Raw genomic sequence first — 1,153,433 nt, forward strand, 5'->3', positions numbered from 1 at the left:
ATTGTAACCAATGCTGGGAACTTTCTGCCCTGCGGTTGACCTAAAGTGACGTCACCGCTGAGCAGAAAGTTCCCAGCATTGGTTACAATGGAGCGCATAGGCGCTACATTGTAACACTGCCGTGTGCCGCCTGTCACTCAGTACAGGAGCACACAGCCGATCAGGAGAGTGCTACAACGTGGCACTCCCTGATTGGCTGAAGAAACCCACTTAGACATCAGTCAGAGTGGGTTTCTGGCATTCGTGGAAAGGAGTCCCATGTGAAAACATGGGTCCCCTTTCAGTTCGTGGCTCGGCTTTCCGTTTTCTTATTTTATGCAAGTACGTGGATTACCCCTGGATTTCCCGAGGAGCCTGGACCCCTGGATCTCGTGAGTATAATTTCTTCAACAGGTACCCCTTGGATTCTACTGGAGAAGAGGACCGACCTGCGTGGGAACTTAAGGTAAGTATGTATGTATGTATGTGTGTATGTATGTAATAAAATTATACTTTCACGGTGTGTGTGTCTTGTCTTTTTTTGGGTATTTTTTTAGTAGTAGTACTACAGGTACCAGCGGGCCCGTTTTTCCGTTGCATGCTGGTACTTGTGGTTCTCCAAGTACCAGCATGCGGGGGAGGCTTGCTGGGCCTTGTAGTACTGCTACTAAAAACAATATCTTTTCTTTTACAACAAAGGCTATCAGCCTCCCCATCCGCAGCCCATTGGATGGGGGGGGACAGCCTCGGGCTTCACCCCTGGCCCTTGGGTGGCTGGGGGGGGGGGACCCCTTGATTGAAGGGGTCCCCACTCCCCCAGGGTACCCCGGCCAGGAGTGACTAGTTGGATTTTTGATGCCACGGCCGCAGGGCACTATATAAAAGTGACCCCCGGCTGTGGCATTATCTGTCCAGCTAGTGGAGCCCGGTGCTGGTTTTAAAAATACGGGGGACCCCTACTCTTTTTGTCCCCCGTATTTTTGGGACCAGGACCAGGCGCAGAGCCCGATGCTGGTTGCTTAAATATGGGGGAACCCCTGTCATTTTTTCCCCCATATTTCTGCAACCAGGATCGGCTCAAAGAGCCCGAGGCTGGTTATGCTTAGGAGGGGGGACCCCACGCAATTTTTTTTGAAAAAATAAGCACTTTCCCACCCCTTCCCACTGATATACATGCACGGATCTCATGGATCCGTGCATGCCTATCCAATCACGAATAAAAAAAGCAGGTCTGTTTTTTTTTAGCACTTTTTTACGAGTTGTAATTTTTCACGGCAGTGTTTGTTCTTTTTTTGCTTTGCACTTCTTAGTAAATGACCGAGATTCATACTTAAACAGCCGCGTTTTGACCGATGGTGTATTCATTCGTAATTTTTTACCTGAACTTGCAAAAAATTACGAATGCCCTCATCACTGCCGTGATTAGTGCTTAGTAAATTACCGAGATGACACTTTGATGAAAAAACGGCATCTCGGTCAAAATCGGGAGCTTAGTAAATTTCCCCCATTGACTGCTACCTTTTAAGGAGATGAACATAACACTGCACCAGCTGCTTATTGTATAATTTAGTACCAGAGCAAACTAATTTCAGTAAGACACACAGAGTAAAGTATATTCTGCTATAAGCGGAAATAAAACAAAGGAACTATACCTACCAGAGAGGAAAAATATAGAGGCGTGCCGATCATACAAAAGTGGATGCCAAACAAGTTATTTGCCAGTGTACACTGAATTACTGGCCCAGACAGTTCACTTATTTTTCCATGAGTACCCGGGTCACTCCAACATTACCATATTTTTTGTATTGCATGCAAAATAACTTGTATAGGTGTTAAAGGGAGACAGTGGAATGGGATTGAAAAAATGTGTTTCCTTTAGTGTTCTTTACCGAATGTTTTATTTAATCTTTAAATATCTTTGTGGTAATAAAACACACTTACTTATACTTACCATATGAGTTGTAATATGAAATTTTGTCCAACGATCCTGGAGCTACAAAGAGAAAAAAACAGGTATAATAATTTATTGTAAAGTATGCACCTATGTATATGAGGTAGATAGATATTCAGTTATTACACATTGTTAGAAAAAAAGGCTTACCCAGGCAAGCCTTAATAATTAGCTTGGGTGGAGGCACAAGTAGTGACCAACTAGTTATTTAGTAACCTATACCTTGACAGGTGGGGGAGGGTTACAAGTACTCCAGTCCTAATATGCTCCCCAAAATTAGTAAATACTAAATAGTGTCTCTAACTCTCTACTCTCTTCTCTATAAACGGAGAGGACGCCAGCCACGTCCTCTCCCTATCAATCTCAATGCACGTGTGAAAATGGCGGCGACGCGCGGCTCCTTATATAGAATCCGAGTCTCGCGATAGAATTCGAGCCTCGCGAGAATCCGACAGCGGGATGATGACGTTCGGGCGCGCTCGGGTTAGCCGAGCAAGGCGGGAAGGTTCGAACCTGCCTCGGACCCGTGTAAAAAGGCTGAAGTTCGGGGGGGTTTGGATTCCGAGGAACCGAACCCGCTCATCACTAGTGTATGGTGGGTGTGTATATATGTGTGAATTGTGTGTGAGGTATGGCTGTGTGCGCACACATTATGGACGCTACTACTGGGGGGCATTATGTATAACGATGCTACTATTGGGGGGGGCATTACATGTAAGGACGCTATTACTACTGGGGGCATTACGTATAACAACGCTACTACTGGGGGGAGCATTACATGTAAGTAAGCTACTACTACTGGGGGGGGGCTTTACGTATAAGGACGCTACTATTAGGGGAGGGGGCATTACGTATAAGGAAGCTACTACTACTGGGGGGGCATTAGGCTTTACGTGTAAGGACGCTTCTACTACGGGGGTGCACTACGTATAAGGACGCTACTACTACTGGGGGGGGGCATTACGTATAAGGACGCTTCAACTACTGGGGGTGCACTACGTATAAGGACGTTACTACTACTGTGGGTGCATTATGTATAAGGATGCTACTACTAGTGGGGTGCATTACATATAAGGACGCTACTACTACGGATGGGAAATTACTTATAAGATGAATAAGATTGTGCTACCGTGTGGCGTAATTTTAAATGGAGGTACTATTGTGTGGCCATGCCCCTTACTTGTGAGACCACACCCCTTTTCCTAGTGGGCGCCTTTGGCGCGCGCTGACCCTTTGTTGAATATGGGAGGGCGCAAATTTATAGTTTGTAGGGGAGCGCCAAACACCCTAGCACCGGCCCTGTAGGTAGCTATATTTCTTTTTAGGCAAGGTCAGTTATGACTAGTTCTAGTGAGTGCTTACTATATGTCAGTCTCAACATGTGGTTACAGTTTGGGCTTAACCACAGGGATGAGAGTATGGTATGTCTTGAGAGCATATGTTGTGCAGGTGATGGCAGTCCATGGTTGATAATCACAGGTTATAGATTAATTTATGGACTTTTCTGCAGGCAAAAAACAGTCCCAGTAACTCTTTCTCATTCTGAGCATATTGGGTTTCAGTCTCAGTCAGGGCTCCGGAGCCAAAAGCGCAAGGTTTGAAATGCTGTATGCAAACATCACATTGGCTGTTCTGAGAAGCATATGCAGAGAGCAACACTGGAAGATGGAGCATAGGAATTCAGGGGCAGATGTATTAACCTGGAGAAGGCATAAGGAAGTGATAAACCAGTGATATGTGCAAGGTGATAAAGGCACCAGCCAATCAGCTTCAATATGTAAATTAACAGTTAGGATCTGATTGGCTGGTGCCTTTATCACCGTGCACATATCACTGGTTTATCACTTCCTTATGCCTTCTCCAGGTTATACATCTGCCCCACAGTTGGGAGATTGTCCAGCTCCACTCAGTATCCATATGTAAGAGCAGTAACTTCACTGTAGTGGGGCAGAAACTTGGGCATGTAGTTACTCATACCCAGGAACTGCTGTGAACTGAGCTTGTCCCACTGCTATGTACTGTAGCCAATGTTTTAGAAGGATCCAGTATGACACCTTAAGAGTGAGGAGGTGACCCACACAGGTGACCTCATATTATGAGCTCTGGGATGCAGAACTTTCAGGAGGTATTCATCATGTTACAAGAATATCATTAATAATGATCTTGCAGGGATAGTCCTCATATAGACTTCCATGTACCGCTGGATCACTTCACTACAGTCGCAGATATTGTATGACATTCTCAGGAAGGCATAATGTCTGGCAATATAAAGGTAGTATAGATGACTCAGTCTATGGGAATCTGCCAGACTCCACACTTGGGATCCAGGGTGGTGAAGACTTTGACATTTGGCATATCTGCTTTATTTGCTCCACAGTTATGAGTGAATGATGTGGTGTCATTAGGGCTGTGTTTAGAATCTATACAAATGTGAACAGAACCACCCATTTTGTTACTGCAGACACTATAGCAGATACCTACTGGGTAGCTTTTTCTACAGAAACAATTTCACCTAGATATGTCATGTGGATTAGTTCATGTGGATTAGTTCTGCAGTCACCTTGTCTTTCATTGGCAAAGTAATACATCTGGGAGCACATTTGGTGGGTATAAAAAACTCCTCTAGATGCAAGTGGTATAGGACCAGGAGTTTGCTAATGATATTGCAGTCAAAGAAGTCAGAAAGGTCTCTGCTCTCCAGAACATCATATTGGACAACATGCACCTCAGTGCATTGCATTTGGCGCCTGTGTCAATGTTTACTTGATTGTATTAGTGTTGTCTTTGGTGGTCATTCCGAGTTGATCGCTAGCTGCTTTTGTTCGCAGCGCAGCGATGAGGCAAAAAAAATGGCAGTTCTGCGCATGCGTATGCGGTGCAATGCGCGGCGTACTATTACAACAAACGATGTAGTTTAGCACAAGGTCTAGCGAAGCTTTTCAGTCGCACTGCTGACCGCAGAGTGATTGACAGGAAGTGGGTGTTTCTGGGTGTCAACTGACCGTTTTCAGGGAGTGAGTGAAAAAACACAGGCGTGCCAGATAAAAACGCAGGCGTGGCTGGTGAAACGTAGACGTGGCTGGCCGAACGCAGGGCGTGTTCGTGACGTCAAAACAGGAACTAAATAGTCTGCAGTGATCGCAAGGAAGGAGTAGGTCTGGAGCTACTCTGAAGCTGCACAAAATTATTTTGTAGCCGCTCTGCGATCCTTTCGTTCGCACTGCTGCTAAGCTAAAATACACTCCCAGAGGGCGGCGGCTTAGCGTTTGCACGGCTGCTAAAAGCAGCTAGCGAGCGAACAACTCGGAAAGAGGGTCTTTGTCTGTGAGGGTGGTGAATATTTGTTTTGCCTGTCCTCAGATCAACACTTTCACAATGAAGTACACTGTGAGTTTCATTGCTCTGCACTGTCTCTACAACATTAATTTTGTATAGCTGGTTGCAGAATTGTGTTGTGTGAATTTGTTTATTGCCAATTTTGTACATCAATCTGCACCATTTTGCAAAGTGGTTGAGCTTACCACGGGCATTACAGCATTTGTTACTGTAAATGAAGATTGGTGAGTGAGGAAAATGAGGTTGGCAGCAGAATTGAATATAGATTTATCTGTATATACTATGTATAGAAGAGTTTAAAACATTAAGAGCTACAGTATGTCAGAATATTTTTAAGACAGATTTCAGCAAATGACTTCCCTTTAGAACTATGAAGTTTTTTAACGCTGGGCGGTGACAGCAGCCCTGCAGAAGTGTAAGCAGCAGGGTGCTGCCAGACAGCCAAGTGTCTCTTTGGATAAAACTGTGAACATATGCCCTGTCACAACCAGAGGCGGGCTGGCCCGTGGGGGCAGGGTGCCATATGCTCCCCGGTCCACACTACTGCCAAGGGTCATGGGCTGGCCGCCACCTTCCACTACACCAGCGGTGGCCAACCTGCGGCTCTTTCTATCTCCGCATGCGGCTCGTAAGCTCCCACGGCGCCTCCCGCAGCCCTAGTCTGCAGTGCCCGGCGCCGGCCCGTGAGTCAATCACAGCTCGCGGACCGGCAGTCAATCAGGAGTCTTAGCTGCCGGTCCGCGAACTCTGATTGGCTCACAGACCGGCGCCTAATTAGAGACAATCAATGCCGCCAGAGAGTGGAGACTGAGGGGCAGGAGTGGCGCATGCTGCACTCTCCTCCCCTCACAAGCAGCAGACTGAGCAGAGCAGCAGCGCGGCAGTGAGCAGCACTTGGGGGGGGCGCAGTGTGGGAACATGTGTATCTTACACTGGGGGCATATCTGGCACTGGGGGGATGTGTAGGCACTGGGGGGACATGTGTATCTTACACTGGGGGCATATCTGGCACTGGGGGGACATGTATCTGGCACTGGGGGCATATCTGGCACTGGGGGCATATCTGGCACTGGGGGGACATGTATCTGGCACTGGGGGCATATCTGGCACTGGGGGCATATCTGGCACTGGGGGGACATGTATCTGGCACTGGGGGCATATCTGGCACTGCGGGAACATGTGTTTCTGGCACTGGGGGCATATCTGGCACTGGGGTGCCGTGTAGCTGGCAGTGGGGGCATATCTTGCACTGGGGAGACGTGCAGCTGACAGTGGGGGCATATTTGGCACTGGGGGGGCATATCTGGCACTGGGGGGACATCTGTATCTGGCACTGTGGGCATATCTGGCACTGTGGGTATATCTGGCACTGGGGGACATGTGTATCTGGCACTGGGGGCATATCTGGCCCTAGGGGGACGTGTATCTGGCACTGGGGGGACATGTGTATCTTGCACTGGGGGCATATCTGGCACTGGGGAGATGTGTATCTGGCAGTGGGGGCATATCTGGCACTGGGGAGATGTGTATCTGGCAGTGGGGGCATATCTGGCACTGGGGAGATGTGTATCTGGCAGTGGGGGCATATCTGGCACTGGGGAGATGTGTATCTGGCAGTGGGGGCATATCTGGCACTATGGGGACATATATGTATCTGGCACTGTGGGGGTATATATGTATCTGGCACTGTTAAGACATATATGTATCTGGCACTGTGGGGACATATATGTATCTGGAACTGTGGGGGTATATATGTATCTGGCACTGTGGGGACATATATGTATCTGGCACTGTGGGGACATATATGTATCTGGCACTGTGGGGACATATATGTATCTGGCACTGTGGGGACATATATGTATCTGGCACTGTGGGGACATATATGTATCTGGCACTGTGGGGGCATATATATATTTGGCACTGTGGAGGCACCCATTTTTTGGTGTTTTTATATGTATGTGGCACTGTACAGGGGCTTTATTTGTATGTGGCACTGTACAACATGACTAAAAATGGGGTTATGACACAAGGTCATACTCCTACAAACGTCAAACCGAAAGGTGTGCGCATAAAAATGGTGTGTGGCTTTGTGACAACTATGCCACGCCCCCATTTTTGCTTGCGCGCCGAAGGCGCGCGCATGATATGGCTCTTACCTTTGACTGCAGATCTTTTCTGGCTCTTTGACACTGATTGGTTGGCCACCCCTGCACTACACAGCTCTGCTGAAGCCGCGGCCACACTGACAAATTTATAATAAAGTATCTTTGGGATAATTTAGAAAAGGCCTAATTTTTTTTTATTAAGAAATATTTTTTAAACAAAAAAAACTCCATTTAAGATGGTGCCATTACTTGTGGGCCAGTGCTCTGGACTTGCCCCCCAGGCTAAAAGTTGCCAGCCAGCCCATGGTCACAACCCCGGATTCTGTGACTTATTGTGGCACTGCAAAATTCAACCAGAGCTCCAACGTTTATTGCTGGTGAATATTGTCATACCTTGGCTAGGGAAAGCTAGTAAGTTATTGTGTGTTGTTGCTAAATGTGTTTTCCATTACTCTTCACACCACCACAATATAGACTGTGATTCCAATTATCTTATGCTAATATTTGTGATTCCAATTAACATGTTCATCTGTGATTCAAATGGTACTGCCATTCTTCTGTGATCAAATCAATTGTCTTTTGCATATTGAATGCTTCGTTGTGGTGTAAACTGTAGCCAATACTCTTCTCTTTGTTCTTGTTTGATGTCCAATTCTTCTTTTTGTGATTATTTAAATTTAACACCAATTTACCATTCATCATCTTCCATTCGGAGTTCATTGCAGCTCAATAAAAAAAGGCACCCCGTTGGAATTGCTGAATCACTCCTGTTTTGTATCAATCTATCCTACCTCCCTAAACATAGTACTACAGGATACAGGACAAGGGGGGTCATTCTGACCCGTTCGCATGCAGTGGTTTGTCGCTGCTGTGTGAACGGGTCCGGAATTCGCATGCACAGAGCGCGCGCACTGCGCACGCGTGCCGTTGCGCCGGGTTACGACACGGATTACGAAGAAAGCGGTCGCAGCGGCGGCCGCAAGAAGATTGACAGAAAGAAGGTGTTCCTGGGCATCACCAGACCGTTGGCGGCCGTTTTCGGTGAGTGGTGGAGAAAACGCAGGCGTGGTCAGAAGAACGGAGGGCGGATGTATGACGTCAAAGCCGGGACCTGCATCACTGGAGCCGTCGCACAGGGTAAGTAGGTCTAGGGCTAGTCTTCTTTTACACAAAACTTTTTTAGCTTAGCAGGGCTGCACAAGCGTTCGCAGCCCTGCTAAGCTAAAATACACTCCCCCATAGACGTGGACTAGTTGATCGCAACAGCAGCAAAAAGTTGCTGGCTGCGATCAACTTGGAATGACCACCAAGATACGGGGAGAAACATTTCAGGGAAAAGGTCAGTCACATAGCCACCCACCACCTGTGATACCTCTCTCTTGCTGATTTTGAGTTGGAAATGTGGATAGATTTTACTGATATCTACAAACTGTGCATGTGCTGTAGAAAGTAATTGTTGGCTGTGCATGCGATACACCATGCCTACACACTGAGATCACATGTGTAAACCACTGGGGTGTTTCTGGGCAGTAACTGGATGGTGAACATGTGATTACACAGAACTGATCTGTCTCATGGGTGTGTAAGCCGATTTCCATGCTCACTCAAAGCATATGGAAGGAAGGAGATGGGATGTATGTTTCACATGGATCCTTTGCCCCCAGCATGGAGTGGGTGTAGGTCCTGATACGGATGATGACTACTGCAGATGGAAAAACGGAACGCCAAACTCGGACTTCCTTACATCCCTGCCATGGATTCCTTTGACACCTTCACATCAGGAATTTTTTCAGAACTACTTGGATTCCTGTAGAACATGTCATTTTATGGTGCATAAAAACATTAGTGAATTGGCAGTTTTGGTGACCAGAACTATGCTTCAGTGTCCAGCGTCATATTCACACCTGCAATATTTTGGCAAGTTGCAAGACACACCAAAAACGAGTTTTATGGTAAGAACTTACCTTTGTTAAAACTCTTTCTGCGAGGTACACTGGGCTCCACAAGTCTGGACAATGGGGTGTAGAGTAGGATCTTGATCCGAGGCACCAACAGACTCAAAGCTTTGACTGTTCCCAGAATGCACAGCGCCACCTCCTATATCACCCTGCCTCCCAGCACAGGAGCTCAGTTTTAGTTAACCAGCCCAATGCAGTAGCAGGAAAAGAGACGACAATGGTTAGTAGCCACATACACCACACTCTCACGACAAGAGAAATGTCAGCGGCTAATGCCATATCAACCCAAAGAAGCTAAGTGCGTCAAGGTGGGCGCCTTGTGGAGCCCAGTGTACCTCGCAGAAAGAGTTTTAACAAAGGTAAGTTCTTACCATAAAACTCGTTTTCTGCTGTGGGGTACACTGGGCTCCACAAGTCTGGACAATGGGGATGTCCTAAAGCAGTTCCTTATGGGAGGGGACGCACTGTAGCGGGCACAAGAACCCGGCGTCCAAAGGAAGCATCCTGGGAAGCGGCAGTATCGAAGGTATAGAACCTTATGAACGTGTTCCCGGAGGACCACGTAGCCGCCTTGCACAATTGATCAAGGGTCGCACACCACGGTGGGCCGCCCAAGAAGGTCCAACAGACTGAGTAGAATGGGCCGTAATGTGAGCAGGAGCTGACAGACCAGCCTTCACATAAGCATGTGTAATCACCATCTGGCCAGGGTCTGCTTGTGAGCAGGCCAGCCACGTTTGTGAAATCCAAGCAAAACAAAGAGAGAATCAGACTTTCGAATAGAAGCAGTTCTCTTCACATAGATACGGAGAGCCCGTACCACATCCAAAGACCGCTCTTTGGGAGACAAATCAGGAGAGACAAAGGCTGGAACAACAATCTCCTGATTAAGGTGGAACGAAGAAACCACCTTAGGTAAATATCCGGGACGAGTCCTAAGAACCGCCCGGTCACGGTGAAAAATCAGATATGGGGAACTACAAGACAAGGCACCCAGATCCGACACTCTTCTAGCAGAGGCAATATCCAGCAAGAACACCACCTTAAGGGAAAGCCACTTAAGGTCAGCTGAACCAAGAGGTTCAAATGGAGGCTCCTGCAACGCCTCCAAAACCACCGACAAGTCCCAAGGAGCCACAGGTGGGACATAGGGAGGTTGGATACGCAACACACTGTCAAAGTCGAAAAATATCATGATGCATATCCTTTTGTACTAACCCCATGCACATGCCCGCTGCGCGTGCACTCGCTCTGCCGTGCGTGCGCATATCTGCACTTTGCGTAACGGAGCTTCCACGGCCATGCGCCTTGGCGCGTGGTGTGTGCATTTACGGTAGAGTTTGTGAGCATGTAGCATGCGACTCGATTGTAGCATATTTAACCTAAATAGTGCATTTTGTATTTAATATTCCCCTAGACCATGTCAGCGAGTAAGAGTAGTCTAAACTGTTCCTGGACATAGAGATTCCTCTTTGCATGATAGGAAGGGTCAGATAAAGGTTGAAAGGTGGTGTCTAGTATCCAGCTGTAGGGTATTTTAAGGGTAACATTCCGGTGTTAGTTAGGAAAGGATTGCTCGCTCCTGCGTATAGTTATGTACAGAAGTAGATTATGAACATTAACTGTATTTGCTGTAAATTACACATGCGGCGGGAATCCTGAGGATACCTCCCACCAGAGCAGTTGGGGAAAGACACAGCCCACCTGTTCAAATCCACCTATGACCTTTCTTGTAATGTAGAGACACATCCTTGTGTCCAATGAACAATGAGATACAGGTACCATTGTATTGTAAATGTATGTTGTGTATATAAAGACCACTGTTGCCTGGCCAGCCTCAATGTCTCTGAAGGCTTTCTACCTGATAGCTGAGGACTGGATTCCAGGTTGCGCATGCGAAAGATTCCCCACGTATGTATATTTCTCTGTAGCCATTGTTCGCCATTGTTCATGTTATTCTCTGTTATTATGTTAGATTTCTATGTTAGTTTGTAGTGTATGATTTGTACTGTTTTTCCCCTTTTACTCTGAATAATCCACGGCAGTGTTAGAGCCGCTGCGGTTATAACCAAACCCAGTGTTGTGTTTTCACTTTCCTGCAAAGGGCTCTCTTAGCGTCTCAATCGCTCAAACAGCATACACATTGTTAAGGTTTTTAAGCGTTACATCATTACAGTATTTGACTACCCTGGTTTAGAGTATAAGTATATTCTTACTGTGTTTTATTAACAAGGTTTAAAGGTTATCAACTGTGTGTGCGCCCGCTGTGTGTAATCCGTACACTCAGCGCAGCGTGTGTACGCCAAGTGCGTACCACGTGCAGGACTCTGTACGCAAATAGCGTACAAAGTGCGTAGCACGTGCACGTGGTCTAGCGGCCATAGCGGCTCCACGGTAATAGTGTATAGCTTTATGTTTAAAGATAATAATTGACATTATCAACACCCTGAGTGAACATCAGGTAAAGTCGCAATTTTTCTCTGAAACCACACCGACAAGGCAGAAATATGAACCTTGAGGGAGGCCAGACGCAGGCCTAAATCCAGGCCCTGCTACAGAAAAGCCAAAAGTTTGGCTGTACTAAACTTGGCAGCGTCATGATTGTTAGATGCACACCAAACAAAGTATGAATGCCAGACCATATGGTAAATCCAGGCAAAAGCCGGTTTCCGGGCCCGCAACATAGTTTTAATGACCTCTTCAGAAAAACCCTTAGCCCTCAAGACGGAAGCATCAAGAGCCACGGCGTCAAAGATAGCCGGGCTAGGTCCTGGTAGACACAAGGGCCCTGAACGAGGAGGTCTGGGCGTTGTGGAAGTAGAAGTGGACGCTCTGACGATAGGCCTTGCAGGTCTGAGAACCAGTGCCATCTGGGCCACGCCGGAGCTATGAGAAGCAGATTTCCTTTTTCTTGCTTGAACTCCGAATTACCCTGGGCAGGAGTGACACCGGAGGGAACACGTACGGCAGCCGAAACCTCCACGGCACCGCCAGCGCATCCACGAATGCTGCTTGAGGATCCCTTGTCCTTGCTCCGAAGACCGGAACCTTGTGATTGGGTCGAGACGCCATCAGATCCACATCTGGAAGACCCCACCTTTCCATGAGGAGTTGAAACACATCTGGATGGAGGCCCCACTCGCCGGCATGCATGTCCTGACGACTGAGAAAGTCCCAATTCAGGACTCCCGGAATGAATATTGCCGATATTGCCGGTAGATGGCGTTCTGCCCACTGTAGAATCCGTGAGGCTTCCTTCATTGCCAAACGGCTTCGAGTGCCGCCTTGATGATTTATGTAAGCCACTGTGGTGGCGTTGTCCGACTGTACTTGAACAGGTCGGTTCTGAATTAAATGCTGGGCCAGGTTCAACGCATTGAAGACCGCCCGCAACTCCAGAATGTTGATCGAGAAGAGAGATTCCTCCTTGGTCCACCGACCCTGTACAGAGTGCTGCTCCATCACCGCGCCCCAACCTCTTAGACTGGCATTTGTTGTCAACAGGACCCAATTGGATATCCAGAAGGGACGGCCCCTGCACAATTGTTGGTCCTGGAGCCACCAGAGCAGCGACAGACGGACCTCCGGAGTCAATGAGATAATTTGAGACCTGATCCGGTGAGGCAGGCCGTCCCACTTGGCTAGAATCAGCTTCTGGAGAAGGGCGAGAATGGAATTGAGCATACTCCACCATGTCGAATGCTGACACCATGAGGCCCAGCACCTGCATCGCCGAATGTATCGACACTTGCGGACGAGAAAGGAAGCAACGAATCCTGTCCTGAAGCTTCAGGACTTTCTCCTGAGACAAGAACAATCCCTGGTTGTGAGTGTCCAACAGCGCTCCCAGTTGCACCATGCTCTGAGCAGGGACCAGGGAGGATTTCTTCCAGTTGATGAGCCACCCTTGGGCTTGTAGAAACCGGACCGTCATATCCAGATGGCACAGGAGAAGATCTGGGGAATTTACCAGGATTAACAAGTCGTCCAGATACGGCAGTATCCTGACCCCTTGACGGCGGAGTACCACCGTCATCACCGCCATAACTTTGGTAAAGACTCGCGGAGCCGTTGTTAAACCAAAAGGTAACGCCCGAAACTGGTAATGGATGTTGCCAATAGCAAACCTCAGGTATTGTTGATGTGACACTGCTATAGGAATATGCAGGTAAGCATCCTGTATGTCCAGGGAGACCATGTAGTCCCCAGGTTCCAAGGCCAGAACTATAGAGCGAAGGGTTTCCACATGGAACTTGGAAATCTTCACAAACCTGTTCAATGCCTTGAGGTTGAGAATGGGCCGGGAGGACCCATTCGGTTTCGGGACTAGAAACAGCGGAGAATAGTACCCCCGGCCGCTCTGAGCAAGAGGCACCTGTACTACGACTCCTGTATCCAGGAGGGTCTGTACCACCGAGTGTAGAGTTTTTGCCTTTGTCCAGTCCAAAGGGACGTCTGTCTGGCAAAATCGATGAGGGGGTCGGTTTTTGAAGGCAATGACGTAACCTCGAGTGACGACTTCCCGTACCCAAGCATCTGAAGTGGTCTTCAACCATTCCTGGGTATACCCTAGGAGCCGGACCCCCACCCTGGGATCCCCCCCAGGGGAGGCCCGCCCCATCATGCGGCAGGCTTATCGGTCTTGGCAGCTGGCTGACGGGCAGCCCAGGCTCTTTTGGGCTTTGGCTTACCAGGTTTGGAAGTGCGGGCCTGCTTATGGTACGCCTGACCTTTTGCTTTACCTGAAGGGCGCAAGGGGCGAAAGGACGTACCTTTAGCCTTTGACACAGAAGGAGCGGTATTAGGTAGACAGGCAGTTTTGGCAGTAGCCAAGTCAGCCACTATCTTATTTAAGTCCTCCCCAAACAGAATATCTCCCTTGAAAGGGAGTACCTCCAGGGTTTTTCTAGAGTCCAGATCCACAGACCAGGATCTCAGCCACAATATCCGGCGAGCCAGGACTGACGTAGTAGAGGCCTTGGCTGTCAGGATACCGGCATCAGAAGCCGCCTCTTTAATTTATCGAGAAGCTGTGACAATATATGACAAGCATTGTATAGCATGGTCAGAGGAGATTTCAGCTTCTAACTCCAAGGCCCATGCTTCAATAGCCTCAGCAGCCCATGAAGCTGCAATAGTAGGCCTTTGTGCAGCACCCGTGAGGGTGTAAATCGCTTTTAGACAACCCTCCACACGTTTATCCGTAGGCTCTTTCAGAGACGTGACGGTAGTGACAGGTAGAGCTGAGGAAACCACCATCCTAGCCACATGTGAGTCCACTGGAGGAGGTGTTTCCCAATTCTTAGACAGCTCTGGCGCGAGGGGATAGCGAGCCAGCATCTTCTTTTGAGGCACAAACTTCGCACCCGGGTTTTCCCAGGGTTCCTGACGTATATCCACTAGGTGATCAGAGTGAGGTAAAACCTGTTTAACCACCTTCTGACTCTTGAACCTATCTGGTTTCTTAGGAGGCATGGATGGCTCGGGATCATCCGTAATCTGCAGAATTAACTTAATAGCCTCCACAAGGTCAGGAACATCCACATGTGAACTACCCTCCCCATCAGCCGTATCTGAGTCAGAACCTGTGGGGTCAGTGTAAGTGCCGTCCTCATCAGAGGTGTCAGTGACAGCAGTGGATTTTGAGGAGACGAGCACTCGCCTAGAGGACCTCTTGGACTTAGGCAAGCGTTGGTCAGACTTTTTAGTAGTCAAGGACTGGTTCAACTTCTTTAATTGAGCAGATAAATCGTCCGCCCACGGCGGGTTAGCTGCAGGAACCACATACGGTTGTGCCGGCATTGGGGGTCCCATAGGGGGTGTTAGTTATATGAACTAGCGTATTCAGAAGCGTGAAAAAAGCGGCCCAAGGTGGGTCAGTATGTGCCTCCGTTGCCACAGTCCCACTGGGGGGCAAGGAGCCCCCAGAACCAGAGCCCACAGCTGCTATATTCTCCTCATATGTGCCTGTGGCTTCAGCAACACCAGCAGTGTGTTCCGCCCCAGAACCGTTACCCTCAGAAGCAGACATGATATAACTTGCAGTATGAGGTAACACAGTACAATTATCAGCAGCACAATATCCCAAATCCAAACCCCTGCACAGTGTAGTCAGCACAAGCAGAGATAAAGAAGAGATATGGTGACCAAATCACAGAGAAAAATACGTAATACAGTATATCTTTGTGAAAATCCTATATTAGATAACACCTGACGCACCAAGCCCCCTCAGGTTATAGAATATAGGGATAGCAAGTTGAGTGAAAGACACGAGATGGACAACACTCAGCTATCAAATGCACACACAGAAGGTCACTGTTTGTACAATGCAGAGGTTATTACAGACAATAATACTGCACTGGACTAGCTTACACAGCTATATAACAGTAGTGATAACAGTACACAGTAAGAACTGGATGTATATCACAGGGTAATTGTATTAGAAAACCCTGACTAAATGCACTCTTTCTTAACTATCACTGTCTAAAAAGGCAGGTAGAATACTTAAGTGTCATGTAAAGGCACAGCGCTGACAACCAGGCGGCTTTACATAGGAGGATTTGCCCAAGCAGTCCCAGGAACAGTGAGCTGAGGAATAATGGCGTCGCAGACCCTGACTGGGAGTGAGGAAAAGACAGATATGCAGCTCCAGGGCGGGAACATTTGCGGGAAATGGCGCCCTGGGGCTGGGGGAGGGGCTTTAGGTCTAAGCCTTATCCCCCTTGCTGGCAAAACCACCGGGTACTGTGGGCGATATAAGAAGTGGTTTAGAGAGAAAACCCAACCTGCGCCCATGCCCTGGTGATCTAGTGGGATCGCCTGTACTGCCACAGTGTCCACCGCCAGCGCACGCGGCCCGCCTCCCACTGACCGCGCCGGATCGCGATAAAGACCGGGTCCCGCGAGCGGGACCCACTTACCACCTCCCGAAGCGCGGCCACGCAATCCTGGAGAGCCCCAGCCGTGTGTGTCTAACATGAAGAAAACCGGAGCCTCCGCTGTAGGTACCCGGCAACCAGGGCTCGGGAGTGTACAGCGCCGCTGGGGAGAGCTGGAGCTGCAGCAGTGAATGTCACAAACATCTACCACCGCTGCTGCCCTTGAAGTCTTCACTTTTTACCTCATAAAAAGCTTTTCTCAGGGCTGCATGGAGCAGCCCCTCTGTTAAGTGCCTGCTTACTGCAGCACCAACTTACAAACTGAGCAGCTGTGCTGGGAGGCGGGGTGATATAGGAGGCGGCGCTGTGCATTCTGAGAACAGTCAAAGCTTTGAGTCTGTTGGTGCCTCGGATCAAGATCCTACTCTACACCCCATTGTCCAGACTTGTGGAGCCCAGTGTACCCCGCAGCAGAAACAATTATTTTGGCCTACTTCAGCATCTATCAATCCAAACTAGGCCATGTTGATGTTGCTTTATACTACTTGACCAAAACGCCACATTGCATTCCTCAACAAAAATGCCTTTATCATTACAAACTTGCAGAAGGTATTTTGATTTCACAATGCTTTACATGCTCTCAGATTTGGGGCCCCAATTTAAAACGTATGCGGTTAAATTGATGCTAGTTATACAGTCTCATTAGCATCAATTTATAAATGTTCATGAACATGGTAAACGTGACAGCTGGTCTCACCACAGTAGTTGCTGGTGCTTGACAACGTACACGTAGAATTGCACGTTGCCATGTTTAAATAGATCGCCAGACAATTCACTAACACTGGTGATAGTTCCTTCTTTTGTATAGTTACCTGTGTTCCTGTGATGTACTTGCTGTTGCTGATCTAGTTCTGTATATTGGGGGTAATTTAGACCTGATCGCTGCTGTGCATTTTCGCACAGCGGCGATCAGGGCCAAACTGTGCATGCATATGCACTGCAGTGCGCAGGCGTGTCTCACGTGTACAAAGCGGATCACCATTCAGCGATGGGTTTGTGCGACGGATCCGTTCGCACGGGCGCTCGCAAGGAGATTAACAGGAAGAAGGCATTTGTGGATGTCAAATAAAAAAATGCCATGGTCAAGGGCTGGAGAGTATCTGGAAAAACGCAGAGAGTATCTGGAAAAACGCAGGCGTGTCCATGCATTTGCAGGGAGGGTTCCTGACGTCAATTCCGGTCCCGGACAGGCTGATGTGATCGCAGCGGCTGAGTAAGTCCTGGGCTGTGCAGATATGCTGTTGCACACTTGCACAGCTAAAATACCCTCCCCCTGTATTCGGCGACTATCTGATCGCAACAGTGCACATATCGCTTGCTAGCGATCAGGTCTGAATTAGACCCTTTGTTTTTGCTGTTCTCAGTAATTCTGCCCTTGGCTTTCCTAGCAACCGCAATTTATTTGCTGCCAGCTCTGACCACACAATGTTTAACATTTTGCTATTTGTCTCCAGCCCTTGACCATGGCATTTTTTTTATTTGTTTTCTTGGTGTGTAACCAGTTTTGACTGTAGTGTTTGCTAATATACATACTATTTAGCTTTTGACATTGGAATGTATAAGTATTACTGTGCATCTGCAGCCAGCCATAACCACTAGAGCAGGGTATGTCAAAGAGCCGACATCGAGCCGATGGCGCGCATGCAAAAATGGAATGTGGCCTTGTGCCTGCTAGACCACACCCCTGGTATAAAATTAATTGAAAAAGCCAGAATGACATAAAATAATTTTTTTTAACAACAAATCCATTGAAAAAGCCACTTTCACATAATAAACTTCAGCTCCCCCATGTGTCACTCCAGCCAGCTCCCCCATGTGTCACTCCTGCTAGCACCCTCCTGTGTCACTCCAGCCAGCTTCCCCGTGTCACTCCAGCCAGGTCTCCCATGTGTCACTACTGCCAAGACCCTGCTGTGTCACTTCAGTCAGGTCTCCCATGTGTCACTACTGCCAAGACCCTGCTGTGTCACTCCAGCCAGCTCCCCCATGTGTCACTCCAGCCAACACCCTCCTGTCACTCCAGCAAGCTCTTCCATGTGTCACTACTGCCAAGACCCTGCTATGTGACTCCATCCAGGTCTCCAATGTGTCACTACTGCCAAGACCCTGCTGTGTCACTCCAGCCAGCTTCCCCATGTGTCACTCCAGCCAACATTCTCCTGTCACTCCAGCCAGCTCTTCCATGTGTCACTCCTGCTAGCACCCTCTTATGTCACTCCAGCCAGCTCCCCCGTGTCACTCCAGCCAGTTCTCCCATGTGTCACTACTGCCAAGACCCTGCTGTGTCACTCCAGCCAGGTCTCCCATGTGTCACTACTGCCAAGACCCTGCTGTGTCACTCCAGCCAGCTCCCTAATGTGTCACTCCAGCCAACACTCTCCTGCCACTCCAGCCAGCTCTTCCATGTGTCACTCCTGCTAGCACCCTCCTATGTCACTCCAGCCAGCTCCCCCGTGTCACTCCAGCCAGCTCTCCCATGTGTCACTACTGCCAAGACCCTGCTGTGTCACTCCAGCCAACACCCTGCTGTCACTCCAGCCAGCTCTCCCATGTGTCACTCCAGCCAACACTCTCCTGTCACTCCAGCCAGCTCTTCCATGTGTAACTCCTGCTAGCACCCTCCTATGTCACTCCAGCCAGCTCCCCGTGTCACTCCAGCCAGCTCTCCCATGTGTCACTACTGCCAAGACCCTGCTGTGTCACTCCAGCCAGGTCTCCCATGTGTCACTACTGCCAAGACCCTGCTGTGTCACTCCAGCCAGCTCTCTCATGTGTCACTCCTGCCAACACCCTCCTGTCACTCCAGCCAGCTCTTCCATGTGTCACTCCTACTAGCACCCTCCTATGTCACTCCAGACAGCTCCCCCGTGTCACTCCAGCTAGCACACTCCTATGTCACTCCAGCCAGCTCTCCCATGTGTCACTCCTGCCAACGCCCTCCTGTCACTCCAGCCAGCTCTTCCATGTGTCACTCCTGCTACCACCCACCTATGTCACTCCAGCCAGCTCTCCCATGTGTCATTCCTGCAACACCCTCCTGTCACTCCAGCCAGCTCTTCCATGTGTCACTCCTGCTACCACCCTCCTATGTCACTCCAGCCAGCTCTCCCATGTGTCACTCCTGCTACCACCCTCCTATGTCACTCCAGCCAGCTCTCCCATGTGTCACTACTTCCAGCACCCTCCCGCGTCACTCCTGCCAGGACCCTCCTGTGTCTCTCCAGCCAGCTCTGCCATGTGTCACTCCTGCCCACCCTCATGTATCACTACAGCCCCCCCCCCCCCCCCCCCCTCCCATCAACTCATGCCATTGCAGCAGTCCTTAATGTTTTCTCTGTTTGCTTGTGGGTGTCTCACCTCTAGTATCTGGCTCCTTCAGTTTTCAGTCCCTGTAGTGCTGCTGCGTGTCTGGCTGGAGTGCATCGGTTTCTGTATCTGTTGTCACATGATTTAGAGTGTTGGGATCCGCATCTGAATAAAGAAATAGCCACATGCGGCTCAAGAGCCACAGGTTAGCCACTGCTGATTTAGAGTGTTGGTAGCCACATTTGAATAAAGAAATAGCCACATGCGGCTCAAGAGCCACAGGTTGGCCACCGCTGCACTAGAGGGTTCGGCATTATAGCTGCCAGTACCCTGTAATTGATCTTGGAGTAAAATACTGTTTTGTCCATCTGTAGCTAACCCTGACCACTGCAAGTCTACATGCCAGTGTGAAGTGTGTTTTACTATATACAGTATCAGTACACTAACCATCTTCAAGGACTATATCTCTGCCTTTGCCTATCTGTTTATCTGATAGCATCTTAAGACACGATTTAAATGTCCTGTCCATGTATAAATAACAATAATACCTATTTGTCTATATGCTCTTACAACTTGGAGTAGAAATCCTGGAGACATCTGAGTGTTGGTAAGCGGGTTTAGCTTTAGGAAAATGGAGGCTCAATGGAGGACCTCAAACAGTCCTTCTGGAAGTCTTATCACTTCTCTTTGGGTATTGTCAAAACAAAACCACAAATCAATGAGCAGGCTGAAAGAGCCAACCAGTTATAAAAACATTATCTACACTTTTAATTTGCTTCATTCAAGATCTCTGATCATATTACCTCCTACAGCATATTTTTCTGAAAAAAAAAACCCTACTCATTCTATGTCAGAAATAACAGTGGTCTAAAATCCTGGAAGCAGCGAGAACCACTGGGTTAAAAGGTCAACAGGCAAATATAGTGGTAGATGCTCAATTAGCTCATTCAGGTGCTTGAAAGGATGGTCTTCAGTATACCGCCGGCTGGGATCCCGGCGACTAGCATACCGGCGCCGGGATCCCGACCGCCGGCATGCCAACAAATATTCTCCCTCTTGGGGGTCCACGACTTCCCTGGAGGGAGAATAAATAGCGTGGCATGCATAGCGCGCCACCATACCCGCAGCATGGCGAGCGCAGAGAGCCCGCAAGGGACTCATTAGCGCTCGCCCAGCTGTCGGTATGCCGGCGGCCGGGATCCCGGCGCCGGTATGCTGGCCCCCGGGATCCCAGCCGGTGGCCACTCATACTACACCCGCTTGAAAGGGATGGGTATTTCTAAAAAAAACACATTTTGTTTCCCCCAGCACCCTGAATGATAGCAGTTACCAGATTTAAATCCCGTACAATATCTTAGAATTCAGAGATCTTGGTTACATATATCTGCGCAAATGTGTAAGCCCCCAAGCCGCGTCAAGGCCTCTCTGTATATATATTGGGGGTCCCTAGCGCTGTATCTAGGTGCAGGATGTGGTACCCCAAAAAAATCAGCATAAGCCAGACAGCCCAGGGCAGCATACCAGTGAAAAAACTATAATGTTAATAGATTAGTGTTTAAGAAGCCGAAGCTTAAAGGTCAACAGTCAATAGGTCAACACCAAATGTTCGACATGCATACGGTCGACATGGGCAATAGATCGACATGATGATGTCATTGTCACAATGGTCAGCACAGCATTTCGGCCTTTCCATGTGTCGACCATTCCTATGTCGACCTTTCGACCATGTCAAGCTTTTGACCATGCTGATCGTGTGTATGTTGACCATTTGGTGTCGGTCTTTTGACTGTTGACCTATAATACCATAACCACCCCTCTGCACCTCAGTGTTGTAGTCTTATTTCTGGTCATTTTCTTGCATAGAAAAAAGATCACCTGATAGAGACAAGTTATAGCAGATCTGGGCCCCGTGGATTTGTATGTAGCCTGTTTTATCGTTACCCCTGGTTCTTTCTCTATACCAGCAGTCTTTGTCTCTCCTTGCTGCCCCTTGTAGCCCTCTGTAGAGGTTTGCCTTAAGATATCTCAGTGTGTACACACCATGCATTCTGTACCTGTATGCTTTCATGCTTCCTTACATTCAAGTTAAAAAAAAAAGAAATGACTGACTCTCTATGCCAGGGGTGGCCAACCAGTCAGAGACAAAGAGCCCCAAAAAATGTGTTAGGTGCGTCAAAGAGCCGACTTCGAGCCGAAAGCGCACATGCAAAAATGGGGTGTGGCCTTGTGCCTTCTAGGCCACGCCCCTGGTATAAAATACATTGAAAAAGCCAGATACAACATAAAATACATTGAACAAAAGCCACTTCCACATAAAATAATTGTAAAAGCCAGATCCACATAATATATATATAAAAGATCCAGATTCACATAATACACTTCAGCTCCCCCATGTGTCACTCCAACCAGCCCCCTCTTGTCACTCCAACCAGCACCCTCTTGTCACTTCAGCCAGCACCCTGCTGTCACTTCAGCCAGCACCCTCATGTGTCACTTCAGCTTCCCCCAATTCATGCCACTGCAGCAACCCCTTATGTGTCCTCTGTTGGCTGGTGGGTGTCTCATCTCTAGTATTTGGCTCCCTCAGTTCTAAGTCCCCGTAGTGCTGCTACGTGTTTTTCTGGAGAGCAGTGGTTACCGGATCTGTTGTGGTCATGTGACTTTGTGTGTTAGGAGCCACATTTGAAGAAAGAAAGAGCCACATGTGGCTCAAGAGCCACAGGTTGGCCACCGCTGCTCTATGCTTTAGCAGCCGCTGCTTGGTGTCAGGTGCTGGTCTTTGCACACTGACAGAATTTTGTGATGTTAGTGTTTTAGAATGCTTAATATTTGTAGACACTCCCTCACTAATAGGTGTAAGCCTCAATCTTCAGTGATGGTCCCTAGGACCAGGGGGATGCTGGGAAGTGGGTGGTCCAGTGTGCAGTGTGCCTGGAGTTGGTGAGGGAATAAACAGCACAGCAGTGAACTAACATGTCTCTGTGTCCTGATGACTGGATTTACAAACATATGAACAAAACAAATTCAGCCGCCTTTCTCCATCCAGGTGCAGATCAGACAGTTAAACAGCTTGCTTGGTCGATCACCATGCCAGTGATAGTTCTTGTTTCATTGCAGTTACCTGTGCTTCGGAGATCTACCTTATCCCTTCTGTTACTAACTCCGTACTGTATATCATACAGTATATTGCACTGACCTTGGCTATAATTTATATTTAGTTTCTTCCACTGCTTCCCCTGACACTGCAATGTTTAATAGTTATTCCAAATCCAGCTCTTTACAATGGTGCATACTATTGGATTTGATTATTTATATACCTGAACATTATCTATATTTAGGTGTAAGAGGTGTACTTTGTATTGTATGTATAGGCAAGCCAGAAAGAGAAGTCTTTACTACCTAGATCTGAAGTCCTGGGGGCATCTACTGTAAGTACAACTAATGGTGCCCATACACTTATAAGATAATCGGTGCTATCCTTCGATTTTGACCACCTGTGAGAGAAATCGAAGGATTGTATGCACATTTTAGGTACCTTGAGACGCGATGCGCGGGCACGCTGGTCGAATATCGCGTCTCAAGATATTATTTGCTGCACATAATATTTCTCGCATCGCAGTGCGATCGCATGTGGTTTCAAACCCACATGAGATATATGGCACTGCGATGTGCGATGGGCACCCGCCAGAGGCCGCTCCCACCCGGCGGTGACGTGCCCATCACGTGATTACCATGGAATCTATCGCATGATCGCATGGTAACAACTTTGGCAGTTCAGGTGCGATTTGATCGCACCTGAACTGCCGGTGTGATGCCCCGCGATGTCGCGTCACGGGGCATCACACAAGTGTATGGCCAGCATAAGCTTTTCAGCTGGTACACTTTATCAATGATTACTTTCAAGAGTATGGTACCATTATTTCATGATGTAGCTCATATTCCTGAATGTCACAAAATTGGCTTGTTTCACTACAATAGAGTGCTTTCAATACTAGGTACAGGCAATAAAATTTACTGTTGTCTTTCTAGTGAGCTTAATGAAGACTGGGCAGTGTAGTTAACATTTCTCCATTCCTTTGGAAGTCATATACTAAAAGTATAATACTGTCTATTAGTAATGATAACTCTTTCTGTCTTGATGAAAGAGCACAAAGACATTTTGTTAGTCATGTGACCAGGGCCGGTTCTTGCCCTTGTGGCGCCTCGGGCAAAAGTTGGGGGTGTGGCTTAATATGGGGGCGTGGTCAGTCACGCCCCCATTTGTAGCGCCGCTGAAAGGGAAGAATAAAAAAAAAAGTATACTTACTATACCCCGCTCCTGATTCCAGACCCTGCAGACCGGCGCCGCTCTTCTCCTCGGATCTATGGGAGAGACGTCAGTCATGACGTCTCTCCCATACCACAGCATAGGCACTAGAGGTCAATTATGACCCCTAGCGTCTGTGCCACAATGCTGTGCGGTGCGCGATGATGTCATCGCGCACCGCACACCAAAGGTCCTCTCCATGAAGGGAAACTAGACGCTTAGCGTCTGATTCCCTTTATAGCGGGGGAGGACCAGCGCCACGAAGGGAAACCAGACGCGTAGCGTCTGGTTCCCTTCTCACAGCGGGAGGGGGGGGCACAGCGGGGGGACACTGCTGGGGCACACACTGCACAGTGGCGGATCTTGCCATGGTGCGGCGCCCTCCGGACGGCGCCGGCGCCCTCCGGAAGGCGGCGCCCCGGGCAAAAGTCCTGCTTGCCCGTGGCAAGATCCGCCACTGCATGTGACTTGTGACTACAGGGCCAGTACACCAAGCATGTGTTGATGACCTCACCGCTGTGGTTCTCTGCAGTATCAATACCTGAAGTGCTGTTGTCTTCTTTTATAGCATTTTTTTTGTTTTCTTGATTATTTTGATAATTCAGTACAGCTTTCCAAATGTATCATTCCTTTATCATTCCTTAAGGTCACCAGGCTTCTTGAATTTAAACCATTCCTATATTTCACGTTGACAACTACAGTGTCTTTAATGCTATAATATTCAGAGTTTGGCTCCTCCAACATTTATCTTGCAGTTCTAAATTTGCACACATGCACAAATTAAATATTCTTCTATTTTTGGAGATGGCAGGGTTTTTTTTACTCTTTCTTCATCCAATCATATTGGAGAGAAATAGTCCTGGCCTCCTGTATATATTTTTACGTAGCTTCCTTTATTTGCTGCATCTTCACTTTAGACTTTCATGTGTGGTCCATCTACAGTAGTTTCTCAGATTTGCCTCTGTGAGCATGAGTTGCTTTTAGGTATTTTCTTAAACTTCTGACTTTCACTGTCGCCATCGAGTCATAATCTGTAAGCAGCAGATCATTTGTGGCATTGTTCAGGATGGAGTTAAAGAAGATATTTTGTTAGAACAAAATCTCACAAACTGCATCTTAAGCTGTCACTTTCTAGGCTCCCATCTGTCTGGTTTATCTCTATTAATGACTTAACACATAATGTAGTTGTCGCATTGATTATATAAATAAACATTATTTTAAAAATTAAATCTTATTATAATAAGTAAACAATATTTGTAGAAAATTATTCCAGTTTGCTCTAGGGAATCTTTACACACATACACTGGTAACTGTGAATATATACCACTAAGCAGTTAGAAATTATGGAAATTATGTGTGTGCAGGTGTTGACATAGCAGAGTTACATAGGCACACACAAGCGGATGACTCAAACTATGAACAGCCCATTTACTGAACCAGTGGTGTTGGTTTATTGAAAGATAGCAGGTACAGCCGTACTCACTGTTACATGTACACTGGTGATGAAGTGTAGCTTGAGCGGAGTGGGGATTCCTACAGCCTGTGACTGCATGCTGCAAACAGGTAAAAGTGTAAGAATGCTGAAACAGCTTCATATACAGGCAGCGGCGGCTCCTACTTACTTTTAGTAGGGGGGCTGCCGCTAACCCCATGCCTGCAGAGGAGAGGAGAAAGCCAGACTCCTGGTCAACGATTCTGGCCGAGAAAGGCGCATGCGCCGCAGTGTGCGACAGCACATACGCAAACCCCTGGCTTCTATTGACTGCATCGACTGCATCCCATAGAAGCCGGATTGGGCTGCACCAAGGCAGGGAATGGCTTCCTATAGGAAGTCAGCTCTCTGCTTATCACAGGCCAGTCTGGCAGTCCCAGAGGGAGGAAACACCTCCCAATGGGACTGCCTGTAGTGTCTGTGACTGACAGGTAGGACTTCCAATAGAAAATCACTTCCAGTCACAGTGAGCCAGTGCAGTCACAGAATGTATCTGGCTCACTGACACTGAGCGGGGTGGGGAGGGGGGTGGATTTTACTTGGGCTGCAGTCCTTCAGTCCATAGGTAAAATCTGCCACTGTATGCATGTAATAACCGGGTCTCACTAAAATGATGTTATTAGTCTGTCTATGGGGTATATTCAATTGAAGTCGAAAACTGCCGTCTGTCGAAAAGACGGCAGTTTTCGACTTTTTATGGTCGAATCCTGATTTGACCTATTCTATATTTCCCTAAATTTTTTGACAAGTCGATGAATTTGACTTCTCGAAAAGCACATGGATCGGCGGAATAGCTGCCGATCCACGTGCTTGTGTTGAAAACGGGGCCAAAACTGACATGTTTTGGCCCCCTTTTTGACCATCTCAGTCCGACATCAAAATGATGTCGGACTGAGATGTGGACCCAGAGGAGGAGGGGAAGGGGGGAGCCGCAGGGAGACGGGGGGACAGCCGGCAGGTATACAGGGGAGAGCAGCGCTACAGTAGCGCTGCAGCTGGATGTCACTCAGCCGCCCGACCTCACGGCAGCTTCCACCCGGCTCCAGCACGCTGCTGGAGCCGGGTGGAAGCTGCCATGAGGTCGGGTGGCTGAGTGATATCCTGCTGCAGCCCTACTGTAGCGCTGATCTTACTGTATGCCCGCCGGCTGTCTCCCCGCTGGTCTCCCCACGGCTCGCCCCCCTTCTCCTCCTCTGCGTCCCATCTAAATTGGACTTGAAAAAGTAGAATAAAGATGGGATTGAATAGGGGTTGTCGGATCCATTCCGACAAATACATGTCGGAATGGATCCGACTTTAATTGAATATATCCCTATGTCTCTATATTTCTTGTGGGACCCACAAATGTCATAAAAGTAAACAGAGTACTTCTCCAGTTACATAAACAGCACTAAATTTGTACCTAGGTAAGAGTGAGGCATTTAAATGGTGCATTTGCATAAAATAAAATACACTGTGACCATGCAATTTTTCCATTTGGTAAAAAATAATAATCATAATAATACAAAATAATAATAATAATAATAATACATTTAGACCCACATGTAAATGGTGGAAAAAGTTGACCAAGACATTTTAACGTACTGCTTAATATCACTTTAGGACTAGCCATTTGATTCAGAGTGTTATATTCTCCCAAATATTTATCACTGGAGCCTTAGTTACCTCTTTTACCTCTCCAATAGAATAGGAGAGTAAAGGCACAAAGTTACCATGGTTGCATGCATTTACACTATCAATGATGGTTCCAGGTCTACTAGCACCCTATGCAAATTTTGGACCTCCCCAAGCCATCTATATCCATAATTAATGCTTTATATCATACTTAAATGATTTTTAATATTAAAAACACAAGCATTGTCCTCCACAGGGGAAAACCACACACATTGTTTCCTATAGGAAAATAAAAATCCACATTGGCACCTATGGAATGTACAAAACAAGCACAAGGTTTCCCCTAAAGGTAAAAAAAAATCACACATTGGCCCCCAAAAGAAAAAAATTAAATACACATAGTCCCCCACAGAAAGAAAATACATAGTCAGGAAAAAAAAAAACACACTCCCACAGGAAAAGCCCAATGCTGTGTTTGGCCCAAAATTAGCATTGACAGTGCTGCCATAGGAAAAAAATAAAACACAGTGGCCCCCACAGGAAAAGCCAACGTTGCCCCACCCGGAAGTTAACGGTGCTGCTAGTGGCTGACGCTGCGGTTACTGCCATGGCTGCCACTCTTGATTGGTCCAAGGACCCGATGGCGGCTCCCTAAGTGGTAGTGCCCCGTGCGGCTGCTATGATGAAATGGCCCTCAAGCCAATCATGAAGCTATCATGGCATGCAGAAGCAGGCATATAGTACAATACAGGAGCTGGCATGGTTATGGGACCACCATGCAAAGACAGTTTTGCATTATGCTGCCCTTTCTTCGCTGCGGTGCGAACGGGTCAGAACTGTGCATGCCGGGCAACGGCGCACACAGCAAAAAAAGAAGACGCAGCACCGATCGCAAGAAGATTGACAGCGGAGAGGTGTTCCGGGGCGGATACTCACCGTTGGATGCCGTTTTCAAGGAGTGGTCGTCCAAACACAGGCGTGTCCAGGCAAACGGAGGGCGGATGTCTGACGTCAAAGCACAGGGTAAGTAGATCCAGCCTTACTCTTTAACAGCACAAAACTTTTTTTAGCTAAGCAGGGCTGCACAAGCGAACGCAGCCCTGCTAAGCTAAAATACACTCCCCCATAGGCATGGATTAGTTGATCACCCAGCAGGAAAAAGTTGCTGGCTGCGATCAACTCGGAATGACCACCAATAAGCCTACAACAAAAAGTCAAGAAAGAAGCTGTAAAAATGTATGCATCATCCCAGCTGTTCACAAGTGGTACTATAATTTCCATACCTCACGGCGGTATTTTATGGTTCTGGATAATTAAGACACAGTTAAAAACATTTGTATAATTACATCCATTTTCTTTGTAAAATGTATTCATTTCTGGACTACTGCACACATAAAATGAGAAATGTACAAACTAAATGAAAGTTAGAGTTAATTGGAGTTCAGTTCTACATTTTCACTTTTCTTATTTGACTTTTTGGGCTACAACAGAAATAAAGCTACAGCATTGCAACTCTACTGATATATAGTATTTATGTTACTGACATGTTTACATACATTTCAACTGTCCTGAGCAGTGGCGTAAGTTCGTCACAGTTGCCCGGAGGCAAGTTCATACCAGTTGCCCCCCCCCCCCCTTATATTTAGATAAATATATGTATGTGTGTGTGTGTGTGTGTGTGTGTGTGTATGGAGTGTTCTGAATTTTTTTTATATACTGTATATATACATTTAATTGTCTTTTATTTTAAATCACACATTTCTTAGCAGTCATACCCAGAATTAGAACCCACTGACAGCAGACACTTTACTGATTGAGCTATTTGCTCCAGTACAGGAAGCATGAGAATTGTAACTATATGAAGTTATGTGTAATTGTCAGAGACGTAACTTCATATAGTGAAAAGATAGCGGCAGCCATCAATTAACTTACTTCAATGGTGTCACAGAATGGGGGGAGAAGAGCCCCCCTTCAGAGCAGGAGCCCGGCGGCAGATGACTCCGTTGCCTCCCAGAGTTCTGCCTCTGGTCCTGAGCGATTCCTCATTAGTAGTTAGCAGGTGTGGCAACTCAAGGGTGTTTTTGGAGGAGTGGGGTAGAAGGATGTAGAGCGCTGTGGAAGTGCTGGGCAAAACCCTCCTCCCCCAACACAAAGCTACCAATGCCCTTTTTGTGTGTGATCCACAGTAAGGTTACATATGTCCTGTCTAACTGCAGGATAATGCTGGGAGCTATGGGTTAAGATTGTCAGCTTTAGAAAGCAGGGCTGAATTTGTAGAAAACCCAAATAGACACAGGTCTAATTTTAATTTATACTGACTAGGTATAGCCCACACAATGGGGGAGATTCAAATGTTTGAAAAGTCAGTTGGGTGTCTGTTTTTTCCTATCTAATAGCAAAAAACAGACTTCCAACCGACTTTTCAAACATTTGAATTCCACCCAATGAATGTCAAAACACATTGTGATAGAAATCTAAGGGGCCTTTATCAAGATATTTGTTCCTAAAATGATGTAGAAAGTGCAGTTTCTGCATAATTATACTTATTCCTGCTATGTACAAATAGCCTAATACAAGAGATGTCACAGAAATCTCCTGCAAAAGCTAATTAGCACATCAGATTATATATCAGTGGGGACTAAGGTCTATATTAGCTCTATTTTGGGAGAATCACTGAAGAGTGTTTAATATGCAAACCATATACCCTTTAAATATAATTGTAAATATTCGGTAGGTTTAGCTGAGAGCAACAATGTCAGTTGCCTGTAGATATGGAGAGGCTGGCATGCATACAATGTGCAAATTAGCTCAGTCGCTGAGGGATAACTTGGCATAAAGATGTATTTCACCAGTTCCTGTCCACAGAGTCTTTGGTTAGCAAAGAAAATCTTGCACTTTTTCACAGGGCTCAGGTAGGTAGAGGTAACTGGATACTTGCTGCGCGCAGCTGGTGTTAACACCAAGAAATTAGAGTCAGTTGTGATCCATGATTACACAGCGCATTTCGCTATCATCGTGACTTTATCAGAGGTAAGGAAGTGGTATGTTTTTCCAAGATAAAACATTGGGTGTGAAAAACTTTTTCCGACGTTTCACCAATGTATTTTTACAGGCTATCCAATTAGGAAACCTGTGTGTTTTTGTGAGAAACAGCCCCCGTTTTCGCTTGAAAATGGGTCTGTTTCCGGGGATTTGGTTTTGCCTGCCTGAGGCAGGTGAAACAAAATCCCTAATAAGCGCAGTGACCCGTCACTGTCCCATGCCTGCCGCATCAGCAGTGGCTGGGACTGCAGTGAGGGTGCCGTGGCCCAGGAACCAGCACTCAGCGTTGAGACCCCCGGCGAGGAAACCGGAGCAGCGCCGCATCCCACGCCACTGGGGGAGTAGTCATGTGACTGGGAAGCCTGAGATCAGGGCTGCACTGGTAGCTGTCAGGTGCCGGCACCCAGTGAGTAACAAAAACCCTGATAAGCCACAGCCCGTGCCAGCTTATCAGGGCTAATAGGATAGCTTGGGTGATATCAATACCCGTGGTAATGTACTGCGGGTAATTGGATATCCCCCTAAGTATGAAAACTTTCACTAAACATATTATATTCTAATATATTAAAACATACTGTAGCTTAAATGTAGTTTGATTAAAGAGGAGGCCATTATTCACTACTAGTTACCAGCCCATCAAAATGACTTAACAGTAATGTCAGTGACGGCGGCTGTGCACACCTGAACAGAGCAACATTTGAATTGCTCCCTTGGGCACCATCCAGTGGCTGCCGGTGCGCAAAGCACTTGAATTCCCCCCACAGAGGTGATGAGCAGTATTATTTAGGATAATTATAGTTCTAAATAAACAATCTCCTATATATTAGCCCAGATCTGTGACTCTGTGTGACTCATTTCCTAACCTGGGTGGAGTCACAACACTGGGCGGAGTCAGGGCAGGATGTACTAACTTCTCCCACTGTGATATCTAGCTTAACGCATCCTGTGTGTTCTCCTCTGCAATAGGATTGCTGCCCGCTGCCCGTAGTTTTCTCCTCTCTGTGTTTCAGGGGGCGATACGGAGAGTTCAGGACTGAGTGGCCGCGGCGGTGATTAGGCGGAAGCGCAGTGAGGAAACAACTATGGGCAGCAACGGCCAGCGGGCAGGCGATCCTATTAACGAGGAGACCACACAGGATGCGATAAGCCAGATACCGCAGCGGGAGCGGTTAGTACATCCCGCCCCCTGAGTCATAGACTCACAGATCTTCCCAAATATATAGGAGAGATGGCTGGATGCAGGCCATGATCCTTTTACTTTCTGGTGAGTAGATGATGCACCTAAGACGCAGAGGTCGCACTCCCTACCTGACCACACGCTGCTGCGTCTATTTCCATTCTGAACCAAACACCCGCCCCTCCCCCACCCACTGCACCCCCGCACCTCCCCCACCCGCGGCAACCCCGCACCTGCCCCCTCTCCCACCTGCGGCATCCTCGCTCACACCTCAACAGCCATGACATCCCCCTCCCCCATCCACACCCCAGCACCCACCCCTCCCCCAACTGCAGCACCTCTGGACCCCTCCCCCATTCGCACCCCCTCTGCAACCGCCCCTTCCCCACCCGCGGCACCCCCACGTGCGCCTCTCCCCCACCTGCAGCACCCCCGTAGGGCGCAAAGATTCACCTAGTATGTAATAAACAAGTAAATTAACTAAATATTTTTCTCTTCTCTTGCTCTTTTCATATGTTAAATTAAGAGAGCACAGTTTCAATCTCAAAGGTTCATTACATAGGGGCGTGGCCTGGCTAGCAAGCTGGACAGACGTGCTTGAGTCCAGCTCCTGGTACCTGGGTGGAATATCTCCCTTTTAGCCCTTTCTCTGGCCCATATCCAGGCCCATTTGGCCTCTGTTACTCTAGCCCCCCCTGCACCCAGTGTGACGGGTCCCGGAGCAGGGGGAGGCCTCCTGCCTCCTTGCGGGTTGGGGCCTACATGCCGAACAAAAGCCGGGGGCTAGATTAGTGTTGGGATCCCGACCGCGGCGGACGTGTGGTGTATGACCCGGCGGTAAGATCCATACCTCATCGGGACCGGCTCTCCGCATTGTACCCTCGTCTGTAGGCTCCGTATGCGCCGGGAGGCGCTCCGTCCCCGCCCGGCGAGGTGAGAGACCTGGCGCGAACAGCCGCCTGCACGGAGCTCCGGGGGTTGCCGGGGCGACCGCCGCGGCTTGCTGGAAGCCGGCGGCCGCCCCCCCCCGCCGGGTGACTGATGTCGGAAGCGGCTCTCCTTTGCCGCACTGTAGCCGCCTGCCCTGCATACCTCCAAGTCCCACAGAATCCCTCACGGCGGCCTGGGGCGGTGCACTTGGCTGCTGGCGGCCATTTTGGATATAGGACCCGGGACACATTTGGAGTCTTCAGCGGCTGGAAGTGGGGCTGGGGAGCCCTGGTCGTCGGCTGGACCGTGGCTGGGGGGCTCTACCTGCTGGAACATATCTATTGCCCCCAATATGCTCCCCTGTGGCAGTGCGGGGAAATAGTGCATTTCTGAGTCTCCTCTCATCTCGCCCAGACGCTATCTCACCGCTCCCCACCACCCTATCACTGGGGGGGATCAGTTCACACAGGACTGCAGAAAATAAGAGCAGGGGGGACCCCTTGGACCTGTTATTTATATGCAGCAAAGGCCTCCGCTGCCAATAACTCTATGCCTTGTTTCACCTATGATATTTGAGGCTGGAGCTCCATCTACTGGCAGCTCTAATGTTTGATTTCGGCTCCACGTCAGTCCCTGCTTCTCTCATAATGTGATCCACTCGAACCTGCCCCGAGTCTTGGGACCGCCTATGTCATAATAGTAACGCTGTCCTATCCCTGCTACCGGTACTTATCTAACATATTGATGCAGTGATTCTCTCTCACCGCCCTATACGCACACATGTCCACCATGACTAGAGGTAATAAAAAGCAACATGGCGCAGCTGTGACCCAGAGCCTGAAGAAATTTGCCTACTCAGATACTAAATCTCCAGGTCAAGGGACTCCCTCACAACCCGACGTCTCAGACTCGGAGGACTCCGACCATTCTCCATTGACCCGAAAGGATCTCCATTTGCTTTTCCGCGAAATTAAGGAGACGAGGAAATCTGTGCAGGCGGTACAGGCGGAGGTACACTCGGCCATTGCCTCTCTTAAAGCTGATGTTACGGATCTCGGAGACAGGACGGATCACTTGGAGTCTAAAATGGACGAAGTGGTCGCTTTCCAACAGGGGGTAGACGATGATGTTCAGAGCCTAAAGCAAGAAATGCACCTACTCCTGGAATGTCAGGAGGACCAGGATAATCGGGCACGCCGGAATAATCTTCGCATCCGGGGGGTCCCCGAGGACGTTGATATGTCATCCCTTCACGACTACCTCAAGAAACTGTTTGTGCACTTGTCGCCTTCAACCCCGCCAGATCGGTTTCTATTGGATAGGGCCCATAGGGCTCTCCGCCCTCGCTCTCAAGATCAAGTCCAACCCAGAGATGTTATTCTGCGCTGCCACTATTATTCGGCTAAAGAAGACTTGCTTAGGGAGGCTAGAAAGCTTTCCAAGCTGGATTTCCTGGGTCACTCCCTTCAAATATTCCAGGACATTGCTCCTAGCACACTACTTAAAAGAAAGGAATTCCGACCCATTACCTTGGCTCTTCGGGACAGTGGCATTCGCTATAGGTGGGGTTTCCCCTTTCGCATTCTTGTTTGGCATCATAACCGCCTCCACTCGGCTAGGGACCTAGCCGAAGCTAAAGGACTCTTACGCAACCTAGGCATTACCCCGCCTCCAACCCTGTCTGAGTCTCCGCAGCAGATGAACGAGGCTCCTTCTGTGGAGGCGAATGACACTCCGAGACGTTCCCTGAACCGCGACTGGTCACGAGTGTCCTCGGCACAAAAATCCGCCTCTGCTGGCCCCAGCGCTTGATGCCGTACCCGCTCAAACATTGTTTTATTTACATATTATATTACCTCCACGTGTGCCTATTTTGTTGTGATGTAATTTTTCTCTGTCTTAGTCCCAGCACTGGCCCGGCTCCCCGGGCACCTGGCACAACTAACTAGGCGTTTAGCCTCTGCTACTGTAGCCGGGTGTGCGAAGAGAGTATAGAGCTGAAGTTCCCCCAGTGGGGAGGGTATCCCTTTGTATTGGGACTTGTAACTCTTGTTATATCAAGAGTAGGTACTATCCTCCGATTACGGATTTGGATATCCACTACTATTTTATTAATGTGTGTTAATGCTAACCCCCGTTCAAGGTAATATTTGTTTCAGCCTTGGTTAGCCACTGTTATTTTACTAGATATCCTATAGGATGGTGGGGATTGGGAACAGTTGCTTACTCCTATATTCCTTAAATATTAGTGCCCGGACTCGGGGCACCATGATGAGTGCCCGTCACCCCTGATGCACCTGGCCCGGCCAGGCCGCGTCCCCATAACTGGGTCTTATACCCTAGTCCGGTCGTTGTCACTTAGTGACCCCCTTTGGTTTTCCCCTGACCGGCGCGTTTGGCCAGATGTAGTTTCTTCTGGTCTCCAACCTTCCCCTCTTCCCTATCTCTCCCATGTTTTGCTTCCCCTGTTTCTGTTTCTGTTTTTATGTTCTTATCCTTTTCTTGTCCGTTCGTGTAAAGCTGTTTGCCGAGTGTCATATATACTCACAATGTTTTTGATCTGGTTTTTCATAGGGTTGCGGTGTCCGGAGGGAGGTGATGAAGCGGTTCGAGACCTGGCTAGCCATGGCTCTTAAAGTTTATTCGCACAACGTCAAAGGTTTGAACAGCCCCAACAAACGTACCAAGCTATTCCTCTCTCTTAAACAGGCCAAGGGTGACTTGGTATTCCTACAGGAAACCCACTTTAAGAAATCCCTTCACCCTGATTTAAAATCCAAAGCCTACCCCCTTACATTTCATGCATGTGATGCTACACGCAAGAAAAGTGGGGTCTCCACTCTGATAGCTGCCCACCTTACGTTTGAACTGTTGGACAGTCATGCAGATAAATCAGGTAGATGGCTTATTCTTGTTGGGAAACTAAATGATAGCCTATGTACCCTAGTTAATGTCTACGCCCCAAATCAAAATCAAGCTACATTCTTTGGGAGGCTGAGTGCACATTTGACTAGACTTGGTAGAGGAGAGGTCATTGTGGCGGGAGATTTTAATGAGGTGCTGGATGCCTCCATAGATAGGACCTCCCCTCCTCTTTCTCGGTCTCCTGACCGCCCCCGCCCGACCTCGGCTTCTCTTGCTCTGCTAGATCTACTGAAACTTCATTTGCTTTTTGACTCTTTTAGGCTATCTGAACCACTGACCAGAGACTACACCTTCTTTTCCTCTGTACACAAGTCCTACTCTAGAATTGACATGATCCTACTCAGCCGGGATCTATCCTCTAAACTGAAATCTGCCAGCATTCTCCCTATGATTTGGTCTGACCATTGCCCGATCACTGCCGACCTCCAATCCATCACCCCACGTCCTCCTCCCGTTTCCTGGCGTTTGAACGATTCCATACTACATAGCCAGGAAACCACCAGCCAGGTCAGAGACTGCATTGCTGACTACTTTCTTCTCAATGACCTCCCGGAAACTTCTCCAACCACTCTATGGGAAGCGCATAAAGCTGTGCTACGTGGTCATTTGATTAGCCAGGCGGCTAGACTTAAAAAGTCCCGGGAGCTTAGCTTCCTTTCCCTCTCAACTAAACTCCAAGCCCTTGAGCGCCAACATAAACTCTCTCCTACCCCGACTAACCTAGAGCCCCTGTTAGAAGCTAGAAATGCAATGTCACTCTCTCTGTCGGAACGTACGGCAAAGACTCTTCAGAGACTTAACCAGACCTTCTATGAGAAAGGCGACAAGGCCGATAGAATCCTGGCTTCCCGCCTTAGAGCACAACGATCACGAAATAATATCCTAGCGGTGCACACCGACTCTGGTGAAGTCACGTATGACCCAGGGGGTATAAACAGGGTGTTCCGAGACTATTACAAAAAACTCTATAATTTAAACCCCACTGCTCCGAATCCCGGTCCCCCCGACGCTTTAATCTCAGAATTCTTACGTCAAGCCGATCTCCCTCGACTATCTGACATCGACTCTGCGGAGCTAAATAGAGATATCACAGAGGAAGAAATAACTGCCGTCCTAAGAAATCTAAAATCTTTTAAAGCCCCGGGGCCTGATGGCTTCTCAGCCTCTTACTATAAAAAATTTGCCCCCTTGTTGGTCCCCCATCTCAGGGTATTGTTCAACGCAGTACTACATGGCACCCCTTTCCCAAGTAATATGTTGGAGGCTAGAGTCATAGTCATCCACAAAGAGGGCAGAGATCCACGAAATTGCGCTAACTATCGCCCGATATCCTTATTGAATCTAGACATCAAAATCTACGCTAAGATCTTGGCTACCCGTCTTAATGGTGTGCTTCCTGGTCTGATACATTATGACCAGGTGGGATTTATCCCAGGACGCCAGGCCAGGGACAACACGAGAAAAGCGATCGACATTATCCATTTGTTGAATGGCAGGCAAACCCCATCTATTATCCTTTCTCTCGACGCCGAGAAGGCGTTCGACCGTATCTCTTGGCCATTCTTATTTCAGACTCTTCAGGCATTTGGGATATCGGCGGAATTTCTGACTGGGGTCTCTGCCCTCTACTCCTCTCCAATAGCAAAAGTCCTCACCAACGGAATACTATCCCCCTCCTTCCCGTTAGCCAATGGGACTAGGCAGGGGTGTCCTCTCTCCCCCCTGGTGTTTGCCATGGTCATTGAGCCATTGGCGGCTATGATAAGAAAGTCCGGTAGTGTTCGAGGAGTGCAGATAGTCTCACAGGAGTCTAAGATCTCGCTCTTCGCCGACAATGTACTACTATCTCTCACTCAGCCGCAGTCTTCCCTCCCCGCCCTATATCGGATTATAGAGGACTATGGTTCCCTGTCGGGCTATAAAATAAATTTTACTAAGTCTGAAGCCATGTTACTACATGTGCCTGGAGATCTCAAACGCTCCCTGCAGTCCTCCTATGACCTTCGATGGCAGACCAATAAGATTAAGTACCTGGGTATTAATATTACCTCTCATTATAATTCCCTGTACTCTGAAAATTTCCCGCGGTTACTGACCAAGATCAAATCTGATTTGGCAAGATGGAGAACATATATCATATCCTGGCTGGGTAGGATTATTGCCCTCAAGATGACAGTTATGCCACAACTTCTTTACCTTTTCCAAACTCTACCTGTGAGGGTACTGGAGAAGGTTCTCAGAGATGCCCAGGCCTCATTTGTGAAGTTTGTCTGGAACGATAAACCCCCACGGATAGTCTTCACTGTGCTCCGGCTCCCCCATTCCGAGGGGGGTCGAGGATTTCCCGATGTCAAATTTTATTATCTGGCTAGCCATCTAAGTCAAATAGTGGCCTCATTTGTACCCCGCGGCTGTATTGCCTGGGTTGATCTTACTGCGCTTTCTATGGGAATTCGTTCACTGGCTTCGCTGTGGGGCCTAGGCAAATCACATCTGCTGGCACTCAGAAACACCTCTCCCTCCCTTAAATTTCACCTATCTATCTGGCATAAATCTCTTGCGAAATATAATCTGTCCTCCTCACACTCCCCTCTTACACCCCTATGGGACAACCCGGATTTCCCCGCTGGGATCCCTCCCCGTAAGTTCACATCTTGGTTTAACGCCCGGATCCTTGTGGCTCACGACCTATTCCTACAAGGTCATTGGATGTCAATAGACGATATTAAATACAAATTTCCCTCACTGTCCCCCCCCTTCTACGAATATTTTCAACTTCGTCATTTCCTCCTCTCCCTGCCTCAGGTCGACACTCAACGGGACCTTACTCCCTTTGAGTCTATATGTCTTGCAAAACCCATAAGCAGAGGACTGATCTCGCAGATATATACCATGTTGGTTGGGACCTCCTCTGGACCGCAGACCCGCCATGAACGGGAGTGGGAGAGGGACCTGGGTCCCCCTCCAGACGAAGCCTGTTGGGAAGAAGTACGGGAGGACATCGCTAAAAGCTCTATCTCTACCCGACTCAAGGAGACATCCTATAAATTGTATTATCGGTGGTATTATACCCCAGACAAACTATCTCGGATGTTCCCTTCTGCCACCCCGGTCTGCTGGCGGGGATGCGGTCAACGTGGTACTCTCCTCCACATTTGGTGGACCTGTCCACGTATTGTTAACTACTGGAAAAAAGTACTTCACATAATGAACTCCTTATCTGGACTTACGCTCACACTGGACCCGTGGATGTTTCTACTGGCCCGCCCACACCCAGACCTTGATCCCCTAATGAATAAATTATTTTCCCATATATTAGTAGCGGCTAAATCTTTAATAGCTAAAAATTGGAAAAACACTGCCCCTCCCACTATACCAGCTCTGAACAACTATATCTGGTTGGTAGCTAATATGGAAAAAATCACGTATTATCTGCATGACTGTCCCCACAAATTTGAGCTCGTTTGGGGTCCCTGGTTAATCGCGATGTCTCCCCCATTATGAGGTCCAAACCATTCTTCTGACCCGCCTGCCAGGACGCTGACCGGGTTGCACCTGGGCCCTCCCTCCGGGCACCGTCTTGCCCTTCCAGGTCTTTATTGGATATGTAATGATACATAACCTGCAGGTATGCTTATACTGTGTTTAGCGTATACACTCTCCATGAATATATCAGATATTTTCCTCCAAGTGTGGCATGGAAGGGTTCTGTTGTCCCTTTTCTCTCCCTCTTTCTTTGTTCCCCCCCCCCCCCTCCCCCTCTATCATTATTCCCTGATGTTCCTGCTTTCTCCATGTATATGCTCCCCGTACCGGGAGAAATTCTTATTTTCCTGTTTCAATATGCACAAAATTATTTGAAAAACCAACACCATGTAGACTGTCTTTCATATTTTATTATGCAATTGATTCTGTATTGTGTATTGTAGATTTTTCAGTCTCTCTTGGTGTAAATAAAATGTTTAAAAAAAAAAAAGGTTCATTACATAATATAGAGATAATATAATGGCATAACACATTAGAGTTTTTACATTCTCCACTATAATAGATATAATTGATTTTTATATATAGTTCTATTCTAGTATGGGTGCTCATCAATATAATGAAAATATATAGAGGCACAACATTAAAAGGTATTCCTAGCTCCACTTCATGCATATAGCCATACTTTCCTACAACCATTCGTTTCCGGGAGGCTCCTGAAAATCGTGTGACACTCCTGGCCTCCCAGGCAAGTGGGCAAAACTCCCACATCCCTCCTCCCCCTCACCACACTGCCCGTTCACCGCTACCTGGACACACGTCACACTGGAGAAGTGGGTGGGGTGATGATGCGATTCGTACTAAATTGTAGCCCCCCCCCCCTGCTTTACAATGCCGGTAATGTTGGCATTGTAACGCGGGGGTGGGGCTACAATTACGTGATTACATCGATGCGTCCCCATACCCCTTAGACTTGAGAGGAGAGTGTAAAAGCTGAAATCTAAATTGCCGTATAAAAATAACACTGTCCAGCATTTGTGGGCTCTGGAACTGATAAATAGGCCCAGGGTAATACGCAATTGCGATTTTCTAGACTACGGAACAGCTAATGTTAGCAAGTGAAGCTGTCGCCCAGAAATGAATAGAGATGCCCACTGGAGCTATCGCAACTCATTCACTATTGCGTACACATTTGCTTCCTATACACAAAAACAAGGAACATCGACTGCATGATTAGGTCTATACAGTGCTAGATTAAGGTCCTCATGGGCCTGGAGCTGAAATTTCTGCAGGGCTTATTACATGCCTCCCAACTGTCCCAATTTTCGCGGGACAGTCCCTTTTTTGGGACTGTCCCACACGCGGGCAGCAGTGTCCTGAGGTGGGAGGGGGTGAGGGAGTTGGGAGGCTCCTGTCACTTGCTGCTGTGTTAGCAGAGCAGCAGTGCATGCATACAGCCAGGGCTGTTTCTAGCCAATTTGGCTCCCAGTGCGAGATTTAAAAATGTGCCCCCGCCCCCCCCCCCCCCATTGGCATAACAAAAAGGGGGTAATTCCAAGTTGATCGCAACAGGATTTTTGATAGCAATTGGGCAAAACCATGTGCACTGCAGGGGAGGCAGATATAACATGTACAGAAAGAGTTAGCTTTGGGTGTGGTGTGTTCAATCTGCAATCTAATTTGCAGTGTAAAAATAAAGCAGCCAGTATTTACCCTGCACAGAAATAAAATAACCCACCCAAATCTAACTCTCTCTGCACGTTATATCTGCCTCCCCTGCAGTGCACATGGTTTTGCCCAACTGCTAACAAAATTCCTGCTGCGATCAACTTGGAATTACCCCCAAAGTGCGGCAGGCAAGTGTCCCCATTTTACACAGTATGGCAGATAGGTGTCCCTATTTTACATAGTAAGGCAGGCAAGAGTCCCCATTTTACACAGTACGGCAGGTAGGTGTCCCCATTTTACACAGTACGGCAGGCAGGTGTCCCCATTTTACACAGTACGGCAGGCAGGTGTCCCCATTTTACACAGTACGGCAGGCAGGTGTCCCCATTTTACACAGTACGGCAGGCAGGTGTCCCCATTTTACACAGTATGGCAGGCAGGTGTCCCCATTTTACACATTATGGCAGGCAGGTGTCCTCATTTAACACATTATGGCAGGCAAGTGTCCCCTTTTTATACATGATGGCAGGTGGCAGAGGGGGGGGGGGAGAGAGGGAGAGGCTGACTTACAGTTGAAGCGGTTCTTCCCGCTCTTCAACGCCTCTCCCTCCTCTTCGCGGCGCCGCCGGCTTGGCTCCCCCTCCTCCCGAGTACCCAGCTCGGGGGGGCGGAGTTTCGCGGAATGACGCGATTGCATCGTGACGTCATGACGCACCGCGTCATTCCGCGAAACTCCGCCCCCCGAGCTGGGTACTCGGGAGGAGGGGGGGATTTTAAAGTGTTCAAGAAGTGCCGCGGCGGGCGCCCCGTGCGGTTGCACGGCTCGCCCGCCGCAAGAAACGGCACTGCATACAGCGTCTATTCATGGGAGACAGGGGATACTGGGGGCATGCCAGCAGTTCACAGGGCGCTGGGCATGCCCCCACAGTGACAGAAAACAGGGGCATGGCTCACGATCATGGCACTGCCGCGAGGCAATGCACCCTTTCCCATAGGCCACGCCATAGGCCACGCCCCCTTTCGTGCGCGCAGAAGTCCAGACTCATCGCCTCCATACGTTGGGAGGTGTACTATTATGTGCCACTGCAGGGGGTGTGACCAGCATGGTGGGTGTGTGGATACTGAAATGCTGTGTCAATATTTTTTACGTGTACGCAAGGGAATGGCTTTTATGTGTACACACGTGGGAAGTGAAGGAAGGGAAAAGACACACATGGGATGTGGAGTGGGAGGCAGAGACACATATACTAAACTAGAGACAAAGACACAGGGAGACAGGGACAGACACTCAGGGTGGTAGAGAGGGAATACAGAGATGCAGGGAGATAGGGAGGGAATATAATGATGCAGGACAGTAAGTAGGGAATATAGAGATGCAGGGTGGTAGTGAGGGAATAAAAAGATGTAGGGAGGGGATAGAGACATGCAGGGCGGTAGGGAGGACTTTGAGAGACATAGAGCGGTAGAGAGGGCATAGAGAAAAGCAGAGCGGTAGGGAGGGCGTAGAGAGACGCAGGATGGTTGGGAGGACGTAGAGAGACATAGGGCAGATGGGAGTGCATAGAGAAACGCAGGGTGGTTGGGAGGGCATAGAGACACAGGGCAGTTGGAAGTGCATAGAGAGACGCAGGGTGGTTGGGAGGGCAGAGACGCAGGGCAGTTTGGAGTGCATAGAGAGACACAGGGCGGTAGGAAGGGCATAGAGAGACGCAGGGCGGTTGGGAGGACATAGAGAGACGTAGGGCAGTTAGGAGTGCATAGAGAGATGCAGGGCGGTTGGGAGGTCACAGAGACGCAGGGCGGTTGGGAGGTCATATAGATGCAGGGCAGTTGGGAGTGCACAGAGAGACGCAGGGCGGTTGGGAGGACATAGAGAGACGTAGGGCAGTTAGGAGTGCATAGAGAGATGCAGGGCGGTTGGGAGGGCATAGAGACATGCAGGGCGATTGGGAGGGCATAGAGACACGCAGGGCGGTTGGGAGGGCATAGAGACACGCAGGGCGGTAGGGAGGGCATAGAGAGACGCAGGGCGGTTGGGAGGGGACAGAGAGACGCAGGGCAGTTGGGAGGGGATAGAGAGACGCAGGGCGGTTGGGAGGGCACAGAGAGATGCAGGGCGGTTGGGAGGGCATAGAGAGATGCAGGGTAGTTGGGAAGGCATAGAGAGATACAGGCAGTAGGGAGGGAATATAGAGAGACTCAGGGAAGAAGGGAGGGCATAGAGACGCAGGGGTGGTTGGGAGGGCACAGAGAGACGCAGGGTGGTATGGAGGGCACAGAAAGACGCAGGGCGGTTGGGAGGGCACAGAGATGCAGGGCGGTTGGGAGGGCATAGAGAGATGCAGGGTAGTTGGGAAGGCATAGAGAGATGCAGGCGGTAGGGAGGGAATATAGAGAGACTCAGGGAAGTAGGGAGGGCATAGAGAGACGCCGGGTGGTTGGGAGGGCACAGAGAGATGCAGGGCGGTTGGGAGGGCATAGAGACACGCAGGGCGGTTGGGAGGGCATAGAGACACGCAGGGCGGTTGGGAGGGCATAGAGACATGCAGGGCGATTGGGAGGGCATAGAGACGTGCAGGGTGGTTGGGAGGGCATAGAGACACATAGGGCGGTTGGGAGGGCATAGAGAGACGCAGGGCGGTTGGGAGGGGATAGAGAGATGCAGGGCGGTTGGGAGGGGATAGAGTGACGCAGGGCGGTTGGGAGGGCACAGAGAGATGCAGGTCGGTTGGGAGGGCATAGAGAGACGCAGGGTAGTTGGGAAGGCATAGAGAGATGCAGGCGGTAGGGAGGGAATATAGAGAGACTCAGGGATGGAGGGAGGGCATAGAGAGATGCCCGGCAGTTGGGAGGGCACAGAGAGATGCAGGGCGGTTGGGAGGGTATAGAGACACGCAGGGTGGTTGGGAGGGCATAGAGAGACGCAGGGCGGATGGGAGGGGATAGAGAGACGCAGGGCGGTAGGGAGGGGATAGGGAGATACAGGGCGGTAGGGAGGGGATAGAGAGATGCAGGGCGGTAGGGAGGGGATAGAGACACGCAGGGTGGTTGGGAGGGCATAGAGAGACGCAGGGCGGTTGGGAGGGTATAGAGACACACAGGGCGGTTGGGAGGGAATAGAGACATGCAGGGCGATTGGGAGGGCATAGAGACATGCTGGGCGGTTGGGAGGGCATAGAGAGACGCAGGGCGGTTGGGAGGGGATAGAGAGACGCAGGGTGGATGGGAGGGGATAGAGAAATGCAGGGCAGTAGGGAGGGGATAGGGAGATGCAGGGCGGTAGGGAGGGGATAGTGAGATGCAGGGCGGTAGGGAGGGGATAGAGACACGCAGGGCGGTTGGGAGGGGATAGAGAGATGCAAGGCGGTAGGGAGGGGATAGAGAGGTGCAGGTGGTAGGGAGGGAATACAGGGATGCAGGGCTGTAGGGAGGGAATATATTGATGCAGGGCAGTAGGGAGTAGAGAGATGCAGGTGGCAGGGAGGGAATATAGAGATTTAGAGAGGCAGTATTTTTCTTGGGCTGTGTGCCTGACAAAAGTCCCCAGTGAGGAAGCGAAGGGAGAGTAGGAGGGAAAGTAGTGGAGGGGGTAGACTCCGGGAGCAGAGACATTGTGAACAGAGAAGAGGAACGGATATAGGGTAGTGCTCTGAGCCTGCTCCTGGTACTGCGGGAACCCTTAAACTAAGGGGGTCCTGGAGGATTTGACCAGCGTGGAAGTTGTGACACCCTGACCCCACGCACATCACTTGGTTACAGCAGAGTTCTCTCCTGGCCCGGCCCCCAGCTTGCACCGGACACAGCACAGCGGCATACTCTGACCTTTATATATCTGTCCAGCGTCCAGACATCACGCCCCGCAGCATCCATTCCATTCTCCATCTCGGGGCTTCCGGGAGCTGTGATGTGGAGTCCGGGGATTTAGGTGTGCTGGTGGTGGGGAGGCACCTTTGTGACTTCAAGGGCGCGGAGGAGGCGCCGGGTCACACTCAGTAAGCATGCAGCGCCTCTATGCAGGCAGCCGCAGCAGCTGCAGCTAGATTGGCGCCGTGGCCGGAGAAGGACGGGTGTTAATATGGGGGGGCGGACGGGCGGACTGTCAGCAAGTCACTGCTGTAAAAGGAATTTGCTTTTCCTAATTACACCACAGAGACTTGCCGCAGAAGCGGTGGGCCTATTTTCGGGTGTGGGCCTGGAGCTGCAGCTCCATCAGCCCATTTATTAATTCGGCCCTGGGTCTATAGCTACGCAGGCTGGATGCGGCAGTAGCTATGTAGGCGCCATGTTTTTCTGAGTACAAAATCGCAGCGCATGCACCATCTGCTAATAGTTGCTCAATTGCAAAAACATTGGCATAGCGTACAACCAGTGGCGTATCTGTAATGGGTGCAGTTTATGTGGTGCACACGGGCCCCCGGATCCAGAGGGGCCCAAACCGCACACCTTGAACCCATTTTTTAAATACTCACCTCTCCGGAGTCTCCACTGGCGGCAGCATCTCTCAATAAATATCCGGTAAATGGCGCGGTGGCCATTTGCACATGTGTGGTAAGGAAATCCTGCATACAAGAAAAATGAATGTATCTGTGCCCTTTGCATTGCAACAGGGGAGCAAGCAACTTTGCACCTGAATTAAACCAACAGAATCAGCCCAAAGACTGTTAATGACTTCATAAAAAATAGTATAAAGCACACTATATATTGTTTACAGGTAAAGCTAATGTACTTGCTTTCATTTCTCCTTTAAATGTACTACAAGTTATATTAAAAGTATATTGCTGCCAACCTTTTTACATTGCTATCGCTTGCTGCCAAGTCTCTGCAGAATAATACAGTTAATTTAATTTAAGGTAATAAACAGCCCCAATTAAATCCAACAATTCTGTAATCAACAAAAGATAAAAGTGAATCTAACATGGCACATTTTCAGTACTCTAATGTGTTGTCTACAACAGAGGTGTGTTGCCTGTGAGGAAAGGACTCAAGTGTGGTCCAAGAATTGGTATCTATACTCCCTTAAATGTTATATATGGAATATGGGTGGTCATTCCAAGTTGTTCGCTCGCAAGCTGCTTTTAGCAGCTTTGCACACGCTAAGCCGCCGCCTACTGGGAGTGAATCTTAGCTTATCAAAATTGCGAACGAAAGATTCGCAATATTGCGAAAAGACTTCTCTGTGCAGTTTCTGAGTAGCTCGAGACTTACTCTTCCACTGCGATCAGTTCAGTGCTTGTCGTTCCTGGTTTGACGTCACAAACACACCCAGCGTTCGCCCAGACACTCCTCCGTTTCTCCAGCCACTCCCGCGTTTTTCCCAGAAACGGCAACGTTTTTTCACACACTCCCATAAAACGGCCAGTTTTCCGCCCAGAAACACCCACTTCCTGTCAATCACACTCCGATCTCCAGAACGAAGAAAAAACCTTGTAATGCCGTGAGTAAAATACCAATCTTCATAGCAAATTTACTTGGCGCAGTCGCAGTGCGAACATTGCGCATGCGCAATTAGCGGAAAATCGCTGCGATGCGAAGAAAATTACCGAGCGAACAACTCGGAATGACCACCCATGGTCAACTGCAAACCATACAATGTTATACTTGTGAACCTCTTAATATAACTTGTTGTTACCCTATTTTCCCATCAGGGTTCCATGAATGAATTTGCAGTATCTTCAACAATGGTTGGCACTACTTTATTAGTGTTCCTATTGCTGTTACATTACCAAGTCTCTATACCCATCATAGGGGTGTATTCAATTATTGTTGGAAGATGCCGTCTTGTCGGAGAGATGGCAGCTTTAGGTCGGAAGGGGTTCTGACATATTGTAATTTTTTCAGACAGTCGGGAATTCCCGACTTGCTGGAACCCACATGGAGTGTCGGAATCCACGTTGGCTGTCGGAAGTGGGTCCAAAACCAACAGGTTTTAGCCCCATTTCCGACAATGGGGGTCATTTCGAGTTGATCGCTCGCTGCTGTTTTTTGCAGCACAGCGAACAGGTTACTACTGCGCATGTGTATGCACCGCAATGCACCAGCGCGTCGTACAGCTACAAAGCGGATTGTTGCTGAGCAATGGATTTAACGAAGAATCCATTCGCACAGCCGATCGCAAGGAGATTGACAGAAAGAGGGCATTTGTGGGTGTCAACTGACCGGTTTCATGGGAGTGGTGCGGTGAACGCAGGCGTGCCCTGGCGTTTGGAGGGCGGATGTCTGACGTCAATTCCGGGACTTGCAACGCTGGATTAATTGCACACTCTTGCCCTGGTCTTGTTCTACACAAAACTTTTTTGGCATAGCAGGGCTGCACAAGCAATCACAGCCTTGCTATGCAAAAATACACTCCCCCATAGGCGGTGTCTAGTTGATTGCACGGACTGCAAAAAGTTGCAGGGTGCGATCAACTTGGAATGACCCCCAATGTCAATCCAACTTTAAAGAAAGTCGGATTACCATTGTCGGGAACGGGCCAAACATGTCGGGTTTGGCCCGGCATTGAATGCTGACCTGTCGGATCCTTTCAGTTGTAAAGGATCCGACAGGTATTGAATACACCCCATAGTCTAACCCTAACCGCGCCCCCGTATCATAACCCTAACCTCCCCCACCCCCGCAGCATATGCTTAACCCTTCCTCTAGTGCCTAACCCTAATCCCAACCTCAGTATTTATCTTCAAGATCCATCAGCCTTCTAACTGTTGGGATCCCGACTGCTGCAATTTTGACCCCGTACCCACTGACTAGATTGACAGATTGAGCCCATCAATTAGTAAATCTATTGTATTCTATTATGTAGCCCTGCAATGTAGGAAGGAAGGATCACAGCAGGTATCTCTGATACCTGCTGCGATCCCTCCACTGACGCCCACAGCCGCATCCCCCATAGGTTTCTATGGAGGATACAATGCATCCAGGCAGTGCCAGATTAAGGTCCACATGGGCCTGGAGCTGACATTTTTGACGGGCCTATTGTGTATTGCGCAGTGGGTGTGATTAGCGCCACAGGGAATATTTTACGGTGTGGACATGGGGTGATGTGGCATACTACATCACTGCACTTCCTTCCCACACTACATCTCTTCACTATATCACTACTACAGTACATACGTACTATGGGGGTCATTCTGACCAGCGGTTCTTCGCTGTGGTGCGAACGGGTCAGAACTGCACGTGCGCGGCGGCTGCAATGCGCACGCGCGTTGTTGCCCATCGACAGCCGTCGCCGGGCAACGACCAGAAGAGAGAAGAAAGTGATCGCTAGCGCGATCGCAAGGAGATTGACAGCAGGGAGGCGTTCCGGGGCGGATACTCACCGTTTTCCGGGCGTGGAGATCCAAACGCAGGCGTGACCAAACGTTTGGAGGGCGGTTGTCTGATGTCAATCCCAGGACCTTCATCCCTGGATCCATCGCACAGGGTAAGTAAGTCTCACCCTGGTCTTGTTTTGTAGAAAACTTTTTTAGTATAGCAGGGCTGCACAAGCGATCCCAGCCCTGCTATGTTATAATACACTCCCCCATAGGCGGCGTCAGGTTGATCGCACGAGCAGCAAAAAATTGCTACATGCGATCAACTCGAAATGACCCCCTATGAGGCATATTTATCACAATCCACATCAGAGATGTGGATGGGATGCGATAAATTCAACCAAAATCGCATTGTGATAATTGAATACATCATAAGGATGTATCAATTATCACATAAAGGGGCAGAGCTTGCGAGAAAGCTCCGTCCCCGAAAATCCAGTTACAACAATTCTCAGGGTATTCTTCATGAAAATGGCCCTGAGATTGTAAAGCACATGTACCACCACCGGCTAACAACCACCACCCCCCATCCCTGTGACCCTTTAGGCAGGGCCGGATTAACAATGGGGCGGATGGAGCTGCAGCTCCAGGCCCCCCATTGAAAATAGGCCCACAGTCTCTGTACGGCTAGTCCGTAATGCCGGGGTGCCTGCTGCAACAAATCACATACATGTACGCAGCACACCTCAGCTTCCCGCTAGCAATCGCTGCTAAAGGCCAGTTGAAAGGCATCTGCTGCGGTGTGTTATATATTAGCTGCGCCCAGAGAGGAGTGGTGTCTGGGAGTAAGTAGTGTCTGAGACAGTGTCAGTAAGGGGTTCTGTCAGTAATATGTATGTTCTAATACGTGGTGTGTGTCAGAAAGTGGTGTGTGTCAGTAAGGGGTGTCTGTGTCAGTAAGAGCTGTTTGTGTTTATAGGTGTCTGTGTCCATATGTGTGTGTGTCAGTAAGGTATGTTAGTAAGTGTGTCTGTATCAGTGTGTTTGTGTCAGTAGGTGGTATCCGTCAGTAAAGGGTGTCTTGTCAGTAAGGGGTGTCTTTGTCAGTCAGTGTCAGTAAGAGGTGTCTGTGTAGGTAAGTGGTATTTGTGTCAGTAAGTGGTATATGTCAGTAAAGTGTGTCCGTAAGTGTGTTTGTGTTACTAAGTTGTATCTTTGTCAGTATGGGGTATCTCTTATTAAGTATGTATAATATGTGCCAATAAGAGGTGTCTGTGTCAGTAAGGGGCATCTGTCAGTAAGTGGTGTCTATCAATAAATGTTTGTCTCAGTAAGTGTTTCTCTGTCAGTTTGTTTGTGTCACTAAGTGGAATCTGTCAGTAAGGGGTGTCCGTAAGTAATATCTGTCAGTTAGCAGTGTCTGTGTCAGCAAGCTGTATCTTTGTCAGTAAGAGGTGTCTGTGTAGGTAAGCGTCAGTAAGTGGTGAATGTTAATAAGTCTGTCAGTAGTGGTGGTGTCAATAAGGTTTTTTAGTGAGTGTCTGTCAGTAAGTGGGTCTGTATCAGGGTGTCTGTGTCAGTAAGGGTTGTCTGTGCTGCGAAGCGGTGTCTGTCAGTACTTGTCTCTGTGTCAGTAAGAGGTGACTTTGTTAGTAAGTGGTGTCCTAGGAGCCCACAGTTCCCTGTCTGCTCTGTTTTGTCTTCATCTCTGCTCCCCTTTCCCCATTTGCTCTGTATTGCCCCCATCTTTTCTATTCTTTCCACATCTGCTCTGTTTTGCCCCATCGTTCCTCCCCTTTTCAACTTTTTTGCATGTTGATACAGCTCTCTGTATCATATGGCGGTCACTGCGATGCTCTCTGTATCATCTGGTGGTCACTGTGATGTTCTCTGTATCATATGGAGGTCAATGATGCGTGTATTATATGGTGATCATATACTTTTTTTTGTTGTTATTATAGTGCCACTACTAAGTGGTTGAAGCTAGGCACTAGCTATGACCTCCATGGATATACACACACACCCTATTCAGACTACACCCACACCACACTGGTCATACCCCCACATCACTAGTTACACCACCACAGCCCTGGTCACACCTCCAGCTGAGGCACACAATAGGCCCTTCGTAAATTTCAGCTCCAGGCCCATGTGGACCTCAATCTGGCTCTGCCTTTAGGCCTCAGGAGTTTTTGTTAATAATTGTTTCCCAGACTGAGTCCTCACATGCTCCCTCCATGATGTGCTTTGCTTTATTTCATGATTTGTTGTCGTCTTCCATGGCATGCTTTTTTGTCAATGTTAATGTATAAATATTCTCATACACCACACACAGATGTGTACACACAGTCTCTCATGCAGTATTGTACTGTACAAACACAGACACTATCATACACAAACATGCCCACACACCATGCACATGTATACACATTATCACATAAAAACATGTGATTTAATAATGTACACTGAAACATATTGTTCATACATAAAAAAAAAAAATAGCCCAAATATCAACAGATACAGTAGTATCTGACTTACTAGTGGGAAATGTGGTTGGGAATGTACACCACCCCAGCCAGACCCTCATGCAGCCTGCCCACCTGGAAGCCCTGAGCCGGCAGCTGCTGCTCCTGCCCAGCTAATGGCACCTGGAAGTGCCAGCAAGCCAAAGCAGATGGCAGCCTCTGGTTTGCGTTCCACAGTGGAGTGAAAATCCTGGAAGCGTTGCAGCCAGCCCAGCAGACGTATGAATTACCCTGGGCCGGCAGAGCCGAGAACGGGACTGGCCCAGCGGAGACTTAAGGTGCATACACACTGGGCATTTTTGCCCAGCGTGTATGCACAGAGATGATGGCTGACATCGCTGGGCTGAAAAGCGCTCAGTGCGTACACACTAAGCGCTTTTCCCCCCGCCCAGCAAAGTCAGCGGGGGTGAACGGCTTTCCATAGCTATGGAAAGCCGCTCACCCCGCCGTTCATCTACTGGTAATACCAGTAGATGAACGGTGGCCGCCAGCGATGAAGCGTAAGCGCTCATCGCCGGGGCATACACACTGTGCGGCTTTGAGCTGAAAGCAGCTCAACACACCAAAAGTGACCTGCTCTCAGCTCACAATCGCCCAGTGTGTATGGGTCTTTACAGTGTAGATGAATCCGACACTCTCCTAGCAGAAGCCTGTCCCCCAATGATTAAACAATTTCCCAACAGACAATAAAGAGCTCTCATATCACTCTACTCCTACCAGGCATCCTCTGGCACTAACACACCCACTATAAGCTGAAGGGTTAATACAGGCAGAACACAGGGCCCAATGTAACGGCACCTACATCAGCTTCTACCTGGGCACATCCTCCCCTCTCTACTCCACAGCGGCCTCTATCTGACCTCAGAACCCAGCACTTGCCTGCTACCAGCCCAGCTGAAGCAACTTAACAAGGGGTCTCACCCATGGCAGTGTCACCCGCGGCTGCTCCAGCTGACCAGGGCGCTGCACGGCTCCTCTCTCAGTTGGTGCTGGGTGGCTCCTCTCCTTGCGGCGCTCCCACCATCAGACTCTCCTCCTGAAATGTCTCCGGCAGGGCAGGCTTTCCGGGTCTGACTCCTGGGGGTCCTCCAGACAGGGTGCTCACTGCGGGGCTCCTCTCTCACTGCCTGCGCCGCGCCCGGGTTATGCAGCCGGGCTCGTCTCTGGCCCTGCCTCTCCCAGCATCCTCTGATCTCCTCCATCCTTCCAGAGCAGGTGCGGGTCCTTGTTCTCCGGTGGTGGAACTCATCAGGGTCCATCGGTGCGGCGCATCCCTGCCCTCCAGCATTCAGGCAGCCGCAGCCTATCCACAGCCGGGGTCCTGACAGTCATAACTCGGACTGACATAGGAGAGAGAGGCTTCTGTCGGACGGCTGCGGGCAGGGGTAATTACTAGGTGGTGTTATTTTGGATGGGCGGAAGGGGAGTGAGATGGGCTGTAGTGGTGACAGGAAAAATGTTTTCCTGTCACCACTTGCTGAACTGCCTGGGATGCTTTGGGCCTATTTTCAATGAGGGGCCTGGAGCTGCAGCTCCATCCGCCCCATTGTTAATCCGGCCCTGCATCCAGGTATACCAATATTCGAAATGCAGAACATTCCTGATAGTGGCTCCCGTAGCTATTGCCATCTGATGATGACGGTAGCCAATTGCAGCCTATGGTCTACTCAGTGCATTTGTAGCCGTCAGAGGGTTCCCCCGGCACCCTCCCCGGAAGTGCCCGCTGTGCAGTACAGTCTTAGCTGACTACGCATGACCAACCGACACTCCTTTCAGAGCACTTGTTCATGCGCATGCTGTATAGTACATCTGGTTGTTGTGATCGCATATTGCAATGCGATCCTGGGCAGTAAGATCCCATCCAGATCTCATTGAATATGCAAACTATGATAAATGTCCCCTAAATCCCCTAACACTCACGCTGATAGATATAGATATATATAGATATATATATATATATATATATACATATATTTGTAAGTCATGTATCCTATCAGTATGGAAATAAAAGTACTCAGGGGAAGTCAACTCACTACAGGGAGAACTTCCAAAACCTCCACACGTATGTGACCATGGAATTGATGACTGCAGTGATGTCACCAAATGTTTCCATAGCTACCTATAAAATGAGGGGAATGGATGAAGCACCCTGAATGACATCAGTAACCAGATTTAAATCCTACACTCCACTACACTCCAGATTTAAATCCTACACCTCCAAGGTAGGTAGCTGTTAGCTTAGATACATATATAAGTAAGGAGCCATTATCATATGGCTCTTCGCTGGTTGATCATAGACCCTGATTGGGGTAACGGAGGTGTGAGGTGCGGTGACCCTGGATTGGCTGGGCTGGATGGCTCTAGTGTAGCATACCTTTACATTTTATTAATACTTATCACCTACTAATTTCTTCACTAACACCATTTCTTTATTTTAATTACATCTCATTATTTTTGTATCACTTATATAGCTTCGGCTTCCTAATTTATTAACACTATAGTTTTTTCACTGGTATGCTGCCCTGGGCTTTCTGGCTTATGCTGATTTTTGGGGTGCCGCACCATGCACCTAGATATAGCACTACGGACCCCCAATATACAGAGAGGCCTTGACACAGCTTGTGGGCTTATTCATTCATTTGTGCAAATATATGTAACCAAGATCTCTGAATTCTAATATTGTGTAGGATTTAAATCTGGTTACTGATGTCATTCAGGGTGCTGGGGGAAACAAAATGCTTTTTTTCTTGCGTAGAAATACCCCTACCTTGCAAGCACTTGAGTGATATCACTAAGCTAATTGAGCATCTTCTGCTATATATGTCTGTTGTGAGAGGCAGATATGATCCTGCATTAGGAGGAGGTGCAGGTCCTGATATGCCATATGGAGCACTATGGGGTTGCTCCAAGGTAGGTAGCTCTTAGCTCAGATATATAGTATATATAAGTAAGGAGCCATTACCATGTGGGTCTTTGCTGGTTAATCATAGACCCAGATTGGGGTAATGGAGGTGTGGGGTGCGATGCCCCTGGATTGGCTGGGCTGCATGGCTGTAGTCTGGCATACCTTTACATTCTGTTAACACTTATCAGCTACTAATTTCTTCACTAACACTATTTCTTTATTTTAATAACAACTAATTTTTTTTTTGTATCACTTTCTGTATATAGCTTCGGCTTCCTAAGACTAATTTATTAACACTATAGTGTTTTCCCGGGTATGCTGCCCTGGGCTTTCTGGCTTATGCTTATTTTTGGGGTGCCACACCCTGCACCTAGACATAGCGCTAGGGACCCCCAATATACAGAGAGGGCTTTGACGCAGCTTGGGGGCTTATTCATACATTTGCGCAAATATATGTAACCAAGATCTCTGAATTTTAATATTGTGCAGGATTTAAATCTGGTTGCTGATGTCATTCAGGGTGCTGGGGGAAACAAAATGCTTTTTTTTTGCTTAGAAATAACCCTCTCTTGCAAGCACCTCAGTGATATCACTAAGCTAATTGAGCATCTACCACTATATATGTCTGCTATGTAACAATTGTCTGAAAAATTAGATACCTTAATGTATGAAGGTGTTATGACTTAGAGCATTTCTTCCTACTTTGCTTTTTTCCTTTCCGGAAGAAGCCTAGAGAGGAGATGCAGGGTGGCGGCGATGGGGACGGGCTAGTAACATCATTAAAAGTGCCGTGATTTGCATAGGGACAGTGACAGAATGACACTTTTAGAATATAAACATGTCACTAGACCCCACCCCCTCCTCAAGCACACCCCTAGTATTCCCTATATTAATCTCCCCATTTTGCCCACTTCACTAGGAAGTGGGCAGGATGCTGGAGGGGTGCCCACTCTTCCAGGGCTGCTTGGGACTACCTGAAAAATCATGTGTCTCCAGCAGGATTCAGGAGAGTAGGCAGGTATGACCTAGAGATCATATAAACAATGTTATTTAAAATGTTAGTAGTCTATTTACTGATATATTTTGTGAATAAAAATATGTCCAATTAAGTAGTAATAATTGATACTTTAAATATCTCAGTTTCTCAGTATATACTGCCAAATAGGGTTAGTCCCACCTCTCCTACAGTACTCCTCTTCTGCGTCTCTGTGCCTCCTTTACCTCCCAGTGCCTCCTCATCAACCTGCTTCCTACTCACTGTACACCTCCTCCTTCCTGTGCCACCTCCCCTACTCAGATGCTACAGATGCAGCCTCCCTTGTCTTTGCCTGCCTAGTCGCAGGCGTGCACTCCCAGCGTGACTAGTCGATCCGTCCACTTAGTCACGCCAGGAGTACACAGAGACGCTTCTTATTGTAAGCGTCTCTGTCTGAACGCGCGCTCAGATGGAGACGCTTTCCATTCAAGTGAATGGAGAGCGTCTCTGCTGCCACTGCTGGCTACTCCTGTTGGCATATAAAGGGGCATGTGTGGGCATGGCCGGATCCAAGGAGGGGCAACAGGGTCGGTTGTCCCGGGGCCCCCATACATTAGGGGCCTCCACACTCTCCCCCTGAATCGCACACTCCACCAGCACTGAAATTGGAGCACAGCATGATTCAGCTGTGTTTCCCTAGTAAGGGGCCGCCGTCAGCGCTGCCCGCCAAGGTGCTACTGCAGTCAGAGTGACTCTCACGGGATTTCATTTTTACACTTACCACCGCAGCCACTGGGATTTGTGTGATATACAACAACAAAAGGAAAATAAGCGCTTCAATTGATCTCCCCAAGGACGAACACTTACATTAGTGTTCACCCTCATGTTCACAAAAAGGTTTCTTTCTATGCTTCCACAAGACAGATAAAAACGACTTGGTAAAGAATCACATGTAGTGATACTTACGTATGAATTCACACTCGAGTTCCCATAGCAGGCTTTTTAAGGCCCAGCAAAGAAATCCTCAGATGTCTCTCACTTTCAAGCTGACAGGGATTTATTATTAAAAAAGGTATAAAACATAATAAAACAGTCTCATACACAATGATTTTCAACAGAAGAACATAAGGAGGATAACACCGGAGCAGTAATGTTGTAAGTAGGGTCTCCGCAATCCTGCAGTGATGCCGGAACTCACTCTTCCACACTCTGCGCTGTTAATATGAGTGGATGATTACTCCATGTAGTTCAATGCCTTCATCCGTCCTTAAGCTTCAACGCGTTTCCGGGAGTTCAACTCCCCTTTGTCGAGAAGTCTTCTTATTCGTGCAGTCACGGTACAGAGGAGAGACTCTGGGTTGCTCACTTTGGATGCCATGCTCAGGCGTGTGATCTGCATATCTGTGGATGCTCAGTCATTTTGCGTTCAGATGTGCTATGTGCACTGTGGAGAGGCTTTGTGTCAACGTGGGAGTGGAGTCGCAGCTGCAGTGGGGCCTGCAGCGAGGGCTGTGGCTGCGTCCTACTCAGGAGGATCCTTCCACCTCAGCAGCCCTGTCCCCCTCAGCAGCCCCCGCCTCCATTGGTGCTGCTTACAGAGGTTTCCTGAGATGGTTTTCTATCCCAATCTACCCCTACTGAGAAATATCTACATGCTGGCAGTTCTCAGCTAATGCTGCTGTTTACACTTTCATAAAACATTAAAAAAAAAACCTGTATGCACAGTATTTTCTGCAGTCCAAGCATCTTTCAGGCATAAAGTGCTTGAAACTGCTAGTAATAAGGAATAACCATTGTTCCCTATCGCTCCCTTGTTCTTTACTGCTTTGGCAGATCTAATGTGTGCCTACTGCTACATGAATGGAATAAGATAAGAGAAATACTTTCATACTGTAGTTCCCGTGTTCTTCTTCCATGGACTGGAACATGTCACAAGGCACAATGTAAACTTTTTTTGCTATTGATTTTGTTGCTGTCACTCAAGTAAACAAAATTTGTGAAAAATAATGGGTGCATTATTTCTCCTTTCTGGCTCAGTCCATTGATCCACAATGGTATGTACTGGCCTATGTAACGAAAAATATCATAAGAGTGAAAATGTTTCCCTTAAGTGGCGAAGCAGGAAGTGTTATAGCAGCACGACGCATGCCGCTATAATGCATTTATCCCATAGACTGATGCACCATGAACATCCCCCCTCAGCCACATAGACTGATGCACCATGAACATCCCCCCTTAGCCACATAGACTGATGCACCACAAATACCCCCCTCCCCCACAGACTGATGCACCATGACCCCCCCCCCCCCCATAGACTGATGCACTACAACCACCCCCCCCCACATATAGACAGCACGCAGGCACCATGATCATTCCCCCCCCCCCTTCCTTCCTCCATATACTGGCAGCACAGGCATCACGACCATCCCTCCATCCCCCCCCCCCTTTCCCCACCCCCCACACACGGACAGGCAGACAGCACCCGTCCCACACTCATGTTGGCACATCAAAGCATACTTTATTATTAAATACCGGCGCCCGCTCTCCCCCCCGCGCTGATGCTGGCACTGATGACAGCATAATTAATTTAATATGAAGTACTGGCGCCCGCCGCCACCCCCCCTCCCCCCAGTCCCCACACTAATGCTGGCAGCATAGTCTGTTGTTAAATACTGGCGCCCGCCTGTCAGTACCCAGCATATTCACACACACAATCACCTCCTAGTCCTCGCTGGAGTCCGCTGAGCTCAGTGCCGTGGGCTGTCTGCTGGCGGGGAGTGAACACGCGCTATGCGCCTCTCACCTCTCAGCCTGAGAGGAGCTGCAGCACCCCCTACATGCAGCAGACAGCCTCTCAGTACATATTTGAGGCTGCTGCTGCAGCCGCGCAGGGAGACTGTCACACTGTGAGGCTCAAGTGGCAGTCAGACCGCGTAATGTATTTAAAAAAAATAAGAAAATCGGTAAACTGCTGTGCGATAGATTGGCAGCTGGGGGGGTTTCACTCGGAAACCCCCCCTGCGTGCGCGTGTGTGAGTTGTTACAGCGCTCCCAATGGGAGGTGCTGGACCCATCCTCCCTACAGTTCTGACCTGGCACAGAGTGATTTCCATTTCTTTGGACTATTGAAGAAACACCTGGTTGAAAGTTGATTCATAACAGACGTTGAAGTTCAGCAAGCCATCATGTCCTTGCTTCACATGCTTGACAATGATTTCTTCTATGTCAGGGTAAATGCTTTGGAGTACCGTTGGAGCAAATGCTTAGACAAGTATGGGGACTATGTGAATAAAAACAATCTGCACCAAGGCTATACTATTGTGGCATGTTACGAACACAGGGGCCGGCCTAGAAGCAAGGGGGTCCAAAGTATATTTTTGCATCTTAGCCCATCACTCGCAAGTTCCGCCACTGTATTGCTCCACCCCTTGTGTGCAGCATCTGCCCTATGGCTTGAGTGGATGCTGGAGTGCAAGGAACTGCTGGCTTATATGCAGTCTGTACACGACTATCCAGAATCACAATATTTTAATCTTTGCACCGCGGAGGTCGTAGCTGAAAAGGTTCTGTAAGAATTATTGAATCACATCTTAAACCTGCTATATATCACATTTATATTATGCTGTATAATATGATGACTTTCAAAAAAATTTTAGTTTTCACTCAGCACATGCCAGGTAAAATATGAAGTGCATGCTTTCCATTTCATTCAACCACACAATGACAACTTTAGGATATCTAAATAATATGGCCACTGGGTGGTGCTGTGTGACCACCAATAACACTGTCCAGGCAAACGGAATGTAGGCTTGCCGGAAATACTTTAGTAGCCACATTGCAATGGGTTGCAGTTTCCTTTGACTAGGACAAGCTTTCAGATGAGCAGTTATGTACTAACCATACATTTTCCAGCTACTTTCAATCAGTGCCCATATAAAACATGGATGACATGAGAAGCCAGATGAAAAAACAAACACACACACTTTCTACACACCATCTAACACCTCTGTTGCACATGCAGTTTTACTGATAGTCTTCCAGTTCCTATTCTACGTGGGGATTCAATTAGCACTGATAACTAGACGTAGAACATTTTCACGCTTATAGCAATTACAGACCATTTTTGTGCCCATTAGATTATCTGTCTTTGAGTGTTAACACATAAATGCTGGTGATGTACGAAGCCTTGGAGAGTGATAAAGTAGGAGCTGGTTGGCTGGTACTTTATCTCTCTCCACTTTATCACTCTTTAGAGTTTTGTACATCTGCTCAGAATCCATGCTAAGTTCACGGGTCTGTGTGTTAACACTGCCGGACTCATGAAAAACAGGCTATTGATGGGGGTGGAAGGGGCTTTGGAACCTGCTGAGGTCTCAGAAATAAATCCCTGATTAAGTGCTGTCGGTAGGCAAACTTTGGACTTATTAGATAGCCCCGGGGAACCAATTAGCCCGCTGCTTATTGAATTCCCGCTATGTTTCTATTCCCACATTCTGGGGCTGATGCAGAGCTGAACAAATTGACCATAATTGCTAGCACATTGCATGCACAATTTTTTTTTTTTTTTCGCTTGTATGTAGAGTTGTATGTTTCCCTGTGGCTGGACTGCCCAATCCATACAATTGGTTGATATCCCTCACCTTAATAAGTGCGCACTTGCTAAAGCCCTATCGTTGGTGTAAAAGATGCACCTGAAAACAAGTGTAATTATACACATACTTACCGACATTCTGACTGCCCCCTCCAGAAGAGGATGGCACAACAGAGGATGCGGCATCGAGATATGTGGGCAGAGCGGGGGCGTGGATGTGCGATTGCGTCTTCGCAGTCCAACCCCCCGCTCTACAATGACCAGAATACCGACATTGTAGAGCAGGGGGCGGGGCTAAGATAATGCGATTCAGCATGAATCGTGTCATTGTCCCGCCCACCTGCACGGGTGGCTGGGAGGGCTGGCTGACTGGTGTGGGCAGGTTCCGGGATACTTGCCCTCCTTTCCAGTGGGCCGGAAGAGCCACCCAATTTTTCGGGAGCCTCCTGCCCGTTCCAGGAGGGTAGGCAAGTATGATTATACATACGCACAACCCTGATAGTCCACAATCCATTGATATGCCCTCTGTGAACTAAGGCTATAGGCTAACACCCCTGTTACTACCCAGTTATGCCTCTACAGCAGCAAGTGGAGATGCAACTGAGTTGCATATGACTCGGCATCGTCCAGACTTGCATTAACTTGGCTCTTGGCATAGGCATGAGCACATAGGGAAGAAGGTGTTCAATATCAGACTCAGCAAGTAAGTTACTCAAGAACTAACAAGATGCAAGATGTAGTGGTGCAGCAGCTCCTTCCACCTTCGTGCACTAATTAAGAACAGAGTTTAGGTGATTGAGGGGGATGTGATATGAGAGTTACCTGTAATTGGCGGGACATGATGATATGGATTGATTTCAATACCCTCACTTTGGGGGTCATTCCGAGTTGATTGCTCGCTAGCTACTTTTTGCAGCCGTGCAAACGCATAGTCGCCGCCCACTGGGGAGTGTATATTTGCTGTGCAAGTGTGCGATCGCATGTGCAGCCGAGTGGTACAAAAAATAGTTTCTGCAGTTTCTAAGTAGCTCAAAACTTCCTCAGCCCTTGCGATCACTTCAGCTTGTCCGATCCCGGAATTGACGTCAGACACCGGCCATGCAAACGCTTAGACACGTCTGCGTTTTTCCAAACACTCCCAGAAAACGGTCAGCTGACACCCACAAACGCCCTCTTCCTGTCAATCTCTTTGCGATCCGCTGTGCAAATGGATTCTTTGTTAAATCCTTCGCACAGCAATGAACCGCTTTGTACCCGTACATCGCACCTGCTACTACGCATGCGCAGTAGTGACCTGATCGCTGCGCTGCGAAAAATAGCAGCGTGCGATCAGGTCGGAATGACCCCCTTTGAGCACTGTGTACATATATAGATTTCTGTGGGTACACACCCTAATGGAGTGTGCTGTGTATACCAATGGCTCTGGGACATGCGCAGTGCGAAAACACGTAAGATATGACCCCATTTATGACCTCCGAATTGAGCTAGTCAATTCTGCTGTGTGATGTGGTTTATAGGACTGCCAAAATATCAAGCGATATCGATCACAATCTATTCATATTGTTCAAGTCATTGGGGTCGATTCAATTCGGCAACTTAAGAATAGCGCCGGGAATTAGCTCCCGATGCTATTCAATTCAGCTGCTAGTGACCCGCAATTGTCGGGAATTCTTCTCTCATCCTTGGGGGATGAGAGAAGAAACCCGACAAAAGTGCTGCCTCGCGGCCGGCGCAAGGCTGATTCTGTCGGGAATCAGCCTCGCGCCGGGGAGTTAAGTCGGAGAATGCCCGTTCTCCCGACAATTCAACCTGTTTAGTCGGCGAGAACGGGACATCGCCGACTTAACTGGAGCTGAATTGAATAGCGTCGGGAGCTAATTCCCGCCGCTATTCTTAAATTGCCGAATTGAATCGACCGCATTGTGTGAATTGTATCTTGTGCTATACCATTTATTGATTTATTATTGTATTTTGTGAATGTTAAGCAATAGATGTACAGGCGCTAACTCTATAGTCTAAATGTATGATATAGACTTCCCTTGATTTTTGTAGTTCAAGGCGGTGTACAGTCCCTCCAGAGTCTTTTCTCAAGAGAATCTTCTACCGGAATCAGCTCCAATGTTCCCCGGGTTCATGTGTGAAGGGAAAAAAAAAAAAAAAAAAAAAAAGGACCATATGGTGTAGTACACAAGATAATGGGTAATGGATGCAAAATGGAATGCCACTTCCCAAAGAAAGACACCCGAATCACGGTGTGCAAGACAGAATAGCTGGCCTAATTACCAGATAATGTGAGCTCAAAGAGACATATGACCACTATCCTGTCAGTTGGTTGCCGTGTATACTCCTCAGTAACCGAAATTGAAGATATAGTGCTTCAGACCTCTTCCCCGAACATCCCCATAGGTGTGGCACATTAATCTAATTACCAGAATCAGGTGTTTGCTCAGCATATATAGACGTCCGTTATGATGTTCATGTGCAAAAGTTCATCAAACCGATCCAAATATATCATGGGTTCATATGAAATAAAAATATAAAAAAACGCATGGCATAATACGTTTTTTATTTTTTAAAAATTATTAAAATAACTTGTGCAATGATTCCTTGCTGGAATCCAAATGTAAAATGTGAACAATTACCAAATAGAATATGTATAACAAACAAATTAAAAACATGGAGTCCACTTCTTAAACCAAGCTCATTGGGTGACACAGGCGATAATAGAATTGAATGAATTACCAGATACTCAGAGTATATGGACACTCTGAGGGGTGAAGAGATCGATGTTCTCCAAGTTCGCGCTCCGGATCGCTCCCTTGTCTCCTCACCTGTCCTGGTTATCGAAAACAAAAGCTATGTCGCCGTAGTCGTCCCTCCACCGACGCGTTTCAACCCGCACTCGGGTCTTCCTCAAGGTGATGAGCCTGTTTTTTCCTCGTCTTGTATTTGAACTCCCTCTGTCCAATCAGGGGCCATCCCTGTCCCCGGCGACTCAATTCAGCTGTGGATACTAATGAACCTCCCATCCGTTGTCATGGGTACTGACTCTACACTTCCGGCCGTCTCGAAGTCTGCAGTAGCTTCCGGCTACTGGTTACCATGGTGACGGGTCCGTGTAGTCTCCGGATTAACGGCGCACGATGTCCTCGTTCCCCTTCTCACTTCCGTGTGGCGGATGTCTCCACGTTCCTTTCTTGAGACCGCCTGCTTGCCGTAGTTCCGTTCCGTAGTTACAGCAAGCAGGCGGTCTCAAGAAAGGAACGTGGAGACATCCGCCACACGGAAGTGAGAAGGGGAACGAGGACATCGTGCGCCGTTAATCCGGAGACTACACGGACCCGTCACCATGGTAACCAGTAGCCGGAAGCTACTGCAGACTTCGAGACGGCCGGAAGTGTAGAGTCAGTACCCATGACAACGGATGGGAGGTTCATTAGTATCCACAGCTGAATCGAGTCGCCGGGGACAGGGATGGCCCCTGATTGGACAGAGGGAGTTCAAATACAAGACGAGGAAAAAACAGGCTCATCACCTTGAGGAAGACCCGAGTGCGGGTTGAAACGCGTCGGTGGAGGGACGACTACGGCGACATAGCTTTTGTTTTCGATAACCAGGACAGGTGAGGAGACAAGGGAGCGATCCGGAGCGCGAACTTGGAGAACATCGATCTCTTCACCCCTCAGAGTGTCCATATACTCTGAGTATCTGGTAATTCATTCAATTCTATTATCGCCTGTGTCACCCAATGAGCTTGGTTTAAGAAGTGGACTCCATGTTTTTAATTTGTTTGTTATACATATTCTATTTGGTAATTGTTCACATTTTACATTTGGATTCCAGCAAGGAATCATTGCACAAGTTATTTTAATAATTTAAAAAAAATAAAAAACGTATTATGCCATGCGTTTTTTTATATTTTTATTTCATATGAACCCATGATATATTTGGATCGGTTTGATGAACTTTTGCACATGAACATCATAACGGACGTCTATATATGCTGAGCAAACACCTGATTCTGGTAATTAGATTAATGTGCCACACCTATGGGGATGTTCGGGGAAGAGGTCTGAAGCACTATATCTTCAATTTCGGTTACTGAGGAGTATACACGGCAACCAACTGACAGGATAGTGGTCATATGTCTCTTTGAGCTCACATTATCTGGTAATTAGGCCAGCTATTCTGTCTTGCACACCGTGATTCGGGTGTCTTTCTTTGGGAAGTGGCATTCCATTTTGCATCCATTACCCATTATCTTGTGTACTACACCATATGGTCCTTTTTTTTTTTTTTTTTTTTTTTTTCCCTTCACACATGAACCCGGGGAACATTGGAGCTGATTCCGGTAGAAGATTCTCTTGAGAAAAGACTCTGGAGGGACTGTACACCGCCTTGAACTACAAAAATCAAGGGAAGTCTATATCATACATTTAGACTATAGAGTTAGCGCCTGTACATCTATTGCTTAACATTCACACAATTCTATAACCCAGGGGCTCTGGAGGGATTTCCCCAGTAGCAAATAGAGACGGGCTGCCAACAAGAAGCGCACATCAGGACACCCCAAAACCAAACATTCACACTATTATTGTATTTTGTCTATACAGTACGATGCTACAGAATATACAGCAAGTCACTTTTGAAAATGTCACCCAACCACGACATTAATGTATACTCCAGACTGGATTCAAACTTTAACAATGCTGTATATGTGAACATTGTATCAGGATGGAATGCCCCTGTTTTACCAGTCTGGACAGAGGCAAAGGGCTCCTGCTCTGAAGGGGGCACCTCTGCTCCCATTCTGTGACACCATTGAATTAAGTTGATAGCTGCTACTCTCTTATCAGTAGCCAATTATCTCACTTGTCCCTGCACCTTACAAATCCCACCCTTTTTATTATACTTTAGATACACATTTTACAAGTGTCATACCCGGGATTAGAAACCACAACCTATTACACTGAAAGCAGACACCTTACTGATGAAGCTGTTTGCTCCTGTATAGGAAATATGAGAATTCTAACTATATGAAGATACTTCTCTGACAATTACACGTAATTTCATAGTTAGAATTCTCATGCTTCCTCTACAGGAGCAAATAGCTCCATCAGTAAAGTGTCTGCTGTCAGTGTAACAGGTCATGGGTTCTAATCCTGGGTATGACTGCTAAGAAATGTGTGATTTAAAATAAAAGACAATGAAATGTATATATACAGTATATACGTTTTTTTTCAGAACAAAACACACACACACACACACACACACACACACACACACACACACTTATCTAAATATAGGGGGGGGCACCAATATTTATCTCGCCTCCGGGCTACTGGGACGAAGTTACGCCACTGAGTCTGGACAACTGGTTATCAATACAACACACTGGGGCCAGAGCAATTCCCTACAGGACATCGCACAATGGGCTGATTCAGTGGTGGGCGCAAGTAAAACATTGGATGCAGTGCCCAATGTTTTACATACGCCTATGAATCTGAGACACACTTTGCATGTATGCGAATGGTCACCGCTGGCGGACGCAGATGGGACATGCATGAACATCTTGGGCAGTGACAGGTGGTTTGAGTCGGCAGGTGTGCCAGTGTCTGGGCTGTGTCACAAATAGGGTTGCTGAGAAGTCCGATGGTGTGGCCTTTGTGCACACCATGGTAGATTACAGCTACAGTCAGTGGCCTGTCTATTAATAGGCTGCAGCATTAGCAGATGTCACAGCTGCTGCTGCTGCTTAGCGTCCACCTCAAAATCGCCCCTAATGACACGGCGTGGGATATTAGGGCAGTAAAATATTGCTTTTTTGTGCTTGCACCACATAGAGGTGTATAAGCAATGAGCAATATAATAAGCAATATATACATAAGCAATATAATAAGCAATGTTTTACCAACTGTTATACATGGAGGGGATCTTTCCCCTCCTTATAAATTCACATAGGTACGAATCCAACATGCTCCTATGAGTGCCCTAATGGGTCTTGTTCTTAATTGCCTTTCCCCACATGGATTTCACTGACAGTGTGTGGGCACCTGTGTTCGGATTTAGAAAGTTCAGTGATAAACAGGAGAAGCGGGCAGCAGGCAGAAAATGGCAGCGGAGGGCACATAACAGGAGATAGCGGGCAGAAAATGGCAGCGGCAGGCACACAACAGGAGGCAGTGGGCAGATAATGGCAGTGGTGGGCACATAACAGGAGGTAGCTGGCAGAAAATGGCAGCAGCGGGCACATAACAGGAGGCAGCAAGCAGAAATGGCAGCAGCGGGCACATAACAGGAGTCAACAGCGGGCAGAAAATGGCAGCAGCGGGCACATAACAGGAGGCAGCAGCGGGCACATAACAGGAGGCAACAGTGGGCAGAAAATGGCAGCAGCTGGCACATAACAGGAGGCAGCAGGCAGAAATGACAGCAGCGGGCACATAACAGGAGGCAGAAGGCAAAAAACATCAGCGGTGGGCACATAACAGGAGGCAGCAGGCAGAAAATAGCAGCGGTGGGCACATAATAGGAGAAGCGGGCAAATAACAGAAAAGATCCCATTGAGCAGCACAAGGCTCCATTGGGAGCTCACAGCTAATTGAATCTGCTCCATTGGAATGAAACATAGCATGCCCACATAGCAGTTACTTAGCTGTATTTCATGTATCAGCACACAGCTCCTGAGCAATGATTAATGTTTACATTCTCTATTAAATAGCATAGACTATTAGATTACAAAATACAAAAAAACGCCATTAAACTGTTTTACATTTTATTTCACGTGTCCCCAGCCTCACAGTAGTGCTTATCATTATGCAGAGAAAAGTCGTCGTCTTCAAGAGGCAGAGATTTACATTGTAATTCAAATATTGTAATCCGCACAGCATTGGGTAAAATGGCATTTCAGCGAGCACAAAGCGAGTGTGCCTCCCTCCTCCCTCCAAACACGAGCTCTCTCACCCTTTGTATCCCAAAGCCTGTGATGTTTTTCCGGGCTGTCTGCATGCATTTATAAAGTTAAAAAGAATCTGCCAAAATGTGAGCGCAGATGGCGAATTACTGTGAGTCACGCACAGCATATTAGGACGGAGCCGAGCTCTGCACACCCACTCCTGCCACTGTGTCTCAGCACAAGGCAGACTCAGAGCAGGGCAGTAACAGGGGGCCAACAGACACACAACGGAAACTAATTAGCAAGCTGCAGTCTGTGGGCATGTGCTTGGTGCTGGAGTAAGGGTTAAAAGGGTACCGGTTTCTGTACCGACCGCCAGAGTGAATGGGAGTGCATGGTGGGCACAGAGACTCCCAGACTTCGGTCACAGTACTCTCTCCTCTCATCCCCTCACGTCCCACTCATTACTGCGCCGCAAATCCAATCATCACAAACACACCACAGCACAGAGTTATGGCCTCTCGTTAAATGATGTGAGCTGCCGCATAGAGAATAAATTAGTCTGGGGATCTGCTATCAGTACAGTGATGTCTGTGGTCCATATTTCTCACACTCCATCCCGCCCATTGTCTATACGGCTGCCAGTGGGGGAGGGGTTGGAAGCCAATGACAGCTCTTTTATCAGTTTTAATTTCATGGCTGCTATAATCAGCACTCTGTGCTCCAGCTGTGCATGGCTTTGAGCATCTGAGGGACTTATTAACAGCACACTGCTGTTGAAGGGGCACATATCGACAGGTGGAAAGAGATGGGGAGTGGAGTTCGCGTATTAGGGCTCATCTGGGTCTATTTATAAAGCAGTGATGATCACCCTTTTTTAGCCAAGTGAAGGCTTATCACTACTTCCTCCTATTTAACATTTTGCCTGATACTGCCATCCCCAGAGCCTGCTACAGTATAAAGACTGTGAATTGGCTCAGTTTAACAAGTGACCAAAAACTATGCTTTTCATCCCCAGGTAAAGTCATCCTGTACCCAGCAAAGGGGGACCTGCCAAGTAGGACAGGATTTGATTGTTCCCCACAGAGCTGTAAACAGTGATTGTGGTGCCCTCTGTCATAAAGAGAATTGGTGCCCTCCCCCTCCCCATATTCAAAAAGCACATCTTTGTGGGGAAGGGGTCTGGCCACAGAATAGTACCAATTCACATTACACCACACAGTAGTGCCCTTATATACATTACACCACACAGTAGTACCCCTTATGCACATTACACCACAGTAGTACCCATATACACATTACACCATACAGTAGTACCCCTTATACAATTACACCACAGTAGTGTCCATATACACATTACACCATGCAGTAGTACCCGTTATACACATTGCACCACAGTAGTATCCATATACACATTAAACCACACAGTAGTACCCCATTTATGCATTTCACCACAGTAGTATCCATATACACATTACACCACACAGTAGTACCCCTTATACACATTACACCACACAGTAGTTCCACTTATATATTTTACACCACACAGTAGTACCCCATACATTATGCAAAACAGTAGAAACACTTATAACATTACACCACAGTAGAGCCCCTTATATACAATACGCCACAGTAGAGTCCCATATACACATTAAGCAACAGTAGAGCCCCATCTCATCATTCCTCATTATCATCATTCCATCTCCTCTCATTCCTACTCATTCATCCTCCTCTACATTCATCATTTCCCCCCGAGCTGCTGTGCATCATGATCCCTCATCATCCCCCCAGATCTGCTGTGCATCATCATCATTCCTCATCATCATTCCTACTCCTCATTCCTCACATTGTAATATATATCCATCAGTTAAGGAACTGAGTAAGTCATGTGAAGCTAGGTGCCCACACATACACTGTCCCGCCAGTTACTCTTTTTGAACGTACCAACTCCCGTGCCCACAGCACTTTGGCATTAGATACATGGGATGCAGTGATACCGCTTAGTGGTCACTCACCTACTAATGCCCACTTGCTGCAGAGCTGTCTGCTGCAATGTACTATATAATAGTAGCAGTGCGCATGGCAGAGAAGGAGCAAGGCACACCACTACTATTATACATTGCAGCGGGAGGTGGACAGCAGCTGCTGATGGGCTGGCGGTGCTTTAGCACATACACAGACATTGGCGATTGCGGGTGGATGCAGGAATGACCATCGACCATTATTCTTTCCAAATCTTTGATGGTTTACTGTATGGCAGATGTCTAATACTTTTTTACCATCGATGGCAGAGAACCAAATGGATTTCCACCATTCATGGTGGATGTGGGGCCAATGACAATATTTATTTTATTGTGCCGGGAGTGGGAGTGGATGGCTGGCCAGACAGACCTCACCTGCCCACAACACTCTCTGGTGCTGCCGGTGGTAGCGCTGCCGCTGTGTGCTGACAGTCTTCTTCTCACTCCTGCATGATGACCAATCAGTGAGGCTGTGTGTCGGGATGGGTGGAGTGTGAGCTGTTCCATTTCACTGACTGGCTAAGCAGCTTAAGCTCAGCTGGCATTCAGTAGTAGCACCCACTCATCAACACTAGCACAGTCCAACAGCCCTAGCCCCAGGCTCTGACCCCAGTGAATCTGCATCTGTCACAACACAATACAATATAATACACATGATATAATACAGAATCATACCTGCTAGTTAGGGCTGAAGTGCTGCAGAGAATGATTTGATCTCTCACTCACTACTACCTCAATTATCCACTAACTGCTACAGCGCTGCTGACAGTCTTCTGAGTTCAGTTGACACTTGACTTGGCAGGGCAGGCAGAGCAGCAGCAGACATGCTTAGCTGTCAGCCAGCACTAAGCAACCCCGTCCCGGGTGTGAATCATTAGATCGACAGTGTCTAGGTCAACAATGTTTAGGTCGACCACTTTAGGTTGACAGTCACTAGGTCAACAGGGTTGGAAAGTATACAGGGTTTCTAGGTCGACATGTGCTAGGTCGACAGGCCAAAAGGTCGACATGCAGTTGTTTTAATTGTGTTGTTTTCTTCGTAGAGTGACCAGGAACCCCAATTAGTGCACCGTGTCCCCTCGCAAAAATGGCAAGCGAGCTTCGGGCAAGGTGCCTCGCTCTGCTACCGCTTCGCTCGGTACAGATTGTCCACGTGGATCGTTAAGTATGAAAAAGTTCAAAAAAAGAAAAAGAAAAATGAAAAACTCACGTCGACCTTTTGACATGTCGACCTAGCACATGTCGACCTAGAAACCCTGTCGACCTAGTGACTGCTGACCTAAACATTGTCGACCTAGACAGTGTCGATCTTCAGGCTGGATCCCCCCCGCCCCGCCTCTCCCCACCCATTGTATGTATTGCCATAGGCAGGCAAGTAGGCTACTTCTGTCTTGCCTTGCACTGCCCAGCAGCAGCCAGCCGCCAGGGGAGGCACCCTGGAAACTGTTGCCCACTGTCTGTCTCTCCAACAAAGCCTCTTGAGCGCATGCAAGACAATTCAATAGTAGGAGCATAGGGGGTCATTCAGAGATGATCGTAGCTGTGCTAAATTTAGCACAGCTATGATCATTCACACTGACATGTGGGGGGACCCCCAGCACAGGGCTATTCCGACCCGCATGTCAGTGCCGGACCCCTCCCCCCCCCCAGGAGTGCAAAGGCATAGCAGAGCAGCGATGCTTTTGCCCTTCAAGAGTAGCTCCCGACCAGCGCAGCTTTAGCGTGCTGGCCGGGAGCTATCATCGCTCCCCGGCCCACAGCGGCTGCGTGTGACATCATGCAGTCGCTGCGGCCCGCCCCCCGTTCGGTCCGGCCACGCCGCCGTTCCGCCACCCTCCCGCCCAGCGACCGCCTCTGCCTGTCAATCAGGCAGAGGCGATCGTAGCGGGCCGACGGACTTCGGCCGTCTGGCATGCGTCGGTGCACTGCGGTGCCAGCGCATGCGCAGTTCTGACCCGATCGCACCGCTGCGATAAACTGCAGCGTGCGATCGGGTCAGAATGACCCCCTTAGTTTCTAACCATCGATGGTTGCACTAAAAACATACATCGATAGCGACCATTGATGGGGAGGGTGTCAATGGCCATCCCTTCGGTGGATGCGCTTGGCTCCGCCCACAGGGCATATTCGCTTTGAGGCTCATTCAGGTGCAGTTCTTGCTGCTGCTGTTGCTATCTTTTGCCTTACACAATTGCGATTATATGCTAATATGGGCAGAAGCTAACTTGAGCATAGGGATGTCCACTGCAGTCACATCATTTATATACAGTGATAATTGCTGATATATTGGTACCATCGGAATGTTGCAGAATCTGAGTGCCTCTGAAGACGTGCGGGCTGAGCTGCTCTCCCGGGACACAGATAGTTCTCCAGTAGCAAGTAAGAATGCAACTGCTAATTTATGCACGTCCTGAAAACGCCTTCTGAACGGCCATGACAACCCTGCATTTACCCGGCCACTCTCCGTTCCCACCCCCAAACGCTGTCTTCCTGTCATTCACTTTGTGACTAATTCACTCTCTGCATGTGTGCACTGCTGCTCAGATGCAGGTGCAGTAAGAAAACATCGGCTGATGTGTGTACAATGGCGGTAATTCCGAGTTGATCGCAGCAGGAACTTTGGCCCTCATTCCGAGTTGTTCGCTCGCTGCTAATTTTAGCAGAATTGCTAATAGGCTAAAATCCGTCAGTTCTGCGCATGCGTATGCATCTCAGGGCGCACGCGCTAAGCAAATTTACATAAAGCTATGCTAATTTACTCACAGTCGAACAAAGCTTTTCAATCGCTCTGCTGATTGACAGGAAGTGGGTGTTTCTGGGCGGAAACTGGCCGTTTTCAGGGAGTGTGCTAAAAAACGCAGGCGTGCCAGGTAAAAACGAAGGAGTGGCTGGAGAAACGGAGGAGTGGCTGGTCGGACGCTGGGCGTGTTTGTGACGTCAAGCCAGGAACTAAACAGACTGAGGTGATCGCAATCTAGGAGTAGGTCTCAGAAACTGCAAGGAAATTGCTTTCGTTAGCAATTCTGCTAATATTAGCAGAATTGCTAATCTTTCGTTAGCAATTGCTAATCTTTCATTAGAAATTCTGCTATGCTGATACACTCCCAGAGAGCGGCGGCTTTGTGTTTGCATTTCTGCTAAAAGTAGCTAGCGAGCGAACAACTCGGAATGAGGGCCTTTGTTAGCAGTTGGGCAAAACCATGTGCACTGCAGGGGAGGCAGATATAACATGTGCAGAGAGAGTTATAGGCCCTACACACTGGCCGATCCACCGCCGAGCTGCCCGCATGGCCTGCATGTACAGCCGACGGGGGACCAGCGATGAACGAGCGTGGGGCCGCGCATCGTTAATCGCTGGAGCCTCCACACTGCATGATATGAATGTTATCTCGTTCATTAATGAACGAGATCGTTCATATCGGGCACTCATATCGGCCAGTGTGTCGGTCCCTTTAGATTTGGGTGGGTTATTTTGTTTCTGTGCAGGGTAAATACTGGCTGCTTTATTTTAACACTGCAATTTAGATTGCAGATTGAACACACCACACCCAAATCTAACTCTCTCTGCACATGTTATATCTGCCCCCCTGGAGTGCACATGGGCCCTCATTCCGAGTTGTTCGCTCGGTAAAAATCTTCGCATCGCAGCGATTTTCCGCTTAATGCGCATGCGCAATGTCCGCACTGCGACTGCGCCAAGTAAATTTGCTATGCACTTAGGAATTTTACTCACGGCTTTTTCATCGTTCTGGCGATCGTAATGTGATTGACAGGAAATGGGTGTTACTGGGCGGAAACAGGCCGTTTTATGGGCGTGTGGGAAAAAACGCTACCGTTTCCGGAAAAAACGCAGGAGTGGCCGGAGAAACGGAGGAGTGTCTGGGCGAACGCTTGGAGTGTTTGTGACGTCAAACCAGGAACGACAAGCACTGAACTGATCGCAGATGCCGAGTAAGTATGAAGCTACTCAGAAACTGCTACGAGGTGTGTAATCGCAATATTGCGATTACTTCGTTCGCAATTTTAAGATGCTAAGATTCACTCCCAGTAGGCGGCGGCTTAGCATGAGCAACTCTGCTAAAATCGCCTTGCGAGCGAACAACTCGGAATGAGGGCCATGGTTTTGCCCAACTGCTAACAAAGTTCCTGCTGAGATCAACTCAGAATTACCCCCATTAGCTGATTTGCGACCACACCAGAATGAGCCTCTCTTGATCGAAATACTTGTTCATATGGATATGGTAACTAATTCCTCCATTCTAAGCCAAGAACATCCCTCATTCATATTTGCCACAGTGACTACTGACTATAGGCTATTCACTATACAGCAATCCAGCTAAGGTTTGAACCAGATTTCTATGTAGTTGCACATTATGCATGTATACTTCAGAATCATGTGTTTATTTCTCTAACGTCCTAGTGGATGCTGGGAACTCCGTAAGGACCATGGGGAATAGACGGGCTCCGCAGGAGACAGGGCGCTTTAAGAAAGAATTTGGATTCTGGTGTGCACTGGCTCCTCCCTCTATGTCCCTCCTCCAGACCTCAGTTTGAATCTGTGCCCGGACGAGCTGGGTGCTACTTAGTGAGCTCTCCTGAGCTTGCTAAAAAGAAAGTATTTTGTTAGGTTTTTTTTTTTTCAGAGAGATCTGCTGGCAACAGACTCTCTGCTACGTGGGACTGAGGGGAGAGAAGCAGCCCTACTCACTGAAGATAGGTCCTGCTTCTTAGGCTACTGGACACCATTAGCTCCAGAGGGATCGTGCACAGGATCGCACCCTTGGTCGTCCGATCCCGGAGCCGCGCCGCCGCCCCCCTCGCAGAGCCGGAAGACAGAAGCCGGTGACAGAAGCAAGAAGACTTCGAAATCGGCGGCAGAAGACTCCAGTCTTCATATGAGGTAGCGCACAGCACTGCAGGTGTGCGCCATTGCTCCCACACTAAACCCACATACTCCGGTTACTGTAGGGTGCAGGGCGCAGGGGGTGGCGCCCTGGGCAGCAATTAGAGACCTCTTGGCAAAAGTGGGCATATATACAGTTGGGCACTGTATATATGCATGGGCCCCCGCCATATTTTTACACAGAAACGCGGGACAGAAGCCCGCCGCTGAGGGGGCGGGGCTTCTTCCTCAGCACTCACCAGCGCCATTTTCTCTCCACAGCTCCGCTGAGAGGAAGCTCCCCAGGCTCTCCCCTGCAGAATCACGGTAGAAGAGGGTAAAAAGAGAGGGGGGCACATAAATTTGGCGCAAAAACAGTATATACAGCAGCTACTGGGTTAACACTAAGTAACTGTGTGATTCCTGGGATATATAGCGCTGAGGTGTGTGCTGGCATACTCTCTCTCTGTCTCTCCAAAAGGCCTTGTGGGGGAACTGTCTTCAAATAGAGCATCCCCTGTGTGTGTGGTGTGTCGGTACGCTTGTGTCGGCATGTTTGACGAGGAAGGCTATGTGGAAACAGAGCGGGAACAAATGAATGTGGGGTCGCCGCCGACGGCGCCGACACCCGATTGGATGGATATGTGGAAGGTTTTAAATGATAATGTTACTTCCTTGCATAAAAGGTTGGATAAAGCTGAAGCCTTGGGACAGCCGGGGTCTCAGCCCATGCCTGATCCTATGTCGCAGAGGCCGTCAGGGTCTCAGAAGCACCCACTATCCCAAATTGTTGACACAGATATCGACATGGATTCTGACTCCAGTGTCGATGGCGATGATGCAAAGTTACAGCCTAAAATGGCTAAAGCCATCCGTTACATGATTATAGCAATGAAAGATGTGTTGCACATCACAGAGGAAACCCCAGTCCCTGACAAGAGGGTTTATATGTATGGGGGAAAAAAGGCAAGAGGTGACCTTTCCCCCTTCACATGAGTTAAATGAGTTATGTGAAAAGGCTTGGGAATCTCCAGATAGAAAACTGCAGATTTCCAAACGGATGCTTATGGCATATCCTTTCCCGCCAACGGACAGGTTACACTGGGAATCCTCCCCTAGGGTAGACAAAGCTTCAACATGCTTATCCAAGAGGGTAGCCCTGCCGTCACAGGATACGGCCACCCTAAAAGATGCGGATAGAAAGCAGGAGGGTATCCTGAAGTCCATTTATACAAATTCAGGTACCTTACTAAGGCCGGCGATTGCGTCGGCCTAGATGTGTAGTGCTGTAGCAGCATGGACAGATACCTTATCTGAGGAACTTGATACCTTGGACAAGGATACTATATTTCTAACCCCGGGGCATATAAAAGACGCTGTCCTATATATGAGAGATGCTCAAAGAGACATTAGCCTACTGGGCTCTAGAATAAATGCAATGTCGATTTCTGCCAGAAGGGTCCTGTGGACTCGGCAATGGACAGGCGATGCCGACTCAAAAAGGCACATGGAGGTTTAACCTTACAAGGGTGAGGAATTGTTTGGGGACGGTCTCTCAGACCTGGTCTCCACAGCTACGGCTGGAAAGTCAAATTTTTTGCCATATGTTCCCTCACAACCTAAGAAAGCACCGTATTACCAAATGCAGTCCTTTCGATCACAAAAAGGCAAGAAAGTCCGAGGTGCGTCCTTTCTTGCCAGCGGCAGGGGTAGAGGAAAGAAGCTGCACAATACAGCTAGTTCCCAGGAACAGAAGTCCTCCCCGGCTTCCACTAAATCCACCGCATGACGCTGGGGCTCCACAGGCGGAGCTAGGCCCGGTGGGGGCGCGTCTCCGAAATTTCAGCCACAAGTGGGTTCACTCCCAGGTGGATCCCTGGGCTATAGAGATTGTGTCTCAGGGATACAAGCTGGAATTCGAAGAGATCCCCACTCACTGTTACCTCAAATCGGCCCTGCCAGCTTCCCCCTTAGAGAGGGAAATAGTGTTAGCTGCAATTCACAAATTGTATCTTCAGCAGGTGGTGGTAAAGGTTCCCCTCCTTCAACAGGGAAGGGGTTACTATTCGACCATGTTTGTGGTACCGAAACCGGACGGTTCGGTCAGACCCATATTGAATTTAAAATCCCTGAACATATACCTGAAAAGGTTCAAGTTCAAGATGGAATCGCTCAGAGCGGTCATCGCAAGCCTGGAGGAGGGGGATTTTATGGTGTCTCTGGACATAAAGGATGCTTACCTTCATGTCCCCATTTATCCACCTCATCAGGAGTACCTCAGATTTGTGGTACAGGATTGTCATTACCAATTCCAGACGTTGCCGTTTGGTCTCTCCACGGCACCGAGAATATTTACCAAGGTAATGGCGGAAATTATGGTGCTCCTGCGACGGCAAGGAGTCACAATTATCCCATACTTGGACGGTCTCCTCATAAAGGCGAGGTCCAGAGAGCAGTTGCTGATCAGCGTGGCACGCTCTCGGGAAGTGTTACAACAGCACGGCTGGATTCTGAATATTCCAAAGTCGCAGTTGATTCCTACGACTCGTCTGCCCTTCCTGGGCATGATTCTGGACACAGGCCAGAAGAGGGTTTATCTCCCGATGGAGAAGGCTCAGGAGCTCATGACACTGGTCAGAGACCTATTAAAACCAAAACAGGTGTCAGTGCATCACTGCACACGAGTCCTGGGAAAGATGGTGGCATCATACGAGGCCATTCCCTTCGGTAGGTTCCATGCGAGGACCTTTCAATGGGATCTGTTGGACAAGTGGTCCGGATCACATCTACAAATGCATCGGCTGAACACCCTATCCCCCAGGGCCAGGGTGTCTCTCCTGTGGTGGTTGCAGAGTGCTCACCTTCTCGAGGGCCGCAGATTCGGCATTCAGGACTTCGTCCTGGTGACCACGGACGCAAGCCTCCGAGGGTGGGGAGCAGTCACACAGGGAAGAAATTTCCAAGGTCTGTGGTCAAGTCAGGAGACTTGCCTTCACATCAACATCCTGGAACTAAGGGCAATATACAACGCCCTACGTCAAGCGGAGACCCTGCTTCGCGACCGATCGGTGCTGATTCAGTCAGACAACATCACCGCAGTGGCTCATGTAAACCGCCAAGGCGGCACAAGGAGCAGGGTGGCGATGGCGGAAGCCACCAGAATTCTTCGCTGGGCGGAGAAACACGTAAGCGCACTGTCAGCAGTGTTCATTCCGGGAGTGGACAACTGGGAAGCAGACTTCCTCAGCAGGCACGACCTCCACCCGGGAGAGTGGGGACTTCATCAAGAAGTCTTCACGCAGATTGCAAGTCGGTGGGAACTGCCACAAGTAGACATGATGGCATCCCGCCTCAACAAAAAGCTACAGAGGTATTGCGCCAGGTCAAGAGACCCTCAGGCGATAGCTGTAGACGCACTAGTGACACCGTGGGTGTTCCAGTCGGTCTATGTATTTCCTCCCCTTTCTCTCATACCCAAGGTGCTGAGAATCATAAGAAGAAGAGGAGTGAGAACTATACTCATTGTTCCGGATTGGCCAAGAAGGACTTGGTATCCAGAGCTGCAAGAAATGCTCACAGAGGACCCATGGCCTCTGCCTCTAAGACAGGACTTGTTGCAACAGGGGCCCTGTCTGTTCCAAGACTTACCGCGGCTGCGTTTGACGGCATGGCGGTTGAACGCCGGATCCTAGCAGAAAAAGGCATTCCGGATGAGGTTATTCCTACGCTGATAAAGGCTAGGAAGGACGTGACGGCTAAACATTATCACCGTATATGGCGAAAATATGTTGCTTGGTGTGAGGCCAGGAATGCCCCTACAGAGGAATTCCAGCTGGGCCGTTTCCTTCACTTCCTACAGTCGGGAGTGACTTTGGGCCTAAAATTGGGTTCCATTAAGGTCCAGATTTCGGCCCTATCCATTTTCTTTCAAAAAGAACTGGCTTCTCTTCCTGAAGTTCAGACGTTTGTAAAGGGAGTGCTGCATATTCAGCCCCCTTTTGTGCCTCCAGTGGCACCTTGGGATCTTAACGTGGTGTTGGGTTTCCTGAAGTCACACTGGTTTGAGCCACTTAAAACCGTGGAGTTAAAATTTCTCACGTGGAAGGTGGTCATGCTATTAGCCTTGGCTTCAGCTAGGCGTGTGTCAGAATTAGCGGCTTTGTCACATAAAAGCCCCTATCTGGTTTTCCATATGGACAGGGCGGAATTGCGGACCCGTCCGCAATTTCTGCCAAAAGTGGTGTCATCTTTTCATATGAACCAACCTATTGTGGTGCCTGTGGCTACTCGTGACTTGGAGGTTTCCGAGTTACTGGATGTAGTTAGGGCTTTGAAGGTTTATGTAGCCAGAACGGCTAGAGTCAGGAAAACTGAGTCACTGTTTATCCTGTATGCACCCAACAAGCTGGGTGCTCCTGCTTCAAAGCAAACAATTGCTCGCTGGATCTGTAACACGATTCAGCAGGCTCATTCTGCGGCTGGATTGCCGCTGCCAAAATCAGTAAAAGCCCATTCCACAAGGAAGGTGGGCTCTTCTTGGGCGGCTGCCCGAGGGGTCTCGGCATTACAGCTTTGCCGAGCAGCTACCTGGTCGGGTTTAAACACTTTTGCAAAGTTCTACAAGTTTGATACCCTGGCTGAGGAGGACCTTGTGTTTGCTCATTCGGTGCTGCAGAGTCATCCGCACTCTCCCGCCCGTTTGTGAGCTTTGGTAAAATCCCCATGGTCCTTACGGAGTTCCCAGCATCCACTAGGACGTTAGAGAAAATAAGATTTTACTTACCGGTAAATCTATTTCTCGTAGTCCGTAGTGGATGCTGGGCGCCCGTCCCAAGTGCGGACTTTTTCTGCAATGCTTGTATATAGTTATTGCTTACATAAGGGTTATGTCATAGTTGCATCAGGGTTGATCTGATGCTCTATTGTTGTTCATACTGTTAACTGGGTAAGTTTATCACAAGTTATACGGTGTGATTGGTGTGGCTGGTATGAGTCTTGCCCTGGATTCCAAAATCCTTTCCTTGTACTGTCAGCTCTTCCGGGCACAGTTTCTTTAACTGAGGTCTGGAGGAGGGACATAGAGGGAGGAGCCAGAGCACACCAGTATCCAAATTCTTTCTTAAAGTGCCCTGTCTCCTGCGGAGCCTGTCTATTCCCCATGGTCCTTAGGGAGTTCCCAGCATCCACTACGGACTACGAGAAATAGATTTACCGGTAAGTAAAATCTTATTTTTGTGTACCATTGCGTAACTTATTTAGAAGTGTATTGTAATACATTCATTTTAGTTCAATGTGAACTCACACCATTTAACTTATTTCCACAATCTGCACCGTTTCCTTTTTGCGGTGCCATGTTTTTAACAGGGCTCATTTGGGTAGATTGTGGCACAAGTATAAAAACTATTTGCTGTGATAAGCTGTGATAGTTAGCACCAGATATAAAAAAAATATTATGTTATTTTATTTTTATGGCACTACAAGGGTCCCGCAGTGCCTAATAAAGGAAATACAGTATACTGCAAATGAATCTAGTTAATAGGATAAAAATCCACCAGACCTATGTATTAATAACTATGGCACTGCAACAGATTTGTTAATTTTGCATGAAAAAAAATTGACGCTACAGTATGTACTAAAGTTAACTCACATACATGGCCAGCGACAGGGGGGAACAAAGGGGACACCTGTACAGGGCCCCAAGGATCAGAGGGGCCCTAAGTATATGCCACTTCGTGCCCGGCAGGGATGCGAGCCGTCTTGTCCAAATAGGGTAGTGAGCTGTAGGCGGTGTGGGCGCAGCCTCAGAGTGACAGGAGCCTCTCACACACAGTAAGTGTGCGGCGCGAGTGTGTGCCCGCTGTTCCGGGTCCAGCTCTGTTGCAGGCAGTTACGGGACATGGCAACAGATCTGTTGGCCAGGATTCCTGTGCTCTGCGCTGTCCTCTTCTGGTGGGGTGTGAGGTCCGCATGGTGCCTGCTGTGCAGTGTTCGGGTCTGGATACTGGGAAGTACAGTGCAAATGAGCCTTTCCCTGGGGTAAGAGTGGATTGGTGAGGAGATACAGGGCTTAAGGATGGGATTGGGGAGTTGGGAATGCAGCATGGAGTCATTGGGGGAGAGACAGACTGTGGTGTGTGTGAGGGAGAAAGGAGAGAAAAATATATTTATATATTTGTATAAATATATAATATATATTTAATTATTGCCAATTTCTCATATATATCGCAGCAAATTCTGTTGCACTTTAATGTATATATATATATATAATCTGATGGGGCCCCAGAGAGATCACTGTATGGAGCCCCAAGATTTCTGTTGCCGACCCTGCTCACATGGGCAGTGGCAGCAAGAACTGCTGTCCTTGGAAGTTGCATCCCTGTAGGTCTCACTTATCATGGTGAGCAGGTGCTATGTGCTCCTGCCATCGGTATGCACAGCAATTGAAATGGACCGGAGAAGTACTGGCGAAGGGCTAGCACTTTGGAAGCTTTAGGCATACCTGTGGCATATGCCAACATAATGTGACCAGGATCATTGTTGGGAGATATGTCAACACTACTTTCATCGGTAAAGTTTCCAAACATCTTTTTTGTTCTAACAATTAAATGAAGACATAAAAGTATGAAAGCTGGCATAATCACAAAAGAAGAACTGTGAATATACTGTTAATTAGATAAATATAAATCATTTATTTGTCATGCAGAAGTTTCTTGAATTATTCAATATATATTGCTCTAAATCGGGTTATGTATTTAACACATTGCTTCCTGCTAGATAGTTTTTCCAGGTGCATGTCTTGAACCCACGAACTCAATTTGCCCCAAATCAGTGCCAATGTAAATATTAATTAATTTGAATTCAATTTTGTACATACATTGGGGTTCATTTAGAGATCAAAGCACTTGCAGATCCAGTATAAAAACATTAAGTGACAAAAGCTAACACAGGTATGCTGAGTCAGACTTGAAGATACTGGGCATATGCCAGGCAAAGAAGTGGGTATACTTATACCTTACAATAGCATAGAGATATGAATTGACAGTGTTATTTGTACACAATATAATTGTGTAATGAAATTACATATACTCAATATAAAGTATGGACAAATAGTTTAATAATTCATACATCCCAACAAATGATGTGTTTATATTGAGACCCTTGTGTGTCAGAGGCGCGTGTGCCCGAAAATGGGGTGGGGCCTCAGTTGAATGGGGGCGTGGCCTTGAGTGGGATGGCGTGGCATTATGGCACAAACACCCTTTTTCGTCATTTTTGGGGGGTGCTCAGCGCTCCCCAAGCAGCTGAGCTGCCCCCAGGCTCTAGGTATCAATGTAGGTCTGTGCGTTTTTAGTGTCCATAAGCATAATAGAAATGTTGATTTTTATGTTATTTTAAATCACACTTTAAAAAAGCTACATTGGAGGATATGTATCAAGCTTCCTATAGAGTGGAAAAGTAGAGAATTGCCAATCAGCTGCTAGCTAGTATTTGTCAAGTACATTCTGTAAAAGGATAGGTAGAAACTGGTGGGTTGCTATGGACAACTTCTCCACTTGTCCACTCTTTAGATGGCTTGATGCATCATCCCCCAAATTTACTATTAGCATGCAGTTTTAATGGTTAAATCTCATTAATAACTATTAATCCAATGTACATGTTTATTTATTGTGTATATTACACAAGATGTTTAAAATGTGTTCAGTGTGTTGTTAATGATTAGCATTTATAAAGCAAAGCAACAGAAAGTACGTGTGCTTTTACAGGAGACTGCTTGAAATATTCTTCCAGATACAGCTGTGGTGTCTTTTATCCTTAGGTAAGCCGTGTTCAACAGATTTGTTCTCAAAAAAGTGAGTTCAGCGTTTGGATCTTTTATTTTATAGATTATAATTCTGAATACTTTGATACATTTTTTAATTATTACAGGGGCATCTTTGCTGCTTTACTGTAACTTCTGTTCTGGTTATCTTTAAAAGATACAAGATTTCTTTCAAATGTAAGAAAAAGTTTAATTAGTGTATTATTCTTCAATAGTTAACTGAATAGATATTAGTTTTCAGGACTACTACAGTATGCTCTCTTTGTCAGGCATAAAAAAAACTGAAAAGGATGGCACATATCTAATATATAATGTGCTGTAACCTTGTGTCTAGCGCAAGTCCAGTAGATCTAGAGTACATGGAGGTTCCTCCCTCACCTCACAGCTCTCACTGGCTGGCTGGACACTAAAGTCCCTCCTCTCGGCATTTTACCAATGTGGGGGTGGGGCTTCATAAAGTCACAACCCGGCCCCACCCTCCGAAGTTCTCTGCAGCATCTTCTCTCCAGGAAAAATTAAAAGTAGGTAAGTGTGCACAATAGTTAACTATCAACTCAGCAAATGGCAGGTCCAAAATACTAGTTTACATGTACACTGGTATAGTACAACTTCCCGCAATATTACAGGTATTATATTTGAAATATTAGGTGCCACAAAGTGTCCACAGTGGACTGCAAGGCGTAAACATAAAAACATATAAGCATTACAGAGCAAAAGTACAATACACAACAGCTAAGTACGAAGCTAAGATCAAAACATTACGGTAACTCACATGGTAGATAAGAGCCGTACAAGACAACAAAATGACAGTTAAGCATACCTCCCAACTTTCTGTTATATAAAGAGGGACACACGCGCTGCAAAGCCGCACGCAGTCCTGCAAGGGGCGTGGCCTCAAAATGGGGTGTGGCCTAGTGGTGATGTAGCGTTTGTAAGCCACGCCTCCCTTGTCCATCACAAAGGGGGGCATGCCCAGCGCTCTTTGAGCTGCTGGCATGCCCCCTCTCCCTCTGTCAATCGTGAATAGATGCTGTGCGCATGACAGTTGGGAGGTATGATTAAAATAGGCAGAAAATGTGCCCTTAGTGTGCTGTGAGCCTGTGAGTGTGATCCCAGTGTCACGATCCGGGTATCTGGACGCCATTTCTTACCCATCAGATGCCTCCTAAGGCTGGCTCAGCGCTCCAGGACCGGATCCCATCTGTTATCCTAATGTTCACATTCCTGCATCCTCTCCTGTCTCTCTGAGACGCTGTCACAGTAACGCCTTATTACATCTGGCATGGCGTCTCCCGCGGCCTCCGCCGCCGTCCCTGAGCTTCTGCATGCAGAGTGTCAGAGTGGCGATTACGTCAGCCGCGGCCTCCGCTGTGTCCGCGTGGTTGGATGTGCACTTGTCAGCCTGGCGTCTCCTGTCTCCAGTGGCCGGCGCCGCCATTACTGTTTTCATTACCACATGGATTACAAACCAAACTTCCCTCCAAGTGTCTGCATGGGCGCAGCCATCTTGGATTCTGTCAGCTGATCATTTCCTCCAATCTGTTGTCAGTATTGTTAATCTGCATAATTGCCTAGCCAATCCCTTCCTTGCTGCAGGTATAAATACACTGTGCCTGAGCAAGGAAGGCGTCAGTGCTTTGGTTGTCAAACCTAGTTCCTGTTTGTCTCTCTCCTGTGATTGTCTTCCAGGTTCCAGCTCCTGTCTCAAGACTTCCACCATAGAGACCCGCACCAGCATTCCACCTGCGGTGTAGCCTGACTCTCCAATCCATTGTGGATTCATCTGTTTCCAGCTACAACATTACCTGCTTCCAGCTCAGCTTCCAGCAAAGTACAGCTTCCCTTAAAGGGCCGGTGTCCTTTCTACACTTTACCACTCTCCACCGGTATTATTATTTCTCCGCTCTCAAGTTCTACATTTCAATTCATATTTCATCGCTCCCAAGTTCATTTATTATTTAACTGGTTCCAGCCAGTATCCACTCCGTGCTAACAACAGTCTGGTTCCAGCCAGTATCCACAGCAGCTGTTTTACCTTCAGCAACCCAGCTTTTCCTGGAACACCAGCTGGCACAATCCTGGGTTATCTCCATTGCTACAGTCGGGCCTGGTAAGGACTTTCCATCTAGAAGATCATAAGAACTATCTCACACTACCAGTGCCCTGTGGCTCCTGCCATCCTGTAGTACCCAGGAACTGTATTTATTATTTGCTGACTTTTACGTTTTCTTTTACTGCTGCTGTGTTGCGGAGTTGTCATAATAAACATCATTGACTTTTATCCAAGTTGTCGTGGTCACGCCTTCGGGCAGTTATTATTCATGTTACTTACATGTCCAGGGGTCTGATACAACCTCCCAGGTTCCGGTACATCTCAGCCCCTACAACTGAGGCTGCCTCCCGTCAGCTCAGGCCCTCAGTTGTGACAGTAAGCACTGACCTAATGAATCCAGCCGGAGACCAGGATCAAGCGGCCAGGCCGATGCAAGAACTGGCAGCCCGACTAGAACATCAGGAGGCTGCACAGGGCCACATCATCCGCTGTCTCCAGGATCTCTCTACTCGGCTGGATGGGATTCAGACAACTCTCCGTGGATCAGGCGCATCTGGTGCGTCAACCACAGTGACTCCAGCTATAACCCCACCCACCTTACCCATTTCTGCTCCACGTCTTCATCTTCCAACGCCAGCAAAATTTGACGGATCTCCAAGATTCTGCAGGGGATTTCTCAACCAGTGTGAGATTCAGTTTGAGCTACAACCTGGCAATTTTCCCAGTGACCGTACAAAAATTGCCTACATCATCTCTCTTCTCAGTGGCTCCGCCCTTGACTGGGCATCACCGTTATGGGAGAGGTCCGACACCCTGCTATCTTCTTACACTGCATTCGTGTCAACATTCAGGCGCATCTTCGACGAGCCAGGCCGGGTAACCTCAGCTTCATCCGAGATTCTCCGTTTACGCCAGGGGTCACGTACTGTAGGACAATATCTGATACAGTTCCAGATCCTGGCATCCGAACTGGCATGGAACGACGAGGCCCTGTATGCTGCATTCTGGCATGGCTTATCTGAGCTTATTAAAGATGAGTTAGCTACCAGAGACTTACCTTCTAAGTTAGATGAGCTAATCTCACTCTGCACGAAAGTTGATTTACGTTTCAGAGAGAGAGCAACTGAGCGTGGAAGATCATCTGCTCCAAAATCTTCTGCTCCTCCTCCTCGTCAACTGTCACCATCTAAAGATGAGCCCATGCAAATTGGCCGTTCCCGTTTAACTCCTCCTGAGCGCCGAAGACGTCTCTCTGAGTCTCTTTGTCTTTACTGTGCAGCTCCGTCTCACACCATCAATGCCTGTCCCGAACGTCCGGGAAAACTCCAAACCCTAGCTCGCCCAGGAGAGGGCCGGCTAGGAGTAATGATCTCCTCTCCATCTCCTCATGATTGTAATCTCCCAGTCTCGCTTCAAGTTGCTCAACGTTATCGGAACGTCATTGCTCTCCTTGATTCCGGAGCAGCTGGGAACTTTATTACTGAAGCCTATGTTAAACGGTGGTCCCTACCCACCGAGAGACTTCCTTCCTCCTTTTCCTTAACTGCCGTGGATGGCAGTAAAATTTTTGATACTGTTATTGCTCTAAGGACTCTACCAGTTCGTCTGAGAGTGGGAGTTCTTCATTCCGAACTTATTTCACTTTTAGTGATTCCAAGAGCCACACATCCTGTGGTCCTGGGCCTTCCATGGCTCCGTCTTCACAATCCTACAATTGATTGGACGACTACGCAAATCCTGGCATGGGGTTCCTCCTGTGCAGAGACATGTTTGTTTAAAGTATTGCCTGTCTGTTCTTCCTCCCCCAGGTCGTCTGATGTTCCACCTCCTCCATATCAAGATTTCACGGATGTGTTCAGTAAAGCTTCTGCCGATATCCTTCTTCCTCATAGAGAATGGGACTGCCCGATTGATCTCGTTCCAGGGAAGGTTCCACCTCGAGGCCGAACTTATCCGTTGTCTCTGCCTGAGACGCATTCTATGGAGGAATACATTAAAGAGAACCTAGCAAAGGGGTTCATTCGACCTTCTTCTTCCCCAGCCGGCGCAGGCTTCTTTTTTGTAAAAAAGAAAGATGGTGGTCTGCGGCCGTGCATCGACTACAGAGGTTTGAACGACATTACCATCAAGAACCGTTATCCTTTACCCCTGATTACTGAGCTCTTTGACAGAGTTAGCGGAGCTACCATCTTTACAAAGCTGGACTTGCGAGGTGCGTACAATCTCATCCGGATCCGTGAGGGTGACGAGTGGAAGACCGCCTTTAACACCCGTGACGGACATTATGAGTACCTCGTCATGCCCTTCGGATTGAGCAATGCTCCAGCTGTCTTCCAGCATTTTGTCAATGAGATTTTCAGAGACATTCTATACCGTCATGTCGTGGTCTATCTAGACGATATCCTCATTTTTGCCAACGATTTAGAGGAACATCGTTTTTGGGTTAAAGAGGTTCTGTCCCGTCTCCGTGTCAATCATCTCTATTGCAAATTAGAAAAATGCGTCTTTGAAGTCAAGTCCATTCCGTTTCTAGGGTACATTGTGTCCGGTTCCGGACTAGAGATGGATCCTGAGAAACTACAAGCAATTCAGAATTGGCCGGTACCCTTAACCCTCAAAGGGGTCCAGAGGTTCTTAGGGTTCGCCAATTATTACCGAAAGTTTATACGAGACTTTTCCACCATTGTGGCGCCTATTACTGCTTTCACCAAGAAGGGTGCTAACCCGTCCAAGTGGTCTGAAGAAGCCATGCAAGCTTTTCATCTTTTAAAACAGAGGTTCATCTCTGCGCCTGTCCTGAAACAGCCTGACATCGACTCTCCTTTCATCCTAGAGGTGGATGCCTCCTCCGTTGGAGTAGGAGCGGTGTTATCTCAGAGGGCTAAAGATGGCCATTTACATCCTTGCAGTTTCTTCTCCCGGAAGTTCTCCCCAGCTGAGCGCAACTATGCCATTGGCGACCAGGAGTTGCTAGCCATCAAGCTCGCTCTAGAAGAGTGGAGGTATCTGTTGGAGGGAGCTTCTCATTTAATCACCATACTTACAGACCACAAGAACCTTTTATACCTGAAGGGCGCACAATGTCTCAACCCTCGTCAGGCCAGATGGGCACTTTTCTTTTCCAGGTTCGACTTTAAACTCCAGTTCTGTCCGGGCTCTCAGAATCGCAAGGCCGATGCCCTTTCCCGCTCATGGGAGCAAGAAAATGAGTCAGAGTCTTCAGACAAGCATCCTATTATAAATCCGTTGGCATTCTCCACGGTAGGGATGGACTCTACGCCCCCATCAGGGAAAAGTTTTGTGAAGCCGATGCTAAGGAAGAAGCTCATGCATTGGGCCCATGCTTCCCGTTTTGCCGGACATACAGGTATCCAAAAAACCCTGGAGTTTATCTCTAGGTCCTATTGGTGGCCAACTCTGAAAAAGGACGTCTTGGAGTTTATTGCATCTTGCCCAAAGTGTGCCCAACATAAAGTATCCCGCCAGTCGCCTGCGGGGCAACTGGTTCCACTATCCGTTCCCCGTCGACCATGGACCCACTTGTCGATGGATTTCATTACAGACTTACCCATGTGCAACAAGTTCAATACCATCTGGGTGGTAGTTGACCGGTTCACCAAGATGGCACACTTCATTCCTCTCACCAGTCTTCCGTCAGCTTCCAAGTTGGCTCAAGTATTCATACAAGAGATCTTCCGACTCCACGGTCTTCCTGAAGAAATTATCTCAGATCGAGGAGTTCAATTCACAGCCAAATTCTGGCGAAGTTTATGTCAAGTCCTCCAAGTCAAGCTAAAGTTTTCCACGGCTTACCATCCTCAGACCAATGGTCAAACCGAGAGGGTGAATCAGGACTTGGAGGCCTTCCTCCGCATCTATGTGTCCTCCTCTCAAGATGACTGGGTTCAATTACTTCCCTGGGCCGAGTTCTGTCATAACAACCAGTATCATTCTTCATCTGCTTCAACACCATTCTTCACTAACTTTGGATTCCACCCTAAAGTTCCTGAGTTCCAACCGCTTCCAGCAACTTCTGTTCCCGCAGTGGATATCACCTTGCATCAGTTTGCCAATATCTGGAAGAGCGTACGATCAGCTCTGCTCAAGGCATCGTTCAGGTACAAGAAGTTTGCGGATAAGAAGCGTCGAGCAGTTCCTGCTCTCAAGGTGGGTGATCGGGTATGGTTATCCACGAAGAATTTGAGGTTAAGAGTTCCCAGTATGAAGTTTGCACCTCGCTATATCGGTCCTTTCAAGATTGAACAAGTCATCAATCCTGTTGCTTACAGACTCCAGTTGCCTCCCTTCTTAAAAATACCCAGGACATTCCATGTTTCCCTGTTGAAACCGCTGATCTTGAATCGGTTTCATTCCTCACTTCCTCCAACTCCGAAAGTCCAAACTCAACGAGGCGTTGAGTATGAAGTGGCCAAGATCCTGGACTCACGTCACCGTTACGGTCAACTACAATATCTTATTGACTGGAAGGGTTATGGTCCTGAGGAACGCTCATGGACCAATGCTTCTGATGTCCATGCTCCTGCCTTGGTCCGGAGATTCCATTCCAAGTTTCCTCAAAAGCCAAAGAAGTGTCCTGGGGCCACTCCTAAAGAGGGGGGTGCTGTCACGATCCGGGTATCTGGACGCCATTTCTTACCCATCAGATGCCTCCTAAGGCTGGCTGAGCGCTCCAGGACCGGATCCCATCTGTTATCCTAATGTTCACATTCCTGCATCCTCTCCTGTCTCTCTGAGACGCTGTCACAGTAACGCCTTATTACATCTGGCATGGCGTCTCCCGCGGCCTCCGCCGCCGTCCCTGAGCTTCTGCATGCAGAGTGTCAGAGTGGCGATTACGTCAGCCGCGGCCTCCGCTGTGTCCGCGTGGTTGGATGTGCACTTGTCAGCCTGGCGTCTCCTGTCTCCAGTGGCCGGCGCCGCCATTACTGTTTTCATTACCACATGGATTACAAACCAAACTTCCCTCCAAGTGTCTGCATGGGCGCAGCCATCTTGGATTCTGTCAGCTGATCATTTCCTCCAATCTGTTGTCAGTATTGTTAATCTGCATAATTGCCTAGCCAATCCCTTCCTTGCTGCAGGTATAAATACACTGTGCCTGAGCAAGGAAGGCGTCAGTGCTTTGGTTGTCAAACCTAGTTCCTGTTTGTCTCTCTCCTGTGATTGTCTTCCAGGTTCCAGCTCCTGTCTCAAGACTTCCACCATAGAGACCCGCACCAGCATTCCACCTGCGGTGTAGCCTGACTCTCCAATCCATTGTGGATTCATCTGTTTCCAGCTACAACATTACCTGCTTCCAGCTCAGCTTCCAGCAGAGTACAGCTTCCCTTAAAGGGCCGGTGTCCTTTCTACACTTTACCACTCTCCACCGGTATTATTATTTCTCCGCTCTCAAGTTCTACATTTCAATTCATATTTCATCGCTCCCAAGTTCATTTATTATTTAACTGGTTCCAGCCAGTATCCACTCCGTGCTAACAACAGTCTGGTTCCAGCCAGTATCCACAGCAGCTGTTTTACCTTCAGCAACCCAGCTTTTCCTGGAACACCAGCTGGCACAATCCTGGGTTATCTCCATTGCTACAGTCGGGCCTGGTAAGGACTTTCCATCTAGAAGATCATAAGAACTATCTCACACTACCAGTGCCCTGTGGCTCCTGCCATCCTGTAGTACCCAGGAACTGTATTTATTATTTGCTGACTTTTACGTTTTCTTTTACTGCTGCTGTGTTGCGGAGTTGTCATAATAAACATCATTGACTTTTATCCAAGTTGTCGTGGTCACGCCTTCGGGCAGTTATTATTCATGTTACTTACATGTCCAGGGGTCTGATACAACCTCCCAGGTTCCGGTACATCTCAGCCCCTACAACTGAGGCTGCCTCCCGTCAGCTCAGGCCCTCAGTTGTGACACCCAGTGCTGTTCAGACTGATCTGGGATGTCTAAAGAGCTCTTCCCCGGCTGGGGTAGATATCAAGTCCTGTGTATAACATCTGACCCATGAAGGTTAAGACATATATGATGTAAGAAACCTTTTTAATTGCAAAACATTTTTTATAATAAATTCTCTGAAGAATATTGGAGCTAACGAGTTTTTATAATTTGGGTGATTTGCGGTATGGGGGTTCGTTTCAGAACAACCAGCTACAATATCTGAAAATAAAGTTCCCTCTGATCTCCATCCATAAAGAAAAATTTAGAATCACAAAAGGACCATTTGAGGACTTTGGTGTGCATTTGATTGTGGACACAGGGTGGGTGGGGGGGCGGGGGTATATTTACTAAAGTCCCGATTTTGTCCGAGTTTTTTTTTTTTTCAAAGTGTCAACACGGGAATTTACTAAACACAATTCTCGGCAGTGTTGGGGCTATTCGTATTGTTTTTCACGGCAGAGGTCAGAAATACGAATTATTAACAAACGTTCATACAATTATGAACGTTGTATGAACAAACGCGGCTGTTTGTTCATACAACACGGTAATTTACTATTCATTCGTATTTTGTTTGTCGTCCGTGAATGTTCAATTGCGGTCGTATTTTTTTGCGTAAAAAAAAGCAGCAAAAAAATAGACCTGCTTTTTCCTGGCGTGTTTGGATAGTCATGCAGGGATGAGTGATATACGTGCATGCTTATCTGTGGGAAAGGGTCTGTTTAGCTTAAAAAATGTTTACAAAAAATTGCGTGGGGTCCCCCCATCTATGTATATTCAGCCTCGGGATCTTTGAGCCGGTCCTGGTTGTATAATTACAGGGGAAAAATTGCGTAGGGTCCTCCCATATTTTTACAACCAGCACTGGGCTCTGCGTCCGGTCCTGGTTAAAAAAATACGGGGGACAAAAGATGTAGGGGTCCCCCGTATTTTTTTAAACCAGCACCGTTCTCCACTAGCTAGAGAGATAATGCCACAGCCGGGGGACACTTTTATATAGGTCCCTGCGGCCGTGGCATTATCCCCCAAACTAGTCACCCCTGGCCGGGGTTCCCTGGAGGAGTGGGGACCCCTTAAATCAAGGGTCCCCCCCCTCCAGGCACCCAAGGGCCAGGGGTGAAGCCCGAGGCTGTGGATGGCGGGCTGATAGCCTTTGTGTAAAAAAAGAATATTGTTTTTTTGTGGTAGAACTACAAGTCCCAGCAAGCCTCCCCCGCAAGCTGGTACTTGGAGAACCACAAGTACCAGCATGCGGGGAAATAATGGGCCCGCTGGTACCTGTAGTTCTACAACAAAAATACCCAAATAAACACAAAACACACACACAGTGTAAGTAAAACTTTAATTTACATACATGCACACTTACACACTCACATACTTACCTAGTGTCCCACGGAGCCACTCGGTCCCCTTGTCAAGTAGAATACACAGGGTACCTGTCAAATAAAAATTAGGGGTCTGTGGTAAACCACAAAGTTAATTGAGGTCACCCACAAGAGTGACCCCGATTAACTTTGTGGTTTACCGCAGACCGCAAATTTCCCATCATTGGGTAGAATGGAGGAGCGCTCTCCTCCATTCTAGCCAGTGTGCTCCTCCTAATTGACAGGCTAGGAGCGCACAGCCAATCAGGAGAGCGCCTCCCTGATTGGCTGACGGGACCTTCAGTGACAGAAGTCATGGGGGGTCCCGGCATTTGCGGAAAGGGGTTTCATGTGTAAACATGGAACCCCTTTAGTGGCGTGGATCGGGTTTCCGGTTTGTTATTTTATTCAAGTCCCTGGATTATGTCGGATAAGAAGAGGACAGAATTAACTGGATTGGTTGTAAGTATATATTTTTTTTTACAGGTACCTCGTGGATTCTACTTGACAAGGTGACCGAGGGGCTTCGTGGGACACTAGGTAAGTATGTGAGTGTGTAAGTGTGCATGTATGCAAATTAAAGTTTTACTTACAGTACATGTTGTGTGTGTTTTGTGTTTATTTGGATATTTTTTGTTGTTGCAGAACTACAGGTACCAGCGGGCCCGTTATTTCCCCGCATGCTGGTACTTGTGGTTCTCCATTTACCAGCTTGCGGGGAGGCTTGCTGGGACTTGTAGTTCAACCACAGAAAACAATATTCTTTTTTTTACACAAAGGCTATCAGCCCGCCATCCACCGCCCAGGGATGGGGAGAGGTACAGTCTCGGGCTTCACCCCTGGTCCTTGGGTGCCCGGAGTGGGGGGGGACCCTTGATTTAAGGGGTCCCCACTCCTCCAGGGAACCCCGGCCAGGGGTGACTAGTTGGGGGGATAATGCCGCGGCCGCAGGGACCTATATAAATGTGTCCCCCGGCTGTGGCATTATCTCTCTGGCTAGTGGAGCCCGGTGCTGGTTTAAAAAATACGGGGACCCCTACATCTTTTGTCCCCTGTATTTTTTGAACCAGGACCGGACGCAGAGCTCGGTGCTGGTTGTATAAATATGTGGGGACCCTACGCAATTTTTTCCCTGTATTTTTACAACCAGGACCGGCTCATAGAGCCAGAGGCTGATTATACATAGGAGGGGGGACCCCACGCAATTTTTTTTTTGCATTTAACACTTTAAATACTGATCACAATGAAGCCCTGCACGGATCTCACTGATCTGGTCGGCTTCATTGTGTCATGTCCGGCAGTATTTTACTAATTACTCCCGTAAAACACTGCCCGACAATACGAAGGACATCGGTGAGAAAAACTCGGCAGTTTAGTAAATTACCGTAGATGGATTCAAAAAGTTGCCGTAAAATACGCCCGCTAAAATTCGAGATCAAACTCCCTCCAAATCGGCACAAACACGAATATTAGTAAATATACCCCTGGGGGTCATTCCGACCTGATCGCACGCTGACGTTTTTCGCTGCGATCAGCTCAATACTGCACATTTGTATGCACCGAAATGCACAGGCCGTCATACGGGTACACATCGGATCGTTGCTGGGCGATGGATTTAATGAAGAATCCATTCGCACAACCGATCGCAAGGAGATTGACAGGCATTTATGGGTGTCAGCTGACCGTTTCCAGGGAGTGTTTGGAAAAACGCAGGCGTGTCCAAGCGTTTGCAGGATGGGTGTCTGACGTCAATTCCGGCACCGGACAGGCTGAAGTGATCGCAGCGGCTGAGTAAGTTCAGACCTACTCAGAAACTGTACAAACTATTTTTGTAGTGCTTGGCTGCACAGGCATTCGCACACTTGCAAAGCCAAAATACACTCCCCTGTGAGCGGCGACTATGCGTTTGCACGGCTGCAAAAAGTAGCTAGCGAGCGATCAACTCGGAATGACCCCCACTGAGCGCTCCCCTCACCATTCTTGTATTCATTTGTCTGTTGGTTCTACATTGTCAAGAGGACCTGTCTGGGAACAGCTGCTGACTCCTCTGAGGACAAAACTATCCCAGGTGGACTTGAGGACTGGTTTATAACCTGGTCTGCTAGCGCATTTGGGTATTGTTATATTATTATTATTATTATTATTATCATCCTTTATATATATATATATGGTGCCACAAGGGTTCCACAGCGTACATATGCACAGTACATATGCACATAATCAAAACAGGATAACAATAGTACAGAGTACATATGCACAATCAAAACAGGAAAACAGTGACTTACAATTGAAGACAATATAGGACAAGTACAGGGTAACTAAGCATAACTAGACAACACTGAGATAAGTATCAAGGGTGCCGAAAACTACAGGATTTGGGCAGTTGAGGATTATTAAAATAAGAAAAGGATAAGCATATGAGGAAACAGGGCTCTACTCGTGAGAGCTTACATTCTAAAGGGGAGGGGCAGATAGACAGGGGTGACACAGATGGGGTAGACTGAGCATGGGACAGAGGGTAAGGATGAGATTTGGCTGGGTTTGGTAAAGAAGTGGGTCTTAAGAGCCCGTTTGAAGTTCTGTAGAGAGTAGGAGAGTCTGAGGGGGAGAGGTAGAGAATTCCAGAGTAAGGGAGCAGCACGTGAAAATCTTGGAGATAGGAGAGGGAGAAAGTAATCAGAAGACAGGAGAGTCACATTAGCAGAGCGAGGAGGACGGGTGGGAGAGTAAAGGGAGATAAGGTAAGAGATGTAAGTGGGAGAGGAGTGGGTGAGTGATTTGTAAGTGAGTGTGAGAAGTCTGAAATTGATTCTGAAAGGGAAGGGAAGCCAGTGAAGGGCTTGTAGGAGAGGGGAGGTGGATGTAGTGTGTTTGGTGAGGAAGATGAGCCGGGCTGCAGCACTGAGGATAGATTGGAGTGGGGAGAGGTAATTATCAGTAAGGCCAGTTAGGAGGAGATTACAGTAATCCAGTCTGGAAATAATCAGTGAGTGGATAATGATCTTGGTGGCATCCTGGGTGAGAAAGGGTCTGATCCTGGATATGTTTTTGAGATGAAAATGGCAGGTTTGCGAGAGGTGCTGAATGTGTGGTTTGAAGAAGAGGGAGGAGTCAAGGATTACGCCAAGAATGCGTACTTGGGGGCTAGAATAGATAGTCGTGCCATCAATGGATAATGAGATTGTGGGAGGTGAGGTTGTGCGGGAGGTTGGAAAGATGATCAGCTCAGTATTGGACATGTTGAGTTTCAGAAAGCGCTGGGACATCCAAGAAGAGATAGCAGACAGACAGTTGGAGGTATAAGTGAGGAGAGCCGGGGAGAGATCAGGGGAGGAAAGGTAGATTTGAGGATCATCAGCATAGAGGTGATATTGTAAGTTAAAAGAACTAATGAGTTCACCTAAAGAGGACGTATAGAGATAGAAAAGGAGGACCAAGAACAGAACCTTGGCGGACACCAACAGTTAGTGGAAGTGGGGGGGAGGTAGCGTCATGAGAGGTGACAGAGAAGGAACGATCAGAGAGGTAGGAGGACAGGCAGGAGAGGGCAGTATCACGCAGACCAAGAGAGTGAAGGATTTGCAGAAGGAGAGGGTGGCCCACAGTGTCAAAAGCAGCAGAGAGGTCAAGAAGAATAAGAAGAGAGTAGTGGCCCTTAGATTTGGCTGCATGGAGGTCATTGCAGACTTTTGTGAGAGCAGTTTCAGTGGAGTAGAGAGAGTGGAAACCAGACTGGAATGGGTCAAGCAGTGAGTGGGAGGACAGAAAGGCGGTTATAGACAATACGCTCAAGGAGTTTGGAGGCAAAAGGGAGGAGAGATGGGTCGATAGTTGGAGAGTGTGTTTGAATCACAGGTAGGTTTTTTAAGAATAGGGGAAACGAGCATGCTTAAAGGCAGAGGGGACAGTGGCTGGTGAGAGGGAGAGATTGAGAAGGTGGGCAAGACGGGAACGCCCACCCAGTTCATAACGTCAGTCCCCGACGGATCGGGCAGTGTGTATGCACAGCACACTGCCCGATCCGTCCATAGATATATCTGCAGATCAACTGATCTGCAGATATATCTATCAGTGTGTACCCACCATTAGTGTTAGGGGCCAACTAGAGATGACGTCACCTAGGAGCTTGTTGGTGGGCTAATATATTTTAGCCAAAAAGTATACCAAGAACCTTGAATTTGCTCTATGTTAGATTGCAGAGTTTACTATAATTATTCTGACTAGCAGTTCTTGGTATTGTGGAGTGTGCATCGGCACTGTAATTTCTTTCTTTGTGCAACTACAAGTCCCATCATGGTAGCACCTTCCACTATATATGTAATTAGGGTGTGTAGTCCAGGATCCCTCTCCCACATATAGTATACTGTAAGTTTTGTATTCAGTTTATTGTACATCCAGTGATATAAACAACTTAAATGGATGGGTTGGAGGGTCCAACTGTAATTTCTAAATTTTTCCCTCTGTTTTTGAGGCTAATAAAGATATCTGCATGATGTATTATTCTACGTTAAGATCCAAAGGGGCATTCACGTATTTGTGAATTCAACATACATCTGAACGCTTTATTGGAAGAATTGATATTGGATTCAATTGTGGATATCATCAATACAAAATTCATCAAGATAACTATCAGTCTGTATTGTTTATCTATAGTACAAAGCCATGTGTATGTTTTACTGATGTTTTTTTTATATGGTTACAGTTTTTACTGTTAAATTTTAAAAATAAACACATTTGTTTGTGACATCTGAGGTGGTTTAGCTCCCATGAGAATCTCTTTTTTCTATATATATATATGTATATATATATATATATATATACATATATATATATATATATATATATATATATATATATATACATACACACACTTTTTTTTTTTTTTTACTAAAGTTACTTTAAATACCTTTATTGGAGGGATCCTTATAAATATTTATTTGAGAGGCTTTTGTTTGGGGAAAACATGCGACCGCGCCGCCCCACTGTGTCTCCCAGTTTTTGACAGGGAGATCCGTTATGCACATGTGCATAATATAATATTTAAATACTTTTTAAACTATATTAAACACTGTAAAAAAACAATGTGATGAGTGGTTTTAAAGGTAAAAATAGTCAGTTAAGTGGTTAATTGGAATTCCATAAACTATCTTGCACTGCTGCATGTAATGATCAATGCATGACCAGGACCTTTTCCTGGAGAGAGGAATGTGTATTTGGTTGATCTAATTATAGAAAACAAAGCATAACCCTTGGATAACACAATTACATGATTTTCAAAGAACTCCTAAGAATGAAAGACAGAAATACATTAATCACCACTTCAATTTATCAATCTTACTGGAAAAGCAAACCTGATTAGTGTGTATTAATATAGCAGCTACATACTCTGACTACACAATTCTACAGTGCATATAATTAATACCCTAGAGACCTGCACAATTCCAGGGAGTCGATGTTCATCTGTCTGCAGAATAGCATCCACTGACATTAACTCATTCACAGACCGGTCTACTCACAGAAATGATAGAGCCATGGAAAAAGAGAGAAATGTACTTGTACGGGGTACCCAGTTGCCTAGGTCCTACTGCAGAATAGTCTTCATACATTTATATTTTAAAGGCTAGACTATTCTAAAGGTAATACCCATTTCATGTAAAAATTAGAGATGTGCGCCGGCCCAAATCTTGGGTTTTGGATCTGTATTTTTTTTTTAACCATAGAAACAGCTAAAATCACAGAAATTGGGCCTGTTTTTTGTTTCTACAGTATTATTAACCTCAATAACATTAATTTCCACTCAATTCTGACCACCTCACAGCTCACTATACTGTTTTCATCTACTTTAGTCCAAAAGGTTGCACGGAGGTAGCTGGATGACTAAGCTAAGCGACAGCAGTTGGGCGGCACAAACATGTGGCACATCTAGGAGTGGCACTGCAGTGGCAGACAGGGTGGCAGTTTAATAAACTATGCAAAAACAGCGCATAATCCGAAGAAAAGAGGTGCAAGATGGAATTTTCCTTGGGCCTTCCCACCCATCCTTATGTTGTATATATTAAACAGGACATGCACAGTTTAACAATACACAATTTATACAATACGTGAAATAGTGATCAAACACTGTGGTTTAATTTCACCAACAGTGTCGCGCAATACGTGTATGAGAACAAAATAAAATCTATTAATGTGGTACCAAATTCACCTACAGTGTCACACAATACGTGTATGAGTCAGAAACAGGGATCAAACACTAAGGTTTAATTTCACCCACAGTGTCGCACAACACGTGTATGAGTACGAAATAAAATATATTACTGTTGTACCACCTTCACCCACAGTGTCACACAATATGTGTATGAGTATGTAATAATAAATTATAATATACTGCAGTCTGACGGGCAGTGTCACAGTACATATGAAAATAAAATAAAAATTGTACAGTACACTGGGGTACATAAAAAAAAAAAAAAAAAAAATATATATATATATATATAGAAACAAAAAGTTCAGCACTCACCAAAATGAGCTCACTTATCCTCACAACATCAATGAATAAATGATGGGGATGGCTTTTAAAAGGTACACTAGTCACCTGACACTGGCTGATAAATTCTGGGGTGGCGAGTGCTGTGGTTTTCTATTTGTTGGTATATTTCAGGGTTAATCCTTGGTTAACTCATTAACTGTGGCCACAAACTTTGTTCATGCACCCCAATTATCTTAAACCTGTGTCAGCTGCCCTTTAGTAATTTATCAGCCAGTGTCAGGTGACTAGTGTACCTTTTAAAAGCCATGCAGTTCATGGCAGGTACACCTTACACCAAGTGGGCATATTTGCAGTTATACTATGTGATACAGTTGCCAGGTTTTAATTTTTATGATTTTGTGATAGTGTAGGACCTGCATGAAGGTGGGGTACCTTGGCGAGCGGTATGCAGGCTTCCGTGCATTGGCCAATTCACTAACTAAACCCCCATCATTTATTCATTTATTCATTGATGTTGTGAGGATAAGTGAGCTCATTTTGGTGAGTGCTGAACTTTTTGTTTCTATATTTTTGAGTAGGTGGCCATGGGCTACCTGCACCCCACCCTATTAGTGGCGAGTGCAGATATTGCACCCCGCTTCTGGGGTGGCGAGTGCTGTGGTTTTCTATTTGTTGGTATATATATATATATATATATATATATATATTATAATTATATTTTAGGCTTTTTAGCTTTTATTATTTTAATTTTACATGGGGCACAGCAGCCCCTGAATGTACACTGGAGTACAGCACAAAAATATATATTTTTTTTTTTATTTTAAATTAATGAAATCTTAGTTTTATTTATTTTTTTAACACTGGTGAAGAGCCCCTGGATGTATGGACAGATCACCCCTAGGTGGACAGAACATCCCTGGAGGACAGAGCACCCCTTGTCAAATACAGCAGACAACAGACAGACCACCCTGGCCTGATACTGATAGGACACACCAGCCCTCCGATCCTGGCCCGGATCGGGAAGTTCAGGCGGACCAGTTCTCGGAGAACTGGGCCCGCTCATCTCTAGTAAAAATGTAACTTGGGTAAAATTTGTTGCACTGTGCACTTGCATTTATTGTCAGTATTTTCAGTTGTATCTCCCCTTGGGCCTGGAGTATCAGGGACCATGTGTAACTTCACATCAGTGAGGGCGTGGAGATGCGTCAACTGTGCCCCATGTAAATATGTCTGATGGTGACCTACACATTTCTTAGGATATGCCTTTTTGGAGCCCCGTAGGCACCTGAGTGGATGAAGATGACATTTCAGATACCTTAAGACATGAGCAATGGCATCACTAGTGTTGGTGTCACTCAGGGGGAGATGTATGAAGCAGTGAAAATATACATTTAGTGATATACAGGTAACAATAATACAAAAAACATTACTAAGGTTTCTTTATCGTCTGATACAGGAGGAGGTTTATGAGGTGACACCTTGAGTTACCTCATTATGGGGTAGATGTATGAAGCAGTGAAAACAGTGAAGTAAGCCAGTGGAGAAGTTGCCCGTGGCAACCAATCAGCACTGATGTAACATTTACAATTTGTAAACTATAAACTTATACAGAGCAGTTGATTGGTTGCCATGGGCAACTTCTCTACTGGCTCACTTCTCCACTCTTGTCACTGCTTCATGAATAGACCCCTAGGTCCTTGAACATTTTCAGCCCCAGGCCATGTGGCCCTAAACACAGTCTCAAAAAGTATACAGATGCATTTTTTAATGTACTCAAAAGTCACATTTTTACTTATTTAACTGTGGTTTAATTTTATTGTCTTTAACTAAATTCAAATTGTTCAATTGCTGTGTGACTGCAACTTCAATACTGATACTGTCTAGCAAACAGAAGTTTAATCCTTCACTTGCATCACTTTAAACTGTGTATGTGATAGAGTGACTATGAATATGATGTGCTTGGTCATGTGGCTGACTCCAGGCCTTTTGAATACCTAGCAATACTGTACCTCTGCATTTTATCCCATAGATAATGTAGAGGTTGCTGGCTCTCATTATCCTCACTGAATTTTCAGTGAGATATTTCCATTCAAAAACAACTTGACAACATGCACGTTTTCTATAAGAGGACATTTGTGTGGATCGTATGGGGTTTTAGCAGGCCAGAGCATATATTGACTCAATTTTCCTTGTATAACTGCTGCAGGAAACTGCAATAAAAATTGTAGAATGTGTGTTGGCAGAACATTTTGTACAAGGTTAAAGGGGTGATATTGCTGGGTCTCTATAAGTGTAAAATATTTCATCAAGAAAAGATACAGTAATCTAAGGTAACAGATTGACCTGAATGTTCTGCTTAGAGCCCCTGGAAAGCTACAGTATGACTGAGTTGCTTCTGAATAAAAGGGCATTTTGTAGAATTGCCTATTGCTTACGAAGCAGATGTTTTATGTAAGACAAGTAAAGGAAAAAAGCTAGGATTATCGTGCAAGTCATCTTCATAACTGTATAAGTCATATTAATAAAAAATAACTGTCAATTCAAATAACTCTGTATTTGAAGAGTTTTGCTTGACATAATAAGGTGATATCTCGCTACAAAGATGGCTCTGCCCGTACGTGCCATATAACTCATATGATCAGGTGCCTTTACACTTCACCCAGTACAAAAAGTGGTTATCCCTGCTGGTGGGACATTTATCAGAAAGGGCTGTCCCATGCCTTGTCATGTAGAAGACTGCTTCACACATCTCTTGTGAATGTGATAACAAAACATAATCTATGTACAAAGCATTTTTTATGAGTTCATGTTTAAAAATGATTATTTTATTACAAAATAAATATAATTTATGTTTAGAAATGTATATTAATTTTTTCTCCCATTATTAAAACCTAAGGCCACATGTGAGTTTTACGTTGCACTGCACATGAGCAGAACTGGAGAGACTGGCCGATTGAAGTGGTAAATTAAATGTTAAAATTTTTCTGAATCATTGCGGCAATAAGGGATTTTCTATCACTACAGTGAGCACAGCAAAGGATCTCTTATTAATAATAGGCCCAACAGAGAGTTTATGTTCTAATATAGGCCCTCATTCCGAGTTGTTCGCTCGCTAGCTTTTAGCAGCATTGCAAACGCTAGGCCGCCGCCATCTGGGAATGTATCTTAGCTTAGCAGAAAGGTTAGAAGTTCTGCTATTAAATATTTCCGTGCAGTTTCTGAGTAGCTCCAGACCTACTCCTAGATTGCGATCACTGCAGACTGTTTGGTTCCTGGTTTGACGTCACTAACACGCCCTGCGTCTGGCCAGCCACTCCCCTGTTTCCCCAGCCACTCCTGCTTTTTCGTCTGGCATGCCTGGGTTTTTTAACATACTCCCAGAAAACGCTCAGTTAACACCCAGAAACACCCACTTCCTGTCAATCACTCACCGATCAGCAGAGCGACTGAAAAGCGTTGCACAGCCCTGTGTAAAATTGCATAGTTTTGTGTGAAAGTTCTTAGCGCGTGCACCCTGCGGCCCATACGCATGCGCAGAATTGCCCGATTTTAGCCTGATCGCAATTCTGCTAAAAACGGCAGCGAGCTAACAACTCGGAATGACCCCCATAGATAGGCACACAAGCAGAAATAAACCTCACAAATCATCCTCACATATGCTTTTTTTGCTCTGCTGCTTCTCATGGATACTAACACCATGTGCCTGTACAATCACCACGATTGCCTCTCACATCATGATTGACTCCAAACCTTTTCCAAAATATCCAAATCCCTTCACCGTCCTTCATCAAGATTTCAGATTGTAACTACTGTATCATTAATTAAATTTCAAAATACCTCAACCTCCTTGCCAGAAACTTGGCTTTCCTGACTCTATGGGGGTCATTCCGAGTTGTTCGCTCGGTATTTTTTTCTCGCAACGGAGCGATTAGTCGCTAATGCGCATGCGCAATGTCCGCAGTGCGATTGCGCCAAGTAAATTTGCTATGCAGTTAGGAATTTTACTCACGGCATTACAAGGTTTTTTCTTCGTTCTGGTGATCGGAGTGTGATTGACAGGAAGTGGGTGTTTCTGGGCGGAAACTGGCCGTTTTATGGGAGTGTGCGAAAAAACGCTACCGTTTCCGGGAAAAACGCGGGAGTGGCTGGAGAAACGGGGGAGTGTCTGGGCGAACGCTGGGTGTGTTTGTGACGTCAAACCAGGAACGACAAGCACTGAACTGATCGCAGATGCCGAGTAAGTTTGAAGCTACTCAGAAACTGCTAAGAGGTGTGTAATCGCAATTTTGAGAATCTTTCGTTCGCAATTTTACTATGCTAAGATTCACTCCCAGTAGGCGGCGGCTTAGCGTGTGCAAAGCTGCTAAAAGCAGCTTGCGAGCGAACAACTCGGAATGAGGGCCTATGGCCCTAATTCAGAGTTGATTGCAACAGCAAATTTGTTAGCTAATGGGCAAAACCATGTGCACTGCAGGGGGGCAGATATAACATTTGCAGAGAGAGTTAGATTTGGTTGGGTTATATTGTTTCTGTGCAGGGTAAATACTGGCTGCTTTATTTTTACACTGCAATTTAGATTTCAGTTTGAACACCCCACACCCAAATTTATCTCTCTCTGCACATTATATATCTACCCCCCCCCCCTTGCAGTGCACATAGTTTTGCCCATTAGCTAACAAATTTGCTGCTGCGATCAAATCTGAATTCCCCCCTATGTTACCTGCCTCACTTACCTAATGGTTCCCCCCTGCACCCAAATCCAGATGCACACAAAGGGCCTAATTCAGACCTGATCGTAGATGTGCTAAATTTAGCACATCTACGATCAGCTTCCCTGACATGCGGGGGGGAAGCCCAGCACAGGGCTAGTCTGCTCCACATGTAAGACCCTACCCCACCGCACAAGTACGAAAGTATCGCAGGGCTGAGATGGCTGTTGGCTGTCTGGGATGCGCCAGCGCAGTTCGGCGCCGGCGCATGCACAGTTCAGAACTGATCTTCTGCTTTCCGAAAACACACGTCAGCGATCAGGTCTGAATTAGGCCCAATGACCACTATAGACTCTTGTCTTAAACAATCCACTTCTCATCTTCACTAAAACTTATGTACTCTCCTATAACTGCTCTCTCTATCATGCCCTGTTCTGGCTAGCTCTTTCTACAACACCACACATATTTAGCCGGGTGTAGTACGGGTGACCAGCGATCTCCTGACCGCCGGTCACCTTACCGACGCCGGGATCCCGGCGGGGAGGGGCGAGTGCAGCAAGCCCCTTGCGGGCTCGCTGCGCTCGCCACGCTGCGGGCTCGGTGGCGACCTGCGGTCGCCACGGGTTCTATTCCCACTCTATGGGTGTCGTGGACACCCACGAGTGGAAATAGTCCCTGTTGGTCGGCATGCCGACCATCGGGATAGTGAGCCGTCGGGCTCACGGAGGAGGTCATGTGACTGTCAGTCAGCCGACCGGCGGTCACATGACTACCGCCCATTTAGCCTTACACAATGCAGCTCCAGTCACGTCACATGATACAAACCTCAACCATGTCACAGCAGACTGACCTTCCACCTGCAAATGTGCTCCTACACTGTTGAGCACTAGTGGAATAAATTTTGCTAGAAAGCTGAGTTCCTTTAAAATAAAGTCACCCTTTATCTTACAAAACTGCCCTGTATACTTTCTCAGCAAACATACTTGGGGCCTAATTCAGACTGGAACGCTGCAGCAGCAGCATTCGCAGTCTGATGACTGGTGAAGTGTGCGCACGCGCAGAAGCCACACTGCGCGTGCGCACACCGTGAGATGCAATGGCAGCTCACTTGTGCGATTGCCTCTGCCTGATTGACAGGCAGAGGAGGTCACGGGGTGGTAGGGGGTATGTCGACTGCATTGCGGCGGCATTGGGGGAATGTGGTCCAGATAACGCAGACGTGTCCGGACCGCGGCGGCTGTGTGATGCCACACACAGCCGCTGTGACCCTAAACATGGCGGGTAGCCACCTGCCTTCGCAGGGAGCTACTGGGTAGGTGCAAAACATCTGCGTGGGGGGAGGGGGGGGCAAGGGTAGGGCATGGCTTGCAGGGCGGACTAGCCCTGTGCTGCGCGTCCCCCCGCATGCAGAGATTTTGATCATACATGTAAGTTTTTTGCACATCTACGATCAGCTCTGAATTAGGCCCTTAATATTACTAGTATCAACCTAGTCTTTTACTCCAGATGCGTCACTGTCATCTTTAATTCTCTGCTCTGCTCACATGCACCACTTACACCCTCACAGCGAGTGAATGTTCCACTTCTGTGAAAGAAACTGTGAAAGATGTATATGCCAGCGCAATGAATGTAGAACACTGAGCTGCACCCTTCCACATCAAAGTAGTATCACCTTACTTCAAACAGATATAATATAGAACAATGGGGGTCATTCCGAGTTGATCGCTAGCTGCCGTTGTTCGCAGCGCAGCGATCAGGCTAAAAAATCTGCATTTCTGCGCATGCGTATGCACCGCAATGCGCAGGCGCGTCGTACAGGTACAATGAGCATCGTGGGTTTGCACAGAGTCTATCGAACATTCCTGTAGCACGGGCGAACGCAGGAAGAATGACATGAAGTGGGCGTTTCTGGGTGTCAACTGACCGTTTTCAGGTAGTGCTTAGAAAAACGCAGGCGTGGCTGGGCATTCGCTGGGCGGGTGTGTGACGCCAAAAGCCATCCCTCCGTCGTTAGAATCAACGCACACGAAGAGTAACTACAGGGCTGGTCTTGTTTTGCACAAAAAGATTTTGCAGGCGGTCTGCTGCACAAGCGTTCGCACTTCTGCAAAGCAAAAATACACTCCCCAGTGGGCGGCGACAATCCGTTTGCACGGCTGCTAAAAACTGCTAGCGAGCGATCAACTCGGAATGACCCCCATTGGCCGGTGCAGAAGATTTGCACTATAATCCACAAAGGATGTGTTCTTCGACTTCCTTAGCAAGCTGTATTGTTCACATATGAAAATAACAAATATTATAGATTAGTTATTATATTTTTTTATATTTGTTGTAAACCCATTTGACATGATTCTCACTGAAGGGTGATAGTTGTTATTCCCTTATATCCAAAGTTGGAAGAATACCAACCCCAATAAACCCACAATGTTGTTATGCTTACTAGAATGTAAAGGAAAAGAGTGACATAAACAGGTTCTTTATGAAGATGTTTCCACTCTCTTACTATAGACAATAGTCAGCATGGCACTGTTTGTACTAAGGCAGCCACAGTCTCGAAACGCGTCACACGGATGCTGTAAAGAATCCAGGATTCCATACCACACCAATGATTTACTCCACCACGAGGGACATTGAGATGATATAAAGACAGGTTATCAGGATTCTGCTTTTGCATTTCTGGCACTTACAATTAGACGTCTGGTAGGAACCTGGGACTACTTCATAGAAGGATTTGTTTTACTCTGATGATTTACTTTTTATATATTGTGAGTACACCTTTACATAAATAAATCTCTTCAATGTATAATGGGTATGTCACAACTGAGGACTGAGGCTGACCTGTGGAAGCCTCAGATGTAGGGGCTGGCCTGTATGTGAACCGTGAAGGTAGAATAGGGTTCCTGGACATACAGGAGATCTAGCACTGTCGGCCCGAAGGCGTGATTACAACAACTTAGTATAAAAATAAAAGTCAATTTATTGAACACACAGTATAAACACCATGGTAATGCAATGACTTCAACAGTAAATGTGCAGAAGGATATAGCAGTACAGTTCCTAGAAGCGCAGAGGTAATAAGTGCTGTGGCTATGCAGAACAAGATGACAAAGTCCTTGCCAGACCCGAAGTTGGTAAGTCAGTGGCCACAGCTAACCGTTGTGATGTGGAACGAGCTGGTACTGCCCAGCAGGTGATGCACAGGAAGCTGGGATAAACACAGGTGCACTGGGTTGAAGTGGTACTTGGAAGAACTGTCCGAGACTACCGGATGGAACCGGTGCAAACGAAAGGTGTGTTGAACTCACCGCTGAAGTTAGAGTCCAATGATGAGTATCGATGGAAACTGTGGTTCGATGTTGTGTGGCAGGAGATGTAGAGTGATATTGGAATACCGCAGGTAACAGAGAGTGGTACTGGAGGTGATGAAAGACACCGCTTGTAGACAGATAGCAACACAGGAGCACTGCTGGAAGCGATGTTGCAGACAACGAAAGCTAGGTGCGATATCAGGACACCGCTGGAGGCTGGAAGCGGAGCAGGACCAATGCTGGAAGCTGGAAGCTGGTGTCATATCGCAGCAGATAACCGCAGCAATACTGGAACACTGCAGAAGTCAGGCTGCACCGCAGGATGGTAACTGGTGCGGGTCTCTTAGTGAAGCAAGATCACAGGAGCTGGAATACCTGGAAGCACAAGCTGAAGAATCCACAAACAGGAGAGACATGTGTACTGGGTTAGACAACCAAAGCACTGATGATTGGGCAGCCTAGATGCAGGATATTTATACCAGCTGGGAAGCAGGCATTGGCTGGATAATCAGGCAGAGTCCAGAGCGCAGCGGATAGGCTGTAGAATGTCATGTGGTGTGATCAAACATGGCTGCGCCCATGTTTGAATCTGGAGGGAAAGTCTGTTTGTACATTAACATGTGGAAGTCAGCGATAATGGCGGCGGAGGCCGCGGAGGGCAGGAGACGCCATTCACTTCAGCAGTAGGGATTAACTGAGTAGTTGCCATGACAGCGCTGCTGAGATCACGGAGGGGAAACTGAGGCAATGCTGCACAGCGCGCTGCACGCAGACAGTGCAGGTGGAATCCAGGCTTGGAGCGCTGGGCCAGTCTCAGGAGACATTTAGAAGGTTTGAAGTGGTGACTTCAGATCGTGACAGGGTATACACAATGGTATTTTCTCTTCCACACCAACTGTTAAAGATAATATGAGAGTGCATAAAGAACTTGCTCAAGACGCTCTTTTCATGTACATTCTAGTAAGTACAACAACCTCAGGGGTTTGCTAGTGCTGGTATTTTTCCAACTTTACATATAAGGGAATTACAAGTTACAACTATTACCCTTAAGTGTGAATCACGTCACTGAATATAAATAGTATTATACTATGTATTATTTGTTCTTCTTTCATATGTCAACAACAACACAGCTTGCTAAAGAAATAGAAGACATCCTTTGTGATCAATTTGCAAATCTCTCTGCACAAACCATTGTTCTAACATATTTCAAAGAAAATTTCCACCATTTGATAATATGTTTTCTCATGTTAAATCTCACACACCCCACCCACCTTTTCTTACACTTCACAATACATCCTCAATTCATTCTCTGCAACATGTCTTACTGGTTCCATTCCTTGCAACTTCTCTGCCGCCACACCTCCCTCGCATGCCAGCTTTTCTTACTGCCCATTTCTCTGAAATCCTTACACTGGCTTCACATGTCCTCCAGAATCAAATTCAAATGACTCACCCTCACCTAACAAAACGCTCAACACCACCACCTGTTATATCTCAAATCTCATCTCAAAACATTCTCCTGCACACATCAGCTCTAACCTCCGACCTTCTTCATCTCTGAAAACAACCCCTCATTACTGAAGCCTACAATGTGTCTCCCGGAGCACTAACCACTTACAGTTTCCTGCCCCACTTGTAAAATCTTTCCCACAGCCTTCAACTCTCTAAAAGCTTTCTGAAAACACATCTCTTTATTAGCACTCACACATACCTCACACATCAAAGAAAACAGTAATAATGTCTAGAGATAGCGTAGATGTACTAGTGTAAAGCTATTGTACTTTTGGGGCACTAAAGGCCTTTTGGTGTGCATTTTAGCTGTACCTAACAGTAAGGTATAAGGGGATGGAAACAAAAGACCAGGGAGCAGATGTATGAAGCCTGGAGAAGTGATAAAGCAGTGATAAGTGGAAGGTGATAACACACCAGCCAATTAGCTCCTGACTGTAATCTTTCAAACCTGCAATGATTGGCTGGTGTGTTATCATCTTGCACTTACTGTATTACTTCTTTATCACTTCTCCAGGCTCAATACATCTGCCCCAGGTTTCAATGCAAAAATGATTCCATTACTTTTACTGCACACTGCTGACATTTAAAAAGGCAGAGCTGTTTAGCACATGTAACACTTTGGTTCTTTTCAGCTACTAGCAGTATTCATAGGTGAATTATGGCTCTTGTTCCTTTAAACATTTTACCATTTGTTTTAGTTGTTTTAACAGTGACAAGGGTTTATGCATTATACATGTAATTTAGGCAATGATTTCACTGAAAGAGTTAATTTTCCACTCACTTTCTACCCTCAAATTACTCCCTTAATCCCAAAGCGCTCAGCCAACTCTTTACTTAGTGCTCATATTCTCCCTGCCCCAGGGTACCTTATTTAATACCTTCTCATGTCCTATATGTATAGAAAAAACGCACTTTCAGAGATAAAACAAACGTCCTTCCCACACGTCGGATCTAATCTCAATCATCTTTGGATACCATTATAAGAACTGACCCGGAACTAATACAAACAGATGGGAGCCTCCATTAGGCTCTGAATGCTCCCCACTCAGTGCATTACACGGTGTGTCCTGCCCAGCCAGAGGGATATGCAGATTGTTACTACTACCAGGCAGCACAGAGTGCCATGCTGCATACGCTCTTCTTCCTCACATCTTTCCAATGAATTACCTCAATGACAGAAGGCTGGTGGATTCAGTTTTTACAATGTCATTCGGGTTACAAGCGCAGCATTGAGAAGATACAGAGGTTGATAGGTTACTGTACAAAAGTGAAAAAGTAAAGAGAGAACGAAAAGGAAAAACATCAGGCGGACATCAAGTAAAAGAACAGGTGGAAGATGTATAAAGCTTCGAAACCAGACAGTTGGCAAAGTAGCCCATAGCAACAATCATCTTCTGTCATATAATAGACTGCTACATAAATGATAGCTATCAGCTGGCTGGTTGCTATGGCCGACCTCGCCACTTATTGTCTGTAGAAGGTTTGATACATCACTGTAAATTAATCTGTTAACGTTTACAGCAAACAAACACAACTCTCTTTCTCAACTCGAAAATAATCACAGTCTGCTATTCCATGTTATATTTAGTCAAATAGAAATCAATCTAAAACATACTATTTTTATATTTATTATTATCTCATCACTCACTTCCTGTACTACTCCATCCTTCCCGGTTCACCATTCAACTGTCCACCCCTTTGCCTTAAGTTGTAAGTTCCCATGCAGTGCCTACTTTACTCATGTTGTCTCCCTAGTACTAACCATGCCATCGGTGTTCCTAATCTCCTTTAATTACACTTTTTTCCTTGATCAAACAATGCTTACAGGATCACAGAGAATTGTTTGCCTCACCCCCCCCCCCCCCCCTCCCCTACGACTCGTCATTGCCTGTGCTAGTAACAGGTAGACTGTGAATCAAGTGCAAGATTATATTTTCTGTCTCCCAGGTCGTTTCTGCTTAATGACCCATCAGTGCATTCTCTGCTACATGTCATGACGCCTCCAGCCCTTACTTACTGGTTTATGCAACACTAAGCTTCATCAGTGACTCCAGTCCTTATTAAGACCTGGGTACAAGGTGAAGCTAAGTGACTCAAAAAATAGGATTTTAATACCTACTGGTAAATCCTTTTCTCTTAGTCCGTAGAGGATGCTGGGGTCACCATTAGAACCATGGGGTATAGACGGGATTCGCAGGAGACATGTGCACTTTTTAAGACTTTCAAAGGGTGTGAACTGGCTCTTCCCTCTATGCCCCTCCTCCAGACTCCAGTTATATGAACTGTGCCCAGGGAGACGGACATTTCGAGGAAAGGATTTATTGTTAAACTAAGGTGAGCATCCTACCAGCTCACACCTTAAGAATGCTGCCGAACGTGGCGTTCAACAGAACACAAGCCAACGGTATGAACAATATTTAGCAATATGCTGACAAAAAAAACGTAACACAACCTGTGTGTAACCACAACCAACCACTGCAAATACAGTACGCACTGGGACGGGCGCCCAGAATCCTCTACGGACTAAGAGAAAAGGATTTACCAGTAGGTATTAAAATCTTATTTTCTCATACGTCCTAGAGGATGCTGGGGTCACCATTAGAACCATGGGGTTATACCAAAGCTCTAGAACGGGCGGGAGAGTGCGGATGACTCTGCAGCACCGATTGACCAACATGAGGTCCTCATCGGCCAGGGTATTAAACTCGTAAAACATTGCAAACTTGTTTAAACCCGACCAAGTAGCTGCTCGGCAAAGTTGTAATGCCGAGACCCCCCGGGCAACCGCCCAGGACTAGCCCATCTTTCTAGTAGAACGGGCCTTCACAGATTCCGGTAATGGCAATCCAGCCTTGGAATGAGCATGCTGAATCGCACCACAGATCCAGCGCGCAATGGTCTTCTTGGAAGCAGGACACCCAATCTTGTTGGGAGCATAAAGGACAAACAGAGCCTCTGTTTTCCTAATCTAAGCCGTTCAGGCGACATAATCTTCAAAGCTCCAAGCATATCCAGAGACTTTGACTCAGCAAAGGCATCAGTAGCCACAGGCACCACAATAGGTCGGTCCCTGTAGAAAGAGGAAACCACCTTCGGTAGAAAACGCTGACGTGTCCTTAATTCAGCTATATCTTCATGGAAGATCAATTAAGGGCTCTTGTGCGCCAAGGCCCCTAACTCGGACACCCGCCTTGAAGATGCCAAGGCCAACAGGATGACCGCTTCTCAAGTGAGAAGCTGCAACTCCACCTTCTGTAAAGGTTCAAACCAACGTAATTGAAGAAACTGCAACACCACCTTAACATCCCATGGTGCCACTGGAGGTATCAATGGAGGTTCGGATGCGCAACACGACTTTCACAAAAATCTGATCTCCCGGAAGGGAAGCCAATTGTAACTGAAAGAAAACTGCCAATGTTGAAATCTGGACCTTAATGTAATCCAATTTCAGACTGCATTCACTCCATCCTGTAGGAAATGGAGAAAAAACGCCCTAACTGAAACTCTTCCGTTGGAGCCTTCTTGGAATCACACCAAGACACATATTTTCTCCCAATACGGTGGTAATGTGTAGACGTTACTCCTTTCCTGGCCTGAATAAGAGTGGGGATGACTACCTTGGGAGTACCCTTTTGGGCTAGGATCCGGCGCTCAACAGTCATGTCGTCAAACGCAGCCGCGGTAAGTCTAGGTACACGCACGGCACCTACCGTAGTAGGTCCTCGCGAAGAGGAAGAGGCCCCGGACATTTTCCTGAGCAACTCCTGAAGATCTGGGCACCAATGAAAATTGCCCGAACCCTTGTTCTTCTTATGATCCCGAGAACTCTTGGGATCAGTGGAAGTAGAGGAAATACATACACTGACCGGAATAGCCACTGGGTCACCAGTGCATCCACTGCTATTGCCTGAGGGTCTCTTGACCTGGAACAATATTTCTGAAGCTTCTCGTTGAGACGAGGTGTCCTCATGTCTACTTTAGGAATTCCCCAAATACTTGCCACTTCTGCTAGGACTTCTTGTTGGAGGTCCCACTCTCCCGGATGGAATGAAAATTGCCGACAGAGCCCTTACATGTTTTTCTTGCCCAGCGTAGGATCTTCGTCACCTCTGCCATTTCCGCTCTGCTTTTCATTCCACCTTGCTGTTACATTATCCAACTGGATCTGCACGGGCTGATCTTGAAGAAGATGTACCACTTGTTGAAGGCCGTCGTAAATGGCTCTCAATTTCAGCATGTTCATGTGAAGGCAGGCTTCCTGACTTTATCATTTCCCTTGGAAGCTTTTCCCTTGAGTGACAGCTCCCCATCCTCGGAGACTTGCATCCGTGGTTACCAGGACCCAGTCCTGAATCCCGAATCTGCGTCCCTTTAGCAGGTGCGAGCTGTGTAGCCACCACAGGAGTGAAATCCTGGCTTTCGACGACAGCACTATCTTCCGGTGCATGTGTAGGTGGGATCCACTTTCCCAACAGGTCCCACTGGACTACCTTGGCAAGGAACCTGCCATATGGCCTCGTAGGCCGCCACCATATTTGCACTGATGGATCGACACACTTGATGGTTTTAAAACTAGTTTTACCATTTTCTGGATTTCCAGAGCCTTTTCGACCGGAAGAAAAACACTCTGAACTTCCCTGTCCAGAATCCTCCTGAAAACAAGAAAATCTTTCCTGGAAAATTCATGATCCAACCGTGTTGTTGGAGTATGGACAGGGAGAGCGCAATGTTTTGTACCAACCGCTCCCTGGATCTCGTCTTTATCAGGAGATTGTCTAAAAAAAGGGGAATTATATTGACTCCTTCTTGGCGCAGGATGACCATCATCCCCGCCATCACCTTGGTGAAAACCCCCGGCGCCGTGGAGACCCCGAAAGGTAATGTCTGGAATTGGTAATGGCAATCCTGAACCGCGAGTCTCAGATAAGCCTGGTGAGGAGGATACATGGGACCATGCAGTTAAGCATTCTTTACGTCTATTGACACCCTGTAATCCCCCTTCTCCAGACTAGAAATCACTGCCCCCAGTGATTCCATCTTGAACTTGAACCATTTTAAGAAGAGATTCATATTTTTTTTTTTGGGTTAGGATCGGTCTGAACCGAGCCGTCCGGTTTCGGAATTACAAAGAGGCTTGAATAAAAACCCCTCCCTTTGTTGTGACCCAGACACCAGGACTATGACCTGTTCCTGACATAATTTTTGAAATACCGTTATAAGTGTTTCTCTTCCTGGAAGAGAAGTTGGCAAGGTCGATTTGAAAAATCGGCATGGGGGAACGTCTTGAATTCCAGTTTGTACCCCTGGGACACTACTTGTAAAAACCCAGGGAACCAGGTCAGATTGACTCCAACCTTGACTGAACAGTTTTAGACGTGCCCCCACCCGAGCGACCTCCTGCGAGGGAGCCCCAGCGTCCTGCTGTAGACTTGGCAGAAGTATGGGTAGACTTCTGTTCTTGGGAACCTGAAGCCACTGTGGACATCTTTCCGTCACTTCCCCTACCTGCAAAGAAGGTGAAACCTCTCGCTGTACTTACTGGGTCGAAAGGACTGCATGTGAGGGTGATCTTTCTTGCCGGTGCAAGTGCAGAGGGCAAGAATGTGGACATAACTGCGGTAGTCGCCGAGACTAGCGCATCCAGTCCATCGCCAAATAAGGCCTCACCTTTGTATATGAGATCCTCTATATTTCTCTGGGAATCTGCATCCGCGTTCCACTGGCGAATCACCAACGCCTGCCGAACCGATACTGCCATGGCAGCTGCTTGTGAACTCAAGAGTCCATTATCTTTCATTGCTCCTAGGATGTATGCGGCAGCGTCTTTGATATTCCCTAACTTAAGGAGTATCTCATCTTTATCAATCGTGTCAATTTCTGATGACACGCTTACTGACCATTTGTCGATAGCGCGACTCACCCACTCGTAAGCAATAGCGGGCCTGAACAGTGTACCAACTGCAACAGAAATGGATTTTAACGTAGTTTTCACCTTTCGGTCTGCCAGCTCTTTTAGTGAAGCCGTGCCAGGTGCAGGGAGAATTACCTTCTTTTTCAACCTGGACTGCCTAACACAGGGGGTGACTGCCGAGAAAGAATATATTAAGCTTGTGGAAGGGAGTCTTATTTGATCTATTTCCCTGGAGTCCCTATCGTCGACACAGGACTCAGAGTCCGTGTCGGTAGCAGTAGTCATAACTGTAAATGGACTTTATGTGAACCAGAGAGGGTCGCCTGCAGATGGAAGAACAGATCCTGAAAAAAAAACACATCTTCCACAGATCCAGCATGCAGCATTAGATACAGCCTTATCTAAACTCCTAATGTGCAGGCTTTTGGTGTGCCAGTAAAGTCACCACCTTACAACTCTGTGTCCCTAAAATGGCTTCCTCCGGGGAGGAACTCCCTGCCTCAGACATGTCACACACGTGTACCACACACACTCCCAGACACACTGGGACTTATAGAGGACAGACCTCTGTCAGATGGACACAGAGAGGAAAAAAGCCAGCTCACACCCCAGCGTCAAGCACACCCAATCTGTGAAATATATCTACGGCGCTTTTATATTATAATACAAACACCATATACCTCGCCCCCCCCCCCCCCCCCTCGTTTTTGCACCCTGATACCAGTCAGTAGTGAAGGGAGGACCAGCGTTTCTCTTGGGAGGAGAAAATGGCGCTGCTTAGTGTGCTGGCTTAGTGAGGAAGAAGCGCCGCCCCCGTAATGGCGCGCTTCACTCATTCTTAAATAAATAAAGAATTATACTGGCGGGGGTAGGAAAATGTGCCTTTTGCCATAAACAAGGTTTTATGCCGCCCAGGGCGCCCCCCCCTGCGCCCTGCAGTTGTCAGCAGTGTGTGTGTGTGAGCTGTAAGGAAGAAGCTCCGCCACCTTAAAGGTGCGCTTCTGTCCTGCAATTTTCAACAAATATTTATACTGGCGGGTTAGGACAGTGCCTTGGCACTAATGTCGCCACTTGCCAGTGTCAAAATGAGGATTTATATGCTGCCCAGGCCCCCCCCCCCCCCCCGCTCCCTGTAGTGATGCTGTCTGTGGGAGCATGGCGCGCAGCGTGCGATCGCTGTGCGGTACCTCAGAATGCCGTCACTGAAGTCTTCTTTGCTTCTTCTACTCACCTGTCTTCTGACTTCTGGCTCTGTAAGGGGGTGACGGCCAGCTCTGGGAGAGAGCATCTAGGCGTACCTAGCGATCAAACCCTCAGGAGCTAATGGTGTCCTGTAGCCTAAGAAGCAGAGCCTTTAAACTCACTAGAAGTAGGTCTGCTTCTCTCCCCTCACTCCCACGAAGCAGGGAGACTGTTGCCAGCAGTTTTCCCTGAAAATAAAAAACCTAACATAAGTCTTTTCCGAGAAACTCAGTAGAGCTCCTCAGAGTGCATCCAGTCTCACTGGGCACAATTCTAAACTGGAGTCTGGAGGAGGGGTATAGAGGGAGGAGCCAGTTCACACCCTTTGAAAGTCTTAAAGTGCCCATGTCTCCTGCGGATCCCGTCTATACCCCATGGTTCTAATGGTGACCCCAGCATCCCCTAGGACGTATGAGAAAGCAAAGAAAAAGACTGAACTTGATTTTATATTTTGCTCGGAGTAGCTCACTTTCACAGCACGTAATATCCTCCATACAATACACCGAGACCATGCAGTGACAGCGAAACACCCAGTGAAGTGTATTAGGTTGCACATTACTGACTAAGGAAAAGCACATAAGGCTGATTGGATTATTTTTACTATAAGGTTAATGATTTGATTTTTACACAGCACACAAGTTGTAACGGGATGCGGTTATGTTACTGGCACTCGGGATCCCGGCGGTCAGCATGCCGACGCCGGGATCCCGAACGCTAAATATGACGGCAGTCACAATGCCGACCAACAGGGTCTATGTCAGCAAGGGGCTTTGTTGTGCTCGCCCCCCCTTCTCCCGCCGGCATTCTGCTGCTGTGATCCCGGTGTCGGTATGCTGACCGCCAGCATCCCGGCAACCGGCATATCATACCCAACCCATTGAAATACCTGTGTACAGTCCCACTAAGATTTGAAAAATAAGATTGGATTAATGCTGAGAATGACTGTAATGACATTAAGAGGCCTACTTTTCTGTGTCTGATGGTGAATGTACCCCACACTGGCATCAGTTTTACAGACAGCTCGGAATAATATAATTACTATTTCCTTATGTGGAGGGAGCAAAATTCTGTAAGAATGAGCAGACACGTCAAGGGCTAATTCTAGACGAAGGGCCTTGGAAGATAGAAGGATACATCATTACTGTATATTTGTGTTTGGGTGCGTTGGGTATGGTATGCCGGCAGATGTGATCCCAGCGGTCAGCATACTGACACCGGGATCCCAGCTGCCAGACTGACGGCAGGTGGGCAAGCGCAACAAAGCCCCTTGCGGGCTCGGTGGCTCGCTACGCTTGCCATAACTTCTATTCCCACTCTATGGGTGTTGTGGACACCCACGAGTGAGAATAGCCCATTAGCCGGGATTCCGGCTGTCGGCATTGTCAGTGGTCGAGATTCCGGCGTTGGTATCCTGACCACCGGGATTCCAACTACCGGCAATGTAACATGCATCCCGTTTGGGTAAATATATGTTAATGCTTACTGTAAAAGATAAGAATGGTCCATGTTACAGTATGATGTACTAGCCAGTGCATGGTACCCAGCATCAGTAGCGGCTCTTGCCACAGGCAAGCAGGCTTTTTGCCCGGGGCACCGCTGCCCCGAGGGCGCCGCCATGGCAAGAGCCGCTACTCCTGATCCCCGCTCTCCCCGGCTGCAGCAGGCACGATGGGTTGTGTGGGCGCCCACTGCAGCCGGCTCCAGTGACAGACACTAGAGGTCATAATTGACCTCTAGTGTTTGTGCAGTGCTGCTATGGGAGAGACAACATGATGTCTCTCCCATAGAGAGAAGCCAGGCGGCCGTAGACGGAGGACAGCGCAGCAGCAGTCCGGAAACAGGAGCGGGGCTGGTAAGTACTGTTTTATTGGTGTTTGCAAGCGGCGCTACTACAGGGGTCACAACTGGGGGCACTACTACAGGGGGCACTGCTACAGGGGGCCCAGCTACTGGGGGCAAATCAACTGGGGGCACAGCTACAAGGGGCACAGCTACTGGGGGCAAATCAACTGGGGGCACAGCTACTGGGGGCAAATCAACTGGGGGCACAGCTACAGGAGGCACAACTACTGGGGGCACTGCTACAGGTGGCAAAGCTATTGGGGCAAATCTACTGGGGGCACAGCTAGGGGCACTGCTACAGGGGGCACAGCTACAAGGGACATAGCTACTGGGGGCAAATCTACTGGGGGCACAGCTACAGAGTGCACAGCTGCTGGGGGCAAATCTACTGGGGGCACAGCTAGGTGGCACTGCTACAGGGGCATAGCTACTGGGGGCACAGCTACGGGGTGCACAGCTACAGGGGGTACAGCTGCTGGGGGCACAAGTACAGGGGGATATCTGTGGCCATGCCCCTTCCCTATGAAGAAGCCACACCCCTATTTTTGGGCGCGCACCAACTCTATTTTACCTGGGGGGGGGGAAACCACAGGAAATTTTCGCCCTGGGCGCCACGAGGTCTAGAACCAGCCCTGCCCAGCATGTAGCTAATATGGGTAACATCTGGCAGCCGACTCGAGATTCTAGTATATATGCAGACTCCCGCTAATGGCCATTACTGATCGATTTCCAGGCATCGACAGATGAAGGAGCTCCCTGAATGAACTACACTATGTTAGGAGCATGATTAACCTGCTTTTTTAATACATAGATAAATGTAGCGTATATACTTTGTTACTTATAAAAAGTGTAAGCTGATTTGTATCAATCCATTGGTCACAAGTAGTACTATTTAACTTTGATCAGAAAGGAATAAAGTATGTTCTGTAGATTTGTCATTTAAAAAAAAAAAACACTACTAAAAGATGGAAAGCACTCTCTCTGCTTCCGCCATTCTGGTGGGTGGGATGCCGCTGTCGGAGACTGACTATATATTATTTATTTATTACCAGTTATTTATATAGCGCACACATATTCCGCATCGCTTTACAGATACTATTAGGCCATTCACATGGGGGTCATTCCGACCCGTACGCACGTAGCGGTTTGTCGCGGTGCGAACGGGTCGGAATGTGCATGCACGGCGGCCGCCGTGCGCATGCGTGACGTTGCCCAGCGACAGGGGCCGCTGGGTTACGTCGCGTCCTACGAAGGAAGTGGTCGCAGAGCCGACCGCAAAGAAGATTGACAGAAAGAAGGCGTACCTGGGCGGATCCGGAACGCTCAAGACCGTTTTCGGGGAGTGGAGAAGAAAGCGCGGGCGTGTCCAGCAGAACGGAGGGCGGATGTCTGACATCAAAGCCGGCCTCAGCATTGCAGAGATTGTCACACAGGGTAAGTATGTTCAGGTCTGGTCTTCTTTTGCTTGAAATTTTTTTAGCTTAGCAGGGCTGCACAAGCGATCGCAGCCCTGCTAAGCTAAAATACACTCCCCCATAGGGGTGTACTAGTTGATCGCAGCAGCAGCAAAAAGATGCTGGCTGCGACCAACTTGGAATGACCACCTATATTCCTTACCACATGCACAAACACACACTTACACACTAGGGTTAATATTTGTTGGGAGCCAGTTAACCTACCAGTATATTTTTGGATTGTGGGAGGAAACCCATGCAAGTATGGGGAGAATATACAAACTCCACACAGTTAGGTCCATGTTTGGAATTGAACCCATGACCTCAGTACTGTGAGGTGGTAATGCTAAACATTACACCATCTGTACTGCCCTAATTAGCATATTAGCAAATATAACAAGGGAAGAGCAGACTGGATGGGGCAAGCAGTTGTCCCCTACAGTGAAATTATTCCTGTATAAAGAGACATATATGTGTAATTATAGGATATACAGTATTTATGCACTGGACCCAACATCCTCCAGTGGGCAGTCACTCTACAGGGCTTGCTCTGTATCTTCCCCCTATCACCCTCTTGATTCACTAGAGATTATGAAACATTTCACCTTATGTCAGAAAAAACTATTAATGTAAATTTAAATTAATGAAACATGATATAATTATGTCTTAAACCACAGGCATGTAACAATGCTTTTTATAAGTGGCAAATCACATGAATACCAGTACTTTGTTTGCACTAATGTTTGCAATATTTATTACATATCATTGCTTGCAGATGCAATAAACTTCTTTAAATATTCAGCCTCAGCTAGCATATTAATAGAGAACGGTCTACTACACATGTATCAGAAGGTCAAACTGACAGTTCTATTTTACTAGAGTGTCCTTCTCTTGTTAAAAAAAATGGAAACAACGAACCTTTAAGTATTTTTACTGGCTTCAGGATAATAGTATATATTATTACAGGGACTTTGTAAATCATGGAAAAAAAATACAACTTACCTCAGATCACGATTCAAAAGATTTTTTTTTTATTTTTTTTTTCATTTTTAAACAAATTCTAGGCATTTTTAAAACCCAGCGCCACCTGACCCCCTTTCCCACTGCCCCATACCAGAAATTTCGGTAAGGATTGGGATAAGTCAGTCTAGTTCAGTTCCAGTTGGGCTGGCCTTAAGCAGTCCATAAAGGCAAAGTAAGGCCCACCTTCTTTGCCCAAACTGGGCAGGAGGCAGGGGAGAGGGGGAGGATATAATACTGGAAGAAAGTGGTCACTTGACAAGCAATGTCCAGGAAGCAGGACAGAGGAAGTTGTGTGACAGAACAACATATGTGTGTATGTAAAGAGAACAAGTAGCTTGTTGCCGCTTGGGTCCTCTATACAGTAAAGAGGATAAGAGATCCTGGATACGGAATCCTGAAATCGGAGGATCGGAGGGCTTCATTTCCAAAGAGCAATTCATTTATCGCCCATAACTCTCCCATTTTTCACATCGGTTCAGCGGTCTTATTTGGCAGATATTTAAATACATATCCAGTGAATACACCGATAGCCTGTGTAATTCTCCGTTGGCTTTAACCAAAGTCACCCTGTGACTGATTCTCTGGTGTGCGAGGATAATCAACTGAGTTGAAGAGGTTAATAAAATTAAGGTGTGAATGGAGAAATTCCCTTATACTTCAGTCTGATAATCCCCATCTGACATATCCATGGAAATACGTGGAGGCTGATCCCAATCCACGCATCGTAGACCCAGGCGGTCGTGTATCTGTGAAGAGCGGGCTCTGTAGCTATCCCAAACCTTTTGATGGGGACCAGCTGGGCTTGTCTTCTCCTAAGAAACCAATATTAGATAGGAACAATTTAAAATATGACTTTGCAGAGTCATATAAGGTCACATAAGGACAGAGGTATTACAATGGCTGATAATTTCTTTAAATCAGGTCTCTGTTATTACTCCAGTAGACTTCTATTGAGGAAATTGCTCGGTTTTGAAGACCCAATCATTTTTTCACTGCTCAATTACCATACTTACCTGAATGGAAATAATGTAATCTGCCCGTATGGAATGAAAAACCCTGGTGGAGATTAGTAGATGAATCAACTGAAAGCAAGCCACATGCACAGGGTATGGTGAGGGAATTCTTTCCCCTTTATGGATAAATGAGAAGTCATTATATAGTATAGCTGCAGTTCTGTGAGCATCAACTGTGAAAACATCAATGGATTCATTTAATGAATCAGTCAATAGATGAATATGATGATAAATAGAACGTTGAAGAAATCAATTAATGAAATTAGTTTTGAGATATTTATTTAACCTTAGGAAATTCACAGTTCAATCTAATCTTGAGATGTCAATGGGCACATCTTCCTCCAATGAAATCAATTGATGTAGCTAATTCAGACAATGTTCATGTATCTGATTCTAGTAACATTGATGTGTATATTAAAGAAAAATCTAAATGTTCTTTAGAGCACAAGAACATTGATAAATGTGTCCAACATAGAAGACACTGATGAATGTACTCTACAATGATGCTGATGGATGCATCAAAACTTTAAACATTGACAGGTTGGTCTAATCAAAGCTTGCAGTGACATTCCATCCAACCGCAGTATATGCAAGCAGATCAATATAACCCTCAGTATAAGAATGAATCAATAGAATAGTGAGGAGTTTGATAGGTGAAATTACCCACGTGATTTGGAATTGAGAATGCTGATAGATGAATCTAAATACAAGCACATCAACAAAAGCGTCTAAATGTTAAACATGGATTGATACATACAAACTAGCCACTATGAACTTTGGGGGTTATTCAGGTTGGATTTCAGATTCTGCAAAAAAGCGGAATTTGCAATCCCTTCTTTTGCATGCTGGGGGCCGCCCATCGCAGGGCAAGGCCGCCCAGCATGCTGAATGTCCTGCCCAATAGCTGCGGTGGCAGCAACTGTGGAAGACCCCCTGCCTTCGCTGGACATTTGTAGCCACCTTGGAACTGCCACCAACCCAACCATGTTTTCCCAGTGCCACCCCCGCAACAGTCCACCGCCGCCCCTGCCCAACCCGCGAACCTGTAGATCAGGTAGAGGCGTTCACAGCCAATGCAATGCTATCACATTGGCCGGAAAGGACAGGGCCTGTGCGTGCACACTGGCACTGCCAACGGGCAAATTGCAGTTGCATCGCTTACCTGAATAACCCCCTTTATACGCAATCATAAATAAATATTACTAAAGTAAGCTGATGTATAGCTAGTGCTCTGTACACTGCTATATAGCACCAAAGAAATTAAGACATGAAAGACTGTTGTTTAGATGTCTATTACTTAATAAATAACATTAATTAGGCACATTACTGATACAACAATAGACAACATGAAAAATAATGGTTTAGTAGATCATCTCACGGTGAGCCTTCTGTAATTGCTCTTTTATTTTTAATTAAAGTAATATCTGATTCACATTAATATTTTATTATCTTCAGGAGGCAGATATTATACCGATCCAGCAGCATGAGAGCAAACTATTATTCTTCAGGTTAAACTTTCTTCATAAAGATGTCTTTTTTATATAGGAGGGTAGTGTTAAATACGCCATAATAAGCTGTGTAGTTGCTGTAGAAGAAGTGATTATCTGTGTCACCCAGAGGTCTGACTTTTGCTGTTACCACGACTCACAGCTTAATGTAAAAATAAATATCAAGTTCATTTTTAAATACATCACCAGCAATGACAACTTCAAGTAATTAAGCATCCCCCTTCATCCTAGTGATGACAATTTGCTTAACTACCATATTCTGTCGCCTGCAGTTGTATTAATGTGTCACATTCACTTTATTGGCAGTAACTGATGTAAACAGAGGGATGTAAAACAAGAGACCTACAGGGTAAGTAGGAGGAAGGAACAAAAGAGGCCACGACATATGTTTCTTTCATTTGTAGACAATGACAACCACATAGTAAGTTACTTACACTGGCTGAGGTTCTCTCCACTGCTCCTCCTGAGGATATACTCCAGCGTTTGTCTCTCTGAATTACAAATAAGCAAAAGAGCGACATGGCGAGAGGGTGAGAACAACATCAGCTATAGCAGCAGAGACAGAGTCAGTCGTGGCACAGAGAGGGGAGTATTAGAATGACCCATGTAATAATCCTTATTGTGACAGACATGAGAGGAAAGCATGTCTGTCTACTATACAACTATATATAGAAATAAAACTATATATAGGAATAAAACTCAAGTGAAAGTATAATGAATGAGGGAACAGAGATAATAGGAAGGAAGAGATATGTGAATTTGTGGACTGCAAGTAAGCCGTTATAGAGTGAAAAGCTATTACAATCATTATTTCAATTTTAGTTCTCTTTTTGCTGAGTAAAACAAAGGCCATCCAACATCTGAGGAACATAACTTCTGCCAATGCTACATGCTAAATTAGCCACTAGGTGACCTTAATGTCTTTGACTGATGACTTTGTTTACCACGATATAGGAGGCAATATTGCATTGTGGACTCTAATTATTCTTAAATGCCAATATGCATAGAAATACATATTTCTAGAGTGTAAGCTAAACTTCTGGTTCACAAAACATCCAGCTAAAATGAAGAAGAAAAAGAAAAGTTGGTAGGCGCACCTTTGCACTGGCATCCCGATACCTTTCCAGTGTGTGGAACTTGCGGTTCAATTCATGATAAAGCTCTGAGTGTCTTTTTCTTGTGTGCATCACTTTCTGCAAAGAGGCAACTATAGCATTAACACAATGCTGCCTAATCCTGACAGCCCTTGTTACCAATGTAGCCTATACAGTATGTAATGTAAAGTATCATGCAGATGTAGGACTACATGTTGGGCTAACAGTGCTCACCTCAAAGTCCAAATCTGAATATCTCAATCGCTTCCGCTGAGGGAGAAACACAGGGACAGGTTGGTGTGGCTTCTATGTAAGGAGGAAGAGAGAAAGGGAGGAAGGGAGGAAATGGATTGAGAGAAGGGAGGAAGGTGCATACATAGAGACACTGACACTGAAAAGTACAAACAAACATTTTCAGAGCAGCAGTGAAAAGGAAAAGGTTAACAACAAAAGTAAAGCAAAGTGAGGGAGAATGATGAGAAAGAAGTGATGAGGGACAGAAAATGTAACGATGGAGAGAATGAGAGACACGGAATGAGGCTGCGTTCTACAAGAATTGAACACAAAGACAACGCTTTTTCCACCTCTCACCTCGAGAGATCCAGCGCTCAGAGATGGACCAGGCACTGTGCGGGGCATCGTACGACTTCGCTCATTCATCTCTGATGCCAGGATCTGCCGGACGGAGGGAGGCTGCTTAAATGGTAAGCCATACTGGTGTTGTGCCGGCACATAGGGTGGGGTGAGGTTGACGTTAATGTGGTCCACTGACAGGAAATTGGGATAACTATCTGTGTCTCCTTGCTGGCGCCCTTTGCTCAGTTCTGACAGCTTCACATTCAGTTTGCTGTGTTCCCGATTAAAAGGCTTCAGACTCAAAGTCCGTCTGGGCAGCACCATATACTCACTTTCCAATGACGGTTCCTGTGATGCATCCCCAAAGTCCAGAGGCCACAAATTTCCCTCAGGACACAAATAAAGAGGACCACGATCCAAATTGATCTCTTTTTTCGGTAGCGGATCATTGAGCTCATTCACTTGATTGTGGGTTATTTTGGGCACTTGCAGAAGAATGCCCCCTTGAGAGGAGAGGTTACCAGGAAGGTGGGAATAGCTGAGTCCATCGCACCCTTTGTGCATTTTTAAGTCATCCTCATCATCTATAGAGATCCGGGATAGAGCTCCAGTCACACTGGATGGGTGGCATGTGTTCAATTCCTTGAACAAGACTGAATTAAATTGGAAATAAATGTGAAACATTCAGTGCAATTCATTCCTATATAATAATGTGACATCACTCATTTATTGTTTAAAACATTTAAAAAAAAGGGAGCAACTTGTGCTATGATTGGTTACAGTGCTACATGTACTATCACGCTGACTTATTTTTCTGCAGTGAATATTTCAGTAAAAATCTGAGCTGTAAATATGCTCTCACAGACATCGTTTAAATGGATGTCACAGCAATAATTTTCCTCTAGTGATTCACTGTTGATCACTGCTGATAAAACGGCACTGGAGAATGCAGCTCTATTGAAATCAATGCTATCGGACAATTAACTGGCACAGAGACAGCGATTTCTATTACCTTTTTTTTTGCAAGTCAACCCTTAAAGTCCGATTAAATATGCTCAGCATTGTGGGGGTAATTCAGAGTTTATCGCAGCTGCAAATTTGTTAGCAGTTGGGCAAACCATGTGAACTGCAGGTGGAGCAGATATAACATGTGCAGAGAGAGTTAGATTTGGGTGGGTTATTTTGTTTCTGTGCAGGGTAAATACTGGCTGCTTTATTGTTACACTGCAATTAAGATTTCAGTTTGAACACACCCCACCCAAATCCAATTATCTTTGCACATGTTATGTCTGCCCCCCTGCAGTGCACATGGGTGGTCATTCCGAGTTCATCGCAGCCAGCAACTTTTTGCTGCTGTTGCGATCAACTAGTCCACGCCTATGGGGGAGTGTATTTTAGCTTAGCAGGGCTGCGATCGCTTGTGCAGCCCTGCTAAGCTAAAAATATTTCAAGTAAAACAAGACTAGCCCTGGACATACTTACCCTGTGCGACGATCTCTGCGATGCTGGAGCCGGCTTTGACGTCAGACATCCGCCCTCCGTTTTCCTGGACACGCCTGTGTTTTCCTTACCACTCCCCGAAAACGACAGCCAACAGTCCGGATCCACCCAGGAACGCCTTCTGTCTGTCAATCTTCTTGCGGTCGGCTATGCGACTGCTTTTTTTCGTAGGTCACGACGTAACCCGGCGACCCCTGTTGCCGGGCAACGTTGCGCATGCGCAGCGCGGCTGACGCGCAAGCGCATTTCCGGACCCGTTCGCACCGCAGCAACAAACTGCTGCGTGTGAACAGGTCGGAATGACCCCCATGGTTTTGCCCAACTGCTAACAAATTTGCTGCTGCAATCAACTCTGAATTACTCCCTTTATGTAGTGAATTTTAGCAACAGTGGAGCGCAACAAAAGTAGCTGCTACACAGTCGCTTATGAAAATGATTTTTTATGAACAATTTCTGAGTGATTTTTCTGCACTAATTGTTATCTACTTTGAACTGCTGCTGAACATTGCTACTATATTTTTCAGGCAATTCTGACTGACAGAGCTGCATTAGAGCCACAAGTGATTGAATTGCGTCAATAACTTATAAGTAGTATGGAAACATATTTGCATATATTTTTAGCCACAATTTGTAATGATATAGTAACATTTACAGTGTAGCACCATTTAGCTTCCCTATTTTGAGCTTTGACTGACTGTAATCAACTAAATGAATTGTAACCTAAAATACAGGCTGCCTTCCAAATTCTGATGCTATTTTATTGCTCTGTAGAATAAGCGTGCTGCGACTTCTTGTCACGTGATGGGGTAGTGTGAGTTGGTGGGTCTGCCTCTGCATCCAGTGCAATAACATTTTCCTACTGCCTGGGCATGTAACGCAATAACTGTTGTCCTTAGTGAACATGTGCTGGGCTACACATTAGTTGTGAATGTGCTTACCAGTTTCCCCATGTGCGGTGTACCATGAGGCCTTCTCATCAGACTGACATGCCAGATCCACATCTTTTTCAAAATCTGTCTGTAAGAACATACCAGAAATGTGAGGGTCATACAGTAGGTACATATTCTTACATGTAAAGTTGCAGGCCCACATTCATATCATTTTAATATAATTTTCTCCTTGCAACAAAACAATCCTGTTTCAATACAGTACAATAAATGATACCATTTGTATTAGAATTTTCACAACAGGTAAATACAGGTTTGAAGATTTTACAAAGTGAACCTATTATATAAATTCCAACTGGGAAAAGGAGAATACAACAAACCAGTAACCAGGATGGGGACACTAAATAAGAGAATAGTAACAGGACTATAAGGAAGAACTGGGAATGATTAAGTAGGGCCCGGAGGTAAGTAAGAAACACAGCCCTAATCACTATGACGACAGAAGATAGACATTGAAGTGTTTCAGGTAGTGATGTCACATCCTTCACACACATATACTTACAATAATGATTACCAGTACTATTGACAGAGGCAGTCGAGTTTTAATCTACCATAATCCATCTCATTTCTTTATCCGTTTCAGATAGTGAGGAGTTTTGTCATGACTACCAATTGTTTGTTTTGTGGCTGTAAAGACGTGTTCAGATTTACAGTATTGTCTTTTTTATCTATTTTTATATTCCCTGGGGCTCTTCCTTACATCTAGATTCGAACCTGAACATATCACATTGTATACTCTAGAGTCTCCTTATGATACATGTCTTCATCTTTGCCGTCCAGTTAGACACACATGGAAGGAGCAATGTAAATGTAAAGGAAGAATTAATCAAATAATTCCCAGTTGAAAGTGGGTTATGTAAACACTTGCTTATGAAGCCTGTAAATATTTGATCTACAGATATTAAAAAGTTTCATTTGTAGGAGACCCAAATCATGAATTGTTTGAAATGTTTTAGTACTATAAAAAACAGGAGATTGAACATTTAGGTTAAACAACTCCTAGTCCACTATATGAATAAGAACAGTAAAAGCTCATTAAACTCAGGTGGAATAGAGGGTTGAAGGCTAATCTGGTTACATATAGGTGAGGTCATGTTACCCGATTAGTTCCTCGGTCACAAACGTGCAGAGGTGGTAGATGGGATCAACATAATGGTATCTGGGGCTACTGTGTGTAAGGTTAGGACCAGCAGACACAACCATTCGAAGGATGTGCAATAAGTTTCTGGATGCACATTTTTTTTTATATTTACAAAGTGAACATTTCATTTTTCCAAAGTATTTGCCAGAGGCATCTATGCAAAGATGTGAAACCACTTGGTGAAGCAGCTGGACCAGCCCGAAGCAGGTATGTTTTCTACATGCTGTATGAAGGTCTACACTGCAGTATCCAGTGACTCAAAACAAATCCCACGCATCTTGTGCCTTGATTTGTGGGAACATGAAGAAGTCGCAGGGGCCAGGTCTGGTCTGTACAGAAGATGACTAAGCTCCTGGATGTGTTCATGGGCTAGAAAATCAACCACTTGTGGACAGGTGCATTGTTGTGATGACAAGGGCGGCTAAAGTAGAAACTGAAAAACTAGTAGCAAAGGAAAGCAAAGCGAATCCCAAAAAAATCTTTAAATACATTAATAGCAAGAGATTAAAGAAGGAGAGTATAGGCCCTTTAAAAGACAAGTTGGGAGTCTTAAGCAAAAATGATAATGACATAGCGGACACACTAAATTAGTTTTTTTCAACAGTATTTACTAGAGAGGACTCAATTCAGGGACTAACACATAATCTCAATAATGAAAATATCCCACTGATAGGTACCTATTTAAGCGAGGAAGTAGTCTGTGACCGATTAAAACATTTAAAGATTAATAAGTAACCAGGTCCCGAAAGTATTTGTCAGGAATCGACTCACCAAGCCGACATCCGTCCGCCGCTGCGGACTCCGTCCTGGCTCCCTGCGGTCACCTGTCATCTGTGTCTCTGCCATGGGACGCCATCACGGGCCTGGGAACACTCCTGTGACAGCGGGCGTGTAGCGCGCCGCGTTCCCGCTAGGCCGCGGCATGGGCGCCGCCATGACAGTCTACAAACAGCCAGCATACAGCGGCCAATCCGGTGCTTGGCCGCACCCACTTTCTCTCACTCACCCAATCCCTGTGCACCAAGGGGTATATAAGAGACTGCAGGATCAGTCTGCAGGCATCCTGGACTTTGTGTCACTCCTGCGACCCATGTGTAAAGATCTGTTCCGTTACTCCTGTGTTCCTGGCTCTCTGGCTAAAGACCTGTACTCCTGGTTATCTGCACAAGCTCCGTGGAACTTCAAGGCCCAGCAATACCTGCAAACAGGCTTCACACTCATCACCACCTTGTGTGCTTCAGCCTGCAGTTGAGACTGACTCCAGGTGTGTCTCATTCCAAACACCTGTGATACAGCTTGCTGCTGCCAGTGCTTCAATACCTGCACTGTGAAGTCAGACTCCTGCCTCTGCTACCAGGTTTGCCATTTAACACCTTGCTGCCTAAAGTTTCCTGTTTTATATCTGCACTGGTTTCCAAACCAGAACCACTTTACAAGCACCCGTTCTTCTGTTTATTACATTTCCGGTTATTATTTCTACAGTCATCTGCCATCCAGTTGCCATAGACTTTTTCAGCTATTACGCTGTGTGATTGACATTTTACATCTGTGATTATTATTTCTGCTGCCATTTCTGTTATTATCATCTGCAAATAAATATCATTGCGCTGATGCGCTGAAACAACATCCAGCCTCCTCGTTTCCTCCCTTATACCTCCACTGACCCACTAGCGCCCCCTCTGGGGACACAGACAAGTCCAGACCTGACAGTAAGTCCAGGATCGATGGACTCAGATGGTGGACGGAGTGTGGGGTCAGAGGCCTTGCAAAACCTGGTCTCCCGTCTGGATGGTCAAGAGGTTGCGCAGCAGCAGATGTATCAATTTCTGCAAGGGATGTCCTCCCAGATAGATACACTACAGCAATCCCTGCCTAGTGTACTCACTCCTATTGTTCCTGTTACTCCAGCACCTGCCAGTGCTGTGAGTTCCTCTATGCCGACTGCATCTGCTCCAGTGTCACGTCTGCACCTGCCCGTGCCGAGCAAGTATGATGGCAGTCCAGAGTTATGTCGCGGGTTTCTCAACCAATGTGAAATCCAGTTTGAGTTGTTGCCACATAATTTCCCCACGCCAAGGTCCAAGGTTGCCTACATCATCTCCTTACTTTCTGGATCTGCTCTGAACTGGGTGTCTCCTCTGTGGGAACGTGCTGACCCTCTGATTAACAACTACACAGACTTCGTGTCAACTTTCAGACGGATCTTTGACGAGCCTGGTCGTGCAACATCAGCTTCCGCTGACCTGATTCAACTCTGCCAAGGTACCCGTAGTATGGGACAATATGTTATTCAGTTCCAGACGTTGGCCGCAGAGGTTCAGTGGGATAATCAGGCCCTGGTAGCAGCCTTCTGGCATGGACTTTCTGACCGGATCAAGGATGAACTGGCGACCCGCGACCTTCCTGTTCTATTGTCTGACCTGATCTCCTTGTGCATTAAGTTGGACTCTCGCATCCGTGAACGCAATAATGAACGCGCTCGGAGTGAGCCACGCAGATCAAGGATAATACCTTCTGTACAGTTCCAGTCTCCCTCTTCTGACGAGCCTATGCAGATAAATAGGTCCCGCCTATCTCCTGAGGAGCGGGCAAGAAGAATGCGTGAGAGACTCTGTCTGTACTGTGCGGCTGCGGGCCACCAGATTAACTCCTGCACAGTGCGTTCGGGGAAACGCCAGATCCTGACCTATAAAGGAGGAGTCAAGTTGGGATCTTTTTGTCAGGCTCCTTCCAATCAAGACCTCATCCTTCCAGTGACGCTAGAGACTTCAGTTGGGCTCCAGTCTGCGTCAGCATTAGTGGACTGCGGTGCTGCAGGAAACTTTATCACCCAAGCTGCGGTAAATAAATTTTGCCTATCTACCTGTGAACTTTCTTGTCCAGTTTACATTACTGCTGTGGATGGTAGTCGAATCTCCAAGGGGAACATTTCTCATCAAACTGCCCCAGTGGTTCTGGGAGTTGGATTTCTCCATTCTGAACTGATTAAGTTCCTGGTCATCCCTCAAGCCACCCAGGAGATTGTCTTGGGCATGCCCTGGCTCCAGCTACATAATCCACAGTTTGACTGGTCAACATTGCAGCTTACTTCATGGGGTTCACAGTGTCATCAATCCTGTCTAGCCCAAGTGTGTCCCATAAAGTCTACCGAAGTTAAGACACAGTCAAGTCTCCCAGCAGCCTATCAAGATTTCTCAGACGTCTTCTGTGAAAAGGCCGCTGATGTCCTGCCGCCCCATAGGGAATGGGATTGTCCCATCGATCTCCTTCCTGGCAAGAAGCCACCTAGGGGGCGCACCTACCCGTTGTCTGTTCCTGAAACTGAGGCGATGAGTGTTTACATCAGAGAGAATCTTCAGAAGGGATTCATCCGTCCGTCATCATCACCCGCTGGCGCAGGTTTCTTCTTTGTTAAAAAGAAGGATGGAGGACTGCGTCCATGCATTGACTACCGGGGTCTCAATGACATTACCATCAAAAACAGTTATCCATTACCACTCATTACCGAATTATTTGATAGAGTTAAAGGAGCCCGCATCTTCACCAAGTTAGATCTCCGCGGTGCCTACAATCTCATCAGAATCCGGAGTGGTGACGAGTGGAAAACAGCTTTTAACACTCGAGATGGCCATTACGAATACCTAGTAATGCCATTTGGATTGAGTAATGCTCCAGCAGTGTTCCAACACTTTGTGAACGAAATTTTTCGTTATGTCCTGTATAAGCACCTCGTTGTTTACTTGGATGATATCCTCATCTTCTCCCAAGACCTTCCATCTCATCGTCTACAAGTCCGAGAAGTTCTCCGACGTCTTCGTGAGAACCGTCTTTACGGAAAACTATCTAAATGCACCTTTGAAGTACCCTCTATACCCTTCCTGGGTTATATAATTTCCGGATCGGATCTTCAGATGGACCCGACAAAATTGGAAGCTATTGCCAATTGGTCCATTCCAAATTCTCTCAAGTCTATCCAGCGGTTCCTGGGTTTTGCCAACTACTATAGGAAATTTATTCGGGGATTCTCCACTCTCATCGCTCCTATTACCAACCTGACTCGGAAAGGGGCAAACCATTCCAACTGGTCAGAAGAAGCCTTAGCAGCCTTCCAGAAGATCAAGCTGGCCTTTATGTCTGCCCCAGTTCTGTCTCAGCCAGATGTTAACAAACCGTTCGAGTTGGAGGTGGATGCCTCTACAGTTGGGGTTGGAGCTGTTCTCTCCCAGAAGGGAACCGATGGGAAAGTCCACCCTTGTGGGTTTTATTCTCGCAAATTCCTTCCTGCAGAAGCTAACTACTCCGTTGGAGACCAAGAACTACTGGCGATCAAGCTGGCTCTCGAGGAATGGAGATACCTCCTAGAAGGGGCCAAACATCCGTTCAATATCTACACGGATCATAAAAACCTGCTATACTTAAAGGCAGCTCAGTGCCTTAATCCTCGCCAGTCCAGGTGGGCTATGTTTTTCTCACGTTTTAATTTTAAGCTTCATTTCCGCCCAGGTTCGCAGAATGTTAAAGCTGACGCTCTATCCCGATCCATGGAATCCGAAGAGGAAACACCTGACTCAGTGCCTCATTCCATCCTGAGTCCAGTGGTATTCGCTGCATCCCAAGTCTCCCCGGCTCCTCCTCCTGGTAAGACTTTTGTTTCCCCAGAGCTCCGTCCCAAGTTGCTAGCTTGGGCTCATCAATCCAAGTTCACCGGTCATCCTGGTGTTCTGAAGACCTTCAAGTTTCTCTCTGAGACGTACTGGTGGCCAAAGATGAAGGCTGACATCAAGGATTTCGTGGCATCCTGTCCTAAGTGTGTGCAGCATAAGACTCCTCGTCAGTCTCCAGCAGGTCAGTTACAACCATTGTCTGTTCCTAGTCGTCCCTGGTCACACCTGTCCATGGATTTTATCACCGACCTTCCTCCTTCCCAAGGATATAATACCATCTGGGTTGTAGTGGACAGATTTACCAAGATGGCTCATTTTGTCCCTCTCCAGGGTCTCCCGTCTGCCCCGAAACTTGCCCAAATCTTCCTACGGGAGATTTTCCGCTTACATGGTCTACCCTCAGAAATAATATCTGATCGGGGGGTACAGTTTGTAGCGAGGTTTTGGAGGGCCCTCTGTGCTGCCATGCAGGTCAAACTGAAGTTTTCGTCATCATACCATCCTCAGACGAATGGGCAGACAGAGAGAGTTAATCAAGATCTAGAGACGTTTTTAAGATTATATGTTTCATCTTCCCAGGATGACTGGTTCGATCTGCTCCCATGGGCCGAGTTTGCCCACAACTTCCGATACCATACTGCTACTGAAACAACACCATTCTTTGCAGTATATGGGCAACATCCCCGTGTTCCTGACTTCCAAGAACTCCCTCATATGGATGTTCCTGCTGCCACTACTGCTCTGTCTCAGTTTTCATCAATTTGGAAAAAGATTCATGTATCTCTCAAAAAGGCCTCCAGCCGGTACAAATTCTTTGCTGACCGCAAGAGACGTGCGGTTCCTCACCTGAAACCTGGGGACAAGGTTTGGCTATCAACCCGTAACCTCCGTCTTAGGGTTCCGTCCATGAAGTTTGCACCCCGTTTCATTGGTCCTTTCCCTGTTGAAAGAGTCATCAACCCTGTGGCCTATAAACTGAAGTTACCACCTTCTCTGCGTATACCTAACGCTTTTCATGTTTCTCTCCTTAGACCTCTAGTCCTGAACCGTTTTCAGAGTTCTCTTCCAGTTGGCCCCAAAATTCGAACTCAGCGGGGCGTGGAATTCGAGATCGGCAAAATCCTGGACTCTCGTTGCCGGTATGGACGTCTCCAGTACCTGGTCGATTGGTCCGGTTATGGCCCAGAGGAGAGGAGTTGGGTAAACTCATCTGATGTCCATGCTCCAAGGTTGGTCCGTGTCTTCCACAGCACTCATCCATCCAAGCCACGTGGGTGTTCGGTGTCCACCCTTAAAGGGGGGGGTACTGTCAGGAATCGACTCACCAAGCCGACATCCGTCCGCCGCTGCGGACTCCGTCCTGGCTCCCTGCGGTCACCTGTCATCTGTGTCTCTGCCATGGGACGCCATCACGGGCCTGGGAACACTCCTGTGACAGCGGGCGTGTAGCGCGCCGCGTTCCCGCTAGGCCGCGGCATGGGCGCCGCCATGACAGTCTACAAACAGCCAGCATACAGCGGCCAATCCGGTGCTTGGCCGCACCCACTTTCTCTCACTCACCCAATCCCTGTGCACCAAGGGGTATATAAGAGACTGCAGGATCAGTCTGCAGGCATCCTGGACTTTGTGTCACTCCTGCGACCCATGTGTAAAGATCTGTTCCGTTACTCCTGTGTTCCTGGCTCTCTGGCTAAAGACCTGTACTCCTGGTTATCTGCACAAGCTCCGTGGAACTTCAAGGCCCAGCAATACCTGCAAACAGGCTTCACACTCATCACCACCTTGTGTGCTTCAGCCTGCAGTTGAGACTGACTCCAGGTGTGTCTCATTCCAAACACCTGTGATACAGCTTGCTGCTGCCAGTGCTTCAATACCTGCACTGTGAAGTCAGACTCCTGCCTCTGCTACCAGGTTTGCCATTTAACACCTTGCTGCCTAAAGTTTCCTGTTTTATATCTGCACTGGTTTCCAAACCAGAACCACTTTACAAGCACCCGTTCTTCTGTTTATTACATTTCCGGTTATTATTTCTACAGTCATCTGCCATCCAGTTGCCATAGACTTTTTCAGCTATTACGCTGTGTGATTGACATTTTACATCTGTGATTATTATTTCTGCTGCCATTTCTGTTATTATCATCTGCAAATAAATATCATTGCGCTGATGCGCTGAAACAACATCCAGCCTCCTCGTTTCCTCCCTTATACCTCCACTGACCCACTAGCGCCCCCTCTGGGGACACAGACAAGTCCAGACCTGACAGTATTCACCCAAGGGTTCTAATGGAGCTTCACTCTGAACTTGCAAAACCGCTATTTTTGATCTTTAAGGATTCAGTAATATCAGGTATGGTTCCCAAAGACTGGCGTATAGCGGAAGTAGTGCCTATATTCAAAAAGGGAAGTAAAGCTGAACCAGGTAATTATAGACCAGTTAGGCTTACATCTATAGTGGGGAAAGTATTGGAAGGTATTCTAAGAGATAGTATTCAGAAGTTCCTTGAAGTCAATAAGGTCATTAAAAGGAATCAACATGGGTTTATGAAGGACAGATCCTGTCAAACCAACTTACTTGGCTTTTATGAAACAGTAAGCGCAAACCTAGATCAGGGTAAAGAGGTGGATGTAATCTTTTTAGATTTTGCCAAAGCATTCGACACTGTACCACACATTAGACTTATCTACAAGCTATAGAGAGAAAGAGAAGGGGTCGCACAGACATGTATATGTGCTAATCAATGACTACCAATAAGTCACATAGAATCCTTTCCCATATATTTAAATCTCAATGGTTATCTATCAATTGAATTGTATGGGAGGTGCTCCTGGGAATAAGTTGTACATATGTAACAAAAACCAGAAGAAGGAAATATTCCCTATTATGGGCACACTCTGACTTTGTGACACTAAACTTGAAGTCAAATATATGGTGATATTTGACCACTAATATTAAAATATAGCCTTTATTTGTTATCTTAAAACATCTGCGAAAATATTGTGCATGTGAAAACAAGTGCAAAAAATAATAAACAAATGTGAAATGAAACTAAAAATTCGGTCACTGCTGCCTTTTCATTCTTCACTCTCTCAAGTGTTTAGAATGTATCCATATTTGTTGCAATGATCTTTTCCTTTATATCCTAATAGAAACAATAGTATCCTTTAAATGTACCTCTGTGAGAGCTATTGAGGACTGGGTTCTAACTCTTAATTGACAATCTCTCTCATTCTTGGAGTTATACGTACCCCTATTTCCGAATATGATAATCAGAAATGAGTCCTAAATGTTTATCTCACAGAGTTGTCCTTTGTAGCCCCCTATTAGATAAATGAAGTATCATTAATATAATCTTCTACTTTGTTGTCAAATTTTGCTTGAGATCACCTGACCAATAGGTTTTTGCAAATGTAATATAGTGCCAGTTGTGTTGATGCTGATAACGGTCACAGATATGTGACACTACTAAATTAATCTAATTATGTGAGCATGCTATTTTTGCATGCCTATTATTATCATCTTAGTTCGTGTCACATATATTCAAATGACAGGGTGCGTACCCTGTCAGTTATTCGGGAATATTGCCGATTTGGAATATACCCTATGAAATAACAAGGACTGTGCTATTAGGCAGCTCGTACCCCCTGTTCATGGCTTGTGTTCCCACTTCCATATTTGGTCTAAATAATTATGTCAGTTGGAAGAATGTGACAGATGTGTTCTTAGGATGTGTATCCACAGTCGCACCTTTGTCTTAAATCCTGCCAGCTAGAGGGGTGTGGCGGTAGTATATTGTTAGTGCGTTGTCTCATATGATGGTATAAAGCAAGATAATATGTTACCTTCTCTCACGTACTCCAGCTTATACCTGCTGGTCGTGGCTTATGTCTACAAACCCGCACGTATAGTCAAGGGTTCAAATAGCGTTGCCATTCAATGTAAAGGACTATGTCCCACACCATAACTGCTATTTAAAGCTCAAGCTAGGTACTTAATGTTAATAGAAGTGTTTGACAATACACAGTATGGAGGCTACATATTTGTGACACTTTATACACTATTCATTATAAGTGCTTTTCAATGATATTACTATAGTGAATGGAATAGGTGTATATTGATATAGAGATGTGGTGCTTTTCAGCATGTACCCATCTGCAGCGGCTCACAGCTCCCAGGTTATGCACAGTGTAGTCACCATCAATACGGGACCCCCTGGCGCGCAGCCTGTTGGAGCCGCAGACTCATACAGTATGCAGCCGCTGACCGCCGCCTCCCGTATCCCAGGCTACACACACCGCTGGCGGTGTCCGTCAGTGCGGGGCTGCCGGGTGTATGTATCGCTGCGGCCGCTAGCCGCCGCCTCCCGGTGGCCTCGTGCTGATTGATATTGTTAGCAGTGTGTGTGGCCTGAGATACGGGAGGTGGCTAGCGGCCGCAGCGATACATACACCCGGCGGCCCCGCACTGCCGGACACCGCCAGCGGTGTGTGTAGCCTGGGATACGGGAGGCGGCGGTCAGCGGCTGCATACTGTATGAGTCTGCGGCAGGGACGTGCAGTCAGGGGAGGCAGTGCCCCCCTTGTCATATTGATTAAAATAATAAAAAGAAGATATTTATAACACAGTCTGTTATAAATATCTTTTTTCATTATTTCAATAATTCCCATCCCCCCCCCCTGTGGCTGCTTGTGAGGGTGGGAGGCAGCGGGAGAGGTGCCTCCCGCTGCTAACACTAAAAGTCCGGGCAGCGGGGGGCGGGCAGCGGGGGGCGGGGCGCAGCAATGGGCTGTGAAAGCCCATTGAAAATGAATGGGGAAGCAGCCCCGATGAATGCACGCCCCTGTCAGTGCCCCAGATGTAATTGGCCCAGCGGATCCAGTGCTGGATCCGCTGTCCAATCACTAGCGAGCCCCCTTCCCGGCTGCAGTGGGCGCCGTGGGCTGTGTGGGCGCCCGCTGCAGCCAGCGCCACTGAGCGGCGCTACTATGGGAGAGACATCATGAGTCATGACGTCTCTCCCATAGTACAGCAGAGACGAGACGGCGGACGGAGACGGAGGACAGCGCTATTGGAGCTGCGCTGCTGGAGCGGTAAGTATGTGTGTGTGTTTTTTTTATTTTTTTTATGTGTGTGTTGGGGGCAGAGCAACAGGGGTTCAGCAACTGGGGGGCACAACAACAAGGGGCACAGCAACAGGGGCACAACTATAAGGGGCAGAGCAACAGGGGCACAGCAAAAGGGGCACAACTATAAGGGGCACAGCAAAAGAGGCACAACTATAAGGGGCACAGCAAAAGGGACACAACTATAAGGGGCACAGCAAAAGGGGCACAACTATAAGGGGCACAACTATAAGGGGCACAGCAAAAGGGGCACAACTACAAGGGGCACAGCAACAGGGGCACAACTATAAGGGGCACAGCAAAAGGGGCACAACTATAAGGGGCACAGCAAAAGGGGCACAACTACAAGGGGCACAACTATAAGGAGCACAGCAAAAGGAGCACAACTACAAGGAGCACAACTACAAGGGGCACAGCAAAAGGGGCACAACTACAAGATGCACAACTACAAGGGGCACAGCAACAGGGGCACAACTATAAGGGGCACAGCAACAGGGGCACAGCAAAAGGGGCACAACTACAAGGGGCACAGCAACTGGGGGGCACAACTACAAGGGGCACAGCAACTGTGGGTCACAACTACAAGGGGCACAGCAACTGGGGGGCACAACTACAAGGGGCACAGCAACTGGGGGGCACAACTACAAGGGGCACAATTACAGGGGTCACAGCTACTGGGGCACAGCTACTGGGGGCAAAGCTACAGGGTGCACAGCGACTGGGGTCACAGCTACTGGGGGCAAAGCTACGGGGGCACAGCGACTGGGGGCACAACTACTCGGGGCACAGCTATTGGGTGCAAAGCTACAAGGGGCACAGCGACTGGGGTCACAACTACTGGGGGCACAGCGACTGGGGGCAAAGCTACAGGGGTCACAGCGACTGGGGGCACAACTACTCAGGGCACTGCTACAAGGGGCACAGCTACAACGGGCACAGCTACAGGGGTCACAACTACTGGGGGCACAGCCACAAGGGGCAAAGCTACAGGGGGCACAGCTACAAAGGGCACAGCTACAGGGGTCACAACTACTCGTGGCACTGCTACTGGGGGCACTACTACAGGGGGCAAAGCTACTAGGGGTACAGCTACTAGGCTCACAACTATTGGGGGAGCCTGCTCCATCATCCCAGCTAGCAGCAGCACTCTCCCCTGTCTATGCTAACGTCCTCCCGTGTCAGCGAGTGTATAATATTCATTAATTTCTCTCTCTCCTCCTGTGGATTACTTTGTTTGTAAGTATAATTTTTATTTTTACAGGTACCGGCCCTATTGGATTCTACTGGACAAGTGAACGTAACCGGCGTGGGATGTAGGTAAGTAATCTCTCTCTCATTTTTACAGGAACCACCTATTGGATTCTACATGGACAAGTGGACGTGATCGGCGTGGGATGTAGGTAAGTATGTGTGAGTGTGTAAGTGTGTTTTAATAAATTTTTATTTTCACGGTGTGTGTGTTGTGTTTTTATTTGGGTATTTTTTTTGTTGTAGAACTACAGGTACCAGCGGGCCCGTTATTTACCCGCATGCTGGTACTTGAGGTTCTCCAAGCACCAGCAAGCGGGGGAGGCTTGCTGGGCCTTGTAGTTCCACAACAAAAAACAATATTCTTTTTTATACACACTTATGGCTATCAGCCCGGCACCCACCGCCCAGGGGTGCTGGGGACAGCCTCGGGCTTCACCCCTTGCCCTTGGGTGCCTGGAGGGGGGGGGACCTCTTGATTTAAGGGTTCCCCACTCCTCCAGGGAACCCCGGCCAGTGGTGACTAGTTGGGGGGGTAATGCCACGGCCGCAGGGACCTACATAAATGTGTCCCCCGGCTGTGGCATTATGTCCCTGGCTAGTGGAGCCCGGTGCTGGTTTTAAAAATACGGGGGACCCCTACATCTTTTGTCCCCCGTATTTTTGGAACTAGGACCGGTCTAAGAGCCCGGTGCTGGTTGTCTAAATACGGGGAACCCCTGTCCAATTTTTCCCCAGTATTTAAACAACCAGGACCGGCTCAAAGAGCCCGAGGCTGGTTATACTTAGGAGGGGGGACCTCACGCATTTTTTTTTTTACATTTTTTAACCCATTCTGACTCTTCTCCATTAAGTTAATGGAAGCCCTGGACAACAAAATTGCATTCATGTCCTCCTCCCACTCCCTTCCCAAACACTAATTTTAATTATTTTCTATAAAAATGTACAATATATGACAAGTATGAAGAGCAGGCAGGCAGCGGGCATTGGCGGCATCGGATTGAGATGCAAATTAGTGGCGGAGGGCTGGGTCAGTTGATGGTGGGCGAGTTTGTAAGCCATTGGCGGTGGTAGCAGGCATCGGCTCAGAGGCAGTAGCAGGCATTGGCTCGGCGGTGGTAGGGGTCATCGGCAGGATTCGGCGGACATTATGGCTGTGGTGCCTCACCAGCCTCTGACCTCACCGCACGCCACTGGTCTGCGGCTCCAACAGGCTGCGCAACAGTGGGTCCCGTATTGATGGTGACTACACTGTGCATAACCTGGGAGCTGGGAGCCGCGGCAGATGGGTACATGCTGAAAAGCACCACATCTCTATATCAATATTCACCTATTCCATTCACTATAGTAATATCATTGAAAAGCACTTATAATGAATAATGTATAAAGTGTCACAAATATGTAGCCTCCATACTGTGTATTGTCAAACACTTCTATTAACATTAAGTACCTAGCTTGAGCTTTAAATAGCAGTTATGGTGTGGGACATAGTCCTTTACATTGAATGGCAACGCTATTTGAAACCTTGACTATACGTGCGGGTTTGTAGACATAAGCCACGACCAGCAGGTATAAGCTGGAGTACGTGAGAGAAGGTAACATATTATCTTGCTTTATACCATCATATGAGACAACGCACTAACAATATACTACTGCCACACCCCTCTAGCTGGCAGGATTTAAGACAAAGGTGCGACTGTGGATACACATCCTAAGAACACATCTGTCACATTCTTCCAACTGACATAATTATTTAGACCAAAAATGGAAGCCATGAACAGGGGGTACGAGCTGCCTAATAGCACAGTCCTTGTTATTTCATAGGGTATATTCCAAATCGGCAATATTCCCGAATAACTGACAGGGAACGCACCCTGTCATTTGAATATATGTGACACGAACTAAGATGATAATAATAGGCATGCAAAAATAGCATGCTCGCATAATTAGATTAATTTAGTAGTGTCACATATCTGTGACCGTTATCAGCATCAACACAACTGGCACTATATTACATTTGCAATTACCTATTGGTCAGGTGATCTCAAGCAAAATTTGACAACACAGTAGAAGATTATATTAAGAATACTTCATTTATCTAATAGGGGGCTACAAAGGACAACTCTGTGAGATAAACATTTAGGACTCATTTCTGATTATCATATTCGGAAATAGGGGTACGTATAACTCCAAGAATGAGAGAGATTGTCAATTAAGAGTTAGAACCCAGTCCTCAATAGCTCTCACAGAGGTACATTTAAAGGATACTATTGTTTCTATTAGGATATAAAGGAAAAGATCATTGCAACAAATATGGATACATTCTAAACACTTGAGAGAGTGAAAAATGAAAAGGCAGCAGTGACCGAATTTTTAGTTTCATTTCACATTTGTTTATTATTTTTTGCACTTGTTTTCACATGCACAATATTTTCGCAGATGCTTTAAGATAACAAATAAAGGCTATATTTTAATATTAGTGGTCAAATATCACCTTATATTTGACTTCAAGTTTAGTGTCACAAAGTCCGAGTGTGCCCATAATAGGGAATACTTCCTTCTTCTGGTTTTTGTTACTTATCTACAAGCTACAAGAATCAGGGCTAGGAAGCACAATATGCACTTGGGTCAAAAACTGGTTAGATAATAGGGAGCAGCGCGTTGTGGTTAATGGATCTTTTTCAACTTGGACTGAAGTACTAAGTGGTGTGCCGCAAGGCTCAGTATTAGGACCGCTATTGTTCAATATTTTCATTAACGACCTAACAGAAGGTCTAGAGAGCATGGTGTCAATTTTTGCAGATGATACCAAATTGTGTAAAGTTATAAATGCGGACGGGGATGCTGAGTTGCTTAAGAACGACTTAGTTAAATTAGAAGCTTGGGCAGCGAAAAGGAGAATGCGCTTCAATACAGACAAGTGTAAGGTAATGCACTGTGGTAACAAGAACAAAAATAACACCTACCTACTAAATGGGGTAAAATTTGGTGATTCTGTATTGGAAAAGGACTTAGGTGTCCTCATAGATAGCAAACTAAGCAGTAGTACCCAAAGAAGGACTGCAGCAAAGAAGGCTAATAAGATATTAGCATGCATAACACGGGGAATTGATGCTAGGGACGAGAGTATTATACTCCAGTTATATAAATCACTTGTGAGGCCACACCTTGAATACTGTGTACAATTCTGGGCACCTTACTACAAAAAGGATATCCTGGAGCTAGAAAAGGTTCAAAGGCGGGCGACCAAACTAATTAAGGGTATCGAGACGCTGGAATACGAGGAAAGGCTTGCAAGACTAGGCATGTTTACACTGGAAAAGAGGAGATTAAGAGGGGACATGATCAACATTTACAAATATATAAGGGGACAATATACAGATCTTGCGCAGGACCTGTTTTTGGTTAGATCAACACAGAGAACTCGTAGACACTCGCTCAGGTTAGAGGAGAGGAGATTCCGCACAATACGGCGTAAAGGCTTTTTTTACGGTAAGGACGAAACGTGTTTGGAATTCCCTGCCTGAGTGAGTTGTAATGGCCGACTCAGTCAACACCTTTAAGAATGGGTTAGATAAATTCCTAATGGATAAGGATATCCAGGGTTACGGGGCATAGGCACGCACTATGGTTATTATAAAAAAGAGGGGTAAAACGTAACGGCAGTCATCAACTTCAGTCAAAATTTTATACAAAATAATCGTGCATAGGAGACCACAAATAGGTTGAACTCGATGGACAATTGTCTTTTTTCAACCTTAGATACTATGTTACTATGTTACAAGCGCAAGTTCTTGGATGGCACCTGGAAATGTCTTCAAGCGTTTGCGGCAGGCATTGGATGGTGTACCAGCTCTCAGTGATGGTACACTGTTATGAGTAGTATGTTATCTACATGACCAGTCCTGGATACAAAAAACAGCCACCATCTGCTTAGCCACACTGCACTTACATTGGAATATCTGTGGTGCACCTCCCATTTAGGCCCATTGGGCCAACTGTTGCTTGGTCTTGGGGTCGAAACTGTAGTTCCAAGGATTCATCACCATTGATGATCTCCTAGGCAGAGTTTGAGAGACTGCCATCAAACATGGCCAGAATGTTGTGGCAACAATTCACCTGACCCTCCTTCTACTCTCCAGTCAGCTGTTGGGGCAACCAACATGCAGAAACCTTGCTCAGGCCAAGCTTTGTGTGGAGTATTAAGCGGAAACTGTGCCATGGTCACCCTGGCATCCACCTCAACTATGGCTCACACGGCAGCAACGTTGCCTCTGTGATGGCGGACATAGCTCAGCCTCAGTGCTCCTTATATTCCAGGGATCATCTCCTGTGCTGAAATTCTGCAAACCACTCAAACACAAAAGCAGCTCGCAGTCAGTCAAAACATTTCTGCTGTCACAGACCACTCTTGGAGTCGTAGAAGATCATGGCTCTCCAGAGGCCTCTGTTGAGCTCCATAATGAGTTTATGAAGGAAGTGAACATGTTGACTTCTACAGTGTGTAGAGCTGCTTATATAGAGTTCTGTGCCTTGACATTTCACAAGAACTTTAGTAAGAGATTACAGTTCACAACCAGACAGTCAGATTGTGTCTATTCTACTTATGCACTGCACATCTGGAAACTTATTGCACACCCCTCGTATTAAGAATTTTCCTTCTACATGAAACAGGAAAATATGGGATATTTAAGTTGAATATTGAGATGTAGGGGACTAACAGGATTGCCTTTCTACCTGTCTCTCACAAAATAGGAAAACAATCACATTTATTTTAATAGAATGTGTTTGGTCCACTAAGGAAATAAAATACTTGTGCCAAGTCTTAATGTTTTGCAGAGAGAAAGGGGTGGGGTGAACTAGCTGTCTATAATGACTGATAGGAATTTGTCATATGAATCCCCAAATGAACTTTTAGTTTCAGCAGCTTATTAGGTTGGCTGTCAGCCTGGATAACTTTTATTACGTGGGCATTTATGCGTGTATAATGGTGCGTACCTGTATCAAATACAAAATAATGACTCCCATTTCTGAACCTTTAGTGCGTTGCTAAAAAAGTATTTTTGTGAGTAGGGTGAAGCTCTACCCACACTCAGAAACCAGAGAATGCACCCATTAATGTGACTTCTCTGACTTTATCCCTTTAATTGCATTTAAAGATTTAAATGAAAAATCTAATTGTGCATGTTGTGTGATTTTAAACCCATTCATGTAAAGTCACACCCAAGTGTCACAATATCAGTGTAAAGAATCAAGGATTCTTCACATCTCCCTTCTGCCAATATGGTAGGGGTGCCACTTCAAAGTGTGGGATGGTGTTGACTGCTACAGATGTTTCGTAGTACAGAACATGGGCACCTGAGGCAAATTTTGCAATTGAGTGGTACGCCCCTTGCTTAAGTCACAGTAGCAAATCTGAAATGATCTCACACAGCATGTGTCCAGATGGCCCATGTGAACTCATGTATTTGCTGCACCAATTAAAAAAAAAATATCGCACAACTACAACAACCCTTTACACTAGCATGCGGGGGGACGCCCAGTACAGAGCAAGTCCGCCCTGCATGATGGGCCCTTCCCTCCGCTAACATGCGAATGCTCCACTCGGCAGTGGAAGCGCTCACATGCTAAGGTTAGCCCTCTGCTTGCGCAGACTAGCTGCAAAGGCAGACGGCTACCTGCAATGTTTTGGGTCGCAGCGGCTAAGTGTGATGTCACGCAGCTGCCGCGGTCTTCCCCACAAACGGTCCTGACATGCCTGCGGTGTCTGGACTGCACCCACCCCCCATCAACACCCCCTCCCGCCCTACGAACACCTCTACAGATGGAGCCTCGCTCATTTAGCATTCCCTGGTGCGCCATGGTGCACCAAGGTTTATTAGCATAAGCCTTTCATCTATTATTCTTAGCTGCAATACAATACAGAGAGAACAATACAGCAGGGGAATAAGTCATTACAGCAGGGGATTAAGTCCGACAGCACAGGTTCAATTAATGCTATTAAAGGGATAGATGAGCAGGGCTCCATCTGTACCTGTCAATCAGGCAGAGGCGTTCGCATATGTGAGATGGGTGTGCTGTGTGCGCATGGACAGTGCGGCTTCTGCGCGTGCACACACTGCAAAAGGGCTTCAGCATGCGCACACATCGTAGATGTGTTCCATGCTGAATCGGGCCCTCAGTGTCTAGCTTGTGAAATTACCTTGGCACCCCAGTAATGTCACTGTTATATTAGGCAGGCACCCAGTGCTTGCAGTGTGAAAATGCAAATGAAAGCCCTATGCCACACAGCCCGAGAGATTAGCCCACCATAATTTGTGTTGATCACCATCATTATATGTCATAGGCACTAAGCAGGGCACAGACATACACATTACTATGCAACCCACCACACAACCAGCTCTTTGTGTGCACACCACACCCTCACTGCAGATGCCACCTCACAGCAACCTTCTAATTCCTAGCACTCTTTCAGATCAGAATTGTGTGTTGTATGTAAGTGGTATGGGGAGATGGCCAACCACCTTTATAGTACTGCGAGAAAAAAATGTAGGGTTAGGGTATTAGGGTTAATTTAGAGGTTTGGGCTAGGTATTAGGGATAGGGTATTAGAGGTAGTGTAGCTGTTTGGGTTAGGGTGTCGGGATAGTTTAGGGGTTTGGGTTAGGGTTTAGCAGATTGAGTTTAGGGTTAGGGTATTGGGGTTATGGTTAGGTGTGAGGTTAGGGATGAGTTAGGATCAGAATTATGTATGTGCCCTGGATTTACCAATCTAAATATCTTTGTGTAGATTCAGGCCCTGGCTCAGAGTATACAGCTTCAACTGTTGTTGAAGGTGTAATTGCAGTCACCTTTGAACACTCATCTATACACCTATATCTCATCCAGTCCAAGAAATACAAGGTCCTGAACCAATAATCCTGATAATGCAGGCTACCGATTTATAAGGGACTACTGACAATTTTGTTAAGTGATGTTCTTTGATAAAATGAGAAATGTTTGGAGACACAAAATGGTTTTATCCACTGTATGTTGGCGGTCAGTTTACTTTAAATGTGACACAGGTCTCAAATCTACTTCAAAAGACCTTGGGCCTGATTCAGATTTCTATGCAATGCAAATATTCATGCAACTGAGCGATTATTGGCAGTCTGTGCATGTGCCGCGATCACACTAAATATGCACCAAGGTACTTTTGTGATGACGCTTGCAACCAAGAATGAAATTATAGAGCTATAGATTGTTGACGGAGGGGGCTCCAAAACAATATCCTGCCTAGGGCCCAATGAGGCCTAAATCCGGCTCTGGTGACTTCTAATCTATGCCATAACATTCCCCTTAATGTAAGTGATAAATCTATTACAAGTTAAACTGGAAAATTTGGACCTGGTACATTTAACAGTTCTTGGAAGCCCGAGGTAACTTTTGATAGAGAGGGCATCAGGGAGAGAGAGAGTGTGTCAGAGGGAGAGAGAGAAAGACAGAGAAAAGCAAGAAAGAGAGGGAGAGAGAGGGGTCAGGGAAAGAGAGTGTCAGTGAGGGAGGGAGAGTGAAAGAATAGGGGAGCGAGAGTTAGAGTGTCAGGAAGAGACAGACAGGGAGAGAGAGGGAGAGAGAGAGAGAAACACACACACACACACACACACACACACACACACACACACACACACACACACACACTATCAGGGAGGGAGAGAGAGACAGGGATAGGCTGAGAGAGAGGGAGAGACAGTGCAAGGGAGAGAGACTGTATCAGGGAGAGAAAGAGACAGTGCCAAAGAAAGAGAGAGAGAGAGAGATAGACAGTGCCAGGGAGGGAGAAAGACAGTGTTAGGGAAAGAGAGAGGGGTAGACAGGCAGTGTCAGCAAGAGATAGAGAGAGACAGTGTTAGGGAAAGAGAGAGATAGAGTCAGAGAGAGAGAGAGACAGTGTCGCAGAGAGAGAGAGTGTCAGGGGAGAGAGAGAAAGTGTCAGGGAGAAAGAGAGGGAAGGAGAGAGACAGTGCCAGGGAGAGAGACAGTGTAAGGGCATGAGAGAGGGAGAGACAGTGCCAGAAAGAGGGAGAGAGATAGACAGTGTGAGAGAGATAGACAGTGTCAGGGAGATAGAGAGAGGGAGACAGTGTCAGGGAAAGAGATTGTCAGGGAGAGTGTCAAGAAGGGGGTGAGGGAGAAAGACAGTGTGAGTGAGATATAGTGTAGCAAGATAGGGGAGCGTCAGGGAGAGCGCGGGGGTAGAGAGACAGCGGGGAACAAGCAGGCGATACATTATCTACCACTGCAGACTTGCAGAGGTCTCTGGTGGGGGCAGGGCTTCACAGCATTAAATCACCGCAAATCGCGGCACTACTGATCTGCTGGTGCTTGAAGCCTGCCAGGTAGCCCCCCCCCACTCCCATGCCACATCCCCTAAAGCTGCAGGGGGCTGCTACTGGCGGCGGACATTCACCCGTGGTCGGGGTTGAAGGGGAGCAGTGGGCCTCAGAGGCCGCCCGGTACTGGGTGCAGGGGATACAGCGGGCCCTGGAAGCAGCCAGGGCCCCATAGCAGCTGCACCCCTTGCACCCTCAGTAGTTACGCCACTGTATTTATATATGTGGGAAACTGGTGAAATATCGACCCACACAAACTTATTTTGTGATGTGAGGAATAAAACACGTACATTTTCCTTGCCTGCGGAAAAAGCCCTGGTGAGTGCGCTCTGTTTCTTTCAATGAATATTATATGTGGTACAGATGTGTCCTCTTACATCTTTGCTCCGTGCGCCCACTGCTGGGGCAGGGGGGCGGTGGAGGGGAGGATGTGGCCGAAGTGTGAGGGAAGGAGGAAGGTGATGAAGGAGAGAATGTAGCAGGAAGACGAAGGAGAGGAGGGGCTGAGTGTGAGGTAAGGCGCAGGGTGATTGAGGGGAGGAGAGGAGGGACCGAGGTGTGAGGGAAGGAAAAGAGTGATGGAGGACAGGAGGGGTGGAGTTTGACGGAAGGAGCACAGTGATTGAGGAGTAGAGGGGCCGGAGTGTGAGGGAAGGAGCAGGTTGATGGAGGAGAGGATGTGGCAGAGTGTGAGGGAAGAAGCAGGGTGATGGAGGAGTGATGGGGCCGGAGTGTGAGGGAAGGAGCTGGTTGATGGAGGAGAGGATGTGGCAGAGTGTGAGGGAAGAAGCAGGGTGATGCAGGACAGAAGGGGCCATAGTATGAGCAAAAGAGCAAGGTGATAGAGGAGAAGATGTGGCCAAGTGTGAGGGATGGAGCAGGGTGTTGATGCAGAGGATGTGGCCGAGTATGAGAGAAGGAGCAGAGTGATGAAGGAGAGGATGTGGCCGGACTGCAGGCATAGCCTGATCAATCATGGCCAACTCTGAGATGCATCCAGATTAACCAATACTTTCAGCGTTGTGACACTGTAACATTGGCAGATGGTAGTGAAGAGGAGCTGGAAGGGAACAGTCACCAGAACTGTAAAGAAGATGCAGGAGTTTGAAGATAAGTAGTTAATACTAATAATAAGTAAGATGCTATATTGTATAGGTAGTTAATGTATACATATAATAAAACTGCAATATACAGTACTTCTAGGGACTGTTTATGAACTATGGAGACAAAAAAAATGTTTTCAGAATTTTTGTCTGTTCTTTCTGGCATCAAGAAAAGACTACTGAATGAATTTGGATCTCATTTTCACTGCTGTATAGTTTAGTGACCTAGAAAGAAACTGAGGTATTTAGGATCTCGATGTGACTTCAGGGAGAGGATCAATAAAGGAAAAAACAGACGCTTGCAGTGTGCAGGCTCATCAAGTCCAAAATGACTATATGTATATAAATATATACATATATTTAACACCCCGCATGCAAAGTTATATATGTATGCATACAGTGCATCCGGAACGTATATAAAGTGCTTCACTTTTTCCACATTTTGTTATGTTACAGCTTTATTCCAAACTGGAATAATTTAATTTTTTCCCTCAAAAATCTACACACAATACCCCATAATGACAACGTGATACCACAATTCTAAACACAAAGGGGGTCATTCCGAGTTGTTAGCTCGTTGCTGATTTTCGCTATATTGCGATTAGTCGCTTACTGCGCATGCACAAGGGTCGCAGAGCGCATGCGCTTAGTTATTTTACACAAAAGTTAGGTATTTTACTCACGGCATAACGAGGATTTTTCATCGTTCTAGTGCTCGTACTGTGATTGACAGGAAGTGGGTGTTTCTGGGCGGAAACTGCCCGTTTTCTGGGCGTGTGCGAAAAAACGCTGGCGTTTCTGGGAAAAACGTGGGAGTGTCTGAAGAAACGGGGGAGTGTCTGGGCGAACGCTGGGTGTGTTTGTGACGTCAAACCAGGAACGAAACTGACTGAACTGATCACAATGTAGGAGTAAGTCTGGAGCTACTCAGAAACTGCTAAGAAATTTCTATTCGCAATTCTGCCAATCTTTCGTTCGCAATTCTGCTAAGCTAAGATACACTCCCAGAGGGCGGCGGCTTAGCGTGTGCAATGCTGCTAAAAGCAGCTAGCGAGCGAACAACTCGGAATGAGGGCCAATACCCCATAATGACAAATTTATTACAAATAAAAAACTAAGAAATCACATGAACATAAGTTTTCACAGCATTTGCCATGTAGCTCAAAATTGAGCTCAGGTGCATCCTGTTTCCACTGATCATCCTTGAGATGTTCGTACAGCTTAATTGAAGTCCACTTGTGGTAAATCCAGTTGATTGGACATGATTTGGAAAGGAACACACCTGTCTATATAAGGTCCCACACTTGACAGTGCATGTCTGAGCACAAACCAAGAATTAAGTCAAAGGAATTGTCTGTAGACCTCAGAGACAGGATTGTCTCGAGGCACAAATCTGGGGAAGGGTACAAAAAAATATCTGCTGCTTTGAAGGTCTCAATGAGCACAGTGGCCTCCATCATCCATAAATAGAAGAAGTTCGGAACCACCAGGACTCTTCCTAGAGCTGGCCGGCTGTCTAAACTGAGAGATCGGGGGAGAAGGGCCCTAGTCAGGGAGGTGACCAAGAGCCCGATGGTCACTCTGTCAGAGCTACAGCATTCCTTTGTGGAGAGAGGAGAACCTTTCAGAAGGACAACCATCTCTGCAGCAATCCACCAATCAGGCCTGTATGGTAGAGTGGCCAGACGGAAGCACTCCTTAGTAAAAAGCACATGGCAGCCTGCCTGGAGATTGCCAAAAATGCACGTGAAGGACTCTCAGACCATGAGAAACAAAATACTCTGGTATGATGAGACAATGATTGAACTCTTTGGCATGAATGCCAGGCGTCATGTTTGGAGGAAACCAGGCACCGCTCATCACCAGGCCAATACCATCACTGCAGTGAAGCATGGTGGTGGCAGCATCATGTTGTGGGGATGTTTTTCAGTGCAGGAACTGGGAGACTAGTCAGGATAGAGGGAAAGATGAATGAAGCAATGTACAGAGACATCCTGGATGAAAACCTGCTCCAGAGCGCTTTTGACCTCAGACTGCGGCGACGGTTCATCTTTCAGCAGGACGACCTTAAGCACACAGCCAAGATATCAAAGGAGTGGCTTCAGGACAACTCTGTGAATGTCCTTGAGTGGCCCAACCAGATACCCAGACTCCGATTGAACATCTCTGGAGAGATCTGAAAATGGCTGTGCACCGACGCTTGTCATCCAACCTGTCTACGGTCTTATAAGCCATTAGTCCATCTACAGACTCCCCCCCTTTCCCTCCCCATTTAGTGCTGCTTCAGAAATGTACCAGGCTGGTTTTCTATTCCAATGAAACAGTGCATCGAAGATCTATTCCACTTATTGTACATTTCTTTTGAGATCATTGTTGATTCAGGCAGCATAATAGAGGTTTGCAAACGTGAGATGCTAACAGGTAATGAAAGAGTGCATGTGTCTAAACATATGGGGAAAGACCAAATCTACCTAACCTGTATTCAACATGCGGTATGTATGCCATTGATTTCTACGTTTTAAATGAGCAATTTTTATATAGTTTACATGAGCAATTTATAAATGTGTGTTGTACTTCACATCTACCCCTACATAAATGACCTACAAGCTGTAGTGGGAAACAGATTTTTTTTCATTACCTAATTAATTAGCCTATGGATCAAACAAAACAATCAAAGCATCATTTCATGTGTTCAGCATGTAACCCAACTGAGGGCCTTTTATTACAAAAAGAGTTCTAATTTGGCTTGTATATTACTTCCCTTCTGTTAGTGCATACTGATGTAGAGAGCTGCCTTGTGCAGACAGGTAACTTACCATGATTTGAAGCTGACCGTTCTTGCAGGAGTTTGGAGAATCTTCATTTTCATCACTGTGGCATCCACCTATTTGGCATTTTACAACTTCCTGGACCTGTCCATACAAATAGAAAGATTAAACTAAGAAGAAACTTATATTCACCGCACCCAACATCCAGACCAGTAAAACACTGGAGACTTCCTCCCTACTTAATATACAGAAAGTCTCCATAACTCACTGCATGGATAATGTGGCAGCCACTTCAGTATATCTTACTAGATGCATTCACTAATCACTCAGGTATTCAGCGATTGGTGGATGCACAGAAAAGAAGGCGTATCAGTGACATCAATTCCCTATAATCTGAAGTTATGTAGCATGACATAAACAGTTCACTTTAGTCAAGCAAGGACTAATGGAAAGCTATGGAGTTCTCTGTTATGTAGGGAGAGAATGCCCATGCTAATACAAATAAAGACATGAGAACACATACATTTACTTTTAAAGCAGGGAGGTTATCTTTATAAGCTAATCATTGTCGGACTGGGGCATGAAGTGCCCACCGGAGGAATGCAGTGATAGGGGCCCATACTTAGGGGTGTGGCCAGCCTACAAAGGGGGTGTGGCCAGCCTCCACATAGGCTTGAAATACACAATAGTTTAGTGCAGTGTAATGCAACATATCTACCATGTATAATACAAGTGCACAGTCTGGAACCTGATCCTTAGAGGAAGGAATGGGCCCTCAGGAAGGGCGGCCTAATGGTGGTTTCCCTGGTACCCCTGTGGGACAGTCCGACCCTGAAGCTAATCATTGGCAGTACCAAAGTCTGAGTTGTTTTGAAGACACTGGGACAAAATGTAGATAGTAACGGTACTAGTGTTGACAAGTCCTCACCTCCCGGCGCAGGAAGCAGTGTACAGTGATGATCACACAGCCTTGCACTGAATTGAACACTGCAAACAGGACTTGGAAGAGGATGGATCGGCGGTCAGTCATAGCCAGAACTGCAGACATCCATGTGAGGGCAAGTAGAGGAAGGACCACACAAGAACTCCAGAGAGATGCCCTGTGGTAAGGGAGTGGAGACACGGTGCAGATAGAAGGGGTATAGCGAGAAAAAGGTAGAGGAATATAGGTAAAAAGAAAGTGGTGAAAAGAGGTATAAGGAAAGAAATGGATGATTGATGAAAGGAAAAAATTAACAACGTAAGTGAAATGATAGGGAATAAAAATGTGTTTAAAGGAAGAGTGAGAGAGAAACCAAAAGCATTTCAGAAAGAAAGTATATAACAAAATACGTAATGTAATGTCAAAGAAATGTCCAGAAAAGAAAATAGATAAGCAGGAATTAGCATAATTAGAGCAGAAAAAAAGTATAAATGAACAAGATAAGAAAAGTTTGGAAGGAGATAAAGGTTAAAGGAAACGGAAAGCCATGAAGAGCAAGCATGTGGTAGGTGACACAATAAATGCACGCAGCATGGAGGGAAATGCAAGAGATGTGGGTAAGGAGAGATAAAAGATCAAGAATCCCAGGTTAGGTGTGTGCAGTCACACTCCTGACAAATTCTGCTTGTGAAGGTTTCTCCTATATAAAATTAAGTGTGCAAAATAATGCATGTGTGGGTCACCTCTCCTAGCCTGAGGGAAGTAGTGAGGGATAGTGGGAGAAGCGCTAGTTGCCACCACAGGTGACATGCAGAGTAAGAGGTGGACACGAATCTGATCTCTATAGATTGGAGGGTAACATAAGAAGAGACCTGGGAAATGCACACTAATTCAGGACTTAAGGACAGAGAAGACACCACATTGTGCAGATGACAAGTAACATACAGTGAGCCCACAAGCATCTAGATACATTTCATTCTAAAAGGAGGACAAACTAAACAAATGCCTCATTTGGCATTTCAAGGGAATGTCCATGGATCATGAAAGGTAGGTGTCCCAAGTCCTACTTACCAGGGCCAAATTAACAATGGGTTAAAAGGGACTAAAATTCCAGTTGTACACAAAAATAGGCCCATCATCGTAACAGCCTGATGACCAGCAGCCCAGCTGGCCACATGCTCAGCCACAAATCAGAAGTATTAAAATTGGATTTCTGGTTTCTCATAAAATAAAATAATATAGTTAGATAGATTTGGGGCTCATAGTGTAGGGGGTGTACAACCCCACACAGCCCTGGCCACAGCCATGCAACATTAGTCACACCTCCTCTGCTTCTCACAAAAGGCCCTTGAACATTTTCAGCTCTAGGCCCATGTGGCCCTTAATGAGACCCTGCTACTTACTGTAAAAGTACAATACTGTACAGGTGTAAAGTGTAAGTGAAGAGGTTAATGTGCATGCCCGTGTGTGTCTGTGTGTAATTGGAAAAGGCAGAAGAAAAGGACAGAACACTAACACAGCGTTGTTGGCAGTAGCTGCAGAGAGATTTGCGCTGGGCAGCACTCCACATGTAGAACAAATCAGCGGCAGGTTCCTGCAGGATATCTCAATTCTGCAACAGCACATCACAACAAGCCAAGAGCATGCAGAGTAGTGGGGGTTTAGTGGCAGTGGGAGAATAGGAGCACCAGAGGGAGGATTAGGTATATTTAGAGCAAAATAATGAAATACATATAGTTGGTTCCAAAAAGAATTTTTTTTATAAATGTATATAAATTGGTATATAATTAGATAAAGATGTTTATATATAGATATTAAAAATCAAAATGGCGATACAAAAAGCACAAATGCATATCACATATATTGTGTGTGTTTTCATGCAAAACGAGATGAACATTTTTAGTGCATGCATAAAGGAAGACAAATTCACACATCAATATAAAATCCATTATACAGAATTACAGTACATGAGGGGAATGAAGGAGGTCAGGTTGGCAGGGACAGACAGAAAGGAGAAGAAATGAGGAATACAGAGACAGAAGGGAGAAGCCACAAAGGAGTATGGGGCACGTGAGAGAGAGATAACAGAGCGAAGATGGGAGAGAGAAATAAAAGGCAGTGTGTTAGAACAGCTCTGGACTGGCAGGAAGGCAGCACCTGGTTAGCATGAGATGGATACAAGGAAAGGGGAAACTCCATTGCTATTACCACCCTTTCTGTATTCCTGACTAAGTCAATCTCTCTCCATCAATTGTTAATATATGACCCCAATATGTCTTGGACTTGTTGTACAACAATAGCTGGAGAGAGTCACTGCCGTACTAAGAACTGGCCTATCAGAAATATTGATGGATTGGAGACCTCCATAAATAACCTGGAGTCTATGACTCATGTTAGCTTTTTATTATAGGAGAAGTGTAGGCTGCCACTACAAACAAAAACACATTAATACAAACACATTGGCACATAGAACATATACTGTATAAATATATATATATATATTGCAATATAACCCTGTAACTGCAAATCTGTAGATATCTTTCAATAGCAGCATCACACCAGTGAAATGTTAGCATGCATAACTATCACACAATGTACCACTACATGTAATGACACGTTTTTGTATCAATGCCTGAATTAATAGTTTGGCAGTAAATATATACCCTGGATAGCGGGTGCAGCAACAGATTTTGCTTACTGCTAAATATTTATAAATTATTCCCCCAATGGATAGGCAGTGATCTTTAATCAATACTTGCATGTGATAATCTAGGTAACAATATAGCATTAATATGGACTACATATAATAGTCGTAGAGGTTTATTTACTAAACTAACTCAAAGGTGCAAATATGCAGATAGCTATAGCACCCAATTAGTAGATATTTGCATATATTACCTACATTTCACCATTGAGCAATGTAAGTAAATATCCCCCAAAGAGCTATATTCTAAGCCAGGAGTAAGCAAAAAAAGTGACTGTGTACCTGGAGCATACCATATTGCACTGCAAGGGGAGCAAATACATTTAGTTTTTGTATGCAGGGTAAGTACTGGCTACTTCTGCATGTAGCCCACAAATGTTGGCCAACTTTGGGCATACCCCACCCAAATCTATCTCTCTGCACGTTACATCTGCCTCACCTGCAGTTCAGCATAGTTTTACCAATATGCATAGTTACTTGCTCTTCTTTTGCTTTACTCCCACCTCAGTATGAGACCCATAATGTCTTTTACTATCCTATGTATTTCCTACAGTATGTTTCAGTTGCCTGATAGTAATATGGACAATGGTCATCCCAAACAACTCCTTTTAAACATTTTTATAGAAAATTTGCTAGCACACTAGTATATTACATACTTATCTACACCATAGCTGACTAAATGGGACATTTACTAAGCAGTGATAAGAGCGGAGAAGTGAGCCAGTGGAGAAGTTTCCCCATCAACCAATCAGCAGCTCTGTATATTTTTATAGTATGCAAATTATAGATTACTTCAGTGCTGATTGGTTGCCATGGGCACTTCTCCACTGGCTCACTTCTCCACTGGCTCACTTCACCGCTCTTATCACTGCTTAGTAAATTACCCCCTTACTGTACTCACTAGGGTACCTCAGCAGGAGCCCAAGTCCTTATTTACTTGAATACCTGCCATTCTTCAATATTGTAGGAGAGCCAGCAGCATAATACTGTTAGAGAGCCAGTATCATGGTTCCATATGCTGTTCCTGATTCAGATGTGGACGGAATGCCGTCCTGCACCACAAATTACCAAAGTTTGGTACTTTGCATATGCACATGCGCAAATGGGTCCTGCAAAACAGGACGCAGGACAGCAGCAGAGTGTCAGTGACTGACAATCTGCTGCCATTTGGAGGACTGGGAGGGTTTGGTGACAGCCATTGCAGGGGAGGGAAGAGGCCATGATCTCCGTCAGAGGACAGAGGACGGAGATTTCCTGGCATCTTGGTAGCTCCTCCTGCAGCGACCGGCTTACGCAACCACATGGGTCACGCAGCCGACCGATGGTGTTGGAGATGATCTGATAGTGCGTCCTAGGACGCAGTTCGGATCAGTAATGCAGCAGAAGTCAATTTCTGCTGCATTACCATATTAGTGCTATCGCTGTTGCTTCTATATTAGCACCAGTGATAGCAACTCCAACCCTGTGCGAGATGACTGTTGAATGCAGAAGGATGGAGAGATGCTGAAGTGATAGCAATTACAATGTCATTTCCATACTGTATGTCAGTCCCTCCTCAGTAAAAGCTATGCCAGATGCATGGGAGTCAGACTCAAAACTTCATTACTCAGTGAATAAGGCCTGCGCTCCTTTATGAATCATTGGCAGCTACTTCCTCTGTGAGTCCACAACACCAGTACAACTTTTTATGTTATCATTGCGGCATTTCTGCTGGCGTGGCATATAGTAGTGTAGTAGGCACTAGTGCGGGCTGCATTATAATTGTTTGGGAACTCTGCTAGTTTAGTAGGTAACCAAGTAGGGACTTTGCTAGACTGATTATATATGGGTATCTATGCTGGATGGAATATAATCTTGTTATAACTCTGCTGTACTGGTAAATAATTATATGGGCATTTCTGTTATACATACAGTACAGTACAGTATACACCTAATTGGACTAATATACATGGAGAACCACTGTTAACTGGTATCACTGCTTGGGATATGTTTGACATCTTGGTGGACGGGATGCCAGCAGTCAGGTGACTGATGTCGGAATTCCGCCACTGCTCAGAGGACAGGCACAGGAACACTGATATCCCAACTGGTATAAAATGATGTGGGCACATCTACAAACTGACAAATAATCATATAGGCACCTCTATAATCACTAGTTAAAAGTCCGTCAAAATGACGGACTCCAGGCTGGATTGGGGCAGTCGCTACTCACACAGAAGCTGCCGGGTTTCTGAAAGTCCTGCTGCTGCCTTTTATATGTACAGTTGCTGTATATCTGTAATGTGCTATATACAACAGTACTGGCATGTGTAAGCTCACCAGTCCCCTCACAGCTCCCGGCCAGACTAGGGGACACCAGTAGCCACCAGCAGCTGGCCGGAGGGGTCTGGGCATGGCCTGTGTGGGGTGTGGGAGGGGTGAGCACAGGACCCCATCCCTCCACCGGCGCACAGTATATATAAAGCAGTTGAGCCGATTATCTACCTCCTCCTCACCCACATAATCTGCAGCCCCAGCACCGACCCCTCCTCCTCCGGGTCACCACACCACACACCACATCAGTTCCTGCCGGACTGATTCACCTTCTCCCCCGCTGGTCAGTGGCCATACGTGTCCCTGGTGCCTCCACTCTGAGTGATGCGGGACCGTCTGGCGGTTCCTGCATCCATTTCCAGGTTACTGCTGCTACTTGTTGCCAACTCCTGGGATTTCAAGTAACCTGGGCTTGCAGCATAGTATATGGAGGAGGGAGTGCAGGGTATGCGGTATATAGCGGGAGCAGTATATGGAGGAGGGAGGTGCCCTGTATATAGCGGGCAATATATGGAGGGGTATGCATTGCAACGTGTATTTAGGGGGAGTATATGGTGGGGGGTGCAGTGTACATAGGGTGTGCGTGTGTGTGTCCTTGTCCCAAACGATGCTCCATCGGGCACACTCCAGTGGTTGCTGGTGGCACCACAGAGGTGAGGATCAACCTCTCTCCATATTCAGCAAGTGTGAAACAGATCAATATTTTTACTTAAGTTTTTAGCAGGCTGTAACATCTCTCTGCATGATCACTTCCACTTTCATTTGGCCAATGGCGCACATAACAGAAGTGAGGAGCAGCTTAGCCTTCTATTATATAGGATGTGGGCACATCTGCTGGAATCTATGTAATCATATGACATACTGTATGCCCAACTGGCTGATGCCAGGATGCTTTGGGGCTGGAGATCAAAGGACAGCTTAAAACTATTATCTTGTCCAAGGCTCCAATTGGACATACAACAAACAAAAAAAAAAAAAAACATTGGTGCATGCAGGTACAGTTGAACTTAGGTATATATTACATAAAAAGTTGCATTGCACAGTATCATGATCATTTACACTTGGGTTCAATTCCCACTTTTTAGTGTAAAATATGAAATGTTCATACTACTGTATGCCACAAATTAGTATTCTGGGCCTACTTACACCTGGAAAGGCAAAGCAGGGAAGGAGTGTACAAGCGAATGCAGAGTAAAGTAATTTTGAGACGGGCGTAGCTGTTGCGGGTGCTGGACACCTAATATTAATTGATAAAATGGATCAATGAAGAGTCACTGAATCAATGAGGTTCCTTGTGGCTAAAACCAACGTGGGATCTAGCCAACAGTAACCAGCTCTCACCAATCAGAGTGAAGCCATTGTATAGTATACTTATTGAAGCTTACAGACCTCTAGTCCTGTGAAATGCAACAACGCTCTATAATGAGAAGGTCTGTGGGATTTATTTTTTATTTAATTTTCATTAAAAGCCTGAAGAAAGAAGTATCCCCTGGATTTAAGTGGTTTAGAAATTAGTGAAAGACGTATTGGGGAAGACTTTGTTTAAATAAAGACTTTTATTACGGTATGTTTTCTTTCTTACATTATTCTGTTATGTAACACTATAGGACCAAGCATTCCATAGCAGTATTACAAGTGCTAGCATACCCAGCCAGTTTATGACTGCCAGGACTTGATGTGACCAGTAGTGCCACAGTCAGAAATGCTATTTTGAACTATTTAACACTATTCCCCCAACACTCACTACATTCAAGTGTCAGAAGGCGGCCCAGTGCTTTCAGCTGTTTATTTCCGCATTTAAAAAAAAATATTTGTCCGTTTCCCATGAGGGATTCAGCCTTGTACTCAGATCCATGAGGGGGGCGACCTGGGCAATTGAACCCGGTAATGTAGTACAAACCTCTCCTTCAGGCAGCCGTGACCTCCATGGGGCCAAGCTCTCAGCTGGCCCCACCTTCCAACACCCTCTCATTCGGGTGACTGAGACCTCCCTCTCCTCCCCATGGCCGTGCCTTTCAGCCGACTATACCTTCGAGGTGGAGCCAGCTGAGAAGAGCTCAGCCCTGAAGAGGAGAGGGAGGTTGTGGCCGCCTGCACAAAAAGGTGTGTGTGTGGTGGGGCTATGGGTCAATGGGTCGACAGTCAAAATGTCGCTGTCAAATGGTCAACATGGTGAAAAGGTCGACCGGATGAAATGGTCGACACAGAAATGGTCGCCGCATGAAAATGTTGACATGAGTTTTTGATATTTTTTTTGTGTAAAATTTTACCTTTGAGCACCCCAATTAGTGTACCGCGTCCCCTTGCATGGCTCGATTCGCTCACCATGCTTCGGGCAAGGTGCCTCACTCTGCTACTGCTGCGATCGGCACAGGTTACTATTCCCAATAGTAGTCCATGAAAAAGTTTAAAGAATGTTTAAAAAACCCATGTTGACCATTTGAATCTGTTGACCTTCTGACCATGTCGATCAAATTTATCTCTTCCATTTGGTGTCGACCTTATGGCTGTTGACCTATCAACAGGATACAGTATGATGGTTGGGTTAACTTCCCTGATTGCCACAATCCATCAGTCTGCCTCTGCTCATGCTGAACAATCTTAGAGTACTCCACACTACAGATTCCCTCTAAATGTGAAACCAGCCCAGTCTGTTATAGCGTGCTACTGGTTGCTAGGAGAGAAAGGACACCAGGGGCCTCATTCAGGTTGGATTGCAGTGTGCGATTCAACTGCAAAAAATGAAAAGATGCAGGTGCATGCGCCTGCATTTTCTGCGCAGGGGGGGGTGGGGGGCAAAAAGAATGCGATCGCCTCTGCCTGTCAATCAGGCAGAGGCGGGGTGGGGGGTGGCAACGCTCCATTTCCGAGACGAAGCGTTGCGGGGGCGGAGGCGGCCAAACGGGGGGCAGTGCGGTGCATACGGGGGTGTAGCTTGGGTGGCTGCATGGTGTCACACGCATCCGCCCCGCGATTGGCTCCTGCAGGAGGCCTCCTGCGGGCGCAGCTAAGCCTTTATGAAAGAATGCCCGTCTCTGAGGCAGATTTGATTGGGCACCAGATTCGGAGCTCCCCTGGTGTCCAGCCCACCACTTCACTGGGACTGACTCCTTATTGCACGTACCCCGAGAGGGGCCCCTGCACTTGTTCCCCTGCACTGCACCTCGGCTCCGCTCCTCTCCTCTCATTCATTGCCACTGGAAGCTAGGGGGTAGCTGCACTCACGGCCTGCCCTACTATTCATCCACGTAAGGCGTCACACTTAGAGGGCACCGCAGCCTGACAGATCCTTCTGCAGTCACTTGGTCCCCCTGCTGCCTCGGACACTGTCAGTGTCTCCTGTGACCGGCGCACAGACCCCCTTCTCTCCAGCGTCCTCGGGCTCATGAACCAAGTGCTCTGCCCCTCCAGGTCAGTGTCCCCGCCGCCCTGGTCAGCAGTGCAGAGAGCCGGCAGGTGTGTGTGCGGGAGGCATCCTTAATTTCTGCTAACAAGCAGAAATTGCGATGCGATCGCAATTTCTGCTTGTTGAAGGGGGGGGGGGGGGCGGCGTTCAGCATGCTGGGTGGCCTTGCCCTGTGATGGGGGGCCCCCAGCATGCTAACAAAAATTTGCAATTCTTACTGAATTAGCCCCTTGATCCTCTTTTAAAAAATATGTAATTGAACCTCTTTTTAAAATTTAAAAATGCCATTTCTCACCATTAAAAGTCAGCCACTGCATCATATTGATGTACTTTACATATATTGTTATGTGGATTCATGAATTAATGCATCAACTTGTAAAAGCACCATTTTTGCAACACACATTTACGTCTGTGTCTTGTACAAAGATTCATTCAACTCTAATACCCTTTTCACACCAAAACCCTGAGTCCAGCCCAGGTCACTGAACATGGGTTTCACCCCGCAGGCTGGTACTGTATTATTGCCAGGGCATTTCCTCTGATGGTGACATCATCTCCAAGCACCGATGAGCCAGCTCTCCATACAGTGTTACCCGTTGATACTGCCTCGTAATCCGGGTCATCTGGTGACCAACTCAGGTCGCTACCCGGGTTGGATTCCCAGGTCAGTTGACCCAGTCTTTTTTCAGGGACCCTTTCTCACCGAGCCTCTACCAGGGTTAACACGGCAATAACCTAGGTCGGCGTGGCGGTGTGAAAGGGGTATAAATTACATAACTCTATCTATCTATGGGCAACATAATGACACACCAGCTAGCATTGCTGTCTCACAGCACTGGGGCTTTCTACTTGATTCCAAACAGTGCCTTATTGGTGTGGAGTCTGTATGGTCTACCTGTGTTTGCGTCAGCTTCCTCCAGGAACTGTGGTGGTCCCCCACAATCTAATGATTTACAAGTATGTTAATCAGCATATGACACAAAAATTAACTCAAGTGGGTGTGTTACAGAATTAGACTGTTAGTTTCAAAGTGGCAGGGATTCATGTGAATGACTAATATATTTTGTATAGTGCTGTGTAATGTAAGTGTTATATAAAAATATGTTACTAAATAAATAAGAGCTTCAGCAGCTTTCATTGGTGTCTGTGCATTAAATGAAAAGATAGCACAAATGACATGTTTCTTACAAATACTAGATAAAGCCTTGAAAGTAATATATTCATCGTATCTCTCGAGGAGTGTTTATACTGCTTGTGAGGTTGCACTTAAATAGGTTTCCTATAATATCCCTTTATTGATATACACAGGTTCTGTGGCTGGCTAAATTCAAGGCTGCATTACACCTGGTTTTTATCAGCCACAGAACCCATGTAAATGATTGCTGTCCCAGATTAAAAGGACATTATGGCTAAACTATACTTAAATAAGGCATACCTCCCAACATGACCCTCATCAGGAGAGACAAAATACTCTACTTCTGGAGTTTTCTCTTAATGTATGATTGCAGACACCTGTTTTGAACAGGTTGATAAGAAAGGTGTGTGTCTGTGTCTTGTACAGGTGATGGCAATCATAAATTAAGAGGGAAGTCCAGGAGCAGAGTATCCTGTCCCACCTGGAGAGAGTCATGTTGGGAGGTATGAATAAGGTACTGTAGATCACAGGTTCTCAAACTTGGTGCTCAGGACCCCAACACAGTGCATGTTTTCCAGGTCTCCTCACAGAATCACAAGTGAAATAATTAGCTCCACCTGAGGACCTTTTAAAATGTGTCAGTGAATAATGAATACACCTGTGCCCCTACTGGGTTATCTGCAAAACATGCACTGTGTGGGGTCCTGAGGACCGAGTCTGAGAACTTGTGCTGTAGATTAAACTAAAATTAAAGGAAGCCCAGTGGTATGAGCTGGAGTTTCATGATCTGACATTTACAATTATCCACACACCTACAGTAAGTCAGGGACGTGCAGTCAGGGGAGGCAGTGCCTCACCTGTCATTAATGATTACAATAATACAAAGAAGACATATTCTGTGTCATAAGTATATTCTTTTTATTATTGTAATCATTTTTACATTGTTAAAAAAAGATTTAAGTTAGTTTCGGAGGCGCCGACAACAGTGCCTCCTGCGGTATTTAGGGGTATATTCAATTGAAGTCGGATCCATTCCGACATTCATTGTCGGAATGGATCCGACCTGGGCTATTCAATGCATTCTCAATTCGACTTTAAAAAAAGTCGAATTGAGATGCGGGAGCTGAGACGGGAGAGAGCCGTGGGCAGACGGGGGAGAGCAACGCTACAGCAGCGGCTATATAGCCGCTGCTCTCCCCTGTCTTCCCGCGGCTCTCCCCCCCCCCCCCCCCCCTTTGCCTCTCCCTGTCCCCACATCACAGCCGCCGCTCACGGCAACGTCCACCCGGCTCCAGCAAGCGAGGTCTCGATTGATGGAGCCGGGTGGACACTGCTGTGAGCGGCGGCTGTGACACAACCTCCGGCGCTGCTCTCCCCGTCTGCCAGGTAGATTCAAGACGGCAGTTTTCAACTTTTTTAGGTCGGAAGGGGTTCCGACCTATTCAATATAACCCCAAATTATTCGACAAGTCGAGGAATTCGACTTGTCGAAAAGCACGTGGATCGGTGGAATAGATGCCGATCCGTGTGCTTGTGTCGAAAACGGGGCCAAAACCGTCAGGTTTTGCCCCCCTTTTCGACCATTTGTATTTTATATTTTATGTTTTAGCTAAAGGTTTGTCATGTGTCATTTGTTTCTGAAATGAACACAAAGTGTTGTGTCAGAGTATAATGCGGGCCATACAGTACATCTGAGCCATGATTCCCTGTTCTGGCGATGCCGATCAGCAATCATAAACGCAGATCAGCGGACATTGATGATCGGTGATCCGTCAGGAAATCCCTGTGGTATATTAAACAGGAAGGTATCCGTGATACAGTTGTGATTGTGTGAGAAACATTTTCCTAGAGTTATTTTCCAGAATTGCATTAAAGGGCACAGACACTTTAAGCGATAGGTGTCAAAGACCACGCGGCCCACGCCCTGCATGCGGCCCAGATGCATATTTTTGCATCCCTGCATTACTATATGAAAACAAGTGGCATGTGGCCTGAGAGAACCTTCCCCATTAGTGTCACTCTCACTCTACTCCTCCTCCTCTCTCCTGACCCAGAAAGTGCTCAAACACAGAAGCATCAGGAACACGTGAACACAACCGGCAGGGAGTGAGGCGAGTGATGTGTGCGGGGGCCACAGGTGCTGAGCAGGGCACTGTATGGTGTGTGCAGAGCGGGGAGATAGGGTAATGGTGGGGTAATAGTGGGTAATAGCCCGCTCTTTGCCATAGCACGGTCTCTGTATATATACATAGCAGGTTTTTTTGGTATCAAGGATCGCCAGCCGGTAACATACAAACACAGCCAACACTGTGGTGGATATAAGGAGATGCACAGTATTTGCAGCACTCCTTATTGCAGCACTCCTTATTGCCCCAGCGCTCTCTCTCCTACAGGGCTACATGTAAGTACAGGTCTAACCCAGTTTGCACGGTGTGGGGGTCATTGATGCTGGATTTTGCCTAAGCGCCAATTTTGACTATACTTTGTACCAGATAGTACACTAGATAGTCAAGATTGACTTGCCTGCACAGTCTATCTAGCCTTATGATACCGAACCCGCGGGAGCGCGCATCGGTATCCAATCGGTATCGCAAGCTGCCTAACACCTTGAGATGTCCACTAACTTTCCTTAAGGTTTTGACTATATAGTGAAAATCTTACAGATTTATCTCACCGTGTGTACACACCTTTAGACTTTGATTATTTGTCCAACTGGGGTTTTTGAGTCTGACATGCCTGCTTTAAGCCAACATTCTATACAAAATGCTGATAACAGACAAGAATAGTTTGTATTGAGCTGCAGAGAATACTGTAAATGTAAATAGGATACCAAACATCTCAAATTTTGTCATATCCATTTGAAACATATATTTGTAATTCTGTTATATAAGGCAACATAATGTTTAGGTTTACTGATCCTTTAACCTATTACTTCCATTGAAAATGGCACAGTTTGGAATAAATGAGGTGATGTTATCTGTTGCACACACACTGTGAGAATGACCTTTCTGCAATAATCAAATAAAGATGCACTGCCCTATCAGACACACACTAACATTCTAGAAAAGCATTAACATTACGAAAATATTGAACACTGAAATTCTCCATCCAGCACACTGATATACAGTAGTATCCCCCAGTCAACACTGACATGACACATGAAGGGAAGAAGCCACAACATACACTATGATAAAATTATAAATAAAAGCAAATCATTATTGTGTTCAGAAAAAGGAATGCACTTACCCTGCCCGCTGCTTTTTGGACTTGTCTGATATGCCATCCCGAGACATTAGTTTGTTGAAGACAATAATGCCAATCAGCATGTTAACCTTTGAGATATAATCCAGATAAAACATTGAAATAACCAGTGCATGCTTATCTATAAACACAATTAAATTCATTTTACATAAACAATTATATTCCAACCTTATATTTTTCACTAAAGGAAAACTACAGTATTTTAGAATATCTTCTAATATTCAATGGACGTACAATAGGGATATTTAACTATGATTTTGGTGTGCCAGTTCAGGAGATTTGGGCGGGCCGAACATCTGGGATTTAATTGAAGAACACAAGTAAAGTTTAAAATATATTACACATATGCCATCAGAGCCACACATGCCTCTTTATATTCCCTCCTCTGCAGGACACCAGCATTTGTCACACATGTCCCCATGCACAGCAGCTACTGACAGTAGTGCCCCTTATTCATATTATGCCACACAGTAGTACCCCTTACTCACATTATGTGACACAGTAGTGCCCCTTATTCCCATTATGCCACACAGTAGTTCCCTTACTAACATTATACCACAGTAGATCCCATTTTCACATGATACCACATAGTAGTAGCCCTTATTTACATTATGCCACACAGTAGTTCCCCTTATTCATACATTATGCCACACAGACATGCCCCTTATTCACATTATGTGACACAGTAGTGCCTCTTATTCACATTATGCCACACAGTAGTGCCCCTTATTCCCATTATGCCACACAGTAGTTCCCTTACTCACATTATACCACAGTAGATTTTTCACATGATACCACATAGTAGTAGCCCTTATTTACATTATGCCCCACAGTAGTTCCCCTTATTCCTATATTATGCCACATAGTAGTGCCCCTTATTCACATTATGCCACACATGCCTAGCATGAACACTGGTAAGGCTGATGCAAGGCAATAGAGACTGTTACATGTGAACGTCTCAGCCAATATGAATCAGCCTGATTGCTTTCATTTTGGATATACTTCTGAGAGGATGTCACTAAAAACTTTGTAGCAACTCAAATCTAGCAGTTTAGTGTCTCCCAAATGTAACAAATACATCAAATTACCTGTTTGCACCAGCTGTTTTGCACAATCATTTTGACCCTTTACTATATGGCTTCCCTTGTGCATGAGAGCACAATATGTAGGGACAAAAACGGATTAACCTTAAGGTTTTAATTAACTTGGGGATGTGTGAGGGTACTTTATTCAACAGTTATGTTTGTGGAGGTTGCAATGAAAATGCATTAATATTTAAAGCAGTTGCTTCATTAATTTATGCAGCCTCCAAACTGGCATTAAGATCCTGTACCAGTAAAATCTAGCAGCACAGTTGTGAGGGAATACATATAAATTACCAGCGGGTGGAATGCCGGCTGTCCATATACCGACAGCGGCATCCCGCCTGCCTCAATGCCGGCAGCAGGGCGCGTGCAAAGAGTCCTCTTGTGGGATTGCTGCTCTTGCCACAAGATCTATTCCCACTCTATGGGTGTCGTGGACACCCACGAGTGTGATTAGTCCTGTTTTGCCGGGATCCTGGCTGGCAGTATTCCAGCGTTGGTATCCTGACTGTTGGGATTCCGTCAGCCGGCAAATTGAACAGATCCCGTTGTGAGTGCCTTCAAATTTATCAGCTTTAACCCTTGTAGATTATGTAAATATCATTCAAGTACAGGCAACAAATAATATTTTGCTCAGTGATTATTATCCATACACTGAGATCCTGCCAATCATTGAACAACCCTGTGTACATTTACAAACATACTGTCTAGGGTTGCAAAGGTAATGCAGGAATAGGAGCATAACATAAAAAAAGTCTAACAAATGCCTTGTGCACAACACTGCTGCTTCATGTTTGAGTCCATTTCTCCAAGTAACTGGTATCAATAGGCAAATATTTTATTACTTGTTTGTTTACAAAATTGCTTTTTAATGAGGAACAGTCAGTAAGGGCACCAGGAAACCTGTAGGGAAACTTGTTGTCAAAAGATTTTTTTCTTCCATCCACTGTTTGCCTGGGAGAATGTCTGTTGTAATTTAAGCATTATAGCAAGTATGGTAGTTGCTAAGCTGGGCAGTGTTTTGTCTCCTTACTGGTTCTAGAGGGCTGACATACAGCAATCAGCCAGCATTAGAGAGAACTACCAAGTTATGTGATTAGAATAGTAATACCCCTTTCATACAGAGATTTGGACCTGGGGCAAACCGGGTCCTTTCTCTGTGTGAAAGAGTCTATCCAGGTCCAAACTGCTGGGGCTCGATCTTGGTCGTTACCAGGGTTATTCTTGGGTCCGACCTAAGTTGCCTACGGGTGTGGAAGGTGAGACCTGGGTTTTTCGACCCAGGTTACCTTTCAAAGCTGCTGATTGGCTGTGCATCCGGAGGCCCACCTCAAGTGACAGACATGGGATTAGTGTAAAAGTGGTTGATCTGGGAATAACCCGGGACCAGTGTGAAAGATGTGAGCCAGGTTCGACCCGTGTTCAATAAGTCAGGAAAAATACAGGGACCAAGCCCTGGCTTTAGTCTGAAAGTGGTGTTTTACCTCTTTCAGATTAAAAGGCAGAGTCGCACCCTAGATTTTGTACACAGGTCCAACCCGAATGCGATTTGGCTGAGACCCCTTTTAGACAGGCGGCTAGACCTGGCTTATTCCCGGGTTGGCGATGTCACCGCACACAGGTTCTTCCTATGCTGGCTCTTCCTATGCTGAAAATGGGTCCACCCACTTACAGTGAGCCTTACCCGGGTCCTTCCCGGGAAAACTCTGCTCACTAGCAAGGTTGGATTCTCGGGTCACTGGTTCCGGGTTAAGCCGCTTCCACTGACAAAAATCTCGGATTGCTTGTGTGCTCACGCCTAATAACCCAGGAATTTCATGTCAGTGGAAAATAGGTATTCGCCATCAGATTAGTTTGCTTTTATGTAATTTACATATGTTTTATTTAGCGTTTACCTGACTAGGCACCGTTCATGTTAGTGAATTATAATCATTGGTATTATATAGTAGTATATATTGAGATTACCATTTAGTTATTAAACATGGCAGTTATATTATATTCATTATAACGGTTTAATGTTTGTGCAAAATAGTTGGATTATAATGCAGACAGGTTGTCATTTTATTACGAGATTATGCGTTCTCATTTTGTATAATTTGGCAAGATACTTACATATTTATAATCAATAAAAGTATATGGTATTTTGCTTATGTTTGGTTTCTTTGTTATACAGTATGTTTAATTAATACCATTTGTCTCATTGATATCCAATTACGTGATTATTCATAAGATCATGTTGCTTTGAGATTTGCATAATAATGTTTAACAATTTATTTTTAGTGTGGCTATACATATGTAGAATTTCTTATTTACATGTAGGGCTCTATTCAGTTGTTATCGCTGCCCGATTTCCCATATAAAATGACGGGAGATAGCCGGGGCAAAATTCAATTGATGCTCATTATCGCGCAGATCGCACCCATTAGTGTCGGGTTTAGCCACATAAAGCAGCTAAACCCGACTAAACTAACGGTCGCGATTGTGAAAAGTACCGTTTGGGCACCCAAACAAGTCACATTTTGCACATTTCAGCTCGCCACTCCCAGGGGATACGAGCGGAAATGCCGACAATAGCAGCTCTGACAGGAACAACAATTGAAAAGCTCTGAAGGGCGCACAGGCATAGGCGGATCCAGGAGGGTGGGGGGGCACCCGGTCCCGTGCTGCCCCCCCCCCCTGTCGTTTCTGACTTCTTCTTTTTTCAAAAGGAGAACAGTAGCAGCACTACTGCTATTTACGTCAGTCAGATTTATAAAAGAGCCGGCAGGCACTAGGATCTGTCACGGCTCTAACAGCAAGTCTGTGTGGTAACCAATGGGGAGGCTGGAGCTGCAGCTCCAGCCTCCCCCTGCTCACCGCAACCTGCTCACCGCAACCTACCTCCCCCACTGCCAGCCAGCCAGAGCCCAGCCCAGGCGCGGGGTTCAAATGCCAGCATCGAGTAAGACTGTTACTTATGATGGCGCAGAAGGCTTCATTAGTCCTCACTGCACCGCACAGTTTCCCAGTGCTTCCTCCTCCACTTCCTTTACCACCATTCTAGGTGCAGTCAGCCTCAGCTTTGAGAAGGCGGCTCGTGTGATTGTGACAGGGCTGTCCTGCAGATGTCTTATGCGGCTTGTTGGAGATCCAGCTGGCTGCTTCTACTGATCAAAGATGGGCAGTTCGTGTCCTGCAGTCTGAGTCTCAGTGCAGTGCCCAAAACAAGGCATGCTGCACCTGCCACCACCAACTAAAAACTTTAATAATTGTATTGTGCTGGGGTGCCTTCCAGGCTCCCATAACTAATGGAACAGGTGACTAACATTTCAAGGCCCAATCAGCCTTTTCATCAGTGTGAAACATTGGCAATAAACCAGGATGCACTCCTACAGCCAATCATTACCTGGTGGCATATTCTGTGAGGCCACACCCCCTGTGATACCACTCCCCTTATCTGGGAGCACGCATGCCTTAGGTGCATGTAAATATAACTATTACCGTTCCCCTATCATGGTGCCCCCTTTCATTTTCTTCTGGATCCGCCCCTGCGCACAGGAATGACAGCTGCTGGTGCTAACAATAGAATAGTGTCCATAGAGTTCAATCCAATTAGCTATGAGTGAGTTGGCTTGTATAAGATGTTTGCACGACGAACTCGCACAGCAAATTACACTTGAAATCCAATTCCAAACTCGCACTGCTTTTTCAGGGGAAATTCATGTTTTTTTTGTGCACACTCCCCTGAGGGAAAAGTTTCAAGCTTATTCTATACATGACATTTGAAATTGTTTATGGCATATTATTTTTTTATGCTGTTTATTTTTGTGTTTTAGTTTATTTGTTTTTTTATCAATTGCTGTGTGATCAAAAATATGTTTTATTATACCTATCATGTTTTTTTAATCATCACCTTTAAAAGGTCATGAGATTTTCAAAATAGATGGGGACTGTCTTTTATACACCTTTTACACCTAAAAGCTCGGGTCTGTTCCAGGATTTTGAACACGGTTCCAAACCGGGTCATACCCGGTACACCCCCTTTATACCACGGCTCTGACCTGCATTATTCTCGGGTGGATCTATTTACACTGTACACGGATTGCAGTAGTGCTTGGAGTTCTTTCAGCAGCAACATTAGCCACAGCACAAATTCCTGCTCTGTCCCCTGATGTCACTAGCCCCGCCATAACTAGGGCTGTGCAGACGGTGCTGTGCACACAGCACAGATGCACTGTGGACGTTTTCTGCCAAGTGCCGTTGTGATGTATATCACTGATCTCTCCATGCTGTAAACGTGAGCTGACTCGGGTGACCTGGGTTCCCTGTTTACACTGCCCTTGCAAGGTACCTGGGATGGATTCCAGAATTACTGTACCTGAGTTAACAATTTTACACCGAGCCACAACCTGGGTCAACCCAGCAATAACCCAAGTCAAAAGCTCGGTGTAAAAGGTGTATTAGTGACCAGGTGTATTTGACAGATGTTTGTTGACCTTACAGTATTTTGGAATACCTTGATAAAGGGGTAACATATGTAGCGAAACCTGCTGAAAATAAGATTTTAAAACTACCGGTAAATCTTTTTCTCCTAGTCCGTAGAGGATGCTGGGGACTCCGTAAGGACCATGGGGTATAGACGGGCTCCGCAGGAGACATGGGCACTCTAAGACTTTAGACGGGTGTGAACTGGCTCCTCCCTCTATGCCCCTCCTCCAGACCTCAGTTAAAGAACTGTGCCCAGAGGAGACGGACAGTACGAGGAAAGGATTTTTGTTAATCTAAGGGCGAGATACATACCAGCCCACACCATACACACCGTACAACATGGAATATACCAAACCAGTTAACAGTATGAATAAAACAGCATCAGCCAGAGACTGATCACAACTGTAACATAACCCTTATGTAAGCAACAACTACATACAAGCCTTGCAGAAATTGTCCGCACTGGGACGGGCGCCCAGCATCCTCTACGGACTAGGAGAAAAAGATTTACCGGTAGGTTTAAAATCTTATTTTCTCTTACGTCCTAGAGGATGCTGGGGACTCCGTAAGGACCATGGGGATTATACCAAAGCTCCAGACCGGGCGGGAGAGTGCGGATGACTCTACAGCACCGATTGAGCAAACATGAGGTCCTCATCAGCCAGGGTATCAAACTTGTAGAATTTTGCAAAAGTGTTTGAACCCGACCAAGTAGCTGCTCGGCACAGTTGTAATGCCGAGAAGCCTCGGGCAGCCGCCCAAGAAGAGCCCACCTTCCTAGTGGAATGGGCCTTTACCGAATTTGGTAACGGCAATCCCGGCGTAGAATGAGCCTGCTGAATCGTGTTACAGATCCAGCGAGCAATAGTCTGCTTAGAAGCAGGAGCGCCAACCTTGTTGGCTGAATACAGGACAAACATTGCCTCTGTTTTCCTAACTCGAGCAGTCCTGGCTACATAAATTTTTAAGGCCCTGACTACATCAAGGGACTTGGAATCCTCCAAGTCGCCCGTAGCCACAGGCACCACAATAGGTTGGTTCATATGGAACGACGAAACTACCTTAGGTAGAAATTGAGGACGAGTTCTCAACTCCGCTCGATCCACATGGAAAATCAGATAGGGGCTCTTGTGAGACAAAGCCGCCAATTCGGACACCCGCCTCGCAGATGCCAAGGCCAACAACATGACCACTTTCCAAGTGAGAAATTTTAACTCCACCGTTTGAAGAGGTTCAAACCAGTGTGATTTAAGGAATCGTAACACCACGTTAAGGTCCCACGGTGCCACTGGGGGCACAAAAGGAGGTTGGATGTGCAGCACTCCCTTTACAAAAGTCTGGACTTCTGGGAGAGAAGTCAATTTCTTCTGAAAGAATATAGATAAAGCCGAAATCTGCACCTTAATGGAGCCTAACTTAAGGCCCATATCCAGCTGTGTTGCTGTAGTACTCTCAGGGAGAGAGACACGCTCTTTAGTAACTGATCTCTCGATCTTGCCTTTATCAGGAGATCGTCCAAGTATGGGATAATTGTGCAGGAGCACCATCATTTCCGCCATCACCTTGGTGAAAATTCTCAGGGCCGTGGAAAGCCCAAACGGCAACGTCTGAAACTGGTAATGACAATCCTGTACAGTGAATCTCAGGTACGCCTGATGAGGAGGATATATGGGGACATGAAGGTAAGCATCCTTTATGTCTAGTGACACCATAAAATCCCTCCCCCTTCTGGAGATCACTGCCCGAGAGATTCCATTTTGAATTTGAACCTTTTCAAATATAGGTTTAGGGATTTTAGATTCAGAATTGGTCTGACCGAGCCATACGGCTTCGGGACCACAAACAGGGTTGAATAAAACCCTTTCCCCTGTTGCCCTAGGGGAACCTTGATAATCACCTGCTGTTGACAGAGTTTTTGAATGGCAGCTGAAACTATTTCCCTCTCTGGGGGAGAAGCTGGCAAGGCCGATTTGAAAAATCGGTGTGGAGGCACATCGTCGAACTCCAGTTTGTAGCCTTGGGATACAATTTCGACCACCCAAGGATCCAAATCCGACTGAACCCAGACCTGGCTGAAGAGACGAAAACGTGCCCCCACCGGTGCGGACTCCCGCAGCGGAGCCCCAGCGTCATGCGGTGGATTTTGTAGAGGCCGGGGAGGATTTTTGTTCCTGGGAACTAGCTGTGTAAGGCAAAGCCTCCATATGTCTCTTTGACTCAGCATCACCTGTCCATTGACGGGTCCACAGGGACCTTCTAGCAGAAACTGCCATGGCATTGGCTCTTGAGCCCAATATCTCTCGCAGCCTCTCTCATATATAACGCTGCGTCCTTAATGTGACCCAAGGTCAACAAAATACTATCCTTATCTAAGGTGTCAATGTCAGATGACAAGATATCTACCCACGCTGCAATTGCGCTACCAACCCATGCCGACGCTACTGCAGGCCTGAGTAGGGCTCCCGTATGGGCATAAATTGATTTTAAGGTAGTTTCCTGTCTGCGATACGCAGGATCCTTTAGGGCCGCCGTGTCCGGGGAAGGTATTGCCACCTTTTTGGATAAGAGCGTCAAGGCCTTGTCCACCGTGGGCAAGGATTCCCACCATGACCTGTCCTGGGAGGGGAAAGGATATGCCATAATAATTCTCTTGGGAACCTGCAGTCTCTTGTCTGGAGTTTCCCAAGCCTTTTCAAATAAAGCTTTCAGCTCACGAGATGGTTGAAACGTTACCTCAGGTTTCTCTCCCTTAAACAAGCAGACCCTCGTGTCAGGGACAGAAGGGTCCTCTGTGATATGTAATACATCTTTTATTGCAATAATCATATATTGAATACTCTTGGCCACTCTTGGGTGCAACCTCGCATCATCATAGTCGACACTGGAGTCAGAATCCGTGTCGGTATCAGTGTCTGCTACCTTGGAAAAGGGATGTTTATAGGACCCTGAAGGGTCTTGTGACACAGTCAAAGCCATGGATTAACTCCCTGCTTTGTCCTTGGACTCTGCTTTGTCCAATCTCTTATATAATAAAGTCCCATTAGCATTTAACACATTCCACATGTCCAACCAATCAGGTGTCGGCTGAGCCGACGGAGACACCACCACCATCTGCTCTGCATCCTCCCTAGACGAGCCTTCCGCTTCAGACATGTCGACACACACGTACTGACACCCCCACACACATTGGGATATATGAATATGGGGACAGCCCCCCAATAAGCCCTTTGGAGAGACAGAGAGAGAGTATGCCAGCACACACCCAGCGCCACTATACACTGAAAACACAGTCCCAGCCAATACAGCGCTTTTTTATATATATGATTTGTGCCAAATAAATGTGCCCCGCCCTCGTTTTTTGTCCCGTTACTTGGTTCAGCAGGGGAGAGTCCGGGAGCAGCTTCTCTGCAGCATGCTGTTGAGAAAATGGCGCTGGTTAGTGCTGGAGGATCAAGCCCCACCTCCTCGAAGGCGGGCTTCGGTCCCGCTCATTTTTTTATACTGGCGGGGGTTTTATAATATACTGCCTCCGCAGTATCTAATAATGGTGCCAGTGTTATGTGAGGTAATTATTGCTGCCCAGGGCGCCCCCCCCCCTGCGCCCTGCACCCTTGCTGTGCCTGTGTGTGGGAGCAATGGCGCGCAGCGCGACCGCTGCGCGGTACCTCTCTGAAGAACTGAAGTTTTCTGCCGCCTTTGTCGTCTTCTTACTTCATATACTTACCCGGCTTCTATCTTCCGGCTCTGTGAGGAGGATGGCGGCGCGGCTCCGGGACGAACAGCAAGGACGACACCTGTGTTCCGACCCTCTGGAGCTAATGGTGTCCAGTAGCCTAAGAAGCAGAGCCTATCAGTAAAGTAGATCTGCTTCTCTCCCTTCAGTCCCAGGAAGCAGGGAGCCTGTTGCCAGCAGTGCTCCCTGAAAATAAAAAACCTAACAAAAGTCTTTGCAGTGCATCCAGTCTCCTCTGGGCACAGGATCTAACTGGGGTATGGAGGAGGGGCGTATATGGATGAGCCAGTTCACACCCATCTAAAGTCTTAGAGTGCCCATGTCTCCTGCGGAGAACGGTCTATACCCCATGGTCCTTACGGAGTCCCCAGCATCCTCTAGGACGTAAGAGAAATTGTGATTGTATGCTGGTTCTATATTTAACTTTAATGTTTGAAGAAGAAGGCAATAGTCTATACATCCACATAAGAAAGGAATGACAGCTGAAATATGTTATGCTTGATTAGTATGCTACTTGCGGTACTTAAATGTCAGGTATCGTAGGTAATAATTTATGATGAAGTGACCTGTTAACTTTCACATAAGAAAATTCACCACTGTACTAATTAAAGGAGCACTCTTCAAATTAGTGAACGACCAACTTGTTCAGTTTTTAAACTGTATTCCTTTGAACATTTGAATGTTCTTTTAAGCCTTTAATCGGATATATCTGAAATCAAATCTGTTTAATAAAACAGCTACTGTATAACAGGCGTGTTTTAAAATATCAACAATGTGTGTTGTATGTCATTCACTGACACCAGCTAACATCAAAAGTACCTAAAAAATTAAACAAAGGAATAAATAGGATTTTAATTACCTACTGGCAAATACTTTTATCGTAGTCTGTAGAGGATACTGGGGCTCCATTTAGTACCATGGGGTATAGACGGGTCCGCTAGGAGCCATGGGCACTTTAAGAATTTGATAGTGTGGGCTGGCTCCTCCCTCTATGCCCTTTCTACCAGATTCAGTCTAAGAAACTGTGCCCAAGGAGACGGACATACTTTGAGAGAAGGATAGATAAGGATCGTGGTGAGATTCCAAACCAGCACACACAAACAAGAGGAAAGCTATGCTAACCAAACCTGAACCCAGAACAGAAACAGGTGAACCAAACAACAATACTTAACCAAGTAACATTGCAGGAAGACCGAAGCACCACGGGCGCCCAGTATCCTCTACAGACTACAGGAAAAGGATTTACCGGTAGGTAATTAAAATCCTATTTTCTCTTACGTCCTAGAGGATACTGGGGTTCCATTTAGTACCATGGGGAAGTACCAAAGCTCCCAAATCGGGTGGGAGAGTACTGAGATTCTTGCAGAACTGATTGACCAAACTGAATGTCCTCAGAGGCCAAAGTAACGAACTTGTAAAACTTTGCAAACATGTTCGAACCTGACCAAGTAGCTGCTCGGCAGACCTGTAAAGCCAGACCCGAGACACCCCGGACAGCCACTCAAGAAGAACACACCGACCTAGTCAAGCGGGCCTGAACAGATTTCGGAACCGGCAAGCCTGCCGTGGAATAAGCATGCTGGATAGTGAGCCTGATCCAGCGTGCAATGGACTGCTTTGAAGCAGGACACCCAATCTTATTGGGATCTAATAGAACGAACAGCGAGTCAGATTTCCTGTAATGAGCTGTCCTCTTTACTTACACCTTCAAAGCCCTCACAACATCCAAAGACTCTGGAGTAGCAGAAGTGTCCGTAACAGCCGGAACCACAATAGGTTGGTTGATGTGAAACTCGGACACCACCTTAGGAAGGAATTGCTGACGAGTTCTGAGTTCAGCTATGTCCTCATGGAAAATTAAGTAGGGGCTCTTGTGAGACAATGCCCCTAACTCCGACACACGTTGTGCTGAAGCCAAGGCCAACAGTGTGACTGTCTTCCACGTAAGATACTTAATCTCTACCTCCTGTAACGGTTCAAAACAGTCCAATTGGAGGAACTGCAGCACCAAATTGAGATCTCAAGGTGCTGTAGGAGGCATAAAGGGAGGTTGAATGTGCAGAACTCCTTTCAAAACCATCTGGACCTCAGGAAGAGAAGCCAATAGTTTCTGAAAGAAAATAGACAAGGCCAAAATATGAACTTTTATTGAGCCCAGACGTAGGCCCACATCCACACCCGACTGCAGAAAAAGTAGGAAACATCCCAGATGAAATTCCACCGCAGAATATTTTCTGTTCTCACACCAAGAGACGTATTTCTTCCAAATACGGTGGTAATTTTTAGACGTTACCCCCTTCCTGGCTTGAATCATAGTCGGGATGACTTTGTAAGGGAAGTCTCTCCCGGCAAGAATCAGCCATTCAACTTCCATGCCATCAAACGTAGCCGTGGTAAGTCTTGACAGACGAATGGGCCCTGTTGCAGAAGATCCTCGCGAAGAGGTAGAGGCCACGGATCTTCGAGGAGCATCTCCAGAAGGTCTGCGTACCAGGCCCTTCTTGGCCAGTCCGGAGCAATGAGAATTGCTTGAACCTTTTCCATTTTTATTCTTTTCAGAATTCTTGGGATCAGAGGAAGTGGAGGAAACACGTACACCATCTGATATACCCATAGAGTCGTCAGAGCGTCCACTGCCACTGCCTGTGGGTCTCTCGACCTGGAACAATACCACTTGAGGTTCTTGTTGAGACGAGAGGCCATCATGTCGATCTGTGGATATCCCCATTGACTTGTCAAGCACCTGGACACCTCCGGGTGAAGGCCCCACTCCCCCGGGTGCAGGTCGTGTCTGCTGAGGAAGTCTGCTTCCCAGTTGTTAAACTCCCGGAATAAAGACTGCCGACAACGGCGCAGCGTGTTTTTCTGCCCAGAGGAGAATTCTTGACACCTCTGATATTGCTGCTCTGCTTTTTGTTCGGCCCTGTCGGTTTATGTACGTTACTGCCGTCACATTGTCCGACTGGACCTGAATGGCCCGATCTTGAAGAGGATATGAGGCCTCCAGAAGGGTGTTGTATATAGCCCTGAGTTCTAGAATGTTGATTGGAAGGATGACTTCCTGACTTGACCATCTTCCTTGAAACTGCACCCCCTGGGTGACTGCTCCCCAACCTCTGAGGCTTGCGTCCGTGGTTAGCAGAATCCAATTTTTAATCCTGAACCGTCGGCCCTCTATCAGGTGAGAAGTCTGTAGCCACCACAGAAGGGAGATCCTGGCCTTTGGCGACAGACGGAACCTCTGGTGCATGTGAAGATGTGATCCGGACCATCTGTTCAACAGATCAAGCTGGAAGGGTCGTGCATGAAACCTTCCATACTGAAGAGCCTCGTAAGAGGCCACCATTTTTCCCAGAAGGCGACTGCATAGGTGCACCGATATCCGAGTTGGTTTGAGGACATTCTGAACCATCGACTGGATTACCAATGCCTTTTCCAATGGAAGGAAAACTTTCTGCGACTGTGTGTCCAGAATCATTCCCAGAAATGGGAGCCTTCTAGTTGGCTCTAAGTGAGATTTTGGAAAATTCAGAATCCAGCCATGATCCAGGAGTAGTTGGGTTGTGAGGCCAATGCTGTTCAACAACTGCTCCCTGGACGGAGCCTTTATCAGAAGATCGTGCAGGTACGGAATTATGTTCACTCCCTGCTTGTGAAGGAGAAACATCATCTCTGCCATCACCTTGGTGAACACCCTCGGTGCCGTGGAGAGACCAAAAGGTAGGGCCTGGAACTGGTAGTGACAGTCCTGCAGTGCAAACCGTAGATAAGCCTGGTGAGGGGGCCAGATCGGAATGTGAAGGTACGCATCATTGATATCCAGAGACACTAGGAATTACCCCTCCTACAGACCTGAGATCACCGCTCTCAGAGACTCCATCTTGAACTTGAACACTCGGAAGTACGAGTTCAATAATTGTAGATTCAAAATCGGCCTTACCAAACTGTCCTGTTTTGGCACTACAAACAAGTTGGAATAATACCCCTTGTTTTGGAGATGAGGACAATGACCTACATTTGTACCAGTTTTTGAATGGCATCGTGTAAGGTTATACTTGCCTCCTGTAAAACTGGTAAAGCCTGATCTGAAGAATCTGTGAGGTGGGAGTTCCTGAAACTCCAGTCTGTACCCCTAGGAAATAAGATCTATGACCCAGGGATCCTGGCATGATGTTGTCCAGATGTGACTGAAATTTTTTTAGTTGGGCTCCCACCTGCCAGTCTTCTAGGCATTGCGGTCCACCGTCATGCTGAAGGCTTTGTGGAAGCAGAACTGGAACTGAGAACCGGCAGTTGCTGGTTTGCCTCTAGCGCCTCTGGTGGCTGTAGAGAATCCTCTGGCTTTGCCCTTAAACTTGGCAGTCCGAAAGGACTGTAGAGTAGGTCCTGAGTAGGTCTTCCTAGATGGGGGGAGCTGCAGAAGGAAGATATGTAGACTTACCCGCAGTAGCTTTGGAGATCCATTTGTCTAGTTCTTCTCCAAATAAGGCCTCTCCTGTGAAGGGTAGGCCTTACACGCCTTTCATGGAGTCCGCGTCCGCAGTCCACTAGCGTAACCATAAGCCCCTGCGTGCTGACACTGCCATAGCCGTGGTGCGTGCATTAAGCAAACCCACTGCTTTTATGGCTTCCACTATAAAGTTTGCAGAGTCCTGCATATGTTGCAGGAGTAAAACAATATCCCCCCTAGATAAGGAATCCAACCCCTCAATTAGGTTACCTGACCATCTAGCAATGGCTTTAGTAATCCACGCACATGCTATAGTGGGTCTTTGGGCCACCCCAGCAGCCGTGTACAAGGATTTGACTGTAGTCTCAATCTTGCGATCAGCCGTGTCTTTCAGGAATGCTGCACCAGGGACAGTCAACACATTTTTCCATGACAGCCTGGATACTGATGCATCCACTGTCGGTGGATTTTCCCATTTTTTCCTATCCTCAGAAGGAAAAGGAAAAGATGAGATTAACCTTTTAGGGATCTGAAATTTCTTATCAGGATTAACCCACGGTTCATCAAACAGGGTATTCAATTCCTTTGACACAGGAAAAGTGACTGAGGATTTCTTTTTTACATTAAAATAAGATTCCTCACACTCCTCTGCCACTTTATTAGGAATTTGCAGAACATCTCTGAAAGCTTCTATAAGAGCCTCTATTCCCTGTGACAGAGCAGCGTCCCACCCCCCTTCTGAATCCACCTCCCCTTATTCCGTGTCTGACCCATCAGCGTCAGAGTCAGACCGCAGGATATGGGCCAGAGTTCGCATTTGTGGACAAATGGCAAGGGACTGAGACGCTTGTTTGGGGACTCTGTTCATAATCTCATCCACAAATTGGAAATCATTCCTTTGAGGGAATCCAGCCACGCTGGGTCAGCCCCGCTAGCCTGAGAAGGTACATTACACTGAGTACATAGTAGTGAGCTCCCTGGGAAAGAAGAACACTCTGCTGTACATGAAACACACTCTTTGCCTGACATATTGTAAATCTGACAGCACACACACACACACACACACACACACACACACACACACACACACACACACACACACACACACACACACACACACACACACACAGAGAGGAAAGGTTAAAGGCACAATTAACCCACAAAGAGCCCTTCCAGGGAGACACAGAGGTATTTAGAGCCAGCACACCGAGCCCTTATCGCTAATGCCAGGCTTAGCCGGGTCTCAGACTAGGTACCCAGATTGGGGACTTAGTACACTAATGATCGCTCCCCCTGCTATGACATCCTGGTACCGCTGAGGTAATCTGGAGTCACACCGGAGGAGCTGCGCATCCCTGTCAGTGGCGCTGGTGAGCTGCTGGATCCTCTCATAGTGAAGCCCCGCCCCTTCAATGGCAAACGGTCTTCCCGCGTTTTTTTATACTGGCTGAGGTAATTTGTGCTTAAAGTGGAGACAGAACTGGTTTTAAGGCTTTGTTTGCCAGTGTGGGTACTGTGTACAGTGTACTGAGACGCAGTTGTGTACTGAGTCTGGAGACGCAATCCACCCCGGTGAGAAACCGTACATCTCCGTACCCTGCCTCCATAATGGCCGGCGACTTGCTAACCGGGACGCTGGCTAAGTACTCACCATTCTTCTTTCTTCTGGCTCTGTTAGGGGTGGCGGCGTGCTGCGGGAAGGGGCAGCGGCGTGCTGCGGGAATGTACACTCGCCATGGTGGGACTTGCGAATAGTTCCCTCAGGAGCTAATGTCCTGTCAGCGGGGAACGGGACCATTAACCCCCCCCCCCCCCCAAGTCCCACAAAGCAGGCAGGCTGGTGCCAACCAGACCTGCCTGAAAATAACAAACAGAAAAATAAATGCAGACAATTCTTCAGGAGGTTCCATAAGCGTGACTGGCTCCTCCGGGCACATTTTCTAGACTGAGTCTGGTAGGGGCATAGAGGGAGGAGCCAACCCACACTATCAAATTCTTAAAGTGCCCATGGCTCCTACTGGACCCATCTATACCCCATGGTACTAAATGGAACCCCAGTATCCTCTAGGACGTAAGAAAAAAATTAATTAAGTGGCAGATTGAGGGTGGGATGTAATAGAGTCTGAAGTCGCTGGATGTGCAGGCAACCAACCCTAGACTGGTCAGTCAGAAAATGGGGAATCCCCTTCCTAAAGACAACTATCCCTAGGGAGTTCTCCGTATCCCATGGCTTTGGGTATGGAGTTTATTATAATTATTCTAGATTTTCTGAGCACATCAGTTTCCATGATCTGGTAAATCAGTGCGATCCTATGGATAGTGTCCATGACTGACAGCTCAACTGTACCATGGCTCCTGCAGGGAGACGTCATGTTGGTTTGTTGGTTTGCCAAGATTGTGGTTGTTACATGGACTGAAGAGAACCTTTGCCAAGGAATTGATCAGTAAAGTGGTGAACAAGGGTTGTGGGCGTGTGGTCACTTAATATAAAAACATTCGGTGTGTGTGTGTCCTGTGTTTATGTTAATATTTTTTTTACCGGTGGTCTACAGGTGCCATCAGGCCCTTGATGACTGAGCATGTTGGCACTTTTTGTTACCCAAGCGTCATCATGCCCTGGCATGCAGGGACCAGTAGTCCATCTGTTAACCTGGCAGTTAGTCAATTTAGCCCATACTCTGAAATATATACATTCCTACAGCTCAGTGACGACACATTTGCTGGCTAAGGCATCTTATTCTTGCTAAAATATGTTAACAACAGATTGTGATAAAACAGTCTAGGCATACATTCAGTCTAGTCTATTGCATTATTTAGGCAAACAAAACACAGCAAACTTTATAAAGGCTTTTCCCAAGTTTTGAAAGACGTGCGAAGTTAAGTAAAGGTAACCACATGTGAGTCATCTGAGCAGAGCTGATAGAATATAATGATGCAATCTACTGTACACCTGATTACAGAAATGAACATGGATGTACTGAAAGAGGAGAAGGGGGGCAATCACATCTGCTGCCACGTGTAGAGTTGATATACAAACAGCAAGCAAGGGAACAGGATTGACCAAGCAATGCTTACCAGAACAATGACAGCCGCAGGACCCACAAAAGCGTAGAGTAGCCCTCCTTCTAGAGAGAGCCAGCAACTGGAGGCCACAGAAACACATAATCCAAGAGTAGTAAGGGGGGTAAAAAAAAAGAAAGAAATGTAAGTCAATGGAGGAGCTAATAATTCAGTATTTGTCGACTTGCTAAACCTACTGAATCAAGAAAGGTATGCCAAAGGAGAAGAACTAACTGGCAGATGGTTAACCTATACCCCTTTCACATCTCCAATGCCGGATCCCACCCGACAATTGGAAACGGGTCCTTCCCGGGTGGGATCCGGCATTGGAGCCTCTGCGCTGGCTTCCCGACCCAACAATATGCCGGGTCAGTTACCATGGCGGCGGGGGGGCGGGGGTGGAGGCGGCACTGGGAGATGAGCTAATCTCCGCGCCGACTCTCCCTATGTAGTAAACGGGTTCCGGGTCGCATCAACCCGGGAGCCCGTTTACACTGCCACTGACTCGATATTCAACCCGGGAATAACCCTTCTTATTACCCGGGTTGAATTACCGGGTCAGGCGACCCAGGAATTCTCCAAGGCCCCTTTCACATCACACACTGACCGGGTTATTTTTGCGATGTGAAAGGGGTACTACAAAGGTCAGCAGGAAATAAAAACTATGCATATTCTAAGTTCAAAATAGCAAAGTGTTCAGGTGTCCTTAATTACAGGCAAAGTCTCAGTTTTTAACATTTTGTTTAATGTTAACCAACTGCATAGTGGAATTCATCTTATTTTGTATTACTGGATACAATACCCACTACATGCTAATTCTTCTGTAATTACATATTCAACTGTAGGTAATACTGAGTGTGACAGGCTCATTATACCTGCTCGGTAGCAGAGAATTTTTAGAAATCATTTTAAAATGCTTCTGGAAAAGACAGAAAAGTACACTGAGGACTGACTTACTAATTGGGTGTTCCATATCCTTTTGTTCTGGTGAAACCAACAGACACTGCAACCACCAGAGCTGGTAACCCTGACAACAGAAAGAAATAATTATGTATTGTTATCTACACACTTAGGGGTTTATTTACCAAAGGCTGAATTTCATTAATTTTGATCAATTTCAAACTGATGAAAATCGATATGAAACGATCGGCTGGATGTAATGCCGTCCGAGTCCGGCGGCCGTGCGGGATGCCGGCCGAACTCAAGACTTTTTTTAAAGGGGCATTCACTTACAAGGCATGGTTTTGCCTTGTAAGGGATTGCCCCTTTAAAAACGTCTGAATTCAGTCAGCATCCCGCACGGACGCTGGACTCGGGCGGCATTACATCCAGCAGCATGTTGGGTTTCAGGGGCTGAAACACACATTTACTAATAGATGATTTTGAAATGTTAGTACATGTTTGTTTTAGCCCTGGAAGCACAACATCGATTTATATCTATGTGAAATCGATAAAAATCAATAGAAAATGACCTTTAGTAAATGTACTCCATAGTAACAATAACACACAATGTGAGTTTTTCACAGATTGTTACAATGTCTTGTACATACAGAGTTCACCATTATGCAGGGACAGATATTACCATTAGAATGAAATAGATAATGAACACACTGATATGCCTTACACTTGCTTTATATTACTATGTAGTTTGCCTTCTGTAATTTTTCCTACAGTATGTTGATAACATACAGTACGTATAGTATAAATAATGGCATTACATTACAGTTATGCACTTCATTAATCAATGCCCAAAGTAAGAAACATGACATAAGGATTTGCATAAATAATGGTATTGTAAACACTGAAAAGTGTTCTGACTTGAGCATTTTGTTACTAATTATCTCTTGTCTAATGCCTCTTTAGGACCACCAACTACAATCAAACTCCGCCATTTGTTAGATTAAATAATTGCTTGTTCCACCCTCATTTATGTATTATATTTATATCAAGAAGAAGGAAATGCCACGACAAATAGGGCCTGGTTCTGAGTTGCATACACAGCTGTGCTAATGTCAGGCGTAGTGGAGCCATTTTCTACATATGCGTCTATGTCTCACTGCAGTTGAGACGCACCGGGAGGTAATTTAGCAGGCGCACAGAGACGGTCCATCTTATGGGGGTGTTGCGGCATGCCACTGATAAGTGGTTGCATACAGACACGTTCAACCACTTACAGTTAGGATCCCCCTCATCCTTGCCACCATCCATGGCAATTGCGAGTTGACTGCCGTGACACAGCAGTGCACAGGCACATGTGTATGCACTTGCTTCCATAGGAATGCATTGTGCGTACGCACCCTGCAACTAGGTGCGAATAGTTGCGTCCGCGATACGTTCGCACGTGTGAATGGATTGCAGCAAGGATGAGAGGACACATCTGTATATACAAGGCTATACTCAGACGGAGAAACAGCACCTCACATACGGGGGGGCTGGTGTAGCTACTGATGGTGTGACCGATGGTGTGTCTAAAGAGCCTACAGATGCTGACAGTCTCAGAACCAGCCCCATTGTATTTTATTAAATGTGCAACTGATGTGTGTTCTGGTATTTTTATTTCTTGGGTGTTTTTGAGCATATCAATGTAAATACAGCAGCAGGAATCTCTGTATTTTAAATAAACCCAACTCGTTAAACATATAGGAGAACTCTGATAAACATCACCTCCGGAGCACATTAAAAATACAGTGTTATTATGGGGAACAAGAGGCTTTGTCACCCACTAGCCAAGCATTGCACCCTATAAAGGCCTTCTCCACCCTTTAAATCTTTAAAAAAAAAAAAATAATCAGATAAGGTGAAATCCTTGTGTATGTATGTAGGGGCATTCTGATCTGTTCAACTCCCCCGACCAGAAGATGCAAGAGCCTCCTTGCCATTTTGCCGTACAGTAGCACAGAAATAGATGCAATGTAACACAAAACAACATATGAGCTGTGGCGTGCATTTTTAGGTATCATGTTGGGAAATAACTTGTCAATTGAAAAATGTGCAAAGTCCCATTATTTCCACTCAGCACTAATAATTACATAATTGATTTTAAAACTAAAAGCCAAGCCCAGATAATCACAAGAGGAAAATAACAGAGGAAAACAAGACAGAAACATTATAACCCTGTTGAAATGATTCGCGTTGGCAGATCTGAGACAGGACTGGAGAGAAGCTGGTAAGAGATTTAGCTTTAGAAACGTATTCAGTATAATGCAGAGTAAACGTCAAATGAACATGTGAGCCTATGATTGAATACAAATATTCACAGAATGGTTTAGTACCGATAAGAGATTACAGTCTTATTCTCAATTTACAATTGCTGCAAACTCAAGCTGTAAACTAGAAGGCAAACATATAATACAGCAACATGCCTCTGAATAGTAAGGCACAAAAATATCAGCTGAGAACCTGCTGATACCTTCTCTTCAAGTGCGAGAAATATGTGATTTCTTATAACTATTCACACTTATACACATACAGGAATCAGTTTTGCAATGGCATTAGTGAATTGTCCTTTTACACATTACAAAAGTGTAATAAAAATGTGGTTAAAATGCTAAAAGCAAAGCCCAATAAAGACTTTCTTCTTACCCCATCCCAGGCACAGGAAGCGCTTACGCACCAGACGTGTTCTCATTTGCCCAATGACAGCGAGGTAGGACTGCCAGGCCTCCGTAAGCACCCAACAGAAGGAAGAGAGAAAGAAGAAGTGCAAGAAAGCAGCAATGAGAGCGCAGACAGCCTGAAGAGACACAGAGGACATTGTAAGGAGCAGAATAATGATAATGTGACCATTGTGTGTCCATATATATTATCAATGGAGTTTAAATGTGGGGCTGTAGGCTACCATCTGGTATCACCTGTCATAAGTCTGCACTTAGTTTATCAAACATCAGATCATACAATTCTTTTATTTCAGTGGCGTCACAAGGCAGGCGCGAGGGGTGCGGCCCGCATCCGGGTGTGACGCATGGAAGGGGTGACACCAAAATGTGGGCTCCTCCACAGTGACGGGAGCCAGGTGCTACAGTGTGAAAGTCTGCTACAGCACCTGCCTCCTGTCATAGAAGAGGAGCCGACAGCGATGGTAGACAGTCTCCGGGGGCAGCCCAGCATCTCCGGAGATGATGGGCACGCCCCCGGAGTTACGATCCTGTGAGACCAAACCACTTTATCTGCGGCCACACCCCCGGCGTGCTGGGATATCAAAGGTGCGCACCGGGTGTCACCACACACAGTGACGCCTCTGTTTTATTTGTCAACGTTTTGAACATTTATTTAAATATAAAGATAATTTTATGTTAAATAACTAAAAGCAACTGAATTAAGATTATTATAAATATGTAACCACAAAGCTAGGACAAAACCAGTATAACTAGAAAGAACAACATGACCCATTTAAATAAGAGATTTTTTCTACTGTGTTTCCAACATTTTTCTTCTCAATGAATTAATGTAAACCGTTTGTTTAAATAACAATGACCTGGCGCGAGGTGCCACCAAACGTGTACACGCACCCACCATAAACAGTGCCTGCAACAAGGGCTGTAGAGAGCTGGGATGGGCACTTGTACTTTTCAGGGGACAGTGGCCTAAACACGGGAAGCATGACCACACCCACTGAGAAAAAACACAGGGAAAAGTATTCTTAGCGCCATGACACGGCGATGTGCCCAGAACAGCCTCCAGCCCCCTCCCCCACACAGGCAAGGGAGGACTACTGTTGCTGCTCACCAGTTGCTGCCTCCCTCATCCCACTGCAGCCCCGCACACGCCAACATATGCTGGGCTGGGGAGAGAGTCTGCTGCTGCTACTACTGACAGGTAAGATAGGGGTCTGGCGAAGCAGGGACCCTGCTGAGCCCCTTCAACAAGTCGGGCCAAGGTAATTAGTACCTGCCTCTCTGCTTTTTAGGTCCTACTTGTAACATCACATTTATAGGAGCAGTTTTCCCTTTTACCCAGGGTGCGAAAAATAAGAATTTACTTACCGATAATTCTATTTTTCGTAGTCCGTAGTGGATGCTGGGGACTCCGTCAGGACCATGGGGGTTTAGCGGCTCCGCAGGAGACAGGGCACAATAATAAAAGCTTTAGGATCAGGTGGTGTGCACTGGCTCCTCCCCCTATGACCCTCCTCCAAGCCTCAGTTAGGATACTGTGCCCGGACGAGCGTGCATAATAAGGAAGGATATTGAATCCCGGGTAAGACTCATACCAGCCACACCAATCACACCGTACAACCTGTGATCTGAACCCAGTTAACAGTATGATAACAACGAAGGAGCCTCTGAAAAGATGGCTCACAACAAGAATAACCCGATTTTTGTAACAATAACTATGTACAAGTATTGCAGACAATCCGCACTTGGGATGGGCGCCCAGCATCCACTACGGACTACGAGAAATATAATTATCGGTAAGTAAATTCTTATTTTCTCTAATGTCCTAAGTGGATGCTGGGGACTCCGTCAGGACCATGGGGATTATACCAAAGCTCCCAAACGGGCGGGAGAGTGCGGATGACTCTGCAGCACCGAATGAGAGAACTCCAGGTCCTCCTCAGTCAGGGTGTGCCCCTGACCAAGTAGCAGCTCGGCAAAGTTGTAAAGCCGAGACCCCTCGGGCAGCCGCCCAAGATGAGCCCACTTCCTTGTGGAATGGGCTTTTACTGATTTTGGCTGTGGCAAGCCTGCCACAGAATGTGCAAGCTGAATTGTACTACAAATCCAGCGAGCAATCGTCTGCTTAGAAGCAGGAACACCCATCTTGTTGGGTGCATACAGGCTAAACAGCGAGTCAGATTTTCTGACTCCAGTCGTCCTGGAAACATATATTTTCAGGGCCCTGACAACGTCAAGTAACTTGGAGTCCTCCAAGTCCCTAGTAGCCGCAGGTACCACAATAGGTTGGTTCATGTGAAAAACAGAAAACACCTTAAGGAGAAATTGAGGACGAGTCCTCAATTCTGCCCTGTCAGAATGAAAAATTAAGTAAGGGCTTTTATATGATAAAGCCGCCCATTCTGACACACGCCTGGTTGAAGCCAAGGCTAATAGAATCTTCACCTTCCATGTGAAATATTTTAATTCCACAGTGGTGAGTGGATCAAACCAATGTGACTTTAGGAAACTCAAAACAACATTGAGATCCCAAGGTGCCACTGTGGCACAAAAGGAGGCTGTATATGCAGTACCCCTTTTACAAACGTCTGAACTTCAGGCACTGAAGCCAGTTCTTTCTGGAAGAAATTCGACAGGGTCGAAATTTGAACCTTAATGGACCCTAATTTTAGGCCCATAGACAGTCCTGTTTTCCGGAAATGTAGGAAACGACCCAGTTGGAATTCCTCTGTAGGGACCTTCTTGGCCTCACACCACGCAACATATTTTCGCCAAATGCGGTGAAAATGTTTTGCGGTTACATCCTTCCTGGCTTCGACCAGGGTAGGGATGACTTCATCTGGAATGCCCTTTCAGGATCCGGCGTTCAACTGCCATGCCGTCAAACGCAGCCGCGGTAAGTCTTGGAACAGACAAGGCCCCTGCTGGAGCAGGTCCTCTCTTAAAGGTAGAGGCCACGGTTCTTCCGTGAGCATCTCTTGAAGTTCCGGGTACCAAGTCCTTCTTGACCCATCCGGAACCACGAGTATCGTTCTTACTCATCTCCTTCTTATGATTCTCAGTACTTTTGGTATGAGATGCATAGGAGGGAACACATACCCTGACTGGTACACCCCCAGTGTTACCAGAGCGTCCACCGCTATTGCCTGAGGGTCCCTTGACCTGGCGCAATATCTGTCTAGTTTTTTGTTCAGGCGGGACGCCATCATGTCCACCTTTGGTTTTTCCCAACGGTTTACAATCATGTGGAAGACTTCCCGCTGAAGTCCCCACTCTCCCGGGTGGAGGTTATGCCTGCTGAGGAAGTCTGCTTCCCAGTTTTCCACTCCCGGAATTAACACTGCTGAGAGTGTTATCACATGATTTTTCGCCCAGCGAAGAATCCTTGCAGTTTCTGCCATTTCCCTCCTGCTTCATGTGCCGCCCTGTCTGTTTACGTGGGCGACTGCCGTGATGTTGTCCCACTGGATCAATACCGGCTGACCTTGAAGCAGAGGTCTTGCTAAGCTTAGAGCCTTGTGAATTGCCCTTAGCTCCAGTATATTTATGTGGAGAGAAGTCTCCAGACTTGATCACACTCCCTGGAAATTTTTTCCTTGTGTGACTGCTCCCCAGCCACTCAGGCTGGCATCCGTGGTCACCAGGACCCAGTCCTGAATGTCGAATCTGCGGCCCTTTCATAGATGAGCACTCTGCAGCCACCGCAGAAGAAAACACCCTTGTCCTTGGAGACAGGGTTATCCGCTGATGCATCTGAAGATGCGATCCGGACTATTTTCCCAGCAGATTCCACTGAAAGGTTCTTGCGTGAAATCTACCGAATGGGATCGCTTTGTAAGAAACCACCATTTTTCACAGGACCCTTGTGCAATGATGCACTGATACTTTTCCTGGTTTTAGGAGGTTCCTGACTAGCTCGGATAACTCCCTAGCCTTCTTCTCCGGGAGAAAACATCCTTTTCTGGACTGTGTCCAGAATCATTCCTAGGAACATTAGACGTGTCGTCGGAAAAAGCTGCGATTTTGGAATATTTAGAATCCACTCGTGCTGTCGTAGAACTAAATGAGATAGTGCTACTCCGACCGCCAACTGTTCTCTGGACCTTGCCCTTATCAGGAAAGCGTCCATATTTCTTTTAGGAAGAATCATCATTTCGGCTATTACCATGGTAAAGACCCGGGGTGCCGTGGACAATCCAAACGGCAGCGTCTGAACTGATAGTGACAGTTCTGTACCACGAACCTGAGATACCCTTGGTGAGAAGGGCAAAATTTGGACATGTAGGTAAGCGTCCCTGATATCCAGTGACACCATATCGTCCTGGTTCGCTATCACTGCTCTGAGTGACTCCATCTTGATTTGAACCCTTGTATGTAATTGTTCAAATCTTTTAGATCTCACCGAGCCGTTTGGCTTCAGTACCACAATATAGTGTGGAATAATACCCCTTCCCTTGTTGTAGGAGGGGTACTTTGATTATCACCTGCTGGGAATACAGCCTGTGAATTTTTTCCCAATACTGCCTCCCTGTCGGAGGGAGACGTTGGTAAAGCAGACTTCAGGAACTTGTGAGGGGAAGACGTCTCGAATTTCCAATGTACACCTGGGATACTACGTGTAGGATCCAGGAGTCCACTTGCGAGTGAGCCCACTGCGTGCTGAAACTCTTGAGATGACCCCCCACCGCACCTGAGTCCGCTTGTATGGCCCCAGCGTCATGCTGCGGACTTGGCAGAAGCTGTGGAGGACTTCTGTTCCTGGGAATGGGCTGCCTGCTGCAGTCTTCTTCCCTTTCCTCTAACCCTGGGCAGATATGACTGGCCTTTTGCCCGCCTGCCTTTATGGGTACGAAAGGACTGAGACTGAAAAGACTGTGTCCTTTTCTGCTGAGATGTGACTTGGGGTAACAAAAGTGGATTTTCCAGCTATTGCCATGGCCACCAGGTCCGATGGACCGCCCCTTTATACGGCAATACTTCCATGTGCCGTCTGGAATCTGCATCACCTGACCACTGTCGTGTCTATAAACATCGTCTGGCAGATATGGACATCACATCTACTCTTGATGCCAGAATGCAAATATCCCTCTGCGCATCTCGCATATATAGAAATGCATCCTTAAAATGCTCTATAGTCAATAAAATATTGTTCCTGTCAAGGGTATCAATATTTTCAGTCAGGAAATCCGACCAAGCCCCCCCAGCGCTGCACATCCAGGCTGAGGCGATTGCTGGTCGTAGTATAACACCAGTATGTGTGTATATACTTTTTAGGATATTTTTCAGCTTCCTATCAGCTGGCTCCTTGAGGGCGGCCGTATCTGGAGACGGTAACGCCACTTGTTTTTATAAGCGTGTGAGCGCCTTATCCACCCTAAGGTGTGTTTCCCAACTCGCCCTCACTTCTGGCGGGAAAAGGTATACCTCAAATAATTTTCTATCGGAGGAAACCCACGTATCATCACACACTTTAATTTATCTGATTCAGGAAAAACTACAAGTAGATTATTCCCACCCTACATAATACCCTTATTTGTGGTACTTGTAGTATCAGAAATATGTAACACCTCCTTCATTGCCCTTAACATGTAACGTGTGGCCCTAAAGGAAAATACGTTTGTTTCTTCACCGTCGACACTGAAGTCAGTGTCCGTGTCTGTGTCTGTGTCGACCAACTGAGGTAAATGGGCGTTTTTACAAGCCCCTGACGGTGTCTGAGACGCCTGGACAGGTACTAATTTGTTTGCCGGCCGTCTCATGTCGTCAACCGACCTTGCATCGTGTTGACATTATCACGTAATTCCTAAATAAGCCATCCATTCCGGTGTCGACTCCCTAGAGAGTGACATCACCAATACAGGCAATTTGCTCCGCCTTCTCACCAACATCGTCCTCCTACATGTCGACACACACGTACCGACACACAGCACACACACAGGGAATGCTCTGATAGAGGACAGGACCCCACTAGCCCTTTGGGGAGACAGAGGGAGAGTTTGCCAGCACACACCAAAAACGCTATAATTATACAGGGACAACCCCTTATACAAGTGTTTTCCCTTATAGCATTTTCACATATGTAATCATATCGCCAAATAAGTGCCCCCCCTCTCTGTTTTAACCCTGTTTCTGTAGTGCAGTGCAGGGGAGAGCCTGGGAGCCTTCCTCACAGCAGAGCTGAGCAGGAAAATGGCGCCGTGTGCTGAGGAGAATAGGCCCCGCCCCCTAAAACGGCGGGCTCTTCTCCCGGAGTTTGTGAGATCTGGCAGGGGTTAAATACATCCATATAGCCTCAAGGGCTATATGTGATGTATTTTAGCCATAAAAAAGGTATAATACATTGCTGCCCAGGGCGCCCCCCCCAGCGCCCTGCACCCTCAGTGACCGCTGGTATGAAGTGTGCTGACAACAATGGCGCACAGCTGCAGTGCTGTGCGCTACCTTATGAAGACTGAAAGTCTTCTGCCGCCTGTTTCTGGACCTCTGGACCTCTTCAACTTCGGCATCTGCAAGGGGGGTCGGCGGCACGGCTCCGGGACGAACCCCAGGGTGAGACCTGTGTTCCGACTCCCTCTGGAGCTAATGGTGTCCAGTAGCCTAAGAAGCAAATCCATCCTGCACGCAGGTGAGTTTACTTCTCTCCCCTAAGTCCCTCGTAGCAGTGAGCCTGTTGCCAGCAGGACTCACTGAAAATAAAAAACCTAACTTAAACTTTTATTCTAAGCAGCTCAGGAGAGCCACCTAGATTGCACCCTTCTCGGCCGGGCACAAAAATCTAACTGAGGCTTGGAGGAGGGTCATAGGGGGAGGAGCCAGTGTACACCACCTGATCCTAAAGCTTTTATTATTGTGCCCTGTCTCCTGCGGAGCCGCTAAACCCCCATGGTCCTGACGGAGTCCCCAGCATCCACTTAGGACGTTAGAGAAATGTCTACCTAAGGCTCTATTTTGGTCAACATTTAGACTAGTTTCCATTGTTTAATATATCTTCCCCCCTAATCCTTTTATTTCTGAAAGACCACTCTTCCTTCAGTCTTAAGGTCCATACACACTTAACGATATAATGAGCGACGTCGCTCATTTTCCCCCTCCTTGAGCGACGTCGCTCATTATATCGTTAAGTGTGTATGCCGCCAGCGACGACCGATGCGCGGCCCCGCGGGTCGGCAACGATCGTCGCTGTCGGTAGGGCATGCATGAAGGATGTGGACTGTCGTCCATGACCTTCATGCAGGGCTGGCGGGGGCGTGACGTCACTGAGCGATATGAGCGGTCATATCGCTCAGTGCGTACAGGCGGCAGACGATGTCGCTCACAGAGCGACATCGTCTAATGTGTATGGGCCTTTAGTTTGGTGTTATAATCGCATACCTCCCAACTTTGTCTGTGTTTAAGAAGAGACAGCTCTGCGTGTACGAAATTAGGGGGTGTAATCTCATGGCTAGGGGTGTGTGAACACGCAGTAAGTGCCGTGATTGCGAGCCATGCCCCATTTTCGTCACTGTGGGGGCACTCTGTGAGCTGCTGGCCATGCCACCAGTCCCTCTCTCCCACCAACATTGGAACAGTTGGGAGGAATGTGATCATCTGACAATGGAAGAATTTCAAAGCATAGCCTACCTGTGGGCCAATAATACTGTGACATTATCAAGAGGCAGTGTGAACACAGAAAGAACACAAACATGATATTTCTATACGCAAAGGTAATGAAGACAATGTTACATTTTACAGACTCTTTAAATTCCCCGAACTAATACAACTATAAGGTCTCCCCACTAGAAGAAAATTCTTTCTTGCTTTACTACTGACAGCGAGATGTAGCACTAATTAATTGTGTCACTACTTTAAGTAGTGCTAGTTAGTGTTGGTGTGCCACTACTGTAGCTAATACTCCTGAGATCTTGGATTCCAGTAGTAGACGTATTACATCCCACTGGTAAGATAAAAGTAAAGATAGTAATAGATTCAAGGATTAAAAATTAGGAATCAACTGGCATATTTAATGCATACAGAGTTACTAAAATAAGTAATAGTAATGAGGAGTTCAAGTTTGGTGTGTTAAAATGTAGTGTGTCACGCTACTGGTGGATGGTGTTCCCGGTGGAGCCGCTAGGGGGAGATGGGCAGTGTTCACACGGGAGAGGCGAGAGGGACGAATGTAGTTTCTCCTTATATGAGTCTATAGTAAAGCTGAGGTATACTTTAGATGTTGGGGAACTGGACTGATACCCAGTGAGCGGAATGTACTTGGAATACTTGGTGTACTGGGCTAAACCCAGAGAGCAGATTATGACAGAATGTGAAACAGTACCAGCTACACAGGAAATGCTGGAATGCAGAGCAGTACCAGCTACACAGGTACAGTAATGCTGGAATGCGGAGCAGCAGCAGCTTCCCCAGAACTGCTGGAATGCGAAGCAGCACCAGCTACACAGGAAATGCTGGAATATGGAGCAACACCAGCTACACAGGAAATTATGGAATGCGTAGCAGTACCAGCTACAAAGGAAATGCTGGATTGCGGAGCAGCACCAGCTGCACAGGCTATCTCTCAGACCACCAGGCTAATACCAGATTCTACTTGATACAGCAGGATAGGGACTGGATTTGCCTAGGTATACTAGCAACTGGATGAGTCCAGGAAGGCAGCTTAGCACCAGGCTTGATTCAGGAGACACACTAGGAAGTTGATAGGTGGCTGGGTCCAGTAGTTCCATAAGCAGAGACAGAAATGTTAACAGCTCTGTGCAATGGACAAGCTGTTCATGTAGGTCTCTGAAGACGCTGGAGACACTAGAATCACAGGAGAGTCTGGAGAATCCACCTGACTGCCAGAGGTTAGGGAGCCAAGGACGTAGCTGAATAAGCAAAGTTGTTCTGGCCCATATTGGAAAGACTGGTGCCCTTTTATCTCCTGAGGTACACTAGGATTGGTGGAAAGAATCACATGATGCAATGCTGGACTGTGGAGAGAATCACAAGATGCAAATCTGGAATGCTATTGGAGTTTCAGCGATCAGCTGACCAGATCCTAGCAGCCATTACACTGAGACAATGGAGATGTTGCGAGGAACCTCTGAACCCCCACAAGGCAGGCACACTTGGAGACATCACTGTGACATGGGTCACCTTTGCAGACACTGGAGACTCCTCCAGAAAAGCGTAGAACGGCACATAGGTAAGTGCAGGCGTGCTGTACGCAGATTCCTGACATAGTGGCAGCATGAACCAACACTTAGGGTGGCACTAATATAAGTTTCACAAATAAATATTTCTAGGTATATCACTTATCTACAGATAACAAACACCTGTAGCTAAAAGAATTTTTACAGCAAACCCATTCATCTTTCTGTTTTGTGTGTGGAATAAACGAAATGAAAAAATACTCTTCTCAATACCCACTACTCCATTTCCAAATTGATTTTCTTTTCTAGCCCCCAGCATTGCTGATCTATTGTATAACTGGAAGCATATTACTGAGCATGTAAGTTAATACAGGTATTGATTAAAAAAGCATTGGAGGAAAGGAATGAAAGCAGATGTGGTACACTAGGAAATACATGAGACTGGGGTGCATAAAAAGGGTGAGAAGATGGAGTACAGACGTAGTGGGGGCTTAAAGCACACATCATTGTGTGTAGATTATTTCCAGTAACACAGTAATAAATGCACCAAGATAAATGTGTTACCAGTAATTTTCTGTAACACACAGTTGTCACACTCCTTCAACACACTATGGGCACAATTTACAATTGGCATGCAGTTACAATACCGCCCATCGGGATCCCGGTGATCGCAAAACCAACGCCGTTATCTCGACAGGAGTGAAATCCTGCCACCAGAATACCCGCGAGGTAGGTGAGTCTCCCTCTGTAGTTGTCCACAACACCTATAGAGGGAGAATAGAACCTGTGGCGAGCGAAGCAAACCACCGTGCCCGCAAAAGGGGCATTCTAGCGCTCGCCCCACTGCTGGTATTCTGGCGAATGGGATGCCAGGATCACATACTGATCCCATACAGTTGGGCATAAGCGTCTTTTCTTTCTTTTTGCACAATATGCAATCCTTCCATCTGTATACAGATCCAGTCTTATCCTTTGCTCATGAAAACGAGGAAACAACAAAGTGCAGACGGCACCCTGTACTGTAGTATTCATGTAAATGTGGCTCATGCAGGCCAAATCACAGACATATGCAGCTGTCAGCCACATCTGATTGGCTGAGTGTATCACAATCCCTCCCACTGATACTATATAAATTATTAGTATGGCAGCTGCAATTTATTCACATTATTTCATTTAATTGATATTTGCATTAGGTCAATAGCAGGAAAAAAGATTGACATTTAATTTTTAAAATGGTAAAAAATTGGATATTTGTGTTTCATTGAACTTAATTAGTACTTTACATGATAAATCTGATGTTAGTATTTATTAATAGCACTAGTTGTCTTATGTATAAGGCACTTCTTTAAAGTACAATATTATGTACAAATTTGGCATTGTAACATTAGCATTTACTACTAAATCTGTCAAGACACATCTCTTGCTGCAAACCAAGTGCTTATGCTACTATTTTACGCTACTGTCGACCTGGCATATACATTACTGTTTTCTCCAAGCGTAAGATTGCTGCATATGTTACCTTTTGCAGAGCCGGATGCATCTTGAGATACATCCAGATCTGTAAATGTGGCTTCTTTGGTCATATTTTCTGAAACAAAACGCATTCAGCTGTACATCAGCCCCCATGTTATGTATCCATTAAGCATATACACTCTCACATATACAGTAACTGACCATATTGTTTATGTGAACCATTCTTTTAGACATGTACCCATACTTCCTTTAAGTTCTCTATATCTGATAACATCGTACATAACACTGTTAAGGGGGGTACACACGGAGAGATCCGTGCTTAAAATCTTAGCAATCTTGCTAGATTGCTTAGATTTTAAGCACGGATCTGCCGTGTGTATGCCCTCCAGCGATAGCGATGCGCGGCCCCGCGCATCGCTATCGCCGGTGCTAGATTGAGCCTGCATGCAGGCTCAATCTAGCGGGTCGCTCACTTCACCGTTGTGTGAAGTGAGCGGCCCCCCGTCGGCTTTCCCCCTCGCTCAGCACATCGCGCTGTGCTGAGCGGGGTGAGAGATGTGTGCTGAGCGGTCTGTGTTAAGATCGCTCAGCACACATCTCTCCCGTGAGTACCCCCCTTTAGTGACCTTACCCAATCAAAGCACAAGTCCTATACAACCAATTTCTCTCACCTTGCTCAGTGCTTGGGATTGTCCCACCAAAATCAACACATTGGAAGCAAGGATGGACAAACAGAAATTAAGCAGGATGATGGACCGTTCAGAACGAATGAATCTAGAAGAGAAATAAAGCATATAGCGAGCAACACATTATAAATTACTAGTTACCAGCCCGTCAAAATGACAGAACAATATAACAGTAATGTCAGCGCCAGCGGCTGTGTGCGCCCAAACGAAGCAACACTTGAATTGTTCCGCCAGGGGCCATCTAGTGGGCACCGGTGAGCAAAACACTGGAATTCTCACCATAGAGGTGAGGAGCAGCAATAGCCTTTTATCATATACTGTAGGATATGAGGTTAGAAACAGAAGCTAGTTATGTGAAGTATCCATCGACACAGAAAATTTGCTATAGTTGTAATATATGGTTCCTTTCTTAAATAGAATAGGACATCTGTAGTGTTTATCAGTGGTTATTAATAGAACAGCAGTGGTTATTAATAGACGTAGTTTAGTGATAAAAAGAGCCGTGTAGATTGAGTTGGAAAAAGGATTTAAATAGCTTAATGTCACTCACTTTTCATTCATTGTATTTTGGACTATTTAATTTCTTCAATAGCATCTTGATTCCAAAGTAACAGCCATATGTTAGTGTTGTATTGGCTGATTCATGTGATAGCTTTCAGCCTGTTATTAAGGGCAGCTCAAATCTAAGTTGTTATTAAGTGCAGCACTGAAATATATATATATCCATATCAAAATAATATTCCTGTTATGTTAACTTATTTTGGGGGGGCAAGTCTCTCGTTCTGGCCAACATCCCCAGTAATTTCTATATTAAAACAAATAGAGTATTTTAATTGTAGCCTTCTGGCTCTCATCAAGCTTAGACTGTTTTTACTCCTTCCTTCTATTTCCTGACTAACCCCTTTCCCTAATTCTAATCAAAGTTCACAGTTTGACATTCTGACTTTACAGCTACTATATTATTAATATATTTCCAAATACTAAAAGAAATGTCCTCTAATTATAACACTCAAACATTCAGTGTAAACGAAAACTAATATTAACCAAGCCAGCAATTATTTCATCCAGCTGGCAAGTATTTACTAATGCCATCTAGCAAATTTAGGCTTACCTTGCTTCTGCTTAAGCAGTGTATTGTACATCTCATGGCATGTCATGGTGACGTCAATATATCCTGGACAGTTTCTCTTTAAGAACAGGAAATTGCCTTACAATGTGCAGACTGGCAATTGTATAATAGATATAATAGATAAATGCCACTTTATGTAGTTGCACTCTTCACTACCTCTGCATTGTCTCCTGCCAGAGAGTCTAATCATTGTTACACAACCTGGATAACGTCTGAACTGGTTGCACTGCACTGCCTGGATACCTTCTGAGCAGGTTACACAGCCAGAATATTTTCTGTGTTTTCCTACCTGCAGAATATTGGACCTTGTTGCCTGTGTTGGTCAATCAACAGTAGAGTAATAAAAGCAAGCATCATGTATAAACACAAGCTTACCTCCAAAATGCAGCATAAACAGCAAGAAGGATGAGCAAAGCCATACAGGATACAGCACAGCCAATCATCAAGGGCACAGACGGAGAACCAGTGACATCCATCACCTAATATGAGAGACAATAAAGTGTCAGCTCTTTGAACAGAAAAATGTCACAGAATACAGGGCCTTAGTCAGAGATGGACACAGCTGCTGCGTTTGCATGCAGCAGCTGTGTTCATAGGGACTGCGCACGAGCACCGGCAATAGTGGCCATGTGCCACTCTTCACCATGCGATTGCATCCCAGAAGGATTTGATCGCATGGTGATTGACAGGATGTCCAGGGGGCAGCGAAGCGGCGGCAATTGGGAAACGCAGGTTCGTCATGGCAGTTTTCGGGGCCAGCCTCTGACGTCACCTGCGTTTCCTGCGTAGGCAGGGGATGACCCCCATTATATTAAATTGCAAACGCATTGCCTTGTGGTCGCTACACATGTCCTGTGCTGGGCGGCTCCCAGCATGTGAGTATATGGACGCAGGTATTGCTGCGGAAGCAAGATCTGCATCCATCTCTGAATAACCCCCACAGGGCAGTCCAAAAGTCTCCATACATAGGCAAAATTTCATATATAGGGAAAATGAACACTTTATTCACAAAATATGTTCTATATGGTGACCACTACATATGGACGTGACTCTCCCATTCGTGGTGAACTCATGCACAAAATTGCAATTCGAATGCAGTCCTTTAGGTAATTCATGTTTTGTGTCTTTCCAAAAGAATTCTTAATGGGTTTCTGCATTTTGTGAATAAAAGATTTTGTGTATAAAGATACATTTTGTTAAAAACTGTTAATTTTTCCTATATATGGAGACTTTGGTCCACCCTATAGATACAGTGAGTCCAGGATTCAGTCTATCTACATGATGATTTATCTAGATCACGCTTTTTTGCAAGATTGGGGTTTAACAAAATTCTTAGGACTTCGTCAACCCAACCCAAATCCTAGATTCAATACTAATTTCCCTTAACTTTAGTGGGAGAAACTAGATAACAAAATGAGAAGCTGAAATTACAAACTAGTGCCCTTATTTATCAATGAGTGATACATTTCACTGTGAGCGATAAATTTCACCAGCCAATCCACTCCTGTAATTTTTTAAACATATGCCCTTATTTATCAATGAGTGATACATTTCACTGTGAGTGATAAATTGTACCAACCAATCCGCTCCTGTCATTTTTCAAACACAGCCTGCTACATGGAAGTTAGGAGCCGATTGGCTGGTGCAATTTATCACTCACAGTGATATTTATCACTCATTAATAAATTAGGGCAATAGCCTGTAACATGGCAGTTGGGAGCTGATTGGCTGGTGCAACTTATCACTCACAGTGAAATGTATCACTCATTGATAAATAGGGGCATAGATGTTCCTAGTCAAAATCTTTCCTTTTACATTAACATGCAAATTTTACAGTTGGAAATCAGGGGGAGATTTATTAAGCTCGGTGAAGTGATAAATTGGAAGATGATAAAGTACTAGCCAGTCAGCTCCTAACTGTCATTTTTCAAACCCAGCCTGTGACATGGTAGTTAGGATCTGATTGGCTGGTGCTTTATCACCTTCCGCTTTACCACTTCACCGAGCTTAATAAATCTGCCCCTCAGTTCAATATTTGGCAGTTTATTTTCTGAAAGGATTAAAAATGAGCTAGAAAGCAAGTACTAATGCTGGACATACACTAGTACGATATCGCGTACGAATGTACTATTTAGATGCTTCCTATGATGCATTGTGTGCACATCGTACATGTTTTGGGTATGATGACGATGCGATGCGTGGCCCCATGGGTCGAATGTCGGATCCTCAGATCATATATGCAGCTCATATTATCCATTGTAATTGTATGCACATCGTATCTTGTTTTATGCACATACAATGCATTGAATACGATCAGCTTAATTTTTGAGTGGCATTTCCTTACAGGTGACTACGTGCTTTTTGTGAGGCACACAATCGATTGATAGATTGTATGCTTCATTGTATGCACATAAAACTCCAAATCGTGTGCTAGGGGCTCCCGGGGGGATTGAAGGGAACTCTTATGAGGAATCGGATCGGATGCTGGTCGTCCTAATGTATGGCCAGCTTTAGATGTATGTACAAATTTCATATAGAGCTGCGTTTGATATGAAAAGTCCATCTGCACCAGTTTGACAGGATCACTATTCAGCACCTTCTACTGTATATTCTCTGGCTGCTTGCTGACCATCATTCCTCACATTACGCTGTCCTTGTCACGTGCACCACTAACCTTATATCCCAAATGAAAAGGCAACTTACTATTAAGGTTATCACTCGTCTCCTGAAATTCTCTGTTCTGCTGTGAACATTCTGATTATGTGATTTACTTGCTGTTTTACACCCATTCAAAACTGGTGCATAAACTGGTGAAAATCAATGTTTTATTCATTACTACAAAGATGCTCAAGTTCTCTGAAGTTTCCTACACAGATGTACAGTATACAGTATACAGACATGTAGGGTTGATGCAGAGGTAAAGTGTATGGAAAAATAGTGTATTTCCACATACAGTATATGCAGAGCTATATGCAGCTAAAGAGGCCTCTACCACTGCATATGGCCCAGGTTCACTACTAGTCATGATTACCAGTGTGTACCCTCCCTATACTGGTACAAAGATCCTAACAGCAGTTCAGTAAGGTGCTGTTCTGCATGGACCACATTTGCTTAGATACATTCAGAATACATTCAACTCAGCATTCTCGCATTTCCGGGTGCTTATTTTCTGTCCATACCCTTTGGCGTTTGTTCAATCCTGCGTCAGCCCCATAGCTCACACACACATACACAGCCTGCACAAAAACAACAGCTAAATGACAACCTACATGTCCATTAGTAATAATGTCATAGTCCTCATGCACTAAACAGTTTCATTAGTGCCCAGAATAAAACATTCCACCCCAGCTCTGTCCTCTACACTTGTCTTCCTACTGTGTAGAGAGCTCTGAACATATTAAACTCACAGTAGAACATTACCACTGCTGAGATGGGCATAGAATGCTATGAAACACTTTGTTTTCCTCTATTTTACTCAATCAGATTGCAGTTACATGAACTTAATCCTCCTGAAAATAAAGATTTAAGAAAATCAGCAAAAAAAGATGACGATTCTCTTAAAAAGTAGTAGGTTCTGTTGATCAATCAGTAACTAGTATGATAAAAATGTCACAGTCATCTGTCAAAAAGATCTCCAATCTCCTTTCTACTCCCACTACTACCAGATCCGCAGGGACCTCTGCCATTTGTGGCACGCACACCCTCCACTGATTCTGACATTCAAGCACTCTAAAATCACTTGTGCTGATATCTAGGACTGGACGGATGCCCAGCCATCCACTCAACCATCTCAACACAAGAAAGCATAGAAGGATTGCCAGCTCTTGAAGTTCAAACTTCCCTTACTCTCACTGGTAACAGTTATTACCACTGATCTAGTGCTGGGGGTGAGCATCTCACAAATGGTGGGTAGCCCCGAATCCCTGGGGTTCTGCTAATTTATAGGAGAGGTGCTATAGTATCATGTTATTACTGGTTGTCTTTTAACTAGTTTGCATCTAATTTGATGCAGGTTTGATCTGCAATTGCAGTATATCTGTACAGTATATATATATATATATATATATATATTCAACATCAGGTATGTACACTTTTATCCTTATTGGTGCAAGAGTTTTCTTTTCTTTTCCAGACACTTACTCAGCTGACCTACCGATATGAACATTTCAGTACTCCATAGAACCAAACATTTCATGTATTTTTGGTGTGAACAATTTCACTAATCCCTAGAGAAACATACTAATAATTTAGCAGGAAACTATAAAAAAAAAGCATCAAAATAGAGTTTAATTTGTCCCTTTTAATTCATAACATTATTTCCTACTGGGACTCCATTCCTGCAGATAATTTATTACAGAAACCCATTCCAGCTGAAGTCATTATATTTGCACCACTGACCACACATAGGGCAATGCTGTACACTAGCAGTAAACCCAGCTGAAATACTGAACATGGAAATCCAGAAGATTATGCGCAAATGTTCCAAATGTGCAGAAGTTCTGTGGTAGCACACTATTGTGATAACTACAGTAATTAGATTTCAACAAAGCAAAACATCACAACCACCAGTAATATCTACAGGCCACACACCTGATACAATGATCATCAAAATCAACAATATGGCCTAAATCAACACAGTTTCCCTCTATCTATATCCATACCAATTTGCAGTCATTTTGCAGAAAGGCGCCCAACTTCATGCACACAAATAATACTCATTTACAAACTAGCCTATGTTGTTCACACTTACCAACTCCTTGGGTAGCTGTGCCAACACAGCAAAGGTGGAGAGCTGATCGCAAAGGCATTTGGTGTGAGATGGTTGTGTTGGCAGAGTCTGGCAGCTCTCAGTGTCCCAGTTCCCACTGGAAGCATCACTGGGGTTCAGAAGCAGAAATGTAAAGTCAATAACCATAGAGATACATTGTAAGGCAGAGCTGTCAGTGGTGCTATATTTCAGGATAAATAGTGACGGTAACTGGGAGCACTGTGCATATCCGAGCAGGCACAGCTAGCCTGCATCACTTTGCTGGTGTCTTGAATATGTGTGCGTGTGGGAGAAACCCAGGGAAAGAAATGAAGCAGAGAAAGAAGGAGTGTGGGGGAGACAGAAAAAGACAAAATGAGGGGGAGAAACAATAGAGAGGAAGATAAGAAGGAGGTAAACAATGAGAGGGGGAGAAAGGGTGTGAATGATGAAAAAGACGGATGAATAAAGAATGTGTGGGGACAGATTTGCAATGGTGGAAACAGATTTGTAAAATGCAAAGAGAGGAATACAGAGCCACAACTACAGAGGACAGTGAAGGAAAGCAAATGGCACAAAGTAAGATATACTAAGTGAGAGCAATTTGGGAGAGATATAGCTACGCCGCAAGGCATCATTCACCAGGGATTAAATATGAAGAAGACAAGACAAGAGAAAAGTATAAGGAATAGAGGGAGCTGCGAGAAAAGCAAGGACAAAACACTCAGCACATACAGTAGTGGTTAAGATTAGCTGCCTCTAGGTTTTCCTATGGCTTAGCCTGACAGATCCTACCTCTTCTCTCTGTGTGCTAGGTTATCCCCCAACCTCCCCTAAAGCTTCAGACACTTTAGCAAAGCCTGATAAGTGCAACCTGTGTCTCTGGAAACTGTTCAGCATGCATTTTCTTCTAGAAGTCATGTATCATCGTTTCCAGTAATATAGATGTAATGCCATTTGTTTTCTTTTTATTAAAGAATTCTGGCAAAAGGAATGCCATTTTAAAGGGTTTTTAGTAATCCCAAGTTTCTCAATGATTAATGTGTCCCCTATATCTTTAGTATTTATCTCTATTGCCATACAGTATTACGAGGGGTCTAGTCACAAAAATGTCAGCTGTCTACAGGAAGGGAGGAAACACAATCCAGGCATACATCACTAGATCTCACACCAGTCAGCCACGTTACTCTGGCAACCACAGCAGATGGAATGTAATAATAAAGCAAGGAATGGATGAGGACTCCCGCTCATACACACCCACACACACATGCACACACCTCTATGTACACAAACAGAATCACCTACAACAGGACTCGGCTAAAAATACATAATTAAAGTACACATATACAAATACACTAAGAGAAACTGATACAAATAGAAGTGAATATACAAAATCACATGTAAAAGACAATAAGTGCGCACAACATATTCTTATAGCAATAACGTGGTCTTGAACAGTTGTAAATAAGTCTAAAGATAGCCACAGACTGCACGATAGTGCAACCAACACGGAGGTGAGGAGCGATGGGATGATAATCAAAGCACCTCCATACATAGAGGTGGTCTCCATTCACAGTATGAAGTAGAGTGAACAGAGGTCAGGTGGATCAGCCAGGTTAGATAACCAAACAATCCCTTTTTCAGCCATTTTCATTCATCTCTGAGATCTTGCATATACCAAAGCAAAACAGACCTCTCACTAGTTAGTAGAAGAGTAACCATGCAAGAGATGTCAGTGAAATAAGTACTGTATGACTAATGAATATTGATGTGCTCATTGCTAATGTCATCAAGCTGATGCTATGCATTGGGGCGAGGGGCTGAAGGAAAACATTGCTAGTTATTGATTTCTATGGGTACACTAATAATAAATAATACACTGGTCCACTCACTGTAGTGTTACGGACAATGATCTTTAAGGCGCCACTGCACTGGACAGTGTTGGAACAGGACATACAGGGCATATCAGGTAAACCAAGAACAAGATTTAAGGTTGTGTGGCTTGCTCATAACAGAGCTCAGAGAGGAGCAAGTGTAGCATGGGTAAGTTGTGAGAGTGCACTAGTATAGGTGGAAGTAGGGTAGTTATTATAACGGGCTAGTTTCAGAGAGCAGTCTAAGTTTTTGGAGGATGAGGGACAGTTTGGAGTGGTAGGGACCTCCATATGTGTTAAGTGGCCATGCGAGGTAGTTATCAAAGATGAAAGATAGATATATGAACTCTAAAGGCCCATACACATTAGACGATGTCGCTCTGTGAGCGACATCGTCTAACGTCTCCCCCTCCCGGGCCGGCCGGTCGGCGGTCGCCTGTACGCACTGAGCGATATGACCGCTCATATCGCTCAGTGACGTCACGCCCCCGCCAGCCCTGCATGAAGGTCGTGGACGACAGTCCACATCCTTCATGCATGCCCTACCGACAGCGACGATCGTTGCCGACCCGCGGGGCCGCACATCGGTCGTCGCTGGCGGCATACACACTTAACGATATAATGAACGACGTCGCTCAAGGAGGGGGAAAATGAGCGACGTCGCTCATTATATCGTTAAGTGTGTATGGACCTTAAGTGCAGTACCAGTTAAACACAGCACAGAGCAAAGAAACCGTTGGTGAAGGTGTGCATCCCGATGCAGCAGTACAAAATGACAATGTTTTGCGGTATTGTCAGGTTACAGGCTGAGGTAGCGTTTCTTTAATAGCACGGGTTAATAAAGCTTCGACTAACAGCTTTAAGGCATAAACTACAATTGGGAAGTTGTATAGAGTTCTAATTATCAGTAATCATATGTATTTTACAGTACACTGCGCAATTAGATGTAATTGGTGCACCCAGAAACATTATGAGTAGACAAATACAGTACAGCAAGTCCCCAGATGAGCCTCATCTTGGACACAAACAGAGCCCAGACTGTTATCATATAGCTTGTCTTCTCTGAAGTCAAATAACAGACAACGGGCCTGATTCTTAGTTGTACAGTATTGCACAGCTGCAGAGAAGTGGCTGTGCAATACCATAAAATGTATATGCTAAAGCTGAAGCAGAAAAGGCGCCTCCTGGCAGCTTCGCAGATTCTAGTGCAGTGTCCAAAGGCACAGAATTGGATCACCATCACAACCATCGACTGCAATGTTTCCAGAAACAACCATGTGAGCAAGCTGAAGCTTACTCGAACTGTCCACGTTGCAAAGCCAGGAAATCTGTGTCCTTTGATGCAAATGCCGGATTTTGCACTCGCAGAAAATATGAACAACACCCCCCCATTTCCAGGAACGCAGGTCATCCACGCCTCTGCTCCACCCCAAAATGGCCACAGCATGTCAATGATGCTGCAGCTTGGGGGAATGAGAGCAATAATGTAGGACCCATTCTGCACATGCGCAGACCCACAACAATCGAAGTAGTACTTAAACCAGGTTTGCATACTGCTCTAAATGTGGCACAATGGCATGTGTTTGCTTCACAATAGTTCTTTTAAGATGGCCAAAGCTAAGCACTGTATCTCTTCATCTCTGACTAATGAATGTGTCTGAGTGAGTCAGTATGTACATATGTGTGATTGCCTCCGTCTGGATACTTTGCAATTACCTTTCACATGAGAAGACAATAAATGGAATAATGTGAATGCACACATGCATATAAAAAGTTAAAACAAAGGCCCTCATTTACCTTGGATTGTGTATTCCAAAAACGCGAATCGGCTAATTATCGGAAGACTGCACACTGCCCGTACACGGAAGCCGCAATGTGATTGCATTGTGATCGGCGCCTCAATGATATGCGAATGCATACCCAGAGTTGCGATTGCATTGGTGGGCATATTTTATCATTTCAAGGTGGCTCTTCAGATGCGATTTTTAGCAGTAGTAGTTGTGAGACAATCGCAATTTCAGTCTCAATAGTGTGCCATGCTGAATGAGGGCCAGTGTGTGCTGTTTGCTAGTTTGTTTGTTTGTTTGTTTGTAACATTTGTTTCTTGTCTTCAGACATATATATTTATTATGTTTACAAAATATTGTTGAGGAAGGGGGGGTATAGAATTAACCATTTCCTTGTATGTTAGTTACAGACCCTGGCTACGCCTGTACCTTTGAAAAAATTGACAAAGAGGAACAATGGAATAAATATTATTGTAGGCACTCCAATTAAAGAAAAAAGCACGTTGGTAACTAGACTTCAGCTTTTGATGGCATCAGAATCTATGAAAAGTGTAGTGCAATTAGATGTAAATGGTGCACCCAGAAATTCTAGTTAGAACAGTGAATGGCAAAATAAAGAGAAAAAAAACGGGGTTCACAGGGTTCACAGTAAAATCTTTAATCCTGAGTAACGACTGGAATTCTGAGACACCAGCACGAGTTGAGATAGATTACTCAGATTAAGAAATACATTTAAAAATATCTGAGGATGAGTACAGTGCAAATCCAAATTTGGATAAGCAAAGAGTCAGACATGCCATTATTAAATACTGGAAAATATAACTTAGCCATGTGAGTGACGTTGATTGGGACAGCAGATATTACAATGCTGTAGGAAGAGAAGTACAGGAAATCTCCAAGCATATACTAACAGCAAAGCAGTAGGTAGAACAACTGTTCATTTTAATGCTGTGGTCGTGGCGTAAAACCAGGGGTATCAGAGGTCTAAATAAATTCTTAATGGAGAGAAGCTGATATGGAGCTGTAGATAACAGCCATTAGATTGATCTGCAGATATATCTATGGACGTACCGGGCAGTGTGTTGGGCATACACACTGCCCGATCCGTCAGAACTGACGTCATGAACTGGGCGGGCATTTACACACGCCCGCCCAGTTCAGCCGTCAATCACTGACGGCAACTGCAGCTTGTGTACGGGCGATCGACTGACTGCCAGTACACACACAGCGATGTGCCAATATATATTGGCCATCAGCTGTGCTGCACGGCCGATGCAATATGTCTGAACATCGCTCGTACACACTGGCCGATGGACCCGCGATATATCGGCCAGTGTGTACGCACCATTTGGGTAACTAATGTAGAAATAGTTGGGGTTTCCACAGCAGATTTGATGAAAACGTAGAAAATGTTGATGCTGTATTATATAAAAGGAAGGAAGTGATGTAGGTGACTTAACACAGACCACCACTATGCAATCCACAGGCAGAACATGCAGTCTCTTTACCCCCTTAAAGGTGCAGAGGAACACATAAAGGATTGGGAAGTTTCCTCTATATTATGATGTATGGATGGATGTATTTGTACCTGTCACTATATGATGGCAAAGATCAAGAAGAGCTCCCGATATTACTGTACTGGTGGATACTTATGAGACCAATGTCCCATAAGAAAGTGCAGTTACAAGGCAGTGAAAGAGGGCAACGTGTAGGTGCCTGTACCATAGCAAATAGTTTGGGGGGAAAAGAGTAGTGCCGGTGCAGGTATTAAAGGCTGCCAGTTAATTGCAGTGGGGTTCTGGAGACCTTTTATACCCCATCTACTTAATGATTTTGACACACATTCATAATGCCATGCAAACTAAAGTATGGTTAAAAATTGGAGGCCTAGAGCAAATCACTGTACTCTAACCAACCAAGGAGGCCACCCTACCATGGCAGGACTTAAGAGAAGTAAGGCCTGCAGTTCCTTTTCAACTCAACATTATTTAAAAAGACATCATGATTTCATTGAGCTTGTGGAAACCTACTGAAGCCAAAGGCCAGTAAATTATATCTGGAGGCTTCTAGTCCGAACAACTTAAGGAGCCCTGAAAAACTACTCTGGAAAAGCAACTGCTGCCTATACAGTTATGTATACTGCTGCAAAGATATGGACACAAATAATAAGTAAACACTTGTCTTGAATTTAGGATTACTTAGACCAGGGATTTTGGTTTCAGCACATCTCCGTTTGGACAGCTCCCTGGGCCCACAATGAAAAAGCTGCAAAAGCTTTCAGCAACAATACTTCCTGTACCCACTTCGTGGCCATAGAAGAATAAAAGAATAATAACTGCTGTTATTACATTAGCAGCGATTTTCTGTAAATCAGATTATGTATTGAAAACAAAAGTTCTGCTGTAGTCACATTAAAAAGATGGCTCTGCAGTAACTCTCCAATGCTGTAATGGTGATAAAGGAAACACAAATGATGCCAAATTAGCTCTCATTTTCAAGGTTGCAAGAGTTCAATTTCTCCTGAACTGACATAAAGAGATTGGCTTCTGCTAACAACGAAATGAGCTGCACAAATATAGCCTTTGACACACTTCTACAAGACCCAGGCAATGTGTGTGATCCATTGCAATTAGAAAGTTCCTGGATAACAGAAGCGTTCTAATTTCTTCACATAGCCAGAAAATGTACTGACCAGAATGTTTAGGAAATATGATAGAGGATGGGAAATGAAAGTCTCTTTTTACTTTTGATCTCAAAATCAATTTGTGGAACAATTAAGGTTACCAACCTTTTTGAATAATCCCATACTGCACATTGGGGACTTGAGGTACCCTGTTAGATAAGAAGCAACATTTTGTTAGAACACATTTTTTTTATTTCATGAGTTTAAAAACAAACCATGCAATATAAAGAGGGATGTACACATGATGTTACAGAGTAGCAAACAAAGGTATACAATGCACGGCAGTAAAATACAAGGAAAAATAAGGACTTGTAGGACAAGTTACTGCATTCCACATTATACTTACATTGATTATATGCGATAACTCTACCACCACCAGCTGCTCTGCAGGTTTAGTAAGAGGCCGTACAGTGACAGTCAGAACCTTTGAACTAACAGCCAGGGAATTACCGGGAGGAGGTAAGATAAGCCCGAGAGTGCGGTACAGTACTGCACCTATCACAAAATATGCAGAGTCTTCTGTCTCTGCAGTTCAAAATACAAAAGAGGATTAAACACGTATATTCCTTTATAAAACCATCCTGCCACTATGCAGCACCTTTGATGTTATCTGTGCTGTGCGACAACGCCTATCTATACAAGGTCCATTGATCCCCAGTACCTTACTTTAAGTTTCAAGTATAACTGTGGACTCCCTCGTGTTCTAATTTGGCCTGATTCAGATCTGGCTGTTCTTGCTGCTGCTGTTGCTATCTTTTGCCCAATGCAATTGCGATTATATGCTAATATGGGAAGACTGATGAAGCCGCCGATGCTGAATTGCTCTAAGGCGGGGAAACGCGTCTCATATTGACTGTGACCCGAGACCCGCACTGGTCTTCTGTCTCTGTACCGTGCTGTACCCTCCATTGCTTTTTGGATCGTCTACAACTCCGGATAAGGCTTGATACAAGGTCGTGGAGCACCAGAGCCGTTAGAGGACTGGAACCCGTCTATCAGAGGGAGGTCGCGGTAAAAACAAACTGATATTTAAAGCATGGCCATGCCTAATAGAGATTATTAATTACAACTCTGCAATACAGCTCAACTTTGCATGCATATTAATTCCATCTGCTTGGCAAATTAACAACTAGCCATTGGAACTTTTATTACACTATTTGGAGATAACCTCGTGAACTTGTAACTATTTGTGCTGCAGAAAACAAATATTGCAACAGTTATCACTATAAGGATTATCCATCTATTTTGTTGCTAATTTAAACATCTTGCTGTATTGAGTGTACTAATATTGCTGCTTATGTCTATTATATATTTCTTTTCTGCTACAAACACACTAATTAGTGTTGTGAGTGGGGAATATTTGTTTGTTTATATAATGATAGTGATTTATCAGGATCATTTTATCAATATAGCTAATAAAGGTGGTCTAGGGACAGTTTTTTTAATGTATTTTACATATTTTAATAAAGGTAATTGACTTTTAGTATTGATCAGTTTGTCAGCGCTTTTTTAGTTTTTTTTCTTTTTGCTTTGTTCACCTGTGGAGGGCGTGGTGGTCCCTCTAATTTAAGAGAGCTGCAGACAGACTGTTATTTAAATTACTGAGCATTTAAATTGGCGCCAGGAGGTACCAAGTACCATTTTTCTTTCTTTTTTGTAATATGGGAAGAAGCTAACCTATGCATAGCAACGCCCACTGCAGGCGCATAATTTCTTTTTTACAACAGTGTATAATTGCTGATACCTCGGTAGATTCATAATGCAGAGTGTGAGTGCCTCTGAACATGTGCAGGCTAAGCTGCTCTCACAAGACGCAGAGAGCTCTCCAATCGCAAGTGACAACAGAAGTGCTACTTTATGCACGCCCCGAAAATGCTATCTGAACTGCGACCGCAATAGCAATTCACTTGCTGCGCATGCACACTATGGCTCAGACGCATGCGCAGTAAGAAAACATTGGTTGATTCCCTTACAATAGCAGCACCACAACCGCATCTGAATCAGGCCCATTGTTGTAAAGTGCTCAATTGTTCACTGTGACCTGCAGGTATCAGTATACAATAAGCTGGAAACCATATAAGCCTTTGTATCAGGCTACACATCTGTGAAATAATTAACAGCACTCTTTTTGCAAGAGGATGCTAATATTAAATGTCTCTAGATAGGCAATAAACTCACATAGTAACATTAGACAAAATAAAACATTTTCTTAATATAAGCACTTATTAATTAGCCGACACTATTGGGGGTTTTGCTGCACATGCCCAGAGACAGGAGAAACAAAATCCCCAATAAATGCAGTGTTTTCACAGCTGCGATTGTGAAAACAAATGCATCACACATAATGATGCTGGATCCTGTGTGCTTTCGTGCGGAAAAAAAAGCAGGGGGCAATTTAATTGCCCCGAACTGAAAATTGTGGTAAAATGGGAATTTACCGTAAATTTTTATCACAAAAAATGATCGTGGGTAACTGAGGGGCAGATGTATTAAGCATGGAGAAGTAATAAAGCAGTGATAAATGTAAGGTGATAACGCACCAGCCAATCAGCTCCTAACTGTCATTTTTCAAACCCATAATGATTGGCTGGAGCGTTATCACTTTCCACTTATCACTGCTTTGTCACTTCTCCAGGCTTAATACATCTGCCCCTGAATTCCCAATCTACATAATAATAATAATAATAATATCTGTATTTTTACAGACAAAAATTAAATTGACAACTTAACTGACGAATATTTTCAGAAAGTGTCAGGTTTTTTTTATGATTGAATTAGGTTAAGAATATTTAAATAAAGTTTGTCCAAAATGATTTTCTAAAAAACAAACAAAAACAAAACCAAAATAAAAAATATACATATATAGAAAAAAAATCAAAAAAATCTGTGCAAACATCGATTGTCGGAAACACTGCAACCATTGCGACTTCCAGTTTCCAGGCATTAGATCCTCTCAGCAGACCCGGGGAGAAGGTGAGGAGCTGTTTTTTTTTTAATATTCCCCAGCGGCTGCTAATGTCTGCAGCCGCTGGGTGGGGGGGTGCTGTCAGGTTGACTGATCAGCAACATGGCAGGCACGGCAGTTACTTGGGGGGACGGGACCAGGAAGCAGAGGGACTGGAGGTCCCTCTAACAGCAGCAAATGCAGGAAGCTTTCTGCTGCAGCACAGTGAGCTTTCTGACTGGTTGCATCAGATGCGACCGTGTCAGGGAAAGCCCAGCCTGGTGTGGTCGCATCTGATGCGATCATGCCAGGCAAGTGGTTAATGAGCCAGTCATCCAAGCAGATAAAGTGACAAACAATGCTAAATAGTAACACTGCACCCAAGAACCAACAAAACATACACAATGAGGTGTTTACATGTATTTAGGATTGCTGTTGCTTAGCACTGCCCAGTGCTTTTTTTTCTCTGAAAAAGAGTATTGGCACTATGAAAAGTATTAGTTTTACCATCTAAATCGCTTCCAGCTTGCTGAAGGTCTGGTGGCCAGGTAAGTGTCTCCCTGGTCTACAAAGTAGCTGGAATGAGGAGCCTGGTGATATAAGTTCCAAGCAGTAGTGTTAAAATATTCCAGCGCTCATAGTACAAAAAACAGTTTCCTGAAAGAATAGGTACCGGTACTCGGTACTGTTGAGTACCGTGAGAATAAAGGCACTGGCATTGCCCAATATGGTGACTGGATAGCATGCAAAATGTGCTAAGTGGATCTTTCTTTTAATTTAATACATATATTATTTAGTTTTAGTTTAATTGTCTAGTGTTTTTAAAAGTTTGATCTCATTTTTAAGAATAGCGCTGATAATTTTAATGTACTTTGTTTCATTTTCCTTCTTCCACTAAGTGTCCAGGAATATTCTACCCAGTTGTTTTGCTTGTGTATATTGTGCATTTCTGTCTGATTTGACTTTGCCCAGCTTGTATTAAAAATGTAATCAAGTTACCACATTTTCTCACCAAGAAAAGCAAAGCTGTTCCTTATCTTGTTTCACATGCATTAAAGTGGCAGTTACCTGCATGAGGCAAACTGAGAACCTCCTTGGGAATGAAAAGTTTATCCTCAGAGTTTCTAGCCCAATCATTCATCCCACGCCGTCCTTTCATTGGAAAGTTTATGTCACTGGATATAGCAGATACAGGTTCTCTTTGAATGCTTATAACTGGTGGACACAAAAAAATAAGAATTTACTTACCGATAATTCTATTTCTCATAGTCCGTAGTGGATGCTGGGGACTCCGAAAGGACCATGGGGAATAGCGGCTCCGCAGGAGACTGGGCACAAAAGTAAAAGCTTTAGGACTACCTGGTGTGCACTGGCTCCTCCCCCTATGACCCTCCTCCAAGCCTCAGTTAGGATACTGTGCCCGGACGAGCGTACACAATAAGGAAGGATTTTGAATCCCGGGTAAGACTCATACCAGCCACACCAATCACACCGTACAACTTGTGATTTGAACCCAGTTAACAGCATGATAACAGAGGAGCCTCTGAAAAGATGGCTCACAACAATAATAACCCGATTTTTGTAACAATAACTATGTACAAGTATTGCAGACAATCCGCACTTGGGATGGGCGCCCAGCATCCACTACGGACTATGAGAAATAGAATTATCGGTAAGTAAATTCTTATTTTCTCTAACGTCCTAGTGGATGCTGGGGACTCCGAAAGGACCATGGGGATCATTATACCAAAGCTCCCAAACGGGCGGGAGAGTGCGGATGACTCTGCAGCACCGAATGAGAGAACTCCAGGTCCTCCTCAGCCAGGGTATCAAATTTGTAGAATTTTGCAAACGTATTTGCCCCTGACCAAGTAGCTGCTCGGCAAAGTTGTAAAGCCGAGACCCCTCGGGCAGCCGCCCAAGATGAGCCCACTTTCCGTGTGGAATGGGCTTTTACAGATTTTGGCTGTGGCAGGCCTGCCACAGAATGTGCAAGCTGAATTGTACTACAAATCCAACGAGCAATCGTCTGCTTAGAAGCAGGGGCACCCAGCTTGTTGGGTGCATACAGGATAAACAGCGAGTCAGATTTTCTGACTCCAGCCGTCCTGGAAACATATATTTTCAGGGCCCTGACTACGTCCAGCAACTTGGAATCCTCCAAGTCCCTAGTAGCCGCAGGCACCACAATAGGCTGGTTTAAGTGAAATGCTGAAACCACCTTAGGGAGAAATTGAGGACGAGTCCTCAATTCTGCCCTGTCCGTATGAAAAATTAGGTAAGGGCTTTTATAGGATAAAGCCGCCAATTCTGATACACGCCTGGCTGAAGCCAGGGCTAACAGCATTACCACTTTCCATGTGAGATATTTTAAGTCCACAGTGGTGAGTGGTTCAAACCAATGTGATTTTAGGAATCCCAAAACTACATTGAGATCCCAAGGTGCCACTGGAGGCACAAAAGGAGGCTGTATATGCAGTACCCCCTTGACAAACGTCTGAACTTCAGGAACTGAAGCTAGTTCTTTTTGGAAGAATATTGACAGGGCCGAAATTTGAACCTTAATGGACCCTAATTTGAGGCCCATAGACAGTCCTGTTTGCAGGAAATGCAGGAATCGACCCAGTTGAAATTCCTCTGTAGGGGCCTTCCTGGCCTCACACCACGCAACATATTTACGCCAAATACGGTGATAATATTGCACAGTTACATCCTTCCTGGCTTTGATCAGGGTAGGGATAACTTCATCCGGAATGCCTTTTTCCTTCAGGATCCGGCGTTCAACCGCCATGCCGTCAAACGCAGCCGTGGTAAGTTTTGGAACAGACATGGTCCCTGCTGGAGCAGGTCCTTTCTTAGAGGTAGAGGCCACGGGTCTTCCGTGAGCATCTCTTGAATTTCCGGGTACCAAGTCCTTCTTGGCCAATCCGGAGCCACGAGTATAGTCTTTACACCTCTCCTTCTTATGATTCTCAGTACCTTGGGTATGAGAGGCAGAGGAGGGAACACATATACTGACTGGTACACCCACGGTGTTACCAGAGCGTCCACAGCTATTGCCTGAGGGTCCCTTGACCTGGCGCAATATCTGTCCAGTTTTTTGTTGAGGCGGGACGCCATCATGTCCACCTTTGGTTTTTCCCAACGGTTCACAATCATGTGGAAGACTTCTGGGTGAAGTCCCCACTCCCCCGGGTGAAGATCGTGTCTGCTGAGGAAGTCTGCTTCCCAGTTGTCCACTCCCGGAATGAACACTGCTGACAGTGCTATCACATGATTTTCCGCCCAGCGAAGAATCCTTGCAACTTCCGTCATTGCCCTCCTGCTTCTTGTGCCGCCCTGTCTGTTTACGTGGGCGACTGCCGTGATGTTGTCCGACTGGATCAACACCGGCTGACCCTGAAGCAGAGGCCTTGCCTGACTTAGGGCATTGTAAATGGCCCTTAGTTCCAGGATATTTATGTGAAGTGACGTTTCCATGCTTGACCACAAGCCCTGGAAATTTTTTCCCTGTGTGACTGCTCCCCAGCCTCTCAGGCTGGCATCCGTGGTCACCAGGACCCAATCCTGAATGCCGAATCTGCGGCCCTCTAGGAGATGAGCACTCTGTAACCACCACAGGAGAGACACCCTTGTCCTTGGAGACAGGGTTATCCGCTGATGCATTTGAAGATGCGATCCGGACCATTTGTCCAGCAGATCCCACTGAAAAGTTCTTGCGTGGAATCTGCCGAATGGAATCGCTTCGTAAGAAGCCACCATCTTTCCCAGGACCCTTGTGCATTGATGCACTGACACTTGGCCTGGTCTTAGGAGGTTCCTGACTAGGTCGGATAACTCCCTGGCTTTCTCCTCCGGGAGAAACACCTTTTTCTGTACTGTGTCCAGAATCATCCCTAGGAACAGTAGACGTGTCGTCGGAATCAGCTGCGATTTTGGAATATTTAGAATCCATCCGTGCTGTCGTAGTACTACTTGAGATAGTGCTACTCCGACCTCTAACTGTTCTCTGGACCTTGCCCTTATCAGGAGATCGTCCAAGTAAGGGATAATTAAGACGCCTTTTCTTCGAAGAAGAATCATCATTTCGGCCATTACCTTGGTAAAGACCCGGGGTGCCGTGGACAATCCAAACGGCAGCGTCTGAAACTGATAGTGACAGTTCTGTACCACAAACCTGAGGTACCCTTGGTGAGAAGGGCAAATTGGGACATGGAGGTAAGCATCCTTGATGTCCAGAGACACCATATAGTCCCCTTCGTCCAGGTTCGCTATCACTGCTCTGAGTGACTCCATCTTGAACTTGAACCTTTTTATGTAAGTGTTCAAGGATTTCAGATTTAAAATGGGTCTCACCGAGCCGTCCGGCTTCGGTACCACAAACAGCGTGGAATAATACCCCTTTCCCTGTTGTAGGAGGGGTACCTTGATTATCACCTGCTGGGAATAAGGCTTGTGAATGGCTTCCAATACCGCCTCCCTGTCGGGGGGAGACGTTGGTAAAGCAGACTTCAGGAAACGGCGAGGGGAAGACGTCTCGAATTCCAATTTGTACCCCTGAGATACTACCTGCAGGATCCAGGGGTCCACTTGCGAGTGAGCCCACTGCGCGCTGAAATTCTTGAGACGGGCCCCCACCGTGCCTGAGTCCGCTTGTAAGGCCCCAGCGTCATGCTGAGGACTTGGCAGAAGCGGGGGAGGGCTTCTGTTCGTGGGAAGAGGCTGTCTGCTGCAGTCTTTTTCCCCTTCCTCTGCCCCGGGGCAGATATGAGTGGCCTTTTGCCCGCTTGCCCTTATGGGGACGAAAGGACTGAGCCTGAAAAGACGGTATCTTTTTCTGCTGAGAGGTGACCTGGGGTAAAAAGGTGGATTTCCCAGCCGTTGCCGTGGCCACCAGGTCCGATAGACCGACCCCAAATAACTCCTCCCCTTTATACGGCAATACTTCCATATGCCGTTTGGAATCCGCATCACCTGACCACTGTCGCGTCCATAACCCTCTTCTGGCAGAAATGGACATCGCACTTACTCTTGATGCCAGAGTGCAAATATCCCTCTGTGCATCTCGCATATATAGAAATGCATCCTTTAAATGCTCTATAGTCAATAATATATTGTCCCTGTCCAGGGTATCAATATTTTCAGTCAGGGAATCCGACCAAGCCACCCCAGCACTGCACATCCAGGCTGAGGCGATTGCTGGTCGCAGTATAATACCAGTATGTGTGTATATACTTTTTAGGATATTTTTCCAGCTTCCTATCAGCTGGTTCCTTGAGGGCGGCCGTATCAGGAGACGGTAACGCCACTTGTTTTGATAAGCGTGTGAGCGCCTTATCTACCCTAGGGGGTGTTTCCCAACGTGCCCTAACCTCTGGCGGGAAAGGGTATAATGCCAATAATTTTTTAGAAATTAGCAGTTTTTTATCGGGGGAAACCCACGCTTCATCACACACCTCATTTAATTCATCTGATTCAGGAAAAACTACGGGTAGTTTTTTCACACCCCACATAATACCCTTTTTTGTGGTACTTGTAGTATCAGAAATGTTCAAAACCTCCTTCATTGCCGTGATCATGTAACGTGTGGCCCTACTGGAAAATACGTTTGTTTCCTCACCGTCGACACTGGAGTCAGTGTCCGTGTCAGTGTCTGTATCGACCTGAGGTAACGGGCGTTTTAGAGCCCCTGACGGTGTTTGAGACGCCTGTACAGGTATTAACTGATTTGCCGGCTGTCTCATGTCGTCAACAGTCTTTTGTAAAGTGCTGACACTATCACGTAATTCTTTCCATAAGACCATCCAGTCAGGTGTCGACTCCCTAGGGGGTGACATCACTAACACAGGCAATTGCTCCGCCTCCACACCATTTTCCTCCTCATACATGTCGACACAACGTACCGACACACAGCACACACACAGGGAATGCTCTGACAGAGGACAGGACCCCACTAGCCCTTTGGGGAGACAGAGGGAGAGTTTGCCAGCACACACCAGAGCGCTATACAGTGGCGCACCCAGGGGGGGTTTCCGAGTACCCAGAAACCCCCCTCCACCAAAAAAAAAAAAAAAAAAATTTTTTTTTTTTTTTTTTTTTTTTTTTTATGCTGCATGAGTATTGTTAATGGCTGTCTAGCGTCCTCTGCAGCCTGCTCTCTTCCTGGTGGCACTTGTAAGTGCTTCATAAAAGTTTACTTTATTTTAATTATAGTACATATATATCCATGTGCAGTTTGTGCATACATATATACACATGTATATACATACATATAAACACACACACATGATATATATATACATGCATATATATATACTTGTACTGTATGTATATATATATATATATTATCCTTTATTTATATGGCGCCACAAGGGTTCCGCAGCGCCCAATTACAGAGTACATAAATAATCAAACAGGAAAACAGCAACTTACAGTTGATGACAGTATAGGACAAGTACAGGGTAAATAAACATAGTGACATCAGCAGATGACACTGGAATAAGTATCAGGTGGCAGAAGACTGCTGGAGTTGATGCAGTTGAAGATTATTAAAGTAAGACAAAGGATAAGCACATGAGGGAAGAGGGCCCTGCTCGTGAGAGCTTACATTCTAAAGGGGAGGGATAGATAGACAGAGGTGACACAGATGGGGTACATAGAGAGCGTAGAACAGAGGGTTAGGATGAGATTTGGCTGGGTTTGGTGAAGAAGTGGGTCTTGAGAGCCTGTTTGAAGTTTTATAGAGAGTTGGAGAGTCTGAGGGGGAGAGGTAGGGAATTCCAGAGAATTGGAGCAGCACGTGAAAAATCTTGGAGGTAGGAGTGGGAGGAAGTAATCAGTAGGCAGGAGAATCGGCGTGCATTAGCAGAGCGAAGAGGACGGGTGGGAGTGTAAAGGGAGATAAGGTCAGAGATGTAGATGGGAGAGGAGTGGGTGAGGGCTTTGTAAGCGAGTGTGAGAAGCTTGAAATGGATATATATATGCATGTTTAATATGCTATGTGTATAATATATATATATATATATATATATATATATATAGGTGTATATACGGTATATATGTGTACATATATAGATAGATATATATATATATATATATATATATATATACATACATACACACACACACAGACACACTAGTTTTACGGACCCAGCATGTACTGGGTCACCTCAGTCCCCGCCCCCGTGCTTGGCTCCACCCAGTTCTGGAAACCCCCCCATGAAAATCCTGCGTTTGCCACTGCTATATATATATAGGGATAACCTTATATAAGTGTTTTTCCCTGATATAGCTGCTGTATATATTTATCTGCCAAATTAGTGCCCCCCCTCTCTTGTTTTACCCTGTTTCTGTAGTTCAGGACTGCAGGGGAGAGTCAGGGAGCCTTCCTCCAACGGAGCTGTGAGGAAAAAATGGCGCCAGTGTGCTGGGGAGATAGGCTCCGCCCCCTTCTCGGCGGCCTTTCTCCCGCTTTTTTATGGAAAAATTGGCAGGGGTTAAATGCATCCATATTTCCCAGGAGCTATATGTGATGTATTTTTTGCCAAAAAAGGTGTTTTTATTGCGTCTCAGGGCGCCCCCCCCCCCAGCGCCCTGCACCCTCAGTGACCGGAGTGTGAAGTGTGCTGAGAGCAATGGCGCACAGCTGCGGTGCTGTGCGCTACCTTATTGAAGACAGGACGTCTTCTGCCGCCGATTTTCCGGACCTCTTCAGTCTTCTGGCTCTGTAAGGGGGCCGGCGGCGCGGCTCTGGGACCCATCCATGGCTGGGCCTGTGATCGTCCCTCTGGAGCTAATGTCCAGTAGCCTAAGAAGCCCAATCCACTCTGCACGCAGGTGAGTTCGCTTCTTCTCCCCTTAGTCCCTCGGTGCAGTGAGCCTGTTGCCAGCAGGTCTCACTGAAAATAAAAAACCTACTTTAAACTTTTACTCTAAGCAGCTCAGGAGAGCCCCTTAGTATGCACCCTTCTCGTTCGGGCACAAAAATCTGAGGCTTGGAGGAGGGTCATAGGGGGAGGAGCCAGTGCACACCAGGTAGTCCTAAAGCTTTTACTTTTGTGCCCAGTCTCCTGCGGAGCCACTATTCCCCATGGTCCTTTCGGAGTCCCCAGCATCCACTAGGACGTTAGAGAAATTAACAGTAGTCACAACTCTGCTAATGAAACAAGTACGCCACCATTTAAAGACAAATAACTAAAAAAGTGGCTCTCCAAAGAAAAAGAAATAAAACACAAGTATTTACTGTAAAGTACTGATACTCTGGTCAACACAAACCGAATTTTACCCACAAGAACAAGCTTGGCCAACATTTTCCATTGTTTTAAGAGTGAAATGTCACTTAACTGCAGTTCATTTTGATATATACACAAATGTATTAATATAATGTTTGTTAGTAACAAAGTTATTTGCAGGATAGATATCCTTTTCTGATGTAGTAGGCTCTTAAATAAAATTAATATCCCTTAGTTTTTAAAGATCTGTAATAGATAATACCATACAGTATACAGTAAAAATAAGATTTTACTTACCGGTAAATCTATTTCTCGTAGTCCGTAGTGGATGCTGGGGACTCCGTAAGGACCATGGGGAATAGACGGGCTCCGCAGGAGACATGGGCACTTTAAGAAAGAATTTAGATTCTGGTGTGCTCTGGTTCCTCCCTCTATGTCCCTCCTCCAGACCTCAGTTAGAGAAACTGTACCCGGAAGAGCTGACAGTACAAGGAAAGGATTTGGATAATCCAGGGCAAGATTCTTACCAGCCACACCAATCACACCGTATAACTTGAGATAAACATACCCAGTCAACAGTATGAACAACAACAGAGCAACAGGTCAACCCTGATGCAACCATAACATAACCCTTATTTAAGCAATAACTATATACAAGCATTGCAGAAGAAGTCCGCACTTGGGACGGGCGCCCAGCATCCACTACGGACTACGAGAAATAGATTTACCGGTAAGTAAAATCTTATTTTCTCTAACGTCCTAGTGGATGCTGGGGACTCCGTAAGGACCATGGGGATTATACCAAAGCTCCCAAACGGGCGGGAGAGTGCGGATGACTCTGCAGCACCGATTGAGCAAACACAAGGTCCTCCTCAGCCAGGGTATCAAACTTGTAGAAATTTGCAAAAGTGTTTGAACCTGACCAAGTAGCCGCACGGCAAAGCTGTAATGCAGAGACCCCTCGGGCAGCCGCCCAAGAAAAGCCCACCTTCCTAATGGAATGGGCCTTAACTGATTTTGGCAGCGGCAATCCAGCCGCTGAATGAGCCTGCTGAATCGTGTTACAGATCCAGCGAGCAATAGTCTGCTTTGAAGCAGGAGCACCAAGCTTGTTGGAAGCATACAGGATAAACAAAGACTCTATTTTCCTGACCCTAGCCGTTCTGGCTACATAAACCTTCAAAGCCCTGACTACATCAAGCAACTCGGAATCCTCCAAGTCCGTAGTAGCCACAGGCACCACAATAGGTTGGTTTATATGAAAGGATGGAACCACTTTCGGCAGAAATTGTGGACGGGTCCGCAATTCTGCTCTATCCGCATGGAAAACCAGATAGGGGCTTTTATGTGACAAAGCCGCCAACTCTGACACACGCCTAGCCGAAGCCAAGGCTAATAGCATGACCACCTTCCACGTGAGATATATTTTAACTCCACCGTTTTGAGTGGTTCAAACCAGTGGGATTTCAGGAAACTCAACACCACGTTAAGATCCCAAGGTGCCACTGGAGGTACAAAAGGGGGCTGAATATGCAGCACTCCCTTTACAAACGTCTGAACTTCAGGTAGAGAAGTCAACTCCTTTAGAAAGTAAATGGATAGGGCCGAAATCTGGACCTTAATGGACCCCAATTTTAGGCCCAAATTCACTTCTGACTGTAGGAAGTGAAGGAAACGGCCCAGCTGGAATTCCTCCGTAGGGGCATTCCTGGCCACACACCAAGCAACATATTTTAGCCATATACGGTGATAATGTTGAGCTGTCACGTCCTTCCTAGCCTTTATCAGTGTAGGAATGACCTCATCCGGAATGCCTTTCTCCTCTAGGATCCGGCGTTCAACCGCCATGCCGTCAAACGCAGCCGCGGTAAGTCTTGGAACAGACAGGGCCCCTGTTGCAACAAGTCCTGTCTTAGAGGAAGAGGCCACGGGTCCTCTGTGAGCATTTCTTGCAGATCTGGATACCAAGTCCTTCGTGGCCAATCTGGAACAATGAGTATCGTTCTCACTCCTCTTTTTCTTATTATTCTCAGCACCTTAGGTATGAGAGGAAGAGGAGGAAATACCTAGACCGACTGGAACACCCACGGTGTCACCAGGGCGTCTACAGCTATCGCCTGAGGGTCTCTTGACCTGGCGCAATACCTCTGTAGTTTTTTGTTGAGGCGGGATGCCATCATGTCCACCTGTGGCAGTTTCCACCGACTTGCAGTCTGTGCGAAGACTTCCCGATGAAGTCCCCACTCTCCCGGGTGGAGGTCGTGTCTGCTGAGGAAGTCTGCTTCCCAGTTGTCCACTCCCGGGATGAACACTGCTGACAGTGCGCTTACGTGATTTTCCGCCCAGCGAAGAATTCTGGTGGCTTCCGCCATCGTTACCCTGCTCCTTGTGCCGCCTTGTCGGTTTACATGAGCTCCTGCGGTGATGTTGTCTGATTGAATCAGCACCGATTGGTTGCGAAGCAGGGTCTCCGCTTGACTTAGGGCATTGTATATGGCCCTTAGTTCCAGGATATTGATGTGAAGGCAAGTCTCCTGACTTGACCACAGCCCTTGGAAACTTCTTCCCTGAGTGACTGCCCCCCACCCTCGGAGGCTTGCATCCGTGGTCACCAGGACCCAGTCCTGAATGCCGAATCTGCGGCCCTCGAGAAGGTGAGCACTCTGCAGCCACCACAGGAGAGACACCCTGGCCCTGGGGGATAGGGTGATTAACCGATGCATCTGAAAATGTGATCCGGACCACTTGTCCAGTAAGTCCCATTGAAAGGTCCTCGCATGGAACCTGCCGAAGGGAATGGCCTCGTATGATGCCACCATCCTTCCCAGGACTCGAGTGCAGTGATGCACTGACACCTGTTTTGGTTTTTAATAGGTTCCTGACCAGTGTCATGAGCTCCTGAGCTCTCTCTATCGGGAGATAAACCCTTTTCTGGTCTGTGTCTAGAATCATGCCTAGGAAAGGCAGACGAGCCGTAGGAACCAACTGCGACTTTGGAATATTTAGAATCCAGCCGTGTTGCCGTTACACTTCCAGAGAAAGTGCTACGCTGGTCAGCAACTGCTCTCTTGATCCCGCTTTTATGAGGAGATCGTCCAAGTATGGGATAATTGCGACCCCTTGCTTCCGCAGGAGCACCATCATTTCCGCCATTACCTTGGTAAATATTCTCTGTGCCGTGGAGAGACCAAACGGCAACGTCTGAAATTGGTAATAGCAATCCTGTACCACAAATCTGAGGTACGCCTGATGAGGTGGATAAATGGGGACATGAAGGTATGCATCCTTTATGTCCAGATACACCATAAAATCCCCCCCTTCCAGGCTTGCGACGACCGCTCTCAGCGATTCCATCTTGAACTTGAACCTTTTCAGGTATATGTTCAGGGAGTTCAGATTCAATATGGGTCTGACCGAACCGTCCGGTTTCGGGACTACAACATGGTCGAATAATAACCCCCTCCTTGTTGAAGGAGGGGAACCTTGACCACCACCTGTTGAAGATACAATTTGTGAATTGCAGTTAACACTATTTCCCTCTCGTGGGGGGAAGCCGGCAGGGCCATCGGTGAGGGGGCATCTCCTCGAAGTCCAGCTTGTATCCCTGAGACACAATATCTATTGCCCAGGGATCCAACAGGGAGTGAACCCACTTGTGGCTGAAATTTCGAAGACGTGCCCCCACCGGGCCTAGCTCCGCCTGTGGAGCCCCAGCGACATGCGGTGGATTTTGTAGAGGCCGGGGAGGACTTCTGTTCCTGGGAACTAGCTGTGTTGTGCAGCTTCTTTCCTCTGCCCCTGCCTCTGGCAAGAAAGGACGCACCTTGGACTTTCTTGTTTCTTTGTGATCGAAAGGACTGCATTTGATAATGTCATGCTTTCCTAGGCTGTGCGGGAATATAAGGCAAAAGATCAGAATTACCAGCTATAGCTGTGGAGACCAGGTCCGAGATCCCTTCTCCACACAATCCTCAGCCTTGTAAGGTAAACCTTCCATATGCCTCTTAAGTCGGCATCACCTGTCCATTGCATGTTCCACAGGACACGTCAAGCAGAAATCGACATAGCGTTGACTCTAGAACCCAGTAGACTAATGTCTCTTTGGGCATGTTTTATATATATATCTAAGACAGCATCTTTTATATATATATATATCTATATATATACATATATATATATATATACATACTAGGGTCTCAATCTCTGCTGATAAGGTATCTGTCCACGCTGCTACAGCGCTATAAACCCATGCCGACACAATCGCCGGTCTGAGTAGTGTACCAGAATGTGTGTAAATGGACTTCAAAGTACTTTTACTGCATGCTATCTGCAGGATCCCTGAGGATAGCTGTTAAGTCAGCGCTACTTTTTGGGCAAACGTGACACCCTAGGGGAAGATTCCCATCGTATCCTGGCCCTAGTAGGGAAAGGATACTCCCTGAGAATTCTTTGTGGGAAACTGCAGTCTCTTGTCTGGAGATTCACGCTCTTTTTCTTCATGAGAGGAGGGAAATTTACCTCAGCTTTCTTCCCCTTAAACATGTGTACCCTTGTGTCAGGGACAGATGAGTCATCAGTGATATGCTAAAAATTTTTATTACAATAATCATATATTGAATACTTTCCTGCCATTTTGGCTGTAACTTTGCATTATCGTAGTCGACACTGGAGTCAGACTCCGTGTCGATTTCCGTGTCTATTATTTTGGATAGTGAGCATTGAGAGACTCTGAAGGTCTCTGCGACATAGGGACAGACATGGGTAGATTCACTGTCTGTTCTCTAATCTTTTGTGCAATAAATTTACCTAAGCATCTTAATTTCACATATCCAAACAGGTGTCGGCGTTGTCGACGGAGACACCACTCACACACACATTTGCTCCATCTCCTCCTTAGGGGAGCCTTTTACCTCAGACATGTCGACACACACGTACCGACACACCACACACTCAGGGAATGCTCATCTGAAGACAATTCCCCCACAAGGCCCTTTGGAGAGACAGAGAGAGAGTATGCCAGCACACACCCCAGCGCTATAAACCCAGGAATAACACAGTAACTTAATGTTAACCCAGTAGCTGCTGTTTATATTGATTTTTGCGCCTAATTATGTGCCCCCCCTCTCTTTTTACCCTCTTCTACCGTGTATCTGCAGGGGAGAGCCTGGGGAGCTTCCTCTCAGCGGAGCTGTGGAGAAAAAATGGCGCAGGTGAGTGCTGAGGAAGAAGCCCCGCCCCCTCGGCGGCGGGCTTCTGTCCCGCTTAAATATACATTTTCTTGGCGGGGGCTCATACATATATACAGTGCCCAACTGTATATATGTGTACTTTTGCCAAAAGAGGTCCATATGCTGCCCAGGGCGCCCCCCCCCCCCCCCCCCCCCTGCGCCCTGCACCCTTACAGTGACCGGAGTATGTGAGGTGTGTGGGAGCAATGGCGCACAGCTGCAGTGCTGTGCGTTACCTCAGTGAAGAACGGAGTCTTCTGTCGCCGATTTCGAAGTCTTCTTGCTTCTCATACTCACCCGGCTTCTGTCTACCGGCTCTGCGAGGGGGACGGCGGCGCGGCTCTGGGATCGGACGACGAGGGTGAGATCCTGTGTACGATCCCTCTGGAGCTAATGGTGTCCAGTAGCCTAAGAAGCAGGACCTAGCTTCAGAGAGTATGGATGCTTCTCTCCCCTCTGTCCCACGATGCAGGGAGTCTGTTGCCAGCAGAGCTCCCTGAAAATAAAAAACCTAACAAAATATTTTCTCACAGCAAGCTCAGGAGAGCTCACTGAACAGCACCCAGCTCGTCCGGGCACAGTCTCAAACTGAGGTCTGGAGGAGGGACATAGAGGGAGGAGCCAGAGCACACCAGAATCTAAATTCTTTCTTAAAGTGCCCATGTCTCCTGCAGAGCCCGTCTATTCCCCATGGTCCTTACGGAGTCCCCAGCATCCACTAGGACGTTAGAGAAAACTTATTGACATTGGTTTCTGCTTCAACACAGGAGAGTGTAACCTAATTTCTGAGTGAGTGAGTGAGTGAGTGAGTGAGTGAGTGAGTGACAGTCAGCCAGTAAGATGCATCTCCTAACATCTATACATGTAAGATTTGACAAATAAGACCCATCCCTGATTCACTCAAACCTTTGGCGACGTTCCCCCCTCTTTCGTATAAGCTACACTCCATTTGAGCTGCAAAAATGCCTGTTTTGTCAAAATCAGAACAAATTGGTATGTGTGCATGATGACAGAGGAGCCTGCTGAGGTTGTTCCAAAGCCACTAGCTGCTTTGTTTATTTTTTTAATATGTCACGTGACTCTGGTTGCTATGTTAATCACATGTCACTGAAGCAATTTCTATTCTTACAGGAGACCAGAAACATACCTATTTTACAAGCGGATACAGCTTTAGCATGAATTCTTTAAAAACCTCACCAAAACATTTGATGCAACCATGCTAATAAATGTACTCCCCAATTTTTTCCCTAATGAAATAAAAAAAATCACTATAGTAACACGTGTTATCTAAATGTATTATTTTATTTCGTTAAAATTGATTGCAGAAATTTGGATTACTTAGATTGCATTATACACTATCTGTAAAGCCATAATAGATGTCTATGTAAGAGCTTCCAAGTATGTGTGTGTCGGCAGGTGTGTAATAAAGTTTTACTTTCAAGGTGTGTGTCTCCTGTTTTTATTTGGGTATTTTTTTTCCAGTAGTACGACAGGTACCAGCGGGCCCGTTTTTCTCCCGCATGCTGGTACTTGTGGTTCTCCAAGTACCAGCTTGCGGGGGAGGCTTGCTGGGACTTGTAGTACTACAGGAAAAAACAATATTCTTTACATTTTCTCAAGGCTATCAGCCTCCCATCTGCAGCCCTTGGATGGGGGGGGACAGCCTCGGGCTTCACCCCATGCCCTTGGGTGGCTGGGGGGGGGACCCCTTGATTGAAGGGGTCCCCACTCCCCCAGGGTACCCCGGCCAGGGGTGACTAGTTGGATATTTAATGCCACGGCCGCAGGGCGCTGTATAAAAGTGACCCCGGCTGTGGCATTATCTGTCCAGCTAGTGGAGCCCGATGCTGGTGTAAAACATACGGGGGACCCCTACTCTTTTTGTCCCCCGTATTTTTTGCACCAGACGCAGAGCCCGGTGCTGGTTTTAAAAATACGGGGGATCCCTTGTCCATTTTCCCCCCCGATTTTTAGAACCAGGACCAGCTCGAGGCTGGTTATGCTTTGGAAGGGGGACCCCACGCCATTTTTTTCCGAGTTTTTCCCCATTTTTCCCCATTTTTAAAAAAACGGAACAAATCCGTCAAATCGGCCGTTTTTCGGCAGCGGGACTGTCGAATCCGTTTTTTATTGCATATGGTCAATTTCGGCACCCACTTGCCGAAATTAGACTGTCGAATTGTGTCGAATTGAAAAACGGCCGATAACTTGCTGCGATTCGCCGCTAATTGCATATACCCCTAAGTTTACCTGATGGTTTACCCTTTTACTACTATATGTTCAGATCCAGGGCGGCCATAGACGGGGGAGGGTACTGCCGGACATGGATGGTGGCAGCATTTTCGAATTTGGCACCGGTCATGTGCCAAATACAGCTTTTTTAATGTGTATCTGACTTTTCATATATAGATTGTGAGCTTCTTGGTGCAGGGCTCTTTTCCCTCCTGTTCCCACAACACTCTTTTCTCACATTTCAATTGCAGCCTACGTAGCGAATGTATATACCTGCGTCTCCTCTCGCTCGTTACTGTTTATCTCTTCCAGTGGCTGCCTGCCCCCAATAGTATGATGACTGCTCCTTTGCTTCCTTTCATCTTGGCTGTAGTGTGTACTGAGAACTGTGCTGCTAATTGTTACCTGTGCTCTGTTTTAGTTTTTCTGTTACTATAATGTTAAGTTCTGTATACCCTGTATTGTTCTAATGTCTGCCGTATGTATTGATTCTGGTTATCTGTCGTGTGTGTGGATTTACATCAGTTTGGTGGGTGCTGCTGGGCTTCCCAATCAACAGTGGAAGGCACTGGGTGAGAGAACCAGGAAGCAGAAGAGCCAGGGGCGTTTCTGACTGGTCGCTTCAGATGTGACCATGTCAGAGAAAATCCATCCTGGTTTGGTCATACTGATGCAACCACAAGGCAAGCGGTTAAAAACTTTCAGGGTTCAGTTAGCCAGCAAAACTGAGGTGAGGATGAGGATTTTTATCAAATGCCACTTTGTCCAAAGATGAGAAAAGCAAGATGTCTCTTACCCAGATTCTCAGTGACAATGATGGAACTCTGAAAAGGTTTTAGCGCATCTCCAACCAAGTGGATGTAATCTTCAAGTACCTTCATGAGGAGAACAGAGCCTGGAGCCACCTAGAAGACAGATATTGCTAACCTATTTAATTGCAGATTTAGTAAAAAAAATCATAGAAATGTGAAATTTCCTCAATCGTTTTTGTATTTACAATCAGGTCTGTTCCAGGCTATGTGTATTAAAAAAAAAGTAGTGATGTATACTGACAGCAGTAATATTTAGGATGCAATGCATTTATCAGGAAGTCATGTAGTCAATGGTAATCTTCAAGATACAGAGGAAGTCTTTTATGAAGCACACTTAATGAGCATCTTAAGAAAACACCTTGGGTTTGTACCATTGTGTCCGTATGGTCCCTCTAGGTCAGTGGTTTTCAAGGACTCCAAACAGCTCGTTTTTCAGGTCACCTAGCAGGTGCACAGGTGTACTCATCACTCACTGACACATTTTGAGATAGTACAGGTGGATCTAACTATTTCATTTGCGATTCTGTGTGGAGACCTGAAAAATGTGCACCGTTTGAGATCCTGAGGACCGGGTTTGAGAACCTATGATCTAGCGCAATAGAAGCTGCGTACCTACCCTATACTCTGAACAGATGCCTCTGAAACCTAGAAGTGTACTTCGCTGAGGAAAGCCAGAAAATGGTGAGGAAGCAGATGCTGAGCACAAGTGATATCAGCCTCGTCCAGCCACTCACCACTTACAGTCACTGTTCCCCTACAACCTGCTCAATTTATCATCGTTTCTGGGTTACATTACTCATTACAGTGAGGAAACGCAAGGGGAAGGAATGTAATAGGGTGTGAGAATCAGGAAGTACAAGATTTTGTAAGAGCTCTCCTGTTTGTTTTAAAGTGGCAATCATTTACATGGCAAAATCAAGCTGGTTTTGCCATGTAAAAAATTGGTACTTTAAAAAAATAAAAATTAAATTAAAACCAGGAAAACTCTCACAAAATCTCTCACTTCCTGATTCTCACGCCCTATTACATTCCCCACATAACTGCCTTTATGTGTGCAACTGTTGCAGATACCTTTTTAATGTAGTGCCCAGGATGAACCCTTAAATGTACTTCTATGCTTAAGTGCAACATGGAGGTGCAAAATGGGCGCCGTTAAAAGCATAGAATAACACGCTCTCCACCAATCAGCTAAAATGTGCCCTCTACATCCATTTAATTAATTTGTATAATTTTGAGCCACAAACTCCATTCTCACTTCTGCACCGCCTTGAAAAATGGCACCCACTCTGCACTTCAGTAGAAATGCAATGGTGAATAATAAATAACAGGGGTGTTTGTGATAGTACTGTAATCTGAGACCCAGGGCTAGAAAGAGGACCCAGGCCTTCCCTATAGCAACTTCACAGTGCAGTCATGACCGTAGCAAGCAAGTATGAAGGGATGGATTTGCTGTAAAATTACTGGTCAAAAAATGGAAACAACTGGGTAAATGAGTGACGCCAAGCATATTGAACGTTTCAGCTTCCACAGAAGTGTGTTTTACTTGTTAATTAAGTGTATAACATCCCATAATTTCATGTACAAAAAGTCAGTGGTCACCTTTAATTCTGACGAACAAGAGCAGTCTGTAATGACTTTGAAAAGGAGTTATTAATGCAGCAAGTATAACAGGAGCTTTAGTCGCCAAGACCGCTGAACTTGCTAATGTTTCATGATCAACAGGGGAGATATCAGCATAGAACTCTGATAGAAAATCACCAGCTTCAAAGGGTAACAGTGTGTGGAAACACTTCAATATTGTGATATCTGTGCATTAATTTGAAGTACATCCATGGTCAAAAGTTTTGAGAATGACACAAATATTGGTTTTCACAAAGTTTGCTGCTTCAGTGTTTATAGACCTTTTTGTCAGATGTTACTATGGAATACTGAAGTAAAATTACAAGCATTTCATAAGTGTCAAAAGCTTTTATTGACAATTACATTAAGTTTATGCAAAGAGTCAATATTTGCAGTGTTGACGCTTCTTTTTCAAGATCTCTTCAATTCGCCCTTGCATGCTGTCAATCAACTTCTGGGCCACATACTGACTGATGGCCGCCCATTCTTGCCTAACCAATGCTTGGAGTTAGTCAGAATTTGTTTGTTAGTGTTTTTGTTTGTCCACTCGCCTCTTGAGGATTGACCACAAGTTCTCAATGGGATTAAGGTCTGGGGAGTTTCCTGGCCATGGACCTAAAATTGTTATGTTTTGTTCTCTGAGCCACTTCGTTATCACTTTTGCCTTATGGCAAGGTACTCCATCATGCTGGAAAAGGCATTGTTTGTCATCAAACTGTTCTTGAATGGTTGGGAGAAATTGCTCTTGGAGGATGTTTTGGTACCATTCTTTATTCATGGCTGTGTTCCTAGGCAAATGTGTGAGTGAGCCCACTCCCTTGCCTGAGAAGCAAACCCACACATGAATGGTCTCAGGACTTTACCCCAGTCCTCAGCAATCCAGTCTGTCCCTGATGTTTTTATTGGAGAGAAGTGGCTTCTTTGCTGCCCTTCTTGACACCAGGCCATTCTCCAAAAGTCTTTGCCTCACTGTGTGGGCAGATGCTCTCACACCTGCCTGCTGCCATTCCTGAGCAAGCTCTGCACTGGTGATGCCCCAATCCTGAAGCTGAATCAACTTTAGGAGATGGTCCTGGTGCTTTCTGAACGTTCTTGGGCACCCTGAAGCCTTCTTCATAACTATTGAACCTCTCTCCTTGAAGTTCTTGAAGATCCGATAAAATGGTTGATCTAGGTGCAATCTTACTAGCGGCAATATTTTTGCCTGTAAAGCCCATTTTGTGCAAAGCAATGATGACTGCTAGTGATGAGCGGGTTCGGTTCCTCGGAAACCGAACCCCCCCGAACTTCACCCATTTTACACGGGTCCGAGGCAAACTCGGATTCTCCCGTATGGCTCGGTTAATCCGAGCGCGCCCGAACGTCATCATCCCGCTGTCGGATTCTCGCGAGATTCGGATTCTATATAAGTAGCCGCACGTCGCCGCCATTTTCACTTGTGCATTGGAAATGTTAGGGAGAGGACATGGCTGGCGTCCTCTCCGTTTATTAATAATTTTTGTGCTGCTTATTGCTTAATTGTGGGGACTGGGGAGCAGCTGTATTATATAGGAGGAGTACAGTGCAGAGTTTTGCTGACCAGTGACCACCAGTATACGTTGTCTGCCTGAAAAACACTCCATATCTGTGCTCAGTGTGCTGCATATATCTGTGCTCACACTGCTTAATTGTGGGGACTGGGGAGCAGCTGTATTATATAGGAGGAGTACAGTGCAGAGTTTTGCTGACCAGTGACCACCAGTATACGTTGTCTGACTGAAAAACACTCCATATGTGTGCTCAGTTGCTGCATATATCTGTGCTCACACTGCTTAATTGTGGGGACTGGGGAGCAGCTGTATTATATAGGAGGAGTACAGTGCAGAGTTTTGCTGACCAGTGACCACCAGTATACGTTGTCTGCCTGAAAAACACTCCATATCTGTGCTCAGTGTGCTGCATATATCTGTGCTCACACTGCTTAATTGTGGGGACTGGGGAGCAGCTGTATTATAAAGGAGGAGTACAGTGCAGAGTTTTGCTGACCAGTGACCACCAGTATACGTGGTCTGCCTGAAAAACACTCCATATCTGTGCTCAGTGTGCTGCATATATCTGTGCTCACACTGCTTAATTGTGGGGACTGGGGAGCAGCTGTATTATATAGGAGGAGTACAGTGCAGAGTTTTGCTGACCAGTGACCACCAGTACACGTTGTCTGCCTGAAAAACACTCCATATCTGTGCTCAGTGTGCTGCATATATCTGTGCTCACACTGCTTAATTGTGGGGACTGGGGAGCAGCTGTATTATATAGGAGGAGTACAGTGCAGAGTTTTGCTGACCAGTGACCACCAGTATACGTTGTCTGCCTGAAAAATACTCCATATCTGTGCTCAGTGTGCTGCATATATCTGTGCTCACACTGCTTAATTGTGGGGACTGGGGAGCAGCTGTATTATATAGGAGGAGTACAGTGCAGAGTTTTGCTGACCAGTGACCACCAGTATACGTTGTCTGCCTGAAAAACACTCCATATCTGTGCTCAGTGTGCTGCATATATCTGTGCTCACACTGCTTAATTGTGGGGACTGGGGAGCAGCTGTATTATATAGGAGGAGTACAGTGCAGAGTTTTGCTGACCAGTGACCACCAGTATACGTTGTCTGCCTGAAAAACACTCCATATCTGTGCTCAGTGTGCTGCATATATCTGTGCTCACACTGCTTAATTGTGGGGACTGGGGAGCAGCTGTATTATATAGGAGGAGTACAGTGCAGAGTTTTGCTGACCAGTGACCACCAGTATACGTTGTCTGCCTGAAAAACACTCCATATCTGTGCTCAGTGTGCTGCATATATCTGTGCTCACACTGCTTAATTGTGGGGACTGGGGAGCAGCTGTATTATAAAGGAGGAGTACAGTGCAGAGTTTTGCTGACCAGTGACCACCAGTATACGTTGTCTGCCGGAAAAACACTCCATATCTGTGCTCAGTGTGCTGCATATATCTGTGCTCACACTGCTTTATTGTGGGCACTGGGGACCACCAGTATATTATATAGGAGGAGTACAGTGCAGAGTTTTGCTGACAGTGACCACCAGTATATATAGCAGTACGGTACGGAAAGCCACTGCTCTACCTACCTCTGTGTCGTCAAGTATACTATCCATCCATACCTGTGGTGCATTTCAGTTGTGCGCAGTATATATAGTAGTAGGCCATTGCTATTGATACTGGCATATAATTCCACACATTAAAAAATGGAGAACAAAAATGTGGAAGGTTAAAATAGGGAAAGATCAAGATCCACTTCCACCTCGTGCTGAAGCTGCTGCCACTAGTCATGGCCGAGACGATGAAATGCCATCAACGTCGTCTGCCAAGGCCGATGCCCAATGTCATAGTAGAGAGCATGTAAAATCCAAAAAACAAAAGTTCAGCAAAATGACCCAAAAATCAGAATTGAAAGCGTCTGATGAGAAGCGTAAACTTGCCAATATGCCATTTACGACACAGAGTGGCAAGGAGCGGCTGAGGCCCTGGCCTATGTTCATGGCTAGTGGTTCAGATTCATATGAGGATGGAAGCACTCATCCTCTCGCTAGAAAAATGAAAAGACTTAAGCTGGCAAAAGCACAGCAAAGAACTGTGCGTTCTTCTAAATCACAAATCCCCAAGGAGAGTCCAATTGTGTCGGTTGCGATGCCTGACCTTCCCAACACTGGACGGGAAGAGCTTGCGCCTTCCACCATTTGCACGCCCCCTGCAAGTGCTGGAAGGAGAACCCGCAGTCCTGTTCCTGATAGTCAAATTGAAGATGTCACTGTTGAAGTACACCAGGATGAGGATATGGGTGTTGCTGGCGCTGGGGAGGAAATTGACAAGGAGGATTCTGATGGTGAGGTGGTTTGTTTAAGTCAGGCACCCGGGGAGACACCTGTTGTCCGTGGGACGAATATGGCCATTGACATGCCTGGTCAAAATACAAAAAAAATCACCTCTTTGGTGTGGAATTATTTCAACACAAATGCGGACAACAGGTGTCAAGCCGTGTGTTGCCTTTGTCAAGCTGTAATAAGTAGGGGTAAGGACGTTAACCACCTAGGAATATCCTCCCTTATACGTCACCTGGACCACCTTCATCAGAAGTCAGTGACAAGTTCAAAAACTTTGGATGACAGCGGAAGCAGTCCACTGACCACTAAATCCCTTCCTCTTGTAACCAAACTCCTGCAAATCACACCACCAACTCCCTCAGTGTCAATTACCTCCTTACACAGGAAAGCCAATAGTCCTGCAGGCCATGTCACTGGCAAGTCTGACTAGTCCTCTCCTGCTTGGGATTCCTCCGATGCATCCTTGAGTGTAACGCCTACTGCTGCTGGCGCTGCTGTTGTTGCTGCTGGATGTCGATCGGCATCCCAGAGGGGAAGTCGGAAGACCACTTGTACTACTTCAAGTAAGCAATTGACAGTCCAACAGTCCTTTGCGAGGAAGATGAAATATCACAGCAGTCATCCTGCTGCAAAGCGGATAACTCAGGTCTTGTCAGCTTGGGTGGTGAGAAACGTGGTTCCGGTATCCACCGTTAATTCAGAGGCAACTAGAGACTTGATTGAGGTACTGTGTCCCCGGTACCAAATACCATCTAGGTTCCATTTCTCTGGGCAGGCGATACCGAAAATGTACACAGATCTCAGAAAAGAGTCACCAGTGTCCTAAAAAATGCAGTTGTACCCAATGTCCACTTAACCACGGACATGTGGACAAGTGGAGCAGGGCAGACTCAGGACTATATGACTGTGACAGCCCACTGGGTAGATGTATTGCCTCCCGCAGCAAGAACAGCAGCGGCGGCACCAGTAGCAGCATCTCGCAAACGCCAACTCGTTCCTAGGCAGGCTACGCTTTGTATCACCACTTTCCATAAGAGGCACACAGCTGACAACCTCTTACGGAAACTGAGGAACATCATCGCAGAATGGCTTACCCCAATTGGACTCTCCTGGGGATTTGTGACATCGGACAACGCCAGCAATATTGTGCGTGCATTACATCTGGGCAAATTCCAGCACGTCCCATGTTTTGCACACACATTGAATTTGGTGGTGCAGAATTATTTAAAAAACGACAGGGGCGTGCAAGAGATGCTGTCGGTGGCCCGAAGAATTGCGGACCACTTTCGGCATTCAGCCACCACGTGCCGAAGACTGGAGCACCACCAAACAGTCCTGAACCTGCCCTGCCATCATCTGAAGCAAGAGGTGGTAAAGAGGTGGAATTCAACCCTCTATATGCTTCAGAGGATGGAGGAGCAGCAAAAGGCCATTCAAGCCTATACATCTGGCCACGATATAGGCAAAGGAGGGGGAATGCACCTGACTCAAGCGCAGTGGAGAATGATTTCAACGTTGTGCAAGGTTCTGCAACCCTTTGAACTTGCCACACGTGAAGTCAGTTCAGACACTGCCAGCCTGAGTCAGGTCATTCCCCTCACCAGGCTTTTGCAGAAGAAGCTGGAGACATTGAAGGAGGAGCTAAAACAGAGCGATTCCGCTAGGCATGTGGGACTTGTGGATGGAGCCCTTAATTCGCTTAACCAGGATTCACGGGTGGTCAATCTGTTGAAATCAGAGCACTACATTTTGGCCACCGTGCTCGATCCTAGATTTAAAACCTACGTTGTATCTCTCTTTCCGGCAGACACAAGTCTGCAGAGGTTCAAAGACCTGCTGGTGAGAAAATTGTCAAGTCAAGCGGAACGTGACCCATCAACAGCTCCTCCATCACATTCTCCCGCAACTAAGGGTGCGAGGAAAAGGCTAAGAATTCCGAGCCCACCCGCTGGCGGTGATGCAGGGCAGTCTGGAGCGAGTGCGGACATCTGGTCCGGACTGAAGGACCTGCCAACGATTACTGACATGTCGTCTACTGTCACTGCATATGATTCTGTCACCATTGAAAGAATGGTGGAGGATTATATGAGTGACCGCATCCAAGTAGGCACGTCAGACAGTCCGTACGTATACTGGCAGGAAAAAGAGGCAATTTGGAGGCCCTTGCACAAACTGGCTTTATTTTACCTAAGTTGCCCCCCCCTCCAGTGTGTACTCCGAAAGAGTGTTTAGTGCAGCCGCTCACCTTGTCAGCAATCGGCGTACGAGGTTACTTCCAGAAAATGTGGAGAAGATGATGTTCATCAAAATGAATTATAATCAATTCCTCCGTGGAGACATTCACCAGCAATTGCCTCCAGAAAGTACACAGGGACCTGAGATGGTGGATTCCAGTGGGGACGAATTAATAATCTGTGAGGAGGGGGATGTACACAGTGAAAGGGGTGAGGAATCGGAGGATGAGGAGGAGGTGGACATCTTGCCTCTGTAGAGCCAGTTTGTGCAAGGAGAGATTGATTGCTTCTTTTTTGTTGGGGGCCCAAACCAACCGGTCATTTCAGTCACAGTCGTGTGGCAGACCCTGTCGCTGAAATGATGGGTACGTTAAAGTGTGCATGTCCTGTTTATACAACATAAGGGTGGGTGGGAGGGCCCAAGGACAATTCCATCTTGCACCTCTTTTTTCTTTCATTTTTCTTTGCATCATGTGCTGTTTGGGGACAATTTTTTTGAAGTGCCATCCTGTCTGACACTGCAGTGCCACTCCTAGATGGGCCAGGTGTTTGTGTCGGCCACTTGTGTCGCTTAGCTTAGTCACACAGCGACCTTAGTGCGCCTCTTTTTTTCTTTGCATCAAGTGCTGTTTGGGGACAATTTTTTTGAAGTGCCATCCTGTCTGACACTGCAGTGCCACTCCTAGATGGGCCAGGTGTTTGTTTCGGCCACTTGTGTCGCTTACCTTAGTCACACAGCGACCTTAGTGCGCCTCTTTTTTTCTTTGCATCATGTGCTGTTTGGGGACAATTTTTTTGAAGTGCCATCCTGCCTGACACTGCAGTGCCACTCCTAGATGGGCCAGGTGTTTGTGTCGGCCACTTGTGTCGCTTAGCTTAGTCACACAGCGACCTTGGTGCGCCTCTTTTTTTCTTTGCATCATGTGCTGTTTGGGGACAATTTTTTTGAAGTGCCATCCTGCCTGACACTGCAGTGCCACTCCTAGATGGGCCAGGTGTTTGTGTCGGCCACTTGTGTCGCTTAGCTTAGCCATCCAGCGACCTCGGTGCAAATTTTAGGACTAAAAATAATATTGTGAGGTGTGAGGTGTTCAGAATAGACTGACAATGAGTGGAAATTATGGTTATTGAGGTTAATAATACTATGGGATCAAAATGACCCCCAAATTCTATGATTTAAGCTGTTTTTGAGGGTTTTTTGTAAAAAAAACACCCGAATCCAAAACACACCCGAATCCGACAAAAATTTTGAGGGAGGTTTTGCCAAAACGCGTCCGAATCCAAAACACGGCCACGGACCCGAATCCAAAACCAAAACACAAAACCCGAAAAATTTCCGATGCACATCACTAATGACTGCACGTGTTTTCTTGCAGGTAACCATGGTTAACAGAGGAAGAACAGTAATTTCAAGCACCACCCTCCTTTTAAAGATTCCAGTCTGTTATTCTAACTCAACCAGCATGACAGAGTGATCTTCAGTCTTGTCCTCTCACTCTCACCTGTGTTAACAACAGAATCACTGACATGTCAGCTATTCATTTTGTGGCAGGGCTGAAATGCAGTGGAAATGTTGTTAAGGGGGTAATTCAGACTTGATCGCAGCAGCAAACCTGTTAGCAGTTGGGCAAAACCATGTGACTGCAGGTGTGGCAGATATAACATATGCAGAGAGAGTTAGATTTGGGTGGGTTATATTGTTTCTGTGCAGGGTAAATACTGTGTGCTTTATTTTTAAACTGTAATTTATATTTCAGTTTGAACACACCCCACCCACATCTAACTCGCTCTGCACGTTATATCTGCCCCCCCTGCAGTGCACATGGTTTTGCCCAACTACTAACAAAGTTGCTGCTGCGATCAATTCTGAATTAGGCCCTATGGTGGTCATTTCGAGTTGTTCGCTCGGTAATTTTCTTCACACCGCAGCGATTTTTCGCTAACTGCGCATGCGCAATGTTCGCACTGCGACTGCGCCAAGTAAATTTGCTATGCAGTTAGGTATTTTACTCACAGCATTACGAGGTTTTTTCTTCGTTCTGGTGATCGTAATGTGATTGACAGGAAGTGGGTGTTTCTGGGCGGAAACTGGCCGTTTTATGGGAGTGTTTGAAAAAACGCTACTGTTTCTGGGGAAAACGCGGGAGTGGCTGGAGAAACGGAGGCGTGTCTGGGCGAACGCTGGGTGTGTTTGTGACGTCAAACCAGGAACGAAACTGACTGAACTGATCGCAGTGGCAGAGTAAGTCTCGAGCTACTCAGAAACTGCTTAGAAATTTCTATTCGCAATTTAGAGAATCGTTCGTTCCCAATTTTGCTAAGCTAAGATTCACTCCCAGTAGGCGGCGGCTTAGCGTGTGCAATGCTGCTTTTAGCAGCTTGCAAGCGAACAATTCGGAATGAGGGCCATAGGCCCTCATTCCGAGTTGTTCGCTCGCAAGCTGCTTTTAGCAGCTTTGCACACGCTAAGCCGCCGCCAACTGGGAGTGAATCTTAGCTTCTCAAAATTGCGAACGAAAGATTCGCAATATTGCGAAAAGACTTCTCTGTGCAGTTTCTGAGTAGCTCGAGACTTACTCTGCCAGTGCGATCAGTTCAGTGCTTGTCGTTCCTGGTTTGACGTCACAAACACACCCAGCGTTCGCCCAGACACTCCCCCGTTTCTCCAGCCACTCCCGCGTTTTTCCCAGAAACGGCAGCGTTTTTTCACACACTCCCATAAAACGGCCAGTTTCCGCCCAGAAATACCCACTTCCTGTCAATCACACAACGATCACTAGAACGAAGAAAAAACCTCGTAATGCCGTGAGTAAAATACCAAACTTCTTAGCAAATTACTTGGCGCAGTCGCAGTGCGAACATTGCGCATGCGCAAATAGCGGAAAATCGCTGCGTTGCGAAGAAAATTACCGAGCGAACAACACGGAATGAGGGCCTATGGCCCTCATTCCGAGTTGTTCACTCGCAAGCTGCTTTTAGCAGCATTGCACACGCTAAGCCGCCGCCTACTGGGAGTGAATCTTAGCTTATCAAAATTGCAAAAGAAAGATTCGCAATATTGCGAAAAGACTTCTCTGTGCAGTTTCTGAGTAGCTCGAGACTTACTCTGCCAGTGCGATCAGTTCAGTGCTTGTCGGTCCTGGTTTGACGTCACAAACACACCCAGCGTTCGTCCAGACACTCCCCCGTTTCTCCAGCCACTCCCGCGTTTTTCCCAGAAACGGTAGCGTTTTTTCACACACTCCCATAAAACGGCCAGTTTCCGCCCAGAAACACCCACTTCCTGTCAATCACATTACGATCACCAGAACGAAGAAAAAACCTTGTAATGCCGTGAGTAAAAACCTAACTGCATAGCAAGTTTTACTTGGCGCAGTCGCAGTGCGAACATTGCGCATGTGCAATAAGCGGAAAATCGCTGCGATGCGAAGAAAATTACCGAGCGAACAACTCGGAATGACCACCTATGTTCATTGTTATGGCAAAGAGGGACTATGCAACTGTTAGGGTCTCCTGCCCTGTGCTGCCACGTCGTCATGGCAACCGGGAGACAAGTGCTAGTGGAGTAACCTGAGCGCAGCTGATACTCCGGTTCGGGTCTTTTGCTGTGCAGTGGTTATAGGCTCTGTGCACGGCAGGGGATCCGGTGCTGGTTTTTGTGCTCACAGTCTGTGAGGTCTGAGTGGGGCGTGGACAGCACCTGCTTTATAAGGCCTCTTTTCAGGGTAAGCAGATGCTGCTGAATCTCTGTTGGTTAGTCAGTTCATGAAAGTTAGCCAGTACTGTGTAGCTTTGTATTTGTTTGTTGCTTACTGCAAATAGGCCTGGGGATTTGGTATTACACTCTGCCAATCCAGACCTAGCAGTAAGACTGGAGTCAGTCGTTTAGCTTGCTGGGGTTCTGTTATTACTCTGTGAACTTAGCAAGTTTGCGGCTGTATTCTAACACTTGCCTGTCTAATCCTGTCTCACTGTGCTAGGTGTCAGGGGTCAGTTTAGTGGCAGTAAGCTTAAACCTGTGCACTGCAAGTGAGAATCAGGATTGTGGAGGCTCTCCTTGTGTCTATCATTCCATCTCTGACCAAGGAGTTTACTGCCACACCCGTTGGTAACCCTTTAGGGTTTTGCTGTTGCCCTTAGCAACAGCATTTCGGGTTCTCTACGTATTAAAACACAACATCTTGCTTTTTACATCTGAGCAGTTCTAATACAAGGGAGATACCCAGTTCCTTAGCCTCTGGGCTTCTCTGTTCACTGTGTGTGTATTTTGTTACCCTATCACCTTCTGTGTACGTTATGTCATATTCCCCAGTTTGTCTGTGAGTCCATTTGTTTTGCATAACAGTTCAAACACCAGTACATTCCTGCAGACACTGGAGTGCATAACAGTTCTGACACTAGTACTTTCCTGCAGGCACTGGTGTGCATAACAGCAACTAATTGCTCAGTTGTGAGCTCAACTGACTGCAAATTTCAGCCTGTGCTACAAGCAGGCAGTTTAAACAAAAACAATCCATCGTGAACTCAAAAACACTCTGATGAGAACTCCAAAATGCAATGCATGAACCACTCCTAACATTTGACAATTGCACAGTTTCAAGTTCAGTTTGTTACAAACAGTGAAGGGTACTGTTGTAGAGTAGCTTTTTTTTAAATAGTGGCCCTCATTCCGAGTTGTTCGCTCGCAAGCTGCTTCTAGCAGCATTGCACGCGCTAAGCCGCCGCCTACTGGGAGTGAATCTTAGCTTAGCAAAATTGCGAACGAACGATTCTCTAAATTGCGAATAGAAATTTCTAAGCAGTTTCTGAGTAGCTCGAGACTTACTCTGCCACTGCGATCAGTTCAGTCAGTTTCGTTCCTGGTTTGACGTCACAAACACACCCAGCGTTCGCCCAGACACTCCCCCATTTCTCCAGCCACTCCCGCGTTTTTCCCAGAAACGGCAGCGTTTCTTCACACACTCCCATAAAACGGCCAGTTTCCGCCCAGAAACACCCACTTCCTGTCAATCACACAACGATCACCAGAACGAAGAAAAAACCTCGTAATGCCGTGAGTAAAATACCAAACTTCTTAGCAAATTTACTTGGCGCAGTCTCAGTGCGTACATTGCGCATGTGCAAATAGCGGAAAATCGCTGCGATGCGAAGAAAATTACCGAGCGAACAACTCGGAATGACCACCCGTGTGCAGTAGCACTGATGTAGTGCACAAGTGTGCCTTGACACAACTGGTTCTGGACACAAGCCGTGCCCAGCCGCCAGGTATCACGGTGTGTACATTTGCTGGCTACACTGTGCACCTTGTATATACCCTTCTAGCGCCAAATGGGCAGTAAAGCTTCACACACGTGTGGAGAACCAGCACAAGCAGAAGGAGTGTGCCAAGGTGGATTAGTATGCCCCAAGTGACTGTGAACACTTGGGGGAAACCGTGTGGTCCATGTACTGTTTGTGGTGAATATATGCAATATAGGGCACTGTCTACATTTGTGAATATTTCACTGTTACCAGACCATGGTAAGGAGAGTCCCTACCCAAGCTATGAGATGTGTTTACAGTTCAGCTACAGTACAGTATATAACTTTTAACACATCTCTTAGCTTAGGTAAGGAATTCCCTTGCCAATGACTGAGAACAGTTTATCCAATGATTGATGAAGCTCAGCAGCAGTCAAGAGGTGATTATGGGTGAAGAGGTTATTGCTGGGAATTGGACAGTAGAAGTGGGGGCATTTTGTATCCTGGGGCCACTTCTTCACTCTGGAATAGAGGAAGCCCTGTAAGTGCAGACAGATGTGGTAAGTGCAGGCAGGTAATGATTACCTGTCTGCAATTACTTGTATTTACTTCATGATAAAACCTTTCCTTAAAAAAGCTGATGTTGTGCTTTGGCAATTTCAGCATCTTGTTCAGTGTGCTGTGAGTGAAAAAAAGGTTGAATATGACTGTTGTAGACCTCATTTCCATGGTATGGGTTGGATGCACTTATTCTCTTTAAAGGCAAATTGATAGTGAATTGCTTCATACGCAACAAGTACTGGTGGATGATCATCATCGCCCATACTGCAGCAATTCTGTTGTGATTAGAAGAACGTGTTCCAAGACGATAATGCACCATTCAAAAATCACGTGTAGTCACCCAATAGTTTGATAAACATGACATTGTAATTATTTTTTTTTATTCACAAGATCTGGACCCAATTGAGTACTTAAGGGATACTCTGGAACAACACTTGACACAGTGTTTCCCATAACCAACAACATGGCATAAGTTGAGTGACTTATCAAATTTGCTGCATCGCTCATGTACAAATGCAGACATTGGTAAAGTCAATGAAACAGTGCACAGGGGTGGCAGTGGCAGCCTCTGGTGCACCAAGACCATTTTATTTTCTGCTTACTATCTGCAGAACTTAGTCAGATGTTCTTGCCATTTATTGCATAACACTTGCATTATGAGGATTAGTATATATAAATACGAATATGTGGGCGATAATTGCTGTGTGTGTTGTATATGTGAGCAAGCAAGAAAAAAAGAATGTGGAGTTGTTTAAATCTACCATTTAATAGTAACATCATTCATCACACCGTACATTGGCCCTCATTCCGAGTTGTTCGCTCGGTATTATTTTCTCGCAACGGAGCGATTAGTCGCTAATGCGCATGTGCAATGTCTGCAGTGCGACTGCGCCAAGTAAATTTGCTATGCAGTTAGGTATTTTACTCACGGCATTACGAGGTTTTTTTCTTCGTTCTGGTGATCGTAATGTGATTGACAGGAAGTGGATGTTTCTGGGCGGAAACAGGCCGTTTTATGGGAGTGTGCGAAAAAACGCTACCGTTTCTGGGAAAAACGCGGGAGTGGCTGAAGAAACGGAGGAGTGTCTGGGCGAACGCTGGGTGTGTTTGTGACGTCAAACCAGGAACGACAAGCACTGAACTGATCGCAGATGCCGAGTAAGTGTGGAGCTACTCAGAAACTGCTAAGAAGTGTCTATTCGCAATTTTGCTAATCTTTCGTTCGCAATTTTGATAAGCTAAGATTCACTCCCAGTAGGCGGCGGCTTAGCGTGTGCAAAGCTGCTAAAAGCAGCTTGCGAGCGAACAACTCGGAATGAGGGCCATAGTCACTGTATCCTTCAGACATTACAAAGTCATACAGTTTTTCAGAGCTGACACAGTCATACAAGCCCTCAAAGCTTACATATTTATACTTACACACTTATACAATTCACTGTAACATATACAACCCCTCAGAGCCTACTTACTTGTATAAGTCATCATTACTTATGCATTAATACATTTCCCCAGAACGCCTGAATGACTACAGTATATGCATGATAATTTGGAAATACAGAATTTAATCAAGGCCAACATACAAGTACAGTGGTGTTACTCCAAGAAGCAACAGAACCATTGGCTTCCTAGCGACTGTTAGGGGGATACCAAAGGAGAAGCAGACGCATCTTTACACTGTGCAGACTGTATAAATTCAGCCTGTGTAAATGGCAGGTGATAATGACCATCATTTTCAAATGTAGGTTGAAACACAGTAATTAACTACAAATGTGAGGTTTAATGTCACAGGTCATACACCATGGCAAGACTGAGCTCAGCAACAAGACACAAGGTAGTTGTACTGCATCAGCAAGGTCTCTCCCAGGCAAAGATTTCAAAGCAGGCTGGGGTTTCAAGATGTGCTGTTCAAGCTCTTTTGAAGAAGCACAAAGAAACGGGCAACGTTGAGGACCGAAGACGCAGTAGTTGGCCAAGGAAACTTAGTGCATCAGAGAAAAGACACATCATGCTTACTTCCCTTCAAAACTGGAAGATATCCAGCAGTGTCATCTGCTCAGAACTGGCAGAAACCAGTGTGACCCAGGTACACCCATCTACTGTTCAAAGTCTGGCCAGAAGTGGTCTTCACAGAAGAATTGCGCCCAAAATGCCATACCTTTGAAACAAGGCCAAGTGACTTAACTATGCAGGAAAACATAGGCACTGAGGTGCGGAAAAATGGCAGCAGGTGCTCTGGACTGATGAGTCAAAATTTGAAATATTTGGCTGTAACAGAAGGCAGTTTGTTTGCGGAAGGGCTGGAAAACTGTACAATAATGAGTGTCTGCAGGTAACAGTGAAGCATGGTGAAGGTTCCTTGCAAGTTCGGGGCTACATTTCAGCAAATGGAGTTGGGGATTTGGTCAGGATTAATGGTGTCCTCAGTGCTGAGAAATACAGGCAGGTACTTATCCATCACGCAATACCATCAGGGAGGCGTCTGATTGGCTCCAAATTTATTATGCAGCAGGACAACGACCTCAAACATACAGCCAATGTCATTAAGAACTATCCTTAGCGTGAAGAAGAACAAGGAGTCCTGAAAGTGATGATATGGCCCCCACAGAGCCCTGATCTCAACATCATCATCTGGGATTACATAAAGAGACAGAAGGATTTGAGCAAGCCTACATCCACAGAAGATCTGTGGTTAGTTCTCTTAAGATGTTTGGAACAACCGCCATGCCGGGTTCGTCTACAAACTGTGTGCAAGTATATCTAGAAGAAGTGTTTCTGTTTTGAAGGCAAAGGGTGGTCACACCAAATATTGATTTGATTAGATTTCTCTTCTGTTCATTCACTTTGCATTTTGTTAATTGATAAAAATAAACTATTAACATTTCTATGTTTTAAAGCATTCTAATTTTACAGCAGTGGTTCCCAAACTTGTTTGAATCACGGCGCCCTTATTGAGATATTTAGAAAATAAATATTAAATTAAGTAAATTATGTTTATATGTCATCCTTAGGTTCAAATGTTTTATCACTGGAAACCAACAGCACTGGTTTTGCCTATTACATTGACCATAAATAATTTAAATGATAAATAATTCAAAATTGGTCCTGGACCACCAACACAAGGCACCCCTGCAAGTGTATTCAGACAGGTGTAGTATGGCTGACCGCTCGCCACGCTGCGGGCTCGGTGGCGACCTGCGGTTGCCACGGGGTTTATTCCCACTCTATGGGTGCCGTGGACATGCCGACCATCGGGATAGTGAGGGGGCGGGATGTTGGTGGAGATCATGTGATCATACCATCCAATTCAGACACCCCATGGTGCCTAAGCACACAGTTTGAGAACCACTGTTTTGCAGCATTTTTTTCCACACCTACCTAAAACTTTTGCACAGTACTGTATATAGTAAATATTGCTAGTCTATGCATGATAATGTATATGATTAATAACAGCAATGCAGTGTAGAAAATACACCATGGTCTTGTGCAGTATAATGTAACATATGAATAATGTACAAGTGCACAGTCTGGAACCTGTATGAACGATATATTGGATAGTGTGTACCCAACCAAACTGTTGTAAAATATTTTAATAAAATGAAAGGTTGACTTGTTTTTCCAGCCTGTAAGCTCAAATGGGAAAGAGACCTCTTGAAACCAGAACATAAATAGCTTATAAAATTGCTTATATTTCTATATAAAATTGCTTATATTTTCAATATTAAAATAGTTAATGTAGTAATATATCTTTCACAATATTACATAAAACATACTAGAACTAAAAGACCATATGAAAACTTTTGTGGAAATGATCCTTCTCCGTTATTACTGAAAATGTACTGGGGGTTTTCATGAGCTTGTAAACATATGTAATAATAACAGCACTGAAATAACATAACACCTTAGCAAATAAATCAAATACAGAAGCCTGTTCTGGGCAAAGCATTTATTACGTATCATCAAATAGATGTACTAGATTCTTCTTCTATGGAACATGCCTTCCTTCTCTATATAAATTGATCTCCACTATGCAGAAAATGTGAGATTAGCAGTTGCTAGCTTTCTACAAGTGTAGCTCAAGTAGTCGTTCAGTTTTCTGCTTTGCAGTAAGAGGATTATTCTCTCCTGCACTTAATTGCATTAGCAACATTTTTTTCATTGCACTCGTGCATTATCCCCCGCTTGTCACACACACACACGCACAGACCACCCCCGCCACATGCAGACGTCATGCATCCAAAGCTCACTGCTGCAACGTCACTGTTCCCCACCTGCTGAGCGTCTTCCCACTTCTCTCTATTATCTGCATCCAGTATGTGGCTGACAGCGTGGAAAAATTTCTGTAGAGAAAGACAGAGATATATTGAGTGAAAGAAAAAGGAAGAGAAGGCAATAAATGAAAGGGGCAGAAAGAAAAGATGGATCAGAGTAAGAGGATGGGATCACATTAGGAATATTAGAATTTATAAAAGTTATATATAAATGTATTTTTGGACATATGCCAGGGTCGGCTCAAGGGCTGCTCGAGTGGAACGGCCACATAGGAGGCACCGCCGCAGCTAAGACCAATGACTGATGCTGACCACCAGCAGCTATACCAGTCATCTAGGACAGTCTCTGCTGCTCTGCTTTTAATCATATCCCCACTCAACATTACAGGGGAAACCAGCCACTGTCAGCAGAAGGGATAACCAGTGTACAGGGTCAGACTGGCCCACAGGTGCATAGGGGGCATCCCCGGTGCACCCCACTGCCTGTGGGCCCCACCCCATCCTCTAGGAATTGAGCAATATCATAGGTGAACTTGGGCTCTTGGTTTGTTTCTACGGAAACACCACAACCCTGTCCCCTCTTTGCTTTTATAAAGGAACTCATTGTTCTTTGCATGTCGTTATGGTTGGCTAAATACCTTCATTCCCCACTTCGAAACTGCCAGTGTATATATGAGCCCATACCCTGTACAAGCTCTTTGTACCTCACAGCAGCCACACACACAAGTCCATTTGGTGTACTGCAACTCCAGCAGCCCCTCAGAGAAAAATTGCTGTCTGAGGGACACCAGCATCGCCTGCCTATATCAAACTGGTAAGTATCCTGTCTCAGCTGCAGTGGCATCATGCTGAGCGCACTTACTGCCTCGATCACAACATACAGTGCATATGGAAAGTATTCACAGCTCTTCACTTTTTCCACTTTTTTTTGTTATGTTACAGCCTTATTCCAAAATGGAATAAATTAATTTTTCCCTCCAAATTCTACTTACAATACCCCATAATGACAATGTGAAAAAAGTTTTGCAAATTTTTTTAAAATAAAAAACGAAGAAATTACATGTATATAAGTATTAACAGCCTTTGCCATGAATCTCAAAATTGAGCTCAGGTGCATCCTGTTTCCACTGTTCATCCTTGAGATGTTCCTACAGCTTAATTGGAGTCCACCTGTGGTAAATTCAGTTGATTGGACATGATTTGGAAAGGCACACACCTGTCTATATAAGGTCCCACACTTGACATTGTATGTCTGAGCACAAACCAAGCATGAAGTCAAAGGAATTGTCTGTAGACCTCCGAGACAGGATTGTCTCGAGGCACAAATCTGGGGAAGGGTACAGAAAAATATATGCTGCTTTGAAGGTCCCAATGAGCACAGTGGCCTCCATCATCCGTAAATGGAAGAAGTTTGGAACCACCAGGACTCTTCCTAGAGCTGGCCGGCCATCTAAGCTGCGCGATCAGGGGAGAAGGGCCTTAGTCAGGGAGGTGACCAAGAGCCCGATGGTCTCTCTGTCAGAGCTACAGCATTCCTTTGTGGAGAGAGGAGAACCTTTCAGAAGGACAACCATCTCTGCAGCAATCCATCAATCAGGCCTGTATGGTAAAGTGGCTAGAAGGAAGCCACTCCTTAGTAAAAAGCACATGGCAGCGTGCCTGGAGTTTGCCAAAAATGTACATGAAGGACTCTCAGACCATGAGAAACAAAATACTCTGGTCTGATGAGACAAAGATTGAACTCTTTGGCGTGAATGCCAGGCGTCATGTTTGGAGTAAACCAGGCACCGCTAATCACCAGGCCAATACCATCCCTACAATGAAACATGGTGGTGGCAACATAATGCTGTGGGGATGTTTTTCATTGGCAGGAACTGGGAGACTAGTCAGGTCAGAGGGAAAGATGAATGCAGCAATGTACAGAGACATCCTGGATGAAAACCTGCTCCAGAGCGCTCTTTACCTAAGACTCGGGCGACGGTTCATCTTTCAGCAGGACAACGACCCTAAGTACACAGCTAAGATATCAAAGGAGTGGCTTCAGGACAACTCTGTGAGTGTCCTTGAGTGGTCCAGTCAGAGCCCAGACTTGAATCCGATCGAACATCTCTGGAGAGATCTGAAAATGGCTGTGCACCGACGTTCCCATCCAACCTGATGGAGCTTGAGAGGTGCTGCAAAGAGGAATGGGCAAAACTGCCCAAAGATAGGTGTGCCAAGCTTGTGGCATCATATTAAAAAGACTTGAGGCTGTAATTGCTGCCAAAGGTGCATCAACAAAGTATTGAGCAAAGGCTGTGAATACTTATGTACATGTGATTTCTTAGTTTTTTATTTTAATACATTTTCAAAAATCTCAAAAAACTTTTTTCACGTTATCATTATGGGATATTGTGTGTAGAATTTGGAGGGAAAAAATAAATTTATTCCATTTTGGAATAAGACCGTAACATAACAAAATGTGGAAAAAGTTAAGTGCTGTGAATACTTTCCGGATGCACTGCACAAACAGGTGTTTCCACTTGCACAGCTAAATGCTTTGCTCCGGTTTTAATAGTGCCAGTGAACAATTCTGGGGGAATGTGTGTGGAGGCCTCTAAAGCGTGGGGCCTCCTAGACGACCACCCCTGTAGCCCCTCCTATAATCCGCCCCTGACTGCCCAGATTTAAAAATCACATCCAGGGACAGGGGCTCTGACAGGAGCTGGTCCTTGCTGATGCAAGCCCTTTACTTTATGCTGCGTATGTGCAGTCATCTGATAGCACATGTGAGATTGGCTATTACCATGAGGGCTCTGGAGAAATCCTCTCCTGGTAAAATCTGTAATATGTAGCCCAGGGGTGGGGAACCTCAGGACCGAGGGCCGTATAAGGCCCTCAAAGCCACTTGATCCGGCCCGGCCAGGCTCTCCTAAACGAGAGGAGATGCCGAGCGCCCGCTGAGATTTTACCACCAGCGGGCGCCCGGCTCCTCAGCAGCAGCCGGAGGCAGGAGCTCACTCCTGAGCTCCAGCTTCTGGCTCAGGCAGTTACATGTGTGGCTGTGCCGCGCTATGGGAGAGACGTCATGACATCTCCAATAGTTTCGAGGAGAGGGAGGGTAGCGGTCCAGAAGCAGGAGCAGGGCTGGTGAGCATTGTGTTGTTGTTTTTTTCTTTTAATGTGTGTGTGTAAGCGGCACTACTAGGGGGCATATTTAATGGGGCATAACTACAGGGGGCATATCTAATGGGGCATAACTACAGGGGGCATATCTGATGGGGCATAACTACAGGGGGAATAACAACTGACGGGGCATATCTAATGGGCCAAAACAACGGACAGTGGGCATATCTAATGGGGCATAACAACTGACTGGGGGCAAATCTGATCGGGCATAACAAGTGACTGGGGGCATAACTACTGACTGGGGGCAGGCTAATTTTTAAGTTGATCATTTTAGTATGGCCCCCGAAGGATTTTATAAATATCCAAATGGCCCTTGGTAGAAAAAAGGTTCTCCACCCCTGATGTAGCCCAAAGGCTACAATGGCTAATGGGGCTAAGATCACATTATAGCAGCACCCATAGAAACCTACTGCAATCTTATATCCGTCCAGTATCTGCTACAGAACTGTAATACATGCAGAGGATACTTACATTCTGTGGGTATCCCTGATTTTCCACAAAACTGGTTTAATAAATATGCCCATTAATATTCTAATTGTCTGTAACTTTGTTCCTTAAAGAAGGATCACCCCTAACTATAAATTCATCATACTGTGGAGTTTACCTAATCTACTCCCTTTTATAATCTACCCCCTTTCCCATTTATAATATGCTCATATTATTCCCCCCCCTAAAATCTACCTACTTTTCCCCTTTATAATCTGCTCCTTCCCCTAATTAAGGAGATCTAATAGTAAGGAAATGTAAATTCGCTATTACCTAGACAGGGATCCAGTCAGGATCCCGGCTGTCAGAATATAGGCGACAGAATCCCAACACTATTCAGAACTCCAACAACGGCATCCCGAATAGGGTCACCATTCCGGCACCGGAATCCCGACAGTCGAGATGTCAAATGATCATCGGCCGGGACGCAGGACAGGTAAACCACGGGTGTGTGTGTGTGTACATTTAGGCTACATGGAGGGCACGTTAAGGTTACGGGGCCAGGGGGTGACCTTCCCCTGTCGGGAATCCAATTATCAGGATGACATGACATGATTGGTATTCTGACTGCAGGCATCCCAAACGCCAGCTAATCAGTCCCAACCCCCAAGACAACTCTTACCTCAGTCATTTTGATTTATCTACCTGCGCTCAAGCATGGATACGCTTTGAACATGGTTTGCTACTAGTCATTATCATTAATGCACACTTGCACCTGCCGCATACTACCTACAAAAATATGTTTTCACTCATAGCCCGTAGTTGTTCTCCACTATTCACCAAACTCTGCCTACACAAGGACGGCCCGTTACTACCCAGTTACAGCTCAAACTGTAAGTGAAAGGTGCAGTCACCTGACTCCTCTGTCCTTGTGTGCTCACAGTTCCAGAGCAGGTGCAGTGCGAAAATGCATAATATACCCCAACCGACCGGTGTACACTCAGCCCTATTTTCTATAAGGAACTAGCATTATACATTAGTTAGCAGGAACAGCACAAGCCTTGGAGGCGCTAGGCGGTGCCTCTGCCACTCTAAAAGGTGGAACTGCCCTCCAATTACCATTGCTTCTTACTTTAGCAAGCAGAAAGTGGGGGTGGCATCCTATGCTCTTTAGGCTGGGAGTGGGGACTTGGGAGCTTATTTGTTGTTTGTAATGTCTGGGCTGATGAAACTTCCGTTGGATCCTAGTGCATGGGGTAGGAGCATGTCCACAGAAGGGGGATCAAATATGACACCCCCTCTCCATTTGGTGCGGCAGCTTCGAGGTGGTGAGCACTCCAAGAACATGGTCACTGCATAGTGGGCACAGGTAAAGGTAGTATTGCGCCCTCTCCTCTCTCAGTGCTCCAGCACATCATCGACATTCAACAGCTGCAGGTCATAGCTATTGAGCTGCAAGCATCTTCTGCTTCATGACAGTGGGGCAGATGTATTAACCTGGAGAAGGCATAAGGAAGTGATAAACCAGTGATAAGTGCATGGTGATACACGCACCAGCCAATCAGCTCCAATATGTAAATTAAGTTAGGAGCTGATTGCTGGTGCGTTTATCACCTGATACTTATCACTGGTTTATCACTTCCTTATGCTGTCTCCAGGCTTAATACATCTGCCCCAGTGTTTGTTGCTCCAAGAGGGGAAATGGCAGGGACATTAAAAAGTACTGGGTGATTCAGATTAGGTCACTCATTCTGTATTTTGGGTGCCAATTATCACATAAAGTGGACTAAAAAATGAAATGTAGAAAATGATACTGCATAAACATCTTATACTGTATGTGCTGTTATATGTGTTAATATATTGAATACCCTATTACTTTAGAATTATTGTATTTCTATGTATGTATATCTTATTCAAACTAAAAACTAGATTTGCAAAAGAAATAAGCAGAAAATGAATACAGGGTTCTGAAAAGTAACAGGAATATGTTTAATAGAAATGAGGTGGTCACACAGACAGATTATACTGTACAAGAGATACATAAAACTGAAACGAAGGAAAGGAGTAAACAAGATGGTGAAAATGAAAGAGGAGATAAAAGAAAAATTACAGATAAAATAAAAAAAAGCAAAAACCTGGAGGTTTAAAAAAAAGAGGGCAAGAGAATAATGAGAGAGAGCAGCCTGAAAAGCATCGTGTGTCGGCTGTAATATCACATTATACACAACATGAGCTCTGTTAACAAGCAAAATAGCCTTTTATGCCTGGGCTACAACTCACTGTGACAGCTCTTGCAGGCTCTGCCTGCATGTTACACATGGAACTACAAGCCTGCTTCTGCACTAGAGCTCAAGGTAAACGGAGCACCGGAGAGGAGGATATTACCAGATAAAACGCAGGAGTGGTCGCTATTTTTTTTATTTTATTTATATATGACAAACGGTAAAGGGTGAGCGAGAAATAAGAAAAAGATCAAGAAGTATAAGAAACGAATCGTCAAGATGACATATGCTGCAAGTTTTAAAAGAGAACATTGCGTGCTGCCATTATAAAACAAGCACAGTAAAGGTTCCAGGTGGATTGTCTTTTGTAAAGTCATATATTTTTTGGTGCATTTGGGTGGTTTGTAAACTATAATATTTACTAAAGGCAAAAGTGGACATTAAACAGCATTATTTCCGTGATCATTCTGAAACCATCATCCCGATTTTATCACATAAATAATACAAATCATGCAATGTGTTAAATCTGTGAATTTGCAAGACTGAATGTCAAATCACCAGAAAAAAAACAGTCACATTATGTGATTCCAGATGTGATTCTGATAGGCAAGACTGCGCAAATCACAGACTGTGTGAGCCGTCTTTCCTCTTAGAAAAGGAATAGAATAACAAATATTTAGTTCCGTGACATGGCTCTATGCCACCCTGTGCTGGCCCTGCCCCCTACTTGCATGATGGTATCGCACAGAGAGGATGGGGCCACTAAGCACTGGGAAGCGCTGTACAGATGGCAGTGTGCATGCTATGAGCATTCTAAGGACACTCCTGGGAGCACTGCCACATTTATACTGGCTGCTGGGTGCCGTTCCAATCACCCTGCTAGCCAGAAGGAAGGACCGATGCAACGATGCTGCCCACAGGGCCCTGCACTCTGTCCAGCGGCACCGCTGGGTCACTCCTAGTTATGGCCCTGCAAACATTTCATAGGGAATCAACATTGACTTATTATTTATGGTGGCAATAATAATTTATTTATTAAGCAGCCAATATTAATATTTTAGTTTAATAATCAGCTAAGGGTACAAAGGTATATATATTGCCACAAGTGTGCTCTAGAAATGGTGCCCCCATCTTGCATTCTTATTGTCTCAGCTATAAATCAAATAGCAAATAGCATAATACTTTTTTTTTTTTAAATCCTTTTTAGTGAGCGTTTTTATAGTGAAACAATACGGATGATTTACATTAGAACAAAACAGTAAACATTTTTAACAAAAGGAATGAGGAGGAGGTGGGAGAGGGAAGAGGGGCAGAAAAGGTAAAGGGCATTTATCAGGAACGAACTGCCACAGCTATACTATTGAACTTCATTTTCATCTACCTCGATCATTAATTACTTCAATCATTTTGGCCCATCAACCCCTAACTTTGGTCCTGATTCAGAAGTGGACGCAAAGAGTTTGCAATGCTGATGTCTGCTTAGCTGAGTGATTATTGTTGTACCGCGTATGAGTTGCACTGTGTGTATATGTCCCAATGGTCTTGGGGTAGAAGTAACAATGCAAATTTGTACATAGACTGATTGACACCCTTTATGTGGTAACAGAGAGGTGGTGAGTCAAAAGCAGGTGTGACGCAATAGTTTAGAGGGCGGCTCTCATTGAGTCTTTGTACGCAGTTGTAAAGTTTCCTGCAGATCTTTGCACACAAGCCGTTGATCACATATGACGTAAGTGGGCGTATCTGTACGGCTGCGCCAATAGCATATTTTCACAGTTCTGCTGCATCCAAATATGCAGTTACGAATGCAACTATATCCACCTCTGAATCAGGCTACGTCATCTGCAGAGAAGCCAACTTTCCCCTATGTACCTGTCCATGTCAACCTTTAATTTTTGATCAGACTAACAGAAACAAAAAATTAACAGTATAATGATTATAATAAAATATTATCATATTCATAATCTTGTCAGGCCATTTATAAGAGTTGTATTCATTACAAACATTCTGCCATTTATATCAATGTATAACAGGACATTTTCTTTCCAGTAAGCAAACTGGATATACAGGGGTATATGCAATTCACGGCGAATCGCGGCAAATTATCGCCGTTTTTTAATTCGACACAATTCGACAGGTGAATTCCGGCAGGTGGCTGCCGGAATTCACCATATTCAATGAAAAACGGATTCGACAGTCCCGCGGGCGAAAAACGGCCGATTTGCCGGATTTTGCCGCGATTTAAAAAAACGGGAAAAAACTGGAAAAAAACGGAAAAAAAAATGGCGTGGGGTCCCCCCTTCAAAGCATAACCAGCCTCGGGCTCTTCGAGCTGGTCCTGGTTCTAAAAATGCGGGGAAAAATTGGGCAGGGATCCCCCGTATTTTTAAAACCAGCACCGGGCTCTGCGCCTGGTGCAAAAAATACGGGGGACAAAAAGAGTAGGGGTCCCCCGTATTTTTTACACCAGCATCGGGCTCCACTAGCTGGACAGATAATGCCACAGCCGGGGGTCACTTTTATACAGTGCCCTGCGGCCGTGGCATTAAATATCCAACTAGTCACCCCTGGCCGGGGTACCCTGGGGGAGTGGGGACCCCTTCAATCAAGGGGTCCCCCCCCCCAGCCACCCAAGGGCCAGGGGTGAAGCCCGAGGCTGTCCCCCCCATCCAATGGCTGCGGATGGGAGGCTGATAGCCTTGAGAAAAATGACAAGAATATTGTTTTTTCCAGCAGTACTACAAGTCCCAGCAAGCCTCCCCCGCAAGCTGGTACTTGGAGAACCACAAGTACCAGCATGCAGGAGAAAACCGGGCCCGCTGGTACCTGTAGTTCTACTGGAAAAAAAATACCCAAATAAAAACAGTACACAGACACAGTGACAGTAAAACTTTATTACACACTGCCGACACACACATACTTAACTATGTTGACACGCCAACTGCCACGGTCTCCGATGATCCGAGGGTACCTGTGAAAAAAATTATACTCACCTTCCAGCGTCCAGAGGTACATCCACGTCCAGAGATACATCCACGTACTGTCGAATTTCCAAACTTGAATTGAATATGCTTTTGTCGAATTGCAGCACTTGTATCATTGCAGAAAAGTCGAATTTGCAAAAAGTCGAATTTCAAAAATTTGACGGAAAGCACTGAATTGCATTGACAAATTTTTTTTTGGGGCGAAAAATACCCGAAATTCGACAATTTCGGGAATTCGACTGCAATTGCATATACCCCACAGTAGTAAACCATCAATTCACCATCTAAGCTACTAACAATGTTGAAGTTCTATAAATATATTTGGCACACCTCCATTAACTGATATCTAAGAATGACGTATTCTGTTGTATACCTCTATGAATATTCTTACCTGAATGTCCTCAAAGGAGGGTATATAAGTGGCTCTTTTATATGTGTCCGTCACATTGCGCAGGATCTCCACACAGAAAAGAAGGTCTCCACTGTAGTAGTTCTTGGCTGATACCAGCTCCAACATACTCCGTACCACCTGTGACATACCTTGCCCTGCCAACAAGCGCTGCCCTTTTGCCAAATGTTCACGGAGCTGTAGGATGGAACAGAGTTCTAATTAGTGTTATATACCCACATATGTATACTTATAAGAACAGCACTTATTGCCACTTTCTATAAATGCCAACTGAACGCAAATTAATAAATAAGTGATAAATAAAATGCAGATTAAAAAACAAAACTGTAAGCCTAGTAACGGATAAGTAAACTTTATGAAGCGTTAAAGGACTAGATAGAAAATAATACATGGTTAAATGTATGGATTCAAACCTGTGTAAAAGAATTAAGCATGAGAAGTGGTAGAGAACCAAGGTATAGTGTGTATCAATGGCAGTGCAGATAAATAAAAACAAAAAAACAAAAAAGCAGCTGGGTGATATAAGACACTATTAAGGAAACAGTCACTGCTTGGCTGCAATTCATATATTTTACCCCTTACTAGACAGTAGTAAATGACAAGATTAGGGAAACACACATGTGCATTTGTATGCCCTAGTTTACACCGCAGAATATTGCCAGTTATAGACATGCTGCAAAGTTGAGCAAAAGTCGTGTGCAGACAGATATTGCTTGTTTTCATTCTATGCATGCTCTATAGCACAGTGTACGCGGGATCCGGTCTCTAGGTCGACACTAACTAGGTCAACACTATCTAGGTCGACAGGGTTTCTAGGTCGACAGGTCAAAAGGTCGACAGGAGTTTTTCACGATTTTTTTTCTATTTTCTAACCTTTTCATACTTAACGGTCAAGTGCGGAGCAAAGTGAGGCACCTTGCCCGAAGCATAGCGTGCAAAGCGAGCCATGCGAGGGGATGCGGTGCACTAATTGGGGTTCCAGATCACTCTACGAAGAAAATGACACCAAAAAAACATAAAAAACTCATGTCGACCTTTTGACCTGTCGACCTAGAGACCCTGTCGACTTAGAGACCCTGTCGGCCTAGTTACTATCGACCAATAGTGGTCAACCTAGACACTGTCGACCTAGTTACTATCTACCTTCCATACACACCCAGTGTACGCATCTACTAGCTATTCAGTTATACGCAAGTCATATCATGTCATATTTCCACTGGTGTCTAAAGGGCATAAGTGAATGGTAACAGGGTGTTTGCATGCAGGCTATATGTAGTGAGGGTATGTCCACAGAATTGCAGGCCATGCAGCCTTGTACATATATGAGGATGATCTGTTTTCAGGTAGATCTTTTGCACTACGGATAGATCTGGTGCAAGCGCATGCTTATACTGATGACTGATATGACACCAAGCGTGCATAACGAGGTGGTATACTCTTTTCCATATTTTTCAGTATGAAATGTGGGTTTGTATGTCCAACTTGCATTGTACTTTGTGTGGATCACACTGTATAGTACAGTCACACACAGTACACACAAAAACATTGTTCCATTCTCCTAGCATTAAATAGAGGCAGTAATCCAGGCTCCGGCTAAATTTATTTGACTCATTTTTCTGGGTTGCCAATAAGTAAGATGCTATTACTATTTTAATTGTTATTTTTTCTGTGAAATTAACTATCAAGATGACTAAATGGTGTTATTAATTGCAGCATAAGCAGCTGCCAACTTCTATTCAACCCTGGGAAAAAACATAGAACATAGGAAAGTCGGACTTTAATTAAAGAGCACATAGTAATTAGGCAGACAACCGTCCTTTAATATTTGTCCTCTGTTTGAGTCACAATTTATAATCAAACCACATGGAGGCTTCATTATAAATGCAGAACTAGGCATTACACTAGCCCTGTATTTGTTTCATAGTCCAGAAATGCAGTCAGTGTTGACAATGGCCAGTCATGATCATTTGGCAGACGTCAATGCAACAGTTCAATTAACACTGCACAATATTACTCTGAAAGCTTTTCTAGACTTTATGAGAGAACTAACCCTTTAACTGCTCAAATCTATAATGGTTATGCTGCTGTATTATATTAAATACTTTAATACAAATCCAGGTATATTAAACAGGGTAGTTATGACCTCCCCCATAAATACATGTTGTACAATACTGTATCTTGACAAAATGTATAAAATAGGAGTTTTAGTAAATACACACCTTTGTTGAACTATATCACCCATAATCCATCACAACTTATTACTATTGCAGTACTTAAATATAGTACATACATCAACTTGTCCCAAAATGAATGACACATTTGGTGCTCAGGTATATAGGGCCTAATTCAGAGTTGTACGCTAATGTACACAGTGACTGTACGAAAAAAATAAGATTTTACTTACCGATAAATCTATTTCTCGTAGTCCGTAGTGGATGCTGGGGACTCCGTCAGGACCATGGGGAATAGCGGCTCCGCAGGAGACAGGGCACAAAAGTAAAAGCTTTAGGATCAGGTGGTGTGCACTGGCTCCTCCCCCTATGACCCTCCTCCAAGCCTCAGTTAGGATACTGTGCCCGGACGAGCGTACACAATAAGGAAGGATTTTGAATCCCGGGTAAGACTCCTACCAGCCACACCAATCACACTGTACAACCTGTGATCTGAACCCAGTTAACAGCATGATAACAGCGGAGCCTCTGAAAAGATGGCTCACAACAATAATAACCCGATTTTTGTAACAATAACTATGTACAAGTATTGCAGACAATCCGCACTTGGGATGGGCGCCCAGCATCCACTACGGACTACGAGAAATAGATTTATCGGTAAGTAAAATCTTATTTTCTCTGACGTCCTAGTGGATGCTGGGGACTCCGTCAGGACCATGGGGATTATACCAAAGCTCCCAAACGGGCGGGAGAGTGCGGATGACTCTGCAGCACCGAATGAGAGAACTCCAGGTCCTCTTTAGCCAGGGTATCAAATGTGTAGAATTTTACAAACGTGTTCTCCCCCGACCACGTAGCTGCTCGGCAGAGTTGTAATGCCGAGACCCCTCGGGCAGCCGCCCAGGATGAGCCCACCTTCCTTGTGGAATGGGCCTTGACAGATTTAGGCTGTGGCAGGCCTGCCACAGAATGTGCAAGTTGAAATGTGCTACAAATCCAACGAGCAATCGTCTGCTTAGAAGCAAGAGCACCCAGTTTGTTGGGTGCATACAGGATAACAGCGAGTCAGTTTTCCTGACTCCAGCCGTCCTGGAAACCTATATTTTCAGGGCCCTGACAACATCTAGCAACTTGGAGTCCTCCAAGTCCCTAGTAGCCGCAGGTACCACAATAAGCTGGTTCAGGTGAAACGCTGACACCACCTTAGGAAGAAACTGGGGACGAGTCCGCAGTTCTGCCCTGTCCGAATGGACAATCAGATATGGCTTTTTTGAGACAAAGCCGCCAATTCTGACACTCGCCTGGCCGAGGCCAGGGCCAACAGCATGGTCACTTTCCATGTGAGATATTTCAAATCCACAGATTTGAGCGGTTTAAAATGTGATTTGAGGAATCCCAGAACTACGTTGAGATCCCACAGTGCCACTGGAGGCACAAAAAGGGGGTTGTATATGCAATACTCCCTTGACAAACTTCTGGACTTCAGGAACTGAAGCCAATTCTTTCTGGAAGAAAATTTACAGGGCCGAAATTTGAACCTTAATGGACCCCAATTTGAGGCCCATAGACACTCCTGTTTGCAGGAAATGCAGGAATCGACCGAGTTGAAATTTCTTCGTGGGGCCTTCCTGGCCTCACACCACGCAACATATTTTCGCCACATGTGGTGATAATGTTTTGCGGTCACCTCCTTCCTGGCTTTGACCAGGGTAGGAATGACCTCTTCCGGAATGCCTTTTTCCCTTAGGATCTGGCGTTCCACCGCCATGCCGTCAAACGCAGCCGCGGTAAGTCTTGGAACAGACCTGGTACTTGCTGAAGCAAGTCCCTTCTTAGCGGCAGAGGCCATGAGTCCTCTGTGAGCATTTCTTGAAGTTCCGGGTGCCACGTCCTTCTTGGCCAATCCGGAGCCACGAGTATAGTTCTTACTCCTCTACGTCTTATAATTCTCAGTACCTTGGTTATGAGAAGCAGAGGAGGGAACACATACACCGACTGGTACACCCACGGTGTTACCAGAACGTCCACAGATATTGCTTGAGGGTCTCTTGACCTGGCGCAATACCTGTCCAGTTTTTTGTTCAGGCGGGACGCCATCATGTCCACCTTTGGTCTTTCCCAACGGTTCACAATCATGTGGAATACTTCCCGATGAAGTCTCCACTCTCCCGGGTGGAGGTCGTGCCTGCTGAGGAAGTCTGCTTCCCAGTTGTCCACTCCCGGAATGAACACTGCTGACAGTGCTATCACATGATTTTTCGCCCAGCGAAGAATCCTTGCAGTTTCTGCCATTGCCCTCCTGCTTCTTGTGCCGCCCTGTCTGTTTACATGGGCGACTGCCGTGATGTTGTCCCACTGGATCAATACCGGCTGACCTTGAAGCAGAGGTCTTGCTAAGCTTAGAACATTGTAAATTGCCCTTAGCTCCAGTATATTTATGTGGAGAGAAGTCTCCAGACTTGATCACACTCCCTGGAAATTTTTTCCCTGTGTGACTGCTCCCCAGCCTCTCAGGCTGGCATCCGTGGTCACCAGGACCCAGTCCTGAATGCCGAGTCTGCGGCCCTTTAGTAGATGAGCACTCTGCAGCCACCGCAGAAGAAACACCCTTGTCCTTGGAGACAGGGTTATCCGCTGATGCATCTGAAGATGCGATCCGGACCATTTTTCCAGCAGATCCCACTGAAAAGTTCTTGCGTGAAATCTACCGAATGGAATCGCTTCGTAAGAAGCCACCATTTTTCCCAGGACCCTTGTGCAATGATGCACTGACACTTTTCCTGGTTTTAGGAGGTTCCTGACTAGCTCGGATAACTCCCCGGCTTTCTTCTCCGGGAGAAACACCTTTTTCTGGACTGTGTCCAGAATCATCCCTAGGAACAGCAGACGTGTCGTCGGAAACAGCTGCGGTTTTGGAATATTTAGAATCCACCCGTGCTGTCGTAGAACTACTTGAGATAGTGCTACTCCGACCTCCAACTGTTCTCTGGACCTTGCCCCTATCAGGAGATCGTCCATTTTCTTTGAAGAAGAATCATCATTTCGGCCATTACCTTGGTAAGGACCCGGGGTGCTGTGGACAATCCAACCGGCAGCGTCTGAAACTGATAGTGACAGTTCTGTACCACGAACCTGAGGTACCCTTGGTGAGAAGGGCAAATTGGGACATGGAGGTAAGCATCCCTGATGTCCCGGGACACCATATAGTCCCCTTCTTCCTGGTTCGCTATCACTGCTCTGAGTGACTCCATCTTGATTTGAACCTTTGTATGTAAGTGTTCAACTATTTCAGATTTAGAATAGGTCTCACCGAGCCATCTGGCTTCAGTACCACAATATAGTGTGGAATAATACCCCTTTCCTTGTTGTAGGAGGGGTACTTTGATTATCACCTGCTGGGAATACAGCTTGTGAATTGTTTCCACTACTGCCTCCCTGTCGGAGGGAGACGTTGGTAAAGCAGACTTCAGGAACCTGCAAGGGGGAGACGTCTCGAATTTCCAATCTGTACCCCTGGGATACTACTTGTAGGATCCAGGGGTCCACTTGCGAGTGAGCCCACTGCGTGCTGAAACTCTTGAGACGACCCCCCCCACCGCACCTGAGTCCGCTTGTACGGCCCCAGCGTCATGCTGAGGACTTGGCAGAAGCGGTGGAGGGCTTCTGTTTCTGGGAACGGGCTGCCTGCTGCAGTCTTCTTCCCTTTCCTCTATCCCATGGCAGATATGACTGGCCTTTTGCCCGCTTGCCCTTATGGGGACGAAAGGACTGAGGCTGAAAAGACGTTGTCTTTTTCTCCTTTATACGGCAATACTTCCATGTGCCGTTTGGAATCTGCATCACCTGACCACTGTCGTGTCCATAAACAACTTCTGGCAGATATGGACATCGCACTTACTCTTGATGCCAGAGTGCAAATATCCCTCTGTGCATCTCGCATATATAGAAATGCATCCTTTAAATGCTCTATAGTCAATAAAATACTGTCCCTGTCAAGGGTATCAATATTTTCAGTCAGGGAATCCGACCAAGCCACCCCAGCGCTGCACATCCAGGCTGAGGCGATCGCTGGTCGCAGTATAACACCAGTATGTGTGTATATACTTTTTAGGATATTTTCCAGCCTCCTATCAGCTGGCTCCTTGAGGGCGGCCCTATCTGGAGACGGTACCGCCACTTGTTTTGATAAGCGTGTGAGCGCCTTATCCACCCTAAGAGGTGTTTCCCAACGCGCCCTAACTTCTGGCGGGAAAGGGTATACCGCCAATAATTTTCTATCGGGGGAAACCCACGCATCATCACACACTTCATTTAATTTATCTGATTCAGGAAAAACTACAGGTAGTTTTTTCACACTCCACATAATACCCTTTTTTGTGGTACTTGTAGTATCAGAAATATGTAACACCTCCTTCATTGCCCTTAACAAGTAACGTGTGGCCCTAAAGGAAAATACGTTTGTTTCTTCACCGTCGACACTGGAGTCAGTGTCCGTGTCTGTGTCGACCGACTGAGGTAAAAGGACGTTTTAACGCCCCTGACGGTGTTTGAGACGCCTGGACAGGTACTAATTGGTTTGCCGGCCGTCTCATGTCGTCAACCGACCTTGCAGCGTGTTGACATTATCACGTAATTCCTTAAATAAGCCATCCATTCCGGTGTCGACTCCCTAGAGAGTGACATCACCATTACAGGCAATTGCTCCGCCTCCTCACCAACATCGTCCTCATACATGTCGACACACACGTACCGACACACAGCACACACACAGGTAATGCTCTGATAGAGGACAGGACCCCACTAGCCCTTTGGGGAGACAGAGGGAGAGTTTGCCAGCACACACCAAAAACGCTATAATTATACAGGGACAACCTTTATATAAGTGTTTTTCCCTTATAGCATTTTAATATATATAGTCATATCGCCAAATAAGTGCCCCCCCTCTCTGTTTTAACCCTGTTTCTGTAGTGCAGTGCAGGGGAGAGCCTGGGAGCCTTCCCACCAGCATTTCTGTGAGGGAAAATGGCGCTGTGTGCTGAGGAGAATAGGCCCCGCCCCCTTTTCGGCGGGCTTCTTCTCCCGTTTTTCTGAGACCTGGCAGGGGTTAAATACATCCATATAGCCCCCAGGGGCTATATGTGATGTATTTTTAGCCAGAATAAGGTACTATCATTGCTGCCCAGGGCGCCCCCCCCCAGCGCCCTGCACCCTCAGTGACCGCTGCTATGAAGTGTGCTGACAACAATGGCGCACAGCTGCAGTGCTGTGCGCTACCTTATGAAGACTGAAAAGTCTTCTGCCGCCGGTTTCTGGACCTCTTCACTTTTCGGCATCTGCAAGGGGGTCGGCGGCGCGGCTCCGGGACGAACCCCAGGGTGAGACCTGTGTTCCGACTCCCTCTGGAGCTAATGGTGTCCAGTAGCCTAAGAAGCCAATCCATCCTGCACGCAGGTGAGTTCACTTCTCTCCCCTAAGTCCCTCGATGCAGTGAGCCTGTTGCCAGTAGGACTCACTGAAAATAAAAAACCTAACAAAACTTTTACTCTAAGCAGCTCTTTAGGAGAGCCACCTAGATTGCACCCTTCTCGGCCGGGCACAAAAATCTAACTGAGGCTTGGAGGAGGGTCATAGGGGGAGGAGCCAGTGCACACCACCTGATCCTAAAGCTTTTACTTTTGTGCCCTGTCTCCTGCGGAGCCGCTATTCCCCATGGTCCTGACGGAGTCCCCAGCATCCACTAGGACGTCAGAGAAATGCAAATGACGTAGCCATCTGGTTTGTACTGAGACGCCCACCAGCAGCTATGTGAGCCCCAGCAGCTGTGTACAAAAGCAATTTAGTCGATTATGGAACTTCTGATTAGCCGTACGGTCACACAGCACAGCCGCAGGAAGACGCTGGAGCCACTGCAGATATGTACGGGATTGCAGTTGCAGGCCGAGACACCCCGCCCCCCCCCCCCCCCCCAAAAAAAAAAAGGTCAAGACACTCCTGCGTTTTTGCTGCCACTCCCCATAACTGACACCAAACGGTCCATTACAGTCAATCACTTTGTGAATAAATCCTCTCTGTGACCACCATGGCAAGACCTTTGCAGGACATGGACAGTGTGATTTATGCTGGACAAACACACAACGATTATCTGACATATCCGCCCATTATTGGCAGATCACCTAGATAATGATAGCGTCTATGCAGATGACCGATCCAAACATAGTGCTCAGTAGGGCATGCTGGATCATCAGGCATGTCCGCCCTATGCAATAAGCTGAAAGTCGGCCGCATCGGGCAGTATTTCCTTATCACAGCTGACCAACAGTCCCTGTTCCTTTACATGGGAAGGAACAGGGAAATGTTTCCTTCCTATGGGCAGAGCACCAATATCGTGGCCAATACACTGTGGGAGATATCGCGGGTGCATGGTCACAATATCTGCGGTGTCCGAGGCTGCCAGATAAGATGCCTGTAAGGCATTTTATCTGTACATGTATACCCGGCATTAGATGCATGCAGTCGGAGAATAATCGCTCAGCTGCATCCATCTCTGAATCAGGCCCATTGTACGTATTTCAGTATAATGACTTAGTATGTAAAGCACAAACTGACTAATATTTCCAATGCGTTACAGTCAGAGCTGGCCCTAAACAATATGATGTCCTAGGCAAGATTTTGGTTGGTGCCCCCTAGCATCGCTGCTTGTTCCGCCTCAGACCCTTTACCCCTTTCCCAGCACCATCACCCCTCACCCATAGCAGTCCTCATTTTGGTGCTCCTGCCCCCTATATTTTAAATAGGAATAGTGCGCACATTCGATGCACAGCTCAAAAAGAGACACCAGCTTGCTCACCTGTTCCCGCAATATACCTGCTTTAGTGTCAACGCTGGTTCAAAGAGATTGTGCTTTATAGAGATGCCAGCTTGCTCACCTGTTCCCACAATATACCTGCTTTAGTGTCAACACTGGTTATAAGAGACTGTGCTTTGTAGAGAAGCTAGTCTGTCTCACCCGCTCATTAACCGAGGGAAGTAATTCATTGAACTATTTCGGTAACTGTTATATTCTTTCTGTGAATCCTGTTAACTTTGGCAGTATAATAAAATTGTGTTGTATACATTGCGTGCCAGTCTGTGTCTGCTTCACCAAGGGAACTTAACGCTTGCCTCTCTGTCACGGGGTGCTGGTAGCAGCAAGGTACCGGAGAACCGTCACCTGGAACCAAAAAAAATAAAAATAGGATTTTAGTACCTACCGGTAAATCCTTTTCTCCTAGTCCGTAGAGGATGCTAGGGACTCCAAAAGGACCATGGGGTATAGACGGGATCTGCAGGAGCTTGGGCACACTGAAAAGACTTAAACTGGGTGTGAACTGGCTCCTCACTCTATGCCCCTCCTCCAGACCTCAGTCATAGGAACTGTGCCCAGGAGAGACGGACATTTTCGAGGAAAGGATTTTTGTGTAAACTAAGGGCTACAAACATACCAGCCCACACCACAACATACCGTACAACCGGAGTAACAGTAAACCAGATAACAGTATGAATTAACAACAGCAACAAGCTGAAAACCAGAAATACACCACCCGTGTATAAACTAATTTAACCAACAAGAATACTCTGCAAGTAACAGTCCGCACTGGGATGGGCGCCCAGCATCCTCTACGGACTAGGAGAAAAGGATTTACCGGTAGGTACTAAAATCCTATTTTCTCTTACGTCCTACTGTATGCTGGGGACTCCAAAAGGACCATGGGGTTTATACCAAAGCTCCAGACCGGGCGAGAGAGTGCGGACGACTCTGCAGCACCGACTGAGCAAACGCAAGGTCCTCATCAGCCAGGGTATCAAACTTATAGAACTTAGCAAAAGTATTTGAACCCGACCAGGTAGCCGCTCGGCAAAGCTGTAAAGCCAAGACGACTCGGGCAGCCGCCCAAGATGAGCCCACTTTCCTGGTAGAATGGGCTTTTACTGACTTCGGCACCGGTAGCCTGGCAGAAGAATGAGCCTGCTGAACCGTACTACAAATCCAGCGTGCAATAGTCTGTTTTGAAGCAGGATGACCAATCTTGTTGGAAGCATACAGGACAAACAGCGCCTCAGTTTTCCTGGCAACAGCCGTTCTGGCGACGTAGATCTTCAAATCTCTCACAACATCCAGAGACTTTGGAACCGCCACAGCATCCGTAGCCACCGGCACCACAATAGGTTGGTTAATGTGAAACGAAGAAACCACCTTCGGCAGAAAGTGTTGACGAGTCCTCAATTCCGCCCTATCCGAATGAAAAATCAAGTACGGGCTCTTATGAGATAAGGCCGCCAACTCTGACACTCGCCTGGCAGACGCCAGCGCCAACAGCATGACTACCTTCCAAGTGAGAAACTTCAACTCAACCTTACGCAAAGGTTCAAACCAGGAAGACATGAGAAACTGTAAGACCACCTCAAGATCCCATGGAGCCACAGGAGGCACAAACGGAGGATTGATATGCAATACTCCTTTCACAAACGTCTGAACCTCTGGGAGGACAGCTAATTCCTTTTGAAAGAAAATAGACAAAGCCGAAATCTGCACTTTGATGGAGCCTAATTTCAGGCCTGCATCTACACCTGCCTGCAAAAAGTGGAGAAAACGACCCAAGTGAAAATCTTCCGCCGGAGCCATTTTAGTCTCACACCAGGAAATATACTTTCTCCAAATACGGTGATGATGTTTCGCCGTAACCTCCTTCCTAGCCTTAATGAGTGTGGGAATGACCTCCCCGGGAATACCCTTACGAGCTAAGATCTGGCGCTCAACTTCCATGCCGTCAAACGCAGCCACGGTAAGTCTGGAACACGCATGGACCCTGCAACAACAGGTCTTCTCTTAGAGGAAGTGGCCAAGGATCTTCCACCAGTAATTCCTGAAGATCCGGGTACCAGGCCCTTCTTGGCCAATCTGGAACGATGAGAATCGCCTGAACCCTTGCTCGTCGAATGATCCCCAGTACCTTTGGAATGAGAGGAAGTGGAGGGAACACATACACCGACTGGAACACCCACGGAGACACCAGGGCGTCCACTGCACTGGCTTGGGGGTCCCTTGACCTGGAACAATACCTCGGGAGCTTCTTGTTGAGACGAGACGCCATCATGTCGATCAACGGAATTCCCCAACGCTTTGTCACCTCTGCAAATACCTCTTGGTGAAGAGCCCACTCTCCCGGATGGAGATCGTGTCTGCTGAGGAAATCTGCTTCCCAGTTGTCCACTCCCGGTAGGAAGACTGCTAACAGAGCGCTCACGTGTTGTTCCGCCCAGTGAAGGATTCTTGTGGCCTCCGCCATTGCCGCTCTGCTCCTTGTTCTGCCTTGACGGTTTATATGTGCCATCGCTGTGATGTTGTCTGACTGTACCAGGACAGGTCGACCCTGAAGAAGGCTTCTTGCTTGTAGCAGGCCGTTGTAAATTGCTCTTAACTCGAGAACATTTATGTGGAGACAAGCTTCCTGGAGCGACCATCTCCCCTGGAAGTTTCTTCCTTGGGTGACTACACCCCAGCCCCGGAGACTTGCATCTGTTGTCAGAAGTACCCAGTCCAGGATACCAAACCGGCGTCCTTCTAGGAGGTGAGTACTTTGTAGCCACCACAGGAGAGAAATTCTGGCTCTGGGAGATAGACTTATCTTCCGGTGCATGTGCAGGTGAGACCCGGACCATTTGCTCAGCAAGTCCCACTGAAACACCCGGGCATGAAACCTGCACATGGAATGGCTTTGTACGCCGCAACCATTTTTCCCAGAACCCAAGTACAGTGATGGATTGACACACTCGTCGGCCTCAGAAGTTCCCTGACCATCAACTGCAGTTCCAGAGCTTTCTCTTCTGGAAGAAATACTCTCCGTTACTCCGTGTCCAGAATCATGCCCAGAAAAGACAGCCGAGTGGTCGGAATCAACTGAGATTTCGGCAAATTTAGCACCCAACCGTGCTGTCGCAGAACCGACAGCACCAAATTTACACTCCTCAGTAACCGTTCCTTGGACCTCGCCTTTATCAGGAGATCGTCCAAGTACGGGATAATTGTAACCCCTTGCTTGCGAAGGAGAACCATCATTTCTGCCATGACCTTGGTGAAAATCCTCGGGGCCGTGGAAAGCCCAAACGGCAACGTCTGAAATTGGTAATGAGAATCCGGTATCGCAAACCTGAGGAAGGCCTGATGCAAAGGATATATCGGGACGTGTAAGTAGGCATCCTTTATGTCGACTGACGCCATAAAATCCCCCCCTTCTAGGCTGGAAATCACAGCTCGAAGAGATTCCATCTTGAACTTGAAAACTTTCAAGTATGGATTGAGGGATTTTAGATTCAGAATCGGTCTGAGCGAACCGTCCGGTTTCGGCACAACAAAGAGGCTCAAGTAGAACTCCTCCCCCTGTTGTGACGGGGGAACGGGAACAATGACCCTCTGTTGACACAATTTTTGTATCGCTGCCAGCACCACCTCCCTGTCCGGAAGAGACACTGGTAAGGCTGAAATGAAAAACCGGTGAGGGGGCACCTCCCGAAACTCCAACTTGTATCCCTGAGACACAATCTCTAGGACCCAAGGATCCAGGTCTGATTGAATCCAGACCTGACTGAAGATTCGCAGACGGCCCCCCACCGGTCCGGACTCCCCCAGGGAAGCCCCAACGTCATGCGGTGGACTTGGTAGAGGCAGGGGAGGACTTTTGGTCCTGGGCGCCTGACACGGCAGGCGACTTCCTTCCCCTTCCTCTACCCTTAGAAGCGAGGAAAGACGAACCTTTTCCACGCCTGTATTTATTGGGACAAAAGGACTGCATCTGCTGATGTGGTGCCTTTTTGTGTTGTGTGGCAACATAGGGAAGAAAAGAAGACTTACCCGCCGTCGCGGTAGAGACTAGGTCCGCCAAGCCGTCCCCAAACAAGACATTACCTTTGAAGGGTAAAGCTTCCATAGCTCTCTTGGAGTCGGCATCAGCATTCCATTGATGGATCCACAACGCCCTCCTGGCCGATATCGACATGGCATTGGCTCTTGATCCCAAGAGACAAACATCCCTCGCCACATCCTTCAGGTAATCTGCAGCGTCCTTGATATAACCAAGAGTCAAAAGAACATTATCTTTATCAAGGGTATCCATATCATTAGCTAAATTCTCAGCCCATTTAGCAATAGCACTACTCACCCATACCGACGCCACAGCAGGTCTGAGCAATGCACTCGAATTAGCGAAAATGGACTTCAGAGACGTCTCCAGCTTGCGATCCACCGTATCCTTGAGAGCTGCCGTGTCAAGAGACGGAAGCGCCACTTTCTTAGACAAACGAGATAGAGCTTTGTCAACATTTGGAGACGACTCCCATTTTTCCCTGTCATCAGAGGGGAAAGGATACGCCATGTAAATCCTCTTGGAAATCTGCCACCTCTTGACCGGCGACTCCCAAGCCTTTTCACAAAGAGTATTCATTTCATGAGAGGGGGGAAACGTCACCTCAGGTTTTTTTCCCTTGAACAAACAAACCCTTATTTCCTGTACCGCAGGTTCATCAGAAATGCGTAAAACATCTTTTATAGCCACAATCATGTATTGAATACTCTTAAATAATCGTGGATGTAGAGCAGCCTCAGTGAAATCGACCTCGACCACTTGAGTAAATGGCCGCTTTTGCGACCCCGATGGGGTCTGCACCTGAGACAAAGCCTCCTCCATGGACTTTTTCCACACCTGCGTCTGTGACTCAGACTTATCTAACCTCTTTGATAAAGAAGCTACATTCGTATTAATTGTACTTAACAATGTGAGTAAATCAGGTGTCGGCTGGCCGACAGGCCCAAATCTAGACCCGCATCCGCTCCCCCAATAACCTTCTCCGGTGAATAACATTCAGCCTCAGACATGCCGACACGTATTATCGACACACGGACACACACAGAATGTCTCAGCTAGGGGACAGGCCCACAATGAAGCCCAGATAGAGGACACAGAGAGAGTATGCCAGCTCACACCCCAGCGCCCAAATATCCCGTAAACCGTAAAGGGATATATGTGACCAGCGCTGCTTAAATTATAATAAAAATGCACCACAAACTGCGCCCCCCCCCCATTAGCTCCCCGTTACTTTGAGAGGAGCTGTGGAGGTCCCGGGCCAGCGTCCCCTTCAGCCGCGTGTGGAGGAGAAAATGGCGCTGTGAGCCGCGCGGCTAAGCTCCGCCCCTTACCGGCGCGCTTCAGTCCGCCAAATTTGAAACTTTGAAAATGCCGGCGGGGGTCTGAGAAACGGTGCCGAGGCACCGAGAAGGCTTCTGCCGGCTCCCGGACCTCAGTAACATGCTGCCCAGGGTGCCCACCCCCCCCCCTGCACCCTGTGAGTGCCGTTAGTGATAGTGTGTGGGAGCATGGAGTCCTGAAGTCTTCTGTTCTTCTCATACTCACCCGACTTCTGTCTTCTGGCTTCTGTGAGGGGGGTGACGGCGCGGCTCCGGGAACAAGCAGCTAGGCGCACCAAGTGATCGAGCCCTCTGGAGCTAATGGTGCCCAGTAGCCGAGAAGCAGAGCCCTTAAACTAAGAAGAAGTAGGTCCTGCTTCTCTCCCCTCACTCCCACGCTGCAGGGAGCCTGTAGCCAGCAGGTCTACCTGAAAATAAAAAACCTAACAAAAGTCTTTTCAAGAGAAACTCAGGAGAGCTCCCCTAGTGAGTGTCCGGTCAGTCCTGGGCACAAAGTCTAACTGAGGTCTGGAGGAGGGGCATAGAGGGAGGAGCCAGTTCACACCCAGTTTAAGTCTTTTCAGTGTGCCCAAGCTCCTGCGGATCCCGTTTATACTCCATGGTCCTTTTGGAGTCCCCAGCATCCTCTAGGACGTAAGAGAATATAACTTATAGCACACCCGCGGACTGGGGGATTACATATGCGTCAGCTTCTGGGCCTTTCATGTAACAGCCTTACCTCACTATACTGCACTACTGTGATTAGTAATGTATATAAGGTAAAGTGGTAATACTGTGTGATGTAATGTGAATTAGGGACACTGTCGCATGATAAAATGTGAAAAAAGTTGGACTACTGTGTGGCGTAATTTTAATTGGGAGAACTACTGTGTGGCCATGCCCCTTCTCAGCAAGCTCACATCCTTATAAAGCACAGTCTCTTATAACCAGCATTGACACTAAAGCAGGTATACTGCGGGAACAAGTGAGCAAGCTGGCGTCTCTATAAAGCACAGTCTCTTATAACCAGCGTTGACACTAAAGCAGGTATATTGCGGGAACAGGTGAGCAAGCTGGCGTCTCTATAAAGCACAGTCTCTTATAACCAGCTCTGACACTAAAGCAGGTATATTGCGGGAACAGGTGAGCAAGCTGGCGTCTCTATAAAGCACAGTCTCTTATAACCAGCGTTGACACTACAGCAGGGGCTTGCATAACACAATCAATAATGTCCCGCCTTTGAATTAGCAATAAACATAGCAATATGACAGCTTTGGCAGACACTGCTGGGCGGAGCTTGCATAACACAATCAATAATGTCCCGCCTTTGAATTAGCAATAAACATAGCAATAGCAATATGACTGCTTTGGCAGACACTGCTGGGCGGAGCTTGCATAACACAATCAATAATGTCCCGCCTTTGAATTAGCAATAAACATAGCAATATGACAGCTTTGGCAGACACTGCTGGGCGGAGCTTGCATAACACAATCAATAATGTCCCGCCTTTGAATTAGCAATAAACATAGCAATAGCAATATGACTGCTTTGGCAGACACTGCTGGGCGGAGCTTGTATAACACAATCTATAATGTCCCGCCTTTGAATTAGCAATAAACATAGCAATATGACTGCTTTGGCAGACACTGCTGGGCGGAGCTTGTATAACACAATCAATAATGTCCCGCCTTTGAATTAGCAATAAACATAGCAATATGACAGCTTTGGCAGACACTGCTGGGCGGAGCTTGCATAACACAATCAATACGGTTCAGCAGTAAACGCATTCTTGGACACAAACGTAACCCATAATATAAATTACAGGGAGCACATATCCATCAATAACAACCATTTTACAATGTCTCCGCAGTAATTACCAGAGGGGGAAAGATTCTACACCCCTACACCTCAATAAACATTCCCAGACAAAGGCACCACTATATTAAGTGGAGCCAACCCCCTATATTAATTAACTGGTCCTACGAGGACCTGAGTGAGGGAACCCACCCTGACTTTATACAATAAGAGGAGACTACCCCCTGTTACATGTTCCCATCAGCAAAGTTTATGCAGCGGAAGGGGTTAACACGGTGGCCACAATATAGGGGAGCCTACCCCCTATTTCTAAATAATTTCCCCACTTGCAGAGTTACGCAGCGGAGGGCAGATCAGGGCAGAGTTATGCAGCGGAAGGGCTTAACAGAGTTCTCACCCCCTGCTGCGGCGCTTGTGCCACCTCCGATCCGGTCCTTGTCTTCGGCGCCACCCGGGATGCAGAGCACCACACCGGAGATGCACCCTGGTCCTGGGCTCCGCAATCTGGGCACCTCCTTCCGGCAGCTTGCGACGTCCCCCTGCTCTCCGGTGGGGTCCTCCGTCCTCGACTCCAGTCTCCGTTGATCACCTTCTAGCCGAACAGGGGTCCTCGCCAAGGTCCTTCTTCCTCTGCAACGGTTGTCCTCTGCAGTGCCCGTAGTCTTCCACGGTGACTGATGCTGATCCTTGACTTCTTTTCGTCCTCCGAACACTAGTCTTCTTCTGGCCCCGATCCTTCAGTCGACGTCTTCCCCACACAGCAGCCGCCTCTCTTCTTCCAACGGTCTTCGGGACAGTGAAGCAGGCAGGCAACAACTCGGGCAGCTCCTCCGGCAAACAGGGGTCCTTCCGCCACAGCTCGGCTCCGTTCTCTCGCCTCGGTCCCCGAAGTCCTCCAGCGCGGCTCCAGAGCAACCTATCCCGGCACACGAAATCCTGGAGCAGCTCCCTTGGCACTCGTCCCTCCGCTGGGCAGCCTCTGCTCCTCCGATCTTCCCCGGCGTCTCCAGATCTCCTTCCCGGTCCAGGTAACCGGTCCTCTCTCTCCTCCAGGCGGCAGAACTCCCTTTCCCGCGCTGTGGGGCCCTAGATAAAAGACTTCAGGTCCTAACACCACCCCCGTCCGTCAGGATGACTGGCTCCCGGGCCCCAGCAACAGCCCGCCCAAGGGATTTTCTACCCTGCAACCCCAAGGGGCCAATAAATGCGGGGCCAGTTTTCCCGGGAAATACAGTTGCTGCGTGAGGGGGGCTAAAAATAGCATACAGTGGCGCCAAACCTCTCCCTGACCAAAGTTGCCAGGGACCTAATACACAGCCCATGTTATCCTATGGGCTATGTGATTCTAACCATTAATAAGGGGCTATTTTAGCCAAAGGGGGACCCTTTGTTGTATAAAAAAAACCTACCTACAGATATGTACTATGTGTAATACCCCATAAGTCAGCACCATGAGCACTGGCGTATCTATAATGGGGGCAGTGTGCGCTGTGCACACGGGCCCCTGGGTCCAAAAAATGGCCACTGCGCCATTTTTCCGGAGTCCTGCGCATGCGCTGTAGACACTGGCCCTGTGCCAGAGTCTCTAGCACTCAGTGCGCTAGCAGCGGCGGTGATGGCTACAGGAGAGGAGGGGGCCCACACACAGTCGCCGATGGACGCTGGAAAGGTAAGTATAGAAGAAATAAGTGCAGTGTGGTGTGGGCCCCCTCTGGACCCAGGGGCCCGTGTGCACCGCTTACACTGCACACATTATAGATACGCCAGTGCTCATGGCGCTGTCTTATGTACTATGCGTCAGCTTCTTCGGACTTTCGTGTAACAGCCTTACCTCACTATACTGCAGTAATATGTCTGTGACCACTGAGCAGTGTCGGACTGGGGCATGAAGGGCCCACCACCACCGGGGAGGCATACATAATAATATACCCTTATTGAAGCATGGTGTTTTCCATCTTGACACACTCACAGGGTGCTTACAAAGAACTGCAGCGGTAAACTAATGGCAGTATAAAAAAGTGCCCTATGTGTATGAGACACTATATATATATATATATATATATATATATGAACAGATAGTATGAGCGCAAATAACAAGGTAAAAGCTTTTTTTAGATATGAATATATATGAAAAGTCCCGTGGAACTACAAGTCCAAAGATAAACTAGGAGCAATGTTCCTCAAATTCACTGACTGCCAATATTATTTGGTGGAAGAAATTTGTCAGTGCGCACTTCTGGGATTTCCAGCTGTCGCTTCCCCAATGTTACCCGATCCCGGACGGGTGGTAGTCCTGCCAAAAAATTGAAGAAGCACGGAGCGCCAATAGTGCATTAAAAGAGTACAGGAATTTTATTTAAAAAGTCCAAATTGGTGACAAGTAAAACCCGTACCATAAAAGGCGGTCAAACCACCGCTCGTATAACCGGCATATAATTTACCCCACCGTGCGAACGGAATATTCTTAATTCCAAATCCAAACGTCAGACCACGCCCATACGCGTTTCGTCATTCGACTTCGTCAGTAGGCCTGGTCTTTTTTGTTCACAGCAGTTGTATCAATCCTCACAGTTGGGTGTCTGCACTTGCATCGCCTGTAACATTTTTGTTACAGGCGATGCAAGTGCAGACACCCAACTGTGAGGATTGATACAACTGCTGTGAACAAAAAAGACCAGGCCTACTGACGAAGTCGAATGACGAAACGCGTATGGGCGTGGTCTGACGTTTGGATTTGGAATTAAGAATATTCCGTTCGCACGGTGGGGTAAATTATATGCCGGTTATACGAGCGGTGGTTTGACCGCCTTTTATGGTACGGGTTTTACTTGTCACCAATTTGGACTTTTTAAATAAAATTCCTGTACTCTTTTAATGCACTATTGGCGCTCCCTGCTTCTTCAATTTTTTGGCATATATATATATATATATATATATATATATATATATATATATATATATATATATATATATATATATATATATATATATATTATATGATATACTCAGTGATGCAGAACTACGAGACATCTATGGTGTGTGTGACGTGGTGCATTGCTACACCTCCCGGCACTTCTCTCCCCAGCAGCTGCTCCGACCACATTATGATTACGCAGGTCTCCGGCTTCTCCTCTCTGCCGCTCTCCCCCATAACAAGAGATGATTGACTCCCGGTACGCGTAGAGCTGGGAACCGCCGGCAGCACTGACCTTTCCCTCCCCGGGGGCAGCGGCGGCGCACGGTGCGGGGGGGAGATACACACGCCCGCGGCTGTCCCCGCTAATGAGACGCTAATTGCTGGTGTGCGCGGGCATGTCGCTTATCCTGACTCCGCTGCTCCCACGCCAGGCATGCAGCATGCCGAGCCTGTAACCGCCGGGACTAATGGCTATATATACCGATAATTGGGGTGCCTGTGCACACAGACCCATCCTGGCAGGAGGGTGGGGGCGCAGCATAGGAGAGAGCGGCGCATGATTGCTCAGAGCCGTCATTAGGAAAGGGCACCGTTAGTTTTTAGCTGCTGTCCTGGTAACGCAGGAGAGCTCTGATCTAATTCTAATGAATTAAGGGAGTGATACCGACCCCCATTCCCTGGGCCATTATAATATAACACTTAAGGGAGACCAGAGAGAGAAAAGACAGAGGAGAGGAGTGAGTGGAGGAAAAACAAAAAAGGCAAACTGTAGTGACATGAAGCGCTCCAATAGCAGTATTTAATGGACGGAAAGCTTGGCTTACCAGGCCTGATTCTGAATTTGAAGTAAAGCAAAAAAAAAAAAAAAAAAACCTCCCAAAACAGACAAAATCACAGATAACATTATCTGGAAAGGGTTGGGTACGGGATCCCAGCGGTCAAAATACGGATGCCGGAATCCTGACATTCACAATGCCATCCTGGGGGCAAGCGGAACAAAGCCCCTTGCGGGCTCGCTTTGCTCGCCACAGGTTCTATTCCCACTCCATGGGTGTTGTGGACACCCAGGAGTGGGAATAGCTGTGGCGGCGCTGCCGGCCATTGTGCACATGCGTTTCACAGCACCTGCAGGCTGCCAGGAACAAAGCAGAGGACGCCACCAAGGAGGGAAACATAAGTAATGTTAAATACCAGCAGCATATTCATCAGTATAACTTGCCACCGATTATAAACAGCATTGATAAAGAGTCCTGAGAACACTATACTAGGGAGGGGAAACTAAAGTCAATTTATCATTCTTGGCTAAGGGGTATATTTACAAAGCAGTGGTAACTAATGTTTACAAAACAAATTACTACTGCAATTCATTAAAGCGTCCCCTGACTGCAGTGTTCTGCGACACCAGGGAGTCCTTAGAAAAAATACCCGCCAGTTGCATAATGTTCTGGCAGCAGGCATTATCACTGGGATCTGGCTGTTTTCACAGATTAGCACTGTGTAAGTGCAGGTGGGCGATTCAGACGTGCACACTTTTAATGGTGCGAAAAGGGCAGAACTGGGGGGGTAATTCCAAGTTGATCGCAGCAGGATTTTTGATAGCAACTGGGCAAAACCATGTGCACTGCAGGGAGGCAGATATAACATGTGCAGAAAGAGTTAGATTTGGGTGGGTTATATTGGGGGTAATTCCAAGTTGATCGCAGCAGGAAATTTTTTAGCAGTTGGGCAAAACCATGTGCACTGCAGGGGAGGCAGATATAACATGTGCAGAGAGAGATAGATTTGGGTGTGGTGAGTTCAATCTGAAATCTTAATTGCAGTGTAAAAATAAAGCAGCCAGTATTTACCCTGCACAGAAACAAAATAACCCACCCAAATGTAACTCTCTCTGCAAATGTTATATCTGCCCCCCCTGCAGTGCACATGGTTTTGCCCAACTGCTAAAAAATTTCCTGCTGCGATCAACTTGGAATTACCCCCATTGTTTCTGTGCAGGGTAAATACTGACTGCTTTATTTTTACACTGCAAATTAGATTGCAGATTGAACACACCACACCCAAATCTAACTCTTTCTGCACATGTTATATCTGCCTCCCCTGCAGTGCTTATGGTTTTGCCCAGTTGCTATCAAAAATCCTGCTGCGATCAACTTGGAATTACCCCCTTCGTGATCTTAATTATTGGGGAAGGGGGGGGGGGTGAAACTGTTTACTCTTTTCCTATCTGATAGAACAGCATCATAGTCCTAAAACCAGCTACAATTGGTGTAAACTTTTGCACTGTTTTATAAATCGTGCCTCCATCAGGAGTCCTTTGTGCTGATAACAGCTGCATGAGAAATCAATAATTTCTCTGGAGACACCTGTTTGGAAAATTGGCCAATCAACTTATACCCCCAAATTGTAATGAAAAAGGGGTTATCACTTTTTTTCAATGCACCCATGCTGTGGTAATTATCATTATCAATAGACTTTATTGAGGGAACTGCAAAGTTGAGGAGGCTTTGCCGAATCCCCTCTGGATCCTGTCCCACTGTATACTGCCGAATCTCCGCGGCATGAGCTTCAGGCAGCCGGCGAGGTGGAGAAAACCTCTGCATAACAGCATGGTTTTCACCGTCACTTAAAAAAGATCCCTGGCATGGTAAATTGGCAATAAAAATTATCTTCTTACTGCCGCAATAAGTATCAGTATGGAAGCAATCAGTATGGGATCCCGGCGTTCATAAGAGTGATGCCGGAATCCTAATGGCAAGCGCACCGTGTCCCCTAGCGGGCTCGCTACGCTCACCACACTACGGGGTATATGCAATTGCGGTCGAATTCCCTCAAAAGTTGAAAAACGGGGCATTTTCGACAAAAAAAACATGTCGAATTGGATTCGACAATGTCATACAGTACTTTTCGACAAAAAAACGGACGTTTCAGATTCGACTTCTTGCAATTCGACATTTTTAAAATTCGACATGTCTGCAGTGGTAAAAATGCGGCTTTTCGACAAAAGTATATTCAATTGAAGAATGTCGATTCGACAACAGTGCTTTTCGACAGTAATTTCGTCAATTTCATTCCGCCTCACTTTGCTGGCGGAATCTAATAAAAAATGTTAAAAACATGTTTTTTTGTGTGTTTTTTTTATTGCTAATAGCATATCTATTTATATTAGAAGGGATTATGTACTTGGTTTGTATATTAGGAGACACAAGTATTATTTATATATTTTTTAAAAGATTATTTTTTTTTTAACTGACTAATAGAGAGAGCATGGTTTTCAGTGGGAAGGGGTGGGAATAGGTTAAAATCCTGAAAAAAAAATGCGTCCCCCCTCCTAAGCATAACCAGCCTTGGGCTCTTTGAGCCGGTCCTGGTTGTAAAAATACGGGGGGGAAATTGACAGGGGATCCCCCGTATTTTTAGAACCAGCACCGGGCTCTGCGTCCGGTCCTGGTGCAAAAAATACCGGAGACAAAAGACGTAGGGGTCCCCCGTATTTTTAACACCAGCACCAAGCTCCACTAGCTGAAGAGATAATGCCACAGCCGGGGGACACTTTTATATCTGTCCCTGCGGCCGTGGCATTAAATCCCCAACTAGTCACCCCTAGCCCGCTGACCGCAAAGTTCCCACCATTGAAGATAATGGAGCGGCTGTGCAATGCGCTGTCTGACAACTCAGACGCGCATAGCCAATCAGGAGAGTGCCACAACGTGGCGCTCCCTGATTGGCTGAAGGGACCCTCTGTGACAGGAGTCACGGGGGGTCTCAGCATTCAGGGAAAGTGGTCCCATGTGTAAACAAACATGGGACCCCTTTCAATGCGTGGATCGGGTATGCGGTTTGTTTTTTTGCCAAGTACGTGGATTACAAAAAAAGAACAGGACACACTGGATTTAGGTGAGTATAATTTTATTTTCAGGTACCCCGGATTTTACTTGGAGACGTGGACAGAGTCGGCGTGTGAACATAGGTAAGTATGTGTGTGTCGGCATGTATGCAATAAAGTTTTACTTTCACGGTGTGCGTGTCCTGTTTTTGTTTGGGTATGTTTTTGCAGAAAAACTACAGGTACCAGCGGGCCCGTTTTACCCCCGCATGCTGGTACTTGTCGTTCTCCAAGTACCAGCTTGCGGGGGAGGCTTGCTGGGACTTGTAGTTCTTCTGCAAAAAACAATATTATTTTATTTTACACAAGGCTATCAGCCCCCCCATCCGCAGCCCATGGATGGGGGGGGGGGGGGAATCCCTGGCCCTTGGGTGGCTGGAGGGGGGGGGACCCCTTGATTTAAGGGGTCCCCACTCCTCCAGGGTACCCCGGCGAGGGGTGACTAGTTGGGGATTTAATGCCACGGCCGCAGGGACCGGTATAAAAGTGTCCCCCGGCTGTGGCATTATCTCTCCAGCTAGTGGAGCCCGGTGCTGGTGTTAAAAATACGGGGGACCCCTACGCTTTTCGTCCCTCGTATTTTTTGCACCAGGACCGGACGCAGAGCCCGGTGCTGGTTCTAAAAATACGGGGGATCCCTTGTCAATTTTCCCCCCGTATTTTTACAACCAGGACCGGCTCAAATAGCCCGAGGCTGGTTATGCTTAGGAGGGGGGACCCCACGCAATTTTTTTTAGGGTTTTTTAACCATTTTAGTGCCGTCCGAAAAGTCGAATCCAGGACGCACTTATCCGTCAATTGGTCCGTTTTGCGACAGCGGGACTGTCGAATCCGTTTTTAATTGAATATATCGAATTCCGGCACCCGCCGGCCGGGATTCGACGGTCGAATTGTGTCGAATTTAAAAACGGGCGAAAAAAAGACGCAATTCGTCCAGAATTGCATATACCCCTACGGGTCCGGTGGCGAGCTTCACTCACCGCACTAACTGATTCTCTCAAGTGGGAATTCCGGACACCAGTTTCCCTTGGCTGTCGGGATTCCGGTATCGGTATCCTGACTGCCGGGGAATTAGCTTCTTCCCGTATGGAATGTTACTTTGCATGGTAACATCAGGAGAAAGAATAAATAGATCCCCTTAATCTTTTAATAAATTGCATGACGTGATCAGAAAGTTTGGGCTGAAATAGACCCCAAGAGATAGCAATAATCCAAAGATCAGGGCCAGTTCGAGCCCTCTCTGCGCCCCGGGCAGGAAATGGGTGTGTGGCTTAATACAGGGGACGTGGTCAGTTACGCCCCCTGTACAGTAGTAGCGCCGCTTAAATGCTGAGCGGTGCGCTATGACGTCATCGCGCACCGCACAGCAAAAGGTCCTCTCCACGAAGGGAAACTAGATGCGTAGCGTCTAGTTCCCTTCGTGGAGAGGACCTTCGCTGTGCGGTGCGCGATGACGTAATTGCGCACCGCACAGCAAAGGTCCTCTCCACGAAGTACGCGTCTAGTTCCCTTCACAGGGGGACACAGCCGGCGGACGCAGCGGAGGGCACAGCAGTAGCGGATCTTGCCATGGTGCGGCGCCCTCCGGTTGGCGCCAACGGGCAAAAGTCGGCGCCCCGGGCAAAAGTCCTGCTTGCCCGTGGCAAGATCCGCTACTGCTAATGATGACTGAATGTGAAGAAAGGGAGAAACGTGCACAAAGGGGATGAAGAGACACAGATTTAATGAGAGCTGTGGTGGTAAATGGATGTAATAGACAACAATTTAAAGAAGGAGAATGTGTAAGAGAGGAGATGAAACTGAAACATAACAGAAGTAAAACCAGGTAAATGAAGGCATGTATATTACAATCATGCATCTGTCAGGCCATTCAATGTTAATCCATTTTTGTCAGTTTCTTATAACTTAAGGGAATATGATAAGGATCAACAAAACAAGGAACTTGGCAGGTCTCTAGCATTCCAAATCAAAATTTCCATTCTCTTGTTTCATCAAATTTTATCCACTGGTTTCCCAGACGCTAAACTCATAAATAATCAATTTTACTGAAATTAAGACTTTTTCCCTCATGATTCTGCCAAAATAGTTGAATGGGTTTTGACAACCAGAAAACGCTACAGAATTAGAACCATCCGTAAAACAGTATAATCTTAGACAGTAAGGTAAGTTTCCTGCATGGGTAGTGAACGGTGTCATAAACGTTTTTTAGTATCTGAATGTGAGCTGCTCTAGAGAGTTAATAACAAAAATTCTGAATACTTATGGGAGACAGAACTCATTCTATACAAATGCCATATGCCAATGTATTTGTGAACTAACCTATCACATCACAGTCAGATTTATGAAGAGGGTGAATAGACATTGATTGACATATAGAAATTTTAGCTACAGTATATTACAGTATATTATCACACCATGGGCCTAATTCAGACCTGATCATAGCAGCAAATTTGTTAGCTAATCAGCAAAACCTTGGCCCTCATTCCGAGTTGTTCGCTCGCTAGCCGCTTTTCGCAGCAGTGCACACGCTAAGCCGCCACCCTCTGGGAGTGAATCTTAGCTTAGCAGAATTGCGAACAAAGTATTCGCAATATTGCGAAAAGACTTCTCTGTGCAGTTTCTGAGTAGCTCGAGACTTACTCTTCCAGTGCGATCAGTTCAGTGCTTGTCGTTCCTGGTTTGACGTCACAAACACACCCAGCGTTCGCCCAGGCACTCCCCCGTTTCTCCAGTCACTCCCGCGTTTTTCCCAGAAACGGCAGCGTTTTTTCACACACACCCATAAAACGGCCAGTTTCCGCCCAGAAACACCCACTTCCTGTCAATCACACACCGATCACCAGAACGAAGAAAAAAACTCGTAATGCCGTGAGTAAAATACCAATCTTCATAGCAAATTTACTTGGCGCAGTCGCAGTGCGAACATTGCGCATGCGCAATTAGCGGAAAATCGCTGCGATGCGAAGAAAATTACCGAGCGAACAACTCGGAATGAGGGCCCTTGTGTACTGCAGGGGAGGCAGATATAACATGTGCACATAGAGTTAGATTTGGGTGGGGTGTGTTCAAACTGAAATCTACTGTAAATTGCAGTGTAAAAATAAAGCAGCCAGTATTTACCCTGCACAGAAACAATATAACCCACCCAAATTAATCTCTCTTCACATATTATATCTGCCCCCCCCTGCAGTGCACATGGTTTTGCCCATTAGCTAACAAATTTGCTGCTGCGATCAAGTCTGAATTAGGCCCTATATTACATTCTACATTGCAGCAACATACATCCACAGTGATATTTGTACATGTTTATGTGAGCTTCCTAAGTGAGGACTGCCATCTGCTGGATTCATGTAAAGTCTCAATTTTGGTTGACTAACTGAGCTACAGACGGAATACTAAAGTAGAGGGGAAAAATGCACCCCCTGGCATTTTAAGGAGCTCAATGTTTAATTATTGATGGGTTTTGGCCTTAGGTCTGATATCTAGGTCAAGTATTACATTTGAAACAACTTTTGCTTGACGACACTTCTGCCAATACCTATTCCTCTGAGGTCACATAAGTGCATTTTGTTTCATGGTAAATAGGAGTCTTTTTGTCGGTTAAATGATCAATGACAAAACAGCAATACATTGTAGAACACAGATTCAGGTTTAGGTTTAAAGGGAGGTGTGTACCACATAAATCTATGTCTGTTTGTGCAATCTCCAAATGGATGTAAACAATTTTTACAGAAATAATAATTAATAATGATAATTTTATTTATATAGTGCTTTTTTTCCCAACAGGACTCAAGACACTTGTTAATGTTCAGGGGAAAAAAATCACTAAATTAAATCTATTGAAGATTTAGCGTTCTATTGTGCTATAGTGTGGTAGACACAATGTAATTCTACAGACCAAAGAATTCTTACGAACAATATGAAAATGATATGGAACAATAGATTGTAGTTTTTGCAATGTTTACCATACATTCATAGTTCAATGTTCCCCGATTTCATTACTGCAACTTCTAACATTTAAAATTGAGGCTTCTGAAATTTAGCCATGCAATTTACCTGTTAAAATGTTCCAAGTAGGCTTTTATCTATGGTTTGTTATATGTTGAAATATAGTATTATTTCAGAACATTAGTTTTTATATAGTATATCTTATAGGTGTATACTGTAAAGAGTAATAAAAATAAGTCACTGACAATTAATCCACATTGTAGTGCAAAATTTCAGTATAGATCCAGGGGCGCTTTAAGAGAGGAGGAGGCCCATGTGCTGCCTCCTCTGTTTGGGCCCCCTCCTCTCTGCCAGCAATGCTGCAGAGTCTGAGCACTAGGGGGCTCAGACTCTACTGCACATGTGCAGATCACCGGGAAAATGGTGCGGCAGCCATTTTCATAGTGATTTCTCCATTGCGCATGCGCCGAACACAGAGGGACTCCAGAGGGGTAAGTATAAAAAAATGGGTGCAGCATGTGCAGTGGGGACCCCCTCTGGACTCCGGGGCCTGTGTGCACTTCTCACACTACACTATACCTACCTCTCGGGTAGCCTGGCAGTGTCTCGATCGGGAACCCAGGTGTTGGGATTCTTGCGTTGGTATTTAGACTGCCGGGATCCTGACTGTCGGGATCCTGACCGGATCCCAGTTACACAATATACGGTTTATCTGGGCCTTTAGGGACTACAATCCCCACCATGACATTTTTTACAACTTTGTTTTGTTTAGAAATTTATATACAATACATACTGACTTGCAAGCATTTCAGATGTCTTAGACTTAAAATATTGAAATTGCTTCTCACCTCCCCCACATCCAACTCACTGGCTACTCTCCGTGCCCAAGTTTTTGCTTCCTATTTCAAGATTGATAAGAACCAAAATGAAATGATATGCTCTTCCTCAGCCAGCAACTTGTTCAATTACTTCCCTGAACCTTCTGGAACACCACAAGTGAAGATGAAGTATCTACTCTATTTACCATCTTCTTACTCTGCTAGCTCTTCCCTTGATCCTATGCACAAATAAGTAGGGCTCTGTCTCCTGTGCTAATCCCTTAACTAAAATCTGTACTCTCTCCCTGTCTCTACTGGTATCTCTCCATCAGTATTCAAGCATGCAGTAGCATTACTTCTATTCAGAAAAAATACACAATTCTGACCCTAATTCTCTTTCAAATTACAGTCCTATATCTCAGCCACCATGCTTCAGCAAGCTACTTGAAAGACTTGCCTACAAATGCTCTACACACTTTCTTGATTTGCACAATTTATTGGACACACCTAGTCAATCCCAACACTTCACAGAGACTGCACTAAGGTTGTGAATGATTTGATCACTTTATAAGTCTAAAGGTCATTACTCACGTCCTATTCTTCTGAAACTCTCTGCTGCATTTGACACTGCTGACTACTCTCCTCCAAAAACAAACATTACAATCCCTGAGTCTTCAGGCCACAATCCTATCTTGGTTCTCCTACTTATCAAATTGCTCTGTCAGTGTTTGTTTCTGTGGCACCAACTCCTCTATCAATTGCAGTACACATGGCTCAGTCCTAGGTCCTCTACTTATCTCAATAGATACCACGTTTCTTGACAAATGTATCAGCTCTTTTTCATTTCAGAAACATCTGTATGCAGATGTTACTCATCTACATTAGATCTTCAGATTTCTCAACATCTTTGTTGAACTGCATTACTGAATATCTTTCTGCCATTTCATCTTGGATTTCATCTGGTCACCTCATACTTAATCTTTCATATGCAAAATTAATAATTTTTCTAGCGCCTAATCATAGTTACTAACCTGATATTTATGTTTATGGCACAACAATAGAAACAGAGAATTTGACAGTATTAGGATATGGTGCACGCTGTACCTGTCTCCTAGTGCCAGGAGTCACTGGGAGGCGGAATTATAGGATGTAATTCCTGTTCCTCCATCTCAGAGAGAGTGAGGAGAGTGTGACAGAGACTGAGAGAGTCCTGGTGTACAAGTGTGCAGAGCTGAGACTGGGAGCAGATCAGAGACTCACAATGTTCCAGTGCATGCATCATCTTCTCTATAGTGGGAGTCAGACTGCACGGCTGTGCAGTCCTCCATGCTTTACCACCACAGACATCTCCTGATAAGTACTGCTACATAATGCTGTTACCTTGTGTGATATATGGGCCCCTGATTACCACTATCAGTGTTACATCTGCGTTAACTGTGTTCACTAAATAAACCTGCATTACTGTTTAAGTCACTAAGTGTGTGGACTGACGTCACTGTATCAGATGGCCCATAACACTCTGGCAACAGGTTATGTGCCCAGTCCCGCGCTCAGACCCGCGTGTACTTGAAAATTAACCCCCTAAGTGCTGTTGAATAATCACAGTGGCAAAATTTAAAGTGACATTTTATGCAAGCGCAGAAAGGATGTATAGCATAGGACACAGCATGAGCTTTGCTAAGCTTAAAGGTTCAGAGAACTATGCTACATGGAAGTTTACCATGGAGATGCAGCTTAAGCGGAAAAAGCTGTGGATGGTTACTATAGACCCGGGAGCAAGTCCAAGCCCAGATGGCGTAGACAGAGCCATCGGGATGAAAGGTTTAGCTGTGGAGGAGCATGTCTATTCAATAGTCAGTGGGAAAGTGTCAGCTAAGGACATGTGGACAGCCCTGCAAAATGCATATGAAGACAAAGTTCCAAAGAGAAGGATAAGTTTAAGACGCATGCTATATGGAACGAAACTGAGTGCCTGCAAAGACATGAACGATTACATTGATAAGTTATTGTCGGTAGCTCAGCAGTTGGCATCTGTGGGGGCACATGTGGACGAGAAAGAAGTTGCAATGGCTATGTTACAGAATCTAATGCCAGAATTTGATTTTTTGGTGGTTGCGTTAGAGTCCAACGACACTGACAACGGGGATTGTAAAAGCCAAGTTGCTGTTGTTCAATGAACATATTCCTGTCAAGACCATAGTTGAGGGTTCTGCCTTGATCAAAAAGGGCACAAAGTCCAGAAAGCACAAATTCAAGTATTTTGTATGTCACAAGATAGGACATAAAGTTTCAGATTGCAAGATGAGAAATTCCAGTGGTGCACAGAAACAGCGTGACAAGCAAAACAAGTCAGCATTGAATGTTTCAGACAGTCACAGGAAGGATTGCTGGTGCATGGGACTCAGTGGCCACTAGACATTTCAGTTGCAATAAGCAGTGGTTCAATTCTTTAACACCATGTGTTCCCACTATAGCTACAGGGATTAGAAATAAGGCCCTTACTGCATTACAAGCTGGGACAATCACAGTACATTTAAGAATTGGAGGTGAGATAGTTGTTACAGATATCCAAGATGTGTTGTACGTGCCTGATTTAGGAAGTAATCTCATTGCTATCAGCGTCCTAGAGAAAAAAGGCAACACAGTCCAATTTCAGAAGGGCAAGTGTATGGTGCAGAATAAAAGAGGGACTATTATTGCTTCAGCAACCCAACCAACTGTATGTCCTAGACACTGAGTGTACTGCAATGATGGCTACTTAGGAAAAACAGTCAATGGGGCTGTGGCACAAACGCTTGGGTCATCTGGGTTATGACAACGCCCAGAAACTGCTCGATGGAATGGTAACAGGGATCACTGTACGCAACGCTGAAAGACCCATGTGAGAGTTGCATAAAAGCAAGCAAACTCGCAACCAATTTCCACAGTCAGTTAATAGAGCCCGTTAGCTCTAGTGTACACAGACGTGTGTGGTCCAATGGAGGAAGAATCAATCAGTGGCTACAGGTATTTCATGACTCTAATTGATGATGCCACAAGAATGACACGTGTACTTTCTTAAGGAGAAGAGTGATGTGGTCAACAAAATTGTGGAGTACAAAAATCTGGTGGAGAATCAGACTGGTCTGAAACTAAGGGGGATATGCAATTATCCCCAATAAAACATCGGGTCCGAAAAACGGGCATTTTCTGACGTTTCTGACTTTTTACCAATGTTTCACCGATATTTTTTTAACTGGACATCCCCCTAACGATCAAAACTAACAATCCTGAGATCAGACAACTGTGGAGAGTATGATAACAAAGTCTTAGCCGCATTCCTTAGGAAATATGTTGTAAAGCATCAGCTAACAATTGCCTACACACCGGAACAGAATGGCGTGAGTGAGCGGGCAAACTGCACAATTGTTGAGAGAGCACGAACTATGTTAAGTGATGCTGGCCTGGAAATTTTTTTGGGGGGCAGAAGCAGTATCTATTGCAGTATACCTAAAGAGTCGTGCACCTACAGTGGCCATCAAAGGTAAAACACCACTGGAGACACGGTTCAGGATAAAGTCAAGTATCAGTCATCTTCGTGTCTTCGGGAGCAAAGCTTTTGCACATATACCAAAGAAGAAAAGGAGAAAGCTAGATCCAAAATCCATAGACTGTATAATGCTCAGATACTGCGAAGAAAGCAAAGGATACAGACTTTGGGATGTTACAATTAAACATCTTCTTAAATCCAGAGATGTGGTATTCTACAAGACAGCACCACTAACTGGAGCAGTGGAGCAACAACAAAATGTATTATTGGATGTACAGGCAGCTGAAAGCGTGTCTGAATCTGAGAGTGTCAAAGCAGACAACAAATCATTGAACAGAAGTTCCACAAGGAGCAACAAAGGTATTCCAGCCAAGAAATACAGTGAGGAGTATGCAAACATAGCTTACTGTGAACCTCAACACATACAGGAAGCAAAGTCAAGCAGAGATTGGACAAAGTGGAAGTCAGCAATTGATACAGAACTGTCAGCACTAAATGATAACAGTACATGGACTATGGTTGATATACCAAGTGACCATAAAACGATTAAGAACAAGTACGTTTTCTGCAAGAAATTGAACGCAGTCGGGACAGTAGCTCATTACAATGCCCGCCTTGTTGCCAAGGGATATACCCAGAAGTATGGAATCGATTACGGAGAGATCTACTCACCAGTCACAAGGTATAGCACCTTAAGGTTAGTGATTGCTGTTGCTACACTACATGATCTACTGTTATATCAACTAGACTTTAATTCCGCATTCCTTAATGGAGAATTGATTGAGAAAATAATGAACATTATGATATGAACATATTCCAAACTGGGAAAGTTTGTCTCTTAAAGAAGTCGCTATACGGCCTCAAGCAAAGTGGTCGTTGCTGGTATGAAAAGTTGGATGCAGCGTTACTAGAAATGAACTTTGTTAGCTCAGATACTGATCACTGCCTATACCACAAAACCATCAAAGAAAAGTTGTTCATCATAGCTATCTATGTGGATGATTTACTTTTGGCAGGTCAAGAAGATTGCATCACTGATGTCAAGCACCATCTTAAACAAAGATTCAAGTTGAAAGATCTAGGCCCTGCAAATCATCTATTAGGTATGAAAATTGTACAAAACCTGCAAGAGGGAACTGTCACAATGGACCAACAAACACACATTGAGGCAATAATTTCCAAGTACGGAATGACAGATGCAAAACCAGTAAGTACTCCCATTGATAAAAGTAGTGGTCAAGGCCATGTCACCAAGAAACAAAAGGGAGATAGAGGAAATGCAAGAAATCCCTTGTGAAAATGCCATTGGTAGTTTGATGTATGCAAGCATTGGGACACGTCCAGACCTCACACATGCAGTGAGTTGGGCAAGCCATTTCACAAATAATCCTAGAAGAAAACACTATATTGCAGTAAAGAGAATACTATGGTACCTCAAAGGTACGAGTTCACTAAAGCTTAAATGTACAAGATCATCAGATACCAGCTGAAAAGTATTCTGTCACGCCGACTGGTGATCAGATGAGGATGATAGACGTTCTTATACTGGATACCTGTTTGCACTAGCAGGCGCAGCCGTAAGCTGGGCAAGTAAGAAACAACCCACAGTTGCTCTTTCTACAACAGAGGCAGAGTACATAGCGCTCACAGAAACTTCAAAAGAAGCACTTTGGATAAGAGAGACTTTATGCAAATTAGGTCTTTAACACAGTGAGATCATCAACATAAAGTGTGATAACAAGGTAGCAATTGATCTTTCTTGTAGCACAAAGCATCATGGACAGTCTATGGGGGTGATTTAGATCTGATCATAGATATGTTAAATTTAGCACATCTACTATCAGCCTCCCTGACATGCGGGGGGACGCCCAGCACAGGGCTAGTCTGCCCCGCATGTCAGGCCCTACCCCGTCACACAAGTACAAAAGCATCGCACAGCGGCAATGCTTTTGTACTGCAGGAGTAGCTCCCAGCTAGCGCAGCTTCTGCGCGCTGGCAGGGAGCTACTATTTGCGCCCCCCAATGGTCCAGGCACGCCTGTGTTGCCCGGTCCGCTCCCCCTAAATGGTCAAACGCCGCCGTCCCTCCCACCGAGCTATTGCCTCTGTCTGTCAATCAGGCAGAGGCGATCGCAGGGCTAAGACAGCCGTCGACTGTCTGGCATGCGCCAGTGCACTGCAGCGACGGTGCATGCGCAGTTCAGATCTGATTGCTGCTGTGCGAACATGCACAGCACCGATCAGGTCTGAATTAGACCCTAAGCACATTGCCATAAGACATCATTTCATTCATGAGTTCGTGAAAACAAGTCCGTCAATGTGGAAAATGTTGCAAGTAAAGAAAATATTGCCAACATGTTGACAAAAAGACTGTCATCACACTTGCTACTTGCATTCCTGATGGAATGTAGACTAGAATATGGTTAATGTTGATTTATTCTTACTGTTTTTTGATTCACGTTATGTTTTCAGTGACAGGAGTGACTTTATTGATTTGTTTGATAAAATGTCATGTTCTTTAAACTTGTGACAGGAGACAGTCTTGAGCGAGGGGGAGTGTTAGGATATGGTCCACTCTGTACCTCTCTCCTTCTGTGTATTACTCTATGGGTGCATCCCCTAATGAAGGACCTCTAGTACCAGGAGTCACTGGGAGGTGGAGTTATAGGATGTAGTTCCTGTTCCTCCATCTCAGAGAGAGTGAGGAGAGTGCGACAGACTGAGAGACAGAGTCCTGAGGCTAAATGTTATAGGGTGCGATTTCGGAAATCATGCAATATTTACCACAAATTTGCACGTTTTCCGAAAATCGCAAATGTAATAGCATGTGATTTTGTTAAAAATCGCAAGTTTTGAACATATACCAAAAATTGCAAGTGACAAATCACATACAGATGTTTTCCCATTGAAAACAATGAAAATCGCAAATGTAATAGCATGCAATTTTTTTCAGTTGCACACAAAACCTTACCAAAAATCGCCAGAATATTAGACCAGGTTTAGACTGGCGATTTTTGTAGAAGCATGCACAGATCAGTGCGATCCTCCATTATAGCTGGTGCACTCCGCCTGATTGACAGGCCAGGATTGCACGGAGCGCTATGACGTGGCTAGTGGAGCCCGGTGCTGGTTTTAAAAATACGGGGGACCCTAATTCTTTTGTCCCAAGAGTCCGGTGCTGGTTGTTTAAATACGGGGAATCCCCAATCAATTTATCCCCTGTATTTTTGCAACCAGGAACGGCTCAAAAAGTTGGGGGCTGGTTATGCTTTCTTTACTTTTACAGACAGAAGCATGCACGGATCTCACTGATCTGTGCATGATTCTGACTAAGTAAAGAAAACATTACCTAAAATCTGTATGTTTTTATTACTAAAATTCGCATGTTTCCTTTACTAAAAACCGTAAATAAATGCATGCGAATTCCGTTTTAACTTTAAAATTCACACCCTATTACAGTACATTTATGATTTTTAGTAAAAAAATAGGATTTTGGTTACCTACCGGTAAATCCTTTTCTCGTAGTCCGTAGAGGATGCTGGGGTCCAGATTAGTACCGTGGGGTATAGACGGGTCCACCAGGAGCCATTGACACTTTAAGAGTTTGAGAGTGTGGGCTGGCTCCTCCCTCTATGCCCCTCCTACCAGACTCAATCTAGAAACTGTGCCCGAGGAGACGGACATCTTCGAGAGAAGGATTATACACAGATAGTAGTGAGATTCATACCAGCTCACACATACAAGGCACATCAAGCTAACTAGCTTGAACTACTCAGCAACTGCTGAAACATTACTCACCAAGTAACAATGCAGTACTCAACTAAAATGAAGTTGTACTGAACCAAATAACATTTGCAGGAAAACAAAGCGCTGGGCGAGCGCCCGGCATCCTCTACGCACTACGAGAAAAGGATTTACCGGTAGGTAACCAAAATCCTATTTTCTCTTACATCCTAGAGGATGCTGGGGTCCACATTAGTACCATGGGGCTGTACCAAAGCTCCCAGAACGGGAGGGAGAGCGCGGAGGCTCCTGCAGAACTGATTGACTGAACTTCAGATCATCAGAGGCCAAAGTATCAAACTTGTAAAACTTTGCAAACGTGTTCGACCCAGACCAAGTAGCAGCTCGGCAAAGTTGCAATGCCGAGACACCCCGAGCAGCCGCCCAGGAAGACCACACCTTACGAGTTAAGTGGGCCTTAACAGATTTCGGACACTGCAAACCTGCCGTAGAATAAGCGTGCTGGATAGTGAACCTAATCCATCGAGAGATCGTCTGCTTAAAAACAGGACACACAATTTTCTTGGGATCATATAGGACAAACAGAGAGTCTGACTTTCTGTGACGAGAAGTTCTCTTCACATATATCTTCAGAGCCCTTACAACATCCAATTACTTTGATGTAATTGAGGAGTCAGTAGCCACTGGCACCACAATAGATTGGTTGAAATAAAATGCCTTCGGAAGAAACTGCTCACGAGTCCGAAGCTCAGCTCTATCTTCGTGGAAGATCAAGTAAGGGCTTTTACAGTATAAAGCCCCCAATTCGGATACGCGTCTAGCAGAAGCTAAGGCCAACAACGTGACCGCCTTCCATGTAAGAAATTTGACCTCAACCTCCTGTAGAGGCTCAAACCAATCTGACTGAAGGAACTGTAACACCATGTTAAGGTCCCAAGGCGTCGTAGGCGGTACAAAGGGAGGTTGGATATGCAGAACTCCCTTCAAAAAAGTCTGAACCTCAGGGACGGCAGCCAATTGTTTCTGAAAGAAAATGGATAGGGCCGAAATCTGGACTTCACAAATCCTAACCTCAGGCCCATATCCACACCTGCTTGCAGGAAGAGGAGAAAACGTCCAAGTTGAAACTCCACTGTAGGAAACTTCTTGGATTCACACCAAGAGACATATTTATTCTAAATACGGTGGTAATGTTTAGACATTACCCCTTTCCTAACCTGTATGAGGGTAGGAATGACCTTCTACTGAATGCCCTTCCGAGCAAGTATCAGGCGCTCAACTTCCATGCCGTCAACCGTAGCCGCAATAAGTCTTGATAGGCGAACGGCCCCTCCCGAAGAGGAAGAGGCCTCGGTTCTTCTTGTAGTAGATTCAGAAGTTCCGCATACCAAGCCCTTCTTGGCCAGTCTGGGGCAATGAGAATCGCTTGAACCTTTGTTCTCCTTACGAGCTTTAGGATTCTTGGGATGAGTGGGAGAGGTGGAAACACGTACACTGACTGGAAAACCCACGGAGACACTAGGGCGTCCACTGCCACTGCTTGTGGGTCCCTCGACCTGGAACAATAACGCCGAAGCTTCTTGTTGAGAACAGAGGCCATCATGTCTATTTGGGGTAAGCCCCAAAGGTCTATTATTTCCTTGAACACCTCTGGATGGAGACCCCACTCCCCTGGATGGAGATCGTGTCTGCTGAGGAAGTCTGCTTCCCAGTTGTCTACTCCCAGAATGAAGATGGCTGACAGTGCTAACGCGTGTTTTTCTGTCCAGAGGAGTATTCTTGTCACCTCTGACATTGCCGCTCTGGTCTTCAATCCGCCCTGTTGGTTTATGTAAGCCACTGTTGTTACATTGTCTGACTGCACTTGAATGGCCCGATTTCTTGAAGAAGATTGTTGTAGACGGCTCTTAGTTCCATGATATTGATGGGCAGGCAGGTTTCCAGGCTTGACCACCGGCCTTGGAAAGTTACTCCTTGAGTGACTGCTCTTCAGCCCCTAAGGCTTGCATCCGTGGTTAGAAGGACCCATTCCTGAATCCCGAACGTGCAGCCCTCCAGAAGGTGAGGTAATTGTAACCACCAGAAGAGCGAAATCCTGGCCTTCAGCGACAAACAAATTCTCTGGTGCATGTGGAGATGTGATCCCAACCACTTGTCCAGAAAATCCAGTTGGAAGGTCCAAGCGTGGAACCTCCCATACTGGAGAGCCTTGTAAGAGACCACCATCTTTCCCAACAGGTGAATGCATTGATGAACCGACACCCGGGCTGGCTTCAGGACATCCTGGACCGTAGTTTGTAACACCAACGCCTTTTCCTGCGGAAGAAACACCTTCTGCACTTCTGTGTCCAGGATCATTCCCAGAAAGGACAACCTCTGGGTTGGTTCCAAATGTGACTTTGGAAGGTTCAGAATCGAACCATGACTCTTGAGGAGGCGTGTTGTGAGAACAATGGACTGCAGCAGCTTCTCCTTGGACGATACCTTTATCAGCAGATCGTCCAGATATGGAATGATGATCACCCCTTGTTTGCGGAGGAGAACCATCATCTCTGCCATCACCTTGGTAAACACCCATGGTGCTGTGGCGAGGCCGAATGGCAGGGCCTGGAACTGGAAATGAAAGTCCAGCAATACGAAACGGAGATAAGCCTGATGCGGTAGCCATATCGGAATGTGGAGGTATGCATCCTTGATATCCAGGGATACCAGGAATTCCCCCTCTTCCAGACCTGATATCACCACCCTGAGAGACTCCATCTTGAACTTGAACTCCTTTAGAAAGGGGTTCAATGATTTTAGGCTCAGAATGGGCCTGACCAAACCATCCGGTTTCGGTACCACAAAAAGTATCGAATAGTAACCCTTGTTCTACATGTGAGGTGGCACTGGCACAATGACCTGTGCCTCCACCAACTTCTGGACAGCTTCTTGTAGTACAGTGCTGTCTGCCAACAGAGTTGGCAAGCCTGATTTGAAAAAACGATGAGGGGGGAGACTTTGAAATTCCAGCCTGTATCCCTGGGATACAATATCTATCACCCAGGGATCCAGGCCGGACGATACCCAGACGTGACTGAAGTGTCTGAGTCTCGCTCCCACCGGCCCCACATCTAGGCCGCACGGTCCACCGTAATGCAGAGTGCTTTGGCGTACCTGAAGCAGGCTTTTGTTCCAGGGACCCTGCATCGGCATGTTTCTTAGACTTAACTCGACCTCCCCTAAAAAAGGTATTGGATGTCCTGGCCTTTCTAGGCTTGTTAGGCCGAAAGGACAGCGTTTCAGATGAAGAGAAGGGTTTCTTCGGAGCAGGTGCTGCTGAGGGAAAAAATGGAGACTTACCCGCTGTAGCCGTGGATATCCACACGTCTAGAGCTTCCCCAAAGAGAGCCTGACCTGTATAGGGTAGGGACTCCACACTTTTTCTGTATTCAGCGTCGGCCGACCAATGGTGCAGCCAGTCCCCGACGAGCTGAAACAGACATGGAGGAGATTCCCGCACCCATGGAGCCCAGGTCCTTCATGGATTCTACAATAAAACCTGCTGAATCATGTATGTTGCGTAAATATAATGCAACATCATCCCTATCCATCGTATCCAAATCCTCAAGTAAGGTAGCTGACCACTTTACTATTGCCTTTGCAATCCATGCCGTAGCAATAGTGGGACATAATATGGCCTCTGAAGCAGTGTACATTGATTTAAGGCGTGTTATACATTTTTCTATCAGCCGGCTCCTTTAAGGCGGTAGATCCTGGAACAGGCAAAACCACCTTCTTTGAGAGTCTGGACACAGATGCGTCAACAATCGGTGGGTTTTCCCATTTTTTCTATCCTCCACATGGAAAGGAAACGCCACCTGGACCCTTTTAGGGACCTGGAATTTTTTCTCAGGGTTTTCCCATGCTTTTTCAAATATAGCATTTAATTCCTTTGACGCAGGGAAGGTTAGCGAGGCTTTTTTATTTTCAGTGAAAAAAGCCTCCTCAACCTGCTCAGGTGTGGTATCATTTAACATTCAACACATCCCTGATAGCCTCTATCAACAATTGCACCCCCTTTGCAAGAGATCCCCATCACCGTCTGTGGTGCCAGAATCAGTATCCGTGTCGTCTTGTGTGACATGCACAAGCGCACGTTTGTGAAGGTATATAGCGGGGCATCCTGAGGTACCAGAAACCTGCCATACTGCCATAGAGCTCTGTAATACCTGGGTTGCAGATTCATTACTTGCAACCCTGTCAGAAATATGAGAAAATCTGAGAAATCCAAGATTTGATAGAGGAAAACCACTCAGGTTCCCTTGCTGGTATCTGTGCTAAACCAGTGCTATCCTGATTACATGGAATGGGATCATCCTGGGAGGATAAATCCTCTGCAGCATATGACACAGTGTCCCTGGACATAGCTAAAGGAGACCACCAAACACTCTACACCAGGGGTGGCCAACCAGTCAGAGACAAAGAGCCAAGAAATCTTGTTAGGTACATCAAAGAGCCAACTTCGAGCCGAAGGCGCACTTGCAAAAATGGGGTGTGACCTTGTGCCTGCTAGGCCACGCCCCTGGTATAAAATACATTAAAAAAGCCAGATACAACATAAAATACAATGAAAGAGCCACTTCTACATCAAATAATTGAAAAAGCCAGATCCGCATAAAATATATTGAAAAGCCAGATTCACATAATACACTTCAGTTCCCCCATGGGTCACTCCAGCCAGCACCCGCTTGTGTCACTCCAGCTAGCACCCGCCTGTGTCACTCCAGACAGCTCCCCTGTGTGTATTTGGCTCCCTCAGTTCTCAGTCTACATAGTGCTGCTGCATGTCTGGCTGGAGTGCAGCGGTTTACAGATCTCTAGTGGTCACGTGACTTTGAGTGTTGGGAGCCACATTTGAATGAAGAAAGAGCCGCATGTGGCTCAAGAGCCACACGTTGGCCACCACTGCTCTACACACACACAGGTGAGGGCAGACAGAGTTTCCCCACCAAGAAACGCAAGAGAGATACTGTGTGTGACAGGGGAGGAGAGCGTAGCGTGCACCTCTCCTGCCCCTTTGTGCTCAGTCCGGCCGCGGCTGCGTGTGTCATCTGCAGGAAGGAGAGCGCAGCTATATCCAGCGGCGGCGTGTAGGACCTCAAACCAGCCGCCAAATCGTAAGCCAATCCTGATTGGCTGTCGGTCCGGGAGCTCTGATTGGTTCACGAACCAGAGGCTGGTTTGAGATCCTACATGCCGCAGCTGGACATAGCTGCGCTATCCTCCCTGCAGATGACACACGCCCTCTCGGCCGGACTGAGCACAAAGGGGCAGGAGAGGTGCACGCTGCGCTCTCCTCCCATCACACACAGCAGCGGGTGGCCGGGCTGGATCAGTTGGCTTTACGGGCCTTATACGGCCTGCAGGCCGGAGGTTCCCCACCCCTGCTCTAGGACGTAAGAGAAAATCGCAAATTACAAAAGTGCGATTTGCCCGTGATTTTTTAGACACCTAAAAAATTGCACCCTACTATATCTAGCCTCTGGTGTACAAGTGTGCAGAGCCGAGACTGGGAGCAGATCTCAGCTACAGAGACTCACAATGTTCCAGTGCATGCATCATCTTCTTTACAGTGGGAGTCAGACTGCACTGCTGTGCAGTCCTCAATGCTTTACCACCACAGACATCTCCTGATAAGTACTGCTACATAATGCTGTTACCTTGTGTGATATATGGGCTCCTGATTACCGCTATCAGTGTTACATCTGTGTTACCTGTGTTCACTAAATAAACCTGCATTACTGTTTAAGTCACTAAGTGTGTGGACTGACGTCACTGCATCAGATAGCCCAGACACTCTGCCAACAGACAGCAGATAATTACCACTTGGCCCATCTAGTCTGCCCTAAACACATGTATACACTTACACACTAGGGTTAATTTCTGACGGGAGACAATAAACCCTCCAGTATATTTTTGGATTGTGGGAGGAAATCGGAGTACCGAGAAGAAAAAACCCTACCAAACTCCACACAGTTAGGGCCATGAAGGGAACTGAACCCATGACCTCAGTGCTGTGAGGCAGTAATGCTAACCATTACACCATACATATTGCTCAACCCAATCTCTCAAGATCACTGCCTAGATGTCATAATTGACACTGAACTGTCCTATATATATGTAGGAGACAGGGGAGACCACCAAACCCTGCGAGCCTGTGTCACCTGCAAGGAAGTAGGCCAGATTGTGAGACTGTATATGTGAGCCGCTTTGGCAGCCAAAGCAAAGCAAGGCTGGATCCTGTGACATACCAGTGAGAGACAGGACTGAAAAGACTTTTGAGACTTTGGGGGAAATTCAGATCTGATCGTAGATGTGCCCTCAGACATGCAGTGGGACATCCAGCATAGGGCTAGTCCACCCCGCATGTCTGGCTCTGCCCCCCCCCCCCTGCCACCCGCCGCGTCCAGGGTCGCAGAGGCTGTGTGTGATGTCACGCAGCCGCCGCGGGCCGCCTCTGGAACAGTCTGGACATTCCTGCGTTGTTTGGATCGCGCCCAGCCGACGGCGTTCTAACGCTGTCGGTACGCCGCCTCTGCCTGGCGATCGCAGCCCTGAGATGCTTTTAGCATCTCACTGGGCTCCCACGGTTCGCATGTGCACTGGCGGACATCACAAAGGGATTCAGATTGCGATTGCTGCCGCTGCAGCGATCCAGTCTGAATCACCCCCTTTGTCTGCAGACTAGCTGCACAATTATAGTCAGGGGTGAAGAAGTGAGTTAGTGCCCTGAATGGGGCCTAGGTGTTTGTTATTTTCTGTTAATATGTGTTGAATGTAGCCAGTAAAGCTTTATTATTTCACTTATTCACTGGAAAAGACTGCTTTGGATCCTTAGACACTGCACCAATACACCCTTCTACCTAGCTTAGTACCCCATATCCTCACAAAAAAAAAAAAATATATATATATATATATATATATATACTGTATATATATATATCTATATATCTATATATCTATATATATATATCTATATATATATATACATACACATACACATAACTACATCCTGTATACATTGTAGTGGCACATACACATTTCAAATGTTTTTATATTTAGCCACATCTAAAAATGTTGTCTAACAGGAATTACATTAATTACAAATGTTCTGCTATGCCAATTTTAGGGGTACCAATAAAGCAAATAAAGTGCCTGGGGTATCCATGTGGAAAAATGATTGAGAACCACTACTATAGATTGTAAGCTTGAGAACATGGCCCTCTTACGTCTGACGCGTCTTAATACACAGTCCTGTTTTAGTACAATGTGAAAACTGCAATACCCCTTTTACACCACTGAAATAGCCCGAGTTATTGCCGGGTCAATCCGGGTCACAGCTCGGTGTGAAACGGTCTCTGAAAAATAAACCGGATCACGCGATTAGGGTTGGGGACCGGAAGGACCCAGGTAATGGGGTTGTGTTACTGCATAATGAGAGATGGATCCCTGGTGCTTGAAGACGATGTGTTCTCCAAGCGCCTGCAGAACAGTTAACACTGCACCCAAATGGGGGACACCCAGGAATAACCCGAATTGGAGCTGCAGTATAAACGGGGTTGGAAGCGTGTTCCAGATCCCAGGTTGCAACCGGGATTTTGGTGTGGAAGGGGTATTAATAATACATGATTATCAATTTGCAGATTCATACTGGACCCTTCAGGCAATGCTAAAAAAATACGAAATCAGCACCCACATCTCAATATGGGAATAATACATATTTTGGCTTTGTAATATTCTCTTGAAAACACCTTCACTAATGAATTTGTTAGACAAGTGTTCCCTACTTTCTCTATAGAAATATATTTGTGTTGGAGCCTAGAAATATTTTATAAACAGTATTCACTAAGTATAAGTTGATTTCCTTGCATACCATTTCATATATCTTTAAAATTAAAGCACCAGACATCATGAGACATTAAACCAATCCACATGTTTTACACACACAAGCTAATAAATAAATAGCGCATCTGCCCTGTGTGTCTCATGTATAGGGGAAGCAGGCATTCTAGTTGCAAAGAGGATCCTTTTCTAAGCCAGAGCCAAGCTAAGGCAGAAATGACTACTGCACAGAATATTCATGTTCCCTATAATGTAACAATAACAGAAAACAGACAGTGAAGAAGGAAAACTTGTAATTACTGCAAGGTGAAGAAATCTGTAGTCCTGGGAGATGCAACGGGCGAAACTTGGAGAACTCCAGTAGGCGACTCCCTGGGGACTAAGCAGACAGCGACGACTAGCTGATCCTGCAGGGGATATATAGAATGCTGTGTGAACCAAGAGACAGCAATTTACTTAGAGATACAAGAATGGAGATTAGCAGAAAGTGTAACATAGGAAGTTAAGTTTGCAAACTGGAAAAAAGGAAGAAGACAGTAGATGGAATGAGGATTGGAAAATGTAGCTGTATCAAAAATAAACACCCAAAGGAGAAAAATAATAAGGGTTTAATAAAAAAAGAAATGTAATAATACAGATGACTGTAGAAGTGTGGTGAAATCAGACACAGACTAAATGAGAAATATATGACAACAGGGAATGAGCAAGTGAAACTGACCTGTGGCATTAGGAGGACACTTGTTGTACACGATATCGCCTGCAGCTGTTTTCTTCCAGTTCATGGACAAGACATACTCATCTTTACACATCTCATGTAACGCTGTGAGGAAGGGAAGTACTAACATGAAATAAGACATAACAAGGTTTGCTACAAGATACCTGCTCAACACAACCGACAATTCTACCAAATCTGGAACACAGTAGTTTCCAGCCAGGATATACACTTTGGGATTGATGCAGAGTTGAACGTAGATTCACTTGCACAGCATGTTTTCTCAATGCAGTTGTAAGCATTTCAATAACATCTCCACTTGTGGCTGAAGGGGAGTAGCAGGGCAGTAACAGGGCACTTAAATGTAAGCAATGTTCAGTGAGGGTGTGCCAATGCAACTGCAAGCTATACAGGGAAGGACCCAAACGGATTTCACCTGTTGCCAGTCACATCATTTGCACCAAGCATAGGCTAGTGTAAGTGCTCTTAGATGATGATCGTGAGTGTGGCCAGAACTTTGTGGGCCCCGTAGCAACATTTTGAAGCGGCCCCGTCCCATTGCTTCTGCCGAGACACCTCTCTGCAGCAGTTGTTAATTTTATGCCCCATAATAGTGCCCTAGTTCATTTTCCGAACCATAGTAGAGCCTTATTTAATAATATGCCCCATATTAGTGCCCTAGTTTCTTTTCTGAAGCATAGTACTGCCCTAGTTCATGTTATGCCACATTGTAAGACTGCCAGTACACATTACGTATAACAGTACACCCAATTCATATCATGACATATAGTGTCCCCAGTTCATATTATGCCATATTAGAGTGCCCCCAGTTCATATTATGCCATATTAGAATGCCCCCAGTTCATATTATGCCACATTACAGTGTCACGGTTCATAAAGTGCCATATTACAGTGCCCCAGTTCATATTATGCCACATTAGAGTGACCCCAGTTCATATTATGCAACATTACAGTGTCCTCAGTTCATATTATGCCACATTACAGTGCCCCATTTCAAATTATGCCACATTACAGTGCCCCAGTTCATATTATGCCACATTAGAGTGACCCCAGTTCATATTATGCCACATTACAGTGTCCTCAGTTCATATTATGCCACATTACAGTGCCCCATTTAATATTATGCAACATTACAGTGCCCCAGTTCATATTATGCCACATTACAGTGTCCCCAGTTCATATTATGCAACATTACCGTGCCCCCAGTTCATATTATGTCACATTACAGTGCCCCAGATCATATAGTGGCATATTACAGTGCCCCAGTTCATATGCCACATTACAGTGCCCCAGTTCATATTATACCACATTCCAGTGTCCCCAGTTTATATTATGCCACATTACTGTGCCCCCAGTTCATATTATGTCACATTACAGTGCCCCAGATCATATATTGGCATATTACAGTGCCCCAGTTCATACTATGCCACATTACAGTGCCCCCAGTTCATATTATGCCACATTACAGTGCCCCAGTTCATATTATGTAACATTATACTGCCCTCCAATTCATTTTATACCACATTACAATGAGCAGGCCTATATTGTGGGCTCCAAGGCAAATGTTTGTAATGGCCAACTTCTCCGCTCTGGGCCCCATAGCAGCTGCACTCCCTGCACCTATGGTAGGTACAAACTTGATCATGAGTATCAAACTAATCATATGGACAGGGGTGGGTGCAACTCTGCATACGGGTGCATGTCCACATTTAGTTCCATTCATGCAGTGCAGGAGCATGTACAGCCAATTCGCAATCAACTCTGCCTCAGGCCCCTTGCGTTCTGCAAAGGCATGCTAAGCAGCAAGTGTGTTTGTCTGGCCTTCCTCTGGTAACCTCACAATACACAAATTAATATGTGTAAATGGCAAGCTGTGACCTTCCCATGAAACACGAACATTCATTGCTATTCCCTTATTGTAAACTCGCTATCCTGTCAGCAAGAGCCCACAGAGAGGAAACAGGCATGCTGAGAAGATGAAAGGAGCACAAGAGAGGAATAAAGAAACAAGGACAGAAAGAAAGTGTGGAGAGCAAGGCAAGAGGTGCAAGCAAAGAGAGGTGATGCAAAGAGAAAGAGAGATTGTGGTGAACAAAAGGTGCTTTTAGGATAGGATTCAGAACGAAACGGGGGGACAGCAGCTGGTGCACGGAGGAGACTGAGTGGCAAGTCAGTTGAATATAATGCTTTACTGAAACTTTGACAAGTGGTGTTACTGTATATATACAATCTCAGATAATAACATTTTGAAGGTAAACAAGGGAGCAGGATTCTGAATGTAGTATATACTGTTTTATATATAATATGCCTACATATAAACTGACAGCTAAATAAGCTATCCCTTTAAATAAAATGATTACATGAATTAACCTTCACTATTTTCTTGACAGACAGATAATGAGACATCTATGTATTTTTTTTAATAATTCTTCATGTTGGAGAGTGTGCTTGTCATTAGTATATTAAGCTGCTAATGGAAGGATGCTCTACGTTTTTAGCACCCAGCATTTAAAGTAGCAGCTACAGTGTCCTATTCTGGACTCTGCACATTTATTATTACTCCTATTATATGAAGTTTAAAGTGTATAAATCCTTCTATTTCTCAAGTTAAAAAAAACAACATATTTTACTGTTTCTATAAGTCTATTATGTCATAAAAATGACTAAATACTTTTTACAAGGGTTTGAAGTTCATAGAAAAAAATATAAAACAGTGTTCTAGGTGAGGTACCACTTGTAATTGCAATGTACCTATTCACTAACTACAGTATGTGACCTATGTCTGTAACCTACATCAGGTGAGGAAGGATGTAAGGACATGTATTACATAGTGCATGGATGTTATGTGTTCTGTGTGTTTCACACAGAAGGTATTCAAGGAGTGCTTTCTAATAGGCGCCTCCGCTCAGCACACACAGCAGATGCAGTGGGTGGATACCTGGGCATTTCTTTTCATTGCACGTCCTGACCTCGTCCCCGGAGCCCTCGCACGGGTATCCTTGCAATCCTGTCCCCTGACACATCCGGTAGCGACGCTGCCAGCCACTGTCACATGTTTTGGAGCACAAGCTCCAATGATTCCACGGACCCCATTTTCCATCCGCTAGAGAGTGTGAAGGGCAGGAAGCAGAGGAGAGTATAAGGAGGAGAGGGAGCACGGAAGGGTACAGAAAGAGAGGGGTAGTAGCAAAAGGTGTAAACATGGTAGGAAAAATAAAGGGAAGCATAAATTAGGACTTAAGCATAATGTGTGAAGAGGAAGGAAACAAAAATGTATGGTGTAAAGAGAAAATCAAAAGAATGTGTAAAGATATAAAAGTCAAGACGCTAAGAAGCTGTAAAGTAGCTAATTTGGCAAGTGTGGAGAAAGGAAAGCACATCTAGATTTAACATTACCCAATAGCACACTGAAAAATAAAACAAAAAGACAGACGTATGTGAAAATAGATATATTCTTCTGAAAGAAAACAAGACTGGTTAGAGAGAGCAGGCCTCTGGGTGGATGTGATGTAAATGTTTTGTAATGTGTCAAGAGGAAAAAGAGGCAGGAGGCACGAAACTAGGTATTACGGAACAGTTAATGTGGGTTATATGAACATTATATGAACAAAAAAAGATGGCAGATGGCAGAGATAAAGATAGAAGCAATAAAGAGATTGCAAAAAAAATAAAAAATAGACTAGCTGGTAAGCTACATACTACTTACTCAGTCAGGTAAAGGCAGATTGTTCATTATTTTAGTTATCTCAAAGTGGGTTTGTGTGTCTGGAACTCAATTATTTATATATTTTGGGTAGGGGTGTACCTATTATGCTTTGTTATCCTAACTGACCTTCAAGTAATTCAGCCATACACATCAGCCAAAGTGAACACAGTGTACCGCATCTCCAGATGGCATATATACAAATTCTAGATATATAATGCATCGCTAACAGTGTCATTTCTACTTCACAAAATACTGCCAAAGCAAAATGCATCCACTTTAGCAATGACTGTACCCATGGCAAAGAGGTGACAACAAAAGGAGCACTTCCAGTGGCAAAGCCATTCAGCAGTAAGCCGTGTATTACCTGGGCATTCTGTGTTACTGCAGTCCCTCGTGTCCGTTTGCTGCCCCCTGCACTCTCCTCCAGCTTGGCTTGTGTTGCTGCACTTTCTACTCCTTTGTTGGGTTCCGTTGGAACACGTTACTGAGCATCTTCCCCATGGGCCCCAGTCCAGCCATATCCCTTCCACTGAACAGAAAGAGAGGGAGAGAAAAGATTAGTGAATTTAGCTGCCTCAGTCTAACAGGCCAGCTGCACCTCTTCCCACTGGAAATAAATGCACACTAGCTAAACGCAATAAATAATACTTAGTGTGCAATTGCATCCTCTAAGTAAAACCTCATAAACACATCCTAAAGCGAGAAATCTTCTAACCTCAGTGGGGACAAGCCAGAAGAACAGAAGGAGGGAGCAACCTTTCAAGTGAATGAGATGAATTAATCATGGGCACATAGGTAGCCAGTGATAGATTGGGTCAGGGTTCTGGAACAGTGTCTCTTAACCCCTTTTGACTGCAACGTAAGGAATTCATTGCCTGTACTGCTCTTATGCTCTTACAGTCCTGATACAAATGATCGGATACAATGTCTGGAGACCAGAAAGCGTGTCCTGTGAATTAGGCAGTAATAGTAGAGACACAGAGCATGTGACAGTATAGAGTTCACTTGTTCTATGCATTCAGTACATTCTCTACATTCAGTACAGCAGTGTTTCTATGAGGAGACGGTGTCTATTCCAGGTATTGTCAAACATCATAAAAGCACCAATAACATTGTCACACTGATTCAGGGGTTAAGATCTTTTTTTTATTTTTTTTTAAAGCAGCAAAAGTTTTGCAAATGATTTTTATAGTTTTTTTTTTTTTTTTACCAAGACACCCCTGACAGCATTAATATATGTACAGATGTTGTATGGAAATAGGAAATGGTCACAGGTCGCACTATCCCATTGCTTGTGACTGCAGTCTAGGCACAGAAAGAGTTAGCTTGGCCTTTCTACGATGGTGCCCTAGATACACTTTTCATAGTTTTCTGCTGCACATAAAGTCCAACATGATAAATGTGTTTAAGTACCTAAGGAGACAATATACAGATTAAGGTCAAACATTATTGTGGGCAGGTTTGGAAAGTCATACGGGAGCCCATAAAGAGAAATGGATTAAGGGTGAATTTCCACATAAATCAAAGAGATCCACATTATTCCGCAAGAGACATACTAGTTATGATAGTGAGAGATGAGCCAAGTTGCTGTAATCGTTACAAGATGCCTGGGCATACAGATTAGTGAAATGGGTGTCTGGGTATTTAAGAGCTAATTTTATATGTGTGAACCACCTTATAAATTTTACAGTATAGTTAAGCAAAGCAGCCAGGAATGCTTATAAAAATAGCACAACCTGTGAAATGTATATGTAAGTAAATGAATATCTAGAATGATCTAGAATGTATTTTTTCTTGCTTATCAATACAGTCACACACAACTTAAAATTACCTGTTTTTGTTAATTCATTTGAAAAGATATGCTATGATATTTACATCTTTAATTGCTACGAAAGCCCACATCAACAATATGGTGTTTCACTAGCCCTTAGAGCTGGTGGACATGTATTGAATGATTGTAGAATAAAGATATTTTTAAACAGTGTAAGTAGAAAGAGGATATAGTTGATCAAACATTGGTATGGTTCTTTGAGCTGACACACCAATTATCAAAACATGAGTGCATGTATGTCCATGTATGTGACGGCGATTGGATGAAGCCTGGTTGTTACAGATTATGGGGTCTATTTACTAAGCCTTGTATGGAGATAAAGTGAACGGAGATAAAGTCCCAGCCAATCAGCTCCTAACTGACATGTCACAGGTTTGGTTAAAAAATGGCAGTTAGGAGCTGGTTGGGACTTTGGGGCAGATGTATTACCCTGGAGAAGGCATAAGGAAGTGATAAACCAGTGATATGTGCAAGGTGATACACACACCAGACAATCAGATCCTAACTGTTAATTTACATAATGGAGCTGATTGGCTGGTGCTTTTATCACCTTGCACATATCACTGGTTTATCACTTTCTTATGCCTTCTCCAGGTTAATACATCTGCCCCATTATCTCTATCCACTTTAACTCCATTCAAGGCTTAGTAAATAGACCCCTATACAGGCGATGTTAGGGTGATGTCCACGGGGGTGGTCTTCAGTATGCCGGCTGTCGGGATCCCGGCGCACAGTATACCGGCGCCGGAATCCCGACAGCCGGCATACCGACACTTATTCTCCCTTGTGGGGGTCCACGACCCCCCTGGAGGGAGAATAAAATAGCGTAGCGCGCCACCGTGCCCGCAAGGGGCTCATTTGCACTCGCCACACTGTCGGTAAGCCGGCGGTCGGGCTCCCGGCGCCGGTATGCTGGTCGCCGGGAGCCCGACCGCCGGCAGACCGTACTACACTCGTCCACGGGATTATATGTCCTTCAGCTCTGGACCAAAGACTGACACTGTAGGACATGTCCAAAATACTGCAAGATATTTATTTAGAAATGTCTTTGGCAGTCGCACTGAAGATGTGGATTTCAGCATGACGGCAGCATGGTGAGACCATCCCTCAGTACACCAGTGCCCTGCAGAAATTAACAGTCGAGCTGAAAAGAAGGCTCCAGAGAAACAGCAAGCATTAGAAAAGACCAATGTGATTTCGGCCTTTGCAACCCTTTGTGATTTCGGCCCTGTGCCTAATACTGCTGGATATTGGCCCTCATTCCGAGTTGTTCACTCGCTAGCCGCTTTTCGCAGCAGTGCACATGCTAAGCCGCCGCCCTCTGGGAGTGAATCTTAGCTTAGCAGAATTGCGAACGAAGGCACGATACAGACTAAAACATATACCAAACCCACGGACTGTAATTCATTTATCCCTATAAACAGCAATCACCATCCGAATTGGCTATCATCAGTACCTGGTAGTCAGTTCCATAGGATAAGAAAGAATTGCTCCAAATTACAGGATTATCACAACCAAGGCACTTCCATGAAAAAACAATTTCAGAAAAAAGGGTATGGAACCAAATTACTGGACTCGCCATACGAAAAATACCAGCAAGCTGACAGGGAGCTTATGATTCGACCAACCGCAGCTACGGAAGACAGGAGAAGTGATACTAATACGGTTACCTTCATCACTAAATACAGTAGCCAGTATAAGGGACTGGAGCATATCATAAGAAAAAACTGGGGACTATTACTCCAAGATCCCATACTCAAACAATACATATCGAATAAACCAAGATTTATATACCGAAAGGCCAATAATCTACGCAAACATCTTGTGAAAAGTGCACTGGAGACCCCTAAGAGAACAATCACCATTAAAAACAAGGGCTTCTATAGGTGCGGACAGTGTCAAATGTGCCGCAACTGTAAAAGCAACACACCCACCATAACCAGCTATACATCCACCAGCAACCAGAAAAAATACAACATTAAAGAATTTATTACGTGTGACAGCAAAAATGTCGTATACCTAGTACAATGTAAATGCAACAAACAATACGTTGGTAGAACGACCAGAAAACTGAAGGAAAGAATGAGTGAGCACCTCAGGAATATAAAAAAGGGTCTTCTCACGCATGGAATCTCGGCCCACTTCAAGGAGGAACATGACTGCAAACCATCAGAGATAACACTATTTTGCGGCATCCAAGCAGTGGCAGGAAACTGGAGAAAGGGAAATACCGAGGAAAGACTTGCTCAAACTGAAATGCGGAGCATTTTTAACCTAGGTACCTTGAAACCTAAAGGCCTTAATCTTGAATTCGAAACAAAATGGTTTCTTTAAGCACCTTGGACTACCCATGAACCATCTGATCCAGTTCTACACCACCCACAAGCCACATTATTAGAGTTTTTACTTCACTCTCGGACAGAGTTCAATTAATCATATGGCCATCTTTACTCCCCTCCACCCATTCAGACCATTATTCCTGTATGGGACCATTCCCATCCATCTATTTTCGAATCTCTGCACTATAAACTATAATTTTATTTTTATTTTTATTTTTACATATGTATATTTTTACAAATAGACATATTTTACTATTTTTTGTAATCATGTTTTATCTTGCCTATTTTTTGTAATCATGTTTTATCTTGCCTCAAAACACATAATCTTGTTTTTATACTGTCTTTTAGATAACCAGACTTTCATCTTCTTCTAGTTATTCACTCTGAAATATTGCTCTCTGTTAGAATACTTCCGCCAATGCAACTTCACTTCACTTAATGTAATATGCCTTTTCCTTTCCCTTAGAGAGCGCTCGTGATTTTTCCGGTTACTTCCGGGTTTGAGTGCGTTCCACTTATAGTATCTGGAACGCATTATACTTTACATCGTCTTCCCTGGTATGCCAATCCCCCCAGGTGGAACGCATGTACGTTACTTCCGGTACATGCGTTCCACCACCTTGCACAGATAACGCTTTTACGCGGGTATTCGCGACCGGAAGTGACGTCACCATCAGGTGGAACGCATGTACGCCACTTCCGGCTCATGCGTTCCACCGCCGCTATTAAGGCCGGACGAAACCCAGTTGCTGGGGACACTCCAATTAATAATGAGTGGCTCACCACTACCTCTTCCCCATATAACACATAATATATTCCGTGTTACCATCACCCTATTTCTCCACGGAAACACACTACCTTCTGAATATTATCACGACGTCACTTCCGGGACCACGTGCGTTCCAAATACCGGAAGTGACGCGACGATTTCTCCAAAACCTATTTCTCTCTGTTCTGTTATTATTTCTAGGATGCGGTTAGCGTTTTACATGATTTTAATATTTTGTCATCCTCTATCATGAGAATTTATTGTAATTTTATGTACAACATGATGTATTGGAATATTTTGTAACCACACCCCCACCACATGACTTCCTGTCAGGGGGTATAAATAATGGCACCGGTACCCTCAGTACACACCTTGAAAAAGACTTCTACAGTCGAAACGCGTTGGTGTGAGGGCCAGGACCACCAGGGACTGATTTGGGACGGTACTTACTAAGGTGAGAATAATCCGGACATTCAACATCTCTTCACCCGTGTGTACCCCCCTCTCTTACCTGGAGTTCATTGGCAGTTCTTATGTTATTTTAAAGAATTTTTTTGTATAATAAATATTTTATGTGTCACTTTATGACACCATGCTTCGCTTCTCTTCATGTACCATACGAGAGGAACGGACCTTAGAATAAGGAGCACCTAGAATCTGTGGGACCATCTTAAAGATACCTTTACATACAAGTTCTTCCATTGTGCAGTGTGAGTTGGGTACGCCCATTCTTTACCTCTTTCCCTCCTCCACACCTAATTTGCATGAGTGTGACCGTGTACGACGACATATCAAACGAAAGATACCTTTATATGTTTTCCAAACCCCGTTATGGATGTGAGTACGGTACGCACTCCCCATTGTAATTTGTGAATCTAGAGGAGTGAATTGCCTTTCAGCTCTTATACACTCCACTCTAAATTAACATACTACACCATCAACTGTTCCTCTCTCTCACTCCCGAGGACAAGAACCATAAGGGATCCTGTCTGGAGAAGGAGAAGAAAAACCACCAGAACACTAAAGATACCTTTACGCGAGGGAGATATCACGGTTTCACGTGAGTACTGGTACGCACTCAGCAGCTACCTTCTCATTAAGATCTAATCCAAAGACATTCCCATCATTTCCTACACGTTTACTACACTATCAGCGGTTTTTTCCCTGTCTTTGTGTCTCCAATCATTGAGGATAAGAATTATCCCGATACCCTGGACGCGAGTACAGGAGAAAACTCGGAGAACAATCGTTTGGGATAGCCCTAAGGAGAATTTTACTCCACAGTGGACGTGATCGAGAACATTTATTCCAGTATCAACTCGGAGAACTAGTAATAAGACACAAATAGAAAGAACCGGTTCTACATGTTGTAACGACACCACGTAACCCACATTATCTTTATTATTTTATAAATCATTTTTCAGATACTGTGCATACCCATCTTTATCCCCCTTAGTAGTTTTTCCTGACGAGCGCAGACGTGATCTCTCAAATTTTTTTGTGTGTATTCGCAATATTGCGAAAAGATTTTTCTTTGCAGTTTCTGAGTAGCTCGAGACTTACTCTTCCAGTGCGATCAGTTCAGTGCTTGTCGTTCCTGGTTTGACGTCACAAACACACCCAGCGTTCGCCCAGACACTCCCCTGTTTCTCCAGCCACTCCCGCGTTTTTCCCAGAAACGGCAGCGTTTTTTCACACACTCCCATAAAACGGCCAGTTTTCGCCCAGAAACACCCACTTCCTGTCAATCACACTACGATCAGCAGAACGAAGAAAAAACCTCGTAATGCCGTGAGTAAAATACCAAACTTCTTAGCAAATTTACTTGGCGCAGCCGCAGTGCTAACATTGCGCATGCGCAGTTAGCGGAAAATCGCACCGATGCGAAGGAAAATAACGAGCGAACAACTCGGAATGAGGGCCATAGTTTTTACGGACATGGCACAGACTTTCCATGCGGTGCAAATGGCCATTGCCCGGGAATGGGATAATCACTTTTGGCATATATGCCATTTCCCAACAATGGGTACCAAGAGGCAGGTCTGCGGGAGAGCTGTGTGTGTAAGATGAAGGATTTGTTGGCAGTAGCCGAAGAGGTGCACGCTCCAACTATGTTAGGGCACAGTTCAGTGCAGTGAGAGAAGAAGCCGGGGCAATCAAAACTGAAGATAGAATCATTAGGGTTTCCAACACTTCAAGTGTGGATGCCTGGGACGTCTTGCGCAACAATGTCCAGATGCAGTGTCCTAGAAGCACTTACACTACACTCTTTCACAACTGAAAACTGTGCATGCTTCTGACAAACTCACACGATGTAATGAAACTCACATTACATTGTGCGAGTTTAACCAATAGGTTTCTGGTCTGTTTTTTTCACCAGACTTCGCGTGCAAGTAGAGTTTTTTTACTAAAAACTCACACTGCATTACATTTGCGAGTTTTGGCACCAACTCGCACCTTCACAAAGTGCGAGAAGGTGCGAGTTGGAATGTGCTTAAAAACTTGCACTGCATTACATCCCGCCACATGTGTGCAAATGTAGAGGATAGATGCAACAGTGCCTGACAGGACAGTGAAAAAAATTATAAACAGTGTTTCTGACAACACTATGCCCATCTACAAGGGACAAAGCCAGACACTTGGGTTACCTTAACAGTATTGGGCCCGGTCAGTACCAGAAATGGCGACCCTCTGGGAATACTGGGTACTGTAGTATTAAGGAACATACCTTCCGCCGATCAGCAAATTTCATTGCAAGTGAACATTGCAGAATACTTACCTCAGCTGATTACTATAATAGGAGTCCGGATTTATAAAAGCCGTTTTTTTCTTGAATCTCTCTTATGAATATACAGGTGTATATCAAATCATAAGTTGATAGAGATAACAAGAATTTTCATATTTTCGCTCTTGACAAACGTCTAACATTAATACTCGCTCAAAACCAGACAAACTTTCTGCCACCCACTTCAAATCAAGTGAGTGACATATCACTATATCGTTACCCAATACATGCTATTTAATACTTGTTTTAACCAATTTTGCCGATTTATACAGCAACTTTTTTATATTATCCTTTTCGTCTGTAGAGTACATTAAAAGTTAAGTTTTATTGTTGCATATACACTCTATGGTTTCATAACTTTACTAATCAGTCAATTTAAATAAAGTGTGCCCCAGAGAGACATAATAAACAGTCTTTCTTTTGCTTCTCTGCAAAACAACCCTCAAATTACCTTAACAGTAGCCAACAGCCACCATCCCTGTGGTCCAAAGGACATCGAGCTTTATCGTCATGGCCATCTCCAACTCAAGCATGGCCGAGTCAATATGGTTATGATTGTCTTGCAAGACCGCAGCATTGTACTGTACCAATAGAAGGGGTGCTAGGAAATGTGCGCACAATGACTAATGCACCAAACTCTACAGCAGCTGTTAAAGTGTTATAAACATGAACAAGAGGTAGGGGTCATTCCATGTCAGTTCACGCAGGCATGACACCTACCAACCCAGATTTTCATGATACTTTGTACACTTGATACTACCACGTAGCTACTAACCCATGTCAATTTTTTTATTCTCTAGGCTCTGAGTGACAGGCTCTGCTGTTCAGGAGAGCCTGTCACTACTCAAAGCCGGATCACTATAAATGTGTTTGTAGCTGATAGGGATCATAACAACGCAACCCCTCAGTTTGTGCGTATATGAGGGCTGGATCAATGGTGAACACTGGTGCACTCAGCGTGATCTTGTTTTGATTTTAACTTTTTGAATTTACTTGTGGAAACAACATTACCGTATAAATCGGTTTCCTTTTCCTCATAATTCTTCCAATATTGATGGACATGAACCCCTGATGAAGTCCTTTGGGACGAAACGCGTCGGGTACGATCTTGTTGTGAGAACATCAGACATCCTGTATACAATACTATTGGATGGAATATACTGATATATCATGTCTTCAACAAAAAAATTGGAATTTGTATTTTAATATGTACACTATTTAATTTTTATGTGCTAATCTATGTTCACCAAATTTTAATGTACATAGACAATATATGAATAAACTATTTGTTGTTTTATTATTCTGTGGTCATAATCTGGAAGAATAGTATACAGCTCCCTTTGACATTCCACATTCTTGTATTCCTTTATTTGTACTCTAGCTAACAGGGAGTACGTCATAAGGTTTGCAGCTCATATATAGCGCATAATTGGGTCTACACCACACCTAGCTACTAACCCATGTCAATTTTTTTATTCTCTAGGCTTCACAGTTTTTTAGATATAGGGGTCAAAGTTTTGAAAAATTGCTGGGAAATGCCACTCCTGATGCTCCGTTTTTTTCTGAGGTGTATCTGGGAATAAAATCATATCTCAGTGCCTAATTGTAATGTACTGCGAGTAATTGGATATCCCCCTTAATTGGAGAAATGATGTGAACATCAGTTTGCATCTCACAAATGTAATCAATATGGCAGCTTTAGTGTTAAACTGTTGCTTCTTCAAGAACAATAGCACTATTACAGTGAATTGCTTGAAATGGTGAGAAAAATGTGCAGTGTTTATTGGGTGGAGAATCAGGATTCCCCAAAGCATACGGTAATGTATGTATTGTAATGACCATAATTATTCTCCATTTATTCACTAATTACACATCAATAACGCTGTCAAGTTTAGCACAGTTAAACAAAGAAACCTCCAAAATATACCAGATACCTACATATTTGCATTTTGCAATGGGAGCTGTTTAGTCAAAACAAACAAGCTCCATATATGCGCACACAAAAAGCAATTTACCACCTGGCGGCTCATTGAATGTACCTTAGGTTCTCAACTTGTAGCATGTACAGTAGTATGAAATTCCTCAGACTAATTCAGCAGGCACATCAGTCTGTTACAGGTGAAACTCAGAAAATAAGAATATTGTGCAAAAGTTCATTTATTTCAGTAATTCAACTTAAAAAGGTGAAACTAATATATTATATAGACTCATTACATGCAAAGTGAGATATTTCAAGCCTTTATTTGTTATAATTTTGATGATTGTAGCTTACAGCTTAAGAAAACCCCAAATAGAAAATCTATCAGCCTGTGGCACTGCTGAGGTGTTATGAAAGACCAGGATGCTTCAATAGCGGCCTTCAGCTCTTCTGCATTGTTCGGTCTCATGTCTCTCATCTTTCTCTTGACTATGCACCTTAGATTCTCTATGGGGTTCAGGTCATGCGAGTTTGCTGGCCAATCCAGCACAGTAATCCCATTTTCATTGAACCAAGTTTTGGTACTTTTGGCAGTGTGGGCAGGTGCCAAGTCCTTCTGGAAAATGAAGTCAACATCTCCATAAAGCTTGTCTGCTGAAGGAAGCATGAAGTGCTCTAAAATGTCCTGGTAGATGGCTGCATTGACTCTGGACTTAATAAAGCACAGTGGACCAACACCAGCAGATGACATGGCTCCCCAAATCAACAAAGACTGTGGAAACTTCACACTGGACTTCAAGCATCTTGGGTTGTGTGCCTCTCCATTCTTCCTCCATTCTCTGGGACCTTGGTTTCCAAATGAGATGCAAAATTTGCTCTCATCAGAAAAGAAGACTTTGGACCACTGAGCAACAGGCCAGTTCTTTTTTTCTTGTCAGGAAAAGGCCATTCAAAAGTGTGGGTGAGCTTCACAAGGGGTGGACTGTGGCTGGAGTTTTTGCATCAAGAGCCACCACACTCAGACGGATCCTGGACATGGGCTTCAAATGTCGTATTCCTCTTGTCAAGCCGCTCCTGAACAACAAGCAACGTCAGAAGCGTCTTACCTGGACTTCAGAAAAAAAAGAGAATCTATGGGGCATTGCCAAGAGAAAGATATGAGACCGAACAATGCAGAAGAGCTGAAGGCCGCTATTTAAGCATCCTGGTCTTCCATAACACCTCAGCAGTGCCACAGGCTGATAGTATCTATGCCACGCCGCATTGAGGCAGTAATTCACGCAAAAGGGGTCCAAACCAAGTACTGAGTACATATGCATGATTATACTTTTCAGAGGATCGACATTTCTGTATATAAAATCCTTTTTTTATTGATTTTATGTAATTTTCTAATTTTCTGAGATTTTGGGTTTGGGGTTTACTTAAGCTGTAAGCCACAATCATCAAAATTATAACAAATAAAAGCTTGAAATATCTCACTTTGCATGTAATGAGTCTATATAACATCTTAGTTTCACATTTTAAGTTGAATTACTGAAATAAATGAACTTTTGCATGGTATTGTAATTTTCTGAGTTTCACCTGTATGTATAACTAAACATAACATTCAATTTATGAAAAAATAATATTGAAAACTAATTACAAGGAGTATTTTTAAAACATTTAAATGTATAATAGGAGGCTTGGAAGAATGTACTCAGATTAAAAGACTTTAGGGGTACTAAGTAAAGATTTACCAGCAAGTAAAAGTAATTAGGTACCGATCTAGGGCGTTAACACCTCAATACTACAAACATATATAAATGTAAAAATACAAATATACTCAGAAGTCTTCCATCAACAGCATAACACAAAATGACAATATATTTCACACAAAATGAATGTTCCTTAGTTAGGAAGGTAAAGGTCAGCATTCAGTTCTTCTCCAAACTCTTATAGGTGACAGTAATCTGTGCTTTTTTTCTTCGATTTTCCTTGCGCATAATTACAGCCTGCACTTTTCCATACCCCAACTTCAGAATTTCTACTTCAACCAATGCTTAGCACTCAACAGAAATAGCGCAAGTCAGATGCAACAGACCACTAAATTCTTTATTCCGTATTTATAAAGGTAAGAAAAGGGACATACCCCACTTACACTCAAATGTGGAGGATGTAACACATATTTATGGTATCTCTAAATTCTATTTCACTGTCAAGTCACTTTGGGGTGTTATATGTGTTATATATGATGACATACAGTAAGGTAGACTGCAAAGAAACCCTGATACACACTGGTCTTCGTGTATCAGAGTGAGTGGGGTACATTTTTTTATTATCACTCGAATGCGGGAGGTTATCTCTCCATCCTGCTCGCATCACTAGGGTGCGAGCAGGATGCGGGAGACCTGCCCACTCTTCCGGGGGTGCGGGGGGCCACCCCAAAAAACGGGAGCCTCCCACAGCTTCCGGGAGAGTAGGTAAGTATGAGTTGGGAGGAGAACAAAACACTGACCTTTACCTACCTAAATAAGAAACATTAATTTTGCGATAAATATATTGGGGCAGATGTATTAACCTGGAGAAGGCATAAGGAAGTGATAAACCAGTGATATGTGCAAGGTGATAAACGAACCAGCCAATCAGCTCCAATATGTAAATTAACAGTTAGGAGCTGATTGGCTGGTGCATTAATCACCTTGCACATATCACTGGTTTATCACTTCCTTATACCTTCTCCAGGTTAATACATCTGCCCCAGTGTTATTTTATGTTTTGTTGTTGATGGAGGACGTATAAGTATATTTGCATTTTTACATTCATATATTTGTATTCTATTAGGGTGTTAGCGCCTTTGATTTGTACCTATTTATTTTTTTACTCACTGTTTATCCTGATTGGTCAGGATCTGATTTCTAATTTGGGTGGTTTGATTCACCTTTTCCCTGCATCTTTACTTTTCCCTCTGTATAATTATTGTAACATTTACCATCAGACCTAAGGGCATGTTGAATAAAACCTGAGAACCCATGTATTACAAAAAGCAAAGGAACAAACAGGCTAAAGTAAAGAGTTATAGTGCAAATGGCAATGGCCTGATTCAGGTATGGTCACAGTGTACACAGCAGCTGTGTCTTTGGACAGAGCTGCAGTGTGTACTGTGTATGTAAATATACAAATGCTGCAGGGGACGTCTTGTGTAAACAGATGCCTCCAGCAAGCTTCTGTGGTCTGCTGCATCCGAAGAACAAGGTAATATAGGATAGTCAGTGTTTTTAATCTGCTGTGGCAAGGAAATCTGCATTGGAACGCAGACTCTTACCTCCAGATGCCTACAACACTCACCCATTTTGCAATATACTCACTGTTGCCACCCTCTCCCTGCCCCCAAAGGGACATGCTGCGGCTTATGGGGAACTGGGAGTGGTCTTGCGGTACAAGATTAGCACATGCTCTGTATAGACCCTGCGCTTGCACCAATCTGGAAACATCGGAGCTGTGCATAAACCATCAAGTTGATGTACAGCTCTGAATCAGGCCAGATATCCATAAATACAAGTAATAGAATATAGGCATCCCAGGTGTTTAGTTACTTTCCTGGGTTATATAATAGATAAATGAGAAATGGGATTTATATAGTGGTGTATCTCTAGTGTATATGTGGTCATTTAAATCAGTTCCTGCACAAGTGGAGCTCGCAATCCATATTCCCTACCACATGTACCCAAACACTTACACGCTACGGTTATTGATCTTGTCAGAATCCAGTTACCCTAGCAGTATGTACAGAGTGTACATCACAAACCTACTGTCTTGCATATCTCTTCTTTTGTAACTGATATTAAGTAAGTCCACCTCCAAAGCCAGAATAAATCTGGTAGTAACACAAGGTTCCACCAAATGGGCTTGGTATGATATCCTGGCAGTCAGGATGCCAGCGGTCACATGAATGACATCGGCATCCCGACCCCGAAGATGCCGACATCGGACGGGGTAATAACATAGTAACACAGTTGTTTAGGTTGAAAAAAGACAATTTGTCCATCGAGTTCAACCTATATTTAATCTAATTATTAGATGTTATATCCTTGGATTTCTTTTTCTGCTAAAAATGTGTCTAATCCTCTCTTAAACTTATCCATTGAGTCCATTAACCCTTCCTTCGCTGGGTATGAAAAGTCTCCTTCAGCCTTATGGGGTGGCCATGTGTTCCGTGTACAGATCTCGCGATAAACAAATCGCCTGATAAATCCCTATATTACCCGTTAATGTATTTATAAATATTAATCATATCTCCTCTTAGTTGCCTTTTTTGTAATGTAAACATATCTAACCTGGTTAACCTTCCATTATAGTCCAATGACTCTATGCTCTTAATCAATTTTGTAGCTTTTCCATAATGTCTTTTTTATAGTGTGGTGCCCAGAACTGTACACAGTATTCCAAAGGTGGCCGTACCAACGATTTCTACAATGGCAAGATTACACTTTCTTCCCTTGTCTCCATCCCCCGTTTTATTTGCCTTAGCTACTGTACACTCACACTGGGCACTGCTACTAAGTCTGGAGGTGTAACTAAGCGCTGTGTTGATGTATGATGGGTGCTGTAATAGAAATTGATATGAAAAAGAAAAAAGAGAAAAGGAAAAAAGAAAAAAAGGGGGAAGTGCAGTAAGTGCAGCTGGAAAAGAGGGTAGAAGAGAGGACACTAGGATTGGTTAAAATTTATAAAATATAAAAAATATTAAATATATATATAACAGTGGTCTAGTGACCCAATGTTTACAGCCCCTGCTTGTTTTTTTTTTGTGTAGAGCTGGTTGGAGATGATACAGTCCCGCTTTATAGTGTCCAGAGAGCACTTTCCAAGGAGCACTGTCCCTACCTTACCCTAAGCCGGGTCCCGCTCTGTGCGGTGTACGCACTGACTGGAAGTTCAGATCCCAGCTTCTGGTAACGTCAGACGCTGGCTGCGGCAGTAGCGGTTCCTTCTCCTTCTCTTCTGTCTGCTCATACACTGTGCCAAACGCATCCTCACCAAACTACTAACCCTTCTTTCCATTTTTCTTATTTTCTAATTAGTCTACAGCACCAACATCTTTAGAGAGGCCCTCTGTCTGTGATCATGGTCAAACTACTATTTAAACTGTGTAAACCAGTGGTTCTCAAACTGTGTGCCGTGGCACCCTGGGGGGCCACGGGACACATGCAGGGGTGCCTCAGGATGGTGGTCGAGGGCCAATTCTAATTATTTATGGTCCAGGTAATAGACAAAACCAATGCTTTCAATCATAAAATATGCTGACAAACAGAAGCAGATCTTGTCCCTCACCACATCCTATAGACAGGGCCGGCCCAAGCCTAAATTTTTTGGTAAGCGAATATAGATTTTGGCACCCCCCATGGATGATGGAAAATATTATACACACAAAAGCTTAAAGCGCATTAAGCAAAATATTGGTGAAATCAACTGACTACCACAAAGTTAAAACTTAAAGGGCAAAACCGCGAAATAAGTGTTTTATAATTAATCTAACTAAGTAATCTAACATTTAAAAAATTGGGGTCCTATCTGTCCTTTTCTGGGTCCCATTGGAATGAAGGTTCATATTAATCTTATTAATTATTCAGATATAGAAACAGACTTGACTTGGACACTACAAAACTGTTACAAGGGGGAGGAGGGGGGGGGGGGGTGACAATGCTGCTGGGCTTTGTAGCATACAGGATACTCTGCACCAGAGCTGTAGACATTTCGGTGCCCTATGGCAGAAAGTAAATTGGTGCTCCCCCTCCCATATTTGAATTATAGGACAGTGCGCGCTGAAGGCGCGCACCAAAAATTTAGGGGCGTGGCTTCATGGGGAAAGAGCATGGCCATATAATAGTACCAATTCACATTACACCACACAGGTAGAGCACGTTACACACATTGCACCAGGTAGAGCACGTTACACACATTGCACCAGGTAGAGCACGTTACACACATTGCACCAGGTAGAGCACGTTACACACATTTGCACCAGGTAGAGCACGTTACACACATTGCACCAGGTAGAGCACGTTACACACATTGCGCCAGTTAGAGCACGTTACACACACTGCACCAGGTAGAGCACGTTACACACACTGCACCAGGTAGAGCACGTTACACACACTGCACCAGGTAGAGCACGTTACACACACTGCACCCAGGTAGAGCATGTTACACACACTGCACCAGGTAGAGCACGTTACACACACTGCACCAGGTAGAACACGTTACACACATTGCACCAGGTAGAGCACGTTACACACATTGCACCAGGTAGAGCACGTTACACACATTGCACCAGGTAGAGCATGTTACACACATTGCACCAGGTAGAGCACGTTACACACACTGCACCTGGTAGAGCACGTTACACACACTGCACCAGGTAGAGCACATTACACACACTGCACCAGGTAGAGCACGTTACACACACTGCACCAGGTAGAACACGATACACACATTGCACCAGGTAGAGCACGTTACACACATTGCACCAGGTAGAGCACGTTACACACATTGCACCAGGTAGAGCACGTTACACACATTGCACCAGGTAGAGCACGTTACACACACTGCACCAGGTAGAGCACGTTACACACATTGCACCAGGTAGAGCACGTTACACACACTGCACCAGGTAGAGCACGTTACACACACTGCACCAGGTAGAACACGTTACACACATTGCACCAGGTAGAGCACGTTACACACATTGCACCAGGTAGAGCACGTTACACACATTGCACCAGGTAGAGCACGTTACACACACTGCACCAGGTAGAGCACGTTACACACACTGCACCAGGTAGAGCACGTTACACACACTGCACCAGGTAGAACACCCTATATACATTGCACCAGGCAGAGCACGTTATACACATTGCACCAGTCAGAATACTTACACCGGGATCCAGACCGCCGAGAATGCCAACAGCTGCGCAAGGGCTATTCCCACTCATGGGTGTCCACAACACGCTGGTGCTGTGTGATATATGGGTGCCCTCAGTGAAGTGATAGTTACCAGTTAAAAGAAAAATGGGAAACTCCCAGATGATTGAAGAATTATTGAAGCTTAGTAAAGACACGTTACAAATGTGACACCATGATGCCAACGTTTCGGTGACACTAGCACTCCGTTTTCAAGGCTAGTGCACTAGTAGTAAACAGAGTAAATATATATATACACACACACACACATATTATATATATATATATATATATATATATATATATAATATATGTGTGTGTGTATATATATATATATATATAAAAATAAATAAATAAAAGTATCCAGCACATCCATATAATGCAAAAGTAGACAAAAAGCTATAGATGATCATAAAGTGCAAAGTTACAGCATAATTGGCAATGATTACAGCTACAGCAGCATATACTCATCATGTTGAAAATAGATGAAGCAGCCTCATCTTAAACTGATAGTCTATACAGATAGATATTCTTTGTTTATTTCATTTTAACTTATTACCAAAAAAAAAAATGCTTCTGGCTTACTTTCCCCTCTGCTTTGAGCCAAGTGCTTGGCTGCATACTGCCTTCCTCCCCGAGCCGGCTCCTTGCTGCAGGTTGTGCGGCCACTGACTGAGAGCCGTCACAGACTTTCATTCATTCAAAGGCCGCCGGAAGCCCAGCACAGCAGTGTGGCGCCGCCAGTATGACGGCTTTTAGTGGCCGCTGCTGCGGCACCGCAGATCGGTGATTAATCACCGATCTGATCTCTGGCGTGTGACGGGGGCCCTTTCAGGTAGGGGGGCCCAGGGATACGTGCCACCTCCTTAATCCAGCTCTGCACACACAGCATAGGAGCTGGCGGTATGCAGCATGGGCTGGGAGCGTGGTGCAGGCTGCCGGCGCCCCCCACGCTGTGGCGCCTTACTCTTTTGCGTAACCCGCGTAACGGGCGGGCCGGCCCTGCCTATAGAAGACATATAAACAATTTACTTCATTTTATAGATTTTTTCTAAATTTCTCAATAATAAACTTGGCCTAGGGGAGCCATGGAAAAAAATCTAATACTCTGGGGTGCCATGATTCAAAAAAGTTTGGGAACCACTGGTGTAAACTATAGCAGAAAAAAAAAACAGGTTTCTTTCCCAATTCGGTATCAAACCATAAATGTCAGACAAATTATACAATTACTATTCTTACTGTGACATTACATATATGAATATAAAGGGCAGAGGAATTTACCAGGGCAAGCAGCTGTGTTATTGCAATATCGCGTCTCCCTCAGTGGACCACTGCACAGTGTCCCATATGGTGATGACACACAGGAGCGGGTGCGAAGCTGTGTTCCCTGACCACATGTTGTGGAGCAAACTCCCCATTGCGACCATCCTTCAGCAGCGGGATCTCCTGAAAACAGGAAGAAAAGACAGGGTTAACACATGGCAGTGTAGTGCAAGCCACAGGTGTACTCCTGGATTTGTTAACGTAAGACATTTCTACAGTAACGAGATAAAAGATATAGGACCAGATTCAATTAGCAGAGGTAATTTATCGCACTGGGAAAAGGGTGGAAGCTTTCATGTCCAAGGCTATTGAATTACAGCCCCTTTTTCTTGTGCAGTAAATTACCCGATACCGTGCGTTAACCCATAGAATCCGGGATAAATTCCAGGAGCTATAAGTTAACAGCTCAAACAGAAATCCGCATTAACTGCAGCCTGCTGGCCGACCACGGGCTATAATTGAATAGCCCCAGCAAATCAATTAGTGCGTGGTAATTAACCGTGGCTAATTGAATTCGTCCTTTAATCTTTTTCCCCATTTAATTTTATTAGCTCTTATTTTGGAGCAAGTATTTTGCTAATGTCAACATTTTATTGCTGATGCATTTTATGCTACGTCTGACTTAATTAGTGAGACTGACAATCGTTTTATTCCATTCTTATCACAATGCAGCCCCCATAACGTCTGAACAGGCTTCTAATAACAGTATACACAACCTTTTAAACAAATGTGAACCAATCACTGCACAAGTCTGGTGTACCATAAGAGAATCACGCAACAAAAGGAAGAGCGTTTGCCAAGGGTGAGACAATGGCTAATTCCCCTCCTTCTGTGGGTGGAATGCATTCAATCTCTGAGAATAGAAATGTGTTCAGCCGCACACACAAATAAACACACACACAACACACACAATGCTCTGACATAAGGGCATTATTAGCAAGCGCATAAATATTCATAAAAGCAGGCTCTCCTTCCCCACTCAGATGCTTTCTGTCATAAGCGCCCTTGGACTTCATCAATCTCCAGCCGAATACGAGAAGTGGACTCATAAATCAGAAAGGGCCGGGACCACTTCGTGCCAGAATCACAACCAGGAAAATGCTGAATAAATATGTTTGAACCATAGAATAAATAGATTGTTTTCCTTCTCTCACACTCTTTCTAGTAACCCTCCAGGAAAAATACATAAACATTCTGCAAATGATTTAGTGTATAAGAATGGGGTGGCTAGGCAATTGGTGGGCGGGAGAAGGCTCCATTTATTTTATGTCCCACTGCCTACTGCCTTTGGAATGTTGTACAAGACATGCTGGAAGAGGTATATTCCCTATCTACTAATCTGGGGAATAATATGGGAGCCAAAAATAAAGCAGAAAACAAATAATGGGAATGTGGAAGCCACCTCAGGGGTATAAAGTGTGGCAGCTCATTTTTTAGATCGCAGAATGAGAGAGCGGTTAGAGAAGCCTGAAGTGTCACTTCTCATACAACCCACCCAAGCTTTTCCCTCTACCCCTCGCCACGCACCAGGAACTCTAATGCAATTAGGAGCCTTCATGCAACGATTTATCAATTAAACTTACCATTATTTTTATTACACTCATTTCTGAATAAGGTGGCCAATATGTTTGCACGTACCAGCAATATAAAATATGCAGTAGATTACCATTAAAGGACTATAAATCATACATTTCTGTTCACAGAGCATACAAACTTAATAATAGGAATACTTAATATTTTTCAAGCATCAACATCTTTGGCTGCAGATGGAGATCAGTAGAGAGATTAGAATGCGCTTCTGAAGATATCAAATTGTAGCGTTTATCTAGTTATATCAAAAGGTAAAAATGTAAATATTGTGCTAGCTAGTAAAACAAAAGCCAGATCACTTGTTTCTTATAGCCCCTACACACTGGCCGATTTGCTGCCGAGCTGCCCGACGGCGGATACGGCCGACCCGGCGGCGGAGGGGCAGTGACGGGGGGAGTGAAGTTTCTTCACTCCCCCCGTCACCCGGCTGCATTGAAGTGCAGGCAAATATGGATGAGATCGTCCATATTGGCCTGCATGTACAGCCGACGGGGGACCTGCGATGAACGAGCGCAGGGCCGTGCATCGTTCATCGCTGGAGCCTCCACACTGCACGATATGAACGTTATCTCGTTCATTAATGAACGAGATCGTTCATATCGTGCAGTCATGTCGGCCAGTGTGTAGGGCCCATTAAGGTGTGTACACATGGTGAGATTTGGGCTGTGCTGATTCTTACTATGTGATAGGGACAGTGGTCTGTATCACAAGTCTAGATGACTGCATGCGATACTGGCTACAGTATGTGCAATTTTGGCTAAGTCTCAATTTTGACTATACTTTTATACTAGATAGTCAAAACTGACTTGCCTGCACAGTCTATCTAGGCTTGCGAGATCGACCTCGCGGGACTGCGCATCGGTATCGCATTGGGATTGCAAGGTGACTTTCACCTTGCGATGTGCACTAACTTTCCTTGCGATTTTGACTAGGGCCCTCATTCCGAGTCGTTCGCTCGTTCTTTTTTTTTCGCATCGCAGTGAAAATCAGCTTAGAGCGCATGCGCAATGTTCGCACTGCGACTGCGCTAAGTAATTCTGCTATGAAGAAAGGATTTTTACTCACGGCTTTTTGTTCGCACCGGCGAACGTAGTGTGATTGACAGGAAATGGGTGTTACTGGGCGGAAACACAGCGTTTTATGGGCGTGTGGCTGAAAACGCTACCGTTTCCGGAAAAAACGCAGGAGTGGCCGGAGAAACGGGGGAGTGTCTGGGCGAACGCTGGGAGTGTTTGTGACGTCAAACCAGGAACGACAAGCACTGAACTGATCGCACAGGCAGAGTAAGTCTGGAGCTACTCTAAAACTGCTAAGTTTTTTTTGTTCGCAATATTGCGTAAACTTCGTTCGCACTTTTAAGATGCTAAGATACACTCCCAGTAGGCGTAGACTAAGCGTGTGTAACTCTGCTAAATTCGCCTTGCGACCGATCAACTCGGAATGAGGGCCTATATAGTCAAAATTGCAAGGAAATATCTCACCGTGTGTACACACTTTTAGAAAAACAAACAAACAAACAAACAAACAAACAAACAAACATTGTCTGGAAGTATTGTATATCCAGAAGACAATCAATATTTTCATGAAATTTGGAGAAAAACATCTAAATATACTAAGTTACATTTTTTAGAAAGTAGTCCACTATTTTCACTGTCATTTAGTTGTGTAGCAATGCTCCTCATAGTGACTGTATGGAGGCAATATCTATGTGTATAACACACCTCCCAACATTCCTGGCAGTTGGGGACAAAAGTTGTGGTTGTCATGAATGCAAGAAAGTCCCCTCACATCAGAACTCTCCTACTTAAACATTGGGACACTTAGGATATACCGGATGCATCAAGTTCACAGTTTGCTAACATATGACAACCTAGATATGAACTGTTGACATTTTGCTTTTTATATTCTGAAGATCATCATCAAACATGACTTTTTAATCACACTTTACTACTTTTTGGATCTCCTCTACCGGAGATCCGATGGAGACGTGCAAGGGCATAAAGAAGCAATTTGTATTGGCAAACCCCTCATTGAAACAAATCACAGATGCACAATGAAGCAAATCACATCCTTGTACATTGGAAGAGGGTCCTGATAGCATAAATTGCATTATCTAGGCCCTCACAACGCCAGGGCCATATTAAGGCATAGCACAATTCTAGGAGCCTTTGAGCAGGGACAGGTGGTGGTCTCTACCTTCCTCCTAGCCAGGGCCGAAACTAGGATTTTCGGCACCCGGGCAAGGCAGTAATTTGGCGCCCGCCCCCACCCAAAAAATAAATAAATAATATTAATAAAATAAAAACATTAAATAAAAAAAGGGGCTACTACTGAACAATATTCTATGTGCCTCAAATGCCCTAAGCGTCACATGCCCCCCCCCCCAGCATGTCCAACTACATGCTCCTCTGTGTGCAGGCCTGGATTGGCATCGGGTTTACTGGGGAATCCCCCGGTGGGCCGATTGGAGTGTGCGGCCGCCTGTCCTCTGCGGCCCCGCCCCCTCCACCTGCTTATACATTTTGAGCACCGCTGGCCGCTTCTCAGGAGAGCCGGCCCGCCCCCCCTCTGCGTCACCAGGCAGCTTGTAAGTGCCGCAGCCATTGGCCGCTATCAGGAGAGCCTGCCCGCCCCCTCTCACGTGACCCTGCGGCTTGTGAGAGCCGCGGCCACTGGCCGCTATTAGGGGAGCCGGCCCGCCACCCCCCTCTGCGTCACCAGGCTGCTTGCTTATGAATTGTGAGCGCGGCATTGCGCTGCGGCCACTGGAGGTTACCTAGAGAGCTTGCCTGCCCCCACCCTCCTGACTGACCACAGACGCCATCGATGCGGACCTTGCGCGGGAAGAGAAGGTGCAGCCACGGTGGGTGCTCGTCCTGCAGCAGGAGAGGTGAAGTGAGTATGACTACACTACTTCCCTAAATGCATGTTCCTTTCCTGTGTTGGTGCTGTGAAATGTCCTGACTGGGAGCAACATGCTGTTACAGTATTATGTCTGGGGGTATAGAGTAGGGTATGGGGTGTAATATATCTCGGGGGTATGAGGTCTAATTTTATGTCTGAGGATATGAGGTTTTGAGTGTAATATTATATCTGGGAATTCTAGGTATGGGGTGTAATGTTATGTCTGGAGGTATGAGATGTAAAATGTCTTTGGGTATGAGGTGTAATATGTCTGGGGTGTGAGGTGTACAATTATATCTGGGGTTATAAGGTGTAATATTATGTATGGGGGTATGAGATGTAATATGTCTGTGGGTATGAGGTGTTCTATAATATTTGGAGGTGTGTGGTGTGATATGTCTGGAAGTGTGAGGTGTAATATATCTGGAAGTCTTATTAAATGTATGCATTGTGTCCAGTAATGTAAACCACAATGTGGTTGGAGCGGCATTCCTAGAATATGACCTATCACGCATGTTGCATTCCTCGCTCATTGTCAGCCTCTGCTCAGTGGATCTTCAGAGAAAGGAAACTGCAAACTGGTTAAATTGTCCTGGCTCACCCTCAAATCATAATCGTATCCAGAGGCGTCATGAGGCGGGTGCGGCCCACACCTGGGTGTCACCCTTTAACGGGGTGACACCGAACAAGAACCACACACCTCGCACCTGCTGCATCCCCTTCATGAAACTGTCACTGACACAGTCTATGTGTGTGTCAGAGATCACGGACCCGGCCGCGGCGCACTCGCACCTGCTTGGGGGGGTTTGAGTGTGATCGTAACTGTGCCGCGGCAGATGGAATCTTCTTGTAGGCGGGGGTTTTATCTGCAGTGCTCTATTTGCCGTCCGGCACCAAGCACTACACTTACGATTGCACCCCCCGCCGACTCAAAATCATATACCCCCGCCTGCAACAGGAAGACTCCACCGCGGCACAGTTATGTTCGCATCCCTCCCCCTTACTGACTCAAACATCACCCCCCCGCTGGAAGACTCCACTGCGGCCGGGTCCGTAAGTAATCCATGCACACCGGTCCCATGACGTCATCACGCCTCCGCTCCGCCGCTTGCGCTACTGGGACTCTGGGAGGGAGATGTGGGAGTAGGCTAAAGACAGAGCTGCTATGCTCAGTGCTGCCGTTACTTCAGGAAGCCTAGGGAGGAGCTGCCTTGAATTTGATTGCGCACCTCAATATCAACCTTCTGCTGTCACTCCCTGGCTGGCTGCAAGTCATTTCAGCTGCCAGTTGAATGTGGAAAGTTTAATCAGTGGCGTCACGACAGAGTCATCAATGGGGTGACACCAAGAAGAGCCATACATCCGCATCCCTATCTCATCCACTGACATGATAGAGACACGTCGGCGTCCATACCCGCTCCTCCACGGCACCAAGCAGCGCAGTCACGCCTACACCCCCGCCAACTCCATGAGCCCTGCTCAAATACACCTGCCTGAACACCGCCACCGCCGGGCCCGTACTGACAGTCTCTCAGCCAGGAAGCCGGTCGCTGTACGTCACTCCTCGTCATGTCAATTTCGGCTCATACCGTGTGCTATAATGTGAATTTTAGCTCATACCGTGTGCTATAATGTGAATTTTGGCTCATACCGTGTGCTATAATGTGAATTTTGGCTCATACCGTGTGCTATAATGTGAATTTTGGCTCATACTGTGCGGCATAATGTGAAAGGGGCACCAGAACTAGATAGTATAAGGGGTCCTGCTAATGTGGTGCATAATGTGTATAAGGGGTATATGTTGTGGTAAACTACACTAAAGGACACCCCCCCTTTTGAGTGGCCATGGCCCTTTTCTGAAGGGGCACGCATAATTGCAACCTTCATTTTATCATACACCCACTTCAAAATTTCCACTTCAACCAGTGTGTGTGTGTGTGTGTGTAGGCTGGCACTGACCCATGTGTGTGTGTAGGATGGCAATGATAAGGGATATTCTGTAGCGGAGATTATCTAACTTGTTATTCTGTGCTAGGGAAAGAAGATCTGTCTGAGGGGACTATTCTACGCTATGGGAGATGATCTGTCTGAAGAGAGGGGAGTTATTTGGTTCTAAAGGGAGGGGATGATCTATTTTTAGGCCCGGCAACTTTGGGGGTGATAGGGACACCGGGCCTCGAAGGTCACAAGGGCCCCTGGAACAAGGAGCACAAAAATCAGGACTACTAAGCCTAGTAATGTTTTAATAATGCAGCGCCTAATAATGGTCCACAAATTAAGACTTCGGAGACCCAGAGCACCGGAAGTAGCCACTGTGCGCTCCACAGTGCATTCCAGCAACCAGGAAGCACGCAGCAGAGTCGGGCAGAGCAAATGCAGCAGGAGCTGTACCATCACCACTGCACACCGCATCACTAATCACAACTCCGCCTACATTACATTTTGAAACAGTAATCCCGCCTACTTTGGTATTGGTCCCGCCTACAGTTAATTTGGTGCCGCCCACGAGGCCACTTTTATCTCCCAATCCGTCCCTGTCTGTGTGACCCCATACATTGCACTATATCACTGCACCATACCTCCCAACATGACCCTCTCCAGCAGGGACATAATGCTCTGCTTCTGCACTTTCCTCTTAATGTATGACTGCCCTCACCTGTGGGAAGACACCTTTCTTATCCATTAACCTGTTCAACACAGGTGCCGGCAATCATAAATTGAGAGGGAAGTCCAGGAGCAGAGCATTCTGTCCCTCCTGGAGAGGGTCATGTTGGGAGGTTTGCTGCACCTTGTCATAACACTTCATCACTGCACTACATTCCCCTATCCACTGCACTATGGGGTAATTCAGACCTGATCACTTGCTAGCTTTTTTGCAGCGCTGTGATCAGGTCAGAACTGGGCATGCATATGCACTGCAATGCACAGGCAGGTCGCATGTGTACAAAGTGGATCGCCAATCCGGTCGCATGTGTACAAAGTGGATCGCCAATCAGCGATGGGTTTGTGCGAAGGATCCATTCGCACGGCAGTTTGCAAGGAGATTGACAGGAAGAAGGCATTTGTGGGTGGTAATTGACCATTTTCAGGGAGTGGTTGAAAAATGCAGGCGTGTCCAAGCGTTTGCAGGGAGGGTTCCTGACGTCAAATCCGGTCCCGGACAGGCTGAAGTGTTCGCAGCGGCTGAGTCAGTCCTGGGCTACTCGGCACAAAATCTGTTTGTTCAGCTCTGCTACACATGCGTTTGCACACTAGCAAAGCGAAAATACACTCCCCTATGGGCGGCGACTATCTGTTTGCAGCAGTGCAAAAAAACCCTAGCGAGCGATCAGGTCTGAATTAGGCCCTATATCACTATACTACATACCCTACTCACTGAACTACATCACTACACTACATGCCCCTATGCACTGCACTACATACCCTATATGCTACACTACATCCCTTTATATGCTACACCACATCAGTGCACTTCAGGCCCCTATATACTGCAATACATTACTACACTACATACCCTATATCAGGGCTTAAAGTGGTCCTGGTGAGGTGGTAGAACTCTTGGAGGAGGACCATGGAGGCACCAGGACCTGAGGAAGGAGTAGGTGGCTGCAGCTCATCAGCAACACTAGTGCCGCCTGTATCATCGATTGACACAGATGATGGGGTGGGCTTTTCTGTTGGAATTACTGTGCAGGGCAATGGAGGAGGTGGAACTAGTTCCTCTTACCATTACAGGTGGTGGAACTCAGTTCCACCTCGTTCCCCCCCACTTTAACCCCTGCCCTATATGGTACACTACATCACTGCACTACATCCCCCTATATGCTACACTAAATCCCCCCATCTGGGAGGCAAAGCAGAGGTTGATACTGCTAAAAGGGAGCACAGTGCACTTCTATAGCTTGTACGATGCACCGCACGCTAGTCGCAGCACTGCATGGCAAAAAAGAGAGTTTAAGACAGTAGCTGACATAGGAGAGATCCCAGTAACTGGAGCTCACCCACACAGCGTCGGAGCCAGCTGCGGGCAGACAGGTGGATCAGATACATTGCCCTGGGAGCTGTCTCCTGTCTCACTGGATCAGCACAGCACTGTCAGTAAAAAAGCTTGCGAGCAGGGCCTTCCTACCTCTATGACTGTTTGTTATTACCCAGTTTTGTTATATCATTTTATTTCCAATTGTAAAGTGCAATGGAATTTTCTGCCCTATATAAAAAACTGTTAATAAATAATAAATCATAATAAATAAACCTGCTACTATGTAACTCTTTGGCGCCCCCTCAAATCCTGCACCCGGGGCGCATGCCCCCTTAGCCCCCCCTAGTTACGGCCCTGTCCTAGCCTGTAGCCTGACAGTGACTGACTGTGGACGGCTGGAGCTATCCTCTAATCGGAGTGCTGGCAGCCATTCACTGTATGGAACCATGTGGATAATGGCACGGGACTGCAGGAGTGGCATGTTATGATTTTTCTTAATTGATTCCCATAAATGAGTGTGTAGGGGCCCCAGTGCATTGCTTTGCCCAGGACCTACAATGCTGTTAAGATGGTCCTGTACAAAGCTCAAATCACAATAGAGAAAAATGGGATCTGGGAGGGTGGCCGACTCTCCCAGGAGTTTGAGAGCATTCTCCAAAATTTGTGATGTCGGTCGCATCATCATGCCCCTCTTCCACAAAGTACGAATTATGCCTATGATCTGACCTACACTGTATGGCTACGGCCACACATAGCGGCCAAGTGGGTTCCGCTGAACGGGACCCGCTTGGCCGGGAGGGGGGTTTTGTGTGCACATGGATCCTGTTCTGCGAGATGCCGCAGAACATGATCCGGCCAGTGACACACTGGATTTTAAGTGTATTTGTTCACATTGAAATCCCACCGTCCTGACATCTGGCTCAACCGCAGCATGCTGCGGTTGGATCCAGCAGCGGCGGGACTGCCGCATATGTGTGGGCGCCTGCCGCCATGTGCATGTTTCTTCCGACCAAGCAGGTCCCGCTGAACGGGACCTGCTTGGCCGCTATGTGCGGCCCTACACTAAGTCCTTATTTATTTACCTACCATCATTATACTTCCAAATTGTGTTTACTGCTTTTTTATTAAATGTCTTTAACATGTCACTAGAGGGGCTAGTTTTGTTACTACAGCATTGTAATATACAATTTATTCAATAAATCATGGAACTGTGTATAAGTGCAGGACACTATTTCAGCTCAGTTTAGTAACTTGTGCCTAAAGAAGTGTCCTTTGTGTTTAGATACCTTGCAAAAATGCGATTGGATGTGTATACATACTATAATTTAGACAACATAAATCTAATTGTTTTAGTTGATTTTCTCTAAAAAGCTCAAAAATGTGTTAAATGATGTGGGACAATTAAAGTTGAGGTGTTTATCAATGGAAATGGGTTTCTGAACTTCTAGATGGGAGTTAACAGTGTTTTTCCCAACTTTGGTCTCAATTCAATTAAGGGAGATTTTGTGAAAGTGAAATTGCAGCTTAAAAATAACGCTTATTTCTATTATGCTTGCATCTGAGAACTGTGAAATTCAATCAGAAATGGTGATTCGCTGGCATTGTGGCAATGTCACACAGTCTCTGTATAAAGAGTGACCTTGAGAGGTGCATAAAAAAGCGATGAGATCATCCTGAACCCCAAAAAAGTATAAATGAAAACAGTACCATATACGCTTTTAGTGGCTATAAGCAATGTATTGGAGATTCTTAAAAGCTGTCAAATGTTTTAATTTTTTTAGTAATGGTGGAAAACGAATTGCCAGCAAGTGTTTTTCAGCAAATTAAAGTATTTACAATATTTGGGGGTATATTAAAATATCTTTATGTGATTTTTCAGTGTTTTCTTGTACATTTGTAAAATGTTGGAAAAAAACACTTTTAGTTCCCATCTACAAGTTCAAACACCCCTCTCCCATCAAGACAACCATATCTTATAGGTTAGTTCTAAAACCAAGTTGGGTAAGGGACCTCTGATGTCACCAGGGGGAGGAGACACATAAGCAGGGGGAGGGGCCAGGGCCGAACAGGATACCCGAAATGTACCCTATCTATCCCGCTGGCCTAGCTCCTCCCCCTGGTGACGTGGCTCCTCCCTGTGACATCAAAGGTCCTTTAGGCCACTTGATTTAAACAATTATTGAACTTTTCATGTCTTTACTGGCAAAATTATTTACAGTAATTTAACTAATACAAGTGAATGATCATTAATTGGGAGGGGTCCACCAGGGGTTCTGCCTAAGTACTGACCTTTTTGCCTTAAAATAAAAATTTTCCCTACCTTTTCTTATGCTTTGAGAAACATGCACAAAAAAACCCCAAGAAAATTGCTGTGAAAAGACATTGCGATGTTGGAATTGAATTGAGAATGCTGCACAAATGAGTAGCAAGACCCACATCCTAATTGAATTGATCCCATTTTACAAGTGTACAAAAACACTACAAATCAAATCACATTGAACACATTTTAATGTAACCCAGAATACTTGGTGGCAATCAATCTGCCATTAATAAAAACTGTAAAAATCAACCATTTGACACCTTTTAAGAACCAGCAATACTTTGCTTATGGCGCACTTGCTGACTTCCTGGCTGCTAACACCCCCCCAAGGGATGCTAATTTGGCATAGCAGTGTGGCGTGACGTGGAAGGTGAATGGGCTGGTGGGCCATAATTTGTGATTGCATTATCGTGACCCTGCCCCCTGTACACAATGCTGCAATTACTGGCTATCTCAGTTCTCCACATTTTCTTGCACTTCTACCAAGTCGTTTTTTGTAGAAAACTCGCACGCCATTGCCACAATGCTCGCAAATTGCTATATCTGAATGAATTTCATATTTTGCGGGTGTGTATTGCAGAAATAGGCCAAGATGTGTGTCATTTTTAAGCTGCGATTTCACTTTCACAAAATGGCTCTTAATTGAATTGACCTCTATATAATTAGTCTGGTCATTATAATTTGCCAACTTTAGAAGATACTTGGTTGATAGAGAACCTGGAAATGTGTTTCATGCTCACTGGAGATGTCTGGCAGTTCTGCTATAGAATATCTATATAATTAACCAGAAACTACACAGCAAATTGCCTAGCTATGTTAAATAAGTATATAAACAGCTCAGATATGCAGTCCAAAATGAGAAACAAATGGAGATAACACTTTGTAGCTTACTGTATGTAATGCCACTGAACAAGATAAAGAGTATAATAATACCTTAAGACTCCTCATTCCCACCTGCTGTAATTATGAAGAAATTACTGGCCAGTCACGGCAGGCAGAAAACACTCCAACACATTTTGAGAAGCTTCGAGTGGCAGGGATTAGTATTTTAGCCATTTAGCTCCTGGATAACTGCTGATATTTTACTGCTTAGGAGGCCAGGAACGTTTCAAGGTATACAAAATATAGATGTACTAGTTAGGGACTCAGGGAATGTACTGTAATGATGCTGCATAGTTTAACTGCAAACTGATATACGTGGACCTGGAAGCTGCAGAATTTCATGATGTAAGATGCGTCATGTCCTTGGCAACCTGAAAGTGGTGCTGCAAGGATGTAACATCTTTATCCGTGGCAGTGAAATTCCATATTTACCAAACTGTTTTTAAAAACTATGGTAAGACCCATTACATAAACAATGAGAACTTTAATAAAACAGGTCTCCATCTAGATACAGTAGAGTCAATATGGAGAACGGTATACAGTTGAGTGTAATGTTGCATCTACCTTGCTCTACCCCCTTTTACTACTCCAGGCCGCAGTCACGTTCCTAGTCCAAGTACAAAGGTTTTATTAAATATTAGTACAAATAGCCTTTAGGGACATGGACAGATGAATGTTTGACTTTGAATGTTTGTTGTTCTTAGTTTGCGGTTTACACTCAAATTGAAACTCAACAGAAGAATGAACCAAGTTACTGTAGAAAGGGCATATGCTGCTCCTGGAAATATGAAGATTAAAATTGTCACATGTGTATGCAATGCCATAAACCAGTGCGTTATTGGCAAATGCATTTTTGTTGTATGAAAAGTAATAAGGAAAAAGTATTGAAGTTGCAAATAGCTTTTTGTCTGTCTTTTATAAAATATGGATATTATATTAGAATGCAATAGCCTTCAATGTTAAAGTGCAACAGAATATGTTGGCACTAAATAAGTAGATGCTAATTAAATCAAATAGTTATATCCAGTGGTCATATTAACAAGGAACTTTTCAGAATGTTTACCTTTCAGAACATAGAAATTATGGGGGAGATGTATCAAGTCTTGGAGATAGCTAAAAGGGGGAAAGATAATGTACCAATCAGCTTCTAATTGTCATCATACAGGCTGTATTTGAAAATTGACAGTAATGCTCCTTTCACACAGAGCCAAGAACCCTGGTTATTGCCGGGGTAAACCAGTACAATCTGGGTTCAGGCATGGTCTGAAAGGGTAGACCGCTACTTGGGTCGCCACCCGGATTATTCCTGAGTCTGACCCTGGTTGACTGCAGAGTGAAAGTCACTAAAAGGCTGCCGATTGCTGGCTCAGTAGTGCTAGGAGATTACATCATCTCCAAGTGTCCTGTGTGAGACGCAACGACCCATGTTCCGGCGGTGGTGTGAAAGGGGTAAGTATAGCTGAAGCCCTGGTTCCAATCCATAAACAGTGTGTATATAAATATATATATACTCGTCAATGACCAGGAGACCTGCCCTACTGTAATTTTTTTCTGTGCGCTGCAGAAGTGCAGAAGTGTGACGATATATATATATATATATATATATATATTTATTTATTTATCTATTATATATATATATATATATATATATATCAATATATATATCATGCAAGTGAACAAAATGCCACTTTTATTGCAATATGTTAAAACAAAACTAAATGTTCAAAATGTTTGCAGGAGTCATGCTAGGAGAGAATCATTGATGAGTAAAGATAAGAACAGACTTTTGGATGGTAAAAAAAACATTTTTTTTTTAATATAGTTGGATGAAAGAAGGCAGCGAGACCACTGTGGTCACTCAGCGCTGGAGAATGTCGGCATTTCTCCTTAAGGATAATAATAGGTCATGTTTTTCATTTGTTTTATGTGCGGTTTGAAACTGGGAGATCTACCAAAGTGCAAACTGCACATGAAACAGGATATTTTCAGAGCATAGTTAGAAAATGACATCACAAGTTTTTTTCAAATGGCAGATTATGCAAGCAATGTGAAATATGAAGGTGCGGTTTATCAAGCCCCAGATTAAAACGCCAGAGAAATGGTCATTATGTTTAGACATGGTTCTGACGGGCAAGATATCTGAAGCCACATGCTGTTAATGTTATTCTGCCTGTCTCAGCTGTCAAAATAAAGAATAATTCTGAGAAAAAATGGTTTCTTCTAGAGCGGTCTTTCATTTGTCAGATGGTTTTCATTGATATTGTGTGATGTGTTTCATTTTATTTATGTTTATTGTGAAAATTAGGTTTGATAGCCTTTATCACACTTCCTTATGTATTTATGAAAGGGGTATTAGCTTGGGTATGGCGCAGTACCGTCAGCGCTGCCATAGTAATGTATTTTAAATTGTTTCAGTTCAACTGTGCACAATTATGTCGCTAATTCCATTTTAATTCTTCCCTAACTTCTGATTATATTGGTTTGAAGGACTCCTTGGAAAATTATGTTGACTCCTCTGATGATGAAAACAACAAAATGCTCATTTATTAATATAAAAAGACTTATCTGTCTTCGTCTCACCTGTTTGTGCCATGTATATAGCTGGCTCATCGGCTGACCGTGGTCTCTGGGTCTTGACCTTCTGATTCTCTTCCTGGTCATCTTCTCCTTGAAGACAGAAATTAAAAAGGGTCAGTACTGTAAATAAGAACAGTTACTCTACATACAACAGACCCCCCAACGTGCCCCGCCCCACTAGGTACAAAATGCTCTGTTCCTGGACTTCCCTCTTAATTTATGATTTCCATCACCTGTGTTGAACTAGTTAAATAATAAGAAAGCTGTTTCTTCACAGGTGATGGCAATAATAAATTAAGAGGGAAGTCCAGAAACATAGCATTTTGTACCTAGTGGGGCGGGTCATGTTGGAGGGTATGCATACAATATATGTATTTATACATATACAAAGCTCCAGAAGTTTGAGAAAAGCCGTCCCATGCTGTGAAACCATGCTGTGAAATAACTGCTCGGATTGTTTGAGCCATACTTGCCTACCTGACCCTCTCCATGAGGGAGAAAATGCTCTGTTCCTGGTAGAGATGAGCGGGTTCGGTTTTACTCGGTTTTACTCGGATTTACTCGGTTCTCAAAATGGCACCTTATTGGCTCACGGATGTCATGTGTTTTGGATAGCCAATAAGAAAAATCCGGATAAAACCGAACTGGCGTTAATTCTGGCGTTAAATCCGAACCCGCTCATCTCTAGTTCCTGGACTTTCCTGGTAATGTATGATTGCCATCACCTGTGGTGAAACACCTTTCTTATCAATTAACTAGCTCACCACAGGTGATTGCAATCATACATTACCAGGAAAGTCCAGGAACAGAGCATTTTCTCCCTCATGGAGAGGGTCAAGTAGGCAAGTATGGTTTGAGCCACTTCACGATCGACCGGATCAAATGATCAGGGGTGTGCTGGTAAGTGCTCAGATAAACAAGACTAAAGGGTTAATCTGCTGCTGAGCAGTTGATAAATAATAACAGTCATTTGCAAATCATCTTATCAGTTGGAGTTTATGAATTATGTAATAAGCTGCAGATAGATTTCACCGGCAGACCACCAATTGCTCAGCCTATCGTCAGTAAAGAAATCTACCCTCCTGTGAAAATACTAATTAGCTCATAGTCATGGGCACAAATACAGAATACAACTAATAAATCACACTTTACATTCTAGTCTACAAATTACAACTTTTAAGACAGGGCCCCAGATATGTTTTCTATTGCAAAGCATGAGTCTTTTCCCCTTCTGGGTATACCGGTTGTGTGATTAAATATGCATGGTACGTCTTCCACTGGGAAGATGAAACTAAAACCATGCTGCTGTGGATCTGTATGAGTCTGAGATTTTCATCTGTACTGAGGTGAATGCTTCCTTTTACCTTAGGTACTGTCAAGGACATTAAGCAAGTGCATAGTGCACGTACAGTAAATAGTCATATGCATAGGCATTACAACACACAAAACCATCCATTCTAATGAATATTCCTTCCAGCACCTGGGAGGTTAAGTTAATTAGCTGCACTATAAATGATTTCTTGGCCTAGCTTACTTGTTATTCACAGTGTTCCTATTCACTGGGCAAGACCAAGACTAATATGTGATAGTGCCTTATATATCACTGAATGACTAGGTCAGATCTCAGTGTTATGCCCCAAGTGCCTGTTTCTCTTACAGTATGTAGCCTAAGGATTCAAAGGAAAGGGCACAACCTTCCTCCACTTTAAAACACACATATATACTAACAATAGTGAAACATAAAATATGTTTAAAAAAAAGTATTGCTGTAAACGTTTCAACTTCTTATAACACACAAAACACATTTGACCTTTGAGCATCTTTTAGAATTACTTCAGATCGTCAAAAAAATGTTCTATACAACCTGTAACTTACACAAAGTAGAGGAAGTAGACCAATATTTGTATGTTAGTGATCACTGGGGGTGATTCAGAGCCAGGGGCGGATTGGGAACAAAAAACGTCCCTGGAAAAAATTTGTACTAGTGGCCCCACTTGGGCAGCACCAGAGGTGTAAGGTCTAGCCATGGGCCATGGCAGCAGCACCCTCCCCCCAATACTTTCCAGATAGTGGGGATGTCCAGCATCAAGGGGAAGTTAAAAGGAAATAAAATTAAATGTTATGAGCACATTATATGATACAGCTTTAGAATTTAGGAAACTATATAATTCTTTAGAAAGATATATTTTCTTGCTTATTACACCAACCATATCCCAATCACTATTCACTCAATCTTATATGTCAGCCAAGCAGGCAGACAGAGCATACACTGCAATCACAGGCTAAGTGGCAAAGTCATTTTCATATATGCAAATTGTTTGGCATCTTATTCATTATGTCTATAAATAGGACCACATGTCCTGAAACAAAACGGGCCCCACAAGTGCGTCGGCCCACCGGGAATCTTCCCTGTAGACCCTATGGCCAATCCGCCTCTGTTCAGAGCTGATCGTAGATGTGCTAAATTTAGCACATCTACGATCAGTTTCTCTGACATGCGGGGGTACGCCCAGCACAGGGCTAGTCCACCCCGGAAGTCAGTCCCTGCCCCCCTGCATCGGAGTAAAAGCATTGCAGGGCGGCAATACTTTCGCACCCGCTGGAAGGCAGCTACTAGCCACATCCTGGGTCAAAGCGGCAGCTGCCGTGACCCACCCCCACAACGGTCCGGACACGGCTGCATTATCCGTACCAAGGCCCACTAACGGTTGGCACCCCCTTCCCTCTGCCCCGCGACCGCCTCTGCCTGTCAATCAGGCAGAGGCGATTGCAGTCCGGAGATGCTTTTGCATCTCAGTGGGCCTCACGGGGTGCTCACGCACAGTACGCCCGCTGTGAATGCGCACGCCTCAAAGGGCTTCAGACTGCAATTGCTGCCATTGCAGCGATCGGGTCTGAATTAGGCCTGCTGTTCGTAGTGAATAGGATAAATATTTATTTAGAGGGTAATTCAGATGTGATCGCTGCTGTGCGTTTTCACACAGCGGGCGATCTTTATAGTTTCCATATGGTCATGTAACTATCATGTCATTTGCAGTCACTTGGCACAGTGAGCAGAGATACTTTGGAACATCACTCTAAGCTTTGTCTGCTCTATGTAATGTAAGTTTCTCTGACGTCCTAGTGGATGCTGGGAACTCCGTAAGGACCATGGGGAATAGACGGGCTCCGCAGGAGACTGGGCACTCTAAAAGAAAGATTAGGTACTATCTGGTGTGCACTGGCTCCTCCCTCTATGCCCCTCCTCCAGATCTCTGTTAGATTTCTGTGCCCGGCCGAGCTGGATGCACACTAGGGGCTCTCCTGAGCTCCTAGAAAGAAAGTATATGTTAGGTTTTTTATTTTACAGTGAGACCTGCTGGCAACAGGCTCACTGCAACGAGGGACTAAGGGGAGAAGAAGCGAACCTACCTGCTTGCAGCTAGCTTGGGCTTCTTAGGCTACTGGACACCATTAGCTCCAGAGGGATCGACCGCAGGACCCGTCCTTGGTGTTCGTTCCCGGAGCCGCGCCGCCGTCCCCCTTACAGAGCCAGAAGCATGAAGATGGTCCGGAAAATCGGCGGCAGAAGACTTCAGTCTTCACCAAGGTAGCGCACAGCACTGCAGCTGTGCGCCATTGCTCCTCATACACACTTCACACTCCGGTCACTGAAGGTGCAGGGCGCTGGGGGGGGGGGGGGGCGCCCTGAGCAGCAATAAAAACACCTTGGCTGGCAAAATAATCACAATATATAGCCCCAGAGGCTATATATGTGATAATTACCCCTGCCAGAATCCATAAAAAAGCGGGAGAAAAGTCCGCGAAAAAGGGGCGGAGCTATCTCCCTCGGCACACTGGCGCCATTTTCTCTTCACAGTGTAGCTGGAAGACAGCTCCCCAGGCTCTCCCCTGTAGTTTTCAGGCTCAAAGGGTTCAAAAGAGAGGGGGGGGCACTAAATTTAGGCGCAATATTGTTTATACAAGCAGCTATTGGGGAAAATTCACTCAGTGATAGTGTTTATCCCTACATTATATAGCGCTCTGGTGTGTGCTGGCATACTCTCTCTCTGTCTCCCCAAAGGGCTGTGTGGGGTCCTGTCCTCAGTCAGAGCATTTCCTGTGTGTGTGCGGTGTGTCGGTACGGCTGTGTCGACATGTTTGATGAGGAGGCTTATGTGGAGGCGGAGCAGATGCCGATAAATGGGATGTCGCCCCCTGTGGGCCGACACCAGAGTGGATGGATAGGTGGAAGGTATTAACCGACAGTGTCAACTCCTTACATAAAAGGCTGGATGACGTAACAGCTATGGGACAGCCGGCTTCTCAGCCCGCGCCTGCCCAGGCGTCTCAAAGGCCATCAGGGGCTCAAAAACGCCCGCTCCCTCAGATGGCAGACACAGATGTCGACGCGGAGTCTGACTCCAGTGTCGACGAGGTTGAGACATATACACAATCCACTAGGAACATCCGTTACATGATCCCGGCAATAAAAAATGTGTTACACATTTCTGACATTAACCCAAGTACCACTAAAAAAGGGTTTTATGTTTGGGGAGAAAAAGCAGGCAGTGTTTTGTTCCCCCATCAAATGAGTGAATGAAGTGTGAAAAAGCGTGGGTTCCCCCGATAAGAAACTGGTAATTTCTAAAAAGTTACTGATGGCGTACCTTTTCCCGCCAGAGGATAAGTTACGCTGGGAGATATCCCCTAGGGTGGATAAGGCGCTCACACGTTTGTCAAAAAAGGTGGCACTGCCGTCTTAGGATACGGCCACTTTGAAGGTACCTGCTGATAAAAAGCAGGAGGCTATCCTGAAGTCTGTATTTACACACTCAGGTACTAGACTGAGACCTGCAGATAGTGCTGCTGCAGCGTGGTCTGTAACCCTGTCAAGCAGGGATACTATTTTGCGAACATAAGACGTCGTCTTATATATGAGGGATGCACAGAGGGATATTTTGCCGGCTGGCATCCTGAATTAATGCAATGTCCATTCTGTCAGGAGGGTATTAGAGACCCGACACTGGACAGGTGATGCTGACTTTAAAAGGCACATAGAGCCTTATAAGGGTGAGGAATTGTTTGGGGATGGTCTCTGGGACCTCGTATCCACAGCAACAGCTGGGAAGAAAAATTTTTACCTCAGGTTTCCTCACAGCCTAAGAAAGCACTGTATTATCAGGTACAGTCCTTTTGGCTTCAGAAAAGCAAGCAGGTCAAAGGCGCTTCCTTTCTGCACAGAGACGAGGGAAGAGGGAAAAAGCTGCACCAGTCAGCCAGTTCCCAGAATCAAAATTCTTCCCCCGCTTCCTCTGAGTCCACCGCATGACGCGGGGGCTCCACAGGCGTAGCCAGGTACGGTGGGGGGCCGCCTCAAAAATTTCAGCGATCAGTGGGCTCGCTCACAGGTGGATCCCTGGATCCTTCAAGTAGTATCTCAGGGGTACAGGCTGGAATTCGAGGCGTCTCCCCCCCGCCGTTTCCTCAAATCTGCCTTGCCGACAACTCCCTCAGGCAGGGAGGCTGTGCTAGAGGCAATTCACAAGCTGTATTCCCAGCAGGTGATAGTCAAGGTGCCCCTACTTCAACAAGGACGGGGTTACTATTCCACACTGTTTGTGGTACCGAAACCGGACGGTTCGGTGAGACCCATTTTAAATTTGAAGTCCTTGAACACATACATAAAAAAATTCAAGTTCAAGATGGAATCGCTCAGGGCGGTTATTGCAAGCCTGGAGGAGGGGGATTACATGGTATCCCTGGACATCAAGGATGCTTACCTACATGTCCCCATTTACCATCCTCACCAGGAGTACCTCAGATTTGTGGTACAGGATTGCCATTACCAATTCCAAACACTGCCGTTTGGACTGTCCATGGCACCGAGGGTCTTTACCAAGGTAATGGCAGAAATGATGATACTCCTTCGAAAAAAGGGAGTTTTTAATTATCCCGTACTTGGACGATCTCCTTATAAAGGCGAGGTCCATGGAGCAGTTGTTGGTCGGAGTAGCACTATCTCGGGAAGTGCTACAACAGCACGGATGGATTCTATACATTCCAAAGTCACAGCTGGTTCCTACCACACGCCTGCTGTTCCTGGGGATGGTTCTGGACACAGAACAGAAAAAAGTGTTTCTCCCGCAGGAGAACGCCAAGGAGCTGTCATCTCTAGTCAGAGACCTCCTGAAACCAAAACAGGTATCGGTGCATCACTGCACACGAGTCCTGGGAAAAATGGTAGCTTCTTACGAAGCAAAATTCCATTCGGCAGGTTCCATGCAAGAACCTTTCAGTGGGACCTCTTGGACAAGTGGTCGGAATCGCATCTTCAGATGCATCGGCTGATAACCCTGTCTCCAAGGACCAGGGTATCTCTACTGTGGTGGCTGCAGAGTGCTCATCTTCAAGAGGGCCGCAGATTCGGCATACAGGACTGGGTCCTGGTAACCACGGATGCCAGCCTTCGAGGCTGGGGGGCAGTCACACAGGGAAGAAATTTCCAAGGACTTTGGTAAAGTCAGGAGTCGTCCCTACACATAAATATTCTGGAACTGAGGGCCATTTACAATACCCTAAGTCTGGCAAGGCCTCTGCTTCAAAACCAGCCGGTACTGATCCAATCAGACAACATTACGGCAGTCGCCCATGTAAACCGACAGGGCGGCACAAGAGGCAGGATGGCGATGGCAGAAGCCACAAGGATTCTCCGATGGGCGGAAAATCACGTCTTAGCACTGTCAGCAGTGTTCATTCCGGGAGTGGACAACTGGGAAACAGACTTCCTCAGCAGACACGACCGACACCCGGGAGAGTGGGGACTTCATCCAGAAGTCTTCCAACTGTTGGTAAACCGTTGGGAAAGGCCACAGGTGGACATGATGGCGTCCCGCCTAAACAAAAAAACTAGATATTGCGCCAGGTCAAGGGACCCTCAGGCAATAGCTGTGGACGCTCTAGTGACACCGTGGGTGTACCAGTCGGTTCATGTATTCCCTCCTCTGCCTCTCATACCAAAGGTACTGAGAATAATAAGAAAACGAGGAGTAAGAACGATACTCGTGGTTCCGGATGGGCCAAGAAGAGCTTGGTACCCGGAACTTCAAGAAATAATATCAGAGGACCCATGGCCTCTACCGCTCAGACAGGATCTGCTACAGCAGGGGCCCTGTCTATTCCAAGACTTACCGCGGCTGCGTTGGACGGCATGGCGGTTGAATTCCGGATCCTAAAGCAAAAGGGCATTCCGGAGGAAGTCATTCCTACGCTGATAAAAGCCAGGAAAGAAGTAACCGCAAACCATTATCACCGTATTTGGCGAAAATATGTTGCGTGGTGTGAGGCCAGGAAGGCCCCAACAGAGGAATTTCAGCTGGGTCGTTTTCTGCACTTCCTACAGTCAGGAGTGACTATGGGCCTAAATTTGGGTTCCATTAAGGTCCAGATTTCGGCTCTGTCGATTTTCTTCCAGAAAGATCTGGCTTCACTGCCTGGAGTTCAGACATTTGTAAAGGGAGTGCTACATATTCAGCCCCTTTTTTGTGCCTTCTGTGGCACCTTGGGATCTCAACGTGGTGTTGAGTTTCTTAAAATCACATTGGTTTGAGCCACTTAAAACTGTGGATTTGAAATATCTCACGTGGAAAGTGGTCATGTTATTGGCCTTGGCTTCGGCCAGGCGTGTGTCAGAATTGGCGGCTTTGTCATGTAAAAGCCCTTATCTGATTTTCCATATGGATAGGGCAGAATTGAGGACTCGTCCCCAGTTTCTCCCTAAGGTGGTATCAGCTTTTCACTTGAACCAACCTATTGTAGTGCCTGCGGCTACTAGGGACTTGTAAGATTCCAAGTTACTGGACGTAGTCAGGGCCTTAAAAATTTATATTTCCAGGACGGCTGGAGTCAGGAAAACTGACTCGTTTTTTATCCTGTAGGCACCCAACAAAATAGGTGCTCCTGCTTCTAAGCAGACTATTGCTCGCTGAATTTGTAGCACAATTCAGCTGGAGCATTCTGCGGCTGGATTGCCGCATCCTAAATCAGTAACAGCCCATTCCACGAGGAAAGTGGGCTCATCTTGGGCGGCTGCCCGAGGGGTCTCGGCTTTACAACTTTGCCGAGCTGCAACTTGGTCAGGGGCAAACACGTTTGCTAAATTCTACAAATGTGATACCCTGGCTGAGGAGGACCTTGAGTTCTCTCATTCGGTGCTGCAGAGTCATCCGCACTCTCCCGCCCGTTTGGGAGCTTTGGTATAATCCCCATGGTCCTTACGGAGTTCCCAGCATCCACTAGGACGTCAGAGAAAATAAGATTTTACTCACCGGTAAATCTTTTTCTCGTAGTCCGTAGTGGATGCTGGGCACCCATCCCAAGTGCGGATTGTCTGCAATACTTGTATATAGTTATTGCCTAACTAAAGGGTTATTGTTGAGCCATCTGTTGAGAGGCTCAGTTATATTTCATACTGTTAACTGGGTATAGTATCACGAGTTATACGGTGTGATTGGTGTGGCTGGTATGAGTCTTACCCGGGATTCAAAATCCTTCCTTATTGTGTCAGCTCTTCCGGGCACAGTATCCTAACTGAGGTCTGGAGGAGGGGCATAGAGGGAGGAGCCAGTGCACACCAGATAGTACCTAATCTTTCTTTTAGAGTGCCCAGTCTCCTGCGGAGCCCGTCTATTCCCCATGGTCCTTACGGAGTTCCCAGCATCCACTACGGACTACGAGAAAAAGATTTACCGGTGAGTAAAATCTTATTTTTTCCTCCTCATTCTCCCCCCCCTGCCATCACATGACATGCTTTGAGCCTAAAACTGGATACACACTGAGCGATATATCAGCCATTCAATCAAATGGCAATATACTGCGATCCTGTTGGCTGGTGTGTACCCCTGATACGTCTGAACGACTTAGTTCACAGACATATTGCGTCGGCCCTGCAGCACAGCCAATGGTCGATATATCTACAGATATATTGGTGCATTTGGTTGTGTGTATGGGAGGTTACTTGCTGCAGAGACCACCTGGTGACTGAATCCTCAACTGGGCGCGCACATTTAAAAGCCCGCACAACACATCGGGCTGACGATTGGGAAGTGTTTATGCACTTACCAATCATTAGATAGGTTGGCAGATCAACCAGGTGTTTACCCAGCTTAAGATACAGTCGGTGTAACTGGCAGCCATATTTGTATTGCTGCCAGACAAATTTTGAAAAGGAAATAATGATTTGTAAGAGTACTAAGAAAAATTACTGCCTGATCATGATGCATGCTTAAAAATGTAGTTTCCTTGCTATTTAAATAATAATAAAAATAGTATTGCTGCTTTCAGTTGCTATGTAGTGGATCCAGATTTATTTATTTATTTTGCAACAGGTAATTTTCTCATATCCAAATACAGTACATGACATAGTTCCAGATATAACAAAATATATAAGTTGGTGTCACTGTTCAAGGTATATGTACATCAAAGTACTGGAGGGTACACTGATGTACATTACAAGTATCAGACCTAAGAGATTCTTCTGTATAAGCTAGAAAAATTCTGATGTTCTGGAAAAATCCATTGCAACAGTTCTATACCAGCGTCCCCTTGTAAAAAATGATATGTACGGGTATGTAGCTGTCCTCTCCTTTCAGCAGAGCCTGCTGCTAGTACTGAACACTGTAATTATCAATAATTTGATGTGTCACACTGTATTGTTTTAAAACAAACATGTCTCACTATGCTAATTTTGTGGTTTGATTATGTGACTTGTGGACATCCTGTCCCTGTGAATAAAGTGTAGCCTGACTACATTACAGAAGACAAGAAAGAGTATGAGGTAAGGATAAAGTTTCATGCTAGAGAACCATTATACTGCTACTGGGTGGTCCTGTCACCTCCTGGAATCTTCCCAAACTCTTAGCTTAGATGCAGGTTCTCTGAGCTCCCCCACCACTCCTGATGCCTCTTACATCCCTTCGTTGCTCTGGTAACCAAACTCCCAGCTTCCCACACATTCAGAAAGAATAGAAACGACTCTACCCTGAACACATGCTCACACAAGAGCAGGCACACACGCTGCACTCTCAGGAACACATACACTGAATTCCAACACATATATGCATATTAATAGCTTTTCCATCTAAATCACCATCATGTTTTTTGCCCGTAGTCTTTTGAAAATGATCTTACATGCATGATATTTCTGTACAAACTGATAACATTGTAGACATTACCCTCTAGGGCTAAGCAAGAAATTACAATTTATGAATACAATTCATATTATTGACTGAGAACAAATACAGTTTAGCTACATCCTTCATATGCCTACATGCAATTGTTTTTTTTTATTATCTTTGACAAATATTATGAGAAACCAAGCATACACAATGCCAAATCATACACTGCGGTGTTTCCTCCTTATTGTTTGTATGGATTGCAGAATGACTTCATTAACCCCTAGTCTAGGCCAGTTTACAGATGTGTCCTCATATGCTGTGGCTTCCGTCACGTCAAAAAGCCACTCTCAGCGCGCCAAGTCCCAGCTGACACAGCTGTGCCAAGCATTTTTTTCACTCAAAATGTGCATCTTATTCTCACAAATAAAAGAACAGGATACAACAAAACTACGTTGCTCAATTGCACTGATCAAAATGACATGTAACATTTGTACATATCTGTGCGTACGAGTCTGAATCTGTATACGAAGTGCTGTGATGCAGTGGCTGCAGCTTTTTCTAACGCCAAGTTCCGGTGTGCTGTATCTGCAACTTTGTTAAAACTAATTACTGTCCCCAGCATCTGTAGTATACTGTGAGTGGGGTTTTGCTGCATCTGTGATGTGAATAAGATGCAACATTTAAAGAAAAAGATGCTACACCTCTCCACATCTTGCGCCTTATGGTGTATTGAGAATAGGTGTACGAGAACACATCTGTAAGTTCACAGAACAAATTTATATTACCAAATTTAGCTGTTCCTGTCAAGATGTTTTATTGTTTTCAACCACTGACCCTGGCCAACAGTCTGGGATAGATTTGACCCTCTGCAAAGAGTATCATTTAAACATACTGTTTAGAGGTAAATGAACGTCAGGCAAATTTAGGGCGGGATGTAATGCCGCCCGAGTACGGCAGTCGTGCGGGATGCCAGCCGAACTCAGACGTTTTGTTAAAGGGGCAATAACTTACAAGGCATGATTTTGCCGTCCGAACTCGGGCAGCATTACATCCCGCCCCTGATCTCTATATGAATAAATTATATAAAAAGTACAAAATCAACAAACTGAATAAATGTAAATATTAAGGGGTATATGCAATTGCGGTCGAATTCCGGCTGGAATTTGACCGTTTTTGGATTCGACACAATTCAACAGTCAAATCCCACCCGCCGGGACCTGAATTTGACATATTCAATAAAAACCAGATTCAACAGTCCCGCTGTCGAAAAACGGACCAATTGACGAATAGTGTGAGTCCTGGATTCGACTTCATGGACGGCACAAAAGTGTTCAATAATCTTGAAAAAAAATGCGTGGGGTCCCCCCTCCTAAGCATAACCAGCCTCGGGCTCTTTGAGCCGGTCCTGGTTGTAAAAGTACGGAGGGAAAAATGACAGGGGATCCCCCGTATTTTAACAACCAGCACCGGGCTCTGCGTCCGGTCCTGGTGCCAAAAATACGGGGGACAAAACACATAGGAGTCCCCCATATTTTTCACACCAGCACCAGGCTCCACTAGTCAGAGAGATAATGCCACAGCCGGGGGACACTTTTATATAGGTCCCTGCGGCCCTGGCATTAAATCACTAACTAGTCACCCCTGGCCGGGGTACCCTGGAGGAGTGGGGACCCCTTAAATCAAGGGGTTCCCCCCCCTCCAGCCACCCAAGGGCCAGGGGTGAAGCCCGAGGCTGTCCCCCTCCATCCAAGGACGGCGGATGGGAGGCTGATAGCCATGTGTCAAAAAAAATGTATTGTTTTTTGTAGCAGAACTACAAGTCCCAGCAAGCCTCCCCCGCAAGCTGGTACTTGGAGAACCACAAGTACCAGCACGCGGGAGAAAAACAGTCCCGCTGGTACCTGTAGTTCTACTACAAAAAAAATACCCAAATAAAAACAGTACACACACACCGTGACAGTATAACTTTATTACATACATGCACACCAACATACACACATACTTACCTATGTTGACACGAAGTGTCGGTCCTCTTCTCCACGTAGAATCCACGGGGTACCACTACCTGTAAATAAAATTATACTCACAACAATCCGGGGTAGATTGGTCCTCTTCTTGTTTGTAATCCATGTACTTGGCAAAATAAAAAAATGGAAACCACGGATCACGCACTGAAAGGGGTCCCATGTTTACACATGGGACCCCTTTCCCCGACTTCCGGTACCCCCCGTGACTGCTGTCAAAGAGGGTCCCTTCAGCCAATCAGGGAGCGCCACGTCGTGGCACTCTCCTGATTGGCTGTGCGCGTCTGAGCTGTCAGGCGGCGCACTAGAGATACACTGTAGCGCTTAGGTGCTCCATTGTATCCAATGGTGGGAACTTTGCGGTCAGCGGTTGACCGCGAGGTTATGTGGGGTCACAAAAGTGTCACCCGGCTGTGGCATTATCTCTCTGACTAGTGGAGCCCGGTGCTGGTGTGAAAAATACAGGGGACCCCTACGTGTTTTGTCTAGTGATGAGCGGATTCGGTTTTACTCGGTTTTACTCGGTTCTCAAAACCGAATCTTATTGGCTCACTGATGTCACGTGTTTTGGATAGCCAATAAGATTTGGTTTTGAGAACCGAGTAAAACCGAATCCGCTCATCACTAGTTTTGTCCCCCGTATTTTTGGCACCAGGACCGGACGCAGAGCCTGGTGCTGGAATACGGGGGATCCCCTGTCATTCCACCCCCCCCCCCGTATTTTTACAACCAGGACTGGCTCAAAGAGCCCAAGGCTGATTATGCTTAGGAGGGGGGACCCCATGCATTTTTTTCTGAAATTTTAACCCATTCCCACCCCTTCCCACTGAAAAACATGCACTGATCTCTCCATATTATTTTAGTCAGTAAAAAAAAATATATATATTCTTTTAAAAAATCTATTAAATAATACTTGTGGCTCATAAATAGACAAACCAAGTAGATAATCCCTTCTAATATAAATAGATATGCTACGAGCAATCAAAAAAACACACAAAAAAACATGTTTTTAAAAAAATTTTATTAGATCACGACAGCAAAATGAGGCGGAATGAAATTGACGAAATGACTGTCGAAAAGCACTGTTGTGAATATACTTTTTGTCGAAAAGCCGCATTTTTACCATTGCAGACATGTCGAATTTGACAAATGTCGAATTGCAAAAAGTCGAATCTGAAACGGCAGTTTTTTTGTTGAAAAGTACTGTATTGCATTGTCGAATCCAATTCGACAGTTTTTTTTTTGTCGAAAATGCCCCGTTTTTCGACATTTGCGGCAATTCGACCGCAATTGCATATACCCCTAAATGAGTCATTTGAGCCATTAATATTAAAACATATCTAATAAACCAAACCACTCAACTCTACGGGAGATTAATAGGAAAACTGGTAGATTTTGGCACTGTCATTCCATTTGTAGACTATCACTGTATTGCTAGAAGCATACAGGAATTATGAAATGCTTGCGGCATCCACATAGCTGAATTGCAGAAATTGGGGCATCACAATATTACTCTACTTTCCATTCTAGATAACTAATGTACCCCATACACTTGTGAGATATCAGGTACAATCCTTCGATTTCGACCGCATCTGTGAGATAAATCTAAGGATTGTATGCACGTTTTAGGTACCATGCGACGCGATGTGTGGGCATGCCGGTCGAATCTCACGTCGCAAGATATTAAGTGCTGCACTTAATATTTATCGCATCGCAGTGTGATTGCATGTGTTTTCAAAAACACATGCGATATATCGCACTGCGATGCGCGATGGGCACCCGGTGACGTGCCCATCAAGTGATTACCATGCAATCTATCGCATGATCGCATGGTAATCACTTTGGCAGTTCAGGTGCGATTTCGTCGTGGGGCATCCCACAAGTGTATGAGGACCATAAGGATAGTGTACTTTGGCAAGTAATACACCTTTCACACCGCCGCTTTGAACTGGGTTATTGTCGGGATAACCTGGGTCGCGGCTTGGTGTGAAAGGATCCCCCCCCCCAAAAAAAAAACCTGAAAACTGAAATACAACCCAGGTAGCATACCGAGTTGAACACAGGAATGACCAGGGTTAAGGGTCAGCCTTAACGGGTAAACCGGGTCATTCAACCTGGGTCCCGTTCATAGCATACGAAGAGCCGTCGTCAGACCTGTGTTCCAAATCTCAGGTCAGACCCAGGATTTTGGTGTGAAAGGGTTATCAGTCTGAAATAAGACAAATGTCTTGCCTCTCAATTTGTATCCTAAACTTAATTTTTAGAGGCAAATAGCAGAACATCACCTGTGGGTATATATAATAGTGCACTTACAAATTCATTAAACAAAATGTGCAATGTGCTTCATGAATAAAATTCTATAGTTAATTAATATTAAAATACCTAAATATTAAATACATTTTAAAAAAAAAAAAACAATGAATGCACACAAGGTAGTAGATTCTACCAATTACAGTCACTGATATTGCAAACAGAATCTAATATGAATGAAGTTGTGTATTGTCAAAATGATATCCGGTGGTCTAGGTGGTGCCTTTTGAATACACACAGTGTTACCAATTTAAATACACTGTATTTAATACCAAGGCAATATAAAGCTCACAACACGTTAAATGGAATATATTATAATTCCTAGTTATGTCCTGGAATACTTGAGTACTATTTTCCACATGTTAAAAATAAGGTCTCCTAGAGAAATATAAGGATGTGGTGCCGCAAATGCATCCTATACAGACATAAAATAAAAAAAAGTTAATACCATACTCCAATAGGATTTGGGAATAAAGCAAAAAAAGTCAGGGCACTGTTTGATAAAAGGGCACTGCTTGTTTAATAATAGGGCACACCATACAAGATGATACAGGGTCTATTTATCATTGGCAGCAATGGGGCCCTATAAGCTGTCATTTTCTATAGACGTATATTGTAGCAATGAGAAATTAATTTTGGTGCTTATTTACTAAAATGCTCTTTCTGATAAGAGTCTGCAGTACACTGATTGCAGTTGCTGTAACATTACTCCTGGGTACTTACACTGAGAATGCTTAGCAATTTGGCCACACGTCTGTGAAGGAGAAAGGAGGCTGCCCGGGATGGAACAAAAGATCCCTCTACAGTGATGCTCTACCAATAGGTTTAGAAATGCTAATGGCATCTTCAGATGGCGTTAGCTATTGGGGCCAATTTCCAAAATGTTAAGCTTTTCGGAGCTTGGTGGTTGTCCCAGACCACATTAACCACTGAGAATAATGGGGAGTGCAGTTCAACATAGGGGCTATCTCTATAACGTAAATGTTAAATTTACCCAATACTTAAAATTGGCTACATTAATGTGACACAGCAATTTTTAGCAGGCCTTAGTCTATATCCAAATGTAATAATGTATGACATCGTAAATAATCTTTAACGTTTAATAAAACCTGTTTTTAACTGAAGCTGATAACTATTTCTCACTATCTCTTACCCCTTCTTTGTTGTTGACTATGACTGATGTCCCATAATCCTTCTGGCTGATTTGTGACCTCTAGCATTAAGCCTGTTTCCACCACTTTATTTACAAATGACATTAGAGCAGTATATGTTACCTGTGCACAACACACATATTCCAAACGCAAACATGCAAGTAATGCGTAGCCCACCTAACCCGAGTATTGTCATTTAACTGCTCTTCGTGAGTCATTTTATTATGGAACAATTTTATTGTTGCGCTAGGTATTTCATGTTTCATTGCCTGGCATTGTGTGTGTTTGGATGCGCAAACAGCTTCCAATTAAAGCTGTAGCCTTACAACCCTTATACAAGGCACATAAATCTTCTCTGCTTGTGAATCTGAAAAGGAGATGACCTCTTAAAAATGTGCAGTTTTGTTTTTGCACTGTGCTATATGCGAATGGCACATAAAGGCATATGGAGACTATGGTTGGCTAATTTTGGAGGGGGATTTCAGCTTTGCTATCTTTTTATAGGGGAGGATTGACAAATCTTGGCTAGATATTAAGTGGAGAGGATTCCCATACCAACCAATCATTTTCTGTAATTTTTACAGGCTGTGCTAGAAAAATGAAATTTTAAGCTGGTTGGTTACCATGGGCAACTTCTTTGCTTTATCTCTCTCCAGAATTTGATATATCTCCCTCTAAGGAATCATAAAGATTGGAACTAAACCTTTTCTTGCCCGGGCAATAAAACACTAGGCAAGTGGCAACCTTAGTTACTGCTAAATATGTTTTGGCAACAAGAAAAACAAACAAAAAACTTCTGACTATTGTTGTCCGAGATCTATTAATTTGATGAATAGTACAATTATATACTGGCAATTGCCATTCTGCAGGCTGGTAACACAAAAAAAAACCAAGATTGTGCAGCTAGAACATACCACCTCTATGAAATGACCTTGTCCGCTGAAAAATTTTATTCTTTCAAAATGTCAATGTGATTTTGCTCATCTCTAGCTGTAAGGTAATAGACTACCCTTATTACGTTCCAGCAAATAGAATTGGCATTTACCATGTTAAAGTTGACTTTACACACTTGGAAAATGTACACAGTTTCAACAGTCTCATATGCAAGCAATAAAATATATTCTATATAATAACTTCCCACGCACATGCTTCCCTCCTACACAAGCATACAAATACATCCCTCTGCCTACACACACACTCTCTACGCAAACCCTGCCTCAGAACAAAGACATGCACATGCTGTTCTCACACACAGATAAAAACATAGGGAGATAACTGCATGTAATGGAACAATATCAGCTCATTGATTCCCGTGGTATGGCTTCAAATATAGTAGACAAAGGTTTAGAGGTCATCAGTGGTCCTTCACTATACAGTCATTCTTCCTCTCTGGATCAGATTTGTAGAGCTGCATTCATTACATAGTGACTGATAGGAACAAAACAATATAGTAACCCACCTCCACAGATTAGTGACACAATCCAACAAATGTCAGTTCAGAAAAGTATAGTTTATGGGAGGAGGGAATGTACTTCCTCAAGAATGGTGACTAACTAAATAACCGTCTGCTGCCCCACAAACTTAACTTAACAATACATCAGCACAGCAAGAGGGAGGGAGAAGAGATTAGATGTCAGGAAGCCGCATTCACAGACTGTCATGAAATTTCTCCTTCCAGTTAGTCTCAGAGGAAAGTGGTGAAAGTGATTGATATGGACAGTCAGATGCGGTGGCCTCCTATTCACCTGCAGTTAACACCTCTTCTGGCATGAAGAGCTGAGGCATGCAGTGTCTGACTGCAGTGTGGCATCCACCCATGTAACTCCTCACCACAGTCACCGACACAATGCAGAAAGAAAGCTTTGTACGAGACATCAGCCTTCAGCACATAAGAGGACATGGAGATACCAGAATACACTCTAATATGACTGTATGGGCATACAGGTATCTGACAGCCATCATCTTAGTTCCACTATACATGGAAGTATAGAAATTTTGGAAAGTTAGAATTTGATAAATAAAACTGAAAAAGATTCTATTTTACATATGAATCTGAGTTTGCCAGCTGAGGAAATGCACACTTTTCTAATAAAAATCCAGAGAACTGGCATAACACTTTTGACATGGAGTTGAGAGTGACTCACAGGTGGGGGCCTCTGATGTAAATATAGCCCAGGGTTCCAGATCAACAATTCACCACTGCTGTGATATCCACAGTGATAGGCATCTAATTTTTGTGAGCAAAATATATTTTCTTTTCAGTGGAGAATACATCTAGGATCAGTGCAATGAGAGAACAAGTGTTTGTAAGATTATTATGAAAAGGTTGGCACAAATCAGTCATGATTATTAAAAAAAATGTATTCAGATAGCCTTAGTTATCCCTTGAATTGACTGAGCAAAATATTTTGGTGTGACTCAGTGTGATCAGGAGCGATGGAGCCGATGAGGGTGCCAGCACCGCTAAATGCATACACACTTGCCAGCTCAGGCAGCAACGAAGCAACAGGGGGGGGGGGGTGCACCTCTTGCTGCAGTGCAGACTGAGCGGTACCAGGTAGGAGCTGTCCTGTTCCCTATTGCAGGTGTTAGCTGGGCTCATGGAACAGAGATGATTAACTCTGTAGCAGCAGAGGGTGCACTGCAGAGCTCAGTTGGAAGAGCAGCGGTACCCACCCCCCAAAAAAAGTAAAACAAATCAGTGGGTGAATGGGGGGGCAGGGCTGACAGGGAGATACTAGGAGGCAGGGGTGATAGGGAAATAGTGGGTGACCAGAGTGGCAGGGGTGACAGAGATAGTGAGTGACTGGGGAGGCAGGGGTGACAGGGAGATAGTGGTGACTGAGAAGGCAGTGCTGAGAGGGAGATAGTGGGAGGCAGGGGTGACAGGGAGATAGTGAGTGACAGGGAGATAGTGGGTGACTGGGAAGGTAGGGATGGCAGGGAGATAGTGGGTGACTGGGGAGGCAGGGGTGACACAGATAGTGGATGACTGGAAAAGCAGGGATGACAGGGTGACAAAGATATAGTGGGTGACTGTGGTGTTAGTGTGTGACTGAGGAGGCAGGGGTGATAGGGAGATAGTGGGTGAGAGAGTGGGAGGCAGAAGTGACAGGGAGATAGTGGTAGACAGGGAGAGAGTGGGTGACTGGGGAGGCACGGGTGACAGGGAGATAGTGGGTGACTGGGAAGGCAGGGGTGACAGGGATATAGTGGGTGACTGGGGATGCAGGGGTGACAGGAAGATAGTGGGTGACTGGGAAGGCAGGGGTGACAGGGAGATAGTGGGTGACTGGGGAGGCAGGGGTGATAGAGAGAGGGTGAAAAAGATATAGTGGGTGACTGTGGTGTTAGTGTGTGACTGAGGAGGCAGGGGTGATAGGGAGATAGTGGATGAGAGAGTGGGAGGCAGAGGTGACAGGGAGATAGTGGTAGACAGGGAGAGAGTGTGTGACTGGGGAGGCATGGGTGACAGGGAGATAGTGGGTGACTGGGAAGGCAGGGGTGACAGGAATATAGTGGGTGACTGGGGAGGCAGGGGTAACAGGGAGATAGTGGGTGACAGGTGAGGCAGTGGTGACAGGGAGATAGTGTGTGACTGGGGAGGCAGTGATCACTGGGAGATAGTGGGTGACAGGGGAGGTAGTGGATGACCGCTGTGAGGTAGCTGCATTGAGACATTCATAAACTTACTTACTTCTGGGGCCAGGTTCAGATCAGCATGGCTTGGATAGACTGGCTCTGCAAGCAAGGGAAGGACCGTTCCTCCTGGCCGCCTGGCACCGTCTTTCCCTCATTAGTAGCCATCCCCCATCACTGAGGCAGAGGGTCAGAGCCATGGAGAGATGAGAGAGGGGGCCCCCATTGCCTCTCCTCCTGACCCCCGGCTAGAATGCGTCCTCATGGTACTGTCTCAGCTGCAGTGGTCTCTCCTCTGAGTCAGTAGTCTTCTGTGCAGAGAGTGCACTTTGCAGACAGAGACTGCACTTTGCATACAGAGACTCAACTCCCCTCAGGTCACCACAGAGTGCTGCAGACTGCATGTGATGTGATGTCAAGACGCCTACCCATCAAGCCCCGCTCTGGAACCTGCCTCACCCACTATGCAGACACTAGCTTCCCTGGTGCCCGCCCACCTAATAACGCTGGCTCTGGAGTTCGGCTACTTGAATTTCGCCCACCTGGCTTCTATACATCCTGCCTCCTTCTGGAAGTTCCTTCTCCCATTGGCCCCCGGAAGGTTGTGAGCACCGGGAGGCGGAGTACATAGTAAGCACATGTAACAAACACACAGCAGGATGGTACTCCGCCAGGTGTACACTTCTCTGGCCAGCGGCGCCCCCCTCTGCCGGGTCTGCCGTGGCGCCCAGGGCACAAGCCCCGCTAGCCCCTGCCCTTTTTACTCCTCTGGGAATGAATACTGTAAGCCTGCAAATTTCTAAAAGATTACACGCATGCAGACAAGGACATAAATACTGTGATATCAGCTGCTGCGCAACATTAGGGATTTGAAGCTCTAGAATTTTCTGCACATGAGCTGGCGTTATAGGGCTCCGAAACAAAATTCTTCCCAGAAGAGAAAGGAACTCTTGTACTCCCTTCATCTCTGAGCAGGAAATGACTCTCAGGGGTGCGCTAAGAAGTGGAGCAGGGTGATGGTGTCCTAGAAACCTTGGGATGCCATCATAATGTTGCAGTTGGGAAACCAAAGTTCTATTTAGGCCCTTGCCCACAAGCCAAGGTGTGACGTTAATAACATTACCTAATAAGCAGTCTCATGAAAAGAACACAGAGATTTAAGCACTACCTGGCACATTCTATGACACCTTGATAAAGCTGCACAGATGCAGTGAAACATGTTGGTGGAGGAAGTTGGCATTTAAAACTGTGACACTGGACTAAACAAGCTTATTGGAAAGGTCCCTACTACTGACCACCAAGCCGGTAATAACGTATAAGGTCAATTATTGCTCCCAGGATTTGGATCCAATTTTAATTGCAAAGAGTCCAAAACAGGAGCCAAGCCACATTATTTGATGAATTAGCTGTGCTAGTAGTGCTGTGAACTTTTATTATCTGTTGCAACAGTATTTTCAAATTTCTTTTGTTTGTTCTTATATACAGTATATCAATATATATAAATATATATGTGTGTGTGTACATTGTGTGTGATAGAATTAAATGAAACAAACTTTTTTATGATGCGAAATATTGCAATATTTGAGCGCTGTTTTCGTTATATAAGTTTTTCCAGTTTATACATAAAGACTAAGGGGCTAATTCAGGTTGGATCGCAAATTTTTATGATCGCCCTGTGAGGGCATGCGCAGGGCCCATCCTACGCATGTGCCCGCATTTAGTGCATTTACTTACTACAGAAAATGCAAACTCCTCTGCCTGTCAATCAGGCAGAGGCGTTCGTGGGGGAGGGGGGGCGGCAATGCTCTGTTTCCTAAGCAGAGACAGAGTGTTGCGGAGGCGGCGACTGGGCAACGGAGGCGTGGCGGCGCGAACGGAGGGCGTGGTGTGTACCTGATTGGGGTGGCTGCGTAACATCACATGCAGCCAATGCGATCACAAAAATGCCGGCGACCCTCCTGAGAGCACTGCCAAGCTGGAGGCTACCCTATTTTTAGCAATCATGCTGAAATTGTGGTTTGACCGCAATTTCAGCGTGGTCAAGGGGGAAGGGGAAGGGGGGGTGCAGTGGTTAGTATGCCAGGCAGCCCTTCCCTGCGATGGGTGGCCCCCAGCAAGTGATCTAGAGGATTGCGAATTCTGCTACTTAGCAGAATTTGCAATCCTTACTGAATCAGGTTCTAACTGGGGTAAATTTACTAAGATGGAAGTTCTATTTAAGATGAGATGTTGCCCATAGCCACCAATCAGATTCCAGGTAATATCTTCTAGAAGGGTCCGATAAATGAAAAGTAGAATTTGATTGGTTGCTATGGGCAACATCCCATCTTAAATAGAACTCCCATCTTAGTAAATTTACCCCAACTATATTTATCTTGAACAGCTGCTAGCTGAACCAGCACTGACACAGTGCTGGGCTTTTATACCTTATTAGTATACATTTTCCTGCACAGAGTAAATTTTTTAATCGGTTTGACCATCTTCACCAACACTGTATTTAGGAATTGTACCACGTGCTGAATAAAGCTATAGTTACTACTGTAAATATGGATGTACACAGAGCCTCAAGTACAGCATTTGTGCCTCTCTACTACCTCTTTGTACAGAGGTGAGACTGGTTGAGGGCTTTGTAGGTCAGTGAGAGGAGTTTGAACTTGATTCTGTATGGGACAGGGACATACTTACCAACTTTTAAAGTTACCCGGAGAGGAGGCGAAGCTGCCACCTTCAGGGCGGGGCTAGACTGTCAGTCACTAAGCCCCACCCCCAAAAGGACGTGATTCACTGACCGCGAGCTTAATGACTGGCAGAGCTTAATGACACAAAAAAGTCTCCTAGCACTTGTAGGAGAGTAGGTAAGTATGGGCAGGGAGCCAGTGCAGGGCCGGCCCGCCTGTTACGCGGGTTACGCGTAAGAGTAAGGCGCCACACTGTGAAGGGCGCCGGCAGCGTGGACCACGCTCCTAGCCCATGCTGCCTGTTGTATACCGCGGTATGTGGGCTCGCGGACGGAGTTCAGTAGAGGTGCCCTCGGATGCGGAGGCGGCCAGGGTGAGGAGGAGAGGGAGCCGCGCTGTGGCAGTGCCACAGATCGGAGCTCTTACCGATCTGCGGCACTGAGCTGTGCTTCCGGCTTCCCCTGGTTGCCGTGGCAACCTTATACCCGCAGCGCCGACCGCCAGGGCAGCCTAACAGTACAGGACAGCTGAGCGACGGCTCAGCTGTCCAATAGCCTGTAAAGCAGCAGCCTGCGGCTCGGTAATTGGCTGAGCGCGTAGGCTGCAGGGTAAGTCCCTGGCAGTGGCAGGCAGCATGTGGAGCAGCATGTATGCGCCTTGGAGGAGACAGAGAAGAGTGAGTTCTCACTCTCCTGTCTCCTGTATTACAGCAAAAGTAAGCCTGGCTGTTTTATTATTGCTCCGGGTACTGTGTGTTTACATATTATATTTTATAAATATTATATATATATATATATATATATATCCAAAGACTGCCCCGGCACTCCTCCAAATCAGCTGGCTGTGGTGCCCTTCCTTGTGGACCTGCCGGCCCACCAACGTATAGCAAAAGAAATCAGGTGGCACTCACAGACTTGTAGCTTTGTGAAAACAAACTTCACCCCGTGAAGATTTTTAATAAGAACAACAGGTAACGTTTCGGGGACGTATCCCCTTCCTCAGACAGTTCAACAGTGCAAACAAAAGTGAATAAATACTATACAATGACCCCACTTACCCCCACCATCACGACTCCCATCTGTGCGGACCACGGCGTGTCTCGGCGTCCCCCGGCCCGCACTTCCGGCTTCGACGTCACCGCCCGACCGGAAGTGACTCGTTCAGGCTTCGCCGGTCACCATGACAACGCGCTGGGAGCGCTGTGAATGTAAACAAAACACGGCACAAATACATTACTATTAGAAAAACTGACAATGTGTAAAAAACGACACACATCTCAAAAAGCGCTCACTTGGAGCTGGAGTGTGTCCATAAAAGCAATCATGTGTGTGATGATCCAACATAATACTTTAAGACCTAAAAGTAAACATTAAAAACTTTTTAAACCTAGCTTACAACACGCAGTCTGACACAAATGGACCTGATATGTATCCACCCCACCAGTGCAGCTGATTTTTAGGCTTAATCAAAATTCACTGGAGGTGGACGGGCATGGATGGCTCTACTTTTAAGTAAACAGTTATTCATAAGCAAAACGCTGTCCCTGCTATAAATGAGCAGTTCTAGTGCAGACTCCCCTACTCCATGCCATGATGCTAATTAAACAATGTGGTTTGACTGCCCGGGGCATACAGCATCTAGGAGCTGGACTTTTGGCAGGGACTTGGATGAGAAAAGTTTTTTTTATATATAAAAAAACCTTTTATTTTTTCTGTAACCTAGAGGAAGTTGATTAATCCTAAGGACTCATTTAACCCTCTAGGGGCTAAGCAATCCTGGCGAAAAATCCACCTGGATTCAAGCTGTAACAATTTTTTTTCCCCTGTCCCCCCCTCTTATGGACGCTGGGACATGATCAATGGCCCTATACCTCAGGCTGGCCAACGTGTGATGCTGTGTGGCAAAATGCCTGGCCACTGGTTGATCACTAGTCCCTGCTAGTAGGGCTACCCGAATGGCAGACCTGTGTTGGGTTAGTCGGACCTTCAATTGGCATTCAGTTTTGCCCACATAATAGAGCCCACACGGGCACACTATTATGTAGACAACAAATCGGGAAGTGCAGGTGAGTGACCACCTAATTTTCAGGCATTGGCCCGTATGTGGGTGAGGGAAGGTCTCGCCAACTATGAAGAAGGAACAAGTCGTGCATCCCAGGCATTTAAAACAACCATTTTTCTTGCTTAAAAAATGCCTGGGTGCACTCTTGGCTTCAAAACCCGTGATGTCGGTCTTGACCACTAAGTCTTTAAAGTTCTTGCCCCTAGCATAGCTCGCCATGAGTTTGCTGTTTTGAAAGCATTTTAAATCGGGGTCCGAGGTGACCATTTGCCACATATCCCTGACTTGCTTTACCAGAACAGGACTGTTGGCATTATACTCCGTCACCCATGGAATGATCTCCCTGGGCAGTGTTTTGTGACGCTGCTTGGCATGTTTCTGAAAATTGCACAGAGCTCTCACTCGTGCTTTTTTAAGTTCTGGTAATGCATACCCTCTCTCACTGAATTGCAGTGCACAAAACACTGCCCAGGGAGATCATTCCATGGGTGACGGAGTATAATGCCAACAGTCCTGTTCTGGTAAAGCAAGTCAGGGATATGTGGCAAATGGTCACCTCGGACCCCGATTTAAAATGCTTTCAAAACAGCAAACTCATGGCGAGCTATGCTAGGGGCAAGAACTTGAAAGACTTAGTGGTCAAGACCGACATCACGGGTTTTGAAGCCAAGAGTGCACCCAGGCATTTTTTAAGCAAGAAAAATGGTTGTTTTAAATGCCTGGGATGCACGACTTGTTCCTTCTTCATAGTTGGCGAGACCTTCCCTCACCCACATACGGGCCAATGCCTGAAAATTAGGTGGCCACTCACCTGCACTTCCCGATTTGTTGTCTACATAATAGTGTGCCCGTGTAGGCTCTATTATGTGAGCAAAACTGAATGCCAATTGAAGGTCCGACTAACCCAACACAGGTCTGCCATTCGGGCAGCCCTACTAGCAGGGACTAGTGATCAACCAGTGGCCAGGCATTTTGCCACACAGCATCACACGTTGGCCAGCCTGAGGTATAGGGCCATTGATCATGTCCCAGCGTCCATAAGAGGGGGGGACAGGGGGAAAAAATTGTTACAGCTTGAATCCAGGTGGATTTTTCGCCTGGATTGCTTAGCCCCTAGAGGGTTAAATGAGTCCTTAGGATTAATCAACTTCCTCTAGGTTACAGAAAAAATAAAAGGTTTTTTTATATATAAAAAAAACTTTTCTCATCCAAGTCCCTGCCAAAAGTCCAGCTCCTAGATGCTGTATGCCCCGGGCAGTCAAACCACGTTGTTTAATTAGCATCATGGCATGGAGTAGGGGAGTCTGCACTAGAACTGCTCATTTATAGCAGGGACAGCGTTTTGCTTATGAATAACTGTTTCCTTAAAAGTAGAGCCATCCATGCCCGTCCACCTCCAGTGAATTTTGATTAAGCCTAAAAATCAGCTGCACTGGTGGGGTGGATACATATCAGGTCCATTTGCGTCAGACTGCGTGTTGTAAGCTAGGTTTAAAAAGTTTTTAATGTTTACTTTTAGGTCTTAAAGTATTATGTTGGATCATCACACACATGATTGCTTTTATGGACACACTCCAGCTCCAAGTGAGCGCTTTTTGAGATGTGTGTCGTTTTTTACACATTGTCGGTTTTTCTAATAGTAATGTATTTGTGCCGTGTTTTGTTTACATTCACAGCGCTCCCAGCGCGTTGTCATGGTGACCGGCGAAGCCTGAACGAGTCACTTCCGGTCGGGCGGTGACGTCGAAGCCGGAAGTGCGGGCCGGGGGACGCCGAGACACGCCGTGATCCGCGCAGATGGGAGTCGTGATGGTGGGGGTAAGTGGGGTCATTGTATAGTATTTATTCACTTTTGTTTGCACTGTTGAACTGTCTGAGGAAGGGGATACGTCCCCGAAACGTTACCTGTTGTTCTTATAAAAAATCTTCACGGGGTGAAGTTTGTTTTCACAAAGCTACAAGTCTGTGAGTGCCACCTGATTTCTTTTGCTACATATATATATATATATATATATATATGTGTGTGTGTGTGTCTGTGTGCATATACTGTATGTAAATATATACTGTATATAAATGTGTATGTATATATAATATATGTGTGTGTGTATATATATATATATATATATATATATATATCTCACAAGAACGGGTAGTACTCACGGGACTGTCAATGGCGGAAATCAGTGGACACGGGAGTCACACCTGTATTGTGTCCATTGATTTCCGCCATTGACAGTCCCGTGAGTGCCGCCCGTTCTTGTGATATGTATCTGGTGGGAGATCACCTTGGAGGGCACCTGGGCACTTAGTGTGACAAGCAGGTGGTATATATATGTGTGTGTATATGTATATATATAATGGTGCTGGGGCGTTGGGTATGGAATCCCGGCTGCCAGAATGCCCGGCAGCGGGGCGAGCGCTAGAAAGCTGCGCTCGCCACGTGCGGGTTCGGTGGCTCGCTGTGCTCATCACAGATTCTTTTCCCACTTTATGGGTGTTGTGGACACCCATGATTGGGAATAGCCCTTGCGCAGCTGATGACATTCTCGGCGGTCTGGATCCCGGTGTCAGTATTCTGACCGCTGGTATCTCAACTGCCAGGATATTAACTACATCTCATGCTGGGAGGGGCACAAATATTGTTCTTGCCTCCGGGCTATTGGGATGAAGTTGCGCCACTGCGCACCAGGTATCTGTATAACATGTTCTACCTGATGCAATGTGTATAACGTGCTCTGCCTGGTGCAATGTGTATAACGTGCTCTGCCTGGTGCAATGTGTATAACGTGCTCTACCTGGTGCAATGTGTATAACGTGCTCTGCCTGGTGCAATGTGTATAACGTGCTCTACCTGGTGCAATGTGTATAACGTGCTCTGCCTGGTGCAATGTGTATAACATGCTCTGCTGCCTGGTGCAATGTGTATAACGTGCTCTACCTGGTGCAATGCGTATAACGTGCTCTGCCTGGTGCAATGTCATAACGTGCTTTGCATGGTGCAATGTGTATAACGTGCTCTGCCTGGTGCAATGTGTATAATGTGCTCTGCCTGGTGCAATGTGTATAGGGTGTTCTAACTGGCACAATGTGTGTAACATGCTCTACCTGGTGCAATGTGTATAGGGTGTTCTAACTGGCGTAATGTGTGTAACGTGCTCTACCTGGTGCAATGTGTGTCACGTGCTCTGCCTGGTGCAATGTGTATAACATGCTCTGCTGCCTGGTGCAATGTGTATAACGTGCTCTACCTGGTGCAATGCGTATAACGTGCTCTGCCTGGTGCAATGTGTATAACGTGCTCTGCATGGTGCAATGTGTATAACGTGCTCTGCCTGGTGCAATGTGTATAATGTGCTCTGCCTGGTGCAATGTGTATAGGGTGTTCTAACTGGCACAATGTGTGTAACATGCTCTACCTGGTGCAATGTGTATAGGGTGTTCTAACTGGCGCAATGTGTGTAACGTGCTCTACCTGGTGCAATGTGTGTCACATGCTCTACCTGGTGCAATGTGTATAGGGTGTTCTAACTGGCGCAATGTGTGTAACGTGCTCTACCTGGTGCAATGTGTGTCACGTGCTCTACCTGGCGCAATGTGTGTAACGTGCTCTGCCTGGTGCAATGTGTGTAACGTGCTCTACCTGGCGCTATGTGTGTAACGTGCTCTACCTGATGCAATGTGTGTAACGTGCTCTACCTGGTGCAATGTGTGTAACGTGCTGTACCTGTGTGGTGTAATGTGAATTGGTACTATTATGTGGCCATGCTTGTTCCCCATGAAGCCAGGTCCCTAAATTTTTGGTGCGCGCCGAAGGCGCGCACTGTCCTTGTACTCACATATGGGAGGGGGAGCACCAATATACTCTCTGCCAAAGCGCACCGAAATGTCTAGTTACAACTCTGGTGCAGTGTCCTGTATGCTACACAGCCCAGCAACACTGTCACCCCATCACCCCCCCCCCTTTCAACACTTTGTAGTGTCCAAATCAATTCTGTTTTTATATTTGAATAATTGATAAGATTAATAAAAACCTTCATTCCAATGGGACCCAGAAAAGGACAGGTAGGACCCCAATTTTTAAAAGTTAGATTAATTAGAAAACACTTATTTAACGGTTTTGCCCTTTAAGTTTTAACTTTATGGTAGGCAGTTGATTTCACCCATATTTCTCATATTTCGCTTAATGCGCTTTAAGCTTTTGTGTGTATAATATTTTCCATCAACCATGGGGGGGGGGGGGGGGTTGGGGGCGCCAAAATCTATATTCGCTTACCAAAAAATTTAGCTTTGGGCCGGCCCTGAGCCAGTGGAGCAACTAGCAGAGTAGGGCAGAAAAGGTTAAGTGATGATAGAGGAAACTGAAGCAGGCAGATGTGTTGTTAATAGGGATGAGGCAGGAATTCTGCATACTAGTGAGAATTTAGTAAACTACAGTAATCTGGACAAGAGAAGTAAGGGCTTGAATGAGAGATTTAGGGGGACATGTACTAAGCAGTGATAAAAGTGGAGAAGTGAGCCAGTGGAGAAATTTCCCATAGCAACCAATCAGCTGCTCCGTACAATTGTATAGTATGCAAATTAGAAATGTTACGTCAATCTGATTGGTTGCCATGGGCAACTTCTCCACTGGCTCACTTCTCCACTTTTATCACTGCTTAGTATAGTACATGTTCCCCTTAATGACTATCAGGATGAGGAAGGACCCAAACTATTATGGAGTACAATCAGAGAAAAAGAAATGAAACCTACAGTTTCATTTATAAATATAGCCAGCAAAAAAAGGTAACAGGATCCTGCTTTATAAATTCAGATGCCTATTTATCAAATAATATTTGTGAGATATCAGCAAATATTTAGGATCTCATGGATGTACTGTGGAGGGACTGCAGCAGCTGTGATACGTCCATTTCTGACAGCAGAAGCAGCCATAAACTGCTAGATTTACCAAGCTTCAGAATGTGAAGCTTGGCCCCAGCAACTGCCATCTTCAGATGTCATTGGCTGCTGTAGCCTGTGGGCTACATTCTGTCAGAACCATCCTGAGCAATGTCCGCTGCCTATGTGTGGTCAACAGACAGCGCATGTGCAGTAATGCTTAGAGGAACCTATATAGAAGTGAAATGATAGCATTAGCAGGCCCTTGTGTGTGAGTTTAATACATTTAATACAATCCCTGCAAATCTTAACTTCTTATAATCATTAATAGGACCCAATCATTTTAAAATATGCCCCTGAAAGAGAGAAGATAAATGATAAGAAATAAACCACCATTAAACTATGTGAAAACATCAGATTTGTTGTTTACAACTACCCACATATTGCAGTAAGCAGTGGCGTTTTAAGAGGGGAGGAGACCTGCGGTCAGCCTCCGTCGCGGGCCCCCTCCTTTCCGGCAGCAGGAGACGCTGTCATAATGCCAGTCAACTGCACACGCGCAGGTCTCCGGGAACATGGCGCCTGTGCCTTGTTCCCGAGGACATCTCCAGTGCGCATGTGTAAATCAGTCGGAAATGGCCGTGGCGGCCATTTTCCGAGTGATTTCTGTCCACAGTGCAGGGCCGCAGTCACGGGAATCCGGAGTAAGTATAATATATGGGTGCAGTGTGTGCGGTGTGGGTCCCCCGTGTGTGCCGCACATACTGCACCCACTATAGAAACACCTATGGCAGTATGAGGTAAACAAGTCTTTATATGGCCCAGTCAGCATCTTTTTGTTTTGTTTTGTAAAATCAAGAGTTACTCGATGCAACTCACAGGTGATGAATATCTCTCAGAAAAAAAACCTCTATGTTTAATAACACTGTTAAAATCAAACATTACCAGAATAAATAATCCAATGGCTAACAATAAACATTATATATATGACCACACACTATGTCTTGCTGCCATGGTAAAGTTTGCAACCACTACACACACTCTTGCTCGAATCTCATAATTTATTTCAGTCATTCAAATTCAATTTTGTACAACCTAGTGCTGCATGAATATCAAATCTACTGAAAACTCAGTTTTAAGCAGTAACACCCAAAATACGCTGATGAAAGTCAATGTGTTTCTGTTGTCCCTCTTGCCAACAATGGGCAATTGTGAAGTTGTCATTGTACAAAACACAGTCATTAAACTGTCTCCCTGAGTATACAACACATTTCACGTACTACAATCACTGGAAAAAATGAGTCACGCATGTGGCAACCTGCTGTACATGCAAACTCTCAAATGAAATCCACCGTCACTGTCAAGCGACTCTTCCAAACAAGAAGGCAAAATATTGCAATTAAACATAACGATAAACTAACTATGGCCCTCATTCCGAGTTGTTCGCTCGGTAATTTTCTTCGCATCGCAGCGATTTTCCGCTAATTGCGCATGCGCAATGTTCGCACTGCGACTGCGCCAAGTAAATTTGCTAAGAAGTTTGGTATTTTACTCACGGCATTACGAGGTTTTTTCTTCGTTCTGGTGATTGGAGTGTGATTGACAGGAAGTGGGTGTTTCTGGGCGGAAACTGGCCGTTTTATGGGTGTGTGTGAAAAAACGCTGGGAAAAACGCGGGAGTGGCTGGAGAAACGGGGGAGTGTCTGGGCGAACGCTGGGTGTGTTTGTGACGTCAAACCAGGAACGACAAGCACTGAACTGATCGCACTGGAAGAGTAAGTCTCGAGCTACTCAGAAACTGCACAGAGAAATCTTTTCGCAATATTGCGAAATACTTTGTCGCAATTCTGCTAAGCTAAGATTCACTCCCAGAGGGCGGCGGCTTAGCGTGTGTAATGCTGCGAAAAGCGGCTAGCGAGCGAACAACTCGGAATGAGGGCCAATATTCGGCTCTATAGTGACCATGTTTTGTTGAAAATTCACTTTTGTTTTTCAGAATGGAAGTACAAGGGCATTGTTTCTACACCTTCCATCCAGGGTGCTTCATACCCCACGAAGTGACATATTTTCTTCATTGCACTCACAGTTCTTGATGTACCAGCAAAGGATTCATTATCTGATTACGTGTAGAAAACAGAACTTTACATGGCCTTCATTTAGATCATTTTCTACATTGTTGAAATTCAACAAATATTTGCCTCACAGCAAGGATTGACTTCACCATGACATGCATGCACCATGGCAGAAGACAAGTGCAGACAACTAAATATTACAACAATGTAAACTACCTACTGTACATTCAGCGAATTTGCAAGAAGTTCATTTTCGGACGCACAGAGCATATTTATCCCAAGAACACTGATCAAAAAAACATTTGGATCAGGAAGAAACCGGCCAACGCTTTTAAATGGAAAAGGGATAATAAATCTTTTCACCACATGTAGAAAGACTGAATCATTTTTAAATCAAATGATTTTATTCTCTGTTTATAAATGTCCCCAGTTACTGAAGGACCAGCTGTCAATGCTTTGCTGCAGTTTTCACACTTGTGTCTTTCTATTGCAGACTATGACAGTAAACCAGTACTGATGGTTATCATAACAATAGCCAAGAAAGTGATACATTCAAATGGGTTATTATCTGCCGCCCTACCATTTCCTCGCAAAGTAAAAAGCATCCTCTGTATATTGAGCCTATCTTAAAGATGTATGCAAACCCGATTGTGTACATCTCTATTGTTAGGCAATCTGCGCATGATCTGTTCTGCTCATGTACAGATCTGTTTCTGTGATGACTCCTAAGCTGCAGCATGGCCATTTTGGGTCTGCGACGGCCAATGTATCAGAAAACAAAGGGGTTTTGGCACCTTTTTCTGGGGTTGCCCCAGCCCTGGATCTGGCAGCGTGAAAACGGGTTACTGAGATGGGCGATGTTCACACAAATGATCAGGTGCAGTGGCGGATCAGAGAAGCCAGTAGGAGGCATCTATTTACACATGAGCACCCATTTGCCTATTTGTGTAATAGTATCCATCTCTGAACCGGGCGCATTGATTGATTGTCCACAATCACAGAACCTGATAAACGGGCTGATAAATTCTATTCTACAAATACGGAGGTCTATATTGATACTACGGAGACACAATCGCATATTGGGCTTGATTCTGAGTTTCTTGCTGCAACAACAGCTTTAGCATCTTGTAGTAGTTGGAGGGTATACTGGTCCTTGCAGTGCAATTTGGAGGCATTTGTGTTGCCTCCAGGTGATTTAGTTCTCAGTTTAGAAATATATAATTGTATTTATTTATTTATTAACAGTTTCTTATATAGCGCAGCAAATTCCGTTGTGCTTTACAACTAGACACAATTAGAAGACAAAACTGCGTAAAAACAAAAAGTCATAGAGGTAGGAGGGCCCTGCTCGCAAGCTTACAATCTATGTGCTATTATTATGTAGCAATATACAAATGTGGGTATTGTGCTTGGTACCATGTACAATATGGGTAAAACAGAGCATATTTCTTTTTTTGTTTTGTTTAAAAAAGAATTGGCCTAGTGCTATCATGGCAGCTTTCAGTTAAGGCTATAAAAAGCCCTAGTTGTGTGCGGCTCACAAGCCAGGATGTAATACCTCCCCCAACATCCCGCCCCCTCACAATCCTGACGGTCGGCATGCCAACCAACAGGGACTATTCCCTCTCGTGGGTGTCCACGACATCCATAGAGTGGGAATAGAACCCGTCACCACCGAGCCCGCAAGGGGCTTGTTGCACTCACGCACCCCCCACCCCGCAAGCGGCATTACGCTGCCGGGATACCGGCGTCGGTATGATGTCCGGCGGTCTCCTGACCGCCGCTCACACATACCACACCCCACAAGCCAGCCCTGTATAGATGTCCCCCTTATCTGGGAGGTGAGTACATGTAACTGCAATGTTAGGTTAGGGACTTGCAGAGAATTGGGGTCCCTTGACGATGGCCTGCAAGCTTAAACGTTTTGATCCAAATATGACAAAATCCTGTTTCATTGCCACATACATACAGATTTGCTGTATATTATTGTCTTTCTGTTTTGTATACATATATGGCATTAATACTGCCATGCAGCTGGTACCATGTACAATATGGGTAAAACCGAGTGTGGGCATATTGAGAATGTCATCACCAGAATGTTGACATGTTCTGAATGTCCATAGTCAAAATGTCGACATGTAACATGGTGACATACATTAGCATCGGCACGGTCATGTCGACATGTTCAGGATGACGACATTTTGCATGTGAACAGTCAATATTCGTGCTAAATCAATGTTTAGGGTTAATATTAAGATTAGTTTTAGGGTTAGGCTAAAACATTTTGACTGTCAACATGCAAAATGTCTACATTATGACAATGTTGACATTTCTGTATGTCAATTTGTTACACATTAACAGAATGTCCATGTCAACTTTCATAAACATGTTGCCATTCTGTTGTTGATATTCTATGAATGTGGACATATCATACCAATGTAAGTGATGATGCATCTGAGTTCACAACCAGTTAAGCTTCACGCCCACATCACTGTCATAATACGCCCATATGATGGACCGTCGCGCATCTGGATCTGAATCACCACCTCCCACCGGCCAGAAGACCCCAGCTCATTTTTCACATCATGCGTCAATCATAACTGCGCCTCTGTGAGTACACACCAGTGTTTAGGGACTTTCATGCATATAAATTACTCAACTCCGTGAACATCAGCATTGCTTCAGACTCAAAATAAAGCCCATTATGAGGCTCTCTGAGTCAATTCATTGGTACTTAGACAACATGGAGAAGATTAATGACAATTATTAGGACTCATCCCTCTCACTAAAATATGAGGTAACAGAGAATGTGGTTGAGAGTTGAAGACATTGGCCCTCATTCCGAGTTGATCGCTCGCTAGCTGCTTTTTGCAGCCATGAAAATGCTAAGCCGCCGCCCTCTGGGAGTGTATTTTAGCTTAGCAGAAGTGCGAACGAAAGGATCGCAGCGCTGCTACTAAAAAAGATTGTGCAGTTTCTGAGTAGCTCGAGACCTACTCCTACCTTGCGATCACTTCAGACTATTTAGTTCCTGTTTTGACGTCACAAACACGCCCTGCGTTCACCCAGCCACGCCTACGTTTCCCCAGCCACTCTTGCGTTTTTATCTGACACGCCTGCGTTTTTATACACACTCCCCGAAAACGGCCAGTTACCACCGAGAAACACCCACTTTCTGTCAATCACTCTGTGGCCAGCAGTGCGACTGAAAAGCGTCGCTAGAGCTTGTGTAAAACTGCATTGGCTTTTGTGAAAGTACGTTGTGCGTGCGCATTGAGCCGCATACGCATGCGCAGAAGTGCCGATTTTTAGCCTGATCGCTGCGCTGCGAACAACGGCAGCTAGCGATCAACTCGGAATGAGGGCCATTGTACAGGTTGAGTCTCCCATATATGAAATTCCCACATCCCAAATATTTCACAATTCAAAAATTTTTGAGTGCAACTTAGATAGTGACAGCTTTGCTTTCTGATGGTGCAATGTACACAAACTTTGTTTCATGCACAAAATGATTACAACTATTGTATAAAATTACTTCAGACTATGTGCATAAGGTGTATATGAAACATAAATGCATTTCATGTTTAGACTTGGGTCCAATCCCCAAGATATCTTCTTATGATATGCAAATATTCCTAATACGGAAATATCCAAAATACTTATGGTCCCAAGCAGTTCGGATATGGGAGACTCATCCTGTGGCCAGGATGTAATGAAGTCCGAGTTTGGCAGCCATGTGGGATGCTGGCCAAACTCTGACATTGTTTTAAAGGGGCAATCAGTTACAAGGCATGGTTTAACCTTGTAATTGATTGCCCCTTTAAAAAAAAGTCAGAGTTCGGCAAGCATCCCACACGGCCTCCGAACTAGGACTTCATTACATCCCTGTCTGTATCTGAATACTATGCCTTGTATCTGCCATTTTATTCCTGAGCCTAGCTGCCTCCATGTTCCCTCACCCATATCCATTCTATTACTCTCCATCACTGGTTACATTGGTACTTTTCACCAATGGCTGGAAGCCATCAACGGTGGCAAGAAGCCATCAACGGTGGCAAGAAACCATCAACAATGGCAACAATCAAGGGAAACCATATATGGTTTGAATTAATGTTGGTCATCACTGCTGTGGAATACAGGGATGCAGTGGGCCAATAATGGAAGGGGAATGTGCTATACAGGCCATTGGTAGCATACCATCTGAAGGCAAGCCTTAAAAACAGAATTTCTCGGTCAGCGTTGAGGCACCCCATGTACTTTTATACTGTATGTGATTTATATGCTAGCCTAGATTATATGCAGAGCCGTCTGTGTTTTATTTCAGAGCAGTATCTATGTGTTGTATATGCAGAGCATACCTTATTTGCAGAGCAAGGAATATGTGTTTTATAGATTTAAACCTCAGCTGAGTACAAGGAAAGACAGAGAACAGGGAATATTACTAGTGACATTTTATTTGTCATTCAGGTTAAGATGAAAAGACAACGGAGTGGTTTGGATAAAGTGAAAGCTAAGAAAGAGGGGAGGGGGCACCACAGAAGGCTTTGTCTAAGACTAATAGAAATTACAGAGTTTTGTCATTTGGAAAGTGCAGCCAGTCCAAGTGTATCCATTGCAGAACGTCCCTGCAGCTGGTGCACGCGCATCTATTACAGCCAGTGACCCTGTAATCGGTCCAAGTGCATCCATTGCAGAAGGTCCCTGCACCTGGTTAACGTGCATCCATTACAGCCAGTGACCCTGTAATCGGTCCAAGTGCATCCATTGCAGAAGGTCCCTGCAGCTGGTGTAAGTGCATCCATTACAGCAAGTGACCCTGTAATTGGTTGAAGTGTATCCATTGCAGAAGGTATCTGTAGCTGGTATACGCACACCCCTTACAGCAAGTGGCCCTGTAATTGGTCAATTGCATCTATTGCAGAAGTTACCTGTAGTTGGTATATTACATTACAGCCATGTGAATAAGGTTGCACTACTGTTTGGTGTAAATTGAACTGAGGTACTATTGTGTGGCCATGCCATGGCCACACCTCTTATTTTTGGCTGTTTGCCTTCGGTGCGTACTGGGTCTATTTTAAATATGGGGGGTGGGGCATCAATGCTTTTGTTGGCACAGGGAACCAAAATGAAGAGTGCCATGGATGAGGAGTGATCAGTGCTTTTGGGTGATCAGTGCTGTGCTGGGAAAATGGTGCTGGGTCAGAGACGGAACTAGCGGCCGTGCTACAGGCACCAGCCAAAAGCTTGTCTACGGCATCAAAATGGTTAGGGTCAGGGGTGTCTATGTGGGATAAGTGAAGATTGGTCTGATTATGTTTCATACCTTGCTGTCAACATAGTGTTTACATTTTTATAGCCCTGGCCTAATAAGGGGCAGCAGCCATGTAACCAGCAGCCTCAGTCTCTCAGCTAACTGAATGCTTGCAGTAGTCTAGCGTAATCTTAGCAAACTTCATATAGTAGACTAAAATCAGCCTGCACCACTGATCCATACCTCCCAACTGTCCCGCTGTCCCACCTGTGTGTTGCAATGTTCTGCGGTGGGGAAGGTGGGCAGTTGGGAGACTTTCTCTCTCAGTCGCTGCTCTGCAGCAGTGAATAGACGCTGTGCGCATGCGCACAGCGTCTGTTCACTGGGAAAGAGGGACAGGGGACATGCTAGCAGGTTGTCATGGCACAGTTATAGAGTAATACAAACCCATATTTAGTTTTTCATGTTTTAAATGTAAAGTAATGCAAAACCATTCTGGCATTGTCATGACATGTCTTACATGTAAATCGAATAATATTCTTGCAATAGCAATGTAATATTCTTAATAAATACAATTTATATAGTTAAGTGAAGACCTGGACTGAGTTTTTCAATTTGTTGGTATAATTTAAATATTTAAATTTGTACACAAAGAGTAATTAAGAATTGTTTGAATGCTTTCAGTATGAAGCTATCAGAGAACTTCAGATCCCAAGATCATCCTTTTTGACTAGTTGTGATACCCTGCATGTTGCAAAATGTCACGGACCAAAGCTGTGGTTGTCTTGATAACCTATTTGCAAATAATACAACTCCCATGAGTCCTAGAGGCAGATAGCCAATGACTGCGCAGAAGCAAGTGGGAGACGCTGGAGAAAGCCTACAGATCCATGCGGATGGAGAGCTGAATTTGGCATGTGACATATAAAAAGGACCCCAACAGTGCACTTACTTATTCTATTCAAATGAGGTCTTGGCAAAAGTTGTTCAAGCTAAACAACCTCTAAAAGGCCTTGCGCATAGGAACTGCTAGGTTAGGGGTACTCCAGGATGGATAGTAGTGTGAAAGATGTGTAGAGCAATTTCTGAGTTAAGCTATGTCTGTAGAGGGTAAAGTTAATATTGCATGAATTGAAGGGTTAATAAAACTGCAGTATGATCTTGTGATTTATGTGGAATAAGGGGTTTAGCAATCAATGCTTTTGATTCGTACAAAATATCACAGCTCTACCCCCACCACCTATCAATCTTTATATGATATCCCATTGTGTGTTCTATAGAGACAGTCTTTATTAACACAATTAGAATTTATAGGAACAACCTTCTAGAATTTAAAGTAGTATCGATTTGAATATGCTTTGCTAAAATTGCCATTAATTCTAAAGCAATGGCAACTACTGTATTTGTCTTCCTATTACTAAAAAGCATATATTCTCCTATATTCCCATTTCCTTAAGTAAAGATAACTTTATTTGTACTTACCTCTGTGCGGATTACTGTGTTGTGTTGGGACATCTTGCCTCTCTGTTATGGTGTGGAATAAAGGCACTACAAAAGGGTGCTGCTGAAGACTGATGTCAGAGCATGAAGCTGAATTCTACTCCCTGCTGCAAATAGATAACTACAGGTCTGTAGTAATCACATCTTATAATATCTCGAATTTGGGATACCAAATTATGAACTGATTTTATGATACATTTATAATGTATTCTATCAGAGCGACCATATTTGAGAATTAAGCTGAACTTCCACTTTCACCTTAAATAGGCGTAAGAATATCCCTGCTTGAGCAGATGTTAGTAAGTCAAAAGCTCTATAATTGTTACTAAGCAGCAATATCCTTATGCATTGTCTGTTAATTTCCTTCTGGGTTGAAGTTGGCAGATACCCTAAAGTGAAAGCATTTAACACCTGGCATACATTCATTCTCCTATGATTCCCAGGATAATTTTGACTTTCTGGATTTGGCTTGTGCAACTGAAGAGAGTCACATATCTGAATGATATGTCACTGATATGATACACCAGTAAATCTAATCCCCTGTGCCGATTAACAAGTCTTGTAATAACATTTAATGTCTCAAAGTTCTGGGCTCCGAACTAAATGTCAGATCTAATTATCAGAGTCCCTGAGATTGGCCTGGGGAGAAATCCGCACTCCCTGCAGCCTCTGGAACTGGCAGGTCAGATCTAACCACTCACAGCATTGGCAGATTTCATTAAACTCCCAAATGTGACCAGGCGTAACTACCATCTGTCTGTCTGTCTGTCACAATGTCCAGCACTAAGTTGTCTGCATTTTAATATTACATTTAGCCCGACTGTAAAATAAAAGTCCCATACATTTTCCATTTATGGCATTTGTTTCTTTCTCCGTCATAGCTTTAAATTACACACAACAGGAAATCCTTTCCTATTTGGTTGTCTGAACTTATTATAAATTCACAATTTGTACACTCACACCCTGCACTGACTACAGATATTAGCATGGAGCTTTCCGTCACATCAGAAGACTGAAAAAAAGCTACATCACAAGGAGATGCAATAGAGAAGAAAGTACTGCTTTTATATATTTAGGTGATGGTGAGAAACAGTCAGCCTAGAGCTTTGATGTGATCAGAAAGAGTTTTCCGCTTCCTATTTATTGTAATGAAAAAGTGCCAGCACTGACAAAGCTGGCTAATCCATGATTGGACCAGTTATTCATGCATTGCCCTTCTGCTTAAGCTGTGTAAACATTTTATGCTTGCTGTCTGTTAAAATATTGTGAGGACAGGACAATAGCCATAGTGGATGAGGTTACAAAGGGGATGATTGTGATCTTACATAAATAAAATAACGTACAGCCTCCTTGAGATTTGTGATAATGACACACACAAAGGCAAAATGCTCACTACTGTACAATATCTACAGTATTCAGTAGCGGGTTTACCACCAGGCAACCAAAGTGGCCGTCTAGGACTGGCCAATGGTGCTGAATCATGGAGCCGGGTGGTGATATTTTTCTTATTTACAGATGTGATCCCACCCCCACTCCTTGCATGATGGTCAGCCCTGCTCAGAGTCCCAGCCTGCGCTCCCCCACTACCGCTGCCTGGCCCAGAATGCTCTTACATGTGTGTTCCCAGCCACAGATCTCATCACTGATCCGCAGCCAGGGGTAGATTGCCCATAAATCTTACCCATGGGGCTGACTGCAGGTTGGTGACTTTTTTAATTGACAGGCAGCCTGCTGGCACCTACTACCTGTATCTGTCTCCACTGCAGAAGGCACTGCCACTTGTAGCCCTTACCATGGATCCCCAGACTCCAACTTTGCAGCCTTGGTCAGGCGTGAGTGATGACAGGGCTGTAACTAGGTGTGTGCCGATGGTTCGTTGCCCACAGCGAGCACACCATCTGGCAGCACACCCGCAGGGCTGCTATTGCACACACTTACTCCCGCCGGCCGCCGCTGCTTGCTACTGCAAGGGAGCGCTGCCGCACCCACCATCTTCTGTTTCGCCAGCTCTCTCGATGTCCGTGCTGGAATCCAGTGTGCGGAGGACGGCCGCAGCCCGCAGCCAGTATAACGGAGGTTTTTCAGCATGAGAAGAGGAGGGGGGGATCCTCTCCTCCTTGCCCCTCTCCACCCCTGGCTCCTCCTCTCTGAGACCTGCAGCAGCCGCCGGGAATGAGAGACCGTGTCTGATCCCCGGCGGGGAGCAGGCTACAACTCCCCACAAAAACAGGTTGCTGGGCTGGCGGAGTGGGGGATGGAGGTGGGCTCTGACTGCTGTGTCTGCTGTCTCTCATGATTTCTAAGTCCCTAAAAGTGCCACCTCTGTTGGTCTTTATATGATGCCCCCCCCCCTACTCTGCTGCCATATTGTGTAAAAAGGGGGACAATGCTGCCATATTGTGTAAAAGGGGGACAATGCTGCCGTAATGTGTAAAATGGGGGACTCTGCTGCCGTAATGTGTAATAAGGAGACTCTACTGCCGTAATGTGTAATAAGGGGACTCTGCTGCCATAATGTGTAAAAAGGGGGCTCTGCTGTTGTAATGTGTAATAAGGGAATTCTGCTGCCGTAATGTGTAGTAAAGGGACTCTGCCACCGTAATGTCTAAAAAGGGAGGCTGCCGCCGTAATGTGTAAAAAGGGGGACTGCTGCCGTAATGTGTTAAAAGGGGGACTGCTGCCGTAATGTGTAAGAATGGGGACTCTGCCTGTCGTAATATGTAAGAATGGGGACTCTGCCTGTCATAATGTGTAAAAAGGGGGACTCTGCCTGTCGTAACGTGCAAAAAAGGGGACTCTGCCGCCGTAATGTGTAAAAAGGGGACTCTGCCTGTCGTAATGTGTAAGAATGGGCACTATGCTGCTGTAATGTGTAAAAAGGGGGACTCTGCTGCTGTCATGTATAAAAAGGGGTACTTTACCTGCTATAATTTCTAAAAGGCGGCTCTACCTGGCGTAATGTGTGACAGGGGCTCTACCTGGTGTAATGTGTTTAAGTAGTGCTACTGTACGGCATAATTTGAATAATGGAGACTACTGTGCTGTGTAATTTGAATTGGTATTATTTTGTGTTATGGCGTGCACTGGCCCACTTTTAAATATGGGGTGGGGGGCGTCGATGCTGTTTCTTGCACACAGCGCTAAAATGTCTAATTACGGCACTGAGAGATGCTAGAAAGCAAGCTTCTCCTGCTGACCTCTGCATGACTGAGATGATGTAAAATGCAGCTCCATATGGACTCCTATACCTATGCCCTAAGTGCAGCACTGGCGCCCAAGAGCCTGCGAGTTCTTCTCGGCACCGTGGGGTGACGGACCACGGAGGAGCAGCAGGTAGCGAGGGCTGAGTGCTCCAAATTGGAGAGTGTGCTGTATATCATTTACCTGTCATGCAGCTTCTGTCTTTTTGTTTGGGCCACTGTAGTGAGTTCTCTCCTGCATGTCATACCCATGTCATACCGTGGGCCTCTCCATTATATCCAGATTTATTTACTTGTTTTATCAATAAAGTTATGCATAAGCGTTTTGTATTGCTGCAAATGTACAGCCAACATAATGTGCTCTCTCTTTGTTGGGTTAGTGGAATAGCCTGGTGGGGTCAAGATTGTGTTCATAAAAAGAAATACATTACCAGGTTAAAGTGATCTTTGGAAGAAAACAGCCACAAGGCTAGTTGTACCCAGTTTCCATAGTGTAAATTAGGAGCATATTTACTTTAACCATCTGTTTGAAGTTGGTATAGCTTATTATTATGAAGCACAAGGTGTGACCTATTTTGTCATAATACCACCAGCCTATTCCACTGTGAAATGTGAGTTTCATATATTGAGGATTTTATTCTACCTGACATAAAGGTACTTGATTTGGGATCCAACTATTACCTTGGTGTAAATCACTATTTTTTAAGGGGATGTAGTTAGGATCCTGGCGGTCAGAATACCGACGCCGGGATCCCGACCACTAGAATACCATCAGCGCTGCCACAGCTATTCCCACTCCTGGGTGACTACGACACTCATGGAGTGGGAATAGAACCTGTGGTGAGCGAATCGGGCTCAGTGGCGAGCACAGCGAGCCCGCAACGGGCCTCGTTGAGCTCGCCCCCTGCCAGCATTCTGGTAGCCGGGATCCCGGTGTTGGTATTATGACCGCCAGGATCCAGAGCACCGGGATCCCATACCCAACCACTTTTAAGTACTCCTATTGCTGACTAAGGCATTTTGGGGTCTGTGTCTCTATGCAGCTTCACCTGCATAAAGACCTGCTATATTATTTTATTTAGCTTGTTGTTAGTCTATATGGTGTTGTGTGCAGTTGCCATAATGTTGTTATCTTGTTTGTAATTAATTGTCCCATGTTTCATATTGGCTCAGTATGTAAACTGAAGTATGCACTGTTGCAGGTGTACAGCACACTAGTTACGGTGTAATGGTTAGCATTACTGCCTCACAACACTGAGGTTATGGGGTATATTCAATTAAAGTCGGATCCATTCCGACATGTATTTGTCGGAATGGATCCGACAACCCCTATTCAATCCCATCTAAAATTCAACTTTTTCAAGTCGAATTTAGATGGGACGCAGAGGAAGAGAAGGGGGGCGAGCCGCGGGGGGACAGCCGGCGGGCATACAGGGAGATCAGCGCTACGGAATAGCGCTGCAGCAGGATGTCACTCAGCCGCCCGACCTCACGGCAGCTTCCACCCGGCTCCAGCAACGTGCTGGAGCCGGGTGGAAGCTGCCTTGAGGTCGGGCGGGTGACATCCAGTGACATCCAGCTGCGGTGCTACTGTAGCGCTGATCTCCCTGTATGCCCGCCGGCTGTCCCCCCGTCTCCCTGCGGCTCCCCCCCCTCCTCTCCTCCTCTGGGTCCGCATCTCAGTCCGACATCATTTTGATGTCGGACTGAGATGGTCGAAAAGGGGGCCAAAACCTGTCGAATTTGGCCCCGTTTTCGACATTAACACGTGGATCGGCAGCTATTCCGCCAATCCACGTGCTTTTCGACAAGTCAAATTTATCGACTTGTCGAAAAATGTAGCAAAATATTGAATAGGTCGAATCAGGATTCGACCTTAAAAAGTCGAAAACTGCCGTCTTTTCGACAGACGGCAGTTTTCGACTTCAATTGAATATACCCCTATGGGTTCCATTCCCACCACGGCTCTAACTGTGTGGACCTTGTATATTCTCCCCATTCTTGCCTGGGTTTCCTCCAGGTACTGCGGTGTCCTCCCACCATCCAAATATATACTGGTAGGTTAATTAGCTCCCAACATAAACTCTAGTGTGTGCATGTATATGTGTTTAGGGCAGACTAGATGGGCAAAGTGGTCCTTATCTGACGTTACATTCTATGTTTCTATGAATTAACACAATTAGCCCAACCTACCCCAGCCAATAGTGAAACTGCTTTGTGAGTAAAATTATAATATCTAATTATGAGTAGAAAGATATTGGTGGAAGGGGATGGGAACGGAGGCAAAGTCATTAAATATTTGATAAGGTAGATGTGATGAGGATGTGGTGGCACTGGCAGATAACAAATAATAATAAATCTAATTGAAAAGAAAATAGGTGCTTGTTAAAACCAGTAAGCCTACTCCATATTTAGCAAGGAACATCTTCCTACTGCCCAACTCCTGCCCAATGCCTATGTAAACATCTGCTAGACTGCTACCCTGCCATTACAGCCATCTTGCCCCACAAGGCTATGCAGGAACCTAGGTGCACTTAAGCAAATCAGGCACATGATGGGTTCAAAGCTGCATCTGTGCTGTAGTGCTGTCATTTTGTGCTTTGCAAATTAAGTCCAATGAAGCAGATGTGTGAGCAGAATACTGAGATGACAGGAAAAGAGAGCTGACCAAGCAATCATTGTGCTGTTTCCCTCAAGTGCAAAGGGACACAGTAACAGACTTGTTTTATTATATACATGTGGTCTGGAGGTATCATTTGTGTACTGAGGTGCACACTTATAGAATATACCGGTAAGCAAATTATTAAAGAACATATTCATCATCACTAAATTTCTACAAAAGTAGATGAAAATGAACATTTTTACCTACTTTTAATTAAGTTTAGGGGCCATTCAGCAAGGATGTAATGTAGGAGATATAGCAGATTTTATTCCGAGCTGGCCTGGTGTCCCCATACACTAGTATGGGGAGCTCATTCCTCAAGCTCTAAAAATACAATGTTTTTGGAGCTTGATTGCGGGAGCATTTGCCATCTACAGATGGTGAATGCTCTGGCACCCCCACTGCTTACCTATTGGAAGCAGTCTTGACTTGCGAAGAGGGATCCTTCTAGATCTCTCCTCCCCTGCCGCACTAGTGCTAGGCCTGACAAACATTTTCATTTCATTTGTGGAGATAGATGTTTTTTGCATCAGCTGTCTTCACACCAGAGCAATGATGAATTACTCCCAACGCTCGCTGCAAGTCAGAATGATAACTATCGGGGGCCTCCCAGCCCCTGATAATTAACATAATGAATATGCCCCTAAAGCTCGAGTACATGACTCTTGATTGAAACATCACTTTTCTCATAGCAAAACTAGTGTAGTAATAATAATAATAATAATAATAATAATAATAATTGTATTTTAATAGCGCTCTTTTATTTATATAGAGCTCTTTCTACAACAGAACTCAAGGCGCTAGTGTAGATTTAATAAGGGGAATGGCATACACCTCAATTGTCCTAACTCCACGACAGTATACCCCGACTCACCATATATGTACTATTAAAGTATAAAGGCACAGTAGAGGTCACATATATCTCAGGCAACGTCTACATCACAAAAGAGTGATCAGAGCTCACTAAGAATAAGTGATGATACTGGAAAAATAAATAAATATGGTAAATAGTAAATAGTAAGTTATGCAAATACTGGTTTCACTACCTGGCAATTGTAGGATACTAAAGGCCCCCATCCACTAGTCCAATTTGGGCAGTTTTCTTCAGATTTCGACACATCTGACCGTCATATCTGAAGAAAAGTGTCACATTGGATGGCTCTTCCGATCCGATGCGCACTCCCGTGTCAGATATATCTGAACTACAGATCTCTGAGGCTGCCCCAACTATTTATCTGAATCTGAAGAAAACAGGTGCACATCGGATTGTTTTTTTTACTTCAGATGTATCTGATCAGATTCATCTGAAACGTCACTTGACTGGCATCTCCCTAGCCACTCCCACCCACCAAGAGGGGGAACAGCGGCAGCAGCAGCAGCATCAGATCAATCGCATGTAGCATGTGTGCATCAGATATATCTGAAGTGAATGTAATTAAAATTAAAGCCAGGGTCTGATCCAATTCCCGGGACGCTCCCGGGAGAGTTCAAGAGAAATCTGATGCTATCTGCAGTTCAGACAAGTCTGAGTAGTGGATGGTCACCTTAAGGGCCTAATTCAGACCTGATCGCTGTTGTGTGAATTTGCAAGGCGGCCGATTATGGAATGACTGCGCAGGCGTACAGATAGTAATGCGCACACGGAGGCCAAACTGCGAAAGAATTCAGCGTCTTTTTTGATCACCAGGCAAACACATTGATTGACAGGGAGCGGACGTTTGGGGGTGGTAACTGGCCATTTCTGGGAGTGTAAGGAAAAATGCAGGCGTTCCCAAGTGTTTTCAGGGCAGTTGTGTGATGTCAGCTCCGGCCCCGATCAGCCTGTTTTTTTGCACTGTAGGAGTAGGTCCTGGGCTACCCACAGACTGGAAAAAAAAAAATATTTGATGGTGAGTGAGTTGCTAACGGATTTGCAGCTGGCCGGCATTTGCAAAGCTTTTCGCAGGGTGTACGCAGACTTGCAAGGGCGGATTTTTACTCTGTCTGGGTGACGACTATCCGATCGCAAACCTCTGCGATAAGGTGTGAATTAGGCCTTAAAGTTCAATAGGTGATTACTAGGTGGAGATGTGACCTTTTGCTCTTTCTTGACATTTTAATAAACTAATGTAGCAACCTACAGTATGTCTGAGTAATATACATAATAACATGAGAACTTCACATCTTCACTTGTTCTCAACTTAATTTACTCCAATAGATAAATCCATCAGGGAAAATGTAATAAAATAGGAATTAAGTGCCTCTAAAACGTGTGCTATTGTAGCGGATGACTTTTATTGTTACATTTCTATTAAATATATGACATATGATGTTCAATAGTAGATAGATAGATTTTTTTTTCTTTTGTACAAAATTTTGGAAAAGTTTGTCTATTAATGTTTTTAACTTGAAAGCTTCAGGCAATTATCCTTTATTTGTCACAATTTCTACTCTCCCCATACTATAGTATATAGTATAGTATGGGGCATTCATCAAACGCTGAAAATGTTTTATTTTCAGCGTTTGAAAGTGAAACTGTTCACCGTCCTGAGATGAACAGTCCCCGAATCGCTTCACAAGCTGATGTTTCACAGCAGCTTGTGCTTTTCTTGGGCAGGGTGAGCCACGACCACTGTCCTACTGGACCTCTAGCATCTGTCAATGATGAGGACACCGATACCTGGAAGTGCCGGGAGCGGCATCCACCCGCAGGGTATTATGCCCCACACAGTACTGCACATGACAACTTATTATGACCCACATTTACACCATTTACAAATAATTATGGTGCCGGGGCAATATTTTATGGGCCATATTATAATGCAGAGGAAATTACTGTGTGGGGCGTATTATGGTGCAGGGGGCATTATTGTGTGGGGCATATTATGGTGCAGGGGGCATTACTGTGTGGGGCATAGTATGGTGCAGGGGGCATTACTGTGTGGTGTATAATATGTTGCAGGGGGCATTACTGTGTGGGGCATATTATGGTACAGGGGGCATTGCTGTGTGGTGTATAATATGGTGCAAGGGGCATTACTGTGGGGCATAAATTGGTGGAATTTTTTTCTTTCCTGTAAGGTAGTCTTTTCTTGTAAGACCACGCCCGTTTTAGTGAGTCCACACCCTCTTTAGCAAGGCCACACCCCCACTCAGGTAGGGGGGGGTGCGTGCCAAACAGTTACTTTTAATGTCCAAGAGTGTGTGTGTGGAAGGGGGGGGGGGGATTTTTTTGCTGTTCACACAGGGAGCCAAAAATGTCTAGAAACGGCCCAGATTACTGCAAATGTTTATTCTCCTTGTGAATTGCTCTGGTTGGATGGATTTTATTTCCCATTTGCTTAATGATCACAGGTAACTTTTATTTGCACTTCCAACTTCCTATAGGTTATGCAACACCAGGTGAGTGAAAGTCTGGAAGGGTAAAAAGGCAACTTCACCCTTCAGTGATCACGCCCGGTAGGCACCCTGGTCCACTAGTATTCTCTGGGGCATTGGGAACCAGCTGTGTGGTAGTATTATATCATATATGAATACATAACAAAAGACAATTGTCTGAGCCTGTCATCATCAAAGCAAATCTATTTGTATCTAGCCCGGATACGCACTTATACATCCTATTATGGGCCACTATCTACATAGCCTGTCTTTTTTGTTGTAGCACATGAATAACAATTACATTTTTTATTGAGCTCATTATTAACACATTTGGAGCCTATTTATCTAGCAGATTTTTCATACAATAATGCAGAAACTGTAGTTTGTGCACAATTGTTTGTATCATTGCCATGTACTAACATCCTAATGCCGGAGATTTCTGAACATTCTCTTACAAAGGGCTAACTACGGCTGCAGACTAAAGTCCCCATCATTATCATTGAGGACTGACATCTGACCCCTGTATACCAAACTCCAAAAAGCGAGAAGGCTTTAAAAAATGTGACAGACTCTTACGATACCTCTCAGAATGAACTCACAGGAACACAGTTACACATTTAGGGCCTAATTCATAAGGATTGCAAATTCTGCTAATTGGATCGCATGCTGGGGGCCGCCCATCGCTGGGTAAGGCCGCCCAGCATGCTGACCGGTGCCTCCACCGTTTAACAAGCAGAAATTGCGAACGCATTGCAATTTCTGCTTGTAAGCAGAAACTGAGGATGGCTCCTGCCGGCGCAGCTTAGCTGGGCCGACACGAGGCCCACCGCCATGTTTTCTATAGAGGCGGCTGCGTGTGATGTCACACAGCTACCGTGATCATGCCCCTTACACGCCCCGTTTGTGCCGCACCGCTCCCGTATGGCCGCCTCTGCTTCCGCAACGCTCCGTCTCCTCTCTGGAAATGGAGCGTTTCCCGCACCCCCCTGCCCTGCGACCACCTCTGCCTGCCTGACAGGCAGAGGCAATCGCATTTTCTGTGGCTCCTGCAGAAAATGCGGGTGCATGCACAGGATGGGTGCTGTGCATGCGCCCGCATCTTTTTCTCAGTATTTGCGGTTGGATCGCACACTGCAATCCAACCTGAATTAGGCCCTTAGTACATAGCGCAGATAATCATGTGAAAAATTATCCCTGCTGCAATTCTTAGTACATAAGCCCCTTGGATTTTTATTGTTCCTTATACTTTACATGGGAAGATACATAAGGATTCATTTCTGAAATCCTAGTTGTTCTCGTTAGTATATCATGTATATCATAGAAACATAGAAATTGACGGCAGATAAGAGACGCTTGGCATATATAGTCTGCCCCTTTTTTTACCTATCGGCATACCTCCCAACTGTCCCGATTTTCTCGGGAAAGTCCGTTTTTTTTGGGACTGTCCCGCTGTTCCACCCGCGGCCCGCAGTGTCCTACGGTGGTGGTGGTGGTTGGGGGGGGGGGGTCAGTTGGGAGGCTCCTGTCACTCTGCTCTCCATAGCAGAGCAGTGGTGAATAGATGCTGTACACTGCGGCTATACACGAAAGACAGAAGGGCTGGGGGCATGCCCCCTAAGTGACGAATTTGGGAGGTGTGGCTTGTAGATGCGTCATCTCCGCTAAGCTATTCCCCATTTTGCCGAGAGCCTGCCCCCTTTTCAGCCGCGGGTGCGACTTCGCCGCGCAGGAATCCTGGGTACACCATCCTCAATGTTGGGAGGTATGCTTTTGGTAACCTCAACCCTATTTGATCCTTAGTTCTTTGTACGGATATTGATATGTTCATCCCAAGCATGTTTCAATTGTTCTACTGTTTTAGCCTCAACGACCTCTGATGGAAAACTATCATACGTTTTATATGTTCAATAATTGAATAACATAGATGTTTTGGTATTTATTTCTGATGTAAGTTGATAAAATTCTGCTATAATTATGAGAGTCAGATTTTATTGGTACTACACAGTCGTAATTGTTTTTTATTCTGTTATTCTGTTTTGGAGATTGCACATATTTGGCAGCTGCAACCAAAATATTTGAATCAATAGTGCCACGGATACTACAAAGAAGGGTGCTTAAGAGATCATAACTGCAGTTTGTGTTTCTTTGTCTGAAAGATCCGCTGACGACTTTTAGAGATGGAGAAACATGTTACATAAATTATTTGACTTGTTTAGAAGTCCTGTGTCATTTGTGCTACTGGAGATATGGAGAGGCCCACTGTGCCTGTGGTGTTACCTTCACATTTCAGCAGGATTCAGCTGCACACTAGGGAAATCAGTAGCTGGAGATAAGAAGGCTCCGTATACAGTATGCCTGTGGAGCTGGACTGTTCTTTTACATAGCAAGTTTGAACTAGTTTTTTACTATGCCATAGTGACTATGGGGTATATTCAATAATAGTCGGATCCATCCGACATGCATTTGTCGAAATGGATCTGACAACCCCTATTCAATGGCTGGCCAAATCCGACTGTCGGATTTGGCCATACCTGGGGTGCTGTTCTGCCGCTGCTGTCAGCTGCCAGGTGCACTGACAGCTGCGGCAGGGAGAGCAAACAGCGGCGGCTGGAGGGGGGTAGCTGGACAGTGGCGGGCAGTGGGGGGAGCTGGACAGCGGCGGGGGGAGCTGCCAGCGCCTGAGGAGAGAGATGTCTGCGGCGGGAGGAGGAGGCGCTGCACGGAGAGAGGTGCCCGGCCGGGGGACGGCCAGGCAAGGTACCTCTCATCCCCGTAGCCTGCCGCAGCGCTCCCCGTCTCCTCACCTTAATCCGACTTTTTTTCAAGTTGGATTGAGTTTGTCGGAAAGGGGGCCAACACCTGTCGTTTCACCCCATTTCCGACAGAAGCACGCGGATTGGCAGCTATTGCGCCGATCCACGTGTTTTCCGACAAGTTGGGAATTCCCGACTTATCAGGAAAAAAAGCATTTTTTGAATAGGTCAGAACCCCTTCCGACCGAAATCTGTCGGAAGCTGCTGTCCGACAGTTATTGAATATACCCCTATGGGTGTAATTCAGAGGCAGATGTAACATGTGCAGAAAGAGCTAAATTTGGGTGGGTTATTTTGTTTCTGTGCAGGGTAAATAATGGCTGCTTTATTTTTACACTGTAATTTAGATTTCAGTTTGAACACACTTCACCCAAATCTAACTCTCTCTGCACATGTTATATCTGCCCCCCCTAACCCCTCCCCCCTCCCTTCCTGCAGTACACATGGTTTTGCCCAACTACTTACAAATTTGCTTCTGCGATCAACTCTGAATTAGGTACTTTGGGTGCAATTCAGTTGTGCCAGAAAAAAATGTTTGCGCAGAAAAAAACAGCCTTTACGGCAATTTTTTGTCTGATGGGTTTTTTTTTCAGGCAATTCAATTGAAGACCTTTTTTTTATGCAAAACACCCCCACCAAAAAATTGTGTTTGTCAGGTAAAAACACATAGGATCTGGGATAAGTTCCTGGACCTATATGTTTTCGCGATCATGGCCATGACAAAATGGCACTTATTGGGGATTTTGCTTTGAGACCTTGCAGCGTAGCGGCTAACTGGATTTCCCCCAGGGGATCAATTAACCACTCTAAATTACAGCTCTAATTGAATTCCCTCCATAACTGGATCAAAGCAGAGGAGACTAACTAAAATTACAAAACACCTGATCTTTGTTTACAACTTACTGCAGGCTGCCATACATCTTTGAAAGGTTGTACCATGACCACGCTGCTGGATTACATGGATAAATTAAAGATGTCTGATTTTTATCTAAATGTTACATTCCATGGTGGAGCTGTCAGTTGTGCCTGTTCTAGCTTCCATTGGCTATCTCAAATAGATAAGAGAGTCACAAACTAATAAGACACATAGGTCACCTATGTACAGCCCACGGGGTTAGTAGTTTATTGTCACTCACATATTGCTGATTGACTTTACCATTACACTTTGAAGGGTAATTTGATGAACATCACTCATGTTTTTCTATTTTATGCTAAAACAAGGTACCTACTCAGTACATATGGGGACATTCAAGCAATTTGTGCAACACAGTCGACCACGGCCCGAATATTCAAGTATCCGGTGAAATTCCACCTGTTTGTAGTAAAACTCATTGCTCACCTCACCTTCATCTCTTGTATCCTGGCTTCAATACACACAAGTGTCTCTTTTCTTCTTGGCTCCTCTCTCTCCGTGTGACATAACAGGCAGCAGATCACAGTGCAAGTGCAGGGGAGCGCAGATGAGATTGTGAGACAGAATGGCAAGTGCAGGCTGGAGCTGTCCAATAAATCAAGTGCTGAACTGACAGTCTGCCTGGGCGGCAGGGATATTCAACAAGCAAAGCCTCCATTATACAGCAACAACCTTTCTGTGGGCCCTCAGGGACCCATTGGGCACCAAGTGGCTGCTTGTGCTGCTTTGCAGGAAATCCACTACCGGCTGGGGATCAGGGCTACTGGCGAAACCCCAAAAACAACACTAGGCAGCCACCTCATGGGTGTGTTGGAAGAGCTACTAAACTACTAGTTATTTTAATATGTTGACAGTTACATTCAACTCATCGATAACTTAATAACTAGAAAATGTAAACACGGGCAACGCCAGGTACTTCAGCAGTACTATAGTTACTAACCAAAAGAACTTACTAATATTATCCAGGATCTGGAATAAACACTACAATTACTAATACATAAACTGTCTAATTAGATCTGATTGGTCTTATTTATTGATTGTCCCACTGTCTATACATTTTTTTACAAGTATTGCCAACAATTGGGGTATGTTTAATTAAATGTGCATAAGATATATTTTAATATGTTTTTTTAGTTGTATAATGCTCTTAACTGTATGGTTTATTTTTTGTGTGAATAAATCGATATTTGACTGAACAGCGCTTCCTACAGGAAACTTCGGCTCCAATTTTCTTTTTTTTTATTGTAATTGAGGTTCAGCAATTCCTCTTATTTGGAAGCTGCAGTTCAACCTAGTAATTATTATTGCTGACAGCAAGATTAGCACCCAGTTGTGTGTGTCTTAGTTACACTGTACTCCAGTTTTGCTGGTATTGAGAGAAGTATGTTGATTGTGAGTTTTTATTTGTAAACGTTCAAATATTTTAGTTTTTGTTTGTTAGAGTATATATATATATATATATATATATATATATATATATATTGGTGTCCACGAAGGTGGCGGGCGCACTCTCACAAATATACAGATTCTTTAGTGAATATCAACTGTTCTTTATTGTAGCCTCATAAATCGACGTTTCGATCCTTCCACAGGATCTTTTTCAAGAAAGGCAGTACGATATCATTTATTTCGTGATGCACAATCATTAAACAATGCCTAAAGAGAATACAAAAATAAGAAGAGACTCAGCCTCCCAGGCCCCATGATAATGGCAGAAAATCTATATGGACAGGGCTTCAATACCCCATTCACATAGTGACTATAATATAAAATTTGTATAATTTTTAATTATTGAACACCATCAACCAAAGTGACACTTATCACCAAAGCAATCAGAGAAACCACCTCAGTCCCTTTAGCAAAGTATACCAATCCACCAGAACGTGCCTAATTGGACCATTTAACCCACTCATGTGAAGGGTGTTATAAAGACTCTAGATAACTAGAGATCACTTACTCAAAGGCTTAAAAAGGGGCAGTGTCCGGATCCAGAGGACTGCCAGCAACATGTGTGGTCCTATAGCAACTGAATGTATAATGTGAGACTGTTAGACAACCGAAAGGCTCTATAATTTCAAAAAAGACACATGCTGTTCAAACTGGCTTTTACCTATAGAGATCACAATCTAGGTATAATGTATCCTGGGTTCACTGATGTTCCATGCGGCTGATCAGCCCAACCTATTGGAACGATATTTACTATTCAAAGTGTGCAAATCTCACAACTCAACATAAGTTATGCAGGAAAAAGTGCTTACCATATGTCAGAGCCTGCCATGTGTTCCCAGGAAACATGCTGAGAACAACCATGCCCCGGATGTATATATACGCCCTCGGACCGGAAGTGCGTCCCCAAAGCCAAAAACTCCTCAATCAAATACATGCTTACAGTGTACACTAGCTTCCAGCACTAACCGTTCGTTCGTAATTAGGAAAGGTAGACGCTACATTCCAAGGGGCGCTGGAGCCTTTATCAGCTCATTCTCAGCCGCGTCTTGCGTTCCACTACCCGGAAGTGGGACGCAATGAGTTCCAAACACCGGAAGTGGACGCGGCTCGTCTCACATAGCTGGGCTATAGCAGCGTGTACTCACTGGTTCAATCAGCTGTGGATCGCTTTTAAGCTCAGGCTCATCACATCCCCAAACGACCTTATACCGGCTCCACCTACTCATTTCCATAGGGACATTAGATAAAATATGTGATAACGCTGTGATTCTCCATTATAATAATATATCGAGTTGACAACATGATCAACCCGGATGACCTAAAGGGAACTTCGTGACTCTAAATGGGTACTCTGATATAATACAATAATGACCTTTTGTTTAATTAGAAATCTTTAAATTGTTTAAATTCTTGCCATCAGGGACCTGAGAGGATGGGCTAATAGACACAATCAAAATACATAAAAAAAAAAAAAAAAAAACAATATACACATAACATAAATCTCTACAAGAACACCCCATAGGGGTTATTTTCATTTAGTCCTCTTGGGGACACCGTATCCAAGTGGCTGATCCAAAAGCACTCCCTTTGTTTCAGCCTCTTGGTTCGGTCTCCACCAGTAACCATCGGGGGCACCCAATCGATGATTTTACATTTTAGACTAGCAACCTGATGACGAGCTTCAATGAAGTGGCGAGCCACCGGCTTATCTGATTTACCACTATTCAATGCCACATGTATAGATGAGCGGTGATTCGCCATTCGGTCCCTAAAATTACGGGTAGTTAACCCAACATAAAACAATCCACACGGGCATTTTAGAATGTAGATGACAAAATCTGATCTGCAGTGTAAATGATATTTAAGTTTAATGGTAGAACCTGTGTGAGGGTGGGAAAATGTTGGCCCCACCATCATCGAGCGACACGTTGTGCAGCTCCCACAGTAGAAACAGCCCGGTTTTTGCTGCAGTACCTGGGTGGTGGACATAGGTGCATCAGGATATGATACAGGTCTCATGAGCATTTGCTTAAGGTTCGGACCTCTACGGTAAGCCAACATTGGGGGGTCCATACGTGTAAATGGTAATGCTGGATCGGTGCTTACAATTGGCCAATGTTTCTTAAGTACCTTGTTAAGATGCCCTGAGTGGTTATCATAACGTGTCGCAAAGACTAAACGATTGTCTAGTCTGTCCTTATTCTTAGGCTTTGTCCCTGTAAAGATATCACGGGCTCTGGATAAACAGTGGGAGAGTGTCTTGTGGGTGTACCCACGTTCCAGAAAACGTGCTTTAACCTCTTCAAGTTGAATTTCAGTGTTAGTTCTATCTGAATTGATTCTTAGTACTCTTAGGAATTGGGACACTGGCAAATTCTCCTTTAATGCAGGAGGATGATGACTGGTGGCATGAAGCGTCAAATTTCTATCAGTAAGCTTTCTATAGACAGAGGTGACGAAAGTATCCCCAACCTTGCTGATGTGCACATCTAAGAAATTAATTTCAGAACAGGAAATGCTCGAAGTAAACTTTATGGGACAATCCAACTGATTAAGATTATTAACCATGGTGTGAAACGATGACTCAGTATCGAGCCAAAGTAAAAAAACATCATCGATGAATCGACGATAGAATAAAATTTGATGACCATACTGTGGGAAGATCTGGGTTGTTTCGTAGTCCGTCATATATAGATTGGCATACGATGGGGCCAAATTTGACCCCATCGCCGTGCCCGCTAGTTGTATAAAGTACATGTCTTTATACAAAAAATGATTAGATCGTAGAACCAATTCCGTTAATTCAATAATACATTCTGTTGGTACTGTGCATGTGTGGTGAGACGTCAACGCAGCTCGCACTGTTTCCAGTCCACCGTCATGTGGAATGACTGTATATAACGAATTCACATCCATTGTGGCCAAAAGACACGATGTGTGCTAACAATCAACATTTTTCAATTGTTGAAGGAAGTCACCTGTGTCTTTTATATAGCTCATGCTTTCGACCACAATTGGCTGGAGAATACTATCTACAAATTTGGCCAACGGTTGTAACAAAGAGCCTTCTGCCGCTATGATGGGTCGTCCAGGGGGTTGTACCAGAGTTTTATGAACCTTCGGTAGAGTATATAAGATCGGACACCGAGGATGCTCAACCGATAAGTAGGAAAATAATTCATCGTCAAACCATCCATTATTTCTCCCTCTTCTAAGACACTCGTCTATGGTACGTTTAATACCTGGTACAGGATTTGAATCAACTTGTTTATAGGTCTCCCGGTCGGCTAGCTGGCGCATGATCTCTCGATCATAGTCCTGCCAGTCTTGAACAACGACTGCCCCGCCCTTATCGGCAGGGCGTATAACAATACTGGGATCTGCTCTCAACTTGGTCAAAGATTTCCTTTCAGATTGAGATAAATTATCAAAGTGTCTAGGTGGAGAGAAATTACTGGTGTCCCTCTGGACCACCCTTAAGAATGTTTTAAGACTGGCATTCTGTGTTGGTGGATCAAATGTTGAACTTTTTTTAAAAAGAGATGGTGTATTTTTACTCGTTTTGTCAGAAAAGAATTCTTTTAGTCTTAATTGCCGACCAAATTTAAATTGGTCAATACTGCTCTCAAAGCTGTTATGATGGCACGTGGGAACAAAAGACAAGCCGTGTGCTAAAAGCGACAAATCAGCTTCATCAAGTTGAATACTAGATAGATTAAAGACGACATTCACGTCTTTTTTGGTCTCCCTCTTCTTTGAGTACCAGCTTCGTCTTGGATGTGGTCTACACTGCTTTTTTTGTTTCCTGCCGTTATTGTGGACTCGGGACCCTGGTCCAAAAAACGTCTCTGTTGAGTGCCCTCATTAGGATCAGTATGATCTGTATATTTGTGAGAGTGCGCCCGCCACCTTCGTGGACACCAATATATTCAGCGGACTTCGTTCTGTTGGGATAGCACCCACCCTGGAATAATTGATGCGAGTACAGGACTTTTGTCGTATATATATATATATATATATATATATGCACACTTTGCTCCGGCACTCGGCTCCGCCCCTGCTATGGGGCTGACTTGCTCAGGTGCCTTCCTCCAGGGGTACAACCCTTTGCATAACACCAGAAGACAATGATGAGGTGGCACTCGGAGTCTTGTGATATATCAGCAAAATGTAATAGTGCAGAATCATATATATATATATATATATATATATTAGTTTAACATTATTAAATGTTTTTAAATGTATTTAATTGGTGTTTATTGTTTTAATAAGATTGAGGAGGAGGCTGAATGAAAGCCGCCTTGGACTATGACCGTATACCCCCCCCCCCCCCAGCCTGTTAGCGGTGTTGGCAGTAATGCAGGTCAAGCAGCTGGAGCACCGGGAACTTCTACTAAAGCCACCAGCAGCAGAGCTGTTACAGTATGAAAGCTAGCAAGGTGCTGCTGTGTGACTTGCACATTTCAGCTTTAGACAATACCAGCACTTTATCAGTTTTTTGTTGCTCATACTGCAGTCTCTTCCACCCAGGGCCAGCCCGACCATTATACCAGGTACAAAGCTGCATAGAGCACCACACTTTAGAGGGTAGCTCCGCTGTCTTCTCCATTTGACTAATGCTGTGAAGTGCCCACCCCATCAGAGACCTGTGCTGAAAGCTAGCCAGGCTGTAACAGGAAATGTCTCTCCCACTTGCTCCTCCTCCCCCCTCTCTCTCTTGCATCCCCTCTCTCTCTCCCTCTCTGTCTCACCCTCTTTCTTCCCTGATGAGCTTTCTCTCACTCTCTCCCTGGTGCTCTCTCTCCAATGTGCTGTCTCTCTCTGACACCCTCCCTCCCACTCGCACTCATTCACCCTCCCTCCCTAACTCTCTCTCTACTTCTCTCTGGCACCCCTCTCTCTCCCTCTCTTTGCCTTTCCCTCATTCTCTTCCTGACACTGTCTCCCTCTCTCTTGCTCCCCCACCCTCTTTGTCTCTCCCTCTCTTTTTCTCTCCCTCTTTTTCTCCCTGACACTCACTCTCTCCTGCTTGCTCCCACTCCTTCTAATACTATCTCTCTCCCTCTCTTGCTCACCTCTCTTTTTCCCTCTTTCTCTCTCCCACTCTCCCTGATATTCTCGCTCTCTCCCCTCTCTCTCTTTCTCCATCACCCCCTCTCTGTTGCTCCTCACTCTGTCTCTCTCCCCTCTCCTTCCTCTCTCTCTAGCTGACACCTTCTTTTTTGCTCCCCTCTCTCTCCCTGACACCCTCTCTCTCTTGCTCTCTCCTCTCTTTCTCTCATTCCCTCTCTTTTCATTCCCTCTCTTTTCCTGATACCATCTCCCTCTCTCCCTGGCCCCCCTCTCTCTCTCTCTTCATGGCACCCTATCTCTCTCTTTCTCGTTCCTCTCTTCTCTCTATCTCTCCCTGACACCCTTTCTCTCTCTCTTACACTCTCTTTATCTATCTTACTCTTCTATCTTTCTCCTTGATACCATCTGTCTCTCTCCCCCCCTCTCTGTCCACACCTTTGGGGCCCTAGGCCCCACACTAGCCTTAATCTGTCCTTGAACTGCAGCCGTTACCTACTGCCTCCCTAGTCATCCTTTCCCTATCACCCTCTATCTCCCTGTCACCCCTGCCTTCCCAGTTACCCAATACCCACTATCTCCCTGTACCCTTGGGGGTACTATTGTGTGGCTATGCCCCTTCCTTGTGAGACCACATCCATTTTTTTGCAGTATGCGCTAACCCTTTGCACAATATATACCATCAAGGAGTGCCAAAAGCTATATTTGCGTACCAAAAAATTACGCTCGGGCCAGCTCTGCTTCCACCACCTAAATGATCTTACTGTTGTCAGACCATATGGATTGCTATGGATCTTGTTTCTGCTAATCTGCATTACAGAGACTAGAAAAGGTAGCAGAAAAACATTAGATTTTAAACATAATCAATTTCAATCCACTCATTGTTATTTTTTGGAGGTGTTTTTTGGCATACATCTTATCTTAGTTTCTGTATTACAAAGTTTGGTTGGTGGGGTGTTAAAAAAATTAGATTAAGTGTTATTCTTGCATAAAGTTTCCAGTATGGGTTTTCAGGTTTAATAATAATTGGATTAAGTGTTTCTACTTCTAGTGTTTTGAACAGAAGTAGCAGGGTGTAATTGTGCTTTGGTTCAAAAAATTACTTTCAAAGTTTAATTAAAGAAGTTTAATATTTGTATAAATAAAGTAATACTCGTAATCTGATACTCTCTATAATGGGGAATAACAAACACAGTACAATAAAATATTGATAAACATGTCATGAACATCTTACTGGTTTCAAGGGCCCAAATGTTATCATCTGTATACTTCAATAAAAGGAATGTCTCTTTCAGTAGATAGTTCAAATGTATTCCAATGCACTCACCAAGCAAATATAATAGAATCCCAGAAACAATCCAAAATAAATAAATAAATATGTATATAGTTTGTGCTCTACTGAATTAGATTAAATTATTTATTTAGTTATGTCAGACTCACAGTAATGAGAAGAAAAAAAACAACAACCTTGAAATGTAAACTGCAAAGAAATGCGTCAGCAAAAATAAGAATTTACTTACCGATAATTCTATTTCTCGTAGTCCGTAGTGGATGCTGGGGACTCCGTCAGGACCATGGGGATTAGCGGCTCCGCAGGAGACAGGGCACAAAAGCAAAAGCTTTAGGATCAGGTGGTGTGCACTGGCTCCTCCCCCCATGACCCCCCTCCAAGCCTCAGTTAGGATACTGTGCCCGGACGAGCGTACACAATAAGGAAGGATTTTTGAATCCCGGGTAAGACTCATACCAGCCACACCAATCACACTGTACAACCTGTGATCTGAACCCAGTTAACAGCATGATAACAGCGGAGCCCCTGAAAAGATGGCTCACACAATAATAACCCGAATTTTGTAACAATAACTACGTACAAGTATTGCAGACAATCCGCACTTGGGATGGGCGCCCAGCATCCACTACGGACTACGAGAAATAGAATTATCGGTAAGTAAATTCTTATTTTCTCTGACGTCCTAAGTGGATGCTGGGGACTCCGTCAGGACCATGGGGATTATACCAAAGCTCCCAAACGGGCGGGAGAGTGCGGATGACTCTGCAGCACCGAATGAGAGAACTCCAGGTCCTCCTCAGTCAGGGTGTGCCCCTGACCAAGTAGCAGCTCGGCAAAGTTGTAAAGCCGAGACCCCTCGGGCAGCCGCCCAAGATGAGCCCACCTTCCTTGTGGAATGGGCATTTACATATTTTGGCTGTGGCAGGCCTGCCACAGAATGTGCAAGCTGAATTGTACTACACATCCAACTAGCAATCGTCTGCTTAGAAGCAAGAGCACCCAGTTTGTTGGGTGCATACAGGATAATAGCAAGTCAGTTTTCCTGACTCCAGCCGTCCTGGAAACCTCTATTTTCAGGGCCCTGACAACATCTAGCAACTTGGAGTCCTCCAAGTCCCCAGTAGCCGCAGGTACCACAATAAGCTGGTTCAGGTGAAACACTGACACCACCTTAGGGAGAAACTGGGGACGAGTCCGCAGCTCTGCCCTGTCCGTATGGACAAACAGATATGGGCTTTTGTGAGACAAAGCCGCCAATTTGACACTCGCCTGGCCGAGGCCAGGGTCAACAGCATGGTCACTTTCCATGTGAGATACTTCAAATCCACAGATTTGAACGGTTTAAACCAATGTGATTTGAGGAATCCCAGAACTACGTTGAGATCCCACAGTGCCACTGGAGGCACAAAAGGGGGTTGTATATGCAGTACTCCCTTGACAAACTTCTGGACTTCAGGAACTGAAGCCAATTCTTTCTGGAAGAAAATCGACAGGGCCGAAATTTGAACCTTAATGGACCCCAATTTGAGGCCCATAGACACTCCTGTTTGCAGGAAATGCAGGAATCGACCGAGTTGAAATATCTTCTTGGGGCCTTCCTGGCCTCACACCACGCAACATATTTTCGCCACATGTGGTGATAATGTTGTGCGGTCACCTCCTTCCTGGCTTTGACCAGGGTAGGAATGATCTCTTCCGGAATGCCTTTTTCCCTTAGGATCCGGCGTTCAACCGCCATGCCGTCAAACGCAGCCGCGGTAAGTCTTGGAACAGACATGGTACTTGCTGAAGCAAGTCCCTTCTTAGCGGCAGAGGCATGAGTCCTCTGTGAGCATCTCTTGAAGTTCCGGGTACCAAGTCCTTCTTGGCCAATCCGGAGCCACGAGTATAGTTCTTACTCCTCTACGTCTTATAATTCTCAATACCTTGGGTATGAGAAGCAGAGGAGGGAACACATACACCGACTGGTACACCCACGGTGTTACCAGAACGTCCACAGCTATTGCCTGAAGGTCTCTTGACCTGGCGCAATACCTGTCCAGTTTTTTGTTCAGGCGGGACGCCATCATGTCCACCTTTGGTCTTTCCCAACGGTTCACAATCATGTGGAAAACTTCCCGATGAAGTCCCCACTCTCCCGGGTGGAGGTCGTGCCTGCTGAGGAAGTCTGCTTCCCAGTTGTCCACTCCCGGAATGAACACTGCTGACAGTGCTATCACATGATTTTCCGCCCAGCGAAAAATCCTTGCAGTTTTTGCCATTGCCCTCCTGCTTCTTGTGCCGCCCTGTCTGTTTACGTGGGCGACTGCCGTGATGTTGTCCCACTGGATCAATACCGGCTGACCTTGAAGCAGAGGTCTTGCTAAGCTTAGAGCATTATAAATTGCCCTTAGCTCCAGTATATTTATGTGGAGAAAAGTCTCCAGACTTGATCACACTCCCTGGAAATTTTTTCCCTGTGTGACTGCTCCCCAGCCTCTCAGGCTGGCCTCCGTGGTCACCAGCATCCAATCCTGAATGCCGAATCTGCGGCCCTCTAGAAGATGAGCACTCTGTAACCACTACAGGAGAGACACCCTTGTCCTTGGAGATAGGGTTATCCGCTGATGCATCTGAAGATGCGATCCGGACCATTTTTCCAGCAGATCCCACTGAAAAGTTCTTGCGTGGAACCTGCCGAATGGAATCGCTTTGTAATAAGCCACCATTTTTCCCAGGACTCTTGTGCAATGATGCACTGACACTTTTCCTGGTTTTAGGAGGTTCCTGACTAGCTCGGATAACTCCCTGGCTTTCTCCTCCGGGAGAAACACCTTTTTCTGGAGTGTTTCCAGAATCATCCCTAGGAACAGCAGACGTGTCGTCGGAAACAACTGCGGTTTTGGAATATTTAGAATCCACCCGTGCTGTCGTAGAACTACTTGAGATAGTGCTACTCCGACCTCCAACTGTTCTCTGGACCTTGCTCTTATCAGGAGGTCGTCCATTTTCTTTGAAGAAGAATCATCATTTCGGCCATTACCTTGGTAAAGACCGGGGGTGCCGTGGACAATCCAAACGGCAGCGTCTGAAACTGATAGTGACAGTTCTGTACCACGAACCTGAGGTACCCTTGGTGAGAAGGGCAAATTGGGACATGGAGGTAAGCATCCCTGATGTCCCGGGACACCATATAGTCCCCTTCTTCCTGGTTCGCTATCACTGCTCTGAGTGACTCCATCTTGATTTGAACCTTTGTAAGTGTTCAAATATTTCAGATTTAGAATAAGTCTCACTGAGCCTTCTGGCTTCAGTACCACAATATAGTGTGGAACAATACCCCTTTCCTTGTTGTAGGAGGGGTACTTTGATTATCACCTGCTGGGAATACAGCTTGTGAATTGCTTCCAATACTGCCTCCCTGTCGGAGGGAGACGTTGGCAAAGCAGACTTCAGGAACCCGCGAGGGGGAAACGTCTCGACTTTCCAATCTGTACCCCTGGGATACTACTTGTAGGATCCAGGGGTCCTGTACGGCCCCAGCGTCATGCTGAGAACTTGGCCGAAGCGGTCTTATGGGGACGAAAGGACTGAGGCTGAAAAGACGGTGTCTTTTTCTGCAGAGATGTGACTTAGGGTAAAAACGGTGGATTTTCCAGCAGTTGCCGTGGCCACCAGGTCCGATGGACCGACCCCAAATAACTCCTCCCCTTTATACGGCAATACATCTTTGTGCCGTTTGGAATCTGCATCACCTGACCACTGTCGTGTCCATAAACATCTTCTGGCAGATATGGACATCGCACTTACTCTTGCTGCCAGAGTGCAAATATCCCTCTGTGCATCTCGCATATATAGAAATGCATCCTTTAAATGCTCTATAGTCAATAAAATACTGTCCCTGTCAAGGATATCAATATTTTTAGTCAGGGAATCCGACCAAGCCACCCCAGCTCTGCACATCCAGGCTGAGGCGATCGCTGGTCGCAGTATAACACCAGTATGTGTGTATATACTTTTTAGGATATTTTCCAGCCTCCTATCAGCTGGCTCCTTGAGGACGGCCCTATCTGTAGACGGTACCGCCACTTGTTTTGATAAGCGTGTGAGCGCCTTATCCACCCTAAGGGGTGTTTCCCAACGCGCCCTAACTTCTGGCGGGAAAGGGTATACCTCCAATAATTTTCTATCGGGGGAAACCCACGCATCATCACACACTTCATTTAATTTTTCTGATTCAGGAAAAACTACAGGTAGTTTTTTCACACCCCACATAATACCCTTTTTTGTGGTACTTGTAGTATCAGAAATATGTAACACCTCCTTCATTGCCCTTAACAAGTAACGTGTGGCCCTAAAGGAAAATACGTTTGTTTCTTCACCGTCGACACTGAAATCAGTGTCTGTGCCTGTCGACCGACTGAGGTAAATGGGCGTTTTAAAGCCCCTGACGGTGTCTGAGACGCCTGGACAGGTACTATTTTGTTTGCCGGCCGTCTCTGTTGACATTATCACGTAATTCCTTGAATAAGCCATCCATTCCGGTGTCGACTCCCTAGAGAGTGACATCCCCATTACAGGCAATTGCTCCGCCTCCTCACCAACATCGTCCTCATACATGTCGACACACACGTACCGACACACAGTACACACACAGGGAATGCTCTGATAGAGGACAGGACCCCACTAGCCCTTTGGGGAGACAGAGGGAGAGTTTGCCAGCACACACCAAAAACGCTATAATTATACAGGGACAACCTTTATATAAGTGTTTTTCCCTTATAGCATTTTAATATATATAGTCATATCGCCAAATCAGTGCCCCCCCCCCCCCCCTCTGTTTTAACCCTGTTTCTGTAGTGCAGTGCAGGGGAGAGCATGGGAGCCTTCCCATCAGCATTTCTGTGAGGGAAAATAGCGCTGTGTGCTGAGGAGAATAGGCCCCGCCCCCTTTTCGGCGGGCTTCTTCTCCCATTTTTCTGAGACCTGGCAGGGGTTAAATACATCCATATAGCCCCCAGGGGCTATATGTGATGTATTTTTAGCCAGAATAAGGTACTTTCATTGCTGCCCAGGGCGCCCCCCCCAGCGCCCTGCACCCTCAGTGACCGCTGCTATGAAGTGTGCTGACAACAATGGCGCACAGCTGCAGTGCTGTGCGCTACCTTATGAAGACTGAAAAGTCTTCTGCCGCCGGTTTCTGGACCTCTTCACTTTTCGGCATCTGCAAGGGGGTCGGCGGCGCGGCTCCGGGACGAACCCCAGGGTGAGACCTGTGTTCCGACTCCCTCTGGAGCTAATGGTGTCCAGTAGCCTAAGAAGCCAATCCATCCTGCACGCAGGTGAGTTCACTTCTTCTCCCCTAAGTCCCTCGTAGCAGTGAGCCTGTTGCCAGCAGGACTCACTGAAAATAAAAAACCTTACAAAACTTTTACTCTAAGCAGCTCTTTAGGAGAGCCACCTAGATTGCACCCTTCTCGGCCGGGCACAAAAACCTAACTGAGGCTTGGAGGGGGGTCATGGGGGGAGGAGCCAGTGCACACCACCTGATCCTAAAGCTTTTGCTTTTGTGCCCTGTCTCCTGCGGAGCCGCTAATCCCCATGGTCCTGACGGAGTCCCCAGCATCCACTTAGGACGTCAGAGAAACATCATATCCAGTTTGAGGTTTACTTTTATTACCTTTGTTTTATTGGAACGCTGCTTATATACATAAGCTTATACATATCGCTAACATTAAGCATTGTCACTGCGGAACCATTGACAGGCTTTTGTCCATTCTTCTATATGCTAGAGCGGAGGTTACACTGTATGTAAGGATGATGATTATGATCACCACAATGGGCTGCTATCCTCTTCAAACAAAGGGGGTAATTCAGAGTTGATCACAGCAGCAAGTTTGTTAGCAGTTGGGCAAAACCATGTGCACTGCAGGTGGGGCAGACATAACATGTGCAGAGAGAGTTAGATTTGGGTGGGTTATTTTGTTTCTGTGCAGGGTAAATACTGGCTGCTTTACTTTTACACTGCAATTTAGATTTCAGTTTGAACACACCCCACCCACATCTAACTCTCTCTTCACATGTTATATCTGCCCCCCCCCCCCGCAGTGCACATGGTTTTGCCCAACTGCTAACAAAGTTGCTACTGCGATCAACTCTGAATTACCCCCAAAGGCCACAGTGGACAGGGCAACAGTGATGTTATTGATTATGAAAATGGTGATGGTGAAATTACTGTTAATAATAGGAGGTGGTAATTTTTAATTGACTAGTATGAATCACAGACAGAACACTGAGTTGTAGGTGGTGAAGAATTAGCAGCCATGACATGTAGTATGGCGCTACAGTATGTATTCAAACCAGTGACGTACGTCCCTGATTCAAACAGATGTGTCAGAACTGGGAAAGACCTGTAAGACTTTAACATTTAAACCTAAAGGAACAATTAAATGTAAGGGGCGGGATGTAATGCCGCCGGAGCTTGGCACCCGAGCGGGATGCTGGCCAAACTCTGACCTATTTTTAAAAGGATAATCACTTATAAGGCAAAACATGCCTTGTAAGTAATTGCCCCTTTAAAAAAAATCTGCGTTCAGACAGCATGCAGCACAGCTGCCGATTTCGGACGGCATTACATCCGGCCCACAGTATGTAAAACGGAGAAAGTTTTGGGAAATTCAGAAAGGCAGTATGACATAAACAGACTGATGCTGAGTTGACCTCATGAATTAACAAATTAAGCTCTAAACATTACAGGTAAAAATAGTGTATTTATAGTCGTGTTGAGGCATAATCTTCACACAATGGGGGTCATTCCGAGTTGTTCGCTCGTTGCCGATTTTCGCAACGGAGCGATTAAGGCAAAAATGCGCATGCGCATGGTACGCAGTGCGCATGCGCATGGTACGCAGTGCGCATGCGGTAAGTATTTCAGCACAAAACTTAGTAGATTTACTCACATCCGAACGAAGAATTTTCATCATTGAAGTGATTGGAGTGTGATTGACAGGAAGTGGGTGTTTCTGGGAGGAAACTGGCTGTTTTCTGGGAGTGTGCGGAAAAACGCAGGCGTGCCAGGAAAAAACGCGGGAGTGTCTGGAGAAACGGGGGAGTGGCTGGCCGAACGCAGGGCGTCTTTGTGACGTCAAACCAGGAACGAAACGGACTGAGCTGATCGCAATCTGTGAGTAGGTCTGGAGCTACTCAGAAACTGCTAAGAATTTTCTATTCGCAATTCTGCAAATCTTTCGTTTGCTATTCTGCTAAGCTAAGATACACTCCCAGAGGGCGGCTGCCTAGCGTGTGCAATGCTGCTAAAATCTGCTAGCGAGCGATCAACTCGGAATGACCCCCAATGGGCCTAATTCAGACCTGATCATAAAAGCAAATTCTTTCTGTAATGGGCAAAACCATGTGCAATGCAGGTGGAGCAGATATAACAGACAGTAGGTACATCTAATCCCAGAGCAATGCAGCATACAGTGCAGGAGCATCCAAAATGCCAGGGTAGAAATATTACTGTAGTAGTAGTGAATATTAGTCTCAAATGAGACTACGATGTCTTTCCAAATGTATTATCAGGACTGATATTGAGTGCTTTGTTCCTTGTTGGCCTTGATCGACTCTTTGTACGCTTAACAATTGCCTTGCATTAGTGACTAGCCTCTTACATTATGTATGGCTTTTTAGGTCTTGAACTGGGAACTATTGTTTGTAAGGTCTTGGAACCAGAAAACTAGCATCCATAGTACTTTTTACTTTGCCTAAACTAAAATACACTTTAATTAACAGTAGAATGTTTTCTATTAAGGCCAGAATGGGAGGAATTGTGCTTCTCAGGTTCAGTCGGCGGGCCAAACATTCTTTTCCTATGTAAATCATGTGCCTGCAGAATAGCATCTGCGTCTATTTGCATCTCGGTTGGTTCATCCTCCCTGCTTGATACAACTTCACAAGCTGTTCTGCAAACAGGTTGTCTAATCTCATTCCATTTTGTAAGGCTATCACCAGAGTCTGCAAACACAGATTGTTTTGCATTGTGCAGAACTTAAAAATGTTTGACAAACATTACATTAAAAAAAATCTATAATGATGAGGATGTTTCACTACTTTTCTTAGCTTTACTACTTATGGCGGCAGCATTGCTTGTTTTCTTGTACATTATAATGGTAAAATGTACAGTACTTTGTGATGGGAAGTTGTGTCGTCTGATCAGTGTTCAATTTGGGTTTATCATTGGGTGGTTTTATGACCACATCTGAGCATGGGATGAGCATAAATAATCATTCTTAACCAGAGCTGTAATATGGCTCAGAGGCGCCATATGTCGGCACCCCCAATCCCCAGACAGCCACCAGTGCGCGCCAAATCATAAAGTTGCACAAGAGCAGGAAGACGGAAGGAAGGATGCACCCTGCATTTGTGTAGAGCATGTCTCCCAAGGCACCCTGCAAGTCATAAACAGATCGCACATCTCTCGTTACAGGCTGTCCTCAATATCCCCCTTAGGATTACTGTTACACAGCAGTTATACTGAATCATCACGATTAAACTCAAACTGCTGTGAATAGTCCCTGACACTTCATTGTAAATTCAGGATATTTACAACACTGCTAGGACCTGACTAGAGGTGCTGAAAGATTTCAGACTGGTTCAAAGTTTGTTGTACAGTAGATGCTGATTTGCTTTCACCATTTGCGGTTTGACCTTTGAAGTTGACAATTCACTTTCGAGGTTTGTGTTTGTCTTCCAATTAAAATTATTGTTTTTTATGTTTTTTTAAAACACTTTTTGATTAATAATATAAATAATTGAACTGCTTTTTTATTTTAAATGTAACCTTAAACACTACTGCTTGAAGTTGACTTTTCAAAGTTTGCCATTCACAGCGAAAGATGACCAAAAATGTATTGAATATACAGTAGCATGAACGTGTTGAAACTCCATCACATGTCTGAACCTGTTTGACTTTTAAACATGTAGCTTAATGCCAATGTTCCATGTGAGCTCTTATGTACAAAAACATGGTAACTGTGTGGCCAATGCCGGGTCCAGTCTGCATATCCATAGGGCTACCCAGGGGCGTATCTAGAGATTAAGGGACCCGTGTGCAGTCTCCGGGTGTGGGCCCCCTCCCGTCCCGTAGCCGGCAGCAGCGCTGTTAGTGCTCTGTCTGAGCGCTAGAGACTCTGGCACAGTGCCAGAGTGTACAGCGCATGCGCAAGTCTCCAAAAAAAGACACGGCGGCCACTTTTTTGGAAACCCACTGTAGACTCTGGCACTGTGCCAGAGTCTCTAGTGCTCAGACATGCACTAACAGCGCTGCTGCGGCTGCCGGCTACGGTACTCAGGAGAGGAGGGGACCCACACCCGGACACCAGAAAGGTAAGTATTTAGAAGAAATGGGTGCAGTGTGGGCCCCCTCTGGACCCAGGGGCCCATGTGCACCGTACACACTGCACCCATTATAGATACGCCAGTGGGGCTACCCTTAAGTCTGATGTTCCTTGTTCTTGTGTACAGGCTGTGAATGTGTACTCAATTGCAAATGAGTTGCGATAGCTCCAGTGGCATCTCTTAACGTTTCCGGGCGGCGGCTTATCTTGCAGTTGCAAACCTGAGAAAATTGCACTTGCAATTGCATTAGCGCCTATCTCTGAATCAGGCCCAGAGTACAAACAAGCAAGATACACCCCTCAAACTGACTTGCATTCAACCCTGCATCAGTCCAATTGTCCTCAAAACTGGGACTAAATAAAGCAAGCTCTGCATCATGAAGGAGAGAATAGAGACTGACAAGTTTCATTATCATTCGCTAATAATGAATATATAGGCTAGCCATTATTTGTAAGATTTTTTTTATTTTATTCACTCGAGTCAGGATTTTCTATAAAGTAGTAGACAGTCAGTACAATGAACCTGATATTGTGCTTCCCAATACAGTAAGGACTTTAATTAGAAGGGAAGGACAGACTAACTAGTGATAGTGACAAGCATAGGAAAAATACACCATATATATGGTAAATGTAACTTATGTACCATTGTCATATGTAAATGCGGGAAGGATGGGGTTCCTGTTGCTCGGAAACCCCCCTTTCCCGCAGCCTGGCCAGCAGCCATTTCATGTAGTATAAAGGGTAGAATAGAGCTGCTGCACATGACCAGTGGTAGCAGATTTCCCTACCACAGTGTGTTTCTGTGGATCTGTGTGTTTCTGTGGATCTGAGTAGTCAGTCATCACACCAGTGAGAGAATGTGGTAAATGGCTTACCATAATCAATAAAAAAACACAATCACCTGGCGCTGTGATTGATTACAGATGGATGCAGCAAACCCCAAGGGTTTTTGGTTTTAACCCTTAGTACAGAAACTACAAAAAACACAAGGCTGGGACTGCGCAAATCAATCTGATGTGGATATTTATTTTCACATAAAATTATTTTCTAGACATATATACATACATACAAACAAATACATACACAGTACTTGATACCGGCCAGCATCACATAAAAGATTACTTCATAAAACCAATTTAATATATTACTACTGGGTCTAATAATAGAGGATAATTTCTTGATTCCAGTTTAAATGCCCGATACAATTTGTATCCTTAATTTATATGCTTCAAATGAACCATTAATATCTTTCTCATGCAATATTAGTAATATCACTCCAAACAGATTAGACAAAGATGGAATGTCCAGCGCTTTTTTTGGTTAGTGACATGCAACCATGTAGGGTATTTTTCCTTATAGGTGTTAATATTTCATCCAAGCATGCATTAGTATGAATATTCAGTCCAGATCAAAAAATCTCTCTCCTCAGGTTAAAGACATCCACACTTAATTGTACACTTAGAACCGCTTTATCCACAGTTAAGGCTTCTGCCGTTTAGCTAAGCAGATCATGCGTGATTATAGCCTCTTATATGGCAATTCATAGCGTTCACTTATTCAGGGTATAATACTATGCCTGTGCAGTGTCTTTGGACAAACCCCTCCCGGCTGGTTAGAGCCTTATCTGGAGCCTCCGGGTTCTTTCTGCGGCGTGTTTTTCCTCCCCAATTCAATGGGGTTTCTTATGCCTGCGGCCGGCCGGCCCGCTGATGTCTCCGCTGCTAACTCCTTGTTCACCGCGCATGCGCCCAGGGAATACCATAATCATTGTGTTTGCATATAGTATATCTGAAGTACTGTATTACATATATTGCACTTTTTTTTGTTTAGGGCAGACTATAGCTTGTACATGCTACTTATGTATCTTGGGCTGGCGGCAATTACTTTGGAAACCCACTTCCAGAAATCTGTTTGGGCGTTCTTGTTCACGCAATGCAAGCCACGCATTGGTAATGATGTCATTATGTCAACCCCCTTTTCATCGCCTTAGGGGAGGTTTATTAAAATTCTAATTATGTAGTTTTCCTAATTGCCACCTGAAGAATACCTATGTTATATATTCAGCTTTCTAACATATTGGGAAGTAAGAGAATTAGTGATGAATGAGTGAGTGAGTGAGTGAGTGAGTGAGTGAGTGAGTGAGTGAGTTAGTGAGGGCTTTGGTCATACCTCCCAACATGACCCTCTCCAGGAGGGACACAATGCTCTACTCCTGGACTTTTCTCTTAATGTATGATTGCCATCACCTGTGCTGAAACACCTTTCTTATCCATTAACCTGTTCAAAACAGGTGATGGCAATCATAAATTAAGAGAAAAGTCCAGAAGCAGAGCATTCTGTCCCTCCTGGAGAGGGTGCTGTTGGGAGGTATGCTTTGGTATTTATATATATATTGATATAGTATGTAAGCAACTAAGGGGTGCTTCCTTAATTGTCATAGCATAACAACTGTGACCATAAACAATCAATTCATGTAAGCAGTGCACTTACCAGTCCAGCATGAAGTTTAACCATGAGAAATATGCAGACAATTATGTTGAACAGTGGACTATTGATAAGCATACTACTGTAATTATCTCCAACTGGGAATATCTGTCAGCAACGGAATGCAGTCAAAATGCCAGCTGTCAGGATCCCGTCAGTCAGGAGACCGACGCCGGAATCCCGATAGACGACATTTTACCGGCAGTCGGAATACCAACGCCTGCCCATAATTCCTACTTGGTTAGTGGGTCCACGCCACAAACCGAGTGGAAATAGAACCTGTGGCGAGCTAAACTCGCCACTGGGCCCAATGCATGGCGAGCACAGCGAGCCCGCGTGGGGACTCGCTGCCAGTGTTACGGCAGATAGGATGCTGCTGTAGGGATACTGACAGCCAGCATCCCGTCACCCGTATTACATACTGGCTTCGTCTGCAACATAGTATAAATAAAACAACTTCCCCAACACCACTCTTAACACAGTGGAATCCTCTGCGCATGCGTCAAGCTGGCGCTGTGATCCCACACACTGAGGATTTCATCACACGATTGTACTGTGTTAAGAGTGGCACAGGGTAATTTGTTTTATTTACACTATGTTGTATGTGGGAAGCGGCTGTTGTTCTGCTGGTCTTGAGAATGGTCAGTAAAGAGTCTGAAACGTTGACAGTTACTGTATGTATCTATAGTCCCAGTTGGAGATGACAATAATTACAGTGGTATGCTTATGAATAGTCCACTGTTCAACATTACTGTCTGGATTAATCATGATGCTGGAATGGTGTGAGTGCCTTGCTTTAATGAACTGATTATATATAAATATATATATATATATACATTATTATTATTATTATTATTTATTATTATTATTACATTTTATTTATAAGGCGCCACAAGTGTTTCGCAGCGCCGTACATACATATTCAGTACACACACAATTCCAGTCAGGGGTCACTCATGCCCTGGAAACATTTACAATTTTAAATTGGGGCAAATAACACTTCCTATCTCTGCTATAAGCTGTTATTGATGGTATAGGGCAGGGGTGGAGAACCTCCGGCCTGCGGGCCTTATATGGCCCAGAAAAGCATTTTGTCCATCCCAGGGCCGTGCCAAGGCAGCCACAGAGTGTAAAGCCATCCGTCGCTCACAGCATCATGGGGGAGATTACGTTTTCTCACACTGTGCACTGTATAGTGTACAGTGTGAGAAAACTACATCTCCCATGACGCTGTGTAGAGCAGGTGGCTTCGGGCGTTGATGTGAGGCAACTTTGGAGAGAGATATTAACGGAGGTATGCTAGCTGCGGGCATGAGAAATGGCTGTGCGAAGTGGTCCCAGGACCCGGACCAGTGGTGTGCAGGAGTCTGGATGGGACCAGTCCTGCAGTGGTGGTGAGTGCCCTGCTGGCACTATACTGGGGCATTATGTGTACCTGGCATTACTGGGGGCAGAATGTGTGAGCAGCTATTACTGTGGCCATTATGTGAAAGGAGCACTAATGTGGGCATTAAGGGGGTCATTCCGAGTTGTTCGCTCGTTATTTTTTTTCCGCAATGGAGCGATTAGTCGCCAATGCGCATGCGCAGTGTCCGCAGTGCGACTGCGCCAAGTAAATTTGCTATGCAGTTAGGTATTTTACTCACGGCATTACAAGGTTTTTGCTTCGTTCTGGTGATCGTAATGTGATTGACAGGAAGTGGGTGTTTCTGGGTGGAAACTGGACGTTTTATGGGAGTGTGTGAAAAAACGCTACAGTTTCTGGGAAAAACGCGGGAGTGGCTGGAGAAACGGAGGAGTGTCTGGGCGAACGCTGGGTGTGTTTGTGACGTCAAACCAGGAACGACAAGCACTGAACTGATCGCACTGGAAGAGTAAGTCTCGAGCTACTCAGAAACTGCACAGAGAAGTCTTTTCGTAATATTGCGAATCTTTCGTTCGCAATTTTGATAAGCTAAGATTCACTCCCAGTAGGCGGCGGCTTAGCATGTGCAAAGCTGCTAAAAGCAGCTTGCGAGCGAACAACTCGGAATGAGGGCCTAAGTGTAAGGCCATGCCTACTTTCCTAGGAGAGAGCGCTCATTGGGGAGGGGGGCGTTTCAAAAATGGCCCCGCGAATGATGTTGAAAATATCCAAATGGCTCTTGGCAGAAAAATGTTCCCCACCCCTGGTATAGAGTAAATTGAGCCCTTATAAAGATACACATTTTTAACGGACATTACAGAATTGATCAGAAACTTACTGTACTGTAGGTCATTATTTTAAAACCCAGTTAAAAAATAAAAACCAACAAATTTACAACAGATTACAACCAAATTTCATAAAGATATACTGTATCTATCAATGGGGGTAATTCTGAGTTGATCGCAGCAGGAATTTTGTGAGCAGTTGGGCAAAACCATGTGCACTGCAGGGGAGGCAGATATAACATTTGCAGAGAGAGTTAGATTTGGGTGGGTTATTTTGTTTCTGTGCAGGGTAAATACTGGCTGCTTTATTTTTACACTGCAATTTAGATTGCAGATTAAACACACCACACCCAAATCTAACCCTCTCTGCACATGTTATATCTGCCCCCCCTGCAGTGCACATGGTTTTGCCCAACTGCTAACAAAATTCCTGCTGCGATCAACTCAGAATTACCCCCCATGTTATATACATGAAGAAAGAAAAGTCAGATCCTATTGTGAGCCAAGGTTTTTTTTTCAACTTAGCTCTATGTTTACAATTCTAAATAATGGCTTTTTATATCTTTTACCATATTTAGAGGGGAAACATTGTGCATATGGAGGATGACAATAAGTGGTAATTTACAGTAAACATACACTAAAAAATTAATTCCAGCTACTGTAAGAAAACAATACAAACCGTAAAAGCACCCTACTGTAGATACAAAACAAACAACAAAAAAAGGTATACAATTGGCAAAACGCTCAGCAAAGCCTAAAATAACATGCATTGTATATACCATGTTGTACTGCTTTCAATTTCAATCTGAAAAAAAATAAAGTGCTTCCAGGACCTGCCATGACTGTTGACATTTATAAAATGAAATCAAGCAAAAGCAAGAAACTTTTTATACTCTAGAAAACACCAACATTCAGCACCACAAAACAAGGGTGAAGGTAATCAGGTCAAATGTATACTACACATTGGGTGTAATTCCAAGTTGATCGCAGCAGGAAATTTTTTAGCAGTTGGGCAAAACCATGTGCACTGCAGGGGAGGCAGATATAACATGTGCAGAGAGAGTTAGATTTGGGTGGGTTATTTTGTTTCTGTGCAAGGTAAATACTGGCTGCTTTATTTTTACACTGCAATTTAGATTGCAGATTGAACTCACCACACCCAAATCTAACTCTCTCTCAGAGTTGCCTACCCTCTCTCATTCTGCAGGAGACTCCCTGAAATAGTAGCAATCTCCCTGTCTCCCTGAATAGACCAGCAATCTCCCTGATTTTACTTTACATTCTTGGGGTAAAAAAAAACCTCAGAGATACATACATTCAAATGAGTTCATCAGTGCCATTTCCCTGCATTGGGTATAAGGCACAATGATCCCTATGACTACATGCATTTTAAATAAGGTTTCTCTTGGCCACTTACAGTATGTCAGCTCTTCTAAAACACTTTACACAAACAATTCCTGCAAAATATCAGTGTCTTTTCTTCAACAAGTAGCTCTTACTAACGTTGGGGCTCATTTACATTTGGATGTAAGTCATTTTTATGACGCGCCTCTCAGATGTAGCAGTACGCGACCGCGCTGATAGGTGTTACTGTCACAATCTCCCTGAAATGCTTTTTCAAAAGTAGGCAAGTATGCTCTCTCTGCAAATGTTAGATCTGCCTCTCCTGCAGTGCACATGGTTTTGCCCAACTGCTAAATAATTTCCTGCTGCGATCAACTCAGAATTACCCCCATTGGTCGTAACACAGAATAGAGATAAGGTGAATGTGTGGCAGATACTAAGACATGAGAAGGAGATGGGATTCACCAAAGAGCCACATTGTTTATACAGTACATATATTTTAGCTTGAGTACTGCCTTGCAGTGTGTCTGTATGTTCTAGATAAAAATTCTCCAGCTGTCACTGATAGGTGTAATACATGTCCACGTTGGTTAGCCATGCTGAATGTCTGTTTTCTTTCAGATCTCACTGATTGTTGCCTACCAGTTGAGCAAGGGCACCAAAGGCCTGAGGGGCTGGCAGGTACAGTTCTGCCTTGATGCATATTCCTGGGTAGAACTTAACATCTACTAAAAAGTACTGTACATCTAGATGGGTACACATTAGACATATTGTGTACCCAGCACGACATCAGTGGTGACGAGAACCGGCGATGGTGACAGCATCGGCAAGTGCATACACACTTGCCGATGCTAGCAGCGATGGAGCAGGGGCCATGCTACATTTTGCATGGCCCTCACCAGCAGTGTTGCCAGATTGAGAGGCATGCAGGTTCAACAGGCAAAGCTGCCGATGGCCTGCATTGTCAGCAACATAGGGGGTCATTCCGAGTTGATCGCTCGCTAGTTATTTTTTGCAGCACTGTGATCAGATAGTCGCCGCCTATAGGGGAGTGTATTTTTGCTTTGCAAGTGTGCGATCGCATGTGCAGCCAAGCGGTACAAAAAAGTTTTGTGCCGTTTCTGAGTAGCTCAGAACTTACCCAGCTGCTGCGATCACTTCAGCCTGTTCTTGTCCGGAATTGACGTCAGACACCCGCACTTCAAACGCGTGGACACGCCTGCGTTTTTTCCAAACACTCCCAGAAAACAGAATACAATCTGATTGAGCAGCTTTCCATTTTGTGTAATGTATATAGAGAGGCATAAATGGGTCAGCATTAGGAGGGATTGCTGACTCCAGAAGTGCCATAGGGGAAGCCAGGGGTATCCCCAGGTAAGCTGGCTCTCAGATGCTGTAGGTGCCATTACCATGTGGCCTTACACTGGGAATTCAACCCAGATATATTTGTAATTATTTATGGGGTGGGTGTGAGGTGCGGTGGCCCCTGTGTCGGTATGGCTGGGCTGCTTCAGGTCGGCACACCCTAACACTTTATTAACACTTATTATTTTTCCTATCACTTTGTATATATTATTTTAATCACACCACTTATATAGCACTTCTGTGCTTCTTATTAACCCCTATTAATTTTCACCTGTGTGCTGACCTGGGGTGGCCGACCTGTGCCGACATCATGGGGTCCTGCACCCCAGGCCCATACCTAGTATTAGGGACCCCCAGTGACGGAGAAGCCTTGTCGATCGGCCTGGGGGCTTAACCCTATATCTGCAGATATACGCAACTAAGATCTCCGTATAATCTGACTATTATTATGTAGTAATATTATTCACTCGGTGTGCATTAGGGAACACAGTTTTTTTTCCTACACAGAATTACCCCTCCCCTTTTAGCACCTGAGTGACATTACAATCTGATTGAGCAGCTTTCCATTTTGTGTACTCCCAGAAAACAGTCAGATGCCACCCACAAACGCCCTCTTCCTGTCAATCTCCTTGCGATCGGCTGTGCGAATGGATTCTTCATTAAATCCATCGCTCAGCAACGATCCGCTTTGTACCAGTACAACGCGCCTGTGCATTGCGGTGCACATGCATGCGCAGTAGTGACCTGATCGCAGCGCAGCGAAAAATCATAGTGTGCGATCTGGTCGGAATGACCCCTATAGTGGGTACACACTGGACGATTTTAACAAGCTGTCGTTCCAATTAGTCAGAATTGGGCAGAAAGCTGTGTTCTCAGCTTAAGCTTGAAAGGCAAACCACCATTCCAAATCCCTATCCAGGATTTATAATAATAAATTAAAGTAACGATAGTGTATTCCGTTTAAACACACTGATGTGTGGAATAGATGAGTCAAACGCTCCTGAAATAGCTGAGGAACCATCGGTACACACTAGGCAATGTGCTCTATGACCGATGTCGCCTAGTGTTTCCTCCTCCCAGGTTGGGCAGTCGTCGGCAGTGCATACACACTGAGCGATATGACGACCATTTTGCTCAGTGACGTCACGCCGCGGCCGGGCTGTGCAGGCAGCTCTTGGATGACAGTCCATATTTGAGCTGCATGCACAGCGGACAGCGAGGGTCGTTAACCGCCCGCAGGGCCGTGCATCGCTCGTTGTCGCCGACATACACACTTGCAGAGAAAGTGAACAACGTCGCTCAGGAAGGGTGAAAATGAGCGACGTCGTCCATTTTCTCAGCAAGTGTGTATGCACCTTTAGAATAACTACAGAAAATGTAAAAGATCTTCTTCTCCTATGTAAATATTAACGGACAGATGTACTAAGCCTTAGAGAGAGTAGGAGAGAGAAAAAGTAACAGCCAATCAGCTCCTAACTGTACTGTAATTATTCAGCCTGTAACATGACAGTTAGTAGCTGATTGGCTAGCCCTTTATCTCTTTCCACTTTATCACTTTCCAAGGCTTAGTTACATATGCCATATATCTTTTGAATATGTAACAACCCCCCCCCCTCCCGAAAACTACGTGCATTGCTATCAACTAACAATCAATGCTGTAAAGAGTACACTCAGCTGAACTTTATCTTGATTAGGATCTTCCTAATAATTCAATGTGTAGATGTACTTAAGATATTTTTATGGTACAATTTTTTTTTTAAACGGTCCTTTTAGAATTTACAGCATAGAACAGTAATAACAATAGGATGTTCTCACACTCCGGTGAATTAAAACTAATTTTGCAAGGTGAGAGGATCTTGAGATGTAGAACGTTAACGCGTTTGCCGTCACCCTGCCTCCTCCTCCTTTTCTTGTGTTCTGAATGCCTTTTCTGGGTGAGTTTGTACTGTAATATTGTATTTACACCCGTTTATAGGGGGTCATTCCGAGTTGTTCGCTCATTGACGATTTTCGCAACGGAGTGATTAAGGCAAAAATGCGCATGCACATGGTACGCAGTGCGCATGCGCTAAGTATTTTAGCACAAAACTTAGTAGATTTACTCACGTCCGAACGAAGAATTTTCATCGTTGAAGTGATCGGAGTGTGATTGACAGGAAGTGGGTGTTTCTGGGCGGAAACTGGCCGTTTTCTGGGAGTGTGCGGAAAAACGCAGGCGTGTCAGGGAAAACGCGGGAGTGTCTGGAGAAAACGGGGAGTGGCTGGCCGAACGCTGGGCGTGTTTGTGACGTCAAACCAGGAACAAAACTGACTGAACTGATCGCTATTTGTAAGTCTCGAGGTACTCAGAAACTGCTAAGAAATTTCTTTTCGCAATTCTGCTAATCTTTCGTTTGCAATTCTGCTATGCTAAGATACACTCCCAGAGGGCGGCGGCTTAGCGTGTGCAATGCTGCTAAAAGCAGCTAACGAGCGAACAACTCGGAATCACCCCCATAGAACATTACACACCATATTAGAATCTGCTTTATTTGAGGTTCTTATAAGCTGAACTATACAGAAATGTTCTCAAATGTTCCCAGGCAGCTCTGCTGTCCTCATTATCCCACCCTCCAAGCAGCAGTGCCACTTGCTGCTCCCTACCCTCTTTCCATGGTATACTTTGATGTCTTTTCCAACGCGACAACATGCAAGTAGTTACTGACTGTCCTCTAGTGCATTTCATTGCATGTATACTTGTACACTTTCATATTTTGTAGGTTAGAAAAGTCCATCCGGCACTTCAAAATATCTCCAGGAGGCTAAATTAGCTATTTGTGAGGAAATGTTAATTTTGTATTCTGCCTGCAGCAACCAAAGTGGTTAGTGATTTTGGCAGCTCATGTTTTCACATGACAGTAATGGCACAGCAGGGACAACAGCAATAGTGGTACTGTCAAGTGGGCTACTTTCCTCTGCCCCATACACCTATTTTATAGTCAATACCGTTAATGAATACCCTTCTAGCACTGAATCTGAATCCCTTTAAGTATATAGCAATATGTCTGTAAAACAGGTGGAAAAACATCACTGGAGGTAGTTTACAAAACACACAAAACACCCTGCTCTACTGGAAATGCCGTCTGCTTGGTCTGTAAATCCTGCACTGCGCAAGTCAGGGCACACTGCAGATCCAGAGTATACTGTACGTTTTGCTCTTCCTAAATGACCTGTATTATCTTACCCTGCCTCTGCTTTGTTATCTGATAGTAGCTTTTTTGAAAAACAACAACTTCATAAGAAAGCACAAGCTCATGCAAAAAAACAATCCCCATGCTGGAGAACGGATGGCCATCGGTAGGTTATCCATCGATGGTACCATTGATGGATAACCTCGATGGTGTAAAACCATCTATAAAGTAACCAATGATTGTTTTACCCATGGCCTCCCCCTGCATAACTGTTAACCAAACTGCGAGGCAATCAGAGCCTGGGGGCGTGGTTTCTTTGGTGTGAGGGGGCAGGGCTAAGCTCCATGTCCTGACACTATGAGAGAAAATAAAATAATTCGTAAGCACTAAACCATCGATGGTGGGAAACCATGTAGTTTCCCCCATCAAGGGTAAAAGTATTCAACATTGGTCATAGACCATCAATGATTTAGAAATAATCGATGGTCGATGGCCATCCCTATGCTGGAGGTGGCACAGGGGAGGATAATGCTTCCACCTTCTGTACAGAACTGTACCTGTTAAGTCATTCATGAGCTTTATACACAGTGACTGCATGAGAAAGTGCACAGTGATTGCCCTGTGCATTACTTCATGTAGTTATTGTGGGGCAGATGTAGTATGAAATACACACAGCCCCCTCAAAATTAAGAATCCTTTTCACCGCATATTGCAGCAAAAAGGATACTATTTTTAGGGGAATGTACCTATATAAATCAAAGATCTTGCTCCAACGATTAGTAAGAGGTAAAGTGATCGCATATGTGATCATGGGGCAGATGTATTAACCTGGAGACGGCATAAGGAAGTGATAAACCAGTGATATGTGCAAGGTGATAAAGGCAGCAGCCAATCAGATCCTAACTGTTAATTTACATATTGGAGCTGATTGGCTGGTGCCTTTATCACCTTGCACATATCACTGGTTTATCACTTCCTTATGCCTTCTCCAGGTTAATACATCTGCCCCAATGTTGCTTCTGGCTATTGGACCCTGCCACTCTACTGAGCATCTGTGGCTATCCAGCTGTGTATGCGCAATGAATATGTGATGTGCATTGGGATCTCCGCCAGCCCGCTGGAAAGGTATCCCTCTTTTGCAGGGCTGCCCCATTGAAGCTACATTTCTCAGATCTTGTCAAATACTGTCCCCATAGAATACTATGAAGAAAGCTTCGGCAAGAATTGGTGTCCGGAAAGCAGAAGATATCTCCAATGTCTCCTGCTTTCTGTTATTACTTACTACCGACACTTCATTCTGACTTAAAATATGTAAACATAGTCATTTCTGCTTAATTTAAGGCCAGAAAAAAAACATTCCCCCAAAAGAGCCTTCTTTACCCGCTGCTAATAAGTTAGAAATGCAGTGCCCTTCTATTTACAGTATACTATGGAATTTTCACACAGTCTGAGACATTAAGAATCCCCACTGAAGTTTACTGTATATGTATGCCGTTAGCGCAAAATGACATGATGTCCCAGATGTGCTCAATTGGATTCAGGTCTGGGCAACGGGCGGGCCAGTCCATAGCATCAATGCCTTTGTCTTGCAGGAACTGCTGACACACTCCAACCACATGAGGTCTAGCATTGTCTTGCATTAGGAGGAACCCAGGGCCAACCGCACCAGCATATGGTCTCACAAGGGGTCTGAGGATCTCATCTCGGTACCTAATGGCAGTCAGGCTACCTCTGGCGAGCACATGGAGGGCTGTGCGGCCCCCCAAAGAAATGCCACCCCACACCATTACTGACCCACTGCCAAACCGGTCATGCTGGAGGATGTTGCAGGCAGCAGAACGTTCTCCTTGGCATCTCCAGACTCTGTCACGTCTGTCACATGTGCTCAGTGAGAACCTGCTTTCATCTGTGAAGAGCACAGGGCGCCAGTGGCGAATTTGCCAATCTTGGTGTTCTCTGGCAAATGCCAAACGTCCTGTATGGTGTTGGGCTGTAAGCACAACCCCCACCTGTGGACGTCGGGTCCTCATACCACCCTCATGGAGTCTGTTTCTGATTGTTTGAGTAGACACATGCACATTTGTGGCTTGCTGGAGGTCATTTTGCAGGGCTCTGGCAGTGCTCCTCCTGTTCCTCCTTGCACAAAGGCGGAGGTAGCGGTCCTGCTGCTGGGTTGTTGCCCTCCTACGGCCTCCTCCACGTCTCCTGATGTACTGGCCTGTCTCCTGGTAGCGCCTCCATGCTCTGGACACTACGCTGACAGACACAGCAAACCTTCTTGCCACAGCTCGCATTGATGTGCCATCCTGGATGAGCTGCACTACCTGAGCCACTTGTGTGGGTTGTAGACTCCGTCTCATGCTACCACTAGAGTGAAAGCACCGCCAGCTTTCAAAAGTGACCAAAACATCAGCCAGAAAGCATAGGAGCTGAGAAGTGGTCTGTGGTCACCACCTGCAGAACAACTCCTTTATTGGGGGTGTCTTGCTAATTGCCTATAATTTCCACCTGTTGTCTATCCCATTTGCACAACAGCATGTGAAATTGATTGTCAATCAGTGTTGCTTCCTAAGTGGACAGTTTGATTTCACAGAAGTGTGATTAACTTGGAGTTACATTGTATTGTTTAAGTGTTCCCTTTATTTTTTTGAGCAGTGTACTTTTGATGTAAACTGCATTTAGGCCCCTTGTTGTGTTTCATTAACGAAAACACATATTCCCATTTTCAACTACAGATTTTTACTTTGAAAAGCTTTGTGTAGAATAATGCTTTTTTGGTATGGATTGAACCACTCAGTATTTCTTAATGCTTGTATAAATAATACACACATTTGCTTTCAGTTCACTTTCTTTCAATTTCGATAAAAATTAGCCAACTAATGGTATTTTCTTAAAATGTAAAGACCCCAGAAGAAAACCAAGGAATAATTTGTGTGGGTACTGCATAAACAAATTACTGCTATTGACGTTGGAATGTGACCAGCCTGAAAAGTGCCAAAACAGGCTCAACAAGACAGGGCAAATGCCGGATTTCTAGAGGGAGGGTTTCCAAATGCTTGATTTAAGAGTGAGTGTTGCCAGCCCAGGAAGGGGGCATAATTAACCACTTAATCACTTCACTGACTAATATTTATTCCAAATGTCCCCAAAACTGTTGATTCTGTTTATTAGCAAATGATGTAAATGATAGCTATATAAAGTGATGTGCACCGGAAATTTTTCGGGTTTTGTGTTTTGGTTTTGGATTCGGTTCCGCGGCCGTGTTTTGGATTTGGACGCGTTTTGGCAAAGCCTCCCTGAAAATTTTTTGTCGGATTCGGATGTGTTTTGGATTCGGGTGTTTTTTTTTTTTACAAAAAACCCTCAAAAACAGCTTAAATCATAGAATTTGGGGGTCATTTTGATCCCATAGTATTATTAACCTCAATAACCATAATTTCCACTCATTTTCAGTCTATTCTGAACACCTCACACCTCACAATATTATTTTTAGTCCTAAAATTTGCACCGAGGTCGCTGAATGACTAAGCTAAGCGACCCAAGTGGCCGACACAAACACCTGGCCCATCTAGGAGTGGCACTGCAGTGTCAGACAGGATGGCACTTCAAAAAAATAGTCCCCAAACAGCACATGATGCAAAGAAAAAAAGAGGCGCAATGAGGTAGCTGTGACTAAGCTAAGCGACCCAAGTGGCCGACACAAACACCTGGCCCATCTAGGAGTGGCACTGCAGTGTCAGACAGGATGGCACTTCAAAAAAATAGTCCCCAAACAGCACATGATGCAAAGAAAAAAAGAGGCGCAATGAGGTAGCTGTGTGACTAAGCTAAGCGACCCAAGTGGCCGACACAAACACCTGGCCCATCTAGGAGTGGCACTGCAGTGTCAGACAGGATGGCAGATTTAAAAATAGTCCCCAAACAGCACATGATGCAAAGAAAAAAAGAGGTGCACCAAGGTTGCTGGATGGCTAAGCTAAGCGACACAAGTGGCCGACACAAACACCTGGCCCATCTAGGAGTGGCACTGCAGTGTCAGGCAGGATGGCACTTCAAAAAAATAGTCCCCAAACAGCACATGAAGCAAAGAAAAAAAGAGGCGCAATGAGGTAGCTGTGTGACTAAGCTAAGCGACACAAGTCGCCAACACCAACACCTGGCCCATCTAGGAGTGGCACTGCAGTGTCAGGCAGGATGGCACTTAAAAAAAATAGTCCCCAAACAGCACACGAAGCAAATAAAAAAAGAGGCGCATTGAGGTAGCTGTGTGACTAAGCTAAGCGACCCAAGTGGCCGACACAAACACCTGGCCCATCTAGGAGTGGCACTGCAGTGTCAGACAGGATGGCAGATTTAAAAAATAGTCCCCAAACAGCACATGATGCAAAGAAAAAAAGAGGTGCACCAAGGTCGCTGGATGGCTAAGCTAAGCGACACAAGTGGACGACACAAACACCTGGCCCATCTAGGAGTGGCACTGCAGTGTCAGGCAGGATGGCACTTCAAAAAAATAGTCCCCAAACAGCACATGAAGCAAAGAAAAAAAGAGGCGCAATGAGGCAGCGGTGTGACTAAGTTAAGCGACCCAAGTGGCTGACACAAACACCTGGCCCATCTAGGAGTGGCACTGCAGTTTTCTAGCGAGAGGATGAGTGCTTCCATCCTCATGTTAAGCTGAACCACTAGCCATGAACATAGGCCAGGGCCTCAGTCATTCCTTGCCACTCCGTGTCGTAAATGGCACATTGGCAAGTTTACGCTTCTCCTCAGACGCTTTTAATTTTGATTTTTGGGTCATTTTACTGAACTTTTGTTTTTTGGATTTTACGTGCTCTCTACTATGACATTGGGCATCGGCCTTGGCAGACAATGTTGATGGCATTTTATCGTCTCGGCCATGACTAGTGGCAGCAGCTTCAGCACGAGGTGGAAGTGGATCTTGATCTTTCCCTATTTTACCCTCCACATTTTTGTTCTCCATTTTTTAATGTGTGGAATTATATGCCAGTATCAATAGCAATGGCCTACTACTATATATACTGCGCACAACTGAAATGCACCACAGGTATGGATGGATAGTATACTTGACGACACAGAGGTAGGTAGAGCAGTGGCCTACTGTACCGTAATGCTATATATTATATACTGGTGGTCAGCAAACTGTGCAAAACTTAAATGCACCACAGGTATGGATGGATAGTATACTTGACGACACAGAGGTAGGTAGAGCAGTGGCCTACTGTACCATACTGCTATATATTATATACTGGTGGTCAGCAAACTGTGCAAAACTTAAATGCACCACAGGTATGGATGGATAGTATACTTGACGACACAGAGGTAGGTAGAGCAGTGGCCTACTGTACCGTATTGCTATATATTATATACTGGTGGTCAGCAAACTGTGCAAAACTTAAATGCACCACAGGTATGGATGGATAGTATACTTGACGACACAGAGGTAGGTAGAGCAGTGGCCTACTGTACCGTACTGCTATATATTATATACTGGTGGTCAGCAAACTGTGCAAAACTGAAATGCACCACAGGTATGGATGGATAGTATACTTGACGACACAGAGGTAGGTAGAGCAGTGGCCTACTGTACCGTACTGCTATATATGATATACTGGTGGTCAGCAAACTGTGCAAAACTGAAATGCACCAAAGGTATGGATGGATAGTATACTTGACGACACAGAGGTAGGTAGAGCAGTGGCCTACTGTACCGTACTCCTATATATTATATACTGGTGGTCAGCAAAATTATGCACTGTACTCCTACTATATACTACAATGCAGCACAGATATGGAGCGTTTTTCAGGCAGAAAACGTATAATACTGGTGGTCACTGGTCAGCAAAACTCTGCACTGTACTCCTCCTATATAATACTGCTGGTCCCCAGTCCCCACAATAAAGCAGTGTGAGCACAGATATATGCAGCACACTGAGCACAGATATGGAGCGTTTTTCAGGCAGAGAACGTATAATACTGGTGGTCACTGGTCAGCAAAACTCTGCACTGTACTCCTCCTATATAATACTGCTGGTCCCCAGTCCCCACAATAAAGCAGTGTGAGCACAGATATATGCAGCACACTGAGCACAGATATGGAGCGTTTTTCAGGCAGAGAACGTATAATACTGGTGGTCACTGGTCAGCAAAACTCTGCACTGTACTCCTCCTATATAATACTGCTGGTCCCCAGTCCCTACAATAAAGCAGTGTGAGCACAGATATATGCAGCACACTGAGCACAGATATGGAGCGTTTTTCAGGCAGACAACGTATACTGGTGGTCACTGATCAGCAAAACTCTGCACTGTACTCCTCCTATAATACTGCTGGTCCCCAGAATAAAGATATGCAGCCCCCTGAAACAAAGTGAGAGGACGCCAGCCACGTACTCTCACTATCATTTCCAATGCACGAGTGAAAAATGGCGGCGACGCGCGGCTCCTTATATAGAATCCGAATCTCGGGAGAATCCGACAGCGGGATGATGACGTTCGGGCGCGCTCGGGTTAACCGAGCCATACGGGAGAATCCGAGTATGCCTCGGACCCGTGTAAAATGGGTGAAATTCGGGGGGGTTTGGATTCCGAGGAACCGAACCCGCTCATCTCTAATATAAACCTGTCCATTATAAATTTTCTAAAAAAATATGCAGATTTGTTAATAAAATGATAAGAAAAAAGGTTGAGTAGCGCTTATTTGCATAATGTAAACACTGAAAAAATTATATCTGCGGTGACCACACCATTTATATAGAAAAACATACATGCGCTGCACCCACCTAATTACACTCCAAAGTGTATTTCATTTAAATTCAGGGAATGTTTGTTCCAAAGTATTGCAAAAACGAGTTTTATGGTAAGAACTTACCTTTGTTAAAACTCTTTCTGCGAGGTACACTGGGCTCCACAAGGAAAGACATAGGGGGTGTAAAGTTGGATCTTGATCCGAGGCAACAACAGGCTGAAAAGCTTTGACTGTTCCCAGAATGCATAGCGCCGCCTCCTCTATAACCCCGCCTCCCTGCACAGGAGCTCAGTTTTTAGTTAACCAGCCCAATGCAGTAGCAGGAAAAGAGACGACAACGGTTAGTAGCCACATACACCACACTCTCAGGAGAAGTGTCAGCGGCTAATGCCATACCAACCCAAAGAAGCTAAGTGCGTCAGGGTGGGCGCCTTGTAGAGCCCAGTGTAACTCGCAGAAAGAGTTTTAACAAAGGTAAGTTCTTACCATAAAACTCGTTTTCTGCTGCGGGGTACACTGGGCTCCACAAGGAAAGACACTGTAGCGGGCACAAGAACCCGGCATCCAAAGGAAGCATCCTGGGAAGCGGCAGTATCGAAGGCATAGAACCTTAGGAACGTGTTCACGGAGGACCACGTAGCCGCCTTGCACAATTGTTCAAGGGTTGCACCACGTTGGGCCGCCCAAGAAGGTCCAACAGACCGAGTAGAATGGGCCGTAATGTGAGCAGGAGCTGAGAGACCAGCCCTCACATAAGCATGTGCAATCACCATTCTAATCCATCTGGCCAAAGTTTGCTTGTGAGCAGGCCAGCCCCATTTGTGAAATCCAAACAGCACAAAGAGAGAATCAGATTTCCTAATAGAAGCAGTTCTCTTCACATAGATACGGAGAGCCCGTACCACATCCAAAGACCGCTCTTTGGGAGACAGATCAGGAGAAACAAGTGCCGGAAACCACAATCTCCTGGTTAAGGTGGAACGAAGAAACCACCTTAGGTAAATATCCGGGACAAGTCCTAAGAACCACCCGGTCACGGTGAAATATCGGATATGGGGAACTACAGGACAAGGCACCCAAATCCGACACTCTTCTAGCTGAAGCAATAGCCAGCAGAAACACCACCTTAAGGGAAAGCCACTTAAGATCAGCTGAACCAAGAGGTTCAAATGGAGACTCTTGTAGCGCCTCCAAAACCACCGACAAGTCCCAAGGAGCCACAGGCGGGACATAGGGAGGTTGGATACGCAACACACCCTGAGTAAAGGTATGCACATCAGGTAAGGTCCCAATTTTTCTCTGAAACCACACCGACAAGGCAGATATTTGAACCTTGAGGGAGGCCAGACGCAGGCCTAAGTCCAGGCCCTGCTGAAGAAAAGCCAACAACTTGGCTATACTAAACTTGGAAGCGTCATAATCGTTAGATGCGCACCAAACAAAGTAAGAATTCCAGACCCTATAGTAAATCCGAGCCGAAGACGGTTTCCGGGCTGTAACATAGTTTGAATGACCGCCTCAGAAAACCCTTTAGCCCTTAAGACGGAAGCTTCAAGAGCCACGCCGTCAAAGACAGCCGGGCTAGGTCCTGGTAGACACATGGGCCCTGAACGAGGAGGTCTGGGCGTTGTGGAAGTAGAATTGGACGCTTTGACGATAGGCCTTGCAGGTCTGAGAACCAGTGCCGTCTGGGCCACGCTGGAGCTATGAGAAGCAGATTTCCTTTTTCTTGCTTGAACTTCCGAATTACCCTGGGCAGGAGTGACACCGGAGGGAACACATACGGCAGCCGAAACCTCCACGGCACCACCAGCGCATCCACGAATGCTGCTTGAGGATCCCTTGTCCTTGCTCCGAAGACCTGAACCTTGTGATTGTGTTGAGACGCCATCAGATCTACGTCTGGAAGACCCCACTTTTCCACTAGGAGTTGAAACACTTCTGGATGGAGGCCCCACTCGCCGGCATGTACGTCCTGATGACTGAGAAAGTCCGCTTCCCAATTCAGGACTCCCGGAATTAATATCGCCGATATGGCCGGTAGATGGCGTTCCGCCCATTGAAGAATCCGTGAGACTTCCTTCATTGCCAGGCGGCTTCGAGTACCGCCTTGATGATTTATGTAAGCCACTGTGGTGGCTTTGTCCGACTGAACTTGAACAGGACGGTTCTGAATTAAATCCTGTGCCAGGTTCAACGCAATGAAGACCGCCCGCAATTCCAGAATGTTGATCGAGAGGAAAGATTCCTCCTTGGTCCACCGACCCTGAAGGGAGTGTTGCTCCAGCACTGCGCCCCAACCTCTTAGACTGGCATCTGTCGTCAACAGGACCCAGTTGGACATCCAGAATGGACGGCCCCTGCACAATTGTCGGTCCCGGAGCAACCAGAGCAGTGACAGACGGACCTCCGGAGTCAAAGAGATCATGTGAGACCTGATCCGGTGAGGCAGGCCATCCCACTTGGCTAGAATCAGATTCTGGAGAATGGAATTGAGCATACTCCACCATGTCGAATGCTGATACCATGAGGCCCAGCACATGCATCGCCGAATGTATCGACACTTGCGGACGAGAAAGGAAGCAATGAATCCTGTCCTGAAGCTTCAGGACTTTCTCCTGAGACAAGAACAACCTCTGGTTGTAAGTGTCCAATAGCGCTCCCAGGTGCACCATGCTCTGAGCAGGGACCAGGGAGGATTTCTTCCAGTTGATAAGCCACCCGTAGGCTTGTAAAAACTGGACAGTCAAATCCAGATGGCGTAGGAGAAGTTCTGGGGAATTTGCCAGGATTAATAAGTCGTCCAGATACGGCAGTATCCTGACTCCTTGACGGCGGAGTAACACCGTCATCACCGCCATAACTTTGGTGAAGACTCGCAGAGCCGTAGTTAAACCAAAAGGTAACGCCCGAAACTGGTAATGGAGGTTGCCAATCGCAAACCTCAGGTATTGCTGATGTGACGCTGCTATAGGAATATGCAGGTAAGCATCCTGTATGTCCAGGGAGACCATGTAGTCCCCAGGTTCCAAGGCCAGAACTATAGAGCGAAGGGTTTCCATACGGAACTTGGAAACCTTCACAAACCTGTTCAATGCCTTGAGGTTGAGAATGGGCCGGGAGGACCCATTTGGTTTCGGGACTAGAAACAGCGGAGAATAGCACCCCCGGCCCCTCTGCGCAAGAGGCACCTGTACTACGACTCCTGTATCCAGGAGGGTCTGTACCACCGAATGTAGAGTGTTTGCCTTTGTCTGGTCCAACGGGACGTCTGTCCGGCAAAATCGATGAGGGGGTCGGTTTTTGAAGGCTATGGCGTAACCTCGAGTGACGACTTCCTGTACCCAGGCATCTGAAGTGGTCTTCAACCATTCCTGGGTATACCCTAGAAGCCGGCCCCCCACCCTGGGATCCCCCAAGGGGAGGCCCGCCCCATCATGCGGTAGGCTTATCAGTCTTGGAAGCTGGCTGACGGGCCGCCCAGGCTCTTTTGGGTTTTGGCTTACCAGGTTTGGAAGTGTGGGCCTGCTTGTTGTACGCCTGACCTTTTGCTTTACCTGAAGGACGAAAGGGGCGAAAGGAAGTACTTTTAGCCTTCGACACAGAAGGAGCGGTACTTGGCAGACAGGCAGTTTTGGCAGTAGCCAAGTCAGCCACAATCTTATTTAAGCCCTCCCCAAACAGAATATCTCCCTTGAAAGGGAGTACCTCCAGGGTTTTTCTAGAGTCCAGATCCACAGACCAGGATCTCCGCCACAAAATCCGGCGAGCCAGGACTGATGTAGTAGAGGCCTTGGCTGCTAGGATACCGGCATCAGAAGCCGCCTCTTTAATATAGCGAGAAGCTGTGACAATATATGACCAGCATTGTCTAGCATGGTCAGAAGAGATTTCAGCTTCTAACTCCAAGGCCCATGCTTCAATAGCCTCTGCAGCCCATGTTGCTGCAATAGTGGGCCTTTGTGCAGCACCCGTGAGGGTGTAAATCGCTTTCAGACAACCCTCCACACGTTTATCCGTAGGCTCTTTTAGAGACGTGACGGTAGTGACAGGTAGAGCTGAGGAAACCACCATCCTAGCCACATGTGAGTCTACTGGAGGAGGCGATTCACAATTTTCAGACAGCTCTGACGTGAGGGGATAGCGAGCCAGCATCTTCTTTTGAGGCGCAAACTTCTTACCCGGGTTTCCCCAGGGTTCCTGACGTATATCCACTAGGTGGTCAGAGTGAGGTAAAACTTGTTTAACCACCTTCTGACGCTTAAACCTATCTGGTTTCTTAGGAGGGACGGATGGCTCGGGATTATCCGTAATCTGCAAAATGTATTTAATAGCCTCCACAAGATCAGGAACATCCACATGTGAACTACCCTCCCCATCAGCAGTATCTGAGTCAGAATCTGTGGGGTCAGTGTACGTACCGTCTTCATCAGACGAGGTGTCAGTGACAGCAGTGGATTGTGAGGAGATAAGAGCTCGCTTAGAGGACCCCTTGGACTTAGGCGAGCGAGGGTCAGACTTTTTAGTAGTCAGGGACTGATTCAACTTCTTCAATTGTGCAGATAAATCGTCCGCCCACGGCGGATTAGCTGCAGGGACCACATATGGTTGCACCGGCATAGGGGGTCCCATAGGGGGTGTTAGTTTATTAACTAGCGTATATAGAAGTGTGGAAAAAGCAGTCCACGGTGGGTCATTATGGACCTCCGTTGCCACAGTTCCACTGGGGGGCAAGGAGCCCCCAGAACCAGAGCCCACAGCTGCTATATTCTCCTCATATGGATCTGTGGCTTCAGCAACACCGGCATTGTGTTCAGCCCCAGAACCGTTACCTTCAGAAGCAGACATGATATAACTGGCAATATCAGGTAACACAGTACAATTGGCAGCAGCACAATACCTCTTACCCAAACCCCTGCGCAGTGTAGTCAGCACAAGCAGAGATATAGGAGAGATATGGTGACTAAAATCACAGAGAAAAATACGTATCAGAGTATATCTTGTGAATATCCTATATTATTATAAAACCTGACGCACCAAGCCACCTCAGGTTATAGAATATAGGGATAGCAAGTTGAGTGAGAGACACGAATGGAAACTACTCAGCAAGATAATGCACACACATATAGGGGGTCATTCCGAGTTGTTCGCTCGTTGACGATTTTCGCAACGGAGCGATTAAGGCATAAATGCGCATGCGCATGGTTCGCAGTGCGCATGCGGTTAGTATTTTAACACAAAACTTAGTAGATTTACTCACGCCCGAACAAAGAATTTTCATCGTTGAAGTGATCGTAGTGTGATTGACAGGAAGTGGGTGTTTCTGGGCGGAAACTGGCCGTTTTCTGGGAGTGTGCGGAAAAACGCAGGCGTTCAAGGGAAAAACACGGGAGTGTCTGGAGAAATGGAGGAGTGGCTGGCCGAACGCTGGGCGTGTGTGTGACGTCAAACCAGGAACGAAACTGACTGAACTGATCGCTATTTGTGAGTAAGTCTCGAGCTACTCAGAAACTGCTAAGAAATTTCTTTTCTCTATTCTGCGAATCTTTCGTTCGCAATTCTGCTAAGCTAAGATACACTCCCAGAGGGCGGCGGCTTAGCGTGTGCAATGCTGCTAAAAGCAGCTAGCGAGCGAACAACTCGGAATCACCCCCATAGTCACAGTTGTACAATGCAGAGGTTATTACTAACAATAATACTGCACTGGACCAGCTTATATAGCTATGTAGTCAATAGATATAACACTGCACAGTAAGAACTGGATGTATATCACAGGGTAATTGTACTAGAAAACCCTGACTAAATGCACTCTTTCTTAACTAACACTGTCTAAGTGACAGGTAGAATAGTAAAGTGTCATGTAAAGTCACAGCGCTGTCAACCAGGCGGCTTTACACAGGAGGATTTGCCCAAGCAGTCCCAGGAACAGTGTAGCTGAGAGAAATGGCGCCCAGACACTGACAGGGAGTGAGGAAGAGACAGATATGCAGCTCCAGGGCGGGAACATTTGCAGGAAATCGCGCCCTGGGGCTTGGGGAGGGGCTCCAGGTCTAAGCCTTATCCCCCTTCTGGCAAAACCACGGGGTACTGTGGGCTACAATTAAACTGGTTTTAAGAGAAACCCTGACCTGCACCCATGCCCTGGTGATCTAGTGGGATCGCCTGTACTGCCACAGTGTCCACCGCCAGCGTGCGCGGCCCGCCTCCCACTGACCGCGCCGGATCGCGATAAAGTACCCACCACCTCCTGAAGCGCGGCCACGCGATCCCGGAGAGCCCCCGTAGTGTGTGCCTGACCATGGAAGAAAACCGGCGCCTCCTGCTGTAGTTACCCGGCAACCAGGGCTCGGGAGTGTACAGCGCCGCTGGGGAGAGATGGAGCTGCAGCAGTGAATGTCAAAAGACATATACACACTGCTGCTGCCCTGGAAGTCTTCACTTTTCTTCTAAAAAGCTCTTCTCAGGGCTGCCCAGCAACAACGTCCCGTAAAAGGTAGGTGTTCGTCACCATGCTGTGACGAACACCTACCTTTTACGGGACGTTGTTGCTGCAGTCTTCATGTTTGTTTCATTTTATGAATAAAACCAGTGTATTTTTTATGCACATCGGTTTGGCTGCTTCTTGTCCACCACGTATGAAGGTCGTTTGAAAGATACCTTTCAGTGCATTCGGGACTGAATTCAAATGTAAGTGTCATTCTGTGTGACCATTATCTGTGATAGGATTGATTTCATCCAGACCGGTTCAAAGATACCTTTATAGGAACGCGAGGTTGAACTTTTATGTAAGTGTCTTTTCAACCCCGTGTTAACACCTGTGCACTGATCTGGAGGAAGCTACAAAGATTGGAGTGTATTTGCATCATCTTTTAAAGTTTTAATACTTTAGAGAGCGCCTGTTTTTCATCATTTTACAATTTTTGTTTATGTGCTTGGGGATTCTGGAGGGTGAATTCCAATTGATTTTTAAACGGCAGCTTAAAATTGCAGCGCAGGACTACATACGTATATTTTGGGTTTATAGAGGAGGCGGCGCTATGCAGAGGCAGAACTCTGGGAGGCAACGGAGTCATCTGCCGCCGGGCTCCTGCTCTGAAGGGGGGCACCTCTCCTCCCATTCTGTGACACCATTGATTTAAGTTAATTGATATCTGTCGCTGTCCTTTCAGTGGCCGACTTCCTCACTGGTCCCTGCACTTTACAAATCACACCCTCTTTATTATACTGAATATACTCATTTTACAAGTGTCATACCCAGGATTAGAAACCACAACCTATTACACTGGAAGCAGACACCTTACTGATGGAGCTATTTGCTCCTGTACAGGAAATATGATAATTTTAACTATATGAAGATACTTCTCTGACAATTACACATAACTTCATATAGTTACAATTCTCATGCTTCCTCTACAGGAGTAAATAGCTCCATCAGTAAAGTGTCTGCTGTCAGTGTAACAGGTCATGGGTTGGGTTCTAATCCTGGGTATAACTGCTAAGAAATGTGTGAATTAAAATAAAAGGCAATTAAATGTATAAATACAGTATATCATTTTTTTTCAGAACACTCCATATACACACACACACACGCACACACACACACACGCACATACATACATACATACATACATATATTTATCTTAATATAAGAAATAGGGGGGGCACCACTATTTATCTTGCCTCCGGGCGACTGTGACGAACTTATGCCACTGGCGCTATGCATTCTGGGAACAGTCAAAGCTTTTCAGCCTGTTGTTGCCTCGGATCAAGATCCTACTCTACACCCCCTATGTCTTTCCTTGTGGAGCCCAGTGTACCCCGCAGCAGAAAATAAAATTTGTCAAGCTGGCCAGCTCCATCAGTCTTTCCTCCTGGACAGTGCCTACACTGACTCACAAAGACATGAAAATTGCTCTGCATCCGGTGCCACCGGGTATCACACAAACTATGCTTTATCATGGGTGGAGATCTGCTAGGCTTAAAGAGACAAAACCTCCCCCAAGCATATCAATTAATGAGCACGTGGGGAAGTTGCTGACAAGTATTGGCATACATATGAGAAAATGGGATGTAAGAGAATATGGTAGTCACCTGTACGCGTACACGACCACGGGTGGGGGGTGGAGTCCGAGTACCTGACACCCGCCCCCCTGCATGCCGATCAATTGATTTTGCTGGTCAGTTTTTAATTAATTTTTTTACAGAGGAGCTGAGGGCACCCAACTGTACAAAAGTACAGTCAAGCAAGCAGCACAGGCTCTTCTCCTAACTCACACGCCCTGCACCGTCCGCGTCTCTGCCTATACCCCTTCTCCTCCTCCCACCTCCCCAATCTCTGCCTATCCCCCTTCTCCTCCTGCATCTCAGCAACGGATGCCTAAAGGCCCGTACACACTGGCTGATATATCGTCCGTTCTCTTGAACGGCCGATATATCGCGGGTCCGTCGGCCAGTGTGTACGGCCGATACGTCTGTGAACTCCGTCGTTCACAGACGTATCGCGTCGGCCCCGCAGCACAGCCGACGGCCAATATATCTACCGATATATTGGCGCGTCGCTGTGTGTGTACGGCGGTCGGCCGACTGCCCGTACACATGCTGCGGCGGCCGGCGATGATTGACAGCTGAACTGGGCAGGCGTGTGTACACGCCCGCCCAGTTCATGACATCAGTCCCCGACGGATCAGGCAGTGTGTATGCTCAACACACTGCCCGATCCGTCCATAGATATATCTGCAGATCAATTGATCTCCATCTCTCCCCATGCCCCCCCCACTACTCATGCCCCTCTGTCATCATACATCTCTTTATTTCCATGCCCCCTGTCTCTCCATGCCTCTCACTCTCTCCATGCCCCCTCTCTCCGTCTCCCAATGCCCCCCCCCCTCCCGGTGCCTCTCGCTACATGCCCCCCTCCATCTCCATGCCTCTCTTCTCCCCATGCCCCCTCTCTCTCACCCCATGCCCCCTCTCTCTGTTCCTCTCCAAGACCCTTGGCTCTGTATGTATGTGCACACACATGGGGGTTTATATCACATATCTGGAAACACCCCCTCGTAGTAAAATCCTGCATTTTCCCCTGTCACATGCATCCATTTTTCCTATATGTAGGCCAATTCTTGCCAATTACAATTTGAAGTGTAATAGGTGCGTTTACACACACACACACACACACACACACACACACACGCCAAAAATCTTTTCTTTTAACTGCAGCATATAAAAGATAATTTTATGTGTACGTGGCTGGGAAGGGGTTGCTGCAGTTCAGTCAGCCCAGGCTGGTAGGTGATCCTATTAGTATTGTTGCTTACAGTTACTGTCCACCAATGCCTGTCGTCAGGGAATTGAAGTCACAGCTTCCCTGAGTCAAGGCTGCAGGGACATTGGCCCTCATTCCGAGTTGATCGCTCGCAAGGCGAATTTAGCAGAGTTGCTCACGCTAAGCCTACGCCTACTGGGAGTGTATCTTAGCTTCTTAAAATTGCGACCGATGTATTCGCAATATTGCGATTACAAACTACTTAGCAGTTTCAGAGTAGCTTCAGACTTACTCGGCATCTGCGTTCAGTTCAGTGCTTGTCGTTCCTGGTTTGACGTCATAAACACACCCAGCGTTCGCCCAGACACTCCCCCGTTTCTCCGGCCACTCCTGCGTTTTTTCCGGAAACGGTAGCGTTTTTATCCACACGCCCCGAAAACGCTGTGTTTCCGCCCAGTAACACCCATTTCCTGTCAATCACACTACGTTCGCCAGAGCGAAGAAAAAGCCGTGAGTAAAAATACTATCTTCATTGTAAAATTACTTGGCGCAGTCGCAGTGCGAATATTGCGCATGCGTACTAAGCGGAATTTCACTGCGATGCGAAGAAAATTACCGAGCGATCAACTCGGAATGAGGGCCATTGTCTTCATGCAGCAATCCTTTTGGAATGAGGGGAGGTTGACATGGCAACCGAGGTGCTGCCCTAGTGGGTTGAGGCTAGCAGCTGCTGGAAGTTTACAGTAGCTAACAGCAGCCTCTAACTGATTTCTATGACACAGTCACATCAGATGCGACCATGTCAGGGAAAGCCCAGCTACATGTGGTGTCAGCTCATGTGACCACCACACACAATTGAGTAACAAGCTATAGTTTGCCTCACACAGTGCAGTGCATGTAATAATAATAATAATAATTAATACTGTAATACAGACATACAGGGCCAGTGATCACAGTAAGTTGTACTGTGCTGAAGCATGGAGTATGGAAAACATACAGAACTCTCTGGTCCAGTGCATTGATTGAGCACTCAGATCCATCTACACATACAGCAGACTTGATAGGAGCAACTGCTGCCACTGGGCATGTGCAGCAGCTCCACTCTGTCCGTTATACAGCATGTTGTGGCTGCAGCTTTAGTGTTTTATATTACTGCTATCATGGTTGTGGAATCCCACTGCATTTCCCTATGCACGGGTTGAGAAAAAGAGGTATTATTTGATGTATTATAGTATTGTCACGATTGGCCGGACAATTCTCTGGATACGTCAATTTGAAAATCGCAGCCAGTGACTTATGGGTACATCAGACACGGTAATTGCTGCCACCAAAGGAATTATGGGAAGTAACTCCACCCACAGCGGGCTATCAGTTCCGCTCACAATATATATATATATATATATATATATATATTTATATATAAAATCAGATGCATGTGCCTCTCAAGCTGTAGGTCTAAAAACACATAAAATCAGAATAAAAAAATAGGTTTGAATTTAAAGAATAACTTCAGAGCTTACAGTTACAAAAAAGATTACAAAGAGTATATGATTATTTTAAAAGTACATGCAGATTATAGACAATTTCAGAAAATAAAAATAGGAATAAGTTCAGAAAACAAGTTTACTTATGTATGAGGCCTAGTTTCCTGCCGTAGAAGAGATCACAGAACATAGATTGGTGCACCCTTCAACCATAGCTGATTTCCCTCAAGTAGTGAACACATTATGCTGTTTTCAGCTCATTAATATACCACATGGCAACTACTCCAAAAAGAAGCCCCCACCATTGTTGATTTTAGCCCTTTCAATATCAGAAGGTCCTTTGTGTGCCCATAACCCAGGAGTTTCCTGGTGAAATAAGCAGCGTACTTAATTACTTGCTTCATTCTGTTTGAAGCCTAAGACCTGTGATTTACCGGGATGCGTCAAGATCCCGCTGGACGGGATCCCGGCGGTCAGAATCCCGACACCGGGATCCCGTCCGGCAATATCCCAACATATTCTCCCTCTGTGGGTGTCGACGACACCCATAGGGGGAGAATAAACTAGTGTGCCGAGCGTAGCGAGGCATGGGGCCCGCAAGGGGCTGCGTTGCACTCGCCCCCCTGTCGGGATTGTGACGGTCGGGATCCCGGTGTTGGTATTCCGACCGCCGGGATCTCGTCCGGTGGGATCTCGTACTGATCCCGATTTACCAATATATTGGGCAGATTTAGTCAGGAAAGAGATTATCTGACCAGATGCCTTTCCCTTTGAGAGTTCAATCACCTTTTTTTCAAAAGAATTCTACACCTTTATGGACGTCCTGTTTCCTCATTGGGATAGTTGGAAACATAGAGCCAGCTCCACACGACCCCCTGCGGTGTATAGTAAACATTCACTTTTTACAATTCTAGCAGAGGAGAGATAAGGAATCTGAAATTTCCCGACTCCATAAAATCACCTGGCTTGTTAATTACAGAATGGTAATTTGGCATTCAGTTTTAAAAATTACATTCCAATATAGAATATATATGATACAACATACAATTTGAATAATACCATATTTTTGGATCACATAACGTGATAGATCATGACAAGTATATACTCAACTTTAGCACCTTTTCATGTGCGATTGCATTCAATCATTTTAACAGGTTGTTCAATTTTGCTTTTTTTTTTTATTTTAATACGGTTGAGTCTCCCATTTCCAGAATTCTGAAATAAAGAATATTACAAAATACAGATTTTTTTTTAACACAACTGAGATGAAATATTTGTCTGCGTATGTGCTGTACATGTATTGTGCGTACGCAAAGTACAAAATGCGATTGCTCTGCTATTGCAGCCCAAGTGAAAAACGATCACAATTTGATTGACAGGAAGTGCCCATTCGTGGGTGGCGACATGGCATTTGTGGGGAGAGGTTGGAAAAATGCAGGCATGTCATGGCCGTTATCGGGGCGTGTATCTGATGTCAACTGCGATCACTGCAATGACAAACATGGCTCCCGGCACGACTGCAATTATATTATTCTCAGTAGGCATGGATCAGCTGCAAATGTTGATGGTATTCGTTTTTTGCGTATGGATGGCAATTCTGCTAATGCATACACAGATTTGCGATCGCATCGGTGGGTGTCTTTAACCCTTTCTGGGTGGCTCCTCACATGCAATTTTTAGCAGTAGCAGTTTTGTGAAAATCGCTATTTCAGCCTCAATAACGATCCCTTAGGCCCTATGGGGGTTATTCAGAGATGGACGCAGATCTTGCATCCATCTACTCACATGATGGGGGCTGCGAGGCACAGGGCAAGGCCACCCAGCATGTGTGTGGCAGGGACGTGTGGTGAGTTTGGCTCCCAGTGTGAACAGTAAAAAAATATGACACCCCCCCAATAGACATTGAAAAATGCGACTCCCCCCATAGACATAAAAAGGAAAAGCCTACCTGCACCCTAGTTTTTGACCCTGCAACAAACCTTGGCCACCTCAGAAAAAAAAACACATTCCACCATACTAAGCCCAACACAATAATACCCCTTGCACCATATTGTGCTCCAGCACCATATTATGCCACACACCGCAATGTCCGTAATACATTATACCCTACAGTAAAGCTTCTAATTACTTTTAAATTACCTGCTCGTTGCCACGGATTTCATGCGCTGGGTGTCTTGCTCGTTGCCAGGGATTTCATGCGCTGGGTGTCATGCTCGTTGCCAGGGGTTTCATACATTGGGTGTCATGCTCGTTGCCAGGGGTTTCATGCGCTGGGTGTCATGCTCATTGCCAAGGATAATGTTCATTGCCAGAGGTGTGTACTTGCTGGCCCCAGCCCGCCAACACTGCTATCCTACTCCCCCTCCTCCCTTCCATAGTACTCTGTGGAGTTTTGCGGAATGACGCGATTGCGACCGCATTATTCAGCAAAACTCCGCCCCCCAAGCAGAGTACTATGGAAGGGAAGAGGGGGAGCAAGATAGGAGACCCAGCAAGTGTGATCGCACGGCTTGCCCGCCACTAGAAACGGCACTGCTGATTAGGGATGGACCCCGGAAACTGATGAATAGCAACCAACAATGTTTCCTACCAATGGAAATACATTTTCCACTGATTTTTGACCGTTGAATGCAGCTGTGGACACACAGATGTGCTGTCTGGATCTATTTATGTGTGCATGCGTGATGCTCCGATTGTCCTTTGCATATGCACAGACAGTACTAACCATTGATAGCCACTGCATCATTTGATTTGATGGCTTCCGATGTTAATCCCCAAAACTAACTGGAAATTAAGGGGAAATAGGTTGATAAAGGGTTAATATGCAAAGAATCAGTAACTGTTAATTCGGTTTAAAAACTCAGAAAAAAAATATGTATTTTTAAATACATTTCTTTATTGATATACCTACAATGTGTTTACATTTTCTATTCTGTGAGATAAAAGCAAGATAAATTCTAAATATTATCATTAATACATAGCTATGCATCACCTCCATACCTCCATCCCCCTGAATTTGAGTGTCAGTCCCAGAATGCCAAAATGTCACAAATGACTGTATTTATCATAAAACCAGGTGCGCAGCATCATAAAAATCGGTTAACTGGTGCATTCCACAAATAGCGCACTTTATGACATCTTTAGAAATTTCTCTTTCATGCAGTTTGATATATAAGCCCCTCAGGATCTTCTACAGTTTCTGGCTTGGACAACAGAACCCAGTTTTCAATTGCAGCACGTCCTATTACTACAGACACGGAAAAAAAAAAGGAGTCTGAGTGAAGATTTGCTCGTTCCCCAATCCCCCTGCAAGGCTCAGGACTCTGCAGGTAGCTAATAAAATGTTATTAATAAAGTCAGTCGAGGCAATGTGTGAGCTGGGAGGGGAGAGAGCCTGTTGCTTTTATAAAGCCTGAAGTTATTGCTGCAGCTGCTGTACTTGCTCGGTCTTGCGTTTTATCATCTTCCATGTCCTCGAAAGAATTACTGAATCCCTGGACCAGTTAGAGATCGGTCTGGTTACCTGCTCATGTTGCTGCCTGCTCATTCTTTGGTCTAGTGAGAATGAGATGAACTAATGTAGCTCTCATATGAAAGTGCATTTTAAATGGATGCTGCAAGCTTTGGTTCGTTGTATTACCCATCCACCTGCCATTGACTATAGGATAATTGCAATGATGTGAAATGATTTCCATCAGGGAGCATCATAGGCATGTGTGTAAGGTAATCCACTAACCTGCATGCAGCATCAGTCTGCATAAAAGTCAGATCCCAAGCTCACCTACAATAAGTGATTGCTGTCACAGGGAACAACATAGAGAACAGAGAGAGGGAACGATAATTATAAGGGGGTAGAGCACACAATGAAAAGGTGTGCAGGAAACCAGGAATAAACGAACAGTGATCACAGCTTGAGAGAAAGATTGTGAGCGAGGAAAAGACCGACAAAAGAGCGAGCTGCGGAAAAAGGAGACAGCAAGCACAAATTAAATAAGAGTAACAAACACTTGAGCTGATCTACTGTGCACAGTGGAAATGGATTTCAGATTTATTCTCTGAAATTTCCCATGAAGACATTAAGCTCCTTGGCTGAACACTCAAGTGCAATAACATTTTTGTTAAAAAAAGCAACGTTAAGGAGAAGCAGCCACGATCGGCACTGAGCCCCGAGCTGCACAACACGCCACCAATTATGGCAGCACCATGCTAAGAAAACAATGTTTTCCTCACAATTAATCTGTCGGGGACTTGTGACCAGATTCGGCTCTGGGGAAAACAATTCCTAGACCAGCAGCACACTTAGATTGAGCATCTCAGGAGTAAGGTACACATTTTAGGATGCCTCATCCATGCTTTGTGAAGTAAATCTCAATTTTACCTCATGTTAAAATCAAGTATCACAGTTAGCTTTTTTCGTAGACTGTGTCACATCTGTCTGTCCGCAGGTGTAGGAGACCACATTACCATAAAATCATAATTGTAAAGAGAACCTGTCACACATATAAGTAAAGAAGATAGAGGGTCACAATAAGTGTGAAGGTTGATAAACGTTGAGGCTGCATCAGATATCCCCTTTAGTAGTTACATCTAAATTAATGGTGGTGGTTAAATCATTACTACATGCAGTTAGAGACAGACTGAAGCAACCTGCTGAAGCAGAGGTATTTGGGATTGAAGGGAAGTGATGGGAATGATATTGACAAGGGTTCAGTAGGTAGGGGAGGAGAGAAAACCAGTGGGACAGCAGCAAGAACCAAAAAGATTGCAGTAGACAGGTGTGAGCTGGTTGGACATGTGATGGATTTGATGCTTGGGAGAATAAAAATAGGTTTAGGAGGCTAAGAAGCAGTTCATCACTGTTTTGGAGTTGAAAGTCTTCAGCCGACAACACCCAAGTAAAACATTATCAACTAGAACTTTGCATTTACAGTCATTTTATTTAAGGCAAGCAGTCAGGAGAGGAAGGTGGGGAGACTTGTTTTATGTTTTTAACAAATTTTACATTGCAGATGGATCACATCAAGGCAGGAAAGCACTCCAGTCAGCTTCATTTGGGTGATCAAGGAACTACTATGGTAAAATCCCCTTTAAGCATTGTGCAAAGCTATAGGAAGGGAGTGGTATATTCATGGCCTAACGCCAAAATGGTTGGCGTTATGGCTAAGCTGGCATTTGCATTCTTGTTGCCAGCATAGGTTTTCTCATATAACACTGTGACCTCTTATTGCCACATGCAGGACCCCTAATTAGTTCAAGCTCCCTATTCAGTCTTTGGTTCATACCCCAGTATCCTACCCATACCCCTCTGTTGGCAACCCTGTCCACACATATCTCTTTGTCGTTATTTGGGTTGACAGTTGTACCCCTTTCATACTAGCAAAAATTTCCCAGGTCATTGCACGTGAACGTGCCTAGTCTGAAAGGGTCCTAAAGGAATATCCTGGGTCGAGTGTCCCGGCATTTCACTCCAGGTCACGACCTGGGTTGAAGCCGTAATCGACCCAGAATGTCTGCAGTGTGAATGGGTAAGCAGGGTCAAAGCGACCCGGCACCCGTTCTCTGCAGAGGAGGAGGCAGCGCTTGGAGATAATCATCTCCAAGCGCCATCTTCTGTAGCATCAGCGGTGACGTCATCAACCTAGCAATATGCTGGGTCAGGCCGCACGTCTGAAAGGCGCCTCAAGCCGGGTCTCACCTGGGAAGCACCTGTGTATACATTCCCGGGTGCAACCCGGCTATGTAAGTCTGAAAAGGGTATTATTGGGTTGTAAAGTGCACAGGAGGTAAGGATATCAACTGTTTGCACTTTAGACTTGTTTTACAAAGAACCTAATCTAGTACACAAGTGTTAAAGTGTTTTTCTATTTTTCCTCCGCGCAAAAGAAAGGGCAATGTGTGAGAGTCAGACCAGTGTCCACACTAAACTCACTCCTGGTTGGTTGAATTGCTTTGTCACAGCGTTCCTGTCTTGCGCACAGGGAAGCAGAATGAAAGCTGTTCAGGAGTGAGCACTGTTAGAATGCAGACTGACGCTAACACTGAATTCTAGCATAAACATTTTTTACTACTCTTTTGCAACTACAGGAAAGAAAAACTTATATTTTTGCACACCTACATAAGATACACTGGGGCAGAGGTATCAAGCCTGGAGAAGTGATAAAGCAGTGATTAAGGGGTCTATTCACTAAGAAAATGAAAACAGAATTGCTGCTTATCACTATACATCGCAGCGCTACGATACGATGTATAGCTGTAATTAGTAGCAATTCACGTATACTCACCCTGCCAACGATGCGCTGCGGTGTCTGGGGCTCCTGTGGTGAGGTCATCTCCAGCGGTCCCTCCCTGCGATGCGCGGAGTCCGGTGGCGGGTCCCTTTGCGCATGTGCAGCTTGTTGACCTCCCGGCAGGCCGCAGTGGCTGCTGGGAGGTCGGGGGCGGAGCCAGCGCCGGGTGCTGAGCAGAGAGCAGGGAAGCATTGAGCTTCCCTGCCATCTCCGCACCGCAGTTCAGGTTACGCCATCCAGAGCTTTCCACACCTTCATGAATCGCACTCACCATATAAAGGTATGGTGATGCGATTCAGGCACAGAGCGGGGTTGCCGCTGGAGAAGTCAGAGACTTCTCCACGGTAACCCGCTCTGTGAATTACACTAGGCAGAGAAAAGCCCTGTTTAACGCAAAACAGGGCTTTTCACTGCTACATGAATAGCCCCCAATGAGTGGTAAGTGGAAGGTGATAACCAGCCAATCAGCTCGTAACTGTCATTTTTCAAACCTGTAATAACTGGCTGGTGCGTTATCACCTTCCACTTATTACATCTTTATCACTTCTCCAGGTTTAATAAATCTGCCCCACTGTATGACATTTAACAGATGCTCTTTAACTGTTCAGGTCAATGAGTAGGGCAGTGGTTTCCAAACTTTTTAGAATCACGGCGCCCTAGCGTGTCAGAATTATTTTCACGGCACCCCTAGGCCAAAAGTTCTTATTAAGAAATTCTGGAAAAAATATTACATTGAGTAAATTGTGTTTATATGTCATCCTAAAGGTGCATACACACGGTGCAATGTACGCTTATGATTTTGACTATATAGTTAAAATCGTAATGAAAGTTAGTCCATATCGCACAGTGTGTACACTTCGATACCGATGCGCGTTCCCGTGGGGTCGAAATCGCAAGATAAAATAGACTGTGCAGGCAAGGCAATTTTGACTATCTAGTACAGTGATGGCTAAGCTTTACACTCCAACTGTTGTTGAACTACATATCCCAGCATGCCCTGCTACAGTTTTGTTATTTGGCCATGCTAAAACTGATGCAGGGCATGCTGGGATGTGTAGTTCAACAACAGCTGGAGTGTCAAGGTTAGCCATCACTGATCTAGTACAAAGTATAGTATAGTCAAAATCACATATAGCCAATATCTCAAGTAAAGATAGTCAAAATTGGCACTTAGGTTCAATTTAGAGTTGAGGGACAGAATTCACTTCTATTTGTCCTAATATTTTATGACCTGTGGCCACCAGCCTTGGTTTTGCCTATTACATTGACCATAAATAAATTGAATTGGTCCTGGACCACCAATCCCAGGACACCCCTGCAAGTGTCCCAATGCACCCCAGGGTGTCATGGCACACAGTTTGGGAACCACTGGAGTAGGGCTTCAACTAGGTATTGGGAAAAAATGAAATGTAGCTCCAAATCTCATTCACAGATTCACAATTTCTTAATCTCAAACAAAAGAAAATAACCTGACTAAAATAATCTGAATCATTAGACACATCTGTAAATGCAGTTAGCAGGTGATTGTTAATCTGCATGTGTGCAGTCATCTAACAGCATCTTGTGTTAAATTTACTAAGCAGCAAGTTTGGTATCATTTGAAGCCGGCAGAAACCGGCACATACGAAAGGCAATTTTCAGGTCTAAAAGGTAGCATTTACTAAGCGGCTATTTTTTTGTCTAAACTGAAGCCACCATTGATCCTGGTTGGGTTCTAAAAAACAACCTGCCATGGAGTTTCCTATGTTGAGGCAGTTTCTATCACTGTGGATTACAAACTATTCTATGCATATTCATTTAATGATGCTTTTACAAAAACAATGTTCAATGTACACTTCAGAAACAGACCACTGTGGAATAGTAGGTATTCTATTCATGTTCATATTTCATTTACTTGTGCAACTTTATTTGTTATAGAAAGCACCATTCTGAGTAACTGACGCTATTGTGGTTCCGACAGTCAGTGTAGAGACAGAACACCACTTGCGTGAGCCACAGCATGCAATCGCAAAGAAAATTGGAACTGAAAGATTTAGGGCCTGATTCACACGCAATACCAATGTCTACAGAGTTGAGTCATTTTTTTGCTCCTGTGCATACATGAATATCCTTATAAATTCATGTGGTGCATGCATTACAGAGAGCCACAGCTGCAATTCATACTTACGGTGTTAGAAATATATTGGAAATATGTAAAAAGTTCCTAGGCGGTGACTTGAAGATTGCTAATCAGACACGTGCAGATGATGTATCTTATGGGTTTGTTATGGGATGTCGAAGGGGCGCACGCCACTGGGAAAGTTGGTGTGGCCTCACAACTATATATTATGTTATCCAACTATAAATATAAATATTATCACACCCTCCTGTACACACACAATTGGCAGCCTTACTCATAATGCCCACAGTAGTGCTCCTTACACATAATGGCCACAGTAACAGCTGGTTACACATACTACCCCCAATAATGAGGATTGGGTAAAAACCGCAACGATCCGCGGACCATACGGGGAGGCTGTAATCTCTCTCTCCTCATCTCCCCTGTGACTGCTGACACATACACCCCCCTGGACGGGACACCCCTGAACCGGGACGGACAGGGACATGCAGTCCTACCACCACAATGGCTGAGATAGCTACAGGGATCCAATCCAGCCTGCGTTCTGGAGTCCAGGCCATTCCAGTTTTTACCAAATCCCCCAGTAATGCATATTACACATAATGCCCCTAGTAGTGCCAGTTACACATAATTCCCCCAGTAGTGCCAGATACACATAATGTCCCCAACAGTGGCAGTTACATATAATACCCCCAGTAGTGCCAGATACACATAATACCCCCAATAGTGCCAGATACACGTAATGTCCCCAGTAGTGCTCATTGCTGCTGGGCTTCTGCTGCTGTTGGCCTGCCGCTGATGCTGCTTGTCTCTGAGGGCACTCTCAGTGCACATCTCCCCTACCCCTCACTGAGTCCAGGCTCCACACAGCTATTTCAAATGTAGTGCCGGCTTGTGAGCCAATCAAAGCTCGCGGTCTGGAAGCCAATCAGATTGACTGACAGCCAGCACCACTTTGGAATAACTGCGCGACCTTACTTGTCTCGAACGTGCCTGGAGCCAGCACTGGTCACAGAAGTGTCTCTGAACTGATTGCAAACTAAGGGCCTGAGTCATACTTCTACGCTGCTATTTTCCTAGTTATGGATGTGCTGCTGCTATTTTCCTAGTTATGGATGTGCGAAATATGCTAATTTAACAGCCACCACAAATTATATTGAGATGCCAACTGGAGCTGTCTCAGCTGTGCGCAATTGTGTACATTATGCACCATAAGATGCAGATCATGCAAACACTGACTCCCTAAGTGAATGTATGGTCACACAGCATTGACGCTGTAACTGATATGATAGAGAAATGGTATGTGCTTATGGGACCACAAATGCTGCTTCAGACATTTCCCAAAAAATGGCCTGACCATGCCTATGTGTCTGCTGTCACTCACCGTTACCTCGGATATTATTGTTGTTATCATTTTAATGGTATATAGTGCACTTGCGCTCTTATTCCTATATTGTAGCACTAAGTCCCAGCAAGGTAGCACATCCCATTATAAGAAACTAGGGTGTGCAGTCTAGACCTCCTCTCCACAAGATATTCTATATTATGTGTGTGTATACTAGTGATGAGCGGGTTCGGATCTCAGAGAACCGAACCATACCGAAATTTACCATTCGAGTCCGGATCCGAGCCCGGCTCGGGTTCTCCCACCTGACTCGGAAACCAGAATGAGGCAAAACATCATCATCCCGCTGTCGGATTCTCGCAGGGTTTGATTCCATATAAGGAGCCGCGCGTCCCCGACATTTTCACTCCGGCATTGGAGAGTGTAGAGAGAGGACGTGTCTCCGTCCTCTCAGTGTCCGTGTCGTATGCTGCATCTGTCCAGTCACAGTGGTTGTGTTCTCTGCTGCCATATGTCCAGTGCTGCTGTATAAGTCCCTTACAGTGGTGCTATGTTGTGCTGCATCAGTTCAGTGGTTGTGTATTGTGCTTCATCAGTCCAGTCACAGTGGTGGTGTCCTCTGCTGCAATATGTCCAGTGCTGCTGTATAAGTCCAGTCCAGTGGTGCTGTGTTGTGCTGCATCAGTCCAGTGGTGGTGTCTTGTGCTGCATCAGTCCAGTCACAGTGGTGGTGTCCTCTGCTGCCATATGTCCAGTGCTGCTGTATAAGTCCAGTCCATTGTAGTGATACTGTGTTGTCCTGCATCAGTCCAGTGCTGGTGCCCAGTGGTACTGCCATATAATTCCAGTGATACTGCCGTATATATACACTGTTGCAAAGCGGATTACTGAGGCCATAACAACTATGCTGGTGTTAGACGTGCATCCGGTATCCGCCATTAGTGCAGTGGGACTGCAGTGCCAACCCTAGATGGACCAGGTGTTCGTGCCGCACACTTGTGTCGCTTAGCTTAGTCATACAGCTACCTCATTGCCCTCTTTTACTTCTTGGCATGATGTGCTGTTTGGGTACTATTTTTTTTTTAAGTGCCATCCTGTCTGACTCTGCAATGCCACTCCTAGATGGGCCAATTGTTTGTGTCGCTTAGCTTAGTCATACAGCTACCTCATTGCACCTCTTTAACAACTTTGCATGGTGTGCTGTTTGGGGCCTTTTTTTTTTTATATCTGCCCTCCTGTCTGACACTGCAGTGTCACGCCTAGATGGACCAGGAGTTTGTGACACACACTTGTGTCGCTTAGCTTAGTCATACAGCAACCTTGGTGCACCTCTTTTTCATCTTTGCATCATGTGCTGTTTGGGACATGGTTTTTAAAGTGCCATCCTGTCTGACACTGCCATATAAGTCCAGGGGTACTGCTGTATTAGTCCAAGGGTACTGCCGTATAAGTCCACCAATTGCAGAATTTTTGAAAAATTACAGGGTCGTGCAGGAGATGCTGTTAGTGGACTGAAAAATTGCGGGCCACTTTCGACATTCAGCCACTGCATGCCACTACTGGATGGGCCATGTGGTTGTGTCGCTTAGCTTAGTCATACAGCAACCTCAGTGCTCTTCTTTTTATTCTTTGCATCATGTGCGGTTTGGGGCCTATTTTTTAAATCTGCCATCCTGCCTGACAGTTCAGTGCCACTCCTAGGGGTACATTTACTGAGATAGGAGTTCTAATTAAGAGGGGATGTTGCCCATAGCAACCAATCAGATTCCAGGTATTATGTTCTAGAAGGTGGTAGATAAATGAGAAGCAGAATCTGATTGGTTGCTATGGGCAACATCCCATATTAAATAGAACTCCCATCTTAGTAAATTTACCCCCTAGATGGGCCAGGTGTTTCTGCCGCACACTTGTGTCGCTTAGCTTAGTCATACAGCCAACTCGGTGCAACGTTTTAGCCTAAAAACAATATTGTGAGGTGTGATGTGTTCAGAATAGACTGGACGTGCGTGGAAATGAATGTTATTGAGGTTAATAATACAGTAGGATCAAAATAACCCCCAAATTCTGTGATTTTAGCCGTTTTTATGTTTAAAAAAAAAAAAATCATCCAGATCTAAAACCAAAATACGAAAAGTGCCCGCCACACATCTCTAGTGTATACACACCTGAGTGCTTGGGACGGCCTTAATCTGGATTAGCACCCCACCCACTGCCTCTCAGGCTTTTAAACAGGGAACTAGCACATGCTGACTGCAAAAAGGCTATAGGTAAGATCCTTTAAATTATATAGAAAGTCAGTTTGGGGGTGAACTTTTGGGGCATGGGGCTCCTTGGATTGCTCTGGCTGGGCCACTTTGGGGCATCACCACCTTACATTAATTTTTAACACCTATATCACCCTGTGTTTGTTTTTATTTATGTAGCATTTTTCACACATCTTTTACACTTGTAACACGGATCAGCTAACCTCACTTTTTAACACTATGACACCTTACTGCTGTTCTCTTTCTAACACTCAGCAGCATCTTTCATTTGCCTAACACTGATTTCTCACTTCTATCCCTTATCTGTGTGATGCCCTGGGGTGGTATGGCTGGGGTGGTTTAGGGGTGCTCTGCGCCCCAGAGGTGAACCCCTCTGTTAGGGACCTGTCCGATGAGGTCACAGTGAAGAAGGTGGGCAGGCTCATATATTGGCCAATATATGCCAAGAACCTCGGCTATGATGGTGTATGGTGTACCTTCACTCTTATTCCTATATTGTAGTACTAAGTCCCAGCAAGGTAGCACATCCCATTATAAGAAGCTAGATTGTGCAGTTCAGGGCCTTCCCACCAATAACCCTGAGGTTACACAGACTGGCTGCCACAGCAACACACCTCATTCATCAACCACCGCTGCAGACTGTCAGTCACCTGACATCTGCAGCTTTACTGCAAACATCAGTACATTGCAATTTTTATCTAATAGCATACTTGCCTACCTGACCCTCTCCATGAGGGAGAAAATGCCCTGTTCCTGGACTTTCCTGGTAATGTATGATTGCCATCACCTGTGGTGAAACGCCTTTCTTATCCATTGACTAGCTCACCACAGGTGATGGCAATCATACATTACCAGGAAAGTCCAGGAACAGAGCATTTTCTCCCTCAAGGAGAGGGTCAGGTAGGCAAGTATGTCTAATAGTGATGGGGCCTGAATCAAGCCCAAAGGCCGCATATGGGAGATTAAATATCCCTGGTTTGAAAGCAATGACTGTCTTTATGCCTTGAATAATGTGGCCCGCCAGATGATTTCCCCTTATGATAACCTGTTGTTATATTTCATCACAATGCGATTAGAAAAATTTCTTTCCTAAGGCAGCTTCTATACTAATCACAGCTGCAGGAAATTTATACATTGAGATTAAAAAGTGTTAATATAAATGACATGTTATTTGTTCTCACTCAATACTGGCTGATGTGATTAACCTCCATTTCATTTCCTACACCTTATTATACAAGTAAATTAATCTGTTTCTGTGTGCATAGACTGTCTCACTTTAACCCTTGACTTCCACAGCTAAAGTGAGTGTTTTACATATGACATAAAGCAGGTTGGGCTATCCTTTGGCACAATATATCCATGGTGCCCAATCAGCCACTGTTCCTATAATAAAGGATTATTTTTACATATATATTTCATAATATTCCATGTAATAATGATTTAGAGATGTGCGGGTGCTTGTTCGGATTTACCCGGATCTCAAAATGGCATCTTACCCGGATATCAAAACACCATCTTACCCGGATCTCAAAACGGCTCTTGGATGTCACACGTTTTGGATAGCCAATAAGAAAAATCTGGATAAATCCAAACCCGCACATCTCTATAATAATTCCATAGATCTCTGCATGTCAGCAAGCTGGCTCACATATGTAGACAACTACAGATACTGGCTCAGTGAAGCTGTAAATTAACTCTTACTGCCCCAGGCCAATATTGCAGGGGCAGCTTTGTATCACTCAACTGTCTCTGCTAGATTTGCTTTGTTAAATTGTAGTGAACAGTAATTGTTAGTTTTTTTTAGAAAATAAGACTTATTTCTGCAACCAGGGTTCTAAAGATAGATTGGTCCCTGTATCTGTGAGTATCCCCATTATTCATCTTTCCTACTCTCCTGGAATGTCTGAGCAATTCCCAAAGTTTCCGGTGATCTCCCAAACCTCCAGGAGAGAATAGCAGCCTCCCATATATCACCCACTAACCTGGAACTGGAAGGAGAACATTCAGCATTCTCCTGGTCATTCCTGGGGAATTGGTAAGAGTGATATTAAAAAGTCACCCAAACAATGTTCAGGTTCTGCTTATTATATTATCTACTAGTATTACGGAGCCATCACTTGCTGATTTCCTGGCTGTGCGCCCAGCATTGGCAGGTTTTTCTTTTCCCTCTCTCTTCCTCCCACTTTCCATCTCTCTCCCTTCTCTTATCCCATCTATGTCTCTCCCTCCCTACCCCTGTATGTTTCTAGTTTCTCCTACCTACACTCCTGTGTTTCACTTTCAATTCCTACACCCTATGGGTTATATTTACTAAAGTGCAGATTTTAAGAAGTGGAGATGTTGCCCATAGCAACCAATGAGATTCTACTTACCATTTATCTAGCACCTTCTAGAAGACAAAAGCTAGAATCTGATTGGTTGCTATGGGCAATATCTCCTCTTCTAAAAACACGCACTTTAGTAAATATACCCCTATGTCTCTACCTTTGCTTTCTTTCACAAACCCATATATCTCTCCCATGTTGTTCTCCCCTACCCCTCTTATATCTCTCCCAAACTCATTATTTATCAGCATTAGACAGCAACAGGATCAAAGTACTCTCTTCCATGTGTTACAAATTTGATTGTCTAAAAAAACTAAGAAAAGACGGGTCTGAATATATCAATATATTATTTTAGGATAACGCAATTAAAATACAAACATTGGGATTGCACACATAAAATGGGATTCAATATGTAAACATATTGCTATAAAAGGATTAAGTCGCAGTTAATTATACCAAAATTAGACTCGTTACAACAAAGTAAACATAAAATAGTATATTCACATACAAATATGTTGCTCCCTCTATCAAGTACACAACAGTGTACACATACAGCGGGATGCAGTTAAACCACCGCCTGTCGGGACCCCGACGCCGGAATCCCGACAGGCAGCTAATTGCCAGCGGTCGTAATCCCAACCTCAGCACCGTATTCCCACTCAAGTGGTGGGTCCACGCCACCACCAAAGTGGGAAAGTTTGCCACCGGGCACAATACGCGGCGAGCGCAGCAAGCCCACGAGTGGACTCACTGCCGGGATGCCGCTGTCGGGATACTGACAGCCGGCATCCCGACAGCCAGTATATCGTATGTATTCCCATACAGCTCCTTATTGTAAAATTATTGAGGCTGTCCATATAGATGCCTCCTGTTAGGTTGCTTTAACCTATTAATCCAATTATTTTGTCTTTTGTTCTTGTTTTAAAATAATGCTAATGGGTTATTTTAAGGAATTATTTCAAAATACCTACATTTGATCTTAGTGATCTTTTGACTTTATAATAGCATTTCCCTCTCCTTTATTACATACACACTGAACAGCAAATTAGGCTGCACCATGCTACTTATTAACATTTGGAATTAAATCACATATATATGGCGATTCCATAACTCATTACTACATCATAAAACCTAGTGCAGTGATTTCCTCCCTTTCTTCTTAGAATTTATATTCAGTGAACATACTGTATGCATACATTTGCTAATCCAGAACACAAGAAGATGCGGATTTTAAATTAATTTTACAGCCCATTCTTTTCAATGGGGATCCAGAGTGTATGGTACAGTATGTGCACAAATTAGTGGGCTATTGGAATAAATGTGAGGAGGAAGGGTTTATAGAAATAAGAAAATAGAATCAGGCAGCACGCCCTACCCAAATTTCTTCACTAACACTAGACAGCCTGGGCTGGTTCCCACTATGACAGGGGAAGAATAAGCTAAAGTGATAACCAGTCCCAGGTACTGTACTCAGCCTTTTCTGATTCCCACTGAAGTACTGGCACAACAAGCACGGTGACCTCCTATTAGTATTACCTGGAGAAGAATGGAATTCCCCATCTTAGTGGAAACCAGAGATAGGCCAGTCAGCATTAAGCAGACCGTCTCTTTCGCACTACCACTACTGAGCTGTGGGTTTTGGAGTAATACAGAATATGGGGAATACTGGAATAATCCAAGAAAACTCTTGTTATCCACAGGAAACATCCTTCATTTATAATTCATGACATTTCCTTGCAATCCATAGAAAATGTTCTTTATTTGTGTAATGCATGGGAAGTCTGATTTAATCACACATTTATTATTTATTACCAGTTATTTATATAGCGCACACATATTCCGCAGAGCTTTCCATAACATATTTTTTCTGTTCTTATATATTTAAGAAGACAGTGAGGCTGACAGTGTAGGATGTGTACACACCTACATGGCTTTGGCCACACCCACACAGCACTTGTCACAGGTCATTCCTTGCTCAGTATAGGCCCTTGAAAATGTTCAACTCCAGGCCAATGTGGCACTTAATCCGGCTCTAGAGATTAATCGAATATCCATTGATGTGTGTGTTCAATCCCATAGAGATCAATGTGGAGACATGCATTAAACACACTGAAATTGAGCAAATACAATTCCATAATAATGGCACAACACAGATGCAGGCAGAAACATATTATTATAAACACATATACTGTACTAGCATTGAAAAAATTTTACATAGAAAAATGGGGAGATGTATCAAACCCTCTAAAAAGGACGCGGAGAAGTTACCCATAGCATCCAATAATTTTATAGCTATAATTTATCAAGGGCATTCTAGAAAATACCTAAAAGCTCAGTGGTTGCTATGGGAAACTTCACCACTTGTCCTCATTAGAAGGTTTGATACATCTTTATCTAAATGTTACTTACCTGAGTTGAACATTGGATTGAATTGCAATATCCCATTCACCTTGAATCTAAAGGTGAGTGAGGCAAAATTGAATTTCCAATGATACAGCAATCTATAGAAGTTTGGACACTGCTGTGTGTATATATATATATATATATATATATATATCACTCCCTTCTTGTCACAAACATAAATTTATTATATTGGGAAGTACTGTAGGATAGTGTCCAAAGCCTGGCAGGGTACGGAAGAGGAAGTGCTGCTAGAATGAAAAAGTGTATCTTCCAGGTGCCTACACCTAGAACACTACAGACAGTGGTGACTGTTCGTTTATGTGGTTGAGTTGTTCAGCTTATTCCAAACAACTTGTGTTATACTGTACTTAATAAATAATGGTCTTGATTTTGAGTTGAGATGCAATATGCCAGCGTACTGTATGTGAGTGTTCACAGTTGTCAGATTTACTACCTTATGCTGATGTGTTTGTGCCAGTGTCCGGCCATGTTCATGCATGTGCATTGTTCATGTATACTGTACATTGTTTTTCTGGTGAAATAGCCACCCATGCCAGGCTGACCACCAATTGTACTGTTAGTGATTGCTAAGACTGTTTTCTCACCTTATTAAACAATAGTGTGTGTGTGTGTGTGTGTGTGTGTGTGTGTGTGTGTGTGTGTGTGTGTGTGTTTGTTTTAAAACTGTTGCCTTTAATACTTTGAATACATGTTATCCTAGCATTAATGATCTATTCCAAAACAACCAGTCTTTCAAGTGTTTAGGAAAACCATTATGATAATAATTTGATAGGGTTCTATATAGTAAAACAAAATTGCTAACAGCACATACTCATCGCTAATACATGAAAATTCTCCCACCTTGATCACATTTTTTTTACTAATGCTGGTCCTTCTACTGCTTGTACTAGAATGCCCTCTGCGAAACCAAGTGCCCACCAAAGTTGGCATCTTCTGTAACTTTTCATGTATCACCTTCTTGCTCTAAATATAGGCCTTTTATTTGCTCTCGGCTTCGCTAGCATGGATGTCTGTTATTGCTCAGTAGAACTAACTTTTCAAAGACAGTAGTGCCATCTACAGTAATATTGTGATGTATATTTTTACTATTGAACACATTGATCACAACATTTATTTGAACACAAAATTATCAGTTTTTGCTTCAGGAATAACACAAAAAGATGTTTGGGGCTACTAACTCCTGAGCAAGCCACGCAAAGCTGTTCATAGGAGAAGCAGCTGGTCCAGAGATCTACACCTGCAGCCCTGAGTGTTTGACACTGCGTCTTTATACATATAGTCATTTTGGACTTAAGGGGTTTGCACACTGCACGTTCTGAGTGTCAAACATCTTTTTTTCCCTTTATTGCTCCTCTCCCAGATGTCACATCGAGCTCATACACACCCCAGTTTCTTTCTAGGTCACTAAGCTATACAATAGTGAAAATGCAATCCAAATTCATCCAGTAGTTTTTGTATGATGCCGGAATATGTAACGGACTTGGACTGAATTGCTGTTCTACCAGAAGCACTATTGACAACCTAGAGGAGTGCATCTCTCCACAAAACTCTGAGAGTTTCATCCATCAAATGCATAATGTACTGCAATAAGCACAATCGTAATTGTAGAAAAGGAAAATGGCTTGAAGTAAAGTTGAACACAGGCATCAAAACCATCTATTTGTGGCCATCATATGAACCTTCAGCACCATGGACAAGTACAGCTTATAACAAATATCAGAAAAGCTCCTAAGTGCCATGTTACAGGCTGTTTGAAAAACGTCAGGAGCTCACTGGCTTGTACTTTATCTCTCTCCACTTTATCTCTCTAAATGGCTTAGTACTTCGACCCCATAAAAGTGATTTATTACTCAAGCTCAAATACATGCACTTCTTGTACAGGGGTCTTTGTAAACACTTAAATAGTAGCTCATTTGTTAGCGCCTCCACTGATATGTACTTGTAATTTGTTTCCCAGATCTCAATGTTCAAACATTTACTTATGTAATATTAGTTGTTTCCTTATTTCATTAAAGCTCGGTACACAGTGGAGCGACGGGGATTCGCTCCTATATCAGAACGAACCCCAGTCAGCCTGGTTTGCCCATGCACACTGGGGCAACTTTAATGAAGGACGGAATGATCATGTTCCGTCCTTCTTTAACATACTACAGGATGCTAGCAATACCGTCAAGTTTGGCTTTGTTTTGATTTCACATGTATAGTGGGCCTAATTCAGAGGCGATCGCTGCTACAACAGTGATCGCACTCTGAAGCCCTTTACACAGTGCGCACGCGTGGCGTGCGTACTGCGCATGTGCACCCAGTGAGGTGCGAAAACAACTCATTGGTGCGATTGCCTCTGCCTGATTGAATGGCAGAGGCGGTTGCGGGGCTGGAGAGGGAGTGCCAAAGACATTAGAACACCGTTGGTGGGGCGCGGTCTGGAAAACGCAGGCGTGTCCAGACCGTTGTGGTGGCGGGCTGCAGCATCTGCATGACATCACACGCAGCTGCTGCGACCCAAAATGCGGCAAGTAGCCGCCTGCCAGTGCACTAGGCAGGTACCTGGCGGGTGCAAAAGCATCGCCGCCATGTGATGCTTTCGCACCCGTGCGGGGAAAGGGGGGTAGGGCTTGACATGCGGGGCAGACTTTCCCTGTGCTGGGTCCCCCCCCCCCCCCCCCCCCCGCATGTCTGAGTAACTGGTCGTAGATGTGCTAAATTTAGCACATCTACGATCAGGTCTGAATCACCCCCAGTATTCATGCACATTGCCACTTGAATATACTAGGGGGTACATTTACTAAGTGGTGGCTCCTTGTCAGCGGTTCTGGTACTGTAATTTTAAACAGCAATAATATTAATTGTAAATATACCCCTAGATCTGATTATCCCATACTCTCCAGTTAGAGTCACCTCACCTATACCAGTTATTTCTTTCTGTTCCCACATCTCTCTGGTGGTTTGCCTTATCACCTTACTCTCTCACTATCCAATCAAGTTTGTACTTATTGCAAACATGCCAGCTACTTACCTGAAATATAACTTCGTCACCAGAAGGAGTGGCTTTTACTTGGTGGATAGTGAAAGGGATCCTGTACGTGCTTAGCAGAGCAGGCGCTGATATACAGTATATAGATCAAGCATCATTATGGGTTCCTGCTAGCAGCTACAACCACAGTCAAAGGGAATGATGTCCAGAAACTGATGTTGTGCTGCTAAACTGGCTCACGGCCCTGCATACTTGCACTGTATCCATGTGATGGGAGCCTAGCCCTGGTTATCTGCATGCTCACTATTGTGCCAGTTGCAAATAGCATTAAGTACAGTAGCTGCATGACCCCAATTGGACAGAGTGGGCGGGATGTACTAATGTACATCGCCGCCCATCGCCGCCGTGCGCCACGATGCTGATCGCATATGTACTAACATATGCGATCAGCATTGCGGAGGACAGCTCTTCCGATAAGAGCTGTCCTCCGCGATGCGCAGCGGCAGCCTGACTTCCGGGATTCGGCCCCAGAAGTCAGTCTGCGCATGCGCGGGGTGACGGGGGCGGCCGCAGGGCATGCTGGGAGGGATCAGATCGGATCCCTCACACAGCGCCGCGGAGAGAAGCCCATAGGCTTCTATGGACGTACGCCGTCCTGCCGGCCGGGGGTTAGTACATCAGGAAAATGCGGTAAACAGGGAGTTTACCGCATTTTCCGCTTAGTACATCCCGCCCAGAATGAGAGTCTGGCAGACATGTTGCACTGCTTCTTTAGCTTTGGCCTGCTGATGACAATACTGTTTGCATCTGCAAGAGATCTGTGTAATGTGCTGTGTGTTCTACAGACATGTCAATTTACCATTACCAATTTACCGTTCTGCAGCACATGCGCGAGAAGATAGTGATAGAGATGGGGAAATGTCCGTGGGGGAAGGTGCTGCACCCAGGCCCAGCTGCCTTTGCAAAGTTCTGCCCCCCTCCGCATCCCTGAACACGTCAAATCCTGTTTTCAGGAGGATTCTTCTGGAATCTGGAGAGAAAAATGTCTCTCAATGAAGAAGATAAATTGGAGGGGGCTGTCATAGGGGTGGGAGGTTGAATAGACACAGGAGGCACAGGGAGCTTGTGGCTGGAGGGGATACAAGGAGCAAGAGGGGATACCAGGGGGCATGTGGCTGGATTGGAGGGATAGAGGGGGGCTGAAAGTGATGCATTTAACTAGCTCAAACTGATATGTATTATAGAGGAGAGGGGACCGCACAGTAATATATGAGGAGGGATAACACAGGTCACACTGATATGTGGTATTATTATTATTATTATTATTATTATAGAGGAGAGGGGACCGCACAGTGATATATGAGGGGGAATAACACAGGTCACACTGATATGTGGTATTATTATTACTATTATTATTATTATTATAGAGGAGAGGGGACCGCACCGTGATATATGAGGGGGAATAACATAGCTCCCAGCTCACACTGATATGTATTATAGAGGAGAGTGGACCGCACAGTGATATATGATGGGGAATAACAGCTCCCAGCTCACACTGATATGTATTATAGAGGAGAGTGATATATGAGGGTGAATAACACAGCTCCCAGCTCACACTGATATGTATTATAGAGGAGAGGGGACCGCACAGTGATATATGAGGGGGAATAACACAGGTCACACTGATATGTGGTGGTATTATTATTATTATTATTATTATAGAGGAGAGGGGACCGCACAGTGATATATGATGGGGAATAACATAGCTCCCAGCTCACACTGATATGTATTATAGAGGAGAGTGATATATGAGGGTGAATAACATAGCTCCCAGCTCACACTGATATGTATTATAGAGGAGAGGGGACCGCACAGTGATATATGAGGGGGAATAACACATCTCCTAGCTCACACTGATATGTATTATAAAGGAGAGGGGACCTCACAGTGATATATGAGGGGGAATAACACATCTCCTAGCTCACACTGATATGTATTATAGAGGAGAGGGGACCGCACAGTGATATATGAGGGGGAATAACACAAGTCACACTGATATGTGGTATTATTATTATTATTATTATTATTATTATTATAGAGGAGAGGGGACCGCACCGTGATATATGAGGGGGAATAACATAGCTCCCAGCTCACACTGATATGTATTATAGAGGAGAGTGATATATGAGGGTGAATAACATAGCTCCCAGCTCACACTGATATGTATTATAGAGGAGAGGGGACCACACAGTGATATATGAGGGGGAATAACACATCTAGCTCACACTGATATGTATTATAAAGGAGAGGGGACCTCACAGTGATATATGAGGGGGAATAACACAGCTCCCAGCTCACACGGATATGTATTATAGAGGAGAGGGGACCTCACAGTGATATATGAGGGGGAATAACACAGGTCACACTGATATGTGGTATTATTATTATTATAGAGGAGGGGGGACCGCACAGTGATATATGAGGGGGAATAACACAGCTCCTAGCTCACACTGATATGTATTATAGAGGAGAGGGGAACGAACAGTGATATATGAGGGGGAATAACACAGCTCCCAGCTCACACTGATATGTATTATAGAGGAGAGGGGACCGCACAGTGATATATAAGGGGGAATAACACAGGTCACACTGATATGTGGTATTATTATTACTATTATTATTATTATTATTATAGAGGAGAGGGGACCGCACCGTGATATATGAGGGGGAATAACATAGCTCCCAGCTCACACTGATATGTATTATAGAGGAGAGTGATATATGAGGGTGAATAACATAGCTCCCAGCTCACACTGATATGTATTATAGAGGAGAGGGGACCGCACCGTGATATATGAGGGGGAATAACAGCTCCCAGCTCACACTGATATGTATTATAGAGGAGAGTGATATATGAGGGTGAATAACATAGCTCCCAGCTCACACTGATATGTATTATAGAGGAGAGGGGACCGCACAGTGATATATGAGGGGGAATAACATAGCTCCCAGCTCACACTGATATGTATTATAGAGGAGAGGGGACCGCACAGTGATATATGAGGGGGAATAACACAGGTCACACTGATATGTGGTGGTATTATTATTATTATTATTATTATAGAGGAGAGGGGACCGCACAGTGATATATGATGGGGAATAACATAGCTCCCAGCTCACACTGATATGTATTATAGAGGAGAGTGATATATGAGGGTGAATAACATAGCTCCCAGCTCACACTGATATGTATTATAGAGGAGAGGGGACCGCACAGTGATATATGAGGGGGAATAACACAAGTCACACTGATATGTGGTATTATTATTATTATTATTATTATTATTATTATTATTATAGAGGAGAGGGGACCGCACTGTGATATATGAGGGGGAATAACATAGCTCCCAGCTCACACTGATATGTATTATAGAGGAGAGTGATATATGAGGGTGAATAACATAGCTCCCAGCTCACACTGATATGTATTATAGAGGAGAGGGGACCACACAGTGATATATGAGGGGGAATAACACATCTAGCTCACACTGATATGTATTATAAAGGAGAGGGGACCGCACAGTGATATATGAGGGGGAATAACACAGCTCCCAGCTCACACGGATATGTATTATAGAGGAGAGGGGACCTCACAGTGATATATGAGGGGGAATAACACAGGTCACACTGATATGTGGTATTATTATTATTATAGAGGAGGGGGGACCGCACAGTGATATATGAGGGGGAATAACACAGCTCCTAGCTCACACTGATATGTATTATAGAGGAGAGGGGAACGAACAGTGATATATGAGGGGGAATAACACAGCTCCCAGCTCACACTGATATGTATTATAGAGGAGAGGGGACCGCACAGTGATATATAAGGGGGAATAACACAGCTCACACTGATATGTGGTATTATTATTATTGAGGAGGGGGACCGCACAGTGATATATGAGGGGGAATAACACAACTCACACTGATATGTGGTATTATTATTATTATTATTATTATAGAGGAGGGGGGACCACACAGTGATATATGAGGGGGAATAACACAACTCACACTGATATGTGGTATTATTAATATTATTATTATTATTATTATTATTATTAAGGAGGGGGGACCGCACAGTGATATATGAGGGGGAATAACACAGCTCCCAGCTCACACTGATATGTGGTAATATTATTACAAAGGAGATGGGACCGCATAGTGATATATGAGGGGGAATAACACAGCTCCCAGCTCACACTATTAAAATTCTTCCCAATACTTGGCATCTCTTTGATTATACTTTATTGTTGGTTTTTCTAATAAACCTTTCAAAATTGCATATAAGACTTTTTCTTTTTCTCGCGGCCCACACAAGACTTAGACCTTGATTATTCGGCACAGGTGGGATTTTGAGTTTGACATGCCTGGTTTACTGCATTTATCAGGGTTTGTTTGTATTATGCACTGTTCAAAATCTATGCATGACCTGTGCTGCGTGCAAAGGGTTTTGTGCTTCTCCACTAAGGGGACAATGCAGTGTGCAAAGCTGTCTGTGTCACGTGTCAATGCAGTGTGTTAAAGAGTCTGTTTAATGTACAGTACTTTAAGTACGTTTAGGGATTAGTACGGTATGTAAAGGGTCTCTGCAATATCCCAGGGATGTGTGTAAACCATAGGTTCTCAAACTCGATCCTCAGGACCCCACACAGTGCATGTTTTGCAGGTCACCCAGCAGGTGCACAGGTGTATTAATTACTCACTAACACATTTTAAAAGGTCTACAGGTGGAGCTAATTATTTCACTTGCGATTCTGTGAGGAGACCTGCAAAACATGCAGTGTGTGGGGTCCTGAGGACCGAGTTTGAGAACCTGTGGTGTAAACTATGCTATATCGTTTTCCAATGGAGTCTGTTGTGCTGAGGGGTAGTGTAGTGTGACACAGCTTATGTTAATAAAGTAATAACCATACTCTATACTGAACTAAATGTATACATCAAATATTGTCATTCCTATTATTGGAAATTGTATTTTTACAAACAACTGCTGATTAATACAGTACTTGTCAAAGGGCCTTATTCAGGTTTATTAGCAAACAAAAAAAGCACACCATATTGAACTGTAAGTGGGGCAGATGTAACATGTGTAGAGAGATTAGATTTTGGTGGCGTATGGTCAAACTGAGATCTAAATTGCAGTGTAGAAATAAAGCAGCCAATATTTACCCTGCACAGTAACAATATAACCCACCCAAATCTAAAGGGGGGTACACATGGAGACATCCGTGCTTAAATTCTAAGCAATCTGACTAGATTGCTTAAAAATTAAGCACGGATCTCTCCGTGTGTAGGGTGCCGGCGACAGCGATGTGTCGTCCCGCACATCACTATCGCAGTCTCTAGATTTGGCATGCATGCATGCCAAATCTAGTGAGGTCGCTAATTTCACCATTGTGTGACGTGAGCGGCCCCCCTATCCACCCCCTTGCTCAGCACACATCGTGCTGAGCGGGGGAAGAGATGTGTGCTGAGTGGTCTGTGCTAGATCGCTCAGCACACATCTCCCCCGTGTGTACGGGGCTTAACTCTCATGTTACGTCTTCCCCACCTGTAGTGCTACATGGTATTGTCCAATTACTAACAAACCTGAATAACCCCAATGAACATTTAATGTATGAACAATAACCATTTTCCTAATAAAAACTGATAAAAAAATTTGTGATAACCAATGTTTCATGTGGATACAAATATTATAGCCAGCATGGTAAATTTTATCATCTGTAACTTCCTCGCTGCCATACTGTATATTTTTCTATATTGCCTTAGTGCTCTTGGTAAACTCTCCATGGATCTCCATGCAATTATGATCTGCGTCGCCGGTGGTAACCATCAGGACATGCACATTGCGTGTTGGACATGTGAGCCCAATGTTTTATTGTAAGCTTGCGAGCAGGGTCCTCCTACCTCTACAACTGTTTGTTATTACCCAGTTTTGTCTTATCATTGTGTCCAGTTGTAAAACGCAACGGAATTGATGCGATATATAAGAAACTCTTAATAAATAAATGATTTAAATGTGCACACTTTTGAATCAGGCCCTCAGATATCAGAAAAATTATCCCATCTATAGAAATTATTGCCCATCTGATAGGACCAACTGATTACCTACTTTTTAAAAGTTATCCCAGTTTACATTTGTTATAGGCCCTACACACTGGCCGATTTTTTGAAAGATATGAACGATCTCGTTCATAAATGAACAAGAACTCGTTCATATCTTTCAGTGTGGAGACTCCAGCGATGAACGATGCGCGGCCCCGCGCTCGTTCATCGCTGGTCTCCCGTCGGCTGTGCATGCAGGCCAATATGGACGATCTCGTCCATATTTGCCTGCACTTCAATGCAGCCGCGTGACGGGGGGAGTGAAGAAACTTCACTCCCCCCGTCACTGCCCCCCGCCGCCGGGTCGCTCGTCGGCCGTATCCGCCGTCGGGCAGCTCGGCGGCGGGTCGGCCAGTGAGTAGGGCCCTTTACTCTTTTGATCAGTGAGACTTAACCCATACTTGCCTACCTGACCCTCTCCATGAGGGAGAAAATGCTCTGTTCCTGGACTTTCCTGGTAATGTATGATTACCATCACCTGTGGTGAAATGCCTTTCTTATCAATTAATTAGCTCACCACAGGTGATGGCAATCATACATTACCAGGAAAGTCCAGGTACAGAGCATTTCCTCCCTCATGGTGAGGGTCAAGTAGGCAAGTATGACTAAACCTAATATATGAATGCATTGTCCATGTTCTGCAGGCATCTAATTTTTTATCCTAAATCTTCCTAAAACAGGTGTGGGGTAATTCAATGAAACAAAAAATAGGATTTTAATACCTACCGGTAAATCCTTTTCTCTTAGTCCGTAGAGGATGCTGGGGACTCCGTAAGGACCGTGGGGTATAGACGGGATCCGCAGGAGACATGGGCACACTATAAGACTTTGAATGGGTGTGAACTGGCTCCTCCCTCTATGCCCCTCCTCCAGACCTCAGTTAGAAAACTGTGCCCAGGAAGACGGACATTTCGAGGAAAGAATTTATTGTTAAACACGGTGAGCGTCATACCAGCTCACACCTCAGACATGCCGTAGAACGTGGTATTCAATAGAACACCAGCCAAGGGCATGATAAATTACAAAGCCACATTCTGAGAGAATATGTAACACAACCTGTGTGTCAAATCAACCAATAAGAAGATACCGCATGCCATGGCATGAACAACGTCAGCAACATCCTGACAGAAAAGAAACACCACAAGAGTGTAACCATAACCGATAACTGCAGACACAGTACGCACGGGGACGGGCGCCCAGCATCCTCTACGGACTAAGAGAAAAGGATTTACCGGTAGGTATTAAAATCCTATTTTCTCATACGTCCTAGAGGATGCTGGGGACTCCGTAAGGACCATGGGATTTATACCAAAGCTCCAGACCGGGCGGGAGAGTGCGGACGACTCTGCAGCACCGATTGAGCAAACAGGAGGTCCCCATCAGCCAGGGTATCAAACTTGTAGAGCTTAGCAAAGGTGTTTGAACCCGACCAAGTAGCCGCTCGGCAAAGTTAAACCGCCGAGCCACCTCGGGCATCCGCCCAAGAAGAGCCCATCTTCCTAGTAGAATGGGTCTCCACCGACTTCGGTAACGGCAATCCAGCCGTAGAACGAGCACACCGAATCGTATCACAGATCCAGCGTGTAACAGACTGCATAGAAGCAGACGCCCCAATTATGCTGGGAGCATACCGGACAAACAGAGCCTCTGTTTCCCCAATCTGAGCCAAATTGGCAACCTAAATATTCCAAGCTCTGACTACATCGAGAGACCTTGAATCAGCTAATGCCTAAGTAACCACCGGCATCAAAATATGCTGATTTCTGCGAAACCCAGAAACCACATTTGGCAGGACTATTATCCGAGTTCTCAATTCCTATCTATCCACATGGAAGATCAAACAGGGCTCTTGTGAGACAAAGCCGCTACTTCAGACACCCGCCTTGCGGATGCCAAAGCCAATAGCATGACCACTTTTCAAAAGAGAAATCTTTAACACAACCTTCCACAAAGGTTCCAAACAGTGTGACACAAGAAACGCAACACCACTTCAAAACCCACGGTGCCAACTGGGGCACAAATGGAGGTTGGATGTGCAGTACTCTTTTCACAAAGCTCCGAACTTCCGGAAAAGTTGCCAATTCTTTCTTGAAAGAAACTTTATAAGACCAAAACCGCACTTAAATGGAGCCCAACTTTAGGCCTGCACCCACACCTGCGTGCAAGAATGGAGAAGAACGACCCAGCTGAAAATCTTCCGTAGTAGTCTTCTTGGATTCACACCAAGACACATATTGACTCCAAACACGGTGGTAAGGCATTGCCATTACTTCTTTTCTAGCCAGAAGTAGCGTGGAATTGACTTCACTGGGAAAACCCTTTCTGGCTATGATATGGCGTACAACCGCCACACCGTCCAACGCAGCCGCGTTAAGTCTTAATACACGCCCTGAACTTGCTGTAACAGTTCCTCACGTAGCGGAAGAGGCCATGGATCTTCTATGAGTAAATCTTGAGGAAATGGATACCAAGTCCTCCTTGGTCAGACCGGAACAAAGAGAATCGCCTGAACCTTTGTTCTTCTTACGTTTATCACCTTCCGAAGAGTGAAAAGGGGCGGGACACATAGGCCGACTGAAAACACCCAAGGTGTCCCGAGGACGTCCACTGTTATAGCTTGAGTGTCCCCTGACCCGGAACAATATCCCTGCGATCTCTCGTTGAGGCGAGACGCCAACATGCCTACTTGAGGCACTCCTCAAAGATTTGTCACTTCAGTGAAAGCTTCTCAACGACGACTGTATTTCTCCCAGATGGAGATCTTGTCTGCAGAGGAATCTATTTCTCCGTCGTTCACCTCTGGGACGAAAACTGCTAATATAGCATTTACCAGTCTTTTCACCCAGCGGAAACCTCTGTCGGCTTCTGCCATTACAGCTTTGCTCCTTGTTCCGCCCTAGCGGCTTACTTACACCACTGCTGTCAAGTCGTCCTACAGAATTAACACGGGCAGATCACGAAGCATATGTACATTGAAAATAGCTCTTAATTCAAGAAAGCTTATTGTAGACAAGCTTCCCAGCTTGACCTTTTCCTCTGGAATTCCTTCCCTTGCACAGACCGCTCACCAGTCTCGGAGACAGAGGCGGATTGGCCATAGGGTCTACAGGGAAGATTCCTGGTGGGCCGACGCACTTGTGGGGCCCGTTTTGTTTCAGGACATGTGGTCCTATTTATAGACATAATGAATAAGATGCCAAACAATTTGCATATATGAAAATGACTTTGCCACTTAGCCTGTGATTGCAGATGATCTAGTGTATGCTCTGTCTGCCTGCTTGGCTGACATATAAGATTGAGTGAATAGTGATTGGGATATGGTTGGTGTAATAAGCAAGAAAATATATCTTTCTAAAGAATTATATAGTTTCCTAAATTCTAAAGCTGTATCATATAATGTGCTCATAACATTTAATTTTATTTCCTTTTAACTTCCCCTTGATGTTCGACATCCCCACTATCTGGAAAGTATTGGGGGGAGGGTGCTGCTGCCATGGCCCATGGCTAGACCTTACACCTCTGGTACTGCCCAAGTGAGGCCACTAGTACAATTTTTTTCCAGGGCCGCTTTTTGTTCCCAATCCGCCCCTGCTCGGAGATCTGCAAGTATGGACACCAGGATCTCATCCTGGAATCCAAACCTTCGTCCCTCTAGGAGGTGAAAACTGAGCCGACACCACAGGACCGAAAAGCTGGCCATTAGTATTATATTCCGGCGCATGCGCAGGTGAGACCCGGACCACATTTCCAACTGGCCCCGTGAAAACCACTCTGGCATTTGACCTGCTCTCCGAAAAAGCCTCTTAGGCCACACCGATCTTCTTCATCAACGGAACATATTTATGTATTGTCACTGCAAATCTGATCCGACTCCGGATCCTCAGACCTCTTTCCACAGGAACACACAGAACTTCAACCGTTCCGTATCTACTCTGAGACCCACCTCCGAAGCCTGCGTCGTTGGGAATAACAGTCTTCCCCTGTGTTGAAGAACAGTCAGAGAGAAAACAACTATTTGCACCACTTGTGTCTTGACCTCGCCTTAATCAGGAGAGTGTCCCAGTACAGGACAACAATGGCTCTTACTATTGAAAGAACACCATCCCACTGCCATCACTCCAGTGAAATGGCAAAGACAATCCTGGATATCCACCCAGGTAATCTGAATGCAGAGAACCACGCAGTTAAACCTCTTAGTTTTTTAACAGGGACAGCAGGACACTGCCCTGAACCTGACGCACCTCTGGTATGGCGTCGCATATTACCTCCCCTTCCAGAGGGGAAACGGCAAGATCTATTAGAAAAATCAGTGAGGGGAAACATCTGTAACGCCAGAATGTCCCCCTTTGGATTCTATAATTAACTCACAGGTCCTAGTCTATCCCCGGACTGACTGAAAAGTAGTAGACGAGTTCCGACCGGAGTGGGCTTCAGCCAGATAGACTCAGCGACATGTGGTGGATGTGGTAGAATCAGAAAACGACATCCGCTTCTGCGAACCTAACAAGGTTGCAGAACTCGTACCTTTTCACCTTCCACTGTCTGTACAGAAAAGGAAAAAGAACGGTATCGAACCGGTTAAAACGACCGTATCCCACAAAAGAATGCGTCACCAACCGTTGTGAAGGAGACTAACTCACAAAGTTAGATTTACCAGCAGTATCCGTCGAGATTGACTGAACTGAGGCATCCCCAAACAGCGGTACACCGTCCCAGGAAAAAAACTCCAGTATCTCTCGGAGTCAGCCTCAGTATACGCACGGCAGCCTGCCGCAATGTTATAGAGAAGAACCAACATAGGGAAAATCCCCTCTCTCTTTAGGGTAATTCTATCGGATGCCTTTCCGAATCTAAACACTGCCTCATGTGCATGTAATGCAAATAACTCCAAAGCATAGAAATAAAATATCACTTAGCTTCCTGTATACGATCCTTTGCGACAGGGTCCTGTGTCGACCAGGAGTTGACTTTCACAGTATTCTATCTGCGGCGGGAAAAGAATAAACATTTGGACTCCTTGAGAGGATCTGAGACCAACTCGTCACGGCCGACCTAGAGCTTTATCAACAGAGGGACCAGCACATGAGAAGGAATACTATTACTTCAGCATTCATTATAAATCATAACATGAAATACATAATGTAATACACAATTACACACATCCTAAATAAATAAATATATATATATATATATATATATATATATATATATATATAAAACATACATATAAGCGGATTGTCCGGAACCTTTGGGTCCCCAGTGACATTAAAGTGTTCTGAATGTGTATGACCATGTACTGAATGCTCCAGATGTGGATTTACCAGGAAACATTATGGACGACAGAAAACCTAGTATTCGTCTACAGCAGAGAGTAGTAACCAGGCAAAATAACATTCTTGGAACCCCGAGAGGTCCGAGGGAAGTATACATAAATAGGTTTAATAACACTCCCCCACATATATTACCATGTCTGTGCTCGAGCTACAGGCCCATGGAACCGTACCCTACGTATACATATAAATATATATACAGGCATAAGGCAGTTACAGCATGTTAATTTACACCCGGTAATAACAGGTGGTGCCGACAGGGTCACCCACACACTACTGTGTCTCCCATACAGTGTTTACTTTTTACAAGCATACTACTACTGACCTGTTGACTCTGCATCAACTGAACAGTCGTTGGTGATGCCGACAGTGAACCCCATAGGTGTTTGTGACAGAACCCTCACGCATGTCGACACGTGAACTATAGTGGGTATATCTGACAGGGAGCACACAGAGAAATATGCACAACAATGATTTCATGCCCATTTCTAAAAGCAAATAGTGTTATACATAACACTAAAAGACTGTGCCCCCCCTTGTTTGCGCTTTACACATTTTTTGGCGGGGACAGAGAGAAAATGGCGCTGAACACTGCTGTGAGGGCTAAGCCCCGCCCCTTTTCAGCGTGCTTCACCCTCGTTATACTATCGTATTTTATGCAGGCAGGGGACCGTATATAGTGTCTACACACTATATACATACTTACACAATATCCATATTGCTGTCCAGGGCGCCCCCCGCGCCCTGCACCCATGTAAAACCGTTGGTGTGTGGGAGCAATGGCGCTCAGCGCGACCGCTGCTGTGTACTGGCGGGGGTATCGTACGCGGTGCCCGGGGCCCGAGAATGCTCTTTTGCCAGTCTAAACGAGACCTCAGTAACTGCTGCCCAGGGCGCTCCCCCCCAGCGCCCTGCACCCTGTGAGTGCCGTTGGTGTGTGGGAGCATGGAGCGCAGCGCTACTGCTGCGCTTACCTCCGTTACTGAAGTCTTCTGCTGTCTGACGCCTTCTGTACTTCTCATACTCACCCGGTTTTTTCTTCTGGCTTCAGTGAGGGGGGTGACGGCGCGGCTCCGGGAACAAGCAGCTAGGCGCACCAAGTGATTGAACCCTCTGGAGCTAATGGTGTCCAGTAACCTAAGAAGCAGAGCCCTTGAACTAAGAAGAAGTAGGTCTGACTTCTCTCCCCTCAGTCCCATGATGCAGGGAGCCTGTAGCCAGCAGGTCTCCCTAAAAATAAAAAACCTAACAATAAAGTCTTTAGAGAAACTCTGTAGAGCTCCCCTAGTGTGTGTCCAGTCACTCCTGGGCACAAAGTCTAACTGAGGTCTGGAGGAGGGGCATAGACGGAGGAGCCAGTTCACACCCATTCAAAGTCTTATGGGGGGTAATTCTGAGTTGATCGCATCTTCAAGTTTGTTAGCAATTGGGCAAAACCATGTGCACTGCAGGGGAGGCAGACATAACGTGCAGAGAGAGATAGATTTGGGTGTGGTGAGTTCAATCTGCAATCTAAATTGCAGTGTAAAAATAAAGCAGCAAGTATTTACCCTGCACAGAAACAAAATAACCCACCCAAATCTAACTCTCTCTGCACATGTTATATCTGCCTCCCCCTGCAGTGCACATGGTTTTGCTCAACTGCTAAAAAATGTCCTGCTGCGATCAACTTGGAATTACCCCCATAGTGTGCCCATGTCTCCTGCGGATCCCGTCTATACCCCATGGTCCTTACGGAGTTCCCAGCATCCTCTAGGACGTATGAGAAATAACAATATTGTAGATTTATTAAATGTGCTGGACTAGACTGACCATATTATCCCTTTAACCTTGGACACAGGTTCTGTGGCTGCTTAACCAGGTGAAATGCAGGCTTGTAGTCAGCCAGCCACAGAAACTGTGTAATTCATGAGTGTCCCAGGTTAAAGAGATAATATGGTCAGCCTGGCTGGACCCATTGAGGTTATTGATTGCTGCAACGCACAGTCCTATAATGCACTCTTAGTTCTTCTTTAAATGATGACCTGCAAGAAAGTAGGAATAATGGGGGGGTAATTCAGAGTTGTTCGCTCGCAAGCGGATTTTAGCAGAGTTGCTCATGCTAAGCCGCCGCCTACTGGGAGTGAATCTTAGCATCTTAAAATTGCGAACGATGTATTCGCAATATTGCGATTACACACCTCGTAGCAGTTTCTGAGTAGCTTCAGACTTACTCGGCTTCTGCGATCAGTTCAGTGCTTGTCGTTCCTGGTTTGACGTCACAAACACACCCAGCGTTCGCCCAGACACTCCCCCGTTTCTCCGGCCACTCCTGCGTTTTTTCCGGAAACGGTAGCGTTTTTTCCCACACGCCCATAAAACGGCCTGTTTCCACCCAGTAACACCCATTTCCTGTCAATCACATTACGATCGCCAGAACAAAAAAGCCGTGAGTAAAATTCCTAAGTGCATAGCAAATTTACTTGGCGCAGTCGCAGTGCGGACATTGCGCATGCCCATTAAGCAGAAAATCGCTGCGATGCGAAGATTTTTACCGAGCGAACAACTCGGAATGACCCCCCATGTGCACTGCAGGTGTGGCAGATATAACATTTGCCGAGAGAGTTAGATTTGGGTGGGTCATTTTGTTTCTGTGCAGGGTACTGGCTGCTTTATATTTACACTGCAATTTAGATTTCAGTTTGAACACACCACACCCAAATCTAACTCTCTCTGCACGTTATATCTGCACCCCCCCTGCAGTGCACATGGGCCCTCATTCCGAGTCGTTCGCTCGGTAATTTTCATCGCATCGCAGTGAAATTCCGCTTAGTACGCATGCGCAATATTCGCACTGCGACTGCGCCAAGTAATTTTACAATGAAGATAGTATTTTTACTCACGGCTTTTTCTTCGCTCCGGCGAACGTAGTGTGATTGACAGGAAATGGGTGTTACTGGGCGGAAACACGGCGTTTTAGGAGCGTGTGGATAAAAACGCTACCATTTCCAGAAAAAATGCAGGAGTGGCCGGAGAAACGGGGGAGTGTCTGGGCGAACGCTGGGTGTGTTTATGACGTCAAACCAGGAACGACAAGCACTGAACTGATCGCAGATGCCGAGTAAGTCTGAAGCTACTCTGAAACTGCTAAGTAGTTTGAAATCGCAATATTGCGAATACATCGGTCGCAATTTTAAGAAGCTAAGATACACTCCCAGTAGGCGTAGGCTTAGCGTGAGCAACTCTGCTAAATTCGCCTTGCGAGCGATCAACTCGGAATGAGGGCCATGGTTTTGCCCAACTGCTAACAAATTTGCTGCTGTGATCAACTCTGAATTAGGCCCAATACCAGACTGACATGGTAAGCTTGTTAATAAATATTAGTAAGACTAATGCACAAATGTAATTAGGAGGACTCTAAACCTATTATAACGGGAGACTTACAATTGCACCTCCAAGCTAAATTATATAAGGAATTGTCAGGAGAGCAGTACATTTTCAGAGCTTTTATTTACACTCAGCAAGGTTTCTGACTATTTTTACAATTGAGAAGTCAAACCTAGAACTGTTAGGGATCAAGCAGTTTCAACCTTTTGTTGTATTTATGGCTATGACTCTTGGCCCTGTTTATTAAGTGATAGATGTTTTCAAACCTCCAAAAACAGCTGTTGCCTGATTTTTTGTTTTGGATAATTTTTCAAGGTTGTACCACAGCAGATTTCAGAAATATCAACTGCAATCATCCTCTTAACACTCACAAAAGCAGTACCCATCACTGTCTAGGGAGACTTTGTCAAAAAAAAAAAAAAAAATATACCAAGCTCCAAAAAATCCATTGTAAATCATGGGTTAAATTTTAAGATTTTTGTTCTGAGTGGGAACTGAAAGATAGCAACTTACTGTATGTGCATTAGCTCAGCAGGAACTAAGCATAAGTGATCACTTTGCTATTTAGCTTTTGCCGGGCAGAATCTTATTGGAGTTCATGTCGCAGCAGGGCCGTTTCTAGAAAATTTGGCTCCCAGTGCGAGATTTCAAAATGCGCCCCCCCCCCCCCCATTGCTATAAAAAAAAATTGCGTCTCCCCCCCCCCCACATAGTGATAAAAAAAAAACATGTGCGCACGCCCGACAAGGATGTGTGACCTGATTAAAATGGGCGTGATCTCATTAAAGTGGGCGTGGCCTCGTCTGATATCATCACCACAGGGGAAAAAAAATAAGATTTTACTTACCGATAAATCTATTTCTCGTAGTCCGTAGTGGATGCTGGGGACTCCGTCAGGACCATGGGGATTAGCGGCTCCGCAGGAGACAGGGCACAAAACTAAAGCTTTAGGATCAGGTGGTGTGTACTGGCTCCTCCCCCTATGACCCTCCTCCAAGCCTCAGTTAGGATACTGTGCCCGGACGAGCGAACACAATAAGGATGGATATTGAATCCCGGGTAAGACTCATACCAGCCACACCAATCACACCGTATAACTTGTGATCTGAACCCAGTTAACAGTATGACAAACGTAGGAGCCTCTGAACAGACGGCTCACAACAATAACAACCCGATTTTTTTTTTTTGTAACAACAACTATGTACAAGTATTGCAGACAATCCGCACTTGGGATGGGTGCCCAGCATCCACTACGGACTACGAGAAATAGATTTATCGGTAAGTAAAATCTTATTTTCTCTGACGTCCTAAGTGGATGCTGGGGACTCCGTCAGGACCATGGGGATTATACCAAAGCTCCCAAACGGGCGGGAGAGTGCGGATGACTCTGCAGCACCGAGTGAGAGAACTCCAGGTCCTCCTCAGCCAGGGTGTGCCCCTGACCAAGTAGCAGCTCGGCAAAGTTGTAAAGCCGAGACCCCTCGGGCAGTCGCCCAAGATGAGCCCACCTTCCTTGTGGAATGGGCATTTATATATTTTGGCTGTGGCAGTCCTGCCACAGAATGTGTAAGCTGAATTGTACTACACATTCAACTAGCAATCGTCTGCTTAGAAGCAAGAGCACCCAGTTTTTTGGGTGCATACAGGATAACAGCAAGTCAGTTTTCCTGACTCCAGCCGTCCTGGAAATCTATATTTTCAGGGCCCTGACAACATCTAGCAACTTGGAGTCCTCCAAGTCTCTAGTAGCCGCAGGTACCACAATAAGCTGGTTCAGGTGAAACGCTGACACCACCTTAGGGAAAAACTGGGGACGAGTCCGCAGCTCTGCCCTGTCCGAATGGACAATCAGATATGGGCTTTTGTGAGACAAAGCCGCCAATTCTGACACTCGCCTGGCCGAGGCCAGGGCCAACATCATGGTCACTTTCCATGTGAGATATTTCAAATCCACAGATTTGAGCGGTTTAAACCAACGTGATTTGAGGAATCCCAGGACTACGTTGAGATCCCACAGTGCCACTGGAGGCACAAAAGGGGGTTGTATATGCAGTACTCCCTTGTCAAATTTCTGGACTTCAGGAACTGAAGCCAATTCTTTCTGGAAGAAAATCGACAGGGCCGAAATTTGAACCATAATGGACCCCAATTTGAGGCCCATAGACACTCCTGTTTGCAGGAAATGCAGGAATCGACCGAGTTGAAATTTCTTCGTGGGGCCTTCCTGGCCTCACACCACGCAACATATTTTCGCCACATGTGGTGATAATGTTGTGCGGTCACCTCCTTCCTGGCTTTGACCAGGGTAGGAATGACCTCTTCCGGAATGCCTTTTTCCCTTAGGATCCGGCGTTCAACCGCCATGCCGTCAAACGCAGCCGCGGTAAGTCTTGGAACAGACATGGTACTTGCTGTAACAAGTCCCTTCTTATCGGCAGAGGCCCTGAGTCCTCTGTGAGCATCTCTTGAAGTTCCGGGTACCAAGTCCTTCTTGGCCCATCCGGAGCCACGAGTATAGTTCTTACTCCTCTACGTCTTATAATTCTCAGTACCTTTGGTATGAGAAGCAGAGGAGGGAACACATACACCGACTGGTACACCCCTGGTGTTACCAGAACGTTCACAGCTATTGCCTGAGGGTCTCTTGACCTGGCGCAATACCTGTCCAGTTTTTTGTTCAGGCGGGACGCCATCATGTCCACCTTTGGTCTTTCCCAACGGTGCACAATCATGTGGAAAAAACTTCTCGATGAAGTCCCCACTCTCCCGGGTGGAGGTCGTGCTGAGGAAGTCTGCTTCCCAGTTGTCCACTCCCGGAATGAAAACTACTGACAGTGCTATCACATGATTTTCCGCCCAGCGAAGAATCCTTGCAGTTTCTGCCATTGTCCTCCTGCTTCTTGTGCCGCCCTGTCTGTTTACGTGGGCGACTGCCGTGATGTTGTCCCACTGGATCAATACCGGCTGACCTTGAAGCAGAGGTCTTGCTAAGCTTATAGCATTGTAAATTGCTCTTAGCTCCAGTATATTTATGCGGAGAGAAGTCCCCAGACTTGATCACACTCCCTGGAAATTTTTTCCCTGTGTGACTGCTCCCCAGCCTTTCAAACTGGAATCCGTGGTCACCAGGACCCAGTCCTGAATGCATAACTGTGGCCCTTTAGTAGATGAGCACTCTGCAGCCACCACAGAAGAGACACCCTTGTCCTTGGAGACAGGGTTATCCGCTGTTGCATCTGAAGATGCGATCCGGACCATTTGTCCAGCAGATTCCACTGAAAAGTTCTTGCGTGAAATCTGCCGAATGGAATCGCTTCGTAAGAAGCCACCATTTTTCCCAGGACCCTTGTGCAATGATGCACTGACACTTTTCCTGGTTTTTTGGAGGTTCCTGACTAGCTCGGATAACTCCCTGGCTTTCTCCTCCGGGAGAAACACCTTTTTCTGGACTGTGTCCAGAATCATCCCTAGGGACAGCAGACGTGTCGTCGGAGACAGCTGCGATTTTGGAATATTTAGAATCCACCCGTGCTGTCGTAGAACTACTTGAGATAGTGCTACTCAGACCTCCAACTGTTCTCTGGACCTTGCCCTTATCAGGAGATCGTCCAAGTAAGGGATAATTAAGACGCCTTTTCTTTGAAGAAGAATCATCATTTCGGCCATTACCTTGGTAAAGACCCGGGGTGCCGTGGACAATCCAAACGGCAGCGTCTGAAACTGATAGTGACAGTTTTGTACCACGAACCTGAGGTACCCTTTGTGAGAAGGGCAAATTTGGACATGGAGGTAAGCATCCTTGATGTCCAGGAACACCATATAGTCCCCTTCTTCCTGGTTCGCTATCACTGCTCTGAGTGACTCCATTTAGAATAGGTCTCACCGAGCCGTCTGGCTTCAGTACCACAATATAGTGTGGAATAATACCCCTTTACTTGTTGTAGTAGGGGTACTTTGATTATCACCTGCTGGGAATACAGCTTGTGAATTGTTTCCAATACTGCCTCCCTGTCGGAGGTAGACGTTGGTAAAGCAAACTTCAGGAACCTGCGAGGGGGAGACGTCTCGAATTTCCAATCTGTACCCCTGGGATACTACTTGTAGGATCCAGGGGTCCACTTGCGAGTGAGCCCACTGCGTGCTGAAACTCTTGAGACGACCCCCCACCGCACCTGTTTTTACGGCCCCAGCGTCATGCTGAGGACTTGGCAGAAGCGGTGGAAGGCTTCTGTTCCTGGGAATGGGCTGCCTGCTGCAGTCTTCTTCCCTTACCTCTATCCCTGGGCAGATATTATGGGGACGAAAGGACTGAGGCTGAAAAGACTATGTCTTTTTCTGCTGAGATGTGACTTGGGGTAAAAAAGGTGGATTTTCTAGCTGTTGCCGTGGCCACCAGGTCCGATGGACCGACCCCAAATAACTCCTCCCCTTTATACGGCAATACTTCCATGTGCCGTTTGGAATCTGCATCACCTGACCACTGTCGTGTCCATAAACATCGTCTGGCAGATATGGACATCGCACTTACTCTTGATGCCAGAGTTTCGCATATATAGAAATGCATCTTTTAAATGCTCTATAGTCAAGGGTATCAATATTTCCAGTCAGGGAATCCGACCAAGCCACCCCAGCGCTGCCCATCCAGGCTGAGGCGATCGCTGGTCGCAGTATAACACCAGTATGTGTGTATATACTTTTTAGGATATTTTCCAACCTCCTATCAGTTGGCTCCTTGAGGGCGTCCGTATCTGGAGACGGTAACGCCACTTGTTTTTATAAGCGTGTGAGCGCCTTATCCACCCTAAGGTGTGTTTCCCAACGCGCCATAACTTCTGGCGGGAAAAGGTATACCGCCAATAATTTTCTATCGGGGGAAACCCACGCATCATCACACACTTCATTTAATTTATCTGATTCAGGAAAAACCACATGTAGTTTTTTCACACTCCACATAATACCCTTTTTTGTGGTACTTGTAGTATCAGAAATATGTAACATCTCCTTCATTGCCCTTAACAAGTAACGTGTGTCCCTAAAGGAAAATACGTTTGTTTCTTCACCGTCGACACTGGAGTCAGTGTCCGTGTCTGTGTCTGTGTCGACCGACTGAGGTAAAAAGGACGTTTTAACGCCCCTGACGGTGTTTTAGACGCCTGGACAGGTACTAATTGGTTTTCCGGCCGTCTCATGTCGTCAACCGACCTTGCAGCGTGTTGACATTATCACGTAATTCCTTAAATAAGCCATCCATTCCGGTATCGACTCCCTAGAGAGTGACATCACCATTACCGGCAATTGCTCCGCCTCCTCACCAACATCGTCCTCATACATGTCGACACACAAGTACCGACACACAGCACACACACAGGGAATGCTCTGATAGAGGACAGGACCCCACTAGCCCTTTGGGGAGACAGAGGGAGAGTTTGCCAGCACACACCAAAAACGCTATATTATACAGGGACAACCTTTATATAAGTGTTTTTCCCTTATAGCATTTTAATATATATATACATATCGCCAAATAAGTGCCCCCCCTCTCTGTTTTAACCCCGTTTCTGTAGTGCAGTGCAGGGGAGAGCCTGGGAGCCTTCCCACCAGCATTTCTGTGAGGGAAAATGGCGCTGTGTGCTGAGGAGAATAGGCCCCGCCCCCTTTTCGGCGGGCTTCTTCTCCCGTTTTTCTGAGACCTGGCAGGGGTTAAATACATCCATATAGCCTCCAGGGGCTATATGTGATGTATTTTTAGCCAGAATAAGGTATTATACATTGCTGCCCAGGGCGCCCCCAGCAACGCCCTGCACCCTCCGTGACCGTTGGTGTGAAGTGTGTGACAACAGTGGCGCACAGCTGCAGTGCTGTGCGCTACCTTCATGAAGACTGAAAAGCCTTCTGCCGCCGGTTTCTGGACCTTCAATCTTCAGCATCTGCAAGGGGGGTCGGCGGCGCGGCTCCGGGACGAACCCCAGGGTGAGACCTGTGTTCCGACTCCCTCTGGAGCTAATGGTGTCCAGTAGCCTAAGAAGCCAATCCATCCTGCACGCAGGTGAGTTGAACTTCTCTCCCCTAAGTCCCTCGATGCAGTGAGCCTGTTGCCAGCAGGACTCACTGAAAATAAGAAACCTAAAAACTTTTTCTAAGCAGCTCCTTAAGAGAGCCACCTAGATTGCACCCTGCTCGGACGGGCACAAAAACCTAACTGAGGCTTGGAGGAGGGTCATAGGGGGAGGAGCCAGTACACACCACCTGATCCTAAAGCTTTAGTTTTGTGCCCTGTCTCCTGCGGAGCCGCTAATCTCCATGGTCCTGACGGAGTCCCCAGCATCCACTTAGGACGTCAGAGAAATAAAAATAAAAAAAGTCCCCATTTTACACATTACAGCAGGCAAGTGTCCCCATTTTACACAGCGCGGCAGGCAGGTGTCCCCATTTTACACAGCGCGGCAGGCAGGTGTCCCCATTGTACACAGCGCGGCAGGCAGGTGTCCCCATTTTACACAGCGCGGCAGGCAGGTGTCCCCATTTTACACAGCGCGGCAGGCACGTGCCCCCATTTTACACAGCACGGCAGGCAGGTGTTCCCATTTTACACAGCGCGGCAGGCAGGTGTCCCCATTTTACACAGCGCGGCAGGCAGGTGTCCCCATTTTACACAGCGCGGCAGGCAGGTGTCCCCATTTTACACAGCGCGGCAGGCAGGTGTCCCCATTTTACACAGTGCGGCAGGCAGGTATCCCCATTTTACACAGCGCGGCAGGCAGATATCCCCATTTTACACAGTACACAGGCAGGTGCCCCCATTTTACACAGTGCGGCAGGCAGATATCCCCATTTTACACAGTACGCAGGCAGGTGCCCCCATTTTACACAGTGCGGCAGGCAGGTGCCCCCATTTTACACAGTACGCAGGCAGGTGTCAAGTGGGGGGGGGAGGAAGGGGGAGAGAGAGAGATAGATATACTACTTACATCTTCCCGCTCTTCGGGTCCGGCCGCCTCACGTCCCTCGCGCCGGCCGCCTCCTCCTTCCAGGCTTATCTCCTCTCCTCCCTCTTCCCAAGCGCTCCTGCTTGGGGTGCGGGGCTTCGCAGAATGACGCGTTTGCGTCGTGACGTCACGACGCAAACGCGTCATTCCGCGAAACTCCGCCCCCCCGAGCAGGAGCGCTTGGGAAGAGGGAGGAGAGGAGATAAGGACACACAAAGTGCCGCGGCGGGCGCCCCGTGCGGTTGCACGGCTCGCCCGCCGCTAGAAACGGCACTGTGTCCCGGCATCTGACTAAGTAGCTCCAGAAGTACATTCCATAACACTGCTGTTTGCAGCAATACAGAGTGTCACTTTTCAGAACTTGGCTGCAAGTTTTCATAAAGAGGCTCCTAGGGCATGTCTAAAGCTGAGTACACACCATCATGACTTGACGGTGGACCAGTCATCGCGCCGACAGAGTGGCTGCTTCAGGTAAGCATATACACTTACCAGTCGGCCACTTGATGTGTCAGTTTCGCATCACAGCTAGACGGGCATTTGAATTTGCCCATCCAGCTGTGATATCCGCACCCGCAGCATGTGTATGAGCAGTCAGCGGACCACCCGTACACACAGCCAGATGCAATGATATATTTGAAGATACAGTATATCAGCCATTAGCGGTGCTGTACAGTCGATGCGACATGTCTGTGAATGAAGTCGTTCACAGACATAATGTTTGCCACACCCGCCAACCTGCTAGCGATATATCGTCAAGTATGTACCCAGCATTAGTTCTTAGGTCTAGCTTTTGGGGTGTTTCAAAAATAGAGAATTAAGTTAAGTTTGAGTTTAGATGATTTTTCATTTGAACCAGGAGATATTAGCATTGGATTAGTCAGTTGGAGTCAAATGTAATGAAGTCCGAGTTGGTCGAACTCTGACTTTTTTTTTAAAGGGGCAATCATTTTCAAGGCACAGTTTTGCCTTGAAAAAGATTGCTCCTTTAAAAAAACTCTGAGTTTGGCTGGAAACCTCTGGCCAACTTGGACTTTATTACATCTAGCACTAGGTCAGAAGGTTTCCTTCTTTAAAAATCAACAAGCCTATTTTTTGTCCATTTATGAAATTAATTCTAGCTATATACAGTATCAATTGAGAAAATCTGTGTTGGAATAAAAACTTGGGAACACTGCCATTCCTTATCATAGCAACTGAAATCTATTGTGGCAATTTATCAATTAAAGTTGCTGGGCCAACTGAATGATGCTCAGTTCCCCGGTGATACCAGCTGGCAGCGGTTAAAGATTGCTACCACTTTACATACCAGTCTTTGGGCCATCTGCACAAGTTGGCTAGTGCATGCTGAGTGGAACTGGAAACCCGGCTTCAATTTCTACTTTTGTGGAAAATGCATTAAGAGTTTACAAAAATATTGTTGCTACTGCAGATTCTTTGCTATTGCCTTCCTGATCCTTCTCAAACCCTATACTTCTCAACAGCATGAGGAATTTGTGGCTGGAGGTAGCTGGCTAAGGCTTTCTCATAATACCCAAAGGCATCAGCAACATGATCACGAGAAACATTAAGAATCAGTTTGAAGTCTGGTCTTACTTGACACACAATATATGTACTTTTAGAGTGTAAAAACAAACTGTCATCACCTATTAATGGATTGCTTTAACTCTAAAATGTTTCCAATAGTGGAAACCTACAAGGCTTGTATGCTTTCTCTGGTGCAGATGAGAACACAACATAAGTAACAAATAGCAATCAAATAAAAGTTATACGTTCAATTTAAGAGCCAAGGAGACATATTTGGTATTCATAATCTCCATATGTAAGCAGCCTACAAATTGAAATGTAAAAAATAAAGTTGGTCTAAAATGACTCTGTCAGGAAAACATACTAAGGTGGAGTTTCGGGTTTTAGTCATTTTACTGATGGTTTTCCAATTGACCATTTACTAAAGTCAAAACCGAGAGCAAAACTACCAAACACCCAACTTCAGAACAGTTTAGAACATCGGATCAACTATCAATTCTTTTTACATAGAAAAGTATATAAGATGCATATTTACTAATGGTTGGTTTGCAAACCGACTAAAATCAGTAAACAGTAAAACGACAGAAAACCAGCCCAAACAATAGACATTCCTATAGAAGATAAGTTTGGGTGAAGCAGTGCAAGCTTTGTTAGTATAAAAAGCGGGGTTCCCACCATAAACCAATAACCAGTCCGGGAACTCTGCAACCTAGGTTGGTATTGGTAAATAGGGGAAATACATGTCATGAGGTTCCCCTTATTTTGCTAAAGTCAGCCCCAAACTGGTCAGCAAGGGGTGATCCCCAACTTCCCTTAGGATTCCATTCCTGGACTGACCAGTTTTGGGCTAGTCAACGTTATAGCAGGGGAACCCAACATTTTGTATCTCCCTGCAATAGCATTATTGTTTGAGATTAGTTCAGCCTGGTGATGGTTTTTGGAAAGAAGGGCAAACATTTTTGTCCCTAATTTCATATATAAGCTTAGACTGAGAGGGCTGGAGCTGGTGATTTAGGGAAGGTATTAGGGTCACCAATTTTTTTTTTCTTCTACATCTATTTCAATTGAAACCCGAAGTCAAAGTGCATCAGTTTTCACTGCTCTATTTGTTGTCAGTTTTGACCTTTACATTCAAAACCGACAGCAATTACAGTAGGGTAAACTGATGGCCAACGAAGTTGAGTTTCAATTGAAGTTGAAATCCAATGGATGATAAATACACATTTTTTAGACAATAACACCCCCTCTATACCCGTCAGTAACCATCGGTTTTGGTTTAGAACATAAAACAATGGTTAGTAAATTTACCCCGTACGTTACTATTATCCCTGGCTCACCAATAAATACAGAAAAAAATGTATGTTTACAGTAGGTTTCTTTTTTGTAGCATTCTATGTATTAAACAGTCCATGTATTAAACAGTATATTACCCTTACTGTTTCTAGTGAAAGCAATACAGCAAGCCATAGAACAGCGCTACATATCTGAAATTACTGGGGTAAATGCAATAGTCTGTGATTTAGCTTTAAAATAACCATAGTTTAAGGTCAAAGCCAGATTGCTTCTGCATTTTAAATTATGGCCTCTTTAACTCGCAAGATAAATCAATGAAACTGGTAGGTGCCTGCTACTTTCAGGCTGTTACAGTTACCCCATTGTGACTGTGTTTTTAGTGAGTCAATTTGCAGTATCTATATGCTCCTATTAAAAGCCACTTACGTGAATTAAAAGTTGTGCATTCAATTAATGACAAACCATGTTACTTCATGGTATGCTTGCAATATGAAGATATACTATAAATATCTATATACTGTTTACAGTACTTTATGCATTAATCATACTGATAGATTATGTACATAAATGTGCATACCATAAGGGATTGGCCGATGATACTCCTCATCGTTGGTTCCCGGGAGCAGCTGTGTTACACAGCAGTCACTATGTCTTGCAGGAACAATGGAGTTGGAGACAGTGTCATTACGTCCACGTGCTACAGTTTCCAGACAGGTGCAGCCGGTCTGGGTCAATCCACAACGCACCCCCCAGTCTCGAGCTCTCAAACACTCCTCAAACCAACGACACAGTACACCACAGGCAAACTGGCTGGAATTATCATGGTTGACTAATAACACCTCCACAAAGCGGAAACTAAGCACAGAGTCTGAAAGTAGCTGAATGGACAATGGTTGCTCAGACAAGCAGATCCGAAGAAAGTTTTTGTCAAAGTGAGAGACGGTAAAAGGAGTTCCAGGGATACAAAGTTCCTGAGCTTCGTCTGCTCCCTCCTCAGGCCGGCTGCAGGTGTGGTTGGGAAGATAATGATCCAAAGGTTGCACCATGGGGGATAGATGTGAGCACACTTGCTCCTCGTGAGTGAACTTCAGATATAATGTGTATTTGGTTGGATCTGGGTTCTCCAGGGTCCAAGAGCAACCAGAGGAGAAAACAGGAAAAAGGTCTTTAAGAGAGAAGGCTCCGTATAGAACTCCAGAGGCCAGAGCCGAGCATGTGCTCGGTGTGGGGTTGGAACCCCAAGAGCACAAGACAAGAGACGATATCACAGATAGTAAGAGGGGACAAGCAGTGTTCATCCTATGACATGGGCCCTGCAAAAAGAAAAATTGACACATATTAGTCATTCTGGTAAATTGACACTGGTAACAATGTGTAGATTCTGAAAGATTAAATGTACTGGCAGACAAAATAACGTACAACTCAGTAGCCAATCAGACAAAACTAGGATCCTCTTTAGGAGCCAATAGGAAAGCATTTATAGGGACATAGACATGGCATTTATAGGGACATAGGAGCTTGTAATACATCTTTAGTAGCTATAACGCTACTGGGCAAAATACCAATACACATGAGCTTATGTTACATGAACAGTGCCTTAATATATCATAAGTGTTACACAGCACAGTAGGTTGCTAAAAAATATTAAGTTCACTGGTTCTTATCACAGCCTGAGAAAATCAAAGTATGATGCATAAATATAACTTTAGAACTCTATGTTTTCCATGCAGGGTCTTTGGGGTATTTTCACAAACACCAATGTGTATGTTCTAGTTATTTCCGATGCTAATTTAAAAACACGTTAATTCACTGTTACTTTTATACATGTTTCATGGCTCAATTTTGTTACACAACAGGAACACTCTCACTGTATTTCTGGATGGTAAACTTGCAGCTATGGTGCATTGTAATAAAGGTTAAAACATCACAATAAGAAGGCAAAATAATGGAGCTTTCTTGTCATCATGTAGTACACCATCCCACCCTGATCCCCTCCCCCTCCTAAGGTGAAAACAAATGAATTCCCGTATTTCAAATAAAAATCATATAAAATGAAGCTTTTCATTTTGTTCATGGTATAATTGTCTAATCATCACTGAAAAGCATTAATAGATTGCATAAAAAAAGAAATAAATAAATCAGGAATATGATTACAACTTTCTTTTTGGTAGAATGGTTTTATATATTTACTACTTTTAAAGTAATTGCATCTTATCCTGTGTTGATTGGTACAACATAACTAACTGCTGTGAACATTAATATGTAAATGAGGGATACCTTCTGAAAAAGTCAAGGCTTGGCTCTGAAACCATCCTGCCCTGATATACTGAAGCAATGCCTGCAGGCATGGGCCCTCATTCCGAGTTGTTCGCTCGCTAGCCGCTTTTCGCAGCAGTGCGCACGCTAAGCCGCCGCCCTCTGGGAGTGTATCTTAGCTTAGCAGAATTGCGAACGAAAGATTCGCAAAATTGCGAATAGACATTTCTTAGCAGTTTCTGAGTAACTCTAGACTTACTCTGCCACTGCGATCAGTTCAGTCAGTTTGGTTCCTTGTTTGACGTCACAAACACACCCAGCGTTCGCCCAGACACTCCCCCGTTTCTCCAGCCACTCCCGCGTTTTTCCCAGAAACGGCAGCATTTTTTCACACACACCCATAAAACGGCCAGTTTCCGCCCAGAAACACCCACTTCCTGTCAATCACACTACGATCACCAGAACGAAGAAAAAACCTCGTAATGCCGTGAGTAAAATACCAAACTTCTTAGCAAATTTACTTGACGCAGCCGCAGTGCGAACATTGCGCATGCGCAGTTAGCGGAAAATCGCACCGATGCGAAGGAAAATAACGACCGAACAACTCGGAATGAGGGCCATTAGGAGATGTGAATAATAAAAGTTACAGGACTACAGTATACTATAGGTGAAATTACGCAATTTGCTGATGTGCTGACAGGGTTAACTGTATTTTTAATGTTAATGTTATTTTTTGATAAATAAAGCTATTTTTTTTTACCATTTTTAAGTGTTTCTTTGTCAATGGGCTTGGAACAGTTTTACTTGTAACTGCTAACACACAAATTGTTTGAGAACATTCCAAGAGCAGCATATACGTCTTATGAATACAAGGACAGAACCCTGGAGCTGCATCCATTTGGAACACATCATTTGTTGCACTGTGAACTTTTCAAGGCTGAGGACTTGTTTAATAATTTGCTTTGATACTTTCACTTGAAAGGTGCCCAGCTAGCTGTTTCTCTTTCAATACTTGGCAAGCCATGGATTACCTTCACTTGTATAGTAGTTTTGGACAACATTCACCCTTTGCAAGATAAGCAATTATTCTTCACATTGGCAAAAGGGTCATATACAGTATGTCTCCTGTATATACAGTGTGGCAACACATTTTGTAGGGTTTCCATGAAAGGCCGTAGCAATCCCTGTTCATTTATAGAGCAAGAAAAGCCAATATATTGTATATCAAATACTATGAACTATCAATATGAAAAATATACCAGTCAATTAGACAGAGCTGAGCTACTAACATCTAGAAATAAGGATAAGAAAGACCCAGTACAATTTGTCACCACCTATAGCAGACATGAATGGACCATAATGAATTCATTTGTAGATCATTTGGAGATTATGCTTATGGATCTGTCCTTGAAAGAAGTTCTTCCAACCCAACCACAAATCATCTTTAAGAAGTCCAAGAACCTTAAGGACCCGTTGGCACCCAGTATGATTACTAACACCTCTGCCTGATTGACAGGCAGAGGCGATCACATTTTCTGTGGCCCCCCGCAGAAAGTACGTGCAAATGCGCCGTACGGGTGCTGAACATGCGCCCGTGGGCCCGCCGCAAAAATTCCGGTTGGATCGCGATTTGTAATCCAACTTAAATTAGCCCCATAGTTATGTGATTTTGGGGTAATGTATTGGATAATGTGTACTGGCAGCAGATACAATGTGACATACTATGGTGTATAAAATAAACAAGGGCAGTACTATGGAGGATAACATTAGGTCAGTCACAACTATAGTTCAGTAAATAAACTAGGGCACTATCATGGGCATACAATAAACAACTGCTGCAGAGAGGTGTCTCTTTAGAAGCATTTGGACAGGGGCGCCTTCATAATGTTGCAATGGGGCGCACAAAGGGATCATTTTATTTTGTAGCCTGTGGGTAAATAAATACCTCTCTGCCTTTGCATTTAAAACACAAATACTAATCTGATTTAATTGAACACCTAATTTACAGTTGACATACCCCTTAAAACTCTGAATCTGTTTGCAAATTCTATATGTGCTCCCCTGCAAGGTGATATTCTGGGGCCAAGGTGAAAAATTGCACCTTCTTGCTGGTATTACAGATGTCTATATATGGCACATACTGTATGCAATATACATCATGAGCAGCAATGATGATTTTGAATAGCACACTTAGGCAATCTACAGATCTTCCATGCTAAAAGCTAGAAAAGCATGCTGAAACTTGCAATTCCATAATAGCTACTGCATAGGGGATGTGACTCATTGCAGAGATGTGTCTTTAGCATAACTAATCTAAAACCAGGTTATTGGGAAATCATTAAGGGGTCAACTTAATAAACAAAAATAATGTTTTTTATCTGGAGAAAGCTACAATGTGGGCTGCTATGTAGTCAGATTTACCAAGCTATGATTCTTTGCCCCGATAGCTGACACCATCTCCAGATGATGATAGCCGACAGTATCCTATGGGCTACTTTTTCTCAATCTTTTCCATAAAGGAATCCTGGCAGCACCCGGTGATGTATGTGTCAGTCGATGGGCGCACATGCCCATTGGCTGCAGGGGACCAGAACCAGGGTGAGAGCTTTAAGCTATCACACTGCTTCCAGCTCTTCACCAGGACAGACTCTTACCGGTTTGTGATAAATATACCTTTTAGGAAAAATGAAAAAGGAATAGATGCGTAAAGACAAGGGCCGAGGATAATAAAGACATCTAGAACTGCAGACTACTGGTATTGTCAGATGCAAACACAGAACCTCCTAATTGTATATTATAAAAAAAATAACAATTACTTAATTTTTTTCTTTCTGGATGAAAAGTGATTTAAAGATGTTCTGTAAATGATCATAAATGAGTAGTACATTAACAAATGTACAGTGTGCCAGTTTTGTACTTATAATTAAAACTTAGAGCACAAAGATATTAATTAGCAAAATAAAAAAAAACGCATTCCCTAAGTAGACTCTCTTAGCAGTAATTTGGGCAGACCTCATATTAGCAATGCCACATAATTATTCTTATTAATTACAATCTTGAAAGGCAATCTCTGACCCAAGAGTGCAATAGTTCATGTTACCTTGCTCGCAACATTTAGTTTATATAAGAGTATTATTTTATATTCAATTAGGATGGTTAAGCCAGACAACGGATTCCAAACATACGGGCAGATGTATTAACCTGGAGACAGCATAAGGAAGTGATAAACCAGTGAGAAATGCAAGGTGACAAACACACCAGCCAATCAGCTCTCATATGTAAATTAACAGTTTGGAGCTGATTGGCTGGTGCATTATCACCTTGCACTTAACACTGATTTATCACTGGTTTATCACTTCCTTAGGCCTTCTCCAGGTTAATACATCTGCCCCATAAAACCTTATAACACTGTATAGTTCTTAATCTGCGTCCTTCCAGGTGATGTTGAACAAATCAGAGGGAAGCTGAATATCATGGGTATATAGTCCAGACACAAATGGGGTACGGATGGGTGCATACCTCACTTATAATGCCAACATGTCAAAAAAGAACTTGTGGCGGTGTCACATGGATTTGCTGAAGTATTTTTTATATGAGCAAGTCACTGGCTCAGTTCCGCTTGAAAATGTTGACATCAGTGCCACACACTAGCGCTTCATGTTGATTATTTCTTATCTCCAAATCAGAAATGCTGCTACAATGTGTTGCTTCTGCTTGCAAAACATTGTCTTTGGTCTCTCCTGCAATAGCAGGCACTGAGCTCCAGTTCTACAGGCTCTTATTTTTATGCTAACGTTCTGCAGCTTGGAGGGGATTCAGGTGAAAATAAGGAACAAGCATTTATTTATCTGTGTTCTGGAGCATGGAGAATGAATTCCATGCACGTTGCCGTCACAAGCTCAGGTGCGAAAATGAATCTCTAGGACCACTACAGATAATTTATCACCTGGGCAAATCTTTCATTACAAATGCCCTTTCCATGCATCTCCTCCTCCCGTCTTGTTCCCTTGTTCTCCCTTCCTCTCCCCTGTCAGACTGGAGAAACAGCTGTCAGCTCTGGTGTGTATCTGGCTTTTCTTTCATCCCTTTCTACTTGAGCATCGTCTATTCCCGTCTTGGGGACTTCTAGGAAATTACATGCAGTATTATAAATAAAATACAAAAAAAAAAAAAAGAACAGCCATGGTCCCTGCTGGAATACAGCCTGCTTTATTGCCTAGAAGAGTGAATTAAACAGGAAAGCCTGGTGCATCATGAGAAAGAGGATTAGGTGGTGTGAGAGGAATGGTAAAGAGCCGTTTTATTCATGCAAAGTGTACAATAACCTGTCTGCTTCCAGTGCCGTCCGCAGCCATCAGGTTCTACAGCGCTGGAGGGACATCATCATATAAAGAGTGGTCAGACAGCATCGACAAGCACGTCAATAAGACAGAGAAGTTGACAGAATATAATAACGCTTGACCCACCAAGTCTGCTTTTTCCCTACATGACATAAACTGCGTGCCTTTGATGTTTAATCTATGTTACTTGTTAGTCACCCAAAAACATTAAAATAATTACAACCAATTTACAAGAAATTTCAGAAATTGCTCTCAAATATTCATACAGTATGTAAGACATAAGATTTTACATTACTGAAGTATACAACTTGACACATGAAAGGTCAAGCCTCAGTATATTTCCCCATGACTATTAATCATGCAAATAAAGTAACTCATTTGTGAATTAGAAAACAATGCATTAAAAAAAAATTCATTTGTTTTCTTTAGCAGGAATTGCTCATGCCAAACCATTGTTTCCTCACTTATTTCAGTCATTTTACATATGTATATCTGTGTGCACCCATATATTGCCTTGGCAGTGTGATGCAACTTTTTCAATACGCCAATGGAGTGCATGCAAGATGGTGCAAGTAGATGCACATACAATGCTATGCTCAAGTATTTGATCTTACTGTACATTCTTTATATTGGCAGCTTCCAAGTACTTTGCTACCAATTAAAAGTTTTTGCTATCTTTGCAGGGCTGAAGGCGAATCACGTTGATTATCTAGTATGCCAAAGTGTTGGGTGCACTTAAAACAATGAATGACTGATATTATGGTACTTATTCATTGTTTAGTTTTCACTGCAGTGTGAATGGCGGTTACATAGTGGGACAGCAGTCAGATGCTTGAATACTTCTAAGCCCTGAAGCTCTTGGCTGCTGTTTCTCCATGGTTTGTTATAGGTTTGCAATATGGCACTTGGCTATGATATAACAGCCCAGCACTACACCGTCATTCTGGAAAAGGAGAAAAGATGCTGCCCCTCCCTCTGCTGCACATACCTATGAAGGGGATACGGTCATTAGGTCGACACCACTTAGGTCGACAGTCATTAGGTCGACCACTACTGGTTGACATGCATTAGGTCGACAGGGTCACTAGGTTGACATGGTAATTAGGTCGACATGTACTAGGTCGACAGTTCAAAAGGTCGACATGAGTTTTTCACATTTTAAAAAAAAATTGAACTTTTTTTATACTTTACATTCCACGTGGACTACAATTGGGAACGGTAACCTGTGCCGAACGCAGCGGTAGTGGAGCGAGGCACCTTGGCCAAAGCATGGAGAGCGAAGCGAGCTATGCGAGGGGACACAGTGTACTAACTGGGGATCCCGGACACTTTACAAAGAAAACGACAAATAAAAAAGTAAAAAAACTCATGTCAACTTTTTGACCTGTCGACCTAGTACAAGTCAACCTAATGACCATATCGACCTAGTGACCCTCTTGACCTAATGCATGTCGACCAATAGTGCTCGACCTAATGACTGTCGACCTAAGTTGTATCGACCCAACGACCCATACCCGTAAGAAGTGGGCTGACATGGCAGACAATTGATGAATTTACCAATGGGTTAAAAAGTCTGATGGCGGAGTTTTGTTGGTAATAGGGGTGTTTCCTCACTGGTGGTATCATGGTATTTGAAAGGCTATTCAACAAGTACTGCATATTGGCTATAACTGATGTAAATCATTAAAAAAAAATGTTTTCTTTTAGGCTTTTACTTTTTTTTTTTAATATATATATTTACGTGTCTATTTTTAAACATTATTAGAGGAACTGACAGCCCAAATGGTGATAAAAACATTAGTCTTACTGACAGAGAAAATCCTGCCTGACACTGCAAATATGACTAGTGTAGCCTTTAGCTGTTGGTTTGTGAATTCTGAATTTTGGTACAGTTACTCTATTATTATTATTATTATTATCCTTATTTATATGGCGCCACAAGGGTTCCGCAGCGCCCAATTACAGAGTACATATGCACATAATCAAAACAGGAAAACAGCAACTTACAGTTGATGACAGTATAGGACAAGTACAGGGTAAATAAAATAAGAATTTACTCACCGGTAATTCTATTTCTCGTAGTCCGTAGTGGATGCTGGGGACTCCGTCAGGACCATGGGGAATAGCGGCTCCGCAGGAGACAGGGCACAAAATTTAAAAGTTTGACCACTAGGTGGTGTGTACTGGCTCCTCCCCCTATGACCCTCCTCCAAGCCTCAGTTAGGATACTGTGCCCGGACGAGCGTACACAATAAGGAAGGATTTTGAATCCCGGGTAAGACTCATACCAGCCACACCAATCACACCGTACAACTTGTGATCTGAACCCAGTTAACAGTATGATAACGTAGGAGCCTCTGAAAAGATGGCTCACAACAATAAACAACCCGATTTTTTTGTAACAATAACTATTTACAAGTATTGCAGACAATCCGCACTTGGGATGGGCGCCCAGCATCCACTACGGACTACGAGAAATAGAATTACCGGTGAGTAAATTCTTATTTTCTCTGACGTCCTAGTGGATGCTGGGGACTCCGTCAGGACCATGGGGATTATACCAAAGCTCCCAAACGGGCGGGAGAGTGCGGATGACTCTGCAGCACCGAATGAGAGAACTCCAGGTCCTCCTTAGCCAGGGTATCAAATTTGTAGAATTTTACAAACGTGTTCTCCCCTGACCACGTAGCTGCTCGGCAGAGTTGTAATGCCGAGACCCCTCGGGCAGCCGCCCAAGATGAGCCCACCTTCCTTGTGGAGTGGGCATTGACAGATTTAGGCTGTGGCAGGCCTGCCACAGAATGTGCCAGTTGAATTGTGCTACAAATCCAACGAGCAATCGTCTGCTTAGAAGCAGGAGCACCCAGCTTGTTGGGTGCATACAGTATAAACAGCGAGTCAGATTTTCTGACTCCAGCCGTCCTTGGTTACTTTCCATGTAAGATATTTCAAATCTACCGATTTGAGTGGCTCAAACCAATGGGATTTGAGAAAATCCAAAACTACATTGAGATCCCACGGTGCCACTGGGGGCACAACCGGGGGCTGTATATGTAGTACTCCTTTTACAAAAGTCTGGACTTCAGGAACTGAAGCCAATTCTTTCTGGAAGAAAATCGTCAGGGCCGAAATTTGAACCTTAATGGACCCTAATTTGAGGCCCATAGATAATCCTGTTTGCAGGAAATGTAGGAATCGACCCAGTTGAAATTCCTCTGTCGGGGCCTTCCTGGCCTCACACCATGCAACATATTTTCTCCAAATGCGGTGATAATGTTGTGCAGTCACCTCCTTCATGGCTTTGACCAGGGTAGGGATGACCTCTTCCGGAATGCCTTTTTCCCTTAGGATCCGGCGTTCAACCGCCATGCCGTCAAACGCAGCCGCGGTAAGTCTTGGAATAGACACGGTCCCTGCTGAAGCAGATCCCTTCTTAGAGGTAGAGGCCACGGATCTTCCGTGAGCATCTCCTGAAGTTCCGGGTACCAAGTCCTTCTTGGCCAGTCCGGAGCCACTAGTATCGTTCTTACTCCCCTTTGCCGTATAATTCTCAGTACCTTGGGTATGAGAGGCAGAGGAGGGAACACATACACTGACTGGTACACCCATGGTGTTACCAGAGCGTCCACAGCTATTGCCTGAGGGTCTCTTGACCTGGCGCAATACCTGTCCAGTTTTTTGTTGAGGCGGGACGCCATCATGTCCACCATTGGTCTTTCCCAATGGACTACAATCATGTGGAAGACTTCTGGATGAAGTCCCCACTCTCCCGGGTGAAGATCGTGTCTGCTGAGGAAGTCTGCTTCCCAGTTGTCCACTCCCGAGATGAACACTGCTGACAGTGCTATCACATGATTTTCCGCCCAGCAAAGAATCCTTGCAGCTTCTGCCATTGCCCTCCTGCTTCTTGTGCCGCCCTGTCTGTTTACGTGGGCGACTGCCGTGATGTTGTCCGACTGGATCAACACCGGCTGACCCTGAAGCAGAGGTTTTGCCAGGCTTAGAGCATTGTAGATTGCTCTTAGTTCCAGTATATTTATGTGAGAGACGTTTCCAGGCTTGACCACACGCCCTGGAAGTTTCTTCCTTGTGTGACCGCTCCCCAGCCTCTCAGGCTGGCATCCGTGGTCACTAGGACCCAGTTCTGTATGCCGAATCTGCGGCCCTCTAACAGATGAGCACTCTGCAACCACCATAGCAGAGAGACCCTTGTCCTTGTCGACAATTTTATCCGCTCATGCATCTGCAGATGCGATCCGGACCATTTGTCTAGCAGATCCCACTGAAAAATTCGTGCATGGAATCTGCCGAATGGAATCGCTTCGTAAGAAGCCACCATTTTTCCCAGGACTCTTGTGCATTGATGCACAGACACTGTCCCTGGTTTTAGGAGGTTCCTGACGAGTTCGGATAACTCCCTGGCTTTCTCCTCCGGAAGAAATACCTTTTTCTGAACAGTGTCCAGAATCATCCCTAGGAACAGCAGACGTGTCGTCGGGATCAGTTGGGATTTTGGAAAATTCAGAATCCACCCGTGCTGTTGGAGCACTACTTGAGTTAGTGCTACTCCGACCTCCAGCTGTTCTCTGGATCTTGCCCTTATCAGGAGATCGTCCAAGTAAGGGATAATTAATACGCCTTCTCTTCGAAGAAGGATCATCATTTCGGCCATTACCTTGGTAAAGACCCTGGGTGCCGTGGACAATCCAAACGGCAGCGTCTGAAACTGATAATGACAGTTTTGTACCACGAACCTGAGGTACCCTTGGTGTGAAGGGCAAATTGGGACATGAAGGTAAGCATCCTTGATGTCCAAGGACACCATAAAATCCCCTTCTTCCAGATTCGCTATCACTGCTCTGAGTGACTCCATCTTGAACTTGAATTTTTGTATGTACAGGTTCAGAGATTTCAGATTTAGAATAGGTCTTACCGAGCCGTCCGGCTTCGGTACCACAAATAGCGTGGAGTAATACCCCTTTCCCTGTTGTAGAAGGGGTACCTTGATTATCACCTGCTGAGAATACAGCTTGTGAATGGCTTCCAATACCGTCGCCCTGTCTGAGGGAGACGTTGGCAAAGCAGATTTTAGGAACCGGCGAGGGGGAGACTTCTCGAATTCCAACCTGTAACCCTGAGATACTACCTGCAGGATCCAGGGGTCCACCTGCGAGTGAGCCCACTGTGCGCTGAAATTCTTGAGGCGACCCCCCACCGCCCCTGAGTCCGCTTGTAAGGTCCCAGCGTCATGCTGAGGCCTTTGCAGAAGCCGGGGAGGACTTCTGCTCCTGGGAAGGGGCTGCTTGCTGCAGTCTCTTACCCTTTCCTTTGCCTCGGGGCAAATATTGGAATCCGCATCGCCTGACCACTGTCGTGTCCATAGACTTCTTCTGGCAGATATGGACATCGCACTTACTCTTGATACCAGAGTGCAGATATCCCTCTGTGCATCTCGCATATAAAGGAATGCATCCTTTAATTGCTCTATAGTCAATAAAATACTGTCCCTATCCAGGGTATCAATATTTTCAGTCAGGGAATCCGACCAAGCCACCCCAGCACTGCACATCCAGGCTGAGGCGATTGCTGGTCGCAGTATAACACCAGTATGTGTGTATATACTTTTTAGAGTATTTTCCAGCCTCCTATCAGCTGGATCCTTGAGGGCGGCCGTATCAGGAGATGGTAACGCCACTTGTTTGGATAAACGTGTGAGCGCCTTGTCCACCCTAGGGGGTGTTTCCCAGCGCGCCCTAACCTCTGGCGGGAAAGGGTATAACGCCAATAACTTCTTTGAAATTAGCAGTTTTTTATCAGGGGTAACCCACGCTTCATCACACACGTCATTCAATTCCTCTGATTCAGGAAAAACTACAGGTAGTTTTTTCAGACCCCACATAATACCCCTTTTTGTGGTACTTGCAGTATCAGAGATATGCAAAGCCTCCTTCATTGCCGTGATCATATAACGTGTGGCCCTACTGGAAAATACGTTAGTTTCTTCACCGTCGACACTAGATTCGGTGTCCGTGTCTGGGTCTGTGTCGACCGACTGAGGCAAAGGGCGTTTTACAGCCCCTGACGGTGTTTGAGACGCCTGTACCGGTACTAACTGGTTTGCCGGTCGTCTCATGTCGTCAACCGACTTTTGCAGCGTGCTGACATTATCACGTAATTCCATAAACAAAGCCATCCATTCCGGTGTCGACTCCCTAGGGGGTGACATCACCATTACCGGCAATTGCTCCGCCTCCACACCAACATCGTCCTCATACATGTCGACACACACGTACCGACACACAGCAGACACACAGGGAATGCTCTGATAGAAGACAGGACCCCACTAGCCCTTTGGGGAGACAGAGGGAGAGTTTGCCAGCACACACCAAAGCGCTATAATTATATAGGAACAACCTTATATAAGTGTTGTTTCCTTATAGCTGCTTAAATATATATAATATCGCCAAAAAAATGCCCCCCCTCTCTGTTTTTTACCCTGTTTCTGTAGTGCAGTGCAGGGGAGAGCCTGGGAGCCTTCCTAGCAGCGGAGCTGTGTAGGAAAATGGCGCTGTGTGCTGAGGAGATAGGCCCCGCCCCCTATTCCGGCGGGCTCTTCTCCCGGTTTTTCTGAGACCTGGCAGGGGTGAAATACATCCATATAGCCTCATGGACTATATGTGATGTATTCTTTTTAGCCAGAAAGGTATTAACATTGCTGCCCAGGGCGCCCCCCCCAGCGCCCTGCACCCTCAGTGACCGCCGGTGTGAAGTGTGCCTGAGCGCAATGGCGCACAGCTGCTGTGCTGTGCGCTACCTCATGAAGACTGAAAAGCCTTCAGCCGCCGGTTTCTGGACCTCTTCTTACTTCGGCATCTGCAAGGGGGTCGGCGGCGCGACTCCGGTGACCCATCCAGGCTGTACCTGTGATCGTCCCTCTGGAGCTAGTGTCCAGTAGCCTAAGAAGCAAATCCATCCTGCACGCAGGTGAGTTCACTTCTTCTCCCCTAGGTCCCTCGTTGCAGTGAGCCTGTTGCCAGCAGGACTCACTGAAAATAATAAAACTATCAAAACTTTTACTCTAAGCAGCTCTTTATGAGAGCCACCTAGATTGCACCCTGCTCGGACGGGCACAAAAACCTAACTGAGGCTTGGAGGAGGGTCATAGGGGGAGGAGCCAGTACACACCACCTAGTGGTCAAACTTTTAAATTTTGTGCCCTGTCTCCTGCGGAGCCGCTATTCCCCATGGTCCTGACGGAGTCCCCAGCATCCACTAGGACGTCAGAGAAACATAGTTACATCAGCAGATGACACTGGAATAAGTATCAGGTGGCAGAAGACTGCTGGATTTGGTGCAGTTGAAGATTATTAAAGTAAAAGAAAGGATAAGCACACGAGGGAAGAGGGCCCTGCTCGTGAGAGCTTACATTCTAAAGAATGTAAGCTACAACTTACAATTAATGAAAAAGTTGATTTGAAAGGGTTTTTTAAATTACTTTTATGACTGTAATACAGGCACACCGTTCGTAGATTTACTAAAACTTCTAAAACAGACACATATAGGTGTTGCCCATAACAGCCAATTAGATTCTACGCATAATCTCTGTATTAAAAATATAGACTGAATCTGATTGGCTGTTATGGGTAACAGCAACACTTATCTGTTTTTCATGCTTTAGTAAATGTACCCCATAGTGTTCCGGGTATCGGCCCAGAGAGCCCGTCTGTGCATGCACAGAGTGAAGCGGCAGCTGCGGGGGATGCTGGAACTCTCACAGCACAGTGCTGAAAGAAGTCCATAGGCTTCTATAGAGTAACGTCAGATTTTGCTGGTGATACCCTCTGCACCTAAACCCGGGGATAGAGGGCTTAGTGAATATGGAAATGCGGTAAAAGCTAGGTTTTTACCGCATTTTTCCTTTAGTGCAGTGATTACAACTGCAAGCTGCACTGCTTGATAACTTGGGAGAAGCAATAGCCCATATATATGGTGAAAACAGCCTTTTCCCTGGATTCGGGGCGCTTCTCCCATTACCAAATAGGCCCTTGTGCGTTAATGCTATATATATCTATATATGTCTGCTGTGTTTGTGTCACAGAGAGGTAGCAATTACCTACAAAACCAAGTGTTACCTCTCTGCAGAGTACAACACATAGGTGCTATCTGGCTGGAAAAGCCGTAAAGCAGTCACCTGCTGTACTGATGGTAAACATGTTTCATTCTCAGCTTAGCATCTCAGCTGACTATGGGGCCCATTTATTATAGGGTTTAAGGTCCGATTATTAGAATGACTTATCGCCACTATTCAAAACAATAAGAAATTCTTTACCACCCGGATGTATTAAAAATCACATGCAGGGTAAGGGGCTTTTTACTCAATGCTGGGGCGCCTACTGAGCATGAGGGGTCATCAGAAAGCGCATGTGCAAGTGGCTATTACTGGGGAGCGATGTACCGGTAAAATATGTGATATGTAGCCCATAGGTTTGATGGCTAGCTAACAGGGCTAAGCTATGGAATGCTTGGTAAATTTCCGATATCTGCTGCGAAACTCCTGTAATACATCCAGGGTATAATTCAAATCGTCAGTTTTCAGGGTATTTCCCACAAAATTGGTTTAACCCTTTTGTTTGTGGTCAGCAGTGTCTCACAGTCTACATATTACTAACAGAAATAAAGAGCTAAAAAAAGGGCTGTTAAAAAAAATGGAGAAGTCAAATTTCTAAATTCACTAACTAGTTTTCAAGCAAAAGTTGCCTTTAGACAAAATGTAGTGGAATAATTCAGAAAGTTGTTAACATCACAAGGGATTCCTCCACAGGCAGAGATTCCTTTAATTGGGATAAAGCAAGACTACTTCACAGATGTTGTTTGCTGATAATCTTTCAAGAACACATATCCAGGGCTCCCCGTTGGGCATATAAATTGAAGGTAACAACATCAGAAGTATCCCAGGATGCAGTTATAAGAGCGTGTTTATAACCTGATAAATCCTAGTGGTTTTCAATCTGGGTTTTGGTGGGTTGAGAATGAGTTTTCAGTAGGGTTTTATGATGCTGCTTATGGCAAGAGCTGTGGCTTCTACAAGGTTTTTTTTATATAATTCAAACATCTGCAGATTCTACTTACAACAGGCAGACAACATTGACTCTCTCAGTCACACACAGTGGAAGGCAAGCTGAAGATTCCTAATGCTCTATAGCAGTGGCAGGAGCACAGCTCAATAACAAACATTACAATAAACAAACAAACAATAGAGGCTACATGAATTGATACCATAAGCTCAAAGCAACATAAATCAAATATTTAACAATCTACAAAACACGGTATTCAATTAATTTGAATACTTTACATTCAAACTACTGTGTCGGTTTGAGAACTGTTGACCTTTTTGTATTATTACAAGCACTATAGTTGGAATGGCGTAATGCAGAGAAATAATCTGTGGCTGCTTAGGTGAACCTAGACTATTATTGTGATGGTGACTGACACCACTGCATAGTTCATGACCAATACTACCCAATAGGCAATGAATGGGAGTATGCTACTGTCCAAAAAGCTCCCATTCAATGTCTTAAGCAGACATCCAGGTATTGTTGGTCCTGAGGCCTTAGTGTGTGAACCCTGGTCTCCCAGAATGAAAAAAATAAATGATAGTAACATTTAACCTAGGTAAGAATGTATACTCAGTATTTTAATATATTATTACTACAAATACATAATTTCTACAATTAAAATAGCCTTTCAGCTGCAGAATATGTAAGATATAAATAATGTGTATATATATTTTTTTCTTAAAACTTACATTTTGTATTCACCAGGTTGTAATAGTCTTAAAACCAATATTCCTTTTTATATACCCAATATACATAGTTATTATTTTCTACTAACTCTGTGACCAGTCCCAACTCAACTGGAACACTTCCAATTTCAAATGGTGCTCAGTGTCTTGGAAAATTAGGTGCTGGCTTAGTAGGCGGAGGTCTTTCTTTTTCCCCCAATATCTTTTTATAGGCGGAGGTCCTTAAACAATGGGGTTGATTGAGCTATGGACTGGATTTTAATATTTAGCATTATGGAATATTGGCAGGACAAATCACAATGTCAGGATTTTTGGGATAATTGAAAGGGTTTTAGTATTCTGTATATCAGGGTACCTAACACACCTGCTCTTATAGGAGTCTATGTTCTGTACTACGCCTTGGAGAGAGATAAAGTGGATGGAGTACCAGCCAATCAGCTCCTACCACTTTTTCAAACCCAGCCTGTAACATGGCAGTGAGGAGCAGATTGGTTGGTACTTTATCTCAACCCACTTTTTCAAAGGCTTTGATCATTGACCCCATAGTGTGAAATACTCACACTATAACCTATTTGGAGAAAGTTGAGAGATTTAGGGCTCTCTTCAGCAATAATCGCGAACACATGTTAGTAAATATGCCCCTTGATCTGCCAGTCTTGTGAATCTGTATAAAACCATACCCCCCAACTGTTCCAATTCAAAAGGAACAGTCCTGCTATTTAAACACTGTCCTGGTGTCCCACATGCAGGCTGCAGTCAAGCCCGGCGATAGGGGGATGCAAAGGGTATTCTCGTACTGGGCCACGAGGTTTAGAGGGGCACTGAGATTCAGTACAAAACCGGAGCCACAGAACTTTTGAAATTATGCAGATCATCCACCTGCAACATAAGTAATCCAGCAACCCCTTCACTCCACCCCCCACCTTCCCCCCCTGGATATGCCATCCAGGCATCCATGCTGCCTTGTATTGCGCTGTAGCACCGTCCTTCCATTTTTTTCTACCAGCCGCCATGGCCCAAGCCACTGATTGCAGCAGCCTGAGCCTGAACTAACTGGTGTGGTACTGTAAGTCACAGTGTATTTTTTTTTACTTTATTTTAATTATTTATTACATGTAGGGGAGAGATGTGTGAGGGGAGGGTAGAAGGGGTGTGTGTGTGTTTATGGAGGGGGGTTGAGAGTGCTCCCCAGAGATATCAGCATACCGTACCCAAAGATTCCTCTTGCCGGCCCTGGCTTCAGCGTTCCGCGGGAGCAGGGGGTCGGGGTTGGTAGAGCCTTCAATCATCCGCTGTTCTGCTCTGCAAAGCAGCAAGAGAGCTCTGAATAGATGCTGTGCACACCTGCATACAAGGCAGGGAGGTGAGCCAGGGGCTGCCCAGCTGCTTTGGGAGTGTTGGGTACACTGGGTACTCTCCCAAAATGCAGACTACATGGCCAAGCCACAAGGTCATGCACCCTCCGCCCAAGGTCATGCCCATCCTACCCGAGGTCACGCCGCATTTGCGACTTGGTATGCAAGGGTCATAATTAATTACCTAAGATGCATTCAAATTCCAACATGGTCAGCAACAAATGTTATTCATCATGCGATATGTGCAAACACAAAACTTATCACATGCTACACACCTCTTATGGAACTGATTTCCTCAATATGCAGACTCCTCCAAACTTCCAGAAGGTGCCTAGAAACTAATTCCTTCATTTACTTAATTTACGTCCATAATAAAACCTACTGGTCCGCCATGTCTCTCGCATAATTCATTTTTCTATGCCTTTGTAATGCCTGCATTTCCTTTGCATTCTCAATACATACTATTTCAGGCTGACTTCTGTGACTTGGCACAATCTCCTTAGAAAAGATCTAAATGTATTCCCTTCAAGGTTTGCAGCACAACACAACAGGAATCTATGACTTTAATTCAAGACCTTCATAACTAGATCCATAGTCATAGTTTGGAGCAGGCTTAATATATATATATATATATACACACACACACACACACACACACACACACACACACACACACACACACAGTATATGTATATATATAATATATATATATATATATATATTTATATAATTATTATTATTATTATTATTATTATTGTTATTATTATTATTAATAATTAATTTATTTATTTATTTATTTACTATTTTCGTCATTCTTTTTTTTGGAGGACATACTCTATTTGAATACATAGCTTTTCGTTTTTTGTACATTAACTAGAGAAATTCAGAAATAAATCACAATAAAAATATATTTTCCCATAATTTTCCCACAATTATTTTTATGTAGCCCGGAAAATTGTCGAAAAAGCATTTGTCTAATTCTTGTGATGGAAATATAATAAATATGTACTTTTAATCAAGGTCTTTGAGAGTCATATGAGTCATCAGAGCTTTATTTTGATTACTAATAGAGCCAATGCAATTGTGATCTAGTACTTCTTTTTTTTTTACTTTTTTATAGCAAGTGGCCCACCTGACTTTTGGCATGGCATGTAATGGCCTGGTGCGAATCATAAAAACCAAGGAAATGTCAATAAACCACAACTAAAGGGCCCCATACACTTATACGACATGACGGTCCGTCATGTGATATAAGATTTCCTCCAACCTCCCGGCAGCCTCCCCGTTGGCAGGATAGTATTAGATATATCATATGCAGTATTTTTTGCATACAATGTATCTTTCCCATCCATTACTTTCCCATCCATTCACTGCGGATTCCGACATATAACGAGTGCAGCACTCGTGATATGTCGGATCTAGGGGGATCCTATCCAATGCACACGGAAACGCGCATCGGACCGGATCGGGGGAAAAGCACACAGAAAATGCCAGATTTCACCCAATATATCGGGCCGAATGCCCGAACTGGGCTGAAATCGGGCATTATCGGTCTAGTGTATGGGGCTCTTTAGTTCATAGGGTCTCAAACACAGCCCTCGGGACCCCAAACGCAAACAGTGCATGTTTTGTAGGTCTCCTCACAAAATCACAATTTAAATAATTATTTCCACCTGTGAAAATGTTAAAATGTGTCAGTCACCAGTTAGTAATGATTACATCTGCGCATCTGCAAGGTGACCTGGAAAACCAGGGCGTAACTAGGGGGCCGCAGCCACTGCGGATGCTTGGAGGCACGCAGGGCTGCAGGGGCGCCGCTGCCGCCACTGATTGAGGCTGTTTTGGGAAGGAGGACCTCCTTCCCAAAACACACAGCAGCGGGGTAGCCCAGGGGGGTACCTGGCACTGGGGGAGCATATTTGGCACTGGGGGTAAATGTGTACCTGGTACTGGGGGATGCATATTTGGCACTGGGTGTATATGTGTACCTGGCACTGGGGGCGGGGGGGGGGGGGGGATATTTGGCACTGGGGATATATGTGTACCTGGCACTGGGGGGGGCATATTTGGCACTGGGGGTATATGTGTACCTGGCACTGGGGGGGGCATATTTGGCACTGGGGGTATGTGTGTAGGTGGCACTAGGGGGGCATATGGGGCACTGGGGGCATATGTGTACCTGGCTCTGTGGGAGAATATCTGGCACTGGGGGCATATGTTTCACTGGGAGCACAGCCCTAGCAACAAGCATTACCCTCTGGTTACAAGCACAACACCCAGCTCATGAAATCCCTGGCAACAAGCATTATCCCCTAGCAACAAGCTTTAAACCCAGTACATGATACCTCTGGCAACAAGCATAGTAACTACCGCATGAAACTCCTGGCAACGAGCATGACACCCTGAGCATGAAAACCCCTGGCACCGTGCATGGAACCAAGAGCATGCAACCCCTGGCAACGAGCAGGTAATTTAAAAGTAATTACAAGCCTTACTGTAGGACTTAATATGTAATGGGCATTGCGGTGTGTGGCATAATGTATCACGGACATTGCGGTGTATGTCGTAATGTGTCACAGGCATTACGGTGTGTGGCATACTATATCATGGGCATTGTAGTATGTGGTATAATGTCTCAGGGGCATTGTAGTGTGTGGCATAATGTATAACGGGCATTGCAGTGTGTGGCATAGGGTATAACGGGCATTGCGGTATGTGTCACAGGCATTACGGTGTGTGGTATACTATATCACGGGCATTTTGGTATGTGGTATAATGTCTCAGGTTTATTGCAGTGTGTGGCATAATGTATCACGGACATTGCAGTATGTGGCATAATGTATCATGGACATTGCGGTGTGTGTCATAATGTGTCACAGGCATTGTATATGCTATAATGTATCAGGGGCATTGCAGTGTGTAGCATAATGTACAATGGGCATTGCGATGCGTGTCATAATGTGTCACAGGCATTATGGTGTGTGGCATAATGTGTCGGGGGCATTATGGTGTGTGGCATATTGTGTCATGGGCATTATTGTGTGTGGCATAATGTCTAAGGGCCATTGCAGTATGTGGCATAATGTATACTGGGCATTACTATAAGGAGGAAAAAATCACAAATAATGTAAGGGCCATGAATCAGGATTATTTTTTTTCCTGTGGTGGCCAACGTCTGGGCGTGCAGGTTGCAAAACTGGGGTATAAGGTAGTCTTTTCCTGCAATGCCATGCCCCTTTATGCAAAGCCATGTCCATTTAGCCCCTTTTTTGCGTCACGTGCAGTTTCATCACTTTACTAGTGGCAATTATGGGGGAACGGGAGGGGGGGGGGACCAGAGAATGTTTTGGCTTGGGGAAGAAAAATTTCTAGTTACGCCACTGTGGAAAACATGAACCGCTTGGAGTCCTGAGGATCAAGTTTAAGAACCACTAACTTAATTAAATATAAAATTATTTAATGGAACAATAATTTGCTGCAAAGGGCATGAGCTTCCTAAGGCATTCCTTTACAATGATGTGGTATCTTTCCATAATTTTAAGACCAAAACTCATAGACAGAGTACATCTTAAAGACAAATCTGTATCGAGATAATTTTGAGCTTCAGAGCTTGTGTGGAGCTTCTGTTTAGGTCCCCCCTCTCTCACACCGCCATGATTCTGGTGACATCTGCGAAGCAGGGCTCTGCTAATATGGAGAGGTATACTGAATGCGTGAAGGGTGCACCCATTATTGTTAGGATCTCCTGCTCTGTGCTGCCACGTCGCCATGGCAACCGGGAGGCAAGTGTTAGCGAAGTAACCTGAGCGCAGCTGATTCTCCGGTCCGGGTTTTTACTGTGTAGTGATTACAGGCTCTGTGCACGGCAGGGAATCCGGCGCTGGTTTTGTGCTCACAGTCTGTGAGGTCTGAGTGGGGCGTGGACAGCACCTGCTTTATAAACCATCCTCTCAGGCTAGGCAAATGCTGCTGAATCTTTGTTTGTTAGTCAGTTCCAGAGAGTTAGCTAGTACTGTGTGACTTTGTATGTACTTGTTGCTTACTGCGAATAGGCCTTGGGATTCGGTACTTCATTCTGCCAATCCGGACCTAGCAGTAAGACTGGAGTCAGTTGTTTGACCTGCTGGGGTTCTTTTGCTATTCTGTGAACCCAGCAGGTTTGCGGCTGTACTCTCAGACCTGCTTGCTTAATCCTCCCTCACTGTGCAGGGCGTCCAGGTGTCAGTTTAGTGGCAGTAAGCTGAACCTGTGCCCTGCAAGTGGGGGTTAGGATTGTGGATACTCTCCTTGTGTCTATATTTCTATCTCTGACCAAGGAGTTTATTCCCACACCCGTTGGTAACCCTTTGGGGTTTTTTCTGTTGCTCTTAGCAACATCATTTCAGGTGCTCCACATGTTAAATCACTACACATCGCTTCATTGTCCGCTCTATTCCATCTGAGCATTCCTGACACTAGGGAGACACCCAATTCCTGAGCCTTTGGGCTTCTCCGTTCACTTTGTGTTTATTAGTTATTCCATCACCTCCTGTGTATGTTATGTTATACTGTCTGTGAGTTCGTTTGCTTCGCTTCCCTCTCTGTTCATACACCGGTATACTACTGTTAGCACTGGTGTGCGTAACATATTCAGCAGCCTTACTCCTGTTGAAATTTTGTGGGAATATGGAGCATACCCCTCAAAATACTTTGCAACAGGTGGTCGATCAGGTGCAGGTCCTGACTCGACAATTTAATGAGATGTCCATTAAAATGAACACCCCGCAGGCCGCTAGCGGAGCTCCCGCAGCAGCAGCGGCGAGTTCAGTGGTTAAGGAGCCGAAAGTAAATCTCCCGGATCGTTTATCTGGAGATCGCTCGCAGTTCTTTTGTTTCAAGGAGAGCTGTAAGCTATATTTCAGGCTTAGGCCCCAGTCTTCTGGGTCGGAGATTCAGCGGGTGGGCATGGTGATTTCCTTGCTACAAGGAGAACCACAGGTCTGGGCATATGGGTTACAGCCTGACTGTCCGTCGCTTAAAAGTGTTGATGCTTTTTTTACGGCACTGGGCATTTTGTATGATGACCCTGACAAGATGGCTTTAGCCGAGGCTCAGATTACGGTTCTTAAGCAAGGGCGACGGCCAGCTGAGGTTTATAGTACGGAGTTTCGGAGGTTGGCTCATGATACCCAGTGGAATGACCCAGCCCTGAGAAACCAGTACCGAAGGGGCCTTTCTGACCAGATAAAGGACCAACTGGTACAATATCCCTCGCCTGATAGCTTAGATCAGCTCATGCAGTTATCCATCCGGGTGGATAGACGGCTGAGAGAGCGTAGGCTTGAAAGGGAGACCGCAGTTTCCTTTTTTCCCAAGGGAACCTCAGACTATGAGGAATATTCCGAGGAGCCTATGCAGATTGGGGCTACCCGCCTCTCCTCGCGTGAGAAGACGCGGAGGAGACAGCAGGGTTTGTGTTTGTACTGTGGGAATAAAGGTCACGTTGTAGTATCATGCCCAGAAAAAACGGAAAACTTCAGGGCCTGAGGGTGATGGGAAATATCCTGTCAGGCCAGAAGTCAGAATTTCCTAAAAAGACTTTTCTCATTCCGGTGACTTTGGAGATCCTCGGTCAAACTGTCAAGACTGAGGCCTTTGTTGACAGTGGGGCCGATGGGGTTTTCATGGACCGTCAATTCGCCCTGGAACACTCTGTTCCCTCAGTACCTTTGGCATCAGAGATTGAGATCTGTGGGTTAAACGGGGAACCATTGTCCCAGGGTAAAATTACCTCCTGCACCAGCCAAATTCCTTTGTTTATTGGAGCCACACACTCTGAAAAATTGTCTTTTTATGTGACTGTCTGTTCTTTTGCCCCATTGGTTTTGGGGTTACCCTGGTTAAGGGCCCATAACCCTCAATTTGACTGGGTCTCTGGGGAGATTCTTAGTTGGGGTAGTGATTGTTTCAGGAGTTGCTTGAGCCTTCCAGTCAGGCTCTCGCAGCTAAGTTTGCCAGGATTGCCAGGATGTTATGCAGATTTTGCGGATGTGTTCTCCAAAAAAGTTGCAGAGGTACTACCTCCCCATCGCCCCTATGACTGTGCCATTGATTTGATGCTAAGCTTCCCAAGAGCAGGTTGTACTCCCTGTCACGTCCTGAGACTCAGGCTATGGCGGAGTACATTCAGGAGAACTTGGCTAAGGGATTTATCAGACCCTCACAGTCCCCAATTGGGTCGGGGTTCTTTTTCGTGGGTAAAAAGGACGGTTCGTTGCGACCCTGCATCGACTTCAGGAAATTGAACCGTATCACGATTAAAAACTCGTACCCACTGCCTCTCATTTCGGTTTTGTTTGACCAGCTTCGTACTGCCACCATTTTTTCTAAGATTGACCTACGCGGTGCTTACAATCTAATCCGAATAAGAGAGGGGGATGAATGGAAGACTGCCTTTAATACCCACTCAGGGCATTATGAATATTTGGTGATGCCTTTTGGGCTCTCTAATGCCCCGGCAGTCTTCCAGGAATTCATGAACGATGTGCTCAGGGAATATTTGGATAGATTCTTAGTTGTTTATCTAGATGACATCCTAATCTTCTCTCATTCCCTGGAGGAACATCGGAAGCATGTACGCTTAGTCCTCCAGAAACTCAGAGACCACCAGCTTGGGGCGAAGCTGGAGAAGTGCGAGTTTGAAGTCCAGCAAATCGCATTTCTAGGGTATATTATCTCCTCAGAAGGTTTCCAAATGGAGGGTTCCAAGGTAGCTGATACTCCGGTCCGGGTTTTTACTGTGTAGTGGTTACAGGCTCTGTGCACGGCAGGGAATCCGGCGCTGGTTTTGTGCTCACAGTCTGTGAGGTCTGAGTGGGGCGTGGACAGCACCTGCTATATAAACCATCCTCTCAGGCTAGGCAAATGCTGCTGAATCTTTGTTTGTTAGTCAGTTCCAGAGAGTTAGCTAGTACTGTGTGACTTTGTATTTACTTGTTGCTTACTGCGAATAGGCCTTGGGATTCGGTACTTCATTCTGCCAATCCGGACCTAGCAGTAAGACTGGAGTCAGTTGTTTGACCTGCTGGGGTTCTTTTGTTATTCTGTGAACCCAGCAGGTTTGCGGCTGTACTCTCAGACCTGCTTGCTTAATCCTCCCTCACTGTGCAGGGCGTCCAGGTGTCAGTTTAGTGGCAGTAAGCTGAACCTGTGCCCTGCAAGTGGGGGTTAGGATTGCGGATACTCTCCTTGTGTCTATATTTCTATCTCTGACCAAGGAGTTTATTCCCACACCCGTTGGTAACCCTTTGGGGTTTTTTCTGTTGCTCTTAGCAACATCATTTCAGGTGCTCCACATGTTAAATCACTACACATCGCTTCATTGTCCGCTCTATTCCATCTGAGCATTCCTGACACTAGGGAGACACCCAATTCCTGAGCCTTTGGGCTTCTCCGTTCACTTTGTGTTTATTAGTTATTCCATCACCTCCTGTGTATGTTATGTTATACTGTCTGTGAGTTCGTTTGCTTCGCTTCCCTCTCTGTTCATACACCGGTATACTCCTGTTAGCACTGGTGTGCGTAACAATTATAGATACACCCATGCATCTTACAGATCATCCTGAGCATCACTGACTTGAACAAGAAAAGGATTCCTCTTGAGTGGAAGTCCTTATCTCCAAATTTCTGGTAAGTACTGCAAAAATTGGGTAGTCTCTGTGGCCCACCTAGAGAACATGCTGTGACCCACCATTTGGGAAACCCTAACCTAAACCCTGCTTAGATCTATTTCCAGATTGTAAAGAAGGTATACCCCTTTCAGGAACCTCAAATTGGGACAGTCCCATCATAGGGAGGTATGCTGGTGATATCACTTTGCAGTTGTTATGTGAAAGCACTTTGCTCTGTACAAACTGCATTTTTTTTAAAACACATTATGAGTCTAGAAACCAAACCAAACAGTTCATGGATTCACGTACTTTTCAAGGGTTTTTTTTTTTATTTATTTTCACATCGCACAGTGATCTGGAATTGTGGGTATGTTAAAAAACCGCTGGAAGCATTTTAGTAACCAGTTCTAGATTTAATTAATAGTGTTTCAGAGCCCAGAAGGTTTTTATAAAGATTGTCCTTTGAATATGTGTGACTTTTATAAATACTGTATTCATGTATTAATTTATTTTTTGTTGGAGGCACAAATAAAATAAAATAAAAATCTTATTTTCTACATTCAATGTAATGAGTAAAGAGGAGAATGAATAACATTTACCACTATTAAATTATTTTTCTATTCCAGAGGCCAAGAGAGTTGCCAGCTAGCCTGCTTGTATGACACAGCAATATTGATTTGCACAAAGCCATAATTACAGTACATAGTGAATAGCTATGTGAGCTTTTCTTTAAAGGCACCTTAACATTATTTCTTATATTCCCTTTTTGTTATGCTAATATAAATATTCTCACAAAATAATGCATAATGCGAAAAAATCTGTATTTCCATGCCTGACTCAAGGAAGCACCACAAACGACACTAATGAAAGGTATCTACAACTTTTTGTACAAGTCGGTTAAAGATATCTGTCATACCCCCCGTCATGATCCAGGCTATTTCGAGTAGGACTAGGCCTGTTAATATCAATGTATGTGATATCAAGATATCTGATTGCTGTATCATTGTATTTTGAATTGAGAAATATGTTTGTGGATGAAACCTGGGTGTATATTTACTAAGCTCCCGATTTTGACCGATTTTGTGTTTTTTTTTCAAAGTGTCATCTCGGGAATTTACTAAACACAAATCTCGGCAGTGATGAGGGCATTCGTATTTTTTTTTTAAAGCAAAGAAAAAAATATGAATGAATACACAATCGGTCAAACACGCCTGTTATTTTATACAACTCGGTAATTTACTAAAAATTCGTATTCACAATCACTGCCGGCAATAGCCAAACACTACCGGGAAAAAGTACAAATCGTAAAAAAAAGCAGTTTTCAAATAGACCTCCTTTTTTTTTACTGCATTCTGATAGGCATGCACGGATCAGTGAGATCTGTGCATGTTTATCAGTGGTAAGGGGTGTGAAAGAGTTAAAAAACAGAAAAAAAAATTGCGTGTGGTCCCCCCTCCTAAGCATAACCAGCCTCGGGCTCTTTGAGCCGGTCCTGGTTGTAAAAATACAGGGGAAAAATTGACTCGGGTCCCCCCATATTTAAACAACCAGTACCGGGATCTGCGCCTGGTCCTGGTGCAAGAAATACGGGGGACAAATAACGTAGGGGTCCCCCGTATTTTTAACACCAGCACCGGGCTCCACTAGTCAGAGCGATAATGCCACAGCCGGGGGACACTTTTATATTGGTCCCCGCGGCCCTGGTATTAAATCCCCAACTAGTCACCCCTGGCCGGGGTACCCTGGAGGAGTGGGGTCCCCTTAAATCAAAGGGTCCCCCCCTCCAGCCACCCAAGGACCAGTGGTGAAGCCCGAGGCTGTCCCCCCCATCCAAGGGCGGTGGATGGGAGGCTGAAAGCCTTTTGTGTAAAAAAAGAGTATTGAAGAGCAAGCCTCCCCCGCAAGCTGGTACTTGGAGAACCACAAGTACCAGCATGCGGGGGGAAACAGGCCCGCTGGTACCTGTAGTTCTACTACAAAAAAATACCCAAATAAAAACAAAACACACACCGTGATAGTAAAATTTTATTAAACATTCATGCACACTTACATACACACATACTTACCTATGTTGACACGAAGCACTAGGTCCTCTTGCCCAGTAGAATCCAGGGGTACCTGTAAATAAAATTATACTTACAAAGAATCCGGGGTAGATCGGTCCTCTTTTTAACAGTTATAATCCAAGTACTTGGTAAAAAAAATAAAACGAAATACCCGCTCCACGCACTGAAAGGGGATCCATGTTTACACATGGAACCCCTTTCCCCGAATGTCGGGACCCCCCCCGTGACTCCTGTCAAAGAGGGTCCCTTCAGCCAATCAGGGAGCGCCACGTCATGGCACTCTCCTGATTGGCTGTGCGCTCCTGAACTGTCAGTCAGGCGGCGCACTGTGAATACAATGTAGCGCAGCGGCGCTACATTATATCCAATGGTGGGAACTTTGCGGTCTGCGGTAGACCGCGAGGTTAAGTGGGGCCAACCACAAAAGTGACCTGTATATCTTTTCTAAAACTCCTTATATTCTTTGTAATCTTTTTACCCTTGTAAACCCGAAGATATTTCTTAATTATAACAAAAATATAATTAGTTCTGACTGCTTTGTTCTTGAACCCAAGCCAAGTGAGGTACGTTACCTATTTTTTCATGAGCTATTGTTGAGATTTGTGGTTACAGCTAAAGCTAAAGACGCCTGCAACGTCCGTAATACGTTAAAAAGTCTTTGCTGCTGGCAGCGGAGATTCATACGGCGCTGGCGCAACTCTCGGATTGGTGTATCCGGAGAGTGGGGCGGCCTGGGTTCGTGACACCACCTATGGGGGTCATTCAGACCTGATTGCAGCGCTGCAAAAAACACTAGCTAGCAATCCGGTCAGAACTGTGCATGCGTATGCACCGCTACGCTCATCCCTGATTCAGTTGGCCTCTACTAAGTGTTTACAGACCTCACCATTTACTAAGACCATATACTACACCATATACTAAGCCGTGTGCGACCAAACAAAGGAGCGTGACATTGACTATGGTGTGTGACCTAGTGTTGGGGTGTGGCATGGTGTCGTCACATTCCCCATTTTCATCATTTGGGGGGGGGGGGAATGTCTAGCACTCCCCAAGCAGCTGTGCAGCCCCTGCTCACTTTCCTGTACTGTTTAGATGCGCACAGATCTATTCAGAGATCACTCACTGTGATAACGGGACTGTCCCGCTGAAAAAGGGATAGTTGGGAATAGTTGGGAGGTATGTGATATAGGATTTTATTTATTATAGAGAGAAAAGCCCTAAATTCACTGAAAATTGGTGTTTTTGCTAGAGATACTGCTCAAGCTTCCTGGCTGGCAAAAGCCATAGCTGGGTATCTCCAGAGGTACTTTGCTTTCCTGGCTGCCTCCAGTTATAGAAATGTGAGTGGCTGGCACCAGATACTTGTTAGGGAAAGGGGTCCATGTAGGGTTACCACCTCATCCCTTTAATTCTGGACACATATTAATTACACAGGTTCTGTGGCTGGCTGGCTTCAAGACTCCATTTCACCTGGTTTTAATCAGCCACAGAACCTGTGTAAATTAATGTGTCCAGAATTAAAGAGATGAGGTGATAACCCTAGGTCCATGTACGAAGGGGGTCATTCCGACCTGATCGCACGCTAGCTATTTTTTGCAGTGCTGCGATCAGGTCAAAACTCTGCAAAACTGCGCATGCGTATGCACCGCAACGCGCAGGCATGTCGTACGGGTACAAAGCGGATCGTTGCTGAGCGATGGATTTAACGAAGAATCCATTCGCACAGCCGATCGCAAGAAGACTGACAGGAAGAAGGCGTTTATGGGTGTCAACTGACCGTTTTCAGGGAGTGGTTGGAAAAATGCAGGCGTGTCCAAGCATTTGCAGGGCGGGTGTCTGACGTCAATTCCGGGACCTAACAGGCTGAAGTGATCGCAGCGGCTGAGTAAATTCAAACCTACTCAGAAACTGCACAAACTGTTTTTGTACCGCTCGGCTGCACAAGCGTTCACACACTTGAAAAGCGAAAATACACTCCCCCATAGGCGGCGACTATCTGATCGCAGCGCTGCAAAAAATAGCTAGCAGTGATCAACTTGGAATGACCCCCAAATACTCTACTTACTGCAGAGAAAAAGCTGTCAATACTGTACCGCGATTGTTACTAACAGTAGCCTCACCAAGGAGAGTGAATGTCAGCACCTTGACAGCAGAGACGCATTCCTCTGACACCTCCTGATTGCACTGTGCAGGCTTCCTTTTCACCCATGCAGTTGCTTTTCCCCCTGTGAGATGGTATTTCCCATGGTTTTTCACTTTCTCGGAAGAGGATCTAGCCACTACTGTTGCAGCATTGAGACTTAAAAAAACAAACAAACAAAAAAAAAACTTTATTGACTGGCAAAAGTGAGATCTCACTTCCAGCTTTTCCACTGGGGACTTCTAGAGGTGATGAAGCTGCCTCTGGAGAAGACTGCTGCCGGTATGTGACGTCCCCTTAGTAACAGCTGGGTCACTAGATGCCTATGGCAGTGCAATATTGTAGCCTGCTTTTAGCGTTAGCAGGCAAAAGACATAGAAATCCCTTTAGAACATAGGTGGTCATTCCGAGTTGTTCGCTCGTTGCCGTTTTTCGCAACGAAGCGATTAGGTAGAAAATGCGCATGCGCATGGTACGCAGCGCGCATGCGCTTAGTTATTTAACACAAACCTTAGTAGATTCACACAGGCTCGAGCGACGTTTTTTCAACGCTCGAGTGATCGTTGTGTGATTGACAGGAAGTGGGTGTTTCTGGGCGGCAACATGGCGTTTTCAGGGAGTGTGCTAAAAAACGCAGGCGTGCCAGGTAAAAACGCAGGAGTGGCTGGAGAAACGGGGGAGTGGCTGGCCGAACGCAGGGCATGTTTGTGACGTCAAACCAGGAACTAAACGGACCGAGCTGATCGCAAACTAGGAGTAGGTCTGGAGCTACTCAGAAACTGCAAGGAATTATTTAGTAGCAGTTCTGCTAATCTTTCGTTCGCTATTCTGCTAAGCTAAGATACACTCCCAGAGGGCGGCGGCCTAGCGTTTGCAATGCTGCTAAAAGCAGCTAGCGAGCGAACAACTTGGAATGAGGGCCATAGGGGGTAATTCTGAGTTGATCGCAGCAGGAACTTTGTTAGCAGTTGGGCAAAACCATGTGCACTGCAGGTGGAGCAGATATAACATGTGCAGAGAGAGTTAGATTTGGGTGTGGTGTGTTCAATCTGCAATCTAAATTGCAGTGTAAAAATAAAGCAGACAGTATTTACCCTGCATAGAAACAATATAACCCACCCAAAGCTAACTCTCTCTGCACATGTTATATCTGCCTCCCCTGCAGTGCACATGGTTTTGCCCAACTGCTAACAAAGTTCCTGCTGCGATCAACTCAGAATTACCCCCATATTGAGAAGTTATATGTGCAAGGGTTTTTTCTGCCTTCCTTGCTTAGCCCCCTAATTTACCCTTTCTACATGGGTAGATTAGGGAGCCAAGTGAGTACAAGTGAGAAAAAGGATGTGCGGCCAGGAACAGCTGGGGCCTGAGGAATCAGACATAGGTTCTGCAAAACATGTTGCTGCATACTGGTACTATCTACTTATACCATATTACCTTTATTTGTATATATATATATATATATATATATATATATTATATACGCACACACACAATTGATTTATTGTATATTTTATTGTCATACTATAAATGGAACATTTCTATAACATATAATCATTTATCGTGTCATCGTGTTCAATTATTAGATATTCATCAATACAAATTATATATTCAGATCACTCTAAATACCGATGATCATTGGGTTAATAAATTATTGTCCAGTTGTACATCCAGTTGAGGGTGAATACATAATATATCATCTCTAAAGTATAATATACAGTAGGTGCCAAATTGATCAGCACCATGGTAGCACCACATTGTGTCTCCTACTATATCGTCATGGAAAATGAAAATTACAGAACTGCAGAGACAGCGACGTTGCCTGAGCAACCACTGTAGGACAATAGTGTGATTTCTGTCCAATGCTCGTTAACCACCAATCAAGGGTGAGTTGATATATTAACATTTACAGGTTATCAGAATATCATTACGGTACACACTACTGTCCCACCTTTTTCCCTACATATTCCAGAATACCCATTTTGAGAAATTTGTAATCATTCAGAGGAAAGAGAGAGCGCTAGATCAACCCACCGCCCCCCTCCCCCCCTCTTCATTTACCCCTGTAAAGACTGTTAGACTAACTGCAGACAAATTTGCAGTGACTGATTTTGGCACGCCTAGAAAACGATGACAGCATGCCTGTTTTTTTCTATCCCCCGTTACCACACCCAAATGATGACTATTTATTACTTTGCAAATAAATTCTCTGTGTATCATTATTCAAGGCTAGATGCATCATCGCTTGGAGAGTGATAAAATGGATAGAGAAAAGTACCAGCCAATCAGCTCCTAACTGTCATGTCACAGGCCTTGTTTGAAAAATGACAGTTACATACCTCCCAACATCGTGGCCTCTGGGGTAGGGACTCCGTTGCTCCCCAGAAAAGGGGTGTGTCCAATGTAGAGTGGGCGTGGCTGCAGGGATGACCGTGATCACAAGCCACACCCCTGTTTTCGGCACTGTGGGGGAATGCTCAGCGCTCGGTGAGCTGCTGGCATGCCCCCTGTCCCTGGTGAATAGATGCTGTGCGCATGTGCTATTCACTGCTGCTCTGCTTATGCAGAGCAGAGTGACAGGGGCCTCCCAACTGCCCACCACCGTGTGACACTGTGGCCTGCGGGTGGGACATTGCCCAAAAATGGGACTGTCCCACGAAAATTGGGACAGTTGGAAGTTGGTTGGCTGGTAGTTTATCACTTTCCAAGCGATGATGCATCTAGCCCTCAATCACTCACTACATATGTGGCTTTGGCTGCATGCGCATTGGCAAAAGAATCACTCCACTGCTTCTGACATTGATATTGCATGCACCTCTGAATCAGGATCAGTGTCAGGAGGACGCTGTTCCAGGGTCACCTGACTGCAGATTCCCTGTGGGCCGCTTGCTTGAGTCTGCCCCCCAGGCTGAAAGTTGCCAGCCAGCCCCTGGACACTGAGCAGGCAACGGTGTGACAGGAGTAATAGAGAAAAACCAATAAAACTACGTCTAGCATAGACACCTGCATCTTTTACCAGGCACAAGTATACAGAACATTTTCAGGCCACAATGCCTTTAAATTTTTATATTTGAGAAACAAAACAAAAGCAGCATCCTGGGAAATAAACATCTTGGCAGGATGTAAAGTACAGAAAGCTGATAATCTCTTTTTTTTCCAGGAAGTGTGAGTTGGCACAGATGCAATCTAGTCTGTACATTTACAAAGCTAGTAATAGTAAATGTGATGGCTAGATGTGCACAATGTGGCCTCCTAGATATATTTCCAGTAAATTAAACAAAGTTTATTACATCAGAAAATGTCATAACTTGCCAGATTTCGGAGGACAGTACCAATAAAATGGCCTGACGGTTGTTTTAATTTACTTTTGCGTTTTTGCATCCATATGGATAAGCTAGGTGAAGGTTTTAATTCAAATTATACCAAATGAAGCAGCAATGATGGGTGCCACTGCACAACCCTAGCAGGACCAATTCTGTGTCAGTCAGTGCTGTTGCAATCCATGTTGCATTAGCACATTTAATTAAACTAAAATTGTGGTAGCTGTCAGTGCAAGCAGGGGACCTGGAAGATATACAGTATCACAGTTTTCAATATTTATAGCTATTATTTTCACTGTCCAGGGCCAAAACTAGGATTTTTATCACCTGGGGCAAGGCAGTAATTTGGCACTGCCCCCTCTTTCTAATTAAATTTAGTGTGTAATAATTAATACTTGCCTACATTAAAAATCCCCTCTCCAGGAGAAGCGCGTAGATGAGATGCTGCCTGCAACTGAAGAGGTCAGGGTCAGGTTGCACATCACTATGCCCCATCCCCAAAATGCGGCTGTTCACGGGTCTGTGGGTAGGAGGCGAGGCTAAACGATGCAAATAATGATATTTAACCCCGCCTCCTCCATGTGGCACCGTAAATTCCCTGTATGATCTCCTCATCCTACCCACTACCCTAGGAAGCAAATGAGATGCAGGAGATCTGATCTCTATTCCATGGGTGCGTGGGACTGCCCGAAAAACAGTGAGTCTCCCATAACTTGCGTGAGAGTAGGCAAGTATGGGATAATGTGGTGGCAACAACAGTGATAACACGTATAAAAATGTGTAAAAACATATGCAACTTTGGCATCAATGTTTATAGATCTTTTGTAGGGGTTGGTGGTTTTTGATCCTCTAATGTAGGGACACAGGAGACTCTCCTTGACTCACCCTAACCGCTGCTGTTCTTACTCCCATGCTCCTTCCTCCTTGGACTGCGGGTGTTGGCATTGCTGCAGCCAGTGCCCAGGTTTTTACATTTGTCAGGCTTTGTCCTTTGCGGGTATCCAGACGTACAGCCTGATCTATGTGCAGGCAATGTCCATGGTACGGCAGTTGTGGGCTGCTGGTGTTGGCACCGCTTTGGGTGTCAGTGCCCCCTGAAATCCGGTGCCCACGGCACCTGCGTGCAACTCTTCCCCATCCCCAATTTGTCTCACAACAAATTATTACAACTAATGTCAGCCCCTGAGAACAAAAGAGAGTTATCAACCATGGTACTGCGTTCCATGACCAATAGATAGACAGGAGGGAAAGTGTTGCTGTATAAATGTGACAGAGGTGTTTTCTGTTTCCCAGTATCCACTGTATTAAGCTTATACTGTAGATGTTTTTCTTATTTTCATTTATTTTTACTTTTATTTTTGTGGGCGCCTTGAGTGCTGGCCATCCACGGTGCTGCAGACATGTCTACAGGGGTATGGGTCACTAGGTCGACAGTCATTAGATCGACCACTATTGGTCGACATGCATTAGGTCGACATGGTCACTAGGTTGACATGAACAACGTCGACATGGAAAAAGGTTGATATGAGTTTTTAAATTTTTTTGGTGACGTTTTCTCCGTACAGTGACCGGGAACCCCAATTAGTGCACCGTGTCCCCTCACATGGCTCGCTTCGCTCTCCATGCTTCGGGCAATGTGCCTCACTCCACTACCGCTGCGCTCAGCACAGGTTACCCTTCCCAATTGTAGTCCACGTGGATCAGAAAGTATGAAAGTTAAAATAATGATTTTTTTTTTAAAAACGCATGACAACCTTTTTCCATGTCGACCTTGTTCCAGGGCCGTCTTTTTGTATGGGCTCAATGGGCTCTTGCCCAAGGGCCCCAGGAGTCTAAGGGCCAGAGGCTGATAGCTGAGGGTCCCCTCTTTCCAGGGGTATCAGATTTTTGAAAATCGGCCCAGGGGAACCGGAGATATCTGACTTCGAAGCAGTGGTCCCCATCCAAGACTGTTACTTGCTCTTCCCAGCCAGATATCTCTGGTTCTGTCTAACTTAGAGTTTTTTGAGGATATTCTCCAAAATATGAGACTCCCCCCTTTCAGTGGACATTGGTAGCTTGTCTCTACTATGCCCAGAACCAGAGATATAAGCCTTCAAGCAACTGGTCCCTGCTCCAGCTCCACACATCTGGTTTGCAGTTTTATACTTTTGCCGGTGGATTGCTCTGGCTCCTGAACTCTGATCCCCAAGTTCCCAGAACTTCTTGAAAGGTGGGACTCTCTAGTTTTTTTTATCTCTTTCAAAGCTAAGAAATCTATTTCCAGGAACTGGAGATATCTGCAGTCAACCAAGCCTCCCTCCCACCGAAAATGATGAATATTAAGTCCACTCCACTATCCACCCCTCCCCTGCGTATTACACATCCCTTACCACCCTGGAAGTTATGTAAAAGGGCCCCTTTTTTCATCCCAATGCCTCTTCTACAGTTTAGTGTTCTCCCTCCCACCCCATCTTACACCATCTGTGCAGTAAAGGAGTAATTAGCAGAAATTACTGCTCCAGGTTCTACATACTGAGTGGCAGATAGAACACCCGCTACCGCTCACGGGACATCAATGCTGCGGCTGATAGCACCCCCATCCCTACCGCTGGAGGATGGGTAGGGGGCCCAGTGCATCGCTGTGCCCAGGGGCCTACACTGCTGTTAAGACGGCCCTGCCTTGTTCATGTCGACCTAATGACCATGTCGACTTAATGCATGTCGATCAATAGTGGTCGACCTAATGACCGTATAGCCCTCTACAGAAGTAATAGACCCCTTGGTGAACCTCCCAAAATTTAATATTTCAAAATGAGACTCTACATCTGGGAACGTGGAGTGGCTTCATGGGAAGGAGTGTAACTACATGGCATACCTCATTTTCATCATTCTGGGGGCATGCCCAGCACGCCCGAAGATGCTGAGCTATCCCCAAGCCCTCCCTCCTTTTATTCCTCCCGAGACACTGTGGCCTGCGGGTAGGACTGCAGGACAGTCTCTGAAAAGTAGGACTGTTCCACCCAAAGCAGGTCAGTTGGGAGTTATGCCCATGGAACTGCATGTATGCAGTATTTACCAATGAGCTCAGTGTTTATTTCACAGCCGTGTAATAAAAAAAATCACAAATGCTGCTCAGAACTATTTCCTATATTGCTATGTAAATAATATTGTTAAACATGTGTCAATCTGATATTGCAACCCATACTTGCCTATTCTTCCGGAGTTGGCCGTCACCTGCCTGCATTTGCTCAATTACTGAGTGAAAGTGGGTAGTCCAGGTGGACGCTTACATGATTCACACTGAATCGCTGGATGCAACCATGCCCACATACCTAAGACGCGCACCCCACTAAGGGGGCAGCCAGGAAGTTGTCAAGTACGTTGCAACCATTTTTCTCAACTATGATATACATGTAGATGTCATCAGTGTTCACCTGTTAATAATGTTAGATAAAATAGAAGGTAGCTAGGGGAGTGTTCATCCAGACTCTGTTATAGAAGGTTTTCCTTTTTTTCTTACCTCCATGTTGGGCAGTTGAGTTGTGCTGGCTCGGGGGGTCCTGTGCTCTGGACTTGAACCTTAGGTATTTAAGGGACCCACCTGATGAGGTCACCTGGCTGTGGTAGGTGGGCCCAAATTTTTTGGCCAAAAATGGTGCTAAGAATCTCGGTTTTACTCCAAGTTAAATTGCAGAGTTTATTATAATTGTTCTGCTTGCCAGTGTTCTTAGTAATTATAGTCCGCACCAGCATTTTTTTTCTGTGTGGCACTACAAGTCTCAGCATGGTAGCACCATTTATTATGTTTACAATTAGGGTGTGTAGTCCAGCCCTCCTCTTCCCCTCCCCCCTACATACTTTTCTCCATGTTGAAAGCAACATGTGTTTGAACCTGTTGGTATGGAAATAAAGACTTCCTGTTTGATTAGACTTTCTGCTGCTCCTATATAGCTTATCTGCTAACAATTAACCTTTTGACAACGGCCCTCATTCCGAGTTGTTCGCTCGCTAGCTGCTTTTAGCAGCTGTGCAAACGCTAAGCCGCCGCCCTCTGGGAGTGTATCTTAGCTTAGCAGAAGTGCGAACGAAAGGATCGCAGAATGGCTACAAAATAATTTTGTGCAGCTTCAGAGTAGCTCCAGACCTACTCCTAGCTTGCGATCACTGCAGACTATTTAGTTCCTGTTTTGACGTCATGAACACGCTCTGTGCTTGACCAGCGACGCCTGCGTTTCCCCAGGCACGCCTGCATTTGTATGTGACACGCCTGCGTTTTTTCCACACTCCTCGAAAACGGTCAGTTACCTCCCAGAAACACCCACTTCCTGTCAATCACTCTGCGGCCAGCAGTGCGACTGAAAAGCGTCGCTAGACCTTGTGTGAAACTGCAATGGCCATTGTGAAAGTACGTCACGCATGCACATTGCGCCGCATACGCATGCGCAGAATTGCCGTTTTTTTGCCTGATTGCTGCACAGCGACCGAAAACAGCTAGCGATCAACTCGGAATGACCACCAATGTATAACAAAATATTGTGGAAACGTGAACACAGGACTGTTTATAATGCACATTTTCAATAAGACATCAAGAAATATGTAAGTACCGTGTAGTAATCCTTGAGCCAGTGGTGCAAGTAGAAAAAATTTCTTACTGGTACTGAACGCCCATAAAATGGGTGTGGCGACATGTCACACAGGGCGTAGCCAATAAAAATTGGGGCGTGATACACATATGGTGGGCCAGATACACATATTCCCCCAATAGTGCCAGATACACATATGCCCCCAGTAGTGCAGTGCCAGATACACATATGCCCCCAATAGTGCCAGATACACATATACACCCTATAGTGCAATGCCAGATACACATATGCCCCCAGTAGTGTCAGATGCACATATGCCCCCAGTAGTGCAGTGCCAGATACACATATGCCCCTAGTAGTGCCAGATACACATATGCCCCCAATAGTGCAGTGACAGATACACATATACCCACAGTAGTGCAGTGCCAGATACACATATGCCCCCAATAGTGCCAGATACACATATGCCCCCAATAGTACAGTGTGACATACACATATGCCCCCAGTAGTGCCAGATACACATATGCCCCCAATAGTGCAGTGATACACATATGCCCCCCAGTAGTGCCAGATACACATATGCCCCAGTAGTGCAGTTAACAGTTATAGCCGCAAACTCTGGCTATAGTGTGAGCGGAGGTATGGCGTACCGGCAGCCAGATTCTTACCGCTATGCTGTACCTGAGCATACCGCCACACATACAGGGCTATCCTTGACTCTTGTCAATAGAGCTACAAAATTATTTACAGCATGCTTTTGTGCCTTCAATACCAAAACCATCTGTGGAATAGGAAGGCAAATCCTACATAAATCATAATATGAGGGATATTAAATGCTACATTTGATTAGATATCAAACACAGCCCATAATTTATGAACAGGAAATTATGCGGGCCACAGAAAATCTGTGCGCAAATGTGCCGATTTGTCTGATTAGCACATATGTAGTTGCTTTTTAAAGTGAGCCCACAAAAAATACTCTGCACCAGTGTTTGTGGGATTGGGGGTCCTGATAGAAATCTATATGCTGGAAACAGTAAAAATATCACTTTAGAGACTTTGGGGTATATGCAATTAGCGGCGAATCGCGGCAAATTATCGGCCATTTTTCAATTCGACACAATTCGACAGTTTAATTTCGGCAAGTGGGTGCCGAAATTGACCATATGCAATAAAAAACGGATTCGACAGTCCCGCTGCCGAAAAACGGCCGATTTGACGGATTTGTTCCGTTTTTTTAAAAACGTGTAAAAACGGGAAAAAACTCAGGAAAAAATGGCGTGGGGTCCCCCCTCCAAAGCATAACCAGCCTCGGGCTCTTCAAGCTGGTCCTGGTTCTAAAAATCCAGGGAAAAAATGGACAGGGGATCCCCCGTATTTTTAAAACCAGCACCGGCTCTGCGCCTGGTGCTGGTGCAAAAATACGGGGGACAAAAAGAGTAGGGGTCCCCCGTATTTTTTACACCAGCATCGGGCTCCACTAGCTGGACAGATAATGCCACAGCCGGGGGTCACTTTTTTACAGCGCCCTGCGGCCGTGGCATTAAATATCCAACTAGTCACCCCTGGCCGGGGTACCCTGGGGGAGTGGGGACCCCTTCAATCAAGGGGTCCCCCCCAGCCACCCAAGGGCCAGGGGTGAAGCCCGAGGCTGTCCCCCCCATCCAAGGGCTGCGGATGGGAGGCTGATAGCCTTGAGAAAATGTAAAGAATATTGTTTTTTCCTGTAGTACTACAAGTCCCAGCAAGCCTCCCCCGCAAGCTGGTACTTGGAGAACCACAAGTACCAGCATGCGGGAGAAAAACGGGCCCGCTGGTACCTGTAGTACTACTGGGGAAAAAATACCCAAATAAAAACAGGAGACACACACCTTGAGAGTAAAACTTTATTACACACCTGCCGACACACACATACTTACCTATGTTGACCCGCCGACTGCCACGTCTCCTGATCCGACGATCCGGGGTACCTGTGAATCAAATTATACTCACCTCAATCCAGTGTCCAGATATAAATCCTCGTACTTGGCAAAAAAACAAACCGCATTTACCCGGACCAAGCACTGAAAGGGGTCCCATGTTTACACATGGGACCCCTTTCCCCGAATGCCGGGACCCCACGTGACTGCTGTCACCGAGGTCCCTTCAGCCAATCAGGAAGCGCTACTTCGTTGCACTCACCTGATTGGCTGTATGCGCGTGTGACCTCAGACAGCGCATCGCATAGCCTCTCCATTATACTCAATGGTGGGAACTTTGCGTCAGCGGTGAGGTCACCCGCGGGGTAACCCCACCGCTACCCGCAAAGTTCCCACCATTGAAAGTAATGGAGAGGCTTTGCGATGCGCTGTCTGAGGTCACACGCGCATACAGCCAATCAGGTGAGTGCAACGAAGTAGCGCTTCCTGATTGGCTGAAGGGACCTCGGTGACAGCAGTCACGTGGTGTCCCGGCATTCGGGGAAAGGGGTCTCATGTGTAAACATGGGACCCCTTTCAGTGCGTGGTCCGGGTAAATGCAGTTTGTTTTTTTGCCAAGTACGTGGATTTATATCTGGACACTGGATTGAGGTGAGTATAATTTGATTCACAGGTACCCCGGATCGTCGGATCAGGAGACGTGGCAGTCGGCGGGTCAACATAGGTAAGTATGTGTGTGTCGGCAGGTGTGTAATAAAGTTTTACTCTCAAGGTGTGTGTCTCGTTTTTATTTGGGTATTTTTTTTTCAGTAGTACTACAGGTACCAGCGGGCCCGTTTTTCTCCTGCATGCTGGTACTTGTGGTTCTCCAAGTACCAGCTTGCGGGGGAGGCTTGCTGGGACTTGTAGTACTACAGGAAAAAAAAATATTCTTTACATTTTCTCAAGGCTATCAGCCTCCCATCCGCAGCCCTTGGATGGGGGGGACAGCCTCGGGCTTCACCCCTGGACCTTGGGTGGCTGGGGGGGGGGACCCCTTGATTGAAGGGGTCCCCACTCCCCCAGGGTACCCCGGCCAGGGGTGACTAGTTGGATATTTAATGCCACGGCCGCAGGGCGCTGTATAAAAGCGCTGTATAAAAGTGACCCCCGGCCGTGGCATTATCTGTCCAGCTAGTGGAGCCCGATGCTGGTGTAAAAAATACGGGGGACCTCTACTCTTTTTGTCCCCCCGTATTTTTTACACCAGCACCAGGCGCAGAGCCCGGTGCTGGTTTTAAAAATATGGGGGATCCCCTGTCCATTTCCCCCCCCGGATTTTTAGAACCAGGACCGGCTCGAAGAGCCCGAGGCTGGTTATGCTTTGGAGGGGGGACCGCACGACATTTTTTTCCGGGATTTTACCATTCCATCAAAAAAAAAAATATAAATAATACTTGTGCCTCCCAAAAAGACAAACCAAGTACCTGATCCCTTCTAATATAAATAGATATGCTATTACCAATAAAAAAAACACCAAAAAAAACATGTTTTAAATTTTTTTTATTAGTTTCACCCACCAAAGTGTGGCGGATTGAAAATGACGAATTTACTGTCTAAAAGCACTGTTGTCGAATTTCCAAACTTCAATTGAATATACTTTTGTCGAATTGCCGCATTTGTACCATTGCAGAAAAGTCGAATTTGACAAAAGTCGAATTTCAAAAAGTCGAATTTGGAAAGTCCGTTTTTTTGACGGAAAGTACTGTATTGCATTGTCGATTATTTTTTTGGGGCGAAAAAGTCCCGTTTTTCGACAATTTCGGGAATTCGACCGCAATTGCATATACCCCTTTGCCTTCTATCCTTCACATGTTGGGAGACATGATATAGCTAAGATTACCCAAATCTGCCCAGCTCCTACTATAAGGAGGAACAAAATGCCCTGCAACCGCCATCATCTTCACACACTGGGGGTAATTCCAAGTTGATCGCAGCAGGAATTTTGTTAGCAGGTGGGCAAAACCATGTGCACTGCAGGGGAGGCAGATATAACATGCAGAGAGAGTTAGATTTGGGTGGGGTGTGTTCAATCTGCAATCTAATTTGCAGTGTAAAAATAAATCAGCCAGTATTTACCCTGCACAGAAATAAAATAACCCACCCAAATCTAACTCTTTCTGCACATGTTATATCTGCCACACCTGCAGTGCACATGGTTTTGCCCAACTGCTAACAAAATTCCTGCTGCGATCAACTTGGAATTACCCCCATTATTCCATGCACATTTGTGGGAAAACAGATGCATGAGGCATTTTGTAGCCCTGTGTGCGGTGTCAGGCGCACGAGGCGTTAGTTGACCTTAGTAACATTACTAGTCACCGATGCTTTTAATGACTTCCTTTGTAGGTGTTATAAAGTTACTCATTCCAATTAAAGCCGCTCCAGTTATTTTTCAGTCCTGACACATCATGGTAATAATTCCCATTTCAGAAACCCCAAAGGGATCACTGACTACACCTGTGCAGCTCTTATTGTATAATGGGAGTAATAGGCCTCAGACACAGCTTATTCTGAGTTGGGACTTGGGAGCAAAGCAAAAAAAAGCAAGTTCAGATGTGTACTAAAGCTCAAGTCACGCTAAATAGCCCCTCTCAGCACACCAGGTCCCGGGCGGCTCGGCTGCACCCAGCATTTATCTTACTCATAAAATACATCTTATTCGCACAAGCAAAACAACTGGACGCAAATTTTAAAGAAAGGTACGCTACTTCTCTCAAGTGTTTCAGTCGCGCGTATGGACGCTACGTGTATGAGGACACATCTGTAACTTTGTATCTGAATCAAACCATGTTGTCATGCAAGGGGTGTAAGTACATGTATTATTTTTGCAAGCAGGGTAAATACTGTCTGCTTTTGCATGTAGCCCATAAATGATGGACAGCCTCATTCTGAAATTTGGACAAATCCCTCTACAGACTGCCCAACCTGCAGTTTACCATCGTTTTGCCAAGGTACAGTGGGCCTGATTCTGACTTTTTACTGTGTTGCATAGCTGCAAGAAGTGGGTGTACAATACCACGTCTAAAATGCTAATGCACAGGAGGCATCTGTAGGAAAAAGACCCCTGCTGCCGGCATCTGCAATCCGAGTTCTGTGTCTGAAGACGCAGCATTAAGACCCGTACACACTGGCCAATATATCGCCCGTTCTATTGAAGGGCAGATATATCGCGAGTGCGTCAGCCAGTGTGTATGGGTGATATGTCTGTGAACTCCGTCGTTCACAGACATATCGCGTCGGCCCCGCAGCACACCCGACGGGCAATATATCTACCGATATATTGGCGCATCGCTGTGTGTGTACGGGCGACCAGCCGACCGCCCGTACACATGCTGCGTCAGCCGGCGGTGATAGCTGAACTGGGCGGGCGTGTGTACACGCCCACCCAGTTCAAGACGTCACTCCCCGACGGATCGGGCAGTGTGTATTCACAGCACACTGCCTGATCCGTCCATAGAGATATCTGCAGATATATCTATCTGTGTATACCCACCATTAGATCACCATTAAGACCATTGTGACCACCACCCACATATAGCCAGTCAGAATAATTCATATAGCATAACTACCAACCATTCCGAATCCAGCGGTACAGTCCCGGTTTTCGGCCACTGTCCCACCTGTGAGCCACAGTGTCCCAGGGTGGGGAAGAGATTGGGGGACCACTGTGTAAGTGCTGCTGGGCATGCATGGATGTAAAAGCATACTGACTGCACCCCTATGGTAGAAGATGGGATTCTCAGGCAAAGGGGAACACCAGGTCTTACTGTGGAATTCTGGTGGGCCACTCTGTTGCACCAGCCATAATAATTTGCAAGCTAACAGTCAGACACACAAGCAGCTATATGAAAATGTCTGCCCTACGGTAACGTATTTTAAGTGCTATTTGGGCGACATTTGTCAAGAATGCCAGTGTTTGCAGCTGAAGGGTTAAACATGCTATATGAATTGTTATGTGTTTGAATAGACACGTACGCACTCTCTACAAGATGCCTTTGTCTGTTCATATAATATAAGGCTTGTGTGTGTCTTATCTTCAAGGACAATTACATACCAGATCAAAACTGTTACTTCTGTGTGTTACTAAAATATCCTGCATGTAATGTCGTATGCTACTTCTATTTATCCAATCATATGCTTGCACATATTGTATACACCCATGTTTCTTTTCTATATAGTACGCTGTAATTTATTAAATAAACAGTGTGAATCTTTACTGCTTGTGTTGTGCATGTAACTCATAGCATGAAGGTTTACACTCACAGACGTCTAAGAGGCCATCACATCGAGGGTTAAAGAATATAGGGGCATATCCTTTCAAGTGGGGGCTACGTCCGCGATTCAGTGATCGTCCCTGGATGGTAAAGATAGAGAATTTATTGTCTGTCTTTGCCATACGGGATTGCGGTCATACACTGAAGCTGAATCCGTGTCAGTGTTCTGGGAACACGTGACCAAACATCTTTAATGTCTGGGACTTAAAGATACGTCTGAGAAGGGACCAGGGGTCCAAGCGCAATTCTCCAAAGACGTTAGTATCTGGGATACTTAAAATAGACCTGGGAGTCTATACATAACGTGACGTTAGTATCTGGGATACTTAAAATAGACCTGGGGTCTATACGTAACGTAGAGAATACCTCGATTTGATCGTCTATATATTCTTGTATGTTTGTAGTGAGATAAGTTCTTATATTTGGTCAGATGGCTGGTAAGTTCTCGTCTGCCAGATATCTTTACTCAAACACTTTTCCTGCTTCCTGTTTAAAACGCTGTATTTTTCTGACATCTTGTACGAATGGTAAGTATCGTACACGTCAAAAGATTTCATGTTCTCACTATACAGATAATATTGTGATATTGTCAATGACTAATTAACTGGTTAGCTGATGCATATAGTAAGTAGAGTGTTGTAAATTTTAGATATTTTCTTTTAAAGTTGTACTGTTGATCTATATTACTGTCTGACAATGGGCTCTAGTCAGAGTAAAAAAAAAAAAAAAAACTACATATCCCCCGCCCCTCCCTGGTGAGACATGCAAGATGTATGTCGCCCGCAACTCTACCTCAGAGTATTACTTAGTTAACCCATGGGTGGATAATTTAGCGGGATGGACAGAGAAAGCAGGACAGGACCCATTCCTACGGGAAGGCAGTAATTACCCTTTCTATATGGAGGATTACAAAAATGTCAGTTCCCAACAGCACAGAAGCGAAGAAGTGAGAAACTGTAAAATCTTTGAAAACCCTCTCCCTCCCCCTTACATTCCAAAGACCCCGCGCACTGACGGGGCCCGGAGGAGGGTATCCCAGCCTTTATTCAACTCACCCGTCATAGTAAAGATTCACCTCTGCTGCCACTTATTATAAATGGAAGTAAAATTCCCTTTTTAGTGGACAGCGGTGCAACAACCAGTGTTTTGTGTTCTGACCTATGCAGTATCCCCTCTCACCAGAAAAGATAGAAGGTCTCCGCCCCATGATACAGCAATTCTTACAACAGGGTATTCTCAGACATATTGTATCACCATACTGTACTCCTGTGAACCCTGTTGCCAAAGCTGATGGCAGTATAAGATTTGTACAGGATCTCAGAGCGATCAATCAGTTAATTGTCCCAATTGCACCAATTGTTCCAGATGTAAACTCACTCATTTCTGCAATCCCTGCAGATGCTGCGTTCTTCTCTGTAATTGATTTGAAGAATGCCTTTTTTCAGCATACCTGTAGATTCACAGACACAATTACTTTTTGCCTTTTCTTTTGAGGGTAAACAACTTACCTGGTGCAGATTATTGACGCACCTGTTGTCTCCAGGCCACATTGGGGCCCTGGCAACCTCACCATGGTTCAGTCCTGCTACAGTATGCAGATGATCTGCTGCTCTGTAGTCAAACTGAGGAGGCCTGCCGAGAGGATGGTGTTTCATTACTAAACTGGCTTTGTGAATGTGGACACAAGGTGTCCAAAACAAAAATGCAATGGTGTAAAAAGCATGTTGATTACTTAGGTTTTGTGCTCACTCAGGGAGAGAGGAAAGTCAGTCCACAACGCATACAGTCTGTATTGGGCCTGGTCACCCCAACTACCCAGAAGGAACTACTGTCCTTCCTGGGTATGGTAAATTACTGCAGACAGTGGATTTCTGATTGCTCTTATTATGATAACATTTTGAGACAAGCCACACTGAAGGACAAACCTAAAACTGTACAATGGTCACAAGAAATGTTAACTGCATATGAAAGTTTAAAATGTATGTTGATGAAAAGTCCGGCACTTGGCCTCCCCAATTATGTACTACCTTTCCATCTATATGCAAGGGACAATTGTAAAACCATGGCGGGGGTGCTCACACAGTTTCATGGAGGGAAGTTGCGCCCCGTGGCATTTTTTTTCCAAAGTCATGCCAGTGTCTGTGCAAGGTATGCCTGCCTGCCTCAGGGCTTTGGCAGCCTGTGCAATGGTTGCAGAAATGGCCACTACCCTCACTTTAGGCCACATCACAGTACTCCACACCACACATGATGTCCTGGCAATACTTAAAGGCTTACACACACAGCACATGTCAGCACAACGCCTTAGTGGATATGAAGTACTCCTTTTGAGTAACTCTACCCTTACCATTAAGTACACTGCTAGTTCTTCTGGCCCTGCACCCATTCTCAATGCCCTTTTAGGCTTGAAAGGTCCCGAGGATGAACCACCCGACCTACATGACTGTGCTGCTTCCATTGAAGCTGAAACTTCTCCCAGACTTGACATGTCTCCCGTTCCCATACCAGGCGCAGACATAGTTTTTGTTGACGGCTCCTGTAGTAGGCCCAATGACAATACATACCAGGCTGGCTATGCCATTGTCACCCTCCCTGACACTGTGTTGGAAACCCTACCAATACCTTATCAGTCCACGCAAGCTGCAGAACTCATTGCACTCACTAGAGCATGTCCCTCCCTTGACAACGTCCATCTGCTCACTCAACTTCAAGCTGCTGCGACTAATGCTGATCTCTCCGACTGAACTTACCCAATTCTGCAGAAAAAATCCTAAATCAGGATTAATCTGCAAAGAGGGGAAACCCTGTATACCCCAGTCCAGTGCCCCTTTGCTCGTTGCCCATTGCCGTGGTGTTGGTCACCGTGGTGAAGCCACAACACTCCTCCTACTAACCAATGATTTTTATGTTACTAATGCCAAATCACTTGTGGACCAGTATGTTAGCAGATGCATCACTTGCCTCAGGAACAACCCTAACAACCCTAATAAAGCTAAACACCAGCATCTTGAATACCCCACCACCCCTTTTACACACTTACAAATTGATTTTACCCATATCCCTGGTACAGGTAAACAAGAATATGCCCTGGTCATTGTAGATATGTTCTCTCGCTGGCCAGAAGTATTCCTAACTAAGTCAGAGGATGCCAAGACAGTAGCAAGAATCCTAACACAGAAAATCATCCCTAGATGGGGGTGCCCCCTGCAAATAAATAGTGATAAAGGCTCAGCCTTTACAGCCAAAATCACACAGGCCTTAGTAAAAGCTCTGCAGGTGGAGTGGAAGTTTCACATCCCGTACCACCTGCAGAGTTCAGGGGTCGTAGGAAGAATGAATAGGACCCTCAAAGACAAACTAAGGAAGGCCACAGGAGGTACCTTCCACAAGTGGAAGCAGGTCCTTCCCATTATCCTAGCAGAAATCAGAATGACCCCACAGAAAACTCTAGGATATTCACCCTTTGAAATACTAATGGGTAGACCCTTTTCCTACACCCTGGGCTAAGAAACCACTAGTAATACAGGAAGGAGATCTAGAACTCATCAGAGAAGAGTATGTCAGGTCCCTGATAACAAAACTGAATGAAATTGAACATGAGGTTGTTTGTAAAAACCCTTTGAATCCACAGGAACCTACACACCCCTTTAAAGTCAGAGACAGAGTCGTGGTGAAGGTGCTCCCCAGGAACAAGAGCCCAGGAGACTTCACCTATGGTCCAGAGACAGAGGTCGTAGCAGTTACCCGAACAGCAGTCCTGACAGAGGAAAGTCCTACCTGGATCCATGCATCCCGAGTAAAAAAGGTTCCTAGACCAGACCTAGAGAGGGAAGCAAGTGATTCCAGTGAGGTACGAACCGGGGCAGACAGCCCTGACCTCCCACCTAGCGAAGACAGAAGAACAGAAAACGATGAAGAACCTGCCCCCTATCTTTACCCTGGGGACTATCTTGATAGCCCTACTGGCCCATTTTCCCCTCTCAATGACTGAGGTTGATATAACTCAGAATAAGGGAAACTGACACTATGGTATAACTCTTCCACCACATACACCGCAACCTACATACTAGATTATTTCCAATTCCCCCAACTAGCTGCTGTCCAAAAGTCTGTTGACTACCAGATCCGCGCTGACACCACAGACAACCTAAGCCCCGAGGTACCTTATATTTGCGTTACAGGCCATAACTGGGGAAATGATTGCAGCTCATGGTCCGCGGCTGCCTGGAACACAGGTACCCCATGGGGCTATAAGCCCGCTGAAGCCTTAGATGAAAAGGATAAACACGGAACATCATTAACCCAACGATTAACCCTTCTTAAAATGCCCAACAATTACTGCAACTCCCGCTCAGGCTAAAAATTGCGCCATTGGTGTGCAGAAAGACGTAAGCTTTGCAAGAATCATATAGTATAACAATAATGATTCTAAGAGGGGATTGAAGGGTTAAACATGCTATATGAATTGTTATGTGTTTGAATAGACACGTACGCACTCTCTACAAGATGCCTTTGTCTGTTCATATAATATAAGGCTTGTGTGTGTCTTATCTTCAAGGACAATTACATACCAGATCAAAACTGTTACTTCTGTGTGTTACTAAAATATCCTGCATGTAATGTCGTATGCTACTTCTATTTATCCAATCATATGCTTGCACATATTGTATACACCCATGTTTCTTTTCTATATAGTACGCTGTAATTTATTAAATAAACAGTGTGAATCTTTACTGCTTGTGTTGTGCATGTAACTCATAGCATGAAGGTTTACACTCACAGACGTCTAAGAGGCCATCACATCGAGGGTTAAAGAATATAGGGGCATATCCTTTCAGCAGCACACGGTATTTCTGGGTGACCGTTTTTTTTTCCCTCTAATAAATGTATCTTCAGTTTATTTTCAAAACTTCTTAAACTACTGAAAACATGATTACTGAGAATTACTACTTTCTAAAATAAAAAAGTAAATAAAATTACGAATTCCCCTTCACAACCCTCATACTACTCCTGATGTCAGTCTGCTGTGTTTGGGGCTTCATTTCCAGATGAACTCCCAAATAGTTAATGATAATACAAAGTGACAGTGATTACAGACACTGTATAAAACAAAGTGATATGTTAATAGAATGCTCCAGTATTCTGTTTAACACACAACATTCTTCCCTTGTGTTTACTAACTTTGCAAATCAGCCATCATATCTTATGTTTGGAAATGTATGTGCCCATTCCCAAATCAAAGAGGGGGTCACTAAAACGCCAGACGAATCTCCAGATGATGAGCAAGAAAAACCTATAGTGAGTGACCTCATCTGATTGTTCGTCAAATCGATCGGCTTTTAATTAAACCTCCCGCTTGTGTCTTTCAAGGTTCTGTCATGGCTGATGGAGTGGAGCGGAGACATGAGTCAGAGAGGAGAGGAGCTGATGTGGAAAGGGAGAGAGAGAGCTGTGTCTAGGTTTAATGGATGCATAGTGTTGTTTCACGCCTGTCTCTTTGTGCCTCATTTGCTAAAGGTATTTCAAATTCTAGGCATCAGTTGGAAGTGTTTTTAAATGGCTGACACTCACGGGTGTAAACGTGTTGATTTTTGCAAGCTTAGGACTGAATACACGTGTCAGTTTCAGAGCTCCCCGCTACTGCTGCTCCCAGCCTGGTTAAGAAGTCCTCCTTCACAACCTCTCAGTCACGGCTGAGTAAATTGTGAATTGATCTGTTGCAGCTTGGATCTTGCAGCTTACAACATTATCACGGCTCCAACTGGGTGCAGGAAACTGCCACAAGTCATTAGGGGTGAAAGAAACCCCCTCTCTGCTTTGATTGTGAGTTCTTGTGGTGCATTTCCACAAGAGGTTACAGAAAGGATTAGACCAAGTAATTGGATTTTACTAGTTGAACATGTGTTTAATGCTTAAATGTTTGGTCTCTTGGCTGAAAATGTAATTATGTTCAGAGATAACAGAACATGCAGCACCCATTTGTCCTATAGAGTGTGTCATTTTACCGAGTGGCTTTAATCCAATTTGATTCCTCTGCTACTGCTATTTTCAGTATTTAATATTGCCGGAGTGTTTATGATCTCCCTGCTGGTGCACTTGTCTATGGAAAAACATTAATGACTGCCAGGTGTGCAGTGCACCCCGGGCCCCTGTGTCCATGAAGACCCACACCGCACACCCTGCAGCAACCATTCAACATACACTGAGCAGCAGCTGTGACCTCCACAGAAGAAACCTACATGAAAATGGTGCCAGAGTAATGTTCCCAGAGATATGCGCAAGCACAATAGAGTAATCACCTGGGAAATGCACGCTACATTCTGGCACAGTGCCAGAGTCTATCATGTGCATGCACCAATAGGAGGTGTGGCATGCTCAGACACTGCATATGGGACCCTCCCTTAATAAGACACCCCTGAAGCACATAAGATCCAATCAAGGGAAACAAGAAAAAGTTAAGCAGGGTATTCGGGCACTTCCGCAGGTTGTTCCCTGGGTCATCCTGTCTTTCGTGCTGCATGCCCAATGGGATGACCCAGGGAATGACGGCATGCATTTTAAATGCGTCAGGCAACGATACATCGTGCTATCGTGCAGTGTGTATGGACAGTGCAATGTATAGTGTCATCACATTGTGCCGCCACTGGGTACACACATCTTTTAGGGCAGGCATTCCCAACCGCGGTCCTCAAGGCACACCAACAGTGCAGGTTTTAGTGATATCCAGGCTGCAGCACAGATGGTTTAATCAAAATAACTGAGCTACTAATTAAGTCACCTGTGTTCAAGCCTGGATATCACTAAAACCTGCACTGTTGGTGTGCCTTGAGGACCGTGGTTGGGAAAGCCTGTTTTAGGGTATACCCAGCATAAGAGGCAGTTTCTCAAATATAACATCAAATCAATAACACAAAATCAAAAGACCATTTATTATTAATATTAATATTTCTACTACTATTATTATTATTATTAACATTTACTTTTATAGCACCAGCATATTCATTCCATTGTGCTTTACAATAAAACAGGACGGGGTAATAACAGACAGAAAAAGAGGTAAGAGCGCCATACTCGCAAGCTTACACTCTATAGGCTGTATTATTGTTATTATTATTATTAGGCACATGTCGGTCTGCACAGGATACAGCAGCACTGGAAAGCACATGTCAGTATTGTCATATAAGAGTACCAAAAGGGCAGCAAGGCCAAGAGCAAGTCCACACTAAGCACATCATTTGGGAACGCTTTAGAAAGCTGGTTCTCAATCATTTTTCACCTTAGCAGCCCATTTGCGTTACTTGTAGAGACATTTGCGAAGCAAAACGTGTAATGAATATAAATGCAGATAGGTAAATCAATTGTTTAGATGTGGCTAAATATAAAAACATTAAGGTCCTGATACAGAGGTGGACGCAGTTGCAGGCTTAACTGTGTCTTTTTACACAGCTGCTTCTGCGTTTATATGCATTTATATGTTAATACTCTCCTACTGTGACGCCCACTGGCTGCAGCGCTAATCCACCGATGTGCGTATTACGACGGACCATTGGGCGCACCATCAGCCTTATAGAGACACAGATCTCCATCTGAGCATGACTGTTGGTTTAGTAACTGACGGCGAAACACCTGCATCTGAATAGCCATCTCCCAAGTTGCTACTCAGAAACGCCCACTGAAATTGCATGCAACCATCAGGACGCATGCGTAGTGTGTCTTGGAAGCTTGCGCAGACTGAAAACATTGGTTGCTTTAATCCTATGTTACGACATCACATTGTTCACCACTGAATCAGGCGCTAAATGTGCTATAAACAAAATATGACGCAAGAGTAGAATTAATTGTACTTCTCACATATTATGATTAATTATAAAAAAAATTCAGTTGACAAAACTATAGTTGACATATAATTTCTTCTTTTTTTTTTTTCAAAGCTTTTCCTCACCTCATCACACTGTACCAATCACCCTCTGCCTCATTCAATCATCCTCTCCTTCTCCCCATCACCCTCTGCTATTCCCAATCACCCTCTGCCTTTCCCCATTACCCTCTGCCCGTTACCTTCTGGCTCCCCCCCCCCATCATCCTCAAGCAGCAGGCCCATCTATGGAGCCTCCAACCAGCACTGCTGACATAAGATACTGGTGAGTTTAAAGGGTGCACAGATTATTACTAGACACTGGGATGCTGTCTGTATTGCCGGACAGTCACATAGCACACTACTGTATGGCATATTATGATCCTAGGGTGGGGCCTACAAGGAATGGGGCCCAAAGCATGTTTTTGCACCTGGGCTCACCACTTGCAAGTTCCAACACTGGTGTCCTCATACACCTAGTGTCTATACACCATATGGTGTGAGACTCACTGCGCGACAGATGCTCAAAGATGTGTAGCGTACCGTCTTTTTCTTTAAATTTAGTGTTTTAGTCGCATCACAGGCACAGCAAAACACCAAAGTATACTAGAGACGCAGGGCTGCCAATTTAATCGAACAAGACTTCAACACATTTTTGAACACATACAACATGGCAGATGAAGCACAAAGGAACTTAGCGTGAGGAAAAGCTGCATCGTATCGCTACGTATACAAATTTAAACTTGTTTGCACAAAGATGTACAAATATCATAAACACATTGATCAGTGTAATCTAGCAAAGTTTTGTTGCTTCCAGTAGTTTTCTTTGTGAGAAAAAGACCTACATTTTGACCAAGAAAGAAGCTCAGTGTGGCCAAATTTCCTAGGACCTAGTCCCCCGAGAGAGACTGTTTGGCGGGACCGAAGCCGCAGTGTATGAGGACACATCTGAATAAATTTTTATACATACACATGGACTGACAAACAAGATGAAAATTGATTGATACTCCATAAGAGTTTTTTGTTTTAAAAAAAAAAAGCATCTTAATAATATACCTCATAAAGCAACAATACAAATGCCATATTACAATGGACACATACAGATAAAATTATCCTAAAATACCCCATTAACTGGTATAATGCAAATATCCTAGCTAAAACAGAGAAGAGGACAAGTTTATATATAGAATATTAAAAATTCAGCTAAATAGGTCAAACAAATTATATTGAAAAGTGATGGGGCGTAGGTAGGTCCGAGGGGAAGGCAAAAAAAAAAATAAGATGAAAGGGGAAAAAATATGTTGCATCAAAAATGTGTTCACCAGTCTGCTAATATCGTATTAAATAAACAATAATAGAAGTCTGTATATAAAAAGCTAGAATTAAGGTAATAATTCACAAAATGAAGTAACCTGCTGAAGGAGAAACCAAGCAGTATTTTCAAAGGTTGCTTTAGGCGGGGCCGGAAGGGTGAGAAGGTAAGTTCCCATTTCCTGTGAAATCTCTTCTTACCATTTTCAATGTTCAAGAGGACATTGCATGTAGCATGTGTTTTAAGCATATTACATGTTATTTGTAAAAAAAAAAGTGCTCCTCTGTAGCTCTGTTACATTGTAAAATATTACTTCACATGAGATTAAAGTGTAAAATGTAAGCAATACTATTTTAACCTTACAATGGGCATTGTTCAAAGTATTTCCAGTTCATGCCATTTTCAAAGCAGCCGTCCACGATAAAAGTCCTGGAAAGATGAATCTTAACAAGCCATTCCCTGTCTCAGCATATTCTATGTATGTTGAAAAAATAATCCTGATCAAATGTAATCTATCCAAGTATGAGAAAATGGGAAATAGAAAAAGCCAGTGTAAGACGAAAGCTAAGACACCATAACTGAAAGAGGATCAAGCTACACGGAAAAATCTTATAAAGAATCCTTGCTTCAAGTCCGTTGAGTTTCTTTTGTGTTCTGTTTAACAGGACGTTTTATCATGGTATATAGATGAAGGCTTCCTACATCCTGATACATGTGTAGCTCCCACTCCTCACTAGTCTTATTAAAATATCTTTACTTACACAGGGACTGATGCTATATAAGATTCAATTTGTTTTTAAAGGAGTGTATTCATCATCCCTTAACTTCTACAAAAGTAGGTGAAAATTAACATTTTTACCTACTTTTGTAGAAATTAAGTATCAGGGCCTATCGTTATAAAGGAAGCACAGGAGATATCACTAATATCCAGGGCTGGACTGTGGCTACTTTCGGCTCTGGCATTTGTGAATACGGGAGCCATGGCTTACGGGGGCATGTCGCGAGTCAGGGGCATGGACTTGCGTGATGCCCCCATCATTCCTAGAGACAGCCACTTCAGGTGTGGGAGGGTGTCCAAGCCAGAGAGTTGGAAGCTGCACTGTGTGCATCCTTCCCGGCTCTCTGTGGGACCGGACCGGATTACTAGACCTGGCCCACTGTCCCCTTAGAATTGTATGAGGATCACATTCAATGAGCTCTGAAAATACAAAGTTTTCAGATCTTGACAGTGGGAGCCTTCACCATTTTCAGAGAGTGTTTGTTCCTGGGCTCCATTTCCTTCCTATGGGAAGAAGGCAGTGGCATAACTCCCAGAGACAACAGAGGCATTTGCTGCCAGGCTCCATCTGTCAGAGGGGCGCCAAGAAATAAAGACCAAGGGGCCTGCTGAACTAGAAAAGATCTTTCTCTACTCATTTCATAGTGATTTGGGGCAGTCACTGCTGACTGATGTCCAAGCTCAGAAACCCCCGTTGAAGACCCCTTCAGCTGAAGAGTCTGGAATGTGTCTGATAACAGATCAAAGTGTGTACAATGAGCTACAGCTCTGCTGCTGTGTCTTATATGAGGAAATTAGAGCAGAAGTTGGTTTTAAGAAAATGCATCAAAGCTTAGAGAAAGTTAAAATTATGAGAGATAAAGTAACAAACAATCCGCTCCAAACACAGCCTTTAAAATGTAAGGCAGAAGCTGATTGGCTGGTATTTTATCTCTCACAATTCTATCTCACTCTGAGCTTGATTAAACCCCTCCTCAGGGCTCTATTTATTATAATTTGCAGCCAGCACCCAAAATAAAGATTCCTTATCACCACAAATAGGAATAATGAATCTTTCTTCCAGATGTACCATTGGCAACTTCTATTTTGCCTTGCGCTTGGCATGAACTTACGCCCCTTGAAGGAGGATTGCTCCTGTTCGACTCCTTCCGCTGGATGCAGGGCTCTTTGTTCACATGTGTGAATCCCATTTCCTCCATGTGAACTTGCACTGCCGAATCAGACTCAGCAGTGCTAAGTTTCACTGCCACAAAAGTCGCTGGGACAGCGGTGTCCAGACCGGAGCAACGCTGAATTGCTCCGGTGTTTACTATCCACCGTTGCTGCTTGCAGAGAGTTGTATACTAAAGAAGCACTACGTGATACTAAATCACAAGCGTAAAATGAGTCCTACAAAAAGCTGCAATTTGCATAGCTTGCAGAGCTGGACTGTATGATACTGTATGTCCTACTTTGGCATATAGTATTATGTACCTGCTTTACTTCTGGGGAAAACAGTAGTATATGCACTATGCTTATGTCAGAAACAGCAGCTACGCAAGTGCTGACAATGGGCCTAATTCAGACCTGATCGTAGCAACAAATTTGTTAGCAAATGGGCAAAATCTAACTCTCTCTGCACATATTATATCTGGCCCCCCCCCCCCCCCCCCCCCTGCAATGCACATGGTTTTGCCCATCTGCTAACAAATTTGCTGCTACGATCAGGTCTGAACTAGGCCCAATGTTATTCACCACTAAAGTTGCGTTTACCGTATAAAAGAAACTTTGAACAAGAAGCAAAAACAAAATTAAACTAATTAAGTTCAAATCAATAAACACATCAGTTTCTTTCCTCTGTAGAAGTTCAAATGGGAGTCTGCTTTATTGCTGTGGACCAGTTGCAAATATCAATGTACTAATGTGAATAGATCACGCAATCACTGTACAATGATTATAGTGTAACAGGGGTATTCAATTAGCTGCGCATATATTTTTGCACAGGCATTTAACACAAAAAATGGTCATTTAACGTGGTTTTTGCCTGATGATCATTTCCGGGCTAAACAATTATAGGCCACTTTTTTTCTGTGTAAAAATGTACCCCATATGACCTGAAAACACATCGCGTCTGTGAAAAGTCGTGGACCTGTGTTTTTTTCAAGGCAACTATTGTGGAAAAATGGGTACTTATCAGGGATTTGGTTTCACTTGCCTGAGGCATGATTGGATAGCCACGGGCAAGACAATTAGCTGCTGTAAATTACCGCGGCTAATTGGATACCGCCCTGAGCTGGAGGGATCATCACTTTGCATTTTACACCAGGAGTCGAGCACTGCAAGCAATTCAGACCTAAACAGGTGCAAACACATCCTTCTTGTGGTAAGCATGGAACACAGGGGGTAATTCAGAGCTGATTGCAGCAGCAAATTTGTTAACAGGTGGGCAAAACCACGTGCACTGCATGTGTAGCAGAGATAACATTTGCAGAGAGAGTTAGATTTGGGTGGGGTTTTTGTTTCTGTGCAGGGTAAATATTTGCTGCCTTATTTTTACACTTTAATTTAGATTTCAGTTTGAACACACCCCACCCAAATCTAACTCTCTCTGCACATATTATAACCGCACCCCCTGCAGTGCACATGGGGGGTAATTCAGACCTGATTGCGCGCTAGTATTTTTTGCAGCGCTGCGTTCAGGTCAGAACTGCACATGCATATGCACCGCAATGCGCAGGCGCTTCGCACGGGTACAAAGCAGATCGTTGTGTGATGGGTTTTACGAAGAATCCATTCGCACAGCCAATCGCAAGGAGATTGACAGGAAGAAGGCGTTTGTGGGTGTCAACTGACCGTTTTCTGAGAGTGGTTGGAAAAACGCAGGCGTGTCTAAGCGTTTGCAGGTCGGGTGTCTGACGTCAATTCCGGTCCTGGACAGGCTGAAGTGATCGCAGCGGTTGTGTAAGTCCTGGACAACTCAGATACTGCACAAAGTTTATTTGTACCGCTTAGCTGCACGTGTTCGCACACTTGCACAGCTAAAATACACTCCCCTGTAGGCGGCGACTATCTGATCGCAGCGTTGCAAAAAACTGCTAGCGAGCGATCAGGTATGAATTAAATTTGTTAGAAGATGGGCAAAACCATGTGCACTGCAGGTGGAGCAGATATAACATGTGCAGAGAGAGTTAGATTTGGGTGGGTTATTTTGTTTCTGTGCAGGGTAAATACTGGCTGCTTTATTTCTACACTGCAATTCAGATTTCAGTTTGAACACACCCCACCCAAATCTAACTCTCTCTGCACATGTTATATCTGCCTCCCCTGCACTGCACATGGGGGGGTCATTCCTAGTTGATCGCTTGCTGCCGATTTTCGACGTACGGGTACAAAGCAATTGTGGTTGTGCTCCGGTTCTAGTGAAGGTTTTCTTCGCACTGACGGCCGCAAGAAGATTGACAGGAAAGAGGCATTTCTGGGTGTCATCTGACCGTTTTCAGGGAGTGTTTGCAAAAATGCAGGCGTGTCTGAAAAAAAGCAGGCATGGCTGGGCGTTCGCTGGGCGGGTGTATGACGTCAAATCCGGACACGAATAGGCTGAAGTGATCGCAAGAGCTGAGTAGGTTCAGAGCTACTCTGAAACTGCACAAACTGTTTTTGCAGAGCTCGGCTGCACAAGCATTCACGCACTTCTGCTAAGCTAAAATACACTCCCCAGTGGGCGGCGGCATAGCGTTTGTACGGCTTGTAAAACTAGCCAGCGAGCGATCAACTCGGAATAACCCCCATGGTTTTTCCCATCTGCTAACAAAATTGCTGCTACGATCAGGTCTGAATTACCCCCATGATTTTGCTAACAAATTTGCTGCTGCGATCAACTCTGAATTACCCCCACAGTTTGCACGCCCTTACTGTATTCTGGCCTTGCTTACAAGCCTCAATTCTATTGCAAGTGCAGTTGAAAAAGGCGCAGATTGTACTTCCAACTCCATATAAGCCCCATACTGCTGAACACATACATAACTATCACAGCGAAAAATATAGCAACAAATAATGAAACAAAAGCTAGAGAGTCCTGCAGGCTACAGTTTATAATCTAAATATTTTTTGTAGTTTCAGATAGTCTACAAAATTAAATTAGTTTATAACAAAATACATATTGAGATATAAAATAATAACTTTTCAAAAAGACAAACAATTGGCTATTACATACACTGGCAAAACCTTGATGTGAAACGATGCTATTAGAGATGTGCACCGGAAATTTTTCGGGTTTTGTGTTTTGGTTTTGGGTTCGGTTCCGCGGCCGTGTTTTGGGTTCGAACGCGTTTTGGCAAAACCTCACCGAATTTATTTTGTCGGATTCGGGTGTGTTTTGGATTCGGGTGTTTTTTTCAAAAAACCCTAATAAACAGTTTAAATCATTGAATTTGGGGGTCATTTTGATCCCATAGAATTATTAACCTCAATAACCATAATTTACACTCATTTTCAGTCTATTCTGAACACCTCACACCTCACAATATTATTTTTAGTCCTAAAATTTGCACCGAGGTCGCTGGATGACTAAGCTCAGCGACCCAAGTGGCCGACACAAACACCTGGCCCATCTAGGAGTGGCACTGCAGTGCCAGGCAGGATGGCCCTTCCAAAAAACACTCCCCAAACAGCACATGACGCAAAGAAAAAAAGAGGCGCAATGAGGTAGCTGTGTGACTAAGCTCAACGACCCAAGTGGCCGATACAAACACCTGGCCCATCTAGGAGTGGCACTGCAGTGTCACGCAGGATGGCCCTTCCAAAAAACACTCCCCAAACAGCACATGACGCAAAGAAAAAAAGAGGCGCAATGAGGTAGCTGTGTGACTAAGCTCAGCGACCCAAGTGGCCGACACAAACACCTGGCCCATCTAGGAGTGGCACTGCAGTGTCAGACAGGATGGCACTTCAAAAAATAGTCCCCAAACAGCACATGATGCAAAGAAAAATGAAAGAAAAAAGAGGTGCAAGATGGAATTGTCCTTGGGCCCTCCCACCCACCCTTATGTTGTATAAACAGGACATGCACACTTTAACCAACCCATCATTTCAGTGACAGGGTCTGCCACACGACTGTGACTGAAATGACGGGTTGGTTTGGACCCCCACCAAAAAAGAAGCAATTAATCTCTCCTTGCACAAACTGGCTCTACAGAGGCAAGATGTCCACCTCATCATCATCCTCCGATTCATCACCGTGGACATCCCCCTCCTCACAGATTATCAATTCGTCCCCACTGGAATCCACCATCACAGCTCCCTGTGTACTTTCTGGAGGCAATTGCTGCTGGTGAATGTCTCCACGGAGGAATTGATTATAATTCATTTTAATGAACATCATCTTCTCCACATTTTCTGGAAGTAACCTCGTACGCCGATTGCTGACAAGGTGAGCGGCGGCACTAAACACTCTTTCGGAGTACACACTTGTGGGAGGGCAACTTAGGTAGAATAAAGCCAGTTTGTGCAAGGGCCTCCAAATTGCCTCTTTTTCCTGCCAGTATACGTACGGACTGTCTGACGTGCCTACTTGGATGCGGTCACTCATATAATCCTCCACCATTCTTTCAATGGTGAGAGAATCATATGCAGTGACAGTAGACGACATGTCAGTAATCGTTGGCAGGTCCTTCAGTCCGGACCAGATGTCAGCATCAGCAGTCGCTCCAGACTGCCCTGCATCACCGCCAGCGGGTGGGCTCGGAATTCGTAGCCTTTTCCTCGCACCCCCAGTTGCGGGAGAATGTGAAGGAGGAGATGTTGACAGGTCGCGTTCCGCTTGACTTGACAATTTTCTTACCAGCAGTTCTTTGAACCCCTGCAGACTTGTGTCTGCCGGAAAGAGAGATCCAACGTAGGTTTTAAATCTAGGATCGAGCACGGTGGCCAAAATGTAGTGCTCTGATTTCAACAGATTGACCACCCGTGAATCCTGGTTAAGCGAATGAAGGGCTCCATCCACAAGTCCCACATGCCTAGCGGAATCGCTCTGTTTTAGCTCCTCCTTCAATGCCTCCAGCTTCTTCTGCAAAAGCCTGATGAGGGGAATGACCTGACTCAGGCTGGCAGTGTCTGAACTGACTTCACGTGTGGCAAGTTCAAAAGGTTGCAGAACCTTGCACAACGTTGAAATCATTCTCCACTGCGCTTGAGATAGGTGCATTCCACCTCCTATATCGTGGTCAGATGTATAGGCTTGAATGGCCTTTTGCTGCTCCTCCATCCTCTGAAGCATATAGAGGGTTGAATTCCACCTCGTTACCACTTCTTGCTTCAGATGATGGCAGGGCAGGTTCAGGCGTTTTTGGTGTTGCTCCAGTCTTCTGTACGTGGTGCCTGTACGCCGAAAGTGTCCCGCAATTCTTCTGGCCACCGACAGCATCTCTTGCACGCCCCTGTCGTTTTTTAAATAATTCTGCACCACCAAATTCAAGGTATGTGCAAAACATGGGACGTGCTAGAATTTGCCTAGATATAATGCACGCACAATATTGCTGGCGTTGTCCGATGCCACAAATCCACAGGAGAGTCCAATTGGGGTAAGCCATTCTGCGATGATCTTCCTCAGTTGCCGTAAGAGGTTTTCAGCTGTGTGCGTATTCTGGAAAGCGGTGATACAAAGCGTAGCCTGCCTAGGAAAGAGTTGGCGTTTGCGAGATGCTGCTACTGGTGCCGCCGCTGCTGTTCTTGCGGCGGGAGTCAATACATCTACCCAGTGGGCTGTCACAGTCATATAGTCCTGAGTCTGCCCTGCTCCACTTGTCCACATGTCCGTGGTTAAGTGGACATTGGGTACAACTGCATTTTTTAGGACACTGGTGAGTCTTTTTCTGAGGTCTGTGTACATTTTCGGTATCGCCTGCCTAGAGAAATGGAACCTAGATGGTATTTGGTACCGGGGACACAGTACCTCAATCAAGTCTATAGTTGGCTCTGAAGTAACGATGGATACCGGAACCACGTTTCTCACCGCCCAGGATGCCAAGGCCTCAGTTATCCGCTTTGCAGCAGGATGACTGCTGTGATATTTCATCTTCCTCGCAAAGGACTGTTGGACAGTCAATTGCTTGGTGGAAGTAGTAAAAGTGGTCTTACGACTTCCCCTCTGGGATGACCATCGACTCCCAGCAGCAACAACAGCAGCGCCAGCAGCAGTAGGCGTTACACTCAAGGATGCATCGGAGGAATCCCAGGCAGGAGAGGACTCGTCAGAATTGCCAGTGACATGGCCTGCAGGACTATTGGCATTCCTGGGGAAGGAGGAAATTGACACTGAGGGAGTTGGTGGGGTGGTTTGCGTGAGCTTGGTTACAAGAGGAAGGGATTTACTGGTCAGTGGACTGTATTTTCACCAGGCATGTCAATGGCCATATTCCTCCCACGGACAACAGGTGTCTCCCCGGGTGCCTGACTTAAACAAACCACCTCACCATCAGAATCCTCCTTGTCAATTTCCTCCCCAGCGCCAGCAACACCCATATCCTCCTCATCCTGGTGTACTTCAACACTGACATCTTCAATCTGACTATCAGGAACTGGACTGCGGGTGCTCCTTCCAGCACTTGCAGGGGGCGTGCAAATGGTGGAAGGCGCATGCTCTTCACGTCCAGTGTTGGGAAGGTCAGGCATCGCAACCGACACAATTGGACTCTCCTTGTGGATTTGTGATTTCGAAGAACGCACAGTTCTTTGCTGTGCTTTTGCCAGCTTAAGTCTTTTCATTTTTCTAGCGAGAGGCTGAGTGCTTCCATCCTCATGTGAAGCTGAACCACTAGCCATGAACATAGGCCAGGGCCTCAGCCGTTCCTTGCCACTCCGTGTGGTAAATGGCATATTGGCAAGTTTACGCTTCTCCTCCGACGATTTTAATTTTTAGATTTTTGAGTCCTTTTTTTACTGATCTTTTGTGTTTTGGATTTTACATGCTCTGTACTATGACATTGGGCATCGGCCTTGGCAGACGACGTTGATGGAATTTCATCGTCTCGGCCATGACTAGTGGCAGCAGCTTCAGCACGAGGTGGAAGTGGATCTTGATCTTTCCCTATTTTTGGAACCTCAACATTTTTGTTCTCCATATTTTAATAGGCACAACTAAAAGGCACCTCAGGTAAACAATTGAGATGGATGGATACTAGTATACTTATGGATGACGAGTGACTGACGACACAGAGGTAGCTACAGCCGTGGCCTACCGTACTGTGTCTGCTAGTATAGATAATATAATAAATATATTACTACTGTAGGTATATAATATAATGACGGACCTGGTGGACACTGTCAGCAGACTCCTAAACTACTAGTATGAAGAAGATAGAAAAAAAAACCCCACCACAGGTAGGTAGGTATACAATTATGGACGAGCACTGACGACACAGAGATAGCCACAGCCGTGGACTACCGTACTGCGTCTGCTAGTATAGATAATATAATAAATATATTACTACTGTAGGTATATAATATAATGACGGACCTGGTGGACACTGTCAGCAGACTCCTAAACTACTAGTATGAAGAAGATAGAAAAAAAACCACCACCACAGGTAGGGAGGTATACAATTATGGACGAGCACTGACGACACAGAGATAGCCACAGCCGTGGACTACCGTACTGCGTCTGCTAGTATAGATAATATAATAAATATATTACTACTGTAGGTATATAATATAATGACGGACCTGGTGGACACTGTCAGCAGACTCCTAAACTACTAGTATGAAGAAGATAGAAAAAAAAACCCCACCACAGGTAGGTAGGTATACAATTATGGACGAGCACTGACGACACAGAGGTAGGTACAGCCGTGGCCTACCGTACTGCGTCTGCTAGTATAGATAATATACTAAATATATTACTACTGTAGGTATATAATATAATGACGGACCTGGTGGACACTGTCAGCAGACTCCTAAACTACTAGTATGAAGAAGATAGAAAAAAAAACCCCACCACAGGTAGGTAGGTATACAATTATGGACGAGCACTGACGACACAGAGATAGCCACAGCCGTGGACTACCGTACTGCGTCTGCTAATATAGAGATGATAAAGATGATATAGATGAAAAAAAAAATATAACACTACTGTAGGTAAATATTTATATAATATAATGAATGACGGACCTGCTGGACACTGTCAGCAGAATGCGTTTATAGAATAAAAAAAAACAAACACCACAGGAGTGTTTAACTTTTTCAGGCAGACAATATACTGGTGGTCACTGGCAGCAAAAGTGTGCACTGTACTCCTGCTATAACTGCTCCCCAGTCTCCCCCACAATTAAGCTGTGTGAGCAGTGAGCACTCAGCACAGTCAGATATACATAGATGATATATCATGCAGCACACTGAGGCTGAGCACAGATATGGTATGTATCGTTTTTTTCAGGCAGAGAACGGATTATAAACTGGTGGTCAGTGTCACTATCAGCAAAACTCTGCACTGTACTGAGTACTCCTAACAACTGCTCCCCAAAATTAGTAGTAAATCAAATGTCACTCGTCTCTCTAAACTGAGAGGACGCCAGCCACGTCCTCTCCCTATCAATCTCAATGCACGTGTGAAAATGGCGGCGACGCGCGGCTCCTTATATAGAATCCGAGTCTCGCGAGAATCCGACAGCGGGATGATGACGTTCGGGCGCGCTCGGGTTAACCGAGCAAGGCGGGAGGATCCGAGTCTGCTCGGACCCGTGCAAAAAAGGCTGAAGTTCGGGGGGGTTCGGATTCCGAGGAACCGAACCCGCTCATCTCTACTTAGTACGATGTGTAAAGGACTACACATAAAGAAAGATCAAGGCAAGGAAAAGCCTATGATCTCCCGTTTTCGACAGCATCCCAAAATATCACATACTGTACTAGATCGCAGCCAATTTCCTCATCATCACCTCCATCCTCCTTTTAAGCAAGGTAGTCTATCAGTAAGAAGTAACATTGTTGTATTTTTTATTAGGGCCAAGGATTGTATGTGTTTTTTTTTTTTTTTTAAATACTGCATTTTAAATAGTCTTGAAAAAACAACAAGGTTTTGAGTTGACACACAATCCCTTCTATCTAGTATTCAATGTTGTTGTTTTTCTTTTATTTATTCTTTATTTAGGTAAACAGTTGATAACAAAGACAACACATAAAAGCAGAATGCATTTACGAAAAAACAGTCTTATGGTTTAGAAAGGGATTTTTCTTTTCTAAACACAGGGGGAAAAAAACATAGGGTAGGCGAAGAGAACAAAAGAGGGAGACAACTGCAGAAAGAACAATACTGTATATGTGCTGACCACACAACAATAATCTGCCAGAGGTAAATGGAAAAGGAAGGACAAATCGATTGAAACTATAAGTATGGGGAAGGTCCAGGCGGCAGGGCCGAAAGGAAGCAAGGATAATTGGGATAAGAAGAATGTTAGCTAAGGGCAGGGGAGGATCCAGGATGTGGGGGGTGATAAGGACAATCGCTGCTGTGTGTTGGGTAGAGACCAGGGAGCTGATGGCAGCCTCTCTGCTCTCTCCCTGCCTCATGTACCGATGCACTGCTATATAGCGACCAACTAGGCAGTATGATCAGTAGGAAAAGAGTGAATTCACATATAAAAATCCAGGTGTTGGAACCACTATGACATAGAAGGGTCAGTAGATGATTTCTAAACAACTGGAATCAAGGCCTTGGCTGAATTCCCCAGGTATTTAAAATTGAAATAGAAATGTCTAAGAGGCAGAAGCCAGGATCAGCTGACATAGGATAGGATGAAGGGAGTCATAGGATAAAGGGAGTCACAGAGATCCTGCAACCATGCTTCAACAAATATTGATTTTGTGGTAAATATATCTTTCAAAATTATCTATTAAATGGTAGACGGTGTTTTAAAAAAGCAGGATGAACACAGTGCATCTGAAAACGGGATTCCGGTATAGCAATTGCAGCAAGGAGATGTCTTGTGTGGAAATTAGCATAAATGGCAGTATCCCCAGAATTCTGTGGGGTGTACTAGGCTATCTTCTTGCAGAGGGGAATGTATAAATAGCACCATGCAGAACCAAGTTATTCAATCTCTGGATACCAGAAGCAGTCCAGCTAGAGACAGAAGCAGGATGGGGTCCTGGAGGAAAATCAAAATTGTGAGTTAAAAAGTGGTACTGCTGGTGACCCTCAATCCCTGCCAGCATATAAGAGTAGGTCCAATAGTTGTGTAGAGAACCTTGTTCAATTTATGGAAACATGGCAGAAGATGTATAGGGAGAGTTACCTCTTCCTTTTCAAAACAGACCCATTGTTTAATGTCATTTTGCTTGGCCACTTAATAGCCATATAGGGGAAGGATGCCTGTTATCCTCAGAATGAAGGAAACTATGGTAGATGCCTTCTTGATGCCTGTATCTGTGGAGAATCTTGTGCTTAAACCAGGGTCCTCAATAGCCCCCCCCAAACAAAGTCCATGACTACATGCTGTTCGTCAATAAAAATATGACAATGGATGTAAATGGGAACAGTCTGAATAATATGAGAACTTTATGCGGGATATTAATTTTTTATTTATATTCATTCTAATAATGTTTATCCTGCCAAACCAGTATAATTTAAAGGGAGAACATGCATTGAGTTCCTTTTAGCTAGTAGGGGTAGATACAGTAGTTTAAGTCTAGAAGTGGGACTGGTCAGGGAGATCCCAAGCATTCAAGATCTCTACCACTAGAGTTAGAACGGAAATAGTGAGAGCAGATGATTTAACCTCTAAACCCAACAGAAAATCCAAGTGACCGTTTTTAACAACAACAAAAAAATAAAAAATAATAATAATAATAAGAAGAAGAATTCTGGAATAAATAGAATGGAGGTTACATTAAAATGTAAAATCTTTGTGTAGTGCAGGCCTGGCCAACCTGTGGCTCTCCAGATGTTGTGAAACTACACATCCCAGCATGCCCTGCCACAGTTTTAGCCTTCCCTAATAGCAAAACTGTAGCAAAGCATGATGGAACTTGTAGTTTTACAACAGCTGGAGAGCCACAGGTTGGCCAGGCCTGGTGTAGTGGATGGAGGAGATACCAAGTGTCACTTAGCTGAAGTGCATGAAAGGTAAGTCTGACTTTATGAGCTCCTCTAAGAGAAAGTCTACTCAACCTACTTGCAGAGTCTACCTGAGGGTTTACCGCCCAATTTAGATTACCACCCAGGACCTAAATTCCTTCCATGGGGTGTATTCAGTTTATTGTCGGAATTCCAGACTAGTCGGAAAAACGGCACTTCTGGTTCGACCTATTCAAGTCCAGTGCCGCTTTTCCGACTTGTCAGAAACCACGTGGATCGGCAGATTAGCCGTGGATCCACGTATTTTGTCGAATTTGCGGGCGTTTCCAAAAGGTTTTTGGCCCGTTTTTGACAATGCCCATCCGACTTTTAAAAAGTCTTGTCGGAAATGCCCGCAAATTGAATACTGAAGTGTAGTATTGACAATAATTGAATAGACCCTTGTGTTCATGTATCTGCTCCAAGGAATGGGAGAGATTAAACACTGACTGGTTTGGGGCATATAAATTAACAAAAGTAAACATTTGAGAACAGATTTCACAAGAAGGCACCTGCCCTCAAAGCTGGACCCTGTTAGAGAACATAATCTTCACTCCACAGGATTTCCCAGAAGGATTGTTATTAGAAAAAAAACAGTGAAGTAATGTTTCTTAAGGGGGAAGGCCTTTTCCTGTAGAATTGCAAATGTTTATCTTCTCCAGACATAATGTATGTAATAGCCTAGAGCGTTTATCTGGAAGAGTAAGGCTCCTCACATTAGCAGAAATAACGTGCAACTTATCATCTGGTCGTACACTAGAGAAAGCCTCATCATGGTCAGCACTGAAGAGGAAATAGTGGAGGACTACAGTCTGGAAAGAGCAAGGAAGGAAAGGGGGGGGGGGCAGAGATAAAGCAGATATAAAAGACATAATACAACATAATATACCATTAACCTTGCCGATATCTCAAGCAGCTCTAGTGGCAGTTTGACGATTGTGGGAGTCCTGACCAGAGCAGTTGGTGGAAAGCACAGCTAGAGAAGATCCACTGGGACCTTCAAAATGGTGTCAGCTTCCAAACCAAATTGAGAGAAGCCCCTTTCCCGGGAACCAGAACTATCAATGCCAATAGCTCAATGGAGGCTCTTACTCCCCAGCCAGTCAAGCAGGTAAGTGTAGTACCAATGTTGGACACTAGGCACTGGTTAGGCAGTGGAGGAGCACTAGAAGAGTATAACCGCTATCATGGGAGATGTTGTTTTGATGTGCATAAACAACTAACAATTATATTTCTTGGTACTTATAATTGTCTAATAGTTTGAAAAAATATTCAGCCATCATACCTTTTTCATAGTCAATAAAGTCATTACAGCCTGGATATATTATTTTCTAGAATGGTTATTTATGTCTGTCTCATATTTATCTCTTCCCAGCAACACTCCACTCCACCCCCAGCCTACAAGGGTAAAAAAATATATATCAAAGCCATAAAGTGATAAGAATTAAATGACTAAAATATGAATATTTGGTAGATATTATGGGCGGTCTTTTTGGGAGTCTCAATTGTAAACAAAGAGATACTGTAGAGCACAGGTTCTCAAACTCAGTCCTCAGGACCCCACACAGTTCATGTTTTGCAGGTCACCTGTAGATTTTTAAAATGTGACAGTTGGCGATACACAGTGCACCTGCCGGGTGACATGGAAAACGTGAACCGTGTGGGGTCCTGAGGACCGAGTTTGAGAAACACTGCTGTAGAGCAATATTTGTCCATTTCTTCTTGCTAAATTGCACATGCCTGGAGCATGGATAAATAGCGAATAGCTATGGAAAGCAACTGTAAGAAAGAGATTTTCATTGGGATTAAGGTCAGAACTCTGAATGGGCCACTCAAGGACATCTATTTTGTTCATTATAAGCAACTCCAGTGTTGCTCATGTAGTGTACTTTGGATCATTGTCCTGTTAAAATACAAACTTCATTCCCGGTTTCAGCAATTTGGCAGAGGGTAGTAGGCTTTTGTCCAAGATTTGTTTGTTACACGCACCATTCATTTTCCCATTGTTCCTGACAAGATTTCCCATCTCCTCTGCTGAAAAGCATTCCCATCACATGATGTTACCACCACCATACTTTACTATGGAGATGGTATTACATGACGGTATGAGCTGGGTATGATTTGTGCCATACATACTTCTCAGGATTCAGGTCAAAAAGATCTTCTTTATTCTCATCAGAACATACAATTTTCTGTAAAACCTCTGCAGTATCTTCTAGATGCCTTTTGCAAGGATGTGTTCTTTTTTTTTCCCAGGCACAGGTTCTTGTACCAATAAATGATGTTTTGTTGAATGCCTTGGAGACTGTTGACCCCTGCACATTACTGTACATCGCAGCCTCTGATTTCTGTAGCTCATTCAATGTCACAGTTGGCTTGAAAGTATAGTCTCTAAATGCCCTTCTTGTCCAGCAACTGCATTTAAGGCTGGCAGTCTGATCTAGGCAGTTGTGTTGTTGATATATGCCTTCTCCACTTCTGCACAATGGACTGCAGTAAACTCCAAAGGTTGTTGTGTGCAGTGATCTTCAGATCAATGTCTTGTCTGTAATGCTCTTTTGTCTTCATTTTGAATTCTAATTCACTCCTCTCCATATTACCTCACAGTGAGGAGTATTTATATTGATACAGGTGATCCACTTATTTCTTACACAGATGGAATCAATTAACAAATTGTGTGACTATTGTGGTAACGATTGCTTTTTTGTAAATATGAGCAATTTGTTTTCCTTTTTTTTATTAACAATTACTTAAATAATGCCAGCATAATCCACTGTGCTTTACAATTGGGAACAAAATAGTAACAAAACAAGACTGAGTAATAACAAAAGGTAAGAAGACCCCGCTTGCAAGCTTACAATCAATTGGATATATTGTTTGTCTAATTTTGGAATTTAAACAATTTGTTGAAAAGTTTTTGAATATTTATTGGAAGAAACAAGGTACAGTATTTAACATGTTGTGGAGAACCTGCTGCCATTTTTCTGCACCTAAGTTCCTATGTTTTCGTGCATACTTGAATCGCTTGGCCTTGTTTCGACTCAACTATGCATGAAAACATAGGAACTGGGTTGCAGAAAAATAGCTGTAACAGAAGGCAGTTTATTGGCGGAAGGGCTGCAGAGCGGTACAGTAATGGGTGTCTGCAGGCAACAGTGAAGCATGGTGGAGGTTCCTTGCAAGTTTGGAGCTGCATTTCAGAAAATTGAGTTGAGAATTTGGTCAGAATTAATGGTGTTCTCAATGATGAGAAATACAGGCAGGTACTTATACTGTGCATCATGCATTACCATAGGTGTGCACAGGGGGGGGGGTGCCTGGTGCGCACAGGCACCCCCTAATGTCTGGCACCCCGATCTCACATGCCAGATGCAGCGATCGCCGAGCAGGCTGATTACTGTCCCCTCTGCGCTGCACCTTGTAAGGACTGCATTACTGACCAGACGCCTGGGTTAATCAAGGATGCCACCGCCCACCCGTCACACCCGCCACATGCCCACCCCTCTCCTTCTATGCTATGCCTACGCCAGACACTGATGAAGATCAGCATGCAGCCAGCGTTCCTCTTAAGAAGACAAATTCAATAATGGCAGGCGGCCGGCAGCAGCATTGACGCGTCACACGTTTTTCCAGCAGCAGCAGTACTAGTCTACGACTGTCAGTGTCAGCGAGTGACTGACTTGTAAGTAAGATGCTGCAGCTTGCAGGGGAAAGAGAGGGGCAGCCAGACCAGGCTGAGGAGGAGCAGTGTAATTGCAGTGAGTGCCATCAGGGGTGTTTGTTTGGTGCACACCACAACATCTGACAATGGTGGTCATTCCGAGTTGTTTGCTAGCTGAATTCGGTCGCTGTGCAGCGATGAGGCAAAAAACCGCCACTTCTGCGCATGCGTATGCGGCACAATGCTCACATGCGACGTACTATTACAACGAATGACGTAGTTTTACACAGAGTCTAGCGATGCTTTTCAGTCGCACAGGCAGCCGCAGAGTGATTGACAGGAAGAGGGCGTTCCTGGGTGTCAACTGACCGTTTTCAGGGAGTGTTCAGAAAAACGCAGGCGTGCCATGAAAAACGCAGGCGTGGCTGGGAGAACGCAGGGCGTGTTTGTGAGGTCAAATCAGGAACTGAATGGTCTGAAGTGATCGCAAGCGCTGAGTAGGTTTGAAGCTACTCTGAAACTGCACAAAATTTGTAGCCACTCTGCGATCCCTTCGTTCGCACTTCTGCTAAGCTAAAACACACTCCCAGTGGGAGGCGGCATAGCGTTTGCACGGCTGCTAACAACTGCTAGCGAGCGAACAACTCGGAATGACCACCAATGTATCTGCTTTATTAGGATTGGCACAAGGGTGGATATTTTACATTGCGTTGACATCAATAGATGGTGCTAGACATGCCCAAAAGGCGGTGCTAGACACACCCCTCCGACAGTGCACCCCCTAATAAAATGTGCTGCGCACGCCTATGTGCATTACCATGAGGGAGGCGTCTGACTGGCTCCAAATTTATTCTGCAGCAGGACAAAAACCCCAAACATAGAGCCAGTGCCATTAAGAACTATTAAAGAAGAACAAGGAGTCCTGGAAGTGATTATATGGTCCCCACAGTGACCTGATCTCAGCATCATCGAGTCTGTTTGGGATGACATGAAGGGACAGAAGTATTTGAGCAAGCCTACATCAACAGAAGATCTGTGGTTAGTTCTTCAAGATGTTTAGAATAACTTCCCTGCTGAGTTTCTTCAAAAACTGTGTGCAAGTGTGCCTAATTGAATTGATGCTGTTTTGAAGGCAAAGGGCAGTCACAACAAATATTGATTTGATTCTTAATTTTCTCTTTTGTTCATTCACTTTTCATTTTGTTAATTGATAAAAAATAAACTATCAACACTTCTATTTTTGAAAGCATTCTTACTTTGCAGCATTTTGTTCCACACCTGCCTAAAACTTTTGCACAGTACTGTATATATAATGTATAATTCAAGTGCACAGTTTGGGACCTGATCCCTAGAGGAGGTGTGCAGGCAGTGGGGTCCACTGGGTGTTTCCCCTGTACCCCTGCGGGCCAGGCCAAACCCTGAGCGCATGTGTTACAGAGCATATGCACAAGGGTGCTGTTGTGATCGAGACAGACAGTATCAGAAATGTGGAGGAAAATTGATGGACATTCCTGGATTATGACTAGGAGCTATTTTTTATGATAATTATTGTGAGCATAGTATAGTGGGGTCCCTTGCCAGGGGCTGCAAGCTTAAATGCATTGATCAATACACGAACTAAAACTCCACTGTTTATTATTGTTAGTTCATATAGTGAGTGCAGAGCCCTTGTGAAATAGATAGATAGATAGATAGATAGACACATGCGCCCACATTTATACATATATACACAGACACACAGGTATATGTCACACATACATACATATGCACACACATGTATCTGTCACACATTAAACACACACAAACTACTTTGCAGCAGCTGTGGCCCAGGTCACAGATGTATGCAGGATAAAGCACCATGCCAATAAGCCCCTCCCCCTAGTAGCAAAATGCGGGTTTACTGAAAGGGGACGGGGCCAAATATGCAATTCTAATGGAATTGCATAACATTGGCCCCACCACCTTCTCATTGACTCGCAAATTATGCTATTTTAGCATGAGGGCTTAAAAATCATGGTGCTCATTCTGATATCTGTCGGGGGTGGGAGTGGGGTGCTTTCTGGGTAGTAAAGGTGGTGTGTAAGGTCACGCCAATCGATATTACAGTGTTCACGGACAATGAAAGTGTAGGTCTCAATTCTTACACATTCTGCCAAATGGATGTACACAAGGGGAAGAATTCATAGTGTGAATGAAACAATGTCAGAATGGGGTCATAATAGAATATAACCGAAAATTCTGAAGGGTTCACAAACTTTCAAGCACTACTATATATATATATATATATATATACATACACACACGCAATAATATAATACATTATATATATATATATATATATATATATATATAATGTGTAATAGGCATTACGATGTGTGGCATAACGTGTAATAGGCATTATGGTGTGTGGCATAACGTGTATTGGGCATTACTGTGTGTGGTATAATGTGTAATGGGCATTATGGTGCATGGCGTAATGTGTAATGGGCATTACGGTGCATGGTGTAACGTGTAATGGGCATTATGTTTGTGGCGTAACGTGTAATGGGCATACGGTGTGTAGCATAATGTGTAATGGGCATTACGGTGTGTAGCATAATGTGTAATGGGCATTATGGTGTGTGGCATAACATGCCTATTTTTTGATGCGCTCCTTAGGTGCGCGCTAACCCTATTTTACATGGAGATGTGAATCCTAATCCTCACCACATAACTAAACCTAAGGATGACCTATAAACACCATTTGCTAAATTTAATATGTTTTTCTGAATTTCTCTGTAACCAACTTTTGGCCTAGGGAAGCCGTGAAAACAATTCTGATACTCTAGGGTGCTGTGATTCAAAAAAGTCTGGGAACTATTGCCATACCCTGTTACATTCCGAACACCCTACTCATTGAGCTATTTGATCCTGCATAGAAACTATGAGATTTTTAACTATATGAAGCTACTTGTACTTGGTAAAAAAAAATGCAATTGAGGACATCTACGTAGTGTGCAGCCACACTTCCAATCACTTCCAGCCACACACTACATAGATCTGCTTAGCTGCACACACTACATAGGGGGTAATTCAGACCTGATCGCTGCTGTGCGTTTTCGCACAGCAGGCGATCAGATCTGAACTGCGCATGCATATGCACCGCAATGCGCCGGCGCTTCGGACGACTGCACCAGGCATCGGTGCATAGTGACGGGATGGTGCGAAAAAAGCAATCGTACGGGCGATCGCAAGGTGATTGACAGGAAGAGACCGTTTGTGGGTGGCAACTGACCGTTTTACAGGAGTGTCCAGAAAAACGCAGGCGGGATCAGGCGTTTTCAGGGAGGGTGTCTGGCGTCAGCTCCTGCCCCGATCAGCAGTATCACATCACAGCGGCAGAGTAAGTCCTGGGCTGAGCAGAGACTGCACAAACTGTTTGTGCAGCTCTGTTCATAAAGTGAACAGACACTTGCACAGCATTTTCCCCTCCCCCTGTAGGCGGCGACTATATGTACCGTGTCATGGTGACTTCATCACATGGGTCCCTAACATTCCTAATACTATCACAGTCTATAAATTTATTCAGGACTTAAGGGGGGTACTCACGGGAGAGATGTGTGCTGAGCGATCTTAACACAGACCGCTCAGCACACATCTCTCACCCCGCTCAGCACAGCGCGATGTGCTGAGCGAGGGGGAAAGCCGACGGGGGGCCGCTCACTTCACACAACGGTGAAGTGAGCGACCCGCTAGATTGAGCCTGCATGCAGGCTCAATCTAGCATCGGCGATAGCGATGCGCGGGGCCGCGCATCGCTATCGCTGGAGGGCATACACACGGCAGATCCGTGCTTAAAATCTAAGCAATCTAGCAAGATTGCTTAGATTTTAAGCACGGATATCTCCGTGTGTACCCCCCTTTACCTCTAAATAGGGCCTTATCAATGTGTGATCTGAAAAGCAGGTATCACACATTGATAAGGCCCTATTTAGAGGTAAGTCCTGAATACATTTATAGAATGTGATAGTATGTCACCTGGCCGCGGTACATGGACCTGCATATTTGCGCAAATGTGTGCTAAGAACTTCAATTATACTCCATGTTAATTGTGAGGGTTTATTAAACTTATTTTTACTACAGTATCAGTGTTCTTAGTGCTAAGAGTGTGCATCTGCATTTCTCTTCCTCCAGCATAGTGTTAGAAGCCTCAGCACGATAGCACCTCTTGATATCTTTAGTAATAGGATGTGCAGTTCAGGTCCCCCCTTTTTGGTGACTATATGATCACAGGGCAGCAAAAAACGCAGCCCTGCGATCAGGTTTGAATTACCCCCTAAGATTTGCTCATCTGCAATGCTGATAATTTTTCCACAAAGTACAAGGAAGCTTAAAGTAGTTAGAATTCTCTAGCTTAGAATTCTCTAGCTTTCTATGTAAGGGCAGATAGTTAAATGAATAGAGTTTCTGACTGCAAAGCCACAGGCAGTGGGTTCGAATCCTGAGTATGTCAGCATCTTGAAATGTAAGAAAGTACAGTGCGACTGAATAACAAAGGGCTTTCAAATTAAGTTTATGAAGGTTGTATAGGTATTAACGACGGAAGGGGTGGGGGAAGGAGACAGGGGCACCCAGGAGATGCTGGGCTTCAAAAAGGGGAAAGCTACAAGTGAAAGTAATTAAAACAGATAATTAACAAGTGCTGCCAACAGCGCCCCCTACCCTGCAGTGCTATGTGCGGTGGCACACTCCGCAATTACCTAGTTACGGCCCTGCTGAAGAGATTGCAGTCCTTTCACTCTGCTGTAAAATGTAACTGGGATAAGACTGTGAACACCCAAATATAATGAGGCTTATATTTCACAGAACAGTTTTGAAATTGTAATTCAGCTTTAATTAACACTTATTATTTAAAATAGAAAACTGCAGTATGATAATTATAAATCATATGCATTATCAAATGAAAGTAATTTTGAGTAAATGACAGGGATTGCATAATATTGCTGATGGGGCTTATTAGGATCTTAATAATCACACAGTTGTTCCAAGATCTAGTTATTAATTCACAATTAGCCTGCAACCACTTTCCATAATATACACCATAAATTGGTGTCATAATGTAGAGCTGTATTTTACGTTATGTTTGGTACATTCTTAGGGCGATATTCAACTGTCTGTCCTCCCCTCCTGTGAAAACGGGGGACATTTGAATATTGCCCCCTGCAATCTCCCGTCACTTCAGACGGGAGATAGGGGGCGATATCATTTGAATCTCGCCCATATAATTTATTTCAGTAAAGGCACAAAGTAAGATTAAGTTCAACTAACTAAGCAAAATATATATATATCATTCGACACTAATTATTGCCATGTGTTTGTGAAAGGGTTATCTCTTTTAGCAATTTGTGCTTTTAATAAATTGATATGATTCATTTACTTATTTAAGTGGTCAATTGCATTGTTGGTCAAGTAGGGAGTGATTATTAGCACCATCTGATTCACTGTTTGGAGGTGTTTTGGTTTGGTCCTAGCTAACAGGAGGACCGTTTTAGAGGGCAGCAATTTTACAGCGCAGGATAAAGGTATTTTTTGTTTTCGCATATATATATATATATATATATTATATATATATTATATATATATATATATATATATATATATATATATATATCAGCATCTTATAAGCAGAGGTGTATAAATTGTGATGGTTTTAAAATAATGTCCAATATTTCATTCTTGGCAACATTTTAGACCCTATCAGTGCACGTTTTCCAGATCATCTAGCCGGAGTACAGGTACACTATATGGACAAAAGTATATTACCACACATTTTAATTATTGAATTCAGGTGTTGCAAACAGACCCGTTGCCACAGATGAATGAAATCAAGCACCTAGCCATGCAGTCTACATTTGCAAACATTTGCAAACATTTGTGATACAAAATGGTTGTTCTGAAGATCTCAGTGACTTCAAGCGTGGTACTGTGATAGGATGCCACCTTTGCAATAAGACAATTTGTTAAATTTCATCCCTGCTGAATATTCCACAGTCAGCTGTAAGTGACATTGGGGTCATTCCGACCCGTTCGCATGCAGCGGTTCTTCGCTGTGGTGCGAACAAGTCGTAAATGCTCATGCGCGGCGGACACATTGCGCACGCGCGTCATTGCCCGCAATTACACCGCCAGCGACAAATGTGATCGCAGCGGCGATCGCAAGAAGATGGACAGGCGGGAGGCATTCCGGGGCGGATACTCACCGTTTCCAGCCATTTTCGGGGAGTGGTAAGAAAAACACAGGCATGTCCAAGCGAATGGAGAGCAGATGTCTGACGTCAGGACCGGGACCTTCATCGCTGAAGCCGTCGCACAGGGTAAGTAACTCTTACCTTGGTCTTGTTTTGCAGGAAACTTTTTTAGCATAGCAGGGCTGCACAAGCGTTTGCAGCCCTGCTATGCTAAAATACACTCCCCCATAGGCGGAGATTAGTTGATCGCACCAGCAGCAAAAAGTTGCTTGGTGCGATCAACTCGGAATTAGGGCCATTATTAGAAAGTGGAAGCATTTAGGTACAACAGCAACTCAACCACAAAGCGGAAGACCACGTAAAATCCCAGAGCGTGGTCAATGGCTGCTAAGGTGCATGGTGTGTAAAAGTCACAAATGCTCTGCTGATTCTATAGGTTAAAAGTTCCATACTTCCACTGGCATTCATTTAAGCACAAATACTGTGCGGCGGGAGCTTAATGGAATGGGTTTCCATGGCCTAGCAGCTGCATGCAAGCCTCATATCACCAATGCCAAGTGTTCGATGGAGTGGTGTAAAGCACACTGACACTGGACTCTGCACTGACTTCTCTGGCAGTCAGATGAGTGAGTCTGGGTTTGGCAGATGCCGGAAGAACATTACCTGCCTGGCTGCATTGTGCCAACTGTGAAGCATGGTGACGGAGGGATAATAGTATGGGGCTGTTTTTCAGGGTTTGGGCTAGGCCCCTTATCACCAGTGAAGGGCAATCTTAATGCTTCAGCATACCCCGACATTTTGGACAATGCTATGCTTCCAACTTTGTGGCAACAGTTGGGGAAGGTCCTTTTCTATTCCAACATGACTGTGCCCCAGTGCACAAAGCAAGGACTATAAAGACACGGTTTAATGAGTTAGATGTGCACTGACCATGACCTCAACCCCATCGAGCAACTTAGGGTTGAATTGGAACGGATATTGTGAGCCAGGTATACTCATCCAACATCAGTACCTGACCTCATAAATGCTGTACAGAATGAATGGGCACAAATTCCCACAGAAAAACTCCAAAATCTTGTGGAAAGCCTTCCAAGAAGAGTGGAAGCTGTTATAGCTGCAAAACAGGAGACAACTCTATATTAAAGTATATGTATTTGAATACAATGTCATTACAGTCCCTGTTGGTGTAATGATCAGGCATCCAAATACTTTTGTCCATATAGTGTATGTTAATTGACTACAGTACAGTAGATCTACAGGTGGTGCTAATTAATTTCCTGATAGTTAATGCCAGCTGTAACCTAATGTAAAGCCCCAGCAGTGAGGGTAGAAGATTTCTTCTGATCCTGCAGCTCTTTTATGTTCAGCGTATATGCAGCACATGTGCAGTGACTACAGTGGGACAGAGCACGGACCCAGTACTGTAGGGAAAGGGACCCTTTGCTTCTTACTACCAAAGTGCCTGGAACAGCACACTGCAGCCAGAATTGCTGTAACAGTGCTGCTCGGATCACACTGCTGTCTGAACAGCCATTTGGAGCAGTGGCGTAACTACTGCCCCCGCAGTCCTCGCGGTGGCTTGGGGGCGAGGGGCTGCGGGGGCGCCACTGATTACAGCAGACTGACATGCGGACGAGCGCCCGCATGTCAGTCTGCTTTCTCCTTCCCGCCGCCGCTTGTTGGAGGGACACGGACGGCACAGCGTGTGCCTCTCCTGTGTCCCTCCTGCATCATCTCCGGCGGCCGCGGGTCTAATAGGGAGAAGTGCCGTCCGTGAGCTCTAATTGGCTCACGGACGGCACTTCCCCCTATTAGACCCGCGGCCGCCGGAGATGATGCAGCAGGAGGGACACAGGAGAGGCGATCTGTGCCCTCCGTGTCCCTCCAATAAGCGGCGGCGACGGCGGCACTGGGGGGAATATCTGGCACTGGGGGGAATATCTGGCACTGGGGGGGGGGGGGATGTCTGGCACTGGGGCATATATGGCACTGGGGGGGAGATGTCTGGCACTAGGGGGGATATCTGGCACTGGGGCATATATGGCACTGGGGGGGGGATGTCTGGCACTGGGGGGTATATCTGTCACTGGGGGGGGGATGTCTGGCACTGGGGGGGATATCTGGCACTGGGGGGGGGGATGTCTGGCACTGGGGCATATATGGCACTGGGGGGGAGATGTCTGGCACTAGGGGGGATATCTGGCACTGGGGCATATATGGCACTGGGGGGGGATATCTGGCACTGGGGGGGGATGTCTGGCACTGGGGCATATATGGCACTGGGGGGGGATGTCTGGCACTGGGGCATATATGGCACTGGGGGGGGATGTCTGGCACTGGGGGGGATATCTGGCACTGGGGGGGGGGATGTCTGGCACTGGGGCATATATGGCACTGGGGGGGGATGTCTGGCACTGGGGGGGATGTCTGGCACTAGGGGGGATATCTGGCACTGGGGGAATATCTGGCACTGGGGGCATATGTGGCACTGGGGGGGAATATATGGCACTGGCGGCATATCTGGCACGGGGGGAATATCTGGCACTGGGGGCATATGTGGCACTGGGGGGGAATATCTGGCACTGGGGGCATATGTGGCACTGGGGGGGGGGTATATGTGTACCTGGCACATGGGGGGGGCTATATTTGGCACCGGGGGCATGTGAGTACCTGACACCGTGGGGGAATATCTGGCACTGGGGTCATATGTGGCACTGGGAGCACAGCCCTAGCAACAAGGACTACCTCCTAGCAACGAGCATGACACCCAGTGCATGAAACACCTGACAACGAGCATGACACCCAGTGCATGAAACACCTGGCAACGAGCATGACACCCAGTGCATGAAACCCCTGACAACGAGAAGGTAATTGAAAAGTAATTAGAAGCCTTACTGTAGGACTTAATGTGTAATGGGCATTACGGTGTGTGGCATAATGTATCACGGACATTGCGGTGTGTGTCATAATGTGTCACAGGCATTACGGTGTATGGTATACTATATCGCGGGCATTGTGATATGTGGTATAATGTCTCAGGGTCATTGCAGTGTGTGGCATAATGTATCACGGACATTGCGGTGTGTGTCATAATGTGTCAGGCATTACGGTGTGTGGTATACTATATCACGGGCATTGTGGTATGTGGTATAATGTCTCAGGGTCATTGCAGTGTGGCATAATACATAACGGGCATTGCGGTGTGTGGCATAGGGTATAACGGGCAGGGCATTGCGGTATGTGTCACAGGCATTACGGTGTATGGTATACTATATCACGGGCATTGTGGTATAATGTCTCAAGGTCATTGCGGTGTGTGTCATAATGTGTCACAGGCATTGTATGTGCTATAATGTATCAGGGGCATTGCAGTGTATAGCATAATGTATAACGGGCATTGCGATTCCTGTCATAATGTGTCGGGGGCATTACGGTGTGTGGCATAATGTGTCACAGGCATTACGGTGTGTGGCATAATGTGTCACAGGCATTACGGTGTGTGGCATAATGTGTCGGAGGCATTATGGTGTGTGGCATAATGTGTCATGTGCATTATTGTGTGTGGAATAATGTCTAAGGACCATTGCAGTATGTGGCATAATGTATACTGGGCATTACTATAAGGAGGAAAAATGACAAATAATGTAAGGGGCATGAATCAGGATTATTTTTCTTTCCTGTGGTGGCTAACGTCTGGGCGTGCAGGTTGCAAAACTGGGGTATAAGGTAGTCTTTTCCTGCAATACCACGCCCCTTTATGAGAAACCACGCCCATTCCAACAAAACCACGCCCCTTTTTTTGCAGCGCGCGCCTTCGGCTTTGTTATGGCACTGTCTGTGACTGAGGTGAAAGGAATAAGGGCAATATCTCTGGATCCCTTTTGGTCGCTGTTTTCTTCCTGCTGCTTAATAACAGTGTAGTGTCAGGAAACCACTATGCATTCATATTAATAAAACCCACCATACTGTGGATAATGTATTAGCACAGTTTATTGGACTTCACAAGCGTAGAATGCAATTGGGTTTTATTAACATTTAAAGTATTGAATAAATGTTTAATCACTTGTTCATGGAACACATTATAAAGAAAATGAAATGTGTACTGTTAGTATAACACTTGCTATTAGATAACATCATGTGGACAAACAACACTTTGTGACACCAATGTATTTGTTATTTACAGTACCACAATTTAAATACAAAAATATATGTTGTAGCTTTTTTCATGCAAGTTTATCTTTTCCTTTGCCCTTATATAAAAACAACTTACAATCCCGTGTGGTGGAGGTCTACCACAATGATTGGTTCCAGAGGTTGGGATTTTACAGATCAATGGATGATATTACAATGTCCTCAGCCGATAAGTATAGGGACTACTGCTCATTATGGTATTGCTGGATAGAGCTCAGTGGGGTATATATAATGGGTGCGCTCCCGGGCCCCACACCGCACACCCTGCACCCATTATAGATACGCCATTGAGCTCTATCCAGCAATACCATAATGAGCACGGCGGTAACGCCCCCCCATTGGAGTATCTTAAATCGTACAAAATTGTCAGATTTATCAATCATATCTATGGTACTTTTTCCCTCTTGGTCTGGACCCCAAGAATTACCCCATCCCTCTTTACCTTTCTTTTCTTATTCTCCTGACCTTCTCTGTATCCCTGTTTGCCTTTTGTTTTATGGTTTTCATTGATGCAATTTACTGATTATGCTTAGTGGTCCCATCCTGCACAAAGTAGTCGGCACTGCAGCCCAGGGGCTGCAGCCACCGCTGTTGGGGACTATGTATTAAGCCAAATATGGCAACGCATTTCCACTCTGTCGTCAATATTTTCTGCTTTGTGCAGCTGACCAATGGTGCCACAATCATTGGATGACATGGTGCTGACTGACTGTTGTGCTATTTTCTATGTCAAAATCATCCCTCACCTCTGAGATGTTGGACATTAGCTCTTCTCTGCTTTTAAGCAGAGATACACTGTACATAATGGCAAAATGTTTCATGATGTGCTGTTCTGCTCATAAAGTGTAGCGCTGGGGCTTAAGTCCCGTTCACACTAGTCAATACAGTAAACAGCATTGCTCCTTCTGACCCTTTCTGAGTTAATATATGGACTAGTGTGTATGCTGTAAACGACAAGCGATGCGCGGCCCCGCGTGTCGTTAACGACCCTTTGTCTCGGCTGTGCATGCAGCTCAGTTTGGACTCCAAAGTTGCATGCTATGGCCGGCCGCGGCATGAAGTCACTGTGCTATATCGTGTTGCATGCTATGGCCGGCCGCGGCATGAAGTCACTGTGCTATATCGTGTTGCATGCTATGGCCGGCCGCGGCATGATGTCACTGTGCTATATCGTAGTGTGTATGCCCACCTAGTGTGTACCCACCTTCAGTACATAAACACCTATATATGGATTTATATGTCTTTTGGTAAGATGTACTAAGCCTTGCAGAGTGATAAAGTGGAGAGAGAAAGTACCAGCCAATTAGCTCCTTACTGTCATGTTACAGGTGGTGTTTCAAAAATGTCAGGAGCTGATTGGCTAGTACTTTATCTCTCCACTTTATCACTCTCCAAGCTTAATACATCTGCCTCTTATCTGTGAGGTGAAATCTGTTTTCCTGTGTAATTTTTACTTCCAGAGCACTTTTCCAGCCAGAGGCCTTTATCTGGCAGCTTTTCAAAGAACTGATGTCTCATATGGGAAATCTCTAATACAAGAGTTCACGCTTCAGTCTTTGAAGACCACCAACTGTTCAAAATATTAGGATTAATTTAATTAGAAGGTAATTAACCATTAGTTAGCTGTGAATTACACATGCAGTGGTGAAAAGCCTTTCTGCCTTTCTGTCAGCATCTCTCAGGGAACAAATGTTTTATAGCCTTGTTCTAATAACAGAGTCTGAGGCTGGTACTGGAAGAGAGTAGAATACTCGTATATAGAAGATATTCTCCACTGCAGAACCAGTCATTTCTAGCAAAACATACAGTATCTCCCATCTGTAACCATTTTCCTGAACTGTCCCACCATTTTGAACAGCCTGGCTGCTACGAATGCTTAGAGTTGTGGCTTGATCACCTTAGTGCAGTGATTCCCAAACTTTCTTGAATCGCGGCACCCTAGAGTATGAGCATTTTTTATGGCACCCCTAGGCCAAACATTTCTTATTGAGAAATTCATAAAAACTAATCAAATTTAGTAAACTGTGCTTACCTGTCACCCTTAGATTATGTGGTGGCGCACAGGATAGTCTTGTGTTTGTCCACATGTTTTAAGAGGACATTCTTTTTCCTATTACATTGACCATATATAATTTGATTTGGTCTTGGACCACCAACTTGTGTCACCCCTGCATGTGCCCCGTGGCACCTTGTTTGGAAACCACTGCCTTAGTGAATGGGAGCTATGCACACCTGCCACTAGTACTGAGGGAGATGCAGGGGTATTTTTAGGAGAGTGTGGCAGCTAAGTGCTTCAGAGACATTAGGCATGCTCCCGGGATACAAGGCTTGGTGTGACATACTGTAATGCCCCCTTTTCATCAGCATACTGTTCTGCCACTGCCCTACAGATTCTTGCATTAGCATAAGGTAGTACTTCAGGCAATCACAGCTGCCCACGACTACAACCACTTTGCATGTGACTCAAGAGTCAGCCCCAATGTTGGGAGAATGGTGTAATATATTGTACAAGGAGAGAACAACTTTAACTTACCGTATACATAATTAACTACATGCTGTACAGCTAAATATAGCCTGCAGCTGTCAAGATTCATAGAGCGGTGTTAGTTACCAACACTACCAATTCATAGACTTTAATAACTGCAGTAATATCTGGAAAACAATTCCAGCAGTTCGGACTAGATGTTATACCAGTTTTGTCAAATATATATATATATATATATATATATATATATACACACATACACACACATATGGACCGATGAATCCGTACATCGGTCCATATCTGCATACATGAGAGATGCACCGGAGCAAGTTGCTTTTTTTGTATATGGAATGCCGAAGACACTGTGTGTGTGTGTGTGTGTGTGTGTCTCTCTCTCTCTCTCTCGGTTAAATTTACTATGGTGGGAATTTTTTTTTATAAGTGGTGAAGTTGCCCTTAGCAGCCAATCAGATTCTACTTAACATTCATCTAGCTGCTTCTAGAGGCTAGAAGATAATAGATGGACTCTGATTGGTTGCTACGGGCAACATCACCAGTTCTGAAAAAAATCCCACCTTAGTAAATTTACAGCCCCCCACCCATCCCCCCCCCCCTCTCTCTCTCTCTCTCTCTCTCTCTCTGTATATTGCCACTTTGAATAATAAACCTTAATAACTATGGACCTGATTCAAAGAAATATGCAAAGCCGATGTTTCACAGAACTGAGCAGTTATCATCAGACTGCGCATATGCTGTGTCCGCATAGTGCATGTGTCAAGCTGCTGCTGCGAACCCCCACGCAGTGAGGATTCCATCGCAGACTGATTGATAGGAAGTGACCGCTTGGAGGTGTTAACATGGTGTTTGCGGGGATTCAGCATGATTTACCGGTGGACGGGGATGCCGCCTGTCCATATCCCGACAGTGGCATCCTGCCCGCCAGAATGCCGACAGCGGGGTAAGCGCAAGGAGTTTGCTGTGCTCACCACAGGATCTATTCCCACTCTATGGGTGTTGTGGACAACCATGAGTGGCAATAGTGCTGTTGCGCCAGGATTCCGGCTGGCAGCACTGTCGGCTGTTGGGATTCTGGTGTCGGTATCCTGACCGCTGGGATCCCAACAGACGGCAAATTGAATGCATCCTGTCAGCAGAGAGTGGTTGTAAAAACAGGCATGTCATGGTTGTTTTCGGGGCATGTATCTGACATCAGCTGTGAGCAAAAACATGGCACCTGAGTGACTGCTGCCATAGAGCTACCATTAAGCCCGTTGTTCCTTGTTCTTGCGTATTGGCTGTGAATGTGTTAGCAATTGTGAATGAGTTGTGGTAGCTCCGGTTGGCATCTCTCTTCAGTTCTGGGCGGCAGCTTCATTTAGTATATCTGCAGTTGTGCTGCGTAGGAAATTGCACTTGCAGCTGCATTAGCGTACTCCTTTGAATCAGGCCCTGTATCTCTATGACTGTTTTTGGCTATTTCAACAGAATTTGTGTTAAATAATTTTAAACCAGCAGAATATTAAATATCTGTCAACAGACTTGCTCTACATACATGTACCATACTTGCCTACCCTCTCGGAATGGCCGGGAGGCTCCCGAAAATCGGGTGACCCTCCCGCCCCCCCCCCCCGGAAGAGCAGGCAAGTCTCCCGATTACAGGGGTCCCCCCCTGCCCGGCTGCCCACTTAGCGAGTGAAGTGGGCGGTCCGGGCAGGCGATGACGCGATTCTTGTTGAATCGCGTCATTCAAGCCACGCCCCCCACTGTATAATGCCGGTAATTGCGGCATTACGCGGTGGGGGCGTGGCTTGCATGACGCGATCTAGCAGCCATGCCCCGTCCCTCCTCTGGCCCGCCCCCGTGACGCCTCCGGCCCGCCCCCCTCCTCACATCAGCTCACTGCCCGCCCCCCTGCTGAGCCGACTGGCTGCTCTCTCCCGGAGAGAGCAGCCCAAAAGTCGGCAACTATGACATGTACTATGTGGATTGATGGGTTCATGCATATAGGCAGCTGCAGGGCCAGTGTTTTCACCGCAGTTTAACTGACATTTACTAATTTCAGATTCCATTATGACACTGGGGCCTGTTCATCATCACTTATGTAACAGGCCATTCGTCATTAGGAGTCCGACAGGGCAGTCTGATATTCAGTAAATTCTGAAAATGTAAAAGTTTTTTTTCAGATGACGCTTGATCTCTGAGCAGGGGTGTATCTAGGGGTCTGAGGGCCCCTGGCAAAGTAAGTAACTGGTGCCCCCCACCTCCCCCACCCAGGGAAGGGGGTTACAGATAGGCTGAGGTCAGGGACACTGAGGGAGAATTACAGGGAGGGTGTGGGTAGGGACAATGAGGTGGAGAGCTTACAGGGAGGCTGAGGTCAGGGACACTGAGGAGCAATTACAGGGAGGGTGTGGCCAGGGACGCTGAGGGGGAATTACAGGAGTGTGCAGGCAGGGATACTGAGGGGGAATTACGGGGAGGGTACGGCCAGGGACACTGAGGTTGACTTACAGGAGGGTGTGTGCAGGGACACTGAGCAGGGAGTCACAGGAAGACAGAGGTCAGGGACACTAAAGGGGATTTACAGGGAGGGATTGGTCAAGGACACTGAGGAGCAATTACAGGGAGGGTGTGGGAAGGGACACTGAGAGGGAATTACAGGAGTGTGAGGGCAGGGACACTGAGGGGGGAGTCACAGGGAAGCTGAGGTCAGGAACACTGAGGGAGAATTACAGGGAGGGTGCAGGCAGGGACACTGAGGAGGAATTACAGGGAGGGTGCAGGCAGGGACACTGAGGAGGAATTACTGGGAGGGTGCAGGCAGGGACACTGAGGAGGAATTATGAGGAGGGTGTGGGCAGGGACACTGAGATGGCATTATGGGGAGGGTGCAGGCAGGGAGACTGAGGGGGAATTACAAGGAGTGTGCAGGCAGGGACACTGAGGGGGAATTACAGTTAGGGTGCGGGAAGGGACTCTGAGAGGGAATTTTGGGGAGGGTGCGGGCAGGGATACTGAGGGGGAATTATGGGAAGAGTGTGGGCAGGGACACTGAGGGAATTACAGGAGTGTATGGGCAGGGTCACTGAGGGGGCAGTTACAGGGATTGCGCGGGCAGAGACTCTGAGGGGGAATTACAAGGAGGGTGCAGACAGGGACACCAAGGGGATATATGCACACAATACTTATACAGTTAAAAACCCCTACAGTTAAAAAAACCCCTCTAGGTATGATGGCACTACATGTCCCAGCAAATCCAGTTGACAAGGTGTGCTGGGACTTGTAGTCTCAACACAGCTGGACAGGCAGTCACTGGTCTAGATACCTCTCCAAACAGAGCTCTTTGTAAGCTGTGATCCAGACTGCCAGGATAGACCATGCAGTGCAGCTACGGTACCACAGAAAATGTACAGGTATGCTCATGCTGCACTGCTGACTGGTGCTGATTGTAGTGGCTGCTGTTTGGTGACAGACCGTGTGGGACCAATGAGAAGGGGAGCGGTTGAGGAAGAGGAGGTGCCTCGCCCCTCCCCATACTTGGAAGTGCCTCACTCCCTGGCTATATTCACCATCATTGTGACTGTAGTCACAGAGTGTCAATACGCTTCTGAGAGTCTGGCAGTGGATGAGCACTGCATAGTGATGTACTTGGTGAGAACTACTATGTAATTCTACCCCCTGGCGCGGGTGGCACTTCCGGGCGGCGCCCCCCCCCTTCCCCCTTGGCTGGCGCCCCTGGCAAGTGCCATCCTGGCCAATAGGAAGATACACCCCTGTCTCTGAGCCTCGCTCCTTGTATGGGACGGAGTTCCGAACAGATCCCTCTACGCCTCCTCACTGTCTGACCAGTGAAAGCCAGCAACGGGGATGGTAAGTACCACTGCTACCTCTGTAGCAGTGTTACAGATGGTGGAACAGCTGCTCCGAAAAGCGCCAGAGCAACTTGCAGTGAGTTGGATACTTAATCATCGGGGGTCATTTTCTTAAAGATGTTGGGCGGAATTTCCTCTGTCTGTAATGAAGTTTTCTAAGTACAGTAAGACTCTAATAAACTTTATCTTTTAACAGAGCAGTAGAATGTCAGTTTATTACAGAATAGTTAATTGCATAGGTGTAGTAAACTTGAACATAGTGAAATTGCTGAACATCCCTGAGCTCGCCAGTTATGCGGCCCAGAGCCTAGTTTGCCGTTGGAGGCAAACTGCACATGCGGCAGACACATTTCGGTTGCATCCAAGATTGTATGCAACTGCAATGTGATTGACAGCGGTGGGCATTTGTGGGGCAGCAACGCGGTGTTGGAGTGGTCGAACGGGGGGTGGGCTGGGACCGTATTCGGGGGGCTGCATGACATCACATGTAGCCACTCTGATTAAAAAATGGTGAATAGTTCCAATGCATCCGCAATATAAATGCGGACGCATCAGGAGGTGGCCTCACACATGCTTGGCAGCCTTGCCCTGTGCTGGGTGGCCCCCAACATGTGAGGAGATGGAAACAGATCTGGCTGCGTATGCTGTAATTTCAGTGTTGGCTACTTTTTGTATGTATGACAGTAACAGAGTAACGATATTTAATCCCTGCAGTGCTAATTTAAATTTGGGGTAAATATATTTTAATAAATAATTAAGATTTTAAACCTACCGGTAAATCTTTTTCTCGTAGTCCGTAGAGGATGCTGGGACTCCGTAAGGACCATGGGGTAAAGACGGGCTCCGCAAGAGACATGGGCACTTTAAGAAAGACTTTGACTCTGGGTGTGCACTGGCTCCTCCCTCTATGCCCCTCCTCCAGACCTCAGTTAGAGAAACTGTGCCCAGAGGAGACGGACAGTACAAGGAAAGGATTTTTGTAATCCAAGGGCAAGATTCATACCAGCCACACCAATCACACCGTATAACTTGTGATATACTATCTAGTTAACAGTATGAAGAACAACATATCATCGGCCCAAAACCGATAAAACTATAACAGAACCCTTATGTAAGCAATAACTATATACAAGTCTTGCAGAAGTAGTCCGCACTTGGGAAGGAAGCCCAGCATCCTCTACGGACTACGAGAAAAAGATTTACCGGTAGGTTTAAAATCTTATTTTCTCTAACGTCCTAGAGGATGCTGGGACTCCGTAAGGACCATGGGGATTATACCAAAGCTCCCAAACAGGCGGGAGAGTGCGGATGACTCTGCAGCACCGATTGAGCAAACAGGAGGTCCTCCTCAGCCAGGGTATCAAACTTATAGAACTTTGCAAAGGTGTTTGACCCCGACCAAGTAGCAGCTCGGCACAGCTGTAGTGCCGAGACCCCTCGGGCCCATTCCACCTTCCTAGTGGAATGGGCCTTAACCGATTTCGTAGGAAGTGAAGAAAACGGCCTAGATGGAATTCTTACATAGGAGCATTCCTGGCCTCACACCAAGAAACATATTTTTGCCATATTCGGTGATAATGTTTAGACGTCACGTCCTTCCTAGCCTTTATTAGCGTAGGAATGACCTCATCCGGAATACCTTTTTCCGCTAGGATCCGGCGTTCAACCGCCATGCCGTCAAAAACGCAGCCGCGGTAAGTCTTGGAACAGACAGGGACCTTGTTGTAACAGGTCCTGCCTTAGAGGAAGAGGCCACGGATCTTCTGTGAGCATTTCTTGCAGATCTGGATACCAGGTCCTTCGTGGCCAATCTGGAACAATGAGAATTGTTCTCACTCCTCTTTTTCTTATTATCCTCAACTCCTTGGATATGAGAGGAAGAGGAGGAAACACATATACCGACTGGAACACCCACGGTGTCACTAGGTCGTCCACAGCTACCGCCTGAGGGTCTCTTGACCTGGCGCAAGACCTTTGTAGCTTTTTATTGAGACGGGATGCCATCATGTCTATTTGGGGTAGTCCCCACCGACTTGCAATCTGCGCGAAGACTTCCTGATGAAGTTCCCACTCTCCCGGATGCAGATCGTGTCTGCTGAGGAAGTCTGCTTCCCAGTTGTCCACTCCAGGAATGAACACTGCTGACAGAGCGCTTACATGATTCTCCGCCCAGCGAAGAATTCTGGTGGCTTCCGCCATTGCCACTCTGCTCCTTGTGCCGCCTTGGCGGTTTACATGAGCTACTGCAGTGATGTTGTCTGACTGGATCAGAACTGGTCAATTGCGAAGTAAGATCTCCGCTTGACGTAGGGCGTTGTATATGGCCCTTAGTTCCAGGATGTTGATGTGACTTGACCAAAGTCCTTAGAAATTTCTTCCCTGTGTGACTGCTCCCCAACCTCGGAGGCTCGCGTCCGTGGTCACCAGGATCCAGTCCTGAATGCCGAACCTGCGGCCCTCTAGATGGTGAGCACTGTTTAGCCACCACAGGAGAGATACTCTGGCCCTGGGGGACACGGTGATCCGCTGATGCAATTGCAGATGCGACCCGGACCATTTGTCCAATAGGTCCCATTGGAAAGTCCTTGCATGGAATCTGTCGTATGGAATGGCTTCGTATGTTGCCACCATCTTTCCCAGAACTTGAGTGCAATGATGTACTGACACTTGTTTTGGTTTCAACAGGGTCATGACTAGAGTCATGAGTTTCTGCGCTTTTTCCGTCGGAAGAAAAACCCTTTTCTGGTCTGTGTCCAGAATCATGCCCAAGAAGGGCAGACAAGTTGTAGGATTCAGCTGCGACTTTGGAATATTGAGAATCCAGCCGTGTCGCTGTAACACATTCAGTGAGTGATACGCTGTTCAGCAACTTCTCCCGTGATCTCGCTTTTATGAGGAGATCGTCCAAGTACGGGATAATTGTGACACCCTGCTTGCGCAGGAGCGCCATCATTTCCGCCATTACCTTGGTGAAAATTCTCGGGGCCGTGGAAAGCCCAAACGGCAACGTCTGAAACTGGTAATGACAATCCTGTACCGCAAATCTCAGGTACGCCTGATGAAGAGGATATATGGGGACATGCAGGTATGCATCCTTTATGTCCAGAGATACCAAAAAATCTCCCCCTTCTAGGCTGGCGATGACCGCCCTGAGCGATTCCATTTTGAACTTGAACCGTTTTAAGTAAAGTTTCAGGGATTTTAAATGTAAAATGGGTCTGACCAAACCGTCCGGTTTCGGAACCACAAACAGAGTTGAGTAGTACCCCTGCCCTCTTTGAAGCAGGGGAACCTCTACCATCACTTGTTGAAGACACAATTTGTGAATCGCATGTAACACTATCTCCCTTTCCAGGGGTTGTTTCGGTAGGGCCGATTTGAAAAACCGGAGAGGAGGCACTTATTCGAATTCCAGCTTGTAACCCTGGGAAACTATTTCTATTGCCTATGGATCCACCTGTGAGTGGACCCAGACGTGGCTGAACAGTCGAAGACGTGCCCCCACAAGCGCTGACTCCCTCAGGTGAGCCCCAGCGTCATGCGGTGGATTTTGCAGAGGCCGGGGAGGACTTCTGTTCCTGGGAACTAGCTGTGTTATGCAGCTTTTTCCCTCTGCCCTTATCTCTGGCAAGAAAGGACGATCCACGTGCTCTCTTGCTTTTATTGGAACGAAAGGACTGCATTTGATAATGAGGCGCTTTCTTAGATTGTGAGGTAATATATGGCAAAAAATTTGATTTACCTGCCGTAGCCGTGCAGACGAGGTCCGAGAGTCCCTCTCCAAACAATTCCTCACCCTTGTAAGGCAACAACTCCATATGTCTCTTGGAGTCGGCATCACTAGTCCACTGTCGAGTCCATAAGACACGCCTAGCAGAAATAGACATAGCATTTATCCTGGAACCCAGTAAACTAATGTCTCTTTGAGCATCCCTCATATACAAGACCGCATCTTTGATATGCCCTAGGGTCAATAAACTAGTATCCTTATCAAGAGTCTCAATATCCGTTGATAAGGAATCTGTCCATGCTGCTACAGCACTACAAACCCAGGCCGACGCAATAGCCGGTCCTAGTAACGTACCAGAATGTGTGTAAATGGACTTCAGGGTAACCTCCTGCTTGCGGTCAGCAGGATTCTTGAGTGTAGCCGTATCTTGGGATGGAAGCGCTATCTTTTTTGATAAGCGCGTCAAGGCCTTGTCCACCCTAGGGGAGGATTCCCACCGTATCCTGTCCTGCGACGGGAAAGGATACGGTGTTAGGATCCTTTTGGGAATCTGCAGTTTTTTGTCTGGAGTTTCCCACGCTTTTTCACATACTTCGTTCAGCTCATGTGAGGAGGGAAAGGAGACCTCAGGTTTCTTTCCTTTATACATGTGTACCCTCGTGTCAGGGACATCCTCAGTGATATGCAACACATCTTTTATTGCGATAATCATATATCGAATACCTTTAGCCACCTTTGGCTGTAATTTTGTATCATCGTAATCGACACTGGAGTCTGAATCCGTGTCGGTATCTGTGTCAACTATTTGGGATAGTGGGCGGTTCTGAGACCCCGAAGGTCCCGGCAACATAGGGACAGGCATGGGTTGACTCCCTGACTGTGCCCCAGCTTCGGCTTTGTCTAGCCTTTTGTGCAATAAATTAACATTTGCACTTAAAACATTCCACATATCCATCCAGTCTGGCGTCGGCACCGCCGACGGAGACCTAACATTCATAAACTCCCCCTCCTCCTTAGGTGAGCCCTCAGCCTCAGACATGTCGACACACACGTACCGACACACCACACATATACAGGGAAGCTCTTTTCTGAAGACAGGTTCCCCACCAGGCCCTTTGGAGAGACAGAAAGAGAGTATGCCAGCACACACCCCAGCGCTATATGACCCAGGAATAACACAGTAAATTAATGTTTACCCAGCAGCGCTGTTTTATGTATCTGCGCCAATTATGTGCCCCCCCCCCTCTACTTTAAAACCCTCTGTCACCGTGTGTCAAGCAGGGGAGAGTCCGGGGAGCTTCCTCTCAGCGGTGCTGTGGAGAAAAAATGGCGCTGGTGAGTGCTGAGAAAGAAGCCCCGCCCCCTCGGTGGCGGGCTTCTGTCCCGCTCAATTTTTTTAATACATGGCGGGGGCTCTTTTTATACATGTACAGTGCCCAGCTGTACATGTATACATACATCTGTGCCATAAGAGAGGTTTATATTGCTGCCCAGGGCGCCCCCCCCCTGCGCCCTGCACCCTTACAGTGACCGGAGTGTGTGAGGTGAAGGGGAGCAATGGCGCACAGCTGCAGTGCTGTGCGTTACCTCAGTGAAGATCCAAGTGTCTTCTGCCGCCTCAGATGGTCTTTTCCTCACATACTCACCCGGCTTCTTTCTTCCGGCTCTGCGAGGAGGACGGCGGCGCGGCTCTGGGATGGACGGCGAGGGTGAGACCTGCGTACCGATCCCTCTGGAGCTAATGGTGTCCAGTAGCCTAAGAAACAGAGCCCTGAACTCAGAGAAGTGGGTCTGTTTCTCTCTCGTCAGTCCCTCGATGCAGGGAGTCTGTTGCCAGCAGGCTCCCTGAAAATAAAAAACCTAACAAAAATGCTGTCTTACAGGAAACTCAGGAGAGCTCCTGAAATGCACCCAGTCTCCACTGGGCACAGTATCAAACTGAGGTCTGGAGGAGGGGCATAGAGGGAGGAGCCAGTGCACACCCAGAGTCAAAGTCTTTCTTAAAGTGCCCATGTCTCCTGCGGAGCCCGTCTATCCCCATGGTCCTTACGGAGTCCCAGCATCCTCTAGGACGTTAGAGAAATTGGGTATATATTTATCATTAGTGTCAGTGGGCCCCTAAAAATGATTATCTTTTATTGTCACATGCTCCATATAGAGGAAGAAAAGATCAGCATGGATTGTGAGCACTCATCGCTGGTAAATGAGGCACATTTACTTGGTTGATAACACCAAGGAAGAAAAAAAGAAGAAGATACAGGCACATTCATTTACTACAGACAGACAGCCCCAGATGTGCATACCTCCCAATAGTCCCAATACCAGCTCTTCGGACACTGTCCCGCTGTCCCTCCCGCGGTCAGCAGTTTTCCGCGGGTGGGGGGGGCAGTTGAGGGAGCCTGCTTTGATCACCCGTTGCCAGGGCTGCCATCAGAAATAGAGATGAGCGCCTGAAATTTTTCGGGTTTTGTGTTTTGGTTTTGGGTTCGGTTCCGCGGCCGTGTTTTGGGTTCGAACGCGTTTTGGCAAAACCTCACCGAATTTTTTTTGTCGGATTCGGGTGTGTTTTGGATTCGGGTGTTTTTTTCAAAAAACACTAAAAAACAGCTTAAGTCATAGAATTTGGGGGTCATTTTGATCCCAAAGTATTATTAACCTCAAAAACCATAATTTACACTCATTTTCAGTCTATTCTGAATACCTCACACCTCACAATATTATTTTTAGTCCTAAAATTTGCACCGAGGTCGCTGTGTGAGTAAGATAAGCGACCCTAGTGGCCGACACAAACACCGGGCCCATCTAGGAGTGGCACTGCAGTGTCACGCAGGATGTCCCTTCCAAAAAACCCTCCCCAAACAGCACATGACGCAAAGAAAAAAAGAGGCGCAATGAGGTAGCTGTGTGAGTAAGATTAGCGACCCTAGTGGCCGACACAAACACCGGGCCCATCTAGGAGTGGCACTGCAGTGTCACGCAGGATGGCCCTTCCAAAAAACCCTCCCCAAACAGCACATGACGCAAAGAAAAAAAGAGGCGCAATGAGGTAGCTGACTGTGTGAGTAAGATTAGCGACCCTAGTGGCCGACACAAACACCGGGCACATCTAGGAGTGGCACTGCAGTGTCACGCAGGATGTCCCTTCCAAAAAACCCTCCCCAAACAGCACATGACGCAAAGAAAAAAAGAGGCGCAATGAGGTAGCTGTGTGAGTAAGATTAGCGACCCTAGTGGCCGACACAAACACCGGGCCCATCTAGGAGTGGCACTGCAGTGTCACGCAGGGTGTCCCTTCCAAAAAACCCACCCCAATCAGCACATGATGCAAAGAAAAAGAAAAGAAAAAAGAGGTGCAAGATGGAATTATCCTTGGGCCCTCCCACCCACCCTTATGTTGTATAAACAAAACAGGACATGCACACTTTAACCAACCCATCATTTCAGTGACAGGGTCTGCCACACGACTGTGACTGATATGACGGGTTGGTTTGGACCCCCCCCAAAAAAGAAGCAATTAATCTCTCCTTGCACAAACTGGCTCTACAGAGGCAAGATGTCCACCTCATCTTCACCCTCCGATATATCACCGTGTACATCCCCCTCCTCACAGATTATCAATTCGTCCCCACTGGAATCCACCATCTCAGCTCCCTGTGTACTTTGTGGAGGCAATTGCTGCTGGTCAATGTCTCCGCGGAGGAATTGATTATAATTCATTTTAATGAACATCATCTTCTCCACATTTTCTGGATGTAACCTCGTACGCCGATTGCTGACAAGGTGAGCGGCGGCACTAAACACTCTTTCGGAGTACACACTTGTGGGAGGGCAACTTAGGTAGAATAAAGCCAGTTTGTGCAAGGGCCTCCAAATTGCCTCTTTTTCCTGCCAGTATAAGTACGGACTGTGTGACGTGCCTACTTGGATGCGGTCACTCATATAATCCTCCACCATTCTATCAATGTTGAGAGAATCATATGCAGTGACAGTAGACGACATGTCCGTAATCGTTGTCAGGTCCTTCAGTCCGGACCAGATGTCAGCATCAGCAGTCGCTCCAGACTGCCCTGCATCACCGCCAGCGGGTGGGCTCGGAATTCTGAGCCTTTTCCTCGCACCCCCAGTTGCGGGAGAATGTGAAGGAGGAGATGTTGACAGGTCGCGTTCCGCTTGACTTGACAATTTTGTCACCAGCAGGTCTTTCAACCCCAGCAGACCTGTGTCTGCCGGAAAGAGAGATCCAAGGTAGGCTTTAAATCTAGGATCGAGCACGGTGGCCAAAATGTAGTGCTCTGATTTCAACAGATTGACCACCCGTGAATCCTTGTTAAGCGAATTAAGGGCTGCATCCACAAGTCCCACATGCCTAGCGGAATCGCTCCGTGTTAGCTCCTCCTTCAATGCCTCCAGCTTCTTCTGCAAAAGCCTGATGAGGGGAATGACCTGACTCAGGCTGGCAGTGTCTGAACTGACTTCACGTGTGGCAAGTTCAAAGGGCATCAGAACCTTGCACAACGTTGAAATCATTCTCCACTGCACTTGAGACAGGTGCATTCCACCTACTATATCGTGCTCAATTGTATAGGCTTGAATGGCCTTTTGCTGCTCCTCCAACCTCTGAAGCATATAGAGGGTTGAATTCCACCTCGTTACCACTTCTTGCTTCAGATGATGGCAGGGCAGGTTCAGTAGTTTTTGGTGGTGCTCCAGTTTTCTGTACGTGGTGCCTGTACGCCGAAAGTGTCCCGCAATTCTTCTGGCCACCGACAGCATCTCTTGCACGGCCCTGTCGTTTTTTAAAAAATTCTGCACCACCAAATTCAAGGTATGTGCAAAACATGGGACGTGCTGGAATTGGCCCAGATTTAATGCACACACAATATTGCTGGCGTTGTCCGATGCCACAAATCCACAGGAGAGTCCAATTGGGGTAAGCCATTCCGCGATGATCTTCCTCAGTTGCCGTAAGAGGTTTTCAGCTGTGTGCGTATTCTGGAAAGCGGTGATACAAAGCGTAGCCTGCCTAGGAAAGAGTTGGCGTTTGCGAGATGCTGCTACTGGTGCCGCCGCTGCTGTTCTTGCGGCGGGAGTCCATACATCTACCCAGTGGGCTGTCACAGTCATATAGTCCTGACCCTGCCCTGCTCCACTTGTCCACATGTCCGTGGTTAAGTGGACATTGGGTACAGCTGCATTTTTTAGGACACTGGTGACTCTTTTTCTGAGGTCTGTGTACATTTTCGGTATCGCCTGCCTAGAGAAATGGAACCTAGATGGTATTTGGTACCGGGGACACAGTACCTCCAACAAGTCTCTAGTTGGCTCTGCAGTAATGATGGATACCGGAACCACGTTTCTCACCACCCAGGATGCCAAGGCCTCAGTTATCCGCTTTGCAGTAGGATGACTGCTGTGATATTTCATCTTCCTCGCAAAGGACTGTTGAACAGTCAATTGCTTACTGGAAGTAGTACAAGTGGGCTTACGACTTCCCCTCTGGGATGACCATCGACTCCCAGCGGCAACAACAGCAGCGCCAGCAGCAGTAGGCGTTACACGCAAGGATGCATCGGAGGAATCCCAGGCAGGAGAGGACTCGTCAGACTTGCCAGTGACATGGCCTGCAGGACTATTGGCATTCCTGGGGAAGGAGGAAATTGACACTGAGGGAGTTGGTGGGGTGGTTTGCGTGAGCTTGGTTACAAGAGGAAGGGATTTACTGGTCAGTGGACTGCTTCCGCTGTCACCCAAAGTTTTTGAACTTGTCACTGACTTATTATGAATGCGCTGCAGGTGACGTATAAGGGAGGATGTTCCGAGGTGGTTAACGTCCTTACCCCTACTTATTACAGCTTGACAAAGGGAACACACGGCTTGACACCTGTTGTCCGCATTTGTGGTGAAATACCTCCACACCGAAGAGCTGATTTTTTTGGTATTTTCACCTGGCATGTCAACGGCCATATTCCTCCCACGGACAACAGGTGTCTCCCCGGGTGCCTGACTTAAACAAACCACCTCACCATCAGAATCCTCCTGGTCAATTTCCTCCCCAGCGCCAGCAACACCCATATCCTCCTCATCCTGGTGTACTTCAACACTGACATCTTCAATCTGACTATCAGGAACTGGACTGCGGGTGCTCCTTCCAGCACTTGCAGGGGGCATGCAAATAGTGGAAGGCGCATGCTCTTCACGTCCAGTGTTGGAAAGGTCAGGCATCGCAAACGACACAATTGGACTCTCCTTGTGGATTTGGGATTTCAAAGAACGCACAGTTCTTTGCGGTGCTTTTGCCAGCTTGAGTCTTTTCAGTTTTCTAGCGAGAGGCTGAGTGCTTCCATCCTCATGTGAAGCTGAACCACTAGCCATGAACATAGGCCAGGGCCTCAGCCGTTCCTTGCCACTCCGTGTGGTAAATGGCATATTGGCAAGTTTACGCTTCTCCTCCGACAATTTTATTTTAGGTTTTGGAGTCCTTTTTTTTCTGATATTTGGTGTTTTGGATTTGACATGCTCTGTACTATGACATTGGGCATCGGCCTTGGCAGACGACGTTGCTGGCATTTCATCGTCTCGGCCATGACTAGTGGCAGCAGCTTCAGCACGAGGTGGAAGTGGATCTTGATCTTTCCCTAATTTTGGAACCTCAACTTTTTTGTTCTCCATATTTTATAGGCAGAACTAAAAGGCACCTCAGGTAAACAATGGAGATGGATGGATTGGATACTAGTATACAATTATGGACGGACTGCCACGGTTAGGTGGTATAAAAAAACCACGGTTAGGTGGTATATATTATAATAATAATACAATTATGGATGGACGGACTGCCTGCCGACTGCCGACACAGAGGTAGCCACAGCCGTGAACTACCGCACTGTACACTGGTTGATAAAGAGATAGTAGTATACTCGTAACAATTAGGATGACACTATGACGGTATAAAGAATGAAAAAAAAACCACGGTTAGGTGGTAGGTATATAATAATAAATAATACAATTCTGGTCGGACGGACTGCCTGCCGTGTGCCGACACAGAGGTAGCCACAGCCGTGAACTACCGCACTGTACACTGGTTGATAAAGAGATAGTAGTATACTCGTAACAATTAGGATGACACTATGACGGTATAAAGAATGAAAAAAAAAACCACGGTTAGGTGGTAGGTATATAATAATAAATAATACAATTCTGGTCGGACGGACTGCCTGCCGTGTGCCGACACAGAGGTAGCCACAGCCGTGAACTACCGCACTGTACACTGGTTGATAAAGAGATAGTAGTATACTCGTAACAATTAGGATGACACTATGACGGTATAAAGAATGAAAAAAAAAACCACGGTTAGGTGGTAGGTATATAATAATAAATAATACAATTCTGGTCGGACGGACTGCCTGCCGTGTGCCGACACAGAGGTAGCCACAGCCGTGAACTACCGCACTGTACACTGGTTGATAAAGAGATAGTAGTATACTCGTAACAATTAGGATGACACTATGACGGTATAAAGAATGAAAAAAAAACCACGGTTAGGTGGTAGGTATATAATAATAAATAATACAATTCTGGTCGGACGGACTGCCTGCCGTGTGCCGACACAGAGGTAGCCACAGCCGTGAACTACCGCACTGTACACTGGTTGATAAAGAGATAGTAGTATACTCGTAACAATTAGGATGACACTATGACGGTATAAAGAATGAAAAAAAAACCACGGTTAGGTGGTAGGTATATAATAATAAATAATACAATTCTGGTCGGACGGACTGCCTGCCGTGTGCCGACACAGAGGTAGCCACAGCCGTGAACTACCGCACTGTACACTGGTTGATAAAGAGATAGTAGTATACTCGTAACAATTAGGATGACACTATGACGGTATAAAGAATGAAAAAAAAACCACGGTTAGGTGGTAGGTATATAATAATAAATAATACAATTCTGGTCGGACGGACTGCCTGCCGTGTGCCGACACAGAGGTAGCCACAGCCGTGAACTACCGCACTGTACACTGGTTGATAAAGAGATAGTAGTATACTCGTAACAATTAGGATGACACTATGACGGTATAAAGAATGAAAAAAAAAACCACGGTTAGGTGGTAGGTATATAATAATAAATAATACAATTCTGGTCGGACGGACTGCCTGCCGTGTGCCGACACAGAGGTAGCCACAGCCGTGAACTACCGCACTGTACACTGGTTGATAAAGAGATAGTAGTATACTCGTAACAATTAGGATGACACTATGACGGTATAAAGAATGAAAAAAAAAACCACGGTTAGGTGGTAGGTATATAATAATAAATAATACAATTCTGGTCGGACGGACTGCCTGCCGTGTGCCGACACAGAGGTAGCCACAGCCGTGAACTACCGCACTGTACACTGGTTGATAAAGAGATAGTAGTATACTCGTAACAATTAGGATGACACTATGACGGTATAAAGAATGAAAAAAAAACCACGGTTAGGTGGTAGGTATATAATAATAAATAATACAATTCTGGTCGGACGGACTGCCTGCCGTGTGCCGACACAGAGGTAGCCACAGCCGTGAACTACCGCACTGTACACTGGTTGATAAAGAGATAGTAGTATACTCGTAACAATTAGGATGACACTATGACGGTATAAAGAATGAAAAAAAAACCACGGTTAGGTGGTAGGTATATAATAATAAATAATACAATTCTGGTCGGACGGACTGCCTGCCGTGTGCCGACACAGAGGTAGCCACAGCCGTGAACTACCGCACTGTACTGTGTCTGCTGCTAATATAGACTGGTTGATATTTAAAGAGATATTAGTAGTATACAACAATACTATACTGGTGGTCAGGCACTGGTCACCACTCCTGCAGCAAAAGTGTGCACTGTTAATTAATATAATTGTACTCCTGGCTCCTGCTAACAACCTGCAGTGCTCCCCAGTCTCCCCCACAATTAATTATAAGCTTTTAATTTATACATTGATGACTGTGCAGCACACTGGGCTGAGCTGAGTGCACACAGACTGAGTCACACTGTGTGACTGACTGTGCTGTGTATCGTTTTTTTTTTCAGGCAGAGAACGGATATAGCAGAGAGAAGTGAACGGATATATTATATTAAATAAAAGTTAACTAGCAACTGCACTGGTCACTGACTGTGGTAAACTAACTCTGTCTGCGACTCTGCACAATCTCTCTCTCTCTATCTAATCTATCTCTATTCTAATGGAGAGGACGCCAGACACGTCCTCTCCCTATCAATCTCAATGCACGAGTGAAAATGGCGGCGACGCGCGGCTCCTTATATAGAATCCGAGTCTCGCGATAGAATCCGAGCCTCGCGAGAATCCGACAGCGTCATGATGACGTTCGGGCGCGCTCGGGTTAACCGAGCAAGGCGGGAAGATCCGAGTCGCTCGGACCCGTGAAAAAAAACATGAAGTTCGGGCGGGTTCGGATTCCGAGGAACCGAACCCGCTCATCTCTAATCAGAAATTGTGGGGCCCAGGACTGACAAAAGCGACAGGGCCCCTCAGCCCCTCCAAAAAAAGATTCTGTTGCACTGCTCCACCCCCATGTGATGTTATACATTGTGATAATACATACAGGTAGAGTGTGTGGAGGACCTACAGGAATGGCACACAGAGAGCTAATGCGCAGTTGAAGGCTTGTTTTAAGAAGTCCTCCCTATGCATCAGCTCTCTATTGTTTCACAGCCTGGTGGGCTCCCTCTCTGTAAGGGCCTGGGACACCAGTCCCCAGAGTCCCCCCCTGATGGCTGCCCTGCCCGCTGCGGTGATCACTGAATACATGCTGTGCGCATGGCATGTATGCAGTGCTAGGAGGGGAGCAGGGGCTGCCAAGCTGCTCGGGAAATGCTGGGCACGCCCCCCAAAAGCTGGAAAACTGTCCGTTTGGCGAGGCCACGCCCACTCCGTTGAGACCATGCCCCTCACAGCTGAGGCCACACCCCTTTTCCAAATGCAATCCACACTCTCCTGCACTGCAGAGCATTGGAGCAAACCCCAGAGTGACAGAAGAATCTAGCACCAACCCAGGACCTATATGTACACATTAGTCCTTTTTATACACTAGACTAGTTACCAGCCCCTCAAAATGACAGAACAACATAACAGTAAGGTCAGCACCGGAAGCTGCACGCGCCTGAACACAGCAACACTTGAATTGTTCCGTTAAGAGCCATCTAGTGGCAGCCAGCGTGCAAAACACTTAAATTCCCCCCATACAGGGGAGGAGCAGCATTAGACTTTTACTATATAGGATAGTGTATGGAATACAATGTTAATAATTAACACTGTAGATCAGGGGTGGGGAACCTTTTTTCTACCGAGGGCCATTTGGATAGTTATAAAATCCTTCGGGGGCCATACAAAAATGATCAACTTAAAAATTACCCTGACCCCAGAAGTTATGCCCCCAGTAGTTATGCCCCTTAGAGGTACTGAGTGCGCACCACCAAAAAATGGGTGTGGCCAATTAAAATGGGACGTGATACACATATGCCCCCAATAGTGCAGTGCCAGATACACATATACCAGTGCAGTGCGAGATACACAAATGCCCCCAGTGCAAGATTCACAAATGCCCCCACAGTGCCAGATATACAAATGCTCCCACAGTGCCAGATACACAAATGCCCCCACAGTGCCAGACCGCTCACCGCTGCTGCAGCTCCGTCCGGCGGCGGCGTGTATCAGCTGTCGGGTCAGGGCAGGGAGGAGAGCGCGGCTATGTCTGGCGGCGGCGGGTAGGATCTCAAACCAGTCGCCGGTGTGTGAGCAAATCAGAGCTTGCGGACTGGCAGCAGTGGCTCCTGATTGGCTGCCGGTCCGTGAGCTCTGATTGGCTCATGAACCGGAGGCTGGTTTGAGATCCTACCCACCACTGCCGGACATAGTAGCTGCGCTCTCCACCCTGCCCTGACAGCTGAGACACGCCGCCGCTGGACTGAGCGGTGGTGTGTCTCGCAGACAAACAAGTGGGTGGGCCGGAACAAACAGCTTTGCGGGCCTTATACGAGCCACGGGCCGGAGGATCACCACCCCTGCTGTAGATAGTCTATAGTATAGGCTGTATCAAACATTTAATTCATATAAATAACATAAGTGGTCAGGAACAGGTAAAACTTCTAAAAAATATACACAAATAATATAGAAGACAGAACTGAGATTTCTAAGCACACATCTCACACCTTATGGTAAGTATCCTGTTTCTTCTTCCTGACAGCTTTCTTGTCTCTCTGGTCCAGTGTACTGATTGAGCACTCAGATCATAGGTGTTTCTATAATGGGTGCAGTGTGTGCGGTGCACATGGGACCCTAAGTCTGGGGGGGGGGGCACACTGCACACACTGCACCGATAGAGTATACTTACCCCTCCGTAGTCCCGGCATTGCAGTGCAGGAACAAATCACTTCGAAAATGGCCACCACAGCCATTTCCGAGTGATTTGCGCATGCGCACTAGAGATGTCCCCATGAACAAAGCGTAGGTGCCATGTTCCCAGAGACCTGCGCATGAGCAAGAGACTCTGGCTTTATGCCAGAGTCTACTAGCTGCCGGAGAGGAGGCGACCCGCAACGGAGGCTGAACGGGGTTCCCATACTCTCTTAAAACGCCCCTGGATCAGATCCACGCACACAGCAAACTTAGTAGGAGAAGCTACAATCACTGGGCATGTGCCGCAGCTCTGCTCTGTCCATCCTACTGCAGATAGTGGCAGCAGCTCTAGTAATCATATTATATAATATTGCTATTGTGGTCATAATTTAAGGCACTGGTTGGGAGGGGAAACCTGGGTTTGCCTATGAGGTACATCCTTACTTCCTCCATCCTTCTTCGGATGAGGGCAGAAGAGGAATCTCCAGTGATAGATCCTCTCCCTACATTTCCTCACTCTCAGAATGTCGCTAAATTCTCCAGGCCGGTGGCCAAACAGTGCTGTTATGCTAACTCAGAAATGGCTTACACTCATGCCCAGTACCTCCTCCTTCCAGCAGCACCACATAGTCAAACGGGGAAATCACCAGGCCTACAGTATGAGGACTTCTGTTCTGGAGAGAGAGAAAGGTACGGGACACTCCAGCTAGCAGCTCAGTGCAATAGGGAGAAGGGAATCCACATAAAATAGCAGGGGCCTGATAGCCAGTAAGTGTCAGTTACTACAGATCAGGCAGCAGCACAACATATGTGGCCACATACACTTACTTACTAGTACAATATAGCATGCCATGGATTTATCTATTTCTTCTATAATGTTAACTGGGGGCCAAAAATTCTCAAATGGTGCTAGAAGAATTGGGGCCGACCATGCTTGGCTGTCAAATCTGCACACTGTTCCCTCTGAAAGTGTTTAATCTAAATATTAAGATTGATGAATAAACATTTTCACATTGCATGCCTTCCCTAGCCTCTATAGAAGTGTTCCTAAATCAGCATAGTACTACAGAGTTATTGTTTTTAACTCTACTCCAAAGTCCCATAATCCTCCCCCAAATCCTCCAGTCAATCTTATTAATGTGCGATAATTATCTCACAATACAAGTTGGCACCCAGCCTGATCAGAGATAACATAAAACAACATCTAGGAACTAATTTGTTCTATATCAGGCATGATTAGGGGGAAAAGTGTTTTGAGGTGACAATGCCCTTAAGTGTTGAATGTAACAGCAGTGTGGAATAGTGCTCACACACAGAATGAGATTCAGCACAATGACACCGCACCTGTCTTCTGTAGCAAGGAGTCAAATCTCTAAGCTGATGCAGGTGCTTGGGAACATCCTAAGGAGAAAGCCGTCAGTTCGATGCACTTGCTCATTTGGAACCAATTATGCGTTGCAGTTGTATTACTTTTTAATGAGATTTATTGCACCGTATGGAGATTACTGGCCCAAGTGTAAATCATTTAATGGGACGGCAGCATGTGTGCGAATCTCTCGGGAGAGACAACATCTCTTTGCAGAAAGAGAATCCTGATAAAGAGGCATGCACCAATTCTCTGAGAGATAATGCTTTCTATACTGGAGTCCTCTAGTTATAAAAAGTAGGACACAAGACCAGCAACTGGACACTGGCCCTTTCATTTGAATATGATGCCATTACTTTGATAAAAAAAATAATCTGCAACAGTTCTGCAGCCTAAAGGTTTGCTCAAAAAGTACAAATTTTTCTGGAATTGTCAACTATGTTATTACTACTGTAGTTCCATTTGTAGAGTGTACGACAGGGTATTGCAAAATGAAGTATCTTTTTGTTTTTGTAAAGTCCTCTGCAAAAATTGGATCTACAAAAAAATGTCATATTCCATCTGACAGACTATACAACAGATTGCTGTAACCAGGAACGGACTGGGTCCAGAATTCGGCCCTGGCATCCTCCTGTGCGGCACGCTCGGTAGAGAGGCGCATGGGGGCGTGCTGTGAGTCACGGGGTCATGTACTCGCGGCACGCCACCATTTTTATTGATCTGCACAGTATGGGTGGGGGGCAGGGGTGTGTGGACACGGCGCATGGGGCATAGATTTATGGCACACACCCATTTTCAGGTGGCGGGGGCACAAACAGAGACGGGAGCTTTGCTGCGCATGGCCTTCATGGCTTCTCGGTGACCAGACCGGCCCACCTGCCCATCGGCCCTTCTGGCATTTTCCAGAATTGCCAAATGGACCGTCCGACCCTGGCTGTAACTAAAGGGAAAGGTCAAGACGTGACTTTGGCAAGGCTGGTAGGACATACTGAGACTAGCAGTTCCACCAGATCTGAGTAGAAGTTTGTTTGGGAAAAGTTACAGGGGCTGTCCCTTGTTTCACTGGGATCTTACCACATTTATGTGTGGCTCTGAGCACATAACAAATCATTCATGGTTTTTTAGTTCCAGGTAAAGCAGAATTATTCCTTTAACACAGATGTGTTGGGGTGGAGGGAGGGGGGCAGCAGCTAAGTGGTGTAATATTCCCGCAACAGCTGAAAAGCCACAGGTTCTTAAATATTGTCTTCATCTTTCTCTATCCAGCATGCTATTTCTCACAAAGGAAATTGGTCTGTTAACTCCAATATATAGGTTTGCTGTCTGCTGATTAAATGTGTATTTGACTTATGAGGAAATGAAAACAGGTAAATAAACTACACTGTAATAGATTTCCAAGACATCTCTAAATTGGCCATACCCTGCTCCTAGAGCAGCTGCAATTAAGTACTGAGTATGTGACCTGTTACACACCGTGCTAGTATGTCAAAATATTACTTGCAGAAGTGACACCACAGTAGTCCAAAATAACAGGAGACCTGCTCTCTCTGGGGTCACCCCACAGCTTTCCGCAATTTCATTTTTCATTAATTTTTCCCACTCTTGACCTAACACTTATAAATTACATATCATGAGATTGGAAATTACACTTCATCCCTTGCAGCAGTTACAAGGTCTGCGAGGGGTCTGCGAGGTGACAACATTGGTTACAGATTAGCTTCGCGTATGTGTAGATCTTTTACAGTATATGACCAAACATAATTTGTAGATCTTTACTGGAGTAGAAATGCAGACCGCAGCAAATCTTCTCCATCTGTTTGTCCTTGTCAGCAAAGTTATGACCAGCTCCTCAACAACTGCCAGCCTGTTTCATCTCTATGCTAATTGTTCCCAAATTCCCTCCCCCCTCCCCCCCCCCCCCCCCCCCCCTCACCTGGCCTGTCACCCATTTCTCAGCCTATTTAGAAGACCGTTTTCCATCCATAGCCGATTAATAAGAATGCTTAACACCAAAGATTGTTTATCAAGCCACATCAGGGGCACGTCCACTACAGAAAAACAGCATGCTATTTGTAACGTACGCCAGCAAGGGGAAAAGCTGCATTTGCCTTGGGTATGGGATGAATATGTATTTGTGTGTTACATAGTCAGCTACATTTTGCTACAGTCCATGCTTAACCCATGTCCCTGTGAGTGCCTGGTTGGATGCAGTAAAGGTAGTTGCTATAGCAACATTTGGTGGACTCTATCAGGTTGAATACTGATACACTTTGCACCATAGTTTTGTTACAATACTCTGGAGAAGAAATCCATTTCTTATTTTATTATTCTTGTGAAACATGTTTCTGATCAATTGTATTCTGTATGTTTTATTGCACGGCTATTTTTTTTTTAAATGTTAAATGTAATAGCAGCCTCTGTAGTCCAATATACAACCATTATGACTGAATTTGTAATTTTATTTGATAGAAAGCATTATCCTAATATGATGTGTGGGGTTATCTTTTGATTCTGCATGCAGACCTTTTAGACAGTGAGAAAACATTTTATTTTAAAAAACAAACACCAAAGACACGCATGAGCACAATAACGCACAAATACACCTGTTTTTTTTCAAGAAAGTATAATTCAGGTTCATTTTATACAGTATGTTGAACATTATGCGCCTGATTTTTATGCATACGCCTTTTTATGCATCTTTTTAACCCCATAAAATACACATTTCTATACCACACATGCACAAAAATAACTTGTGCTTCTGCTCATATGAAGGTTCTGTTACATCTTGCACTTAAAACCCCTTATACCAGCCATGTTAAACATGCAGGATACAAATGGCCTGCTTTGTAATGCAGCTTAAGGTATCATCACTTATCTGGGATTCCCCTGGAAAGTACCATCACAAGATCTGGGTTGGTCTCCAGAAATCACATAATACCCCTTTTCCACTAGCTGTTTTTACCCGTGTTTTTGCACGGGGGCGCGCATCGACACGGGTTTTTAGTAGGTGGAAACGGGTCAACACGGGTTGAGTGACCCGGGAATCCAACTCTGCTATTTACCTGGGTAGAACACGGTAATGACACGGATAAAAGTGCAGTGGAAACGGTCATTACACGTGTTTTCAGACCCGAGTAACGCTCTGAGACGCTGATTGGTGCTTCTGGGGCACTGGAAGATGATGTCATCCCTGGGAGACACGCTGGGCACATGCAGGCACCGCAGCAGCAAACAAACGCGGATGCACATCTATTTCAGCAGCTACAACACTACGCTGGGCACATGCAGGCATTGAGGCAGCTTGCAAACAAAACACTCTGAAGTCATGCTGGGTACATACAGATATTTTTATTGCAGCAGCTTTTATTGCAAACAGTCTGCGACTCCATGCTAGACACAGCTACTGCACCGGCGTCCATTGCTGCAATGCTGTGAGCAGGCCCCACCCCTCCCTTTTGGTCCTTTTGATGACATCATCTTGATGAGACAGTAAAAAGTCCATTTGTAATGACAGCAATAGGCTTTTACAGAGCTTACCCGGGTTAGGTGGAAACAGATCAGACACGGGAATAACCCGTGTCGAAGTGTAGTGGAAACGGGGGAGCCGACACGGGTTGTAGCCGTGTAAAACATCCCGGATCGGACACGATACGTAGATGGAAAAGGGGTATTAGTCTCAGCAGCTGCAGTCTGTTGGTGATGTTGGTGAGTTGAGATGTTAGAGCAAGGACAACATCGGCTAACGCACTTGATACATTTTTACTTCAAAGCTGATTGGTTGCCATGGGCAACTTAACCACCGGCAACCTTCTCCACTCTTTCCACAGCATCACACATCTCCCCCTGAGTGTTGTGCTGGCCTGAGTCAGCTGCTGGTTGCAAAGTAGTGCAGAGATGTTGGAGTGTTAGGACCAGGCCCTGTGCTGCTGGCATAGTAGAGAGGGCTCCTGATGTGCTGTAATAAAGGGATGGGCCCTGGTGGCACATGAGGAGGGGGATTTGCCATATAAGGTGCATGATAAAGCCTCTGATGCTATATACAAAAAAAAAAAAAAAAAACACATGAGGGGGGTCTGGCATATAGTGGAGTATAAGGGGGACTCTGATGCCACATAAAGGGAAATGAGGGGGCTCTGGTCTGACATACATGGGATTGAGGGGGCTCTGTGGAATATACAGGTGTGTGCAGTGGTGCTGGCCTGGCATATAAAAGTGCACAAGGGGATTTTTTATTAGAGTTGTAAGAAAATGTCTTGAAATCTAACAAAATGGCTGTAACAGTCATGCCTCTTTGTCACGCCCCCTGTTCGGGAATCAGGCCCCTTCATCTTTTCATGGTACCTAATGTGTACAAGGGAGGACTTTAGTTTGACCTGACTGTATTTCGAACTATAGGCACATTGGAGACGGAAGGGGTGTGCTCATGTAATTAAGACAGAGGAAGATCTTGAAACAGGAGCATATGTGCCTGTTACGACATATAGTGCACACTGGTGAAGATGATGATGATAGGCTGATTGCATCTGAAGCATTATTTTATGTAAATCATGGTTATTTTTAATATCATACAGTGTTAACAATGTTACCACTAAACAGATAGTATATACCACGCTGGAACCTGCTGAGTTACTGAAAGCATCATGATGGTAAAAATGTTCCCAAGTCTACAGATAAGGCTCTATGGGGCTGATTCTAAGTTGCAGACAGAAGCGCCGCAGCAACATCTATTGACGGCCATCCGTCTGCAAGATTATGCAAATGCTGCTACAAATGCCTTCCCTTTTATACATCCTGCTGCTTAATATGCAAGGACTGAAAAGGCCAATTTTAGCACCCATGTTCACTGTAATAATGATTGGTGCTTCCTTAAAGTCACCATCTGTCACATCATCGAAACTTGCACCAGCGCTGAAGCAGGTACAATTTCTCCCTCTGACCATGGCCTCCGATGCTTGCAGGTGAGCGGGTGTGAACACAGTCGCTTTCACTAATATGACTGCTGAACAAACCATTTCTGCATGCACTACTAACCACCTCCCAGTCACTGCCCAGGAACGCTCATCCTTTTCCCACCACATTTCCGATACAGTCTGACCCAAACGCAACAGCACCTTTGTGGGTACATTAGTGAAACTCATGCGCTGTAGGCAGGGGCATAGGGAGGGTGGCTCCAGTGGAGCTCAAGCTGCAGCCACCTAAAATGTTGCAAGGCATGCCACAGCCGCCCACAGTTCGCAGCTCACAGCTGTTAAATCAGCAACAGTCAGAGCTGCTTCCTCCCTCTGTGCTCCCAAGTCCCGAGTTGTGTGTGTGAGGCTGGCCAGGCTGGCACGGTGGGCTCAAATGCCGGCATAATAAACCTGCACCTCATGGTAACCCGGCTCCTCCTCTGTGCTGGGCAACGTCACGCAATGTGACATTAAACAAGCGCCGCCAGACCAACGCACCAGGAGCAGCCGCCAAGCTCACTCTCACCTTCATGAAGGCAGTGACATGGCTGCTGCTTATTTGGGAGAACCTGCCGGCGGCTGCTGGTGGAACTATTCAGGGAAGGGGAGTCTTGAGTGCTTCTGAAAAATGTATGCTCCTACTGCTGTGTGTGCACTACCACCCACCGAAGACTTTAATAATGATATTGTATGATGTGTGATATGTGTGTAATGTAACGTAATGTAACATCTATCTATCTATCTATCTATCGATCGATCTATCTATCTATCTATCTATCTATATCTATATATATATATATATATATATATATATATACAGGTTGAGTATCCTTTATACAAAATTAAAAATCCCACATTTTTTGGGTCCCCTACTGAGATAATGACATATATATTATACAGTATTTTATGTGTATATATAGCTATATTATATAGATATATAATATAATATACATATATACAGTATGTGTCATTATCTCAGTAGGGGAACAAAAAATTTGATTTTGAATTTTGGATAAGGGATACTCAACCTGTATACACATTCACACACACGAACATGTATTTGTGCATATATCACTACTTGCCCGTGACTGCAGCCAACTATGCCTACGATGCCAGCACAGTAAATTCTATATGGGAGGGAGGGAAGCAGAGTGTGGTGCTTGTTGTGTTTTGTGCACTGTTTATGGGGAACTTTATTTCTTATGTGTTAACTGACTCCCCTTCTTATTGAAAGCTGCCTCCGTCGGTCCTGCGACTCTGGACCCACACACCATAGGATGTACACACTATGGGACACATGCAACTTTTTAGCTGCTTAGACACATCACATTTGCATTGAAATTGGTCTAGCTTCCAACTCAGAATCAGGCTCTTTATACTGTATAGTAAGGATTTTTTTGGGGTATTTTAACTATGATATCGCTGTCATTCCTAACTAGCTATATGGCTAATGCCTTACTAATACATTTTTGTACATATTCCATGTGGGGATATCTGATGCCATGGATGTGGAGGTGAATTTAAGGGCTTTGTGTGGGAGGGCTTATGCTATTTAAGGGCAGGCTGAGGTGCATTAAGGGCTGAAACTATTTTAGATATTATACTCAATCTTACTCCCGGAAACAGTGTGACAGGACCTACATTTTTAAAATGGATGGTCCCTGGGACTCCCATCTCTCTCTCTCTCTCTCTCTCTCTCTCTCTCTCTCTCTCTCTCTCTCTCTCTCTCTCACACACACACACACACACACACACACACACACACACACACACACACACACACTCACTCTCACTTTCTACACAGATATATATACGCGTCCCGAGATGTCATGTGGTCACGGTGGGTGAAGCACAGCGTGCGCTCCACGTCTTTTTCTAAAGTGGATGCCACTTGGCGGTGGAATGCAAGCGTGCGTTCCACCATCTCTTTATGCCCGGAAGTCGTTTGGCCAGTGTGGATGCCGCTTGGCGGTGGACCGCAGGCGTGCGTTCCACCGCCCGGATATGGCCGGAAGTTGTCCGCCAGCGGGTACCCCGTTTTAAAGGAATAAATAAAAAAAGAACTTTTTGGACCAACCTGATAGATAATATTTATATTGCATAGAAGTTTGGACCAATTACATGTGTAGGATTTAAATTTAGGCTGTTACACATTATATATTAGCACTAAGTATAAAATATTCACCCTTAATTATACAGGAAGTGAGGTCATAGTTAACTCACTATAAACAGGAGGGAGGGCAGATGGCTTTCATTCTTACTGTTTGGCACTGGAGAGATACGATCACTGCAGGTACCTTGAATATATGTAAGTACCTATTATTAACTGGGAATTCTTGAACTTGGTCCTCACTGTAGGAAATGTTTATTTGTTTATTTGTAAATTTATTGGTATAGATATAATACTAATGAATAATAAAAGTATAGGATGAGAAGTACTACCGATAAAGTAATGTTTGTATTTAGGTGCTTCCTGATCCCTTGTGAAGTGTTTGATCAGAGGTTCCAAAATGTATCCTGGTTTTTGTAGAAATTACAATATTGGGGTATGTATAAGGACAAAAAAAATCATCACTTTATTACTGTTTTGATTATGTAGTATCATGTCATGATGGTAAATTTTGATATCTAGATCACGAGATTCATGACATTCTCCAGATCAGTAAAAGTGACCAACCCTGTGATTAGGTATGCACTGGATATTATTCATCTTCTAAGAGGATAGGTTAATATTTTACCCAAGAGAGTCTATATATGTTTCTATCCTTTATAGGTAAACCTTCATTCTGCTCTATTTTTGAATCTATTGTGGAGGGAATTACATACATCCACTCTAATATATATTGGGGTATGTATCTGAGTAATTTATAATCCCTCTATTTCTCAATAACAGACTAAGGATATGTTTATGAGACCCGTTTATTTTTTTTTTAAAGATTTTACCCCTGAGGAAGTCCGATTGAGGGATGAAACGCGTAGGATTTAAGGTGACTAGGATACCTTGATTACATTCGGGAGCCCCTAGCACTGAGCTCACATCCTAGGGTGGTTGTTGGCACTTTATTACATCTGCCCTAATGTACATTTGGATCCTGGAAACACCTGAGTAATAATGTGAAATTGATCTGGCATTGTATTTTAATATTGGATGTTTTAACATCAATACATTTTTATTAATCTAAAGCCTTTGGCCAATTGTTTCGGTGACTACATCCTTGGTGAGAGGGTATCGTTACAGGAGGATTTTCTTTTGGCTGAACCTAAATCAGAACTATATCTTCATCCCAAGTTGGATATTGAATCAAGTCCGATAAGAACACATCGTTGGGACATTTACCATACAAATTGTATATGGACCTTTTCTGGACAATTTTATGTTTATAGCGCCCTCTGGGTCCATTTTTTGTCTACAAATCTATTGTTCCCGCTAACAGGGGTTCTACCGTGAGGTGCTGCTTTTTCAAAAAGCGCGTGATAAAGGTCTTTTTTGTTGTAATATATATATATATACCCTTTGTACACACTCTGTCCAGCCCCATCTCCCTCTGTCCACTGTACGTCCCCTCTCTACTGCTCTTTCCAACCACACCCTGATCTAATATATATGATCTCTATTATTTTTTTAACTTATATGTTTATATAGGAAGATTCGACATTCATTACATCACCAAGTGACCGTAACCCATGGTCATCTATTACACTACTGATATAAGTGAAGAGGGGAGGGGGATTGAGGTTTTTCAAGGTATTCTCTAGCCACACTTCATAGCACAGGCCACACACCCATATAGCTAGTCACGGCTCAGTATGATTTGCCGGCGCACGGGTTGCCGGTGGTCAGAATACTGACACTGGCATCCCAATAGTTGATAGGGGGGAGGTAAGAGTTTCCCTCCTCTCCCCTACCTATTACCCCTTCCTTCCCGCAGCCTAAGCCTAACCACATCCTTAGTGCCTGACCCTAACCACCCTCTGGAGGAACCTAACCCTAGCCCCGCCTTCCTGCAGCCTAACCCTATGCCCACCTCCACAGCCTAACTGTAACTCTCATCGGGTGGCGCCTAAACCCCTAGTTCCCTGGCCATAACCCTAACCCATCCACTATATTAGGTATATTCACGTTCCGGATGCTGGCTGTTGGGATTTCGGTGTCGGTCTCCTGACCCTGTCAGCATCTTGACCGCATCCCCTAGTCATAACCCCATGGCAGTGGTCACATACCTTGCAGCGGCACACAATAGGCCCTTCAGAAATGTCAGCTCCAGGCCCATGTTGACCTTAATCTGGCAGTGACGCACACACACAGTCAGTAGTGCCAAGAGAGGGGGGGGAGAGGGTACAAATTACCCGGGCCCAGGTCTGATGGTGGAGCCCAGTGGGGGCCTGGGCCCCCTCCTTGTTACCTGACAGCAGCAGCTGCACCTCTTCTCCTCAGCCCAGCACACGCTGCTGTGTGATGGGCTGCAGTGCGGCCATGGAGGTGCTTAAAATACCATTTTATTTTTCTGTTTTTTTTCTCCTAAGGGTGCATGACCACGCCTCCTATGATTAGGCCACACCCCTGAAAAGTACCTGGGCCCAGCCAGGCTCTCTACTGCCCTGCACACAGTCATCAAAGGCAGCACACCAGTAGCTAAATTTCACATTACCCAGTGCCCTCGGTCACGACCCAACATACAATGCAATGAAGGCGGCACTCCGGATTGAAGACGCAGACAGATCTCATTAATGTTTCAAGACTTTAATGTCTCGTCATCAAGATAAAGGGGGTGATTCAGACCTGATCGTTGCTGTGCATTTTCGTACAACGGGCGATCAGGTAGTAACTGGTCATGCGTATACACCGCAATGCGCACGTTCATCGGACAGCAACAAAGGGCATCGCCGGTCAGCGACGGGGTGGTGCAAAAAATCTGATCGCATGGGCGTTCACAAGGTGATTGACAGGAGGAAGCCGTATGTGGGTGGCAACTGACCGATTATTGGGAGTGTCCAGTAAAACACAGGCATGTCCAAGCGTTTTCAGGGAGGGTGTCTGACGTCGGCTCCGGCCCCGATCAGCCTGTTCTCATCGCACTGTAGGAATAAGTCCTGGGCTGTGCAGAGACTGCACACAGTGGATTTTTGCAGCTCAGCGTACACATGCTATCGCACACTTGCACAGCGATTTACACTTCCCCTAGAGGCGGCGACTATCCGAACGCAGGACAGCAAAGTTTGCAGCCCAGCGATCAGGTCTGACTCACCCCCTAAGTATTGTATTTATGAATAATACAACAGAATGGACTCTGTCACCAATATAGGATTTTTTTTTCTATATTCTTTCTTCTCAAGTGTAACATGGGAGTGGGGCGACGAAACCAACCCATGCTCCGGGCACCATGGCACCTAGCTACACCTATGGCTGTAGGGGTTTTCAGAAATGTTTACACATGCACAGTTACAAATAATCACTAAATAAACTATATTTATTTATTAACAGTTCTTTATATAGTGCATACATATTCCGCAACGCTTTACAGAGAATTTATGGCTATTCACATCAGTCCCTGCCCCAGTGGAGCTTACAATCTATCAGTGATCGCAAAATCACGCTATAGCGCGTTTTTACCCCAGAATTGACAGTGTGGACCCGAAAATAAAAAAACACCAGGTCCTTCAGGACATGCTCTGGCCAGCAGCACTGTCCGTGTCCTGTGCTGTGCCACACACTGCCTATCGCATGTGGTGGTGATGTGCGCTCCTGCTGGCGCTCGGTGCCCTTTGTCATGGCGCTATATGAGTGCAGTGTCCATGCTGCCTGTGGAGTCCGGAAGTGAGTGCCGCACACGCCGGTCAGGAGCAGGCAGGCGCATGCTGCAGAGCACCCACTAACCGCCCCTCGTGCTGTGGCCCCCGGTGTTCAACCTCCCCCCTCCCCCAGTAAGCTTACAGTCTATACATGCGGTAGAGGATGTAGACACGTACGCTAGAGCTATAACCTACCAATATGTCTGAATTGTGGGAGGAAGCCAGAGAAGTTACCCACCGCCCCAATCTGCTTCATAGACTGTACTAGATAAATGACAGAGCTGATGGGCCGCTGTGGGCACAACGCCTCCACTCTCTCCCCATGGCATGATACATATCACAGGCACTAATCCTGCAGTCCCCCAATAACAGGCTGGAGACTGGATGGTTGTAAGAAGCAGCTGAGTGAGCCCAGTTCCACTCAGGATTTCTAGTGACTACAGGGTATGACCTCCCTCAGGGACTCTCAGGGGCACTCTGGAAAAGTGGGTGTGGCCTCTTGGAAAAGTGGGCGTGGCCTCGTAACTTCATATACTCAAACTATAAATAAATATATTTTCACACCCCCTCTACGCACACAGTTAGCAGCCTTACACATAACAGCCACAGTAGTGTTCCTTACACACAATGTCTCCAGTATAGTGCCAGCTACACATGACATGCCCCCAGCAGTGCCAGCTACACATGACATGCCCCCCAGCAGTGCCAGCTACACATGACATGCTCCCCAGCAGTGCCAGCTACACATGACATGCCCCCCAGCAGTGCCAGCTACACATGACATGCTCCCCAGCAGTGCCAGCTACACATGACATGCCCCCCAGCAGTGCCAGCTACACATGATAGTGTTCACTTTTTAGGGCAGGGTGCTGATCACAGGGAGGGCACATTTTTAAGGTAGGATGGCAAAATGATGTACATACTGCAATGCTTGGTGCTCCCCTACCTACATGTCAAAGCATGGACAGTGCGTGTCGAAGGCGCGCAGCAAAAATTTAGGGGCGTTGCTTCGTGGAGAAGGGGTGTGGCCACATAATAGTGGCAATTCGCATTACACCACACAGTAGTGCAGCTAATACACATTGCACCAGGTAGAACCTCCTATACACACTGCAACAGGCAGAGCACATTAGACACTTTGCGCCAGGCAGAGCACTGAGACACATTGCCTAGCCACAGACGCCTAGCGGGAACACTACATGATATGCTCACCAGCCGTGCCAGCTACACATGACATGCCCCCCAGCAGTGCCAGATACATAAATGCCCCCACAGTGCAGATATGCCCCCACAGTGCCAGATACATAAATGCCCCCACAGTGCCAGATACATAAATGCCCCCACAGTGCCAGATACATAAATGCCCCCACAGTGCCAGATACATAAATGCCCCCACAGTGCCAGATACATACCGTATTTTTCGGACCATAAGACGCACTTTTTCTCCCCAAAAATGTGGGGGGGAAAGTATGTGCGTCTTATGGAGCGAATAAGACGTTTGCGGGTAGCGGCGGCCGGCGGGTAGCGGCGGGTCCTGGATGCTGCTGCGGCCACATCTCAGCAGCAGAGCCGGCATCATGTAAACTCCCCCGCTCCCCCCCACCTCCTCAGGAGACGCTGGGAACCACTGGTACTGTCGGGTAGCGGCGGCTGGCGGGTAGCGGCGGGTCCTGGATGCTGCTGCTGCTGCGCCGTCATCAGCAGAGCGGCCACATCTCAGCAGCAGAGCAGGTGTCATTTGACTCCCCCGCTCCCCCCCACCTCCTCCCTCCTCAGGAGACGCAGGGAACCACTGGTACTGTCAGTGTGTGTGTGTGTGTGTGTATGCTGGCTCTGATGTGTGTGTGTGTCTGTGTATGCTGGCTCTGACAGAAGGCTGCACTGTATTCTTGAGTCTGAGAAATCACAGAAATATCTCTTAGAGGTCAGAATATTTTTTTTCCAGTTTTCCTACTCTAAAAACTAGGTGCGTCTTATGGTCAGGCGCGTGTAAATGCCCCCACAGTGCAGATATGCCCCCACAGTGCCAGATACATTAATGCCCTCACAGTGCAGATATGCCCCCACAGTGCCGGATACATAAATGCCCCCACAGTGCAGATATGCCCCCACAGTGCCAGATACATTAATGCCCTCACAGTGCAGATATACCCCCACAGCGCCAGATACATAAATGCCCCCACAGTGCAGATATGCCCCCACAGTGCCAGATACATAAACGCCCCCACAGTGCCAGATACATAAACGCCCCCACAGTGCCAGATACATAAATGCCCCCACAGTGCCAGATACATAAATGCCCCCACAGTGCAGATATGCCCCCACAGTGCCAGATACAATAATGCCCTCACAGTGCAGATATGCCCCCACAGTGCCAGATACATAAATGCCCCCACAGTGCAGATATGCCCCCACAGTGCCAGATACATTAATGCCCTCACAGTGCAGATATACACCCATAGCGCCAGATACATAAATGCCCCCACAGTGCAGATATGCCCCCACAGTGCCAGATACATAAACGCCCCCACAGTGCCAGATACATAAACGCCCCCACAGTGCCAGATACATAAATGCCCCCACAGTGCCAGATACATAAATGAACCCACAGTACAGATATGCCCCCACAGTGCCAGATACATTAATGCCCTCACAGTGCAGCTATACCCCCACAGCGCCAGATACATAAATGCCCCCACAGTGCAGATATGCCCCCACAGTGCCAGATACATAAATGCCCCCACAGTGCCAGATACATAAATACCCCCACAGTGCCAGATACATAAATGCCCCCACAGTGCCAGATACATAAATGCCCCCACAGTGCAGATATGCCCCCACAGTGCCAGATACATTAATGCCCTCACAGTGCAGATATGCCCCCACAGTGCCAGATACATAAATGCCCCCACAGTGCAGATATGCCCCCACAGTGCCAGATACATTAATGCCCTTACAGTGCAGATATGCCCCCACAGTGCCAGATACATAAATGCCCCCACAGTGCAGATATGCCCCCACAGTGCCAGATACATTAATGCCCTCACAGTGCAGATATACACCCATAGCGCCAGATACATAAATGCCCCCACAGTGCAGATATGCCCCCACAGTGCCAGATACATAAACGCCCCCACAGTGCCAGATACATAAACGCCCCCACAGTGCCAGATACATAAATGCCCCCACAGTGCCAGATACATAAATGAACCCACAGTACAGATATGCCCCCACAGTGCCAGATACATTAATGCCCTCACAGTGCAGCTATACCCCCACAGCGCCAGATACATAAATGCCCCCACAGTGCAGATATGCCCCCACAGTGCCAGATACATAAATGCCCCCACAGTGCCAGATACATAAATACCCCCACAGTGCCAGATACATAAATGCCCCCACAGTGCCAGATACATAAATGCCCCCACAGTGCAGATATGCCCCCACAGTGCCAGATACATTAATGCCCTCACAGTGCAGATATGCCCCCACAGTGCCAGATACATAAATGCCCCACAGTGCAGATATGCCCCCACAGTGCCAGATACATTAATGCCCTCACAGTGCAGATATACCCCCACAGCGCCAGATACATAAATGCCCCCACAGTGCAGATATGCCCCCACAGTGCCAGATACATAAACGCCCCCACAGTGCCAGATACATAAACGCCTCCACAGTGCCAGATACATAAATGCCCCCACAGTGCCAGATACATAAATGAACCCACAGTACAGATATGCCCCCACAGTGCCAGATACATTAATGTCCTCACAGTGCAGATATACCCCCACAGCGCCAGATACATAAATGCCCCCACAGTGCAGATATGCCCCCACAGTGCCAGATACATAAACGCCCCCACAGTGCCAGATACATAAACGCCCCCACAGTGCCAGATACATAAATGCCCCCACAGTGCCAGATACATAAATGAACCCACAGTACAGATATGCCCCCACAGTGCCAGATACATTAATGCCCTCACAGTGCAGATATACCCCCACAGCGCCAGAAACATAAATGCCCCCACAGTGCAGATATGCCCCCCACAGTGCCAGATACATAAATGCCCCCACAGTGCCAGATACATAAATGCCCCACAGTGCCAGATACATAAATGCCCCCACAGTGCAGATATGCCCCCACAGTGCCAGATACATTAATGCCCTCACAGTGCAGATATACCCCCACAGCGCCAGATACATAAATGCCCCCACAGTGCAGATATGCCCCCACAGTGCCAGATACATTTATGCCCCCACAGTGCAGATATACCCCCACAGCGCCAGATACATAAATGCCCCCACAGTGCAGATATGCCCCCACAGTGCAGATATGCCCCCACAGTGCCAGATACATTAATGCCCCCACAGTGCAGATATACCCCCACAGTGCCAGATACATAAATGCCCCCACAGTTCCAGATACATAAATGCCCCCAGTGTCAATATGCCCCCACAGTGCCAGATACATAAAATGCCCCCACAGTGCAGATATGCCCCCACAGTGCCAGATACATAAATGCCCCCACAGTGCAGATATGCCCCCACAGTGCCAGATACATAAATGCCCCCACAGTGCAGATATGCCCCCACAGTGCCAGATACATTAATGCCCTCACAGTGCAGATATACCCCCCACAGTGCCAGATACATAAATGCCCCCACAATGCCAGATACATAAATGCCCCCACAGTGCCTGATACATAAATGCCCCCACAGTGCCAGATATATAAATGCCCCCACAGTGCCAGATATGCCCCCACAGTGCCAGATTCATAAACGCCCCCACAGTGAAAGATATACCCCCACAGTGCAGACATGCCCCCACATTTCCAGATACATAATTGCCCCACAGTGAAAGATATGCCCCCACAGTGCCCCCACACAGAGCCCGATCCATATACTGCTTCACGATACCTGCGGTGGTGGCGGGAGGGGGAGTGCTGCTGAGGACGCGGGCGGCTGTTCTAAAACTCGTGTGCGCGGCTGCCCGGCGCCGGCGTCTAGCATCAGACGCCGGCGCCGCACAGCCGCATACAGGGAGCACTGCAGGCTGGCTCCAGGCACAAAGATGGCGGCGCCAGCACGCGGCGCCCATTAAGGGTGGCGCCCCGCGCGGCCGCGCTAGTCGAACGTGCCTGGAGCCGGCCCTGCCCGTGACTGACACCAGGGTAAGTGCCAGGACTCCAGGTCCCCTCTCTTCTACCCTATTCCCTAACCCTCCTTTCCCGCAGCCTAATCCTAACCTCCCTGCGGCAGTTCCTAAACCTTACCCTCCTCGTGGGTGCCTAACCCTGACCCCCCCCCCCCTCTCCGCAGCCTAATCCTAACCTCCTCCTTCCCCGCAGCCTAATCCTAACCTCCCAGGGGGTCGATTAAAGTAACCCCCCCCAAGCACGAAAAACTTAGCGATGTAGGTATACTTAAATAGTTCGGGATTCAGACGTCGGTGTTCCAACCTTTTTGGGATTCCGGCATCGGCATTGAGACAGCTGTCGGGATTCAGACAACTGGTAAAGTAAACGCATCCGGGCTGGAGAAGCACTGAACTATAGGATTTACGTTCACATAATTAATTGTTAATTGTGACGTTTGCCACTGCACATTTTCCATTATTGCCCTGGAGCAATGTGTATAATGTGCTCTGCCTGGTACAAAGTGCAAAACGTGCTCTGCCTGGTGCAAAGTGTATAACGTACTCTGCCTGGTGCAAAGTGTATAATGTGGTCTGCCTGGCGCAATGTGTATAACGTGCTTTGCCTGGTGCAATGTATGTAACGTGCTCTACCTGGTGCAATGTGTATAACGTGCTCTGCCTGGTGCAATGTGTATAACGTGCTCTGTGGCGCAAAGTGTATAACATGCTCTACCTGGCGCAATGTGTATAACGTGCTCTACCTGGCGCAAAGTGTGTGTTTAACATGCTCTGTCTGGTGCAAAGTGTATAACATGCTCTACCTGGCGCAAAGTGTATAATGTGCTCTGCCTGGCGCAATGTGTATAAAGTGCTCTGCCTGGTGCAATGTGTGTAACGTGCTCTGCCTGGCGCAAAGTGTATAATGTGCTCTTGCTGGTGCAATGTGTATAATGTGCTCTGTGGCGCAAAGTGTATAACGTGCTCTGCCTGGTACAAAGTGCAAAACGTGCTCTGCCTGGTGCAAAGTGTATAACGTACTCTGCCTGGTGCAATGTATATAACGTGCTCTGCCTGGTGCAAAGTGTATAATGTGCTCTGCCTGGCGCAATGTGTATAAAGTGCTTTGCCTGGTGCAATGTATGTAACGTGCTCTACCTGGCACAAAGTGTATAACGTGCTCTGCCTGGTGCAATGTGTATAATGTGCTCTGTGGCGCAAAGTGCATAACGTGCTCTACCTGGCGCAAAGTGTATAACGTGCTCTACCTGGCACAAAGTGTATAACGTGCTCTACCTGGCGCAAAGTGTGTGTTTAACGTGCTCTGTCTGGTGCAAAGTGTATAACATGCTCTACCTGGCGCAAAGTGTATAATGTGCTCTGCCTGGCGCAATATGTATAAAGTGCTCTGCCTGGTGCAATGTGTGTAACGTGCTCTACCTGGTGCAATGTGTATAACGCGCTCTACCTGGTGCAATGTGTATAACGTGCTGTGCCTGGTGCAATGTGTATAACGTGCTCTGTGGCGCAAAGTGTATAACATGCTCTACCTGGCGCAATGTGTATAACGTGCTCTACCTGGCGCAAAGTGTGTGTTTAACGTGCTCTGTCTGGTGCAAAGTGTATAACATGCTCTACCTGGCACAAAGTGTATAATGTGCTCTGCCTGGCGCAATGTGTATAAAGTGCTCTGCCTGGTGCAATGTGTGTGACGTGCTCTGCCTGGCGCAAAGTGTATAATGTGCTCTTGCTGGTGCAATGTGTATAATGTGCTCTGTGGCGCAAAGTGTATAACGTGCTCTGCCTGGTACAAAGTGCAAAACGTGCTCTGCCTGGTGCAAAGTGTATAACGTACTCTGCCTGGTGCAATGTATATAACGTGCTCTGCCTGGTGCAAAGTGTATAATGTGCTCTGCCTGGCACAATGTGTATAAAGTGCTTTGCCTGGTGCAATGTATGTAACGTGCTCTACCTGGCACAAAGTGTATAACGTGCTCTGCCTGGTGCAATGTGTATAATGTGCTCTGTGGCGCAAAGTGCATAACGTGCTCTACCTGGCGCAAAGTGTATAACGTGCTCTACCTGGCACAAAGTGTATAACGTGCTCTACCTGGCGCAAAGTGTGTGTTTAACGTGCTCTGTCTGGTGCAAAGTGTATAACATGCTCTACCTGGCGCAAAGTGTATAATGTGCTCTGCCTGGCGCAATATGTATAAAGTGCTCTGCCTGGTGCAATGTGTGTAACGTGCTCTACCTGGCGCAAAGTGCATAACGTGCTCTGCCTGGTGCAATGTGTATAATGTGCTCTGTGGCGCAAAGTGTATAACGTGCTCTGCCTGGTGCAATGTGTGTAACGTGCTCTACCTGGCGCAAAGTGTATAACGTACTCTGCCTGGTGCAATGTGTATAATGTGCTCTGTGGCGCAAAGTGTATAACAAGCTCTACCTGGCGCAAAGTGTATAACGTGTTCTAAATGGCGCAAAGTGTATAATGTGCTCTACCTGGCGCAAAGTGTGTGTATATCGTGCTCTGCCTGGCGCAAAGTGTATAACGTGCTCTACCTGGCGCAAAGTGTATAGCGTGCTCTACCTGGCACAAAGTGTATAATACCTCTACCTGGCGCAGTGTGTATAGGAGGTTCTACCTAGTGCAACGTGTATAACGTGCTTTACCTGGCGCAAAGTGTATAAGATACTCTACCTGGCGCAGTGTGTATAGGATGTTCTGCCTGGTGCACTGTGTATAAGCGGCACTACTGTGTGGTTTAATGTGAATTGGCACGATTATGTGGCCACGCCCCTTCCCCACGAAGCTACGGCCCTAAATTTTTGCTGCGCGCCTCAGACGCGTACTGTCCCTGATTTGTATTACGAGATGGGGAGCTCGCATCCACTTTCTGCCGAAGGGCGCCAAAATGTTTAGTTACAGCTCTGGTGCAGTGTCCTATATGCTACACAGCCCAGCAGCATTCTCCCCCCCCCCCCTTCCTCCCACCTGCAACACTTTTGTAGTGTCCAAATCATTAGTAAGATTAATAAGAACCTTCATTCTTATGACACCCAGAAAAGGACAGGTACGATCCCAATTTTTAAAAGTGTGGGCTTTTTTTTGGGCGCAATCACTGAATCTATATTCCTTACCACATGTACACACACACACACACACACACACACACACACACACACACACACACACACACACACACACACACACACATTCGTGTTAGGTTAATTGGCTAGCCACTAAATGAGCCCTATCAGTATATTATTGGTTTGTCAGAGCGAACCGGAGTAGCCAGAGGAAACCCACGCAGGCACGGGGAGAATATACAAACTCCACAAAGTTAGGGCCATGGTGGAAATCAAATCCATGACCTCAGTGCTGTGTGGCGGTAATGCTGGCCAGATATACGAATATCAGCAGTCTGTGGATTGTGTGCAACTCTGGTTTGTTTTCTGCCACTGGAAATTGGTAAAGGATAATTCAAGTTTTCAAAAACTTTTGCACAGCACTTCCCAACACGCTGTTCCACTCTAGCTTGGGCACCTCCAATGGAACCCACTTCTGCTAAGCTTTGGGACTTGCAAAGGAGAATTCCATTCTTTGTGTAGGCCTCTTCATATTTTCTATACAGCTACAGTATTCCAGCATGGTTATTGTTATTATAGCTGCTGGACCTACATATGTCATAATGTAAGTAAAACATAGGAATACCAGCACGCAATCGCGTCATTCTGCGAAACCCCGCCCCCCAAGCTGGGCTCTCGGGAGGAGGGAGAAGGGGGAGCCAAGCCGGCCGGCGGCGGCGCCGCGCAGACGAGGGAGAGGCGGCTGAAGAGCGGGAAGAACCGCTTGAAATGTAAGTCAGCCCCTCTCCCTCTCTCTCTCCCTCCCTCCCCCCCACCACCACCTGCCTTAATGTGTAAAATAGGGACACCTGTCTGCCGGAATGTGTAAAATGGGGACACTTGCCTGCCGGAATGTGTAAAATGGGGACGCAGTCTGCCGTAATGTGTAAAATGGGGGCACGTGCCTGCCGCAATGTGTAAAATGGGGACACCTTCCTGCCGCAATGTGTAAAATGGGGACACTTTCCTGCCGCAATGTGTAAAATAGGGGCATGTGCCTGCCACAATGTGTAAAATGGGGGCACGTGCCTGCCGCAATGTGTAAAATGGGGACACTTTCCTGCCACAATGTGTAAAATGGGGACACTTTCCTGCCACAATGTGTAAAATGGGGGCACGTGCCTGCCGCAATGTGTAAAATGGGGACACTTTCCTGCCGCAATGTGTAAAATAGGGGCATGTGCCTGCCACAATGTGTAAAATGGGGGCACGTGCCTGCCGCAATGTGTAAAATGGGGACACTTTCCTGCCACAATGTGTAAAATGGGGGCACGTGCCTGCCGCAATGTGTAAAATGGGGACACTTTCCTGCCACAATGTGTAAAATGGGGACACTTGCCTGCCGTGCTGTGTAAAATGGGGTCGCGTGCCTGCTGTAATGTGTAAAATTAGGCCTTTTTTTTAAATCCTGTGGCCGTGATGATGAGGCCACACCCATTTTAATGAGGCCACGCCCCCTTGCCATGCTTTCACTCTTTATATCTATGGGGGGGGGGCATTTTTTTTATGTGAATGGGGGGTGGGGGGCGCATTTTTAAATCTCGCACTGGGAGCCAAATTGGCTAGAAACGGCCCTGAATACCAGGAATGAAGCCAGCACTGGGGGGTGGAATCTTGGTGGAGGTTGGGGTGTTCCATTCCCCAGGAATTCCTAAGCTTGAGTCATTTGATTTGCGACTGTATCTGGGCCCGTCAGCCAGCATTACATATGTATTCCCTGGGGCATTTATGGCAACAGGGCAGATGGGACTACAGCTTCAGGCCTTCAAATAAAAATAGGTCCATCATCATGACCATAAGATGATGATCAGGCCATCAAGCTGGCCTCAGGGTTGTCAATAAATCCTAAATATTAAAATAGTAATTCTGATATCCTCACAAAAGATGCATTTTTTTACTTTGACATATTCAGAAAGACATTGGGGCTGTATAGCTGTAGTAAAACTACAAGTCCCAGCATTACCTTTCACGCAGTTTTGCTATTAGGGAATGCTAAAACTGTGAAAGGGGGAAGTACAGGCCAACATGGCACTGGCTACAGCTCCTCCGCAACTCAGCAGTTTGATCATCATCAACTCATACGGCCGTTAATCCGGCGCTGCCTTATTTATCTTAAAAGTAAAATAATTTCCCCGTAAAAAAATAGGTATGACCGCTTGTCACATATAGTGTCAGATTTCTATATCATAATTACAAGACTCTTACTGTACCTACAGGTAATTTTGAGAACTTAAACACAATTTGATGTGTGCGACTGATGTGGTTGTACAAACAATATAAATCTATTGAACATACCATATGCCATTGCCCACCCATATTCCCAATAATGGTATATTATTATTTTATTCATATCAAACTATCTCGTATGCTGAACCTTCACGCCATTAATATCCCTGCAGGGTAAAAAACTAGCATAACAATGTGCTTCCACATATCACACATCACAGTGTGTTAGACAGGCAGGAGAGCTGCATAGAAACATGGGTCTACAGAAACACTAATCTGTTACTATGCAGGCTAGGAGCTGGGAGATCAGCACGGTGCAGTGTCTGTATGCAATTTAATCAAGGCTGGATCAACAGCTAAATAAGTATGAACAAATAAAAATAGTTTTCGTTATATAAGGAGGCATACATAAAGTAGATGGGAGATAAACAATACTGGGTTTTCACCGGAAACAACGTTAAAGACTAAAGGCCCCATACATCTGACTGGCATTTCCCTGATTCCTTGACCTGATCATAACCACCGATCGGAACCTCCGACTGGCGGCCATTGATGATTGGCAATACGAATATTCCCGATTCCCCAATACAGTGTTTGGGGATCAGGAAATTGTGACAAATCATCGCTAATGTATGGGGGCCTTTACACTTGTTACAATAAAGTTACACTACGGAAGGGGATGACTTGCCTCAGTTTATCCAACCAGACAACAACTGCCTTGCAATGGAGTGACTTCATTCTCTTGTATAAGTAGCTGCCCTCTCCCTGTGGCAACCCATAGAAGCACATTAAGGCTGCCATGAATAACTTGCGCATACGCCCCCGCACCCCTTTCTCCTCATCAGCTTCTATGGACTGCATATGCTGCAATCTTAGAAACACATTACCAGTACCCACTGGCAGAAAGGCTTTCTATTGGAAGCCCTATTTGCCTATCACAGTTCTGCATGTGATTAGCAGATTGTGCTTCGATAAGAAGCCACTGCATTCACTCTAGGCTCACTGGTGGCGGTGGATTTTTACTGGGGGGGGGTAGGTAAAATCCGCCCATTGCGGAACACAGCATGGCGATTTAGGTATTTATGGGTCAAATGTATTAAGCCCGAAGAAGGGATAAAAAAGTGATAAAGCAGTGATAAGTGCAAGGTGACAACGCACCAGCCAGTCAGCTCCTGTCATTTTTCAAATCCTTAATGTTTAGCTGGAGTGTTTATCACCTTGCACTTATCACTGGTTTATCACTTCTTTATCCCTTCTCCAGGGTAATACATCTGCCCCAAAGTTTTCTGTTTCCTCCCGTTCTTTATCCAGCCTTAAGGGGGGTACTCACGGAGCGATATTCTAAGCAATCTTGCTTCGAATTTAAGCAAGATCGCTCCATGTGTACCCCTAAATTGATAGCGATGCGCAGCCCCGTGCATCGCTATCGCTAGTGCTAGATTGGCCAGCCATGCAGGCCAATCTAGCAGGTCGCTCATTTCACCCGCTGTGTGAAATAAGCGCCCCCCCCCCGTCTCCCCCCCGCACGCTCAGCACACATCGCGCTGTGCTGAGCGGGGGGAGAGATGTGTGCTGAGCGGTTCGCTCAGCACACATCTCTCCCGCATCGGCCAGTGAGTACTGGGCTATACATTGCAACTACATATAATGTTAGTAAATGGTCACTAGTAACATTTTGATTAGAAATCCACCATTGGCAATTCTAGAGACATGATTATCCTACAAGAGAGCAGGGCTGTTGGCTCATCACGTTTCTACTTCTGCTTTATTGACCATTTAATGTGTAAAGAAGTGATGTTGCCCCATGTGTGTGTTAGCACCCTAGGCCAAACACTGTCCCTGTTTATCCTGAGAAAATCCATGCATATACATCCTGATGTGTTTCAGTATTTTGGCAGCATGTGGTGGTTTCTAATGATTTTTCAAAGGATGAAGCAGATCAATCAATATGTCAGCAGTAGCCAAACCACAGGGGAATATGATACATGTGATCAATGTTAGGTTATTGTGGCAGAAATCAGACCCAGCAGGGTCCAAGGATCAGCAGGTTGGGAGAAGAACCCGTTCACTGGTGCCAGTCCACGTTCTATAAATATCATAGCATTGTGGTATATTGTCTGCTTGTTCTTTCCATGCAAGCATTAATGTAACATTCTTACAGTATCTTGCCATGCAGTGGAATGCATCGCAGCTGATAAATAATGAATAGATAATTGAGTGAGAAAAAAAAATGTCAGGCAAGCAGGGTATCCCCAGATAGAATCTACTGTGGGGAAAAAATATACAAAATTCTAAGGTATTGTGAAGAAGGCAATCAATAGCATAATGCTATTAAGTCATGGTTACAAAGTGAGCAGCATCACACAACATCAGACAGAGTGCTCGCATTTTGTTCCCCCTGTGAATTTATACTATTATAGTATTGATTACATTTTTTTTACAGAGTGAGCAGTGATTATCACCGTCTTCGCTATCCCACAATGATGTAATGATAGAGATAACAAAAGGGAGGTTTCATTAGATTTTAAGGCCTCTTTTAACCCAGCTTAGCTGAGCCAGAACTCCCAGAATGCACTGATAGGGACGGAGCGAAAAGCAAAGTCTCTTCTAGCTGTTTGGATTGATTACATGGCCTTTTCTGTTTGCTGATCCTCTCAATAACTCTGCCAATCAAAGCTTTGTTTCTACCAGCATTATTTTATGTCATTGTCATAAATAATTAATTGTCTTTCGAAAAATGTACTTTCATAACCTAATATCCACTTGTCAATGTCCAGCCTTCCTGTTGGAATTCCTTATTAAAAGAACTTCTGTTTCCTTTATACTCTTTCTCCTTATGAATCCATTCCAATTTAAATTATAAACTTTCTAATTCTTTAATCTATTTCTACCAATCTTCAGCAACTATTTATCTCTCTATTCTCTTATCTATCTATCTATCTATCTATCTATCTATCTATCTATCTATCTATCTATCTATCTATCTATCTATTTATCGTGTGTGTGCGCTTGCATGTCCTGTCTAGAGTCCCATGGGGTCGTAATCCAACTCTGGTTAAAGCTATTACAGGTTGAGTCTCCCTTATCCAAAATGCTTGGGACCAGAGGTATTTTGGATATGGGATTTTTCCGTATTTTGGAATAATTGCCTACCATAATGAGATATCATGGTGATGGGACCTAAATCTAAGCACAGAATACATTTATGTATCATATACACCTTATACACACAGCCTGAAGGTCATTTAATACAATATTTTTAATAACTTTGTATTAAACAAAGCTTGTACATTGAGCCATCAGAAAACAAAGGTTTCACTATCTCACTCTCACTCAAAAAAGTCTGTATTTCGGAATATTCCGTATTTCGGAATATTTGGATATGGGATACTCAACCTGTACTCCCTATTAATTCCCCACTGCTACTACTGTTATTTTATTGAGTGTTGCTATATGATACTGTCATCATTAATTGTTTCTCTTTAATTCCTTTATCTAATGCCATTGTTCAGTTAATCCTTCCTTTCTACAATGATATTGTATCTTTGTGATTGCATCCCATTTAATTTCATGGTTACATTGAGCTCATCTATTTTGCTATCAGAGATTAAACCTGTTATATGTTACCCTCAAGGTTACAAGCATTTCAATTACACAGCCTTTTAATAAATGTGCCAAATAGCTTATAGCCTTTTGCTGGAGACGTAGCGAATGTGAGGGGGTTACCATTTGTACAGAGTTGTGCAGGGGATCCCCTTATAGACTTTGCCAATATCTACAACTCCAAAGGGAAAACTTGATTCAGGTGTAGGCACAGACATGGATACATTGTGAAATAGGCTATGTTACAATACCTGTGAGACATAGCACCCCTCTACCCACTAACTGCATTGAGATACCCAAAGGTACTGGGGCTATATTAAAAACTCAGTCATACGTTTTATTTTAGCTGGCATTTCAATAAAAAACATGGCATCAACTTGTTTCCAAACCCGATTTCCTTAATATTTATGAATGTGGACTTCTCACCTTGAGAGGTCAAAGCTCATGGAAAAAATACATCTCATTAAGAAATGTGCCCTGTACCCCAGCTGTTTTAGGAGTTAGGCAGTAGTTGCTTCTCCAGGCAAGAGTACTTTCAGGTTTCTCCAGGGACTCCAGAAGCAACTGTACCTGGCGCTGTGCTAATCAAATGTTTTTATATTTCATTATTGTATAGTGCAAAATACATTGTTTACTCTGCAGCCTCTTTTGTAATATCATTTGGCACAAACAGTTGAGGTGAAATAGCCAGTAGACAAGGGAGGAACATCTTGTGAGATAAGCTGGCTCATGCTAACATACAGTATGTGCTACAGAACCGTTTATTTTATATTTATTTCATGTAAAAAAACACAACAACTAACAGCATGGATCAGAACCGACACTAACCTAATTAAAGGCAATATGCACATATACATATTTGCATGCGGTTAGCATACCGATCGTCGGGATCCCAGCTGTCACAATACTGACGCTTGGATCCCGACGGGGGCACCATACCGCTGCCGGTATACCAATGAGGTAGGTGATTTCCCCTCTATGGGTGTCCACGACACCCATAGAGGGAGAATAGAACCTGTGGCGAGCATAGCTTTCCATCGAGCCCGCAAGGGGCTTCACTGCTCTCGCCCCACCGGCATTCTACCGCTCGAGATGCCGATGTCGGTATAGGGACATTCTGTATCCTGGCTGGCGGTCACACATACTGAACCTGAACAGACAGTAACCTAATTTAAGGCAATATGCACATATACATATTTGCCAGTGATTTTTGTTGCGACTGCAGCGCTGACGCGGGACTCTGGAAAGGTAATTAATTTAACATGGGCATAGTGTGTGCAGTGTGGGCCCCCCTGGACCATACACACTGCAGCCATTATAGAAACGCCAATGGTGTACGGGAATGCCCAGAGCCTGTAACTAGTCTGAAAACCAAACATCCGACCTACTTTAGCACGGAGACAGTAAGCAATATTTTCTTTAGATTGATGACTTTAGTGACCAGGAGTGTGCAGCTTCACTCAACTATATACAAGCCAATGGAAACTCTACATCTTGGCTATTTCTATTCTCCCATGCTTCCAATTTAATGTTTTGGATGCTTACATCAATATACTATTAACATATACTATTAACAAATCAGGATACTTACATCCTGGATCTATATGCACTTTGTGCAGGAGATATATTTTTATTGCTATTTTTATCAATCTCATTTAAGCAATTATTTTCAAATATACTTTTCTGCATTGCCTTTATGTGTCTATTTTTTATATTTAGGATTTTTATGGGGGATGTGCAGATCTTTGTTTGGAACATTATATATGCTAATAGATGAGTTTAAAATTACAGGTGTGATACAATGTTTACTAGTTATTAAATCTACAAAAAACAAACAAAAACTTTTTACGTCTTTTCACCTGGGTTCACTTTATCTCCACCATATTTTACCTTCTTTTGTTCCATTTAATGTTAACACCAGGTTGAAGAACGTTACATTGTATAAATATATCAAACACCTATATTATCCTAATATCTCCTATTTTTGCAGTGCAGGCCAATCTAGCGGGTCGCTCACTTCACCCGCTGGGTGAAGTGAGCGCCCCCCCCCCCCGTCTCCCCCCGCACGCTCAGCACAGATCGCGCTGTGCTGAGCGGCAAGAGAGATGTGTGCTGAGCGGTTCGCTCAGCACACATCTCTCCCTGCATCGGCCCGTCTATATAGGCCTTAAACACCAATTGGGATTGAGATTGTCCTAAAAAAAATGAATTTCCCACTATCAAAAATCCCTAAAGCTTGTGGAATTCTAGGCAGCCCCTACAGTGTGTTTAAACGTATGAGGTATTCATTGGTGTCATCACCATTACCTTACTCTTGTGTTTCCTACATGTATGATTATGTCAGAACCACGGCACACAGTTGGCTCAATCCTATGAGCTGCATTGTTCTTGCCGCCGTAAGTGCGGCTATATACTGCACTTATGGTATTGCTGGCGATGCTTTTGTAACTCTATGACAGAGCCTCATCACACTGGTTTGAAAGAAACAAAAAGGAAGCACGGCAGAGCTAAAAGAGTTAATATGACCAGCCAATAAAAGAGAAAACGTCACTTAATACTATGATCTTGTTAGTACTTGGCTGCACCAGGTAATCGATCATTAAATCCAGAAGGATAGAAAATCTTGGCCTAAAACAGCTGATTTGAACAGTGACCTGTTAGAAATGGTATCATTTTCCATGGCCTCTGAAGGGGTTAAGATTACCATCTGATAGCATGATTTGGTTAAATCACTATCGTCAATGCTTCCCCCAACTCCCAACGCTAACTAATTAAAGGTGAGTCTTGCAACATCGTCAAAACAGCTGTGCATTCCTTCCAGAGCTGGGACCAAATTAAAAGTGACTGTCATTTTTGGGTCACAGTGACCTTCTAGACGCCCAATAGTCACTTAGAAGCATGATGCAGATATATCACTTTTTTGGCAGGGCTATGAACATGTTTTGTGTTTATAAACCATCTCACAAATGTACATTTCTGTAACTGGTTATGTCATAAAGCAGCAAATAGGGGAGACAATGGCACTAAAAATATAATAAAGTATTTTGTGAACCTGAAGATGCTACAGAAATAGTGGTACAATTATAAATGCTATCATTGACATTTCAATATTGGCAACATCTGGTAAACCTGTGTAAATAAAGGTACACAGAATAATGGTTTCCTACGCACGAATCTTGTGGGACAACTGAGAAGCACAAAACCTTTCCACATCATAAGGTTTACATACGTATGTGGTTAGCAGGCTTCGTTGCATATTTATATCATTATCAATTGTCTACATTTAAAAGACAGGTGATCGCAGGAGTGCTTTGCAAATTGAGTTACAATGAGAGAAACAGTGGTTAATTAGAAGACACCAGCGAGCAGCTGGAACAGTCAGTAGAAGTGCACATTCCATAATTGTGGTATCAGTGTCCAAATTTAAATACAAGGCAAAGCCAGCCGTAAGAAGACAATACAAAAGTTCACATGAGTCCGAGTTGTGTAGACCTCCTTGATGTACGTTTTCTTATTTAGCCAGTGAATTCTACTTTGGTTCATTATCTACTTGTTGGAATGATTGAACTCATTGTGATTCAGATCTCACATTGTTTTTCTTTGCTTCCATTGTTCATAGATTTTGTGAACCAACAGTGTGCATCAGTGATCTTAGGGTGGTGGAAGATGAATGCTAGTGATGACAGGTTGAAGTGAAGGAGGAATGGACGCACAAGAGCAATTAAACCTAGGAAATGTTGCATGTGGCATCGTCAGAGCTTAATTGCTTATAGGTGACAGAGGGAAAAGTTATCCTATGTTACTTCCTTGTTGAGATTTAAAACTGGTATGCTCTTGTCTAGCTCTATATAATGTAGAATCTCTCCAAATAAAAATCACGCTGTATATAAATTTACACGGCCTTGCTTTTATTACAAAGAGAGATGCAGATGTAACATTTACATTTATCAATTTCTAAAAGTTTACTTTATGTATAAAAGCACCAATGGTATAACATTTCTCCCAGCTCTTAGTTAGTTGGCAGCACTAATTTCAAGAAACTTATAAGGTAATATATAATAAGCTGCTAAATCGACAAAATCTCGACATTTCAGAATCCCACACCTTAATACATTCGGTCCATTGTCTTCACAGTTCCAGGCAAGTCTCACAAATGAAGATTTTAGGATGCAAGTACTGTATTTCACAAGATTAGGGGCTTTATTCATGTAGAACATGTACTGACTAACAGAAAATATCACTATATGTTGCATCATATCAATGCAATAGTACTGTAATGTTTTTAGCCAGTCAGAAAAAAGTCCAACGATATCCAATGATAAACAACCCCTCTGCAATCCCAGCAAGCAGTATGAAGTCATATCGGGAATCCACTAAGTCTTTTTCACACTGCGCATTCCGTGGCAATGCATTGTGCGCACGATACAGGGCTGACGTTGGACTCAAGGGGTGGAGTGACAGAGGAGTGAGGTAAGCTTCAGCTCATTTCACCATCTGGCTAAATTAAATTGAGAAGCAAAATGGAAACAAGAAGTTCTTCCATGAGTCGCTCTCCCCATATTAGTGTATGGGTAAGTGATTCTAACGCTAATCGGGGACACAGCTGAAGAAATCTTACCGCGGTATACTCCTTATTAAATATAACAAAACAAAAAAGCGCTGTTTCTAATGTGCTTGGTGACACAAGGGTCACACTATTACAAGAATAGACCTCTCTAATGTAAAACAGTTCTTTGACCACATGAATGCCAATAAAGTTATTTTGGAACATGTGTGCCCTACTAATAGTTTACCTATAATCTATAACAATCACCAATATATTATTGTTTTGTGTAAAACTAAATCTATTACTTCTTTGCTGCAATGTGCATAATTATGCATCATTTTTATTATAGTTATCTGTGGAGCATCGTCTTTTATTATACAGTTGTACAGGGAGAGCAACACCTGCAGGGAAATTAGCATAATAATAAATGCAATAAAAGCAGATATTTTTCTAATTAAATTCATTTAATAGTTTAACTTATATAATTGTGCAAAACATATTACAATATACTATGATGAGGTAAAATCACAGGAATAAATCCAGACATACAATCGCTTTGCAGTTACTACGTTAGAATAGGGATGTAATACATGCTGCTTTAAGATTCTGAAGCCATTTTCTATATGCTTCATTCACACAGTTAATGCAACATCTTTATCTGTTTTGCATATAGTTATCATAGCTAGGGCAGGACCAGACTGATATTAAAGAGCAGCTCTGTTAAAAAAACAAACAAAACACAAGCACACATTTGCGCAAGCACCTGAAGTGAAAAAATAAAGTGCTTGGCCAATCATTAAGCAGCTTGCACTTGTATCTGTTTGCTAAAAGTACTATGGGGAAATAGTGGCACATTTACACTCTTTAATGCACATTTCAGTCCTCTCTAATGCTGTGCATGGCCTTCCGCCAGATAAGTGCTCAGGGGAGGAGTCAGGGGAGAGCTACTGTATAGTGTAGTGAGATTTAGCATTACCATATGAAGAGTGCTGCTCCCTCCGTCTGTGTGGCAAACCACTCAAGCCATGTGTAAGAAACAATTATTGCACATGTTGCAGCATTCCTCCAAAAACTAAGCACTGCAGCGGCTCAGGTGCACCCACTTACATTGGCTATTATTTGAACATGTGCCAAGCAACTGTTCAACCACCTTTACGAGAAATAGGCAACGTAATGACTACGTTTTATTATTATTAGTTATTAATGAAATACAGGTTTAATTTGCAAGGGAAAGTGAAAGAGAATACGTTGTATTTTCATCAGTTAGACTAGAGTATCCAAGCACTTTCTTTAATATAGTCTCAAAATGTTATGTTTCTTTGAGTCAGTGCTAACTAAAATAGTGCATCCTGAGTGCAACCTAGTTGTCCCCAATAAACAACAGAAATAAACAACAAGCTTCACAATACAGTATGTGGAAACCCTGTAGGCACTATATTCCCCAAATATATGGTAACACTACCCATATGCATCAAGAGCTGGTCCCTCAGCAAGATCTCATATGTTTCCAAGAACAGTTACCAATGTCTCTCAAAAGGGGGGAATTCTATTGTTTCTCCCTGCGGCCTCTACTAAATGGTGGACAATGGAGCAATTAAATTTTTGCTTCACTCGTGTCCACTGAGCCATGGGAGACACATTTCAGCTTGCAGCTTCCCCTGTGCTGGCCAGCTGAAGTGTGCAAAAAGTGACCTGTTTGGCCGCCCAAATGCCACTTTTCGCATTGCATCCAGCACTTTGGAAGAGTTTAGCCGTTTTATGAGGCTAAACCCAGCCTTTTTGGGTGTGATCAGTGCAAAAAAATTAATCAATTAATTGAGCCCCCCCCCCCCCCCCCACGATCCCCCATCACTTTAGATGGGAGATCGGGTGCACAAAATAACTGATTGCCCCCAAAGAGTTCAGTCACAGAAACTAATCCTCCTTTAGTAATGATTTAAACATTATATCCCAAAACACAACGGATCACGTATAAAAGTGGGTGTCTCAGGAAATCAAACATAGGACCAAGGTTTGCTTATTCGCAGGCGAGCCACGTTTGTGAAAACCAAACAGTACAAAAAGGGAATCTGACCTCCTGACAGAGGCAGACCTCTCCACTTATATACTGAGAGCCCGTACCACATCCAAAGACCGCTTTTTGGAGGATAAACCACAAGAGACGTAGGCCGGAACCACAATCTCTTGGTTAAGGTGAAAAGATAACAACCTCCTAGCAGAGTCAATAACCAGCAGAAACAGGACCTTAAGCATAAGCCATTTAAGGTCCACAGACTCAAGAGGTTCAAATGGAGACTCTTGTAGGGCATTCAGGACAAAAGACAGATCCCATGGAGCCACAGGAGGGACATAGGGAGGCTGAATCCGTAAAACACCCTGAGTGAAAGTATGAACGTCAGGAATAGACTCGATTTTCCTCTGAAACCACACAGACAAGGCAGATATATGAACCTTGAGGGAGGCCAGACAAAGTCTAGATCTTGTTGCAGAAAAGCCAAAAGTCTGGAATTTCTGAATTTGTATGCATCGTAATTATTAGCAGCACACCAGGTGAAGTAAGAATTACAGACCCTGTAATAAATACATGCAGTAGCCGGATTACGGGCCTTCAGCATAGTCTGGATAACCACCTCGGAAAACCCTTTGGCCCTCAGGAGTGATGCTTCAAGAGCCACGCCGTCAAAGCCAGTCTGCCCAGGTCTGGGTAGACACAAGGGCCCTGAACAAGGAGGTCTGGGCGTTGAGGAAGTAGAAGAGGACGATCTATCGACAGACCCTGCAGGTCTGAGAACCAATGCCGTCTGGGCCACGCTGGAGCCACCAGAAGTAGTATTCCTCCTTCTTGTTTTAACTTCCGTCGTACCCTGGGCAGGTGTGACACTGGAGGGAACACGTAGGGTAGCCAAAAGGTCCATGGAATTGCCAGTGCGTCCACGAACGCTGCTTGAGGATCCCTTGTCCTTGACCCGAAGACTGGAACCTTGTGATTGTGTAGAGACGCCATCAGGTCTACATCTGGTAGGCCCCACTTGTCCACTAGGAGTTGAAAGACTTCCGGATGAAGACTCCACTCTCCGGCGTGCACGTTCTGACGACTGAGGAAATCCGCTTCCCAATTGAGGACTCACCTAGCGCACCTAGCCCCCTAGGGTACAGAATACAGTGATAGCTATAGCTGTGATACACAATCCACAAAGCAGATGCAGGCACAAACAATTACAGTGACAATGCAGAAATTATTTTAGATAAACAATAAAACTGCACTGGACTAGTAAATAGAAATATATATAACAATGCACAGTCAGAGACTGGATGTATATATCAGAACACTTGTACTAAATATTCTGGTAGAGAGACACTAGTTCTTAACTAACACTGTCTTAAAATGACATGTAGAATACTTAAGTGACTAAAATCACAGCGCTGATGAAGCAGGCGGATTTACAGAGGAGACAGAGCCCTGGAGTCCCGGAGACCAGACGCAGCTACTTGAGAAGATGGAGCCCAAATCTCAGTCAGGGAGTGAGGGAGAGTGAGAAGCAGCTCCAGGGTGGGAACACCAGCAGCAGATGGCGGCCGGAGCTGGAGGAGGGGCTACAGGTCAGCGCCTTATCCCCTATGCTGGTCCTCACCACCGGGTACTGTGGAGTCTTATTAAAACTGATTTTACACAATCCGACCTGTGCTCCCTGCCCTGGTGGATATAGCGGGGTCCCTATACTGACACAGTGTCCATGCCAGCAGCGCAGTCCGTCTCCTGGGACCACGACCGGAACGCGATTTAGCTGCAGGTCCCGCCTGGGGGACCCTCTTACCTCCTCCCTAAGAAGCAGCCACGCGATCCAACTGTGGTGTGCCTGGGAACTGGAGCGCCTCCGCCGCAAGTACCCGGGAACTCGGCCAGCGGGAGTATGCGGCGCTGCTGAGGTGATGGAGCTGCAGCACATTATGTCACAATGACATATAAAGTGCTGCAGCCCTTGAAGTCTTCTAAAAGCTCTTTTCAGGCCCCCCACCCCCCGTTAAAGCCTGGAGGAGGGGTTATAGAGGAGGCCCTGCAATGCATCCTGGCAACAGTCAAAGCTTTAGCTAGTTGGTGCCTCTGGATCAAGATCCAACTCTACACTCCAATGTATTCCCTGTGGGACACAGTGCAGAAATAGTATTTCTTTTACATACAGAAAACATGAAAATCATCCACATATATTGGTAGATAATGGAACCGTGCTGGGCAGCTCCAGAATTGGAACGGTGTATAGAATTCATACAAGTGCCGGACACCTCTATCTTTAATAGTCCCCAGGCTATGGAACAGGCACCAAAATAAGGCACCCCAACAAGTGCTTAGCACAAAAGCCCAAATGCTACCAACGCATTTGGAGCTGGAATCAACTCTTCCTCAGGGTGGTTTGATCTGGTGTCCCCTAAGTGCCTTATATATCCTTAATAGCTGGTTAACCCAGGAAGTGACACTAACCAGAAGATAAACATAAAAATACATCATAATGAATAAAAACATATCATATTCAAAGCAATTTCTTATTCAGTGAAAACAAAAACACAAAGACATAAGCGTTCCAATTATAATAATACAAAAATTTCTGGTTGCGAACCAGAAGTGACTGCCAAACCGGAAGTCACACTCCAGTAACTGCATTCATTTCACTTGTTAATCCATCTCTATACCCCATTATCTATCTATTTCTCTTATTAGCACTTGATTTTATTACACAGATATCTGGGCTGTTGAGAGTGGGGCGGTAATGTAGGGGCGTAGATTAATATCGGTAGGTGTGTTCACGCCCACTAAAAAAAAAATCAATGTAAAATTAGTAATGTTGCGCCTTAAGCTGCACAGGAAGAGGTTATGCAACCTTCAGACAGTTCGGACAGAAGCAAATACAAGAAGAAGGGGTGGGCGAGCAGCAAGATAGCTCAACCCCCTTCAGGCAGAGGAGACTGCTACTGCTCAACAGACCAACAGCAGTCAGCTGGGCTGTGGAGTAAGGCTGCTGCCGCTGATACTAAGAGAGGGAGGGGAGAAAGTGGGGGACGGAGGCAGACCCTGGTCCACTCCGGGCTCTTCCAACAAGCCTGGGCCTGGGTAATTAGTGTGCTGCCCCCCGCTACTCTTCTGTAGATTATCATTATCATTTCATTTTTTTCTTTTCATCTCACTCTTTCTTCTCTGTATGTGGCTTGTGCAGCACAATGTGCCTTTTTACTTTCTTCTATATTGTCATAAAGTTTTAGTTGTAGGTAATGTTGTGTTGCTGTTATTGGCTGATTTTTAGGTGTATCTTTGTTTAAGCCATGAAGGGGTATGTGATGAGAAGGGTTTGAGACTGTAGATGTGTGTTATGAGTGTGACTGGTGGGAGAGGTCAGAGCTCATACAATTGACATTGCATGCTAACATGATGACATCATTGTCACTCTTCAGCTTCACATGTATAGGTTTAAACAGAGCTAAACTTTAAACAAAAAATACTAAGCTAGTCAGTCAGATTTTCAGAGCTGTGCCTTGGAAGAATATGACCCGTTTCATTAGAAAACAATGGTTTGCTTCCGTTTTTACAATGTTTCTTGTTTCTGGTGCTGATTAAATAAGTGATAAAGATAAAATTGTTTTAGGAGTAATTTGTTCCTCTATCATTATTATCCTTTTTAGACACAGCCATAATGTTAATAGTTTTATCGCCCAGCATTCCAGCATGGAATGTATTTGACTGGTTCACAGTCTGGGATCTCCACAGGGTTCTCCAGAATCACTATAATGTGATATATGTTAAAAACACAAAACACATCATTTATTAATATAGACAATTACAGCAAATGGAAGATCAGTGTAAAAACTGGGAAGAAACATTATGTACTGGGATAAATAGATTAAGTTAGGAAGCATGGTTGCATCTTTATCTAGGCTGTTCTGCAGCTCGATACAATCTTGAAATGCCAAGCAATACACTATTTTATCAGTCACATGGCTTTAGGATACCTGTGAAAATATGAAGAGGAAGGATACATAAAAGATTGTTAAGGTCAGTAAGGCAAGGTGCCCTCATTCTCCTTCTCTATAAGCCTTTTCTTAAGATCAATAGTCTCAAGCGTCAACGGGCATGAAATGGTCAAGTGGGCCCCCAACACTATCCAGTGGGAACTTCTCGATTGAACTAAAACTGCAAACTGGCACTAGTGGAAATAAATACAGCTTCACAAGTCGATAACAAAAAAGCTTGCCAGCTGAATGTTTCAGTGAAGTCCTTTTAACCTTTTCATATACATATAGATCTTCTCTAGGCTCAGCTCCTATTTTAAAAGGGAGAAATTGCCTACCCACGAGACAGCATATAGAGTCATAAGAAAAGGTAAGGGGAATATATGGGCTGTAGTGTAGCGTTTAGTGAGGGCGTTGTGACGGAACTGTGGGCTATGCAGAGCTGTGCGACATAACACCTGTTTTTAGACATATCTTTTGCACCAGGGTTAGAAAACAATTGGCACTATGAATGATGCCTTGTATCAGATCAAGCAAACAGATGGGGCAGGTTCTACCAATCTATCTACAGATGTGTCCTCCTACATCCTTGCTGCAGTCACGCTAAATAGTCCTTGAAATCGTGCCATGCCGTGGTGGAACTTGGTAGCGCAGAGCGTCTGTTTTGCGTTTTTCCTGCATTTTTTTCTGTGAACATGCGTAATGCAATAGGACGCACAAGCAGCTTCTGCTGATTGCAATGATATACAGCATTAAAACATAAAAAGGGAGCGCTAATGTGGAATATCCTGCCTTATCCAGGATTAAGGACCCACAAGTCAGAAACGCATTGGAGAACCGTCAGCAAGTGAAGTCCGACGTCACTCGGCCTGCGCCAGACGGAAGAGGGGACAAGAAAGCCATCAGAAACATCGGGAACCAGCCGGAGGCACGCGATCTACAGGGAGATCTGAAGACTCAAGGAAGGCAGCGTGAGGGAAAATTAGTTTCCCCGACTGCCGCCGCAGCGCGGACCGCAACACCGGCAATTTAAAAGGTACCCACACACAGGACTTCTACGTTAGTACAAAAGTGCTGTAAACATTATCTAACCAAAAACCTCTTTTTTCACATGTGTTTGCAAACATATATTCCACATTAGCGCTCCCTTTTTATGTTTTATTACTGCCAGTTTGTTAAAGGAGCTGCTTCATTTTTTAACTCCAGCGCAGAGTATTTGCCATATTTAATGATATACAGCATGCCTATATTCTGTGTGTAATTGCGGCTCTATCTGCATCCAAAATGCCACGTTACATACATGTAGCATAACATTTTATTTGCAAATACAGTCGCAGTCACACACAGAATATAGGGGGTCATTCCGAGTTGATCGCTCGCTAGCAGTTTTTAGCAGTCGTGCAAACACTAATCCACCGCCCTCTGGGAGTGTATTTTAGCTTAGCAGAAGTGCGAACGAAAGGATCGCAAAGCGGCTACAAAAAAAAATTGTGCCGTTTTAGAGTAGCTCCAGACCTACTCAGCGCTTGCGACCACTTCAGACCATTCAGTTCCGGATTTGACGTCACAAACACGCCCTGCGTTCGCCCAGCCACTCCTGCGTTTTTCCTGGCATGCCTATGTTTTTTAGAGCACTCCCTGAAAATGGTCAGTTGACACCCAGAGACGCCTCCTTCATGTCAATCACTCTGCGGGTGCCACTGCCATTGCGACTGAAAAGCTTCGCTAGACCTTGTGTAAAACTACATTGGCAGTTGTGAAAGTACATTGCGCGTGCGCACTGTGCCGCATACGCATGCGCAGAAGTGCCGGTTTGTTACTTAATCGCAGCTCAGTGAACATTTGCAGCTAGCGATCAACTCAGAATGACCCCCATAGGCATGCCGCATATCATTTTAATTAGAATCAGAAGCTGCTTGTGCGTCCTATTACATTGTTTTGTGTCTAAGGCGCATTTTCACAGAAAAAAACAGAAAAGATGCACAACGCTACCACGTCACACATCACTCATGTGTTATGTGTAAGGTGACTTGTAGCGCACGGATCAAAGATGTAAGAGGACACATCTATATCTAGTGAATGTTTGCATGGAACCAAATGATTTAATTTCTATCAGTTGTAAGGTGTAAGAATTAGGCATAAAACAGAGCCTGTCTGTTGCGTGCATTGCTTTTTCTACACCCCATATTACATAATGAGAAGGGGGAGGTTTATTGTTTTTATGTCAGCTTTGGGAATATTTTAATGTTTTTTCAAGTGTATTATATTGATTGTGTGATGAATCATTAAACCGTTTGCTATGCTTGCAATTTACCCATTAGCTGCTGAGATAAAAAGGGGCTTCCATATGGTTAGTGAATTTAAATCCTTCTATTGCTAGATTACAGAGCAGTCCAAAAGTCACTGACATAGGCTGATGCCACAAACCTTTTCATCATGCTGTTGAGAACGCTGCATATGCCCATATGCAGTATATGCGCTCACCAGAGACACTCAGCATAGCTAAGGATGATTTAGGATAAACTGCCTCTTCAGAAAAGGCGCTGTGTTTAGCAGATTTCTCCTGGTGGGATATGTTCTGTCAAATCATGAACTTGTCAATGGACAAGGTAGGAATACTGCCAGACCCCTGTGTAGGTACTATGTCAAATCACATAGTCGAGGGCAGGCAAAGGGGAACCTGCCATCTGCATAAACAAGTGAAATGTATTAAGCAGGTTTGGGTCATACCCGGATGTCATAGAGGCACATATGGTTAACATATGCATGTGCCGGAGTATAGACGCACAGCCGCAAATTGAGTTCTAAAGCTGGCACACGTAGACTTCTTTTTTTTTTTATGGTGTAACTCAATTATTCTGGGGGAAACTAAGAATATACCCTTCATTGATAAAATATCTATTTAATAATACCTATTTATGCCAATGCAGACTGTGAAAATAAGGATGATTTAGTTAACTAGACCAGATTAAATCACTTGTGTTCTTAAAACATGAAACAAGAATTTACCTTTTTACTAATCAGTTAAAAACAGAAAAAAAAACAGAAATTGTCCATTATAATTATACTTCCTTTCTAATAATCCCATCCTCCTTCTCCCTCCTATGTCAATAGTATGCTGTAGCATTGGCAAGCAAATTCAGAAGCCAAATGAGTGTAAATAACTAAAAATTTAAATATTTTGGGAATAATAATTTGGCCAGATATAAACAGATTTTGTGCAGGGCTGTTATTGTAGTACTGAGCCGTTGTACAGCCTGCAATGCAATCCAAAGGGACAAGCGTGGGATTCTTCCCAAACTCTACTTCTATTTGTCTTTGTTCCTGTTCTACCTATCATCCTGCTTCAGTCACTATTTTAGGGATGATCCTTTTTGTGATCTCATGTTTTGCAGGAGTTTATAACTCCCAACACATATGAAATTTTAAAGTATTGTACACAAAACAGTTCTAGAAATAACTTTTTGGTACATGATAGTCCCCAAATACTGGTATATATAAAAATAAATATGATTGGGCATGAGTTTAACATGGTGGTGATGTAGTGTAAAGGGTAAGAAATGATGGTGATGGGCCCACACGTTAGGATATAGCTCTGATTACGAGGCCCAGGCTTGTGCATGATAATGATGGTGGAGCAAAGACTAAGATACAGTGGTGATAAAGGACCCAAACTGGCACATGGTGGATATTGTTAGGCCACAGGGTGGTAAATGGTTGTGAGAAGTGGGCAAAGGCTGGTGGTAGGTATTACTGACTAGTTACAGGAAGATGGTGCTGAAAGGGACAGGCTAGTATAGTACTTGGTGTTATTAGGAGTCCAGATGCTGGGTAACATATAATGCCTATTTGGGCACAAGCTGGTACATGTGACGATGATTATTGGGGTCACAGCTTGGTTACTAGTCCATGAACAGGTTGGTACAATGTTAGTATAATATGATTAAGCATAGGATGACATAACATAGTAATGGACACATGAGAGTATATTCAATTAAAGTCGAAAAGCTGCTGTCTGTTGAAAAGACGGCAGTTTTCGACTTTTTAAGGTCGAATCGTGATTCGACCTATTCAATCAAACCCCAAATTTTTCGACAAGTCGAGGAATTCGACTTGTCGAAAAGCACGTGGATTGGCGGAATAGCTGCCGATCCACGTGCTTGTGTCGAAAACGAGGCCAAAACCGACAGGATTTGGCCCCCTTTTCAACCATTACAGTCTGACATAAAAAAATGTCGGACTGTGATGTGGGACCCAGAGGAGGAGAGGGAGAGAGCCGCAGGGAGACGGGGGACAGCCGCAGGCATACAGGGGAGAGAAGCGCTACAGCACAGCAGCAGGATGTCTCACAGCCGCGCTGCTCACGGCAGCGTCCACCCGGCTCCAGCAAGTGAGGGCACGCTTGCTGGAGCCGGGTGGACACTGCTGTGAGGTCAGGCGGCTGTGAGACGTCCTTCTGCAGCGCTACTGTAGCACTGCTTTCCTCTGTCTGCCCGCGGCCGTCCCCGCTGGTCTCCCAGCGGCTCCCTCTCCTCCTCTGGGTCCCTCATCTCAATTCGACTTTTTAAAAGTCAAATTAAGATGAGATTGAATAGGTATTGTCGGATCCATTTCGACAAATGCATGTCGGAATGGATCCGACCTCAATTGAATATACCCCATGGTGTGTAGGAGTTTCACACAGACTACTGTAACATAGTAATGGGCATAATGTGGTGTTGCACACAGGCTAATACAATATAATGGATACATACTGGCATAATGTGCTATTACAAGCAGGTACTTTTAATGTATTGGATATAGGACAATATAATGTCAGGGCAACAGGCAGGTGAAACCCCGCACCCCCTCTTTCTTAAAAAAAAATGCATTTAAAATGTATCGTAAATTGATTTTTAATACTTACAGTAACTTTAATAACATTTCTAAATAAAATACTGATGTACTGGATTATTGGAAATTTCAAATTAGAAGTGCTTTTCTATTTTAGGCGCTAGGTTTGAACTTTTATTACTTGGAAATTGCCAAATTAGCAAATGGATAAGTACAGTATATATACAATTTATATATACTGAAAAAAGTCAGAAATCACAAAAACAATAAGCTGGACAATTTTGAGAACATCGGTCCCTCTGTTTTTTAATATAGTGAGCATAAGATACATGATAGAGACAAATGGGTCAAACATCATGCCAGGCTGAAAGGAGGGGCATGGGAGACAAGGGGAAGACAAATGGTAATGGGCTGATAACAGTACACATAATTAAGACCTTCATACTTTAGAATGTAAGCTCTCACGAGCAGGGCCCTCTTCCCTCATGTGCTTATCCTTTCTTACTTTAATAATCTTCAACTGCATCAACTGCAGCAGTCTTCTGCCACCTGATACTTATTTCAGTGTCATCTGCTGATGTAACTATGTTTATTTACCCTGTACTTGTCCTATACTGTCATCAACTGTAAGTTGCTGTTTTCCTGTTTGATTATTCATGTACTTGTAATTGGGCGCTGCGGAACCCTTGTGGCGCCATATAAATAAAGGATAATAATAATAATAATAATAATAATTAGTGATGAGCGGGTTCGGTTTCCGAGAAACCGAACCCACCCGAGCTTTACCTTTTTTTACACGGGTCCGAGCAGACTCGGATCCTCCCGCCTTGCTCGGCTAACCCGAGCGTGCCCGAACGTCATCATCCCGCTGTCGGATTCTCGCGAGATTCGGATTCTATAAGCAGCCGCGCGTCGCCGCCATTTTCACACGTGCATTGAGATTGATAGGGAGAGGACGTGGCTGGCGTCCTCTCCGTTTATACGAGACACTACAGTTGATCTGATTGCTTTGCTTTGCTTGTTTATTTTACTATTGTGGGGAGGATTGGGGAGCAGCTGTTAGGAGGAGTACAGTGCAGAGTTTTGCTGATAGTGACCACCAGTTTTATATCCGTTCTCTTCTCTGCCTGAAAAAAACGCTCCATACCATATCTGTGCTCAGTGTGCTGCATGATATATCTGTGCTGAGTGCTCACACTGCTTAATTGTGGGGACTGGGGAGCAGCTATAGCAGGAGTACAGTGCAGAGTTTTGCTGACAGTGACCACCAGTATACGTTTGTCTGCCTGAAAAACACTCCTGTGGCTTTTTTTTTTATACTAGTAGTTTAGCAGTTTGCTGACAGTGTCCACCAGGTCCATTATACTGTATATAGCAGTACGGTAGGCCACTGCTGTACCTACCTCTGTGTCGTCACTCGTCATCCATAAAGTATACTATCCATCCATCTACATTGTATACCTGTGGTGGCTTTTTTTTTATACTAGTAGTTTAGCAGTCTGCTGACACTGTGTCCACCAGGTCCATTATACTGTATATAGCAGTACGGTAGGCCACTGCTGTACCTACCTCTGTGTCGTCACTCGTCATCCATAAAGTATACTATCCATCCATCTACATTGTATACCTGTGGTGGCTTTTTTTTATACTAGTAGTTTAGCAGTCTGCTGACAGTGTCCACCAGGTCCATTATACTGTATATAGCAGTACGGTAGGCCACTGCTGTACCTACCTCTGTGTCGTCACTCGTCATCCATAAAGTAATAGTATACTATCCATCCATCTACATTGTATACCTGTGGTGGCTTTTCTTTTTTATACTAGTAGTTTAGCAGTCTACTGACAGTGTCCACCAGGTCCATTATACTGTATATAGCAGTACGGTAGGCCACTGCTGTACCTACCTCTGTGTCGTCGCTCGTCATCCATAAAGTATACTATCCATCCATCCATCTACATTGTACACCTGTGGTGGCTTTTTTTTTTATACTAGTAGTTTAGCAGTCTGCTGACAGTGTCCACCAGGTCCATTATACTGTATATAGCAGTACGGTAGGCCACTGCTGTACCTACCTCTGTGTCGTCACTCGTTGTCCATAAAGTATACTATCCATCCATCTACATTGTATACCTGTGGTGGCTTTTTTTTTATACTAGTAGTTTAGCAGTCTGCTGACAGTGTCCACCAGGTCCATTATACTGTATATAGCAGTACGGTAGGCCACTGCTGTACCTACCTCTGTGTCGTCACTCATCATCCATAAAGTAATAGTATACTATCCATCCATCTACATTGTATACCTGTGGTGGCTTTTTTTTTATACTAGTAGTTTAGCAGTCTGCTGACAGTGTCCACCAGGTCCATTATACTGTATATAGCAGTACGGTAGGCCACTGCTGTACCTACCTCTGTGTCGTCACTCGTCATCCATAAAGTAATAGTATACTATCCATCCATCTACATTGTATACCTGTGGTGGCTTTTTTTTTTTTTTTATACTAGTAGTTTAGCAGTCTGCTGACAGTGTCCACCAGGTCCATTATACTGTATATAGCAGTACAGTAGGCCACTGCTGTACCTACCTCTGTGTCGTCACTCGTCATCCATAAAGTATACTATCCATCCATCTACATTGTATACCTGTGGTGGCTTTTTTTTTTTATACTAGTAGTTTAGCAGTCTGCTGACAGTGTCCACCAGGTCCATTATACTGTATATAGCAGTACGGTAGGCCAATGCTGTACCTACCTCTGTGTCGTCACTCGTCATCCACAAAGTATACTATCCATCCATCTACATTGTATACCTGTGGTGGCTTTTAGTTGTGCGCATTAAAATATGGAGGTTAAAATGTGGAGGTTAAAAAAATAGGGAAAGATCAAGATCCACTTCCACCTCGTGCTGAAGCTGCTGCCACTAGTCATGGCCGAGACGATGAAATGCCATCAACGTCGTCTGCCAAGGACGATGCCCAATGTCATAATACAGAGCATGTAAAATCCAAAACACAAAAGATCAGTAAAATGCCTCCAAAAACCAAAATTAAAAGCGTCTGAGGAGAAGCGTAAACTTACCAATATGCCATTTACGACACGGAGTGGCAAGGAACGGCTGAGGCCCTGGCCTATGTTCATGGCTAGTGGTTCAGCTTCACATGAGGATGGAAGCACTCATCCTCTCGCTAGAAAAAAGAAAAGACTTAAGCTGGCAAATGCACAGCAAAGAACTGTGCGTTCTTCAAAATCACAAATCCCCAAGGAGAATCCAATTGTGTCGGTTGCGATGCCTGACCTTCCCGACACTGGACGGGAAGAGCTTGCGCCTTCCACCATTTGCACGCCCCCTGCAAGTGCTGGAAGGAGCACCTGCAGTCCAGTTCCTGATAGTCAAATTGACGATGTCACTGTTGAAGTACACCAGGATGAGGAGGATATGGGTGTTGCTGGCGCTGGGGAGGAAATTGACAAGGAGGATTCTGATGGTGAGGTGGTTTGTTTAAGTCAGGCACCCGGGGAGACACCTGTTGTCCGTGGGAGGAATATGGCCCTTGACATGCCTGGTCAAAATACAAAAAAAATCAGCTCTTTGGTGTGGAATTATTTCAACACAAATGCGGACAACAGGTGTCAAGCCGTGTGTTGCCTTTGTCAAGCTGTAATAAGTAGGGGTAAGGACGTTAACCACCTCGGAACATCCTCCCTTATACGTCTCCTGCAGCGCATTCATCATAAGTCAGTGACAAGTTCAAAAACTTTGGGTGACAGCGGAAGCAGTCCACTGACCACTAAATCCCTTCCTCTTGTAACCAAGCTCCTGCAAACCACACCACCAACTCCCTCAGTGTCAATTTCCTCCTTACCCAGGAAAGCCAATAGTCCTGCAGGCCATGTCACTGGCAAGTCTGACAAGTCCTCTCCTGCCTGGGATTCCTCCGATGCATCCTTGAGTGTAACGCCTACTGCTGCTGGCGCTGCTGTTGTTGCTGCTGGGAGTCGATCGTCATCCCAGAGGGGAAGTCGGAAGACCACTTGTACTACTTCCAGTAAGCAATTGACTGTCCAACAGTCCTTTGCGAGGAAGATGAAATATCACAGCAGTCATCCTGCTGCAAAGCGGATAACTGAGGCCTTGGCAGCCTGGGCGGTGAGAAACGTGGTTCCGGTATCCATCGTTAATTCAGAGCCAACTAGAGACTTGATTGAGGTACTGTGTCCCCGATACCAAATACCATCTAGGTTCCATTTCTCTAGGCAGGCGATACCGAAAATGTACACAGACCTCAGAAAAAGACTCACCAGTGTCCTAAAAAATGCAGTTGTACTCAATGTCCACTTAACCACGGACATGTGGACAAGTGGAGCAGGGCAGACTCAGGACTATATGACTGTGACAGCCCACTGGGTAGATGTATTGCCTCCCGCAGCAAGAACAGCAGCGGCGGCACCAGTAGCAGCATCTCGCAAACGCCAACTCGTTCCTAGGCAGGCTACGCTTTGTATCACCGCTTTCCAGAATACGCACACAGCTGAAAACCTCTTACGGCAACTGAGGAAGATCATCGCAGAATGGCTTACCCCAATTGGACTCTCCTGGGGATTTGTGACATCGGACAACGCCAGCAATATTGTGCGTGCATTACATCTGGGCAAATTCCAGCACGTCCCATGTTTTGCACATACCTTGAATTTGGTGGTGCAGAATTATTTAAAAAACGACAGGGGCGTGCAAGAGATGCTGTCGGTGGCCTGAAGAATTGCGGGCCACTTTCGGCGTTCAGGCACCGCGTACAGAAGACTGGAGCACCACCAAAAATACCTGAACCTGCCCTGCCATCATCTGAAGCAAGAGGTGGTAACGAGGTGGAATTCAACCCTCTATATGCTTCAGAGGATGGAGGAGCAGCAAAAGGCCATTCAAGCCTATACATCTGGCCACGATATAGGCAAAGGAGGTGGAATGCACCTGTCTCAAGCGCAGTGGAGAATGATTTCAACGTTGTGCAAGGTTCTGCAACCCTTTGAACTTGCCACACGTGAAGTCAGTTCAGACACTGCCAGCCTGAGTCAGGTCATTCCCCTCATCAGGCTTTTGCAGAAGAAGCTGGAGACATTGAAGGAGGAGCTAAAACAGAGCGATTCCGCTAGGCATGTGGGACTTGTGGATGGAGCCCTTCATTCGCTTAACCAGGATTCACGGGTGGTCAATCTGTTGAAATCAGAGCACTACATTTTGGCCACCGTGCTCGATCCTAGATTTAAAACCTACGTTGTATCTCTCTTTCCGGCAGACACAAGTCTGCAGGGGTTCAAAGACCTGCTGGTGAGAAAATTGTCAAGTCAAGCGGAACGTGACCCGTCAACAGCTCCTCCTTCACATTCTCCCGCAACTGGGGGTGCGAGGAAAAGGCTAAGAATTCCGAGCCCACCCACTGGCGGTGATGCAGGGCAGTCTGGAGCGAGTGCTGACATCTGGTCCGGACTGAAGGACCTGCCAACGATTACTGACATGTCGTCTACTGTCACTGCATATGATTCTCTCACCATTGAAAGAATGGTGGAGGATTATATGAGTGACCGCATCCAAGTAGGCACGTCAGACAGTCCGTACGTATACTGGCAGGAAAAAGAGGCAATTTGGAGGCCCTTGCAGAAACTGGCTTTATTCTACCTAAGTTGCCCTCCCTCCAGTGTGTACTCCGAAAGAGTGTTTAGTGCAGCCGCTCACCTTGTCGGCAATCGGCGTACGAGGTTACTTCCAGAAAATGTGGAGAAGATGATGTTCATTAAAATGAATTATAATCAATTCCTCCGTGGAGACATTCACCAGCAGCAATTGCCTCCAGAAAGTACACGGGGACCTGAGATGGTGGATTCCAGTGGGGACGAATTAATAATCTGTGAGGAGGGGGATGTACACAGTGAAAGGGGTGATGAATCGGACGATGATGATGAGGTGGACATCTTGCCTCTGTAGAGCCAGTTTGTGCAAGGAGAGATTGATTGCTTCTTTTTTGGTGGGGGCCCAAACCAACCAGTCATTTCAGTCACAGTCGTGTGGCAGACCCTGTCGCTGAAATGATGGGTTCGTTAAAGTGTGCATGTCCTGTTTATACAACATAAGGGTGGGTGGGAGGGCCCAAGGACAATTCCATCTTGCACCTCTTTTTTCTTTCATTTTTCTTTGCATCATGTGCTGTTTGGGGAGTATTTTTTTGAAGGGCCATTCTGCCTGACACTGCAGTGTCACTCCTAGATGGTCCAGGTGTTTGTGTCGGCCACTTGGGTCGCTTAGCTTAGTCACACAGCTACCTCATTGCGCCTCTTTTTTTCTTTGCATCATGTGCTGTTTGGGGACTATTTTTTTCAAGTGCCATCCTGTCTGACACTGCAGTGCCACTCCTAGATGGGCCAGGTGTTTGTGTCGGCCACTTGGGTCGCTTAGCTTAGTCACACAGCTACCTCATTGCGCCTCTTTTTTTCTTTGCATCATGTGCTGTTTGGGGACTATTTTTTTCAAGTGCCATCCTGCCTGACACTGCAGTGCCACTCCTAGATGGGCCAGGTGTTTGTGTCGGCCACTTGTGTCGCTTAGCTTAGCCATCCAGCGACCTCGGTGCAAATTTTAGGACTAAAAATAATATTGTGAGGTGTGAGGTGTTCAGAATAGACTGAAAATGAGTGGAAATTATGGTTATTCAGGTTAATAATACTATGGGATCAAAATGACCCCCAAATTCTATGATTTAAGCAGTTTTTTTTAGTGTTTTTTGAAAAAAACCACCGAATCCAAAACACACCCGAATCCGACAAAAAATTTCCGGTGAGGTTTTGCCAAAACGCGTCCGAACCCAAAACACGGCCGCGGAACCGAACCCAAAACCAAAACACCAAAAATTTCCGGTGCACATCACTAATAATAATAATAATAATAATAATAATAAAATACTGGAGTTCTTATTACTAGAGTTACTGTTTGTAATAATGTTCATGTCGTTTGGATGTAAGTGGTATTGACACCTACAGGTCTGTGATTTATTATCTAGAATGATGACATTGCAGATAAGGAAGCTTTCTCCATTCCTTCAATCTGCTAACAAAAAGTTATTTCTACACACTGATGCTAGCATTCTCCTCTGTACTGATTTATGTAGCAGTGCTCCTCACAGAGACCATTGCAGTGATGGGCCACAGCCTGGTGAACATTTGCCTCCAGCAGCCAGTTGTATTCCCCACCCTCTAATTTGCGTCAAACAGCTTCAATGTCACATGACCTCCTCCACAAAATCCATGGAGATTATGCAGTACATATCAGGGGTAGGTTTCCCTCATTCTTCCACAAGAATAATTGCACTTCATGGACAGGGTAAGCAATGGGTATTAGGTTGGCAATTATAAATATAGGGGAAAATGTACTTAGAGTACAGGTTTTTAGAGTGGAGATGTTGCCCATAGCAACCAATCAGATTTTAAGTATTATCTTCTAGATCTAGAAGGTACTAGATAAATTCGAAGTATAATCTGATTGGTTGCTACAGGCAACATCTTCACATCTAAAAACCAACACCTTAGTAAATATAGCCGTTAAAATTATTTCATATTTCAATTAGGGACTAATAAGTGGTTATCGCCTAGCAGTAGTCACTGTTGCTTCAAATGAGCAGGGGTAGGCAGGGGGGCCTGAATCGTATGTGGAGGTATGTGTGTGTGTGTGTGTGTGTGTGTGTGTGTGTGTGTGTGTGTGTGTGTGTGTGGTGGGAGGGGCGGTGACATGTACATAAATACTAATGCATATAAATGGGATTTTGCAGTGGGAGGAACCAGTGTTACAGATGTGTCCTCATACATTATTGCCAAACAGACCTTTTCAGTGTACCAGGTCTGTGCAAATTAAATCAGATACGACAAAACCCCTTACCGAGACTGCAATCTTTAAGTTGATATGTGACATTTGTTCCACTGGGATGCGGTTAGCTTACCAGCTCTCGGGATCCCCGCAGTCAGCACGCCGACGCCAGAATCCTGAATGCTATAAATGCCGGCACACAGAATGCCGACCTGCAGATTCTATGGTAATAGAACCTGTGGCGAGCGCAGCAAGCCACCAAGCCCGCTGCGTGGTGAGCGCAAAGAGCCCGCAAGGAGCTTTGTTGCGCTCACCCCCCATTCCTCGCCGGCATTCAGCTGCCGGGATTCCGCTGTCGGTATGCTGACCACCGGGATCCCGTCAGCCAGTAACCAATACCCATTGCGTTTCGCTCTGTGCGAATGGGCCTGAATCTGTATATGAAGTGTTACGATGCAATGGCCACGACTTTTTCTCACACCAAGTTTTACTGTACTTCATCTGCGACATTGTACACATTTAAAACGAGTTTCTTTGCAGATAAAAGCGCAGCTCGATGTCTCTGGTAAAGATGGAGTGGTGTTTTACTGCATCTGTTTTTCAGACGGGACACAAATTTAAAGAAACAATAGGGGTAATTCAGAGTTGATCGCAGCAGCAAATTTGTTAGCAGTTGGGCAAAACCATGGGGGTCATTCCGAGTTGTGCGCTCGATATTTTTCTTCGCATCGCAGCGATTTTCCGCTAACTGCGCATGCGCAATGTTCGCACTGCGACTGCGCCAAGTAAATTTGCTATGTAGTTAGGTATTTTACTCACGGCATTACGAGTTTTTTTCTTTGTTCTGGTGATCGTAGTGTAATTGACAGGAAGTGGGTGTTTCTGGGCGGAAACAGGCCGTTTTATGGGAGTGTGTGAAAAAACGCTACAGTTTCTGGGAAAAACGCGGGAGTGGCTGGAGAAACGGAGGAGTGTCTGGGCGAACGCTGGGTGTGTTTATGACGTCAAACCAGGAATGACAAGCACTGAACTGATCGCAGATGCCGAGTAAGTTTGAAGCTACTCAGAAACTGCTAAGAAGTGTCTATTCGCAATTTTGCTAATCTTTCGTTCGCAATTTTGATAAGCTAAGATTCACTCCCAGTAGGCGGCGGCTTAGCGTGTGCAAAGCTGCTAAAAGCAGCTTGCGAGCGAACAACTCGGAATAACCACCCATGGGGGGTAATTCCAAGTTGATCGCAGCAGGACATTTTTTAGCTGTTGGGCAAAACCATGGGGGTAATTCCAAGTTGATCGCAGCAGGAATTTTTTTAGCAGTTGGGCAAAACCATGTGCACTGCAGGGGGGGCAGATATAACATGTGCAGAAAGAGTTAGATTTGGGTGGGTTATTTTATTTCTGTGCAGGGTAAATACTGGCTGCTTTATTTTTACACTGCAAATTAGATTGCAGATTGAACACACCCCACCCAAATCTAATGGGCCCTACACACATGCCGATATTACTGCACGATATGAACGATCTCGTTCATTAATGAACGAGATAACGTTCATATCGTGCAGTGTGGAGTCACCAGCGATGAACGATGCGCGGCCCCGCGCTCGTTCATCGCTGGTGACATGTCGGCTGTGCATGCAGGCCAATATGGACGAGATCGTCCATATTGGCCTGCACGTCTATGGAGCCGGGTGACGGGGGGAGTGAAGAAACTTCACTCCCCCCGTCACTGCCCCCCCCGCCGCCATGTCGGCCGTATCGGCCGTCGGGCACCTCGGCGGCACATCGCCTAATATGTGTAGGGCGCATAACTCTCTCTGCACATGTTATATCTGCCCCCCTCCCTGCAGTGCACATGGGGGGTCATTCCGAGTTGTTCGCTCTTTGCCGATTTTCGCTATGCTGCGATTTGTTGCTAAATGCGCATGCGCATGGTACGCAGCGCGCATGCGCTTAGTTATTTAACTAAAAACTTAGCAGTTTTGCTGTTGATCCTGCGGCGCTTTTCAGTCGCACTGCTGATCGGTGAGTGATTGACAGGAAAGGGGCGTTTCTGGGTGGTAACTGAGCATTTTCCGGGAGTGTGCTAAAAAACGGAGGCGTGTCAGGGAAAAACGCGGGAGTGTCTGGAGAAACGGGGGAGTGGCTGGCCAAACGCAGGGTGTGTTTGTGATGTCAAACCAGGAACTAAACGGACCGAGCTGATCGCAATCTAGGAGTAGGTTTGGAGCTACTCAGAAACTGCAAGAAAATATTTAGTAGCAATTCTGCTAATCTTTCGTTCGCTATTCTGCTAAGCTAAGATACACTCCCAGAGGGCGGCGGCCTAGCGTTTGCAATGCTGCTAAAAGCAGCTAGCGAGCGAACAACTCGGAATGACCACCATGATTTTGCCCAACTGCTAACAAATTTGCATGCTGCGATCAATTCTGATTAGGCCCAATGGGGGTCATTCCCGGTTGATCGCTCGCTAGCTATTTTTAGCAGCCGTGCAAACGCATAGTCGCCGCCCACGGGGGAGTGTTTTTTCGCTTTGCAAGAGTGTGAAAGCCTGTGCAGCCGAGCGGTACAAAAACATTTTGTGCAAAACAAACCCAGCCCTGTAGTTACTTATTCTGTGCGATGACTGCAGCAACGAAGGTCCCGGAACTGACGTCAGAAACCCGCCCTGCAAACGCCTGGACACGCCTGCGTTTTTCCAAACACTCCCAGAAAACGGTCAGTTGACACCCATGAACGCCCACTTCCTGTCAATCTCCTTGCGATCGGCTGTGCGAATGGGATCTTCGCTAGATCTATTGCACAGCACCGATGCTCTTTGTGTCCATACGATGCGCGAGCGCATTGCGGCGCATACGCATGTGCAGTTTTGCCATTTTTTTTACCTGATCACTGCACTGCGAAAATAGGCAGCGAGTGATCAACTCGGAATGACCCCCAATGTCTCTATGCTACACCACTTGGTACGGCTCACTCACGCTGGGTGTCTCGCACTGCATGGCGTATTGAGGCTTGGTGTTTGAGGATTAATTTGTATGTGGGGATATTTTGTGCATGTGGGGGCATTTAATGGCAAGTGCAGGTCTGATTGGCATTTGGTGACCCTTAGTGACAAATTCTGAGGCCATGTAGGTGTATTTTTGGATTATAGATAATGAGAGTCACTTTTGGATGTTAAATGGCTGTACATGTTACCCTAGAAACTGTCATTTGACCCTGAAATGGACTAGTAGAAGGATTAACCCAGTGATGATGTCTATTCAAAAGTGCAGTAACCCATAGTAACTACTCAAAAATTAGCTTTGAACAATCTAGTGCAAATGAGAGAAAATGTTGATTGCCTGCTGTAGATTTGTGTAAGTTTGCCCTCTATTGGTATACAATAAAGTGATTATCACTTAGCAGCAGTAATTGTTTACCTTTGCTGTAAAACATCTTGGATCAGATGCCTTATCTGTACCAGTGTATAGCTGCTTTGCACATTCGGAAGCAGGTTGCGATGTGCACTTCAACTGCTTTATGAGCTATTTATTTCCTTTATTTGCTGATGTTCCAGAAACCTTGCTCACCTATAACAATGAATTTCTTTGCTGAAATATATTCAGTTTAATGTACCAAATAAACTCACCTAAGATCCCAAATAAACTCACCTAAGATCAAGCAAAGGGATCCAGAAATGCTATCCTGTTTCATACTCCCTGATCTGCTGATATTTTAAAAAGTTTAGCAATGTCCTCGCCTAGCCAAGCTGGAAGATCATACTGCGGCAGTCGAAGAGTTATAGACTAAACTTTAGGATACTGTTGCTCCCCATGCCCACGAGATAAAAGTGGTGCTCCATCACCTAGATGACCTTAAAAACAGAGGGCTTCATAACAATTTTCGTGTTAGAGGTATCCCTGAGTATGTCCAGGGCCCTGGTATCATCAATGCCCACACGAAAATCTTCAATGAGGTCACAGATGCTGATTCAGACAATGTCATCGTGTTTGACCGAGCTCATTGCACTTTTTGCCCATGTGGTCTCCAGAGAGAAGCTACCAGGGACATTATTTGCCACTTGCACTAACACACTGCCCAAGAGGAGATCCTCAGTAAAGCAAGCAAATTGGAGGCCATTGAATTCAATGATACTAAAATTAAGATCTTTCCTGACCTGTTGTGGAGCACCCTCCAGCAAAGACACCTCCTTAAAACACTCACTGACCATCTCAAATAATATGACATGACATTTTGCTGGGGTTTCAGGCATCACACAATGGTCATTGTGCTATTGTGTAAGATTCTGATGACTTGGACACATTTTGCAACAGTTGACATCCTGAAGCCTATTCTATCTGATTGGACTCAGTAGAGTTCTTACTTGGAAACCCCTCGCTTGCCCCCAATTTGTGAGCAGTGGCGTACAGTCCAGGGGAATAAACTTGGCGAACCCTCCCAACACCCTGACCGTTCCGAAGCTGGCACATGTTCACTACGGCTAACAATCCCTTGGCACCCTCAGGCTTTTAAAATGATGGACTGTCTTCTCTGGCTGACTGCTCCATCTTGAAGGTGAGATAAAATTGTGTTTTCTTGTTACAGTATGCTGTTTTCCACATGCCACATACTTCTTACCTGATGTCTATTAATTGCATTGCAGATTCCTGTTAGAATTCACTATTTAGTTTTTTCCATTACATTCACCTTTGTAGCTTTCATTTCCTCATGTGTTCCTATCTAGAATGTTTTAAAATATTTGATAGTATGTTTATATTACTATGCTTCTCCTGATCCAGATAGTGGCCATCATCACCCTACACCAGTTGGCAGGGGCGTAAGTTCATACCAGACGCCCGTAGTCAAAATAGAAGGTGGTGCCCCCCCAGTGGCTTTGGCTTGCACATGTGCTGATGTCCCAGCCACTTGCATATGGTACATCTGGAAGAATAAAGATTCCTTATTGCAGCTAATTGTGGCGATAAGGAATCTTTATTTTTGGATGTTGGCTGCAAATCATAATAAATAGAGCCCTGAGGGGGGTTTTATCAGAGCTCGGAGAGAGATAAAATTGTGAGAGATAAAGTACCAGCCAATCAGCTTCTGCCTTACATTATACAGGCTATATTTGAAAAATGACAGTTAGGAACAGATTTGTTGGAACATTGGGGGTAATTCTGAGTTGATCGCAGCCGCAAGTTTGTTAGCAGTTGGGCAAAACCATGTGCACTGCAGGGGGGCAGATATAACGTGCAGAGAGAGTTAGATTTGGGTGAGTTATTTTGTTTCTGTGCAGGGTAAATACTGACTGCTTTATCTTTACACTGCAATTTAGATTTCAGTTTGAATACACCCCACCCAAATCTAACTCTCTCTGCACATGTTATATCTGCCCCCCCCCCTTGCAGTGCACATGGTTTTGCCCAACTGTTAACAAATTTGCTGCTGCGATCAACTCAGAATTAGGCCCATTATCTCTGACAATTTTTATCTTTCTCTTTGACAACCCCTCCCCCCAAAAAAAATAGTTTTTATTATAATGATTAGTGCATTCCCTTATAACTAACTTGTGAACTCCTTTCTTTCCTCATATAAGACACAATAGCAGAGCTGTAGCTCACAGTACACTGTTATCAGACACATTCCAGGCTCTTCAGCTGAAGGGAACAGCAAAGGGTGTTTGTGAGCTTGGACAACAATCAGCAGTGACTGTAGCAAATCACTATGAAATGAGTGGAGAGAGATCTTTTCTAATTCAGCAGCCTGCTTGGTCTTTCTTTGTTGATGCCCCTCTGACAGCTGCAGCCCGGTGGCCAGTGCATCCAATGTCTCTGGGAGTAACGCCACTACCAGTGAGTTTTTTCCATAATCCTCTCTCTGATCATGAGCTCTGGTATATTGCCAATTTGGTCTGACATTGGCCCTTATATCCAGTTGATATTCTGTTACTGGAAATCCTGTATTGTATGCAATGATTTGGGGTATTTTCCGACCGTTTTCCATCTCTGTTTCCTCCTGCCATTCCTTCTCTCCTTTTCCTGTCACTCTGAGTACTATGCCTTACACATTTGAGATTCACCTAATCCCACATATCGGGGGTCTTTTTAATACACAGTTATACATAATACCCCTCTCACCTTATTTCCATGGCTACTACCACTCCTGATTGTTTGAAATGATACTCCATCAATGTGAAAGGGCTCAATATACCTGAAAAGCACTCACTGTGTTAACAGTGCTGCACTCAAATAAAGAGGATGATTAATTTCTTGAAACCACCACTGCATCTAACCATGCTATCCCCCCGGGGTCTTCCCCAAATGCCTCTTTCGACTGGCCCTCAGTGGGTATCCTCTGTCGTGGTTAGTTTGATGCAGGTGGAGTGAGGTCTTTCCCAGATTTCCAGCATGCTTTTGAACTCTTCTCCCACTCATTTTGAATCTATCTCCAGCTTAGACACTATTAATTTGTTACCTCTTTGAACATCCTTTTGGCGAACTCCCACCTCATTTGAATCTCTGTGTCACGAAGATCCCCCCTAAGTATTTAATTTCCAACCTATACCAGATCTGTTTAGATGGTCTATCCGACTTACCGCGCCCCTATACACTGGCATAGAAGAAAGAGCTGGATACGGCGCTCACTAATGAGCAGTGGTCCAAGATATTTAAATACACCTCTGCCAGCTCCTTTTCTTTACAATTATTAGAGATGCAGTATATGATACTTTTTCAATGGTATAGGTTTCCTACACATCTCCACCTGAGGTTTCTGAGTCTCTCTGAACTATGTTGGTGATGTGGTAGAATGCCAGACACTCTGTTACATATTTGGTGGCATTGCATATTTGGTGGCATTTGTTGGTTTCTGGTAGACTGCTCAGAAATTTTCACTGAGCTCCTGCTGCCCTTTACTCCTGAAATTCTAGATTTTTATCCTTATGGATATAACCCTCTTGCAATTGAAAAGGTTTCAGCTTAGACACATTATGAACGCTGCAAGAGCAATTGGGGCAGATGTATTAAGCCTGGAGAAGTGATAAAGCAGTGATAAGTGCAAGGTGATAATTCACCAGCCAAGAGCTCCTAACTGTGAATTTACATATTGGAGCTGATTGGCTGGTGCAATATCACCTTGCACTTATCACTGCTTTATCACAAGCATGGAGATATCCCTCATCCCCCTTTATCAGTTATTCCAGAGGGTTGACCTCTATACGGCAATGGAGGAGTTATTGACTAACTTGGACCTCACTGCCACTGATTATCAGTCTTGTATCCTCCCTTGGACTACTCTTCTGATTAGGTTTCCAGGCATGTTCCTTCCCCTTCCATCCCCCTCTCCCTGTTTCTTCCTGTTTTTTCCCTTTCTCATACTCTCTACCTATAGTTTTCTTGCTTTATGTTATTCCCCTGTTTCTTTTTGTTATTTTTAATAAGTCTTTTAAAACAGCACATAGCCTTGTTTAGTTCTGATTAGTCCTAGCCATTACATATCACATGGCTGGTATTTGTTCTTTGTGGTTTGCTATAATAAAAACAGATTGCATTACAGATTTAGCAAAATGTAAATCTGACTCTAGTGACAAGATCTACTTTTCCTGATGAGACTTAAGATTTCTCTTATTAACATGCTGTCCATCACCTTGCTTTGCCGTGAAAAAAACTGTTAGTCTTAATTGATTCATTACATATTAATTGATGAAATTGTAAAACTCTGTCAAGACGTGTAAATGTCTAAGGAATCATTGTGGATTTCTGTCAGTGTCGGGAACACTGAATGTCACAAGGACAAAAGTTCTCACTGGAAAATATAGTATGTGTTTTTCGGAACATGAATCCAGGTGCACAGTGATTCAATGGACTATGTAACAGGCTGATTTATAACAGTATTTTTAGCTCTTTATGGGGTTTTTTAATACAGAATTGCCTATTTTGTGATTTGGCCTTGTTGCTGGCATAATATATCTGACTATTTTATGCAAATAAGAGGAAGGAAGAAGTATTCTGTAAGTATGGCCATGTAAAGTATAAACAGATAATGCCTTATTCAGAGTCAGTCTGAAAACTAACTCTCAAAAGAGTCAGTAGCATCTGTAAATCTCGAGCTGTGACTCTTTGCCCTTGGCTGTGGCTCCCCCCTCCCTTGTTGTACCTTGTAGGTGTGGTCATTGCGTGTGCACAGGATATGCAGGGTGTTTGTCTACCTTAAGTATAGGGGAGAAGCGTGGGCGCCATCTGGCTAGTACAGTCAGCGTCTCACTGGAGAATGATCTTGGTTGGCGCAGCTGGTCTGTGAGTGATTACCTAACTGCAGCATGTAAATTATATGATGAATTATTATTGCAGGTATGGGGGTGAAGATATAGTACAATGACTTCTTTTTCAGTTGAGAACTTAAACTGGCTCAATAACATTAGAATATAGTTGGCTAAAAAGTGAAAACACACTCTAACCACTGTGGCTAAAATACAGTAAACGTCTTCTTAAACTAAATTTATTAGCATTACTTCATAAACAAAAGAGATTGGGGATATTTCTATTTCCTGCTTGCAATGATATATATATATATATATATATATATATACAGGTTGAGTATCCCATATCCAAATATCCGAAATACGGAATATTCCGAAATACGGACTTTTTTGAGTGAGGGTAGGATAGTGAAACTTTTGTTTTTTGATGTCTCAATGTACACAAACTTTGTTTAATACACAAAGTCATTAAAATATTGTATTAAATGACCTTCAGGCTGTGTCTATAAGGTGTATGTGAAACATAAATGAATTGTGTGAATGTACACACACTTTGTTTAATGCACAAAGTTATAAAAAAAATATTGGCTAAAATGACCTTCAGGCTGTGTGTATAAGGTGTATATGTAACATAAATGCATTCTGTGCTTAGATTTAGGTAACATCACCATGACATCTCATTATGGTATGCAATTATTCCAAAAATACGGAAAAATCCCATATCCAAAATACCTCTGGTCCCAAGCATTTTGGATAAGGGATACTCAACCTGTATATATATATATATATATATATTTTATTTTATTTTTTAAATCAATACAATCAATACTCAGCTGTCTCTGCTATACTGGCTAAGTACCCACAAAAGTTACGATTAATACAGATGTGCATGGACCTCCTCACGTTTCAGTTTTGGCTTTAATTCATCCCCATGTTTTGCTTTTTGGCAAACCACCTTCAAGTGTTTTGGTTCAGAATCAGGTTGTTTTTTTTTCCGTTTAAAAATAAATAAATAAATAAATATATATATATATATATATATATATATATATATATATATATAGATATATATAGATATATATATAGATATATATAAATATCTATAATAGTTGTTAAAATCGATAAAAATCTATGAAAACAGCTAAAATCATGTAATTTTTTTCAATCCAAAACCAGAAATTCAGATTTATAACATGGCAAAAAGCCCTAATGGTGGTGGAAATTCTGATGCAATGTCATGAATCTCGTGATACAGTAGCATTACAAAAATAAAAGCATTTTTATTAATAGTATATATAGGCGGTATGTTATGGCGTCCAGGACAGGTTTGCCAGAGGTGCGGGATGCCAGCTTAACTCAAACTCTTTTTTTAAAGCAACAGTCATGTACAAGTCAAAACCATGCCTTGTAAAAGACTGACACTTTAAATCACATTACATCCCGCCTTATATATTTATTTAATCTATATATATAAAAATGTATGTATGTATGTATGTATGTATGTATGTATGTATCTATGTATGTATGTTCCAGCATAACTCTGGAATGCCTGGAGCAATTTACACCAATCTTGGTACACTGTGGGGGGGAAGACACCGCTCGCACCCCTAGGGGTGCGGTTGAGAATGGTTTGACATGTAAAAATCCATAGTTTTCGGGGGTCGCTTAAATGAATAGTGACACTCCCGATGCTGTTTCAGTCCAAGTTCTGCCCCCATCAGCATGGGGGGTGAGAAGGGGTGGAAAATAAAATGTCTATATACATATGTGGCACTGCAGTGCTGCTAACTCACAAAGTCAAAGGGGATGGAAAACTGTGCAGCCTGCCCAAGTGTCCTCCTCCTCTCAAAGTTGGCAGCTCCTCGTAGCGCTGGGTGGGGCGCAGGGCAGTGTGGAAGACTGAGTAAGCCGGGACAGGGAGAGGCATCTGACATCATCACGTCTCTCCCGAATTGCAGGGGGGTGAGTGATCCAGGTGGGAGGCGCTTGGATTGTCTTCCCAGCATTTAAAGCACTGAGCAGGGCAGCATCAGAGGCGGGGCGGGGCAGAGAAGGAAGCAGATTATTCTCCTCAGCGCCAGCCTTTTGACAACTTCAATCCGAGGAAGGCCCGCCTGGAGGTGCGGCCTGACAAGGATTGGCAAGGACGGGCGGACCATGTACTGTTGTAAGTCTAATTAGTTTACCAGGAAGTCCTTCAAAATTAAAGTTATACGCACGGAAATACTTCATATTCCGTAGCGAAGCACGGGTATTCAGCTAGTAAGATGATAAAATAGCTAAGTAATGTATGTTGCTCCCACCCAACATTATACATAAGTTACATATTATATGTAATGATGTTTGTGCATGTGCTCTCCTGCGTGTTTTTATCCTTTTTTATTTTTACTATTTTTTATTTTTTTTTATATGGAAACGTAACCCTAAATCTTGCCTTCCAGTTCCACTGCACATGTGCAGGCTTTCAAACTGACTCACACATGTATTAAATTACAGATACCAGCTTGGTTAAATGGTAAGTTTACATTAATAAAATGGGTCAGTATCCCTGGGGAAGCTAATTAAAATAAGCCTTAGCAATATAATTTTGATAAATGTGACTGATAATTAATTTTAGTCTTTGTTTAAAATGAACCATTTTCTGCATACATCTCCTACTGATCTATTAGCATTCAGAGCCTCCCCTGTCAGTTTTCCAGGTATGTCAGGATTTTCTACAGATATGTATAAAATCTATTTTTCAAGTTCATACTTGGAAAACCTAGATCATTATTTTTACATATAAGTGTTTTAACAGAAAAATATATGACTTAAAACAGGAACATCTACAATATTTACCTGTAAGCTGAAAAGCATTTTGTTATTTAAAGAAAAAAAAACACCTTCTACTGTATGATGTTTGTGGAACGCTAAGTGAGTATAGGTATGGTAACTATATGCTCGATTATCTACAGTGCCTCTGGTAAATTCTCTGCACAAAATTACATCAAGACATTAAGAGGGTATTTTAATTAGCCCCTGCCAGGATTTTTTTTTATCGGAACCTCAGCAGGCTCTGATAATGACCCCACTCTCACGATTGCGGACGCGAAAACACATAGGTAAATTAACTTATCATGGATTCTATGTGTTTTTGCACGAAAATAGATATTTTTTCTGGCACAAAAATGAGGGCTCATTGAATAGCCCATAAAAAAACAGGGCTAATTGAATAATCCATAAAGAAACTGTGCAGAAAAAAAAAAAAGTGAATTTAATTAGCATTGAAAAAATATTGAGGCTAATTGAATTTCCCCCTATATGTATTACAATATAAGACATGCAATTTATAAAACCACTGTTGGTCTGTTCATCTAAAGAGGGAATACTCTATTGCTGGCAACAAATACTGTATTTCATTATCTGCAGCAATATCAGCCCAGTGAACTTAAATCAGAGTGGCTGGTCCCAAAACAAACCCCAGTAATCCGATTAAATTACAGGTCGTGTGTTCCATATTAGGCTGTGATACGGCCAGTCTCATCATGAGTGGCCATCTTATTTTGTTCATGTCTTGATCCTTGCCGCTAGTACATGAGCATTAACTGACACTGTATTCATATGGAGGACAAAGGGTGACTTTACTTTACCAGTTAGTTCTGTGTGTGAGTAATTTAAAGTAATTTCTTCAGTTTGAAAAGTCATTTGCGGTTTTCTTTTTGTACTTTTCCAACGACATCACTGAAATGACTTTTTTCAAGAATAGATATAATCTGAGATGTAGAGCACAGATTCACAGATAAACCCTCAATACGGTAATATCATTTGATTGGCAGACAAAGGCACTGGGCAGCAATGCTGATTCATTTGTTGGTTTCCTGTTCATTCTGCAGTGACTACATGAGGGTCATTTATGACATAGAGTAAGACGGAGGTGCGTTGCTTTTTTTATATATGATGTACATATGAATAAATGCTAATATAACATTTTGCCAAGGTTAGTCTATACAGTATATGCAAGAGTGATATCCTACATCATAGTACTGATAGTTATCTAATTGAGACTTCATCCTTCTTTAATTTGTATTTGATTCATTCAATTTAATTAACTTTTTCTTATAAATCCAAAAATATTGCTTGTTTTTAATAACTCCCAGTGTTTGAGATTGTTAGGGTCTCCTGCCCTGTGCTGCCACGTCGTCATGGCAACCGGGAGACAAGTGCTAGTGGAGTAACCTGAGCGCAGCTGATACTCCGGTTCGGGTCTTTTGCTGTGCAGTGGTTATAGGCTCTGTGCACGGCAGGGGATCCGGTGCTGGTTTTTGTGCTCACAGTCTGTGAGGTCTGAGTGGGGCGTGGACAGCACCTGCTTTATAAGGCCTCTTTTCAGGGTAAGCAGATGCTGCTGAATCTTTGTTGGTTAGTCAGTTCATGAAAGTTAGCCAGTACTGTGTAGCTTTGTATTTGTTTGTTGCTTACTGCAAATAGGCCTGGGGATTTGGTATTACACTCTGCCAATCCAGACCTAGCAGTAAGACTGGAGTCAGTCGTTTAGCTTGCTGGGGTTCTGTTACTACTCTGTGAACTTAGCAAGTTTGCGGCTGTATTCTAAGACTTGCCTGTCTAATCCTGTCTCACTGTGCTAGGTGTCAGGGGCCAGTTTAGTGGCAGTAAGCTAAAACCTGTGCACTGCAAGTGAGAATTAGGATTGTGGGGACTCTCCTTGTGTCTATCATTCCATCTCTGACCAAGGAGTTTACTGCCACACCCGTTGGTAACCCTTTAGGGTTTTGCTGTTGCCCTTAGCAACAGCATTTCGGGTTCTCTACGTATTAAAACACAACATCTTGCTTTTTCCATCTTAGCAGTTCTAATACAAGGGAGATACCCAGTTCCTTAGCCTCTGGGCTTCTCTGTTCACTTTGTGTGTATTTTGTTACCCTATCACCTTCTGTGTACGTTATGTCATATTCCCCAGTTTGTCTGTGAGTCCATTTGTTTTGCATAACAGTTCAAACACCAGTACATTCCTGCAGACACTGGAGTGCATAACAGTTCTGACACCAGTACTTTCCTGCAGGCACTGGTGTGCATAACATATTCAGCAGCCTAATACTCCTGTTGAAATTTTGTGGGAATATGGAGCATACCCCTCAAAATACGTTGCAACAGGTGGTCGATCAGGTGCAGGTCCTGACTCGACAATTTACTGATTTGTCCATTAAAATGCACACCTCCCAGGCTGCTGGCAGAGCTCCCGCAGCAGCAGCACCTGCAGGGGTTAAGGAGCTGAAAGTAAATCTCCCGGATCGTTTTTCTGGAGATCGCTCGCAGTTCTTTTGTTTCAAGGAGAGCTGCAAGCTATACTTCCGGCTTAGGCCTCAGTCTTCTGGGTCGGAGATTCAGCGGGTGGGCATAGTGATTTCCTTGCTACAAGGAGACCCACAGGTCTGGGCATATGGGTTGCAGCCTGACTGTCCGTCGCTTAAAAGTGTTGATGCTTTTTTTACGGCACTGGGCATGTTGTATGATGACCCTGACAAGACGGCCTCAGCCGAGGCTCAGATTTCGATCCTTAAGCAAGGGCGAAGGCCAGTTGAGGTTTACTGTACGGAGTTTCGGAGGTTGGCCCATGATACCCAGTGGAATGACCCAGCCCTGAGACACCAGTACCGAAGAGGTCTTTCTAACCAGATAAAGGACCAACTGGTACAATATCCCTTGCCTGATAGCTTGGATCAGCTCATGCAGTTATCCATCCGGGTGGATAGACGGCTGAGAGAGCGTAGGCTTGAAAGGGAGACTGAGATTTCCTTCCTTCCCAAGGGAACCTCAGACTCTGAGGAATTTTCTGAGGAGCCTATGCAGATTGGGGCTACCGTGAGAAGACGCGGAGGAGACAGCAGGGGTTGTGTTTGTACTGTGGGAATAAAGGTCATGTGGTAGTATCATGCCCAGAAAAGCCGGAAAACTTCAGGGCCTGAGGGTGATGGGAAATATCCTGTCAGGCCAGAAGTCAGAATTTCCCAAGAAGACTTTTATCATTCCGGTGACCTTGAAGATCCTCGGTCAAACTGTCAAGACTGAGGCCTTTGTGGACAGTGGGGCCGACGGGGTTTTTATGGACCGCCAATTCGCCCTGAAACACTCTGTTCCCTTAGTACCCTTGGCAACGGAAATTGAGATTTGTGGGTTAAACGGGGAACCATTATCCCAAGGTAAAATTACCTCTTGCACTAGCCAGATTTCTTTGTTTATTGGAGCCACACACTCTGAAAAATTGTCCTTTTATGTGACTGTCTGTACTTTTGCCCCATTGGTGTTGGGGTTACCCTGGTTAAGGGCCCACAATCCTCAATTTGACTGGGTCTCTGGGGAGATTCTTAGTTGGGGTACTGATTGTTTCAGGAGTTGCTTGAGCCTTCCAGTCAGGCTCTCGCAGCTAAGTTTGCCAGGATTGCCAGGGTGTTATGCAGATTTTGCGGACGTGTTCTCCAAAAAAGTTGCAGAGGTACTACCTCCCCATCGCCCCTATGACTGTGCCATTGATTTGTTGCCAAATGCTAAGCTTCCCAAGAGCAGGTTGTACTCCCTGTCACGTCCTGAGACTCAGGCTATGGCAGAGTACATTCAGGAGAACTTGGCTAAGGGATTTATCAGACCTTCACAGTCTCCAGTTGGGTCGGGGTTCTTCTTCGTGGGTAAAAAGGACGGTTCGTTGCGACCCTGCATCGACTTCAGGGAATTGAACCGTATCACGATTAAAAACTCATACCCACTGCCTCTCATTTCGGTCTTGTTTGACCAGCTTCGTACTGCCACCATTTTTTCTAAGATTGACCTACGCGGTGCGTACAATCTAATCCGAATAAGAGAGGGGGATGAATGGAAGACTGCCTTTAATACCCACTCAGGGCATTATGAATATTTGGTGATGCCTTTTGGGCTCTGTAATGCCCCGGCAGTCTTCCAGGATTTCATGAATGATGTGCTCAGGGAATATTTGGATAGATTCTTAGTTGTATACTTAGATGACATCCTAATCTTCTCCCATTCCCTGGAGGAACATCGGAAGCATGTACGCTTAGTCCTCCAGAAACTCAGAGACCACCGGCTTGGGGCGAAGCTGGAGAAGTGCGAATTTGAAGTTCAGCAAATCGCATTTCTAGGATATATTATCTCCCCAGAAGGTTTCCAAATGGAGGGTTCCAAGGTACAGGCAGTCCTGGATTGGGTGCAGCCCACTAGTTTGAAGGCGCTTCAGCGTTTCCTGGGCTTTGCGAATTTTTATAGACGATTTATCGCTGGATTTTCGTCTATAGTGGCGCCCTTGGTGGCACTCACTAAGAAAGGGGCGGATGTTGCTCACTGGTCTTGTGAGGCTAAAGCGGCTTTTGCTCGTCTCAAAAGGGCATTTGTTTCGGCCAAGGTGCTGCGACACCCAGATCCAGAGCGTCCTTTTGTGGTGGAGGTGGATGCCTCTGAGATGGGTATTGGGGCAGTGATTTCTCAGATGGGAGTGTCTGATAATCGCCTTCATCCCTGTGCTTACTTTTCCCGTAAATTTTCGCCTGCCGAGATGAATTATGACGTGGGTAACCGGGAATTGTTGGCTATTAAGGATGCACTCGAGGAGTGGAGACACTGGCTTGAGGGGGCTAAGTTTGTGGTCTCAATTCTCACTGACCATAAGAATCTGGCATATTTAGAGTCAGCGAAGCGTCTCAATGCCAGGCAGGCACGATGGGCTTTGTTTTTTGCTCGCTTTAATTTTTTGATAACATATCGCCCTGGGTCAAAAAACATCAAGGCTGATGCGCTCTCGCGGAGTTTTGCTCCAATCCAGGAGACCACCGAGGAGCCGTTGCCCATTGTTTCCCCATCATGTATTAAAGTGGGCATTACCCAGGACCTCTTATCATTAGTCCTTAGAGCACAGGAGCAGGCTCCTCCAGACCTTCCGGTAGGTCTTTTGTTTGTGCCTCCTAGGTTAAGACAGCGAGTGTTCCTGGAATTCCATGCCAAGAAGTCGGCAGGTCACCCGGGTATTGCCAGAACTCGGGAGTTGCTATCTAGGGCGGTGTGGTGGCCCTCGGTGGCTAAGGATGTGGATCAGTGGGTTCGGGCATGTGACATCTGTGCCCGAAATAAGACTCCTAGAGGGGTTCCTGTTGGCCCATTACATCCACTCTCTATCCCATCTAAGCCATGGACCCACATTTCAATGGATTTTGTGGTGGACTTGCCCAAATCCTCGGGGATGACAGCCATCTGGGTTGTCGTTGACAGGTTTTCGAAGATGGCGCACTTCGTTCCACTGGTTGGGCTGCCATCAGCCAGACGCCTGTCTGAATTATTTATGCTGCATGTTGTGCGTCTCCACGGGTTGCCACTTGATGTGGTCTCTGACCGCGGATCCCAGTTTGTGGCCAAATTCTGGAGGGCATTTTGTTCCGATCTCCAGATTTCTGTCAGCTTGTCGTCAGGCTACCATCCGCAGTCTAATGGGCAGACTGAAAGGGTGAACCAGTCCTTGGAGCAGTTCCTCAGGTGTTATGTCTCCAAGTGTCAGACTGACTGGGTTGCTCATCTGTCCATGGCGGAGTTTGCCTATAACAACGCGGCTCACTCTGCTACAGGGATCTCTCCCTTCCTTTGTGTGTATGGGCATCATCCTAAGGCCAATTCTTTTGACCCCCTGGACTCCACGCCTGGTGGTTCCTCTGTGGTTTCGGTCCTTAGAGGTATTTGGCGGAAAGTGAAGAAAGCCCTTGTGTCTGTGTCATTAGTGACCAAAAGGGTTTTTGATAAGCGGAAAAGACCCTGCAGCTTCAAATTAGGAGACTTCGTCTGGTTGTCTACCAAGAATTTGAAGTTGAGACAGCCATCTCATAAGTTAGGGCCCCGGTTCACCGGCCCTTATAAGATCACCAGGGTTATCAATCCGGTGGCATTTCAGTTAGATCTGCCCCGTTCTTTGGGTATCAATAAAACATTTCATTGTTCCCTTTTAAAACGGGCGATTAGTAATCCTTCTTCCAGTGGAAGACCTTCCCCTCTTCTGATACGTGGCCAGAGGGAGTTTGTTGTTGAAAGGATTCTTGACTCCAAGGTGGTTCGGGGTCGGCTGTCATTTTTGGTGCACTGGAAGGGGTATGGCCCGGAGGAGCGGTCGTGGGTGCGCAGTTGTGATCTTCATGCCCCCAGACTGATACGCTCTTTCTTCTCGCAGTTCCCCGATAAACCCGGTGGTAGGGGTTCTTTGACCCCTCGTCAGAGGGGGGGTACTGTTAGGGTCTCCTGCCCTGTGCTGCCACGTCGTCATGGCAACCGGGAGACAAGTGCTAGTGGAGTAACCTGAGCGCAGCTGATACTCCGGTTCGGGTCTTTTGCTGTGCAGTGGTTATAGGCTCTGTGCACGGCAGGGGATCCGGTGCTGGTTTTTGTGCTCACAGTCTGTGAGGTCTGAGTGGGGCGTGGACAGCACCTGCTTTATAAGGCCTCTTTTCAGGGTAAGCAGATGCTGCTGAATCTTTGTTGGTTAGTCAGTTCATGAAAGTTAGCCAGTACTGTGTAGCTTTGTATTTGTTTGTTGCTTACTGCAAATAGGCCTGGGGATTTGGTATTACACTCTGCCAATCCAGACCTAGCAGTAAGACTGGAGTCAGTCGTTTAGCTTGCTGGGGTTCTGTTACTACTCTGTGAACTTAGCAAGTTTGCGGCTGTATTCTAAGACTTGCCTGTCTAATCCTGTCTCACTGTGCTAGGTGTCAGGGGCCAGTTTAGTGGCAGTAAGCTAAAACCTGTGCACTGCAAGTGAGAATTAGGATTGTGGGGACTCTCCTTGTGTCTATCATTCCATCTCTGACCAAGGAGTTTACTGCCACACCCGTTGGTAACCCTTTAGGGTTTTGCTGTTGCCCTTAGCAACAGCATTTCGGGTTCTCTACGTATTAAAACACAACATCTTGCTTTTTCCATCTTAGCAGTTCTAATACAAGGGAGATACCCAGTTCCTTAGCCTCTGGGCTTCTCTGTTCACTTTGTGTGTATTTTGTTACCCTATCACCTTCTGTGTACGTTATGTCATATTCCCCAGTTTGTCTGTGAGTCCATTTGTTTTGCATAACAGTTCAAACACCAGTACATTCCTGCAGACACTGGAGTGCATAACAGTTCTGACACCAGTACTTTCCTGCAGGCACTGGTGTGCATAACAGAGATATAGAGCTTTATATCAAGTCTCATATTTTAACATGTTTATTTCCACTGCTTTATGTGAACATATTAATGTTCTTCTTTTATACTATATGTAATTGAAAGCAATGGCAATGTTCGTATTGGCTACCAACTCTACGATGACCGAATCCAGTATTTGTGTAAAAGAACGAGTTTCCAGTCTTCACCTATAGCTGCCCATTTTCAATAGCACTCTGTTGCCCCTAGGACTTGTGGGCATTAAAGGTTTACAACAATCTGGTGCAGTAAACAAATGGGACCATGGATCTAAGGGCCATTTCCCTTTCTGCCTACATCAATCAGTGGACAAAGATGATCGGTGATCCATCGGGAGTTGGCAAAATACAGGATGTCCAAGGCTCGCCAAACCTGATGATTTTTTGGTCAGAATCAACAAATAGAGGATTCCAACATGTAGGATTTTCCCGATCCCCCGACCCAGGACGTGCAATGCCTTGATAGATGCCTGATGCATGGGCCCCATATATAGATATAGATATGTCATACATATATATAGCTATATATGTATGACATAAGGGTCAGGCAGCTGAGCTAACAAGAAGGTGAAACATACAACATACCAATGCTAAACTAACAAGGATAAGGCCTGGTGATGAGAGAGATATAAAAAAAAATCTGAGGTCAGGAAAATAACAAGCAGAATAGTCAAAACCACTTTGGGTCATTTAGGAGCACGGCAAGAGCAAGAGGAATAACAAACCTGTGAGCAGTGGGACAGGAAATGAGCTCATGATGATTCATTTTGAGGAGCAGTGATAGATTAGTACTGAGCCTATTGAGCTGCTAAATGCATACTAACCTATTCTCCTGGGAGGTACAGGAGACTCCATGATTATTCCTGCCACTTCCCCATCCCTAATGTGACACTTCCTAGTGAAGTGGGCAGGATGGGGAGATAATACCAGGAATCATGGCTCCATATGGGGTTAAAATGATGCAAATCGCATTGTTCTATCCCCACTACTTCTACACGGACCCAGGATTCCCAGTATTATCTCCCCATCCTGCCCACTTCACTAGGAAGTGTTGTGATAGGGGCGGGACCTAATGATGTGAAAAGCCCGCCCCCAGAGTGGTCACCTGCATGTCTAAATTCGGTAAGTATGACTATTTTATTTCATTAGTTGTAAGCTGAGGAGATAGTGCAGTGGCTCTTATTTAGCAATAGGCGTTTGTAGATTCTCCCCATGCTTGCGTGAGTTTCCTCCGGGTGCTCCAGTTTTCTCCCACAATCCAAAAATATACTGGAAGATTGATTGGCTCCCCAAAAAAACGATCCCCTATGTGTATGTACATTGGCAGACTAAATGGCCAAGTGGTTCTTCTCTGCCGTCAAATTCTATGTTTTTATGTTACATAAAGCTGCGTGGAACTGACAGATCTTTACACTATCTTAAAGAATGCAGTAATGAATTATCGGTCAGTACTTTCAATGTAACCCCCTTTGCTCAATCAAGGTAAAAAACATCTTTAAAGGGATCAGCAAACCAATAGTTTTTCACGTTACAGCGGAGACAGTGTACAAAACAAACTTTCCATCAAAATGCACAGGTTTACAGAGTAAGATGGTGACATCTGCTGAGGAGCAAACGCTTGTACAGGACAAACAGATGTTTGGCTGAGTGAAGGCTTTCATCGTTAAATATGGATTAATGTAGAAATTGTCATGTTACATAGTGAGATTACTGAAACTGGATAAGAGAGGTGGAGAAGCACATTTTAGGAAGGTTCCATGCTGTGTCAGTGGATGCATGGCCACTTTTATCCACAAAGCATTTTGTGTCAGATACTGTAAGAGCTGGAGATGTTTTTGTTTGGCATTTTGTGCCTTTATGTAGCACTTTGATCAAAGAGACATATTTCTAGGCACTCTCTGAGCAATGTAATAAGGTGCCTCACACACATAAAACTGCAATGTGTAATAAAAGTGTTCCTATCACTCTCATGAATAGTTTACGAATGAGGTTCGTCTGAGCCGTATCGAAGGTGAAAAACTGTTAAGTTTAGATTCATTAGATTGGTGAAATTTACACTTTTACATCTTGCACCTTCACATATCATATATGGAGGCTCCTTCACAGAAAGATGGCGGGCACCCAGATGTATGCTGTGTGTACCATCTAGGCACACCAAAATAGGATCCGGTCTTTAGGCCGAGAGCACTTATATCGACACTCATTAGGTCGACCACTATTGGTCGACATGCATTGGGTCAACGTAGTCACTAGGTCAACATGGCAAAGGTCGACATGAGTTTTTCAAAAATGTTTCCTTTTTTGAAACTTTTTCATACTTTACAATCCACGTGGACTACGATTGGGAATAGTAACCTTGTCCGAAGCATGGCGTGCGAAGCGAGCCATGCAAGGGGATACAGTGCACTAATTGGACTATGGTGCACTAATTGGGTTTCCCGGTTACTTTACGAAGAAAACGGCACTAAAAAAAATATAAAAACTCATGTCAACCTTTATCCATGTCAACCTATTCCATGTTGACGTAATGACCATGTCGACCCATTTCAGGTGTCGACCTAGTCAGTCGACCAATAGTGATCGACCTAATGACTGTCGACCTATTGCATGTCGACCCTATGATCCACACCCCACCAAAATGAAGGTGCTTTGCTGTGCAAATACATTGCCTTTGCAAAATTATATTATTGTTTTTAAAAGCTAAATACAGTAGTTTTAATGTTGATACTTAAAAGGATTGGAAACCATGCCAATATGAGTTACAGTGAAATCATACAATGATTGTGCAAAGTGTCTGCACAGATGGACCATGAAATTGCTGTTTGAATGACCAGGGGCTTATGTAATAGTCTGCGAGATGCAGGCTGTTAAGGAATTTCGGCAAATATACCTGTATTTTCAAAGTGGCAATCAAGGCAAAACTAACCTGGTTTTGATTGGAAATTACTGTATTGCCGCTTTAAAAAGATAACCGCTACCTCTTCTATATATAGATATATATAATAATAATAATAATAATAATTTTATTTATATAGTGCTCTTTCTCCAATAGGACTCAAGGCGCTTATATATATATATATATATATATATATATATGTGACTTTCATTTTCTCATCCTCACATTTAATATTTACTTCAGAATGATAGGCCTATGGGGAAAAAAACTCTTTTTCAATGCTATGCCACAAGTGTATATAACATGATGTAGGGGACAGGGACAGGGGCGACAAGTATCATAAGAAGCTACAGTACATGTAGCAGTTAACAAGTGACAGGGATATATTAGATAAGGATATAAAGATGGATGGATTGATGGGTCTGGGCTAGAACCACTCAGAATCAATATAAATAAATGTGTGACCAGACACTGTGCGTGACAGGTACTTTGTAGTCACTGGTGGAATAGATAGTAAATGGTTGGAGGATTCTCTCGGGTCCCTGTGTTTCTCCTCTGCTCTGACTTTTCTCAGCAAATGTTTACACTGCAATGCTGCAAGTCTCTTTGTGTGCTTTGAGCGCAGGAGGGAACTAGACAATTTCCTAGTGATCCTATCACTGGCAAACACTGGAGGTTTCCATCCAAAACTATTTCTTATCATGCGATTCATTCATTACGACACAATCTTTTGTTACAGCACCAGCCATTATGCTATGGTTTTTGCTGATACAGCTTTTCTGAAAGTAACATTGCAACTCCAACCAACTGCTATTATTGTGCATACAGCCTGTGTTTTACAAACAAACATCACACATATCCTGCAACCATAGACCTATTTTTATTTTAAAACATCTTATTGTCTAAGTACCCATTTATTAATTATCAGATTTTATACAACAAAATTATAATTTCCTATTTCTGCTGTGCACAGCAATAAGACAGTAGTTATCCCTGAATGTATTATTTATTGGTCACATGTAGGGACAGGGGCTCCAATAGGAACCCATCCCTGTGATGTGCAGGGCCGTAGAGAGCCACGCCGGGCCCTGGTAAAGGTGGGGGGCGTGGTTTAAAAAAGTGGCGTGATGACACCCTTTACCAAAAAATATGAACTATATAAACATTAACAGGGGGCACAATTTTAATGCCCGGGGGCGCGGGGGAGGGCACCCACTTCCTACCTTACTTATACATCCTGGGCCAGTCCCATCTTCCCAGTGATATTTGGGAAGATGACGCTGGCCACAAGAGAGCAAAGACTCTGGCACAGTGCCAGAGACTTTGCTCTCTATGTGTGCCACCATCTTCCTGAAAATATCACCAGGAAGATGGCACAGACGATGCCGGCAACAGGTATCCTTGAAGGAAGGGGGGGGGAATCAGACCCGGGCCCCCTCTGGGCTCCTCCAGCAGCACGGGCCCAGGTAATTTGTACACGCTCCCCCTCCCCCTCTAGGCGCCACTGGTGATGTGTAACAGCAAAGTGATTGAATTAGTGATCACTTTACTTTCACTACCCGTGGCCTGGTACACTACTGCACATAGCCACACTGCTGACTACAAATGTGCCAGTGGTAAGTGCCGGAGAAGCATCCTACAGCCCTCTCATGGTACTTCTTGCAATATGTAGTCTCCGTATTTTGGACCTTGGTACATTTGTCAAGAAAGTAGCCCCCATAGGCTTCTATGGGGACTGCTTTTGCAGACAATAATGGGGGATACAGGGGATACATAATATTTGGGGGTACTATCTTCCGAAAAGGTGTTATGGGGGGATATCCTGCAAATATTGAAAAATAGACCCCTGAAAACTGATTTGGAGCTGGGTGGAAGTGCATTCACATGTAATTACAGTAAGAGTGCAGAGGTATATTAACCACGCCCTGTGAGCTGTGCACATGTATACTATTAAAGTCACACTTAATGTGTGTTTTGTACGTTTATTATATGCAGCTACACAAAGCATGTACAAGTACTAAGCTTGCCATGCAAGTGCTACCTTGTGGGTCAGTTCTGCCTATATATAGAGATAAAAGCATCTAAGTCTAAAGGAGCGGGATGTAATGCTGTCCGAGTACAGCAGCCGTGCGGGATGCCGCCCAAACTCAAATGTTTTTAAGGGGCAATCACTTACAAGGCATGTTTTTTTGCCTTGTGACTGCCCTTTTTAAAAAAAAAAAAAAGTCTGAATTAGGCTGGTATCCCGCACGGCTGCCGAACTCGGGCGTCATTACATCCCGCCACAGATGTCTTTAACTGGCATCTGAACATGATTGCAGAAGCATGAATTTGTAAACCTACGTAAGTGTGACTTTAAATTGTCACGTTAGGTCATTTACAAAAGTGTAAGAGTGCACATCTGATAGTACAAGTGCTGTATATTTAAACAAGATTCAAGAGTTACCAAAGGTACATTAAGGGTGATATTTTCTGGTTTGGGGGCTGCCAAAGAGTATTTTGCTCCCAGAAAAGGACATCCAACATTCTTGGTGATGGTGGAAGCTATGAATCTGCTTATACTTTTGACAAGATGACTCTTTAGCTTATTCTAGGGACAGTTCCACTAATGAAAAAAAAAAGTAAACAGAAAAGTTGAAGTGAATGAGGGTGGTAAAAAACTGGTATTAAGGGGGTCATTCAGATCTGATCGCTGGGCAGCGATTTTTGCAGTCCTGTGATCAGATAGTCGCCACCTATAGGGGGAGTGTTTTTCCGCTGTGCAAGTGTGCGATTGCATGTGTAGCAGAGCTGCACAAACTGATTGTGCAGTCTCTGCATAGCCCAGGACTTACTCTTCCAGTGCGATGAGAGCAGCTGATCGGGACCGGAGTCGACGTCAGACACCCTCCCTGAAAACGCCTGGTCCCTCCTGCGTTTTTACAGACACTCCCTGAAAACGGTCAGTTGCCACCCACAAACAGCCTCCTCCTGTCAATCTCCTTGCGAACGCCCGTGCAAATAGATCCTTCGCACAATCCCATCGCAGGGCACTGATGCCCGTTGCAGTCGTGTGATGTGCCAACGCAGTGTGGTGCATACGCATGTGCAGTTCGAATTTGATCACCCACTGTGCAAAAATGCACAGCAGCGATCAGATCTGAATGACCCCCTAAGTTGGGTGACCAGATATATACTTTCTATAGAGTGACCACACCCTCCCCAAAGACTGGCCACACTCTTCCATTTTTGTTTCAGTCACGCAAAAAATCCCATCTCAGTGCAACTCACCCGCACTGATTATCATTTTCTCTCAAAATGTGCATCCAATTCGCAGAAATAAAACAACTGGAAATGACTAAACTACTTTGTTACTGTAGATTACACTGCTCACTTGTACATCCGTGTGCAAATGAGTCTGAGTTTGTTTACAAAATGTTACGATGCAGTGGCCATAGCTTTTTCTCATGCTAAGTTCCGATGTGCTTCATCTTCATCATTGTGTTTCGCTTTGATTGTATTTAAAACCAATTCCTGGGTGGTTAAAATCGTATCCCAGGGTCTCTGGTACATGTAAAGGTGCATACACACTGGGCGTTTTTGCCCAGCGTTTTTGCCCAGCGTGTATGCACAGCGATGATCGCTGACATCGCTGGGCTGAATAGCACTCGGTGCATACACACTGATCGCTTTTCCCCCCTGCCCAGCGATGTCAGCGGGGGTGAGTGGCTTTCCATAGCAGGACGTTCACCCCGCCGTTCATCTACTGGTAATACCAGTAGATGAACGGCGTCCGCCAGCGATAAAGTGGGAGTGCGCATCAGTGCTCACCGATCATCGCTTGTCCATACACACTGGCCGGCTTTGAGCTGAAAGCAGCTCAACACACCAAAAGTGACCTGCTTTCAGCTCAAAATCGCCCAGTGTGTATGGGCCTTAAGAAGCAAAATTTTAAGAAAAAGGCAGCATGCTACACCACTCAGAAAAGCTCTGTTGCAGACAGATAGATAGATAGAGAGATAGATAGACAGATAGATAGATAGATAGATAGATAGATAGATAGATAGATAGATAGATAGATAGATAGATAGATAGATAGGGGTTCAGTATGATTTACCGACGGCCATAATCCTGACAGCCATTGTCGACACTTTACACATTACCGACACGGTCAAAATACCGACATTATTATGCCAACCTGTTCAAAATGCCGACATAGAATACGACATTTAAAATGCCGACATGTGAACATACTGATTTTTGTGCCAATGTCGACATAGGTCGGCGTGGCCACAGTTTAAGTGTACCGCGTGCGCTCACCATTCTTTGGCCACTGTGCCTCGCTACGCTCGGCACACTATTATATTCCTGTTTCCATTGGGATGGTAAAGTATGAACAAGTCTGTTTTGGGACAAAAATTAGTTAAAAACGCATGCCAGCATTTGTGACATGTTAGCATTTCAAATGTCGGTATTCTGAGTATGTCGCCATTTTGAACATGTCGACATAATAAATGTTGGAATTTTGACCGTGTCAGTATTTTGACTGCTGGTCAATGGCTGTCGGGATTATGATCATTGGTATTGTGTCTTTCGGTAAATCAACTGCTACCCATAGATAGATAGATAGATTAGATAGTAGGCCTCCTGTCTTTCGCTGGCAGAGTTGTCGAGTAGACTTTGGCACATGTATATATCCTCGGAAAAAAGTTGCCAGTGCCATGTTTCTAGATATTTCTCTACTGCTCCTGCGTAAATGTTCAGGGAAAGTGACACAGCACCATTTTACAGTGATTTCTGTAGCATCGACGGAGAGTTTAAGTATTTATGTGCGTTTGATGTGAAGTTTAGGCTTCCCTGGATCCAGACATTCATGACAGATACTGTAGATGGAACCGCAGATTTGACATAGATTGGTACGTGTTGGATAGCTAAATTCTAGATAAACATAGTAGGTATGAGATTTAACAGATGTTAGACACAGCAGATATAAGATAGGTTTATAGATAGATAGATAGATAGATAGATAGATAGATAGATAGATAGATAGATAGATGCATGTTGACCATAAGCATGGATAGGCAGAGATACTCTGAAAAGGTGCCTTGCCACTGCCAGAGGCGCAACTAGGGTTGATGGTTCCCATAGCAAATATGTTTGCCTCTTGAAAACTGTTCTTTTAAATCTGGCAGCATACTTATATTGACTCTGAAATACACAGTTGAAACACATAAAAAAGGAAATGCGAGAGCAAGGTAAACGAGCCAGGGGGCTACTTGGGCCCCCAGAAGCTATAGGGCTATAATAGTATGACATACTATTTTAGATGCTTTTTACCACTCCTGCAGTCAGCTGAGACTACAATGTTAGGCCATGTAAAAAAAAAAAAAAAAAAATCTATAACATCAATGTCAGTAGTCATTTTTCTGCCAACCCTCTGAGTTTTTCAAATCAGGTCCCCAAGTCTTTGTTACTTCGGTACCCCATGTTTGTTGTTTTTTGCAACCACTATGTATCCCCTGTGCTCTAGTCTTTTCTTACCTATATGGTAACACCTGAAGAAATTCAGCCTCCCTAGTTAAACTTAAAAAGTGTCTTGAGCCAGTATTAATTGTGCATATAAGGGAGATTATGTGGTACAGAGGGTGGTATTCATGTGACCGGCGGTCTGCTGACCGACAGTCACACGACCTCCTCCACCATCCCGCCGGCTCAGTATCCCGATGGTCGGCATGCCGACCAACAGGGACTATTTCCACTCGTGGGTGTCCACGACACCCATAGAGTGGGAATAGAACCCATGGCGACCGCAGGTCGCCACCGAGCCCGCAGCGTGGCGAGCGCAGCGAGCCCGCAAGGGGCTTGCTGCACTCGCCCCTCCCCGCCGGGATCCCGGCGTCGGTATGCTGCCGGGATCCCGGCGTCGGTAAGCTGACCGGCGGTCAGGAGACCGCCGGTCAGCCATACTACACCCGGTACAGAAGCCACCTGTTTGTGTAAGAATAATATATCTTCTTCATACAACAGAGATTTAACCACATAATATATAGTACTAGAAGTTATGGGGCAAACATAAAGAAGTGACACATCCTCCTATGTCTATGCAGCTCCATCCCCCTGCATCTCTACAGTAGGGATAGCCATCGACCACCTATGATTCAAAATCATTGATGGTCTATGACCGATGGTAACTACTTTTACCCTCGATGGGGGAGAACCAGATGGTTTCCCTCCATTGATGATAAAAAGCTAAGATATATCTTTTTTCTCCAGGGTGTCAGGAACACAGAGCATAGCTCCACCCCCGACACCCACAAAGCCATGCCCCCAGGTCCTGATTGGCTCGCAATTCACTAAATATTAAAGTAAGGGTCACCATCTATGGGCAAAACCATTGATGGATCCCTTACAGATGGTTTCCCACAATCAAGGTTATCCATCGATGGTAACCATCAATGGATAACCCAACTATGGCCATCCCTACTCTACAGAGTCATCACCCTTGTAACTCCAACACCATCCCTCCTGCATCTCTCCAGCCCCCCCCCACAGTATGTCTCATCAACACCATCCCCCCGTGTCACTCCAACACAATTTCTCCCTGCATCTCTTTAGCACCATCTTCCCGTGTCACTCACCAGCATCATCTCGCCTTGCGTCTCACCAGAATCATCTCTTCCTGTGTCTCATCAGCCTCATCCCCCCCTTCATCCAGCCTCAACCACTGTGTCTCTCCAGCCTCACATCTCTACTTTCTTTGCCCCTCATGTCTCTCCAGCTTCACCACGTGTCTCCCCAGCACTACCATCATGCCCTGTGAATTTATGTATAACTTCTAACAACCGTCCCTTCCCATTTTACGATATTTTTTTTCTGTTTTACTAAATTTATATTGGAGTTCGAAAAGGCTCTACTATCAACGTTGCAGTGAAGTCCAACTCTGCATGCAGCGGGAATGAGATAGACACTTCCTCATGATGTCACTGTGTCTCATTTCCAGCCTGCTCAGGCAGTGGAAAAGGGACAAGTCACTGAAGCACTGCCTACCCACTCCATCTATTGATATGCAGTGACTGCAGGAACATCTTATTCCCACATGTGCCATAGGTGGGGAGGTGGCTGTTTTAAGTCCTTGCAGTGCTGCTATCCCCCCCCCGCCCCCACATCTATTGATATGGGAGGCGCAACGCACAGCATAGTAACTGCAGTATGAGAAACTAGGGTGAGGTGGACCGATGGGGGCATTCCAAATACAACTGACGGAATATCGTTCTGCCCTGTTCTAGCCCACTTTTACCAATATATAAATAGACAGAACCATGTTACCTCCCACCTGTCCCGCTTTGGGGGAAGGGGGGGCAGTCCCATTTTCCTGGGACTGTCCTGCTGTCCCACCCACTGGCTGCAGTGTCCCGCGGTGGGTGGGAGGGCAGTTGTGGTGATCACACACTACTGCTGTGCTATGCAAGCAGCATTGTTTGCTGGGCGAACAGCGGGTAAATAAATGCTGTGTGTGTGTAGGCATCTGCACAATGCAGGGACAATCTCTGGGGGCAAGACAGTATCTCCGGGAGTGCTGGGCGCGCCCCCAAAGCAACAAAACAGGGGATGTTGCAAGGCCACGCCACCTTACCTGTAAGACCATGCCCCTTTTCAGGAGTGCACACACGCTTTTGGTGCACCCGGTGTCCCGCTCCACTGCCCACCAAAGTTGGGAGGTATGCATGTTGAACATAAGCAAGATGAGGTGCAGCTGTTGATAGTGTAAAGCTTAGGATCACCCTTGATGCAGTCGCGGATGCAGTCGGTAGCCACCGGACTCCTGACCTGCAGGGGGCACTTCTCCATCACCGCATCTGGATGGAGGAGCTGTGTCAGTGTTGTGACACAGCAGCAGCAGCTGCCTCCTCGTATCCACAGAGACGAGCTGGCAGCTGGCTGCAGCTAGGGGGAGCTCCAGTACACCGCTGCTCACAGACACTTTTAATAGAGCCAGCTGGCTGAAGGACTCTCTTCCTCCGTACTGCTGATAATAGCAACAGGTAGGCACTGGCACCACATGCCTCAAGTTGCTGCACTGTGTGTGTGGTGTATGTGTGTGTGTGTGGGGGGGAAAGGGTGGTGATTATCATGGGTGTCTTTAATAAATGTTGGCAGCACTATGTTTATGTGTGTGAATGTTTTTAAGTGAGGTGTGTGTGTCTATGTTTTTCTAAGGAAAGTTGTGTGTTCAAGTGAAAGAGGCATGTGTTTGTGTGTAACTGCATGTGTGTAAGTGAAAGAGGCATGTGTGTGTGTGTGTGTGTGTGTGTAAGTGAAAGGCATGTGAGTGTGTAAGTGAAAAAGGAGTGTGTGTGTGTGTAAGTGAAAGGCATGTGAGTGTTTAAGTGAAAGAGGCATGTTTGTGTAAGTGAAAGAGTTATGTGTGTGTTTGTGAAAGAGACATGTGTATGTGAAAGAGGCATGTGTATGTGTATGTGTGTGTCTGTGTGTGTGTGTGTAAGTGAAAGAGGCATGTGTGTAAGTGGCGTGTGTGTGTAAGTGAAAGTGGTGTGTGTGTTTTAAGTGCAAGAGGCATGTGTGTGTGCAAGGAAAAAAGGCGTGTGTGTGTAAGTGAAAGAGGTGTGTGTATCTATATACTACTATTGTGAAAGGCACCTGAGTATGCTGCTACTGTTCACCCTGAGTACCAGATATTTACATACGGCGTGTGTGTATATATATATATATATATATATATATATATATATATATATATATCCCTATATGTATAGGGGTGGGGGCGCCAACATTTTATTATGCCTCCAGGTGACTGGGGCAAACTTACGCCACTGATGATAGGTAAAGAGCTACGTATATATAAAACAGATGTTGTTTGCAGGTATGTCTTCACTTTTTGTGTGTGTGTGTGCTTAGTTCCACTGTAAATGCTTTCAGTTCCAACTACAAGTTTAGAAAAATGTACAGCTCTCTGTATTCAGGTCCCATCTGCTTCTTCTCTCCACCTCCTCATGCTTGTAAAGATGCCAGTAACCTCACATTGGCCAGCAGCAATAAGCTGCTCCATAAGCACGGGAGGGAAGGCAACTATGAATAAGCACAAGGAGCAGAGCTGCTGCTGTTTGTAAGGAAGATGGGAACAGAAGACGTGTACTCTATATTTTCTTATCTTTACTTATATACCTAAAATAATTTTCTGCCACAAGTGCAGTAAGAGGACAACACATAATTCCTCACACCCAGAAGAGAGGTCCAGCACAGTACACGATTTGTACTACTGTATACACAACATCCTCCGGCAACACCCTGGGGTGAAATGGAAACCTTATCATCAAAATAAGTAAATATTCACAGTGTATTCTGTTAAAAACCACATCCCCAAAAAAATGTATTTGTATAATAATAAGAAATGTTTGGTTTTTATTCTAAAAATATCACAACTTTAATATTAAGACGAGGCACCCCATGAAGAAATCTGAGAGACGAAATGCATTGGACCTTTCCCTAGAGACCTCCTGCTGAACCAGTTAAGACTCCTAAGCTTTACTTTATATATTTGGAGCTATCTGTGCACTTTTCAATTTGCACTTTAAATGGAATTCCCCTATATTGTGTATTGATTTTTATATCTATATGTATTCATATCTTTCTTTTTTATATATAACTCTTTTGTCATTTTATTATAAAATAAAATTAATATTTTTATCTAAAAATATTTTTATCTAATTATATTTATACTCTAATGTGGTGATAAATTTGGTAAAACTTAAATACCACACCGTTGGTCGCTAGAACCCCTATTCGGTATTCCTATTGAGATGAGGCATCAATAAATAAGCCGTTGTCACAGCCATTGCAGGAAATCCTGTCTACTTCTCATCTAATACACGACGCTGATGAAATCTGTGTATGTGGATAGACTTCTGAGTATCTCTGCAGTCCTATTTGTTTCATTAGCAAGCAAAATCTGGTTGCTTTTTTTTGCAGACTTATTTACCCCTTGTATAGAACAGAGATAATACTGCATTCCTACTCTGTCAGGCACAGCCACAGTCTCTACACATATGCAGACCACAAAGTCACTGAGCGTGTTGTTCCAAATAGCCCTACACAAGATTATTACTGCAGTGCTTTAAAATTTTCATGTGCATTATAAATATTTATAGGGTGCTGGGGTTTCTCCTCCACTGTTGCGCATTTCCCAGGAGAGATTTAATGAATTAATATCTCGCTCCCCCCTTCCTTTTTGCTTCTGACACTTAGAGAAGTTCAAAGCTGTCACCTAATTCTTAGGATAAACTGTGCCCACCTCCCAAAATGAGAAGTGATAGCTGCAACTGTGGCCAGTGGTAACAAAGCATCGCAAATGTACTTCTAAATTACCACACTGCAGAGCATTGCACATATTGAACACATAAAAGTAAATAGCAAACTAATATAATTTTCTAAATAATTTTCAAGCAAATATTCTTACTTGTGTTATTTGTGACCATTATTATTTTTTATTTATTTACTTATTTCTTTAAAAAAAAGAAAAAGAAAAGCTTGCCACAATCAATGTTATTATTCATAGTGGAGTACGCTACTGCGCAAACTCCATGTTGCTGCTCCTCCAGGGAAGCTTCATCCCCTGTACCAATATACCTACCGAAACTACTACTCAGCATTTGTGGAGCTATCTTCAGACTGTGTTAGAATGCCACAGTGGGAGACAGCACCAGTGAGACCTGCAATTACCATACCCTCCAACTATACCTTTTTAGCGGGATGCGGTCTCTAGGTTGACAGTAACTAGGTCGACACTATCTAGGTCGACCACTATTGGTCGACAGTAACTAGGTCGACAGGGTCTCTAGGTCGACAAGTCAAAAGGTCAACATGAGTTTTTCACGATTTTTTTTCTTTTTTTAAAAACCTTTTTATACTTAACAATCCACGTGGACTATGACTGGAACGGTAATCTGTGCCGAGTGAAGCGGTAGCGGAGCGAGGCACCTTGCCAGAAGCATGGCGAGCGAAGCGAGCCATTTGAGGGGACACAGTGCACTAATTGGGGTTCCCGGTCACTCTACGAAGAAAACTACACTAAAAATTTTTTAAAAACTAATGTCGACCTTTTGACCTGTCGACCTAGACCCTGTCGACCTAAAGACCCTGTCAACCTAGAGACCCTGTCAACCTAGTTACTGTCGACCAATTGTGGTCGACCTAGACACTGTCGACCTAGTTACTATCTACCTTCCATACCACACCCCTTTTTAATGGGTACAGTACCTTTTTTATGGTCTGTACCGATTTTTGGCTCTCCAAACTTCCATTGAAAGTATAGGAAAAGGGGCATGGCCACTCCCCCTTTAGCCGTGGCCATGCCCCCTTTTCTAATTTGTACCGATTTTTATGTGTAAAATGTTGGATTACCTGCAGTTCCAGCATCCAGCTGTACTGCTACCAAGTACCTACATACATTCAGCGGCTAGTGTAGTGTATGACAACCTTCTCTGCTCTAGCTCCACTCCATCTACCAGTGTGTGTAACAGTGAGTACAGCTTTATCTCCAATAAAATCACTATACTTGTTATGTAACTGGGCTTTTCATAGTTGTAAGACGTCTGGTGGTGTGTACAGAAATTCTGTAACATCTTCAAGCCTGTACACACATATATCCAACAATTATTACAAGGACAGCTGTATTATTTCAGGAGGGTAATGTTTATGGATGCATTCCACCGTACCTACAGTACATGCTTTATTTCTATAGCAATTGTCAGAAAATTGTGTCATCACTAGGGATGTGCACTTGAAATTTTTCGGGTTTTGTGTTTTGGTTTTGGGTTCGGTTCCGCGGCCGTGTTTTGGGTTCGACCGCGTTTTGGCAAAACCTCACCGAATTTTTTTTGTCGGATTCGGGTGTGTTTTGGATTCGGGTGTTTTTTTCAAAAAACCCTAAAAAACAGCTTAAATCATAGAATTTGGGGGTCATTTTGATCCCAAAGTATTATTGACCTCAAAAACCATAATTTCCACTCATTTTCAGTCTATTCTGAATACCTCCCACCTCACAATATTATTTTTAGTCCTAAAATTTGCACCGAGGTCGCTGGATGACTAAGCTAAGCGACCCTAGTGGCCGATACAAACACCTGGCCCATCTAGGAGTGGCACTGCAGTGTCACGCAGGATGGCCCTTCCAAAAAACACTCCCCAAACAGCACATGACGCAAAGAAAAAAAGAGGCGCAATGAGGTAGCTGTGTGAGTAAGCTAAGCGACCCTAGTGGCCGCCACAAACACCTGGCCCATCTAGGAGTGGCACTGCAGTGTCACGCAGGATGGCCCTTCCAAAAAACACTCCCCAAACAGCACATGACGCAAAGAAGAAAAAAAGAGGCGCAATGAGGTAGCTGTGTGAGTAAGCTAAGCGACCCTAGTGGCCGACACAAACACCTGGCCCATCTAGGAGTGGCACTGCAGTGTCACGCAGGATGGCCCTTCCAAAAAACACTCCCCAAACAGCACGACGCAAAGAAGAAAAAAAGAGGCGCAATGAGGTAGCTGTGTGAGTAAGATAAGCGACCCTAGTGGCCGACACAAACACCTGGCCCATCTAGGAGTGGCACTGCAGTGTCACGCAGGATGGCCCTTCCAAAAAACACTCCCCAAACAGCACATGACGCAAAGAAGAAAAAAAGAGGCGCAATGAGGTAGCTGTGTGAGTAAGATAAGCGACCCTAGTGGCCGACACAAACACCTGGCCCATCTAGGAGTGTCACTGCAGTGTCACGCAGAATGGCCCTTCCAAAAAACACTCCCCAAACAGCACATGACGCAAAGAAGAAAAAAAGAGGCGCAATGAGGTAGATGTGTGAGTAAGCTAAGCGACCCTAGTGGCCGACACAAACACCTGGCCCATCTAGGAGTGGCACTGCAGTGTCACGCAGAATGGCCCTTCCAAAAAACACTCCCCAAACAGCACATGACGCAAAGAAGAAAAAAAGAGGCGCAATGAGGTAGATGTGTGAGTAAGCTAAGCGACCCTAGTGGCCGACACAAACACCTGGCCCATCTAGGAGTGGCACTGCAGTGTCACGCAGGATGGCCCTTCCAAAAAACACTCCCCAAACAGCACATGACGCAAAGAAGAAAAAAAGAGGCGCAATGAGGTAGCTGTGTGAGTAAGCTAAGCGACCCTAGTGGCCGACACAAACACCTGGCCCATCTAGGAGTGGCACTGCAGTGTCACGCAGGATGGCCCTTCCAAAAAACACTCCCCAAACAGCACATGACGCAAAGAAAAATTAAAGAAAAAAGAGGTGCAAGATGGAATTGTCCTTGGGCCCTCCCACCCACCCTTATGTTGTATAAACAGGACATGCACACTTTAACCAACCCATCATTTCAGTGACAGGGTCTGCCACACGACTGTGACTGAAATGACGGGTTGGTTTGGACCCCCACCGAAAAAGAAGCAATTAATCTCTCCTTGCACAAACTGGCTCTACAGAGGCAAGATGTCCACCTCATCATCATCCTCCGATATATCACCGTGTACATCCCGCTCCTCACAGATTATCAATTCGTCCCCACTGGAATCCACCATCTCAGCTCCCTGTGTACTTTGTGGAGGCAATTGCTGCTGGTCAATGTCTCCACGGAGGAATTGATTATAATTCATTTTAATGAACATCATCTTCTCCACATTTTCTGGAAGTAACCTCGTACGCAGATTGCTGACAAGGTGAGCGGCGGCACTAAACACTCTTTCGGAGTACACACTTGTGGGAGGGCAACTTAGGTAGAATAAAGCCAGTTTGTGCAAGGGCCTCCAAATTGCCACTTTTTCCTGCCAGTATAAGTACGGACTGTCTGACGTGCCTACTTGGATGCGGTCACTCATATAATCCTCCACCATTCTTTCAATGGTGAGAGAATCATATGCAGTGACAGTAGACGACATGTCCGTAATCGTTGTCAGGTCCTTCAGTCCGGACCAGATGTCAGCATCAGCAGTCGCTCCAGACTGCCCTGCATCACCGCCAGCGGGTGGGCTCGGAATTCTGAGCCTTTTCCTCGCACCCCCAGTTGCCGGAGAATGTGAAGGAGGAGATGTTGACAGGTCGCGTTCCGCTTGACTTGACAATTTTGTCACCAGCAGGTCTTTGAACCCCAGCAGAAAAAGAGATCCAAGGTAGGTTTTAAATCTAGGATCGAGCACGGTGGCCAAAATGTAGTGCTCTGATTTCAACAGATTGACCACCCGTGAATCCTTGTTAAGCGAATTAAGGGCTCCATCCACAAGTCCCACATGCCTGGCGGAATCGCTCCCTTTTAGCTCCTCCTTCAATGCCTCCAGCTTCTTCTGCAAAAGCCTGATGAGGGGAATGACCTGACTCAGGCTGGCAGTGTCTGAACTGACTTCACGTGTGGCAAGTTCAAAAGGTTGCAGAACCTTGCACAACGTTGAAATCATTCTCCACTGCGCTTGAGACAGGTACATTCCACCTCCTATATCGTGCTCAATTGTATAGGCTTGAATGGCCTTTTGCTGCTCCTCCAACCTCTGAAGCATATAGAGTAGAGATGAGCGGGTTCGGTTTCTCTGAATCCGAACCCGCCCGAACTTCATGTTTTTTTTCACGGGTCCGAGCAGACTCGGATCCTCCCGCCTTGCTCGGTTAACCCGAGCGCGCCCGAACGTCATCATGACGCTGTCGGATTCTCGCGAGACTCGGATTCTATATAAGGAGCCGCGCGTCGCCGCCATTTTCACACGTGCATTGAGATTGATAGGGAGAGGACGTGGCTGGCGTCCTCTCCATTTAGATTATAAGAGAGAGAGATTTACTGGAGCTTAGGACTAGGAGGAGTACTGTAGAAGTGTAGAGAGTGCAGAGAGTTTACTAGTGAGTGACCACCAGACAGTGCAGTTTATTTAATATATCCGTTCTCTGCCTGAAAAAAGCGATACACACAGTGACTCAGTCACATACCATATCTGTGTGCACTGCTCAGGCTCAGCCCAGTGTGCTGCATAATCTATATATATTATATATCTGTCTGACTGCTCAGCTCACACAGCTTATAATTGTGGGGGAGACTGGGGAGCACTGCAGTGCCAGTTATAGGTTATAGCAGGAGCCAGGAGTACATAATATTATATAGTGAGTGACCACCAGACAGTGCAGTTTATTTAATATATCCGTTCTCTGCCTGAAAAAAGCGATACACACAGTGACTCAGTCACATACCATATCTGTGTGCACTGCTCAGGCTCAGCCCAGTGTGCTGCATCATCTATATATATTATATATCTGTCTGACTGCTCAGCTCACACAGCTTATAATTGTGGGGGAGACTGGGGAGCACTGCAGTGCCAGTTATAGGTTATAGCAGGAGCCAGGAGTACATAATATTATATTAAAATTAAACAGTGCACACTTTTGCTGCAGGAGTGCCACTGCCAGTGTGACTGACCAGTGACCTGACCACACTGACCACCAGTATAGTTAGTAGTATACTTATATTGTGATTGCCTGAAAAAGTTAAACACTCGTCGTGTGACTTCACTTGTGTGTTGTTGTTTTTTTTATTGTATAAAAATAAAACTCATTCTGCTGACAGACAGTGTCCAGCAGGTCCGTCATTATATAATATATAATATATACCTGTCCGGCTGCAGTAGTGATATATATATATTTTTTATATCATTTATCATCCAGTCGCAGCAGACACAGTACGGTAGTTCACGGCTGTGGCTACCTCTGTGTCTGCACTCGGCAGGCAGTCCGTCCATAATTGTATACCACCTAACCGTGGTTTTTTTTTCTTCTTTATACATACATACTACTACGACATCTCTTTATCAACCAGTCTATATTAGCAGCAGACACAGTACAGTACGGTAGTTCACGGCTGTGGCTACCTCTGTGTCTGCACTCGGCAGGCAGTCCGTTCATAATTGTATACCACCTAACCGTGGTTTTTTTTTCTTTCTTCTTTATACATACATAGTTACATAGACATCTCTTTATCAACCAGTCTATATTAGCAGCAGACACAGTACAGTACGGTAGTTCACGGCTGTGGCTACCTCTGTGTCTGCACTCGGCAGGCAGTCCGTCCATAATTGTATACCACCTAACCGTGGTTTTTTTTTCTTTCTTCTTTATACATACATAGTTACATAGACATCTCTTTATCAACCAGTCTATATTAGCAGCAGACACAGTACAGTACGGTAGTTCACGGCTGTGGCTACCTCTGTGTCTGCACTCGGCAGGCAGTCCGTCCATAATTGTATACCACCTAACCGTGGTTTTTTTTTCTTTCTTCTTTATACATACATAGTTACATAGACATCTCTTTATCAACCAGTCTATATTAGCAGCAGACACAGTACAGTACGGTAGTTCACGGCTGTGGCTACCTCTGTGTCTGCACTCGGCAGGCAGTCCGTCCATAATTGTATACCACCTAACCGTGGTTTTTTTTTCTTTCTTCTTTATACATACATACTACTACGACATCTCTTTATCAACCAGTCTATATTATTAGCAGCAGACACAGTACAGTACGGTAGTTCACGGCTGTGGCTACCTCTGTGTCTGCACTCGGCAGGCAGTCCGTCCATAATTGTATACCACCTAACCGTGGTTTTTTTTTCTTTCTTCTTTATACATACATAGTTACATAGACATCTCTTTATCAACCAGTCTATATTAGCAGCAGACACAGTACAGTACGGTAGTTCACGGCTGTGGCTACCTCTGTGTCTGCACTCGGCAGGCAGTCCATAATTGTATACTAGTATCCATCTCCATTGTTTACCTGAGGTGCCTTTTAGTTGTGCCTATTAAAATATGGAGAACAAAAATGTTGAGGTTCCAAAATTAGGGAAAGATCAAGATCCACTTCCACCTCGTGCTGAAGCTGCTGCCACTAGTCATGGCCGAGACGATGAAATGCCAGCAACGTCGTCTGCCAAGGCCGATGCCCAATGTCATAGTACAGAGCATGTCAAATCCAAAACACCAAATATCAGTAAAAAAAGGACTCCAAAACCTAAAATAAAATTGTCGGAGGAGAAGCGTAAACTTGCCAATATGCCATTTACCACACGGAGTGGCAAGGAACGGCTGAGGCCCTGGTCTATGTTCATGGCTAGTGGTTCAGCTTCACATGAGGATGGAAGCACTCAGCCTCTCGCTAGAAAACTGAAAAGACTCAAGCTGGCAAAAGCACCGCAAAGAACTGTGCGTTCTTCGAAATCCCAAATCCACAAGGAGAGTCCAATTGTGTCGGTTGCGATGCCTGACCTTCCCAACACTGGACGTGAAGAGCATGCGCCTTCCACCATTTGCACGCCCCCTGCAAGTGCTGGAAGGAGCACCCGCAGTCCAGTTCCTGATAGTCAGATTGAAGATGAAGATGTTGAAGTACACCAGGATGAGGAGGATATGGGTGTTGCTGGCGCTGGGGAGGAAATTGACCAGGAGGATTCTGATGGTGAGGTGGTTTGTTTAAGTCAGGCACCCGGGGAGACACCTGTTGTCCGTGGGAGGAATATGGCCGTTGACATGCCTGGTGAAAATACCAAAAAAATCAGCTCTTCAGTGTGGAGGTATTTCAACAGAAAAGCGGACAACAGGTGTCAAGCCGTGTGTTGCCTTTGTCAAGCTGTAATAAGTAGGGGTAAGGACGTTAACCACCTCGGAACATCCTCCCTTATACGTCACCTGCAGCGCATTCATAATAAGTCAGTGACAAGTTCAAAAACTTTGGGCGACAGCGGAAGCAGTCCACTGACCAGTAAATCCCTTCCTCTTGTAACCAAGCTCACGCAAACCACCCCACCAACTCCCTCAGTGTCAATTTCCTCCTTCCCCAGGAATGCCAATAGTCCTGCAGGCCATGTCACTGGCAATTCTGACGAGTCCTCTCCTGCCTGGGATTCCTCCGATGCATCCTTGCGTGTAACGCCTACTGCTGCTGGCGCTGCTGTTGTTGCTGCTGGGAGTCGATGGTCATCCCAGAGGGGAAGTCGTAAGCCCACTTTTACTACTTCCAGTAAGCAATTGACTGTCCAACAGTCCTTTGCGAGGAAGATGAAATATCACAGCAGTCATCCTGCTGCAAAGCGGATAACTGAGGCCTTGACAACTATGTTGGTGTTAGACGTGCGTCCGGTATCCGCCGTTAGTTCACAGGGAACTAGACAATTTATTGAGGCAGTGTGCCCCCGTTACCAAATACCATCTAGGTTCCACTTCTCTAGGCAGGCGATACCGAGAATGTACACGGACGTCAGAAAAAGACTCACCAGTGTCCTAAAAAATGCAGTTGTACCCAATGTCCACTTAACCACGGACATGTGGACAAGTGGAGCAGGGCAGGGTCAGGACTATATGACTGTGACAGCCCACTGGGTAGATGTATGGACTCCCGCCGCAAGAACAGCAGCGGCGGCACCAGTAGCAGCATCTCGCAAACGCCAACTCTTTCCTAGGCAGGCTACGCTTTGTATCACCGCTTTCCAGAATACGCACACAGCTGAAAACCTCTTACGGCAACTGAGGAAGATCATCGCGGAATGGCTTACCCCAATTGGACTCTCCTGTGGATTTGTGGCATCGGACAACGCCAGCAATATTGTGTGTGCATTAAATATGGGCAAATTCCAGCACGTCCCATGTTTTGCACATACCTTGAATTTGGTGGTGCAGAATTTTTTAAAAAACGACAGGGGCGTGCAAGAGATGCTGTCGGTGGCCAGAAGAATTGCGGGACACTTTCGGCGTACAGGCACCACGTACAGAAGACTGGAGCACCACCAAAAACTACTGAACCTGCCCTGCCATCATCTGAAGCAAGAAGTGGTAACGAGGTGGAATTCAACCCTCTATATGCTTCAGAGGTTGGAGGAGCAGCAAAAGGCCATTCAAGCCAATACAATTGAGCACGATATAGTAGGTGGAATGCACCTGTCTCAAGCGCAGTGGAGAATGATTTCAACGTTGTGCAAGGTTCTGATGCCCTTTGAACTTGCCACACGTGAAGTCAGTTCAGACACTGCCAGCCTGAGTCAGGTCATTCCCCTCATCAGGCTTTTGCAGAAGAAGCTGGAGACATTGAAGGAGGAGCTAACACGGAGCGATTCCGCTAGGCATGTGGGACTTGTGGATGGAGCCCTTAATTCGCTTAACAAGGATTCACGGGTGGTCAATCTGTTGAAATCAGAGCACTACATTTTGGCCACCGTGCTCGATCCTAGATTTAAAGCCTACCTTGGATCTCTCTTTCCGGCAGACACAAGTCTGCTGGGGTTGAAAGACCTGCTGGTGACAAAATTGTCAAGTCAAGCGGAACGCGACCTGTCAACATCTCCTCCTTCACATTCTCCCGCAACTGGGGGTGCGAGGAAAAGGCTCAGAATTCCGAGCCCACCCGCTGGCGGTGATGCAGGGCAGTCTGGAGCGACTGCTGATGCTGACATCTGGTCCGGACTGAAGGACCTGACAACGATTACGGACATGTCGTCTACTGTCACTGCATATGATTCTCTCAACATTGATAGAATGGTGGAGGATTATATGAGTGACCGCATCCAAGTAGGCACGTCACACAGTCCGTACTTATACTGGCAGGAAAAAGAGGCAATTTGGAGGCCCTTGCACAAACTGGCTTTATTCTACCTAAGTTGCCCTCCCACAAGTGTGTACTCCGAAAGAGTGTTTAGTGCCGCCGCTCACCTTGTCAGCAATCGGCGTACGAGGTTACATCCAGAAAATGTGGAGAAGATGATGTTCATTAAAATGAATTATAATCAATTCCTCCGCGGAGACATTGACCAGCAGCAATTGCCTCCACAAAGTACACAGGGGGCTGAGATGGTGGATTCCAGTGGGGACGAATTGATAATCTGTGAGGAGGGGGATGTACACGGTGATATATCGGAGGGTGATGATGAGGTGGACATCTTGCCTCTGTAGAGCCAGTTTGTGCAAGGAGAGATTAATTGCTTTTTTTTTGGGGGGGGGTCCAAACCAACCCGTCATATCAGTCACAGTCGTGTGGCAGACCCTGTCACTGAAATGATGGGTTGGTTAAAGTGTGCATGTCCTGTTTTGTTTATACAACATAAGGGTGGGTGGGAGGGCCCAAGGACAATTCCATCTTGCACCTCTTTTTTCTTTTCTTTTTCTTTGCATCATGTGCTGATTGGGGAGGGTTTTTTGGAAGGGACATCCTGCGTGACACTGCAGTGCCACTCCTAAATGGGCCCGGTGTTTGTGTCGGCCACTAGGGTCGCTAATCTTACTCACACAGTCAGCTACCTCATTGCGCCTCTTTTTTTCTTTGCGTCATGTGCTGTTTGGGGAGGGTTTTTTGGAAGGGACATCCTGCGTGACACTGCAGTGCCACTCCTAGATGGGCCCGGTGTTTGTGTCGGCCACTAGGGTCGCTAATCTTACTCACACAGCTACCTCATTGCGCCTCTTTTTTTCTTTGCGTCATGTGCTGTTTGGGGAGGGTTTTTTGGAAGGGCCATCCTGCGTGACACTGCAGTGCCACTCCTAGATGGGCCCGGTGTTTGTGTCGGCCACTAGGGTCGCTAATCTTACTCACACAGCTACCTCATTGCGCCTCTTTTTTTCTTTGCGTCATGTGCTGTTTGGGGAGGGTTTTTTGGAAGGGACATCCTGCGTGACACTGCAGTGCCACTCCTAGATGGGCCCGGTGTTTGTGTCGGCCACTAGGGTCGCTTATCTTACTCACACAGCGACCTCGGTGCAAATTTTAGGACTAAAAATAATATTGTGAGGTGTGAGGTATTCAGAATAGACTGAAAATGAGTGTAAATTATGGTTTTTGAGGTTATAATACTTTGGGATCAAAATGACCCCCAAATTCTATGATTTAAGCTGTTTTTTAGTGTTTTTTGAAAAAAACACCCGAATCCAAAACACACCCGAATCCGACAAAAAAAATTCGGTGAGGTTTTGCCAAAACGCGTTCGAACCCAAAACACGGCCGCGGAACCGAACCCAAAACCAAAACACAAAACCCGAAAAATTTCAGGCGCTCATCTCTAATATAGAGGGTTGAATTCCACCTCGTTACCACTTCTTGCTTCAGATGATGGCAGGGCAGGTTCAGGCGTTTTTGGTGGTGCTCCAGTCTTCTGTACGTGGTGCCTGTATGCCGAAAGTGTCTTCTGGCCACCGACAGCATCTCTTGCACGCCCCTGTCGTTTTTTAAAAAATTCTGCACCACCAAATTTAAGGTATGTGCAAAACATGGGACGTGCTGGAATTTGCCCATATTTAATGCACACACAATATTGCTGGCGTTGTCCGATGCCACAAATCCACAGGAGAGTCCAATTGGGGTAAGCCATTCCGCGATGATCTTCCTCAGTTGCCGTAAGAGGTTTTCAGCTGTGTGCGTATTCTGGAAACCGGTGATACAAAGCGTAGCCTGCCTAGGAAAGAGTTGGCGTTTGCGAGATGCTGCTACTGGTGCCGCCGCTGCTGTTCTTGCGGCGGGAGTCCATACATCTACCCAGTGGGCTGTCACAGTCATATAGTCCTGACCCTGCCCTGCTCCACTTGTCCACATGTCCGTGGTTAAGTGGACATTGGGTACAACTGCATTTTTTAGGACACTGGTGAGTCTTTTTCTGACGTCCGTGTACATTCTCGGTATCGCCTGCCTAGAGAAGTGGAACCTAGATGGTATTTGGTAACGGGGGCACACTGCCTCAATAAATTGTCTAGTTCCCTGTGAACTAACGGCGGATACCGGACGCACGTCTAACACCAACATAGTTGTCAAGGCCTCAGTTATCCGCTTTGCAGCAGGATGACTGCTGTGATATTTCATCTTCCTCGCAAAGGACTGTTGGACAGTCAATTGCTTGGTGGAAGTAGTAAAAGTGGGCTTACGACTTCCCCTCTGGGATGACCATCGACTCCCAGCAGCAACAACAGCAGCGCCAGCAGCAGTAGGCGTTACACGCAAGGATGCATCGGAGGAATCCCAGGCAGGAGAGGACTCGTCAGAATTGCCAGTGACATGGCCTGCAGGACTGTTGGCATTCCTGGGGAAGGAGGAAATTGACACTGAGGGAGTTGGTGGGGTGGTTTGCGTGAGCTTGGTTACAAGAGGAAGGGATTTACTGGTCAGTGGACTGCTTCCGCTGTCGCCCAAAGTTTTTGAACTTGTCACTGACTTATTATGAATGCGCTGCAGGTGACGTATAAGGGAGGATGTTCCGAGGTGGTTAACGTCCTTACCCCTACTTATTACAGCTTTACAAAGGCAACACACGGCTTGACAAATGTTGTCCGCATTTCTGGTGAAATACTTCCACACCGAAGAGCTGATTTTTTTGGTATTTTCACCAGGCATGTCAACGGCCCTATTCCTCCCACGGACAACAGGTGTCTCCCCGGGTGCCTGACTTAAACAAACCACCTCACCATCAGAATCCTCCTTGTCAATTTCCTCCCCAGCGCGAGCAACACCCATATCCTCCTCATCCTGGTGTACTTCAACACTGACATCTTCAATCTGACTATCAGGAACTGGACTGCGGGTGCTCCTTCCAGCACTTGCAGGGGGCGTGCAAATGGTGGAAGGCGCATGCTCTTCACGTCCAGTGTTGGGAAGGTCAGGCATCGCAACCGACACAATTGGACTCTCCTTGTGGATTTGGGATTTCGAAGAACGCACAGTTCTTTGCGGTGCTTTTGCCAGCTTGAGTCTTTTCAGTTTTCTAGCGAGAGGCTGAGTGCTTCCATCCTCATGTGAAGCTGAACCACTAGCCATGAACATAGGCCAGGGCCTCAGCCGTTCCTTGCCACTCCGTGTGGTAAATGGCATATTGGCAAGTTTACGCTTCTCCTCCGACAATTTTATTTTAGATTTTGGAGTCCTTTTTTTACTGATATTTGGTGTTTTGGATTTTACATGCTCTGTACTATGACATTGGGCATCGGCCTTGGCAGACGACGTTGCTGGCATTTCATCGTCTCGGCCATGACTAGTGGCAGCAGCTTCAGCACGAGGTGGAAGTGGATCTTGATCTTTCCCTAATTTTGGAACCTCAACATTTTTGTTCCCCATATTTTAATAGGCACAACTAAAAGACACAGAGGTAGCTACAGCCGTGGACTACCGTACTGTGTCTGCTGCTAATATACTGGATGATAATGAGATGAAATCAATATATATTATATCACACTAGTACTGCAGCCGGACAGGTAGATATATTTATTATGTAATGACTGATGACGGACCTGCTGGACACTGTCAGCTCAGCAGCACCGCAGACTGCTACAGTAAGCTACTATAGTAGTATGTATAAAGAAGAAAGAAAAAAAAAAAAACCATGGGTAGGTGGTATACAATTATGGATGGACGAGCGACTGCTGACACAGAGGTAGCTACAGCCGTGGACTACCGTACTGTGTCTGCTGCTAATATAGACTGGATGATAATGAGATGAAATCAATATATATATATATAATATCACTAGTACTGCAGCCGGACAGGTATATATATTTATTATGTAATGACTGATGACGGACCTGCTGGACACTGTCAGCTCAGCAGCACCGCAGACTGCTACAGTATGCTACTATAGTAGTATGTATAAAGAAGAAAAAAAAAAAAAACCACGGGTAGGTGGTATACAATTATGGATGGACGAGCGACTGCCGACACAGAGGTAGCTACAGCCGTGGACTACCGTACTGTGTCTGCTGCTAATATAGACTGGATGATAATGAGATGAAATCAATATATATTATATCACACTAGTACTGCAGCCGGACAGGTAGATATATTTATTATGTAATGACTGATGACGGACCTGCTGGACACTGTCAGCTCAGCAGCACCGCAGACTGCTACAGTAAGCTACTATAGTAGTATGTATAAAGAAGAAAGAAAAAAAAAACCACGGGTAGGTGGTATACAATTATGGATGGACGAGCGACTGCCGACACAGAGATAGCTACAGCCGTGGACTACCGTACTGTGTCTGCTGCTAATATAGACTGGATGATAATGAGATGAAATCAATATATATATATATATATATATATATAATATCACTAGTACTGCAGCCGGACAGGTAGATATATTTATTATGTAATGACTGATGACGGACCTGCTGGACACTGTCAGCTCAGCAGCACCGCAGACTGCTACAGTAAGCTACTATAGTAGTATGTATAAAGAAGAAATAAAAAAAAAAAAAACACGGGTAGGTGGTATACAATTATGGATGGACGAGCGACTGCCGACACAGAGGTAGCTACAGCCGTGGACTACCGTACTGTGTCTGCTGCTAATATAGACTGGATGATAATGAGATGAAATCAATATATATATATATATATATATAATATCACTAGTACTGCAGCCGGACAGGTATATATATTTATTATGTAATGACTGATGACGGACCTGCTGGACACTGTCAGCTCAGCAGCACCGCAGACTGCTACAGTAAGCTACTATAGTAGTATGTATAAAGAAGAAAAAAAAAAAACACGGGTAGGTGGTATACAATTATGGATGGACGAGCGACTGCCGACACAGAGGTAGCTACAGCCGTGGACTACCGTACTGTGTCTGCTGCTAATATAGACTGGATGATAATGAGATGAAATCAATATATATATATCACTAGTACTGCAGCCGGACAGGTATATATATTTATTATGTAATGACTGATGACGGACCTGCTGGACACTGTCAGCTCAGCAGCACCGCAGACTGCTACAGTAAGCTACTATAGTAGTATGTATAAAGAAGAAAGAAAAAAAAAAACCACGGGTAGGTGGTATACAATATTATATATATATTATATACAATTATATATATATATATATATATATATATATATATATATTAAACTCACTGGTGGTGATTATTAAACTGGAGGTCAGGTCACTGGTCACACTATCAGCAACTTGCAAGTAGTACTCCTAAGCAGACAATCACAATATATATTATACTGGTGGTCAGTGTGGTCACAATGGCAGTGTGGCACTCTGGCAGCAAAAGTGTGCACTGTACGTTATATGTACTCCTGAGTCCTGCTCTCAGACTCTAACTGCTCCCCACTGTCAGTGTCTCCCCCACAAGTCAGATAATACAGTCACACTATCTATCACTTCAGCAAGTAACTACTAGTACTCCTCCTAATGCTCCCCAAAATTACTACTGTGTCTCTCTCTACTGTCTCACTCTCTTCTCTATAAACGGAGAGGACGCCAGCTACGTCCTCTCCCTATGAATCTCAATGCACGTGTGAAAATGGCGGCGACGTGCGGCTCCTTATATAGAATCCGAGTCTCGCGATAGAATCCGAGCCTCGCGAGAATCCGACAGCGGGATGATGACGTTCGGGCGCGCTCGGGTTAACCGAGCAAGGCGGGAAGATCCGAGTCGCTCGGCCCCGGGTAAAAAAAACTGAAGTTCGGGCGGGTTCGGATTCCGAGGAACCGAACCCGCTCATCCCTAGTCATCACACCCTGCCAATTTTCACTAGGAAGTGGGCAGGATGAGGGAGGATGACCCCCTCCCCCGGCAGTCCACGAGGACACACATATGGTCAACACATTTTGCGTCTTTTTCCTGATTTACCATGCACATGTAGTACAATTGGGAATATTAACTGTGCCCGTAGTGTGTCGAGCGAAGCAAGCACACCAGGTATTCGTTTGCAATAATTGTGGTCGCATATGATGAAACATAGAAAATTACACTCAAAAAAGTTTTTAAAATGGTTTCGACCATTTCCATGCCGACCTTTTCACCCCGTCGACCTAATGCATGTTGCCCATATGGGGTTGACCTAATGACTTTCTAGATAATTACTATAAATTATAGCCCTATATGTGAGGCTACTATTTATCCCTATATGTTAAGAGGTAAACACCATCAAAAGGAGCTATCATCATTTCTATCTAACCTAAACATACTTTACCACCATCGGCATAGAGTCTATAGGGATAGTGGCTAACCTCTATTTTCCAATCAGCAAAATGCCTTGCTTTAAATGATGCCACATTTATCTTCCCTATAGCTAGTGAAAGGGACCAGTGATGCCTCTCTGGCTATGCCACACATGCACTGGCTTATTTATAATGGGTGCAGTGTGTGCAGTGCACAAGGGCCCCCAGGGGTCCAGGGAGGGCCACAATACACAACCTGCGCCCATTAATTTTAATACTTACCCTCCGGCATCCGGCGGTGCAGCAGCATTGCTGCAGAAATCTCTGGGAAAATGGTGCAGCGCCATTTTCCCGGTGATTTGCGCATGTGCAGTAGGAACATCATTGGGAAAATGGCCACCTAGGGACCCTAGTGCCCAGAGCTGTACAGCGCTGACGGCTAGAGAAGAGGGGGCACAGACGGATCCTGCACACGGGCCTCCTCCTCTCTAAAAACACACCTGCACGCATGCATGCACATTAAAAAGTCACTCATTGTCGTGTTAAGCTGGGTACACACTAGGCGATCTGTCGTTCAATCCGGCAGATCAGACCAACATACCAGGCACTTCATCTAGTGTGTACCCACTACTCTCCCACCGGTCGTTGGTCAGGCTGTCCTGTCCTGGCAACTAGCAGATGCAGGGGAATGCCGCTGTGGATGATATACCGCGCAATCACGTGATATATCATTCAGTGTGTATGGCACGGCCGATATATTGTTATAATGGTCGTGCCGTCAGCCTAGTACACACATCATAGGCTGCCATAAGGCAAAAAGAGAATACACAATGCTGGACATGTGAGTATTCATGAATATTGGCAATACGTGAGCAGGTATTACTGCCGGAAACAAAAGGTACGGACAGTAATCTTACTTTATTGATAAATGTAACGCTAAATTTTGGAGCAACTTTCATCCGCTAAAATATGTAGCTGTAAAACCATTCATGTGATTACTCCTATATTGAACTATTGTACATGTATAGTGCCACACAAAAACAAAAATGTAAGACTGTTCCTTAATTTCACATATGTATTAATATGAAACAATAAAACAACACTCTCAGTAACAGAAAGAACTGTAGTGAGTGGAAAAAGGTTATCTGAAAGGCACTCTAGAATATTTTAGAAAAGATAGAGCAGCTGTGTTCATGAAGAACACCTATATCTCCCGTGGGTATTTGTTTTATCTAGTTTTGCCTGAGCGGGCCCATGATGATAATTCACAAGAACATTGCAGAACTGTCAGCTCCGGGTAGGGTTATTACAGCATGGTCTGCGTACTGCACGGTATTGGCTGCTGGGGGGGCGGGGGAGGGGGGGGGGGCGCGATACAGAAAGAGAGGATGAGTGAAACAGTGACAGGGGGCACTTAATGGGAAAAGACAATAATTATATTCCAACTAAAGAAAAAAAGAGATGTCACAACCTGTCATTCTATTCCTATACTACTCTTATAATTATGAAACAATTGAAAAAGGTCACACTGAGTAACAAAGGAAAGGAGATGACATTTCATGGTGGCTTACGTCTCCCTTCTCATTACCAGGTATGTTTAAACACATTCCATTCATTCACACTGCTCCTTGCTAGTTTAAAATAGCCTCACTGCGTTGGAAAGAACCCACATACGACACAAGCTAATGATACTGATACTCTGTGGCACTTATTATCTTGCAGTGGCCGTTCTCCCGGCAGCACTGAATGAGAGTCACAGACTGGGGGAGGATTGTGTGGTTCAGTTACTTCCACCTCCTTATTCTGCAGCAATTCAGCTTTTGTGATATCATCATCAAACAGCACCTGCGAGGTTTATTTCCAGAAGGCGGTCTTGCATCATATAAGCGGCTTGGATAGACTGCTCTTCAAAACCAGCCAAACACACTAAAGTTTACGAACTTGCAAATAAAAGAATTGTAAACATGGCATCTGCCCTGCATTCCTTATCCATGACTATGGCCCGGACTTGCTTAGCAGGATTTGGATAACCTTGTAGTAGTGCTGCCCTGCATACAGCCACTGGGAATCCTTGCATCTGGTGCCAGACAAAAGGTCACTCACTTATGTCTTCTCATTTCCACAAGCATATGTTCTGCTGGCATGCTGATTCTTCTGGTCTTGGCACCAGCGGGCATGGCTCATTGTCAATGTGTACAGTGCCCTGCTTTTATATGATTTAGAAAATACCAAGCATACACTTGCCATGTCTCTTGCTATGCTATGAAGTGTAACCGGCGGTAGTATGTACTAACATTGACAAAAACGTGTTTACTTATAATAGCTGCATAGGGATAAATAAACAAAAATTTTATGTGTTGTGTAAAAAATACATTAGCTCACTTCCACTTCTGATCTTTTTATATTTATATATGAATACCCTTCTTCTTATTATTTATTTATTCCCATTTATTTATATAGCGCAAACATATTCCACAGCACTTTACAAAGAACATTTGGCCATTCACATCAGTCCCTGCCCCAGTGGAGCTTACAAGCTATGGGGGTAATTCAGACTGGATCGCTGCAGCGACAGCGATCGCAGTCTGAATTACTTTGTGGAGTGTGCACGCGCAGCCCTGGAGCCCAGTGAGATGCGATCGCCTCTGGACTGATTGACGGGGCGCGGTTCAGATAACTGAGGCGTGTCCGGACTGGTGGAGGGGAGGGGGGACCGCGACAGCTGTGTGACGTCAAACGCAGCCGCTGCAACACGGAACGCGGTGGGTAGCTCCCTGCCAGCGCGCAGGAGCTGCGCTGGCAGGGAGCTACTCGCCAGGTACAAAAGGGGGGGGGCAGGGCCTGACATGTGGGGCGGACTAGCCCTGTGCTGGGCGTCGCCCCGCATGTCAGAGTAAATGATTGTAGATGTGCCAAATTTAGCAACTCTGAATTACCCCCTATATTTCCTACCACATGTACACACAGGTTCACGTCAGAAGCCAGTTAACCTTTCAGTGTATTTTTGGATTGTGGGAGGAAATGAAACCCATGCGAGTATGAGGAGAATATACAAACACCACACAGTTAGGGCCATGGTAGGAATTGAACCCATGACCTCAGTCCTGTGAGGCAGTAATGCTAACCATTACACCATCTGTCCTGCCCTTGTTGTTATAGTACTTGTGTAATTTAATTTCAGTTATAAAAATGTCGCCCAAGCTAGATCAATGGCAGTAAAAACACACCGTATTTCTCACCTAGCTTCACTTTGGATTTTTTCATGTTTATATTTTTGAGAGAGGATTCAGTCTATAAAAATATGTCATTTACACTATACATGTCCTCCTAAACAGAGATGAAACACAACTAAACTTGGCTGCTCACACTGAAGCCTTTTTACACAGTCGCACCCAGATGTACAAATGTTGCAGGCCTCAGTGCACTGTGCATGCGAGCAATGCAGTTTTATTGCTTGTAGTTGTCACATGTATGAGTGAAAAACATGTTTGGGGCAGCCGCGTTACCTGGGACATGGTGCGACTGAAGTCACAGTATGAAGGGACACATCTGTAATGTAGTTCATTAGTAAAGTGCAAAATCCAAGGACTGTATATGACTCTTAAGCAAAATAATATTTCTTGTAATTGTTCTGGTAGTGTGTAGAGCCCAGTGAAGGTGACAGAAATGATATCACAGAACAGTTTAGCGTTACTAAAAGATAGATTTGGCAGCTCCAGAAAATATGGTGGATAATGATCTTATCCAAACATTGGGGGTCATTCCGAGTTGATCGCAGCCAGCAACTTTTTGCTGCTGCTGCGATCAACTAATCCCCTCCTATGGGGGAGTGTATTTTAGCATAGCAGGGCTGTAATCACTTGTGCAGCCCTGCTATGCTTAAAAACTTTCCTGAAAACAAGACCAGCCCTGCAGCTACTTACCCAGTGCGACGGATCCAGCAATGACGGTCCCGGTCCTGACGTCAGACATCCACCCTCCGTTCACCTGGAAACGCCTGCAAACGCCTGCATTCTTCTTACCACTCCCCGAAAACATCCTCCAACGGTGAGTATCCGCCCCGGACAGCCTCTCCGCTGTCAATCTTCTTTCCATCCAGCGCTGTGTCTTTTCTTCACGCTAGGCGCTCCGTTGCCTGGCAACGTCTGTCGCCGGGCAACGGCGCGCGTGCACAATGCGGACACCGCGCATGCGCAGTTCTGACCCGTTCGCACCGCAGCGAACAACCGCTGCATGCAAACGGGTCAGAATGACCACCATTGTCTTCAGCACAAAAGGTGGATCCCTGAAAAAACATATACAGATGGAGCCACGCTTATCTTGGCTTCTCTGCTGCGCCTAGGCACACCATGATTTATTAGCATAAGCCCTTCATCTATTGTTCTCAGCTGCAATACAATACAGAGAGAACAATACAGCAGGGGATTAAGTCATTACAGTGTGACTGCCCTGGCTCAATTAATCCTATTAACCACTTAACTTACGATTTTTCCCTTCAAAAGCATTAACAACACTGGGGCAGATGTATTAACCTGGAGAAGGCATAAGGAAGTGATAAACCAGTGATATGTGCAAGGTGATAAACGCACCAGCCAATCAGATCCCAACTGTTAATTTACATATTGGAGCTGATTGGCTGCTGTCTTTATCACCTTGCACATATCACTGGTTTATCACTTCCTTATGCCTTCTCCAGGTTAATACATCTACCACATTGTTTTTAAAAAAAAATTTTATTTAATAAAGTTGAAAAAGTATTTTTAAAAATACTTAAACAGTATATTATGCACATCTGCAGAACGGCTCTCCTTGTCAAAAAAGGGGGGACAGGGTGGGACGGCGCAGTTGCATGAAATCTGACCATGCCAGTTAAGTCCAAGATAAAGATGGCTGTATCTGTATGGCCTTAGTGGGGTCAAATACCCAAGGGGAGAGTTATTTAATAATGCACGGGTTTTAGTACAATAAAAGTCTGACCTTTGTAAGTAAAATATTTTGGACCAAGTAAAATGGGAGTAGGGACTCTGTAGCCACTGTTCAAAGTTCCGTTTTCAGCTCCACTCCACCCTCCCCCTTCCAGAGGCGTCACTGGGTGTGGCAACACCCGGTGCACCCTCTGCCCTATACCCCCGTGCCGGAGGCGAGGCCGCCTGAAAAAGGGGCATGGTCTACTAAAAAGTTGCGTGGCCTCATGGGGATCATCACTCCGGGGCATGTCCAGCATCCCCTGAGATGCTGGCTACCCGGGGACTGGGCAGTATGTGTGCCGGCTCTTCATCAGTGACAGGATCTGAGTGCTGCAGGAGACTATCACTCTGCAGCATCAGGCTCCCGCCACTGCAGAAGAGCCGGCACTTTGGTTCACCCCTACTGATGGCGACACCCAGGCGTGGGCCGCACCCGGCTAGTGACGCCACTGACCCGATCACCCCCCTCCCTTCCCGTACACCATCTTTCCAGCAATATTTAGGATGATGGCACATGCAAATAAGATAGCAATGGCTCTGGCACCATATCATCATAGTGGCAGTGACATCTTTTTGGATATATGGATATATTGGCAGCACACTACATAGGGTGAACGACTTGCAAATACCAATGAGGTATGTTATGGGTGCAGTGAGGGCCCCCATGAATCCAGAGGACCCTGCATTCTTTATAGATACACCTATGGACTCCTATAGGGTATTGTGCCAAAGAGTTATGAGTGCCTTTTTGATACGCTAAGAGTAATTTATTTGGTATTCTTACAGAAATGGTCATTGTGTAAGAGACTAATTTGCAAGTATTTATAAATGTTCTTTATAGACAGGTTATAATTTAAGATCACTTCATAGAATGAGCAAATGGCTGAGGAAACACATTAGTCACCCACATGAATTTAGTATAAGCCCTAGGTAACAAAAGCTGAAAGTAGGTTATATAAGATGCTATAGAGCAGGGGTGGACAACCCGTGGCTCTCGAGCCGCATGCGGCTCTTTCTTTGTGTTAATGCGGCTCCTGGCTCCCTGGCTGCCACTGCTCACCATTACACACATGAAGCCTCCTCTGACTGATGTTCAGCAGTTCAGAGGAGACTTCTTGTGTATCTCAGCTCATCTCCGCTCCGCTCTGTGCGTGCAAAGTGCCTTCATGATGTCACAGCTGCACAGCGCTTGAGAGGTGGAGCCGCAAGGAAGATGGATCCTGGGAGCAGGAAGACTGCAGACAGCGGGCGCCCAGAGAGGGGAGAACGATCGACAAGGCATGGTAAGTGAGCGTGTGGAGCGCTCTTAGACAGAGGCGCTGTCTAAGAGCGGAGGGGGGGGGGAGAGGTGCTGTCTGAGAGCTGGGGGGAGAGGAGAGAGGCGCTGTGTGAGAGCTGGGGATGGGGGGAAGAGAGATGTGCTGTCGGAGAGCTGGGGGGGGAGAGGAGAGAGGTGCCGTGTGAGAGCTGGGGATGTGGGTGGGAAGAGAGATGTGCTGTCTGAGAGCTGGGGATGGGGGGGAAGAGAGATGTGCTCTCTGAGAGCTGGGGGGGAGAGGAGAGAGGTGCTGTCTGAGAGCTGGGGGGGGAGAGGAGAGAGGTGCTGTCTGAGAGCTGGGGATGGGGGGAGAAGAGAGATGTGCTGTTTGAGAGCTGGGGGGGAGAGGAGAGAGGTGCTGTCTGAAAGCTGGGGGAGAGGAGAGAGGTGCTGTCTAAGAGCTGGGGATGGAGGAGAGAGGTGCTGTCTGAGAGCTGGGGATGGGGGGAGGAGAGTGGGGCTGTCTGAGAACTGGGGGGAAGGAGAGGAGAGAGGTGCTGTCTGAGAGCTGAGGGGGAGAGGAGAGAGGTACTGTCTGAGAGCTGGGGATGGGAGGGGAGAGAGATGTGCTGTTTAAGAGCTGGGGGGAGAGGAGAGAGGTGCTGTCTGAGAGCTAGGGGAGAGGAGAGAGGTGCTGTCTGAGAGCTGGGGATGGAGGGGAGAGGAGAGAGGTGCTGTCTGAGAGCTGGGGATGTGGGGAGGAGAGTGGGGCTGTCTGAGAACTGGGGGGAAGGAGAGAAGAGAGGAGTTTTCTGAGAGCTGGGGATGGGGCGTGACCTTGTGCCAGTTAGACCACACCCATTTTTACTAGGCCACACCCACTTTTGAACGCGCCTACTGCGCGCGCATGATACCGGCTCTTCAGCTTTCTTGGAGACAATTCTGGGCTCTTTGACTCCACCCCTGCTATAGAGGAAATAAATTGGTGGCAAAAGCTTCCGGTCAGCCAAATCTGCAGGGCAGCTGCCGCACAATACGACAACCGCTGTACTTTATGACAGCAGGATCTCGCACAAATGTGTTCACAACCACAAAAGTTAGCAAGCACTTTAGTGTGTATCGGTATTCCTCCATCTGGGCGAAGGGTGCGAGAAGGGGTGTCGTTCCCGGTTTTTAAATGCCGCGGCAAATGCAATTTGCACCCTTTGCTGGAATTGAAATCCCCTTATGTCTGTGTTCAGTTACCACAGTCACTTTTTTTTATGGGAACTGCGTTCTTCATCAATAAAGCTTTTTGGAGCTTGACCCCTTTATAACTAACATATCAGAGATAGTTTAACCATATTACCTTATAGGCCACAAATTCACATTTTATTCAGAGAGGAATCCTGGACCTTTATGAGATAAATATGTGAAGCAACAAAGCCGCTGAACATATTTTCCAAGTGATTCGTTCAGAGACCAGCTCTCTAATATCTGAGCGAATATCTTTCAGTGAAATAAGGATATCAGCACTAATGTCTGCTTCTTGGAAAAGATGCAGCGCTTACATTGTGTGCTATGTAAGTAGTGTTTCCTGCTGTGGTAGTGGGGGCTCTTAAAATGTATTTGACTTGTCATTGACAGCAAAGAGTGGAACAATGGGGGCGATTCAATTAGCACCGCGAGGATGATTGTCGCTCCCAGGTTAAATGCTCAGATCTAGTCAATTACTCCCACGGTAAACCTGCGACTCTTAACATGGATTTCTGCTCGCACTGTCTTGAGGAGGCTAAAAGTAATTTGTGTTAACTATTGCCTTGGGGACTAGTGAAGAGCTTAATTTGTGCGGTAACTGCACTTAACCTGGGAACTGCATCCTTGTGGTACTTATTTAATGCCATCATTGATGCACCTGTTACTCCAATTTCTTATAGCATTGGGACCATTGACCTCTATCAATAGCGTGAACTATACAAGAAAAGACTACTGGAGATCTTTTTTGCAACTTTTTAGAAGCAGGAATGGCATTACCATTAGGCGAATCTAGGTTGTCTAGGACACCAATGGGTAGGGGGAGCCTAAAACACTGAGTAACATGTCAGTCATCCAGTTTTTCTAATTCCCTGCAGTGCCCCCACATGGAACCCTGGCTAATGACATGAAGGAAGCCGACAGCAGCTTTATACTGTACCTATGAATCTCTTGGCTGGCACTTCTCTATTTCAGTGTTGTCCCTACAGTATCTCCCACTTTCTAAAATAAGCAGAATGGTTGGCGGTGCACCTCCTGAGAAGTGGGTGATCCAGGATTTCAGCGGGTCATGTTTGTGCTTGTCAGCGCCAATGATAATGTGTTTTATTTTTATATCCATCATGGCTGTACTCAATTTCCTCTTCAAGGAAATACAAACCAATCTGCCACATGCATTTGACAGTCACTCCTTAATTTATTGTTGATAATAAATTAGAACAAGCCAAAGGTCAAATAGGACTAAAGTTTTTTTTTAATAGATAAGAAAGGGCCAGCCAAGTGCCCAAGGTTGTACAATCTATGTTTCTATAAATTTCGTGTAATCATTTTGCAGTTTGGAGACATTGTTATATGTGACCTCCATACTTATGTCCTCTGACACATCTTGATTAGCAGGCTCGCCTCTCGCACTAACAAACTACACAAAAAAATCATCCCTTTGTCTGGCTTTAAGATTAATGCACTGTTGTACAATATCTCCCAGCTTCAAAGGCTCCCGCTCTTGTGTAATTGTTGTTTACAACATCAGTGTAAACAAGAGTCACACAAAAATGTAAATTACCATAACGGAAGAGGTTATTCATTTTGAGATCTGAGCATTTCTCAGCATGACGGAACGCAAAGGGAGACGAAAATGCAGGAAAAATAAACTAGAGCAGGAGGGAGGAATAATCTTTTTTTATTGCAGGCCCTATAACTCTGCGTCCAACATGCTATGAGATAAAGTGAACTGTGTATGGGACAGTAATTCATCTTTTATATCAGGAGCAGATTCATGTTACTTTGTACCCAGTCCCTGGCAGCTAATTTAGAGAGCTGCTTATATTTAAGGATGAACTTTTGAACGAGATTATGATCTTTCCTCTATCTCATAGATTTGGTTGTAATTCCATGTGTTTTCATTACCAGCTTCCCAGTGGTGTGGAGATTTATGGATGGATCTACAGCACATCGTGTGCAAGAAACTAGATGGATTTTTTTTTATAGAGCCTATCTAACTATACTGTATCTATGTTTTGAGACCTGCATTTTTAGTGACACAATAAAATTCACCACTTCTAACTTACCTGAGAATGTTTATTGCTATTACTACGGCTAATCCATTCTTGCATTTACTTAACCCAAATCCTCTCTGAATAACACTTGCCTGGATTGGTCCCTGGGTAACACCTCTGTCTGAATTACCTATATCTTCACAAATAAAACCCAGTCCAGCATCCCCTCCAATAAGAGGCCTGAACAAGCTCTTATCTTAAAAATGCTAACCCAGTTTTTTCCAGTTCCGTCCATGGGGTCTACCAATGCCTGTTGGATCCTCTCCGACCGATCAGCATTGTCAAAAACGGATCAGACGGATCAGCATGGTCGAAAACGGGTCAAAAAACTGTCGGAATTGGGCGCTAATTTTGACAAAAGACGAGGATACGCGGCTAATCCGCCGATTCACGTGTTTTCCAACAAGTCGGAAAAACGGCAGCCCCATTGAGTAGGCTGAATCCTGATTTGACCAAAAAAAGTTGGAAACTGACATCTTTCCGACTTGACGGAAGTTCCGACTTCAAATGAATACACCCTTATGTGTCCACTTAAGATATCCAACACAGCGAGACCTTCGCACCCAAAACTATTGCAGGAAAGTGGCCACTATTGCAGGAAATGTCACTTCCACAAGCCATGCTCTCATTTTCACCAGGATAGGGACATGCCTAGTGCTCCTATGGATAGATGGTGCATGCATGCGCACGCCATCTATTCACCACTTGCACTTCTAAGCAGAGCAGTGGGCAAGAGGGGGCCTCCCAACCTTCCCCTCTGCAGGACACTGGGTAGGATGGCAGGACAGTGCCCGAACAGCGGGACTGACCCACCAAAGTCAGAGCAGTTGGGAGGTATGTTATTTTATTATCCAGGGGTCAGGGAGAACCAGATGAGTAAATAAGAGACTCCTATAGATTTTTCCTGTTATCAGCACTAATAGATTATTTAGTTTTCATGCATCATTTTCTCATTGCAGTTTCTGTGCAATGTATATTTGTGTAGTCAAAATGGACAGCATGCGTGCCATGCATAGAGATCGATAGATCTCTGTTCTGCTTTATTATACCCGTGGCCTTCATTTGTCGCATGTGTTTTGAAGCTCTCGTCTGTACAAACCTTTAGCAAAATTTTGATCTAATGAGCGTTGACACATTTCGAAAAAGGACCAGATCATAAAAAAATTGTTTTGTTCCACATTGCAATCTAGGTATTATAAGGAATAACAGCATATATAGGCGTTACCAAGGCAACCTGTCATATTGTAATTTTTTCATGTACAGTTTAGAAAATCACGGTCTAAGGGGACTTCTGTTAAACTCTTATTTTGTTACACAAATATACTCCTAATATACAATACATTTTTTTAAATGAAATTGATTAAAAATAAAGGCCTACAGAGCGAGAAATGGTGATTTTACAGTACACTATTTGTATAGTAAAATGGGCACAATTTGAAAATTTTAAAAAATATTAATCTTGTTCTGCATTCTCACATGATAGTTTTCACCCTTCTACAGTGGAAGTTTAGTTAGCATATTCCCAGTTCTACCCCATCCACGCCACAGAACAGAACAAATTTATCCGTACTTGCCTACTCTCCAGGAATGGCTGGGAGAATCCCTAAAATTGGATGGCACTCCCTGCCCCCCGGGGAAGTGGGCAAGTCTCCCGCATCCCTCTCCCCCACCGGCCGCACCCCGCCTTTCATCCGCTCACCCCCGGGCAATGATGTGGTTTGAGCTAAATCACGTCATCGTAGCCCCGCCCCTGCTTTACAATGCCGGTAACATGGGCATTGTAAAGCGGTGGGTGGGGCTACGAGGACGCAATTTAGCACTATAGCATCTCAACGCTTTGGCCTGTCTCCTCCAAGCAACCAGACCGTCCCCTCCTGTACGACCTGGCTGCACCAACCTGGAGGGAGCTGCATATAAGTAGGCAAGTATGAATTTACCCCTACGGTCATGTACAGTACTAGCATTTCATTTCTGAGAAAGAGGGCTTTTCGAATGCAGTGCTTCTACTCAGGGCAGTCGAGAGCAGGGCTGGGCCCAGGTACTTTTCAAGGGGTGTGGCCTAATCACAGGAGGTGTGGTCATGTACCCTTAGAAAAAAATACTGAAAAAAAATATTTTAAGCACCTCCATGGTCCAGTACACAGCAGCGTGGGCTGGGCTGATGAGAAGTTACAGCTGCTGCTGCCAGGTAAGAGGGAGGGGGTCTGGGCCCCTACTGGACCCTCACTGGGCCTCTCCATCAGACCTGGGCCCGGGTAATTTGCACCCTCTCCCCCCCTCTCTCGACACCACTGCTTCTGCTTCAGGTGAAGCAACAGTGGAACTTGGGAGACCATGTTGTTACACTTTTACATCTTGTACTCACTCTACACAGCAATTTTACTCATCTCTAATATTGATTACAGCAGCCATGATTATCTCAATTTAAATGCAAAGTTGTATAATTTAGGAGCAAAGACAATTCTATGATAATGATTTCTCTTTTTCATTTTTAACTATAATGCATAAACATTACAAGCATCTATTGCTCGAGGAAATTTATTGGTCAAAGTTGACAAGAAGCCAAATTTCGGAATTATTGAAACAAATTTCAAACCATAGATGTCTTATAGTATATGTAAGATTGTATATACCACAACTGCGTAGTGAATATGTAAAGTGAAGCTCTCTTCATTGGCCAGATTTTGTTAAGTGCTTGGTTTATTATTCATGTTTCTTGATGCAATCTTAATAATAGTAATTGAGATGGGCCATAGGCAGTGGGGCATGAGTATGCAGTGCCTACAATTACAAATGTAAGGCAAGTTCATTCACAGTGCAGCACGAACCAAAAAAGAAAAAGCCCAGATTATACCCATAATGCTCTGGGATTTAATAGAACACATTTACTAAACTCTGTTTACTGTTTTATTACATTAACATATTTGCCAATATTTGAGAGCAATTTTTAAGGACATTTTGCTGCTTGTTGTGAGCATCTACACAAGTAAAATGTGCTGTTTTTTAGATAGCTAATCATAACATATTTCTACTGTAATTGAAATACTCATTAAGCATGCATAATACAAATGCACAATGATAATTGCACACAAAATGATAGAAGTAGCTATGTGCAGTTGGTACCATTTTAAGAGGATAATTCTTAAAAACTGGAGCTGCCTCTTAAAATTAGAGGCAGTTAGCAACCAGGCCACTCAATAAGTGTTGACGTATTTTCTACTATACTGTGTATGTCCTTGTCGCCATATTATATGTAATTCATGTCCATTTAATTCCAGCAGTTGGCTGAGTTTTGGGACACAGACCTTATCTTTGTGAAATATTACTGTATATTATAATACGTAAAAAAAATGTTGCCAAACCACATTTGATATCGCTTCTTACTGTACATTGTCATCAAAGTATTCTCTATTTTAGAAGCCCCCTCATATAAATTATGTAAATAGTCACAGACTTGTACTCAACACATACAATTAAGACTGACAGCTATGGCCTAATCAGGGTCTTTGGGTATTTAAATAAACCATTATTATTATTATTATTATTATTATGATTAGTGCTATGATGTGAATATTTTGCAATCAGTCCTACATAAATGAGAATCTTGATTGGCTCAGTTATTCCAGTCCTAAAGAGCCTGCGCCAGGTCCTTATAGACAACATCACTGTCTTTATGGACTCTAAATCCAGAATAATTGTATAAAAACTAATTTTATTGCTCTTGTTTGTGTTCAGGGTTGTCTATTAATAATGTGTTACCTGCAGTATAGAATATATGTCTATTTCTAAAGACTAATTAAAGAAAAAGTCTGCCTGTTAAAAATAATTTATCATAAACTTGCAGTAAATAGGAGCTGTGCGGGTAGAGTCTGGGGGCAGCCCTGCATCTGCCAAAGTGCTGGGGTCACCCCCAGCATGATGAGAAACGGAGACATGACCCATATGTATGTACTGTAAGTTGTCTGCATAGAGAATGTCCGTGGGGAACTGCTGGATGCGCATGCTCAGCCACAGCAGCTCCCTCCGCCCTCACAGTACAGCCAGTCTGCTCCCGCCTCCCAGCCCCTGGTGGTATGTATAAAACATACAGTATGTATACTGTTTATTAATTAAGTTTGTGTACTGTATGTATGTATGTATGTATGTATGTATGTATGAATTTGTAGGTGTGTATGTATGTAAGTAAACATGTAAGTATGTATGTGTGTGTGTGTGTGTGTGTGTGTGTGTGTGTGTGTGTGTGTGTGTGTTCTTGTGTATGTATGTGTGTATACATGTATGTATGTATGTATGTATGAATGAATGAATGTGTATTATATGTATGTTTATATACAGTATGTATGTGTGTGTGTATATATAAATATATATATATATATATATATATATATATATTCTTCCTAACATTGGTGGTCAGTGGATCGGGACCCTTGGCATTCCAAATGTGCAAAGGGGGTGGGGCCTTGGAGAATGGGGGTGGAGCTTCACAGTACCCCTATTCCTGTCACAGTGGGGATGTACCCAGCAATGGCACATCCCCAGGCTCTCCTTGCACTGTGAATAAATGCTGTCCTATGTCATTACTGTCATGCAAATGTGTATATCTTAATGCTACTCTAATGTACCAGTTATAAAATTGTCTTTTTCTATATAATTTGTATTTCACTGCTAGTGCTCCTTAAACCATTTTACAACATCCGAGTACAAGTTCCTCTTTCTGTATGTGTTATCCATTAACTTAATGGTGTTCAAGTATCAGGCCATTTAATAAATACAGCAATATGCTTTTCGCTTTAATACCAATTTTGCGTGCGTGTGTGTGTGTGTGTGTCTGTGACTGTGATCAGCAGTAATTAACTGATTCAACATCTGTAAATCAATGCAAAGAACTACAAAACCAAAGGTACAACAGGCCAAAAATGGAAGTAATTTGAGAAGTGGTGAGGCATACACTCAGGCACACGGCAGAGCGGGGCAATACTAACATTATAATTGAATACAGTCAGCAATATTTATAACAAATTTTAGACCAGAACAAAAAATGCAATTTGCCTATTAAGTATGAAGTACAGTATGTTTGGTAACAGATGAAACAGATGGGAAAGGGAATGCCATCGTAAGGGTGGGTCAGAAGGAAAAACTAGATGGGTGAATGAATTAGAAGGTAAGAAAACGGTACAAAAAGGGGGACGGAGACAAACTGATATAAGGACAACTGAAAATAAGCATGTTTTTGTTTAAAAATGTTTTGGGGAATGTTCCGTCATGCTGTGCTTTTACCATGTCACGCATCATGTGCGATTTTCAACATTTATGTCAGTATCAACCACTCTTATATGAGACAGGCAGATCCAAAAGCACTACAGGACACAGTAATTACACAGCCAGCAAAATGTATCAATATTGCCAATCGATTCACTCCACTGCCTTCTGCCTGATTCATCTTGTGCATAACAAGTTGTCAGAATAAATTTCTCAGTTTTGTCCATTTACAGAATCTACAGCTTTATGGAACTGGTTAATTGCTTAAAAGCAAACCCAAGCTTGTAAAAAGTAAAGAGTTTAAAGCGAGAACAATGTTATGTGTTTAATCTTTATGGTCTCTTTAATACTGTTTATATTATAAAATAATTAAACTGTGTAATAATTTCTATGTATACAAATCTTTTGTATAATATTGTGAATTAATGTTTCCCATAAATACCAAATAATATATACTGTATATTAATGTCTTTCTTGGAAAAAACCCTCTAATGGGAAAATATTTCAAATGAATGCATAGCTGATTAATGTCCCTGTTTTCCATGGAAAGTCCTATAATTTGCAGATTTGTGTATGCTAAATGTCACCGGTTTTCTAGCCAAGTGCCCAATTGCTGTTTCCTTGACGTCTATTTTATTCGGGATGTAGTTATGTGACTGGCGGTCAGGAGACCATGACACCCATAGAGTGGGAATAGAACCTGTGAAGAGTGCAGCTCGCCACCGAGCCCGCAAGGGGCTTCGTTGCGCTCGCCCCCCTACCAGCATTCTGCTGCCGTGATCCCGCGGACGGTATGCTGACCAACGGGATCCCCAGCGCCGGTCAGCCATACCCAACCCTTTTATTACTATGCTTTGTAAGTTGAGTATTATTAAAGGACATATAAACCTAATAGTGCCCCAAATGGAAATCATTCCTATTAGTGGTGTACGTTGTCTGCTATAATTAGTGTTATATGAAAAGGCATTATTAAAAATGATGATGGAACTAGCTTATTACTACTTTCCGTGATCACATCAATGTAGAACCCTATCCTTTATTAGAGTCAAACAGGAGCTTAATTAAAAAAGACTGAACCCCATTTGTAAACAGACTTGTGTTGCAGTTGGAGTTAGTAGTCCAGCATTCTGCTAAGTGGTTTAAAGTGCGCACCATGGCCCTCATTCCGAGTCGTTCGCTCGGTATTTTTCATCGCATCGCAGTGAAATTCCGCTTAGTGCGCATGCGCAATATTCGCACTGCGACTGCGCCAAGTATCTTTGCTATGAAGATAGTATTTTTACTCACGGCTTTTTCATCGCTCCGGCGATCGTAATGTGATTGACAGGAAATGGGTGTTACTGGGCGGAAACAGGCCGTTTTATGGGAGTGTGGCTGAAAACGCTACCGTTTCCGGAAAAAACGCAGGAGTGGCCGGAGAAACGGGGGAGTGGTTGGGCGAACGCTGGGTGTGTTTGTGACGTCAAACCAGGAACGACAAGCACTGAACTGATCGCACAGGCAGAGTAAGTCTGGAGCTACTCTAAAACTGCTAAGTAGTTTGTGAGCGCAATATTGCGAATACATCGGTCGCAATTTTAAGATGCTAAGATACACTCCCAGTAGGCGGCGGCTTAGCGTGTGTAACTCTGCTAAATTCGCCTTGCGACCGATCAACTCGGAATGAGGGCCCATGTTTTTATATTGAGGGTAAATTAAGCAATAGATAACACGTGATCAGAAAAGATTCCTGAGCCTGAGAACATGGAGCCGTCAATTAGGATTAGCATAAAAAATGTGCGCATGACAGCAGGGGCATAGCCAGAACTTTGTGGGCCCCAGATCAACATTTTGAAGGAGCACCCGTCCCAATGCTTCTAGAGAGACACTTCTCTGCAGCAGTTGTTAATTTTATGCCCTATAATAGTGCCCTAGTTCATTTTCTGAACCATAGTAGAGCCTTATTTAATGTTATGCCCAATAGTAGTGCCCTAGTTTCTTTTATGAATCGCAGTAGTGCTTAAGTTCACCCTATGTCACATTTCAGAGCTGCCAGTACACATTATGCCGCACAGTACCCCTAATTCACATTATGATATATAGTGTTCCCTGTTCATATTGTGCCACATTACAGTGCCCCGGTTCATATTATATAATATTAAAATGCCCTCCAGTTCATTTTATACCACACTACAATGAGAAGGTCCAGGTGCATACCTAGATATATTGCGGGCCCCAAGGAAAAAGTTTGAAAGGAACCCTACGTAGCACTCAATGGCGAAAAATGCATATAACACATGTAACTTTGACAGGGAAGGTGGGCCCCTTTCAGCTCTGGGCCCCATAGCAGCTGCACTGTCTGCACCTATGGTGGCTACGCCCTTGAATGTTACTGATGACTGAGGTTACCACCAGTGATGGCAGCATTATCGCTGGCTGGATTTCTTTCTTACTGTTGCCAGTGGGACTTTCAGTAGGCCTTTGATAAATTGAGAAGTGAGATGTAGGCCTTAATTCATTAATTACAATTCTGAATATAAAATGTCTCTCAAATATATTTAAAAAGTAAAAGAAAAAAACCTGAAAAAAGTAAATTTTCTTAATTTCAAGCGAAAATTGTGTCTTAATCAGAAATAAAATTACCAGTAATCTAAATAACAAAAACCTGTTTGTGAAAACTGACCTGACACTAATAGTATTATGTGATGCAAGTATGACATCATAGACCTCTACCTGTAATAACTGACCTGACACTAACAGTATTCTGTGATATAATTATGACATCACAGACCTTTACAGTACTGTACCTGATAAATAGCGGTGCCTCAGCAGTACTGCCCATTTCTCCATATTGGCATCTGCAGCTATGGCATTTTTGTTTTACCAGAGGCGTTTTTGCTTTTTTGGCAAAGCAAGTGTCTTCATGCATCTCATGGAGACGACATTTGTCAAGCCTTACGTTATACTACACTTCAGGAGAAGGATTGACACAATTCTACAGGAAAAACTCCAAAGCATCACCCTAGAGGAGCTGGATGTCCTCCTCACAGACCTGATCTCCTTTGTGGATCAATCAGAATCTGGATATTTCCAGGAGCTGAGAAAGGACTTCATAGATATCTGCGTGAACACGATATCTTACATGATTTTCGAGAGGAAGAATGACCCTGAATTGGTGAGGCTATTGCTCAGGAAGACCAAGCCATACATGAAGGACAAGAGTAGCCCGCTGAACTTCGCCTACAGGTATGTATAATGTCCCCGCCATCAAGACTGATGCAGCATAGGTGAGAGGGACCTATTTATTCTTTTCTTACAGATGGACAAAAGGATTTCCAAGAGGGGGGAGTACAACATGTAAATTATTTAGGGTGATATGTATCAAAAATTGGAGAGCAATAAAGTGGAAACAGATAAAGTACCAACCAATCAGTTCCTAATTCCCATGTTACAGGCCTGTGGGAACTATGTACTAATCCTTGTAGAGAGACAAAGTGGACGGATCTAAAGTCCCAACCAACCATTTTTTAAACATAGCCTGTAACATGGCAGTTAGGAGCTGGTTGGTTGGTACTTTATCTCTCTCCAATATCTCTCTCTCTCCATGCTTTGATACATCTCCCCAGTGCCAGATTAAACCCTGTGGAGGTCCCTAGGCAGTCAAAATCTCGGGGCGCCCCTCGCAAATTATCTCCTTATACGGTTTTCATTTTACCAACCAACAATTTGAATAAACCAATTTTGTAACACAAAACAAACATTAACAATTATAAATGTTATTAAACACAAATGATGTCAATGGTTTATGTACTTTAAGATGTTAATGGATATATTACATTAATGCAGTATTTTCGCTATAGAGTCTTTAATGTAAAGTTTTTCTTTCTCTGATTTGATTCATTTTTTCTTTCTTTTAAATACAATGTAAGAAAGCTTGATTGTCATTTTCTTTCAAGATCAAATCAATATAATATTGATCCATTGTTGCGGGTCCCCTAAAAGGTGTGAGGACCATAGGCTGGTGCCTATACTGCCTATATTTGGTAATCTGGCACTGTATCTCTCCCTTAGGGGTATATTAAATTGACTTCGAAAGCTGCCGTCTGTCGAAAAGACGGCAGTTTTTGACTTTTATTTAGGTCGGAAGGGGTTCCAACCTATTCAATATATTCGACAAGTTGAGGAATTCGACTTGTCGAAAAAGCACGTAGATCGGCGGAATAGCTGCTGATCCACGTGCTTGTGTCGAAAACGGGGCCAAACCGACAGGTTTTGGCCCCCTTTTCGACCATCTCAGTCCGACATAAAAAAATGTCGACTGAGATGTGGGAGAGGAGGAGAGGGGGGAGAGCCGCGGGGAGACGGGGGACAGCTGCAGGCATATAGGGGAGATCAGCGCTACAGCACAGCGCTGCAGGAGGATGTGTCACAGCCGCGCCGCTCACGGCAGCGTCCACCCGACTCCAGCAAGTGAGGTCACGCTTGCTGGAGCCGGGTGGACACTGCCGTGAGGTCGGGCGGCTGTGTGACATCCTCCTGCAGCGCTACTGTAGCGCTGATCTCCTCCGTCTGCAGGCGGCTGTCCCAGCTGGTCTCCCTGCGGCTCCTCCCCACTCTCCTCCTCTGGGTCCATCATCTCAATTCGACTTGAAAAAGTCTCCATTATTCAAATTACGCCGCACAGTAGCGCCACTACACCAGGTAGAGACCCTTTTACACATTACGGCGGACAGATTCCCCTTTTTACACATTACGGCAGAGTCCACCTTTTAAACATTACGGCAGACAGAGTCCCCCTTTTTACATATTACGGCAGGCAGTCCCCCTTTTTACACATTACGGCAGACAGCGTCCCCTTTTTACACATTACGGTAGACAGAGTCCGCCTTTTACACAGTCCGGCAGACAGTCCCCCTTTTTACACATTACGGCAGACAGTGTCCCCTTTTTACACATTACGGTAGACATAATCCTCTTTTTACACATTACGGCAGACAACATCCCCTTTTTAGACATTACGGCTAACAGTGTCCCCTTTTTACATATTACGGCAGACAGCATCCCCTTTTTACACATTACGGCAGACAGTGTCCCCTTTTTACACATTACGGCAGACAGTCCCCTTTTTACACATTACGGCATACAGTCCCCCTTTTTACACATTACGGCAGACAGAGTCTCCCTTTTACACATTAGTTAGATAGAATAGGGGATGAGGGAAGCGCATCCCAGCATTCACAGCAGCGGCGGGCAGCCTATGTGGAAGGAGAGAGACAGCTGCAGCGGTGCCGCCACCAATTACAATGCGCTGCTGCAGCTTCCTCCTCCCCCTCCCTCCCTCCTCTTCCTTCTCCCCTGCACCCGGAGCTGCTCCTCTCCTCGCTCCGGCACACACAGGAGGCTTGTAATGAGTCAATTTGACTCACTACAATGCCGCTGACTTTAGGGAAAGCGGACAGTTGCACCCTCAGGGCGACTGCGCTGTGTGCCAGGCACCCCTGGCACACACGTAGTTACGGCCCTGCCGGGAGCTGTAGTCTAATTTGCGGTGTAGTGGGGATGACACACACACACATACACAGAAGCCCACATGCAAGTCTCACACACACACATGCACGTCTCACACACACAGAAGTCCACATGCAAGTCTCTCTCACACACACACACATGCAAGTCTCACACACACAGAGGTCCGCAGTCAAGTCTCTCTCTCACACACACACACACACACACACACACACACACACACACACACACACAAGTTCACATGTAAGACACACAAACACAAGTTCACATGTAAGACACACACACACACACACACACACACACACACACACACAGAAGTTCACATGCAAGTTACACACACACACACACACACACACACGCACATGCACACACACACAGAAGCTTGCATGGAAGTCACACACGAACAGGAGTCCACATGCAAGTCTCACACACACACATGCAAGTCTCACACACATGCAAGTCTCTCACACACACACACACACACACACACACACACACACACACACAGATACGCATGCAAGTCACGCACACATACACACACACACACACACACACACACACACGTTCACATGGAAGTCACACACACATACCACACATGAAAGTCACACACACAGAAGTACACATGCAAATCACACACAGACATACAGTAGAAACACACATTTCTCATACGTCCTAGAGGATGCTGGGTCCACTTCAGTACCATGGTATATAGACGGTTCCGCAAGAGCCATGGGCACTTTAAGACTTTTCAAGGGTGTGAACTGGCTCCTCCCTCTATGCCCCTCCTCCACACCTCAGTTTAGAAAATGTGCCCAGGCAGACTGGATGCACTCCAGGGGAGCTCTACTGAGTTTCTCTGAAAAGACTTATGTTAGGTTTTTTATTTTCAGGGAGAACTGCTGGCAACAATCTCCCTGCTTCGTGGGACTTAGGAGGCAGAAGTAGGAACCAACTTCCTGAATAGTTTCATGGCTCTGCTTTTGGCTGACAGGGCACCATTAGCTCCTGAAGGGAACTGAACGCTAGCTGCGGCTATGTGCTCACTCCCACAGCCCGCCATCACCCCCCTTACAGAGCCAGAAGACAGGTGAGTGTAAGAAGAAATCTTCAGACATCGTGACGGCTAAAAGGTACAGACCTAGAAACTGGCAAAAATAGAGGGCATAAGATGCCGAGGCACAGCCCTACCCCCACCAGTATAAATATTGGCATCAAAAACTCTGAGAAGAAATGCGCCATTGCGGGGGCAGGGCTTCCTCCTCAGTCAGCCAGCACACTGCTCAGCGCCATTTTCTCTCCCTCCAGGCTGCAGAGAAGAACGCTGGTCCTCCTCCACTGCTGAACCAAGTATCAGGGTGCAAAACAGGGGGGGGGGGGGGGAACAGTGAGATTGGTGCTATATATTATTGTGAATATCATTATAAAAGCGCTACAGGTCTGTGGGCATTTTATGTTTCACAGACAAGTTATTACTAGCGCTGGGTTGTGAACTAGAAAATCTTATCTGTGTCCTTCTGACAGATTTTACTGTGGGTCTGTCCCCTATAAGTCCCGGAGTGTCTGTGCTGTGATTGTGCACGTGTGTGACATGTCTGAGGCAGGGAGCTCTTCCCCTGAGGGAGCCATTTTAGGGACACAGAGTTGTAATGTGGTGGCGCTGCCGGCACACCACAAGCCTGAATGGGTGAAAGAATTACGTGATAGTGTGAATCATATCAGTAAGAGATTGGATAAGTCTGAGTCTCATGCAGAGAGCTGGAGAAAATCAGTGGAAGATGTGATTTTTCATAGTTCTGCCTTTTCATCCACAGGCAACCCCTCTGGGTCACATAAGAGACCATTTTGCACAAATAGTACATACTGATACCGACACGGACTCTGATCCCTGTGTCGACGACATTGATTCCAGGGGGATAGATCCTAAATTGGCAAAAAGCATTCAATACATGATTGTTGCTATAAAGGAAGTTTTGGAAGTTACGGAAGGCCCTCCTGTACCTCAGGAGAAGGCTTATTTTTATAAAGAAAGAAAAATTAATGTAACTTTCCCTCCTTCTCATGAGCTAAATACTCTATTTGAGGGAGTTTGTGTAAACCCTGAAAAGAAATGTCAGATTCCCAAAAGGATTCTGGTTGCTTATCCTTTTCCGGCAGAGGACAGTAAAAGATGGGAGTCACACCCTGTATTAGACAGTTTTATGGCTCAAGGTTAACTAAAAAGGTGATTCTCCCTGCACCTGGGACGGCTTCACTGAAGGAGCCGGCAGACCGCAAGTTGGAGACTACGTTAAAATCTATTTATGTGGCCAATGATACGTTGCTCAGGCCCACCATTGCTTGCGCGTGGGTGAGTAGGGCTATCGAAAAATGGTCAGATAACATCGGAAATTGACACGATAGATAGAGACGAGATACTCCTAACGTTAGGTCATATAAAAGATGCTGCTGCATACATGCTAGAAGCCATGAAAGATATTGGACTCTTGGGTTCAAAAGCCGCTACCATGGCAGTATCAGCTCGGAGAGCCCGCTACCATGGCAGTATCAGCTCGGAGGGCGTTGTGGATTTGCCAGTGGAATGCTGATGCAGATTCCAAAATAAATATGGAGGCTCTCCCGTATAAAGGTGATGCCTTGTTTGGAGATGGGCTGGATGCGTTAAGTCTCTGCGGCTACCGCAGGTAAGTCGACATTCTTGCCTTATGCTCCTGCACCGGGGAAAAAGACACATCACTCTAACATGCAGTCCTTTCGGCCCAACAAATACAAAAAGGCTATAGGTTCCCTTTTCTTTGCAGGTAAAGGAAGGGGAAGAGGAAATAAATCCGCAGCATCTCCAGGATCACAGGAGCAGAAATCAACCCCTGCTTCTGCCAAATCTGCAGCATGACGCTGGGACTCCCTTGCGGGAGTCCGCTCGGGTGGGAGCACGTCTGAAATTTTTCAGTGAGATCTGGACCTATGGGTCTTACAAATAGTGTCCCATGGATACAAACTGGAGTTTCAAGACGTCCCCCCATGCCGATTTTTCAAATCGACTTTGCCAGCTTCTCTTCCGGAGAAGTAGTAACAGCTGCAATTAAAAAATTATGTCAGGATCAAGTCATTGTCCTAGTACCCTTGTCACAGAAGGGAGAAGGTTTTTATTCAAGCCTTTTCATAGTTCCGAAGCCGGACGGCTCGGTCAGACCAATTTTAAACCTGAAAAATCTGAATCTCTACCTCAAAAGGTTCAAGTTCAAGATGGAATCTCTGAGGGCAGTGATTTCCAGTCTGGAGGAAGGGGACTTCATGGTGTCAGTAGACATAAAAGATGCTTATTTGCATGTTCCCATTTATCCTCCTCACCAAGCTTATCTGAGATTCGCATTACAGGATTGCCATTACCAGTTCCAGACGTTGCCGTTCGGGCTCTCCACGGCACGAGGGTATTCACCAAGGTGATGGCAGAGATGATGGTCCTTCTTCGACAACAAGGAGTCAATATAATTGCTTACCTGGATGATCTCCTGATAAAAGCGAGAGCCAGGGAAAGGTTGGTGCAGAACATTGCACTCTCCCTGTCAGTATTCCAACAACACGGTTGGATCATGAATTTTCCGAAGTCACAATTGGTACCGACGTCCTTTCTGCGGATGATACTGGACACAGAAGTACAGAGAATATTTCTTCCAGCAGAAAAGGCTCTGGAAATCCAGAGAATGGTCAAACAGATTTTGAAACCAGCAAGAGTGTCAATACATCAATGCATTCGGTTGTTGGGAAAGATGGTGGCGGCCTATGAGGCCATACAGTTTGGCCAATTTCATGCCAGAGTATTCCAGTGGGACCTGTTGGACAAGTGGTCCGGATCCCACCTACACATGCACCGGAAGATAATCCTGTCCTCCAAAGCCAGGATTTCGCTCCTGTGGTGGCTACTCAGTTCTCACCTACAAGAGGGACGCAGGTTCGGGATTCAGGACTGGGTCCTAGTAACCACGGATGCAAGTCTCCGAGGCTGGGGAGCAGTCACACAGGGGGAAAGCTTCTAAGGAAAATGGTCAAGTCAGGAAACCTGCCTTCACATAAACGTTCTGGAATTGAGAGCCGTTTACAACGGCCTTCTACAAGCGGTACATCTTCTTCAAGATCAACCCGTGCAGATCCAGTCAGACAATGTAACAGCAGTCGCGTACATAAACCGTCAGAGCGGAACGAAAAGCAGAGCGGCAATGGCAGAGGTCACAAAGATCCTCCTCAGGGCAGAAAGGCATGCAAGAGCGCTGTCAGCAATTTTCATTCCGGGAGTGGACAACTGGGAAGCAGACTTCCTCAGCAGACACTATCTCCATCCAAGAGAATGGGGCCTCCACCAAGAAGTCTTCACAGAGGTGACAAGTCTTTGGGGACTTCCTCAAGTAAACATGATGGCATCTCATCTCAACAAGAAGCTTCAGAGATATTGTTCCAGGTCGAGAGACCCTCAAGCAATAGCAGTGGATGCACTGGTGACCCAGTGGGTGTTTCGGTTGGTATATGTCTTCCCTCCACTTCCACTGATACCAAAAGTTGTCAAAATCATAAGAAGAAAAAGGGTTTGAGCAATTCTCATTGCCCCAGACTGGCCAAGGAGAGCTTGGTATCCAGATCTTCAGGAGTTGCTTATAGAAGATCCTCGGCCTCTTCCTCCTCGCGAGGACCTGCTGCACCAGGGACCGTGTGTGTATCAAGACTTACCGCGGCTACGTTTGACGGCATGGCTGTCAAGCGCCGGATCCTAGCCCGAAAGGGTATTCCCAAGGAAGTCATCCCCACTCTTATTCAGGCCAGGAAAGGAGTAACGTCTAAACATTACCACCGTATTTGGAGAAAATATGCGTCTTGGTGTGAATCCAAGAAGGCTCCTACGGAGGAGTTTCAGTTGGGACGTTTTCTCCATTTTCTGCAGGCTGGTGTGGATGCGGGCCTAAGATTGGGATCAATCAAGGTCCAGATTTCGGCCTTATCAGTTTTCTTTCAAAAACAATTGGCCTCCCTTCCAGAAGTTCAGACTTTCGTGAAAGGGGTGCTGCACATCCAGCGTACTTTACCTGCAGTTGTTATTTTGTAGTTCCACTAATGTGGTGTTACGATTATTTCAGCATGTTGCTGCAATTGTTCATGCCCGCTGGCGTGTGTTATGTTGAATGCCATGTTGTGTGGCATGGTTGAGGTGTGAGCTGGTATGAATCTCTCCGTTAAATTAAAAGTAAATCCTTTCCTCGAAATGTCCGTCTCCCTGGGCACAGTTCCTATACTGAGGTCTGGAGGAGGGGCATAGAGGGAGGAGCCAGTTCACACCCTTGAAAAGTCTTAAAGTGCCCATGGCTCCTGCGGAGCCGTCTATACCCCATGGTACTGAAGTGGACCCCAGCATCCTCTACGGACTCGGAGAAAAGGATTTACCGGTAGGTATTGAAATCCTATTTTCCCTCCACTCCCTCTTACAGTTCCATAAAAAAAGCAGAGTGCACTCTCACTGGCTGAGTTGGCCCTGGATCAGCAACAGTTTCCCCTCTCCCTCCCTGACAGCACAGCAGCAGCAGTCCCATGTAGCCCCGCTCCCTGCTGAATCCTCTGCAACCTGTGCCGAAGCCTGGCTACGTAGCTGCTGCTGCTCCGGCTCCCAACAGCCGGCAAGCCAGCCCAGCTGGTTGTGTGAACGGCCAGCCGAGGGTACTATAGGACCAGCCTATTGGTAAATCCGTCCACATCTTCTCTCTCTGTCCCCCTGCCCTCCTCCCCCCCGGAATTCACCTATCAGTGCAGCGGAGGGTAAGTGCTGCCTACAGCAGACAGACAGGGTGGCCAATCGGGGTCACAGCACACATTGCGCTCTCACCTAAAGTTACGGCCCTGTATACAGAACAGCACATTAAAAATAAATAGTATGACTGGCCCATTACATCAGATCCGAAGTGTTATAACTCCCCTGAGAAGAGGACATAGGGGTCTATTCAATAAGTGCCGGTATTTCTGACAGTCGGAAATACCGGCACTTTCCGACAGGAATAGGTCGAATTTGCATTCGACCTATTCAATGCAAGTGCTGTTTTTCTGACTGTGGGAAAAACCTACACTTGTGGTAAACCACGTGGATCGGCGAGTTACTCGCCGATCCACGTGTTTCTGTCAGAAGCACGGCTGTTTCCGACACTTTAAAGGTAATGCAGATTCGACTTGTTAAAAAGTCGAATCTGATTGTTGGAATGCTGGCTGTTTGCGGCCAGCATTGAATACTGAACTGTCAGATCCTCTCCGTCGGAGAGGATCTGACATGAATTGAATACACCTCATAGTGGGATAGTGTATGAGAGGGTGACTGGTTTCATACTGGTATACAGCAGTCTCTACCACTGAATGCACTTATGCTAAAACAGCATTTATAAATGTTTATTTCATCCATAAGGCAGAAATAAATATATACTTGTCTCAATTGTCCCAATTGAGGGTAATTAATATATTAATATATGAGTTGGTTATTGGATAATGACCATATGACTGTATATGCATGGTACTTGTTACTTCAATAGTCATATTATCTTTTTTTTTCATTTTCAGACCCTTTAAACAACGATTTGGGACCCCCGCTGGACAGCGTATTCACCTTTACACTGGGCTGCTCTGTCTAAAGATGCATACACATGGTGAGATTCGGGCTAAGCCCGATTCTCACTATGCGACAGGGGCTAGGTCAGCATCGCAAGCACATAATGACTGTGCTTGCGATACTGACTATGGCCCTCATTCCGAGTTGTTCGCTCGCTAGCTGCTTTTAGCACCATTGCACACGCTAGGCCGCCGCCCTCTGGGAGTGTATCTTAGCTTAGCAGAATAGCGAACGAAAGATTAGCAGAACTGCTACTAAATAATTCTTTGCAGTTTCTGAGTAGCTCCAGACCTACTCACAGATTGCGATCAGCTCAGTCCGTTTAGTTCCTGTTTTGACGTCACAAACACGCCCTGCGTTCGGCCAGCCACTCCCCCGTTTCTCCAGACACTCCCGCGTTTTTCCCTGACACGCCTGCGTTTTTTTGCAAACGCCAGGAAAACGCTGAGTTACCACCCAGAAACGCCCCTTTCCTGTCAATCATTCACCGATCAGCAGTGCGACTGAAAAGCGCAGCAGAATCCATAGCAAATCTGCTAAGTTTTTAGTTAAATAACTAAGCACATGCGCCATGCGTGCCTTGCGCATGCGCAGTTTGCAACAAATCGCAGCATAGCGAAAATCGTCAATGAGCGAACAACTCGGAAAGACCCCCTATGTGCGATTTTGGTCAAGTGACAATTTTGACTATCTCTTCTATGAGATAGTCAAAATTGACTTGCCTGCACAGTCTATGTAGGCTTGCGGTGCCGACCGCGAGGGACCGAGCATCGGCATCGAATCGGGATCACAAGGTGACTTTCACCTTGCGATCTGCACTAACTTTTCTTACGATTTTGACTATATAGTCAAAATCGTAAGAAAATATCTCAACGTGTGTATAGTACACACCATAAGAAAGCAGAAACTTTCAAGTTACTGCTGCAGTACGGGGTGTTGGAGGAGGAGAAGAACACAGTAGATCTTCTGACGACGCTTCTCACCAATCAAGCACCGGATCGGGCCAGGCAGGATGGGTCGGTTATTCTTGCGACCAATAAGGTGAAGAGCTGCCTCAGGCTAAGTGCCAGTGTGCTACCCTCTATTCCTGTCACCCAGTTAGAGGCAAAGCTGCGTAACACAGCCCCCATCATTCCTAACTGGCAGGGCTACAATTCATCTACCAGTCCTAACAATCCACACAAGCTGGTACGTCTGTGTAAGTCACAGATACGTAAGCAATTGCTATTGGTGGAACACCTGCCAGATGCAATACCAGGCTTGGAGATCCCAAGATGCCTGCAGGAGTATTTAAATCTCGAACAGTAATTTCTCATGGCGATATGCAGCGGCGGCTGCAGCGCCGACCACAGAGTGCAAAGGGGGGCCTTGCCACATCGGCTCAAGGCTATGCGCTGCACTCAGCAAGCTCCAACATTGGCTCCGAGGTATGCAGCCGCCGCTGCTAATAATTGGGGATTAGGGCTATTGGCAACACCCCAGATTTAAAAAAAACAATACTGGGCAGCCACCTCATGGGTGTGTTGGAAGAGCTGCTAAGCTGCTAATTATTTTTAAAATGTTGACAGTTACATCTAACTCATTGATAACTTAATAACTTGAAGATTTAAACCTGGGCAGTGCCAGGTACTTCAGCTAGTTTTATTATACATTTGTGGGAAATATTACCCAAACACCGTATCTCTTTTATCATGTTGCAGCACCTCAAAGAGTAGATGATGAAACAGATGTATAGAAGAAGTGTAATAATGATAAAAAGGAGAAGTGAGCCAGTGGAGAAGTTGCCCATGGCAACCAATCAGCTGCTCTGTATATGTTTATAGAATGCAAATTATAAATGTTATCTCCACTGGAGTAGAGATGGTTTTGGATTTGTTTTTTAAATTGACAAAAAAACAAACCTAAAACCACTTAATTTGGGCCTTTTTTTTTATCCTAGAGTATTATTAACCTCAATAACATTAATTTTCAGTCACTTCCAGTCGATTTTGACCACCTCATAGCTAACAATATTGTTTTCACCATTATTTGGTAAAGGTTGCAGCGACCTGGTTGGTTACTAAGCACAAACACGCAGCAGTTTATAGCACGTGTGAAAAATTGCCACACAGCAATGGCAGAAATAAAAGTTGGTGCAATATGGAATTGTTCTTGGGTCCTCCCTCCCACCCTTATGTTGGATATTAAAGAGGACATGCACACTTTAACAGACCAAGCACTTCATCGACAGGGACTGACACTTTTGTGGCTGAAGTACTTGCTTTGTTTGGGTCCCCGCAAAACAATTTTTTGAAAGGACTACCTCCGATCATTAATGAGGAGGTTAATGATGACGGTGGTGTTAATTACATTATAATCTCATACCGTAAATTTCATGACTTCGCCGTAAATGACATAACATGGAGGAGTTGACTAGATGGCTAACGTCCCTTCCTTTACTAAGTTTGGCCTCACAAATGGAGCAGATGCCTTCACAAAGATTGTCAGAATTTGGGTAAAAATAACCCCACACCCAAGAGATGGCTTTTTTGGTCTTATGTTCAGGCATCACAATTTCTATCTTTTTATCACGGGCAAGAACTGCAGCCACTGGTGGTTGACTTACACAAACAACAACATCATCATCATCATCATCAACATCCTCCTCGGTGTCAGATAGTATAGTAGTACACACATATCCCTCTAATCCTGTTCCACTTCTACCCATGTCTGCTGTCCCCGTCAGCACTCTCCAGGGGGCAGGAAGAGCGGGCAGCCCCAACCCCACCGCCTGCAGCAGTCACTGGCGCCTCTCCTTCTGCCACATAGGAAGCCTATGCCCGGCTGCCTAAGAGCTGGGCGATGGCACTGCACCCAACGGCGGCACCCGGGAAGCGGCGGGGACACACTTCTACTGTGGTAAACTCCTCCAGCCAGGGGAGTTCGGGGTGGCATGCTGCAGGGTAGTGGGTCACTCTGGTAGGGTGGCTAGCGGTGCCCTCCTCTGCCAGGGCACCCTCACCCCATGCTAGTGTCAAAGTCAGGAAAATATCTCTATGCACACTACCATATTTGCACCTCACACAGGTCCGTGCTGCGCATGCGTGCGCTCTCCCGTACGTGCGCATACTCACAGTCGCGGGCACCCGCAGGCGCACGGTATGCGTATTTACGGTAGAGATTATGTGATCGTAGCGTGCGACTCAATCGTTACATATTTTCACTATATAATGTATTTTGTAGATCATGGTCCCTTTGATAGATTCTGAAAGTTTAGTTAACATAGCATGTTCCTGAACAGAGAGATCCCTCTTTGTATTGTACGAAGGGTCTAACAGGGGTCATATAGTGGTGTTTGGTACCCATCGGAAGAGTATTTAAATAGCAATATTCCGGTGTTGGTTTGGAGCGGATTAATCGCTCGTGCGAATAGTTATGGACATAAGAAGTTTATGTCCATTTACTATTATTTGTTCTTATTTAGTCATGCGGCGGGAAACTCAGTGTCCCACCCACCTGAACAGTTGGAAGCAGTCACAGCCCACCTGTATGAATCAACCTATGACCTTTTGTTATAATGCGAAGCCGAATTCCTGTGTCCAATGAACAATGAGATTGTAGGGACCATTGAATTGTATTGTGTGTGGGGCATAAATAGGCAGGCCGACCATATCCAGTTCACTCTCTTCAACGGTTCTCATTGCTGATAATCGGGAGCTGGATATCGAGGCGCATGCGATCGTTTCCCCTTGTGCGTAAGTGTTTCTCCGCAACTAAATTGATCTTCTCGTTATTGTGGGCCAATTTCTCTCTCTCTCTCTTCTCCTCTTTCTCTCTTATTTTCTCTTAAATAGTAATTGTATTATATTTCCTGTGTAGTTATCTGGTTAGGTAGTCTATGTTATATTGTAGTGTATGATTTGTATTTGTATTAATTCTTTTGCAAGTATATCATTCAAAATATATATATATTAGGCGTTGGACCCTAAGCCCAGGTATCTGTGTATTTCTTATAGTGTTAAGTATTCTCAGTGCGTCGGTGACGCTAGAACAGCTTTAAAGGTAATAAGGTTATACTGTGTTGCATTTACACTCTATCTCTACACAAAGGTTTTACAGCATATTACATTGGCCCTCATTCCGAGTTGATCGGTCGCAAGGCGAATTTAGCAGAGTTACACACGCTAAGCCGCCGCCTACTGGGAGTGTATCTTAGCTTCTTAAAATTGCGACCGATGTATTCGCAATATTGCGATTACTAACTACTTAGCAGTTTCAGAGTAGCTCCAGACTTACTCTGCCTGTGCGATCATTTCAGTGCTTGTCGTTCCTGGTTGACGTCACAAACACACCCAGCGTTCGCCCAGGCACTCCCACCGTTTCTCCGGCCACTCCTGCGTTTTTTCCGGAAACGGTAGCGTTTTCAGCCACACGCCCATGAAACGCCGTGTTTCCGCCCAGTAACACCCATTTCCTGTCAATCACATTACGTTCGCCGGAGCGAAGAAAAAGCCGTGAGTAAAAATACTTTCTTCATAGTAAAGTTACTTGGCGCAGTCGCAGTGCGAACATTGCGCATGCGTACTAAGCGGATTTTCACTGCGATGCAAAATACCGAGCGAACAACTCGGAATGAGGGCCATTGTTTATGGTTTAGATACAAAGGTTTAACATTGTGAGCGTCAGCGCCGCTGGTGATCTCCTCGTGGTCCCGAGCGTCCGCTACGCTATAGTGAACCATTACGTTAGTCAGCAGCCAATAGCGTGCCTGCCTGTGATCTCTTGGCCGTGAGCGAACGTGACGCTTGAGCGTCTCGACTACGGCTAAGCGATTGTTACGCAACGAGCGTACCCTTACGGTACTTCATACGTAGATAGCGTACAGTGTTCTTAGACCTCATAAAGGGTATTATATAAGATAAATATTTAGCTTTATCAATTGGCGGCTCGCCCGTCCTTCACATATCTGCACTAGGTAATTTCAGCAGACATTATCCAGCAGCAAAGGGCGGGAGATCATATTCCTCGTAGTGCTGTTTGGATAAGCGTCTGCTTCTCTTAGTAAAGGGTGCTGAAGGAATCCGGGAACCGGAGGTAAGAACAACACGCTAGTCTCTTTTAAAACTGTTTATTTTTCTGTCTTGCGTACACACGCACGCACACATATATATCTGCATTTCTTTTTTTCATTTGTGTATTTTCGTATATCACTCTCCTGTTTGCCAGTTTTATAGTTGATAAACGTGCTAAGAGAGATTTGCCGCTATTTCATAGTTTAAGAGTAAAGGTAATATAGTTAAAGTATAGACAAACACAGCTGTGCCTGAGAGACAAGGCGAAGTCAGTGTGGTGCGCGGTAGATGATAAAGGATCATCTACATTGATAAACGTATAAATTGTGTTACGGTGGATCTTTGCTTTGCGTACACGTGTCTCTAACAAAGGACTGAGACTTGCGTACGCAACCCAAGGGCCGACGCACGCAGCGTATATTACGCAACGGAGCGTACGGGTACGCCCACGTAACTCAAATCACAAGTGTTAATTTTTTTTCAACGCGATAAATAGCGCAACGCGGTAAATAACGCAAGGCGATAAATCGCGCAAATCTATTTTAACATTCGAAATTTAAATTAACAGATCCTTCTCCTAATTTGTAACACATCTGGTCTAAAGAGAAATTTCTGTGCAGAAATAGAAATAGAAACAAAAGTGTATATGTGGGGAGTGAGTGTTTGTTTTTACAATTTTTGAGGTTGAACCACAAGAAAAGTCGAGTTCTCGTGAGGTACATGCGTGTAAGTGACGTACATGGTGGCTAGGGAGGCATCCCTGGTTAAAACATACAATTTGAGCATTAGAGTGTAGCAGACCAGGAGGTCATACTGTAACAGACCAGGAGGTCATAGCAGACCAGCAGGTTCAGGTACAGCAGACAAGGAAGTCCGCTATACAGTCCACAGGCACAACACCAAGAAAGGGTTGGTGCAACACCCATATAGGCCATACAAGCTCTGGCTGAAGGAATTCGCAGCCGCAATTTTCGATTCCACTGGTCGCTCCGTACATAAGATTAGTTGCTTATGTGCTGAACGATTGTACCGCACGTAATTGTGTGCATTAGTAAACCTGACCGGTACTATTTGTGTACGAAGGTCATAAACGCTATTTGTACATTCTAACGTGATTTGTGTAATTTTTTTTATTTTAAGGGAGGTTCGCTGCTCACTCAGGAACTATCCAACAACCAATAGTTACTGGAAAGAGTAAGTGTTCTTCGGATCACCCTCACAGGTTCCAGTAAATAGAGGTTCAGGTCGCAGGGGCCCTGGGTCGAGTACGCCAGCACCATATCGGTGTGATCAGGTCGTATTGGTCGGCGTGGGCGAGTGAGTGGGGTACTCGGTAAACCGCCACCGTCAGCCTATTTTGAACATTTTGGTTTGCGTAAGGGTTGGCTGAATAAAGCAACACCTTCGAACTATGGGGGCCACTTGTTCAGGTAGGGGGCGATCAACCTCGGTTCGGGTTGATTCAGTGAACCGACCAGTCGGGTCGGCAAGATACGTAATGTGTGAGAAATACGGAAGTCACACAGAAGCTTTATGTGATGAATGGGAGAGAATGACAATACATGACGGGGAGAAATTCCCAAGAGTAGGTAGCTTCAGCACAGAAGTGTTAACGAATTTAAGGAGAAGGATATGTCTCATTAAATCAGCCAAGAGACGAATCAAACATTATGATTATTTACAGTTGTGGCAACAGGAGGGTGACATACAGAGAGGATTGGCTCAGGCGGCGGGATCTGGCTCGATCAGAAAACTGATAGCCACGGCCCCACCGCCACCATATATATCGGGAGAAAAATTGGTTGCGGAGAATGACGCATTAAGGTGTAACAAACAAACACTTAGCAACTGTGTAAATGTTAAAGATAATGTTGACCAATTAACCAATGCAAGTATTAAGCCGTGCAAGTTGTACCCTGTTTTGAACTTTCCTCAGGAGTGTGATCAAGAGGACGAATCGGCAACAATTTCAGCGCTCTCTCTAGCAGCCACCATAGCAGAGACCACTGTAGGCACAGCTCAACCCCCGAGATTAGTAACGAAAGCCCCTAGCGGAGGGATAGGTGAGGTCGTATCAACGGGTAAGTACGGCACCATACACTATGCTGAAACTATTTCACCACAGCCTGTAGAATCTACACAGGATGAGGTTGTTAGAGTTAATCCTGTTAAGGTAATAGTAGTTCCAAATGGGAAAACAGACACTTCAGGAGTCACTCCTGTTAGGAACATTGCCATGTACAGCCCATTTTCCCGAATGGAATTAAGGACCATAGTGTCGGAATTCCCTGACCCTAGAAAAGACTTAGTTGCCAGCCAAAAATACATCAGAGACCTAGGTAACACGTTAGAGCCCAACAACAAAGACTGGCAGATATTGCTGAGAGCATGTTTACCCTCCAATGTCGACGCAGCTCAATTTTTAGCTGACTGTGGATTAGATCAGGATGTACCTCTTACAGATGTGTACAACAAAGACAATGTAAAAAGAATAAGCTTACAGTTAAAAGAGTATTTCCCAGCCGTAGTTAAATGGAACAAAATATTCTCCATTAAACAGAAGGAGTCAGAAACAGCTGCAGAGTATTTTCACAGAGCATTATCAGAAATGGCAAAATACACAGGCATAGAGGACATTAAAACAAACATAAACCATCGAGAAGTAGCAGTATCGGTACTGATGGATGGTTTAAAAGAGTCATTGAAGACTAGGGTACAGACCACACAACCATGTTGGCGAGGTCTGTCTGTGGCTACTTTGAGAGAGGCTGCTATTGATCACGATAGGAACATCACCAGACACAGGGAACAACAAGGTGATAAATTAATGTCAGTAAGTATACAGGCCCTGACCACAAGGCAGCCTTTGTTTATATCACCAAACCCTGTGGGTAAGTCAAGTGTGGTTACTTGTTATTCTTGTCATAAACAGGGACACATGGCACGAGATTGTAGAATGAAGAATTCACGAAACTCATACCAACCCCCTAGACAACGACACGACACACGACATTGGGAGCAAGGTCCGCAGAAACGGAGTTATGAGCCACATACAGGGGAAACAAAAAGATACCCCCCGAACAGAGACTGGCAAGCCTCTGGTAGCTCCCAATTAACTCCATCACAAGTAGTTGCTGCCAGCGGGATTCAGGGAGGTCACCATACCCAATAGGGGTGTGGCCATACCTGTAATCTGCAGCCAGTAAAATTGATTGCAAGCCTTGGAAGTGAACCAGAAATTGCAATCAATGTAGCTGGTAAATCATTAAACTTTCTTGTAGACACAGGGGCGGCCAAATCAGTGATAAATTCGACAGTGGGCATGAGAACCACTGGTAAGACAATTCCAGCCATAGGGGTAACGGGAGTAGTCCAGCACTACCCTGTTAGCAAACCAGCCGAGATTACAGTAGGGCCTTTACATACCAAGCATTCCTTTTTGCTGGCTGCATCGGCACCGACTAATCTCCTGGGAAGAGACTTACTGTGTAAAATGGGGTGCGTCATTTATTGTACTCCTGAAGGTGTATTCTTGGACATACCTGAGAATCACGCTCAGGAAGTGCGAGACATGTTAGACTCCCCGTCAAAATTAATGTCACATACCATTATGACAAATAGGACTCCCTCCCAAGTAGAAGAAATGACATCTCAGATACCAGAGTCACTTTGGACTAAAGATGGACAGGACACTGGATTAATGGCAAACGTAGCTCCGGTAGTTGTACAAGTAAAAGATGGTAGGATAGCTCCAAAAATCCCACAGTACCCTCTGAAGCCAGAGGTGGAGTTAGGAGTGTATCCCGTAATAGAGCGCTTGCTACAACAGGGCATTCTGGTAAGAACGTCCAGCACTGCCAATAGTCCCATCTTCCCTGTTAAAAAGAGTGGGGGGAGGGGTTACCGGGTAGTGCAGGATCTAAGGGGGATTAACAAAATAGTTGAGAGTCAGTTCCCCGTAGTGCCAAATCCAGCTGTCATCCTAATGCAAATCCCTCCCACTGCAAAATTTTTCACTGTTATTGACCTCTGCTCCGCTTTCTTTTCGGTACCTCTGCACCCTGACAGTCAATATTTGTTTGCATTTACATACAGAGGAGTCCAATACACATGGACTCGATTACCACAAGGATTCATAGATAGCCCAAGTATATTTTCTCAGGCTTTGCATGATTGTTTACAGTCTTTCCAACCAGTGAGTGGATCAGTATTAATACAGTACGTGGATGATCTACTACTGTGTTCTGATTCATTGGAAGCATCCCTGAAGGATACGAAACAGCTCCTGTTTCATCTTTCAGACACAGGACACAAGGTTTCCAAAGACAAGTTGCAATTATGCCAAACTAAGGTAAAATATTTGGGACACTGTTTAACACAAGGACTGAGACACCTGACCGCTGATAGAATTCAAGCAATTAGAGACATGACTCTGCCACAAACCCAGCAACAGATCAGAACATTTTTAGGAATGTGTGGGTATTGCCGTAACTGGATCCCAGGGTTTTCCATCCTAGCGTTACCCTTGCAGGAGATGGTCTCCTCAAACAAACCTGATCGGATTTCGCATACAGACGAGTCTGAGACAGCATTCGAGAGACTTAAACAGTGCCTAACGCAGGCACCAGCATTAGGTATGCCTGACTATGGGAAACCCTTTGAACTATACGGAACAGAAAGTGCTGGTTGCGCGGCAGGCGTACTAACCCAAAAGCACGGTGATGCCAGCAGGCCGGTAGCATATTACAGCGCTCAGCTAGATACGGTAGCGCGACCCCTCCCCACATGCTTGCGAAGCGTTGCTGCAATAGCATTGCTAGTAACGAAAAGCGAAGACGTCGTGCTAGGTCACAACCTCACAATTCATACACCACATGCAGTGTCAGCCTTGTTAAATTCTGCACAAACCAGACACGTCTCATCAGCGCGGTTTACAAGATGGGAATTGGCACTAATGGCCCCCGTAAACATCACCATAAGGAGATGCAGTGCATTAAATCCTGCAACATATCTCCCAGGTGTGCCTGGACAGGCACAAAGGGTGGAGGATGAGAGTGGTGGGGAAGGAGAATTTAACACAAAGGAAGACACTCATGATTGTATGGAATATTTGACCCAAAATTTTACCGCAAGGCCTGACATCAGTGACAACCCACTGGAAGACGTAGAACTTACGTTCTACACGGACGGTAGTTGTCATAGACAGTCAGACTCGGGAGACTTGTGTACTGGATACGCAGTCGTAGATGACCAAGGCACCATAGAAGCGGAACCGCTAGGCCCACCTCACTCAGCCCAGGTTGCTGAACTGGTCGCCCTAACCAGAGCATGTGAATTGGCTAAGGGCAAATCAGCCAATATCTACACCGACTCTAGATACGCATTCGGGGTAGTCCATGATTTCGGAGCCCTATGGCGCCTCAGAAATTTCATGACGGCAGCTGGTACACCGGTAGCGCATGCAGCTCATATAAAAAGGCTTCTAACAGCGATACAGGAACCCGACAGAGTGTCTGTTATCAAATGTAAAGCACACACATATAGCCAAGACCCAGTATCACTTGGTAACAGCCGAGCAGACGAAGCTGCTAAATTAGCAGCTGCTACCCCCAGACAGACAGACACCACACAACTGATGGTATTTAATACCATCAACACACAGAAGTTGTGTGAGATGCAAAATTTGTGTTCCACACAGGAAAAGGCAGTCTGGAAGGCAAAGGGATATGGTCAGGAGTCCTCAGGACTCTGGACGGATGGACACGGTAAACCAGTGGCCCCCAAAGCATACCTTCCATGCTTAGCTGAGGCAGCTCACGGGCTGACTCATCTGGGCAAGGAAGGGATGTGCAAGTTGGTAAGAGCATATTGGTGTGCCCCAGGATTTTCTTCTCATGCGAGTAAAAGGGCAATGTCATGCCTTACCTGTCTGAGAAAGAACATCGGAAAGGCAATACCTACAGAACCATCTCATATCCCACCTGCCGGCGGCCCTTTCCAGGTAATACAGATTGACTTTATTCAATTACCCCCTTGTCGAAATTTGAAATATGTACTTGTTTGTATAATTGGGTCGAAGCATTTCCGGCGGCCACAAATACCGCTATGTTTACTGCTAAGAAAATTGTGCAGGAATTTGTATGTAGATATGGTATCCCTAGAATTATCGAAAGTGATAGGGGTACCCATTTTACAGGTGATGTCTTTCAAGGAATGTGTAAATTGATGGGAATTGATAGCAAGCTGCACACTCCATACCGTCCACAGGCGAGTGCGAAAGTGGAAAGAGTGAACAGCACTATTAAAAATAAACTGAGTAAAGTGATGGCAGAGACAGGATTGACATGGCCAGAAGCTTTACCCATTGTACTGTACAGCATCAGAACCACTCCCAGGTCCCCTCTTAATCTGTCTCCCTTTGAAATCTTGTTTGGTCGACAACCGCATGTTATGATTAACCCTCAGGATGATTTGAAGTGTAACAATGAAGTGACTGTAAAATACTTGATTAACATGAGTAAACAGTTGAGGAATCAAAATGATAATCTGAAGTTAGTGATTCCTGATTTACCAGATAGTAATTGTCATGACATTGAACCTGGGGATTATGTAATGATACGGAATTTTCTACGCTCAGGTTGCCTTATTGACAGATGGGAAGGACCATACCAGGTCTTATTGACTAGCACTACAGCATTGAAGGTTGCTGAGAGAGAGACTTGGGTTCATTCGTCCCACTGTAAAAAGGTTGCTGATCCAGAGAGGCCCCGTGATAAGGAACAGACGGTAGAGGTTGTATCACTGGAGTGTCTGTTCCAGGAAGATTGAGGCGGCACCTGAGCATTGAAAATCACAAGACCAAAAGCAGTTGTCGATCCTCTGTTCCCTTTTATTGTTTTTCTCCAACTTCCCATCCCCTCTCCCTCAAATTATTTTTTCCCCCTTCTCATTCTTCTCCGTTTCCTCCTACAAGATGGACTTGCCCCAAGAGACTGTGATCCGGATTTTCCTGTTGACCATGATGTTGACCAGAGCAGTCTGTTCCGGCGAGAGTACCATGGAGGTCGAGAGAGGTTCTGGAATGGGTTCTGATGACAGAGATGGAGGCGTAGTTTTCCAAGAACAACATAATCAACAAGCAAAGGCGAGTATCAGAAAACGATCCGATAGCATTGACCATAGAAGGAATTGTGAAGGATTGTTAGCTGAAGAAAACTGTATCTGTCGGCTCTGTAACAATGTCATTGAGGATGGGTGCATAAAGAAATGCCAATCCAGTTTTAATATCCATATGGACCGGCATCCATTGAGTGACTATCACTCCTTAGTGGGTAGTGTGTTAAATAAAACAGATTGTTGGGTATGCTCTCAAGTACCTCAAGGTCATAGCAAATCAGGGCTAGTACCATTTCCCTTAACGTTAGGGGAGGTACTTGAGTTAAGTGGTGGGAGACCGGTGGACAGGAGGTTTAATATCTCCAGCCCTCCTAGTTTGAAGCTCCACCAATACCATGTGGATAGGTCCCTATTATGTTTTAACATCTCCAATCCCCGAAAGCCGGGAAATTGGGAAGTGTCATGGAGTAATCAGACCATGACCTTTTCGCATAGAGCAGATGGAATGCCTACAGATACAGAGCTTATACGCCACATAGCCAGTAGAGGAAAATCTTTCCGGTATAGGTATACCTTAGGAAATAGGATTACGAGAGTTGGAGAGGTATCACCAGGATACTGTGCACATATCGTACAACCTGATACGTGTACTAAGCAGATGGAAGAATTAGGGTTAGGAGATTTCACATGGAAGGTGTGTAATATGGTTATGTCCTACTCCGTCCCATATGTTCTCCCCGATGATGCATATTTCATATGCGGGAGAAAGGCGTATAAGTGGCTTGCCCCAAACTCTGAAGGATTGTGTTATATTGGAAAAGTACTGCCTGAAGTAATGACTGTATCACATGACAAAATGAAAGACATACACCGTGTTGCCCAAACTCCTTACACTCACACCCATTACGAGCACGTAGTTAAACGGCACCTGATAGAAAGAACAGAGCATCCGGCCTCTGACATGATCCATGAATCCACCGGGATTCAGTTTCTAATCGCGTTAGACATCACTCGCACCGCTAGAGGAGTGTTGAATTATAAATACATATCTGCGCTCGCCAATTTGTTAGATAATATCACTGAAATGTATGATGACACGTTTAGGTATACTGGAAGAGAACTTCAAGCTTATAAAACAGAACTGGTACAGCATAGAATGGTTCTTAATTACCTCACAGCAGTGACAGGCGGATATTGTGTCACACTGGCAACACAATACGGCGTGAAATGTTGCACATATATTACGAATAGCACCGAGGACCCGGTCGAGGTCATAGACCAAAAGATGGACGATATTCTCCAACTGAAGTGGGAATTTCGCAGGAGACACAATCTCACTCTTGCTGCTGTAGGTAATGAGCTGACTGGTTGGGTGTCATGGTTGAACCCGCGAAATTGGTTCTCTGGTTTAGGAGACTGGGCTCAAGGAGTCATAATGGATGTTGGGAAGTTTCTCCTATGTATCTTAGGTGTTATCCTAACGATCGGTTTGATATTTAGATGCGGTCAGGCTTTAACGAGGTGCAATCGTCGTACTAGGGTAATGAGTTTAAGGAGTGAGGAAACTGTAATTCCAATGGATTTGATTTATGACCCAAATGTAGAAACAATGATGTGATGAAAATGCGATTTCTACGGTCCGTTTCTTTCACCTGTTTTTCCGTTTCCTCCAAGGTAAAAAGACCCACTTGGACGAGGAATTTGATGAGCCGATATACAGACAACAGAGGGATTAAAGAAGAAGTTTTGACAACCTGATACACAGATTTTTGATGAACTATGCCATGGATCCCCAGTTTCCCTAGAAATTTTAAAATTACGCTAGCCCAACACTTTTGTAAATCTATGGACATTGACAGCTTTTGCTCGCACCTTATGGGCAAAAGCACAAAGAAGACTGCATTCAACAGACACCAAACAAGACCTCAATCGACGAATGTACATTTACCTGACATAGAATACCACCGCATTTACCGTAATTATGTCTTTTCTTCATTTCTACAACCCTCAGGTAATGACACACATAGTCGATAGGGAATACAGGCACAGATATCAGCAATCACATATCTCCCCCACTCATGTATCATCAACTAAAATGTGCTCCCACATTTTTGTTACAACCAAAGCCGAAAAGAGCTCGGTAAAGTTTGACAGCCCATCCACAGACCCGTACCACGGGATAAGAAGGAATTCAAATGTATACTTCGCAATACCTCGAAGCTTGATTTAAAACACGTACGGCACGATGATACATGACCCCCAAGCACGGATTCATACACACATGCATCTGCTATCTCACTAGGTCATACCCTTTTCCTACCTTCTCCTCTCCTCCCCTACCCAACCATGTAAATGTATTAACCCCTGACATATATTTTTCTCTTTTGAAATGTTTTAGAAGGTGGCAGTTATTATTGACTGCCAAAGGGTGGACTGTCAAAGTCAGGAAAATATCTCTATGCACACTACCATATTTGCACCTCACACAGGTCCGTGCTGCGCATGCGTGCGCTCTCCCGTACGTGCGCATACTCACAGTCGCGGGCACCCGCAGGCGCACGGTATGCGTATTTACGGTAGAGATTATGTGATCGTAGCGTGCGACTCAATCGTTACATATTTTCACTATATAATGTATTTTGTAGATCATGGTCCCTTTGATAGATTCTGAAAGTTTAGTTAACATAGCATGTTCCTGAACAGAGAGATCCCTCTTTGTATTGTACGAAGGGTCTAACAGGGGTCATACAGTGGTGTTTGGTACCCATCGGAAGAGTATTTAAATAGCAATATTCCGGTGTTGGTTTGGAGCGGATTAATCGCTCGTGCGAATAGTTATGGACATAAGAAGTTTATGTCCATTTACTATTATTTGTTCTTATTTAGTCATGCGGCGGGAAACTCAGTGTCCCACCCACCTGAACAGTTGGAAGCAGTCACAGCCCACCTGTATGAATCAACCTATGACCTTTTGTTATAATGCGAAGCCGAATTCCTGTGTCCAATGAACAATGAGATTGTAGGGACCATTGAATTGTATTGTGTGTGGGGCATAAATAGGCAGGCCGACCATATCCAGTTCACTCTCTTCAACGGTTCTCATTGCTGATAATCGGGAGCTGGATATCGAGGCGCATGCGATCGTTTCCCCTTGTGCGTAAGTGTTTCTCCGCAACTATATTGATCTTCTCGTTATTGTGGGCCAATTTCTCTCTCTCTCTCTTCTCCTCTTTCTCTCTTATTTTCTCTTAAATAGTAATTGTATTATATTTCCTGTGTAGTTATCTGGTTAGGTAGTCTATGTTATATTGTAGTGTATGATTTGTATTTGTATTAATTCTTTTGCAAGTATATCATTCAAAATATATATATATTAGGCGTTGGACCCTAAGCCCAGGTATCTGTGTATTTCTTATAGTGTTAAGTATTCTCAGTGCGTCGGTGACGCTAGAACAGCTTTAAAGGTAATAAGGTTATACTGTGTTGCATTTACACTCTATCTCTACACAAAGGTTTTACAGCATATTACATTGTTTATGGTTTAGATACAAAGGTTTAACATTGTGAGCATCAGCGCCGCTGGTGATCTCCTCGTGGTCCCGAGCGTCCGCTACGCTATAGTGAACCATTACGTTAGTCAGCAGCCAATAGCGTGCCTGCCTGTGATCTCTTGGCCATGAGCGAACGTGACGCTTGAGCGTCTCGACTACGGCTAAGCGATTGTTACGCAACGAGCGTACCCTTACGGTACTTCATACGTAGATAGCGTACAGTGTTCTTAGACCTCATAAAGGGTATTATATAAGATAAATATTTAGCTTTATCACTAGTTACGCCACCAAGCTGCTAAGCCACACTGTCCAGCTGTACTGTATGGCATGGCATGTTCTTGACAATGCTTAGGATTAGGAACACTTGTATTTTCTACTCCAGTCTCCCAATCCCATCTGGCAGAGCGCTGCATAAATGAATACATTAGGCGACGTCACCGCAATAGCCGACTCCGGACATGGACTAAATAACTACTTACGCAGTGCCAGACCTAATAAACCTGTCAGGGAGCCCACACATAGCCTCAAAACACTCCCCACTCGTTTTGTTTGACCTAAACGGGGCTAAATACTTTATCACAGCTCAAATCAGCTATGCGGGCACGTCGGTCATGTTTGTACACCTATGTGAAGCCTCTCTGACTACACCCCCTGCTGGCGGCCACTGCGCAGGCTCAACAAATTGAAATGTCCTATCTTTCAAATGGGGCATATTTAACACAAAAAAAAACCTATGTAACTTTCTGAAAATTCTTAACCCCAAAAAGCAGTACACTGGGCAAGCTCTATGTAATAAATCAAACCCCAAGTCTTAATTAGTCCTCTACCCTGAGTTATGCCTTCCCAAAAATCCCTCCATAGACTACATTACAAAACTGACAAAAAAGCCAAACAGGAAGTGACAGCAGTTTAAACTTTAGATTGCTCCTAATTACTTTTTTGCCCTGAAATTTGGCTTGCAGCTCCGGGTGACGCTTCTACGCGTTCATGCCAAATTTCAGCTCAGTAGATCCAATCACTTTTGAGCTGTAGCCCCTAAAACACCATGACCCCATCTCAGAAGTTTCCTATGGTAGAATTCCATTTGTTCAATCCAGCCTTAATATAAGGGCATGACCGTGCTCTTCTAAAGGGGGTCATTCCGAGTTGATCGCTAGCTGCCGTTGTTCGCAGCGCAGCAATCATGCTAAAAATCTGCATTTCTGCGCATGCGTATGCACTGCAATGCGCACGCGCGACGTACGGGTGCAAAGCTCTTTGTGGTGTTGCATAGGTTCTAGCGAAGCTTTCAGTCGCACGGCACAAGGCGGGATGATTAACATGAAGTGGGCGTTTCTGGGTGGTAACTGACCGTTTTCAGGGAGTGCTTAGAAAAACGCATGTGTGCCAGGGAAAATGCAGGCGTGGCTGGGCGAACGCTGGGCGGGTATGTGACGTCAATAGCCGTCCCTCCAACGTTATAATCAACGCACACGAAGAGTAAGTCCAGGGCTGGTCTTGTTTTGCACAAAATGTTTTTGCAGGCGCTCTGCTGCACAGGCGTTTGCACTTCTGCTAAGCGAAAATACACTCCCCGGTGGGCGGCGACAATGCGTTTTCGCGGCTGCTAAAATCTGCTAGCGAGCTATCAACTCGGAATGACCCCCAATATCTCTTAACAACTAAGAATAAAAACATTGACAACAGTGCTGGAGTTTAAAAAAAAAAAATCAAATGTATTACTGACAAATTATACTTTTACATTTACATTTTTAAATAATGGTAGCACTACAGAACAGACAGGACAACCAAACACACCCACTCAGAAACCAATCATTGGTGTTCAACTGTCCATTCCACAACCCACCCTTTTCGGTGGTGACTATTGGCTGTTAAAAATTAAGCTGACTGCCTTAAAGAGGAAACTACCAGCACATTATTAAAGGGGCAACACTCAAGCCCTTCATGGTTTAATATCAATCATGCTTATACTGTCAGCCTTTGGTGGAATGTAGTACAATAGCCATACACCTTATTGTAATAGATAATTAATCATATATTTGAATAATAGATTTTAAATTAAAAAAAAAAAAATTCTTTACACAAATTTGTATGTTAGAAGTTATATTTAATAAAAAAATAAAAAAAGTATAAACAATCTTTTTAAATGTTGTGCAGCCTTTACCTGCACAATACTTAGGCTTTGCTACACAAAGGGCGGGATTCAATTATTTTCACCCCTTACCATACCCATCCAGTTTCTGCCCTCGGAGGCATGGTATCATTATTTCAGCTTGCTACCCTTGGAGTTTACACAGCTAAACCTGATTACTATGGGTGCGATATGCATGACAACGGGGATCATTTTAGACAGGAGATTGGGCGAGATATATCATTTGAATTCCACCCAAAGAATGTTACCAGGGGTGTAGCCAGTGGTGGGATTCAGCTGGTTCGCACCGGTTCCGCAGAACCGATACCTAATATTAGGTATGGTTCTGCAAACTGTTTGCTAATGAGCGCCGCCAGGGCTATATTTGCGCTGGAACGCCATTCTGAACAGCGTTCCGGAATCAGTGGCGGAGCCCTCTGTCATAGCCTGAGCTGCCGCCCACACACCCACCCGCCAGCACAGACTGGCGACTGCAACAGGGCCGAGCGTCTCTGTTTGTGTACCACTGCAGAGTTCCTCCGCGCCCGGCCCTGGCCTTCTGACTCCTCCACTCCCTAGTGTCCTGTCATGCGCAGTAAGCATGTCATGATGCTGAGAGAGGGTGGGCCGGGCGCGGAGGAACTCTGCAGTGCTACACACAGACGTTTGGCCCTGTTGCGGTCTGTGCTGGTGGGCGGGTGTGTGGGCAGCAGCTCAGGCTAAGCAGAGGTGACAGAGAGCTCCGCCACTGGTTCCGGAACGCCCGTTCCTATCAGGCGCCATTATTGGGAGTAAAGCGGTCACTGACCCACCACCACCAGCGTGCAGCTGCATTGAGGAGTCAAATGCAGGCCCTGTCCTGGGGCAGGCCGACTGGGTGGGAGTATGTATGTAGTCCCTCTTTTCATCTAGTTTTGTGTACCTCTTTTATTGTTCTTATTTGAGTATTAACTACATGAATTATTAAACTACCTTTCGGTATATCTTTTGGTATACTTAAAATGGTCATTAGGACATGGAACCTGTTGTTAATTTATTTGAATCCCACCACTGGGTGTAGCCAGAACTTTGTGGGCCCCATAGCAACATTTTGAAGGGGCCCCCGTCCCAATGCTTCTAGAGACACTTCTCTGCCGCAGTTATTAATTGTATGCCCTATAATAGTGCCCTAGTTAATTTTCTGAACCTTAGTAGAGCCTTATTTAATGTTATGCCCCATAGTAATGCCCTAGTTTCTTTTATGAATTGTAGTAGTGCTTATGTTCACCTTATGTCACATTTCAGAGCTGCCAGTACACATTATGCCGCACTGTACCCCCAATTCCCATTATGGGCCAGATGCATCATCCCTTGGAAAGAGATAAAATAGCCAGAGATATAGTACCAGCCAATCACCTCCTAACTGTCCTTTTTCAAACACAGCCTTTGACATGGTAGTTAGGCCCTGATTGGCTGGCACTTTTTCTTTCTCCATTTTATCACTCTCCAAGCGATGATGCATCTAGCCCTAAGACATATAGTGCTCCCCGTTCATATTGTGTCTCATTACAGTGCCCCGGTTCATGGTATATAACATTACAATGCCCTCCAGTTCATTTTATACCACACTACAATGAGAAGGTCCAGGGGCATACCTAGATATATTGCAGGCCCCAAGGAAAAAGTTTGAAAGGACTCCTACGTACCACTCAATGGCGAAAAATGTATATAACACATGTAACTTTGACAGGGAAGGTGGGCCCCTTTCAGCTCTGGGCCCCATAGCAGCTGCACTGCCTGCACCTATGGTAGCTACGCCCTTGCATGACAAGTATCTCACAAAAGGGCGTGATACGTATTTGTAAGTAAAGCAAAATAAAGCAAGTAACTATGGCCCTCATTCCGAGTTGTTCGTTAGCTAGCAGATTTTAGCAGCATTGCACACGCTAGGCCGCCCCCCTCTGGGAGTGTATCTTAGCTTAGCAGAATAGCTAACGAAAGATTAGCAGAATTGCGAATAGAAAATTCTTAGCAGTTTCTGAGTAGCTCGAGACTTACTCCTACACTGCGATCAGCTCAGCCCGTTTCGTTCTGGTTTGATTACACAAACACGCCTAGCGTTCGGCCAGCCACTCCCCCGTTTCTCCAGACACTCCCGCGTTTTATCCTGGCACGCCTGCGTTTTTCCGCACACTCCCAGAAAACGGTCAGTTTCCGCCCAGAAACACCCACTTCCTGTCAATCACACTCCGATCACTTCAACGATGAAAATTCTTCGGTCGGACGTGAGTAAATCTACTAAGTTTTGTGCTAAAATACTTAACGCATGCGCACTGCGTACCATGCGCATGCGCATTTTTGCCTTAATCGCTCCGTTGCGAAAATCGGCAACGAGCGAACAACTCTGAATGACCCCCTATGTGTCTGGAGCAAACCATGTTGCCATGCAAGGGGAGAAAATACATTTATATTGATTTCTGTGCAGGGTAAAATACTGGCTGCTTTTGCATGTAGCCTACAAATGTTAGACAACTTTATTTTTACACTACAATTTAGATTTCAATCTGAACACACCTCACCAAAGTCTAAAGGTGGGTACACACTAGTAGATATATCTGCAGATCAATTGATCTGCAGATATATCTATGTACGGATCGGGCAGTGTGCTGTGCATACACACAGCCCGATCCGTCGGGGGACTGACGTCATGAACTGGGCGGGCGGGCGCGAGCGCCCGCCCAGTTCACCTGTCAATCACCGCCGGCCGCCGCAGCATGTGTACGGGCTGTCGGACGACCGCCCCGTACACACACAGCGACGGGCCAATATATCGTTAGATATATTGGCTGTCGGCTGTGCTGCGCGGCCGACGCGATACGTCTGTGAACGACGGAGTTCACAGACGTATCGCCCGTACACACTGGCCGACGGTCCCGCGATGTATCATCCGTTCAAGAGAACGGCCGATACATCGACCAGTGTGTACGGGCCTTAACTCTCTCTGTATATGTTACATCTGCCCCACCTGCAGTGCAACATGGTTTTGCCCAGTTGTTACTTTTTGCTTTACTTTATGAATCAGACGCCATCATTGCGATTCCTTGTTCAACAACAGTATTTTCCCTGTGTGATTTGAAGCATGAGTTGAAGAGCTAGATCAGTGTGATTTGGGCACTCAGATTTGTGGTGAATTGTACACTTATCTGATTTATACCAGAGCCAGAAAACTGTAGTCCCTCCAGCTGTTGTGGAACTATATGTCCAAACAAGCTCATGTACTGTATAGGCTGAGGGCCATGCTTCTCATAGGGTTGGGTTCGTGTGACCGGCGTTTGGGATCCCATTGGTCACCAAACTGACGCCGGGTTCCCGAGCTTTAGATTGCTGGCGGGCTCGGTGGCCATGCAAGTGGCTCGATGGCTCGCTGCATTCGCCACAGGCTCTATTCCCACTCTATGGGTGTAGTGGACACCCACGAGTGGGAATACGCCCTGTCAGTCGGCATGCCGACTGTCTGGCTTTTAAGCGAGCGGGATCGAGTGGTATAGTGACCAGCGATCGGTCACATAACTATATTCCTTCTCATATATATACCGTAGGCTGATGATCTTCCTTCACACGTATCCTATAGGCCTTCCTTCTCAAGTACAACATATGTTTGTGGTCTTCATTCTCATGTACCAAGTAGGCTGAAGTTCTTCATTATCATGTACCCTGTAGGGGGAGGGGCTTGCTTCTCACACAGTGTATGCTGTAGACTGAGAGTCTTCATTGTCACGAACCCTGTAGGCTGAGCACTCCTGATAGGAGCAGCGTCAAAAAAATCCATAGCAGCATACAACAGCATACTGCACCTGGAGATAATTCTTGTTTCGGGGGGCTTTTTGACAGGAAATTTCTGTCCTTTGGGGTCACTGTCTTAAGTGGGCATATGCACACAATTCTTTCCTGTTTGCATGGATCCAACGAGTACAGGACCACTGATACAAATTAAAAATTCTGGCATAAACTTTTAGAGTAGTGGAGAACAGTATAGGACAACGTTTAGGATCACTGTAGTTGGCCACAGTAGAGTAACTATCAAGACCTCAAGTTTAGTAACTATCAGAAAACAGCACATGCAAGCTTAGCAAAAACAAAAGGCTGTTTTTTTGCCACTTCCATAATGATGTGGCCATTAGGGGCACTGTTGCATAATGATATTTTGATTTTGCCATGGTTGAACACTGAGCATGTTTGCTTTGAAAATGTGAAAATGCAAATATGAAAAGACATGGGGGTATATTTACTAAAAATCGCATTTTCCCGAATGAGGTTAAAGTTCAATCACAAATGACATCGAAAGTGTAAAACTGCAACTTTTTGAATTTATTACGACTAATTTACTAAGCTGTCGTATTCTGCATTTTCGTATTTACCGATGTCGATGTCATTCGTATTTTTTGGCAGTGTTTTACGGGAGTGAATTGTAAAACACTGCCGACTTTAACACAATGAATCTCGGCCGGATCTGTGAGATCCGTGCTGGGCTTCATTGTGCACCTTTCGTAAAAAATTAAACATTGTTAAAAATATTTAAAAAAAATGCGTGGGGTCCCCCCTCCTAAGCAAAACCAGCCTCGGGCTCTTTGAGCCGGTCCTAGTTGAAAAAATATGGGAAACAAAGTGACAGGGGTTCCCCCATATTTAAACAACCAGTACCGGGCTCTGCGCCTGGTCCTGGTTCCAAAAATACGGGGGACAAAAAGCGTAGGGGTCCCCCGTATTTCTGAAACCAGCACCGGGCTCCACTAGCCAGATACATAATGCCACAGCCAGGGGACACTTTTATATTGGTCCCTGCGGCCGTGGCATTACATACCCAACTAGTCACCCCTGGCCGGGGTACCCTGGAGTGGGGATCCCTTCAATCAAGGGGTCCCCCCCCTCCAGCCACCCAAGGGCCAGGGGTGAAGCCCGAGGCTGTCCCCCCCATCCAAGGGCTGCGGATGGGGGGCTGATAGCCTTGTTGTCAAAATTTGAATATTGTTTTTAGTAGCAGTACTACAAGTCCCAGCAAGCCTCCCCGCAAGCTGGTACTTGGAGAACCACAAGTACCAGCATGCGGTGGAAAACCGGGCCCGCTGGTACCTGTAGTACTACTACTAAAAAAATACCCCAATAAAAACAGAAGACACACACCTTGAAAGTAAAACTTTAATTCATACATCCACACCTCCATACACACATACTTACCTATGTTCACACGAGGGTCGGTCCTCTTCTCCATGTAGAATCCATGGGGTACCTGTTGAAAAAATTATACTCACATAATCCAGTGTAGATGGGTCCTCCTCTGTTCGATTTGTAATCCACGTACTTTGCAAAATAAAAAAACGGATACACGACCACGCACTGAAAGGGGCCCCATGTTTTCACATGGGACCCCTTTCCCCGACTGCCAGGAACCCCCCCTGACCTCTGTCTAAGAGGATTCCTTCATCCAATCAGGGAGCGCCACGTTGTGGCACCCTCCTGATTGGCTGTGTGCTCCTGTAGTGTATGTCAGGCAGCACACGGCAGTGATACAATGTAGCGCCTATGCGCTCCATTGTAACCAATGGTGGGAACTTTGTGGTCAGCGGTGAGGTTACTTTCGGTCAACCGCTGACCACAAAGTTCCCACCATTGGTTACAATGGAGCGCATAGGCGCTACATTGTATCACTGCCGTGTGCTGCCTGACATACACTACAGGAGCACACAGCCAATCAGGAGGGTGCCACAACGTGGCGCTCCCTGATTGGATGAAGGAATCCTCTTAGACAGAGGTCAGGGGGGGTTCCTGGCAGTCGGGGAAAGGGGTCCCATGTGAAAACATGGGGCCCCTTTCAGTGCGTGGTCGTGTATCCGTTTTTTTATTTTGTAAAGTACGTGAATTACAAATCGAACAGAGGAGGACCCATCTACACTGGATTATGTGAGTATAATTTTTTCAACAGGTACCCCATGGATACTACATGGAGAAGAGGACCGACCCTCGTGTGAACATAGGTAAGTATGTGTGTATGGAGGTGTGGATGTATAAATTAAAGTTTTACTTTCAAGGTGTGTGTCTTCTGTTTTTATTGGGGTATTTTTTTAGTAGTAGTACTACAGGTACCAACGGGCCCGGTTTTCCACCGCATGCTGGTACTTGTGGTTCTCCAAGTACCAGCTTGCGGGGGAGGCATGCTGGGACTTGTAGTACTGCTACTAAAAACAATATTCAAATTTTGACAACAAGGCTATCAGCCCCCCATCCGCAGCCCTTGGATGGGGGGGGGGGACAGCCTCGGGCTTCACCCCTGGCCCTTGGGTGGCTGGGGGGGACCCCTTGATTGAAGGGGTCCCCACTCCTCCAGGGTACCCCGGCCAGGGGTGACTAGTTGGGTATGTAATGCCAGGGCCGCAGGTCCCAATATAAAAGTGTCCCCCGGCTGTGGCATTATGTATCTGGCTAGTGGAGCCCGGTGCTGGTTTCAGAAATACGGGGGACCCCTACGCTTTTTGTCCCCCGTATTTTTGGGACCAGGCGCAGAGCCCGGTGCTGGTTGTTTAAATATGGGGGAACCCCTGTCACTTTGTTTCCCATATTTTTACAACCAGGACCGGATCAAAGAGCCCGAGGCTGGTTTTGGTTAGGAGGGGGGACCCCACGCATTTTTTTTTTTTAAATTAACACTTTCCCACCCCCTCCCACTGAAAAACATGCACGGATCTCATGGATCCGTGCATGCCTATCCGAACACGGTAAAAAAAAGCAGGTCTGTTTTATTTTAGCACTTTTTCACGATTTGTATTTTTTCACGGCAGTGTTTGGCTATTGTCGGCAGTGTTTGTGAATTGCACTTTTTAGTAAATGACCGATTTCTACCAAATTCCAGGCTTATTTGACCGATGGTGTATTCATTCGTATTTTTTTCCTAGGACTTCCAAAAAAAATACGAATGCCCTCATCACTGCCGTGATTTGAGTTTAGTAAATTCCCGAGATGACACTTTGAAGAAAAAACACCATCAAAATCGGGAGCTTAGTAAATATACCCCATGGAGTTCTTTATGCAAAATTATTTTTCCCATGTGTGTTACTGATCAATTACAGAAGAAAAAGAATCCATAATCCACTTAATGTTCAATTGTTTATAAATCATGTTTGCTGTGTCCCATGCTTCATACATAATATATTCAGCTCTACTGTAAAATAATACTGTTAACACAATGCTAAGAATACTGTTAAAGTGTTCAAATGAAATTCAGATTTATAAGTGCAAATACTATGAAGATAACATTCAAAAAATATGGCCATAGTATATCCCATTCCACAGCTGCATTACTAAAGGGAAATGTGCCCCGTACTATCCTTTATGGTCCTTGTTCCTTCGAGAGTCTATACATACGCTTTAACATGTCATTTATTAGACATATGCAGTCCTTCCCAAGAAAAAACTCAGACTACATAGTTCATATTCGATCTCACATAATATAAGCAAACGTTGAAAAGCATAACAATATGAAAAAAGCATAAAATTATTGGAACATGGTCTCTAGAGAAAATATCACAAATGGCAACCAATAAACTGCCCATTTTCGCTTAAGAAAACTGCAATATGTAATTCATGCTAGAAGAAAATCTTCTTGTTGTTTGCTTAGTGCCAAAACAGCAGGGCATATGACTAAGCTAATTGCAACCATCCTTCAAACATATATTGACAGTTTTCTTGTTCTTTACCAACTTCCTACGCTATAAAATGCTGGTCCAGCTCAACTGAGGAATCTTTAATATATATTTTCTTGTAAAATGTATACTTAAAACCAATTTTAAGCAGCTTTGCCGTGTAGATGGTCAGCTTCGGATGATGTATGTATAAAATGTACATAGTTTTGCAGCTGTTAGCATTGCAGAAATGTTGCCTGGTCAACTAGTAGAAATACGCTGGAATTTGCCTATCTTTATAAAAAATGTTAAATACAGGAGATATCTTTAACATCTACACTCTTGATAAATAACATGATATCCAAATCATTAGGAAATTAACATTTCCGCATGCTTTTTAGGTAAAAGGTGATTCATAAATAGGCTCATTATTTTTTTTTTTTCCTTCTATGCTTCTATACAGGTAGTAGTAAATAACAGGTCCAATAATAAAATACACTGCTCAAAAAAATAAAGGGAACACTTAAATAACACAATGTAACTCCAAATCAATCACACTTCTGTGAAATCAAACTGTCCACTTAGGAAGCAACACTGATTGACAATCAATTTCACATGCTGTTGTGCAAATGGAATAGACAACAGGTGGAAATTATAGGCAATTAGCAAGACACCCCCAATAAAGGAGTTGTTCTGCAGGTGGTGACCACAGACCACTTCTCAGCTCCTATGCTTTCTGGCTGATGTTTTGGTCACTTTTGAAAGCTGGCGGTGCTTTCACTCTAGTGGTAGCATGAGACGGAGTCTACAACCCACACAAGTGGCTCAGGTAGTGCAGCTCATCCAGGATGGCACATCAATGCGAGCTGTGGCAAGAAGGTTTGCTGTGTCTGTCAGCGTAGTGTCCAGTGCATGGAGGCGCTACCAGGAGACAGGCCAGTACATCAGGAGACGTGTAGAGGCCGTAGGAGGGCAACAACCCAGCAGCAGGACCGCTACCTCTGCCTTTGTGCAAGGAGGAACAGGAGGAGCACTGCCAGAGCCCTGCAAAATGACCTCCAGCAAGCCACAAATGTGCATGTGTCTACTCAAATGATCAGAAACAGACTCCATGAGAGTGGTATGAGGGCCCGACGTCCACAGGTGGGGGTTGTGCTTACAGCCCAACACCATGCAGGACGTTTGGCATTTGCCAGAGAACACCAAGATTGGCAAATTCGCCACTGGCGCCCTGTGCTCTTCACAGATGAAAGCAGGTTCTCACTGAGCACATGTGACAAACGTGACAGAGTCTGGAGACGCCAAGGATAACGTTCCGCTGCCTGCAACATCCTCCAGCATGACCGGTTTGGCAGTGGGTCAGTAATGGTGTGGGGTGGCATTTCTTTGGGGGGCCGCACAGCCCTCCATGTGCTCGCCAGAGGTAGCCTGACTGCCATTAGGTACCGAGATGAGATCCTCAGACCCTTTGTGAGACCATATGCTGGTGCGGTTGGCCCTGGGTTCCTCCTAATGCAAGACAATGCTAGACCTCATGTGGCTGGAGTGTGTCAGCAGTTCCTGCAAGACGAAGGCATTGAAGCTATGTACTGGCCCGCCCGTTCCCCAGACCTGAATCCAATTGAGCACATCTGGGACATCATGTCTCGCTCCATCCACCAACAGACTGTCCAGGAGTTGGCGGATGCTTTAGTCCAGGTCTGGGAGGAGATCCCTCAGGAGACCATCCGCCACCTCATCAGGAGCATGTCCAGGCATTGTAGGGAGGTCATACAGGCACGTGGAGGCAACACACACTACTGAGCCTCATTTTGACTTGTTTTAAGGGCATTACATCAAAGTTGGATCAGCCTGTAGTGTGTTTTTCCACTTTAATTTTCAGTGTGACTCCAAATCCAGACCTCCATGGGTTAATAAATTTGATTTCCATTGATCATTTTTGTGTGATTTTGTTGACAGCACATTCAACTATGTAAAGAACAAAGCATTTAATAAGAATATTTCATTCATTCAGATCTAGGATGTGTTATTTTAGTGTTCCCTTTATTTTTTTGAGCAGTGTATATTACATAGTGTTGTATGAAACAAACTAAATTCAGTTTACTGTGATCCATCTTCCTCCCTGCTGTCCCCCTAGTCTGCTGCCTAGTTGTTACCCTTAACTTCTCCATCTCCTTCACCCAGCACAATAAAAATATCTTACACTCTTGCCCAGTGACGTGCGGTGAGGTAAATGGCTCAGAAGGCACTAGCTAGTACCAGAGCCAAGTTTGCACACAATATATAAGCCAAAGGGTTTTGATCAGACATGTGCGGAAAAGATAGGCAGGGGAGTCAGTGCCTCACCTGCCATAGAATTTTTTCTCAAGAGTTTTGACTACAAAAATGATTAGAATAATACAAAGAAGATGTTTCTAAAATATTTTTTTGTATTTTTCATATACATTATATATTCAAAACCCTGGCGTACACGTTAGTATGATAGGGAAAGCTCTGCCTCACCTCACTGCATGTCACTGCTCTTGCCATGTCCACTTCCAAAACATCTCTAAAATCAGGCCCTTCTTACACACGATGCCACCAAAACTCTCACCCCAACACTGATCACCCCCTCTGCACCCTGTCCTTATTTATTAGCTCTTCATACCCCTCCAAATCCAGCATAATCTCCTCATCCTCACATACAAAGCATGTACTTACTCCCTCCAACTACAGGCAGCACAACACAGTAAAATTAAATGAAGGAGAGTAATTGAAATGGATTTTTTTTTTGTCGTTTTGGAGTAAAACTTTGTTTAAAAATAATAGTGTCTAGGCACTTCCAATCTTCCAAATTGATGCATATTCAGCACACTCAAAAGGCACAATTTCTAGTGCTATCGTTTGTACTAAGAGCACTTTCTGGGAAAGTACTCTAGGTTTAGTCCTGCTTCGACTTTTTCCGTCTGTCTAATGCTTCCAACAGTGATTATTTTCCTTGCCATTATTATAAACAATAAAAGGACATTGATTATGAACCTATTTGCAAATCACAATTATCATTTGGAACTGGCATATGTTTTGTTAGGTCTTGTGTGTTTCTTCAACAATGATATGATAATGCATTAGCATTGATTTAAACTTTTTTTGTCTGGTCATTATTAACCACTACCTTATTATTTATGCCATCCTGAATACATTTAATTGTAGCTGTTGTCCCTGAAGTTTCCTGAGGTAGGGTTATCTCTCTTTCTCTCTGTACTCCGCCTCTCTTCAGCCCCCTTTCCCCTTTCTTTTTCTCCTCCTCTCTCTTCCCCCTCTTACTTCATTCTCTAATTTTCCACTCTCTCGTGCCCTTTTTCTCCTTTCACTCTCCTGAAACCCTATTCAGAAAGTTTGTGTCTATATTAAAACTGTCTCAAATTGACTCAAATGGATCGATTTTTGACTACAGTGCTTCTATTCAAAATAGTGTATTTACTAAGAATCAATTTTTATTTCTATTAATAAATTGCTGGTGATGTGATTTCTATTTAAAGTACTAAGGCCCCCATTTATTAAGCCTTAGAAAGTGATAAATAGCACGGTGGTAAAGCACCAGCCAATCAGCTCCTAACTTCCATGTTAAAGGATGTGTTTGAAAATTGACAATTAGGAGCTCATTGGTTGGTACTTTAGCACGTGCTATTTATCAATCTCCAAGGATTGATAAATCTGGGCCAAAATGTGGTCAATTCACACTCAAATAGATGCTTAAATTAACTCAAAATCAAATTAATGATACAAATGCTTCCCTATTGGCCAAAACATGTCACATGCACTGTAAGACACACAAACACCTTCATTCAGGTGGTGATTTGCATGCTGCAGGAAAACACACAACATTGCACAGCAGTGAATTGCCATGATTACTACAGCCAGAGTGCACCACATGGTTGTGTCTCTTTTTATTGGCATCAATATGAGGTTTCAGACAATTATATATGGTTTATAAGTTAAATAGACCTGTTTCAGATGTGTCAAACATTTGTTATTTGTGGCCAGTTTTCAAAGTAACTGTTAGTAAATAAGTGTTATGGATAGAAGTCTATTTAAAAGAGCAGATAGTTTGGGCAATGTCTACTTAAGTCTAAAGTCTGTTTCAGTCCATTTTGTTTTCATTGCCTTCAGTAAATACCTGATTTTCAAAATGGACTGAAAGTCACCTGAAAAACAAAATTGTCTCAGTAAATTTACCCCCTATGTCTACTCTTCCCCTCAGTCTCTCTATTTCCTGCCTCTCTTAGTTTTAGACTCAGAAGTATCTCCTTGACATGGCAATCTTCATCCACTTGCCGCGCTGACCAGATAGTTGATCAGCATCTAGATATAGTATATGAATATGTCTTTTGTTCCTTTAATTCTGGAGCTTTCTTGGCACTTGTTTATTGTTGTAATTGACTGAGAACTAGATATATATTCCTAGGCTAACCAGAACTCCTTTAGCAATTGTCAAATAGGATGAAAGATGCATTACATTAGCACTACATGACTAGGTGACCATAGTGTTTTTAGACTCCACTGCCACCACTGCTGGACTGGCCATCTGGCACTTCTGATAATTACCAGAAGAGCCAATGACCTGATGGTCCGGTCTGTCCTAAAAGCCCAACAGAGCAGCTATGCCTGCTAGCGCTTTGATGACCGACAACAAAGAGATGGGAATGCCATAAGGCCAGGTCCCTGTTATTCTCTGCACTACTGTGACTCCCAGCACCTGTAAAACACAGAGGAGGTGACATGCCGACGTGAGAAATTACCTTGCCCCCACTTGATGAGGCCACACCCCTTTCATGTGCTGCGTAGAAGGTATGATGCTGGGACTGTTTTAGGTCCCTATTCCATCACTGACTGCCACCTACTATAAAATGTTATTAAATGCCATCTCCTGTTAGTCTGTGTCTCAGGGGCTTTTCATGCAGCGGTTTTTCCTGAGGCCACCGCCAATTCCGAACTACACAACCAGCAAATCATTTCTGGTGACCAGGCCACATTGTCCCATTTTTCAGCCAAAGCCAAGAGAAGAATAAAGGAACCCTTGGTACACAGCAGCCCTAGTGAAAGGAGCACATCACTAACACTTTACAGTAGGTTTTAGTATAGCTTTAATAACATTAAATCACGTTAGGGATGGGTATGAAATCCCCACAAATTAGGACACCGACAGCAGAATCCCGACGGCCAGAATCCTGACACATCCTGGTAATTTTCCAACACCTAATACTACCCCTAACCTACCTCTCCACAGCCTAACCCTAACCATACCCTCCCACAGCTTAACCTTAACCCAGGTACTTAGCTCTGGGATACATGAGGATCCTGACAGTCTCCTGACTGTTGGGATCCAAACTGTCTGTATTTTGTCGGCATCTCCTTCATTATATTTACATAAAGTTTAGGAGATTCTGAAATCTGCTTTTAAATTTCCTAAAGGACTCAGTAAAATGTTTTCTTGAAATGTACTACTGCCTATTTCATCACGACTCTCGTTTAGCGCTCTAACTCAGAAATATAAGCGGACACTAGGGCTGACTTTGCCAATTGTTTTACTATATTTATGGATTTTATTATTTTAAATATAATACTTTACATGCACTGTACTGTGTGTTTGATTTATAGAATACTTCTAGACCGAGCAAATGGCTTCCCATTGAAAGTAGTGTATATGTTTGAAGTGATGTTAAAAATGAACACTTTTGTTCAGTCAAAATACTCTGAGACACCCCTCAATTATGAAATGCCTTTCATTCCTTGTAGCTCGGTATATATGTACATAAAACCATCTCATTGTAGTGATTTAGGAGTGCAGTCAAAGGCAGAAATGTGACTAGATAGTTATGACTGAGGAATACATTTATCGGCTCCAACCCAGTCATCACCAGAGACACAATTCCTTCTTTGCAAGACAAGCCATCGTGATGTTCAAACCTGTATTCAGAGGGGTAAAGCCCTGTGCTTTGGGATCAGTACTACTGTCTGGTGCCATGTTTTTGCTTTATAAGTGACACTACCAGTTAAAATAAAAATGATGGCTGACATATTAGAATCAAACTTTCTATAGTAGCTCACACTATTAAGGGGTCTATTTACTAAGCCTTGGATGGAGATAAAGTCGCTGGAGATAAAGTACCAGCCAATCAGCTCCTGTCATAGCAGTTAGGAGCCGATTGGCTGGTACTTTATCTCCAGCTACTTTATCTCCATCCAAGGCTTAGTAAATAGACCCCTAAGCCTCTCTGGTATAAGCCCCTGCCAAGTAGTGATTAACCAGTTTTTATATGGAACCGTATTCACGGGCAGATGTAGGGAGAGATGTGTGCTGAGCGTGTGGGGGGAGCGGGGGGGGGGGGGGGCGCTCATTTCACCCAGCGGGTGAAGTGAGCAACCTGCTAGACCACCAGCGAGTGAAAACTAGTCGGACTGCTTAGATTTTAAGCAGCGATCGCTCCGTGAGTCCCCCCCCCTTTAGTCAGATAGAAGATAGTCATATTTCCTACATAAAATAAAATCATTTGAAAATCCTTTGTTTCATTGTGCATTTACATGAATTTATTTTCGTATTGTCTCATTTGCAGAGAATAGGTTATATGGGTTAATTAATTACATGGAAGCTGTAATTTGATTATCTTGTTCCCTGTTATCAAATGCCTTAGATTCTTAAATTAGCCCTGTCATAATGAAGCTATATTTTTAATTTATTCATACATCAAAAACTGTCTAAGGGTTGCATACATCCCAACCAGGAGAACTTCTGACCTGGGAAGGGTTGATGTGTGGTAAACACAAACAGGTGGCACAGGTTCTTATACCAATGCACCACATGAAAACCTTTCAGGCATGGTTTTCTATAGTCAATTATATATATTAAAAATGATTACCTCAAACAGTTATAATCAAATACCGCACCTACCAGTCTCACCTGCTGTTCGCCGTCTAGATTATTCTAGTGACAGCTGCTCAGTAGAGATCATGCTAGTGACATATAATGCAGATGACATTCTAGTGACTTCTATGCAATACAGAGTGCATTCTAATGGCCTAAATACCAAACACTGTGCATTCTAGAAACTAATATACAAAAGAGTATAGTCTAGTTATCGATATACAATACACAGTAGATTATTGTGACATATACAATACTCATTTTGATAAGCATACAATACATACAGCATTCTAGTGTCAAGATTCCGGCTTTCGAGATCCCGGTAGCTGGAATACTGACACCGGAATCCCAACACCTGTCAGAATACCGTCGTCGGAATCCCGAACAGATCAGGACACCACCACAGAATCCCGACACCTGGCATCCCTACCGTGAGTATAGTCTGAGGGATAGGTTTAGAGGCGGGGTGGGGGTGGTAGGTCTAGGCACCACCCTGGGAGGTTAGGGTTAGGTTGCGGGAAGGAGCGTTAAGGGTTAGGCGCCACCGGGGGAGGTTAGGTTTAGGCACTAAGGGGGGAGGGTTAGGCACTAAGGGGGGGGGGGGGGTAGGTTGCAAAAAAGGGGGGAATTAGGTTCAGAAAACAAAGGGGGAGGTAAAGGTTAGGCACCAAAGGGTGAGGTTAGGCAGGATTGCAATAGAAATAGTGGAAGGATGCTGATAGATACTGACTGTACTTGCTTCATGTGTTTATATGCAGGGCCGTCTCTTCCATTGGGCTTAATGGGCAGTTGCCCAGGGGCCCCAGTCTCTATGGGCCCGTGGCCAGTAACCCCCCTCCTTTCTTCTGTGTGGCTGCAATAAATCAAAAAGCAGCTACTGAGTGTGAGCTGGTTGTGCCTGGAGCGGGGACTGATGCACAGCGTTACGTGGTGAGGCCGGACCAGCGGTATATAGTGCTTATAGTGGTGGCTGCAGCTAAGACCACATATGGCTGGGATGGGCAGTTAATATTAGTATATAAGCTTATCAGTACGTCCTGGTCAGCGAAGGGGTGGCAGTGATACACACAGTGGCACTGCTGATCCCTGGGTGACTACCTGCACATGTTTTATAACATACTTTAAAGGTACTATTAAGTTTATAGACTAGTATTAACCTGCAACCCCCTCACTATATGTGGTCTGAGCTGCCACGTTTATAAACCTTGGCTGGGGCACATTCTGCTGAACTTTATCTTCCATTGGCAATCATGGTCTATGGGTTATATGGCTGCACTAGTAGAAGAGTGTGAGTACTTATTTGCGATTATTACGGCTTCTGTTTCGCATGGATTTAACAATTTCATCAAAGTCTCTGCCAGATAAGTGTAGGAAGCCCTCACAAACGTATAGGCTGCGCTGCACACCATACAGCGACAGGGCTCAGCACTGTTCTTGTCAGAGAACATTGGTCTGTGAAGTGACCTGGTTAGGATGGACAATGGACATCACCATCTTTTAAACATACGACCCTGGTCATTAGTGTCTGATAATGTCCCTGCATTAAATTACTGTCTGCCTGCACTGTTCCCAGTAACCGTCCACATGTCTGTGAATCATTAGATTGTCACGTTGATGTCAGACACCCCCCCTGCTGGAGGATGCGGTCTCAGAAGATAGAATACCCAATCCCAACCGCAGGCCATGACAGCCGCAGATATTACCCCCCCCCCCCACTGCTGGGAGATAGGTAGGGACCCCAGTGCCTTCTTTTGCCCAGGGGTCTACATTGCTGTTTAGATGACCCTGTTTATATGTAGGAGTATTATATGAGCCTGAGTTTGACATGTGCTGTCCTATAGCCCACTTTTAATATTGCTTACTGCCACACAAACACCATGAATGGTCCACGGCTCCAGCCTTCATCAGATCCCATATGAAGAATGAAATAAATGCAACTGCAACAGTAATTAAAATGAAACTGATTCTGATCATACTGCTATGTATACATAAAGGACAAACGTGATAAAATGGTGAAACAAGGAGAAGTGTGAAACCTCTGCATTTCTAATTACAAGAAGAATAGATTGTTTAAGAGCTGTTAAATATTGTTTTCAGATGTGACTGCGCATTGAAGATGTGTTGTAATTGTACATTTTATTTAACAACTATCTCTGCCTCTGTAAAGGGTGACTGAATAACAAGAGCTTATTACAGTATTACAGATATTATTAGAACATTATTTCTAGGTAAGCATTCAGACTGTTATAGATTTAACATAGGTATCTGGCTTCACTATACACTGGTGTACTATATGTTTGCAGTGAATTGCCAACCATTACCGTCATCATTATGAGAATTGAATTGTCCACCTGCTCATACACACATTTATATTGCACAAATGTTTATTTCTAGCTTATAACTAAACTGAACATGGTGCAGAATTATTTGCTAAGATCTATGAGACAGTGGTTTTATTAACTCTTGCTTTTGGTAATTAAGAGGTTGATGCAGAGTTGGAAATAAGATGGGCATACTTTATTCAAAAGAAATGTATGGTGAAAAATACTATATAGCCGCACATATTAAGGTGATGCGATCAATTTTTCCGGCTGTTGGAATCCTGGTGGTCAGGATCCTGAAGCTGGAAACCTGGACAGCCAACAATGCCGACAGCCGGAATCCCGGCGCACAGGGGCTATTCCCACTCGTCACCGCAAGGGGACTCTTAGTGCTCGCACCGCCGCCGACATTCTGGCAGGCAGGATGCCGCTGTCGGGCCGTTAAATAGTATTTATTCCATATTAAGAGCTGTATGCATTTAGAGATTGGTAGCACACCATATGTGCTTGGTTTACTGCAAGTCGTCATCATCAATGTGTACTCTCTGTACTAGCAGGGCCGTAGATAGAGAGGTCAGACCCAGGTACTGCAGGGGGTGTGACCTAGTAGTTGAGGTGTGGCCACTCCCCCATACCATAAAATTTTATGAAAAACAGTATGCCTCAGCCAGTGTCTGATTTAGGGTGAAGAAGTGGTGGCGATCAGTGTGATTTATTTATTTATTTACAGTTTCTTATATAGCGCAGCATATTCCGTTGTACTTTACAATTGGAAACAACAGTGATAAGACAAACTGGGTAATAACAGACAGACATAGAGGTAGGAAGGCCCTGCTCGCAAGCTTACAATCTATAGGGAATTAGGAAGGATACACAATGATATGAATGCTACTGAAGGTCATGTGGGTGGTTCAGGAATTTGATATGTTTGCCTGAAGAGGTCAATTTTCAGGAAACGATTGAAAGTTTGGAGGCTAGGGGAGAGTCTTATTGTGTGTGGGAGGGCATTCCATAGGGTGGGTGCTGCCCGAAGAAAGTCCTGCAATTATGAATGGGAGTGAGTGATCTCTGCAGATGAAGACGCAGATCTTGTGCATAGCAGAGAGGTCGAGTTGGGAGATATTTTGAGATATGCAAAGAAATATATGTTGGTGTAGTTTGGTTAATAACTTTATATGTGAGTACAAGTATTTTAATTGATTATGGTAAAATATGGACAACCAATGGAGTGACTGACAGAGTGGATCCGCAGATGGTGAACGTCTTGCTAGGAAAATTTGCCTTGCAGCTGCATTCAAAATGGATTGCAGTGGTTAGAGTCTTTTCTTGGGAAGACCAGTAAGGAATCTATTGTAATAATCAATGCGGGAGATAATGAGAGCATGGATTAAAGTTTTTGTAGTGTCTTGTGTAAGAGACGGTATTTGGATGTTTTTTTAGATGCATGTAACATGATTTAATTACACTCACTTTTTCAGCAATTTAGAAAAAGAAATTACCAGCACTCACTGTTTAGATGAACCCCCTGAGGAAAACCGTGTTGGTTGAAATAGCTGTTGGGCCACAGCTACCAGGCTTCACATGGATTTTTCTTGAAGAATAAAACACTTTTCACGTTCATCTAAACCGTGAGTGCTGGTAATTTATTTTTCTAAATTGCTGAAAAAGTGAGTGTAATTATTATTTTCTTTTACCCTGCACCACCACCTTGCCAATGATTTACAATAGCTTTGAGTGCTGTCTTTTTCCAGAACTTTGTAACATAATTTAGAGACAGATTGAGTGTTTGGCACAAAGGACAGGTCAGAGTCAAGGACGACAACTAGGCAGCGAGCTTGTGGGGTAGGGTTGATTGTCGAGTTGTCAACAGTTATGGAGATATCAGGTTGGCAACTACTCTTGGCTGGCGGGAATATAATGAATTCTGTTTTAGAAATGTTGAGTGGCAAGATGACATCCACCATCCTACACATGATGCAGACAGAGAAGACTACTGCTGCTCAGCGGCAGCTGCCTATCTGCAGCCTAGCACACAGCAGTGTGTGCTGGGGACAGAGGCTGCTGCCTCTAACAGGTAAGAAGTGTGTGTGGGGAGAGTGCACCCCACTCTCAGTGCCCGTGTACCAGGCACAAAAGATACTGTACTCATACTAACAGGCATATATACACTTGTGTGCTTGTCTGCAGGGGCCACATTTGCATAAGCATGCCCTTACTAAATTTTGTCCATGTGAGAATGCACCTATGCACCCCTGTTCTGCCTAACTAGTTATAAGTATAGGTATATTTGGAATAGGTTTGAAATTTTTGGGCATGCGCAGTGAAAATGTATGCAAGATATGCTATGCAAACTGGCATATATACAAATTTACTTTGCCCACTAAATATTTATTCATAGTCGGGAATTAAATTAGCCATGGCAGATTACAGCTGGGGTTATCCAATCACATCTGAAGCCAGCAGTCATCTGCCTCAGTGGTCGAAAAAAAATCCCAGAAAAATCAGGGGTAAAACGGTGCCAAAACCGCATTAACGCACAAATGCACTGTCTTTGCGGATTCTGGAGCTGAAGCGGAGTTGAACTGTAGTCAGTTTTTGCACTGCATGTGCTCCACAACTAAGGGTGATAGTCATACGTGATTCAGTTGTATCTCCACTGGGTTGTGATATGTTCTCACGTAAGCAATTCTTACTGAGGATGTGTTGAACTACAGGCTATGCAGAGTTGGACAAAATGGTAAATACACCTGGTTTCTGACACAGACTTCTCAGCCTACAGTCATGGCTTTGACTGGTTTTGAGAATGACACAAGTATTGGTTTTCACAAATTTTGCTGCTTCAGTGTTTTTAGACCTTTTTGTCAGATGTTACTATAGAATACTGAAGTCAAATTACAAGTGTCAAAGGCTTTTATTGACAATTACATTAAGTTTATGCAAAGAGTTAATATTTGCAGTGTTGACCCTTCTTTTTCAAGACCTCAGCAATTCACCCTGGCATGCTGTCAATCAACTTCTGGGTCACATACTGACTGATGGCGGCCCATTCTTGCCTAATCAATGCTTGGAGTTAGAATTTGTTTGTCAGTGTCTTTGCCTGTTCACCCGCCTCTTGAGGATTGACCTCAAGTTCTCAATGGGATTAAGGTCTGGGAAGTTTCCTGGCCATGGACCCAAAATTTTGATGTTTTTGTTCCTCGAGCCACTTAGTTATCACTTTTGCCTTATGGCAAGGTGCAACATCACGCTGGAAAAGGCATTGTACATCATCAAACTGTTCTTGGATGGTTGGGAGAAGTTGCTCTTGGTGGATGTTTTGATACCTTTCTTTATTCATAGCTATGTACTTATGCAAAATTGGCTGAGAAAAACCCCACACATGAATGGTCTCAGGATGCTTTACTGTTGGCATGACGCAGGACTGATGGTAGTGCTCACCTTTCCTTTTCCGGACAAGCGTTTTTCCAGATGACCCAAATAATCTCAAAGGGAAAATAATATCAGCGAAAATTACTTTATCCCAGTCCTCAGCAGTCCAATCCCTGTACCTTTTGCAGAATATCAGTTTGTCCCTGATGTTTTTCCCGGAGAGAAGTGGCTTCTTTGCTGCCCTTCTTGACACCAGGTCATCCTTCAAAAGTCTTCGCCTCACTGTGCATGCAGATGCACTCACACCTGCCTGCTGCTAATCCTGAGCAAGCTCTGCACTGGCGGTGCGCTGATCCCGCAGCCGAATCAACTTTAGGAGATGATCCTGGCGCTTGCTGGATGTTCTTGGGAGCCCTAAAGCTTTCTTCACAACTATTGAACCTCTCTCCTTGAAGTTCTTGATGATCCGATAAATGAATGATTAAGGTGCATTCTTACTAGACGCAATATCCTTGCCTGTGAAGCCTGTTTTGTGCAAAGCAATGATGACTGCACGTGTTTCCTTGCAGGTAACCATGGTTAATAGAGGAAGAACAATGATTTCAAGCACCACCCTCCTTTCAAAGCTTACAGTCTGTTCATCTGACTCAGTCAGCATGACAGAGTGATCTCCAGCCTTGTCCTCGTCAACACTCTCACCTGTGTTAACGAGAGACTCACTGACGTGATGTCAGCTGGTCCTTTTGTGGCAGGGATGAAATGCAGTGGAAATGTTGTTTTTTGGGATTAAGTTCACTGTCATGGCAAAGAGGGACTTTGCAATTAATTGCAAATAATGTAATCACTCTTCATGACATTCTGGAGTATGTGCAAATTGCCATCATAAAAACTAAGGGAGCAGACTTTGTGAAAATTAATATTTATGTCATTCTCCAAACTTTTGCCCATGGTTGTAGTATAGGGCCTAGTTTAAGAGCATACTGATGATGGGTATCAATCTAAGCATACTCTTCATATGGGAAATTTAGTTATGTGCATGCAATTGCGTTCAGCTCTGCATCGGCTCAAATAAGCTGGATATGTGGGGGGAAAAATTACTACCAAGACAATAAATTCTCAATCCAATTTCACCTCCACCCACTGCCTGCAGTTATTTCTCCTTTTTACTAGCTAGTGTATGAAAATCATGTTATTTCATCATCATTTTTTCTGCCAATTGTTTTTATTATTGTGACGGGAGACAAAATAACCAACTGTGCTTGCATTTTATGGGGGTTATGTAATAGGTTCTTAGATGATTTTTACTGAGTTTTCCACTAAACTTAAAGCACTATTCAGTTATAATTCAAAGCCCACCTTATAACTGATTGCCACTTTAAAGTTAGCGGTGACTCACCGAAATCAAACTGGTTCTGTCATAAACCTCCGTAACTTTGTCAGAGATTCAGATACAAAGTTATAGGTGCCCAATGTCCTTGATTGTTAAGGACAGTCCCCTGCCTCACAGCACTGAGGTCATGGGTTCGATATCCACCATGGCCCTGTGTGGCGTTTGTATATTCTCTGCTTGCTTGCGTGGGTTTCCTCCAGGTACTCCGGTTTCCTCCCACAATCCAAAAATATACTGGTAGGTTAATTGGCTCCCAACAAAAATTAACCGTGTGTGTGTGTGTGTGTGTGTGTGTTTGTGTGTGTGTACATGGGCACACTATATGGGCCATGTAGTTCTTATCTGCCGTTACATTCTGTGTTTCTATGTTTTTAAGGTTTAAGGGGGGTACTCACGGGAGAGATGTGTGCTGAGCGATCTTAACACAGACCGCTCAGCACATCGCGCTGTGCTGAGCGGGGAGAGAGATGTGTGCTGAGCGGTCTGTGTTAAGATCGCTCAGCACACATCTCTCCCGTGAGGGGAGAGCCGACGGGGAGCCGCTCACTTCACACAACGGTGAAGTGAGCGACCCGCTAGATTGAGCCTGCATGCAGGCTCAATCTAACACCGGCGATAGCGATGCGCGGGGCCGCGCATCGCTATCGCTGGGGGGCATACACACTGCAGATCCGTGCTTAAAATCTAAGCAATCTAGCAAGATTGCTTAGATTTTAAGCACGGATCTCTCCGTGTGTATTCCCCTTTAGTTGTGGGAATAATTCTTATTTGCTCAATTAACTAACATCACAATGTGAAAATCTATTGTTTTGTATACTGGAGCAATTTAATTATAAAGATCTATGACAAGAGCAACAAAAGAGACAGCGAGTTTTGTGTCCAAAAAGACAGTCAGATAGAGAGAAACAGTGCAAACAGACAATATCAATTTGTCCTGTTTAATTAATTTTATTCACGTTGTGTACAGTACATGTACTTTGCTTGGCTAAATACAGGGTGAGGCAAAAAAAAAAAACCTCCAAGATTTTTAAGGTTAACAAAACAGGCATGGTAAATGCTACTCAAAATGTTATCACATATTCTACAAGTGCATTGAATACAGTTTATTTTCAATTGGTTTTGAATATGATATAGTCCAGATGGTGGCCTTCATTCGTTATATACATTTGTAGTCGATTACTGAAGTTTCGCATCACTCGGCAGGTCATTTGCCGGAGTAATCGCTGCAATTTCTTGATGAAGCACACGTTCATTGGTCTGGCTACATTAACGAGCAGAATTTTTGTTACTGAGTGGCAAACAATCCTCATCGGCTTCATGAAAGGCCTCTACACAGCCAATAGGGCCATCTGATAACTGAGGATTATAAGGTTCCACAAGAACTATTAAGGAACTGAAAGGCTTCTATATGCCAAGAAATGATGATATCATATTCAAAACCAACTGAAAATACACTGTATTCCATGCAGATTATGTACTCAAATTTTGAATAGCATTTACCATGCCTTTTTTGTTAAGCTTTAAAATCTGGGATTTTTTTTGCCTCATCCTGTATAATGGTTATGCTTATATGTACTCTGTAAGGAATACATATGGAAGGCTGGCAATCACTCCTGACAAGATGCAATAAGTATACTGTCTCACTGTACCCCTTAACACTCCCTACCCAATGCCTAAACTTTACCCCCCCTGCAGCCTAACCCTCCCCCTTAGTGCATAAACCTAACCCTGCTCGCAGCCTAACCATACCCCCCATAGCCTAACCCCAGCCCCTTCTTAGTGCATAAACCTCCCTCTCTGCAGCCTAACCCTAACCACCCCCTTGTGCCTAAACCTAACCTACCCCGCAGCCTAACCCTTATCCAAACTGGCATACTGATGATCAGGATGCTGGCAGTCAATATTTCGTCATTGGCACTGGCAGCGATGCTGGTATTATGGCGCTGGTGTTCTGCCCGCAGGTTGGGATTTTGGAGCCAGGTTTCGACTGCTGGCATCCCAACCGCCAGTATGCTAAAGGCATCCCCTCCGTAGGCATGCTTTGTGAATTTATGTATATATTTTTCTCTCCAAACACGTGAAAAGTATATTGGCAATAAACTGGAATACAAAAAAACATCATGTCAAGAAACTATAATATATAATGCAATTAAGGATTCCACCTCTCAGGGCAGATGATTGATTTTGTGATAAGAAGCAGTTTGCTGGGTGCCTGTTCCAGGCAGAGTACTGTACATTGTGCTGCTGCTGTAGTCCCACCCAAAGTACATCTTTATAGGTTTCTTTACAGTTTCATGCTGCAAATAAAGACAGATTCCAAACGCTGGAGCTTGCTTGCATCTTTCTATATGCTATTATTATTCTCCTCAGAAAGGCAGCATGATTTCCTGTGATCTTGAAGACAGAATACACCTTAGCTGCTCTGTGCAGTATCACACGTTGCCTCGGATCTCTTTCATCTGCTCTAGACAGAGGTCTCCATTCATTGTGCTCACAGTCCCAAGCCTTGTTTTATGAGCCGGGACCCCCTACTGAGGACATATTTTCAACTGTGCTATGTCAATGCAGATACACTTTGCAGACGTCAACCTTGCAGCAGAGGCCTCAGCGTGACAAGTGTCAAAACACGGGACATCTTTCTAAGTCAATAGCAGTAAGGCAGGTTCTTCAGTGTAGTCCAAAAAATATATATTCCATGACATCTTTGCAAGTAGCGAAGGTTTTGCCTAGACTGTCATTCTGTTACATGCTGAATATTCAGAGAAAAAAATAAATAAATCTGTCATAGAAAAGGACCATTTCACCACTCACTGTACTCTGTTATATTATTTATGGCCTCCCAAGTACTGCTTCTGACTGCGCCTTCTTATATATAGAAAAACCATGTAACTGCATGGATGAGGAATCCAATTGGTTGGTAGCAGACAGCAATCATAAGTTTGACCTTTGCAGGGACAGTTTTGGACAAGATGAGGACAAGATTAGTGAGAAAGAATGGAAGCCCCTTAGAGTAAATACTGAGAATTAGATCCAGCATACAAATCCGGTGAAATGGAGCTGTTGTATTGAAAATAAAAACCAGGGCATTCTGTTGATAAGTATACGATCTAGTCCCCAGTTTGGGATGCAGTTAAAAATCCCGAAGGACGGGATACCAGTGGTCGATATACCGACGCCGGAATCCCAAAGGACGTCATAAGCCTGGCGTCTAAATCTCGATGGAGGTCGGGATCCCGATTTCAAAATAACGACAGCCAGAATCCCGATCGCGCTTCCAGCAGGACACACTCACGTCCTGCCATGGGAGGGGGGGTAGGTTTAGGCATTAGAAGGGGGGTTAGGGTGCAGGTATGGGAAGAGTATGCTTCGTACCAGGGAGGGTGGGCTTAGTTTAGGCACTTAGTAGGGGGGGGGGGTTAGGGTTAGGCACCAAGCAGGGAGGGTTAGGTACCACCCAGGAAGGTTAGGTTTAGGCACCCACAAGGGAGGATTAGGGTAGGGAACAGAGGAGGGTTAGAGCACTTTCCAGCGGGCTGTCTGATTCGGATGGCCGGGGATGCCACTGTCAGTATTCTGACCGCCGGTATCCCGTTCATCGTGATATCATAATGAATCCCCAGTTTAGTCCACTATTTTGACAGCTGGTATATAACACAGATACCCATTTTTGATGTATAGTTTACTGTGCTGTATAGGCAGCTTTCTAGAGCAATTAGCTAATTAGACCCCTATAAGCTGTCCATTAGTTCTTAGTGACAGCTCACAATATCCCTATAAATGGACTAGTGATTCAGTTTTAAAACAAGGTAATAATGGAAAAGTGGTAGGGCTAAATGGTGGCTTTCCACCTTAGGCATCTAGCCCAGCAGGGCAGACATCGAAAAGTATAAGTACACACAAAAAATACACAGCTATAAGCTATATAAATACAGCTATAAGAAAAGTACATAAGGGCCTGAGTCCTATTGGAGAAAGACCACTGCATAAATAAAATTATTATTATTATTGTTATTATTATAAGTATACACGTGCTTTAGTACTAATATTGTGATGTCATCAAGTAAATGATTGTGAATACGCTGCTTCTCTCTTGTAACACGTTTCCCCTCTGTAATTACAAATTACAGCTAGTGTGATTAGGCCCTGGGCACCCTGCACTCTCTGCCCTTCTATATGATGATCACTGAGCACATAATGACAGCCATTATAAGTCTCAGAGTAATGTCTATTTTTTCATTACACTATATGGGCACTCATTAAAGTATTTAATGGCACAGAGCTTAATTTTTGAAATGTCCCACAAGAAAGTACTCGCAATACATTGTGGCCCACCCAATGACAAATCTAGCATCTCTTTAATAAAAACACTCTGGTTAGTCACTAACATCCATTTACAATACACTTGCCTATGAATATTGTGGAATAAAATAAGATGAGATAATGACTTGTCTACACATGTAGACTAATGGGTCTCCTCTGCAAGGCACAGACGAACTTAATGGTCCTATTCAAAACAGTCAATAATAATACACTAGAAATAAAATATTTTACTTGCTATTTTATGGATACAAGTAAAACAGAAATTGCACTAAGATGCTTTAATCTACTGCGCATCAAAGGTAAATATCTAGTTTTACACAACAATGTTATCCCTTTAAAAACATTTCTGCTGTTTGTAATGGAAAGCACTTACATTTCTGAATAAATGTCAAACAATAGATTCCACTGTAAACACATACTGTACATGGTGTTTATGATCTATAGATTGTAAGCTTGCGAGCAGGGCCTTCCTACCTCTATGTCTGTCTGTTTTTGCCCAGTTTTGTTCTATTACTGTTATTCTAATTGTAAAGCGCAACGGAATATACTGCACTATATAAGAAAGTGTTAATAATAAATAAATAATAAATAAATAAATGGTATATAAATATACCACCAAGACTGTATCACAGACTGAAGTCCCAAAGACAGGAATTTTACATGTATGCTGATTGCTGACAGGAGAAAGGCAGGAGACTGGGTGCTGAGTGACGCAGGCAGGGATGCCATCAGGGGTGGACTAACAGGGTTGTCGGACAGAAAGGGGGGTCCGGCCCAGCCCACTCCTACAACCTGCCCACCCGCTACTATCGACGTGCACTAAAGTGAAAGGGGTGGGGGCAGCTACTACCACCTGCCTGCCTACTCACTAATACCGTTGTCACCATGGAATAAGGTAAGGAGAGTCCTGGGTCCTAGTGCCCGCTAGTACCCTGTCACACTGTGAAATAAAGTTTTTTCCTTTCTGAGTCCCAGCGTACAACGTCACGGCGCGCCGCTAAAGGAGAGAGGAGCCGCGGTGCTTAGGAAGCAGCCAGAACTGGAGAAGATAGGTGTCATACAGTATTATGCAGATGAGGGGTCTGGCTATGCCTGGAGACGACAATGCAAGCATTGAGAGGCAGAAGGGAACTCGCTAAGGCTGTACAGACACCACAGGGCTGGAGGGACAGAAAGAGCTGGCTGAGGCTGTACAGACACCACGGGGCTGGAGAGACAGAAAGAGCTGGCTGAGGCTGTACAGACACCACGGGGCTGGAGAGACAGAAAGAGCCGGCTGAGGCTGTACAGACACCACAGGGCTGGAGAGACAGAAAGAGCTGGCTGAGGCTGTACAGACACTGCAGGGTTGGAGAGACAGAAAGAGCTGGCTGAGGCTGTACAGACACCACAGGGCTGGAGAGACAGAAAGAGCTGGCTGAGGCTGTACAGACACTGCAGGGTTGGAGAGACAGAAAGAGCTGGCTGAGGCTGTACAGACACCACAGGGCTGGAGAGACAGAAAGAGCTGGCTGAGGCTGCACAGACACCACAGGGCTGGAGAGACAGAAAGAGCTGGTTGAGGCTGTACAGACACCACAGGGCTGGAGAGACAGAAAGAGCTGGCTGAGGCTGTACAGACACCACGGGGCTGGAGAGACAGAAAGAGCTGGCTGAGGCTGTACAGACACCACGGGGTTGGAGAGACAGAAAGAGCTGGCTGAGGCTGTACAGACACCACGGGGTTGGAGGGACAGAAAGAGCTGGTTGAGGCTGTACAGACACCACAGGGCTGGAGGGACAGAAAGAGCTGGCTGAAGCTGTACAGACACCACAGGGCTGGAGAGACAGAAAGAGCTGGCTGAGGCTGTACAGACACCGCAGGGTTGGAGAGACAGAAAGAGCTGGCTGAGGCTGTACAGACACCACGGGGCTGGAGGGACAGAAAGAGCTGGCTGAGGCTGTACAGACACCACAGGGCTGGAGGGACAGAAAGAGCTGGCTGAGGCTGTAGAGCCGGCTGAGGCTGTACAGACACCACAGGGCTGGAGAGACAGAAAGAGCTGGCTGAGGCTGTACAGACACCACGGGGCTGGAGGGATAGAAAGAGCTGGCTGAGGCTGTACAGACACCACGGGGCTGGAGGGACAGAAAGAGCTGGCTGAGGCTGTACAGACACCACAGGGCTGGAGAGACAGAAAGAGCTGACTGAGGCTGTACAGACACCACAGGGCTGGAGAGACAGAAAGAGCTGGCTGAGGCTGTACAGACACCACAGGGCTGGAGAGACAGAAAGAGCTGGCTGAGGCTGTACAGACACCACAGGGCTGGAGAGACAGAAAGAGCTGGCTGAGGCTGTACAGACACCACAGGGCTGGAGAGACAGAAACAGCTGGCTGAGGCTGTACAGACACCACAGGGTTGGAGAGACAGAAAGAGCTGTCTGAGGCTGTAAAGACACCACGGGGCTGGAGGGACAGAAAGAGCTGGTTGAGGCTGTACAGACACCACAGGGCTGGAGAGACAGAAAGAGCTGGCTGAGGCTGTACAGACACCACGGGGCTGGAGGGATAGAAAGAGCTGGCTGAGGCTGTACAGACACCACGGGGCTGGAGAGACAGAAAGAGCTGGCTGAGGCTGTACAGACACCACGGGGTTGGAGAGACAGAAAGAGCTGGCTGAGGCTGTACAGACACCACGGGGCTGGAGGGACAGAAAGAGCTGGTTGAGGCTGTACAGACACCACAGGGCTGGAGAGACAGAAAGAGCTGGCTGAGGCTGTACAGACACCATGGGGCTGGAGGGATAGAAAGAGCTGGCTGAAGCTGTACAGACACCACGGGGCTGGAGGGATAGAAAGAGCTGGCTGAGGCTGTACAGACACCACAGGGCTGGAGAGACAGAAACAGCTGGCTGAGGCTGTACAGACACCACAGGGTTGGAGAGACAGAAAGAGCTGGCTGAGGCTGTACAGACACTACAGGGTTGGAGAGACAGAAAGAGCTGGCTGAGGCTGTACAGACACCGCAGGGTTGGAGAGACAGAAAGAGCTGGCTGAGGCTGTACAGACACCACGGGGCTGGAGAGACAGAAAGAGCTGGCTGAGGCTGTACAGACACTGCAGGGTTGGGAAGGCAGAAGGAGATGTGCAGGTATAAGATAGCGGGGGTGGGGTATGAGCCCTGTCTCATATGCCATTCCCAGGCCCAACAATTTATGATGACATCCCTGGACACAGGCAAGAACTGCCCCCATCATGGACTTCATTACGCAGTCCTGGTGGTAACATTAGTTGTTGTTGGTGTTTAATATAATAAACAAGTTCTCTTGAGCCCCAACTGCTTAATTATATTACACTGCTTACATTTTCCTCCAAATAGTACTATTACAAGTGGGTCTGTATCATGTGACCGGCGCTGCAGGCTTGGTGATGAGCTGCGCTCACCACAGGTTCTATTCCCCCTCTGTGGGTCTCGTGGACACCCATGAGTGGGAATAGTCCCTGCTAGTCGGCATGCCGACTGTCAGGATTGTGAGGGGGGGTGGGGGATGTAGGGGTCGGTATAACTACATCCCTTACAAATATACAGGGCCATCTTAACAGCAGTGTAGGCCCCTGGGCACAGCAATGCACTGGGCCTCTACCAGTAGCCAGCGAGCGATCAACACGGAATGAGGGCCCATGTGCACTGCATGGGAGGCAGATGTAACATGTGCAGAGAGAGTTAGATTTGGGTGGGGTGTATTTTATCTGAAATCTAAATTGCAGTGTAGAAATAAAGCAGCCAGTATTTACTGCACAGAAACAATATAACCCACCCAAATCTAACTCTCTCTGCAAATGTTATATCTGCCCCCCATGCAGTGCACATGGTTTTGCCCAACTGCTAACAAAGTTACTGCTACGATCAGGTCTGAATTAGGCCCTTGGAGAAGTAATTTCTGTTAATTTCTCCTTTACTGCACAGATGGGGCTAAACTGTAGAAGGGAGCATTTGGCTGAATGAAGAAGCCCTGGTACATGACTTCCTGGGTGGTATGGGGTGTTTAATACGTAGGGGAGGGGTGGATAGTGGAGTGGGCTAAATATTTATCATTTTCTGCTGGGAGGGCGGCTTGCTTGACTGCAGATATTTTAAGTTCCTGAAAATATATTTCTTGGCTTTGAATGGGATAAACTAACTACAGAGTCCCACCTTTCAGAATGTTCTGGGGACTTGGTGATCAGAGTTCAAGAGCCAGAGCAATTCACCAGCGAAAATCTAAAACTGCGTATTAGGCGTGCGGAGCTGGAGCAGTGTCCAGCTGCTTGAAAGCTGATATCTCTGTTTCTGGGCATAGTAAAGACAACATACCTCCCAACTTTGCCGGCATCGGCGCGAAAGTAGGGGGCGTGGCCTACCGGAAAGGGGGCATGGCCTCACAGCAAGTGCTGCGATCACAAGCCACGCCCCCGTTTTCATCATTATGGGCGCATGGACAGCGCTGTGAGAACTGCTGACCATGCCCCCTGTCCCACTCTGCCAGGAATAGTCGCTGTACGCATGCGCACAGCGTCTATTTACCGCTGCTCTCCTTAGAGCAGCGAGTTATAGGGAGGGATCTCCCAACTGCCCCCCCACTTGCGGGACACTGCGACGTGAAAAACGGGACTGTCCCGCCAAAATCGGGACAGTTGGGAGGTATGGAGACAAGCTGCCAGTGTCCACCAAAAGGGAGGGTCACAGCTTTTGGCTTATACCTCAGAAAAACTCTAATCAGACAGAACACGAGATATCTGGCTGGGAAGAGCAATTAACAGGCTTGGATGGGGACCACTGCTTTCAAGTCTGATATCTCTGGTTCCCCAGTGCCGATTTTCAAAAATCTGGTGCCCCTGGAAAGAGGGGACCCTCAGCTATCAGCCTATGGCCCTTATACTCATGGGGCCCTTGGGCAAGAGCCCATTGAGCCCATACGAAAAGACGGCCCTGCAAATATATAACATTAAAGGCACTGCAGCTTAAAATCATGTTTACTTGTACACATTTTCCTTGAGATATTATCTAGCTTAGCAATAGTTAGCAGAAAAAAATCCAACAGCATGCCCTTTATTTATAAATAGTATTTTAACCTTTAAGCAACTCTAATATTTTTATTGAAAAATACACATACTATGTTAGCAGGATGTGATGCGGTTCTGTGTAGTGATGTCAAATAGTCATTAATTACCTTTCCAGTATTTGTTTTAATAGAAACAATACCAAAAGCTTATTATAACAATGGGAACATTTGATACAACAAAACTTGCAGAATAAAGGATTAATATCCAAAAATACAATCTCAGCTCCTCCTTATTGAACAAGAAAAAACAAAATCACCTTTAAGGTCTCCTCAAAAGTAATTAGGTGACTCTCATAGCCTGCAAAAGCTAAGAACCTCACAATTCACCATCAAATAAAGGCTTCTTGTCTCCATTGGAGTGAGGAGAAGCAATAAAAGGGAACAGGAGGGACAAGGTAATTAGCCTGTGTCGAGATGCTTGTTATCTTCCAAGTTATTGCTGGTTTGCTGGTTGTTAAAAAAAAATCCCCACAAACAAACAATGATTTGTGTGCAAAAATCTTTGGACATATTGAAAGAAAGTAATTGATGATGCTGAACGCCTGAAATGCAGAAACTACCAGCGATTAAAGCCCCACAGGCTCAACAGACTGCAGCATTTTCTTTGTTATTATTGTCATTTATCAGGCACATATTTTAAAACTCCCCTGAACATGACTGCAATGGTTATTCATCAAACATACTCAAATTAAAATTTGATGTACTAGTAGTATTAAAAGCACATAGTCCACAGTGAAGATCTGAGGTATTTATCAGTTTCCGCTCTGGTGACGATTCCCAAGCTACTATTTGTAATACAAATAAGGACTTAGCACTTCTGGTCTGTTCTATTATAACCCGTGTGCCAAAGGAATGCTTAGGTTGTCACATAATCTGGCATAAGAAAGCGGTGCTCATTATGAAGGATAATACTCTACTAAAAGAAATATTGAAAAAAATGGTGTTGATGTATCAAGCAGTGAATAGAGTGGACGAGTGGAGAAGTTGCCCATAGCATCCAATCAGCATCTACCTATCATTTTATAGAATGTACTTGATAAATGCTACCTCAAAGCTGATTGGTTGCTATGGGCAACTTCTCCACTGCTCTACGTCTCCACTTTTTTCCCTGCTTGATAGATCAACTTCTATATAACAAAATAGTAGAGGCATACCCACATACACTTACACAGATTACTAGCGTAACCCAGTGACAAATTCAAAGGGGGCCGGAATGGGCGATTGCCCCCTACACCTGTCCTGCACATTTATTGGAGAAGCCAGCACTGGGACGGCCAGCTCCACTCCTGTACAGTACTTTTGCACACCGCGTCCCGGCCGCGATGATGATGATCAACTGCAGCAGCACTGACTGACAGTCTAACTAGTGTCAGACCCAGTCAGACTGTCAATGTGAGACCATCACCTCCCGAACCCGCGCTTGATCTGGACTGATGTGAGAAGGTGCTGGTGGTGATGCACCTGATGCACCTGCAGTTGCTGTTCCCTAGCAAAGGGGACAAGACGGTGAGTGCAGGATGCAGTGCGCTATTCCTGGTCACTATGCTCCTAGCTCCTTGCTTCTACAGACGCTGCCAGGAACTTACCTCCCCACAGGTGGAAGGTCACTGACACACTGACCGCACATTCTCTGGAAAACAAGTTACCAGCCAGCAAACCCCAAATTACTTTTATTCCACTGTCAGCAAATGCACTCACACCATTGAGATATATTATATGTATATATTATATGTATATATATATATATATATATATATACACACACACACACACACACACACACACACACACACACACACACACACACACTCAAAAATGGCACTCAGAACGTTCAAATCATGAAAAATATCAACAGTTTTGGAGCATCCGCTACTTCCTCAGAATAAAACAAGCATCATTCCTGAGGAAGGAGTGGATGCTTCGAAACAGGATCGGTATGGGATCCTGGTCAGGGCCGTAACTAGGGGGGGGGGGGGGCTAAGGGGGCATGCGCCCCAGGTGCAGGATTTGAGGGTGCGCAAAGGAGTTACAGAGGAGCAGGGTTTTTTTTTTTACCGGAAGTGTTGGGCTGCTCCAGTGAGACAGCAGTCAGCTCCCGGGGCAATGTCTCTGAGCCACCTGTCTGCCCGCAGCTGGCTCCGATGCTATGCAGGTGAGCTCCAGTACCTGGGATCTCTCCTATGTCGGCTACTGTCTTAAACTCTCTTCTTTGCCATGCAGTACTGCGTCTAGCGTGCGGTGCACTGTACAAGCTATAGAAGCGCACTGTGCTCCCAGTTAGCAGTATCACTATCAATCTCCGCTTTGCCTCCCAGATGGAGGGATTTGGTGTAGCTTATAGGGGGATGTAGTGTAGTGATGTAGTGTACCATATAGGGTATGTAGTGTAGTAATGTATTGCAGTATATAGGAGCATGTAGTGCAGCATATAAGGGGATGTAGTGTAGTGATTTAGTGTACCATATAGGGTATGTAGTGCAGTGCATAGGGGCATGTAGTGCAGTCATGTAGTTCAGCTTGTAGGGGATGTAGTATAGTGATGTAGTGCAGTGATTAGGGGAATGTAGTGCAGTGATGAAGTGTTATGATATAGTGCAGGGATTCTCAAACTCGGTCCTCAGGACCCCACACAATGCATGTTTTGCAGGTAACCCAGCAAGTGCACAGGTGTATTAATTACTCACTGACCCATTTTAAAAGGTCCACAGGTGGAGCTAATTATTTCACTTGTGATTCTGTGAGGAGACCTGCAAAACATGCACTGTGTGGGGTCCTGAGGACCGAGTTTGAGAACCTGTTATATAGTGTAATGTATGTGTATACATAGAGGAGCATGTAGTTGAACACGCTGGTGGGGCATGTGACGCATAGGGCATTTGAGGCACATAAGCTAATATTGTCCAATAGTATCTCCTTTTTTCAAATTTTTTGATAATCTGATTATTTTAGTCTGACAGGGAAGGGGAGGAGGGGAGGGGATGCGCCAAATTACTGCCTTGACCCGGGTGATGAAAATCCTAGTTTCAGCCCTGTCCTGGCGGTCGGGATCCCGGCGGTCTAGAGACCGACAGCCAGAATCCCAGCAGCGAGCGCAGCATGTCCCCTTGCAGGCTCGCTATGCTTGCCACGCTTTGGGCCCGTCGCCACACTTTTATATCCCCCCACGTGTGGTGGTGTGGACTAAAAGTAAAGTCTAGATCTGCCACTGGCGCAACCAATGTCATTACTGTTCAGTTAAATAATAAAAAATAGAAATTCATATAAAACTTATCACGAAAAACTGAAACCAAGACTGATACATATAATTGAAATGGTGGGTAGCAATATAGTATATGACTTTCAATCTTACCTTGTAAGGTTATAGATAGCTACCTAGCAACAGATGTAAGCCACACGCTCTACATCAGTGCAACAGTCACATGGGAACACAAGTTGCCTCACGAAACACAAGGAGAGCCATTTCTTGTCAGGTTATATTTAGAGATCAGCGGGTTCGGTTCCTCGGAATCCGAACCCCCCCGAACTTCACCCATTTTACACGGGTCCGAGGCAGACTCGGATCCTCCGCCTTGCTCGGTTAACCCGAGTGCGCCCGAACATCATCATCCCGCTGTCGGATTCTCACGAGATTCGTATTCTATATAAGGAGCCGCGCGTCGCCGCCATTTTCACTCGTGCATTGGAGATGATAGGGAGAGGACATGTGCAGCGTTCTCTCAGTTGTGTTCAGTGTGCTGCAAATATCTGTGCTCAGTGTGCTGCAAATATCTGTGCTCAGTGTGCTGCAAATATCTGTGCTCAGTGTGCTTGCAAATATCTGTGCTCAGTGTGCTGCAAATATCTGTGCTTAGTGTGCTTGCAAATATCTGTGCTCAGCGTGCTGAAAATATCTACGTTCTCTGCCTGAAAAACGCTCCATATCTGTGCTCAGTGTGCTGCAAATATCTGTGCTCAGTGTGCTTTATTGTGGGGACTGGGGACCACCAGTATTATATAGTAGGAGGACAGTGCAGAGTTTTGCTGACCAGTGACCACCAGTATTATACGTTCTCTGCCTGAAAAACGCTCCATATCTGTGCTGCATTGTAGTATATAGTAGGAGGACAGTGCAGAATTTTGCTGACCAGTGACCACCAGTATTATATCAGTACGGTACAGTAGTCCACTGCTCTACCTACCTCTGTGTCGTCAAGTATACTATCCATCCATACCCGTGGTGCATTTTAGTTGTTGTGCGCAGTAGTAGGAGGACAGTGCATTATTTTGCTGACCACCAGTATATAATATATAGCAGTACGGTACAGTAGTCCACTGCTCTACCGACCTCTGTGTCGTCAAGTATACTATCCATTCATACCTGTGGTGCATTTTAGTTGTTGTGCGCAGTAGTAGGAGGACAGTGCATTATTTTGCTGACCACCAGTATATAATATATAGCAGTACGGTACAGTAGTCCACTGCTCTACCGACCTCTGTGTCGTCAAGTATACTATCCATTCATACCTGTGGTGCATTTTAGTTGTTGTGCGCAGTAGTAGGAGGACAGTGCATAATTTTGCTGACCACCAGTATATAATATATAGCAGTACGGTACAGTAGTCCACTGCTCTACCTACCTGTGTCGTCAAGTATACTATCCATCCAGCGACCTTGCATCATGTGCTGTTTGGGGACTATTTTTTGAAGTGCCATCCTGTCTGACACTGCAATGCCACTCCTAGATGGGCCAGTTGTTTGTGTCGGCCACTTGGGTCGCTTAGCTTAACCATCCAGCGACCTTGGTGCACCTCTTTTTTTCTTTGCATCATGTGCTGTTTGGGGACTATTTTTTAAATCTGCCATCCTGTCTGACACTGCAGTGACACTCCTAGATGGGCCAGGTGTTTGTGTCGGCCACTTGGGACTTAGCTTAGTCACACAGCGACCTTGGTGCAAATTTTAGGACTAAAAATAATATTGTGAGGTGTGAGGTGTTCAGAATAGACTGGAAATTAGTGGAAATTATGGTTATTGAGGTTAATAATACTATGGGATCAAAATTACCCCCAAATTCTATGATTTAAGCTGTTTTTGATTTTTTTTTTGTAAAAAAACACCCGAATACAAAACACACCCGAATCCGACAAAAAAATTTCAGGGAGGTTTTGGCAAAACGCGTCCGAATCCAAAACACGGCCGCGGAACCGAATCCAAAACCAAAACACAAAACCCGAAAAAATGTCCGGTGCACATCACTAGTTATATTCTGAAGACACACAATGGCCCATGCCATCTTACATGGTCTATGCCGTCTCACATGCCCTTTAGAATGTATTTTGAATAGTGATAAAATGTAAGCAGTAGTTGGGAATGGATGTTTAAGGTATAGTAAATGTGTGGTACTGGCAGCATCTTCCTCTCTCCTCTTTTCCTCTTACGTTTTTTTTTTTTTTAATTGACAAAGACTTTGGAAATGTGGCAAGATTCCTTTAATGTGGGAAAGTACGTACTAGTAAGTAATTATTGCTAGACATAAAGCACAAAAGCCCATAACTGCAGCACCCGGAGTAAATTTGCACAAACTCGGTGGGTTACATCCAAACTCTACAAACTAGCCAGTATACATGTAGCCTCCTTCTAAGTTGTAGCCAACTCATCTGTTCCTGGTTCGTTAAAGAATTAAATATGAAATATGGAAAACTGTATACAGCTTAATGTAACGTACACAATATGGAGAGCTATTAAGAATGGAAAAAATGAGGGGCTTGGCACTGGTAGTAAAAGAATCTGGTGTTTATTTGCAGTGGTATAACAACATAAGCGCATAAAGAGTTCCTCACTGAAAGTATAGAGGGTGATTCAGATCTGATTGCTGCTGTGCGTTTTTGCACAGCGGGCGATCAGCGACAAACTGCGCATGCGTATGCACCGCAATGCGCACACACGTTGGCAAACAACAACAGGCATCGCCGGACAGCATCAGGCTGGTGTGAAAATTTCAATCGCACGGGTGTTCGCAAGGTGATTGACAGGAAGAGGCCGTTTGTGGGTGGTAAATGACTGTATTCTGGGAGTGTCAGGGGAAACGCAGGCGTTCCCAATCGTTTTCAGGGAGGGTATGTGACGTCAGCTCCAGACCCGATCAGCCTGTTCTCATCGTACTGGAGGAGTTAGGGGGACATTTACTAAGCACTGAGCAGTGATAAAAGTGGAGAAGTGAGCCTGTGGAGAAGTTGCCCATGGCAACCAATCAGCATTGACGTAATATTTATAATTCACATACTATAAAAGTATACAGAGCAGCTGATTGGTTGCCATGGGCAGCTTTTCCACTGGCTCACTTTTCCACTTTTATCACTGCTTAGTAAATGTCCCCCTAAATCCTGGGCTGCGCACAGACTGCGCACAGTGGAAAAATCATTAAATCGTGAGTGAAGTGCGAACGGATTTGCAGCTGTCCGCTGACTGAGGGATATTTGTACACATGCGATCACACACTTGCACAGCGAATATACACGCCCCTTGGGCGGCGACTATCTGAACGCAGCACAACAAATTTAGCAGCCCAGTGATCAGGTCTGAATCACCCCCATAGTCAGTGTATGGCAATTTGTCTTTTGACAGGTGCTTATGGTTACAAATAAAAAAAATGGAATGCATGACTTTCTTACAGATAGTGTTCAGTTATGATTATTACATTATGGGGTATTTGACGCAGGGAATTCTGTCTGATTGACAGAATTGTAAGAATAAATTGGCAGCTCTCTTTTTGTTTTGGCTTACAATGGACCAGCACATTATTCCATATATATAAATAGGTTGAACCCGACTGATGTCTTTTTTTCTACCATTCTAACAACATAGGAAAATGGGGGAATGGGGGGGTGTTCCTGTTGCCTGGAAATCCCCTTCCCCACAGCATCGCCAGCGGCCACTACATGCAGTATAAAGGGTGGAATGAAGCTGCTGCACATGCCCAGTGACAGCGGATTTTCCTACCAAGTCTACTGTGTGTGTCTGTGGATCTAAGTACTAACTGTTGCAACAGAGAGAGAATGTGGTAAGTGGCTTACCGTGGCTTACCGTGATTATTGGGCTTGCATACAAGCGCTCCCGGCGTGACTAGACGATCCGTCCATCTAGTCACGCCGGAAGCGCACTGAGACACTCCCATTCTAGTGAATGGGGCGCATGTGCGTCATGGAAGCGCGCATGCCCTGGACCCGGCAATAGTCACGCCCGGATAGTCACGCCCGGACGAGCGAGCCCAGGCACAGACGGATCCATAATTAGCGTGGCTCCATCTGTATGTCTGAAATACTGTATTACATAAACCGCACATTGGGGGTAATTCCAAGTTGATCGCAGCAGGATTTTTGATAGCAACTGGGCAAAACCATGTGCACTGCAGGGGAGGCAGATATAACATGTGCAGAAAGAGTTAGATTTGGGTGGGTTATATTGTTTCTGTGCAGGGTAAATACTGGCTGCTTTATTTTTACACTGCAAATTAGATTGCAGATTGAACACACCACACCCAAATCTAACTCTTTCTGCACATGTTATATCTGCCTCCCCTGCAGTGCACATGGGGGGTAATTCTGAGTTGATCGCAGCAGCAAGTTTGTTAGCAATTGGGCAATACCATGTGCACTGCAGGGGGGGCAGATATAACATGTGCAGAGAGAGTTAGATTTGGGTGGGTTATTTTGTGTCTGTGCAGGGTAAATACTGGCTGATTTATATTTACACTGAATTTAGATTTCAGTTTGAACACACCCCACCCAAATCTAACTCTCTCTGCACATGTTATATCTGTCCCCCCCTGCAGTGCACATGGTTTTGCCCAACTGCTAACAAAATTGCTGCTGCGATCAACTCAGAATTAGGCCCATGGTTTTGACCAGTTGCTATCAAAAATCCTGCTGCAATCAACTTGGAATTAGCCTGCTTGTTGCATGCTAACTATGCATCCTTCAGGGGCTGGCTAGAATTGCTCTAAAATTGAACATTTGAAAACCCCCTCCAGAAATCCTGTGTTTCACCCTGACTGATACTAAGGGCTAAACCACCTCTTAAACCCCTTTCACATCGCACAAATAACCCGGTACCGACACGGCATATTGCCGTGTCGAACCGGGTCAGTGTGCGATGTGAAAGCACACTGGCCGATTTAGCGGGTCGCCTGACTCGCTAAATCAACCCGGTAAAAAAGAATGGTTTTACCCGGGTTGATTACCGGGTCAGGTGCGGTGTGAATGGGAGCCGTGTCGATGCGACGCGGTTCCCATTCACAAGATAGGGAGAGGCGGCGCTGGAGATGAGCTCATCTCCCGACGCCGCCTCCACCCCCGCCCCTGCTGCTGCTGCGCGCTCCGTTGTTATGGCAACCGACCCGGTATATTGCCGGGTCGGAAAGCCAGCAGCGGAGTGCAAATGCCGGATCCCACCCGGTAAGTACACGTTTGTCTTACCGGGTAGGATCCGGCATTTGCAGTCTGAATGCAGCATTACTGTGGAGAAGATGCCACTCCTGCTTTGCCTATTTTTGTGCAAAGCAGGAAGAGTTTGCAGCGACTTTTAGGAAGACGTGCCAGGCTGTGGGTGAATGAAAAGTCATTGCATCTGTGATACCAGCAGAGACACAGAAAGCGCCTTAACATAGCTGCTAATGGCAATGACAGAAATTCCTATACATATTGAGAAGCAATATGTACAGGGCTTTTCCTTATCTTCCCTTAGTACATGTACCGCTATGTAAAGGGGGGTACACACGGAGCGATAATCTAAGCAATCTAACTAGATTGCTTAGATTTTCAGCATGATCGTGCCGTGTGTAGCCCTAACAGCGATAGCGATGCGCAGCCCCGCACATCGCTATCGCTGCTGCTAGATTGGCCAATCTAGCGGGTCGCTCACTTCACCCGCAGGGTGAAGTGAGCCCCCCCCCCCGTCTCCCCCTGCACGCTCAGCACAGATCGCGCTGTGCTGAGCGGCAGGAGAGATGTGTGCTGAGCGGTTCGCTCAGCACACATCTCTCCTGCATCGGCCCGTCTATATGGGCCTTAACTCTATCATCCCATTGGAGACCTGGTGATTGAATCACAGATCAATCTTGAGATACATATGTTAGCAGGACATACTAGTCAAACAAGTCTTGTTATTGTATTTTTTTCCACCACCACTTTCTTAAACCTTCTGTAAAACTGATCAACACTCATTTTATTGGCAATTATATTAGCGTTATGGCTAATTTAAAAAAACGACTTAGATTTTTTAATTCACAGATTTCAAAGTAGTTTTTTTAAATCCCCAAATACCCTAAGTTTGTTCAAATATTCTTGTCAACTAAACAAAGTTTTTTGCTGGGCTGTGTAATCAATGCAGGAAAGATAAATAAATAAATGTGAGGTAGATCAGACCAGAGTAAACACAGGGCACCTATGGGCAACATCTCATGCCCAAGCTACAAATTTCTGGAACTGAGCTGATGTGCCTGAAGCAAAGCTACAGACAGTGGAGTGTGTGGGCACTGATTACCCTGACCCTTGGCTTGTGTGTGGGGTCCAACAGGGGCCAGCCATGGAGCAAGAAAATACCCAAGGGCAGATTGGGGTGGAAAACCAGCCTGGGAAACTTATGGAAGCAGCCCTTATGGGGCTGCAGTCTAATGAGGGGGTGGGGTCTGTTGAGGAGGACAAGATCTCTCCTCCTGATTGTACGCAGCTGTGGCCTTCCTTGCATCTGTTGCTGCAGTTGTGTTTGAGACCACGGGCGGATTGGGAACTAAAAGTGGCCCTGTAAAATTTTGTAAAAGTGGCCCGACATGGGCAGCACAAGAGGTATAACATACCGTGAAGTCATGGCAGCATCACTGGATGGCAGAATTGCTGTACTACAGAGAAGGAATAACAATGAATGGGGACAATTCAGTGTACTGAGTATGGTGGGCTGCCTGTTATGTGCAGGGTGGGACTACATAACAACACACAAAACAGGCCTCACAGACACGTCAGCCTACCAGGAAATTCCTGGTGAGCCCTATGGCTAATCCGCCCTTGGAAATACCTCCTCCTTTTAGTGCACACTCTAGCTCCAGGCCTTGCAAGAAGTCTCGATTGCCTACATTTTTGGTGTGACAGCAATTTTCCCGGCACATAAAGTTGCATTAAAATTTTAAATGTTCCACTTTCTTTTTTAAATAGGAGGAAGGGAGGGTTAGTTGATTATATTTTTTTATCCAAGTCTTGACAACGCAAATATGTTTGTCCAATGTACCCTTACATTATTGTACTGTATGACTTCACATCTCCTTTAAGTCTATTCCGTGGATCTACCGCTTTTTTTTATAAAAATGTTCCTTATGTTACCTTTCAGTTTTTATCCCTCCAATTGTAAAGTGTGACCCCTTGTTCTAGAAATCCTCTTATTTTTAAGTGTTTCTGAAATCTGTTAATGATTTTGAAATATTTGCATTTTTCTCATATAAACTCTGCACCCTTTATTCCCTAAGATGTACATATTCAGCTTAGAGATAATTTCCTTGTACATTTAGTTATACAGCTCATACACCATCTTAGGTGACCAGCTCTGATTTTGGTACTTTAGAAATGCCTTTTTGGAGGGAACTGTAGGCAGTACATGAGGTGAGGATTTATCACAACATGGTCGCAAGTAGGGGTGGGGATGGGGGGTTGAGGAGGCATGCGCCCTGGGTGCAGAATCTGAGGGGGCACAGAGATGGGTACTCTGAATTCCCTCCTTCCTCTCAGCCCTAAGGGGCTACCTTCTGCCGGGTCCAAAAACCCTCACTGCAGGTACCAGCACCACCAATGAAACCATCTCCGGCAACTAGGTTGCTAATGAATGGGACAGAGGCGGTGACCAAGGATTCTCCAGTTGCCCCCTTTCATTTCCAAAGCACTGGTCCATGGCCGCTCACACAATCCTGTGCCCGTGTAAGCGACGTCAGCCCCCAGGCCTGTTCCCCAGCGCCTCCCACTTTCCACACACAGCTCCACCAGAGGAGGACAGGGCCCCAAGGGGCTACCTGCTGCCGGGTCCCAGAACCCTCGCTGCAGGTCCCTGCTCCCCAGTACCACCAATGTGGATGCCTGGGAAACCAAACCCCCCACCCCTCCCGGCAACTATAACACTTATGAATGGGGTGGGGGTGGTTGTTCACACTCTCCTTGCCTGTGTAAACTATGTCTGCCCCTGGCCTTGTTCCTCAGGGTTTCCCCCTTCCTGCACGACAGGTTCACCAGAGGAGGACAGGGCGAGAGGAAGCAGCAGCCGATAATTAGTGTTGGCACTGGGGTGAGTTCTCTATATGTCAGGACAGCTGCTGCCTCCTAAAGTGTGGTCCTAGGTCCCAACTTGCATGCAGGGCTTTGTAGTCCTACAGCAGTTGGCCAGTTGGAGTCCCCCCCAGTGTGTGATACAGTGATTGCATGGCTTATATCAGGTATATAACCCTAGCCACTCCTCTCTACAGCCAGGATAACCCACATTGTGTACCCCCCCTCTCCAGAAAGTTGGTACTCCTCCTCTTTAATTGGTCCTAGGCCCTGACTGGCAGACTGGGCTTTGTATTCCTACAACGGTTGGCCAGTCAGAATTCCCCACAATACTGTATCTGAGGTGCATGGTTTTTTACTTTTATTTTCTTGTGTTCCTATCCATTTTCCAAGGGAATGTGTGCTGGATGCACCCTGACGGTGCTGGTGCCAACTGTTTATTAGTGTGTTTTTGACACGGTTCCAAAGTATATGTGTGCGTACATGGAAGGGAGGGTGGGGGTTACTGCCTTGCCTCGGGTGCCAAAAATCCTAGTTTCGGCCCTGATCACAATCCTATAAAGCAGCAGTGACCAGACTTTTAGAGATGGCAATCTACTTTAAAAGCTGAAAAGCTTTCCTGATCTGCCTGGGCATCACATTAGTGCCCGAAAAAGGGGGCGTGGTGTAACAAAAAAGGGGCATGACCTCACTGCACAGAATGTTGTGCCTGAAATCACACATTGCCCCCACGGCAACAAACACATTGCCCCCACAGGAAAAAAACACAAACACATTGCCCCCACAGAAAAAAATGCAAACACATTGGCACACATAGGAAAACAAACCCAAACACATTGCCCTCACAGAAAAAACTCAAACACATTGCCCCCACAGAAAAAAAAAATCAAACACATTGCCCTACACAGAAAAAAAGCTTAAATACAATGACCTACACAGGAAAAAACCTCGAACACATTCCCCACAGAAAAAAAACACATTGCTCCCACAAAGGAAAAACCTCAAACACATTGTCCAACACACACAAACAGGGGGAAAAAATGTCCCCCACAAAAAAAATTAAACCTATATTAAATAGCCTCAGCATCCCCCCTCCTCCCTTCCCCATAAAGACTGAACTGTCAGCCTAGAGCACCCAATACTTCCTTGCCCTCAGCCATGGCAGGTCCAGCAGCACCCTTACTGCCATGGGTGGCTGTGGCTATCACCATGCCCGCCAGTCTTGATTGGCATGTTGTTCCCGCTATTGGTCACACTGGCCCCCCCAAACTGGCCCTGCCCTTGTGCCCCTCTCAATGTTGCTCTTCAGCTGCAGGACAGTTGGAATTAAGCCATCCTGATTCTTATTGGATACTGCTGGGCTGGCTGCTGCAGACCGTGTCCACAGCGATCGAATGGTCGCGTGTCCGCTGTCGACCATTCGATTGTGATTGATGCTTTGACAACCTCTGCTACTGCATAAAGTGACAATATAAACCCTCTCTCTTCATGCTACTAAAGCCTTTATGTTCAACCAAATATTCCACTGGCTCCTCCCACTGCTTTTTATCTACATAGTGTCAGCTGAAACTATAACCCCTAGGTCCTTTTTTCTCTGTTACAGTTTACATTACAGCAGATTTTTTTTTGTATTCTGCTATTGGATTTTTGTCTCACAGGAATTGTTTTATATTTTGATGTATTCACTTTAAAGATTCAGCACTTTATAGCATTCCTCTTTTATCTCTATATCACTACTGAATTTGTTTATCCTTCACGGGTCTCACCCCTGAGACAAGTCTTTGTATGATGTACACAATATAATCCCTTGTAGACCACAAGTACTAACACTAATAAATACACTAAACAAAAGAGGACCCAGGCAGGATCACTGACTTACCTCACCGGTTCTCAGCCCTTCCTTTGGGCTTGTACCATTGTATGTTTTCTCTCCTGAGGCTGTCCTCTATCCAAACCTGCATCACTTACATTATCAATGAATGAAATACAAAGATTGTCAGTTTCTGAATTTGTTTATCATAGAATATCGTATCAAATGAAAAGCTGAAGTCTTAACCACTTAACTGACGATTTTTTTCACCAAAAACCGCTCCGAAATTGTTGTTTTTATATGAGTGAATTAGGTGAAGAACATGAATCTAACCCTAGCCAAAATGATTTTAGTTAAAAAAAAATAAAAAAAATATATTTTATCTTTATTTTGAAAATACATTGAAACATTGGCCCTCATTCCGAGTTGTTCGCTCGCAAGCTGCTTTTAGCAGCATTGCACACGCTAAGCCGCCGCCTACTGGGAGTGAATCTTAGCTTAGCAAAATTGCGAACGAAAGATTCGCAATATTGCGAAAAGACTTCTCTGTGCAGTTTCTGAGTAGCTCGAGACTTATAGGCCCTACACACTGGCCGATTTTTTGAAAGATATGAACGATCTCGTTCATAAATGAACGAGAACTCGTTCATATCTTTCAATGTGGAGGCTCCAGCGATGAACGATGCGCGGTCCCGCGCTCGTTCATCGCTGGTCCCCCGTCGGCTGTGCATGCAGGCCAATATGGACGATCTCGTCCATATTTGCCTGCAGTTCTATGGAGCCGCGTGATGGGGGGAGTGAAGAAACTTCACTCCCCCCGTCACTGCCCCCCCGCCGCCGGGTCCCTCGTCGGCCGTATCCGCCGTCGGGCAGCTCGGCGGCGGGTCGGCGGGTGTGTAGGGCCCATTACTCTTCCAGTGCGATCAGTTCAGTGCTTGTCGTTCCTGGTTTGACGTCACAAACACACCCAGCGTTCGCCCAGACACTCCTCCGTTTCTCCAGCCACTCCCGCGTTTTTCCCAGAAACGGTAGCGTTTTTTCACACACTCCCATAAAACGGACAGTTTCCACCCAGAAACACCCACTTCCTGTCAATCACATTACGATCACCAGAACGAAGAAAAAACCTCGTAATGCCGTGAGTAAAATACCAATCGTCATAGCAAATTTACTTGGCGCAGTCGCAGTGCGAACATTGCGCATGCGCAATTAGCGGAAAATCGCTGCGATGCGAAGAAAATTACCGAGCGAACAACTCGGAATGACCACCATTGTTTGAAACATCGAAAACTTGCATCCATCACGGCTTTCATTTTGAAAGCCGGCTGGGGGGAGGGTGTTAATTAACACTCCCCAGTGACTGCTATTTTCTGCAGCCGCTGGGGGTGGGGGATCCTGCTGTGCTGACCAATCAGCAGTGATCAGCAGCACGGCAATCAGTGGGGGGAGAGTGCAGGGAGGCAAAGGGACCTTCCAGTCCCTCTGACAGCAGCAGTGGTGGGATGTTTCCCTTCCCTGCTGCTGCTAGCACTGTTTATCTGACTGGTCACATCCTGTGCGACCAGGTCAGATAAAGCACTTGCAGGCATGGTCGCATCTGAAGTGACCATGCCAGGAAAGTGGGTAATGTATATTGATTGATACATCTTTACAACATTTTACCACATTACCAGGTGCTGATAATCCCATGTAGCGCTATAACGCCCAGCCCCCCCTTCCCGCGCGCATATCGCTGCATGGGATCATAAGCGAATATATATTATATCATGCATACAGGGAACGATATAGCTGTTTTATCTCTCTAATGCGCTGGCTCGTTAGCTATATTGTTCCATGTGTGGGGGCCATAAGAGTTTATTCTTTGTGAGATGGAGAGGACGTAGAACCTGACAGTGCATAACTATAAATTCTTTTATATATGATAGTTTCCACACAGAGCTGTGAAGAGCATTCCGCCACAGTAGGCACATCTTAGCTCATGCTGGCAGGGAGAATGTGACAACTTATGTGGTGACTCATGTCCAAATATGACTGTTACTACTACTACTACTAGATACAGTAGTCCGCTACCACCAGACCAACATCGTTGCTACCTGGCATCCCCCTGAAGAACAAATTAGTAGCATATCATTCAATGTTTCTCTCTCAAGAGCCTTCTCTGCAAAACACGCAGTTGCAAGAAACAGTTTCTTAACCCTAGAATAACCAAAATGCTGCTATTGCTGTTACTTCCCTGCAATTTGTATAGGGGAGAAAGTAGATGAAGAAATAGAACAGGATAAGTCATTGTTACCCTGCTCACTTCATTAAGATACTGGTGGTCATTCCGAGTTGATCGCAGCCAGCAACTTTTTGCTGCTGCTGCGATCAACTAGTCCACGTGTATTTTAGCTTAGCAGGGCTGCGATCGCTTGTGCAGCCCTGCTAAGCTAAAAAAGTTTCAAGCAGAGGAAGACTAGCCCTGGACATACTTACCCTGTGCGACGATCTCAGCAATGCTGGGGCCGGCTTTGACATCAGACATCTGCCCTCCGTTCTCCTGGACACGCCTGCGTTTTCCTTACCACTCCCCGAAAATGGTCTTCAACGGTCCGGATTCGCTCAGGTACGCCTTCTTCTTGTCAATCTTTTTGCGGTCGGCTCTGCGACCGCTTCCATCATAGGACGCGACGTAACCCGGCGACCCCTGTCACCGGGCAACGTCACGCATGCGCATTGTGGCCGCCGCGCATGCGCATTCCGGACCCGTTCGCACTGCAGCGATAAACCACTGAGTGGGAACAGTGAATTTTCATGGCAGCCTAAACACAGGCTTTGACCACATACGCAGGCTAAGAATGACAATCTTTCCTGAGGAAATGTATAGCACTAACTAGTGGATATATATGTGAACCTGTGAGACTCCAGTCTATTGCAGGTGGTTTTATACCAATTACCGTTGTGTGCTCCGGTCTGCAACTAGATATGCTACTTTCCCAGCATGGGCTTATTAATTTAAGACACTTTCTAAACGATATACAGTACCTCTGAGAATTTTACTGCCTAAAAGCTTAAACAGAAGCGTACTCATGGTGTCTTCACATCTGTGGATTGAGTCTGCGCATGTGCCTGCTATCAGCGGCTTTTGAAAGCTCTGGTCCCCGCCTTTATACACTATAAAAAGGGGCCTTACACAGCACACATCCCTAGGTGATTGCTATTGTTTCTGTGACACTTCTACTGCACACCACGCCATTTTACTCTCCTTGAGTTCTGATCCCGGTATGCTATTGGCCATTTGTTTTTGTTTGTTCCCCCATCATTACTGTGACCCTGTATATGAAACCTTGGCTTGCTTGATACTACTAGCTTCTGGCTTTGTATACCGAGTTTGGTTCTGTTCCTGACTACTCGTCTGGTTATATTTCTGCTGACTGATTATTTGTGTATCTGACCCCAGAACAACCTTGACCTTGTTCTTGTCATTGTCCGTGTCTTTAACTAGTATGCCATAACCTGGACTGTTCAGACTATGCTCAATCCTACAGAAAACAAACCAAGGAATAAACCAATTGTCCATTTCATCCATTTATCTGTGTGTGGTACCCCCATAAAATGGGGGCACTAAAAAAGTTAAGGCAGGATCACTCGTTGTTTTTTAGGTGTCAGGCCATTGTGCCTAGGGGAGGGGTGTATTACATATTCAGAGTTGTTAGCAAACCAAAAAAGTTAGCAATTGGGCAAAACCATACTGCACTGCAGGTGGGACAGATGTAACATGTGCAGAAAGAGTTAGATTTGGGTGGGTTATAATGTTTCTGTGCAGGGTAAATACTGGCTGCTTATTTATTACACTGCAATTTAGATTTCAGTTTGAACACACCCCACCCAAATCTAACTGTCTCTGCACATGTTACATCTGCCCCACCTGCAGTGCAACATGGTTTTGCCCAATTACTAACTTTTCTGGTTTGTTAACAACTTTGAATAACCCCCATTATCTGATGAAGTGGTGGGAGTTAGAGATAAGGGGTGTGGATAAAAAGATCAACAGAGTATAGATAGTCAATAGGCTGACACCAAATGGTCGACAGTCAATAGGTTGACAGGGTCAAAAGGTTGATAGTTAAATGGTCAACACTGATTTAGGTCAACAGGGTCAAAACGTCGACATGCAAATGGTCGACACAAAAAGGTCAACACATTTTGTGTGTTATTTTAACCATAATCCTAACCCTAACCCTCCCTCTAGTGCCTAACCCTAACTGTCCACTTTCCGCTGCTTAAACCTAACCCTCCTCCAAGTACTTAACCCTAAACATTACCTCCAGCAGCCTAAGCCTAACTCTCCCCCAATTGCCTAACCCTAAAAATCATGAAAAATTATGAAAAACCATGTGGTGGCCTTTTTTTAAAAATTTTGACTATTTGCATGTCGACCTTTTGGCCCTGTTGACCTAAGTCCACGTCGATCATTAAACTCAACCTTTTGATCCTATCAAACATTTGACTCTGTTGACCGTTTGGTGTCGACCTATTGACTATCTATTTACTGGCTATCTTCCATCTGGATACCAGGGATAAGTGCACAGTACAAGTGGCCTAGGGTGATAAAAATGTAACGCTACACAATAAAAGGCATTAGAGAGAAATGGAGTATATGGGGATATAGGATTTAGGAGTAGCTTACAGTACTTATCAAACCTAAATCTGGTTATCATGCGAAAATAGCAAATTAAAGCATGATTATCATTACATTAAGTAAATAGGTTGTTTATTAAACCTAGAATGCTGGAGATATAGCAGATATTTCCTGCATCACTGTAAGTATCCAATCACACATAGGTTCCTATACAATGTATGGGGACATTGCGGTTGTGCTCAGAGCTTGAGTCTGATAGCTAACATCATGGTGTTAGCACAGTCTTTCCTACTGAAAGAGATTCCGGAGTGAGAAGAGGAATCCATTTAGATCCTTCCTCTCCTTTGGCTCTCAGAGTTTCTATACAAGGCCAAAGGTAATTTATTTTGTTCTTGATAAAAAGGCCCCTCTGTGTCTTCATATGGTTGGACATTCCTGTCTAAAGGTGCATACACACTAGGCGATTTTGAGCTCAAAGTGGCTCACTTTTGGCATTTTGAGCTACTTTGAGCTCAAAATCACCTAGTTTGTAAGGCCGGGCAATGAGCGGTGGATTTTTACCGGCCAAGTGAACCACTTTCCACAGTCTCCTACTGTTGAAAGTGGTTCATCCCCGAGAAGATCGCTTGGCCAGGTGAAAATCGTGCAGTGTGTATGCATTGTGCGATTTTCCTGACAGCGATTTTCACATCATCGCTCTGCATACATACTGGGCTAAAACGTCCAGTGTGTATACACCGTTATGGGGATTTTTTATATAATGAGTAACAGTGGAACAGACACCAATGAATGACACCTCTGCTTTCTCCGCATACACAGTGTGACTGAGTCATGCTCATTTCCATTTCCAGATTAGTATTTCTAATATATCCATCACATTTCACTATGTCATAAGTCTTATTTACAATGTTTTAATTAATAAATGCGGGAGCAACGCAAACAATAATAGAGAACTAAAGAAACATTTTAGAAAGACAAATTATAAAAAACAAACCAACGTGACATTTCTGGCGCAAGTGAGCTCGTTAACCAAACAGAAGCTAATTAATCCATCGAATAAATAAAAAAAACACAAAGAAAACAAAATGTTCTCATTATTTCACAGCTGCTGTCACTGCATTAATTTCCCTGTTCCTTTTCCAAAGCTATCCACCAGCTTTCTATATTGAAAAAAATCCCTTCCTGCCATCAGCTCTGAAAAGAAAAAAATGCTAAAAGTAATGGCACAAAAAGCGGTTTCCATTAAATAATAAAATGCTCTGAGCGCATTTCATGCTCATGTTAGATGCAGGATAGATAGATGTGAAAACTGCAGTCTTCCATTAAGTCAAACAAATAATGGGATGAATAGCCAGGGCTTTTTATTTACAGGCAAAATATCTCAATTGAAGCTCAGTATTACTACAAATATGTTGTATGTTTATTGGCATTATATTCCTTAAGTATATCAAGGAAGATTGCTGACTTTTACTCTGCCTAAAATCAGGTCAGAGGGGCAGGGGATTCCCAAAGCTCTGCAGTGGAACCTTAACTGTAACTTAATGTATCCTTATTCTTCAATAGTCTGAAATAATTTCACACCATTAAATTACAGTAACACTGTTAAAGACAGACGTAAAAAGTAGAGATGAGCAGGTTCAGATTTGCTCGGTTCCTTAACGACAGAATTATTGCAAGTTCTTTTTTTCTGGATTTTTCTTATTGGCTCACCAAAACACGTGACGTCCGTGAGCCAATAAGGAGATTCGGGTAAAACCGAGTAAAACCGAACCTGCTCATCTCTAGTAAAAAGTGACAACATGTATTCTCTTGTAAGTAGGATTTCTATGAATGTATGTAGAGACCTAAATAGACCTGCCCGATATTAAAATGTTGTCAGGGTCCCCATGTATTATACAAGTACGAAAACCCCCTAAAAAACAGAGGGGCTCTAACAGGCAAAGTGAGCCCCTTAGTAGTTACACCTGCTGCCACTAAAGTACAGCCGTTCAGGGGAGAAGCTGTGTTTTCTGTCACCCAGGGCAAATACAATTCCCCCTATAGATAGTAGTCACCTGTTACCCTTGACTTGCATGGTGTATGGATAGATACATCAACATTGTAGAGACTGAAATGTTTGCAGGGTGAGTGGACTACAGCAAATGTTAATCCATTAAATAGGGGTATATTAAAATAAAGTATGTGTTTCTTTTCTTTTTTTTTTTTTTTTAGATGTTTTGCTTTAGTCTGTCATACAAAAGTACTGTACCATAAAGTAAGAATTTATTTAATGGAATATTCATATGACTGGGACCTTTCTCAGGGGCAGGCTTTTCTGACACTAATATTGTGTTAGTGAATGACAAGGTTGGATAAATTCTACATATATAGGAGCCCCACATAATGTAAAAGACATGATCACACATTTGTGGCCTGCAGCTGCATTAAGCTCCACCCCTGTAAACCAGTACTGGCTCGGAACGGACTGTGGGCGTCCCACCAACACCCCCCCACCCCAGCTATGGCCCTGAGGTAGTTATCCAGAGGTTACATTGCACAAAACTTATTTGTGAGAATGTTTTTGCCCTACTGGGGTAGAATAAACTGCTGCCTGCAAAAGACCATTGCCAGTCCTGGCTCAAGTATCATTACAGAAGGCATGACTAGCCTGGATAGTTCAATTATTATTTTATTTATTGATGGAATATTCTACCTTAAAGTCATTTGAATTAACTGATTTCTATGGGCCTGATTCATACCTGATTGCTACTGTGTGTTTTCGCACAGCGGGCAATCAGGTACTAACTGCGCATATGTATGCACCACAATGTGCATGCGCGTCGGACAACAGCAAAGGACATCGCCGGTCAGCGTCAGGATGATGTGAAAAACACGATTGCACGGGCGTTCGCAAGGTGATTGATAGGAGGAGGCCATTTGTGGGTGGTAACAATGTTTATTGGCAGTGTCCAGAAAAACGCAGGCGTGCCCAAGCGTTTTTAGGGAGGCTGTCTGACGTCGGCCCCGATCAGCCTGTTCTCATCGCACTGTAGGAGTAAGTCATGGTCTGCGCAGAGACTGCACACAGTGGATTTTTGCAGCTCAGTGTACACATGGAATCACACACTTACATGGCCAATTTACACTCCCCCTGGCAGCCCAGCGATTAGATCTGAATCACCCCCCCCCATATGAGCTGCTCCAGTGTTTTACTAAATAGCAAAGTTTATCAACCTGGCTTCATTCTGTTTTCTGCCTCCAAGATATTTCTATTACTTCGTTATTTGCTAGCATATTTGTAAAATGGGGGGGGGGGGGGGATATTATTTGCTTCATAGTATCATAGTAATATACAAATAAAAAAGACACATATATACCCCAATATGCTACCAATAGTAAGAAGAATCATTGCATGTGCAGTTTTACATTAGCCTTGGCTTTCATAACCAGAGAGATCAACTCTTACAGCACATTATTCCTTGCCAATATTTATATAGGGAACTCAACTGACAGATAATCTAAGCAATTAAACTGTACCTTGTTTCCTTGTGTCTATATGTTCATGGAATCCAAGTTACTGGGAGCCTCTTGCATACCCTCCAAATGTACCTTTTTGGCTGGTACAATACCTTTTTGTTATGGTCTGTACCGGTTTTTGGCTCCCCAAACTTCCATTGAAAGTATAGGAAAAGGGGTGAGGGCACGCCCCCTTTACCCGTGGCCCCCGTGACCACGCCCCCTTTTCATATTTGTACCGATTTTACATGTAAAATGTTGGAGGGTATGCTCTTGTAAAGAACCCAGATAATGTTTACAATTACCGTGAACTGAGTGACACATGTATCTAAAAAAGTGATAGGGCAACAGCAAATGTAACAAGTGACTGGGAATCACTTCACAAGAGACTACAGATTTCATTTCAACATTATGACACAAGGATTAGCAATCAGATAACCAAAAGGTCAGATTATTGTTTTCTGGATGGGAGACACACACCTTCAGGATCATTGATGTTCCTTGCTGTGGTTGTGGTGCCAGCACATCTAAAATTCACAGATATGGCAGCCATTGGTTGCTCGGGCACTATGAGTCAGCATTTATATTTAATAAAAAGTTTAAAGCGAATTCACACTAACACTAGCAAAAAAAACAAAAAACCAAATGTAAAAAAATCACGTAAAATGATCAGGTGTTATTGTAGGCTTTCTAATGCATTTAAATGTGGCAAAAAACACGAAAAATGGAACAAGTAGTGTCTCACAAACACAGTCAGCAATGGAAAGCAAACTTAAGTAAATACTCCAATATGTATGAGAAAAGTAATAACAATGGTTTTCTAGGCCAGACACATTTACAGGTTTTTTTTTTTAAAAACCCACATTAAAAAAACTGCAGTTTGTATGAGGCCTTAGGGTAGTCCACAGAGGCATCTTAGCGCTTTGTGAGGTCTATTCCACTCCAAAGAATTCCAGTGGGATTCAGTTGAAAGATAAACAGAGTAAAAATTCTGTTTCCATAAGGTACATTCCACATAATCGGGGACAATGCGAGGTTGGATTTGCGGCAGTTTATGTACCGTAAAATAGTTCTGTGCATGACAAGCGCATATGCATATTTGCTGAAATCTGGTGCTTGTGTCCGCTTGCGACTTGAGGCGCTAGATGAGAGTATGGAAAGGGAGTCGTCACGTAGTTGCAAACAGGTTAAGACCATCATAGATATATATTTATGCCTGTCAAATTCTTACCAATTTTGGGTGCTTGCAGGCATATGGAAAGACACACTAATGATGTTGATAAGCCACTTCTGATTGTTTTATTGTGCATTCACTGCTGATGCTTATGGGTGCTTTCTTCATTGATGAAGCACATACTATATTACATGATTTGTGTTTAGTGTAATTTTAGATGGAGATTTGGGGGGGGGGGGGGCATCCAATTAGTTGCGAAGAAAAATCGGAGCGAAAAAGAGAAGTTTTTCACAATATTTCCCAATGGTTTTTTGGGGGGCTATCCTCTTAGGTCGCCTGAAAAAAAAAAAAAATTTTCTAGAGATGAGCGGGTTCGGTTCATTGAGATCCGAACCCCCCCGAACTTCGCCTATTTTACACGGGTCCGAGGCAGCCTCGGATCTTCCCGCCTTGCTCGGTTAACCCAAACGCGGCCGAACGTCATCATCCCGCTGTCGGATTCTCGCGAGATTCGTATTCTATATAAAGAGCCGCGCATCGCCGCCATTTTCACTCGTGCATTGGAGATTGAACGGAGAGGATGTGGCTACGTTCTCTGCCTGAAAAGCTCCATATCTATGCTCAGTGTGCTGCAAATATCTGTGCTCAGTGTGCTGCAAATATCTGTGCTCAGTGTGCTGCAAATATCTACGTTCTCTGCCTAAAAAGCTCCATATCTGTGCTGAGTGTGCTGCAAATATCTGTGCTCAGTGTGCTGCATTTTGGTGACCAACAATATATAGTTGTACAGTACAGTAGGCCATTGCTGTATCTTGCAGCTCTGTGTCACTGCAAGTATCCATTCCATATCTGTGCTGCATTTTTGTGAGCAGTACATATAGTAGTACAGTGCAGCATTTTGGTGACCAACAGTATATAGTTGTACAGTACAGTAGGCCATTGCTGCATCTTGCAGCTCTGTGTCACTGCAAGTATCCATTCCATAAATAGGGATGTTATGGCTGCAATTGATATTATCGCCCCTGTGCGTTTAAGACCTCGAAAACCACAAAGTCAAGCTCCATGGTTTGACAATAGTGTTAGTGAGCTCAAGAAAAGGAGGCATAGACTGGAAAGACGATGGAGGAAGACTAACCTAGTGGATGACAAAATAAAACTAATAAAGCATAACAAGGAATATTAATCGACAATCACTCGTAAGAAAGCACAGTTCCTGTCAAATGAGATCACAGCAGCAAACAATAGGCCAGCTCAACTTTTCCGCACAGTGGAGATGCTTTGCAAGCCAGCATGCCTGCAGACTGATGAGACCCTCTCCCAGGCAAGATGCAACAAGTTTGCAAACTTCTTTGCAGATAAAATATCCACCATCCGGGCTGGAATCTCCACAGTGCCATCAGAGGAGTGCCAAACTACAAAGCCTGCCAATATAAGCTACCTGCCTTCATGGACCAGCTTTGACCCAGTGGATGTAAAGGACACTGCTGAAATTGCTCGGATTTTGCTTCCCACCACCTGTGATCTGGACCCAGCCTCAACCAAGCTTCTTATAGGTTGTATGGATATAATTGGTCCTGTCTTTACAAAAATTGTTCAATGCTCTTTGCAGACAGGCATTTTTCCTGGACCCCTAAAGGAAGCAATTGTTAGACCGCTTCTTAAAAAACTTAATTTAGATCCTGACTGCATGACCAACTACAGACCGGTATCAAACCTTCCTTTCCTAGGAAAGATTATTGAGAAAGTCGTTGCAAATCAACTGGAAACCCGCCTGACAACCCATGATATTTATGATCCATTTCAATCAGGATTCAGGAGAAGACATAGCACTGAAACAGCCCTGGTGTGTGTGGTAAATGATCTTCTGATGGCAAAAGACAGAGGTGACTGTTCAATATTAATCCTTCTGGACCTCTCGGCCGCATTTGATACCGTGGACCATGCGCTTCTGATTGAGCGACTGATACATTTCTGTGGTCTGGATGGCACAGTCCTAAGCTGGTTCAAATCATTTCTCACAGGCAGGTCACAGAGAGTATCATCTGGATTATACTCATCACCACCAGTGCCATTGCCATGTGGTGTCCCACAAGGTTCTATACTATCCCCCATGCTTTTTGCAGTATACATGCTCCCAGTGGGCGAAATAATCAGGCGCCATGGCCTGGTCTACCACTGCTATGCAGATGATACACAACTGTACTTGTCCTTTGCTCCGGGCACTGATAACCCAATAGCAACCCTAAATGGCTGTCTAGCTGAACTACAGGAGTGGATGAGCGCCAGTTGGCTGCGACTGAACCCGGATAAAACAGAGGTCCTTATGATACGACCGCAACATCAAAGGACAAGACTGCAGCATAGCCAACCAACTGGACTTACACTCGGGGATTCAGAATTACAGACCAGTGATCGTGTGCGGAATCTTGGCGTTGTCCTGGATGGTGGCTTGACACTTAAACATCAGATATCAGCCACAATCAAATCCTCATTCTTTCACCTGAGGAACATAGCCAGAATCAAGCACTTAATTCCCTCAGATGATATGCCAAAAGTCATACATGCATTTGTATCATCTCGTTTAGACTACTGTAATGCCCTCTACCTTGGTCTACCAGCAAAAGAATTGCAACGCTTACAGCTGGTGCAAAACACAGCTGCCAGGCTATTAACCAACCAGCCCCGTTCTAGCCACATAACACCCATCCTCTACTCCCTTCACTGGCTGCCTGTAAGATGACGAATCATCTTCAAGATTGGCTTACTGAGTTTCAAAGCATTACATGACCAAGGCCCAAGGTACCTGAAACAGCTTCTGACCCCATACTGCCCCACTCGATTACTGCGATCTGTAGATGAAGGACTTTTGGCAGTACCTAGAATCTACCGTAATTCATCTGGGGGTCGAGCTTTTAGTCATGCGGCTCCGACTCTATGGAACTCACTTCCCCGGACAGTGCGAGAGGCCCCAACTATAGAATCCTTCAAAAGTAGACTCAAGACTTTTCTGTTTACACAAGCATTTCCATAATGTCCCTTTAGTATCTACATGCTTCTGTATTTTATGAAAATGTACTTCATTATTTTCTGTACTATATTATGCTATGTATCTGTTAAGCGCCTTGAGTCCTATTGGAGAAAGAGCGCTATATAAATAAAATTATTATTATTATTATTATCTGTGCTGCATTTTTGTGAGCAGTATATATAGTAGTACAGTGCAGCATTTTGGTGACCAACAGTATATAGTTGTACAGTACAGTAGGCCATTGCTGTATCTTGCAGCTCCGTGTCACTGCAAGTATCCATTCCATATCTGTGCTGCATTTTTGTGAGCAGTATATATAGTAGTACAGTGCAGCATTTTGGTGACCAACAGTATATAGTTGTACAGTACAGTAGGCCATTGCTGCATCTTGCAGCTCCGTGTCACTGCAAGTATCCATTCCATATCTGTGCTGCATTTTTGTGAGCAGTATATATAGTAGTACAGTGCAACATTTTGGTGACCAACAATATATAGTTGTACAGTACAGTAGGCCATTGCTGTATCTTGCAGCTCTGTGTCACTGCAAGTATCCATTCCATATCTGTGCTGCATTTTTGTGAACAGTATATATAGTAGTACAGTGCAGCATTTTGGTGACCAACAGTATATAGTTGTACAGTACAGTAGGCCACTGCTGTATCTTGCAGCTCCGTGTCACTGCAAGTATCCATTCCATATCTGTGCTGCATTTTTGTGAGCAGTATATATAGTAGTACAGTGCAGCATTTTGGTGACCAACAGTATATAGTTGTACAGTACAGTAGGCTATTGCTATTGATGTAATAATATTACTGGCATATAATTCCACACATTAATGGAGAACAAAAATGTGGAGGGTGGCAGAGACGATTCAATGCCATCAATGTCATCTGCCAAGGCCGATGCCCAATGTCATAGTAGAGAGCATGTAAAATCCAAAAAACAAAAGTTCAGTAAAATGACCCAAAAATCTAAATTAAAAGCGCCTGAAGAGAAGCGTAAACTTGCCAATATGCCATTTACGACACGGAGTGGCAAGGAACGGCTGAGGCCCTGGCCTATGTTCATGGCTAGTGGTTCAGCTTCACATGAGGATGGAAGCACTCATCCTCCTGCTAGAAAACTGAAAAGAGTTAAGATGGTAAAAGCACAGCAAAGAACTGTGCATTCTTCTAAATCACAAATCCCCAAAGAGAGTCTAATTGTGTCGGCGGTTGCGATGCCTGACCTTCCCAACACTGGACAGGAAGAGGTAGCTCCTTCCACCATTTGCACGCCCCCTGCAAGTGCTGGAAGGAGCACCCACAGTCCAGTTCCTGATAGTCAAATTGAAGATGTCACTGTTGAAGTACACCAGGATGAGGATATGGGTGTTGCTGGAGCTGAGGAGGAAATTGACAAGGAGGATTCTGATGGTGAGGTGGTTTGTTTAAGTCAGGCACCCGGGGAGACACCTGTTGTCCGTGGGATGAATATGGCCATTGACATGCCTGGTCAAATTACAAAAAAAAAATCACCTCTTCGGTATGGAATTATTTTAACAGAAATGCGGACAACAGGTGTCAAGCCATGTGTTGCCTTTTTCAAGCTGTAATAAGTAGGGGTAAGGACGTTAACTACCTAGGAACATCCTCCCTTATACGTCACCTGGAGCGCATTCATCAGAAGTCATTGACAAGTTCAAAAACTTTGGGTGACAGCGGAAGCAGTCCACTGACAACTAAATCCCTTCTTCCTCTTGTACCCAAGCTCCCAGTGCAAACCACACCACCAACTCCCTCAGTGTCAATTTCCTCCTTAGACAGGAAAGCCAATAGTCCTGCAGGCCATGTCACTGGCAAGTCTGACGAGTCCTCTCCTGACTGGGATTCCTCTGACGGATCCTTGAGTGTAACGCCTACTGCTCCTGGCTCTGCTGTTGTTGCTGCTGGGAGTCGATCGTCATCCCAGGTGGGAAGTCGGAAGACCACTTGTACTACTTCCAGTAAGCAACTGACTGGCCAACAGTCCTTTGCGAGGAAGATAAAATATCACAGCAGTCATCCTGCTGCAAAGCAGATAACTCAGGCCTTGGCAGCTGTGTTGGTGTTAGACGTGCGGCCGGTATCCGGCGTTAGTTCACAGGGACTTAGAGAATTTCTTGAGGTAGTGTGTCCCCGGTACCAAATACCATCTAGGTTCCACTTCTCTAGGCAGGCGATACCGAGAATGTACACAGACGTCAGAAAAAGAGTCACCAGCATGTATGGCCCACCGGGTTAATGCAGTGGTAGGGGCCCATGTTTAGGGGTGTGGCCTCCCACCTTATTGATTTGACTAACCATTAGAGAGTGCAACGTCTGGGCCCCTTCATAAATATATACAGTAAATTCAGCTGCTGCATGCATGATAATGTACCAGATTAATAACATATTGATAACAGCAATGCACTGTAGAGAATACACCATATTCCAGTATAAGGTAACAAATGTATAATGTATAATTCAAGTGAACACCTGATTCTTAGTGCAGTAGGTGGGCCCCCAAGCAGTAGGGCCCACCGGTGGTTTCCCCTGTAACCCTGTGGGCCAGTCCAAGCCTGCCAGTGTCCTAAAAAATGCAGTTGTACCCAATGTCCACTTAACCACGGACATGTGGACAAGTGGAACAGGGCAGACTCAGGAATATATGACTGTGACAGCCCACTGGGTAGATGTATTGCCTCCCGCAGCAAGAACAGCAGCGGCGGCACCAGTAGCAGCATCTCGCAAACGCCAACTTATTCCTAGGCAGGCTACGCTTTGTATCACCACTTTCCATAAGAGGTACACAGCTGACAACCTCTTACGCAAACTGAGGAACATCATCGCAGATTGGCTTACCCCAATTGGACTCTCCTTGGGATTTGTGGCATCGGACAACGCCACCAATATTGTGCGTGCATTACATGTGGGCAAATTCCAGCACGTCCCATGTTTTGCACATACATTGAATTTGGTGGTGCAGAATTTTTTTTAAAACGACAGGGGTGTGCAAGAGATGCTGTCGGTGGCCCGAAGACTTGCGGGCCACTTTCGGCATTCAGCCACCGCGTGCCGAAGACTGGAGCACCAGCAAACACTCCTGAACCTGCCTCGCCATCATCTGAAGCAAGAGGTGGTAACGAGGTGGAATTCAACCCTCTATATGCTTCAGAGGATGGAGGAGCAGCAAAAGGCCATTCAAGCCTATACATCTGCCTACGATATAGGCAAAGGAGGGGGAATGCACCTGACTCAAGCGCAGTGGAGAATTATTTCAACGTTGTGCAAGGTTCTCCAACCCTTTGAACTTGCCACACGTGAAGTCAGTTCAGACACTGCCAGCCTGAGTCAGGTCATTCCCCTCATCAGGCTTTTGCAGAAGCAGCTGGAGAGATTGAAGGAGGAGCTAAAACGGAGCGATTCCGCTAGGCATGTGGATGGAGCCCTTCATTCGCTTAACCAGGATTCACGGGTGGTCAATCTGTTGAAATCAGAGCACTACATTTTGGCCACCGTGCTCGATCCTAGGTTTAAAGCCTACGTTGTATCTCTCTTTCCGGCAGACACAAGTCTGCACACTTGTCAACTCAAGCGGTATGTGACCCGTCAACAACTACTCCTTCACATTCTCCCGCAACTGGGTGTGCGTGGAAAAGGCTAAGAATTCCAAGCTCACCCGCTGGCGGTGATGCAGGGCAGTCTGGAGTGAGTGCTGACATCTGGTCCGGACTGAAGGACCTGCCAACGATTACTGACATGTCGTCTACTGTCACTGCATATGTTTCTGTCACCATTGAAAGAATGGTGGAGGATTATATGAGTGACAGCATCCAAGTAGGCACGTCAGACAGTCCGTACGTATACTGGCAGGAAAAAGAGGCAATTTGGAGGCGCTTGTACAAACTGGCTTATTTTACCGAAGTTGCCCCCCCTCCAGTGTGTACTCCGAAAGAGTGTTTAGTGCAGAACAAAATGTGGAGAAGATGATGTTCATCAAAATTAATTATAATCAATTCCTCCGTGGAGACAGTCACCATCAATTGCCTCCAGAATACACAGGGACCTGAGATGGTGGATTCCAGTGGGGACGAATTAATACTCTGTGAGGAGGGGGATGTACACAGTGAAAGGGGTGAGGAATCGGAGGATGATGATGATGAGGTGGACATCTTGCCTCTGTAGAGCCAGTTTGAGCAAGGAGAGATTGATTGCTTCTTTTTTTGGTGGGGGCCCAAACCAACCAGTCATTTCAGCCACAGTCGTGTGGCAGACCCTGTGGCTGAAATGATGGGTTTGTTAAAGTGTGCATGTCCTGTTTATACAACATAAGGGTGGGTGGGAGGGCCCAAGGACAATTCCATCTTGCACCTCTTTTTTTTTTATCTTTGCATCATGTGATGTTTGGGGCCAATTTTTTTTAAGTGCCATCCTGTCTGACACTGCAGTGCCACTCCTAGATGGGCCAGGTGTTTGTGCCGCCCACTTGGGTCGCTTAGCTTAGTCATCCAGCGACCTTGGTGGAAATGTTAGCACTACAAATAATATTGTGAGGTGTTCAGAGTAGACTGGAAATGAGTGGAAATTATGGTTTTCGAGGTTAATAATACTATAGGATCAAAATTACCCCCAAATTCTATGATTTAAGCTGTTTTTGAGTGTTTTTTTTTTTTAAAAACACCCGAATCCAAAACACACCTGAATCCGACAAAAAATTTTTAGGGAGGTTTTGCCAAAACGCGTCCGAATCCAAAACACGGCCGCGGAACCGAATCCAAAACCAAAGCACAAAACCCGAAAAATTTCCGGTGCACATCTCTAAAATTTTCTCACGAAAACACACAGGTTCAGTGAAACCAGACCCATTTTTAACCAGCATTTATCGAGGATTATGCTTTGGGTGCCTGAGCGTAATCCGTGATATGCAGCCCTCAGAACCACGATAACACATGGGATCGGGAATGTATAATGGAGCCCATATGTTGACACATGATAGCAGGTCCTTTTTTCGCCCGATAAAAGTGGCCTATAATTGGATAGCCTGATAATGACAATTGGTCAAAAATCGCCTTATCAGGCTGTTTTATTGGTCGAAAAATGATTACAGATAATTGGATACCCTCCCTATACCTGTTATAGTCAAAGGGTATTTTTTATTCTATTCAAACCTAATAGCAAACTCATATTTCTCTACCAAAACAAATGTTACGAAAAAGAGTGTAAATGTATCTAGACACATGTCTGTGGTAAATCTGGTGCATATATCACTTGCACAGATCTGCATGCACCTTGCCAATTCTGTAACGTTGCAAATGCACTCAATTGATGTTTTTTATTTTTTGTATTTTTAGTAAATTAATTTTATTTCTGTCAATTTGGGCGCAAATATATTCACTCAGCATCAGCCCAAGTGGGCACATAGAAGCACCAACACCAGCAAAATATAACATAGCCAATGCACATTATTTTGGTCCGCTTTAGGGCCACTTATCTCCAGAGTGTTTCCTTCAAAACAATGGACATGGGGCGTATGCACCGCAATGCGCAGGCGCGCCGTATGGTTACAAAGCGAATCGTTGTCGTTGTTGTGCACTGGTTCTAGCGAAGAAACCATTCCCACAGCCGTTTGCAAGGAGAGTGACAGGAAGAGGGCTTTTGTGGTGGCAACTGACCGTTTTCTGGGAGTGGTTGGAAAAACGCAGGGGTGTCAAAGCGTTTGCAGGGCGGGTGTCTGACGTCAATTCCGGTCTCGAATTGACGTCAGAGTAAGGTCAGAGCTACTCAGAAACTGCACAAGCTGTTTTTGTACAGGGCGGCTGCACACACGTTCGCACACTTGCAAAGCTAAAATACACTCCCCTATAGGCGGCGTCTATCTGTTAGCAGCGCTGCAAATAATAGCTAGCGAGCGATCAGGTCTGAATTAGGCCCATTATGTCCATATTGTTAAGCCATTAGCAAGAATGTTAACTGTAACACATATTTCTGCAAACTGTTTTGCAGATTTAAGTGCATCATAGCTATACTTCTTTTATAATACCCATCATTTTGTAGCTATCGATTTGTTTTTTTTCTTCTTACAAGTGTAACTACCTGGCAGCAAAGGAGACACACATTATAAATTACCCCACTGACATTCTTTTACAGCCAGGGCACCCAGCCTGTTAGCTTAATCAACATACCACAATGTAGTTAAAATGCACATAGTGTAACCTCGCTGTCTTTCTCCGGATAAGACGTGAAGCTGTTTAACTGGCACAATGAGGACAGGGAGTAAGGTTGTTTTAAAATGTATTGTTTAACTATAAGTCATGGTATCTGCACCTGAAAAGTCTGGAAAACAGCAGGATCCTGTGCAGGGAAGAGTGACTGATAAGCTGTCAGATCGAATCCTCCTCTCTCACTCTCTTGTGGTAAACATAGGCTGGATGTGCCATACTTTTATATCAGTAATGTGCTCAGATAATGGAACACTATCCCACATTCTCACACAAAGTCCATTCATTCAGGTGAATGCAGCGCAGCCAGGTTCCCACACACACTGAGTGGAGGCATGGAAGGGGGAAATGCATTACATACATAGCTCTTAGTGCTCTAGATTACTATTCAAGAGTTGAGAGCCTTGAAGGGGAATGGAGAATGGGGGCTCTAAGTACCATGTAAGTTTCGTATCTGTGTGCTTCTCATATTTATCTACAGTCAGAAACAAAAATAAAACAGGTTTAACACTTTCTTCAGCACTATGGTTTAAATGAAAAATGTTAATTTTAATTGAGAGGATAAAAAGAAAAGAAAATGTGTAGGAGCTTTGTATTTTCAAAATGAGTATTAGAAATAATAAAGGACTATTCTCTATGTCCTATGACGATGGGTCCAAGGACATTCACTATTAATTTGACACATATAGCTGAACCTACTGCTTTTTTGGTAGGAAGAGCGTATAGGATATACATCTGTAATTGACATGGAGTATACAAGTGTAACTGTGGGTTGGATTTGGGAGACTGGCAGTTAAGATGCCGGCGGTCTAAATACTGACCCCGGCATCTTGAGAGATTTTAATCCCAACAGGGGCTCTGCAGCATAGGAATTTAGTAACATAGTAACATAGTATCTAAGGTTGAAAAAAGACAATTGTCCATCGAGTTCAACCTATTTGTGGTCTCCTATGCAGTCTTATTATAGGACTAGTTATTTTTATGTTAGGACTATTAACTATAATGCGTGCCTACGCGCCATAACCCTGAATATCTTTATCCAATAGGAATTTATCTAACCCATTCTTAAAGGTGTTGACTGAGTCCGCAGTTACTACTCTCTCAGGCAGGGAATTCCAAACACGTATTGTCCTTACTGTGAAAAAACCTTTTCGCCTCAATGTGCGGAAACTCCTCTCCTCTAACCTAAGCGAGTGACCACGTGTCCTCTGTGCTGATCTTATAGAAAACAGGTCCCTCCCAAGCTCTGTGTATTGACCCCTTATATATTTGTAGATGTTGATCATGTCCCCTCTTTGGGGGTCATTCCGAGTTGATCATTAGCTGCCGTTGTTCGCAGCACAGCGTTCAGGCTGAAAATCGGCACTTCTGCGCATGCGTATTTCACAAAAGCCGATGCAGTTTTACACAAGCTCTAGCGACGCTTTTCAGTCGCACTGCTGATCGTTGAGTGATTGACAGGAAGTGGGTGTTTCTGGGTGGTAACTGACCGTTTTCGTGAGTGTGTGTAAAAACGCAGGCGTGCCAGATAAAAAAGCAGGAGTGGCTGGGGAAACGGGGGAGTGGCTGGCCGAATGCAGGGCGCGTTTGTGACGTCAAAATAGGAACTAAATAGTCTGAAGTGATCGCAAGCTAGGAGTAGGTCTGGAGCTACTCTGAAACTGCACAATTTTTTTTGTAGCAGCGCTGCGATCCTTTCGTTCGCACTTCTGCTAAGCTAAGATACACTCCCAGAGGGCTGCGGCTTAGCGTTTGCACTGCTGCTAAAAGCAGCTAGCGAGCTAACAACTCAGAATGAGGGCCTTAGTTTCCTCTTTTTCAATGTAAACATGCCTAGCCTTGCAAGCCTTTCCTCGTATTCCAGCGTCTCCATGCCCTTGATTAGTTTGGTCGCCCACCTCTGAACCTTTTCTAGCTCCAGGATATCCTTTTTGTAATATGGTGCCCAAAATTGCACACAGTATTCAAGATGAGGCCTCACTAGTGATTTATATAATGGGAGTATAATACTCTCGTCCCTTGCATCAATTCCCCATTTTATGCATGCTAATATCTTACTAGCCTTCTTTGCTGCACTCCTACTTTGGGTACTGCTGCTTAATTTGTTATCTATGTGAACCCCTAAGTCTTTTTCCAGTACAGAATCTCCTAATATTACCCCATTTAGTATGTAGGTGTTATTTTTGGTCTTGCCCCCACAGTGCATTACCTTACACTTGTCTGTGTTGAATCTCATTCTCCATTTTGCTGCCCGTGCTTCCAGTTTAGTTAAGTCGTTCTGAAGAGACTCAGCATACCCCTCCGTATTTATAACCTTACACAATTTGGTATCGTCTGCGAAAATTGATACCATGCTCTCTAGACCTACTGTTAGGTCGTTGATGAAAATGTTGAACAAAAGTGGTCCAAGTACAGACCCTTGTGGCACACCACTTAGTACTTTAGTCCAATTTGAAAATTATCCATTGACCACAACGCGCTGCTCCCTATTATCTAATCAATTACTGACCCAAGTGCATATTGTGCTCTCTAGCCCTATTTCTTGTAGCTTGTAGATAAGACGGATGTGTGGTACAGTGTCGAAAGCTTTGGCAAAGTCTAAAAAGATTATATCCACCTCCTTACCCTGATCCAGGTTCGCACTTACTGTTTCATAAAAGCCAAGTAAGTTGGTCTGACGTGATCTGTCCTTCACAAATCCATGTTGGTTCCTTTTAATGACCTTATTTGCTTCAAGGAACTTTTGAATACTGTCCCTTAGAATACCTTCCAATACTTTCCCCACTACAGATGTAAGACTAACTGGTCTATAATTACCTGGCTCAGCTTTGCTCCCCTTTTTAAATATTAATTAATACTAACCCTCCCATCCCGCAACCTAAGGGGTTAGGTTTAGGATGTGGGGAGAGAGGGTTAGAGTTATTAGGCTGCTGGAGGGAAGGCCTCCAGCAGCCTAATAACCCTAACCCTCTCTCCCCACATCCTAAACCTAACCCTCCCTCCTTGCAGCCTAAACCTAATCCTCTCCCCACGCAGCCTAACCCTAACCCTCCCTGGCATACTTACAGTCGGGATCCCGCACCGGCATTTCGACAGGTGTCAGGATTACAGTGTCGGCATCCTGACCACTAGGATCGCGAACGCCGGCATGCTGTTACACATAATTTGCACCACAGTAAAGCATTAATCAAGGTAAATTTCAGCAACAGTTATTTGAATAAGAGTGTGCAATATAATCATTAGTGGAAAATAAGCAATTGAAAGTCATTAATCGCAATCTTTTTATGTCTTAAATTACTTCAACAAAGGCAATGCTGTGAGCCCCTACAGGCTATGGGGGTAATTCAGAGTTGATAGTAGATGTGCTAAAACTAGCACGTCTACAATCATTTACTCTGACATGCGGGGAGATGCCCAGCACAGGGCTAATCCGGCCCCCATGTCAGGCCCTGCCCCCCACACAAGTACAAAAGCATTGCACAGCGGCGAAGCTTTTGTACTTGACAAGTATCTCCCTACCTGTGCAGCTCCTGAGCTACTTATCGCATCCAAGGCTGCAGCAGCTGCGTGTAATGTCAAGCCGCCGACACGGTCCGTTCCCCGCACGGTCCGGGCACGCCTGCATTGCCCGGACCGCTCCCCCAAAATGGCAGCCAAGCTGCGCCAGTCCGCCCCCTCCAGCCCAGTGAGCACCTCTGCCTGTCAATCAAGCAGAGGCAATCGCTGAGATGCCAATAGCATCTCTAGCATGCACATGCACACTGCGGCACATGCGCAGTTCAGACCTGATGCACGCTGTGCGAAAATGCACAGCAGCGATCAGGTCTGAATTAGCCCCTATGTGTTATGATATCCACAGGAAGTGATGATGTGTTTCTGAGTAAAACAATTGCTGGACTGGACATGACGCATTATCAATGCACACAGAATGACAGGGCAGATGGTTTGTTAATTTAACCATCGTCATAAATTCAAGGGAGAAGAATGACAGCCCTGTAAGGCATGAGCACATTTCCAGTTCCGGAAAATAATTCACCCTGCCCATTAGACATTTCTGGTCTTGGCTGAATGTCTATCCAGCTGTCAAAGCTGCATGGTTTAATACATTCTGGAAGACGAATATAAAAATCATTATGTTTTGCAATATCAAGAGCATGCAAGTCAATTTGCAGTTTAGTCAGAAAGTTATTTACACAGTGCAGAGTGAGAGGGAGCCATTTCTGTGACATATTAGGGGCTTTTTCTATTTCAACCACTAAATCGATGTTTTATATATGTTTAATACTTGTTGTGAACAGGAGAGAAGAGAGTGTGAATTGTTCTCCATTATTTGGTATGAGACAAATAGGAGTACTGCAGTATACATAGCTATAGCGCTAATTTAGCAGCGTACATGGCAGCAGATGTCACAGGTGACTTTACAGCCACTGCTTTCTGTGGGCAATGCAGAAAACATCCCCTAGACCAGTGATTTTCAACCTTTTTTTTAGTCGCGGCACACCGAACAATTTTTTAAAATTACCAAGGCACACCATCAGTTCCCTACAGAAAAAAAGAAAATACACACATTGGCCCTCACAGTAAAAAAAAAAAAAAATCCACACATACCTGTACATTGGCCTACACAGAGAAAACAATCACATTGCTTCCCACATAAATCCTATTGCTCCACACATGAATTATTCACATTGTTCTTATTCTCCCCACATAAATCCTATTGAAATCCTATTGTTCCCCACAGGAGAAATAAAATAACAAATATTATTATCAGCTGTCCTCCTCGCTGTCCCTCAGTGACGGGGGTTGTTCATAGTGGAGTTCTGCGAATACTGAGCAGTGGGCGGTCGGGCAGGTGTGAATGTGGGTGGGCAAGGAAAGCTGTGAATGCAGGCAGGAACTGGAAGATGCGTATGCAGGTGGGTGGGCTGGATGGGTGGTGAGACATGGCGGCTGTGACCTATGATATTGCATAGTTTTCAAGGCATAGGTCATGGCCGGAGCATGACTGATCCTCTAAGAAGATCCTGGGACAACAGTTCACTCTGAAGGTGCAGGAAGCTGCTCTGGCTCCGCGGTACACCTTGCAACTGGTCGCGGCACACTAGTGTGCCACGGCACACTGGTTGAAAAAGCCTGCCCTAGACAGTCAACTTCCTATGATTGTTTCAAATGCTGGACACCTGTGTGACACTTCTATTAAGGTCTTCTTAGCCAGTGTTCTAACCTGCAGTGCTGTCACTTGTACTGTACATGCTGTTATGATAAAATAAGTCAGGGAATGAATCCAGACATGCTGATGACCACTTCTCTTTATTCATTTGAAGATCATCCACTCTATGACAAAGCAGCTTTTTAGCAAAGAAACATTGGGGCAGATGTACAGGTTGAGTATCCCTTATCCAAAATGCTTGGGACCAGAAGTATTTTGGATATTGGATTTTTCCGTACTTTGGAATAATTGCATACCATAATGAGATATCATGGCGATAGGACCCGAGTCTAAGCACAGAATGCATTTATGATTCGTATACACCTTATACACACAGCTTGAGGGTCATTTTAGCCAATATTTTTTTATATGTTTGTGCATTAAGCAAAGTTTGTGTACATACACACAATTCATTTATGTTTCATATACACCTTATATACACAGCCTGAAGGTAATTTAATACACTATTTTTAATAAGTTTGTGTATTAAATAAAGTTTGTGTACATTGAGCCACCAGAAAACAAAGGTTTCGCTATCGCTGTGTCACTCAAAAAATTCAGTATTTCGGAATATTTGGATATGGGATACTCAACCGGTATTTAGCCTGCAGAAGTGATAAAGAAGTAATAAATGATTACTTGACAACGCACCAGCCAATCATTACGGGTTTGAAAAATGACAGTTAGAGCTCACTGGCCAGTGCGTTATCACCTTTCACTTACCACTTCTTTATCACTTCTCCAGGCTTAATACGTCTGCCCCATTGTCTTTTGTGGGCCCGCAGGTCTGCACTAAAAGCTGATGTTCTTAGGGCCTAATTCATATTTGTGCGCAAGCCCAATGGTTTGCATATAAATACAATGTTTGGGGTTTTGTGCAGGCTCAAGACACGTTCTGCGCATATGCAGAATGGGTGTTGTGATATCGCTCGCAGCACTGTCAGCTGCAGCATGATTGAAATGCTGCAGTGTTTGAGGGACAAAGCGGGGGTGGTGCCTGAAGCCATTGTGAATCGTGATCAATGGTTGCGATGATGATCTGAGACTGCACCCTCAGCGTTGCGCAATTCCTTGCAATGATGAATTAGGCCCTTAGTGGGAGCAATTCTGAGTATTTTCTGAACTTCCACCATTTTCAACCCAAGCCTGGCAAAGATCTTCCATAATTGTATTTGAAGTCTTCATATTCCAGTGTCTGAGCTCCAAAACACTTTTCAGCCCAAAGTTCATCTGGTACCCATTCAGTACAACTGCTTATAGAAAGTTTACCTGTTTCATTATTGAAGAGATTCCAAAATAGTTGAACTACATCTAGCAAATGCAAAACTTGACATTTAAAAAAGACAATGGACACTACACATGGGCCCTCATTCCGAGTTGAGTGCTCACTAGCTACTATTAGCAGCATTGCAAACGCTAGGCCGCCGCCCTCTGGGAGTGTATCTTAGCTTAGCAGAATAGCGAATGAAAGATTAGCAGAATTGTTACTAAATGATTCCCTGCAGTTTCTGAGTAGCTCCAGACCTACTCCTAGACTGCAATCACCTCAGTCCGTTCAGTTCCTGGTTTGACGTCACAAACACGCCCTGCATTCGGACAGCCACTCCCCCGTTTCTCCAGCCACTCCTGCGTTTTTACCTGGCATGCCTGCGTTTTTTAGCACACTCCCTGAAAACGGCCAGTTTCCGCCCAGAAACACCCACTTCCTATCAATCACACTACGATCACTCGAGCGATGAAAAAACGTCGCTCGAGCTTGTGTAAATCTACAAAGTTTTGTGTGAAAGTACTTAGCGCATGCGCGCTGCGTACCATGCACATGTACATTTTTGCAGTTTTTTTACTTAATCGCTGCACTGCGAAAATCGGCAGCGAGCGATCAACTCGGAATGACCACCATTGTGCATTACTATGGGGTAAATAAATCACACAAACCCCCCCCCCAAAAAAAAACAAAAAAACAATGAAGCTAGTTTGTCCATGAATACCAGAAAACTTTGTCAAAAGTGTCCATCAATCTTAATTTTTCTCTGTGTCTACTATATGGTTCAATCCATAGTCATATTTCAAAATACTGAAGAAAAAAAACAGACCATAGTGTAGCAAGTTCAAATAGTGTATAGGGGAGATGGGTGGTATTCAGTATGCCGGCTGTTGGGATCCCGGCGCTCAGTATACCGGCGCCGGAATCCTGACTCCAGGCATACTGACAACTATTCTCCCTCTTGGGGGTCCTCTTAATATACCCCTGAGTCTATTTATATATTCATATACATGTGTCCTCATACATCTAGCATCAATACGCCACACAGCGTGAGATGCCTGGTGTGAGGGAGCCATCAGGTCCCGTGCAACTCTGCTAGTGTTGGGTGTCTTTTTTGCCAAAAATGCATCTTAGTCGCAACGTGACTGTGCTGATTCATTTGAGATACAATACTTGTATATTGTGTGTGAGTCTGTATACAGACTACAGTGAAACTTGTATTAGAAAAGAGGTGTGACTGCTACATTGTAGCACTTTGTATGCAGATTCAGAGTCGCACACAGTTATACAAGTGTAACATATCAAATTAATCAACACCTTCTCCTGCTGCATCCTAGCTGTATCATGTTGTGACTAGGACATATTTAATTGCAATAAAGATGCAAAACAGATGGCAAATGCTAGCAGAGTCTCATTATGGCGCGATTGCAGCAATGATGTATGAGGACACATCTCTACACACACACACACACACACACACACACACACACACACACACACACACACACACACACACACACACAAACCGGGACACTAATGAACTGCACAGGTTCTGGCTGACTTCTAACCTGCATTTCAGATGGTTTAATCATCCACAGATCCTGTGTAATCCATAAGCGTCCCAGCATAGAGAGTAGTATGGTAAGCATATATATCTCCTTTATGTATATGGCACCACAAGGGGTCTGCAGTGTCTTACAAAGTACAGAAACAGAAGGTACAAAACAATAAAGATGTAACTTATAGTACAAAACACAGCGGAGCATGGAAAAGGTCATAAGACTCAAATTAAAAGCAGGCTGCACGATCCCAAAGGTTGGTGCTGTTTTTTTTTGCAGTGGGAAGAGATGATGGTATACAGTAAGTCAGGGAAGTAAAAGCATGAGGGAAAAGGGCCCTACTTGTGAGAGCTTATAGCCGTACAGTGTATAGGGGAGTGGCAGACAGACAGGAGTGGCACAGAAGGAGAGACAGTGACCCAGGAGTATGGACCAGTGGGTAATAACAGAGCTGTAACTAGACTTTTTGGCGCCCTGTGCCAGAGAGAGAACTGGCGCCCCTCCATTTTTTTCGGACATAAAGCACATGCATCTTGGGGAAGGGGCATGACAAGATTGATCCCAGAGAAATCCCATTCTATTATTCCCCTTCCCACATTATAGGCCTAATTCAAGGTTGATTGCAAAACATCATTTTCCTCTAATGGGCAAACCCATGTGCACTGCAGGTGGGGCAGATATAACATGTGCATTGCCAAATTATTTTAATATACCCAAATACAACATTAGTGCACAACTCCACAATGGTAATACAACCCCCACCTCACACAATATTATGATACAACCCACCAAATTAAGAGACGAATTAAGGGGGGCGGGGGGATGTGCCCCAGGCCCTCCTCTCTCATAGGACCCCCCTCTTAGTTTTTACTCTGGCATTACGATGCTGGAGAACATCGCTGCATGGGCCTTAAGCACACAAGGAGAGGGAGGCAGCAGGTCCTAATTTGCGAATGGGGCTGAATGACATACTGAGAGTACAGTAATCCCGGTCTGCGAGGTAAGAGATAGTGGGCGGGATGTACTACACATTTCATTGTGAATACGATACATCCCGGCACTTATCGGGTGCATACTTAATAATGCCAGTGTGTACCTAGAAAATCACAAAGGACAGCTCTCCCGATAAGAGCTGTTCTTTGCGACACAAGGACTTCCGAGTTTTATGACCCTGGAGTCTTTCTGTGTATGCACAGAATGATGCGCTCACTGCGGGGGACTCTGGGAGGGATCCGTTTGGGCAAGCAGAAATAACGGGTGACCGTAGCTCTCGCGCCTATCGGCATAAACAATTGAATGGCCCCCGTCAGTTTAGGCAGGAGGTGCGGCCGCTAAAAAAACAATTGAATTCCCCCCTAAAAGTGATGTAATATACTGTAGGTGATAAGTTTGAAGACTGCTGAATTTCTATAGCATGTTCAATCAGAAAATCAGAATGACATGCATGAGACATGAAGAGGCGGGGTGGTTGGATCCAGTGACATATCACCAGCTACTAGAAGCAGAAGGATAGAGAGGTATAAAACTTGATCTAGCCCAGATTGTAAGCTTGCGAGCAGGGCCTTCCTACCTCTATGACTGTTATCACCCAGTTTGTTATTGTTATTTCAAATTGTAAAGCGCAACGGAATTTGCTGCGCTATATAAGAAACTGTTAATAAATAAATAATAAATAATAATAATATAAACACACTGGACAAAATAACATGGAATGTGGAAAGACAAGTGATACCAGTTAAATGACGTGGGTCGTGAACATGTGTGTAGATAGTGACACTAAAACTATTGGATAATCATTGTGAATGTCTGAGGTATTAAATCTATTGAGATATTTCTTTTTCAGGTGGAACCATGGGTCGTACACGTAACATGACTGAGTGGCAAAAGGGAGCCATTGTTTTTGGACGAGAGAATGGCCATAGCCTGGAGCAGGTGGCGGCGTTCATTGGTGTGCCCTCGTAGACAGTGAGTAGTATCCATCTAAACTCGAAAAAGCATGGAAACCAAGAATATATAGATAGATAGATAGATAGATACAGTATATAAAGTGCCATTCAGAGATTTCCATACCATGAAAATATAATTTAATATTATCACATTTGTGGTAACGTACTTCCCCTCTTCAGGATATACAGCACAGAAACATTGATATTAATTATTAAATACTTAATTTTTTTTTTTTTTCACGGTATGGAAGTCTCTGAGTGCTGCCTTCTATACTGGTCTATTGTGGGGATGCTATTCTGCTAAGGAGGGCACTGGAGTAAGCAAAGCCCAGAGGGTTACCAAGGAGTATCGGATCGCCAGCTTGTTATATAAATTATATATATATATATATATATATATATATACATACTGAAAAGAGAGAGAGAGCAGGAAAATAGCACTGTTAATTTTAAAAGTCATTTTTTGTTTTGTTTGTGCTACTAAGATATTTGATAAACAGGATTTCCTAGTATTTGCCAGCAAAAGTGCTTTTCATTCCGTGGTAAATCTGCCTCTGAATGTTGAACCTCGGACCCTCAGTAGGAAGACTACTGCAAGCAGGAAACTATGTGTAATAATTCCTATATTTTAAGTTTATTTACATAGTGTTCTGTTTATTGACAGATCACACAGACAATAGAAGCTCCATGAGCCAGGTGTGTGGTGGTAGGGGTGTGCAGAGAATGGGGTAGGGCTTTTACAGAATAACTAGGTGATCATCGTGCGCTCTTCACACCGTCGCAAGGGGCTACACTCCCTTAACCCTTGCACGCCCTTGGGCGTGCAATAGTTTTATTATATGGAGTATTACCTCCAATCAGAATTTTGTGAGTGGTTAAATATTGCACGGACAAAGGGTGTGTGATGGGTAAGGGGCCATAGCCCCTTGTGTCGGAGTGATGAGCGCACGAAGATTCACCTAGTAGGTGCTGTGGATGGGGGAGTGGCGGTTGCGCGGGAGAAGCAGATGAGGGAGGGGGTCTGGATGCACCATGCAGGAGGAGGGGCAGTGGGGGTGCCGCAGATGGGGAAGGGGGGCCGTGGGCGCTGTGGCTGGGGGATGGGTAGGTGCGGGGGAGCTGCGGGTGGTGTAGGGGGTTCCGACGCACGACGTGTGGGGGAGAGGTGGGGGTGCCACGGGTGGGGGAGGGGCAGGTGTGGGGGTGAGGCGGATGGAGGAGGGGGTCCGGAGGCGCTGCAGGTGGGGGAGGGCTGGGAATGGCGCGGGAGGGGCAGGTGCGGGTGTGAGGCAGATGGGGAGTGGTTCCGGAGGCTCTGCGGGTGGGGAAGGGGCAGGTGCGTGTGTGCCGAGGGTGGTGTAGGGGGTTTGGAACTGCGGCCTGTGGGGGAGGGGTGGGGGTTTTGCGGGTGGTGGAGGGGCAGGTGCGGGGGTGCAGCAGATGGGGGAGGGGTCCAGAGGTGATGCGGGTGGGGGAGGGACGAGGGCGCCGTGGGTGGTGAAGGAGCAGGTGGGGCTGTGGCGGATGGGGGTGGGGTGCGGAGGCGCTGCGGGTACTGTACCTGCCAAAAAAGGTAGTTGGAGGGTATGCAGTGACAGCTTGCAGGCACACTGCTAATCTCTCAGCAGCAGCAGCATCTCCCGCACACACATGCCATGTGTCACTATAGTTGGCAGGGGAGAGGCACCGGCGCTCAGACAGGCGGGGAGGAGTGGGAGTGAGAGCTGCGGAGCGGCAGACGAAGAGCCGCCTACCAGCCTCACATCACAGTGGCGGCACAGGGGCGAGATTTTCCCCTGCTGGACTGGACGTCGGCGGAAGACTGGGGTCACTGTGCCGGGAGGTGGAATGCCGGTAACTGACCTGTGGGCAGTGCACTCCTGGGAGACGGAGCGGGGGTTGGTGGATGTGCCACAGGAGGTGACGGGCAGGAGCTCGCCGGGCACTGACACATGCAGGGCGTGCCCTCGGCGTCCCACAGAGAGACTGGAGTGGGGATCCGGGCATCTGTGGTGGCAGCAGCAGCGACGGTGGGAGGCAGCCTCATCCTCCGCAGCATGGCATCCTGTGTCCGGGCTCAGCCGCCCACCCTCCTAAACCCAGCACATGATCCGGGACCAGCAAGGAGGAGGACGCGTCCGGCGGGGAAGATGGTAGAGAGGTAGAGACTGAGACTCCACCCAGCATTAGCTACACAGTCACAGAATGACAGATCTGGGCAATTATATAGGAGATGGAGCCCACAGTCTTGAGCACTGGGTCTCGGCCCAGTATCTTTGTTATCTGGGCTGTCCTTAGTGTTCCAGAGGCAGCACATGGCCATTTACACACTGTGTGTCTTTGCCCCCTCCTGCACCTCCTCTTGTCTGCACTGCTCCTCTATAGGGAATAGGAAGCCTCAGCAGAAGGGATTGCTATCTAAGAGACGGTGAGAGACAAGGGTATGAGAGATATTGTCTCCAGGACAAGTGGAGGAAGTACCGCCATTGTCCTCCTCATCATTAAGCTTTATACCTCACCACCATCTCCAACAGGGGAAGGTAAATCTTCAAATCTTTTGATAAAACTATACTACCAATTCTTATTTCAGTGACAATTACTGCATTTCATAGCAAAAGAGAATCCAGAGGCAGAGTTATAGCAAAAGAAAATGAAAGATGGGAGTAGAGAAAGAATAAGGGGGGGCCTGTGTATTTTATTTATCTTGGCCCCCACAAATTCTGAGGTCAGCACAGTCTGTTGAAATAGCACAGTTTAATGTCACGCAGTATTCACAGCTTCATAGATTTATTGATGGAAGATCACTTCAAACAAGTCAACTGTAATTGATTTTTTTTTTTACAATATAACTAAAGTGAAGGCTCAACTGTAAGTATAGGTTACCAAGACTACAGAAAAATATGTGTTCATTGAAATGTTTAACTGTTTGGTCCATATCAAAAATATAATTAATACATTTACTATTTAATTATTGTCTGAAAGTAAACCGTGGCTTTATATATACTTTAGCTAATTTAATAAAAACAAAAAATAAAAGATAGATTAAGGATGAGATGTACTAGGCATGGGCAACTTCTCCACTGGCTCACTTCTCCACTCTTTTCACTGCTTAGTACATATCTCCCCCTAAATGTAGGTTGTGTATTGCTTCTCAGTGGTCCGTAAACTTTTATGAATCACTGAACCTTAGAGTATCAGCATTTTTTTTCACAGCACCCCTAGGCCTAACGTTTTGCATTGAGAAGTTCTGCATATATTACTTAATTAAGTAAATTGTTCTTATATGTCATCCTTAGGTTCAGTTATGTGGTGACTGACAAGGTTGTGATTCTGTTTGTCCACATGTTTTATGATTGGCTATATAGTCAAAATCGCAAGGAAAGTTAGTGCAGATCGCAAGGTGAAAGTCACCATGCGATCCTGATGCGCGGTCCCGCGAGGTCGGTATCACAAGCCTAGATAGACTGTGCAGGCAAGACAATTTTGACTATCTAGAATAAAAGTATAGTCACAATTGAGACTTAATTGCACATAGCCAGTATCACAAGTACAGTCATCTAGGCTTGTGATACCGACCACAGTCCCTATCGCATAGTAAGAATTGGGCATAGCCTGAATCTCACCGTGTGTACACACCTTTACAAGTATTATTTACAAGTTTATTTACAATATACATGGCATTGAAGGGGTGGGTGGGTTTTGCAGGGCACACCACAGGGTATGTGACATGACCAGACCTTTATTTAATTTGACCATGTCCACTTCTTGTACACAGGCCACCACAAAGGAACACTGTCCTATAATCTGCAATTAGCTTCAGCCCATTCAATTCCTTTCTTTACACTACAGTAAGCAAAATTACTTTTCTTATTTTCTTATACAGAGTATAAGGTACTTGTGGAGTCACCTATTTAGTCCATTTAACTTACATAGGCATATTTTGTGTCAGCCCCTGGGAGTGTGATACCAATGTACAAATGAACTGAATTGCCTAGAGTCACTGTTATGCTCGACATGTGCATCTAACCAGGCACATTCCCCTTTGTGGGCAATAATGGCACTTCAAGTCAGCTTGGCCAATGTAAGTAAAATGATCACAGCAAGGTCACTCTGGCTCTGCTTTTGTGACTATACTATCATAAATGACCAATGTGCGGAATAATTTGTGATTTGATCGCAGCTAAGGGTTTTCCCAGGGTATCCCTCCTTCATCTTTTAGTGGTGGAGAGTGCTACTGAGAACACACACAGGTTTTAAACCACTTAACTCATTCCTAGGTGAGCATATAGAAACGCCTACTCTTTTGTATATAAGCTACTCTCTCTGCAGTGGGTTCTGGTTCCTAAATTATATGGCCAGTATTTCAAAGGCTGGCCCTGCACCAGAAATCATCGGGCCCGGTACACCCACTTTTTTTAGGGGCCCCCGTGCCTAGTTCCCTAGCAGATACAGGCCAGTTGCTTAAGAGTTTGGCTTACCAATCTATGGTTTCTCTGCAATGGGGGACCTATGAAGAAACTGTTACTTCCTAGGAAGATGGTGACATCAGTCTGTATTTTCTAATACTGACAATTGAGGATAATCTCCAGCCACATCTCCCCAGTTCTATTCACTATTCAGTCCCCCCCCCTCCCCCCCCGAGTGTCTCTCCAACCTCATTCCCTCCAGGTCTCTCACCTCCTTTCTGTCTCTTCATACCCAAACCCAGGGGCATAGCCAGAACTTTGTGGGCCCCATAGCAACATTTTGAAGGGGCCCCCTTCCCAATGCTTCTAGAGACACACCTATCCGCAGCAGTTAATTCTATGCCCCATAATAGTGCCCTAGATCATTTCTGAACCATAGTAGTACCCTAGTTCATGTTATGCCCCATAGCAGTGCCCTAGTTTATTTTATGGACCATCGTACTTACCTAGATTACATTATATTCACATTGCAGGGCTGCCAGTACATGTTATGCAACACAGTAACTCCAATTCACATTATGACATAGTGTCCCCAGTTCATACTTCATATTGTACCACATGACAGTGCCCCGATTCATATTATGTAACATTATTTATAATGCCCTCCATTTCATTTTATATCACATTACAATGACCAGGTCCAGGGGCATAACTAGATATAATGTAGGCTCCAGGGCATAAGTTTGTAAGGGCCCCTATGTATCTCCCAATGGTGAAAAATGTATATAACACATGTAACTTTGATAGGGAAGGTGGGCCCCTCCCAGCTCGGGGCCCCATAGAAGCTGCACTCCCTGCACCTACAGTATGGTAGCTACGCCCTTGCCCAGACCCTTTCTGTCTCTCCAGCTCATAATGGTTCTTCCATCTCCACAGTGTCTCTTCAGCCCAAACCCACAGTGTCTCTCCAGCCCAAGCCCACAGCGCCTCTCCAGCACCCCTTTTGTCTCTATAGCCCCCACACTTGCCTTCTTGTGTGTCTTCTGGCTGCCATACATTTCAAACTGAGAAGAATGAAAAGATGCTCAGAGAAAAAAGGCTTTCTTATTAACAATTAACATAAGTATTTGTTTTCTCTGTATTAATATTATTAAAACAATTAGGGGGGAGGGTTGCTGTTTGCCATTTTCCCCTCTTTCTAATGAAGCTGAACTGGATGTCCGAGCACCATGTACCAACATAGATGGCCAATGCCAACAGGCTATCCTTCAGAATAGAAGTGGAAGTGGTTTTGACTTGTGTGTAAATACAGGCAATTTAGCACTACGGGCTCTATTTATTATTCCATAATGATAAATACTGATTTTATGTCACCAACGGCTAAATGTATTAGCCTCCGAGTTCTAAAGCTGTAGGGATTTTGTGCAAGTCTGCCCATTTTTTTTAAAGCAACAATAATTTACAAGACAAAACCAGGTTATTTTGCTTTGTAAATGATTGCTGTTTTAAAAAAAACCTGCATACTCACCCATATTTCCGCACCTCCGGAACTTGAAGGCTGATACATCAATAGAAATTTGGGTATCACTACAGTTTACTTAGCATATATTGGGTGATATTCAGCTGCCTGGTGACTCTGTTTGGAAGGGCTAACTCTTCAAGATAAATTTAGGAGTTCAAGTAGAGTTAGAAATCTTAGCGCTTCATCAGCCAGTCATGGTGTACTTGCACATAAATGTGCAGGGGAATTGGAAGCTCTGCCTTGGAACCTTTAGTTTCACTTATTTAAAACATATACTGTATATTTTTACAAATTCCAAATAAAGCAATTATTTATATGGGCACATGAACGCGCATAACCCGTGTTCATGTGCGGTCTGAAAGGTGCAAGGGTTGAATGACCCAGTATTTTAACCCTGGTCGTGAGCAGGGTTGAACACATCTTCAACCCGGCTCACTGTGCGGTATGAACGGGAGCCGGGTCGATGCGACCTGGTTCCCGTTCACTCTCTGTGTACGGGCGGCGCTTGGAGATCATGTGATCTTCAAGGGCCGCCCCTGCCGCATCACGCTGACGTCACCAACCCGGCAATATGCCAGGTTGCAGTTATCGGCGGCGGAGAGCCTGAGGCGGGTAGCACGCTGTGAGCTCTTGTGTGCGACCCGCCTCAGGCAGTCTGAAAGAGGCATTAGCTATCTCTGCAAAAACCCTTGTTTTCACTAGAGATGAGCGCCGGAAATTTTTCGGGTTTTGTGTTTTGGTTTTGGGTTCGGTTCCGCGGCCGTGTTTTGGGTTCGACCGCGTTTTGGCAAAACCTCACCGAATTTTTTTTGTCGGATTCGGGTGTGTTTTAGATTCGGGTGTTTTTTTCAAAAAACCCTAAAAAACAGCTTAAATCATAGAATTTGGGGGTCATTTTGATCCCAAAGAATTATTAACCTCAAAAACCATAATTTACACTCATTTTCAGTCTATTCTGAATACCTCACACCTCACAATATTATTTTTATTCCTAAAATTTGCACCGAGGTCGCTGTGTGAGTAAGATAAGCGACCCTAGTGGCCGACACAAACACCGGGCCCATCTAGGAGTAGCACTGCAGTGTCACGCAGGATGTCCCTTCCAAAAAACCCTCCCCAAACAGCACATGACGCAAAGAAAAAAAGAGGCGCAATGAGGTAGCTGACTGTGTGAGTAAGATAAGCGACCCTAGTGGCCGACACAAACACCGGGCCCATCTAGGAGTGGCACTGCAGTGTCACGCAGGATGTCCCTTCCAAAAAACCCTCCCCAAACAGCACATGACGCAAAGAAAAAAAGAGGCGCAATGAGGTAGCTGACTGTGTGAGTAAGATAAGCGACCCTAGTGGCCGACACAAACACCGGGCCCATCTAGGAGTGGCACTGCAGTGTCACGCAGGATGGCCCTTCCAAAAAACCCTCCCCAAACAGCACATGACGCAAAGAAAAAAAGAGGCGCAATGAGGTAGCTGACTGTGTGAGTAAGATAAGCGACCCTAGTGGCCGACACAAACACCGGGCCCATCTAGGAGTGGCACTGCAGTGTCACGCAGGATGGCCCTTCCAAAAAACCCTCCCCAAACAGCACATGACGCAAAGAAAAATAAAAGAAAAAAGAGGTGCAAGATGGAATTGTCCTTGGGCCCTCCCACTTACCCTTATGTTGTATAAACAGGACATGCACACTTTAACCAACCCATCATTTCAGTGACAGGGTCTGCCACACGACTGTGACTGATATGACGGGTTGGTTTGGACCCCCCCCAAAAAAGAAGCAATTAATCTCTCCTTGCACAAACTGGCTCTACAGAGGCAAGATGTCCACCTCATCATCATCCTCCGATATATCACCGTGTACATCCCCCTCCTCACAGATTATCAATTCGTCCCCACTGGAATCCACCATCTCAGCTCCCTGTGTACTTTGTGGAGGCAATTGCTGCTGGTCAATGTCTCCGCGGAGGAATTGATTATAATTCATTTTAATGAACATCATCTTCTCCACATTTTCTGGATGTAACCTCGTACGCCGATTGCTGACAAGGTGAGCGGCGGCACTAAACACTCTTTCGGAGTACACACTTGTGGGAGGGCAACTTAGGTAGAATAAAGCCAGTTTGTGCAAGGGCCTCCAAATTGCCTCTTTTTCCTGCCAGTATAAGTACGGACTGTGTGACGTGCCTACTTGGATGCGGTCACTCATATAATCCTCCACCATTCTTTCAATGTTGAGAGAATCATATGCAGTGACAGTAGACGACATGTCCGTAATCGTTGTCAGGTCCTTCAGTCCGGACCAGATGTCAGCATCAGCAGTCGCTCCAGACTGCCCTGCATCACCGCCAGCGGGTGGGCTCGGAATTCTGAGCCTTTTCCTCGCACCCCCAGTTGCGGGAGAATGTGAAGGAGGAGATGTTGATAGGTCGCGTTCCGCTTGACTTGACAATTTTCTCACCAGCAGGTCTTTCAACCCCAGCAGACTTGTGTCTGCCGGAAAGAGAGATCCAAGGTAGGCTTTAAATCTAGGATCGAGCATGGTGGCCAAAATGTAGTGCTCTGATTTCAACAGATTGACCACCCGTGAATCCTTGTTAAGCGAATTAAGGGCTCCATCCACAAGTCCCACATGCCTAGCGGAATCGCTCCGTGTTAGCTCCTCCTTCAATGTCTCCAGCTTCTTCTGCAAAAGCCTGATGAGGGGAATGACCTGACTCAGGCTGGCAGTGTCTGAACTGACTTCACGTGTGGCAAGTTCAAAGGGCATCAGAACCTTGCACAACGTTGAAATCATTCTCCACTGCGCTTGAGACAGGTGCATTCCACCTCCTATATCGTGCTCAATTGTATAGGCTTGAATGGCCTTTTGCTGCTCCTCCAACCTCTGAAGCATATAGAGGGTTGAATTCCACCTCGTTACCACTTCTTGCTTCAGATGATGGCAGGGCAGGTTCAGTAGTTTTTGGTGGTGCTCCAGTCTTCTGTACGTGGTGCCTGTACGCCGAAAGTGTCCTGCAATTCTTCTGGCCACCGACAGCATCTCTTGCACGCCCCTGTCGTTTTTAAAAAAATTCTGCACCACCAAATTCAAGGTATGTGCAAAACATGGGACGTGCTGGAATTTGCCCATATTTAATGCACACACAATATTGCTGGCGTTGTCCGATGCCACAAATCCACAGGAGAGTCCAATTGGGGTAAGCCATTCCGCGATGATCTTCCTCAGTTGCCGTAAGAGGTTTTCAGCTGTGTGCGTATTCTGGAAACCGGTGATACAAAGCGTAGCCTGCCTAGGAAAGAGTTGGCGTTTGCGAGATGCTGTTACTGGTGCCGCCGCTGCTGTTCTTGCGGCGGGAGTCCATACATCTACCCAGTGGGCTGTCACAGTCATATAGTCCTGACCCTGCCCTGCTCCACTTGTCCACATGTCCGTGGTTAAGTGGACATTGGGTACAGCTGCATTTTTTAGGACACTGGTGACTCTTTTTCTGAGGTCTGTGTACATTTTCGGTATCGCTTGCCTAGAGAAATGGAACCTAGATGGTATTTGGTACCGGGGACACAGTACCTCCAACAAGTCTCTAGTTGGCTCTGCAGTAATGATGGATACCGGAACCACGTTTCTCACCACCCAGGATGCCAAGGCCTCAGTTATCCGCTTTGCTGTAGGATGACTGCTGTGATATTTCATCTTCCTCGCAAAGGACTGTTGGACAGTCAATTGCTTGGTGGAAGTAGTAAAAGTGGTCTTACGACTTCCCCTCTGGGATGACCATCGACTCCCAGCAGCAACAACAGCAGCGCCAGCAGCAGTAGGCGTTACACGCAAGGATGCATCGGAGGAATCCCAGGCAGGAGAGGACTCGTCAGAATTGCCAGTGACATGGCCTGCAGGACTATTGGCATTCCTGGGGAAGGAGGAAATTGACACTGAGGGAGTTGGTGGGGTGGTTTGCGTGAGCTTAGTTACAAGAGGAAGGGATTTACTGGTCAGTGGACTGCTTCCGCTGTCACCCAAAGTTTTTGAACTTGTCACTGACTTATTATGAATGCGCTGCAGGTGACGTATAAGGGAGGATGTTCCGAGGTGGTTAACGTCCTTACCCCTACTTATTACAGCTTGACAAAGGGAACACACGGCTTGACACCTGTTGTCCGCATTTCTGTTGAAATAGTTCCACACCGAAGAGCTGATTTTTTTGGTATTTTCACCAGGCATGTCAACGGCCATATTCCTCCCACGGACAACAGGTGTCTCCCCGGGTGCCTGACTTAAACAAACCACCTCACCATCAGAATCCTCCTGGTCAATTTCCTCCCCAGCGCCAGCAACACCCATATCCTCCTCATCCTGGTGTACTTCAACACTGACATCTTCAATCTGACTATCAGGAACTGGACTGCGGGTGCTCCTTCCAGCACTTGCAGGGGGCGTGCAAATGGTGGAAGGCGCATGCTCTTCACGTCCAGTGTTGGGAAGGTCAGGCATCGCAACCGACACAATTGGACTCTCCTTGTGGATTTGGGATTTCGAAGAACGCACAGTTCTTTGCGGTGCTACTGCTTTTGCCAGCTTGAGTCTTTTCATTTTTCTAGCGAGAGGCTGAGTGCCTCCATCCTCATGTGAAGCTGAACCACTAGCCATGAACATAGGCCAGGGCCTCAGCCGTTCCTTGCCACTCCGTGTGGTAAATGGCATATTGGCAAGTTTACGCTTCTCCTCCGACAATTTTATTTTAGGTTTTGGAGTCCTTTTTTTACTGATATTTGGTGTTTTGGATTTGACATGCTCTGTACTATGACATTGGGCATCGGCCTTGGCAGACGACGTTGCTGGCATTTCATCGTCTCGGCCATGACTAGTGGCAGCAGCTTCAGCACGAGGTGGAAGTGGATCTTGATCTTTCCCTAATTTTGGAACCTCAACATTTTTGTTCTCCATATTTTAATAGGCACAACTAAAAGGCACCTCAGGTAAACAATGGAGATGGATGGATACTAGTATACAATTATGGATGGACTGCCGAGTGCCGACACAGAGGTAGCTACAGCCGTGGACTATTGTACTGTACTGTGTCTGCTGCTAATATAGACTGGATGATAATGAGATGTAGTATGTATGTATAAAGAAGAAAGAAAAAAAAACCACGGGTAGGTGGTATACAATTATGGACGGACTGCCGAGTGCCGACACAGAGGTAGCTACAGCCGTGGACTACCGTACTGTGTCTGCTGCTAATATAGACTGGTTGATAATGAGATGTAGTATGTATGTATAAAGAAGAAAGAAAAAAAAACCACGGGTAGGTGGTATACAATTATGGATGGACTGCCGAGTGCCGACACAGAGGTAGCTACAGCCGTGGACTACCGTACTGTACTGTGTCTGCTGCTAATATAGACTGGATGATAATGAGATGTAGTATGTATAAAGAAGAAAGAAAAAAAAAACCACGGGTAGGTGGTATACATTTATGGATGGACTGCCGAGTGCCGACACAGAGGTAGCTACAGCCGTGAACTACCGTACTGTGTCTGCTGCTAATATAGACTGGTTGATAAAGAGATGTAGTATGTATGTATAAAGAAGAAAGAAAAAAAAACCACGGGTAGGTGGTATACAATTATGGACGGACTGCCGAGTGCCGACACAGAGGTAGCTACAGCCGTGGACTACCGTACTGTACTGTGTCTGCTGCTAATATAGACTGGATGATAATGAGATGTAGTATGTATGTATAAAGAAGAAAGAAAAAAAAACCACGGGTAGGTGGTATACAATTATGGATGGACTGCCGAGTGCCGACACAGAGGTAGCTACAGCCGTGGACTACCGTACTGTACTGTGTCTGCTGCTAATATAGACTGGATGATAATGAGATGTAGTATGTATGTATAAAGAAGAAAGAAAAAAAAACCACGGGTAGGTGGTATACAATTATGGATGGACTGCCGAGTGCCGACACAGAGGTAGCTACAGCCGTGGACTACCGTACTGTGTCTGCTGCTAATATAGACTGGTTGATAAAGAGATGTAGTATGTATGTATAAAGAAGAAAGAAAAAAAAACCACGGGTAGGTGGTATACAATTATGGATGGACTGCCGAGTGCCGACACAGAGGTAGCTACAGCCGTGGACTACCGTACTGTGTCTGCTGCTAATATAGACTGGTTGATAAAGAGATGTAGTATGTATGTATAAAGAAGAAAGAAAAAAAAACCACGGGTAGGTGGTATACAATTATGGATGGACTGCCGAGTGCCGACACAGAGGTAGCTACAGCCGTGGACTACCGTACTGTACTGTGTCTGCTGCTAATATAGACTGGATGATAATGAGATGTAGTATGTATAAAGAAGAAAGAACAAAAAAACCACGGGTAGGTGGTATACAATTATGGATGGACTGCCGAGTGCCGACACAGAGGTAGCTACAGCCGTGGACTACCGTACTGTGTCTGCTGCTAATATAGACTGGTTGATAATGAGATGTAGTATGTATAAAGAAGAAAGAAAAAAAAAAACACGGGTAGGTGGTATACAATTATGGACGGACTGCCGAGTGCCGACACAGAGGTAGCTACAGCCGTGGACTACCGTACTGTACTGTGTCTGCTGCTAATATAGACTGGATGATAATGAGATGTAGTATGTATAAAGAAGAAAGAAAGAAAAAAACCACGGGTAGGTGGTATACAATTATGGATGGACTGCCGAGTGCCGACACAGAGGTAGCTACAGCCGTGAACTACCGTACTGTGTCTGCTGCGACTGGATGATAAATAATGATATAAAAAATATATATATATCACTACTGCAGCCGGACAGGTATATATTATATAATGACGGACCTGCTGGACACTGTCTGTCAGCAGAATGAGTTTTTTATTTTATAGAATAAAAAAACACCACACAAGTCACACGACGTGTGTTTAACTTTTACAGGCAGACATTCACAATACAATATAGTATACTATATACTGGTGGTCAGGTCACTGGTCAGTCACACTGGCAGTGGCACTCCTGCAGAAAAAAAGTGTGCACTGTTTAATTTTAATATGTACTCCTGGCTCCTGCTATAACCTAACTGCTCCCCAGTCTCCCCCACAATTAAGCTGTGTGAGCACAGTCAGATATTATACATAGATGATGCAGCAGCACACTGGGCTGAGCACAGATATGGTATGTGACTGAGTCACTGTGTATCGTTTTTTCAGGCAGAGAACGGATTATATTAAATAATATAAAACTGCACTGGTGGTCACTGGTCAGTCACTAGTATAACTAACTAATACTATCAGCAAAATTCTGCACTCTCTGTCTGAGTACTCCTCCTAAGCTCCAGTAAATGAAGTGTCACTGTCTCACTCTGTCACTAGTATAACTAACTAATACTATCAGCAAAATTCTGCACTCTCTGTCTGAGTACTCCTCCTAAGCTCCAGTAAATGAAGTGTCACTGTCTCACTCTGTCACTAGTATAACTAACTAATACTATCAGCAAAATTCTGCACTCTCTGTCTGAGTACTCCTCCTAAGCTCCAGTAAATGAAGTGTCACTGTCTCACTCTGTCACTAGTATAACTAACTAATACTATCAGCAAAATTCTGCACTCTCTGTCTGAGTACTCCTCCTAAGCTCCAGTAAATGAAGTGTCACTGTCTCACTCTCACTCTCCTATCTATTTCTTCTCTAAACGGAGAGGACGCCAGCCACGTCCTCTCACTATCAATCTCAATGCACGTGTAAAATGGCGGCGACGCGCGGCTCCTTATATAGAATCCGAGTCTCGCGATAGAATCCGAGCCTCGCGAGAATCCGACAGCGTCATGATAACGTTCGGGCGCGCTCGGGTTAACCGAGCAAGGCGGGAAGATCCGAGTCGCTCGGATCCGTGTAAAAAAAGCTGAAGTTCGGGCGGGTTCGGATTCAGAGAAACCGAACCCGCTCATCTCTAGTTTTCACTAGAGGTAGTGATTTTCATTACATAATAAATAGACTGACCAGTGTTGTAGTTCCAGTATTTTTTGTATGGATCGCCTCTGCCACTGTCCTTCTTTAATATGCAATAACAAAATTATTCATGCATATCCAGAAACGTACATCAGATTTACTTTGCATCAGTAAATGTATCTGTATCTATTTGCCATGTGTGCAGAATTGCAGTCTCAGACATAATGTGTCAATGTTGTCAGACAGCTCCTAGGTTTCAAGTGAATATTTAACAGACAGCAGGTCTATCAGACCCGAAGCACAAATAGCTCACTATAACCACAGCCTTTCCAATTAGACATATCTGCTTTTAAGAGCTGAATTCACATTCTTGTAGAGCTGGGAATAAGCTCATTTTATTGGTGCAGTTTGTGCTTTTTTTTGTACTGAACATGCACACAAAAATCCTTATAAATCAATGGCTTTGTAGATTCAGACGCCTTTTACACTTATGCCTCCTTACACTTAGATAGAACAGGTAATGATGAGGTTGTGCAAGTGTTGAGCAAGTATTGTAAGTACATGTTCATGCAAATGCGTTCCATGCAGACAGGAACAAAGATGCATATGTGTCTATCTGGGGGCGGAATACTTGCGAATGCTTAACTACTTATTAAAAAAAATGTACTGATGATGATGATGATTGGCTAATACTTCCGATTAGCTCTGAGTGCATCTTGATCCCTGTATAGATGGTGTCAGTGGTAGGGTCCCAATGCTGGCAATCTGGAAGTAACAAAGCCTTTCCAGCATCAGTGAAGTCTTCCATGCTTTGCCGAGTCCCTGCCAGTTGGAAGCCCTATGTACATGTAGAGATGGCCATCGCGCATGCGGATTAGTCAGAGACCTGTCAACTGCATATTCTGACATAAATCTGGCATTTATGCTACTGTTTTCCTCTGATGTAAACCTGGGGCATGTACTAAATTAACCTTGCAGAGCTGAACGCATCTTGTGATACATCGGACTCTGCAAACAATGCAAATGTGCCTTTTTCAGATATTTTGAGAGGAATCCAATTAGGCTAATTACTAGACCGTCTAATTCAATTAGCGGGGTTGACCTTGTGCATTAAGTCAAAGTGCACAATAAAAGGGGTTTAACACATGAGTTATGCCGCAAGTGGAAAATGCAACTCAGTTGCTTACAACTCTGAATCACAGGTAGATGCATACACTCGGCTCTGGAGCATGCGCAGTGTGAATATATGCAAGATCCTTCCGCAAAAAGAAATTGCATGTAATCCTGATTTGACCATTGTGTGCTTGACCATATTGTTGGCTGAACCATTATTCAGCCTACCAATTTACTAAGATCTAATGACATCCTTATACATCCAATTTACTAAGATCTAATGACATCCTTATACATCCAATTTACTAAGATCTAATGACATCCTTAGATCCTCCACATCCATTTAGACTATTCTGAGCATGAATCTTCATGCAAAAGGCCCAAACTGTAAACATTACTCATTTTCAGAAAGTTTGGAAAAGACATATTCTTGTGTGACCTAGACAATCTTGTTCACTGTAAACTGCCTCGTGAAGCCTCTGGGTGGCTCTTTTTCTGGCATACTCTCTCAGGAGTCTAAGAACCTCCCGGACATCCCAGGACAGGAGGCAAGTTCTGTATGCAGCAGGGATTAAGACAGAAATCAAAGGTAAGTAACCAAACATAAAAATAATCGCTGGGCTGGGTGAAAATCGCTCAGTGTGTATGCACTGTGCGATTTCCAGCCAGCGATTTTCACATCATCGCTCAGCATACACACTGGGCAAAAACTTTGCTCAGTGTGTATGCACCTAAAGATCTGGTTCTAGATAGTTCAGCTATGCTAAAGAAATATAAGATGGTAGTAAGGCTAAAACACACCTATTACCTGTATACTTGAAAGTACATGACATTGGGACTCAGAATGGCAAGGAAATATAGCTACATGCCCAAACATTACCACCAGATGGACCTCTTGCATTGCTGCTCAGAAATGCCCATATCAGGCAAAGAAAGATCCAGCATGCATCTGACCCACAATCAGCTGCATGTATCCATAAATGTATAAATTTGTTTTTGCATGCGTAGTTTGCTAATACTCACTATTTGTGGTCATATAATGAGCATCAGGCTGGATGGGTGTAGTAGGCAGCAGATGTTGCTCCCATTCTGGAGTGGAGTGTGTAGATCTGTAGCAGGTGATTGTGATAATAAAATGTTTTGCCATATACTTAATGGCCCCATACACTTATACGACATGACGGTCCGTCATGTCATGTAAGATTTCCTCCAACCTCCGGGCAGCCTCCCCGTTGGCAGGCTAGTATTAGATATATTGTATGCAGTTTTTTTTGCATATGATGTATCTTTTACTTTCCCATCCATTTACTGCGGGATCCGACATATCACGAGTGCAGCACTCGTGATATGTCGGATCTAGGGGATCCGATGCACACTGGAACGCGGATCGGATCGGGGGAAAAGCCACACCGAAAATACCCGATTTCACCCAATATATCGGGCCGAATGCCCGAATTGGGCTGAAATCGGGCATTATTGGTCTAGTGCAGGCATTCCCAACCACGGTCCTCAAGGCACACCAACAGTGCATGTTTTAGTGATATCCAGGCTTCAGCACAGCTGACTTAATTAGTAGCTCAGTTATTTTGATTTAACCATCTGTGCTGCAGCCTGGATATCACTAAAACCTGCACTGTTGGTGTGCCTTGAGGACCGTGGTTGGGAATGCCTGGTCTAGTGTATGGGTCCCTCAAGAACTTTGCCATACAAGTTTCATAAAAAATCATACTGGTAGGTTTACTGGCTTTTGACAAAAAATGATCCCTAGTGTATATATGTGTGTGTAAATGTGGTAGGTACTATCTACTGGGGCAGGTACTGATGTTCCTATATGTATTAAGGATAGGAGTATACCTACAGCAGCTCATCTGGAGTCATGAGCTGTCTTCTACCTAAATCACCCTACTACTAGCAGTTGAGTTCGGCCTCCCCCTAGAGGTCAATTAAATTAAGCACTAATTAGTCATGTCTGCGAGTAAGTACCACACGTACAGTACTACTGGACTCACAGATTTTTGTTCATAGCCCTCGCATCTTTTTGACTTGAACTCTAAATTGTGGATATACCCATCATAAAACAAATGATTAACTCCTGCACTCAAGGATCATACCTACTAGTGTAATAACCCCAAACCAGTACATTAAACTTATTTGTACATAAAAATGTTTTAATTGTCAGCATAAAACAAAAGTCACACCTTTATATATGGAATATATACATGAAAGCATTAACATTTTTAAGAAAACAAAATATTCCAAGGTTTGGTGTGATAAACTTAGGAGCAGCAGCAGCAGTCTAAGGATGTATTGTCTGGGGAAGTGTTACACTAGCAATTCATTCGACAGCAGTTTTTACTACCAATAAAATGCACAATTAAAAGCGTTGGACCACTTTGAGAAGAAAGGAGCTGATTGCAGCATTTTACAGTAATCATGCAGGGAGGCACTTATGGGTATTCTGGGCAATACATGAATGAATATGAACTGATCATATAAAGCATTATTCAGCTAACATCCAATCAGAAGCTGCCCTGTTCGGTCTGGCACCCCCCCCCCCCCCCCCCCCCCGATTTACATTTCTGAAGTGTCTCGTGTCCAAATCGCTGTAGAGTATAGTGATAATTGTTTTGTCCGGGGGTGGTCCATCCTCTTTAACAATACTTTCTTTTACAGCTTTATAGTAATAAGTAGAGTTTCTGACTTCATGTCACAGTAACCTTCATTTACTTTACAAAGACTGAATACAGGGGGATTGTCCATATCTGCCAGTTGGTGGCCTGCAAAATTCTGCAGAGGTTTCAAGATGCTGTGCTATGCATTTGTGAAAATCGGGATTTTTTAAGACATTGGTAAGATCACCAATCCAAATTTTACCACCTTACTCAGTCAGGGTCAGGTTCTGGATATTTGTTACAGGGATGCAAACTTCTCTTTTTACCAGCATATTTATATTGTGTATAATATTACTGTGCATGTACATCAACTGTGCATGCTGTGTAAAATGAGCCAGGGGAAGTACTTGTTGCGCAGTGCCAGAAATTGTAGTGCAATTGGGCACCTGTAATTTACCACCCCAAACCATGCTGACAGTGACCTGTGTCATTGTATAATGTACATAAAGACTACAGGATACTCATTTTTCACACAGTAGAATTACTACACAAGAACATCATATGTTAAACTTTTTCAACAATACAGACCTTTCCACTGGCTTGGTGGATGACAATGTCATTGGAATGATCAAAGAGAAGGAGATAACTTTTATTTTCCTGAGATGCCAGAGTAGATAAAGGCTTTTTAAGAGACTTTTCCTATACAAGCTCCAATAGTAGGTAGATAGGTGATGGTACATTTGCCTCGATGGACTCTAGTAGTAAAATGATCTATTGCCTATATGTTCAAACAACCGTGCTAAGAACTAAAATCATTGAAAATCCAATTACCTCACAGAGAGATTTATACTTATAGTAATCATAATAAAGAGTGGTTTGTATAAAAAGGAGCAGCTTGGGGACTGTTTAGGCCAAGACTCCTTGGGTTGGATGCACTATCCTCAAAAGTGCGGTCAGACCTCCGAAAAATGACTGCATTTCCCATGTGCCTCAAGCTCCGGAAAGTGAAACAACTTTCTGGAGCTTGTTCCTGACAGGCAAACCTAACAGAAGCCTATTAGCGTCTTTTTACATAGTTCCCTGTTCCCAATAGGATCTCTCCCAGGGTCCCCACACAGCTAGCGTGTGTGCTGGACGATGGCCATGCATGTGCAGAAGGACTTCCTGGTCATAAAGGAAGACTCCACATACAACACAGGACAGCTCTTATCCTTTGTGGTTTTAATCAAATAATACATGCATATGGCGTTACTAAACGTCGCTATGCATATGATAAGTGGCGGGATGCATCACACTCGGGGCCTGATTAAGGGTTCCAGCCGCCATAGGCTAATACTGAAGTGCCCCCCCCCTCCCCCAATTTTTTGGCACCCTTTTTTTTCGCTCATATGTAGATTTAACAGTTATGTATAACAGAATTTAGGTATGATGACTAGGTCACAGTCACACTGATGTGAACTAGTGATGAATCTTATCTCCTCCTTGGCTAAGAACTACTAGGAAGAGCAAGCCAGCACTACTCCTTGCATCCTGCACGTCTCTGGCGCAGCACAGAACAGCCAGGACGGGGGCAGGCGTGCGGCGTGATGTCATCACGTTAGTCACATCGCACATGCTGCGAGGCCGAGGAGGAACTTGGTAAGCCACTAGTATTAGCGTTGCAGATTGCGATAAACAGCAGCACCACCAGGACCAGGAGAGTCTGAGGAGAGAGACGGATTGAATGACCGGGGTGGGCGGCAATGACCGGGCAGCGTTGTGGGAGGTGGCAGGGTCCATGCGCGTGACATCATGACATTCGCACCCACTACCCCCTTCCCCAGGACTCTGCGCTCCAGGCTGCAACCTGATCAGCCTATTGGTTGATCAGGCCCTCATCACACTCAAAATGCAATGTGTGATACATCCTGCCTATGGCAAGACTTTCCAATCGCTCTTTATGCACATTTATTTGAGTCTGTTTTACCCCCTTTTAAATAGTCTTCAGTTATCTTTATGTTCTAATGACTACAGTATGCTTACATTTAGTAGAACAGGACTATTATACTGACTTCCAATGTCATACCACTGGTCACGTGAATACCACCTACAAACAAAATCCAGTGCCATGCTGTCGCAGTCGTTTTCCATGGACATTCATCAGCTTGACCTGCGCTCTGGCAGCTCCCAAAGCAGTCTCGGCATTACTGAGTGTCATAGAGTCAGCATGTTGGGGGAGTTTGTGAAAGTGAACACAGGTTTATGTTAATAAATGCACCAATTGCAAATGGACAGATAGGACAAAGAAGTTTATAGATGTAGTATGGAAATTAAGATGAAAGTAATGAAGCAAGTGTTTAATGTGCTCATAATATTTATGGAAAGCATAATCGTTACTGAATTCAACAGGCATGAAGTTTGTGTCTGAATTCCGTGGAAGGACAGTAACTGCAACAAGTGCTGATTTTCTCCATTAGTGATGTAAAAGATGTACAGATAAAAATATAATATAAGTAGATTCTGAAATGATAGCTTTGCCATGAGTACAGAGGCAAATAAACATTAATACAAGAGACCTGTAAGCGTAAACTATGACCAAATTACTTATTCACAGGGGACTATTTATGTTTAATGTCATTCATTTTCAGGCTAGGCATAAAGGATTCCAAATAAATATTTCCCATCATAACATTCCGGAGATTTGTTGTTTAGATCTTATCTATAATGGTCCATCCATTGTGCAACTGGTGCTGGCAACACACATTTCTTTCACTGAACCCATCAACGCATCTACATGCCTTTGTGACCATTATGTGGGTATTATGTCTATACTATCAAGCTCATTTTGTTGCGGTTTGTATTATAAAAATCGATGGCACTTCATCTTAAAATATGAGAATGCTACACATACAACAAAATGTAGTATTACTGTAAACTATAAGGAAAGTAGAGGGATCCAAGGAGTTTTATAATGGTACAAGGCTGCAGGTCAAGTGCATATAGAAATGTCATGGGTGACTTTAATATCTGTAATCATTTTCAGCAAGGGCACGTTATTCATTTTAATACACATTTTCCTAATGGTCATTAAAGTGGTGATATCAGAGCTCACTGATGAGAACCAATTACATCACAAATTATGGTATAACCTCTTATATTAGCAGCTGTGTATTACATAGCTACTCTCTTCCTTCCAAGGACCTTTTCCCATAGAGTTGTTTTACTTGGCCCTTAGGTGCTTCTTGCCAAACCCAAAAATGGGCCTGTGACGCTGAAGAGGGAGCAGAAGTTCCCATCAGAAGCCAAGATTTCCATGATGCCACAGAAATTCCAGCTTCTAGTCTCTGTCTTCATGCTCACCCATTTAATAGAGATGAGGACGCATTACTCCCATGGTTAGCACGGCATTGAGATTTAATGAAGGTCAAAACGTATTTATCATTCTTAGGGCTCCATTTAACAATGAGGCATAACCCATTTAGCGCTCACAAAAGGGTTTACGTCCTCCTTTCGGTATTGTAAACAGTGATAAACGTAATTTACCTCCGATGCCCCTGTACCGCTTGTGCCATCTATATTTGGCGAGAGCTATACGGTCCCCATTGCTGGAAAGGTTGCTTCTGGGTCCCCATTACCAGCAAGAGGGACCAAGCAGCAGCTTTTCCTGTTTCAGTGAAGCCTTCCAGGCACTGTCGGAACCCTGCCGAGTGCAAGTATAACGCACATACTGTACACAGACTGGCCATCATGCATGTGCATAACACAGCAGCCCGACTAGGGAGGATGATGTTGAGGAGGGGGATGTCGCTGTCCCTTGCCGAAGAGGTAAGTCATGTTAAAAACCAACATCATATTCGTTAGTATCACTGCAACACTAAACTAAATAAGCTGAAAGTAATAAGGTTTGTCAATAAATGGGGGTCCACAAGAAAAAAAATATATCTGTGGAACAATCATACTGAAATCATGGACAAAAATAACCGACTGACAATGGGCCTGATTCCACAAAGTAAGGGTTTAAGCACTAATCCAATGTTTGTTGGTCTTTGCAAGCAGGATGAGTTCTGCGTGATCATCTGCAGCTCCCCCTCCCCAGCCATAGCATGACTGACATGCTGTGGTGTTTTTGGGGGGGTGGAGCAGAGGCAGCAACTAGGACTGTTCTACAGAATGGGGGTACCATGGTGATACGATGTTGCCTCTTCAGATGCATCAGTTGGATCGCAGATACTGGCAGGAAGCGTCTATGTCGTATAGATGCCTCCTACAGTATTTCAATTTACTTGTACGTTATTGCACAAGCTACTTCCTTGCGGATGTGCAATACCATGCACATGGGAATTAGGCCCAGTGTTCTGTTGTCTCCCCTTGGTTGGATGGATCATACAATGTAATAGATGATTTTAGAAACCACCATCTTCCTCCTAACTAATGAAACGTGCAGTGCTTCTTAGGGAATAACATGCTGAATTATGTGCATTTTTCTGCATATTTAAGTCATAACTATTACTAAAATACTGTGGCTCTTTTGTCATTACCTTAAACTTCACCATGAAAAGCATGCAATGTGAAACAATTACCCCAGTGTGACCTTTCCTAATTATTTTGTCTTCAGTGTAAAAGAAAAAAGAAAGAAGTTTCCTTTGTCTGCAGCAATTATCTGAAAGTTTCTTTAGTAGAACATGAGTTGAAATAAATGTCTCTCCCTACACAGAATTTTACTTATGTGGTTGGAAGACCCTGGGCAGATAAAAGCATCCATTAATTAACTGTGCCAGGAGGACCTACTGCACATTAGGAGAGACAAAGTAGAAAAATGTCCCAAACATTTTGTCATACAAAGCTACAGGAATCAAAACCATGTATAAGGGAGACGGCATTGATGCTATTCCCAGAACCACCATGCCATAATATAGATAATTCTCATAAGCAAAATATAAAATGAAATAAAAACAGAAAAGAAAGTCATTTTAATACCATCCATATGAGCATTCAGATTTTTCTTTCTTTTAAAGGATGGATGGATGGATGTATAGATAGATAGATAGATAGATAGATAGATAGATAGATAGATAGATAGATAGATAGATAGATAGATAGATAGACAGACAGATAGATAATTAGGCAGGAAGATGATAGATAGATAGATAGATAGATAGATAGATAGATAGATAGATAGATAGATAGATAGATAGATAGTTGCAAGATAGAGAAACATTTAGGTGGGATGTACAGTGAAAATAAACTGCTATATGTTAGGTACTCAAGCAGAGAGAATCTGCATTCTCTGCACATGGCATATAGATGGTGTGAAAGAGGACACGACTAGCTGGAGAAAGAAAGTATAATAGGTTTTCTACAACTGGATGCAATTGACTACTATACCAAAAGTAACAGTACTAAATAGATTTTTGGGTAATAATAGCCTAACCAGTACATGTAAGAATAGTCAATGTAAATGTACCAAATGGCTAACTCTACCAGAATGATTATTTCTTTAATCCAAGATAAACAATAATAATGTTCAGAAAAATGCACAGCCTAAATCACTGTCCAAGTGATAGCAGCCATGACTGTGCCTTGCTGACCACTGACATAGGATATATCACCCCAGACCTCACTGAGCACAGCAGCCATATACACATCCTAGCTGTGCAAGCAGCATGATCCACAGCAAAAGGAGAAGTGTCTCCATGTGTGCAGCCATCAGCAGTGACCAAACAGCACTCAGCTGATACAGTAGGACGTGTCCAGCAAGGGTGAGGAGTTTCCATCCCACACAGAGAACTCAGCAGCCGTGATAGAGATATACTGCAGATATCATGACAGCAGCAGCAGCAGCAGCGAGCACAGACACTGCTCCGCACAGCATCGCCCATGTTTAGCATATGACAGTATGAATATTCCCCGGTACACGTATTATACTGACACCCAAGTCCCCCATCGCTTACCTGGTCGCTGTTAGCAGTACTATATGGGGTGGGAGGCTGTGTCCTGCCGCCTGTGATGTCCCATGATCCGGGATAGATCTCCCTCTGTTGCTCTCTCACATCTTCCCGAGTAAGTTTATTCCTGCGGAATCCTCCGGCTGCCAGTTGCTGCTCTCCCCGGGAAGGAGCGCTGTGTCTGCGGGGCGTGTGAGCATCTATAGCCGGCCCTTAGCTGGGTTATATAACGGTGCTGTGTATTACAGCGCATATAAGTGATCTACTATGTTTAACTGTGGCTGTACTGAGTCTGCCTACACATAAGCCACTCACATTACGTACTCTATCTATCTATCTATCTATCTATCTATCTATCTATCTATCTATCTATCTATCTGTTCTGTCCTATACGATCTAACTATTGAATGTAATTTATACTCCTATATCTGTACCTTTATAAACTCATCTGGCATTGGTCCATGCAGAGCAATTTGACTGTTTGAACTGTATCTCATCTGCGTTCCATGTATGCCAGTATGTACTCGTATCAGGGCAGTGGTGTACAGGTGATACAAATGCCTCGTGTGTCCCTTTGTATTTAATGTAAGTGATAATTAGTATTTTGATTTGATTTGAATCATTGAATGCACCTAGTTTGTGTAATTAGTGCATGCTTGGCTGTGTGCCCGGACATGTACATCAGTCTAATAAGAAGGTATACTCGCTGCCGCACGCTATACACGATGTATCGGGCTGATTAGAGTGTGAGCGCAGAGGTACTAAACGCTGCCGCTGTGTTAGTATATGGCGAGTGCTGTGTGAAGTGTGACAAGTAGTGTGTGACTAGTGACCCTGCCTGTGTGGCTAGTGACCTCACATGTGTGGCTAGAAGACGTGTGAGGGTGGCACTGTGTGCTCAGTAGAAGTGAGGCTGTGTAGTAGTGAGCGCTGGTGACAGCGCAGTATGTATGTGCCGCACGCACGGTGTACTGTAGATCTCCTCCCGGTGAAAGTCTGCGAGACACCGCGATCCCAGGGGCCCTTTGCCCAGTGATGTGCTTGGTAAATACAGTCTGGGAGTAGGATTCCCGTGCAATCTGCGTCCGCTTCTCTGTGCCAGTTTCCCAAATGCCCGAGGTGCCAGGGTCTTGCTGCCCGATGCCAAGTCTCAGTCCCCGGGTGTCATGCTTAGGTTTTTGGTATAGGTTCCCGAGGCAAGTGTCCGGATTTTGTTTGATGGATAAAGCGCGGCCCTGTATGTCCACTCCAGCACTGGCAGATGTGCCCCTGAGTGTATGTCTGCCCCCTCTCCCTTCCTCTGAATCCCTCCCTCTCTCAGTGTACCAGGCTCAGTCTATCTTCTCCCCCATCTCTCCGCTCTGCACAGCATACTCTCCTCTGTGTCCCTCCTCCTTCCTTCCCCAGTCTCTCCCTCTCTATCCCAGCTCAGCCCCCCCCACCCTCTCTCTCTCTACCTCTCGGAGCCTCCTCCTAAACTCAGTGTTTCTGCATTCCACACTCACTTCCATCCCTGTTCGTTTTTCCGTTTCTCTGGTTGCCAGTGTTATTTGTCTCCTTCACACCACTCTTCTCTCCCTATCCTTTCTTTTTCTTCTTCTTAAATGAATATAACTATATGGACATACTGTGTTACCTTTGTCCCCTGTTCTGTAACCACTACATACTGCAGACTGGCAGTCTTATTCATCTCTGTCACAGCACCCCTACGTGGGGGTCAGAGGTCATTTGAAATATTCACTTAAGTTTAGAGCAGTTTTTCTCAACTCCAATCCTCAAATACCCCAAACAGGTCATGTTTTCAGTATTTCTGTCTGGAAACAGGTGGGATAATTACTGACCCAGAATAATAGACAAACTCACCTGTGTTTATTGAAGAAATCCAGAAGGTATGACCTGTTTGGGGGCACATGATGACTGGAGTTGGGAACCACTAGTTTGGAGGGTCACCTAGGTGGCATAGCAAACTAGATAAGACATAATGGATCAGCTTTTCTATTCCATGTAATGGGGCAAATGTATTAAGCCTGGAGAAGGGATAAAGCAGTGATAAGTGCAAGGTGATAATGCAGCAGCCAATCAGCTCCTGTCAATTTACACATTGGAGATGATTGGCTGGTGCATTATCATCTTGCACTTATCACTGCTTTATCACTTCTCCAGGCTTAATACATCTGCCCAGTGAGTGTTTTATGATGAATTGTTCGGTGCAGGTGCAGTCAAAAAACTTTTGGAAGGACCAGAAGTTCCTGGTTGTTGCACTGTGGCAGAGCTATTTTACCTCTACTTACAATATACTGGATTAGTGTTAATATTTTAACATAAATGGTTGAACTTCCATGCATTATGTCAGACAAGAATAGTAAATAACACAGTGCATTAATGCTGGTATACGATGATTGTGACACCTGTTTATCTTTTTCTGAACATTTATCTTTGATTTCCATTACAGTAACATGCACTTATACATAGTGCATCTCATATTGTAATCTTTGTGGGAGTTAAATGGTAACTCAATCGTTTTGACTTGAGCGCATGTTGTGCTGCTTGTACAGGAGCTTTCTCAGAAAGAGCCACAGATTCTCCAGTGACAGGTGACAACGTCACATTAGGAAGATGAATAATGTGTCACATTTGTTTCTGAAACTGTTACGCTGACATGACATTTTGCTGCATTACGATAACAATGTTATCTCAGCAAGAGGGGTCCCGAAGGGGTCATGCCTCATTATGTCTCTTAGAAGTAAATAGGTGGTCCCTGTGCTGTGGTAGGAATGACAGGAGGTGCTTCTCATAGGACTCAAAAAGGTCTTGATGTGCAGAAGAGGAAAGCATCTGATAGCTGTATAAATCCTACAGAAAGGCAGATTATGTTGCACATTTAAAGGAATGAGCAGCTCAAGAAGTTCTCATTGTTTTTTAATGACACTGAATTCCCCTGATCTTGTCATCATCTAAATTTCTTCGTTGTTCCAATGTCTAATGTCTTCATAACCTAGAAAAACATGCTACTTGGTGAAGACCTTTAAGTAGGATAATCTGTAAACTCATGGGAAAGATTAAACTAACTGTAATAAGATGGAAAGCTTTCACTGATGGAGAGTAAAACTTGTACTTCTTCCATGTCACTTACTCTAAGGGGCATCACTTTCATGATGACATACTGTAACTACTGCACATTTTAATGAAATGGCTCTATTTATTATGAAAGGTCTACTAATTATCATTGGTTACTAGTGCTGTGTTTCTGTATATATGGTACAGTGATTAGCAAAGCTGCCTCACAGTGCTAGAGCCATGGGCTCACAACCAGAACTGTAGCTGCAGAGTTTGCATACTCTCTGAGATCCATTCAGTATATACCATATCCCAGCGAGCATCACTGTGATGCTTGTGTATGCACATATCAGCTAGTTACAGTACCCACCACATAGTAAATTGTCATGTGCACTTCTATTGAACAGCACAGTTTGACAATCCCAAAAAATGTAATCAGCCCCTGTGTTCATATGAAGTAAGTCCTGTTACCTCACACAGGCCAGAAACATTTACCAGTAGGTTAATTAGGCTGGATGAAATTAAGCCTAGTTTTGTGTAGTAGGTAATTAGGGGTCCATTTACTAACATGCCACTTTTCGTGGAGGCAAAAAGGCTCCTGCTTTGCCCATCATTAGTGCGAAGCAGGAGACAGCTACTGCAAGTTTTACTAAGGGGTCTATTCATAAAGCAGAGAAAAGCCCTGTTTTGCATTAAACAGGTCTTTTCTCTGCTTACCATAATTCACAGAGCGGGTTACCATGGAGAAGTCCCTGACTTCTCCAGCGGCACCACGCTCTGTGCCTGAATCGCATCACCATATTTTAGTATGGTGAGTGCGATTTATGAAGGAGCGGAAAGCTCACTTTTCTGCTTTTCCATGGAGTTCAGGTTCGCCATCTCAGTATGGCGCAACCTGAACTGTGGTGTGGTAACTGCAGGGAAGCTCAATGTTTCCCTGCTATCTGTCCGCACCCGGCGCTGGCTCCGGCCCCCTGACCTCCCATCAGCCACTGCGGTCTACCAGAAGGTCAGCCAGTGACGCATGCGCAGAAGGACCCACTGTCTGACTTCAAGACCGCAGAGGGGGACTGCCGGAGAAGAGAGCATCGCTGGACCCCAGGACACTGCACCGCTTTGCCGTAAGGGTGAGTATACATGAATTGCTAGTTATAACAGCTATATATCGCATTGAACCGGTGCAATGTATAGTGATAAGTATCAGTTTATTTTTTGTTTTCTTTATGACTAGACCCCTAAGAAAGGTCCCAACCCCTCGGCGATGCCTGCACAGACACATGGTAGTGTGGAGTGTGTGGACTCTGCCCTCTGCTCTCCGAAGCCCATTCTGCACGGCAGTATTTTTTTGTAAAAGCTTTATTGACAGGTGGCCAAACTAACAGATACTGTACTGGAAACAAAATTAAACTTTTTCAGAAGAGTACTGTGAAATTTGTGTTACATGAATAAAGGTTAATAATATATTTACAGGTAAGTTTAGATGCTTTATTACTTTTTATGGACACTGTGTACATAATATATCCTATTAGTGTACCCCGACTCCGTACTCACACCAAAGCACACTTTTATATCAGGCATTGAGGGGAATTCAGTTGTATTTGCCAGCAGCTGTCAGTGTCGAATGCCTAATGAAGCAATTCAATTATTGCTCCATTTGGGTGCAAAAAGATGCCAGCACCAGCATTGCTGCTAGAAGTACTTTGTGCTGGTGAGCAGGAATGTGCGAAAAAGTGACCCATTTGGGTGCTCAAACAGCACTTTTCGTGTCATGCCCAGCACTTTGTTTTGGTTTAGCTATTTTATACAGCTAAACCTGGCACTGCAGGGCACAATCAGCCCGTCAAAGAACAATTGAATAGCACCCCCCAGTCTCTCATAATTTTAGACAAATCTTAAAACAATAGTTTGACAAATATTTACAACACAGATGAAGAATATGCAAGTGCATATTGTTATACCAGCTAGTGAAAATTACTAGAATTTAGGTGACAATGTCAGACCTTTCCAAAAGATATACACTTAGTTTTGATTGAGGTTTGAGATGTTTGGACTAAGGTTAGGAATTGTGTAAAAACTTGGGAAAAATTCATATTTTAGATAATGTTAGCGCTTCAATGTTATGTCTAGGATTGTAATTGCAATAAAGGGAAGCTACAGTTGCAGTTAGAATTTTACTTGTGATATTCTAGCGAAAATAGATACACCTCCTAACATTTCATTTCAGGGTAACCTAAACGAAGCAACCCACAGGATCCTGTGTTTGAAAGCAGAGACCAGGGCCGTAACTATAGTGGGTGCAGGGGTTACCATTGCAATGATGCCCGCCTCACCTTCACCCATCTCACATGGGCATCAGTGCTGAACGTTGCTGGGCAACACTTTCCCAGCATTCCATAGAAGTGACCTGAGGTCACGTCTGCTGGCAACAAACTTTGTGTGTCTCTTCACTGATGGTGACATGATTGTATAAGCACCAGTGAGGAAGCAGACAGAGGCTCTGCCAACTGAAGAGGCACATAGTTCACTTTTCATGGTTTCTATAGCTGCCACTATTATACTGAGCCCAGCGTAAGACTGTCCCACAGGTATATAGGGGAAATCCCCAGTGAGTCCACTGCCCCACCCCCTCCTCTAATGTGAGGTTTCAGACTGTACACTCATATTATATACATTGTTACTCTATTAGCGGATCAGGGATATTTAACTAGCAGAGCAGGAACATGGATTAACATAAAAACAACACAATGATTCATCATCATTCCAAGGGTGTAGAAAAAATAAAGTAACCAACCAACCAACCAACCAACCAACCAACCAACCAACCGTTACCGGTAAGTCATCCCAGTGATAATAACTGACCATTGAACCTTTTTTCAAAATGGCATGTATTTGTTCTTTGCTAGACCTAATGCAGTTCTCATTGAGTTTTAGACACTGGCTGGTGTAGAGGGGCATCTAACATGTATAGAGTGCAGTAATTTGGTATATATAGACGGGTCTGGGACTCCAGGTCGACAACAAAAATGTCGACACACCTTAGGTCGACGCCAATTGGTCGACACACCTTAGGTCGACATGGAAAAAGGTCGACATGAGTTTTTTATGTTTTTTTGGTGTCGTTTTCTTCGTAGAGTCACCGGGAACCCCAATTAGTGCACCGCGCCCCCTCGCATGGCTCACTTCGCTCGCCATGCTTCGGGCATGGTGCCTTCGCTCCGCTCCGCTTCGCTCGGCACAGATTACCGTTCCAATCGTAGTCCACATGGATCGTTAAGTATGAAAAAGTTCCAAAAAAGAAAAGAATTGTGAAAAACTCATGTCGACCTTTTTCCATGTCGACCTTTTGTCCATGTCGACCTAAGGTGTGTCGACCAATTGGCGTCGACCTAAGGTGTGTCGACCTTTTTGTTGTCGACCTGGAGTCCGGATACCATATAGACAGGCTCACCTGTATTATATTATACAGTATGTATGTTACATTATATGGCATTCCTCCATATATTGTATGTTCACTGCATTGCATAATCTGGTACTGTAGATCAGGTGCTTAAGTATTGCCTACATGTTTTGTGGATTTCTGTAACTATGTACAGGTTAGTTAATCTTTTTTGCTGGGTTAGTATGCGGGTGGGGGAGGGGGTCCAGAGCCACCGCGGGTGGTGGGGGATGGGTTGTGGGGGTGCATTAGATGGGGCCCGGAGGTACTATGAGTGGGGGAGGGGCAGGTAATGTTTCTCCTGCTTCTCCTCCTGGAAACAGCTAAGCTGCTGTCCTCCCTTTAGCAGTGGCTCTCTTGGAGACTCGCACAGCAACCAAGCAGCCAGTCACTATTGTTAGCGCCGGTGTCCCAACACGCCTCATTACAGGGAAGAAGATGCACTAAATAAACTATAGCTCCCAGCAGCCCTTAGCGCCGGAATGCTTCGGCGCTAAGGGCTGCTCTGAGCTGTAGTTTATTTAGTGCGTCTACTTCCCTGTAATGCGGCGCATTGGGACACCGGCGCTTCCAATTGTAACTGGCTGGCAGAAATGACTGACTCGCTGAATCATTGTAAAAGGTGAGAGTGCTGTGCAGTGTCAGTGACACTGCACACCCACTGCACTGCATAGCACTGTCACCTTTTACATTGATTCAATTTCCAGACATTACCCTCCGCGATATCACCCACTCTATCCGTCACATTAGCCATCTCGGGGCTTCCAGGCCGGCAGCCCTGGTGCTGTGTTACGGAGTCAGGGCCTCTGGGGATCTGGGCATGACTGTGGCAGGGAGGCACTTCTGTGACATCACGCGCAGAGGAGGCTCCGGGTCTCAGAGAGTATGCGGTGCAGGGAGGGCTATGAAAGCCTTCGGCTGCGCCGCTTTCATACACATCTATGCCGGTGGCCTCAGCAGATTTTATTCCACCTGCGCTGCGGCTAGGAAGTGGAGATTGTTGATGCTGGAGGGGGCAGGTGGACTGGCAGCAGGACATAGGACGCTGCAGTAAAAGGTTTTTTTCCCCCCTATCTACAGCGCAGAGACTTGCTGCAGATGCAGTGGCATACCCTCCAACTGTACCTTTTTAGCAGGTACAGTACCTTTTTTTAATGGTCTGTACCGATTTTTGGCTTTCCAAACTTCCATTGAAAGTATAGAATTGTTGGAGGGTATGTTGCTGCAGATGCAGTGGGCCTATTTTGGGGTGTGGACCTGGAGCTGCAGCTAAATCAGCCCCATTGTTAATCCTGCTCTGGGAACACACAAAAGCCAAAGGGCAGAGCCTCCCATTGGATGTAACCTGTGTGTGAGGGCGTTTCTCGCCCAATCAGCTGTGGACTGGGTTTGATAGACCAACCGCTAACCCACTGAGAGCTCCTATTCACGCCCAGCGTTATACACATAGTCACTCTGGGCTATTATATAGGAGATATTTCTAAAGGGGCCCAGTCAATGCACTGTAGTATCCATATTGTTTGAAGGCTATGGGGTCCATTTATCAAGAATCGCATATTGCATGTGATCTGGGTGGGATCTTACTGCCCAGGATCGCATTGCAATATCTGAAAGGAGACCATCCCTGCGATGTATGAAGCGGGGTGACCGGGCCTCTGCGCATGCGCGGTAGCCTCACCGCAGTGCACAGGGGCCATTTCCAGCGAAGGGTTCCTGGGGAACCCTGCCGTAACTACAACTCACGATGTGTACCCCATAGGCTACAATGGGCTATCGCAGTCAGTAGATTGCATTAGGCAGGCTGCCGGTGACAATGGAGGGCAGACTGCAAACGGTAATGGAGGGATCGCAGAACTTATCGGCGATACCTGCTGCAATCCCTCCTTCATATATTCGTGGGATACATAGTATTTGTGGTTAGTTTTTCGGGGACATAGCCACAAATACTGTTTGGTAAGTGGGACCCTATGTCTCTATAATGGTTAGCCAAGCCTCTGTGATTGTTGGCAACACCCCCTGTTGTGGCAGGCCACGCCCCTTATGCATGGGCTCTTATTACTATACTCTCCCAGTGGCCCCTTCATGCCTCAGTCTGACACTGGCTGAGCAATCTTTAATCCACCATAACTCCAGAATATAAGTAGCCATCCAGTTTCCTATTTGTCCCCACTACCTAACACTAGAGATGTGCGGCGGGCACTTTGTGTTTTGGTTTTGGTTCTAATTCCCCGCTCGTGTTTTGGTTTTGGATTGGTTTTTCCAAAACCACCCTTTCGGGTTTTGGTTTTGAATATGGATGATTTTTGAATAGAAACCCCATAAAAACGGCTAAAATCACAGAATTTGGGGGTAATTTTGATCCTACTGTATTATTAACCTCAGTAACATTCATTTCCACTCATTTTCAATCTATTCTGAACACCTCACACCTCACAATATTGTTTTTAGGCCAAAAGGTTGCACCAAGGTTGCTGTATGACTAAGTTAAGCGATGCAAGTGTGAAGCACAAATACCTGGCCCATCTAGGAGTGGCACTGTAGTGTCAGACAGGAGGGCAGATATAAAAAAAAGGCCCCAAACAGCACATCATGCAAAGATGTAAAAGAGGTGCAATGAGGTAGCTGTATGACTAAGCCAAGCGACACAAACAATTGGCCCATCTAGGAGTGGCACTGCAGTGTCAGACAGGAGGGCAGGTATAAAAAAAAGGCCCCAAACAGCACATCATGCAAAGATGAAAAAGAGGTGCAATGAGGTAGCTGTATGACTAAGCTAAGCGACACAAACAATTGGCCCATATAGGAGTGGCATTGCAACGTCAGACAGGATGGCACTTAAAAAAAATAGTACCCAAACAGCACATCATGCAAAGATGTAAAAGAGGGCAATGAGGTAGCTGTATGACTAAGCTAAGCGACACAAGTGTGCGGCACAAACACCTGGCCCATCTAGTGTTGGCACTGCAGTCCCACTGCACTAATGGTGGTTTCCCGGACGCACGTTTAGCACCAGCACAGTTGTTATGGCCTCAGTAATACGCTTTGCAACAGGGTATATATATATATATATATATATATATATAAGCCAGTATCACTGGAATTATATGGCAGTACCACATGGACATATACAGCAGCACAGGGACACCAGCACTGATGCAGGACAACACAGCATCACTACAATGGACTGGATTTATACAGCAGCACTGGACTGATGCAGCACACAGAGCCGGCCCTAGGTATAGGCAAACTAGGCAATTGCCTAGGGTATCTGATATGCCTAGGGGCACAAGCAGCTTCTGCTGATTAAAATGATATGCAGCATGCCTATATTCTGTGTGTAGCATTTCGTATGAAGATACAGCCACAGTCGCACACAGTATATAGGCATGCTGCATATCATTTTAATCAGCAGAAGCTGCTTGTGCATCCTAGCCACATAGCAATGCAAATAAGATGCATTTTTATAAAAAATAGGCACCCTACGTTAGCAGAGCTGCCAGTTGACTCACGCCAGGAATTATATGTGTCATTATGTGTATAAGGACATTAATAATGTGTAACATATGTGCAAGGTGCACTATGTGTGTCATTATGTGTATAAGGGCACTAATAATGTGCGACATATGTGTTAGGGAAAATATGTGTATAAGGGCATTAATAAGGGTTGGCATAATGTGTAAGGCGCATTATGTTTATAAGGACATTAATAATGTGTTTCATAAGTGTAAGGGGCATTACTGTGTGGTATTATGTGTATAAATGCATTATCAATGTGTGGCATTATGTGTATAAGGTGCTCTACTGTGTGGCGTAATGTATAGAAAGGGCACTAATGTGTGGTCTAATGTGAATAAAGAGCAATATGGTATGGTGAAATGTGAATAAGGAGCAATATGGTGTTCTGTAATGAGAATAAAGAGCAATATGGTGTGGTGTAATGTGAATAAGGAGCAATTCAGTATGATGTTATGTGAATGAGGGGCACTACTGTGAGGAGTAACGTATATAAGGTAAAGTGGTACTACTGTGTGATGTAATGTGAATAAGGGACACTATCGCATGATAAATTGTGAATAAAGTTGCACTACTGTGAGGCATAATTTGAATTGGGGGTACTATTGTGTGGCCATGCCCCTTGCCAGTAAAAACACATACCTTTTTGGGCTGTGCGCCGAATGTGCACACTGTTCTTATTTAAATTACAGGGGGTAGGGGAAAAAAAGGACTGCTATGGGTGGAGGGTGATGGTGCTGGGAAAGGGGTGCAGGGTCAGAGGTGGAATTAGCGTGCTAGGGGGCACCAGACAAAATCTTGCCTAGGGCATTATATTGGTTAGGGCCGGCTCTGGCAGCACAATACACAACCGCTGAACTGATGCAGCACAACACAGCAACACTGTAAGGGACTTATACAGCTGCACTGGACATATGGCAGCAGATAACACAACCCTGTGACTGGACATATGCAGCACAAGACACGGACACTGAGAGGACGGAGACACGTCCTCTCTCTACACTCTCCAATGCAGGAGTGAAAATGGCGGGGACGTGCGGGTCCTTATATGGATTCCAAACCCTGCGAGAATCCGACAGCGGAATGATGACGTTTTGCATCATTCTGGTTTACGAGTCAGGCGGGAGAACCCGAGCCTGACTCGGATCCGGGCTCGGATGGTGAACTCCGGTAGGGTTCGGTTCTCTGAGAACCGAACCCGCTCATCACTAGTATACACACACATAATATAGAATATCTTGTGGAGAGGGGGTCTGGACTGCACACTCTAGTTTCTTATAATGGGATGTACTACCTTGCTGAGACTTAGTACTACAATATAGGATATATATACGGCAGTATCACTGGAATTATATCGTAGTACCACTGGACATATACGGCAGTATCACTGGAATTATGTGGCAGTATCACTGGAATTATACAGCAGGATCACTGGAATTATACGGCAGTAACACTGGACATATACGGCAGTATCACTGGACTTGATTTATTAGCCAGTACCACTGAGCTATACGGCAGTACCACTGGATTTATAGGGCAGTACCACTGGACTTATACGGCGTTACCACTGTAATTATTAGAGATGAGCGGGTTCGGTTCCTCGGAATCTGAACCCGCCCGCACTTCAGGTTTTTTTACACGGGGCCGAGCGACTCGGATCTTCCCGCCTTGCTCGGTTAACCCGAGCGCGCCCGAACGTCATCATCCCGCTGTCGGATTCTCGCGAGGCTCGTATTCAATCGCGACACTCGGATTCTATATAAGGAGCCGCGCGTCGCCGCCATTTTCACACGTGCATTGAGATTGATAGGGAGAGGACGTGGCTGGCGTCCTCTCCGTTTAGACTAGAGTACTAGAGAGAGACACAAATTTTGGGGAGCATATTATTAGGAGGAGTACTACTTGCTGCTGATAGTGTGACCAGTGACCACCAGTTTAATTAATCCGTTCTCTGCCTGAAAAAAAACGATACACAGTGTGACACAGTCACATACCATATCTGTGCTCAGCCCAGTGTGCTGCATCATATGTAATACTGTATATCATTATCTGACTGTGCTGAGTGCTCACTGCTCACACAGCTTAATTGTGGGGGAGACTGGGGAGCAGTTATAGCAGGAGTACATATTTTAAGTACAGTGCACACTTTTGCTGCCAGAGTGCCACTGCCAGTGTGACTGACCACTGACCACCAGTATTGTGATTGTCTGCTGACCACCAGTATATTGTGATTGTCTGCCTGAAAAAGTTAAACACTCGTCGTGTGGTGTTTTTTTTTATAAACGCATTCTGCAGACAGTGTCCAGCAGGTCCGTCATTACATAATATATACCTGTCCGGCTGCAGTACTAGTGTGATATATATATATATTTAAATTTTATCTCATTATCATCCAGTCTATATTAGCAGCAGACACAGTACGGTAGTCCACGGCTGTAGCTACCTCTGTGTCGGCAGTCGCTCGTCCATCCATAATTGTATACCACCTACCCGTGGTTTTTTTTTTTTCTATCTTCTTGATACTAGTAGCTTACTTTAGGAGTCTGCAGTGCTGAGTCTGACAGACAGTGTCCAGCAGGTCCGTCATTACATAATATATACCTGTCCGGCTGCAGTACTAGTGTGATATATATATATATTTTAATTTTATCTCATTATCATCCAGTCTATATTAGCAGCAGACACAGTACGGTAGTCCATGGCTGTAGCTACCTCTGTGTCGGCAGTCGCTCGTCCATCCATAATTGTATACCACCTACCCGTGGTTTTTTTTTTCTATCTTCTTGATACTAGTAGCTTACTTTAGGAGTCTGCAGTGCTGAGTCTGACAGACAGTGTCCAGCAGGTCCGTCATTACATAATATATACCTGTCCGGCTGCAGTACTAGTGTGATATATATATATATTTTAATTTTATCTCATTATCATCCAGTCTATATTAGCAGCAGACACAGTACGGTAGTCCACGGCTGTAGCTACCTCTGTGTCGGCAGTCGCTCGTCCATCCATAATTGTATACCACCTACCCGTGGTTTTTTTTTTTTCTATCTTCTTGATACTAGTAGCTTACTTTAGGAGTCTGCAGTGCTGAGTCTGACAGACAGTGTCCAGCAGGTCCGTCATTACATAATATATACCTGTCCGGCTGCAGTACTAGTGTGATATATATATATATATTTTAATTTTATCTCATTATCATCCAGTCTATATTAGCAGCAGACACAGTACGGTAGTCCACGGCTGTAGCTACCTCTGTGTCGGCAGTCGCTCGTCCATCCATAATTGTATACCACCTACCCGTGGTTTTTTTTTTCTATCTTCTTGATACTAGTAGCTTACTTTAGGAGTCTGAAGTGCTGAGTCTGACAGACAGTGTCCAGCAGGTCCGTCATTACATAATATATACCTGTCCGGCTGCAGTACTAGTGTGATATATATATATATTTTAATTTTATCTCATTATCATCCAGTCTATATTAGCAGCAGACACAGTACGGTAGTCCACGGCTGTAGCTACCTCTGTGTCGGCAGTCGCTCGTCATCCATAAGTATACTAGTATCCATCCATCTCCATTGTTTACCTGAGGTGCCTTTTAGTTGTGCCTATTAAAATATGGAGAACAAAAATGTTGAGGTTCCAAAAATAGGGAAAGATCAAGATCGACTTCCACCTCGTGCTGAAGCTGCTGCCACTAGTCATGGCCGAGACGATGAAATGCCAGCAACGTCGTCTGCCAAGGCCGATGCCCAATGTCATAGTACAGAGCATGTAAAATCCAAAACACCAAATATCAGTAAAAAAAGGACTCAAAAATCTAAAATAAAATTGTCGGAGGAGAAGCGTAAACTTGCCAATATGCCATTTACCACACGGAGTGGCAAGGAACGGCTGAGGCCCTGGCCTATGTTCATGGCTAGTGGTTCAGCTTCACATGAGGATGGAAGCACTCATCCTCTCGCTAGAAAACTGCAGTGCCACTCCTAGATGGGCCAGGTGTTTGTGTCGGCCACTTGGGTGGCTTAGCTTAGTCACACAGCTACCTCATTGCGCCTCTTTTTTTCTCTGCATCATGTGCTGTTTGGGGACTATTTTTTTGAAGTGCCATCCTGCGTGACACTGCAGTGCCACTCCTAGATGGGCCAGGTGTTTGTGTCGGCCACTAGGGTCGCTTAGCTTACTCACACAGCTACCTCATTGCGCCTCTTTTTTTCTTTGCGTCATGTGCTGTTTGGGGAGTGTTTTTTGGAAGGGCCATCCTGCGTGACACTGCAGTGCCACTCCTAGATGGGCCAGGTGTTTGTGTCGGCCACTAGGGTCGCTTAGCTTACTCACACAGCTACCTCATTGCGCCTCTTTTTTTCTTTGCGTCATGTGCTGTTTGGGGAGTGTTTTTTGGAAGGGCCATCCTGCGTGACACTGCAGTGCCACTCCCAGATGGGCCAGGTGTTTGTGTCGGCCACTAGGGTCGCTTATCTTACTCACACAGCTACCTCATTGCGCCTCTTTTTTTCTTTGCGTCATGTGCTGTTTGGGGAGTGTTTTTTGGAAGGGCCATCCTGCGTGACACTGCAGTGCCACTCCTAGATGGGCCAGGTGTTTGTGTCGGCCACTAGGGTCGCTTATCTTACTCACACAGCTACCTCATTGCGCCTCTTTTTTTCTTTGCGTCATGTGCTGTTTGGGGAGTGTTTTTTGGAAGGGCCATCCTGCGTGACACTGCAGTGCCACTCCTAGATGGGCCAGGTGTTTGTGTCGGCCACTAGGGTCGCTTATCTTACTCACACAGCTACCTCATTGCGCCTCTTTTTTTCTTTGCGTCATGTGCTGTTTGGGGAGTGTTTTTTGGAAGGGCCATCCTGCGTGACACTGCAGTGCCACTCCTAGATGGGCCAGGTGTTTGTGTCGGCCACTAGGGTCGCTTATCTTACTCACACAGCTACCTCATTGCGCCTCTTTTTTTCTTTGCGTCATGTGCTGTTTGGGGAGTGTTTTTTGGAAGGGCCATCCTGCGTGACACTGCAGTGCCACTCCTAGATGGGCCAGGTGTTTGTGTCGGCCACTAGGGTCGCTTAGCTTACTCACACAGCTACCTCATTGCGCCTCTTTTTTTCTTTGCGTCATGTGCTGTTTGGGGAGTGTTTTTTGGAAGGGCCATCCTGCGTGACACTGCAGTGCCACTCCTAGATGGGCCAGGTGTTTGTGTCGGCCACTAGGGTCGCTTAGCTTAGTCATCCAGCGACCTCGGTGCAAATTTTAGGACTAAAAATAATATTGTGAGGTGTGAGGTGTTCAGAATAGACTGAAAATGAGTGGAAATTATGGTTTTTGAGGTTAATAATACTTTGGGATCAAAATGACCCCCAAATTCTATGATTTAAGCTGTTTTTTAGTGTTTTTTGAAAAAAACACCCGAATCCAAAACACAACCGAATCCGACAAAAAAAATTCGGTAAGGTTTTGCCAAAACGCGGTCGAACCCAAAACACGGCCGCGGAACCGAACCCAAAACCAAAACACAAAACCCGAAAAATTTCAAGTGCACATCTCTAGTAATTATATGGCAGGATCACTGGACTTATACGGCAGAATCACTGGATTTAAACGGCAGTACCTCTGGACATATGCGGCAGTATCAATGGACATATACGACAGTACCGCTGGACATATACGGCACTATCACTGGACATATACGGCAGTTCACTGGACATATACGGCAGTATCACTGGATTGGACTTATTCGCCAGTACCACTATAATTATAAGGCAGGATCACTGGATTAATACGGTAGTACCTCTGGACATATACGGCAGTACTGCTGGACATATACGGCAGTATCAATGGACATATACGGCAGTATCACTGGACAGGACTTATACTCCAGTACCGCTGTAATTATATGGCAGGATCACTGGACTTATACGGCAGGATCACTGTAATTATACGGCAGGATCACTGGACTTATTCGGCAGGATCACTGGAATTATACGGCAGGATCACTGGAATTATATGGCAGTACCGCTGGACATATATACGGCAGTACCGCTGGACATATATACGGCAGTACCGTTGGACATATGGCAGCAGAGGACACAACCACTGTGACTGAACAGATGCAGCACAAAACACGGACACTGAGGACACTGAGGACAGAGACACATCCTCTCTTTACACTCTCCAATGCCGGAGTAAAAATGGCGGCGACGCGCGGCTGTTTACATGGAATCCAAACCCCGCGAGAATCCGACAGCGGGATGATGACGTTTTGCCTCGTTCTGGTTTCCGAGTCAGACGGGAACACCCGAGCCTGACTCGGATCCGGGCTCGTGTCGTGAAGTCCGGTAGGGTTCGGTTCTCTGAGAACTGAACCCGCTCATCTCTACCTAACACTTATGTGCTTGTACTTTTCTCTGGACAGGACTAATTTAAAGTAAGTCCATAGAGCATACCTCCCAACATGTACCATTCCAGGAGTGAAAAAATTCTCAGTTACTGGACTTCCCTCCTAATTTATGATTGCCCTCACCTGTGTCAAACTAGTTAATGGATAAGAAAGGTGTTTCACCATGGTAAGGGTAATCATAAATTAAGGGAGCAGTCCAGGATAAGAGTTTTTGTCCCTCCTAGAATTGGTCATGTTGGAAGGTATGATAGATACATGCCATACTTTTCCCCAAGTCTAGTTAAACAGTGAGTGAGCAAACTGCGGTAGGAGCAGAGCCAGTTCCCATGCACATTTTCCTGTCCTTGCTGGTGTATAGAGACATGATAATTTGCTGAATAGATATGTTTTTGAGCTATTGCTGGTGTTGCGGATAAGAATGGCTTCATTTCGGCATCTGCAAACTTCCTGGGCAGCAAGACACACTTATACCATAATTATTTTTATTGCTGATTCTACTGCAGCTCCCCGCTGGACCAGGGACGTGCAGTCAGGGGAGGAAGGGGAGGCAGTGCCTCCCCTGTGTTTAATTATTAAAATAATACAAAGAATATACTTATGACACATATTCTGTCATAAGTATCTTCTTTATTTTATTCTAATAATTTTAACTCCTCAAATTAGTTTGGGAGCCACTGATAGCAGTGCCTCCCATAGACAATGGGAACGGGGATAGAGCGGGGGATGGGGCCAAGCACTGGGCTGTAAAAGCCCATTAACAAAAATACTGAAAGCGGCACTTAAACAAGTGCCTTGCTGACAGGGACACCAGCTCATGTCAGCAGTTGTGATTGGACAGCGGATCCAGTATTGGATCCGCTGTCCAATCACCCATACATGGCGCAGCAGGCAGAAGTGGTGGCAGGTCCCGGCGGTGAGCATCAGTGGAGCGGGTCCCGGCAGTGAGCAGCGGTGGAGCGGTGGCCCTGAAGGTGGTAGCGGTGGGAAGCCCAGAGTAGTGGTGCATGCTTCGGTGGAGGCCAGCGCTTTTCCCTCTCCTTCCCCAACCCTCCCAGCAAGCAGCAGCACTTACACTGTCCCAAACACGCAGGGGAGAGAGGGGGGGCCGATGGGCTGGGTATTACATTGATTGTTTGATTGATATATATATATATATATATATATCAATCAGTGCCTCCCCAGTCTAGGACCTCAGTGCACATCACTGGTGGATATCCCTTACCGGATCGACATGGGGGCCCAATAATATTAGCGCCCAGAATTTCAATGCAATATGGGATTATACCGGCAGGGTGCCAGTGTACAAAGGAGCAACCTCAGGGATAGGGGCTCCGAAAGGAGCTTATCCTTGCAATGTGCTCGGATTTTAAAGTTTCTGTTTCCAAGCAGAATCATCCCTAATTAGAACTGACACATAAAATAAGGGGGGGCCACCTGACAGCCAGATAGGTATAAATACTGTATCCCAAATGTAAAACTTTGTACAATTCTTGAGAGCCAAGCTGACAGTAGTGTCTTGCTTCTCTTAGCAAACAGGTTAATATAAGTGAGATTGTTCTATTAATTTTACCTTTTTGTTTATATACGTAAAGTATCTGCATAAAAATCTTTGTATGTAATTTTTATGAATTATTTTGTATGTACTGTACTTTAAGCCTTGTATCTTTTTTATATTCAAAGTTATTTAATAGGATTGCTCTCTGTGATTCTTATTGGATACATTGTGTCTGTGTAATCAGATAATCCATGCTACATATCTGCACTACAGACAGTGGTGGTTCTAGACGCTGGTGCATTGGCAGAGCTGAGGAGGGAAAGTGATGTACAGCAGACTTGACCCCGGCAGGAGCCTTTCCCTGGGAGCATTGTTCAACCAACCATCACCCTGTGACTACCACCTTGTTCCATAGCTGTGATCAGTAATGTAGAGTAGGGTATAAAGAGGTGAGTAACGTGGTGGATAAAGGGGTCAGGTATTTTGCAAAGGGTATAGAAGGGTCAGGGTTGTAGCGTAGTGAGTAAAGGGGTCATGGATGTAGAGTAGGGTATAGAGGGGTCAGGTATGTTGCCTAGTGTATAGAGGGGTCAGGGATGTAGTGTAGGGAATAGAGGGATCAGGGATGTAGTGTAGGGTATAATGGGGGCTGGGATGTAGTGTAGGGTACAGAGGGGTCAGGGATGTAGAAGAGGGTATAGAGGGGTCAGGTATGTTGCCTAGTGTATAGCGAAGTCAGGGTTGTAGTGTAGGGAATAAAGGGGTCAGGGATGTAGAGGAGGGTATAGAGGGGTCAGGGATGTAGTGTAGGGTATAGAGGGGTCAGGGATGTAGAGGAAGGTATAGAGAGGTCAGGGATATAGTGTAGGGAATAGAAGGATCAGGGATGTAGTGTAGGGTATAAAGGGCTCAGGGATGTAGAATAGGGTATAGAGGGGTCAGGGATATAGTGTAGGGAATAGAGGGATCAGGGATGTAGTGTAGGGTATAATGGGGGCTGGGATGTAGTGTAGGGTATAGAGGGGTCAGGGATGTAGAGGAGGGTATTGAGGGGGTCAGGTATGTTGCCTAGTGTATAGCGAAGTCAGGGTTGTAGTGTAGGGAATAAAGGGGTCAGGGATGTAGAGGAGGGTATAGAGGGATCAGAGATGTAGTGTAGGGTATAGAGATGTCAGGGATGTAGAGGAAGGTATAGGGGGGTCAGGGATATAGTGTAGGGAATAGAGGGATCAGGGATGTAGTGTAGGGTATAATGGGGGCCGGGATGTAGTGTAGGGTATAGAGGGGTCAGGAATGTAGTGTAGGGTATAGAGGTGTCAATGATGTAGAGTAAAGTATAGAGGGGTTAGGGATGTAGAATAGGGTATAGAGGGATCAGTAATGTAGATTAGGGTATAAAGGGGTCAATAGTATAGAGTATAGAAAGGTCAGTGATGTAGTGTATGATATAGAGGGGTCAGTAGTGTAGGGTATAGAGGGGTCAGTGATGTAGTGTAGGGTATAGAGGGGTCAGTAGTGTAGGGTATAGAGGGGTCAGTGATGTAGTGTAGGACATAGAGGGGTCAGTAGTGTAGGGTATAGAGGGGTCAGTGATGTAGTGTAGGACATAGAGGGGTCAGTAGTGTAGGGTATAGAGGGGTCAGTGATGTAGTGTAGGGTATAGAGGGGTCAGTAAAAGTACTAAAATAAGGAAAAACGTCAGAGATTCAACACAATCTGCACTGTGACACTCTGCAAGCACTGTGTATCTGTTATGATCCGGAGAGGATACCTGGACAAAGTGATGTGGAAGTCTGGGTATGTGTTACGAGGACAACACTGTACGAGGGCTTTCAGGTGGCACCAGGTGGCGCTCGCTCATACGATTACACTTGCCCAGCAGTCCTTTAGCCTCCTGCAATGCTAGGCTTCACCTTTAGCAGCCACCTTTCCAGGGTGAATTATGTCCTCCCCGTACTCAGATGCCCCCAGGACTTACGGATGGACAAGGCGACTATTGGAGACTGGGCAAGAGTAAGGTATAGTGCAGAGAGACGCTCACAGGATGCAACCTAAATAAAGTGCCTGATACACAAACTGATATTAGTAACAGAATGTGAGTGTAACAATGCACAGGATGGTGTTAAATTTAAACACTAACTGTATGCAAATGCAACAATGCACAGGATGGAATAAGCGACTGAGTATAAACCGTATATGAATGCAACAATGCACAAGATGGTATTAGCAACTAAACACAGAATGTAGGTGAATGCAACAAAGTATAAACTGTATATGAATGCAACAATGCACAAGATGGTATTAGCAACTAAACAAAATGTATGTGAATGCAAGAATGCATAGGATGGTATAAGCAAGTATGTACAGGCAATGAATAACTTAACTATGAGACCCTTAAGGAACTTGACAGAGCAAAGCAAGGTATAGATAATAAAATAACTTAGCTGCAGGAGTCCCCTGAATTCCAGGCAAGGCAAGGCTGGAACTGGAGTTTGTCTGAATGGACTTCCAGACTTGGTCTCACATACACAGTCAGGAGCTCAAGTAACACAGGTAATGTACTCAGGATTCTGGCAGGACAGGGTACACAAGATTCAAACAGAACTGGGCATCACAAGTAATGTAATATCACTAACTGCACAAGTTCAAGATACCACCATAGGACAGGGACCGGAACCAGGTACAAACAATAACCTATATCTGGAGTCTGGTAGAGGGCAGGCTGGGTAATAAAAGGAGCAAGTCCCAATCAGGATGGCTGGAAAAGGACAAGCCTCCTGAAACACAGATTAACAGCAGTTGGAAACCAGACACAAGAAAATGGCCTAATTATCTGACAGGTGAGACTGCACAGGCCACACATACAGGAGACAGGTTGCAGTTACACAGACTCGCCAAAGGCGGCCTGCAACAGTACCCCAAACAAGTACATAAGAAAACCTGGAATGCTAACAGAAACACAACAGACTCACAACATAAAAACATAAACAGAATGCAAGCTGCATTCGCAGCTTGTAACAGTATCGTTATGCTCAGACTGAGATATGTTAATTTTCTCTTTCAAATTAATTTTTTTCCTCTTTCGGGGAGTGGGGGTGGGGTCGGGGTAGGCGCCCAAGGAAATTTTTGCCCTGGGCTCCGCTTGGTCTAGAACCAGAATTCAGACCTGATCGTAGATGTGCTAAATTTAGCTACTAGTTGCTGTGAGGGTCACAGCGGCTGTGTGTGACGTCATGCAGTTGCTGCGGCCCGCCCCCCCCGCACGGTCCGGGCATGCTTGCATTGCCTGGACCGCACCCCCTAAACGACGGGCAAACACCGCCAGCCCGCCCCCTCCCGCCCAGTGACAGCCTCTGCCTGTCAATCAGTCAGAGGCGATCGCAGAGCTGAGACGGCCGTCGGCTGTCTGGCATGTGCTGATGCACGAAAACGCACAGCAGCGATCAGAGCTGAATTAGGCCCCTTGTCCTTATTATTTTGGTAATAATAACTGGGACTTAATTGTAGATGTAAGAACTCTAGTGGTGGCAGAACCTGAGAAGTAATAATAAATGTGTGAGATAACGAGGAGTGTAATTATTTTTAGACAGACCAGGTGGTTGTTTGATTAACTCTGTGTCACTCTCACATCACACAGACTCAAGTGAGTGCTGATTGAGACAAGTTATTGATAGAGATTAAATATCGTGATCTTTTAGAAATGTGTCCGTAACACTATTTATAAAGTTTGCAATTGCCCCCAGTTAATTTCCTTATCATGGAAATAAGGAATGATTTTTGAGCCCCATTTGTCAAAGCATTTTCCGGGACAGTAGCTCCAAATTAGGAGCTGTCTCAGTGACGAACTTAACAGTGAAGTGATATCTATCCATCACTTCACTGTAGTGTCTGAACCTGCATATGTAAGTCCATAAGGGCAGACATGTGCAGAGCCATTTTGAGAAAATGGACCCAAGCTGTGAAAAACTAAATTTTTTCAACTTGATATATAGGGCCACGCCACAGTCCCCGTGGGTCTGGGACTCCAGATCGACAACAAAAAGGTCGACACACCTTAGGTCGACGCCAATTGGTCGACATGGACAAAAGGTCGACATGAACAAGGTCGACATGGAAAAAGGTCGACATTAATTTTTTATGTTTTTTTGGTGTCGTTTTCTTCGTAGAGTGACCAGGAACCCCAATTAGTGCACCGCGTCCCCTCGCATGGTGCCTTCGCTTCGCTCGGCACAGATTACCGTTCCAATCGTAGTCCACGTGGATCGTTAAGTATGAAAAGGTTCCAAAAAAGAAAAAAATTGCGAAAAACTCATGTCGACATTTTTCCATGTCGACCTTGTTCCCGTCGACCTTTTGTCCACGTCGACCTTCTGCCCATGTCGACCTAAGGTGTGTCGACCAATTGGCATCGATCTAAGGTGTGTCGACCTTTTTGTTGTCGACCTGAAGTCCGGATACCGTCCCCGTATCTGCAGAAGATTTAGGTAAAATAGGTCCCATAATCATAGCAACATGTATGTTACATGTTTGCTCCACCAGTTTCTCCAGACATGATTATTTTTTGCATTGACTCATCACATAAGTATACGAGTTTAACCCCTGCTAGTATGGACATGATTTAGAGGTGTGCACAGTGTACACAGCAGGTGCAGCTGCTACATGTAAATATGCTAATGCTGCAGGAGGCATTTTCTGTGATGCTGAGGGGACGCATCATCGGATAATCTGTAAAAACATCGACCATCTGAGTAACCCTCAGGTTACTCAGATAGGCGTTTCATATCTGTAGTCAAAGCCAGTAAATCTGCATCGGCAGATCACTAGCCTTGGCACTTCCAAAAATGGGAGTGACGCCACCATTTGCAGGAATGCTCCATTGTGCAACCCCCAAATGACTGCAGTGCAGTCCTTCCACCATCGTAATCCATTAGGTTTGCATACAATGCTGAACCAGGCCCTATCTCAGCTCTGTACAATTATGGTTTGTTTTAGCCAGAAAAATAAAAATGAAGTACAGGTTGAGTATCCCATATCCAAATATCCGAAATACGGAATATTCCGAAATACAGACTTTTTTGCGTGAGACTGAGATAGTGAAACCTTTGTTTTCTGATGGCTCAATGTACACAAACTTTGTTTAATACACACAGTTATTAAAAATATTGTATTAAATGACCCTCAGGTTGTGTATATAAGGTGTATATGAAACATAAATGAATTGTGCAAATGTACACACACTTTGTTCAATGCACAAACTTACAAAAAATATTGGCTAAAATTACCTTCCGGCTATGTGTATAAGTTGTATATGTAACATAAATGCACTCTGTGCTTAGATTTAGGTCCCATCGCCATGATATCTCATTATGGTATGCAATTATTCCAAAATACGGAAAAATCCGATATCCAAAATACCTCTGGTCCCAAGCATTTTGGATAAGGGATACTCAACCTATATTTGATGCTGTTCACCAATTATGTTGTACACTGAGAAATACAGTAATCAGGAGGGGTAAATTATGAATAGAAGACAAAACCCTTATCTAAAAAAGTCTCAATCATTCTGGAAAGAATTAGCAATGTGCATGTCACATTATTATAAAGCAGTGACTGCTGCTGTGCTTGGGTGATTTTGTGTCCAACAGAGGCTGCTGTGGTAGCTGGCTGGGACTTTGCCTTGGCTGCTTCTAACCAGGCACTTTATTAAATAATAATACATAGTTCTTTGTGCGCAAAGTGTCAGCACAACTAAACTATCATCCTAGATAGACTCCTCATTCTCAATTAGACTCCTCACTCCCTGTACGGGCAACCTACTCTTGGGAGACTGTTGGTTAAAGTTATCTAAGCAAACATCAGTTTATTGATAAAAGATTATATGTATATATATATATATATATATATATATATATATATATAAACTCAGAAGATATAAAGATTATAAAAAAATAATGATATACTCTGTTCTTATTCAGTTGTATTCCTGTAGCAAACCTGGGGAGCCCTGTTTGACTGTCAGTTAGACTCCCTGATTAAAGAAAATGTAGAGATGTCGCTAGGAATTTTCAGAAGATGGGTGTCTTGGCTGGGACAAGAGCCATGAATCAGACCCAATGCTTATTTGTCCGGGCGCTGTTGGGTCTTCTCTGCTGCGCTGCGGGGTTTGAGGGCAGCTGGTCTCTGGGGTTACTGTGGCCAGGGCCGGTGCTAGGGTGTTCGGCGCCCCCCTGCAAACTATAAATTATGGGGTGTGGTTCATCAAATCGACAGTGTTTAGGTCGACCACTATAGGTTGACAGTCACTAGGTCGACATGGATGGAAGGTCGACAGGGTCTCTAGGTCGACAGGTCTAAAGGTCGACATGAGGATTTTTTGTGTGTGTCGTTTTCTTCGTAGAGTGACCGGGATCCCAAATTAGTGCACCACGTCCCCTCGCATGGCTCGCTTCGCTCGCCATGCGAGGGCATGGTGCCTTCGCTCCGCTACCACTTCGCTCGGCACAGATTACCGTTCCAATCGTAGTCCACGTGGATCGTTAAGTATGAAAAAATTCAAAAAAACAATAAAAAAAAAAAAAACTCATGTCGACCTTTAGACATGTCGACCTAGCACATGTCGACCTTCCATCCATGTCGACCTAGTGACTGTCGACCTATAGTGGTCGACCTAAACATTGTCGACCTAGATACTGTCGATCTTCAGACCGGATCCCAAATTTGCGCCCTCCCATATTTTACAAAGGGACAGTGTGCGGCAAAAAGGGATGTGGCTTCACAAGGAAGGAGCATGGCCACACAATAGTACCCCCATTTCAAATTACACCACATAGAAGCACAATCTTATTCACATTACTCCAGGCATAGTAGTGCTGTTTATACACATAATGGCCCTCATTCCGAGTTGATCGCATGAAGCTGCTCTTTGCAGCCCGTGCGATCAACTATACTTCGCCTATTGGGGGGTGGGGTTTCCCATAGCAAGGCTGCGTACGCTTGTGCGGCCCTGCTATGGGGAATAAATTAGTGCAGTTTGTAAGGCTAGACTTACTTACCAGCTGCGACGTTTTCAGCCTGTTCGGTCCTGGCTCTGACGTCAAACACTCGCCCTGGACACGCCTGCGTTTCTTCAAACACGCCTCCGATTTTCTTACCACTCCCTGAAAACGGCTCCGGATGCTGTGTTGCCGACCAGGAACGCCCACCGCCAGTCAATCTTCAAGCGATCGCCGCTTCGATCACTTTCTTCTTTCCCTTCGTCGTTACCTGGCGATGGACAACAACGCACGTGCGCATTACGGTTCCCGTGTGTGCGCAGTAGTGACCCGGCCACAGCTGTGCGAACGAACGCACGCTGCGATCGAGTCAGATTGACCCCCAATGTCCGCAGTAGTGGCGCCGGTTAAATACATAATAGCCTCTGTAGTAGCACTGCTTATATTATTATTATTACCAATTATTTATATAGCGCACACATATTCCGCTGTGCTTTACAGAGAATATTTGCTCATTCACATCAGTTCCTGCCCCAGTGGAGCTTACAATCCATATTCCCTATCACATGTACACACAGACACATTTACGCTAGGGTTCATTTTGTTGGAAGCCAATTAACCTACCAGCATATATTTTTGGATTGTGGGAGGAAACCGGAGTACCCGGAGGAAACACACGCAAGTACGGGGAGAATATACAAACTCCGCACAGTTAGGGCCATGGTGGGAATCGAACCCATGACCTCAGTGCTCTGAGACAGTAATGCTAATCATTATACCATCCGTACTGTATACACATAATAGCCCCTGTAGCAGTACTGCTTATACACATAATAGCCCCTGTAGTAGCACTGGTTATATGCATAATAGCCCCTGTAGTAGCGCCGGTTACATATAATGCCCCAGTGGTCGAAGTGGAAATTTTGAAGTGGGAGTATGGAAAAATGAAGGTTGCAATTCTGCGTGCTCCGGAAAAGGGGGCATCGTCACTCAAAAGGGGTTGTGTCCATAAGTGTAATGTACCACTCCATATACCCCTTATACACATTATGTACCACAATAGTAGGACCCCTTATACTATCTAGTACTCGTGCCCCTTTCACATTATAGCACACAGAATGAGCCGAAATTCACATTATAGCACACAGAGTGAGCCAAAATTCACATTACAGCACACTGAATGAGCTGAAGCTCACATTATACCACACGGTATGAGTCGAAATTCACATTATAGCATCCAGAGTGAGCCAAAATTCACATTATAGCACACAGAATGAGCGGAAATTCACATTATAGCACATGGAATGAGCCGAAATTCACATTATAGCACACGGTATAGGTATAGCATTATAGCACAGGATGGGAGCAGTAGTTCGGGCAGTATGGGAGCAGTGGTGCGGAGAAGGGGGGTGCAGTATGGGAGCAGTGGTGCGGAGCAGGGGGGGCAGTATGGGAACAGGGGTGCGGAGCAGGGGGGCAGCATGGGAGCAGTGGTGCTGAGCAGGGGGGGCAGTATGGGAGCAGTGGTGCGGAGCAGGGGGGGCAGTATGGGAGCAGTGGTGCGGAGCAGGGGGGGCCGTATGGGAGCAGTGGTGCGGAGCAGGCCGGGGGCAGTATGGCAGCAGTGGTGCGGAGCAGGCCGGGGGCAGTATGGCAGCAGTGGTGCGGAGCAGGGGGGGCAGTATGGGAACAGTGGTGCGGAGCAGGGGGGCAGCATGGGAGCAGTGGTGCTGAGCAGGGGGGGCAGTATGGGAGCAGTGGTGCGGAGCAGGGGGGGCAGTATGGGAGCAGTGGGGGCCGTATGGGAGCAGTGGTGCAGAGCAGGGGGGCAGTATGGGAGCAGTGGTGCGGAGCAGGCCGGGGGCAGTATGGCAGCAGTGGTGCGGAGCAGGGGGGGCAGTATGGGAGCAGTGGTGCGGAGCAGGGGGGGGCAGTATGGTAGCAGTGGTGCGGAGCAGGGGGGGAACTGTATGGCAGCAGTGGTGCTGAGCAGGGGGGGCAGTATGGTAGTGAAAGGTGCTCGCTAAGTTAAACAAGAATGTCACCTGCTCCCTGTAGATCCTGGGTCCCGGAAGCCGTCATTCCCTCCGTGGTCACTGCTCTCCATAGTTCCCATCCGCCGTCGCTCCCTCCGTGGACGGTGGCAGCAGCCTCACACAGGAGCCGCGGCACCGTGTCCCGCTCCTCCATCTCCACACTGCACGGCACACGAACGAGACCTGACCTGGCGCCTCAAGGGGTGGTGGGGGGGGGGGGGGGCACATTAATCGGCAGCAGGGGGGGACATTAATCGGTGGCAAGCGTGTGAGTGAGGGGTGCACACACCTATGGTCTGCACTCTGCACTGCATACTGCTATTAGTTAAAAAAACAAAACCTTCCTGGTCAGTGGCGAAGTGCCGGTATGCCATACCGTTGCATACTGGCGCCGGCCCACTTCAACCACTGTAATGCCCTCAGAAGTGCCATTTATATAAATTATGCCCCCCACCCACACACACATACACATAGACAGATACACACACATACATACATACATACATACACACAGACACACACAGACACACACACAAATACTTTCCCTTCACATACCATCTGGCTGGCCACAGTTTCTGTCCTCCTCAGGCTCTGCAGCCTGCTCCCGTGTAGCTCCGCCCCTCTGCGCCGTGTAGCCCCTCCCCCTTTTCGGCCAGGATACGGAGGACACTGCAGGAAGGTAAGGGGAGGCTTCAAGCTGCCGGCGCCGCTGCCTGTCAAATGGTGTGACAGGCACAGCAGCCAGCAGTAGCAGCAGGGGGCCCAGGCGCTGCACATAGATGCAGTGCAGGGACAGCGCCTCTCCCAGCCTGGCACCTACCTGCACTGCATCCCTTTGCTGAGCGGGTAGCGCCGGCCCTGACTGTGGCTGTCAAAGGTCCATTCTGACCTCTAGGTTTCCAGCTTCAGTATCTAGTGCTCTTTCTCCATGCCACCTGTGTGTGCCGCCTGTGAGGACAGGCCTTGCGTCAAACGTGTTGAAGTTGCAACCATCATGGGAGTACGTACAAAGTCATGTTCTGGGATATCAACTGACTGTGGTTCACCAATGGAAGAATTGCTCCTGGGATCCCTGCAGCCTTAGCCAATTAGCAGCAGCCAGTTCCTATAAAGGGACTCTCATGGCAACCAGCAGATTGCCAGTGCAACAAGACTCATAGCTCTCAGCATTAGCTCTGTCCCTGTGCTCCACAGTGCTCTCGCACTGCATTTTCTGATGCTCTCACCTTTATTTGTCCTCGCTGGTACCAGTCCAGTGTACAGCCAAGTCCTCGGTGGTCCCAGTCCAGTGTACAGTCAAATCCTCACTAGTTCGATGTACAAGTCATTGTCGGTCCCAGTCTGATGGGCAGTCTATCCTCGCCGGTCCCAGTCTAGTGTACAGCCAAGTTCTCACTGGTACCAGCCCAGTGTACATTCAAAGTCCTCACTGGTACCAGCCCGGTGTACAACATAGTCTTCATCGGTCCTAGGCAAAGTTCTCATGGTTACTAGTCTGGAGTACAGCCAAGTCCTCACCGGTATCAACCCGATGTTCAGACATATCCTCACCGGTTCCAGTCTGGTGTACAGCCAGGTCCTCACCTGAACCATCCCAGTGTGTCATACAAGTTCTTAGTACCTATGAGTGACCATCCAAGTGTTCATAACGTCCTGCCAAACACCCATTGGATCCAGTCAACTCATCAGTCTATAACTGGGTCCTGCATAACCATAACCATTGCAATTGAGTGTGAATTTTGTCTGTTCTACATTGAAAGAACCTCTAGACCCCTGAAGGTGCGAATCAGTGAGCACCTAAGAAATATTAAATGGGGCCTAGAGACACATGCTTTATCAGATTACTTCATGAAATGTCATAATAAATGCCCATCCGCCATAATGAAATTTGTGGGTATCCAGTGGGTGAAAGGATACTGGTGACGGAGGAACCTTTCTACCCAATTAGCGAAATCAGAGATGAAATCCATTTACAAGCTAGGAACTTTGAGACCAGGGGGGCTCAACTTAGATTTCGAGGTCAAGTGGTTTTTATGATCCTTTGACATTCTGTCTCTGACTCTTTTGCACTGGGCAATTTTTCCTCAAGCTCTTTTTAATCACCCATTTGTTTAAATAGAATTACATTATGTAAGAGTTTTTCTCATACGTCCTAGAGGATGCTGGGGATGCTTCAAGAACCATGGGGTATAGACGGGATCCGTAGGAGACATGGGCACACTTTAAGACTTTGAAAGGGTGTGAACTGGCTCCTCCCTCTATGCCCCTCCTCCAGACTCCAGTTAGATTCTGTGCCCAGAGAGACTGGTCACACACTGAGGAGCTCTACTGAGTTTCTTGGAAAAGACTTTATGTTAGGTTTATTATTTTCAGGCAGACCTGCTGGCAACAGGCTCCCTGCATCGTGGGACTAAGGGGAGAGAAGCAGACCTACTACTCTGAGTTCAAAGGCTTTGCTTCTTAGGCTACTGGACACCATTAGCTACAGGGGGTCTGATCACTTGGTACGCCTAGCTGCTCGTTCCCGGAGCCGCGCCATCACCCCCCTTGCAGAGCCAGAAGAAAGAAGCCGGGTGAGTAAAGGAAGAACAGAAGACTTCAGTGACGGCAGAAGACTTTGTGACTCTGAGGTACCGCGCTGCGCGCCATTGCTCCCACACACACAAGCGACACTACAAGGGTGCAGGGCGCAGGGGGGGCGCCCTGGGCAGCATGTATACCTCAGAGAGAGAGACTGGCAAGAGAGATATTAAGTGCCTGGGCACTAAATACAAACCCCCGCCAGTATAAATATATAGAAAATAGCGTGGCTGAAGCGCGCCATGAAGGGGGCGTGGCTTAGCCCTCACAGCTCTATCCAGCGCCATTTTCTCCTCAAAGACGCTGGCCCTGCCAAAAGCACTGCTGAACAGTTCACAGTGAAAAAACGAGGTGGGGGGGGGGGGGGGGGGGGGCACAGTGGTTTAGTGCAATATATGTTAAAAATAAAGCACAATATTGGTGTAACAGAGCTGGTATTCGTCTGCTGTGTTTCCCTGACAGAAAGTACAGGGTCTATCCCTTATAGTCGGCATGTCTGAGGCTGAGGGCTCTGCCAAAAACGGCTATGGGAATGTCTCTGTCGGCACCGCAGACTCCTGATGGTACTTGGTTCATGTGAATAAGTGTCAACATGTCAGTAGATGTATGCTTTTTCAATGATAAAACTATATGGGAGACACAGACGTGTGTAGGTGACCCTATCGGCTCCAACTAATATAACTGGGTTAAAAATTGACATGATAATGTGATGCATTTCAGAAGCTATACCTGTATGTATATATATATGTATGGTATGGTTGCATAGATCTGTGGTTCGAACAGACGTAGTAATTTTTGTGGAGGGTGTAATATTAATAATATATTTCCCTCAGACCCCTCGGGGTCACAAAAATGTTATTTTGCACAGTTACTACTCCCTGATATCGACACGAATACTATTTCTTATGTCGACCATGATGTTTCCTGATTAGATTCACAATATCGGCATTCAGTACATGTTTCATACACATTAAGAACGTATTAACGTCAATAGGGACCCTGCTGTTCCTGACAAAAATGTATAAAATATCTATATATAGATATATGTGTGTATATGTGTATTTAAATGTGTATATTCATATTAACAAAATTATAATGAATGCTGAAGTAAAGTTATTCCTTCTCATGTGCTGGTCGCTCTGTTGAAAAGCTCTAGGTCAGCCGTGACAAGATGGTTTCAAATCCTCACGAGGAGTCCGAGTGTTTATTCTTTTCCCGCCGTGGATAGAAGAAAGTGAGAGTCAACCCCTGTTCTGCACGGGGCCATGTCACAAAGGATCGTATACAGGAAGCTAAGTGATATTTTATTTATATGCTTTGATTATATTTGCATTATATGCGCTTGAGGGATTGCTGGTATTCAGAAATGGTCGGTTACCTTGTCATCCGATATAATTACCCTGGGGAGAGATGGGATACTCCTTAAGTTGGGTCATATCTATAACATTGCAGCATACTGCCGTGCGACTACAAGAGGTATGGGAATCTTGGGTTCGCGGGCCAATTCCATGGCGGACTCGGCTAGGAGGGCGTTGTGGATTCACCAATGGAATGCTGAGGGTGACTCAGAGAAGTACTGGAGTATCTTCCCTATGAAGGTGAAACCTGGTTTGGGGATGGCTTTGTTATGTTGCTCTCGGCAGATACCACTGGTAAGTCTACCTTCTTGAGCTATGTTTTCTCACAACGGTTGGTGACGCATTTTTTGTAGGATGCAGTCATTTCGACCGGATGGATACGGTTTTTCCCCTTCTTTGCAGGTAGAGGAAGGTGAAAAGGTAAAAGGTCAGCAGCCTTTTCAAGTTCGCAGAAGCAGAAATCATCCTCTGTTTCTACCACATCCACCGCATGTCGCTGGGTCTATCTTGCGGGAGCCCACACTGGTGGGACCACGTCTAATACTCTTCAGTCAGTCCTGGAATGGACATGGACCAGTGAGTTAAGAATAGAGTCCCAAGGGGGCAGAGCCGGATTAAGGGGGGGGGGGGGGGGTCCCGGGGATACATACTCCGGGCCCCCCTTTCCAAAAGGGCCCCCTGCCACACCACAGATCGGATCTCTCTTCAATCCGCTCCCCGCTGCCCTGTCCCTCCTCCTCCTTCAGTTCAGCGTGCGGCGCCGGCTCCCCGCTGCCCTGTCCCTCCTCCTTCAGTTCAGCGTGCGGCGCACCAGTGACTGAGCCGCAGGCTTGCTGAGCCGGACAGCAATTGGACAGCTGAGCCGTCGCTCAGCTGCGCTGACTACAGCTCTAAGAAGAGTGCTCTAACAGCTGTAGTCAGGGCAGCTGAGCGACGGCTCAGCTGTCCAATTGCTGTCCGGCTCAGCAAGCCTGCGGCTCAGTCATTGGTGCGCCGCACGCTGAACTGAAGGAGGAGGGATTCTTAGAGCGATGTGGAGATATATATATATATATATATATCTATATCTATATATATATATATATTTATATATTTTTTAAAATTTTAGTCCATGGGGGCCCCCTGCTCTTTAATGCCCCAGGCCTCCCCGGGCCTTAATCCGGCTCTGCAAGGGGGACGTACTGAAGTGTCCAGATAATTCCCCTCACTGATTTTAAAATAGATCTTACCGATTCTCCTCTGGACGGGGAGGTAGTAGGCGACGCCATACAAGAGTTGGGTCAGGATCAGGACATTAGCCTGCTGTCCCTGTCACAAAAAAAATAAAAAAAATAAAAAAAGCTGTTATTCAAGCTTTTTTGTGCTTCTGAGCCCGGACAGCTCGGTCAGAACAATTCCAAAAATTTCTACTTAAGAAGTTGAACTACAAGATGGAATCTCTCAGGGCAGGGATCTCCAATCTGTTAAAGGAGAAAGAGGTTTTAAGTGCGGTTTATTTCGCGTTGGGCTTACCTGGGTTTGCTGTAGTAAAAGCCATTATTATTCTGTACTGGGACACTCTCCTGACTACGGCGAGGTCAAGAAACAAGTGGTGCAAGTCGTTGTTTCTCTCTGACAGTTCTTCAACACAGTGGTTGGCTCCTGAACTTGCCAGAATCGCTGTTGATCCCAACGATGCGGATGTTGGAGTTGGGAATAAGATTAGATACAGAACTGTTGAGAGTTTGTTTTTTCCAGTGGAAAGAGATCTGAGGATCCAGAGTCGGATCAGATTTGCAACAGTGTGAACCCATCAATACGTTCTGTTGATGAAGAAGATGGTTGCGGCCTACGAGGCCATACAGTGAGCAGGTTAAATGCCAGAGTGTTTTTTGCGGGACCAGTTGGACATGTGGTCCGGGTCTCACCTGCACATGCACCGGAAAAAGATCCTATCTTCCAGGACCAGGATATCTCTCCTGTGGTGGCTTCACAGGGACGAAGGTTCGGGATCCAGGATTAGATCCTGGTGTCCATGGATACAAGTCTCCGAGGCTGGGGAGCAGTCTTTCCAGGGAAAAATGTCAAGCCGGGAAGCTTGTCTGCAATAAGCATTCTGGAATTAAGAACTATTTACAACGGAACATCTTCTTCGCGATCTGCCCGTCTTAATTCAGTCGGACGACTTAACAGCAGTGGCGTAAGTAAACCGCTAGGGCGGAACGAAGAGCAGAGCGCCAATGGAAGAAGCCACAAAAGTTTTCCGCTGGGCGGAAAGGCATGTAAACGTTCGGTTTAGCGGTCTTCATTCTGGGTATAGACAACTGAGAAATAGACTTCCTCAGCAGACATGATCTCCATCCAGGAGAGTGGGGTCTTCATCAAGAGGTTTTCACAGAAGTGACAAGTCTTTGGGGAATTCCTCAAATAGAAATGATGGCGTCTCGCCTCAACAAGAAGCTTCAGGGATATGGTTCCAGGTCGAGGGACCCTCAAGCAATAGCGGTGGACACCCTTGTGATACCGTGGGTGTTTCAGTCGGTCTACGTGTTCCCTCCACTTCCACTCTTTCCGTAGGTGATAAAGGTCATAAGAAGAACAAAGGTTCAGGCGATCCTCATTGTTCCGGTCTAGCCAAGGAGGGCTTGATATCCAGATCTTCAAGAATTACTCATAGAAGATCCCTGGCCTCTTCCTCTACGATAGGACCTGTTACAGCAAGGACCGTGCGTGTATCAAGACTTGCCGCGGCTGCGTTTGACGGCATGGCGGTTGAACACCATATCTTAGCCCGAAAGGGTATTCCCAGTGAAGTCATTCCCACACTGCTAGGAAAGGAGTAACGGCGAAGCTTTACCACCGTATTTGGAGGAAGTATGTGTCTTGGTGTGAATCCAAGAAGGCTCCTACGGAAGAATTTCAGCTGGGGCGTTTGCTCCATTTTTTCCAAGCAGGTGTGGATGCGGGCCTAAAGTTAGGCTCCGTTAAAGTACAAATTTCGGCCTTATCTATTTTCTTTCAGAAAGAATTGGCCTCCCTTCCAGAAGTTCAGACCTTCGTGAAGGGCGTGCTGCACATCCAACCTCCCTTTGTGCCCCTGGTGGCACCTTGGGATCTTAATGTGGTGTTGCAGTTCCTGCAATTCTAATTGGTTCGAACCTTTACGTAAGGTTGAGTTGAATTTCCTTACTTGGAAAGTGGTCATGATGTTGAACTTGGCATCCGCAAGGCGGGTGTCTGATTTGGCGGCTTTATCTCACAAAAGCCCCTATTTAATCTTCCATGCAGATAGAGCGGAGTTGAGAACTCGTCAGCAATTTCTGCCAAAAGTGGTTTCATTGTTTCACGTAAACCAGCCTGTTGTGGTGCCAGTGGCTACTGACGCCTTGGCGGAATCGAAGTCTCTCGATGTGGTCAGAGCTTTGTAAATCTATGTCGCCAGAACGGCTCAGATTAGGAAAACAGAGGCTCTGTTTGTCCTGTGGGCTCCCAACAAGATTGGGGCTCCTGCTTCCAAGCAGACTATTGCACGCTGGATCTGTAATACAATTCAGCAGGCTCATTCAACGGCAGGTTTGCCGTTGCCAAAATCGGTGAAGGCCCATTCTACCAGAAAGGTGGGCTCATCCTGGGCGGCTGCCGAGGGGTCTCAGCATTACAGCTTTACCGAGCTGATATTTGGTCGGGATCAAACACCTTTGCGAAGTTTACAAGTTTGATACCCTGGCTGATGGGGACCTCTTGTTTGGTCAATCGGTGCTGCAGAGTCATCCGCACTCTCCCGCCCGTTCTAGAGCTTTCGTATAAACCCCATGGTTCTTGAAGCATCCCCAGCATCCTCTAGGACGTATGAGAAAATAGGATTTTAATACCTACCGGTAAATCCTTTTCTCTTAGTCCGTAGAGGATGCTGGGCGCCCGTCCCAGTGCGTACTATATCTGCAGGCATTGGGTATGTTTACACACATGGCGGTAAATTTACTAAGATGGGAATTCAAGTTAAGATGGGATGTTGCCCATAGCAACCAATCAGATTCCAGGTATTATCTTCTTGAAGGTGCTAGATAAATATAAAGTAGAATCTGACTGGTTGCTATGGGCAGCATCCCATCTTAAATAGAACTCCCATCTTAGTAAATTTACCCCATGGTGTGTTCTGTTTCAGTCAGCCTGCTGCTGACGATATTCAGGCCATAGCATGCGTCATGCTGTTACTGGTTGTGTTTACACACATAGGTTGTGTTACATTTTATGTCAGCGTATTGCTGCATATTTTTCATGTTGTTGGCTGGTGTTCTTTTGAATGCCACGTTCTGCGGCATATTGGAGGTGTGAGCTGGTAAAATGCTCACCGTGGTTTGACAATAAATTCTTTCCTCGAAATGTCCGTCTCCCTGGGCACAGTTCCTAATTGGAGTCTGGAGGAGGGGCATAGAGGGAGGAGCCAGTTCACACCCATTCAAAGTCTTAAAGTGTGCCCATGTCTCCTGCGGATGCCGTCTATACCCCATGGTTATTGAAGCATCCCCAGCATCCTCTACGGACTAGGAGAAAAGGATTTACTGGTAGGTATTAAAATCCTATTTAATATTGTGTATTAATTGTGTATTTTATTTTTTATATCTGGACAAACAACGAGATCAAGATTGGTATAATACCTAAACGTGGACATTGTTGTTTAAAGCCGGTGATAAACCCTAGGAATATAAACCCGGCTTCCACACACAAAACGGGTAACTATGGAAACAGGATGTGACATATCGGGATTACAGGCCAGACTATCACCATGGTTACAGACGCGCTGAGAGCGGAAGCCGCGTAATCTCTGAGGTTACCAGAAATGACGAGAGTACGGAGTGACGGGTCACGGGACTTGTAGTAGATTTATGTATAGGAGCCACCTGCACCCGCCGCCCGGGGATTGGATGCAGGGGATTTAAAAATGATAATATGGGAAATGGACAGTACATGCCGGATGCCTTGACAAAGACCCGCTGTATAGGGTTGAAACGCGTTGGCTTACTTGTGGCTTACCTGGAAGGGGAAACAGAGTCCACTGTGGGGAACCAGACAGAAGGTGAACGAGTCTTGCTGATTGCCTTGGTGTACAACCATTTATGCTTTTAAAAACTGCTGGCTGACAGTTCTCACCAGAAGCTGGTAATTGCCCATTGTTGGACCCTTGTGTGGATAATCCCATGGTGTTGTCTGTACAAAAGTGTACATGTGTTTTATGTGTTTTTAAAAAAGATATTCATGTGTTAATTAAAACCAAACTGTGCTTCACTATATGCACTTTCTATTTTCTTGTTTCTTGATTTGGACCGTTATACTGGAAACTTAGTTATTGAGGACCCCAGAAAGGATATGGTCAAGTATCAGGATATTATCTGATGCGCTCCTTTGTATGTCACCAATTCTTTTCTTCTACAAATGTCGAGTTTGTTTTGGTGAAGGTTTCTGAGAGTAACCTTTGAGTGACGAATCACAGGGTAGAGCTGCTATATATGCGCATCTGAGAACCTTTCTAATCCTTTGTTTTCCATATTCTAGCATCAGGTAACCAGACTGGAACTGGTACTGCATAGCAGGAACAGAGCTAGAATGGTAATGTGTGAGATAACCAGGCTGGACCGGTAATGCGCAGTGGCGCACGCAGGAAGGGGGGGGGGTTCTGAGTACCTGGATACCCCCCCTGATGAGCCAACATTTTTATTTTTGAGACGGAGACATGAGTATCTCCGTCTCAGTAAAAGCATTGATCGTGTATGCGACCGCGACAGTGGAGCTGTAGCAGCAGAGAGCTATGTAGCTCTCTGCATGGAGAATGTCCTGGGGGAGCTGCTGGCTACACATGCTCAGCCATAGCAGCTCCCTCCATCCACACAGTGCCACCCGTCTGCTCCCTCCTTCCGGCCCCTGATGGTACAGTACTGTATATGCAATATGTAGTATACTGTATACAGTATGTCAAGGTTGTGTGTATGTATGTATCTATGTATGTTTGTGTATGTATGTATGTACTGTGTGTGTGTGTCTGTATGAATGTATGTGCTATGCTGTATATATATATATATATATATATATATATATATATATATATAAATATTTTTTGGGTTTGATTTTGCTTGTGGCTAGTCCGGCACAGTAAAGAATAGGCAGCAGCACTCAGGGACTTCCATAGTGAAAAAGCTGTATTGAACAAGTCACAAAAACAAACCGACATTTCGAGGCTCGTGGCCCCTTGTTTACCTTGAAAAAGGGGCCTCGAGTCTCGAAACGTTGGTTTGTTTTTGTGACTTATTTAGTACAGCTTTTTCACTATGGAAGTCCCTGACTGCCGCTGCCTATTCTTGACTATATATATATGTATAATATGTATCTACATATATATATATATATATATATATATATACTATATATATACTGTATATATATATATATATATGTGTGTGTGTATGTATATATATATATATATATATATACATCAACACAGTATATATAGATAGATAGATAGTTACAGTACATATATATATATATATATATATATATATTGTGACAAGGATCACACACACGGGGCCTCAGATGAACACCTTCGGTGTTTATTTTGCACAGTGGGTCACCACATAGCAAGTTAATTCCATACAGTCGGTATTACAGGCAGTAGCATACAGGTACTCACAGCATAGCAGACTCTTGATAGGCTCCAGTGGTCCCTAGTCTACCCCACACAACCCGGCCTATCACTCGGTTAGCTATTCCACCGTCGAGAGCAAGGTGACTCTGTCCTGGAAACCCTTATATCATGATATCCCAGGTGCTGCTGATCTCATACCTGGGAGTCTGCTACTGCTTCTAAAACCTGGTCTGGATCCTCCACATTACTTTCACATGGACAACTACTGTCTTTGCCACACTCCCCCCCCCCCTTAGCTTCAACCACCCCGTGAAGCTACATTATTTTCAGGCGAGCTCTCTGCCTCGCCCACCCCAATCTGTATCCTCCGCCAAGGTACACAGCTTTCCACCACCTTCCAGAGGTCACCCACCTCGCCTTCTTCCTCCTCCCCTAGCTTCACCATAGGGTTGCTTGGAGGAACAGTACCTACAAACCTCCTGGAAAGGGCATCGGCATTGAGGTGTTGTTTTCCCGGACGATGCCTCACCTCAAACTTAAATGGCTGCAAAGCCAAAAACCAATGGTTCACACGAGCATTCACCTCTTTGTTTGTATGCATCCACTGTAAGGGTGCATGGTCTGTGACCAACAAAAACTCTTGTCCCCATAAATAATATCTTAATGACTCAACTGCCCATTTAATGGCCAAGCACTCCTGCTCCACAGTTGAGTACCTGTGCTCCCTGGGCAATAATTTACGGCTCAGATAGAGGATGGGCTTCTCCTCTCCATCTACCTCTTGGGATAGGACTGCTCCTAATCCTGTCCCAGAGGTATCCGTTTGTAACACAAATTGCTTTTTAAAGTCAGGAGCTTGTAAGACAGGCTCAGTACACAAAGCTCCTCTTAAATCTTGCCAAGCAGTTTCCACTGGTCCAGACCACGTTATCTTGTCTGGGAATTGTTTTTTAAGACATTCGGTTAGTGGAGCCGCTCTAGCGGCGAAATCTCGAATGAACCTGCGATAATATCCAACCTAACCGAGAAATGTCCTAAGTTGTGATTTACATTTAGGTCTGGACCAGGTGAGGACTGCTTCTACCTTACTAGGCTGAGGTTTAACCTGTCCTCTGCCCACAATGTACACCAAATACTTGGCCTCAATCATACCAATGGCACATTTCTCAGGGTTGGCGGTAAACCCGTGTGCCCGTAGAGACTGTAAAACGTCTTCTACCTTTGGTAGGTGTGACTCCCAATCAGAGCTGAAAATAACAATGTCATCTAAATATGCAGCCGCATATTCCCTGTGGGGCCGCAGCAGCTTATTCATAGCTCTCTGGAAGGTTGCTGGGATACCATGTAAACCAAATGGGAGCATTTTATATTGGAATAAGCCTTCTGGGGTAGAGATGGCTGTTTTTGCCTTAGCAGCTTCTGTTAGCGGAATCTGCCAATAACCTTTTGTCAAATCAATTGTAGTGAGATATTGACTATTGGCTAAATTTTCTACTAACTCATCCACCCGGGGCATAGGGTAGGAATCAAACCGGAACACTTGATTTAATTTACAGAAGTCATTTCAGAACCGTAACGCACCTGAAGGCTTCGGTACCAGGACAATTGGATTATTCCACTCACTGGTGGATTCCCCGATAACGCCTAGGCGTAACATCTCTTCCACCTCCTGCTTTACCGCTGCCCGCTTCGCTTCGGGTATGCGATATGGCCTCTGTTTAGTGACCACCCCGGGTGGAGTCACCACATCATGTTGGATGATCTGTGTCTTTCCCGGAATGGCAGAAAACACATCTTGGTAGCGTTTCACCAAGGTCACCACTTCCCGTTTCTGTTAAGGAGTAAGCGTGACTTCCATGGCCACTTGGCATTCTGAAATCTTTTTAGCTACCAAAGTGGGCTGATTGGCAGTTTCCTTCCAGGGTTTTAAAAGGTTTACATGGTAGATTTGCACCTCCCTCCTTCTACCCTCCTGTCGGACCCTGTAATTGACCGGTTCCACTGCCTCGATGATCTCATAGGGCCCCCGCCATTGTGCATACATCTTGCTTTCTGTGGTGGGCACCAGCACTAACACTTTATCTCCTGGATTAAAGGACTGGTTAACTGAGGTGACGTCATACCTCTGTTTCTGATATTGTTGGGCCCTTTCCATGTGTTCATTCAGTAGTGGCGCAATCTGCCTTAGACGGCCGTATAACTGGGCCACAAACTGAACGACATTAGGGTCCTGGCATGGTTGTTCTTCCCACCCTTCTTTTAAGAGATCTAGAATTCCTCTGGGCTGTTTCCCATAGAGGAGCTCAAAGGGACTAAACCCTGTAGAGGATTGGGGTACCTCTCTGACCGCAAACATCAAGTAAGGTAGGAGCAGATCCCAATCTCGTTTTTCTTGTGACACTGCCCTCTTTATCATTTGCTTAAGGATTTTATTAAATCTTTCTACCAGGCCATCTGTCTGCAGGTAGTACACCAAGGTGGTAATCCTGTCTACGTTTAGCAACCGACATAAATCTTTCATGAGTTTAGGCACGAAAGGTGTACCTTGATCCGTTTTCGGTATTCCTAACCGGGTATACATGATTAGTAGTTCTCTGGCAATAGTGCTAGATTTCATATTGCGCAGGGGTATAGCCTCTGGGTACCTGGTGGCATAATCAACTACCACCAATATGTATTGGTGCCCCCAAGCAGATTTTTCCACTGGCCCTATCAGATCCATACCAATCCACTCAAAAGGTACGGAAATGATAGAGAGGGGTACCAGTGGAGCTATAAAATCTGGCCGTGGGGCTGTTCTCTGGCAGACTGGGCATTCCTGACAATACCTCTTAACGGAAGCATAGATGCCAGGCCAAAAGAACCTTAACTGGATGCGTTGGAGTGTTATCTCCTCCCCTAGATGGCCACTCCACAAATGAGTATGGGCAGCTTCTAACACCAACCGCTATAGTTTTCGGGGAACCAAGAGCTGATCTACCTGTTTCCCTTGTAAAGTAGCGACACGATACAGCAAATAATTTTTCAACACAAAATATGGTACACCCTCTGATGGTAAAGCATCAACTACCCTGCCGTTAACTACTTTAACAGTCTCAAAGGAGTGTGCCAAATTGCTGTCATTGCATTGATCTCTCCCAGAGTCCTGCATGGATATCTTCTCACCAACTGGGTTGTAATGGGCCTCGGACTCAGTCTCTTGGGGTGGTCTTGGACCGGCAGCCTGTCTTGCAGATGCTAAACTTTGGTAGTCACTGGTCTCTGGCTTCTGAGTTGTTTCGGTGGTTGACGGTTTATGGGTAGCATGCCAGGTAAACAGCTCCTGCAGCAATGGAAAGTCTCTGGCCAGGATTAGCGGATACGGGGGTCTGGAGGTCACCGCCACCACCACCTTTAAAGACCGACCTTGAATGACCAAGGGTAAGTAGACACGTGGGCACTCTTCCACATCGCCATGAACGCACAACACCCTGACAGGAGGCTGGACCTTTTTAGCTCCCAGGGGAACCACGTTGGCTGCGACATTGGTGAGCTCACTGCCGGTATCCACCAGGGCCCAAATCTCCCAGTTTCCCACCTGTACCTGCACCCGGAACAGCGAGGACTCTGCTTGGGATACCTCCGCCGCCATGCTGATCAACGGCCGAGCAGTATCTCCCGCACTGCAATCCATCGGCTTGCCCTGTTTTGGGCAGTCCCGTCGTACATGACCTGGCTTGCCGCACTCAAAGCACACCAAGTGAGGCGGAGCCTTTGGTTTAACTACTGGGACCTGAGTCCGGGGTTTAGGTGTTGGCCCGTATCCTGACCTGGATTTATTCAGCTTACCCAGCGTCAGGTGCCACTCAATCACCACCGCCAAATCCTAAAATGTCTGGGGGTCAGCCTGAATGGCCCACTGCTGCACCGAGCGGTCTAACACTCACATAGCCTGGTCCAGTGCGACTACTTCCACAATCTGTACTGCAGAGTTTTTATCTGGCTGCAACCAGGCCCTTGTCAGTCGGGCTAGTCTGGCCAGCTGAATCCTGGGAGGCTCGGCCCTCCAGCCGCCAGCCGCCAGTCATGGAATTCTTGGGCCTTTTTCAGGGCAGGATAGGAGCGTGCCTCAGCCACAGTCATGTCCACATATGCAAGCTGTGATTCCCCTGTTAAACAGGGAGCCAGCCTGTCAGTCCATTCCTCTGCAGGCCATCCCAACCGCGTGGCCGTGCGCTCAAACATGCAAAGGAATGCCTCTATATCATCCACTGGGGTGAGCTTCAGCAGCCTTTCCCGCTCTGGCTCAGATTTTTTTAGCGCTTTTAACTCATCACACAACATTTGAATTTGAGTTTGCTGTCTTTCAGCCTGGGTTCGTTGGCCCTCATGTAACATTTGAATCTGAGTTTGTTGCCCAGCTATCTGGGCTTGTTGCCCCTCATGTAACATTTGAATCTGGGTTTGTTGCCCAGCTGCAAGTTCAGCAAATAGTTTTAGCAATTCCTCCATATTGCCCTGCGTGGCCCCTTTAAGGACAAATCTAGGATGTTTAATATAATGTGCCAGGCTTATCAAACAGGCCAAGCCGACATCTACCAGCTTTGCTGGCTTATTTAACACATAACAGCAAACCGTCTGCCTATAAATCTATGGCCCTTTAAGACTGCCACATGCACTGCATAACCAGAGAGGAAAAAGGAAAACTTGCAGTTTAAACACAGGTAGGCTTACCAACCGTTTCTGCTGTACACCGTGTCCTTGCTCGCATTCTCCACCACTTGTGACAAGAATCACACACACGGGGACTCAGATGAACACTTTCGGTGTTTATTTTGCACAGCAGGTCACCATATAGCAAGTTAATTCCATACAGTTGGTATTACAGGCAGTAGCATACAGGTACTCACAGCATAGCAGACTCTTGATAGGCTCCAGTGGTCCCTAGTCTAACCCACACAACCCGGCCTATCACTCGGGTAGCTATTCCACCGTCGAGAGCAAGGTGACTCTGTCCTGGAAACCCTTATATCAGGAAATCCCAGATGCTGCTGATCACACACCTGGGAGTCTGCTACTGCTTCTAAAACCTGGTCTGGATCCTCCACATTACTTTCACATGGACAACTGCTGTCTCTGCCACAATATATATATATATACTCACACATACATATGGTAACCCGGTCCAGTTCCCGGTAGATCCTGCGTTTGCCCCTGATGCGTATGGCCGGGCTGGAATCGGTAATGCGAAAGGTAACCAGGCTGGGAGCAGTATTGTGAAAGGTAATCGGCATGGGTAAAACAGTGGGCGGAGCAACTTCCTAGTTGAAGCCACATGGGTCTTCGCATTAGCCCTATGGAAACTTGCGTTACCATAAACTAGTAAATCAGCTACTGTGTAGCCAACTCCGAAGCAGGCCCTCTCTGCAGAGCAAGATGAAATCTATTCTAAAAAAACATGCAACATATTCATGAATTTATCTTTTTTTCATCTGACTAGAGGTGTGATTTTATAAGAACTATCTTAGTGTCAAGCTGGCAACATATATAAGCCCCCAAATTGTCCTATCTTGAAGCAGGTGTAGGGGGTTGTTGCACAGATAAAAACCAACTGTATATAAAAGCAGTTAGACATTTCTATAAATGTTGTTTAGGGAGGATCACATTTATAAAAAATTATGTCTGCCTAACAATATTTCTGCTGTGCCCCGCTTTTATTAAATCTCCCTGAGTAAGTATAAACAGCTGCGCAGCATCATTTTTCTTGTTCTGATTGCTGAATGCAATTTTCATCACTTTGTCTTATTTTGTATTTATGGACCCTTCTTCTTCAGTATGTTGGCTATTCTAATACTAGTTATTATTCTTTATATATGAATAACTGCACAATATATTACACGGTTGAGTCACATTATGACCACCCACATTTGTAACATGAAGTACGTCATGTGTCGTGCGCTGGCTTGGTGGGTATATAAGGTGTGCGATAGTCTGCATGCCAACATACTACTTGTTGCTGTCATGAGTAAAAGGAGTGATTTATCTAAGATGCAAAGGGATGATTCGGCTTTTGGGCCAAGGGTGGCAGTTTTTCTGAAACAGCGTAGTTTGTGAACTGTTCACGTGCTGCTGTGCTGAAGGTGTATCGTGACTGGACAAATGACACCATTGCGAATAACCAATGTGGAAACTGCAGAGCACCACGTGCAATTGATGTGAGAGGTGATCGTCGGCTATGAAGGTGCGTGAGTGCTGACCAAAACGCTACAGTGGAGCAGCTCACCATCAGAAGGTACCCGTGCCAACCTACCAGCCAGAGCTGGACCTAGGCATTGGCAAAATAGGCAAATGCCTAGGGCACTTGGAATGCCATGGGGCACAAGCAGCTTCTGCTGATTAAAATGATATGCAGCATGCCTATATTGTGTGTGACTGCAGCTGTATCTGCATACAAAATACTATGTTATAGTGTATTCCTGAAAATCACTGTAACGTAGCATTTCGTTTGCAGATACAGCAACAGTCGCTCACAGAATATAGGAATGCCACATATCATTTTAATCAGCAGAAGCTGCTTGTGCATCCTAGTCACATAGCAATGCAAATAAGATGCATTTTTGGCAAAAAAAGCGACCAACGTCAGTAGAGCTGGCCGGGAGCTGCCAGCTGACTCACGCCAGGCATCTCCTGCTGTATGGTGTATTGAGGCAAAATGTATGAGGACACATCTGTATGTAAGCAGAGGCATAGATCACATTGTAAGTGGCAGTGTGAGTACTGTGTGATTGTGTAATAGTGTCCAGCATATGTGTAAGGGGGAGCATGTGTGTCATGTGTATAAATGCATTAATAATGTGCAACATATATGTAAGGGGCACTGTGTATGTCATTATGTGTATAAGGGCATTAATGTGTGGCATATGTGTAAGGGGCATTATGTGTGTCATTATGTGTATAAGGGCATTAATAATGTGTAGCATATGTGTAAGGGACATTATGTGTATAAGGGCATTAATAAAGGTTGGCATAATTTGTAAGGTGCATTATGTTTATAAGGACATTAATAATGCGTGTCATATGTGTAAGGGGCATTACTGTGTGGTATTATGTGTAACTGGCCTTACTAATGTGTGGTATTATGTGTATGAGGTACTCTAATGTGTGGCATAACATATAGAAAGGGCACTACTGTGTGGTCTAATGTGAATAAAGAGCAATATGGTGTAGTGTAATGTGAATATGGAGCAATTCACTGTGATGTAATGTGAGGAGTAACTTATATAAGGTAAATTGGCACTAATGTGTGATGTAACATGAATAATGGACACTATTGAATGATATCATGTGAATAAAGTTGCACTGCTGTGTGGCGTAATTTTAAATGGGGATACTATTGTGTGGCCATGCCCCTCCCCAGCAAAAACAGGCCCCTTTTCATGTATATGCCTCCTTTTCTGTATGCTGGACAGACACCTGCTGCTCAGAAGGGTAATAGGATGAATCTGGCCATGCCCGGCATCTCTTTTGGCAACTTAACAAGATGGACACAGGTGCCACCAGCCACCCCTTGGCCTTGTATGGTAACAATTTGCTGTCCTCGGTAGGGCACATTTTTAAGGTGCATTTGACTATAGTCTGTATCAGTAGCATATTTAGAGAGGAGGGTGTCCGTGTGCAGTCTACGTCTAGGTCCCGTACTCTATAGTGGGCAGTGGCAGCCCACTGATCACTAGGTGGTGTGCAGGTCTCTGAGGAAATGGCGTAGTAGCCCTTTGCCCGTCCATTTTCTGGAAGAGCTTAGGAGGAGCTCCAAACACGTTGGCCTGGTACCTCAGGATTTCCTATACACCTCTCTGGACAAGCTTTGGAGCCTATGCAGGGCACAATCTACACGCTCCAGCAGTCATATGCAGTATCATCAGATAAGTTTGCTGTTGCTGCCTGGGGGGAGTGCTTTGGGGTGGACAATAAAGGGGCTGTGGGGTAATTGAGTGCTGTATGGGGGTCAGTGAGTGCTTTGAGGTGGACATTGTATGCTTTTGGGGGGGGGGTCAGTGAGTGAGCTAGGAAGTGGTCATTGAAAAGAACAGTGAGCGCTGTGAGGCGGTCAGTGAGTGATCATAGGGGAACAGTGAGTGCTGTTGGGGTCAGTGTGGGGGTCAGTGTGTGAGCTGTGAAAGGGGGTGGTCAGTTAGTGCTGTAATGTCAGTGTGTGCTTTCGAAGGGACCTGGCAGTGAGGGAGAGAAAGCTATGGAGGAGGGGCAATCAGATATTTCATACCTCCCAACATTGCTTTCTATGAATCCGGGACATCGGCGTGGCTTAGCAGCGCCCGTGTCTGAAAAAGGGGCATGGCCTGTTGGAAAGGGGGGGTGAATTCACGGGAGAGCATGCGATCGCGAACCACGGCCCCGTTTTTGTTACTGAGGGGGCATACCCAGCACTCTGTGAGACGCTGGCATGCCCTCTCTCCCTCTGTCTCCACTGAATAGACACTGTGCGCATGCGCACAGCGTCTATTTACAGAGCATCAGTGACAGGAGCCTCCCAACTGCCCCCCCCCCCCCCCCCCACACACACGGCGGGACACTGCAGCCCACGGGTGGGACAGAGGGGCAGTCCAAAAAACATGGGACTGTCCCACAAAAATCAGGACAGTTGGGAGGTATGGATATATGCAAGGTGGAATCGATGAGACGGCGGGGAGATATGCTGGACTACCCTCTAGGTCACCCCGCACTGTTTAGATTCCATTTAAATGTGCTTAGCATCTATTCACACACTGCTCTACACAGTTGAGTGGAGAGAAAGTGCTTCCCCAACCCCACCCAACGGGGATCCTACTACTGCACTTAATAACGCATTTTCTATAATTTATTTGCCTGTTTATGAATATGACCCTAAGAGTTATATGGCAGTAGTAGTAGCAGCAAATAACACACCACATACAATAACATAGGGGGTAATTCAGAGTTGATCGCAGCAGCAAATAAGTTAGCAGTTGGGCAAAACCATGGGGGTCATTCCGTTGTTCGCAGCGCAGCGATCAGTGAAAAAAAAGCTAATCTGCGCATGCGTATGCACCTCAATGCACATGCGCGACGTACGGGTACAAAGAGCATCGTGATTTTGCACATGTTCTAGCGAAGCTTTCAGTCGCACGGCCGAACGCAGGAAGATTGACATGAAGTGGGCGTTTCTGGGTGGCAACCGACCGTTTTCAGGGAGTGCTTAGAAAAATGCAGGCGTGTCGGGAAAAACGCAGGCGTGGCTGGGCAAGCGCTGGGCGGGTGTGTGACGTCAAAAGCAGTCCCTCCTTTGTTAGAATCAACACACACAAAGAGTAACTACAGGGCTGGTCTTGTTTTGCACAAAATGATTTTGCAGGCGCTCTGCTGCACAAGCGTTCACACTTCTGCAAAGCGAAAATACACTTCCCGGTGGGCGGCGACAATGCGTTTGCACAGCTGCTAAAAGTAGCTTGTGAGCAATCAACTCGGAATGACCCCCATGTGCACTGCAGGGGGGGGGGGGGCAGATATAACATGTGCAGGGAGAGTTAGATTTGGGTGGGGTAGGTTCAAACTGAAATCTGAATTGCAGTGTAAAAATAAAGTAGCCAGTATTTACCCTGCACAGAAACAAATAACCCACCCAAATCTAACTCTCTCTGCACGTTATATCTGCCACACCTGCAGTGCACATGGGGGGGTCATTCCGACCCGATCGCACGCTGTGCTTCTTCGCAGCCGTGCGTTCGGGCAGGACCTGCACATGTGCAGCGGCTGCATTGCACAGGCGCGTCGTTGCCCGGCGGTGGCCGTCGTCAGGCAACGACGCCGCAAGCGAAGAAAGCGGCGACCGCATGAAGATTGACAGGATGAAGGCGGAACTGGGCGGCAACTCACCATTTTTCGGGGAGTGGTGAGTCCAACGCAGGCGTGTCCAGGCGTTTGGAGGGCGGATGTCTGACGTCAATTCCGGGACCTGCATCGCTGGATCGATCGCACAGGGTAAGTAACTCTTACCCTGATTTCCTTTTACAGGAAACTTTTTTTGCAGAAATACACTCCCCCATAGGCGGGTTGCTACGTGCGATCAACTCGGAATGACCCCCATGGTTTTACCCAGCTGCTAACATATTTGCTGCTGTGAGCAACTCTGAATTACCCCCATAGCATTAATGTGAGGTTCTGGTATAGGAAGTATATTAGACCCAATTATCTGTTATTCTGTGAGAGTGTAAATTGCAAAGCACAACTTAATTTGTTCTATATATAATTTGCAATCTTCAGTATCTGTTAATATTGGTATAAATAAACTATTTTGCAGCTATACTTCTCATTTCTGTCTAATTGGTATAATTCTTGATCAGAAATTACTAGTGGATGGCTGATGTATCATACTGCACCTGAACTATTTACTTGTATAGCCTGCCTAGCATTCCCCACTAGTGAACTTAGTGACCAGGATTTCTCTAACGTCCTAGAGGATGCTGGGGTCCATATTAGTACCATGGGGTATAGACGGGTCCACCAGGAGCCATTGGCACTTTAAGAGTTTAATAGTGTGGGATGGCTCCTCCCTCTATGCTCCTCCTACCAGACTTAGTTTAGAAAATGTGCCCGGAGGAGCCGGTCACAGCTAGGGGAGCTCTACAGAGTTCTCTTAGTAAAAGAGTTTATTTCTTATTTTTCAGTTTTTTTTATTTCACAGGGAGGCTGTTGGCGACAGCCTCCCTGCAGCGTGGGACTGGGGGGGGGGGGGTGCAGTGTCCGCCCCGTGGGGTCTAGAGCCACTGCTCCCGCTGACTGGGCACTAGTTTCAGAGGGGTCCGATCGCGCCCCGCCGCAGGGGAACGCTCGCCCCTGCAGCCGGCCGCCACCCCCTCAGGAGCTGAAGATGGCGAGTGAGTCACTGTCCCCCCTTGCAAGGCTAGAGTGTTAGGAGTGCGGTCTTAACAGCGCTCCTGGAAGGCTCAGCGGTACCTTGGTGCGGTGCTGGGGGGGGAGCGCCCTGGGCCAGCTCCGGACCCTGCACTGGTCGTTTCCTGCATGTCGGGGTCTGCGGATCTGGGTCAGCCAAATCCTCCAGGCCAGTATAATCTTCTTGAGAGTGGGAAGCCTTTCATGGGGGGGGGGGCTCTGCCTATATAATACCTTGTGTGCTTGTGGGGTGTTGTGTGTGTGTGGTAACATGTCTAGGGACAATGTGTCATATGCTGCAGAGGATTTGTCCTCCCAGGAGGACTCCATACCATGTAATCAGGATTGCACAGTTTTAGCACAGATCCCAGCTAGAGAGCCAGAATGGTTAGTCTCTCCGAGGGGGACTATTTCCCAGATTTCTGTTAGAGTTGCTAGGACTGAGCACGCCACTCAGGTTCTCCAGTCCTCTATGGTAGTATGGTCTGATTCTGCCTCCTCTGGGTCCCCGGCGGTACATTCTCATAAAAGGGCGCTTGCAATTATGCAGGATGACACGGACACCGACTCTGACGCTGCAGACGGTGATGGGGATGTGTTGCAGGGAACGGCATCACTTGCCAAGGGGGTGCAGTTGATGATTGAGGCTGTTAGGGAAGTTTTATACATTTCAGACACAGCTCCGGAACAGGTGGAGAGGCCTTCTTCACAGATAATAAGAAGTCCCCCCTCACTTTCCCGGCATCCAAAGAATTGAATGCTATCTTTGAAAAGGCATGGGAAACTCCGGAAAAGAAATTCCAGATTCCCAAGAGGGTGTTGGTGGCTTTTCCCTTCCCAGAGGTAAATAGGAAGAAGTGGGAGTCCCCGCCGATAGTCGACGCCTCTGTATCCAGGCTGTCCAAACAGGTTGTTTTACCGGTCCCGGGATCTACCACGTTAAAGGACCCGGCAGTTCGCAAGGTGGATGCTACGCTGAAATCCATTTGCACGGCTTCGGGCATATTGCGGCCTACTATAGCCTGTGCTTGGATTGCTAAAGCTATTGCCAGGTGGTCGATCACTCTGCAGGAGGAATCATCTACACTGGACAAAGGTGACGTTGATTTGTTTTTGCGTAATATTCAGGATTCTGCAGGGTTCCTGGTGGATTCCATGAAGGACCTGGGTTCCATGGCTGCGGGAATCTCCTCCATGTCAGTCTCGGCTCGCAGAGGTCTCTGGCTGCGCAACTGGTCTGCGGACGTGGAATCCAGGAAGTGTGTGTAAGGCCTTCCGTACAAAGGTCAGGCTCCATTTGGGGAGGCGCTGGATGCGTGGATTGCCACGGCTACAGCGGGTAAGTCTCCTTTTCTCCCCTCAGCTGCACCGGCTACGAAGAAGCCCTTTTCATCTAACACATCACAGTCCTTTCGGGCCGCGAGGCCTAGAAAGAATAAGCCTTCGAACACCTTCTTCAGAGGTGGTCGTGCCAAAGGAAAGAAACCCGCTCCTGCAGGTTCCCAGACCCAGAAGCCCGCTTCTGATACCCCTAAGTCCTCCGCATGACGGTGGACAGCTAGGCCTGGAGGAAGGTCAGGTGGGGGCGAAAATCAGGCAGTTCAGCCACTTCTGGGTGTCATCGGGTCTGGACCCCTGGGTTCTGGATATAGTGTCCAGGGGGTACAGACTGGAGTTTCAAGAGCCCCCGCCTCACCGTTTATTCAAGTCAGGCTTACCAGCTCTGCTGGCGGACAGGACAATTCTTCTGGAGGCCAGCAGGAAATTGGTGGTGTCAGAGGTCATTGTTCAGGTCCCTCTTCAACAACGGAACAAGGGTTATTATTCGAACCTTTTTGTGGTACCGAAACCGGATGGTTCCTACGGCCTATTCTAAATTTAAAATCTTTGAACCCTTATCTCAAGGAGTTCAAATTCAAGATGGAATCTCTGAGAGCTGTCATTTCAGGGCTGTCGGAGGGGGAGTTCCTGGTGTCCCTGGACATTAAGGATGCTTACCTCCACATTCCAATTTGGGCGCCGCATCAAGCTTATCTCAGGTTTGCGCTGCCGTTTGGCCTCTCAACAGCACCAAGGATCTTCACCAAGGTGATGGCGGAGATGATGGTTCTCCTCCGCAAACAGGGGGTGAACATAATTCCATATCTGGATGATCTCCTGATCAAGGCGTCATCTAGGGAGAGGTTGTTGTTGTCCATCGCACTCACGACACAGCTGCTCAGGAAGCACGGTTGGATCCTGAATCTTCCGAAGTCTCATCTGGAGCCGACAAGGCGGCTGTCTTTCCTGGGAATGATCCTCGACACGGAAGTGCAGAGGGTATTTCTCCTGGCGGAGAAAGCGTTGGTGATTCAAACAATGGTCCTGGATGTCCTACGGCCTACCCGGGTATCGGTTCATCAAAGCATACGCCTTCTGGGGAAGATGGTTGCCGCCTATGAGGCTCTGTTGTACGGCAGGTTTCATGCTCGACCTTTTCAACTGGACCTCTTGGACCAGTGGTCGGGCTCTCATCTACACATGCACAAGAGGATTCGCCTGTCTCAGAAAGCCAGGATTTCACTCCTCTGGTGGCTGTAACTTCCACACCTTCTGGAAGGGCGAAGGTTCGGAATTCAAGACTGGATCCTTTTGACCACAGAAGCAAGTCTAAGAGGTTGGGGAGCGGTCGCTCTGGGGGAAACCTTTCAAGGACGATGGTTGGATCAAGAGTCACTTCTCCCAATAAACATCCTGGAACTCGGGGCCGTTTACAACGCCCTTCTACAAGCAGCTCACCCTCTACAGGATCGGGATGTTCAGGTGCAGTCGGACAACATGACCACAGTGGTCTACATAAACCGACAAAGCGGAACGAAGAGCAGAGCTGCCATGGCAGAGGTGTCAAAGATCCTCATCTGGGCAGAAAGGCACGCGGTGGCGATGTCGGCAATCTTCATTCCGGGCGTAGACAACTGGGAAGCAGACTTCCTCAGCAGACATGATCTCCATCCCGTGGAGTGGGGCCTCCATCCGGAGGTGTTCGAGGAGGTAACCGGTTGGTGGGGGGTTCCTCACATAGACATGATGGCCTCCCGCCTCAACAAGAAGCTACGGAGGTACTGTTCCAGGTCAAGAGACCCACAGGGAGTGGCGATGGACTCACTGGTAACACCTTGGGTGTTCAAGTCAGTGTATGTGTTCCCTCCACTTCCTCTGATACCAAGGGTTCTTCAACTCATGAGATGAACGAAGGTTCTGGCAATCCTCATTGCTCCGGACTGGCCAAGGAGGGCTTGGTACGCGGACCTGCTGGATCTTCTGCTGGAAGATCCACGGCCTTTACCTCTTCGGGAGGATCTGCTTCTGCAGGGGCCGTTCGCTTATCAAGACTTACTGCGACTTCGTTTGACGGCATGGCGGTTGAACGCCAGATCTTAGCTCAGAAGGGTATCCCAAGTGAGGTCATTCCTAGCCTGATACAGGCCAGGAAGGGGGTAATGTCTAAGCATAACCATTGCATTTGGAAGAAATATGTTTCTTGGTGTGAGGCCAAGAAGTTTCCGGCGGTGGAGTTTCAACTTGGTCGTTTTCTCCTTTTTCTGCAGGCAGGGGTGGATATGGGGCTGAGACTGGGCTCCATCAAGGTCCAGATCTCTGCTTTGTCCATCTTCTTCCAAAAACAATTGGCTGTTCTTCCTGAGGTTCAGAGCTTTTTGAAAGGGGTTCTGCACATCCAGCCTCCCTTTGTGGCGCCTACGGCTCCATGGGATCTGGATGTAGTATTGCAGTTCCTACAATCTGCTTGGTTTGAGCCTCTACAGGAGGCTGATCTCAAGTTTCTCACGTGGAAGGCGGTCACCTTGTTGGCCTTGGCTTCTGCATGATGCGTGTCAGAATTGGGGGTTTAACTTGTAAAAGCCCCTATCTGATCTTCCATGAAGACAGGGCAGAACTTAGGACTCATCTACAGTTCCTTCCTAAGGTTGTGTCGGCTTTCCACATCAACCAGCCTATTGTGGTGCCAGTGGCTACTGACTCATCAATTACTTCAAAGGCCTTGGATGTAGTGAGGACTTTGAAGATTTACGTGAAGAGGATGGCTCGTCATAGGAAAAGTGATTCTCTGTTTGTCCTCTATGATCCAAGAAAATTGGACGTCCTGCTTCTAAGCAGTCGATTTCACGCTGGATCAGGTTCACTATCCAGCATGCTTATTCCACGGCAGGATTGCCGTGTCCGAAATCCGTAAAGGCTGTAAATACCAAATTGCTTTCTAACAAATATTTAAAATGCCCACTCTAATATATACTGCAGACGCCAGGCACAACTTATTACCATGTGCCATGAATGTGCGCTATATATTGCAAAACACTGCATCCCATAAGAGAAAACAATACACCCACACATTATCTGAGTTCCAAAGATCATTGATGTATATATTTGTCATTAAAAGGATATGGATTCAATATATTACAATGTACAGTATACATATAGTTACATGGTTACAATTCATACAGTAAGCAGTTAATACATACAGTTACAGGCCAGCATACAATACCATTCCCTCAATGCATCCTCCTCTTAATATATCGATCTCTCTCAGCAAATAAATACAGGAGCTGGTCTGGCAACATCTCCTCCATCGTCTGGTACAAAACAGCAACTGGCAAGTGTGTGTCTCTGTAATGTGTTATCAAGTTTGGGGGAGGGAACTTTCTCATTCATGATGAGTCACTAGTCTGTTCGTATGCTAAACAGGTTCAGCCTTGAAGACATCAAAAGGGGCTGGCCTGAGCTTCCTGTCCACTACCTGTTTCTGTAAATGTCTATTGTCCTAATAAGAGTGATTTTAGCTTTCATACATTTAATCATAACTCCTTGTTGCAATGTCCTACAACTTAATAACAAGTATCAAATTAATCTACACATTAATCTGCTTGCTTTAATACCAAATATGACAGGTCTATCTTGCTTCGTTCAAATAATACATACATGACATTACTTCATTATATAATTTTAAATCATTATGATGTCTGGCGCCTGATATTATTATAATTATGTGCTGTATGAAATAAGTGTCGAATCCATCTCTGTGGCATGTCCGTGTAAATGCGTGTGTTACCATATATTGCTGTGCTCTCTGCGCGTATTTGCAAGCATAGCGACTCATAATGTGTGTAGTCTGTATGTTCTTTCTATGTAATATTTTTGACTTCGACAGTCCACCCTTTGGCAGCAAACAATAACTGCCATCAATTATTAACATAAGAAAAAAATATTTCAGACAATAATCGGTGACCTAGACACAAGTATGTATTCATTTCACAAATCAGACACATGACTATATTTGGGGAAGACAGGGAGGAGGACGAGACATCCTCTATATGCACTCGGCGGTCATGGGACCACTGGTTGGGTGTGGGACTACATTCAACCTATAGAGTATGCTGGGACAGTGCTTTGGCCTATAATGTCTGATTTGCGACGAACATTTCACACATACATGTACCTACGTCTTTGTACACTGATGTTTGGATTCGATTGAGCTTCTGCTGGGTAGATGAAGAAGACACAAGCAAATCGTGAAAGTGACATATAAAATTTTCATGATCTACATATTCCTATCATTTTCTGAACATTGTTTCCATTTCTGGAACGTATGCTAGGTCTGTTTAATAATTGAACAAGGGTTATAAGTAGTGTCCTTCCTAAATAACATAAACCTTCAGAGTTCGGGGAGAGCCACTCATAAACCTTTCTTCCACATATATTAATGAGCTCTTTATCTGCAATGTGTGAATAGCCATTGTCTGATTGTTCCTGATTACCTTCGAACTCCATAACTACTAGACCTTTGATTTTTTTTTCTGGCTTTAACAAACTGATCGGCTAATCCTGGGATCCTATAAGGAAATCACTCTTTCCTCCATGCAATCCTTTAGTACGCTCAGGTAGTGTTCAACAGTGCCGCCTCTCAGTCTTCATGGAACAGAGTCTCTGGTGATACTTTTGCGATCTCACTCCATTTACGAGTTCCTTCCGGACTACCGACTTTCCTGCAATGGGAATCGTGGACCCAAGTCTCTCTCTCGGCTACTTTCACTGGGATAGTGCTGTCAACAAAACTTGGTATGGTCCTTCCCACCTGTCTATTAGGCAACCTGAGCGTAAGAACAATCACACAGTCTCTTGGTTCACAATCAAGACAGTTAGTATTTGGCATACCAGCAATCAACAGTTTCAAGTTCTTTTGTCAAGTTCTCAAATGTTGGCTCATCTCAATAAGGTACTGTCACCTCATTGGTGTATTTCTGATCATTGTGCGGATCAATCATGACATGAGGTTGTCTTCCAAAAACAACCCAAAAAAGACACAAATACCAAAACAAAAACAAAAACAAATTTCGAAGAGGGTGATTCGTTAAGTGAAGACCTGGGAGTGGTTCCGATGCTACATAATACTAGTGGCAGTATCTATGATCACAATAGTACAATTTCAAGCTTTGCTCCTACTTCTAGGGGTACCATTATCTGCACACAAAAATTTCTGCGCAATTTTTCTTTGCGGTAAACAAGCAGCATCCGTGGCAGCAGGAAATGTCTCTACCCAGTTTGAGAAAACATCAGTGTACACCAATACATAACAATAATTCCTAAAGGGTGTTAACTGTACGAAGTCATTGTGTGTTTGCAATGTAGAGTATCATGAGCATAACTCAAAAAAAAAAAGAAAAAGAAAAAAAAACATCTCTAGAGGAGAGAAAGAAGAAGAAAATGAAAAACAAAATGTCAGGTTTACCATTCACCAACAGGCATATCAGTGCCTATACAACATTTCCCTTCACCAGTATTCTCATCCTTCCTCCACCCTTTGTGCATGACAAGGCACACTGCAGTAATACTGGTGTTATCCTGTTGGGATATACTGGGTTCGGACAGAACTCTGAAGGACCTAGGCATGTGGAGTTTGAATTGTAATTGGGTCCATGTATTGTACCACCCTGTATGAACGCAAAATATGAAGAGGAAACTGTAGAGAAACAGAATAGAGGTTGGTGACAGATGAGTTTGTAGAGGTGGAGAAGATTTTATAAAAATTTGACAACTGGATTGGGCACTACGGGGAAGTGATTATCTACTTGGTCTACTCCCCTTAAAAAAAATTCTGTGTTTATCGTATCGCTATTGGGACTATCCCAGCCATCAATCCAGTGTCCTGTCCATCCTAAGTTCATTGGGAACCCGGTATCTGTGAGATAATTTCCTCTACCTGTGATGGACATGCATCTAGAACAGTGAAATGTAACATTAGTCTTCGTGGGTGTCTAACATACTTTGTACTTCCTGGGCGGGAGCACGCCATATGTATATCATATCTAACAAAATTAAGTTAATCAGGGGCCATTTCTGCTAGGAAAAAGAAGCAAAAGTTTAGGGTCCCCATCTTAACCCCAGCAAGTTTTGTCAAAGGGTAATGTTGCATTTATTTTGTTCTTCCCATTAGCCGAATCTGTGTTTTCTATATGGCTTATGATTCCTTACTATATGTCCCTTGGTCCCATCTATGTGTTTAATAATGTGGCTTGTGTTTTCTGTCTAGGGGGTCTATATTGACTATGTGTTCTACTACTCCTACAATCTCTTGCAAAATGCCCTCCCTTCCTACAAGTATAACATATTATTGACCATTAGGGATCTGGGGTTTGGACTGATGGGTCTTTCCTGTATATGCTAGTATACTTACCGTCCTCAACCTCTCCAACTGTTGTTCTCTGCGCCTAGCACTATTCTTGTGATGTTCAAGATTAGCTACTGTGACCCCTTTCCAATTTTGCAAAGAAGTCTGCACAGAGACAGCCACCTCCCATTTGCCGAATTAGTATTTACCAGTGATCTTATCCAGATGGAGAGTTTTCTATTACTGCAAAAGACAAAAAAAAAAAAAAAAGTTTAACAAGCTTCTAGGTTATGCGAAGTATTCATTCAATCCTTCTCATCCCGTATTAAGGGTCTGTACATGGTCCAACAAACATTTCCGAGCTCATCTTGACTAGGGGCATTACTAGGAATGAATACTTCTTATATGGCAACTGAAAGAAATTCCCGGGGGGTTACCTTGTCTCTGTCCGCTTTCCTACTGGCAAATACTAATGTGCGGACAAGTTTTTCTCCATTTCTGACGTTACTTTCTTGATTTTATTTGTTTTATTTTTGGGTTTTACTATATATGTACACGAATGATACCATACTTACCTGTTCCACTGGTCTCAGCCACTTCCCCCGCAGGCTACTGCTCTTCTTTGACCGGTTGGATACTCCTCTGGGTGCATGAGAAATGGCTGAAAACAATCAGGTCACCTTCTCCTCCTAAATAAAACTACAACATTCATTAGTACTTATATAGGTTACAGTCATATTTTTCATATTTTTATTATTTTCTATAGTTTGTATGCTGGCCGTAACTGCTTCCACATCTACATAAGGCGGTGTATCTTGCATTCTCTTTTTTTCTTCCTACTTGTTTATTGTTGCTATAAGTTCAAACAGTTCTTATATTTCCATTCTTGTCTTATATGACTTTGGTTAGACATACCACCTGCAATACCTTAGGATAAAACTCACCAACCCCTCTTGCTGCCACAGGTTTAAACAGTTTGTATGTCTGACCCTTTGTTTTCTGGATTTTATCAGACATATCCTTATCCTTAAGTTCTGCAATACCTCTGGTTCAAAGCTGCCTACCCTAGGGAATGATACCCTATCGTTGTCTGTCATACGTACCCATTCGTCACAGTAAACCTCAGCGTTTGGACCATATTTTCCACACATAATAAACCTTGCTGACCCTTTCGGCCGCAATTCTGACATTCTCGGTCCCGAGTCTGACCTTCTCGGTCCCAACTCTTCTGCTTGAACTCTGGCTACCATACGTCCCTTAGTTGAGCAACTGGCTCCCATAATTTGTGGGTCTTGCCTTCTCGGCTATTCCCACAAATACCAAAATACTCAATATAAGGCGATGGTGAAAGTTCTCCGAGCGCTTCCACCCACTCTCGCCCCCACGTTGGCCGGTACTACCATACACTGTTGATAGTGAAGGCGATGTACCCAACTTAGGGCTCCTATCAGACCTTACAGCACTGTAATTTCTTTTGTTGAAGGTTCTGTTGGAATATTTTCCTGAGAGAGGCAGCGAAAAATTCCTTTTCGGTATCTTTCAACTGGAATTGTTTGTAGGGTGAAAAACAGAGAAATTAGATAACTATTCTTCACCCTTTCCAATGGAAGCCCACCAGGGAGATTTCCCGACGTTATCAAAGAAAAACCCCTTTGTCTATACAATCACGTCTGCGTATGCTTTTCCACAGCGCATATGACACAATGGTATCACGTTGTGCTGTGCAGAACACACGGACATGCGATGCAATAGCACAGCCTATAGATACTAGTTATTTATATGCCCTATGATTGCTGTAGACCACCTAACCTAGACCACTCCAGATCACCTAGCTGTATGGGACACCTAGAGCACTTCAGATCACTTAGACCACTTAGTTCTAATCACGCAAGGTAGCGAACCCTACACCACCGGGCCTCTACTAACCCAGTGTTACCACTCCAGCCACTTAGACCACTTTAGTTCCTGGGTTCAGCTCCACTTGCTCAGCTTTCACTCACTCAAATACGCTTTGTTTTTCTGTACAGAAAATTTTCACTCGTTCTGATTGGCAGCTTTACCCCAGATGTGCTTACAGTTTTTAAACTAAATTTAGAGTAACCTGCTTTTGAAATCGTATAGTTATGTGCTATTGTATTAAATGTCTACTATCCCACCTTAATTGAACAAATATCATGTGCTTTTATTATGCGCACACAACCCTATGCAAGCTTGCGTAATTACGCAACCGTGCGTACCCCTATGCCACGTGTGCGGCCTTGCGCCACGTGCACGTTTTTGTACGCTGTCCTCACGTTCCGTACCACGTGTACCAATGTGCGTACACAATAAAACAAACCACACAGTCTGTATAAATGTGAGCAATACTAACTATAATCGCTCACTTAACACAACACCCAGTTTTTTTCCCTTAACAACCAGGTCAGAACTGCATTTTATGTCTATAATTAATCCCTTAAATACATTTATTTCAAATTTACCTATATAGCAACAAATGTATCCGATTTCACACAGATCTATAATGACTGCAATAATCTATAATTTAAATGATATGATTCAGATTGGATAGCTATCTTGCAGAACATACACTGATATAAATATACACATAATTATAATAATATTATATATATGTATCTTTCACTGGCCTTCTATGTGACACCTTACCTCTTATTTGTATATCAAAGCTATGTGCTTTTCACTGCTAAAAAAAAGCAGTTACACAGGTTAATTTGCATTTCAATGGCTATCCTCCCTAGTAAGCAGATTCTACAAGTCTTGGAAGGAAAACAAAACAAAAACAAAACTCTTTCTTTCCTTTTTCTATCTGTGTGCAATTTCTTACACCAAGCCAAGCATTTATCTCACCATTTACTCTCACTAGGCCCAATTGAAACTATTTGTAATTGACTATGGCATGGGTTAAATAAATGCATTGGTAACTTATAAATGGTGCTTGATGTGACAAAGGAAACTGATCGTTCTGAGCAGACTGGAAATCAGCTATTTAGAAAATGACCTTCCTAAAATGGCCACTGCTCCTCCCCCTTCCACATCTATGAGGTTTACACAAGATGGTGGACAGGCCATGTGGTTAGCCCAAAATGGAGGACCGACCATTCGGCTTCCTTTGTCACAAAGAAATCACACATTATACAAGCACCAGAAGTTATTTTAGGCCTGAGTTTAAAAAAAAAAACTATATCAAGGCTATGCAGCAACTTTTAAATGTACTTTTAAATCCAATTTGAATCAAACACAATATGACTTATTTGAACTTTGTTTTGCAACAATAAAAATACATTTTAGCATCTTAAATATTATGAGAAACACATTGTCCCTTGAATTTTCATATCATTGGCTTACTGGTAACACAACAATACACGTGGATGTTATTCATCAGCGTCGCAATGCGTCCATCGGAGCCGGTCGATCACAGCCGCGTTTGTAATGTACAGTGCATCATTAAGACCTTGATATCACGGACGAGCCCTCATCTGTAAATACCAAATTGCTTTCTAACAAATATTTAAAATGCCCACTCTAATATATACTGCAGACGCCAGGCGCATCTTATTACATGTGCCATGAATGTGCGCTATACATCGCAAAACACTGCATCCCATAAGAGAAAACAATACACCCACACATTATCTGAGTTCCAAAGCTCATGGATGTATATATTTGTTATTAAAAGGATATGGATTCAATATATTACAATGTACAGTATACATATAGTTACATGGTTACAATTCATACAGTAAGTAGTTAATACATACAGTTACAGGCCAGCATACAATACCATTCCCTCAATGCATCCTCCTCTTAATATGTCGATCTCTCTCAGCAAATAAATACAGGAGCTGGTCTGGCAACATCTCCTCCATCGTCTGGTACAAAACAGCAACTGGCAAGTGTGTGTCTCTGTAATGTGTTATCTAGTTTGGGGGAGGGAACTTTCTCATTCATGATGAGTCACTAGTCTGTTCGTATGCTAAACAGGTTCAGCCTTGAAGACATCAAAAGGGGCTGGCCTGAGCTTCCTGTCCACTACCTGTTTCTGTAAATGTCTATTGTCCTAATAAGAGTGATTTTAGCTTTCATACATTTAATCATAACTCCTTGTTGCAATGTCCTACAACTTAATAACAAGTATCAAATTAATCTACACATTAATCTGCTTGCTTTAATACCAAATATGACAGGTCTATCTTGCTTCGTTCAAATAATACATACATGACATTACTTCATTATATAATTTTAAATCATTATGATGTCTGGCGCTTGATATTATTATAATTATGTGCTGTATGAAATAAGTGTCGAATCCATCTCTGTGGCATGTCCGTGTAAATGCGTGTGTTACCATATATTGCTGTGCTCTCTGCGCGTATTTGCAAGCATAGCGACTCATAATGTGTGTAGTCTGTATGTTCTTTCTATGTAATATTTTTGACTTCGACAAGGCCCACTCTAATCGTAAAGTGGGTTCTTCCTGGGCGGCTGCCCGGGGTGTCTCGGCGATATAACTCTGCCGAGCAGCTACTTGGTCTGGGTTGAACACGTTTGCCAAGTTTTACAAATTCGATACTTTGGCCTCTGATGACCTCATGTTTGGTCAGGCAGTGTTGCAGGAGCTTCCGAGCTCTCCCTCCCATACTGGGAGCTTTGGTACATCCCCATGGTACTAATATGGACCCCAGCATCCTCTAGAATGTTAGAGAAAATAGGATTTTGGTTACCTACCGGTAAATCCTTTTCTCGTAGTCTGTAGAGGATGCTGGGTGCCCGCCCAGTGCTTTGTTTCCTGCATTGGTTCTATAGTTCAGAGTTACCTGGTTCCTAGGTAACTTCTGCATTATTTACTATTTCAGCTGTTGCTGCGTTGTTCCGGTATGTTGGCCGTATTTTCATGTTTGTGTGAGCTGGTATGAATCTCGCCACTATCTGTGTAATTCCTTCTCTCGAAGTATGTCGTCTCCTCAGGCACAGTGTCTAGACTGAGTCTGGTAGGAGGGGCATAGAGGGAAGAGCCGGCCCCCACTCTTAAACTCTTAAAGTGCCAATGGCTCCTGGTGGACCCGTCTATACCCCATGGTACTAATATGGACCCCAGCATCCTCTACTACGAGAAAAGGATTTACCGGTAGGTAACCAAAATCCTATTTTTAATTTTATTGCACCACACTTAACCAAAACAACTGCATTACAAACCCTTGCCTTCGTTTTGGTGTCAATTAGCCACCTTAAGGCTGCCTAAGCCAGGATAGCTGGACTATAGTACTAAGACCTTAGGGAGTCATTCTGAGTTGATCGCTCGCTAGCTATTTTTTGCAGCGCTGCGATCAGATAGTCGCCGTCTATGGGGGAGTGTATTTTCGCTTTGCAAGTGTGCGAACGCTTGTGCAGCCGAGCAGTACAAAAAAGTTTTGTGCAGTTTCTGAGTAGGTCTGAACTTACTAAGCCGCTGCGATCACTTCAGCCTGTCCGGTCCCGGAATTGACGTCAGACACCCGCCCTGCAAACGCTTGGACACGCCTTCGTTTTTCGAAAACACTCCCTGAAAAAGTCAGTTATTAACACCCATAAACGCCTTCTTCCTGTCAATCTCCTTGTGATTGGCTGTGCAAATGGATTCTTTGTTAAATCGATCGCCCAGCACCGATTCACTTTGTACCCGTACGACGCACCTGCGCATTGCGGTGCATAGGCATACGCAGTATTTCCGAGTTCTGACCTAATCGCAGCACTACAAAAAATAGCTAGCGTGCGATCAGGTCGGAATGACCCCCTTAATCCATATTTGTATGCAATGGCCGATGTTCATGCAACAGAGAGATTACCACTAGACTGAGCATGTGTAGCGATTGCAATGCACATGCGTCAAGATGGGTAGCCACAGGCCTACCCTTAACCTCAGTTTTTCTTGTTTAGGCTGTGTATAGGCTGCAAATGTGTACCGAAGTAGGAATTAGTCTAAGATGGCTGCAGTGGGTTCTCTTTTAATGGTGTATGGTGCACCTGCACCCTTTGTTCCTATGTTGTATTACAGTTCTTAGTCCCAGCAAGGTAGCACATCCCATTATAATAAGCTAGGGTGTGCAGTCCAGGCCCCGTTTCCATATAGTCTATATTATGTGTGTGTATACACACCTGAGGGATTGGGACAGCCCTCATCTCTGGATTAGCACCCCACCCACTGCCTCTCAGGCTTTTAAACAGGGAACCAGCACATTCTGACTGCTCAAAAGACATAGGTATGATCCTTTAAATTATGTACAAAGTCAGTTTGGGGGTGAGCTTTTGGGGTGTGGAGCTCCCCATATTGCTCTGGCTGGGCCACCTTGGGACATCACCACCTTACATTTACTTTTAACACTTCTATCACATTGTGTTTGTTTTATATTTATTTTCACATATTTTTTACACTTCTAACACTGCTCAGCTAGACTTCACATTCTAACACTTTACTGCTGTCCTCTTCTTTTCTTTTACATTCAGCAGCCTCTTTCATATGCTTAACACTGATCTTTCACTCCTATCCTTTTTTCTGTGTGATGCCCTGGGGTGGTTTGGCTGGGATGGTCTGGGGGTGCTCTGCGTCCCGGAGGTGAACCCCTATAGTGTTAGGGACCTGTCCGATGAGGTCACCGTGAAGCAGGTGGGCAGGCTCATATACTGGCCAATATATGCCAAGAACCTCAAATATTATATTATGGTTATAATAATTTTAATGGTGTATGGTGCACCTGCACCCTTTGTTCCTATGTTGTATTATAACACCCATAAACGCCTTCTTCCTGTCAATCTCCTTGTGATCGGCTGTGCGAATGGATTCTTTGTTAAATCGATCGCCCAGCACCGATTCACTCTGTACCCGTACGACGCGCCTGCGCATTGCGGTGCATAGGCATACGCAGTATTTCCGAGTTCTGACCTGATCGCAGCACTACAAAAAATAGCTAGCGTGCGATCAGGTCGGAATGACCCCCTTAATCCATATTTGTATGCAATGGCCGATGTTCATGCAACAGAGAGATTACCACTAGACTGAGCATGTGTAGCGATTGCAATGCACATGCGTCAAGATGGGTAGCCATAGGCCTACCCTTAACCTCAGTTTTTCTTGTTTAGGCTGTGTATAGGCTGCAAATGTGTACCGAAGTAGGAATTAGTCTAAGATGGCTGCGGTGGGTTCTCTTTTAATGGTGTATGGTGCACCTGCACCCTTTGTTCCTATGTTGTATTACAGTACTTAGTCCCAGCAAGGTAGCACATCCCATTATAATAAGCTAGGGTGTGCAGTCCAGGCCCCGTTTCCATATAGTCTATATTATGTGTGTGTATACACACCTGAGGGATTGGGACAGCCCTCATCTCTGGATTAGCACCCCACCCACTGCCTCTCAGGCTTTTAAACAGGGAACCAGCACATTCTGACTGCTCAAAAGACATAGGTATGATCCTTTAAATTATATACAAAGTCAGTTTGGGGGTGAGCTTTTGGGGCGTGGAGCTCCCCATATTGCTCTGGCTGGGCCACCTTGGGACATCACCACCTTACATTTACTTTTAACACTTCTATCACATTGTGTTTGTTTTATATTTATTTTCACATATTTTTTACACTTCTTCTATCACTGCTCAGCTAGACTTCACATTATAACACTTTACTGCTGTCCTCTTCTTTTCTTTTACATTCAGCAGCCTCTTTCATATGCTTAACACTGATCTTTCACTCCTATCCTTTTTTCTGTGTGATGCCCTGGGGTGGTTTGGCTGGGGTGGTCTGGGGGTGCTCTGCGTCCCGGAGGTGAACCCCTATAGTGTTAGGGACCTGTCCGATGAGGTCACCGTGAAGCAGGTGGGCAGGCTCATATACTGGCCAATATATGCCAAGAACCTCAAATATTATATTATGGTTATAATAATTTTAATGGTGTATGGTGCACCTGCACCCTTTGTTCCTATGTTGTATTATAACACCCATAAACGCCTTCTTCCTGTCAATCTCCTTGTGATCGGCTGTGCGAATGGATTCTTTGTTAAATCGATCGCCCAGCACCGATTCACTTTGTACCCGTACGACGCGCCTGCGCATTGCGGTGCATAGGCATACGCAGTATTTCCGAGTTCTGACCTGATCGCAGCACTACAAAAAATAGCTAGCGTGCGATCAGGTCGGAATGACCCCCTTAATCCATATTTGTATGCAATGGCCGATGTTCATGCAACAGAGAGATTACCACTAGACTGAGCATGTGTAGCGATTGCAATGCACATGCGTCAAGATGGGTAGCCATAGGCCTACCCTTAACCTCAGTTTTTCTTGTTTAGGCTGTGTATAGGCTGCAAATGTATACCGAAGTAGGAATTAGTCTAAGATGGCTGCGGTGGGTTCTTTTTTCAATTATTGGGAACAGTTTCACGTGCTGCCATTAGCAGTTCTGTAGCCTCGAAAATCGCAATTGCAATTGTATTTGCGTACAAACATAAATTAGGTCCTAAGCAAAGTAAACTAATTAAAAAAAAACACCTATATCCAAAATGATGTGATCTGTTGTTTATTGTCTGTCCTTGGTACTGTAGCTGATAAGCCAAGTGGTGAACAAGACTTGGTTTTATGCACTGATAAATGGAAGCACCATTTGTATTCTCTTCCTTTTCATCAAGTGGTTTTAATGTGATCAGTAAACCACCATGATATGCTGCATACAGGCATGACATGATATATACGCTATAGAGGTATGACACGCTACTGTATAAGTTATATACAGCACTACTACTGTACTGTACATAGACACAACCACCGGCGGCTCCTACTTACAATTAGTATGGGAGGGCTGCCACTACCCCCTGCTAAAGGGGTTATGTCTCATGTTAAATGGGTACCTTAGATTGTTCTCTGTGTGTGCAAATTTGTCTTTGCAAAAAATGTTTTCATGAAAAGATCTTTTGTTTAAAATTCATAAAAACTAGAGATGAGCGGGTTCGGTTCGTCGAGATTCGAACCCCCCCGAACTTCACCTATTTTACACGGGTCCGAGGCAGCCTTGTATCTTCCTGCCTTGCTCGGTTAACGCGAACGCGCCCGAACGTCATCATCCCGCTGTTGGATTCTCGCGAGATTCCTATTCTATATAAAGAGCCGCGCGCCGCCGCCATTTTCACACGTGCATTGGAGATTGAATGGAGAGGACGTGGCTGCGTTCTCTCCCTGAAAAGCTCCGTATCTGTGCTCAGTGTGCTGCAAATATCTACGTTCTCTGCCTGAAAATGCTCCATATCTGTGCTCAGTGTGCTGCAAATATCTGTGCTCAGTGTGCTGCATTGTGGGGACCACCAGTATATAATTATAGTAGTACAGTATAGTAGGCCATTGCTGTATCTTGCAGCTCTGTGTCAAGTATACTATCCATATCTGTGCTGCATTATTGTGAGCAGTATATAGTAGGACAGTGCAGCATTTTGGTGACCAGCAGTATACATATAGTACAGTACAGTAGGCCATTGCTGTATCTTGCAGCTCTGTGTCAAGTATACTATCCATATCTGTGATGCATTATTGTGAGCAGTATATAGTAGGACATTGCAGCATTTTGGTGACCAGCAGTATACATATAGTACAGTACAGTAGGCCATTGCTGTATCTTGCAGCTCTGTGTCAAGTATACTATCCATATCTGTGCTGCATTATTGTGAGCAGTATATAGTAGGACAGTGCAGCATTTTGGTGACCAGCAGTATACATATAGTACAGTAGGCCATTGCTGTATCTTGCAGCTCTGTGTCAAGCATACTATCCATATCTGTGCTGCATTATTGTGAGCAGTATATAGTAGGACAGTGCAGCATTTTGGTGACCAGCAGTATACATATAGTACAGTACAGCAGGCCATTGCTGTATCTTGCAGCTCTGTGTCAAGTATACTATCCATATCTGTGCTGCATTGTTGAGAGCAGTATATAGTAGGACAGTGCAGCATTTTGGTGACCAGAAGTATACATATAGAACAGTACAGTAGGCCATTGCTGTATCTTTCAGCTCTGTGTCAAGTATACTATCCATATCTGTGCTGCATTGTTGTGAGCAGTATATAGTAGGACAGTGCAGCATTTTGGTGACCAGCAGTATACATATAGTACAGTACAGTAGGCCATTGCTGTATCTTGCAGTGCTGTGTCAAGTATACTATCCATATCTGTGCTGTATTGTTGTGAGCAGTATATAGTAGGACAGTGCAGCATTTTGGTGCCCAGCAGTATACATATAGTATAGTACAGTAGGCCATTGCTGTATCTTGCAGCTCTGTGTCAAGTGTACTATCCATATCTATGCTGTACTGTTGTGAGCAGTATATAGTAGGACAGTGCAGCATTTTGGTGCCCAGCAGTATACATATAGTACAGTACAGTAGGCCATTGCTGTATCTTGCAGCTCTGTGTCAAGTATACTATCCATATCTGTGCTGCATTGTTGTGAGCAGTATATAGTAGGACAGTGCAGCATTTTGGTGACCAGCAGTATACATACAGTACAGTACAGTAGGCCATTGCTGTATCTTACAGCTCTGTGTCAAGTATACTATCCATAACTGTGCTGCATTGTTGTTGTGAGCAGTATATAGTAAGACAGTGCAGCGTTGTGGTGACCACCAGTATACATATACAGTAGTACAGTACAGTAGGCCATTGCTGTATCTTGCAGCTCCGTATCACTTCAAGTATCCATATCTGTGCTGCATTGTTGTGAGCAGTATATAGGTGGACAGTGCAGCATTTTGGTGACCAGCAGTAGTAGTACAGACAGTACAGTAGGCCATTGCTGTATCTTGCTGCTCCGTATCACTTCAAGTATCCATATCTGTTCTGCATTATTGTGAGCAGTATACAGTAGGACAGTGCAGCATTTTGGTGACCAGCAGTAGTAGTACAGACAGTACAGTAGGCCATTGCTATTGATATATTACTGGCATATAATTCCACACATTAAAAAATGGAGAACAAAAATGTGGGTGGTAAAATATTGAAAGATCAAGATCCACTTCCACCTCGTGCTGAAGCTGCTGCCACTAGCCATGGCCAAGATGATGAAATGCCATCAACGTCGTCTGCCAAGGCCGATGCCCAATGTCAAAGTAGAGAGCATGTAAAATCCAAAAAACAAAAGTTCAGTAAAATAACCCAAAAATCTAAATTAAAAGCGTCTGAGGAGAAGCGTAAACTTGCCAATATGCCATTTATGACACGGAGTGGCAAGGAACGGCTGAGGCCCTGGCCTATGTTCATGGCTAGTGGTTCAGCTTCACATGAGGATGGAAGCACTCATCCTCCCGCTAGAAAAATTAAAAGACTTAAGCTGTCAAAAGCACAGCAAAGAACTGTGCGTTCTTCTAAATCACAAATCCCCAAGGAGAGTCCAATTGTGTCGGTTGCGATGCCTGACCTTCCCAACACTGGACGGGAAGAGGTGGCGCCTCCCACCATTTGCACGCCCCCTGCAAGTGCTGGAAGGAGCACCCATAGTCTAGTTCCTGATAGTCAAATTGAAGATGTCACTGTTGAAGTACACCAGGATGAGGATATGGGTGTTGCTGGCGCTGAGGAGGAAATTGACAAGGAGGATTCTGATGGTGAGGTGGTTTGTTTAAGTCAGGCACCCGGGGAGACACCTGTTGTCCGTGGATTGAATATGGCCATTGACATGCCTGGTCAAATTACAAAACAAATCACCTCTTCGGTGTGGAATTATTTTAACAGAAATGCGGACAACAGGTGTCAAGCCGTGTGTTGCCTTTGTCAAGCTGTAATAAGTAGGGGTAAGAACGTTAACCACCTACGAACATCCTCCTTTATACGTCACCTGGAGCGCATTCATCATAAGTCATTGACAAGTTCAAAAACTTTGGGTGACAGCGGAAGCAGTCCACTGACAACTAAATCCCTTCCTCTTGTACCCAAGCTCCTGCAAACCATACCACCAACTCCCTCAGTGTCAGTTTCCTCCTTAGACAGGAAAGCCAATAGTCCTGCAGGCCATGTCACTGGCAAGTCTGACGAGTCCTCTCCTGCCTGGGATTCCTCCGATGCATCCTTGAGTGTAACGCCTACTGCTCCTGGCTCTGCTGTTGTTGCTGCTGGGAGTCGATCATCATCCCAGAGGGGAAGTCGGAAGACCACTTGTACTACTTCTAGTAAGCAATTGACTGTCCAACAGTCCTTTGCGAGAAAGATGAAATATCACAGCAGTCATCCTGTTGCAAAGCGGATAACTCAGGCCTTGGCAGCTGTGTTGGTGTTAGACGTGCGTCCGGTATCCGCCGTTTGTTCACAGGCAATTAGAGAATTTCTTGAGGTAGTGTGTCCCCGGTACCAAATACCATCCAGGTTCCACTTCTCTAGGCAGGCGATATCGAGAATGTACACAGACGTCAGAAAAAGACTCACCAGTGTCCTAAAAAATGCAGTTGTACCCAGTGTCCACTTAACCACGGACATGTGGACAAGTGGAGCAGGGCAGTCTCAGGACTATATGACTGTGACAGCCCACTGGGTAGATGTATTGCCTCCCGCAACAAGAACAGCAGCGGCGGCACCAGTAGCAGCATCTCGCAAACGCCAACTCGTTCCTAGGCAGGCTACGCTTTGTATCACCGCTTTCCATAAGTGGCACACAGCTGACAACCTCTTACGGAAACTGAGGAACATCATCGCAGAATGGCTTACCCCAATTGGACTCTCCTGGGGTTTTGTGACATCGGACAACGCCACCAATATTGTACGTGCATTACATGTGGGCAAATTCCAGCACGTCCCAGGTTTTGCACATACATTGAATTTAGTGGTGCAGAATTATTTAAAAAATGACAGGGGCGTGCAAGAGATGCTGTCAGTGGCCCGAAGAATTGTGGGCCACTTTCAGCATTCAGCCACCGCGTGCCGAAGACTGGAGCACCAGCAAACAGTCCTGAACCTGCCCTGCCATCATCTGAAGCAAGAGGTGGTAACGAGGTGGAATTCAACCCTCTATATGCTTCAGAGGATGGAGGAGCAGCAAAAGGCCATTCAAGCCTATACATCTGCCTACGATATAGGCAAAGGAGGGGGAATGCACCTGACTCAAGCGCAGCAGAGAATGATTTCAACGTTGTGCAAGGTTCTGTAACCCTTTGAACTTGCCACACGTGAAATCAGTTCAGACACTGCCAGTCTGAGTCAGGTCATTCCCCTCATCAGGCTTTTGCAGAAGCAGCTGGAGAGATTGAAGGAGGAGCTAAAATGGAGCGATTCCGCTAGGCATGTGGGACTTGTGGATGGAGCCCTTCATTCGCTTAACCAGGATTCACGGGTGGTCAATCTGTTGAAATCAGAGCACTACATTTTGGCCACCGTGCTCGATCCTAGGTTTAAAGCCTGCGTTGTATCTCTCTTTCTAGCAGACACAAGTCTGCAGAGGTTCAAAGACCTGCTGGTGAGAAAATTGTCAAGTCAAGCGGAACGTGACCCGTCAACAGCTCCTCCTTCACATTCTCCCGCAACTGGGGCTGCGAGGAAAAGGCTAAGAATTCTGAGCCCACCCGCTAGCGGTGATGCAGGGCAGTCTGGAGCATGTGCTGACATCTGGTCCGGTCTGAAGGACCTGCCAACGATTACTGACATGTCGTCTACTGTCACTGCATATGATTCTGTCACCATTGAAAGAATGGTGGAGGATTATATGAGTGACAGCATCCAAGTAGGCACGTACTTATACTGGCAGGAAAAAGACGCAATTTGGAGGCCCTTGCACAAACTGGCATTATTTTACCTAAGTTGCCCCCCCTCCAGTGTGTACTCCGAAAGAGTGTTTAGTGCAGCCAGTCACCTTGTCAGCGATCGGCGTACGAGGTTACTTCCACAAAATGTGGAGAAGATGATGTTCATCAAAATGAATTATAATTAATTCCTCCGTGGAGACATTCACCAGCAATTGCCTCCAGAAAGTACAGAGGGACCTGAGATGGTGGATTCCAGTGGGGACGAATTAATACTCTGTGAGGAGTAGGATGTACACAGTGAAAGGGGTGAGGAATCGGAGGATGAGGAGGAGGTGGACATCTTGCCTCTGTAGAGCCAGTTTGTGCAAGGAGAGATTGATTGCTTCTTTTTTGGTGGGGGCCCAAACCAACCAGTCATTTCAGCCACAGTTGTGTGGCAGACCCTGTCGCTGAAATGATGGGTTTGTTAAAGTGTGCATGTCCTGTTTATACAACATAAGGGTGGGTGGGAGGATCCAAGGACAATTCCATCTTGCACCTCTTTTTTTTTTATTATTTATCTTTGCATCATGTGATGTTTGGGGCTAATTTCTTTAAGTGCCATCCTGTCTGACACTGCAGTGCCACTCCTAGATGAGCCAGGTGTTTGTGCCACCCACTTGGGTCGCTTAGCTTAGTCATCCAGCGACCTCGGTGCAAATTTTAAGACTAAAAATAATATTGTGAGGTGTGAGGTGTTCAGAATAGACTGGAAATGAGTAGAAATTATGGTTATTGAGGTTAATAATACTATGGGATCAAAATTACCCCCAAATTCTATGATTTAAGCTGTTTTTGAGGGTTTTTTTAAAAAAAAAAACACCCGAATCCAAAACACACTCGAATCCGACAAAAATTTTTCGGGGAGGTTTTGCCAAAACGCGTCCGAATCCAAAACACGGCCGTGGAACCGAATCAAAAACCAAAACACAAAACCTGAAAAATTTCCGGTGCACATCTCTAATAAAAACTTTGCTTGTGTGGATACCTTTAGAACCACCGTCGTTCTGTGTGGCCTAGTTTTTATATACTGTATGTTCCCCATTGTGCTCTGTGTACTGCATTGCATTATATAGATCCAGTTGAGTAAAGGCAAGCTGAGGGGATTTTGAAATAGGGTTAGCCTAGAGGGCAAAGTGTTCTGTGACTTCTCTAAAGCTTGAGATCAGCGACAGCTAGAGTGTGAAAGGTTGTCTACATCAGTTCTGAGAAGTCATTGAAAGTGATATATGTCTGACATATTTTTTATACAGTCAATACACCAGCGTGGCACCTTAATTGTTGCTGCAAATCACTCTTCTTTTTTTCCTGCTACATCACATGTCATATCTAGCATCATTCTCCACTTTATGGGGTTAAACCTGATCCTAGATAAATGTAACACGTTACCCTGGATACTCACGTTGAATTATTTCCTGCCATGCTCACTATTCCGATCTTTTTATTTTATTTCAAGGCTTCCTAGGTATAAACACAAATCACATTTATTATGTATTTCTTGATAAGACCTAGGTTAGGGGGAAAAAAACAACAAATTTGATTATTCCTAGTTTCATAGTGTAGATAAACATTAATTTGTTCAGGCAACTTAAATTCAGATTTTCTGTGGCTGTACTGTAATTTGAACATGTGACTATTGTAAGAGCATATCTATTTTTAAAAAATTTTCTGTAACAGAAAAGTTTTATGTGATAGATATTGATACATGGCTTCCATTACCGGTAGGCAAACCTGGGCAGCTGCCTAGGGCACCAATGTTTGTAGGGTGCCTAATACACTGAATGAGTGACATAAAATCATCTCTTTTCATTCGCCATCATAATATAATGGGACATTTTTCTGTCTTTGTAATCAAATAAGAATTTTGTCTGTCAGTTGTAATCCAATATGGGAAACATAAGGGACATTAAAGACATTGAAACTGTTCACAGTGTTTTATTGCCCCTGGAATGTCCCCACATGGAGCACTGAATAGTGACATGATCTGAACCAGCCGCCAGCTTCTTACTTGTGATGTTTTATCAGCTGCTGGTACTCAATATCAGTGTTATGCTGAGGTTGGATCTGAATTTATAACAAAAACTCTTTGTCACGATCCGGGTATCTGGACGCCATTACTTACCCTTCAGATGCCTCCTAAGGCTGGCTCAGCGTTCCAGAACCGGATCCCGCTGTTCCTGAGTTTCCACATGCAGAATGTCAGAGTGGTGATTTCATCAGCCGCGGCCTCCGCTGTGCCCGCGTGGTTAAATGTGCGCTTGTCAGTCTGGCGTCTCCTGTCTCCTGTGGCCGGCGTCACCATTACTGTTTCAATTCTCACATGGATTACAAACCAAACTTCCCTCCAAGTGTCTGCATGGGCGCAGCCATCTTGGATTTTGTCATCTGATTATTTCCACCAATCTGCTGTCTGTATTGTTGATTTGCATAATTGCCTAGCCAACCCCTTCCTTGCTGCAGGTATAAGTATGCTGTGCCTGAGCAAGGAAGGCGTCAGTGCTTTGGTTGTCTAACCTAGTTCCAGTTTGTCTCTCTCCTGTGGTTGTCTTCCAGGTTCCAGCTCCTGTCTCCAGACTTCTGCTATAGAGACCCGCACCAGCATTCCATCTGCGGTGTAGCCTGACTCTCCGATCCATTCTGGACTCACCTGTTTCCAGCTACAACAATCACCTGCTTCCAGCCCAGCTTCCAGCAGTGTACAGCTTCTCTTAAAGGGCCGGTGTCCTTTCTGCAGTTTACCACTCTCCACCGGTATTATTATTTCACCGCTCTCAAACAATCACCTGCTTCCAGCCCAGCTTCCAGCAGTGTATAGCTTCTCTTAAAGGGCCGGTGTCCTTTTCTGCAGTTTACCACTCTCCACCGGTATTATTATTTCACCGCTCTCAAACTCCAAACTTCATTATTATTTCATCGCTCTCAAGTTCGTTTATTATTTAACTGGTTCCAGCCAGTATCCACTCCGTACCAACAACAGTCTGGTTCCAGCCAGTATCCACAGCAGCCGTTTTACCTTCAGCAGCCCAGCCTTTCCTGGAACATCAGCTGGTACGATCCTGGGTTCTCTCCATTGCTACAGTCAGGCCTGGTAAGGGCTTTCCAACTAGAAGATTATAAGAACTGTCTCACTCTACCAGTGCCTGTGGCCCTTGCCACCCTGTAGTACCCAGGAATTGTATTTATCCTCTGTTGACTTTTATGTTTCCTTTTACTGCTGCTGTGTTACGGAGTTTGTCATAATAAACATCATTGACTTTTATCCTGGTTGTCGTGGTCACGCCTTCGGGCAGTTATTCTACATGTTACTTACATGTCTAGGGGTCTGATACAACCTCCCAGGTTCCGTTACATCTCAGCCCCTACAACTGAGGCTGCCTCCCGTCAGCTCAGGCCCTCAGTTGTGACAGTAAGCACTGACCTAATGAATCCAGCCGGAGACCAGGATCAAGCGGCCAGGCCGATGCAAGAACTGGCAGCCCGACTTGAACATCAGGAGGCTGCACAGGGCCACATCATCCGCTGTCTCCAGGATCTCTCTACACGGCTGGATGGGATTCAAACGACCCTCCGTGGACCTGGCACGTCCGGTGCGTCCACTACAGTAACACCAGCTGTAACCCCACCCACCTTACCCATTTCCAGTCCACATCTTCATCTTCCAACGCCAGCAAAATTTGATGGATCTCCAAGGTTCTGCAGGGGATTTCTCAATCAATGTGAAATCCACTTTGAGCTTCTACCTGGCAATTTCTTCAGTGACCGTACCAAAATTGCCTATATCATCTCCCTTCTCAGTGGCTCAGCCCTTGACTGGGCATCACCTTTATGGGAGAAGTCTGATCCCCTGCTATCCTCCTATACTGACTTTGTAGCTACATTCAGGCGCATCTTCGACGAGCCCGGCCGGATAACATCTGCTTCATCTGAGATTCTTCGTTTACGCCAGGGAACACGTACTGTGGGACAGTATCTTATACAGTTTAAAATCCTGGTATCCGAACTGGCATGGAACGACGAGGCCCTGTATGCTGCATTCTGGCATGGCTTATCAGAACGCATCAAGGATGAGTTAGCTACCAGAGACTTGCCCTCTAAGTTGGATGAGCTAATTTCTCTTTGCACGAAGGTTGATCTACGTTTCAGAGAGAGAGCAACCGAGCGAGGAAGATCATCTACTCCTAAATCTTCTGCTCCTCCTCCTCGTCAACCATCTCCATCCAAGGATGAGCCTATGCAAATTAGTCGTTCCCGTCTATCTCCCGCTGAGCGCCGAAGACATCTCTCTGAGTCTCTCTGTCTCTACTGTGCAGCTCCGTCGCACACTATCAATGCCTGTCCCAAACGTCCGGGAAACTCCAGATCCTAGCTCGCCAAGGAGAGGGCCGGCTAGGAGTAATGATCTCCTCTCCATCTCCTCATGACTGTAACCTCCCAGTGTCGCTCCAAATTGCTCAACGTTACAGGAACGCCATTGCCCTCCTTGATTCCGGAGCAGCTGGGAATTTCATAACCGAAGCTTATGTTAAACGGTGGTCCCTACCCACCGAGAGACTGTCCTCGTCCATCTCTTTGACTGCCGTGGATGGCAGCAAGATTTTTGACGCAGTCATTTCCTTAAGGACTCTTCCAGTTCGTCTGAGAGTGGGAGTTCTTCATTCTGAGTATATTTCTTTTTTAGTGATTCCAAGAGCCACACATCCAGTGGTTTTAGGCCTTCCATGGCTCCGTCTCCACAACCCATCAATTGACTGGACGACTATGCAAATACTGGCATGGGGTCCCTCCTGTGCTGAGACTTGTTTAGCCAAAGTTCTTCCTGTTTGTTCTTCCTTCCCCAGGTCATCTGATGTTCCGCCTCCTCCATATCAAGACTTCACGGACGTGTTCAGTAAAGCCTCTGCTGATATCCTTCCTCCTCATAGAGAATGGGACTGCCCAATCGACCTCATTCCAGGGAAGGTTCCACCGCGAGGCCGAACTTATCCGTTGTCTCTGCCTGAGACACACTCCATGGAAGAGTACATCAAAGAGAACCTGGCGAAGGGTTTCATCCGACCATCTTCTTCTCCAGCCGGCGCAGGCTTCTTCTTCGTTAAGAAGAAAGACGGTGGTCTGCGTCCGTGCATCGACTACAGAGGTCTGAACGACATTACCGTCAAGAACCGATACCCTTTACCCCTGATTACCGAGCTCTTTGATAGAGTTAGTGGTGCAACTATTTTCACAAAGCTGGACTTGAGGGGTGCCTACAATCTCATCCGAATCCGTGAGGGTGACGAGTGGAAGACCGCCTTTAACACCCGTGACGGACATTATGAGTACCTCGTCATGCCCTTCGGATTGAGCAACGCTCCAGCAGTCTTCCAGCACTTCGTGAATGAGATTTTCAGGGACATCTTGTACCGCCATGTCGTGGTTTATCTAGACGACATCCTCATCTTTGCTAATAATCTCGAAGATCATCGTTTCTGGGTAAAAGAGGTTCTTTCCCGTCTCCGTGTCAATCACCTCTATTGTAAATTGGAGAAGTGTGTGTTTGAAGTTAAAACCATTCCGTTTCTAGGTTACATTGTGTCCGGTTCCGGACTAGAGATGGATCCTGAGAAACTCCAAGCAATCCAGAATTGGCCTATACCCTTAAGCCTCAAAGGGGTCCAGAGGTTCTTAGGGTTCGCCAATTATTATAGAAAATTTATACAAGACTTTTCCACCATCGTGGCGCCTATCACTGCATTAACCAAGAAAGGTGCTAATCCGTCCAAGTGGTCCGAGGAAGCTACACGGGCCTTTCACCTTCTGAAGCAACGGTTCATCTCTGCACCAGTTCTGAAACAGCCCGACACCGACTCTCCTTTTATCTTAGAGGTAGATGCCTCCTCCGTTGGAGTAGGAGCAGTGTTATCCCAGAGGGCCAAAGATGGACATCTACATCCTTGCAGTTTCTTCTCCCGGAAGTTCTCCCCAGCTGAGCGCAACTATGCCATCGGCGATCAGGAGTTGCTAGCCATCAAGCTCGCTCTGGAGGAGTGGAGATACCTGTTGGAGGGAGCTTCCCACTCAATCACCATACTTACCGACCACAAAAATCTTTTATATCTCAAAGGCGCACAATGTCTGAATCCTCGTCAGGCCAGATGGGCACTTTTCTTCTCTAGGTTTGACTTTAAACTCCAGTTCTGTCCGGGTTCTCAGAATCGTAAGGCCGATGCCCTTTCCCGCTTATGGGAGCAAGAAAATGAGTCCGAGTCTGCAGACAAGCATCCTATTATTAATCCGTTGGCATTCTCCACGGTAGGGATGGACTCTACGCCTCCACCAGGGAAATGTTTTGTTAAGCCAGTTCTAAGGAAGAAGCTCATGCATTGGGCCCATGCTTCCCGTTTTGCTGGACATACAGGCATTCAGAAAACCCTTGAATTTATTTCTAGGTCCTACTGGTGGCCAACTCTGAAGAAGGACGTTATGGAATTTATTGCCTCCTGCCCAAAGTGTGCCCAACACAAAGTCTCCCGCCAGTCGCCTGCGGGGCAACTGGTTCCATTATCTGTTCCCCGTCGACCTTGGACCCATTTGTCGATGGACTTTGTTTCCGATCTACCTATCTGCAACAAGTTTAATACCATCTGGGTGGTAGTTGACCGGTTCACCAAGATGGCACATTTCATCCCTCTCACCGGTCTTCCGTCAGCTTCCAAGTTGGCTCAAGTGTTTATACAAGAGATCTTCCGACTTCACGGTCTTCCTGAAGAGATCATCTCGGATCGTGGAGTACAATTTGTAGCCAAATTTTGGCGAAGTTTGTGTCAAGCCCTCCAAGTCAAGTTAAAGTTTTCCACGGCTTACCATCCTCAGACCAATGGTCAAACCGAGAGGGTGAATCAGGACCTGGAGGCCTTCCTCCGTATATATGTGTCTTCCTCTCAAGATGACTGGGTTCAACTCCTTCCTTGGGCCGAGTTCAGCCACAACAATCAATACCATTCCTCATCTTCTTCTACACCATTCTTCATTAATTATGGATTCCACCCTAAAGTCCCAGAATTCCAACCGCTTCCCGCAACTTCTGTTCCAGCAGTGGATGTCACCTTGCGTCAGTTTTCAAATAACTGGAGGAACGTCCGCGCAGCCCTGCTTAAAGCCTCATTCAGGTATAAGAAGTTTGCCGATAGGAAGCGTAGAGCGGTTCCTGCTCTCAAGGTGGGTGATCGTGTGTGGCTGTCCACGAAGAATTTGAGGTTGAGAGTTCCCAGCATGAAATTTGCACCTCGCTACATCGGACCCTTCAAGATTGAACAAGTCATCAATCCTGTTGCCTACAGGTTACAGTTACCATCCTTCTTGAAAATACCCAGGACATTTCATGTTTCTTTGTTGAAACCGCTGATCCTGAATCGGTTTCATTCCGCACTTCCTCCAGCTCCCAAAGTTCAGACTCAACGGGGAGTCGAGTACGAGGTGGCCAAGATTTTGGACTCACGTTTCCGTTACGGTCAGTTACAATACCTCATTGACTGGAAGGGCTATGGTCCTGAAGAACGCTCTTGGACCAATGCCTCAGACGTCCATGCTCCTGCCTTGGTCCGAAATTTCCACGCAAAGTTTCCTTTAAAGCCTAAGAAGTGTCCTGGGGCCACTCCTAAAGGGGGGGGGTGCTGTCACGATCCGGGTATCTGGACGCCATTACTTACCCTTCAGATGCCTCCTAAGGCTGGCTCAGCGTTCCAGAACCGGATCCCGCTGTTCCTGAGTTTCCACATGCAGAATGTCAGAGTGGTGATTTCATCAGCCGCGGCCTCCGCTGTGCCCGCGTGGTTAAATGTGCGCTTGTCAGTCTGGCGTCTCCTGTCTCCTGTGGCCGGCGTCGCCATTACTGTTTCAATTCTCACATGGATTACAAACCAAACTTCCCTCCAAGTGTCTGCATGGGCGCAGCCATCTTGGATTTTGTCATCTGATTATTTCCACCAATCTGCTGTCTGTATTGTTGATTTGCATAATTGCCTAGCCAACCCCTTCCTTGCTGCAGGTATAAGTATGCTGTGCCTGAGCAAGGAAGGCGTCAGTGCTTTGGTTGTCTAACCTAGTTCCAGTTTGTCTCTCTCCTGTGGTTGTCTTCCAGGTTCCAGCTCCTGTCTCCAGACTTCTGCTATAGAGACCCGCACCAGCATTCCATCTGCGGTGCAGCCTGACTCTCCGATCCATTCTGGACTCACCTGTTTCCAGCTACAACAATCACCTGCTTCCAGCCCAGCTTCCAGCAGTGTACAGCTTCTCTTAAAGGGCCGGTGTCCTTTCTGCAGTTTACCACTCTCCACCGGTATTATTATTTCACCGCTCTCAAACAATCACCTGCTTCCAGCCCAGCTTCCAGCAGTGTATAGCTTCTCTTAAAGGGCCGGTGTCCTTTTCTGCAGTTTACCACTCTCCACCGGTATTATTATTTCACCGCTCTCAAACTCCAAACTTCATTATTATTTAATCGCTCTCAAGTTCGTTTATTATTTAACTGGTTCCAGCCAGTATCCACTCCATACCAACAACAGTCTGGTTCCAGCCAGTATCCACAGCAGCCGTTTTACCTTCAGCAGCCCAGCCTTTCCTGGAACATCAGCTGGTACGATCCTGGGTTCTCTCCATTGCTACAGTCAGGCCTGGTAAGGACTTTCCAACTAGAAGATTATAAGAACTGTCTCACTCTACCAGTGCCTGTGGCCCTTGCCACCCTGTAGTACCCAGGAATTGTATTTATCCTCTGTTGACTTTTATGTTTCCTTTTACTGCTGCTGTGTTACGGAGTTTGTCATAATAAACATCATTGACTTTTATCCTGGTTGTCGTGGTCACGCCTTCGGGCAGTTATTCTACATGTTACTTACATGTCTAGGGGTCTGATACAACCTCCCAGGTTCCGTTACATCTCAGCCCTACAACTGAGGCTGCCTCCCGTCAGCTCAGGCCCTCAGTTGTGACACTCTTGGCATAATGTCACTCACATCTGGATGGCCCCTGATAAGTATCTAACTTGCCCTAAGTTACAGCTGGGGATACTTAATTACTGCAGCAGTTCAAAATTGCTTCAGTCCGTGGACAACTGCTCCGAAAAGCAGCTGTTCCCACAATTATTAACACTGCTCTTTCCGCACATCTTCATCCTGAGGCCCTGCAGGCTCACAAAGGTTGCGTAATGAGGAGGTGGTGGAGGGATATGCTTGGATCTCTTTGCAACCACCAGCCCTCCTTACCAAAAGAAAAAGGGGGACTCCAGGTACTGTACAAAAGGATTCAGTATGATTTACCGGTGGACGGGATGCCAGCTGTCAATATCTCGGCAGTGGCATCCTGCCCGCCATAATGCGGGATTTATGTGAAACTGAATATAATGTGAAAAGGGTGTGAAAACACCTTTTTTACACATCATTTTTGTAAAAAAATCTTGATAAATCAGCCCCTTAGTGTACAAGATGATTACATTCCAGCCTCCACACAAGGCAATAGGTTGGGATTGGGCAGCTTCTAGGAGGTACGGCGGCACCTGAGAGGAAATGGCGCCTCCTTTGGCACCAAGGGGGATACATGCCAGCTGGGTCCAGTGGCTCTTTTATAATGAACAAAGAGTAGACCCATTAGATATATATTTCAAATTAAATTAAAAGAACATGCCCCAAATCCTTTTTCACCTATTCTTAGTTTAGCAAACTGCTTTTTTTTTGTTCTTCATCTATAATATGGGTAATTCTTTTTTTTATAATCCTGTGTCAGAAAATAAACCCATAAAAGCATATGCCACTGTGAGCACTCGCTGCTGAATGAATGTGAGCTGGATTGACAGTGAATAAATAATTCATCTAACCATAAGTGTTTGTAATTGATGGCTAAGGGACGTCCTGGTCAATCATGATCACAGCCATTTTATGGTGGCCATTGTGAGCAGTTGCATTGGAGGTTACTGTTTTTTTCTGTCATATTTTATTACACGGGCAAGAGGTCCCCAAGTGTTGTCCTCAAAGCACCCTAATAGTCCAGGTTTTTAAGATATCCATGCCTCAGCACAGATGGTTAAACCAAATTGACTGAGAATGAGATACTAATTAAGTCACCTGTGGCCAAGCATTGATATACTTAAAACCTGGACCATTAGGGTGCCTTGAGGATCGCATTTGGAAACCTCTGGCACAGACAGAAGAACTTTCCATTATATCTTGATGGAGAATGAAAACAAGATTTTACTGTATAACAACGTGGGGGTGAAAGAGAGTTACAGGGTTTAAGGAGTGTTTCATTTAACGTCTATTTCATTATTTTTAGTTATTTCTCTAGCATGCACTGAAGCTGTTGACTTGTTCCCACAAGAACCAGGATGCCCTCCCAGTCAGTGGCTGCCATTGCACATAGCTGTGGGACAGAGGTGTGTATCGGCATTCTGCGGCTGGGATTCCGCCATCAGGATGCTGACCGCAAGATCCTGAATGCTGGGATCCCAGATGCAGAATGCCGGCGGCGGGTGGGTGGCAAGCGTAGCAAGCTCCTTGCAGGCTCGGTTGTGACAAAAACTTCCTGCTGGTCGGCATGACGTCCGCCGGTCACGTAACTACATCCCGTGGGACAGTACTGCTGACAGCTGGATGTAAAATGTTGAGTTTAGTGACCAACTTTCCTGTACTTTTCATAATGCACTTTTAGGGCTAAAGGTTATAGCCTTCAAGTTGCCAGAGATGCAGGACTTTCTGCGAGTCTGCTCACTTTTTTAAAGTAGCAATCGATTACAAGGCAAAACCAACCTGGTTTTACCTTGTAAATGATTGCTGCTTTAAAAAAAACAGGCATACTCACAGAAACTCCTGCACCTCCAGCAACTTGAAGGCTGTTACATTGGTTTTGCCTTGTAAATGATTGCTGCTCTGAAAAAGGGGAGAGACTCTCAGAAAGTCCTTCACTCCCAGCAAATCGAAGGCTATTACATTTAGCCCTTAATGGTTCTGGGAGGGGTACATGGTGACTCTAGTTCCCACTATGACAGGATTACCCTAATTTTATTCTGTGAAAATATAAATTTTCATATTACTGAACCACACTGAAGCTACCTCAGTTATATTCTTGGGTCTTCTAGCACCTAGGGCATGTTTGACATCTCACCAAATTTTTTTCAACAACATTCAAATATGAAGGCTAAAAAGGGATACGGTCGTTAGGTCAACACAGCTTAGGCCGACAGTCATTAGGTCGACCACTGAAGGTCGACATGCATTAGGATGACATGGTCAATAGGTCGACATGGTCATTAGGTCAACATGTATTAGGTCGACAGGTCAAAAGATCGACATGAGTTTTTCACATTTTTCCCCCCATTTTTTTAACTTTTTCATACTTGCCGATCCACGTGGACCACAATTGGGAATGGTAACCTGTGATGAGCGCACGGTGCGCTAATTGGGGTTCCACGTCACTTTACGAAGACAACAACAAAAAAGTCCAAAAACCCATGTCAACCTTTTGACTTGTCGACCTAGTACCAGTCAACCTAATGACCATGTTGACCTATTGCCCCTGTCGACCTTATGCATGTCGACCTTCCATGGTCGACCTAAGTTGAGTCGACCCATACCCGGCTATAAAAGCCATTCCAAATCCTTTCTCTTCATGGCTGATTTTGAGGCATTTTTTGGATCATTGTCATTCTGATATATCCAAACTCTTTTCAGGTTGAAATACTTTTCTGTTTCTGGACATTAACTTCAAAGATTTGGTGATATTTAGTTTAATCAATTTTTCCTTCCACCATACAATATTTTTAATGAAACTAGCTGCCACATAACCCTGGAGCATAACACAATGTCCCCATGCCTGACACTTGCAAAGGTCTTCTTTCCCTCAAAAGCTCCAGCATTTTAGTGCAAATGTTTGTTTGTGGTTGTGGCCAAAGCTTCACCTTTGTTTCATCATTAGTCAGAAATGTGTTCAGGAAAGTCTGACTTATCTAAATGTTGATTTGAATACTTCAGACATTGGGCGTAGTTCAGAGTTGATCACAGCAGCAAATTTGTTAGCAGTTGGGCAAAACCATGTGCACTGTAGATGGGGCAGATGTAACATATGCAGAGAGAGTTAGATTTGGGTGGGTTATTTTGTTTCTGTGCAGGGTAAATACTGGCTGCTATTATTTTTACACTGCAATTTAGATTTCAGTTTGAACACACCCCACCCAAATCTAACTCTCTCTGCACATGTTATATCTGCCACACCTGCAGTGCACATGGGCCCTCATTCCGAGTTGTTCGCTCGTTCTTTTCCTTCGCATCGGTGCAATTTTCCGCTAACTGCACATGCGCAATGTTCGCACTGCGGCTGCGCCAAGTAAATTTGCTATGAAGATTGGTATTTTACTCACGGCATTATAAGGTTTTTTCTTCGTTCTGGAGATCGTAGTGTGATTGACAGGAAGTGGGTGTTTCTGGGCGGAAACTGGCCGTTTTATGGGAGTGTGTGAAAAAACGCTGCAGTTTCTGGGAAAAACGCGGGAGTGGCTGGAGAAACGGGGGAGTGTCTGGGCGAACGCTGGGTGTGTTTGTGACGTCAAACCAGGAACGACAAGCACTGAACTGATCGCACTGGAAGAGTAAGTCTTGAGCTTCTCAGAAACTGCAAAGAAAAATCTTTTCGCAATATTGCGAATACTTCGTTCGCAATTTTTCTAAGCTAAGATTCACTTTCAGAGGGCGGCGGCTTAGCGTGTGCACTGCTGCGAAAAGTGGCTAGCGAGCGAACAACTCGGAATGAGGGCCATGGTTTTGCCCAACTGCTAACAAATTTGCTGCTGCAATCAACTCTGAATTAGGCCCATTGACATCTGAGATGAAGTCTCAATCTCAGAACCCTTCCATGTGGATCGTTTTTATATAGTAATGATGCACTGGATTCTTTCACCATTGTCAGCGAATTCTTTCTACAGCCAGTTTGTAGTGACATTTGTATTCTACGTTTCCTACCCAATCAGTTTACAAGGATAACTGCTATATTATTATGGGTCTTTCAGATCTCTTCTGGCCTTTAGCAATTACCCTTAACTTCATTTTTTACATCTTTTTTAGTTGCTTTGGAACAGTTATAATATTTTGCAAGTTTTCAGCCCACCCATGTTTGTTGTGTGTAGTCATCTTCAGAGAGTAGAAGGCTCAAAGCATTTATTCAGCTCTGGAATGATAAGATCGATAGACATACAGTAAAGTAACAAGCAATCAACTGCTATCTTTTTTTTAAAACAGAAAATGAAAGGAGCTGATTGGTTGGTATTTTATCTCTCTCCAAGCTTTAATAAATCTCCACCTAAGGGTACGATTTATAACAGCTTGCAGAGAGATAAAGTAGAGAGAGATAACGTACCAACGTATGAATTATGTAAGTTTTATCTTTGTCATTCATCCCAATGTCAGAATACTTTTAACATTTGTGCATTTTTGCGTTTGTGCTCTAGTTGATAAAGCTTAAATCTGACTTTTTCTGCCTCTTTGACTATTCCAGGAAACCATGGAAAATCTCATAATTAGACTGGGTAATACAACAACTAATCAAGAATCCCAATGTTTATAGTGTATTACTTTTCGTAAATATTCATTTTGGGCTATATAATATCCCCCCCCCCCCCCCCAAATTTTTTATTATTGTTGTATTACAATTACTGTAGAGCCACAAAATTAGAAATGTTGTAAATCCTAAAGAATATTTGAACATCTTTTATTCTTTTCACTGTTCATATGTGAGATGCTGCCCTTACGCATTCTTCCCTTTAAGTTGTTTTTTTTAAATATATATACACACTTACTTTTTTAACCTCAGACAAATGGGTGTAGTAATTTTGGGACAACTTGTACTGGTATAGATTACATAAGCAACTGAGCATATGTAGAATAAATCATGCGATATACAGCACTAATACTTTTTATAGTGTGGATCAGCTGCTTGATGTAGTACTTGTTTGTTGTACGTTTTGTGTTTGTCCCTTTTGTAGGGCTAAAATTGAAGTACAAACATTGGTGATTATCTGTTGGTTGATGTTTTGCTCATGGATAGCCTGTGCCTTCTCAAAGACATTTACCAATACACACCAAACTATTGGTGTAACAGGCTCTGGAGCACTGAGAGGCTGTCATGGCCCGTGTGTTAGAGAAATGTGTGGTGATGGACTTGAGTTAACTGGTTTGCCTACTGTATGCAAGTCAAGTTGTAGTTTGCAGACTTCCATACATGGCAGTCGTGAGGGTGAGGAATTGGATGTTGCTCCTCTGTGGGCTGATGTATTTGTTGTGTGGTCACCTCTGCAGGTTCTTTAATGGAAGTCAGGAATATGTCCTCTTCCTCCTTTGGCTCTGGAGATGGTTTCTGACAAGGGACGCTCAGGAGGCACTGGCTAACCCCAGAGCCAGATTTACATGCAATATATGAGCCAAAGGGTACATGTGGGCATTATACACAGGTGCTGCAGTATAAACTCCTGGAAATCTGGTGAGTTTTGATTAGAGATGTGTGGAATGGATACACAGGTGAGGCACTGCCTCACCTGCCATAGACTTTTTACTCCAGAGTTTGGGCTATAAAAAATATTAGAATAATGCCAAGAAGATATTTCAAACAAATTATCAGTATTTTTCATATATTTTATTCAGTCAAAACTCTGGTTTAAACGGAAGTATGACAGGAAAGGCTCTGCCTCACCTGCCTCACCCCACCGCACGTCACTCGTGTGATGTACAATGTTACATTATTGACTACAAATATAGATTAAACAGATTGGTCACAATTATTCCTGATATTCTATTTTTGTTTCTCAGGATTACTAATTTAGACACAAAAAAAGTAAATTTTTAAGTGCCTAAGGCTAGTTCAAAACGTAGACAAAACCTTATGCCATTTGACATTATTGAGATGTCAAATGGCACAACTCAACAGTATGATTCATTTGTCTGCTCTTTGCTTAGTTGATTTTAGAATTAATTCCTTTAAGTGGATGAGTTTCTTAATCATTTATAATAATCCATAAAAGTAGGTGGAGGTTTAATATAAGAGACTGTATACAGTATATTATTATTATTATTATTATTACAGGTTGAGTATCCCTTATCCAAAATGCTTGGGACCAGAAGTATTTTAGATATCGGATTTTTCCGTATTTTGGAATAATCGCATACTATTACTATAATGAGATATTATGGCGATGGGACCTAAATCTAAGCACAGAATGTATTTATGTTACATATACACCTTATACACACAGCCTGAAGGTAATTTTAGCCAATATTTTAATAACTTTGTGCATTAAACAAAGTGTGTGTACATTCATACAATTCATTTATGTTTCATATACACCTTGTACACACAGCCTGAAGGTCATTTAATACAATATTTTTAATAACTTTGTGTATTAAACAAAGTTTGTGTACATTGAGCCATCAAAAAACAAAGGTTTTACTATCTCACTCTCACTCAAAAAATTCCGTATTTCGGAATATTCCGTATTTCGGAATATTTGGATATGGGATACTCAACCTGTATAATAATAATAATAATAATAATAATAATAATAATAAAAAGAGCACTGCAGCTGTGAATTTAGGAATCGGTACACACTATTAGTCTTGGATGCAGCAAGTGGAGCACATCCTCTGGACACCAGTGCCAGCTGGGGGTGCCATCTGGTGTATGTATTTGTGCCCTCACCAGTTGGTAATAGACCACCGGGGATTAATAGTTAGATTAGACAGAACTCCAGGAAAACTGAGTAAGTAAAAGTGCAATATTGGGTCTAATGTGGTGAGCAGTAGGAGCATGTTGTTGTGCAGAGGACAGGCATATTGGTGTGCCGGAGGAGGGCATGTTGTATACAGGAGGGCATATTTTGGTTTGCAGAAGGCAGGATTTACTGAGGGGGTTTTCTGAATTGCACACATATACATAGCACACTACATGCACACACATTCACATTGAATACATATGTACAGCATACCATACACACATTACACGCACACATTGCACACCACACATACATACATACATACATACCTCACCACTAGGGTGGGTTGAAAAACACAAAAGTGACGGTGGAGTTTGGCATTAGTGCCCAAAAGTTGTCATTCGTGGTCAATATCAACTGTGCAAAATGTCAATCCTCTGAGTTAATATCTTCTTTTCCGGCAAACACCTCAATGTTTCAAAATTTTTAGTCAAAAGTTGTGAAAATTAGGTGCTTTTAAAGTGTTGTCGGTCCAACTTCAAAGTTGGACATGGATGTCATAAAATCTTTGAGTCTTCCAATGTACGAAAAAAAGTTGCCATGACCTGAGAATCATTTGTGATTGGTGTAAAGAGGTAATTGAAAATGACAAAAATAGTGAAAACCAGAGGATTTTCGAAGAAATCAAGTCATGTCTTATGCAGCCTTTAGCTCACCGTATACTTACTGGGGTACTCAAAATTCACCACGTAAAGGTACGGGGAATTTCTAACCTCATCAGTCTCAGGTTGCCCGTAGGCAGTAAGTATCCATTTCACTGCTAGCTCCCGTACATTGGGGATAATTCCAAGTTGATCGCAGCAGGAATTTTGTTAGCAGTTGGGCAAAACCATGTGCACTGCAGGGGAGGCAGATTTAACATGTGCAGAGAGAGTTAGATTTGGGTGTGGTGTGTTCAATCTGCAATCTAATTTGCAGTGTAAAAATAAAGCAGCCAGTATTTACCCTGCACAGAAACAAAATAACCCACCCAAATCTAACTCTCTCTGCACATGTTATATCTGCCTCCCCTGCAGTGCACATGGTTTTGCCCAACTGCTAACAAAATTCCTGCTGCGATCAACTCAGAATTACCCCCCGTGTCTCTTTCATCTGTTAACATAGCCAACAAAATGTTGTCAGGTAATGCAAAATAAGCATTGTTGGCCACAATGTTATCAATGACAGTCTTCTACTTTTTTGGTAAGTACCTTGATGATTGGCTAAACTGCCACATATGGCGAGCACTGTGGGGCAATGTAACTGGCACTGTGGGGCATGTAACTGGCACTGTGGGGCATGTATCTGGCACTGTGGGGCATGTAACTGGCACTGTGGGGCAATGTAACTGGCACTGTGGGGCATGTAACTGGCACTGTGGGGCATGTATCTGGCACTGTGGGGCAATGTAACTGGCACTGTGGGGCATGTATCTGGCACTGTGGGGCATGTATCTGGCACTGTGGGGCAAATAACTGGCACTGTGGGGCAATGTAACTGGCACTGTGGGGCATGTATCTGGCACTGTGGGGCAATGTAACTGGCACTGTGGGGCATGTATCTGGTGCTGTGGGGCATGTAACTGGCACTGTGGGGCATGTAACTGGCACAGTGGGGCATGTATCTGGCACTGTGGGGCATTGTAACTGGCACTGTGGGGCAATGTAACTGGCACTGTGGGACATGTATCTGGCACTGTGGGGCATGTATCTGGCACTGTGGGGCATTGTAACTGGCACTGTGGGGCATGTAACTGGCACTGTGGGGCATGTATCTGGCACTGTGGGGCATGTAACTGACACTGTGGGGCATGTATCTGGCACTGTGGGGCATGTAACTGACACTGTGGGGCATGTATCTGGCACTGTGGGGCATGTAACTGGCACTGTGGGGCAATGTAACTGGCACTGTGGGGCAATGTAACTGGCACTGTGGGGCATGTAACTGGCACTGTGGGGCATGTATCTGGCACTGCGGGGCAATGTAACTGGCACTGTGGGGGCATGTATCTGGCACTGTGGGGCATGTAACTGGCACTGTTGGGCATGTATCTGGCACCGTGGGGCAATGTAACTGGCACTGTGGGGCATGTATCTGGCACTGTGGGGCATGTATCTGGCACTCTGGGGAAATGTAACTGGCACTGTGGGGCATGTATCTGGCACTGTGGGGCATGTATCTGGCACTGTGGGGCATGTAACTGGCACTGTGGGGCAATGTAACTGGCACTGTGGGGCATGTATCTGGCACTGTGGGGCATGTAAATGGCACTGTGTGTCATGTATCTGGCACTGTGGGGCATGTAACTGGCACTGTGAGGCATGTATCTGGCACTGTGGGACATTGTAACTGGCACTGTGGGGCATGTATCTGACACTGTGGGGCATGTATCTGGCACTGTGGGGCATTGTAACTGGCACTGTGGGGCATTGTAACTGGCACTGTGGGGCATTGTATCTGGCACTGTGGGGTGCTGTATCTGGCACTGTGGATCTGACACTGTGGGGCATTGTATCTGGCGCTGTGGGGCATTGTATCTGGCGCTGTGGGGCAATATGTATCTGGCACTGTGGGGCGCTGAATCTGTCACTGTGTATCTGGCACTGTGGGGCACTGTGTATCTGGCACTGTGTAAAAAGGGGACTCTGCATGCTTACTGTGCAAAAATTGAATGAAGGTGTGCTGAGAGACGACACAAGGGGTAGGTGATAGTGTGCTGAGAGGCGACACAGGGGGTAGGTGATAGTCATGTTGGCATGCCCCATTTTCAGTGGCCACACCCCTTCTGGGGGCATATTCAGAATCCACCTATGATCCTGGAGTAGCGAGTCGAAAGGGCAATGCTGTGCAACAACTTCTCTCTGGATGGTGCCTTGATCAGCAGGTCATCCAGGTATGGTATAATGTTCACCCCCTGCATGCGGAGGAGAAACATCATCTCTGCCATTACCTTGGTAAACACCCTCAGTGCCGTAGAGAGGCCAAATGGCAGGGCCTGGAACTGGTAGTGACAGTCCTGCAATGCAAACCTTAGATAAGCTTGATGAGGCGGCCAAATTGCAACATGAAGGTACACATCCTTGATGTCCAGAGACACCAGGAATTCCCCTTCCTCCAGACTCAAGATCACCGCTCTCAGAGGCTCCAACTTGAATTTAAACACCCTTAAATACGGGTTCAGTGACTTGAGGTTCAATATGGGCCTTACCGAACCGTCTGGATTCGGTACCACAAATAGGCTGGAATAAAATCCTTTGTATTGTAGGTGAATTGGAACTGGAACAATGACCTGGGCCTGTACCAGTTTCTGAATTGCTGCCTGTAAGGTCAAACTTACTTCTGGAGAAACTGGTAAGCCTAATTTGAAGAATCTGAGAGGAGGGAGTTCCTGAAACTCCAGTCTGTAACCCTGTGTGATAAGATCTTTTACCCAGGGATCTTGGTGTGACGTTGCCCAAATGTGACTTAAATAACGCAACCTGGCTCCCACCTGCCCGTCTTCCAGGCAGTGTGCGCCACCGTCATGCTGAGGGCTTTTAGGAAGCAGACCCAGAGGCCTGTTCCTGAGAACCTGCAGCAGCGGGTTTTCTGGGTTTATCTATATTCCCTTTGAAGGTCATAGAAGAACCCTTGGATTTGCCTTTAAATTTTGCTGTCCGAAAGGACTGCAGAGTTGGAGCAGAGTAGGTTTTCCGAGCTGGTGTTGCTGCGGAAGGAAGGTATGTAGACTTACCCACCTTGGATATCCTCGTATCCAGTTCATCTCCAAACAGAGCCTCCCCCGTGAATCGTAGGCTTTCCACACCTTTCCTGGAATCCGCATCCGCAATCCACTGGCGTAGCCACAGGCCTCTGCATGCTGACACTGCCATGGTAGAGGTGCGTGCATTGAGTAGACCAATTTCTTTGATGGCCTCCACCATAAAGTTAGCAGAATCCTGAATATGTTGCAGGAGTAAAACAATATTGTCCCTGGTTAAGTAATCTAAACTGTCAATTAGATTACCTGACCATTAACCAATGGCCCTAGTGATCCTTGCACAAGCAGTAGTGGGTCTCTGGGCCACCCCAGCCGATGTGTATAAAGACTTGAGAGTGGTCTCAATCTTGCGGTCAGCAGCATCTTTTAAGGGTGCTTCCCCGGAACCGGTAAGATCTTACACGACAACCTGGACACAGATGCGTCCACAATCGGCGGGTTTTCCCATTTCTTCCTATCCTCTGCAGGAAAGGGAAAGGAAGACATCATTCTCTTAGGGATCTGAAACTTTTTATCAGGGTTTACCCACATTTCTTCAAAAAGGGCATTTAATTCCTTTGAAGCGTGGAAGGTAGCCTATGATTTCTTTTTAGTATTAAAATAGGATTCCTCTTCAACCTCATCTGTCTTGTCAGGAATATGTTGGACAGTTACTATAGCCTCATGGATGGCCTGTATACCCTGTGACAGGACGGCACCCCCCCCCCCCCCACTCGTATCCACTTCACCCTCCTTAGGATCTGATGTATCAGGATCCGTATCACCCTGCATGATTTGGGCCAGAGTACGTTTTTGTGGGCAAATGGCGAGAGCTTGGGGTGCAGGCATGGGAGCTGAATCTCTATGTATCAGTTCCTCCATAGACTGCCGCAAGAATTGTGTTTCCTTTTCACTATAAGACAGCTTAGTTGAAATATTTGAAACCATTCCTTTAATGGAAGCCAACCACGGGGGTTCAGCCCCACTGGACTGGGAGTGAACACTATCCTGAGTACAGGGCAGTGAGTCCCCAGGGGATGAGAGACATTCAGCTGTACAAGAAACACAGTCCCTGGACATGATTGTAAAGGGACACCTACACACACACACACACACACACACACACACACACACACACACACACACACACTCTCTCTCTAGGTGAAAACACAGTATATGTAGGCAGGGTCTTAGAGAGACACAGAATTCAGAGCCAGCCACACAGCGCCCCTTTAGCAGTAGTAAAAACTGAGCTGGGTCGCAATAACTAAGCACCGGAGTAGTGCTTATAATATTAACACTGCTCCCTCCCCTCCTGGTACCGCTGAGGAGACTTGGGGTCCTGTTAGAGGAGCTGCGCATCCCTGTGTAATGCTGCTTGTCTGAGTTGCAGAGGGAAATGGCGCCGGAGAGCCGCTGGATCTGCTGGATCCGCTCAGTGGGAAGCCCCACTCCTTGTAATGGCACACGGCTTCCCGCCTATTTTTATACTGGCCCTGAGGTGATTTTTATCTAACTAAGTGTAGAAACGCTTGTTAGCAGTGTTTGGGCAGTGTGGGTATCTTGAGTGGCCCAGCGCGCCCCTCACAGCGGGACCCGCCGCAGCGTATGTCCTTCTGACCCTCCCTGGAGCACAGCCTGCACTTAGAGCTGCGCTCCTACCCTGTTCCCACCATTCCCGCCGGCAACCTGCTAACTGGGACGCCGGCGCTGTACTCACCACTCTTCAATCTTCAGGCTCTGTTAGGGGGTGGCGGCTTGCTGCGGGAGGGTACGCTGCACCATGGTGTGGCTTGCGAATAGCTTCCTCAGGAGCTCAGTGTCCTGTCAGCAGAGAAACGAGACCATTAACTCTCAGGAAGCTGGGCCGTTCTCCCACCTAAGTCCCACAAAGCAGTCAGGCTGTTGCCTAAACAGCCCTGACTGAAAATAAAAAACATTGAAAATAAAAGAAGAAAACTTCAGGAGCTCTCTAAAGCGTGACTGCCTCCTCCGGGCACATTTTCTAAACTGAGTTTGGTAGGAGGGGCATAGAGGGAGGAGCCAGCCTACATTATTGATTTTTTAAAGTGCCCATGGCTCCTAGTGGACCCGTCTATACCCCATGGTACTAATGTAGACTCCAGTTTCCTCTGGGATGTAAGAGAAATATTTTTATACAGATATTGTGCGACACTGTAGGTGGTACATTTTATGTACAAATTGGGGTGTGTGCTGTACTCCACTTCGTGTTTGTTGATAAATATGGAGGACGAACATTTGAGAGGAGGCTGGGAAAATTCAACAGTTGTTACAAGTGCTGCAATCTTCTACATGCACTTGCATAATGGGGAAAATGTCCCAAAATTTTCCTGGCCACAGACATCATCGCCTCAATGACACTGTCATTTAAAAAAAAATTCTGAATCACCAAGTTTATTATGTGCGTTAGAAGAAATGACATATCCGGAGGATAAGGATTGTTTGATGTTAATATTGTTTGTATATTTTAAGATTGTATACCTACGTACATCTAGATAGGAGGGAGGCTAAATTAATAGACCATACGGATTTAACTGATTTGTATCTGGCCCAGACCAATCAGGTAATAGCTAAGGGGATTTAATGAGAGGAATCCCAATCCACCACACACCTTGACAAAGGCTCCTGGGTGAGCCGAAACGCGTTGGTGGCCAGATTGACCTACCTGTCTTGCAGTGTGAAGGATTGATACGTCCCATTCCGGAATTGCCGCAGTATCCTGAACCTGGGGAGGATCTGTTTGTTTAACATCAAGCGATTTTGGGTGGGCGTTTGAACACCCCACACTATCCGGTATGCACATTGGAACTTTATTGGTGGATTTTTAAAAATATTTTTTTAACTGACATTGCGTAGGAAATTAAAAGTGTTCATAAACTGTATTACACTATATTTGTCCTCTTTGTTCTTTTATATGTGGATGAGTGTACGTCAATCTCTCATTGAAATAGACTGGAGAGAAAAATAAAATAATTGGTAGAATCCAGGAACTGTATGTTTTGAGAACACCACTCCATTATCCCATATTGTGACTGATATACGTATCCCAGAGGTGCGCTCGGCTGCAAAACCAATATCCTTTGCCTGAATTTTTACAGCATCAAGACTGGGATAGCACTCCTGTATTTTCACAGCATACAGGACCAGTGTACTTTTATTTTAACAACATCCCTAAATTTTTACAGTATACAGGAGGACAGTGCCCCTGCCCCCTGTACAACACAGTGACAGCCAGGACAGCAACACCCATGTACAGCTGCAACACCACTAACAGCACATGAAACACCAGTGACAGCCAGGACAGCACCTCTAACATCACAGGTACACCACAGTGACAGGAGCAGCACCCCTAGAGAGCACACACTGACCCCACCCAACACCACCACCCACAGAGAGAGACAGAGGTTTGTCTCCTTCGCTCTCCAAGTCCGGAGTGAAAATGGCAGCGGCGTGCGGCTGTTTATATGGAATCCAAAATCCGCGAGAATCTGACAGCGGGATGATGACGTTTTGCTTCGTTCTGGTTTCCGAGTCTGGAGGGATGTCCCATGCCGGGCTCGGATCCCCGCTCAGAGCGTGAAGTTCGGGGGAGGGGGAATGGGGGGTGACCGGTGGTCAGGAGACGGTCGGTCACAATATCGATGCCTGGCTCCCGCCCCGTCACAATCCCGACAGTCGTCATGCTGACTAACAGGGAATATTCCCACTCGTGGGTGTCCACGACACCAATAGAGTGGGAATAGAACGTGTAGTGCCCAAGGGGCTTCGTTGCGCTCACCCCCACCGCCGGGCATCTAAAATCCAGGATCCCGGCGTCGTTATGGTCACGCGTACCCAAACCGCTCACTCTTATACCTTCTTCTGTTTAATCCTCTATGTTGGATTGAATTGTGCATGTTGTATTGGTCACAGTAAAGTTTATCCATGCATGTTAACTGCTAGTAAAAAAACAATCATGTTCTACAATACATAAGCCATCCAGATATAAATGTAGTTGTTATACTGTTTTACTGTTTTTTTTGCTTTAAGTGTCAAAGTACTAGAAGAAACTGGAGCCAGGCCATCATGGAGCATATTGGGATAGTCTACAAATATATCAACAGTAATGCCCGTAATGGTGATTTATAAATAACCGTTTGCGCAGAGCTGATAATATAGTATCTTAGCTATTATACTTAAGAGCTGATTAAATTATACTTTAACATTATTCTGAATTACTTATCCATGATTTACATTGTGATTTTGTTACCTCCACTCTCTTACTCATTTCCATCCCTATTACATTGCTTTTCATAACTACCTATAAGCGCTTCTTAATTATGCACCAATAAACATGCCATTTTACTGCATTCTGGTGAAAATATATTACATATTAAATGTATTTAACATATGTACTGGAAAGCTACCTGACTTATGTAAGCTTCTAAAGATACTAGTCCAGATTTACATTTACTGTAGCTCTCTTGACTCATTCACCACCTAGCATAGCAGGTAGCGAGCCTTAATCATTTTAAAAATGTAGGTTAAGTCCACTTCTGTGTTCATGGACCAAATTATGACCTACAGCAGAGGTTCAAGGCGTCAAGGCACCCCAACGGTCCAGGTTTTAAATGTATCCATGCTTGGCCACAGGTGACTTAATTAGCACCTCGTCAATTTGATTTAACCATCTGTGCTGAGCCATGGATATATCTAAAACTTGGGGTGCCTTGAGGACAGCATTTGAGAACCTCTGACCTACCGGCTTGGAGCTGCCTCTATACCTCTACAGCAGACTGCGTGGAATTTCAAGAAGCACTTGAATTGCATCCATGATTCCTCACATTTTTCTTTGCTTAACCTCTGAAGCTACTTTTTCATATTTCTATCTATGGGCCTCCATATGCAGCTGCTACTTCATTCACAGTGGACTTGTGAAAATATGCTAAAGGCTCAGCCACTGTGTTATGCACAGAGGGCCTGGTCCAGAGGTGTACGATATTGCACAGCCGCAGAAATGACTAGGGCAGTGGTTCTCAAACTGTGTGCCATGGCACCCTGGGGTGCCACTGGACACTTGCAGGGGTGCCTCAGGTTGGTGCTCCAGGACCAATTCAAACTATTTATTGTCAATGTAATGGCAAAACTAGTGCTTGTGGCTGCCAATCATAAAATATGTGGACAAATAGAAGCAAATCTTGTCCCTCACCACATAATTGAACCCAAAGATGACATATAAACATAATTGACTTAACATAATATTTTTATCTAAATTTCTCAATAAGAAATGTTTGGCCCAGGGGTGCCATGTAAACAATTCTGATACTCTAGGGCTCCGTAATTCAAAAAAGTTTGAGAACCACTAGACTAGGGAATACCCAGAAAACAGTCCAGACATATTCCCCCCCCTTCCCCGTTATCTTCCCCAAATGCTGATTACCTGTCACTCAATTTGCAAATAAGTACTTTGTGCATCTCCAGTCATTAATCATTCGCTATACATGTGCAGTGCGACTTTGGTGCATGCGCAGTGCCAAATCAGTCCCTATATTCACCACTGTTCCTTCATCTTTTTACGTCTCTTTTTTATTTTTTTGTAAATTTAAATTATTCAGAGGGAAAAAGAAAAAAGAAAATTACTATTCGCTTGCGAACATTGGCCCTAATTCTGTTTGCTCGCTAGGTTTTTTTTTGCAGTCCTGCGTTCGCGTAGTCGCCGCCCATAGGGGAGTGTATTTTCGCTTTACAAGTGTGCGAACGCATGTGTAGCATAGCTGTACAAACAGAATTTGTGCAGTCTCTGAGTAGCCCAGGACTTACTCAGCCGCTCTGATCACTTCAGCCTGTCCGGGACCGGAATTTACGTCAGGAATCCTCCCTGCAAACGCTTGGACACGCCTGCATTTTTCCAACCATTTCCAGAAAATGCTCAGTTGACACCCTCTTCCTGTCAATCTCCTTGCGAACGCCCATGCGAACGGATCCTTTGCACAAACCCATCGCTGAGCGTCGATCCGCTTTGTACCTGTGCGACATGCCTACCCATGCGCAGTTTAGACCTGATAGCTCACTGTATGAAAACGCAGCCTAGCGATTAGGTCTGAATTAGCCCCATTATGCAATGATAAAAATATCTTTCAAGGTAAACTATTTCTATTGTTGTCTTTCACAGTGCATTTAAATTTGAGTAGCGTACATAGGGGGTGATTCCGAGTTGTTCGCTATTTTTTTCGTTCGCACAACATATTCGCAATTTTGCGAACACGTTGCACAATAGCGAATAACCGCCCCCAACGTATTTTTGCTATTTCGTACGCAGTATTACACAAAGTAGGCGTATGCCAAATGACATCGCACTAATGCGAACCCATCGCAATTTCACAAACCTCATCGTAAAAATCCTAACTTCTCGTAGATTTACACATTCCTCTTAAAATTGCACACGCTTTTGCTGAAAAACGCACAGCAATGTTTTTTTTTCCAAGTTATATTACACCTTTCAATTCAAACTCAACAAGCTTTCCTCAATTACGAATCTAATTAGTGTAATGAATGATTGTGGTCATGACCAATTAAGTCTTCAAAGAATACCTACAGAGCACTTTGTAGGCATAATTGGTCATTACCATGTTTGTTTATAAATAAGTGAAATAGATGTGTAAACTGTGCCTGGCCTAATGTTAAATAGCATATTTTTGTGTGGAGGTGTAGTGTGTGAATATATGTGTTTACATGTTTTTCTAAACAATAAGCTACTAACTGACATAATTTGTTTGTTTGTTTGTAAATAATAAGATTAATAATCGTAAGTTTGATGTGTGTTTTTTGTAAGGTAACCAATTTCTGCTAGGCAATATGCTGTTCCTTTATTGCATTAAAAAACACAACAACCGCTTAACTGTAATAAACAATTTTTTATTTTTGTACATATATTTTTTTGTGTGTTTTTTTTTAAGAACAAATATCAAATATTTTGCAAATAAAAAATTAATTTTTTTTCTGCATCCGATCAACATCGGCCAGCATGGCCTGCAAATTAGCCTTTAGGCTTGCAAGGATGCCAGGCAGGCTTGTGGGATCTCCAACTGCACCATCTGAAAAGAAGAGCAAAAATAAAAATAAAAAACTTACTCACATTACCTATTACACAAGCAAGCCACAAAGCACAGTTTAATGGCAAAGGGACTACATCATGGATGTTTGAATGTTAAAACAGTAGCATACCAACACACAAGCATGCTCAGCAATGTTTGTTTTTGTTAACGTTCAATTTTAAAAAGTGTACCACACCATGATGTACATTTACTAAGATGGGAGTTCTATTTAAGATGGGACGTTGGAGTGAAGCAGACTTGTCTTTTTTGGTGTTTGCCCTGCATCATCACACTGTATATCAACATCTTCAGAAGGACAACATATCCTAGCATGCCCACACTCCCTGAAAGCCTGCCTTACTACATAAGGTGAAACATGTTTTTTTTTAAGTAAAATAATCATTTTTTGAGTGTAACTTTCACAACACAAATTATTGTGTCCTTAGCCTGGCTAACAAAGTGAAGCATGCGAGTTGAATGTGCAAATATTAGGAATACCCAGGCACAAGTGTAAAAGAACAACAACATACTAAACTCCACTCAGGTCTAACTGTTTCACTGACAACCTAGCACATATAAACCCTGTTGTCCTGGCAACCCTGTCGACCTAATGAGTGTCGACCTAGAGTGGACACCCTAAACATTGCAGACATAGACACTGTACATCTAATGATACACAAATGTAAATGCAACATCCATACCATGATGAAGAACACACACATTTTTCCTTGGGCCAAGATTGGCCACAGTACAACACTGCATGTATTTGATTTTGAAGTTTAAGTAGGTAACAAATACATTTTAAATGTGTTAAAACTTACTCTCATCAGCCACATGCGCAGCACCCTCAAACTCCTCAGGGGCTTCTGCTGCCCATTCACTGGGTGGGGAAGGAGGCTGGATGGGGGAAGGAGGGTGGATGGGGGAAGGAGGGTGGATGGGGGAAGGAGGATGGATTGGGGAAGGAGGAGGGATTGGGGAAGGAGGATGGAATGGAGAGCTGTTTACAGAGGGTGGGTCTGATTGAGAGGGGGAGGGGGGCGGAGAGGGTGTTTGGGCCACAGGGGGGAGGGGGCCAGAGAGGAGGAATGGGAAAGAGAGGGGGAGGTGGGCGGAGTGGTGGTTTGGCCTACAGAGGGGGAGGGGGACAGAGAGAGGTATTGGTAAAGAGAGGGGGAGGGGGACAGAGAGGGGTATTGGTAAAGAGAGGGGGAGGGGGGCTGAGAACGGGATTGGGAAGGAGAGGGGGATTGGGTGACAGAAGGGGAGGGGGGCTGAGAAGGGGATTGGAAAGGAGAGGGGGATTGGGCGACTGAAGGGGAGGGGGCTGAGAAGGGGATTGGGAAGGAGAGAGGGATTGGGCGACAGAAGGGGAGGGGGGCTGAGAAGGGGATTGGGAAGGAGAGGGGGATTGGGCGACAGAAGGGGAGGGGGGCTGAGAAGGGGATTGGGAAGGAGAGGGGGATTGGGTGACAGAAGGGGAGGGGGGCTGAGAAGGGGATTGGGAAGGAGAGGGGGATTGGGTGACAGAAGGGGAGGGGGGCTGAGAAGGGGATTGGTCCGGACTTCCAGCAGCAGCTTGCCGTTGTGCTCGTCCTAGAATGACATATGTAATATTTAGGTTGTGGCTTTAAAAATTATAACAACAGCATTTTTCTATTACACTGTTCTGTCCCATGTTAAAGACACAGGGGTAAAATTGCTCATTTTTTTTTAAACTGGTGATGTTGCCCATAGCAACCAATCAGATTCTACATAACATTTATTAAGCTGCTTCTAGAAGATAATAGATTTAATCTGATTGGTTGCTATAGGCAACATCACCAGTTCTAAAAAGCTCCCACCTTAGTAAATTTACCCCACAGAGCAAGTTATTGGGTTCAGTTGACAGCCTGTGTAGTAACTCAGTACAACAACATTCACTTTTTCAGAAGCACTTTGCTACACAGTCAGTACTGCTTGCCCTAACCACACACACTGTGTCATGTTTGTTCTACAATAGTTCATTGCCAGTGTGCCAATTTTCACACTATATAACTTAGTGAAAATATGCAAGTTTTGCATTAAAAGTTTCTGCTAATAATCTGTGTTATTTAATGTAATATGAAACTTACTGCGCCTACGTCTAGTGCGGATTTGTTGGCGGAGCTCCGCCAACAGGTCCGGTGTGCGACGGCAGAGGTCGCTCCAGCGCCTTTCAAGTTGAATAATGGAGCGTATGGTCCGGGTGCGGCTGCGGAGTATGCGGCGGACCTCCGCGTAGGCCTCGCACTTTATCCTATTGGGGATAAAGGGGCCTGCGCGGCCTACGTGGCGGTCCATCACCGCTACCAACACGCGCCGCTCACGGTGGCTAAATGCAGCTGCGCGCATGGTGCCAATGACGTTTTCCATATATGGGCTTATATTTATAGTGTGTGGTGGCATGTGATTGGTTGTAATTTTATGGTGTCATCTAATAAACTTTATTGATGTGTGCATTGCTGTAAAGGACAGTGGGTACAGTTCGCAATAGCGGAAATTCGCAGCCGCGGAAGAACAAGAAAAACAATGCATACACTCACAATTACACTCACACACACTCACATACACACAAAAACACACTCAAAATCACACACTCACAATCACACTCACACACACACTCACATACACACACACTTATAGAAAAGTAATTGTTACAATCTGTGTACTCACCACATTTGTTGTTAACAATCAGCTGCACAAAGTCACAAAGTTTTCGACATTTAGGATCATATGTTGTGTCATTTGTAATGTAAACAGATGCATGGCATATAGACATTTGTGGAACAAGGGTTACAATCAGAATATTTAGACAAACATTGCATATTAAAAATTTAAACAGGTATGCCTTGCACAACACTTAACTGGGCATATAATTAAAAATTTAAAAATAGGACCTGGGGTTACTAGGGGCAACATTACCTAATATTAGATATGGACACATATTCCCAAAAAAATTAAAATAAATTTTATTAAGTAACATTAAGTGTAGCCTGCATTATGTGGTTCATGTTATTTGGTATGTACAAAGGAATATGTCTATGTCGATAAGATTTAGCTGATGTAGTTTATAAGTTGGTTTATTCACACGTGATTGCATTTGCTACTATTAAATAATTACAACATGCATTTAACATCAATGTTTATTTAAAAAAAAAAAAAAAAGATTATTTGGGAGCATGTCAGATGTGTAGGTGCTAACAATAAAAATGTTATGTGTCCAGACAATTGCTGTTTGTAGTATTTTGGCTGAGCAGTGTTTGCTCAGTAATTGGACAACAGGTGAATTCATTGGCATAATAATTGCTAATTAGGGCAGACACACTAGTCACAGTACTTCGCAAGTGCAGAGTAACTGCAGACTTACTCCTCGGCTGCGACAGGATAGCGAACATTTGTTGTGTACATTTACCATCATATACGCATTTCTGCTCAAAACACGCCTACTGCTGGTTGCATACTCCCACACTAGCCGCCCACTTTCACGCCCATTTCGTTAGATAGCGAAGCCGTGCCTCTGTCACGCCTCCGTCACTCCCCGTTTTTGGTGGTGTAGTATGAGCAGGTTTTCAGTTAGTAATTTTGCTCAAGCGTCGCATCGCTCCCTTTGCGCACGCGCAGTCTAGCTGTTGCGCATGCGCAGTTGGTGGATTTTTGCCGTTTTGCGATGCGATGAACTGCTGCGATCAACTTGGAATGAGGGCCATAGGTTTTTAATTTCAGTGCATAATTATGTGAATATCCCAATCTTAACATAAAAGAGAAATCCTGCACAGCCGAAACAAGCCAATACATATGTCATTCCCAACTTGCAGGCTTTTAGGGAAGACCTTATTTTTTATCTCTAACCTGGAAGTTTCTTAACACAACATCCTATGTGCACATTATACAGTATTTATATACATTAATTTAATAAAGTCTACTGACTTCCAAAATATGACAACTGAAATAATATTGTATCACAGATTATTCCCTTTGCAAAGTCAGTGATTAATAAATGTCAAATGTATGGTTCATAGAAAATGAGAAATCCACTTTTCAACTTTGCACCTAATTCACTGGGGACTGCAGTGCCCTAAGCAAAAACCCGCCTGAGCAATGTAAAGGTAAATATATAATGAGATATAGGCGTATATTTATTCATACTGTTTTGTGGTAATTCTCGTTTACGGAGATACTGTAAAAATTAAGTATCCACAGAATGTAAGGGGGATGGGGGGGGGTTTGTTAGATTATGCCATTTTTTTTATGGCATTAGCCATTGTAGACTTTTAACTACATTTTGCAACATGTAACCCATAGGCAAATGCACGGACATCCTTCCATGCATGTACAGTAGTTTTGATGAGTGTGAAACAAACAGTTTACTTTTAACACATTATAGAATCAGAATCAGAATCAGAATCAGCTTTATTGGCCAGGTATACTTACGTATACTAGGAATTTGTCTTCAGTTTGCTATACAACAGCCAAGTAGGTAACAGGTAAGCAGGTGTGTGTGTGTGTGTGTGTGTGTGTGTGTGTGTGTGTGGGGGGCAAGTAAAGTTACACAGATAGGTATACCGTAGGGACACAAGTGAGTTACATGTACGTCTAGTCAGTCAATGGTCAGGAGTTCAGCAGGCGGACAGCTTGGGGAAAGAAACTTTTGAGGCTTCTGGTGGATCTGGCGGGGACAGCCCTGTAACGCCTGCCTGAAGGAAGCAAGTTAAACATGCTGTGGCCGGGGTGTAGCTGGTCTTTTACTATCTTCATTGCCCGCTTTTTAGCTCTGGACAAGTACAGGTCCTGGACTGAGGGAAGGTCGGCCCCGATGATCTTCTCTGCGGTTCTGACCACCTTTTGGAGCCTGCATATGTCCCTTGCGCTGGCGGAGCTGTACCATACGAGTATCGAGGAGCACAGTACCGACTCCACAATCGCGGAGTAGAAGAGGAGCAGGAGCTTCTGTGGGATGTTGAACTTCCTTAGTTGCCTGAGGAAGAACAACCTCTGCTGCGCTTTCCCAACAGTGGCGTCAGTGTTGGACCCCCATTTAAGGTCCCTGGAGATTGTGGTCCCTAGAAACTTGAAGGAGTCCACTAGCGATACCACACTGTCAGCAATCGTTAGCGGAGGTGCACTAGATGACTTCTTCCTGAAGTCCACTATCATCTCGACAGTTTTGAGGGGGTTGAGGTCAAGGTTGTTGTGGATGCACCACTGGGCCAGCCGGTCTACTTCCCGTCTATAGGCCGATTCGTCCCCATCCTTGATGAGGCCGATGACGGTGGTGTCATCGGCGAATTTGATGATCCTTACTGATTGCGCCTCTGAGGTACAGTCATTTGTGTACAGGGAGAAGAGCAGGGGTGAGAGGACACAGCCCTGAGGGGCCCCTGTACTGATGGACCGCGCTTGAGAGGTGAATTCCCCCGCTTTCACCTCCTGTGTCCTATCTGTCAGGAAGTCTATTATCCAGGAACAGGTAGCTTCTGGGACCCCTAGGCGAAGTAATTTGGGGTGGAGGATGCTGGGGACGATTGTATTGAAGGCCGAGCTGAAATCGACAAACAGGACCCTCGCGTAGGTACCGGGAATGTCTAGGTGCTGTAGAATGTAGTGCAGGCCCAGGTTGACTGCATCCTCGACACACCGATTCGAGCGATAGGCGAACTGCAGGGGGTCCAGTTGGGGGCAAGTCACAGTTTTCAGGTGATTCAAAACCAGACGCTTGAACGTTTTCATGACCACAGACGTCAGTGCTATCGGCCTGTAGTCGTTCAGGTTCGTGATAGTGGGTTTCTTGGGGACCGGGACTATAGTAGACCTTTTGAGGCAGGAAGGGACTTTCTGTAGCTCCAGCTCCAGGACACCTATCGCATCCCATTTCTCTGCATGTGTTTATTGATACATTACCCATGATAATTTCCTATTGCCTTGATATGCAGCAATAAAAGATTTTGATTATCAGAGCTGAAATGTGAACTACAATATATATATCCATAGACTGAAACTGTCATTGAGCGGAAATGCAGATGCACAAACGAAGGGCACAACTTTTCTTTGTCCACCCTTTTGTAAAGACCTCTAATAAATCATTAATCGGCTATTTTGGCAGTTTAAAGCATAGGTTTCAATTCCATTCCTCTAATATTCCAACAGGTCATGTTATAGGTGGATAATTATTAATTATTATTATTATCATCATCATCATCATCATCATCATCCTTTATTTAATTGCTAATAAAAGTAAGGGATGGAGAAGAACACAAAGGAAGAGGGCCCTGCTCATAAGAGCTTACAATCTAAAGGGGTGGGACAGACAGACAGGGGTGACACATATGGCATAGACAGTAAGGAAGGAGCAAGTTTGCAGTGGTTTAGGATGATATCTGGATGGTATTGATGGAGATGTGTGTCTTGAGAGCCCATTTGAAGTTTTAAAGAGAAAGGGAGAGGTTGATAGGGTGAGGGAAAGAATTCCAGAGGTAAGGAGCAGCACGGGTGACATTTTGGAGCATGGAGTGTGAGGAAGTAATCAGTTGGCAGGAGAGGCGGCATGCATTTGTGGAGTGAAGTAGGTGGATGGGAGTGTGAAGGGAGATTAGCTCAGAGATGTAAATGGGTGTTTTGGTGTAGGCTTTGTAAATGAGTGTAAGAAGCTTGAATTGAGCTCTGAAGGGGATGGGGAGCCCGTGTAGGGCTTGTTGGAGAGGGGAGGCAGACCTAGTATGTTTGGATAGTGCCAGAAGTAGTGCAGCAGCATTAAGGACAGATTGGAGTGGAGAGAGGTCGGAGTCTGGGAGGGTAATTAAGAGGAGGTTACAATAGTGAGTGGATGAGGGTCTTAGTTTCCTCTAGAGTGAGAAAGGGTCTGATGCTAGATATATGTCTGAGATGAAAATGGCAAGACTGTGAGCAGCACTGATTGTGGTGTTTAAAGGAAAGTGAGGAGACAAGGATAACATTAAGACATTGAATTTATACGGGATTGTGGGAAGATGATTAGTTCAGTCTCAGACATGTTTATTTTAAGAAAGCGCTGGACCATCCAGGAAGAAATAGAGACAGTTGGAAATAGGAGTGAGAAGAGAGCGGGAGAGGTCAGGGAACTAAAGGTAGAGTTGAGTGTCATCAACATAGAGATTATATTGGAGGCCAAAAGAGCTGATTAGCTCTCATAGAGTGAATGTATACAGGGAGAAAAGGAGAAGTCCCAGAACAGAACCTTGGGGGATACCTACCATTAGTGGAAGTGGGGGGAGGGGGGTAGAAGAGTCATGAGAGGAGATAAAGAATGAGCAGTCAGAGAGGTAGGAGGTCCGCCGGGAGAAGGCAGTATCTCACACTGTCAATAGCAGAAGAGAGGTCGAGAAGAATGAGCAGAGAGTATTAGCCCTTGGATGTATAAGCAAGGAGGACATTGCTGACTTTCCTGAGGACAATTTCAGTGGTATGGAGAGGATGGATACCAGATTGAAATGGGTCCAGCAGAGAGTGGGAGAAGTGAAAATCCGTAAGGTGGTTGTAAACAATACGCTCAAGGAGTTTAGAGGCAAAAGAGAGGAGAGAGATGGGTTGGTAGTTGGAGAGTGTTAGGATCAAAAGATGTTTTTTTTTAAGAATGGGAGAGACAAGAGATGTTTGAATGCAGATGGGGCAGTGCTTAATGAGAGGGAGAGATTAAGAGATGGACAAATAGGAACAGGAAACAGGAGAGAGGTAAGGAGGCAGGAGGAAATAAGTTCATGGGGGGTGGAAGAGGGGACTGACCATGTCTTCATCTCCAGATACCGGGTAGAAAGTTGTCAGAGCTGGTAAGATGGATGGGGAGGGGTTGCTTGGGAAAGGAGGGGGTGGGGTGCTGAGGGTTTGGTGGAAAATGATGTACTGACATATGGAGTTAACATACACTGCAAAATAGATGAAATCACTTGTGCATGCAGTAATTAAAGACATTTTGAAAATATGACCTGTTGGGGATACTTGAGGACTGATGTTGAAAACCCTGTTTTATTGCAGAATTGTCTGAGTTTGAAAACAGGTGTGATATCTGCGGGCTTGATCATCAGGCTGTAGCCTGGATCTCTGGGTCCTGGGAGGGCGCAGCACCAGCACAATAGATTAATTAGGTTAAATTTTTTTTTCTTACTGTGCGATCCTGCGGCTGTGCGGCTGTGCCTAACGCCGGCACTGTAATTGTCTGTGACACTCACCCACTCACTGCTGCAGACAGTCTGCAGTGCAGCGATAACTGATTCACTCATCATTGCCTGAGCTGCAGCGTCTTGCGCATCTGGCCCCTCCCTCCATCTGAGGGCAGCTGTGTCACAGTCCTGACTCCAGTACTTTAGGTAGCACTTTATTATTATGGGGACCCAGGGTGGGGGCTGTCTGGTCTGGTGCATATTATTGGGGGAGGGGAAGGGGAGCTGGACAATATTATTACTGGGGAAGTGGGGCTGTGGTGCATCATATTATGGAGAGGAGGATCTGGGGATCATATACTGGGGAGTGTCTGGAACAATATTATCATGGGGGAGCATAGGGATGTCTGACTGGAGCATATTACTATAGAGGTTTTGAAGAATATAACAGCGGTCAGGGATTGTCTGGGGGAGTGGGGGGTCTGGAGCACAGTATTACAGGGGGGGGGGGCTGGTGTGTGTGTGTGTGGTGCATATAATTATGATGGTGGGGTATGGAGCATAATTTTCCTGAAGGGGATGGTGTTGATCATATTATTATGGGGAGTGGGCTTGGAATATATGTTTTCTGAGGGGTTCTAGATCACATTATTACTAGAGATGAGCGCCTGAAATTTTTCGGGTTTTGTGTTTTGGTTTTGGGTTCGGTTCCGCGGCCGTGTTTTGGGTTCGAACGCGTTTTGGCAAAACCTCACCGAATTTTTTTTGTCGGATTCGGGTGTGTTTTGGATTCGGGTGTTTTTTTCAAAAAACCCTAAAAAACAGCTTAAATCATAGAATTTGGGGGTAATTTTGATCCCAAAGTATTATTAACCTCAAAAAACATAATTTACACTCATTTTCAGCCTATTCTGAACACATCACACCTCACAATATTATTTTTAGTCCTAAAATTTGCACCGAGGTCGCTGTGTGAGTAAGATAAGCGACCCTAGTGGCCGACACAAACACCGGGCCCATCTAGGAGTGGCACTGCAGTGTCACGCAGGATGTCCCTTCCAAAAAACCCTCCCCAAACAGCACATGACGCAAAGAAAAAAAGAGGCGCAATGAGGTAGCTGACTGTGTGAGAAAGATAAGCGACCCTAGTGGCCGACACAAACACCGGGCCCATCTAGGAGTGGCACTGCAGTGTCACGCAGGATGTCCCTTCCAAAAAACCCTCCCCAAACAGCACATGACGCAAAGAAAAAAAGAGGCGCAATGAGGTAGCTGTGTGAGTAAGATTAGCGACCCTAGTGGCCGACACAAACACCGGGCCCATCTAGGAGTGGCACTGCAGTGTCACGCAGGATGGCCCTTCCAAAAAACCCTCCCCAAACAGCACATGACGCAAAGAAAAAAAGAGGCGCAATGAGGTAGCTGACTGTGTGAGTAAGATTAGCGACCCTAGTGGCCGACACAAACACCGGGCACATCTAGGAGTGGCACTGCAGTGTCACGCAGGATGTCCCTTCCAAAAAACCCTCCCCAAACAGCACATGACGCAAAGAAAAAAAGAGGCGCAATGAGGTAGCTGACTGTGTGAGAAAGATAAGCGACCCTAGTGGCCGACACAAACACCGGGCCCATCTAGGAGTGGCACTGCAGTGTCACGCAGGATGTCCCTTCCAAAAAACCCTCCCCAATCAGCACATGATGCAAAGAAAAAGAAAAGAAAAAAGAGGTGCAAGATGGAATTATCCTTGGGCCCTCCCACCCACCCTTATGTTGTATAAACAAAACAGGACATGCACACTTTAACCAACCCATCATTTCAGTGACAGGGTCTGCCACACGACTGTGACTGATATGACGGGTTGGTTTGGACCCCCCCCAAAAAAGAAGCAATTAATCTCTCCTTGCACAAACTGGCTCTACAGAGGCAAGATGTCCACCTCATCTTCACCCTCCGATATATCACCGTGTACATCCCCCTCCTCACAGATTATCAATTCGTCCCCACTGGAATCCACCATCTCAGCTCCCTGTGTACTTTGTGGAGGCAATTGCTGCTGGTCAATGTCTCCGCGGAGGAATTGATTATAATTCATTTTAATGAACATCATCTTCTCCACCACATTTTCTGGATGTAACCTCGTACGCCGATTGCTGACAAGGTGAGCGGCGGCACTAAACACTCTTTCGGAGTACACACTTGTGGGAGGGCAACTTAGGTAGAATAAAGCCAGTTTGTGCAAGGGCCTCCAAATTGCCTCTTTTTCCTGCCAGTATAAGTACGGACTGTGTGACGTGCCTACTTGGATGCGGTCACTCATATAATCCTCCACCATTCTATCAATGTTGAGAGAATCATATGCAGTGACAGTAGACGACATGTCCGTAATCGTTGTCAGGTACTTCAGTCCGGACCAGATGTCAGCATCAGCAGTCGCTCCAGACTGCCCTGCATCACCGCCAGCGGGTGGGCTCGGAATTCTGAGCCTTTTCCTCGCACCCCCAGTTGCGGGAGAATGTGAAGGAGGAGATGTTGACAGGTCGCGTTCCGCTTGACTTGACAATTTTGTCACCAGCAGGTCTTTCAACCCCAGCAGACCTGTGTCTGCCGGAAAGAGAGATCCAAGGTAGGCTTTAAATCTAGGATCGAGCACGGTGGCCAAAATGTAGTGCTCTGATTTCAACAGATTGACCACCCGTGAATCCTTGTTAAGCGAATTAAGGGCTGCATCCACAAGTCCCACATGCCTAGCGGAATCGCTCCGTGTTAGCTCCTTCTTCAATGCCTCCAGCTTCTTCTGCAAAAGCCTGATGAGGGGAATGACCTGACTCAGGCTGGCAGTGTCTGAACTGACTTCACGTGTGGCAAGTTCAAAGGGCATCAGAACCTTGCACAACGTTGAAATCATTCTCCACTGCACTTGAGACAGGTGCATTCCATCTCCTATATCGTGCTCAATTGTATAGGCTTGAATGGCCTTTTGCTGCTCCTCCAACCTCTGAAGCATATAGAGGGTTGAATTCCACCTCGTTACCACTTCTTGCTTCAGATGATGGCAGGGCAGGTTCAGTAGTTTTTGGTGGTGCTCCAGTCTTCTGTACGTGGTGCCTGTACGCCGAAAGTGTCCCGCAATTTTTCTGGCCACCGACAGCATCTCTTGCACGCCCCTGTCGTTTTTTAAAAAATTCTGCACCACCAAATTCAAGGTATGTGCAAAACATGGGACGTGCTGGAATTTGCCCATATTTAATGCACACACAATATTGCTGGCGTTGTCCGATGCCACAAATCCACAGGAGAGTCCAATTGGGGTAAGCCATTCCGCGATGATCTTCCTCAGTTGCCGTAAGAGGTTTTCAGCTGTGTGCGTATTCTGGAAAGCGGTGATACAAAGCGTAGCCTGCCTAGGAAAGAGTTGGCGTTTGCGAGATGCTGCTACTGGTGCCGCCGCTGCTGTTCTTGCGGCGGGAGTCCATACATCTACCCAGTGGGCTGTCACAGTCATATAGTCCTGACCCTGCCCTGCTCCACTTGTCCACATGTCCGTGGTTAAGTGGACATTGGGTACAACTGCATTTTTTAGGACACTGGTGAGTCTTTTTCTGACGTCCGTGTACATTCTCGGTATCGCCTGCCTAGAGAAGTGGAACCTAGATGGTATTTGGTAACGGGGGCACACTGCCTCAATAAATTGTCTAGTTCCCTGTGAACTAACGGCGGATACCGGACGCACGTCTAACACCAACATAGTTGTCAAGGACTCAGTTATCCGCTTTGCAGTAGGATGACTGCTGTGATATTTCATCTTCCTCGCAAAGGACTGTTGAACAGTCAATTGCTTACTGGAAGTAGTACAAGTGGGCTTACGACTTCCCCTCTGGGATGACCATCGACTCCCAGCGGCAACAACAGCAGCGCCAGCAGCAGTAGGCGTTACACGCAAGGATGCATCGGAGGAATCCCAGGCAGGAGAGGACTCGTCAGACTTGCCAGTGACATGGCCTGCAGGACTATTGGCATTCCTGGGGAAGGAGGAAATTGACACTGAGGGAGTTGGTGGGGTGGTTTGCGTGAGCTTGGTTACAAGAGGAAGGGATTTACTGGTCAGTGGACTGCTTCCGCTGTCACCCAAAGTTTTTGAACTTGTCACTGACTTATTATGAATGCGCTGCAGGTGACGTATAAGGGAGGATGTTCCGAGGTGGTTAACGTCCTTACCCCTACTTATTACAGCTTGACAAAGGGAACACACGGCTTGACACCTGTTGTCCGCATTTCTGGTGAAATACCTCCACACCGAAGAGCTGATTTTTTTGGTATTTTCACCTGGCATGTCAACGGCCATATTCCTCCCACGGACAACAGGTGTCTCCCCGGGTGCCTGACTTAAACAAACCACCTCACCATCAGAATCCTCCTGGTCAATTTCCTCCCCAGCGCCAGCAACACCCATATCCTCCTCATCCTGGTGTACTTCAACACTGACATCTTCAATCTGACTATCAGGAACTGGACTGCGGGTGCTCCTTCCAGCACTTGCAGGGGGCATGCAAATAGTGGAAGGCGCATGCTCTTCACGTCCAGTGTTGGGAAGGTCAGGCATCGCAAACGACACAATTGGACTCTCCTTGTGGATTTGGGATTTCAAAGAACGCACAGTTCTTTGCGGTGCTTTTGCCAGCTTGAGTCTTTTCAGTTTTCTAGCGAGAGGCTGAGTGCTTCCATCCTCATGTGAAGCTGAACCACTAGCCATGAACATAGGCCAGGGCCTCAGCCGTTCCTTGCCACTCCGTGTGGTAAATGGCATATTGGCAAGTTTACGCTTCTCCTCCGACAATTTTATTTTAGGTTTTGGAGTCCTTTTTTTTCTGATATTTGGTGTTTTGGATTTGACATGCTCTGTACTATGACATTGGGCATCGGCCTTGGCAGACGACGTTGCTGGCATTTCATCGTCTCGGCCATGACTAGTGGCAGCAGCTTCAGCACGAGGTGGAAGTGGATCTTGATCTTTCCCTAATTTTGGAACCTCAACTTTTTTGTTCTCCATATTTTATAGGCAGAACTAAAAGGCACCTCAGGTAAACAATGGAGATGGATGGATTGGATACTAGTATACAATTATGGACGGACTGCCACGGTTAGGTGGTATAAAAAAACCACGGTTAGGTGGTATATATTATAATAATAATACAATTATGGATGGACGGACTGCCTGCCGACTGCCGACACAGAGGTAGCCACAGCCGTGAACTACCGCACTGTACACTGGTTGATAAAGAGATAGTAGTATACTCGTAACAACTAGTATGACACTATGACGACGGTATAAAGAAAGAAAAAAAAATACCACGGTTAGGTGGTATATATTATAATAATAATACAATTATGGATGGACGGACTGCCTGCCGACTGCCGACACAGAGGTAGCCACAGCCGTGAACTACCGCACTGTACACTGGTTGATAAAGAGATAGTAGTATACTCATAACAACTAGTATGACACTATGACGACGGTATAAAGAAAGAAAAAAAAATACCACAGTTAGGTGGTATATATTATAATAATAATACAATTATGGATGGACGGACTGCCTGCCGACTGCCGACACAGAGGTAGCCACAGCCGTGAACTACCGCACTGTACACTGGTTGATAAAGAGATAGTAGTATACTCGTAACAACTAGTATGACACTATGACGACGGTATAAAGAAAGAAAAAAAAATACCACAGTTAGGTGGTATATATTATAATAATAATACAATTATGGATGGACGGACTGCCTGCCGACTGCCGACACAGAGGTAGCCACAGCCGTGAACTACCGCACTGTACACTGGTTGATAAAGAGATAGTAGTATACTCGTAACAACTAGTATGACACTATGACGACGGTATAAAGAAAGAAAAAAAAATACCACGGTTAGGTGGTATATATTATAATAATAATACAATTATGGATGGACGGACTGCCTGCCGACTGCCGACACAGAGGTAGCCACAGCCGTGAACTACCGCACTGTACACTGGTTGATAAAGAGATAGTAGTATACTCGTAACAACTAGTATGACACTATGACGACGGTATAAAGAATGAAAAAAAAACCACGGTTAGGTGGTATATATTATAATAATAATACAATTATGGATGGACGGACTGCCTGCCGACTGCCGACACAGAGGTAGCCACAGCCGTGAACTACCGCACTGTACACTGGTTGATAAAGAGATAGTAGTATACTCGTAACAACTAGTATGACACTATGACGACGGTATAAAGAAAGAAAAAAAAATACCACAGTTAGGTGGTATATATTATAATAATAATACAATTATGGATGGACGGACTGCCTGCCGACTGCCGACACAGAGGTAGCCACAGCCGTGAACTACCGCACTGTACACTGGTTGATAAAGAGATAGTAGTATACTCGTAACAACTAGTATGACACTATGACGACGGTATAAAGAATGAAAAAAAAACCACGGTTAGGTGGTATATATTATAATAATAATACAATTATGGATGGACGGACTGCCTGCCGACTGCCGACACAGAGGTAGCCACAGCCGTGAACTACCGCACTGTACACTGGTTGATAAAGAGATAGTAGTATACTCGTAACAACTAGTATGACACTATGACGACGGTATAAAGAAAGAAAAAAAAATACCACAGTTAGGTGGTATATATTATAATAATAATACAATTATGGATGGACGGACTGCCTGCCGACTGCCGACACAGAGGTAGCCACAGCCGTGAACTACCGCACTGTACACTGGTTGATAAAGAGATAGTAGTATACTCGTAACAACTAGTATGACACTATGACGACGGTATAAAGAATGAAAAAAAAACCACGGTTAGGTGGTATATATTATAATAATAATACAATTATGGATGGACGGACTGCCTGCCGACTGCCGACACAGAGGTAGCCACAGCCGTGAACTACCGCACTGTACACTGGTTGATAAAGAGATAGTAGTATACTCGTAACAACTAGTATGACACTATGACGACGGTATAAAGAAAGAAAAAAAAATACCACAGTTAGGTGGTATATATTATAATAATAATACAATTATGGATGGACGGACTGCCTGCCGACTGCCGACACAGAGGTAGCCACAGCCGTGAACTACCGCACTGTACACTGGTTGATAAAGAGATAGTAGTATACTCGTAACAACTAGTATGACACTATGACGACGGTATAAAGAATGAAAAAAAAACCACGGTTAGGTGGTATATATTATAATAATAATACAATTATGGATGGACGGACTGCCTGCCGACTGCCGACACAGAGGTAGCCACAGCCGTGAACTACCGCACTGTACACTGGTTGATAAAGAGATAGTAGTATACTCGTAACAACTAGTATGACACTATGACGACGGTATAAAGAAAGAAAAAAAAATACCACAGTTAGGTGGTATATATTATAATAATAATACAATTATGGATGGACGGACTGCCTGCCGACTGCCGACACAGAGGTAGCCACAGCCGTGAACTACCGCACTGTACACTGGTTGATAAAGAGATAGTAGTATACTCGTAACAACTAGTATGACACTATGACGACGGTATAAAGAAAGAAAAAAAAATACCACAGTTAGGTGGTATATATTATAATAATAATACAATTATGGATGGACGGACTGCCTGCCGACTGCCGACACAGAGGTAGCCACAGCCGTGAACTACCGCACTGTACACTGGTTGATAAAGAGATAGTAGTATACTCGTAACAACTAGTATGACACTATGACGACGGTATAAAGAATGAAAAAAAAACCACGGTTAGGTGGTATATATTATAATAATAATACAATTATGGATGGACGGACTGCCTGCCGACTGCCGACACAGAGGTAGCCACAGCCGTGAACTACCGCACTGTACACTGGTTGATAAAGAGATAGTAGTATACTCGTAACAACTAGTATGACACTATGACGGTATAAAGAATGAAAAAAAACCCACGGTTAGGTGGTATATATTATAATAATAATACAATTATGGATGGACGGACTGCCTGCCGACTGCCGACACAGAGGTAGCCACAGCCGTGAACTACCGCACTGTACACTGGTTGATAAAGAGATAGTAGTATACTCGTAACAACTAGTATGACACTATGACGACGGTATAAAGAAAGAAAAAAAAATACCACGGTTAGGTGGTATATATTGTAATACAATTATGGATGGACGGACTGCCTGCCGAGTTCCGACTGCCGACACAGAGGTAGCCACAGCCGTGAACTACCGCACTGTACTGTGTCTGCTGCTAATATAGACTGGTTGATAAAGAGATAGTATACAATACATACAACAATATACTACTATACTGGTGGTCAGGCACTGGTCACCACTAGTCACACTGGCAGTGGCACTCCTGCAGCAAAAGTGTGCACTGTTTAATTTTAAATTAATATAATATTATGTACTCCTGGGGGCTCCTGCTATAACAACCTGCAGTGCTCCCCAGTCTCCCCCACAATTATTATAAGCTTTGCCTTTTATACATTGATGTGCAGCACACTGGGCTGAGCTGAGTGCACACAGACTGAGTCACACTGTGTGACTGGCTGCTGCTGTGTATCGTTTTTTTTCAGGCAGAGAACGGATATAGCAGAGAACGGATATATTATATTAAAATAAATAAAAGTTAACTAACAACAACTGCACTGGTCACTGTGGTAAACTCTGTCTGACTCTGCACAATCTCTCTCTCTCTTCTAATCTAATTTCTAATGGAGAGGACGCCAGCCACGTCCTCTCCCTATCAATCTCAATGCACGTGTGAAAATGGCGGCGACGCGCGGCTCCTTATATAGAATCCGAGTCTCGCGAGAATCCGACAGCGTCATGATGACGTTCGGGCGCGCTCGGGTTAACCGAGCAAGGTGGGAGGATCCGAGTCTGCTCGGACCCGTAAAAAAAACATGAAGTTCGTGCGGGTTCGGTTTCAGAGAAACCGAACCCGCTCATCTCTAATTATTACAAGGGTTATGTTTGGGCAGGGACTGATGTGAATGCCAAAATATTTTCTGTAAAAGGGCTGCAAGAAAAAGGAACTTGATGTAAACTGTTGATGTAAACGGTGACAACTACATTTAATGTATCAATTCATATTATTGTCATTAGTCTATGTGTCTGTAGAATAAAATAATACAATTTGTATCAGCAAACAATAATTTAATCTGTGGTAAATTTTGACACTTAATTACAGATTTTTAGCTGAATAAGAGCGAAAAAATTACCGACTGCAGCATCTTGATGGTCGGAATCCCGACAGGGGAAGGTAAGTATACTTACCTTCCCCTGCCCCCCAAACCCTTACTCACCCTCCCCGCAGTGTTAATTACGTTGATGAAAATGTTGACTAAATCTTTTCATTGACAAAGGTTTTTTTCTTGATTAAATTATAACGATAACGAAAACAGGAAATTCTTAATAACGAAAATGATGATGAAATATTAGTCCATGAAGTCCTGACGAATAATGATGAGATGAAAAAGCTGTGTCTATTTCGTTTGGACGCCGCCGGCCTCGCCCACAGGTCTCACAATAGTAACTAACCAGGAAGCACTGCAGGACACTGGACGTGGGATACGGGACTCCGGCATGGTGTGACTGGAGTGGAGTCTATATTCGGAGTGGATAAAAAGTGAGTCACTGTGTGATGGTCACACTGCAGTGTCACCATCACTGTGACCGGATGGACAGACGAGAGGCTGAGGCTGCTTTCACAATTTCAAGCAGCAAAGACGCCAGAGCATTGACCGGGAGTGGGACATTCTTTTAAGTTTAACACCTTTTCAGGCCGCGTAAGAAATGAAGAACTCAGAGGAGATGCTTTTACATATATATACGTACATGCATACAGTGTGTTGCAGTGGCATGTATAATGTGAACTGTGGCGGGCGGGCATGATGCACATACAGTGTTGCATATTTACTATATATATATATATATATATATATATAGTGTGTTGCAGTGGCATGTATAATGTGAACTGGGGCAGGGGGGCATGCACTTACAGTGTGTGGCCCTGGCATATAATGTGGGGGCATGCACAGGCAGTGTGTGGAGGCATGAAAATATTTATTATATGTTCTTTTTGTAGAGTGTTGGCCAAATTTGGACTAGCTGATGTGAACAACGTGGCCACTGTAATAGGCAGCATAACAAAATAATGTCGAATGATGCTGAAAATTCGGAAACTTTGCCTGCGACTACAGCATTGGCAGTGGGAAGGAAACGGAGAGAGGATTTATGGACACACTTCAGTTATTGTAAAACTGAAAGACACAGTGTATTATTTCCAGTGAGGATGGAGTGCTGTGTGGAATTAAGGTGGCTGGAAAAAACATTACAGATTTGAAGAGACACTTGAAGACACGCCATCCTTCAGTGTTTTCTAAGGTAAATATGACTTGTATGTGTTGGTTGATTGATTGATATTTCAATAACGACATTGCTCAAGGAAAACTGTCATATATTGGCCTGCCATGTATAACTATAATCAGTTGCAGTCGCACAGGCACAGCAGTGTTGGCCAGGGGTCAGGAGGAGGAGAATTTGGAAGTGAAGAAACACAAAATATGTGTGGAGTTGGGAGGACTGTGTGTAGGCTGGGTATGCAATTAGATAGCTTGTGAAGAGGCAAGTTTTCAGGAAATGCTTAAACTTTGGAGTTGGGAGAATAGTAGGAGAGTTTTATTATGTGTGTGGATGAATGGATGTAATCTGTGACAGATTGTAACATGATTTTGAGTCAAAACATATTGAATGTGGGGAACAAAAGGACAATTCAGAGAGTCAAGGATGACACGACCTAGGCACCACCTAGACTGTTCGGGTCGTAGCGGCTGCGTGTGGCATCACGCAGCTGCCGCGGCCCGCCCCCGCACGGTCTGGTCATGCCTGCATTGCCCGGGCCGTGCCCCTAAAATGGCGGCCTAATGCTGCCAGCCCGCCCCCTCCTGCCCAGCAACCGCTTCTGCCTATCAGCGCACTGCAGCGCTGGAACATGCGCAGTTCAGACCTGATCGGCTTCTGCGCGAAAATGCGCAGCAGCGTTCAGGTCTGAATTAGGTCCAGCATTAACAACAGTTCAGTTTAGGGCAGCATTCAGTGATACAGATAGTGATAATAAATCTGGGGAGGAACGTTGTCCACATAGACTGATTATGAAATAATTCAATGGGCTCAGCTGTACCAGTAATATAAAACACTTCTTTAATCCTCCAGATTACGGAGGCTATCGCTGTACAGAAAACAGGCAGTGAAAAAGATAAAGATAAACAACAGACAACTCTTCCGAATGTGATTGCTTTGGCTTCAAAGTACCATCCAGATGCAAAAGAACAAAAAACTAAAGAGAGAGCTCTAGCCTTGTGGATAGGTCGTACTGGTCTGCCAGCCCGGACAGTGGAGGACAAAGACTTAATTTACATGATGGAGGTGGTCGACAGGAGACTGACCATTCCTAAAAAAACAAAATTAACATCATTATTGATAGCATTTATAAGGATGAAAGAAAGAAATTTAAAGATAGAGTAGCCAATGCATGGAAAATAATGATTGGTCTAGACATTTCGACAACCAAGGGACCTAGTGCTTCCTACCTTGCTATAAGTGCATGTTACTTTTGCACTGTGCAGAACCAACCTGAACACATATTACTCAGTCTCAAAGAGATCTCCGATCCACATACTGCTCATTCCATCAAAGCTTGTGTTGACCAGTACACTGAAATGTGAGGAATACCAGAAAACAAGATTCTTACAGTCATCACAGATCATGGGAGCAACATGGTTGCTGCATTCAGACTGGAAGAAGAGGAAATAAACTCTGCGGATTACGAAGAGGATGAGGAGAGTGAGGGAGAACATGAAAGTGAGGAGTCAAGATAAAACTACTAGATTTACTACGTTTCAAATAAAAGTACATTTACAAAAAACATTTTCATTTATACAATAATTAAGTACTTTGTCCTCGGTCTGTTCCTTAGGTATGGGGGCATTATGGAGCGGACACCCTGTTTGTTCACACATTGCAATTAGTCATCAACATTGTCCACGAAGAAGTCTCTCTTGCACGTCTGTTGGAAAAGGTGAAAGCAGTTGTCAAACAGTTTCACAGGTCTTCAGTTGCAATGTAGAAACGTTGCTAGCTCTGTGGACTTACTCTAATTAAAGATAGTGTGACAAGATGGTCAAGCACATTTCAGATGGTTTCATGCCTTTTTCCGGTAAAAGATTCTGTGGTTCATGTTACAGATGAGATGGGTTGGGATTGTCTCCTGCCAAGTGAGTGGATAAAGCTAACTGCTGTATGAAATCTCTTGCTGCCCTTTGTTGACCATACAAAAACACTTCAAAGTGATACAATGTCTCTGTATTTGATAGTGCCAGCCTTACTGGACTTGATTACTCACCTCTCCCAGTTTTCTCTGGTATCAGCTCACAGAGACCTGCATGGACTGGCAGATAAAATGTAAATAAACCTGGAACAACGCTTCAGCTGTTTCCTATTTCCTAATAAGCCAAAGTTCTCTACACTTGTAGCTGCTGCTTGTTTTCTTGACCCAACAGTTGCTGGAGATGCACTCATTGAAAACACAGATGATGGAATCAATGAACATTTGAAAGAAGGAGAAAAATTAGTCCTCCTCAGTGCATCCCCAACATCCAGAACACAGGTGGAGCCCGTGGAGGATGGGTTGAAGACAGATGATGGGGATATATCAGTGAAGGATGATGATGCAGATATTGAAGAGGTGCCCTCAGGAGAAAAGCGACCACGATCTAGGTTTTTGTACACCAAGTCGGCATCTTCACTGTCAAAACCATCCAAGCCCAGTGTTCATCAAGATATAAGAAAATCCAAAGATGAGCTTTCATCTCAGAAGATCTCCATTTTGGAACGTGGGATGTACTTTTGGTTGACACAGTACTCTGTGGCATATGTGAATTTGAAGCCTTTGGCCCTAGATTTACTTGCAATGCCTACATCACAAGCTTTTGCCGAGCAGGTGTTTAGTGTAACAGGGGACCTGACAAGGGCCCGTCGCAACAGGGCAAGGGTCATTTTAGAGAGAAGTGCCTTCCTGAAATTAAACCGAGATAAGTAACGTCAACTGTATGTAAGTCATGAGAATCACTCAGTTGACCTAAATAGCTACATATTATTATATGATGATATGCATCCTTACGGCTTATTTTTTTTTGTAGTAGTAGTAGTAGTAGTAGTACTACTACTACAGTACTACTACTGTACTACTACTTACTTGTATCAGGATTAACCAGGTTGTATTTTTCTAGTGATTGATTTTTGTATTCTTTAATTAATAATACTGTATTTTTATACAATTTTACCCATCCTCTCTGACCCTAGATTTACTTGCGCTGTGCAACAACTCTTTGTCATGAGATTCACTCAGTTGACCTAAATAGCTATATATTATCATATGATGATATGCATCCTTACTGCTTCATTTTTTGCAGACGTACTGTACTACTACTTGTATCAGCCAGGTTGTATTTTTCTAGTGCTTTATTGTATTCTTTAATTAATACTGTATTTTTATACATTTTTATCAGGCCTCTCTGACGCTAGAATCATTGCAATGCCTGCTGCTGCATCACAGGCTTTTGCCTGCCATCAGGCCCGGCGCTACCCGCTCAGCGAAGGGATGCAGTGCAGGGAGGCGCTGGGACGGAGAGGCGCTCCCCCTGCTCTGCATTCCTTCCCTGCTGCGCCGTCCTGTCCCCCCTGCTGCTGCTGCTGCTGTGCCTGTCACTGTATGACAGGCACTGGCAGCGGCTACTGCAGCATGAAAATCCTCCCCTCCCCTCCACTCACCTCACCTGTGTGACAGGACAGCGCTGTGTACGGGACAGAAGGGGGCGGAGCTACACTGGATGGAAGGGGCGGGGCTAAATGGGACATAAGGGGGTGGAGCTACATGGACCAGGCTACTGTAGTGTAGGGAGACTGGCTTAGGTAAGTTAAGTGTGAGAGGGAAATGTGTGTGTGTGTGTGTGTGGTATGTCTGTGTGCGTTTATGTGTGCTTTAAGGATGCTACTACTACAGGGGGGGCATTATGTGTAACAACGCTACTAATGGGGGGGCCATTGCGTGTAACGACGCTACTACTGGGGGGGTCATTACGTATAAGGACGATACTACTACTTGGGGGCATTATGTATAGGACGCTAGTATTACTGGGGGGGAGGATTACGTATAACAATACTACTACTGGGGGAGGGCATTACGTATAAGGATGCTACTACTGGGGGCGCATTAGTATAAGGATGCTGCTACTACTGGGGGGGGCATTACGCAAAAGGATGCTACTACTACTGGGGGGGCATTATGTATAAGCATGCTACTACTACTGGGGGGGCATTATGTATAAGGACGCTACTACTACTGGGGGGGCATTATGTATAAGCATGCTACTACTACTGGGGGGGCATTATGTATAAGGATGCTACTACTACTGGGGGGGCATTATGTATAAGGACGCTACTACTACTGGGGGGCATTACGTATAAGGACGCTACTACTACTGGGGGGGAATTACGTATAAGGACGCTACTACAGGGGGGACATTACGTATAACGACGCTACTACTGGGGGGCATTACGTATAAGGATGCTACTACTACTGGGGGGGCATTATGTATAAGGACGCTACTACTACTGGGGGGGCATTACGTATAAGGACGCTGCAACTACTGGGGGGGCATTATGTATAAGGACGCTACTACTACTGGGGGGGCATTATGTATAAGGACGCTACTACTACTGGGGGGGCATTATGTATAAGGACGCTACTACTACTGGGGGGGCATTATGTATAAGGACGCTGCTACTACTGGGGGGGCATTATGTATAAGGACGCTACTACTACTGGGGGGGAATTATGTATAAGGACGCTACTACTACTGGGGGGGCATTATGTATAAGGACGCTACTACTACTGGGGGGGGGCATTATGTATAGGGACGCTACTACTACTGGGGGTGCATTACGTATAAGGACGCTGCTACTACTGGGGGGGCATTATGCATAAGGATGCTACTACTACTGGGGGGGCATTATGTATAAGGACGCTACTACTACTGGGGGTGCACTACTTATAAGGACGCTACTACTACTGGGGGTGCACTACGTATAAAGACGCTACTACTACTGGGGGGCATGACATATAAGGACGCTACTACTACGGGTAGGGCATTACGTATAAGATGGATAAGATTGTGCTACATTGTGGCGTGATTTTGAATGGGGGTACTATTGTGTGGCTATGCCCCTTGTGAGACCACACCCCTTTTCCCGGCGCGCGCCAAAGGAATATGGGAGGGCGCAAATCTATAGTTTGCAGGGGGGCGCCGAACACCCTAGCACCGGCCCTGCCTGCCATGCAGGTATATTCCTGTTGTCATGATACAGGGCACTGGGAAGAGACCTGAGTGATCTGGACCAACATCGCAACAGGGGGAGCAAGGCTGGGACATAAGAGAGACTAATACAGTTTTATTTTATCAGTATTTACTACTAGTATGTACATTACTTTTTACATCTTGTGTGAAGTGAGTGTCAACTACTACTTACAGTACTTAAGTAAGGTAAGGTTTTAACATTTTTAATTAAAGAACAATTGTATTCTTGAATTGATATTTGCAGAAAAGGAATTACCTGCTGTAAAGGAAATATCATTGTGTTGCAGTTGTTTGTTACCTAGATTACTAAACACATAGTGAAAGGTATATAAAGTACTCAAGGAAATAATAGAGAAATGTTCTTCATTAAAAGTTATGACTAAAACATTGACTAAAATTAGATTAAAATGTTAACTGAGATCCACTGACTAAATCTTGACTAAGACGAAAATAAATGAATTTAGTCAAATTTTCAGAAAGTGACTAAGACTAAAACTAAATTGAAAATCCTTGACAAAATTAACACTGCCTCCCCGTAGCCTAAATCTAACCCTCCACTTCCGCAGCCAATCCCTAACCCTCCCTGGGGGGTGCCTAAACCTAACCCCCCTCCCTGCAGCCCAGTGGTGCAGGTGGAAAAAAATTCTTAAGGTACTGTGTGCGCGCGACCCACAAAAATGGGTGTGGCCACATGCCACATGGGGCATGGTCAATGAAAATGGGGGCATGATACACATATGACCCCAATAGTGCCAAATATACCCACACAGTGCCAGATACACATATGCCCCCAGAGTGCCAGATATGCCTCCACAGTGCCAGATATACCTCCACATTGCCAGATACACATGTATCCACAGTGCTAGATATGCCCCCACAGTGCTAGATATGCCCCCACAGTGCCAGATACACATCTTCCCCCACAGTGCCAGATATGCCCAAACAGTGCCCGATATGCCCCCACTTTGCCAGATACACATGCCCCACAGTGTCAGATATGTCCCCAGCAGTACAACTCACCATTGTTGTTGTTGCTGCTGCTGCCTGGGACTGGCTCTGTCTGCTGCTGCCCCTCCTGCCCTCAGTCCTGTCTCCTCGAGTCCTACGGCAGCGCCCTGTATATTAGATCTGGCGCCGGTCTGCGAGCCAATCAGAGCTTGCGGTCTGGCAGCGGTGGCTCCTGAATGGCTGCCGGTCCACGAGCTCTGATTGGCTACCGAACTTGCGTTTGAGTAATACACGCCCCCGCCAGACTCAGGGGGAGAAACCGCCTGTCACCATAGTGATTGACAAGGCAGGCAGGAGAGAGGCAGGAAAGGAGAGGCGCATGCTGCGCTCTCCTCTCTCCAACACGGTGTCTGCAAGGTGGCAGCCTGGCGGTACTGCGTACCGGCTGGGAATTTCTTACCGGTACGCAGTACCGCCCCGTACCACCATACTTGCAGCTCTGCCGCAGCTTGGGATGCCAGCGGTCAGAAGACCGACAATGGCATCCTGACATGCAGAATCCAGACACCTGCTAGCAGAGACGTAAAATAGACATTTTGGTGCCCTGTGCAAGAAAGAGAATTGGTGCCCCCCATATTTAAAAAAGGGACCGTGCGTGTCTAAGACGCACAAGAAAATATAGGGGTGTGGCTTCATGGGGAAGGGGTGTGGCTACAGAATTCATATTACAGTACACTGCACAGTAGTGCATATTAGTCACATTACACCATACACTAGTACCCCTTATACATGTCAAACCAGGTAGCCCCTTATACATATTGCTCCAGGTAACCCCTTGTGCATTTTGCACCAGGTAGCCCTTTATACATGTTATGCCACAGTGAGCCACTTATGCACATTACACCAGGTATCCCATTATACACATAACGCCAGGTAGCCCCTTATACACATTGCGCCAGGTAGGCCCTTATACACATTGCGCCAGGTAGCCCTTTGTACACATTATGGTGGCCATTCCGAGTTGTTCGCTAGCTGCATTCGTTCGCTGTGCAGCGATGAGGCAAAAAAAGGCACTTCTTTGCATGCATATGCGGCGCATTGCGCACGCGCGGCGTACTATTACAATGAACGATGTTGTTTTACACAGGGTCTAGCGATGCTTTTCAGTCGCACTGGCAGCCGCAGAGTGATTGTCAGGAAGAAGGCATTTCTGGGTGTCAACTGACCGTTTTCAGGGAGTGTTCGGAAAAATGCAGGCGTGCCAGGAAAAACGCATGCATTGCTGGGCGAACGCAGGGCGTGTTTGTGACGTCAAATCAGGAACTGAATGGTCTGAAGTGATCACAAGTGCTGAGTAGGTTTGAAGCTACACTGAAACTGCACAAAATTATTTTGTAGCTGCTCTGCGATCTCTTCGTTCACACTTCTGCTAAGCTAAAATACACTCCCAGTGGGCGGCGGCATAGCGTTTGCACGTCTGCTAAAAACTAGAGCGATCAACTCGGAATGACCACCAATGCCAGGTAACCCCTTATACACATTGCGCAAAGTAGTCCATTATACACATTGCGCCAGCTAGCCCATTATACATATTGCTCCTTGGTAGCCCCTTATACACATTGTGCCAGGTAGCCCATTATACACATTGCTCCTTTGTAGCCCCTTATACATGTTGTGCCAGGTAGCCCATTATACACATTGCTTCTTGGTAGCCCACTGTACGCATTGCACCAGATAGCACCTTATACACATCTAACCTGCCTTGCTGCTGGATAATAATTTTTTACCTAAAGGTCCTTATCATTTAAAAAAAAAAATCTAATTTAAAATGTATTTTAAACATTTTTATTAAGTATTGCACCCATATTAGGAAAAGGAGGAGAGATTAAATGTCCATCGCTGCAGCTGGCAGCGGCCAATCAGGGTGGATACGGATGGGCCACCCACAGCGCAAGCGCGTTGTTTGCTAAGCACCATCCTCCCACATCTAATTATGGTCCTGCCTGCTAGGTAAGTATCCTAACCCTCACCAGTAGCCCTTCTGATTCATTTTTTTCTTTCTTTATTCTAAATCAGTGGGCACGCGTGCGAGCGGAGTAAGTCGGGCCACTGGAGGGTGTTGGGGGGATGAATGTGTGCGTAACCGGGCTGTGTGTCCCATATCGGGTATGTCCCTCGCAGCCACTTTCAGCCGTTGCACTCCTGCTAAGATCATCATCTTGCAAGTCTCTCTCTGCAGCCGGCTGGGTTTAAGAAGTGGCGCAGCGCAGTTGGAAGAATCAGCAGCAGGGCTGGTCACCTCATTAGGAGCTAATTTGTGAGGCTGTGACACTGTGAGTTGGAAACTGTGAGTGACAGACACAGCACTGCTGCAGGCAGCTGCTGAAACTATGTATAACTTCTATATACAGTAAATATTCTATAATACATGCATCCATACATTACTATTAGTGTTAGTATTATATATTAGAGATGAGCGGTTCGGATTTTGAGAAATCTGAACCGCTCCAAACTTCCCATATCTGGGGCAGATGAGCCCGGGGCTCAGATCTGACGCGGCTGTCTCGAGCCCGGCCTGAGCCGAAAATGCAAGATGCCGCTGTCGGATCTCCCATGTTCATCTCTGGTGCCAATTTCAAAACTAAGTGGGGCTGACCGCTGAGAGAGCCATCTGTCACGACTCTCAGCCAATCAGCATGTACCCATAGACTTTAATGGGGGAAAGATGGTGGCCCGCACCGCTCTGACACTGTCAGCCACACTGCTGACGCCGCCACCCACACTGACAGCCCCCTCACACTGAGTATACCACCGGCACTCACGCACTGCCAACACCCCTGCACTGAAGATACTGCTGACACTCCTGCACTGCCGACACAACCAGCACCCCTGCACTGCTGACTCAGCCGGCACCCCCACACTGCTGACACACCACGGCACTGAGGACACCACCAACACTTCTGCACTGCCGATACCACCAGCACCCCAATACTATCTGACCACAGACTGAAATCAATTGTTACAATCCAATGTACTTAGGATATGTATTTAAAACTTAACATTTATTTTTATTTGAAAATAAAATATTACTGCTATATCTAAACTGAATGGTATTTAAAAGGCTAAATATTGACAGACAAATTGAAACAAATAACAATTAACATATATTAAAATTGACACCAGGCAAAGAGGTTAATGTAGTGTAAAATATCAAACTGATGACCAATCACCTCTTAATGTAACGTATGGCATAATAAATAATTTAGGATAGAGGAGGCATGGCTACCAGGGGTGGTTTAGGGATTCTGCTGCCCCATATCTGCCAAAAAGCATCGAATATGGGGTGAGAGATGCCCAACATCACCAGCCACCAGGTTCTGTATGAGCAAATTATTTGGAGGCTTTCTATACCAGAGGCGTGGCCACCCCATACACTGAAAGTGTGTAGCATTTGTTATGCAGCATTAACGGACAGATATTTTCAGTTATGATCTGAGCACTTTATATTTTAGCAACATTGGTGGTCAGGAACTTTGGCCCTCATTCCGAGTTGATCGGTCGCAAGGCGAATTTAGCAGAGTTACACACGCTAAGCCTACGCCTACTGGGAGTGTATCTTAGCTTCTTAAAATTGCGACCGATGTATTCGCAATATTGCGATTACAAACTACTTAGCAGTTTCAGAGTAGCTTCAGACTTACTCTGCCTGTGCGATCAGTTCAGTGCTTGTCGTTCCTGGTTTGACGTCACAAACACACCCAGCGTTCGGCCAGACACTCCTCCGTTTCTCCAGCCACTCCTGCGTTTTTTCCGGAAACGGTAGCGTTTTCATCCACACGCCCATAAAACGCCGTGTTTCCGCCCAGTAACACCCATTTCCTGTCAATCACATTACGATCGCCGGAGCGATGAAAAAGCCGTGAGTAAAAATACTATCTTCATTGTTAAATTACTTGGCGCAGTCGCAGTGCGAATATTGCGCATGCGTACTAAGCGGATTTTCATTGCGATGCGATGAAAAAAACCGACCGATCAACTCGGAATGAGGGCCTTTGTTAGCAGTTGGGCAAAACCATGTGCACTGCAGGGGAGGCAGATATAACATGTGCAGAGAGAGTTAGATTTGGGTGGGGTGTGTTCAATCTGCAATCTAAATTGCAGTGTAAAAATAAAGCAGCCAGTATTTACTCTGCACAGAAACAAAATAACCCACCCAAATCTAACTCTCACTGCACATGTTATATCTGCCTCCCCTGCAGTGCACATGGTTTTGCCCAACTGCTGCGATCAACTCAGAATTACCCCCATAAGTGCAAAATTACGTAGCACATTACTATTGCCTATTATGGTGCTAATTTGTTGCTTTTAAGATACACAGTCACTGTTTTGTGTCCAATGGCAGTGATGCATGGCTGTTTTGTAACATTGCCAATATATGAGATCAACGAGTGCATGTCTGTCTATATGTGCAAGTAAAGAGGTTAACTCATTCCTGGGCATATTGATGTCCAAAGAATGATATGATGGTCATGGATAATATTGTTCCTTTTCTGCAGAATGGAGTTATGTAGTTTCAACGGACAGATATTTTCAATTTTGTGACCTGAGCATTTACATCCTAGCAACACAGTGCATAATCACGTTGCACTCCAGATATGATTTATATATTATTATTGCCTATTATGTTGCCTATTTGCTGCCTTTAAGATATACAATCATCATATTGTGTCACATATCTGTTCTGTAACTTTGCCGACATATGAGATTAATGACTGTATGTCTGTCTTAGTGAATAATTGTAGAGGTTAATTAATCTCTGGGCATATTGATGCCCATAAAGTGACATTATGGTTACAGATAACATTTGTTTCTCCTCTGCAGAATAAGTAAGGATTATCATAAATCTATACCATTACTGGTTCTGAATTTGTTCAGATATAGTTCCACAAATTTGGACCATTTATCCTCAGGAACATCTCCTCTCCTCATTTCCAGGTTGGACTAAAAGGAGGCATTAGTAGTTCTCTCATCGGATGCGCTGATTTTTGTCATCATCCGACAGCAGAAACGAAGATACGCATCCTGTGCCCAACCATCTTCTGCCTCTCCATTGGCTGGTGACGTTGGGGATCACTCACCGCATATTCGATGCTTTTTGGCAGATATGGGGCAGCAGAATCCCTAAACCACCCCTGGTAGCCATGCCTCCTCTATCCTAAATTATTTATTATGCCATACGTTACATTAAGAGGTGATTGGTCATCAGTTTGATATTTTTCACTATATTAACCTCTTTGCCTGGTGTCAATTTTAATATATGTTAATTGTTATTTGTTTCAATTTGTCTGTCAATATTTAGCCTTTTAAATACCACTCAAGTTAGATATAGCAGTAATATTTTATTTTCAAATAAAAATAAATGTTAAGTTTTAAATACATATCCTAAGTACATTGGAGTGTAACAATTGATTTCAATCTGTGGTCATATAGTATTGAGTTGCTTCCGCTTAATTAGAGTACTTTCCCTGCTGTTTGAGGGAGGGGCTTTGTTTTCTCCACTGTTGATTCACTCTAAGGTAGCACCACCAGTGGCAAACGCAGGATTTCTAGAGGGGGGTTTCCAAATGCAATCCACAATCTCCTACTCTGCAGAACATTGGAGCAAATACGGGAGTCTGGGGGAGCGGTATAAGAACCTAATAATGACCCTGGACATACATGTAAGCAAACATTGGTCTTTTTATACACTGTATAGTGTACGGAATACCATATTAATAATTAACATTATAGATGGTCTACAGTATAGGCTGGATCAACCATATTTAACTAATATAAATAAGATAATTGGTCAGGAAAAGGTTAAACATACTATAATAAATAAATTATCCCACATCATGGTAAGGCTCCTGTCTCTTCTTCCTGGTAGCTACTCTCTGGTCCAGTGCACTAATTGAGGACTCAGATCCACACAAACAGCAAACTTGGCAGAAGAAGCTGCTACCACTGGGCATGTGCAGCAGCTGAGCGTCCCTTAAACTGCCTGATGTTGCAACAGCTCTAGTAATCATATTATATACCATTGCTATTGTTGTCATAATTTGAGTCACTTGCCAAGGGGAGGGGGGTTTTCAGGCAACCGGAACCCCCCCTGCGTTTGCCTATGACCACCAATAATTATTACAGAGCACGAATTATGCTCATAAATATCATTCATTGGTTATTTACCTGACCCCATAATTTTCAAGTTTATATCATCCCTATTACCAGTGCGATTATTTTTCCCTCTTCCCTTTTTGACCACCAGCACCCCAGCAGTACTAACACCACCAGCAACCCCGCATTGACGACACTGCCATCACTGCCGACACCCATGCAGTGAGGACACCTCTGGCACCCCCACATTGCCAACACAAACAGCAGTACCAACTCCACCAGCAACTGCGCACCAACGACACTGTGGACCGCACCGCTCTGACACTGCCAGCCATACTGCCGATGCCACCACCCACACTGAGGACACCACCATCACTGCCGACACCGCCAGCACCCCAGCAGTACAGACACCACTGGCAACCCCACACTGAGGACACTGCCAACACTGCCGACACCCCTGCAGTAAGGATACCCCTGGCACTCCCACACTGCTGACACAGTCAGCAGTACCGACACCACCAGCAACTCTGCACTGAGGACATCACCATCACTGCCGACACCGCCAGCACCCCAGCAGTACCAACACTGCTGGCGACCCCACAATGAGGACTCTTCCGGCACTCCTGCACTGAGGACACCACCTGCATCCCCTGTCACAGTAAATGCACTATTGGTGTATCCAACCTGCACTGTATCCTGCATTGTATTTGACCCACACTGTATCCCGCACTATATCCAACACGCACTGTTTCCGACTAGCAATGTATCCAGCACTGCATCCAACCCACATAGTATCCAACCCACACTGTATCCGACCCAGTGTATCCCGCACTGTATCCACCAGTAATATATCCTGCACTCCTGCACAGTATCTGACCCACACTGTATCCAGACCACAGTTTCCAACCAGCACTGTAGCCATCCCACTTTGTATCCCGCACTGTGTACAACCTGTCCTGTATCCTGCACTGTATCCAACCCACACAGTATCCAGCTAGCTCGTATCCAACCCACTCCATATCCCGCACTGTATCCAACCTGTCCTGTATCCCACACTGTATCCATCCCACACTGTATACCGCAGTTTAGCCAGCCAGCCTTTGAATAATATTAGTGAAAACAATTGAGTGGAAATGACTGGAAATTAATGTTATTGAGAGTAATAATATTCTAGGGACAAAAAAAAAGGCCCAAATTAAGTGATTTTAGCTTTTTTTTGTAAATTTAAAAACAAATCCAAAGCCAGTCACGGCGATCTGGCAATTTCAAATCTAAAGCCGGTCGACGAATTAGAACCAAATTCAAATCCAGCAAAAATGGCCTAGTGCACACCTCTATTATCTCTCTCTCTCTCTCTCCCCCTCTCTCTCTCTCTCTCTCTCTCTATATATATATATATATATACATGAGGAAGGGGATCTTTGCCCCGAAACGTCACATTAAAACTGCCCGAGCGGCTTGTTCACTGTTTCCTGGTTTGTGAAAGTCTCTTGAGTGCCGCCCAGTCTATGGAATATGTACAGCAGGTACAATACTGATGGGAAGGCACCTGAGCAGGTTACACGTAAGACCGGAGTGCCAGGGTCCCACTTTGGAAGCTATATATACATGTATATATTAAATTTTCCTTATGCGCTAATCTCTTAGTAGTGTAGTGGACCCCGATCAAATTTTATGACGGAGTGGTTATTATTAATTAATATACTATTAATGAGCAGCTTCCCCCAAATTAGGCCTCTTGCCAGTAGGCCTATAGAAATTGATACAAATAGTTGTTTTTTGGGGTGCACTCTGATGTTCAACGGATCTTACCTATATAGATATGAACTGTGGATGTTCTATATACCTCATATAATGACACCCAAATTATTTTTATACAATTTTATTGTTAAAATACAAGTAAAACTTCAAGAATACTTTTTCTTGTACATAAAACAAATTTCAACTGTTCAATGATTTGTCTGTTCATACAGTTTTTTGTCAATACAATGATTGAATATTAATAAAAATTGTTGTTTCCACCAACGTGTTTTTGTCTAAAGTGACTTCTTCAGGGGTGTTAATTGTCCTACTATTGGACTCCCATTTTCTTATGAGTTTCATTAATGGGTAACAATTGACTTGAATTCCTATAGTTCTTTGGACTTAGACTGACATCAATACTCTTCAATAAAAAAATGTTTTCATTATTTTTAGCAGTATTTTTAAACAATTTTCCAGCAGCAGTCAATCACATCTATAAGGTCTGGAGTCTGACTATGCTTTTGACTCCAGACCCAGTGGCGCACCCAGGGGGGGTTTCCGAGTACCCAGAAACCCCCCTCCACTTAAAAAAAAAAAAAATTTTTTTTTTTTTTTTTTTAGCTGCATGAGTATTATTAATGACTGTCTAGCCTCCTCTGCAGCCTGCTGTCTTCCTGGTGGCACTTGCAAGTGCAATAAAAGTTTACTTTATTTTAATTATAGTACATATATATCCATGTGCCTACATATATACACATGTATATACATACATACATATAAACACACACACACACACACACACACACACACACACACACACACACACACACACACACACACACACACACACATGATATATATATATATATATATATATACATGTGTATATATATATGTGTACTGTATGTGTGTGTATATATATATATATATATATATATATGTATGCATGTTTAATATGCTATGTATATGTGTATATGGGTTCACTATGATCTCCCGGCGGCCGGCCTCCCGGCGACCAGCATACCGGCGCCGGGAGGCCGGCCGCCGGCTTACCAACAGTGTGGCAAGCGCAAATGAGCCCCTTGCGGGCTCACTGCGCTCGCCACGCTACGCGCGCCACACTATTTTATTCTCCCGCCAGGGGGGTCGTGGACCCCCACGAGGGAGAATAAGTGTCGGTATGCCGGCGGTCAGGCTCCCGGCGCCGGTATGCTGGTCGCCGGGAGCCCGACCGCCGGCATACTGAAGACCACCCGTGTATATGTATGTGTGTGTATGTATGTATGTATATATATATATATGTGTGTGTGTAGATATATGTATATATATATATATATATATATTAGAGATGAGCGGGTTCGGTTTCTCTGAATCCGAACCCGCCAGAACTTCATGTTTTTTTTCACGGGTCCGAGCGACTCGGATCTTCCCGCCTTGCTCGGTTAACCCGAGCGCGCCCGAACGTCATCATGACGCTGTCGGATTCTCGCGAGACTCGGATTCTATATAAGGAGCCGCGCGTCGCCGCCATTTTCACACGTGCATTGAGATTGATAGGGAGAGGACGTGGCTGGCGTCCTCTCCATTAGAATAGATTAGAAGAGAGAGAGAGAGAGAGAGATTGTGCAGACAGAGTTTACCACAGTGACCAGTGCAGTTGTTGTTAAGTTAACTTTTATTTAATATATCCGTTCTCTGCTATATCCGTTCTCTGCCTGAAAAAAACGATACACAGCAGTCACACAGTGTGACTCAGTCTGTGTGCACTCAGCTCAGCCCAGTGTGCTGCACATCAATGTATAAAAGCTTATAATAATTGTGGGGGAGACTGGGGAGCACTGCAGGTTGTTATAGCAGGAGCCAGGAGTACATAATATTATATTAATTTAAAATTAAACAGTGCACACTTTTGCTGCAGGAGTGCCACTGCCAGTGTGACTAGTGGTGACCAGTGCCTGACCACTAGTATAGTAGTATATTGTTGTATACTATCTCTTTATCAACCAGTCTATATTAGCAGCAGACACAGTACAGTGCGGTAGTTCACGGCTGTGGCTACCTCTGTGTCGGCAGTCGGCACTCGGCAGGCAGTCCGTCCATCCATAATTGTATAATTATATACCACCTAACCGTGGTATTTTTTTTTCTTTCTTTATACCGTCGTCATAGTCATACTAGTTGTTACGAGTATACTACTATCTCTTTATCAACCAGTGTACAGTGCGGTAGTTCACGGCTGTGGCTACCTCTGTGTCGGCAGTCGGCAGGCAGTCCGTCCATCCATAATTGTATTATTATAATATATACCACCTAACCGTGGTTTTTTTTTCATTCTTTATACCGTCATAGTGTCATACTAGTTGTTACGAGTATACTACTATCTCTTTATCAACCAGTGTACAGTGCGGTAGTTCACGGCTGTGGCTACCTCTGTGTCGGCAGTCGGCAGGCAGTCCGTCCATCCATAATTGTATTATAATATATACCACCTAACCGTGGTTTTTTTTTCATTCTTTATACCGTCATAGTGTCATACTAGTTGTTACGAGTATACTACTATCTCTTTATCAACCAGTGTACAGTGCGGTAGTTCACGGCTGTGGCTACCTCTGTGTCGGCAGTCGGCAGGCAGTCCGTCCATCCATAATTGTATTATAATATATACCACCTAACCGTGGTTTTTTTTTCATTCTTTATACCGTCATAGTCAGTCATACTAGTTGTTACGAGTATACTACTATCTCTTTATCAACCAGTGTACAGTGCGGTAGTTCACGGCTGTGGCTACCTCTGTGTCGGCACTCGGCAGGCAGTCCGTCCATCCATAATTGTATTATAATATATACCACCTAACCGTGGTTTTTTTTTCATTCTTTATACCGTCATAGTCAGTCATACTAGTTGTTACGAGTATACTACTATCTCTTTATCAACCAGTGTACAGTGCGGTAGTTCACGGCTGTGGCTACCTCTGTGTCGGAACTCGGCAGGCAGTCCGTCCATCCATAATTGTATTTAGAGATGAGCGCCTGAAATTTTTCGGGTTTTGTGTTTTGGTTTTGGGTTCGGTTCCGCGGCCGTGTTTTGGGTTCGACCGCGTTTTGGCAAAACCTCACCGAATTTTTTTTGTCGGATTCGGGTGTGTTTTGGATTCGGGTGTTTTTTTCAAAAAACCCTAAAAAACAGCTTAAATCATAGAATTTGGGGGTAATTTTGATCCCAAAGTATTATTAACCTCAAAAAACATAATTTACACTCATTTTCAGCCTATTCTGAACACATCACACCTCACAATATTATTTTTAGTCCTAAAATTTGCACCGAGGTCGCTGTGTGAGTAAGATAAGCGACCCTAGTGGCCGACACAAACACCGGGCCCATCTAGGAGTGGCACTGCAGTGTCACGCAGGATGTCCCTTCCAAAAAACCCTCCCCAAACAGCACATGACGCAAAGAAAAAAAGAGGCGCAATGAGGTAGCTGACTGTGTGAGAAAGATAAGCGACCCTAGTGGCCGACACAAACACCGGGCCCATCTAGGAGTGGCACTGCAGTGTCACGCAGGATGTCCCTTCCAAAAAACCCTCCCCAATCAGCACATGATGCAAAGAAAAAGAAAAGAAAAAAGAGGTGCAAGATGGAATTATCCTTGGGCCCTCCCACCCACCCTTATGTTGTATAAACAAAACAGGACATGCACACTTTAACCAACCCATCATTTCAGTGACAGGGTCTGCCACACGACTGTGACTGATATGACGGGTTGGTTTGGACCCCCCCCAAAAAAGAAGCAATTAATCTCTCCTTGCACAAACTGGCTCTACAGAGGCAAGATGTCCACCTCATCTTCACCCTCCGATATATCACCGTGTACATCCCCCTCCTCACAGATTATCAATTCGTCCCCACTGGAATCCACCATCTCAGCTCCCTGTGTACTTTGTGGAGGCAATTGCTGCTGGTCAATGTCTCCGCGGAGGAATTGATTATAATTCATTTTAATGAACATCATCTTCTCCACATTTTCTGGATGTAACCTCGTACGCCGATTGCTGACAAGGTGAGCGGCGGCACTAAACACTCTTTCGGAGTACACACTTGTGGGAGGGCAACTTAGGTAGAATAAAGCCAGTTTGTGCAAGGGCCTCCAAATTGCCTCTTTTTCCTGCCAGTATAAGTACGGACTGTGTGACGTGCCTACTTGGATGCGGTCACTCATATAATCCTCCACCATTCTATCAATGTTGAGAGAATCATATGCAGTGACAGTAGACGACATGTCCGTAATCGTTGTCAGGTCCTTCAGTCCGGACCAGATGTCAGCATCAGCAGTCGCTCCAGACTGCCCTGCATCACCGCCAGCGGGTGGGCTCGGAATTCTGAGCCTTTTCCTCGCACCCCCAGTTGCGGGAGAATGTGAAGGAGGAGATGTTGACAGGTCGCGTTCCGCTTGACTTGACAATTTTGTCACCAGCAGGTCTTTCAACCCCAGCAGACCTGTGTCTGCCGGAAAGAGAGATCCAAGGTAGGCTTTAAATCTAGGATCGAGCACGGTGGCCAAAATGTAGTGCTCTGATTTCAACAGATTGACCACCCGTGAATCCTTGTTAAGCGAATTAAGGGCTGCATCCACAAGTCCCACATGCCTAGCGGAATCGCTCCGTGTTAGCTCCTTCTTCAATGCCTCCAGCTTCTTCTGCAAAAGCCTGATGAGGGGAATGACCTGACTCAGGCTGGCAGTGTCTGAACTGACTTCACGTGTGGCAAGTTCAAAGGGCATCAGAACCTTGCACAACGTTGAAATCATTCTCCACTGCACTTGAGACAGGTGCATTCCATCTCCTATATCGTGCTCAATTGTATAGGCTTGAATGGCCTTTTGCTGCTCCTCCAACCTCTGAAGCATATAGAGGGTTGAATTCCACCTCGTTACCACTTCTTGCTTCAGATGATGGCAGGGCAGGTTCAGTAGTTTTTGGTGGTGCTCCAGTCTTCTGTACGTGGTGCCTGTACGCCGAAAGTGTCCCGCAATTTTTCTGGCCACCGACAGCATCTCTTGCACGCCCCTGTCGTTTTTTAAAAAATTCTGCACCACCAAATTCAAGGTATGTGCAAAACATGGGACGTGCTGGAATTTGCCCATATTTAATGCACACACAATATTGCTGGCGTTGTCCGATGCCACAAATCCACAGGAGAGTCCAATTGGGGTAAGCCATTCCGCGATGATCTTCCTCAGTTGCCGTAAGAGGTTTTCAGCTGTGTGCGTATTCTGGAAAGCGGTGATACAAAGCGTAGCCTGCCTAGGAAAGAGTTGGCGTTTGCGAGATGCTGCTACTGGTGCCGCCGCTGCTGTTCTTGCGGCGGGAGTCCATACATCTACCCAGTGGGCTGTCACAGTCATATAGTCCTGACCCTGCCCTGCTCCACTTGTCCACATGTCCGTGGTTAAGTGGACATTGGGTACAACTGCATTTTTTAGGACACTGGTGAGTCTTTTTCTGACGTCCGTGTACATTCTCGGTATCGCCTGCCTAGAGAAGTGGAACCTAGATGGTATTTGGTAACGGGGGCACACTGCCTCAATAAATTGTCTAGTTCCCTGTGAACTAACGGCGGATACCGGACGCACGTCTAACACCAACATAGTTGTCAAGGACTCAGTTATCCGCTTTGCAGTAGGATGACTGCTGTGATATTTCATCTTCCTCGCAAAGGACTGTTGAACAGTCAATTGCTTACTGGAAGTAGTACAAGTGGGCTTACGACTTCCCCTCTGGGATGACCATCGACTCCCAGCGGCAACAACAGCAGCGCCAGCAGCAGTAGGCGTTACACGCAAGGATGCATCGGAGGAATCACAGGCAGGAGAGGACTCGTCAGACTTGCCAGTGACATGGCCTGCAGGACTATTGGCATTCCTGGGGAAGGAGGAAATTGACACTGAGGGAGTTGGTGGGGTGGTTTGCGTGAGCTTGGTTACAAGAGGAAGGGATTTACTGGTCAGTGGACTGCTTCCGCTGTCACCCAAAGTTTTTGAACTTGTCACTGACTTATTATGAATGCGCTGCAGGTGACGTATAAGGGAGGATGTTCCGAGGTGGTTAACGTCCTTACACCTACTTATTACAGCTTGACAAAGGGAACACACGGCTTGACACCTGTTGTCCGCATTTCTGGTGAAATACCTCCACACCGAAGAGCTGATTTTTTTGGTATTTTCACCTGGCATGTCAACGGCCATATTCCTCCCACGGACAACAGGTGTCTCCCCGGGTGCCTGACTTAAACAAACCACCTCACCATCAGAATCCTCCTGGTCAATTTCCTCCCCAGCGCCAGCAACACCCATATCCTCCTCATCCTGGTGTACTTCAACACTGACATCTTCAATCTGACTATCAGGAACTGGACTGCGGGTGCTCCTTCCAGCACTTGCAGGGGGCATGCAAATAGTGGAAGGCGCATGCTCTTCACGTCCAGTGTTGGGAAGGTCAGGCATCGCAAACGACACAATTGGACTCTCCTTGTGGATTTGGGATTTCAAAGAACGCACAGTTCTTTGCGGTGCTTTTGCCAGCTTGAGTCTTTTCAGTTTTCTAGCGAGAGGCTGAGTGCTTCCATCCTCATGTGAAGCTGAACCACTAGCCATGAACATAGGCCAGGGCCTCAGCCGTTCCTTGCCACTCCGTGTGGTAAATGGCATATTGGCAAGTTTACGCTTCTCCTCCGACAATTTTATTTTAGGTTTTGGAGTCCTTTTTTTTCTGATATTTGGTGTTTTGGATTTGACATGCTCTGTACTATGACATTGGGCATCGGCCTTGGCAGACGACGTTGCTGGCATTTCATCGTCTCGGCCATGACTAGTGGCAGCAGCTTCAGCACGAGGTGGAAGTGGATCTTGATCTTTCCCTAATTTTGGAACCTCAACTTTTTTGTTCTCCATATTTTATAGGCAGAACTAAAAGGCACCTCAGGTAAACAATGGAGATGGATGGATTGGATACTAGTATACAATTATGGACGGACTGCCACGGTTAGGTGGTATAAAAAAACCACGGTTAGGTGGTATATATTATAATAATAATACAATTATGGATGGACGGACTGCCTGCCGACTGCCGACACAGAGGTAGCCACAGCCGTGAACTACCGCACTGTACACTGGTTGATAAAGAGATAGTAGTATACTCGTAACAACTAGTATGACACTATGACGACGGTATAAAGAAAGAAAAAAAAATACCACAGTTAGGTGGTATATATTATAATAATAATACAATTATGGATGGACGGACTGCCTGCCGACTGCCGACACAGAGGTAGCCACAGCCGTGAACTACCGCACTGTACACTGGTTGATAAAGAGATAGTAGTATACTCGTAACAACTAGTATGACACTATGACGACGGTATAAAGAATGAAAAAAAAACCACGGTTAGGTGGTATATATTATAATAATAATACAATTATGGATGGACGGACTGCCTGCCGACTGCCGACACAGAGGTAGCCACAGCCGTGAACTACCGCACTGTACACTGGTTGATAAAGAGATAGTAGTATACTCGTAACAACTAGTATGACACTATGACGGTATAAAGAATGAAAAAAAAACCACGGTTAGGTGGTATATATTATAATAATAATACAATTATGGATGGACGGACTGCCTGCCGACTGCCGACACAGAGGTAGCCACAGCCGTGAACTACCGCACTGTACACTGGTTGATAAAGAGATAGTAGTATACTCGTAACAACTAGTATGACACTATGACGACGGTATAAAGAAAGAAAAAAAAATACCACAGTTAGGTGGTATATATTATAATAATAATACAATTATGGATGGACGGACTGCCTGCCGACTGCCGACACAGAGGTAGCCACAGCCGTGAACTACCGCACTGTACACTGGTTGATAAAGAGATAGTAGTATACTCGTAACAACTAGTATGACACTATGACGACGGTATAAAGAATGAAAAAAAAACCACGGTTAGGTGGTATATATTATAATAATAATACAATTATGGATGGACGGACTGCCTGCCGACTGCCGACACAGAGGTAGCCACAGCCGTGAACTACCGCACTGTACACTGGTTGATAAAGAGATAGTAGTATACTCGTAACAACTAGTATGACACTATGACGACGGTATAAAGAAAGAAAAAAAAATACCACAGTTAGGTGGTATATATTATAATAATAATACAATTATGGATGGACGGACTGCCTGCCGACTGCCGACACAGAGGTAGCCACAGCCGTGAACTACCGCACTGTACACTGGTTGATAAAGAGATAGTAGTATACTCGTAACAACTAGTATGACACTATGACGACGGTATAAAGAAAGAAAAAAAAATACCACAGTTAGGTGGTATATATTATAATAATAATACAATTATGGATGGACGGACTGCCTGCCGACTGCCGACACAGAGGTAGCCACAGCCGTGAACTACCGCACTGTACACTGGTTGATAAAGAGATAGTAGTATACTCGTAACAACTAGTATGACACTATGACGACGGTATAAAGAATGAAAAAAAAACCACGGTTAGGTGGTATATATTATAATAATAATACAATTATGGATGGACGGACTGCCTGCCGACTGCCGACACAGAGGTAGCCACAGCCGTGAACTACCGCACTGTACACTGGTTGATAAAGAGATAGTAGTATACTCGTAACAACTAGTATGACACTATGACGACGGTATAAAGAATGAAAAAAAAACCACGGTTAGGTGGTATATATTATAATAATAATACAATTATGGATGGACGGACTGCCTGCCGACTGCCGACACAGAGGTAGCCACAGCCGTGAACTACCGCACTGTACACTGGTTGATAAAGAGATAGTAGTATACTCGTAACAACTAGTATGACACTATGACGGTATAAAGAATGAAAAAAAAACCACGGTTAGGTGGTATATATTATAATAATAATACAATTATGGATGGACGGACTGCCTGCCGACTGCCGACACAGAGGTAGCCACAGCCGTGAACTACCGCACTGTACACTGGTTGATAAAGAGATAGTAGTATACTCGTAACAACTAGTATGACACTATGACGACGGTATAAAGAAAGAAAAAAAAATACCACGGTTAGGTGGTATATATTGTAATACAATTATGGATGGACGGACTGCCTGCCGAGTTCCGACTGCCGACACAGAGGTAGCCACAGCCGTGAACTACCGCACTGTACTGTGTCTGCTGCTAATATAGACTGGTTGATAAAGAGATAGTATACAATACATACAACAATATACTACTATACTGGTGGTCAGGCACTGGTCACCACTAGTCACACTGGCAGTGGCACTCCTGCAGCAAAAGTGTGCACTGTTTAATTTTAAATTAATATAATATTATGTACTCCTGGGGGCTCCTGCTATAACAACCTGCAGTGCTCCCCAGTCTCCCCCACAATTATTATAAGCTTTGCCTTTTATACATTGATGTGCAGCACACTGGGCTGAGCTGAGTGCACACAGACTGAGTCACACTGTGTGACTGGCTGCTGCTGTGTATCGTTTTTTTTCAGGCAGAGAACGGATATAGCAGAGAACGGATATATTATATTAAAATAAATAAAAGTTAACTAACAACAACTGCACTGGTCACTGTGGTAAACTCTGTCTGACTCTGCACAATCTCTCTCTCTCTTCTAATCTAATTTCTAATGGAGAGGACGCCAGCCACGTCCTCTCCCTATCAATCTCAATGCACGTGTGAAAATGGCGGCGACGCGCGGCTCCTTATATAGAATCCGAGTCTCGCGAGAATCCGACAGCGTCATGATGACGTTCGGGCGCGCTCGGGTTAACCGAGCAAGGCGGGAGGATCCGAGTCTGCTCGGACCCGTAAAAAAAACATGAAGTTCGTGCGGGTTCGGTTTCAGAGAAACCGAACCCGCTCATCTCTAATTGTATCACAATATATACCACCTAACCGTGGTTTTTTTTTCATTCTTTATACCGTCATAGTCAGTCATACTAGTTGTTACGAGTATACTACTATCTCTTTATCAACCAGTGTACAGTGCGGTAGTTCACGGCTGTGGCTACCTCTGTGTCGGCACTCGGCAGGCAGTCCGTCCATCCATAATTGTATTACAATATATACCACCTAACCGTGGTTTTTTTATACCACCTAACCGTGGCAGTCCGTCCATAATTGTATACTAGTATCCAATCCATCCATCTCCATTGTTTACCTGAGGTGCCTTTTAGTTCTGCCTATAAAATATGGAGAACAAAAAAGTTGAGGTTCCAAAATTAGGGAAAGATCAAGATCCACTTCCACCTCGTGCTGAAGCTGCTGCCACTAGTCATGGCCGAGACGATGAAATGCCAGCAACGTCGTCTGCCAAGGCCGATGCCCAATGTCATAGTACAGAGCATGTCAAATCCAAAACACCAAATATCAGAAAAAAAAGGACTCCAAAACCTAAAATAAAATTGTCGGAGGAGAAGCGTAAACTTGCCAATATGCCATTTACCACACGGAGTGGCAAGGAACGGCTGAGGCCCTGGCCTATGTTCATGGCTAGTGGTTCAGGTTTTTTGGAAGGGACATCCTGCGTGACACTGCAGTGCCACTCCTAGATGGGCCCGGTGTTTGTGTCGGCCACTAGGGTCGCTAATCTTACTCACACAGTCAGCTACCTCATTGCGCCTCTTTTTTTCTTTGCGTCATGTGCTGTTTGGGGAGGGTTTTTTGGAAGGGCCATCCTGCGTGACACTGCAGTGCCACTCCTAGATGGGCCCGGTGTTTGTGTCGGCCACTAGGGTCGCTAATCTTACTCACACAGCTACCTCATTGCGCCTCTTTTTTTCTTTGCGTCATGTGCTGTTTGGGGAGGGTTTTTTGGAAGGGACATCCTGCGTGACACTGCAGTGCCACTCCTAGATGGGCCCGGTGTTTGTGTCGGCCACTAGGGTCGCTTATCTTACTCACACAGCGACCTCGGTGCAAATTTTAGGACTAAAAATAATATTGTGAGGTGTGAGGTATTCAGAATAGACTGAAAATGAGTGTAAATTATGGTTTTTGAGGTTAATAATACTTTGGGATCAAAATGACCCCCAAATTCTATGATTTAAGCTGTTTTTTAGTGTTTTTGGAAAAAAACACCCGAATCCAAAACACACCCGAATCCGACAAAAATAATTCGGTGAGGTTTTGCCAAAACGCGTTCGAACCCAAAACACGGCCGCGGAACCGAACCCAAAACCAAAACACAAAACCCGAAAAATTTCAGGCGCTCATCTCTAATATATATACACACACACACACACACACACACACACACACACACACACACACACACACACACACACACACACACACACACACACAGACACACTTGTTTTACGGACCCAGCATATACTAGGTCACCTCAGTCCCTACCCTCGTGATTGGCTCCGCCCAGTTCTGGAAACCCCCCATGCAAATCCTGCGTTTGCCACTGAGACCTTATAGATATGATTGACTGCTGCTGGCCACATTAGAGTTTGGAAAATTGTTTAAATTTGTTTTATGTACAAGAAAAAGTATTCTTGAAGTTTTACTTGTATTTTATCAATAAAATTGTATAAAAATAATTTGGGTGTCGTTATATGAGGTATAGGGTTGTACAATGCAGAGGACACTTATAATAGGAATTTACCTACTTCCGCCGAATGGCCATATTGGTTGTGGCACCAGATAGCGGCGTCAGATCTGTTTCCGTTGAGAGGCCATGTTGGTTGTGGCAGCAGATGGAGATGGTTTTTTAAAGTTTTATATCTACAAGTTACTTACAGATGGACTTGCGTTTTTTTAAAGAGAAGGATTAATCGCTTCTTGCTTATGTTTATGTATATGTGGATGTGCTGTAAAGGACCTGATCATAAGGGTGTTTCCACATTGACCTTATTGAATTAGATCGTGGTGAGTCCGGGGCGGCCATATTTGAAATGGGATCCCATAAGTACAAAGATTAATTACTAAGGGCAAATACACCGACAGGAAATGATGTCACCAAATAGGTGAGAACAGGAAGTCACACCTGTTTCCTGTATAGTCATCTGTTAGGGCATAAAAAGGGGTCTGGGGAGAGTGGAATGGGGATGAAGTCCAACTTATAGGACGAATCGCGTTGGAACAGGAACCTGCTACTTACCCCTTGGACTCCCTACATGCGGACAGATAAGCTGTTTTATTTTTTTCAATCCTGTACGTGTGCTACCTGCATTTATGGACAGATGAACTGCCTATTTGTTTTAATTGTCCTGTACGTTTGCTACTTTTAAGCGTGGCAGGATTGTGCCTATTAAATTATTATTTTTTATCATGTTTGCTTAACATTGATTGGAATGAGCCACATTCCTAGTTTTTAAGCTGTTGTGAAATCTCTGTCTTTTATATATTCTAGTTTCCATTATCAGTTCTGCTACTTAAATAATTGGAATGAGACACATTCCTAATTCTTGATATCACCGTAAAATATTGTGTCTTAAAACAGCACACACTATGTTGCTTCTATTTTATGTTCGGCTTCCAAATGTCATCAGCCTGAAAGTATTTGAAGTTAAGTTGTTATTTATTTTAATAACTGCACCTGACTGCACAGATTTTATTCCACCGACACTATTAGGCGCTTGTTTTACTTATTTTTTTTCATATATATATATATATATATATATATAAACAAGACAGCACACTGTAATGAAAATTAGGTTGGTGGTGCAGGGTCCAGAAGGGTTTAAATATAGGCACTCATTTTTCCGGCACATAGAAAAAGGAAAAAAAACAGCACTCATGTTTTGATGAAAAAAAGGAGGTTCTTTCAGGGGCTATGTGCTGGAAAAAGTGAGTGTGTGTATATATATATATTATACACATATATATATATATATATATATATTAGAGATGAGCGGGTTCGGTTCCTCTGAATCCGAACCCGCCCGAACTTCAGGTTTTTTACACGGGTCCGAGCAGGCTCGGATCTTCCCGCCTTGCTCGGCTAACCCGAGCGCGCCCGAACGTCATCATCACGCTGTCGGATTCTCGCGAGGCTCGGATTCTATCGCGAGACTCGGATTCTATATAAGGAGCCGCGCGTCGCCGCCATTTTCACACGTGCATTGAGAGTCATAGGGAGAGGACGTGGCTGGCGTCCTCTCCGTTTAGAGAAGAGAGAGACACAGTATTTTGGGGAGCATTATTAGGAGGAGTACTGCTATACTGTATACTACTATACTACTTGCTGAAGTGATATTTATAGATTAGATAATAGATAGTGTGACTGTAAGTGTATTATCTGACTTGTGGGGGAGACACTGACAGTGGGGAGCAGTTAGAGTCTGAGAGCAGGACTCAGGAGTACATATAACGTACAGTGCACACTTTTGCTGCCAGAGTCAGTGCCACACTGCCATTGTTGTGACCACACTGACCACCAGTATAATAATATATTTTGTGATTGTCTGCTTAGGCCTCGGAGTACTAGTTGCAAGTTGCAACGTGACCTGAAGTGACCACCAGTTTAATAATCAATCACCACCAGTTTAATATATATATATATATATATATAATTGTATATAATATATATATATATATATATATAATATTGTATACCACCTACCCGTGGTTTTTTTTTTTTCATTCTTCTTTATACATACTACTATAGTAGCTTACTGTAGCAGTCTGCGGTGCTGTGCTGACCTGACAGTGTCCAGCAGGTCCGTCATCAGTCATTACATAATAAATATATATAGTACCTGTCCGGCTGCAGTACTAGTGATATTATATTGATTTCATCTCATTATCAATAATTTATCATCCAGTCTAGACTCTATATTAGCAGCAGACACAGTACGTTAGTCCACGGCTGTAGCTACCTCTGTGTCGGCACTCGGCAGTCCATCCATAATTGTATACCACCTACCCGTGTTTTTTTTTTTCTTTCTTCTTTGTACATACTACTATAGAGTATAGTAGCTTACTGTAGCAGTCTGCGGTGCTGCTGAGCTGACAGTGTCCAGCAGGTCCGTCATCAGTCATCATTACCTAATAAATATATTATCTACCTGTCCGGCTGCAGTACTAGTGATATTATATATACATACATATATATATTGATTTCATCTCATTATCAATCATCCAGTCTATATTAGCAGCAGACACAGTACGTTAGTCCACGGCTGTAGCTACCTCTGTGTCGGCACTCGGCAGTCCATCCATAATTGTATACCACCTACCCGTGGTTTTTTTTTTTTCTTTCTTCTTTGTACATACTACTATAGTATAGTAGCTTACTGTAGCAGTCTGCGGTGCTGCTGAGCTGACAGTGTCCAGCAGGTCCGTCATCAGTCATCATTACCTAATAAATATATTATCTACCTGTCCGGCTGCAGTACTAGTGATATTATATATACATACATATATATTGATTTCATCTCATTATCAATCATCCAGTCTATATTAGCAGCAAACACAGTACGTTAGTCCACGGCTGTAGCTACCTCTGTGTCGGCACTCGGCAGTCCATCCATAATTGTATACCACCTACTAGAGATGAGCGCCGGAAATTTTTCGGGTTTTGTGTTTTGGTTTTGGGTTCGGTTCCGCGGCCGTGTTTTGGGTTCGACCGCGTTTTGGCAAAACCTCACCGAATTTTTTTTGTCGGATTCGGGTGTGTTTTGGATTCGGGTGTTTTTTTTTAAAAAACCCTAAAAAACAGCTTAAATCATAGAATTTGGGGGTAATTTTGATCCCAAAGTATTATTAACCTCAAAAAACATAATTTACACTCATTTTCAGCCTATTCTGAACACATCACACCTCACAATATTATTTTTAGCCCTAAAATTTGCACCGAGGTCGCTGTGTGAGTAAGATAAGCGACCCTAGTGGCCGACACAAACACCGGGCCCATCTAGGAGTGGCACTGCAGTGTCACGCAGGATGGCCCTTCCAAAAAACCCTCCCCAAACAGCACATGACGCAAAGAAAAAAAGAGGCGCAATGAGGTAGCTGACTGTGTGAGTAAGATTAGCGACCCTAGTGGCCGACACAAACACCGGGCACATCTAGGAGTGGCACTGCAGTGTCACGCAGGATGTCCCTTCCAAAAAACCCTCCCCAAACAGCACATGACGCAAAGAAAAAAAGAGGCGCAATGAGGTAGCTGTGTGAGTAAGATTAGCGACCCTAGTGGCCGACACAAACACCGGGCCCATCTAGGAGTGGCACTGCAGTGTCACGCAGGATGTCCCTTCCAAAAAACCCTCCCCAATCAGCACATGATGCAAAGAAAAAGAAAAGAAAAAAGAGGTGCAAGATGGAATTATCCTTGGGCCCTCCCACCCACCCTTATGTTGTATAAACAAAACAGGACATGCACACTTTAACCAACCCATCATTTCAGTGACAGGGTCTGCCACACGACTGTGACTGATATGACGGGTTGGTTTGGACCCCCCCCAAAAAAGAAGCAATTAATCTCTCCTTGCACAAACTGGCTCTACAGAGGCAAGATGTCCACCTCATCTTCACCCTCCGATATATCACCGTGTACATCCCCCTCCTCACAGATTATCAATTCGTCCCCACTGGAATCCACCATCTCAGCTCCCTGTGTACTTTGTGGAGGCAATTGCTGCTGGTCAATGTCTCCGCGGAGGAATTGATTATAATTCATTTTAATGAACATCATCTTCTCCACATTTTCTGGATGTAACCTCGTACGCCGATTGCTGACAAGGTGAGCGGCGGCACTAAACACTCTTTCGGAGTACACACTTGTGGGAGGGCAACTTAGGTAGAATAAAGCCAGTTTGTGCAAGGGCCTCCAAATTGCCTCTTTTTCCTGCCAGTATAAGTACGGACTGTGTGACGTGCCTACTTGGATGCGGTCACTCATATAATCCTCCACCATTCTATCAATGTTGAGAGAATCATATGCAGTGACAGTAGACGACATGTCCGTAATCGTTGTCAGGTCCTTCAGTCCGGACCAGATGTCAGCATCAGCAGTCGCTCCAGACTGCCCTGCATCACCGCCAGCGGGTGGGCTCGGAATTCTGAGCCTTTTCCTCGCACCCCCAGTTGCGGGAGAATGTGAAGGAGGAGATGTTGACAGGTCGCGTTCCGCTTGACTTGACAATTTTGTCACCAGCAGGTCTTTCAACCCCAGCAGACCTGTGTCTGCCGGAAAGAGAGATCCAAGGTAGGCTTTAAATCTAGGATCGAGCACGGTGGCCAAAATGTAGTGCTCTGATTTCAACAGATTGACCACCCGTGAATCCTTGTTAAGCGAATTAAGGGCTGCATCCACAAGTCCCACATGCCTAGCGGAATCGCTCCGTGTTAGCTCCTTCTTCAATGCCTCCAGCTTCTTCTGCAAAAGCCTGATGAGGGGAATGACCTGACTCAGGCTGGCAGTGTCTGAACTGACTTCACGTGTGGCAAGTTCAAAGGGCATCAGAACCTTGCACAACGTTGAAATCATTCTCCACTGCACTTGAGACAGGTGCATTCCACCTACTATATCGTGCTCAATTGTATAGGCTTGAATGGCCTTTTGCTGCTCCTCCAACCTCTGAAGCATATAGAGGGTTGAATTCCACCTCGTTACCACTTCTTGCTTCAGATGATGGCAGGGCAGGTTCAGTAGTTTTTGGTGGTGCTCCAGTTTTCTGTACGTGGTGCCTGTACGCCGAAAGTGTCCCGCAATTCTTCTGGCCACCGACAGCATCTCTTGCACGCCCCTGTCGTTTTTTAAAAAATTCTGCACCACCAAATTCAAGGTATGTGCAAAACATGGGACGTGCTGGAATTGGCCCAGATTTAATGCACACACAATATTGCTGGCGTTGTCCGATGCCACAAATCCACAGGAGAGTCCAATTGGGGTAAGCCATTCCGCGATGATCTTCCTCAGTTGCCGTAAGAGGTTTTCAGCTGTGTGCGTATTCTGGAAAGCGGTGATACAAAGCGTAGCCTGCCTAGGAAAGAGTTGGCGTTTGCGAGATGCTGCTACTGGTGCCGCCGCTGCTGTTCTTGCGGCGGGAGTCCATACATCTACCCAGTGGGCTGTCACAGTCATATAGTCCTGACCCTGCCCTGCTCCACTTGTCCACATGTCCGTGGTTAAGTGGACATTGGGTACAGCTGCATTTTTTAGGACACTGGTGACTCTTTTTCTGAGGTCTGTGTACATTTTCGGTATCGCCTGCCTAGAGAAATGGAACCTAGATGGTATTTGGTACCGGGGACACAGTACCTCCAACAAGTCTCTAGTTGGCTCTGCAGTAATGATGGATACCGGAACCACGTTTCTCACCACCCAGGATGCCAAGGCCTCAGTTATCCGCTTTGCAGTAGGATGACTGCTGTGATATTTCATCTTCCTCGCAAAGGACTGTTGAACAGTCAATTGCTTACTGGAAGTAGTACAAGTGGGCTTACGACTTCCCCTCTGGGATGACCATCGACTCCCAGCGGCAACAACAGCAGCGCCAGCAGCAGTAGGCGTTACACGCAAGGATGCATCGGAGGAATCCCAGGCAGGAGAGGACTCGTCAGACTTGCCAGTGACATGGCCTGCAGGACTATTGGCATTCCTGGGGAAGGAGGAAATTGACACTGAGGGAGTTGGTGGGGTGGTTTGCGTGAGCTTGGTTACAAGAGGAAGGGATTTACTGGTCAGTGGACTGCTTCCGCTGTCACCCAAAGTTTTTGAACTTGTCACTGACTTATTATGAATGCGCTGCAGGTGACGTATAAGGGAGGATGTTCCGAGGTGGTTAACGTCCTTACCCCTACTTATTACAGCTTGACAAAGGGAACACACGGCTTGACACCTGTTGTCCGCATTTCTGGTGAAATACCTCCACACCGAAGAGCTGATTTTTTTGGTATTTTCACCTGGCATGTCAACGGCCATATTCCTCCCACGGACAACAGGTGTCTCCCCGGGTGCCTGACTTAAACAAACCACCTCACCATCAGAATCCTCCTGGTCAATTTCCTCCCCAGCGCCAGCAACACCCATATCCTCCTCATCCTGGTGTACTTCAACACTGACATCTTCAATCTGACTATCAGGAACTGGACTGCGGGTGCTCCTTCCAGCACTTGCAGGGGGCATGCAAATAGTGGAAGGTGCATGCTCTTCACGTCCAGTGTTGGGAAGGTCAGGCATCGCAAACGACACAATTGGACTCTCCTTGTGGATTTGGGATTTCAAAGAACGCACAGTTCTTTGCGGTGCTTTTGCCAGCTTGAGTCTTTTCAGTTTTCTAGCGAGAGGCTGAGTGCTTCCATCCTCATGTGAAGCTGAACCACTAGCCATGAACATAGGCCAGGGCCTCAGCCGTTCCTTGCCACTCCGTGTGGTAAATGGCATATTGGCAAGTTTACGCTTCTCCTCCGACAATTTTATTTTAGGTTTTGGAGTCCTTTTTTTTCTGATATTTGGTGTTTTGGATTTGACATGCTCTGTACTATGACATTGGGCATCGGCCTTGGCAGACGACGTTGCTGGCATTTCATCGTCTCGGCCATGACTAGTGGCAGCAGCTTCAGCACGAGGTGGAAGTGGATCTTGATCTTTCCCTAATTTTGGAACCTCAACTTTTTTGTTCTCCATATTTTATAGGCAGAACTAAAAGGCACCTCAGGTAAACAATGGAGATGGATGGATTGGATACTAGTATACAATTATGGACGGACTGCCACGGTTAGGTGGTATAAAAAAAACACGGTTAGGTGGTATATATTATAATAATAATACAATTATGGATGGACGGACTGCCTGCCGACTGCCGACACAGAGGTAGCCACAGCCGTGAACTACCGCACTGTACACTGGTTGATAAAGAGATAGTAGTATACTCGTAACAACTAGTATGACACTATGACGACGGTATAAAGAATGAAAAAAAAACCACGGTTAGGTGGTATATATTATAATAATAATACAATTATGGATGGACGGACTGCCTGCCGACTGCCGACACAGAGGTAGCCACAGCCGTGAACTACCGCACTGTACACTGGTTGATAAAGAGATAGTAGTATACTCGTAACAACTAGTATGACACTATGACGACGGTATAAAGAATGAAAAAAAAACCACGGTTAGGTGGTATATATTATAATAATAATACAATTATGGATGGACGGACTGCCTGCCGACTGCCGACACAGAGGTAGCCACAGCCGTGAACTACCGCACTGTACACTGGTTGATAAAGAGATAGTAGTATACTCGTAACAACTAGTATGACACTATGACGACGGTATAAAGAATGAAAAAAAAACCACGGTTAGGTGGTATATATTATAATAATAATACAATTATGGATGGACGGACTGCCTGCCGACTGCCGACACAGAGGTAGCCACAGCCGTGAACTACCGCACTGTACACTGGTTGATAAAGAGATAGTAGTATACTCGTAACAACTAGTATGACACTATGACGGTATAAAGAATGAAAAAAAAACCACGGTTAGGTGGTATATATTATAATAATAATACAATTATGGATGGACGGACTGCCTGCCGACTGCCGACACAGAGGTAGCCACAGCCGTGAACTACCGCACTGTACACTGGTTGATAAAGAGATAGTAGTATACTCGTAACAATTAGGATGACACTATGACGGTATAAAGAATGAAAAAAAAACCACGGTTAGGTGGTAGGTATATAATAATAAATAATACAATTCTGGTCGGACGGACTGCCTGCCGTGTGCCGACACAGAGGTAGCCACAGCCGTGAACTACCGCACTGTACACTGGTTGATAAAGAGATAGTAGTATACTCGTAACAATTAGGATGACACTATGACGGTATAAAGAATGAAAAAAAAACCACGGTTAGGTGGTAGGTATATAATAATAAATAATACAATTCTGGTCGGACGGACTGCCTGCCGTGTGCCGACACAGAGGTAGCCACAGCCGTGAACTACCGCACTGTACACTGGTTGATAAAGAGATAGTAGTATACTCGTAACAATTAGGATGACACTATGACGGTATAAAGAATGAAAAAAAAACCACGGTTAGGTGGTAGGTATATAATAATAAATAATACAATTCTGGTCGGACGGACTGCCTGCCGTGTGCCGACACAGAGGTAGCCACAGCCGTGAACTACCGCACTGTACACTGGTTGATAAAGAGATAGTAGTATACTCGTAACAATTAGGATGACACTATGACGGTATAAAGAATGAAAAAAAAACCACGGTTAGGTGGTAGGTATATAATAATAAATAATACAATTCTGGTCGGACGGACTGCCTGCCGTGTGCCGACACAGAGGTAGCCACAGCCGTGAACTACCGCACTGTACACTGGTTGATAAAGAGATAGTAGTATACTCGTAACAATTAGGATGACACTATGACGGTATAAAGAATGAAAAAAAAACCACGGTTAGGTGGTAGGTATATAATAATAAATAATACAATTCTGGTCGGACGGACTGCCTGCCGTGTGCCGACACAGAGGTAGCCACAGCCGTGAACTACCGCACTGTACTGTGTCTGCTGCTAATATAGACTGGTTGATATTTAAAGAGATATTAGTAGTATACAACAATACTATACTGGTGGTCAGGCACTGGTCACCACTCCTGCAGCAAAAGTGTGCACTGTTAATTAATATAATTGTACTCCTGGCTCCTGCTAACAACCTGCAGTGCTCCCCAGTCTCCCCCACAATTAATTATAAGCTTTTAATTTATACATTGATGACTGTGCAGCACACTGGGCTGAGCTGAGTGCACACAGACTGAGTCACACTGTGTGACTGACTGTGCTGTGTATCGTTTTTTTTTTCAGGCAGAGAACGGATATAGCAGAGAGAAGTGAACGGATATATTATATTAAATAAAAGTTAACTAGCTGCTGCACTGGTCACTGACTGTGGTAAACTAACTCTGTCTGCGACTCTGCACAATCTCTCTCTATCTAATCTATCTATCTCTATTCTAATGGAGAGGACGCCAGACACGTCCTCTCCCTATCAATCTCAATGCACGAGTGAAAATGGCGGCGACGCGCGGCTCCTTATATAGAATCCGAGTCTCGCGATAGAATCCGAGCCTCGCGAGAATCCGACAGCGTCATGATGACGTTCGGGCGCGCTCGGGTTAACCGAGCAAGGCGGGAAGATCCGAGTCGCTCGGACCCGTGGAAAAAAAAGTGAAGTTCGTGCGGGTTCGGATTCAAAGAAACCGAACCCGCTCATCTCTACCACCTACCCGTGGTTTTTTTTTTTCTTTCTTCTTTGTACATGCTACTATAGTATAGTAGCTTACTGTAGCAGTCTGCGGTGCTGCTGAGCTGACAGTGTCCAGCAGGTCCGTCATCAGTCATCATTACCTAATAAATATATTATCTACCTGTCCGGCTGCAGTACTAGTGATATTATATATACATACATATATATATTGATTTCATCTCATTATCAATCATCCAGTCTATATTAGCAGCAGACACAGTACGGTAGTCCACGGCTGTAGCTACCTCTGTGTCGGCACTCGGCAGTCCATCCATAAGTATACTAGTATCCATCCATCTCCATTGTTTACCTGAGGTGCCTTTTAGTTGTGCCTATTAAAATATGGAGAACAAAAATGTTGAGGTTCCAAAATTAGGGAAAGATCAAGATCCACTTCCACCTCGTGCTGAAGCTGCTGCCACTAGTCATGGCCGAGACGATGAAATGCCAGCAACGTCGTCTGCCAAGGCCGATGCCCAATGTCATAGTACAGAGCATGTCAAATCCAAAACACCAAATATCAGTAAAAAAAGGACTCCAAAACCTAAAATAAAATTGTCGGAGGAGAAGCGTAAACTTGCCAATATGCCATTTACCACACGGAGTGGCAAGGAACGGCTGAGGCCCTGGCCTATGTTCATGGCTAGTGGTTCAGCTTCACATGAGGATGGAAGCACTCAGCCTCTCGCTAGAAAACTGAAAAGACTCAAGCTGGCAAAAGCACCGCAAAGAACTGTGCGTTCTTCGAAATCCCAAATCCACAAGGAGAGTCCAATTGTGTCGGTTGCGATGCCTGACCTTCCCAACACTGGACATGAAGAGCATGCGCCTTCCACCATTTGCACGCCCCCTGCAAGTGCTGGAAGGAGCACCCGCAGTCCAGTTCCTGATAGTCAGATTGAAGATGTCAGTGTTGAAGTACACCAGGATGAGGAGGATATGGGTGTTGCTGGCGCTGGGGAGGAAATTGACCAGGAGGATTCTGATGGTGAGGTGGTTTGTTTAAGTCAGGCACCCGGGGAGACACCTGTTGTCCGTGGGAGGAATATGGCCGTTGACATGCCTGGTGAAAATACCAAAAAAATCAGCTCTTCAGTGTGGAGGTATTTCAACAGAAAAGCGGACAACAGGTGTCAAGCCGTGTGTTGCCTTTGTCAAGCTGTAATAAGTAGGGGTAAGGACGTTAACCACCTCGGAACATCCTCCCTTATACGTCACCTGCAGCGCATTCATAATAAGTCAGTGACAAGTTCAAAAACTTTGGGTGACAGCGGAAGCAGTCCACTGACCAGTAAATCCCTTCCTCTTGTAACCAAGCTCACGCAAACCACCCCACCAACTCCCTCAGTGTCAATTTCCTCCTTCCCCAGGAATGCCAATAGTCCTGCAGGCCATGTCACTGGCAATTCTGACGATTCCTCTCCTGCCTGGGATTCCTCCGATGCATCCTTGCGTGTAACGCCTACTGCTGCTGGCGCTGCTGTTGTTGCTGCTGGGAGTCGATGGTCATCCCAGAGGGGAAGTCGGAAGACCACTTGTACTACTTCCAGTAAGCAATTGACTGTCCAACAGTCCTTTGCGAGGAAGATGAAATATCACAGCAGTCATCCTGCTGCAAAGCGGATAACTGAGGCCTTGACAACTATGTTGGTGTTAGACGTGCGTCCGGTATCTGCCGTTAGTTCACAGGGAACTACACAATTTCTTGAGGTAGTGTGCCCCCGTTACCAAATACCATCTAGGTTCCACTTCTCTAGGCAGGCGATACCGAAAATGTACACAGACCTCAGAAAAAGACTCACCAGTGTCCTAAAAAATGCAGCTGTACCCAATGTCCACTTAACCACGGACATGTGGACAAGTGGAGCAGGGCAGGGTCAGGACTATATGACTGTGACAGCCCACTGGGTAGATGTATGGACTCCCGCCGCAAGAACAGCAGCGGCGGCACCAGTAGCAGCATCTCGCAAACGCCAACTCTTTCCTAGGCAGGCTACGCTTTGTATCACCGCTTTCCAGAATACGCACACAGCTGAAAACCTCTTACGGCAACTGAGGAAGATCATCGCGGAATGGCTTACCCCAATTGGACTCTCCTGTGGATTTGTGGCATCGGACAACGCCAGCAATATTGTGTGTGCATTAAATATAGGCAAATTCCAGCACGTCCCATGTTTTGCACATACCTTGAATTTGGTGGTGCAGAATTTTTTAAAAAACGACAGGGGCGTGCAAGAGATGCTGTCGGTGGCCAGAAGAATTGCGGGACACTTTTGGCGTACAGGCACCACGTACAGAAGACTGGAGCACCACCAAAAACTACTGAACCTGCCCTGCCATCATCTGAAGCAAGAAGTGGTAACGAGGTGGAATTCAACCCTCTATATGCTTCAGAGGTTGGAGGAGCAGCAAAAGGCCATTCAAGCCTATACAATTGAGCACGATATAGGAGGTGGAATGCACCTGTCTCAAGCGCAGTGGAGAATGATTTCAACGTTGTGCAAGGTTCTGATGCCCTTTGAACTTGCCACACGTGAAGTCAGTTCAGACACTGCCAGCCTGAGTCAGGTCATTCCCCTCATCAGGCTTTTGCAGAAGAAGCTGGAGACATTGAAGGAGGAGCTAACACGGAGCGATTCCGCTAAACATGTGGGACTTGTGGATGGAGCCCTTAATTCGCTTAACAAGGATTCACGGGTGGTCAATCTGTTGAAATCAGAGCACTACATTTTGGCCACCGTGCTCGATCCTAGATTTAAAGCCTACCTTGGATCTCTCTTTCCGGCAGACACAAGTCTGCTGGGGTTGAAAGACCTGCTGGTGAGAAAATTGTCAAGTCAAGCGGAACGCGACCTGTCAACATCTCCTCCTTCACATTCTCCCGCAACTGGGGGTGCGAGGAAAAGGCTCAGAATTCCGAGCCCACCCGCTGGCGGTGATGCAGGGCAGTCTGGAGCGACTGCTGATGCTGACATCTGGTCCGGACTGAAGGACCTGACAACGATTACGGACATGTCGTCTACTGTCACTGCATATGATTCTCTCACCATTGAAAGAATGGTGGAGGATTATATGAGTGACCGCATCCAAGTAGGCACGTCACACAGTCCGTACTTATACTGGCAGGAAAAAGAGGCAATTTGGAGGCCCTTGCACAAACTGGCTTTATTCTACCTAAGTTGCCCTCCCACAAGTGTGTACTCCGAAAGAGTGTTTAGTGCCGCCGCTCACCTTGTCAGCAATCGGCGTACGAGGTTACATCCAGAAAATGTGGAGAAGATGATGTTCATTAAAATGAATTATAATCAATTCCTCCGTGGAGACATTGACCAGCAGCAATTGCCTCCACAAAGTACACAGGGAGCTGAGATGGTGGATTCCAGTGGGGACGAATTGATAATCTGTGAGGAGGGGGATGTACACGGTGATATATCGGAGGATGATGAGGTGGACATCTTGCCTCTGTAGAGCCAGTTTGTGCAAGGAGAGATTAATTGCTTCTTTTTTGGTGGGGGTCCAAACCAACCCGTCATTTCAGTCACAGTCGTGTGGCAGACCCTGTCACTGAAATGATGGGTTGGTTAAAGTGTGCATGTCCTGTTTATACAACATAAGGGTGGGTGGGAGGGCCCAAGGACAATTCCATCTTGCACCTCTTTTTTCTTTAATTTTTCTTTGCGTCATGTGCTGTTTGTGGAATGTTTTTTGGAAGGGCCATCCTGCGTGACACTGCAGTGCCACTCCTAGATGGGCCCGGTGTTTGTGTCGGCCACTAGGGTCGCTTATCTTACTCACACAGCTACCTCATTGCGCCTCTTTTTTTCTTTGCGTCATGTGCTGTTTGGGGAGTGTTTTTTGGAAGGGCCATCCTGCGTGACACTGCAGTGCCACTCCTAGATGGGCCCGGTGTTTGTGTCGGCCACTAGGGTCGCTTATCTTACTCATACAGCTACCTCATTGCGCCTCTTTTTTTCTTTGCGTCATGTGCTGTTTGGGGAGGGTTTTTTGGAAGGGCCATCCTGCGTGACACTGCAGTGCCACTCCTAGATGGGCCCGGTGTTTGTGTCGGCCACTAGGGTCGCTTATCTTACTCACACAGCTACCTCATTGCGCCTCTTTTTTTCTTTGCGTCATGTGCTGTTTGGGGAGGGTTTTTTGGAAGGGCCATCCTGCGTGACACTGCAGTGCCACTCCTAGATGGGCACGGTGTTTGTGTCGGCCACTAGGGTCGCTTAGCTTAGTCATCCAGCGACCTAGGTGCAAATTTTAGGTCTAAAAATAATATTGTGAGGTGTGAGGTATTCAGAATAGACTGAAAATGAGTGGAAATTATGGTTTTTGAGGTTAATAATACTTTGGGATCAAAATGACCCCCAAATTCTATGATTTAAGCTGTTTTTTAGTGTTTTAAAAAAAAAACACCCGAATCCAAAACACACCCGAATCCGACAAAAAAAATTCGGTGAGGTTTTGCCAAAACGCGGTCGAACCCAAAACACGGCCGCGGAACCGAACCCAAAACCAAAACACAAAACCCGAAAAATTTCAAGTGCACATCTCTAATATATATATATATATATATATATATAGATGGATAGATATGATTGCCTCCCCAAAGAGGTACAGCCATGCCACCTACATGCTGTGGCCACACCACCTCCAGGGGAGGCGGCTACACTCGTAGCTGTGTCCAGAAATTATGTTTAGCTTTCGGCACCAGTGGATTCATTACACTGGGTTGAAATACTGTAGGGATATACATTCACCAGTGGAAAAGTTCAAAGCAGACTGCACCATTATGGAGGATCATCACTACATGGTTACCACTTGAAGATAGAGCCAATAATTGACTGCTATAACTTCTGTACAGTTATGATATTCAGTCATTACACCAAGTATATGGTGGCTGTTCTTGTGGAAGATTTGAGTGGACGTACCACCGCTGACTTAAGATAGTTCAACATGGACAAATTGTATATTTCTCTGTTCTCATGTAAAGTGATAGGGTGCAGTTAGAAAAGAGAATGTAAGGGTCAGCAGCAAGTTGAGGTATGAGAAGAGATGAAAATGGGCATAACAAGGGTGATGAACAATGAGATAAGTATAGTATACAGTAGAAAGGGAGAAGTAATCAGGAAAATATATTGAAATACTACATCTCACTGGATAAGTAATGCTTAATCTTCAAAACATTTCTGAATCGACTGTATTTATGTAGTTATGTGGAAAAATAACATACAATTTTAATGTGTATATGGTGATAATTTAAGCCATGTGGTAGAATTTTAACCATCCAGTATTCTTTTTCTCGTCATTTTCTACTGTTGCAGTTAGCTTTAATATTACACGTATAATATTCTACTTATTCCTGCTTAGAAGCTTAAACTCTTTTGTCACCATGGCAATGTTTCATAATGGCACATAGACATATGCTTTTTATTTATAGAAGGGATTTAAAAAAAAATATACATTATACAATGTATTTTAAAGGACAAAAAGAAGAAGCCTGCATTGAGAATGTTGAAATCATCATATGCAAGGAATGTTAACAGTAATGTAGGAGCTCAACTCTTGCCAGAAAAATATATATAATTTCTCTAACGTCCTAGAGGATGCTGGGGACTCCGTAAGGACCATGGGGATAGACGGGCTCCACAGGAGACATGGGCACTTTAAGGAAGACTTTGGCTCTGGGTGTGCACTGGCTCCTCCCTCTATGCCCCTCCTCCAGACCTCAGTTTGATACTGTGCCCAGTGGAGACTGGGTGCTTTCAGGGAGCTCTCCTGAGTTTCCTGTCAGAAAGTATTTTAGTTAGGTTTTTTATTTTCAGGGAGCCTGCTGGCAACAGACTCCCTGCATCGAGGGACTGAGGAGAGAGAAACAGACCTACTTCAGTGAGTTTCAAGGCTCTGTTTCTTAGGCTACTGGACACCATTAGCTCCAGAGGGATTGGTACGCAGGTCTCACCCTCGCCGTCCGTCCCAGAGCCGTGCCGCCGTCCTCCTCGCAGAACCGGAAGATAGAAGCCGGGTGAGTATGAAAAGAAAAGAAGACTTCAGAGGCAGCAGAAGACATCTTGATCTTCATAGAGGTAACGCACAGCAGTGAAGCTGTGCGCCATTGCTCCCATTCACCTCACACACATCTGTCACTGTAAGGGTGCAGGGCGCAGGGGGGGCGCCCTGGGCAGCAATATAAACCTCTCCTGTGGCAAAAGTACATATATACATGTACAGCTGGGCACTGTGCATGTATGTTAAGAGCCCCTGCCATGTTTTTAAGAATTTTGAGCGGGACAGAAGCCCGCCACCGAGGGGGCGGGGCTTCTCCCTCAGCACTCACCAGTGCCATTTTCTCCACAGCACAGCTCTGAGAGGAAGCTCCCCGGACTCTCCCATGCTTACTCACGGTGACAGAGGGTTTTCAAGAGGGGCGGGGGCACATAATTGGCGCATATACATACATAAAGGCGCTACTGGGTAAACATTCTGTGTTTTTCCTGGGTCATATAGCGCTGGGGTGTGTGCTGGCATACTCTCTCTCTCTGTCTCTCCAAAGGGCCTGGTGGGGAACCTGTCTTCAGAAAAGAGCTTCCCTGTGTGCGTGTGGTGTGTCGGTACGCGTGTGTCGACATGTCTGAAGTTGAAGGCTCACCTAAGGAGGAGGGGGAGTGTATGAATGTAAGGTCTCCGTCGGCAGCGCCGACACCTGACTGGATGGATATGTGGAATGTCTTAAGTGCTAATGTAAATTTATTGCACAAAAGATTAGACAAAGCTGAGGCTAGGGAACAGTCAGGGAGTCAAACCATGTCTGTCCCAATGTCGCCGGGACCTTCGGAATCTCAGAAGCGCACACTATCCCAAATAGTTGACACAGATACCGACACGGATTCAGACTCCAGTGTCGACTACAATGATGCAAAATTGCAGCCAAAAGTGGCTAAATGTATTCGATATATGATTATTGCAATAAAAGATGTTTTGCATATCACAGAGGAACCCCCTGTCCCTGACACGAGGGTTCACATGTATAAAGGAAAGAAGCCTGAGGTCACCTTTCCATCCTCACATGAGCTGAACGAATTATGCGAAAAAGCTTGGGAAGCTCCAGACAAAAAACTGCAGATTCCCAAAAGGATTCTTATGGCGTATCCTTTCCCGTCAAAGGACAGAATACGGTGGGAATCCTCCCCTAGGGTAGACAAAGCATTGACACGCTTATAAAAAAAGATAGCGCTGCCATCTCAAGATATGGCTACCCTCAAGGATCCTGCTGACCGCAAGCAGGAGGTTACCTTGAAGTCCATATACACACATTCTGGTACAATACTCAGACCGGCAATTGCGTCGGCCTGGGTTTGTAGTGCTGTAGCAGCATGGACAGATTCCTTATCATGGAAATTGAGACCCTAGATAAGGATACCATTTTAATGACCCTAGGGCATATAAAAGATGCTGTCTTATATATGAGGGATGCTCAAAGAGACATTAGTTTACTGGGTTCCAGAATAAACGCTATGTCTATTTCTGCTAGGTGAGTCTTATGGACCCGACACTGGACAGGTGATGCCGACTCAAAGAGGCATATGGAGTTTTTACCTTACAAGGGTGAGGAATTATTTGGAGATGGCCTCTCGGACCTCGTCTCCACAGCTACGGCAGGTAAATCGAATTTTTTGCCTTATGTTCCCTCACAACCAAAGAAAGCGCCTCATTATCAAATGCAGTCCTTTCGTTCAAATAAAAGCAAAAGAGTACGTGGATCGTCCTTTCTTGCCAGAGGTAAGGGCAGAGGGAAAAAGCTGCACAACACAGCTAGTTCCCAGGAACAGAAGTCCTCCCCGGCCTCTGCAAAATCCACCGCATGACGCTGGGGCTCCCCTGAGGGAGTCCGCTCCAGTGGGGGCACGTTTTCGACTTTTCAGCCACATCTGGGTTCACTCACAGGTGGGTCCCTGGGCAATAGAAATTGTTTCTCAGGGATACAAGCTGGAATTCGAAGAGGTGCCCCCTCGCCGGTTTTTCAGATCGGCGCTACCGACTTCTCCCCTAGAAAGGGAGATAGTGTTACATGCAATTCACAAATTGTGTCTTCAACAAGTGGTAGTCGAGGTTCCCCTGCTTCAAAGAGGGAAGGGATACTACTCAACTCTGTTTGTGGTCCCGAAACCGGACGGTTCGGTCAGACCCATTTTGAATTTAAAATCCCTGAACCTTTACTTAAAATGGTTCAAGTTCAAAATGGAATCGCTCAGAGCGGTCATCGCCAGCCTGGAAGGGGGAGATTTTATGGTATCTCTGGACATAAAGGATGCATACCTGCATGTTCCCATATATTCTCCTCTTCAGGCGTACCTGAGATTTGCGGTACAGGATTGTCATTACCAATTTCAGACGTTGCCGTTTGGGCTTTCCACGGCCCTGAGAATTTTCACCAAGGTAATGGCGGAAATGATGGTGCTCCTGCGCCAGCAGGGTGTCACAATTCTCCCATACTTGGACGATCTCCTCATAAAAGCGAGATCACGGGAGAAGTTGCTGAACAGCGTATCACTTTCACTGAAGTTGTTACAGCAACACGGCTGGATTCTCAATATTCCAAAGTCGCAGCTGAATCCTACGTCTCGTTTGACCTTCTTGGGCATGATTCTGGACACAGACCAGAAAAGGGTTTTTCTTCCGACAGAAAAAGCTCAAGAACTCATGACTCTGGTCAAGAGCTTATTGAAGCCAAAACAGGTGTCAGTGCATCACTGCACTCGAGTCCTGGGAAAGATGGTGGCATCATACGAAGCCATTCCCTTCGGCAGGTTCCATGTGAGGACTTTCCAATGGGACCTACTGGACAAGTGGTCCGGGTCACATCTACAAATTCATCAGTGGATCACCCTGTCCCCCAGGGTATCTCTCCTGTGGTGGCTGCAGAGTGTCACGATCCGGGTATCTGGACGCCATTACTTGCCTTTCAGATGTCTCCTGAGGCTGGCTCAGTGTTCCAAAGCCGGATCCCATCTGTCTCTACATGCTGCATATCCCTCCTGTCATGCTGAGACGCTGTCACATCGCCGCCATGTTTGAAACCTGCATGGCATCTCCCGTCCTCCATGGCCTCCGCCGCCGCTCCTGTGTTATAGTTACAGGTTGTCAGAGTGGTGCTTCATGTCTACCGCGGCCTCCGCTGTCATCCACGAGTCTCAGCATACACTTGTCAATCTGGCGTCTCCTGTCCTCTGCGGCCGGCGTCGCCATTACTGCTATGTTTCCACATGGTTTCCAAACTAGCTTTCCCTCCAAGTTCTAACATGGGCGCAGCCATGTTGGATCCAATCACATGTCTCAGTTCCTCCAATCCACTGCCTCTGGAAATCTGCATAATTGCCCAGCCAATGCCTGCATTGCTGCAGGTATAAGTATCCTGTGCTTGGGCCAGGAAATCGTCAGTGCTTTGTTTGTCATACCTTGTTCCAGTCTCTCTCCTGTGGTTGTGTTTCCAGGTTCCAGCTCCTGTCTCCAGCATCCACCAAAGTGACCCGCACCTGCCTACCATCCTGCGGTGCAGCCTGACTCTGCAGTCCTCCGTGGCTGATCCAGTTTCCAGCTTCCAGCTATTTCATCTGCTTCCAGCAGTATCCACTACCACCGGTAATCATCCTTCAATTCCTCTGTTTCCACGCTCCCTAGCATCTTACTATATTCACTCCGTGTTTCATCACCTGGCTGGTTCCACCCAGTATTCATTCAGTGACTTTATCATCTGGCTGATTCCATTCTGCATCCACTCCGTGTCTTACCACCTGGCTGGTTCCATCCAGCAATTACAACAGCTGATTCAAGTTACCAACTTCATCTGTTCCATCTACTGGCATGTTCCTTGGATATCTTCACTACTACAGCCAGGCCTGGTAAGGTTAATCCATCTAAGGACTTTAACAACTGTTCTTACCTACCAGTGTCCTGTGTAACCATTTCATGGTCAGATTGCTCCAGGAATCGTATTATTTATCATTGCCATTATTTACCTTGAATGCTGTTTGTTTACACGGAGTCTGTTAATAAACTTTTATTTTGACTTTTACCTGGTTGTCATGGTCACACCTTCGGGTTTCCTTTTAACACTTACATGTCCAGGGGTCTGATTAAACCTCCCCGGTTTAAGTTCCTCTCAGCCCCTACAACTGAGGCTTTCTCCTGTCAGCCAAAACCCTCAGTTGTGACAGTAAGCACTGACCATATGAATCCAGCCGAAGACCAGGATCAAGCGGCTAGGCCGATGCAAGAACTGGCAGCCAGACTTGAACATCAGGAGGCTGCACAAAGCCACATCATCCGCTGTCTCCAGGATCTCTCTACGCGGCTGGATGGGATTCAAACGACCTTCGTGGACCTGGCACGTCCGGTGCATCCACTACAGTGACACCAGTTGTAACCCCACCCTCCTTACCCAGTTCCATCCCACGTCTTCATCTCCCAACGCCAGCAAAGTTTGACGGATCTCCAAGGTTCTGCAGGGGATTTCTTAACCAATGCGAAATCCACTTTGAGCTTCAGCCTGGCAATTTTCCCAGCGACCGTACTAGAATTGCCTATATCATTTCCCTTCTCAGCGGCTCAGCCCTTGACTGGGCATCACCTTTATGGGAGAAGTCTGATCCCCTGCTGTCCTCTTATACGGACTTTGTGGCAACATTCAGGCGCATCTTCGACGAGCCAGGCCGGGTAACCTCTGCTTCATCTGAGATTCTCCGTTTACGCCAGGGAACACGTACTGTGGGACAGTATCTCATACAGTTCAAAATCCTGGCATCCGAACTGGCATGGAACGACGAGGCCCTGTATGCTGCATTCTGGCATGGCTTATCAGAACGCATCAAGGATGAGTTAGCTACCAGAGACTTGCCTTCTAAGTTGGATGAGCTAATTTCTCTTTGCACAAAGGTTGATCTACGTTTCAGAGAGAGAGCAACCGAGCGAGGAAGATCGTCTGCTCCAAAATCTTCTGCTCCTCCTCTTCATCAACCGTCTCCATCCAAGAATGAGCCCATGCAAATTGGCCGTTCCCGTCTATCTCCCGCTGAGCGCCGAAGACGTCTCTCTGAGTCTCTCTGTCTCTATTGTGCAGCTCCGTCTCACATTATCAATGCTTGTCCCAAACGTCCGGGAAACTCCAAATCCTAGCTCGCCAAGGAGAGGGCCGGCTAGGAGTAATGATCTCCTCTCCATCTCCTCATGATTGTTATCTCCCAGTCTCGCTCCAAATTGCTCAACGTTACAGGAACGTCATTGCCCTCCTTGATTCCGGAGCAGCTGGGAATTTCATAACCGAAGCTTATGTTAAACGGTGGGCCCTACCCACCGAGAGACTTCCTTCGTCCATCTCCTTAACTGCAGTAGATGGCAGCAAGATTTTCGACGCAGTTATTTCTCTAAGGACTCTACCAGTTCGTCTGAGAGTGGGAGTTCTTCATGCAGAATTTATTTCCTTCCTAGTGATTCCAAGAGCCACACATCCAGTGGTTTTGGGCCTTCCATGGCTCCGTCTCCACAATCCGTCGATTGACTGGACGACTACGCAAATACTAGCTTGTGGTCCCTCCTGTGCTAAGACTTGTTTATCCAAAGTGCTTCCTGTTTGTTCTTCTTTCCCCAGGTCGTCTGATGTTCCACCTCCTCAATATCAAGACTACACGGATGTGTTCAGTAAGGCTTCTGCTGATATCCTTCCTCCTCATAGAGAATGGGACTGCCCAATTGATCTCATTCCAGGGAAGGTTCCACCTCGAGGCCGAACTTACCCGTTGTCTCTGCCTGAGACGCACTCCATGGAGGAGTACATCAAAGAGAACCTGGTGAAAGGTTTTATCCGGCCTTCTTCTTCTCCAGCTGGCGCAGGCTTCTTCTTCGTTAAGAAGAAGGACGGTGGTCTGCGACCGTGCATCGATTACAGAGGTCTGAACGACATTACCATCAAGAACCGGTATCCTTTACCTTTGATTACAGAGCTCTTCGATAGAGTCAGCGGAGCAACCATCTTTACAAAGTTGGATTTGAGGGGTGCCTACAATCTCATCCGGATCCGTGAGGGCGACGAGTGGAAGACCGCTTTTAACACCCGTGATGGACATTATGAGTACCTCATCATGCCCTTCGGATTGAGCAACGCTCCAGCTGTCTTCCAACATTTCGTGAATGAGATCTTCAGGGACATTTTATACCGCCATGTCGTGGTTTATCTAGATGATATCCTCATCTTTGCCAATAATCTAGAGGAACATCGTTTCTGGGTAAAGGAGGTTCTGTCCCGTCTCCGTGTCAATCATCTCTATTGCAAATTGGAGAAATGTGTCTTTGAAGTTAAATCCATTCCGTTCCTAGGTTACATCGTGTCCGGTTCCGGACTAGAGATGGATCCTGAGAAACTACAAGCAATCCAGAATTGGCCGATACCCTTAACCCTCAAAGGGGTCCAGAGGTTCTTAGGGTTCGCCAATTATTACAGAAAGTTCATACGAGACTTTTCCACCATTGTGGCGCCTATCACTGCATTAACCAAGAAGGGTGCTAACCCATCCAAGTGGTCTGAAGAAGCAACGCAAGCTTTTCATCTTCTAAAACAACGTTTCATCTCTGCACCAGTTCTGAAACAGCCCGACACCGACTCTCCTTTCATCTTAGAGGTGGATGCCTCCTCCGTTGGAGTAGGAGCGGTGTTATCCCAGAGGGCTAAAGATGGCCATCTACATCCTTGCAGTTTCTTCTCCCGGAAGTTCTCCCCAGCTGAGCGCAACTATGCCATTGGCGACCAGGAGTTGCTAGCCATCAAGCTCGCTCTAGAGGAGTGGAGATATCTGTTGGAGGGAGCTTCTCATTCAATCACGATACTTACCGACCACAAGAATCTTTTATACCTGAAAGGCGCACAATGTCTTAACCCTCGTCAGGCCAGATGGGCACTTTTCTTTTCCAGGTTCGACTTTAAACTCCAGTTCTGTCCGGGCTCTCAGAATCGCAAGGCCGATGCCCTTTCCCGCTCTTGGGAGCAAGAAAACGAGTCAGAGTCTTCGGACAAGCATCCTATTATTAATCCGTTGGCATTCTCCACGGTAGGCATGGACTCTACGCCCCCACCAGGGAAAAGTTTTGTAAAGCCGGTGTTGAGGAAGAAACTCATGCATTGGGCCCATTCTTCCCGTTTTGCCGGACATACAGGCATTCAGAAAACCCTCGAGTTTATCTCTAGGTCCTGCTGGTGGCCAACTCTGAAGAAGGACGTCAAGGAGTTTATTGCCTCTTGCCCAAAGTGTGCCCAACACAAAGTCCCCCGCCAGTCGCCTGCGGGGCAACTGGTTCCATTATCTGTTCCCAGTCGACCGTGGACCCATTTGTCGATGTACTTTGTCACAGATCTGCCTATATGCAACAAGTTTAATACCATCTGGGTGGTAGTTGACCGGTTCACCAAGATGGCACATTTCATACCCCTTACCGGTCTTCCGTCAGCTTCCAAGTTGGCTCAAGTGTTTATCCAAGAGATCTTCCGACTTCACGGTCTCCCTGAAGAGATCATCTCCGATCGTGGAGTACAATTTGTAGCCAAATTTTGGCGAAGTTTGTGTCAAGCCCTCCAAGTCAAGTTAAAGTTTTCTACAGCTTACCATCCTCAGACCAATGGTCAAACCGAGCGGGTGAATCAGGACTTGGAGGCCTTCCTCCGCATTTACGTGTCTTCCTCCCAAGATGACTGGGTTCAACTCCTTCCTTGGGCCGAGTTTAGCCACAACAATCAATACCATTCCTCATCCTCCTCAACACCATTCTTCATCAACTATGGATTTCACCCTAAGGTTCCAGAATTCCAACCGCTTCCAGCAACTTCTGTTCCAGCAGTGGATGTCACCTTGCGTCAGTTTTCAAACAACTGGAAGAATGTCCGCGCAGCCCTGCTTAAAGCCTCATTTAGGTACAAGAAGTTTGCCGATAGGAAGCGTAGAGCGGTTCCTGCTCTCAAGGTGGGTGATCGAGTATGGTTGTCCACGAAGAATTTGAGGTTGAGAGTTCCCAGCATGAAATTTGCTCCTCGTTACATCGGTCCTTTTAAAATTGAACAAATCATCAATCCTGTTGCTTACAGACTCCAGTTACCTCCCTTCTTAAAAATACCCAGGACATTCCATGTTTCCTTGTTGAAACCGCTGATCCTGAATCGGTTTCATTCTGCACTTCCTCCAGCTCCTAAAGTTCAGACTCAACGGGGAGTCGAGTATGAGGTGGCCAAGATTCTGGACTCACGTTTCCGTTACGGTCAGTTGCAGTATCTTATTGACTGGAAGGGCTATGGTCCTGAAGAACGCTCTTGGACCAATGCGTCTAATGTCCATGCTCCTGCCTTGGTCCGGAATTTCCACTCGAAGTTCCCTTTAAAACCTAAGAAGTGTCCTGGGGCCACTCCTAAAGGGGGGGGGGGGGGTGCTGTCATGATCCGGGTATCTGGACGCCATTATTTGCCTTTCAGATGTCTCCTGAGGCTGGCTCAGCGTTCCAAGGCCGGATCCCATCTGTCTCTACATGCTGCATATCCCTCCTGTCACGCTGAGACGCTGTCACAGCGCCGCCATGTTTGAAACCTGCATAGCATCTCCCGTCCTCCGCGGCCTCCGCCGCCGCTCCTGTGTTATAGTCACAGGTTGTCAGAGTGGTGCTTCATGTCTGCCACGGCCTCCGCTGTCATCCACGAGTCTCAGCATACACTTGTCAATCTGGCGTCTCCTGTCCTCTGCGGCCGGCGTCGCCATTACTGCTATGTTTCCACATGGTTTCCAAACTAGCTTTCCCTCCAAGTTCTAACATGGGCGCAGCCATGTTGGATCCAATCACATGTCTCAGTTCCTCCAATCCACTGCCTCTGAAAATCTGCATAATTGCCCAGCCAATGCCTGCATTGCTGCAGGTATAAGTATCCTGTGCTTGGGCCAGGAAATCGTCAGTGCTTTGTTTGTCATACCTTGTTCCAGTCTCTCTCCTGTGGTTGTGTTTCCAGGTTCCAGCTCCTGTCTCCCAGCATCCACCAAAGATACCCGCACCTGCCTACCATCCTGCGGTGCAGCCTGACTCTGCAGTCCTCCGTGGCTGATCCAGTTTCCAGCTTCCAGCTATTTCATCTGCTTCCAGCAGTATCCACTACCACCGGTAATCATCCTTCAACTCCTCTGTTTCCACGCTCCCTAGCATCTTACTATATTCACTCCGTGTTTCATCACCTGGCTGGTTCCACCCAGCATTCATTCAGTGACTTTATCATCTGGCTGATTCCATTCTGCATCCACTCCGTGTCTTACCACCTGGCTGGTTCCATCCAGCAATTACAACAGCTGATTCAAGTTACCAACTTCATCTGTTCCATCTACTGGCATGTTCCTTGGATATCTTCACTACTACAGCCAGGCCTGGTAAGGTTATTCCATCTAAGGACTTTAACAACTGTTCTTACCTACCAGTGTCCTGTGTAACCATTTCATGGTCAGAGTGCTCCAGGAATCGTATTATTTATCATTGCCATTATTTACCTTGAATGCTGTTTGTTTACACGGAGTCTGTTAATAAACTTTTATTTTGACTTTTACCTGGTTGTCATGGTCACACCTTCGGGTTTCCTTTTAACACTTACATGTCCAGGGGTCTGATTAAACCTCCCCGGTTTAAGTTCCTCTCAGCCCCTACAACTGAGGCTTTCTCCTGTCAGCCAAAACCCTCAGTTGTGACACAGAGTGCTCACCTCCTAGAGGGCCGCTGGTTCGGCATTCAGGACTGGATCCTGGTGACCGCGGACGCGAGCCTCCGAGGTTGGGGAGCAGTCACACAGGGAAGAAATTTCCAAGGTCTTTGGTCAAGTCAAGAGACTTGTCTCCACATCAACATCCTGGAACTGAGGGCCATATACAATGCCCTACGTCAAGCGGAGGCATTACTTCGCGACCAACCAGTTCTGATCCAGTCAGACAACGTCACTGCAGTAGCTCATGTAAACCGCCAAGGCGGCACAAGGAGCAGAGTGGTGATGGCGGAAGCCACCAGAATTCTTCGCTGGGCGGAGAATCATGTAAACGCTCTGTCAACAGTGTTCATTCCGGGAATGGACAACTGGGAAGCAGACTTCCTCAGCAGACACGACCTACATCCGGGAGAGTGGGGACATCATCAGGAAGTCTTCGCGCAGATTGCAAGTCAGTGGGGCCTGCCCCAAATAGACATGATGGCGTCCCTTCTCAACAAAATGCTACAAAGGTATTGCGCCAGGTCAAGAGACCCTCAGGCGGTAGCTGTGGACGCCCTAGTGACACCGTGGGTGTTCCGGTCGGTCTATGTATTTCCTCCTCTTCCTCTCATACCCAAGGTGTTGAGAATAATAAGAAAAAGAGGAGTGAGAACAATCCTCATTGTTCCAGATTGGCCATGAAGGACCTGGTATCCGGATCTGCAGGAGATGCTCACAGAAGATCCGTGGCCTCTTCCTCTAAGACAGGACCTGTTGCGACAGGGGCCCTGTCTGTTCCAAGACTTACCGGGGCTGCGTTTGACGGTATGGCGGTTGAACGCCGGATCCTAGTGGAAAAAGGTATTCCAGGTGAGGTTATTCCTACACTAATAAAGGCTAGGAAGGATGTGACATCAAAACATTATCACCGAATATGGCGAAAATATGTTTCTTGGTGTGAGGCCAGGAATGCTCCTACGGAAGAATTCCATCTGGAGTGAATTTGGGCCTAAAATTAGGATCTATTAAGGTTCAGATTTCGGCCTTATCCATTTTCTTTCAAAAGGAATTGGCCTCTCTCCCAGAAGTACAGACGTTTGTGAAGGGAGTACTGCATATTCAGCCTCCTTTAGTACCTCCGGTGGCGCCTTGGGACCTTAACGTGGTGTTAAGTTTCCTTAAGTCACATTGGTTTGAACCACTTAAAACGGTGGAGTTGAAATATCTCACTTGGAAGGTGGTCATGTTGTTAGCCTTGGCTTCGGCTAGGCGAGTTTCAGAATTAGCGGCTTTATCACATAAAAGCCCCTATCTGGTTTTCCATATGGATAGGGCGGAATTGCGGACCCGTCCTCAATTCCTACCTAAAGTGGTCTCATATTTTCATATGAACCAACCTATTGTCATGCCTGTGGCTACGCGTGACTTGGAGGATTCCGAGTCCCTTGATGTGGTCAGGGCTTTGAAAATTTACGTGGCCAGAACGGCTAGAGTCAGGAAGACAGAAGCACGGTTTGTCCTGTATGCAGCCAACAAGGTTGGCGCTCCCGCTTCAAAGCAGACTATTGCTCGCTGGATCTGTAACACGATTCAGCAGGCGCATTCTACGGCAGCATTGCCGTTACCAAAATCGGTTAAGGCCCATTCCACTTGGAAGGTGGGCTCTTCTTGGGCAGCTCCCCCAGGGGTCTCGGCACTACAGCTGTGCCGAGCTGCTACTTGGTCGGGGTCAAACACCTTTGCAAAGTTCTATAAGTTTGATACCCTGGCTGAGGAGGACCTCCTGTTTGCTCAATCGGTGCTGCAGAGTCATCCGCACTCCCCCGCCCGTTTGGGAGCTTTGGTATAATCCCCATGGTCCTTACGGAGTCCCCAGCATCCTCTAGGACGTTAGAGAAAATAAGATTTTAAACCTACCGGTAAATCTTTTTCTCGTAGTCCATAGAGGATGCTGGGCGCCCGTCCCAAGTGCGGACTATTTCTGCAAGACTTGTATGTTGCTTACATAAGGGTTATGTTATAGTTTCATCGGTTTTGGACCGATGCTATGTTGCTTTTTCATACTGTTAACTAGATAGTATATCACAAGTTTTACGGTGTGATTGGTGTGGCTGATAAGAATCTTGCCCTTGGATTAACTAAAATCCTTTCCTCGTACTGTCCGTCTCTTCTGGGCACAGTTTCTCTAACTGAGGTCTGGAGGAGGGGCATAGAGGGAGGAGCCAGTGCACACCCAGAGCCAAAGTCTTTCTTAAAGTGCCCATGTCTCCTGCGGAGCCCGTCTATCCCCATGGTCCTTACGGAGTCCCCAGCATCCTCTACGGACTATGAGAAAAAGATTTACCGGTAGGTTTAAAATCTTATTATTTCTGCTGTACACAGTGCTGTGTTTTGGTTCAGAATAGAGAGCACGGAAAACCTTTCCACCACTGTATAGCCTAGTGCTTATTAGCTAGTTTTGCCTGTGTGGCATTGAAGGAGTATACGAAACCTGCGGATTCACAGATGACCTCTACTATTGCGTAAACCGGTGGTTCTCAAAATGTGTGCCGTGGCACCCTGGCAGGGGTGCCCTGGGTTGGTGGTCCAGGACCAAGTAAAATAATTTATGGTCAATGTAATCGGCAAAACCAGTGCTGACGCCTTCTGTCGCTAATACCTATACAACATTCATGAACTCAACTTGAGATGTCTTTGTTATTCAGTCACACAGTCCTATATTACATTTCAAATTGCTGACATATCCGGGATTTGAAAACATTGCCTGTGGCATTGCAGTCAGACAATCTATTCATTGAGCTATCTGTCCTTGCATAGAAAGGTAGATAATTCTAAGCTAGAGAATTCTAACTATTTGAAGCTTACCTTGTACTTTGTCAAAAAATGATCAGCATTGCGGCTGAGCAGATCTATGTAATGTGTGGCTGCAAGAGATTGGATGTGTGGCTGCACACTACAGTATATAGATCTGCTCAGTTGCAATGCTGATAATTTTTTAAAGTACTTCATATAGTGTTCATAGTTTTTATGCAGGACCGAATAGCTCAATATGAGTAGGGTGTATGATTAGAATTCAAAAGGTTATAGGTTTGAGTCCTGGGTATGGCAGTATATTGAAATGTGTTATTTAATAAAGGGTATTGTAACTTAATAACAATGAGCTCTCAAGTTAAGTACATGAATGTGGTATAAAGAGGATTTTTGACCAAAGCCATTTTCTCTTACGTCCTAGAGGATACTGGGGATCCATTTAGTACCATGGGGTATAGACGGGTCCACTAGGAGCCATGGGCACTTTAAGAATTTGATAGTGTTGGCCTCCCTCCATGCACCTCCCACCAGAATCAGTTTATAAAATGTGCCCGGAGGAGCCGGTCATGCTTATGGAAGCTCCTGAAGAGTTTTCTGCATTTTTTTTTCTGTGTGTTATTTTCAGGTAGGACTGGATGGCACCAGCCTGCCTGCATCGTGGGACTTAGGGGGGGTGGGGGGAATGTCCCAGCCCCTTGAAGGGTTAATGGTCACGTTCCTCGCTGACAGGACAATAGCTCCTGAGGGAACTATTTGCAAGCCCCACCACGGCGAGCTATATGCCCGCAGCACGCCGCCACCCCTAACAGAGACAGAAGAAAGAAGAGTGGTGAGTACTAAGCCGGCGTCCCGGTTAGCGGGTATCCGGTCATTATGGCGGCATGAGGGTACAGAGACGCATGGCTTCTAACTGAGGCGGACTGCGTCTCCAGACTCAATACACAGTGCAGACGAACAGCTTCTGAGGAGGTGAACTGAGTCCTAGTACACTGTGCGCAGTACCCACACTGGCATACACAGACTTAAAACGGTTTTGACTCCATTTTAAGCATAAAATGACCTCAGCCAGTATAAAAAAAAAGCGGGAAGACCGCGTGCCATTCAGGGGGCGGGGCTTCACTATGAGCCGATCCAGCAGCTCACAGCGCCATTTTCCCGCTGCAGTGGACACAGACTCTGACTGGCAGGGATGCGCAGCTCCTCCGGAGTGACTCCAGATTACCTCAGCGGTACCAGGGGGTCATAGCGGGGGGGGGGGGGGAGCGATTATTAGTGTACTAAGTCCTCAATCTGGGTACTTAGTCTGCGACCCAGCTAAGCTTGGCATTAGCAATAAGGGCGCTGTGGGCTGGCTCCATAATTTCTCTGTGTCTCCCTGGAAAGGCTCTTTGTACGTTAATTGTGCTCTTAACCTTTTCCTGTGTGTGTGTGTGTGTGCTCTGTCATATTTACAATATGTCAGGCAAAGAGTGTGTTTCATGTACGGCAGAGTGTTCCTCTTCCCCAGGGGGCTCACTACAGTGTACTCAGTGCAGTGTACCTTCCCAGGCTAGCGGGGCAAAACCAGGATGACTGGATTCTATTAAAGGAATGATTTCCCATATTTCTACTAAATTGTCCCGCAATGAGAAAGAGACGCAATATTTAAGATAGTCTGTGGATGAGTTTATGAACAGAGACTCAGTCCCCAAACCAGCATCTCAGTCCCCTGCCATTTGTCCGCAAAAACGTACTCTGGCCCATATCCTGCAGTCTGATTCTGATGATGACGGGTCAGACATGGATGAGCGGGAGGTGGACTCAGAGTGGGAAGGGGGGGGGGGGATGCTGCTCTGTTACAGGGAATAGAGACTCTTATTGAAGCTATCAGAGACATTCTGCAAATTCCTGATAAAGTGACAGAGGAGTGTGAGGAATCTTATTTTAATATAAAAGAGAATTCCTCAGTCACTTTTCATTTGTCAAAGGAACTGAATACCTTGTTTGAAGAACCGTTGGTTAATCCTGATAGAAAATTTCAAATCCCTAAAAGGTTACTCTCATCCTTTGCCTTTTCCTCCTGAGGATAAGAAAAAATGGGAAAATCCACTGATAGTGGATGCATCAGTATCCAGGCTGTCACGGAAAATAGTGTTGCCTGTCCCTGGTGCAGCCTTCCTAAAAGACACGGCTGATCGTAGAATTGAGACCACATTCAAATCTTTGTAAACAGCTGCTGGGGTGACCCAGAGACCCACTATAGCATGTGCATTGATTACCAAGGGCATTGCTAAATGGTCAGATAACCTAATTGAGGGGTTGGATTCCTTATCTAGGGGGGGAATTGTTTTACTCCTGCAACATATACAGGACTCTGCAAAGCTTATGGTGGAAGCTATAAAAGAAGTAGGTTTGTTTAATGCACGCACCACTGCTATGGCAGTGTCAGCACGCAGGGGCTTATAGTTACACCAGTGGACTGCGGATGCGGACTCCAGGAAAGGCGTGGAAGGCTTACCCTTCACAGGAGAGGCCTTATTTGGAGATGAACTAGACAAATGGATCTCGAAAGCTACTGTGGGTAAGTCCACGGATCTTACTTCTGCAGCTCCCCCAGCCAAGAAGGCCTACTCAGGACCTAACCTACATTCCTTTCGGACTGCCAAGTTTAAGGGCAAAACCAGAGGTTCTTCTACAGCCACCAGAGACACTAGAGGTAAACCACGAAAAACAGCAGCTGCTGGTTCTCAGGAACAGAGCTCAAGCTCTGCTGCCTCAAAGCCTGAAGCATGACGGTGGACCGCGAAGCCTGGAGGACTGGCAGGTGGGAGCCTGACTAAAATTTTTCAGTCACATCTGGACATCATGACAGGATCCCTGGATCATAGATCTTATTTCTCAAGGCTACAGACTGGAGTTTCAGGAGCTCCCACCTCACAGATTCTTCAAATCAGGCCTACCAGTTTCACAAGAGGCAAGTATAACCTTACAGGATGCCATTCAAAAACAGGTACAGACTCAGGTCATTGTTCCAGTTCCACCACAAAACAAGGGATATTGGCCCTCATTCCGAGTTGATCGCTCGTTATTTTTCATCGCATCGCAGTGAAATTTCGCTTAGTGCGCATGCGCAATAGTCGCACTGCGACTGCGCCAAGTAACTTTGCTATGAAGATAGGATTTTTACTCACGGCTTTTTCTTCGCTCCGGCGATCGTAGTGTGATTGACAGGAAATGGGTGTTACTGGGCGGAAACACAGCGTTTTAGGGGCGTGTGGATGAAAACGCTACCGTTTCCGGAAAAAACGCAGGAGTGGCCGGAGAAACGGGGGAGTGTCTGAGCGAACGCTGGGTGTGTTTCTGACGTCAATCCAGGAACGACAAGCACTGAACTGATCGCACAGGCAGAGTAAGTGTGGAGCTACTCTAAAACTGCTAAGTAGTTTGTGATCGCAATAATGCGAATACATCGGTCGCAATTTTAGGATGCTAAGATACACTCCCAGTAGGCGTAGGCTTAGCGTGTGTAACTCTGCTAAATTCGCCTTGCGACCGATCAACTCGGAATGAGGGCCATTATTCCAACTTGTTTGTAGTACCGAAACCGTACGGTTCAGTAAGGCCAATTTTGAACCTCAAGTCGTTGAACCCGTATTTACGAGTGTTCAAATTCAAGATGGAGTCTCTGAGAGCGGTGATCTTAGGTCTGGAAGAGGGGGAATTCCTAGTGTCTCTGGATATCAAGGATGTGTACCTTCACATTCCGATCTGGCCGCCTCACCAGGCTTATATACGGTTTGCACTGCAGGACTGTCACTACCCGTTCCAGGCTCTGCCTTTTGGTCTCTCCACGGCACCGAGGGTGTTCACCAACGTGATGGCAGAGATGATGTTTCTCCTTCGCAAACAGGGAGTGAACATAATTCCTTACCTGGACGATCTTCTGATAAAGGCACCGTTCAGGGAGAGGTTGTTGAACAGCATTCGCCTCACAACCAAACTACTCTTGGATCATGAGTGGATTCTAAATCTTCCGAAATCTCACAACTTGGAGTCTCCCATTTCTGGGAATGATACTGGACACAGAGTCGCAGAAAGTTTTTCTTCTGTTGGAAAAGGCATCGGTAATCCAGTCAATGGTTCAGGATGTCCTGAAGCCAGCCTGGATATCGGTGCATCTATACATTCACCTTCTGGGGAAAATGGTGGTCTCTTACGAGGCTCTTTAGTACGGAAGGTTCCATGTAAGACCCTTCCAGCTCGATCTGTTGGACAAATGGTCCGGATCACATCTTCTCATGCACCAGAGGATCCGTCTGTCGCCAAAGGCCAGGATCTCCCTTCTGTGGTGGCTACAGACTTCTCACCTAATTGAGGGCCGACAGTTCGGGATTCAGAATTGGATTCTGCTAATCACAGATGCAATCCTCAGAGGTTGGGGAGCAGTCACCAAAGGGGTGCAGTTTCAAGGAAGATGGCCAAATCTGGAAGTCGTTCTTCCAATCAACATCCTGGAACTCAGGGCTATATAAAATGCCCTTCTGCAGGCCTCATTTCTTCTTCAAGATCGGGCCATTCAGGTCCAGTCGGACAATGTGATGGCAGTGATGTACATAAACTGACAGGGCGGAACGAAAAGCAGAGCAGCAATGTCAGAGGTGCCAAGATTTCTCCGATGGGCAGAAAAACATGCTGCAGCATTGTCAGTGGTGTTCATTCTGGGAGTAGACAACTGGGAAGCAGACTTCCTCAGCAGACACAACCTGCACCCGGGGGAGTGGAGCCTTCACCCAGAGGTGTTCAGGTGCTTGACACGTCAATGGGGATATCCGCAAATCAACATGATGGCCGCTCAAGAAGCTCAAGCGGTATTGTTCCAGGTCGAGAGACCCACAGGCAGTAGCAGTGGATGCTCTGATGACTCCATGGGTCTACCAGATGGTGTACATGTTTCCTCCACTTCCTCTGATCCCATGAATTCTAAAAAGAATAAAAAGGGAAAAAGTTCAAGCAATTCTAATTGCTCTGGATTTGCCAAGAAGGGCCTGGTATGCGGATCTTCTGGAGATGCTCCTCGAAGGGATCTTCTGCAACAGGGTCCATTAGTCTATCAAGACTTACCACAGCTGCGTTTGACGGCATGACAGGTTGAACTGCTGATTCTAGCAAGGAGAGGGATTCCTGGCAAGGTCATCCTGACTATGATCCAAACCAGGAAGGGGGTAATGTCTAAAACTTATCACCATATTTGGAAGAAATAGGTCTCTTGGTGTGAGAGCAGAAAATATTCTGCGGTGGAATTTCATCTAGGACGTTTCCTGCTTTTTCTACAGTCGGGTGTGGATGTTGGCCTGCGTCTGGGCTCCATAAAAGTCCAGATTTCGGCCTTGTCAATTTTTATTCAGAAACAATTGGCTTCTCTCCCTGAGGTCTAGACATTCTTGAAAGGTATTCTGCACATCCGACCTCCCTTGTGCCTCACAAGGCACCTTGGGATCTCAATTTGGTGCTGCAGTTCCTCCGATCGGACTGGTTACAGGAAGTGGACGTAAAATATCTTACGTGGAAGACCGTCACACTGTTGGCCTTGGCTTCAGTAAGATGTGTGTCGGAGCTGGGGGCGTTGTCTCACAAAATCCTCTATTTAATTTTCCATGAGGACAGAGCTGAACTCAGGACTCTTTAGCAATTTCTTCCTAAGGTGGTGTCTGCGTTTCACATCAACCAACCTATTGTGGTTCCGGTTGTTACCGACACCTCTGTTACTTCAAAGGCTTTGGATGTTGTGAGGGCTTTGAAGGTGTATGTGAAGAGAACAGCTTGTCACAGGAAATCAGACATGCTGTTTGTTCTTTACGATCCCAATAAGATTGGGTGTCCTGCTTCAAAGCAATTGCGCGCTGGATCAGGCTCACTATCCAGCATGCTTATTCCAAGGCAGGATTGCAGGTTTCTAAATCTGTACAGGCCCACTCAACTAGGTCGGTGGGTTCTTCTTGGGCAGCTGCCCGGGGTGTCTCGGCCTTACAGCTCTGATGAGTACTACTTGATCAGGTTCGAACACGTTTGCAAAGTTCTACTTGATAAGGTTCGAACACGTTTGCAAAGTTCTACAAGTTCGATACTTTGGCATCTAAGGACCTTCAGTTTGGTCAGTCAGTTCTGCAGGAACCTCAGCACTCTCCCAGCCAGTTTGGGAGTTTTGGTACTTCCCCATGGTACTAAATGGATCCCCGGTATCCTCTAGGACATAAGAGAAAATAGGATTTTAATTACCTACCAGTAAACCTTTTTCTCGTAGTCCGTAGAGGATACTGGGCGCCGCCTGGTGCTTCGTTCTTCCTGCACTGTTACTTGGTTAAGTATTGTTGTTTGGTTCAGCTGTTGCTGTTCCTGTTTCAAGTTTGTTTAGCATGGCTTTCCTCTTGTTTGTGTGTGCTGGTTCGGATTCTCACCACTATCCTTTTATATCCTTCTCTCAAAGTATGTCTGTCTCCTCGGGCACAGTTTGCTAGACAGTCTGGTGGGAGGGGCATGGAGGGAGGAGCCATCCCACACTATCAATCTATACCCCATGGTACTAAATTGATCCCCAGTATCCTCTACAGACTACGAGAAAAGGATTTACCGGTAGGTAATTAAAATCCTTCATGCAGTGGTCTATAAATGTGTGTGTATTTTGTATATATATATATATATATATATATACTGCAAGTATGTCAGTGAAGATCTCTCAAACACACAGCACGGCACTGCAGTAAGCAAAAAAGCAGACTATTTAATGAGCTACTATATATCCAGTCTTGATAAAGGGGATTCAGCCCCGAAATGTTGAAGGTGCTACTTGTCTTTGTTGTTCCTTTAAATATTCGAGTGCCGGACACCTCACCAGTGCATATATATGTAATGTGGGAAGGGGCATCATAGCATGGGCTTTCTCTGGGACCAATCTTGTCATGCCCCTACCCCACAAGGGGGGACGCCAATTTTCTCTCTGGCACAGGGCACCAAAAAGTCTAGTTACAGCTCTGATGAGTGTTGGGTGAGGTTCAAATTAAAGAGAGCCTGCCCTTGAGAAGAGAAGAGCGCTAGCCATGCCTCCCTCTTCTCACTGGCACCACCTCCTCACTGACGTGACTCTGGCTCCCCAGCTCTGCCCCCTGGTGTAGCAGAGACTCACAATGATGCAACCTCTCAGATTACACGGTTCTGGCTCTCTGTCCTTCTGGTTCTCCTTATTGCGAAGCTGCTTACCCTCTGATGCAAGAATGTTCTTCCCCATCCAGCCTCAACTTGTTTCTCTTCTCCCCTTCCTCAGTGGACCCCTTCCCTAGTGGTTACTTCTATATTATGTAAATTTGCCCAAATCACATTTCCAATTATAAGTATGGGAAATGCAATCTGATTACTAAACAAAAACAGAATTAAAAGGTTTGGAGGATTTTTTCACGAAAACTGCTCCAAAAGCCCTTTAATACATTTGAGTGAAACTAAAATAATGTGATATTGGTGTGAAAACACCATTTTTAACATTTTGTTTGTAAAAATGTTTTAATGGGCCCCTTTTTGTGAAGCAGTGATAACCCCTTTCTTTGGCTTTTTGGATGGAGTAAGAGGTTATCACTACTCCTCATATTTAATAAACTGGATTCTGCAGGAAATCACTGAATTCTCTTAAAGGCCCTTTTTTTGCATAGAGTACAGCAATACTACTCTATTGCTATATTTATCTTTGGGTGGCCTTAACCAATACCCTTCTATGGTAAACCTACAAAACTGTAGAGACTCTGGTGGTCATTTCGAGTTGATCGCAGCCAGCAACTTTTTGCTACTGCTGCGATCAACTAGTACACGCCTATGGGGGAGTGTATTTTAACTTAGCAGGGCTGCGATCGCTTGTGCAGCCCTGCTAAGCTAAAAAGATTTTAAGCAGAACAAGACCAGCCCTGGACATACTTACCCTGTGCGACGATCTCAGCGATGCTGGAGCCGTCTTTGACGTTAGACATCTGCCCTCCGTTCTTCTGGACACACCTGCGTTTTCTTCACCACTCCTCGAAAACGGCTCCAAACGGTCTGGTGACGCCCAGGAACGCCTTCTTTCTGTCAATCTTCTTGCGGTTGACTCTGTGACCGCTTTCTTCGTTGGTTGCGACGTAACCCAGCGACCCGGGCAATGACGCGCGTGCGCAGTGCGGCCGCCGCGCATGTGCATTCCAGACCCGTTCGCACCGCAGCAACAAACCACTGCGTACTAACGGGTCGGAATGACCCCCTCTGCTTCATGTCCTCCGAGTCATATCAACTGCGCATGCACAGCAGCTGGACGCAAATATCTCTATGCTGCCTCAACCATCCGATGAAAGGGTTGGCAAAGGGCTTGTTTTCTGCCATTGGTTATAACAGTGATTGAAAGCCACCTATCACCACCTCCGGACCACGGAGAGTCCTGGGACCTTATTTGTGAAGAGGCGGCTTATGTAAACTACCGGTTCCCGGCTGGTTGAAGTTAAAGATTTAAAATGGCCCTCACATTCAGTGTAAAGCACCCTGACTGAGTGCCGCTTTAAATCTTTACCTTTAACCCACTGAGAAGAGGCAGATTACGAAAGTTTCACAAATAAAGCCCTGCAATGCAGATAATCTTCTAACCCATTTTCTACTGCCAGTTAAGTGGTGACAGCAGAATACATGTTCGTATAGTGGGAAGTAAGTGCAGCCTGCCTCTTCCAAGTGCTGGCTGTAATAGCTGCCTCTGCAAACATTTAAATTAGTTTTGCAAGCTACTGTAATAATATTCTACATTTCTAATGAACTTCAAGCATTGGAGAGTGTTTATTTGGAGGCATTCCTATATTAGTGTGTGTCTGCAGATTCTATTAAGTTACACAGATTTGATGTTTTATGAGGCTCTGACAAGTAGTATTTTAAGAGAAGCAATGAAGGGCTATAATTAATTAAGGAAGTGGTCAAAATGTGAAAGAGTTAATGTTTTTGCTTTTCCCAGCATATGCATGTCTATCACAATCTCCAAAGCCAGTATAATGTACAAAACATTGAAAACAAACATTAAAATGCAGAATGGGGCATGCTCTAATGTATTCACTTGGAGGAAAAATATGTACATTTATGCATCCAGTACATAAACAACACCTTCTGGATTGCACAAATGTGGTTTGTTGGAACCTGCCTATCTGTGATTGTCTACAAATACGATGCTACCACTAACAGAGCAGTCATTTACACAGTACATGGGATAGGTACAGAGGCGAATTGGCCATAGGGCTTACAGGGAAGATTCCCGGTGGGCCGACGCACCCGTGGGGCCTGTTTTGTTTGAAGACATGTGGTCCTACTTATAGACATAATGAATAAGATGCAAAATAATTTGCATATATGAAAGTTACTTTGCCACTTAGCCTGTGATTGCAGATGTTCTAGTGTATGCTCTGTCTGCCTGCTTGGCTGACATATAAGATTGAGTAAATAGTGATTGGGATACGCGGTTGGTGTAATAAGCAAGAAAATATATCTTTCTAAAGAATGATATAGTTTCCTAAATTCTAAAGGTGTATCATATACTGTGCTCATAATATTTAATTTTATTTCCTTTTAACTTCCCCCTTAATGCTGGACATGCCCACTATCTGCAAAGTCTTGAGGGGAGGGTGCTGCTGCCATGGCGCATGGCTAGACCTTACACCTCTGGTGCTGCCCATGTGGGGCCAGTAGTACAAATTTTTCCAGGGCCGCTTTTTGTTCCCAATCCGCCCCTGGATAGGTAGGTGTACTCACTAAACTGACCACCAGTTGTAATGGTATTATATGAAATTATGGGTAGCAAATGCCTTATCTATCAAAGCAGAAAAAGCAAGTAACTCTGCACCTGGACAAACCATATTGCAATGCAATAGTGCAAACCGGGTAAATGCCATCCTACTCTCCTGGAATGGCTTGGAGGATCCCAAAAATTGGGTGGTGATCCCGGACACCTGGAAGAAAGGCAAGTCTCCTGGAGCTGCCCTCTATCCACCACGTAGCTGGGCGATCATGCAATTTGTGCTCCATTGCGCCATCGTAGCCATGCCTCCACTGTGCAATGCAGGTGATCTCAGCATTGTATAACAGAGGAGTGGCCATGATGATACTGTTGTGGATACCACACCCCCATATAGCCTCTATTACTTGCCCCCCACTCTTTTTATGATACGTCATGCCCTCCCATCCGCCGACTGGCTCTCGCTGTGCCGACCTGACTGTCTTCTCCCAGTGGGGGCAATCAGAAAGTTGGCAACGATGGTAAATACTATCTGCTTTTGCACATAGCCCACAAGTACTGGTCAGCTTTATTTGTACACTTTTTAGAATTGAGTTTGGACACGCCCTTCTCAAATCTAAATCCCTCTGCAGATATTACATGTACCCCACCTGCAGTGCAGCATGGTTTTGCCAATGTGCACAGTTAATCGTTTTTGCTTTGCTCGCAGCTTAAAATTAGCCCTAGAGAGAGTTTTGTGCATGACTGTTTGAAAGGATTGTGTTTGGTTATGATGGCATGGTAGCTAATGGGCAAAACCATGTACACTGCAGGTGGGGCAGATATAATGTGCAGAGAGAGTTAGATTTGGGTGGGTTATATTGTTTCTGTGCAGGGTAAATACTGGCTGCTTTATTTTTACACTGCAGTTTAGATTTCAGTTTCAACACACCCCACCCAAATCTAACTCTCTCTGCACGTTACTGTATATCTGCCTCCCCTGTAGTGCACATGGTTTTGCTCAACTGCTAACAAATTTGCTGCTGCGATCAGATCAATTAGACCCGTAGTCTGAATGTTAACATTCAAATTGTCTACACCATAATGTCAACATTGTCCTAATGCCCACATTCAGAATGTCGAGATGTTCAAAATGTCAACAGTCATAATGTTGACACTGACATAGAGGGGTATCTTATTATCAGTAGTAATTTACCACTGCTAACAGGTTTGCCAGGGGCAATCGAATTAGCCCCGATGTGGCACGTTCCTCCACCTGATGCTGGCATTTATCAGGGATTAAGTTTATGGTGTCTCAGGCACCCAAAGCATAATCTGCGATAAGTGGCCACCAGAGCGGTAAAAGCACATGGGATCGGGAACTTATTCTGGATCAAATGTTATCTCATGATCCATTTCCGCCCAAAAAAAAAGGTCTCTAATTGGATACTGTGATAATGACAATCGGTCAAAAATCGCATTATCAGACCGTTTTTTATTGTCCGAAAATGGATCGCTTCAAATTGGATACCCCAACAATGTCGACGTTTGTCAAAATGTCGACATAATGAATGTTGACATTCAGAAATGTCAACATAACGGTGTCAACATAACGAATGTTGACATTAAATGTCTGAGTGAATTGGTAGTGACACTGGGGGTCATTCTGACCTGATCGCAAGCAGCAACTTTTTGCTGCCCGTTCGATCAGGTAGACGCCACCTATTGGGGAGTAGATATTAGCATAGCAAGGCTGCGATCGCTTGTGCAGCCGAGCTATGCCAAAAAGTTTTGTGCAGAATAGGAGTAGGTCTGGACTTACCAGTTGTGAACACTTCAGCCTGTCAGGACCCGGAATTGACGTCAGACATCCGCCCTCCAAATGCCTTGACACACCTGCGTTGGACTCACCACTCCCCAAAAACGGTCAGTTGACGGCCGAATCCGCCTTCCTGCTGTCAATCTTCTTGCGGTCACCGCTGCGACCGCTTTCTTCGTAGAAAGCGGTCGCTGCCCGTCGCCGGGGAATGACATGCCTGCGCATTGCGCCCGCAGCACATGCGCAGTTTCGACCCGATTGCACGGCTGTGAAAAAGTGCAGCGTGCGATCGGGTCGGAATGACCCCGAATGTGTTTACTCTAGTTTAACTTGTTGATTAATGGAAAAGAACAAATAAATGGTTAAATAAAAAGCTTTTCTCTATTTTTCCCTGTAATAAACACTCCATTATAAAATTCTTTGGAATGGCACAATATTTTGGAGCTTGCTTCTTCTCTTGTGTAAATACTCATTAGCAATTAACCAGATTTTATATCGAGTTGTTTCATTTTGTTTCAATGGAACTGTGCAATACATGTAAAAAATAATTGAAATGAATAGGCCATTGATATGATATGGAGTTCAGTTCTAAAAAAGCGAGCGCTGCACTGGCTGTAGATCACCAAGAAAGGATAAATGCCAACATTTGTATATTCTATAAGACGCTCGTCTTTATTCCAACTGTTGGTGGTGCACCAAGGGTTCAGTAATTGCTTACTGTTTGCAAATATGTAGAGAAAAAAGAAAAAAATTCCTTTTGTGGTGCACTCAATAGAAGAAAAGTAATGTAAGCTTAAAACATAACTTTTTTTATTAATTAAAATACAGCTTCCCTATAAGTAAAAATGTATCTTTTTACAGTAAACATACAAGTTGATGTAACCGTTGTGTGCGAGAGTTTACTGCTCTTTATGTAATTCACACTTTAAGCCAAAAATTAGGTGATACACAGCAAGAGCAAGAAAACCCTATTGTATAGGTCCTAAATTGGACTTAGCTCAGGGCACCATAGCATAAACATTATCCATCTGTGATTCTTGAAAAGAATAATTAGCTAAGTTTTCTCCACTGGATCATTTTGCCACTCTTATCACTGCTTAGTACATCTCCCATTACCCTTGTCTATTATATTAGGACCACTGTTGTGACACAGTTGGGTGGCAAGAAGGGACCCAATGATTTACAACACAGGTTGGTATTATCCGATTATCTGAGATGGGAGCGCATGCTGTTTAGTGCTGAGCGTGGCTGAGGAAATTGTTATTATTATTATTATTATTATTATGTAAGCTTTGCAATTCAATTCAATGGGGTTCCCTCGTGTAGAGCAATTGCTGGAAAGACAATAGAAATTAATGGACTATTAAAATAATTAAATGGTAAAAGCTCCCAACTGCTTGATCTCTCAATTCATCTGGAAATTTATGTGAATTGCCCAAGTAAATAGTGATTGCATATAAACTACACATAAAATAGTTTATAGGACACAGGTGTGTTTATGTGAATTTTACATGCAGTTTGTATTCGCGGATGCCCTTTGTCCACAACACCTGAGAATAAAGGTAATAAAAAATTATTTTAAGCAGCTAATTCAGTGTTGACTGAAATCCCATATACGATAAATAGTATTTTTTAGATAATTTTTAATAATAAATAAATCGCATCAACCAATGCATATACTAGATACAATCAACACATAAAAATCTTTCTAATATGAATAAAAAAAATATAAAATTCCTGCCTATTTGCATGTAGTTCAAATTAGTGATGAGCGGATTCGGATCCTCGGAATTCGACCCGCACGAACTTCACCTTTTTTTTACACGGGTCCGAGCTACTCGGATCCTCCCGCCTTGCTCGGTTAACCCGAGCGCGCCCGAACGTCATCATCCCGCTGTCGGATTCTCGCGAGACTCGGATTCTATATAAGGAGCCGCGCTTCGCCGCCATTTTCACACGTGCATTGAGATTGATAGGGAGAGGACGTGGCTGGCGTCCTCTCCGTTATAGTAGAACACAGAGTGACTTAGTTAGTTATAATTGTGGGGAGGATTGGGGACGGGGAGCAGCTGTTAGGGAGTACAGTGCAGGGTTTTGATTATACCACCAGTGAGTTTAATCCTTTGTTTCTCTGCCTGAAAAAAACGCTCCGACCACCATATCTGTGCTCACTCAGTGTGCTGCACTGCTGCATGATATATCTGTGCTGAGTGCACTGCTCTGCTCACACTGCCTAATTGTGGGGACTGGGGAGCAGTTATAGCAGGAGTACAGTGCACAGTTTTGCTGACAGTGACCACCAGTCCAGTATACGTTTGTCTGCCTGAAAAACACTCCTGTGTTTTTTTTTCTTTTTCTTCATACTAGTTTAGCAGTCTGCTGACAGTGTCCACCAGGTCCGTTATACAGTATATTATATATATAAGCAGCAGTACGGTAGGCCACGGCTGTACCTACCTCTGTGTCGTCAGTGCACTCGTCGTCCATAAGTAATATAATACTATACTATCCATCCATCTACATTGTATACCTGTGTTGTTTTTTTTTTCTTCATACTAGTTTAGCAGTCTGCTGACAGTGTCCACCAGGTCCGTTATACAGTATATTATATATATAAGCAGCAGTACGGTAGGCCACGGCTGTACCTACCTCTGTGTCGTCACTCGTCGTCCATAAGTAATATAATACTATACTATCCATCCATCTACATTGTATACCTGTGGTGGCTTTTAGTTGTGCGCAAAATATGGAGAACAAAAATGTGGAGGTTAAAAAAATAGGGAAAGATCAAGATCCACTTCCACCTCGTGCTGAAGCTGCTGCCACTAGTCATGGCCGAGACGATGAAATGCCATCAACGTCGTCTGCCAAGGCCGATGCCCAATGTCATAGTACAGAGCATGTAAAATCCAAAACACAAAAGATCAGTACAAAAATGACCCAAAAATCCAAATTAAAAGCGTCTGAGGAGAAGCGTAAACTTGCCAATATGCCATTTACGACACGGAGTGGCAAGGAACGGCTGAGGCCCTGGCCTATGTTCATGGCTAGTGGTTCAGCTTCACATGAGGATGGAAGCACTCATCCTCTCGCTAGAAAAAAAAAGACTTGCGGCAAAAGCACAGCAAAGAACTGTGCGTTCTTCGAAATCCCAAATCCCAAAGGAGAGTCCAATTGTGTCGGTTGCGATGCCTGACCTTCCCAACACTGAACGGGAAGAGCTTGCGCCTCTTTTTTTCTTTGCGTCATGTGCTGTTTGGGGAGTATTTTTTGGAAGGGCCATCCTGCGTGAGATGGGCCAGGTGTTTGTGCCGGCCACTAGGGTCGCTTAGCTTAGTCACACAGCTACCTCATTGCGCCTCTTTTTTTCTTTGCGTCATGTGCTGTTTGGGGAGTATTTTTTTGAAGGGCCATCCTGCGTGACACTGCAGTGCCACTCCTAGATGGGCCAGGTGTTTGTGTCGGCCGCTGGTGGCATCCAGCGACCTCGGTGCAAATTTTAGGACTAAAAATAATATTGTGAGGTGTGAGGTGTTCAGAATAGACTGAAAATTAGTGGAAATTATGGTTATTGAGGTTAATAATACTATGGGATCAAAATGACCCCCAAATTCTATGATTTAAGCTGTTTTTTAGGTTTTTTTGAAAAAAACACCCGAATCCAAAACACACCCGAATCCGACAAAAAAAATTAGGTGAGGTTTTGCCAAAACGCGTCCGAACCCAAAACACAGCCACGGAACCGAACCCAAAACCAAAACACAAAACCCGAAAAATTTCAGGTGCACATCACTAAGTTCAATGTGGCATATATTTTCAGAATTTTGGACACAAATGTTTAGTAGATTCAATAAAGGTGGATCAATTTTCCTTTCTGAATTGTACACAGTCTTTTAGTTAAACCACCACACTTGAATAATTGCAATGAGTGTGATTGGAATGAATAAAAGGAATATCTTTGTTCTTTTATATGCAGTTAGGACTAAAATAGCAATAGTCCTGATGTAATTTCCTTAGCAGGTGCAAATAGTGTAACACTTGGCCCGACAGTCACAACAAGCAACCTGTTTGTATTGTAACTGCTTTACAGTGTTATTGTGAACATGAGGACAGCCGCCTGTATGCTATTGATAGCTCACCATCAGTATGTGTTACTGTTAAGTCCGGCTGGAGCGTACTGCGCTGGAGGGGAAGACTGTGGCTAGGAGGCACCGGACGTCTCCATCCTCCAAGATGGATGTTCTGCTGCGACTTCCAATTCCCGCTGGGTGAAAAAGGCTGGCGTCCACCACTAAATCAAGTGCCCGTGCATGAATGTCCACAGCTGATGGTAGCAAATGTCACGATGTCCTCTAAAGCGTTTTGGTCATCTATGACGCTTTTTCAAAGAGTATATTATCCCTGTCCGGTGACTGGACAGGGATAAGATACTCTTTGAAAAAGCGCCATAGATGAGCGAAACGCATTAGAGGACATCGGTGACATTTGCTACCATCAGCTGTGGACATCCCAGGAAGAGCCCACTGATCTCATAGAGTGGCCCTTCAGAGACTTAGAAACAGGTAAGACTGCCGACACATAAGACAACCCTTCTTCTGCGCATCATAGAGCACAAACAAAGAATCCATCTTTCTGATCCAAGCCGTTCTCTTGACATAGATCTTCAAGGCTCACATATCATCCAATTCCTCCGGAGGAGAAGCACCAGAACTGGATGGAATCACAATAGGCTGATTCAAGAGAAATGCAGAGACAACCTTCGGCAGGAATTTTTGTCTACTCCAGAGCTCTGCTATGTCTTCGTAAAAGTGCAAGTATGGACTTTTACACGATAAGGCCCCCAATTCTGAGACACATCGAGCAGAAGCCAGGGCCAGTAACATCACCGCCTTCCACGTGAGGTACTTGTCTTCTACCGTCATCAGAGGTTCAAACCAGGAGGACCGAAGAAAATCCAATACCACATTCAGATCCCAAGGTGCCATAGGCGGCACAAAAGGAGGTTGGATGTGGAACACCCCTTGCAAGAAGGTCTGAACTTCAGGCAAGACTGCCAATTTTTTCATTGAAGAAAATGGAGACCACTGAAATCTGGACCTTAATGGAACCCAGCCTGCAGGAAATGTAAGAAACATCCCAAGTAAAACTCAGCAGGCAGATACGTGCATTCCTCGCACCAAGAGACATATCTCCTCCAGATATGATGATAGTGTTTTAACATCACAGGTTTCCTGGCCTGAACCATGGTAGCAATAACCTTCTTGGAAAGGCCCTTGTGAGCTAGGATGTACTGCTCAACTTACATGCTGTCAAATTAAGTCACCATAAGTCCGGGTAGACGAATGGACCTTGTTGAAGGAGATAGCTTCTTAGTGGTAGAGGCCAAGGGTCTTCGACGGACATGTTCAGAAGATGCGCGTACCACACCCTCCGAGGCCAATCCGGGGCAAACAGAATTGCCTGGACTCTTTGATTCCTGATTCGCTTGAGCACCCTTGGGAGCAATGGAATCAGGGGAAACAGGTAGACTAGCCGGTAAGGCCAAGGCGACACCAGTGCATCCACTGCTCTCGCCCGAGGGTCCCTGGTCCATAAGCAATACCAGGGATGTTTCTTGTTGAGACGAGAAGCCATCATGTCTATATGTGGGCAACCCCACCGGTCGATGATCTGCTGAAAAACCAGATGGTGGAGCCCCCACACCCCCGGGTGGAGATCGTGACGACTCAGGAAGTTCGCTTCCCTGTTGTTCACACCTAGAATGAAGGTTGCTGACATTGCTCTTGCATTTCTTTCCGCCCAGAGGAGTATTTTTGACACCTCTTGCATGCAGGCTCTGCTTTTTGTCCCTCCTTGTTGATTGATATACGCCACAGCCGTGGCATTGTCCAACTGTACCTGGATCACGTGATCCTTGAGCTGAGGAGAGGCCTGAAGCAGAGCATTGTTGATCACCCGAAGTTCCAGAATGTTGATTGGAAGGAGAGCTTCGTGGCCTGACCACCTGCCCTGGTACTGCACCCCTTGGGTGACAGCTCCCCATCCCTGTAGACTCGCATACATCATGTGGAGGGTCCAATTCTGAATCCCGAAACTCCGGCCTTCCAGGAGATTGGAGGCCTCTAGCCACCACAGGAGAGAGATCCTGGACTGAGGTGACAGCCGAATCATTCGGTGCATCTGTAGATGCGATCCGGACCACTTGTTCAGAATATCCAACTGAAATGTTCTGGCATGGAACCTCCCATACTGTATCGTCTAGTATGAGGTAACCATCTTTCCCAACAATCTTATGCAAAGATGGACCGACACTCAAGTAGGTTGGAGCACCATGCGGACCATCTTCCGAAGTGTTTTCGCCTTGTCCTCTGGTAGAAAAACCTTTTGGGCCACAGTATCCATCAACATCCCCAGGAACAGGAGCCTCTGAGTTGGCTCCAGGTGGGACTTCTCTAAGTTGAGGATCCACCCATGGACTGACAGAAGATGGATGATGTGGTCGATATGGAGCAATAAAAGCTCCCTGGATCGTGCCTTTATCAGAAGATCATCCAGATAAGGGACCACATTGACCCCCTGGACCCGGAGTTAGAACATCATCTCTGCCATCACCTTCGTGAATACCCTCGGGGCTGTGGACAGGCCGAAGGGTAGTGCCTGGAATTGGAAGTGATTGTCCAGCAGGGCAAAACGCAGGTACGCCTGATGAGGTGGTCAAATTGGAATATGGAGATATCCAAGGAGACCATAAATTCCTGTTCTTTCAGGCCCGCAATTACTGCTCGCAGGGATTCCATCTTGAACTTGAATACCTTCAAATAAGGATTCAAGGATTTTAGACTCAAAATGGGTCTGACCAATTGTCTGGTTTCGACACCACAGGTTTGAGTAAAACCCTGTGCCACATTGCAGTAGAGGTACTGGAACAATGACGTGGGACTGGACCAACTTTCGAAATGCCTGTTGCAACGTAACTTGCATATCGTCCAAAGCTGGTAAGCTTGATTTGAAAAATCATTGTGGGGGAGTGCTGTTGACCTCCAGCTTGTAGCCCTGAGAAACGAGATCTCTAACCCAGGTATCCTGGCAAGAAGTCTCCCAGATGCGGCTGAAGTGACGCAGTCGAGCTCCCACCTCATAATCCCCTTGGGATGGGTGGGCACCGTCATGCTGAGGCCTTAGTGGAAGCAGAACCGGTGGACTGGCCTTAGATTGGAATCTCTGAGATCGAAAGGGCTGGACAGATGGCCCCGGATAGGAGCGTCTCGCCAGCAGTTCCCCAGAGGGGAGAAATGTGGATTTCCAGCCATAACTTTGGAAATCCAGGTATCCAATTCAACCCCAAAAAGTCATTTCCCAGAAAAGGGGAGGGATTCCACACTACGTTTGGATTCTGCGTCTGCAATCCACTGACGCAACCACAAGGCCCTGCGTGCTGACACTGCCATGGCAGAAGTCCGAGCATTAATGTTCCCCATCTCCTTGAGTGAATCACAGAGGACACGTGTAGTGTCCTGAATGTTTTTCAGGAGGGTTACCATAGTAACAAAGGGCAAATATCCCGAGAGGCCCCCCTGAATTTGAGTGGCACAGGAATGAATGGCATGGGTCATTCAGCAACCCGCAATGACCAGTCTTTGTGATATACCATCTGCTGTGTATATAGATTTTAGGGTAGTTTCTATCCTCCTATCCCCAGGATCCTTTATGGTAAAGGAGCCCGGGGCAGGCAGCACCGCCTTCTTAGACAGGTGAGAGACTGATACATCCACGCCAGGGGGTTCCTCCCCAAATTTTCTACCTTCAGGAGCAAATGGGAAAGTGTGCAAAAACTTTTTGGACACTTGGAATTTTTTGTCTGGATTTTTCCAGGCTTGTTTGAAGAGGTAATCTAACTCTGTAGAGACAGGGAAAGTGACATTTGGCTTGTTTTGTACAAAGAAAAATGACCTCTGTGACACAGCGTCCTCTAGAGGGAGCTTTAACACGTCCTGTATAGCCAGAATTAGGGGTTCAAAACCCTGAGGAGAATCAGGATCCCCACCAATGGGATCCAGGTCATCCCCATCATCCTGTATATTCTCATCTGTATCAGAGACTAGAGCAGGTAACCCACGTTTCTGTGGACCTGCATGAGAGAGGGGGGGGGGGGGCTGTGCATCTGCCCTAGCAGCTAAATCTGCAACAGCTTGTTGTAGTAGCTGAGTCTTCTGCACATTAGCAGTGAGCTGGGATGACATATCTGACATCATAGTTATAAGAGACCCTAACCAGGTGGGTTCTGGACCCTCTCCTCCAGACCCTTCACTGGTTTGTGAAGATTGACTGCATTGTTCACATGAAATAGAATCAGAAGGTAATGGAGAGAATCTGGTGTGACATACACTGCACAGTTTGTGTTTGCCCATGTTTCACAGTAAGCACAACAACATACACATACACACAGACAGTGATATTGCAAGCCTGCCCTACTGTATGTGAGAGGAGACACAGAGAGAGAGAGAGGGGACACCAGCACATTCTGAGCTGCACAGCCCCAGTGAGGCTATAATACTGTAAACACTGACAGTTTCTATCCTAAATAGGATTTAGATAGTGTACAAAAGCAGCTCTCCCCCGTTCTACACCCTGTACCAGATATCCAGCGTGGCTGAGGATCAAGAAGCGCTGTGTGTGCTGTCTCTTACTACAGTAAGCAGAGGAAAGCGCCAAAATGCCTCAGGTCCCGCTCTGAGGTAGCTCCACCCCCTCTAATGGCGTTGGAGATACCTAATATTATTATACTGGCAAAGTCTCCTTTTTAGCTCAAAACCTCACAACAAGTGCTAGTCGAGTGTTTGTGCCAATTTCCACACGGGGGATCTTAGCGGGACCCCCCCCCCCCCCCGGGAGGGTCCCGTATGCTGCACCCGCGTTCAGCCGCACTTTGAACCGGGGGACCTTCCTAGCGGGGCCCCCAGTTTGTACTCACCACCGATGTCACCTCCAGGCAGCGTTAGGGGTGAGTGGCATGCTGCGGCTGTGACGGCTGAACAACAACCCCTCAGGACAGTGGTCCTGCAGCGGGGAAGTGGCTCTGCACCTCGTAAGGCTGGTGACCGTCCCACAACTAACTCCCACGGTGCAGGTATGCTGTTGCCCTGACAGCATACCGAAAATAACAAACAGAAAACAAAGAAATTGAAGAAACCCTCTGGAGCTCAGACAAGTGCATCCTCTCCTGAGGGCACTTTTTTCTAAACTGCCTGTGGGAGGGGGCATAGAGGGGAGGAGCCAGCACACCCAGTTGAAGAAATGTAAAGTGCACTGGCTCCTTTGGACCCCGTCTATACCAATCGTACTAGCTTTCTCCAATATCCCTTATGGATGCTAGAGAAATAAACTTTCTATCGGCAGATGTTGGATTGAATGACATCATCACACAATAACCTTATCTATTAAATAATAACTAACTTAACTTATCTAGAAATAACGACACAGACCACTGAAATGCCATTAAAATCGGTCTACCATTATTTATTTATAATACTTAAACTAAGTATGGTGGCAAATAAGAAAGAACGGGCAGATCACTAGTGACATTACGACTTATTGCCGCAATACATATCCATGACATGACTTTATATCCCTCATTGGCTACACCAATAAATGTTGAGGCTCCAAATATCTTCTGAATACACCATAATAGTGCCGGCCAGACAGCCAAGCCCAATGACCTCCAGTAAGGAAGGCCAGAGTATACAATGTATTGGGCAAAGAGCCCCCTCCGAACAGCAATGCAATAGCCACTGTAACTGCCATTCTTTCCCCCCACCTATAGGTTGACAAACCCCAACCAGCAAAGAAAAAGAAAAAACGGGTGGGGCAAAAAGGTGATTTGGGGAGGGAGGGTGGGAAATCCAAAAGAGAAAGAGGAATACTCCTTCCTCCACAAAATGTCCTCTAGCTCCTCCCTAATTAATCCCACTATTCTAATATCCTCCTGCTCCCAAACTGTTAACTGTTTGCTTACCTAACTAAAGTGTGCAAGGATCATACAATCCTACTACCTTGAGTTTTACGGTCACTTGCACTATTTAGCACTCGCTCTTCAATACCAGCAAGTATGAATACAGGTGAGAATCTCTTTGTGAGTATTGCAGTTTGTCAAGACTCCGTTGACCAATTGGCACGTTGGGCCTGATTCAGAAGTGGAAAAAGGTGCTGATGTTGGCGCAGTTCAGTCATTTTTTATTACTTCATATGCATGGAAAGCCTAGGAAACCCTTACTGCACACGAGCGCACCTAAGTGTGAAAAGGCGTACGTGTTTGCATATGATATTGCTATAATTAGAGAAGGCATCTGCGAATCATAGGTGTTTCAGGGTGGAGACTGGGAGTTGATCTGAAGTCTTCACAAAAAGGTGTCATGGGCGTGTTATGGGAGTGTCACGGGCATGTTTTGACTTGCGGTTGCATTCTTTTCCACAGCACCTCTATATCAGCTGACTTAATTTTGAGAAAGTTACATGGCGCCGATGGTGTAGTGACCAGATCCACCAGTGCAGCTGAGCACTGCCCAGATAGGCAAATTTGTTATTATTACAGGTTGAGTATCCCATATCCATATATTCCGAAATACGGAATATTCCGAAATACGGACTTTTTTGAGTGAGAGTGAGAGAGTGAAACCTTTGTTTTTTGATGGCTCAATGTATACAAACTTTGTTTAATACACAAAGTTATTAAAAATATTGTATTAAATGACCTTCAGGCTGTGTGTATAAGGTGTATATGAAACATAAATGGATTGTGTGAATATAGACACACTTTGTTTAATGCACAAAGTTATAAAAAATATTGGCTAAAATGACCTTCTGGCTGTGTGTATAAGGTGTATATGTAACATAAATGCATTCTGTGCTTAGATTTAGGTCCCATTACCATGATATCTCATTATGGTATGCAATTATTCCAAAATACGGAAAAATCCGATATCCAAAATACCTCTGGTCCCAAGCATTTTGGATAAGGGAGACTCAACCTGTACTGGGTTTGCTCAGACTGTCTCACATCTGCCCGGCATTAAAAAAAGCATTGGCCCCAATCCCGGGATTCAATCCCAGCCAATTATAGGCCAAAATCCCAAGATCTCGCCAAACCCGATCCCAGGATTGGCCACCATAGCAGGTATGTGTGCACCCGATACCCGTGATATCCAATTGAAAAATTGGTTGTGGAGATTTCAGCACTGATAAAATAATAATGAAAAAAGTTACCTGTCCGGTGCACTCCGGTGGTCTCCCCTCCATTGCTCGACTGGGAAGGAAGCTGCTTGGAGCCTCGGGGTCTGCTCTGGGCTCTGGGGATGCTGGGAGCCACTCACAGACACTCACAGACACTACATAGTCACTGGTGCTGTAGAAGACCCGGCTCCCAATGCTGGAAGACTCGGATCCTGACGTAGAAATAACATTTATTGGCTGGGAATTTACGGATTAATGGAAACATGTTCTCAGTGCCATATCAAAGCACTAAATTTTCACCCTGGTTCTGGGTGTGTACTAAGGATGTGCTGGACAACTCTCATCAAGTTATTCAGACCCGCATGTCTGAAGCCAAATAAAGGTGGCACTTGGGCAGTGATGGTGTTTCTTCCTTGGCCTTGTACCCTGGATGCAGTCTGCAGGGAAACCCCCAATCCTGTTACACAGTGATTTACAAGCACCAGACAGTGTTCTGTTGTCCAAAGCAGACCATCCTCGCCTTGCTCTTCTTCATGGGTTACCAGTGCATATTTGTGGTTATGGTGCCCTCCTCAGTGCGGCTGCTGAGCTCCAGTGTCTCAGCATTTCCTGCACCTGGGTTATTGCAATGTCCATCAAAGATCATGCTCCGCCCCCCCCCCCCCCCCCCCCAGTGAGGTATGCCTCCCCTGGCGCTTTTTCTGTGTGGCCTTGTTGGCTGCTGCATCCCCCCGCCACCAGCTCCAGGCAGTGTCTGACTATCAGGGGTGAGGCTGAGCTCTTTCAGGCCTCACCTCTCATCTCTCTTTGTATTTCTAGAGAGTGCTACAATTTTTTTGAGTTTGGCTATAAAAATGATTAGAATAATGGAAATAATTATAGGCAAAACTCACAGGGAGTATGAGAGCAAAGGCTCTGTCTCCCCTGCCTACCCTGACCACACATCCTAGCCTAAATGCATAGCCAGATTAAGGAGGGGGGGGGGGGGCGCCGGGATACTGCACCCTTCCGGTCAAAGCACACTGACACCATTAGCTCTCCCTCTTGTGCTACTGCAGAACCAGGCATCCAGAATGTGAGTAGGACAGTATGCAGTGCAGGCAGAGCCACAGGAGTATCAAGTTTCATGACCTACTGATGGAGCTTCCCAACCAGAGGAAAGATAGGAAGGGGGAGAGAGCTGTTAGCGAGCCAGGGATCGCAGCCTTTTCTCCTCTTTTGTAGTGATGCCAATAATATATTAAGAGGGAAGACCAGGAGCAGAGAATTTTGTCCCTCTTTGGATGTGTCATGTTGGGAGGTATGCACAATCTAATGTACACCTCACACTCCCCTTCCCAGGTGCCCCCTTGTCTTAAGTGCCCAGGTCCCCCAAGTCTTATAATCCACCCCTGGTTGGATTGCAATACAAGTTACACACACCTTACAACCCTGCAGGTTATGTATGTGATAGATAACCCTACAGAAACCATCTAGGGTTACATGCATGTAGAAAGTATACTGGCTGGGTCATGAGTGAGGTCAGTAGCATTACTAGTGTACCGTGAGGCAGTACATCTGTTTTATTCCGGATTCCTCCAGAAGCCAGTCACAGCTCACTCGTGAATTAAGAGTAACTACTACAACCAACAGTGCTGGTTGTTTTTCATTATTAACTATAACTTGACAGTCAGCTAAGTTGTGTTGGATATAAGCATAGGTATCAGTAATGCTATAATACAATTTTACCCCAAAAAACCCTGGGTCCGACTCAGGTAATTGAACATGGTTTCAAGTCACTGTAACTTGAAACCCCACTCACACAGTCTTAATCTGGTTTAGTGATGGGTCTTCTCTCTGCTGGCGCTGGGAGATGACATCATCAACAAGCTCTGATGAGCTGGCTCTCCATGGACTTCTAACAAGACACGGGTTGGAAGACTTGAGTCACCCATTTAATCTGTAGCCTTACCTGGGTCATTTCGGGGTCTGACCCTGGTAGTTACTGTACCCGGTCGGATTCCCGGGTCACTGGACCTGAGTTATATTTCAAAGACCCTGTTCCACTGAGATGTGGCTGGGTTATTGCGGCAGTGAAAAATAATTTCACAATTGCCATGCATTGAGCTGTATATATGGCCTGGGATGCATTGCACACAAGCTATTAGGCTTTATGATATTATACAATTTCTTGGGAGTGCATTATACAGGCTATTATATGTAATGGTTATGCGGCTGATTAACATCGCAGCAGATAGGAAGGGTTAGGGAGGAAGAGGGGAATGTTAGAATACTTACCTAGCAGGTGTCAGGATTCTGCACATTGGGATGCCGCTGTCGGTATTCTGACTGCCGGCATACCAAACGCTGGGAACCCAATACCATCCCTTCTCTACAGGCCGCCTATCTGCCACTTTTGGCAAATGCCAGGGGTCCCAATGATCTGATGGGTCAGCCCGGTTAATACTACATTGGGTGGCTGGGAACAGGGGTGGATTTTGTCTAAGGGCATCCCAGACAAAAGAGGAGGAGGTGTATGTCTTTATGTTAAACCGTCTCTAAAACCGTACTTAAAGGAGGTTATTTATGAGGGGACAGGCGATAACATGGAGTCACTATGGGTTGAAATCTCAAGTGGGGGTATTGATGCAAAAAAATGAGTTATAGACACGTGCTACAAACAGCCAGATATTGGCATACATGAGGAAGAACAACTCTTGCAGCAAATCGAAAGGACTGCGGGATTGGGGGACAACCTAGTGATTGGGGATTTTAACTATCCTGATATTAATTGGAGTAACGATTCACGTTTTAAAGCTAGGGGAAGCAGGTTCTTAAATATGTTAAAAGATCACTACTTGTCTCAATTAGTCGAGGACCCAACTAGGGGTATAACTATTCTAGATCTAGTAATTACTAATAATGTTGACATCATATCGGATACTAAAGTTGGGGAGACTTTGGGTAACAGTGATTACTATATGATCACATTCGACATCAGTTTCAGGAAACATAGCTATAAGAGTTCAACAAAAACATTTTACTTTAGGAAAGCTAACTTCAGTATGCTGAGATGTGCACTAAACGACATTGAGTAGGAAGTTTTGTTTCATGGTAAGAACACTTCGGAAATGTGGGATGCTTTAAAAGGGTTGCTAGATAGCAATATTCACAAATGTATTCCCATGGGCAGTAAGCGCAGGAGTACCAAACTCAAACCGATGTGGCTTAACAAGAAGGTCAAGGCCGAAATCGACAAAAAGAGGCATGCTTTCAAAGCATTTAAATCTAATGGAAAGGAGGATTCATTTCAGTACTACAAGGAATGCAGTAAAAGATGCAAAAATGCAATAAGAGCAGCTAAAATTGAAAACGAAAAGAAAATTGCTATAGAGTAAAACCAATCTGAATTTTTTTTTAAATACATAAACAGTAAAAGGTTAAAAAAAGGAGAACATAGGTCCATTAAAAGATGAATTTGTAGTACTGTTAAATGAAGACGTATCAAAAGCAGAAATACTGAACAAATTATTTTCATCAGTGTTCACCAGAGAAGAACTCACGGTGGGAGTAGTGCATAGCGATAGTGACAGTAAGGATCCATGGTTATATACTTGTTTAGGTGAAGAAGTAGTAAGGGAGAGATTACGCAAAATAAAGATTAATAAATCGCCTGGCCCGGACGGACTTCATCCGATGGATCTTATGGAGCTTAGGTCACAACTAGCAAGACCCCTGTACTTGATGTTCAATAGTTCAATTAGATCTGGCATGGTACCGAAGGATTGGTGTTATTATTATTTAAAAAGGTATCCAAAAATCATCCGGGAAACTACAGGCCGATTAGTCTGACATCTATAGTGGTGAAAATATTGGAAGGAATTCTAAGGGATAGCATACAGGAGTATCTGCAGACCACTAAGATTATTAGCAAGAACCAGCATGGGTTTGTGAGGGACAGATCATGTCAAACTAATTTAGTTAACTTCTATGAGGAAGTGAGCGACAATCTTGACCAAGGAAAAGCAGTGGATGTGGTCTACTTAGATTTTGCAAAAGCCTTCGATACGGTGCCTCACAGGAGATTAATCATCAAATTAAAAGTGCTTGGCCTAGGAAAAACTGTTTGTACATGGATAAGTAACTGGCTGAAAAACAGGGTACAGCGAGTAGTGGTCAACGGGAAGTCCTCAAGCTGGACTCCAGTAGTCAGCGGAATACCACAGGGGTCTGTACTCGGGCCACTACTGTTCAACATATTTATGAATGACCTAGAAATAGGCCAGGAAAGCACAGTGTCAATCTTTGCAGATGATTCTAAACTGTGTAGGGTAATTAATTCAGAAATAGATGTAGAGTCTCTGCAGAATGACTTATCTAAACTTGAAATCTGGGCATCTAAATGGAGAACGAGGTTCAATATAGAAAAATGCAAGGTTAAGCATTTCAGGACTAAAAACAAACTTGCATCCTACATATTAAACGGGGAAAGTCTAGGGGTAAGAGTTTTGGACAAGGATTTGTGGGTACTCATTGATAATAAACTAAATAAACGTATACAATGACAAAGCGCAGTAAAGAAAGCATTACGAGGAAAGGCTTACCAGGTTGAACATGTATACACTGGAAAAGAGGTGTCTAAGAGGAGACATTATTAATGTCTTCAAATATGTAAAGGGACACTACAAAGAATTATCAGAGGAATTATTTATTAAAAGAACTCTGTTTAGGACACGTGGGCACTTGCTGAGGCTGGAGTAGAGAAAATTCCACACGCAACGGAGGAAAGGGTTCTTCACTGTTAGGGCAATAAGGATTTGGAATTCTTTGCCAGGGAAGGTGGTAATGGTGGACACTGTAAATGCATTTAAAAGGGGATTGGTTGAATTTCTGATTGAAAAGGATATCCAAGGTTACAACATTTAAAATATTGAAGTTGTCAATCCGGGTGTAACATGATTTGCAGTTGTTAACTAGTCATGAAACATTCTTCAGTAGGTACATTAAAATCAACTCAACTTAATATAGGTTGAACGCGATGGGCATTTTGCCTCTTTTCAACCTCGAATATTATGTTTCTAAGTTACTATGTTACTATGTTACATGCGCCTAGGGCCCCTTGAGACTCAGGGGGCCCGGCCGCGGCCACGGATTGCGAGCATAGCGGCTGCAAAGCAGTTTTCTTTTTTTTAACAGGCATCTGATTCTGAGCTGGCCTGGCCCCAGCAGGCTGTCAGCGCACACTGATTGGACAGCTGTCGCTGGGACCAGCACCAGCTCACGCCCACAGTGTAGCCCGCCCTCCTCCTCTCCTGCATGTGACTGATGCTGACCAGCACCCACTGAGTTCGGAGACCGGTCGATGGAGCGGGCTGCAGGAGAGGGTAGAGGAGAGCCCAGTGTCTGTGAGGTGCACCGTGCGTGGCAGCCAAATGGAGGATTGCAGCAGCAGGAGACTGACTCACTGACAGCATCTTCAGTGAGTATCGCGGCTGCCTTTAAAGTGTGCAGCACTTGTTAAAGCCAGGCTGCCAGGGGGTGAAACTGAGAGTGTGCCTGCCACTACCATTATGCTGGAGGTGAGGCTGGCCAACAATCAGCGCCGTGTGCCTGCAATGAGAGTGTGCCTGCCAGACAGTGCTGCAGCTGCTGTTGGCCCTGCAGCAAGTTGGAGCAATACAGCTCCACAATCAGTGTGGGGGGTATGGGTGGTGAGGTGTCTGCCAGTGCTGACATTGCAGCTGCCTTGGAGCAATAGAGCTCCACAATCAGTGAATCAGTGTGTGGGGGTATGGGGAAGGGGTGGCACTCGATTTCCCAGCTGTTGGGATACCGGCGCTCAGCATAACGGCACCGGTATCCCGGCGGCCGGGATATTGAGAACTATTTTCCCTCTTGGGGTGTCCACGACACCCCTGGAGAGAGAATACCCGCCACTGCGGCCCCATTCCAGGGGACTACCTCATGAAGCTGAGAGAATGCAAAGAGTGTGCAAAGCTGTCATCAAAGCAAAAGGGGGCTACTTTGAGGAATCTAAAATCTAAAACAATTTGATTTAACACTTTTTTGTTTACAACATAATTCTATATGTGTTCTTTCATAGTTTTGATGCCTTCAGTATTAATCTACAATGTAGAAAATAATTAAAATAAATAAAAACCATTGAATGAGAAGGTGTGTCCAAACTTTTGACTGGTACTGGAGAATGGCACTCATGCTTCAGTTGGTGTGTAACAGCTGCCGGGGTGCCCTCCTTGTTAATGTATGTACAGTACACACAAGTATCCATGAGAATGATGAGACGGCACTCATTCGGTCTATATCAAGTGATTTTTAATCCTTGTTACCGACGTTTCAAAGCCCCAATGGCTTTTTCATGAAGGTGTGACAGGTTCTTGATGAAAAAGCCATTGGGGCTTTGAAACGTCGGTAACAAGGATTAAAAATAACTTGATAAAGACCAAACGAGTGCCGCCTCATCATTCTCATGGATACTTGTGTGTGTATGTGTGTATATATATATATATATATATATATATTGTAAAAACAAAGATTAATACTGCGCCACGTGTGATATACCAGATATGTTGTATAAAAAGGCAAACTTATATGACACTCCCCTATGCTGCTAATGGGGCGTCAGCTGAATCCCTCAATACATACAGGGGTGGTGATTCCCTGAAAAAAATGTAGGAAAAGGGGGGATGAGAGATGGAATAGCGACCACGGTGTCTATTGATAAAGTATAAAATTGCCAATTATAATAAAAATTATTTATTTAACATAAAAGTTGTACATAAAAGAGACAAATAAAAATGGGACAACAATACGTACACAGCTGAACTAAAAGCACTAAAATGAACATATAAAACTACAATAAGAACAAGTAAAAGAGATTTTCCTTATCTTAGATGAGGTAGGTACAGGTTACCAACGCGTTTCATCTCATAAGACTTCTCCCCTTGAAGAAGTCTTATGAGATGAAACGCGTTGGAAAAACCTGTACCTACCTCATCTGAGATAAAGAAAATCTCTTTTACAGATGTGTCCACCGTTATCTTGACTAGTTTTCTGTGCCTAGGCACAACATGACTTATTAGCATAAACCCTTCAGATATTGTTCTCAACTGCAATACAATACAGTGAACAATACAGCAGGGGATTAAGTCATTACAGCAGGGGATTAAGTCTGACAATAGCTGAAGGGTTTATGCTAATAAATCATGTTGAGCCTAGGCACTGAAAACTAGTCAAGATAACGGTGGACACTTCTGTAAAAGAGATTTTCCTTATCTTAGATGAGGTAGGTACAGGTTTTACCAACGCGTTTCGTCTCATAAGACTTCTTCAAGGGGAGAAGTCTTATGAGACGAAACGTGTTGGAAAACCTGTACCTACCTCATCTAAGATAAGGAAAATCTCTTTTACTTATTCTTATTGTAGTTTTATATGTTCATTTAAGTGCTTTTAGTTCAGCTGTGTACGTATTGTTGTCCCATTTTTATTTGTCTCTATTATGTACAACTTTTATGTTAAATAAATAATTTTTATTATAATTGGCAATTTTATAATTTATCAATAGATACCGTGGTCGCTATACATCCCTCATCCCCATTTTTCATATATATAAATATATATATATATATATATATATATATACACAGTATATATATAATGCAATAGATATACCACTCTTGGACATGTGCTCACACTCTAATAAATGCACTCCGAGTTATGCGTATATTGGAGCGTGAGCACACACCAAGAGTGGTATAGATATCCATCTTATAAAATGGCCCCTGTTGTGCCAAAATAAGGTGAAGCAGATACAGAGTAAAGTAGTTCAGAATAGGCTGTTTAATTTGAATTGTTTTAAATGAATATACATTTAACTGTAAAACAGTTTAAGTGACTACAATAGTTGACATTTTTCTCTCAGAAATGTATATTTGAGTGACACGGGGATGTGCTGTTATCAGTGATATGCTGCTGTCAGTGAGGGGGGTATGTGCCGCTGTCAGCAGGGCTGTCTTAACAGCAGTGTGGGCACCTGTGCACAGAAATGCACTTGGGCCCCTACCTATCCTCCAGCGGCAGGGGTGGGGGGTGCTATCAGCGGCAGCTTTGATGTCCCGTGGGCCATAGGGGTGTTTTATCTTCCACTCAGCATGTAGGACCTGGAGCAGTAATTTCTTCTTATTACTCCTTTACTGCACAAATGGGGCAGGAGGGAGAACACTAAACTGTAGAAGGAGGCATTGGGTTGAATGAAGGGGCCCCGGTACATGACTTCCAGGGTGGTAGGGGGTGTTTAATGCATAGGGGAGGGGTCGATAGTGGAGTGGACTTAATATTCATCATTTTCCAGTGGGAGGGCAGCTTGCTTGACTGCAGATATCTCAAGTTCCTGGAAAATAATTTCTTAGCTTTGAATGGGATAAAATAATTAGAGAGTCTTACCTTACAGAAGGTTCTGGGGACTTGGGGATCAGAGGTCAGGAGCCAGAGCAATCCACCAACGAATATATAAAACTGCATATTAGGCGTGTGGAGCTGGAGCAGGGACCAGCTGCTTGAAGGCTGATATCTCTGGTTCTGGGCATAGTAGAGACAAGCAGCCAGTGTCCACCGAAATTGGAGAGTCCCAGCTTTTGGAGTATACCCTCAGAAAAATTCTAAGTCAGACAGATCCCGAGAGATCTGGCTGGGAACAGTAATTAACAAGCTTGGTTGGGGACCACTGCTTTGAAGTCTTATATCTTCGGTTCCCTAGGGCCGATTTTCAAAAATCTGGTACCCCTGGAAAGAGGGGACCTTCAGCTATACGCCTATGGCCCTTATACTCCTGAGGCCCTTGGGCAAGTGCCCATTGAGCCCATACGAATAGACGGTCCTGGCTGTCAGTTAGGGGAAGATGTGCCGCTGTCAGTGAAGTGGAGATGTGCCGCTGTCAGTGAGGTGGGGATGTGCTGCTGTCAGTGATGTGCCACTGTCAGTGAGTAGTCTCTCTGTGAGTGATGCTGTTGTTTATACTGTAGATGGAGAGGTGGGCTTGCTAATAGTGCTGACATGCCTCTGGGAATGCCTGTCAATCCGATATTTTATACACATATGGTCCCCGTCAGAGGTGCATTCCGGCAGTGGCCAGCAGGCACTAGAACCCGGCGGGGTTCTGCATGAAGCCATGACCTCCAGACCGGCACTTCTACACAGTTTTAAGTAAGTGATGCCGCCGATACCCCCCCTCCTGGGCAGAGGGTGTAGGAAGCTGAGAGGGGGCACAAAGGTCAGTGGACAGAGAGAGGGGGGCACAGAGCAATCGGGCAGCAAGGGAGCAGGGGCACTGTAAGAAGGGGTAGAAGCGGGTATTAATTAACCCCCCTACCCCCTTGCCTCTCAGTGGCAGCACAGCAACTTGTGTCCCCAGCCCAGACCACACTGCTGTGTGCAGGGCTGTGGTGGTCAGTGGATGCTGGGAGACTGCTACCACATTGATCGTCCCCGTTCCCAAACTGCCCCTGGCTGAGGGGCACACAGCTGTCCTTTGCTGGTCCCCAGTCACCCACTGTCTCCCTGTCACCCCTGCCTATTTCCGTCACCCTCTGCCTCTCCAGCTCCCACTATCTCTCCCTATCACCCACTGCCTCACTCTCTATCCCCTGCATCACCGTCTCCCTGTTACCCATTCCCTAGCATCACCTACTGCCTCTGTCACCATCTCCCTCTCCGTCTCACCCTATCTCTCCTTGCCTCCCACTGCCTCACCCTCTATCTTTCTACTGTGTCACTATCTCCCCATCATCCTCTCTCTCCTGTCACCCTCTTCCTGTCACTCAATGGCTCTCCCTGTCATCCTCTACATCAGGTAAGCATGATCAACATGTAGCATCTTCATGTTTTAGCCTATTGACAGATACTTGTAAGCAGACTTAGGAGTCTATTCAATGCCTGTCAGATCCTCGCAAATTTTACAAAATACGTGGATCCATGGCTAATCCGTCAATCCACGTGTTTTCTGACAAGTCGGAAAAAACGGAACTAAAATTGAATAGGTCGAATCCAGATTTGACCTAAAAAAAGTTGAAAAGTGCAGTTTTTCCAACTTTTCGAAATTCCGACATGAATTGAATAGACCCCTTAGCTGCTAAAATCTACTATAGAATGAGAATATTGCACGGTGTGTGACTGGGGATGGGGTGGTTATGTTTGTATACTTGTCTGTGCCTTGATTAACAATTCACAGGAATGAGAGCATTCATGCCCATTTCCTTCTACATTACCAAGTTTCTGCACTTTAATTATTTAGGTACTTCAAATTAATTAAGAACTGAGGAAATATTTTTCAGCAGAGTGGAATACACATACACTGACTCGGGGGGGAGGGGGGGCTTTGCAATTGCATCATATTATTACATAGCAATAACTGTAGAGATTGACACACACACTCCTTTCACTGTGAGTGAGATCGCAAAGACACCTTGGGGGTAATTCAGACCTGATCGCAGCAGCAAATTTGTTAGCAGTTGGGCAAAACCATGTGCAGTGCAGGTGGGGCAGATATAACATGTGCAGAGAGAGTTAGATTTGGGAGGGTTGTTTTGTTTCTGTGCAGGGTAAATACTGGCTGCTTTATTTTTACACTGCAATTTAGATTTCAGTTTGAACACAACCCACCCGAATCTAACTCTCTCTGCACATATTATATCTGTCCCCCCCTGCAGTGCACATGGTTTTGCCCAACTGCTAACAAATTTGCTGCTGCGATCAACTCTGAATTACCCCCCTTGACACATGCGCAGTGCGATTGCTGCACATGCTCAGTCTGCCAATAATTGATCACTTACGTGAACGCCGGCCATAGCGTGCAGTCATGAATTTGGCCTGTATTGTGCTATAGATAGTTTGAGGAAGGGGGGCCCAAATCGGTGTCTTGCTGAGGGCCCCATGAGATCTACATCTGCCTCTGGCTGGGAATAAAGAGAAAGGCCAGGAGAATGGAAACACAGAAGTTCGGACTGTGCCTGTGATACATACAACCAGCTGGCTTAACAGGCATAAATATAGTGTGCTGGAGCTGTTAATTAACAATACAGTTCGAGAGGTTGCCACAGATAATGATCAGTCTTGTCCTCAGAAAAGGTGAGCTGTAGCTATAGTGAGGTGATTTACTCCCTAAAGTTTTGGCCTGAGAAAAATGTACAGTATAATAACGTAACAAGTATAACAAGTAAAGATTAACTCTTTCACTATATGTGCTGTAAAGTCTACAAACTTTTTTATAGCATCTTCCTTAACAAGTAATAAATTGTTTTAGCATACTGACACAAAGATTTAAGGCGTTGTTCCCACTTAAACCTTTACAGATGCTTCATGCTGCACTGCACCAGCAACGCTCCATCTGCGCTCAACAATACTGTGCAAAGAGCCCACAGCAAATAGGGATCATTTTTAGTCCAGACTGAGACATGACAGTTAGGAGCTGATTGGCTGGTACTTTATCTCCATCTACTTTATCTCCATCCAAGGCTTAGTAAATAGACCCCTTAGTCCCAGTCGGGCCCTGGTAACATTTATGTATTACCTTTCCCCCCAAAAATAAAATTTTTTGCACATTAAATTATTAAAGGGTCTTTTTATCTTTATTATAAAAAATACCCAGTATTCAACAGTACTCTTATCTGAAGATTTTCAATACTCTGCCCTCAGCAATATGGCAAGAGTTGGATAGCTGGATACTCCAAATGGTTGCAGAACTGTATTGTGAAAGGTTTAATTCCAAGCCATCTGTCCCAGAGAGACAGTAAATGACCAAATCATTTGCAGGCTTTCTGAATTCAAAGAAAACATGGAATATGACAGCTTGTAAACTAGATGTTTTTTATTATTATTTTTATTTTTTTACCACAGAGAGAATGTATCATCACAACTGCTACTTTAAAAAATGGGCAAAAAAATTATTTCTGCCAATCAATTTGATTGCCAATTAGCACTGAATCCAGCATGTCTTTGAGTAAAGAGATGGAGAAACATATATATGCCCAATAACAAAGAATAAAGAAATATAAAATAAAGATACATAAACAGGAATTCAGCCAAAGTGCCCCAACCTCTGTAATTTTTTCCAGGTAATAGAAACAATTAGTGTTTTCATAAAATTTTGAGAGTACATTTTCTGTATTTTATGAATTTGTTATACAGATGGCTAGATATATTCCCGTTATTAGGTGAGTTTTGCAGTGGTAAAAACACAGATTTTAGTGGCACATACCCATCACTCATAAATATGTTTAAAATACAGTCCTTGAATGGAATATAAAAACCCAAACAGTATCCAGTCTCTAGGTCGACACTGTCTAGGTTGACCACTATTGGTTGACATAGTTTCTATGTCGACGGTGACTCTAGGTTGACATAACAATAGGTCGACATGAGTTTTAAAAAAAAAATTCTTTTCATTTTTGAACTGTTTTATACTTTACAATCCACTTGGACTACAATTGGGAATGGTAACCTGTGCTGCGTGCAGCGAGGCACCTTGCCTGAAACATGGCGGGCGAATAGGGGTTCCCGGTCACTGTATGGAGAAAACGACACCAAAAAAAGTGCAAAAACTCATGTCGACCTTCTGTCATGTTGACGTAGAAAACATGTCGACCTACTTACTGTCGACCAATAGTGGTCGACCTAGGCACTGTCGACCTAAGTATGGTCGACCTTGCATACCATACCCCCAAAAAAGTGTAGGGGTAAATTTACTAAGGTGGGAGTTTTTTTCCGAACTGGTGATGTTGCTCATAGCAACCAATCAGATTCTGGGCCAGATGCGTCATCGCTTAGAAAGTGATAAAGTGGTGAGTGAAAAAGTACCAGCCAATCGGCTCCTAACTGCCATTTTCAAACACAGCCTGTGACATGGCAGTTAGGACCTGATTGGCTGGCACATTTTCTTTCTCCATTTTACCACTCTCCAAGCGATGATGCATCTATCTATTATCTTCCAGAAGCAGCTAGATAAATGTTAAGTAGAATCTGATTGGTTGCTATGAACAACATCACCAGTTCTAAGAAAAACTACCACCTTAGTAAATTTACCCTGAAGTCTTCTATAGCAGCAACATAAAAGAACAACCCACATAGATGATTCTCCGACTAGTGACTTTGGTTAGTTTACTATTCAGGTCAACTGCTAGCCGTGATGAATTGATCACACTGACACTGATATAATTTAAAACTGCAGTGAGCAATGTCATTTGTCTTAGGCAACGGAATCCATGTTTGTCAGTGGTCCTTTTCATGTACCAGGCTTTTTGTTTATAAGGGAGTGGGACCAATGCTAATCTCTTCAATGAAACTATCATGCAGTTCTTGGAGGCTTTTACTGAGAGGATTTACATGTTTGTTTACATCTTCCTCTGCTTCCTAAAGGCAAAATTTCACTCCACTCGAATTAAAAATGTATTGTTTCCCTTAATTCTGTCTATAAATTATCATAAAGCAGGGAAATTTGTTAATTAAGTCAGCAGCACTATTATTAGTGATAGAATACTACAGATCTGTGCTGCTTGTCCTCAGCAAATACTAGAGATGGGGTGGTCTTCAGTTTGCCGAATGTCGGGATCCCGGCGCACAGTATACCGGCGCCGGAATCCCGACACACGGCATACCGACATATATTCACCCTCGTGGGGGTCCACGACCCCCCTGGAGTGAGAATAAAATAGCGTGGCGAGTGCAGTGAGCCCGCAAGGGGCTCCTTTGCGCTCGCCACGGTGTCGGTATACTGGTGGTCGGGCTCCCGGCGCCGGTATGCTGGTCGCCGGGAGCCCGGCCGCCGGCATACCGTACTACACCCCTAGAGATGTGCAGCGGACACAGGTTTTGTGTTTTGATTTTGGATCTGGATCTCTGCTCGTGTTTTGGATCTGGATTGGTTTTGTCAAAACCACCCTTTCGGGTTTTGGATCTGGATGATTTTTAAAAAAAACATAAAAACAGCTAAAATCACAGAATTTGGGGGTATTTTAAACCTCAATAACATTAATTTCCACTCATTTCCAGTCTATTCTGAACACCTCACACCTCACAATATTGTTTTTAGGCCAAAAAGTTGCACCGAGGTGGATGTATAACTAAGCTAAGCGACACAAGTTGGCGGCACAAACACCTGGCCCATCTAGGAGTGGCACTGCTGTCTCAGACAGGATGGCAGTTTTAAAAAATAGGCCCCATAGAGCACATCATGCAAAGAAAAAAAAAAAGAGGTGCAAGATGGAATTGTCTTGGGCCCTCCCACCCACCCCCCATATGTTGTTTAAACAGGACATGCACAGTTTAATAAACCCATCATTTCAGCAACAGGTGGTCCCCCTGGAAAAAAACTTGCCTAGTTCTGTGAATCACAGCTAGCTACAAACATACCACCTCCTTCTATGATGACTTTTCATATTATGAGAAGAGGCAAGAGGAAGAGGACAGTGTCAAGACGGTGATTAAAAATTAGGGAGGCACACGCAATCAGGAACAACACACAGGCTTTCACCTCCACTCCTATATTGGTGTGGAACGGAAAGAACTGCAACCAAGCAAATCTATAATTACCACATTACTGGACAAACTGAAAAACTAGGGGCCAAAGCCTCCAAATTTGTACCCTCTTCTTCATGTTCAGGGATTAATATAATCTCGGATTTAATGCTGGGATTCAAATAAACTGGTGTATACCACAGGATCAAGATTGGATAATTTCCCCTCCGCGGAGTCTGGAGACTTGTCTTGTGAAAATCTTGTGGGTTTCTTTTTCTCATTTATTTTATTGCATTCTTATTTACATATTTTGTGACAGATGCCTTATTTTTGTTTTTCACAGCTCCCAGTTACACGCATGTGAGCATACCTGTGTGTCCCAGTTACATGCATGTGAGCATACCTGTGTGTCTTGTTTATTTTTTTCATATTTAATTTTTAAATAAAGCAGCCCCTTAGATGTTTTAGCAGCCCCTCCTGAGCCCCCACAGCAGCCCCGGATGGTGCAAGTTGAGTTCAGGTAGGTTCGGTACAGTACTAAGCAGGACTGTGCAGTGAATTGTTTGTTATTCAGCCCCTGCCCTAGTGGAGCTTACCATTCTACAGTCGAAAATAATTTCATACTATAAGTAGGACTGTGGGAGGAAGCAATGCTAACCTCTGTGCCCACAGCATACCTCAGCCTGGCAAGCCAGACCTCTTCCTGGCTGTAAGCCACCATGAGACTCCATACTGGGCCTTAATCAGTAACTGTTTGTGCCTCACAGGAGCTCCTGACCCATCTAGTGCTGCAGTGCAATGAAAAGTTGATGCACAGCAAGATCACTGAAACTCTGTTCTTCTAACACCGCGAGGTCTTGCGATAACCCTACTCAACTCTTAGGAAAAGAAGATCCCTGTACAACAAATGCGCATCTTCTAAATAAATAATCCCAAAATGTGGAACATCAATAATAAATCAAAATTAAGGTTGACTAATTGGAGCCATTCATTTGAGTGAGTCCCTAACATAAAATAATTGAGAAGAACCTCTCTCTAATGATCCGGCAGAAATTCTCACTTTTACCTGTCCGGCAGTTGCGCTGGATTATGATTCAGTCACTTTTGAGTCACACTTACTTTGGCCACAAATGTGGTCTTTCCCCAACTTATTAAAAAACACTTCATCAGAATACCAATTTCCATTTCTACCTTTGTGACTATGTTTTCACAAATCTGTTTGTGATGTTAAAGCTTGTTTCATATCTGCTCTAGGCTTTCATTTAAACCTAGGATCAAGTACAGCAGCACCGCTGGAATTATACAGCAGCACCCCATGACTTATACAGCATAGGCAGCACCCCTGGAGAATTTCACAGCATGCAGACAGGCAACAGCACCCCTGGACTTCAATGGCAGTGGGGCAGAACCATTGGACTTATAGGGCAGATGGGGAGCACCCCATATAGGGCAGCACCCCTGGAATGATGTGGCAAAGAAATGATGTGCAAGATGGAATTGTCCTTGGGCCCTCCCACCCAGCCTTATGTTGTATAAACAGGACATGCACACTTTAACAAATCAATCATTTCAGTGACAGGGTCTGCCACATGACTGTGGCTGAAATTATTGGTTTGTTTGGGCCCCCACCAAAAAAGAAGCAATTAATCTGTCCTTATACAAACTGTCTCTAGAGAGGAGAAATGTTGTCCTCATCCTCAGATTCCCACCCCCCTTCAGTGTTTACCTCCTCATCCTCACAGAGAAATAATATTCAAACAAACTACATCATTTAGGTGTCAGTGGACTGCTTACGCTATTACCCAAAGTTTCTGAACTTAACATTGACTTATGATGAATGCGCTGCAGGTGACGTATAAGGGAGGATGTTCCTAGGTGGTTAACGTCCTTACCCCTACTTATTATGGATTGACAAAGGCAACAGATGGCTTGACACCTGTTGTATGTATTTGTGGATAAATAATTCCACACGAAGAGGTGGCTTTTTTGGTATTTTGCCCAGGCATAACAATGGGCTTTTTCATCCCATGGACAACAACTGTCTCCACTGGTGCCTTTTTCAAACAAACCACATCACCATCAGAATCCTCATCGTCAACTTCCTCCTCAGCGCCAGCTACACCCATATCCTCCTCATCCTGGTGTACTTCTACAGTGACATCCTCAATCTCAATATCAGCAACTGGACTGGCTGTGCTCCTCCCAGCACTTGCAGAGGGCATGCAAATGGTGGTAGGAGCCTCCTCTTCCATACAGTGTTGTGAAGGTCAGGCCTAGACATTGCAACGTCAGACAGAGTCAGCACCCCTGTATTTTCACAACACCCTGGAATATTTACAGCATAAAGACAGGGCCAGTGTACACTGATTTTCACTGCACCCTAGAATAATTACAGCATACAAGACAGGGCTAGTGTACATTGATTTTCACTGCACCCTCTAATTATTACAGCAAACAAGACAGGGCCAGTGTACATTGATCAGTGCCGTAACTAGACATTTTAGCGCTGTGTGCAAGAAACAGCATCAGCGCCCCCCCCCATTACAATCAATGCAGGGTCAGTGCGCGCCGCAGGCGCGCACCAAAAATATAGGGGTGTGGCCACAAATAATACCAATTCATAGTATGCTGCACAGTAGTCTTCTTTATTCAAATGACGCCGCTCAGTAGCGCCACTTACACACATTGCTCTAGGTAGAGCCCCTGTCACACATTACGGCAGGCAGAGCTCCATTTTACACATTACGGCAGGCAGAGTCCCCTTCTACACATTAAGGCAGGCAGAGTCCCCTTTTTCACATTATGACAGGGAGAGCCTCCTTTTACACATTAAAGTCTGGAGGGTCGGTAAAGCAGTCGTGTACCCACAGAGTTGGGGAAGTGCAGGTAGATAAGCAGTACTTACCAGTGCAGCAGTGATCTAGATGGGGGCAGAAGGGTCCTTTCTTGACGGCTCTTGTCAGATGTTTTTTGGTCAGGAGGTGGGTGGGGGAACCAGCAGGCTCGTGGATAGGGTTTGCTTCTGGTGTCAAAGCTTATGGCCCAGTCCTCTCGTCCAGGACCCACCCTGTCGTATATGGACTCACACTTGTGCAATCCTGATTAAGGATGTTGCAATTTAATTTGGGGGAATTCATGTAAAATATGAGGCAGCGGGAAACTCCACCGTGAACTGAGTCTCCCGCAGAAGGTGGGAGGGTAGGCAACTATGGCCCAGCTGTACACACATATATACACACACTGTACATACATAGATACATACACATACACTGTATGTACATACATACATACATATACACTGTACACACATACATATACACTGTACATACATATACACTGTACACACATACATACAGACACTGTACACACACACACCATGTACATACACATATACACTATACACATATACATATACACTGCACATACATACATAAACACTATACACATACATATACACTGTACATACACATACATACTGTACACACACAAATACACTGTACACAAACACATACTGAACACACATACATATACACTGTACATACATAGACAATGTACTTACATACACACATATACAGTACTCTGTACATACATACAGTACATATACATTGTATACACAATCACATACATACATACGTACATACACACACTGTACACACATACATGTACTCTGTACATACATATACTGTACATACACACATACATATACACTGTACACACATACACTGTACACACACAATGTACTTACATACACACATATACAGTATCAGTCTGTACATACATACACACTGTACACACATACATATACACTGCACACACATACATATACACTGCACACACATACATGTACACACACACACACACACACACACACACACACACACACACACATACATACACACACACTGTACACACAAACATACATACACACACACACACACACACACACACACACACACACACACACACACACACACTGTACACATACATGCACACTGTACACACCTACATAGACAATGTACTTACATACACACATATACAGTACTCTGTACATACATAAATAAATAAATACATACATAGTACCATGCAGCCGCAGGCACCATGCACATGACCCCTCTCTCCTTCCTGCCTCTTCCCCGCGGAGCCCATCAGCCTGACACTGACTGACTGAGCCCAGCAGGACAAAAAGCAGCTTACCCTGGGCACCAATCAGAGGGGGGACTCCGGGACCTGCAGCCAGCAGAGGGAGTGAGGGACAACAATAACTATCCCTGGGCATACACAGGACACCCAGCATTGACAGCAGCAGTATCGCCGGCCACCTGATGCTGCCCTGCAAACAGCTTCCTGAAGCTGGGAGCCCCGCTGGGAACATCTATTTCAGTGAGTGCCGGCAAAGAGAGATGGCAGCGGCTGCGCCCTCAGCGCATTTGCGCTGTGTGCAGCGCACCGCTGGCCCCTAGGTAGTTACGGCCCTGACATTGATTATCACTGCACCCTACAATTATTACAGCACACAAGACAGGGCCAGTGTACATTGATTTTCACTGCACCCCTAAATTTTTATCGCATACTGGGCCAGCAGTACCCCAATATAATGTTATTTGAACAGCAATACCCTATATTTTACAGCACATAGCAGTGTGCTTTTAATTTTTAACAACTGCATCCCTGAATTTTTACAACATACAGGGCCAGTGTAATGTTATTTGAACAGCAACACCCCTATAATTTACAGCATACAGCAGTGTACTTTTAATTTAAAAAAAACTGCACCCCTGAATTGTTACAACCTACAGGGCCAGTGTAATGTTATTTGAACAGCAACACCCCTATATTTTACAGAATACAGTAGTGTGCTTTTCATTTTTAACAACTGCACTCCTGAATTTTTATAGCATACAGGGCCAGTGTAATGTTATTTGAATAGCAACACCCCTATATTTTACAGCATACAGCAGTGTGCTTTTAATTTTTAACAACTGCACCCCTGAATTTTTACAACATACAGGGCCAGTGTAATTTTATTTGAACAGCAACACCCCTACATTTACAGCATACAGCAGTGTACTTTTAATTTTTAATAACTGCAGCCCTGAATTTTTATAGCATACAGGGCCAGTATAATGTTATTTGAATAGCAATACTCCTATATTTTACAGCATACAGCAGCGTGCTTTTTTTTAACAATGTTGTTTTTATTAAGTTCCAAATATACAGGAACAAAGAGTAGAAGTACACTAAGAAAAATTGTACACATTATAACAGAACTGAGCAAACTGTAAAAGATTACATATCACAATAGCACTCAATCAGAGTGCTCAATTCACCAACCGTGTACTTATAACTGCAACATCAATCATAAACAAACATAACGGAAGAATAAAAAAAATTGAGAAAACATCAAAAATACAAAGAGGGAGAGAAGAAAGAAGAGAACAATACAACGACACATAAGGGGAAACAAATAGACAGAGGTAAAATATCAGAACATATGTGTCCATGGGAAAGGCACACCCAGGTATTAGTACATAGGAGTAGAATAAACATAGTTATTGCAATTAGTATCAGAGTGTGGAGAGTTTAAAATTGACAAATCTGTGGAGTCATTAACAGCCATGATAGCGCCCTGCTTTTCCCGGAAGTCCCTCCATTTCGACCAATTCCTATGAGGTAAGGGAGGCGTCATAGAGTACACACCCCCTGCCGTTTCGAATAAAAAATGCTTATGGGTATTACTAATGATAGTCTGGATATTGGATATTGACTGCGATTTCCACAATTGACCTATTGCCGCCTTAGTAGATATCAAGACGTGGCCAGCAACGTACCTATCGCAGCTTAATAGGGCATATGGGGAGTAGTGAAATAAGGCAAACACAGGGTCCAGCGGCACCTCCGTACCCAACACCTCCCGCAAAAGAGAGAGCACCTCCATCCACAGCGGCCTCAGGATCGGGCAGTCCCAAAAAATATGTAAGATAGAGCCCACCTGTCCACAATTCCTCCAGCATAGTTGGGATATTGAGGGCCATATACTATGAAGCCACTGCGGAGTGAAGTACGCCCTGTGGCGTAAAACATTTCGGAATGTTAGAGACATTTAGAGATCTTAAAGCATATTAAGGAAATAGCATCCCACTCCTCCTCCCGGAGGACCACAGAGAGGTCTCCTTCCCATTTAATCTGCAAAGGTATCTTACCCGTTTTAGTCAGAAGTACAATGTACTGATACCATCGAGATATCCCACCCCTATGCTCAGGGGAGGACAGCCTAGAAAATATAGGAGCAGGAAGAAGAGAGGGACCTCCGAACTTATGAGGAGAAGAATGGAGCCAGTGGCGTATTTGCAAGTACTTAAAGAAGTCACGTTTTGGAATGTCAAAATGGGATTGTAGGTGAGAGAAAGGTACTATATCACCCTCGGAGCAAAGATCCTTCAGAGTCGCAATGCCAGCATCTATCCAAGCATCTAGCATGAGATTGGGAATGGTGCAGGCAATAATTCTGATAGATAGCCCAGCTGCCGGCAGTGAGACAGTTAGGTCAGACGCTACCACTGAGTGCCAGAGCTTTAATGTACATCTGATCGCTTCCCCAGGACTTTGCCATTTCGGAACGCTGTGTATAGGCAGCAGAAAAAGATCTGTTATGTTAATTAATCCTAAAAAAGATTTTTCAATAAAGATCCATGGTTTGGGGTTGTCTCGAGCATGGCTAAGAAGACAGGCGGAGTGGTATGCATCTAAGTTAGGGTAAGCTACACCTCCAGAAGTCTTGAGCAAAGACAGAACCTGCCTAGCAATCCGGGGTTTAGACCCCTTCCAAATAAAACCGGACAAAATTTTATTAGCTCTGACACTGAGAGGTTTAGGGAAGCTACGGGGGATAGCTCGAAACAAATAGAGGAGTTTAGGTAGCAGTACCATCTTAGTTGCCGAAATGCGTCCTAACCAAGAGATCTCATGGAGGGACCAGTCTTTAATTAATTTTTCAAAAGCGCTTAATAAGGGTGCATAATTGCAATCATATAAATCTCTGTCTAGTGAAAGATGAATACCCAAATATTTAATAGATTGCACCTGCCAAGCATATCTGTATCTGTCCTTGAGTAAAGCTATTGTATGCGGTGGGGTATGGAGCAGTAGAGCTTCAGTTTTGGAAGCATTTAATTTATAGTAAGATAGTATAGATCCAGTATAGTATGGAGGACGGGATGGGAGGGTCAAACAGAGCAATATATTGTCTGCGAAAAGGTTAACCATGTGACACAATCTTCCTATCTCGGGGCCTGTAACTGTCAAATCGGTCCTAATGGTCTCGGCCAGGAACTCGATAGCCAAAGCAAAAATTAGGGGTGACAAAGGGCAACCCTGTGTGGTGCCGATCGAAATATCAATCCCACCCGACAAACACCCATTAACAAACACTCTTGCAGAGGGAGCGGAGTACAAGGCAAAGATAGAGTCCAAAAGTCTCCCAAGGATTCTAAACTTACACAGAACAGATCTCAGATAACCCCAATGGAGTCTGTCGAACACCTTCTCGGCGTCCAACGAAAGGAGTAAAAGGGGCGTGTTATGAGTATTACAATACTCCATAATGTTGTAAACTCTCTGAGTGTTGTCCAGGGCCTTCCGACCCGGGACAAAACCAACCTGATCAGCAGCTATAAGTGAAGGTAATAAGGGGCAAAGGCGGTTAGCGATAAGCTTCGCAAAGAGCTTTACGTCTGTGTTCAACAGAGCTATAGGACGGTAATTTTGGACAGAAGTGGGAGGTTTACCTGGCTTAGGGATTGCAACTATCTGCGCCTCAAGCATCTCCCTCGGGAACCTCCCAACATCGGACGCCTCATTAATGACAGTCAACAGCATTGGCGCTAAGTCTGCTTGATAAGTTTTATAGAAATTGGATGGAAATCCATCGGGGCCAGGCGCTTTATCTCGCGGGAGAGCACCAATGGCTGCAACTAGTTCAGGCATAGTTCAAGCAGGGACAGGCAGGCTCGGAGTCCAACGTTGGGTGGGAAAGCTTATTCAAAAAGGACTGGATTTCGGCCTCCATGGGTTGAGGAGTGGCCGGATCCAACTGTAAATTGTAAAGTTGGGAGTAATACTCTGCAAATGTGTTTGCTATATCATAGGGGTCAGATACTCTAGATCCCGTAGGGGAACAAATATAATGAATTCTGGCTTTAGCTCGCCTACCCCGTAATTTCCATGCTAAAAGTCGACCCGCCTTATTTCCAAATACATAAAATCCTCTGGTTCAGTTGTGCAATGTTGCGTTGCACTTCCCGGAGATAGAAAACATTCACCTTTTCCCTTGCGGCAAGCAAAAGTTTAAAAATATTTCTATTTTGTGGGTTAACCTTGTGTGACAATTCTAGGTTGGTAGCTTCACTTTCAGCTAGTAATCGTTCAGCATTCTGAGAATGTTTAAGTCGTGCCGCTGCCTGAATGACTGACCCCCGAACTACAGCTTAAAGGAACACCAGTTATTAAAGATCGAGGTATCCTCAGGCTTGTTGGTATCTAAATATAATTGTATAGTTTGTTGTATGGCAAGATAGGCTTCAGGATGACTTAGCAAGAAATTCCCTAGCCTCCAATGGCCTAGAGACACTGTACGAGCTGCAGGTTCCCATACCACCTGTAGTGGGGAGTGATCTGACTAGGTCATCGGCAATATGGTTATTTTCTTAATAGTCGATAACGACTCTTTATCAGTCAAGACAAGGTCAATTCTAGAGTACGAGGAGTGGACATGTGAGTAGAAGGAATAGTCCCTACCCGTGGGATCAGGGCCGGTTCTGGGGCTTCTGGCGCCCCGGGTGGCATTAGGGGGCGTGGCTTCATACAGGGGGCATGGTCAGTTACACCCCCTGTACTGTTGTAGGATGTGCGGTGCGCGATGACGTCATCGCGCACCGCACAGCAAAAGTCCTCTCCACGAAGGTAAACTAGACGCTAAGCGTCTAGTTCCCCTCGTGGAGAGGACCTTTGCTGTGCGGTGCGCGATGACGTCAATGCGCACCGCACATCATCACAGTGAAGGACCTCTCCAGGAAGGGAAATTAGACGCGTAGCGTCTAGTTTCCCTTCACAGCGGGCAGCCCACGAAGGGAAATTAGATGCGTATCGTCTAGTTTCCCTTCACAACGGACAGCGGGCCGCGGCAGCGGGGGGCACCACAGCAGCAGCGGATCTTGCCATGGTGCGGCGCCCTCCGGATGGTGTCGGCGCCCTCCAGAAGGCGGCGCCGGTGCCCTCCGGAAAGTGGCGCCCCGGGCAAAAGTCCTGCTTGCCCGTGGCAAGATCCTCTACTGCGTGGGATGTTTAGTCCGCCACGCATCATAGATATCATACTCTCCAAGTAAACAGCAAAACCCAGAGGATTTATCTGAGGCGGTCCTAGACCTGGTTAAAGTACTTCTAGTGGGATGAGATCTATCCATATAGGGGTCAACAGCGAAGTTGAAATCCCCCAGTATCATAATGACCCATTTAGCATAGTTCTGTATTAAGGAGCATAATTTCCTGCAAAATGCAAGTTGACCAGAATTCGGTGCAAAGCATGAGACCAAGGTAGCCAGAGTGTTTTCGGGACGTCCTAATAGTATTAAGTACCGCCCTTCGGGATCTACTATCTGGGAATCTAGGTTGAAAGAGCAGTCTTGGGAAATAAGAATTGCAACGCCGGCCTTTTTGGTGGGACCGTTTGCCATGTAACAGGTGGGGAAGCGATTATCAAAAAATCTAGGGGGATCAAGGTTCCGAAAGTGAGTTTCCTGAATAGCGACATTTGATTTCATTTTGTAGAAGGAGGATAGGGCCAATCTATGCTTCGATGGGGAATTCAATCCCTTAACATTTAGTGACACCAAGTTAACCATAACTGAATGACCAGTAAGCGGGCCGACCGCTTGAGCTGATAGGTGTAGATAAGGAGAATACTGTATCCCAAATACATTGACATATCAGAGCAAAGAACATGGGTGAGACAAGACACATGAGGGAAACGCACGGGGGAAGAAGAGTGGAAGATAGAAAGATAGAGAAAGAATGGACTCCGTTAAGATACAGAGTCATAGCAAGGCGCCAAAACATCCAGCACCTCACCCTACAAAGGAGAGAGGTTAGTGGTCAACCTCCCCACAATCACACAACTAGAAAAAAAGAAAATCGTATACAATTGGACACATGGCATAGAAGACATATAAAATCAAGCTTGCAGAGACATGCTATTTTGGTATAAGGACACTGAGTCCCGAATCTAACAAACAATTAGCTCAATGGCTGTAACATGGAGATCTAAAGGAAACATATTATGTAAATCCAGCATCTGAAAATAAAAAAACAGCAATGTAGAAACAGTTAAATCCCCCACAGCAGTGTGCTTTGAATTTTTAACAATTGCACCCCTGAATTTTTTTATAGTATACAGGGACAGCAACACCCCAATATTTTACAGCATGCAGGAGCAGTGTGCTTTTAATTTTAGCAGCACCCTTACAGAGCACAGACTAACCCCACCTGATGCCACCACCCAAAGAGAGAGACAGAGGTCTTTCTTCCTCACTCTCCAAATCCAGAGTGAAAATGGTGGCGACTGTAAATATCAAATTGTTTCCTTACAAATATTTAAAATGCCCGCTCTAATATATATTGTAAACACCTGCACCTCTTATTACCATGTGCCATAAATGTGCGCTATACATAGCAAAACACTGCATCCCATAAGAGAAAAACAATACACCCACACATTATCTGAGCTCCAAAGCTCATTGATGTATATATTTGTTATTAAAAGGATATGGATTCAATATATTACAAGGTACAGTATACCTATAGTTACATGGTTACAACTCATACAGTAAGCAGTTAATACATACTGTTACATACAGTTACAGGCCAGCGATACAATTACCATATCTTTCAATGCATCCTCCTCTTAATATCTCTCTCTCAGCAAATAAATACAGGAACTGATCTGGCAGCAACTCCATCATCGTCTGATACAAAACAGCAACTGAGAACTGTGTGTCTCTGCAATGTGTTATCTAGTTTGGGGGGAGGGAACTTTCTCATTCATGATGAGTCACTAGTTTATTTGTATGCTAAACAGGTTCAACCTTGAAGACATCAAAAAGGGCTGGCCTGAGCTTCCTGTCCACCATCCTAATAAGAGTGATTTTAGCTTTCATACATTTAATCATAACTCCTTGTTGCAATGTCCTACAACTTAATAACAAGTATCAAATGAATCTACACATTAATCTGGTTGCTTTAATAGAAAATATAACAGGTCTATCTTGCTTCGTTCAAATAATTCACATACATGACATTACTTCATTATATAATATTAAATCATTATGATGTCTGGCGCTTGATATTATTATAATTATGTACTGTATGAAATAAGTGTCGAATTCATCTCTGTGCCATGTCCATGTAAATGCGTGTGTTACCATATATTGCTGTGCTCGCTGCTACCATATATTGCTGTGCTCGCTGCACGTATTTGCAAGTATAGCGACTTATATGTGTGTAGAGTTTGTATGTTCTTTCTATGTAATATTTTTGACTTCGACACGACGCACGGCTGTTTATATGGGATCCAAAAAAGCCGTGAGATTCTGACAGCGGGATGATGACATTTTACCTCGTTCTGGTTTCCAAGTCTGGTGGGAAGTCCCGAGCCGGACTTAGATCCGGGCTCAGAGCGTGATGTTCAGGGAGGTTCGGTTCTCAGGAAACCAAACCTGCTCATCTCTAATTAAAACCAAGTGGTCTATTTAGTAAAAAATGCAGTAATAGTTTAAAATATAACACATGTTATCGTGGCATATTTTGAAACTGTTATTAAACTATTTAAATGAAATTTGATTTTGGGACCAGAGTTGTAACTAGACTTTTTGGTGCCCTGTGCCAGTGAGAGAATTGACGCCCCTTCCCCCCACCCCAATTTTTCCAATAGGACCATAAGACGCATGCCTCGTGGGGAAGGGACGTGACAAGATTGATCCCAGAGAAAACCCATGCTATGATGCCTCATCTCACATTATATATTATACAGATTTATAGAACACTACAAGAAAATGGATTTGGACACAAATCCTCTTTATACCACATTCATGCACTTAACTTGAGAGCTTGTTGTTATTCAGTTACAATACCTTTTATTAAATAACACATTTCAATATACTGCCATACCCAGGATTCAAACTTATAACCTGTTGAATTCTAATCAAACACCCTACTCATTGAGCTATTTGATCCTGCATAAAAACTATGAGCACTATATGAAGCTACTGGTACTTTCTAAAAAAAACATTTACAATTGAGCAGATCTGTGTAATGTGTAGCCACACATCCGATCTCTTGCAGCCACACGTTACATAGATCTGCTCAGCTGCAATGCTGATCATTTTTTCACAAAGTACAAGGTAAGCTTCAAATAGAATTCTCTATCTTAGAATTATCTACCTTTCTATGCAAGGGCAGATACAGTGCAATCCGGAAAATATTCACAGTGCTTAACTTTTTCTACATTTTGTTATGTTGCAGCCTTATTTCAAACTGGAAAAAATTCATGTCTCCCCCTCAAAATTCTACACACAATACCCCATAATGACAACCTGAAAAAAGTTTTTTTTGAGATTTTTTCAAATGTATTAAAAATAAAAAACTAAGAATCACATGTACATAAGTATTCACAGCCTTTGCAATAAAACTCAAAATTGAGCTCAGGTGCATCCTGTTTCCACTGATCATCCTTGAGATGTTCTTACAGCTTAATTAGAGTCCACCTGTGGTACATTCAGTTGATTGGACATGATTTGGAGAGGCACGCACCTGTCTATATAAGGTCCCACATTTGACAGTGCATGTCTGAGCACAAACCAAGCATCAAGTCAAAGGAATTGTCTGTAGACCTCTGAGACAGAATTGTCTCGAGGCACAAATCTGGGGAAGGGTACAGAAAAATATCTGCTGCTTTGAAGGTCCCAATGAGCACAGTAGCCTCCATCATTCAAAAATGGAAGAAGTTCAGAACCACCAGGATTCTTCCTAGAGCTGGCCGGCCGTCTAAACTGAGCAATCGGGGTAGAAGGGCCCTAGTCAGGGAGGTGACCAAGAACCCGATGGTCACTCTGTCAGAGCTACAATATTCCTCTGTGGAGAGAGGCAAACTTTTCAGAAGGGCAGACATCTCTGCAGCAATCCACCAATCAGGCCTGTATGGTTGAGTGGCCAGATGGAAACCACTCCTTAGTTAAAAGCACATGGTAGCCCACCTGGAATTTGCCAAAATGCACCTGAAGGACTCAGACCATGAGAAACAAAATTCTCTGGTCCGCTGAGACAAAGATCTTTGGCATGAATGCCAGGCGTCATGTTTGGAGGAAATCAGGCACTGCATATCAGCAGGCCAATACCATCCCTACAGTGAAGTATGGTGGTGGCAGCATCATGTTGTGGGGATATTTTTCAGCGACAGGAACTGGGAGACTAATCAGGATAGAGGAAAAGATGAATGCAGCAATGTACAGAGACATCCTGGATGAAAACCCGCTCCAGAGCGCTCTTGACCTCAGATGGCTGTGCACCAACGCTTCCCATCCCACCTGATGGAGCTTGAAAGGTGCTGCAATGAGGAATGGGCGAAACTGCCCAAAGATAGGTATGCCAAGCTTGTGGCATCATATTCAAAAGACTTGAGGCTGTAATTGCTGCCAAAGGTGCATCAACAAAGTATTGAGCAAAGGCTGTGAATACTTATGTACATGTGGTTTCTTAATTTTCTATTTTTAGTATTTAACCTTCTATTTTATTTTTTAGTTGTGTAAAAATTTTTTTTTTTAACTTCAAGAATTTTTATTGAGAAAAAAATATACATTTTTATGGGGTACAGAAAAGTAAAAAGGGGACAAGTAGTACATCATACAACATAGTATATAGGTATACAATAAAACATAAATAAAATGGAGGGGTACAGGGGGGGGGGGGGTAGGGAGCATCCAGTGAATCCAGAGTGCTTGTACTCTCGCAGGCTAGAGAGGGATCTAGAGAACCTTCTCAAGAAATAGAGGGACAGAGTACACCCAACAGTTATAGATGTAGTACTAGATATCCTAAAACTATGGTACGAGGAGGAAGAGAGTGCCAGTAGTGTTACAGAGGAAGACCTAGTTTCCAGCACAGTGAATGGAGGCTTTTGAAGAGAAATAAAGAGGAGGAGGGAATATAGGACTGCGCAGAGGGCCCATCTATACACTAGCAGGAGAAGGAGTTAATGTTGATCTGAAATAATTGAGGAGGAATATCAGTAGGCAGGCACAGCAACTCTTTACTCACTGTCCGGTTGTTCAAATATGCTAGTCTGAGGAGGGTCGCTCGGAGAGGAGTTGCAAAAGTAATGGGAGCCCTCGCCAACCTCAACAAACTGCTGCCACAATTCTTCCTAGGAAAGGATGAGCTGTCGGGAGGGGGGATATATTTAGTTTCCATAAGAAAGTGGTGGTTCGTTTTGTGGATTACTTTTAGTAAGGTAGGGGGCGCAGGATGTTTCCAAAGTTGGGCCAAGTTAGAGCGAGCAGCAATTAGAATGTGACCTAATACATTTCTGCTAGAGGGGGGAACTGAGGAGGGAACAATATGTAATAACGCAAGGGCAGGGTCCGGGGTTAGGTGGGTATCGAGGACTCTATTAATCAGGTCAAAAACTTCAGACCAATATGTAAGGAGGTGTGGGCAGGACCAAAATATGTGGAAGATGTGTCCCACAGAGCCGCAAAGCCTCCAACATTTATTACTGCAGGAGGGCCAAAATCTGTGTAGTCGGTCGGGGGTCAAATATATTCTATGGATTAGTTTTATGTGCATCTCGGTATGGTTCAGGCATCGGGACATGGAGTGGGAGGCTAATAAGACTTTTCGCCAGTCAATCAGAGATAGCGTCCTGCCTAAATCTGATTCCCATTTCAATTGTGCGTTAGATTTGGAGGGGGAAATAGGAGTAATCAGTAGTTTATACCAGAACGTGTTATCACCTCTAGATTCATTTAAGGAGAGACGAGAGAAAATCAGTTGTTAGGTCGTGTCCGATGACAGCGAGGTATTGGGAATCGATCTCCACCAGTGTGCGATATGCAAGTAGTGAAACAGTTCTGAAGCGGGTAGGGAGAACTTTAGTTGAAGAGCAGGAAAGGACAATAGAGAAAGTCCGTCAAGAAGAGCACTTAGACGTGATATACCTGCATGTTTCCAAGATTCAGATGGGGTATCATCTTTGTGAGTGTAGTGACGGAGATCTGGGTGAGACAACAGGTAGGAAACTGCAGAGTGGTAGATAGTTTGTCCCAGGCTGTTAGCGCAGCTTGTGTGGATGGAAGCAGGTGGGGAGAGGCAGGCCGAAGTGTTTTGGGGATGTGGAATAAATCTGCAAGAGGGAGCGGGTGGGCTTGGGTCTGTTCAAGGTCCACCCAACCTATCTGGGTGTTGACATCAAAATAGTGTTTAAGAGAGGCCAGAAGACAGGCTTCCTGATACAAGAAGATGTTAGGTAAATATAGACCTCCTAGTGCTTTAGGTAAAACTAATTTAGAATGTGCCAGGGAAGGCGGCTTCGAGGACCAAACATATCTAGTCATTATAGAGGAACAGGTCTGGAGGGCCTTCTTTGGAAAATTATATGGGATCGTGCGGAACAGGTACATTAATTTGGGGAGAAGAGACATTTTAAATGCGGCCATACGGCCTAGCCAGGAGACCTCATAGGAGGCCCAGGATTTCGCCAGGGCCTCAAGCGTCACTATTAGAGGGGAGAGATTGGAAGTGAAAACATCGGGAGTGTGGGTCGGGATGTTAATACCAAGGTATTTTATTATGTGGTTCTGCCAATTATAGGGGTAGGAGGATTGGAGGGCTGGCAAGGAGTGGGACAGATTGATGGGTAACGCGTCTGTCTTAGTGGTGTTGAGCTTGTAGTAAGAAGCCTGGCTATACGCATCTAAAGTAGAGTGTAAGAGAGGAAGAGTGTTGACCGGATCAGAAATAAAAAGGAGAACATCATCTGCGAAGATCCAAATTGCAATGCTGGAAAATGGGGGTTATTCCAGATTGAGATGGCTAGCGGTTCAATCGATAAGACAAATATTAGGGGAGAATGGGGACACCCTTGTCTGGTACCATTGGTGATTGGAAAGGAGTTGGAGAGGAATCCATTGCTGAGCACCTGGGCCGTGGGGGAGCTATATAGCGCCAAAACAGAGGTCAAAATACGATCTCTAAAGCCAAAACGAAGAAGAACCTTGTGCATATACACCCAGTTCATTCTATCGAAGGCCTTCTCAGCATCCAAGGACAGCAAGAGAAGGCCCTGATCATTTGAGAGTGAGTCGATCAAGTTAAAGACTCTGCGCGTATTATCTGATGCTTGTCTCCCAGGCACAAAACCAGTTTGGTCCGGGTGCACCAGCAATGGAAGAAATTTGTTAACACGTGTCGCAATCAACTTGGCATACAGTTTAATGTCACAATTGAGCAGTGCTATAGGTCGATAGTTGTGTGCGTAGGCCGGATCCTTGCCAGGCTTGGGAATGGTGACTATACGTGCTTCCAACAGTTCTGCTGGGAGGGTGCCTAGACCCGAAAACGCGTTGAATAGGGCAGTCAAATGGGGGGGGGGGGGGGGGGTAAGAATATCGTGGAATGCAGTATAGAAATCAGCAATGAACCCATCTGGGCCAGGGGCCTTGTTTCGGGGAGAGGTTTTAATAGCTTCGGAAATTTCAGCAGGGGACCAAGGGGCATTAAGTGTGGACAACTGCTCCTGGGTGAGAGTGGGAAAGGGAAGACCATCTAGAAAAGAAGAAATAGAGAGAGGAGTGGGTTGAGGAGTCATCCAGCAAGTTATAAAGTTTGGCATAGTATTGTGCAAATAGGTTTGTTATGTCCTTAGGGTTAATATCTTTTGTTTTGAGGGGGAGTAGAGGAATTTGATTTTGTTTCTAGCCTGTTGGGCTCGTAGTTTGCGGGCTAGCAGTCTACCAGATTTGTTACCCGGGAGATAATTTTTTTTGCCTCATCCTATTTAATGCCGCTTGGGTACGAGCGAGCAGCAGTTGTTGGAGACGGCTACGTACATTAGATATTTCTTTTTTAAGAAGTCTGGAGGGATTAGCTATATTCTTTGTTTCAAGATCAATCAGTTCATCTTCTAGTTTCGACTGCAATTGGAGGGCTTGTTTTTTGAGGGTGGCACCAGCTTGGATTGCAGCGCCACAGGTAACCGCTTTAAAGGCGCACCAGTGGTTCACAGTAGAGGTGTCTAGAGGGGAATTAGTAGCTAGATAGGAGTTCATGGAGTCAAGGATAAGCTTCTTGGACAAAGGGTTATTCAGGAGGTAAGGATATAGGTATCACTGTCGCAAGGGGTACCGGGTGTCATGGAGGTTCCATTTCCAGAGGATGGCAGCGTGATCCGACCAGGTGATCGGAAGGATATCTATTTCCTTAGTCCTCTGTAGAGACTATTTATCACACAGAATTAGATCTATTCTGGAATAGGAGTTGTGAACTGAGGAATGGAATGTATATTCCCGGCCCGTGGGATTGTGGGTTCTCCATATATCGTATAGATCAAATTCTGTGAGCAGATTGCAGAAGGCTAGAGAGGGGCCGGATTGAGCAGATGGGATGGGGAGGGAGGGATAGCGAGATTTGTCTAATTTCGGGTCTAAAACTAAATTATGATCCCCCAGTATGACCAGAGAGCCTTTAAGCGATTTACGTATCGTGCAGAACAGTTTACGTAAAAATGTTACTTGGTTAGAATTGGGGGCATATAGGCAAACTAGCGTAGCGGGTTTGCCGTCTAGGAGGCCAGTTAAAATCAGGTATCGCCCATTTTTGTCCGAGAGCTGAGAATGGAGGACAAAGGAAACATGTTTGCTAAACAGGATAGCAACCCCGTTACGTTTGAACGGACCGTTCGCAAAGTATCCTACGGGAAAGTTGCTGTTTTTAAAGAGGGGAGGGTTAGCAGAGGTGAAATGGGTTTCTTGTAATGCAATTACATCAGCTTTTTGTTGTTGGAAGAAAGGGAGTGCCAATCTGCGTTTGTTAGGTGAGTTCAGTCCCTTAACATTAAGAGAGAGAAGATTCAACATTGGAAATACATGTCAGAAATGAAAAGAAGAAATCTATACAGAACATTGTGGGTGGGAACTTGTAAAAAATCAGAGTACCACAGTAAATGAAAAACAGAGAGGAATCTGGAGCTCGGAAGGGAAAGGGGCAAATGTCGGAACCAGGGGTTAGGGAAAAAAAAAAAAAAAAAGAGGCCCGGTATATTGGACCTGCATGACTACAGCAGGGGAGGGAGAACAAAAATATGGGAACTTGCAGTAGTATAGAAACCTGAAAAAATTCAAACATGTATAGTTAAACACATGGAAAAAGTAGAGATGTGCCCTGGAAATTTTTTGGGTTTTGGTTTTGGATTCGGTTCCGCTGCCGTGTTTTGGATTCGGACGCGTTTTGCCAAAACCTCCCTGAAAATTTTTTGTCGGATTCGGGTGTGTTTTGGATTCAGGTTTTTTTTTACAAAAAACCCTCAAAAACAGCTTAAATCATAGAATTTGGGGGTAATTTTGATCCCATAGTATTATTAACCTCAATAACCATAATTTCCACTCATTTTCAGTCTATTCTGAACACCTCACAATATTATTTTTAGTCCTAAAATTTGCACCGAGGTCGCTGGATGGCTAAGATAAGCGACACAAGTGGCCGACACAAACACCTGGCCCATCTAGGAGTGGCACTGCAGTGTCAGGCAGGATGGCACTTCAAAAAAATAGTCCCCAAACAGCACATGATGCAAAGAAAGAAAGAGGCGCACCAAGGTCGCTGTGTGACTAAGCTAAGCGACACAAGTGGCCGACACAAACACCTGGCCCATCTAGGAGTGGCACTGCAGTGTCAGACAGGATGGCACTTCAAAAAAATTGTCCCCAAACAGCACATGATGCAAAGAAAAAAAGAGGCGCACCAAGGTCGCTGTGTGACTAAGCTAAGTGACACAAGTGGCCGACACAAACACCTGGCCCATCTAGGAGTGGCACTGCAGTTTTCTAGCGAGAGGATGAGTGCTTCCATCTTCATGTGAAGCTGCACCACTAGCCATGAACATAGGCCAGGGCCTCAGCCGTTCCTTGCCACTCCGTGTCGTAAATGGCATATTGGCAAGTTTACGCTTCTCCTCAGACGCTTTTAATTTTGATTTTTGGGTCATTTTACTGAACTTTTGGGGGTCATTCCGAGTTGTTCGCTCGCAAGCGGATTTTAGCAGATTTGCTCATGCTAAGCCGCCGCCTACTGGGAGTGAATCTTAGCATCTTAAAATTGCGAACGATGTATTCGCAATATTGCGATTACACACCTCGTAGCAGTTTCTGAGTAGCTTCAGACTTACTCGGCATCTGCGATCATTTCACTGCTTGTCGTTCCTGGTTTGACGTCACAAACACACCCAGCGTTCGCCCAGACACTCCTCCGTTTCTCCGGCCACTCCTGCGTTTTTTCCGGAAACGGTAGCGTTTTTTCCCACACGCCCATAAAACGGCCTGTTTCCGCCCAGTAACACCAATTTCCTGTCAATCACATTACGATCGCCAGAACGATGAAAAAGCCGTGAGTAAAATTCCTAACTGCATAGCAAATTTACTTGGCGCAGTCGCAGTGCGGACATTGCGCATGCGCATTAAGCGGAAAATCGCTGCGATGCGAAGATTTTTACCGAGCGAACAACTCGGAATGACCACCTTTGTATTTTGGATTTTACATGCTCTCTACTATGACATTGGGCATCGGCCTTGGCAGACGACGTTGATGGCATTTCATCGTCTCGGCCATGACTAGTGGCAGCAGCTTCAGCACGAGGTGGAAGTGGATCTTGATCTTTCCCTATTTTACCCTCCACATTTTTGTTCTCCATTTTTTAATGTGTGGAATTATATGCCAGTATCAATAGCAATGGCCTACTACTATATATACTGCGCACAACTGAAATGCACCACAGGTATGGATGGATAGTATACTTGACGACACAGAGGTAGGCAGAGCAGTGGCCTTCCGTACCGTACTGTTATATATACTGGTGGTCACTGTCAGCAAACTGCAAAACTAAAATGCACCATAGGTATAGAATCTAGATGGATAGTATACTTGACGACACAGAGGTAGGTAGAGCAGTGGCCTTCCTTACCGTACTGCTATATATACTGGTGGTCACTGTCAGCAAACTGCAAAACTAAAATGCACCACAGGTATAGAATCTAGATGGATAGTATACTTGACGACACAGAGGTAGGTAGAGCAGTGGCCTTCCGTACCGTACTGCTATATATACTGGTGGTCACTGTCAGCAAACTGCAAAACTAAAATGCACCACAGGTATAGAATCTAGATGGATAGTATACTTGACGACACAGAGGTAGGTAGAGCAGTGGCCTTCCGTACCGTACTGCTATATATACTGGTGGTCACTGTCAGCGAACTGCAAAACTAAAATGCACCACAGGTATAGAATCTAGATGGATAGTATACTTGACGACACAGAGGTAGGTAGAGCAGTGGCCTTCCGTACCGTACTGCTATATATACTGGTGGTCACTGTCAGCAAACTGCAAAACTAAAATGCACCACAGGTATAGAATCTAGATGGATAGTATACTTGACGACACAGAGGTAGGTAGAGCAGTGGCCTTCCGTACCGTACTGCTATATATACTGGTGGTCACTGTCAGCAAACTGCAAAACTAAAATGCACCACAGGTATAGAATCTAGATGGATAGTTTACTTGACGACACAGAGGTAGGTAGAGCAGTGGCCTTCCGTACCGTACTGCTATATATACTGGTGGTCACTGTCAGCGAACTGCAAAACTAAAATTCACCACAGGTATAGAATCTAGATGGATAGTATACTTGACGACACAGAGGTAGGTAGAGCAGTGGCCTTCCGTACCGTACTGCTATATATACTGGTGGTCACTGGTCAGCAAAACTCTGAACTGTACTCCTCCTATATAATATACTGGTGGTCCCCAGTACCCACAATAAAGCAGTGTGAGCACAGATATATGCAGCACACTGAGCACAGATATGGAGCGTTTTTCAGGCAGACAACGTATACTGGTGGTCACTGGTCAGCAAAACTCTGCACTGTACTCCTCCTATATAATATACTGGTGGTCCCCAGTACCCACAATAAAGCAGTGTGAGCACAGATATATGCAGCACACTGAGCACAGATATGGAGCGTTTTTCAGGCAGACAACGTATACTGGTGGTCACTGGCCAGCAAAACTCTGCACTGTACTCCTCCTATATAATACTGCTGGTCCCCAGTCCCCACAATAAAGCAGTGTGAGCACAGATATATGCAGCACACTGAGCACAGATATGGAGGGTTTTTCAGGCAGAGAACGGATAAAACTGGTGGTCACTGATCAGCAAAACTCTGCACTGTACTCCTCCTATATATAACACAGCTGCTCCCAAGTCCCCACAATTAAGCAATAAGCACAAATATTTGCAGCAACATTAATAAACGGAGAGGACGCCAGCCACGTCCTCTCCCTAACATTTCCAATGCACGAGTGAAAATGGCGGCGATGCGCGGCTCCTTATATAGAATCCGAATCTCGCGAGAATCCGACAGCGGGTTGATGACGTTCGGGCGCGCTCGGGTTAACCGAGCCATACGGGAGAATCCGGGTATGCCTCGGACCCGTGTAAAATGGGTGAAGTTCGGGGGGGTTCGGTTTCAGAGGAACCGAACCCGCTCATCACTAGGAAAAACATGGATAAAAGCATCGGGGGCGAGAGCACAAGGTCATCTGGAAGCAATACTAAGACATAATAGCACCCCTTCACAATTATGATAATCCTAGACAGCAACTAATATCATTATGGAATAATAACCACTGAAAAACAAGAAAAAGAGTGAACCTGCATCACATAAACCTGGGTAAGAACAGACAAATGAAATAAGCAGCAACATCAACAGAGTTCCCCGTCTCATTAAAGGGGAAGAGGTCTAAAGCCTCAGAGGGCCAAAGAACAATTGGAAGAACCCAGCATAACAATCACATAGCTCAGGTATTAGACCAGTCGTGTCGAACAGCAGTAGGACGAGACGGTGCAGCCGGCTTCTGAACGGTAATGTCCCAGTCCGACAGCAATTTAACTCCCGCATCTAGGGAGGATACGATGTAGCTGGAATCCTCATAGGTTATTATCAATTTAACAGGGAATCCCCAGCGGTACATGATGTCATGTGATCTGAGGGCGAGGGTGATGGGTGTAAAGGCACGTCTCTTTGCAATGGTGGCAGCAGAGAAGTCCTGAAAAATTAGGAGACCCCCTAAGGTATCTGAATTTTTGGATTCTCTAGCGGCTCTCTTAACGGGAAAGAAATGGACCCGGAGGAGGGTGTCTTTAGGGAGGTCAGAAGAAACGGTGCTTGGTCTGGGAAGGTGGTGGATGCGGTCTATCAAGAGCTCTGCAGAGTCCGCAGCGGGGAGGAGTTTCTTGAATAGAGCCATGGTATAGGGTTCTAGCTCAGAGTTGGTGACCGAGTCCGGTATGCCCCTGATCTTAATGTTATTACGTGGCGATCTATCCTCCATATCCGCTAACTTTGATTTAAACTGGTCAAGCTCCTGTTGCTGTAGACCATGGGAGGAGATTAGCTCGTTATGGGATGCGACAAGTTCTTCAACCTTGCGTTCCAGATGGTCAGTTCTGTTCCCTATTGCCACCAGCTCGGTCTTAACCTCACGGACAGTAGAGGTCAGGTCTTTGGAGAGTTTCCAATTTGAAAGCGGCCAAAATCTGGCAGAGACATCACACCGTCAAGGGCGCATCAGATTCACAGTCAACTCCGGAAACCGTGAGAGTGGAGGGCAGTAGACTCGACACCCCGGGGTCCAGCATGGTAGACGGAGAGAGGGCGCTTTGTAAAGGGGAGATTTGGAGGGGTTTCTGAGGGGGAAGGAGATTTTGGGAGGCATCGAATCCTTGTTCTTTTTTGGAGGCATTCTTCGACGTCGGGGAGGTATCCAGGTATTGAAAAGAGGCGTACCAACAGAACTGGGACCGAACAGGTGATATATGTGAAACAGGAGCACTCAGTCACAGTGGCGAGTAATACATGTTGATTAAGTGAACAGAAGTGGCGGCGGAGGGAGTGTGCAGCACTCACATTTCGGAGATCATCCCCTCGGGCACCAGGGTGGTTGTAGGGTAGTTAGCTTGAAAATGTGGTCAGGGCCGTAGACAGGTTAAAACAGTATAGGGATCCGCTCCACACCAGGGGGGGAGAGAATCAGTCGTGGAGGGATGACGTTGAGGACTGACAGGGCTCTCCGTGTTACTGGCCGCCTCCAATGCCGTGGCGATGGAGCTGACAGGAGCGGTCACTTTCCTCTCTGGAGCCCACTGGAGGGCAGCTCCTAGTAGAAAGCGGAGGGCAGGAGCGGGGGGACAGAGGTATGTCGGACCTGGGAGAGACAGGGATGCAGGTTCCAGCAGCACTATAACGGGAGGCACCATTGGACAGGTACCAGAACCAGAGGCCGCAGTGCTGTAATTCTGACAGGGCACGGGTAGTGAGGCTGCGGAGCTAAGTCACAGCTGTACAGGGCCTCAGAGGGGATGGGGGGCCAGGGACACTGGTGAGGAGAGGCAGATGCAAATAGAGATGCTGGGGGACGTTGGTGGTAAAGCAGGGTCTGGTACAAGAGGATAACTCCCTACTCACAGTTTTTGGGTGTACCAAGATGGCCGCCGCCGGGAGCCCAGGAAGGAAAACTCTCTCACTAACTGCGGCTGTTGAAGGCTGAGAGGGCGCCCACCCTCTTCCAACTGTGCCTGAGGTGTCTGTGCAGGCAGGAGGCGATGTGCCCGCTGGTTCAAGCGGGTATAGGAGCAGCCACGGGTCCTGTTTCTGCCGCGATCCGGTCCCGGAGCTCGTTTCCGGGGAGACGCCGAACTTGAGACCCCGGCTTCAAGGTAAGGTATAGGCCTCAGGCAGGGAACAGCATAAAAAATCACCCGGCTGTGCCTCCAAGCACAGGACAAAGGCCACAGCCGTGGGTAGAGCTGATCCAGAGGGCAGGAACCACAGGGGACAGCAGCAATAGGTGTTTTTAACCCCAAGGGTGCTGGAGCTCTGGGGAAACACTGCCACTCAGAGCTACGTCCAGACCACGCCCCTTAATTTTCTATTTTTAATAAATTTGCAAAAATCTCAAAAAAACTTTTTTCACGTTGTCATTATGGGGTATTGTGTGTAAAATTTTGATGGAAAAAATGAATATATTCCAGTTTGGAATAAGGCTGTAACATAACAAAATGTAGAAAAAGTTAAGCACTGTGAATACGTTCCGGATGCACTGTAGCTCAATGAATAGACAATCTGACTGCAATGCCACAGGCAATGGGTATGTCATCATCTTGAAATGTAATAAAGGACAGTGTGACTAAATAACAAAGAAATCTCATGGTGAATTCATGAATGTTGTATAGGTATTAGAAACAGAAGGGGTCAGGTTAGGAGATGGGCGGTAAGAGATGCTGGGCTTCAAAAAGGGGGGAAGATTCAAGTGAAAGCAACTAAAATAGATAATTGACAAGTTCTGCGAACAGCGCCCCCTACCCAACAGCGCTTTGTGCGGTGCCCCCTTCACATACACCTAGTTACAGCCCTGTTCAGGACAGACTCTGCGCTAAAGCTCTGTCCTAGAGAAGTGCCCAAAGATATTTCTCACATTACCAAAGCGCATGTCCAGTTCTGCTGTCTGGTGCATCTCGTGATCTCAGATGGCCGAGACAGGAAAGGACCCTATGCGGCTGCTACAGCATCCCTACCTGGGTGGGCACATGTAGGGATGTTTCAGGATGCTCACCAGATTCGTTAGAATTCAGCACCCTTAGAGCCACCTGTTATGCCCTGGACTGACAGGTCAGCTCAGTCTCTGCCCCCTGCTCCGCCCCCAATCCCACCCTCCACTTCATGCGGCCCGCTTCCCTAATGTATATATATAGAGAGAGAGAGAGAGAGAGAGAGAGAGAGAGAGAGCAGCCAGCATTCCAAATTCAGATCAACAGTATTGCCCCAGTGCCTGAATTCAAAGAATTATTATTATTACATTTTATTTAGAAGCGTTTCGCAGTGCCATACAAAGGACAGTACAAGGAGAAAAAACTTAGCATTACAGTAAATAAATAACAAAAATAGAGTACAGGTAACAAAGAGAACCACATTTCTCATACATAATACAGCTAAGATGTAAGTAGCGAGGGAGTAATCATTGTACTACTTGGGGCTGGCGGCCATAGATAGAGATGAGCCTTTACCAGCAGGAGAAAAAGTGTGAGTGAAATGTGTCGAGAAGAGGGCTTTGACAACAAGAGGAAAGAAGGCCCTGCTCTGAAGAGCTAACAATCTAGTGGGAAGGGGCAACAGACAGATGACATGAGGTGCAAGCAAGTGGGAGGTAGCCTGATGGCAGTATGTAAGCAAAGTAGAGATGTTCAAGGCATGAGGCAGGGGGATGGAGGAGCAGCCTCAGGACTAGGTTATGCATCGTAAGGGTATGCTTTGATGAATAGGTGGGTTTTAAGTGCCCGTTTGAAGCTTTGCAAGGTCGGGGAGAGTCTAACGGAGCGGGGGACCGCGTTCCACTGAAGGGGTGCAGCACGGGCAAAATCTTGAACTCCAGCATGGAAAGCAGTGACCAGGGCAGAGGAGAGGTGACAGTCAGAGGCGGAACTACCGCCAGTGCAACCAGTGCGTTGCACTGGGGCCCGCCTCTGTCCAGGGGCCCAAAGCATTTAATGAGTCAAACTGATTCATTAATATGCCGCTGTGTGCTGCGGGCAACCGCTGCCCGCAGCACACAGCCGCCCAGAGAGGAGAGGAGCGCACTGCAGCGGCACGGGGGTAAGGAGGAGGAGGGAGGTGGAGGAGGGAGCCGCAGCAGCGCTGTGTTACTGGTGGAGGCGCTGCTGCTGCTGCCCCTCTGCTTCACTATAGGCTGTCTTCCGAGAACAGCCTATAGTGATGCAGAGGGGCAGCAGCAGCAGCGCCTCCACCAATAACACAGCGCTGCTGCGGCTCCCTCCTCCACCTCCCTCCTCCTCCTTCTCTCCTGCCCGGGAATCATCAGAAGCTGCACCGAGGAGCCTGAGCCAGCGGAGAGGGTAAGTATAATTCTTCTTTCTTTCTTTCTTTCTTTCTTTCTTTCTTTCTTTCTTTCTTTCTTTCTTTCTTTCTTTCTTTCTTTCTTTCTTTCTTTCTTTCTTTCTTGGGACTGCCCGCCGCAATGTGTAAAAATGGGGAATCTGTCTACCGCAATGTGTAAAAATGGGGAATCTGCCTGCCGCAATGTGTAAAAAGGGGGAATCTGCCTGCCGCAATGTGTAAAAATGGGGAATCTGCCTGCCGCAATGTGTAAAAATGGGGAATCTGCCTGCCGCTATGTGTAAAAATGGGGAATCTGCCTGCCGCAATGTGTAAAAATGGGGAATCTGCCTGCCGCAATGTGTAATAAGGGGGAATCTGCCTGCCGTAATGTGTAAAAAGGGGGACGCTGTCTGCCGTAATGTGTAAAAAGGGGACGCTGTCTGCCGTAATGTGTAAAAAGAGAAATCTGTCCGCCGTAAGGTGTAAAAGGGTCTCTACCTGGTGTAGTGGTGCTACTGTGCGGCGTAATTTGAATAATGGAGACTACTGTGCCACGTTTTATGAATTGGTATTATTTTGTGGCCACACCCCTTCCCCACAAAGCCACGCCACTATGTATTTTTGCACGCGCCTACAGCGCGCACTGCCCCTGTTTTGCATGCAGGGGTGGGGCTCCGATGTCGTTTCTTGCACACAGTGCTAAAATGTCTAGTTACGGCACTGTTGCTAGGTATCCATTTCTCTGGCCCTGAGCAGGTCCCCCTCACCAGATCCTCTCCAGGGGTGAGGGGGTGGACTTGGATGGGATGGTGGGGGGGGGGGGGGGGGCAAAGCATTTTGTCGCACCTGGGCCCACCACTCGCTAGTTCCGCCACTGGTGACGGTCATTGGCCGACCGTAGGGGGCGGGAAGGAGTATGAAGGGAGAGGAGGTTGGAGATGTAGGCTGTGGAAGAGATGGCCTTGTATGTGAATGTGAGGAGTTTGAAGAGGATTCTGTAGGGGAATGGGAGCCAGTGCAGATTTTGACGAAGGGGAGTGGCAGATGTGGAGCGGCAGGAGAGGAAGATAAGCCTAGCTGTGAAGTTGAGGACATATTGTAGGGTAGCAAGATGGGAGCAAGTGAGGCCAGCGAGGAGGACATTGCAGTAGTCGAGTCGTGAGATGACCAGTGAGTAGTTTAGTTGCACTCTGGGAGAGAAACAGCCTGATGCGAGCAATGTTGCATAACTGAAACCGACAGGATTGTGCCAGAGCTTGGATGTGGGGTGCAAAAGAGAGGGAGGAGTCAAGAGTGACACATAAGCAGCGGAGTTGGGGAACGGGGGAGATGATGGTATGGTCAACAGTGATAGAGATATTGATAGGGGGTGTTACTCTGGCTGGGGGAAAGATAATGAGTTCAGTTTTGTCCATGTTGAGCTTCAGAGAGAGCTCAGACATCCAGGAGGAGATGGTGGAGAGGCACTGGAAACTTGAGAGAGGACAGAGGGTGATAGATCAGGAGAGGAGAGGTAGAGTTGTGTGTCATCAGCATAGAGGTGGTATTGAACGCCAAAGGAGTTAATGAGCACAATCAGGGAAGAGGTGTACAGGGAGAACAGAAGGGGGCCTGGGACAGAACCCTGAGGGACACCAACAGGAAGGATGGAAGGGTGTGAGGTGGTGCCGGAGGCAGGCACAGAAAAGGAGCGGTTCGTGAGGTAAGAGGTAAACCAGTCAAAGACAGTGCTAGAGAGGCCAATGTTTTGGAGTGTGCGGAGGAGAAGAGGCATGCAGTATAGAACAAAAATTGCACGTGAAGACTTCCAATAAACAAACAGTTCAGGTGTATTAAGGCATCAGTGTTTCGGGGTATGACCTCGTTTGTCAAGACAACACAAACAAACACACTGGTGTTATTTTGACAAAAGGGGTAATTTTTGTTCTATATATTCCGCTGCAGTGACTCTGCTGTAGTGTTATGTTGGTGGCTTGTACTGGTGACATGCTTGACAAAGGTCCGGATGGACAGAAACGTCGCTGTTGTTCTGTCTACATGCATATAATGAAGCCTTGCACTTGTATCCTTGTGAGTATGATATAATAAATTTTCCTCAAGCTCATTTTATGGACTGGAGAGTGCCTACTAGCTAGAATCTATATATATATATATATACATATATACATATATATATATATATGCAGTGAATCCACACACACAGCTTCAGTAGTATACTGGGCGGTGCTCCATAATGGGCCACAAGAGTCCATAAATATCCAATCCAATAGTACAGCCACTCAGCATTTTGCTCCAAAACACAGTTTATTGTACCTTACAGGTGCATCTCAGATGTGAGAGTTAGCAGAAATCAAAATAGCAGCATGTCAACGTTTCGGTTCGCTTAGGGCTGCTAGGTAAACTACTGATGTGAAGTTGTCTTTTTTGACAAAGGTTCTAAGTCAGGCATGTCCAAACTGCGGCCCTCCAGCTGTTGTGAAACTACATATCCCAGCATGCCCTGACACAGTTTTGCTGTCAGAGAATGCTAAAGCTGTGTCAGGGCATGCTGGGATGTGTAGTTTCTCAACAGCTGGAGGGCTGCAGTTTGGACATGCCTGTTCTAAGTGAACCGAAACGTCAACATTCTGCTATTTTGATTGCTGCTAACTCTCACATCTGAGATGCACCTGTAAGGTACAATAAACTGTGGATTATATATTTACCCATATATCTGTCTATCTATCGATCTATATACAGAAATCCACCGATCTTTAAAAAAATCAATTGTCAGACCAGCATTACATATGGCAGCGTTTCTGTGCTTTAATGTCTGCACTGTCATCAGGCTATGAAAACATACATAAACTCTCACCTTATAAACCAGGGATGGGGAACCTACAGCCCTCCAGCTGTTGTTGAACTACACATACCAGCATGCCTTGCTACAGTTTTGCTATTAGGCCATGCTAAAACTGTTGCTGGGCATGCTGGGATGTGTAGTTCAACAGCAGCTGGAGGGCCGTAGGTTCCCCATTCCTGTTATAAACGATTTCACCCAGTGGAAGCCATCCCCAGAAACAGTACTGCAGACTTGGCCAGCGGCGCAATGTAAGTGACGTCATGCATCATGAGTCGCTGAGTGCACCCATTACTATGGATACTGGAGTATACAGTATAAAAGATTTTCTCTCATTTCTCAATTAACATTACATTTTTTGCTGTTGTGAATAGTTATTGGCATTTGAATAACACACTGGGAAGTGATCATAGTAACATCTATTCCAGACCTAACATAGTAGCTTTTTCCTCAGAATATCTATGTGGATAAGTAGCACATTTATCTACAAGTGAAAGCAATGTTTATTGTTTAGTCATATACAGGTGATAGGATCCATACTGCGGCATTTTAAGAGAGGAGTAGGCTCCCTCCTCTCTTCTGTGTGTCGACAGTGGCGCAGCACTGTAGAGTCTCAGCACTAGAGTGCTCAGACCTAATGTACATGTGCAGATCTCCAGAAAAATGGCGTGGAGGACATTTTCCTGGGGATTTCTGCAAAGATGCTGCGGGATTCTGGAGGGTATTAAAAATATGGGTGCAGCGCGTGCGGTGTAGGCCCCCTGGACACAGGAGTCCGCGTACCCTACACCCATTATAAATACGCCAGTGGATCCATATGTAGGGATGTAGTCATGTTACGGGCGGGCGGGATCATATCGACACCGGGATCTCGACCACCAGAGTGCCGGTAGGGGACCCAGGGCTATTCTCACTTATGGGTCTTCATGACACCCATAGAGCGGGACCAGAACCTGTGGCGAGTGCAGCAAGCCACTGAGCCATCAGCGTGGCGAGCACAGTGAGCCCGCAAGGGTCTTCGTTGCTCTTGCCCCCCTGTCGGCATTCTGTCAGCTGGGATCCCAACGTTGGTTTGCTGACCGCCGGGATCCCGACCACCAGTCACCCAATCCCATATGTATAAGTGCTCAAATACAGTACACTGGTGGCTAAAGAAATGTGCACAGGCAAGGTAATATACTAGCAGAGACAGAGGGGAAGATGCATCAAGCCTTCTTACGCGTGGGGAAGTGGACAAGAATGAGAAGTTGCCTATAGAACCAATCAGCTTTCACCTACCAATTTATAGAATGTACTTAATAAATGCTATGGGCAACTTCTTCACTTGTCCATGTCTCCACTCTTTAGGAGATTTAATGCATTTAGCCCAGAGGGAGGGAAGCAATAGTATTACTATAAAATAGTATCCACTACACCACCTCAGCTCCCACTAGAGCCCACTCCTACCTCTACAGAGTTGCAAGTGACACTTTAATGTGGTGGTATATATATCAGTGTGAGTAGGATTGTCATTTATTGATTATTGTGTTATTCACAATTATACTGGGCCGTTTTTTTTTCTTGCTGTGACTCATCATGTCTACTTTAAAAAGCCTCAGCAGATAAGGAAAAGGATTAAGAACTATAATAATATGTCTCCTCTATATGGTTAATGTCTTGGCATGTTTTTTCATAGGGAATTGTTTAAACCTCGGACAGCACTCAGGAAGTCAACAGTGACAATGTCAATATTTACAATGTTGACATCAGAAGGTTTAAATGTTGACATCATAAATGTTGACACCTGGAAACTGTTAACAATGATAGAATGTTGACATATAAAAGTATGACATTGTCAAAATGTTAACATTTGCAGTAAGATTATGGTTAAGGTCACCATTGGGGCTGGAGTTAGTGTTAGAGCTAGGGTTAACTTTGGGATTAGGAGTAGATACACAAAAAAAAGAACAGCCTGAGGCAGTGGTCAGGGGAACATGAAACATGTTGCTATTTTATGCTGAGGAGACTAAGTATATATATTCTAGAATAGGACTCTCGTTCGTTTATCCTCCTTTTTTATAGGTAATTATCTTTTTTACCTTGATATCATTTTTTGCCTAGGTTGTGGTTCATTAGTATTAAATTATATTGCATAAACAACCATGGGGTCATTCTGAGTTGATCGCTCGCTAGCTATTTTTTGCAGCACTGCGAACAGATAGTTGCCACCTATAAGGGAGTGTGTGTTTGCTCTGCAAGTGTGTGAACACATGTGCAGCCGAGCACTACAAAAAAGTTTTGTGCAGTTTCTAAATAGCTCAGAACTTACTCAGCCACTGCGATCACTTCAGCCGCTGCGATCACTTCAGCCTGTTCTTGTCCAGAATTGATGTCAGACATCCGCCCTGCAAAAGCTTGGACATGCCTGCATTTTTCCACCCACTCCCAGAAAACGGTTAGTTGACACCCACAAACGCCTTCTTCCTGTCAATCTCCTTGAGATCGGCTGTGCGAATGGACTCTTCGTTAAATCCATCGCTTAGCAATGATCCACTTTGTATCCGTACGACGCGCCTGCGCATTGCGGTGCATACGCATGTGCAGTAGTGACCTGATCGGAAAAAAAATGCCCCTATTGAATAGGTTGGAACTCCTTCTGACCTAAATCAGTCGGATACTGCTGTCTTTCCAACAAGACGGCAGTTTCCCACTCTTATTGAATATACCCCATAGAGGTAGGAAGTCCCTGTTCGCAAGCTTACAATCTATAGGTAAACAGGCATTGACACACAAGTATAGATGCTAACTATTGCATAGTGGTCCATCATATTGTATAGGTTCTTAATGGGCTGTATGATATGGTCACCTAGCAATGTTGGTCAATGGTCAGGAGGGTGTAAAAGTGAAGAAAGATAAAATATGTGAGGTTATCTATGGACTGTACAGAGGGGATGTAATTAGACAGGGAGGCATTAAAGATAATGTAGGTGGGTCCGGAATTTGGTAAGTTTGCCTGAAGAGGCGAGTCTTCAGGGAACGTTTGAAGGTTTGTAGACTAGAGGTGAGTCTTATTGTGCGTGGGAGGGCATTCCACAGAATAGGCGCAGACCGGATAAAGTCTTGTAATTTTGAGTGTAAACAAGTAATGCGTGTGGATAAGAGACGCAGATGTTGTGCAGAGTGGAGAGGTCGGGTAGGGAAATATATTGAGATGAGTGAAGAGATGTATGTTGGTGCAGTTTGGTTAATAGCCTTGTATGTAAGTAAAAGTATTTTAGATTGAATATGGTAGAATATTGGTAACCAATGGAGGGACTGACAGAGTGGATCCGCAGATGATGAACGTTTAGTGAGGAAAATTAGCCTAGCAGCTGTATTCAAAATGGATTGTAGTGGTGTGAGCCTATTTTTGGGAAGACCAGTCAGAAGACTATTGCAATAGTCAATGCGGGAGATAATGAGTTCAGAGATTAGAGTTTTTGCTGTGTCTTGTGTAAGATATGGTCGTATTCTGGATATGGTTCTTAGATGTATGTAACATGATTTTGAGACAGATTAAATGTGGAGAACAAAGGACATTTCAGAGTCAAGAATGACACCTAGGCAGTGAGCTTGTGGTGTAGGGTTGATTGTTGAGTTATTAACAGTGATAGGGATTTCAGGTTGGTAACTATTATTGGCCGATGGAAATATAATTAATTCTGTTTTGTAAATATTAAGTATGAGGTGGCAAGATGTCATCCAAGATGAAATGGCAGAAAGGCATTCAGTGACACGGCCCAATACAGATTGTGACAAATCTGGGGAGGATAAGTAGATTTGAATATCATTCACATACAGGTGACACTAAAATCCAAAAGAGCTGATTAGGTTGTCAAGAGATTGGTATAGATTGAAAAAAGCAGTTTCCTGGTCCTAATTATATGGGTAACCTAGACCTTATGATATAATTAACCAGGGGCTTATTAGACAAGTAACCTGGGACTAATTCACAGGTTCAAGAATGTGGAGCTATGACTGTAAACAGCCTGGGCTTTATGTCCATGCTTACTTAAAGGGGAAAAGTGTGACCAGGGCCTTGTGCACAGGGTCACCGTTATGAAACGCAGGCCTTTGGCCTGCCTACTTGCAGCTCAAGTCACCTGGGTCTATTGCCCTGATCTCCTTACCGAGGGCCTCAGGTTTACTGTCTGTCTATCTGCTGCACAGGTCTAAGGCCTGACTTTGCCTAAGAGCCTAATGCCCATCACATGGTGGTCTATGAGTAATTACAGGTAGGTGCTGGTGGTCCAAGGCCATCTACCAGTATCGTTGGGAGAGGCTGCAGGTAGCTCCTTTGCAACTCACCACTGCAGTCCTCTCTGGTCCTCAAGTTCAGCTCCGCTTCCCACAAATCTCAAAATGCTACTGCAGGGTCACAATCTTCTCCAGTTGCTACCAACATCTTCTGGAGTCTTCCTGCGCCACTGGAACAATTCCCTGCAGCTGATGATCTTCACTTCTTGATCGCCACTGTTGGATTAAATGCTCCCACTCTGCAGTGTCTAGGATAGGATGCCACTGATGCAGCAAGCTGTGATTGGCTCGCAGAAGCTGCTCCTGATTGGCTGCCGATTCATTAGCTGTGATTGGCACCACATTCAAACTGCTGTTACCCTATTGGACGAGCTTGAATCCTTGCAGATTTAAATTCAGCTACGCCAGCGCCAATGTGTCGTGAAGGAAGATGGTGTCTCCCATTGTCGGACAACAGGCACAGGTGAAGGTTGCCCTTCCTTGTCACCATCACTGGGCACCCCCTCATAGGACATTTGTGTAAACTCGTTTTAATACATACCCATGGGTAGGTCCTTGAGGAAGTGCTGTCCATGCTGCAAAATTCTTATCACAGTTACCCTGTTTCATTTATGTCAGTGCCTCCAGCTGAATTTGTGCAGGCCTCAGTGGTAGGAGATCACAAAACCTCTGCCCCAACACCACTAACGCTTTGTACTTAACAAGTACAAACCACACAAAGTTTGTTGTCAAAACCACTGCAGTATAATAATTTAACTTAAATATAGGAAGGATGGTGGCACCTTTTCGACTATCAATAAATAAGACATAAGAAGCTAAATAGATGGTAAAACATTAAGAGATCAGTAAAGATCAATGTATAGTCATATTAGAAACCACTATGAAATGTTTATTGATACAGGGTATAAAATATGAACATTTGACATGAATCTTCACAATATAACATTGACAGGCATAGAAATCAAGTAATAATGATAATGCACGATATAGAAGATAAAATAGAAGAGATTATAGAGCCTGATCCAGAGAAGTGCACACATGCCACCACAGCTGTGGCGTTGTATGTAGTGGCTATGCAATAATATTCAAATACTGCAGCCATCTGGATTTTTATTGAGGCGCCCACTGGAGGTGACTGACATCTGCCACTTGTGCATGCAGACAGCATGGATGAAGATTTTTCACAATTTGTCCGAATGTGCATTCACTGTGTATGCAATTTACATGCGCCAGAGCCGTATTGCGATCATGGTGCGTTCACAATATTAAAGTGAAGCGATAGTACAGTGATTGACAGGAAGTGAGTTTTTAGGGGTGGTAATATGGTGTTTTGTGGGAGTGGTGGCAAAAATGCAGACGTGTCATAGTGTGCGGGTCTCTGACATCATCTGCGATCACTTGCATGCAACAGCATGAGCAGATTTGTGGATGCTCTGGCTTGGCACAGACTGAATTTACCCCTTTGATGTTCCCCATTTTGTGTATGGATTGCAAACACTGCAGTGGGCGTCTTTTTCCATTTCTGGGTGGCAACTACCTGTTCAATTCTTTGCAATTGAGTTTGCAAAAACAATTGCACTTTTAGTAGAAATTGTGATCCATGCTGAATTAGACCCATTGGACGCACATTGGTTAATAATTGTGCTTCTGTGCAAAACCCTATGGTGGTGAATGAATCCTAACTTCGATCGCAGTCGCAAGACCATTGCGGCACATGTGCAGTGTGACCTATATGCATGCAATGTTGCCAGTAGCGGATCTTGCCACGGGCAAGCAGTACTTTTGCCCAGGGCGCCGCCTTCCGGAGGGCGCCGGCGCCATCCGGAGGGCGCCGCACTAGGGCAAGATCCGCTGCTGCTGTGCCCCTCGCTGCCCGCTGCCCCCCGCCGCTGTGAAGGGAAACTAGAGTTTCCCTCCGTGGAGAGGTCCTTTAGTGTGCGGTGCGCGATGACGTCATCGCGCACCGCACATTAAAGGACCTCTTTACGAAGGGAAACTCTAGTTTCCCTTCACAGCGGCCAGCGGCAGTGGGGGGCACATTTCAGAGCGCTACAGTAGTCTGTGCAGGGGGCGTAAATGACCACGCACCCTGTACGAAGCCACGCCCCCTTTGTCGCCCAGGGCGCGCAAAGCCCCAGAACCGGCCCTGAATGTTGCATAAAATTGCACCACAGCGTACAACTTTTTTGATCATCTCTGATGTAGGCCCATAGAGAAAAGTACAAGATCAAAGAAATAGCATTGATAATTGAAGGAAACTCCACAGTGATCGATACACACTCCACTTCAGTTAAATCCTTTGACTCTGGAAACTGTAATATAACTTCAATTGGACAAGATTACTAGAAATATGGAGAAATCACTCTATCAATCGCACTCTGAACTAATTAGCCCAAATTTCTCCATCCTCTAATAATGCTGCTACACAGAGATAAACACAGTCACACACACACATTTGCACTCTTATACTGTACACGCAGCATAAAGCATGAAGCAGTCCAATAATATTGTGAGCTCGGAAGTTTGTATGATGCTTTTGCTGTCTCTCAGAACTTTGTATGATGCGTTTGCACTGTGAATACACTTTGGGCCTAATTCAGCAAGGATCGCAAATCAGCAAAATTAGCAAAAAAAAAAGCGTAAAAACGCAAATTTTGCAACTTAAATAGCAAAAACTGAGAAAAATTCTGAGACTTAGCAAAAACTGCGTATGCACTACGAAAAGCAGGCGTGTAGGAGGCGTACTAAAGGGCTGGACTCGCAAAAACTACGATCATGGGCGTGTTGCGGGGCGTGTTGTGGGCGTATGCTGATGGTCGGTGGGCGGTGCATTCGCAATTTTTACAACAGATCGCACATTCCTCAGGACCCCACACAGTGCATGTTTTGCAGGTCTCCTAACAGAATCGGAAGTGACATAATTAGCTCCACCTGCTGACCTTTTAAAATGTGTCAGTGAGTAATTAATACACCTGTGCACCTGCTGGGTTACCTGCAAAACATGCACTGTGTGGGGTCCTGAGGACCGAGTTTGAGAACCACTGCTCTAGTTGTATATATTTGAACACAGTTATGGGCATTAGTCAATGTTTTAAGAAAAACACTATGGTGTCTTTAAGATAATAATTGCTAAATTACCACAAGATCATTTGACCAATTAAGTGATGATTGAATTGATTTACAATTGTTGAGTAGTTTCTTTAATTTGGGTGCAGTAAAGTAGGTTGTGCAATTTTTAAGGGAAAAACGCTGTTAGCAAAAAATGCAGCATCAAAAACATATAAGCAAAAATTGAGTACATTTGTAATATGTACGCAAAAATTGCGATTATTAGGATGTTTTTCACAATATTTGCACATTTCACAAGGCTACCTTCTTTTTGTTAAATTAAATTAGTGTTGCAGTTTTTCCGTTTGGGCGTGCTTTCGCAATTTTGCTTTTGCTCGCAATTTTTGCTTATTTGTAATTTTTGCAATCCTTACTGAATTTGCCCCTTTATCTGGATAATCATCCTTTCTGCACTACGAAACACATTATCAATCACTTATATCTTCAAAGGAGTACTTTGTAATCAATATCATTGCCCCTGCAATACTGTCTATACCTCCCAGAAATAATTCTCAATGTAGATATGCAAATATGGTAAAATCACTTATCTATACAGAACTCAACGTAGTTCATTCTCAGCCCTTTCTTTAGGAGAGAGAATTGACTGCATAGGAAAGAAAAGAGTTAAACATCTGGTGAGGGGTGGACCTAGCTGTGAAGAAAGTACAGCCCTTTGTGAAGGGGAGGGTTCATGATATATAAGTAAGGGGAGGCCATTTTAAATCTCTCTCTTGTGAGGATTTTGCCTGTGGGGTAAGTGCTGCAGCAGCAGACATTGTTCCCACACTTTCAAGGGTTATATCAGTTACCACTTTTATTAATTCTCCTCTCCTGCCGGATATATTTTCCTGACAGTATGTCCGCCCGCCCTCAACGTTCTGCCCGGCTTCCAGCTCGATATCGCGGTTCGGGCGGTCGAGCTGGGCCGGGTGATGAGGTGGGTGGCCTGGGGGACGGGGCTCCGTCCCCCGGGGCCTCCACGAACGCGGGCGTAACGCGGCGGGCCTGGTCGGCCTCGCCGCTGGGGGCCGGGCCGGCCGTGCCGGCCAGGCGCGGGCGGAGTGGGGGACCGGAGGTGCTGGCAGGCCGTCCGGAGGCTGACGGGCATCGGCCCTCGCCTCCGGGAGCGGCTGAGTCCGGGGTGGTGTCGGGCGCCCGCGGGCGCGCGCATGCGCGCCACGGAGGGCGCTCGGCTGGCGGTGCAGGAGCGGCCCCGTTCTCTCCCCCTTTGCAGCGGCCGAGTGACAGTGCCGGGCGGGGGGAGAGGGCTCGACGGGGGTCGGGTGGTCGCCGCGCGGGGCCTGTCCTGGAGCCTCGCGCGGCGGCTTTGGTGGTGACACCGGCCGGCGGATCATTGGCGGGAGGACGTGGGACACGCGCACGAGGTGCGCGCGCACCCACGCTCGCCTCAGGCGGCGCCGGCCGCGCACGTGTGCGCGCAGCGGCGCCGCCAGCACCTCTGGCACTACAATTAACTCCCCGGCTGCCGGATTCCGGCAGGGGGAGGGGGAGGAGCAGGAGGGTGCAGCGTTTGTCTCCTGGGGACAACGCTGAGCTGCAAAATAGACAGAGGAGTGGGCAGGCAGATGCGGGCACAGCAGCAAGCGGTCGGGGGGCACGCGCACAGTATGCACGCGAGCCCACCGCGGACCGCACAGGGGTGGACCTAGCTGTGAAGAAAGTACAGCCCTTTGTGAAGGGGAGGGTTCATGATATATAAGTAAGGGGAGGCCATTTTAAATCTCTCTCTTGTGAGGATTTTGCCTGTGGGGTAAGTGCTGCAGCAGCAGACATTGTTCCCACACTTTCAAGGGTTATATCAGTTACCACTTTTATTAATTCTCCTCTCCTGCCGGATATATTTTCCTGACAGTATGTCCGCCCGCCCTCAACGTTCTGCCCGGCTTCCAGCTCGATATCGCGGTTCGGGCGGTCGAGCTGGGCCGGGTGATGAGGTGGGTGGCCTGGGGGACGGGGCTCCGTCCCCCGGGGCCTCCACGAACGCGGGCGTAACGCGGCGGGCCTGGTCGGCCTCGCCGCTGGGGGCCGGGCCGGCCGTGCCGGCCAGGCGCGGGCGGAGTGGGGGACCGGAGGTGCTGGCAGGCCGTCCGGAGGCTGACGGGCATCGGCCCTCGCCTCCGGGAGCGGCTGAGTCCGGGGTGGTGTCGGGCGCCCGCGGGCGCGCGCATGCGCGCCACGGAGGGCGCTCGGCTGGCGGTGCAGGAGCGGCCCCGTTCTCTCCCCCTTTGCAGCGGCCGAGTGACAGTGCCGGGCGGGGGGAGAGGGCTCGACGGGGGTCGGGTGGTCGCCGCGCGGGGCCTGTCCTGGAGCCTCGCGCGGCGGCTTTGGTGGTGACACCGGCCGGCGGATCATTGGCGGGAGGACGTGGGACACGCGCACGAGGTGCGCGCACACCCACGCTCGCCTCAGGCGGCGCCGGCCGCGCACGTGTGCGCGCAGCGGCGCCGCCAGCACCTCTGGCACTACAATTAACTCCCCGGCTGCCGGATTCCGGCAGGGGGAGGGGGAGGAGCAGGAGGGTGCAGCGTTTGTCTCCTGGGGACAACGCTGAGCTGCAAAATAGACAGAGGAGCGGGCAGGCAGATGCGGGCACAGCAGCAAGCGGTCGGGGGGCACGCGCACAGTATGTACGCGAGCCCACCGCGGACCGCACAGGGCGCGGGGGAACCCGCACAACTGCTCCGCGGGTTTCCCTGTCTCCCCATACCACTTCACCGGAGCCGGGATACAGCGGCTTTCGGGGGAGGAGGGGGGACAGGGAATGGATTAGCGGTCGCAGGGCCGCGTTACGCGCCGCTTCTCAGTGCAGCGGGTCCTCCCCAGGATCAGGGAGCATTTCTGATCCGCTCGGGGAGGGGGCGTTTTCGGAAGGGGAGAGTGAGTGGTCCGACAGGGGGGCCTTCGCTTTCCCGCCGAGACAGACGGCGTTGGGTCCCCGGGTCGCGTTTGACCGACGGAGGGCGCAGGATCGCGCCCAAGCGCGGGCCGGGGATTCTTCGGGGGCCGTTGCCGAGCGTCGCGGCGGACAGGTTCCTCCCGGGGCGCTGGCGTCGGCTCTGGCCACAGTGGTGGAAGCGTTGGGGCCGTTGGCCGCAGTAGCCTCCCCGAGGACGGCGGGGAATTCCGGCCAGCCTACGGGGACAGGCGGTTCTGGCAGGCGGAGGGCCTCAGCGGCGCAGCGGATGGCACGAGCCTGCCGGGAGCTTGGGGCGGCCGCGGCGGAGCTGGAGCTAGGGCAGGAGCAGGACGGGCAAGGGCGCGCAGCCGCGGCACGCCACACGCGGGGGGCCCGGTGTACGCCGCAAGCGCGGGCTGGGTCCTCCTCTGCTTTGTCTTTTGCAGGGGAACACGAGGAAGTAGGGATGGCAGACTCCGTGGAGGACGATGTATGGGCTAAAGCGGATGAGGAAGCCAGGTCGGAGCGGTCGACGGCATCGGGTGAGTTGGTACAGTCGGTATCGGTTTCTCCCACGAGCTCGAGTTCGCGCAGCTCTTCGTCTTCCTCCTCTTCATCCTCTCTGTCGTCGCAGGCGTCCGAAGTAAGTAGCACTACTAGGGTGAAAAAGAGGGCGGCGAAATTTGCCAGGCGGGCAGCAAAGCAGCAGAAGAGGCGTAAACGGCGCAAGCGGATCAGCGAGGAAGCTCGTAGGGCCAAGAAACGCCGCGATTTGCCGGGGGTCGTTCGCTGCGACTACACCGCAGTAATGCGGGGGCTGCGGGACAGCTGCCGCAAGAAGATCCGGAGGGGTGACTTCGTGGACGTGTTCGTGTTAACGAGGGCCATGAAGAAGGATTACAAGGCGGCGGGCGCAAAGAAGGGCATGGGAGCCGAGGCCTTCAGGTCCTTCGATAATTGGCTGGCAGGTTTTTGGGTGTTTGCAGCGTGCTATTTGGAGGATAGGCCGGAAGAGCACATGAATGTCATCCGGTATCTGCATCTCGTACACGACATGCAGCGCACATCCTCGGGCTCGGAGTGGCGTCGGTATGATCAGGAGTTTCGGGAGAAGCAGGACGGGTTGCGGGTCATGGACTTCGGATTTAAGGATGTGGAGGTCTGGCTCAAAGTAACCCGGGCCTCGCAACAGGAGGAGGAGCCCCAGAAACAGGGGGCGGGCGGGCGACGAGCAGGGGCATCAGCCCAGGGGTCCGGCGCGGACGGGAGATTGGCCAGGACAGGTGGATTGGCCGTTCGCACGGGAGGGCGTTCTGCCACACGAGGAAAGTGTTTCGCGTTTAACAGCGGAACATGTTCCTTTGGCAAGCAGTGTCGTTTTCGACACTCCTGCCAGCAGTGTGGCGGAACCCACCCAGCCTCCTCTTGTTTCAAAGGCGGGCGACAGGGGACTCGGGGTAAGCAAGCGTACCCCAAGCAGGCCGCGAGCGGAACCGCTCTGCAGAGCTCCAACGCCAATTAAGTTGGAAACGATGGGCCGGTGGTTAGACTTGTATCCGAACAGAGGGGATGCAAAATTTTTGTTTGACGGTTTTAAGTTTGGTTTTCGCTTGCCTGTTGCGAGTGAAGAGTCCGTGCGGGCGCAGAGGAACCTTCAATCTGCCCGAGCCTTGCCGGTAGTGCTACGGGAGAAAGTGGATAAGGAGGTCAGGTTGGGCAGGATGGAGGGACCGTTTATGTCACCCCCGGTGGATGATTTGGTCATCTCTCCGGTTGGGGTGGTTCCGAAGAAGACTCCAGGCGCTTTTCGGCTCATTCAGCATCTCTCTTACCCGGTGGGGGCGTCGGTCAACGACGCAATACCGCCGGCTCATTGCTCGGTAGTGTATCAGTCATTTGACGAGGCGCTAGGGATGGTCCGAAGCTACGGGACCGGGGCCCTCATGGCTAAGATTGATGTTGAGTCAGCTTTTAGGTTATTGCCATTGCATCCGGACTCATTCCGTTTGATGGGTTTCCGGATTGGGGCGGAGTATTTCATCGACAAATGTTTGCCGATGGGATGTTCCGTTTCATGCTCATTTTTTGAGCGCTTTAGCACGTTTCTTCATTGGTGCGTGGAGTCTTCGTCAGGGGGTCACGGGGTTGCCCATTACCTCGATGATTTCCTGTGTGTGGGTCCGGCTAATGATCCAAGGTGCAGCGACTTGCTTTTTAGCATCCGAGCTCTGTTTTACCATTTCGGTGTTCCCGTGGCCGCGGACAAAACAGAGGGTCCGGCCTCCTGCTTGTCATTTTTGGGGATTGAAATTGACACGGTAGCGGGAGAGTGTCGCCTGCCCCGGGACAAGGTTTCGAAGCTCCGCGAGACCATTTGCCGGTTCGAAGGTTCGCGTAAAGTCACGCTGCGTCAGGCGCAGTCATTGCTGGGCATGCTGAACTTTGCTTGTCGGGTAATACCGATGGGCAGGGTTTTCTGCCGGAAGCTTGAAAGGGCGACGGCGGGGTGTGCCAGGCCTCATCATTTCGTGCGTTTGTCCTCCGAAATAAAAAGGGATTTGGCCATCTGGGCCTCGTTCCTGGAGGATTTCAACGGAGTGTGCATATGGCAAGCGCCAGCGGTGGACAGCGAGCGGTTGCAGCTGTTCACCGACGCAGCAGGTGCCTCTGGATTCGGTTGCTTTCTGGAGGGATCTTGGTGCGCGGCATCCTGGCCGGCAAAATGGCATAGCGAGGGTCTAACAAAAGATCTGGTGCTTCTGGAACTTTTTCCCATTATGGTAGCGTTGGAGGTCTGGGGTGATCGGCTGGCTAATCGCAGCATATTGTTTAGATGCGATAATCTGGGCGTGGTGCATGCGATTAATAACCAGAGGGCAAAATCGCTGGTGGTTCTGCGGGTGCTTGGGCAATTGCTTTTGACGTGCTTGCGTAGGAACCTATGGTTCCGGGCACAACACGTGCCCGGTTTGGAGAATGGAATTGCCAACGCCTTGTCGCGAGGACAGTGGGAGAGGTTTTGGTTGTTGGCGCCCGAGGCCGACGAGCAAGGTTTTCATTGTCCCGGTTATGTTTGGCAGGTGATCGGGCCGGACTGGAGGGTCTAGCGTTGCGGTCAGTCGCGCCAGCCACGCTCAAGGCTTATGGACAAGCTTGGAGCGAATGGGAGGAGTTCGTCCAAGGTCGTCAGCAGAAAGGTAAGAGCAGGCATCGGCTGATGCTTTCTTTTATTTGGCAGCTATATGTTTCCGGTAGGTCCCGTGCGGTGGTATCCCGGTACTTGGCTGGAGTCTCGTTTTTCTGCAAGCTGCGGGGCGTCCCCGATGTGACGAAAAGCGAGGTTCTACGGAAGGCAATCAAAGGGTGGGCGCGAGTAGCGCCGACGCCTCCAGATGGGAGGCGGCCCATCGATGCGGCTTTGTTGCCGGCCGTCATCGCGGCGGTGGGACGAGTCGCGTCGTCCAGGTATGAGACGCTTTTGTTCAGATTGGCGTTCTCAATGGCGTACCACGGGGCTTTTAGGGTATCGGAGTTGGTAGCGCCTTCCAAGAGAGCAGATTCGCGCATGCTGGTCGGAGACGTGGTAGTGGGTGAGAGGTCCTTGCTGTGCAGATTGCGGCGCTCTAAGACGGACCAAGTGGGGAGAGGTCGCTGGGTCACCTTGGTTCCGGCGCAAGAGGAGAGCGTTTGCCCAGTAGGTTTGGCGGTGCAATATGTGGCGGTGCGGCCCGCTAAGAAGGGGTCATGGCTATTGCACTATGACGGGCTGCCGGTGACGAAATACCAGTTTCGTTGGATGATGAGTCATTGTTTGACAGGCTTGGGCCTTCCACCCGCTGCGTTCGGTACCCATTCCTTTCGAATAGGCGCGGCGACGTCGGCTGCGGCAGCGGGTTTGTCCAGAACGGAAATCCAGGCGGTGGGGCGATGGAAGTCGTCAAGTTACAGACTATATATTCGCCCCGTTGCATGAGAGGTCGGATTGCGCTTGGTGCCTTGTTTTATTTGCAATGTATTATGTTGTTCCAGTTCTGTGAGTTATGGTATTGTGCGTCGGTTGGTGTTCCCCCTTTTTATCCTACTCAGGGATTAGCTACTCGTCGTTGCTGGCATGAGTCGGCAGCGGGGGTCTGGAGTTATTTTGCGATTTTTTGCCTGACTTGACGGACTGAATTCTAATCTACAATTCGGCTAATTTGTTCTAATCAGAGTCCCTCAGCAGGTCTTTACGCTTTCACCTCCAGCTGAGTTATTACATGTGTTTCCCATTTTATACCCCCCTCCATCCCTCCCTCCCCCCCCCCCTCTCCCCTTTTTAATTTCGTTTGAATTTATTTTGAACTTCCCCTTTGTGTGTATATGTTCGCTTCAGATTGGCAAGGAAGCATGGTGCAGATCGGCTAGGCCGTGACTGCTGCAATAGCGAGATCTAAAAGTTTTTTCTTTTTGGCAGATCCTTCAGGTGAAAGCAATTAATGAAGCTTTAGTAATAAATTTTACCCCTCTTTTTCCCCTTCAGGTTGGGTTGAAGACAATTTGGCTATTTGGGTGGTCGGCCACTCCTATGTGTACTGGGCGGCCAAGTTTGTGGCATCAGAGGGGGCTCAGGCGTTGCCTGGAGCACAGGTTGTTAGATGGCTTGGCTGGCGGGGGATGATGTGGAGCGAGCTGAAGAGTAGGCTAGTTAGCCAGGCCAGCAAGCATGGAGTCCCGAGGGTCTTGGTTGTCCATCTAGGTGGCAACGACCTGAGGAAGAGGACATCCCTGGATCTGCGGTGGGCCATGATACAAGATCTGGCAAGTGTGGCCGCGACATGGACCAATTGTGTGTTGGTTTTTTCATTGATGGTGCCGAGGTTGAGTTGGAGGGGTGTGGCGGATGGGCGCCAGATTGATGAGGCACGGAAAAAGGTGAACGGGGCAGTGGCGAAGTGGGTGCTGTCCCACGGAGGGAGGGTGGTTCGCCACCCTAGGATTCGGTTCAGAGACAGCCACCTTTTCCGGCCTGATGGAGTACATCTATCCAATGAGGGGATGATGTTTTTTCTGGAGGATCTGGGTTTCGTTTTGCAGGAGTTAGGGTAGGTTTATGGTGGCGGTGCGAAGACTTTGGGGATGAGTCTTTCGCTTTTGGCGGAAAAGAACGGCAGTTTTCTATTTGTATGGTAAACTGTAGTGTTTTACAGTTTAGTATTGGTTTAGGTGCACTCACCTCCATCGACTTATTGGCCGCTTGACCACCCGTCCGGGAAGGCAGCGGCAGGGCACCCAGGAGCGGTGGGTAGTCACTGTGGGGGTTGAGTTGTCACCTATTACCGGTGTGTGATGGTTGTATTAAAATTAGGATCGTTGCGAAGTTTTAGTAATTTAAGGTTAATTTAGGTTAATAGAGCCGTTCTTTTTGCTGCCACCATATGCCGGCTGGATCGGCATCTTAATAAAAATTTCTATTTACAGGTTTGCTATTGGTTAGGGATAAATAAATAGCTAGCAATTTTTCTGCCAAAATTCAAGTCTCCGTGTCTTTATTTCTGGTTGTGAAGGTAATGAAGGTTTACTTTAAAGAAGGGGGTCCACCAAATATCACTAGGATGTTTAGGAGAGAGAATTGACTGCATAGGAAAGAAAAGAGTTAAACATCTGGTGAGGGGTGGACCTAGCTGTGAAGAAAGTACAGCCCTTTGTGAAGGGGAGGGTTCATGATATATAAGTAAGGGGAGGCCATTTTAAATCTCTCTCTTGTGAGGATTTTGCCTTCCCACCCTCCCGCCCTTGTGGTCAGAGATTTGGGCACGTGGTGCATTGGCGTTAAGTTGTTGGCTGGTTTTATCGTTGGCTATTTATTGGCGGAAAAGAACGGCAGTTTTCTATTTGTATGGTAAACTGTAGTGTTTTACAGTTTAGTATTGGTTTAGGTGCACTCACCTCCATCGACTTATTGGCCGCTTGACCACCCGTCCGGGAAGGCAGCGGCAGGGCACCCAGGAGCGGTGGGTAGTCACTGTGGGGGTTGAGTTGTCACCTATTACCGGTGTGTGATGGTTGTATTAAAATTAGGATCGTTGCGAAGTTTTAGTAATTTAAGGTTAATTTAGGTTAATAGAGCCGTTCTTTTTGCTGCCACCATATGCCGGCTGGATCGGCATCTTAATAAAAATTTCTATTTACAGGTTTGCTATTGGTTAGGGTCAAATAAATAGCTAGCAATTTTTCTGCCAAAATTCAAGTCTCCGTGTCTTTATTTCTGGTTGTGAAGGTAATGAAGGTTTACTTTAAAGAAGGGGGTCCACCAAATATCACTAGGATGTTTATTGAAGAAACCCCCTACCACATTCATCCAGTCTCACTCTTGGTTCAGGAACTAGCTTGAAATTGGCCAGCTCTGGAGGCAGGGCAGAACTACCAGAGACAATGGAGTCGGTGGTTGCCGCCGGGCTCCATCCCTGAAGAGGGCACCTCCTCCATTGTCCTCTGTTCCGTGTCCTGACCGCGACCCTAAGCACCAGGAGCCGGTGAGTCAGTGAGAGGAGTTGGGAGACAGTGCGGGCATGGAGAGAGGAAAGAGGTGCAGCAGTCAGTGTGGAGAGGAGTCAGGAAAAGCAATAGCAGATAAGCACAGTGCTAGTGGGGTGCTGGAGAGACTGGATAGCGGCGCAAGGAGGGTCTGTGGACACCAATGACTGTACCAGGCAGGGCAGGCGCAAAGTGATCAGCGGGATAAGCAATGCAGGGAGGTGTCGGGGTAAAGAGGCACTCTCTCCGCTATGCTGCTGCTATACACTCACTGTTGCTGCGACCGTCACTCAAAGCACTTCAACGCTGAACCACCGGGGACTCAATCCTCCTTACTGTGCCAGAGCCTCCTCTCTCCCCAGAACAGGACAGCCTCCCCTGCCCACAGGACCACCCCAGGACAGCACAGCCTTCTCTGCTCACAACCACCCCCAGAACAGCAGCAATCCCCACTGCCCACAACCACCCAGCCAGAACAGTAGCACATGCTCCCTTGCTCCAGCAGCCGAATGTGGGTTAGGGGTTAATGTTTGTTTAACAGATTTGGTTAGGATAAAGCCACAGTAAGGAGGGAGGGGGATGGGCGCCACCACCTATTTTGCCTCTGGGCACCCGGTATGAACTGTAGGTGCTGGTCTGGATCTCCCAAGGGATCAGCATCAGCTCCACGCCACTTTCTGCATCTCCAATGCATGTCCTGTTCCTTTAGCCTGCTCTCTATCAGCAACAGGGGTTAACTACTCTGTCTCCTAGCACCTCAGCAGGAGTGCTCTGGAAGCCACATGCCCAGGCAGGTCTGATTGCAAATGCCTAGCCAGCCTCCTCATCTGGCTGACTAGGCATCTCATCTGCTTTGCTAGTTCAGAAATGCCATTTGGCACCGTACTAGCCCCTTTATTTCCCACCAATTCTGACTGCACACTCTCCACCCCTGATTGCATCATCCAGCTTCTGGTCACTCTAAGGGGGAACGCTATATTTTATGAAACGACACCTGAACCCGCATTCCTCGTGGCCCCTTCTAGTGTTAAACAAAATTTGTGATTCAGCAATTCCATAGGTGTGGCATACAGCCGCACTTACTTGCACCTGTGAATACATTGCAGATAACTGGATTTCCCTCTAAGATGGAGGTAACAGCCCTCTAGTAGCTAAGCATCAGTGATCTTGGTGTAGTCCACACAGTAAATCGACATTTTGGGTGGTTCTTCTTAGCATATACAGCTCCTCCGGTTCTCTGGACACTAAGAATACGGAGGACTACTGTGCACCCATTCTTCCCATATTCTCAGATTTCTTATGTACTATGGGCCAAATTCAATAAGAATTACAAATTCTGCTAATTAACAGAATTTTCAATCCTTTGGATTGCATTCTGGGGGCCGCCCATCGCTGGGCAAGGCCGCCTAGCATGCTGACCCCCACCTACCCTTCTTGATGAAGCAGAAATTGTGATCGCATCGCAATTTCTGCTTCATCGCAGGAATTAGGGATGCCTCCTGCCAGCGCAGCACAGAAGGCCCCCCGCCCCCCGTTTGGCCGTCTCCGCAACCGTAACGCTCCGTCTCCGCCCTAGAAACAGCATTGCCGCCTCCCGCCCGCGACCGCCTCGGCCTAACTGACAGAGGTGATCGCATTTCCTGCGCCTACCCGCGGGCACACGCGCAGGAAAGGAGCTGCGCATGCACCCGTGGGGCTATCGCAATAATTTCGGTTGGATCGCAATTTGCAATCCAACCCGAATTAGCCCCTATATTTGTACAATACGTTATTGTTATTACTTAACAACTGTCATGACCCTGGTGCTTATGGGGTCAGTCAAGGATGTCAAGAGGATTATTAAGCATTACCAGCTTTTGTTTTGGTGGTGTTAAATATAAAATTAGGATACATGGTCAGCCGCAGCTGTGTTTGTGTCTGTGTATTATGGGGGTGATTCAGATCTGATCGCTGCTCTGCGTTTTTTTGCATTTTAAAGGCTGTGGATGGAATGAACTAATGGGAAAATGTGCAAAAAAAATAATCAGTTTTCAGGGTTTTACTGCATTTCTTGTATGTACTAAGGGCCCGACTCAGACCTGATTGCTGTTGTGCGAATTTGCACAGCGGACGATTATCAAATGATTGCGCATGCGTATGCACCGCAATGCGCAGGCATGTCGCTAAACAGTGACAGGATGGTCCGAAAATTTCGATCCCAAGGCGTTCGCAAGGTGATTGACAGGAAGTGGACGTTTTTGTGGGTGGTAACTGGACATTTTCTGGGAGTGTCAGGAAAAACACAGGCGTTCCCAAGCTTTTTCTGGCAGGGTGTGGGACGAACAACCTGATTCTATTGCACTGTAGGAGTAAGTCATGGGCTACGCACAGACTGCATAGACTGGAAAAATCATTAGCTGTTGAATGAGTTGCTAATGGATTTGAAGATGTCCGCTGTCTGGCAGAAGTTTTGCATGGCATACACGTGCATTTGCACACTTGCACGGGGCGGGTTTTCACTCTCTCTGGGTGACGACTATCTGATCACAGACCTCTGCAAATTTGCAGCACAGCAATCAGGTCTGAATTAGTCCTAAGACCAGTAGCGGATCTTGCTGTGGGCACACAGGATTTTCGCCCGGGGCGCCGCCTTCTGGAGGGCGCCACCGCCGTGGCAAGATCAGCTACCCCCCCGGTGCCGGTACTGCTGTGCGGTGCGCGATGAAGTCATCGCGCACCGCACTGCATTGTGGGAGCGGCACTTAGACACTAGGGGTCATGATTGACCTCTAGTGTCTATGCGGTTCTATGGGAGAGATGTCATGACGTCTCTCCCATAAATCAAAGCAGCGGCGCCAGTGGCCAGAGACGGAGGGCAGCAGCGGTCGGGAATCGGGAGCGGGGATGGTAAGTATTCATTTTTTTTTTAAAGCGGCACAAACGGGGGCAATACGACTGGGGCCACAAACGGAGGCAATATGACTGGGGGCACATTGACCACACCCCTTTATGAAGCCACGCCCATATTTTCGCCCGGGGTGCCACAAGGGCTAGAACCGGCCCTGCTTAAGACCTAGCCGCTGGGTTTCTGGAGGGTAATGCCAGCAAAAACCTATGGGCTTTTCCACATCATTGCTGTCAGAGGGATTCGATCGGATATCACTGTGTCACTCTGTGCATGTACAGACAGACTCCCGGGCCATAAACCTGGAATTCCAGAGACCGGCGGTCATTGCAAAGGACAGCTGTTATCGGTAGAGCTGCCCTTTGTGATACTAATCGCATATGTAAGTACATATGCGATTAGTGTAGTTGCAATGTGTGGCAGGAAGTACTGAGCAAGATTTGTACATCACACCCTGTGTTTAAAAAATGACAGCAGCTGACTGGTTGGTACCACTGGCGGAACTTGCGGCAGTGCCGCGGGTGCATTGTACTGGGGCCCACAGCAGTGAAGGGGCCCATAGCAGTACAATGAGTCACACTGACTCATTTTGTGCTGCTGCCGCCTACCCGTCCGTTGCTTCTCCAAGCAGCCAGCAGTCAGTTCCACAAGAACTAGAATGAGCATTGCAACCCCAAGCCGCGCAGCAGCAGACACTACAAGTCACTCTCTCTCTGGTGTCTCCCACTACTAGTAACCCACTGCTTCTTACTGTCATCCTCTCCCTGGCACCCACTACCAGACACCCTCTCCCTGGCGTCACCCACTACCTGTCACCCACTGTTTATGCCTGTCACCCACTACCAGTCACCGTCTCCCTGGTGTCACCCACTTTAAGTCACCCACTACCAGTCACCCTCTCCCTGGCATCACCCACTGCCTCTCTCCATCACCCTCTCCTTGGTGTCACCCACTACCAGTCACCTACTGCTTCTCACTGTCACCCTCTACCAGTCACCCTCTCCCTTGCGTCACCCACTGCTTCTCCCTGTCATCCTCTCCGTGGCGTCACGCACTACCAGTCAACCCCCTGCTTCTCCCTGTTACTTTCTCCATGGCATCACCCACTGCTTCTCCCAGTCATCCTTTCCCTATCACCCACTACCAGTCACTCTCTCCCTAGTGTCACCCACTGCCTCTCTCAGGCATCCTCTACCTATCACTCACTGCCAGTCACTCTCTCCCTGGTGTCACCCACTACCAGTCACCCACTGCTTCTCCCTATCACCCACTACCAGTTACCCTCTCCATGGCATCACCCACTGCCTCTCTCCATCAACCGCTGCCTGTCACCCACTGCTTCTCTCCGTCACCATCTCCCTGTCACCCATTAATAGTCACCCTCACCCTGGCGTCAAACACTGTGTTTCTCCAAAAGTTGGCATCCCTGTTTATTGTCACTGAAATTCAAAACCCTTGGAAATTAGCGCATTGAGACTTTGCATTAGTACTATAGAGGACGACCACGATTGAATTTAATATGTACAGTAGCTTCTGGAAACCACATTGCGTATCTTTTATCTATGTCCAGTCAAATGAACCATTTATCTGGACCCAGAGTGGAGGAAAAAGGGAATAGTATATATACTGTAGCTCAGGTCAGGATTATATTAAGATTCTTCTTGGAATTTGTCTACATTTGAGAAAGCCGACCAAATCAATTGAGGCAGCAGATGGTTCGGTCTGTTGGCTATAGTTTCATATCTATTTTAATAAAGCTATTGGCCTATAGTTCTGACAAATCTTTGGTACTATTCCCGGTTTGTAATACTATAGAAACAATCTGTGCTTCTGTCATCTCAGGTGGGAAAGAGGAGATGGCATTAAACAGATTAAATATGGGAGCTAAGATCTACTTTTTATTATAGTAAAATCAGTTGTAAGTGTGGACTGCTGAGTGGGGCCAGAAAAATCTCACATTAGTAGTGGTGGAGTGGTTTTTCTTTCATTCATCTATTTGATTAAAAACTCATACGATTTCCCTTAATCTATATTTAATCATTATTGGACACATCAGAATTCTGAAATGAGAAAACTATTTCTTCCAGAACTGAAGATATACTAGATGTCCTTGTGTCCCTTAGCATACTTAATTTAAACAACTTTATCTTCAATCAATTGATCTTCAATCAATACCTAAGGATCCTGTCTATTGTACATTTCCCTGACCACTGATCAAGATCCAGCAGCTGAAAGTAGAGCTACAGTACGCAGCTAAGGATAGCTACAGTATGGGGTCGATCCTATTACCCGCGAAGGGTGAGATGTGCTGTTGCCACAGCATTTATATGGTGGCAACGGCACCCGATCTCACACCCTTGCAGGTTGATTTCGGGCTGAATTCGCACCAAAGTGCTTGGAAACCTATGGCACCCTCGATATCATTCCAACTAATAGGATCGACCCCTTAAGTATCACGTTTTTATTTATTGACTAGGTGGAGGATCTCTTGTTTGCAGCATATATACAGTACATGCTGTCAGAGCAGGCGGAACCCGCTCAGCGATGGCATGCATTGCAGGGAGGTGCCGGCCAGAAGAGGTGCTATCCCCACTCTGCTTCCCTGCTGCTGGCTCCACTGTTGCTGCCTGCTGCTGCTGCACTTATCAGACTGACAGGCAGTAGCGCCGGCAATGTGAACAGTGGTGCCTCCTCCTTGCTGTGTCACCGGCGTCTGACCTGCTGGCTAGGTTTCAGCGCCTGAGCACTGCTCCTGCATCTGCACGGCTTCCTCTCATATTCACTCTCTGAAGGATTGCTGACAGGGAGCAGACCTCATTTCTCAAACTGCTGGCGGGTGTGGAAGGAACCAGGCGGGTGTGGAAGGTGTGGGGTTTAGAAAGAGCCGGGCATGTGTTCAGTGGAGCCACAACTGAACGTAATGTAGGGCTCCATATATGCAGCCCACTCAGCCCAGGCGGTAGTGGTACTTTAATTAGTTGATAGGATGCTGCCAGTGTGGCTGTAGTGTTCCCTGTAGTGTACAGGAGGCGTAGCCCTGAGCAGCATCAAAGGTTGCAGTAAGGGGAGAAGAGACTAAAGTTCTGCAGCTGCGGAGGCTCCATGGCAGGATGTCATTCATTACCCTGGCCTGGACTCTGCTGGAGCTGAGGCTGGAGGTGACAGATGTTGTAGTGTGCAGAGTAGGCGCATCCTGCAGCTAAGCAGCTCACAGCCAGCCCTACGAGAGTGAGCTGAAGTATCAGTACTTCAGGCAGATGGTGAATTCCAGGACACCAACAGCCAGAACGTACTGCAGTGTATCCCCAATTCTAACACCCCATCTCCACACAGCCTAACCCCAACTCCCCCAGCCTAATCCGAACCCCCCACAGCCTACCCCTGACCCCCGCAGCCTGATCCTAACCTCTCCACCCGCATCCTAACTCTAACATAACACTCCCCCAGCAGCCTAACAGACAAAACCTGTAGGCTTACTCTCCCCCCGCAGCCTAACACTAATGCTCTCTAACCACATCCTCACCCTAACCCTCCCCCCGCAGCCTAAATGACAATACTGCAGCACAACCCTCCCCCCGCAGCCTAACCCTCTCCCCCCGCAACTTATCCCTCCCCTCACTCAGCCTAACCCTCCTTCCCCGCAACTTAACCCTAAAAGTCACCTCCCAGAGATTAACCCTAACCCTCCCCACTGCAGCCTATCCCAATCCCTCCTGCATCCTAACCCTCCCTCTGCAGCCTAGCCTTAACCCTCCCTCCTCACACCCTAACCCTTCCCCCTGCAAACTAACTAAGCCTTCCCCCACAGCCTTACCCTTACCCTCCCCAGCATACTTACGTTCAGGTTTCTGTTGCTAGCATTCTGACAGGTGCCGGGATTCTGGCGCTGGTCTCCTGACGTCCGGCATCCCGTACATTGGGATGCCAACTACATGAGGGTAGGGGTTACTGCTTAGCCCCTATATTAAAACATACAAACAGAAAAAAAGTCCTTATTGACCTGCTGTATAAAGAAAAAATAAGTTGAAAAATTAAAATTGTAAAATATTTTTTTTTCAGACAAGCATGTGTCTCTCTGTTGAGGGCAAGGGGGTCCAAGCAACCCACCCCTATTAGGACTGCTTCCAGAAATGTATACAGGGGCAGCGCAACCCTGGTGGCAAACGCTACCCGTGGGCATTATGTGTATAAGGGGTGTTACTACAGGGGAATTATCTATATAAGGGGCACTACTACTGTGGGCATTATGTGTATAAGGGGCTCTACTACAGCGGGATTATGTGTATAAGTAGCACTACTACTGTGTGCATAATGTGTATAAGGGACACTACTGTGTAGCTTAACACGTACAAGGGGCACTACTGTGTGACGTTACGTGAATAATGGGCACTACTGTGTGTCATAATGTGAATAAGGGACACTACTATGTGGTGTAATGTGAAAAGATTGTGCTACTGTGTGGCATAATTTTAAATGTGGGTATTGTGTAGCCACGCCACTTCCTTGTGAGACCACATCCCTTTTTGGTGCACATCCCTTGGAATGGGAAGGAAGGCGCAAATTTATAGTTTGCAGGGGGTCGCCAAACACCCTAGCACAGGTCCTGCATGCTGGTCAGGTGCTACAGAACGTTTTTAGGTTGGTAGGTAAAAATAGAATTTTATTTTGGTGCCCCTATATCGCTATCACCCTCAGGGGCAGCTGGAGTAACCCGCCACTCCACCTAACTGTTGACAGAGATCAGTAAGCCTGAGAGGTCTTTGCTATTGCTGATTTAGCATCTGTATGTTGACATCGTTGCTCTTTCCCAATCTCCTCACTCACAGGCACAACATTGACACAGGGCCACCGCGCAGCTCTGGAAACACACGCAGCCAATAGCAGATAAGTAACCTAACCAGTGCTGCGAAAGGAGGAGGACAGTTTGTTACCTGCATGCTTCTGGAAGTTGTAGTTTGGTGTAAGCTTAGGAGTTTATCGCTATGGTGCACTTCAGAGAACAACGCAGTCAACTGCTTTCTTAACTTTATCATATCGAACAAATGATGAAAGGCAGCCTTATAATCAGTGCTGGCCCCAGGTCTACTAGCACCCTGTGTGAAAATTTTTGAAGCAAACCCCCACCCAAAAACACACATTAACCCCAAAGGAATTTTGCCACACAGTGCCCCATTGTTATGAGACACATTGCCACATTTGTATGCCACAGAGTGCCTCATTTTATGCCCAACAGAGTTCCTTTTCATGACACACAGGGCCCTATTTTATGCTACATTGCCCCAGTTTTATGCCACATAGAGCCCCATTTTTATGCCACACAGTGCCTGAGTAGCTCACCTCTTTTTTGGAAGGATCAAACCTCCTGATGACCTCCTGCGGCAGTGCAGCCCTCGGCTTCTTTAAGTGAAGTCACACATAGGGGTCTTGGAAGCTGGGAGGTGGAGCTCTGGCATTCTGCTTCCGGTGGTAACAGGAGCACCTGCACTCCTCGTCCGGAACATGTACCACAGGTTCACAAAAAGTGATTAGAATAGTATGGGATCACCGTCTCTGTTGCATTCCCACTTCCTTCTATTCATTTAGCCGTGTCCTGCATTGACTGGCACCTCTCAAATGATTGGCGTGAGGGCGTGAGATGCCCCCTTGACCCCCGCCACCCCCCCATCCTTCATTCCGGCACCCATGAGGCTCACCTGAAATTGCATTAGTAAAATTGCCTGGGTCCCTAGGTCTGCACTTAAGAGTATATTTTGGCCAATTTATGAGGGTCTAGAAAGACGTGTATGGTACAGTATCTAGGTTTAATAGATGTGACAGCAAAGTACAGTTTAATGCGTCCTGCCCCATGTCATCTTACTTTACTTTATTTGTTCTCTAATTATTGACATTACTCCCGAAGGCAACAGAAGCTTTCACTTCTGGGTGTGAGGGTGAACATTAGCAGGAGCAGTCTAGGCCACTGGGTCTGCTGCCTGTCACATTAGGGAGGCAGTGTGCAGCCATTTACACCGGCTTCTCTTGTCCCGGCCCATACTGCACCAGTAAGCAACAAGAGGATGGGGGAGCAAGGGCTGAAGTTGCACCACTGTCTCTAAATATGATTTAATTGTACGCTTTTTTGAGATGTATGGTATAAATCACAAAGTGGACAGTAAGGGAGATCATTTTTGTTAAATGTTTTATTTTAAGAGATAGGAGAGTCTTTGATTTGGCGTTCCTTAAATGCTCCCTGGTGAAAACTGAGTAATTGCCGTATTTATCACAATAAACATTTTTAATGCGTATTTGATAACATATTTTTGCCTAAATTTCATGCTAATTTATCAAAATACCCTTGCTGGGGCACAGGCTCCTATACAGCCAAAGCTCCAAAAGAGCTGGAAGCAGAGTGATAACTGGCACTTACGATATTACTCTGCTTTCAGGTTAGGCATCTGGAGGATCTCTCTCTGGTCAAATTTTTGAAGGAGAAACCCATAGGCTACTATTGGTTATCACCATCTTCAGATGGCATTAGTGGCCGGTAGAGATCTGCGCTTCAGTTCTCTGAAATCCGAATCCACCCGAATATTGTGGATCTGAACAGAAGTGAACCCCAGTCTGGATCTCCCCAGGAGACTCCGTTTGGATCTTCCTGTGGTTCAAAATTTTGATTTTAAATGCAAATATCGGGTTTTGGATTGCAAAAATTACATGATTTTAACTGATTTAAAACCCAAATCCAAACCAAAACATTTGAGTGTGGTTTTGCTAAAACCAAAACACGATGATGAATTAGAACCAAAATTAAAACACGGGTGTCCACGCACATCTCTAATGGTCAGGGTCCAGCTCCAGCATGCTTAATAAATTCAACAGTTAAGCAGCCTCCAATGAAACCTATGGGCCCTAACTTGGTGATCAGAAGGGAAGGAACGTGGCAGCTATCGAAGATATCTGCTGCGGGCCCTTCCAACTTAAATGCTGTAAATACTTAGATTTTCGGTTATTTCCCATAATTTTGCTGTATTAAATATACCCTTATGAGGTGTCAAGCAGATTGTTATCATCAATAAAATTCACAAATAGTTCCCTGTAACTTCCAGTGCATATGGAATGGACTAGAGAGATGGTAATCATGTAGACTTCTCTGTACAGAGGGATGGGAGGGTTCTGAAAATGAGGTCCCTCCTGCTTATGAGAAATTATCAGTTAATATTGTGGTAGAAGAACATTGTACAGCTATAAAGGGTATTTCTATAGCAATATGAGCTGAATTGGATAGAGAGAGAAATAATTGTAGACAATGTTAAACCTCCCCCCCCCCAACAAAAAAAAAAAACCCATAGGTGATATTAAGAGATTAAAGCACATGCCTATACACAAATGGATGTGAAATCTGATAATGACAAACATTAATTGTTCTTAAATTATAAAAACAACAAATACATACTGTATATTTATTTATCATATTGTTTGGTAAATCAAAGTATATAATTATCCTTGATGGAAAGTTCAATTAACAAAACATGATATGTCATGTCTAGTTATGGAACTTTAAAATACAGTACTCATTAAGGCACATCCAAAAGGATGAATCAGAAACTAGGCAGAAAGAATAATTAAATTGCATGGCAATTTCTACAAATGACTTGATGCATGGATGTGGACATACGCACAAGAAACCTGGTAAATGACTACAAGACAGCACCCTCATCATGCTCTGTGTTCTCTATTCCTCTCAGCACTGATATCTCCATAGCAGGTTGATCTTTAATTATATACTAGTATCTTCTTATATGGAAGACATTCTCATCTGGCAGCATAAAGTGTCTTTAAAAAGACTCTAAGGGCAGAATTCAAATGTTGCCACCCCCTCCCGGCCCCATCGCGCCCACCGGCAGCAATTCAAATGTTGCTGCCGATGGGCGCGACATCAGCATTTCTGAATTGCAGAAATGCGCAAAAAGTGACCCGTTTTGGCGCCAAAACTGGACTTTGCGCTCACGCCTATGACTTTAGTCAGGTTTAGTCACTTTATGTGGCTAAACTTGACTGCTATGGGCGCAATAGGGGCAATAACAGAGGACAATTGTATATCACCCTGCAATCTCCTATCACTTAAGACTGGAGATCGGGCGTGAAATATCATTTGAATCTCGCCCTAAGAGTTGAAAAGCATTGGTGGTTATTGGGGACAAGCAGTGGACAGTATTGCAAGGCACCAGCATGTTATCTACAGATCCAGAGTCCCCGGAGGTACTTGGGAGTAGCACATAACACAATCTTACTGTATGTGTGCTCTGTACACCTCCCTATCTGGTAAGTTGCTTTTATCCTCATGGGGGTGGACACATGGAGGTAAATTTACTAAGGTGGGAGATTTTTAGAACAGGTGATGTTGCCCATGGCAACCAATCAGATTCTACTTACCATTTATCTAGCTGCTTCTAGCAGATAATAGATATAATCTGATTGGTTGCTATGGGCAACATCACCAGTTCTAAAAATCTCCCACCTTAGTAAATTTACCCCCTGGTGTTTAATATTTCTTTTAACCCACTTTTTAAAAATAAACAGAACCACTATTTTTGGACTTTTCTCTTCTTTCTTATAAGCACTTTGTGTTCCATGTGGTATGAGATTAAGAAGAACAGTTACTGTTTTAAGATGAGTGGGATTTAAAGTTGAACATTGGAAATTTAAGAAATAGGCTTCCAAAAAATCAGAGGGATCGCACAACACTGGTACACCTGAGATTAAGGACAATTATACTGATATTTATTTAACATGAACAGAAATTTTTTTGATCCAAATTATGGGGTAATTCCAAGTTGATCGCAGCAGGATTTTTGATAGCAATTGGGCAAAACCATGGCCCTCATTCCGAGTTGTTCGCTCGCAAGCTGCTTTTAGCAGCTTTACACACGCTAAGCCGCCGCCTACTGGGAGTGAATCTTAGCTTCTTAAAATTGCGAACGAAAGATTCGCAATATTGCGAAAAGACATCTCTGAGCAGTTTCTGAGTAGCTCGAGACTTACTCGGCATCTGCGATCAGTTCAGTGCTTGTCGTTCCTGGTTTGACGTCACAAACACACCCAGCGTTCGCCCAGACACTCCTCCGTTTCTCCAGCCACTCCCGCGTTTTTCCCAGAAACGGTAGCGTTTTTTCACACACACCCATAAAACGGCCTGTTTCCGCCCAGAAACACCCACTTCCTGTCAATCACATTACAATCACCAGAACGAAGAAAAAAACGTGAGTAAAATTCCTAACTGCATAGCAAATTTACTTGGCGCAGTCGCACTGCGGACATTGCGCATGCGCACTAAGCGGAAAACCGCTGTGATGCGAAAAAATTTACCGAGCGAACAACTCGGAATGACCACCCATGTGCACTGCAGGGGAGGCAGATATAACATGTGCAGAAAGAGTTAGATTTGGGTGGGTTATTTTATTTCTGTGCAGGGTAAATACTGGCTGCTTTATTTTTACACTGCAAATTAGATTGCAGATTGAACACACCCCACCCAAATCTAACTCTCTCTGCACATGTTATATCTGCTTCCCCAGCAGTGCACATGGTTTTGCCCAATTGCTAACAAAAATCCTACTGCGATCAACTTGGAATTACCCCCTATATCTCCAGGTATCCCTATCGGTAGCACCAGGCTACACCTTTCTATTCACATTGAATAGTTTAATACCAAATAGTCTGAGTTAATATAATGAATTCCAATAATTTCTTTCTCATTTTACTATTTACTTTTTAGACCACGGATGAATAAAATGAAATGCATTCACCACTCAGGCATTGAGGCTAACATGCAACACAGGGCTAGTTTATAAATCAGACCCAAATACCTTAGAATAATCTGTATGGACAGCTGCTGCTAAGACAACATTATTTTATATGTGGAAACAAAACAGAAAATAAAAAAGTCTTGCTTGGTTAATTAAAGGCATAAATTATCTTCAAACAGTATTTCAGGGGAAAAAGTTAAAATATTGAAATTAGTGGTTCCCAAACTCGGTTTTCAAGGCACCCTAACAGTTCAGGTTTTAAGGATACCCATGCTTGAGCACAGTCAATTTGATTTAACCATCTGTGCTAAGCCATGGATGCAGAGCCGGTCCTAGGCATAGGCAAACTAGGCAAATGCCTAGGGCATTTGAAATGCATAGGGGCACAAGCAGCTTCTGCTGATTAAAATGATATGCAGCATGCCTATATTTTGTGTGCAACTGCGGTTCTATCTGCATACGAATTGCATTACTAATGTGCTGCATTATGTGTATAAGGTGTACTACAGTACTTTGCGGCATAACGTATAGAAAGGGCCCTATTGTGTCGTCTAATGTGAATAAAGAGCAATATGATGTGGTGTAATGTGAATAAGGGTCACTACCAGTGGCGTAAGTTCGTCCCAGTCGCCCGGAGGCATGATAAATGTTGGTGCCCCCCTACATATACACACACATACCATATATTACTATCCGGCACTAAGGGTGAACAGTAGCAGCGTGCTCAGGTACCTTTCCCAATAGTAATATAGATACACATACAAAGGGGACGCACTCCAAGTCAGTCATTACAATAAAATAGACACCAGCATACCTTTATAGTACACCTACACAAAGCAGTTTAACACCTGGAGGTGGGCGGAAACGGAGCGTCAACGCAAACGCAGCGGCCCAAAACACGGTGGGTAGCTGTCTGCCTTTGCAGGCTGCATAGGCAGAGGACTACTCAAACCATGCAAAAGCACCACCGCTGTGTGATGCTTTCGCATGTCTGCGTGCGGGGAAGGGCCGGAGGGGGGGTGGCAGGACCCGGCATGCGGGGTAGACTTGCCCTGTGCTTGGCGTCCTTCCGCATGTCAGAGAAAATGATCGTAGATGTGTGTTTTTTCGCACATCTACTATCAGGTCTGAATTACCCCCTTGATTACATATTGCCAACGTAATGAGCAACTGTATTGGCCAACAATAACAAAATAAAAATAAAAACTAATTGCAGCCAATACTTACTAATAAAAATGGATGCTGCCAATGTAATTGCTATTAATTTCCCATGAAGGCATGTATGCAATAGTGATCCTTTTTACCATGCGTCCTGCCCCCCCCCCCCCCCCCCCCCCCCCCCTCTGTGTCCTCTTACCTTCCTGGATGGGACCTTTCCTGCTTAACTTGCAGACAGTGTTCAGCAAGGCACAGTACACCTTCCACCTGCCCCCATACTATCCAATCAGATCGTCTTCCATCTTCAGACGATCCTCATCTCCCAGCACACTGTCTGAAGCAGATGAAGGGGGAAGTTAACCCTGCAGTGCCAGGCCCAGCTACAGCAGCCCTTTAATTACTGTGTGTGTGTATGCAGAACATGCGGGGGTCTGGTGTGTTACATAAATAAATCAGGTGCACTGACACAATCCTTAGGACTGACGACTCCCACCACATACAGTATCAGTTCCTGTGCTCCCACCCTGGGCCCTGGCTATAGGAATGGCAGTAAACAAACAGTTAACAGCAGGAGCTGCAGGAGGGGGAGATGAATAGGCAGTGGGCTGCACACAACACGGATGGACTGTGGCCGCGCAGATCAGATGTCAGTGAGTGTGCACTGTGCAGATGTCCCGAGACAGTGAATTACCTTACGCTGGTGATTAAGCAGCTTCACCTCTGACCACCCTGGCAGCTCTGTCCGGCAATACACAGCAAATGGCAGTGGAAACAGGTGTGCCTGTCACATCGTTTCCACTAACACACAGCTCGAGCCCAGCAGCCGCACACACTGCTCCCGGCTAACGGCACCCGGAAGTGGCAGCAGGACGGAGCAGGTAATAGGTTCTGTGTTGTGTTCCAGCTGCTGGAACGCAAACCTGAAAGCGTGGAGGCCAGCAGCAAGCTGCAGGGACTCGCATGGTGTCCTGCTGGACCAATCCGCCCGGCCCCCTCCGTCTGCAAGAATGATTTACAAAAAAAAAAAAAGTAGCAGCGGGAGACAGTGGAGAAGCGCCCCCTTGAGGCCAGGAGCCCGGCGGCAGCCGACTCCACTGCCTCCCACAGTTCCGCCCCTGGTCACTACTGTGAGGAGTAACATGGTACTACTGTGTGATGTAACGTAAATAAGAGACACTATTGCTTGATATAATATGAATAAAGTTGCAGTACTGTGTGGCGTAATTTCAACTGAGGGTATTATTGTGTGGCAATGCCCCTTCCCAGCAAGCGCACACTCCATTTTGGGCTGAGCACCGAATGTGCACACTGTTCCTATTTAAAATATAGGGGGTAGGAGCACCAAAATGAGGACTGCTATGGGTGAGGGGTGATCATGCTGGGAAAGGGGTAAAGGGTCAGAGGAGGAACTAGCATCTGTGCAAGGGAACACCAGCCAAAATCTTGCCTAGGGCATCATATTGGTTAAGGCCGGCTCTGCATGGATGTCCTCAATATCCGAGTGTGCCAATGTGGCACCCTGGAAAGTTGTGTGTATGCCCCTTTAAAAGTGACATACGGTGTCATGCTGGTACAGCAGAAGTTAAGGTCGGTCCGGAGTCCGGTCACATGTTCTAGCTGGTGAGTGCTGATTGGACAAGGGAGTCTGGAAGCAGAGGAGCCTTGTGGGGAGAAGGTGGAGTTGGGAGAAAGCCATTGGAGTGCTGGACATGCTGAGAGGAGCAGAGCAGGACCTGACAAGAGCAAACCGGGTGGTCACACTGGGTGGTGGAGAGCAGCGCTGCAGAGATGAAGCGGCAGGGTGCTACTGAACTGCAGAGAACCGGAAAGTGGGCGTGAGACATCGCTTACGGCTGCCAGGCCTATTTAATAGTGCATGGGATCGCCACAAAGCTGGTGAGTGATAGCTATAAAAATGATAACAATAAACAATGATGTTTATGTTATAAATATCTTCTTTGTATTATTATAATCGTTTTTATATAAAATATCAGGAGTTTGACAGAGAGTATGCCTACCCTGACTGCATGTCTGTGTATCATGTTCTTGCAAGTACATATCTGCCCATATTCCTACCACTGAGAACATGCAAGAGACTGGCAGATACTATTCACATTTAGCTTATTTCTCTTACGTCCTACAGGATGCTGGGGTCCATATTAGTACCATGGGGTATAGACGGGTCAACCAGGAGCCATTGGCACTTTAAGAGTTTAACAGTGTGGGCTGGCTCCTCCCTCTATGCCCCTCCTACCAGACTCAGTTTAGAAAATGTGCCCGGAGGAGCCGGTCACAGCTAGGGGAGCTCTACAGAGCTTCTTTAGAAAAGTTTATTTTAGAGTTTGTTTTTTTACAGGGAGGCTGCTGGCAACAGCCTCCCTGCATCGAGGGACTGAGGGGGGAGCAGTGTCCGCCCTGCGGGGTCTGAGCCATTGTCTCCGCTGACTGGACACTGAGCTCCAGAGGGGATAGATCGCTCCCTGCCGCAGGGGAACGCTCACCCCAGCAGCATGCTATCAACCCCTTACAGAGCTGCAGTGTGGCGAGTGAGTCATCGGCTCCCTAACAAGAAGGGAGCCGATGTGAAGATGGCGGCTACAGGGTAGGAGCGCAGTACTAACTGCGCTCCGGGAAGCTCAGCAGTACTTAGGTGCAGCGCTGTGAGGGGCGTCCTGAGCCGGCGCCTTAACCCTACACTGACCGGAAAGCCTGTCATGGTCCACGGATCTCAGCCAGCACAAAATCCTCAGGCCAGTATAATCTAGGAAGAGCGGGAAGACAGCGCCATAAAGGGGGCGGAGCTTCTCCTCAGAGTGAACCCAGCAGCGTTCAGTGCCATTTTCCTGCCTGCAGACACGCTGCAAGTGGAAGAGCAGTCCCTCCAGAGCACCTCCAGCTTTTTGTACGGTACCAGGGGGTTGTAGAAAGGAGGGGTGGCTGTGTATAGACTGTGTCACCTATTAAGGGACACAGTCAGCGCTGATTAAGGGTCTCCCTATACCTATATAGCGCTGTGTTTGGGTTGACTCCAATCTCTGTGTCTCTCTGCCATTCTTGGGGGGGAAACTCTGTCTGCCCTGTACCCAGGGCCTGCTCTAGACCTTGTGGCACCCAGGGCGAAAGTTTCCTGTGTCTTATCCCCCCCCCTCCAGGTAAAATAGAGTTGGTGCACGCTGAGTGCGCACTCCCCAAAACAGGGGCGTGGCTTCTTCATAGGGAAGGGGCATGGCTTCTTCATAGGGAAGGGGCGTGCCCACAGTTATCCTCCTGTACTTGTGCCCCGATGTAGCTGTGTCGACAGTAGTTGTGCCCCCAGTAGCTGTACCCCCAGCAGCTGTGCCCCCAGTTAATTTCCCCCCAGTAGCTGTTCCCCCTGTAGCAGTGCCCCCTTTAGTAGTGCCCCCTGTAGTTGTGCCCCTTGTAGCTGTGACCCCAGTAGCAGTGCCCCCTATAGTAGTGCCCCCAGTAGCTGTGCTCCCAGTTGATTTGCACCCTGTAGCAGTGCCCCCAGTATGTGCCCCCTGTAGTTGTGCCCCCAGTAGTTGTGCCCCCCATGTAGATTTTCCCCCTGTACTTGTGCCCCCCTGTAGCTGTGCCCCAGTAGTTGTGCCCCCAGCATCTGTGTCCCCAGTTAATTTGCCCCCCAGTAGCTGTTCCCCCTGTAGTAGTGCCCCCAGTAGTTGTGCCCACAGTTGATTTGTTCCAGTAGCTGTTCCCCCTGTAGCATTGCCCCCAGTATGTGCCCCCTGTAGCTGTGCCCCCTGTAGATCTTCCCCCAGTAGCTGTGCCCGTTGTAGCTGTGCCCCTTGTAGTAGTGCCCCCAGTATGTGCCCCCTGTAGTAGCGCCGCTTTGAACCCCTAAAAACCCCCCACAATACTTACAAACCTTGCTCCTGCTTCCGGACCACTGCTGCTGCTGCTATCTCCAGGCGCTGGCTCCTCTCTATGGGAGAGACGTCATGATGTCTCTCCCATAGCAGCGCCGCACTGACACTAGGAGTCAATTTTGACCTCTAGCATCAGTCAGCGATGCCGGCTGCAGCGGGCGCACACGGCGCTCGCTGCAGCCAGGGGCCAGGGAGGGAGGATTAGTAGCGGCTCTTGCCACGGCGGTGCCCTCAGGGTAGCGGCGCCCCGGGCAAAAAGCCTGCCTGCCCGTGGCAAGAGCCGCTACCGCCTGTACCCTGTGTGTATGTGGGGTGTGTGGGGTGTACAAGCAAACATGTCTAGAGACCCTGTCTCATATGCTGCAGAGGATTTATCTTCTCAGGATGATCCCATCCCATGTAATCAGGATTGCACTGTTGTAGCGCAGATCCCAGCTAGAGAACCGGAGTGGTTAACCTCTCTTAGGGGGGCTATTTCTCAGATTTCTGAAAGGGTTGCAAGGACTGAGCATGCTACTCAGGTATTGCAGTCCTCTATGGCAGTATGGTCCGATACTGCTCCCTCGGGGCCCCTGCGGCACATTCTCACAAACGTGCTCTCACCTTCCCGGCATCTAAGGAATTAAATGCTACATTTGAAAAAGCCTGGGAGAACCCGGAGAAAAAATTCCAGATCCCTAAAAGGGTTCTGGTTGCTTTTCCCTTCCCGGAAGAAGATAGAAAAAAATGGGAGTCTCCGCCTATAGTTGACACCTCTGTCTCGAGGCTGTCAAAACAAGTGGTCTTACCAGTCCTTGGATCTACCGCGTTGAAAGACCTGGCAGATCGCAAAGTGGATGCTATGCTCAAATCCATATACATGGCTTCAGGGGCTATACTGCGGCCTACTGTTGCCTGTGCATGGATTTCAAAAGCTATAGCAAAGTGGTCAATCACTCTGCAGGAGGACTTGTCTACAATGGATAAAGGTGACGTTGATTTATTTTTACGTAAAATACAGGATTCTGCAGGGTTCCTGCTAGAATCCATGAAGGATCTGGGTTCCATGGCTGCGGGGATCTCCTCCATATCCGTCTCGGCTCGCAGGGGTCTCCGGCTGCGCCAATGGTCTGCGGACGCGGAATCCAAGAAAAGTGTGGAGAGCCTAGCCTATACAGGTCAGGCTCTATTTGGGGAGTCATTGGATGCATGGATTGCCATGGCTACAGCGGGTAAGTCTCCTTTTCTCCCCTCAGCTGCACCGGCTACAAAGAAGCATTTTACTCCCAACACGTCACAGTCCTTTCGGCCCACTAGGCCTAGAAAGAACAAGCCCTCTCACACCTTTTTTAGAGGTGGTCGTGCCAAATCCAAAAAGCCTGCTCTCGCAGGTTCCCAGTACCAGAAGCCTGCTTCTGGTGCCTCAAAGTCCTCAGCATGATGGTGGACCGCAAAGCCTAAAGGAAGGTCAGGTGGGAGCAATACTCTGGCATTTCAGCCACGTCTGGGTGTCGTCTGGCCTGGACCCCTGGATACAGGATATTGTGTCCCGGGGGTACAGGCTGAAGTTTCAAACTATCCCACCCCACAGATTTTTCAAATCAGGCTTGCCGGCTTTGCCGGCAGACAGAGCTATTCTACTGGACGCTATCTGAAAATTGATAGTGTCCGAGGTCATTGTTCCAGTTCCACCTCATCAGTTGACCAAAGGTTACTATTCGAACCTTTTTGTGGTTCCAAAGCCGGATGGTTCAGTAAGGCCAATTCTGAACTTGAAATCTTTGAACCCTTTTCTCAGGGACTTCAAATTCAAGATGGAGTCTATGAGGGCAGTTATCTCAGGACTGATGGGGGAGGACTTCCTGGGGCCCCTGGACATCAAGGATGTGTACCTCCACATTCCCATTTGGTCGCCGCATCAGGCTTATCTCAGGTTTGCACTGTTAGATGATCACTATCAGTTTCAGGTACTGCTGTTCGGTCTCTCCACGGCACCGAGGGTCTTCACCAAGGTGATGGCGGAGATGATGGTTCTCCGCAAGCAGGGGGTGAACATAATTCTGTATCTGGACGATCTGCTGACCAAGGCATCGTCCAAGGAGAAGTTGTTAAGATCCATTGCTCTCATGACGCATCTGCTCAAGGAGCACGGTTGGATTCTGAACCTTCCAAAGTCTCATCTGGACCTGACAAGGAGGCTGTCTTTCCTGGGGATGATCCTCGACACGGAGGTGCAGAGGGAGTTTCTACCGGTGGAGAAAGCGTTGGTGATTCAAACCATGTTTCGGGATGTCTTGAAGCCTGCCAGGGTGTCGGTTCATCAGTGCATCCACCTTCTGGGGAAGATGGTTGCCTCCTACGAGGCTCTGCAGTACGGAAGGCTTCATGCTCGCTCCTTTCAACTGAATCTCTTGGACCAGTGGTCGGGATCTCACCTACAAATGCACCAGAGGTTACGTCTGTCTCCGAAAGCCAGGATTTCACTCCTCTGGTGGCTACAATTAGCACACCTTCTGGAGGGCTGAAGGTTTGGAGTTCAGGACTGGATCCTTCTAACCACGGATGAAAGTCTAAGAGGTTGGGGAGCAGTTGCTCAAGGGGAAACCTTCCAAGGAAGGTGGTCGAGTCAGGAGTCCCTTGTTCTGATAAACATCCTGGAGCTAAGAGCCGTATACAATGGCCTTCTTCAAGCAGCACACCTTCTACAGGGTCGGGCTGTTCAGGTGCAGTCGGACAACGTGACCACAGTGGCCTACATAAACCGACAAGGTGGAACGAAGAGCAGGGCTGCAATGTCAGAGGTGACAAAAATCCTCCTCTGGGCAGAAAGGCACGCTGTAGCGATGTCAGCAATCTTCATTCCGGGAGTAGACAACTGGAAAGCGGACTTCCTCAGCAGACACGATCTCCATCCAGGAGAGTGGGGCCTCCACCCGGAGGTGTTCGAGGAGGTAACCAGTTGGTGGGGGGTTCCTCACATAGACATGATGGCCTCCCGCCTCAAGAAGAAGCTGCAGAAGTACTGTTCAAGGTCGAGGGACCCACAGGCAGTGGTGGTGGACGCACTATTAATGCCGTGGGTGTTCACGTCAGTGTATGTGTTCCCTCCACTTTCTCTAATTCCAAGTGTTCTACAACTTGTAAAAAGAACAAAAGCTCTGGCAATCCTCGTTGCTCCTGACTGGCCAAGGAGGCCTTGGTATGTGGATCTGCTGGATCTACTGCTGGAAGATCCAAGGCCCCTACCTCTTTGAGAGGATCTTCTACTGCAGGGGCCATTCGCTTGTCAAGACTTACCGTGGCTACGTTTGATGGCATGGCGGTTGAGCGCCAGATCTTAGCTCAGAAGGGTATTCCGACCGAGGTTATTCCTACCCTGATACAGACTAGGAAGGGGGTAACGTCTAAACATTACCATCGAATTTGGAAAAAATATGTGTCTTGGTGTGAATCCAAGACATTTCCTGCGGTGGAGTTTCAACTTGGACGTTTTCTCCTTTTCCTGCAAGCAGGTATGCATATTGTCCTGAGATTTGGCTCCATCAAGGTCCAGATCTCAGCTTTGTCCATTTTCTTCCAGAAACAATTGGCTGTCCTCCCTGAGGTTCAGACCTTTTTGAAAGGGGTTCTGCACATCCAGCCTCCCTTTGTGGCACCAACGGCACCCTGGGATCTTGATGTGGTGTTACGGTTCCTGCAATCGGATTGGTTTGAGCCTCTACAGGAGGCTGAAATCAAGTTTCTCATGTGGAAGGCGGTAACTTTGTTGGCCTTGGCTTCGGTTTGACGTGTGTCGGAATTGGGGGCTTTGTCCTGTAAAAGTCCCTATCTGGTCTTCCATGAAGATAGGGCAGAACTCAGGACTCGTCAACATTTCCTTCCTAAGGTTGTGTCGGCTTATCATATCAACCAACCTATTGTGGTGCCAGTGGCTACTGACTCCTCAAAGGCCTTGGATGTTGTGTGGGATTTGAAGATCTATGTGAAGAGGACGGCACGTCACAGAAAATCTGACTCTCTGTTTGTCCTCTACGATCCCAGGAACATTGGGTGTCCTGCTTCTAAGCAGTCAATTTCCCACTGGATCAGGTTCACCATCCAGCATGCATATTTTACGGCAGGATTGCTGTTTCCAAAATCTGTTAAGGCCCATTCTAATCGTAAGGTGGGTTCTTCCTGGGCAGCTGCCCAGGGTGTCTCGGCTGTACAGCTTTGCCGAGCAGCTACTTGGTCTGGATCGAACACGTTTGCTAAGTATTACAATTTCGATACTTTGACCTCTGATGACCTTAAGTTTGGTCAAGCAGTTCTGCAGGAGCCTGTGCGCTCTCCTCCCCATTCTGGGAGCTTTGGTACATCCCCATGGTACTAATATGGACCCCAGCATCCTCTAGGACGTAAGAGAAAATAGGATTTTAATTACCAACCGGTAAATCCTTTTCTCGTAGTCCGTAGAGGATGCTGGGCGCCTGCCAAGTACTTCTTTATCCTGCAGTTGTTGTTTGGTTCAGTACTGCCTGGTTCCTAGGTAAGTCCTGCGTTCTTTACTGTTTCAGTACTGTTTCAACTGTTGCTGAGTTTTTCTGGCATGTTGGCAGGATTTGCCTTGTTGTGTGAGCTGGTATGAATCTCACCACTATCTGTGTATTTTCTTCTCTCGAAGTATGTTGTCTCCTCGGGCACAGTTTCTAGACTGAGTCTGGTAGGAGCGGCACAGAGGGAAGAGCCAGCCCACACTGTTAAACTCTTAAAGTGCCAATGGCTCCTGGTGGACCCGTCTATACCCCATGGTACTAATATGGACCCCAGCATCCTCTACGGACTACGAGAAAAGGATTTACCAGTAGGCAATTAAAATCCTATTTTTTCCATTATAATACATTCATTTTTATGAGTAAATGTGTCCAATATACAGCTGAATATTAATGCACCTTTAATCATATAAAAAATTAACAATATATTAATATACACTGGACATCAAATAGATATGGGAATGGATTTTTTTTAAATCAAGTGTTTTTTATGCAGCTGAAGATCAAAAACCAACTGCAAAATCAAACTTCAAGTTTTGCAAATCATTTAGGCCAAGTGCAACGTCTGTAGCCATATAGATATGTGGATAGAGTATAACCATAACCTGACTTTTAGTATTATTGCAGTAACAATTATACAGTATGTTCCCTTTGAAAAGCCTGTCTACTGTACTGATCACATCACTACTGCTGCTGCTATTACATATATGCTCTAAAAAAGTACTCTTAGGGGGAAATTCAAATGTTTGAAAAGTCGGTTGGGTGTCTGTTTTTTCCTGTCTATTAGATAGGAAAAAATAGACACCCAACTGACTTCAAACATTTGAATTCCCCCCTTAGTTTCCACTATGTCAAAAGAATGTAAAAAATTCAAAATACATTTACTGTAGTTAGAACCTACATTGCCTTGCAATTGTACAAATATTGTGATTTGAATTTCATATACTGGAAAGAATTACAAATATTTTCAACATGCTTATCTCTCTATTTTATGTCTTATTTAAGCACCATTGTTTATCTTCCAAAATGACATTATTTATCATCATTATCAGTTTGTTATGTGATTCTACAGTTTTTGTAGCGTCTGATATAACAATACAGAAATGATAAACATGAAAACAGTATAAATAAAAAGAGGAAGGAGGGTACAATTCAGTAGAATTATAAATACATGGATGCAATTAACAGAATATCGCATAGCATACAGAAACAGTTCTGCATAAGACATGACAGAGATGATGGGTGAAATTCAATAGCCTGCAACTGTCGGACTGGGGCATAAAGGGGGAATGCATTTTTAGGGGCCCATGTTTAGGGGTTTGGCCAAACTTCAGAGTCTTGGCTAACCATTAAAGAGTGCATGGACTGCTAGTGCATGCATTATATTGTAAAAGATTAATAACAGAAATGCACTGTAGAGAATACACCATAGTCCTGTGTAATATAAGGTAATATATGTATAATCTATAATTCAAGTGCATAGTCTGGAACCTGATTCACTAGAGGAGGTGGGGCCCCCAGGCAGTGGGGCCCACCGGTGGTTTCCCTGGTCCCCTGTGGGCCAGTCCAAGCCTGGCCTGCGAGTTGCAGGCTGTGCGGGACTTTTTGCGAGTCTGCCTGTATTTTTAAAGCGGCAATCTTTTACATGGCAAAACCAACCTGGTTTTGCTATGTAAATGATTGCCACTGTACAGCAGCTCAGAATGTGCTTAGGACACTATACGCAGTGTTTTTCTTCCTGGTACAGGTGGCCCTCTTCCCTGAGCGTGCCATTGGAGTAGGGTGGCACAAGGCAGAATACTGCCCTGGTAACGGAGCTTTGTGCAGCCAGGGAGAAATGTAAGATGCAGTTACCTGTGGAGAACGAGAAGAGGGGAAGATATAGTGGCAGTCAAAAGAAATGGGCTTTACTTTATCTAGGGAGCAATTTTTTTCCATGTACCCAAGAAAATGTTTCTATGTAACAAAGTTACCTAAGGGCTAGATTTAATCTAAACAATAACATAATTTTATTTTTATTTTTATTCTGAGGCATGTCAAATTTGATAATTGAATTTTGATGAAATTGAAATTCATCCAAGTTCCTCTGCCAAGTAAATGAAAGAACATGGATTTGTCAAGATTACTATGTCTGGAATGGTCTAATTTCTACTTCCCCAAGTACAAAGACACATACTGTACATGGACACACACTCGGACTCCTTTGCAGTCCTAGTTAAAGATAAAAAAATATTTTTGTAGTAAAACAAACTCAAAACATTAATGGATTTGTTAAAAACAGTGTATGATGTATGCTTAAAAATGTATAAATGATTTATAACCTAAAATGACACAGAATATAAGCAAACACTTCTTCAAGGGGCAAAAATTAATAAACACCTTTAAAATAATAAAGTATGGTAAATACATGAACGATCTTAACCATGACAAAAACATAAGCAAATGGTACCAACACTTAACCACACTTGTCCCTCAAAAGCATACTGTATATTGAGTCTTCTCAAATTTCTTAAAACAATTAAGCTCAATCTTATGGATACTAGTGGCAAGTACAGCCATAAATCAGGCATCTCTGGACATAGGAAGCATTAGTACTATAGAAGATACTTATTTAGAGTTGAACACACCACATTTTTTTAAAGAAACACATTTATACTTATAGTATGTACATTTTGCCATATTGTTAACATTTATCCTCTTACACCAATAGAGTCAGTATGGGTTCCGAAAATGACAGCAAAAGTAATCTGGGTAAAATAAGGGTCTGTTCACCTAATTAGATATGAACACATAGCCAGATGTACCTTTTAGTGGTGTATCTCTTGGGGATACTTAACTAAAACTCAAGTGGGAATCATCTTTCTGATGGTAGTCAAAACTTGATATAATACACCCACTTTGCTAAAGAGTGTACAGCTGTAGAAGGCAATATGTTTATTAATTTAATCATCATCCTCATTTAGTACTATTGCACCAAACCCTCCAGCACCTTCAAAAGATATGCCCTCAAAAAGGCATATCTGGGGATATATCACCAAGTATATTGCAATTATGTCACTCCTTACTGTGGGGGTCATTCCGAGTTGTTCGCTCGCAAGCTGTTTTTAGCAGCTTTACACACGCTAAGCCGCCGCCTACTGGGAGTGAATCTTAGCATCTTAAAATTGCGAACGAAAGATTCTCAAAATTGCGATTACACACCTCTTAGCAGTTTCTGAGTAGCTTCAACCTTACTCGGCATCTGCGATCAGTTCAGTGCCTGTCGTTCCTGGTTTGATGTCATAAACACACCCAGCGTTCGCCCAGACACTCCTCCGTTTCTCCAGCCACTCCCGCGTTTTTCCCAGAAACGGTAGCGTTTTTCCGCACACACCCATAAAACGGCCAGTTTCCGCCCAGTAACACCCACTTCCTGTCAATCACACTACGATCACCAGAACGAAGAAAAAGACGTGAGTAAAATTACTAACTGCATAGCTAATTTACTTGGCGCGGTCGCACTGCGGACATTGCGCATGCGCACTAAGCGGGAAATCGCTGCGATGCGAAAAAAATTACCGAGCGAACAACTCGGAATGACCCCCTGTATGCGGCTTATACTTGCCTCTTTGCCTGCCCCATTCCATCTTTCCAGAAGCACAATCTAGATATAAAATGTATATGTACAAATTGTTGTATTGATGTAAACCAGGTCTTTTACACAAAGCATTAGCTTAAACGTCATTAGGCCCTAGTTTGTACTATTACTACAGTAGATGAACTATGCTGACTGTCTTCATGAATTCACAAATGCATATAGACAAACATACAAAAGCATGTGAGACAGACTAATACAAATCATGTATAAAACGATATTAGTACAAAACGTATAATGTGCTTGCCTTGCAAAAAAAAAAAGTGGATCCTGTTTTTTAGGGAAAGTTTTTGAATTTTATCACACACTTTGTAGTTCTGATAATATAAAATAATAATAATTTCTTCTAAAAATAATTTAATTACTGTGGAGATGATTTATAAATCAACCTTCCCAAAAATATCACCCAACATTTCCCATCCCAAGTCACCCTCACCTTAACGTGTAATGCTACTCAGAAACACTGATGCCTAATTAATATAATTATTCTGGATACTTCGAGTTACTGGAATAATTGCTGACAACTATAACAGGATTTCTGTCTTGTGAAAACTCAGATACCTGTATCTGCTCATATTTAACAGGTTATGAAGAACTGACCTTCTTTAGCAATATCTGTATACATGTAAACTGCATTGATTGTTTCTATGGTTGCAGAAGTTGCTATGGAGAATCAGTTCTTCACAACTTATCAGTCAAAAGATATTTTTACATTTTGTGAGTCTTGTGAGCGACTATTTTAAGGCAAGTGTACTATGCCTGTTATCAGGTGTATCTGTGACTTGCAGTGCAAAATGTAATAAAAAAAATTTTAAACATGTTTTTATTGCACACAACTGGATATGCAAAAGTACATTTGCTATAACAGAGAGAAAGAAGAAAAGAAAAAACCCAGAAAAAAAAAGCAGAATTACATTATCATAAAATGTAACATGTTTATATAGTGATAACATAAAAAAGAAAAATCACATACTCTACTGTACAGTATTTATGCAGCCATAACAGAGTAAAGGATGCGACATATAACAGAAAAAAAATGCAGTTTTGTTATAGGATGGATAACAAATGAAAACTAATTCCAATTAAAAACAAAAGAGAAAACAAATGAAAAAGAAGAAAACACACAACCAGGGCAAGGGTAAAAAAAAAAAAAAAGCAAATACCAGGGAGGGAGGGAGGTACAATCCTCCAAGGTAGCAGCCACATACCTAAATTCTGGTTTCATACCAGCCCATGTGTTGAAAACAGGTTTTAATCTGCAAATGAGGAGGAGGCATCATAACTTTCCCATAACGCAAAAAAAAAAAAAAAAACCTGGACTTTATTATGAAGAGAGGCTTCAGTCCATCTTGAAAAGAAAATACATGTTTTCTTGAAATAAAGATAAATTTGAGGGTCTGGGATGAATCCAGTGGTGGAGTATAGATTCTTTCGCTGCTGCAGAAATAGTAAGCTTTGGCTTCCTACTAACTCTAGTATATCTAACCCCCGGGAGTGACACACCAAGGATGGCACATCCAGGTATGAAGGCTAGGTCATTTAAAAGAATGCTAGTTGCAAAAGTTTTCATTTGCACACAAAATTTCTTATAATGTGTGCAGTCTCACAAAGATAAAGGGACGTGTCAAAGCAGGTGCATTTCGGAGAAGACGAATGAGGTTATAATCCTATCAGACGATGTGTAGAAGGAGAAAGATAAAAGAGCTGAAAGTGCTTTTCCCATACACACCGATGCTGGCAACATTTTGTTAGTATAGAGCACCTGAGTCATAAGTACTGTATGTTTTCATCCAGGTGAGGGAATTGAGTAACCCATTGGGGAATACCTGTTTGCCTACCTCTCTTATAATGTGGTGTAGGTAAGATCAGGGACACCTTAACAGCAGTGTAGGCCCTGGGCAAAGCAATTGCATTGGAGCCCCTAGCCACCTATTCACAAGAACCAATTAGAGAAAAAACATAACATGCCCCTCCTGTGGTCCAGCACCATCTCTCCATATGCTTCAATACAGTGAATGGATGCCAGCATTCTGTATAGCTGCAGCCATCCACAAAGCAGCATGCTGTCAGGCATTCACTGTCTGTCTGCAGGCTGGGAAGCAGTTAGAAATGCTGCCTCGCTGCTCTGATTGTGTGACAACCACCCGCTCCTGCTTGAAGGCCCCTAGAATTGTGGGGCCCCGAGCAACTGCCTACTGTACTTATACATTAAGATGGCTCTGGGTAAGATCCCAAAAATAGAAGAAACAGCTGTAAGTAAAATACTAGCATTTTTAAGGTCATTGTCCAATGAATTGGACATACAGTATCTAAAGTGAAAAAAGAAGCTGGGACTGTTGAGGTGTTGTGCTTGTAGAAATCAAAGGTCATGATCCCAGAGGAAGGGGAAAGTGGAACTACTGATGGAGAAAAAGAGGGGTCTCTTACTCTGAACATCGTTAAAATTACAGACAGTTCCAAGCCCTGAATATTGTATGCAGCACCCCCATTTTGGAACTCAGGGTTAGCCAAGAAGGGGAGAAATAACGAATGGTGCTTATTTAAATGCCAGACATTTATAACATAGTAACATAGTATCTAAGGTTGAAAAAAGACAATTGTCCATCGAGTTCAACCTATAACAGTATGCCACATTGACCAGAAAGTCATTAAAAGGTGATTAGCCACAAGGTCAGGAGTGATTTCCTTCTAGAAGAGATGTACAGTAAGAAACAAGCTAAGTCCATTTGGATCAAATATTGTTGTACTAAAAGCATGTCTGCATGGGGGGCGTGGCCTAGCGGGACATGGAGTAGGACAAGAGTTCCTGAACTCCCCAGCCTCATACTCCTGATATTGCTCCTGCTGCCCTGTATGGTTGCCCAGAATGCTCAATATAGCTGTCCGAAGTGCTGCTGCTAGTTTGGAGATACCTTTGAGTGGTTTCCTGTGCCTCTCTGCTGTGCATATTGCCCCTGAGTGCGCTGTGCTGCCCTGGCCGGGAGCAGCCTGAGTGTGACCGGCGCCATCTTGGGGATCGCTGCAGCCCGCTCTCTGTCTCCCGCACTCTCCTGCTGATTACCCTGTCTCCCGGCCCTGGTGGATGTCTGGCTGATGGACCGCGGGGCTTACCTCCTTCCCTGCCCGCTGCACGGATTCCCCCTCTTGGCTGGAGCTGCCGGGACTGACACGCTGGAGGCGCGAGACCATCGGGCGCCGTCTTTGATCAGGTGAGCGGCACGGACCTGCTCCTGTCTGCGTCTCTCTTCTCACGTGCGCTGCCGAACTCCATCTGGGGTCCATGCTTCTGCTGCTGCCGCGGGGGGACGGGACTGGTACCTACTGCGCTGTATGAGTGGGGAAACCCCACATAGGTGCTGTGAGACCTGCTGCACTTCCCTAGCCTGTCTCCTGCAGGGATTCTGGAACTTGCCTGCCTCTGTTGCTGGACATTGTGGAGTGGTGGGTGGGGAGGACTCTCTGTACCCCGCTGTGCCCCTGTGCTGCATACCCCCCTTTGCTGAGCCCTAACATCTCACTACATATACCTCTGAGGTAAAAGTGCACTCTGTGTGGGTTTTTGAGGAAATATCTTTGGACCTGCGCCCTCAGTGTTATTATCTGCTGGAGGATTTATAACATAACCTGTCTTTGGTTGGGTGGGCCTGATGGTCCGGAGACGCCGCAGTTCAGCTGCGGCTCGCTTAGCGTGATTTGCTCACGTGGAAAGGTCCCCTGTTTCCTCTGCATCTTCATCTCCATCGCTAGCTGCCTCCTCTCCCTCCTTTCCCACTATGGCGCACGTTCCTGAAATTGCTGAAGTTACCATGTCTCAACTGCTACAAGCCATTACGGATTCTGAGAAGCGTCTTGCGGATAAAGTGGCGGAGGTCCATGTTGATATCTCGTTTATACGCCAGGATATACAGAAACTCCGAGATAGAGTTGGGGAGACGGAGAATCGCATTTCCTCGTTAGAGGACTCCTGTACACCTATTCCTGCCCGCCTTACCTCCTTGGAATCTCAGATGTCTGCGTGCAAACTTAAATTGACGGATATCGAGGGATGCCTCAGACGGAAAAATGTTAATTTTCTGGGCCTCCCTGAAAAGGCGGAGGGCTCTCAGCCGGAACAATTTCTGGAATCCTGGTTATTATCCGTATTCGGTAAAGAATCGTTCACTCCACAGTTTGCTGTTGAGAGGGCCCATCGTGTCCCCTCCCGCCCCCTCCCTCCGGGTGCACAGCCAAGGACTTTTATCGCGAAGATCCTTCACTATAAGGACAGGGACACTATATTACGTCTTGCTAGGATTAAAGGCCCATTGGAGCATGGGGGGCAAAGGGTGGCTGTTTTTCAAGACTTTTCGGCTGAGGTCAAGAAGTCCCATTCGCAATTTACACATGTTAAACAGAGGTTGCGGGACTTACAACTGCAGTATTCTATGTTATACCCAGCGAGACTCCGTGTGGTGTCTGGCAACCGCACATATTTTTTCGATACTCCGAGGGAAGCCTCTGTGTGGATTGATTTGCAGCCTAATCCTCGCGCTGCTCCACCCTGAGTGTCTTCTATACCAGGGCTGGTGAATGCTTGGCATGGGCAAGTTTCTTTTGATGATAGGCTGGGGACTTCATGTCCTCAAGGTTATGGGGTTTAGTTGCCCCACAGATAGTTTATTTTGAGTTTATTGACTCTCTTCTAGAGTCAACCTAATGTTTGGGAATAGGTGTACCTATGTTTGGGTTGGTATGCGGGGAGGGGGTGGTTGGGTTTTGTTATTTTTCTTATCCATGTTTTTTGTATATTCCTATTTGTTTTTCTTGTGCTACTTTGTTCTGAAAGTGCTGGATTATGGTTATTTTATTTTTGTGTGGGGGATGGCTGGTACTGTGCTGGAGTGCGGTTGGCTTACTGTTGCCATACTCGAATACTATATGCTACTATGGTGAACGTTTTCTCATGGAACGTTAGAGGCCTTAATAATTAGGTTAAACGTTCCCTAGTTTTAAAGTATATTAAGTCTCAAAATCCTGGATTGGTTTGTCTTATGGAGACACATCTTATTGGTAGTCGAGTTCTTTCACTTAAAAAGCCTTGGGTGGGGTGGGCGTTTTACTCCACTTTCCATTCTAATTCCAGGGGTGTTTCACTGTTAATCCATAAAAGTTTGCATTTCGTTTGTACTAAGGTCCAAATTGATCCACTGGGATGCTATGTCTTTTTAGCTGGCACTATACATGGCTCCGCTTTTGTGTTACTATCTATATATATTCCTCCTCCTTATAACTCTGAAATTTTGGTGAAGGCCTGTGCCTTCATGCGGGAATTTCCCTCCGCCCCGGCTATATGTATTGGTGATTTTAACGCTGTTTTGGATGAGGCTGCTGATAGATGGAGACCTGTTACCCAACATGTGGCTCCTAGACCCACTGCCTTTTCCCATCTGATTTCTGAACTTGGCCTAGTGGATGTCTGGTGCTTGCGTAACCCCACAGACAGTTGTTTTTCCTTTTTCTCAGGCTCTTATGGGGTATTTTCCCATATTGATATTGCGCTGCTTACACGCTCCCTACTCCTCTGTGTTTCCTCGGTGAGATAATTATCATGTGGGATTTCTGATCACTCCCCTATATTGTTATCTATAGGTTTTGATATACCCAGGGGGGCATCATTCAGGAAGTTTAATCCTTTCTGGCTGACCCAGATGGGTGCAGCCTCCAAACTAATTGCGCTTTGGGAGGAGTTTTTCGCTACTAATCCTATTTGTGATAATGATTTATTGATATGGGATGCTTATAAGGCTTTTCTTCGGGGTTCATTAATATCCAGAGTTGCCCAGCTGAAGATATCTAATAGACGGCTTGAGGGGGAGCTGGAGAGGAGGAGTGCGGAGCTTGAACAGACCTATTTGCGTAGTGGCCTCACCGCGGATCGGGTGGAATGGCTGATTGTCCATAAGCAGTTGACGGACCTACTCCTTGATAAATCCAAGAGGAGTTTACTTTTCCGAGCTCATGATTTTTATATTCAGGGAGATCGTTTGGGAAAGTTTTTGGCCTACCTGGCAAGGCAGGAGTTGCCCCCCGTCACTGTGCATAGCATTAGGAGTGTGTCTGGTGTTATATGCACTGACACCCCTTCTATAGCTTCTAGTTTCTACACACACTTTTCAGATGTTTATAGATCCAAGGTGCAGTATACGTACTCAACATTGTCTAATTATTTTGATAAAATAGAGGTTCCTTCTTTAAGTCCTGAGTCACAACTATTTTTGGATGCCCCCTTTACGTTAGAGGAGATTAAAAATGCCATTATGTCTTTTCCCAATAATAAGGCCCCAGGGGTTGATGGTCTCCCTATCGAACTGTATAAGACCCATTTGGATTTTTTTGCCCCTAAACTTCTGTTATTTTTTGAGTTGTTGTGACGGGGTGGCATTCTTCCCCCATCTATGGCAGAGGCACTGGTGGCACTAATACCGAAGCCGGGTAAAGATCCCCTTCTTTTAGACTCGTACCGTCCTATCTCCCTATTGTCAACTGACATAAAAATTCTTGCCAAACTGTTAGTGCTCCGACTTAATACTGTGGTCCTGGAGCTAGTACATTGTGATCAAACTGGCTTTATGCCGGGCAGATCTACCACCATCAATCTCAGATGATTATTTACGTATATGCAGTTGGCGGGGGATGATTTGGACAGTGCGATTGTGGTTTCTCTTGATGCTTTTGATTCCGTAGAATGGGTTTATCTCTGGGAGTCCCTTGCCAGATTTGGGGTAGGCCCGACCTTTTTGTCCTGGGTTAAACTTTTATATTCCTGTCCAGCTGCGAGAGTTGTGGTTAATGGTTTTACTACTAAATCTTTTTTGTTGCAGAGGGGTACTCGACAGGGGTGTCCTCTGTCCCCACTGCTTTTTGCTCTTGCTGTGGAACCCTTAGTCTGCGCAATTAGAGCTGCAGCGGATATAGCGGGTCTCTGGGTTGCGGGCCAGGAGGAAAAAATTGGGTTGTATGCATACGACATGATCCTATTCTTAAAAGATGTATCCCCCTCATTGCATGCACTTTTGGAATTGCTATGGGAATTTGTTTTTTTTCCGGGTATTTGTATTAACTGGAGCAAATCTGTGGTGTTCCCGTTAAGTCCCTCTACTTTACCCCCACCTTCTTATGAACTTCCCCTCCAATGGTGCACTCAATTTAAATACCTTGGTATTCAAATCTCTCACTGCCCTAAGGATTTTGTTATCCTGAATTTGACCCCTCAAATTGATAATCTGTGTATGAAGGCACGCATCTGGCAGAAACTCCCTTTAACTGTGACGAACTGTGTAAATATTATCAAAATGATTATTCAACCCAAATTTCTTTATGTATTGCAGAATTCACCGGTTAATATCCCTGCCTCACAATTTTCGTTGATTTCCCAATATATTACTTCCTTTATCTGGGGTGCTAATCGGGCACGTATTGCATGCAAAACGCTTAGTAGACCCAGAGCTGAGGGTAGTTTGGCCTTACCGGATATACGGTTATATTATTTGGCTGCCCAACTTGTACAACTTTATGAATGGGTTACTCCTGGGGATTATGGGAACCTTCCGGTGGCTCTTTTAGACAGTGCTGGCCACTCCTTTTCTCCGTTGCAGTTTTTATTAGCTAATACTCCGCTGACCTCTTTCCCCCTATTGTTGCAACAGGCTCATAGGGTATGGTTGGCGGCTGAGAAGCTGCTGGGAGATCCCACGGTGGACCCCTGCTCCCCACTTTGGAATAATATAAATTTCTCCAAACTCTTTAAAATGGAGGGTGGTTAGATTTGGACTTTATATGAGGTGACTGCAGTGGGGCAACTTTATCAGGATGGGGTACTCCATAGTTATGAGTATCTGTCAACTACATATGGTATCCCTAGACAGTGTTTTTTCCGTTATCTACAGCTCAGGCATGCTCTGGCGGCACAGTGGCGGGGCTCTGCTCCACAACTTTCTGAATCCCCTGTTCATAAATTAATTCGTACTCTGCCTTCTCGTGGAAGGGTTTCTGCTTCGTACTCCTCACTTCTCTCCTCCTGGGCTGCCCACCCTCAAGGCTAAATGGATGCATGATTTAGGTGGAATTGGTGAGGAGGATTGGAATCATATATTGGCCTCCCCGCGTGCGGCCTCTGCAAGTGCTAGATTCCAGCAAATACAGCTTTATATTTTACATAGGGTCTATTGGACTCCTTCTCGTCTGTTTAAATTTGGAGGCTCAACCTCTGATAAATGCCCAAAATGCTCTGCTCCGGCTGCTGGGTTCTGGCACTTGCTCTGGCAATGCCCGCGGGTGTATGCCTTTTGGGAGGATGTCACAATATCTATAGCCCATATGGGTATTCGGATCCCGTTGTTGACTCCGCGTATTTGTATATTTGGTCTTGATTTGAGGGACTGCCTCCCGCTTCACTCCTGCCTTTATGTGAATACTGTTCTAGCATTGGCCCGGGTGTGTATCGCTCGCACCTGGATGGCTCGTGCTCCCCCGTCATCTGCTGAATAAGTTGCCCTTGTAAACTCCACCCTTTCCCATGAACGATTTCTGTACACTAAACGTAATTCTCTATTAAAATTTGATAAGATTTGGGCTCTTTGAAGGAACTCTCCGTACTCTATTGACCCCCAGCCTAAAATAATGAGTATGTGTGTCAGTTGTATTCTAGCACAATAATTGATCCTTATTTTCATTCTTCTAGATCTGTTTTAATATATTCTTAGGAGTGGATGTGACTGTGTCCTATATCCACATAATGCAATTAATGTGTAGAGGAACTACTTGCATAGCACAAATTTGATTTTGTTAATGTTATTAGAATTTTTTGTTGGAATGTTCTTTTTTTGTTTTTCATTGTTTTTCTCTTGCAAAACAATCAAAATACTTGATAAAAAAAAAAACATGTCTGCATGATAATCCTGCTTAAATATTAACACAGTCCTTAAGATACCTGCAAATAGCAGCCTACGTATGCAAATTAACATCCAGAAAACTGATGCTGCTTCTCGCTCTCGTCCTTTGTAAAATGACCATGCTACTTTTAGTTTTTTTATTGTTCCAAACGAAGGAGCTAAATGACCAAAGAATCCTAGCCTCAGCAGATTTAGTAAGTATGATAGATGTCACCTGAAGAGGGTACAGAATTTTTGTGAAATTTATTTTTAGGAGACCTGCTTAGCCTAAAAAAGAAAGAGGAAGGCGGAGCGAAGTTTGGATGTCTTTGAGAGAATGCATAATAATATGTTTTACATTATGCTTAGACTCTCATGTATCGAGCAGTGCTTGAGTGCAGCCATAGGAGATTCTATCAATTTAGTACGATATCCCAGCTTTCGATATCCCGACAGTCAGGAGACCAACGCTTGGATCCCAATAGCCGGGATACTGGTGGCGGGCGCAGCTTGTCCCCTTGTTGGCTCGCTATGCTCGCCACGCTTTAAGCCCGGTGGTGACCTTAGGTCACCACAGTGTTATATTCCCTCTCGGGTGGTGGCGTGGACCACCATCCGAGCGGGGATTACAGCTGGCGATCGGGATTCCAACCGCCGGTATTTCAGCGGGTGTCGGAATTCCTGCATCGGTATCCTGACAGCCGTGATCCCGACAGCCAATAAATTGAATGCTTCCTGTTTCTATAATGGGTGCAATGTGTGCGGTGCATGTGGGCTCCTGTGGCCCAAACTGCACACATTGCACCCATTTTTAATACTTATCTTTCTGGAGTCCAGCATCGGGTGCTGCAGTCGCAGTGAAAATTGCTGCCAAAATGGCCACTGCGCATGCGCAGTAGTGATTTTTGTCTTTGGAACATGGCTGGTGCCATGTTTCCAGAGACCTGCGCATGCGCAGTAGACTCCAGTGCAATGCTGGAATCCACTGCAATGTACAGAGTAGGGGGCCAACCCGGAGGTGCACAAGGGCCCCCTCCTCTGTTAAAACGCCCCTGAGTTTAGCATATAGGTCACGAATATTATGAATATTACAGATCATGAATATTAAAGGGAAGATATATACTCAAATATTTGAAATATCATTTAACCCAACAAAAACTGAGCCTAGTGCCCAGGGAGAGTGAACTACACAGCCCAAGGACAGAGCAGCAGATTTCTCAATATAAATAGTAAAGCCTGAAATCTTCCCAAAAAGGTCAAATGTATCCAAAATGGGTAATAAACTCTTGGACAGATTGCCCCGGTATAAAAATGAGTCATCAGCAAAATTTGTTACCTTGACTTCCAATTGTCCTATCTGAATGTCCTTAAAAAGCTGCAAATTATGTAACATCCAAATAAGGGGATCTAATGCATGGCGATAAACCTTATGACAGCGGTTACCTCCAGCACAGTACCTGTCATGAATCACGGTGCAGCAATTCTCCAGATATGCCAATCTGAGAACCGCTGTCCATGACACCTTACTGATTACCTCAGAACGTGTGGTAAATCAATGTGGTAACTGCCACCAGTAGAAGTACCTTTTGGGTCAAGCCCAGGGGGATCTCCTGCTCTTACCCGCACACATAATTATTCATATATATAAAAAAATAGGTGACATGAGCCTCACAAGGCTTTTGTGTGAAAATACAGAATACCAAACTAAAATTAAGATTAATTGAAGACTTCCAAGCTTATCATTACAGAAAAGGAATGGTTACAAGAATATAATAGTGTAAATAGTCACACAAGTAATTACAATTTCAAGAAATAAAATATGGAGAAATACAATGTTCTAGTGACCTGCAGAACAGAAAGCTGGTTGAGTGAGGTGTCTCTTCATATCCTGGACATTATAGGCTCCAGTCTCTCCCTGGATAACATCCCCAATGATAATGACCAATGTACAGAGTCAGTTTCCCATATTTAAAGCGACTGCAATTCACATGCAGCCTTCCCCTCTTGGGTTTCCTTTAAACCTCCCAAAACCAGATCAGATTGAGTCTCACCTTACACTTTGGGGTTTCTGAGTCATTATGGCAGGGGTGGATTCCCTTATGTTTAATTGCTTGTATGAAGCTGGCGAAAAAAGATTGTGTTTACAAACTGGACTCGTTTTTACAGTAGGCCAGGAAGAAAGTGTCACACCTTGGTAGACAATGTGTTTTTGCAGGGTGGACTCCTGCAGTTGTATACACAAACTTTACAAAACAAATACATTGATACATCGATACATCACCCAATGCAAATAATAATTTTTTTTAATCATGCCCATTCTGATATAAACTTGGGCAGGGCACTACAGTACCTATGAAACCACTAGTGTTTTGCTTCATGAGCCCCGGCATTCTGCGTCGTAGTCGGAGAATAAACTGATTATAAAAATGTGTAACGCTTCTAAGCTCCTAATAGCCAAGCAATTAAAATGTCCTCAACCTCCCACCAAAACCGCTCTTGTCAACACGTTATAATACTGTATGTTTCCTCTATAAAAATATATTACTTCCTTTTACATAATACTGTATATGCATAGCAGCAGGTTTGGAACCCTTGGTTTACTTTCATGCCTCACTTCTACTCGGAGACCCCTCATGATACCTTTATGATTTATCAGTGCTATCCTATCCTTTTCTCAACTTCATCGCTCCTTTCCCTATCCTTTACTGCTTTTCGAGTCAATTCTTATTTTCTTTGGTCTTTTTTTTTTTCTTAAACTACCATCTATCATTAGACTACTGTTTTGTTCTTGATTTCTTATTGTTTTATATTGTAGAAAAATGTAAAATTTACTGCATGCCTTTATTTTGTTTTATTGTGGGTTTGTCTGGATTTACAGGATGCCCCTTTACAGGGTTCTTTGTATCCAACATTTTATGATATGTCGATCTTTTCGCAGCCATGTAGTATTTTCAAAAATAAATGGTATGAAAAATAATAAAAAAATAAAATAAAGGGGATAATGGACACCCCTGACAGGTACCAAAATCTCTGGACTCAAAACATTGTACAGATGGGGCCAGAGAATTTTGACAAACATTTTTTTGTCATCTAAACTTAAAATAACATTTTGGGAGTACCATTGCCTCATAAAAGCCAGAACTGCAGCCAACTTCTTTGACAGAAAGTTTGCTGTGGGTAAAGCCAAGTTGATTGGATGTAGCAAGAGATGGCATTAATTGCTGCAGCCTATTCACCATTATTTTAGTAAACAACTTAAAATCTTGGTTTAAAGGGGTGAAAGGATGAAAGGAAGCAAGCAACTCTAAATTATTGTACAGCTTCAGTATAAGAATGGTATAGGATTTTGTAAATCCAGGAAAGGATAAAGTGTCCATATGCAGCTTCTAGAATAAACTTGTCAAGGTGGGAACCTGAGCATCATTATTATTATTAGGATCATCAGGGCCTGTATACTTATTAGCTTGTAAAAAAGAAATGGTAGGTAGAACTGCGGAATATGGGGGTAATTCCAAGTTTATCGCAGCAGGACATTTTTTAGCAATTGGGCAAAACCATGGGGGTCATTCCGAGTTGTTCGCTATTTTTTTCGTTCGCACAAGGTATGTGCAAAATTGCGAACATGTGGCAAAATTGCGAAATTCCGCCCCCAACGTATTTTTGCTAATTCGTACGCAGTATTACACAAAGTGGGCGTATGCGAAATGACATCGCAGCAATGCGCAACCATCGCAGCAATGCGAAACCATCGCATTAACACATACTTCATCGTAAAAATCCAAAGTTTTAGTAGATTTACACATCCATCTTAAAAGTGCACACTTTTGCGGACAAACGCTCCACAATGGTTTTTTTTCCCTATTCAGTGGTATTACACCTTTCTGTTAAAAGTCCACAAGCCCTCCTCAATTACGAAACCAATTAGTGTAATTAATGACAATGGTCCTGACCAATTAAGTCTCCAAAGAATACCAGAAGAACACTTTGTAGCCATAATTGGCCATAAACATTGATGTTGAAAATTTACAGATATAGATATGGGAAATTTTCCTGGTCTAATGCAAATGTTTGAAGTATTGTGTATATGTGTAGTGTGTGAATAAATGTGTTTTCATGTATTTGGAATCCATAACCTCCTAACGTTTTTTTTTTAAATAATTTTTGGTGTTGTATTTTTAAGAATTTAATCTTAAGTTTGATGTGTGAACTGTTTAAGGCAGGCCTGGCCAACCTGTGGCTCTCCAGCTGTTGTAAAACTACAAGTCCCATCATGCTTTGCCACAGTTTTGCTATTAGGGAATGCTAAAACTGTGGCAGGGCATGCAGGGATGTGTAGTTTCACAACATCTGGAGAGCCACAGGTTGGCCAGGCCTGGTTTAAGGTCACCAATTTCTGCACGCCAATGTGCTGTTCCTTTATAGCATAAATAAACACAACACCAACTTAACTTCAACAATTTTTTTTTTTTTTTATATTTTAAAGAAATTAAAATGTGAACAAAATGAAAATTAGAAAATGATAACAAATTTTCCATTGCCTCTATGTCGGCAATTACAGCCCTTAAATTGGCTTTTATGCGTAATAAAAGTGCAGGCAAACTGGTGGGATCTCCAACTGCAGCATCTGAAAAGAAGAGTCAAAGAAAACATTACTAACTTACTCACATTACCTTTTATACAAGCAGGGCACAAAGCACACTTTAATGCAGGCATGTCCAAACTGAGGCCCTCCAGCTGTTGTGAAACTACATATACCAGCATGCCTTGACACAGTTTTGGGGTCAGAGAATGCAAAACTGTGTCAGGGCATGCTGGGATGTGTAGTTTCTCAGCAGCTGGAGGGCCGCAGTTTGGACAGGCCTGCTTTAATGCCTAAGTGACTACATCATGGCTGTTTTAAGGATAAATCAGTAGCAGAACAACACACAAGCCTGCTCAGCAATGTTTTTTTGTTTATTTAAAGAAAGTGTACCACACCATGGGGTACATTTACTACTACTACGGGAGTTCTATTTAAGATGGGACGTTGACCATAGCAACCAATCAAATTATACATATTATCTTGTAGAAGTGGTCAAAAAAAATACAAGTATAATCTTATTGGTTGCTATGGGCAACATCCCATGTTAAAGAGAACTACCATCTTAGTAAATGTTACACCATGTTGGCATTCATTCACATCTGGAGTGAAGAGAATTCAATTTTTGGGTGTTTGGCCCTGCATCATCACACTGCATATCAACATCTTCAGAAGGACAACATATCCTAGCATGCCCACACTCCCTGAAAGCCGACCTTACTAAATAAGGTCAAACAGGTTTGGATAAATACAATAAGCATTTTGTGAGTCTAACTTTCACACCACAAATCATTGTGTTGTTAGGCAGGCTAACAAAGTGAAGCATGTGATTTGAAAGTGCAAACATTATGAATACACAGGCACAAGTGTAAAAGACTAACAACATACTAAACTCCACTCAGGTATAAATGTTAGACTGAAAACCGAGCACATATAAACCATGTTGTCCTGGCAACCCTGTCGAACTAATGAGTGTCGACCTAGAGTGGACACACAAAACATTGCACACATAAACACTGTACATATAATGACACTCACAAAAATTTCAAGGCAACATGTAGACCATGAATAATAACACAAATATTTTTCCTTGGTACAAGATTTCCAACAGTACAACAGTGCATGTTTTGACATTGTAAGTGTAAGTAGGTAATCATTATTTTTAAAATGTTAAAACACTTACTTTCCTCTGCAACATGATGAACCCCACTAATTCCTTCAGGGGCTTCTTCTGCCCATTCACTGGGTGGGGAAGGCGGCTGGATGGGGGAAGGAGGCTGGATGGGGGAAGGAGGCTGGATGGGGGAAGGAGGAGGGATTGGGGAAGGAGGAGGGATGGGGGAAGGAGGCTGGATGGGGGAAGGAGGCTGGATGGGGGAAGGAGGAGGGATTGGGGATGTTATTTCAGAGGGTGGGTCTGATTGAGAGGGCGAGGGGGGCGGAGAGAGTGTTTGGCCAATAGAGGGTGAGGGGGGCTGAGAAGGGGAGTTGGAAGGAGAAGGAGAAGGGGACTGGGAAGGAGGAGAAGGGGGCACAGAAGGAGAAGGAGAAGGGGACTGGGAAGGAGGAGAAGGGGGCACAGAAGGAGAAGGAGAGGTGGGCTGAGAAGGGGACTGGGAAGGGGAGGGGGACTGGGAAGCTGAGGTGGACTGGGAAGCTGAGGGGGACTGGGAAGCTGAGAGGGACTGGGAAGCTGAGGGGGACTGGGAAGGGGAGAGGGACTGAGAAGGGGAGGGGGGCTGAGAAGGGGCCTGATCTTGCCTCCCTGCAGTAGCTTGCCGTTGTGGTGGTCCTAGAATGATATATGTATTATATTTTGTGTTGCATGTCAAATTTAATAAACACCATTTGACAATTACACTGTTCTGTCCCATGTAAAAGACACAGGGCTAACAATTTATATTTTTGTTAAAAATTAAATCTGTTGATGTTGTCCATAGCAACCAATCTGATTATACATAACATTTTTGAAGCTCATTACTGAATCGATTCCATTGAGTCATATTGATTGGTATAGGCAACATCACCAGATCTCTATTCAACCCACCTTATTATATTGACACCACTGATCAAGTTATTTGGTACAGTTTCCAGCATGTGTAGCAATTCAGGACAACATGCACTTGTTTAGAATCACTTTGCTACAGTCAGTACTGCTTGCCCTAACCACACACACTGTCATATTTATTAAACTAGTTCAGTCAGTGTGGCAATTTACATACTATCACTCAGTGTAAATTTGCACAGTGTATGCTAATAATCTCTGTGTTATGTAATGTAACTTACTGCGTGCACGTAGTTGGCGTATTTGCTGGCGGAGCTCCGCCAACAGTTCAGGAGTCCTCCTGCGGAGATCACTCCATCTCCTCTCAAGTTGGATGATGGTCCGCCTGCTGCGGACGCGAGTCCTCAGTAGGTGGCGGGCCTCCGCGTAGGCCTGGCGCTTAACCCGATTTGGGATAAAGCGCCCTACGCGGCCTACGCGGCGGTCCATCACCGCTACCAGTACGCGGAGCTCCCGCCTGGTAAAAGGTGCTGCACGCATCATAGCAATGGCGTTTTCCTTATTTGGGCATATATTTATAGTGTGTGTGGCATGTGATTGGTCGAAAATATATGCTGTCATCTAAATAAACTTTATTGATGTGTGCATTGACAAAACTTTATTGCTGGCTGCAGTGCTGTGAAGAGTAGAGGGGTGTTCGCTAGAGCGGTAATACGCAGTCGCGGAAGTGTATGACAATAAACGCACCAATTACACACACACACACACACACACACACACACACACACACACACACACACACACACACACACACACACACACTTTTATGATAAAAATAAAAAAACCAGTGTACTCACCACTTTTTGTATGAGCAATCAGCTGCACAGTCACAAATGTCTAAAATTTTGTACCAAATTTAAAAAAATGAAAGCAAAAACACACATTGTAAGGTTAACATGTTAGAGTATTTACATAAACAAATAAGAATATATTCACACACACCAAAACAATTACACAATGAGCTTTCAATAGCTACCTTAATGACATCATAGCAAAATTAACACAAACAGACAGTGATTTTCTATCTTAAAAATGTATAAAATAATATAAACTATACCTGAAATATTCTTGCACAATGCGTGCCCTTACTTCACTGCCCCTCCGGGAAACACTCCCCCCACCGTATCTCCGCCCAACCCCTGGCTCCTCATCAGGCAATTCCTCTGTTGAGGAAGCTCCACGCGACTCCTTACAGCGATGTTATGGAGGATAGCGCACAGGACCACTATTTTACTTGCCATCTCCGGTGAATACATGATGTCGCCACCAGTGCGGTGGAGCACACGAAAGCGTCCTTTAAGGACACCAATTGTGCGCTCCACCAGCTGTCTAGTGGCAGTAAGCGCGGAGTTAAATGCCGTCTGTGGTCCTGGCCTGGGCTTACGGTAAGGAGTCATGAGCCAGGGGGTGCAAGGATATCCACGGTCTCCTGTTTGATGAGAAGAAAATATTTTAAGTATAATATTATATTTGAAAAATATTATTGTTATAAAAATTTTTTAAAAACTCACCCAATAACCACATGTCTTGTCCTTGCCTCAATCTTAATCTCTGCCATATCCCTGATTGTCTAATTACATAGGCATCATGGGAGTTCCCCGGGAACTTCGCATTCAGGGACAGGATCTGGAGGGATGGCCCACAAACAACCATTACATTCAGAGAATGAAACAGTTTCCTGTTTCTATAAATTTCTTCATTATGTCTTGGTGGCACAATAGCTACATGTGTGCCATCCACAACCCCAATAACATGTGGGAAGCGACTACCACCTTCCTCAAATTGCCGTTTCACCACATCTAGGGCACCAACATCCAAAGGCATAGCAATAAATTGCTTAACACGCTTGATGAAAGCCTGGCTGACACGCCGTAGGACCTTACTGAACTGGCCCTGCGACATGCCAACCAGATCTCCCACCACATGCTGGTATGAACCAGTGGCAACAAAATGTAACACAGCAAGGAATTGTGTCAATGGTGTTATTGCTGTAGGATACCGAATTGAAGGTTCACGATCACTCTCTATTATGGAGAGAGTGTCTAGGATTAGATGAGGTGGCAGCCTGTATCTTCGCAAAACCACATCATCAGGCATCCCAAAAAGGAAGACACGGGTACGGAAAATTGGTGGCCTAGCACGCCTCCGTTGCCTTGGTTGATGAGGAGCCGGTTGTGGTTGGAGGGCTTGCAGCGGTTGGGGTGGGAGTGGTTCCGTGGGTTGGGGTGGGAGGGCTTCAGCAGCCACAAAAATCGACATCACCAACTTAAAATGAAGGTAAGAATATTTAAAAAAAAACATAAATTCAAAACACACATTGTCATCCATAATCAAAGTCAAAGTGTATGGGTGTTAACTTACTGCAGGAGCATACGACATTTCTTCAGGAATAAATGACGGGACAAAATTTCAAAATTGGAAACAAAAGTGAAAATTTTTTTTAGCTAAGTATTTCAAACATAGGTTAACATCACAATTACAAAAGTTTGAAAGATTACAAACATACCCATATAATAACAGCAACAATATATATTATAACAACTAAGTATGAATAATGTAACTGAGTTTTATAATTAGATCCTAAATATTATAAAAAGGGGTCCCTTTAGTAGCTATTACAGCCAAGACCAGCCCTACTTTGAGCATAATAAAAACTTGGAAACATCCAAAATCATATTTTAAAAAACATTAATGTGCCAAAAAACATAAGATACACACTTTTTACACACACATACTCCAGGACACACAGGGATAGGGTACTTACCTGCTCAATAAATGGCAAGTCACTTGCTGCAGATAATTCCAAAAATAAAAATGGCTAATTGCCCACAAACAAAATAAGGATACTTTCTCCAAATAACTGACACCTACAAGAGACACACAAGGAGGCTAATAGCACAAAAAAACTTGGTAACAAATATAACTTACACACTGTAAAGTATAGGTTAAAAAAAAAAATGGCATACTAATCCATTTAAATAACAAACATATATCCTCCCAAATACAGAAACCCACCTCCATTGCACCACCAAACATACTTGCCTTTACAAATGACTAATGTAGGAATACTCACAAACGAAACTTTGCAAAAAAAGCGCACTACGCTCTACATGCTATAAGCTAATAAACAGACATCTGTATGCTTGACAATGCAAAAAATACTCACTCTGCAAAGTACAAAAGACGACCACCTTCTCTGACAAAACACACCAGCTACTTTCATCATACAGTACACCCACTCACACAGCTTGCAAACCAGGCCCTTAAATAAGCAGTACAATCAGTCACACTATTAGCATAATTTACACCTGTGTGAATTTACGCTGCGCACGTACCTATAAAAACTTACACACCTGTGCGTAGAAACATGTCATTACCAACATGGCTACTCGTGAGTTTTTAGCAGCAGAGATGGACCGCTTGCAGCGGCAGCAGGCAGAATTGGCACAAAGACGTATCGCATTGCAGCGGCGAATGCTGGAATCCGCAGAGGCGGATTCTGAAGAAGCAGGACTCAGTACTAGAGACATTCCAGCTTCTGATACCCAACAGTTAAGTGGGGTTACCCTTCCAGACACACATACTGGGCAAACTGAGGGAGATTCAGCATTAGCCACACAACAACAACATACAGAAGCTGCTAGTGACGAGGAAGATGGTGAGGAGCAACAGGACCAAAGCTCACAGGCTACTTCAAGACGTAAAAAAAGGCAGCCAGCATTCACTAAGAGGGAGTGCGTGTTTTGGTCACGCAGGCCATGTCAAAAATACATAGAGGACCGAAAAACATGGGTGCTGCTACGAAAGAACGCATCTGGAGGGACATCACTCATTCTGTGAATGAGGTCGGCTCTATCGTCCGAACATCACAGGAAGTTAGACGACGGTAAGTGCATCTTGGCAGTCCATTATCTGTGCTAAGTAGTCTTCAAAAGGTAGTTACATGTGATGTTGTGTATAGCAAACAAAAGCAGAACATGTGTCCTATATATTATTACCAAAAATATTAATACTCTACCTTGCCCCTATTTTTCAAAACATATGTAGTTGGGCCGACTTCAAATCCCGCCTGAAGGGCAAGAGGGCTGCTGAGTGGAATGCCTCAAGGGCTACAGGTGGAGGACCAGCTGTCGCTGTGGAGTATACAGAGCTGGAGGAGATAGCGATGGACTCTGTGAGTTATGAGGAGGGGCAAGGAGTGTCTCATATGGACACGGACCTGCCTGAAATCCTGACGGCACATGACTTGCCAGGTAAGTTTACACACATATTTTATTTTGGATTTTTTGTAAAATACAAAAGTCTCATATTATTTTTTTCTACTCTTTTTCCCACACATTCTTCTATTTGCTTTGCACATAACACAGCACAGGGGGGTGATCAGGTCGAGTCACAGGAGGGTTATGTGGCTGAGGCTGAGGTGGAGGGACCTAGTGGCTCGGGTAGTGTGGGACCCCAAATCCCACCTATCCAGGTTCCAACTGGCCCCCCCACCCAACCCTCTGCTATCCCGGAGATCCTGCTTGAAATTGCTAGGTATGGTGAGAGCCTAAATGCATTTCAGGACAGGATGATCCGGGAGGTAAGCCAGATAGCTGACCGGCTCACTGAGCACAGAACCAGTGTGGAGCAAGGTGTGGCTCAACTCTGCCAAGGTCTGGCAGAGATCAGGCAGGGACAAGATCAACTTGCCTCCTCATTCCAAAGCCTTGCAAATAACATCTTGCAAGGTCTCCAGGCCATCGCTGTCTCCCTTGCCCACAGTGGCAGAGAGCCAGCCACATCGGCTCCCTCCCCTGCCCAGGAAGAAGATCCCACTGGGCAGGGCCCACGAAGGTCGCTCCGCAGACCATGCCAAGAAGAACAGCATCAGGCGGGGAAAAAAAGAAGAAAGTGATGTCTCTCCAGATGGGCAGCACCCATGTTTTACATGTTGTCTCTATGTATTTTTTGTGTAGGCTTGTGTGGCCAGAATGGCTAACTCCCTCTTAGTGAAATGTATTATTTTTTTTTTGAGATATTTGTAGCCTGTGAGCTTTTTTCCAAGTACACCAGAGCCATCTTCCTCATCCTAGTGTGCTGTGTATTGTTGTGTGTGTGTGGTGGCTCATGAATCTTTCTCAGTTCCCCAAATATATCTGTCTGGCAGGGTGTTTACACCATATTATTTTTTATTTTAAAAAATATTATTTTGTCAGAAGCTGGAGTTTCCCTAGTACTGAGTTCTGCTATGTCATTTGTGTCAATGCCATCTGCTTGCTGCTTGGTCCATCTTTGCCTGTGATACTCACCTGTAGCCATGTTGTTTTGATATCGAAATATATTACAGTAGTAATAAATTATTGTTAAAAAAAAAATAATGTGTCCTTTATTTAAGTTAATGCATTATGTTAATCTTAGTCCTTGAAAGTTTAGCAAAGCATATAGACACTTGGGGAACAAGGAAAAAATGTAAAAAAAAAACAAAAAAAAATTGCATCTTGAAAAATGCAACAGGTTTGACTTGCAACACACTTTAATTGCCATATTACAAAAAAAGACACAACTCAGGTTTGGGATTACTATGGGCAACAGAACAGAAATTTAAACCTTGACAGATATTCAAAACAAATATAAAAGATTTATGTTAAGTGTATGCTGCATTATGTTGGTCCTGATATTTGGGATATACAAAGGTAACATTTTATGTAGTTTAGATGTTGCTGATGTAGTTTATAAGTTTGGTTAATTTCAGTTGTTTGCATTTTGTAGTATTTAAAACATTAAAGAATGCACTTAACATAATTTTTAAAAACAAAACTTGCACAAAAATAAAAGCCATATTTGGCAGCGTGACAGATTTATAGGTGCTTAGAATTACTATTTGAAGTACTTCAGCAGAGCAGTGTTTAGCAAGTAATTGGACAACAGATGAATGTGCTCTCCAATTAACTGGTAATTAGTGCATACACACTTGTAACACTAGTTCGCAAATGCAGAGTAACTGCAGACCTACTCGGCTGCTGCAGCAAGATAGCGAGGCTTTGCTATGTTAAGTTTCATTGCGAAAAAGCAGTTTTGCGAAAAACACGCCTACTGCTAGTTGCATACTCCCACACTAGACGCCCACTTTCACGCCCATGTCGTCAGAATGCGAAGTCGCGCCTCTGTCACGCCTTCACCACTCCCCGTTTTCGTTTCTGTGTTACGAGCAGTTTTCTTTGTTGTATTTCTGCACAAGTGTCGTATCGCTCTGCTCGCGCATGCGTATTTACGCTTTTGCGCATGCGCGTTTACTTGTTTTCGGGCCGTTTGCGATGCGATGAATCTCTGCGATCAACTCGGAATGAGGGCCCATGTGCACTGCAGTGGAGGCAGATTTATCATGTGCAGAGAGAGTTAGATTTGGGTGTGGTGTGTTCAATCTGCAATCTAATTTGCAGTGTAAAAATAAAGCAGCCAGTATTTACCCTGCACAGAAATAAAATAACCCACCCAAATCTTACTCTCTCTACACATGTTATATCTGCCTCCCCTGCAGTGCACATGGTTTTGCCCAACTGCGAACAAAATTCCTGCTGCGATCAACTTGGAATTACCCCCTATGTGCGTACAGGTGGTATATATGTACATTATGTATACACCTGTGGATGACCTGAATCAATGAACAGACCATGTTTTAACCAGTGGCGTTGTTTATTCAGCAGTAACTTAAAGTGTATAGCTGTACTCACAGTTATGCTTAGACAGACTCTCATGCATGGAGAAGAGCATAAAGGTCACCAGCAGTATCATGGTAGTGGTGCAGAATGCTAATGGCAATAGCAGTTCTTGCAGGATCACAAGGTCTCTCTGCAGCTAATTGGAAGGTGTCTATCTCCCACTGTGATGCTCTAACACAATGACAAGATGGCGCTGCACATGCGCAGTAGTAAGGTTTGTGGCTACCTGCCTTTAAAACCTCTCTCTGAAGAAGTAAGCAGGGGATTGAAGGCTTCTGAAAGCACATGGTGAGATAAATTAGCATCTATGTCTACAGCCTCATATAGGGGGAGATGTACTAAGCCTAGGAAAGTGATAAAGTGGAGAGAGATAAAGCACCAGCCAATCAGCTCCTAACTGCCATGTTACAGGCTGTGTTTGAAAAAAAGGTAGGAGCTTATTGTTTGGTACTTTATCTCTCTACAAGACTTAGTACATCTGCCCCTTAGAAAGAAGAAAAATGTATTACATTGGGCAGAGATATCCCCATGAGAGTTATATTTCTCCCCAGAAATGGGGTCCACCACATAGATGACATAACATTTACGGTGTTGTTACTTGGGAATAGATGCCAATAACTTCCCTGATCTGTTACCCCATCTGTAATATTTGGCATTGGACCTGTTCCATTGAAAACAATTCCAGAAGCTGCTTATACTGAGAATACACCCCCAGATTTTTGTTAGTGGGATCAGTGACTAAATTATTTGACAACACCATTTAGTGAGGCAAAGTTTTATACAGGGTCAAGTAACATTGACCATGCAGGTGCAGCAAGATTTTAAATACATTGAAGGATCAATTCTTGACTCAATTAGTCGAGGACCCAACTAGAGGTAAAACTATCCTGGACCTAGTTATTACCAATAATGTGGACATTATATCAAACACTAAAGTTGGGGAGACCTTGGGAAATAGCGATCACTATATGATCACTTTCGACGTTAGTTTCAAGAAACATAGCTATAAGGGAGCAACCAAAACATTCAACTTTAGAAAAGCCAACTTCAATATGCTGAGACAGGCACTAAACGGCATTGACTGGGAACAGTTGTTTCATGGCAAGGACACTTCAGAAATGTGGGATGCTTTAAAAGGGTTGCTTGAAAGCAATATTCACCAATTCATTCCAATGAGCAGTAAACGCAGGAGTACTAAACACAAACCAATGTGGCTTAATAAGGAGGTCAAAGAAGCAATGGATAATAAGAGGCGTGCTTTCAAAACATTTAAATCTAATGGAGGGGAGGAGTCATTCCGGTATTACAAGGAATGCAATAAAAGATGCAAAAAAAGTAATAAGAGCAGCTAAAATTGCAAACGAAAAGCAAATCGCTATAGGGAGTAAAACCAATCCTACAAAGTTTTATAAATATATAAACAGTAAAAGGTTGAAGAAGGATAACGTGGGTCCATTAAAAGATGAATTGGGAGCTTTGACAAATGATGACAAATTAAAAGCAGAAATATTGAACACATTTTTTTCCTCATTATTCAACAGGGAGGATGCGTAGGTGATAGTAGTGCTTAACGACAGTGAAGGTAGTGACTCTTGGCTAGATACTTGTTTAAGTGAGGAAGTAGTCCTGGAGAGACTAAGCAAAATAAAGATTAATAAATTGCCAGGCCCAGACGGTTTTCATCTGAGGGTTATTATGGAGCTTAGGACACAGCTAGCAAAACCCCTATACTTGATTTTCAATAATTCAATTAGATCAGGCATGGTACCAAAGGATTGGCGCATAGCTGAGGTAGTGCCTTTATTTAAAAAGGGGAACTAAAAATAATTCTGGAAACTATAGACCAGTTAGTTTAACCTCTATAGTGGGTAAAATATTAGAAGGCATTTTGAGGAATAGCATGGACGATCATCTACAGGCTACTAAGTTTATTAGCAAAAGTCAGCATGGGTTTGTAAGGAACAGATCATGTCAAACCAACTTAATTAGCTTCTACGAGGAAGTGAGCGAGAATCTTGACAAGGGAAAATAAGTGGACGTGGTTTACTTAGATTTTGCGAAAGCCTTCGATACAGTGCCTCGTAGGAGACTTATCAACAAATTAAGGGAACTTGGCCTAGGAAATATTATTTGTACATGGATAGGTAATTGGCTGGATAACAGGGTACAACGAGTATTGGTCAATGGGATGTTCTCAGGCTGGGCACCAGTAGTCAGCGGAATACCACAGGGGTCTGTTCTTGGCCCACTGCTGTTCACTATATTTATCAATAAATATAGGAATAGGCCTGGAAAGCACAGTGTCAATCTTTGCAGACGATACTACTCTGCGTAAGGTAATTAATTCAGAAACCGATGTGGAGTCTCTACAGAATGACTTAGTTAAATTGGAAATCTGGGCGTCTAAATGGAAAATAAGGTTCAATATAGAAAAATGCAAAGTTATGCATTTTGGGACAAAAAACACACTTGCATCCTACACTCTAGATGGAGAAAATATAGGGGTAACTATGGTGGAAAAAGATTTTGGGGTGCTCATAGATAATAGGCTTAATAACAGTACACAATGTCAAGCTGCAGCAAAGGCAAGTAAAGTGCTTGCATGTATTAAATGGGGCATTGAGACAAAGGACGAGGATGTAATCCTGCCGTTGTACAAATCATTGGTACATCTGCACCAGAAATATTGTGTTCAGTTCTGGGCACCATATTATAAAAAAGATAGAACTAGAACTAGAAAGAGTTCAAAGGTGAGCTACTAAACTGATTTAAGGGTTAGAGTCACTGGAGTACGAGGAAAGGCTTATTAGGTTAAATATGTATACACTAGAAAAGAGGCGTCTAAGAGGAGACATTATTAATATCTTCAAATATGTAAAGGGTCATTACAAGGAGCTAGCAGCGGATTTGTTTATTAAGGAACTCTGTATAGGACGCGTGGGCACTCGCTGAGGCTAGAAGAGAGAAAATTCCGTACACAACATAGGAAAGGGTTCTTCACAGTAAGAGCAATAAAGATTTGGAACCCAAGGCCGGAGAAGGTAATAATGACAGACTCTATAAATGCATTTAAAAGCGGATTGGACAAATTTCTAACTGGAAAGCGTATCCAGGGCTTTAGCATTTAACATATTAACATTAAAATTATCTGGGAGTGGTAAGAATCATTGCTGTCAATCGGTACTAAACCATTAATTCAGCAGGCACATTATAATATGAACAGATTAACGCAGAATACAGGTTGAATGCGATGGGCATTTTGCCTCTTTTCAACCTCACTGACTATGTACTATGTAACTATGTAGCCAAATTGCAAATAGCCCAGCCCTTCATTTCCACCTTTGACATATTCCACAGCAACATGGTGTAGCCCAATAATCAACGTTACCATCATGAAACTCATTCAGGGTGTTGTTTATTATACAATTTCAAATCATCACGTTGGGTGAGATAAGATGGGAAATATCAAAGGCAGCTAGAATGACTGGACATGGGCCCTCATTCCGAGTTGTTCGCTCGCTAGCTGCTTTTTGCAGCCGTGCAAACTCTAAGCTGCCGCCCTCTGGGAGTGTATTTTAGCTTAGCAGAAGTGCGAACGAAAGGTTTGCAGCGCTGCTGCAAAAAAAGATTATGCAGTTTCTGAGCAGCTTGAGACCTACTCCTAGCTTGCGATCACTTCAAACTGTTTAGTTCCTGTTTTGACGTCATGAACACGCCCTGCGTTCGGCCAGCCACGCCTACATTTCCCCAGGCACGCCTACGTTTGTATGTGACACACCTGCATTTTTTCACACACTCCCCGAAAACGGCCAGTTACCTCCCAGGGGTGGTATTTATGTGACCGCCGGTCAGCTGACTGACAGTCACATGACCTCCTCCACCAGCCCGACGGGTCACTGTCCCGATGGTCAGGCATGCCGACCAACAGGGACTATTTCCACTCGTGGGTGTCCACGACACCCATAGAGTGGGAATAGAACCCGTGGCGACCGCAGGTCGCCGCCGAGCCTGCAGCGTGGTGAGCGCAGCGAGCCCGCAAGGGGCTTGCTGCACTTGCCCCTCCCCGCCGGGATCCCGGCGTCGGTATGCTGCCAGGATCCCGGCGTCGGTAAGCTGACCGGCGGTCAGGAGACACCCCCTCAGCCGTACTACACCCCCTCCCGGATGATATAGACCCTGTAGACAGTACATTAATCAATGCTAAGAGACAATATATATTTATTCTTTATTCTTTTGGGATATAATAATTTTTTATCTGTCTGATATGAATTTAGTGTATTTCTATTGTCTACGTTTTTTTAATGAATATATAACAGCAAAACTAAATGTGGGCTTAATGGGGATTGGAACCCTGTGGTTAGAGATACAGGGCATTAGACCGCTAGACTATAGCGGTGATCATGTGATTGATTCGAGTTTTATTTAGTATTTGAAGTTTACCAAACAGAGGTATATAAAGACGTTTGCCATCACTTTTTTGTTTTTAAACTAGGAAATTAGATGTTTGAAACATTGTTTATTTACATTGGATTATAATAGAAGTAATTGTGGCCACCAAGCCTGTTTTATTATGTTGGTCTATAAATATGCTTTGATTATAGAACATACACATTTGAGTACTAAAGGTTAATGCTCAGGTGTGAGCACTTTGGTAATTTACCTTGTGATTGGTCTATTGCAGTATATAAAGTGCACTAAGGATAGCCCTGATTAAATCCTCTGACGAAACTGCAGGTTCACATTTGTGGAGAAGGAACATGTAAGGAATGGGGTTAACTTTTACTGGACTTTAATATCCATCTCCAGCGGACTCATCCTATAATCAAGACACTCTATTGCACACCCTGCCAGTTCATACAGGAGGGTGACGGAAGGACAAGAGACCTTCTGTGAACTCCTTACTGCTGCATACACCACCTCCTGGCTGTGGTCACACTGGACATCAGCATTGCGGGCTGCCCACAGACACTGACCGTGTCATCTTCTGGCAGTGAGTCATACTTGCCTACCTGACCCTCTCCATGAGGGAGAAAATGCTCTGTTCCTGGACTTTCCTGGTAATGTATGATTGCCATCACCTGTGGTGAGCTAGTTAATTGATAAGAAAGGTGTCTCACCACAGGTGATGGCAATCATACATTACCAGGAAAGTCCAGGAACAGAGCATTTTCTCCCTCATGGAGAGGGTCAGGTAGGCAAGTATGCAGTGAGTATATCGGACACCCTACACTGTGGCCCTAGAGAGAGCAGCGGGAGCGGGAATAACACGCTGCAGAGTTTCCTCTGGACACCTCACACTGTGGATGTAGCGGTAACAGTGGGAGTGGGATCACTACGTTACAGAAAAGTGTATATACATTGCTCTCCTACCTAAACATCTTCAGACTGTAACCATCGGCTGCACCTGATGAATTGCAAATATCAGCTACAGGAGCAGAAAGTCGGTCAGCTAATCAGCTGATAAGGAGTTTTTTGTACGAGTGTTCCCCCAATACAACGGTACCTTACCAGCTGTTCTTTTACCCGCAGGTGGATATAGTGTCTATACTATACGAGACTTTGTGTTGAATAACTGTTATATAATATATACCAACTTCAAATTGAGTCTCATTTTGATACAACGAAGGAGTCGTATTAAAGGATACAAGTCCTCCCTTCCGCTGGAGTGGAAGGAATATTAAAATATTGTTATATATTTTTAATATTAATTATTTCATCATATGTGTATGTGGTGATTTAATGTGAGATATTTTTTGTAATAAATTTTATATGCGCTCTCTTATAATTGTTTTATCTTTTTAGTATTGTTCAGTAGTACTCTTCCCTCATGTGCTTATCCTTTTTCTTACTTTAATAATCTTCAACTGCACCACATCCAGCAGTCTTCTGCCACCTGATACTTATTCCAGTGTCGTCTGCTGCTGTAGCTATGTTTATTTACCCTGTACTTGTCCTACACTGTCATCAACTGTAAGTTGCTGTTTTCCTGTTTGATTATTTATGTACTCTGTAATTGGGCGCTGCGGAACCCTTGTGGCGCCATATAAATAAAGGATAATAATAATAATAATAGTGGGCAGCTCAGTACTGCCTTGTTGAGAGCTGCTATCTGCATTTTGGTTGATGTAAGGACTGAAAGATGGATTAGGCTTGGTGGCTAGAAAGCGCTGACATTTTTCTTTTGTGGTCAATGTGGTGGCTGACCACACCCCCACTGGAGACTGACCACACCCTTAAACATGGGCCTCTACCACTGCATTTCCCCGGTGGGCCCTTTATGCCCTGGCAACCTCTTATGCTTACTCTCTGTTTCTCTGCACTCCAGTAGCACTCCACTGCATCAGATCTGCAGTGCTGCTCTCCACCACCCAGCATGACCACTCGGTTTGCTCTGTCTTGTCAGCTCCAGCTCCGCTGCTCTCAGTGTGTCCAGCACTCCAATGGCTTCCTCTCAATTTCTTCTCCCCACAAGGCTCTTCCGCTTCCAGACTTCATTGTTTAATCAACACTCACCAGCTAGACCATGTGACCAGACTGTACCAGCATGACACCGTAGTAATTTGTTAAAGGGGTTCACACACAACTTTGGATCAGAGCATGTGCAGTACTCAGGATACTAATAACAAACAGCAGGCATCATGTCTCTAACTGAAATGATTTAATGTATTATATTTTCATCAGGACAGTCAAAGACAAATGTACGCCTCTTGCTGTATGGGGTTATAAGGTAACCTGCTTACACTTGTCTTTCACGTTACTGATGAAAATATGATAATATATTAAATGGCATTAGAGACCTGTTGCCTGCTGTTTGTGTTGTTATTAGTATCATGAGTGCCACATATGCTGTGGCCACAGGTGTATTAATAGAGTAGGAGGCCCGTGTCCATCCCCTCCTCTGCAGCTGGCGCCCATCATTGTAAGAGTCTGAGAACTAGAGGGTTTACAGATTCTATTGTGCATGCGCAAATCTCTGGAGAAATGTTGCGGCGGCCATTTTCCCAGAGATTTTGTTACTGCACATGCGCAATTCTCTGAAAAAATGGCCGCAGCGCCATTTACTAGAGATTTCAGGAGAGATGCAACAGCCAGCGGGGGACTCCGGAGAGGTGAGTATTTAAAAAAATGGGTGAAGGGTGTGCGGTGTGGGCCCCCCTGAACCCCGTGGGCCCGTGTGCACCGCACACACTGCACCCATTATAGATATACGCCGCTGGCTGTTGCTCTATCTATCTATCTATCTATCTATCTATCTATCTATCTATCTATCTCTACGGTGATAAAAACACTGGTAAAATCATAAAGGGAGGATGTGTTTGTTCCAGGTTTCTGACCGATATGATTTAAACCCCTTCAGGCTGAAAACAGGCTAATAAATGCCTGCACTTGTAGGACACCGATGTAAGGTGTGTCAGGGAATGGGATTCAGTGTCTCACAACCTGAGGGAACAGGCAGCAGGCTTGTTATGAGTAGAGATGTGCGGCGGTCACTTTTCGTGTTTTGTGTTTTGGTTTTGGTTCTAATTCTACTTTTGTGTTTTGGCTTGGGTTTGCCAAAACCACCCTTTTGTGTTTTGGTTTTGATTTTGGATCTGGATGATTTTTGGGAAAAAAACATAAAACAGCTAAAATCACAGAATTTGGGGGTAATTTTGCTCCTACGGCATTATTAACCTCAATAACAATCATTTCCACTCATTTCCAGTCTATTCTGAACACCTCACAATATTGTTTTTAGGCCAAAAGGCTGCACCAAGGTTGCTGGATGACTAAGCTAAGCGACACAAGTGTGCGGCACAAACACCTGGCCCATCTCGGAGTGGCACTGCAGATATAAAAAAAGGCCCCAAACAGCCATCATGCAAAGAAGAAAAAGAATTGCAATAAGGTAGTTGTATGACTAAGCCAAGCGACACAAACAATTGGCCCATCTAGGCGTGGCACTGCAGTGAACTTTTGTATATTTTAAAGACCTAGGACTTCTTGCTGCTTCTTAGTGCATTGAGGCTAAGCCAGTGCCCCAAGCACCCATTGGACGCATGAACTCATTTAACATTGACGTTTAAAAGATGCTTTTGCAGTGAACTTATATAGGTCAATAAAGAACTTTGCACCGTTTACACTCACCTGTACAGTCATTTCAGTACGCCTAGTATTTCATCTATATATTTAATTTCTGACCATTGAATACTTATACACTAACAACAGCAGAGGCTGAGCGCTGTTTATCCGTGGATTCATCCACATTGTATGTATTTAGAAGTTAAGTGGGTTGGGACACCCATTAGAACGAGCAGCATGCCTCGAACATTAAAAGTAACACCTCCTCAGTGCGCAGATCATCCACCTCTTTCTAACTGTAATTAATAATTATACGTCCAAATCGCTGGAATTAATTGGCAAAATCACTGGAATTTTACGTCCAAAGCACTGGAATTTATTGGCAAAATCACTGGAATTATACGACCAAATAACCGGAATTAATTGGCAAGATGACTGTAATTAATAATTATACGTCCAAATCACTGGAATTAATTGGCAAAATCACTGTAATTATACATCCAAATACTGGAATTAATTGGCAAAATCACTGTAATTAACAATTATACATCCAAATCACTGGAATTAATTGGCAAAATCACTGGAAGTATACGTCCAAATCACTGGAATTAAATGGCAAAATCTCGCTATTGCCTGCCTAGTGAAGTGGAATCTAGATGGGATTTGGTACCGGGGACACAATACCTCCATCAATTGTCTAAATCCTACTGCACTTATAGCGGATACCGGATGCACGTCTAACACCAACATAATTGTCAAGGCCTCAGTTATGAGGGCTTCCATCGTCATATGAAGCTGAACCACTAGTCATGAACATTTGGGTCTTTTTACTGAACTTTGGCTTTTTGGATCTTACATGCCCTCTACTATTACAATGGGTATCGGCCTTGGCAGACGATGTTGATGGCATTTCATTGTCTATATCATGACTAGTGGCAGCAGCTTCAGCACTAGGAGGAAGTGGTTCTTGATCTCTCCCTATTTTATCCTCCAAATTTTTGTTCTCCATTATTTTTCTGGAGTTATATAACACAGTATGCGGCACAAAAGAGCATTCCCCTATACCTCACAGGGCAAACATTAAAAATGATTTGGATTAAATATTAATAACTCCTTTATTTGGAGTAAATAAATAATATACAGCACAGGACAGAACCACTGAACTTATATGGCAGCACCACTGAACTGGATTTATACGGAATTATATGGATTTATATGGAATTATACGGCAGGATAACTGGAACTATACGGCAGTATCATGGTAATTATATGGCAGTATCACAGGAATTATACGCCAGTATTCTGAGAATTATATGGCAATATCACAGAAATTATACGCCATTATCACGGGATTTATATGCCAGAATTGTCTTGCTAACGTTGAGCAAGCCAATTCTGGCAGTGCTGGGCAGTTCGGGTCTGTTTCTCCACCATGTAATCCGCCCCCCTCCTTTCCTGCTGTGTCTGTAAAGGGACTTCCGGGTACTGGAGCTGGCTGCCACTGGAGTAGCTGAGGCTGAGCAGTGAGCAGTGAAGTGAGCCACGCATAGCTGCTAGGGAGGAGGGGGAGGCAGCATGTGACCACAGAGGTGGGGGGAAAAGGTGAGCGCAAATCTTCTGTACATTGTTCACTTTCTGCTCCTCACCCTGACCTCTGTGCCTTTCTCTGTGACGCTGTTTTCCCTGCTCCGTCTCCTGCTGATATGTTATTAGAGAGGAGCACAATGTACGTGGAGGAGTCTGTTTGCTTCGTTCTGACATTGGTACATAAATTATATTTGGGAAACACTTCTGTTATTATCAAGTGGTGACTTTGTATTTTTCTAAAGAAATAACTTATTTTGACGTAAAGCATTATCGTGTTTTTTTTTTCTGCATTCCCTTGGTGGTGACTGCATATTGAGGATCAGGGTCATGATGAGGTGTGGGCACACATCTACCCTCCGTAATGTGTAAAAGGGGACTCTACCTGCCGTAATGTGCTAAAGGCAGCTCTGCCTGCCGTAATATGTAAATGAGGACTCTACCTGCTGTACTGTATAAAAGGGGGCTCTACCTGCCGTAATATGTAAATGGGGACTCTACCTGCCATATTGTGTAAAAGGGGACTCTCCCTGCCGTACTGTGTAAAAGGAGCTCTAATTGGCGTAATGTGTTACAGAGGCTCTACCTGGTGTAATGTGTATAAGGGGCTCTACCGGGTGTAATGTGTGTAAGTGGCGCTACTGTGCGGAGTAATTTGAATAATGGAGACTACTGTGCAGCGTAATATGAATTGCTATTATTTTGTATCCACACCCCTTCCTCGTGAAGCCACGCCCCTATATTTTTGGCACGCATCTACGACATGCACTGGCCCTATTTTAAATAATAGGGGGGGGGCGCAGTTGCTGTTTCCTTCACACATCTCTAAAATGTCTAGTTACGGCACTGAACAATGTATAATGTATCATTCAAGTGAGAGGCCGGTTACATTATTTCAGTCACATTTGGGCAACATTTATGACAGGATCCCTGGGTCAAAGACCTTATTGCTCTGGGTTACAGACTGGAGTTTCAGGAACTCCCACCTCACAGATTCTTCAAATCAGGCTCACCAGCCAGACTTTACAGGCAGCAATTCAGAAACTGGTACAACTCAAGTCATTGTCCCAGTTCCACTACCACTACAAAACAAAGGTTATTACTCCAACCTGTTTGTGGTACAGAAACCGGGCAGTTCGGTAAGGCCCATTTTAAACCTCAAGTCACTGAACCCATACTTAAGGGTGTTAAAGTTCAAGATGGAGTCTTTGAGAGCGGTGATCTCAGGTCTGGAGGAGGGGGAATTTCTGGTGTCTCTGGACATCAAGGATGCGTACCTTCATATTCCGATTTGGCCACCTCATCAGGCTTATCTACGGTTTGCACTACAGGACTGTCAGTAATAGTTCCAGGCCCTGCCATTTGGCCTCTCAACGGCACCGAGGGCATTCACCACGGTAATGGCATAGATGATGTTTCTACTTCGCAAGAAAGGAGTGAACATAATACCGTACCTGGACGACCTGCTGATAAAAGCACAATCCAGGGAGAGGTTGTTGGACAACATTGCCCTCTTAATCCGACTACTCCAGGATCATGGGTGGATTCTGAACCTACCAAAATCCCACCTGGAACCAACACAGAGGCTTCCGTTCCTGCGGATGATACTGTATGTGGAGGAACAGAAGGTATTTCTTCTGTTGGAAAAGGCATTGGTGATACAGTCGATGGTGCAGCATGTTCTAAAAACAACCCAGATATCGGTGCATCTATGCATTCGCCTTCTGGGGAAGATGGTAGCCTCTTACGAGGCTCTGCAGTATGGAAGGTTTTATGCAAGGCCCTTCCAGCTGGATCTGTTTGACAAATGGTCCGGATCGCATCTTCACATGCACCAGAGGATACTCTGTCACCGAAAGCCAGGATTTCTCTTCTGTGTTGGCTTCAGACTTCTCACCTGACCGAGGGTCAAAGGTTCGGGATTCAAAATTGGATTCTGCTAACCACAAACGCAAGCCTCAGAGGTTCGGGAGCAGTCAACCAGGGGGAACAGTTCCAAGGAAAATGGTCATGTCAGGAAACCATTCTTCCGATCAACATTCTGGAGCTAAGGGCCATATACATCCCCCTTCTACAGACGTCACCTCTTCTTCAAGATCACGCTATTCAAGTTCAGTCGGACAATGTGATGACAGTAACGTACATAAACCGACAGTCAGGTGTGGATGTGGGCCTACGTTTGGGCTCCTTAAAAGTCCAGATTTCGGCTTTATCCATTTTCTTCCAGAAACAATTGGCTTCCCTCCCTGAGGTTCAGACAATTTTGAAGGGTGTTCTGCACATCCAACCACCCTTTGTACCTCCTACGGCACCTTGGGATCTCAACGTGGTGTTGCAGTTCCTGCAGTTGGAATGGTTTGAACCTTTACAGGAGGTGGACGTAAAGTTTCTTACGTGGAAGACCGTCACACTGTTGGCCTTGGCTTCAGCAAGGTGTGTGTTGGAGCTGGGGGCGCTGTCTCACAAGAGCCCCTATTTGATTTTCCACGAAGATAGAGCTAAACTCAGAAATCGTCAGAAATTTCTTCCTAAGGTGGTGTCTGCGTTTCATATCAACCAGCCTATTGTGGTTCCGGTGCTTACTGACACCTCTGCTACTTCAAAGTCCTTGAATGTTGTGAGGGCTTTGAAGATCTATGTAAAGCGACAGCTCGTCATAGAAAATATGACTTGCTGTTTGTTCTCTATGATCCCAAGAAAATTGGGTGTCCTGCTTTGAAGCAGTATATTGCTCGCTGGATCAGGCTTACTATCCAGAATGCTTATTCTACGGCAGGATTGCCGGTTCCTAAAGTACAGGCCCACTCTACAAGACCGTTGGGTTCTTCCTGGGCGGCTGCCTGGGGTGTCTCGGATTTACAGCTCTGCCGGGCGGCTACTTGGTCAGGTTTGAACACGTTTGCCAAGTTCTACAAGTTCAATACTTTGGCCTCTGTGGACCCTCAGTTTGGTCAATCAGTTCTGCAGGAACCTCAGCACTCTCCCACCCGGTTTGAGAGCTTTGGTACATCTCCATGGTACTAATGTAGACCCCAGTATCCTCTAGGACGTAAGAGAAAATAGGATTTTAATTACCTACCGGTAAATCCTTTTCTCGTAGTCCGTAGAGGATACTGGGCACCCGCCCAGTGCTTTGTGTTTCCTGCACTGTTACTTTGTTAAGTATTGTTGTTGGTTCAGCTGTTGCTGTTCCCGGTCAAGTATGGTTAGCCGTGCTTTCTTCTTGGTTTCTGTGTGCAGGTTCAAATTCCACCACTGGCTTTTCAATCCTTCTCTCAAGGTATGTCCGTCTCCTCGGGCCAGTTTCTACACCGAGTCTGGTAGGAGGGGCATAGAGGGAGGACCCAGTGCACACTATTGATTTCTTAAAGTGCCCAAGGCTCCTAGTGGACCCGTCTATACTCCATGGTACTAATGTGGACCCCAGTATCCTCTACGGACTACGAGAAAAGGATTTACTGGTAGGTAATTAAAATCCTATTTTAATCAATACATTTTGTGCATGTATTATGCAAAGATATTGTATATAATAAAACTCAAGTAAAATAATGGTTGTTTGAAGTGAGGTGTCCCAATAAGAAGATGCTTCTGATCACCTGTCTAAAAGTAACAGTTTTGCATTTACCTACATTGTACACTAATATCACATTTAAACGGTGTTAGCTACAGTACTTGTCTTCTGTCTAAAATCCCTTTGATGCTCTGTTACAGGATCCTTAGTAAAACACCATACTCATAAACAGCATTACACTGATAATAATGTGTTCTTTAATTACCTGCCATCATATTCTCAGGGGCCATGATCTACCCTCTTGTCTCTGCTCCCGCATTGAAGAGAACAGGGCTACAAACCTTTGTACGCTTTTATTTCACCCCCCCAGAAACAAAATCACAAGGGAGAGCCGCATTAATTAGAAGAACAAAACTATTTATACTGTGCAGAGAGAACTTTCACCCGAGACCATGGGCATCCCTTGTGTTTATTATGGCAATAAATGTACAGGGTATGAATTAGATGGTAGCATATCTTATCATGTGCTTCGTTTTGGACTTTATCCCAGACCATGGCTTCTATGTCCTTTATGTATTTATTTCCATCGCTCTGTCTCATTTTGTAGCTGTGTTTTTGAACATTTTTCCTAATTGCTAATTAAGAAAAAAAGGTCTCATATTGGAAGCAGGTACCAAAGGAAAACAGGTTGAAGATTTTCTTTTCCTCCCACCCTCCTCCTCCTCCTCCTCCTCTTCTAACAGGAGGGGATAGAGCAGTCTTTTAGGAGGCTGGCAAATAAATAAATTCAGGCTTTCGTCATTCTGTCCATGGTTTCAAATAGTTTGCCAATGCAGTATCTGTATCCAAAGGCATGTGCATGGAGACAGCATAGCATACTAATGAGAGGCAGAAGCTGGCAAGGATAGGCCAAGCATGCACAGTAGATGACAAACATGATTTAATGCCCTCTGTCCCTGGGAATTCTCTTAAACTCTTTCTGAAAGGTGTTAAGAAGGAAATGCTACACTTGCAGTGCCCTTCCCTCTCCTTGCTCTTGCTGATCTCCGTTTACTCACAGTGCATGTTTACAAAAAGTCATTTTGATTATGTCAGGGAGCAGAATGTAAGTTTTACACATAAGTTTGTACATGTTGTTTTCTTAGGATGTCTAGTTTTCTTATTAAAACTACATCATAATGCTATTGGTGCAAATGAGTCTGCCGGAACACTGCCGTTTACAAACATCTATTTTACATAAATGACGTGTGTTTCTATTAAGACGCAAATCTATGTGTGCAGAAAGAAGAAATATATAATTAAAACTTGGTGCCGTTCTTCTTAGAAACAAATGACCAAGGGTGGTAACAAAATTACTGCATTTGTGTATGTGGTATTGTGTTTACTAATCTATTACAACAAAATATATATTTTATTCTATGCAATACTACAGAGTTTTACACATCTGCTGCTAAATTATACACCCTACCCCTTCCTTATTAACACTCCAGCCCATCTTATATAAAAAGGTACTGCCTCATCTTATCATTCATCTCTCATGACTGAATTAAAAGCCATTAAGGGATAAGCTCTTCACGTTAGAACTGGACAGCTGTTTAGGCCAGGACATGAACTAGTTAATACTGACGCTGCAAATTTATTTGCAGAGGTTTTTAACTTCGCCTCCGCAATTTCAGCTGCTAGATTTAAAAGGGACATTGGGCCTAATTCAGAGTTGATCGCAGCAGCAAATTTGTTAGCAGTTGGGCAAAACCATGGGGGTAATTCAGAGTTGATCGCAGCAGGAACTTGGGGGGTAATTCTGAGTTGATCGCAGCAGCAAGTTTGTCAGCAATTGGGCAAAACCATGTGCACTGCAGGTGGGACAGATATAACATGTGCAGAGAGAGTTAGATTTGGGTGGGGTGTATTCAAACTGAAATCTACATTGCAGTGTAAAAATAAAGCAGCCAGTATTTACCGTGCACAGAAACAAAATAACCCACCCAAATCTAACTCTCTCTGCAAATGTTATATCTGCCCCCCCTGCAGTGCACGTGGTTTTGCCCAATTTCTAACAATCTTGCTGCTGCGATCAACTCAGAATTACCCCCTTTGTTAGCAGTTGGGCAAAACCATGTGCACTGCAGGGGAGGCAGATATAACATGTGCAGAGAGAGTTAGATTTGCGTGGGTTATTTTGTTTCTGTGCAGGGTAAATACTGGCTGCTTTATTTTTACACTGCAATTTAGATTGCAGATTGAACACACCACACCCAAATCTAATTCTCTCTGCACATGTTTTCTCCTACGTCCTAGAGGATGCTGGGGACTCCGTAAGGACCATGGGGTATAGACGGGATCCGCAGGAGACATGGGCACACTATAAGACTTTGAATGGGTGTGAACTGGCTCCTCCCTCTATGCCCCTCCTCCAGACCTTAGTTAGACTTTGTGCCCAGGAGTGACTGGACACACACTAGGGGAGCCTTACTGAGTTTCTCTAACAGACTTTATGTTAGGTTTTTTATTTTCAGGCAGACCTGCTGGCTACAGCCTCCCTGCATCGTGTGAGTGAGGGGAGAGAAGTCAGACCTACTTCTTCTTAGTTAAAGGCTCTGCTTCTTAGGCTACTGGACACCATTAGCTCCAGACGGTTCGATCACTTGGTTTGCCTAGCTGTTCCCGGAGCCGCGCCGTCACCCCCCTCACAGAAGCCAGAAGAAAGAAGCCGGGTGAGTATTGGAAGAAAAGAAGACTTCAGTGACGGCAGAAGACTTCAGTAATGGAGGTACAGCGCAGCGGTTGCGCTGCGCTCCATGCTCCCACACACCAACGGCACTCACAGGGTGCAGGGCGCTGGGGCGGGGGGGCACCCTGGGCAGCAAGTTACTGTAAGTTTTAACGCTGGCATATAGTACATATTTGGTGCCTGGGCGCCGTTTACGATACCCTCGCCAGATAACGCAGCGGTCACGCTGCGCGCCATTGCTCCCACACGCCAACGGTTTGTACAAGGGTGCATGGCGCTAGGGGGGAGCGCCCTGGACGGCAATATACCTTTTTGAGGGTGACAACACATCTATACAGTATGTAGACACTGTATAGGGACCCCCGATAGCATACATAAAGCTATATTATTAGCGCGCTGAAGCGCGCCGAGAAGGGGCGGGGCTTAGCCCTCACTTCAGGTTACAGCGCCGTTTTCTACATGTCCCCGCCAAAAGCAATAGAAACAGTGCAGACATGAGGGGGCACGATGTTTAGTGCTATATAGAGGACAATATAGCACTATTTTTGACAAATTGGGCATGTAATCTGTGTGTTATGAATATATATATATATATATATATATATATATATATCTCTGTGTGTTCCCTGTCAGGTACCAACTATAGCTTTAGTCGATATGTGTCGACAGGAGTGAGTGCTCTGTCACTTATGGGGATCACAGTCGGCATTGCTGACTGCTGTTGGTACTTGATTCTGTAGATGCAGTGTCAGCAGGTCGGTAGTTGTATACTTGTCAAAAGTAAACACTGTATGGGAGACACAGTAGTATGTGGGTGACTCTGTCGGCACCAACTGTTATTACTGGGTGTAAATTAACATGCGGTAACTACCTTATACCTGTATATATGTTTATATGTATATGTATGGTACGGTTCCATGGGCCTGTAGCTCGAGCACAGACATGGTAGTATATGTGGGGGAGTGTTATTGTACTTATTTATGTATACTTCCCTCGGTCCCCTCGGAGTTGCAAGACTGTTATTTTGCCTGGTTACTACTCCCTGCTGTTGACGAATACTAGGCTTTCTGTCGACCATAATGTTTCCTGGTAGATCCACAACTGGGGCATTCAGTACATGGTCATACACATTCAGAACACATTAATGTCACTAGGGATCCGTTGGTTCCGGATAATCCGCATATATATATATATATATATATATATATATGTTTAGGATATGTGTGTAAGCAGGGCCGAAACTAGGATCTCTGTCACCCGGGGCAAGGCAATCATTCGGCGCCCTTGGTCCTTGGGGTCCGACACCCCTAAACAATAGTAGCAATGGCCCAGGTGCCCTCTGTAGTAAATAGTATATTGTCAGGTGTCACATCATATAAGCCAATGTTACGAGGCCCGTAGCCCAAAGGGGCAAAGGAGAGGCTACGGGCCCCGGAACATTGCTTGTTTGATGTGACACCTGACAATACACTTGTAACACTTCAAAAGACCTGCCTGAGTGGCGAAATATTTATATATCTATATTTCTACATGTGTATAATATATACATTTATATATATATATACATAAATAGACATATATATATATATATATATATATATATGTATATGCATATACATATATATATACACATACAGTATATATACATATATATACACATACAGTATATATATATATATATATATATATTATGTGTGATACTGGTTGCAAAAACATTTACATTTCTTGACAGAGCAGTCACAGTGTATATTTATTAAGCTCCCCCCTCCTCCTACATCAGGGCTGTGTACTACTGCAGCCAGCCAGGCTTTTAGCCTATTAGCCCCGGCCCCCGGTGCTGATACTGTGCCAGGCAGCTGCAGCACGAATCTACTTTTTTGGTGCGCATGCAGGGTTTTCTACTGAAGACGGGGCCGCCAGAGACTCGAGACTCCCGCCTCTGGCTCCGTCCTCTCTGTTGCCGGGTGCATGCGTGTGACGTCACGTGCGCGCGCAACGTCATGACGTCACACACGCGATGTCCCGGCGTCCGCATCCCGGAAGCGCAGTGAGCCTCGTCTAGTGCTGCTGGCACTGTACAGCAGGTCACTTGCTGTCGGGGAGCCAGCGGAAGCGATCGCTGCAGAAGAACTGGGCTCATTAGCGCCCCCTAGAGCACAGCACCCGGGGCACGTGACCCCCTAGCCCCCCCCCTAGTTTCGGCCCTGGTGTAATTGTGTATTACATTATGTATATTCATGTTATGATTTTTGATGAATGCTGAAATAATAGTATTCCTTCTCATGTGCTGTTCGCTCTGTTGGTAAAGCTCTAGGTCGGCCATGACGAGTTGGTCTCAGATCCTCACAAGGAGTCCGAATGTTTATTCTTTTCCCGCTGCGGATAGAATACTGTGAAAGTCAACTCCTGGTCGACACGGGGCCCTGTCGCAAAGGATCGTACACAGGAAGCTAAGTGATATTTTATTCTTTACTTTGGAGTTATTTACATTACCTGCACATGGGGCAGTGTTTGTATTCGGTAAGGCATCCGATAGAATTACCCTGTAGAGAGATACTGGAGTGTTTCCCTGGGACGGTGTACCGCTGTTGGGGAGGCCTCAGTTCAGTCAATCTCGGCAGAGACCGCGGGTAAGTCTAACTTCGTGAGTTAGATTCCCTCACAACGGTTGGTGACGCATCCGGTTGTGGGATGCAGTCATTTTAACCGGTTTGATACCTTTCTTTTTTCCTTTTCGGTGCAGATTGTGGAAGGTGACAAGGTAAGAGTTCTGCAGCCTTGTTAGGTTCGCAGAAGCGGATATCGTTTCTGTTTCTACCACATCCACCGCATGTCGCTGGGTCTATCTGGCTGGAGCCCACTCCGGTGGGAACTCGTCTACTATTTTTCAGTCAGTCCGGAAATGGACTTGGACCTGTGAGTTTCTAATAGAATCCAAAAGGGGACATGCTGGAGTTTACAGATGATTCCCCTCACTGAGTTTTTGAATAGATCTTAGCAATTCCCCTCTGGAAGGGGAGGTAGTACGCGACGCCATACCAGAGTTGCGTCAGGTTCAGTACATTGTCCTGCTGTCCATAAAAAAAAAAAAAAGAATCACAGTTTTCTACTTACGAAGGGAGCTTCAGCACGTAAAGGTACAAAAGGGGTTTAATGCGTTTTTCTCCGCATTCGGCTTACCTGGGTTGATATCCAGGATTGTCTTTGCCATTTCACCAGAGTGATGGCAGTATGATGGGTTTCTTTCAATAGTTAGAGCCATTGTTATTCTGTACTGAGACGCTCTCCTGATTAAGGCGAGGCCAGGAAACAAGTGGTGCAAATCGTTGCTTCTCTCTGACTGTTATTCAACACTGGGAATGGCTGTTGTTCCCAACGACGCAGATGTCGGAGGTGGGTATCAGAGTAGATACTGAACGGTTGAGGTTCTGTGTTTTCCTGTGGAAAGAGGTCTGAGGATCCAGAGTCGGATCAGATTTGCAGTGATAATCCATCAATATGTTCCGTTGATGAAGAAGATGGTGCGGCCTAAGAGGCTTTTCAGTGAGCAGGTCAAATGCCAGAGTGGTTTTCACGGGGCCAGTTGGAAATGTGGTCCGAGTCTCACCTGCACATGCGCAAGAATATAATCCTAATGGCCAGGATATCGCTCCTGTGGTGTCTGCTCAGTTCTCACCTCCTAGAGGGACGAAGGTTCGGAATCCAGGTGGAGATCCTGGTGTCCATACATGCAGATCTCTGAGACTGGGGAGCAGTCCTTGCAAGGGAAGTATTTCCAGAGGAGAAGGTCAAGCTGGGAAGCTTGTCTGCAATACGCTTCTTGGATTAAGAGCTATTTTCAGTGAACATAAGCTTAGTGATCTGCCCGTGTTAATTCTGTCGGACAACTTGACAGCAGTGGTGTAAGTAAGCCGCTAAGACGGAACAAGGAGCAAAGCCGCAATGGCAGAAGCCGCAAAAGGTTTTCCGCTGGGTGGAAAGACTGGTGAACGCTATATTAGCGGTTTTCGTTTCGGATGTAAACGACGGAGAAATAGATTTCCTCTGCAGACGTGATCTCCATCCGGGAGAAATACAGTCGTCATAGTGACAAGTCTTTGAGGAGTGCCTCAATTGGACATGTTGGCGTCTCGCCTCGACGAGAGATCTCAGGGATATTGTTCCAGGTTAGGGGACACTCAAGCTATAGCAGTGGACGTCCTCGGGACACCTTGGGTGTTTTCAGTCGGTCTGTGTGTCCCCTCCATTTTCACTCTTCTGAAGGTGATAAACGTAAGACGTACAAAGGTTCGGACGATCCTCATTGTTCCGGTCTGAACCTGGAGGGTTTGGTATCCAGTTCTTCAAGATTTGCTCATAGAAGATCCCTGGCTTCTTCCTCTACGTGAGGAAGTGTTACAGCAAGATCAGGGCGTGTATCAAGACTTACCGAGGCTGTGTTTGGCGGCGTGGCGGTTGAACACCATATCCTAGGCAGAAAGGGTATTCCCAGTGAAGTCATTTCCACTTTTCTTCAGGCTAGAACAGAAGTAACGGCGAAGCCTGAAAATATGTGTCTTGGTGTGAATCCAAGAAGGCTGCTACGGAAGCTTCAACTGGGTTGTTCTTCTCCATTCTTTGCACGCAGGTGTGGGTGCAGGCCTAAAGTTAGGCTCCATTCAAGTGCGGTTTTGGCCTTATAAATTTTCTTTCAAGAAAGAATTGGCAACATTTCCAGAAGGTCGGACCTTTGTGGAAAGAGTACTGCACATCCAGCCTCCATTTGTGCCCCCATGGTCAACGTGGGACCTTGACGTGGTGTTGAGTTTTCTTGTATCACAATGATTGGAACCTTTCTGAAAGGTTGTGTTAAATTTTCTCTATTGGAGAGTGGTCATGCTTTTGGCTTTGGCGTCCGCAAGGCGGGTGTCAGAAGTGGCGGCTGGGTCTCACAAGAGCCCCTGTTTGATCTTCCAGGTGGATAGAGCGAAATTGAGAACTAGGATAATAGTTCTGCCAACAGTTGTTTAGGTGTTTTGCAGAAACCAGCCTATTTGATGCCTGTGGTTACTTGAGTGGATTCAAGGTCTCTCGATGTAGTCAGAGCTTTGAATATTTATGTCGCCATTTTGGCTCAGATTGCGGAAACAGAGGCTCTGTTTGTCCGGTATGCTCCCAGCGTGATTGAGGCGCCTGCGTCTCTGCAGTCGGTTACACGCTAGATCTGTGATCCGATTCGGCGTGCTTGTTCTACGGCTGGATTGCCGTTACCGAATTCGGTGGTGACCCATTCTACTTGGAAAGTGGGCTTTTCTTGGGCGGATGCCCGAGGAGTCTCGGCGGTTCAACTTTGCCGAGCGGATACTTGGTCGGGTTCAAACACTTTTGCTAAGCTCTACAAGTTTGATACCCTGGCTGATGGGGACCTCATGTTTGCTCATTCGGTGCTGCAGAGTCGTCCGCACTCTCCCGCCCGGTCTGGAGCTTTGGTATAAACCCCATGGTCCTTACGGAGTCCCCAGCATCCTCTAGGACGTAGGAGAAAATAGGATTTTAATACCTACCGGTAAATCCTTTTCTCTTAGTCTGTAGAGGTTGCTGGGAGCCCGTCCCAGTGCGTACTGTGTCTGCAGTAATTGGTTCTGGTTACACTCTTGTGGTGGTTTCTTTTCTGTCAGGCTGTTGCTGATGTTGTGCATGCCATGGCAGGCGGTCCTTTTTTATTGGTTGTGTTGACACACTGGTTGTGTTACATATTCTCTCAGCATGTGGCTGTGTATTTTTCATGCTGTTGGCTGGTATTCTTTTGAATGCCACGTTCTGCGGTATGTACGTGGTGTGAGCTGGTATGATACTCACCTTGTTTAAACAATAAATTCTTTCCTCGAAATGTCCGTCTCCCTGGGCACAGTTTTCTAACTGAGGTCTGGAGGAGGGGCATAGAGGGAGCAGCCAGTTCACACCCATTCAAAGTCTTATAGTGTGCCCATGTCTCCTGCGGATCCCGTCTTTACCCCATGGTCCTTACGGAGTCCCCAGCATCCTCTACGGACTAAGAGAAAAGATTTACCGGTAGGTATTAAAATCCTATTATATCTGGCTCCCCTGCAGTGCACATGGTTTTGCCCAACTGCTAACAAAGTTCCTGCTGCGATCAACTCAGAATTACCCCCCATGTGCACTGCAGGGTGGGCAGGTATAACATGTGCAGAGAGAGTTAGATTTGGGTGGGGTGTGTTAAACTGAAATCTAAATTGCAGTGTAAAAATAAAGCAGACAGTATTTACCCTGCACAGAAACAAAATAGCCCACCCATATCTAACTCTCTCTACACATGTTACATCTGCCCCACATGCACTGCACTTGGTTTTGCCCAACTGCTAACAAATTTGCTGCTCCGATCAACTCAGAATTACCCCCATTGTTCTGATATACATGGACTGGCTGCGGATTCCTGGTGAGCCAGTCCGACTCTGTACTGTAAGTGCGTTTCTTGATTTTTAAAAGAACTTGTGTTCTCCATCACATCTACCACCCCACACATTTAAATCTAATCTATACTTACAACACCCCCAATCTTTATAATGATACCACCGGATTCTGCAAAGTTTTGTAGGCCCCATAGACACCTCCATTATCGCCCGCAAACCCATGCGCTTCCCTGTAAAAGTAGATGTACTGGCAGAGGCATTTGTGCTTTTGCTGTTCATGAATAAAGCTGTATAAGCATAGCTCATTGTGATATCTCATCATAAACATAACTATAAGATTATCTGCCAAATCTTTCTCATTGGAACAAAAATCTGGTAATGTATAGGAGCAAATATATATAATCCATTTGTTCCCAAAAAAACAGACAAAAACAGTTGTTTGGATAAATAGTTTAGATCAAACGGATTTAACCAATTTGTCTGAATGACCATTTTTGTCTGTTTTGGGGAGCAAATAGTAAATTGTCATTTGCTCCCATACATTATCAGATTTTTGTTCCAACCAGAAAGATTGGGCAGATAATCTTAGACCTCTTTCAGACATCAGACCCAGGAAACTGCGGGTTTAGCACAACGAAAAATTCTTGGATGACAGCTCTGTGACCCTGGTCAGGAGCAGGGTTGCAGAGGTCGTTTGCATTCAGACATTCCAAAATCCCGGGTTGATGTACGTTCACGTGCATAAATCTAGGATTTTGATGTATGTCTGAAAGGGGTCTTATAGTGCGCATCCAGCTTTAAACATATAAAAAAGGCCTTCTGAGAACCCTGTACAAAACCTAACTCCTTGTAGCTTCATGTTTGTCCCAGTCATACCCCTTTTACACCGCAATAAATATCCTGGGTTTTCCTTGTGAACGAGCAGCAACCAGGGATATTGGGGGTCGTTCCAACCCGTTCGCACGCATAGGTGCTGTGGTGCGAATGGGTCTGGAATGCGCAATGCGCGATGTTGCTCTGTCGCCGGGCAACGATGCTTACAGAGAAGAAAGCGGTCGCAGCGGCGACCGCAAAGAAGATGGACAGCAAGAGGGCATTCCGGGGCGTCAACCTACCGTTTGCTGCCATTTTCGGGGATGGTAAGCAAAACGCAGGCGTGTCCAGGCAAACGGAGGGCGGAGGAGTGACGTCAAAGCTGGGCCCATCATCGCTGGATCCATCGCACAGGGTAAGTAGGTATAGGGCTACTTTAGTTTTGAGTGAACCTTTTTTTAGCATAGCAGGGCTGCACAAGCGATCGCAGCCCTGCTATGGTAAAATACACTCTCACATAGGCGGAGATTAGTTGATCGCACCAGCAGCAAAAAGTTGCTTGGTGCGATCAACTCGGAATGAGGGCCATTGTGCAGTGTAAAAGCACCCAGTTGAAATTGTTTGGATCGAGTGACCTGGCATTTCAACCCGGGTAGTGAGCAGGGTTGAACACTGGTTCAACCCAGCTCGTGGAGCAGTGTAAACGGGTATTCTAGGGACCCTCCTCCGGTGAAGTCACCATCCCAGCAACAAGCCGGGTCGGTCTGCCAATCTGAAAGGGGTCTTAGCTGTGTCGCACTTGGGTTGCAGCCAGGAACAAAATTCTGGGTGCGACCCGGTAATGCTGTGTAACAGTGGTATTGGACATGAAAAATTAGTTACGTTTATTTGGCATAGAAAAGCTTGGTATTTAAAAAAATTATTTAATAGATAAAGTCTGCAGTTTAAAGAACATGGGGTAAATTTACTAAGGTGGGAGATTTTTAGTACTGGTGATGTTGCCCATGGCAACCAATCAGATTCTACTTACCATTTATCTAGCTGCTTCTAGCAGATAATAGATATAAATATGCTATAGGCAACATCACCAGTTCTAAAAATCTCCCACCTTAGTAAATTTACCCCCTTGTGTCTATTTTGTTCTCATCAACTGATTTGAAATATATTCTCAATGAAGGTCAGAAACATACATATCTTAATATTTTCAAATAACCATTGAGATAGAGTGTAAAAGACATACTTTTGTTACAATTACAGCTCCATTATATACACAAACATGCTTTCACTTTTCAGCACAAATCCAACTGCAAATGAACATAAAGCACAGCATGCAATGCACAGACACCAAGGCATAACAAAACGGGTGAGTTCTATTAGTTAACATAATGCAAAATAACACATACATCCTGTAGTGCTTTACGGTAACAATATTTGTCAAGAGCACTGGGCACCAGAGACACCATCAGTGTTTTTATTAATGTTTATTAAATATGAATTAAGTGTAATAGATTATATGACATGGAGGTTTTGCAGATATATGGTTATCCTTGGAAAACTATGTTACATGATTAAAAATAAACATGCAGGTTAAGACAAAATCTTCAAACCTGTGAGGTGACAAATACAAACCAGGGGTAATGTACCTAAAAAATAAGTAACACGCTAGTTAAAGATTAATAACCTCATTAATAATCAAATCCCTGCAGTCATTGATTGCATTTTCACATTATCTACTGCTCAGTCAGGGGATATGAACTTTTAACGAATTGCTCCACCCTAGAATGAACGGAGTTATCAATCAACTTCAAAATACGCATCTTCTATTAACAATCACTATTGTTTTATTTTATTTTTTTCTGCAGAAGCTCATTATGCTAAAATCCCAGTTCTGGTCTGAGATTTCCTCTGGGCATGGGAATTCATATGCCAATTTATAACGCATAGCAAGAGACTTGGGGCAATATTTACTAATATTCGTGTTTGAGTCGGTTTGTGTAGTGTTTAAACTCGTTTTGCATCGGGTGCATTTTCATGCAACTTTTTGAATCCAGGGCCCTCATTCCGAGTTGATCGCTCGGTATTTTTCATCGCATCGCAGTGAAATTCCGCTTAGTACGCATGCGCAATATTCGCACTGCGACTGCGCCAAGTAATTTTACAATGGAGATAGTATTTTTACTCACGGCTTTTTCATCGCTCCGGCGATCGTAATGTGATTGACAGGAAATGGGTGTTACTGGGCGGAAACAGGCCGTTTTATGGGCGTGCGGGAAAAAACGCTACCGTTTCCGGAAAAAACGCAGGAGTGGCCGGGGAAACGGGGGAGTGTCTGGGCGAACGCTGGGTGTGTTTGTGACGTCAAAACAGGAACGACAAGCACTGAACTGATCGCACAGGCAGAGTAAGTCTGAAGCTACTCTGAAACTGCTAAGTAGTTAGTAATCGCAATATTGCGAATACATCGGTCGCAATTTTAAGAAGCTAAGATTCACTCCCAGTAGGCAGCGGCTTAGCGTGTGTAACTCTGCTAAAATCGCCTTGCGAGCGATCAACTCGGTATGAGGGCCCATATACGCAAAGTTACGAAAAAGTCGACTTTATGGTTTTCGTGTTTTCCGATGTCGATGGCAGTCGGTTTTTATTGGCACATTTACGGCCGTCATTGTCGTTTGCGTACGTGTTTTTGTTGTATTTGCTGGTTTTTTTCCTAAGTTAAACGGCCGCGGCCGCATTTTCACTTTCAGTTTCGATTTTCATCCCCGTTCGTGATTGGTTGTGTTTCAGATGGTAGGAGTGTCTGTGCGCAACCATATAAATATGCCCCAAACCGTCCGCACCTCGTGGGTTTAGTTAGTGGTGAGGAGGAGGGAGGTTGTGCTGTGGAGGTAGATGAATTTGTGGTTTGAAGAGGAGTGGTGGTAGCGATTTCTGAGTGTGGTATTGTGTTTGAAAGTCGTCTTGTCATTCTTGTTGTCTTGTATTTTGTGGTTTTGTCTCATTTTTAGTAGGGATGTGCACTTGAAATTTTTCGGGTTTTGTGTTTTGGTTTTGGGTTCGGTTCCGCGGCCGTGTTTTGGGTTCGAACGCGTTTTGGCAAAACCTCACCGAATTTTTTTTGTCGGATTCGGGTGTGTTTTGGATTCGGGTGTTTTTTTCAAAAAACCCTAAAAAACAGCTTAAATCATAGAATTTGGGGGTCATTTTGATCCCAAAGTATTATTAACCTCAAAAACCATAATTTCCACTCATTTTCAGTCTATTCTGAACACCTCACACCTCACAATATTATTTTTAGTCCTAAAATTTGCACCGAGGTCGCTGGATGACTAAGCTAAGCGACCCAAGTGGCCGACACAAACACCTGGCCCATCTAGGAGTGGCACTGCAGTGTCACGCAGGATGGCCCTTCCAAAAAACACTCCCCAAACAGCACATGACACAAAGAAAAAAAGAGGCGCAATGAGGTAGCTGTGTGACTAAGCTCAACGACCCAAGTGGCCGACACAAACACCTGGCCCATCTAGGAGTGGCACTGCAGTGTCACGCAGGACCGCCCTTCCAAAAAACACTCCCCAAACAGCACATGACGCAAAGAAAAAAAGAGGCGCAATGAGGTAGCTGTGTGACTAAGCTCAACGACCCAAGTGGCCGACACAAACACCTGGCCCATCTAGGAGTGGCATTGCAGTGTCACGCAGGATGGCCCTTCCAAAAAACACTCCCCAAACAGCACATGACGCAAAGAAAAAAAGAGGCGCAATGAGGTAGCTGTGTGACTAAGCTCAGCGACCCAAGTGGCCGACACAAACACCTGGCCCATCTAGGAGTGGCACTGCAGTGTCACGCAGGATGGCCCTTCCAAAAAACACTCCCCAAACAGCACATGATGCAAAGAAAAAAAGAGGCGCAATGAGGTAGCTGTGTGACTAAGCTCAACGACCCAAGTGGCCGACACAAACACCTGGCCCATCTAGGAGTGTCACTGCAGTGTCACGCAGGATGGCCCTTCCAAAAAACACCCCCCAAACAGCACATGACGCAAAGAAAAAAAGAGGCGCAATGAGGTAGCTGTGTGAGTAAGCTAAGCGACCCTAGTGGCCGACACAAACACCTGGCCCATCTAGGAGTGGCACTGCAGTGTCACGCAGGAAGGCCCTTCAAAAAAATACTCCCCAACCAGCACATGACGCAAAGAAAAATTAAAGAAAAAAGAGGTGCAAGATGGAATTGTCCTTGGGCCCTCCCACCCACCCTTATGTTGTATAAACAGGACATGCACACTTTAACCAACCCATCATTTCAGTGACAGGGTCTGCCACACGACTGTGACTGAAATGACGGGTTGGTTTGGACCCCCACCAAAAAAGAAGCAATTGCACAAACTGGCTCTACAGAGGCAAGATGTCCACCTCATCATCATCCTCCGATATATCACCGTGTACATCCCCCTCCTCACAGATTATCAATTCGTCCCCACTGGAATCCACCATCTCAGCTCCCTGTGTACTTTGTGGAGGCAATTGCTGCTGGTCAATGTCTCCACGGAGGAATTGATTATAATTCATTTTAATGAACATCATCTTCTCCACATTTTCTGGAAGTAACCTCGATTGCTGACAAGGTGAGCGGCGGCACTAAACACTCTTTCGGAGTACACACTTGTGGGAGGGCAACTTAGGTAGAATAAAGCCAGTTTGTGCAAGGGCCTCCAAATTGCCTCTTTTTCCTGCCAGTATAAGTACGGACTGTCTGACGTGCCTACTTGGATGCGGTCACTCATATAATCCTCCACCATTCTTTCAATGGGGAGAGAATCATATGCAGTGCCAGTAGACGACATGTCCGTAATCGTTGGCAGGTCCTTCAGTCCAGACCAGATGTCAGTAATCGTTGGCAGGTCCTTCAGTCCGGACCAGATGTCAGCATCAGCAGTCGCTCCAGACTGCCCTGCATCACCGCCAGCGGGTGGGCTCGGAATTCTGAGCCTTTTCCTCGCACCCCCAGTTGCGGGAGAATGTGAAGGAGGAGATGTTGACAGGTCGCGTTCCGCTTGACTTGACAATTTTCTCACCAGCAGGTCTTTGAACCCCAGCAGACTTGTGTCTGCCGGAAAGAGAGATCCAAGGTAGGTTTTAAATCTAGGATCGAGCACGGTGGCCAAAATGTAGTGCTCTGATTTCAACAGATTGACCACCCGTGAATCCTTGTTAAGCGAATTAAGGGCTCCATCCACAAGTCCCACATGCCTAGCGGAATCGCTCTGTGTTAGCTCCTCCTTCAATGTCTCCAGCTTCTTCTGCAAAAGCCTGATGAGGGGAATGACCTGACTCAGGCTGGCAGTGTCTGAACTGACTTCACGTGTGGCAAGTTCAAAGGGCAGCAGAACCTTGCACAACGTTGAAATCATTCTCCACTGCGCTTGAGACAGGTGCATTCCACCTCCTATATCGTGCTCAATTGTATAGGCTTGAATGGCCTTTTGCTGCTCCTCCAACCTCTGAAGCATATAGAGGGTTGAATTCCACCTCGTTACCACTTCTTGCTTCAGATGATGGCAGGGCAGGTTCAGGCGTTTTTGGTGGTGCTCCAGTCTTCTGTACGTGGTGCCTGTACGCCGAAAGTGTCCCGCAATTCTTCTGGCCACCGACAGCATCTCTTGCACGCCCCTGTCGTTTTTAAATAATTCTGCACCACCAAATTCAAGGTATGTGCAAAACATGGGACGTGCTGGAATTTGCCCAGATTTAATGCACACACAATATTGCTGGCGTTGTCCGATGCCACAAATCCACAGGAGAGTCCAATTGGGGTAAGCCATTCCGCGATGATCTTCCTCAGTTGCCGTAAGAGGTTTTCAGCTGTGTGCGTATTCTGGAAACCGGTGATACAAAGCGTAGCCTGCCTAGGAAAGAGTTGGCGTTTGCGAGATGCTGCTACTGGTGCCGCTGCTGCTGTTCTTGCGGCGGGAGTCCATACATCTACCCAGTGGGCTGTCACAGTCATATAGTCCTGACCCTGCCCTGCTCCACTTGTCCACATGTCCGTGGTTAAGTGGACATTGGGTACAGCTGCATTTTTTAGGACACTGGTGACTCTTTTTCTGAGGTCTGTGTACATTTTCGGTATCGCCTGCCTAGAGAAATGGAACCTAGATGGTATTTGGTACCGGGGACACAGTACCTCCAACAAGTCTCTAGTTGGCTCTGCAGTAATGATGGATACCGGAACCACGTTTCTCACCACCCAGGATGCCAAGGCCTCAGTTATCCGCTTTGCAGCAGGATGACTGCTGTGATATTTCATCTTCCTCGCAAAGGACTGTTGGACAGTCAATTGCTTGGTGGAAGTAGTAAAAGTGGTCTTACGACTTCCCCTCTGGGATGACCATCGACTCCCAGCAGCAACAACAGCAGCGCCAGCAGCAGTAGGCGTTACACGCAAGGATGCATCGGAGGAATCCCAGGCAGGAGAGGACTCGTCAGAATTGCCAGTGACATGGCCTGCAGGACTATTGGCATTCCTGGGGAAGGAGGAAATTGACACTGAGGGAGTTGGTGGGGTGGTTTGCGTGAGCTTGGTTACAAGAGGAAGGGATTTACTGGTCAGTGGACTGCTTCCGCTGTCGCCCAAAGTTTTTGAACTTGTCACTGACTTATGATGAATGCGCTGCAGGTGACGTATAAGGGAGGATGTTCCGAGGTGGTTAACGTCCTTACCCCTACTTATTACAGCTTGACAAAGGCAACACACGGCTTGACAAATGTTGTCCGCATTTCTGTTGAAATACTTCCACACCGAAGAGCTGATTTTTTTGGTATTTTTACCAGGCATGTCAATGGCCATATTCCTCCCACGGACAACAGGTGTCTCCCCGGGTGCCTGACTTAAACAAACCACCTCACCATCAGAATCCTCCTTGTCAATTTCCTCCCCAGCGCCAGCAACACCTATATCCTCCTCATCCTGGTGTACTTCAACACTGACATCTTCAATCTGACTATCAGGAACTGGACTGCGGGTGCTCCTTCCAGCACTTGCAGGGGGCGTGCAAATGGTGGAAGGCGCATGCTCTTCACGTCCAGTGTTGGGAAGGTCAGGCATCGCAACCGACACAATTGGACTCTCCTTGTGGATTTGGGATTTCGAAGAACGCACAGTTCTTTGCTGTGCTTTTGCCAGCTTGAGTCTTTTCATTTTTCTAGCGAGAGGCTGAGTGCTTCCATCCTCATGTGAAGCTGAACCACTAGCCATGAACATAGGCCAGGGCCTCAGCCGTTCCTTGCCACTCCGTGTGGTAAATGGCATATTGGCAAGTTTACGCTTCTCCGACAATTTTATTTTAGATTTTTGAGTCCTTGTTTTACTGATATTTGGTGTTTTGGATTTTACATGCTCTGTACTATGACATTGGGCATCGGCCTTGGCAGACAACGTTGATGGAATTTCATCGTCTCGGCCATGACTAGTGGCAGAAGCTTCAGCACGAGGTGGAAGTGGATCTTGATCTTTCCCTATTTTTGGAACCTCAACATTTTTGTTCTCCATATTTTAATAGGCACAACTAAAAGGCACCTCAGGTAAACAATGGAGATGGATGGATACTAGTATACTTATGGATGACGAGCGACTGCCGACACAGAGGTAGCTACAGCCGTGGACTACCGTACTGTGTCTGCTGCTAATATAGACTGGATGATAATGAGATAAAATTAAAATATATATATATATCACACTAGTACTGCAGCCAGACAGGTATATATTATGTAATGACGGACCTGCTGGACACTGTCTGTCAGCACTGCAGACTCCTAAAGTAAGCTACTAGTATCAAGAAGATAGAAAAAAAAAAAAAACCACGGGTAGGTGGTATACAATTATGGATGGACGAGCGACTGCCGACACAGAGGTAGCTACAGCCGTGGACTACCGTACTGTGTCTGCTGCTAATATAGACTGGATGATAATGAGATAAAATTAAAATATATATATATATCACACTAGTACTGCAGCTGGACAGGTATATATTATGTAATGACGGACCTGCTGGACACTGTCTGTCAGCACTGCAGACTCCTAAAGTAAGCTACTAGTATCAAGAAGATAGAAAAAAAAAAAAAACCACGGGTAGGTGGTATACAATTATGGATGGACGAGCGACTGCCGACACAGAGGTAGCTACAGCCGTGGACTACCGTACTGTGTCTGCTGCTAATATAGACTGGATGATAATGAGATAAAATTAAAATATATATATATCACACTAGTACTGCAGCCGGACAGGTATATATTATGTAATGACGGACCTGCTGGACACTGTCTGCAGAATGCGTTTATAAAAACACCACACGACGAGTGTTTAACTTTTTCAGGCAGACAATCACAATATACTGGTGGTCAGCAGACAATCACAATATACTGGTGGTCAGTGGTCACTGGTCAGTCACACTGGCAGTGGCACTCTGGCAGCAAAAGTGTGCACTGTACTTAAAATATGTACTCCTGCTATAACTGCTCCCCAGTCTCCCCCACAATTAAGCTGTGTGAGCAGTGAGCACTCAGCACAGTCAGATAATGATATACAGTATTACATATGATGCAGCACACTGGGCTGAGCACAGATATGGTATGTGACTGTGTCACACTGTGTATCGTTTTTTTTCAGGCAGAGAACGGATTAATTAAACTGGTGGTGATCACTGGTCACTGGTCACACTATCAGCAAGTAGTACTCCGTCCTAAGCAGACAATCACAATATACTGGTGGTCAGTGTGGTCACTGGTCAGTCACACTGGCAGTGTGGCACTCTGGCAGCAAAAGTGTGCACTGTACTTAAAATATATTATTTATGTACTCCTGCTCTAACTGCTCCCCAGTCTCCCCCACAATTAAGTTGTGTGAGCAGTGAGCACTCAGCACAGTCAGATATACAGTATTACATATGATGATGCAGCACACTGAGGCTGAGCACAGATATGGTATGTGACTGTGTCACACTGTGTATCGTTTTTTTTCAGGCAGAGAACGGATTAATTAAACTGGTGGTCAATGGTCACTGGTCACACTATCAGCAAGTAGTAGTACTCCAGTCCTAATATGCTCCCCAAAATTAGTAAATAGTGTCTCTAACTCTCTACTCTCTTCTCTATAAACGGAGAGGACGCCAGCCACGTCCTCTCCCTATCAATCTCAATGCACGTGTGAAAATGGTGGCGACGCGCGGCTCCTTGTATAGAATCCGAGTCTCGCGATAGAATCCGAGCCTCGCGAGAATCCGACAGCGGGATGATGACGTTCGGGCGCGCTCGGGTTAACCGAGCAAGGCGGGAGGATCCGAGCCTGCTCGGCCCCGTGTAAAAAAAGCTGAAGTTCGGCGGGTTCGGATTCCGAGAAACCGAACCCGCTCATCACTAATTTTTAGTCCAAGTTATTTTTCTCTATAGTCCCTTGTCAGTGTTTGTGTGTGTGTGTGGGTGTGTGTGTGTGTGTGAGTTGTGTAGTGGTAGTGGAGGAGTGTGTTGTTTTTTTTTTTTTTCCCCTGTGTTAACTGTTTAGACACACAATTATGTGTGACTCAGAGGTGGAGGGTGTGAGTGAGGGGGAGGAGGTTGGTCAGGCGGAGGAGGTGAGTGTTAGTGAGGTTAGTGAGGTGGAGGAGGTGGGTGAGGTTGCTGCAGCAGCCTCAAGTGATAGTGACAGTCAGAGTGCTCCGCAGCCACGCACCACTACTAAGACTGGGCGGAATGTTAAGTTTAGTTTTGCTGAAAATGTGGCATTGGTGCGTGAGCTGATGAAGTATCAGAGGCAGCTATTTGGCCCTGAGTCCGCCAAGGTGCCAACATGGAGGAAGACGGTGTTGTGGGCGAAAGTAGTTGCTGCTGTCAATAGTGAGGGGGTGGTCAAGCGGATGGAGGACACGTGCCACAAACGGTACTATGACATAAAGCGACGTGTCAAGTCCAAAATGGCCAAGGAGGCCAAGTCGGCTCGGAAAACCGGTGGTTGGCAGCCCTATATTGCAAGTTATCTGGAGTATGAGGAGCCCATGCGGAGTGTAATACCTCCAGAAGTTGTCTCTGCAACCCATGTCCGGGATTCAGATAGGCCCAGGAAGAATGGTGAGCATGTGTATTTGCATTTTTTTTTTAAATTTTTTTTTTGTAATGTATGTCATGTGACGTTGCATATTACTCCCATCTTCAAGTGTGTGTCAGCAAATACATTGTTTTGGGTAATGTTTTATATAAAAGCCAATGTTACATCTTACTTTTTTGTATGTCATGTGTTTTTCAGACAGATATTTTGCATGTGTAGTTTGGACTTGGTGTGTCTCTGAATTGTCCTGCAATAATGTTTTCCTTTTGGGCGTTTTTTTAGTCAAAAATTATGACTATGTTTTATATATAAGTGATCCATGTTTTTAAAAAAAAAAAAAAGTCGTTGTCATGTTAGAAGCTGGAGTACTGGAAAGTGGTTTGTAAACCACTTACATGTGTAATGTCATCTTTAGAGAATGTTATGTATTTAATTTTAAAATCTTTTTTTTTTTTTTTTGCTTGTATTTGTACCGTGACACCATACTGCAGTGTCTTTTTTTTTTTAAATAGCTGCATTTTCTTTTTGCTCATATAGTGGTAATGTGTCTTTGGAGTGCCACATCACAGAGAAAATTAGATATTGCATCTGTAATATTTTTCCTTCCAATACAAAATGAAGTTGTGTGTTTTTATTTTATTAAAAAACCTTTCCTTGAACTTGTGGCCTATGTCAGTGTCCTGTACATGTTTTCCTGTGTTTATGTTGCCATAGTGCATATGTGTTTTGGTCATTTTTTTATTTTATTTCTGGTCCTTATGTTTGTTTGAATTAAAAACCAAGCATTTCTAAATGTTAAAATGTTTATAAGCATAATGGGTGGATGTATACACAATAGCATGATTTATGAATATATTTCATTTTATACAGTTTCTGAAAAAAGCAGTACTACTCGTCGGCCAGTAACTCCTATCACATCTGATGATGATGACGCTGCGGAAGCAGGTAAAGTGTCCATTGTAGTATAGGGTATGCTTGTAAAGGAATAGCCATAACAAAATTGCACTTTCATTAAAAGGTCCATCAAAAGAAGTATGGAGCAGCAGAAGTGGCACTTCTGTAAGACATCACCACAAAAAACCTGTGGCCGAAAAGAAAGCAAGGTCGTATGACCCGGCACAAACACAGCAGGCTACCCCGCCACGAAGATTATCGTCCGTATGTTCTGTACCCCCACTCCAAATTTTGGACACACCTCCAAGACGTCATCCACACTCCCCTCATCTTGATTGTGAGTATCAAACTGTAAAAAATTTGTAAAATTTCAGAACATAATCAAAATCAGTCATAACCGCATTAAGTCAAAACACATCCAAAACTAAAATACTTACCGCAGTAAGTAAAAGCTGAAATGGAATCCAAACTAAATGGCCTTGTCCACATCCAGTAAAGATATGTATGTCCACTTGAGCCATACAGTATGACATTGGGTATAAGATGCTGCAACAAAAAAGCATGTTGGTTTGTTTGTAAAAAGTAAGTTTGTTTTTCCAAAAATCTCATGTGTGCTTGAGGTAACATTGCAAAATACATATAAAAACATTACTATGTTTGTTTGAACAAAGCTATAAGGTAACACATTATGTATTCCAATGTGTTTTTTTTATGGTGGAGTATGTGTGAGCTACAATAAAACTAAAGTGTTTGCTTTCACAATTAAGTAACCAGACACATTTGCCACAAACAGGCATATGTATGTATTTAAGCTATGAGTGATGATGTTGCTAGCCAGAATAGTTGAAAGCAACAGTGAATGACATGTGTTCCATGTGTAGTGATTTTTTAACATTTCACAAACATATGGATAGCTAACGGAGATTTGTTTAACATTTCAGCTTCGAGTCCTGGGAACAGCATCCCTCCGCAACAACACCAACACAGTGACATGGAGGAGACAAACATCTTAGAAATGCAGCCATTAATGCAAGGAATGAGCCCCCCAGCACCTGTGAGTACACCACCACAGCAAAGCACACCACCACCACAACACAGCCCAACAACACCAGGAACACAAGGCCCTGATCAGGTGTTTTGGACTATTTGGGCTAGACAGCAGGCCACTAATGAAGATTGCCTGCGTAAGCAGACACAAATGTTTGCAAGCCTACCATCTCACCTCAGAAGAATATCAAGAAATCTGAGTAGACAAAATGAGCAAACAACCAGAATAGGCAATACCATGGAACTCATGCGTACAGACATTACACAGGTCATGGGCAACTTACAGCGCATAATGGAAGAACAGCACAGACTAATGGAAGAACAGCACAGACTAATGGAAGAACAGCACAGACAACAGCAAAGTTATATGAGCATTTTTCAAAACAGTCAAAAGATTAATGAAAGTTTATTCCGAATAGTAGACAATCAAAATGCTGCTACACGTGAACTCAATGCCACCCTCACTAAACTGAATGAAACACTCAGATGCATGCACCAACAGCAAACAAGCAGCAGTTCTGGTACGACTACTCCAAATATCACGCCAGTCTCATCACCACCAAGACGGTCCACCAGAGCACGCCAACATGACAGTGCTAAAGGCAAAGGGCAGGACAAGCAGCCACCAAAAAAAACGTTAGTTAGACATTTGTGATAAGTAACTCAAAATAGTTAGCAAGTGTTTTTGATGCTTTTCAAAATATAACACTTAGCTCCTTGACCCTTTTTTCAACATCATTAATTATAAGTGACCCCAAAAAAAAAAATAATTAGTACGCACATTTATTCATTAACATTTTTTTTGGGTATTGGAGGAGGGAAATGTTGATGGAGCCACACATACATGTTAGCAACAAGTAAACTGACCACTTGATTTTTTTCTAATCATTACTCTTTCTAGATTCCAATCATTCTCTTTGCCTGCAGATACAATAATTGCCAGCCAGGCAGAATGTCTTTAGCAGGGAGTAAACTGACCACTTGATTTTTTTCTAATCATTACTCTTTCTAGATTCCAATCATTCTCTTTGCCTGCAGACAATCCAAATTACAATGTTAGTGATACATATCTTAGCTATCTTATCTATACAACATTACAAGAAGAACACAATTGAGTTGCGGAAAAAGCTTGTAATATGTTTCCTTTGTTTTGTAGGAAAAACATTGTCCAAATGAATGTCAGTATTGTTGGGACATGTTTGTGTGTGTTTTAAATTATTAAGCATGTTTTTACACATGATGCTGAAACAAACAAATATGTACTTTTACAACAAAAATAAAAACTGTGTATAATAATGTATATGTGTGGCAAACTGTGTATTTACTTACACATCATCAAGTTTACAGCATCAAACATTAGGAATTAAATTGTTCCAGATTACAGTAAGTTTGTGAGTCTTAAATATGATGGTGCATCACACATAGGGACACATGTATTCATCAAGGCTAACATATTATATGTTGAGGAGTGTTTTTTGGGAACACAGGTTCTCAAACTCGGCCCTCAGGAACCCACACAGTGCATATTTTTCAGGTCTACTCACAGAATCACAAGTGACATAATTAGCTCCACCTGTGAACCTTTTAACATGTCTGTGAGTAATTCATACACCTGTGCTTCTACTGGGTTACTAGAAAAACATGCACTGTGTGTGGTCCTGAGGGCCGAGTTTGTGAACCTGTGCATTAGGACGTTACACACAATGATAAAGTGAAATACTACATGGATGATGTGGGCTTGTAAGAAATTAGCACTGCAAGTTTTCGAACACTTATCCAGACTTAATGCATGCCACTCATAATCTGTTGTTTTGAGATTAAAAATACACACAATACACATGCAACATTTGTTTTTCATATAGCAAGGGTATGTTTGTATGTGTCAAGGAGACAGACACATTCTGAGTAATGGTTTTTGGAAAAAAAGGCAAAACATCTATTTATGATTACACAACAAATGAAATAAGCAAACCAACTTACCTTAGAAATAGCGATTGATGATCTGTTGCCCAACCTGCCTCCCTACATCAGTACTCCAAGTATCACCAGATGTCTTTAATTCCTCTGCTTGCTGGCTGCTTTCTTCCTCCTCCTCCTCTTCCTCCTCAACATGTGGCAGATGTTGTTGCAAACACATGTTATGAAGAAAGCAGCAGCAGAACACAATTTGAGTCACCTTGGAGGGACTATACAACAAAAGGCCACCAGACTTATCCAGACACCGAAACCTAGATTTCAGCACACCAAAACATCTTTCTATCACATTCCGCGTGGACTTATGTGCATTATTGTAATTGTGTTCAGCAGGGGTATCAGGTCGGGACAATGGAGTTAGAAGCCAACAGAAACAGCCATATCCTCCATCACCTAAAAGACAGATATAGTAACGTGATTCATGTTAAGATACAGCAACACATAAGTAAAACACTGTGGGGCAGATGTATTAACCTGTAGAAGGCATAAGGAAGTGAAAAACCAGTGATATGTGCAAGGTAATAAAGGCAGCAGACAATCTGTTCCTAAATGTTCATTTACATATTGGAGCAGATTGGCTGGTGCCTTTATTACCTTGCACAGATCACTGGTTTCTCACTTCCTTATGCCTTCTACAGGTTAATATATCTGCACCTGTATTTGAACAAAGTATACGCAGGCCTACACATATCAAATTACATACCCAGCAGCCATCCATCTGGCATTTGTCCGTCCTCAAACTTATCAAAGAGGGATGACTGACTGAGGATGAAGGAGTCATGGCAGCCCCCAGGGTAACCAGCAACAACACTCATTATTTTGAGATTTGCATCACAAACCACCTGCACATTTGTGGAGTGTTCGAAATGGCGGTTTGTATATATGTGCTGCCTGCCCCTAGGTGGTCTCAGCTGAATGTGTGTGCAATCTATGGCTCCAAGCACATTGGGCATGCCAGCCAGCTCATAGAAATCTACCCTGACGGCATGCCACTGAGACTCCTGGGTAGGGAAGCAGATTGAGGCCTCGATGTGGGGCTGCAAAACAGCCAACACCTGTGTGAACATTTTAAAGAACAATAAACATGAGATTTTAGGACAGAACTGGCCACTGAGAAATTAAAACAAACACAAAACAGAAGAGGTCGTTAGGTATACATCACCTGTGTTAAGATTCTTGAAAATGAGGGCTGTGAGATTCCTATGACGTCCCCAGACACAGCCTGAAAGCTGCCAGTAGCCATAAAGTGCAACACAGCCAGGAGTTTGTGCAGGCCTGAGACAGGGCGAGAGCGTGCTGTCTCAGGGTCTAGGCCCAGTTTGACAAGGTCATACAGACGGAAAATGTTGTTACGATTTAGACGGAACATCTATATGACCTTATCATCGGACAATGCGTTCAAGTTTAAACGCCCCCTAAAAAAACGAGGCCTGCGCAGCCTCCGCGGAACCTGTACAACCTGCTGACCATGTTCAGTTTCTTGGCCCTGGGTACTTACAGGCTGATGTCTGAGTCTGAGGAATCCCACAGCACATAAAAGATCACTGGCCCATAGTCCTGCTGCCATTTCTGAGTGTAGGTGTATTGAAATGGGCCTAACATCCTTTTATAGGCATCCTAATTCAGGTGTGAGTGATTTTTTATTTGCAACACATGTAAACACGACTGAAAAAAGCAGGTCTATTTTTTTGCCGCTTTTTTTAACGAATCGCAAAAAAATACGACCGCATTTGAGCACCCAGAGACTAACACCCAAATACGAATGAATAGTGAATTCCCGTATTCTATGAAATAACAGCCGCGTTTGACCAATGGTCTATTCATTCGTATTTCGGAACGTTGTCATTCAAACCATTACGAATAGACCAGACACTGCCGAGATTGGTGCTTAGTGAATTCCCGGATTGGGACTTAGAAAAAAAAACACAAATCGACCAAACTCGGATTTTTAGTAAATACTGGCCTTGGTGTCTATTTTTTTTCCTTCAGTAAATTTGGTATTCCTTCTTATGAGCTTCTGTTTCCCTATGAGTCTTTATTTCTTGCAGTTTCCTTTTAAGGTTAGAATATATATATATTTTTTTTTTTTGTTTAAACGCATGTTTTTGTCACCATATTTTTTCTCTTACGTCCTAGAGGATGCTGGGGACTCCAAAAGGACCATGGGGTATAGACGGGATCCGCAGGAGCTTGGGCACACTGAAAAGACTTTGACTGGGTGTGAACTGGCTCCTCCCTCTATGCCCCTCTTCCAAACCTCAGTTAGACTTTGTGCCCAGGAGTGAATGGACACACACTAGGGGAGCTCTACTGAGTTTCTCTAGAAAATACTTTTGTTAGGTTTTTTATTTTCAGTGAGACCTGCTGGCTACAGGCTCCCTGCTTCGTGGGAGTGAGGGGAGAGAAGTCAGACCTACTTCTACTTAGTTAAGGGCTCTGCTTCTTAGGTTACTGGACACCATTAGCTCCAGAGGGTTCGATCACTTGGTTCGCCTAGCTGCTTGTTCCCGGAGCCGCGCCGTCACCTCCCTCACAGAAGCCAGAAGAAAGAAGCCAGGTGAGTATGTGAAGATCCGAAGACATCAGACGGCAGAAGACTTCAGTAACGAGGTAGCAGTGCAGCGGTAGCGCTGCGCTCCATGCTCCCACACACTTCACCAACGGCACTTGCGGGTGCAGGGCGCTGGGGGGAAAGCGCCCTGGGCAGCATGTTACTGGGGTCTTAAAGGGCTGGTAGACAGGCGTTTTCGGTGCCCGAGCACCGCTTTCCGTACCCCCGCCAGCATAGCAGTTTGAATTTTTGAGGGACTGAAGCGCGCCGGGAAGGAGCGGGGCTTAGCCGCACAGCTCATCAGCGCCATTTTCTCTCATCCACAGCCGCTGCATGAGACGCTGGCCCGGGACCTCCAGGCTCCATTCAAGTAAAAGGGAGCAAACTTGGGGGGGCACAGATATTTGGTGCTTATATTTTAATTAAGAGCAGTGCTATTCAACATATATTGTTTTGGTGTGATATATGGGCGCTGGGGTGTGAGCTGGCATACTCCCTCTGTGTTTTCTCTCTCCGGGCTTCCTTGTGGGTCTGTCCCCTAGCTGAGGCAGTGTGTGTGTGTGTGTCGGTACTACGTGTCGGCATGTCTGAGGCTGAGTGTTACTCCCCGGAGGAGGTTGCTGAGGGCGCAGAAACGGGGCTGGAGATGGCTCTGTCGGCACAGCCGACACCTGATTTGGTTACGATGTTAAGTGCGCTTAATGCAAATGTGGCCTCATTGTCTAAGAGATTGGATAAATCTGAGTCTCAGACACAAGTGTGGAGGAAATCCATGAAGGATGCTTTGACTCAGGTGCAGGCCCCGTCAGGGTCACAAACACAAAAGCGTTCGTTACCCAGATGGTAGATACGGATACCGACACAGATTCTGATTCCGATGTCGACTTTAATGAGGCTACTTTACACCCAAGGCTAGTTAAGAGTATTCAGTACATGATTGTGGCTATTAAAGATGTTTTACGTATCTCTGACGAACCTGCGGTGCAAGAAACAAGGATTTGTTTATTTAAAGGGAAAAGGCCTGAGGTGAAATTTCCCCCCTCCCATGAAATGAATGCTCTTTGTGAAAAGGCTTGGGAGTCGCCGGACAACAGGTGGCAGATTCCCAAGAGAATTTTCATGGCGTATCCTTTCCCCTCTGATGACAGGGAAAAATGGGAGTCGTCTCCGAATGTCGACAAGGCTCTATCCCGTTTGTCTAAGAAGGTGGCGCTTCCGTCCCCTGACACGGCAGCTCTCAAGGATCCGGCGGATCGCAAGATGGAGACGTCTTTGAAGGCCAGTTTCGCTAATACGGGTGCATTACTCAGACCTGCTGTGGCGTCGGTATGGGTGAGTAGTGCTATTGCTAAATGGGCTGATAATTTAGCTTCTGATATGGATACCCTTGATAAAGATAATATTCTTTTGACTCTTGGTTATATCAAGGACGCTACAGATTACCTGAAGGATGCGGCGAGGGATGTTGGTCTCTTGGGATCAAGAGCCAATGCCATGGCGATATCGGCAAGGAGGGCACTGTGGATTCATCAATGGAATGCTGATGCCGACTCCAAGAAAGCTATGGAAGCTCTCTCCTTCAAAGGTAGTGTCTTGTTTGGTGACGGCCTGGCTGACCTGGTGTCTACCGCGACTGCGGGTAAGTCATCTTTTCTTCCTTATGTTCCCACACAACAGAAAAAGGCACCCCATCAGCAGATGCAGTCCTTTCGACCAAATAAATACAAGCGAGGAAAAGGCTCGTCCTTCCTCGCTTCAAAGGAATCAGGCGCCTAGGACCAAAAGTCCTCCCCCGCCTCTACCAAGTCCACCGCATGACGCTGGGGCTCTCCTGTGGGAGTCCGGACCGGTGGGGGGCCGTCTGCGGATCTTCAGTCAGGTCTGGGTTCAGTCAGGCCTGGATCCTTGGGTCCCAGACATAGTGTCTCAGGGATACAGGCTGGAGTTCCAGGAGATGCCCCCTCACCGCTTTTTCATTTTGGCCTTGCCAGTGTCTCTTCCGGACAGAGAGGTGGTGAAGGCAGCAATACAAAAGTTGTGTCAACAGAGGGTCATTGTTCCAGTTCCCCCGTCCCAACTGGGGGAGGGGTTCTACTCGAGCCTCTTTGTTGTACCGAAGCCGGACGGTTCGGTCAGAACGATTCTGAACCTAAAATCCCTCAATCCATACTTGAAAGTTTTCAAGTTCAAGATGGAATCTCTTCGAGCTATGATCTCCATCCTAGAAGGGGGGGATTTTATGGCGTCAGTCGACATAAAGGATGCCTACTTACACGTCCCGATATATCCTCCGCATCATGCTTTCCTCAGGTTTGCGGTACAGGATTGTCATTACTAATTTCAGACGTTGCCGTTTGGGCTTTCCACGGCCCCGAGGATTTTCACCAAAGTCATGGCGGAAATGATGGTTCTCCTTCGCAAACAAGGGGTTACAATTATCCCGTACTTGGACGATCTCCTGATAAAGGCGAGGTTCAAGGAACAATTGTTAAGAAATGTGTATTTGTCTCTGTCGGTTCTGCGACAACACGGTTGGGTTCTAAATTTGCCAAAGTCTCAGTTAATTCCGGCCACTCGGCTGCCCTTTCTGGGCATGATTCTAGACACGAAGTTACAGAGAGTGTTTCTTCCGGAAGACAAGGCTCTGGAACTACAGACAATGGGCAGGGAGCTTCTGAGGCCGACAAGTGTGTCGATTCATCAATGTACCCGGGTTCTGGGGGAAATGGTTGCGGCGTACAAAGAAATTCCGTTTGGCAGGTTTCATGCCCGGGTGTTTCAGTGGGATCTG

The 1,153,433-nt window shown here is 45.4% G+C and overlaps 1 protein-coding gene across 1 annotated transcript; it reads right to left on the reverse strand.

The window, feature by feature from the left end:
- Positions 1–116,917: 116,917 nt before the first annotated feature.
- On the reverse strand, positions 116,918–811,085 carry ADGRB2 (adhesion G protein-coupled receptor B2). Its single transcript, XM_063954232.1, has 30 exons — positions 810,882–811,085; positions 472,502–473,237; positions 331,622–331,708; positions 317,325–317,489; positions 299,827–299,991; positions 298,695–298,859; positions 295,742–295,843; positions 295,324–295,430; positions 252,080–252,274; positions 242,889–242,957; positions 225,073–225,181; positions 209,654–209,800; positions 205,988–206,166; positions 205,747–205,790; positions 199,301–199,427; positions 194,926–195,029; positions 193,407–193,509; positions 182,106–182,256; positions 179,481–179,550; positions 178,539–178,605; positions 161,714–161,799; positions 150,426–150,521; positions 148,916–149,087; positions 148,036–148,131; positions 123,562–123,640; positions 121,139–121,776; positions 120,782–120,853; positions 120,551–120,646; positions 119,888–119,944; positions 116,918–117,744 (listed from the first exon to the last, which is right to left on the reverse strand). The coding sequence occupies exons 2-30, from the start codon at positions 473,220–473,222 to the stop codon at positions 117,583–117,585; spliced, it is 4,431 nt and encodes a 1,476-aa protein (XP_063810302.1). The 5' UTR covers positions 473,223–473,237; positions 810,882–811,085; the 3' UTR covers positions 116,918–117,582.
- Positions 811,086–1,153,433: the final 342,348 nt, after the last annotated feature.

The sequence above is a fragment of the Pseudophryne corroboree genome, chromosome 2 (genome assembly GCF_028390025.1).
Source record: "Pseudophryne corroboree isolate aPseCor3 chromosome 2, aPseCor3.hap2, whole genome shotgun sequence".
NCBI classification, from domain to species: Eukaryota; Metazoa; Chordata; class Amphibia; order Anura; family Myobatrachidae; genus Pseudophryne; species Pseudophryne corroboree.

What these genes read in the sequence shown, in the direction of transcription:
- ADGRB2 (XM_063954232.1), bottom strand. Translation starts at nt 473,222, where the DNA reads ATGAACACTGCTTGTCCCCTCTTACTATCTGTGATATCGTCTCTTGTC. An exon ending in AATCCCAAGCACTGAGCAAG is followed by an intron (nt 182,257 to 193,406) that starts GTGAGAGAAATT and finishes GTGTCTCTTCAG; the next exon opens with GCTGTCTGCGCTCTCATTGC. An exon ending in CTGCGGCTGTCATTGTTCTG is followed by an intron (nt 161,800 to 178,538) that starts GTAAGCATTGCT and finishes TATATCTCAAAG; the next exon opens with GTTAACATGCTGATTGGCAT.